This window comes from Macaca nemestrina, chromosome 10, assembly GCF_043159975.1.
Source record: "Macaca nemestrina isolate mMacNem1 chromosome 10, mMacNem.hap1, whole genome shotgun sequence".
Lineage (NCBI taxonomy): Eukaryota > Metazoa > Chordata > Mammalia > Primates > Cercopithecidae > Macaca > Macaca nemestrina.
The window spans coordinates 36,754,211-37,804,052 of NC_092134.1; the positions used below are offsets into that span (position 1 = coordinate 36,754,211).

The window sequence follows — 1,049,842 nt, forward strand, 5'->3', positions numbered from 1 at the left end:
CTTAATTTGCTTTACTCTTCTTTGCAAACAAACAAACAAACAGACTTTCTATATGATTCAGCCTAGTAAAATAGGGAATGAATCCAGACAAAACGTGTTTTTTCTATTTGGTTGGTTATCTAATTTCTTTGAGAATTTTTAAGAAATATGAATTGATAATTAGAAATTGTCCAGAAATTCAGACATATGGAAAATTGTTTTGTAAACAAAGCTATGTATTGACGTTGTATAGAGCAGTGGTTCTCAAACTTTATTGTGCAGCAGAATCTTAGTAGATCTTGGTAAACAGTTTGCTGGGCCCCACCCCAGAGTTTCTGATTCAGTTGGTCTGAAGTGGGAACTGAGAATTTGCATTTCTAAGAAATTCCGAGGTCTCATTGCTGAGAACCACTGATGTAGAGCAATTGAAAACCAGTTTAAGTGTTTCTTGTTTGTATCTTATCTGAATGTTTCATATTTGTTTCCCAGACAGTGTCATTTTCAGAATGTGAATCCCAGCCAAGATTTTCTGGACTTGTTACCTTTAACTCTCTTTGTCCAAAGTTCAATGACCTTCAAAATTTTCTCCCCTCAATATTTTTATATATGTCTCATGATACAGTTACTCTATGGTGAAAACATTTTGGGATATACTTGTTTCACTGGAAAGAAAATTATTTTTTAATCTCAGAACTTCTAAGAGCCTTAAATGTGTAAATGTATATTGTGAACTTCCAAAAGGGAGATAAAGTATGTGGCATTCCTCAAGTGGATTTGATATTGGAATTCTTCCTCAATCTTTTTCCTCCACTAAGCACTATGTATTATCTATTAATCACAGTTAGGGAAATAGTCTATGTAAATAATTTTATAATTTAACATGTTTTACAAGGTAAAAAAAAAAAAAAAGCCTATATTATAACCTACGGAAAAAACAACTAACACGCTCACAACATTACATACAATTTTTTTTTTTTTCAGACGGAGTCTTGCTGTCATCCAAGCTGGAGTACAGTGGTGTGATCTCAGCTCACTACAACCTCCACCTCCCGGGTTCAAGTGATTCTCTTGCCTCAGCCTACTGAGTAGCTGGGATTACAGGCTCCCACCACCACGCCTGGCTAATTTTTGTATTTTTAGTAGAGACGGGGTTTTGTTATTTTGGCGATCCTGGTCTCAAACTCATGAGCTCAAATGATTCGCCTGCCTCGATCTCCCAAAGTGCTGGGATTACAGGCGTGAGCTACCGCGCCTGGCTAAATTTTAAATCAGTTTAGAAAAGTAATTAAATAGGCCAGGGGGCTGGGTGCTGTGGCTCACATCTGTAATCCCAGCACTTTGGATCATTAGAGTTTATGAGTTCGAGACCAGCCTGGCCAACATTTCGAAACCCCGCCTCTACTAAAAATACAAAAATTAGCCGGGTGTGGTGACACGGGCCTGCAATCTCAGCTATTCCAGAGACTGAGGCAGGAGAATTGCTTGAACCTGGGAGACGGAGATTGCAGTGAGCCGAGATTGTGTCACTGCACTCCAGCCTGGGTGACAGAGCAAGACTCTGTCTAAAAATAAATAAATAAATAAAAATTTTAAAATAGATAAATAAATGGGCCAGGGGTGGTGGCTCCTGTCTGTAATCTCAGCACTTTGGGAGGTCGAGGTTGGAGGATTGTTTGATGTCAAGAGTTTAATACCAGCCCGGGCTGTCGGTATAGTGAGACTCCATCTCATTTAAATAAATAAATAAATAAATAATGAAATAAATATTGTGCAATCTGTAATTTTTTTTTTTTCATTGAAAGAACAAATCCTCTGGGCGCGGTGGCTCACGCCTGTAATTCCAAAATTTTGGGAGGTTGATGAGGGTGAATCATCTGAAGTCAGGGTTTGAGAGCAGCCTGGCCAACATGGTGAAAACCCGTCTCTACTAAAAACGTAAAAAATTAGCTGGGCGTGGTGGCGGATGCCTGTAATCCCAGCTACTTAGGAGGCTGAGGCAGGAGAATCGCTTGAACCTGGGAGACGGAGGTTGCAGTCAGCCGAGACCGCGCAACTGCACTCCAGCCTGGGCAACAAGAGCAAAATTCTGTCGAAAGAAAGAAAGAGAGAGGAAGAGAGGAAGGGAGGAAGGGAGGAAGGGAGGAAGGGAGGAAGGGAGGGAGGGAGGAGGGAAAGAAAGAAAAGAAAGAAAGAAAGAAAGAGAGAGAAAGAAAGAAAGAACGAACGAACGAACCAATCAATCAAATAATCACCTCAGTTTTCATTATGAATTTCCCTTTTTTTTTGTGGGGGGGGACGGTGTCTCACTCAGTCTTCCAGGTTGGCGTGCGGTGGCGCAATCTCAGTTCACCGCAAACTCCGTCTCCCAGGCTGAATGGATCCTCCCACCTCAGCCTCCCAATTACGAATTCTTTGTTATGCTAATGACAGATGTAGAAAGAGGAGAGGGTGAGACAGAATAATCTTTTTATTTCTCATGGAGTAAATCTAATCTAATGATATGAAGGTATAAGTATTAATGCTGAAACTCAGAATGCCATTTCATAGACTCCCTTTTTTGGTGATTTTTTTGATATTTACTAAAGTACTAATTTAGATGAGGCAAGTATATGAAAATCCTTGCATATAAATAGGCCTTGTATAAATATCAGTGTTTCTGTTTAACTTAAAAAGAACTCTGAAAGTGATGCTACGTCTTGCTATATTATAAAGTTCCAAGTTTGACTTGAACAAATTTAAAAAGCCTCATTAACAGTGCTTTTAAACAAAGCGCACTTGTTCTAACGGAAAGCTTGTTATGTATATTTGCATTCTTGGTTGTAAACAAGTGTTAAATACGTGTAGAGCATAATTGTTGCTAATTTACGGGTCCTGGTAATTTTAGAGGCATGGGAGAAGCCTGATTGACACGATCGTTGGATATAACTGTAGATGCATTCAACTTTGCCCAACAAAGTAAGAGAAAGATGTCAGCATACAACATTTTTAAGGGGGAAAGGATTCATCCCTAAATACAAAAAGATAATTCTCCGAAGTTCTCAGCACATACTGTGATTTGAAACTTCAATGCAGCTTCTACTTCCGGGTGTTAACATGGAAAAAAAATTTCTCACTTCACAGGACTTTTATGTGGTTTTTTTTTCTTGTTTATGTTGTCTACATCCGGTCCCTACTCTCTCCTTTCAATCCTCTCATTATCTCCCTCTAGGGGTTTAAGTTTGTTTTTACTTTATGCTTTTATCCTTATTAGTGGAAAGAAGTGGGTCAGTATTACTTTAGTTTGTCTTCACTGCCACTCTACTGTTCATTCCTGAACTAGCTTTTAGCCTCTGGGAAAGGAGAAAGTCAAAACAGTTGGAGAAACTGGGCCAACCTCTCGCGGCCCGCCTCCCCCAAGAAAACAAAACCTAACCCGTGCAACAGTAGTCCTTTCTGTTTTCATAGCACCTTGTATTTCTCCGCTCATGACGTTCAGATTTTTATGATAGCTGTTAATCACCTTTCATCCCAGCTAGACTCTCCGTCCTTACGGGACTCAGCATATTGCCGGGCACATGATAATATATACAAAACACTGTGCTGTAGTTTAAATGAATAGATTCGGTGTGTGTGCAAGACTGCGGCACTAGTACCCACGTACCCACATACAACAAAGGAGAAAAGTTGCAGCCATCAACATCTTTCAGTGTGGGTCTTTTGACATGGACTCTCTAGAAAGCCAGTGGAGAACCGTGGCATGGACACACCTTGTACAATAATTACTTGTATAACAGAAGCACGAGTTTTCGTTTGGCAGGGGGAAGTCGAGGGGCAGGGGGGAAGTTGGAGGGGCTGAATTATTCACATGATTTCTCCCCCAGTCGCTGCGGACAGGCACTATTCCGCTGGGGTCCTCTGGCCCCCTCCCGCCGTTCCCCCTACGCCCGCATTTAGGAGTCGGGAGTTTCCCGGGGACTCCCGCCCCGCCCTGCAGGCCCCTCCCCCGGCCACCGGCCCCGCCCCCGCCTCCGCCGCCGCCGGCAGGGGTCGCGCTGCCCCCGGCGAGCGGCTCAGGCGGGGGTGGGGTAAGCTCCCGCGGCCGGTCGCTTTTCTCCGCCGCCGCTGGTTGGATCGTTTCAATAAAAGTCTTTTTTCTCTTGCGCTCGCTCTCCTCCGGGGAACAGGCGGAGGCGTCAATCCGCAGCCGCCGAGTGCGAAAGCGACGCACACGCAGGGAGCGAACGCGGCCGCCTGCAGTCTCCTGAGCTCCCCGCGGGCCGCCGCAGAGCCGCGGAGAATTAGGAGCCAGCGCCCGGCCGGACCGCCTCAGCCCGCCGTCGGCGCCCGCCCCGCTCGCGCCCGGCTGCTCCGAGGGGATTAGTGGGCCGTCCGCGCGGCTCGTCGGCGCGGGAGCCATGTTGACCGGGGGACTTGGCAACGCGTGAGACACCCGCGGCCCCTCCCGAGGCTCCGGACCCGCGGCGAGATCCGGAAGGCGGCTGTGGCGGCGGAGGCCTGCGCTCGGAGGCGCCTCACGTCTGCCGGCCGCTGGGACCCGGACCTGCATCCGGTCTCCGCGGGCGTCCGCGGAGTCGCTTCCCCCTGTGCCTCTCTTCGCCTCGACTCGGGACTCGCGGTCCCCGCTCTTGCTGGTGAGTTGGCAGCCGGCGTCCGCGCCGCGCTTTCCCTGGTGTCGGGTCGGCCCCGGGGCCGGGAGGCTGCGTGGGACAGAGGCGGGGGCGGGGGCGGGGGCTGCTGGGGGCGCGGGAGGCTCAGGCCCGGCCGGGAAGTTGAGCGAGGAGGCGCGGCGCGGGGGGCTGTCGTGCGCCTGTCATCCCTGGGGTCCACCGAGGACCCTGGGTCGCCCGGGGATTTCCGGGGCTCGGGTGGGGTGTGAGTGTCTGCGAGCTGCTTCTCGGCAGGCGCCGACAGATACAGACGCAGCCGCCTCCGGTGCTCGCTGCAGCTTTGGTCTGCGGGGGAGGCCGGTCTCCCCGCGAGGCGGAGGACGGGAAAGAGGCAGAAAGTCCCCCGAGACACAAAGGTCCCCCTTGGCGGGGGTGGAGCTGGAGGCGCGGACGACGCTGCCCGGGAGGGGAAGGAAGGGGCGCGGGTCCGCGGGAGGTGGGAGAGGAGGCGGCGGTCGCGGCGCCTGCAGCTTCTTGGAGACGCCGGGGCTATGCGCGGGTGGGGAGCGCGGAGGAGGAGGAGGAGGAGCCCGCGCGTGGGGAGTCGGCAGAGACAAAGATCAGGGCAGCCTCCTGCCGGCGGGTCACACCCCGGAGTGTTGGTCAGGAGCGGAGCTAGAGGGAATGTGGGAAACCCAGCAAAACGATGGGGAGGGAAAAATGCGGGGAGGAGGGTGCCTCGTGCTGTCGTCTTCGTCGCAGTTGCTTTTCTCAGCTTTTTTGTACGCGATGCTTTTGCTCCCCAACTCAGCTGGATAGCTCCAGATTCCCTCCCTCCTATCACCCCCACACTGCCACATTGACTCTCCTGTGGTTTTTCCCCTCATTCTCCCCCTTCTTTTCACCCACTCCTTTTCGGGTAAGCCGTATTTTGCTTTCAGCTTGGGGAACGTTTGTTAATGACAGGATGCCTGAGCTGCTTCTGACCCTGAACTGCCTTGAACTCCTCTCTCTTCCTCCCACCCTTTCCTTTTCTGGGATCTATAATGTCACATGGCCGTTAACAATTAGCTTTTCTTTTGCAAAAGTGACAAAAAGCATTTAGCTGAAATCTGTGGCTCTCGCCTCCTTTATATGAATATGTCCACCAAAGACACCTCGTTGGTCATGTTCTATCACCTCTTCGTCAAATTAGTATCAGGTCCTAACAGGTCACTTTCAACATAAAGAAGAGGCAAGTTTTGTTTTGAGACTTGATCATTCCTAGGGTGAGCAAAGTGTATTCCAGGCAGCCAGACCTTCAGTCACTTATCAGGAAATGCTTGACCTAAAGACAGACAATTCTTTCCCCAAACTTTGCTGTTTCTTTTTTGAGTCTTTGTTGAAAGATTTCTTTTAAAAGGCAAGTGTGAGAAGATCCCAGTAACAAATCTGACTTACTCTGTTTTAGACTTTCTTAACTCTTGGGCAGAAGAAAATGAATGGGATTTGAAGACCTTTGATACCTTGAGTAGACAAAGCTTCCCTTGAAACTAGAAATAAGACTAAACTAAATTTTAAGGGAAAAAATTTGCTAGTGGTAATATAATTGGTTTTGTTTCATTTTTTTTTTTTTTGAGTGTGAGGTTTTGACATTTGTTAAACGTTGGGGTGTTGCTTTGTTAATGAAGTCATTTCAGTTTTTGCAACTCTGACATCTGCATGCTTCCATAAACAGTGAGTTGAAACAAAAGATAATGTGACTATATTTAAGGGATATTCCTTAAATTCTTTTTTATGTTATGAGAGAGAATGCTGGACTGTAAAGAATGTTACTTTATCTGGTAAACCGTCTCATAGGCCAGAAGCACCAACAGTTTGGTTGGCTTAAAAAAAACGCGAGTCTTTGAATTTAAGCTTATGTAAAATTACTATGCAGATATAGGTTATTTATTTTTACAGTGAAAATAAAACGCTATTGAGGTATACATGGAAAGAAAATAAAAGCAAAGCCTGTTTGATGTAGGGACGTTAATGTTAATATCACTGTACGAACAGTCATAGCTTGCTGCTCACTGCCATTAAAGGGTTGACATATAAACATTGTGGAAGAGATTTCAGTTTCAGGACTAGTGTCTGAATTATGGGACTCCCTACCACACCCCACCACTTAAAACATTTTAGAGACTTTTGTGAAATTAACAGGTCGTATAATTAATAATTGTTGTTTTATGTATATTTATTGAAAGACCATATTGAGGATACATTGATTTTTTTTTCCTGCATATTTATCAGTATCGAATTAGAAAATTGAACTTTCAGTGTCACTGGATGGAAATCTACCAAAAAGTAGCAAGGTTTCCGAATGGTGGGATTTATTGGTGATTAAACATTTTTTTCCTGTATTTTACAAGTTTCACATTACATTTACAATGAGAAAAAAATGTAAATGTAGAATTAAAGTCTTGTTAATACCGTAATTTGCCTATTGCTGTACTAAAAGAAGCTTCTATAAAATGTGTCATCTCATCCTTAGATTCAGGCCTGAAAGTAACTTTCAGTGTTAGGTATTTGAAATAATGCAGCCTGTCACATGTACTCTGGTTACCAGAATGAAAAAAACAAAAAGAGATACATATATAGCAAGGACACATGAAATTGGAGGAATCGATCCCCATTGTAGCTTCCTATACCAGTAGTCTCTTTCTAATAAGTCACTGCTTTTATTAAAAAAAAAATAGAAAATTTAAATTTTATTTGCCCTGTAGCACAGGATAGCTGTGTTGACTAAGCACAGATTTTAATGCATATGTTTGTTGATATATTTAGTTTTTGGATACTAGTTCAGTCCTGCAATTATGGTGGAACGAGATGGCGTATAAAATCATTTTGTTTGCTTTGTCAAGACTTGTTTTTCTCTTTATTTTCAGCAATATTTTCCTTCTTTCACTGAAAAACAATGCAACTATTTTATTGTGAACAATGGAAGCTGTAATGGCAACTGAGGTAGCTATTCAAAAGTGGAAATGACGATGTCCCTTAATATTATAACAGTTATCTGTGAACACAAAAATTTTTACTCTATGATTTTATTTGTTATTGTCTACTAATGTTGAATATTTATAAGGCATTACATTTTGAATCTTTATTGATGTTTCCTAGCCTTTGGAAAATTTTACCGTCATGCGCTGGCATTCTTTTACATGGCATTTAGATTTCCAGGATGTTCTTTGTATTGTTTGTTTGTTTGTTTGTTTTGTTTGTTTTAGACTTCAGGATGGATAATTACTTTATTGCTATGTTGTAAAAATTATATTCTCTAGGGAATTTTACCTATTTAAAAAATGGTCTGTTTTCATACATGGGAAGGATGAATAGTTTTAGGTTCTTTTGAATTTTGAATGTATAAACTTTTAAATAGGAAATCAGCATTTAAAGTATATTTCGTAAAGTGATTATGGTATTTTGCATTTTAAATACAGAAGATAAACAGTAGGTTTATGGCACTTAAAAATGTGCTTTATGTAGCATTTTTGCAGTGAAAAAAACTGCCTGTAATAGCGAACCTAGTGTAGTTCACTAGCATTCAGTCTACAATGTTGGCAATTTCTTTGAACTGATGGGGAGAGGACCAGTTAGACTGGCTTTTAAGAGTTTATATTGTCATCAGTGGATTCTTTGTCATTATTTTGCTTCCAGTATAGTTAGTTGGTGGTTACTTTTGATATCTGTGAAATATTGACCGGGCAAGAGGAATAGCCAAGGGCCAGAAAAGTGTATTGAATATACCTGAGTGTAGTTTATTGTTCCTAGCCTGTCTTCCTCTCCCTGTTGGTCAACATGGAAAATCAATAGACATCTACCAGTAAATCTAATTAATAATGTTACCATCTTCTGCAGTAACCTGTGATACTGAATACTGTTTGAGGATGTAGAATTACAGACCTGTGGCATATTGGGATGAGGTGAAAATTATCTTGCTCTCCAAAGTCTCCTTTTGAAAATATTTTTTGATACTGCCTTAGTTTACTCGGTCTACTATAACAAAATAACATATATTGAGGTGGCTTAAAACACAGACGTATTTTCTCACACGTCCGGGGCTGGAAGTCTGAAATCAGGGAAGCACCTGCCCTCTCAGCTGTCTTCTCCCTGGGCACTCTTAAGACCTTTCCTCCCTGCCTGCAGGTGAAGTGGGAGGGAGATAGGAGGAGGGAGGGGAGGGAGATAGGAGGAGGGAGGGGAGGGAGATAGGAGGAGGGAGGGGAGGGAGAGGTGAGGATGTCTTTTTCTTTTCTACTTAAAAGGGCACAAATCCCGGCATGAGAGGGTCTCACTCTTAGGACCTAATCTAAACCTAATTGCTTCCCAAAGGCCCACCTCTAATAGCCATCACACTGGGAGGTTTGGACTTCAACATGTGAATTTTGGGGGTATACAGATCTTCAGTCCATAACATAAACTTTGTGAAAGAAATTAACGTTAATTAATTACCTCTGCTAGGCACTATGCTAGGTATTATTTTGTGAAATCCTCACAATAAGTGCTTCATATAGGTATTCTGCCTGTTTTCAAACGAAGAGACAAAGACCTTAGGATAAGTCATTGTTTCCAGGGACCGACCGCTATGGTGACATTGACATTCCAGTTTAGGCATTCAGACCACTACTCTACACTGTCTTCATGAGGATGAGATGTTAAAAAGTCAGTGTTACTGTCTGCACTTTATAAACAGGGAGTGAGAAATTAGAAAAGCTCATCAAAATAAGATTTAAAGTACATTGAACTGGTTTTACTACATTAAAAGATTGCAGTATATAAAATATGTAAGGTAGGACATGCTGCTCAAAATGAATTAAAAATCAAGATGCTGAAAAGATTTAAAACATTTATATGGGCCAGGCATGGTAGCTCACGCCTGTAATCCCAGCAGTTTGAGAGGCCAAGGCGGGTGGATCACAAGGTAAAGAGTTCCAGACCAGCCCGGCCAACATGTTGAAACCCTGTCTCTACTAAGAATGCAAAACTTAGCTGTAGCTGCGCGTGGTGGTACATGCCTGTAATCCTAGCTGAGGGTGAGGCAGGAGAATCGCTTGAACCTGGGAGACGGAGGTTGCAGTGAGCCAAGATCGCACCATTGCACTCCAACCTGGCGACAGAGCAAGACTGTCTCGGGGGGAAATAAAATTATAGATTTTTTGAATAAATAATAAATAAAAATAAAATAATAAATAAATATTCTTTGTCTACCCTTTTTTTTTTTTTTTTTTTTTCCCCGAGACGTAGTCTCAGTTGGCCCAGGCTGGAGTGGAGAGGTGCAGTTGCGTGATCTCAAGCTATTCTCGGGTCTCAGCTTCTGGAGTAGCTGGGACCACAGGTGGTGTGAGCCACCACGTCCAGCTAATTTTTGTATTTTTAGTAGAGATGGATTTTCACCACGTTGACCAGGCTGGTCTCGAACCCCTGACCTCAGGTGATCCACGCACCTCAGTCTCCCAAGGTGCTGAGATTATAGGTGTAGGATACCGTGCCCGTGCTTGTCTACCTTTTAATAGCACAATTTTGTTTCTTTTTGTGCATTTGTTAGTGTAAGTATGTTCAAGAGTACTCAAAATTTTGTGTACATGTTTGTAAACAAGGGAAAAGGACCCAAAGATAATTTCTCTTTCATTGTATTCTAGTTTCGTTACTAACTTTGGCCTTCTCAAGTCATATTTAATCCTACTATTCTTATATTTGGTGGGTAATGTTTATTATTAATATGTGTTAATATTCAATAATGCAAACAGAGTTGGTAAAAGTTGATATTAATACTTGTGAGAATTTTTTTTTTTTTTTTTTTTTGGAGACAGAGTCTCACTGTATTGCCCAGGCTGGAGTGCAGTGGCGCAATCTCGGCTCACTGCAACCTCTGCCTCCTGGGTTCAAGCTACTCTCCTGCCTCAGCCTCCCGAGTGGCTGGGATTATAGGCATGCACCACCACGCCCAGCTAATTTTTGTTTTTAGTAGAGATGTGGTTTCCCCATGTTGGTCAGGCTGGTCTTGAACTCCTGACCTCATGATCTGCCTGCCTTGGCCTCCCAAAGTGCTGGAATTACAGGCGTGAACCACCGCGCCCAGTCTATACTTGCAAGAAATTATCAAGTAACAGTATTGAAGCCCGTATCACTCCAAATTTAGACTCGCTCTTCTTTAAATTAGTTAATATGTATTTTTTAGTATTATTTAAAATAAGTATTTTTTGAAGTATAACAACTTTAGATTTTAGTATTTTGTATTATTGACTTGTAATGTTATTTCTGGTGGAAAAAGAAGCTTTTCATTGAGAATGTGTGTGTGTGTGTTTGTGTTTGTTAAGATACAGGGTCTCACTCTGCCACCCAGGTTGATTGCAGTGGTGTGATCACTGCTTCCTGTAGCCTTGACCTCTGGGGCTCCAGTGGTCCTCCCACCTCAGCCTCCTGAGTAGCTGGGACTACAGGTTCAGCGCCACTAGTCCTGGCTAAATTTGGTATTTTTAGTAGAGATAGGGTTTTACCATGTTGCCCAAGCTGTTCTTGAACTCCTGGGCTCAAGCAATCCGCCTGCCTCAGCCTCCCAAGGTGCTGGAATTACAAGTGTGAGCCACTGTGCCCAGATTTTTCACTGATTCTGAAGTAAAATTGGATTCCTTAGTCAAACTTCAGCCCTTTGAGTCTGACCTATTAAATTAGTTTTTTTTTTTTTTTTTTTTTTTTTGGAGACAGAGTCTCACTTGTCGCCCAGGCTGGAGTACAATGGTGCGATCTTGGCTCACTGCAACCTCCGCCTCCTGGGTTCAAGAGATTCTGTCTGTCTCAGCCTCTCGAGTAACTGGAATTACAGGTGTCTGCCACTATGCCCTGCTAATTTTTGTAGTTTTTAGTAGAGATGGTGTTTCACTGTCTTGGCCAGGCTGGTCTTGAACTCCTGACCTCGTGATCCATCCGCCTAGGCTTCCCAAAGTGCTGGGATTAAAGGTGTGAGCCACTGCGCCCGGCCTTAAATTAGTTTTAAGAAGTAGTCCTTTATGGCTCAATTTGAGTTAATTTAATTTTGCAATTCAGGTGTGTAGTTGGTAAGTATTTTTAAAGCATTTATTATGTCTTCAGTATTGTATTAGCCATTATCTGTGTTGTAACAATATAATTTAATGCGGCAATATTGTAACATAACAGCAGTGTTAGTTGTCTGAGTGTTCTGTCCACGGCCTTCTTTCCAGGTTTTTGTGTTTCTGGCAATCTCATCTATATTTAGGGCTTTGTTCTTATCACCCATATGCAATAATCTCCAACTCTTTATTTCTAATCTAGACCTTTTTTTCTGAGTTGCATTCTAGCTTCCTACTCGATATTGCCTTAGTGTGCTCACTTACCTAAGCTGAACTCAAATCCCCTACTTCTATTCCCACTGTCAGTGAATGGTACCACTGTCAGCCTAGTCACATAAGCCAGAAACTTTGGCAGCTTCTTTCTTATGCTTTTCTGTTATGCTCATTTCCCCTTAGTCCAGTTAGTCACACCAAGTCCTGTTAATTTTAATTCCTAAATATCTTTTAAATTTATTTTTTCCTGTGTCACTGTCTTACGTAAGGGTTTTGGAATGTCTTATCTGATTTACTGGCTCCAGTTTTGTCCCATTTTAATCTAACCATATTCTTTCTTTATGTTTATATATGTATCTTATCATTTCATCCTTTTTTCCGTGCTGCAATCCATTCAGCCATCCATGTCTGAAGTACCTGCCTACTCTGTACTAGACACTATGGTAGGTGCTAGGATACAAAGATGAAGAAACTGGTATGTTAATATTACAATGCTATGACACTTGTAGAGAAATTCTCATTTTTGAGCCCAAACATTGCTTCCTCCAACGTGATCTTTGTTCCATTCTGACAGAGCTATGGTGGTTCTGCTATATAGTATTTGTATATACTGTAGTACTTAATATGTTATATTGTAATTTATTATTTTCAGGTCTCTCCCTCTTTTGGCTGGCTTTGTGCCCCAGAAGAGGCCGTGTTTTTTTCATTTCTGTATTTCTTCCCATATTATCATATTGTTAAATTGAATAAAGTGATGGAATTAGGAGAAACAACACCAAGGTGGTAAATTAAGGTCAGAGTAGGCTTAGAAGCAATCAAGAATACATTTTGATACAGTAGATAATAAAAAGCTTTTAGGTTTCGAATACTGGAACTATACAGTTTGGTGGTATTTGTGTGAGAGCAATCTAGAGCAGTTTGTAGGCCAACTTCTAGGGACAGAAACTTGGCATTATTGAGACTTTTTAATTGCGTGTGAGCTGTACTAGTTAGTGAAAATGGAGAGAAAAGGGGTGTGGCCTTCAAAGATTGTTGTCTTTTAGACAAAATGGAAATATAAAATTATAATGTTAATATGTAAAGAAAATACTCATTTCTGAAGGTCTGAAAACATTAGTCAACATAGCAAGAGTAAAATTTGATTTAACCGAAAAAAACTGGCCGGCCGCGGTGGCTCACACCTGTAATCCCAGCACTTTGGGAGGTCAGGGTGGTCAGATCACTTGAGGTCAGGAGTTCAAGACCAGCCTGGGCAACATGGCGAAACCCCATCTCTACTAAAACTACAAAAATTAGCTGAGTGTGGTGGTGCATACCTGTAATCCCAGCTACTCAGGAGGCTGAGGCAGGAGAATTGCTTGAACCTGGGAGGCTGAAATTGCAGTGAGCCAAGATCTTGCCACTGCACTCCAGCCTGGTGACAGAGTGAGACTTCATCTCAAAACAAAAACACAAAAAAACTTCTTCTATAGTAGGTGTGTTATAAGTAATAGATTTATTTTAAACGTTCGTTCGGGATTATGGCTTGGTAACATGTTGTTTGAAGTGTGACATTTCAAATGAATTTTCATAATTTGTGGGAGTCAGTGCCTTTTTAAATTCCTCAACTTTACATAGTCTTCTTAAAACACTTTTTATATTAAGCTTTTGAGATCATGGTTTATTAACCAACATTTTTCATTTCGGTAACCATGGGGTATTCTGTTTTGCAACAATTTTTGCCCATAAGTTGGTGAGCATGGATTTTTTTTTGTTGATCCCTCCCTTCTCCAGATATCATTTACATTTCCATTTTGCACTGATCCCTTTTCTTCAAAGCTATAAAATGGTTGAAACATTTATTTCAGGTACAATTTTTTGGAAAAGATGTGCAACTTAGGTTTCTATTGTATAAAGTTTAGAATTGGTTATATGTTTTCAATTTTCTTTTCATAAAGACTACTTCAGTAATAACTGATAATAACCATATTACTATAAGCTCATTACTTTAACTCCTGGCTGGGCAAGGTGGCTCATGCCTGTAATCCCAGCATTTAGGGAGGCAGACTGGGGAGGATCACTTGAGCCTAGGAGTTTGAGGCCAGCCTGGGCAACATAGGGAGACCCCATGCCTACAAAAATATTTAAAAAATTAGTTGAGCATGATGGCACATGCCTGTAGTTCCAGCTACCCAGGAGGCTGAGGCAGAAGGCTCTCTTGAGTCTGATAGGTCGAAGTTGCAGTGAGCTGCGATCATGCCACTGCACTGCAGACTGGGTGACAGAGTAAGAACCTGTCTCAAAACAAAACAAAACAAGAAAACCCTCAAAACAAAAAAAAAAAGCTCTTGAAGGTCAGTTTCTTCTTAAAGATGAGGAAGTAACAGAACCTACTTGATAGGGTTGTGGGAATTAAATGAAATAATGCATGTGATATAGTTTGGATGTCCCCTCCAAATGTCATGTTGAAAAGTAATCCCCATTGTTAGAAGTGGGACTTAGGCAGGCTCAGTGGCTCATGTTGGTAATCCCAGCATTTTTGGAGGCCAAGACGGGTGGATCACCTGAGGTCAGAAGTTCGAGACCAGCTTGACCAACATGGTGAAACCCTGTCTCTACTAAAAACACAAAAATTAGTCGGGTGTGGTGGCATGCACCTGTAGTCCCAGCTACTAGGGAGACTGAGGCAAGAGGATCACTTGAACTTTGGAGGTGAAGGTTGCAGTGACTCACGATTGTGCCTCTGCATTGCATCCTGGGCAACAGAGCGAGGCTCTGTTGTTTGAGACTCTGTCTCAAAAAAAAAAAAAAAAAAAGTGGGGCCTGGTGGTGGGAGGTGTTTGGTTCATGGGGCAGATCCCTCATGAATGGCTTAGCACCATCCTCTTGGTGATGAGTGAGTTCATGTGAGATCCGGTTGTTTTAAAGTTTGTAGCTTCTTCTTTGCCCTCTCTTGTTCCTGCTCTCACCATGTGACATGCCTGCTCCCACTTGGTTTTGCACCATGAGTAAAAGCTTCCCGAGGCCTCCCCAGATGCCAAGCAGATGTTGGCATTATGCTTGTACAGCCTGCAGAACCATGAGGCAATTAAACCTCTTTTCTTTATAAATTACCCAGTCTCAGGGATTCCTTTATAGCAGTGTAAGAACAGCCCAACACAGCATGTAAAACATTGATTATTTTTGCTATGACTCTGTATAGGAACTATTGGTAGTGGTAATAAAATTGTTTAATCTACTGCTTCATGTTGAAGGAATGTCTAAATCAGTGATTCACAAGGACAGTTGAATCAGAATCGTCTCTGGCTTTTTGAACTTTGCATATTTCCCAGATTTTCTTACATGCCTCTACTCCCACCAGATTTGAGCGTAACTGTAGCAGTGGGTTTGCATTATTAATGGGTGTGTGTTGCATCCTTCTTGTATGTTTGGGGGTGGAGGTGTCACATATAGACATACCAGTAGACTAAGATGTGCATTCTTGTTTCTAATCTAATGACCATTAGGAATAAATAGGTCATCTTTTGTAAGCATATCTATAAGCTTTCCTTAGGGCCAACCAAATATTTCTTTGAACCATTTTCCCTGTTCTGTTTCACTTCTTTAGGCCTGTGCTTTATCATTTACTTGACATCTTAATAGTCTAGACAGTATTTGCTTTCCTTGTTAGTGACTCTTGTATGTGACTCTAGAGTTTTTCTTGTTTTTTTATGTACAGATGAGATGTCACTATGTTGCCCAGGCTGCAACTCCTGAGCTCAAGTAATCCTCCCACCTTGGCCTCCCAAACTGCTAGGATTACAGGCGTGAGCTACCACACCTGGCTGATTGTTTTTCTTTTTCTCTTTTATTATATTTTTTTTTAAGAGAAAAGGTCTTATCTGTTGCCCAGGCTGGAGCACAGCGGTGCAGTCCTGGTTCATTGCAGCCTCAACCTACTGGACTCAAGCAATCCTCCCACCTCAGATTCCTGAGCAGCTGGGACCACAGGCGCACACCACCATGCCCGGCTAATTTTTTACTTTTTTTTTTTTTTTTTGAGACGGAGTCTTGCTCTGTCGCCCAGGCTGGAGTGCAGTGGCCTGATCTCAGCTCACTGCAAGCTCCGCCTCCCGGGTTCACGCCTTTCTCCTGCCTCAGCCTCCCGAGTAGCTGGGACCACAGGCGCCCGCCAGCTCGCCCGGCTAGTTTTTTGTATTTTTTAGTAGAGACGGGGTTTCACTGTGTTAGCCAGGATGGTCTCGATCTCCTGACCTTGTGATCCACCCGTCTCGGCCTCCCAAAGTGCTGGGATTACAGGCTTGAGCCACCGCGCCCGGCCCTTTTTTTTTTTTTTGTAGAGATAGGGTCTCACTATGTTGCCCAGGCTAGTCTTGAACTACTTTACACAAGTGATTCTCGAGCCTCAGCCTCCCAAAGCACTGGGATTACAGGTGTGAGCCACCATGCCCCGCCTCACATTTTTCTGAAATCCAAATAGAATAACTGGTTATAAAGCTTACCCATCAAAAGAAGAAACTGACTTTGCATTTTATTCTTTGTCATAAAATCTGCCTGGATGCTTAGTATTGTATTATTGTTTACTATTATATGTTATTCCAGAGTAATGGCTTTAACCTGAACTTCAGAATCATTCTTGTTGACTAAAAGAAGAAAAAATCTAAAGGCATGCTTGTGTGTATGTAATCTCAAACTCTGTTTCTGAATGAGAATCTCTGGGTTTGGGTTTTTAATGTTTCAGACAATTCTTGATGGGTCCTGGAGTTTTAGAAACACGGTTCTAGAGTTTAGCACAGTGTTAAGGGAAGGAATCACTCATACATTAAATTTAAAGTAGATTCATACTTCTAGTGGGTTGGTTGGTCCTTGGTTGCTGGATTCTGTGTGCTATTGGACCCAAAGAATGACGGCACTGCTAGGACGAAGCTATGAGATTTTTGATGAAATGATTCATGAACCTGTAACCATTTAATTGAAAAGTGGAACACAGGTCCATGGGACAGTTACAGGTGTGGATGTCACCGTGAATACACATCTTGAAGCTGTGAAAATGACCCCGAAGACAGAAAACCTGTACAGTTGGAAACACGAATTTGAGGAAGTAACGTTAAATATTTTACTCTACCAGACAGTTTACCTCTGGATACACTACTTGTGGATGTTGAACCTAAGGTAAAACCTAAGAAAGGGGAAGGTGTTTGTTACAGGAAGAGGCCAATGCAGAAGCAGAGGTAGAGGAAGAGCACATGGCCATGGCAGAGGAAGAGGGGGTCCTAGGTGATAAAGTCTCTTAAGATTACTGTTTCAAGGTAATATATGATTTGAGATATTTTCTGTACAGGTTTTCTTCGCTTATGTCAGTTTTTATTTAAATTGTTTTTTTCTATTAAAAAATTTACCGTTATGCAGTATGTCCATGTAATATGTCAGCTTTTTTGTTGTTGGTTTTTCATTTTGAGACAGGGCCTCTTTCTGTCTCCCAGGCTGGAGTGCAGTGGCACGATCTCAGCTCACTGCAGCCTCTGCCTCATGAACTCAAGATCCTCCCACTTCAGCCTCCTGAGTAGCTGGGACTACAGGTGCTGCCGCCATGCTTGGCTAATTTTTAAAAGATTTTTGTGGAGAATAGAGATGAGGTTTCACTATATTGTGCAGGCTGGTCTCAAACTTCTGGGCTCAAGTGATCCTCCCACCTTGGCCTCCCAAAGTGCCGAGATTGCAGGCATGTGGCACTGTGTGTGGCCGGTATGTCAGTTTTTAACAAAGAATGTGGAAAAATTTTTGAAGTAAAGGCAAAGTGATTAAAACTTTCTGCCTGGGTGCAGTGGCTTGTGTCTGTAATCCAGCACTTTGGGAGGCTGAGGTGGGCAGATCAGCTGAGCCCAGGAGTTTAAGACTAGCCTGGGCAACATGGCAGAATGCCATCTCTTTAAAAAGTATTTTAAAAAATTGGCCAGGTGTGGTGGCACATGACTGTAGTCCTGGCTACTCCTCTGGAAGGTAAAGGCTGCAGTGAGCTGTGATTGTGCCACTGCTCCCCAGCCAGGGCGACAGAGTTAGAGACCCCATCTCAAAACAAAACAAAAACCAAAAAACCTTCCCATCGTTCCATCTGATTTTTCTCCCTTTTTTTGTTCTACTTTGAACCTTTTAGTTTTACCAGGAGTTGGCAGTTTTCTTAATTTTATGTACAATTGTCTTTTGTTTCAATTATTTTATGTTTTTTCCTTTAGTGGATGTTTTTGTCTGACTCTTGTTTCTTATCGGTGATACTGTTTCCTATCTGTATGGTCTCAGTTATTAGTTTTAGAAAATTATTTTTAAAATGCAAGAATGTATAATCATATAAAAAATGTACAATGTACATTCTCTAGCACAGTGGTTATTATCTTCACATATTATGTTGGCTTTTCTCCAGTATGTTTTGTGTTTTTATTTAAGATCCTTTTTATGTTTTTTTTTAAGGTACCAAATAATTATGGCTGTTAGTGTTTACAAAAGAGGCTTAACCATTTCATATTGTTTGATAATTATTACTTTTCAGTTTTCATTATTTTGTTTTAAAAATAATTTCAACTTTTATTTGTGATTCAGGGCATACAAGTGCAGGTTCGTTACATGGGTATATTGCGTGATGCTGAGGTTTGGGGTATGGATGATCCTGTCACTCTGGTAGTGAGCACAGTATGTGATAGGTAGTTTTTCAGCCCATGTCCACATTTGCCAACCCCTTCTAGTCATCCCCAGTGTCTATTGTTACCATCTTTTTTTGTTCTTTGAGATGGAGTCTCACTCTGTCACCTAGGCTGGAGTGCAGTGGCATTATCTTGGCCCACTGCAACCTCCACCTCCCGGGTTCAAGCAGCTCTCCTGCCTCAGCCTCCTGAGTAGCTGGGACTATAGGTACCCACCACCATGCCCAGCTAAGTTTTGTATTTTTAGTAGAGACGGGGTTTTGCCATGTTGGCCAGGCTGGTCTTGAATTCCTGACCTTATGATCCGCCCGCCTCAGCCTCCCAAAGTTCTGGCATTATAGGTGTGAGCCACCATGCCTAGCTTTTTTTTTTTTTTTTTTTTTTTTTTAATTCCTTGCGAAAGGGTCTTGCTCTCACCCAGGCTGGAAGGCAGCGGCATGATCATGGCTCACTGCGGCTTCGACCTTCTGGGCTCAAGTGATCTTCCCACCTCAGCCTCCCACGTAGCTGGGATCACGGGCACGTACCATCACACCTGGATAACAGTTTGATTTTTTATAGATACGGGGTCTATGTTGCCCAGGTTGGTCTTGAACTCCTGGGCTCAAGCAGTCCTCTTGCCTCAGCCTCCCAAAGCGTTAGCATTACAGGCATTAGCCACCATGCTCAGCTGTTCCTGTCTTAGGTCCATGTGTGCTCAATGTTTAGCTCCCAAATATAAGTGAGAACATGCAGTATTGGGTTTTCTGTTCTTGCAGTAATTCACTGAGAATAATGGTCTCCAACTGCATCCATGTTGCTGCAAAGAACAAGATCTCATTCTTTTTTTATAACTATATAGTACTCCATGGTGTATATGTACCATGTTTTCTTTATCCAATTCACCATCGGTGGGCACCTAGGTTGATTCCATGTCTTTGCTATTGTGAATAGTGCTGCCATAAACCTATGAATACATGAGTCTTTTTGATAAAATTATTTGTTTTCTTTTGGGTATATACCCAGTAATGTGATTGTTGAATTGAATGGTAGTTCAGTTTTTAGCTCTTTGAGAAATCTCCAGCTGCTTTCCACAGTGGCTGACTTAACTTATATCCCCACCAACAGTGTGTAAGCTTTCCCTTTTCTCTGCAGCCTTGCCAGTATCTGTTGTTTTTTGCCTTTTAATAATAGCCATTCTGACTGGTGTGAGATGGTATTTTGTTGTGGTTTTCATTGCATTTATCTCATGATTAGTAATGCTGAACATTTTTTCATGTGTTTGTTGGCTGCTTGTATGTCTTCTTTTGAGAAGTGTCTTTTCATGTCCTTTGTCTACTTCTTAATGGGGTTGTTTTTTTTCTTGTGCATTTAAGTTCCATATGGATTCTGAATATTAGTCCTTTGTTGGATGCATGGTTTGCAAATCTTTTCTCCCATTCTGAAGGCTGTCTGTATACTCTTGATAATTTCTTCTGCCATGCAGAAGGTCTTTAGTTTCATTAGGTCCCACGTGTCAATTTTTGTTTTCATTGCAGTTGTTTTTGGGGACTTAGCCATAAATTCTTTGCCAATGCTGATGTCTGGAAGAGTGTTTCCTAGGTTTTCTTCTAGGATTTTATAGTTTAATGTCTTTAATTCATCTTGAGTTAATTTTTGTATATGACGAAAGGTAGGGGCCCACTTTCATTCTTCTGCGTATGCCTATCCAGTTATCCCAGCACCATTTATTGAATGGAGAGTCTTTTTCCCATTGTTTATTTTTGGCAACTTTGTTGAAGATCAGATGGTTGTGGTTATGCAACTTTATTTCTGGATTCTCCATTCTGTTCCGTTGGTCTGTGTGTCTGTTTTTGTATTAGTACCATGCTGTTTTGGTTACTTTAGCCCTACAGTTTAGTTTTAAGTTGGGTAGTATGATTCATCTGGCTTTGTTCTTTCTGCTTAGGGTTGCTTTGGCTATTTGGACTCTTGTTGATTCTGTATGAATCTTAGAAGAGTTTTTTTTGTTTGTTTGTTTGTTTTGAGATGGAGTCTCGGTCTGTCCCCCAGGCTGGCATGCAGTGGCGCAGTCTCAGCTCACTGCAAGCTCCGTCTCCTGGGTTCACACCATTCTCCTGACTCAGCCTCCTGAGTAGCTGGGACTATAGGGGTCCGCCACCACGCCCGGCTAATGTTTTGTATTGTTAGTACAGACGAGGTTTCACCTTGTTAGCCAGGATGATCTTGATCTGCTGACCTCGTGATCTGCCCGCCTCGGCCTCCCAAAGTGCTGGGATTATAGGTGTGAGTCACCATGCCTAGCCTTTTTTTTTTTTTTTTCCTAATTTTGTGAAGAATTACGTTGATAGTTTGATAGGAATAGCATTGAATCTGTATGTTGCTTTTGGCAGTATGGATATTTTAATGATATTGATTCTTCTAATTAATGAGCATGGAATGTTTTTACGTTTGTGTCATCACTGATTTCTTTCAGCAGCGTTTTGTAGTTATTCTAGAGATCTTTCACCTCCTTGGTTAGATGTAATACTAGGCACTTCATTTTTTGGGGGGCTTTTGTAAATAATATTGTGTTTTTAATTTGGCTCTCAGCTAGAATGTTGTTGTATAGAAATGCTACTGATTTTTATTCATTGATTTTGTATCCTGAACCTTTACTGAAGTCGTTTCCAGTTCTAGGAGCCTTTTGGTAGAGTCTTAGAGTCTTTAAGGGTTTTCTAGATACATAATTGCATCTGCAGAGAGAGAGTTTGATTTCTTCTTTCTCTGTTGAGATGCCTTTGATTTTTTTTTTTCTTGCTTGATTGCTCTGGCTAGGACTTTCAAGTACTCTGTTGAATAGGAGTGGTGAGAGTGGGCATCTTTTTTTCTTGTTCCAGTTCTCAAGGGAATTGTTCCAACTTTTGCCCATTCATGAAGAGATGCTGGGTTCTATCGAAAGCTTTTTCTGTGTCTCTTGAGAAGATGATATGTTTTTTGTTTTTAATTCTGTTTATGTGGTGAATCACATTTATTGTTTTCACAAGTTGAAGCAACCTTGCACCTCAGGAACAAAGCTTACTTAATTGTGGTGAATTAACATTTTGATGTGCTGCTGGATTCCATTTGCTAGTATTTTGAGGGTTTTTGTTCCTGTGTTCATCAGGGATATTGTTCTGATGTTTTCTTTTTTCATTGTATCTCTGCCAGATTTTGGTATCAGGCTGATGCTGGCTCCCTAGAATGAGTTAGGGAGGAAGCCCTCCTTGATTTTTTGGAATAGTTTCAGTAGGATTGGTACCAATTTTTCTTTGTACGTCTGGTAGAATTCGGCTGTGAATCCATCTGGTCCCAGACTTTTTTTGGTTGGTAGGATTTTTTTTTTTTTTAATTACTGATTCAGTTTTGGAACTTGTTATTTGTCTGTTCAGGTTTTCACTTCCTTCCTGGTTTAATCTTGGGAGGTTGTGTGTTTCCAGGAATTTATCCTTTTCCTCTAGATTTTCTAATTTGCGTGCATAGAGGTGTTGATAGTAGGCTGAATATCTTTTGTATTTCTGTTTTCACTATTTTAAATTGGTGCTGTGACAAACTTGAACATGTGATAGCCCTTTCCCACCCACCCCCACCATTTTGCATTTCCTTAGGGTAGATAGATATCTAGAAGTGGAATTCCCAAATCAAAGTCTGTGAACCTTTTTCTGATATTCTCTGTTGTATCAGTACCACGAGTAATGTGCCACATCTGTTTTTAGTGATATGATTATCTAAAATGTTTACTTTTGATCATTGGTTTTAGAAAAATATATTTGAATTTCTTTGATTTCTGGGATGTTGGTCCTCCTCTCACCCCCATTATCCCCACAAATTGCTAAGGAGGAGACTTTGACTGCTCCCTGAATCCTGGCATCTTTTTAAGATTTTTTCTGATATTTGGTTTCTATCAAATTTATTATATATAAATAAAAAAAAAACTAGATGACTTGGTGATCCATCTCTTTTTGTATTCATTCCAGCTTATTTTAATTGTCAATGCTTTGTAATATATTTTAATATCTGGCATGGCAAAACACTTAATTTTTTCTTCTAATGATTTTGATATTCTTATATATATATATTTTTAATTCTACTTTAGTAAATGGCAGGCAAAAAAAATGTAGACCTGCAGGCGGTAGTAAAGTTTATGGGAGGAAAATTGCAGGTGGTACTTTCAGCTCCCTGAAAGTCTCTATTGTTTTCTTCAAAACCGGTCTCCCTGCTATAAAATTTGAACTGGAGATATGTCAGCTTATCTATAAGAGTTGCATCAGGAATTGAAATAGACTTCCTGTTACCCGTTGTCTGAGTTGTACCCTGTAAAGAGTATCTCTTTTTTTTGTAGGAAAAAATGGTTTTGTACATGGGATGAAACAATATAAACTCAAAACTTACAGGGTTAAACTTAAAACTTATAAGGGTTAGTTCTGTCACTCATCTCTTTAAAAAGTTTAAACTAATATCCAGTCAAAACCAACAAGGTATCGCCCTTGAAGTGTTATCTGTATGGATTTCCAAGGAGACCATAGGACTGTATACTGTCTTGGAATGTCCTCAAGAGGCTTAGAGAGCATCTTGATAAAAGGTTAGGTGGCTTATGATAGATAGAGTGTATTAGTTTATTTGTGTTATTACCAAAGGTGAACTTATGGTTAAAGATGAATTTAGGATTATCATGAAGAGGAGAGAGTAACATTTAGCTGAGAGTATTAAGTAGGTGTCTCAGATGAAGTGATGCTGAAGGTAATTAGCTTTACAAATAGATGAGAGAAGAGAACCACTTCCTAGGTAGGATGAAAGAATATGTAAAAAAGGAATATGAAAAAAATTTGTGTTTCTTTAAAAATGTTGTTCTCTACCAGCCTAATGAGTATTTCCATATGATAGAAATAAAGAGATAAAGGTTGCTCATAGAGGTAGTGGCAGGAAATGAGGTCAAAGAGGGAGATATTCCAGTAAGGAGGCTGTTGAACACTTTTTAGGCATAATATCATTTTTTTTCCTACAGCGAAGCCATTGGAAAAGTTGTGTACAATTGCAAATGAACTTTTGCAAGTTAAATGGACAATCTTTTGTGATGTTGGTGCTTCAGAAGCACTGTCAAAGGGTTGCTTTCCAGTATTGAAAATACTAAAAAATGGCTGGGCACAGTGGCTCATGCCTATAATCCCAGCACTTTAGGAGGCTGAGGCGGGTAGATCACGAGGTCAGGAATTCAAGACCAACCTGGCCAAGATGACGAAACCCCGTCTCTACTAAAAATACAAAAATTAGCCGGACGTGGTGGTGGGCGCCTGGGCATCTGTAATCCCAGCTGCTTGGGAGGCTGAGGCAGAGAATTGTTTGAAGCCGAGAGGCAGAGGTTGCAGTGAGCTGAGATTGCACCACTGCACTCCAGCCTAGGTGACAGGGCGAGACTCCGTCTCAAAAAAAAAAAAAAAAATGCTAAAAAGAGCTACTTGTGCCTTTTTTGGGTAATTTTTTGGTTTACCTCAGAGACATGAGAATTATTAGTGCTATCATGGCTCACTGCAGCCTCCATCTCCTGGGTTAAGTGATCCTCCCTCCTCAGCCTCCATAGTAGCTGGGACTACAGGTGCATGCCACCATGCACAGCTAATTTTTTGTAGAGATGGGGTCTCACTGTGTTGCCCAGGCTGGTTTCAAACTCCTTGGCTCAAGCGATCCTCCTGCCTCAGCCTTTCAGAGTGTTGGGATTAAAGATGTTAGCCACAGCACCTAGGGAGAATTGTTTTACTGTCTCTTAGGAACATTTGGAAATGTGTGTTTAATTTAGAAACTGTGATTTTTGTCTTCCGATGAGGAAATGTTTCTGTATGTTAGAAATTGGTTTCACCATTTTATATGGGGAAATAAGAGATATAAATAGTAGATTTACAGCTGGACACGGTGGCTGATAGCTATAATTCCTGCAATTTGGGAAGCCAAGGTGAAAGGGTTGCTTGAGCCCAGGAATTTGAGACCAGCCTGGGCAACATAGTGAGATCCCCATCTCTACAAGAAGTGTTTAAAAAATTAGCCAGGCATAGTAATGTGCGCCTGCAGTCCTGGTTACTCAAGAGGCTAAACCTGTGGAAGGATTGCTTAATCCGAGGAATTTGAGGTTGCAGTGAGTTATGATGGCACTGCACTCCAGCCTGGGGGACAGACTTGAGACCCTGTCTCAAAAAAAAAAAAAAAAAATTAGGTTTACAAAATGTAGAAATGATAGATGCTTTTATTTAGCTATAAATATCAGCATATCTTATAATCAAGAATATAAACATTAATTGTGTTTCTATAAGTTATTTTTGCATTTCTTTAGCCTTTATCTCCCTGCTAATGTAGGTGATCATAAATCACTTTCCATTTAACAGTAATTCAGTAAACTTACATACAGGTTCTGGTCATACGTTAATTTTAGCAGCTGTACTGCATTTCAGCACTTTAAATTCAACTGAGTTTGACTTGAAATACTTTCGTTTTACTACACTTAGATTTTTTTGGTACATAATTGTCCCTAGGTTCGAGCTACTTTGTCTCATAGTATGTATTCATGCTTCAGAAATTAATATCTTTTTCTTTCTAGTATTTGAACCCTTCAGATTCTTCCACTATTGTAACCATTTTAAGTTCTTTTTAAAATTAAACTTATTTTTGGGGATAGATAAAACTCAAGTATATAGAAAGATGTACACAAAGTCTTATTTCCTCCTTTGCTTGCTACTTTGTTTTCCTCCCATACTTTTTGGTATCCTGTTTATCCTTCCAGTGTTTGCCTTTTGTAGTTACAAACAAACGTATATTTTATTCTGGAGGTCTTTCCATATCTAGATAAAGATCTTTATTTTTAATAGCTGCATAGTGGATGTACCATAGTTTAGTCACTCAGTCCTTTGTGGCTATTTGGGTTGTTTCCTGTTTTTTGCTGTTATAGTGCCAAATGAATAACAATATACATGTAACATTTTCTGTTTGAACAAGCCATTGTAGAGCTTTAGGTCACCTATTTTCTTCCTCTGTCAGCTGAGAGAACCTAGAAGCAACAATAATCCCTGTAGCAATGAGCACACCTGGTGCCCAGATCTTGGTTTCTAACACCATTCTCTAGTAAAAGGAACCAGGCCTCTGTGGAGAAATTGCTGATTCTAGGACTGGGGCAGGCAATAAAACTGTAAGATTAACCTGGAGTATCTTGTAATGCTGGAAAGGAAGGAACTATTCAAACAAAAACAGTGAATGAGTTATGTCAAAGGGACACAGCCAACTGAAAGAGTTCCCAGTAGCCAATACTGGAATAATTTGAGCAACAAAAAAGTAATATTGAATTATAACCCACAGTATAAAATAATATCCATGAGTTCATGCTGATAGAAATAAATCATTTACTAAATAAATAAATGGGGAAGAATAGACAAATCTGTGCAGAATTAGATACACAGCCCTCAAGGAAGTATAATACAACTCGCCACTTTTCAAGTGTGAGCTACATGAGGTGACTTCTTGCCAGTGAGTACCATAGTAATGTAAGATCTTACCAGCAGAAACTGAGTGTGTGGTCTAAGGGAACTCTGTTTACGATTTTTCTGTAAATCTAAAATGATACTAAAAGTTCACTTTAAAAAAACTGCTTCTGTAATTCTGCTACATACTGCCAAATTGCCATTTTGTACTACCACCTAAATGTGCAACAGGCCTGTTTCCCATAACCTCAGCAACTGAATGTGCTGTCAGACTTTTTGAATTTTGCATTTGATAGACGAGACGTGGTGTAACTCAGGTTATTGTATTTTTCTCATTATCAAGGACATTGGACATTTTTTCATCTGTTCAAGGGGCATTTAACGTTTTTTCCCTTCTTTGAACTCTGATGTCCTTTATTTTTCTCTTAGGTCATTGGTCTGTTTTCAGGAATTTTCTGTTGGGAGATTAGCCCTTTATTTGTGATATGGGTTGCAAATATGTATATTTTAGGTTATGATGTTTTTTCATGCATAACTTTCGACTTTTATATGGTAAAGTAATTTTTTCTTTTATGGTTTTGGATTTTGAAATATATTTAGAAAAGTCTTCACCACTCCAGGGTTATAAAGAAGTTCATCCACGTTTTCTTCTAATACTTGTGGTTGTGTTTTTCACATATGGATTTTAAAATTTGGATCCTTCAGTTCCTCTCAATCTTTGAGGCATTTTAAATACTTACCCATTGCTTTCTAGTTACACCTGCATCAGCATGATTGTGGCCATATGGGTGATTTAAATGACTTACAGTAAAAGAATACTTAGGCATTTACTCTCGGTAAGAAGTCTTCACTTTCTGATTACTGATAAGTGATTATTATAGTAAATGGAAACTCCTTTAGAGTTTCTTTTCACTGTTAAATTGTATATTTCATAGTACTTTTTCTACTGATTTATCAGTATTGTGGATTATTCATGTATCAATTGGTTTTATCCTTATCCTGTTTCTCATAGGATTCCTTTTTAGATTATTAAGCCTCTCTGTGATCTGTTTCTCATCTTCCTTAGAACTCCTACTGGTTTTATGGTCCTCTGATTACTAAACTCTATTTTATAATCTTCAGAAGTTTAATTAGTAGGCCAGTTTACTGTTGTAACTCATTAAGAAACTGGCCAATAGTGTTAGTGGATACTACCTAATAAAGGGTGATGATTTATCTTAGTCTTTTATAACAGTATTAATATTTTCCCCACATTGCTTGTGATGAGACTAGTGTCACTGAACTGAGCTTTTTTTTTTTTTTTTTTGAGACGGAGTCTCGCTCTGTCGCCCAGGCTGGAGTGCAGTGGCCGGATCTCAGCTCACTGCAAGCTCCGCCTCCCGGGTTCACACCATTCTCCTGCCTCAGCCTCCCGAGTAGGTGGGACTTCAGGCGCCCGCCACCTGGCCCGGCTAGTTTTTTTTGTATTTTTTAGTAGAGACGGGGTTTCACCGTGTTAGCCAGGATGGTCTCGATCTCCTGACCTCGTGATCCACCCGTCTCGGCCTCCCAAAGTGCTGGGATTACAGGCTTGAGCCACCGCGCCCGGCCTGAACTGAGCTTTTAATAGACATTTGGGAAGCTGTCTGGTAGTACTGTGGAATGTTGGCTCCCGGAAAATACCACCAAAAATTATCTGTTGAGTATATTGCTTATAAGCATTTGTAGGGGGCCATGCGGGTGTTGATAAGAATGGCAAACCAGAAAGGAACATCAAAGTTGGGGTGTTTATTATTGAGGGTTTGGAGTCTGGTTTAAGTATTTCAATGCAAAACTTTATTAGAATTAGGTGAGGATCATGATATAATAGTTTAAGATTGGACAGACATACCAAGGCAAGAGTTTTGAGGTAAGCTTTTTCAGTGTCTTAGAAAGTGAACAATCATTTGCTGCTATTTATTGAAAAATTGAATAGTCTGATGTTGGTTTATGTGGGTTTTTCGGGAAGTTCCTGAAATGAACAATGAAGTTTTTTGTAACTCTTATCTGCCTGAGCAAGAGTTTCCTGGAATAGCAAAGTCATGTTGTTGAAGACAGTTGTATAGTGATAGTTAATATAGATTGTAAACTCAGTGTAGACAGTTTCAGTTCTCAGTGTCCATTTAGAACCACAAGAAACTTGAACATATATTTATAAAAAGTCTGATTCTTAGACTAGTTTGCAAAGACAGTGCATTCTCTTGGTTAATAGTTTGACTTTCAATTTTTTCTCCTGAGGAGTGAGGTCTGACTTTAACAATTCGGTGTCAGACATGCCCAAGTAGGCAGTTGGATAGGTGAGTCTGAAGCTTCATAAAGAGGTCAGGATCACTGTAATACCAGCAATTTGGGAGGCCAAGGCAGGTGGATCACCTGAGGTCAGGAGCTCGAGACCAGCCAGGCCAACATGGTGACACCCCATCTCTACTAAAAATACAAAAAATTAGCCAGGCGTTGTGGTGGGTGCCTGTAATCCCAGCTACTCAGGAGGCTGAGACAGGAGAATCACTTGAACCCAGGATGCAGAGGTTGTGGTGAGCCGAGATCGTGCCATTGCACTCCAGCCTAGGCAACAAGAGCAAAACTCTGTCTCAAAAAAAAAAAAAAAGGTTAGGATCAGAGATGGAAATTTGGGAGTTACTGCGTATAGATGTTGTCCACCCAGAATGAGCCTGCCTAAGGAGGAAACATAGAAGAAAAATGCTTGTGCCAGGACTTAGGCCACACTGGTGTGTGTATGTGTGGCTGAGGGTGGGGTAAAAGGGTGGAATAAATTTACAAAGGGGTGGCCAGAGAGGTTGGAAGAAAACCAGGATATTGTTATAGAGAAGCCAAGGAAAATGTTTTTAGGATGATGAAGGACTGGTCAAACTCCTAGAATTATAGGCAGAAGCAGTGAAGATAACTGGTGTAGGTTAGTTGAGGAAATTTCTACCTGAAAGCTCTACGTTTAACTCATTTTTGTGTGTATATGTATACACACAGGCACACAGTATGGGTTAGGGAAAGGGTCATGATATAATTGTGGATATTGGAGCTGGTTTGAAGTATACATAGGGAAGAGTGGGAGACCAAACAACAGAGAAATAGAGTAAGATTATTGGCCAGTGTTGAGGCCCATTTGGGTTCGCTGATCAGACTGCTCTGTTGTGTGACTGACTATTCAGCAGTGCTGAGATGAGCTGGTGCTGATGTGGAGAAAGTCTTAGGTGGATTAGGATTGGGATGGACTAGGATATATTTGTGCATTACAGTAGACCCAAGTATAGTACCTTTCTGCCTTTGGAGTGGCTGTAGCGCTGTGTTGCTTCATTTATTTCTGATGGGCTCTCCTGATGACCTCACTTGTTTGAAAGCTTACTGCTTGACTGGTATTCAGCCCATCTGAACTTATTTTACTTCAGTTGAGAAGTAAATTAGTTCCCCCCCTTTTCCTGGTTTCCACAGAGTCGTGAGATCTCCGGTGTTGCTTCTTAGGAAGAAGGGGCATTTGACTAAATTTATAAAGGAAGTATAAGAATTTGCCAAGAGGTCAGAGAATGGGATGAAGGGGAAGGGGTTAATTGTTCCTGGTAGAGGGATATGCTTGTACAAAGTTAAGAGGTCTGAGCAAAGCACCTTAAGGGAATAGAAGCTACAAATAATTTCTTTGAGGCAATGAAGCGCTTACTCACTGTGTATCTCTGGAGATGGAGCTGAAAAGTAGTGGGGTCAGAACACAAAGTTCTTGTAAGCCTAGGTGAAGAATGACCTGTTGGCCCCAGAGATTTTTACTTCACAGTTTTTCTATGCATGTGCAAAATAAAGGCTGTTCACAGAGCTATTCAGTTCATGACATTCTTCATGTAAGAATTGTCTAGTGGGAAAATCTGTTTGCAGATTAGTTATCTGAATTTGATAATATTTTCTTAGAAATAATAATTTTACCAATTTGGCTGCCATGTTACTCCATAAAAGTTACTTAATTTCTCATTTTGGCTGTGATTGGGGAAAAGGTTAGTGATACATAGCTTGCAGTTTTATATACAGTACATAAATTGGATGTTCATAATTTGGGAGTATACAGTGACAAAAATAGTATATGTTAAATGCTTACTGTGTGTTAGGTACAATACATGCATTCTGATTTAGATCTCACATCCTTTTGAAGTAATTGTTTTTTGTTGTTGTTTTTTGTTGTTTGAGATGGAGTCTCGCTCTGTCGCCCAGGCTGGAGTGCAATGGCGGGATCTTGGCTCACTCCCACTTCCGCCTCTCGGGTTCAAGCGATTCTCCTGCCCCAGCCTCCTGAGTAGCTGGGACTACAGGCATGCACCATCACACCCAGCTAATTTTTGTATTTTTAGTAGAGACAGGGTTTCACCATATTGGTCAGGCTGGTCTTGATCTCCTGACCTTGTGATCTGTCCGCCTTGGCCTCCCAAAGTGATGGGATTACAGGCATGTGTCACTGTGCCCAGCCATTGAGGTAATTGTTAATTCCTTTCTCTCTCTCTTTTTTTTTTTTTTTTTTTGAGATGGAATTTTGCTCTTATCACCTAGACTAGAGTACAATGGTGCAATCTTGGCTCACTGCAACCTCCGCCTCCCAGGTTCAAAGAGATTCTCCTGCCTCAGCCTCCCTAGTAGCTGCAATTACAGGTGCCCGCCACCATGCCCGGCTAATTTTTTGTATTTTTGGTAGAGACAGGATTTCACCATGTTGGCCAGGCTGGTATCCAACTCCTGGCCTCAGGTGATCTGCCTGCCTAGGCCTCCCAAAGTGCTGGGAATACAGGCACTTTGGGAGCCACCGCACCTGGCTTTGTTAGTTACTTTCTCTGAAGAGGAGACTAATGCGGTTTTCTCAGTGTCGTACTTCTCGCTCTCTTCAGTGTTCAAATGAAGGAATCAGGATTTAAACCTAGGTTAGGCTTACCCTAGAACTTACTCTCGGTTTCTCTTAAAGAAAGAGAACTTCCTATGTGCTGTATAAACCCTTTATCACTAGTGCCAAAGTTGTGTGTACCATAATTAACATTTCACTGTAGGTGTTAATTAAATGTAGGGATGTGTTAACCTCTAAGCTTTTGGGAAGACTGAACAGATAGTAAGCAATAATGAAGCAAAGAGAGAATCTAGGCTCATATAGCCAATCTTTGGTAAACTAGAATCCATTTAATTCACCTAATGGAAAATTCAGATAGCCTAAACAGTATCCTATTTGTCAGAATTCTGGTTAATTCAAATATTACTGTTTTTAAATGTTTTTCTATATCCTCATAGGAAATCTTTCAACATGGTTTAAAGACTGTCGTTTGTAATGTATATGCATGTTTTACTCTCTTTTTCTTCACTTTGTGTTAATACTTTATTTTTTTCTATTTATAATATACTGAGGTTTCCTAAATAAGTCAAATTAGAAGAATAGTTCTACAAATAAAAATGAAAACCTCTGAAAAAAAGTTGTGGCTGTGGAGTCTTTTTCAGTTGGTTATTCAGGTATACCTTTTCTTACTGTTTTGGTGAAAATCTACAACTTGGCCTTTACCTTAGATCTTATAAAGATGGTAGAGTATGCTTGGAAATTGGTTCATTGTTATGCTGCCTTCCTGTTAGGATTGGTATGTGAGCAATTTCTAATTTTCCACTTAGCAAGTAACGTGAAGGAGGATTAGAGTGCCTCCTACCCGTCACCAAATCACAAAAAAGCTTTTCCGAAGATAATGGTAGTTTTATAGTTTTGAGATCAGTTGATTTGGCCCTAGGAAGACTCTATTTTGAGGTCTTTTTTCAGTATCTTTGAAATTAACTGGCCATATAAGGGAGAGATTTTTTTTCCTTCACAGCTCTTCTTCCCCCAAAGAAAACCGTTACCAGAAGATTGAAAAATGCTGGCATTTTTAATATGTTGCCAAGTCGTCTACTGTTGCCAAGGAAAGTTGGCCACTACTTAGTGGAATTTGTCTTATAAAGGCTTTAGTAGTGTTAGTTTTTAAAAAATGTTATAAATATTATTGTCATAGATTACAGAATGACAAAATAGCATTTGTCCAGTTCAGATGCCTCTTGGAGAGAAAGACTAGAAAAGTTGTTCTCACACACACACACACACACACACACACTCTCTCTCTCTCTCTCTCTCTCTCTCTCTCTTTCTCTGTGTCTCTCTCTCTTTCTCCCTCCCCCGTCTTTTTAACATGATAAGCAAATCATATTTACCTTGTGCCAAGTATGCTAATAACATTCTTAATGAAACCTACATGAATATTTAGAAAGTAGGTGATTTTATGAGATTTGCAGTTTAAAAACATAAAAGGCGATACATAATACTATTTGGTCATGACTGAAAAATATGTCATGTGATAATTCAGTTATTTTTGAAGGGAAATGAAATTTCATTTTTTTAATTATTATTGAGACGGAATTTTGCTCTTGTTGCCCAGGCTGGAGTGCAATGGCCTGATCTCGGCTTACCACAATCTCCGCCTCCTGGGTTCAAGCGATTCTGCTGCCTCAGCCTCCTGAATAGCTGGGATTATAATGTTGGTCAGGCTGGCCTCGAACTCCCGACCTCAGGTGATCCGCCCACCTCAGCCTCCCAAAGTGTTGCGATTACAGGCTTGAGCCACTGTGCCCAGCTGAAATTTCATTCTTAACAGTAGCTGTCAAATGTGGCCTTTTAAATATTTAAATATATATTTAATTCTTCCTGTTAAAATTTTGAGGCCCCTTAAAATGCTGTTTTAATTTTTTATTGTTGGAGTTAGGAGGTGGTTAAAGGGTGAATAATTAGCTGGGCTTCACAGGATATCTTTATGTCAGTGGGTCATCATATCTCACCGTGTGAAGTCTGATCTTTTCAGCAGTTCATTTTGCGATAATCTGGTATTGTAGAATCTCTTATGCTAATTAGAGGATAAAGTATAAATGTTAACTTAGAAGTACATAATGAGAAATAATCTGGCTTGATATAACAATGTTTTAAGGGGGGGATGTGAGTGATGCAGTGGGGGCAGGAAGGGACATAAAGATTTTTTAAAAAATGTTTCTTTCCTTAAGAAGTTTATGATACGATGAAACCCAGGAAGTTTTTATTTACATAGCCAACTTGATCCTGGTAAGTAAATCAATTTAGAAGACCTGATTTCAGATCTGAGGGTTGGTTGAGAATAGCTTTAGGGTAGTGAGTTTTCAACCTTTTTGGTCTCAGGACCTCTTTATACTCTTAAATGTTACTGAAACAGAATATGAAAACAGAACTTTTAGGTTACAAACAATTGTAATTTACTTAAAAATAACAAATATTACGAAGTTAACGAATCTTAAAATTAACAAATCTTAAAAAACTATTTTCAAAAATATGAGAATAGCATTGTTTTACATATTTGCAAGTCTCTTTAATGTCTAGCTGAATAGAAAACAGCCGGATTCACACATCTGCTTTTGCCTTTTAGTTTATTACAATATTCAGTGTGGTCTCTGGAAAACTCCATTGTACACTCGTGTGAGAGAAGTGTAAAAAGGCAAATAACTTAATATTTTACAAAAATAGTTTTTACTTCAGGATGCTCCCATAAAGGATCCCCAGACCCCACATACTTGGAGAATCTCTGCTTTAGAGCAAAATCAAGTGGGTTGTCTATCCTACCTTTGATCTTACTCTGAATTGGATATTCTTACAGGCTGTTTCTCTCAAGCTGTAGTAACTCATTAAATTCCATTTCTGGAATCTACTCACAGGTAACTTCTGTGACTGGTTGGAGCCATAGGCTTTGTTGGAAATGGCAAAGCTTGCTAGCTGTGTCATTTCAGGTAAATGTATTCACATTTTGGAATGTTTTCTCTTTTGTAAAATGGGTTGGGTAATACCAATTCATAAGACTTTGGTGTGAATCAAATAAAAAATTAAAGCAATATGCAATTGCTAATCAAATCTTGCTGTTAGTAGGAGTTGGAAGAAAACATTGCCTGACATACATTCCAATTTTCTCATGTACATTTTGATTAAATTTGCAGAATATCCTGAACTCTTGATAAGATTTGTGTCTTCCTTATTTATAAGTTACTCTGCAAGGACTTATTTTTAAAATGCCCTCCGTTTTGTCCTTCTGTCCAGCTCTTACACTCGGGGCTTCTTAGAGCCAGTTCCTTCACAAATAAATGGGAATTTTAAAACAAAAACAGCAAAATATCCTTCCCTAGGGTGTTCATAGTCTTGTGCTTAAAGAAACAGTTAAGGAGTTGTTATATAAAAGATACATAGGAGGGCTGTGTGTGTGGTGTGGGGAGTACCAGTTCTGTCTAGACAGATGTACAGTAAGGAAAGGAAGGATTAGTTCATGTGTTCTCAACTGCTGATTTTTTTTTTTCTTTTTTTGAGACGGAGTCTCGCTCTGTTGCCCAGGGTGGAGTATAGTGGCACGATCTTGGCTCACTGTAAGCTTCACCTCCCAGGTTCATGCCATTCTCCTGCCTCAGCCTCCCGAGTAGCTGGGACTACAGGTGCCTGCCACCATGCCTGGCTAATTGTTTTTGTATTTTTAGTAGAGATGGGGTTTCACTATGTTAGCCAGAGGATGGTCTCGATCTGCTGACCTTATGATCTGCCTGCCTGTGCCTCCCAAAGTGCTGGGATTACAGGCGTGAGCCACTGCACCCGGCCCAACTGCTGGCTTTTTTTTTTTTTTTTGAGACGGAGTCTCGCTCTGTTGCCCAGGCTGGAGTGCGGTGGCCGGATCTCAGCTCACTGCAAGCTCTGCCTCCCGGGTTCATGCCATTCTCCGGCCTCAGCCTTCCGAGTAGCTGGGACTACAGGCGCCTGCCACCTCGCCCGGCTAGTTTTTTGTATTTCTTAGTAGAGACGGGGTTTCACCGTGTTAGCCAGGATGGTCTCGATCTCCTGACCTCGTGATCCGCCCGTCTCGGCCTCCCAAAGTGCTGGGATTACAGGCTTGAGCCACCGCGCCCGGCCAACTGCTGGCTTTTATAACTCCTAAAAGAACATATTTTCAAGCACCTTATATTTTATATTTTAATATCTTATATATATAATTTATCATATAAATTATTAATATTTTTATATCTTATATTTTAACACGATTGCTAGATAATTATATAGTGTGAAAAGTTAACTGTATTTTTTCATTATCTTATTAAAGCATATTTTACTAAAAGGAGAAAATAATACAGGATCAAATCTTTTAGTAGTTAGAATGTGTTTTACCTAAAAGTCATATTAATGGTTTTTAAGTACTTTTTTTCCTTGAATTTATAGGCATTTTCCTTATGTTGATAGAGGAACTGATGGTTAGGGGAAGTGTCTAAACTTAAATCTAACTTATTTAGAGAAAAATTGTACATTGATATCAATATGTACTAGTCATTTTCTGTTTATTTTCGAGGCAGAGTCATCCTCTGTCACCCAGGCTGGAGTGCAGTGGTGCGAGCTTGGCTCACTGCAACGTCTCCCTCCTGGGTTCAAGTGATTCTCATGCCTCAGCTTCCTGAGTAGGTGGGACTACAGGGCCGCGCCACCACGAATTTTTGTATTTTTAGTAGAGATGGGGTTTCACCATATTGGTCAGGCTGGTCTTGAACTCCTGACCTTGTGATTCGCCTACCTCAGCCTCCCAAAGTGCTGGGATTACAGGTGTGAGCCACCGCACCAGGCCTATTTTATTTTATTTTATTTTTTATTTTATTTTATTTATTTTATGTTTTATTTTATTTTATTTTTGAGACAGAGTCTCGCCCAGGCTGGAGTCCAGTGGCCCCATCTTGGCTCACTGCAACCTCCACCTCCCAGGTTCAAGTGATTCTTATGCCTCAGCCACCAAGTGTAGCTAGGACTACAGGCGTGCATCATCATACCTGGATAATTTTTGTATTTTTAGTAGAGACTAGGTTTCTCCATGTTGTCCAGGCTAGTCTCAAACTCCAGACCTCAAGTGATCTGCCCATCTTGGCTTCCCAAAGTGCTGGGATTACAGGCATGAGTCACTGTGCCCAGCCAACCTTATTATTATTATTTTTTAAAAGAAATCCTTACCACATATACATGAGATGTATCTATGACATTATTAGGATAACTAGATGGGCTGATAGAAAGATTGCTCAGCACAATTTTCATTTATAAGAAATACTTAATTTGGTTTTTTCCTTTTTCTTAGTGTTGTCAAGTTTTTTCTTTTTTTTGAGACGGAGTCTTGCTCTGTCGCCCAGGCTGGAGTGCAGTGGCCGGATCCCAGCTCACTGCAAGCTCTGCCTCCCGGGTTTACGCCATTCTCCTGCCTCAGCCTCCCGAGTAGCTGGGACTACAGGCGCCCGCCACCTCACCTGGCTAGTTTTTTGTATGTTTTTTAGTAGAGACGGGGTTTCACCATGTTAGCCAGGATGGTCTCGATCTCCTGACCTTGTGATCCGCCTGTCTCGGCCTCCCAAAGTGCTGGGATTACAGACTTGAGCCACCGCGCCCGGCCAAGTTTTTTCTTTACTTTTAAAGAAATCAACCAGAAATGGTAGAGACCGTGTTGGTTTATGTAAAGAACTCCTTTCATGAATACAGGGCTTCATCTCACAGCAAAAAATTAGTGAATTTGAGTGTTTTAACATGTTTAAGGTACATAGTTATATAGATATGTATATAGATATATACTTTTTTTTTGTGATTGTTTGAATTACCAATTTGATTAGTGGACGGGTCCTGAGTTATTTGATTCACTAAATTCTTGTTTTTTGGTGAATACACCTATCACAGACCTACTTTTTTGAGTTCTAACTTGAAAGTTAGTAGTGGTACTGAAGCCTTTTTTCAAACTTTAACGTGGATTTTGTAGTAAAATTGAGTAAGACAGCCATTTCATAATACCACTTGTAGCTTCCAGCAACTATCATGACATTTTGTATTCAAACTGTTTCTTTAAAGAAGACTTTATAGTTACTTAGGGTTTGGGACTCTATTGTGCTCCTTTCCAGCCTTATTCATTGTGCCTGTCCATCTCTCTATCTTAGAGTAGCTTCTTTTTAAATTTCTTCTTCCAAGGAATCAGCTGATGCTTCTAAGGCAGAGTCTGGAGCCAGTATTATGGTTTCATATCGAAGTGTCAAAGTACTTCATTTTGTAGTGAATGTTAGACGAAAATGTGGAACACATCAACAATTGGAATATTAAAAGGAGGATATTTCCTACTTAGATTTATTTTACTTATTAGGGAACTGAAAATACCTTTTAAGAATGAGTGGCAACAAGATTGGCCTGTGCTCAAATTTTAGGAGGCACAGTGCCCAGAGAGGGCTCCAGAGCTCTTTTGCTGGCTGCCTCCTCTGGAGCAGCTGACTGGCCAGCTGCAGAGCACATTGATCTGGTCATGATTGCTTTCATCCTGGAGTAGAGCAAGTTCACACAATTTAAATCAAGAGCCACATTAGAAGCTCCTGACCTCAGGATAACCTCTCATTTCCTACCTTTGAAAGAGGGAACAAGAGGGAACAGTTCAGTCACTTCCTAACATCTAGCCACAAAAATGCATGGGAAGATACAGCCACATCTAAAGATAGTGATCTCCTGATTTTCTTTATAACTTAGGTGGATTCAGAATACCATCTTCCAGTTTTCCCTCGGAATAAAAGGAACAGTAGTCCTAATCTACGGTTCTGTGTTGAATAGAGAAATATTTCCTTCCCTTCCGCAAGCTCATTTTTTTTCCTATTGAACTTTTCCTAGGCCATTCATATAGATGCAGCCTAGATGAAATAGACTTGGACTGTTTGTAAACTCACTCTTTCCCTAAAATATCATACTGGAGTGTGACATTTCTTACTTGTGTTAGATAGCAGACTAGTGTTTCTTGACGTATACATTTTTAAATGCATGCTTTCTTTTGGTAAATTTAGGCCTCCTGTTATTCTCTGAGTATCCCTACCAGTCACTATAAGGGATTTTTTTTTTTTTTTTTTTTTTTGAGACGGAGTCTTGCTCTGTCGCCTGGGCTGGAGTGCAGTGGCCAGATCTCAGCTCACTGCAAGCTCCGCCTCCCAGGTTTACGCCATTCTCCTGCCTCAGCCTCCCGAGTAGCTGGGGCTACAGGTGCCCACCACCTCGCCCGGCTAGTTTTTTGTATTTTTTAGTAGAGACGGGGTTTCACGGTGTTAGCCAGGATGGTCTCGATCTCCTGACCTCGTGATCCTCCTGCCTTGGCCTCCCAAAGTGCTGGGATTACAGGCTTGAGCCACCGTGCCCGGCCTTTTTTTTTTTTTTAAAGTAAAGATGAGGACTTACTGTGTTGTCCAGGCTGGTCTTGAAATCAGGGCTCAAGCGATCCTCCTGCCTTGGCCTCCCAAAGTGCTGGGATTATAGGAACGAGCCACTGTGCCCAGCTCATTATAAAGGTTTTATTGAAGTTTATTTTCTAGAGATTTCAACTTTGCTTCTGCTGTGACTCACATGCCAGGATAGGTAATTACACATATGGAACACTAAGTTACTGGATTGATAAGAGGGACTGAGAATTGTGAGTAGTTTCTCACCTCTTAAGTTGTAATTGTACTCTTTTCTCCCATTCTATTTTTTTTTTTTTTTTTTTTTTTGAGATGGAGTCTCGTTCTGTCGCCCAGGCTGGAGTGCAGTGGTGCAATCTCAGCTCACTGCAACCTCTGCCTCCCGGGTTCAAGAGATTCTCCTGCCTCAGCCTCTGGAGTAGCTGGGACTACAGGCGCACGCCACCACACCCAGCTAATTTTTTTGTATTTTTAGTAGAGATGAGGTTTCACCATATTGGCCAGGCTGGTCTTGAACTCCTCACCTCATGATCCTGGGATTACAGACGTGAGCCATCACACACAGCTATAAGATTTCTTAATAACAAAGGAACTACTACTTTGCTAGAAGTCTCTGTGCTTGACTTGGAGGACATACTGAATTACAGCGAAAAAAGTAAGAGCAAAGGTGTTTAATTAGAAATGTCATGAAATGAGGAAAGAAAAGGAAATAAGGTTAAAATATGCGTAGGTGTTTTATAACTATTAAAATTCCGTTGACTTATGTAGTTAGTCAATATCTTTCTACTCAGAAAAAAGAGAAAAAGATCCAGATATTTAACAGAAGTTGCATATGTTTGTGTACCTTCCTGATAATTGATGGTATTGAGCTATCTGTAATCTTGGTTAAATCCTTGTAAGACCACTGATAACATATTAATATTTACTACCTCCGATTGTCCAGAGTTATGGGTATATTATATCCCTAGTTGAAAATCTGACTGATTTATTAAAAAGGATCACACTGTGGGTGTTAGCCTTAGTCAAACAATTTAAACAAGCATGGGGTACTACAAACTGATTTTTTTAAAAATGTGAGACAGTGCTGCTTAAGCCACTTATAATTTCACTTGTTTTTCAGAGATGATTTTTACTTGATGTCTGTTTGTCCCAGATACTGCGATACACTAGACATAGTAATATATGAGATATATGATAGTGGCTGTGATTTATTACACCTAGAACTAAGGGAGGTTTTCAGATGGATATTTTACTTTCCCTTATATGAGGGACTGGGTCATACTGCTTATAAAAGAAATGACTAAAATGGCCTGCTGTGTAGGAAGGGTAACATCTGTGTTCATACAATAAATGGATGTGGCCTAGTTCTCTGGTGGAATGTCTGACACTTGCCAGTACTGTTCTTAAAAAGAGTTGGTTAATAATTTTAAATAATTTGATTTCATTTAAAAATACACTGGTCAGTCTAGGAAAGGTGGATAGCAATGGAAGGTATTTGCTAGAGGCTTTTTGGCCTTCCCCGTGTCTGAAATCTCTTCTCAGAAGTGTTGAAATGTAACCAGGAGTAGAAAAATTTTCCTTACTAATTGTGGAATTGAGTCTGGAATTTGTCTTTTTGATTCTGCCAAAGGAGAGAGATTCACAGGCCTACCAAAGGAGGAAGGAGGAATACTTATAGGTCTCCTGTAGAAGTACTATTGAAAGTATTATCTGCTTTAAATAAACCTAGTTTTTAAAAATAAAAACTTTTTTTTTAAATTGATACAGGGTCTTGCTATGCTGTCCAGCTGTTCTTGAACTCCTAGGCTCAAACAGTCCTCCCACCTCAGCCTCCCAAGTAGCTGGGATGATAGGTGCATGGCACCATGCCCAGTTTCTATAAACCTAGTTTAAAAATACATAAGAGAAAAATCAGATAAGTTGATCTCATTAGGAAATAATTTGTCAAACACATTTTGGTAGCATAGTAAGTGTGATTTGTTAACTTTCATATAATTTGATACTGCTAAAATTGCTTTTAGGTGTAGGTTTTCTTTTGAAAAAGATTATTGAGGGTTCTGACTATTCAGAAATATTGCTTAATTTCACAAAAATTGAAAGGAAAGGCAGTTTGTGTTTCATTCATAATCTACACATAAACCAACTTATTTGTGTGAGGTTAGTGAAGGAACACACAGGATTTGCATTTTGTCTTATCAGGGTTTACTAAATAGTGATTCTTGGGTGAGTCTTAAGTTTTGAGCTTTCGTTTTCTCCTTTATATAACAGGAATGGTAAATTATCTTTTTTACTTAATAGAATTGTTTTAAGAGTCAAATAAAATTATGGATGTAAAGACTCTGTAAACTCCATAAAGCTAGGTATATAGTGATGTTATTCATGTTATTTTAACAGTAAATTGATGAATGAATTATCCACTTTGTGGAATAATTATTTTAATGATTGGCATAGGGAAGATAATGTACCGTTATCAAATATCTCATCTTTGAGAAAAAAGCAATTTTATTTTTATTTAACATTGATATATATTTAAGGACAGTTTTAAACTCTTTAATTTTTATGGATAAATGTACAGCAAATATTAATAAAATGTATAGACATTCAGCAATTAATAGGTTGGCAAACCTATTTGTGATATATATAAATAGACAAAAGTTTGGTGTCTGAAAATTTCCTCATAACCAAGTAATGCTTTTGCCCAGTTCTGCACCTTTTTTATATACCTTGATCCTGTCTCATATTTGTGAGGATTTCCTGAGTCCTTGAATATGCTTTATTGCTTTTCCATGGTGCTTGATGAAACTAAAGGTAGGACCAAATTCCCAGCCCGGTAATTTTGTTTTCAAGGAAATTGTTGAAGTTCATTTGTGAAACATAAAGAAAAATATTTTCTGTTTTTAGGGACTCAAGTAAAGAGCAAACCTATGGAAGTGATATCCTATAGTGTGTACCGTCTTGATGGTATTCACCTGAGAGTGGTTGTTGTAAGGAGTATATATTTAAAGCACAGAGGAGAAAACTATGGGAAAAGAACAGAGCAGCCAGAAACCAAACAACACAGCCAAATGATTTAACATAAGTGTGATTGGAGTCCTCAATGAAATGGATACGTGAAAAGATGATTGGCGACATTAGTCACCAGGAATATACAAATTAGAATTACAGTGATACACTGTTCATCAGAGTGGCTAAAATTTAAAAGGTAATACTTTTGTTTATGAAGATTTGGATCGCTGGAACGCATTGCTGGTGGGAATACAAAATGGTGTGGCCGTTTTGGAAAACCAGGAATTCTTTAGAAAGTTAAACATGTATCTGCCATGTGACCCAGCAGTTTTACTCAGGTATTTACCCAACAGAAAGGAAGATATTTGTCCATAAAATGATTATACAACAATGTTCATAGCAAATTTAATTGCAGTATTGACAAACTGAAAACAATGTTCATTTACAAGCAAATGAGAATATGTCATATCCACATAGTAGAATACTCTTAAGCAATAAAAAGAAACAAACCACTGATACACAGAACAACATGGATTAATCTCAGAATTCTTATGCCAAGTAAAGAAGTTACATGTATAAGAGTACATATCCTTATGTGATCGATTTATGTGAAATTCTAAGGAGGATCATGCTGTAAGGGACTGAAAGGAGGTTGCTAATGGGACTACTTGGTTACCTTCTCGCACTGTGAACCTCTAGCATTTTGAGATGTGTAAAGTTCAAAAAACAGTATTTATTTATTTGTTTGTTTGTTTTGAGATGGAGTCTTGTTCTGTCGCCCATTCTGGAGTGCAGTGGCACATCTCGGCTCACCGCAACCTCTACCTTCCGGGTTCAAGCAATTCTCCTGCTTCAGCCTCCGAGTAGCTGGGACTACAGGCGCGTGCCACCATACCCTGCTAATTTTTTGTATTTTTTTAGTAGAGACAGGGTTTCACCGTGTTAGCCAGGATGGCCTCCATCTCTTGACCTCGTGATCTGCCCGCCTCAACCTCCCAAAGTACTGGGATTACAGGCGTGAGCCACGATGCCTGGCTCAATGATATTTATTTTTTACAGTCACAGTCTCTTGAAAAAGTAGCACTTCATGAAATACTAGAGTGCTGTGGAAGCCCTGTACAGGGGGCTCTAATTTTTTTTTTTTTTTTTTTTTGAGGTGAAGTCTTACTCTGTTGCCCAGGCTGGAGTGCAGTGGCGCCATCTCAGCTCACTGCAGCCTTCGCCTCCTGGGTTGAAGCAATTCTCCTGCTTCAGCCTCCCAAGTAGCTGGGATTACAGGCGCCCAACACCACGCTCAGCTAATTTTTGTACTTTTAGTAGAGACGGGGTTTCACCATGTTCGTCAGGCTGGTCTTGAACTCCTGACCTCAGGTGACCCTCCTGCCTCGGCCTCCCAAAGTGCTGGCATGAGCCACCGTGCCTGGCCAGGGGGTCCTACTTTTAAAATGCTAATTGATGACCTGTTTTCTTCTTTTTGTAACTGGAGGTGATATGAACTTTGATTAGAGATATAGAGTGTATATCTATGAATCATTTCTGTAATTATCTTTGTCCCTTCAAGTATTTTTTTTTTTTTTTTAAGATGAAAGAGCTCATGAATTCTTGATAAATGTGTGAGGTCTTTCTTCTTTCATCACTGTACCTTAGATGCTGAGAAGACACATCTAGAACATCTGATGTATGGTATGGAAATCATTTTAGTCAGTGTCGAACCCTCTATCCCCCTAACTCCACCAGCAGAATGATAGGTGAAATACATTCCTCCAAGATCATGTTTATGTTTATGTTTGGTGTCCTCTCGTTAATATCATCATTACTGTGGGCTACGTTTGGACTGCTTGCTTTCCAAAATAAAAAAATTGTATGTGATTAGAGCCGAGGGCCAGAGATACATCCCTAGAACTAAGAATTGCTTTACATTTTTGAAGGTTGCTTAAAAATATTTAACAGAGACTGTATATAGCCCACAAAGCCCAAAATATTTACTGTTGGGTCATTTACAGACAAAGTTTTCTGACAACTAAACTTAGAGAATCCTCCAATAGTTTTTTTCAAAACCAAGATTTTATAAAAAAGTGGAGGCTGGGTATGGTGGCTCATACCTGTAATCCTAGCTTTTTGGGAGGCTGAGGCGGGCATATCACTTGAGGCCAGGAGTTTGAGACCAGCCTGGCCAATGTGGTAAAACCCCCTCTCTACTGAAAATAGAAAAATTAGCCAGGCATGGTGGTATGTGCCTGTAATCCCAGCTACTCGGGAGGCTGAGGCAGGAGAATTGCTTGAACCCGGGAGGCAGAGATTGCAGTGAGCTGAGATGGGACCACTGCACTCCAGCCTGAGCGACAGTGAGACTCTGTCTCAAAAAAGAAAAAAAAAAAATCAGAATGTGCTGTAAATATCTTATGTTCAATTAGTTGTTTTATTGGTTTGAGGAGGCAGAGTTTACGATAAAATAATTGAGCCTTTGTTGGTCAGGTGCGGTGGCTCACGCCTGTAATCCCAACACTTTGGGAGGCTGAGGTGGGCATATGAGGCTGTGGTCAGGAGTTTGAGACCAGCCTGGCCAACATGGTGAAACCCCGTCTCTACTAAAAATACAAAAATTAGCCAGGCGTGTTGGCGGGCACCTGTAATCCCAGCTACTTGGAAGGCTGAGGCAGGAGAATCACTTGAACCTAGGAGGCGGAGGCTGCAGTGAGCTGAGACTGCGCCACTGCACTCCAGCCTGGGCAACAGAGTGAAACTCTATTTAAAAAAAAAAAAATTATTGACACAATTTATGTTCTACAAAGCTCACACCCTTAGTGTGTATAATTTAATGTTTTTAACGTATTTATCGTTGTGTAACCATCACTGTAATCTAATTTTAGAACATTTTCATAATCTCTAATAAAAGCTGTGTACCAGTTTCTCTCCATCTTTCTTCCATTCCCCTATCCCTCTGATCCTGTAAATAATAAATGAGCCCGGGTGCGGGGTGACTCATGCCTGTAATCCCCAGTACTTTGGGAGGCCGAGGCGGGTGGATCACCTGAGCTCAGGAGTTTGAGACCAGCCTGGCCAACGTGATGAAACCCTGTCTCTACAAAAATAAAATTACAAAAAAAAAAAAATAGCTGGGTATGGTGGCGGGTGCCTGTAATCCCAGCTACTCGGGAGGCTGGAGCAGAATCGCCTGAACCCGGGAGGCGGAGTTTGCAGTGATCCGAGATTGTGCCATTGCACTCCAACCTGGGAGCCTCCAGAGGAAGACTGTCTGAAAATAATAATAATAATAAATGAAGTTACTTAGTCCACTAGTTTGAAATTAACAGAAGTGGACCACCATTTTGCTGTCTTTGGAAAAAGGGGTTTGTTGAGTAAATAATAAGGTAAACAAAGCTACCAGAAAAAAACAGAAGTTTGAAAAACCAAAATATTTGTATGCACTCTAAAAATCAATGTAACTGCAATTGGCAACAAAATGTAATGAAAACATATCCTGAGATAATATCCCTTAGCAATGCATTAGGTTATTAATATAGGAGAGTTCTTTGACTAAGTTTTAAAAGTCCATGAAAGGACACATTAAGTCATAGTTTAATTTCCATCATTTTTTCTTTCATTTATTCAGTAATGTTGTATTCTGTAGATTTGGTGAAATGTGGCATGTTTGATTCAAGATAAATATTAATAAAAAGTTAACTATTACAGAAAGACTCAGAACATCTCAGGCAATAAAAATATCAAAGTAAATTACTAGAAGAAGATTTGGTCTAAAGAAAAAACCTACTTATATTTGAAAGTAATGAAATGGCATTCATCTAAAATTTTAGCAATTCAGTCCTTTCACTAATCCACATTAATCTTCTCTTCTGATGATTTTTGAGTAAGTGAGAATTTCAGGTTTTCACATAAATGCCACATTTGGGCCTTAAACATTTTTCCATCTTGGTATGCATGGGTGTGGGGAAAATTTTTTTTCTCCCAATTCTTAAGGTTTTGATTCTGTTTTGTAAGATCTGTATATTGCCTTTATTATAGAAGATAGAAGGGTCATTCTTTTCAAAGTTTGGTATATTAAAATAGATACCCTTATTTTGGTATTGATTATTTAATTTCCTCTTAAGTCATGAGAAAACTCAAACAGCCTAGTTTAACTAGATTTTGTAACTGTAAATATTTGCAAAATATTACCTTAAATATTTTAAATGGAGAAAAAAAATCATAGAGGTATTAAGCTGTTTTCCTTCAGCTTCAAACTTACCCATTGAAACTGCTTTGTGAGGTTGGAGCTGGGATCCTACAGACTATATTTCTCTTTTATAACTAGTTTCCTGTTACATTTTGCCAATAGATGGTACCAATGGGAGATAGGAGAGTAAAAGAGGAGGGACAAGGGACTTTTCTCCTTTTTGTTTACTTCCTCTTCCTGTTCATGTCTTCACAGCAAAAAAGCTTCACCCTGGTAGGAACAGGAGTGGCAAATGGTTCCAGTTTGCAGTTTTTCCACACTCATAAAACCATCTTCATCACATCCCCTCATAGATGCCAGCATCAACTAGCCATTTCCTCCCTCTCAAAAATCTGGGTTCCAGCTTTGCAGGGTTCCCCCTCCAAGCTCTTGACATGTAGTTTTCTTTTCAGAGGTCTGGATCCCAGTTTCATAGGGTTTCTTCTTCAAGCCTCTGAGTTTTCATAATTCCTACGACTTCTCTTTGTTCCTCTCAGCTCTGGTACGCATAGTTGCTTTTTGCATTACTATGTCTATGATATTTGTCCTCCTTTTTGCCTTTTCAGTTCTCCAATTTTCCTGGTTAGCAGCTTTTATTAAATTATCTGTTAAAATTACAGGTGTAGTTTCTGTCTCTTGACTGAACCCTGCATAATATACTGGTCTAAATACGAGGCCTTTGCCAACCAAAGTCCCGAAGATCACATTAATAGCTACTGAGCCTCTGCAATGTGCTGGCCTTTCCCTGTTCTCGGTATCCCGTCGGATGTCTTTTATGGTCCCAGAGCTGCCTGGGTATACGTCGTCATCACACTGCTTTGCTGTTGTCTGCTTTTCTGTAGTGTTTCTCATCTTGAGGCCAGTGCTGATGTCTTTAGTCTCTCTGTCCTTAGTTCCTAACGCAAGATTCATATAAACTAGGTGAATTGTGACAAAATTATCTGATGAAGGGAGAGATCTTATTTTGATAATTTTCGGCATCTAAAATTCTTCAGAAAATGAGATGTTTAAATCAAATCTTAACCTAGTATCAAAGATTATGTGATACCCTCCAGAAGTCACATACCTGAGGCTTGATTAGGTTTTTCTAGTTCAGTTGTTCCCGAGATTGAATATGCCTCATTCTCACCAGCATATCTTACCAGCTCTTGTAAAACTGTTCCAGAGAAGAATGTAAATCTATCAATCAAGATACCTTTCAAATGATCAGGCCTCTGCCCATCATCTCTTCCACCTCCATTGCGCTTGTAGGGTGAACCCTGTTTCCTTCAATGTAATTTCTTCATTAGTACCTAAATGTATGCTGGATGCAGAGTCACGCTGAGAGTTTCTAAGACTTCTAGATATTTTGATTACAGTATACTTTCCTCTCCATTATTTAGTGGGGTCACCTTGGCCTGTATACCCTTCCAGACCACTTCCCCCATCATAGTGCATGTTATAGCCCCCCCGTGTCATTTCTGCCTTAATACCTTTTAGTGTAGGTTACCTTCCCCTAAGTATAATTAAACAAATTTATAATTACTATGTCTATTCCTGCTTTATTTCCTTTATAGTGGAGATTTGTCGACTAACTATGGATAGCTTGAATGTCCTAGTTTACTTTATGTGGATTTTTAGAGGAAAAAGTAAATATGTCTTTGAAATTTCTATGTACTTGTTAAGGGATGTAGATAATTTGTTTTCTATCTTTCAGAATTTTGATGGGGATTTGGTTTAAACCTTTACTTTTTTTGCTGTTTGACTTTTATAGTATAAATCTTTTTAAGAAATTGTGTTTATTTTTGTTTACTCTTGAATTTTAATATATCATAGTATGCTAATTAATATAGTGTTTGTCTTCACATGCCAAATTGTTGTGAAATTGTGAAAATTGTTTAGATATATTCTTTTTCTTGGGAATATGATAGGAATTGCTGCCTACTTGAAATTAGGCATGGCCGTGTGACCTGATTTAGCCAATGAAATCTGAGCAAAAGTAACGTATAATACCCATAGATGGACACTTTAAGAGTGAGTTTGTATAGGTAGTACTTTGCCACTGTTTATCCTCTTGCCATAGTGGCAGCTCCTTCACCCTAGATCCTTGAAGACTTGGAGCAGAGCCTCCAGTCAGTGCTCAGTGGATGTATAACATGAAAGAGAATAAAATCTTGGTTATTATAACCTAGTCAAATCTGACTGCTACAGTTGGTATCAATTAATATGTCTTCTTTAAAGGAATATTTCTCAAATAAACACATCTCAGATAAAAACAGTTGTTCTCCCATGGTGTGTGTAGCTTCATGTTTGTCCTTAGTGGTTATAATAATCTCTATAAATTATGAAGAGAATCTGCTGGAATGATTAGTTAGGTGCTTTATTTGTGGGTCAAATAGTAGCAGGTGTTAGGTACGTTGGTGGGCCAAGAAACGAAGGGAAGCCAAGAATGGAATGATACATCTTCCAAAAGAGAACAAATTTCATACCCGATGACATCAAATTTTGTACCTGATGATGTCAGATATAGGCCATTTGTTTCAGGAAGAAAAAAAAAAGCCATCTGACCAGTTTTGGAAAGTCATCTGTTAAGAATATACAGTTACCTAGTGGCAGGTCTGGAAAAAAGAAATTCGCTCTTTTGACTCTAGCCATATATCCTTTTTTTTTTTTTTTTTTTTTGGCGGCCGGTGTGGGCAGGGAGTGTGGAGACTGAGTCTCACTCTGTCACCCAGGCTGGAGTGCAGTGGCTTGATCTCAGCTCACTGCAGCCTCCACCACCTAGGCTCAAGCCATTCTCCTGCCTCAGCCTCCCAAGTAGCTCGGGTTACAGGTGTGTGCCACCACACCTGGCTACTTTGTTTTGTATTTTTACTAGAGATGGGGTTTCTCCATGTTGGCCAGGCTGGTCTCGAACTGCTGACCTCAGGTGATCCGCCTGCCTCGGCCTTCCAAAGTACTCAGATTACAGATGTGAGCCATGTGCCCGGCCCCTGTATCCTTTTTATTATCAAAATATTTCACCTTGCACACTTAGTAAGAAACAGGTAAATAAATATATGTATACATTTCACTTACTCTCTTAAAATCTACTTTTACTTTTTAATTATGCTTCTGTTTTTATTCTTTTTTCCCTGAACTTTTTTTTTTTTTTAACAACTTTGCACAGAATTTTGTTAATCATAATTCTGGGCTTATGACAGTATCCTCATTGGTCCCTGCATAATCTGCATATCTGTGTGTATGTAGTTATACAGCAATAAAATAATTAATATCTGTGAACCCAACTTCTTAAATATTGTCAGTAACTTAACTTTTTATGTGCTCTTCTCCTTGCCTCTCCCTAGTTGGTAACTATCATAAACTTTATTTTAATCCTTTGTATTTTTAGAAAGTATTATATATAGTTTACCTAAACAATAAATATATTGTGTTTTTTTATGAAAAATACTAAATGTAGTCTTCTGGGACTTTTTGTTAAAGATCACATTACTAATATTCGTCCTTATTGCATGTGGTTGTAGTTCATTCATTTTCACTGCTGTATAATATTCCATTCTGTGAATTACCATAATTTTTTATCTATTATCCTGTCTGTAATAGACATTTAGGTTGTTTCTGGTATTATGCTATTACAGACATGTTGTTGTGATCATTTCTGTTCATAGTTTTGGGTAAATGTGTTACAGTTTTTCTTGGTTATGTACCCAGGGTTAAAATCTCAGGATACCTTTCTCAGGAAGAATTTGAATTTACTGGCCTAATAATATTACTAGTTAACTTTTCACCAGATAAAATAAGCTGGATTGCTCTCACAGAGAAGGTAGGGCATGTACAGCCCAGCGGTGCAACCTCTCAGTGCTTGCTTTATCATTTAAAAAGGTTGGTTTTCAAATGACTAGGTAGGGTCATTTGAATCTCAGAATTATCAGTAGTCTACTATAACCTTTCTGTAGTTGTACTTTGAGAAATACTTATATGCAAGCTCACGAATAGGAGTGTTCATCACATAACTGAGATGTAAAATAATTGCCTTCTTGTCTCTCCTGTTTTTGTTTATTTTTTGAGTCAGGGTGTCACTTTGTCTCCCAGGTTGGAGTGCAGTCATAGCTCACTGCAGCCTTAAACTCCTGGGCTCATGTGATCCTCCTGCCTCAGCTTCCTAAGTTGCTAGGACTATAGGCACATGACACCACATCTGGCTCTTTTTAAATATTTTTTTGTAGAATTGAGGATCTCACTGTGTTGCCTAGGCTGGTCTCAAACTCCTGGCCTTGAGATGCTCCTGCCTCAGCCTCCCAAAGTGCTGGAATTATAGCCATGAGCCATAGTGCCTGGCCTGAGCTTCCTTTTAATGGGCTTTTTTTCTCTTTTGTATATAACCATTTGTAAATCAAAATGAGGCACTACCTCAAGTGGTTACAATTGTTCTCTTGGTTCTGTTCTGAGTAAAACCATTATTATCAAAAGCATCAGATGACATTAATAGATCACTTTCTGAAGTCTCTCAAACTGAACAGCTGTTTAAAACAAATGCCCTTTCTGTGGGGATTTATCATCTACAAATCAATTTATCATTCATGATGGAAATACTTACATTCTGAGTGACATTTAAGTCAGATTTTAATTAAATTTTGAATTTTAATTTATTGCCCAACAATGTATACAAAAATATGTTTAAAGAAAATAATGAAAATAAGTTTCAGTTGAAAAATATTATCTTGTGAAAGTCAGAGGGATCTAAGGGATTATTTATATAAATGACGGTGTTGAGAAACAACCTTAATAAACCTGCTCGAAGCTTCTCAGCTACTGGTTATTTTTGTCTAAGTTCTTACTGAACTCGGGAGGTAATGGGTAGGGATGTCATTTCATGTAGGGGTTCAAATATAGTGAACTATAATGTCTTGATCTCTACAAGCTTAATAGAGGCAGCCAATTAAATGTTAAGGCTTAGCACAGTAACTCATGCCTGTAATCCTAGCACTTTGGGAGGCGCAGGTGGGAGGATTGCTTGAGTTCAGGAGTTCAGAACTCCATCTCTACGAAAACAAATATTAGCTAGGTGTGATGGTGCATACCTGTAAGTCCCAGCAACTTAGGGGGCTGAGGCAAAAGGATTGCTTGAGCCCGGGCAGTGGAGGCTTCAGTGAGCCATGATCCCGTCACTGCACTCCAGCCTGGGTGACAAAGTGAGATCCTGTCTCAAAATAAATAAATTTTATATATGTTCTCACATGACTCAAACAATTTTCATGTAAAGTTCATTTTGAGTATGTGTGCTATTATTTGAATTTTTGGCCTTTGAAATAATTATGAAAACATTTATTGTTATTATCTTGGAGTTTCACTCATTTGCAGAATAACTTCTTTCTGAAAATGATATAACATCTCCCAAGACTAAGTAATATTAACAGAGTTAATATTTTATCTTTTTGCCCTCAATGCCTCATATTGCTGGGGACATGATAGGGCCTCTGTGTGAATGTTTGTTGAAATGAACAAATGATACTCTTTAACATATAGGAGAAAATCTAAGCACAGCAGTTTGTGAGACAGTGATCAGAAACTTTGCCAGTTAATAGATTGACTTCAGTAAGGGAGACAGAACCTAAGTCAAAAAAGATGAGTACTCTCTAATACTATATTAGTATTTGCTATCATTCATTCATTCTGTTGTAGGTATTTATGAGTACTTGTTGAGTGCCAGGATTTGTTCTAAATGCTGAGAATACAATAATGAGCAAAATATATTAATTCCCTGTTCTTAAGGAGACCACATTCTGGTGGAGGGGATCAACAATAGACCAATATAGGCTGGGCATGTTGGCTCACGCCTGTAATCCCAGCACTTTGGGAGGCTGAGGCGGGCAGATCACAAGGTCAAGAGATCGAGTCCGTCCTGGCCAACATGGTAAAACCCCATCTCTACTAAAAATACAGAAAAAATTAGATAGGCATGGCAGCACGTGCCTGTAGTCCCAGCTACTCCGGAGCCTGAGGCAGGAGAATTGCTTGAGCCCAGGAGGCAGGGGTTGCAGTGAGCCGAGATTGCGCCATTGCACTCCAGACTGCATAACAGAGTGAGACTCTGTCTCCAAAAAAAAAAAAAAAAGGACCAATATAGAATGTTAGCAAGACTGTGCAGAAAATTAAAGCAGTTAAGGGGAATACAGTGTTAACTGGGTGTAGAGTTCTCACTGTTTTGTATAAGGTGACGGGGGAAGTGATATTTGAGTAGAACCTAAAAGGAAATAAGGAAATGAGCCATTAACATCTTGGAGAAAATGCATTCCAAGCAGAGGAAGGGCAAGTGCAAAAAAAGAAACAGCAGAGACTGCGCTGCTATGGTGGAGTGGGTAGGAGTGGAATGGCAGAAAATGAGGTTAAAAAGAAGATTGGCAGACAGGCCACTTATGAGGCTTAAGAGGACCTCATAAGCCATTTAATAACTTTGGGTTTAACTGTTGAGTAAGTGCCAGTCATTGTAGGGTTTTGAAGAAGAGTGGTTATGTTATTTATAATTTAATATGTTTTCTCTGGCTGCTATATAGAAATACACTATGGGCAGTGGGGCAGGGAGAGCAGAGGTGTTGGGGTGGGAGCAGTAAGACCAGTTAGGATGCTTGAATTTTTTTTTTCTTAAGAGTTGGGGTCTCACTCTTATTACCAGGCTGGAGTGCAGTGGCGAGATCACAGCTCACTGCAGTCTCAAACTTCTGGGCTCAAGTAATCCTTCTGTCTCAGCCTCCTGAGTAGCTGGAACTTCAGACATGTGCCACCCTGCCTGGCTAATTTTTAATTTTTTTTTTTTAAGAGAAGGGGTCTCACTATGTTGCGCAGGCTGGTCTTGGAACTCTTGGCCTCAAACAGTTCTCCCACCTCAGCCTCTCGAGTCACTGGGATTACAGATGTGAGCCACCATGCCCAGTGGGATGCTCTAAATGTTAAATTCTAATCTAAGAGATGATGAGACTGGGCTTAGATCAGGATTTTAGCAGTTCACGTGGTCAGACTCTGGATACATTTTGAAGGCTTTGGTGATACATTGATTGTGGAATGTGAGAAAAGGAAAGAGCAAATGTTAGACTATAGTTACCATCCATTTATTGCCATAGTGAAGACTGCAAGGGGAGCAGAGTTTGAAGGAGTAGAGATACATGTGCTATTTTCTTCTTGAAATCTGTCTCTCATGCTAGATTTTAATTCTTCAGTAGTTAGCAGGTAAAAGAGTTGCTTCCTAACTCTGGAAATGTGCTACTGTGGAAAGAAAGTTAAGTTGGGATCCCAAAGGTGAAATTTTAAGATCTGACTCTCTCAGAGGCTTGGCCAGATCACTTCACTGTTTTGAGCCTCTTCAGGCTCTGTTTCTTTAATCATAAAATAAATTGTTTGGCCCAGGTTGTCTCTAATGTTTCTTCAGTTGTCAGAATTGGTGTCTCTGTCCATTCTGTTTGGAACAGCATTGATTACTCTTCTTACTCGTCTACTTGTTAACTGTAAGCATTCCTTAAGTTTCTGACCTTCCCTCTTGTTACACATACCCTTCCTGGCTTCAGTTGGTTTTATATAAGTGCAACTCTCAGACTCACACTTTAAACATTGACTTTTTTTCTGAGTTCTAGATTAAATTTGTTCCAATAGATTCGATCCTTAATTTACTTTTTTCCCCCAAACTTACCTTCCTGTGCTCAGCCATTAGTAATTTTGATTATGGTTACTATTATTACTAGCCATTACCTTTCTTATTGAATTATTAATGTTCAGTTTACTAAGACAGGTGAACTGAAATTCAGCTCGGGAAACTAACCTAGCAAATCTCACAGTGTGATTTGTGATCCTGAGACACTTTCAGAAAGCCCACAAGGTCAAAACTTAATTTTCATAATACTAAAATATTGGCCCCCCTGCCTTTTAAACTCTGTTGACATTTGCCCTGGTGGTACACATGCAATGTGTGTAAAACTTCTTCTGGTTCCTTATTTCAAAATCATGGCAGTGGCATTCTTTACTTCACACATACAGGGAAAAAAACAGAAACAGTTTCACTTAAGAATGTTCTTGATGAAGGAGTAAAATTTATTACTTTTATTAAATCTCACCATGTCTGTCTTAATATCTTTGTGATGAAACTGGAATAAGACATTTCTGTTACATAGTATAGCCATACAATGGAATAGTAAACATCCATTTAGAAAGATGATGCATAGCTACATTTATTTACATAAATGGATCTCCATGAAATAGTTGAGGGGAAGTAGCTGAAATGTAATACTTGATGGGAAAACAGCCTATGAAACAGCATGTGTGGCCTGATGGAATTCATGTGAATGTATTTATGTATGTTTTTTGGAACATTAGGTTTTGTAAAGTGTTAAAAGTATCATTGATAATACGTGGCCAAATACATTTGGAGCGTCAATAGTACTTATTAGTATATTAAAAGTCTCTGCAAAATTTTATAGTTTTTCTACTTTATTAGATTTAGCTTTCCAGATTTGACCAAACTATTGGTAGTAGTGGGACAGGTGGTTTCTATGATGTATGAATTTTGTAGACCACTTTTAATACCTTTATATGGGAAAACAAACAGTATTCATTCCCAAAAAACCTGTGTCTGATCCAATTAAACTATTTCATAAACTCTAATACTTTAAAAAATTATCATCTATTTGAGTAGCAGAAGAGCTGTAATTTGAAATGTTGTCCCTGAAAAACTTCATATTACATTTTTGCTCTTGATTGGGTCACATTTTTCTGTTTCTTGGTCTCTAATTTTTTATTTGCTGTCAGACATTGTGAAAAAGGACAGTACAGACTGAAGTATTCTGTCAGGTCACTAGTGTTAGGGGCTGAGCCAGTTCAGTTTGGGATGGGACCTTGTTGCAGTTTTACCACTGGTATCACATGTTGTGAAGGCAGAATGAGGACACTCCCTTTATTAGAGTTTGGGATCTGAGCACCTGTTTGATTCAGGAAATCTTGCCATCCTTTATAGCCCACCCCAGCCTTTATAGCCCAGTTTGTTGTACTGTGGGAGATCCCTCTCTTTCACAGCCCAGCTGTTGGCAATTTGAGCAGCTGGGACATGTTTGTTTTGTTTTTTTTTTTTCTTTAGCCCCACTTCTGGCTTCAGTACTCACCTCTGGAGAGAGTGCTGAACTAATACCCTGCCACCTTCCTTTGGCAGGCATGACCTTGCACTTAGTGAAGGCCCTGTGCCACTTGAACAGGGGTTTCTCTCAGCTCTCCGGCCTTGTCCCCAGCATTCGGTGGTCCCATCGCCTCACCTTCCTTTATTCAGCTTCAATACTTGGTAGGGATCCTGTTAGGAAAGTGCAGATTTGCTTTGTGAATGAGGCGTCTGAGATTTTAACCTATCTTGCTAGCCCCCATGTTCCCCTTGAAAAGTCTGTTAAAAGCTGGCTAGTTTCCCCCTGCTGTTGCAGGTTCACTTCTCCTTTCACCATGATCCCAGCCCTGTTTTCTTTTTCCAGAAAGGGCTTGTTCCTCTAGAATTTAGTTGATTTATTTTCTTTGCATCCTCAGCTTTCTGAGTTTAAAAAACTATGATTTTATAATTTGTCTGGCTCGTTCTTATTGTTAAGCTGGGAGCAACAACAGTCTTGTGTGAGCGTCTGCATCATAACCATGAAGCACTAATCCTGGTATACTCTGTTGTGTTCAGCATAATTGGTATAGGTCATATTGAAATTATTTAGCCAATTCTTTCAGTAAAGCTCCACTCAAATGAAATATTGGCCATATTTAGGCTTGGTGGAAAACTGATATAAATGCCTGCTAACACAATAGTTAAAATTTTTTTATTGTGGTAAAATATACGTAACAAAATTTACCATTTTAGTTATTTTTAAGCATAAAGTTCAATGACAATTAAAATCGAAATTTTGTGTAACCATCACAACTATTTCTAGAGCTTTTTCATATAAGTAGAATTATACAATATTTGTCATTTTGTGTCTGACTTAGTTCCCTTAGCATAATGTTCTCAAGGCTCATCTATGTTGTAGCATATGTCAGAACTTCATTTCTTTTTATGACATTGTATATATATGCCACATTTTGTTTATCCGTTGATTGGCAGGTTGTTTTCACCTTTTGGCTGTTGTGAATAATGCTTCCATTAACATTGGTATACAAGTATCTATTTGAGTCCCTGTTTTCAGTTTTTCTTTTTCTTTTCTTTTCTTTTTTCTTTTTTCTTTTTTTTGTATATCCCTAGAAGTAGAATTACTGGATCATATGATTGTTCTGTGTTTACTTTTTTGAGGAACTTCCAGTTTTTCACAATGGCTACACCATTTTACAGTTGCATCAGTGTTCCGGTTTGTCCACATCCTCACTGATACTGCTTTCTGTTTGATAATAGCCATCCTAGTGGGTATGAGTGGTATCTCATAGTGGTTTTGGTTTGCATTTCTCCAGTGAGTAATACTGTTGAGCATCTTTTTATGTGCTTATAGGCCATTGGTGTATCTTTGGTGCAATGTACATTCAAAGCCTTTACCCATTTTTAAATTGGATGTTTGTTTTTTGTTGTTGAGTTGTAGCAGTTCTTTCTGGATATTAAACTCTTATCAGATATATGATTTGCAAGTATTTTATCCCATTGTGTGGGTTGTTTCACTCTCTTTACTATCATTTTAAATTTAAAGTCCAATTTTTTGGGGGGTCTTTTTTGTTGTTGCCTGTGCCTTTGGTGTCATATTTAAGAAATCATTGTGAAATCTAACATCAGGATTATTTCTTCTAAGGGTTTTATAGTTTTAACTCTTATATTTAGGCCTTTGATCCATTTTGAGTTAACTCTTGTACATGGTGTAAGGTAATGGTCCACTTTCACTCTTTTACATGAAAACATCCAGTTTTCCCAGCACAATTTGCTGAATAAACTGCCCCTTCCCTATTTGGTCCTGGCATCTTTGTCAAAAATCAGGTGTTAGAGTCTGTGTTTGGGCTCTCAATTCTATTCTGTTGGTCTGTATATCTATTCTTATGCCAATACCATAATGTTTTGATTATTGTAGCTTTTTATCTTTTTATTAAGTCTTGAAATGAAGACAGATGAGACCTCCACCTTTGTTCTTATAGTTCAAAACTATTCAAAGTTCCTTGGAATTCCATATAAATTTTGCATATCATCTTCTTCCTTTTTTTTTTTTTTTTTTTTTTTTTTTTTTAATTTGAGACAGGATCCCACTATCACCGAGGCTGGAGTGCAGTGGCATAATCATAGCTCACTGTAAACTGAAACAAATTTTAGACTATGTTCTTTTTCCGCAAAAGAGCACCATTGGAATTTTGATAGAGATTGCATTAAATCTATAGATCATTTGGATACTGTTGACATCTTACTAATATTAAATCTTCCAATCCATGAGTATGGGATATACTTTCATTTATTTAGGTTTCTTTAATTTTGTTCAACAATATTTTATAATTTTCAGCATATAAGTCTGTCACTGCATTGGTTAAATTTATTCCTAAGTGTTTTACTGTTTTTGATGCTATTCTAAATGAATTCTTTTTAAAATTTCCCTTGTTTTTTTTTTTTTTTTTTTTTTTTTTTTTTTAAGATAGAGTCTCACTCGGTCACCCAGGCTGGAGTGCAGTGGCCCAAACTCGGGTCACTACAAGCTCTGCCTCCTAGATTCACGCCATGCTCCTGTCTCAGCCTCCCAAGTAGCTGGGACTACAGGCGCCTGCCACACGCCCGGCTAATTTTTTGTATTTTTAGGAGAGACAGGGTTTCACCATGTTAACCAGGATGGTCTTGATCTCCTGACCTCGTGATCTGCCTGCCTCGACCTCCCAAAGTATTGGTAAAATTTCCCTTTCATGTAGTTCATTGCTAACCTATAGAAATACAACCTATTTCATCATGGCAGTTTTCTTTCTATATCTTAAGGAAATTAGTTTATTAGCTCTAACAGGGTTTTATTTTTGGATTCTTTAGGGTTTTCTTCATATAAGATCATGTCATCTCTAAATAGCGATAGTTTTACTTTTTCCTTTCCTATTTGGCTGCCTTATATTTCTTTTTCTTGCGTAATTGTTCTGACTAGAACTTCCAGTACAGAAGTGGTGCAAGCAGGCATCTTTGTCTTGTTTTTCATCTTAAGAGAAAAGCTTTCAGTCTGTCACCATTGAATAGAATATTAACTGTGGGTTTTTATATGCGGCTTTTTCATGTTGAGGAAATTTCTTTCTGTTCCTAGTTTATTGAGTGATTTTATTATGAAAGGGTGTTCAATTTTGTAAAATCCTTTTTTTTTTTTTTTTTTTTTTTTGCTAAATCAGTTGAGAAGTTCATGTGGTTTAGCTCCATTTTGCTAATGTGTGATGTATTACATTAGTTGATTTTCTTTTTTTTTTGAGACAGAGTTTTGCTCTTGTTGCCCAGACTGAAGTGCAGTGGCCCAATCTCGGCTCATTGCAACCTCCGCCTCCAGGGTTTAAGCGATTCTCCAGCATCAACCTCCTGAGTAGCTGGGATTACAGGCATGCACCACCATGCCCGGCTAATTTTGTCTTTTTAGTAGAGATGGGGTTTCACCATGTTGCCCAGGCTGGTCTCCAACTCCTGACCTCAGGTGATCTACCCGCCTTAGCCTCCCAAAGTTCAGGGATTATGTGCGTGAGCCACCACGCCTGGCTACATTAATTGATTTTCTTATGTTGAACCACCCTTGCATTCTTGAGACAAATCCTAGTTCGTTATATACTCACTTGGTATAATCTTTTTAATATACTGCCAAATTCAATTTGTTAGTATTTTCTTAAGGATTTTTGCATCTATATTTATAAAGGTTACTGACTTGTAAAATTTTCTTTTCTTATGATGTCTTTGTTTGGCTTTGGTGTCAGGGTAATGTTGGCCTTATGGAAGTCGAGAAGTGTTATCCCCTCTTCAGTTGTTCAGGAATAGGTTGAGAAGGATTTGTTAATTCATCTTTAAATGTTTGGTGGACTTTACCAGTAAAGTCATCTGGTCCTGGGCTTTTTTTTCATTGGAAGTGTTTTATACTGATTGTCACCTCACTTCTTCGGTATATTTTGGTCGTCTATTTCTTGTTAAGTCAGTTTTGCTGGTTTGTGTGTTTGTAAGAGTTTGTCTGTTTCATTAAGCTATCCAATTTGTTGGCATATAATTGTTCATACCATCCTTTTATAATCCGTTTTATTTCTGTATATTTGCTAGTAATGTTTCCACTTTGTGATTTTAGTCATTTGAGTCTAATCTCCTTTTGTTAGTCTAGCTAAAAATTTATTTTGATTTTTTTTTTTTTCTTTTTTTGAGACGGAGTCGCGCTCTGTCACCCAGGCTGGAGTGCAGTGGTGTGATCTCGGCTCACTGCAACCTCAGCCTCTCGGGTTCAAGTGATTCTTCTGCCTCAGCCTCCTGAGTAGCTGGGACTACAGGTGCCTGCCACCATGCCCAGCTAATTTTTGTATTTTTAGTGGAGATGAGGTTTCACCATGTTGGCAAGGATGATCTCGCTCTCTTGACCTCATGATCCACCTGCGTTGTCCTCCAAAAGTGCTAGGATTACAGGCGTGAGCCACCACGCCTGGCCTCTCTTTTTTTTTAGACAGAGTTTCGCTCTTGTTTCCCAGACTGGAGTGCAGTGGTGCAATCTTGGCTCACTGCAAACTCTGCTTCCTGGATTCAAGCAGTTCTCTTGCCTTACCCTCCCGGCCACTCCACCTGGCTAATTTTTTTTTTTTTTTTTTTTTTTTGAGATAGAGTCTCACTCTGTCACCCAGGTTGGAGTGCGGTGGTGCGATCTCAGCTTACTACAACCTCCGCTTCCCAGGTTCAAGCGATTCTCCTGCCTTGGCCTCCCGAGTAGCTGGGACTATAGGCGTGTGCCACCATGCCCACCTAATTTTTTGTATTTTTAGTAGAGATGGGGTTTCACCATGTTGGCCAGGCTGGTCTTGATCTCCTGACCTTGTGATGTGCCTGCCTCCACCTTCCAAAGTGCTGGGATTACCGGCGTGAGCCACTGCACCAGGCCATTTTTTGTGTTTTTGGTAGAGATGGGATTTTACCATGTTGGCCAGGCTGATCTTGAACTCCTGACCTCACACGATCCACCCACTTCCCAAAGTGCTGGGAGTATAGGTATGACCCCACTGCACCCAGTCTCTTTTAGACAGCATTTATGTGGATTGAGTTTTAAAAATTCCAGTCTAACAGTCTCTGCCTTTTAATTGAAGAGTTTAATCTATTTACATTTAAAATACTGATAAGGAAGAACTCATTTTTCTAGTTAGCTGTTGTTTTCTGTATGTCTTGTTTCTAACTCCTCAATTTTTTTTTTTGTTTTTGCCTTTTTATTGCACTTAGCTAATTTTTAAAATAGTGTACCATTCCAATTCCTTTGTTTTTTTCCTTTTCTGTAATATGTTGTAGTTAGTTTTTTAGTGGTTACCTTGGGGATTATAGTTAACAACTTAAAATGATAGTAACCTCATTTAAATAATACCAACTTAGTTAGTAGTATATAACGTCTGCTCCTGTATATCTCTCTCTCTTCCCCTTTATATTGTTATTGTCACAGATTACCTTTTTATATTTTTTGTGCCCATCAGCAGATTTGTAATTTTTTTTATTTGCCTTTTAAGAGAAATGCAAATCAAAGTCACAATGAGATAACATCTCACACCAGTCAGAATGGCAGTTACCAAAAAGCCAAGAAACAACAGATACTGGCAAGGTTGCGGAGAAACAGGGATGCTTTTACACTGTTGGTGGGAATGTAAATTAGTTCAACCATTGTGGAAGACAGTGTGGCAATTCCTCAAAGATTTAGAACCAGAAATACCATTTGACCAGCAATCCCATTACTGGATATATACCCAAAGGAGTATAAATCATTCTGTTATAAAGATACATGCATGTGTATGTTCATTGCAGCACTGTTCACAATAGCAGAGACTTGGAATCAACCCAGATGCCCATCATTGATAGACTGGATAAAGAAAATGTGGCACATGTACACCATGAATACTATTCAGCCATGAAAAGGAGGGAGATCATGTCCTTTGCAGGGACATGGATAAAGCTGGAAACCATTTTGCTCAGCAAACTAACACAGGAACAGAAAACCAAACAACTCATGTTCTGACTGATAAGTGGGAGCTGAACAGTGAGAACATTTAGACACAGGGAGGGGAACAACACTTACTGGGGCCTGTCGGAGGAGGGTGGGGGTAGGGAGAACATTAGGTAAAAGAGCTAATGCATGTTGGCCTTAATACCTAGGTGATGGGTTGTTAGTGCAGCAAACCGCCGTGGCACGTGTTTACCTATGTAACAAGCCTGCTCATCTTGCACATGTACCCCAGAACTTAAAAAACAATAATAAAATAACTAGAAAAACAAGAAAAGCAGAAAGAAGAGTTAAAAACCAAAAGTGTATGAATACTCTCTTTTATAATTGCCCGTGTAATTACCTTTACCAGTGTTATGTCTTCTTATGTCCTTTCATTACATCCTGAGGGTTTCCCTTTATCTTTCTTGTAGAGTAGGTCTATTGGTGACAAACTTCTTTGGCTTTTGTTTATCTGGAAATTTCTCCTTCATTCTTGAAGGATAGTTTTGCTGAATATAAAATTCTTGGTTGACTTTTTTTTCTCTCTAGATTTAAAATGTTCCATTCCTACTGCTGCCTGGTCATCACAGTTTCTGATGACACATCAGCTGTCAATCTTATTGAGGAGCCCATGTGTATGTCTAGTTGCTTTTTCTTGCTGCTTTCAAGATTCTTTATTTGTCTTTGGGTTTCTATACTTTGGATATAATGTGTCTCAATTTTGTATCTCCTTTGAATTTTTTCTTGGATTTCACTGAAATTTTTGGATGTATATATTCATGTCTTTCATCAGGTTTGAGAAGCTTTTCACCATTATTTCTTCAAATATTTCCCCCTTTCTTTTATATTTGGGAGCTCCTGTGCTGTGTATGTGGGTACACTTGATAGTGTCCCTGTCCCATAGGTTCATCAGGCTCTATTCATTTTTCTTCATGCTTTTTTCTTTGTATCCCTAAGACTGGTTAATTTTAATTGCCTGGTCTTCAGATTCACTAATCATTTTTTCTGCCTGCTCAAATCTGTTGAACCACTCTAGTGAATTTTTAAATTATAGTTATTGTAATTTTTAGCTTTGGAATTTTTGTTTGGTTCCATTTTATAACTTCAGTCTCTTTGTTGATATTCTTGTTTTGCTCATACATTGTTCTCCTGATTTCCTTCAGCTCTTTGAGCATATTTAGGACAGTTGATTTAACATTTTTGACCAGCAATTCCAAATTCTGTGCTGCTTCAGGTTTCTGTCAAATGCTTTTATTCTTAATGGGCCATGTTTCCTGTTTGTGTGCTCTGTGGTTATTTGTTGAGACCTGGCTACTGTACTACAATGTGGTAACTGTGGTTATCGGATTCTCCCACTCATCAGGCCTTTCGCCTTTCTTGGCTAGTTGAAGGCTGTTGTCATCCCTTTGTGACTTTCCAAAACCATTTTTGCAAACTGTGTTTTTCTTGTGTGTGTAGTCACTGAAGTTTCTATTCCATTATCTCTGTAGTAAGTCAGTGACCTGGCAATGATATAACAATATGTGGTTTAAAGAAGGTGCTGTCTTGTTAGATCTTAGAGTAGATGCAGATGCGCCTCCCCTGCCCGGTAGCCCCAGAGGGCCTAAATAAAGGCAAGCATCTGCCTCTGTGCCTGTCTCTCAGTGATCCACCAAACTGACCAAAATATTCGAATTTTTGGAGGACAAACTTCTCCCACTGCCTGCTGTGGCACTAATAAGTCGCTCCAGAGATGGGGGCTGCTATTCCCTACTGTCGTGGCAAAGCTGAGAAATGGGGAATGGTAGCTACTGGTTTGCCCATGTGGGTCTCCTATCAGGATCAGTAGTCTCTGCATGAAGCATTTTCCTGGTTGTTTTAAGTGTCTAATTAGGTTCCATACTTGGAGGATAGTTGATTCTTGTTGTTTTTCCAGTTTACTGGTTGTTTTTGGTACAAGGACCAAACTCTAGGGCATTCTTTTCTCTGACATTTTACACCTCAAGTGTCACAATAAACTAATATTGTCTTTCTCATGATATTTATGAATGGAGGAAAATATTTGGTACATTTCTTTTTTTCTAGTTTGTGTGTTTTGCTATTCATACTATCAAAAGAAAAGAATCAGCCTCAGATTTGAACACATCAAGGATTAATTTTTTTTTTAGACAGAGTTTCTCTCTTGTTGGCCCAGGCTGGAGTGCAATGGCATGATCGTGTCTCACTGCATCTTCTGCCTCCGGGTTCAAGTGATTCTCCTGCCACAGCCTCCCAAGTAGCTGGGATTACAGGCATGTGCCACCACACCCAGCTGATTTTGTATTTTTAGTAGAGATGGGGTTTCTCTGTGTTGGTCAGGCTGATCTTGAACTCCCGACCTCCGATGATCTGCCTGCCTTTGCCTCCCAAAGTGCTGGGATTACAGGTGAGAGCCACCACACCTGGCCAAAGATTAAAATTTTTAAGTGTTTGTTTAAAAAACCTATAGTATGATTGCAATTTTAATTCAGTGTTCTGTCAGTATTTTGTGCAATCACTTCATGCGTTTTTTTTTTTTTCTTTTCTTTTCTTTTTTTTCTGAGATGGCGTCTCGCTCTGTCACCTGGGCTGGAGTACTGTGGCATGATCTTAGCTCATTGCAACCTCCACCTCCCAGGTTCAAGCGATTCTTCTGCCTCGGCCTCCTAAGTAGCTGGGATTACAGGTGCACACCCCCATGCCTGGCTAATTTTTGCATTTTACTTTGTGTTTTATGCAAATAACAACATTGTCTCTAGTGAAAAAAGTTTAAGTTTTAAACATTGGTTATTCCTCATTCTGTATGATTAGCTTACATGTCCTGGAGTGTGTTCGGTATTTGTCATGACTTAATTATTGTGGGGAAAATAACAGAGTATTTGCTTACATGCCACCTAATGAGTTCACTTTTTATACAGTAGTTTTTATTTATAGTCATAGTTGCTGAAAATGTTATGAAGAAATAAATCTGTCTTTATCGCTGTTTGATATTTCAGAAAGACTGGCAAAAGCAACATTAAGTGGAAAAACCTTAGTTTCCCATATAAATCCTAGATTTTATTCTTCACAATACTTGATCTACGTGTAAACTTTGCTTATTTACCTAAAGGAAAGTCATTTAAAAATAACATTTAGCATTTTCTTTAATATTTTGCAATTATTAGCAAAAAACTGTTTTAAGAATATTTCAAAAACACAAACAGTTGATTGCCACTCTACTACATCCTTTTATATTAGAGTAGCTTGAATATAAGGTGAAATTGTATCCAAAGAGTTTCTTACTGCAAATGCTGAGAAAACCACACTGTAACACCATTTTTACAAGTAAAGACTCATACCAGAACGTCTAGTTTGGGAGTATTTATACCTGTTATCGTCTTTAAAAACAGTGTATGGTATGCATATTTTTCTATTCCCAAGGCCCATTAGTTGGCATTCTACATTATCTGTATTCTTTAAGTAAATAGAATACTTACCTTTTCGGGATAAAAGAAACATAAAAACTTTCCTTAATTGTATAGCAGATAATCCAAGAACAAGTTTAGCCCAAGGTGAAGTAAGATAATACATTATATTTACAAGTTCCTTTTATGTGCTTGTTGTTGAGAACTGATTTTTGAACATTTTCAACTGTCTTTAAATGGAGAGTTATATGCTGTCATTCTGTTACCCTTTACTGCCCTTCTACCATTTTAAATTTGATCTAAGTATTACAGAAAGCTAGCAGTGTTTTTGACATCTAGAAAAACATTAGTTTTGCAGTACACACACGTACATATATGAGACATGTGTGTGTATACATATGCAATATGTGTGTGTGTATGTGTGTGTGTATATATATGGTAAGTGCTATGAGTGAAAACTAAGGATAAAGGAATAGAGTCAGAAAAGGGCCCTCTGAAGAATAACATTCACACTGAAATGTGAACATTTAGTCGTTTACCATTAAGTCACATTGTTTAATCTGTCTTAATATTCATAGAAACGGTAATGTAGGATAATGGCCTCCAGATTCATCCGTTTATTCTAAGCAAACTAATGTAGGAACAGAAAACCAAATGCCACATGTTCTCACTCATAAGTGGGAGCTAAGCAATGAGAACACATGGACACAAAGAGGGGATCAACAGACACTGGGGCCTACTTGAGGGTGAAGATTGGAGGAGGGAGAGGATAAAAAAACTGCCTCTTGGGTGTTATACTTACTACTTTGGTGACAAAATAATCTGCACACCACAGAACCCCATATATGCAGTTTACCTATATAACAAACATGTTTGTGTACTCCTGAACCTGAAAGTTAAAAAAGAAATGATAGTGTAAAGATCTTAATAATCTCAAACATTTTTATTAAACTGATAAAATATTTTAACCAAACTCTTGAGTGTTCAAATTTTAGATAATCAGTAATTTAGCACTGCCCTATTACAGTAAATATTAAAAATTAACCTTAAAGCCAATGTAAGTAGTAGTAAGGAGTAGTTTTTAATGTAAGTAGTAGTTTTTACATCACAACAGGTGTTTTTAGCTTAGCGTATGTGCTTTTGTTCTCAGCTAACGAAAAATGTTGATATGCACAGTTCTACTTAAAGATGATTAGAAATGTCAAGGAACCTATTTCATCTGGGAATATTTTTTCTGTAATAATGATCTAGGCTGTGGTAATGAAATTCTTTATTATCTGTGTTTACAAATCACTGTAACTTAATTAAAGCTTTACAATTATACCACAGATTAAAAATAGGAACAATTTGAAGATGTGATTTTATTTGAAAATTTTGTAGTAAGGTTTAGCTTTATAAGTATTTTTCTCTTGCTTTTAGGAATTAGAAATAACTTTCTTATTCCTGACAGAATATAAAATAAGCATAGTTAAAATTGTTTTATAGACAAGGATTTTCTTCACTCTTTAATGATGAAATAAGTGCCATGCATATTATTCTGAGTTAGAAGCACATAGAATGTCCTCTGATATATTGTTCAAGTGCACTATATGAAGAAAAGATTAAGGTTTATGTGATTCTATTTTTTTTCTTTTGGACTCTCTTAAAACCATGAAGATCTACTTGATGCTCCATATCAGCATTGTCCAGTAGAAATGTAATGGGCACCTCATATGTAATTTTTAAGATTTTTGTAGGCATATTTTTTGAAAACTTTTTAAAAGGCAGAGTTAATTTTGGTGATATTTTTTACTTAACCAAACATCTAAAATATTTTTCAACATTATTTTATTTATTTATTTATTGCGACAGAGTCACTCTGTTACCCAGGCTGGAGTGCAGTGACACAATCCTAGCTCACTGCAACCTCTGCCCCCTGGGATCAAGTGATTCTCATGCCGCAGCCCAAGTAGCTAGGATTATAGGTGCGCACCACCATTCCTGGCTAATTTTTGTATTTTTAGTAGAGATGGAGTTTTGCCATGTTGACCAGGCTGATCTTGAACTCCTGGCCTCAAGTGATCCGCTCACCTCGGCCTCTCAGAGTGCTGGGATTACAGGCATGAGCCATTGCGCTTGGCCCTCAACATGTTATTAATATAATAGTTATTAACCTTTTTTTGGTGAGGGATAATAAATGTTATTATCTGAAGCCACTAAGGTTTTTTTTTTTAATTTTTAAAAAAGTTGTAAAATACACGTAACAAAATTTACTATTTTTACCATTTTGAAGTGCAGTTCAGCAGTATTTATTTCATATTTTTCTGCATCTTTCACCATTTTCCATCTCCAGAATTCATTTCATCTTGCAAGATGTAAACTCTGTACCCATGAAAGCATAACTTCCCATTCCTGTCCTTCCCCCAGCCCCTGGCAACCAAAGTCCACTGTGTATTTTACAGTTGGAGCACAACTCAGTTTGGACTACATACTTTCAAGTGTGTCTACATACATAATAAGTGCTTATTAGCCTGCTGTTGGCTACAGTTTTGGACAGCTCAGTTCTGTGCTGTAATAGATACTGAATCCATTTATAGTTGGTCTGTGTTACAGAATGTTACTATGTTATGTGAATTAATTCTGTAGTAACATTTCTGTAATATTTTATTATTTGGTCCTTATTTGTCATCCAGAACAATAGGCAGGTCCAGTGGTCAGCAAAATGGTCATTCAAAAGTGGTGTGGCAAGATTCTGAAGTGGTGATGTCTGTATAGTTGGATACGCATTAGTGACTAGATGCCTGTGTTTGAGAAAGTTGGAGTCGGAAATGTTGGTAGTTATGAGCTACCATCTCTTAGGACTTGTTGTTGGGGCATGTAGATTTCTTGGAGTGTGCGTTGGGAATCCCCAAGACCAACCCATCATGCTTGATTTGCTCGAAGGACTCGTAGAAAAGCTGTTAAACTCATGGTTATGAGAAGCTGTTAAACTCATGGTTATGATTTGTTATGGCTAAAAGATACCAATGAAAATCAACAAAAAGAAAAGGTATATAGCTTGAAGTCCAAGAGGATCCAGATGTGAGCTTTCATTTGTCTTCTTCCACTGGAGTTGCATGGGCTATGACAACATGCAAAGAGCTTTAACCAGAGAAGCCCACCTGAGTCTTGTTGTGCAAGAAAATTACTGTGGATCTGTTAGGCATGGAGTGCTCGTATGACTGACTTTAGTTACTCAATCTCCAGCCTCTCCTGCAGGTCCTTCCTCACCTGAGAAATCAGACTGATACAGTATGTGCAAAAGCCCCAGGCATACAAAACAAGCATTAAACATAATTCATATTGTTTATATAGATTATCTGATGTGATCCAAGGTCTCTTTTATACAGAGACACTCTTACCAGGCAGGATATTCCAAGGGCTCGGAGGTTATCTCCTAGGAGCCTCTCACAGACTAGTGCTTTTTTCAGAATGTGCAGAGTTAGAGTACCCCAAGCCTCCCTAGTTACTTCTTCACTGTACAGGGTGATTTGGGAGCCTAACAAAGGAAGATGTTGCTAGTGTAAAGTCTTACAGAAACAAAGGGTAGATGAGAGTGGCAACAGCTCAGTACAACTTAAATATCTAATATGTTTAAACAAATGGCATGAGTTACTGACTCTAGGTAGAGCTATAAAGGTTGACTATCAGAAGTAAAGAATAGCATTTAGGATAACCATACAATTAACAGGTTTCTTAATTGGAATCAACTTCATGGTTTACTTTCTCCTTTAAATTCACCTTGCTTGGAAAGTGCATGTATTATCTAATCCACATCAAAACCTCCATTTCTGCCTATGATGGAGTAACTTGTAACAGACTAAAACTGCTGAAAACTAGAAATGCTGGGGGGAAAAATCATTTTGAAGGCATTGTAAAGGTTCTCCGTGAATCAACACTTGAAGAGTCAAGATTCAGGAGAGAAGTGAGGTAGACACACTCTGTGCTGGTTTTCCTCTTGATCCATTTTCCAACTCTTAAACTGTTGGGGGTAAGAAGATAAAAGCTGAGCAAGGCGTAAGAGATGAGCAAAAAACGACTGAAGAAGTTGAATGGAGCTTTCAGTAGTTTGTTGTTGTTGTTCTGGCCCTAGGTTTACAGTTAGAATCTGTTGAAGAGCCACACCATAGAGTGAGGACAAATCAGAGGCCTACCAATCTTTATAGTGTCTGAAACTCAGTCTCAAGTCAGCTCAGTCCCAATTGGATTGTGTCAGTCTGCTCCTACAGAGACTGTTAAAAAAATAAAAATTAAATCCTCTCTGGAGGAAGGTGACGTCATCTGGAGGCTCTACAGTTTTTCTATACACATTTGCGAATGATAACTCAATGTCTTACATACAATAAAAAATTACTAAGCATACAGGAAGATCAAGAGAAGAAAATTGACAAGAGAAACCGATTCACAGATTGTGCAGACTTTGGAGTTAAAAACAGGGGCTGTAAAATACTGTATTTGGTTCATGAAAATAGATGCCAAGGTGGAGAATTTAACTAGAGAACTAGCATCTGTAGAAAAGAATCAAATGGAAATTCTAGAGCTGAAAAATACAGTAACTAAAACTTGGAGCACAACAGATGGGTTTAACTGTAGATTAGACACAGATGAAAAGAGGATTTGTGAACTGGAGGATACATTAATAGAAAACATTTAGGAGCATAAACTTGACTTTAAACTGAGCTAAGGAATAGGAACTTTTCAATATTTCACCAAAGTATATCTCACCAAAGTATGTCTCGTATTTTAGAGCATATGGGTGAAAAGAGTCCTTACTGAAGTGCAGTCGCAACTCTTGCTATTTTAATGTGTGTTTAGTATTTTTTGGTATTTTTATTATAGTGGATTTTAAAAATTTATTAACATTATTTAAGAGACAGCATCTCATTCTATCACTCACGCTGGAGTGTAGTGGCACATTCGTAGCTCACTGCAGCCTCAAATTCCTGGGCTCAAAGTGATCCTCCCACCCCAGTCTCTCCTGAGTAGCTGAGCATATAGGCAGATGCCACCATGCCTGGCTAATTTTTTTGTTTTTTTCAGTAGAGACAAGTTCTCACTGTTTCCCAGGCTGGTCTTAACCTCCTGACCCCAAGAGATCCTCCTGCCTTGGCCTCCCAAAATGCCAGGGTTACAAGCATGAGCCACTATGCCAAGCTGGTTTCTATTTTAAAATATAAGTATATAATATGAAAGTGGTAAAATATAAAATTATTACTTATAAGTTTATTTGTGATATCTCCCCCCAGCTTTTGAGCAAACAAAAATTATTCTATAACTAATATGCATAGATTACCTGTTCAGTAAACTCAGTTACTTAGAATAAACTCTTATACTGAAAAAATAAGCAAAACATGTACAGATATAAAATAGATATCCGGAGCTGGATGGTAAATCCCCAGTACTTTAACATAGAGGTGTTATGTGGCCCTTATTCTTGGTTGATTGGGATAATGGTTATAGCGTGCATGGCAATCTGGTAAGCCAGCTCATCACAGAAATACCAAGTTAGAAAGGAAATTGTGGGTCAAGAATTTGGGTTTGGCATGAGTACCTTGTTTCATCATATCCAAGACTCTACTGTGAATTATACCATTAATTTATGTACCCGTAAGAAAAAATACTGCCAGTTACATTTTGATACCATATTAATTGTGAGATACATTCTGATTTCAAAGATGTTAAAGTGTGGAGGAAAAAGTAAGTGGTAATTCTGGTTTTAAATCTCAGTTCTGTCATTTATTTGTTTGACATGAGTCAAGGAACTTCTTTGAGCATATTTCCTCATGTGTGAAAATGGGATAGTGTACTTTGCTTTTCAGAATGAGGAAGACTTAATTAGAGATAGGAAAGTATCTACTGTGTGTCGGGCAATCAGTACCAGCTAATTTGGCTTTCGTTTCTTCCTTCTAAAGCTTGGTTCTCTTAGTATGAAAGAGACGCTTGAAAGCCTAACAAGGAAAAACAAAACCAAACTCTAATGTACTGGCTGTGTAAGAGCGTAAAAAGGAAAATTTCTTGTTGGAGCTGTTTAATTGTCAAACATTGTTCTTTGTCTTCCTCCATTACCTTACCCTCCCCCCAGTTACATCTGAAGATACCACTGGCTGGTTCCAATATGATGATTGATATTTATGTGATGGAACCTAAGCATCAAAATAATGTTGATATTTTACTAAAATGGCTTTTAAAATACACATTTTAAGAAAATTTCCAATCCTTCTAAACTTATTTGTGATGCTTAAAGTCCCACTCTTTAGTTTATAGAATTCCTGCTCGTCTGATGATGCCAAATAAATACAGCATTATTCAGAGTAGGTGGATCTTTTTTAAAAAGGGGTTGGATTTGGTGATGTTTGGCAGAAGTGAGAATTCCTCATTATATTCCTATTTTAAAAATTTCCAGTAAACCCAGGTGGTATTTTTCTTTAGTGGTAAAATATTTATAGCTTTAGTTTTGTGTTTATTCTTTTCTTTCAGGATTTTTCAAGCCACATTCAATTGATAGGATGAAAAAATTTAAGAGAAGGCTATCCCTCACTCTTCGAGGAAGCCAGACTATTGATGAATCATTGTCTGAATTGGCTGAACAAATGACTATTGAAGAAAACAGCAGCAAGGATAATGGTAAATATTTGGCATAGGGGGAGTTGCTTCTTCCTTTTACTTTATGAATAGAATGTAAATATACTTTTTAGATAAGTTCATAATAGCTTCCTTTTGTTTATTTCTGTCTCATTCCATGGTTTCTTAGGAAATTGAAGACTGTACAACTTTTGTTTGCTTACTAACTGAAATATTTCCTTCTCACTCCAACATTACGATACCTGATCTCAAACCCTGATGAATTGTTCTATTCCACATATCCTTCCATTTTTCACTAGTTCTTAAATAAGGGTGCATTTTATAATATTATCTTGATTGTTAAATAACTATTTTTGTTATTATAACTACAGTTAATACAGCTTAAAAGTGCATAGGAAGTGTGTGAAATTTCTGTTTGTGGCTTCATCATAGTTTCATAATGTTTCGTGCATTCGACAGTGCTTTTTACAACATAAAGTAGTAGTATCCAGATGTTAAAATAAGAGCTTGTTAAATGTATTAAATACAAAATCCTGTTGAAATTTCTAGAGGAAGGCTACATACTCAAATCTGAAATAGCCCTAGGGATGTCATAATAATAACTGGGAAGGAACTTACGTGACTGGCTTTCAGTGTGTCATGATGTGCAGAGTATCTGGCAAATCTTCCTTACCTGTGCCTGAAATTCTCCTGTTAGAGATTTGTGGCAGTGGTTAGAAAGCATGAATATGCTTACCCCTTCCACTAGAATGCAAATATTTACGTTTTGACAGACGAAAAGGTATAGTGGAGTGGGCTCTGGACTTTTAAAATCATGGGTTTGGATTTTGGATACACTAATACACTTAAACATTTCCTAGTTGATGACTCTGGGTAAGCCATTTATCCTACCCAGGCTTCAGTTTTCTTATTTCCTTTCCTCAGAAGGGTCATTATTTGCTCAAGGTTACCCAGCTCCAGAACCAGTACTTTAGAACCCAGATTTCTTCACTTCCAAGTCTACAGCATCGCTACTGTTCTGCAAGGAGTCTTTCATTCATTTGTTAAGGTTTTCCTTGATAACATCTACCTTTTTTTTTTGAGACAGTCTCGCTCTGTGCCCAGGCTGGAGTGCAGTGGCACAATGTCAGCTCACTGCAACCTCTGCCTCCTGGGTTCCAAGTGATTCTCCTGCCTCAGCCTCCTGAGTAGTTGGGATTACAGGCATGGGCCACCATGCCCAGCTAAGTTTTTTGTATTTTTAGTAGGGATGGAGTTTCACCATGTTGACCAGGCTAGTCTTGAACTCCTGACCAAGTGAGTGATCTGCCTGCCTCGGCCTCCCAAAGTGCTGGGATTACAGGTGTGAGCCACTGCGCCTGGCGTCGTTTTGTTTTTGTCATGGTAGGGAGGAGAGGAAATTTAATATAATAATTTGGATATTATTTTAAATCCAAATTACATTTGGGTCAAATCTCAAAGATTACTTTATGATTTTACTGTTGTTCCTCTTGCCGGAGGACCTCTTCTAGATACACAGAGCAAAATCCTTAATTCTCTTTTAGACCCCCTCATTGAATTTTTGGTGGGAAGCCCAGTGTGCTTACTTTTATGATAGAAGGGTCTTGCCAATGTGTTTGCCAATGATCAGGAATAAAATAAGCACAGTACATATCATAGTGGATGGTTTCTGTGACATATTTTTAGTATTTGACTACAAGACAAATCTCTTTTCCTAAAGAGAAGGTATGAGTCAAAGAAAATGAATGTATGTTTTAGCTAATATTTTAGACCAGTTGCATATTTTCTGGAATATTTTGGTATTAACTATCATAAAACATGCTTTGTTTTTAACAAATGGTGAAAGATTAAAAATATTTGTTTTTTCAATTTGTATGTGTTTATTAAAACTTCTTTTATTACGGTAGTAACTTTTAATAGGTAGTAAAGAAGGGCAAATAGGTTAACTGTTGAGTTTCTTCTTGACCTGACTTACTTGAAGTAATACTTGAGTATGTCGTAAGAGACATTGATTCCTCTTGGGTTACAAAGATTGCTGGTAGCATCGGCTACCATAATCTACTATTGCTTGTTTTCTCTCTGTAATAGCACATGGATTTCAGCAACAGCTTTCACAGAGATTCTACACCTTTTTGGTCACCTGTCAGTGCCTAATAGCTGATTCCAACACATTCTTTTCTTGTGGAACATATTTTAGAGTATAAAAGCTGTTAGGTCACATACACAGATGCAGTCCATGCCAGAATTCAGAGAATATAACATAATGAATGTCAAGTATATACTTTTTAATTGATCTTCTTACATACAATATAAGCAGTTTATGAAGGAACAGTGAGCTTTGTTTAATGCCAAATAGTAGCATAATGCTAGCTGAAGGAGTAGGAGGAATATACAGTCATACATTGCTTAACAACGGGGATGAATTCCGAGAGATGTGTTATTAGGCCATTTCATCATTGTGCAAACATCAGAGTACACTTAACAAAACTAGGTAGTATAGCTTATTGCACACCTAGGCTACATGGTACAACCTGTTAAATAATAGGCTACAAACCTGTACAGCATATTATGGTACTGAATACTGTAGATAGTTGTAACACAATGGTAAGTGTTTGTGTATCTAAGTATATCTAAACATAGAAAAGGAAATGCATTGTGCTACTATGTTACAGCAGGTACAGCATCACTAGGCTATAGGAGTTTTTCAGGTCCATTATAATATTATGAGACCACTGTTGTATATGATGTCTATCATTGACTGAAACATCACATGGCACATAACAGCAGTTTATAATTTCCCTAAACTGCTTTTGGACCAATTTTTGATCACTTGTCTCTTGATTAGTCACAGGCATGATCACAGTCCTGTTACTCTTGCATATCTAGGCACATGACTCTCCTGCATACTCTAGATCCAGAACACATTAATTGGGGGGTAATACTATAAACATCTTGGAAAAATTATGTGTATGATGCATTTGGTTATACTTATACCCATAATCTCACTCATGCATGTTCTACCTCTATCCAAACAGAATGTGAGATATTATCTCTCTCATTTTGATAACTGAGTCATACTATGAAGGTTTTAACTCAGTTATAAATCTATAATATAATTCACATTACTTTGTCTGTTTATAGAAACTAGTATGTTTGCACATTGACAGGTTGGTTGAACCTAGGAATGAAGAATCCTGAATTTGTATTCAGTATGTTAAAAAAAAAAAGTTGAAAGTTTGCAAATTTGGTTGATTTAAGGATACTGGCCTTAACTCATTACACCTTTCCCTAAATATGAATAAAATTTTTGCACAAAAATTTACAAACTGAAATCTACAAAATAATTTTTTCTGTAGTGCCTGGAAGAAAAAGAATTTTGAGCCTATCAGGTTTCTTTTTACTAACTGAGAAGTGTTGAATGTTCAATTTTTAAAAACCTGTCAAGGCCAAGCATGGTGGCTTATGCCTGTAATCCCAGCACTTTGGGGAGGCCGAAGTGGGCAGATCACTGGAGGCAAGGAGTTCTAGACCAGCCTGGCCAACATGGTGAAACCTGTCTCTACTAAAAATACACAAATTAGCTGAATGTGGTGGCGCATGCCTGTAGTCCCCCAGCTGCTCAGGAGGCAGGAGAATTGCTTGAACTCAGGAGGCGGAGGTTGCAGTGAGCCGAGATGGCGCCCCTGCATTCCAGCCTGGGTAACAGAGCTAGACTCCATCTCAAAAACAAAACAAAACAAAAAAAAACCTGTCAAAAATTAATTTACCTCAGTTCTTCAAAAAGTTAAATGTAGACTTACTATATGACCCAATAATTCTGTTCCTAGGAATATACCCCAAATAATTGAAACAGGTAATCAAAGTCTTGTACACAAATATTTACATTTGTAGCAGCACTATTCACAACAGCTAACATGGAAACAACCCAGATGCCCATCAGCAGATGAATGGATAAACAGAATGTGGTCTGTCCGTAGAATGGAATATTATTCAATACATAAATGAAGCGCTATGTGCGATAGCATAGATGAACTTTGAAAACTGAAAGGAGCCAGACCCAAAATACTCTTATGATTCCATTTATATGAAGTATCCAGAATAGGTAAATCCATAGAGTCAAAAAGCAGATTAGTGGTTCCCAGAGGCTGATAGGGAGAAAAGACTGAGGAGTGACTGGTTAATGTGTATGGAATCTTCTCTGGTGATATGAAAATGTTTTGGAAAACAGAGAGGTTATGGTTGTACCACATTCTAAGTATATGAAATGCCACTGAATTGTATACTTTAAAATGGTTAATGTTATAAGAATTTCATCTCAATTAAAAATTCAGTTCATCTGAGCTACAGCTTTCCCTCATAGACGCTCAATTTATTTGGTGTCTTTTTTTTTTTTTTTGCTGTCACTGCAGCAGAACACATGTTTGTTAAGTCTTAATTCTATTTTAAGACTTACCACAGAAAGTTATATTTCAGAATCTTGTGTTTACATAGCCTTGAACTTATTTTTTCTTATATTGGGAAGATATATTGAGATTATTGAATCTGATGAGGAGAATAGGTGACAATTTAAATGTGAGGAAGAGAATAAATCACAGTTGTAGAAAGGTAAAGTTATGTTATGTTGTACATATACTACTTGAGACTTCTTGACCAACTGAAATTCTTCATCTAATGTACATGTTCTCAAGAAGTGTAGTCAGATAAACCTAACAATGTCACTTATCATGATTATTTAGGATTAGAAGTAACACCAAAAGGCAAAGATTAAAATGGCCTGGTTCTCCTGAGATTCCAAATTCTCATTCTTAACAGCCCCATTTGTACAGTGGAGCAATTTATCATGTTTGGAGTCAACAAATCCCAGTTTTATGGATATTGTGAGCCTCTGTCTTTTACCTCGGTCTCTTTATCTTGCTGATCTCTTACATGATAGCTGTGACAGTTTGTGGTTACATTATAACAGTAACTGTTTTTTACAACAGTGGATAACATAGGGAGTTTAAGGAGGACTAACTCCTACACATAGCACAAGTTCCAGGAAAGGTTGAAGCGAGGGCATAAACTCCATTGGATATATGTAGGATCTAGAATGGGATCAGGCTAGTAGTAATGTTTAAAAGAGTAGGACTGGGAGGAGGGAATGGCTTAGGCTATGAGTTGGGCTGCGAAATTGCATGTTCCTGCTCATAGTTCACGTAATGAAAAGATCCAGATAAATAAGATGCCAAATAACACTTCTTAGTGGAATCATAATGTTTGCCATGTTGTGGTGGTAAAAATCATTGGAAATCCTTACTTGGAACTAATTATAGAATATAAAAGATCTGCAATGTTTCATGTAGATTTCCATTACTTTTTTAAAGTTAAGGTAAAATATATATAACACAAAGTTTAACATTTTGAAGTATACGATTCAACAGCATTAAATACTTGTCTATTTACATGTGTATCCATCACTGCTACCCATGTCTATAACTTTTTCGTCATCCGACACTGAAACTCTGTACCCATTAAACAATACCTCCACATTCCCTCCTCTCCCCAGCCCCTGGTAACCACAATTCTACTTTCTGTGTATGAATTTGCCTATTCTAGGTACCTCATATAAATGGAACCATATAATATTTGTCCTTTTGTGTCTGACTTATTTCCCTTAGTGTTATTATTGAATTGGCCAGTTAATTACTTTCAAGATCTGGAAGTGTTAGAACAGTTTATTCTGTTTTATTGTGGCTCTCTCATGGGCTACAATCTCTTCTCTATCTATACCCTCTCCTTGGGTGACCTCATCCAATCCTATAATTTCTGCTGCCATATATATATTGACTACTGCTAAGTCTGAATCTCCAGTTAGGCTCTTCATCTGGATCTCTAGATTCATATTTAAATGCCTTCTTGTCTTCTCCACATAGATGTGTAATGGGAATCTTAGACTTCGTATGACCAAATCAGAATTCTTGATTTCCTTTCTCCAAAATCTGCCTCTCCTCAAACTTTCCTCACTTAACCAGTTACTAAAACTAAAAATCTAGGTGTCGTCCCTGATTCTTTTCTCTCCTTTACCTTCCTGTTGTCTCCTCCCTGCCCCCAACCCCCACCATTGTGGCTTCCAATTTTTTACCACATAAATAACCTTTACAAACTCATAATTACGATAGTCATCTGTATCAGAGGTCCCCAGCCTTTTTGGCATCAGGGACCAGTTTTGTGGAAGACAGTTTTTCCACAGACTGAGGTTGGGGGGATGGTTTCAGGATGATTCAAGCATATTATATTTATTGTGCCCTTTATTTCTGTTATTATTACATTGTAATATATAATGAAATAATTACATAACTCACTATAATGTAGAATCAGTGAGAGCCCTGCCCTTGTCTTCCTACAACTAGATGGTCCCATCTGAGGGTGGTGGGAGACAGTGACAGATCATCAGGCATTAGATTCTCATAAGGAGCACAAAACCTAGATCCCTCGCATGCACAGTTCACAACAGGGTTAGTACTCCTGTGAGAATCAATGCTGCCACTGATCTGACAGGAAGTGGAGCTCAGGCAGTAATGTGAGTGATGGGGAGTGGCTGTAAATACAGATGAAGCTTTGCTCACTCGCCCACTGCTGACCTCTTGGCCAGGTTCGTAACAGGCCATGGACCAGTACTGGTCTGTGACCCAGGAGTTGGGGACCCCTGATCGATGTGACTGATGCGCAATTCCAATTATAGTCCATTAATAAATCATGTTTCATATATTTTTAACAGTTGATCTGGCAAAGATTTAAAAATATTTTGAGGCTAGGCATGGTGGCTCCTTGTAATCCCAGTGCTTTGGGAGATTGAGGTTAGGAGGATCACTTGAGCCCAGGAGTTTGAGACTAGCTGGGCAACATAGCAAAACCCCATCTCTACCAAAAAGACACAGATTAGCCAGGTGTGATGGTGTGTGCCTGTAGTCCCAGCTATGGTGGGGAGGATGAAGTGGGAGGATCACGTGAGCCCAGGTGGTTGAGGCTGCAGTGAGCTGTGACTGCACCACCACACTCCAGCCTGTGCAACAGAGCAAGACCCTGCCTGGAAAAAAAGAAAAAAAAAATCTTTGAATAGACGTTTTTACTATAAATGCTGACTAAAAGCTGGGTGGTAGGAGTGTGTGTGAAACTAATTTAGCAATCGTGTCTGCTGGCCTGTTGCTTCTGCCTTTGTAATATGTCCTAAATCTGTCTGCTTCCCTCCGTCTTCAGTACAGCTATCCTAGTCTAAGCCACCAACATTTGTTACTTAGGGTACTATAGTAATCTCCTCCTTTTGCTCTTGGTTCCCTATTGCCTGTTTTTCAAACAGCAACCAAGGTGGTATCTTAAAAAATTGTTTTCAATAATTACAAATTCAAAGGAAGTTACGAAGATAATATGCAAAGGACCCATACTTGTACCGTTCTCCCAGTCCCCCTCACCATTGTGGTTCCATCTTATGTAACTACAGAACCCAGGAAATAGATACTGGAATAAAGTCTAAATATAGTTCTGTGTCATGTCCTCACCTGTGTTGATTCGTATAACCACTGCAGTCAAGATAACTATTTCATCATGACAAGAGATCTCTCGTGTTACCCTTTTGTAGTCATCCCTACCCCCTTACCTCCTACTATCTCTAACCCTTCACAGTGATATTTTTGAAACATGAATCAGATCATATCACTCCCCTGCTTCAAAGCTACCATAACTGCTTCCAATCTGAGAATAAAATTCAAACTTTTATGGTGAAGTATGAATGTTGAATGACTTGTTCCCTCCTTACCTCTCTGGTCTCACCTAGTACCACTGTTCCCTGCACGGTTAGGTACTCTAGCTATACTTGCCTTCTTTCTAGTCCTCTAACACAGTGGTTCTCAAAGTGTGATCTCTGGACCAGCAATGTCAGCAGGGCCTGGGAATTTGTTAGAAACACATATTTTTAGATTCCACCCCAGACCTACTGAACCAGGAATTCTGTGGGTGAGACCCAGCAATCATGTTTTACAGATCCTCAAAGATGATTCTGAAGCATGTTAAAGTTTGAGGACCACTATTCTAACAAGTCAAACCCTGCCATATGTCGGCTTTTGCAGTAGCTTTTTTCTCTATCTGGAATATTCTGTTATCCACAACTTACCCATCTTCCCTGACTGGCTCTTCCTTGCATTTAAATTTCTGTTAAAATTATCTCAGCAGAGAGAACTTTCCTCAGTATACAGTGTAAAATAACTAGCTACTCATTTCCACATCCCTCTGTTTTAGTCTTTTGCATATTGCCTGTCATTACCTGACTTCGTGTGTGTGTTTTTTTCCCTATTAGGTTTTATGCACTCTGAGAATAGTACTTTGTTTTGTTCACCAGTTGACGCCCAGTGCCTAGAGTAGTGTTTATCAAATAGTATGTCCTTATGATCCCCATTTTTTTCCTATATTCTCCAGAACAATCAAGCTATATTCTCCAGGACAGCTTTACAGAGCAGCTAAAGTGTTGTCTGTAGGCAAAGTATTTGCATAATTTGTATTTAATATTTTACAAATTATTTACATGAAATGATCTAGAAAGAGAAAAAAATCTTCATTTTTCTTTCCTCTTTCTTGAGACAGGGTCTTACTCTGCCACCCAGGCTGGAATGCAGTGGCATTATCTTAGCTCACTGCAGCCTCAAACTCCTGGGCACAAGAGATCCTCCCACTCTATCCTCCTGAGTAGCTGGGACTACAGGTGCATGCCATCATGCTTGGCTGAGAAGAATCTTATTGTATGCTATAGCTTGTATTATCTCACATTGTTTGTAATTTGTTTATGCATTTATATCAGATAGCCCCTCCTTATTCATTATTAAATCATTGATTATTTTGCTAGACTTAAGACCCCCAAATTCTTTATCAGGTTCTTCCAAGGAATGTACAGATCACAGGAAACTTTAGACACGTGTTCTGTATTACTAGGTAGACATTTGCCCCTACCTCCAATCTGGTCTTTGACCCAGATTAGATAGCTTGGACCTTGAGTGAGCCTTTGGGCCCTCATGCCCCATCCTTCCTCTACACTTGCAGGCAACCAGTACTAGTAGAGGCTCAGGCCACATGGCCTTCTTGGCCCATTTTTCTGGAGCCCATACCCTGGTCCTGTTCTTCAGATCCTAGCATTTTCTTGTGAGAAAAGCCTTTCACTTTAAGGCTTGTAGCCAGCTCCTCCTGTCAGCCTGTCCTTGGTTGAGAAACCTTTACAGGCAGAGGAATCCCCTGATGAGGAGGTATCCTTATGCTTGATTGTTAGCTACAGAAGAATAGTTGGCTTCATTTTAAAAAGAATGTATTCAGAGCAGCCCAGTTCTTTTTAAAACTCCTTGGCTGCTATCAGTAAAAACAGAATTCTAATATAGAAGATTAATTGTGTATCACAAGACGTATCTTTAACCTGTATCAGAGCTCTTCTTTGGAGGTGGAAAGGAGTCGTGAGATTTCCAGTAAACATTACAAAACAGGTTCTCCCCCGTGCATAATTAAATAGCTTTTAAGTATTTTATTTTTTAAATGTTTCTGCTTGGTTATGGGTCCGTGATTGTTTAAAAATTCTTTATATTAATCCCAAATTCGGGGGAATAAACTTGGAGCCTCTGTATTGATATGTATTTAGGTATTCTGTTTTATTCACTAATTGACATACAATTTTGAATGTCCAGCAAACAGGGATGTAAATTCCTTTAGACCGGGACCATCCTTTTATATTCTAAAGCATGCTTAATTTCTTTTTTTTCTCTTTGAGATGGAGTCTTGCTCTGTTGCTTAGGCTGGAGTGCAGTGGCACAATCTCGGCTCACTGCAGCCTCTGCCACCCCGGTTCAAGCAATTCTCCTGTCTCAGCCTCTTGAATAGCTGGGACTACAGGCGCATGCCATCACGCCCAGCTAATTTTTGTGTTTTTAGTAGAGATGGAGTTTCACCATGTTGGTCAGACTGGTCTCAAACTCCTGACCTCAGGTGATCTGCCTGCCTTGGCTTCCCAAAGTGCTAGGATTACAGTTGTGAGCCACGTGCGCAGCCAAGCATGCTTAAAATAAGGCACACAGGTAGTCAGTAAATGGAGGAGTGGTATGGAAACATTCTCGAGATACACTAAAATAAACAAACGGATGAAAATTTGATTGGGTATATTAGTAGTTTTGTGGTTCTTAGCCACTTTTGATTATGTAAGAAATGGATGGTTATTAGACCAACTTAAAATATTCAAGTATTTTCTTAAGTTTTTTTTTTCAGAGAAACGATTTTAATTTTAGTACTGTGTATAGGTAAGCAAAGCAGTTAGGCTAAATGTAATAATCTCTGTTACAACTTTTTGATTTGCTTTCTGTTTTGCTTTCTCAATCCTTCTCATGTGATCCTGGATCTTGGGCTGATGATGGAACGATTTTTGAATACTACGAACCACAGAGCCTATTGTGAAGAATGGCAGGCCTCCAACGTCTCACAGCATGCATTCCTTCCTCCACCAGTACACAGGATCTTTCAAGAAGCCCCCATTGCGGAGACCACACAGTGTTATTGGAGGGAGCCTTGGTTCCTTCATGGCAATGCCTAGAAATGGAAGCAGATTAGGTACTTTGATTACTTGTCTATTGTGTTTACCTTTCTGATTATACGTCATGTAAATTGTTAAGTTTTAGTTGTATAAAAGTCAGCAACTTTTATTATCTGGTTTCTTCTGTCAGATAAAAATCAAGTTGAGATCAAGAGGAATAGCAGAAAGATGGAAAGTTCTAGAGAGGTAGTAGTGCTGACAGTACAGAGAAGTAATATTTGAAAAACCTGTCCATCAGGAGGGAAATGAAACCCATAATAAATGGATGCAGTATTTCAAGATGAATGGCAATTTGGGATGGTGTTTATTTTAGGGTCATGCTTCAGTAACTTTTCAGATCATCACCATATAAAGCCTAGTGCAATGATTAGTATATATGGTTATCAGCCAAATTGTTTCTTCTTCTGTCATTACATCTTTAAATATCCAAGAAAAAAAATTTGCAAGTTTCTGTTTATATTTGTTTATTCCTCTGGCCTTTTTTGATGATGTCTTTATGTTTTTATTTTTTTTTTTTTGAGACAGCATCTCCCTCTGTCACCCAGGCTGGAGGGAAATGCAGTGGAGCCATTGAGGCTCACTGCAGCCCTGACCTCTCAGGCTGAAATGATCCTCCCACTTCAGCCTCCTGAGTAGCTGGAACTACCTGTGCATGCCACTACGCCTGGCTAATTTTTTTTTTTTTTTTTAAGAGACAGGGTCTCACTATGTTGCCCAGGCTGGTCTTGAACTCCTGGACTCAAGTGATCCACTTGCCTTGGCCTCCCAGAGTGCTGGGATTACAGGCATGAGCCACCACACCTGTCCTATTATGTTTTGATTTTAAAAATCACTTTAACTATTTTATAGTCTTCTTAGATAATTATATTTACTGAAGTTCCTAGGGGTTTTATTCTACTGCTCATTTTATGTGCTTACTCTTCGGATAGTATATTATTTCCAAATGTGTTTCTTTAATTTTGGGAGTATGAGCTTATCTACAGTGAGGTTTTTTTCTATGAGAAATGCATATTGCCTTTATCTCTGTAGGTGTATCTCTACAGAATGGTGTGCTGGAGTTGGCTCACACTAGTTCATGAGAGATGATTGTTAAATTTTCAGGAACTTTGCAAACTGGTTGTTAAACAGATATTAACTTTTAAATTATATAAGTTTACAAATAAGTAAACTAAATTAAAAACAAAGGTAATGAATACTCAAAAGTCGTTGCTTCCTAATTTTTTACCACTTCTAACTATTATCTATGCCACTGGGATTATTTTTTCTATTCTAGCTCTATGTTCAAAAACACTATATGATGGTGTGCTACTGCACATTTCTTCCCAACCATATGGTCAGTGTTGTCATGTTGGTAGCCTGAAGTTGTCCATGGAGAGAGAGGTCAGAAAACACTATAGATCAGGCCTTGGTTTATTGTTTTCTTGTTTATCTAGACCAGGGGTTTGCAAACCCTTTTTTTAAGGGGACAGTTAGTAATAAATGTTTTAGGTTTTATGGACATATAGTCTCCATTGAATATTCTTCTCTGTTTAATAATCCTTTAAAAATACAAAAAACATTTTTAGCTCATGGGCCATATAAAAAGAAGCCACACTTGTTCTAGACCTTTGTTCTAGAATTAAGACAGTGTATTGAAAATGTTAGTAATGCAGATTAAATTTAAAGGGTATTGTGCTGAAGGAGAAAAGTATATTGTATATGCAGCTGTTACATTACCTGATCAGCAAAGATATCCCTCTCCCCCCGACAGATGAGTAAAGTTCTAACAAGCCTTCATTGTTTCACATTTGTCTTGATGGAAATGAAAATACCAACTGGTAATCATGTCAGAACTATGCTTGTTTGTTAATGACATGAGTAATTTCTTGTTTGGGTCAGATGGTACTCAAGTATTTATTCAGTCTGAGATTAGTAAGCTTTCTTTGTCATCCAGTTCCTTGTGCAACAGGACAGATTTTTTTTTAAGTGTACTCTTTAAGTCTCAAAGGTGTAGCACTTTGGGAGTTGAGCCTTTCTGTAGCAAGGTCTCACTTGTAACTCAGAAACCCAGGGCTTCATTGTTTATCCCAGTGTGGAAGGTAAACCCAGGGACCTTCTCATCAAGATCAGCAGCCTCTCCCAAGACAGTGATAAGAGTCAATTTATGCATAACAGCTTTGGGTTTTCAGTCCTCTCTTTGTTTTTGCTTCCTAGGTATTATTGATACATTTTTGCACATTCAGCTCTACGTTTTAAAATATTATAGTTTAGTCAACATTTTCTTGAGGAAAGGAAGATTTTCGTATCTCACTAGAAATGGAAGGCATCATTAAATTATTTTTAACATTTTGAAAGTGTGACAGAAAAGATTATGTGACCTCAGATGTGTTATATACCAAATTTTAAGAGGTTAGGAATGAATCACCAATACATTACTTTTGCTGCCAAATTAATTTTTTGTTCACGTATCACTATAAAATTTCTCCAGAAATCTCAACATAACTGACTGAAGTGTATTCTTAGATTACATATTGAGCTATTAAAAATCCATTATCATTTGCAACTGCTTATGAATATTAATTGTTTTCTCAATATTGAGTTAACCAAGACAAAAATACAGACATAAAGTGAGTTCTAAGATAGAGTTGATAAACCCATGAGTTCATATTTCTCCTTAATCTAAGCAGTTCTCGTAATTTTATGTGTAAATATTTTAAAAAGTTAACATACTTATAAAATACTATTTTTAATTGTCTCACACATTGATATTTCATATAACTTCATTTGAAAAAGAGATCTAGTTATCTAGGCCATTCTTTGATTGTTAGTTAATATGCACTTCCCTTGAATACTTGTTAAGCACCTTCTAAGTGCCAGACGGTTGGTTAAGTTCTGGAAATAGAAAAGTGAGCAAGCTAAATCCCATCCCCAAGGATCTTATAAAATCATATGCACAAAAAAGTGTTCTTCAGTGCAGTGGGTGGGGGCACAGTAGTCAACTGTGTCTGAGATTAGAAAAGACTTCACTGAGTGATGACACATGAGCATAGTTTTGAAGACTAAGCCTGATCTCACAAGGTTGATAAAATAGGAAAAGGCATCTTTTAAAAATGAGAAAAAGCATGTGTTAAAGCAATGCAGCGTGAAACAACATAGTTCTTTTTGGAAAATGAATACGTGTATAGAAAGTAATAGTGGCAAGAGAGGAGTTCTAGAGATCTAGCATTTGTTTCTGGTATACTCTTCTTGCTAGGTTATTAGAGAATGACTGACAAATGCAGGTATATAAGTATGTAACTTGGCTGGGTGTGGTGGCTTATGTCTATAATCCGATCACTTTGGGAGGCCAAGGTGGGTGGATTCCTGAAGTTGCAGTTTTTTGAATTTTTGCAATCAGACCTTGGTGATGACCTTGAGCAGTAGGATATAAGTAACTCCCACATACTTAGTGTTCCAGTAATGGAACACTAGGCATAAATTGCTACAAGTTCAAGATGAGCCTGAACATCACAGCAAAACCTTGTCTCTACAAAAATAAAAAATAAAAATAAAATAAAAATAAAAAAATAATAAAACAAAACAAAACACCAGATGTGGTGGGTGCCTGTACTCCCAGCTACTTGGGAGGCTGAAGCAGGAGGATTGCTTGAGCCTGGGAAGTAGAGGCTGCAGTGAGCCATGATTGTGCCACTGCACTCCGATTTGGCCAAGAGAGCAAGACCTTGTCTCAAAAAAAAAAAAAGAAAACAGTATATAAGTTTGTTTTTAATATTTTCAAATGGAATTTATCTTCCTCGCCCTACTTCCATTTAACTTTTATCTCTATTAAACATACCATAACCCACCTTTATTGTAATATGTTTTTGCTCTGAACAGATTTTGAGTATTTGAAGATCATAAACTTGTTTTTATAGTTCTCGTCCAAAGCAGATATTCAGCAAATAATTTTTTGTTTTATTTTTAACGCTGAGAGTGCAGGGAGGAGAAACTGCATTAGCAGCTTTTAAGAGGTGTTTTAAAGAACATTGAAAGAATTAGCTCCATTTGACCATAGACCCAGTGACACATTATTTAATGGAAAGAATACTAAATAAGAGGCAAATGACCAGGCATCTATTCTAGCTCTGCGTCCAAGCCTTGTGACCTTTTGAAAGTCATTTAACCTTTCAAGTCTCAGTTCCCAGATCTAGAAAATGAGAGCACTGACTCATTCTCAGAGATATTATTTGCAGTTTATATTGTATACTCAATATAATATATTTTATTATAGTAATATTATATTACTCAACCCTTGATAATAACTTGAATGTTAATTTTTTTCATAATTTGAAAGTGTAAAAAAATTTCATACTACTATTTTAAGACATTTGAGTCATATTTTCATCTACTAACTGCATACCTGTGGCACCCAGAATGTAAATGACTTTTATGCTATGATTTTTACTTGTTGGCCTTCCATATTTTACCCATAGTGATAATAAATTATATATTAGAATATAGTGTATCTCTTTTAATGTTTCATTTTTTAATATAGATATTGTTCATGAAAATCTGAAAATGGGATCAGATGGTGAGAGTGACCAAGCTTCTGGGACATCATCTGATGAAGTCCAGTCACCTACAGGTGTTTGTCTCAGAAATCGTATACATAGACGGATCTCAATGGAGGTAATCATTTAAAAAATACAAATATACCTGTGAATATGTGTGTTGGTATATTTTACATATATTTACTCCACTCGATATGTATGTATCGTATATGCCCATTTAAAAATTTTCATGAAGACACGTGACACTTGTAAGAAAGTTACTTCTTTGCATTCATAAATTGCAGTCTGCGAATATTTCCACTCTTTACATTTTTATCCCAACATGGATATGCAGTATTATAGTTGCTCACATTCTGTGAAACATTTATTTTAATTTTTGGTGAAACGTTATTTTAGTTTCTCCATTAAGGAGAAGTGAATTTTCAAAAATTCTAGAAATACAGGTTGATATATTAGCAATGTCTTCTTTTTAGAAAATATTATTTTAATTATATTTTTGAGATTCATTTGGGTAATTAGCATTTTATTTTCTCTTTCAGATTTTAAGAGGTATAAATAAAATACACAGCTTTTTTTCTTGCATTATATTATAAAAGTGGGTGTCCTTTCCTTTGTGGTTCACTATACCTACTAGTCTCTGAAGCACATTTATTTCTCCATGTAAAAGGATGAAGAATTCATTTTCTTTGCTTTGTAAGCGTTGTGGTATAACCTTGAGGATATAAGTTGATCGTGACTGTTATTTCAGTACATACTGTAAACTAAAATAGGTTTCTGCAAAAAAAAATTGAACATGCTTTGAAATAAAAGTATTGTTGCTTTTTTGATGCTGTTGAAATGATGATTAGGGTATCTGTCCTATTGGTTGGTTATATTTTCATTATAAAAGGATTGCATCTTGATCAGTTAAGGAAAACTTACCAGTTTTCTAAATGATAAATTAATATTTTCAATTGTTGAAATCAATGATATATTTATGTGACACAATACTAATGAAAATATTTCTTATTTTTCTTCACCTTATAGATGATTTTTAAAATCATTTGTTTTATTTAGTATTAGGGTCTGTATCTGGAGTTTCTCATTCTTCATTGAGCTGTAATTTGTTTCCCCACCACTAAGGAGGCATGCTCTAGATTATATTATTTTTATAGTATGTATTTTTTTCTGTTTTATGAGACAGGGCCTCATTCTGTCACCCAGACTGGAGTACAGTGGTGGGATCTCAGGTTACCACAGCTTCAACCTCCTGGCCTCAAGTGATCCTCCTACCTCAGCCCCCCAAGGAGCTGGGACTAGAGGCACACACCACCACGCCTGGCTAATTTTTTTGTATTTTTTTTTTAGAGACTGGGTTTCACTATATTGGCTTCCCAAAGTGCTAGGATTACAGGCTTGAGTCACTGCACCTGATCTATAGTATATTTTAATATCTGGAAAGACTTATTTTTGTATCTCTCCCCCATATACGTATATACTCTTTCTTATTATAGAAGGTTTTTGGATTTTTTTCTGTTTATTCTATTATTGATACATTTTAGGCATTTTATTTTGTTCTAAGAATAAGCTTATTGTGTTTTCTTAGTGGTTATATAACTTATAAGATTAATATAGGGAGGACCAGTATCTTTTCATTACTTATTCTTACCATTTGGTGGCATTGTATGTTTTTATACTTAAGTCTTATATTTCTCAGTAAATATTTATGCAGTTCCTATACCTCTCCATTCTGTTTCATGATTTGGCTGCTATTATGAATAGGAAGAATTTCTTTTTATAGGGCTTAAATTTCTTGATGTGATGATATAGGCAAGATTCTTTTCAAGTTTCTCCCAGCTCACATTGTATAATTAAATAAAGTAGAAATGCCATTAACATGGCAGTAATAAATATAATTCTCTTTCCCCATGTTGCATACAGGATCTTATGTACTTGGTTAGTTATTTAAACTGATCACAGAGTTTGTGGTAGTCTTTGCCTATTCTTACCATAATAATTTTAAAGTAAATTTCAAGTTTAATTTACCAGTGAAAGGACTTAAAAATTACTGGGGTTGCAAAATTTCATTTCTGTAACACTTCGCTGTATATGTTTGCTTACAGTAAATGTTTTTGCCATGAGTGTGTCACATATAATCCATGTAGGTAACTTTGCAACTGCAATAAAACTTTACAGTTACTTATGCCTAAGAAATAATATATTAGAGCCTATGAATACAAAAGCCAAATGCCCTTGCCTTTTCTATTTTTGATTACTTTTTTTTTTTTTTAAGGATTTAAATAAGCGGTTATCGCTGCCTGCAGACATCAGAATACCTGATGGGTATCTTGAAAAGTTGCAGATTAACAGTCCACCATTTGACCAACCAATGAGTCGAAGGTCTCGTAGAGCTTCCTTAGTAAGTTTTTGGTCTCCTGTACCTCCACCATCAATCAGATCTGCTTGTTTGATTCTTCTGGGTGTAAACATTTTGAATTAACTTTTATATTTGACCTTGGAATAGCTAAATTTTATTATATTGCCTTCTCGATTTTATTATTTCCCATTCTTAAAGGTTTATTGGAACCCTTAAGATGCATTCAATAGAATGCATATTGGAATAGGATTTAAGGTATATTATATTTTATTTTTGGTAAATATTAATACGTGCTAGATATATAAATACATACTAGATATATAGATATACTAGATATGTGCTGGATAAACATACGTATTAATATATACTAGATATACAGAGAAGTACACAAACCATAATTGTACAGCTCAACCAACTTTTGAAATGTTAACATACCTGTGTAACTAGTACCTGGATCAGTAAAAGAAAATTTCAGAAATCTCAGAAACCCCGTGCTATTCCCTTTCTCTTTGCTTAGTATTCCTCACTTCCTCAACTGTAGCCATACTCTCTGCCTTCTGATGCTAAAGATTAGTTTTACACATATGTGTGATACTGTTCTGATCATACTGTTTTGATAGTATGTTTTGATATGTGGATCTTTTTAAATCCCATTCACATATATTCTTATTTATTTTTTAGATGTGTAATATTATCTTTCTGATTATCCTTATTAAAACTTCTGAGCTTTGTGTAATTATGAATATGTAATTATATTAAAATATATTTTATATAAATATATAGAATTATATACTTATATAAAGTTTATTTATATATTGCACAATATGTATCCCAGTATGTATGTAAGTTATACATATGTATTATTTTTGTGGTTGGCTTCTTTTGTTCAGTGTTACGTTTGCGAGTTTCAGCCCTATTTTTGCGTGTAATTATAGATAGTTCATTTTCATTGTTGCATAATATTCCATTTATGAGTGTACTGTACTTTATCCATTCTCTTGTCGATGGGCATTCTGGTTGTTTTCAGTTTTTGGCTATTACCAAATAATGCTTCTATCACGATTGCTGTGCATGTTTTTTGGTTAACATATGTAAGCATTTCTGTTGAGTGCTTACCTAGGAGTGGAATTGTTTCATTATATTGTATGTGTATGTTGTGCTTCCCTAGATACTGTCAACAGCTTTCCAGAGTGGTTGTACCAACTTATACTTCCATCACTAGCATATAATAGTTCTGGTTGTTCTCCTTGCCAACTTTTGATAATGTCTTTTAAAAATTATTATTTTAACTTTTCTAGTGAGTTGATAGTGGTCTCTTGGTTTTGTTTTGCATTTGTCTGATGACTAAGTTGAACACCTTTCTATGTGTTTATTATTCATCATATGTTTCTTACATGTTTATATTTAGATATTCTCTTTGTGAATTAACTACCCAAGTCTGTTTTTCTTCTCTTTCCTATTGGGTTTTCTGTCTTTTCTTATTGGTTTATACGAATTTTTCAGTATATTTTGTATAAAGGACCTTTGTCATTACATGTCTTACAAATACATTTTCCTAATATTTAGTAATTAACCCAGCACCATTTATTCAAAGGATAACTTTTCTTATTGCAGTATCACTTTAACATAAATTCAGGTGGTTGTTTATGTGAGAATCTCTTTTGGATGATGATAGTCCTATAGTAGAGATACATATAAAGTGCTTTGGGACAACAAAAGAGGCAGGAAGTAAAATGCCTTGGTAAGTTACAAACTTACAGAGATAGCAGTTGTGCTGGTCCTAGAAGGATGGGCAGAAATTTGTCAGTTAAAAATGGTCTATGAATGAAGGGTGTTCTAAGCAGAGGAAAATTTGTGTACTAAAACTGAAACCCAGAGGTTTGGGTGTGTATGTCATGTTTGGGAAATTAGAACTGATATGAAGGGTAATATGGAATAATATAAAAGCTATGGCTTGAACGGACAGGACAGATCCAGAATGAAGCCTTAGATGTCAGGCCAAGGAGTCTGGACTTCTTCCTATGTAATGAGAAGACATCAAAGGTATTTATTTAAACAGGGGCTGACATGATCACATTTTTGTTTCATAGCATTAGCTTTAGGAAAAGTACAAACAATGAATTAGAGAGAAAGACTAGAGGCAAGGAGAATTAGGAATTTATTCAAAATTAAGGGTGATGTGGCAATCAGATGGAAATAGAAAGTAGAACATAAATCCTAGGGACCAGGAAGGGATAAAATACCACCTAATATCCAGTTGGACTTTGCACCTGAAGGAAGAGAAATTGATGATGACTCTTGGATTGCTAGCAGTTGATGTATCTCCTTTTTTACATTATTGTTATTATTATTATTATTATTATTTTTTTTTTTTTTTTTGGAGACGGAGTCCTGCTCTGTCACCCAAGCTGGAGTGCAGTGGTGCAATTTTGGCTCACTGCAATCTCCGCCTCCCCGGGTTCAAGCGATTCTCCAGCCTTAGCCTCCCAGGTAACTGGGATTATGGGTATGCACCGCCATGCCCCACTAATTTTTGTATTTTTAGTAGAGATGTGATTTCACCATGTTGGCCAGGCTGGTCTTGAATACCTGACCTCGAGTGATCCACCTGCCTCGGCCTCCCAAAGTGCTGGGATTACAGGCGTGAGCCACTGCATCCAGCCTTTATATATTATTATGTAATGGAACTATTTTCTTTGGAGACAAGGTCCAACTCTGTCACCTAGGCTGGAATGAGGTAGCACGATCATAGCTCACTGTAATCTTGAACTCCTGGGCCCAAGCAATTCTCACATGTCAGGCTCCGGAGTAGCTAGGACTGCAGGTGTACATCACCACACCCAGCTAATTAAAAAACTTTTTTTTTTTTTTGTAGAGATGGCATCTCACTGTGTTGCCCATGCTGGTTTCCAGTGCCTGGCCTCAAGCAGTCCTTCTGCATTGGTTTCCCAAAATGCTAGGATTATCGGTGTGAGCCACCCCACAGCACCTGGCCCAAGTGGGTCAGGTTAGATATTCCAGTTAGATATTCTAAAAAATATTTTGGTTACATACTCTAAAAAAATAAAATCACTTTATGCTGTATATACCATGAGCACATTGTTATTTGACATTCACCAATATATAAATATGGTAAAAAGTATAACACAGACTTGATTTTGGTATAAGCTTATGATTATCATAATTCAGCATCACTACTTAAGACATTTTTTTGGGGGGGTGTGTGTGTGAGAGAGAGAGAGAGAGAGACAGAGTGTCACTTTGTCACCCAGGCAGGAGTACAATGACGCGATCTCGGCTCACTGCAACCTCTGCCTCTGGTTAAGTGATTTTCATGCCTCAGTCTCTTGAGTAGCTGATATTATAGGCATATGCCACCATGCCTGGTTAATTTTTGTATTTTTAGTAGAGACGGGGTTTTGCCGTGTTGGCCAAGCTGGTCTCGAACTGCTGACCTCAAGTGATCCACCTGCCTCAGTCTCCCACAGTGTTGGGATTACAGGCGTGAGCCACTGTGCTTGGCCAAGACATTTTTATTGGGATGATTTTGCCATTTGATTGTCAGGTCAAAGTTTTCTTTGGCTATCAATTTTTATCAAAGATTGGTACTTAGGAAAAATTTTGAGGTTGTATTTGTTCCAATGGGGAGTAAAAATTGATTTAATCACCATGTAATTTTTTTAAGCTATCATTTAAGAGCATCTTTTATAGTCTACATGAAATTAAGGAAAACAGTGCCCTCTAATGAATGCTAAGTGATTAGAGTTTTTATTTATGGTTAAGTGTTCCTACCTACCTCCCCCCTTTTTTTGTTGAGATGGAGTTTCACTCTTGTTGCCCATGCTGGAGTGCAATAGCATGATCTCGGGTCACCACAACCTTCGCCTCCTGGGTTCAAGCGATTCTCCTGTGTCAGCCCCCTGAGTAGCTGGGATTACGGGCATGCGCCACCATGCCTGGCTAGTTTTATATTTTTAGTAGAGACAGGGTTTCTCCATGTTGGTCAGGCTGGTCTTGAACTCCCCAATTCAGGTGATCTGCCTGCCTCAGCCTCCCAAAGTGCTGGGATTACAGGCGTGAGCCCCTGCGCCTGGCCTGGGCTTACAGATTTCAGATAAATCATGCCAGCTATGTTTTGGATTTTACTGATACATCCATTTCATTATTCATCTACCTTACTAAAGCATACTTTTTGGAAATACATTAAAAATTATTCTTCAAAATGAAAATCTCTACCCTAGGTTTATATTTGAACATAGGCAGTGAAGGAGGGCAAGTGAAAGTTAGGGATGGATGGAAAAGGAGTGGGAAAAAGAAATTCATTCTTTCACATGTATTAGAATTTGTGTATCTATGGATAATATATTCTTTATATACCTAAAAAGTAAAAGTTTTTTCAAAGAGATCAGGTTTTCAGCATAGAAGTCTGGACCCTAGGTTTATGTGTAAAAGAGATGGGTAAAGATTAAGGATGGATGGAAAGGAGGCAGGAAAAGAAAAATATTATTCACGTGTACTAGAGTTCATTTTTTCCATGGATAATATACCCTTAATCTAAAAAATAAAATGTTTTTTAAGGTAAAATGTAAAATTTAGCCTTGTCTTCTAGAAGTTTTAAACTTTCAGTGTGGTGTTCTCATTTTTTTTTTTTTTTTTTTTTACAAATTATTTGTAGAGACAGGGTCACACTATATTGCCCAGGCTGGTCTTGAACTCCTGGCCTCAAGCAGTCCTCTTGGCTTTGCCCTCCCAAATCATTACAGGTGTAAGCCACCTCTCCTGGCCTGTTTTCATATTTTCTAATGACAATATATAATGAGTAGTGAAAATAACATAAAACTTTTGCTTGAGTAGGAATTAAGAAACAATTCATTTTTCCTGGAGAAGTTATACAGTGGTGCTCATTGGGTCTAATATAAATTTATGGTCATCAGCCTTGCATAGATCCCCAGTGTTGCCTGGCTACTCCACTGTCTTTCTCTGATTAACTCTTCCTCTTCTTACTGTAAGCAGATGATCTCTCTTCCTACATCAAAAAAGAGAGAGGGCCAGATGCTGTGGCTCATGCCTGTAATCCCACCACTTTGAGAGACTGAGGCAGGAGGTTTGCTTGAGCCCAGGAGTCCAAGACCAGCCTGGACAACATAGTGAGACCTCCATCTTTACAAAAAATAAACAAAGCTAGCCAGGCGTAGTGGCACACCTTTGTAGTCCCAGCTACTTGGTAGGTGGGAGGTGAGAGGATCACTTGAGCCCAAGAGGATGAGGTTGCGGTGAGCCATGATTGCACCACTGCACTCCAGCCTTGGCAACAGAGCGAGAGACCTTGTCTCAAAAATAAAAGGGGGCCATTAACTGGAAACTCCCTCCTTTTCTGTATAATAAACTTGCAAAATCTACTATACATATACTCATTCTGTTCTTTGTTTTTAATTTTGAGAAGTTGTCCCCCTTACTATCCCATCTTTTCAGGATGCTTAAGACTGTTATCCCTATAAACTCATGTGTGTTCAGTCTCCAATTCCTTATCTTAATCCTTTCCAGTGACTTTTTATTTACATAAACTTACAATTTTAGTTTTATATTTACAGAAAAAATTACAAAAATTATATAGTTCTTATATATCACTTATCCAGTTACCATATTACTAACATTTTATATTACTTTAATACATTTGTCACAACTAAGGAACCAACATTGGTACATTACTAGCAACAAAACTCCATAGTTTATTCAGATTTTACTAATTTTTTGTCAGTGTTCTTTTTCTGTCCCAGTACCCTGTCCAGGATACCACATTACATTTAGTGATCATATGTCATGTTAAAAATATTGGCTATTGGATTGGTGAAGTGCTGTTTAGTAGTACTTTATGATTGATAAGAAATAAAATATTCTCAGCATATTTAGTTAAATATTAGAATAGTGGGAAAGCCTATATGTAGATAGTCAGGATTCATCAGCGCTTCATTGCCCTTACGATAATGGTATATACCCAGTGGAAGTTTTGTGAGACTGAGTGCAGCTTCAATTAGAATGAAGGTCATCCATATATAAAAATTTGTCCCGGCCACTGCACTCCAGCCTGGGCGGCAGAGCGAGACTCCGTCTCAAAAAAAAAAAAAAAAAAAAAAAAAAAAAAATTCTTATTGTATTAAAATCATAGGTTTCTACATTTTAAGAGCATATTCCTTCCTAAACAATGAATGTTTGGATTCTTCATTCCTGGTTTTACCAATGTAGACCATATAGACCTTTCTTATTTCTCAGAGCAGGTGAGAAAATACAGTCAAGTCCTTACATTTGTCAGCAATTAGAAAGATAAGATGGAATGTGGAAGTGAGGTTCAAAGTCCCACAGAATTTACCTTTAGCATATTATGTACAGGTATACAGGATTAAGGTGGTATTGTGGTGGTGATAACAGCAATTTTTTAAGACAAATTGACTCAGTAGAATAGAGATTCTCAATCTCTCCCCCTGCCCACCAAGTCTAAGGGATAAAACACATTTCTGTCATTAACAGTAACTGGGTAATTCCCACAGGGAGGGAAATGAATGTTTGAAAAAGCCTCCCTCTTCCCCTGCTGTTTCTTTTTTTGTTGTTGAGACGGAGTCTTGCTCTATTGCCAGGCTGGAGTGCAGTGGCACGATCTTGGCTCACCACAATCTCCGCCTCCCAGGTTCAAGCGATTCTCCTGCCTCAGCCTCCCGAGTAGCTGAGATTACAGGCGTGCACCACTACACCCAGCTAATTTTTGTATTTTTAGTAAAGACAGGGTTTCACCATGCTGACCAGGATGGTCTTGATCTCTTGACCTCGTGATCCACCTGCCTCAGCCTCCCAAAGTGCTGGGATTACAGGCATGAGCCACTGTGCCCGGCCCTGTTTCTTATATATTAATACATACTCACTCTTAAAATGTCATCTATATATCCTCTGTACATAGAGAAGCTTCCCCCTTTATCTCTGGTTTCATTTTCCACAATTTCAGTTACCTGAGGTCAAGCACAGTCTGAAGATAGGTGAATATAATGCAATAAGATTACTTTGAGAGTGAGAGATAGAGACAGCATTCACGTAACTTTTATTACAGTGTATTCTTATAGTTATTTTATTGATCTCTTACTCTGCAAAATTTATAAATTAAACTTTATCTTAGGAATGTATTGATATGTATAGGGGAAAACCTAGTACATACAGGTTTCAGTGCTATCTGCTGTTTCAGGCATCCACTGGTGGTCTTAGAAGTATCCCCTGTGGATAAGGGGGACCTTCTGTACTTCATTTGTTTCGGTGCTCAGTTAGAACAGCATCTCCAGCATGTGATAGAGTAATTACGTTGCTAGATCCAAAGTAAACAAAAAATTTTCCATAAGGCTTGGTATTGCTTACAAGTTACACTGAATTATAGGAATACTATTATAAATTATAATTTAATTTATATATATATATTTTTAGAATTTTCATATGCTTATGCTCTAAGAGTCATCTAAATAGGAGTTTGCTTGGGGCTGCCAAAAAGTGAAGTATTTTCTTGGAACAGTGAAATATCAGAAAAAATTCTCTTTGTCTGGAAAGCAGGATTAAGGGGGCTTTTATATTACATGAAAATATAAGCTTTGAGCAGTGGTAGTATCATACCCAAGGTTTATCCAAGGCGCAGTTATTGCTAATTGAAAATTTTTCCAAAATACCCCGCCATGACAACTTGCAATATAGTTGGCACTGGCAATTTTTGAGTTTCTACAGAGACTGAAACAACAACATATACATTATAAAGTTTATTGTGCTATTTCTTTAGCTATTATTTCTTTTTCTATGAAACTTTTAAAATATTCTAAAATAATCTAGGATGGAACTCAGTCTAGATTGTGAACTCATGAAAGTGGGAATCATATCTATCTGTCTTCTCTAGCACCTAACATTGTGCTGGGTAAATGTTGAATAAATGAGCTTTGTCCTCTGTCCTCTGAATAATTTCTGTAGGAGAGCACGTCAACAAGCTAGTCATTATATCTATTGTTAATCTTGTCGTGTTCAGCAACTAAAAATGCAAGCAAAATTTTCTAAAAATTTTATTTAAAGATTCAGTAAGTACTATTTTGATGTAATCATTAAATCGTAAGTTGGAAATTTCTAAAATGGGGGCTACGCTTTTACTTTTTGAATTAGGATCTGACAGACAATTCACTAGTGTAATTGTGCCTTTGTCTGAATTCTCTGCCTGCCTGCCTGCCTGCCTGCCTGCCTGCATGGGTGGAATTCAGTAGTGTTGTTTATTTTCTAGACTGATTATTCAAATTTAAACCTAACCTCATACATTTTTGTCTTTGCAGTCTAATTTGTAGTCCATTTACATAGTCTTTAAAGCAAACCTCGACATTTTGTCATAGTAACCATTGGACCCTAGTGTGTTTGATGTTTTAAGAACATAGTAGTGTTCATTCATTCCAGATAAAAGGATTAATAAGAAAATTTCTCTACTCCTGAGAAGAAAAAATGCCTAGCTTACAGTCTTATTTCCTGTGTGCTTCTCATTGTTGTAATGACATTTTAAATATTTTTTTCAGGAATATTCATTCTTTTGTTCATACTAGTTTGCATTTATTCTCAATATAGTGTTTTTCCCCCCATAAAATATGACACAAAACCTAAAATTCATGGCAAAAATGCGATAGTTCCATATTCATGAATTTATAAATTCCAGAGATAAGTATCAGAATAAAGATACTTTATTAGTTTCTGTGATCTTGGCAATTAGCTTTTTTTATAAAGTAAAGTGTTTAAGATCATATATAAATAGGCTATATAAAACATATGTGAATTAAAATATTATTCAGAATCAGACTGTCACGTACCAGATAGTGGGCTATTTGCCATGTTTTTCATACTGATTTTAAAAACTTCACTTGTATTTTAAAAATGTTATCTATTGTAGTTTTACTTCTTTATTTTGCATAGTTATTGATACCAGAAAGCAAAGGACTTAATACTGAGTCATGTACAATACATGGATGAATAGTGTATGATGGTTGTAAAACTTCATTTTTAATTTAATGTTTTATGAAAAATGTCATATATAGGAAAATGTCATAAAGAGTACAAAAATAATTTTTCATTCATTCAATAATACCTGTAACCGAAGTTTTAATTAGTTTACTAAAATTGAGTTAAGTACTATTGGATGTGTAATTTTCCACATGGCTTTTAATATGATATATATCATTGTAACAAAAAGATAAAAACAGTTCTTTTGAGGGGCCTCTGCTACTTTATTTTCTCATTCTGTTTTACTTTTTAAAATATTTCTGCTCTCTCAGTCCCTAGTTTTCAATCTATCAAAATTTTTTTTTCCTAAATGTTGTTACAGTTTTTTCTTTTTCATTTTAAATATTGGGTCTGTATTACATATTTAGGTATATTTCATCTGCCCTATTTATCATCTCCATACACAATAGGCAGGCAAGCTCAAGGTTTTTGAGAACTCACTTTTAAAGCATTTTCTCTTGTTGTGGGTTGTTTTTTTTGTTTTTGTTTTTGTTTTTGGCGAGAGGGTGTAGCCGGAATTAGACTTACATTGCTGCTTCTATGTTTGCCATTTCCTGATCCGTAGTAGAGCATGATTTTCAGTTGTCTTTTTCATTATATTTTGATTGGAAAGCCTGAAACAAATAGTATTTTATTGTTTTGCACGGCTTCCTTGGGAATTAAGATTGGTGAGGGAAAATATATAGGAAAAATATTTATTTTGCAATTTTGTTAAAAAGAAAATCCCAAGTAGTTATCCTTGATAAGATTCTTTAGTATCTTAAAATGCCTGTGGTATCTTAGAATAAAATAAAATATTTTTCATGACAGAGTGTTAACTACGTATATAAAAGTTGGGTTGACAATTTTGATTGTGAACTTTGATATTTTTGAACCTTTGAATATTCCAACATTGGGTTTATTTTAAAACTTGATAGATATTCAACCATTTGATTATAATCAGATTTTTCTATTCTTAGTCACTCTTTAGAGTGGAAAAGTTTCAAAAGTTGAGGAAGAGATGAATTGAAACTTTAAGAATAAATACTAGGCCAGGCGCGGTAGCTCACACCTGTAATCCCAGCACTTTGGGAGGCCAAGGCAGGCAGATCACTTGAGGTCAGGAGTTCGAGAACAGCCTGGCCAACATTTTGAAACCCTGTCTCTGCTAAAAATACAAAAATTAGCTGGGCGAGGTGGTGCGCGTCTGTAATCCCAGCTGCTCCGGAGGCTGAGGCAGGAGAATCACTCAAACCCAGGAGGTGGAGGTTGCAATGAGCCAAGATTGTACCACCGCACTCCAGCCTGGGCGACAGAGTGAGACGACGCTGTCTCAAAAAAAAAAAAAAAAAAAGAATAAATACAAAATTTATCATTGTTTACTTTTCAGTCAGAAATCGGCTTTGGAAAAATGGAAACCTACATCAAATTGGAAAAGCTTGGAGAGGTAAGTAAATATTTATTTCAAAAATGTAAGACACATTTTTTTCTTATTCTTCATTCTCTGTTACTCCACAGTTTTTGTTAACCTGGAAAAAATATAAATACTGATGTCTACAAGATTATATACTTGTTCTGGAAAGGTAACAGAGTTTCTAGGAGTTAAGAGTCTTCAGTTCTTGAAATTATCCCATCAGTTTGAGAGGAAATGGATTTTTTTTATAGCTTTGAAATTTTTATTGCAGTAGAAGTATTATGTTTTCTTGATAACAAAGTAAGCATTTGTCACTTAGTCCACTGGCATTCTACTGTCTGTGCCATTATGGGAAATTGCATGAGTTCAGACCTGTGAAAAATCAGAATAAAGATTAAAACACATTTTTTGAAAGTTAAGGAAGTTCTTAAGATCTTGGTTTTCTTGGACTTGCTACTGGTACTACTGATTTAGAAGTGGCCTACCTCCTATAGTAAGAAAGGGCAAAGAAAATAATAGGGAAGCCTTAAAGGAGCTTGAGGGCTGTCCTGGCAATGGTAGAAGAGATCCTTGTTTTTTAAAGGAGAGTTAATGTACGAAGATTCTGAAAAGTCTAGAAACATGGGTAGAATTTTTATGATTGCCGGGTGCGGTGGCTCATGCCTGTAATCCCAGCATTTTGGGAGGCCAAGGCGGGTGGATCACGAGGTCAGGAGTTTGAGACCAGCCTAGCCAACATTGTGAAAGCCCGTCTGTACTGAAAATACAAAAATTAGCTGGGCGTGGTGGCGGGCGCCTATAATCCCAGCTACTCGGGAGGCTGAGTCAGGAGAATCGCTTGAAACCGGAAGATGGAGGTTGAAGCAAGCTGAGATCGTGCCACTTGCACTGTAGCCTGGGCGAAAGAATGAAACTCCATCTCAAAAAAAAAAAAAAATTGTGATTTAACAATATGTATATTACGTTTTCATTTTTCAATTAATATGTTCAATTAGTGTCCATCAGTCTCCATATACCATTGCAGGTAAAGCACCTTTGATTTTAAAGCTGTTGATCTAATTGTTAATCTGAAATAAAGTACAAAAAGTAAATATTCTGTCTATGTTTTTATACTCTTGAGGCACTCTGTAGTGTTTACAGAAGTATGGAAGCTGTGCATATGAACTGAAAGTCCTGTTTGCAGTAAGAAAAGCCAAGGCTGATCATTGTGTGTTTTTCTTTGCAAGATGGAATTTAACAATGCTTAGAAATTAGAAATTCAGGTAGAGCTCTTTATTATAAGATGGTATTAAATAGACTCTTATGATACTTTTGATGTGTCCTTTAAAAATATATTTTATAGGGTACATATGCAACAGTGTATAAAGGAAGAAGTAAATTGACAGAGAATTTGGTGGCATTAAAAGAGATCCGATTGGAACATGAAGAAGGTGCACCCTGCACAGCTATAAGAGAAGGTATAATAATTATACAGAACATTTTAAAATCAGAGTGGTGGAATAAGAGTTTATTTTTTATAAGTAAAAAGAGCTCAGATATACAAGTAATAAATGACTGGAAGATATAATTAAACCTTTAAAAAGCTAATTTCTAAAGCTGATATTCACAAGAAAGGAATTATATTAGTGTATAACTTATAATGAAATCTGAATTCATTAAAAATCACTATCATAGACAACTATGTGTCACAGGGAAATGTTATACATTGGTACATGGGGAACATGGTAACTATAAATTAGCCAGATAAACTAAATAAATTAAAAAACAGTATGTAAACATTTACATCATAGTACCATTTTATAAAGAAAATATTCAGAAAATGGCTTGAGGCAACCGATTAGTAATGTGGAGGGGAAAAATGGTTCCATGTACTTTATATCTAAATTAATCCCAGAAGTTTCAAAAGTTAACATTTAAGAAAAATACAGAAGGTGATATGAGAATATTATAATATTGGGAACAATTTTAAGTATTATAATATCAAACCCGGTAGTATAAAAGAAAAGAAAAAACTGATTTCCATGAAAATTTTTACAACCAATCCCCTTGGTAAATTATTGTTTTAAACTTAAGAGAATCTTTTTTTTTTTTTTAAATAGCACTGTTTTCCAGGCTGGTCTTGAACTCCTGGGCTCAAGTGATCCGCCTGCCTCAGCCTCTCAAAAGTGCTGGGATTATAGGTGTGAGCCACCGCCCAAGACCTGAACTTAAGAGAATCTTTTAATCAGTTCATATGTTCAACTTACTTCAGGTTTTTATAAAGACTACCACAGACTAAACAATTGTCTTTCTTTTTCTGTTTTGCAGTTTCACTATTAAAGGATTTAAAACATGCAAATATAGTAACCTTACATGACATTGTTCACACAGATAAATCTTTGACTTTGGTGTTTGAGTATCTGGTAAGCATCTCATAAAAATTCAGTATTTAACTTTGCTTTAGAAAAACATAGTAAACTGGACTTTTAGTTTGTTTTTTATTTTTCTTTAAACTGCAACTGTGCTTAGATAAATTGGACTTTTTAACAGCCCAAGGAACTTTATTGTTTAGTTATCAGTTTTTAATTAAATTAAATTATGTGTATGGTGCATCCAATATCTTTTCTTGAAAAACGACATATTTTGAAAAACACTATTAAGTGAACCAGTCACAACATTCTGAAAGCTGTGTATCACATAGCAGAGTACTGTGTTTTTCCAGGATAAAGACCTGAAACAGTACATGGATGACTGTGGAAACATCATGAGTATGCACAACGTAAAGGTATGTTTTCGTATGTAATTTTTAAATTTTGTTTAAAGCATAGGTGAACCATTATATAATGAAATGTACCAGCCTCATAACTCTTTTTCAGGGTTTTCTGTTTGGCCTTTATAGGTTATTGTCCTCTGAACATGCAATATTTACCCAGAACTTCTGTTGACTATACTATAGCTTTCTTAGGATCAGACCTTTTTGTAGAACCACTTTATTCTTTTGACATTTCACATTATAACTGATTGTCCTAATATAGAATATATGTACAGGTATATTCTGCTTTAAAAAAAAATTCAAAATAAATGCAAATGATGGGTGCATTCTGTGAAAGGCCTTCTTTAAATAGTGAACTCCCCAAATAAATGGTATTTAATTATAAAACAACAACTTTTCAGGACTAATGAATAAGGCCAGAACATGCAGGTTTTGTGGACCCTATGCTGGAAATACCAATCTGTACTGTTAGGAAGCGGAGTAAGATAATTGGTATGTTTTCTTACTACAACATATTTAAAAATTTAATGCTAAAAAAGTTTGCCATAAAATCAGTGCCAGATGACACCCAAAAGTTATCAACTGAGTAACAGCATCAGGCATAGTTTGTATTCTTACAGTAGGTTTCTTTGACCTGAGTGGTGTATCCAAATTTAGCAAAGATTTATTTATCCAAACTTAGTCAACAATATGTAAGAACCTATTCTGAAAATAGGCTGTCACAGCTGTGCACTTCAGACATTTCTAATTCTGTAGGTAGTAATTTTAAACTTACATTTAAAAAAATATTAAGTTTGGTGGTTATAAGAGAGAGCCAGTTTCTGTTACTAAAAGACAGCTCAGAACATATGGATAACACATTGCTAAGGATTTTTTAAAAGGGCTTTAAATGTACTTCCATATATATTCTGTCAGGGTTGTTTTCATCATATTTTACATTTTTTGTTTGCAAAGTGTTGTAACTGCCATTTTGTATCTTTTTTTGGTTTTAATTTTGTTTTTCCTGCTTTTTATTAGCAATAATTTGAAAATAAAACAAGGTCCTTCATGATGTTAATTTCACAAATGTTGAGACGTTTATTTCTTTAATGCCAGGTTTACATGATTAGCTTAAGTTGGAAAGCATTTATTATTTATTTGTTTAAATGGCCTTTATACTTGCAGAATACAAAGTGTAACAGGAATTCATTTATAGTAATTTTAGAGTTTTAAAAACATAATTATGTAGACTGCAGAGACTTGGGCACAGAGAATTCATTCAGGCATACCATTGACCTGCTGCCTTGGCTGCCTCAGTGTTCTGATGCTCTATTTTTCACCTACAAATGAACTGAGGGGAAACTCTTGAATCCTCTGTACTTGAGGTTCTTTTTGTTAACCCCAGAGAATCAAAGGTCTTATGTGTTCCAGAAGCCTCTTTCTACCAAAATCTACAACTAAAACCCTACCATTAGCCTTATAGGAATTGCTTTTTTCAGAGTCGTTCAGAACACTATAGGGCTAATGCCCCTTTGTGAATCACAGTAGATTTTGAAGGCTGAGTAGGACGTGCTGAAAGTAAAGTACCCAAGAGGTGGGTGATAGAAGCTGGTTTAGGTTATTTTTATAGTAAGTAATTTGCCAGAGCTGTGCAGCAGCATTATCTTTGATACCTCAGACTTTTCATAAAATCACCAACTCCAGTGCCTTATTTTAAAGACACTGCCCCAGATCAGAGTTTTTCTTTTTGTTTTTTTAAGGAGCGTTGAGTGGGAGGGGGATTGGTTGGTTGTTTTGCCAGAATTTTATAATTAAACTATGTAAACCTTAGTAGGCCTGTAAGTTTATGAGGATATGTTTTTTAAGTCATTTTCCACAGTAAATCAACTGTTACTGCTAGGAGGAAGTTTCATTTTAAAAAATATTTCCATAGATACTGTTAGACTAAAAGAAGTGGGTGCTTCAAATAGAATAATAAACTATTAAATTCAGAAAGCCACTATAAAAGGAAATAGACATGGTACTTACAGAGGCAATTACTTTCTTTTTCCTGTTACAATGTTCTAGGCCAGTTGCTTTTCTGCTTACTATCATTTATGCTTATACTAAAGCATGTCTCATCTGTAAGACTAATTTTTATTTATTTGTTTCTATAGCTGTTTCTGTACCAAATTCTACGTGGTTTGGCATATTGCCATAGAAGAAAGGTATTGCATCGAGACTTGAAACCACAGAACCTCCTCATTAATGAAAAAGGAGAATTAAAGCTAGCAGATTTTGGTATGGAATGTATGAGATATCTATTAGTACTTCCAGGTTCTTAAATTTAAAAGATCAACCACTGTCATAATATGCCATTGCTTTTATGTGGGTTTGGAAATTGTCTTGGTAGCCCACAGAATAAGATATTTGACAGAACTTCAGTGGGTGATTTATGTTGGTTGTTAGCAGTAAATTGTAAAAGGCACAGGCTGTTCTCAGGTGTGGACATAGACCCCTAGGGCTCCTGAGACCCTTGTAGGAGGCCTCTAAATGTAAATATATTACCAAAATTGTACCATCTGTTATTTGCCTTTTTCACTGTGTTAATACTTGCAATGATGATCCCAAAGTAATAACGCATAAAACTATATATCAAAGTAGTGGCACCAAAATAAATCATTGTATTCTTTTTGTTTGTTTGTTTGTTTGAGAGATGGAGTTTTGCTCTTGAAGCCCAGGCTGGAGTACAATGGTGTGATCTTGGCTCACTGCAACCTCCGCCTCCTGGGTTCAAGTGACTCTCCTGCCTCAGCCTCCCAGGTAGCTGGGATTACAGGCATGCGCCACCATGCCTTGCTAATTTTGTATATTTAGTGTGACCACCATGTTGGTCAGGCTGGTCTCAAACTCCTGACCTCAGGTGGTCCACCCACCTCGGCCTCCCAAAGTGCTGGGATTACAGGTGTGAGCCACCGGGCCCAGGCCATCATTGTATTCTTTACCACTACATTTACGTAAAGGGAAAACTGTCAGTTACACTTAAAAAGGTACATGATGAAGCAATAAAATTTATTAATTGTATTTAATTTCCATCCTTGACATTTCTTTTTAATATTTTATGTGATAAAATGGGAAGTGTACATAAAACACATTTGCTGCACACAGAAATAATGTGGTTGCCTCTCAAGGAAGAGTACTCGTGATTATTTGAGTGCAAATTGAACTAGCCCCGTTATTTGAAGGGACACCATTTTTACTTAATGACTGACAGACAAACTATGGTTATTCAGACTTAGGTATTTGGCAGACATTTTCCTGAAAATGAATGAAGGAAGCCTATCATTTCAAGGACAAGAACTCACAATATTTCTTGCCAATAATAAAATTCAAGTTTTCAAGCAAAAATTAGAGTTTGGAAATTGGGATCTGCTTTGAGTTTGATGGCTTTTTAGTACTCAGAGACTTTTCTGATGAGATCGATGTTGATGTTAACACGATTTTTTGATATGCTGAAAAAGTGTATAAACATTTGGAATGTATAACTCAGGGAACCAGTGTTTTCCAAATGGCCAATGCATGACATTACAGAATCATGCATGGATAAAAGACCCATTTAAAGTACAAGATAGATCAATGAATTTTAGTGCAACAAAAGTATGAGAGGTTCATCGTTATAATTTCTGTTACCACAAAGCTTTAAAGAGACCACTTACTTTGTAGTTCTGATGTAATGTCAAAGAAAACTATTCATGTTTATCAGAAAAGGCTATTAAAATGCCCCTCCTCTTTCCAGCCTCATATCTGTGTGAGATCTGATTTCCTTCCTATATGTATGTATGTTGTGATATGTATATTTCATCTACTGTGATACATGTTGTGATATGTATCAAAGTAACATCACAACACATCGAATGCAAAAACAGATGTGGAATCCAGTTGTCTTCTATTAAAATCAACTTTAGGCCAGACATAGTGGCTTAGGGGTGTAATCCCAGCACTTAAGAGGCTGAGGTGGGAGGATCACTCGAAGCCAGGAGTTTAAGACCAGCTTGGGCAACATAGCAGGACCCCATCTCTACACCAAAAACAAGATTTCAAAGAGATTTACAAGAAGGCCATTCTTCTTACTAAGTTTTGTTTTTATATAAAAAAAGTTTTCCATAAAAATGTCATTCATGCTATATATAATGGGTGGTGTTTTTAAAGAGAAAATATTTTAAAATTTGCTGTTTTACTTTCTAATGTGGCAAATATCAGTAAATATATCCACAAAAATAAAAGCTCTTTAGGTCTTTGATAATTTTCAGGAGTAGAAAATGGGTCTTGAGAGCAATGAGTTTAGAAGCAACTACTGAAAGGAGTTCCCTTAATATACCTGCCACCATTACTCTGTATTATATGCTCAATAATTTAATTGCAGCTATTTATCTATATCTTTTTAGCTAACCTGGTTTTAAGGGAATTGAAAGTAAAATTAAATGCTCTTTTTGCTTCTAGAAAGTAAACTTTTTCGTATCGAAGGAACTCTGTAGAGTAGCTTTGAATTTTTTGTATTCCACATTCTGAGAGTTTGAATACTCTTAGAGAACTTACTTTTTAAAAACCCATGCAGTTTTCCATAACTAGAATTTATAGTTCTTTTTCATAAATGATTATGGTAGTTTTTTGTTTGTTTGTTTTAAGACAGGGTCTTGCTCTGTCACCCTGGCTGGAGTGTAGTGGTGCAATCTCAGCTCACTACAACCTCCGCCTTCTGGGTTCAAGCGATTCTGGTGCCTCAGCCCCCAAATAGCTGGGATTACAGGGGTGCCACCACACCCAGATAAATTTTGTATTTTTAGTAGAGATGGGGTTTCACCGTGTTGTTCAGGCTGGTCTCAAACTCCTGGCCTCAAGCAATCTGCCTGCCTTGGCCTCCCAAAATGCTGGGATTACAGGTGTGAGCCATCACACCTAGCTTTGATTATGCTAGTTTTATGTTTGGAGTATTTCGTTAAATTTGATAAATATAAGTGTTTCAAGTATTACTCTTCACTGTTATTAAATGGTGAATTTGTTCTGGAAATGCCTATACTTTTGCTCATTTAATACTTTGCCATTTGAAGGGTAAATTACTTTTTTCATTTCCTTCTTTAAAAAGGAAATGTGTGGGTCACCTGTGTTTGAATAACAATTATAAGCTATTTACATATGCTTTCATAGATTATAAAGTCTCTTCTTGGGCATAGTTTATGTTGTTATTTCCCTTATAATAATTGTTACTCTGTCTCTCTTTTTTCTTTCTCCTTCCCTCAGCTACCATTTCCTTTTCACCCTTTTTCCTTCTCTGTCTTAGCTACTCTGCATTTAATGCTCTTTAGTCCCAATCCCAAAATGAATGTCAGTGAAGAGAAATACTTTCATGAGGCCAAGGCAGGTGGATCACATGAGGTCAGGAGTTCAATACCAGCCTGACCAACATGGTAAAACGCTGTCTCTACTCAAAATAGAAAAATTAGCTGGGCATTGTGGTGGGCACCTGTAATCCCAGCTCTTTGGGAGGCTGAGGCAGGAGAATTGCTTGAACCCGGGAGGCAGAGGTTGCAGTGAACCAAGATCATGCCACTGCATGACAGAGCGAGACTCATCTCAAAAAAAAAAAAAAAAAAAATGCAAAAGGAATGTCAAGGACTATAAAAAAATCTACCTTTGGCTGGGTCCAGTTGCTGACACTGGTAATCCCAGCACTTTGGAAGGCCCAGCAGGCAGATTGCTTGAGCTCAGGAGTTCAAAACCAGTCTGGGCAATATAGCAAATACCTGCCTCTACAAAAAATTTAAAAATTAGCCAGGTGTGGTTGTGTGCACCTCTAGTCGCAGCCACTCGGGAGGCTGAGATAGGAGGATCAGTTGTGCCTGGGAGGTTGAGGCTTCAGTGAGTCATGATCAAGCCACTTCATTCTAGCCTGGGTGATAGAGCAAGACCGTGTCTCCAAGAAGAAGAAGAAGAAAACTACTTTTTTCAGGGAATACTCTTGAGTGCTTTAAATTTTGCTTCTAACCTCTACAAAGCAAGCTAGGCAAATTTTACCTACAGGGCAACAAGAAATTCTGATTATTCCATGAGATAGTATATTCAACTCTGTCTCTGTTTCTTCCTTTTTTTGGTTGCATAGTAAATATGACTTCATGTGAAGGAGGGTCACATAACTTTGAATATTTATCCTATAAGGTGTTCTCTGTCCCTCTGAAAATTCTACCCTTTTCCCATGATCAGTGAAAATCAGAAGTCTTGGAACTAGTGATATAGATATTTTCACTAATGATAGAAAATGGCTTATATAATAATACCATATCACATTTAATTATTTTGGTTTAGGAGAGATTGTTTCATTTCATTCCAACCAATATTGAAATTCTAATTGTGAACTAGAAGCCCATGTAGACAAACACTGTAGTTCAGAATCCTCTCAGGAGTGGGCGAGTAGGATACAGAGGAAACTATAACTGGTAATTTGCCTTGATATGGTATGTTGCGGGATAAGCACATTAGCAACCCTGTCCTTTGCCTTCCTATAACCCACTTTTAATATCAAGAAGAGAGATCAGAAACCTACCTCCATCTTGTTAATTAATTACCAAAATCAGTATGAAAATAATTTGTCGGTCGGACTTACTTCACCAAGTTGAGATGCTAGAGTAAAACTTGTAATTAAATGAAATAATGTCAACATTGTTCCAGTTATACCGTTTCCCCATTATACTGAACTAAAATACTATATGAGTCCTGCCTCATTAAATTTCTGACATTGTTTATGTGACCTTATTCAGTAAAATAAAATACTGAGTTATTTTGTGACTTTTTATTCAATATTTTAATCAGATATACAAAGTTATATATAACAGCAATCTCAGCCTAAAAAATTCTTCCTTGTTTTGGCCAAATAAATTAATAATTTTCCAGATATTTTTCAAAGTTGCTTCTTCAGATCGTAATTTAGAGGCTTAGAGATAGTAACAACTCTCTCACACTAGTAACTCAAGATAAAGTTGTAAACTCTAGCCTTTATTTCTGGATTATCAATGGATTCCATATTAAATTAGCAAAGGAATGGCAAATGTTTTATATCACTTACAGCAGGCTTGTCTGACCCATAGCCCATAGGCTGCATGTGGCCCAGGATGGCTTTGAATGCAGCCCAACACAAATTCGTAAACTTTCTTAAAACATGAGATTTTTTTACGATTTTTTTTTTTTTTTAGGTCACAGCTGTTGTTAGTGTATTTTACGTGTGGCTTAAGACAGTTCTTCTTCCCTTGTAGCCCAGGGAAGCTAAAATATTGGACACCCCTGACTTAAACAGCAATTAATAATATCCAAGGACAATGAAGTCTGTCTTACTCCAAAATCATCCATGTAACTTAAAACCTAAAAAGGGAGTACAGAACAGCATTGTAATTTTATTCTGAGGAAATTGTCTCTAAGTCGAGTTCTGCAAAGAAATTGTCAGTAAATCTCAGTGAGATTATGGATCAGTAACTTCACAGTTTTTGATAAAAAATGGTATAGCAAATGAAAGTTGGAATCAGGTTAAAAGGTGACAAAAGCTCATAGCTGTTAGAAGTAAAATTGTGTGTCTCAATGTCATTGGCTTATATTTGATTAATTTAATTGCAGTTGAGAAATAATTTTGGCATCATGATTCATGGACAGAAGGAAAACATCTTAAGTTTAGATTCACCCAGAACACTTCACCAGGTGTATTCAAACATAAAAGCAAGCATAGTCTCTGGTTGTGGAATTCTTGTTTAGTTCACTACATAAGGATTTGCTGACTCAGGGCCACTTGCACTCAACAAATTCCTAAAGCTAATTGTGTTGAAGCCTCAAGAAGCTACGAATTAACCATCTCAGGCATCCCTTTGAATGGAGTCATGGTGAGAATAGGGTCTGAGAGATCCATTATAGCTTTTGCTTTAACCCTTTGTTTTATTTTCCCTATGAAGGACTAGCCCGAGCCAAGTCAGTTCCCACAAAGACCTACTCAAATGAAGTTGTCACACTATGGTACCGGCCACCTGATGTGCTTCTTGGTTCCTCGGAGTACTCAACACAGATTGACATGTGGTAAATATATACAGATGTCACTGACATTTATAATTTTGAAAGAATGTAACTGTTAATGCAGGGTGTATTGATAAGTATTTGACTTTTAAGGAGGTATGATTTTAAAGAGCCATAATATAAACAGTGATTAATGAGTTCTGGCATGGGAATTAGATTACCTAGGTTTAAATACCAGTTCTGCCATTTAGAACTATGTAATAACTTTATTCAAATTACTGGCCTTTGCCTCAGTTTCCTCATTTAAGGAAATGGGAATAGTAACAACTACTTTGAAGTGTTGTAGGAGATGTTAAGATTAAATGAACACTCAGAGGAGTGCTTTATGAGACACTCAAGAGTATCTGATACATAGTAATTTAAAACAAAATTATCATTTTATCATCATTTAATATTCACCAAAATCTTTCTGCTTTAACTTGAACTAAAGGTAAAAATTAAAATATTGTAGTTATCTTTTTCACACACCACTTCGATCCTGACACTCTTCTACTCAAACACCATTATTGCCACCTCCTTCATTACCTATGGAATAAGGTACAATTAATTCCTCAATCTGATACTTAAGGATTTCCATAAGATGTCTCTAAACTACCTTTTCCAACTTATTTCAGACTATTTCTCAACAGAAATGTTCCCTTTTAGCAACATGGCATACTGACTACATCTCAGGAATAACGTGGACTTTCCTACCTTTGCTCTTGGTGTTCATACCAGTCCACCCATCTGGAATGCCCACTCTGGTGCCCTAACTTGGGCTCATTCCTAGTAACGTTCAGAACACAGCTTTTCGTAAATCCTTTTCTGAATATACTCTAGCCTCTGGTGGCAGTTCCTTCCTCTGAACTGTGGTTGCATTTATTTTCTGTTCTTCATGTGGTAATAAGTCATATACCTATTTCTGTTGCTATCTTGAACAATTATATAAAATGTCTCATATAACTTTTTAAAATTAATTTTTAATATTATAAAATAGTTATAAAATTTATCATTTTAACCAATTTAAGTGTATAGTTGAGACATTAAGTACATTTATATTGTTGTGCAACTATCACCACTATTTCTCTACCTCCAGAATCCTTCCATCTTGCAAAACCAAAACTCTGTACCCATTTAACAATTTCTTCCTATCCTCCTCCCCCACCTCTGGTTTCTGGTAACCACTGTTCTTTAATACTTTCTGTCTCCATGAATTTGACTGTTCTGAGTACCACTTACGAGTAGAATCATGCAGTATGTGTCCTTTTGTGACTGGCTTATTTCATCTGGCATAATGTCTTTAAGGTTCATTCACATGGTACCGTATGCTAGAATTTCCTTCCTTTTTAAGGCTAAAAATACTCCATTAAATATATATTCCACATTCTGTTACCCATTTATCCATTGATGGACATTTGGGTTGCTTCCACCTTTTGACTATTGTAAATAATGCTGTTGTGTACGTGGGTATACAAATACCTTTTCAAGACCTTGCTTTCAATTCCCTCTCTCTCTCTTTTTCTTTTTAAGAGATGTTGTCTCACCATGTTGTCCAGGCTGGTCTTAGACTCCTGGGCTCAAGCAGTCCTCCTGAATTGGCTGGATTTCTGTTCTTTTAGATATATATCTAGAAGTAGAATTGCTGGATCATATAGTAATTCTGTTTTTAATTTTTTGATGAACCACCATATTATTTTCTTTTTTTTTTTTTTTTTTTTTTTTTTTGAGACGGAGTCTCGCTCTGTTGCCCAGGCTGGAGTGCAGTGGTGCGATCTCGGCTCACTGCAAGCTCCGCCTCCCGGGTTCACGCCATTCTCCTGCCTCAGCCTCCCGAGTAGCTGGGACTACAGGCGCCCACAACCGCGCCCGGCTAATTTTTTGTATTTTTAGTAGAGACGGGGTTTCACCGTGGTCTCGATCTCCTGACCTTGTGATCCGCCCGCCTCGGCCTCCCAAAGTGCTGGGATTACAGGCGTGAGCCACCGCGCCCGGCCTGAACCACCATATTATTTTCCATAGCAACTATATCATTTTACTTTCTTACAATATGTAAAATTAACTTTTATATATAGCTGCTGGATTACAAGCCCTTTAATGGAAGGATTATGTCTTAAACTATGTATGTACATACAGTTCCTAGATGACTATTCTAGGAACCACCATTCTATTCTCTGAACCACCATCCATTTCTTTTCCTTCTCTTACACACACCACCTTGTACCAACATGTTCTACCTCTGCTTCCTGCATCAAAATGTCTTGAATCATTTGTTTCTCTCCATTTCTCCTGCCTAGCTTAGGTCAGTGTCATCTCCTGGGTTACCATAATATCTCTTCAGTTGTTTTTCCCCCCGCCTGTCTTTGTTGTTCAATCCATGGTCTACACTATTGCTAATACAAGGATTCAGTGAGATAACTGATGCACTTAAAAAACATTTCTAACACATAGTAAATCTTCAGTCACTGTTGTTAGTGTTATTCTTCAAGGATTGTGCAAAGGAGAGTTGGACATTTTAAATGGGAAAAATAGATATAGCAATATAGAAATTGAGACAAATAGGGTAAATGTGAACAAATTAGTTAGATCTAAAATATCTCTTCAGGAGGTTTTCCAACAGGCTAGTGCAGAATTCTGCAGAGAGGCAATCTTAAGGAAAAGATTCTTGTGCTTCATAATGTGTAAATGAATTGCTAAATTATTTTCATGATCTATTTTAAAGGGGTGTTGGTTGCATTTTCTTTGAAATGGCTTCTGGAAGACCTTTATTTCCAGGATCAACCGTGGAAGATGAACTACACTTAATTTTCCGACTGCTAGGTAACAGAAGAAATCTTTTCCCAGTGATTTTGCACCCACAATTGACTAGCTTGATAAGACTGTATCTCTAAAATACATATATTAAAATTTGATACTGAGACTAACATAAATAGCTGTTACTTAGAAGAATTAGAATGAACGCTATGAAGATAGATCCTTCTAGGTAACTTCATCTGCTAAGTTTTATCTTTGCAATAAAGATTCAGTGGAAAAACAATATAATTAGTATGGAAAATTGGATATCGGCATATTATTAAGGAATATTGCTAACTTTGGTGGTATCAACTGAATAGAAAAAGGGCCAGGCATCTGTTTTACAGTATCGTTGCGAAGTCCAAGCAGAAAGTCCATGTACGTTTATTTCTGTTATATCAATTGCAGCCGAAGTAGTTAAGTCATCTGGTAAATGTAAATTATTCTCTAAGACACTTTGTTATATATGCGCATATATAGTTTTTATATATAAATTTTATATATATTTATAAATATATTTAATTTTTTTTTTTTAATTCAGGAACTCCATCTCAGGAAACTTGGCCAGGTATTTCTTCAAATGAGGAGTTCAAGAACTACAACTTTCCAAAATATAAACCACAGCCTCTAATTAACCATGCACCCAGGTATTTTTTTTTTCTTATGTGAAAGGGGAAACTCACATGATTCTTTTCAATCTTTTGAAGGATTAGCCACAGTAAGGATTCAGGAAAAAATACATAATACACATAATCCTTACATATTTTAGGATCTTACATAATTTGGAACTGTATATGTATTAGAATTCTAGAGTTTATGTAGATAGTTCCTTTTCCCAGAAAGAAGATATTGATTAATGCCTTATTCTGTACCACAAAGATTATGATGAAATTCCTGTTTTGCTTTCTACAGAATTATTCTGTATTTACTTAACAAAAACCTAAGAAAGGTTATGTAAGTGAAATCTTGACTCTATAACACAAGGTAACCTATCAGTATTTTGACGAGTGTTAATGATGTAATTCATATTTGAAGAATATAAACTCTGTCCGATTCCTTAGCAAAATGTAACATCTAAATGTCAGCCATTCATTTAAGTTTCTTCTTAGACCTACCCCAAGATCAATCCAAGGCTCCCAATAAAATTTGAGTCAGAACATTTTTACTTGTAGAATGTATTACATTTTTAGGAGATAACATAGAATAACCCCTTTGACTGCATTTTCCATCTCCCCAGGCCCCCAACCCCCCCAAAATTTGAAAGTCACCAAGATACCAAATAAGGACATCATTTGTTTTAACCCAAAGCCATTCACATTGCTCACAACATAACATACTTGTTTTGCTTCCTTTTATTTTCAAGCTAGGGAAGGAAGAGCAAAATGGTTATGACACCAAAAATATTTTTAAAGTATTTATGTGAGTTGGTACTCTTATTGTTACTATAGCAACTAATACCATTCTAACTGGATTTTCTTAGGAAGAAGAATAATATGTGCTGGGCTTTTTTTTGCACGTCTCTCCCAAGTAGCACAAATTCTATTTTTGTCCTTTAATTATTGCTTGCTTTTGGTAATGTTCCATGTAGAAGGTTGAAGCTTTTCTTTGAAGCAGAGTCTCCATGACTGTAGTACCTAGTTTGTCTGTGCCCAGGGAACTCTGGATATGTGCTAGAATGGCAAACTACGTAGAATGTCTAGACTGCAGCATCCACAGGACCCACTTGAGAGCACTTGGAAGAAAATGTTTCTTTACTCATTATTGTACTTTTACCAGTGAAAGGCAGTGTAAGATAGAACCTGTTATTTCTGATCAAGATAATCCCAGGCCGGGCTCAGTGGCTCACACCTGTAATCCTAGCACTTTGAGGGGGGCCGAGGCAGGCTGATCACCTGAGGTTGGGAGTTTGAGACCAGCCTGACCAACATGGAGGAACCCTGTCTCTACTAAAAATACAAAAAATTAGCCCAGTGTGGTGGTGCATGCCTGTAATCCCAGCTACTCGGGAGGCTGAGGCAGGAGAATCACTTGAACCCAGGAGGCAGAGGTTGCAGTGAGCCAAGATTGCACCTTTGCATTCCAGCCTAGGCAACAAGAGCGAAACTCCATCTCAAAAAAAAAAAAAAAAAAGATAATCCTTTAACCCTACTACCCCTAGTTATACTAATTTCATCTTTATTATGTCATTAGTTTTATATCCCTTACTGATGAAGGTTTATGAAGTTATTGTAGCATATTTAAATTGAACTCAATACCTTCTAGTACCTCATGCTAAGCAGACAACTCTAAAAATTTGTTCCTGAATAGCTCATTTCTGTGTTTGTCTTGAACAACAGTGATACATTTTAAGGTCACTTGTCTCTGTGTTTTCACCTATGTAATAGGAAAGTGATGCTCTTATATACTTGCCTTTAGTGAAAGACTGTGAAAAGTGATACAATATTTAAGCTTTCTTAATACTATAAGTTACATTGTTTTGAGACAGCATGGTGATTTTTAAAATTCTTTACTTTGTTCTTGGATATTGAAAATTCAAATTGAAGCCAAGTTATTTATGACTTATCCTTAAACAAATAGCAAGGCCAGTCTTTTAAGACTAAAACAGATTTGAGCCTATTTGAAGGCAACAAGAGTGACTATTTTAGGGCATTTAAATTTAGCAGATTAAAACACTTAGAAAATAGTTTTATCTTAAAAGTTTTATCAGCTAAGAGAGAATAAATTTTTACTTGTTCTTTGTTGTTTCTAGGTTAGACTCTGAAGGAATTGAGTTGATAACAAAATTTCTTCAGGTAAGTCAGATCTTACAGTAATTGTTAAATAGGTAGTTAAGCCTCAGCTTCCTCATCTGTGGAATGGGATCAGTAGTACTTCCTCAGTATTGTTAATGACAAATAAAATTATCTATGCTTAAGGCACATGTTTAAGTAAAAAATAAAAATAATATGGTTTCTCCTAATGTGCCTGGGTCTCTTGTCACTTACAACAGTCTGAGGTAGTTAGTTATTGGCATTGATCAGCCGTGTCAAGGCCACATTCTCTGCAATTGATGCTCTCTTATGTTCTCTTTTCCTTATACCTACAGCCTTTGTAGGATGCTCTGCCTCCAAATACCATTCATATTTCCCTCCAAAGCAGGAATAAGAGGGGACGATAAGTCCCTTTATTACCAGCCACATTAGTCCTCTTGGAACTTGGAAGCAAAAGCTTTACAGAAACCCCTACAAGGTTTCCTTCCAAGTCTCATTGGCCAGAACATTAATTGTAGGAAAGACTGGGAATTGGGGAGCAGGATTGTCATAATTAGCCTAAATTTAGAAGAGTTATGATTCATGATTCATCTATCAGAGCTGATGGACACCTTGAAGAAACCTAGGTTGTATCATCAAAGAAAAAAGGGAAATGAGTATTGGATAGGTAATTAAGAATGAATGCCATAAAAATACTAGGTATGTGTCCACCAGTCCTTTGGTATTCATGAAGAGAAGTAACTACACAGGTCAAATATTTTTATTTTTCTTTGCTTCAGAAAGTACAAGGAATGTAAATTCTTATTTAAGATCCAGCCTTATGTTAGAAATGTGGAACTGAGATGATATTATGCAATCTCAGCGGTGACTCAAATTAGAGTATAACTGGAGTATTCCAAATTGTTGATTGAAAAATAGTCATCATATTAAATAATCAAAATTTTTAAAAATAGCTCTAAATGCTAATTTGCCCATCTCCTACTTTTTATAGTAATTAGAGAAAAAGCTAATGAAGCAGTTCTTTGCTTTTTCACAGTATGAATCTAAGAAAAGGGTTTCAGCAGAAGAAGCCATGAAACATGTGTACTTTCGAAGTCTGGGACCAAGAATACATGCTTTACCAGAAAGTAAGAGAAATCCTAAAGTGTTTTCCCCGCTTTATTTTTATTTGTCCGGGGTTAGGGACTGGGGCTATTGATTTTTAAGCCTAAGATTTTAGTATTTTCTGTAGTTAGATTAGAATTTCTTGAAGGGAGGTATGTGTCTTACTTCCCTATGATTTAGTTATTACTTGTAACATTGAGCGCATTGTCAGGAAACCAATGTAGGAAACCAAAAGTACTTAGGCAAAGATCATTAATCTTACTGGGCTTTAGTTGGAACATGTCATCTGATGACAGGCATTGTCCCTAGGCCCAATCTAGCTTCAATTTAGAGTTGTTAAAAGTGAATTTCAAACAAAAACTAATGAAGCATAACCGAAACATTAATTGTTTTCTTGTGAAAATACAGTTTTTCTTGAGATACAAAAATGATTTTCCTTTATTGTGGTCACTCTGATTTTACTGTCCGCATGACGGCGGTGAGCGTATTGTCAGAGTCACTGAAATAGCAGATTTCCCGTGCCTGAGTAACATTGATTTTACTCGTAACATTCTATTTTTAGATTACCACAGTATTTTACTTTAAAATAGAGTAAGGTGAGTGGAGAATTGGAAGAATGTTTCGGAACTAAGCTGCCAAAAGCTTTCGTTAATTTCCCATTCTCATTTATTAGACAATATTGATTCATCAAAGCTTGTGTAGCAGTCAGTGGCAAAGCTAACTGGAATAGAAAATCCTTAATACTTTTCACTTCAACTTTACTGGATGTATTTAAATGAAAGAATACCTCTTTGACAGAGATTGGAAATGAAAGAGATAAATTACAAGTGTTCTTTTAAAGATATTTGTATTTCACCGGGCGCAGTGGCTCATCCCTGTAATCCCAGCACTTTGGGAGGCCGAGGCGGGCAGATCATGAGGTCAGGAGTTCGAGAGCAGGCTGACCAACATGGTGAAACCCTGTCTCTACTAAAAATACAAAAATTAGCCGGGCCTGGTGGCACGTGCCTGTAATCCCAGCTACTCAGGAGACTGAGGCAAGAGAACTGCTTGAACCTGGGAGGCGGAGGTTGCAGTGAGCCGAGATCATGCCACTGCACTCTAGCCTAGGCGACAGAGTGAGACTCCATCTCAAAAAGAAAAAGATATTTGTATTTCATTATTAATACCAAGTTTCACTTTGAGGTAGGCAATTATGGTTGCACAAACCTTTTCCTTGTTTTTCACTAAAATTCCGAAGATAGCTTGAAGGCCTGATACCTTCATGTCATTGTAAGGAGACAGAGAGAAAGGACAGAGAGAATTAACACCTAGTATAATAATATATTTTGACTGGATCTCCCAACCCCAGAAAGTCCTGGAACAAACAGTATATATTCTCCTCAGAGAAACACTGCTCACAGCATGCTCTAACACAGAGTTGGGAGAAGAAAGGTTCTAAAGGTGGATTACTTCATTCATTTAGTTTTCTCCTCAGCACATTGGGATAAAAAGGAAAAATTTCAGCAGGGCTGTCACCTTGTAAAATGGTTTCATATTGAATCAGTATATGCTTTATAAACATTTGTTGATAGTTGGGTTGTGTTTGTTTTAATGTTAGACCTTCACCTAATAATTTTTGTCTATGCATTTTAGGTGTATCAATATTCAGTTTGAAAGAGATTCAGTTGCAAAAGGACCCGGGTTTTCGAAATTCTTCTTATCCAGAGACAGGTGTGTTTGTCATAAACCATTTCACGTGTCGATCATGAATTTTTGAGTGGAACCAAGCTTTTGGTTTATAAATTGATCAGTAAAATTATTGATGTAAAAACCAATGTACAGTGCATTCCACAACTGTTTATGTTTAGCATTGCACGTACTCACTTTTCTGTATGATGTGGGCAGCTCAGTAAATCTTCAGAGAAAAATCTGACTCAGTCAAGTCAGGGATCCTGAAAGCTGCAGATGGCACAAAGACCTTTTACAAGTGACCTGGCTTGATCACTGCACACGCCATCCCTGGTACCTGAGGCAGAAGACACATCTTGTGCTTCCCTAGTCATCAGGTTCATCACTTCGAAGCATAGAAGCTGTAGACTGACCCCATCAACAGAAGGGTCATTTAAGACAGTGCTGATCACTCTTACCATGGAATATTAGCTTTTGCTGGTGGGAACATTAGCTTCCTAGTCACCAAATAACTGTGTGTGGGATAAAACTGAACCTTGAACTGCCTCATAAAATGACTTTATATTTTAGGACATGGGAAGAACAGAAGACAGAGCATGCTCTTTTAAGTCTGATAACATGGTTTCAAGCCCAGCCCCCAGCCTTTCTTACCAATCAAGGACTCAGATCTGAAGGCAATTATTTCTTTTGGTGGACTTGGAATCTCCGTTTGTCTACACTGTCCTCTTCACAGTGGAGTCTTTTTATTTCAGACCTACAGATTGTTTTTATATTTGTTGTCACAGTGTGACAATTTTTTGTACAGTCGGTTTTAAGGTCTTCTCTGCCATTAGAGCCAGTAGGTTACAGCTATTGATGTAACTGTAGCTGCAATTTTTGTGCAGGACTGAGAAACACAGTGCATTATTTATTGCGGAATCATTGCTGCTAAATAACTACTGTCTGTTTATTTAACACAACAATTGAATGCCTGAAGAAGTTGCAGTGGCTTTATTATATGTGAATGCATCTGTTTCTCCTCACGAATTGTTTTACTGCTGCATTTTTTGTTTGTTTTTAAAATTAAACTGCAGTGTTTCCTGGAATGTAAATTTAGCTTTGCTTAATAGTAAAATAAGTGAGCCATCTTGAACACTTTAATTTTATACTATATAATTTCTTAATGAACATTGGCAAATAGAGTAGCTAAGAGATTGACAAGCACATTATGTTTAGATAAGCATGTGATGCAGAAGTTGATTCAAGCAAGTGAATCTCTGACACTTTGAGGATCTCACATTAGACACCAACAAATTAAAGCTCCAAAATTATTTATTTTTTACCTGTTCCTCACATTAGAAATGTCTACTGCATATTACTGGATATTCATATACTAATATGCTTACCTATTTTACATTGTGTTTTAAATTTAGTTAAAACTTAACTGTAGAAGTCCATTCAAACACGAAGTCTTGCTTTGTTTGTTTTAAATACATTTATTTTATTAGAAAGGATGATACTTCATTGGGGAACAGTTTCTTTCATTTGGGGGCTATGTGTTTCATAACATTCACTTGGAATCAGCTGAAAGCTGTAATATGTCTTTGAAATGAGCCATGATAAATTACAAACAAGAGAAATGAGAACTTACAGGATTGCTTGAAATTATTGTCGGTATTATCTGTTTACCAGAGATACTAAATATTAGTTTTAATTATGCATCTCTTCGAACATCATAAACACACTTTGGTGTTGGTAACAGTATTTTAAGCATTTGTGTTCACTTTTAAGGACTATTTGTTTAGTGCATCTTACTATAAATCTTAATTGGTATATTTTGAAATGGTCGTGTAAATTTTTGCCTTATATATCATGAAAATAGTCATAACTTAATTTCTTTTCCTGAATTCACTGTAAAACATTCAGGGGTCCTACCATTTCTGTTCAGGAAATCTTGTAGTTTATTGTTGTTATTTAACAGTATTAAGTGGATTTTTGTATATTTCATTTTAACTTTATTTGTGAATAGTGATTGTGGCATGTTTGGGGTGTTATTTTAATATTTCATGATACTGAAATTTTAATTTTTAAAAAAATTTTCTGGAAGAAACAGATTCATGTGTAATGGTGAATATTGGACCACTACTGCTTTTCACATTTGTAAATTGGTTTTATGTTAAACCTTGTAGCCTAACAAACTGCTGTTCTTTCTAACTGACGGACATGTATTAATATTGTACTTTGAAGGTTATAAATATGTGGAAATTCCTTCATTTTGTTTTGAAATTTATAATAACAAAATCTCCATGTTGTTAGAATGTGGTTTTATTGAGTCGCAGTTCTTTCTTGGGGATGAAGGCTGTGCCAAGTGGGGTCCTTTCCTTTTATGGGTCATTCTCAAGATAGTGAAGTCTCACTGTGCTAGAGGTGTTACTGCTTTCTGTTTGTGCCAATCATTTGCTTAGTAATTTCTACTGGGTTTTTTTTTTTAATAGCACTCTCAATTATAAAGTTTCAAATTTGTCATTTCATAGAATGAATATTTGATTTGTTGCAAATTTGACGTATAGTTTTTCATAGGCTTAATTCTTGCGTATAAAAGGTGAAAATATATATCCATTTGTTGCATAAAATGTTTCTTCCTAGGAATTCCTAGGGGTATTTCTTCATTTTATTAAGGAATTTGGCAAGCAAACAAGTGTTTGTTTTTTTGTTTTATTTTTGATACTCGAGCACCATTCAGATCCTGAAAACATTGCAGTGAAGGGAATTGAAACTTCGAAACTGGGAACTTTGAATACCTATGATTCCTCTTAAACTGATAAGGTTCTTAAAGGTAAGAGAAGATATGCCTTTTATGTTTTCTTTCCAATTGGTACTGTGAACACACATTGGATGCGTCACTTTAGGTGTATACAGTGGCTGCATTCTGTCTAAGGCTTTATCAACTTTCATTTGAAAGGCTGTTAACATATAATAATCTATCTTTTGGACTCGGGACTATTTATGTGGGTTGTTTTTATCTTTTAAAAATATATATATATAATATATATATATTGTATATATATATATATCATAAAATTTGGCATTGTAATTATTTGTATGTGTACAGTTCAGTGGCATAATTATAGCCAGAAAGTTGTATAACAGTTACCACTATCTACTTCTTAAATTTTTCATCACTCCAAACAAACGGTGAACCATTTTACCCTGCCCCAGCCCCTGGTAACTGCTAATCTACTTTCTGTCTCTCTGAATTTGCCCATTCTAGGTATTTCAAATAAGTGGAGTCATACCATATTTGTCCTTTTGTGTCTGGCTTATTTCATTCAGCATAATGTTCACAGTTCATCCATGTTTAGCATGTATCAGGACTTCATTTCTTATCATGACTGAATAATATTCTATTATGATTATACATATTTTGTTTATCAATTTATCTGTTGATGGACACTAGGATATCCCATCTTTTGGCTTTTGTGAATAATGCTGTGTGAACATTGGGGTATAAGCATCTGTTTGAGTCCTTGTTTTTAGTTATTTGGGGAGTATATACACCTAGGAGTGGAATTGCTGGGTCATATGATAATTCTGTGTTTGACTGAGGAACTGCCAAAATGTTTTCCACAGTGGCTGTACTGTTTGATATTTGCAGTAGTAATACATGAGGGTTCCAGTTTCTCCTCATCCTTGCCAATTCTTTCTTCCTTCTTTTTTTATTACATTCATTCTAATAGGTTGAAGTGGTATTTCGTTGTAGTTTTTATTTGCATTTACGTAATGATTAGTGATGTGGAACATCTTTTAATACTTTTTTGGCCATTTGTTTATTTGCTTTGGATAAACCTTTATCCAAAGGTTTATTCAAGTACTTTGTCCATTTTAAAAATAGGGTTGCTTGTCTTTTTGTCACTGAGTTGTAAGAGTTCTTTATGTGTTTTGGCTATTACATCTTTATGAGGTATTTTATTTGTAGTTATTTTCTCCTGTTCTTTGGGTTCTCTTTCACTTTCTTTGGTGTCCTTTCGTTGCACAGAAGTTATTTTTTATTTTATTTTTATTTATTTATTTATTTATTGAGATGGAGCCTTGCTCTGTTGCCCACGCTGGAGTGCAGTGGTACAGTCTCAGCTCACTGCAACCTCTGCCTCCTGGGTAAGCGATTCTCCTGTCTCAGCCTCCCAAGTAGCTGGGATTATAGGCATGTGCTCCATGCCTGGCTAATTTTTGCATTTTTAGTAGAGACGGGATTTCACCATGTTGGCCAGGCTGGTTTCGAACTCCTGACCTTGTGATTTGCCCACTTGAGCCTCCCAAAGTGCTGGGATTACAGGTGTGAGCCACCATGCCCGGCCAAAAGTGTTTAATTTAATGACGTCCATTTTATCTCTTTTTTTGTTGCCCGTGCTTTTTGTGTCATATTTAAGAAAGTATTGTCATGTTTCAGAGGTCGTCTTTGCTCTTATAATTTCCTTTAAGAGTTTATATTTTTAGCTGTCAGATTTAGAGCCTTGATCCATTTAAATTTTTATATGTGATATAAAGTAAGGGTCCGACTTTATTCTTTTGCATGTGAATATCAATTTTTTTTTCCAGCACCATTTGTTGAAAAGACTGTCCTTTCCCCATTGAATGGTCTTGGTGCCCTTCTCAGAAATCAGTTGACCGTAGATGTGAGGTTTGTTTCTGGGCTGTCAGTTCTGTTCCATTCGTCTATATGTCTGTCCATAAGGGTTTGTAGCACAACATTTTGATTACTGTCTTTAGAACGTTTTAAATCAGAAAATGTGAGTCTTCCAACTTTGTTCTCTTTTTCAAGATTGTTGTAGCTATTCAGAGTCTCTTGAAATTCCATATGAATTTTAAGATGGAATTTTCTATTTCTGCAACAACAACAAAACACCATTGGGATTATGATAGGGATTGCATTAAATTAGAATCTATAGATCACTTTGGGTAGTAGTATAATTGTAATAATATTAAATCTTCCAATCTATGAACACAAGATGTCTTTCCATTTAGTTAGGTCATCTTTAATTTCAGCAACATTTTGTAGTTTTCAGTATACAAGTCTTTTGCCTTAAATTTATTCATAATCTTCTTATTGATGTTATTGTAGATGGTGTTGTTTTCTTAATTTCTTTTTGGATATTTTTCATTGCTAGTGTATAGAAATACAAGTAATTTTAGTGTGTTGCTTTTGTATGCCGCTTTGCTAAATTTGATTATTAGCTTTAACAGGCTTTCTGTGGAGTCTTTAGGGTTTTCTACACATAAGATCTTGTTACCTGCAAGGAATGATAGTTTTACTTCCTCCTTTATAATTTGGATGCTGTTTATTTCTTTCTCTTGCCTAATCACTCTGTCTAGGACTTCCAGTACTATGTTGAAGTGATGAAGGAGTATGTCCTTGTCTTGTTTTGACCTTACGGGCCAAGCTTTCAATCTTTCACCACTGAGTATGCTATTAACTGTGTCTTTCTATGTATGGTCTTTAACATGTTAAGGAAGTTCCTTTCTATTCCTAGTTGATTGAGTATTTTTATCTTGAGAATATTGGGTTTTCTTCAAATGCTTTTTCTCCATCAATTAAGATGATTTGTTTTCTATATTCTATTGATGTATATTACATTGATTTTCGTATGTTAAACCACTCTTGCATTCCTTGGGTAAATCCCACTTGATTATGGTATGTAATTCTAATACGCTGCTGAATTGAGTTTGCTAATTTTTTTGAGTATTTTTGCCTGTATTCGTAAGGTATTTGGCCTGTAGTTATTCTTTTCTTACAGTGTTTTTGTCTGGATTTGGTATCAGGGTAATGCTGGCTTAATAGAAAGAGTTAGGAAGTGTTCTCTCCTCTTTAGTTTTTTGGAATAGTTTGAGGATTGGTGTTAATTCTTCCTGAAATGTTTGGTAGAATTCAGCAGTGAGGTGACCTGGTCCTGGCTTTTCTTTTTTCAGAGGTTTTGATTAATGATACAGTCTCCTTGTTATGTATAATTTTATTCAGATTTTTTATTTCTTGTCAGTTTTGGTAGTTTGTGTGTTTCTAGGAATTTGTCCATTTAATCTGTTATATCCAGTTTGCTGGCATAAACTTTTTCATAGTAGTCTCTTATCCTTTTTATTTCTGTTATTGATCTCTAATTTCATTCCATTATGGTTACAGAAGATAGTATGCATGATGTCAGTTTTTAAAAATTTATTAAGACTTGTTTTGTGGCCTAACACATATGGTCTGTTCTGGATAATGCTTCATGTATATTTGAGAAAGTATGTCTCATTCTACGGAAAATGTTGTTGGGTAGAGTGTTTGGTGTGTGTCTGTTGGGGCTAATTGGTTTATAGTGTTCAGTTCCTCTCTTTCTTTACTGATCTGACTCTTTTGTACATTATTGAAATGGGAATATTGACATGTCCAACTGTTATTGCAGAATTGTCATATTTCTCCTTTCAATTCTGTGAGTGCATGCTTCATATATCTGGGGGCCCTGTTAATGGGTGCATATGTGTTTATAATTGTTACCTATCTTCTTGATGGATTGAACCTTTTAGCAATATATAATGTCCTTTGTCTCCTGTAACTTTTTTTTGATACTTTAGTCTATTTTATCTGACAAAAATAGGGCCGCCCCATATCACTTTTGGTTACTGTTTGTATGGAATATTTTTTCCATTCTTTTATTTTCAGCCTCTTCAAAGTAAAAATACAGTGTCTGTGTTTTTAAAGTGAGTCTCTTATAGATAGCATATTGACAAATCATTTTTTAAATCCATCCTGCCCATCTCTGCCCATTAATTGGAGACTTTACAACATTTACATTTAAAATAATTACTGATAAGGAAGGACTTCTGCCATTTAGCTGTTTTCTGTATGTCTTATGTGCTTTTTGTTCTTCAGTTCCTCCATACTGCCTTGTATTTAGTTTTTTTTTTTTTTTTTTTTTTTGGTAATGTACCATTTTTATTTTCTTCTTCTTTCTTTGCCTATATAGTTTTAGTTATTTTCAATTCATATCATTTAAAAATATTTATCCCCAAATGTAATCCCTCCGAGTTTATTATTTATAATGTCAGTGATTTTATTTTTAAAATATTCTAATGTAGATTCTTACATTGATTCTTTTTGATTGACAAGTTCATCCATATCAGAATTTTAAGTGTTAACACAAGCCCTCAAGCAATGCTGCTGAAGAATTTGCATACTTTTGTGTGCTCCAAACTTGAAATTTCCAAAGTTTTTAATGCATTACTTTAGACCCAAGAGAAAGGTACAACATTTTTCCCTCTTGTTCAGTGCAAATCTGAAACTATTTAGTGTTTTTTTGTTTTTGTTTTTGTTTGAGATGGAGTTGTACTCTGTCACCCAGGCTGGAGTACAGTGGTGCAGTCTCGGCTCATTGCAACCTCCGCCTCCCAGGTTCAAGCAATTCTTCTGCCTCAGCTTCCTGAATAGCTGGGGTTATAGGCACATGCCACCATACCTAGCTGATTTTTGTATTTTTGGTAGAGATGGGGTTTCACTATGTTGGCCAGGCTGGTCTTGAACTCCTGACCTCAGGTGGTCCACCCGCCTCGGCCTCCCAAAGTGCTAGGATTACAAATGGAGGCCCCATGCCTGGCCTGAAACTATTTTCTGATCTTAAATTCAGAGTCTGGGCTTAGATAGGCAGGAGTTGCCCTGAGCTGTCACCATTCCCAACTGAAGTTATTACAGTGAGTTTCCATAACTGACCCAGAAAACCACTGAAGTCACCAATTTTCTGTTAGACTGAAACAGAAAGAAGGTGACCAAGCCACTGATTATAAAGCTACTTTGATTAGAAGAGAATATAAAATTTCAATCTGTGATGATGGGGAGGATTTTTCATTGGTGGGGTTCCCCTAAGAGAAGTGAGAAAATTCCACTAATTTGAAAACCCATTTTTGAAAGACTACCATTTCAAAGACTGTAAACTAAACCTCTGTTGAGTAGAGTGGGTATGGGAGCTAGGTATGCAGGTGTGCATCTGTGAGAGGGGGACAGGGAGAGAATTACTGAGGCTGGAATAGGAATCCTGATGGCTGCTCTTGCTGCTCTCTTCCACCTTAACCCTGCCGCAGTAGTGATGCAGAGATACCTGGGCTGGACCATGAAGATTTAGCTGGTGACCCTCAGGATGATAAGCAGCAGCTTTCAGAGGGTAAGGGAAACTTAGCATCTGCCAACAGTCTTGTATGTTTACAAAAGGATGGGTCCACTGGGCTCTGATTGAGGTATGGAATTTTAGTGGATACAGATTTGGGACTTAGCAAGACTCCCTTGGGAGTCTTTCGAGTCTTTCCTAGAACAGTGCTGGTCGAAACAGTGCCACTCTCCAGCCGTTTCTCCAGCTATATTGACAATAGTTCCACATTCTAGCAGTCAAAATAGTCTTAAGGATCATCTTTATCTTGTTATTTTCTTCCTCATACATGTATGCAGCTGAGGTTGTCAAGTGATGAATGGGTGACATGGTGCTGTTACAGGCTGTGTAGCTCATCTCTGGATGATGATCATGCACTATTATTCCAGAAACACTGAAAAAGGTTTTTTTTGAGGGCCCCATCCTGCCATCTTGCTCTTCCACAGAATCGTAGTTAATGACTGTGTCATTACTCCTCAGGGATCTAGAAGCCTTCCTCCTTCCTCCCTCCTCCCTTTTCAGTTTCAACTCTATTGGTATCTACATTACTATCTCATATCATGAACTATAGGCTTTGTTCTCTGTGAGGGTAAATCCAGCCATACTTCTCTTTTGAGTCCCTTACACCTCACCTCATTGTGAAACATCCTCTTTCCTCTGCTTGTTCATCTATGCCTCTTTTAGTTATACTCTTACTCATTCTCAATGTAATTTTTTCTTCCAGAAAGCTTTCTCTGCCCCACCTACCCTACCACAGACTGGGTTATGTGCTCTGCTGCCTAACTGCCTTCTTTCCCAATGGCATCCTTATACTTCACTCTGCAACAACACTTAATCACATGTCATTTCCTCTCACTAATCCACAAGCTCCATGAAGGAAAGGATTGTGTTTTGCTCACTTCTTTATCCCAGTACCTGATACATTTTAGGGGAACAGTAGTATTTGTTGATCGAATTAAGGCACACATGCATGATAAAATTCTGAATAATTCTAAAAAATATTTTGTCAGTTACGTAATATTAACTTGGATTTGTCTCCTCTGAGTCAACCAAAGACGAATGTAGCTGTCAAAAATTGTTGATAGAAACTTTCTACCTAGCTGGCTAAAACATGCGAGTCTTTACTGACCTATAATCAAGCTGTTCTACACACACACACACGTAGGTACACAGGCACCACTGGGGAGTGGGTCTAGGAATAAAGTCAATACTAGAGAAATCTAGGTAGGTCCAGCTTCTCGATGACAGAAAATCTGCTTGCTCAACTCTCAGGAAACACTGATATAGCAAACATGTCTGAAAGGTTTATATGCACCAGGTACTGTTCTATGTGAAGATGTAAATTGCTAATTTACATTCGTTGGAAGTCCTATAGATCATGTGTGATGGCCTCTCAGTGAAAATGTTCAGTTTGAAATGTGGCCAATTCTGTGGCCTTGAGCCAGTTCCTTAATCACTCTAGGCTTCAATTACCTGATCTGTAAAATGGTATATAATAGTACTTCCCTCATAGGTTTATTAGGAAAACTGAATGAATATGTGTAACCTGCTTAGAACAGTGCCTGGCATGACAGCAACCTTACAAATGGTTGCTATCATTAACTGAAATTATGCCATCCAGCAATGAAATAAAAACGTTTTAGAGACCTGACTCACCTGAGAGAGGGTAACTAAACATAGTGTATTCTTCAGTGCCAGTCCTTTAGGCAGGGTCATATAATCCCAGGTAACATGAAGTGGCGGGGCAGATCCCTGTAGGTATTTAAGCATAAAAGGGCATTTTACAAAACTAATTTGGTTGAATTTTTTTTTTTTTTTTTTTTTAAGAGATGTAGTTTCGCTCTTGTCACCCAGGCTGGAGTGCAGTGGGGCAATCTTGGCTCACTGCAACCTCCGCCTCCCAGATTCAAGCGATTATCCTGCCTCAGCCTCTCAAGTAGCTGGGATTACAGGAGCCTGCCACCACGCCCAACTAATTTTTGCATTTTTAGTAGAGATGGGGTTTCACCATGTTGGCCAGGCTGGTCTTGAACTCCTGACCTCAGGTGATCCACTCGCCTTGGCCTCCCAACGTGCTGGGATTACAGGCATGAGCCACTGCGCCCAGCCAGTTGAATTCTTATGTATAAACAGAACCAAGCAAATCTATTACCTTTTTGAGAACAGGGATCAGGTTTCCATCCCCCATTTCTAAAATGGCACCTGGAACATAGTTGATTTTTAAATGTTTCTTCAGTAAGCAAATGATTTCCTACCACCACCTGTTATACCATATGCAACTATGAGTTATCTGTAGCCTTTTGACATACTAGTGATAATGAACGTGTTGTTCAGGGACTGCATTAATCCGGTGATTCTCCCTGCATCCCCTCCCCTCCCCTCACACCAGTCTCCCTATATCAAACCCAGAGTGGAGACTGCTTTGAAGCATCCATGAAAACGAGCCAGGTCAGCCTGCAGTTGAGACCAAGAGAAATAACCTTTATCACCAAGCCTAGCAGTTTACATTCCCCTGAATCAACAAAAGGCTAAAAGAATAAATGGTAGATTTGATTTTTCCCTACCTTCTCACTTCCTCCTCCTCAATACAGAGCATTTGATAGAACTTATTTAAATCAGGGGTCTGCTTTTCGATAATTACATTTATTTCTTTAAATATGTGTATTTAAAGCACTTTTTTTTTTTTTTTTTTTTTTGACGTGCTGTCTTCAAGGGTAGGTGACAAGACTCATTTTCCAACTTGTATCCATATGGAAAAGTGGTTTGGGTCACCCCAAGCAAATGGAAGTAAGCCAATCCAGTTACCTCTAAACATCTTTTATCACAAAGTTTTTATTGAACAAAAATAATATGACAGTAAAAATGATACATATATGAAAGTGAATGAAGATCTGCAGTCATAGAAAAGATGTGTACAAAGAGACCAACATTCAGGTTATATAGTTCTATAAAACTTTTCCCATAGCAGTTTAACACTGATTAAGCAGACATAAAAAGGAAAAGAAAGTCATTAATGTTCTTTGAAACCTATTTTCTGAGTAAAATACTTCTGCTAAAACGCACACACACACAGAATGAGGCAGAGCTATACGAGTTACTCTTCAGTTCCTCCAGTTCTCTATTTGTGTTACAGGAGTGTTTTCATCCATCAAAAAACTGTGGTATTTTTGCATTTGTAATAAATGGATCTAGAGCATACATTAATCCCAATTTCCGAAGGAAAAGAATCAGATCTATAGTCATTTAAATATTTCCAATCAGCATTTACATAAACAAGTATACTAAAAATAGTATTTTGAGATTTTTGCATATTAACTTCCTTTAGTTTGTCTATAAGAATCATGCATTTTGGATGTGTTCTCTTATCTGACAACACAATTTTAAATGCTTTGTCTTTATGTTTTGTTTGTTTTACTAATAACATAGTTTTGAACCAGTGATTACTTACAGCTAGGCATGGGGGAAACAGAATTGGACTGAGCACCAATCATTGTTCTACCTTCAGTAAGCTGTGCAGCCTTAGGCAACTCCCAGCTTCTTCTGTGCACCTGTCTTGAGCTGGAAACAGGTGGTGGGAAGCATTCTCAAAGGCTTCTTCTCAGTAAATATCAGTTCCCTGGACCAGCTCCTTTTATTGTGGTACAGAATTATTATCAGCCTATGGGGTGGGGTCGGGGGGACAGTAGTGTCTATTGGTGGATTTTGGAACCAGTGTCATTACAGTCAAGGAGGCATAATAGAGTGTTTGGATTTTCATCCTTTGATAAGGACCCACATCCCCACATACAGAGATGCTCAATTCCAATTGAGAAACCTCAGAATTTCTAAGTATCAAAGCAATATTCTGGTTTTTTCCTGAAAATTCAAGAAATGTGTTTTCTCAAACCTCGTTTTTTAATCCTTTCTCATAATCCTGCGACTTAATGCCCAGTTTGGATCATTTAGTCACATTTCAAGTTAGTTTTTATCACTTATAGTTAAGGATTATAATTAATCTTGAATTTAAAGCTTGGTGCTTTTCAGTTTTCTTGGTATTAGAACTTTCCTTCATGTACAGGTATGGTGGTACCTTTGGACTGGTGCCTGCTGATTTTCTGATGGAACAGAAAATAGGTCTGTATTATCACTACTCCAAATTACATTACACAAAAAAATTTACTGGAGTGTTCCAAGTTGTTATCAGTTCAGTTCCACGATGATGAGGTTCCTATAGAATTTTTCATCTGTCAGATTTCCTTCATTCTCCCCATAACTTTAGTAATATATAAAGCAGTGTATCCTCTCTCAATTTCCACAAGCAAGGCCTTTAGTACCTCCAGTTCTCTATTTGTATTACAGCAAGTTTTTGATCCATCAGAAATTGTGAATACCTACCTATGCTGATGAAGATACCTAGTGTTAAAAATTGTTTCTTTGTTGTTTGGGTTCATCACCAGTCTGTGAGCTGCTTCCAAAGCATTAGATTTTTAATAGTTCCAGGGGAATCCCAATTTATACTGACACAGTAAATATATCAGATGGTCAGGATTCTCTATGGAAAACTGAGAAAACTAGGGCTAATTTTTTGAAATAAGAATATGCTAACCTAAGAGAGATTCTCGGGCCTGGAATAGCATGAACTTGATGTAGCTTTTCCATCTCAGATTTTTGTCTGGGAGGCATCTAAAAGATACTGTAAACAGCTAAGGAGGCTAGCCTTTCAAAGTTCATTCTTTCGAAAATGCACTTTAGAACATTTTCTTTTATCAATGTTTATTGTCTAAATATGGCTTAGTTTATTATAAAAACATTACTTGGACATTTACTGAATTTCAGTTCAAAAGAGGTTCTAAGGCAATTCTTAATACAATTGAAAGTAAAAAAGAAAATGTGATATGAATATGCTTTCATATTGCCCACTGGTGAAAAATAATGAAATTCTACTAGAGAGCTGTTTGATACTAATTTTCATCTTTCAAACATTTCCTCTTAATACTAAAAAATATATAAATCATTTACATTAAATGCAAAGGAAGGCACAGCTGGTTATAGTCTATATAAGCACACAGTTTAGCATACGCAGAACTAAAGAGAAAAAGCTTCACATCCTTATTCGTTATACTGAAAACCATTAAGAAAAGTTCTTCACTGTCAACAGTGTTCAACACTTAAGAGCTAAAAGGATATAAAAACAAAAACATTAAAATTCACTTAATGCAAAAGATTTTCATATATACTTGAATATATCAAAAACAGTTTTTAAAATGCTAACATAAATCTAGACTATCCATGTTATGAAAAGTGCAAACCAAATTAACAGAGTTTCACAATGTCCTTCTCATGACACAGGTAAACTAGCCCATGGGGACAAATTTGTTTCATCAGTTAATGAGTCCTTAATTGTCACCAGACGTCATCAGGATTTCTGAGAGTTCGAAGAAAGCAGTACTGGAGAAGCAGCTCTGTCCAGACTGGGGATTGGCACTGGCATGTGGCCATTAAGCAGTGTGGGGAACTGTAGGGGACAAAAGATTTTTACAATAATTACTGCAAATCCATTGCAAAAAACTTAGGTTCTTTACATTCCCATATAGTCCATAGCAGTCCACTTCTCATCACCCCTGTGATAGAGATTAGTTGCCAGTGTTTTTTACAGAATAATTGGAAGATGACAATGAGATCAAGATTACATAGAGCAAACAAAGGATAAGGCCCACAAAATGTCCCTAATTATTCTATATGCACAGGCTACTAGGAAAAAATATATAATTTATATGTTGCTAAAGCATCTATTTTTTAAAAGTTCTAAGCTACTCAGGATGCTGATAATGCTACAAATATTAAAAGAATGTTTAATATTAAATATGAAAATAATGTTTTGAAAACCATAGACTCTTTATATGTGACTCAGTAATTTCTAATACTATATTTTGAAATTTGCCATCAGTTTTTCAGGGTACTACAAAGATGATTCTTGCAGCTTTTATTCTTCTAAAGTAAGAAATGTATTTAATCTTAAAAGATTTTGAATAGATTATTTTGGAGCTAAGAAGGTATTCTTTCTAATTAAAATATCACACTTAGATCACTCGTAAGTGACAAAGAGTAAAATTAATTTCTGTATTGTTGTTAACTAAGATGATAAATAGTAGGATAGTATATGCTCTGATAATGAGTTTCAGGTCTGAAACAAATACTACTTGCAACTAGATTTGCATTGTTTAGGATGTGTCAAAAAGATCTCCTGAGCTGTCTTTTCTAGCTTATTTCCTATTTAGTCCAGGTAAGTTAAATATTAAACTTCAGTGCCAAATATCAAATTACGGAGCCTGGCACATGTTAGAAGTACAACAAATACTTTAAGTAAATATGTTTTTGCAGTTTTCAAACTATTTCAGTAACTTGTGTCAAGGGCTTGTCATTTCATTTGATATCTAGGAGCTGTAACATAAGTTTTGTTGTCCCCATTTTACAGATGAGAAAACAGATTTCAAATAAGTTCTGTTGGCTAAAGGTGACACAGCTAATAAGCAACACAGTCAAGTTTTAAACAAATCTTTCAGTACTAACATTGCATAACTTTTTATTTTGGTAGGAGTTGGGGGTATCTTTAATTACTGTTTTAATTTCTTTAATGGTTATTGGCATATTCAAGGTTTTTCTTTCTTTTCTGGAACTTTGGAATTTTAATTTTTTCTAGAATTTTATCCACTTCAACTGTATTATCAAATCTATGCACATACAGTTTATACTCTTGTTTAAAAAGGTCTGTGCTACTAACCACTCTACTGAGTTAGAGTGAACAATGGAAGATGAGCAGATTTTAAATTTTCATGCTTTTATTTATTTTACTTTATTTAGAAATAGGGTCTGGCTCTGTCGCCCAGGCTGGAGCGTAGTGACACAATATTGGCTCACTGCAACCTCCACCAGCCATCCTCCCACTTTAGCCTCCCAAGTAGCTGGGACTATAGGTGGATGCCACCATGCCCAGCTATTTTTGTATTTTTGGTAAAGATGAGGTTTCACCGTGTTGCCCAAGCTGGTCTCGAACTCCTGAGCTCAAGCAACTGGCCTGCCTTGGCCTCCCAAAGTGCTAGGATTGCAGATGTGAACCAGTGTGCCTGGCCTGCAGTTTCATTCTTTTCGTTTATTTGCATCTTCTCTCTCTTTGGTCTACCTTATTGGTGTTTTCAAGAGAATCAGTTTTGGTATTGTTCATCTGTTTTGCAAACTAAATTGCTGATTTCTGCCCTTATTATTTTTGTATACTTAATGGACATAGTTTCTCTTGATTAGCCTGGCTTTTCTGACATATTTTTTAGTCATCTTTATTAGGCTCTTCTCCTATGACACTCCCCTGTTTTAAACTGCAACATTTCCCAAACTTTTGTCCCCAGCCACCTTTTCTCCAGTACCATGCTTGGACTTGACAACAGTTTCCATTTTAGACATCTCCAACCAATGCCTCTTTCCCACAAAACCTGCTCTTCTTCCATTGCTCACTCTAAGTCAGTGAGAATGGTGGCTGGGACCACAAACTTAAAGAGTCAGGGCTCCACCACTTACTAGTGTGTTATCTTGAATAAACTAGCCAATATCCCTGTGCCTTAGTCTTATCTTTAAAACAGAATTACTGGCAATATTAAATGAGAAGCCCCCAAAAGTGCTAAGAACAATGTCTTGCACACAGTAAGTCATCAATCATCAACAAATGTTAACTATGGTTATTTTTTTTTTCCAGACAGGCTCACTGTCGCCCCGGTTTGAGTGCAGTGGTGTGCTCATGGCTCACTGCAGCCTCAATCTCCAGGGCTCAAACAGTGCTGCCACCTCAGCCTCCCTAGTGGCTGGGACCACAGGCACACACGCCAGCACACATGTCCCAAGTTTTGTACTTCTTTTTGTAGAGACAGGGTCTTGCTGTGTTGCCCCTGGTGGTCTTGAACTCTTGGGCTCAAGTGATCCACCCATGTCACCCTCCCAAAGTGCTGGGATTACAGGCGTGAACCACCATGCCCGGCCTTAACTATTGTTATTTAATAGCATTTCCAGTATGTTAATCACTTAGTAATCTTTGCCTCTTCTTAATTTTCACTACCTACTTACTACTCAGACCCATCTCAAAGTCTGCCTCTCTTGAGCTCACCTCTAAAATATCTTCTAATTATATCCTGTGTCCAATGTTCTAATCTCAAAGAGTGATTCTCCCTTCAATATTTGTAGTATCATTTCCTCTGGCCAGGTATGGTCGTTCACACCTGTAATCCTAGCCCTTCGGGAAGCTATGGCAGGAGGATTGCTTGAGCTCCGGAGTTCAAAACTAGCCTGAGCAATATAGCGAGACCTCGTTTCTACAAAAAAATCTTAAAAATTAGCCGGGCTTGCTGGTATATGCCTGTAGTCCCAGCTACTTGAGAGGCTGAGGTGAGAGGATTGCTTGAGCCCAGGAGGCAGAGGTTGCAGTAGGCCAAGATTGTGCCACTGCACTCCACCTTGGGCAACACAGCAAGCTCGTCTCAAAAAATAAAAATAACAATTTCCTCTTATCTTACTGTTCCTTCCACTTTCTCTTCAGTTCTTCCTCCACACTAGTATCAGTGATTGTTCTCTAAAACGGAGATCTCATCCTCCTACCTCCAGCTTAAAAAGCCTAAACAGTTAACAGATAAAGGGAGAAACTCCTAAGCCTATAATCAAGGCCCACAGCTGCGTTTCCGACCTTATCTCCTCTCACCTGGTCCCTTCCTAAACAGACTTTCATGTCCCAGTCATTCGGCTCTATTCATCTAAATGTACTCGATCGAAATCCTGTCCCTTCCTCCCAGCTCAGGCGCCACTGCTTGCTTGGAACCTGTCCAGTCTCCAGCTGGAAAGAGCGTGTCTGCCCCTTACTTTCTGCAGCACTTTGTTTACTCATCCATTATTCACATATTCTATGTCCCTACAGTCCTTGTCGCAGAGCATTGCAAATATTTGCTGGGTTAGATTTGAACTAAAAATTACAGCACACATTCTTAATTGAAAACTTAATTAGCTCTACCTTGTTTCAAGACATACCTATTCCTACTAGGCATATTCCACATTGGAACAAAATCTATTTCAAAAGTCACGGAACAGACATCCTTAGACAAGAAGAAAATACTAAACTGTCCAAGAAAAACCGAGTTCACTTTATAAATCAAGGTTCTTTGTTTACATTTAGCACAATGTCTTTGGTGCCTCTCTCCTTACCTAAACATTTCTCAATTATAAAGCATACCTCTGCCAGAAAGGCGTCTTCTCTCTCCTTCCTTGGAATTCTTTAATATCTGCTGTAACCCGCTACAGTAATCATATTGGGGCCCTTCTGTACAAAAATGCTTCAGCTCTTCAACTATTACCCTGAGGATTCTGATCAACCTTTCCAATCATGATAATAGGAAACTGGCCAGCGTCACTTAAAATGTATAAGCCAAGTGTATTTTTTGTCTTCCTTCATTACATCTATAGCATACATGAAAGAGGTTTGTTGTTATTTTGAAATAAAATTATTTTCATCAGTTTAAAAGGGATGTTGGCCAGCGTGGTGGTACGCCTATAGTCCCAGCTACTCCAGAGGCTGAAGTGGAGTTGAACCCAGGAGTTCAAGACCAGCCTGGACAACATATTGAGACCCCGTCTCTAAACTTTAAAAAAAAAAGGTTCTTAAAAAAATAAGACACCGCTGATAGTAATCTGAATTCTGAATATGTATCAATGATCAATTATATTGTCTAGTTTTAAAAATCAGAAAGTATTATTCTTCTACCAAATTTTGTTGTTTACCATTCTTGAAATTGCTATTTTCTACTTTTGCCACACTCAATCGCTCTTTTCACAGGAAGAGTTATAATATTTTAAAAGGCAAAAAGTTGTTTTTCCTTAGTCTCATGGATCCAGCCACAAACAGAAAGCCCAAGGTCATACAACCTGTCAGCCATCCGGAATACCAGTTTGTCTTTCATTTTTTTAAGGGTTGTATTCTGAATGGCTTCACTAAAGAGAACAGGTCCACCTGGTGAAATTAAAACTTTAAGCAGGTAGCCTTTAAATGCAGTAATTTCTGATGCAGAATTCTAAATATAAACTAGGAACCTCTGGTCTGCAGTGCTTCTCAAATTGGTTTCTGGACTGCGTAGTATCACTAGGAACATGAAAAAAAATGTTTTTGGGCCAGGCACGGTGGCTTACGCCTGTAATCCCAGCAATTTGGGAGACCAAGGCAAGCGGATCAACTTGAAGTCAGGAGTTTGGGACCAGCCTGGCCAACACGGCAAAACCCCATCTGTATCAAAAATACAAAACTTAACAGGGTGTGGTGGTGCATGCCTGTAGTCCTAGCTACTTGGGATGCTGAAGCAGGAGAATCACTTGAAGCCAGGAGGTGGAAATTGCAGTAAGCAGAGATCACACCACTGCACTCCAGCCTGGGCAACAGAGAGACTGTGTCTCAAAAAAAAGTTTTTATCAGGCCCTATCCCAGACCTACTGAATCAGAAACTCTGGGAGTGGGGCCCTGCAATCTTTATTTTAACTCACCCTCTAGGAGAGTTGAGTGCTAACTTTGAGAACCATTTGTCTACAGTAGTCTACTGTACATTTGTCTGTACTGTATTGTTTGTACTGTACATTTGTCTACTGAGGACTGAAGAAATGAGGGTGTGCATGTATCCCAACTCCCAGAGATTGATAACGTGTCGAATCACTGTAGACATGAACCATCATTTACTGTTGGGAGAGTTGGGCTGGAAAAGGTATCTAAGACAAGGGATCCCAAAGAACCCCCAGCCAATAGTGCTCCATTGCTTTCCTAGGGGGTTGCCAAGGCCTGCACCAATCAGGTGGCAGAATTCCCAGTAAGGAGAGAAATGAGAGGCCACTTATTATTCACAAATACCTACTGAACTCTACAGAAGCTCTGTGTTAGATTCTAGGATTATAGTATAACAATCCCTACTGCCATGGAGTTTACTGTAACCAAACAATTTCTTTTTATTCTATTAATTTTAGAATTCTGCTGCTCTAATCTTAAGACTTTCAGGAAATGAGGTGTTTTTATCTCCCCACCAAAAGATTAGTATTCCTAATTTTAAACTTTCCTAATACAACATTTGCTCATTGCTTTTTGCTTACTATTTCTAGTTTCTCTTTTCCTACCTGAGCTGAAACTGCTAAAAATCAACATGACTATAGCTCAATTTCTTGTGACGGGAATAAGGGCTGGGAAAGAGACAGAAACCCAATTACTCCAAGCATATGGTCACTTCATGACACCCTACCCCAACCCCACTAGGAAACCAAAGAAGCAAGATGGCAACCAAAACCTCTTTAGTTCCACCCTTATAAAGAGACCCTAAATCCCAGTATGTACAGCTCCTGGCACAGAGGAGGTACTCAGCAAACATTTAACCTTGACAAGCAAAATGACCAGCTCAGATGATCGTGAAGACTTGCACTTACCTTTCTCAGACTTCTCTTTGTGAATTCATTTAGACAGTCAGTAATTACTGAGCCTCACTTGTACACCAAGCCATGTGCCAGATGCTGGGGACGCCACAGTGAACAGGATTCCTTTCTGGTCTCGAGGGCCCATAGTTTAGTGGGAAAGATTGCCAGATCAACGGGCAATCATAATACAAAGTGCCACGTGCTAGATGCAATGGTACCCAAAGAGCTGCAACTAACTCAGGGTAAGCCACACTGTGGGGCATAGGATACAGACAAGGATGATGAGAAAAGCTAGAATTAGGGAAAGAGGGAGTTTGCACTGGGTCCACCTTTTCTTCAATCCTGTCCCTAGGATCCTTTCCACCTATACTCAACATATTCAAACAGTAACACCTTAGTCAGTGAATAATGATCTGTGGGTCTCAAGGAGGAAATACTGACTTCTCCATGATAGCAAGTGACGGTCCTGCAAGATTCTAGTGTGTGAATGAATAATGAAGGTGCTGCCTAGTATGGAGAGTTCTGTAAGATAAAGCAGCTAAGTCTTCATTATTTTTTAACCAAATACCCTGGATTCTCCTTTTTCATTACAGAACAAGGAGCTTAATGATGATTCATAAAATGATGCAAGCAATTTTTCTATCCCAGGATGGGGAAATTGTTCACTATTTTTATTTTCACTTTATGTCAAATGAGCTGCTACATTAACTAGGAGGATTAGTATTTTAAAATCTTGTGTGGACTTTTATAAATAATTTTTATTTTCATTTTATTTTAAATAGAGATGGGGTCTCACTGTGTTGCCCAGGCTGGTCTCAAACAATCCTCCCACCCTCAGCCTCCCAAAGTGCTGGGATTACAGGTGTGAGCCATCACGCTGGCCTAAAGAATGATTTTTAAAGTTTTGCCTTTTCCTTAATAAATTTCCTGTTTTCATAAACAAATGAAAATATGCAAAACACTTCAAGAACTTAATTGTTCCACGTATGGGCGTCTGGCATGAGTATGCCATTTCTGCCTCAATGAAAGTGTCTGCCTCTGAAGGGCGTGCAACCCCATTAACATGAACCCCCTTTGGACATTTAACATTTTAACCCAACACTGGGCAAAACTCACTGTTACCTCTGCAGGATTTAGAGAAAAAACCATCCCTCAGAAGTGTAATGTTTAAAAGTTCATTTCCAAACGCTCACCTGGAACAGCGTGCTTGGCCCTTGCAGCCTGGCAGGACTCAGTGGAGCAACTGGACTAAGGCTGCTCCAGAAATGTATGCTGGAGAGCAGCGGACTCGGAGTCAGAAGCAATCCATTTGGTGTCTGGGAAATAAAGCAAACAGACTTCTTCATATAGGTTCACCTGACTCAGGCCGTGACCAACAGAGCAGCAGAGAGAGGTTAGGTAGGCTAGGCATGGACCAGGAAATGACCTTACCATCTCAACTGGCAACGTTATTTCTGTGGGGCTGTGAACAGTTTAATTTTAATTTTTTTTCTTTTTGAGACAGTCTCGCTCTGTTGCCCAGGCTGGAGTGCAATGGCGCGATCTTGGTTCACTATAACCTCCACTTCCTGGGTTTGAGCAACTCTCCTGCCTCAGCCTCCAGAGCAGCTGGGATGACAGGCATCCACCACCACACCGACTAATTTTTGTATTTTTAGTAGAGAAGAGGTTTCATTATGTTGGCCAGGCTGGTCTCGAACTCCAAATAATCCGCCCACCTCGGCCTCCAAAAGTGCTGGGATTACAAGCATAAACCACCAGGCCAGCTGGCTAATTTTCTTCAATGCTAATTTTATTAACACTTTCATAAAGGAAAAAGGTATTGACACGTTACCTTCCCTAAACATTCTGGTGGAAAATTCAAGTTTGTATCAACTTTCATCCGAATGGTTTGTTCAACTTGTTCCCCTTCCCAGATTAAACAAGAATTAGTATACAAACAAAATGGGATCCAATAAAGGGGCTTTAGTTCTTCTTATCTATACTTTCCTGTTTTTCTACAGTGGACATCTATTACTTGGGTTACAAACACACGGTTTTAAATGGTCTCCATATCCACAGCTGTTAAGGATTTGGGATTTGCTGTTAAAATACCCTGTAGTAGCCTCTTTAGAAGCTCTGAGCCGGGTTTTCCAGATTCCATCTGGATGTGGGGTCGATGAGAATTCATTGCCCTGGCAATGGTTTGGGTGGGGGCAGGGAGGGCCCTTTCTTGTCAGATTGGGTGTAAAGCCAAAACCCTGGGTTTCCCAGGAGAGTTCCAAGGACTGCATTTGCTTGCACACATGCAGCAGGAGTCCTCGCCTGCAAGCCAGCTGGAGGGCAGAAGAAACACCCGCCCAGCTGCTAAGTCTGCACGGCTTTTATTCTCAGTGGAGACGAGCTCCCCGGCCCAGGGTGGTTTTGTACCTTTGGAGACTAGAAGGAGTCCCTCAGTGGTTTTGTGATGTCAATAAGGTGCTTTGTGTCAGAAGAACCACAGCAAAGGTGCCAGCCTTTCAGATTGCACCATGCTGGATGCTAAAGTGTTATTTTTTCCTAGAATTGGCCTCCGTAGCGTCATTAATTACCAACAGCATTTGGCTTAAACCTAAATTGAAAGGTCTGCTCTGTTCAGCAGAATGGAGACAAACATCCAAAGTTCCTCAAACTGTGAAGCTGCTGAAATGTAAACACATTTATACCAAATTATTTGAGTCGCTGGTTCCATGGCATTTCCTACATACTCAATGACCTATGAGGTTACTAGAATAAATACATGTTTTGAATAAGCTTCCCATTTGTTCTAGTCCAAGGCAATTTCACAAGCATGCCAGGCCATCTGGCCTAACAGTTAAAACTTAACGGCTCAGCATGGGCTCTGCCAGGGTTCCAATCTCAGAATCACTACTTCCCAACCAGGTAACCTCAGGCAAGCCACCTAACCTCTGTCTGTCTCAGTTTCCTCATCTGTAAAATGGGGAGAATAAAAATGCCCACGTTACAGGGTTGTTGGGAAGATTAAATAAGCTGATCTACTGCAAGCTCTTGTAAGATACGTGCCTGGTATACAGAAATGCTCAACAAGGGCCAGAGGCGGTTAGCTGGCTAGGTACGCTAGGTACTTCATACATGTTTTTGAACGAATAAATGGATTGGTAATTAACTGAAAGCATACATGACATACTTACTAAATGTCTTTCATCTATGTGAGGGAGAAATTCTCAACTGTATACAGAGAAGGACTTAATCTTCTGAAACAGACAAACTGAACTGAGTCAGCCTGGACTTGGAGGCTACTCTCAGTTGTGTTAGGCTCAAGGCCACAAGCTCAGGTGTTCTGGAAACTAATATCTGCATGTTACTCTGGAGCAAGGTTCCAACCACAGTATGTCACATTCACATGTAGTAACCAGTGTGTGTTCAAGGCCTCCTAGTTTATCCATCAATGAAGGCTCTCAAAGCTCTAAAGAGACAATCTTCTAAACCACAAAACACAGCTATCCTTCTCTCCTCCATGGCCATCATATACCCATCCTTTTTAATCCTCTGAGCAATGTACAAGGTCTAGAATTTCTATTTCTCTAGTCTAAAATGTATACCCATGTCTGGATTTGAGATGTTTGCACATTTGTTTCTAAGGAATACATGATGTACTCAGACTACAGTAGCCTTCTGTTTCTCATCTTTAATATGTCTGAAATGTCTTCTATAATATATGCAAATAAACACTGTAAAATGACTTCATTCCTTCCTCTTCCTTCTATCCCTGAAGTTCTCCCTGAAAATCCTGTGACCTTAAAGAACCATGTGGTTTCTTTGTTAAGGAAAGTTCCTACAACGTGTGCCCTGGGTTATCTCCGGGACAGTGTGAGACTTCACAGCCTCTCTCCATACACTCCAGGAGTCAGGCAGAGTGGGCTGAGCCTGAGGGCCAAGGGCTAAGGAAGCCACAGCAAAAAGCGCTGTCTTCTTTCCTTCCCCAAAGACAGTCTCGTTTTAACGAGCATGGCAGATAAGGAGCTCCTAATCCCATAGATCCGGGAAAGAGAGTAAGACCCTCATCCCAAGATCCCCTTTTCATTTTCCCCACTCAGTTCAGCTTCCACTTCCACTTCCACTTCATAACGTCTCCTAAAAAGGCTGCACATCTGAGCTCGCCAGGGTGAGCTGGCATCCAGGCATGCCCACCTGCGCACCCCTGCCCTGGCCCTCTACCTCCTCCTCTTGCCTTCCTCTGCCCATCAAAATGCCACCTCCTCAAAGGACACTTTCCTGATCTCCCCTCAACCACATGGGATTTCTTATTTCTGAATCTTTGTAACACTTTGTGACCATTTTTTCCTTAACATTTAACATGTTTTGCCTCATATTACGGTGATGGGCACATTTTTCTTATACCTCTTTCCGTAGCCTTTTGGATATCTGCTCATCTTTATTCCTCCTGTACTACTCAGCTCCTAAATACTGATGAACTGGAGCCATCCGCAGCTCTAGCTGGGTCCCCCCTGGCTTATCGTTTGTTGGGCATCTCCACTCGGGTGCACCACCATACTCAAACTTCACGAAGCTCAGCACCTTCCCACATCAGTGTTTCTTAAGACTCTTCCCCTGCTGTCAACAGGACCACCATGTATACACTGCCTCAACAAATACTGACCAAGAGTGCAAACTGTGTTTCAGGTGCCACAGATGAGGATCAAACAAGACATAATCCCTGCACGCAGAGCCCCATCTACCACCCGCATCCCAGTCCCCACCGTGCAAAATGCCTTTCAATAACTGCAAGCTCCGGACATAGCTTCTGGAGGCGTCTCACAACTGGGTCTCCTGTTTATCCCTCATTTCCATTCCTGCTGCATCCAAGCCCCTATCACCTTACAGATGGCATTCCACAACAGCCACCCAGGCCAGTCCACCTACCTCTGGTCTCCCCATCTATTCTGTACCCCATCACCAAATCAACCACCCCCAAACATGAGTTCACTCAACATTCAGTCACAGTTTCAGAAAGGATGTGATGTCCTCCTTAGCCACAACAGAAGGTTCCCCATAACCTGCTTTCATACACTTGCTAACTTCTGAGGACTAAGCTCTGATTTTTTATCTTGCCCAAATTCCTAGGCAGGGGTGTAGGGAGTCATGCCCTACAAACTGTAAATTTTCATTTGACCCTATATATGGTGACTTACTTTTCAATCTGACTCTGGCATAATATTATGAGACAAGGAAAAAATATTTAACCCCAAAATACATTTCCTTGCCATACCTTGAAATTGCTTGGCAATTTCATGACGTCTCATGCCTCCCTAAAATATACAAAACCAAGCTGTACCCCGACCACCTGGAGCACATATTCTCAGGACCTCCTGAGGGCTGTGTCACAGGCCGTGGTCACTCGTATTTGGCTCAGAATAAACCTCTTCAAATATTTTACAGAGTTTGACTCATTTTGTCGACGCTTTCCTCCCCGAACCCTCTTACTTGGTTTGATGTGTACTGAGCTTTCCTCATATGCATGGAGGACCAGCCATTCCAACCCACCAGTCCTTCAATGCTCCCTCGGAACTTCCCTGACCACCCAGCCCAGCCCATAGTTCCCTGGGCTACAGGCCCTCTCTACAAGTGACCTCATCCATTCCCATGGTTTCACCACCCCTTGCATGTTGATGACTCCCTAACCTCCTCTCCAGCTCCAAAACACTCTCCCTCTCCAGATGCAGCTGGACTTTTCCACCCGAATGTCCTGCAGGGTCCTCAAACTCAACATGGCCCCAACTGGACGTTTAGCCTTTTCCCAGGGAACTTATTCTTCCTCCCATGTTCCTCACACTCAATTCTGGCTCTCCCCGCTCCTCCCACCCAGTCAGTCACCAAGTCCTATTGACGGCGACCCCTCCCACTATACAGCCTTAAATACTCATGGTCTTTTGCCTGGAATATTACAATAGCATCCTACTTGGATCCAGCCTTCCCCCTTCCCAATCTCGCCAACAGGGCGATTCCTAAAACAATTCAGACTGTCACTCATACCCCTTCAATGCTTCCTACTGTTATACCTCCCCTAATCACAAAGCTATTTCACGTATCTATGCCTTGCCTCAAGCTGTTCCTCTGCCGACAATGCCTTCCTCTCCCTGTCTACCAGAAAAAGTATCCTGCCACAGGCTGATCCTTCAACACCCTGAACCAGTGGTCTTATCCCCTCCAGGAAGCCCTCTGGACATTCTTCCTCCATCTCAGGCAAAGTTAATACCTTCCTCCTCAGGATTCCTTTTGCAACATGGTATTCCTTTTGTATAGCATCTGAGATACTAGATGAAGTGACTTAAGGTAAGTTATGAGCTCCTAACTATTAGAGACTATTTTATCCATGTTTGTAGCCCCAGCTCCCAACACAGCAGCTTACACATGATGGGTACTCAGTTCATGTGTGTTGAACTGAACTAAACGATCTTGCCTCTCAGCTCCCAAGGCGCTTCTCTACGCTGCACGTTTGACTCTTGCCAAGGGCTATTGTGTGTGTGTGCATGTGTATGCCTTGTTGTCATGGCTAGGTCCTAACGTCATAAAAACAAGCAACTGTAGTTTTGGTTCCTTTCTAGGCTCTGTTATTGCTCTGTAATTATCTGTTGATTCTAATGAGATTTTTTTTTCACTTATACCTCTAGCAGCTGGTTATTTACGTATTTTATTTATTTTTGAGACAGAATCTCACTCTGTCGCCCAGGCTGGGGTGCAGTGGCACAATCTTGGCTCACTGTAACCTCTGCCTCCCAGATTCAAGCGATTCTCCTGCCTCAACCTCCTGAGTAGCTGAGATTACAGGCGTGCACCACCATACCCAGCTAATTTTCTTATTTTTAATAACGGAGTTTTGCCATGTTGGCCAGGCTGGTCTTGAACTCCCGACCTCAAGCTATCCACCCACCTTGGCCTCCCAAAGTATTGGGATTACAGGTGTGAGCCACTGCACCTAGCCTCTAGCAGTTAGTTTCCAATCCAAACAAGTCGAAATTCCTTGGCCAGTCCTCCATAATTTCACACCACCCTAAATTATAACCCTATGCTATATATTGCCCCATATGCTGGACAGCAACCTGTAAACTCATGAGAACAGGAACGGTGTCTATCCTGCTAACCTCTGTATCTCCAGGTACCTAAGCGAATGCTTAGTTTTCAATGATTATCTCCCAAATGAATACACGATAAACATTTGTTACTGGACTGATTAAAGAAGATGCACAAGTATTTGCTGATCACTTGATGTGGTGATCTGAGATACCGGTAAGTCACTCGGGCTTTAAGAAAGTAAAGGACAGAGAAACAAGATATCTATTTAGCAGGTTGTGCCCATAAATATCTGTAATCCTAAGCTCCCACAGATGCCAACAGAATCCGTGACAATGCCACCTTGAGGTTAAAAAAAAAAGTCCTCAAATAAAAGGTGACTGAATCTCTGGAAACCCCTAAAGTTGTCTGAATGCAAGTGAAAACATGGTTTTAAGGTCTTTAAAAGGGGCGTTAATCCCACTGACCCTATGGAAAAGCGGACAAAATGGAGACTCCCATGGGGGCCTAGGGTAGCTACAGAAAGGGGCAGGGGAGGAAGCAGGCCAGAACCAGGGACATTAGGAGGCAGAGTCATAAAGACTGGGGTGGCTGTGGCAGTTTCTTAAAATAAGACAATAATGAAGTTTGCCACATTGATTGACTCTTTTATTTTTTTTGTGAGATGAAAGTTTCGCTCTTGTTGCCCAGGCTGGAGTGCAGTGGTGTGATCTCGGCTCACCGCAACCTCCGCCTCCCGGGTTCAAGTGATTCTCCTGCCTCAGGCTCCCAAGTAGCTGGGATTACAGGCATCTGCCACCACACCCGGCTAATTTTTGCACTTTTAGTAGAGACGGGGTTTTGCCACGTTGGCCAGGCTGGTCTCGAACTCCAGAACTCAGGTGATCCACTCGCCTCAGCCTCCCAAAGTGCTGGGATTACAGGCATGAGCCAGCGCACCCGGCCCAATTGATTCTTCCTTTCATGAAAGATTTCTCTATGGCATGTGATGCTGTTTGATAGCATTTTACCCAGAGTAGAACTTCTTTCAAAACTGGAGTCAATCCTCTCAAACCCTGCCACTGCTTTATCAACTAAGTAACGTAATGTAATGTAAAGTTATGTAATATTCTTAGTCCTTTGTTGTCATTTCAACAATATTCACAGCATCTTCACCAGGAGTAGATTCTATTTCAAGAAACCACTTTGTCTGCTCACCTGTAAGAAGCAACTCCTCACCCAATCAAGTTTGATCAACAGATCGCAGCAGTTTGGTCACATCTCCAGGCTCTACTTCTAATGCTAGTTCTCTTGCTATTTCTACCACATCTGCAGTTCCCTCTTCCAACTGAAGTCTTGAACCCTTCAAAGTGATCCATGAGGGCTGGAATCAATTTCTTCCAAACTCCTGTTAATTTTGATATTTTGACCTCCTCCCACGAATCATGAGTATTCTTAATAGCATCTAGGGTGGTGACTCCCTTCCAGAAGGTTTTCAACTGACTTTGCCCAGATCCATCAGAGGAATCACCATCTATGGCAGCTGTAGCTTTATGAAATGTATTTATTAAGTAATAAGACTTGAAAGTCAAAATACTCCTTGACTCCTGGGTTGTAGAACGGATGTTGTATTTGCAGGCATGAAAAACATTAATCTTCTTGTGTATCTCCATGAGAGCTCTTGGGTGACCAGATGCATTGTTAATGAGCAGTAATATTTTGAAAGGAATCTTTTTTCTGAGTAGTAGGTGTCAACAGTGGGTTTAAACTATTCCATAAACTGTATAAACGGATGTGCTGTCGTCCAGGCTTTGCTGTTCCATTTATAGAGCACAGGCAGAGTGTATTTAGTAGCACTGGCTTCAACTTAAAGTCACAAGCTATACTAACAAGACTCAGCCTGTCCTTTGAAGCTCTGAAGCCAGGCATGGACTTCTCCAGCTATGAAAGTCCTAGATGGCATCTTCTTCCAATAGAAGGCCGTTTCACCTACAGCGAAGCTGTTTGATGTAGCCACCTTCATCAATGAGTGTAGCTAGATACTCTGGATAGCTTGCTGCAGCTTCTCCATCAGCACTTGCTGCTTCACCTTGCACTTTTATGTTATGGAGATGACTTCTTTCCTTAAACCTCATGAACCAACCTCTGCTAGCTTCACACTTTTCTTCTGCAGCTCCCTCGCCTCTCTCAGCATTCAAAGAATTGAAGAGAGTTAGGGCCTTGCTCTGGGTTAGCCTGAAAGGAATGTTGTGGCTGGTTTGATCTTCTATCCAGACCACTAATATTTTCTCCGTATCAACAATCAGGATGTTCCACTTTCTTATCATTCATGTTTTCACTGACGTAGCAATTTCATTTCCTTCAAGAACTCTTCCTTTACATTTACATATTTAACTGGCATAAGAGCCCTAGCTTTCGGCCTGTCTCAGTTTTGGACATGCCTTCGCCATCATCATTCTAGTTCTGGATTTAAAATGAGAGACGAGCAGCTCTTGCTTTCTCTTAAATACTTTATAGGCCACTATAGGGTTATCAATTGGCCTAATTTCAAAATTGTTGTGTTTCAGGGAATAGGGAGACCCAAGGAGAAGGAGACACAGGAGAGCAGTTGGGACACGCACAACACTGATCAAGTCTGCTGTCTTATCTGGGTGTGGTTCATGGTGCCCCCAAACAATTACAATAGTAGTATCATAGCTCACTGATCTCAGGGCACTAGAACAGACATAATAGTAAGGAAAAAGTTGGAAAGGTTGTGAGAATTACCAAAATGTGACACTGAAACATGGAGTGAGCATGCGCTGTTGGAAGAATAGCCTGGCGCTGATAAGACTTGCTCGGCGCCGGGTTGCCACAAACCTTCGATTTGTAAAAACCACCAATTATCTGTGAAACGCAATAAAGCAAAGTACAGTAAAATGAGGTATGCCTGTATGAGGTGTAGTAAGGTCCCCGAGGGAATGGTAACCACGTGACACAGGCCACACCAAGGCTTCCTTACTTCTCCCTTTCTTCCCGCCATGTTTCTAGCTGGAAATAACCAACCTTGGGAATTGTACTTTCGGGGTATCGAGTTATTACAGCACACACAGCTTTCATCTCTTCCAAAGCCCACCGCTCAGCAAAGCTTACATACAGCCACAGATTACCAAATGTTTATGTGCACACAGCATCACACTGCACACAGCACACCCCCAACACACACAGAGAGAAAAGGAGAGTTTCTGGGACAGAGTGCTCAGGTAGGAGGAAAACCACTGAAGCCTTGCCACTGCCTGTGGAACACCCTGAACCCCACAGTTGTCCTTCACTCCCGAAGCCGAAAGGAATTCTGCAGAACGCCTGGCTGTTGACAGTCATGCTATTTCTGGCTGTCACTTGGAAGGTGAACTACTGGGCTGGTGCTGGTGGGTAAGTTTCTGGAGCACCCCCTGAAGCAGCTCCCAGGAGAGGGAATCTGAGAATCCAAATCTGATACTGACACATACCCTAAACCTAAACCACCCCCAGCTTCAAGACATCCTATCTGATCTCAGGGAGACCACCTGGGTGAAACCCGCTGCAAGAACTCAGCTCTGAATAAGTACCACACCCCTGACTCCTGCCCAGGCCCCTCTGGTGTCTCCCTCATTGCTCCTTCTCTCCCTCCCTGTTGGCTACCCATGGCCATGCCAGGAGCAGAGCCCACACTCTGGGACCTGAGGGAGGCTCAAGGTGGGGTCTGAGTCCCGAGGCTCTGCCATCTCCCAGTGTAGCTGGTGACCCCCTTAGTTCTGTGCGGTTTAGAGGACTGCCTGGTGCCCCTCCCACTCCTTTGACCTGAAGGTCCTCTCTGAGCCAGGTCCCTTTACTTCTACTCTCCTGCCCTGGGTCCAGACCCTGTCCCTCGCCTCCCTCCCCTTGGGATTATCTCTGGGCTTCCTGGCACTAAACCATCAGGGCCCCACCCTCACAGCTTGGCTGAGGACCAGGCACCCTCACTGCCTCCGGCACAGGTCCTCTCGTAAAGATCCTGGCTTTCCTATGCCTTCCCACCTGGTTTCAGGCCATGCTGGTGACTTCTGGCTCCTGGTCGTGCTCTTTGCATCCATTCATTGGGCATCCACCCTTGATCCTTCTCTCACGCCCTCAGCCCCACCAATGGGAGCCATCCCTCCATCCACATTATCCACAGGGCTGGCTGAGCTGACTTCCTCTGAGACAGTGCTGGCATCTGCCTCACTCTGTTCTGAGAAGGTGATCCAGGCTCCCAGGGAACACAGACACCTAAATCAGAGCTGGCCCTGGCGTGGCTTCAGACCCTTCTCACCCTGACAGTTGTAAACACACAGGAGGCCGGGGGAGGAGATGCTCAGATCGTCGACCCCTGGCCCTGCCTCTCAAGTTACTCCCCTGAGCTACCTCAAGAGCTGCTGTTTCTGAGCCATTGGCTCAGCAGCCCTTGGTCACTCGACAGCCTTGCTTAATTGGAAGATGCCTGATTTAAGAGCACGTTTGCTCACTCTGACCTATTTCCTGATCCGCTGGCCCTCCCCTCTGTGGTGGCACGTGTCACCACCAGCTCACAGCTTGAGCTGTCATGAAATCCCTGGGCAGAATGCAGTCCAGCGAAAGCATGGAGAGGAAAGTGGCCCAGAGCTGCTTTCAGGTACTCCAGGGACAGCCGTATCACTGCCTTCTCGCAGCGGGAATGCATTTCATTTGAGAGCATGGATTCTGGAGGCAGACACTGGATCCAAAGCCACCTCTACCACCTATGAGCTGTGCGACCCTGGACGAACTAGTTTACCTCTGTGCCTTGTTTACCTCAGCTGGGAAACAGGATGCTAATAGCAGCACAGGTTGAGCATCCCAAATCCAAAAATCCCCAGATCCCAAATCCTCCAGAATCTGAAACTTTCTGAGTCCTGACATGACACTCCAAGGAAATGCTCATTGCAGCATTTTGGATTTCAGATTTTCAGATGTGGGATACTCAACTGGCAAGTATCATGCAAATATTCCAAATCCGAAAAGATCTGAACTCTGAAACGCTTCTGGTCACAAGCATTTTGGAAACAGGATGCTCAACCTGTATCCACATGACAGGGCTGCTATTGAAAAACAAGGCAAGGCATGTAAAGTGTCTGGAGCAGTGCCTGGCACACGTGGGAAGCCCGTCATATGCTGCCGTGGCTGCTGCTGATGACAACAGGGACAACTATGATGACATGACAGAGGCAGGGGACGGGTACAGCTCCGCGGTTAACAATGCTACCGGGTGTCACCATCTCACAAAGCCTGGTGACGATCCCATTTTCCACATGTGGAACCTGGCCCAGAGAGCAACCGCCCACAGTCCCACTCCTAGGAAGCAGGGTAGCCAGGAACTGAATCCAGGTCTGTGAGCCTAAAACAAGTACTCTTTTAACCTCTGCCACTAAAACTGCATCCAGTTTTCAAGGGGAAGGAGAAATATGGTTTCCTAGCACCTACTACGCCTTTGCGCTGCAATTGTCAGCTGGACAAGAAAGAGCATCTGAATATTTGATTTAAAGGAAAAGGGGGCTTTCTCCTTGGGACTAATAACAACGAAGGCTTTTTTGGCTCTGCAAGCTTGCTTTCCTCTCCCCAGTGCTGTGGCCCGGGGCTTTCTCATAGTGCTGCTTTCAGCAAAGCAGCTGTTTGGTGCGGCCCCTTTGTTTCTTATTACCTATGCTATGACCACAGCTCCACACGGACAGATGCGATGGCGGTATCAGTTGACATCTATTTTCTTGTTAACAGAACACAAGTGGCTCCTTATTAAATGCCCCCAGAGAAGATTCTGCCATAAAAATTTCATAAAGCCCAAGCTCCTCCTGAAACGTAAACTGGCCCGCCCAACTTTCCCTAGGAAATCGCTGGTGAGATCTGCTTTGTCGGCCAGTGTGCGTGTTCCACCTATGGTCACTTTAGGCCCCTAAAAGCAAGAAACCAATCAAGCATCCCACTAGAGTCGACAAACCAAACGCTGTCTTGTGTGCATCCCTTGGTCTGAGGATGGAAAAGCAGGTTCCCTTCATATTTACACAGTGACCTTGGTACAAGTCATAGGATTACGTTTTGAGGGACAGAAGGAAGTCTCTTTAGCTGCTCTTCCTTTTTTGCTAAGCCACTGAGGCTGGCTGTGGCCGGGATGACAGGAATGACTCTTACCTGTGCGGTGAAGAAGGCTGGGGTGAGGGATCCCGAGGGGAGGGCTGGGCTGTTGAGGGCGATGGAGCCAATGTCGGTGCCGGAGAGCACCAGCGGGGGCGCTGAGATTTCCAAGCCTTTGGGTTTTTTGGCCTTTGGGGGAAGAGATGGAGACTTGGTCTTGGAGCCCGATGACAGGTTCAAGGGCTCCAGGGAATCGGAGTCATGGCAGGCGGCCTCCAGGAAGAGGCTTCTGTGTTCGGAAGGGAGGGGTGAGTTGGGGGACAGGGACGGGGACCGAGATGAGAAGGGTGAGGCGGATGAAATACTGGCAGCGTTTGGCAACATTAAAGAGGAGATCTTGGCCGAGACGGATGAGGCCAGGAAGGCGGACGCCGCCGCAGCCTCTGACGTGGAAGGCAGGGACACCACCGGCCTGGTGACGTGTTTGTCGGTTTTATTGGTCACAAACCTGATCACAGTCCTGACTTCTTCCACGGGGGGGCTGTCTTCGGGCGGCTCCTCCAGCTTCTCCGTCTTGATGGCCTTAAAGGCGTCTGGTGGGTTCTGCAGGGAATTAATGGTGAAGGACGAGTACAGGCCTGAGTGGATGTATTCGTTGCGGCTCGTGCTTTTGAGGGCGGCCAGGCCGTGTTTGTGGGGCTCACGGCCCTCGGGAGACGCCTTGCAGTCGCTGTCCTGCAGCAGAAGGCTCTCCCGGCTGATCTCCACCGCGTGAGGATCCATCTTCAGGATCTCCGGGAAAGAGACAAACTTGTACACAAACTTCTGCCCGATCACCTTCTTGATGATGTTCTGCAAATACAAAAGTAGACACTGAAAATCTGAGCGCACCCAAGAAACCATGTAAGAGCTCATGATAATGGTAAATGTCGCTGGCAGAAGCACCAAAATGTTCCTGATTTACATTCTTGGCTAAGGAGAAGTGGAAGGAGGAATGAAGTTGGAAGTAGGAGAATTAGAGGTGCATTCCAGTTCTGCCATTACTAGGGTTGTGATCTTTGGCAAATTAAGTGCCCCTTTGAGTTTCTTTGTCTGCAAAGTAAGGAAGATGATGATGAGGATGATAATTATTATTTCTTAGACAGCATCTCACTCTGTCGCCCAGGCTGGAGTACAGTGGCGCGAACATGGCTCACTGCAGCCTCGACCTCCTGGACTCAAGGGATCCTCCCGTCTCCACCTCCTGAGTGGCTGAGACTACAGCTGCATGCCACCACACCCCGCTAATTTTTTTTTTTTTTTTTTTTTTTTTTTGGAGACGGAGTCTCGCTCTGTCGCCCAGGCTGGAGTGCAGTGGCCGGATCTCAGCTCACTGCAAGCTCCGCCTCCCGGGTCTACGCCATTCTCCTGCCTCAGCCTCCCGAGTAGCTGGGACTACAGGCGCCCGCCACCTCGCCCGGCTAGTTTTTTGTATTTTTTAGTAGAGACGGGGTTTCACTGTGTTAGCCAGGATGGTCTCGATCTCCTGACCTCGTGATCCGCCCGTCTCGGCCTCCCAAAGTGCTGGGATTACAGGCTTGAGCCACCGCGCCCGGCCGCTAATTTTTATATTTTTATTTTTTGTAGAGACTGCATCTCACTTTGTTGCTCAGGCTGGTCTCAAACTCCTGGACTCAAGCAATCCCGCAACCTTGGCCGAGTGAGGATTATTCTATGTAATAACATAGTAACAGTTGCCATTTATGAAGCCCTTATTATGTGGATGGGATTTTTCATACCTTATCTCATACAATCTGAACAGCAATCCTAAAAGGAAGGTGCTGTGATTCCTATTTTAAAAATTAGGAAAATAAGGTTATAGTGCTTCCGTAACTCACACGGCCACCTGGTAGGAAGTGAAGTGGTAGAGGCAGCATGTCCTTAACCATAACACAGTATTGTCTTACCTACCTCTGGGAGTCAGAAGAATTCAATGAAATAATAATGAGAAAGCATTCTGTAAGCTGGAAAGCATTATAAAATGCAAGTTATCATCATCAAACACTACAAGGTTTTCTTAACTCACTTGGCCATTTTTTTGCTTTTTATTTTTTTGCCAAGAAAGCTACTGGAGGAGGCCGGGTGTGGTGGCTCATGCCTGAAATCCCAGCACTTTGGGAGGCCAAGGCGGGTGGATCACCTGAGGTCGGGAGTTCGAGACCAGCCTGACCAACATGCAGAAACACTGTCTCTACTAAAAATACAAAAATTAGCCAGGCGTAGTGACACATGCCTGTAATCCCAGCTACTTGGGAAGGCCGACGCAGGAGAATCACTTGAACATGGGAGGCGGAGGTTGCAGTGAGCCGAGATTGTGCCATTGTACTCCAACTTGGGCAACAAGAGTGAAATTCTGTCTCAATAAAAAAAAAAAAAGAAAGAAAGAAAGAAAGAGAGCCACTGGAGGAAAAATGAATTGTCTACTTTGGATATCTGTGACATTCACAGACAATATTTTTAGTTGCTAGCGTCTACTTCTGGCTCTTCAGTTTATGGTTCCAGCCCTCAAACATTAGGATATAAATGAAAAGCAATAATCATTGCAAAAGTTTTTGCAGCCCTTTGGTAGAAGGGACTTTATATTAAAGGCTGTGCTGTTCTTGAGGTTTATTAAATGGATACCTTAATTCCCTGCCGAACCCACTGGGTTCTATATTTACCTACCAAATGCTTGCTGTGTGCCTTGCCCTATGGATGAATCTTGGGGTCTGAGGAGCTGAGAGAGACAAAGATGGTCTCTCTCAAGCACAAAAACCCAGCACCATCCTATGGGAAAAGGACTCTGTTTCCTTAGAAACTCTTCCACCTAAAACCTGGGTATGAGTAAGGAAAGATCATTTCGAGGAGAGCTTTAGAAGCAGCTCTGATTGAGTGCCTGTCTTCTGTACCAGGGGTTGTAATGTAAGCCACCTCATTAGATCCCCACATTAGCCCTGATGGAGGTGGAGGGTGTCATCCTTCTGAAACAAACAACATCCCAGAGATGGGGAGTCATTTGCCCAAGAACCACCAAGATCGACAGATTCTAAAGCCTAAGCTTTTTCACATTCCCACACAAATTTAGGGGGAGAGAATCAACCCCCAACAGACATGAAATTCAATGAATGTTGATGTCCCTTTTGAAATCATAGTGTGATTCTAAATACACGTGTTTGCCTGCCATCCTTTACATCATGACATTCTGATTTGCCTTTTTCCCCCTTAAATGATGGAAGCAAAGGGCACATTTAAGGTCCCCATTCAGCACAGGAGATCCCATGCACGGAGTCGTGGAGAGACCTCACTGAGCACCGGCATGCAGGCCGATGCCGTGGGCACCTCAGAGTCAAGGCCATACAACAGTTCCAGTGGCTGCGGCCACCCTGGCTGCATCCTGGAGCTCCTACCTGCAACTTAACCCCGCAGAGTCCCACTGACGCCAGCGACCTCACACTCACTGCTCCTCGAAGCTGAACAGCCCTTAAAAACCTTCAGAGAAATTTGGGGAACTCAGATGTTTTCCACCTGGGCTTTGTTAGCAGCATCTCTGCCAAGTGCCCTGGGTCAGAACATGCCTGGGAAAATCAGCTCCCAGCAGGAAATAAATTAAATAAGGGTGTCATTGGACCCACCTGACCCAGGGTCAGTTCCCATTGAAAAGAAAGTGTGCTGACCTCTGGTGTGTTAATGCTTCCTTTGCTAAAATTCTAAGGTATTTTTAGTTTTAGCTCATCATATTTTCCTCCCTGGGGAAAAAACTTTCATTTTTTTCCCTCAGCGAGTTTGAACACTCATCTAAACTGAGTGAAGTTTTTAGAGCCTAAATAATTACACAAAAGAAGAGACAAACTTCTATAAATGTTTTATTTAGAGCCAAAATAAAAACACAGAAGAAAAATGATCTGAATCAGTTATTCTAACAAGTCTTAAAAACTAATGCTTTTTTTCCAAAAAAAAAAAATGTCTAACTTTCTTGTAGGTTTGAAACACCATGTCTAAGTTGGGATTACATTCATGAGCACCTCAAGAAATAACCAAGGGCTGTGATAAAAATGACAAAAAATGTCAAAATTTTTGACATTTGCTCAAAAAATGGTTGGGAACGGAAAGGCAACCTCAGACAGATCATACAGCCTTGCTGTGTTAAAAAGAACATGAAGAACAACCCTCCTGTCGACCAACCAGCAAAAGGATAAATGAAATGTGGGGTGTCCTTACAATGGAATATTATCGAGCTGTACTGAAGAATGAAGCTCTGCTCCAAGGCCTAGAATTCATTATTTGAGGAATAATGAATACTAGACTATGGAATAGTAAGGAAAAAACATAACATAATGGGCCTCAATTTCATTAAACAGAATCACATTTTTTTTTCCTTCTTCTTGAGACAGAGTCTTGCTCTGTCGCCCAGGCTGGAATGCAGTGGCGCGATCTCGGCTCACTACAACCTCTGCCTCCTGGGTTCAAGCAATTCTTCTACCTCAGCCTCCCAAGTAGCTGGGATTACAGACACCCACCATCATGCCCAGCTCTTTTTTTTTTGAGACAGAGTCTCACTCTGTCGCTCAGGCTGGAGTGCAGTGGCGCGCTCTCAGCTCACTGCAAGCTCTGCCTCCCTGATTCACGCCATTCTCCTGCCTCAGCCTCCCGAGTAGCTGGGACTACAGGTGTCCGCCACTATGCCTGGCTAATTTTTTTTTTCTTTTTTGTATTTTTAGCAAAGACGGGTTTCACTGTGTTAATCAGGATGGTCTCGATCTCCTGACCTCATGATCTGCCTGCCTTGGCCTCCCAAAGTGCTGGGATTACGGGCGTGAGCCACCGCACCCTGCCTAATTTTTGTATTTTTGTAGAGACGGGGTTTCACCATGTTGGCCAGGCTGGTCTTGAACTCCTGACCTCAGGTGATCTGCCTGCCTGAGCCTCCCAAAGTGCTGGGATTACAGGCATGAGCCATAGAATAGAATACTGTATTCTATGATTCACTGCAAAGTGAAAGCAGCCAGATATTACATGATAAAGGTCATATATGATTCTATTTATATGAAATGTCCAGAATCATGAAATCTCTACAAAAAAAAGAAAGTAGAGTATGGTTACCTAGGGCTGAGAGGGATGGAAGGAAGGAGGTAATGGAAATGTTCTAAGTGGGTCATGGTGATGGGTGCAGAAGTCGCTACTCAGAGCCACTGAACTCTACACGGTAAATGGGTGAACTGTGTGGTATGTGAATTATAGCTGGTTGTTAAAGAAAAGAACATATAGAATCTTAAGTATTTTACGTGTTTAAGTGGAAGACAGTGGGAACTTTCTATAGCTAGAAGTGACTGTCATAATATGCTAACCCCTACTCGAAATATAAAAAGGGAGATGCTGGGACGGGCCCTTCGGTAGCTGCTGCCTCTGCGGGGGAAGCAGAGAGGACACCACGAGTTTTCTGGGGAAAGGTTACGCAGTGATGGGGATGGAGACAATTTACTAGCTGGCCAAAAGGAGGAAGTGACAGCCATTGGAAAGAACCGAGGCAGGTCATGCTTCTCTAGAGACCAATTGGAAAGACGGATTCGATCTGGCTACCTGGAAACCTACCAGGTTGAAGGCTGAGTGTGGAACTGGGAGGGAAGAGGGCAGGGTCAGGTACAGTAAGTGGGTCAGAGCAGTGCAGCCCAGTGACTCAGCACCACGGACATCTGCTAGACGAGGGGAGCTGGTAAGGAAAGCCCCCTACAGCGGTGCCCGCAACTGAAGGATTAGCAAGAACCTGGCCTCAGAGGACTTGTGTCCCTGCAGCTGCACTGACGGCCCCTTCTTCCTTATCTTCCAGGGCTGCCCCCAGGAGCAGCGCCATGTATGTTTGAAGATCTCTCTATGGCTTCCAGAGGGAAACTTCCTTCCAAGACAGTTTGCTGAGAAGACTCAGTGTCAGGAATAATACAAGCTAGTATTTCCTGAGCACATATTATTTGTCAGGCTATCGTCTGAGAACCTGACAACCATCAACTCACTCAATCCTCTCAGAGACCGGGATGATTATTATCCCCATTTTGGAGATGAGCAAGCTGAGGCTTGGGAAGTACAAATTATACACTGTTGGAAGCTTGTACCTGGAGAGAACAGATGGCACCCAGGCAATCTGACTCCTGAGCTCTTGGCTACTATGAAGGATGACACAAGATTCAGGCCAATTTAGGCAGCCCGGGACACCAGCACACTTGGGGAAGGGCTCTTATTATGGTAAATGATGAGGATATTTAGAAAAAGTCTGGTTTCCACCCTCTTCAATCCCAGACTCACAAGTATTTGTTGCTCACAGTTGCCTGGTAACCTGAGTGATGCCGGTCTGTGTCGGGTGGAGCTGAGTGCGTCTCTGGGGTGGTTATAGAGTGTTACACACATCTGCTTCCCTCTTACACGGGTGGGACCAGCCTCTTTGTACTTTCCCTTTAAATATGTATTTGCAAAAGGGCTGCCTCTTCGCCCAGCAGGCATTCCATGTGAGGTTACGGGCAGCAAGGATGGGACCAATTTTAGTGAGAGGAAAAAGCAACATCCCCTTAAAACAGGCCCCAGTGGCAGTTCCAGGCAAAAGAGGAGGACCGGACACCAAAATTAATCCCACTGTCACCCCGTCCAAGTTGCCATATTGAGAATGCAGTAGCCGAAAGGGCAAGTCATCCATTTGGGACAGGATTCTGGGCAGACCTGGGCAAAAGAACCCTTCCCACCTTACCAGCCACCTCTGCGGACCAAGGCATCCCATGAGAGGGGCCCATGACAAGATACCTCAATTATGTCACTTTAACTGCACAGAAAATGCCAAGAGAGCAGGTCATATTTCCATTTCCATTTCAGTGCTGTTACCCTGACAGGTTACAGGCATACCTATAAGAACAGGTATGGCTGTCCACAGTGTGTTTAAATATGTACACACACACACACACACACACACACTCCACTCTGCCCTTTGAATAGGAAGGAGTCTGTGTAAATAATCCCAAATAGTAGATAGATGAGAAATATTTCGATAAGTTTTGTAATTTACAAAAAGCATATGCAGTGCTAGGTAATGAAAAGATGCATATGGGATTAGACTTACCTTCTTAATGACGATGTGATTAGGATTATGTTTAAATAAGTTAACTAAATGTTTGCTGAATGAACTACCAACTATAAGGAGAACTGACCCAGGCATAAAGCCGCAGGCATGAAAGACACAATTTTCCACGGCTAATTCCCAGGCTGGTTAAAGCTCCCTGTGGGTGTATCCCTTACATATACCTGCCCGTGCTTCTTTGCTGGCATTCTTAAACCGAACACTCCCAGGCAGATACTAGAAGTCACGTGCAGATTCCACACACCACATACAACCTCACACCTCCCATGAGAGCTTAATGAGCCGTAATTTCACCCATCCATTTACGTGGCAAATATTTGCTGCATGTGTCTGTCCACCCACCCTGGTCCGGCACCCCAATTTTGATCTAAGGTTATGCATCTGGAGTTCACGTGCTTAGTCTTGTTATCTGATCTTCCATTTTCCTCCCCGCGAGGAGCCAGGCCTGTGGCGAGTTCCTCATTGCTGTGGTCTGGCCCCTGGATCCTCTGCCATTCCAGGGCACCCTGGAAACACAGGGCTCCTGCCCTCTGATTCTGCAACTCTCCTACCTCGCTCTCAAAACTGAGAACCATCAGCAGCTCACTAAGCCAGCAGGATTGCTTGTGCTGAAGACTTTTCCTAACAAACAGGCCTTTCTTAACCCCTGCACTGGGTAAGGGAGACAGAGCAGGGGACATTTCCAGTAAACACCCACTTGACCCTATCACAAGGGCTGCTGCAGGGATTAGAAGGAGGGGCTCCAGAGTCACTGCCTGAGTTCAATGACTCAGTTCTCATCTACAAAATGGGGACTGATCCATCTGCCTCATGGGACTGAATGAGCCATCCACATATAGCTTCTATCAGAACGCCCAATGCATCCACGCATGAGAAGCCCTATAACATATACTAGCTATCAGTATTAGCATTTTTATACTTCCATTTAAGCAAAAACAGAACAAAACATAAATATCACCCTGTGTCAGCCCTAATGACAATTTAATAGATAAAATTTACCCTCATAGAAGGCTGTGCATATTCTGCTAGCTTTGTCCAAAGTTCTGGGTAACTTGATCAGTCGCACAGCAGGCAGAATTACATCTGGTTTACATATCTCAACTGAGCAGGGAAACATGATGTTTTTATTTAGTTGGGTTCAGACAAGAAATAGATACAAGGCTTATATTATATTGTGCCTAGCACAGCCAGCACTTGACATCCACTGTGACGAAAACCTTACACAATCCAATTAATTTGGGGGTTGGGGGGAGGTTATAGGAGGGGGACGCTGTGAGCCACAGATGTGAATAACTGCTGGATCCAAGTGCTCTGCTTAGATGCAGGCCGCAGCCTACAGGCAAGACACCACACGTCAGGCCCTGAAAGGTGGTGCAGACACTAACCAGGCACCCAGCTCATCTCAATTGCTCCCCGTGGCTTTTCAGAGCAGAAATCATGCTGCCCAGACTGGGAGGGAGAAGTGCAGCCTTGCAGCGTCTGCTTGGGCTCAGGCCTCTGCTCAGGGTTCCTGGGAGAGGCCAACGGGAAGCTGCTGGCCCTGAGCACCTGTCAGCAAGACCCGAGGAAGGAACCAGTTCAGGTGCTGAGCAGACACACGAGACAATGCATTTATTTGGGGCACATTCATCTTATTGTGGTAGATACCCTACGTGAAAGGAACCAGTGCAGACAAAGGACAAGGAAACAAGCCAGCACTTATGAGGGCCAGCCGCATGCTGAGCACACACAGCTGCCTTGCAGGATGGGCCCTGTTACCCCATTGCAGAGATGGTGAAGCCAAGGTACCCCTGGACAGCGAGGTTAGATCCAACTGTCCACCACCTGGGGGTAGGTTAAATATTGGGAGAGCCATACAGTGGAATACCAGGTAGCTATTTCAGGGACACGACATTGCTAACACTTCCCCATACCTTTAAATATACATTAGGTAAAAAAAAAAAAAAAAAAAACCCAGTGTGAATAATTCCATTATTTTAATAATTTTCTATTGCACATATATTTATGTTTTCTACTGTAAATATGCGTATATGTGTAAATAAAAGGAGGCAGAAAAATTAATCTTGAAAGATGTATACTAAAATTTCACAGTGATTTTTCATGTTTCTTTTTGCTTATGTGTATTTTCACATTAAAAAATGTATACTTGATATGTATTACTTGTTAAATTAAGACTTTTTAAGAGAAAGAAATAGGAACTAAAAAGCTGACTAGCCCAAGGTCACACAGCTTGTAACTGGTGGAGCCTAAGTTTGAACCCAATTGTATCTAGTGCCAAGGCCTGAGCCGCTTCTGTTCCACCACCACACCCTCTTCCAGAGCTGCTGCATGCGGAAGCAGAGGCTGCTGCTACAGTAAATCCGTCAGGGCCTAGGGGTCTCTGCATTCCAGAGTAATAGTGGGGTTAACTGCAGAGTGCCTGGGAAAACCAGCTCTGTGCTGAGAAAGCATGGGCCTTGCTTAAGAACAGTTATTTCTAGCTCTTCGGGCGGAAGAGACCGATCTTCCGTAAGGTCTGTTCATTACCTAGAAATAGAACTGCCTCTGCCAATCCACAGGGTAGAGAAGGTGCCTGCTTTGAAGGGCCACCCCAACATGAGGCACGAGGGCCCCGGCAGTCCCAGTGCAGCAGACTGGACATGAGCAGCCACCCTCTAAGTGGCATACCATCCAAGGGATGAGGGTGACAGGAAAACAACAGGAAACTCACGTCCACCATATACAGCCCGGTGATGGCACCCACTGCCAAGCTCCCCCGGCTGTCCCCAGGCCTGTGCCCAGCAGTAGCTCACACGAGGGCACAGTCCAGGAGCCTTAACACGTCAGATGTTATATGGAACCAATGCTGGGGTGAACAGATCTGGGTTTGAATTCCAGCCTCTCTGTTTACTATGACCTTGGGAAAGTTACTGAACATCTACACAGGGCTCAGTTTGCTCACCCCTAAAATGGGAATAAAAATACCCCATAGGCTAATGTAGTCAGTGCCTCACTCATACAAATCCTTAAAACATGACCCCTCACCCAGTGAATCTTGCTTAGCATGCAATAATCTAATTGTACATACTGCTCATTATATCACACTTTTCATTTTATTCTGCCTTCTAGAAAATTGCTTGGGTGGGCACCTCACTTTACAGTTTACAGAAGGCTCACACACAATCTCATGTTAGCCTCACAACGCTTTGATATCCACTTCAGAGACTGAGACCCGAGGCTCCCAGCTGAGCTGACACCACCCACAAGTAGCAGAGGAGTGTCTCCAGGCCGTGGCTTCCTGGCCAACACATATTCTTCAACTCCTGTTTCTGGGTTCCCATCCAGACCACAGTCTGACTCACTCTTTCCTGAAATGAAACCCGAAGTGTCCTTTCTCCAAAGTTAGAACAAGTAGTCACTGTCTCTCTCCGACAAGCAGACATTCTTTCAGCAAACATCGTTTTTGTTTTTGAGAGATGGGGTCTTGCTGGCACTGCCCAGGCTGGAGTGCAGTGGCTATTCACAGGCACGACGGCTACACACTGCAGCCGGGAGCTCCTGGGCTCCAGCGGTCCTCCAGCCTCAGCCTCCCAAGTAGCTGGGACTACAGGTTCAAGCCACCACACCCGGCTTTCAATGAACACTGAATACATACTCTCCTACAGGTAGCCCCGTGCCAGGCTCTGAGGAAGGAGAAGGAGGGAAGCTGGCTTCTGTCCTTGAAGTGCCCCACAGTGGCCTGGATGGGGTGTGACATCCCCTGCCTCTGCTCTGTCTCTGCCTCTGACAGAGGGGACAGTGAGCAGTCAGCTGACCACAAGAGACTCTGCTACAAATGTCTGGGGGGGCGGGCTCACCTCACCGCCACCCCCACCAAAGAGCATCTTATGATCTTGAACTCACGGGTTCAAGTGATCCTCTCAACTCAGCCTCCCAAAGTACAGGGATGACAAGCGTTGAGCCGCCACACCCAGCTATTAAAGACTATCTTACGAAAGGGCTCCTCTGATCCATCTACCTGAGCTGCCTCTCACTAGGGCACTCTTCCCCCACCACTCACCGCTGCAGTGAGTTTAATGGCCCTGCCACGTTCATGTCCACCCAGGACCTTAGAATGTGATCTTGTTTGGAAACAGGGTCCTTACAGATACAATTGGTTAAAAATGTTGACATGAAATCATCCTGGATAGAGTAGGCACTGAAGTCAATGGCTTGTGTCCTCATGAAGACACAGAAAGACACACACAGGGAAGAAGGCCATGGGACGCGAAGGCAGAGACTGGAGTGAGGCAGCTCCAAGCCAAAGAAGAACGAGGGTGGCTGGAGCCCACGAGAAGCCGGAAGAGGAAGCGGGGATTCTTCCCTAGAGGAGCGGGGCCCTGCAGACACCTGGATTTCACACTCCTGGCTTCCAAAACCTTCGGAGAATACATTTCTATTGTTTTGAGCCACCAAGTTTGGGGTCATTTGTTACGGCAGCCCTGGGAAACTAATACACCCCTTTCTTAAAATCGTCTCTGTTCGGCGAGGCAGGGGAGGCACATGCTGGGGCCGCCCGCCCCTAGGGTACAAGCGGCGCTTCCCGCTGTGATGGTACAGGCACCAGGTTAGGTGGAGCCTGGGCTGTCCCTTGTGCAAGGCTGAACTTTGGAGCGTGTGCACACACACACACACGTACACACCCACTCACACCCATTCCAAACTTCCAAGAACGACGTGCTGCCAACAAAGGCTGGAACTCTGTCTCTGAACAGGCCGACTCTGCCGGCTCCCGGGGAGGTTTTCTTGTGGTTTGGGTTGAGGTGTCTTTGCCTTCTGGCACTGAGAAGCTGCAGCGTGAACTGTCTCACCAAATTCTGCCAGCCTAAAGTGGAGGCGCTCCCCATCCCCGCTGCCTGAGTACCCGTGGCAGCCTGAGGGTGCTAGTGAGAAATGTCGGCTTGCCGGCCTGGCAGGACACCCCAGGTCGGGAGGCTTCGACTGGACGTTCACAGCATTTTTCTCCCTGCCTTCTTGGCTGGGTGCTGCTGCCGGCCGGACCTGGAGTCCTGTCTTCCTCCTGGCTCTCCTTAAACACTCAAGGGTACTTTTATTTGAAGGCCTTTGAAGTGTTAATAACATAGAACATAAAACTGCTCAGGCCGGGTGGTGGCTCATGCCTGTAATCCCAGCACTTTGGGAGGCCAAGGCAGGTGGATCAACTGAGGTCAGGAGTTTGAGCCTGGAGAACATGGTGAAACCCCGCCTCTACTAAAAATACAAACATTAGCTGGGCATGGTGACGCACCTATAGTCTCAGCTACTCAGGAGGCTGAGGCAGGAGAATCGCTTGAACCCAGGAGGTGGAGGTTGCCGTGAACCAAGATCTCACCACTGCACTCCAGCCTGGGTGACAGAGCGAGACTCCATCTAAAAATAATAATAAAAAATAAATAAAAATAAATAAAACTGCTCCCCAGTGCAAGTCTTTCCCTTTCCCCAGCTGGGTTGGGGAGCTGCTAACACTGCCTTTGACTTTCCTGTGTTGAGCGGCCACCTCCAGCGCTGGCAGATGGCATGGCGGGGCAGTGTGTGTCATGAGCCACAGGTGGTCTGGGAGTGTCTTCTCATCCTGGCTTTGTCACCAACTGACTTGGAAACTCCCCTCCCCTCGAGGGTCCTCACTTGCTAAAGGAGGGGTAGGTAGGGCAAGATGCTTTCTTGGATCCTCTCTTGGGTGACTTTCCAAGGTGACAGACTCCCTTCTGTGGCACGGAGAAGGATGCTTGTTTCTTACTCACTCCTACTACACTTGATTGGCGCTGCCATGCCCTCAGCACTGCAGGATGCAGGAAATGGTAAGAAAACCCAGCATGCGGCCCCGTAAGGGAGATGCAATGACAGCAGGAGAAACCAGGTCCCTCTGGGAGGGGCTGTGGAACAGACACGGCCATCATCAAGTGAGGCACCAGCTGGAGGAGGCACAGAGAGGAGTCTGAAGGGTGGCCAGGAGTGAGCCAGGCAGGAAGGGCAAGGGGAAGGAGGGGCCCTAAGAAGATGCTGGGGTTGGGGGCAGCTGTGGGGGTGCAGGGAAGGCAGCTGGGATGGGGCGGGATGGTGAAGGGAGCTTGGAGTCCTTCCTGGAGGCCACCGGCAGCTGGGAGGCGCACACACAGAGGAGCACCACGCTCCAGTACTTTCCGTAGGAAGCGTCTTCTGGAAGCGTGGGATGTTCTGGGGCCACTCGAACTCACATTTTCAGCTGACTCAGATATCTTGCCAGCAGTTTTTCCACTGTCATTTCAATTAAAAATACCGGGGGCCTGTCTCTGGCAGCCCTTAGGGTAATCATCAGCAGTACCGGGCACACAGGACTCACGTCTGGGCCCAAGGCTCTGCAGCTGTGTCACCCTCCAGCTTCGGAAGCCCAGGCATGGGCCTTGGGGGTCAACACTCTTAGTGTGAAAGCTCTGCCACTGCCCTGCTGCTGCATCTTGAGTCCGTGACTTACACCTCTTAGAGACTCAGCATCCCCACCTCTAAAATGGGCTCAATATTGACCACCAGCACCGGCGCATCACGAATTGGAAAATAAGCTAATACATGTAAAAATATCTAGCACGGTGCCTGGCTTAAAACCAAATGCTCCACACACGTAAGCATCCCTTTTTGATGTTACAAATTAGGGGTGGGAACTGAGAGGAGCCATGGAGGAGCACAGGCAGGGGTGGGGAAGAGGCCGTGCAGAGGAGCAGCTGAGGCGTGGGTGGACGGCGGGTGGTGGGTGCTATGCTGTGAATGTTGGAGTTTTTGTGAGTTTGTCTACACAACCACTAAATTTTCCTGCAGCTAAAATCCCAGAAGCAGGAACGCTCATGCTGGCAAAGGCAGACTCGGTGTGGGCTTGGGCAACAGCCTGACGTAAGTGGATCTGGCAAGGCCGCGGGAGCTTTGGCAGCCGAGCCCCTGGCGCAGAAGCATCCTCATCAACACAGTGTTGTCGGCGCTCCCGGGCCTCTGGCTCATCCCTGTTTCTTAGCAACTGCCCTATTTTGGGGGAACACTGAGTGCCACAGGGAAGTTGGCCTGGAAGCACGTGCAAGACAGGCAGCACCTTCAGTCAACAGGCAGCCCCCCGTTCCCAGCAGCCTGGCCCCCTGATACCAGCTGCCATCTCCCAAGGCAATGTGACCAGACTAGAAGACCTCTGAGAGGCAGTTCAGCCACTCCACAGGTCTCTAAGCAGCTACCAGGACCCAAGCTCACGAGAGAGGCCCTGGTCATCCCCTGGGCCCCCAGGCAATAGCCCCGCTGCCATCTGTTATGCTTCCAACCATCTGAGTAGCTGCTATGGTAGGAAAGAAAGACACTCAACAAAACACACCAGGTCCTCAACACTCACACCCAGGGCCAGGCACAGAGGGCCCCTCGATCCATGAAACACCCCAAAGCGAGTCCAGGTCTTCCCTAACATTCCACAACCAACAAAGGTGTTCTAGAAAGTTCTGGGATATGAATGCCTGCTGGATATTTGTTCTTTCTCCACTTTGACAACATCATTTTATCTTTGCAAAATTTGTTTTGGGGAATTAAAGAATTCCACCAGGGCCAGGCTTCTTGGCAGAGGCAGCTGAGCTCAGATATGTATTATTAATACTAACATTTTCTTGTCGTGATTGCACACCCAATTTAAAATGAATTATCCAATTAAGCTAAGAAGGTGATGCGTTCTAATTCCAGGAATAGGTTGCCAATGACTTTGTCTTGACTGTTCTCCCCGAAACCCCTTCCAATTAAGTAAAGATTGTTCAGTACATCGTGAGGCTAAGCCAAGAGGTTGCTGTGGAGACGGGAGGATTTTTCATCCTATCACCATTTTCATTTCTTGATGAAAAGGGAGCCAGCAGAGCTTTCAGCCTCCCCCAGGGTTGAATGTTCACCGCCAGCAAGGACAAAAGGTCTGCTGGACGGGAGAGGATGAGGGGCTGTGAAAGCTTCCAGGTCTCCCTCTGCAACAACAGAGAGAGCCCGTGCCTTCAGCTTCTCGTGAGCAGAAGACAGTTGCCCACCTTATGGGAATACCAGAGCCTATCCTTTTTCCCTCTCCATCCTCATGCTGAAGGTGTGATAGGGCCAACTCGGCCAGCAGAGAGAAATGGCACCTGGCCAGAAAGATCAAGGTTGTATGGTCGGGTGTAAAATCCATGCCAAGAACAGTAAGAGGAGACACAGATTTTTATTTCTAAAATGGAAATCTGATCATAGCACTCTCTTGCTTTTTTTAAGAGACAGAATTTTGCTCTTTCACTCTGTTGACAAGGCTGGAGTGCAGTGGTACAATAAGAGCTCACTGCAGCCTCTACTTCCTGGGCTCAAGTGATTCTCCTGCCTCAGCCTCTCCAGGAAGTAGGACTACAGGTGTGCACCACCATGCCCAGCTAATTTTTTGTCATTTTTGCTCATCTATTATTATTATTCGGTTTTTGTTTTTTATTTTATTTTGTAGAAACAAGGCCTCACTATATTGCTCAGGCTGGTCTCAAAATTCCTGGGCTGAAGCGATCTTCTCATCTTAGCCTTCCAAAGTACTAGGATTACAGGCGTGAGCATTTCCCATCCCCTCCCCCATCTCTTGTTTTTAACTCTTTTTTTAATGTATTTTTATTTTTATTTTTTTGAGATGGAGTCTCGCTCTGTCGTCCAGGCTGGAGAGCAGTGGTGCGATCTCGGCTCACTGCAACCTCCGCTCCCGGGTTCAAGCGATTCTCCTGCCTCAGCCTCCCGAGTAGCTGGGATTACAGGCGCACCCCATCATTCCCAGCTAGTTTTTGTATTTTTAGTAGAGACGGGGTTTTCACCATGTTGGCCAGAATGGTCTCGATCTCCGACCTCATGATCCACCCGCCTCAGCCTCCCAAAGTGCTGGGATTACAGGCATGAGCCACCGCGCCAGGCCAGCTTTTAACTCTTCATTGGCTCTCACCACAGAGTTCCAACTCTTTAGCATGCTATACTCCACACTTCATTCCCCACTCACTTTTCCAACCACATCTCGCCCTCACTCCCAAGATACGCTGTGCTTGAAAGGTCAAACTCATCCATACGTCCCTGCCTCTGCTCACACTGTTCCCTTCTTGGTTTATCCCTTCCTAACTTTTTTCAGCCAGGTAAACTCATTCTCGTTCCTTAAGATCCAGATCAAGTGTCTTGACCTCCGGAGGCCTTCCCTCTGCCTCTACTTCCCTCCCTGCTCTCCAGGAAGGCCCCAGCATTGGTTATGCCAGCATTTTACACAGGGTTCTCTACTAAAATTGGTTTCATGTCTGCCTCCCCGACCAGCTGCTGAGCCCCTCAGGAGGAGGGAGGTATTTTCAAAGGGATGGCTGGATGGCTGAGGAAAAGGCGGAGGTGAAAGAAGAGGCCATGTCAACTGGAGGTGGATGTATAATGTAAAACCCTAGGCTAGGCACTGTAGCTCATGCCTATAATCACAGCGCTTTGGGAGGCCAAGGCAGGCAGATCACCTGAGGTCAGGAGTTCGAGACTAGTCTGGTGAAAACCCGTCTCTATTAAAAATACAAAAACTAGCTGGGAATGATGGGGTGCGCCTGTAATCCCAGCTACTCGGGAGACTGAGGCAAGAGAATCACTTGAACCTGGGAGGCAGGGGTTGCAGTGAGCTGAGATCACGCCACTGTACTCCAGTCTGGGCAACAGGAGTGAAACTGTGTCTCCAAAGAAAAAAAAAAAAAAAAAGCAAAGCCTTATTCAGAAGTGGTTAATGCTGTGAATCCCAGCAGGAACTCCTGCCCCTCAGGCTTGGCCCATAAGGTGCCTGGCAGTTGTCAGGGCAGTGACAGAAATGCTCTGGGCATCGGCCCCGCTCTTCTCTACTCTAAGAAGAAGGGTCCATCTGTCTGATGTTAAGGAGTGAAAGAGTTGTTAGCTTGTTAACAAATAAAATATCTGCAAAAGATCTTTACTGTTACATCAGGTAAACCTAAGGAAAAAAAAAAAGCTTATCAAAAAATTCAAACCATCAGAACTACAGTAACACACCCAACTCCAACTCCCAGGGCTTAAAGCGAGACCAAGGGAAAAAGCTGTTTGGCAGAGGGGACGTGTAAAATGCCCAGGCCTCAACTAAATGCCCTGTTTAGGCCTCTACGGGCTCTGGTTTCTGCCCCTCACAGGCTCAGCCACAGGCGCCTCCCATGACCTGTGTGTTTCTCAAATGAAAACAGGGGCCTTTCATCCACGCCCAGGTTGCAAAACACGCTGCTCCCTGGAAGGGGCATCACTCCTTTCTTGGAATTCTAATTGGGTTTGCCCCACAGCCTCTTCAAAAGCTTACCTGGGAGAAGCAGTGCCCTGGCAGAGCTCGGCTGCGGAACCCTGGCCCTCCAGACTTTCCCCGCACCTGCGCCACACGCATGCCACAGAACCGCAGATGCAGGAAGGAGCCTCTGAGCACAAAGATCAGAGCCTCCAATCCCAGCACTGCCCATCCGGGATTGGCGCCCCCCGGGTCGCCTTCTCTTCCCAGTTATCTATTAAAATCATGTGCACTTCTAGGCCAAGGAGCTGCTCAATTCCCAGCAACTCTGAATCCCTCCAAGGCAGGACTCGTCTTGGGTGGACCTGTCTCCACCCCGGGGACTTGGCTCAGCGACGTGTCTTTGATTCTAGTGTCACACCCGTCACAGAGTCTAGTATTACACCTGCTGCAGAATCTAGGTGCTGTGCCTGTCATGGGGAGCAGTTTCCTTTTAGGATTTGCTGAATTGAACCATCACTTATAGAGAGAAACCAACACTCTCTTTTTAAGTGTAATTTTGAAAATCTAAACAAAAAGCCCAGCAGTGTCTGAAATACAGGCTACGTTCGGAGAAATGCGTCGCTGGGCAATTTCATGGCTGTGCAAGTATCACGGTTGTGCGAGTATCCTGCCTCAGTCTCTCGAGTAGCTGGGATTACAGGCGCACCCCACCGTTCCCAGCTAGTTTTTGTATTTTCAGTAGAGACGGGGTTTCACCAGACTAGTCTCGAACTCCTGACCTCAGGTGATCTGCATGCCTTGGCCTCCCAAAGCGCTGTAATTACAGGAATGAGCTACAGTGCCTAGATACAAACCTGGAGTGTCTAGCCTATCACACACCAAGGCTATGCTATATGCTCTTAGGCTACAAACCTGTACAGCACATTACTGTACTGAATACTGTATGTAGGCAACTGTAATACAATAGTAAGTATGTATGTACCTCAACATATCTACACATAGAAAAGGTACAGTAAAAATATGGAATTATAGCCTTATAGGACCGCTGTTATATATGTGGTCCATTGTGGACCAGACATTATGTGGTACATGACTGTATATGGAGGTGGCACAGGGTGAATTTTGTCCGTCCCGGAACTATGCTGACATCCTCATCCCCAGTACCAATGACTAGAACCTTATTTAGAAAGGGTCTTTGCAGACGTAACCAAGTTAAGATGAGGTCATACTGCATTAAGGTGGGCCCTAATCCAATGACCGGTATCCTCATAAGAGGAAAATTGGCCAGGCACTGTGGCTAATGCCTGTAATTGCAGCACTTTGGGAGGTTGAGGCGGGCAGATCACAAGGTCAGGAGTTCAAAAGCAGCCTGGCCAACATACTGAAACCCCATCTCTACTAAAAATACAAAAATTAGCCAGGTGTGGTGGTGCATGCCTGTAGTCCCAGCTACTCGGGAGGCTGAGGCGGGAGAATCCCTTGAACCCAGGAAGCAGAGGTTGCAGCGAGCCGAGACCATGCCATTGCACTCCAGCCTGGGTGACACAGCGAGACCCTGTCTCAAAAGAAAAAAAAAAAAAAAAGATACTCTGGACACACAGAATGGGGAGAACGTCATGCGATGATGGAGGCAGCAATCCTAGTGAGGCAGCTGCAAGCCAAAGCATGCCAGGGACTGCTGGCAAGCCCGGGGCTGGGGAGAGGCCAGGGAGGAGTCCGCCCGAGTCAGGGGGAGCACAGCTCTGCGGACACCCTGCTCTGGACATCTGGCCTCCAGAACTGCGAGACAACACATTCTGTTGTTTTAGGCCACCTACAGTTTGTGGTCATCTGTTCTGGCAGTCCTAGGAAACTACAAGACAATAAACAAAAAGCAGTGACTGCTTTTTTTTTTTAATCACTCATTAATATCAACTTTCATGACATAAATGGTGTGCATTTGAGTAGTGGACACATCAGTGTTTTATCCATTTGCTCACTCGTCTAGCATTTACTAAGCAACTAATACGTGCTAGACCCTGTCTGAGGTACCAGGGCGACAAAAGTGGTGCAGCCAGAAGGCCACGATGACAGCAGCTGTATACAGACAGCTAGGACACAATACAGTCAGTTTTATAAATACGCATCACTGGAATGATGAGCCGTCACTGAGTGGGTGCCTGATACTATGCTAAGCACCTTGTCCACATCATCTTATCACCTCTTTTCATCTTCACCTAGTCCGACGAGGAAAGGAGCTGTTCCCATCGCCACTTTCCAATGGGTGAACTGAGACTCTGAGGCTGAGGGACCGCTGGACCATAACCTCGAGGGCTACGGATACCAAGCCCCCACCAGTCACTAAGAGAGCCCAGAAGGTAGAGACTGGCTCCAACTGTAGGTACTCAGAGCAGTGCCAGAGCTTTGACTCAGAGCTGTGAGGGAGAGTCATTTAAATAAGAAAGCATCTTCGCAGTCGAATTTTCATAAAAGATTAAATATATTAAAATATGCAACTGAGGAAAGAAACTGCTGTCGTCTGTCTTCAGTCATTAAAAAGCACGACAAAGTGCTCCTGACAGGTCCTAAGTGAAAAGGGCCATTATACTCAGATCCGGCGTTTCCCTATCTCCATGTACCTGAGCAGCAACATAGCAACAAAGGTTTTGATCTTCTTTTTTTTTGACACAGAGTCTCGCTCTGTCTCCAGGCTGGAGTTCAGTGGCGTGATCTCGGCTCACTGCAACCTCCGCCTCCTGGGTTCAAGCGATTCTCCTGCCTCAGCCTCTGGAGTAACTGGGACCACAGGCACCCACCACCACACCCAGCTAATTTTTGTATTTTTAGTAGAGACGGGGTTTCACTATGTTGGCCAGGCTGGTCTCGATCTCTTGACCTCATGATCCACCCACCTTGGCCTCCCAAAGTGCTGGGATTACAGGCTTGAGCCACCATGCTCGGCCTCTTCTTCTTTCTTTAATAAATTGTGCTAAATGTTTTTAAAAGAGACAGAGGTCTTGCTGTGTTGCCCAGGCTGGACTTGAACTCCCGAGCTCAAGTGATCCTCCCAGGTTCTAATTTTCTTCCATGTGCTGTCTGAAATTTTCAAATTAGTGATAGAGAAACTATCATCTGTATTATCATTCTGACTCATGCTTCACTGTGCCTACCCTGTTTGGGGCCCTGTTCTCAGCCCTGCACATGTGTGAACACAGTGAATCCCATCACAGCCCCATAGTGTAGATGCTACTATTATACCCACTTTACAGAAAAGGGAGCTGAGACTCAGAGAGATGAGGCAACAGGGCCACAGTCATGGAGCTGGATTCAAACCCAGATGATCTGGGCTGGAGCTCAGGCTGTAACCACCTGGCTATGATAGTCTGAGAGGGGAGGAAGAGAACACGCTTAGGAGCAGCAATGATTAAAGTGCCTCAGCCCCAACCCGAATGCATGGGCACAAGGACGACCCTCCTCTGGGGCCTTCCTGACCGCGTGGGCACAGGGACGACCCTCCTCCAGGGCCTTCTGCAAGTTTGCACACATTTTCCACTTTTTTCTCTGCTAAAAATATAACATATAACATAAAAATAATGATATTCTCATGCTTGTCTACTCAAGCAGGAAAAATTCCCTATTAGGACAAACCGAGGGATGTGCAGTTGCAGCCAAGAGGGAAGAAATGACAGCTAGCAATGGACAGGAGAGATGACAGGAAAAAGGACACAGCTGCTGAGTTCAGCGGCCACCTGATGTCTGCACTGAAAGGCTCTGCATGAATGTTAGTGAGGAAGAGGAGGAGGACGCCGAGAAGGAAGAGAACAGTAAAAGGCAAACGGTGAGGCTGAGCTGTACGTGGCGCTGAGAAACACACGCGGTTCAGGGCAGCTCCAAGTTCAGGGTGGCACACACAGCAGTGGCCCAGGTGGCTTCGCATCCACAAAGACTGCTCCAATCTTTCTCTCAAGCGAGAGGCCAAGCCACTTAAGACTGCCATTTCTGTGAGTCAAAAATGGTCACACGCTGGCAACACACACAGTCAACTTACACCTGTCATCACAGAGTGACACTGGCAAAACGGAAGGAAGAAAGCAGTTGTCGGAAAATGACAAATAGGGTGTAGTTTTCATCACCTTTTTTTTGACATGCCTCCTCTTCCTCCCTTTCTCCATCCCCTCCTTTTTTCCTCTCCCCTCCATTTCCCTCACCCACCTCTTTTCTCATCTTCCTTCCTCTCCCTCTTGTCTTTACAAACTGTATTGAGTCAAACTTTCCATCTTACCACTTGAGAGGATTTTATAAGGAAGAATCAAACAGCCATGTGTGCACATGAACATGTGTGCATGCACATGTACATGCGTGCTTGCGCACGTACGTGTGTGCATATGGCAATAGCCATGTGTGCATGTGGACATGTGTGTGTGCAAGTGGGCGTGTGCCTGGGGGCATGTGCATATGCATGTGTGCATGTGTGTGTGCATGTGGACATCTGTGTGGGCATGTGTGTGCACATGTGTACATCTGTGTGGACATGTGGACATATGTGTGTGCATGTATGGGCATGGGTGTGTGCATGTGTACATCTGTGTGCATGTGGGCATGGGTGTGTGCATGCAGACATCTGTGTGTGCATGTGGACATGGGTGTGTACATGCGGACATGTGTGTGCATGTGGACATGGGTGTGTACATGCGGACATGTGTGTGCATGTGGACATGGATGTGTGCATGTGGACATGGATGTGTGCATGTGGACATCTGTGTGTGCATGTGGCTAAGGGTGTGCACATGTGGGCATGTGTGTGCGCATGCGGATGTGTGTGTACATATGGGCGTGTGTGCATGTGGGCATATGTGTGTGCATGTGGACATCGGTGCATGTGGGCATGGGTGTCTGCATATGGACATCTGTGTTTGCATATGGACATCTGTGTGTGCATGTGGGCATGTGTGTACATGTGGGCATGGGTGTGTACATGTGGACATTGTGTGCATGTGGGCATGGGTGTGTGCATGTGGACATCGGTGTGTGCATGTGGACATGTGTGTGCATGTGGGCAGGGGTGCGTGCATGTGGACGTGTGTGTGCATGTGGTCATGGATGTGTATATAGGGACATGTGTGTGCATGTGGACAGGGGTGTGTGCATGTGGACATCTGTGTGCATGTGGACATGGGTGTGCACACGTTGACGTGTGTGCACGTGGGCATGGGTGTGCGCATGTGGGCATATGCATGCTTGTGGCGTGTGTGCACGTGGGCATGTGTCTGCATGTGGACATCTGTGCATGTGGGCATGTGTGTGTGCATGTGCACAACTGCATGCGGACATCTGTGTGCATGCAGACGTGTGTGTGCACGTGGACATGTGTGCATGTAGGTATGGGTGTGTGCATGTGGGCATGTGCCTGCATGTGGACATCTGTGCATGTGGGCATGTGTGCATGCAGACATCTGTGTGCATGCAGACATGTGTGTGTGCATGTGGACGTGTGTGCATGTGGGCATGGGCGTGTGCATGTGGACATGTGTGTTTGCATGTGGACATCAGTGTGTGCATGTGGGCATGGGTGTGTGCATGTGGACATCTGTGGGTGCATGCGGACATCTGTGGGTGCATGTGGATACGTGTGTGCATGTGGACATCTGTGTGCATGTGGACATATGTGCATGTGGGCATGGGTGTGTGCATCTGGACACTGTATGCATGTGGGCATTGGTGTGTGCATGTGGGCATGCGTATGTGCATGTGGACACTGTGTGTGTGCATGTGGGCATGTGTGTGCATGTGGGCATGTGTGTTTGCATGTGGACATCTGTGTGCATGTGGGTATGTGTGCATGTGGGTGTGTGCATGTTGACGTGTGTGCATGTGAGCATGGGTGTGCACATGTGGACATGTGTGTGCATGTGGGCATGGGTGTGTACACGTGGACATGTGCGTGCATGTGGGCATGGGTGTGCGCATGTGGGCATAGGTGTTTCTATGTGGGCGTGTGTATGCATGTGGGCATGGGTGTGTACATGTGGACATCTGTAGGTGCATGCGGACATCTGTGGGTGCATGTGGACACGTGTGTGCATGTGGACATATGTGCATGTGGGCATGGGTGTGTGCATGTGGACACTGTGCATGTGGGCATGGGTGTGTGCATGTGGGCATGGGTATGTGCATGTGGACACTGTGTGCATGTGGGCATGTGTGTGCATGTGGACATGTGTGTTTGCATGTGGACATCTGTGTGCATGTGTGTGCATGTGTGTGTGTGCATGTTGACGTGTGTGCATGTGAGCATGGGTGTGCACATGTGGACATGTGTGTGCATGTGTGTGCATGTGGGCATGGGTGTGTACACGTGGACATGTGTGTGCATGTGGGCATGGGTGTGCGCATGTGGGCATAGGTGTTTCTATGTGGGCGTGTGTGTGCATGTGGGCATGGGTGTGTACATATGGACATCTGTGTGTGCACGTGTGCATGCATGCAGGCATAGGTGTGTACATGTGGACATCTGTGGGTGCATGTGGAGATTGTGTGCATGTGGACATGTGTGTGCATGTGGACATGTGCATGTGGGCATGGGTGTGCACATGTGGACATGTGTGTGCATGTGGGCATGGATGTGCGCATGTGGGCATAGGTGTTTGGGCAGGTGTGTGCATGTGGGCATGGGTGTGTATATGTGGGCATGTGTGCATGTGTGCATGGGTGTGCACATGTGGACGTGTGTGCATGTGGGCATGGTCGTGTGCATGTGGACATCCGTGTGTGTGCATGTGGACAGGTGTGTATGTGTATACTCATGTGTGTGCATGTGGACAGGTGTGTATGTGTATGCTCTGTGTGTGCATGTGGACAGGTGTGTATGTGTATACTCGTGTGTGTGCATGTGGACAGGTGTGTATGTGTATACTCGTGTGTGTGTGCATGTGGACAGGTGTGTATGTGTATACTCGTGTGTGTGTGCATGTGGACAGGTGTGTATGTGTATACTCGTGTGTGCATGTGGACAGGTGTATATGTGTATACTCGTGTGTGTGTGCATGTGGACAGGTGTGTATGTGTATACTCGTGTGTGTGTGCATGTGGACAGGTGTGTATGTGTATACTCGTGTGTGTGTGCATGTGGACAGGTATGTGTACACTCGTGTGTATGTGCATGTGGACAGGTGTGTGTGTACACTCGTGTGTGTGCATGTGGACAGGTGTGTGTGTGTACACTCGTGTGTGTGTGCATGTGGACAGGTGTGTGTACACTCGTGTGTGTGTGCATGTGGACAGGTGTGTATGTGTATACTCGTGTGTGCATGTGGACAGGTGTATATGTGTATACTCGTGTGTGCATGTGGACAGGTGTATATGTGTATACTCGTGTGTGTGCATGTGGACAGGTGTGTATGTGTATACTTGTGTGTGTGCATGTGGACAGGTGTGTATGTGTATACTCGTGTGTGTGTGCATGTGGACAGGTGTGTGTATACTCGTGTGTGCATGTGGACAGGTGTATATGTGTATACTCGTGTGTGCATGTGGACAGGTGTATATGTGTATACTCGTGTGTGCATGTGGACAGGTGTATATGTGTATACTCGTGTGTGTGCATGTGGACAGGTGTGTATGTGTATACTCGTGTGTGCATGTGGACAGGTGTGTATGTGTGTACTCGTGTGTGTGTGCATGTGGACAGGTGTGTGTATACTCGTGTGTGTGTGCATGTGGACAGGTGTGTATGTGTATACTCGTGTGCGTGTGCATGTGGACAGGTGTGTATGTGTATATTCGTGTGTGTGTGCATGTGGACAGGTGTGTGTATACTCGTGTGTGTGCATGTGGACAGGTGTGTATGTGTATACTCGTGTGTGTGTGCATGTGGACAGGTGTGTATGTGTATACTCGTGTGTGTGCATGTGGACAGGTGTGTATGTGTATACTCGTGTGTGTGTGCATGTGGACAGGTGTGTGTATACTCGTGTGTGTGTGCATGTGGACAGGTGTGTATGTGTATACTCGTGTGTGTGTGCATGTGGACAGGTGTGTATGCGTATACTCGTGTGTGTATGCATGTGGACAGGTGTGTGTATACTCGTGTGTGTGTGCATGTGGACAGGTGTGTATGTGTATACTCGTGTGTGTGCATGTGGACAGGTATATCTGTAGAAGGAAAGACATGGAGCAATTTCTTCTGGTGGCCAAAGACTACATGACACAACAGGATAGGAGGCTGCTCCTGCCCTTACTGCCAGCTCCAGCTCGATGCTTGGGGCTGCTCAAAGGTCATGTGGCCAGTCCCCATGCTCTGTCCGGCAAGAGAGAAAGGGGCAGTGCAGGCAGGCCACACCAGCCACCTGGACTCCTGACCTTGGACTCTACCTGATGCACATCGTTTGCTGGGATTTTTCAATACTGAAGTTGTTTCTTTTTTTTTTTTTTTTTTTTGTTCTAAGAGACAGGATCTTCCTCTGTTGCCCAAGCCCAAGCTGGAGTGCAGTGGTGCAATCATAGCTCACTGCAGCCTCAAACTCCCAGGCTCAACTGATCCTCCCACCTCAGCCTCCCAAGTAGCTGAGACTACAGGCATGCACTTCCACACTTGGCTAATTTTTAATTCTTTGTTGCGACAGGGTCTCGCCATGTTGCCCAGGCTGGTCTCAGACTCCTGGACTCAAGTGATCCTCCTGCCTCAGCCTCCCAAAGTGCTAGAATTAGGTGTGAGGCACCATGCCCAGCCTGAGGCTCTTGGTAATAAAACTTCTTAGGTTGTAATACACTTTGGACAGCCTGACTGCCTACCTGGAACTCAAGACATTCAAAGGGAAAGGAAATGAACGGCCCAGAAGGCAGGGTGTGTGTGTGCCTTCTGGCTGGGAACCTGGGCGGACCAGCGGGGTTCAAATCCGGGCTCTGCCACTCACTGGCTGTGTGCACCTGGGCAGGTTGCTCGTCTAAGCCTCTGTGTTCTCACGTGTGTAAGGAGGATGATGACGGCAGCACCTGTCTATGGGGCTGTTGTAAAGTTTAAAGGAGACAAGGGGAAGAAGTGCTCAGCACAGCACCTTAGACGTCTAACAGAAAGTGCCAGAACATACTTGACTGAAGGCTATGAAACTGCTCTCTCTGGAGATTTAAAAATCTGCCCAAGGGAGATCAGATGTAGTCCAAACAGAATGGCTTTGCTAATTTTGTGAGCAGTCATTTCCAGCCCAGGACATCCCTTCATGCTAAAGAGACACAACCCTTAAACCCCCAGGCCGGAAGAGATGAGTCCAGGCCCAGACACAGAGGGAGGACTTCTTTTTTTGATACCATGATTGAAAACAACGAAAATGCTTTTTGAGTCTCAAAGCCCAGCTTTTAGGCACTCTGCCAGCAGGCAATGGGAGTGTTTTCCTTCAGCAGCCCCAGCTCCCACTGCAGAACTTAGAACCTGGGAAAACACACAAAACAGTAAGCCGTCTGCGAGGCTTTCAGACAGTGCAATTTGCAAGAAGTGCTTTTATATTTTAGTAGGACTCTGCAGTAAGTCAGGATTAATTAATTGCTACATTAAAGGAGAGCACCTTTAGCATTTCAATGACATAATCACGTGCAATTACGATCATATAAAAGGAACACTTTATAATTAATGATGTCTCTACTTCCTGAAATGTATAATCCTTATGTCTTAAATTCCAAAGAGGTTGGCAGACAGCAGGCCCTAAATATAGATCAGGAACTAATATTTAAATCAGTTTTTAATTCACCTTTTAATATGAACAATAAAACCAGAACAAAAGCTTACCATTATCATGGCTCTAGCTCTTTATGTCTTAGAGACTAAATATGCAGCAACAACAGATTCAAACTGAAATGGCCAACAATTACAGGCCAGAAATGGTTCTCCTACACAGCAATAATTTTGCACTAGCAAGCACATTAAAACTGTTTTTCCAGAAATGCATTAAAACTCACCCCAGCTGTCCTGGTTCTGGCAACCATGCTATACTTATACTATCACTTAACAAAGCACTCTGCCTCATCTCTATGACTTAAAAATGAACGTGTTTTTTCTTCCAACTAGGGAAGTTTCCCATGAAGCTGCAAGCACCAGGTACCAAGCAGTGTTCTAAGTACTTAACATGTAATGGCTCGGCTGGTCATCACGACAATCCTGAGCCAGGATTCCTATTCCTATTATTATTCCTATGCTGATTCCTGTTTTATAAATGAGGATACTGAGGCACTGAACTGTTAAAAATTAATCTGCCAAAGCTACCACCTCCCAGGAAAGGTCCCTTTAATTGAACCACAAAGCAGACAGGATAAACAGACTTTCTGGATTTTAACATGCATTCTGTCATTCGACCAATTCAACATGAGGAAAGCCCCAGAGCCTGCCTGCATCTCATTTCTATTGTTAGCAAAGTTCTTCAGCAAACTCAGACGAAAAAGCAGAAGAAACAAAATGGGACCCTCAGTAACATCCAAAGGGCTTCCAGAGGGTGGGGAAAATCCCTACCGCACAGTTTTTCTCCAAAAAGAAGGCATACACTGCCCCTGTTTTATTTTCTAATTTGATTCATAGCACGCTATTATCTTCTTTCATCAGGGAACTACTCAGAGGGGATTCCACCCTCCCCAAGACGGCCTCATGCAAGGTCAAGGGTTTACCTTGTCATAATAGTATCGCAGGGCTCTGCTCAGCTTATCATAGTTCATATTTGTTTTGTTTTTTCGGAGTCCCCACAGCTTGGCCACTTCTTCTGCTTTGAGGAGCTTGAATTCACCATCGTTCGAGGTCCAGCAGATCAAATGCTCATGTTTCTGATCCAGCAGCAACTGCAACAGGAACTGCCACAGCGTGATTGCACTCTCCATACCTGCGGGGAGAGGAGGCCGGTCAGAGCTGGCGGTCACGATGCCGACCAAACTTGGCGGGGACAGCGGGGGCTTCAGAATGGGCAACGCAGCTGTCCCCTCCTTCCCCCGGTGAACCTAATAAAAAGTAAGCTTTCACTTCCATCTCAATGGGCCACTCTGAACTGGGAGCTTCCTGGCTGCATTTCTGTAAGCAGCCACAATTCAGAAATACCGGGAGGCCCTGTGGTCCTCCTCTATTCACCACATATGTCCCCACGAGCGACAGCAATGCATGGGGAATAATGTGGAACCATGATTAATGACATGACCACTTGCAGAACGGGTCCCCATTCAAACCATTCCCCACTTAACACAAGTGTCTATTCCCGCCCATCCTATCAATTTCTTTGTGGGTCTGTGATATAGTTTGGATGTGTCCCTGCTCAAATCTCATGTTGAATTGTAATCCCCAACATTGGAGGTGGGGCCTGGTGGGAAGTGACTGGATCCTAAGGGCGGATTCCTCATGAATGGTTTAGCACCATCTCCCTTGGTACCATACTTGAGTTAGTGACTGAGTTCTCATGAGATCTGGTCATTGTTAACAGTGTGTGGCACCTCAGCCCTCGCTCTCTCGCTCTTGCTCTGACCATGTGACATGCCCGCTCCCCCTTTGCCTTCTCCCATGATTGCAGGTTTCCCGGGGCCTCCCCAGAAACCCAGCAGATGCCAGTATCATCCTTCCTGTACAGCCTGCAGAACTGTGAGCCAATTAAACCGCTTTTCTTTATAAATTATACAGTCTTGGGTATTTCTCTACAGCAATGTGAGAAAGAACTAATATAGTCGGTCTCTAACTAAAATGATGGACCCCATGCTAAGTGCACTTCATATAGGTGCCTGCAATATCTCTCCTGTGGTTGTGGTATACGTCTAAGTGTAACTGCCTTTCCTATGTGATGAGCTTCAGAGGAAGGGACTTTGCTGGATTACTTTGTATTGCCAGCACTCTGATAACCCACACAATGCTCAAAGCTGCCCAGACCATGGATGCTTGTGAAACTGAACAATCACTGCCAACTGCAGAGACCTTCCCTTTCCCGGCACTCATCATGCTGCAGGTCAAAGCCACCATCACAGGTGCACAGATGGGAAGAGCAATTTCTCCCATGAAGAGACAAAAACCTATACAATGTTATCCTTTTCCTTCGACTCTGGTGTGAACTTTTTAAATGCTATTCCTTCCGGCTAAAATGCTGTTCCCTAGCTTTGGAGCCTGCTGAACTCTTTCTCATCCATTGTGACCCAGCTCAAATCGGGCCTTCTCAAGGAAAGTTTTCCCCACTCCTGGGCAGTTTCTCAATTTCAGGCATTTGAGGACTTCCATGACAATAGGTATTGATTCTAAGTAGTAGTAGTAATAATAATAATAATAATCCATTTGTGTTATCAATGCTCATTGCATTTTTAAAAAGGTGGCTAGACTGGCCTCAAAAGCTTTGCCACAGATCAACTGTTGTGAGTGGCACAGAGAGCTGGGGATCATCCCCTTAGATGGGAGGGAGACACTGAAGTCCTGGTGAGCGGGGGCTGGGGGAGAGAACCTGGAGTGACAGCAACCCGGGGATCAGCTCTGGGAGACCTGGAAGCCAGAATAATTGCCTTGGGGAGGGTTATTTGTACTAATATTGTCAACCCCACAACTCCTCTCAATTAAAGGAAAGTAGACTAGGAGGGCTGTCCAGTTACCCACAGGGCATTTTATTTAGGGCTCTTTAAAGGGGCTATTCTTCACAGAAATCAGTATTAACCACAATGGTCTGTAAGACAGTCACTATCATTTCATTGCTGGGTCAAAACCACCTTTGCATCTCCCGAGTCTTGCACGCCCCCATTTTGCTGGGATGCATGGCAGCTGACCAGCCTCAACTCCTCCTATGAACCACCCTTCTGATGACTTGGATATGAGCCACAACTTTCTTCTCTTCACTGGCACTAAGAATGGCTAACAGTTGTCGCAAATTCTTGAGATTTTCTTGGCCAAACACGTCAGACAGTCAGCTTTAACATGTCTTTGAAACTTTAAGTGCCCGCTCAGATGAATCTGCTCCTAAAGGCAGAAGGCTGCCGGTGGGTTTGGAGGTCTGCAGGGAAGGGGCTGTTGGGCCTCTGCTCGCATGCCAGGTGGGAAAGTGGTCAGCCACTGCCACCCTCCACTTTTAACTGACATCACGTTCCGAATGGGACAGGAGGGCAGGAGAAACGTCTATCCATGTATCTTACACTTAGCGTTTCCACCTGCCGGGCCTCCTCGGAGCTTCCTGTGCATCACAGAATCACTTTGCGTTGCAATCCAACCCCGTGTGTCAGAGACTACGTCCTGGGCATGACTTATGAGAACCCATACAGCAGACTTGTTAAACGTTCTCAACTCCCCTCTCCTTAGGTGACTGTGTAGCCCTGCACTGGAGTGGCTGTGGGAGGAGGGCTGACATTGGGGCTTTGCCATGTGATTGCGTTTGGCCAGGAGACGGATGCGGGGAAGTGACAGCATCCCAATGCTGAGCTGGGGTCTTGGGAGGCATCATAAGTTGGCACTTTTCCTCCTGTGCTGCCAGGAAGCTGCTGCCCCAGAACGAGACACATGGAGGTGACCTGAACTCAACCCAAAGTCCGAAGCCAAACCCCACCCGCCCAGCGTCTGAAGCAGCATCAGTGACACTGACCTGTGAGAAAAATCAATGCCGCCATAAGCCAGTGATCCTGCGGCAACCTGTGACGCAGCACCACTGCGGCAAAATACATGATGTCTTGGCTTAAAAAAAAATTCTCCCTTTGCTGGGGTGCCGTTGTCTTTACGCTCTAGAGCTTGTGTTCAAAATCATGAGAAAGGCCAGCTGCGGTGGCTCACGCCTGAAATTCCAGCACTTTAGGAGGCTGAAGCAGATGGATTACCTGAGGTCACGAGTTCAAGACCAGCCTGGCCAACATGATGAAATCCCATCTCTACTAAAAATACACAAAATCAGCCAGGCATGGTGGCCTGCGCCTGTAATCCCAGCTACTTGGGAGGCTGGGGCAGAATAGCTTGAACCCAGGAGGTGGAGGTTGCAGTAAGCCAAGATCGTGCCACTGCACTCCAGCCTGGGCAACAAGAGGGAAAACTCCGTCTAAAAAAAAAAAAAATCATGAAAAAGTATGTTACTAGGTGTGGAGGGATTGGCTGATCACCTCTTTACTCAGAGGCCACACATGGGCTAAGTGGCAGCCATGGGTGCTATGGCCATAGCCTCAGGCAAAGGTAGAAGGAGAGAAAGAAAGAAAAAGGAGAGGAGAAAGCGTAGAAAGGGAACAGACAGAGGAGCAATGGTGGGGGTGGGGACCTACTGCTTCAGGGCCCCCCAGATTTCTGGAATAAAGGAACTCGCCTAGAGAAGGCAAGGAGCTGTTCACTAGGAATCACAGAAATGTCCCCACGGTTCAACCAAGTTGCAGAGCTTGGGTGGCAGCTGCAGGCACAGGGGATCATCAGAGCATCACTCAGAGGGATTGCTATGTGCAACACCACTCCAGTGGAGGTGACTAAGGGCTCCAGCCTCTCCCATCTGAGGCATGCCCAGCCTCACCCCGTGCTGAGAGCCTCGTTCTCCTCTTCTTGCGCTCTCCTGAGCCACTCCTTGACCCTGGTGGATCCACCAGTTTCGATGACTGGGCAGTCACGTAGCCTTCCCGGTGGAAATCCCAGCCAGACATTACTCAGACCTGAGTTGAAAAACTACTTTCCTGTGAGCTTATCACTGCATCTACAAAGATCAGTCACTCCTGTCTACCTCACACCAGAAGTCGCTCTGAGGTATCGTGGAGGTCCCAGGCAGCTCTGGAACCCACCATCCTCTCTGGCCAGAGCCACCTGCATGATGAAAACGGGTGGCTGTATGTGGCAGAGGTTTGGGTAGGGGGACAGGTGGGCAGTGGGCCACCAGCTGCCACAATGCTCTCTGTATTGTTTTCGTTCCACTCGACGTAGTTTAACTATGAGGTCAAGTTTCATAATTTACACAACTATTTTCACATACAATCACACTGTACATTCCACTGCGCCTCTGCCAGCTGGAAATTTTGCCAGCTGGGGTGTTGGAAAACACAAACTTTCTACCATTGTGCTGGGAGGTACGCCCTTCCAAAAATGCTACAGATTTTCACAAACTCATCTATGAGTATCTCTCTCACCAGGAAAGAAATTTAAATGATTTTTTTTTCTAAATTAATTCCTCGATACCTAGAATCCTTAATGAAGTCCAAGGTCTTAACAGGCAGGTACAATAAAGCCTATTTATCTGGATGCCACTTTAAGGAATGCGAGTAATTCAGACAGCACTCTGTGGCTTTTATTAAATCAACAGTTGAAGAAAGTGGTTGTACTCGAGATTTACGTTTGATAGATTATAACGCACATGGAGGCCTGCTCTAAGTTAAAATGTTTCAGTCCGCCTAACTTTACTTAGCTGATTTCCCACCACTCTGAGCTTCAAATATGTAGAACACATAAAAGAAATGCTAGAAATCTTTTTTTAAAAATTCCTTTTATCTGATGAGAAAATGCTTATCTTGGCCAGGCGTGGTGGCTCACGCCTGTAATCCCAGCACTTTCGGAGGCCGAGGCGGGCAGATCACGAGGTCAGGAGATCGAGAGCATCCTGGCTAACACAGTGAAACCCCCGTCTCTACTAAAAATATAAAAACTTAGCGGGGCGTGGTGGCGGGCGCCTGTAGTCCCCGGGGAGGCTGAGGCAGGAGAATGGCATGAACCCGGGAGGCGGAGCTTGCAGTAAGCCGAGATCGAGCCACTGCACTCCAGCCTGGGCGATAGAGCAAGACTCCGTGTCAAAAAAAAAAAAAGAAGAAAGGAAAAAAAAGAAAATGCTTATTTTTCCCCTGCCTGGACCCCCACTTTTTTAAGATTCAGTGGGTACATGTGCATGTTTGTTCCATGGGCATATTGCATAATGGCGGGGATTGGGCTTCTAGCATACCTGCCACCCAAATAGCCAACACTGCACCCAACAGGTAATCTTGTAGCCCTCACTCCCTCCCTCTCTCCCCACTTTTGGAGTCCCCAGTGTCTATTATTCCCGTCCTTATCAGACCTTATTTTGAATGTACAAAATTTTATCAGGTATTTTAATGCCATTCTTTTTGCAGAATTGAATTCTGTGCTTTCATACTGAGGCCCACCAGTCTGCTTTTAAAGGCATCATTGCTCTTACAGGAAGAGGTGCCTCCTTCACATCTGATACTTTCTGGTTTCCTCTGACCTCACCTCAACCTTGCAGCCTGCAGGGCTTCCTGCCTCTGGCTGACCTCTCACCATTTCCACCAGCACTGACCAGGACCATGGTCACAGGTGGCTGAGGCCCACCCGCTCCTACTCCACAGGGCAAAACCACCTGTTACTTGCCCCAAATCCTTTCCCTTTGTAATGTAGAGCTGTGATCTGCCACGGTAGAGTGAAGTTAGATGATTTAGAGCAGCTTGTCAAATGTGAATCAAATGCATACCTCCTTTAAAGGAGCAGGAGGCAGGAGGAAAAGTGATATGCTCTCAGTGTTGACAAATGTTTTTTTGTTTTTTGTTTTTTTTTTTGAGGGAGTCTCGCTTTGTCACCCAGGCTGGAGTGCAGAAGCACGATCTCGGCTCACCGCAACCTCTGCCTCCCGGGTTCAAGCGATTCTCCTGCCTCAGCCTTCCAAGTAGCTGGGACTACAGGTGCGCACCACCACACCCAGCTAATTTTTTTGTATTTTTAGTGGAGATGGGGTTTCACCATCTTGGCCAGGATAGTCTCGATCTCCTGACCTCAGGTGATCCACCCTCCTCGGCCTCCCAAAGTGCTGGGATTACAGGCGTGAGTCACCGTGCCTAGCTGAGAAATTCCTTTGTTAAAAAATAATTTTCAAGAGGGTAAAATCATGGCTCTCATACAGATATCAAAACGAACACGTTCAAGATTTTATTTCACTCATAATTCAGTAGGGAACCAGGCAGACGTTATAATGAGTTCAAAAAAGCATCTGAATAATAGAGGCATTTATAGAAGAAGAATATTGAAATAAATGTGTAAATGGAGACAAAACTAGGGGTGGGAGCCAATGGCACTCTGTAAGACGGAATGCAGCTGTCTATAGAGGAGAATTATTTCACGATCAATTACCTATAGTCAACAACGTTGTAAAACAGCTTCCCAGAAATCAGAATCACATCTGGAGGGAGTCTTCTCTAGAGTCCAGAATGCAGTTTTTCACTGAAGCATAATTCTTTTCCTTTCAACTAGGTCTCACTCTGTTACCCAGGGTGGAGTGCAGTGGCACCATTTTGGCTCACTGCAGCCTCAGCCTCCTGGGGTCAAACAATCCTCCCATCTCTACCTCCCAAGTAGCTTGGGCTACAGGTATGCACCACCACGCCCTGCTAATTTTTTAATTTTTTGTGGAAATGGTCTCACTATGCTGCTCAGGAGTCTCCAGTTCCTGGCCTGATGCAACCCTCCTGTCTCAGCCTTTCAAAGTGCTGGGATTACAGGCATGAGCCATCGCATCGAGCTGCATATCTATTTTTTATAACTCAAAGCAAGTGCCAGTGAAGCACTTTCGTCTATTTGGAAGGTAAGCTCAGATTCCGGCATCCGACACTCTGGGTTCAACGGCAAAGACTCGTCCTGTCTGGCTGCGGGACTTTGGGGAAGTTACTTAACCTTTCTGTGCCTCAGTATCCTCATAGGTAAAACGGGACTGATACGATCAAAGTATCTCCCTTACAGGGTTGTTGTAAGAGTTACAGAAGTTACTAATGATGCACTTAAACTACACCTGGAGCAGAGTAAGTGCTATTTAAATGTTAACTACGATTACCTGTTAGGCTACAGCGACTCCTCGTCACAGAGCTGGCAGTGGAGTCACGTGGCCTTCGCCAGGCTGGAAGGCATTATGTAGATACTGCATCCACCTGGGCTCTTCGTCCAGGAGGCAATGAGCCCCCACACAGGCACTGAAATCCAGGAGACTCTTCAGCCACATGGCGACTGTGGTTTATAAGGTGACTTGGAGTATGCTTCTGTTTTGTAGTCTATCATCAAATGTGAAAGCACAAAAAATCTAAATGCTTGCAGAAAACTCAGATCCCGGAGTACAGATTCTCTGACTCCAGCTTAAGAAACACTGGTTTAAATGCTGACCCTGAGGCCTCCAGGCTGTGTGACCTCAGGAAAGAGGGTCCTTGGGGCTCTCACCTTCCCTGGGGGACACTCTGCTCCCATCTATGTGGCTTCTGTGGAGCGGGAACGGAGAGTTGTTGGGTCAAAGAGGGAAAAAAGAGAAATGTTCTAAATGACAAGCCAAGGGATGATGATGACACTGCTCATGGCCGCTGAGATAGGGCCCACAGGAGGACATTCACGGGCCAGTCAGGGCAAAAGACACAGAGTAGAGAGGCGTGGAGGGCCGAGAGTAAAGCGCTTGACCTCTGGCACAGAGGGGAGGGACATTTTTGCAGACTCTGAGTGATTATTTTCTGCCCTTATTCTGTTTTCAGCTTTTTGCACTTAAAGAATGCAGTTATGAAAATAGTTTGGAGGACACGCGTGGTAGCTCACGCCTGTAATCCCTGCACTTTGAGAGGCCGAGGTGGGTGGATTGCTTGAGCCCAGGAATTCGAGACCAGCCTGAGCAAGAGTGAGACCCCATCTCTACAAAAAATACAAAAATTAGCTGTGTGTGGTGGTGCACGCCTGTCCACCCAGCTACTCTAGAGGCTGAGGTGAGAGGATTGCCTAAGCCTGGGAAGTAGAGGCTGCAGCGAGCTGTGATTGCGCCACTGCACTCCAGCCTGGGTGACAGAGCAAGACCTTCTCTCTTTAAAAAAAAAAAAAAAAAGTTTTATGTCCCTCTTTAGTCTTTCCAATTTTTTTTTTTAACTTTGATTCATTCTTTAATCCGACGGAGCCTCAAAGAGAAAGACGCTATTGACAGAAATAATGATCATTCTCATTACGCCGTGCCCGCCTCCGCCTACGTGAGAGCTGTCAGGTCACATGACACGATCCCAGCTTCAGGTGTCCCACCTCCTCCTGCCTCAGTCCCCCAAAGCTACTGGCCTGTTCTTGGAGGCTGATCTCCTTCCTGTCGGCCACAAGGTGGCGCCAGACGTCTTAATGTGAGTAGGAGCCGCACAGACTCCTTATGCAAAGTATGAGGTTTTTGCCTCCATTCTTAGAAGTCGAAATGCCCACTTATTTGTTCTTCTTTCTACTGATGGCAACCTAACACTTCCCTTTGCATGTTCCTTGTTTCATTTTTACTGAGGTGGGAGTTGAAGGGGCAGAATTAGCTTTGATTTTCTTAAGTTTCTATGTGGTGGGAACTAAAGAAACAAGGCAATTAAAAAAAAAAAAAAAGGCAGTAAGAGCCCAAGAAAAGGAGAAAAACTTCTGGGTAAGGAATAAACAAAGTAGGTGCTCATGAGGTACACGTCTTTTTTCGTTTGTTAAGCTTTGCATGGTTAGAGAAATGAAGATGGATTTGAACACTTCTTCTGGAAAATTCTGATGGGTTCAACTCCTCTGCCAGTATCTGCTATGCGTTTCCATGTCATGATGTTATCATTGTCTAAGACAAAGGGTAGAAGCCATTTCATTATAGAAAATGAACCCTGTACTTTAGTCAAAGAACTGGAAGACAACATTTTATATTATTGGGGATCTGCAATAACTCAGCACAGAGTAGTATAGGTGTTAAGTAAATAAGGATAATATTTGGGGGAAAAAACCAACTTATACAAGTTCTGAAGTCTTTTTTATTATTTCTGTGAGTTGGAAGACTATTAAATTTTCTTTTCTTTTTTTTTTTTTTTTTTTTTTGAGACGGAGTCTCGCTCTGTCGCCCAAGCTGGAGTGCAATGGCCGGATCTCAGCTCACTGCAGCTCCGCCTTCCGGGTTCCCGCCATTCTCCTGCCTCAGCCTCCCGAGTAGCTGGGACTACAGGCGCCCGCCACCTCGCCTGGCTAGTTTTTTGTATTTTTTAGTAGAGATGGGGTTTCACCGTGTTAGCCAGGATGGTCTCTATCTCCTGACCTCGTGATCCACCCATCTCAGCCTCCCAAAGTGCTGGGATTACAGGCTTGAGCCACCGCGCCTGGCCTAAATTTTATTTTCAAAGGACATTTAAATTATTTTAATCATTATCATTGTGTATAAAAAAGGGATGAGGCCAACTTCATGTCTCCCAAGCTTTTCATTTATTAAAAAGTATTTGCCTTCTGTGAATATCTACAAATTGTCCATTTTAAAAAGGGTAAACAAAAGTAGGTATTGCTCACCTATTTATTTACCCTTTACAGTCTGCAGTGGTTTTTGTTGTTTTATGGAGTTTTTTTTGGTTTTTTGTTTTTTTTTTTTTTTTTGAGACGGAGTCTTGCTCTGTCGCCCAGGCTGGAGCACAGTGGTGTGATCTCAGCTCACTGCAAGCTCCGCCTCCCAGGTTCAAGTGATTCTCGTGCCTCAGCCTCCTGAGTAGCTGGGATTACAGGAGTGCGCCACTGCATCCAGCCCATTTTGGTATTTTTAGTAGAGACAGGGTTTCACCATGTTGGTCTGGGTGGCCTCAAACTCCTGACCTCAGGTGATCCGTCCGCCTCGGCCTCCCAAAGTGCTGGGATTACAAGCATAAGCCACCGCGCCCGGCCCAGTCTGCAATGTTTTTTAAATAACTCTTCCATCTTGGGAAAGAGAAAGACTGCTGGGATTACATGCCTGTACGTGTTATATCTAGCACAATGCAAGGATTACTGGGTTTTTAATGAATGGATTACACGTCTGTAATCCCAGCACTTTGGGAGACCGAGGAGGGAGGACAGTTTGTGCCTAGGAGTTCAAGACCAGCCTGGGCAACATGGTGAGACCCCATCCCTACAAAAAATACAAAAATTAGCTGGATGTGGTGGCACACACCTGTAGTCCCAGCTACTTGGGGAGCTGAGGCAGGAGGATCACTGAAGCCCAGGAGTTTGAGGCTACAGTGGGCCGTGATCGCATCGCTGCACTCAAGCCTGGGCAACAGAGCGGGAACCTGTCTGAAAAAAAAAGAGAGAGAGAGAGATTTTTCAGATGAAATCACTGACAACCACTGAAATAACAACATATGCAATTTACTGTGTGTAAATTACCCCTCTTTCCTTCTGAAACTATGCCGTCTCTGGCTAAATTAGAAGTAACTCAATTGGTTTGTCAGTGACTTTTATATGGGTGAGTTTTCTTTGGAAAAGTAAATGATGGCTTCGTTAACTCCGGCTGAGAAAATGGCTTACAACCATTCTACTTCCTCCCACATAATTCACCCCACCCCACCCCACCACCATACAATCCAGCCCCATGTTATCCTACATTCTCAGAGTGGGCCCACACTAAGACAGAAAAGGGCCTATTTCCATCTGAGGCTGCCTCCTGTGGGTACCTCTTGATCTCTAACTTAACATTCCAAAACTCTGTAAGACGCCTGGTACAGAGTTTGTTCTTTCTGGGCTTAGAGAAGAAGAGGTGGTCAATCTGCAGGGTAAAGAAATAACTGGTTGTCCCAGAAGCACACCCTATTTCTCTGTACCACAAAGCAGCAAGGCAATTTAAATGAGATGGTGTGTGGAAAAAGCATGGCACCGCGCCAAAGGCGTATCTATGTTTTAAACCTTCAACAAGGTTTCTATGCCCCCTTCATATATGCCTTATATGAAGCCTTCCACAACACATAAACAGCTATTTATTTTGAGCCATAATTTCACTTGCATTACCCAGCACTTCCAACACAGCCCCTGACAAACAATAGGTACTCAATAAAAAAGGTGTGTAATGAATCACAATTTCTTTGGATCTCAATTTCTCTAAGATGGGTATTGTAAGATCTGACTTCACAGACTCTTCCAAAATGAGCTAACGAGCCTAGACAAAATAATTGTATTTTGCTTCCCCCTCCCTGACCCCCGGGAGAAAGATGAACTCCCTCCCTTCTCCAGTGTCGTCTTCACTGTCTTGAGTCCTGTATCCCGCCGCGTGGCTCACCAGGTAGCAACACAGAGTGTGCACTGTGTAGTCTTCACACACACGTCTTCATTTAATCTCTTCTTTGAAAACATCAGACAAAAATTTTATTGGGTGGTTAAAGGAACATAAGCCTCCTAGATCAAAGCAGCCAACTGGTCACCCAGCCTTCCCAAATTGAGGCTGTCGTTCATGAGAGCTGCTTGGTTAACCATATCCACCTCCCCCTATATCAACATCCCCAGGAAACAGATTTAGAAGTCCTGGGAACTGCAGGGAAAATCTTTTCAGGTAACCCACTGTATTAAAACAGCAGACCATGTCTTGAAAGATGAGTGGGGCTATAAAAACCAGAGGTTCCTACAACCTGCGATAGTCCCTAGGCCCCCTTAGAGTCTCACATGGAAGGACAGGCTCTGCTGACAATGCTTTTTCTTTAAACAGATGGGCTGTTCCTTCCCAGACGTTTTTGGACTAAAACCTGAACATTCACTTTCTTTGCAATTGTTTTTGTTGCCTGTGTTGTTTGCATTCTCTTAATTCTGGCTTGAAGCACGTCCCACAGTTCTCATACTTGGTAACATTCAGCTTCCTCTTCTGCAGGTTGCAGGCAGGAAACTGGAAAATGGGCCACAGGAAACCTGGCCTCCTACATCTGTCCCACTTTGTCACTGCAGCTCTGGTTTCATTTTGTCTTGTGTTTTAGCTCTGTTTTAACCTTCAGCACTGCAGCCCAACTCTGCCTTCTGAAACAAGACTGAGGTTCTTATCGCCCAAGAAAACTCAGAATTTTTGTTCCTCCCCAAAGTAATTAACCCTGTGAATTCAACAGGGAAAAAATGCTAAGCAGATTCTCCTAAATAGTAGTCATTTGGACCAGAGAAGTGATTCATTAGATGTAATAAAGCTATTAATAAATCCACAATGAAAATTAAAGATTTCATAATACTGGACACAGCAAAAGTTTTTATTCTGTATTTCCTGTGATTAAGGTCAATGGAAAAGCACAAGTTATTTTAGGTAAATATGATTACGAGTGGTCCAAGGCTGCCTGATGAATTTTAACTTGCTGGGTTTTGATAAATAACATACAAAAATAAGCTACAATCATGTTTCATTATAAATATCACATCGTGATATATTTCAAGTTGTTTCATAATATCACAACTACTAAGTTGAACTATAAGAAATTATTGTTTTTGTAGATCAAAACTAGTCAAATACCAGCAATCTCATATATTCAACCTAAAATATATTCACATACATAAAACTGATCTCACACACACACACACACACACACACACACACACACACACACACACACAATCACATCCCCAGGGCAGTTTCCTCTTCACATATTTGGTCCATGGACCTTTTTGAGAATCTAAAATTCTCTAGGAAAAAGATATATTTATACAAAATATACATAATTTCACCAGGATTTATAAAACTAACTTATAAATTTCAAATTAAGAACAGTGTTCTAAGAAAACGTTAGCTATTAATATATCCTCCACCACCAGCAATACTGAGATCCCACGGAATTCTCAAGAACAGCGCTCACAGCTAAAGAAATCCATTACTTCATTAAATAGGAGCTTTTCTTTTTAGTGCAATTAAATCTGATGACCACACTTACTATGTACCAGGCATTGTGCTGAGGGCTTCATACATGCTGTCTAAATTTAATACTCTCAGTTGGCTATGCCCATGAGGAACTATGACTTCGAAAGGTAAAATAAGATGCTCATGGCCACACAGGTAAAATGGGCCAACAGAGCCTCATATCCAGGGGCATCTGGTTCCAAAGTCCAGGTTCTTAATCAACGCACATATGCCCCCAGTAGAGGCTTCATTTCTCATATGCACACTTCACTGCTGCTAAGGGAAACGTCTCATTGTAATTTGTGGGAAATACATTCCCACTAGGAATCAAATCAGGACATTTCCTTGTTCATTGCTGGTGTAGCCTCATCTGCGTCTCCAGCTGCTCCAGTTGGGTTCTGTTTCAAGAAAGAATCTTTGAATGCACCCCATCCACCATTTTGTGAACCACTGCCCTCCTTTCAAAGATCTGTATCATGGTTTAAATAGGTTCCAGGTTCACCCAACACTAAATATTAAGCAAGGGTGGCTCTTGATACAAGCGGGACGTTGAGAAGCTCTGTGTTCTGGAAGTCAGTGCCTCCTGGACCTTCCACTCGCTGTGTGTGTGTGCAGGACGACGGAACAGGATGAAAGTCAGAGGAAACAGAAGTGAGCTAGCCTGGCCTGAGAGGGGCCCCAAACACACATGCACCTCACATCACGAAACGAATCATGAGAAGCACTTCAAGTGTGAATAGGGATAGGCTGGAATCCCAGGGAAACCGTGCATGACAGTATCTGGCAAGGTCCCTAGCACCCAGCAGGGCCTCCAAAACTTTCCTTTACAAAGAAACACCTCTAGGGAAGCCCTGTTTCAGGGTCTAAGAAAGCAGTGTTCAGGATTTCATGGAGGACACAACATGTCCTGAAAAAACCAGGCTGTTCCGCCGTCAGTGATACTAAGATTTTGCGATCTTTCAGTTCGAGCTTTAAATTAACGAGCTCCCTAATCCCCAGTGAGCATCTGGCCCCTCGACCCCCATACTACTTTTGATTCTTATGTTTCAGAGGCCTTCGCTTGAATGGAAAATCTTTTATGCAAATGTCTGTACTATGAATATCAATACGATTCAATCCTGCACACAAGAGAAAAAAGCTGGAGGTCAAAATATACAAATTCTCATTGCAGCCAAGACCTTAAAAAGTTGTGCGATCTTCTGTGCCTTGGTCAAAGGTGGGAAAAAAGAAAAAAGGAGAAAAGAGTCGTGTGAGCTACAGCAGGGATGTTAACTTCTGTATTTCAACGTTCTCTGTAGAAGAGGCAAAGTCAGTCTCATTTCTCTCCTTTATCTGCTATCAAACTAAAAGACTTCTTAAAAGTATTTGAAAGTAAAAATATATAATCCTTTTGATCAATACATTGCATAAATGATCTTTAAAATAAGGGTGAGACAATGTATTCAGCTTTAAAGACAGCTTTGACAGAAGTATTTTCTTAAATCTATGGTTGTCAATGTAAGAAAATGTTTGTTTACTTAAAGATGGCTTTACAAAAATCAAAATAAAGGAAATCTTACAGACCACTTCCACTAGAATGAAACCCTTATCTTTCTGATAAACTTGAAAGCTTTTCTGTGCTAAAGAAGAAGCTGATGAAAGTCGAAAATTATTTACCCAGTGCAATGAGAACATTTTTGCATGGATACAAAATGATGGCGGTTTTTCCACATCCAGAAACTGAAACATTTCCTGCCAGAGCATCCTCCAAACTCTTCTATTGTGTTGAAACTGTAAAATCTTTCTAAATCAGGACTTCCTCCTATTATGCTTTAGAGGCGTCTTTCTGGGAAGGGTAGATCCAAGGCAAAAGGTAGGAATTCCTGCAGCACCACCCAGTGGAAACATTACCAAAAAAAAAAAAAAAAAAAAAGGCAAGATAAAATATGTTTAATAAAAGAAAATCTCATGTGTTAACTCCTCACTCAAACTCTGGACACCACTCTTTTTGCATCGATGGCAACCTGCAATCTGTTGTGCTTACAAACAGCCTCTAATATCACGTCTGCCCTGTGTTTTGCACGTGTGCACACACACCGCGCCACGGCAGGGTCAGGAAGGATGGTGCACCCCTGGGGAGGAAGGGGTCCCAGGTGGGGTCAGGTGTGGGCTGTGACATCACCCCTTCCTCTCAGAAGGATCCCCAAGGGATCCTGGGAACCAGGAAGCCTGCACAGCTGTGCTGGGCACCCCAGTCCTGATGCAGCAATGAGTGTTTCCTGGCAGAGAGGTGCCCAACCATCTGTGCACCTTCCCCTTACCCTGGCCCAGCTGCACCTGGCCCGAGCCACCTCCAACATCTGCACAGCCATTCTACCTCCCTGGTTCTGTCCTGGAGAGAGTTGCAGAGCCTCCTCCTCCCCTCACAGCTCCTTTCTCCAGTCCCTGCAAAACTCCCTCTGGTGTGAGCATGACTTCGGCTCCCCTGACCTACCAAGGCAACAGTGCATCTCACAGCCTCCTCGGAGGTCATTTAAATCTGGTTGCACTTAATTTACTGCCTCCATCAAAACTCGTCTCTCTTCACCAGTGCCTGCTTCTCACAATGCATGACCCATCAGGCTATAATTTTCTTGGGAACTGGATGAAGCAACAAGAACCCTTGACCCTCTCCCTTCCAGCCCCTTCACAGAAAGCCCTGGCAGTGGCCTGGAGCAGAGGCGCCATTGCACGCTCTTCTCGGGAAAATTGGGAACTTTCTTGTCGTCTCTACAGAACTTAAAATGACAAAGTAAACTCAATCATTTCCGGATGGTTAAGTCACTAAAAAAAATTGCCCTCTGGCTGGGCGCGGTGGCTCACGCCTGTAATCCCAGCAATTTGGGAGGCCGAAGTGGGTGGATCACCTGAGGTCAGGAGTTCGAGACCAGCCTGGTCAACATGGCGAAACCCCGTCTCTATTGAAAATACAAAACTTAGGCGGGAGTGGTGGCGGGCGCCTATAATCCCAACTACTAGGAGGCTGAGGCAGGAGAATCGCTTGAAGCTGGGAGGTGGAGGTTACAGTGAGCCAAGATCACGCCACTGCACTCCAACCTGGCAACAAAGCGAGACTCTGTCTCAAAAAAAAACAAAACAAACAAACAAAAAAACTGCCCTTTAACATCAGCCTACCTGGAAAAGTTAACCTTTCTCCCTTTCTAGAGTAAATCCACTGAAACCATTTTTAATCCCTCTTTTAAATGGTACATAGATATGGCAAAGGATAACAGTTGGCTGAGCTAGACACTGTTTAGAGTATATGATCAGCATTAACACTTTACAGCGTAACATATTTGAATTGCTGATAATTTATTATGCAAAGGGTTCATTGTAGTATATACATCTTTTCTTTCTTTTTCTGAAGTTTAACATTTGCCAAAACATGTCAAGGTTTAGTTGGCTAATACTGACATGACCCAGTCTTTGGGTCCTACTCTATATAGTATTCTTGCAAAATGGTTATGAGTTGCTGGTATTTATGACCGAGGGATCACCATCAACATCTTTAGAGGTTTTTGAGAAGCACAAAGAGCTACCTGACAGAGGTGGTTCCTGAAGCAAGGAACCGGTTAGTTTCACTGTTTTTCCTTCGTGCTCTTCTCAACAAAACTCTTTCATGGTTTAGGAAATGCAAATTCCAGGCATAAACATTTATACATAAATCTGGTATGGTAATACATTCGCTTTGGAAGAGAACTATAAAAAACAGTGACTCTGCAGTCTTCAAAATATCATCACCTGCTCATGTGGTGGACATGTGTGGGGATTTCAGCTGCGTCTGAAGTCACGAAGGTAGTCACTAGCCCTTTAATAGCTTTACCCTCCCCATATGCATATGTCTTGCTCACATTTTTGTACAACGGACATCAAGTCAAGCTGCGTATGATGGTTATGGTGCCAAATGCAGAGGGATTCTAAGTATATAGGACCTCTAATAAAATTCTTTTTAAAAGGAAGTAAAAATACAGTGGTGTTAAGGTAAAAGTGCAGGCACAGCGCTCTCACCTCTCATTCACTGTCTGTTTAAACCAAGCCCGACTTGTAGACAAACAACTGTAAGTGGAACACACTTTAAAACAGCTTGGTGTTCCTGGTGGGTACTGTTATTTCCAAAACTTGCAAAAATAAGACAGTGACTGATTTCAAAACTTAATAGTCTTCTCATAATGCCTCACATTTAAAACAGATTTTTAAATTAACCGTCAAGATGCACTGAATAAATGAGGAAAATAACATTAAAACTGTCACTGAGGGGCAGACCAACCGTTCATTCATTCATGTCCAGGGAATGGTGTTATGCAAAGACCACCAAAAGCATCTGATGGAAGAGACTGGCTATTGGTGGGCATTAGCATCAAACATCAATCTGTACCCCAAAGCATCCTCGCTGCCCTTAATTCCCACGCGGGCATCTACCATCCACTGGCTCGGGCAGTCCGTTTTTGAAATGTCATATACAACTTATTACTCTATCTGCTCTTCCAATAACTCTTCAGCGTGAATATATTAACTGTACAAAATCACAGCCAGATCCTGCTTTAGAGGATCTTTTTTTCCCTTGTGAAAGAAAACCATGGCTTACACCTGTCATCCCTGTACTTTGGGAGGCCAAGGTTGGCAGATCATGAGGTGAAGAGTTCGAGACCAGCCTGGCCAACATGGTGAAACCCTGTCTCTACTAAAAATACAAAAGTTAGCCTGGCATGGTGGCACACACCTATAGTCCCAGCTGCTCAGGAGGCTTAGGCAGGAGAATCGCTTTAACCTGGGAGGCGGAGGTTGTGGTGAGCTGAGATCACGCCACTGCACTCCCACCTGGGCAACGGAGTGAGACTCCATCTCAAAAAAAAGAGAAAGAAAGAAAGAAAAGAAAGGAAAGAAAAGAAAGAAAGCAAGAAAGAAAATAAACTGCCCTTTCATTAGGTAAAATACTTGAATCATTTGGTGTATGTCTGATTTTCTACATCAAGGTCTTAAAGTTTCTCCTTTCTGAAAGACAAACTACTAGGCTTTAATATTTAGGTTTAAAAAAAACACACAAAGGATGTCACAGAGGCTGAAGGAAGATGCCGCTCTTGTGGTTCAGCTCTGATTGAAATCAAAGCAGGACAACGAGCTTATCTGAGAGCTATGAGCCCCAATCCTTTGAGAATTCACAGTACACTTGAGTCATCTGATGCAAGATGTCTTCAAACAGCATATAGTTTTGTCATTAAATACACTTTAAGAAGACTTTAACACTCTTCAGATGACTTCATTTGTCATCAATGCAGCATTGAGAATTAACGGTACAGCAACTAAAGGGGTGAATTAAGTGAGGGCAGAAACGCCGAGTGGCTGACGGGCTCTTCTGTTTTTGCCTCAACTATCTAAGATGAAGTCAGTCCATCTATGGGCATTTTACACTGGGCTATGCAGGCAGCAAAGATACGACAACATCTCTCTGCCCAGAGTTTCATCAGTTCTAACCCTCACTCGGGCGTCGCTTGGAGCATTTCGAGACATTTGTGCTAAACTGCTTTTTCAAAAAAGAAAAGAAGGGCTGGGTGTAGTGGCTCAAGCCTGTAATCCCAGTGGATTACCCAGGGGAGGCTGAGGTGGGAAGATCACTTGAGCCCAGGAGTTTGAGGCTGCCATGGGCTATGATTGCACCACTGCACTCTGGCCTGGGTGACAGAGCAAGATGCTGTCTCTGAAAGAAAAAAAGAAAAGAAACCATCCAATGCCCTCTGGTCTAAATGATCAGTAGCTGGGGCTTGAAAAAAACGTACATAAATGTTAGCAGAAATAAATACCCTCCCAATGCTCATGAATTCTAATTGCCAGAGGGTTTCAAGATCATACAAGGAAACTGAGGTACTGCACCTCACACACAGTCCTAAAGATAATACTAAATGGTTTGGTCCCTTCTCTGTATGTTCATAATGGGATGTGCTGAGATGATCAGGAATCTATGCTTTCTTCTTTCCTGCAAATTCTGTAATAAATCCAGGTTCTCTCCTGACCTCTCATTGGGAAACAATGATTCTTCAAGGGTGGAGACGGTTAGTAAACATTCACTTATGCTCCTACCCTCTGCACAGAACCAGGGCTTCCATCCTACATGGGAAGTGACTCTGCAAAGAGAAGCAGTACCAACTGAAGTCACCTATTGTCCCATTCTCTCAGAAGCAGACCTCCCTCTTGCAGCCTACGTACATACTCCTCACCTTCCAGGGCGTAGGCCTTTCATCTGTGAATCAACTCCAACAAGGATATGCATCTGAGCCTCTAAAGGCCAGCCTTCCAAACTCCAGTAAGGGGACGAAGAGGGGAAGTGACATTTCCAGCTCAATGAGCATTAACCAGAGAAATATTCTTCACTTTTAGTGTTAGGGAATCATTCTAACATTTACACCTCCTTTTCTTGCGTAATAGAATAGCATGATCTTCCTGGGCCTCAGGATCATTAACTCTGAGGATGACAACAACCTACAGGTGCACGCAGAGGAGAACTCTTACTGTTGATTCCTGCAGTTACCCCAGAATAAATTTCGGGCTTATTTTGATGTTGCTGCTGCTGTTGTTGTTGTTGATGTAATTTCTCTATTCTGACAATTAAGTGCAAGGAGAAAAATCTCCTTAATCATACATTCTGCTTAATCAAGGTTTGACTATCAACAAATTGCTCCTTGGCAAAACCCAGCTGAAATGTATTAGGAGACCTAGTCCTCTTCCACCAAAAACAGTTTAGGTATTTAGTCATTCAAGTCTTCATAATCAGATAAGCAGAATCTTTCGTTATTTCCAAACTCAATCAGAAACATCATTAATTTCAAAAAGGTACAGATGGAAGCTACACACACAGGTTTTAGTGTAAGTAAAGAAGGACCTTTAACTGTGGATCTTACAGGATTAAAAACTGGTTATCCAAGGGAACTACGAAAACTTGATCAAGTGAAGTCTTTAATAAAGGACTAATGATGGTTGCTCTACAACGATTAATTCTATATTAAAAAAACTTTACACTGACAGTCTTTCCATATATCCTATCCCACAAATTACTGTTAACCGACCACTCTCAGTATTGATATCAACAATAGGACCAAACCTTGTCCTCCAGGATACTAACGAATTAACCTCATTTCTATACATCTACTTTTCTTGCAAGTCTAAACAAAAAGTATGGGAAGTGGCATAGAGGAGCTTTTTGGCTGTCTTTATGAGTTTTCTTTTGGAGACATAATCTCACTCTGTTGCCCACGCTGGAGTGTAACGGCACAATCTCGGCTCACTGCAAGCTTCACCTCCCAGGTTCAAGCAATTCTCCTGCCTCAGCCTCCCAAGTAGCTAGGAGTACAGGCGTGCACCACAACCCTCAGCTAGTTTTTGTATTTTTAGTAGAGATGGGTTTTCACCATGTTGGCCAGGCTGGTATCGAACTTCTAACCTGCCCGCCTCAGCCTCCCAAAGCGCTGGGATTGCAGATGCGACCCACCACGCCCAGCCTGTCTTTATGGTATAACCAAGAGATCTGCCTGTTATTAATCCAAGTAACTCATTGTCTAGGAAAGAGATGGACATATGCATAGCAACAAAGGGCTTTATCAAGTCCAAAGGCAAAACAAGGTAGGGCTATACTGACAAGCTCCCCGCAACACACACACCCCTGCTTCAGATTATTTTTAATTCATTGAGTGCCAGGTATTGTATAAAGTGCTGAGATAATACAAAGGATGAGAAAAACTGAAGCAGGCCCAGAGGGAGCTTACAGACTGATGGCACCGCAGACATGCAGCACATGACACAGACATGCGCAGGCATCCCCCAATATCCAAACCAAACGGGGCCAAAGTTTCGGACAGTAACTTCAGATCATGAGGGATGCCATGCTATCACATCTATTTGGTTTCTGGGTTATGGAGAAAATAGCATTAATGAACAATGAGGGGCACCAGCCCTATCTTCAGAAAGATGTCTCTAAAATTGTCTAGTTCCTGGCCAGGCACAGTGGCTCATGCCTATAATCCCAGCACTTTGGGAGGCCAAGGCGGGTGGATCACAAGGTCAGGAGTTCGAGACCAGCCTGGCCAGTATGGTGAAACCCCATCTCTACTAAAAATACCAAAATTAGCCAGGCGTGGTAGCGTGTGCCTGTAGTCCCAGCTACTTGGGAGGCTGAGGCAGAAGAATCACTTGACCCCAAGAGGCAGAGGTTGCGGTGAGCCAGGATCATGCCACTGCACTCCAGCCTGGGTGACAGAGCGAGACTCCATCTCATGTTCCTGTGTTTGAGTGACAAGAATTTGGAGAGAGAGAGAATTCGGGTAATGAAGAAACCTGTAAATAAAGCCTGTGGCGGCCAGGCATGGCGGCTCACATTTGTAATCCCAGCACTTTGGGAGGCCAAGGCAGGCGGATTACCTGAGGTCAGGAGTTCGAGACCAGCCTGGCCAACATGGCGAAACCCTGTCTCTAATAAAAACACAAAAATTAGCCAGGTGTGGTGGCACAAGCCTGTAATTCCAGCTACTTGGGAGGCTGAGGCAGGAGACTCTCTTGAACCCACATGGCGAAGGTTGCAGTGAGCCAAGATGGTGCCACTACACTCCAGCCTGGGTGACAGACCAAGACTCCATCTCTCAAAAAAAAAAAAAAAAAAAAAAAAAAAAAAAAAAAAAAGCTTGTGGTAAGGACTCTGAAGGCCAGGAGCAGATGACTAAGGGAGATCTACTCTAGGTGGCAGGAAAGGCTTCCCCAGGAAAAGATGGTGGAGCTGAGTGTGAACTAAAGGACATCTACAAATTGGTTAGGCGTGGAGTCTGAAAAATTGAGGGGTCAGGGGAAAATTCCCTGTCAGCATTGACCAAGACCCAGTGGACAGAGGGCAGAGGGCACCCTAAGCATTTGAGGAACTGAGGTAAAGCCAGTTTGGCTGGCCCAAATCACATCTTGCAGCTTGAGTTAGGGGTTTTCGTCTTTATCCTAAGCTGATGCCACTAGAAGATTTTTCAGTAGAAGAGTGACCTGGTCAGATCTGCGTTTTGAAAGGATTGTTCTAGCTCCTAGGGAGAGAAGGGATCAGAGGGGGTGCAAGGGAATGTGAGAACCCTCAAGATACAGCAGTGGGGGCAGACAGCACTTTCAGACTATCAGAAGGAAGGAGGAGGAATTTAACCAGGTGACCAAACTCTTATCTGGCGCTACAGAGCACCCAACTCAGACAGTCAGTGATGTCCCCAAGAATGAGGTGGCTGTGGGTCATTAGAAATCAGTGCTGCCTGTCACAAACCTCAAAAGACTAGGAGGAAAGGAAGCATGGCAGCTAACATTGGCCTTCCACTGGAGTGTTCCTTATTCAATAAGGGGCGAAAATGGAATTCAAGGGGAAACTTATAGGGAGCCCCTTTTTCCACCACAAAACAGCTGTTTACATTTCTGCATATGACTGTAAGTTAGGTATTTGGAGATGACAGCAAAAATTCATATCACACTTTCACAACTCTTAGAAGAAGAACTCAAGTTCTTTCCTCTAAATATAGTAGTACACGAATAGGGTTTCTGACTTGAAAGGGATTATCTCAGCTTCTTCACTTCAATCCCTCTTTTTTTTTTAAAACAAAAAACAAACAAACAAAAAAAAAACAGGGTTTTACTCTGTTACTCAGGCTGGAGTGTAGTGCCACAATCACGGTTCACTGCAGCCCTGACCTCCCGGGTAGCTGGGACTACTGGCACGCGCCACCACATCCAGCTAATTTTTGGCAGATACGGGGTCTCATTATGTTGCCCAGGCTGGTCTGAAACTCCTGGGCTCAAGTGATCTGTCTGCTTCAGCCTCCCAAAATGCTGGGATGACACATGTGAGCCACTGCACCCAGCCTCTGCTTCAACCACTTTACCATCAGTCTAAAGAAACTGGGGTCTGGGAAGATTAACTAATATCTTCTCATCCCAATTAGTCTTAAGGTAACACATATTACTTTTGGTTAAATATTTTGCGGATATTAGATAATACAGAAAGGATTTTTCTTTTTCCTTTTACTGTATGATGAGGAAATCTATACATTCTGATTTATTTTTAACCAAGCAGGTTAAATAAAATACCACAATATTTTATCAAGGTATTCTGAAGTTTAAGAATCTATATGGTAGAATCATGAAATTGCCATAATGGAATTTTGCAAATAGCCAGGGATAATGAGACCCCATTTCCACAAAAAATAAAAAAATTAGCCAGAGGCCAGGCTCACTCCTATAATCCCAGCCCTTTGGAGGCTGAGGCAGGGAGATCACTTGAGGCCAGGAGTTTGGGACCAACCTGGCCAACATGGCAAAACCCCGTCTCTACTAAAAACACAAAAATTAGCCAGGCATGGTGGCACGTGACTGTAATACCAGCTACTCAGGAAGCTGAGGCATGAGAACTGCTTAAACCCAGGAGGTGGAGGTTGCAGTGATCCCAGCTCGCACCACTGCACTCCAGCCTGGGCAACAGAGCCAGACACTGTCTCAAAAAAAAAAAAAAAAATAGGCCGGGCGCGGTGGCTCACGCCTGTAATCCCAGCACTTTGGGAGGCCGAGGCGGGCGGATCACAAGGTCAGGAGATCGAGACCACGGTGAAACCCCGTCTCTACTAAAAATACAAAAAATTAGCCGGGCGCGGTTGTGGGCGCCTGTAGTCCCAGCTACTCGGGAGGCTGAGGCAGGAGAATGGCGTGAACCCGGGAGGCGGAGCTTGCAGTGAGCCGAGATCGCGCCACTGCACTCCAGCCTGGGCGACAGAGCGAGACTCCGTCTCAAAAAAAAAAAAAAAAAAAAAAAAAAAAATTAGCCAGGTGTGGTGGTGCACAACTGCAGTCCTATCTGCTTGGGAGACTGGGGCAGGAGGATCACCTGAGCCCAGGAGTTTGAGGCTGCACTGAGCTATGACAGTGCCACTGCACTCCAGCCTGCGTGACAGAACCAGGCTCTGTCTCTAAATACATAAGCCAAAAAACACTTGGGTATATGGAAATATTGTCTCTTTGGGCAGGGTTACATGTATGTATACAATAGCCATTAAGATCTGTGCATTTTAATATATGTAAATCATACTGTAACTTAAAGAAAAAAGAGAGGGGAAGATACCAAGAGCCTCGTTTTCTTTATTCTATTGCTTGGAGTACGGGAGCCCTAGCTTCACCAGTCTTAAGAGGAGGTCTCCGACAGGAGGAGTAAGTCCTCATGTTCTATAGCACTGCAGGATGACTATAATACAGTTCCAATTAGCTACAAGGAAGATAATGAATGTTCCAAACACAAATAAATCATAAATATTTGAGATGATGGATCTAATTACCTTGATCTAATTACTATACATTATACATATGTAAAAAATCACTATGTACCCCATAAATATGTACATTTATTATATATCAATTTTAAAAAGTAAAATAAAAAGAGAAGGTATCCAGATAACTGTTTTATACCTATCCCATCACTCCCACATTACATATGGATATTCAGAAATTGTTCTTAGTTATAGAAACTTTAAGCATACTTACTATGTGCTTTAGATCCTTGTTTTAGAGTGTGCAAGTAAATTCATTTCAGTCTAATTCAAATTAGAATACAGTAACATAACATCATCTAAATTTCTTCAAAAATATACAAGTAAATTTCTCAGCCATGTTATAAAGTACTCTTATATAATTCCTAGAAAAATGTAGTAATTACTTTCCAGGAAATGTAAATTAATACATAGCAATAAAGTAGTCAATGACTTTATTCCTAGTGGGAATTCAAACCAAATCACAATTTATTGAAATGACTAGTTCAAAGTTTATTTTAAAAATGCTGACATGTATGTAAATCTCCAGTAATGAATGAAAGGCCATTTTTATTTTGGTTTCAGGCAGGAACCATGGGGAGTTGAATTTCTGCATACAATAGTTATTTAAAAGACTGAGTGATCTACCATTTTTGAAGGCATTTAGAATTTCACAGAAGGTTACACACACGCACGCACACACACGCGCGCACACACACACACACACACAGAGCTAATTTTATTTACTGGGGCTGCTCTATAAGTGGCAAAACTAGAGTTTTCATGGTCTCACTGCCATGTTTCAATCCAAAGGCTGAATGACCTAATTCAAAGTGGCTATGAACAGCAGTAATCTTGAGCTAAAAATCAATTTAAAACACCAACTTCAAAGTTTGGACACTCCACTGATAGAAAATGAAACAGTAATAGGAGTCACTAAAGCGTACAAATGACACCTTCCTCTCCCTTCGTAGTTGGATAATTTCAAAGTATATTTTCAGTTTAACCTGGTTTCTCTTCTTTCATCATTTAACATTCTATTTTGATGTGTAGTGCCCTGTACTTCCTGTTACTACATCTTGATATTCTACTGCAAATCATGACTCATCCTTAAATCACAGAGAAACTCATCAAAATCCAGAATTTCACAGCACATAGGAACTCAGTCTTTCAAGAGGGCAGCATTCTTAGAACATTACTTGAACCACAGAGGACAAAAAAACACTGAACGAGTCCATGAAGAAATTATGTCAATCCATGGTTGAGCCAACACATTTATTAGATCAATAAATAGAAGCTCTATGTGATAATTTCAGTCTCAGTACTAATTATTAAAATGTGTTAAGTGATAGTTAAGTGAAAAAAGTTATAAAACAGTAAGTACAGTGTGCTTTCAATTAAAAATGGTATGTGCATGTGTGGATATACATAGACACACATGCATTTTTTTAAAACTGGACAATTACACATCAAAATGTAAACAGTGGAATTATGGGAGATGTCTATTTTTTTCATTGCAGTTTTCTGTATCTTTGTAAGGCAATTCACATGAATATTTTTTACAACAAGAAAAAAAAACAACCAACCTTTAGAAGATACTATTTTGCTAGCATGGTCTCAAAGTGTGTTAAAAGTCGATTTATACAAGCAAAGAGAAATTAAAGATAACTAAGACATAAAAAACTTTCACCTGAAACATACAAGAAAATCTGACAAAAATGGAGTCCCCTTCCCCTCTCATCTGTATATTTATGTACAGAACCTTAGGAAAGGGTCAGAAGAAGACAGTCATCTGGGCTCTACAGCCAGAACAAAGCCAGAATAGACAGCCAGCCCATTTCTTTGAAACTTTAATGAGACAGCTGGTACAGTGGTTCACACCTGTAATCCCAGCTACTGCGGAGGCTGAGGTGAGAGGATCACTTGAGCCCAGGAGGGCAAGGCCAGCCCTGGCAATATAAACAATTAAAAAAATAAAGTTTCATGAGAAGTCCAGGTCTGGGAAACACGGAGATGACTGAGTCATTCCTTAGGACTGGAAGGGAACAAAACTAACAATTAGTAAGCAGCAACTCACCCTCAGTGAAAAAAGACTCTACTCCAGGAAGTCACATTCTTGGATAGTTTTCTATGAAATGTTTTGGGTTGTCATCAGGTCATGTTTTGCAACATTTCACAGCACCATGTTGGTCTTCTGAATCAGATATATGAATATAATTGGGTACCACAGAACACACAAAATCCAGTATCTGACAGCTAAGAAGGGAATATTGTAATTTACATACACTGCCTGGAAGTCCTTTAAGACCAATTTCAGGAAAAGATTCAAGCTCCAAAAAGTTATTACAAATTTTAATATATGACCTCAGAGTTACATGTACTGTATATTAGCACTTTTGACTTATTTAATGTTTTATACAAGAAAAAGAGGAGGTCTTTAATAAATGTTTAGGTAACTTCAATCCTCAAACGGAGCTGACAAATTACTGCTCTCCCCTATCTGGACTACGCCATTCTGGTCTCAACAGCATTGGTACCAAGTGCATGAAGATGCTATACTTGCGGAGTTTCAGAGACGGCCTAATTCAGGACATAAAGGGTACACCATCACAATGTCACCATCCGTATGTCACTCTATTATTGCATGTTACTGACCAAAAAGAGAAAGAGAAAATTCGTGAATGCTATGTTATGTATGCGGCCCCAAAAGTACAGCTGATGACTTTTCAATGTCCTATTTGTTGACTGAAAGCATGTTAAAGAGCTTTCATCATCTTCATCATCATTAAATAAGATTTTTCTCAATCCACTATAGAAATGTTGGGCCAAAAAATTCTTTCTTCTGCACTGTTGACTGGTTAGCAGCATCTCTGGCCTCTACCCTCTAGAAGCCAGTACACCTCCTTAGTTATAACAACCAAAAACGTCTCCAGACATTGCCAAACGTCTCCCGGGAGGTAAAATTACTCTTGAGAACCATTGACATAAATGAACCTATGTGTCCCAAATAATTACTTACAAGGAGGAATTCTAAATACTTCCTTTTTTATTTAAAGGAAATGTACTCTGGAGAGTTTACAACCTCCATTCTTAAGGAACTCTCACGCAAAATATATGAGATCTTGTAAGTCTTTTTTCTTATCTATTATAAGTTTTGTTAGCCTACTCACAGCTTTCAATGCTACAATTTATTGAGCACCTACTCTGTGACAGGCATAGCATTAGGGACATCCTGTACTCATGTCCACTGACTCATACCCCAGTCGGGCTGTTTGGGCTGTTTTTAGGACACACTTTGCCACCGTAAAAGAACTGCCAACACCTTAAAAGCAACATGTCTTTGTCAATAAAGGGGCCCCATCGTTCCAATCAGGTTCCTTTTGAACCTTTTTAGTAATTCCACACATTTCTAGGCAACATTTACATTTTTTTTTAAACTTTTTTTTTTTTTTAAAGAGAGCAGAAGGCCTTTGCTATATTTGGTATAGAAAGACCATCACTTTTCAAACTCAGAGGGGTTTGTAGGCAGGATCATTACTGGAAACTCTAAGAACACTTATGGACAGTCTCCTTAACTGCCTGACCCATGTGCCCTCCTAACACAATTTGTAATTTTATCATCCTCATAAACTGAAACTCCTAACTGACCTTTTCCAAATAAATGGGTGCCATGGCGAGAGAGAAAGAAAAAGAGATCAGACAGTATTTTGTAAGGCTCACAAATGGATTTCAGCTCATGAATAGATGCCTGGAATATGCCCCACCCCCTCCCACCCCCAACGACAGCACAGATGGAGAATATGGGTGTGTGTTGAGCTGCTTCTCTCCCCCTACCCCTCAACACAGAGACACACGCGGGAAAGAAAAACCCGCAAATCTGAAATCCAAAATGGCCAAAGTGACTTCAAAGTTTTCAAGACATGTCCTGAAAAGGCTCGTTGGGCTGCTGCACCCCTAAGTAAATAAAGCCGTAACTTGTCTCGTTCCCCAGCGCCGGGCTTCCAGGCTGACAGTGGCTGCACAAAACCCCTCCTGTGCCGAGCAGCGGAAACTCCTAATGAGATTAGTTGGTGTGTGTGCAGACATTACTTAGCAATGACTAAGGGGGCTCTCTCTTCCTGCAGCAGCCAGTGGAAAATTCAAGGAACTTTTTCCCCCTGCAGCAGCAGAATCCCTTTAACCCTCTCCCCAGCCAACTCCAAAAACAACTCAGCCTCCCCCTTCCCCGCCACCCCCAGGCTGGAGGACTGGGGTGGGGGGAGTTAAAGACCGGCCAGGGGCTTTCAAAGGAGGGAGGGTAGGAGGGGGCTGGCGGGGAAGGGGCGGGGGACCCCTCGAACACTACAAAGGAAACTGTAAAAGGCACAAATACATAAACCTGAGAAGGAGCAAACCACAGTTTCTTTGTGAGCTCCTCTAGTGAGTCATTTTCAAGATGCTGTCTGCTGCCAGTTTCAAAGCGGAAGCGCATGGCAATTAGTCTTGCCGTTTCCAGACAAGCCAGAAACTCTCCCGACACTCGTTTTTTTTTTTTTTCTTTCTAAAAAGCCCCTTTGGCAGTTTCTGAAATAACATTTCTTGCTTCCACCTCCACCCGCCGCCTAACTGCAGCTTGTCCCTAGGATGATTCGGTTCAGAAAAGATAACAAAACCGAGACCTTTTATTTTTGCGTTTTAACTACTCCAAAATCTTAATCCCTCCTCCCCAAAAGTTACAGTAGCGTCACAGGCCAACAATAAGTTCGAAGGTAAAGAGGGATGGAGCGTGGAAGGAGCCCCAAGATCATTTCTTGCCCGGTCCTTCTCCAAAACCGTGCCCAGTAAAGACGCCGGCTTTTAAATGTCCGACTGGGCGTGCGCCTGGGGCGGTGACCTGGGCGGGGGTCACCTGCCAAGCGAGAGTGGACGCAGCCCCCAGCCCCACACCTTCGCGACTCATGCCCTCCACCGCCCTCTCCATCCCTGTCTTCCTCCCTGGATCCGAGCACCGGTGCCCTTTGCCCACTCGAGGGGAACCTAACTGAGGTCCCAGTTGGAAGGTCAGCGGTGGTCCAGCCTCCAGGCACTCTGCCTGCTCCGGCCACGGTTCTTCCCAGGGACCCGAAGTCTCGCCTTCCCCCGCTCCCCGCGCTGCCTGCAGCGGGGCCCTGAGCAAGCTCTCAGGGTTGTACGCCCGGCGCCCCTTCCTCTGGGCTCGCAGCACAGCCCCAGGGAGGTGAGCCGCGGGCGCAGGGTCCCCGCAGCCCCGGGCCCGGCGCGAGCTCGGGCGACAGCGGTGGCAGCGACGCGGGCGCAGGAGCATCCCCGGCGCCCCCTCCCCGCGGCCGGCCCTCCCGCGCGGACGCACCCCCACCCCCACCCCGGCCGGCAGCCCACTCCGCGGCGCCCCCCGCCCCACCCCCATCGCGCCCAAGAAAAGAAAGAAAAAAAGAAAACTCCACCAAAGAAACTTTGTAAGTGTCCGAGCAACAGGCAGAAGAAGCCCTGCTACCTACCCAGATGTAGGGGAGTCTTCTTCGGGGGGAATTTCTAGGAGGACCCGGGCGAAAGCCCCCGACTTTCCATGCTGACAGGCGTCTGCAGACGGTCTGTGGCTCTTGTAATGAGATCCTGATTTTTCCCCCTTTTTTTCTTTCTCTCGCTCCTCTTTTTTTTTTCCCCTCTGGTGTGTGTGAGAGCAGGAAGTTGGAGCAGTCAGGCCGAGCCGGCTCACTTCCTTTACTGCATTATTCCCCAGGCGGTGTGCAGTCTGTGTAAACAGGCTTTTCCGCCCCGCGCCGCGCGCCCCGGCCGCGGCTGTGCGCCGGGGCTGGCCGCCCAGGCCCGCGCCTCCCCCGCCGCCCCGGCCCCGCGCGCGCCCCGCACCGCCCCCACCCGCCCCGCTTCCTGCGCGGCCACCCCGGGGAGGAGCCTCCGACCCGCGGCGACTCAGCGCGGCCTCAGCCCCACCCCACGGGGAGGAGGGTCCGCCCGCAACCCGCAGAAGCCGCCGAGCTTCCCCCGATGCCGGGGATCCCTCCCCACCTCTCCCCCTGGGGGTCGAGCGCGCGGGGGCACCACGGCGGGGTCGTGCTCTGCGCAGTTGGCCCGGGAGGGGCGTCCCGAGGTGGGAAGGTGGCTGGACTCGCTGTTTCCCATCCGCCGGGATGGAAGAGTTGGGGGGCAGAGGGGAGTGGGGTTCAGGGTTTGGTTGCGCTGGGCAAAGGACTGCTTTTCCTGTGGGTGAGGGCACAGTTTCCGTCTGGGGTTGGAGATGGACACCGTTCCTGTCTGGGTTTTCAATGTTTTAAAAGGCAGCCCTCGTGCTAGCTCCAGCCTGTAATCCCAGCACTTTGGGAGACCGAGGCGGGTGGATCACCTGAGGTCAGGAGTTCGAGACCAGCCTGGCCAACATGGTGAAACCCTGTCTCTACTAAAAATACCAAAAAAAAAAAATCAGCCTGTTGTAGTGGTGGGTCCCTATAACACCACTCGGGAGGCTGGGTGAGAGAATCGCTTGAACCTAGGAGGCAGAGGTTGCAGTGGGCCAAGATCGCCCCATTGCACTCCAGTATGGGTAACAAGAGGGAAACTCGGTCTCAAAAAAAAAAAAGCCAGCCCTCAGTGTGGAGGGGGGGAGCGGGGGTGGGGGGGCCTGTGGGGAAAGGATAAGGAACCACAACACTGGAAGCCATGGAAATAACCAGTGCCCGCAGGGCCAGAGACTGAGGCTTGAAGGGAGGCTGTGTGGTCTCAGGACTGGTCTCCACACCTCCACATCCCTCAAGGAGGTCCCACCTCTGAGGACTCAGGCCAGGCTGATAGGAGAGCCCACCCATTGCCCCCACGAGGTGGGGAGGATGCCTGTTGAAGAGCCCCTCCCTTCCCAGGCCTGCGCCTCACTACTCAGGCTCCAGAACCTTACATTCCCATGCCGCCACTTAGCAGCCCAGACCCCTGGTTTTTAAACTTGACCCGAGGGGCTTGTTAAACCACTGGTGGCTGGGCCTCTCCTGGAGTCCCAGATTCACTAGGTCTGGGGTGGCTCCCAGCCCCGGCTAATGTCAGAATCACCTGGGGAGTGTTTTGACACTCACCAGCGATATAATCAACCCAGGCCAGTTAAGTCAGATTCTCTGGGGGCCGAGCGTGAGTCCTTTCAAAAGGCCCACATTCTAAGAGTTCCTCCACTACATTTGTTTCTATTTTTGCAATCTCTCCTGAAAAGATTATTTGTTTACGAATTTCTCACTGCGATCAACTGTGAGCTTCTAAAGGGCACGGGGTGTGTTTTACTGATTAGTTTCACATCCCAGCTCCAAGTGCCTATCTGAACACACAGGTGATAGGAATTTCCTTCGGGCATTTGCTTCAGGGCTCATGTGGGTAGTCCACTGGAAGGATGGGAGAATGCCCTCCAGACCTCTGAGAAGGAGTGGGAAACCTGTGGGGTGTAGGGTGGGGGCATGGTAGGAGAGTGGGGCAGAAGGAGAAGATATGGAAAAGAGGGCTGCTTATCAATGCCTGATTTCCCACAGCTAATTTTCCACTTTGGATATTATCCTTTTAATCCCCAGTCGTCGTCTTCTGTCACTCAGCAGAACACCTACAGTGTCCCTATATGATCCAGCTGTTGGACTGAGAGAATGTAAACTTATTATCCTCAGGGGAAAAAAAAAATCCACACAGTTAAGAACTCATGTTGCTTTGCTTTAGGAAGTATACGCCTGAAAGAAACTGGTCTGAAAAGGCTATGTTCTATATGATTCCAAACTATATGACGTTTTGTAAAAGGCAAAACTATGGAGATAGTAAACAAGATCAGTGGTTGTCAGGGGTTAGCAGGGAGGAGGGTTGAACAGGAGGAGCACAGAGGGTAAGGAAACTACTACTCGGTATGATACTATAATGTTGGACACATTTGTTAAAACCCACAGAATGTACAACACCAAGAATGAACTCTAATGTAAACCATGGACCTTGGGTGATAATGATGTGTCAATGTAGATTCAATTACAACAAAGGTACCACTCTGGTGGGGGATGTTGATGATTGGGGAAGTTGTGCATGTGTCAGGGCAGGAGGTATATGGGAAACCGCTGTACCTCCTACTCAGTTTTGTTGTCAGTCTAAAATCACTTTAGGGCCAGGCGTGGTGGCTCATGCCTGTAATCCCAACGCTTTGGGAGGCTGAGGTGGGTGGGTCACCTGAGGTCAGGGGTTCGACACCAGCCTGGTCAACATGGTGAAACTCCATCTCTACTAATAATATAAAAATTAGTTGGGTGTGGTGGTGTGCGCCTGTAATCCCAGCTACTCAGGAGGCTGAGGCACAAGAATTGCTTGAACCCAGGAGGTAGAGTTTGCAGTGAGCCAAGATCAAGCCACTGTACTCCAGCCTGGGTGACAGAGTGAAATTGTGTCTCAAAAAAATAAAAAGATAAAATCACTTTAAAAAATAGTGAAAAATAGTCTAGGGGACAGGTGTGGTGATATTACTCTCACCTCTAATACCAGCTACTCAGGAGGCCGAGGCAGGAGGATCGCTTGAGCACAAGAGTTCACACTCCAGCCTGGGCAACAGAGTGGTTTTTTTTTTTTGAGACAGAGTCTCACTCTGTCGCCCAGGCTGGAGTGCAATGGTGTGATCTCTGCTCACCAAAACCTCTGCCTCCTGGGTTCAAGCGATTCTCCTGCCTCAGCCTCCTGAGTAGCTGGGATCACAGATGCATGCCACCATGTCTGGCTAATTTTTGTATTTTTAGTAGAGACGGGGTTTCACCATGTTGGTCAGGCTGGTCTCAAACTCCTGACTTCGTGATCTGCCCACCTCGGCCTCCCAAAGTGCTGGGATTACAGGTGTGAGCCACCGCGTCCAATCAACCCTGTTTCTTAAAAAAATAAAAAATACACACACATGCACATATGAAGTATATGAAGTCTTTTTTTTTTTAAAGTATATTCAAAGCCAAACTTAAGTATATTTTAATTCAGTGATTTTTATGCTTTTATTTTTGCACAACAAATCTTTGTAGAATCCTAACATGTAAGGAAGCATGTTTTTGTCAACCAGTTTTATTGTTTTGTAGAAATACCTCATCCAAAACACTTCTGACACACTTTTGGGCAGCTTTAGGGTTTCTCAGCCCATATGAAATCCTGGTAAGTTTCTCTGGTATTTTGAATTGTCCACACGACTACTCTCAGCTCTTCACATGCATGGGTGATTCAGAGCTGACTCTGGTCTTCCTCAAAGCACAGGGCATAGCTTTTATTTTCAGGTGTCGGCAGCTTCTGTTCTTTGCATTCTAAGAGAAAACTGCTATTTGTTTTCCTTGCTTTCCTTCCCACAATCAAAAAGCAGCCAAGGCCAGGGGAGGTGGCTCATTCCTATAATCCCAGCATTTTGGGAGACCACGGCAGGCGAATCACTTGAACCCAGGAGTTTGAAACCAGCCTGGGCAACATGGCGAAACTCCAACTCTCTACAAAAAAATACAAAAATCAGCCAGGCATGGTGGTGCATGTCTGTGGCCCCAACTACCCCAGCTACTCAGGAAGCTGAGGTGGGAGGATCACCAGCGCTCAGGAGGTCTAGGCTGCAGTGAGCCGTGGTCACACCACTGCATTCCAGCCTGGGCAACAGACCTTGAGACCCTGTCTCAAAAAAAAAAAAAAAAAAAAAAGCAGCCAAAAGATGTGGTATCTGCTATTGCATGATCCATACTCCCCTTTCTATGCTTTTGTTTTAAAACAGTCAGGAGTTAGGACTGAGTAGATTTCAAGTAGGAGTTCTTTAGGAGCCCTTTATAGCAAGTGACAGAGCCCAGGGTCATATATTTTGGCTGGCCAAGAAACAAGTGAGACTCTCTCAGCTTTAAAAAGGACAGCTGAGATTCCACCAGAGATGATATGCAAAATTTGTGTGTTTGAGGAATGAGAGATAGTGTGATACTCTGGAAGGTACACGGACAGGGTCAGGGAGAGGCAGCTCAACTCAACCCTATGTATGAAGAATGGAAGAGGGCTAAGTCTCAAAAAAAAAAAAAAAAAAAAAAAATCAAAGCCTGGTTCCAAAAGAAGGGGTGTATTAGTCAGCTTCTGCTGGGATAATACCACGTAACAAGCAACTCCAAAACTTAGTAGCTTACGGCAACAAACGAGTCTAGGTTGGCTGGGCTTGGCTGGGCTTGGCTCCAATCTGCAGGCTGAATGCATGTTGGCTTCTCACTTCTGGGACCAGGCTAAAGGAAGAGACACCACTTGGGACATGGTTCTCAAGGAGAGTTGGAGCTCAAGTAGGGGTAAGTGGAAACGTGATGTTCCTTAAAACCTCTGCTTAGGACTGGCACACTCTCACTTCTACACTTTAACATCCTATAATGTATAACAGAATGGGATGCTATCAAAAGGAAAGAAAAAAATTACAGATGGATGAGACAACAGAGCGGGAGAAGAAAACTAGTTTTACAATAAACCAAACTAAAATTTACAATAAACCAAGCTGAATAAATAATGTTTGAAGCTTATGAATTGATGAATTTCTGATAGAAGCTCAAAAGAGTGTGCCATCACTACCTTTGAAGACTGCTTCAATATTGGGGGGCTAGGAGGTAGGGCTGGGAAAGAACAGCCAAAGCCTGATGGTAAGACAGACCAGTCTGGTGGAATGTGTATCTGCAATCAGGAATTTGGGGATCCAGTCCTGTACCTGACTTGTTCTAACTATGGGGCCTTGACTAAGTCACTCACCCTCTCTGGGCTGGAACAAGTGTCAGTTTTTACTGATGTTTACAGTGAATGCCAATTTTATATTAAAACAACATGTGTTATGGACTAAGATTCTTAAATGTTCATTTAAAAGCATATTTAAAATTGTTGTATAGACTTGTAGGCAGCCCTCTGTAGGAGTCTGCGGACTCCCTTTTGTGTTGTTAGAGGTATTTCAGGGGGACATTTGAGAAATATTGACTTGGACCATCTTTCTTGCCCTCAGGCAGGCCACTCATGGGGCAGAGGTTGGCAAACTGCAGTCCACAGAGCCCACTGCCTGTTTCTGTATGACTTTTGAGTGAAGAGGTATTTGCCTTTTCTTTTTCATTTTTAATTGTGGTTTAAAAAGTCAAATTTACCATCCTAACTATTTTTAAGTGTATAGTTAGTTCTGTAGTGTTAAGTAGATTCACATGGTTGTGAAGCTCACCTCCAGAATTTTTTCATCTTATGAAACTGAAATTTTTTCATCTTAACTAACTGAAACTCTATCGCCATTAAACACGTGCCCCCCGTCTTTCCCTTCCCCAGCTCTTGGCAACGATGGTTCTACTTTTTGTTTCTGTGAATTTGACGAGATACTTTGTATAAATGGAATTGTACAATATTTGTCTTTTTGTGACTGGCTTATTTTACTTAGCATAATGTCCTCATGATCATCCATATTGATCATGTGACAGGATTTCCTTTCTTTTTATTTTATTATTATTATTGAGACAGGGTCTCGCTTTGTCACCCAGGCAGTCCTGCAGTGGCATGATCACAGCTCACTGCAGCCTCGACCTCCCAGGCTCAAGTGATTGTTCCTCCTCCACCTCCCAAGTAAATGGGACGACAGGTACGCACCAACACACCTGGCTAATTTTTTATTTTTTGTAGAGATAGCATCTTGCTATGTTGCCCAGGCTCATCATGAACTCCTAGACACAAGCAATCCTCCTGCCTCATCCTCCCTAAGTGCTGGGATTACAGGCATGAGCCACTGCACCTGGCCTTCCTTCCTTTTTAGAACTAGATACTATCCCATTGTTTGTGCATACCACATTTTATTTATCCATTCATTTGTTTTGGACATTTGGGTTGCTTCTACCTCTTGGCCATTGTGAGTAATAAGAATCTACGTTTTTAAATATTTGAAAACAAGCCAAAAGAAGGATAATATTTTGTAACATGTGAAAATTATGTGAAATCCAAATTTAGTGTCCCTAAGTAAAGTTTTATTGGAACACAGCCACATTCATTTATTTACATATTGTCTAACACTGTTTTTGCACTGTAACAGCATGCTGGAATAGTTGTGACAGAGACCATATGGCCCATAAAGCTGAAGATATTTACTTTCTGGCTCTTTATAGAAAAAGTTTGTCAACTGCTGGCATAGGCAAAAGAGATTCTGTGCTGTTTTTGGTTTGGATTTTTAACTGCGTTTTCTTTCTCATTTCAGACAAGGCCCTTGCTTGCCACATCACGTAAAAATATTACGTGTCTTTAATGCACTTCACATCCAGGAACTTCAGCTTCAAAGAAAACCAAATGCTCATGCTTCATTTAACTCCCCTTATTTGGTCTTCCGAAGAGGTGAAGAATAGCTGGCACTCACTGTCCCAGACACTGAGATGGCATTTCAAGATTTTCTCTGCAATCTGGTCTCTGAACAGACCTGAGCCTTTGTCTGCTAGTTCGCAACCCTGGTTACACATCAGAACCATGTGCTCCAGGACCTGACCCCCTGGAGTCTGAGGTTGAGCCCAGGAAACTCTATGTCTCCATATTTCCATCCAGACACCCTCTGTCTCCATGAAACCCTTGTAAATGTCTTACTCACTCTTTAGACATGGCTTAAACCTCACCTCCTCTAAGAAGTCTTCCAAGATTCACCAGATGAAATGCATGGCACATTTCTCCTACACCCCCACAGAACCGTGTTTGAACTTTACAGCTTAGACTTATTTCTATGACTTGCTTCACTATGCATTCCTGTCTCTACATCCCTAACACCTGCCAAGAAAGTGCTAAAAAATTTTTGTTGAATCAATCAGTCCATAATAGAAGAAATGATGTAAAATACAGTTTTGTAAATGATGTTATACTGTACTAATTGAGATATGTGAACAATCATTGAGAAGAAGAAGAATTAATGACATTTGGGGGGAATTAAAACTGATTCCAAGCTTCATATTTTTAAATTTAAAACATGACTGAAATTCATTAACACCCTGTACCCTCACACCCACCCTGAATCCACATCATACCTTTAGAAAGGAAGGGAGGGTAAATACGTAGCGGTAAAGTGTCCTAAACTCCTAAAACGGTGAGACATTGCCATCGTTTTCGAGATGGATACAAATGAGAATGTGTACTGACCAGCTGCCGGTCAAAATCACTTCCTACATGCTATAAATCTGATATGCCCAGAAACACACAAATGGTCTTTGACCCTTTCCCTTTCAGTGATGCCCAGAGTTCCTGTGCAAACAACTATTTTGGATTTTAAATGTGTAGATCAAGAAAATCGAGTATTTTATCTTTTGCTGTTTTGATCCTAGATGGTGTTGGACAAGGCTTTGTAGGAAACTGCAGTCTTTTTTTTTTTTTTTTAATCGGGCAGCATCAGACAGTTACAGGAAGCTCAGGAAATACTGTGAAGGGCAGGATGTCACGCTGTGCATTGATGGCAAAGATGGGGAAGAGGTGGTCGGGACTTTTAAGACCAACTCCTTAAGGGTGGAAAAAGCTAAGTCATTGGAGATTCATGATCACATTTTTTAAAAAATCCCTGAAAATAATTTGAGAGCAGCAAAGGGAAGACCGGAACCATGACATCAAGTGCAAGGAGATTGTGGAGTAGGGTCCTCAGAGCAAGTAGAAGCTCCGGGGCACACGCGTAAAATTCCTTCTCCTCAAGAATCTATTTGCTTGGGTTGATAGGCTTTGTCTGGGGAGGCTGGAGCCAAAGGGGAGTTGTGGTAAAAAATCAAGAAAAAGAAGCTGTTTCCTGTGAAACTTCAGGAAGTTCTGAACACAGGCATGTCTTCCTTTTGGGGACCAGCACAGAGGTGAAGAGGGCATTTTCTCCACATTGGCATGGAACCTGATGGTCCCCGCAGGCATGACGGGGCCCCCGAATGAGGAAGCCAGAAAGCACAGAACATGAACAGACATGTTCTGGAAAGGTACCCCTTATTCCCTCCTGTCTCTGTCTGGGGGCATTTCCAGTAGGAACAGGAGAGGGTCATTCTCTAACTGGCAAGTTTAGGAGAAGAAACTGATATGCTTGGCTCAGCTTCCTCCTCTCTCCTCTTTCGGAGCCAGCTCATCTCAGGAACACATGGTCTTAGTTCTCCGTGCTAGGGGGATGCCTGCAGTTTTTTGGCTTAGCCCAGGTAGGCAAACTCAGTCTTGGGGACAAAATGACAAACGAACCCATTGTGCCTGCAGTCGGAAGGGTATCCTCCAATTTAGCTTTTGTCTCATAAGACTATCATTTTGATCTCCAGCAGTCTGGCTCCTGGGTCTATCTCTCAATTGGTTCTGAAATTGGACAGGGAAGAGGGAAGCCATTTATTGGGCTTCTAAACCCCCAGCCAGGTCGTGTGAGACCCCACCCTTGGCACTCTGAGAAACAACTGGAGAAGAGTGTCGAGGGTAAGGAGTGGGTATTGAACTCCCATATGAGCAGGGAGAGATTGAACAACGTTCTAACTGGAGCATCTGTGGTCTTAGGGCCTCATGTGTACCCACAGGCCAATTTAGCTACCAAGGGAACCCAAGATGGGAAAGAAGAGAAACGCTGTTCTGCAGGCTATTTTTGGGAGCCATCCATGGTGGTTTGGAGGTAAAGGCTGTCATGCTATTGAATTTGCTTTAAATTGAGTGACTTCTGACTTCTGTGGGCCACTGTGAGGGTACTGAGGTTAGAAGCAGATACTGGGGTGAAAGGAAGAGAAGCAGCCTCTCCCCGGAAGCATCATGACACTGAGTACTCTTAGAAGGGTAAACTTGGTAATATTCCACTCATACCCTTTTCTCTCCACAGCAATACACATTTCTTGAATAAATGCCATGGACACTTAAGGAGAAAAAATAATAATTATTAGAAAATACATGTAATGCCACACAGTCTAAAAAGTGCCATTAAATAGATTAAGCCCATTGATCCCTGATACTATTAATCCCGTTTTACGTTTGATACAAGTGAGGAGCAGAGATGTTAAGAGATTGATGGGCTCAAGATCACACGTTTAACAAGTGATGGAGTTGGAATCAAAATCCAGGTTTTCTGATCTAAATCCAAATCCTTTCCGCTATTCTTTGCTGTATGACAATAGAGGACCACAAGAAAATAAAGAGAAGAACTCAGAAAGTAGGGTCAGGGAAACCGGATCGGACTCCTGGTTCTACCATGAACTCGAATTGCCTGAGATTCAGCCTCTTTGCCTATAAAACTGTGTGCTGAGGGCTTGGACTAGAGAGTGTCTAAGACTCTGACATGCTGGGAAGGTCCTGGGTGGTTCTCTGCTTTAGGTCACTGTCTTAGTCTGTTGGGGCTGCTGTCACAAAATGCCATAAACTGGGTGGCTTAATTCAACACCAGACATTTGTTTCTCATGGTTCTGGAGTCTAGGAAGTCCAAGATCAAGGTGCTGACAGACTCGGTGTCTGGTGGGGGCCCAATTTCTGGTTCATAGATGGCACCTTCCTGCTGTGTCCTCACATGGCAGAAAGAGTGAGGGGTCTAGGCCCCTTTCCTAAGGCACTAATCCCATTCATGGGGGCTTTATCCTCATAACCTAATCACCCCCGAAAGCCTCTCTCCCAACACCATCACCTTGGGGGTTAGGATTTCAACATGTGAATATTTGGGGAACACAAACATTCAGATGATAGTGTGTCCAGAGTTGGTTCCTGCCGGTGGATTCGTGGTCTCGCTGACTTCAAGAATGAAGCCGCAGACCTTCGTGGTAAGTGTTACAGCTATTAAAGGTGGCATGGACCCCGAGAGTGAGCAGCAGCAAGATTTATTATAAAGAGTGAAAGAACAAAGTTTCCACAGTGTAGAAGGGGGCCCCAGCGGGTTGCTGCTGCTGGCTGAGGTGGCCAGCTTTTATTCCCTTATTTGTCCCCTCCCATGTTCTATTTTTGTCCTATCAATCCTCCCTGCGACTGGCTGCTTTTAAGATCCTGCTGATTGGTGTGTTTTACAGAGTGCTGGTTGGTGCATTTTACAGAGCACTGATTGGTGCATTTTACAGAGCACTGATTAGTGCATTTTACAATCCTTTTGAAAGACAGAAAAGTTCTCCGAGTCCGCACTCCACCCAGGAAGTCCAGCTGGCTTCACCTCTCAATAGTGGTCCCCTCCTGTCACAGTTATTCATAGCAGTTCTGCTTAGGAAGCACATGGTTACAGAAATGGCTTTGCTGGGGCATTTTAATCAGCCACCTAGAGCGGTGAATTGAAAAGGTTATCTGCAACTCACAGTAGGAAATGAAGTTTACATCTAAACCCAATGCACACGTATATGAAATGGAACAAGTTTCACAAATTAATAGGTTTTTTTTTTTTAATTTTGTGTGTGTGTGTTTTTTTTTTTTTTTTTGAAACAGGGTCTCACTTTGTCACAGTGCAGAGTGAGTGTAGTGACTTGATCTTGGCTCACTGAAGCCTCGAACTCCTAGGCTCAAGCAATGCTCCTGCTTCAGCCTCCCCAGCCTGTAGCTGGGACTACAGACATGTGCCATCATGCCCAGCTAATTTTTTTTTTTTTTAAATAGAGATGAGGTCTCGCTATGTTGCCCAGGCTGGCAGTGAACTCCTGGGCTCAGGCAATCCTTGCACCTCGGCCTCCCAGAGTGCTGCGATTGCAGGTGCACTAAGCCACTGCAATCAGCCATTTACTTTTTTTTTTTTAAACATTTACTGTGTGTTTTATTAGTTAAAACAAACAAACAAACAAAAAACAACTAATATTAAGAAAACAAGGCCGGGTGCAGTAGCTGACGCTTGTAATCCCAGCACTTTGGGAGACCAAGATGGGTGGATCACTCAAGGTCAAGAGTTTGATATCAGCCTGGCCAACATGGTGAAACCCCCGTCTCTACAAAAATTACAAAAATTAGGTGGGCATGCTGGCGCACACCTGTAATCCCAGCTACTCTGGAGGTTGAGGCACAAGAATCACTTGAACCATGGTTGCAGTGAGCCAAGATCACACCACTGCACTCCAACCTGGGTGAAAGAGTGAGACTCCATCTCAAAAACAAAACAAAACAAAACAAAAACAAGTTTTAAAACTTTTTTTAAATAAGAAAACATTTACTATTTGAGTACTTTCTATTCTATTTCATTTGTTTAGAAAATGTTGGTTACAACACAATTTGATTTCGTGACCCACAAACGGTTTAAGAGCCACAATTTGACAAGCTGGAAATTGAGGAGTGGTGGTGGGAGAAGTCCTGGGAAGACGGGGGATCCCAGAAGCCAGCTGAGGCTGAATGGGAGAAAAGGAAGCGGAGGTAACTGTCTTGTGTGTGATTCAATGTCCTTCCTAATTTAATGCCCGACACTTTCACATCATCTACCATCTCAGCGGGAAAGTTCTCACTTCTGTCACCTAGCTATCTTTTAAAAGACAGCTAAGAATGTTCAAAAGATACTTTATTTATCACTGTCTTGATTTATCAGCCACTCAGGCAATAAGTTCCTTCAGCAGCACTCCCTGTGTCCATAGCTGGCTGCTACGCATAACAGGGTGGGGTGTGATCTTTTTGTTTTTTCTTTTTAATTAACAAGATTCAAGAGGGTGTGATCTTTCGAAGGGGTCATGCAACAAGGTCAGGGTGTCACCAGGGGAAGCCTGATTTGGCTGATGGCCCATGGGTAGCATCCCCCTGGTGACAATCTGAGCCCTAGCTTACTGGTTCAGAAAGTTGAATGGACCCGTACCTCTAAGCATGGCCATTTGGCCTTGAGCCTCACCACACAAGGCCTCTTATTTATCTCTGAAGTCATCTCCAAATGGTCTTGTTCATGTAGTTACAGAGATTGCCTGGCAAGATTGAAAGTAGAAGGCAAGCTAGGTTTGGTGGTTCATGCCTGTAATGCCAGCATTTTGGAATGCTGAGGTTTGTTTAAGCCTAGATCAGGACCAGCCTGGGCAACGTAGCAAGACTTGTCTCTACAAAAAACAAAACACTAGCCAGGCATGGTGGTGCATGCCTATAGTCCCAGCTACTCGGGAGCCTGAAGGAGTATCTGGGAGGATTGCTTCAGCTTGGAATGTGAAGGCTGTAGTGAACTGTGATCACACCACAAAAAAATAATAAAATAAATAAATTTAAACAAGACAGTATTAATAGAAGGCTTTCATCACACATCTTTAAACTTATATCCCATCCTCCAATCACACTGCTTGAAATTCACTAATGTTTTCGTAGGTCCCTACCACAATAATATAACATTGCATTTTGTATGTTAAATGCATCCGTTAATTCAAGATAAACACTGAAAATACATTGCAAATTTTAAAACCATATTTTAGCACTTGTTCAATTTTTGATATACACCAAACATGACAGAGACCTGAGCCTTTCTCAACTTTGAGAGGGCCCACCTAAGGAAGACCAGATTCTTGGTGACACAGTTTTCTTTCTTTATTTCTTTTTTATTTTTTGAAACGGAGTCTTGCTCTGTCACCAGGCTGGAGCGCAGTGGCTCAATCTCAGCTCACTGCAACCTCCAACTCACTGGTTCAAGCAATTCTCCTGCCTCAGTCTCCCGAATAGCTGGGATTACAGGCACGCTTCACCACACCCAGCTAATTTTTGTATTTTCAGTAGAGACGGGGTTTCACCATGTTAGCCAGGATGGTCTTGATCTCCTGACCTCGTGATCCACCAGCCTCGGCCTCCCAAAGTGCTGAGATTACAGATGTGAGCCACTGTGCTCGGCCGGTGACACCGTTTTTTTAGAACATCTGCAAGTGAATTCACTTTGGAGTGAAAGGAGAACATTTCTTTCTCAAAGTGACCGAAATGCCTGCAGCTCCTGTCCTGTTCAGAGGACCCTCCACGGTAACCAGGAACCCAACCTAACATTGGAGAGTTTGTTCCTTCACGATTGACGTGGTTTGTCTGTGTCCCCACCCACATCTCATCTTGAATTGTAGCTCTCATAATTTCCACATGTTGTGGGAGGAACCAGGTGGTAGATAATTGAATCATGGAAGTGATTTCCCCCATACCGTTCCTGTGGTAGAGTATAAGTCTCATGAGAGCTGATGGTCTGATAAGGGGAAACCCCTTTCTCTTGGCTCTCATTCTCTCTCGCCTGCTGCCATGTAAGATGTGCCTTTCGCCTTCTGCCATGATTCTGAGGCCTCCCCAGCCATGTGGAACTGTGAATCCATTAAACCTCTTTTTCTTCATCAATTACCCAGTCTCAGGTATGTCTTTATCAGCAGCATGAAAATGGACTAATACAATGATCAACAGTGAAAGCACCTTGAGATGAGCATCTTAAGGGCTGTTTCTTTCAGAATGTGATGAGGCTTAATGAACCAACTGATCCTGCCCCATCAGAGAGGGTTCTCTCTGAAAAGCAGAAAGCTCCCATCCCGCATTCTTCATTCTGCTGAACAATTAAGCCAAAGATGGCCTTTCTCTTTGTGCTTCTTTCCTGACCATGCCTGTTCTATCCAAATGTTCTTTCTTCAGACATTAAACTCCAGTCAAGTAGCTGTTCCAGAAGACCTAAAAGGCATCTAAAACACAGTCCCATCACATACAGACTCAATTTGTTTAATTTCATTTTCAGAGAGAAAACTTACTTCCAAGCCCCAGGGTGAACCTCCCTGTAAGCTCCACATACAACCAACATGACATGGTACAAAATAGACACCATGCCTGACCTTGAGCTTACCAAACTAACATGGAAACAAGAAATCTGCCCTAAACATACAATTTGGAGCAGAGGGGTATGGCGAAGAGAAGCACAGATTCACTATCCTAGGCTCTTATTCAAACCCTGCCATGTGATTTTGGGAAAAACACTATACCTACTGTCTTGAAAATAGTAGGCCCGAGGTGAAGGGTGGTTCAGAAAATCTCTCATGACTGAAACCCATTCACTTATTCATTCATGCATTCATCACATATTGTCCTAGCACCTACTGTGTGTAAGGGACTGTGTCACAGGCAGGATTAGTAGACATGAATCTTGCCTTCAAGAAACTTCCAATCTATATCTTTCAGATATAAAATGTCATGATTCAAAATATGATGATAGTCTGGGCGCGGTGGATTACACCTGTAATGCCAGCACTTTGGAAGGCCGAGGCATGTGGATTACTTGAGGCCAGGAGTTCAAGACCAGCCTGGTCAACATGGTAAAACCCTGTCTCTACTAAAAGTACAAAAATTAGTCAGGTGTGATGGCACATGCTTGTAATCCCAGCTACTTGGGAGGCTGAGGCAGGAGAATTGCTCGAACCTGGGAGGCAGAGATTGCAGTGACTCGAGATAGTGTCACTGCACTCCAGCCTGGGTGATAGAGCGAGATTCCATCTAAAAAAAAAAAAAAAAAAGATGATAAACAGAAAATGTATTAGCACAGGGGTGGGACGATCGTCTTAGGGAGGCTGTGAGCTACATGGGGAAGGGTCAGATGGTCTTAGGTTCAAACTTAGCTGTTTGGTCTTGGGTGAGTTCCTTGATCCCTTCTAGTTTCCACTTCCTTGTCCATAAAACAATGGGCCTAAAAGATCCACTTCAGAGTGTTGAGAGGAGTAGAGCTGAATCATACAAAATACCCCACATGTAGTTGGTATTCAATAAACCATCTTCTCAAGTTCACTCTCAACCCTCAACATCCATTTTCTATCCAAGCAGCTGATTGATCTTTTCAAGAATGTAAAGCTGTCATATCACTTAGAACCCTCCATGCACCCATTCAAATACATAGCAGGGAGGGCATATGCCTCCCCTGTTGAAGGTAAGTTTGTCCTTGTCCAGGGCCTTTGAGCTCTTCCTTTCTTTTTTTTTTTTTTCTTTTCTTCTTTCTTTTTTCTTTTTTTTTTTTTCTTTTTTTCTTTTTTTTTTTTTTTTTTTTTTGACATGGAGTCTTGCTCTGTCGCCTAGGCTGGAATGGAATGGCACAATCTTAGCTCACTGCAACCTCCGCCTCCTGGGTTCTCCTGCCTCAGCCTTCCAAGTAGCTGGGATTACAGGTGACCGCCACCATGCCCCACTAACTTTTCATATTTTTAGTAGAGATGGGGTTTCACCATGTTGGCCAGGCTGGTCTCGAACTCTTGACCTCAGGTGATCCACCTGCCTCAGCTTCCCAAAGTGCTAGGATTACAGACATGAGCCATCGCACCTAGCCAATATTTTTTGAAAGTATATCATTGTTATTACTACTATCATTTAGTGGTTGGAATATATCTAAGGAAAGATTTCTCAGGTTATATCTGTACCTTGAACCAGACGAGGAAACTTAGTTGCATGCCTGAAATACAAAGCTGGGAAGGACTAGTAGGAGGAAGGAGGGTGTGGGCTCTGGAGGGAGTCTTTTTTTTCTTTTGAGACAGGGTCTCACTCTGTTGCCCAGGCTGGAGTGCAATGGCACAAACATGGCTCACTGCAGCCTTGACCTCCCAGGCTCAAGCGAGCCTCCCACCTAGGCCTCCCAGGCAGCTGGGACTATAGGTGTGTGCCACCATTTCTGGCTAATTTTTTAATTTTTTTATAGAGAGGAGGTTTTACGATGTTCCCCAGGTTGGTCTCAAACTCTTGGACTCCAGCGATCCTCCTGCCTCAGACTCCCAAAGTGCTGGGATAACAGGTGTAAGCCCTATGACTGGCCTGATGGAGTCTTTTAATGCAATATAAAGAACTCCAGGCCAGGTGCAGTGGCTCACACCTGTAATTCCAACACTATGGTAGGCTGAGGTGAGTGGATCACCTGAGGCCAGAAGTGTGAGACCAGCCTGGCCAACATGGTAAGACCCTGTCTCTACTAAAAATGCAAAAATTAGCTGGGAATGGTGGCATGTGCCTGTAGTCCCAGCTACTTGGGAGGCTGAGGCAGTGGAATCACTTGAACCCAGGAGGCGGAGGTTGCAGTGAGCTGAGATCGTGCCACTGCACTCCAGTATGGGTGTGCAGTGTGACACTCCATCTAAAAAAAAAAAAAAGATAAGAAAAGAGAAAGAGCTCCAGAGCTAATAGGTCTGAATTCTGGGCCTAATTTTACCACAAGCTACCTCTGTTCTTTAACTTCTCAGAACTTAGTTTTTTTCATACATATTTTTTTAAGAAAAGATTGGACTAACTTGACCTTAAAAGTTCCCTCATCTCTGAAATTCTGTGCCTTAAGAATGAGCCACCTCTGAGGAAGCCCAGAAGTGTGCGTGTGAGATGCCACAGGAAAGCTTAGAAGGGAGCAGTGGGTTTGCCCCTCTTTGAGCAAAACTACTCAGATCCTTGACACCCATTCACTCCAAGCCATACCTTCCCCTCACCACACCCTTCTTCATGCTCACAGCAGCTGCTCAGAGGTATTGACTAAATGAACAAATGAATGTCCCCTGGAACCAGCAGAGTGGAAACTGAAAACTCAATGACTCAGCAGGAAGGACCACTGAGTCACGCAAGCCACTTCTTGTTTTCTCAGTGTACTCCAAGCCAAGTCCTGACAGGATGGGAAGGCAGCAGAGCTCTAGCTCTAATAAGTTCACACATAACAGCACTGCAAGGAGAAGGCCTTCAAAGTCAAAACTGGAGGTAGGAAGGGAGGAAATGAAAGTCACTTAACCTTTGTTCCAGTTCTTTGCAGCAAACCCTAATATCCAAATAAAAGATCATATAGCCTGATATCTTAAGAGTGATAAAATCAGTTTCTAGAGTGCCAGATATAAAAGGGGCTGTATCAGTTACCCAATCCTATGTAACAAACCACCACTTAATGGATTAAAGCAGAAACCATATTATTTGCTCACAACTCTATGGGTCTGTAATTTGGTTGAGCTCAGCTAAGCGGTTCTTCTGCTGGTCTTATAGGAATCACACATGTGACTATGGTCATCTGGTGACTCAGTTGGGGTTAGATGGTGTAAGATGGCCTCACTCACATGTTTGGTGGTTGGTGCTGGCTGTTGGTTGAGCCTCTCTTTCCACATTATCTTTAATCCTCAAGGAAGCTAGTTTAGGCTTGTTCACATGAGTATAGCATCATTCCAGGAATGACAGTGGAAGCTGCAAGATCTCTTAATGCTCAAACTAAAACATAATGTTACTTCTATTACAATCTGTCAGTTAAACCAAGTTACAGAGCTAGCCCAGATTCAAGGAGAGAGGAAATAGATTCTACTTCTTAGTAAGAGAAAAAGCAAAACTATGTAGCAAAGGGAGCAAACATGCAGGGATGGGAGAAGTTGTGGCACTCTTTATACTCAACCTACTGCCAAGACCTTGATACTCAGATACTCATGCAGTCCTCTCATTATTCTTCTTCTTCTTCTTCTTCTTCTTCTTCTTCTTCTTCTTCTTCTTCTTCTTCTTCTTCTTCTTCTTCTTCTTCTTCTTCTTCTTCTTTTTCTTCTTCTTCTTCTTCTTCTTCCTCTTCTTCTTCTTCTTCTTCTTCTTCTTCTTCTTCTTCTTCTTCTTCTTCTTCTTCTTCTTCTTCTTCTTCTTCTTCTTCTTCTTCCTCTTCTTCCTCTTCTTCTTCTTCTCCCTTTTTTTTTTTTTTTTGAGACAGGGTCTTACTCTGTCTCCCAGGCAAGAGTGCATTGGCATGAACACAGATCACTGCAGCCTTGACCTTCTAGGCTCAAGCAATCCCCCATCTCATGTGCCCACAAGTATCTGGGACTACAGGTGCACATGACCACGCATGGCTAATTTTTGTATTTTTTGTAGAGATGGGGTTTTGCCATGTTGGCCAGGCTGTTCTTGAACTCCCAGGCTCAAATGATTTACCTGCCTCGGTCTCCTAAAGTGCTAGGCTTACAGGTGTGAGCCACCGCGCCCATCCAGGCCTATCATTCTTGAAATGAGGAGACTGATACACAAATAAATTAAGTGCCTTGGTCAAGTTCATAGAGTTAGTGGCACATCCAGAATGCGAACTTATGCCTCCTGCTTGTCAGTCCAATGTTTTCACACCTTCAAGGATCTTTTCTATCTGCAGCCTCCTTCTTCTTTACCCAAACCTAGTGACAGAGCCAGTCTTTTGAGCCACTCCACTTGTCAGAGCCATTCTTTAGACTAGCTGGCTCATATAGATTTAGGAACAGAGTACCAAAGTCCTATTTCCAAGGCTGGCCACAGCTGCTTAGTTCTATGTCCATTCTACTAAGTGATAAGACCTGGTTTAGGTATAGGAGATACAGCAATAAACAAGTCAGAAACAGTTCTTATGCTTGTGGACCTTATTTCTTGCCTAGTGGGCTGGACATTGAATAAATGGCAGCCAACAGGATGGGGGTTATGAATAGAGAGGTGGAGAAGCCCTCAGAGAAGGCATCTCTTGGACTCTGGGAGTCGAAACTCTCCAAATTCTAGTTCCTATTTCTCTGACCACTCCTTTGCTGATTCCTTTTCCTCCATGTGCCCTTTAAATCCTGGCATTCACTAAGGGCTTGTCCTCATAGCTCTGTCTTCTTTCCTGTCCACCTCTTGGTGATCTCAGCTAGTTCTCCTGCTTCAGGAATGCTTGGCTCAACTCATGCTTTGAATCTTGTCTTCTTTCCTTCTGGTTTAATGTGCTTTTCCTGGGAGCTCTCCCAAGCTCCACGGCTTCAACACCTGCTGAGGATTCCCAAACTTGTTCCCTAGTCCACATTTCCAGTTCCCTATAGGATACTGTCATCAACCTATGCAGAACCACACCTTGGCCATTCAAACCTCCTTGCTGGTATTTTTAGTTCTGCCATCATTTACCCTAGCCCTTTCAGCCTGCTAAAATCCTGTTTACCTTTTGAAGTCTGCCCACCCTCTTCAGGTGGAGCCCATCCCTTCCTCCTCTGAGCCCCTCTGTGTATTTCCCCCTGGCTACTTCCATACTTAATCACTTTAAAGACGAATTAGCTTTTTCTGTAACTGGCTTCTCATGTGCTCCCTGAGACTGTGTGCTCCCTGAGGGCAGGGATCAAATCTTGTTCATCTCGAAATGCTCCATGTTTTGCACAACAGTAAATGCCCAAGTTTACTGTTTATTGCATTGTTGAACTAAATTTGGATCTAGGAACTACTTTCAACTCCCCAGTCAAAAGTAGCACATTTTGTTCTGACTATAACACTTCTTTTAGAGTTTCTATTAGGGTTAGTCAACTTCTCTTGTCTCGGTCATGAGATTGTGGGCAAATTTTATGGGCAACCCGACTCTCCACCTCTGCCCCCACATTTTATTTGTCTTTATCCACCAACCCCCCCAGTACCTTGGCTTCTCCTTGGTAAGAGGTCATTCATTCATTTGTTCATGTACTTATCTAACAAGTACTAATTGAATTCCTCCTTTGCACCAGGAATTGTTTAAGGCAAAGTCCCTGCCCTCAAGGAATTCAAATTCTAGTAATTTGGACATGGACAATAAACAAGCAAATAAATAAGCAAGAAAATACTAGATTGATACAAGCTATGAAAGGCATCAACAGGATGGTAAGACAGAATGAGAATGGGAAGGTGCCACTTTAGCTAACATTGTTCAGGGTCAGCCTCCCTGAAGGAGTTTGGACTGAGACTTGAGTGGCAGAAGGAAACTGGCTCTAGGCCAGGTGTGGTGGCTCATGCCTATAATCCTAGCACTCTGAAAGGCCGACGTGGTAGGATCGCTTGAGCCCAGGAGGTTGAGGCTGCAATGAGCTGTGATTGTACTACCACACTCCAGTCTGGGTGACAGAGTGAGTGAGACCCTGTCTCAAAAAAAAAAAAAAAAAAAAAAAAGGAACTGCATTCTAGAAGGTCCAGAAGAGATTTCAGGAAAGAAAACAGGTGCATCGGAGACACCAAAGGAGCATCATCTGCATTGCATGGAACGAGCAAGTAGGACGAGCAGACACGGGGGAGGTAAGCAGAACCAATCGTGGGGACTTGGAGGCATGTAAGGACTTTCAATTTTATTAAAAGCAAAATGGGGAGCCTTAAAGGGTTTTGTGCAGAGGAGAGACGTGATCTGATTTATTCTGTAAAAATAGCTCTTTAAAAAGAATGTAGAGTGGACAGAGTGGGAGCAGAAAGACTAGTTAGAAGAGTGTTGTAGTAGCCTCGGCAAGTGTACCAGTGGCTTAGAGCAGGTTGGCTGGTCTGTGTCCACATGAGGCTGGATTCTGTCTGCTCTTGCTGCCATTCCGACCCATCAGTCTGGCCAGGAAAATTCTCAGTGATGCTCTGCATCCCTGGTGCCCGTGAGAAATCCAGATGCCGAGAGGAACACCAGGTTTGGCCAGGAGCCCTCGGTCCTCTCAGTCCTCTTGTCTCTGTCTCCGTGGTCTCTTGTGTTCTGGTTCAGCCCCACGGGAGGGATAGCCCTCTTTTCTTTCTTTCTTTCTTCCTTCCTTCCTTCCTTCCCTCCCTCCCTCCCTCCCTCCCTCCCTCCCTTCTTTCTTTCTTTCTTTCTTTCTTTCTTTCTTTCTTTCTTTCTTTCTTTCTTTCTTTCTTTCTTTCTTTCTTTCTTTCTTTCTTTCTCTTTCTTTCTTTCTTTCTTTCTTTCTTTCTTTCTTTCTTTCTTTCTTTCTTTTTCTTTCTCTCTCTCTCTCTCTCTCTCTTTCTTCCTTCCTTCCTTCCTTCCTTCCTTCCTTCCTTCCTTCCTTCCTTCCTTCCTTCCTTCCTTCCTTCCTTCCTTCCTTTTTTTTTGAGACAAGGTCTCGCTCTGTTGCCGAGGCTGGAGCACAGTGGTGTGATCTCGGTTCACTGCAACCTCTGCCTTCCGGGTTCAAGTGATTCTCCTGCCTCAGCCTCCCAAGTAGCTGGGATTACAAGTGCCTGCCACCATGCCCAGCTAATTTTTGTATTTTTAGTAGAGACGGGGTTTCACCATGTTGGCCAGGCTGGTCTCAAACTCCTGACCTCAAGTGATCTGCCTGTCTCGGCCTCCCAAAGTGCTAGGATTGCAGGCATGAGCCCCCATGCTCGGACTGGGACAGCCCTGTTTCTAAGCCAGCCCTCCAGAGGGCTGGAGAGATTGGCAGGGCATGGGATTGCCTGAAAGCCAAGAGGGCTGTATAATTTGGCAGGTGTGGGCAGCTGCGGCAGCCGTCTAAGCTCTCAGCAGCTGCCTGAGCTGCAGGGCCCACACCCTGGCTTGAGGCTTGTTGCCTCTGTCTTTACTTATTCTCAGAGGGTCTCTGAATGCTAAAGCACACTGTTTGTTGTAGTTGTTGTTGTTTTCCCCTGGAAAATGAAGGAGCATTTTAAATCAATTTAACTGAGTTGAGTGAACTAGAAGCTTAAGAAGAGCTAAAAGGGCACTTGGCATTGGCCCCTCGTCTCCTGCAACACCTTGCAGGTCCTTCCTGCCCCTCCAGCTCAGCAAACCTTCTCTCTTCACCCCCCTGGACCAGCCTCCTTCCTCCTACGGCCCTTGTCATGTTCTGCCCTGCCTATCTAACCCTCCAGCCAGTCTCCGCTCTAATATCACTTCCTTCTCGTGGCTGTCCCCAAGGGCCGCCTGCCAGTCTATGTTATGTGCCCTGATTAAATGCATTCAAAGCACTAGGGACTTTCTCTTCACAGGACTCATGGTTAATTATAATCACATACTTACCAGCAGGGTGTGGACATATATATACTACAGCTCAGGTTTTTTTGTTTTAAAAAGGTCATTTACATTTTTTATTTTTATAACTGGTCTCATCTGCTCCCACTCCTGCTGATAATGGAGGGGAAAAGAAACTTACACTTACCAATGAAAGGTAACAGCCTCTTCCGGCCTAAAACAATCTGTTTCCCCCAAATAATCAGTTAATTCAAAGTTGAAACTTCCTATCAGGATTGCTTCCTTTTCTCTAAAGCATGCTTTCCCTGCCCGTCCTCCTCAATACAGGGTCCGGCTGCAGGGAGGCATAGGTTAGAGGCCCTCAGGGTGTTGGGCAGGGCCCAGGGGGGCTACCATGGGCTAAGACCCACTCACGGGGGCCACCACTGCACCTACACCTGGGCTGTGGGGGGCCAGCTCCATCCTCCAGCCCTTGGCCACGTCTGAGCTTGCAGTGGCGTCATCCCCTGCCCGCCAGCTCACAAGCCTGCATTCTCAGCTGTCTTGGGAGTATGTCTTGGGGAACGTCGATGTCCCCTACAGGCCACACTCAAGTCAAGAGGAAACACGGAGCAATCACAGGCCCCTTTCCCTAAAACACACCCACCACCACCATTTCGCCTCTGCTGTGGCTGCCCTAACAGTTCATGGATGCCATGCTAGACAATTTCCTCTGAGTTCCAAGCAGGAAGCAAAGCTTTGCCTTCTCTGAGCCAACTTCCTCTCCACCACCTGGGTCGTTCAACATCCCTGCTCTGATGTTTGCTCACGGCGAAGGGGCCTGAAAGCAAAGATGCTCTTCTCACTCCCACTCCGTCCTCCTCCCTTTTCTCCTTCCCTTCTTGGCTGGTGGTAATGACTCTGTGGCACGGTGGGAATGACTCTGTTGACTCACACTCTAGTGTAGGCAGTGTGAAGCTGTGCGATAGGTTTGCCTCTTGCAGGTAAAGGCAAACCACTGCCCTCCCTGCCACCCACCACTTTTTCTTCATGCACTCCCCCACCAAACTGCCTTTTAAGCTTATTGTCTCATGGACATATCAATTATAGAGATAGGGGTCTCGCTTTGCTGCCAGGTTGGTTTCGAACCCCTGGCCTCAAGCTATCCTCCTGCTTTGGCCTCCCAAAACTCTGGGATTACTGCAGGTGTGAGCAGCCTGTCTTATGGATTTAAAAATTGAGTGTGACCCTCAAAGCTGAACAATGACCTCTTTCTTCTGCTTGGCATCCACCCACTCTGTATCGACCCATCTAGTAGGCAGGGGCTACGTGGTTGTCAGGAAACAAAAACCATCTTTGCTTAATGTTTTAAAAAATAACTTCCTGTGAAGTAATTTGTCTGATTCTTTGCATAACGTATAGCTGTACATCTCTTTTGCTCAGCACCATATACTTTGTGACCAACCCAGGTAGTCCTGAGTATCTGGGGCTGCAGGCACATGCTGCCACAGCAGGCTAATTATTTTACTTTTTGTAGAAACAGGGTCTCTCTTTGTTGCCCAGGCTGGTCTCAAACTCCTGGCCTCAAGCAATACTCTAAAAGTGCTAGGATCACAGGTGTAATCCACTGCACCCAGCCTATTTCATTTTCAGTATGAATAAATGTTCATTATTTGATAGACTTTATTTTGGAACAGAAATAATATCTGGACAATGGTGGAAAAAGTAGATGTTACTATTTTAGATCAAAAATAAGATATGTGGCTGGGCATTGTGGCCCGTGCCTGTACTCCCAACACTTGAGAGGCCAAGATGGGCAGATCACCTGAGATCAGGAGTTCAAGACCAGCCTGGTCAACATGGGGAAACCCCATCTCTACTAAAATACAAAAATCAACCAGGTATGGTGACTCGTGCCTATAATCCCAGCTACTGGGGAGGCTGAGGCAGCAGAATCACTTGAACCGGGGAGGTGTAGGTTGCAGTGAGCTGAGATGGTATCATTGCCTTCCAGCCTGGGCAACAGAACGAGACTCCATCTCAAGAAACAAACAAACAAACAAAATATATGAATATAAAACGATATGAGAGTCTTTTTCTAAGTGACTCATAAATTGGCTTTGAGGATTAGCCCACACAAGGATTTGGGACAAGGAATTCTAAAATGTTTTTTGTAGGGGTGTCTTGGGAAAAGGAGCAGGTCTTCCAAGGGGACAAATTAGATGGTGATGGCCGGCATCTGAAAGCAAAGTTTCCAGTAAACGAGTTTTAAAGACAATAATGTTGCTTTATAGTAATATTTTATACAATATTGGACTTTTACAGGAAACTATTTGTAATTGTAGTGAATTTCATCTAATAACCTACTAACTTGATTGTTTTGTACTCATGTAGAAATTGTAGGTCTTACATGATTTGGGGTTGTTGGAATCCAGGATTTTCTTCCCAATTGTTGCAAGCTTTCTCCAACAGTTACTTTGAATTTGCCCATTATCGCTTTCTCTTCTCACTGTTCTCCTTTAACCTGATACTTGCTGACGATTCACAAGAGAAGTGAGCCCCTTGCATACTTCTAGACTTCCTGTATATGTTTTATCAGAGCAATAATGATGGCTGTTCACCCTCATTAAGGGTAAAATAAGTCAAGATGGGCTCAGGCCTAGATTAATATGCTTCTAACTTTGACTCTAAATGAAACCTGTCTTTAGGAAGAGGGTAGCTGAGGAATCCCATGTCCATAGGGGCCAGGCAGGTAACCTAAATGAGTGAAGAGAGTTGGCTATAAGAAAAGCAACAGGTGAGAAGCCCTCCATCAAGGTGGAAGCTTGGAACTGAGTCGCCTGCTGGACTGTTTTGGAGACCCCTGCTCAGAGGCCTGCTGGTCTCGGAGTGTGTCAGGCCTGATTCCACAGGTGGAGGCCATGGCCCTACTGGGTCCTGTGAGAAACAGAGCTTGGAGAGCCAGGGGAGCCCCTCTCCTGGTTCATCATCCTTAACAGGACTCCCTGGCTTACTCAAGCTCCATCTGATACTCAGCCTGGATTAGAAGGACCCTTGCTGCCTCCCTTTCATGGGAGTTGAGAACCTCCTGAAGCCCATGCAGGACTTTGGGCTCAGGTCAGCTTCAGACTCAGGCTTATTTTCCCAGGAATGTAGCAGACTCCTAGAGATCAGGGACTTGTATATCACCGTATTCAGGACTGAGCCGGTTGGCAAGCCGTAGTGGTTACTAAAATATCAAAATGCACCAAGTGACTCAAGGGTTAACACCTGACACAGGAGCGCAGGGCCTCCAGCACAGGCCCAGCAACATCTCCAAAGTCCTCCTGAAACTCTGGAAAACAAAACTGATGGGTTAGGGCCAAAGCCTTCCTGTTACATCTGTTGAAAATCACACCTGATTGTCCTTCAAACGTAACCCAGTGCCTGGCACCTTCTATAAATGAATGAATACATGAATGAATGAATGTAAGGCTGGAGGCGACAGCTGTTCAATATGTGTGTATTGCCTGAATGAGTCTTCATCTCTTGTTTTCTGAAAATGCAGGCATTCCTTACACACAGCCCAGCACTCTGAATCCATCTTAAATAGCATTTTACACTGGTTTGAGAACTCAAGGCTGCCCTCTTACTTGTACCTGGGCTTTTATATAACACGCTTTAATCACCTGCCTGGCAGCTGTCAGAAAATCTTTCTGGTGTAACACATTCAGAGAAAAAAGTCATATTTTGCTTTACATACTTAAGTGAAGAGTAGATCCCTGGCTGAACATAATGGAAGCCATTCGTTCCGGAAAAAGCAATTCAGAAAAAGATATCCCCTAAAAAGCTAGTGCAGTCCACTCAGAACTCCCTCCTCTGATGGGCTGGGGAAGATCCTTAGACTTAAGAGCTATTTTGAGGGGGTTGGGGATGCTTTAATTTCCCATAATGGCAAGTGTCTAGGAAATCTGTCTATTAACTGTAACTGTTTGCTCCTGAAATGTGTGATTGGCCCCATTTGAGGGGTAACGAATGCTCCTTTAAGTGCCTGGCAGTCCCCATTAGAGTGAGTGTGGAAGCGGCTTCTGTGATCCCTAGCCAGAACGTGAGACCTTTCAGTCAGGAAGAAGAGTGGAGAGAAACTTCTTACATTTCAGAGTTTGCCTTTTCCCTCAAGCCCCTCTCCCTGAAACCAGGGAATCTGATAACATTTTTCTATAATTGTTTTTTTTTTTTTTTTGGTCACCCATCTGTGTAACCAGAGGCAGAAAGGAACCACTTGGTTTAGAACACAAGGCAGAGGCATAAGGTGGGGTGAGTCCCCAAAGCTGCTCCCTGGTTTCATCTAGGCCCTCGTCTTTCACATTTAGTGATGGAATTCTCCCTGTCAGAGCCATGGTTTTCATAACCCTAAAACCAGAGCTGTGCGGCCTCAGGGTGGGCAGCAGAGATTCCTGTGGCAGCTTCTTCTGAGCCCTGGTGGATGGGAGGACAGACGGCAAGGGGGGTGGAAAGGGACAACTCCAGCCCTCACTAGTGACTTGGGGGTGGAGTGAGGATACAATTCTCATGTCCTTTATGGGTGAGTTTCTCAAAGCTCAACTCTGGCTGAAACTACGGAGCCAAACCAAATCCCTGCCTTTGTGGGAAGCGATGATTTAGCCACTTTCAGCTTTTGTTCAAACCCTCCTGAAAGGGAGCCGCCCTGTACCACACGGAACTTCAGGGAAGCGCATGCCCTCCCCAGAAATGACAAATGGAAAAGACAGAACGGTCTCCGGCCAGGCCAGGATACAGTCTCTGGAAAGAGGTTGTTTTTGTCTCCATTGCCATAGAAAACACATCCTTTTAACTTAATAAGTAGGGAAACAGCATAATCACACGCGCTGGAGGTTACCAAGGTGAACAGAATCCAAGATTAGAATCTGCCAGTCCAGGGGTGCATGGAAGCATGGGAGGCCCAAAGAGGAAATCTAGTTTGCTGTTGGTAAATTTTTTTGGATACTGTTTATGTTTGAACTTTTCTCTGTTTTCCTGTAGAAACTTCCGTACCCTCTTCCTGTGTCCCTACAAAAGCCTGGACAATGCCGTCCCAGCCCCGCTGCAGAACATGGGCAGGCCCCACCTTCCTCCTTCCTGCGGGGATATCCTTTCCTATAGAAGAGGTAAGAATGTAAGGTTCATGTGAAAATGTGATTATATTCCTTATCTCAGTCATTTCACGATTTGCTGTTTGGCGACAATAAGTCAGCCTGGCCACATTCACAATAGAGGTGGCCCCGGTTCCTAGTTTTGGCTTGTGCTGTTTTCTCAGCTGAAGAGGGCAACCGGCTGTTAAAAACGCTGCCTGTTTTCCAGGATCTTATCAGGAGTTCATGTCTAAGGCCAGAAAGAGAAGGGAGGGCTCCATTTTTTTCCTCTCTCCTCATTGTTTCCAACTGAATTGGCAGGAAATGGGAGTCCTCCACCTGTCCCTCTTGGGAGCAAAATTGATTCGATTCCATTTTTCAGATGTATCCGCTACCACCAGAAGTTGGGGACATTTCCGCTCACCCCAAAACGAATGCATTCCTGGATTGACATAAATGACATCTTTCAGAATTGCGAATTAATCACATTTAAATGGGGATCTTTGGGGTGGGGGAGTGGTGTCAATTGCCCCAAAGAATCTCAGGTTTGCTTTTTGTTCTCGTTCACCCTTTTGTGAAGTGCCTTTTGGGGCTGTGAGGCTTGACTGACTCCAACAAGTTTGTGTGAATGTGGTATGTGTTTGTGTGTAGTGTGTGTAGTTTGCATGTACCATCGATGGCGTGGACACTCAGAGAACTGAAATCCTTCGCGCAGGGTCTCACATAAATCGAAACTGTTCCCTTTCACAGCTGCCTTAGAGCATATGTTTCAGGCAGGGTAATACAGGATCCAGACAGAAGCTAAGTCCATGTCCATTTCTCAAGACTCATAGTGTGTTTGTGGTTGACCTAGTATTTTCCACTTAACCCAGTTCAGCCAATTCAGCCAATTTGAACCAAAATCACAGTCCGTCTAGATGCTTTATTTCATCTAAAAACAACCCCAGATGATTCTATTTTGAGGGGATCAATCATTTTACTACCTAGAGGAAAAGCTTAAACATAGGAATTATATAAACCACAGTATTCCATAAACAGGAGGACCTTCCTACTCAATGTCAACACTTCATCTTGGATCTTAGACTCAGAAACCGGGCAGTTACTAGAAGGAGCCCTGAAACAATCCATTTCCAACTACCCTCAAGAGCACAAGAAGCAGAAACAGCATTTTGATTCCACCCTAGCAGGGTCCTGGTTTTCCCAGGTCACATTATCCTCAATCTAGGGTCCCGGCTAAGATCAAAGATTATGCTTCTGCCCCATCTTGTTTAGGAACTCCAGCTCCTCACACCCACTGCAACCATGGTGGCTGCCTGTGGCTCTTCTGCTGTGTGAGGATATTTGCAGGCAGGGCGAAATGTTCCAGACTCCTTCCTCCCTGAGGTATCTGTGCTCCCAAACCTCCTGCTTCTTGACCCCCTGGGCTGCATTTGATGGGAGCCACCCGCCTCTGCCCCACTCATGCTCATCCTTAGGTACCCAACTGATGTTCCAAATATGGAAGTCAGTAGATAGGCCAAAAGCCACATAGATAGAAAGGGTGTTTCCATGCAAGTGAGACAACCAACTTAAAATCAGCCTCTCTGAAATGAGACCTGTGGGAGAAAAATATTTTAACATCCTTGTATTGTATGAACCAATGCTTTCCTTCAACCCCAACGTTTCCTTTCTCTCCTTGGTGCTTGCCCAGGTCCCTATGCCCTTTGAAGCAGTTGGGCTCTTCTGCACCGACTGCCTCAGAGAAAGGATGTAACAATGGAAAACAGAACCGGGAAAAGAATTCCTGACTTTTGAGTTTCAAAAGCTTAGTTCATTAGGGAAATGGAAAAGACTCAGAAAGGATTAAACACTGGGCAGAAGTATTGCGAGTGAGAACCAAATTCCTTGCTAGCTCTACCACCTGAGCTTCAAGGACTGTAGATATCCAGTAGGGATGGGAACTGATGGGGACGGGGGCGAGAGGGTCAGATCTGAAGAAACTCCAGGGGCATGAGGCAGACCCAGCATCCATGGACAACCCAATATCCACTCACATGAGCCTGTGCACCACCCACGCATCGGGGCTGCACTGGTTGTCTTGTCCTTTGGCATCCAGTGAGGACCTCCCAGGATGGCTGTTGGCATTTTTCTCACTGACCATTTAGCAGGAATAACAACTGTCTTTGCCTCCAAACCTGGCTATGTTTCAGTTGAGAAGACTGATTCCATGCAGTCAACCTAATATGCAATATCTCATGGTGCTTGTAAGTCCCCAAGAAGGAGGATGGGGCCCTTGCATATGTGGCAAGGTAGTGCCATAGAAGGAAAAGTTTCTGAGTCTACAATTGAAGGCAAATGGAACCAGTTCAAGATTTTCCTCAAAGAATAACAGTGGTTAAGTCCTGCTCCCACACCAAACTCCTTATTCTATGATCCTCTGGTCTTCTAAAGAGTGCTACATTGCTCTTCATGTTAAAAAAACTTTGAACTATGTCCCACAGAGCAAGTCTGGTGGTCTATTTGGTGATTCTACTCTGTGTTGCATTTCTAGTCTTTGACCTAACCTTGACCTTGACCCTGATCTTGGGTACTTGCTTGGTTTTCCAGGTTTTCACATCGCTTATCATAAACCATGCCCTCCCCAGCTCCCAGGCCAGGCATGTAGCAGCCTTTATCTCCCCTTCTTTACTAGGGTGTCAGTCTCAATGTCTCAGTCACCCTACTTATCAAGGGCACAACAGTCACATACCTGGAGGTTCCTAATCTCCATGAAACCCTCAAACCACACCCTTCCTCATTTTGCCTAACATGAAGTGAGTCACAGGTAACATGGCATCCTCAGGGTCACACCATAAGCACCAGATGGAGGAGGGTTTTGCCTGGGATGAGTCAAGGTATTACATTAATGGGACCAGGTTGGGCCAGTGACTGGCTGGGATCCCTTCTCGTCAACATGGAATCCCTTCCTTACTCGTTTTCCTCCCATGACTGGTATGGTTAGACCATCCTGGGGAAAACTCACCCTTCTCTTCACTAGAGGAAGGGTGGTGGGGGAGGAAATAACTTCTTCTGCAGCCTAGAGGTAAGACCCAGAGGACCACAGGAATGGGTCTGGAGGGCAAGTGGCCATAGCTAAGACTTTAAACCAGAGAAGAAAGAGGGCAAGGAAACCAGATCAGTTACCAATGCTAACATCCTCTGGGCATGTCAACACTGGGAAGATGAAAATGGAAAACATAAAGAGGAAGTATCACTTTTGGCTTATGTTATGTACTTGGCACAGTGTTAATTTCCACCCTTGCACCTGCCCCGTGCCCTTCTCTGCTTCACAGAGGCCTAATGAACGTTACACAGTGTCCAATAGGCCTCCAATGAAGGCTATTATAAAACTGCAGAAACGATCATCATCACAGACTCTAATTTGATAAGAACTTCCTCTCAGCCTGAAGTGAGTATTAACTATATTCGAAGGTCTAGGAATGTTGTCAGTGTTGTTTCAAAGGTTATCACTACGTGGGGGGAAGAAACGCACCATGAAAGGAGATTTTTCATGGTGAAGTTATAAAAGTATTTAGAGTTGAAAAAAAGGAAAGACACAAACATCAAGAGATTATGAGTGACAATGAAATTAGACTAGTTAGCAGAAACAAAGCAGGGCCTCAACCAGGTGACAGCAGGACTGATTTTTATGTAAGGTTTTCAGGTCAAGTCTATTAAAGGAACAGCTGGGCCCATGAGCTTTCATTGCAGTGCTATTTCTCTGCATTGAATACTGGCTAAAATTAATGGGGCATATGATAGGGCTGGAAAATTTTTATTAAAATAGAGTGGCTTTTGTGGTAAATTATGGTAGCTAGGGGTTTAAGGTTGAGGGGAGGGGAAGGTCCTGGAACATTTCTTCCACCAATTGCCCTAGCAATTATATCCATCTTTGGAATCTGAATGCCTGTCTTCTAATCCCAAGTGAACTCGGAGCAAGTGATTTAACCTTTTTGTCCTTAATGTCTTCATTTGTCAAATGAAAATAGTGAAAATGCTGGCCTGGCATGGTGGCTCACACTTGTAATCCCAGCACTTTGGAAGGCCGAGGCAGGCAGATCACCTGAGGTTGGAAATTCGAGACCAGCCTGACCAACATGGAGAAACCCCGTCTCTACTAAAAATACAAAATTAGCTGGGCATGGTGGCGCATGCCTGTAATCCCAGCTACTCAGGAGGCTGAGACAGGAGAATCACTTGAACCTGGGAGGTGGAGGTTGCTGTGAGCCGAGATCTCTCCATTGCGCTCCAGCCTGGGCAACAAGAGTGAAACTCTGTCTCAAAAAAAAAAAAAAAAAGAAAAGAAAAAGAAAAGAAAATAGTGAAAATGCCTTATAGGGTTGGTGTGAGGATAGGTGAGTTCATATATGGAAAATACTGTCACATAGAAGGTACCGCTAGAGAGTTTACCATCATTATTATTATGGTCACCATTGTTATTGTATTCTGCTCTGGGAAACCTCTTGAATAGGGAATCTGTTAGAGCCTGAATGCACTTTACATGAGTCCCAAAGGTCTAAGGACCCAGGGAAAAGAAAATTGAGAAGAAGTAGAAGGAGAGTAAAGCTTCTATGAAGATTTTCTTGGACAGGTTTTCACTGTTTTCGAAAGCTTTTTCACACTATTCCACCACATTCTACCCTACCTGCAACCCTTATCAAAACACCCTCACCCATTGAACCAGGGTGTTTCCAATCATATTTCAAACCCTGCCTTTAGCCCAATGTTTTGAAGCAACACTGGCTACAACATCATCATTTGACCCTTCTCTCTCTTAGTTGTTGTGGGGTTTTCTCAATATATTTTAGATGATTTTAGGTTTAGATTTAGATTTTAGATTTTAGATGTGCCCCTCCTTTTGGCACACAACAGGGTTACACCTCTCGTCCACCTTGGGGGGTTGGTTGGGGCTAAGTGACTAGTTCTGGCCAATGAGTTGTGAAAGCCAATGAAGTGTGTCACTTGCAGGCTGAAGCATTTAATGGTCAATGCAGTTGGAGAGGGCAACGGTTCTATCAGCCTGCATCCTCAGTGGCTTTCATAATTGAATGGTATATGTGGTGTGACTCTGTTTATGTTACTAAATATATTTTATATTCATAAAACCTCTGGAAGGATATTCACTAAGCCCATAGTAGTGGCTCTGTCTATGGGGGTAAGATTGCCGGGATACTCCTCCACTTTTTAGTGTCTTGCTGGACTTCTTATAAGAAGCATTCATTATCTGTGTGATAATAGTTGTAATGACTATTGTTCATTGAGCACTTACAAAGTGCCAAGGATGCCACTAAGTTCGTGTGACAATCTTCACCATGTAACACCAGGAAGAAAGGGTTTTTTTGTTTATTGTTTTTGTTTTTTGTTTTTTATCATCCCTATTTAATGGATGAGTAAATGGAAGGACAGAGAGGTTAAGTAATTTGTCCCAAGTCACAGAGCTATGAAATGTCAGACTCGGGATTTGAACCCAGTTAGTTTAGCTACATGATGCATGCTCTTAGTCACTGCACTACAATCTAAATAACAATGATTTTTTGTTTTTTTTTTTTTTTGAGATGGAGTTGTGCTCTTGTTGCCCAGGCTGGAGTGCAGTGGCGCGATCTCAGCTCACCGCAATCTCTGCTTCCTGGGTTCAAGCAATTCTCCTGCCTCAGCCTCCTAAGTAGCTGGGATTACAGGCATGCACCACCACACCCAGCTAATTTTGTATTTTTAATAGAGACTGGGTTTCTCCATGTTGGTCAGGCTGGTCTCGAATTCCTGACCTCAGGTGATCCGCCTGCCTTGGCCTCCCCAAGTGCTGGGATTACAGGTGTGAGCTGCCGTGCCGCCAGTAATAATGATTTTTTAAAGCCTGTTCTTCCTTCAAGGCACAGTTCAACTCTCACTTTTGTGATGCCATTTCTGACCACACCATGCATTCAACAAACCTTCACTAAATACCTATTATGGTCAAAAGGCCTGTTTGCAAAAAGTATGCAAGTCAAATAAATTAGTCTTTGCCATCCAAGAGCTTCCAGTCTATCGGGGGAGGATAAAGCCACCTCAAAAACTAGAATGAGAAGTGCTGTACACAGCAACAAAGCCCTGTGTGGGTTCAGAGGAAAGAGAAGATACTTCCAACCTTGGGATGCAGAGTCGAACCTTGAAGGCAAAAAAAAAAAAGCGTCAAGAAAAGCAGATCATTCTGTTTGCCTGCAGCGAAGGGGAGGAACAGACAGAGCTGCTAAGATGGAGTCAGGGAGAGCTTGACAACTTGCTAGGGCTTTTCCTACTTTGGTAGGAAATGAGACTCCATGAAAAAATGTTGCGTAGACCAGTCATAGGACCAAGAGAGCAACTTAATGATAATAGCCAATGTTTATAAAGGGCCAGACAGGGTGCTAAGCATACTTTTACATTTAGCTTCATTAGCTAGGTATAAAATATAACTTGTGTGTATACATAAAATATGTAAGTATGTATAAAATATATAAGCCATACATATAAAATATAGTTAGTACAGACTAATTCCTTTAATCCTCCATGCAACCCTCAGGGGAAGGAACTGGCACTTTCCTAATTTTACAGAGAGCTGAAATAACTGTCTAGTTGGGCAGCACAGTTGGGTCTTGTACCCAAGCATCTGGCTCCAAAGTCTGCCTCTTTACCCACATAGCTCCACTACCTTTTGTGGGAGGCATGGTCTCTGGTGCCATGGTCTTCCCATGGGGTGGCTTGGGAAAGAGAGAGCCCAGAGAGGGAGGAAAGCTGGTTAGGAGACTATTGCAATACGTCAGGCCACCATCCCCTCCTACAGCATTTTGTTCAAAAGACTCTTGGCCCTTCATTCTGTTGTTAGCTTTTCACATTGTATGGGTATTCTTACCTCAAGTAAATGGGCAGCAACCCAAAGCAGGAGCCTTATAATACGAGTAATACACACACACACACACACACACACACACACACACACACGTCACATCACACAAAGGGGTTTGGATTAACCATTTTTAATAATTAATAGTTTCTGTTTTGATTTCAGGAGCAGATCTGTTTTTTGTTTGTTTGTTTGTTTGTTTGAGATGGGGTCTTGCTCTGTCACCCAGGCTGGAGTGCAATGGCATGATCTTGGCCCACTGCAACCTCTGCCTCCTGGGTTCAAGCGATTCTCCTGCCTCAGCCTCCCAAGTAGCTGGGATTACAGGTGCCCGCCACCATGGCCGGCTAATTTTTGTATTTTTAGTAGAGACAGGGTTTCACCGTGTTAGCCAGGCTGGTCTTGAACTCCTAACCTCAGGTGATCTGCCTGCCTCAGCCTCCCAAAGTGCTAGGATTATAGGCATGAGCCACCACGCCCAAGGAGCAGATCTTGATAATAATTACAGTAACCAACTACAATATATGGTGCCTTATAGTTCTACACTTTCCTGCAGAGGGCCAATCTAATTCTGACTTTTAGGACAACCTCCTGAGGGGAAAGAGGAAGCATTACTTTTTACAGAGGAGAAAAGAGATCAGGTGAGGTTAAGGACCTGCCCAAAGTACACAGTGCCTGAGCACTAGAATCTGGGCTGCAACCTAAGTCTCCGATTCCAAGTCCAGTGCTCTTTTCAAAGCCAAAGAAAATTTCAGATTTCCTCTGACAATGCTCTCCTAAAAGCACACCCTAACCTTCATGCTAAACTTTGCTTCTGAGAAGCTCAGGGTTTCAGAAATTTCATTTATCATTTCAGGCTTTAAAGTGGGTGGGCAGATAGGCCTGAACCTCGTTTTAAGGTGGCTAAACCTTAACACAATTGACTGGCAAGTGCTCGAGTGCAGACCTCGAGAGAAGCCTGTCGCCATCCACCATGTCCCTTCACATAGCAGCTTCCTACACCTCCCATTTTAAGGTTGCATTAATTCCATTGCCCTTGCATTCATCCATAAACACTTTGATGTGGACTTGGGTATGAAGTCACACACTGATTCACTTCTACTTCAAAGAAACTAATTATGAATGAACTCACCCCAGGGATGTCAAAACCCTGGAAATCATTGACAGTTCTCTACTGATTTTTGCAGGAAACATTTCTGGACATGATGGTATGAAAATACTGCCTGTGAACATGTCTAGCCAGTGCCAGGCACATCTAGTCACTCAAGAACCACCCATTTCTAAATGCTACCTGAGCCGGGCTCTGTTGTAGGTGCTGGGAATAGAGTAGTGAACGACACAGGTGAGGTTCCTGTTCTTAAGGAACCTAGTTGAGGGAGACGGAGAATGAATGAGTAAATAGATAAGAAGGTGTATTGGGTCCTGAAAAGTGCTATGGGGAAAATAAAACTAGTGGCATGACGGAAAGTGGCTGTGGAGTGACTTTAGATACAACAGTCAAGGAAGGCCTCGATGAGGAGGTGTCTTTTAAGGGCCAGTTATCCAAAGGGCTGCAGGAATGTCATTTGGACAATGGTGCACAAGGTCTTAGCTTGTAAAGGACTGAAAGAATGTGTATGTGAGTGGAATTTGAGCAAGAGAGAGAGGGACGAAGACAGAATTCTCGAAATGAGATTGATGGCCAGATCATGGAAGGTCTTTGTAGGCTGAAGAAAGGACGGTGGGTTGTATTCAAGGGAAATCAACAGGGAAGTTAAGGCAGAATGGCTTGGTCTCACTTGCATTTGTAAAAGCTGACTCTGGCTGCTGAGTGGAGAGTAAAGTGTAAGGGAGTATGTCTCGGTCAGCCCTGGTGGGGATCACAAAATACCATCCACTGGGGGTTCTTAAACCACAGACATTTATTTCTCACAGTTCTGGAGCCTGGAGAGTCCAGGGCCAGAACGCTGGCAGATTCAGTTCTTGGTGAGGGTTTTCTTCCTGGCCTGCAGTCAAGTGTTATCGTGCTGTGGGCTCAACAGAACCTCCTTGTACAAACACACGGAGGGAGAGCTCTGGTCTCTCTTTCTTCTTCTTTTTTTTCTTTTAAGACAGAGTTTTGATCTTGTCACCCAGGCGGAGTGCAGTGGCACAATATCGGCTCACTGCAACCTCCGCCTCCCAGGTTCAAGTGATTCTCCTGCCTCAGCCTCCCGAGTAGCTGGGACTACAGGTGCCCGCCACCGTGCCTGGCTAATTTGGATTTTTAGTAGAGATGGGGTTTCTTTCACTATATTAGCCAGACTGGTCTCAAACTCCTGACCTCAAGTGATCCACCCGCCTTGGCCTCCCAAAGTGCTGGGATTACAGGTGTGAGCCACCACGGCCGGCCTCTCTCTTACATAAGGACACCAATTCATGACCTCATCTAAGCCTACTCGCCTCCCAAAGGCCCCTCCTGATGCCATCACATTAGGGGTTAGGGCTTCAACACAGGAATTTGAGGGGGACACAAACATTCATTCCATGAGAAGGTGGGTGGAAAGTAAGAAGAGGCTGCTGCAGGTCTAGGTGAGAGATGGGAGAGACTGGTCCAGGCTGAGTGGAACTGAGGGGAGAGACGAGGGCAGATTCAGGTTGTCTTTTGGAGTTGGAGCCCACAGGACAGGCCCTGAATAAATGTTTCCATGTCTGTCTCCTTTTCTTCCTTTCCTCCCTTCCTCCCTTGCTACCTCCTTGCTGCATTTCATTTGTTGAGCTTTGGCATAAGGTATTTCTTAGGTAATCTACACCTTTCTCTCAATCCCTTTATTTTCAGACAGGGTGTCACTCTGTCACCCAGGCTGGAATGCTGTGTCATGAACACTGCTCACTGTAGCCTTTACCCCTGGGCTCAAGCGATCCTCCCACTTCACCCTCTTGAGTAGCTGGGACTATAGGCACCCTCACCACACCCAACTAATTTATTTTTTATAGAGAACATCCTCCTGCCTTGGCCTCCCAAAGTGCTGGTATTACAGACCTAAGCCATGGCGCTCGACCTTACATCTTTTTCTTTAAATGCACCAATCATAATTACATCCAAAACCAGGAAGATTCAGGTCAGTTTGACAAAACTTTCTTGAGAAGAGAACGTGTAGTGTGGGAAATGCTCAGCCCCACATCAGATGCTCTTTCTACGCGTTTCAGTTCAACGATGGGCTTTGATTGGTGGTTATGAGCACGGCACTGTGATTGGTTCTGGCAGTTCAGATGAAAAAACACAGCCCTAGTCCTCAACCATCTCACAGTGCACTAATAGAGAAAGACAGGCAAGGAGGCAAAATGCAATACAGGGAGACAAGTGAAACACAGATATCTGTAAGAGGGAGGGCACTGAAGCAGCACAGGGGACAGGGAAGAGGAGAAAGCTACCCGGAGCAGGTGCCTGCTGGCCTGGGTGTTAGGGGAGGGACAGTTCTCTGGTGGACGGGGAGAGAAGGGCATCTCGAGCACGGGGGAACAGCACAGGCAGATACATGGAGGAGTGAAACAGCATGGTTTGAGGGGCCACTGGCCACTCGGTGTTGCTGCAGCAAATGTTACAAGGGAGGAGGGTGAGACTGACAATGTAGGCGGGACCTAGATCATAATGGGCCTCATTAATTATGATGACGAGCTTGTGCTGTATCTCATAAGTGATGGGGACTCAGAGAAGGACTTCAAACAGGGAGAGACCAGCAGATTTCATCAAACCTCACACGCTCACCAAGCGTGCCTTTAAAATCCACAGACACATGTTACTGGGGAATATCTGTGAAGGTGTGTGAATGAGAGATGTTAAAAACATGTGGCTCCAAGGAAATGATATAATTTGGAAAGGGCAGAGAATGAGGAGAGGAAAAATTACAGCAGCCCGGGGAGAGATTCTCGGCCCGCTTCCAGCCCCTAGGGAAAGTTCGACATGGGAAAAGCAGCCCACGTGTTATGTCTGCAGTCAGGCAAGCCCCACTCCTGCACAGAATGGGGCAATTCACGCCGACTGTAAAGATGAGAGGTGCCCATTTTCCAGGGGCTGCAATGCCAAATCCAGTTGCAGTGAGAAGGTGGCTGGGCCAAGGTACACATTTCCTGTGGGCACACCATTAAGGCATCTAGTAAAAAAATCCTAATTGTGCTCAAAGGACTTTCACAGAGCTTAGCAGCTTGAATAGGGGCGTGGAACCTGCAGTTCCCAGGCCAGGTTGAGCGGAGCCTCGCTGCAGCCGGGAGGGTTTTAGGGGATGGTGGTATGAAAGTCTGCACCAACGCAGAAAAACAATGTTGATTTTAATTCCACTTTGATATAGATGGCACATAAAACTTGGTAAAGGGAGTGCTGCGAACTAAAGTCACAAGAGGGTGGCGTTACTCTGTGATGTTTCTCCCGTCCAGAATGAATGGGGATATCAAGGTTTTGACTTGGAAAAATTCACACAAGATTTCCAAAAGTTGTTGGAAAAAGTTCCAAAAATTCACACAAGATTTCCAAAAGTTGTTGGCTTTTGGTTTGCTTATAGAAATTGTAAGGGGGCAGCCTTGGTCTTTGTCATGGATAGAGGAGCAAGTCTGGGCCCAGGGCATGGCTAGGAAATGAGGTGGTAATTGTTGTATTATTTGGAGTTAGAATGTTCACTTATTCCCTATTGTCAGCTGCTACAAAAATCTTATAACTCTGCTGCCCAATAATCATGTCAATAGCTGTGCTGTTACTTAAACTTCTTTTTTTTTTTTTTTTAGGAGACAGAGTCTCACTCTGTCCCCCAGGCTGAAGTGCAATGGTGTGGTCATAGTTCACTGCAACCTCAAAATCCTGGACTCGTGTGGTCCTCCTGTCTCAGTCTCCTGAGTAGCTGGGACCACAGTCATGTGCCCCCATGCCGGGCTAATTTAAGAAAAACTTTGTAGAGATGAGGTCTTGTTTTGTTGCCCAGACTGGTCTCGAACTCCTGGCCACAAGCAATCTTCCTGCTGCTGCCTCCCAAACTGCTGGAATTACAGGTGTGAGTCACCACACCTGGCCTAAGTTTAAATGAACTAAAATCAAATAAAATTTAAAATTTAGTTCCTTGATTGCATTAGCCACATTTCAAGTGCTCAATAGCCGCATGTGTCTAACGGCTACCTTGTGGGAGAGTGCAGTAGAGAACTTCCCCTTCCCGTTAGGAAGTTCTGTTGGACAGGGCTATTGGACACACCAGCTTCTCGGTGCCTTTTCCTCAGACCGTAGACTCTGAGCGCTGCTTCCTGTGTAGTTACAACAAGAATAATAATTATGTTAATTGTCATGGGCCACATTATTGAGCTCTCACGCTGCCTGGCACTGTGCTAAAGCCTTTCTGTGTCTGGCAAATTGAACCACCGAGAAGCTAATTTTCTCATTGCCTTTTTCCTCTCCCAGCCTCAAAATCCAAGACGTCTGAGGCCGTCAGTCCCTGTGTAAGGAGAGGTTGGTATTGCAGAGCCAAAAGCCAAAGTCGACTGAAAACAACTTATCTGCCTTGTCTTTTGTAAGAAAACTAAACTTATGGATTGTGCTGGGTCTCATGGCGGGGATGGGGGAAGGCAGGAGAGAGGGAGAATGGGGCAAATTCCCCTGGCTTAAAAGGGGGCAAGGGTCAGAACGTCATTTTGGTAGTGGAGAGAATATCTGCCCCGCTCCTTTGCAGCTGGGCTCCCGGTGAGATTCCCAGAAGGGAATGTTTGTTGCTGCCCCCGGGGAGTCTGGACTCAGGGCCTGCATTTCCAGCCCTTGTAGAGGATTATTTGTCCTGAGCATGACACAGAAGCCCTGGAGTTGCTGGGCTTTAAGGGGCCACCAGCTGGGCCACCACTAGCCCATATGATGCCTTTGTGCTAATTAGAAAAAGGTACCCTCTTCCTTATTTAAATCATTTATTGTTAGGTTAGTATATTCCTAATATGGGCTGAATCACATTTTCCCAAAATTCATATGTTGACACCGTAGCCCCCAGTACCTTAGACTGTGACTGTGTTTGAAGATAGGGCCTTTGAGGAGGTAATTACATTAAAATAAGGCCAGGCATGGTGGCTCATGCCTGTAATCCCAGCACTTTGGAGGCCAAGACAGGTGGATGCCTTGAGGCCAGGAGTTCGAGACCAGGTTGGGCAACATGGCGAAACCCCATCTCTACTAAAAATCCTAAAAATGCGCCAGGTATAGTGGCTCATGCCTGTAATCCCAGCTACTTGAGAGGCTGAGGCAAGAGAATCACTTGACCCCAGGGGTCAGAGGTTGCAGTGAGCCCAGATCATGCCACTGCACTGCAGCCTGGGTGACAGAGCAAGACTCCATCTCAAAAAAAAAAAAAAAAAGTTAAAATAAGGCCATTAGTATGGGCCCTAATCCAGTCTCACTGGTGTGCTCGTAAGAGGAGGAAATTTGGGTTCACAGGGAGACATCAGGGACACGCATGCATGGAGGAATGACCTTGTGAAGAGGTAGCAAAGAGGCTGCCATCTGCAAGCCCAGGGGAGAGGCCCCAGAGGAAAGCAACTCTGTTAGTGCCTTGATCTTGGCATTCCGAACTCCAGAACTGCGAGAAAATAAATTTCTGTTGTTTAAGCCACCCAGTCTGTGGTGCTTTGTTGCAGCAGCCCAAGGAAACTAATATAATTACCATACAATTGGAACAGCTCGTGGCAGGGGGAGGGGGGAGAGTCTCTCCAGAACCTTTGCAGGGCAGCGGCCCTGATTACATGCGCTTTCGAGCTGAGATGCTCGCCTATTCACATGCAAAGTGTATACCTGGACATGTGATATTGGTAGGTGAAGAGGCCCTTTCAGGTTTAGAGGGAGGGACACATGGGAATGAGGTCTCCCAAAGCTGTGAATGGGGAAAAAGGACATGACCGCTAAAGCGAGGTAGGGCAGGGCATTGTTCCGTATCCTGCAAGTGTATGTGCCCATATACTTTACTGAGTGTATGCACAGCTGTGTGTACCTCGCTGCTCTAGGACATGGGGTGAGAGGCCTGGGACCTCCATGCCCACCTGTACCCTCCCATCAACCCCAGTCTAGTTCTCTGCTGTGAATGGTGTCCCTGTAGAGGAGATGCTGTTGTGTGGTGTGCAGCTTGACCTGCATATGGGCTTGGACCATGAGGAAATTGGCAGCAGCAGTGAGTTGCTGGAGGTAAAAGAGTACCATTCCCTATTCTAGCAATACCCTAGACAAGAGAATGGGCTTAGTATTCCCACCAACCTGATGGAATGGGAAACTGGAGGTAAATTTAATCAACAGAAACAGATGGCATGACCCTTCTTGCACATTGAAGCTTGTGAAATAAAATTCGTGCTTTATGTGTGACTCAGAAGTAGAGTCCCAGCAGGAAATTGATGGCAGGCTCAAATGGAGTGACTGGAGAGGGATTCATGGGGCCATTTGCAAAGATGTGGGCAGGGTTAAGGTGAACCAGCGAGAGATGAGGAGGAAGTCTGAGCGAGCAACAGCTGAAGTGGTTCCCTCCCTGCAACTGAGGGATGAAGAATAGAACCAGAAGGACAAACAGGAAAATCCAGCACACCTTCTAAACATGCTCATTCCATCTGTTTTTCCAGCAGTCCTCCGGTAAGGTCCAGTTATCCCCATTTTATAGCTACAGAAGCTTAGGCTTGGGGAGGAGTTTAAATGATTTATCTCAGTAGATTTTAGAATGCAACCTCTGTGAGGGCAGTAACCTTGTCTGTCTTGTATACAGTTATATTCCCACTGCCTAGAAAAGTACCTGGAACATAGTAGGTGCCCACTACATGTTTGTTGAATGACTGAATAAGTGAATCCCTCCAAGATCACACAGACTCCACACGATAGCGCTGGATTTGAACCCAGATTGATGGCAAAGCTCACAGGCCTAATGATCACAACCATGTTCCTAAACCAAGGCCTGTAGATCCCTGTAGGTCTAAGAGTTGGCCAAGGTGATTTTTAAATTTTGTGATTTTTGTGTATTCATTTCAATGATAGCCTTAAAAAGTTAATATTTGCATATGCTGGCTGACCCATGATCACATGGCCCATAAACAGGTACAGTGTGAGATTTTCAGGCCCAAGTCTGTTTCAATTCACTGTCCTATTGGCACAAAGTGGTGCCATTGTAATTATCTCGAGCTCATGAGAAAGGAACATGGGTGGACTTAATCCTAAGTGACTCATACATGATGCCTGTGAACGCCAAATGACATCATGGAGCTCCCTACAAACAAGAAAAGTTTGGGGCACCAGGGAGGTCAGAGCACCGTCTCCTTGTGGTCACTGTTAAAGCAAACGCCATGTCTCACATTAATGCTGTTGTTCTGATTTGTGCTTGTTATGCACAGGTTTTTGTTTTTTTATTTCAGTTTGGGTTTTTTTGGTTTTTTTTTTTTTTTTTTTGAGACTGAGTCTGGCTCTGTCGCCCAGGCTGGAGTGCAGTGGCCGGATCTCAGCTCACTGCAAGCTCCGCCTCCCGGGTTTACGCCATTCTCCTGCCTCAGCCTCCGGAGTAGCTGGGACCACAGGCGCCCGCCACCTCACCCGGCTAGTTTTTTGTATTTTTTAGTAGAGACGGGGTTTCACCGTGTTAGCCAGGATGGTCTCGATCTCCTGACCTTGTGATCCGCCCGTCTCAGCCTCCCAAAGTGCTGGGATTACAGGCTTGAGCCACCGCGCCCGGCTTTGGTTTTTTTTTTGAGACAGTTTTGCTCTTGTCGCCCAGGCTGGAGTGCAGTGGTGTGATCTCGGCTCACCACAACCTCTGCCTCCCGGGTTCAAGTGATTCTCCTGCCTCAGCCTCCTGAGTAGCTGGGATTACAGGCACCCGCCACCATGCCCATCTAATTTTTGTATTTTTAGTAGAGATGGGGTTCAGGCTGGTCTGAAACTCCCGACCTCAGGTGATCCACCCACCTCGGCCTCCCAAAGTGTTAGGATTATAGGTGTGAGCCACCGCGCCTGGCCCAATTTGGTTTTATAGTTGCATAGGAGTTTAGGTATAATTTTATACTTATGTACGTTTGGGCAACATGTAATTTAAACCAACCCTTAAAAGCCTTTTTTTTTTTCCTTTAAAAGGAGCCTAACAGAGGCAGCCCAGATATAATTAGGGGCGTCTGGGAAAAAAAGGAAAATCTTGATCTTTTTCCCCTAAAGCTGGAAATAGTTATTATTTATTGAGTGCTTACCAGTCATCGCACTGAGTTCTTTTCTTTTTCTTCTTCTTCTATTTTTTGAGACCGAGTCTCGCTTTGTCACCCAGGCTAGAGTGCAGTGGTGCAATCTTGGCTCACTGTAACCTCCACCTCCCGGGTTCAAGTGATTCTCCTGCCTCAGCCTCCCAAGTAGCTGGGATTACAGGAGCCCACTACCACGCCTGGCTAATTTTTGTATTTTCAGTAGAGATGGGGTATCACCATGTTGGCCAGGTTGGTCTCCAACTCCTGTCCTCAAGTGATTCATCCACCTCAGCCTCCCAAAGTGCTGGGATTACAGGCATGAGCCACTGCGCCCGGCCAGCACTGAGTTCTTTATCTGTGTCATTTCAAATGCTCCTAACTTTGCAATGTAAATATTATTTCCCCATTTCACAGAAGAGGAAGCTGAGGCTCATGGAAGTGTGTAACTTGTCCGACACACACAACTAGAAAATGGAGAACAAGGCTGGGCGCAGTGGTTCATGTCTGTAATCCCAGCACTTTGGGAGGCTGAAGCGGGTGGATCACCTGAGGTCAGGAGTTCGAGGCCAGCTAGCCAAGATGGTGAAACCCTGTCTCCACTAAAAACACAAAAGAAAAAAATTAGCCGGGCATAGTGGTGCACGCCTGTAATCTCAGCTACTGGGGAGGCTGAGGCAGGAGAATCGCTTGAACCTAGGAGGCGGAAGTTGCATTGAGCAGAGATTGCGCCACTGCAGTCCATCCTGGGCAACACAGCAAGACCCTGTCTCAAAATAAAAAAAGAAAAAAAAAGAAAATGGAGAACAAGGAATCAAGCCCCGTCTGTCTGACCTTAACAATGACATTCCTCAGTCTTTCCTGGCATCAAAATAATTTTTAAGACTGTAGAAGGATGGTAAAACACTCTTGATATGAATTCCATTTTGAAATATGACTAATTTCATAAAAATAAATAAAGGTTTGTAGATTTTTTTAAAAGTCCTCTACCTTCCAAGTCCATGTTAATAGGTGACAAGGGGTATTCCATCATCTACAGTGACTGTCAGGCTGTTAATAGTGATAAAAACATTTCAAAGTCCTATGTGGATACTGTCTAAAACTTCCCTCAACTTTGTACTGATCTATGGACCATTTCGTATTAACATGAATGTTAACTGGGGTGAAGCTGATAGTTTGGCTCTAATTATATTAAATGTTGAGCATCTTGGAACCTAGCATCTCTTCCCACTGAAAAACATTCCTGTGTGAGCAGAGTATGGTATTTGCTGAAAGTCTCCTAGAGTCACATGGCTGAAGCTTGGATGAAGGAGGACTGGAGGCTCTCAGCGTGGCGATCACAGAGAGCTGGGGCTACTCAGGGTACTGTAGCGGCTCATCCAGGCCCGCAGACAGCATTATGGGTCACCCTCAACCACAGAAGCAATTAAAGGCACAAGCAAGCCCTTTAGGTATATGGAAAATTCACATGCATCAACTCAAGTATACTTCACTTAGGGGTATGATCCTCAACTTAGAGATGAGAAAGCTAAATCTCAAAAAGGCTAAATGATTTGTAGACTTTTTATTTATTTATTTATTCATTCATTTATTTTTTAGACAGAGTCTCACTCTGTCACCCCAGCTGCAGTGCAGTGGTGCAATCTTGGCTCACCGTAATCTCGCCTCCTGGGTTCAAGCAATTCCCCTTCCTCAGCCTCCCGAGTAGCAGGGATTACAGGTGTGCACCACCACATCCAGCTAATTTTTGTATTTTTAGTAGAGACGGGATTTCACCATGTTGGCCAGGCTGGTCTCAAACTCCTGACCTCAAGTGATCTGCCCACCTTGGCCTCCTGAAGTGCTGGGATTATAGACAGGAGCCACCATGCCTGGCTGATATGTAGAGCTTTTGAGTTCAAGTTTTTGGACTAACTCTAAGTGTAGTGCTTATTTTTACAATTCTATTGGTTTCTTCAATTTGGGAGCTATAGACTCCTCCGAGGCCGTGTTGTGCTTACAAAGGAATCTACCAGTATATGCTTGAATTATGAGAAATGTAAATTACACGAGGGTGGGGATTTCCAGTTTTTTAAGAGCTAGAGCTCTGGACCTAGATATTTAGATTCAAATCTGAGCTCCATCATTAACTAGCTGTGTGACTTGGGGAAAGTACCTTAACCTCTCTGTACCCTAATTTCCTCATTTAGAAAATGTTTATATTGCTATATGATATGTAATTTATATAAATATTAATGGAATCTACATTATAGAGTTTTAGGAATAAAATAATGAGTACTATACACATAAAACACATAACATAATGTTTAATACAATAAGTATATGAAATGCTTTTAATATCTACGACTGTAATTATTAGTGCTTACCACTGAATTATTCAGCATACAGATTAATGCCTGATACATAGTGTACCCTTCAAATATTTGTTGACTGAATTAAATATATTTTTTCTTAAAATTTTTTTTACCATAATCCAGAAGTCATTACATAAAAAAAAATTTATCAGAGGATTCTAAAAAAAAAATATTGTGAAGAGGGACCCTTAAAACATTTTTACTTTAAGAAGAATTTATCACATTCAAAAGAAATCTCATCCTGGGACAATGACATCTAATTTTGAATTTATAATATTTCTAGAGGACTTCAAATATCGGGAAGAAAATTCATCTCAAACCACTTTCACTTTAAAAAAAATAAAAACACCAGTGGCTAGCACAATTGGATAGCACACAATAGGCAATAAATACTTGTTGTTGATGATGAATATAATATTTTGTGGCTGTGGTGGGCAGGAATGAAGAGAGCATTACTGTTTTCAAAAAATAATTTCTGCAGCGCTGGCAAAAGAATCACAAGGGCTGGTCCCAACATGACTGCTACTTTGAATGTTTCTTACTGTCAATCCTTGTATTAGGAGAGGTAAACTCTATCCTAAGAACAGAATTTCAGGGGATTTTTCCTCCCTTTCCTAGACTCAGGAACTCTGTCTTTGGGTAGTAATTTCGGAATCAGGAGGGTGAATATAGAAGTGGTTTTGCACCCAGGCAAGAAGCACAAGGCTGGGCATGCAGTATACCTACATACCCTGTGCAGCAATTTACACAGAAAGCTCTTCAGCGTCAATTTTCACCATTCAGAAGAGATAAATGATCCTGGATGCAAATTGCCAGCCAGCAGACTAATAATATGAGAGCGATTTTTCTTGTACCAAAAACTTTTAAGCCTTGTGCGGTGGCTCACATCTATAGTCACAGCTACTAGGGAGGCTGAGGTGGGAAGATCACTTGAGCATAGGAGTTCAAAGCTGCAGTGAGCTATGATTGCACCATTGCACTCAAGCTAGTCTCTGGAAAAAAAAAAAAAAAGAAATTTTGCTGCTTAGGAATTTTTGGTTTTGCCGTATGCAATTTCTACCTTTGCAACCAAATTTGCTTCCCCTTTCTTATTAGATATTTCAACTTTAATGAATTTACTTAGAAAATTACATTTTCAGAGCAACTGGAATTCCTCCTTCCAGGATGGAGTTCACCCTCCTTCCCTCCCACACTGGGAATTTTTCCTGAGACAGTTTTCCACAAAAGTACTCTGCGTCTTTTCGACGTGGTGACTGTTCACAAAGCACAATTGTTTGTCTTCAACTCGGAATTCATCTCCATTGAGTCAGGAACAAAATCAAGGCGACAGAGGCTTTAAAATTCAGACAGGAAGTTCTGCCCTTTTGACCTGGGAAACTGAAAGGAAGGTGAGGAGGAAGATGATAAAGAAAAATACCAGGGGGAGGTTGGATATGTGTGCCTCTTATACACATTCCACGTTTTCCCAACATTGTTTTTTTTAAGGTAGAAGCAGTCTTGCTAAGGACTATTGATGAACAAACTCCAAGTGAGCCAGGAGACAGCCCACCACCACCATCCAGCAGGCTCCTTTGCATACATCCCTTTTGCACAGATACAACGAAGGCAAGCAGTTCTAAGAGAGAGGTGGGGGAAAGAAACCTTGAAAAGAGTTGTGCCCTCCCAACAGAGATGTACTTGCAACACTCAAGTCTGCCCTTTCCCACTCTGGTCTCTCCCTCCCAATTTCTTGCCTTTGTTCTTCCTTCCTGTTTGGTTACTCCTGCCTCTTGTCTATTTCTGGCTTGCTTTGACCTGCTCTCTCCTGCGGTCCTTGGTGCATCCTTCCTCTTTCTGCTCTGGCCTAGTTACCCCTCCAAACAATCAATTTCTCTTTATTTTACTTATTTATGTTAGAGACGAAGTCTTGCTCTATCACCCAGACTGGAGTCCAGTGGCATGATCATGGCGCACTGTAGCTTTGACTTCTGAGTTCAAGCGATCCTTCCATCTCAGTCACCATGCCCGCCTAATTTTTTTTTTTTTTTTTTTTTTTTTTTTGAGACGGAGTCTCGCTCTGTCGCCCAGGCTGGAGTGCAGTGGCGCGATCTCGGCTCACTGCAAGCTCCGCCTTCCGGGTTCACGCCATTCTCCTGCCTCAGCCTCCCGAGTAGCTGGGACTACAGGCGCCCACAACCGCGCCCGGCTAATTTTTTGTATTTTTAGTAGAGACGGGGTTTCACTGTGGTCTCGATCTCCTGACCTTGTGATCCGCCCGCCTCGGCCTCCCAAAGTGCTGGGATTACAGGCGTGAGCCACCACGCCCGGCCTTGCCCGCCTAATTTTTAACTTTTTGTTGTAGAGACAAGGTCTCCCTATGTTGCCCAGGCTGGTCTCATACATCTGGCCTCAAGCGATCCTCCCATCTTGGCTTCCCAAAGCACTGGAATTACAGGTGTGAGCCACCACGCCCAGCCCAATTTCCTCTTTATTTAAACCAATTTCATCCCATTTCTTTAATTTATACCATTTGTTCTTAATGGGATTTGAGAAACAGCCTCTCCTCCCTGTTGATAGTATCAGAGGCTGCTTTACAAATTGTACAGTAGGTCCAGGAATTACACATCTCAGTAAATGTTCCATTGACAACTGGGACTAAACTAGGCTAAAACTAAATCCGTCAGCCTGTCCAGATTCCTCTCATGCCTGCTACGACTTCTTTGGTCCTCCTTTGCCTCATTTACTTGGTAGAGCCACACTAGATCCCTCTCTCTTCTCCTTCCCCAAGGCCTATTGATTGATATTACTACAGTGTCTTTTTATTTTTGTAACTTGAATGTTTTTTGAAGACAAAAGTCTCCCTATTTTGCCCAGGCTGGGCTTGAACACACATCCTCCCACCTCAGTCTCCCCAGTAGCTGGAACTACAGATGTGCACCACTGTGCCCGAATTGCAGTGTTTTGTTTGTGTTTTTTTGAGATGGAGTCTCGTTCTGTTGCCCAGGCTGGAGTACAGTGGCGTGATCTCAGCTCACTGCAACCTCTGCCTCCGGGTTTTAAGCAATTCTTCTGCCTCAGCCTCCTGAGTAGCTGGGATTACAGGTGCACACCACCACACACGGCTAATTTTTTTATTTTCAGTAGAGATGGGGTTTCACCATGTTGGTCAGGCTGGTTTCAAACTTCTGACCTTGTGATCTGCCCACGTCAGCCTCCCAAAGTGCTGGGATTACAGGCGTGAGCCACTGTGACCAGCCTGCAGTGTTTTTTAAATTTTCCTTCCTCTCTCCTTCCATTGCCCTAGTTCAAGCCTTCATCATCCTCACCTGAACTGTTTTTACACATTCTAATCCTCCTCTGGCACCTTCCGCTCCTCCCCTTTCCCATCAGATTTGGTTCTCTAAAACACAGACATGATTGCATCACTTCCCTTGCTTAAAAGCCTTCAAGGTTCCTGGCTCCTAAGGGCAGGTCCACGTCCTATGACAAGACATTCAAGGCTTTTCACCACCTGGTTCAAATCTACCTTTCCAGCCCAATCTCCCACCATATGCAAGATCCTCGGCCACCATGCATTGAATAAAAAAATGGTTTGGTTTGTCTTAATGTTTTGTCCCATGCTTGTAGTAGCTGGAGTTTATTGCCAGGGCCCCAAAATGAAAACACACTGGTTCTTGACCAGGTAAATGCAGAGGCATGGCTGCCCTGAGTTGTCAATCTGGGTATTACAAAGGATCCCAAATACTAACTAACTGTGTGAGCTGTGGTCAGTCCTGTGGGTCACCTCACTTCTTCAGGCCTAGTTTTCCTCATTAATACCATGAGGCTTAGATGACTTCAGGATTACCCTCCAGCATTAAAGGATGAAGGACAAGATGTGCAGACTCACCAAGGCAGACTCCATGGGCTGTGGAGCCTTGGTGCATTTCCCCGGTACTAACTGACCTCCCAGTTCTGTCTGTCTGGAGCCATCATCTCATCCAGGGATGACCTCAGACCCTGGGAGAACTGACTCATACTGCCTAGACGCGGACAAGTCAGATTTGTACCGGAAAGCTCTTTTATTAGTATGCAGTAGCAGGAAAACTTTCATATGCTTTCCAGAACACCTTTTCCCTAGATTAATGGTATATGCCTGTTCATATACTCTCTAGATCTTTTTTCCTCTTGGTAAGTCAAATGAGTTATCAAGAGATTGTATGGACATATAGATTCAGAACACCAAGGCCTCATGATCCAGGGGCTGTTTCCAGGCTGTGATCAGGCCTGATGAATTCCTTTCATTCTATGTGTCTGTTAGGAGGGTTTGATGGCAAGTGACAGAAAATAACTGGCTGCTTAAAGCAAGAAGGAGGATTCTTGTGAAGCTTATGGGCAGCTCATGGAGGATTTCCCTAACCACCCTGTCTGGTGTGGCCTCCCCAGCTGGGTTCCATCACCTACCTTGCTTATTTCTTTCACAGCTCTTGTGTAGTCTGTAGCTGCCTTGCTCACTTGTTTGTCATCAGTCTTCCTCCTTAGACTGCATACTCCATGAGGGCAGGGACATTGTCATTCTTACTTATTGCTCTATCACTAGACTTAGGACAGTGCCCAGCACACACGGTGTGCTCAGAAATATTTGTGGGATGACTCAATGAGTAGAAAGGAAGAGCTGAAACGTTAAGCCCTGGAAATGATTGGAGATAAGGAAGATCAGTAGCAGGAACTCCTGGACCATCTTTTGAGGCGTTGTCATGCCATGACTTCACTAACTGCACTTGTCCCTGTGTTTCTGCTCCAGGTTTACATGCCTAGGATAGAGAATTAGTTGGCCCAGATGAGCGCCATGTGCCTGCTCTAGAGGCCATGAGGTTGGAGTCTTGGGAGCGGCTGCAGAGCAGAGCCTCACATGGAAGGTAGGAGGTAGATCAAAGAAATGGCTACCAGGCAGATGTCCACTGCCTTCCAGCATAGTGGTCACTTTTCTTAGATACCTGTCCGTTGGATACAGCAATTCTGCTCCCTAGATAAATCTCTGTAAAATGTGTCCATGGACTCAGTTTTCTTGTCTCCATGGGTTCCACCTAAATGAGTCTCACCTACTTAAAAGGTCTCCCTATTTTGCCCAGGCTGGGCTCGAACTCACATCCTCCCACCTCAGCCTCCCCAGTAGCTGCTCAAAGAAGACAGGCACTCTCAGGGCCTCCTGACATGATCTATGCACTCCCTGCCTAGCATATCCCACTACATCTTTTCATACATTTGTTTCTTATTTTCTAGCTCATGAATAAAACATATGTCTACTTTACATTTGAAAAAGGTATGTTTTCACTGAACCCAAATTCCTTATTTTCTGTAAACCCACACTTGGATGACTTTGTTGTGGCTGATGCTCTTCACTGTCTACCCAGTGACCACTCAGGGCTGCCACTCACTCAGACCCAGGGATGAATCATAAGGGAAGCCTCTTACTCCTTTTCCCATGGTTAGACTAGAGGTAAGATTAACCCAGCTCTGGGATATGAGAAACCATGCAGAGTCTGCTGAAGGCTTCTGGAAGGATTTTCCTCCCCAGTGAGAGAGTCATATGGAGAGAAGTGGTTTTTGTATCTATCCCTTCCTCTTCATTCTTGATGGAGTTGCCCACATGTGAGGATACGATATTTGGAGCTGTGGCAAATATGAAGTAATAAACATGGGGACAAAAGCCAACATGCAGAGGATGGCTGAGGTGGAAGAATATAAAGATCTGGGTTTTTGCACTTAATTAAACTAAAAAGCTTCGGCACAACAAAAGAAATAATCAGCAGAGTAAACAGACAACCCACAGAATAAGGGAAAATCTTCACAATCTATACATCCGACAAAGGACTAATATCCAGAATCTACAAAGAACACAAACAAATCAGCAAGAAAAAAACAATCCCATCGAAACGTGCACTAAGGATGTGAATAGACAATTCTCAAAGAAGATATACAAATGGCCAATAAACATATGAAAAAATGCTCAACGTCACTAATGATCAGAGAAATGCAAATCAAAACCACAGTGCAATACCACCTCACTCCTGCAAGAATGGCCCTAATAAACCAAAATTATTAGATGTTGGCATGGATGTAGTGAAACGGGAACACTTCTATACTGCTGGTGGGAATGTAAACTAGTACAACGACTATGGAAAACAGTATGGAGATTCCTTAAAGAACTAAAAGTAGATCTACCATTTGATCCAGCAATCCCACTACTGGGTATCTACCCAGAGGAAAATAAGTCATTATATGAAAAAGATACTTGCACATGGATGTTTATAGCAGCACAATTTGCAATTGCGAAAATATGGAACCAGCCCAAATGCCCATCAATGAATGAGTGGATAAAGACATATATACCATGGAATACTACTCAGCCATAGAAAAAGAATGGAATAATGGCATCTGCAGGATCCTGGATGGAATCGGAGACTATTCTAAGTGAAGTAACTCAGGAATGGAAAACCAAACATCACACATTCTCACTCATATGCGGGAGCTAATCTATGAGGATGTAAAGGCATAAGAATGATACAAGGGACTTTGGGGAGTCAAGGAAAGGGTTGAGGGTGGCGAGGGCTAAAAGACTACACACTGGGTACAATGTGCCCTGCCCAGGTGATGGGTACACCAAAATATCAGAAATCACCACTAAAGAACTTACTCATGTAACCAAACACCACTTGTTCCCCAAAAACCTATTCAAATAAAAAAACTAAAAAAGTTTTAAAATATAGATTTGGGTTCTTGATGACTTTTTTTTTTTTTTTTTTTTTGATACGGAGTCTTGCTCTGTCACCCAGGCTGGAGTGCAATGGCGCGATCTCGGCTCACTGCAACCTCTGCCTCCAGGGTCCAAGCGATTCTCCTGCCTCAGCCTCCTGAGTAGCTGGGATTACAGGCACACTCAACCACGCCCAGCTAATTTTTGTATTTTCAGTAGAGATGGGGTTTCACCTTATTGACCAGGCTGGTCTCGAACTCCTGACCTCAAGTGATCCACCTGCCTTGGCCTCCCAAAGTGCTGGGATTACAGGTGTGAGCCACTGTGCCCAGCCTTGATGGCATTTTTGAAGCACAGAAATCAACTCTGGACATCTTAAGTGCGGGATGAGTGTCCATGTGGCTTAAGTCATTTTGTTGAATTTACTGTTCCTTGTAGTCAAAAGCATGCCTACCTGTGAGACCTGCAAATAACCCCTCCTTTTTGATCTTAACTCTGACTCCTTTGCTTTGTCACACTAGAGATGCTTCTACTGCCTAAAAGGAGGGATTCTACTGGGTGTCGATGTGAGAGTAGGTCTGAGGAAGAGCCTAAATGTTCACTGTGCTTTGTTATAAACTCTCCACTGTTTATAGCTTCTTCTTATCAAGTGATCTTTATGAATAGCTACTTGAAAGAATACTATGACTATTCATATAAATCTCATCGATATATATTAATGTTATCTAACTTCACATTTTTTTCACATTACAATTTAATAGACTCCCATCTGGTGTGGTTTTAGAATTTCTATACAGAAGGGACTCAGAAGTGGCAATTAAGTGGGAAGTGAGGGTGGAGTCTTGAAACTGCTCTGTACTTTTAAGATTGAGGGCTGGGTGCAGTGGCTCATGCTTGTAATCCCAGCACTTTGGGAGGTCGAGGCAGGAGGATGGCTTGAGCCCAGGAATTCGAGATCAGCCTGGACAACATGGTAAGACCCTGTCTCTACAAAAAAATAAAAAATGAGCTGGGCATGGTGGTGCACGTCTGTAGTCTTGGCTGCTCAGGAAGCTGAGGCTAAAGGATAGCTTGAGCCCAGAATTTAAGGCTGCAGTGAGCTATGATTGTGCCACTGTTCTCCAGCCTGGGCTCCTGCGTGGACCTGCCTTTGCTCCTCCCTATCCTGTGATAAAGTCAACTGAATACTAAATGCTTTTCAATCTTTTTTTTTTTCATAAATGATTTCATTTTTACTCCCCCATCCCATGACAAGGATAACTAAGTGCTTCTCAGTCTTTTTTCTTCATAAATTATTATTAGTGAGAAACAGGGTCTCACTTTGTTACCCATGCTGGTGTAGTAGTGTGATCATTGCTTACTTCAGCCTCAAATCCTGGGCTCAAGTGATCCTCCTGCCTCCCAAGTAGGTAGGATTACAGGCACAAGCTACCACTCCTGGCTAATTTTAAAATTTTTTGGCGAGATGGGGTCTTGCTATATTGCCCAGGCTGGTCTTGAACTCCTGGCATCAAGCAGTCCTCTCACTTCGGCCTTCCAAATCACTGGGATTACAGGCATGAGTCACTGGGCCCAACCTAAGGTATCGATTTTGATGGTTTTATGGTGTAAGCCTCCAAGATTGGAAATTGGTAGAATAATACGGCGTTGCATCTGCATTGTCATTGATGCTGTCTCAATCACTTTACCTTGCAACATTAGAGTATCACTGGCATTTAACTTTAAAAGAAATTCAGCCTCAGCGGGCTTAAGTGACTGCACAAAACACACAGATAAGCAGCAGAACCAGATCTACAACCTTGGTCTCCTGCTCATTACTCTTCCCACTGCATCAAACTGTTCTCAGCTTAGAGATGGAGTCTTTAGGATCTGGAACAGTGTAGCTCAGAAGGAAGTTTCCTGGTACACTAAAAGGAGCCTCTGAACAGCACAAGCCTTTTCCTGCCAGAGAAGAGGAACAAAAAACCAGAGGGTTTGGGGGGTAAAATGAGCCATCTCATCACTCAATGAATCTGAGTATCTAGCTCCATGTTATGACGGCGTATTTATCCAGAGTATGAACTGGCTTCTGCCCTATATGTGCCTAAGTGATACTGACCTGCGTTAACCAGGAAGAACGTTAGCTCTTTGAGGAGGACTGAGAAGACGTAGGCATGTCCTCCAAGTCTCCCCATACTAGTGGTGTGGAAGAGAATGTCTTCAATTTTTCAATAGGCATGTGATCTCAGAAAAAGGGTCCTGTGTCTCGAAGAAAGAGAAGAGTGTCTGCAGGAGCAGGCTGGCGGGCCAAGTGAGTGGAGGGTTTCAAGTCAAAGGCAGTCCTGAGTTTTCCAAGCCCAAAGGGAAACCAAGCTCCAGAAGAGACATGGAAAGTTAGAGCAGGGCCAGAGTGGGAGTGAAGGGGGAAGAAAGCAAAAGGAAAACTCATGTTGACAGACTGACTGACTAAAAAGGTTCATACATAAATGTGAAGAGAAGGCGAGTCTGACTTCTCCACTCAGGACCAGGGTAATGATGTAATCAGCATAAGTGAGACAGAGTGGTCTGGCAAACATGCCAAGAATTCGGGCTGGGGGGGCCTGGGTTATTCCAGGTTGCCATGGTTTTTAGCCAAAAGTAATAGAGCCAGGCAGGGAAAGGAGGCAGCCTTATGCCTCCAGGATGTCAGTGCGTACTCTGAGATCCAGGACAAAGGAGTCTTGTTTGTTCCCTTACCGTGTTGGCCAATGAGCACAGCTAGGCATAGAGTGTAGTGTTCAAAGGCACAGGGTCTGGAATTGGACGGCCTGGAGTTCAAATCCTGGCTCTTCCATTTACTTGCTGTGTGATTTTGGGTAAGTGACTTAACCTCCTGGTGCTGCACAGTGTTCATCTATAGACCAATCAGAGCACCTAACTGATAGGGTGATTGTGAGAATTTAGTAAGATATAGTCTGAAAGGTGCTTCATCTAACGCCTGGTACAGAGTCAAAGCTCAGTCTTTACTATTCTTTTTCATAACAAAGTATGTACTGGGGTGAAACCAGAAAGACTAACAGAAGTAGGAGAGTAGTCAAAACTGATTTTGTATGTATCATAAAAATGTATTGAATGAATGAATGGGGAAGATGTGAAGACTAAAAATAGAGTCTGGGCCAGCCACAGTGACTCACAACTGCAATCCCAGCACTTTGGGAGGCCAAGGTGGGAGGACCATTTGAGGTCGAGAGTTGGAGACCAGCCTGGCCAACATAGTGAGACCTCATCTCTACAAAAAATATAAAAAAATTAGCCAGGTGTGGTGGTGCTCACCTGCAGTCCCAGCTACTTGGGAGGCTAAGACAGGAGGGTTGGTTGAGCCCAGAAGTTTGAGGTTATAATGAGCTATGATTGCACCACTGCACTCCAGCCTGGGTGACAGAGAAAGACCCTCCTTTAAAAAAAAAGAAGAAGAATAGTTGGTACCATCAGTCTCAGAGAAGAAAGCTGATGAAGTCATCTGGAATATTTTCACCAAGGAAACGTTTGGTTTGAGTTGGGTCAGGATGAAGTGAGAAATTTTGAGCCCTCAAACTACCACCAGGAAAAAGGAGATGCTTGTGTGACATAGATTTTCTTCTCTTTTTTCTTTTCTTTTCTTTCTTTTTTTTTTTTTGAGACAGAGTCTCATTCTGTCACCAGGCTGGAGTGCAGTGGCGTGATCTCGGCTCACTGCAACCTCTGCCTCCCGAGTTCAAGCGATTCTCCTGCCTCAGCCTCCCGAGTAGCTGAGATTACAGGCGCACGCCACCATTCCTGGCTAATTTTTGTATTTTTAGTAGAGACAGGGTTTCACCATGTTGGTCAGGATGGTCTTGATCTCTTGACCTCATGATCTGTCTGCCTTGGCCTCTCAAAGTGCTGGGATTACAGGGGTGAGCCACCGTGCCTGGCCACGTGACATAGACTTGCAAATAAATACTCACACATGGAGACAATACCTTTTTTTTAAAAAGCAGCAATTGTCACATTATAAAATATGACTCCAGAAAGGGCTATGCCATTTACTGTCTGACCTAAGGCAAGTTATTAAACTTCCTCAGCCTTTCCTCATCCATAATCATACAGGGAATAATAACCATATCACCTTCACAAGGTTGTAATGGAGAGCGAATCAATTAATCCGCATCAAGGTCTTAGAAAAGCGGCAGGCACAGTGTTACCTCTGCTTATCCTAGACCACAAAAGCCACCTCTGTGTTGTGCCAGTGTCACCAACTCACCCACGATCTACCACTTCATAAGAGCTGCCTTTAACATTCCATGTATCTTCTTCTGATCTTTCCCCATAAAAACATGTATTTATTTCTCAGAGAAAGGATTCCTCTGTAATAGTTTCTTATGACTTGCCTTTTCACCTAGCAAATTATGGCAAAGTGCTTCCCACTTGTCCATCTCCAACACCTTCAGGGATCATGGTCACCCTCTCTGAGGATTCGCTCTGGGTCTCAGTAGGGGCAGCCCCTCTTTCGGCAGATGCTTTCATGTCTCGATTGCTGCTTCTCACTCTCCCAGCGTGTCTGCTCGCATGCCTGCTGCTCCCTTGCTGGCTCTGCAGGTCTGCAATCCCTTGGTGAAGGGCAGCTGCACCATGCTAACCCCCATGGAAGGCTCAGTCAGGGAAGTTTTACTTTCATTGCTTATCTCTCAATTTTCCAAAATAGCACCAACCAAGGCTGTGCACACTTAACAGACTTTTCCAAAGGGTTAAGAGTAGCCTGGCATGGTGGCTCATGCCTGTAATCCCAGCACTTTGGGAGGCCAAGGCAGGCAGATCACCTGAGGTCAGGAGTTCGAGACCAGCCTAACCAACATGGTGAAACTCTGTCTTTAGTAAAAATATAAAATTAGCTGGGTATGGTGGTACATGCCTGTAATCCCAGCTACTCAGGAGGCTGAGGCAGGATAATTGCTTGAACCCACGAGGTGGAGGTTGCCGAGATTGCGCCACTGCACTCCAGTCTGGGCAACAAGAGAAAAACTCCATCTCAAAAAAAAAAAAAAAAGAAAAGAAAAGAAAAGAAAAAGGGGTGCTCCATGGCTCACACCTGTAATCCCAGCACTTTGGGAGGTGGAGGCAGGAGGATTGCTTGTGTCTAGGCATTCAAGATGAACCTAGACAACATGGCAAGACCTCATTTCTAAAAAAAAATTTTTTTTTTTTTTAAATGGAGTCTCGCCCTGTCGCCCAGGCTGGAGTGTGATGGTGTGATCTCGGCTCACTGCAGCCTCCGCCTCCTGGGTTCAAGCGATTCTCCTGCCTCAGCCTCCCTGAGTAACTGGGACTACAGGTGCCCACCATCATGCCTGGCTAATTTTGTATTTTTAGTGGAGATAGGGTTTCACCATGTTGGCCAGGCTGGTCGTGAACTCCTATCCTCAGGTGATCCACCCACCTCAGCCTCCCAAAGTGCTGGGATTACAGGTGTGAGCCACTGCACGCAGCTAAAAAGTTTTTTTTTTAATGAGCCTGTGTTGTGGCACATGTCTGTGCTCCCAGCTACTTGAGAGGCTGAGGTGGGAGGATCACTTGAGCCTGGGAGGTAGAGGCTATAGTGAGCCATGATTGTACCACTGCACTCCAGCCTGGGAGACAGAGTAAAACCTTGTCTGGGGGAAAAAAAAAAAAAGTGAGAAGAATAAATCCTTAAAATTTGTTAACTGTTTATTGAATCCAAGTGGGTGAAAAAAGTATGCCCTTCTTAGGAAGTCGTCTCATTGGCATACCCCAGCCTCATTCCCACTTACCAATTTTGGGGAACTTTTTCCTAGTCTCCCTCTGCCATGTCCACACCGTTACTCAGGCAAACTGGCAGCCCTCAGGCACAATTCAAACACCAGAGGTAGCTTGGTCAAAAGGTGCTTCAAAAAGATGTTTTCTTTTGAATGAGTTGTCATCATTTGAAAACCAGGAGTTTTTATGTATAAACCTAGATTTCCAGCTTCTGTTAAATGATGAAAAGCTCTGGCACATTCCTGTGTGGCAACAATTTAGAGGCTGAGCCGCTCTTGCTCCACATAGATGGGACATGTGTCCACCAGGTGGCCTTGGGCTCCAGGGGTTTCCAGCATATGGCACTGGGTGGTTATCACTTGTTTTCTACCTCCCTGGCTCCTGTAGAAATTTTTTTTATTTTTATTTTTGAAGACCCAGTCTCGCTCTGTCACCCAGGCTGGAGTGCAGTGGCATGATCTCAGTTCACTGCAACCTCCACCTCCCAGGTTCAAGCGATTCTCCTGCCTCACCTTAGCCTCCTGAGTAGCTAGGATTACAGGCGCCTGCCACCATGTCCAGCTATTTTTTTTTTTTTTTTTTTTTGTAGTAGAGACAGGGTTTCACCATGTTGGCCAGATTGGTCTTGAACTCCTGACCTCAAGTGATCTGCTCGCCTTGGCCTCCCTAAGTGCTGGCATTACAGGCGTGAGCCACCATGCCTGGCCTCCTGTAGGAATGTGAGTACAAGGTGGGGAAAAAATGACATGCTTTCAGCTCCTCACATTCATGGAGAAGCTGCCTTTCAATCCTCCTCTCCACCCAGATGGCTGCCGTCCTCTGGGTGAGCTCATGTCCATGAGGGCTGTCCACATCCCACCTGAGGCCAAGGCCAGTTGGGTGACAGCAACCTACTGTGGGGTGGTGTCCAAGAAGGAGGGTGCTGGGGAGGAGGACTCACCTGAGAGAACCCGAAGATGTCGCACCGGGATGGAAAGGTGGAATCACTGTGGGGCCCAGTCAAAGCCATTACTTGAAAGTGAAATAAGCAGCATGCGGGAAATCTGAGGAAGGAGGCAAGCGAAGGTGAAGCTGGTGAAATCGACGGCTGGGAGAGTTCGCAGAGGCCGGAATAAGTCGTGGACGAGGCTTATGAGTTTTACCCATTTTATGTGAACATCAAAAATCTAATATCGAGGCTTCAGACCACAGATGTGTAGCCTTTCTGCTTTCTTGTTCAAGATTCAAACCATGTCTACTAACCCCCTTTGCTTCATGAACTTTCTTCCTGCTCAGCCTGGATTCCACCGGTTATCAGTTTGCACCTGTGTGCTCTGCGCCTTCACAGAGTTCCCTTCCAACACCTGCTTCCAAATCTTCAACCTTCACTCACACGATAACTGCCTTTTCACCCAACACTGGGTCACCAAGCCCAGCGTGAGCCAACCAATGCCTCCCCCATGCCCAGCATCACTAAATCTGCTCCTGCACTGAGATTCGGACCTTAAAATGCTCCCTTGACCGTGCCTTTGATATAGGAGCTAGAAAGAAATTATTTAGGCAGATAGTAAGGGCAACAGAGTCTTCAGCAAGTTTTCCCTCTTAACAAAAAGCAGCCCCCAAATCATTTCCTTTTTAACAAAGAGCAGCCTGAAAAATCGAGCTTCCGAATAGATAAGCAAGCTGGAAGCTTGCACGGGTGAATGCTGGCAGCTGTGCCAATAGAAAAGGGCTACATGACATGGAGGCTCCATCTTCCCTTTTCTTTGTCACCACATATACAGTAAAGAAGCAGGCAACCTGGTGCCGGCCAGGTAGAGAACCTGTCTGCATAATAAAAGATTAGGGTGGGCAGCCAGCTTTTTCACGTGCTATGCAAACAGCACAACTAGTCCTAACTCGTTCTTCCCGTGCTATGCAAATAGCACACCTGGTCTGACCAATCTTTCATGCTCTATGTAAATCAGGCACCACCTCCTCAAGCTCATCTGTAAAATTTCCTGCATTTCACCATGGAACTGGCAACCCATTTTTTCTGGGACCCCTCTCTGCAGAGTGCTCTTCTCTTTCTTTCGCCTATTAAACGTCCGCTCTTAATCTCACGCTGGTGTGTTCGCATCCTAGTTTTCCATGGCCGTGGGACAACAACCTCCACCTTGTCTACAACCACATTCATCTCATTTCCGTCCCTCTCATCTCAGAAGGTTCTTGCTTCTGTTCCCGGGACCTCACCTTCTCTTATCTCTCCTAGGACTTTGCTCTTTCAATAATCCTTTCTGTCTCCTATGTTTTCAACTTTACCCTCTCTCCTGGGTCCTGCCCAGACCATAAACATATCCACATTATTCTCATCTTTGAAGAAAAGTGCCCAAGAACTTCGGTGGAAATGACCACAAAATGATAACATTCAGGGTGCTAAGGAAGGAAGGAGAGAAATCAGCAAGATAAAGAAAAATAGGCTGCAGGAAGGTAGACTTTCATGAACTCAGGGTTTTGGCAAGAAAACGCCAATGGGAATGAAATCTGAGGGACAAAGGATCCGAGTGAACAGGATGCCCTTTTCACATCCTATACTAAATTTGTCATGCTACCCTTCTCGTGTACAGGGAGGCGTCGTTCACATTGAATGTTTCTTCCAATTCCCACTGCGGTCCAGTGAGATAGGCAGGGGTGAGACTGGGTGGGTGAGCAGGGGCTTCGGGGACTCCAGGAGGAGCTGGCACTGAGCTAGGGTGGGGCTGGACAGGCACCGAAAGAAAGAAGGGAAAAGATATCCCTAGTGGCTGCAGCCAGCGGGGGAGCCAGAGAACGGAGAGAGTCTCAAGGTGCCTGCAGGAGAGATCATTTGCATGGGAAAAGCACAGCTGAAACAGGTTTCCTTAGACCTGGGCGTGCCTGTAGACAGAAATAAACTCATCTTTATGGATAGCGATCATCGAAAGAAGAAAATGATGCTATTAGCAAAAAGTTTGTGAGACAAAAAGGAAAAAAAGCCAGTCTTCAGTTTGTAAGATCAAAAGAGAGGACCTCAGAAGCCAGCCTTCTCCAGAAATTGTTGAGACAAAACCACAGACATTTTATGAAAAGAAGTCCAGGACCATCTGAACAGAGCTGAAATCCCTCCTGATGAAACTCTGGAAGTGAGGCCAGTAGGTTTACCACTATTTACAGGCTTTTCCCTGCTATTCACCAACTGAGTGATCTAGAGCCTCTCTATACCTTTTTTTGTTGTTTGTTTTTTGAGGCAGGGTCTCGCTTTGCTACCCAGGCTGGAGTGCAGTGGCATGTTGCAGCCTCAAACTCCTGGGCTCAAGCGATCCTCCTGCCTCAGCCTCCCAGAGTGCTGGGATTATAGGCGTGTACCACCATGCCTGGCCTACACGTTGGTTTTCTTCACCTCCATAATCCACCAGCCAGGCTCTTTTGCAGGCGTAACAGGAATCACATGTGACAGCACATGGGAAAGTGCTTTGGGAACAGCAAAGCCTTAAGCAACTGTAAGCCACTGACACTGACAATGGTGGGAACTGCTAAAGAACATTCTCAGCCCCTGCACTCAGTTCAAAAGGGCCATGTGGGACTAGACAGGAAGATGGTGAGTCCGCCCAGCAGGGTGAAGCGCTGAAGGTGGGGGGAAAACAAGGAACAGTTTTTTAAAGCTGCACAAAGGAACTACCATCTGCATTAATAACATGAACCCGGATGTTTCTTTCTTTTCTTTTTGATTTGTACAAATTCATGGGGTGCATGTGCAATATTATTTACATGCATAGATTGCATAGTGGTCAAGTCAGGGCTTTTAGCGTATCCATCACCTGATAAAGGCAGATTTTTCAAGGGAGATCTTGTCAGGGGATTCTCCACTGGGGATTTCTCCCTTGGTCACCTCAGAGGACCAGGGTTAGATATTTATTTATTTATTTATTTATTTATTTTTTTTTTTTTTTTTGAGACGGAGTCTCGCTCTGTCGCCCAGGCTGGAGTGCAGTGGCGTGATCTCAGCTTACTGCAAGCTCCGCCGCCTCCCGGGTTCACGCCATTCTCCTGCCTCAGCCTCCCTAGAAGCTGGGACTATAGGCACCCGCCACCACGCCTGGCTAATTTTTTTGTATTTTTAGTAGAGACGGGGTTTCACCGTGTTTGCCAGGATGGTCTCGATCTCCTGACCTCGTGATCCACCCGCCTCAGCCTCCCAAAGTGCTGGGATTACAGGCGTGAGCCACCGCGCACGGCCGGGTTAGATTTTATTTAAAGAAGACTGCTGCAGAGTTCTTACAAGATGAAATCTCCATCTCATCAACGGGGAAAGGATGACTCAAGTAATTACAAATCTACCGTGCATCTAGAGAAAAGGCTGCATTTGATGATGGAGAGAGCACAGGCAGTAGATCCTAGCTGACCTAGGTTCATATATGCTCTTTGGTAGCTATGTGGTGCCGAATTCATAGCTCATCCACTCTCTGCCTATCAAATGGGGGCGATAAGGCTGATCTCAAAACATGAAGCTGCACAGCACAGACAGGGCTCCTCAGTATCATACATGCCATGTCCAACAGCTCCTGGGATGCCGAGTAGTGAAGAATGAAGCTCTGTGATGAGAAAATTTTCTGGAACCAATTTAATTTCTGTCTGGAGAGACAAGATCAGAAGGAAATCATGCATCTGGGATGGTGGTTCTCAACTGGGGGTGATTTTCTCCCCCAGGGGACATATGGCAATGTCTAGAGACATTTTTGTGACAGCTTGGGGGTAGTTGCTACTGGCATCTAGTGGATAAAGTCACAGATGCTGCTAAACATCCTACAGTGTGTGGGACCGCCTTCTACAATAAAGAATTATCTGGCTCTAAATTTCAATAGTGTCAGGGCTAAGAAACCCTGGTTTGGTCCAAAGCAGAGTTTCTGTTGTTCTTCCCTGATATGGTTGGCTGTGTCCTCACCCAAATCTCATCTTGAATTGTAGCTCCCATAATTCCCATGTGTTGTGGGAGGGCCCCAGTGCGAGACAATTGAATCATGGGGGCGGTTTCCCCCATACTGTTCTCATGGTAATGAGTAAGTCTCATGAGATCTGATGATTTTATAAGGGGTTTCCCTTTTCCCTTGGGGCTCTCATTCTCTTTTGTCTGCTGCCATGTTAAGACATGCCTTTTGGCTGGGTGCGGTGGCTCAGGCCTGTAATTCTAGCACTTTGGGAGGCCGAGGCAGGCTGATTGCCTGAGGTTAGGAGTTCGCAACCAGCCTGGCTAATATGGTGAAACTGCGTCTCTATTAAAAATACAAAAATTAGCCAGGGTGGTGTGGCGCATGCCTGTAATCCCAGCTACTCGGGAGTCTGAGGCAGGAGAATCGCCACGACCTGGGAGGCGGAGGTTGCTGTCAGCGACGATTATGCCGTTGCGCTCCAGACTGCGCGACAAAGCGAGACTCCGTTTCAAAAAAATAAATAAATAAATAAAAGATGTGCCTTTTGCCTTCCACCATGATCGTGAGGCCTCCCCAGCCACGTGGAACTGTGAGTCCATTAAACCTCTTTTTCTTTATAAATTACCCAGTCTCAGGTATCAGCAGCATGAAAACAGACGAATACATTCCCACAGTATCTATCAGTAAGCCGAGTGGACCCAACTGCATATGCAGAGTTGTTCATGCTCTGAAGCAGTCGATAAGGAGAAATATTTGTTGGTGATTCAGATGTTAGCTTAGGGATGTTAACAATCCCTGTCTGAGGCTGGAGTAATTCATTCAGAATATGTTTATTGGTCGCAGAGGACACCAAGGTGGGAGGACTTGTTAGCACAATGGAGGAAGGAAATCATGTCCTAAGTTACCTCGACAAACAAGAGAAGTGGTTTTCCACGAGCGGAATGAAATCCTTATTGGGGAAAAACTAGTTGAGACGTTAGGGTCATAGGAATGATCTGATGGCCACCAGAGACTAAAATATAAACATGGCCGGTGGTCTAGACAGTGAGAGACAAAGGTTGAGATTGAATCGGTATTCCTCAGACCCAATAAGTGTGGGACCTTGCATTTTAAGAAGAGACATGGAGAAATCCACAGAAAAGCCAGAACGATCGCTGGAAAATAAAAAGATCTTCCGAAAACAGACAAAAGAGTTTGAGTTATTCAACGTGGAAAGAGAAGATTAAGTGTGCCTTGATTTCAGCATGAGAAAGATTATCACAAGGAGAAAAATGGCCAGCTGTTTTCCATCTCCATGGAGAAGCAAATTATAGGAAATCGGCTGTGATTGCAGCAGAAGGGTGGGTATGAATAAGAAAGCATTCCTAATTGGAACCTGGAAGAGACTTCAGAGGAAGATGGTTCAATTCCCTTTACGCAAGTTTGCTTTTTAGCAATTTTCGTGTATTTTTATACATGAAGTATTGACCTGACCACAGACAGAAGACTGGACATGATAACTTCCCGGGCCCCCAGTTTTATCACTCTCTCTCTGCCTATGTCTTCACAAGGCCCAATTCACTAGCTGATGAGTGAAAAAGTCAGTTGTTTTGCTGTATGGCCTCATACAAGATAGTTTTCTAACAACGCATTTGATAGATTTTCATGTATTGATTTATGAAATTGACTGGTTGTTTTAAGGCCATGTTGACAGAGCCTATAATTTCACAACATTCATTTTACTCCACAGAACTTGGACATGAGCCTATAAACTATATAGGTTCATGCCTGTGGGTCATCAAGTAGACCTTGTATTGATCTTAATATTAAATAGCTCAGTTTTATAAGCCAGTAGATTCTTTAATGCTGGTACCAATATACACTTGATATGGTTTGGCTCTGTGTCCCTGTTCAAATCTCATGTTGAATTGTAATCCCCAGTGTCGGAGGAGGGTCCTGGTGGGAAGTGATTGGATCATAGGGGCGGATTTCCTCCTTGCTGTACTCATGATGGTAAATGAGCTCTCACTGTCTGTTTGTTTGAAAGTGTTGGGGCTGGGCATGGTGGCTAATGGCTCATGCCTGTAATCCCAGCACTTTGGGAGGCCGAGGTGGGCAGATCTCTTGAGGCCAAGAGTTTGAGACCAGGCTGGTCAACATGGCGAAACCTCATCTCTACTAAAAATACAAAAATTAGCCAGGTGTGGTGACGCACGCCTGTAGTCTCAGCTACTTGGGAGGCAGAAGCAGGAGAATCGCTTAACCCTGCAGGCAGAGGTTGCAGTGAGCTGAGATTGTGCCACTGCACTTTAGCCTGGGCAACAGAGGGAGACTCCGTCTCAAAAAAAAAAGAAAAGAAAAAGAAAAAGGAAAAAGAAAGTGTGCAGCACTGCAGCCCTTTCCCCTTTGCTCTCTCTCTCTCTCCTGAAATGTGAAGATGTGCCTGCTTCCACTTTGCCTTCCACCACGATTGCAAGTTTCCTGAGGCCTCCCCAGAAGCAGAAGCCCGTACAGCCCGCAGAACTATGAGCTGATTAAACCTCTTCCCTTTGTAAACTACCCAGTCTCAGGTAGTTCTTTATAGCAGTGCAAGAATTGACTGATACACATTCTGATGTAATCTGAACCAGTCATTCAGACCAGAGTAAACAAGGTGAAGAAATAGTTCCAGGCTTTCAATTTGCTCCAAGGGTGTGCTCTTTGTATCAAGAATATATCGTATTAATGTTGAAGCCAAACATCTGAGTTTGAATGTGGCAGGTGGGGGTTGGAAAAGAAGATGTGATCTTGCTGTTTCTAGCCTTGTACAGAAATCAAGCCATTCCATTTTCAAGCGAATTTGCTGAATTGCTGATCAAAAAGGACTAAATCCATTAAAACCTATGTCCTATGCTGCAGGGGCATCAAGCTTGTGTGCTTCCTGGGACTCTCTTGTGCATCGATTTTAACTTTTTTACGTGGACAACCTAAGTGGGAACTGGAGCATAGATTGGCATCATTATCCATTAAGTGTTTAGCTTCTTTGTTAAACAATGTTCCCCCGCAAATGTTCACATTGTAAACACCAATAACCACTAGATCCCTTGTGTTCTTAAAAGGCACAGAAAATCATAAAATTTTTGATGTGAGTACAAAATGGTTCATATTCAAAGGGCAATAAGCCTCATTAAGGCAGAATTCTACACAAGGTCTTTTTACTTTTGTCCCGGCGGCAGTAGAGCATGTTATCCCCTAACAGCTGATCTCCACTTCTTCATTTAATAACATAGCCTCTGAGTCTTAGCCAGATCCATGACTGTTCCACTAAAGACTATTTTTCTAGCCTCCCTTGCACTTGGTTGAGGTTAGAAATACATATGAACTGATGTAGGCAGAAGTGATCTGGGCAAAAGTGATAAGTACCACTTCTGGTCCATGACCTTAAAGGAAAAGGATAACACCCTCTACTTCTTCCTTCTCCCCTTTCAGCAGGCTGGCATGCAGGTATGATGGCAGGACCTGGAGCAGAAACCTTCAACCATGAGGTGGAAGACTTCTATTGAGGATAATGGAAAAGTAAGGTGAAAGAAACTTGAATTTCCATGATTGTGGAGTCTTCAACTGTTGATGCTTGGACTGAATTACAGGACAGAAGATAAACTGCCACTTGTTTAAGCTACTGTTATTCTGACCTTTCCAACAGTAGCCAAACTAGTCTAATATCCTAACCCTTTGGGGACCAGAACCTTAACTTTAGTAATTTAGGTGTTCTTTTTTATTTTTAGTTAAAAAAAATTTTTTTTTTGTAGAGACAGTAGTCTTGTCATGTTGGCCAGGCTGGTCTTGAACTCCGGACTCAAGTCATCCTCCCACTTTGGCCTCCCAAAGTGCTGGGACTCCAGGCATTAGCCATCGTGCCTGGCCCTAATTTAGGTGTTTTTTTCATCCAGTAGAAAAAAATATATGTTGTTCCAGATAGATAGACAGATAGACAGACAGACAATACACACGCCCATATAAATACTTGAGAGATTTATTAACTAGGGACTTACTGAAATCACTGCAGAGCTGGTTGTAAAGAACTCACCCCACACTCTACAATGTGAAGTATATACAACTCATTTTATATTTATTTATTTATTTATTTAGATGGAGTCTTGCTCTGTCGCCCAGGCTGGAGTGCAGTGGCATGATCTTGGCCCACTGCAATCTCCGCCTCCCCGGTTCAAGCGATTCTCCTGCCTCGGCCTCCCAAGCAGCTGGGACTACGGGCGTGCACCACCACATCCAGCTAATTTTTGTATTTTTAGTGGAGATGAGGTTTCGCCATGTTGGTTGGCCAGGATGGTCTTGCTCTCTCGACCTTATGATTTGCCTGCCTCGGCCTCCCAAGGAACTGGGATTACAGGTGTAAGCCACTGCACCCGGCCTCATTTTATTTTTTATATAGAATGTTCTAAAGGCTATAGAGTGACGATAATGAACCTCCAGTGAGGTGGCAAAGAGCACAAGTTCTGAAGCCAGACACACCAGCTGAATGACCAGGGCAAGTTCCTTAACCTGAGTGTCCAGGTTGCCCCATCCATACAAAGCGGGTACTGTGAGGATGACCTGAGATCATACAGGTAAAATGCTTAGAACCAAACATTAGTGCCTGGCACACACCAAGCACTGAATAAATATTAGCTACTACTATTATTATTAGTTACAATAATTAGTCAGTAATGACGCTACAGAAATGTGGCTAATGGAATAATTCTAGTCTTCTCTGGATCTATTTGTATGTATCGGACATGGTCTTATTCAAGACATCTAGTCAAAAATGTTTACTTTTGGCTGGGCATGATGGCTCATGCCTGTAATCCCACATTTTGGGAGGCCAAGGCAGGAGGATCACTTGAGCCTAGGAGTTCAAGACCAGCCTGGGCAACATAGCAAGACCTTGTCTCTGCAAAAACCAAAAGCATTAGCTGGGCATGGTGGTGTGCCCTCAAAATCCCAGCTACTCAGGAGGCTGAGGCAAAAGGATCACTTGGCCAAGGAGTTTAAAGTTACAATGAGCTATGATTACACCACTGCACTCCAGCCTGGGTGATACAGCAAAGCCCTGTCCCTAACATTAAAAAAGGAAAAAAGAAAAAAAAAGGTCTACTTTTGCCTGGAGTACCTTATTAATGAATCCTAATCTTGGTTTATGTACATCCTCCAGGTAGTATCTGAAATACTATATCATTGTCTCTTTGTAAATTGATTTTTAAAGGAAGTTTGAACAATAGCAATAAAAGTTTAGATATAGCTGCAGCCCTCTGTCTTTCTCACTGGAGTCATCATCTCTGGCTTCTCCTTGCTGTGGACAGGCTGTAATTTATCCTCCTCTCCGCTGGCCACAGTCATTTCTGCTCATGGCAGTGGGGGCTTGGAGAAGTGGATTTACTGAGTAATGAATGAAGTTTAACCTTCAGGGCCTTTCATTTGCCTGGGCCCATTCTAAAGCTCCAAGCATTCCTTGCCAGGATTGCAAAGACCATGGAGCCAGTCCCGGGGCTGCAGGCAGGGTGGATAGGCTTTTTGCATCATATGCACAGCCACCCGGTGCCCACCTGCTGTTGGTGGACTTCAAGGAGGATTCAAGTGCTATTTCTGATCCTAAGAAGAAAGGTTTGAATGAGATGCTGTTCTGTTCCCTGCTCAGAGGCTACTGCAGCCAGGTTTCATGGCCACCCCAGGACTAGCAGGAACACGGAGTGGCAAGGAGCTGGCTGAGCTGGACCGGCTGCTGTCAAAAGACACTGTCTGATTGGCCGGACGTGGTGGCGCATGCCTGTAGCCCCAGCTACTCTGGAGGCTGAGGCGGGAGGATCTCATGAGCCCAGGAGTTCGAAGCTGCAGGGAGCTGTGATCGTGCTACTGCACTGCAGCCTGGGCCACAGAGCGAGACCCTGTCTCTAAACAAAAGACACTGTCTGAGCAAGCAACCATAGAGGATGTTGGAGGAGGAGCATCGCCGACAAAGAATTCTGAAGCACAAAGAAATTTTTCTAAACTACCAACATTGGCCAGGCAAGGTGGCTCACGCCTGTAATCCCAGCACTTTGGGAGGCCAAGGGGGGTGGATCACCTAAGGTCAGGAGTTCAAGACCAGCCTGACCAACATGGTGAAACACCGTCTCTACTAAAAATATAAAAAATTAGCCAGGTATGGTGTTGAGCACCTGTAATCTCAGCTATTCGGGAGGCTGAAGCAGGAGAATCACTTGAACCCGGGAGGTGGAGGTTGCAGTGAGCCGAGATCACACCACTGCACTCCAGCCTGGGCAACAAGAGCAAAACTCTGTCTCAAAAATAAATAAATAAATAAAAATCAATATTAGGAGAAAAAAATATGCAAGAGGAAAGCCAGGATTATCTTTCTATTCTCTAAAATAACTATTTTACAACATTGTTGTTATGTGAACAGGTGAGACAGAATGCAGTCAAAACTGTAGGAAAAAATAGTGTTCTTGAGGTGACTCAGGTAGTTAATTAGCAGAGAAAATATTATGTTATTTTCATGAATTTTGTGGTGTTTGTGGTATTTGTCAGCTTTTTAAAAAATGTGTCAATACTCATTTCATACCTAAGCTTGTACTTGTAATTTTGTACTCTTTTCCTTAACGAGCCTCTCTGAAATTGGGTAAGCCGTGACACCCACAACAGCTGAATTTTCCCCTAGGAGAGAGTTTACACCTACTTCAGTGAGAATGCTTTCTTGTTGGTGTTTTAGCTGAAGACTGACAGACCATGTCGAGTGATGCTTTCTGGGCAATGTCATTAATCAGCCCCCAGAAGCAGGAGCTCCAGCATCCGTGGAGAATCAGTTGATACACAGGTCCGGGGGCCTTGCACAAGGATTAGTGATTCATCTCCAGGGTGTAGTGAAAGTGAATGCGGTGTTGCCTTTTGATTCCTTGCAGTTCTCGTTCCAAATATCATGAATGTGCAGTTACTTCCTAATGGTAACTGAAAGGTCAAGAAAAGAGCTTTCACTTTTGACCTTTCTGGCCTCAAAACCTCAGCTGGCTACAGTCTAGTCGCATTGCGTGCACTGACTGTGGTCCGAGAGTCACGTCTCATCCTCTACATGCCCCTCTCGTGCTCCTCTGCTCTATGACATGAAGTGTTGGATAGAGTAAGGCAGTTCCATTTCTAAACCCAGCAAAGGAAATAGGCTGAGTTTTAAAGATGATCTTGGCTAGTGTTATCCCCTTCCCTTGGAAATGAAGCTGGAGGGGGTTGGGAGGAGGTAAGGATGGGTCAAAGGTGGAGAGAAGGATGGAGCCTGCCTGTGGACTGCAGCGGGTCATTCCCCACTGCTGTGACTGAGTCCGAGACACAGAATCTCTCACGTGAACCTTTGTGATACTTAGAATTCCCCAGAAGAAGCTTGCTCCTACCCCCAGCCCAGTCTCCATGGAAGGGCCAGAGCTGTTTTTAATAATCAGATCATACCATGCTTCTGCTTCAAATCCTCCAGTGGCTGCCCATGGCAATGAAAACAAAAGGGCCACTCTATACTATGGCCTAGGAGACCTCCTACAGTGTGGTCACTGCTTCTGCTTCTGCTGACCACACATCCCCCACAATCCAGTCCCAGGTCAGCCTGCGCTTTAGCTTCTCTCCCTCTGTCCCTCCCTCTCTCCTTCCCTCCCTCCCTGCCTTCTTTCCTTCTTTCTCTCCCTCCCTCCCCTTTTTGTCTCTCTGCCTACCTTTCTCCCTTCCCTCCCCTCCCCTTTCCTCCCCTCCCCACCCCTCCTCTTTCATCTTTTTCTTTATAACAGCTTTATTGAGATATCATTCACATACCCTACCGTATCACCTATGTAAAGTACGCAATTCAATGATTTTTAGTATATTTAGAGTTGTGCAACTAGCACCACAATAAATTTTAGAACATTTTCATCACTCTGAAAAGAAACTCCGTACCCATTAACATCCCTCTTATTTACCATATTTACCCAACCCTCCCCAACCGCAAGCCCTAGGTTACCACTAATCTATTTTCTATCTTTATAGATTTGCTTATTCGTATATTCCTTCTAAATGCGATAATACCATATACAGGCTTTTGTGCCTGGGTTCTCTTACTTAGCATAGTATTTCTGAGGCTCATTCATACTGTAGCATATATCAGAATTTTATTCATTTGGCTGAATAATATTCCATTGTATGGGTATTCCACATTTTGTTTATCTGTTCCTCAATTGATGGACATTTGGATTTTTTCCATGTTTTGCCTTTTATGAGTGATGTTGCTATGAACAGTTGTGTGTAAGTTTTTGGGTAGACATATGTCTTCAATTCTCTTGGGTAAACACCTAGGATTAGAACTGCTGGATCCTGTGATAACACTATGGTTAACATTTTGAGGACTGACAGACTCTTTTCCAGAGTGGTTGAACCATTTTACATTCCCACTAGCAATACAGAGTATCAGGGTTCCAATTCCTCATCAACAATTATTATTTGTCTTTTTTAAAACAGTCATTCTAGTGGGTGTGAAATGGCATCTCATTGTGGTTTTTGTTTGAATTTCCCTCATGTTGTGCATCTCTTGTTGTGCTTATTGAACATTTTGTGTATCTTTCTCAAAATATTTATTCAGATCCTTAACCCATTTTTTTCTTCTTTTTTTATTTTTTATTTTTGAGACAGAGTCTTGCTCTGTTGCCAGGCTGGAATGCAGTGGCCCAATCTTGGCTCACTGCAACCTCTGCTTCCTGGGATCTCGCCTTTCTCCTGCCTCAGCCTCCCGAGTAGCTGGGACTATAGCTGCCCACTACCATGCCCAGTGAATTTTTGTATTTTTTGTAGAGGTGGGGTTTCACTATGTTGGCCAGGCTGGTCTTGAACTCTTGACCTCAAGTGATCCACCTAGCTCGGCCTCCCAAAGTGCATGGATTACAGGTATGAGCCATCGTGCCTGGCGTATTGACCCATTTTTAAATCAGGTTGTCTTCTTTTTGTTGTTGAGTCATGAGAGTTCTTTATATATCATGGAGAGTAGACCCTTATCAGACATATGATTTGCAAGTATTTTCTCCCATTCTGTGGATTGTCCTTTCACTTTTGATGGTGTCCACTGATGCAAACATTTCTAATTTTTATTAGTCCAATTTATCCATTTTTTCTTCTGTTGTGTATGTTTTTGATGTCATACCTAATAAGGCTTTGCCTAACCCAAGGTTATGGAGACTTACTCCTATATTTTCTACTGAGAATTTCATAATTTTAGTTCTCACATGGAGGTCTATGATTTGTTTTGAGTTAATGTGTGAATATGATATGAGATAAGGGTCCAACTTCGTTTTTTTACATGTGGATATCCAATTGTCCCAGATCCTTTTGTGAAAGACTATTCTTTTTTTTTTTTTTTTTTTGAGACGGAGTCTTTGCTCTGTCACCCAGGCTGGGGTGCAGTGGCGCGAATTCGGCTCACTACAAGCTCCACCTCCTGGGTTTACGCCATTCTCCAACCTCAGCCTCCCGAGTAGCTGGGACTACAGGCGCCCGCCACCTCGCCCGGCTAGTTTTTTTTGTACTTTTAGTAGAGACGGGGTTTCACCGTGTTAGCCAGGATGGTCTCGATCTCCTGACCTTGTGATCCGCCCGTCTCGGCCTCCCAAAGTGCTGGGATTACAGGCGTGAGCCACCGCGCCCGGCCCGTGAAAGACTATTCTTTACCCCATTGAATTGTCTGGGCATTCTCAGTCACACCACTTTCTATTCCCCCATTTAAACAATGTAATAGACTACATGAGAATAGACAGTATCAAAGTATAGTTAACCATGGACTCTGAAGCCAGACCTGCTGTACTGAACCTCCACAGTGTGACCACTTACTAGCTATGTGGCCTTTGGCAAATTACTTCACTTCTCTGTGCCTCAGTTTTTATACCTGAATATTATGTTCTTCATAGAGCTATTGTAAATATTAAATGGGTTAAAAAAAAATTAAATGAGTTGGTATATGTAAGGGACTTAAGATCAGGCATGGTGGCTCATGCCTGTAATCCTAGCACTCTGGGAGGCTGAGGCAGGGGGATCACTTGAGCTCAGGAGTTCGAAACCAGCCTGGACAACATGGCAAAACCCCATCTCTACAAAAAATACAAAAATTAGCCAGGCGTTGGTGGTGGTATGCGCCTGTAGTCTCAACGACTCAGGAGGCTGAGGTGGGAGGATTGCTTGAGCCCCGGAGGTGGAGGTTGCAGTGAGTGGAGATCATGCCATGACACTCCAGCCTGAGCGACAGAGCCAAATCCTGTCTCAAAAATAAATAAATAAATAAAGCTAAAAAGCACTTAAAACAGTGCCTGGCAGGTGATAAAGACCTTGTAAGTATTTTGCTATACGACTTCTGCAAAAAATTTTTGCTCACAATTTCTGCCATTGTGAAGAAAATAATGTTTTATGAGTCTGAATCACAAGGTATGATTTGTTTCTTACTGACCATGTTTGTATCGGTAGATTGCTACAATAATGCCACATAACGATCATAAAAATCTTGGTGGTGCACAGCATGAGGCATTTATTTCTCTCTCTTTTTTTTTTTTTTTTTTGACAATCTCGCTCTGTCACCAGGCTGGAGTGCAGTGGCGTGATCTCAGCTCACTGCAACCTCTGCCACCCGGGTTCAAGCGATTCTCCTGCCTCAGTCTCCTGAGTAACTGAGACTACAGCTGTGTGCCACCACACCTGGCTAATTTTTTTGTTTTTTTAGTAGAGACAGGGTTTCACCGTGTTGGCCAGGATGGTCTCCATCTCTTGGCCTTGTGATCTGCCCGCCTCGGCCTCCCAAAGTGTGAGGCATTTATTTCCCATGAGTTTGGGGGTGGCTGGGCAGCTCTGCTGATCTCATCTGGGCTCACTCACTCCTATGTGGATCAGCTGATAATCAGCTAATCTAGGCTGGGCTTGGCCAAGCAGGTCTGCTTCAAGCTTCAGGCCTTGCCAAGCTTAGCTCCTCACCACTGGGCTTGGGTCTGCCCCACATGTCTTCCATTTGGGCCTAGGCTAAAGGATAGCAGCTTCCTGAGGGAAGTTCTTCTTATCATAATGTTAAAGGCACAAAAGGGCAAACCTAATCCTCTAAGCACATTTGAAGTCTCTGCTTGTCTCCTGTCTGCTAACATCCTATTGGCTGAATGACAAGGTCAGAAAAGTTCACTCCCACAGTCTCACTGATCAAAGCCAGTCACACGACTGAGCCCAACATCAGTTAGAAACAAAACAACAATCTGTTGAGCAATAATCTAATAGCCCTAGTCAAAAGAGTTTGAGAAGCATTGCGCTACAGCAGGAGTCAGCAAACTACTGCCTGCAGGGCAAGTCGGACCCACCACTTTTTTTTTAATATAAAGTTTTATTGAAACCCAGCCTTGCCCGTTTATTTATGTATGACTGTTTTTGTGATACAACGGCAGGATTGAGCAGTTGCAATGGAGACCCTATGACCTGCAAAGCCTAAAATATTTACTACCTAGTCCTTTATAGGAAAAGTTTGCCCACCTCTGTTTTTTTATTTTATTTTTATTTTTTTTGGTTTTTTTTTTTGAGACTGAGTCTTGCTCTGTTGCCCAGGCTGGAGTGCAATGGCGTGATCTTGGCTCACTACAAGGTGCCTCACTGGTTCAAGCACTTCTCCTGCCTCAGCCTCCCCAGTAGCTGGGATTACAGGTTCCCACCACCACACCCAGCTAATTTTTGTATTTTTAGGTTTCGTCATGTTGACCAGGCTGGACTCGAACTCCTGACCTCAGGTGATCCACCCGCCTAAGCGTCCCAAAGTGCTGGGATTACAGGCGTGAACCACAGCACCTGGCCTACCCCTGCTCTTAAGAAGGAAAAGTTTAGGAATTGATGAGAATTCAGCATCAAATCAGATCAAATAATCAATGAGCTCCTTCTATAACGCAGACACTAGTGAATGCTGATCAGTGAGTATTTGATTTAATTTGATGCTCTCCGCTCATCCCTGCAGAGAAATGAGTGCTTCCCAGTTTGCAATAATCACTTGTGTGGTAAGAGAGAACCCCATTCTGGTCTGGCACTTGGGTCTGTATCAAAGCCTCGTCATTGTAATTCATATGCTGACTTTCCTATTCTTGTCCTGTAAGGAGTTAAATACTGTGAGCTTTGGTTAAAAGACATGCTACTGGCCAGGCACAGTGGCTCACACCTGTAATCCCAACACTTTGGGAGGTTGAAGTGGATTGCTTGAGCTCAAGAGTTCCAGACCAGCCTGGGCAACATGAAGAAACCCTGTCCCTACGAAAAAAGAAAAAAAAAAAAAATTAACCGGGCATGGTTGCACATGCCTGTAGTCCCAGCTACTTGGGAGGCTGAGGTGGGAGGATCACTTGAGCCCGGAAGTTGTGGCTGCAGTGAGCAAGCAGTGACTGCGCCACTGCACTTCAGCCCCAGCAACAGAGTGAGACCCTGTCTCAAAAATAAATAAATAAATAATAAACCGTATACTACCTTTGAAATAATGATGCTTAAGGTTTAAAAAAAAAAAAAAAACTGAAAGAAAATTATACAATCATCCAAATAAAACAAGATTTTTGAAACTTTATTGGACTACAACCCTCCAAAAACTATAATCTTAGGTTGAAATCCAATATAGAAAACTGATCTAAGTGGAATTGCTAAGGTTCACTGGTAGGTGGGAGGGGACTTGGGCTCAGGGCCACATCCATTAAGCAAGATCCCCCATGCCACACCCACGGTCCTCTCAGAAGTCCCAGAAACTAGGACATGCCAAGGATCCTCGGAAATTAATTTTGCCTTTGTGGGTTTTCTAATGTCCAGGGGACAACTTTGGTATACAAACAAACACACAAACAAACAAAAAATTACTTTGCAACCACTTTTTCCCCAAGCAATATTTGACTTATTGGAGTAACAAATTTAGAATCCTAGGTTTTCCTTCAAGCTTTTAAGTCACTTTTAGAAATCTTTTTGGGCTATTTCTAGAGAAAATTTTACTAGCCTGTTTTATGGGAGGTTTTGCTTAAGGGTTGGTTCCACTCAGACTTAATGAAACAACTGTAAGGGTTTTAAACTGCATTTGTAAATTGATTTGATTTGTGTTTCAGTGATACTTAACAGTTACAGCCCCTACCATGGGCAGACACTGTCCTAAACTGGCCGGGCACGGTGGTTCACCTGTGTAATCCCAGTACTCTGGGAGGCCGAGGTGGGCAGATTACCTGAGGTCAGGAGTTCGAGACCAGCCTGGACAACATGGTAAAACCCTGTCTCTACTAAAAATACAAAAATTAGCCAGGCATGGTGGTGCAGGCTGTCATCCCAGCTACTAGGGAGGCTGAGGCAGGAGAATTGCTTGAACCTGGGAGGTGGAGGTTGCAGTGAGCTGAGATCACACCACTGCAGCCTGGGTGACAGAGCTAGACTCCACCTTAAAAAAAAAAAGAAGTTTACACCATTAACTCCTTTAATTCTCATATCAATTCTAGTGAATATCTTATATTATTATCATCTCCATTTCATATACAGGGAAACTGAGGTATACAGAAGAATTCTCACAGTCATATAGCTAATAATATGTGGACTACTTTTTGAACTAGCTGTCATTGAAAAGCGAATCAAATATATTAAATTTATAAACACAGTTAAAAACCCTTCAAGTTGTTTAATTAACTAAGTCTGAGTGGAACCAACCTTTAAGCAAAGCCTCCAATAAAACAGATTGTGCCCCAGATTCCAGGTTTGCGTGCTTACCTTTTATGTTAAGAAGCTGACTACAAATTAACTGAAAAGAAAAAACCCTGACTTCTTAGTCATTTTTGTAAAACTAATACTTACAAAAAAAGCATAAAAGGTTCAAATTATTTTATATTCCAAAACTTACTTTTTATTTTTATTTTTGCATGTGTGTATATTTCAGCTGTTTAATACTTTTTATAGAAACAGGGTCTTGCTATGTTGCTCAGGCTGGTCTCCAACTCCTGGCCTCAGGCAATCTTCCCACCTTGGCCTACCAAAGTGTTGGGTTTATAGGCATGAGTCACCCCACTTGGTCTACAGATTCTTTTGTAAATCTCTTGCAAAAATTTCTTGACTGGGTGCGGTGGCTCATGCCTGTAATCCCAGCACTTTGGGAGGCCAAGGCAGGTAGATCACGAGGTCAGGAAATTGAGACCATCCTGGCTAACACAGTGAAACCCTGTCTCTATTAAAAATACAAAAAAAAAAAAAAAAAAAAAATTAGCCCAGCGTGGTGGCGGGTGCCTGTAGTCCCAGCTACTCGGGAGGCTGAAGCAGGAGAATGGCGTGAACCCGGGAGGTGGAGCTTGCAGTGAGCCGAGTTCACGCCACTGCACTCCAGCCTGGGTGACAGAGTGAGACTCCGTCTCAAAAAAAAAAACCAAAAAAAACAACTTTTTAATATAGCAAGTTGTTCTTCAATAAGCCAAATTCATTTAAACATTTAAGTGCTTAAAATATCAAACATATGGATTATTTTCAAATTTTATGTATATTTTTAAAAGACTTAACACTATAGATTTGACATACTCCATCACCTTTATATTTAATTCTAAATCTTCCCTGGGTTGAAGACATTTGGCCATTACAGAAATTCCCATGTTCTCCCATGCTGGGAAGGAGTGTGTCAAGGGGAGTGAGCAATGGAGTTGGTGCTGCTGAATGTCTGATAAGAACTGAAAATTAACCATTGCATTTGGCCAAGTGGAGGTCATAGGGACCTTGACAAGAGCTGGTGTTGATGGTTTGATGAAATGAAGGTGTAAATAAAAAGAATACAAGAGAGAAGAAGAGGAGAAGATAAGGAGGCAAGTCTTTTTCCTGTTAAAGGAGCTGGAAACTGGGACAATAGCTGGAGGGAGATGTGGGGTCAAGGAAGATTTTTTTTTTTTTTGAGACAGAGTCTTGCTCTGTCACCCAGGCTGGAGTGCAGTGGCGTGAACTCAGTTCACTGCAACCTCCGCCTTCCAGGTTCCAGCAATTCTCCTGCCTCAGCCTCCCAAGTAGCTGGGATTACAGGCACCCGCAACCACACCAGGCTAATTTTTTGTATTTTTAGTAGAGATGCGGTTTCACTATGTTGGCCAGGCTGGTCTCGAACTCCTGATCTTGAGTGATCCACCAGCCTTGGCCTCCCAAAGTGCTGGGATTACAGGCGTGAGCCGCTGCACCTGGCCCCAAGAAAGATTTTTTTAATGGAATATATTATAAATAAGTTGATAGGATGGGAAAGGATGAATTCAGGAGAAAAGAGGCAAGTGACATTCCTGGGTAGGCAGAAGAGTTGGAGTCTACCCTCCAAGTGAAGGAACCCACCTTGGAAAGGCACAGGAACCGTTTGACCATGGTCACTGGAGGGAAAGGAGAATAGAAGGACACAGGAACTGCTGGATGTGCTGGAAGGGGTGCAAGTTTCTTCTGATTGCTCCTGTTTTCTCCAGAAAATAGGAAGTGAGGTTCTCAGTGCAGCACGTTGGGGAAGGATGTATTGATTGTTTGAGGAAAGGGAAAGCATGAGATCATCCTTTGGGAAAGTGGGAGAGTAATAGGATCGGGGAAATGTAATGGGATTATCCATTAGCCTGAAGGGCCTTTGGTATATGAAGACTATCTGAAGCCTTGGAACTGGATGAGAGCACTAGGGAGTGAGTTTGGACAGAGGAGAGGACAGGGTTGAGGATGGAGCCTGGCTGGCAGAGCTCGCCGTAGAGCCAAAACAATTAGATCTGTATGCAACATTATTTAATCCAGCAAACCACAGGGATTAGAGGGAATTCCCACTTCTCCAAACTTAGTTAATAATTGATCACTCTCTTACCAGTCGGATCAAGTTCAATGGTTTACTTTCTGGACCAGGAAATACTTTCGTGATACATTTTCCCCCACACAAATGGATGTCTGGTGCCTGCTGCCTTCCAAGTATATTACTTATATTTCCTGAAAGTTAGAGCAACAAGGGACTTCAAATGCTATTATCAGTTAGGGCTGCAAAGCCAAACACAGCTGTAGGCTTTCAGAACCAATGAACACATCAGGTTTCATTAGAAACTGGAGAAGCCATGGCTTCTGGTGATAAGTATCATTGGGGCAATATACTGAAATGTCAATATCTGCACAAGGGAGCTAATTAAAAATAGGCAAGCCATTTGCTCATAAATGTTCTGGTTTTTCCTTCTGATACCAAGTACTTTCCAGTTGCTTCCAGCAGACCTCTTCCTCAGGTCCATCATCCCACCTCATTCCAATCCTATCTGTGCAGATACTCAGTTCACTTCACCATCTTTTCTTGGTCAAAGGTCTCAGTCTAGACCAAGGTTTCTCAGTGTCAGCACTACTGACATTTTGGGCTGGATAATTCTTAGTTGTGGGGCTGTCCTGTGCATTGCATTGTAAGATATTTAGCAGCATCTCTGGCTTCTACCCACTAGATACCAGTAGCACTTCTCCCTCCCCAGGTTTGACAATCAGAAATATCTCCTGACATTGCCAAATGTCCCCTGAGGAGCAAATTTGACCCTGGTGGAGGACCATTCATCTAACTATTAGACTTAGCAACACTGGGACCCACAGGTCTAACCCAAGTTAGAGCTTCCTATGGAATCTCCCATGGTAACCCTGACAGTATAAATGAAGTCTGGTAGACCAGGGCAGGAGATGACAACTTCAGAAGTGAGAAATTAGACACTTTGCTTCTGCATAGAATGGGCAATTAACTAGCTAATCCCATTTAAACAAAAAAAGGAGAAGAACTTGTCACATTTTCAACCTTCTCACCAATTGCTGTGAAGATTCTCAGGAGATGATAATTAGTTGCCAACAACATGAAAGATAAAATACATAGAATGTTAGAATTGGGAAAATGCACAGGGAAATATAAAGAGGGGAAGAAGGAAGCAAGGAAGAAAGGGAGAGAGGGAAGAAAAAAGGAAAGGAGGAAGGGAGAGAGGTACAGGAGAGAGGAAAGGAAGGAAGGAAGAAGGAAAGAAGGAAGGAAGGGAGGGAGATCGAGGGAAGGAAAGAAAGAAATGGCACAGAACCGAAATGCAAAGTCAGAGTTCAACTATACCAAGTCTTAATCTATGATAGCAAAATGATGTCTGCATTCAAATCCAAGTCACCGGGGCCAGGCGTGGTAGCTCATGCCTGTAATCCCAGCACTTTGGTAGGCCAAGTCGGGCAGATCACTTGAGGTCAGGAGTTTGAGACCAACCTGGTCAACATGGTGAAACCTATCTCTACTAAAGATACAAAAATTAGCTGGGCAAGGTGGTACACGCCTGTAATCCCAGCTACTGGAGACGCCGAGGCACGGGAATTGTTGAACCCGAGAGGCAGAGATTGCAGTGAGCCAAGATCATGCCACTGCACTCAAAAAAAAAAAAAAAAAAAAAAAAAAAAAAAAAAAAAAAAAAAATCTAAGTCATCCAACTCTCCATTGCCTACAGCCTTAAGAACAAACACCTTAGCCTGGCATCCCAGGCCCTAAGCAATCTAACCCCCACAGACCTGCTCCCACTACTTACTTGAATCTTCACCCTATTCCATCTGCTCCACTTATATCTCCACAGACACCTGGATCATCGCTACTCCTAAATCTTTACACATGCACGTGCTCCATCCAACCTTGCTTGAAGGTTAAGAATTCTTTCCAATGCTTAACCTTCAAGACTGTCATCAGTTCCCACCTCCTTCATTCACTCACCCACTTTAGCACAATGAGGGGCTGAAGCCAGGGTAGAGGATAACAGCTAACAGCTCTACAGCACTTACTGTGGACCAGACACTGCTCTAGGCAAGCTTCGTTTTGGATGTCAAAGGGGATTTTGTTTCCAGGGCTGCCCACTGTGCTACCCACGGCTATCCCAATGAAGCAGAAGCAGACCTACTGGGTCCTGCCAGTGTCTGCCATTGTGATATTGGCAACCCTTAGTCTTCATGAGCAGAAGTGCAAGGATAGAGAGCCCAGCCCAGGGAGAGGTGGGCAGAAAGCAGCCTCTGTGGCTGGGCATGGTGGCTCACGCCTGTAATCCCAGCACTTTGGGAGGCTGAGATGGGCGAATCACCTGAGGTCAGCCTGGCCAACATGGTGAAACCCTGTCTACTAAAAATACAAAAATTAGCCAGGCGTGATGGCGGGCACCTGTATTCCCAGCTACTCGTGAGGCTGAGGTAGGAGAATCACTGACGCCCAGGAGGCGGAGGTTGCAGTGAACTGAGATTGCGCCATCACACTCCAGCCTGGGCAACAGAGCGAGACTCCGTCTCAAAAAAAAAAAAAAAAAAGCCGGGCGCGGTGGCTCACGCCTGTTAATCCCAACACTTTGGGAGGCCGAGGCAGGCGGGTCACGAGGTCAGGAGATCGAGACCATCCTGGCTAACACGGTGAAACCCCGTCTCTACTAAAAATACAAAAAATATTAGCCAGGCGTGGCAGAGTGCGCTTATAGTCCCAGTTGTTGGGGAGGCTGAGGCAGGAGAATGGCGTGAACCTGGGAGGCGGAGCTTGCAGTGAGCTGAGATCGCGCCACTGCACTCCAGTCTGGGTGACTGTGGGAGACTCTGTCTCAAAAAAAGAAAAAGAAAAAGAAAAAGAAAGTGGCCTCTGTGATTCTGCTGGGGGTGGGGGTTAGGACAGGGGCGGGGTGCAGGGAGCTGAGCTGCTCAAGTAGCAGGGCGTGGGGGAAGGGTTTGTCAGCCTCCAGTGACCTTAGGGTTGTAGAGGAAGCAGATTTTTGCTGCTCCTGCTCAAGGCTTCCTGAAGGCGGGGCTCCTGTTCTCTGCTGTTCTTTGGCCTTCCTCTGGGCACAGGCTTAGCCAAGGTGCTTACATGCCGGCTCCTTGATTCACCCTCTGAACCTTTGATTTCACGGTAACTTCATTTCCCCGACGTGGAATCCAGCTCTCTGAAGAGCTAGGCCAAGACCTCACCATGTGAACTTCTGTAGTTTCTGGCTTCAATAGCCAAATTCACTTTGAATCTAAAATTGCTTTTCTGAATTTAGAATAGTCTCGTCACCTCCTTTCTTATTTTCTGTTTTCTCCTTGTCTCCTTGGAGTCTGCTCAGTTATCAAGGAACTGCAGTGCTACTTTCAGAAATGTTCTCAGGTCCAGTGCTGGGTGCCCTGGGTGATCGCAGCCAGGTCCCAGGCTCTTCCCGAAACAAACACCCAAACCCCAACCCATGAGGGGAATTGTGTTCCTCTTAGGAAGGATCCTGGGCTGCTTGGGGTGTCTGTGACTGAAGCCTGTCTTGTCCAGTTCTCTCATTCTGGAAGAACAAGAGTAAGAAACATTCACTGGAAGATTGTGGAGGTTTAAGTAATGGGAAACGAGTGGCTCTGATGAAACTATACTTCTATGGTCTCAGTTCCTGGCCTTCAGCTTCCCTGCTCCCCCAACTAGGCTGTCCCCTCCGCTGCCTTCCCCAGACCCCATCAGAATGGTGTTGGAAAGTGGAATAGCCAGTGGCTGGGAAGGAGGCTTTGGATTCTGGCAGTCCTGCCTTTAACGCCCAGCACCATCACTTGGGTTACCCAGTTTCCCCATCCGTAAGATGGGGACGATGATCGCTATTCCAGCGATTTGCTTGGAGAGTTGAATGAAACAATGGAGGTGAGAACTTTTTATGTATCAGAATTCCTCTTAGGAGGGTAGAGCTGTCTTTGCTGAGAAAATACTTTGCAAAGTTCAAGTAGGAACCGAGATCCTTCTGGCCGGAGGTGGGCGGGAACGCTCCCAACAAGACAAAGGGAGGATTTTGTTTGCAGCTCCAGGGAGGAAGTGGGGGGCCAGGAGAGGGCGGAAAAGCAGGGCTCCAGGAATGACCCCTCCCCGTGGATACCGTGCTCCCATCCCCGCCCTCCACCAAAATCTTGAATCAGGTTTACTGAATTCATGGGACACGTGAAGTAATGAGGAAAGCAGAGAGGGGCTGAGTTGTGTCTCTGGGGAGCTGTGAAACAAAACCATGGTAGCATTTCAGAATGAGAGGGGATGGAGGCAAAGGACAGCTAAGGACAAAAGACACAGGCCCCCGGGCTGGGTGCGGTGGCTCACGCCTGCAATCCCAGCACTTTGGGAGGCCGAGGCAGGTGGATCACGAGACCAGGAGTTCAAGACCAGCCTGGCCAACGTGGTGAAACACCGTCTCTACTAAAAATACAAAAAGTAGCTGGGTGTGGTGGCAGGCACCTGTAATCCCAGCTACTCGAGAGGCTGAAACAGAGAATTGCTTGAATCCAGGAGGCAGAGGTTGTATGTAGTGAGCTGAGATCATGCCGTTGCACTCCAGCCTGGGCAACAGAGCGAGACTCTGTCTCAAAAAAAAAAAAAAAAAAAAGATGCAGGCACCCTCCTAAGAAGGGATTGGACTATCAAGGGCAGTGAATCTGAGAGGTCGGGCACCAACCACAACCTGCTTATGCAGTATCATTAGCCCCTGCTTCGTGCCTTCCTGGGTCTTTCCTTCTTGACCTTCCATCTGGGTAGACATTGCTTCCTTCAGGAAGCCTTCTCTGATTTTCCAAATGTGGGTAATAACTGTACATTCTGAGCCCCCTTGTTCATTCTCATCCTGGAGATGTCACCCTGAGTTACAATTGCTCGTTTGGATGCCTGGTCTCTCCTACCAGACTATACACTCCATGGAGTGTACATCTTTTACACCACTGTGTTCCCAAACCTGGCATAGCACCTTGCACATCTTAGGTTTTCAATAAAATACATGTTCAGCAAATGACAGTCTAATAGAAAAAGCCCAGTCTTTGGTGTTCTGTAAAAGCTGGGTTCAGATCCTGACTCTGTCACTTAAAAGCTGTGTAACTCTGGGCATATTACTTAACCTCTCTGAGCCTCATCATCTCTGTAAACAAGTGTAAGGTACAGGGTCGGTGTGAGGACTCAATGGGAGGAAATGTGGAAAGTGTGGTGCCTGGCCACAGTCAGCGCTCAGCAGAGGGTGGGTCCTCAACTCTGTCTCCTATATTTAACACATCTATTCCATCCACGTGTCCCCACCAACTCAAGGTCCTCAGCACCTTATGAAACCTCCTACTTGTTACCTTACTTCACACTGTCCTCTCAGATGTATTAAGCTCTTCCTTTGTACCAGATACTGCTCTAAACTAGGCGTCAGCAGACTACAGCCTGTGAACTGAATCTAGCCCCACACCTGTTTTTGTATATAATGTCCATGAGCTAAGAAAGGTTTTTACATTTTTAAATGGTTAGGAAAAAACTAGAAATAATATTTCGTGCCACATAAAAATTATTTGAAATTCAAATTTTAGTGCCCATAAATAAACTTTTTTTTTTTTTTTTTTTTTTTTTTCTGAGACAGCTTCTCACTCTGTTGCCTAGGCTGGCGTGTAGTGATGTGATCATGGCTCACTGCAGCCTCGACATCCTGGGCTTAAGCCATCCCCTCACCTCAGCCTCCTGAGTAGCTGGTACTACCTGTGCGCCACCACACCAGGCTAATTTTAAACTTATTTTGCAGAGATGGGGTTTAGCTATATTGCCTAGGCTGGTCTTGAACTCCTGGGCTGAAGTGATCCTCCTGCCTCTACCTCCTGAAGTGCTGAGATTATAGGCCTGAGCCACTGCACTCGGCCATAAATAAACTTTTATTGATACATAGCCATACAAATTATTTTTCATATTATCCATGGCTGCTTGTCTGTTTGGGTTGCTATAACAAAATAGCACCTTATAAACAACAGACATTTATGTCACACAGTTCTGGGAGTAGGAAAACCCAAGATCAAGGCCCCAGCAGATTCAGTGTAGGGTGAGGGCTTTCTAGTTCATAGAAAATTCATTTCTACTTCATTTCTAGATGATACCTTCTCCCTGTGTCCTCACGTAATGAGAGAGGCTAGCTAGCTCTCTAGGGCCTCTTTTACAAGGGCATTAGTCCCAGTCATGAAGGCTTTACCTTCATAGCCTAATCCCCTCCCCAAAGCCCCATCTCCTGATACTATCACCTTGGGAGTTAGGATTTCAACATGCGAATTTGGGGGGACACAAACATTCAGACCATATCCTCTGCCCCAACCTCACCTCCCGGGTTCAAACAATTCTCCTGCCTCAGCCTCCCAAGTAGCTGGGATTACAGGCGTGCACCACCATGCCTGGCTGATTTTTATATTTTTAGTAGAGATGGGGTTTCTCCATGTTGGCCAGGCTGTTCTCAAACTCTTGACCTCAGGTGATCCGCCTGCCTCGGCCTCCCACAGTGCTGGGATTACAGGTATGAGCCACCACACCCGGCCCATAGCTTCTACTTTTGGACTACAATGGCAGAGTTGAGCAGTTGTTGCAGAGGCCATATGGCCCACAAAGCCAAAAATACTTACCATTTGGCCCTTTTTAGAAAACGTTTTCCAACCCCTGTTCTAGGCAGTGCCCACATTCATGATTCTCAAGTCGTCATAAGCCATGTGAAGTCAGCCCCAGTACTCCTCATTCTACAGTGGAGAAGCCCGAGGTGGAAAGAGGTTAAGTCCCACAGCCATGGTAACACACTGGTAGACGGTAGAGTTGGGACCAAGCTCCTATTGCCTCTGAAAGAGGAGGTCACTGCTCAGGAGGCTGGGGACAACCCTAGACAGCCTCCATGCTGTGCTGGGGAGTCTGGCCTGGAAGGTTCTTGATCAGGGGAGTGACGTAATAAAGTGAACCTCTAAGGTGACCACTATGGTCACTGACTTGCAGGAGAGAGGGGGGTGGTAGAAGTGGGATAGAGGAGGGACTAAGAATTGGAATTTTGGAGCTAAGCTTCCTGGTTTGGGTTGCAGCCAGCCACTGATCTCTGTCACCTTGGACAAATTAATTAGTGTCTCTCTGCCTAACTTCCTTCACTCTACAAAGAAGATAATAATAGAATCTAGATTCTACCTTATGGGGTTGTTGGAAAGATTAGAACAGCTCTGTCTTATTTATCTGACTTTGAGCACAGAAAGGCCATCAATCAGTGTTAGCTATGGTTATGCCTGTTATTCATCCCAAAGGGAATGTATATACATATATATATATTTTAGATGGAGTCTTGCCCTGTTGCCTAGACTGCAGGCTGGAGTGCAATGGCGTGATCTCGGCTCACCACAACCTCCACCTCCTGGGTTCAAGCAATTCTCCTGCCTCAGCCTCCTACGCCAGCTAATTTTTTTTTTTTTTTTTTTTTTGTATTTTTATTAGAGATGAGGTTTCACCATGTTGGCCAGGCTGGTCTCGAACTCCTCGCCTCATGCAATCTGCCCACCTAGGCCTCCCAAACTACTGGGATTACATGTGTAAAGTACCACGCCTGGCTTCATCCCAATAGGAATCTACTGCTCCCTCCGTTCCAGGTGCCATTCCAAGCAATCAGGATGCAAAAAGGAAGAAAGAAAAATGAACCAGGTCTGATTCCTGCTCCTAAAGAGCACACAGTCCATTATGAGGGACAGAGGAGTACATGAGTACCTGGGGAGTCGTGTGACAAGTACCAGGGTGGGCTGTGGCAGGGAGCAGAGAGAGGAAACACCTTGTTCTTCTCCCTTCTGTGGCTCAGGTTCTACTCCTTCCTGAGCACACCAGGCATCCTGTTGGGTTTGCCCTAGGCCTCTTCTTCCCAGGCTCTGGAGCCAGCCTGAATGGGGAATAACACGGGCACAGGCAGTTTTCCAGCGCCCTGGCTCAAGGCTGTGTCTGGAAGACTGTACAGTACATATCAGTTGGAAGTAGAAGGCCCCTGGGAGAACATGGGCAGGGGAATAGCTTGGTCACTTCTACTTACCAAATAGCAAAACAACAAATTCACGGCAAGGGATGTTGATGCCAAAAACCCGTCAGGTTCCAGCCTGGAAGCTTGTATTTGTCATACGAGTGTGCCCTTGAGGTGCAACAAGAATCCACAGCAGTTAAGAATGTGATCATAAAATGTGCCAGCAGCTCCTGCCTGCCTTGGTTTTTATTTTTATTTTTTGAGATGGAGTTGTGCTCTATTGCCGAGGCTGGAGTGCAGTGGTGCCATCTCAGCTCACAGCAGTCTCCGCCTCTTGGGTTCAAGCAATTCTGCCTCAGCCTCTCCAGTAGCTGGGACTACAGGCACCTGCCACCATGCTTGGCTAATTTTTTTTTTTTGTATTTTTGGTAGAGGCGGGGTTTCGCCATGTTGGCCAGGCTGGTCTCAAACTCCTGACCTCAGGTGATCCGCCCACCTCGGCCTCCCAAAGTGCTGGGGTTACAGACATGAGCCGCCATACGAGGCCAGTATTTTTTTTTTAAACTACCATTAATCAGTGTTTGGTTTGCCATTTACAAGTGTGTATTTGTATGTATGCATATGCAGCTATGCATGGAAGAAAGACCGGAAAGATACACGGGTGACATTCGACTGGGGCAGCAGTGAGGCAATTGGGGAGTAGAAGGGAAAAGCGGACACTATTTGTCAGCATCCACTAAATGAATGTTTCACCCCAAATCCTCATGCCTGTCCTTCCTCCTTGAGTAAAGTACTTCAAGTATATACATATTTCAAAAGCTCCCCCAAGTAATTCTGAAATATGTTCTTCCCTTTCACTCCACATCTCATGTCTAATTTATCCACATCAAATGTTAACAGTAGTTATATCTGAGTATTGGGATTTTAACGATTTTAAATATTCTTCTTCTTCTTCTTTCTTTTTTTTTTTTTTTTTTTTTTTTTTTTTTTTTGCTTTGCTGGTGTTTGAAAATTCTACCATGGCTAGATGTGGTGGTGCATGCCTATAGTCCCAGCTACTCAGGAGGCTGAGCAGGGAGGATCGCTTGAGGCCAGGAATTCTGGGCTAAAGTGTGCTATGCCAATCGGATGTCCGCACTAAATTCAGCATCAATATGGTAATCTCCCAGGAGCAGAGGACCACCAGGTTGCCTAAGGAGGGGTGAATCGGACCAGGTCAGAAACAGAGCCGGTCAAAACTCCCATGCTGATCAGTAGTGGGATAGTGTCGGTGAATAGCCACTGCACTCCAGCCTGGGCAACATAGCAAGACCCTGTCTCTAAAAAAATAAAAATAAATTCTACCATGAACATGTAAACTAGTATAATAGTTAAGTGTGTTGGTTCTAGAACCAAACTACCTGAGTTTAAACCTAACAGTGGCAGGTCACTGTACCTCAGTGATGTCATCTGTAAAAGGAGAAAAATAATAGCAGCTATCTAATTGGGTTGTTGTGAGAAGTAAATTACAACACAGATACAGCTCTTAAAATAATGCCTGGTACATGTGATGCTTAGTATGAGTTACTCCTTACTATTAAAATATAAGGAAAATTAGCAAAACATTTTAAAATTTAAGAACATTTTGAGCTGGGTGTGGTGGCACATGTCTGTAATCCCAGCACTTTGGGAGGCTGAGGTGGGTAGATCACTTGAGGTCAGGAGTTCGAAAAATACTGCCTCTACTACAAATACAAAAGTTAGTTGGGCATGGTGGTGCGTGCCTGTAATCCTAGCTACTCGGGAGGCTGAGGCAGGAGAATCACTTGAACCTGGGGGGCTGCAGTAAGCCGAGATCACACCACTGCATTCTAGCCTGAGCGACAGAGCCAGACTCTGTCTCAAAAAACGAACAAACAAAAAAGAACATTTGGAGAAAAGGAGGCCAGGCGCGGTGTCTCACGTCTGTAATTCCAACACTTTGAGAGGCCCAGGCAGGCAGATCACGAGGTCAGGAGTTCAAGACCAGCCCAACCAACACTGTGAAACCCTGTCTCTACTAAAAATACAAAAATGAGCCAGGCGTGGTGGTGCACGCCTGTAATCCCAGCTACTCAGGAGGCTGAGGCAGGAGAATCACTTGAACCTGGGAGGCGGAGGTTGCAGTGAGCCAAGATCACATGCCATTGCACTCCAGCCTGGGCAACAGAGCAAGACTCCATCTCAAAAAAAAAAAAAACAGAAGAAGAAAAAGAACCCATGATCTTGGCATGCCTTTGGATCTTATCTGAACTGGATGGCAAGCCCAAGCCCTACTCTTCCCCATCTGTGAAGTGGGAAAACAATAGGCTCTACCTGGTTCTGTTGTGGGGATCAGATGGGAGGGGAAGAGATGGGAAACGGTTCTGAAAACATAAAGTGAAATTTGATAGTGAGGAGTGCTTATTGTAATTAGGAAGAGGATTACGCAGCATTGAAAAAAAAAAAAGGCCAGGTGTGGTGACTCATGCCTGTAATCCCAGCACTTTGGGAGGCCGAGGCGGACAGATCACTTGAAGTCAGTAGTTCGAGACCAGCCTGGCCAACATGGAGAAACCCTGTAAAAATACAAAAAGTAGCCAGGCGTGGTGGCACATGCTTGTAATCCCAGCCACTCGGGAGGTTGAGGCAGGAGAATCTCGAACCGGGAGACGGAGGTTGCAGTGAGCCGAGATTGCGCCACTGCACTCCAGCCTGGGCGACTGCACAAGACTCCATCTCAAAAACAAAAACAAGAACATAAAAACACGCACCAGCAACCAACTGCAAAGGCTGGTGGCAACAGGAAGGGGACGCTGGGCTTCCTCTTCCTGCTCTCTGGTTCCAGCCCAGAAACTACACCCTGGCTGGAGAGAAAAGATTGAACCTTGCTGAAAGGCACACCAGCCATTCCTTTTTCTGTCAAACATCAAACGGTATCTGCTTTGTATACTCACTTCTCTTCCTTTCTTTCCATTCATTTTTGCCTTTGGTGTTTTTGTTTGTTTGTTTGTTTGTTTGTTTTGTAATATCATTTCTTAGCAAGTTACAGGCAACCCAAAAGCTAATACTCAGTGAACACTTATTAGGTGCCCATTATAGACCTGAATGTTTGTGTCTCCCAGCTGCCAAATCATATGTTGAAATCGTAACCCCCAATGTAATGGCATTAGGAGCTGGGACCCTTGGGAGGTGATTAGCTCCTGAGAATGGAGCCTTCATGAGCAGGATTAATGCCCCTATAAAAGGGATCCCAGAGAGCTCTGTCTGCTCTCTGCCATATGAGGATACAATGAGAATACAGCCATCTACAAAACAGGAAGCAACACTCACCATTCATGGGATCTGACGGTGTCTTGATCTTGGATTTTCCAGCGCCTGGAACTGTGAGAAATAAAGGTCTGTTGTTTCAGCCACTCAGTCCGTGGTCTTTGTTATGGCGGCCCAAACTGACTAAGAGAGTGCCAGGCATCATTCTCAGACTACATGTAGTAACTCATTTATCTTCTAAGCAACTCTAGGAGATAAATAACTTTTTATTATTTTAATTTTACAGGGAAGGAAACTGAGGCATAGAGAGGTTAAATAACTTGTGCCATCTGTAGGTGGTAGATCTAAGGCTCAAATCCCAGCAGTGTGGCTGCAAACTCCTGATGCTCTTAACCACGAAGACAATTAGAGAGCACAGGCTCCAGGAAGCCCACCGTACAGCAATCCCTAAAATCTCAACGACCTACCCTGTGCAAAGGATTTGCTAAGACTGGGATGCGGGGGCCATATCTGCCCACTGCCCTCAGCCCTGAGACCCCTCTTTTGGGTTTACCAGTCCTGGAGGAGCCAGAAGGGAAGTCCAGGTAGTCTGATTCCACCGTCTGTCCTGCTCTCCATGACCTTAAACTGTCTCCCAAAGAGCACACATTGGTAAAGCATTTTCAGGAACAAATGCTGAAGAAGGGTGTTGCTATTCTTAGAGACTTTGCCTTCAGAATCAGTTTCTACCCCATGCTTCCAGAAATTGATGAGGATGACTGTAAACACTCCAGAAGCAACTTGCCAATGATGCTGTGTTTCAGGGAGAAGGACTGGCCCTTGTTGCTAGGGAAGCAGCTGAGATCCTGTGATGCCAGGTGATGTCTGCTGTGCTGACAGTTCCTGGGATCCGTTCCTCCAGGATTTTGGACAGCTTATGTTCTGAAGGTGGCCTCTCCTCTTACACCGCATGATGTAACCCTCTAATCTTCAGGCTTAAATGGGTTGTAGATTTTCTAGGGTGACTATTTCCTGTGTTCTAAGATCACAGGTGGTGACAGCATTCTGTGGACAGCACTTATGTGAAAGCTGCTTATATGGGTCAGGACATGCTTAGTGGCAAGTAATAGAAAATACAACCCAAGGCTGGGCACAGTGGCTCACGCCTGTAATTCCAGCACCTTGGGAGGCCGAGGCGGGCAGATCATCTGAGGTTGGGAGTTCAAGACCAGCCTGACCAACATGGAGAAACCCTGTCTCTACTGAAAATACAAAATTAGCTGGGCATGGTGGTGCATGCCTGTAATCCCAGCTACTCAGGAGGCTGAGGCAGGAGAATCACTTGAACCCGGGAGGCAGAGGTTGCAGTGAGCCAATATCATGCCATTGCACTCCAGCCTGGGCAACAAGAGTGAAACTCCGTCTCAAAAACAAAAAAACAAAAAAGAAAAAAGAAAATACAGCCCCAAATGGCATAAACAATAAAGGAGAGTATACTGGCTTATGCAGCTGAACAGTCTCTGGATAGATTTCAGGTGAGGATGGATGGATGCAGTGACTCAACCATGTCACAAAACACCTGGCTTTCTTTTTAACTCTTTTCTCTGCTTTCCATGTCAAGTTCATCTTAAGGCTGGTTTATCTCAAAGGAGCAAGAGGGCTACCAGAAGCCTCAGGGAGCATGCTTCCTTGCTCATCTCTAGCAGAAGAAGCAGCGTCTCCTCCAGATTGTTAAATGAAAGTCCTGGGCCTCTGACTGCATCATCTAAGGTCATAGGACCACCCCTGAACCAGTCCCTGCAGCCATGGCACCAAGTGAACCATAACTGGTTGAAGTCAATCAAGACCTACCCCTGGCCTGGAAATCAAGTACTTTATCCACCGAAGTATACTGTTTCTTTGATTTCTGACATGGAATTTTCTGGAGTCATTAAAAATACCAAATATAATTTAATGGAGCAATAAAGTAAATGGCAACTACATTTTTCCAATTGCTCAAGTCAAAATCTTGGAATCAGGCCGGGCATGGTGGCTTACACCTGTAATCCCAACACTTTGGGAGGCTGAGGCAGGTGATTCACCTGACGTCAGGATTTCAAGACCAGCCTGGTCAAGGTGGTGAACTTTCATATATTTTGTATTTTGTAAAAATACAAAAATTAGCCGAGAGTGGCGGTGCATGCCTATAATCCCAGCTATTTGGGAGGCTGAGGCAGGAGGATCACTTGAACCCCAGAGGCAGAGGTGCAGTGAGCTGAGATCGCGCTTGGACAACAAAAGTGAAACTCTGTCTCAAAAAAAAAAAAAAAAAAAATCTTGAAATCATTCTTGACTCCTTTATTTCTCACATTCCTCTCCCATATCCAACCTATCATCAACATCAATTAGCTCTATGACAAATATATCTAGAATCTGACCCCTTCTCACTTAACCACTACTGTCTCTTATCTACAGAGAAGCCAAAGTAATCCTTTTAAATAGTAAGTCATATCATGTCACTTCTAAGCTCAAAGGCCCTCAGTGACTCTCATATCAATCCAAAGAAAAGCAAAAAGCAAGGCTGTTCATGCTCTCGCCTGTTACCTGTCCACTCTCATCTCCTGCTACTCTTGTCTCACTCACTCTGCTTCAGCCAGATTGGCTTCTTGCTAGATCCCCCAAAATATCAAGAATGCCCCTGCCTTAAGGCCTTTGTATGTGCTGTTCTCTTGGCCTGAATGCCTTTCATTCCAATATCAGCTTGGCTCATCCCCTTTGTTCAAAAATGACATTATCAGAAAGACCCTGCATGGCCAGTCAGGGTGAAAACACACCCAGCCAATCTTTAAGTCTCATACCTTGCTTTATTCTTCATAGCACTTACCATACCTAAAATATTTAAGTATTTGTGTACATGTCATTTTTCTCCCCTCCTGAATGAAAGTTCCATGATAGCAAAGTTATTCACTAGTACAGCCCCAGTATCTAGAACAGTGAAGGCATTCAATATATAGTTACTGAAAGTGAATGAAAGCTTTAGAACAAATAATACGCAACAGAGGAAATAGCTAACAACAGATGAAAAAAAAGTTCAGGTATTCCAATAAGCAAAGAAATACAAATTAAAATACAGCCAAGACAATATTTTTGCCTATTAAGTTGGCAAGAATTATCAAATAATAAATCCATTGCAGTTGATAAGTATTGAAATGGGTATTTTCATGTAATATTGGTGACCAGTCTGATTAATTCATTTAAGAGATATTTATTGGGTACCTACTATACACACTGTGCAATTTGCCAATATGTACTCTGATGTGTCATAAGGCCCAGAATCTCTGTATTAGTCAGGAAAGACTAGGTTACTAGTGGCAACAAATTAACCCCAGAATCCCAGTAGTTTACTATAACGAGTTCCAACATACCCACCTCAGGTTGGTGAAGAGGGAAGGTTGTTCTGTGTCACTCAGGGACTCTACCATCTGGAATGTCATTGGTCATCCTTGCAGAAAATAGGAGAGATTGGCAAATCATGCGTAGGCTTTCCACAGCCACATCCAGGAAATTCACACCTCACTTCCGTTCACACTTCATTGTCCAGAGCTATTCATATGGCCCTACCCAATGGCAAGGAGGCTGAGAACTGAAGCCTCCTTTCTGCCATGCCCAAAAGGAGCAGAGAAACACAGATGTTGGTAAATATTAATAATGTCTGCTAACGTCCTTGACCAAGAAATCTTACCACTCTACTAAAATAACCTGAAGTACATAAAAGGCCTCCTTAAGGAAAATATTTATTTATTATTATTTTATTATTTTATATTATTATATTATTATTTTAGTAATTATTTTGATAGCCTAAAAGAATCTTATTGGATAATGAGGAAATGGGTAATGGAATTATAGTTTATCCATATACCTTAAATTATTGTGCGGTCATAAAAATAGTAGTTAATGAAGAATCTATATACGGAAAAATCATTTTAATAAAAGAGTAAGTAAAAATTAGGAAACAAATAAAATGGGTATTATGATCATAACACCATAAAAATATACCTAATTTTAAAAAGTCTGAGAAAATACAATGAAATGTTTTCATTCAACAAATAACCTGCTAGGCACTAGGCCCTGCAGATTCAAAGATTAAATACACTGTCTTTGTCCTAGAGGTGCTACAGTCTTAAAAGAATATCCAAAATGAGCCAAAAGAAATTCTTGCCTAAACCCAGAACAGTTTTTCTAATAATTTTATGGTTGTGCATAAGGATAGACTTTCATGTCATCATGATTTGAATCACTCAGAGAATGAGAAGGAGAGAATCATCATTCATTCCACAGACAGTCATCGAACATGTCCCAAGTAGGCTAAGTAGGTCACAGAGTTGATCAAGATACCATACCATGCTCACTGACCCCAGAAGGCTTAGAGTCTCGCTGGAATCCCACATGTCAAACAGGCTGGTCCTTGCTGGCCTCAGCTTCTGGCCTGATGAACTCCTTTACACAATGCTCTGTATCAGACCTATGAAAGTTCCTGGTGCCTAAAACAGTTCCTGGCACATAGTTGGATGTCCAATAAATTCTGGTCTTTCCCCCAAACCAACTCTACCTACAGGCTTTTCATTTCAGTTGATGGTATCTACATCCTTCAATGCTCAGGTCAAAAATACGGAGTCATTCTCAACACCTCTCTTTCTCTCACACCCTGCAAATCTTTCAGAAAATCTTATAGCTCCCGCCTTCTGAAATATATCACAGAATCAGACCACTTCTCACTCCTCCACTGCCACTGCCATCTTTCGCCATTAGTGCCGCGACCTCCTAACTGGTCTCCGGGCTTCTCCCCTGGCCCCTGCATTCTGTTCTCCATATAGTAGGCATGGAGAGCTGTTTAAATCCTAAGTCTGATCCCACCACTCCTCTGCTGAACTCTACTCAAACAACTCAGCTTAAAGAGTCAAACTCAGAGTTCTCACAATGTCGTTTATGCTCTCTCTCTGGAGTCTCAGCTTTGTTAGATGCAAGTTAGTAGCTGTTAGTAGCAACATGGTATAACACCACCTTTGAAATCCAGAATTGGAATTCAGAGATAATGTGACCTCCCCCCATGCACAATTTTTAAGAGTCATATCTAAAATACAAAGCAGAAATAAAAAGAAAGCCCACAATAAAAGATGCATTTTAATATGTAAACATTCAGGCACAACTACAGTAGAAGACAAAAACATCTCCACGAATTTCACAAACACCCACTATCAGATGGCACCACCCCATTGAAAACCACTGCCCTTTACCATCTGGTCTGCCTTCCTCTCTCTAAACTAAACACCAGCCCTCAGGCACTTTACTCACTTTGCTCCAGCCACACCTGCTTCCCTGCTGTTTTGGACCAGCAAGTCACCTTCCTGTCTGGAGTCTTTGCAATTGCGGGATTCCCTCAGGGAGTCACGTGGCTCACTCCCTCCACCTTCAGGTCTTTGCTCAAACATTCTTTTCTCAGAGAAGCCTTCCCTGACCACTCTCTTTAAAATAACAACCTTCCTCTCCCCAGACAACACTCCCTCTCACCCCTCCCTGCTTATTTTTCTACATACGCTTACTGTCTGACATACTAGATATTTTATTTATATGATGTTGTCTGTGTCCACTCCATGAGGTCACTGATTTTTCCTGTTTGTCTTCCACTATATCCCCATTATGTAAATGGGTGCTTGGCACAAAGTGAGTGTTCAATAAATATCTGTTGAATGAATGAAAACAGTGAACAAGGGATATGAATTGAGTGAATGAATGAATGAATTGCTACAGACACCCAGCCATCGTGGCATTAGTCCTGAATGCCTGTCCTCTGCTCCTCTGTACCTCACTCCTTGCCAAACTTGTTCTGTCCCACATGCTTGTTGCCTTCCGCTGTATACATTCTTCATTTCCCAACTTGAAGCTTGACCTGGCTTCTTCCAACGTTGACTTCACATCTGGATTATGAATTTTGTCTCACTCCCAGGCATGATGAAATTGTGACAGCTTCCTAGCAACACCCATCTTGACCTCCTTCCTGCCTTCTACCCTGTGTCGCTCCCCTCCCCGCTTTTCAACACTCCATAGCTTTATCCACACATGTACTTGCCCTAATATGCCTGTCAAAATCCTCCTAGTTCTTCAAGGATAGATTCAAATGCCCCCTCCTTGCTCAATGAGGCCTGATCCACCATCCTGAAGTCAGTCTCATACCTCTAAGGCCTCTGAAGTATTTGTAACTCTTATGGCCCTCATCACAGCCTTTGCTGCATAAAATCTTTGTTTGCTCATCTTATCCCTTCCGCTGGAGTTTAAATTGTTTAAAGGCAGGGAGTAAGTCTTACTTATCTCTTGCGTTTCCCATGGTATATGAAACATGGTCAATAAGTATTAAATGAGATAATTTCTATAAACTTCTTAGTACAGTTTTTAGCATATAGTGAATGATCAATCCATACTGACTGCTCATACCAGTTCACACACAAGGAAGGCAGAGTCAGTTCCACTCCAGACGAGAGCCATACCACATGATGTTAGCTAGGTGAGTTTGAGAGCCTGTGACATGTCCAGGTCCTTACTTTTCACTGCCTATGTCTCTTCCTATCTGTAGCAGGTGCCCCATGTTTCCTGGACCCACCTGAGTGCCCCTGAAGCTGAAGGCACTTCCTGGCACAGACAGACTGATGGTTTTTATCCCAAGTGCCTGCGCAGGCCTTTTTTCTACGTCTGGTACAGAAGCTTGCTAGGCAACCCATAAGTGCAATCCATAGTTGAGGGAGAGGGTGCTCAATGTTCCTGGGGCCAACTCTCAACCAATTTGGATGGAGTTGTTGGAAAAATGCCCCAGTCTCCCTGGCTTCTAGAGGGACAATTCTGAAGCATGTTCCACATCGTTTCTCAGACAGTCTGCACTGGGACTGAGTCCTTGTTGCTCCTGACAGTAATCTGCTTTCGGCTTTTCTCTTTCCCTAACTTACTTCTCCTACTTCCTTACTTGTGCCTTCTGGGATCACTTCCCAAAACTCAAGTCTTGCTTGGGAGGGAGCTATTGTCACTCAACCTTCCCGAAGAAACGAAGAAATGGCAGTCTAGCCCCTTAGGCTGACAAAGTCCTACATGCCTCCCATCATGACACACCTTTCCTGTGGTCTGTCATCACCAGCTCCCTGGCACCAGATATGTCAATGATTGGGGTGGTGGGGAGGAGACAGGAATTCTTGGGTTATTGGCAGAGGCAAAGAATTGGGGGTGATGGGTGGGGTACATGTGGAGTTTAATCCTGTGTTTTCTGCTACCCTTACAGAAATTATCCCCCAAGGAAATGGTTGCAGTAACCCACCATTTAACAACAAAGGCCTACTCTCACTCTCAGATATGATTGCTTAGACTTCATAAGGAAGAATACTACCTTATGAAGACCACAATGCTATGAAGACACAAAGGACTCACCGGTTTGTGGCTCAGTTTTCTTGGTGCTGTATAAGTTCATTAAAGAGGTTGTCACGTGTTCACCAAAGCCCGTTTGCTCTTCTCACTGGGCATATAACTATACTATATCCTTCAGCCTCCTTTGCATTAGGTGTGATCATGTCTGAATTCTAGCCAGTGGAATGTGAACAGAGCTGATGTCCACCACTTCTAGGCCTCGACATTAAAAACCTCCATGGATAATCCTCCATGTCCTTAGTGATCTGCTGCCTGGAAGCAAAAGACTCCATGCCCTAGGGAATGGCAGACACAAGGTGGCAGTAGCCTGAAGCCCTGAATCACCATGTGGAAGATGCCTGCAGTGAATTGACTGTGAGAATAAATAACTTTTATTGGGTTAAGCTACTGAAATTTCAGGGTTAGTCATAGTATCTGGTGTCATGTCAACCAATACAAAAATTGGTACCAAGAAGTGGTGTGCTGCAATAAAAAAAAACTAAAGTAATATGGCATTGGCTTAGCAGTGGGGTGGTAGTTGGTGAGAAAAGTAATATAAGAAGCTGGAAAAAGGAAACTTAATTTGTAAAGTGGCGAGACATGTAGTAAAGTATTTCCTTCAATGGCAGATAGCATCCTACTAAGCCTGTAGTTCTAGAGAAAGTGGTTGGAAAGAATCAGAGTAATAGGATAGATAGATGTTTCCCAGGGCAGGGACAAGGGTGAGTTGAGTGAGGTACCTAGGATACAAAAGTCAGGAGGCAGTCTCTTGTACCACCCTGTTTTTAGCTAGACATTACAAGACACATGAAATTTATAGGAAAGATCAGTTTGCAAACAGAAGTGAAAGAGTCTAGAGAGAGCCCAGAAACACAGGGCCTCAAGGGTTATAAAGGCCCACCACTTCTGGACCTCAAAGAGCAACAAAATATTATTGAAACACAAAGGCCCTTTATGACTAACATGTATTAAGACTATTAAATATCTGATTAAGAATGTGAACTTCCCATCTGTCTTAGTCCATTCTGGCTGCTATAACAAATTACCATAGACCAGACAGCTAGAAAACAACAGAAATTTATTTCTCATAGTTCAAGAGGCTGGAAGTTTGAGATATGAGTGCCAGCATGGTCAGGGGCTGGAGAGGGTTCTCTTCTGGGTTACAGATTTCCATCTTTTCACAGTATTCTCACACCACAGAAAGAGAATGAGAAAGCTCTCTGGGGCCTCTTTTATAAGGGCCTCATGAAAAGAATGAACTTATCCCACTCAGGAGGGTCCTATCCTCATGACCTAATCACCCCTTCAAGGCTCCACTTCCTAATTCTATCACCTTAGGGGTTAAAATTTCAACATATGAATTTTGGGGGACATATTTAGTCTTTTGCACCATCCGTGCCTATTATTTCAGAAAGCTCAAGCTAGCTGCCATTAACTCAAGAGAGGGAGCCAAGACTCCATGCCCTAGGGCATGGCAGAACTCAAGATGGCAGTAGCCTGAGGCTCTGAATTACCATGTGGAAGATACCTGCAGTGGACTGACTATAAATGATGTCTAGGAAAGAACTTTGGGCATGATCATTACTTATGGAACTGTACCCCAAAGTCTTAATTCATTCCAGCATTAACTCAAAAGTCCGAGTCCAAAGTCTCATCTGAGACAAGGCAAGTCCCTTCTGCCTGTGAGACCGTGAAATCAAAAACAAGTTAGTTACTCCCAAGATACAATGGGGGTACAGGCATTGGGGAAATGTTCCCATTCCAAATTGGAGAAATTGGCTAAAACAAAGGAGCCACACGCCCCATGCAAGTCTGAAACCCAGCCAGGCAGCCATTAAATCTTAAAGCTCCAAAATCTCCTTTGACTCTGTGTCTCACATCCAGGGCACACTGATGCAAGAGATGAGCTCCCAAGGCCTTGGACAGCTCTGCCCCTGTGGCTCTGCAGGGTACAACTCCTGTGGCTGCTTTCAAGGGCTGGCATTGAGTGCCTGTAACTTTTCCAGGTACACAGTGCAAGCTGTTGATGGATCTACCATTCTGGGGTCTAGAGGACAGTGGCCCTCTTCTCATAGCTCCACTAGGCACTGCCCCAGTGGGGACTCTGTTGGAGATCCAACCCGACATTTGCCTTCCACACTGCCCTAACAGAGGTTCTCCATGACATCTCTGCCCCTGCAGCAGACTTCTGTCTGGACATTCAGGCATTTCCATACATCCTCTGAAATCTAGGCAGAGGTTCCCAAACCTCAATTCTTGACTTCTGTGTACTCATATGCCCAACACCATGTGGAAGCCATGAGGGCTTGGGGCTTGCACCCTCTGAAGCAATGATCTGAGCTGAACCTTGTCCCCTTTTAGCCACAGCTGGAACTGGAGTGGCTGGGATGGAGGGTGCCATGTCCCAAGGCTGCACACAGCAGCAAGGCCCCGGACCGGCCCACAAAACTATGTTTTCCTCCTAGGCTTCTGGGCCTGTGATGGAGGGGCTGCCATGCAGATCTCTGACATGCCCTGGAGCCATTCTCTTCATTGCTTTGCCTATTAACATCTGGTTCCTCATTACTTATGCAAATTTCTGCAGCCAGTTTTAATTCCTCCTTAGAAAATGGGTTTTTTTTTTCTACCATGTGGTCAGGCTGCAAATTTTCCAAACCTTTTTGCTCTGCTTCCCTTTTAAATGTAAGTTCTAGTTTCAAGCCATCTCTTTGTGAATGCATGTGACTGATCACTTTAAGAATCAGCCAGGTTACCTCTTGAATGCTTTTCTGCTTGGAAATTTCTTCCACCAGGTGGAGGTTGCAGTGAGCCAAAACTGTGCCATTGCACTCCAGCCTGGGCCACAACAGCAAAACTCCATCTAAAAAAAAAAAAATTTTATTCCACCAGACACCCTAAATCATCTCTCTCAAGTTCAAAGTTTCACAGATCTCTAGGGCAGAGGCAAAATACCAACAGTCTTTTTACTAAAGCACAGCAAGAGTAACCTTTATTTTGGTTCCCAGTAAATTCCTCATCTCCATCTGAGATTACCTCAGCCTGGACTTCGTTGTCCATATCATTATCAGCATTTTGCTCAAAACCATTCAACAAGTCTCTAGGAAGTTCCAAACTTTCCCACATCTTCCTGTCTTCTTTTGAGCCCTCCCAACTGTTCCAACCTCTGCCTGTTACCCAGTTCCAAAGTCACTTCCACATTCTCAGGTTATCTTTATAACAGGACCCCACTCCTGGTACCAATTCTCTGTATTCATTCGTTCTCACACTCCTATAAAGATACTACCCGAGACTGGGTAATTTATAAAGAAAGGAGGTTTAATTGACTCACAGTTGCACATGGCTGGAGAGGACTCAAGAAACTTACAACTATGGTGGAAGGGAAAGGGGAAGCAAGGCACATCTTACATGATGGCAGTAGAGAGAGAGAGAGAGCAAGAGAAGCTGCCACTTTTAAATCATCAGATCTCATGAGAACTCCCTCCCTATCATGAGAACAGCGTGCAGGAAACCAAACCCATGATCCAATCACCTCTCACCAGGTTGCTCCCTTGACACGTGGGAATTACAATTAAAGATGAGATTTGGGTGGATACACACATCCAACCCATTATATATACTTTTTTCTGGTGAGAGGCTTCATTACCCACCTGCCTGATTCTCAAAGGTACCCTAATTAAAGAAATTTGGAGTCCCATTTGATTTTACTCTCTTGTTATCTAACATATGCCTCTACCAGAGCATGGGATCTCATCCCCTTCCCCTTTTAGGATAGCATTTATAATGGTTAATTTTGTGTGTCAACTTAACTGGGCCATGGGGTGCCCAGACTTTGGTCAAACATTATTCTGGGTCTTGTGTCTGGGTGAGGGTATCTCTAGATGAGATTAATACTCAAACCAGTAGAATGAGTAAAGCAGATTGCCCTCCCTAATGTGGATGAGACTCATGCAATCAACTGAGGACCTGAATTGAACAAAAAGACTGAGTAAGAAGGAACTTTTTCTGTCTGACTGCTTGAGCTGGAATCAGCTTTTTCTGACCTTGAATTGAAATTTACACCACCAGTTCTCCTGACTCTCAGGCCTTTGGACTGGCCTAGAACTACACGAATGGTTCTCTTGGATCTCCAACTTCCCAACTGTGGATCTTGGGACTTCTGAGCCTTCATAATTGCATGAGCCAATTCCTTATAATAACTTTATATCTGTATTTGTCTACCTATTATTTATTGTCATCTATCTATCCTATTGGTTGTTTTTCTAGAGAATTCTGACTAATAAACCATTCTTCATTAATTATTTTCTCTGTGTTCTCTTTCTCTCTCTCTCTCTTCTCTCTCTCTATATATATATCTCTCTATCTTTATAACTTAATATATATCTTCATAACTTTATATCTTATAAAGATATATAATCTTTATAACTTTATAAAGTTATATCTTTATAACTTCAATCTCTCTTCTTGTATCTTTTTGTTATTCCAAAATGTGCCCTGGTCTCCCTAAATCTTAAAGAATCTTTTCTGAGATCCTACTTCTCCCTTAAACTGTCATCTCTTCATTCATTCAGCAAGAATTTAGTGTCTACTCCATGTCACCCAATGAAAATATAGAGGTAAAAAAATAGGTAAGGTCTCTGTCTTATGGAACTTTATTTTTAGAAGGAGAAGATATAAAGAAATATAAGTTAAGAATGCTAGGGCTGGGCACAGTGTCTCACACCTGTAATCCCAGCACTTTGGGAGGCCAAGGTGGGCAGAACAAGACCAGGAGGTTGAGGTCAGGCGGTTGAGACCAGCCTGACCAATATGATGAAACCTCGTCTCTACTAAAAATACAAAAATTAGCTGGGCGTGGTAGCATGCACCTGTAATCCCAGCTACTCGGGAGGCTGAGACAGGAGAATCGCTTGAACCCTGGAGGCGGAGGTTGTAGTGAGCTGAGATCATGCTATTGCACTCCAGCCTGGGCAACAAGAGAGAAACTCCATCTCAAAAAAAAAAAAAAAAAAAAAAAAAAAAAAAAAATATATATATATATATATATATATATATATATATGCTTTGAGTTGCATGAAGCCATCCTAGCCATGGCTTAAACTTTTCTCACATGACATAAAGTGCAAAGGTGGGTGGTTTCCGGCAGCAATTGCCATCAGGGACCCAGGCTCTTTCTCTATTTTTGCTCTGTTATCTGTGCATCTTGACTTTATGCCATAACTTTTGTCACTCATGGTCACAAGAAGGTCACAGCAGTCAAGGTAGAAAGAAGGAAACAAGAGAACAACAGTGTCTTCCTCCTTTGCAAGGAAAGCAAAAGTGTTCATCAAAACATACCAGAAGACTGACTTTCTTCTGTTTCATTGGCAGGAGGGATACCAGAAAAGTCAGCATCTGATATTCCTGCATCTGCTGCCGGAAGCAGCAGTTAAGAAGAAGGCTGGGCTGGGCATGGTGGCTCAGGCCTGTAATCCTAGCACTTTGGGAGGCTGAAATGGGTGGATTACTTGAGCTCAGGAGTTCAAGATCAGCCTGGGCAACATGGCAAAACTCTGTTTCTACTAAAAATACAGAAATCAAAAATTAGCTGGGTGTGGTGGCATGAACTGTAGTCTCAACTACTTAGGAGGCTGAGGTGGCAGGGTGGTTTGAACCCAGGAGGCAGAGGTTGCAATGAGCTGAGATCATGCCATTGCAGTCCAGCCTGGAAAAAAAAAATAAAGAAGAAGGCTGATAGCTCAGGTACAGTGTCCTCCTAAACACATAAACAAAAAAATTTAATACAATAACTTTAAAAAATAGTCAGTGCATAACTCCCCACTTGCTAAGTGTGAACTGTACAAAATGGCAACCTTTGAAAGAGTTCAGTATTGAAATGGAGGAAAAAAGTGGAGAACCTGACAAACACAACCAGAGCCAGGTGCTCAAGGTCAACATCAACAGTCATAAATCAAATGATAAATCACAAACCTTTGGTGCAATGTGATGACAATGGCACTTTGCCTCTGTTGTCCTTATCCCTAGAACCCATAACTCCAGTATAATCATGAAAGAACCATCAGACAAATCTCAGTTGAGAGATACTCTGCAAAATACCTTACTTCTACTCCTGAAAACTGTCAAGGTCACCAGAAACACTGTCAGAGCCACGAGGAGCCTAAGAAGGCATGGTGTGCACCCTGGATGGGATCCTGGAGCAGAGAAAGGACATTAGGTGAAAACTAAGGAAATCTGAATAAAGTATGGTTCAGTTACCATAACACAGAGCTATTGGTTCATTAATCATGACAAATGTACTATACTCATGTAAGATGCTAATAATAAAGGAGAATGGGTGTGGGGGGAAGGGGACCTATGGGAACTCTGTATACTATCTTCCAAAATTTTCTGTAAATCTAAAACTATTCTAAAAAGTAAAGTTTATTTAAAAAAAAAAAACCTTAGGGCTATGAAATAAATAAAATGGTGATAAGAGAGGGAAGGCCATGAGAGCTTCTTTAGATGGGATGATCAGAGAAAATCTCTGAGGAGGGCATGTTTATGCTGAGATGTAAGGGCTTCAAATAAGTTGGACATGGGAAGGGCTGGGTAAAGAAACAGAGGCAGAAGGGAGAGCAAACCAAAGGCCAGAAGGAGTTTAAGGGAGAAAGAAGATGCATTGGATAAAGCAAAGCAGACAAAAGGAAAGGCAGTTGGTGAGGTTGGGGAGGTGGGCAAGGCTGGTGGAATCTGCTCTTGCAGGCCAAGAGCAAGGAGTCTATAACCTCCTCTGGTTGGATTGTAGAAGGGCCATGGGGAAAAGAAAGGAATCAGGATGGCTCCTAGGATGTGGCAAGTAATATCATGTGTTCACTGAATTCTATCTTCTCTTCTCACTGGCCACATAGCAAGACTACATTTCCCAGATTCCCTTGCACCTAGATGGGGTCAAGTGAGATTCAGCTGATGAGATTTAGGCAGAAATGCTGTATGTTACTTTCCAGAATCAAACTGAAACTGCTTTTGGAAAGATGATGACAGTGAGAGAAATCTAGCAGGGCTGACTCCATCTTGCTTCTAGCCTCACAAGTTGGCTGTCTTCACTCATTACTGGGCATAAGTCAAGCTAAACATGAGAAGAATTTAGTTCATGGTTTAACTTTAAAGCAAGGATGGTAATAGTCCTTCCTTAAAACGAATCCCCTCCTTGCTCAGGGACCAAAGCTGCCTTTGTCGAACTAATGAAAGTCCATGAAATTAGGATTGTGGTGGTGGCAGCAGGGGGCAGGGGGGTGGCGGTGGGGGGGAAGGGGGGGCTGAATTCTCTGAAAATGTAGGCATAGTTTCCATAATTCCTTGCTGCTCAAACATCTGGTTTAGGGCTTCCTGATTCTTGAATCACTCTTTGCTCAATTAAACTCCATTGAATTTAATTTGTCTAAGATCTTTCTTTTAGCAAGCCACTGAGACCCTGGAGTTGTTTGGTGTGACCACATATTCCAACTAATGAGATTTAGACTGAGGAAAGGGAATTTATCTTGGATTTTTTTTTCCTATAAAGCCAAACTACTTGAAAGTATAATTTACCCTTACTAAATACTTTCTCAGGTTGTTACCATTTGGTTTCCATCCTTCCCGTTTGACTGAACCTGCTTGTACTAAGGGTGACAGATAAGGTGCCACGAAACACTGGTTCAAAAGTCACCTTGTTACCAGAAAGTCAGCCCGATCCAGACCCCAAGAGAGGGTTCTTGGACCTCATGCAAGGAAGAATTTGGGGCGAGTCCATAAAGTAAAGCAAAAGCAAGTTTATTAAGAAAGTAAAGGAATAAAACGATTGCTACTCCATGGACAGAGCAGCAGCATGGGCTGCTCAACTGAGTATATTTATAGTTATTTCTTAATTATATGCTAAACAAGGGATGAGTTATTGATGAGTTTTCTGGGAAGGGGGCATTGATTTCCCAGAACTGAGGGTTCCTACCCTTTTTAGATTGTATAAGGTAACTTCCAGATGTTGCCATGGCATTTGTAAACTGTCATGGCGCCGGTCAGAGTGTCTTTTAGCATGTGAATCCATTACAATTAGCGTATAATGAGCAGTGAAGTTGACCATAGGTAACTTTTGTTGCCATCTTGGTTTTGGTGGGTTTTGGCCAACTGCTTTACTGCATCCTGTTTTATCAGCAGGGTCTTTGTGACCTGTATCTTGTGCCAACTTCCTATCTCATCCTGTGACTAAGAATGACTAACCTTCTAGGAATGCAGCCCCGTAGGTCTCAGCCTTATTTTACCCAGCCCCTATTCAAGATGGAGTTACTCTGGTTCAAACGCCTCTGACAACCTCTGTAAAAACATCACTGCCTCCCTCAGGAAGGGGTTGTTGTTCTCACACCTGAAGGGGTGGCCTGCCCCTCCACACCTGTGGGCATTTCTCGTTAGATGGAACGAGAGACTTGAGAAAAGAAATGAGACACAGAGACAAAGTATAGAGAAAGAAAAAGTGGGCCCAGGGGACCCGCGCTCAGCATACAGAAGACTCACGCCTGCACCGGTCTCTGAGTTCCGTTAGTATGTATTGATCATTATCTTTACCATCTTAGAAAAACAGAAGTGGCAGGATAATAGGATCATCGTAGGGAGAAGGTCAGCAGTAAGACATATGAATAAAGATCTCTGTGACATGAATAAGTTTAAGGAAAAGTGTTGTGCCTTGATATGCATATGTAAACATCTCCATAAACCTTTTTAGTGCATAAAGAGCAGCATTGCCACTAGCACATCCCACCTTTCACCCTAAGGCGGTTTTCTCCTTTCTCAGTAAACAGAACATACAATCGGGTTTTACACCGAGATACACCGAGATGCACCGAGATGTTCCATTGCCCAGGGACGGGCAGGAGACATATGCTTTTCTCTATCTCAACTGCCAAGAGGCCTTCTTTCCTCTTGTACTAGTCCTCCTCAGCACAGACCCTTCACGGTGTCAGGCTGGGGGACGATCAGGTCTTTCCCTTCCCACGAGGCCATACTTCAGCCTATCACATGGGGAGAAACTTTGGACAATACCTAGCTTTCCTAGGCAGAGGTCCCTGTGAACTTCGGCAGTGTACGTGTCCCTGGGTATTTGAGATTAAGAGAATGGTGATGACTTTTAACCAGCAAGCTGCCTTCAGGCGCTTGTTTAACAAAGCACACCCTGCACAGCCCAAAATCCGTTAAACCTTGAGTCACCACAGCACATGTCTCTTGCAAGGACAGGGTTGGGGGTAGGGTCACAGATTAACAGCATCTCAAATACAGAACAAAATGGAGTCTCTTATGTCTACTTCTTTCTATATAGACACAGTAACAGGCTGATCTCTCTTTTTTCCCCACACACACCTGTGGTTCCATGCCACTAATTATACATTAAATTATACTAAACAAGAGTAGGCACCATTTGTGTGTGCTGAATGGATTCTGTACAACATGAGAGTCGTTTGTTTGCTAATACTGGCAACCTACACACCTCTCAGCTGTGTGAGCCCCTTGAGGATAAAGACGGTATTCTTTATAACACCCTGACCACCAACACTAACTTGTGGCTTGTCCTAGATATTTCCTAATAAATGCTGGTGACACAGACCCACCCGCTCACCGACTCGCTCACGAAGCACACACTTGACACATGTTAACCTTCAGGTAAAGTTCTGTTCAACTCCTAGCTGGATTCCTCCAAGAGTTGCAGTGTTCCTCCCATGGATAGGTGTCAGGGGAAGGAAAGCAAGGGAAGTTCTGCTGGTTTTTTTGCTTGTTGCTGATGTTATGATATCACTGACGAATGCGAAGGAGTGCAGGGAACTTACCACAAAATATGACTCCGTGGGATAATGAGTATTTTTCTTGTTGAGACAGGGTCTTGCTCTGTCACCCAAGCTGTAGTACAGTGGCTTGATCAACAGCTTACTGTAGCTTCTACCACCCAGCTATTTTTTTTTTTTTTTTTTTTTTGAGACAAAGTCTCACTCTTATAGCCCAGACTGGAGTGTAATGGCACAATCTCGGCTCACTGCAACCTCCATCTCCCAGGTTCAAGAGATTCTCCTGCCTCAGTCTCCTGAGTAGCTGGGATTACAAGCGCCCACCACAATGCCTGGCTAATTTTGGTAGAGATAGGGTTTCACCATGTTGGCCAGGCTGGTCTTGAACTTATGACCTCAAGTGATCTGCCGCCTTGTCCTCCCAAAGTGCTGGGATTATAGACGTGAGCCACCATGCCTGGCCTAATTTTTTAATTTTTTGTAGAAACGAGGCCTCCGTACGTTGTCCAGACTGGTTTTGAACTCCTGGGCTCAAGCAATCCTCCCACCTCAGCCTCCCAGAGTGCTGGGATTACAGGTGTGAGCCACTGCACTTGGCCAATGAGTATTTTTGAATTAAAGGCTCTCAAAGGCTAACAGATGCCAGAAGAGACTTTCCCCTATCTACATAAAGATTGGACAGGCCCACCAAGGAGAACAACTGTTTTTCCTCCCCACTTCCTGTCTCTCAATCCCTTACTTCTCCAAAGCACAGGCTGAAGTTCCCTTATCTGCCTAAAATCTGGACCTACCAAAGAAGAAAACATTTACCTCCAGTCCCTTCCCTGAGTTTTCATCAACTGAACCCATATCACAGGAAGTCTGCCAAGAAACCTGGACAGACTGTCATCATAAACCATCATCTGCTCTATGGGTCTAATGGACTTTGCCCCAGACTCGTGTATGTTTTTCAAGCCCATTGAATTCCCCTAAAAAAACATTAACCACATCCCTAAAGTAATCCACACTTCCCCATCTCCCTTTCCCCTAAGAAGTAGGGCACATAAGCATCTGTACCTTTTGGGATATTGGGCAAACACTCTGTGATTCTCCCTCTGTACACCATAGTAATAAATTTGTAAAGTCTTTCATCTTATTAATCTGCCTTTTTTTGTGAGCTGAATTTTCAGTGAAACTTCTGAGGGTGAAGGGGAACTTCACTTGGTCCCAACAAATGTAAAACAAGACCGGCCAGGTGCGGTGGCTCATGCCTGTAATCCCAGCACTGTGGGAGGCTGAGGTGGGCAGATCGTGAGGTCAGGAGTTTGAGACCAGCCTGACCAACATGATGAAACCCTGTCTTTACTAAAAATAGAAAAGTTAGCCAGCTGTGGTGGTGCGAGCCTGTAATCCCAGCTACTCAGGAGGCTGAGGCAGGAGAATCGCTTGAACCTGGCAGGCAGAGTTTGCAGTGAGCCGAGGTCATGCCACTGCACTCCAGCCTGGGCGAAAGAGCAAGACTCCGTCTCAAAAAAACAAAACAAAACAAAACAAAACAAAAAAACTAAGACCATGTGAATGGTTCTCAGGAACAGTCAGCAACCAAAGTGAAATGATTTGTTTTTCAACAGTGAATCCTCAAGGCTGTTGTTCATTCATTCACAAATATTTGTTGAGCACCTACTGTATGCTAGGCACTGGGTTAGACGCCGAGGATACAGTAGTGACCGAAATAGACACCATCCTTGCTTTTCCTAATTTCCTAGAGCTGCTATAACAAAGTACCATAAACTGGGTGGCTTAAAACAACAGAAATGTACTGTCTCACAGTTCTGGAGACTAGAAATACAAGATTAAGGTGTTGGCGGTGCCATGCTCCCTCTGAAAGCCATAGGAGAATCTTTCCTGCCTCTTCCTAACTTTTGTTGCTGTTCCTTGTCTTGCAACTATGTAACCCCAGTCTCTGTTCTTTGTCATCACATGGCATTCTCCCTACATGTCTGCATCTTCACAAGGCTGTCGTGTTTGTTTGTTTGTTTGTTTCCCTGAGACGGAGTTTCATTCTTGTTGCCCAGGCTGGAGTGCAGTGGTGCGATCTTGGCTCACTGCAACCTCTGCCTCCCGGGTTCAAGCGATTCTCCTGCCTCAGCCTCCTTAGTAGCTAAGATTACAGGTGCATGCCACCATGCCCAGCTAATTTTTGTATTTTTAGTAGAGACGGGGTTTCACCATGTTGGTCAGGCTGGTCTCGAACTCTTGACCTCAGGTGATCCACCTGCCTCGGCCTCCCAAAGTGTTGGGATTACAGGCATGAGCCACCGCGCCCAGCAACGCTGTCTTCTTATAAGGACACCAGTCACATTGGGCTAGGGGCCCACTCTTCTGCCGTATGACCTCATCTGAGCTAATTACATTTGCAATGGCCCTACTTCCAACTAAGGTTATGTTCTGAGGTACTACGGGTTAGTATTTTAACATCTTTTTTGGAGGTTGGCATCATCACACAATTAAAGATGAAAATATCATTAGTAGTAAGTGCTCCAATAGTAACGAGAACAACAAGAAATCGTAACAGGTGGGCTGGACATGGTGGCTTGCACTTGTAATCCCAGCACTTAGGGAGGCTGAGGCAGGCAAATCTCTTGAGCTTGGGAACTTGAGACCAACCTGGGCAATATGGCGAAATCCTGAGTCTACAGAAAGTACAGAAATTAGCTGGGCATAGTGGAGTGAGCCTGTAGTTCGTGCTACCGAGGGTGAGATGAGAGAATCGCTTGAGCCCAGGAGGCTGAGGCTGCAGTGAGCCAAGATCGTGCCACTGCCCTCCAGTCTGGGCGACACAGTGAGACCCTATCTCAAAAAAAAAAAAAAAAAAAAAAAGAAAAGAAAAGAAAAGAAAGAAAAAGGAAGGCTGGCGTGGTGGCTCACACCTGTAATTCCAACACTTTAGGAGGCCAAGGTGGGAGGATCACAAGGTCAGGAGTTTAAGACCACCCTGACCAACATGGTGAAACCCCATCTCTACTAAAAATACAAAAATTAGCCGGGCGTGGTGGTGGACACCTGTAATCCCAGCTACTCAGGAGGCTGAGGCAGGAGAATCGCTTGAACCTGGGAGGCGGAGGTTGCAGTAAGCTGAGATTGCACCATTGCACTCCAGCCTGGGTGACAGACCGAGACTCCATCTTTAAAAAAAATGAAATCATAACAGGAGAAGCTAAGCCATGATTGAAGGGGATGGTTGGGAAAAGTTTTTCTGAGGAAGGAACACTTAACCTGAAGCCTAGAGCGTTCCTTGGGGGGAGAGCAAAACTGAAGGGGGCCCCAGGCTGAGAAGAAACTTGACAGATGTATGTTCATACATAAGAGACCCTCCACAAAGGTTCTGAGAAAAGCTGAGAAGAAATAGTGTCTCTCTCTGTCTTTGATGATCTTGACGGTCCCACACAGTTACATGCAAGTGGAAAATTCAGTTACTCAGTCTATCAAAGAAGGAAGGTCTGTCTTATTATTAGGTTCTCCTACTACTTAAGTGGTTGTTTTGTTTAGTCTTTTTAAGAACCGTGTTGAATGAGCCAAATTTCATTTATATTCTTATTCCTTTGGATCTGGCCAAGGCCGCCAGATTTCTGGATTAGCAAAAATTGATTCAAGTGTAAGGTTTCAGTTAGCAGCTGCTGGAATCACTGTGAGTGTTCAGCATGACACTGTTTAGTGAGCAAACCTCCGAAAGTATGCTTTTACATCTACCAGTCCCCTCCCCAACAAGCCTCCAAAACCCAGCTATTCTAAAGGGAGTTAAGACTTCCTAAAGCAGTAGACGAAGAACTGAGTGTCAGCTCCTTGGTTGAGTTCAGATTGCCTCCGACAGCAACTGGGCCACAGTATGTGGCACACATTTTCAGAGCCAGATGGGGACCGGGGGTGGGTTGGCTCCCCCCGGAAAGGCTGTGCTGTGGCTGGGTGGGGTGGGAAGTTAGCCTCCCTTTTCAGGGACAATGTGTCCCACCCTATGCCGGATAGTGACAGATCACAGCTCAGCCTCCCAATTTCACCCACTGGCCTCCGTTTCCCATGTCATCTGAGGTCAGAGAGAGGCCCAGGCCAACAGAGGTTACTCCGCAGCCTTGCAGGAAGCTGAAGCTGTGAGAAGGATATGCTGCTCCATGCACACCCCTGAGGACCTGTCCACGGACGGGCCAGGGCTGCTTCCGGGCCAGCGTCCAGGTCTGCTGCTGAGGGCCAGGTGGTGTTGGAGTTGGCCGACTCTCCCTCCTCCATCACATTTTCCAGGAAGGGGTGGCTAGGGACGGGTGGTAGGTGGGGATATTGTCAGCAATGAATGTTGGTGTTTTTGACCAAGAGCCAAAGTATTGTGTGTTTCTGGGGGTCTGGCAGACTGCCTCCACCCAGGGAGACATGCACAACGAGCTTGCCATCCCAGCCTATAGCACAGTTGTTTGAACTTTGCAGGATAGGATGGGTGTGGGTGTGTGGTTCTCACCATGAGGATCAAGCCTTTTTTTTTTTTTTTTTTCACTCCTCTACATCTTTAAGCAAATGAAGTAAAGGAACTGACCGGTGGACTTGAGGAGTGGAAAGGGGCAGTTTATTACCATTCTTGCCAGGTATTTCCCAGGGTTAGAAGTCAATAGAGAGCTCTTTTCTTTCTTTCGTCCAATATTTGAGTTTAGGTCTCAACAGAGGCAAGTGGGCATTAATAATAGTTGTCCAGGCCAGGCGCAGTGGCTTACACTTGTAATGCCAATGCTTTGGGAGGCTGAGGCAGGAGGATCCCTTGAGCCCAAGAGCTCAAGATCAGTCTGAGCAACATAGCAAGACCCTCTCTCTCCAAAAAATTTAAAAATCAGCCAGGTGTGGTGGCGCGTGTCTGTAGTACCAGCTACTCAGGAGGCTGAGGTGGGAGGATCGCTTGAGGCCAAGAAGTTGAGGCTGCAATAAGCCGTCACAGCACCACTGCACTCTAGCCTGGGTGACAGAACAAGACCCTGTCTCTAATAATAATAATAATAATAATTTAAAAGTCCAGTTTGACACCATGGGAATATAATCCGGCCTTGTTGGGTTCCTGTTTATGGAAGATCTCCCTGCTGTGGGCTGACTCCTTCCTCACATAGCCCTCCTTGACCTAAGAAAACCCAGGAGAACAAAGGTGGGAAGAAATGTCAAAAATCCAGAAGGGTAGGCCGGGCGCGGTGGCTCAAGCCTGTAATCCCAGCACTTTGGGAGGCCGAGACAGGCGGATCACGAGGTCAGGAGATCGAGACCATCCTGGCTAATATGGTGAAACCCCGTCTCTACTAAAAATACAAAAAACTAGCCGGGCGAGGTGGTGGGCGCCTGTAGTCCCAGCTACTCGGGAGGCTGAGGCAGGAGAATGGCGTAAACCCGGGAGGCGGAGCTTGCAGTGAGCTGAGATCCGGCCACTGCACTCCAGCCTGGGCGACAAAGCGAGACTCCGTCTCAAAAAAAAAAAAAAAAAAAAAAAAAAAAAAAAAAAATCCAGAAGGGCCAACTTCTGAGCGACTCCGGGAAGTTTTCTCCCAGAACAGGGTCCTGCCAGCAGAGAGCTCTTCCTAAGGAACCGTGGTGCTGAGGAGTGGGTGGAGCTCAGCACCTTTCACACGCCATCAGATCACAGCCTGTTTCCATTAGGACGATGGGATGCTGCAGCCTGTTTCCCACCTGGTGTAAATTGCAGGGGCTACCGCTGCCACCAGCAGGGTATCAGCAAATAAAACCAGGCCTGAGGCCATTTGTTACAAATTTGAGGCTTGTGGTATTTGAAGCTGCACAGTCATTCAAGAGACTGAGTATTCCACAGAGGAAAAGGCTGGTGGGGCAGTGCATGTCCCAGAAGAGACCAAGTGTTCTATGAACCCACAAAGTCTGAAAATCTATCAGTAGAAATTTCTAAAACGTCAGAAATGCCAGATTTGGCTAATCAAAATTCAGGGTGTTCCATTAAGTTTGAAGAACACTTTTTTTTTTTTTTTTAAGGATAACTATGTCCCAAATATTGCATGGGAGGATATACTTATGTTTACAAGGTATTTGTTCTTCCTTGTATGCTGTTGGTGAGAATGTAAATTAGTATAGCCATTATGGAAATGAGTATGGAGGTGTCTCAAAAAATTAAAACTGGAACTGGCATATTGCTGTGGCGGCATATTGCTGTGGTTTGAATATGTCCCCTCCAAAATTCATGTTGAAACTTCATCCCCATGGTGGTGATATATAGAGGTGGAACCATTTGGGGAGTGATTAAGTCATGAGGGCCCCACCTTCATGGATGAGATTCGGGCCCTTATAAAACGGCTTGAGAGAGAGGCTTTACTGTCATCTTCCTTCTGCCACAAGGACACAGCAACAAGACGTGATCGTGGAAACAGAGAGCAGTCCTCATCAGCTGCCAAATGCTGGAGCCTTGATCTTGGACTTCCAAGCCTCCTCAACTGTGAGAAAATACATCTCTGGCCAGGCACAGTGGCTCATGCCTATAATCCCAGCACTTTGGGAGGCCGAGGCAGGTGGATCACGAGGTCAGGAGATCAAGATCATCCTGGGTAACACAGGGAAACCCCGTCCCTACTAAAAACACACACACACACAAATTAGCCGGGTGTGGTGGCAGGTGCCTGCAGTCCCAGCTACTCAGGAAGCTGAGGCAGGAGAATGGAGTGAACCTGGGAGGCAGAGCTTGCAGTGAGCCGAGATCACGCCACTACACTCCAACCTGGGTGACTGAGCGAGACTCCATCTCAAAAAAAAAAAAAAGAAAAGAAAAGAAAAGAAAAGAAAATACATTTCTGTTCTTAATCAATTACCCAGTGTCAGGTATTTTGTGGTAGCAGGACAAATGGATGAAGAAGGCACATGCCATCCAGCTATCGCACTACTGATTGTATATCCAAAGGAAATGAAGTCAGTATGTCAAAGAGATATCAGCGTCTCATGTTCATTGCAGTATTATTCACAGTAGCCAAGATATGGAATCAAAGTAAGTGTCCTTCATGGATGTATGGATAAAGAAATGTATGTATACAATAGAATACTATCCAGCCTTAAAATAAAAAGAGGAAAATTATGTCACCTGTGACGACACAAATGAACCTGGAGGACATTGTGCTAAGTAAAATAAGCCAGGCACAGCAAGACCAAAACCATGTGATCTCACTTTTACGTAGAATCTAAAAAAGCCCAACTCATTAAAGCAGAGTCAAACGGTGGTTACCAAAGACTGGGCTTGGGGAGATGTTGGCTAAAGGATACAAAATTTGAGTTAGATAAAAGGAGTAAGTCCAAGAGATCTGTTGTACAAACAATGACTATAATTGATAACAATGTATTATATACTTAAAAATAACTAAGGGAATCGATTTTCAGTGTTTTCACCACAAAAAAGTAAGTATGTGAGGTAATGTATATCTCAATTTATCCATTCCACAATGTATACATATTTCAAAACATCATGTTGTACACCATAAATATATACCCTTATACTGGTCAATTAAAATTTATTTTCAAAAGCACTTGCCCTTTATCTAAACTTTACATTTAACAAATCTTCATCTATTTTCTCTGACTACCACACCCCAGCTGCAGAATGCCTCTAGAGGTTTCTTTTTCTTTTCTTTTTTTTTTTTTTTGAGATGGAGTCTCACTCTGTTGCCAGGCTGGAGTGCAATGGCTTGATCTTAGCTCACTGCAACCTCTGCCTCCCCGGTTCAAGGAATTCTCCTGCCTCAGCCTCTGGAGTAGCTGACTACAGGCGCCCGCCACCATGCCCAGCTAATTTTTTTTGTATTTTTAGTAGAGACAGGGTTTCACCATGTTGGCCAGGATGGTCTCGATCTCTTGACCTCATGGTCCGTCCGCCTCAGCCTCCCAAAGTGCTGGGATTACAGGCGTGAGCCACCGTGCCTGGCCTGCCTCCAGAAGTTTCTACTGAAGGCAGAGGCCAAAGGAAACCCACTGTGAATGCTGATGTCTTATTCACTAGTCTTTGAACTCTTCTAGGGGCTGGCTGCCAGACTCAAAGCATTGTTTGCTTATGGGATGAATGTCTTAATGCAGGGAACCTGAATGGCCAGTTGTCATCAACCCAACCAAAGGGACTCCACAAAAAAAGTAATGTTGTTGTTCTGTAATAGGTAAATGTCAGGTAGTTCCATTCTCAATGGCAAGCTGATGAAACTCACCCTTTCTCCCCTGTTCAGAATCTGTTGCCAGGTGGGTGGCTCGGCCTATTCTTCCTCTCCCTTCCTTGTTGCCCTCTCAGCCTCTGCAATGGGCCTGTAAGAAGACCAAACCCCATCAGCTCCTCCTTGGTATTTCCTCATTCCACGATTCAGAGCATCTCCCTGAACCTGTTTGCTTGAGCATCTGAACCAATATTTGGCGGGGAAAGTGATTTAATTTTTTTAATTGAGGTGAAATTCACATAACATAAAGTTAACTTTTTTTTTTTTTTTGAGACAGAGTCTCACTCACTCTGTCGCCCAGGCTGGAGTGCAGTGGCACGATCTCAGCTCACTGCCTCCTGGGTTCCAGTGATTCTCCTGCCTCAGCCTCCCGAGTAGCTGAGATTACAGGCGTGTGCCACCATGCCAGGCTAATTTTTGTATTTTTGGTAGAGTTGGAGTTTTACCAAGTTGGCCAGTCTGGCCTCGAACTCCTGACCTCAAGCAATCTGCCCACCTTGGCCTCCCAAAGTGCTAGGATTACAGGTGTGAGCCACCAGGCCTGGCCAAAGTAACCATTTTAAAGTGTACAATTCATTGGCATTTGGTACATTCATGATATTGTGCAACTTCCACCTCTATTCGGTTACAAAGCGTTTCCTTCACCCCCAGAGAAAACCCTGTACCCATGAAGCAGTTGGCTGCCAGCAATTTAAATTTAATTTTAAATTTTCACATTTTTAATTAAGCAAATTTAATTTCAAACTTGTCTCTTTAGAAATAGAGAGCTCTCCCTCAGACGGCCCCTTGTGAGGCTGAAGTGAGGGGAACGAGAGAAATGGAAAGAGCAATTCTCGAGTTGAGTCAGTGGACAAGACTGGTTTCCAAATCTAATTGCAGATCTCCCACTGGTTTATAGGATTGAAGGCTGTGGATTAAAAGGCTCCAGAAAGACAGGTGTGTGTGTGAAATGAGTCCCTGGTGGTTGACAGAAGAGGGTTCACTTTAAGGGATGGCTTACCAGGGAAAGTGGCAGAAGCTGCCAGACTATGCAAACAATGGGGAAGGGAGTCACAGGGCATGAAAGGGTCTTGTGAAGGGTGTAACCTGCTCACAGAGCACATTCTTGGGGACTAGGGTAAGAGAAGAGGCTCCAAAAAAGGTGCACCATGGGCTTGAACTTCTGGGTTCAGAGGGAGCCAATGAATCACCTTGGGGAGGTGTCCCATTGCCCCTTGGCCAGTGAGAGCCTGAGGTTTCCTGATTTACAGGAGTTGGTTCCTTCTCAGAAGAATACTTGACTCTCTCCTCTCTAGAGAGACCAAGCCTCCCTATTGTATGTAAAATCTGGTGCAACTGCATTTTTGGAGACCACTGGTACTTCCTGCAGTGACTTGCTTGCAGCAGTTTTCTTTATTCTCCAGCTGGTTTCAGCTTCCTTTAATCTCTAGTTGTTGACAGCAGTCACTAGCTCACCACAAAGCTAGAAGCTTCCCAGTTTGGAACAGGGGTAATCCCCTTTGTTCAAGATTTGGGAGTTAACTATTGGGCCAATGCCCCCCTTTATTGCAAAGGTTGCAAGGAAAAGAACAAAGGAAGAGGAAGATCTGCTGGGACAGTTGGAGCTGCCAGGTGGCACAGAGCTGTACAGTCCTTCATTGAGCAAATGTTTGTTGAGGGCATGCTGGCACACAGCACTGTTCTAAAGATGCAAGTGGTTATAGCCCACCCTGAGCTACTGCATTTTATGTGCCAGGCACTGTTCTTGGGACTTTGCTTATATTCACTTATACTGAAGGACACCAGCCCAGCGATTATTTATGGGAAAGTGAGCTCTTCCCACCCTTGCCTCAGAGTGGGGGTTGCCCAAAAGTGGGGTTCGTCCCATGTCTATGCCTTCTCACCTGCCACCTCAACCACCAAGAGGAACTGAACCTCCCCTGCTACTCTAGCTCATGTGCAATAATCACAGGACACAAGGAAGTTGTGGTAACAAGAGCAGAAAAGTGGAAAAACAAATACCTCTACCCCTCTGCACAGATGCTGTGTCTGCCTCACAAATACCTTTAACCTCCATCATCTCGTCATTGCTCCCTTGCTCCATGGATGGAAGCAGCTGTCCCCTCCGTCTAGCTTTACAGACACTTTGCTTAAGCATCCAAGGAGATACAGTATTCAAATGGGATGCCCTGAATAACATGTCTTCTTTAGGCATCAGGCAGGAATGTCTGAAGGTGAAAAACCTTAAAACAAGTGCACAAGGGCCTTGTTGATGTTTCTAAGAATAGCGCTGGGAGAATCTCCTTGGCCTAGCCTGGAAGGTCATCATTCATCCTGGACTGGGGGGATGAAGAATCCTGCCAGTGTCATTCTTTACACTCTTTTCTGATAAAGATACTTTATTAAATGTAACTCAATGCAATTTGATTTTATATCCTTAAAAGATTTCTTTCATACGAACAAATTCACAAGGTAAAAAAAAAAACAAAAAACGTTTTTTGGCTGGATGCGGTGATGCATGCCTGTAATCCCAGAACTTCAAGAGGCGGAGGTGGGCGGATCATGAGGCCAGAGATCAAGACCAGCCTGGCCAACATGGTGAAACCCTGACGCTACTAAAAATACAAAATTAGCCGGGTGTGGTGGCAGGTGCCTGTAATCCCAGCTACTCGGGAGGCTGAGGCAGGAGAATCTCTTGAACCTGGGAGTCGGAGGTTGCAGTGAGCCGAGATCGCACCACTGCACTCCAGCCTGGCGACACAGCAAGAATCTGTCTCAAAAATAAATAAATAAATAAAAATAAAAATAAAATAAAATTAAATAAATAAAAATTAAAAATAAAAATAAAGTGGTTGTTTGTTTGCTTGCTCTGTCGCCAGGCTGGAGTGCAATGGTGCGATCTCGGCTCACTGCAACCTCTGACTCTCTGGTTCAAGAGATTCTCCTGTCTCAGCCTCCCAAGTAGCTGGGATTACAGGCACCCGCCACCACATCTGGCTAATTTTTGTATTTTTAGTAGAGTTGGGGTTTCACCATGTTGGTCAGGCTGGTCTCAATCTCCTGACCTTGTGATCCACCTGCCTCGGCCTCCCACAGTGCTGGGGTTACAGGCGTGAGCCACCGTACCTTGCCTAAAAAAAAGTTTTTATTGTGTCCTCAGTGGGGATCAGAAAATATAATTACTATGTTTTTCCTTCTGCAGTTCGTCTGAAATTATATCTTATTTTTAAATTTATTCTTGAATGCCGCATACTGTCATTTTGTTTCCTATCCTGGATCAGGTTGCAGGTACTGTGTATGAGTGTGCATTTGTATATGAGTGTGAGAGCGAGAGAGAGAGAATGTCAAATTGAGGTCTTTCAAGTAAGGGTTAAAGAGCCATGTGCAAATGAGCTTCTGTTCCATGGTGGCCATTTAGAATCACAGTGCTTAGAAGAAGTGGGATAATGATAGGTTGCTGGTGATGATATTGCTTCCCTGGGACGCTTCAGGAAGGGTGAGGAGACTAATTGGCTGGTCTGGCAAACAATTCAAGATGAGACCAAAAGGAGGAGCCATCTGCTGGCAGGAAATAAATGGAAATTTACCTTAGCGCTGGCCCTTCCACAGTGGGTGCACAGATGGTGACAGGCGGAACCCTTAGGGAGAGAGCAAAGGCCCTCATCTGCCAAGAGAGGAACAAAGGGGATTTGCTATTACCTCCAGTGAACAGCCTCTTCTTTCATTTTGAGATCATCTAAGGAGTTTGCCCACATCACAAACCTGTTAGTTTGAGCTCGGTGGCCTTGGGGAGTTTCCAGGCGGTGTTACTGTGTAGAACTAAGAGTGAGGCTTTAGAGGAAGCAATGGAGATGGAAGTAATTGGTTTAAGATACTGGACATGGGCGCCCTCTAATCTGGGATGGCCTCATGTGGCTGTGCAGCACAGAACAGCAAGGGGGCACCACTGACCTGCAAAAGGCATTTCCTCCACACTCGGCTCCCAGCCCTGCTGCAGGTCCCAGTCCGCACAGTGCTTCAGAGCAGTCCTACTCCTGACTGCTTGGAAGTTGAGCCTTCCATCCAACTTTATTCCACCTGCTCAGTGTAGTCCTTCGAGTCTCCAAGCAGGAAGCATTACAAGGGCGAGTAGCTGCTGCAATAAGCCCTCATTTCTGCAAAGGGGTGGTAGTGTATGTTTTCCTGACATACCTGCCTCAGATATAGTAATTTCTAAACATATCAGTGGAAATAAAATAAAACCTCTTAGATGCAAATTATCTTGGTTGCAAGAGTAAGGAGGAGGGGGGAAATCAATATGAGTTAATAAAAGAACTGAACATACTTAAAATAACATGAAATTTTTTTCTTCTAATTCTATGAGAGGTTAAACATGTAATTTCTTTGCACTTGAGTACATTGACAGAATCAGTTAGGAGAGCATTTTTTAAAATTTTAATTTTCTGTTTGGAAGCCATCACTGTAAGGACTATTACTGAAAATTTAAAGGTCAAATCTTTAAACTATATGAAAAATTTACCATCTTTCTTAACAAGAAGTCCTGAGACAGGACAGATGCAAAGTTCGTCAATTCAATGGCTCAACAAGGTTAAGAAAGATATGGGCTGTTTACAGCCTTCCTATTCCATTTTCACTTAGCAGGGCAGTTTTGAACCACCAGCTACCTCCCCTCATGGTCACAAGATAGCAGCCATGGTTCCAGTCATCCCACACAAATCCTACAACATCCTTTAGATGAATATTCCCTCCGTGTATGTGTGTGTGTGTGATCACAGAGGAAAACCTTCCCTAGGAGTACCTCATATACATGCAGCTTAAACTACTAAAACAAAAAAAATCTAAAAAATATGACGGTTCAAAGAAGAAAGCAATTTATTTTCTTTTTTCTTTTTTTTTTTTTTTTTGAGATGGAGTCTTGCTCTGTGCCCCAGGCTGGAGTGCAGTGGCGCGATCTCCGCTCACTGCAAGCTCCGCCCCCCCGGGTTCACGCCATTCTCCTGCCTCAGCCTCCCAAGTAGCTGGGACTACAGGCGCCCGCCACCTCGCCCGGCTAATTTTTTGTATTTTTTTTAGTAGAGACGGGGTTTCACCGTGCTAGCCAGGATGGGATTTATTTTCATTTCATGTATCAATCCCAATGTGTGTCTTTCTGTCTTGCTCTGCCATTCTCTGGAGTCATGTGCTTGCTTGAAGCTGGATTCGCAGTACGACCCAATTCGCAGAAAGGAATTAAGAGAGAAAGTAACAAACAAGCATTCTCCTTCTTAAAAACATGGTCTAGAAATTAGACTCATCATTTTTTCTCACATCCCATTAGCCAAAACTTGGCCACACCTTGCAGCGATTGAGGCTGGGAATTACAGTCTATAACTGGGCATGTGCCTGGCCAACACTGAATGTAACTTCTGCTGAAAAGAAAGTGAATGTGGGGAGAAATTAACATTCTCTGCCATACTCCCCTTGTCAATTTCTGCTTATGTTTCATTAGTCAGAATCACTTAACACCATGAGATTTAAACCACTAACAGCTAGGGAATGAGACCAACAGGATTGGTTTAGATCAGGGTTCTCAACCTCAGCACCATTGACATTTTGGACTGGATGATTCTCTTTGTTGTGAGGGCTGTCCTGTGCATTGCAGAATGTTTAGCAGCACCCCTCCCCTCTACCCGCTAGATGCCAGTAGCACAATCCCCCTCCCTCTGTGACAACAAAAACTGCCAAATATTGCCAAATTACCTTCAGTTGAAAATCACTACATTACATCAACCAGGATTTTGCCCTGGAGCAGGAATAGGATGCCCCCTTCCCTGAGTCGTTTTTAAAAGACGGACACTGCTGGGCGTGGTGGGCTCACTCCTGTAATCCCAGTGCTTGAGGGGCTGAAGCGGGAGGATATCACTTGAGTCCAGGAGTTCCAGACCAGCCTGGGAAACGAAGTGAGATTCCATCTCTGAAAAAAATAAAATAATTAGCCTGGCGTGGTGGTGCGCACCTGTAGTCCCAGCTACTCAGGAGGCTGAGGTGGGAGGATCACTTGAGCCCAGGCGTTCCAGGCTGCAGTGAGCTATGATTACTCCACTGCATTGCAGCCTGGGTGACACGGTGTGACCCTGTCTATAAAATGAAATGAAATGAAATGAAATAAAATAAAATAAAATAAAATAAAATAAAATGACAAACACAAAATCAGGGTTATTCTAACAGGAGTGACGGGGGCAATGACTGCTGGGCAGGCAGCCAGCAGTCATCAATGTACAATGATAGAACAAATGTCCAATAACGTGTTATCCAATGAAGGCTGGACACGGTGGCTCACTCTTGTAATCTCAGCACTTTGAGAGGCCGAGGCAGGAGGATCACTTGAGGCCAGAAGTTCAAGACCTGCCTGGGCAACACGGTGAGACTCTGTCTGATTTAAAAATAAAAAATTTAAAAAAAAAAAAAAGGAAAAGAAAAAATAACGTTATCCAATGAAGGTTTTGTCAGATGATCTTTAATTTATTTATTCAATATATATGTATTAAAAACATACCTGGTAGGCTGGGTGCTGTGGCTCACGCCTGTAATCCTGTAATCTCAGCATTTTGGGAGGCTGAGGAAGGAGGATTGCTTGAGCCCAGGAGTTCAAGGCCAGCCTGGGCAACATGACAAGACCCCATCTCTACAAGAATTACAAAAATTAGCTGCGTGTGGTGGTGCATACCTGTAGTCCTAGCTACTCGGGAGGCTGAGGAGGGAGGATGGCTTGAGCCCAGGAGTTTGAGGTTATTGTGAGCTATGATCATACCACTGCACGCCAGCCTGGGTAACAGAGGGAGGCCCTGTCTCTAAAAAGTAAACTAAAATAAAGTAAAATAAAAAATTTGGCTGCTGAGGCTTAGCCAAGAGAAGAAAAAGAAGAAATATTTTATAAAAAGAAAAAAACTTTTGTAATTAAAAAAATGATTTATGGATAAATTGCTAATATCAAAGATTTTTAAGTGCTTAAAAGCCATTTAACTTCTTAAATAGATTGTTTACATTATTTTCCTAGTAAACTCTTTCCCCCATTGAGTGGAAAAATAAACTTTAAACCAACTCCTATCTAAATAATGGGAAATATGAGTAAGATCCAAATGAATTTTTTTGGGTTTTAATTTTTTTTTTTTTTGAGACAGAGTTTTGCTCTTGTGGCCCAGGCTGGAGTGCAATTGTGCGATCTTGGCTCACTGCAACCTCCGCCTCCCGGGTTCAAGCGATTCTCTTGCCTCAGCCTCCTGAGTAGCTGGGATTACAGGTGCCCACCACCATGCCTGGCTAATGCTTGTATTTTTAGTAGAGATGGGGTTTCACCATGTTGGCCAGGCTGGTCTCGAGCTCCCAACCTTAGGTGATCCACCTGCCACAGCCTCCCACAGTGCTGGGATTACAGGTGCGAGCCACCACGCCTAGCCAAGGGTTTAAATTTTTTCAAGTTACCATGTTAAATTCATAGACTTCATCTATAAAAACAGATTTGAATTTGCTTAGAACTTATTTTGGCTAAAGAAGTGGAAACAGAATATAACAATAATTGAATAAACTCTAAAGAATTATTGGTAACAACATTGGCTGTTCTTCCAATTTGCTTGTAATTATTTTATTCTGACTTTTTTTTTAGATAATCAAGCTGTTTTCACTTAGATAACCTCTAGCTCTCCTAATGTAGATGTATTTAATATAAATCAAATATAATATTTCTTTTTATATCCTGTGATAAATTAAATTTAAACTGGGGAGCAATTGAAAAGTATGAGAGAAAACAGAGGCCCAAATGAATGTAATGCTGTCGGGTAGGGCTTCAGTGACCGTTATCACATTCCTCATTTCTGCAAAATGGGTCACTTAAATCTGGAAAAATGAAAAGGTACAGAGTTTGTTAAATGCCTGAGGGCAGAGATGGGAAAAGCAAAGGTAAACTTTGTAGAGAAGTAAAGTTGGCAGGAAATTGCAAGATGAGATTTGGATTGAAAATAGAAGCTTATTTATCAAGAAGAAAACTATGAAAAGATAAAAAATACCCAATCCCCCTTGCACATTCTCCCAAATGATCCTGTGTATGGCTTGTGTGATTAGGTTAACCGCTTCTATATTAAAACTAGAGAAACTATATTTTCCCGTTGCTACTTTGCCTGAAAAAATGGGTCATTGGCTGGGCGCAGTGCAGTGGCTCATGCTTGTATCCCAGCATTTTGGGAGGCCGAGGTGGGTGGATCCACGAGGTCAGGAGCTCGAGACCAGCCTGGCCAAGATGGTCAAACCCCATCTCTACTATAAATACAAAAATTAGCTGAGTGTGGTGGTGCACCCTGTAATCCCAGCTACTCGGGAGGCTGAGGTAGAGAATTGTTTGAACCTGGGAGGCGGGTCGTTGCCCCAAGGTGAGTGGCAGGACTCAACTTATTGCTTTTATAAATTAGCTAGGCTTTTGCATTTAGAAAACTGCATTTCTTTCTGTATCCTGTGATCCAATTATATGTTTTACCCTTTAAAATACCTGTTGAAATGGGAAGCATAAGTTGTAATCACTAAAAGCATTTTTACATATTTAAAACAAAGTAAAATCGGCCGGGCGCGGTGGCTCAAGCCTGTAATCCCAGCACTTTGGGAGGCCGAGGCGGGCGGATCACAAGGTCAGGAGATCGAGACCACAGTGAAACCCCGTCTCTACTAAAAATACAAAAAAAATTAGCCGGGCGCGGTGGCGGGCGCCTGTAGTCCCAGCTACTCAGGAGGCTGAGGCAGGAGAATGGCGGGAACCCGGGAGGCGGAGCTTGCAGTGAGCCGAGATCGCGCCACTGCACTCCAGCCTGGGCAACAGCGTGAGACTCCGTCTCAAAAAAAAAAAAAAAAAAAAAAAAAAAAAAGTAAAATCTAGAACAAGAGCTGAAGACACACCAAGAAATAGGTATACTCAAGCTCCTTCTTCTTGAATTAAGTCGGCTGCTAATATTTTCTGGTTTGACCTCAGAAATTCAGTAAGGAAGCCATTGCCATTGTGAATATTTTCTTAGAGGCAAAAGTCCTTTACAACTTTTTTTTTTTTTTTTTTTTTGAGACAGGGTCTCGCTCTGTCATCCAAGCTAGAGTACAGTGGCATGATTACAGCTCACTGCAGCCTCAAACTTCTGGGTTCAAGTGATCCTCCTACCTCAGCCTCCCAAGTAGCTGTGACTACAGGTGCCAGCCACCAAGCCTGCCTAATTTTTAAAATTTTTAGTAGAGATGGTGTTTTGCCATGTTGCCCAGGCTGGTCTCGAACTCCTGGGCTTAAGCAATCTGCCCACCTTGACCTCCCAAAGTGCTGGGATTACAGGTGCAAGCCACTGTCCCCAGCCCTTTATAAAATGATTTTTCACCACTGGAGCTTACTGTGCATCACAGACACCTTTGGGGGATCTGTGCAACCCACAGTCCCACCTTTGTGACCACTACTTCTGGTGGGTGGCCTCCGCCATGACTCCACTTCCCTAGTCTCCAGTAACACCATTCCTTTCCCCGTGCCCTTCAAGCCTCAGAGAGGTGCTGGCTCGCTGCTGCTGCTAATGCCTTGGTGATGTCTCATCCTGTTTGTGCGCCTTTAACCCTGGCCAAGCCTCTGTAAAACACAGTGTCTCATTTAACTTTTGTCAGTTATGTCCTATATGTGCGCCACTTGTTCCCCACAGGGACCCTATCACACTCTGTATTATTTCCTGTTGCTTCTCTAACAAATTACTACACATTTGATGGCTTAAAAAAACACAAGTGTAGTATTTTATAGGTCTGGAGGTCAGAAGTCCAAAATGGGTTTAACTTAGCTGAAAGCAAGGTGTCAGCCGCGATTCATTCCTAGTGAGGTTCTAGGGGAGATTCCATTTCCTTGCCTTTTCCAGCTTCTAGAAGCTGCATTCTTTGGCTCAGGGCCCCTTCCTCTCTCTTTAAGGCCCCCAGTGTAGCATCTTCTGTCTCTCCTCTGCTACCATCATCACAGTGTCTTATCTGGCTCTCACTTTCCCTTAGAGAGCCCCCTGAGATTTGATGGGGTCCACCCAAATCATCCAGGACAATCTCCCCAGCTCAACTTCCTGACTTGAAGCATATCTGCAAAGTCTTGTTTGCCAAGTAAAGTAACAGACTCACATTTCCAGGAATGAGGACTTGGATGTCTTTGGGAGGCCAGGGTGGACATTACATTCCATCTACTATCCTTCCTTCAAGGCAATGAGTCCTTCTGTTTTCTTTCCCAATGCTCTGTTCCCCCAAATAGAAATACAGTCATGTATCACTTAACAACAGGGACATGTTCTGAGACACGTGTCACTTGTCAATTTGACCGTTGTGCAAACATCATAGAGTGTTCAGTACTTACACAAACCTAGATGGTATAGCCTGCTATACACCTAGGCTATATGGTGTAGCCTATTGCTCTAGGCTGCAAATCTGTACAGCACGTTACTGTACTGAATACTGTAGGTAATTGCAGCACAAAGGTATTTGTATATCTAAACATACACAAACATAGAAAAAGTACAGTAAAAATATGGTATCAAAGGTTTTTTTTTATTTAAAAAGGATACCCCTCTATAGGACACTTCCTGTGATTGGAGTTTGCAGGATGGGAAGTTGCTCTGGGTGAGTAGTGAGTGGGTGGGAAGTGGATGTGAAGCTTCCTTTGAGTGGTTGCTCTGCTCTTCCCCAGCTTCCTGTCCTCACCCTCCTGTCAAAGCTGGCTCACTACTCCCCTATCCCTATCCCAGCCTGGGGACAAGGAAAAGACATAGAAGCAAGCAGCTTCCTTTTGAGGACGGAACTCTGAAATTGCAGACATCATTTCCACTCACACCTCAGGGGTCTAGAATGTAGTTACCTGGCCACATCAAACTGCAAGGGAGGCTGGGAAATGTCTGCTCTCCTTGGGCAGCCATGTGCCCAGCCAAAACTCATGAGATCCTGTTACTTAAATAAAGGAAAAGAAAATGGAAGTTAGGAAACCAAGGAGGGGTCTCTGCCTCATTCTCTGCAGCTTAGTTTTCTCATCTACAAAATGAGAAGGCAGTTTTGATGATTAAATGTTATGCATAGAGAGGGATGAGAACTGTGTGCAGCACACAAGGGTTCAATAAACATTAGTTTATGTTATTGGATTATATTCTCTTCTCTTCTCCTCCATGCTTGAGTCTTAATGTCTGCTCCAAGGTAAATGAAGACGATGAATGATCCAAGGATATTGGAGGCACATTTCATTGGGTATTGACCTCTAGGGTGTAAATAGACTGATTCCTTTAAAGGTGCAAGAATAGGGTGAACCCAATAGCAAAGACTTGGAATCAACCCAAATGTCCAACAGTGACAGACTGGATTAAGAAAATGTGGCACATATACACCATGGAATACTATGCAGCCATAAAAAAGGATGAGTTCACGTCCTTTGTAGGGACATGGATGCAGCTGGAAATCATCATTCTCAGCAAACTATCGCAAGAACAGAAAACCACACACCGCATGTTCTCACTCATAGGTGGGAATTGAACAATGAGATCACTTGGACACAGGAAGGGGAACATCACACACCGAGGCCTATTGTGGGGAGGGGCGGGGGGATGGATAGCATTAGGAGATATACCTAATGTAAGTTACTGGGTGCAGCACACCAGCATGGCACATGTATACATATGTAACAAACCTGCATGTTGTGCACATGTACCCTAGCACTTAAAGTATAATAAATAAATACATAAAAAATAAAGACAAAACAAAACAAACAAACAAACAAAAAGAATAGGGTGAACCACCTGGCACCCACAAAGGGCCTGGCTGACCAAAAGTACAGGATGAATGTGTGGTGCAATGAATTAAATCATCTCTCTACGGACACAGAGCAGGTTCAGCCTGAAGAGGAGAGTAAGGAAAGAGAGAGAAGGCTGAAGAAAGAGAATGATGGGGAGGAGGACAGGACAACAACAGAGGAAAACGAAGGGGCCAGCACCTTTGTGTGAGTAAGAAAAAGGCTCCCCTTCCTCAAGACATGTTGCTGCCATCAGCCTCAACATTGTCATAATACATATGCAAACCTGTGCTGACTATGGTATGAATGGTGCCCCCTAGAGTTGTTCAGTTTACAATAAATACCACTAGCCCTAGAAAAGCCATATAAAGATTGAGGGATGGCGGATGGGAGCCGGGGGAGGAGCGGGAATAATAGAGAGTAAGAATGAAAAACCACATTGGTAGGAAATGTGAGAATCAGGAATTAAAAAATGAAAGGTGTGTGTTATAAACTGAAGGGTGTCCCTCCCCGATTCACACAATGAAACTCTAACCCCTGGTTTGACTGTATTTGGAGACAGGATCTTTAGGGAGGTAATTAAGATTAAATGAGGTAACTTGGGTGGGGCCTAATCCCACAGGACTGGTGTCCTTATAAGAAGACACTCCAGATCTCCCTCTCTCTCTCCCTCCCTAAAAACCCCATCTGCAGGCAGGTGCAGTGGCTCACACCTGCAATTCCAGCACTTTGGGAGGCCAAGGCGGGCAGATCACAAGGTCAGGAGTTTGAGACCAGCCTGACCAACATGGTGAAATACTGTCTCTACTAAAATACAAAATAATTTACCGGGTGTGGTGGCGGGTGCCTGTAATCTCAGCTACTTGGGAGGCTGAGGCAGGAGAACGGCATGAACCCTGGAGGCAGAAGTTGCAGTCAGCTGAAATCAGGCCACTGCATTCCAGCCTGGGCAACAGAGCAAGACTCTGTCTCAAAAAAACAAAACAAAAAACAAACAAAAAAACCCCCCCATCTGCAAATATAGTCAAACTGGCAGTTAGGGCTTCATTGTGTGAATCTGAGATCTCTCCCTCTCCTACTCCTTTTCCTTCCTCTCTGTGTGGCACAGAGAAGAGGCCCTGTGACAATAACAGCGGGAAGGTGGACATCTACAAGCCAGGAAGAGAAGCCTCACCAGAAACCAGCCCTTTGATCACGGCACTTTGATCATGGACTTCCAACCTCCAGAACTGTGATGCGTTAAATATCTGTTGTTTAAACTACCGAGTCTGTGGTATTTTGTTGTGGCAGCCCAAACTGACTAATATGTATTAAGTGGGAAAGAAAGAAATGATTCAGAGAGTGAGCAGAGATGGGAGAGACAGGAAGGGCAAGAGAAAAGAGGAACTTCACTTCAAGGCCTAAATGAGGTTCAGTGCTTTTTATTTTATTTTATTTTATTTTATTTTATTTTATTTTATTTGGCAATGTGTATCTGGACTTCAGGAGGGAGTTCTCATGAATCTGGTGTTTGGGTTCTGCCTTTATAAGTGAGGCTCTTCTGCCACCTGGTGGCAACATGCTTAACCCAGTCATTCATTCATTCATTCCTTCATTCAAGAGACAGCTGTTGCGTGTCTGCCCTGTGCAAGGTATTGTGCTAAGCAAAGGAAATAATAGTGGTGAACATGCTTAACACCTACTCTGTGCTGAGCTCTGTCTTATGTGTGTTTTGTTTTGTTTTGAGACAGAGTTTCACTCTTGTTGCCCAGGCTTGAGTGCAATGGTTCAATCTCGGCTCACTGCAACCTCCACCTGCCGGGTTCAAGCGATTCTCCTGCCTCAGCCTCCCAAGTAGCTGGGATTACAGGCATGTGCCACTATGCACCGCTAATTTTTATATTTTTAGTAGAGATGGGGTTTCTCCGTGTTGCCCAGGCTGGTCTTGAACTCCTGACCTCAGGTGATCTGCCCGCCTAGGCCTCCCAAAGTGCTGGGATTACATGCATGAGCCACCTTGCCCGGCCTGTCCTATGTGTTTTACATGGAGAAATGATTCACACTTCGCCACAACCCTCTGGGCTAAATACTATTATCTCTGTTTTACAGAGGAGGAAATTGAGACACTAAGAAAGTAAATAACCTGCCCAAGAGCCTACAGACAGTGAGAGAGTGAGATCAGGAAGCAAGGAGCCCAGCTCTAGAAGGCTTTACAGACATACTCCCTGCCCTGGAGGACCTTACAGTTTCCTTTTAAAAAGAGGTAAACAACCAGCTTAAAGGATTTGTATTTTAAAAAAGGAATAACATGAAATGGCAGTGTACCATTTTATTCCGTAATGACAAGGACAGGATGCAGAAACATTCTGGGAAGAGGTTTTTCACCTTGAGTGAAAATACCACGACCCAAAGTGAAAACTTACATCCCTGTTTGCTTGCTGGAATGTTGCGTTTTCCAAAACCACCCACAGCCTGCCCTGCCCCGCATCCTGTGTCTATAATAACACCAAAACTCAGCCAGCAGAGAGGAGAAGCAGCTTGACTTAAAAGTGTGCAGCACCTCCACCTTAGCTCTCTCTTGCTCGGCCTCCCAAAGTGCTGGGATTATAGGCGTGAGCCACTGCGCCCAGCAAGGCTGTCTTCTTATAAGGACACCGGACAGCTTGACGTTGTAGCTTTGGAGAGGAGTCCAGCAGGGACGGCTGCTGGGGAAGATTACCTTCCTGCTCCGTCCCCTTTTCAGCTCCCCTTTCTGCTGAGAGCCGCTTTCACCGGCAATAAAATCCCCCACATATAGCATCTCCAATTTGTTGTGTGACCTCATTCCTCCTGGATAGTGAATGAGAACTTGGGTGCGAGTGCAAAAGGCTGTCACACTGACTTTCCACTGAGTTGTTAACACTTAAGCTATCCACAGATGGCAATGCTAAAAGAGCACTGTAACACTCTTTCCGGGGCTTCATGGGTCATGGGCACCCCCCTAGACCGTGCTGCAGGGCTGCATGGAGTTTTGTTCCTGCCAGTGCCCCAAAGCACTCGCCCCAGCTCCTGCACCCACTCACCTGCACTCCCCCGCCTGTGAGGGGCCAGGGAAAATTTCCTGCTTCAGTATGAATTCTGGTTTTGATTAACTGTCAAGAATCCTGGGGCCTTCATCCCAGCTGAGGAGATCTGGCAGCCATGGATCTCATCGCCACTCAGAGATTGTAGAACTTCAGCTATAAAAACGGGCAGAATTTTCCTTGATCATATCGGTGGTACCCGTCTGTGTTCTTGTGCAAACTGACAGGATCCTGACCAACTGCTCAGAACTCATCTCTGCTCAGTTCACAGGTGCCACTGGCCTTTTAACAAGGTAGTTAATCTGCTGTGCAGTGAACTTTAAGATCTGGTCATGCTCACTGGCGGCCACAGGGTTCAGATATGAGCTGCAAAAATTGCAATAGCAAACCGGGATGGATTTATGCATTTGTCACTGGAGATCGCCGTGTTGTACGGAAGGCTGTGTGATCCCGCAGAGTGCTCTAGTTCAAGAGAGTGGGGGCTCTGAGGAGCATGTACCATCTGATAATTCTTGAAGAAAAAGAGATAAATTCGTCTTTCCCAGGTCCTCCTTACTGAAAACAAACATCAGGTGACAATCACTGTCACCTTAGCATCAGAGTCAGATGCATGACCTGAAGGTTGCGAGAATCTGAGATGGAACCTTTAAAAATTTTTTTTGTATTTTCCATCCAACAGCAGTGTATAGAGAGAATATTAGACAAATGCCATTAATTTTTCCCCTATGTTTACATCTTGAGGTAGGAGAGTCTGTCTGCAGCTGCATGGTGGGTTATGTAAGAAGAAATATCTGGGCTATTGGCACGAAAAGTGTGTTTCATGTGAATTTTGAAAGGAAAATATGACAAGAGTATGGTTTTAAACTTACTTGGGCTTCATTTTAAACTTAAAAAAAAATTCCAGTTATTTCACTTGATTTGCTAACTTCAGAGAATAGATCTGAATCTGTGCTTGGCGCTGAAGGCCCAGTGTTAGCATGGCTGTGCTGGCTGGTGTGCCGTATCCTTGTTGGAAATGTACTGCAGCACGAGAGTCCATTCTTCCTTGTTGGTCTTGACCCAAAGCTGTCACCATTCCTAGTTATTTGTCGCCACATAATTGGTGTTGATTGGAAACTTTTTCTGAAATGGGCAAAACCGCTTAGTTGTCTTTTTTCATGTAACTTAAGCCTAGTAATATAAATAAAGTAATAATTGGAGAAAAAAAAAAAAGAATCTTTCCCTTTGACTAAAAGAGGCCACATTCAACTGGCATCCATTAGGTTAGGGCACTGGACCCGACTGGGAGGATTTTTAAAACATAGGAAGTTGGCCAGCACAGTGGTTTACATCTGTAATCCCAGTACTTTGGGAGGCTGAAGTGGGAGGGTCACTTGAACCCAGGGGTTTGAGACCAACCTGGGCAACAAAGGGAGACCCTAGGAGTTCAAGACCAAAACAGAGCAAGACCCTCATCTCTGCATAACACTAAAGAATTACCCGAGTGCAGTGGCTTGCACTTCTAGTCCCAGCTACTCTGGAGGTGGAGATGGGAGGATTGCTTGAGCCCAGGAGTTCAAGGCTGCAGAGAGCTATGATCAAGCCACTGCACTCCAGCTTGGGTAACAGAGTGAGACCCCCATCTCAAAAAAAAAAAAAAAGAAAGAAAAAGAAAAAGAAAACAAAATAGAAAGCCGGCTGAGCACGGTGGCTCACATCTGTAATCCTAGCACTTTAAGGGGCCGAGGCGGGTGGATCACGTGAGGTCAGGAGTTCAAGACCAGCCTGGCCAACATGGTGAGATCCCATCTCTACTAAAAACATAAAAATTAGCTGGGCATGGTGGCAGGCACCTGTAATCCCAGCTACTTGAGAGCCTGAGACAGGAGAATCTCTTGAACCCAGGAGACGGAGGTTGCAGTGAGCCGAGATCGTGCCACTGCACTCCAGCCTGAGCGACAAGAGCGAGAGTCCATCTCAAAAAAAAAAAAAAAAAAAGCCATATTCCACAAGAGCATTTCTGCAAGAGGGATGGTAAATACATAGACGGCAGAAGAGGAGAGGGAAGAGAGAGAGAAAGAAACCATTGAGCTACACTATCCAACATGGTAGCAACTGTTTAAGTTAATTTTTTTTTTGACAAAGTCAGAGAGCAGAAGTGCAACAATCCCAGAGCAAAGCAAATGGTCCCTCTTCTTATGACCTGTCTCAGGGATAAGCTGAGAGTGGCGATGTTGAGCTTAATTAGGACTTAGCTACTTTTCTATGTGAGGTGATAGGATTTTAAGAGTGACCTTATGCCTCCCTTCCACTGGGTCCTGCAGCTGGTTGTTGGGTGCTGCTACTCACACGTTCCAAGTGTCCTCTTGGCTGGTGGTTAGAGAAAGGAAGGACAACTTCATCTTCCAGTCTCCATTTCAACTGGGACCGTTGCAGGTAGTTCATGCTCCATTAAGTTGCCCAGGAAGCAGCCTTTACTGCAAACTGAGTTATGTGGGTCTCTGAACTTCCACCCCTATTCTTATGAAGACCTGAAGGTATTGTTTAATAAAAGCTCTTTCTTGTAATAATCATGCTTTTTTGCTCATATGTGAGTCTCTGATTCTCTATCATTAATTTTTTCACTTGTGATAAACTAGCAGAGATGGACGATTTAGACAGGCAATAATCAGCCAGTACAATAAAATTTTAATTTAGGCTGGCTGCTAAAGTGACACCAAAAGACACAAATATGCAGAACAGGGTAGCACTCAGGCTTTAATCTAACTATTGTTCCACCCCACTCTGTATCACTGCCTTGTTAAATCTTTCTTTGGTATTTGTCCCTTCTGTTTCAATCCTACTCTTCAACTTGGTTGAGTCCCTTGATCACATCTTGCAAAGTCCGTTAGCCTCCCTAAAATGTCCCTCCTCTAGGGTCAGTCTCCTTGAAAACACCCTTCAGCTGAAATCATTTGACAAATATTGAGCATCTACTGCCCTCAAAGAATTGTGGTTAGTAGGGAGACACCTTGGTAAAATGGAATACATATAGCTATATAGACATAGATATACAGCGAAATGTATGTATTGGTTAATGTTCCTTTGGTTGCAAATGACAGATAACTCAAGCAGGCTTAAGCTCAAAAAGGGAATTTGTTAATGCACAAAATCCAAGAATATATCTTGAATTTAAGTAAGGCGTGATTCAGAGGATCAAATAATGTCACCAGCAGACTCCTTCCCACTCCCTGTCATTCCTTTCACTCTCTTTATTTTTGCTTCATGCTCAGGCAGTATGTGAAGTCCGCTGGCGGCTCCAGGCTTACAATAAAAACTTGTGTGTTTCTTCCCAGCTGCTCATGCTCAGTCCCAGGATTCACCCTAGTTAGATGGATCCGGGTCACATGATCATCTCTGAACTGTAGCTCCTTAGTGCTCTGATTGGCTAGACTTAAATCACATGGGCTACAACCAAAGTAGGGGGTGGGGGTGGGATGGGTTACTGAACTGTTGTCAGAGAAGGCAGAATGGAAGCTAGTGTTAAAAGAAACACTTTAGACAAATTAAATTTAACAGAGTTTATTTGGGCAAAGAATGATTCATGAATCAGGCAGCACTCAGAACCAGAAGAGGTTCAGAAAACTCCACTTGGCAGTGTGAGCAGTGAGCTTTTTTAGGCTGAACATAAAAGCAATGTAGAGAAACCACTTGATTGGCTACAGCTAGGCATCTGCCTTATTGGGCACGGCCTCATCAATTGGGTGCTTATCATTGGCTGAAGCTCCTCTGTGATTGGCTGAAACCAGGCTATATGTTACAAAAACATACTCCTAAATTAGGTTTCAGTTTGTTTACATGCTATTAGGTTGCTGTATGTTCCACAGAAACTCAAAAAATGGAGAGAGCTTCTGGCCAATGGCCTCATGCTTATTTAATTTTACACTAGGCAGATAAAAAACAACAAATATTTCTATAGTATCGGTAAGACACATTGAGAACACAATAAACAGGTGCCTAAATCTGTGTGTGAGTCACAGAAGACATCACAGCAGAGGGTAAATCCGAGTTGACACTTGAAAAAGGAGCAGGAGTTTGCTGACAGGCAGGGAAAGCCATGAGGATTGGGAGGGAAGAGGTCCCAGTGGCAAGAATGGCCTATGCAGAGTCACAAAAGAAAATAAACTATGTGTCCATCGGACACGGTTTGGTTGTGTGTCCCCATCAACTCCATGTGGAATTGTAGTCCCCAGCGTTGGAGGTGGGGCCTGTGTGGGAGGTGACTGGATCACGGGGCGGATTTCCCATGAATGGGTTAGCATCATACCATCGGTGCTGTTCCCATGATAGTGAGTGAGTGCTTGTGAGATTGGGTTTTAAAAAAACGTACATCACCTCCTCTCTAGGTCTCTCTTGCTCTTGCTCCCACTATGTGAGACACCTCACACCCCCTTCGCCTTTCGCCATGATTAGAAGCCTGTGAAGCCTGCAGAACCATGAGCCAATTAAACCTCCTTTCTTTATAAATTACCCACTCTCAGGTATTTCTTTTCTTTTTTTTTTTTTTTTGAGATGGAGTCTTGCTCTGTCACCCAGACTGGAGTACGGTGGGGCAATCTTGGCTCACTGTAACCTCTGCCTCTGCCTCCTGGGTTCGAGTGATTCTTCTGCCTCAGCCTCCCAAGTAGCTGGGATTACAGGCACCTGCCACCACTCTCGGCTAATTTTTGTATTTTTAGTAGAGATGGGGTTTCACCATGTTGGCCAGGCTGGTCTTGAACTCCTGACCTCGTGATCCGCCCACCTTGGCCTCCCAAAGTGCTAGGATTACAGGTGTGAGTCACCGTGCCCAGCCTCTTTTTTTTTTTTTAGACGGAGTCTCCCTCTGTCGCCAGGCTGGAGTGCAGTGGCACGATCTCGGCTCACTGCAACCTCTGCCTCCCAGGTTCAAGCAATTTTCTGCCTCAGCCTCCCGAGTAGCTGGGATTGCAGATGCCCACCACTACACCTGGCTAAATTTTGTATTTTTAGTAGAGACGGGTTTCACCATCTTGGCCAGGCTGGCCTTGAATTCCTGACCTCGTGATCCACCCGTCTAGGCCTCCCAAAGCGCTGGGATTACAGGTGTGAGTCATCACGCCCAGCAGGTATTTCTTTATAGCAGTGTGAGAATGGACTAACTCACCATCTTTTTGTACAAGGCAGAGAGCTAGATTAAAAAGGTAGGTTGTGGAGCCAGAATGCCTGGTTTGAATCCCAGTTGAATCTTGGTTGGTTACTTCATTGCACCAAGCTTCAGTTTCCCCATTTGTAAAATGGGAACAGTAATAGTACCTACTTCTCAGGCTGTTTGCAAGGATTAATTGAAATGTGTTAATACATTTAAAGTGCTTAGAAGGGGGCCTGGGATATAGGAAGTGCTAAAAACAATTGCTAAATAAATCCAATGAAGTAAAATAAAATTGGTGTGATTAATAATTCATGCTGTGCTATAACCTACTTTAAAATAATGGCCTACAATTATTTGGTTCAATGCACTACACATTTGGTTTAAAAGATCACAACAAAAGGACAACGCGACTTTCTCCTTCTCACGATCATTTACATAGGTAACATGCAATCCAGTTCCTTCTCACATATAAATTTCCCCCTTTGTAGTCATAGTGTTGTCACACTGTTATCCCACAGTTCCACATTTTATAGGAAATGTAGTTTCTCTTTCCGGCTTTTGTTGCCTAAGGTCTAATCTTGCAGACTTATTACAGCAAAATGTTGCTCAATTTAGCCCACCCAGTCTCATGAGACAACAGACTGACCCAAACAGCCCCGAAGGAGAGAAACTGAACAGAACACGCACGCAACCCACACTGCCTTGTGTTCATTTTGTAACGTCAAGCTCTGAAATTGGGTCAATGGTCTTGTCACCCCTTGTCTGTGCGTTACATTTTCTGAATTGTGTATGTGTTAGGAACTTTGGTTAGATATTCTCTGTATATTTTATTCTTTGGAAATCCTCCAACCTCCACCTTTAAGTAACAATGACTTTTGAAATGGTCTAAGCAAAAGGAAAAATCTCATTTGCAATGTTTTGTGCGGTGAGGGGAAGAGAGGAAGTTAGAAAGAAAGGCATGTGGTGAAGCCAGGGTATAAGGCAGTGCTCTAAAAGGATGTGTTCTGGGGTCTCATTGTCTGGGTTTGAACCCCAGACCTGCCTATTCCAAGTTGAGTGACTTGAGCAATTATTTATCGGAGCTTGTTTCTCCTCTGTAAAACAGAGATAATGATAATGCCTGCTTGACAGGAGCAGCCAGTTTCCAAGGAGTCTCCCAGTGATCACCCCTCCTGGTACTCATGGTTTTGTGGAGTGCCCTCCTATTGTATTGGGGTTGCTCTGTGTGACCAGTGGAACATGACAAAAATAGTTGTATATTATTTTCAAGGTTCAATTGTGTTAGCAAAAGGCAACTTCCCCATGGCTGCCATTTCCTCCACTTTTAGAGAACGGGAAACTTCAATGACTCCCTGCCCTGATCACCAGGCCAGGGTAGACTAGACGGCCCCAGTGCACACAGACATCTTGTGTAAAATATGAGGCATTCATTCTTCGGAAAACACCTGGGGGTTCAAGAAGTGTGTCCTAGTCCATTCAGGCTGCTATAACAAAATACCATAGACTGGGTAGCTTATGCATAACAGAAATTTATTTCTCATAATTTTGGGGGCTGAGAAGACCACAATAAAGATGCCAGCAGATGCGATGTCTGGTGAGGGCCTATTTTCTGGTTCATAGATGGTGCCTTCTTCCTGTGTCTTCACACGGTGGAAGGGCAAACAAGCTCTCTGGGGTCCCTTTTGTAAGAGCACTAATTCCATTCACCAAAGGCCCCGTCTACCAATACCATCACCTTGGGGGTTAGGATTTCAACATATAAATTTAGGGGGTGACACAAACATTTAGCCCGTAACAAAAGATGAGATTTTTTCTGAATTTGCTTTTTGTTCCTAACTTTGCTTATAACTGTCAACCTCATAAGAAGTATTTTCTCTCTCAAATACCCATCCAAACTTGACACATTCATTCATTAGAGGTTTCCAAAGTAGTGTAGACATAGGCACACAGCAATTATTTGGATGCAGGTGGAAACTACTAAATCTTTAAGATTATTTATGTACTTGGCTTCACAAGCATAATTTGTAAGATAGAATTATAAACAACTATATTTTATTCTTCTACTGTCCCTTTAATTTTTCTCAGTGAACTGGTATTTCCTCTGCCCCTGGATAAACCTTGTGTAGTCTCATGATTTTTCTGGATCCTCAGATAATTACAAGTTCTATGATCATGTTTCATACATTGCAGCCTTAATTTAGAAGTTAGAATGTAAGCATAAGTGAGTGCCTGAGTCAGCTAAGGCTGCCAAAACAAAATATTATAGACTGGGTGGCTTAAACAACAGATAGTCGTTTCTCACAGTTCTGGAGACTGACAAGTTCAAGTTCAGACTGTGAGAAGATACAGCGTTTGACGTGGCCCCTTTTCCTGGCTTGCAGATGGCCACCTTCTTACTGTATCTTCACATGGCAGAGAGATGAAGTCTCTCTTCTAGTCTCTCTTCTTCTTATAAGGGCACTGAATCCATCCCAAGGGATCTACCCTCATGACCTCATCCAAACCTAATTATCTCTCAGACCTCACTTCCTAATACCCTCACATTTGGGGTTAGAGTTTCAATACATGAATTTGGGGGAGACTTAAACATTTAGTTCATAATATTCTGCTCTTTGTCCCTCTCAAAATTCATATCCCCCTTGCATTTAAAATACATTCACTCCATCTTAACAGTCTCAAAAGTCAACTCATTCCAGCATCAACTTCAAAGTTTAAAGTCTCATCTAAATATCATCTAAATCCAACATGAATGAGACTCAAAATTCACCCTAAAGCAAAATTCCTTTCCAACCGTGAATCTGTGAAACCAGACAAGTTATGTGCTTCCAAAATACAATGATGGAACAGACTCAGGATAGATATTCTTATTCCAAAAGGGAGAAATTTAAAGGTAGAAAGGGTTGACAAGCACCAAGGAAATCCAAAATCTAGAAGGCAAACTTCATTGGGCCTTAAAACTGAAATACAATCCTCTTTGGCTCAAAGAATGCTCTGGGTGTAGGCCAACTGAGGTGGTGGTCCTCCCTTCCAGAACCACTGGAAGGTATTACTCCCATCTTTCAGTGGGGTGTCCCTGCTTCTTCAGCTCAGTGTAGCACTACCCCCATGGCTCTCTGTGAGTGCCACACCCACATGACTGCTGAGTAGCAGTCCCACTCTTTGAAACCAAGATGGAGGCAGCCTTGTTCCCAGGGGCCTGTGCACTCTGGGCCTGTGGTGGCAGTAGCAGCCCTGATGATGTCTGAATTGCCTTTGGGATCCTTCCTCTCTTTTCCTGAAGGATATTGCATATTCACAGCCTTACTTCATTCCATCTTGTTTTCTCTTTTCCTTTTAGTCCCAACTGCGGGGACTAAAGCATTATTTCTCCTGGAATAATCCCAACTCTATTTCTGGCTTCTGTTGAGATGGTTGATTAGGTCCATGGTTCATACTCACACTACTCTCCTTATCAGGTGGGTGACCAGCCACACTCTTAATAATATCTTCTTTTCTTTTCTTCTTTTATTTTTAAAAATAGAGATGGGGTCTCACCATGTTGCCCAGGCTGGTCTTGAACTCCTGAGTTCAAGTGATCTGCCTGCCTTGACATCCCAAAGTGCTGGGATTATAGGCATGAGCCACCATGCCTGGCCTAACTCTTCTGAACATGGTTTCTCTTTTTTTTTGGAATAAGGACAGGCTAAGAATTTTCCAAATCTTTAAGTGCCAGTTCTTTTTTGATTAACAATTTCTTCTTCAATTCATTTCTCTCTTCTTAATTTTTACTATCAGTAGCCAAGAGGAACCAAGCTGCTCTTTCAACACTCTGCTTAGAAATGGCCTCAGCCAACTATCCAATTTCATTGCTTGAAAGTTCTTCTGTCCACGAAACACTAGAACATGCAATTCAGTAAGTTCTTTGCCACTTTATAAAAAGGATTTTCTCCATTGTCCAATAACATGTTCCTCATTTCCATCTGAGGCCTCACAGAATAGCCTTTGCCACCTATATTTCTGCTAGTATTCTGTTCATGATTATTTATGCATCCTCAAAGAAAGAAGACGGAAGTTCTTTTTGAGTCCTCACCAGAATCATCTTTAGCAATTTTTTCACAGCAACCTTGGCTTTTTCTAGCATGTATCTCAAAACTCTTTTAGCCTTCACCCATCACCCTGCATCATCACTGCTTCCACATTTTTAGAATTTATTTTAATTAAAAAAGTATATAATGTAATTCGGAAGATCCAAAGATATCCCTTATGCACCATATGGATGTCAATTTCACCATGCAAATTTCACCATGCAAATTCTTCCTCCCTCTGAAATACTTTGACCTTTATTATTATTATTATTTTAATTTGAGATTCAGGAGGTACATGTACAGATTTGTTACATGACTATATTGCATAATGCTGAGGTTTGGGCTTCTGCTGAACTGTCACCCAAATGGTGAACATGAACATAGTACCCAATAGGTAGTTTTTCAGCTCTTTTTCCTCCCTCCTTCCCTTTCCCCTTTTGGAGTCCCCAGTGTCTATTGTTGTCCAGAGCTGCACGCCCCGGCCATAGTGAATAATAATTAAGGATTAAAACGCCTGAGCTATATTCATTTCCACCCCACACCTTCTCCCTATCTTTGCCTTTTTTCCCCTGTACTAATACCTCATTAAAGATGGCGCTCTTCCTGCTGCTTCTTCACTCACTTTTCCCGCGCCCGGGAAAACTGTTACTTAATAGCGCAAGCGCAACATGACGTCCGACTGGAGAAACCAAAACTAACCTGGCCACGCCCTCGGCAATGAGATCATTTCCGCCTTAGCCCAACCCCTTCCCTTCCAAGTGTATATAAGGCAGTGCATTACCGCCATTAAACGAGACTTGATCAGAGCACTGTCTTGTCTCCATTTCTCGTGTCTCTTGTTCCCCAAATTCCCACCCCCTCTTCCAGGGCCTGCTCTGACTATCCCGCGGGCCGGGATACGTGGCGCCCGAACAGGGACCTGGAAACGAGGGACTCCGTGAGGAAGAGGATGCCAAAGGACGGTCGACCGCTAACGAAGACAAAAGGAGTCAAACTCTTCCGATCACCGCGGGAACCTGCCGCGTCAGGATCGAAGGTAAGTGACGCGTCCGAAATGGGACAAGAATTAAGCCAACATCAAATATATGTAGGACAATTAAAAGAGGCTTTAAAGATATGAGGAGTAAAGGTTAAAGGTAATGATTTGTTTAAATTTTTTGATTTTGTAAAAGACACTTGCCCTTGGTTCCCACAGGAAGGAACTATTGATATTAAAAGATGGCGTAGAGTAGGGGATTGTTTGCAGGACTATTATAATACTTTTGGGCCAGAAAAAATTCCTGTAACCGCCTTCTCTTATTGGAACCTCATGAAAGATTTAATAGATAAGAAGGAGGCCAATCCGCAAGTCATGGCTGCGGTCGCTCAGACAGAGCATATTTTAAAGGTTAGCTCCCGCTCTAACCTCACAAAGCCTCCGCAAGATACGGAGGAAGATCTCATTTCCCTCGAAAGTGATCATGAGGAAATCAAGTCTCCTTCTGTAATAGATAAAGAAATACCACACGAAAACAAGCCAAAAAAATACCCAATTTTACAGATGCTTCAAAAGGAGGAGGAAATTAATAAGCCTAATCAATTGGATATAAATTGGGATGATTTAGAGGAAGAGGCGGCTAAATATCACAACCCTGATTTGCCTCCCTGTTCTTCATACCCACCCCCATATAATAAGACACATAATGAGGCTTCTGCGCCCATTGTTATGGCAGCAATAGATCCCAAAGAAGAATTAAAGCAAAAAATTGCTCAACTAGAAGAACAGATTAAACTTGAAGAGTTACATCAATCATTGATAATTAGGCTCCAAAAGCTAAAAACAGGAAATGAAAAAATACCTAACTCAGACGCTATGGAGGGTTCCTTGCGCCCACTTCAGCGGCCTGGACAACATGTTCCAAGAGGGGGGTTAGTTGCTAGCCGACATAGAGAAGACTCCTCCCCCAAAGATGTTTTTCCGGTCACGGAAACCATAGATGAACAGGGACAGGCTTGGAGGCATCATACTGGATTTGATTTTACTATTATAAAAGAGTTAAAGACTGCTGCCTCTCAGTATGGGGCTACTGCTCCATATACTCTTGCTATAGTGGAATCTGTAGCTGAGAATTGGCTCACTCCTACAGACTGGAATACCTTAGTCAGGGCAGTTCTTTCTGGGGGAGACCACTTAATTTGGAAGTCAGAGTTCTTTGAAAATTGTAGAGATACAGCTAAAAGAAATCAACAGGCAGGAAACGGTTGGGATTTTGATATGTTAACTGGTTCAGGTAATTATGCAGACACTCAGGCCCAAATGCAATATGACCCTGGACTGTTCTCACAAATCCAGGCTGCTGCTACAAAAGCCTGGAGAAAACTTCCCGTTAAAGGAGATCCAGGGGCCTCGCTCACAGCGGTTAAACAAGGACCCGATGAGCCATTTTCAGACTTTGTGCATAGACTTATGACCACGGCAGGTAGAATCTTTGGAAATGCAGAAACGGGTGTAGATTATGTTAAACAGTTAGCTTATGAAAATGCTAACCCCGCCTGCCAAGCGGCAATCAGACCTTATCGAAAGAAAACAGATTTAACAGGATACATTCGCCTTTGTTCAGATATTGGGCCCTCATATCAACAAGGCCTAGCAATGGCCGCCGCTTTTAGCGGCCAAACAGTAAGAGATTTCCTCATTAACAAAGGTAAAGATAAAGGAGGATGTTTTAGATGCGGTAAAAGGGGACACTTTGCAAAAGATTGCTGTGAAAACCAAAATAGGAGTCCAGAAGCAAAAATCCCAGGCCTTTGCCCAAGGTGTAAAAGAGGAAGGCACTGGGCAAACGAATGTAAATCTAAAACTGACATTCAAGGAAATCCTTTACCCCCAGGCAGGGAAACGGGATGAGGGGCCAGCCTCAGGCCCCGAAACAAGCATATGGGGCAGTCAGCTTTGTTCCAGCCAGCAACAGCAATCCATTTCAAAACTTAGTAGAGCAACCCCAGTAAGTGCAGGATTGGACCTCAGTTCCACCTCCCACACAATACTAACACCTGAAATGGGACCGCAAACCTTAAATACCGGAATATATGGACCCTTACCACCTAACACTTTTGGGCTACTTTTAGGAAGAAGTAGTGTCACCATGAGAGGCTTACAAGACCTCCCTGGAGTTATCGATAATGATTATGAAGGAGAAATTAAAATTATGGCCAGAGCTATTGATAGTATTATTACTGTCCCTCAAGGAGTTAGAATAGCTCAGTTACTCCTGCTACCTTTGGTTAAAACAGATAATAATATCCAATACTCTAATAGAAATATAAAAGGTTTCGGATCATCAGATATATATTGGGTGCAACCAATTACAAATCAAAAACCCTCTCTAACCTTATGGTTAGACGGGAAGGCATTCACTGGACTAATAGACACAGGGGCTGATGTAACTATCATTAAACAGGGAGATTGGCCCTCTCATTGGTCTACCACAGAAACTTTAACTCACTTGAGAGGAATTGGACAAAGCAGTAATCCTAAACAAAGTTCTAAATACCTAACATGGACAGATAAAGAAAACAATTCAGGCCTCATTAAGCCATTTGTCATCCCTTACCTACCTGTTAACCTTTGGGGGCGAGATCTACTCTCTCAAATGAAAATTATAATGTGTAGTCCAAATGATATAGTTACTGCACAAATGTTAACTCAAGGATACACCCCTGGTAAAGGTCTTGGAAAAGGAGAGAACGGTATCCCATAGCCTATACTGGTTTCAGGACAACTTGATAAAAAGGGGTTTGGAAATTTTTAGCTCAGGTCACTGACATACCTGCACCCCAAAGGTGCGCTGACCCCATTACTTGGAAGTCAGATGAGCCCGTTTGGGTTGATCAGTGGCCTTTACTCAATGATAAACTAAGTGCTGCCCAACAGTTAGTGCAGGAACAACTAGCAGCAGGACATATTGAGGAAAGTAATTCCCCTTGGAATACACCAATTTTTGTTATTAAAAAGAAGTCTGGTAAATGGAGACTCTTACAAGATTTAAGAGCAGTAAATATCACTATGATCCTTATGGGTGCCTTACAACCAGGATTGCCTTCACCGGTTGCGATTCCTCAAAAATATTTTAAAATCGTTATTGACCTTAAAGATTGCTTTTTTACAATTCCCCTTCACCCTGCTGACCAGAAAAGATTTGCCTTTAGTGTTCCATCTACAAATTTTAAACAACCAATGAAGCGCTATCAATGGAAAGTCTTACCTCAGGGTATGGCCAATAGTCCTACCTTGTGTCAAAAATATGTAGCTGCCGCTATAGAGCCAGTCAGAAAAACATGGGCACAAATGTATATTATACATTATATGGATGATATTTTAATAGCAGGAGAAACTGGCGAACAAGTCTTACAGTGCTTCGCCCAACTCAAACAAGAGTTAACAGCAGCTGGACTACAAATAGCCCCAGAAAAGGTACAATTACAAGATCCATACACTTATCTTGGTTTCCAGATTAATGGACCCAAAATCATTAATCAAAAGGCCGTTATACGTCGTGATCATTTAAAAACTTTAAATGATTTCCAAAAATTACTGGGAGACATAAATTGGCTTCGACCGTACTTAAAGCTCACCACAGGAGAATTAAAACCTCTTTTCGATATATTAAAAGGAGACTCTAATCCAAAATCCCCCAGGTCCATTACTAAAGAAGCATTAATAACACTCCAACAGGTAGAACATGCCATTGCAACACAATTTGTTACCGGTATTGATTATTCTCAGCCATTAATATTCCTTATTTTTAACACAACAATAACCCCTACTGGCCTATTTTGGCAGAACAATCCCATTATGTGGGTACACCTGCCCTCCTCCCCTAAAAAGGTTTTGTTGCCTTATTATGATGCCATAGCTGATCTAATTATCTTGGGAAGAGAAAACAGTAGAAAATACTTTGGAATAGAACCCTCTACCATTATACAGCCCTACACTCAATCACGTATCCATTGGCTGTTACAAAATACGGAAGCCTGGCCAATTGCTTGCGCTTCTTATACTGGCGCAATTGACAACCATTACCCACCTAACAAACTTATTCAATTTTGTAAACTTCATGCGTTTGTATTTCCCCATATTACCAGTAAAGAACCTCTCAATGACGCATTACTAATTTTCACTGATGGATCTTCCACAGGACTTGCCGCTTACACTTACAATAATGTAGTCGTTAAATTCCAGACCACTTATACATCAGCTCAGCTGGTCGAACTGCAAGCTATAATTGCAGCACTATCAGCTTTTCCTTGTCAGCCACTTAACATTTATACAGACAGCGCCTACCTGGCCCATTCAATACCCCTCTGAGAGACCATGTCTCAAATTAAACATATTTCAGACACAGCTAACCTATTTTTACAATGTCAACAACTTATCCGAAAAAGGATTACTCCCTTTTTTCTTGGGCATATTAGAGCACATTCAGGATTACCGGGACCTCTAACACAAGGTAACGCAACAGCTGACACGGCAACAAAAACCATAGCCACAGTCACTACAGACAATTTGCAACAAGCGCAAAAAGCACATGCCTTACATCATTTAAATGCCCAAACCTTAAGACTTATGTTTAAACTCACCAGAGAACAAGCTCGACAAATAGTTAAACAATGCGCCAACTGCATAACATATTTACCTGTTCCCCATCTAGGAGTTAACCCCCGAGGACTCATCCCCAATGAAATTTGGCAAATGGACGTTACTCACCACTCAGAATTCGGTCAAGTAAAATATATCCATGTATGCATAGACACCTATAGTGGATTCATCAGTGCAACTCTCCAAACAGGAGAGGCCACCAAACATGTCATAGCTCATCTATTACACTGCTTTTCTATTTTAGGAATACCCAAACAAATCAAAACAGATAATGGCCCCGGTTATATAGCCAAAACCTTCTTACAATTTTGTAATACCCTACAAATTAAACATACCACAGGCATTCCCTATAATCCCCAAGGACAAGGTATAGTAGAAAGAGCTCATCTGTCATTAAAAACTATTATCACAAAATTAAAAGGGGGGAGCTGGTACCCCGTGAAGGGTACCCCCAGAAACATACTCAATCATGCCCTGTTTATCCTTAATTTTTAAAATTTGGACAGTCATGGAAAATCGGCTGCCGACCGTTTCTGGCATCCTGAATCTCAAAAACAGTTTGCAATGGTAAAATGGAAAGATCCACTTGATAGTTCATGGCATGGCCCCGATCCAGTTTTAATTTGGGGAAGAGGCTCAGTATGCATCTTCTCACAAAAAAATGATGCAGCCAGATGGCTGCCTGAAAGATTGGTAAGACAAATAAATCATAACCATTGTCAGTCCAGGGAAGATAAATCTCCCTGAGAAGTGCTTTCCTTCTTGTTTTTCAGAAAATGAAGCCTAACATGAAATTCCTTTGGAGAATAATCGCTCTATACAACATAGTGACAGTCTATGCAGGTTTTGGTGACCCTCGTAAGGCAAAAGAATTATTACGAAAACAATACGGCCAGCCTTGTGACTGCAGAGGGGGACAAATATCTGAACCTCCGTCAGATAGAATCACCCAGGTGACCTGCACGGGCAAGACAGCTTACCTAATGCCAAACCAGTTATGGAAATGTAAGTCTACCCCAAGAGATACCTCACCTAATGGGCCGCTCCTAGAATGCCTTTGTAGCTCTTTCCAATCTTCTGTACATAGTTCCTGTTATACCTCCTATCAACAATGCAAATCAGGCAATAGAACATATTATACGGCCACGTTACTAAAAACACAAACTGGAGGCATCAATGATGTACAAGTATTAGGATCCACTAATAAACTTGTACAATCTCCTTGTAACGGCCAAAAAGGAAAGCCTGTTTGTTGGAGCACTACCGCCCCCATTCACATTTCTGATGGAGGAGGCCCATTAGATATTGCAAGAATTAAAACCGTCCAGAAAAAATTAGAAGAAATTCATAAAGCTTCATATCCTGAACTTCAATATCACCCTTTAGCCCTGCCTGAGCTTAGAGGTAATTTTAAGCTCGATGCCCAAACCTTTGATATCCTCAATGCTACTTACAATTTACTTCAAATGTCCAATACAAGCCTGGCCCACGATTGTTGGCTTTGTCTTAAAATGGGCCCCCCTATTCCTCTAGCCATACCTAACCTTTCATTGCCCTATGTCAATTACTCAAATGAATCCTTAGTAAATAATTCCTGTCCTATTACCCCCCCTCCTCTTAGTTCAACCGATGACGTTTTCTAATTCCTCTTGCCTCTTTTCACCATCATATAATAACACTAAAGAAATTGATTTAGGCTATGTTATGTTTGGCAACTGTACTTCCATAATCAATGTGATTGATTATGGAACCAACCCTTTGTGTGCTATAAATGGCTCGGTTTTCGTTTGTGGAAACAACATGGCATATACGTATCTACCTACAAATTGGACAGGGCTTTGTGTTCTGGCCACTCTTCTCCCCGACATTGATATCATCCCTGGAAATGAACCTATCCCCATCCCCGCTATTGAACATTTTATTTATAGACTGAAACGAGCCATACAATTTATTCCCTTGTTGGCTGGACTAGGAATCACCACTGCTTTTACTACAGGAGCCACAGGCCTAGGAGTCTCACTAACCCAATATACTAAATTATCCAATCAATTAATCTCACATGTACAGACCTTATCCAGTACTATACAAGATTTACAAGACCAAGTAGACTCGTTAGCTGAAGTAGTTCTCCAAAATAGAAGAGGTTTAGACTTGTTAACGGCAGAACAGGGAGGGATATGTTTGGCCTTACAGGAAAAGTGCTGTTTTTACGCCAACAAATCCGGAATCGTCAGAGATAAGATAAAAACTTTGCAAGAAGAACTAGAAAAGCGCAGAAAAGGCCTGGCCGCCAATCCACTATGGACTGGACTCGATGGACTTCTCCCCTATCTCCTGCCATTTCTTGGTCCTTTACTCATTCTTCTACTTTTCCTCACTCTCGGGCCTATAATCCTTAATAAGCTTATGGCATTTGTCAGACAACAAATTGAGGCCTTCCAGGCCAAACCTATACAGGTCCATTATCATCGCCTTGAGATGACTGAAAATGGTGAGTCTTATTTACCTTAATAAGACCACCTCCCCTGTGTGCTGAACTGGACAGTCAATGACGGGTAAGAGGACACTATCTCCATTGGAGCCTAAGACAGGAGGGCCGCCCTTGCTGCTGCCTTATCCCATGACGGGCCTAGAAGGTGGGGGTGAGTTGACCCAACCTAAGACAGGCGCAGTTCCCGAGGGGTTTTCTTATTATAAAAATATAAAAAGGGGGACCTGTCTGGAGCTGCACACCCCGGCCATAGCGAATAATAATTAAGGATTAAAACGCCTGAGCTATATTCATTTCCACCCCACACCTTCTCCCTATCTTTGCCTTTTTTCCCCTGTACTAATACCTCATTAAAGATGGCGCTCTTCCTGCTGCTTCTTCACTCACTTTTCCCGCGCCCGGGAAAACTGTTACTTAATAGCGCAAGCGCAACATGACCTCCGACTGGAGAAACCAAAACTAACCTGGCCACGCCCTCGGCAATGAGATCATTTCCGCCTTAGCCCAACCCCTTCCCTTCCAAGTGTATATAAGGCAGTGCATTACCGCCATTAAACGAGACTTGATCAGAGCACTGTCTTGTCTCCATTTCTCGTGTCTCTTGTTCCCCAAATTCCCACCCCCTCTTCCAGGGCCTGCTCTGACTATCCCGCGGGCCAGGATATATTGTTTCTATCTTTATGCCTGTGTGTACCTCATGTTTATCTCTCTCCCACTTATAAGTGAAAACATGCAGTGTTTAATTTTGTTTCTGTGTTAATTCACTTAAGATAATGGCCTCCAGCTGCATCCATGTTGCTGCAAAGGACAGATTTTTTATGACCGTGTAGTATTCCATTGTGTATATGTACCACATTTTCTTTTCCAATCCATTATTGATAGGCACCTAGGTTGATTTCATGTCTTTGCTATTTTTATACATTGGTTATAGCAGCACCCATCCTGGTACCAATTTCTGTCTTAGCTTGAGCTGCCATAGCAAAATAATAGTGAGCAACAAGAAAGATTAGCAGACCTAAGAATTCTCCTACTCCAAGATAAGATGAGTGCATTAAGGCCGGGCGCGGTGGCTCAAGCCTGTAATCCCAGCACTTTGGGAGGCCGAGATGGGCGGATCACAAGGTCAGGAGATCGAGACCATCCTGGCTAACCCGGTGAAACCCCGTCTCTACTAAAAAATACAAAAAACTAGCCGGGCGAGGTGGCGGGCGCCTGTAGTCCCAGCTACTCCGGAGGCTGAGGCAGGAGAATGGAGTGAACCCGGGAGGCGGAGCTTGCAGTGAGCTGAAATCTGGCCACTGCACTCCAGCCTGGGTGACAGAGCGAGACTCCGTCTCAAAAAAAAAAAAAAAAAAAAAAAGGTGAGTGCATTAAAAAAACAAAACAAAATAATGATGACAAATAAGATCTGACAAAAGGTGCTCCCCATGCAAATCATAAGATGCTTATTTAAAGTAAGGATTTACATTGACCATTGTTAAGAGTAAACCTTGCCCTCAATGTATTTTGCATCTTGAGATATGATTAATTAGCACATGTAAAGAATTTGCAAACATTTGTTGAGGGTGTGCCCACCTTTTTTGCTGATATTGGTGAACAATAACAAAAATTAGAACCCCCTGTTTTTTATTTCCATGCAAGCCTCACTGCTTCCAGGAAGATGCCCACTGATGTCTCCATTGAGCTCCTGCAGCGTTTGTGACTGGTCCACCTGGATTCCCTTTAATTATTCAGTCTCCCACACTGATCTTTCGTGGTTTCATTTTATCGTCCCCATTTTCCCAGTACGTTTGCAAACTTCCCAGGGACAAGTGCGTGTCCCTGCTGTTTACTACCCACAAAAGGTGTGTGATAATTCACCATAAGTGTGTTTATGCCTGCCGTGAGCGCCTACTTCCTTTTGGCCTAGAGTTTGGGAGTTCTAGAATTGTTCCTCTCCAAGTGAAGACCAAGGAGTAGAGGATGAGGAGAGGGAGAAGAAAAGGTTGAAAAAAAAATCAAAGAACCTAGAAGGTTTGTTCTGTTAGACTTTGCAAAGAGCAGCAGAAAAAGTCAAATCTATCACAAAATATAACTTGATTTCTGATATTGTATTATTCTAGTTCAATGATTCAATGAAATAAAGAGGAAAACATTTAAGAAGTGAGAGATGAGAAGTTCCGGGAAGCCATGCCCGCTTAGATAAGCAGCACCCTCAGCTTCCATGGTGTGCCTTTTTGTTCTGCCATCTTTCCTTCTTTTGTTCCTTCCTTTCTCCATTCCTGTCTTCTATTACTTTTGAATCTTTTGAGGACTGCTCTGTTGTTTGTACTGAGCTGGGGGCCGCAACAGAGACAACAGAATTGTAAGGTATACCTGGAAGAAACTGCCCCCTCCACTTCTTTGGGAACAGAGTGAGAGAGGTATAAAAAAACAAATACAAACTAACCAGAAGGACAAGAAATATATACAGTCGATTCTCATGATTTGCAGTAACTACATCCTAGAAAGTTACCATGAACATTGCATTAGTGAATGCTGAACCTTTGCTCCCAGGGGAAATACAGTAAGTGGGGGCTCCTGAGAGCCTCTGTTCACATTTTCGTCAATCAATCAATACAAAATCTCATTGTACATGTTTTTCTGTTTAAAGACACTTTTGTAATATGTAGTTGATTCGTTAACATTGAAATCGCAGCCAACAGCACTGTAACTCATGCTTGATGCAGCTTATCTAACACACATACTTTCTCCCTAAAGCACATCGTTACCTTCTTGTGCTTAACCCTAGACAGCACTTCAGCACCCACTTGGCGAACATTTTAAACTGCAAAACCACCAACGAAAAGCACAAAAATGTATAAACAAGTGACACTAGACTGCAAAAAGGACACTTGTTTACAGTATAAGCGCAGAAGCAAGAAGGCAGAGGGTCACTTTGTTTAACCTCAGTTGAGACTGTGTGCCTCTGGAGACTCAAATTTTTCACAGCTCTGAGTGTGTCCAAGAGTGACCACAAAAGCTCTGTAAATATTGATTTTGGGATAACAAATAAATTTTGGCAAGTAGGCAAACTTATAAACACCAAATCCATGAATAATGAGGATTAACTGCATATATATATATGATATATACATCTACATACATACATAGGTAAGTGACATTCATGGTCAAGAAGAATTAATGACCAAATGAGAGAAAAATACACTGGGAATATATCTATGGAGAACGGGGCAGTGAGCAGAAGTGAGAGAAGTAGGTATGGAGGGCCTTCCAGGACTGTGCATTGGTTGGATAGAACTGAGCGGGGTGTAGGGTGTGTGTGAGGAAGAAAGGAGAAGGGGGCTACTTTGGAAGCCAAGGGGAAGCGGCTTGGAAGGGAGGAGGAGGCCAGGTCTCAGAGGTATGCGGAAGTGGTCGGCTGGGTTTAAGAAATCCTGAGACACATGTGCCGGAGAGGGCAGAGGGTGAGTGAACCATGTGAGTCTCTTCCACGGGTTTACTCAACTCTGAATTTCAAATAAAAGAAGCCTTTTGTAAGAAATTACAAAATAATAGTTCCTCAAACATTGATTTGTAGATGAGAAGAACATTTAGGAGGAAAGCATTTTGGGTTGGCCTTTGCTCATGGAAATGTTATTTCCGCGGGCAAATGGGGATAACCTGCTCTGTTGGCAGAGCAAGAGAAGCTGGGCTCAAAGCCAACAAATATGACACAGAAATAGGACTTTTGAAAATGAAACCCTGCAAACACTTATCAAAACCTGCTTGTGCTTTAAGTCATCAGAACAAAAGGTATAAGTACCTGCTGTGATGAAATGTCACTGCCTACTTAGTGGGAAAAATGGAAGCTGAGCTGGAATCTCTGAGTCAGAAAGAAACAGGTCCAACAAAGCTTGCAATCAGGCTTACCTGGAAAAGAAATGGAAGTGAATGAGAGGAAAATCAAGTATGACCAAGGCCAGCAGTTGTAAAGAACTTTTTCTCGTAACTTGAAAACAGCTTCCCTCCCTACTTCATCTACTTTTAACTCCTACTCAAGCTGGGGTAGGGAGAAGGGTGTTGGATTTGTGTCAACAACTACAGAACCAGGTTGCTGCAATGCAGTGAATGTTTCTGGACTGGTGCAGGGGTCTTAAAGGAAATCTCCTGGCAGGGTACAACTGTCTAAACTTCAAAGCAGCATGTCAAAACCTGGCTACAATCTGTTTACCGAAAGACATGTACTGCTATGGAGCAGCACCATTCATAATAATAACTCAGAACTGGAAATCACCCACATGTCTATCCACGGTTGAAAGGAATAGTAAATCATGGTATATCCACACATAGAACACTGTACAGCAGTGAGAATGCACAACCTAGATGTACACACAACATTATGGAGAAATCTTGCAAAAGAAATGTTCAGCCAAGGAGCCAGGCATGACAGAATATACTGTATGTGTCTGTTTATGCAAAGGAAAGATAAATAGCCAAACAGGTCAAGGTAATATGCTATTGGAAGTCAGGCAGCAGTTACCCCTAGGAAGCAGGATTTTACAGAGACTGAAAGGGAACTTAAGGGAGGCATCTAGTGCAGTGGTGGTAATGTTCTGTTTCTGATCTGCGTGCTGATTGCACTGGCATGCTCAGTTTATAAAGTTGAGTGAGCTATACACTTATGTGCATTTTTATGAATGCATAGTATGCTTCAATAACAATGTTTTTGAAAGTGTTTACCATTAGTTGGGGGGTGGGCATTCTGTATCGCAAACATACATATTGCCTGGTGGCATCAGAGGACAAGGGCAGGTGCAGAAGGTGGATTTTTCTTTGCCGCAAAGTCAACACAGAGTGAAACACTGAATAAAAGGATGCCTGGAACCTCCTGTGAAATCTCATTTGCTCATTTATACATTTATTCATTCATATAACAGTCATGTGCTGAGAGGGAGAATATACAGTCAGGATCTTAAAGACACACCATCTAGAAGGGAAGGCTGACAAGTAAACTGACAATGATGCAGTGTGGTAACTTCTTTGTTGAGGATAACACTAGGGTATTAAGAGACTATTGATTTGGGGGTCCAGGGCAGTGGACCCCAAGAGAAGGAGTCCTGACATGTTTGATTAACACTTGAATTGAATTTTCTCCAATGCCCCAAGTATTTCTTGAGCCTCTAAGGCAGTGAGCTCATTTAAAATGCACACAGATCACCTGGGAATCTGGATAAAATGTGGATTCTGATCTAGTAGGTCAGGGCAGGCCTGAGATTTGCATTTTTTTTTTTTTTGAGATGGAGTCTTGCTCTGTTGTCCAGGCTGTAGTGCAGTGGTGTGATCTCAGCTCACTGCAAACTCCACCTCCTGGGTTCAAGCAATTTTCCTGCGTCAGCCTCCCAGGGAGCTGGGATTATAGTTGCATGCCATGCCTCAGACTCAGCCTTCCAAGTAGCTGGGATTGCAGGTATGCACACCACGATGCCCAGCTAATTTTTGTATTTTTAGTAGAGATGGGGTTTCACCCTGTTGGTCAGGCTGGTCTCGAACTCCTGACCTCAAGTGAGGCCGCCCACCACGGCCTTCCATAGTGTTGGGATTACAGGCGTGAGCCACTGCCTCGGGCCAAGATCTGCATTTCCGATGAGGCTTCTAGGAGGCGCAGACGCTGCTGCTCTTCAAACACACTTTATGAGGCCTAAGAGAGGAGGCCATGCTATGGTGGGCACTATCTGGCTCCAACTCAGGACAGCTTGACAGCCTATTTGGTTCAGGCCAGTCCCTCCCAAGGACACAAACAGAGAAATAAAAGACAGAACTGTGTAGGAGGAGACATGGGTGGCTGGGGAGGCTTTCCAGACTGTCTGTGGTCAACCATGGGGTGGGGTGGGGTGCCAGAAAGGGATCTGGGAGGAGACCACTTACTCTACTTTACAAAATTTGCAGAACTTTTTCTCGTGCTTCTTTCATTTTGGCTTTTCCAACTGCCCAAACCTTGTTTTGTTTTGTTTTGTTTTTGAGATGGAGTCTTGCTCTGTTACCAGGCTGTAGTGCAGTGGTGCGATTTCGGCTCACTACAATCTCTGCCTCCTAGGTTCAGGCGATTCTCCTGCCTTAGCCTCCCAAATAGCTGGAACTACAGGTGCATGCCACCAAGGCTGGCTAATTTTTATATTTTTAGTAGCGATGGGTTTTCACCATATTGGCCAACATGGTTTCGATCTCCTGTCCTGGTGATCTGCCCACCTTGGCCTCCCAAAGTGCTGGGATTACAGGTATGAGCTGCCACGCCCTGTCCCAAACCTTTTCTTGACAAGCACAACAGACTGGAGATGTGACTATAAATATAGAATTCGCGTGCATGGCTGCACAAGGAAGGAGAAATTTCACAGAGGATGGAGAAACTGGTCAGGATTGCCTCAACTGTGTTGTAAGGTGAACATTAAAAAGGTGGCTGAAATAATTCCTTCTATTTGTTTACACACCGAAGGGAGGAAGAGAAGGGTGTCATATGTACCTTTTTCTCTTAGCGATGGACATTCTACTAGACTCTAGCCCAGACTGGAGGGTGGGGGGCAGAGTCCTGAAGGGGAGGAGGAGAACCCTGCCAAGGTTGTGGGAAGAGAGGGAGCGGGAAGGGCATGCAGGCTCAAGGAAGGGCAAGAGAGTGCAGAGAGCTTAAACACCTTGATTCAGCATGGCTGACGCAGGGTGTGTCCAGCCACTCAAGTGGAAGCTGCAGAGCCCCACGGGGCCAGTGGTAGACACTATGTAGTCCACAGGAAGTCAGCAAAGGCTGCTTTTGTTTGTGGTTGGGGACTCCAGTGACCTTTATTTTTTTCATATCAATAAATAACCTTTTGACTGAGAAATATATCCACATTAAAATTCAAAAGGCTTACAAGATTATTCAGTTGAAATATCTACCTCTCACCTCAGATCCTTGGCCTTCCTTCTCTGTCCACACAGGCAAACAATACCATGAGTTTCTTGAGCATCCCTCCAGAAGTATTTTATGAAGATATGAACAAATTTTTAGAATAAATTCTCTTCCCCCTTTCTACACAAAACAGTGAGTCATCCATAGTCAGAATTTCATCAGGCTTCCTGACCACACCGCTCCTTTATTTTTCCAGATATCACTTGTCATCCAAGACACGGACTTCCTTGGTTTTCCTTCTTCATCGAGGCCATTCCTTTCCAGTCTCCAGTCTCCAAAAAGAGACACATGGCTAGTGTCTCTTTTTCTCCCTGTGCCATCCACATGCTGAACTCCCAAATGTGTATCTCCAACCCAGTTCCAGCTTTTCTTCTGGACTCATATGTCCAACTGCCTACTCGGCAACTCCCCTCGAGTCACAGACACTTCAGATTGAATATGTGAAAGATTGACAGTTGGGCACAGTGGCTCACACCTGTAATCCCACCACTTTGGGAGGCTGAGGCAGGAGGATGGTTTGAAGCCAGGACCTCATGACCAGCTTGGGTAACATAGCAAGACCGCTGTCTCTAAATAAATAAGTAAATAAAATTAGGGAAAAAAAAATGACTGGACTCCTGAATTTATCCTCCCCCACTCCAGTCTGCTTCTCCCACGATCTCTCCTTCTCAGCTAATCCTACTACATTTTCCTGGTTTATCAGGTCAAAAGTCTTGGCATTATCCTTGACTCTGCGCTTTCCCTCATACTCCATATCTAAACTGCCAAGAAATCCTAGTAGGTCTGCCTTCAAAATTTATGCTGAATTTGATCATTTCTTACTAATGTTACTGCTGACTCCTGTGTCCAAGCCACCATCATCTCTCACCTGAGAATTGCTCTCCCAGCTCCTACTTTTGTTCGCTCTCCAGTCTGTTTTCCTATAATAATTACCAATACAACTTTCTCAATGGAAAAGACCTACATGTTTGCCTTTTAAAGCAACAAGGGAAGAGGGCAAGAGGATGCATGGGCTTGGGAGTTTATTTTCTCTCCTCCTGTGTACACCTCCTCTAATCTGTCTCCCACGCTGCCACAGAGCAATCTTTCTAAAAGACAAGTACCGACCATGCATATTCTGGTTAAGAGTTGTCGACTTCCTGCAGCCTTAAAGGTAAGTTCCAAGCTCCTTCCCAAGGCATGTGAGGTTCTTTCAAGTCCTCACATGCCTTCCCCTTCAATTCACCTCCCGGGTCTACCCGACATGTTCTCACTTTGCCAACTACTGCAGGTTGCCAGTCAGGGAATTTTAGAGGCAGAATGTGGAGAAAGCAAAGAGGAGCAACATATTTCTGGAGAAATAACACATAAGGAAAGACATGGAGTTGTGAGGTAGGCTGACGTGAAGGTACAGTCCTGTAACCGGTTACAGGAATAGTGACTTTTATTTTTTTCCTAAGGAGAAGGCCTGGAGATTATCACCAGACCAACTCAAAATGACAAAGTTTTCCAGAGCTTATATACCTTCTAAGCTATACGTCTACATGGAAGCGTGCATTCATCAAAAGACATAAATGATTAACTTCTTTTCGTCTGTGACTAAGGTCTGAGTCTTGAAGACCTTTCTGTGGAGCGTCAGTAAATTTACTTAATCTAAATGTGTGCAGATGCTGGGGTGATTACCCTGATCTTGTCTCCTGCTAAATCAGGGAGGTTTGGGGAGTTCCTTCAGACTCCCAATGAACTTGTTTAACCATGCTTTAAGGTTCAGGAAAGGCCTGGGCACAACTCTTGGTGGGCTTTTGTTACATCCCAGCCTTTGTATGGGGCACCGGCTTTTAATGTCGAACTTAACCACTTGGTCAGCACTGAAACAGTTGTTATGGAGGCCTGCATTAATGAGACCTGGCCTGCCACACCAGGCTGAGATGGGCACACTTCTTGAGCTCAGGAGCTCGAGACCAGCCTGGGCAACATGGCAAAACCCTGTCTCTACAAAAAAAAAAAAAAAAATTGTGTATATATATATATATATATATATATATATACACACACACACATGAGTTTATATATATATATATATATACTCATATATATATATATATATATATATATACATGCAAAAATTAGCTGGGTGTGGTGGCTTGTGCCTGTGGTCCCAGCTACTCAGGAGGCTCAGGTGGAGGATCACTTGCACGCCCAGGAGACAGAGGTGGCGATGATCTGAGATCATGCCACTGCACTTCAGCCTGGGTGACAGAGCAAGACCTGGTCAAAAAAAAAAAAAAAAAAAAACCACCAAAGAAAAAAAAAAAGAAAAACAAAAAGAAATGTTTGATTTAAAACTGGGGGTTTATACTACTTTGGAGATAATAAACTGAATGATTTAACTTAGTGTAAAGGGGGATACACATTTCTTTTTTTGTTTTTTTTTTTAATTGACATAAAAAGTGTACGTATTTATGGGGTATAGTGTGATGTTTTGATGCGTGCAGAGGATACACAATTCTGCAAAAAGGAGGCAAGAGGCAGAGTTTAAGCAGGAGCTAGCTGACCACATAAGCAGGCAGAGCAAAGGGAGAAAGCCATTCTGTTTAAATGGCAACATGGTCTCGAAGAGCACCCAAGTGTGGAGTCCAGAAGTAGTGCTGCAGTCTTCCATGTCATTTTTCAGAAAATTAGGATTCTCAACTCTTACAAACATCAAATGCCAAAATAACAACAAAAAAAGTGAACTTACACAAGAAATGAGACTCATCTTTCATTTTAATATAATTTCAGATTTAAAAAATCATAAAAGCATACAAATATAATAGTATTATAATATACTGTGAATAACTGGTTATTTAAAAAAGTTTGCCAAAGCTTTCTTGAAAAAACAAAAGCCCACATTCATCTTTTAATCCCTTGGATTTTACGCCAAAAATTCTAGTATTTGAAAATGGGCCTTAAATCAAAAAGGTAGATAATATCAACCGGCAATGTTAGTAAGACCTTGAAGGATTTTCAGCAGGGGAGTGAGATGATTACGTTAGAAAGAATGCTCTAGCAGATAACACAAGCAAGAAGGAAGAAAGATCTGTCCACGATAATGTGGTGGAAAACCAACAGATAAGGGCAAGTATCTGGGGCAAAACTGATAAACTCACCCAACTGAGACCAGGAGTCTTGGGAAAGATTGAGTTCCCTGTAGAGGACAGAAAACCCAAGATAACACTGTCTTAAACAAAGTAGATATTTCTTTCTTTCTCAAAGATAAGAAATTCAGAGCAGTTCACATGGGGGTTCCATGATCCCCAGAGACCTGGCTATTTCCAGCTCATGGCTCCTTCTACTTTGCTCCTCCACCACTCTCAGCACACAGCTCCAACCTCATGATACAACATGGTAGTTAGAGCTCTAGCCATCAATGTATCTTATCTACCTTCCAGGAAAAGAATAGAGAAAAGGCTAAAAAGAAAAATAAAGTTACTGTTAAGGACACTTCTCAGGAGTTGTAATTGACAATTCCACTTACATCCCATTGGGCAGAACTTAATGACAAGGTCTAACTGCAAAGAAGGGAAAGATCTACTTCCATGTGGCCATGTGTCCAGCTAAACATGGAAGGTTTTACTACTAAGGATGAAAAGATATATAGGTATTAGAAGACAACTAATGATCTTTGTCACGCCAGATGTATAACCTGGAGAGGAAAGAAGAAAGACAGATTACTGAGAAGTGTGTGAGGGCACTGCATTAACCTGTAGGATTTTGTACCTTCAGAATTGTTCTCTTCCAAACACATCTCTACTTCTGGCCTCATGCCTTGATTCCTGCTAAGTCCATCTGAAAATCTGCCCACCTCCCACTCCCCATACTCAATCCTACCATTTTTCCTATTAATATTCTGCTCATCCTTCAAATCCCATCTCAAATGCTATGTCAATCATGACATTATTCTTGACCTTCCCCAAAGGGATAGAACTTGTCCCTCTAGAATTTCATGTATAGTTTTCCTTGGGCCTTAGTCTCCTCTTAACACCATGTTGTCTTAGGTCATTAGTATAGCTGGGTACTAGAGTATAAATTATCCAAGAGGTAAGACAGAGCCTTCCCCAATTATTTTCTAGGTAGCACAATGTAGTAGAATGCATTTAATAAATATCTGCAAATTACACTGACTATTTCAAGAAAGGAAAGGTATATGTAAAGGAAGGGGAGAAAACAATGTAAAGTCTTTTTGCCCTTTTAAGGGAAGCATTTGTGCAACAATTGAAATTCCCCGTAAATGCATTTCAAAACATATGATCTTTGCTAATGTTGCCATTCCTTTTTAGAGGCCTAATTTGGTGTGACTTGTTTTGCTGTACAAACCATGGTTGCTTCTCATTTCCCAGGCTGTCTTAAAAGCTCTTGCTAACACAACAAGGAAAAGTAACATTAAAGTGGTTAAAATAGACAAAATAAAAGCCAACTGCAATAATCATATTAGCTAACACGTAACAAATGCCCAATCTGTGCCAATCACAATGCCAAGCAGTTCCCATACTTTATCTCATTTCATCTTTTCAACAACTCCATGGGCCACAGGTTCCTCAATTATCCTGAGGGGATTGAGGGATTAAGTAACATTTCCAGGTGAACAACAGGGCTGGAATTCTTCCTGTTCATATGGCTCTATAAATATAGGTATTATTTCTTTTCATAATATTTTATATAGATTATCTTTTCATCTTTAAGTCTCCTTTGGTAACTAGACCCTGATATTACTCTTCTTTTATTATTGTTATTACTATTATTTGTAGAGACAGGGATTCACCACATTGCCCAGGCTGAACTTGAACTCCTGGGCTCAAGCGATCTGCTTGCCTCAGCTTCCCAAAGTGCTGGGATTACAGGTGTGGGTCACTGTGCCCAGCCTTACCCTTCTTTTATAGATGCAGTGGAAAGCTTCATTTTTTGAAGCATTCTCAATTTCCCATTGGAGATCAATAATACTCCAATTGCTTGTAAACTGCGAATTTTGTACATTCTATATTTGGGGTGAGTGGCATCTCACAAAACAATTCCTACTATGTATTTATTATTTGATGAATATATTAATGGAGGAATTTATTTGTGGTTGTCTGTGGATATTTTCATTTAAACACAAGTGGCATAAACTCTGTGGGTTCCTGGTAATCAATGATAGAAGATGATAATGATGTTCTTATTAAAACAAACTACCCTTTCTCCATACTAGATAAAGAAGATGATTTGTGTATTATTTGAATAAATGAATTCTATGGCATCTATTGTATTTGTCACCCTAGATTTGGTGACCTCAAAAAATGTTTGTGGCTCTGCGTGGTGGCTTACACCAATCCCAGCACTTTGGGAGGCCAAGGCAGGTGGATCCCTTGAGCCCAGAAATTTGAGACCAGCCTGGGCAACGTGGCAAAACTCCATCTCTACAAAAAATATAAAACTAGCCAGGCGTGGTGGCAGGTGCCTGTAGTCCCACCTACTTGGGAGGCTGAGGCACGAAAATTGCTTGAGTCCAGGAGGTTGAATGTGCAGTTAGCCGTGATCACGCCACTGTATCCAGCCTGGGCAACAGGACAAAATCTTGCCCAAAAAACCCAAAATGCAAATGTTGATCACAAATTCTTACATCCTGTGAATTAGGACCTATGCAGGTGTAAGGTATTAGAATTCATAGTTTGGGATGTTTTTGTTTTATTTTGTTTTGCTTTAGCTTGCAGAGGCCAATACAAGGATATCCAGAAATACTGCCATTTATTTTGTTGTTGTTGTTGTTGTTGCTGGAGCCAAATTTCATCAGTTTTGATAGAGAATTGAGCCATACCAGCATCCTCAATCCAGCAACTATCCCTCACACCTCTGAAATTTTTACTTTCGTCTTCTTCTCTACCTTTTTGCCTCTGAGTCGATCCTTCTGCAGAAACTTTCCTCTTCTCCAGAAGCTCTTTCACCTCTATATCTAAAAATGTTAAAATTTCTCTTGCCCTAAAAAGCAAAAATTTAAAAAATACTTTCTTGGCCGGGCGCGGTGGCTCACGCCTGTAATCCCAGCACTTTGGGAGGCCCAGGTGGGCAGATCACAGGTGAGGAGATCGAGACCATCCCGGCTAACACAGTGAAACCCCGTCTGTACTAAAAATACAAAAAAATTAGCCAGGCATGGTGGCAGGCACCTGTAGTCCTAGCTACTCGAGAGGCTGAGGCAGGAGAATGGTGTGAACTTGGGAGGTAGAGCTTGCAGTGAGCCGAGATTGCGCCACTGCACTTCAGCCTGGGCGACAGGGTGAGACTGTCTCAAAAAAAAAAAAAAAAAAGCTTTTTCAATGCTGCATTCCTCTCTAGCTGCCCCTTTATCTTCCCTTCTCACATTGGCCAAGCAACTTGACAGTGGTTTATGCTCCACCTCCCTCTTCTCTTCATTGCTCAATCCACTACTCTCTGGCTTCCATCTTCAACCAAATCACAACAGTCAACAAAACCACCACCTTCCCCACTCTCACCCCACTGCCAAATCTAGAGAATTTTCACTTCTCACTTCGGTGGTCCTCTGGACTGCATCTGGTATTGATGGCTGGCTCTTCCTGGTTTATTTCATAAGTTTCTCTTCCTCTAGCCCTTTAAAAAAAAAAAAATTCTGGTGTTCTCTCACCTTCCAACCTGTTTTCATTACCCTTATCTTTACACACTCTTCTTGGGTTGAGCTTACCCACTGTCATAATTTGATCCACCACGTTTTGTGACATGGTCATGTCTACCTGACACTTCCCCAGAGCTATGGACTTAAATATCCAAGTGACTCATGGACATCTCCGCTTCAACTCTCATAGGTTCTCAAATTTCATCTGTCCAACGTTGAATTTAGCGTCTTCCCCTTAAATCTGTCTGATTTAGTTTGAATATATGTCCCTACCAAATCTCATGTTGAATTATAATCTCCAGTGTTGGAGGTGGGGCCTGGTGGGAGGTGTTTGGGTCACAGGGGCAGATCCCTCATGGCCTGGTGCTGTCCTCGCCACAGTGTCTTGTAGGATCTGATTGTTTAAGAGCGTGGCACTGGACCCCCAATCTCTTGCTCCTGCTCTGGCCATGTAGAGGCCTGTTCCTTCTTTACCTTCTGCCATGATTGTAAGCTTCCTGAGATCTACCCAGAAAAATACTGGAGCTATGCTTCTTGTACAGCCTGCATAACTGTAAGCCAATTAAACCTCTTTTCTTATAAATTGCCCAGTCTCAGGTATTTATAGCAATGGAAGTACAGCCTAACATACTGTCCTCTTCCTATAGACTACTACCTCTGGTTAATGACTAGCCAGCCACTGAAGCCGAAAGACTGGGCCCCCTTAGTCTCCTCTCAATCTGTGAATCCACTTACCTAAGTATTCCTACCATTCATTCCTTCCTCTCTATCCTAACTTACTACTTACCTATGTCAGGCTCCCAGCATCTTCTGATTGAGCCATTTTAATAGTTTCCTAAATCTCCTGCTAATGGTTTTGATACCACATTTTACGACATGAGTCTAACCACGCGTTATCAGTCCCCTGCTGAAAACTCTTCAATGGGTCCCCCACTAATGCATCCAGGATTAAAAGGCCACCTGTTTAAGGTCCTTCGAAACCTAGCCTCTTCCAATTTTTCCAGTTTTAATTTTGAGGCCCCACCCTAAAGGCAAGGCATCCTTCAATCCTCCTTCACCTGCCACAAGGGCCCCAGAGCTGAGCTAGACGTCCCAGCTCTGCACTCCCATTGCGGCCAGTGTATAACTTTTATAGAAATTCATTAGTTTCTAAGATGGGAATGTTGGCTTTCTCCGTTTGAGAGCTGCAGGGTCTAGGGATGTACATAATAAACATTCAAACTGACAAAACAACCGTTTAAACCTTGAATTGCTTGAAACATGTTTAAACCTTGAATTGCTAAAACAAAAACAACTCTCATGCCTCCCCGTCGGGGAATCGAACCCCGGTCTCCCGCGTGACAGGCGGGGATACTCACCACTATACTAACGAGGAACTGCACAAAAGGCTGTCTTCTGATAGGCCTTTTCTACGTTTTTGCTCCGCCCGGCCCTCGCTGCATGCACCCACCGATGACCTGATTTTCTTATGTTTGCCACCACAACTTCCACGGAGGTTGAACGGAGCCAAAATGGTAGTGTTCTGTTTTATCTCCCCCTCCACTTCTCATCATTTCCCTCAGGCCACCCTTCTTCTAACTGTCCGGACTCCCCTGCTCTTCTTCCCCAGCTCCAGCAGCACTCTCGGTCCCCCTCAACACCCCTAACACACACGCTCCCAGGTAGCCAAGCGCCCGCTTCCGCGCGGCACCATGGAACTTGTAGTTCCTTCACTCATCCCCCAACGCTCGGCTGACGTTAAGAAACTTCCTTTCCCGGCGTGCACCGCAAATCCCTCCCCTGCTTCTTTACCTCTATCCCTCCTCCTCAGGTTCTCTATCGGCGAGTCTGGTAGCTGAGCGTTAGGGTGTAGGTCGTAGTGCGGTGTGATCCCCCAGAGCCATGCCCGAGGTAGTGGATACCTGTTCGTTGGCCTCTCCGGCTTCCGTCTGCCGGACCAAGCACCTGCACCTGCGCTGCAGCGTCGACTTTACTCGCCGGACGCTGACCGGGACTGCCGCTCTCACGGTCCAGTCTCAGGAGGACAATCTGCGCAGCCTGGTACAGTGGGGCGCCTGCCCAGTGCCCGCCTCTCCCGGGCTCCCCGCCCCACGCCCCTAGTCCTTGCGGATCTGCGGCTCAGCCCTCCGCGGCCCCTGCCTAGCCCCACGTCCCCGTCTGCTCTTCTGTAGCCCCCATCCAACTCACGTTGTGCACTTCTCTTCGGCCCCCCCAGATCTGCCACAGCACCCCCTCTCAACCCCACTTAGCCTCTGCATCCCTTCCCTCACCCCGCACTTACACGTCTGTCTCCTCCGCCCCTCGGCCCGATCCTCTCTCCGAGGTCTCTGGGCACATCCCGCGCCTCGTCCACACCTCTCAACTCACCCAGCCCTAGGTGTCATCTTTGCAATAGCCCCCATAATTTTAGTTCCCGGCTCTTAATTACCCCATGGCCTCCCCATTGCCTCGGCCTGCGGCCCAGAACCCCCTTCCTTGGGCCCCAGACTTTTCCCAGCCCCCAGCGCACCTTCCTCAGTCAACAATCTCACCCAAGTCTCAGATCCCATGTCCTGTCGATCCCTGATCCCACAGTTGCCTCCCAGGAACCCTTATTTCGATCCACAGGTCTGCAGGGCACCACCCATCCGTCTCTCTCCCAGTTCCCTGGATCTCCCTGCTAGTCGTTCTCAAGCCCCTTAGGATTCCCAGCCCCGGCCAGGCAGGCCTCTTCTCTCCCCGCTACTTTGAAACTAACAGTCCCGTCTTGCTAACTCTAGGCGCAGCTCTCTTCAGGGTCCTTTCTACTTTTTAATCTTATCAACTTTCTTATCTTCTAGTAATTTAAGGACGGGTGGGACATTCAAGTTTTCTAAGGATGATTCAATACGCTTTATTAATAGTTGGTTCCAAGGAGCCAAGTAGTTATTTCACTTAGAAAACACATACTTCTACAAACTCTGTAACCATTGGAATGAAGAAAGGTTGTAGATTCATGGAATATTATTCAGTGATTTTATCTGTATCATATAACCTATATTTAATGTTCTTGCTCAAATTGCCCGATAGTATTTGGTTTGTACCTTTCACCGGAAGAATTTCACAGAAGAGCATTTTAGAAATAAGAGGGTCAGGAAAAGACAGCCAAATTCGGCTTCTTCACCAGGGCGGGATGCTACACGTGTATTTTACACAGTATAGCATGGTGAAATCTACTAAAGCACATCAGTAAGCAATCAGATCAGATCGGGCAGATAAGAATTGGTGGGTTTCAGGCCTCTTTTTCCTACTTGTGTAGAAAAGATCTGCATTTTGATTTCATTAATATGAACTAATAAGTACTTAACTTTCTTACTCTTTGGCCTTCAACATTTTGCTAAACTGATTGATTTGAAAAATAGGTCGATTCCTGTATGTACTGATACGTAATCACCAAAAGTACTATAAGAAAGAAAGATAAGCAAGAAGGCATCTATTTCCTTGTAGATCGCACTTTGGTCTTCTTGAAGTACCATGCTATCTTTAATTGTAGTAGCAACTTTGCCTGGGCAGGGCTGAAGTCCTATTTCATTGCAGTTTCAAAACTAAACACCGCATGTTCTCACTCATAAGCGGGAGTTGAACAATGAGAACACACGGACTCAGGGAGGGGAACATCACACACCAGGGCTTGTCGGGGGCAGGGGCCTAGGGGAGGGATAGCTTTAAGAAAAATACCTAATGTCGATGACAGGTTGATGGACGCAGCAAACCACCATGGCATGTGTATACTTATGTAACAAACCTGCACGTTCTGCATGTGTACCCCAGAACTTAAAGTATGATAATAAAAAGAAGAAAAACCGCACTATGGGACTGCCATATTTGAACATGTGTTTATATGTCCTACACTCGAAAGTACTAGAGATTTAAAAGTTAAGCAATTCAGGAAACTTGTGTTCAGATGTGAATGATTCCAAACCAAAACCGAGGTTGCTAGTGGAAGAAATTTAAAGAGGTTTTTCTAATATATGGACAGCAAATTCTTCCTTGAATCTTTAGCTGCAACATATATTTCAGAAGAAATATTCCAGTTAGTTTAAGATATAATAAAACCTTGACTAAGCCCCAAACCCACTCAGAGCTCTCAGTCGACTGGAAAATTCTTGCTCTTCACCTTTATTTTAAAAAATTAAATTATAAACTATGCTGAAAAAAATGAAAAATTTTATAGCTTTTTGCTGCTTAATATGACCTGACACTTACCTCTGTTTTGTAAAATAAAAACTTAAAAAAAATTATTTGAAGTTCAGGTGTACATGTGCAGGTTTGTTATATAGGTAAACTTGTGTCATGGGGGTTTGTTGTACAGATTATTTTGTCACCCAGGTATTAAGCCTAGTACCCATTAGTTATTTTCCTGATCCTCTCCCTTCTCCTACCCTCCACCCTCCAGTAGGCCCCCGTGTGTGTTCCCCCCGTGTGTCCATGTGTTCTCATCACTTTTGTAAAATAAAAACTTTACCTCTATTCTATAAGTAAGCAAGAGTCAGGATGTTTAAATTTTGAGAAGAATGTCCGAATCTAAAAATCTGCTCATTGTTTTCACATTCCCCAAATCTAGAGAAAAGTAAGATTTTAAAATTGTGATTTCTGGTTGGCATGTCTGTTTAGCAAATTACAGCCTGGAATTATAATAATGTTAGATGTTATACAAGGAAGGCAATTTGTAGTACAAAGTGACATCTGTTTATAATTGCTTATTTATGACAAAAGCCTTAGACCAGGAGCTTAACCTTATTCATTAGTTAATTAATATTTATTTAAAGTTAACTTGTTTCTTTCCTCCAGTAGATTGTGGACTCTTGAATGTAGAGACTGTGTTTCATAACTCTTTGTATCTCAACTAGTATAGTCTATGTCTGGCATGTAGAGGACATTCAAAAGGTTGATTAATGGATGATTTCAATTAGAAAACAGATTAGAAAACAGTGCCTAAGCCTAACATGGGCTACATTGGTAATAGTGCCAGCTGAATTTCAGAGGTGAGATGGGAAGACCCAGTGCCAGTGCTGAGTCAGCAGAGGCATCATGTCTTCTCTTCGTCTCCATTCTTGGAGTCTGTGATGTTGAGGAATGCTGAAGGAGCTTTAATTGGACAAATTCTCAGCTTTCTAAAATTCTTTTCAAGTTTTGTTTTACTTACACTGAAGTTTGATCCTCCAAATTTATGATAACTTTCAAACATTTTTTTTCTTTTCACTGAAACTTTCAGAAATGTTTAGGTATTCTTTTGATTAGTGGCTCGAGGTTTTAGTGCCATGGCCAAGGCAGAAGCCAGCAGTTAACAATAGGTATTTATGACTGCAAACCATCTTGTCTTCACTAAGTAAATGGCTCAACTGGGAATCAAATCAAGGTGGGTTTTTAGTTTTAGTTTTGTGTTTCACACATAAACCTATGCTTTTTTTTCTTTTCCATCATATCCTTGCACATAGCAGGTAGAAAATGTAAATACAGACATCATAATGAGGCATAAAGCTTTTTTTTTTTTTTTTTATAAAGCTTTTTTTTAAAAAAAACTCTCCTTTGTTCTAGAAAGGATTGAGACTGCTTGATGCAACATATATAGTATAAGATTAAAAATAATTAAATAATTCGGAGGAAGAGAGAATAAGGATAGGAGAAACAAAATCCATAGCATAAAGCCCTCTGTACTTTAAAAGAAGTGGGCCACAAGGTTGACATGGAGCTTCCTACCGGCCTGTGCAAAAAAGGAATCAGATATCTATTCCATGGCAACTGACCAGCTACTGAGAAGTACAACTGTTTTTTGAGGGGATAGAGGTACTGTTCAAAGAGGATACTGTGAAACATAATAAATTATATCCTACCATTAGTAAAGCTGTTGATGCTTACCACGTTTCTTAAAAAGTACTAAATCCAACTTGTCAACGATCCAGTTTTCTTTTTCTTTCTTATTACAGTTTTTGTTATTTTTTAAAAATAACATCACTGAAAGAAGGGGAATTTTAAAAAGTAGTTTGCAAATGATAGTTGAGGCTTAGGACTTGAGATATACAGCTTAAACATTGCAGTTTTTGTTTTCTCTTGGTCTAGGACCTGCTTCATGCATTAATTGACACCTAGTGTTTTTGGGGCAGAGTGCTAAACCCTGGGAATACAGACTTAAGTAACATTCTCTGTTTTAGAACCCTTAGTCTAATGGAAAAAGAAACCATTATAATGCAGTACAGTAAATATTATAGGAAAGGGTAGGGCCAACTGCTGTAACAAACACAGGGGATATCAAAAGGTTTCACAAAAAATAGTTGTCATCATGAAACTGTTCATGATTCTAAACAGATTTGGAAAATATAGGCAATATAGAAAACAGGATATGTTCCACTGGGAAATGACCCAGTTAATTCATCTATATGAGCATGTGTTGTTATAAACACAAGATACTCAAATCAAGTTTTTAAAACAAGTTAGCTATTCTGAATAGCTATTCAGAACTAGGTACTAGACTGTGAAGAGACTAGAGAGGTACTAGAATATGAAGGAGTAACCGTATTATTTTAAATAAGATATAAACCATATCTTCTACTATTTCAGAGTAAGGATAACAGATGACGTGCCCCCAAAAGAAAGTAGCCTGAAATAATTGGCCATTAGGAGGGAAAAAGATGGTACTCTCATAACAAATTTGACTGCTCTTAAAAAAAAGTAAAAGAAAAAAAGGAAAACAAACCAAGATGGAAATTTCTTCCTAAACAAAAATTGTTGACTCCAGAGAGGTGGGAATAAAGTTTAGTGATTGTCCTTGTGATGATTTCTGAGCTTATCACACATGGTTAACTAATATAAAAGCGGGGCAGCTGGGAAATGGCTGGTTCTTAGCCTTACATGTAGCCAAGCCAGATTTCAGAAAAGGAAAAAAAATAATGCCAGAGGTAGGGAGATCTGATAGAAAGCAGTTCTACCAGTCCAGGGCCCCACCTGTGTTAGTAGTGGAAAGAAAGGAAAGGTATGAAGACACTGTGAAAGAACAACTTTTAAGTGGCTGTGTGGGATTGGGAAATGGGATCAAACCTTAGGGAACTGGAAGAGTTATTTGAATAGAATCAAGAAATCTGGGGAGAAACCTGATTCAGGGAGTATAAAAGTCATTTTTGGAATTTTTAGAAGCCTATTCAATGTGTGGTGCTATGTCCCATGGAAATGTTGAGCAGACAATTAGACTGAGGTCCTGGGGAGGGAATACAACTGTGGAACTAGAATGGCAGGCATCTTCACAGAGATACTAGTTGAAGATGTGAGCATGAGTAAGAGCTAGGGAGTGAAGGATATGGCAAGAAAATCGAAGGACCAGGGCTGGAACACTGGGACATATCCATATTTTTGAGTTGGAATAAAGGAGGGGAAAGGAAAACATTAGACAAGGCAAAGAAGAGAAGGAAGGGGTTTTAACCAGATGACATGTCCGTAAGGGCTGTAAGTAGATAGAGGTCAAGGTTATTGGACAGAAAAGACTTTGTTGATCAGGGTAGGGGCTGCCCTTTCAATAGCAAAGGAGCTGGAAGCCCGATAGAAGAAGGGGAAAGGGAGGATGATGGATGAGGAGGTAGAAGTAGCAGTCATAGCAGTCATAAACTCCCTTGGAGTTTAAGGAAGGAAGGAGGAAAACTAGAATAGTTAGTGGGTAGATCCATCAAGCAGAATTTTGTTTATGTTGTTAGGAAACAGTCTTATGATATAGGAAGGTTCAAGATTCTAGGACAAGAGATTAGTTGAGAGATAATTAAAGAGTATGATTTCTAGGGCTCAGGATTTTGTGGATAGAAAATACTCTGACACTTGTTGCCACTCCTTCATGCCCAAAGCAGTTGTCCTTAATTGGCCCTGGCAAGTAGATATGGCCTCCCAATCCTCTGCAGAATCATTTGGTCCGAGTTGCCATAACAGGTTGGGCTTTTTCTAGATATACAACCATAGTGATATACAGTCTGCTGATTTGCTTAACGAACATGAAGTTTGAAAGTACATGGGAGTTGGCCTACACGAGTTCTAGGAGGAAATATATTGTGTAATGTATTGAGGAGCCAGAGTGAAAGAAACTTAAGTTATAGGTAAAGTTTTTCATAATAGAGAAAATTTTAGGAGTCAGAAGCAAACATATTTTGATTTAGATTTGACTTTTACTTAAAGCCCAAAATTTGCGTGACTGTCCTAGGGTTACTTAACAATATGTATGCAAATCTTAGAACCCAAAAATTTTCAGGATGCTTAGAGTCTCAAAAAATGAGACCTAGACTAGCTTTTAACTCTTTACTTCTTCTAATTTCACTCTGTATTTTACTCTCCACAAGCAACTAGTTGTTGTAACCTATATCTAATACAAGTTTTTTCTGGTAAATGAAACTATTTTCTTACTATTTAAAAATATTAATTTTAGGTTTTGGATACAAAGGACCTTATAATAGAAAAAGTAGTGATCAATGGACAAGAAGTCAAATATGCTCTTGGAGAAAGACAAAGTTACAAGGGATCGCCAATGGAAATCTCTCTTCCTATCGCTTTGAGCAAGTATGAATGTTATGATCTTTCTCTTTTACAGCTAAATAATGGGGAAAAATATTTTTAACTAATTAAAATATCTTTTCTTTTTAAATTTTAGTTTGTAAATATGTAACGATTGGTACACTACTTCTCCTCATCTTCTGTTCAGATTAAAGTTGATACAGCAGTTAAAATTATATATACTTAAGATACTAAAAATGTTGTTTGTATATAATACAACAAGGACTTGGGGAACTGTTAGTTTTTACACGATTCATCTTTTTACTATTATCTAGAGTGTGGTGGGGGCATGCCATCCTAAGAAGGCATTTCAAGATAACCTGGGCAGCTTTTACAAGCTGCACATTCCTTGCCCTTGCCCCAGAGGCCAGCTGCATTTATTACCGGGACAATGATAATGCCAAAGATAGAACTGTTACAGTGCAGCAATCTTGGGATAAGTGCTTTAAATGCATTCTTGTATCTAATCCTTACAGTAACCCTGCTGGTATAATCTACACTTAAAGATGAGGAAAGGGAACCTTAGATAAATAACTTATTCAAGAAAGTGGCAACCAGAATTGTCATATTGGGAGTATATGTCACCTCTTGATATACTGGGGAGGGGAAAAATGGTGGAAATTATTGGCCTAGAACAAGGGTGGTCTACCCTAGTTGTTCAGTGGCCAGTGTTTTCATGCTTTCTCTTTCCCTTTAAGAGAAGGGAAACGGTTAAGTCTAACTTGTGAGGTAGATGGTATTCACCCCATTCTACAAGGAAACTGTGGCATAGGGAGGTCAAGTAATTTCTCCAAATTTACGGTACCAGTAAGTGATAAGAGTCGGGATTCGAACACGCTGGTCTTAAAGCTCTGCTGTTCCCTTATTATCAGTGCTTCTCAAACTCTCTGGGGTAAAGGACCAATTTTTATCCTCTTCAATCTGTCATAGACTGATACTTTTATAAAGTGCAATAAAAATGAAATATGAGGAAGAAGAGATGAAATACAAGCACACATTTTTTATTATTAGATTCAACAGACATAAAAATGACTCTAAAAGTTTTGCAATGCTGACTCCCAACTTCTGGTCTTGTCTTGTCCTGGGCCAGTAACAGTTTGCAGACCAGCACTGCTCTGTGTCATGCTGTGGCACCTGCTGCTGTGGTAGTTGAAGCTCCAAAATGATTTCTTTCACTTTTCCACTCTAATAAAAGATTAAATGGTATCACAGATGCAAAGTACATGACACACAATGGGGTACTCAACCACTGTTAGTTGCCATTACGCCTTCGCTAGCAGTAAGCCTGGGAGAGGTAAAAGGACCCACAGGCTGGCAATTAGGTAGGAAAACTGAGAGGAGACTTACCCACTGAGGATACGGCATTCCTAGAGTTTACTGTCAATCAGTGATGAGAATGCATACTATGTTATTTATATTACTCAGTGTATGTATTACGAGTTTAAATTTTCACTAGATAGAATCATACTCTACTAATATATTTATTTGTTTCATACAGAAATCAAGAAATCGTTATAGAAATTTCTTTTGAGACCTCTCCAAAATCTTCTGCTCTCCAGTGGCTCACTCCTGAACAGACTTCTGGGAAGGAACACCCATATCTCTTTAGTCAGTGCCAGGTAAAAAGGATTCCAGAATGATTTCTGATGCAGAAAACTCCCAGCACACAGGGTTGAATGAAGCAAAATGAACAGTGGTTTTATGGATTATGTGGGTTTTACCTAATATAATATATTAATTGATCTATAAAAACATATAAGATAAATTATTTATTTTCATTTTATCTTTCACTATTAATACACTCATGCATTACTTTAAATAAGAAGCTTCTTTGAGTTTGGAAATATGTCCACCTAGATTGGACTTTCTAGGCCTGACTTAGAACTTGGCAGAGAGTAGGTACTCAGTAAATAGTCATAAAATGAAAGGAAAAATTAATAAATAATATGTACTGGTTATGAAAAATGCTAATAGTAAAGAAATGGGAAGTGAAAGATTTAATTTCCAAACCTTTTCCAGACACCATTGCCCAGAGGTAACCACCACTGAGTTTGGAATGTAACTTTTCCATATTTTTCTTACATTTACAAACATACATCATATCAATATATTAACTGTACCTCTGTTTTCCATTTTAAAACTAAAGGTAAAGAGCCATACGATTAGAGATAACCTGTCACAAGGATAATGCTTTTCAAACTATCTTCTGAAAGAAAAAATACCTACTTTTCATAGCAATCAAATAATGCACAATTAAGAGAACTGACTTCATTAAGCATTTGCTCTATTTCCAGGCATTGTGCTAGATTCTTTACATGTTTCATCCCTCCCAATATTCCTGTGTGTTAGGTTCAAATTTCAATACAAGTCCTTTTAAAAAAGGAATTAGCATATGAATCAGACCTGTTTACTTTCTATGGCCACTTGAAACATCTTTTTAATCTAAGAAACCCTCAGTTTAATAATCTAGAAGACATGAAATGTTATACGTAAGAGTGTACAAATTGCACAATCTCTATCTCATGAATATCTGATTTTCAGGCAGTATTTCTTAATAGAATGTCTATTAACCAAAGTTGGCAAGAAATGCAAGATTTGTGAGTCATGAAAATGTTAATTTTGAATATATTATTCCATTTCTTATTGGCAGCAATGTTGGGAATACGGGAAACAGATTTCAGCTAAATTAATAAATTATTGCAGCTGATAGAAAACATGTAGACATGATTTTGTTTGATGAAGTTGCTTACGGTTGTTCTGTATGCATATTTGCCTGGGTTTGGCCTTATCCAGTGAAATGCATTTAAAAACCCCTTTGGTATTGCCATGTCACCTAACTAGAAACCATCAAGGAACTCTGGAGGCATGGTCTTGGAACTCTATTTTGGGAGAGAGAACCAGGTGGCTTTGCTAGTCCTATTTAATCCATCTAGAGGTCATTTGGGAGCCTATATCTTTGGAGAACTTTCTGGAACTAAAATGAAAAGACCTGGAGTTTGGGGGTTTTAAGAAAGCTTGTGGTGGAATGAAGTATGTTTAGGATTTGTAATAGCTTCAGAGAAGGGTGTTAATATCAGAATTCCTTTGAGTTAGTAGACTATCTCAATGAGGCTGGGTTTCCATTCCATTGCTCACCAGCAGTAGACAGACTTATTTGTACACAGACTGGTTATAAGATTGTAGGTGCTCTTTTTTTTTTTTTACTTTTGAGACAGGGTCTTGCTGTGTTGCCCAGGCTGTAGTGCAATGGTGTGAATTCGGGTCACTGCAGCCCAGAACTCCTGGGCTCAAGCGATCCTTTTACCTCAGCCTCCTGAGTAGCTGGGACTACAGGTGTGCACCACCATGCCCAGCTAATTTTTTTTGTGTAGAGGTAGGGTCTCACTATGTTGCCCAGGCTGGTCTCAAACTCTAGAGCTCAAGCAATCATCTGAGCCTCCCAAAGTGCTGGGATTGCAGGAGTGAGCCACGGCACCCGGCCTCTGGTCATACTGGATGGAACCAATGTTAATAACAATTGGTGTGGCAGTAGAGAAACACTTTGCATATGATATGAATGAAGATGTCTAGATGGTATTGAGAGAGACTGTTCTTTCTCCTTTCTTTGCTTCTTTGTTTGTACTTACAAGGTTTGCTGCAAGATTGAAGTGTCAAGACTACAGCAACATTTCTCAGGCTGTGTTCATTAGAACACTGGCATCCCATTAGCTGTTAAACCAGAGAGAAATGGCTTTTGTGTTAAAATAAGTGTAAGAAATCAAACAGGTTTCTTTATTGTAGGTCTGTTCAGAGCCTTCAGGAGGCTAATGTTCTCGTGGCTCTGCAAGACAGGGGTGCAGTATGCCACACTTCTCAGGTCTGTTTTGCTACAGAGCCCTTTTTTCTCAGGTTTCTAAAAGCTTCTCACTGGGCACTGTTGTCGCCCAGAAGATAGAGTAGGAAACACTGCTTAACAGTTTCTCCATGCTTCAACTGAAATGTGAGGATTAACCATAGATTAAAGTGGAAAATCTGATTTTCAAAAGTCCAAGAATCTGTTTTTGGACTTTAAAAGATCCCAAGAGGCCAGGCGCGGTGGCTCACGCCTGTAATCCCTGCACTTTGGGAGGCCGAGGTAGGCAGATCACCTGAGGTTGGGAGTTCAAGACCAGCCTGACCAACACGGAGAAACCCCATCTCTACTCAAAATACAAAATTAGCTGGGCGTGGTGGCACATGCCTGTAATCCCAACTACTCAGGAGGCTAAGGCAGGAGAATCGCTTGAACCTGGGAGGCAGAGGTTACAGTGAGCCAAGATTGCGCCATTGAACTCCAGCCTGGGCAACAAAAGTGAAACTCCATCTCAAAAAAAAAAAAAAAAAATTCCCAAGAAATGAGACCTGTTTTTATTTTTTAAAAAATATGTCTAAGAACAATGCTGCAATTTTTAATGATTTCTTAATGCCGTATCAGAAAGATAAATAGCTATTTCTTCCTGTTTCTCCCTTTTTCAGGCCATCCACTGCAGAGCAGTCCTTCCTTGTCAGGACACTCCTTCTGTGAAATTAACCTATACTGCAGAGGTAAATATTACAAATTATTAACTGAATTAAATGATGCATATCAGTAAATATGGTGTAAATGATAAGCAGAGATGATAATTGAATTCCTAGAGCTAGAATTATTTTTCTTAATGAAATTCTACCTGAAATATGTAAAAGAAGAGGCTGTGGCACTCATTCTGAATCTCTACTTTAAAGGCAGTTTTAAACATTTTAACTGTGAAAAAAAGGAAATGGAAACCAATCTGACTTTTAAAAAGGAATTCAGGGCCAGGCGCGGTGGCTCATGCCTGTAATCCCACCACTTTGGGAGGCCGAGATGGGCGGATCACGAGGTCAGGAGATGGAGACCATCCTGGCTAACATGGTGAAACCCCGTCTGTACTAAAAAAATTACAAAACATTAGCCGGGTGTGGTGGTGGGTGCCTGTAGTCCCAGCTACTCAGGAGGCTGAGGCAGGAGAATGGCCTGAACCCAGGAGGCAGAGCTTGCAGTGAGCTGAGATTGCACCACTGCACTCCAGCCTGGGAGACAGAGTGAGACTCCGTCTCAAAAGAAAAACCCCAAAAAACAAAAGAAAAAAAAAAGCAATTCAGAATCCTGGATTTAAAAATAAGAACTTAGGAACAATTTTTACTTAACTTTTAAAAGTTGACATTTGCAGGATTCAAGTTTCTATAAATGCATTCTGTAGCCATATAAGCCTAGTGGGCATATATTCCAGACTTGTCTGTATGCAATTCCAACTTATTCCCTTGGTGGGTACTGCTAATCCTTTTTGGAAAAGGTGGACTGTAATTACTAAATAATCACTATCCCAGATGCTAGACCTACTTAGACCGAGCAAATAGAATGAGGACCAACCCATATTTATGGGGCCTTCTTGCTTCCCAAATAGTTCCACAACCAAATTACACCTAGGATAGTGCAATGATATATTATACTTGGAGGCAAAGAATCCCAGGGCTCTGGCTCTTGTCCACCACTTAATAACTGTGTGAAGTCCCAGCTACTTGGGAGGCTGAGGTGGGAAGATCACTTGAACTCAGAAGTTCAAGGCCAGCCTGGGCAACATAATGAGACCCCATTTCTAAAAATATAAATAAATAATGATGTGACCCTTGAACAAGTTTTATGACCTCACAACCTCATTTGGCACATGTATATAACGTATCACCACCTCAATGAAGGGAGGTGGCCGAACCAAATTATTTCCTGAACACTTTCATGCTTTAGAATCTATAATTGTTTTAGCCCTGGTTCAGGAGCTTCTAATTCTGTGCCTGCCTCAGTCATAGCTTTGAGTCCTGAGCCATGCAAGAAGAACATGAAAGTCTAGCCCCTGCTGGAATGTATTCTTGCTTGATCATTAATACTTGGGAGAGTCCTTAATTCTGGCATTCGTCAGAAATCAAACTTTCAGAATCATGGAGCTAGGATACACAGTTTAATGACCATATGGTTTGCCCCATAGGGGTCTTTTCCATATGGATTTCCAGAGAAAATTATTTGACAGTTTTTAGCAATAAATTTTAGTTTTTCAGTTACTACTTTTAAAGCATTCCTCCATTTGTAACTCCAAGTGTGTGTTTTCAAAACAAAATTGTTCAAAACCATTCTGTCCTATAGTGAGTATATAACATCCTTTTGAATCTGGTTTGTGAGTGTAGGGGGAGCAGGGATGGTGGCTGCCATTGCCAGGGATGGTGCTGGGTACTTTACTTATATTATTTATTCCTTGCAACAAGCCTTTGAAGTTTTACACGTACTTGATGGGGAAACTGAGGCTCAGGGGGTATATTTATTTGCCCAAGTTTGTGCAGTTAGTTATTAGGTGGCAGAGCTGGGATTTTAATCCAGTTTCTGCCAAAACTCTGCTCTTAATGTGCGTGGGTGAATGGATAGAAATTTCACATTCACTTTTAAAGAAACCAGTTTCCTATATTGCTAATTTTATTTACAAAACTGATATGTATATGTGTGAATGTGTGTGTATATATATACTTTTTGTGTTTATATATATGTGTGCATATATATACACATATATACACATTGTGTCCGTGTGTGTGTGTATATATATACTTTTTGTATATGTATATACCTTTTGTGTTCATAGTCTGTTTATTAGATGATCAAGAAGGGGAGGAAAAGGTTATTTTACGTATATAGTTTAAGACACATAGAAGCTTTTATTTATGACTAGAAATGATTTTTCTCCTTGATTAGGTGTCTGTCCCTAAAGAGCTGGTGGCACTTATGAGTGCTATTCGTGATGGAGAAGTACCTGACCCAGAAGACCCAAGCAGGAAAATATACAAATTCATCCAAAAAGTAAGATCCTAGGGTCTAGATTTTTGTTTTCATTGGCGGTAAACTACAGTTAGCTTGTACACATCCAGAGGGCAAACTTACTTTTGAAATATTTCAGAATTTTGAGAACAGCTTTTGGTTTTTGTCTTCATTTCTTTTTCTTTTGTGCTTTTAAAGGGTTTTGTTCTACTTACAGATTGTTGTATTGAAGAGAGGGTTTGCTGTAGAGACAGAGTAGGGAGTGTGCCTGTTTTCATTTTCCCTCACTCCAGTCAGGGGCTGGCTTCCTGTTCTTTTGTGTTCTTACGCATTCACCTGCCCTGGTGCTACAGTGGGGGCAAGTGGCTGTTGAGAGTGTTACAAAGGGAGGAGTCAAGACCAAAAAACCACTCAATTACCGTCCTGGTCATTAGACATGTATCTTTGACCTTCAATGTGTATGCATGCGGGAGAGAGTGTGTGTGTGTGTTTTCTTAATTGACCTCACAATGGATAATTTGACTTCCACTGCAGCTTCTGTGGTTCCAAGCTCCCATAACTTTGGCATCTACTTATTGCCGGGTTACTCTGTGTGTCTCTGCAACATGCCAATAGTGCTTTGAAACATAAAGGAATAAAAAAAGAAAACCAAAACCTTTTAAAAGTCAGGAGGAAAAAGGCAAACACATGGGGAAAGCACTTCCTGTAGGTTACTTTTTGAGAAATGCTTAAAATGCACCTTTTAATAGCATGTGTGATCTTGTTTTTCACGTGTGAGAAGCTTTTTGTTCCTAGCAGAATAAAAGGCAAATAGATGTTTTGAACAATGTTTTGTATCACAATTTCAAGCTATATGTTAAAGATGAGAACTATTTCAGAGGTATAAAAGCAAAGTTATCACTACTAATATTAGGGGATTTGAAAGGGAATTTACTTAAATATGAATTGTCTTACTGTGTAACATTTGTGAACACTAATGCAAGCACGTGGTGTGTGTGTGTGTTTGCCCTCTTTAGGTTCCGATACCCTGCTACCTGATTGCTTTAGTTGTTGGAGCTTTAGAAAGCAGGTGAGCTTTTGGAAAAATTTTCAGGTTTGTGGAAAGATCAAAACTGAGGCATCTTGAACCTCTCTCAAGGTTAATTGGTCGATCATTTGCGTATTTCTCAAGATATCGAGCTGAAAGCTCTAGAAAAATTCAAATCTAAATATAAAATGTAGGCAACAAATTAATTTTACATTTAAAAATCTTGACCAGTTACCCCTTAGATTTTTCAAGTATTGTAAAATGAGCGTGCTCTTACCTTTAGAGATCTGAATTCTCATGTAAGCTTAAACAGGTCACTCTCTTAATCTCTGTTTCCTTATCCTTGAATTTATAATGTCTGACTTTCTACCTCATAGGGTGGTTATGTGAAACAAATGAGATAAAATATATTAAAGCACTTGGAAGCCTACAAATATTACATAAATGTAATATATTTTATTAATATTTTACCAGTAGAGTACCCTTCCTTCTTCTTAATTTTTTGTTCACTCTCAGTTTTAAGCACACTTAGCGGTTTTTAAATGTGCAGTTCAGTAGTGTTGAGTATATTCACATTGTTGTGAAACAGATCTTCAGAAATTTTTCATTTTGCAAAAGTGAAACTCTGTACCCATTAAACAGTAGCTCCTCTTTTCCCTCACCCCCCAGTCCTTGGTAATGCCCATTCTATTTTCTGTTCCTACGAATTTGACTACTTTAGATACCTCACATAAGTAGAATCATACAGTATGATTTTATCTCTTTGTGTCTGGCTTATTTCATTCAAGGTATAATGACCTTAAGGTTTATCCGTGTTATAGCATCTGATAGTATTTCCTTCATTTTCTATTTGTTTCTTCTTATATAAGAGTATTCAACCTTTAAGTGCATAACAAAGTTTATACCCATTCCTGTTCTAGAATAATCTTGTAGAACAAGATTATTGGGCTCTGTGGCTCACGCCTGTAATCCCATCACTTTGGGAGGCCAAGGTGGGAGGATCGCTTGAGCCCAGGAGTTCGAGACCAGCCTGGGCAACACAAGTGAGAGCATGTCTCTACAAAAAAAATCAAAAATTAGTCGGGCATGGTAGTATATGCCTGTAGTCCCAGCAACTCAGGAGGCTAAGGTGGGAGGACTGCTTGAGCCCAGGAGGTGGAGGCTGCAGTGAGCTGTGATGGCCCCTCTGCACACAGCCTGGGCAACAGAATGAGACCCTGTATCAAAAAAAAAAAAAAAAAAAAAAAAAAGGCCGGGTGCGTTGGCGCACACCTGTAATCCCAGGACTTTGAGAGGCTGAGGCGGGCAGATCACGATCACGAGGTCAGGGGATTGAGACCATCCTGGCTAACACGGTGAAACCCCGTCTCTTCTAAAAATACAAAAAAAAGAAAAAATTAGCTGGACGTGCTGGCGGGTGCCTGTAGTCCCAGCTACTCGGGAGGCTGAGGCAGGAGAATGGCATGAACCCAGGGGGCGGAGCTTGCAGTGAGCCGAGATCACGCCACTGCACTCCAGCCTGGGTGACAGAGCAAGACTCCATCTCAAAAAGAAAAAAAAAAAATAGAATAGTTTCTTATGAGTTGTGACTGGGTTTCTGTAGTTATGAAATTGAGAGATGAAATGGGACCCTCAAGAGGTCTTACAAGAGGCAATAAACTAATTGGGGACACTTTGTGTCTTGGTTTTTTTCCTTTGGCCCAGCCTGTACCTCCTTAGAGAGCTGCATATCTGTTGCTGCATATACAACAGCAGGTTTGCAGCTCAGGCCATGTAACCTCATCCCTTTCCCGTAAGCACATGGTAAATGCACTCTCACTGTAGAGGTTTGTCTATAAGACATTAAATACTTTTTAGAACCAGACGAATCATTTGCTGTGAATTTCTTTTTTATTAAGCTTTTTAATCTTGCAGGCAAATTGGCCCAAGAACTTTGGTGTGGTCTGAGAAAGAGCAGGTGGAAAAGTCTGCTTACGAATTTTCTGAGGTTGGTCATGCAGTTTTCCTTTTAGTCACCGTGATAGACAGTAGATTGAAGATTTTGAGTGTGAAATGTGATGGTTTTAAGTGATACCGGGAAAGAATCAGATTGTCTTTTATGTAGATGTGCAGTTGCTACATTCTTTTTATCATTTTCATTTAAAATTAGAGTCATTAACTTGTAACCTTCATAGAAAGCAATATACAATTTTAAGAAATGTACAATGGTGATAATTAAGACATACAAATATATGTGTTGATTTTTCAGACTGAATCTATGCTTAAAATTGCAGAAGATCTGGGAGGACCGTATGTATGGGGACAGTATGACCTATTGGTCCTGCCACCGTCCTTCCCTTATGGTGGCATGGAGAATCCTTGCCTTACTTTTGTAACTCCTACTCTACTGGTAAGTGTAAATATTTCTTCATTTGAAATTGATGTCTTTCAAAATAAACTTAGCTAGAAAAAACCTTAAAAGTCTTAATAATATGAATATATATGTAAAGAACCTTAGAGTCCTAATAATGTGTATATATATAAATCTTTTCGCTTGTTCATGTAACCCTTGTTTCTAATTGTATTGTTTATTGTGGTTATCACAATCTCGTTTTTTTGTTTTTTTGTTTTTTTTGAGACAGAGTTTCGCTCTGTTGCCCAGGTTGGAGTGCAGGGGCGCAATCTTGGCTCTCTGCAACCTCTGTCCCTGGGTTCAAGCGATTCTCCTGCCTCAGTCTCCTGAGTATCTGGGACTACAGGCGCGCACCACCATGCCCAGCTAAGTTTTTGTATTTTTAGTAGAGACGGGGTTTCACCATATTGGCCAGGATGGTCTCGATCCCCTGACCTCGTGATCCACCTGCCTTGGCCTCCCAAAGTGCTGGGATTACAGGCATGAAGCACCGCACCAGGCCTCCATCTCGTTTTTGAAAGGAAAATAATCTGGCCATTTGGGGAAGGAGAATATTATGTTCACGGTATTTGGGGATGTTGAGCATGGGGGTGCTGTGTAACAATTCATTGATAAATTATGTATCTAGACAGACTATACCAATTACACTTGGTGTGTAGGTACAATTAAAAAAAAAAATCAGTACACCATGTATAGGAAAGGATTAGGGCCATAGTACACTGCTATGTTTAATATGCCTGTGAGCTACTTTAAATTCTTCCTAGAACCTAAGTGAGTGATGGACTAGCAAAAACATAAATAAAATACAGCACAGGACACATAGGACCCTCTAAAGTTTTATTAAATATATTTTGGGTAATAGGTGAGAAAGAAAGTGAGGGGTAAATAAGAGCAGATGTAAAAATGGAAGTAGAAGAAATGTTTCATGGAAGTTAGACACAGATAGACTGGCTTTCATTGTATTGCAAAAATTCCCTAGAATTAGGGCAAGAAAGAATGACGCTAATTTTTAGTTCCGTATTTTTTTGCTTTTTCAATTAAGGTCTCTTTTACCTTCTTTGAAGTGCTGTAGTAGAAATACAGTGGACCACCAGTGCCAGTATGCTAAGTGTTTAGGTAGGCAGTCTTTTAGATAGTGTGTAATTTGATTACTAAAATACTAAGATAATTTTCTTTTTTTTGTAGGCAGGCGACAAGTCACTCTCCAATGTAAGTTAAACTTTTTCATTATGGCCTTATCTTCAAGAAGTATTAGTTCAACTGATTTTAAAATAGCCCTTGTATTTTTATGTTTAAGAGATGGTTATAATGGACAATTTGGGGACTCTTGTCGTATTATTATATTAACAATTATATTTAATAGATTTAAGAAAAATTTATGGTTTGATCTTTTCATATATTTATGAAATATTTTTAATGCAGTGATGTATCTATTTAATATTTTCTAAGTAATTTTTGTTTTCTAATTACTTTATGCCACATTTGAGTGTATGTGTGTGTGTCTTTGGTTAAGTTAAAGATTTTGCTGAACTGAGTAACTCCCTGAATACCTTAGCTAATGTTTTCAAAAAATTGAATAACATGGAGTGTTTAGAGAATGGGTTGTTTTAGGTTAAGATAATCAGTCTTACTATTGATCACACTGTTTTCTTTAGGTCATTGCACATGAAATATCTCATAGCTGGACAGGGAATCTAGTGACCAACAAAACTTGGGATCACTTTTGGTAAGATTTTTGTTATTATGTCTTTATTGGTTCTTGTTACTGATTTTTTTTTCCCCTGCCTCCTACCACTCTGAATTGTTTTGTGTGTATCTCTTGTTTTTCTTTGTTATCATCTCTTTGGTAGGCAAGAATTTTTTTTTTTTTTTTTTTTTTTTTGAGATGGAGTCTCACTCTGTCATCCAGGCTGGAGTGCAGTAGGGCAATCTCTCTGCCTTCCTATTCAAGCGATTCTTGTGCCTCAGCCCCGCAAGTATCTGGGACTACAGGTGCACGCCACCATGCTCAGCTCATTTTTGTATTTTTAGTAGAGATGGGGTTTCACCATGTTGGCCAGGCTGGTCTTGAGCTCTTGACCTCAGATAATTCTCCCGCCTTGGCCTCCCAAAGTGTTAGGATTACAGGCATGAGCCACTGTGCCCGGGCAACAAGGATAGTTTTAAAAAATTCTCTAACACTTATTACAGTGTTAGGTTCAGTCTAGGTGTTGTTTATCTAGTTCCTGATGAAAGTGGGGAAAAGTTCCACACTTTTAACATATGGACATGCAAGAGCAGAACCAGGGCTTAACTTTCTGTGCTGCCATCTGCTGGACTGGGCTTCCCATTGCTTTGGATTGACTGCCTGGGAGCCAGAGTGGGCTTAGAGTGTAGTGGTCATGCCTTACAACTGCTTTCCTCTGTAGAAAAGCCAAAAAGAAAATATCTTGATTGAAATATCTTTTCTTCTCAGCTGTGTCCGTGTTTTTATTAAAAACATTTTTTTTTTCAGGTTAAATGAGGGACATACTGTGTACTTGGAACGCCACATTTGCGGACGATTGTTTGGTGAAAAGTTCAGACATTTTAATGCTCTGGGAGGATGGGGAGAACTACAGAATTCGGTAAATGAGTCAAAGTTTTAAAAACCTTCATCTGAAGTTGTATAGGTGTTAAAAACTGAGTTTTTATGAAAGCATCTTTACTGTGTAGCAACCAAAAAGTCATTTTTACAAGTGTGGAAAGTGAAGTCGATGCTGGTATAACACTGTATTGATCTGCACCATTCATTGTTCTGTGTAAGGTAGTTTTGATGACTTGGTCTAAATAGGGAGCTATGGGACCTCACTGGGCCTTTGCTATTAATATGGCTGTTTACTATGTTTGAATTTTATTTGGTATATTTATGTCATTTTTAAGTGTTGTCTCCTGAAAGCCAAATTTGCTGACTAGGCATTAAATCATTTTTTTAGTCTTTTTATAAGAATAAAGCCTGTATTATTGAGCAAGAAACATCAGAGAATGTTGTGTAAGTAAGCATTCTATTAAACTTCCAGAAGTTTATGCCAACATGTCCTAGTATTCCAGTCTCCAAGTTTTAGATTCCCCTAAAGTTACACCACTGAGTGAAGTAATACTTCTTATTAGCTTATTTGTGTGGTGATAGCAGTCTTTCTATATGTTTCTCCATGTTATTTCATGTCTTGCAGGTAAAGACATTTGGGGAGACACATCCTTTCACCAAACTTGTGGTTGATCTGACAGATGTAGACCCTGATGTAGCTTATTCTTCAGTTCCCTATGAGAAGGGCTTTGCTTTACTTTTTTACCTTGAACAACTGCTTGGAGGACCAGGTAAGTAGTTGGTATTTTATGATTTTTGTTTTCTTTTTGAGGGCAATGTGAAAATTAGGAAGAATTGTAAACTATTGTTTTGTTCCATTTAATACTTCTAATTCATTCTGGATGTAGCTGCTGAAGAAATCTGTATTGTTTTCTAAGTTATCTCTTGACTTAAAACCATTAATAACCTCTAAGGTTTAAATTATGCTGCTTCATTTTTTAAACAATCTCATCAGTTTTTGAAATGAGGATAATAGTATGTACTCCCTGAAAACATTTCTATGGTACAGAAGTTTTTAAGAGTAACAAGTGAAAGTCCATCAACCTCTTTCCATTCCCCAGGGGTAACCACTGTTAGCAGTTTAATGTATATGGCTCCAGATCATTTTCTAGGTGTAAATTAACAAACAGACACATAAATACATATAGTTATTTTAATTACAAAAATGGATCATGCTATATATTGGCTCAACATTTGTGTTTTGTTTTGCTCGGTATTTCACATACACCCATCTATGTCAATACATATAAATCTGCCTCATACTTTTTAATGACATCATACTATTTCACGATAAAGCTATGCTGAGTTATGTACCCATCCCCCACTGATAGACATTGAGGTGTTCTCCTTGGTTGGTTGACTGACTTGGAAGGCTGTCTGTCACCTGAATCCATTCTGCCTGTCCAGTCTTATTTTTCTTTCTAGTCATATGAAGGTTATAGCTTTTAGAACTTGGGTTATGCATTCCTTTTCTGTGTCTTCATGTGTTATCCCCTTACCTATAATTAGAATTTCTCTTCTCCCTTCCACTGAATTACATATATTCTTCAAGGCCCAACTTAAGTCCCACCTCCTTTTCTGAACATTCTTTCACTCTGAAAGTCCTCATAGATTTCCCTATTCTCTGAATGTTCTCTGTTCTCTGTGGTTAATAGTACAGTGCCAAACACACACACAAAATGTCAAATAATTACCTTTCTATGAATTGATTTTCTTTTTTACTCTTAGAGCTTTTCCTAGGATTCTTAAAAGCTTATGTTGAGAAGTTTTCCTATAAGAGCATAACTACTGATGACTGGAAGGATTTCCTGTATTCCTATTTTAAAGATAAGGTTGGATTTAAAAACCTTTTCTATTTTTCATTCTCAATATATCTCTATTTATTGACTGATTAGGTTAACTTGAATTATCTAATAGTAGTATTGGTTCAGAACTTGTTTTAGGACTCAACCTCTCATTGCATATTTTTTCTGTTTTTTTTTTTTTTTTTTTTTTTTTGAAACAGAGTCTGGCTCTGTCGCCCAGGCTGGAGTGCAGTGGCCGGATCTCAGCTCACTGCAAGCTCCGCCTCCTGGGTTTTCGCCATTCTCCTGGCTCAGCCTCCCGAGTAGCTGGGACTACAGGCATCCGCCACCTCACTCGGCTAGTTTTTTGTATTTTTTAGTAGAGATGGGGTTTCACCGTGTTAGCCAGGATGGTCTTGATCTCCTGACCTCGTGATCCGCCCGTCTCGGCCTCCCAAAGTGCTGGGATTACAGGCTTGAGCCACTGCGCCCGGCCTATTTTTTCTGTTTTAAATGTGATCTTAACCACATGAACTACCTGTAGAATTTTCCTGTTTCAGAGAGATCATCAATAGTATGGTTCAGAATTTGATTTTTTACAAGTGCTTAATTTTCCTGTTTTAATTATTTAACAGCACACTAGTGATTAATATAACTTTTAGAAGATAAAGCTAGAAGAGATAATGGATATATTAATTAGCTTGACTTAGTTCATATTGAATATATATATCAAAACATCGCATTGTGTCACATAAGTATACACAATTATGATATATCCATTTAAAATATTAATGTTTAAAAAAGTGATTTAGAAATTATCTTGATTTGGCAGATTAGACAAAATTATATATCTAAGGACTTATAAGTTTAAGTTTTTTTTCCAACAGGAAAGGGCATTCTGTTGTAAACTGTGAATTCTTACTATTCATAGGTTGATGTTCTCAATCAAGTTGATTGGAATGCCTGGCTCTACTCTCCTGGACTGCCTCCCATAAAACCCAAGTAAGTAGTTGCCTGCTAATGCTTTCCTTCTCATTCTCCTAACTCCTAGAGAGCCTCAAAATATCTGAAAGAGTAGTATGCCTTCCTGAAACTGTTACTAGTTAATGATGAGAGCAGAGTTCTTAGGTGTTTTGGCCTTCACCCTGAGGCCAAAAGAATAATTTCCACAGTTTGCAAATATGATTTTTTACTTTAAGTAACTGAGTGCCTCCTTTCTGCACAAGGATGGTGAGGGATTTAGAAAAGAATAAGCTATTGTATCTTCCTTCAAACTTCTGCAATAAAAATATTTTATAAGTATTATGTTAATTACAACACTTATAAGTTATTATCCCCTTTTCCCAAGGAGGTAAGTTAGGATTAGCTAGGTAAAGTGGCTTGCCCTAGGTTGCACAGCTAGTAAGTAGTAAAAGTTGAGATTCAAACCCTGGCAGTCTTATTGCCTCTGGTATACTGCTTTCTTTCTTTTTTCTTTTTTCTTGGAAACAGGCTCTCACTCTGTGGCCCAAGCTGGCATGCAGTGATGTGATCTTAACTCACTGTAACCTCTGCCTCCCGGGCTCAAGTGATCCTCCCACCTTAGCCTTGCAAGTAGCTGGGACCACAGATATGCACTACCACACCCAGCTAAGTTTTTGTATTTTTGCTAGAGGTGGGGTTTCCCCACATTGCCCAGGCTGGTCTCAAACTCCTGAGCTCAAACGATCCACCTGCCTTTGTCTCCCAAGTGTTGGGATTACAGGTGTGAGCCACTGTGCCTGGCCTCAATATACTGCTTTTTTATACTGAACCCTCTCCTTCAATTGGACCTGAACCCTGGTCTTTCATGAGTTGTGTGAGGACACTGACCATGGCATGTTCCAGTCTCTTGTTGCCTTTCTTTTGGATCACCAAAATTGCCTACCAGCTTCTCTTACACTAAACAGGCCAGTTTAATTGATTTGCAGGGAGCAGCAGGAGAGAAGCTAGGAAACAAGATGAGGCCTGGTCACGTTTGTTTGTACAGCACTTTAAACAGCCAGGCTGAGAAGTGTTTGGTTGAGAAGTTACTGGGAGTTTTGAGTATGGAACAGATGTGGTCAGAGTGCCCCACTGACTGGGCAGTTCTGGTTATCATAGGCTGTGGTGGGAAACAGGAGCTCAGATAGGGAGGGGTGATTACAATAGAATGTTTCGAATTTTGTTTTGGAAACAGGTGGCACAAATCGTCAGTAAACCCTTTTAACGTCTAAAAAAGGTATCGGCTCCTAGCACTTCATTAAGAAGTGCCATACATTATCTCGTTAATTCTTACAACAGCCTTACCAGAGATTATGAGGACCTGAAGTAATAAAAAGGCAGTGGGAAAAGAAAGGCGTAACTGAGAGGAAAGACGTTTTCGGGCTAGAATCTATTGGCCACTGATTGGCTGTGGTGAGAAAAGAAGAAATTAAAAATGACCGAGCAGAGATGTAGTAAAGATTCAGCTCAATCCAGCACACATTTATTGTCAGGCACTAATATGATGAATAAGGAACTCACAGAGCAAACTTGTATGTGTCAAGTAATTATAATACAATGAAAAGTATTTTTTTAAAAAATATTAAGTATTGCAGGTGAGGAAACTATTAATTTTAATGGTGATGGATTTGGACATTGTCGTGGAGATGACTTACAAAGAAGAATACAAGAAGTAAAGTTTAGAACCTTAGAGGATCTTCATTTTAGAGCTGGGACAGAGGAAAGGTAGCAAAATAAATGGAAAACTAAAAAGAGCTTTCAAAGGTTAATTCATTAAGAAAGCTGTGGGAAGAAATAATTTAAAAGTGGTATGGAGAGTGGTCAGCAGTCTGGTGTGCTGTACAACTATGAGGAGCCTGAGAATAAAAGCATAGAATTTGGAGTTTGGAGTCTTTCAAGGACTCTAACTTCAGGGGTCAAAAGACAGTTCCAGGAAGTTTAGGAGTGGAGAAGTCTCTGACGGTTGCTTTTAAAATTAGAGAAATCTGGGTGGAAAATTAGTTCTTCAAAAGTGTTTCTTTGATATCACCACTGCTAAGGGATCTTTTTTGGGCCTTGGTTCATTCTAGATCCCTTATGATTACTTTCAAGTAATACCAAAGTGCTGGAGGAACCCTCGAATCATTCCCGTACCCGGGATTCTGTAAAAGAGTATCTTAGAAAATCTCAAACCACAGAAAATCCTCTTTTGATAATGCTCTCATCATTTGTATATGATTTAAATATCTGAGTCTATCCACATCTCTCCATTTCTACTACCACTGTTCAAGTTCAGTATCACGTCTTCACACCCTGGAAGGCGGTTCTGGCACCCAAACTGTGTACTTGTATCTGTTCTGACTTCTTCCAGCCACTCTCCACACTAGAGCTCGAGTAAATCCATGAGAGCAAGGACTTTGTGTTGTTCGTCTTGTTGTCTTGAGTGCCTAGAACTGTTCCTGCCGTATAGTAAATATGCTCAACTGATTCCAACTACTTTCACATAGACTACTTGAGCACATGACAGTCTTTTGCTGAGGTGCTTTGGCATTCTTTCTGAAAGATAGATGAGTGTTTCATTAATGTGGTATCCATTTGGATTTGTGAGTTCTTGGATGATGCCAGTAGTATGTAAGTTAGGTAAAGTATTTTCTGTTTTCATCACTTTGGAGTTTGTTTTCCTTATTTAAAAAGGACTTTGAAATTTAAGTATGTACCGTAGCTTTAAAACTGCATTTCTGCAAAAGCATGTGCATTTTTATACAGTTTAATCTTTACCTTTTATCTTTGCAGTTATGATATGACTCTGACAAATGCTTGTATTGCCTTAAGTCAAAGATGGATTACTGTAAGTAATAATGTGTGATTTTGATTCCTTTTTGAATTGTGCAAATATGTCTTTACTCATGAAGCAGGGAGGGTATTTAAATCACAAACAGTTATATTTGGAAAGGCTATTTGAAAGTCAGGTTTATCTAAGGTGATATTGTATCTACTCTAAATATAGAAAATTAAGGGTTTGAGACAGGGTCTTGCTCTGTTGCCCAGGCTGGAGTACAGTGGCGTGATCATGGCTCATTGCAGCCTCAACCTCCTGGGCTCAGTCAGTCATCCCACCTCAGCCTCCTGAGTAACTGGGACTACAGGCATCCGCCACCATGCCTGCCTAATTTAAAAGTTTTTGTACAAACAGAGTCTATGTTGTACAGGCTGGTCTCAAACTCCTCGTCTCCAGTGATCCTCCCACCTTAGCCTCTCAGAGTGCTGGAATTACAGGCATGAGCCATTGTGCCCAACCTAGAAAATTAAGTTTTATGGGGGGAAAAAATAGATGTTAAAGGCATTAATCCTGATTTTTCTTGCTTCTTAACTCTTGAAAAAAAGTATGCAAAAATATTTGCATCTTACCTTTCTTCTTTTCCTTTTAAATCATTTATAAGATACTGCTTCCGATACAGCAATTTCACATACCAGGTACATCTAAAATGATCTTGGGTGACCAACTGCTGACTATTAGTGGTAGAAAGAATCGAGGCACTTTTGCTCTGTCAATAACTTTGTTCACTTTCTATGAAGCTTCTTAAAGAGGAGCTTCTTCATATATGTACTAAAATATAATCCTTTACTGAAGCCAAAGTAAGAATGTGCCCTCGATAATTCTTTAATGAAGAATAACAGAAAATTTAGGAATACTTTTATTCCTATTAATTTGCAACAGATTTATAATGTTTTAAGTAATATCAACTTTTGAGTTCAGGGGGCACATGTGCAGGTTTGTCACACGTGCATATTGTGTGCTGCTGAGGTTTGGGGTATGATGATCCCATCACCCAGGTACTGACATAGTACCCAATAGTTTTTCAGCCTTTGCCCTGCTCCCAGTAGTCCCAGCATCTATTGTTGCCACTTTTATTTCCGTGAGTACACCGTCGTTTAGCTCTCACATATATGTGAGAACATGCTGTATTTGGTTTTCTGTTCCTGTGTTAATTTGCTTGGATAATGGCCTCCAACTGTGCAATCAGTTTAGCAATTGCCTTTTTTTTTTTTTTTTTTTTTTTTTTTTTTTTTTTTTGAGACGGAGTCTCACTCTGTCACCCAGGCTGGAGTGCAGTGGCGCGATCTCGGCTCACTGCAAGCTCCGCCTCCCGGGTTCCCGCCATTCTCCTGCCTCAGCCTCCCGAGTAGCTGGGACTACAGGCGCCCACAACCGCGCCCGGCTAATTTTTTGTATTTTTAGTAGAGACGGGGTTTCACCGTGGTCTCGATCTCCTGACCTTGTGATCCGCCCGCCTCGGCCTCCCAAAGTGCTGGGATTACAGGCGTGAGCCACCGCGCCCGGCCTAGCAATTGCCTTTTAAAACTTGTTTCTAAAGTTTACTTGACCATTATTTCTTCACATCTTTCTATATACAAAATGCTGCATCACACACTATGAAAAATACAGAGATGGACTTACCTTTGAAGCATCTATTGTTTAATTAAGACATTAGATTCACACAGAAATAACAAATGCAAAGCAGATCACCTGAGCCCAGGGGTTCGAGACCAGCCTGGCCAACATGGCGAAACCCCATGTCTACTAAAGATACAAAAACTAGCCATGTGTGGTGGTGCACACCTATAACCCCAGCTACTCGGGAGGTTGAGGCACGAGAATTGCTTGGACCCACGAGGCAGATGTTGCAGTGAGCTGAGATCACACCATTGTACTCCAGCCTGGGTGACAGAGCAATTCTCCGTCTCAAAAAAAAAAAAAAAAAAAAAAAAAGAGTTGAGAGACTTTTGAAGTTTAATTTTATAACTAAGAACTTGAGAACCGATTAGACGTGGAGAAGAAGAAAACGGAGTAGAAAGCTCCAGGTATTGGCAGAACATCCTTAGAGCCAGAAGACGGAAGAAAAACGAAATCAGGAGTAAGGCAAATCAGGAAAAATGGAACCAGAAACCAAGGGAAGCAACACTCCAATTTAAAATAAAATATAAGCATCTTTTTGGAGACTTTTATAACATTATAACAAAGATAGAGCATTACTAATTACTATTCGGATCTAAGGTCAAGTCTGTTTGTTGCGGAATTTTTTTTTTTTTTTTTTTGGAAGAAAGTAATAAAATCTTCTAGTAGCTACCTATCAGAAAGGTAGGCTGGTTGTGTCCATAGATACTTCACCTGTCAATACTTGGCCTGGAATAGTGTTGAGTTTATATTGGAGGAATGGTTTCATTGTGTGCTTTTTCAAATAAGGCTTATTTCTGTCCAAGAGAGACGTCTCGTAACACATCTTGCCACAGATAATGCTTTGTTCTTCTATAATACCTGTGTCTTGAACTTTATGTTTTGTGTAGTTGACAAACTTGTCACGAAGAAAAGTATAAGAGATTCCTGTGGGAAACAGGATTTTTTAACAGTGTGTGTTCGAATCCTCTGTTTTAGTTTGAAAAATGTATTCCAGCTTATTTGGTGCTAGATAAAACTGCTACTAATTTCTGCTCAAATATTCCTTTGGGCCCAGCAGTTAAGGTGGATAATGATCAACTCTTCAATATTAGTAGAAACAGGCAGTGTTAGAAACAGATTCAGGACACTGTATTCACTAGTGCACTCTTTTCCTTATGTATTTTATTTCTCAATGATTTGTCTTAAATAGTAAATACATGCAAAAGAATATTTATAACATATTTCTAAGTGTAAAAAACAATTGTAAAGCAAGACCTGTGTGACGCATCACTAGCATAAGAAGTCAAATCTTGCCGATACCTCTGTAGCATCCCTCCCCATCTTATTCCCTTCTCCACCCTCCTTGCTGACCCATCCAGGTAACCATTGTCCTGAATTTTGGTTTATCATTCTCTTGCTTTTTATGTTTTTACAACATAAACATATCCTTAATTAATATATAGTTTAGATTTGCAGGGTTTTGCACAGAAAATGAGCTGGAGCTGTACATTCTCATATTAAGGATAAGTTGTAAAGGGAAAAGAAGTATTGCTATTGAGAATTCTGAAGAGGGGAAGATGCAAAATATTTCTTTAAAAGGGTATATGCCTATGCATTAAATTTAGTGGAAGGATATATAGAAACTATGAATATTGGTTACTGAGGAGTAGTACTTGGAAACAGGGAGCAAAACCAAAAGAATTTTTCCTTCTGTCCTATTTGATTTTTAGTATTTGCATGTATTTCTTTTAAAGTAACAAAAGCCCTAGTTTAGAAGAATATAAAACTAGTTTTAAAATATTTTAAAATCCTTATTTTGATCAGCTTTATTTAATATTGCTTAATCATCATCTCAAAGATTTTTGAGAGTAAATCCAAATTTGAAAAGTGCAGACTCATTTTTGTTTTTCTTAGATGGTTTCTAGATTGAGTGGGGAAAACAGAATATGTGGGGATGGAGGAAAACGTTAGTTTATGGTCTTATGAATTTATTAATGTAATATTTAAAAATACACAATTTCATTCTTTACATTTTTGAATTGGTCTATAAATTAGTCAACATGCATACATTTTGAAATGTTTCTTTGCTTTGGAAATTTCTATACCTCAAATGGTACAATGAATGTTAACAGTTTCTTCCACTCTTCCTACCCATAATCTACTTTTTCTTAAGTAATATAGATTCTAGGAATCATATCAGCTATTTAAATTATAGTAACTCAATCTCAGGATTACTTAAGTAACTCAGGCATAAATTTATTTTGAATAATCTTATGCATTCATATGGTTCTTTTTCTCAATTTTTACTTGTATGTTAGATAAACCAATAAGTATTACTAAATTGTACTTGAACAAAAATAACTAGCTAAATTTATTTTAGGCCAAAGAAGAAGATTTAAATTCATTCAATGCCACAGACCTGAAAGATCTCTCCTCTCATCAGTTGAATGAGTTTTTAGCACAGATGCTCCAGAGGGTAAGTACTAGCTCAAAAGCTTAGAAATTAAAATGGACAGAAAGGCACAGCATTTATGTTCTACCCAACTTGGCAAAAAGATTATTAATGTGGAAACTAATGGGGAAAAAATCATTTATAAAACTCATTCATTTCTTTAAAAAAGCTTACTGTGTTTTATATTGTGCTAAATATAAAATATGTAAGAAAGGATATACCTTATCTTCAAATAGCTTATAGTCTTGTAGGAAGGGGAACACATGCAAAATTTAGCAATAAGCCAGGCGCGGTGGCTCACATCTGTAATCCCAGCACTTTGGGAGGCCAAGGCGGGCAGATCACTTGAAGTCAGGAGTTCGAGACCAGCCTGGCCAACATGGTGAAATCTCGTCTCTACTAAAAATACAAAAATTAGCTGGGCATGGTGGCAGGTGCCTGTAATCCCAGCTACTTGGGAGGCTGAGGCAGGAGAATCACTTGGACTGGGAGTCAGAGGTTGCAGCGAGCTGAGATCACACCCGTCTACTCCAGCCTGAGCAACAGAGTGAAACTCCATCTCGTAAATTTTTTTTTTAAATTAGCAATAAAAGGAGGTATACTTTAGGTGTCATTTGGAAAAACTTAATTAGTGAAAGACTCTCTTCCAACTGGGGGCATCAGAGAGGGAATTTTGGAGGAGACTTGATTTGCACCCCTAGGGCTAGCAGGAGGTAGAAATTCAAGGTGGAAGGAGCAGCAAGGGCTGGAATTCGTCTGCAGCATTGCTGGAGTAAACAGTAGCACTGAGTAAGGAAGTCAGTGAAGGTAACACTAGAAAAGCTAGTAGAACCAGATGTGATGACTCTTGAATGCTAAGCTAAGAAATTTTAGATCTTACACTGATCAGGATGAAATGCTGGGTTGTGAAAACTAATCTGGGGCCATGAAGGCTGCATGGTGGTGAAGTTACTAGTTGGGAGACTGGCAGGAGTACTGGACTTGAGAGAGTGAGTTGCAGGGAGAGGAGAGAACGAGACGTGAGAAAGAGGTTACATAAGGTGAAAGCACAGAGCTCTATGACTGATGGGATATAAGGGTTAACAGTAAAGAATCCTGCAGATTTTAAGGTTTTGAATCTAGAAAATTGAAAGAATAGAAGAAACCGAAAGGAGATGCTGCATTTTGAGATAAACCAATGACTGGATTTTAAAGACTTCTATGAAAGGGAAGTCTTCAGTCTAAGCACCTTGAGAAGGAAGATTTGGAGCGGAATTTCCTGTGGAATTGATGCAAAAATTAGGAATAGGATTTTGAGGCAACAAGGGCCACATCAAAGTAAGAGGGAATCTATTTTTAGTGCATCGGATCATCATGGTTTCATAAATTGCTCTACCACTGGTGGGTGGCCTAGGGTCACAGAGAGAACATGGTAGGGTGATTCTGGAATGCGTATGGCAAAACTTAGGGCAAGTCGGGGAGCCTTGGAGATGACCTTAACCAGTTGGTCTACCAGGGTGGACTTGGAGTTGCATGTGTCCATAAGGGGCTAATGGACTAAATTATTTGCATCAGGGTTAGTAGTTCATGAGAGCACAGATGGTTAGTGAGCGTGGAGTCCTGTAAGGTAAGGAGGTCGTGGTTGGAGGGGAGAGTTATCATCTACCTAGAGGCACCTCTGCCTGTACTCACAGGCACTGCAAACTCTCTGCTTGTCCAAACTGAACTCATCTTTTTTCTTTCCTTCACCCAAATTTGTCCTCCCTTTTAGGGTGAGTTAAGGTAGGGATAGGATGCTTATGAAACCCCTGAAATTGTATACAGAAGTTTGTATTCGTGTAGTAAGTGTATTTTCACCCCTACGGAAAGAGTCCACATTATTCATCAGATTCCCAAAGAGGTCTATAATACCAACATTTAAGAAGGCTAGGGATGTAGATAATTTGAGAGGGATTTCAGGGGAAATATACAAAGATAAAGCTAGGGGGAATCAGGCAAAAAATTAAGGAACTATGATTTAATCTGGAGAATGGAATGCATTTAAGATATATAAGGTATGGAGAATAACTAGAAAAAGTCTAGGAAAAGTCTGAAAGATAATATTTATACATGCTAAAAAGTCTAAGAAGAGCAATTCTCATTTAATTCTGAGTACTTCACAAAGTAAATTATCCCTGTGCTCCCAGTAGAATATCCTCATCCAGAATAAGTTTGCACAGAATTTACTTTAGTGTGCAATTTGTTTCTTTTATTTTTATCTAATTTATTTCTATATTATGAAATATTTAGGATTTTAATCTGGCTATGCATTTCTCTCCAGCTCCTTTCTTCCAAGGAATCCTGTTGAAATGATACGGTATACTTCTTTATTTTGCTCTTAGGCACCTCTTCCATTGGGGCACATAAAGCGAATGCAAGAGGTGTACAACTTCAATGCCATTAACAATTCTGAAATACGATTCAGGTACATCATTTTAACTTGTCTCTGTGGAAGAAAGCAGAAAATTCCTTTGAAAGGTGGAGAAAGGGAATGCAGAGTATGAGACATACTTGAGTCTTGAGAAGTCCTTGTCAAACTGACTGCTTCTGTGTAAATACTTATAGTGATATTTAAGGAATAGTTGCAATGTGTAAGCTGATAGTATTAATCTTTTCATTAGACTTTGCTCTAAACCTCTCTTACCTTAAAAGAAAAAAAAAAATTAGAATGAAGGATTCCATGGTAAATAGGCTTTCTCCACAACCAACTAAATCTACTTTGAAATGGGAATAGTTAGAAATATTTTATTCTATTATATGTTAATCTTTCTTAATTCAAATTTGTAATGTGAGGCTTAAACCAAAGTTTAATTCCTTCAGAAATTGCATTTACAAGGTATGTGAGCACCTACTGATCCAGACCTTTTAAAATATATGATCTTTTTCAAGAACTGGCTCCTCTTCTTTCTCTTCACCAATTATTAAATTGTATATATAAGGATTTGAGAGTCTCAGAATCAAGACATACCATAAAGTGGTGTACAGTATAACTATAGTGGGGTTATTCATCACTACAGAAGTAATATTAAGATATACCTGTCATATCCTGCCCCTTCCTCATTTTCTACCCCATGCTCCCCCTAAATCCTCCTTTTAGATGGCTGCGGCTCTGCATTCAATCCAAGTGGGAGGACGCAATTCCTTTGGCGCTAAAGATGGCAACTGAACAAGGGAGAATGAAGTTTACCCGGCCCTTATTCAAGTAAGAACCCACTCAGACTGTGCTTTGAATTCATCTAAGAAATAGGAAGAAAACTCTGAAATGTTTAAACATAATCTATATGGCAGATATTTTTTGTTAAAGTTTATCAATATAATTTTGGAATAGGGATTCACACTTACAAATAGTTGAAATTTGAAATAATTTCATTCCTTTTTTTAGAAACATTATATATGGATTACCTATTTTGAGCCAAATAGAGTTAGACACTGATGAAATAGAAATAAATCAAAGATAGGCTTATATACACAAAGATTTTTAAAGGCAACTAGAAGATAGTTGGTAGGTAGGTATAGACAAGAAAGAGAGTCTGAAGTTAAATGTAAGGAGAAATAAGCAGATAAAGCTAACTGTTTTGTGTTCAAATGTTGCATAGAGGTCAAAGGTAGGTTGCTTGACATAGTAAAGGAATGCTTGGTAAGGGGGGGATAAGTTGTATCTTGACAGCAAGATACAAGTTAAGAATATCTCAAGAAAAAAAAAAAAGAATATCTCAGTGAAGTTCTTTATCTATGAATTTTGTCCAAATTCTGGGAAAAAAAAATCATCGCATAAATATCCATGATTACTTTTGTTTGCTTTTCATTTACTTCACAAGTATTTAGATTGGTGCAAAAGTAATTGTAGTTTTGGCCATCAAAAGTGATGGCAATATAATAATAATATCATAAAACTTGGCAAAATAAGTCATTATCTCTTTTTTGATGTGACCACAAAATTAATTTTTAAGTATATTTTATATGCTTTCCATAATTAAAACCCATCTAGCTTTGAATTGAGTCAAGTATACTTTAAATAGGTTTTTAAATAAGAGTATACTTGGGCTGGGCGCGGTGGCTCACGCCTGTAATCCCAGCACTTTGGGAGGCCAAGGCAGGCAGATCACGAGGTCAGGAGTTTGAGACCAGCCTGGCCAATATAGTGAAACCCCATCTCCACTAAAAATACAAAAAATTAGCCAGGTGTGGTGGCTGGTGCCTATAATCCTAGTTACTTGGGAGACTGAGGCAGGAGAATCGCTTGAACCTGGGAGGCGGAGGTTGCAGTGAGCTGAGATTGCGCCATTGCACTCCATCCCCTCCAGCCCGAGTGACAGTGGAAGACTCTGTCTCAAAAAAAAAAAAATGAATAAAATAAATAAGAATACAGCTTTTGTGGGAAAAATAAATATTTCTGTTTTATGATGTTTATAGTAGTTAACATTAAAAATGACTAATCCTACCTTTTGTATGGTAGGTCCTGTTTAGTGTATTTATTATTTATTATTTATTGTTTATTTATGTATTTATTATTTATTATTTCACTGTGATCAGGATTTTTACTCTCAATTATTTGAAGTTTTCAGAAATTCTATTTATAAATTTAGTGTTTTCATACTCTTAAAATCTTGATTAAAAAAATTTTTTTAAAGCAGTTTTTAGAAAGAAAGCCTTTGAGGCACAGTCTCACATACTGGGCCGATATTTAGCCAGTAGATTAGAGGACACTGTTCAAATAATAAAATACTTCCATGCTGCTTGGTAAATAGCCACTGGTCCCAGCCACTCTAGCCCTTCCCTGTAACTCGCTGCAAAATGTCTGATCTGCCAGTATAAGGGCCAGTCTCTGGTACAGAAGGAGGCCTCTGGGACCCTGTGGCAGGACCATACCCATCTGATTGGCTGGGACTGGTACCTTATTTGGGTGACATTGGCTGTCACCCCTGCTGACATCCTTTAATTTAATCTTGGGTATTGACTTATGTTTTTATTCTCTTTCTCCTTTCCTTTTCCCCTCCTCTGAACCCCTTCCCTCCTTTCTTTCTTCCCTCCCTTTCTCCTCTTCTGTCTCTTTCTCGCCTTTCTTTCTTTTCAATTTTTTCTTTTTTGGCAGGGATCTTACTGCCTTTGACAAATCCCATGATCAAGCCGTCCGAACCTACCAAGAACACAAAGCAAGCATGCATCCCGTGACTGCAATGCTGGTGGGGAAAGACTTAAAAGTGGATTAAAGACCTGCCTATCGATGATTTTAGAGATTTCTCTTTTTTAAACGGAATTCGTAAAGAAATATAAAACTTCAGCTCACAATTAAAACTGTCTTTTTAGTTTTGACTTTTTATTGTTTTGTTGGTGATTTTACTAAAATAAAGTTGAGGTACTTCTTCTTATAGTGGCATATTCTTTGTAAATTTTAACAAGGTTTAATCTTTTGATTTACAAATTTAAAGATTTTAAATTAGCTTTATATTAATTTTCTCCCAGTATGATCACAAAATATGTCAAGGTAGTATTTTACCTGATATATGATTTAAATTCATTAATTTGAATCTGCTGCAGATTCAAAAATTCAACATGATTAGGATTTTGCTTTGCTTTTTAAATAACCTTAAACATGAGGCTGAATGCGGTGGCTCATGCCTGTAATCCCACACTCTGGGAGGCTGAGGCAGGTGGATCACCTGAGGTCAGGAGTTTGAGACCAGCCTGGCCAACATGGTGAAACCCCGTCTCTACTAAAAATACAAAAATTAGCTGGGCATGGTGGCACGACTGTAATTCCAGCTACCCAGGAGGCTGAGGGAGGGGAATCACTTTAACCTGGGAGGCTGAGGTTGTAGTGAGGCAAGATGGCGCCATTGCACTCCAGCCTGGACAACAGAGGGAGACTTTGCGTTGAAAAATAAAAAATAAAAAAAAACCTTAAACATGAATGCTCAGTTGTATTTGCACACCACCTACCTGGTGGACAGCAGATGAACTCCTTACCAGAATGTGTCAACCTTAGTGGGAACTCTCAACTCCCTCCTTCTGGACCCCTCCGGCTCATCCAGTGGGCTTGTCCTGGTCTCCTGTCCATCAGGGGTCAGATGGCCACCCTGAGCACCGGTCCTTCCCATCCCTCTGACAGTCTGTTCAAAGACAACAAAATAACTTGAACCAAATAAAAAACATAACAAAGCGCCCCTGCCAATGCAACATAGTGCCCCAGGGCACCTCAGCACACATAGCTGTATTAGGTAGAATTATTAGTGTATTAGCTCTATTAGTTAGAATTAATTAGAACCATAGCTGTGTTAGAATTCTTTGATTGAAAGTAACAGCAATCTAAGTGACCAGAAGTCATAAAGGGAAAAGGAAGATTATTTTAAGGATACAAGGTACGGGGAGATTATCAGAACCTGGGATGGACAGAAGGGGTCTGCCCCCTCACTTCTGCCTCTCTAGTCCACATACAGGCTGGCCACTCTCCAGCTTTACTGTTGCAAATAGCTCTGACGACAGGGAGAGGCTATCGCAATTCCAAATTCCCAGAGGTGACACTCTGACCCGGGTTGGGTCCACTGATACGGTCAAATACATTGTGTAAGAGGAATGGTGTCTTAAGAGTATAATTGTTGGCATGGGGTGGGGGCAGGGGGCGGTGTCCAATCCCTCAAAGTGCTAATGCAGTCACTAAAGTTACAATAGGAGGGAACACCCAAGGTGGGGCAGGTATGGAAGAGACATATTCCTGCCTATTCCCAGAATCCTGACTTCTCCCTGGCTCTCACTCTCCCTAGCAGTTTAGTTTTGTTTTGTTTTGTTTTGAGACAAGGTGTCACTCCGTCACCCAGGCTGGAGTGCAGTGGCATGACCACAGCTCACTGCAGCATCAGCCTCCTGGGTTCAAGCCATTCTCCCACCTCAGCCTCTGGCGTAGCTGAGACTACAGGCATGCAACACCATGTCTGGCTAATTTTTGTTTTGTTTCGTAGAGACAAGAGTTTGGCCACATTGCCCAGGCTGGTCTCGAACTCCTGCGCTCAAGCCATCTGCCCGCCTCGTTCTGTCCTCTTGGTCACTTATCTACACTGCAGTGTGATTCTTTCTCCAGGCTCTGTTCTCACTTGTCTTCCTTGTCAGGAATACAGAGAACGGAGTTCAGCTCCAATCACTGGCAGATCACGTTCTAAGATTAGACTTGAGCAAATCCATTTACCCAAATACTGCTCTTAAAGGCTTCTGCCCTATGAGCTTACAAGACAAGCTCTAAGTTAATGTCATTTTTAGTTATCACTTAGTGATACTGAAAGTGAATTGGGACAAGGGATGCTTGATGGGGTAGTGTGGAAGGGCTCTGTGAAGAAGGTAGAGGGCGCTAAAGACAAACTTAATCCTTCTTGCTGGTTTACCTACGGGCCAGCTCAGTGCATTTCACATTTCTTCAGTTCAGCTAGTAAGCACTTGCTAAGTGTCTTTGTGCCAGGTCGGATATATACGTAATTATAGATGAACATAGACAAGTAATTTCTAGAATACTAAAGAAGAGCTATGCCAAGGCATCCCAGAGAAGGGCCACTTAACCCAACCCAAGAATTTAGGGAATGCTTCCTGGAGAAGAAAGGCCTAAACAGGCGTAAGAAGTAAGAAAGATCTAGCCAGGCAAAGGAAGTTGGAAAGTGTGTTCCCGGAGAAAGAATAACATGGAAGTCTCTGCTCCACAATGCGTAGGGCCTGAGTTTAGAATCCTCAAACTGCTGGGGGTGACTTATATGGCTGGGAGCTGGTATCATCTGCAAGCTCCTTCCCTCACTAGTCTGATGTCTGGGCTGAAATTACTCAGAAGCTGGACTCAGCAGTGACTGTCAACTGGAGCACACAGGAGTTTGGGTTTTCTTGCAGCATGAGGATAGTTAGGCCTCTTATTAGTCATCTTTATACAGCTTTATCCATCACCAGACAGTAAGCACCATGAAGGTAGAGTGTGTTTGTTGTTTATTTCATCCCCAGCACCTCGCATAGAGCTTGTTACATAACAGGTGTTGAAAAAATCTTTGTTAAATGAGTCAAGGAATGAATGGAGGGGGACGGAAGGTTAAGATGGTTCACATGTGCAGGCCTCAGTTTTCTTACAGATGTGGGAGGTAAGGTCTCCCTCTGAGAATTAGAGGAGGTGGATGTTGAGAAGGTCCTGGCAGAGGGGTCAAAATTTTGGAAAGTCACTGTGGGGTGGACAGAATAAGATGGCAATACCATCAGTCTACGTGATCACAGGACTTTCTCTAGCAGTGTCTTCTGCCTGGGTGAACAGATATGGCAGTTTCTTTTTTAAATTTTAAACAGGGTCTTGCTCTTGTCCAGGCTGGAGTACAGTTGTACAATCATAACTCATTGCAGCGTCAGCCTCCTAGGCTTAAGCAATCCTCCCAAGAGATGGCTGTTTTTTGTGATGACTAAGGGGATGGGTGTTACTCCAAGTGTAGACACAGGTTTAGGGATGCAAAGGAATCTCAGAGTGCTTAAGAAAGAGTGGTCCAGTGAGAGCAACTAGGGGACCAGCTTCCTAGGAAAGTAAGTGAGGATGCTGGTGGGAAGTGGAGGGACGAAGGGACTGACTGGAGGTCAGGTCCAAGGCTGGCGGTGACTAAAGGAAGGGGGCAGCTGGAAGGTTGTGGTCAGAAGGTGGAATATTGGAATTTCAGATTTCTTAAGTGTGTCAAATTCAGGTCATGACAAATTTCAGGGTGCAGCAATGGTGTGGGTAGCTGAAGAGCAAGTTTCAATAAGGCTCAAGGCAGGGTAGCTATTTGTGTGCTTCCTGGGAAGCTGTCAGCGGATGAGAGGGACTCTGGGTATGAGTTTGGGTGTTTTTCGTGAGCCACCGTGTCTCTCTTCCCAACAGAAGTCTGATTTAGTGGAAATAGACTTTTTAGGATTTTTCTAGTGCAATAATCAAATCTCTGAAAAGTGGCTTACGATGAAAACGCTGCTTAGTCAAAATAGCATCCGCATGTCTTTGATGCTTTAATCATGCTATCCAGAGTTCCTTAATACCAGTGGTAATGAGGTGGGTGCAGGGAGCAGTTATCTGTGGTGAAGAAGCTTAATTGGGTGAGGGATATCCATGTGCCAAGATGAAAGACCATTTGTGGAACATTATAGCTATATAATTCATACAGAACATTTATAAAGCATTATAGTTCCACGGAGTATTGGTGTCCAGAAACTAGTAATCACAGACACTTCTATAACATTTCCACCATGCCAGGTGCTGCATTGAGGGTTTTACAAATACGAACTGACTTCATCCTCCCAACAGCCCTTTGACAAAGATACTATCATTATCATTATCTTCATTTTACAGATGAGACAACTGAGGCCCAGAGAAGTCAAATCACTTGCCCACAAGTCGTACACTTAGCAAATGGCAGAGCCAGGATTTGATCACACGTAAATCCTGCACATACTGGAGGGAGGCAGTTCACCCTTCTGATAAGGAAATAGAGGGTAATAGTCACCTAATCAAGGCTAATAAGTAGTGGAGCTGGAGTCTGACATCCATGGCTGTCTGAGACCCTAATCTCCAAGTCAGGGTGGTTCATTTGCCCAGATGACAACCTTCAGTTGTGAAAATGATCTCTGGCCTTTGCAGTCTTCCCTGGTGGAAAGAAAGCTTCAGAAAACCTTACTGGTGACAGGAAGCAGTTGCTCAATACATGTTTGTGAAATAAACAAATGAGTAACGATTGCCACACTCCTGGTGTCACAGTTGGCCAGCAGGACACATTTTACAGTTGAGTAATTTAAGATAAAGACAGGAACATGGTGTTTATAAGCTGCCCTTAATGGCAGAGTACACAGACAGAAACGAGAGCAGAGACAGAAATTGGGGACCCTGAAGAAAGGGGGCCAGCAGCAGGTAGGTGCCATCAGGGACAAGAACAGCACCTCCCAGGGTAGAAGACCCCAGGCCTTTCTGGCGGCAGGTCTGGATGGAAGGTGGACAGGAGGCTCACCTGCCTGCATCCCCTGCTCCTGCCCCTACTAGGCTACAAAAACCAAAGAGACAGCGGGTACCTCAATACCTCAATAAATATTTGCCCAATGCATGAATGAGTAAAGGCGAAGGACGGGGAGTGTTTTGAAAGTCTATTCTCGTCCTTCCAGCTGAACACATCCCAGTAGCCACTCCTGCTTAAAGCTCTCCCCTCCTGTGACCAGCTGAGGACCTCAGGCTGCAGCAGAGCTATGCCCAGGTACACGGTGCATGTCCGTGGGGAATGGCTGGCAGTGCCCTGCCAGGACGCGCAGCTCACTGTGGGCTGGCTGGGCCGAGAGGCAGTGAGGCGCTATATCAAGAATAAGCCTGACAATGGTGGCTTCGCCTCCGTGGATGATGTGCACTTCCTTGTGCGCCGCTGCAAGGGCCTGGGCCTGCTGGACAATGGGGACCGGCTTGAAGTGGCCCTAGAGGACAACGAGTTCGTGGAAGTGGGTGAGTGGCTGCAGGAGAGGGCCGCGAACAGGTGTGGTTTGGTCCTGGCTTAGTCCTTGCAGCATTGAACCCCCGCCTCAGGGAAAATGATAGGGAGAGGTCAGGCTTGCCGAGGCTGGCTCTGTGCAGGCACTTGCCACACTTCTGGGGATCTTAAGTCCTCACACAACCCTGTGAGATGGGTAGGATTCTCCTCCACCTCTGATAGCCATGGAGAAATCAGAGAGGAGGTAACTTACCCAGACTCCAGCAGCTAATAAATAACAAAGACTAGACCGATACTCAAGGCTGCAGGTCTGAATCCCTTTGCAGTGGGATTTTGAAGGTCCTTTTGCCTTTCAAAAGAATCCACCGCTACCCCCACACTGGAGGCCAGCAGCACAGCATCAGTTCAGATTTAAAAGAAAATAAAGCTGGGAATGGGGATGGAAGTGGAATTCCGTCTTGAACTTTCATCTAAACCCCTGGTCTCTGCCCTGACACCTACCTCTCTGCTTTTTGCTCTCCTCCTGCATAAAGATGCTAAGACCACATGAAACCATCTGAAGTGGTTTTAAAGCAGCCATTTCTATATAATTCATGGGCCAATGATGGGCCCTTCCTTGGTTTATTAGGGGGAATATGGCTGTACAATGTGGTTTGTAATGAGTCCTCGTGCATTCTTGTTTTAGTTATAGAGGGTGATGCCATGTCTCCTGACTTCATTCCATCTCAACCAGAAGGAGTTTATCTGTATCCTTTCCCACAGGCTCTTTGGTCTGCTCTGGGGGCGCCTCCTGCATATGGTGGGGCTGGGGTTTTTCCACACCACCCTATATATTCCTTTACCTGGATACAGATACAGCAAATACCGGGAACCTGAAAAGGTAAGCTTCAAACCACTTTCCTTTTCTTCAGAAAATTAAGGCTCCTTATTTAAGAGGGAGGAAAGCCAGTACAACTTCTGAGTAAACACTGTCAATTAGAACAAGGCTGGCCGGGAGCAGTGACTCATGTCTGTAGTCCCAGCACTTTGGGCGGCTGAGGTGGGCAGAACCAGCCTGGCCAACATGGTGAAACCCCATCTCTACCAAAAATACAAAAATTAGCCAGGTATGGTGGTGGGCACCTGTAATCCCAGCTACTTGGGAGGCTGAGGCATGAGAATCACTTGAACCCAGGAGGTGGAGGTTGCAGTGAGCCATGATTGTACTACTGCACTCCAGCCTGGGCTGGAGACTCTGTCTCAAACCAACCAACCACCCACCCACAGGGCTTTATCCAGCTCTGTAGTAGGGAAAGGGGGCTTGGAAAGGCATTATGCTTTTGCACCACTCAGCCTCCTCTTATGCAAGCTGCCTTTTTATTTAGCATGTTCATGTTTCATGCGGTGATCAGATCTCTGAAGTGTCAGTTCGGTTCTGTCGGAGGTGTCACTACTCTGGTTAGAATAATGAAGCTGTTCAGACTCACTGAGATCCCCTTCTTTTGTGTAGTACATCGACTTAGATGGAGACAGTCTGACCACAGAGGATCTAGTCAACTTGGGAAAGGGACACTACAAAATAAAGGTATGGGGAGGGAGGGGAAAGATGTCTGGCTGTTTTTGCTGCCTGTGGAAGACTTTAGCGTGCTCAGTTCTGATCAACATTCTCCTAGCTCACCCCAACCGCTGAGAAGAGGGTGCAGAAATCCAGGGAGGTCATAGATAGCATCATAGAAGAGAAAACAGGTATCCTTTTATCTTTATGTTATAAATATTTTTTATAAACAAACAAAAATCCCTGCATCTAATTGTATAATGTCTCTTTTTATTCTAGTTGTTTACGGTATTACTACAGGTTTCGGGAAATTTGCTAGAACTGTAATACCTATCAATAAGCTACAGTAAGTTTAAATCACACATATGTTCATGTTCCACCTACCCCCATCTTTGAAATATTTTTCAGCAAGGGAAATAATTCGCATTTGCCCCAATTTGCAGATGAGAGAATGAGGCTTGGGTTAACTTGCATGTGAGTTGGTATTGAAAACCCAGGCTGACTGGTTTCTCCTATTGCCTTCCTTCTGTCCCTCCAAGGATTTGACCATGATTCCCTTCATTTTCCCAGCTGAGGGAACATTTTCTCACTGCAGTGTATCTAAGAGGATTTTTACCTTTCTCTTGCAGGGAGCTTCAAGTCAACTTAGTACGCTCGCATTCTTCAGGTAAGTCAAAGCGTTGAGTACCTCCTGGATCTTGTGTGATTAGATGAATAAAGCACAGCACAGTGTGAGTCATCCAGTTATAGTCACAAAAAGCTAGTTTCTCAAAACAGCATTTCAAGAACTAGGTGCTGAGGTGGGAAGGGATGCAGAAAGAATCAGCTGAGCCTCAGAAAAAGAAGTGGGCCAGGTGGAGGGATAGGGTTGGTACGAGAACACATGTCCCATGCCGTGGAAAGAGTGTTGCATTCAGGGAAGGAAATAAAGCCTGGAACTCAGAGATTGAGTTAGGATGGGCATAGTGAGATGGGAAAGACTGTCACCAATCAGCACCCATCAAATGGTAAAGAAGTTGTGCTAAGGAGTCTGGATGCTATTCTAAAGGTGAGTGGGAGGTCAGGGGTTCACTGAAGCGTCCCGAAAAGGGGAATTGAGAAGGCAAAACTGGGGTCTTCACCTTTGTCAGGAAGATGGGGCTTGGACAAGTCAGACAGGCAGGAGGGAGAGCAGTCCAACTACCTGAGCCGAGAGGAGAAGGTAATAGCAGGCTGGGCTACATATGGGAAAGATTTGAGGGAGGGAGGGAGGGAGGTAGGTTGTCAGGAGATAGAAAGGAGTTTGCTTTTCTTGGAGAAAACATCAATTCTGTTTTGTAGGTGTTGGGAAACCACTAATTCCTGAAAGGTGTCGGATGCTCTTGGCTTTAAGGATCAATGTCTTAGCCAAAGGATACAGTGGCATTTCCCTGGAGACCCTCAAACAAGTTATTGAAATGTTTAATGGTAATGCAATGGCTCCCCAGATGGAACCTCTGTGGAGGCTGGGCGTGTACCACAGGGTAGACTTGATTGGCCAGTTGCTGAGGAATCACCTGAGATAAGAAGACATGAAATAATTGAAATGAGTGAGAAATGCGCTTGGCAAAAAGAAGGATAGTTAGATGGGGGAAGAGAAAGTCGATCAGAGATGCTTACTCCTGTGAACTTTAACTTATTCTGCAAGACCCTTTCCCTAGTATTTGTCATTTTCAAGACTAGAACAGGACCCTTAAGTCTGCCCTTACATTCAAGCCTACCTAGAAGAACCTTGGATTAAGTGGTACATGAATATGGTTAGAAAAATTGCATAATGATATAGATGTCCATCCCAAAGGCCAATTCAGTAGTTCTGGTTGGTGCCTGGGAATCTGAAATCGTAATGCCCCCCAGGTGATGGCCAGACTTGCACACTAAAATCCAACTTCTTGCAAGGGTAGAACAGACATGCAAAGAGGTTAATGACTCCTTTGTAATCAAGAAGCCATGTAGTGGCAGGATATGATGGAACTCAACTCTAGAGCTTTCTTCTTCGTTAGGAAAATTCTAATGTGGAAACCAGATTTGCAGTGGTTGGAGGTATTGTCCCTTCTCACAGGTAAGGACAAGCCTTCTAGGTCAGTGGAGACTCAGAACTCTTTGAGGCAAAGGAAAGGGAAGAGAAGCAGAGCTGAGGCAGTCACAAGGAGCAAAACATATTGAGTTTCCATGTTATAGACGCAAGTGGCACATAAATAGGATATGCCAATGAGTGGAGAGCAATTTGAATGAACAGTCTGTTGTCCACAGGGCTGTGCTGAACAGACTAGTAGTGATTCCAACACCTACTTGTACTCTTACCTTGGTCTGCTATACTATATAGCCCTAAAATCCCAGACAGTAGCACTCCAACCTTAAACCCACCTGGACTTTATGGGTGAGTCTAAGGTACCTCTGAGAGTTCCCCAGTGTGAACTTGAGCCAGAAGCTGGTCTGTTGATGGCACTACCATACCCAATTGATATTATTTAACAGTTGGAAAAAATGCTGCTGTCAGGAATCTGATTTTATATCAGAAAAATGAAGCCTCTTTTTTGGTAACTTTTTGGGAATTTCTTAGAAAATGGCACGTGTTTATTGATAAGGGGCAGTGGGGTGTAGACTGGGTGACTGGTAAAATGAAAAGACTCAGTTGCCTATGACTTCTCTTCCCCTGGGAAACCTTTTAATGCTTTGGTGCACCACTTCCTTCTGGAACATTTTATATTACTTTTCCAATGTTTCCAAACATTTTCCAATAGCTTTGAATGGCTAAACTTGGTCAAATGAATGTCCTTTAACTTCATATTTAGATAATTTCTAACTATTTTTCCTATAATAAACAAATGAACTATAAAAAACAAAAACAGACCAAAAAACCCAGCTAGCTCCCGATCACGTCTTTAAGATACATTGCTAAAATTTCTACAAGTGGAAGTACTAGGTCGGATTAGAGCATGCAGATTTTGAGGGCTTTGCATCCAGAAGTGTCCTCCTTCCTTCTTCTTCTTTATTTAGGAGACAGGGTCCTTCTTTGCCACCCAGGCTGGAGTGCAGTGGCACGATCTTGGCTCACTGCAACCTCCACCTCCCGGGTTCAAGTGATTCTCCCACCTCAGCCTTCCTAGTCGTTGGGAATACAGGCATGCGCCACCATGCTTGGCTAACTTTTGCATATTTTGCAGAGACAGGGTTTCGCCGTGTTGCCCAGGTTGCTCTTGAATTCCTGGGCTCAAGTGATCCGCCTGCCTCCGTCTCCCAAAGTGCTGGGATTACAGGCGTGAGCCACTGTGCCCGGCCCTTCTTTCCTTCTTGCTGTCTCTCTCTCCAGCCATCCCTTCCTCCCTCTCTCCTCTTTTTCTTTCTATAGCAATTCATCTAGGTCCCTTACATATTAGCTGAGTTTGAAGAATTGTCTTTCCCCAAGTATTTATGCCATAAAGTGATAGCTATTGGAGGCAGGGTGGGGGGCAGGGTGCACTCACTGACAAAGCAAGGAGAGTCAGAATGCAGTACTCTTGAACTAATTGCTACTTACTTCTCTCCCAGCCTCCTGCCTGCCCTATGTTCCAGAGAAAGGAACCGTTGGTGCCAGTGGAGACCTTGCCCCACTCTCTCATCTTGCTCTCGGGTTAATTGGAGAAGGGAAGATGTGGTCTCCAAAGAGTGGTTGGGCTGATGCTAAATATGTAAGACTTACAACAGCTTCCATCTGCAGCAATTACCCTAGGCTGGACACCAACTGTGCTTGCATGCTTCGTATCACTTAATCCTTACAATAGCCCAGTGAGGGAGCCTCTACTATCCTTACTTTATAGATGAGACAACGAAAGCTTAGAAGTCAGATGAGGCAAGACTGTTGTTAGCTGTCAGCCTTCTGGGTTTGGTAATCACCTTGGTGAAAAGGTATAACTGCTACTGTTAATAATTTATCCTGCACCTACAACATTTCCAGTGCCTAGCAGTAAGGTCACACACTGTCACAATTTTAATTAGGAGCTGGTCTCACAGGTGCGGCGGTGTGGCTCATAGCACTTACTATATGGCTTCTGGAAAGCAGGGTTCATTTTTCCCTCCTACCCTAGTGGCTAATCAAAAAAAGCCTGTTTTTGATAAAGCTTTGATGTTTTCTTCATCTGTGTCTGATTTCATTACAGCAGCACAAAGCATCATTTAATGTATCATCCCTGATGAATTGCTGGGAGGTTCCCTGATAGTAAGTGAAAGGGGCAGAAGGCCCCGGAAGAGGAAACAGCTAAGGAAATAGATAATCCTTTTGGGGATACAACTTCCAGATCATCTATCTTCCATGCAGCCTTGTCTTTGATTGTTTCACTATGATCTGTGTTTTCCTCCAACTACACTCACACAGCAATCACCCTGACCTTTCTAAACAGCAAATTCAAGCATGTTCTGGTGAAAACCTGTAATGCTTCCCATTGTCCTCAGGATAAAGGCTAAACTTAAAGTGGCTTTCAAGGGTCTTGTTTGTCATGTTATCCCCTAATCCCTTCTATGTGTGGTTCTACATTGCAGAAACTGGAGGTTGCCTGCAGTGGGAATGTGCTGGGCAGAGGGTCCGGCACAGATACATTCTTTTCTCTCCAATTTCTGCTTCTGAAACATCTTCTAGGGATCTTTTGAAGCCAGAAATTCAAGACTAGCCTGGGCAAGAAAGCGAGGCTCCACCTCTACAAAAAATAATCTAAAAATTTTCCTGGCACAGCAGCCTGTGCCTGTAGTCCCAGCTACTCAGGAGGCTGAGGATCACTTGAGCCCAGGAGTTCAAGGCTGCAGTGAGCTAGGATTGCACCACTGTGCTCGCTCCAGCCTGGGTGACAGAGACGGGTGTCTAAAAAATAAAAGAAAAAGAAAAAAAGAAAAGCCCTCTAAGAAGCTTTCCTCTCTGCTGCTCCACTTCCTACCTCTTGAGTTCCTTGTGACCCTCCTGTATGCTCTCCTAGCACCTTACATGATTGTTTTCCACTGCACCCCACCCACTTCCCACATCCTCGCACTGAATGTGCTATTACTCAGCTCAGATTGCCCCTGAGCTTGCCTGTCTTCATTTTGCCTACTCCTAGAACCACCCCAACACCCAGAACAGAATCCAGCCTCTAGTTGATGCTTGAATCTAATTGTGAAATTGACATCGTAAATGGGACCACTCTGTCCTTCTCTTACCTTAACTTCCCCTTCCTTCTTTCCTAGAGGGACCTTAACTTAATGACTCTCTACTTCTTTTATTTCAAGGAAAGACTGTTCTGCCCAATCTCCCTCGGGATTCTGTCTCCATCTAGTAGAGGGAATTTTATAATCCCTTCTTCATTGGTGCTCACACATGTGCCACAAAAGCCCTGCTCTGAGGTTTTGCCAGTGTTTAAATGAAGCATTAGTGAGGTTAGAGGACTTTTTAGGTCAAGCTCTGGAGGCAAGGGAGCGTGAACAGGGAGGAGTCCAGCCTAAGCACAACACAGACGCATGTATGTGTGTCAGGTACATGTATGTCAGGAGGCAGTGGTAAAAAAGGTGAACGTTAAGGTGGAAACTGAACACGAAGGATCTAGAGACCAAAATTTAGGGTTGATTCTATAGACAATGGAGCCCCTGATTTCAGTACAAAAATTGATTGAAAGGTAAGTCTGCTTTCATGAATAAAGAACGAAACTAGAGAATAGACCAGAGAACATGAGTAGAGCCAGTTCCTATAGGTCTCATCTCTTATAAGATGGACTTTTGGGCGTAAAGAGCTATTTTTGGATTCCATACGATATTGGAAATAGGCTAGTATTTCATTTGATACCCATTTTCATAGTTTTAATCATTCTATAGGTCCTAGAAGCCCATGGATTGAAACCAGTTATTTTAAAACCAAAAGAGGTAAGGAAACTCAAGGAAAATATGTTCATAGTGCCTAAGTCTTTATTTATGCTGTATTTTCAGTTTTAATCTCAGCCTCAATGGTTCCTTAAATGTAGCTTGTGTGTTTGTTTCAAGTTCATCCCTGAAGAAGGGTCACCTCCATAAGAATTTAAAAGATTATTTATGCCAAGCGTGCTGGTGGATGCCTGTAATCCTAACACTTTGGGAAGCCAAGATGGGTGGATCGCCTGAGCTCAGGAGTTTGAGACCAGCCTGGGCAACATGGTGAAACCGTATCTCTACCCAAAAAAAGAGACAAAAATTAGCCAGGCATGGTGGTGCACACTTGTAATCCTAGCTACCCTGGAGGCTAAGGTGGGAGGATCACTTGAGCCCTGGAGGTCAAGGCTGCAGGGAGCCATGGAGTGCAGTAGCAGGGAGCCACTGCACTCCAGCCTGGGCAACACAGTAAGACCCTGTCTCAAAAAAGAAAAAAGATTCTTCATGCCACAATGCACGGGGGGGTCTCTTAGGAACTTAAAACTTGAAATTGAGTTCTGTTAGGATCTCTGAGAGACAGATGTTCTCAGCCAAAATTCCTTAGAATGCTCTAAGCTAAGAGTCTTGGACCAGAATTAGTTTTTTTTTTTTTTTTTTTGGATGTCTCATCAATAACAGTAAGAATTTAAAGAAGAAATGCAACCTAATACACTAAAGATTTTATGTACAGTCTACACTCCAGAGCTGCATTGCTGCTTTGGGAATGGGGATACTTAACGAGTATTTCATTTGCCAGATTTGTGCTTATGAGTTCACATATGATAGCACTTATTCTTCAATGGCTTAAATAAACATTACTGTTCCATATTTTAGAAAACAAACATAGTTCAGCTGACTGGCTAATTTTTCTCTTATGAAAGCAAAAGATACAAAATCCACTGGTATGTAGGTTCGTCACAATAACCACAGTAGGAAACTTTGCTCTCTCCCCCAACAGGGCCTGGCACTCATCAACGGGACGCAGATGATCACATCCCTGGGCTGCGAAGCTGTAGAGAGAGCCAGTGCTATTGCACGGCAGGCTGACATTGTGGCAGCCCTGACCCTTGAAGTGCTGAAGGGCACCACCAAAGCCTTTGACACTGGTCAGCAGAGTTCTTCCTTGCGGTTGTTACTCATTCAACCAGAGGTGGTGGGGTGGGGTGACTGAGGTCTTTAGACACAGGAATGGTGGGGGCAAGTGGTAGGGAAGGAGAAAATCCAAGTGCCTATGGCGTACCCAGTGTGCTGCTTCTTCATCTAAGCTATGGCTCACCTGATCCTTGAAAGAACCGCAATTTACAGATGCACAGAGCCCGGAAGTTGAGTGACTTGCCTCAGATCACCTGGGGATCTGGGTGTGTCAAGCTTTGTGTTGTCTTAGGAATCTTTTTACAGGACTTTAGAACTAGAGTAGGATTAGGGTTGGTCCCGACTAGAAAATTGGGAAAGAAAAACTATCGAATTGGTAGCTTATTTAGAAAGTAGTGAATTTCGACGACCTCCCAACTATAATATGAAAAGGGCAGAACATTGTCTAAAAGTAACTGAGTTAAATTAGGCCACTGTAGGGCTCCCTCCTGTTATTAGCCCTATTCCTTTAAGGTAGGCCCAGTGTCTTGAGTGGAATTCTCAGTGTTCTCAACGTATAGTTTGCTATCAGATATTTAAAGTAGAAGGAATCAAGTCAACAAGGAAAATTGTGCTTTTGGAGGTAAGTTTCTAATTCTGAGTGGTGGCTAAGGACCCCTGGGACTTTTGAGGGTTGTATCAGCACTGTAAATGGTCCTGAGCCATTGATGGTCATTTATTCGAATATCAGAATTACTCGACCTGGCATGGTGGCTCACGCCTGTAATCTCAGCACTTTGGGAGGCCAAGGCGGGAGGATCGCTTGAGCCCAGGAGTTTGAAACCAGCCTGGGGAACGTAGTGAGACCCCCATCTTTAAAAAAAAAATGGAATTATTCAGACTTTTTCTCCTTCATCAATTCTAGACATTCATGCTCTTCGACCTCACCGTGGGCAAATTGAAGTTGCTTTTCGGTTTCGGTCACTCTTGGACTCAGATCACCACCCATCAGAAATAGCAGGTCTGACCATGTTTATGGGAGTGACCTATTTGGTTATGTGTTTTGTGAAAAGAATTGGTAACATGACCCCTGTCTCTTCCCCTCCGCCTCTTCCACAGAGAGTCACAGGTTCTGTGATCGCGTCCAGGATGCATACACCTTGCGCTGCTGTCCACAGGTAAAAGCGGGAAAAAAAAAAAAGTCAATAAAAAATGCCAATAAAGTTTTTCTTTCCCCCGGTTCAGGATGAAAAATTTTAAAACAGGAAAATGTTAGAAAAACACGTAATGGTCAACTATAGTCCAAATTTCTTACTGACTCTATGAAAAGTTATGTATATTTTACCTTTATGTGTACAATTGTTGTAAAGTTCTATTCTGTATGGTGAACTATTTTCTTTTGATTGCTCAACTTACTTTCAGAGTATTTCGGTCTGTGCCAAGTTTCAGTCTATGGTGTAATAGAGTCCTCTCTAGAATAAATACCCTCATTTCCCTTTACTCAGCAAGTTATCTTTTCTAGCTAGCTTATTAAACGATAGATCAAAACACCTATGGGTAAGAATTGTCAAATTAGATCTACAGGAAGATTAAGTCCTCCCTGATATTTTAATAATGATAGCAGATTCTATGTGACAGGCACCATTATCACTTTCATGTATTATCTTTATCTTTCATGTATTAATTCATTTAATCTTCCCAACTATGAGAAAGATACTCTTTCTCCCATTTTGCAATGGGGAAACTGAGGCACAGAATTAAGTACCTTGCCCAAGATCACACAGATAGATTATTATTTCCTTGACTTCTGGGAGAAACCAGAAGCCAGGTGCTGCTTTAGAGCATTGTGGCTATCTTTGGGATTTGTACAGGGTAGCTGCCTTATGTGTGAGCATCTTCTAATATGATACCTTCATGCTTCATGAACTTTACCACCTCGGATAATAGCTACCATTTGAGTAATTTCTGTGAGTCACATCTAAGAATTTGTTTGCATTATTTTATGTATTTCTCAAAAGCCATAAGTGCTATTGTCTGTTTTCTGTCTTCCTCTCTTTTAACTATAAACCTAAGGAACTTGCCCAAGTCCTACCTCTAACCTGGGAATGAATCTGCCTGTGTCTAGAGTTGGCATTCTTCCTCCCACACCATGCTGCTTTGTATAGATTGATCTAATGTGAATATGTATGATAATGAATTTATTCTGTTTCAGTGAAAACCCAAAAGAATTATAACAAAATTATCTTCATGTTCAAAATGAACAGAGTATAATTTCCATGGTTATAATTTAAGACAAGATTTCTGTAGTCTTTATAACTTTAAGATCAGATCTTCTATATTCTTTTAATATTGGTATCTTCAGGTAATCAAATGGGTCATATACCTTATTCTGATTGTATTTTAGGTCCATGGTGTGGTAAATGATACAATAGCATTTGTGAAGAACATCATTACCATAGAACTGAACAGCGCAACAGATAATCCTGTATCTTTTGATTGTATGCTAACCTGCAATTATACAATTGCAGCTGGTAATTTTAAGATCTACTGAGACAATCGTTTTGTGCAGCTTCTCAGTTCCATTGCTCCATTTCACACAGTAAATGCATCAGTACCCGAGGCCCAGAGGTTAACTGACTTTCCCCATGTCAGAGCTGGTAAGTGGCAGAGGTGGCCTGTGAACTTACTCTCAGGTTCCAAGTCTAACATGCTGTACTTTCAAAATGGACCCGTTCAAGATTTAAGAAGATATTTCCAGCATTGGCTGACATGTTTCCCGAAGACACTTGCCCTGAAACCCACTGCCATGGTTGTTGGTGGAAGGGTGAAGACCTAGGTCACAAATGTGATTGCAGAGATGCTAGACTGTTTATGCAGGCCTCTCTGCTTCGAGTGAGAGCGATTTGTGTTACACAGAGGCCAGCCTTTTAACACTCACCAAAGTATTGATTAAAGAGTTATGGCTTCCTCATCCTGAGGTTTTTGGCATTTTTTTGTTTTTGTTTTTGTTTTTGGGACAAAGTCTTACTCTATCTCCTAGGCTGGAGTGCAATGGTGCAGTCTCGGCTCTCTGCAACCTCTGCCTCACGAGTTCAAGTGATTTTCCTGCCTCAGCCTCCTGAGTAACTGGAATTACAGGCACGTGCCAGCAGGCCCAGCTAATATTTGTATTTTTAGTAGAGACAGGGTTTTGCTGTGTTGACCAGGCTGGTCTCGAACTCCTGATCTCAAGTGATCCACCTGTCTTGGCCTCCCAAAGTGCTGGGATTACAGGCATGAGCCACCCCACCCGGCCCCCATCGCCGGGTTTTTATTTGTCATGCGGACTTTGCTCAAATTAGTGCTTTTGCATTTGTTCAAAGAAATAGTAAGACTGATTCCATTTCTCAAGGATGGAGCTCCTGTCTTCTTAATGGAATGGCTTATCTCAGAGCCATCTGGTTTTTTGCTATGGAATGTTCCATGATTACTTAGTTCCCCAGATGTTGAGGTGATCAGTCAGGAGTCACACTGGCAAAGTTTTCACGGAGACAGCACTGCCTCTGAAGATTGCCAGACGCCTTTGGAATCTATTTTTCCTATTCCACATCTGCCTCAGTTCTAAATCCCAGAGAAAGTGCTGAATCAGCAGCCCTGAAAAGCAAGTCACAGGCTGGGGTAGCAGATGGTTATGTGATAGCTCTGTAAGGTTTCCCACGAGATGGCTTTCGCATGTTTTTTGACAAGCTTACTTCAGAATGTGTGTTTTATGTTCTCTCACATTGTTTACACTGAAATCAAACCCACACTAAATAAGCCTCAGGAATTGGGGGTCTCTCTGTTCACCTCAATACCACCCCATCCTCCAGATGGAATAGTAGTTTTTATGACTCTATGTAGTCTTATCTCAGTACCAATCTTTTCACTCTATGGAAGAGGTATCTCTTCTACGTTTACATCACTGCCTTTAAAGGGAATCTCATAGTTTTTAGAAATTACCATTTAATTACTGGGTATGGGGCAGGGGATAATTAATTCCACACTAAATTCTTCTGCTACCACTTGCCTCAGCAAGAATTTCAGTCAAAAGTCTTTTTTTTTAAATTAAAGATTGCTAATTATTGATACATTTCCAATAGGCTAGTATTTGGGAGTTCTCCTGCAATACTGGCGTTACCTGAAAGAATATGTTTCTCAATTTTCTATTGCAGATATGGAGCCCCATCACACATGCTGGATATTATGGGAGTTAAATTCTAATTGTCTTCATCTAATAGCCAACAAACAAATTTGGAACAACTAGAGGACAATAAAAACATGTCTAAGTTCTAAATTGATGCAGAATTCCATTGCTACAGGGATTCAGAGAATGGAGAGGCGGCCACGGTCAAGGAGCTAGACCCAATGGGCTCACAGTTACATGTGCAGAACAGAGTAATCCACACTTGACTAGGTTAATGTAACACATACATCTCCAACTCTTTCGAAGTTAGAACCTTTCTTGCACACAGTGAGTTCTCAGTTAATAGGTAATGAATATTCTTGAGCCCAGGAGGCAAAGATTAGCTCTTTAGAACCAGAAAAGAGGATCTATTACTGTCTTTTCCTGGGTGCTTGCTGGTTTAAGTAAAGGGCGTGATGGAATAGAATTATCTCAGGCTGGGTTTGGTGGCTCACGCCCTTAATCCCAGCACTTTGGGAGGCCAAGGTGGGCTGATCACTTGAGGCCAAGAGTTCAAGACCAGCCTGGCCAACATGGTGAAACCCTGTCTCTACTAAAAATACAAAATTAACTGGGTGTGGTGGTGCGTGCCTGTAATCCCAGCTACTCAGGAGACTGAGGCACAAGAATCACTGGAACCCAGGAGGCAGAGGTTGCAGTGAGCCAAGATGGCACCACTGCACTCCAACCTGGGCGACAGAGTATTACAGAAAATAAAAAAAGGATTATCTCAGAATAATAATACTCAGCAAATTTAAACTTGCCACTTACTGAAAATGGATTCATGAGGACATATTGGCCACCATCTGTTGTTGAATGCTGACACCAGATTACTGAGTAAAGAATTCGAAAATTTTCTCAAAATTGATTGTTCCAGACATTTTGGTAGTTGCTTATCAGCAGAATTTCCCATTCAACAGATTCTTTTATGGAACCCAAGTTTGCAGTGCCCATTGAAGAAACAGAATTTGCTTTCAAACAGATGTGTTGGTCTGTTTTTAGTTTCAGGCTATAAACCTTTTGAGGGCAGGTACTAACCACCAGGTTAGTTCAGTTATGGTGCTTGAGAATCTAATCTCAAAAGAAAACATCATTTCAAGGTTCATGTTTTTTTGGCCTCCAAATTAGGTGTACATGATCCACCTTTAAGGCTTTTTGTTTTTTGCTTTTGTGAACTTTTATGTCTCTTGCAGGAAGACTTGTCTCTTTCCATTCATCCCACATTTGTACACGGACTGTCACCTCCACATTAAAAAAAGAGGGCGGGAAAGGGTTGTACTTGAAGTGACTGGCAAACGTTATCTTCAAGCCTTAACCTGTTTTGAAAGATGGTCTTCGCCAGTAGGGGAGAGACAATTTCTGGAGGAAACTTCCATGGCGAATACCCAGCCAAAGTAAGCTTTTTGAACTGCTCTTGACCCAGAAAGCACATTCCAATATAGGCTGACTGAATGGAGACCCTCTTTCAGGCCCTAGACTACTTGGCCATTGGCATTCATGAACTTGCTGCAATCAGCGAGAGAAGAATCGAGCGGCTCTGCAATCCCTCCCTCAGTGAGCTGCCTGCCTTCCTGGTGGCTGAAGGTGGTCTGAACTCTGGGTTCATGATAGCCCACTGCACGGCAGCAGCCCTTGGTAAGGATACTGCCCTTTTCCCGGAACACACGCCCATCCATCTAAGGGTCTTTCCATTTCACCCAGAAGTATCAAATGTGGTCTGTGAGTGAGATCTAACTTTTCACCACTTTTATTTGCATCCTAGCTTTCTCAGTGCAAAGGTAACAGGTTAATTCTAATATTTTTCAGAAAAAGATAGTTTAACAACTTCAATATTGTTATACTGATATATAATAATACAATAATAAGGCTGTAATGGACAATTTATCTGTGGAAAGCAATTTGACATTGCATATGAACTTCATCTCTACAGCTTTTTTCCAAATCTCTATTGGAAGACTATTGGAAAAAGACTAAGATGCTTATAGTTAATGGTGAAACTTGAACCGACCTATAATTAAACTTTAATTAAACTTTCAAACCTATAATTTAACTTTGGATACATTTCACTAAATATAACAACCACTAAAAACATAAAGATGTTGTTGCAACATAAATAAATGCTTATAAGTAGCAGGATACCCTCTATGAAAACTGAGCTTCAATATAGTTTATTTCTGACTCAAGATTGTAAGAGACAGATGGAGTAACACATCAGAACAGTCCCTGGCACTAAGTAAGTGCTAAGGGCCTCATTTATGTTCATTCACTTAATTGTCACAATTGTCACCTGAGGAAAGGGCTATTATTATCTATAGATGAATATCTGAAGATCTGAGAGTTAAGAGACTTGCCCAATATTGCACAGCTAGCAAGATGTAAAGCAGAATTCAAGCCTGTGAATTTTGGCATGCAAAACTGTGCTTTTACTTTAATTAATGAGGATCTCATTTTAATCCATACTAATCCAACCCTAAAATAGGGTTGTCAAATTTAACAAACAAAAACACAGGATGACTACTTAAATTTGAATTATTTGGGACATGCTTATACTAAAATTATGTTTTTTAAATCTAAAATCAAAATGTAACTGGGCATCCTCTACTTTATCTAACAACCCTACCCTAAAAGGCAGGATAGCATGAGTTATTACGTGCGTAGACGCTAGATTAGAAGCCCAGCTCTGCCATTTACTAGATCTGTGAGCCTCTTTGTCCTGTTGATCCTCAATTTACACCTGCATAAAATGGAGATGATAAATTTACCTAAGGGGGTAGTTTGGAGGATTAAATGAATTGATGCATATAAAGCCTGATATATCATAAGCACTAAATAAATACTAGTTGCTATTAATATTATTCCCAACCAACACAAATAACCAACTAAGAGCCACTGAATTCACCTCCTCTGACCCAATATCTTCTATTTGCTCACTTGCTTATTAATAAAATAACCCTTTAACAGGTAGAAACTTCTCACAATAACATAGTGGGGGAGTAGTCATTGATTTCTGGAGAACATGATGGACATTGGGAAGCCTCATTTGAATATGTTTTAGTTTCCCAAGCTGCCTATTGAGGTTATTCGGCTTGCTTTCGTTGCAGTAAAATTAGGGTTTTTCTTTCTTTGGCCCTTGTAAGTTATCTTTCTGAACAAGCCTCACCACAGGTTGCTTATCAATATAGTCCTCAGTTTAGGGTCCAAGGACTGGGGACTTAGTGCTGAAACCTGGAAAGTCCTTGGCCAACCAACATGACCTTGACAAAGTAGCATGACCCTGACAAAGTAGCATGACCCTAGTTTAAAGCGAGATCATCTTAGGATATGATCCCATACGGCATAGAAAACAACAGAAACTTCACCCATGACCACTCTTAAAGCCTAAGAAAGAGAAGAGACTTTGAGTCTGACCTTTTCTGACTTCTAAGCTAGGGCAAGGGAACTTCCTAACCTAAGTCCTTGCTACTTATAGTGTAGTCCTCAGACCAACAATATGGCCATCACCTGAGAGCTTGTTAGAACAGCAGACTCTCAGGCCCCACCCAAAGCTTGGTCTCTTTGTTATAACAAGGTCCCCAAGTGGTTCATGTGCACTGGAAAGCTTGAGAGTCCCATATCTTGGTCCTCTCTAGAATTCCCCCTCCTCCCAGATACTTCTGGCAGTCATCGAGCCCGTGTTTACATCCACTTATATCATCCTTGAACATTCTGAAGTCTTAAATTTTCTTGCCCAAGATTTGTGGGTCCAGCCTCAGTCCCCAAATGCCACGCCTGAATTCTGGTGACACAACCAAATTGATCTCAAGTACCTGAAATGGCCATCATGTCTCTTTCTCCCCTAGTCTCCCTGGCATGCTAAATGCTTCCCAGGTTTTCATCTTGGCCTTGTTATATTAGAATTCCCAGCTGTCCCATCCCCGTCTTACCTCAGAACTCACTATTGCTTTAGAGTCCTCACTTGGGGAAAAATACGACCTGCTTCCTTTTCCCAAAGCAGCTTTCTACCATCAGGGCTTGAATAATGTCCCAGATCTTCTGGAGAGTGTATCCCATGCCGTGGAGCACTCTGTGGAAGCCAGGGGTCCTTCAGACAGCTCATCCTATGAGGAGCACTTCTTAACTGGCACGGGTCTCTCGCAGTTTCTGAGAACAAGGCTCTGTGCCATCCCTCGTCTGTTGACTCCCTCTCCACCAGCGCGGCCACGGAGGACCACGTCTCCATGGGAGGATGGGCAGCCAGGAAGGCCCTCAGGGTCATCGAGCACGTGGAGCAAGGTAATGCTGATGAGTCCGGGATGGCGGGCCTCCCTGATAGACCAGGGTGCCTGTGCTTCTCAGGTGGGATCGCCCACTAGCAACATCAGCATCACCTGGAAACCTGTTAGGAAGGCAGACTCTCAGGCCTCCTTCCAGGCCGGCTAATTCTACTCTAGGAGGAGAGCGGAGCAATCTGTGTTTAACCAACCCTCCAGGTGATGCTGATCTTCGCTAAAGATTAAGAACCTTGCTCTGTCGCCCAGGCTGGAGTGCAGTGGTGTGATCTCGGCTCACTGCAACCTCTGCCTCCCAGGTTCAAGCGATTCTCCTGCCTCAGCCTCCCAAGTAGCTGAAATTACGGGCGTGCGCCACTAAGCCAATTTTTGTGTTTTTAGTAGAGTCGAGGTTTCACCGCCTTGGCCAGGCTCGTCTCAAACTCCTGACTTCAATTGATCTGCCCACTTCGGCCTCTCAAAGTGTTGAGATTACAGGCATGAGACACCGCACCTGGCCTGTTTATTCTGTTTTTAAAGAAAGAGGAATTGCTTTCCTTTAGGCATTTTTCTCTATGTTTCTAAGTTTACCCAACAGTATTGGAAGCAGATGGCTGACAAAAGAATCGCTCAATTTTAAGATAAATGTAAGAGTTGAGTCCTTTTTTTGGTAACGGTTGTATTGAGATATAATTCACATATGTTATACTTCACTCACTTAAACTGTACAGTTTAATGGGTTTTGGTAGATTCACAGAGCTGTGCATCCATCGCCACAATCAATTTTAGAATGTTTTCATCAGCCCACAAGGACACTGGTGCTCTTCAACTCTGACCTCCCTGTTCTCCCTACTCCCCCAGTCCTAGTCCTAGTCCGAATCTACTTTCTGTCTCCGTCTTTGTTTTTGTTGTTTGTTTTCCTATTCTGGACATTTCATGTGAATGGAATCCTATAGTCTTTTGTGTCTACCTTTTTTTTAGTTAGTAAAATGTTTACTTTTTCTAATTTTTCATATAATCTTGCTCCTTCTAATAGTAAAACGTTTTCAAGACTCATGCATGTTGTTGCATGAATCAGTCCTTTATTCCTTTTTATACCCAAATAATATTCCATCATATAAATATACCACATTCTGTTTATCCCTTCAAACACTTGATTTGTTTCCACCTTTTGGCTAATATGAATAATCCTGCTATGAACATGTGCAAGTTTCTGTGTGGATGATGTTTTCATTTCTCCAGGGTGGAATTGCTGGGTCACATGGTAACTCTATGCCCATATTTTTAGGAACTTCCAGACTGTTTTCCAAAGTGGCTACACCATGTTATGTTCCCACCAGCAGTATTTGAAGGTTGCGATTTCTCCACATCCTTGCCAGCACTTCTTTCTTTCTTTCTTTCTTTCTTTCTTTCTTTCTTTCTTTCTTCCTTCCTTCCTTCCTTCCTTCCTTCCTTCCTTCCTTCCTTCCTTCCTTCCTTCCTTCCTTCCTTCCTTTCTTTCTTTCTTTTTTTGAGACAGGGTTTCCCTCTGTCACCCAGGCTGGAGTGCAGTGGCATGAACGTGGCCACTGAAGCCTTGACTCCCTGGGATTAAACCATTATCCCAGCTCAGCCTCCTGAGTAGCTGGGACCACAGGCATGGGCTAATTTTTGGACCCAAAAATTAGCTGGACCACGCCCAGCTAATTTTTTTTTTTTTTTGTAGAGATAGGGTCTCGCTATATTGCCCAAGCTGGTCTCAAACTCCTGGGCTCAAATGATCCTCCTGCCTCAGCTCTCAAGGTGCTGGGATTACAATCAGGAGCCACTGCACCTGACCTAGGACTTGTTATTATCAATCTACCATAATGTGTTCCTTATGTTCATTCTTCACAAGGATTCTCTATTGAACATGTTGCTCTGGTCTAAAGCTTAGAGTCACCCTTCTCTATCGATTATCTTCTATCTAGTTCATCAGCAAATCAATCCTATCTTCAAAAGACACCAAATCCAGCCTCTGCCATCTCCTTCTGATGGGTCCCCTTGTTTTCATTTCTTTTTCTTAAAATAATTTCTTAAATGGCTCTTGGTTACTCCCATTTTGAATTTTTTTCTTTTTCTTTTTAGATGGGTCTTAGTCCCCTTCTTTTCACTAATGTTTCTCTCTAGGAACCACACACAATAAACTAGAATGAGCTTTTGAAAGTGTAATTTAGACCACATCATGCCCCTATGGGAAATTTACCAGTTACTTTCTATTGCTCAAGATAACATCCAACCCCCTTACTGAAGCCAATGGTAATATGGCTGGTTACATGATCCAGCTTCTGCCTGTCACTGCAACCTCTCTCCATCCCATTTTCAACCCTGGAAACCCAGTGTTGTTCTTGTATCTGCCAAAAAATGCATCCCTACCTCAGCACTTGCTGGACTGCTTGCCTGCAGCACTGGTCCCAAGGACTTCACTCATTCTATCTATGGAACTGCCTAGAATTCATCTGAGATGCCTTCCTTGTCTACCTCAGCTAAAGCAGCAACCATTATTTCATTTGTTTGTTGTTATTATTTTCCTAACAGCACTTAGTATAATACCTGTGATATACTTAGGCTTGTCTTTCCTAGTAAAATATAAGGTCTGTTGGGGCAGGGATCTTCTCTGTCTTGATCACACCCCTAGGTGGACCTAGAACATCTAGAACCATGCCTGGCCCAGACTGGGTGCTCAAATATTTGCATGACAATAAAGTTGGCACTATAGGTCCAAATGATAGATGCAGCTTGTTCAATGTAGTTCTCTCCTTTTATATCAGAAATGTGTAGTTGGCAAAAAAAAAAAAAAAAAAAAAAAAAAGCACTTTGTGTATCAAGCACGTTTATTGTTACTTAAATTTGCTTTGTCTACATATATTAAACAAATACCTATAAATCTTGGAATCCGGTGATACTGGATATAGAGTATAAGCATCTGCTTGCTACTAGTGATTCTGTGTTACACAGGTAACTAGTGTGGGAACACAGAAAGAATAATTCCACCTGATTGGGGCGGAAAGACATCTACCACTTGAGCACAGTGGATTAAACAGTGAAAGAGATGTACTTGGCCTCTGCCCTCTTAGAAATTTAAGTCTAGCCAGAGAAGTTGATATTGAACAACATGGTAACTTTTCGTAGCACTTAACAAAATTATTTAAACAGTTCTAGGAGGAAATAACTGAACATGATCTAGTCTGAAAGAACAGAAAAGGTGTTTCTGAAGAAGTATTTAAGATTAAGGCCTAAACAGCAAATAGAGCCAGCTAATGGGTGTGTGTATGTGTGCATGACTAAAAGTGCCACATTAGTTTCGCAAGGAAAAGGAAAGGGGATGTGCACAAAATATATTGTCTTGGGTTATATTGAGATGGGATATCCAAGTACAGATGCAGAGCTCAGGAAAGTCTGAAGACTCATCTTTTTTCTTTCTTTCTTTCTTTCTTTTTTTTTTTTTTTTGAGACAAGGTCTCACTCTGCTGCCCAGTCTGGAGTGCAGTGGTGAGATCTCAGCTCACTGCAACCTCCACCTTCCGGGCTCAAGCAATCCTCTCACCTCAGCCTCCCAAGTAGCTGGACTACAGGCATATGCCACCAGTGGGCTGGGCTAACTTTTATATTTTTGGTAGAGATGGGGTTTTGCCATGTTGCCTGGGCTGGTCTCTAACTCTTGGGCTCAAGTGATCTGCCCGCCTTGGCTTTCCAAAATACTGGGTTTGCAGGCATGAGCCACCGCACCTATCCATGTCCTGGGAATAATGATGAAGGTCGGCATTCTCTGCACGGAGGCAGCTGAAAACTACTAGACATAAGGAGAGAATACCAGGAACAGAACCTTGCATTCGAGGGAAAAGGCATAACCTGAAACGTAATAGCCTATGGGAGGAAGGAGGGAAACCTTTTCAAAGGAAATAGCTTCAAGAGCTCAGGGTAGCAGAGGTCTGCAAGGTCAAGAGAAGCATCTTTTTTTAGAGAAAGGAACACAGGTATAAATTAATCTCAGAGACAGATAAAATGAATAGTATTCAAACTGTAAAACTTTGAGAACGTATTTGCAATACATCTAAGTAGAACATATGTTTGCAGTATATCTAAGTGGTACCATTATTTATTTGCTTGGGATTATTTTAATTCATGCGAATTATACTCGGTTAAAGTGAAGATAATAATCATATAAAACCAAAAGGTGTTTCCATGGTTCTTCCAATATGTGTTTTCAGTGTGTTTAAGAAATTTATTTTGAGGATCGAAGATTTGAAGGATTATTAGGCCACAGAATATCAGCTTATTTCAAAATAAATGAGAGCCATTTGAAATATATCCAGCGAAATCAAGATGCATCGAACCCCTTGAATTTGTAACAAGAAAGTGTCAGACTTTTAAAATTGCAGTTGATGGATTCAGGGAGAACTGCTAGCAACGAAGAGCATTTAACCAAATGTTGCAGAGGTGGCCACTTAAGGTTTTCCTAACATGTTTCACATTTATCTTGCAAATATTTACTTCCCAGTTTTTTCTGGTCTTTGACATTACCTATCAGACCACGCTTCTCATGATGTAACATCATATCACCAACACGTATTGAACATTTTTTATGTGCATTCAGTCTTTTAATTCATTTAACCTGCACAGTAACCCTAAAAGGTAAGTACTATTATTCCATTTGATAGGACAGGAAACCAAGGCAGAGGTTAAATAATGTGCTTGGGGTTATGCAGATAGTAAATGGCAATGCTAGAATTGCAATCCCAGGCAGTTGGTTCAAGTTCACTGTCTTAACCACTCCCCTATACTGCCATATTGATTCCAAAAAAACGAACTAGCATCTTCATGGTTTATTGGACTTCCATTTGCATGATTGCTTCATATATGTCCTCCCATGGAAGTATGTCAAAATGAAATCGCTGTGAGTTGAGAGTATGCTACTTTAGTCAGATCTTTGTAATACCTGTAAGGTTTGGGACTGGGAAATAGGGTCATTGATTTGGCAATAAGTCAGGATTTATTCCAGTAATCTAAGTGGCTTTAAATGAATAATATCCCTTCTCACTTGCCAACTCCTCACTCAACTTCTTTGATCAAGACGGATGACAAGTGTTTCCTATTTCCACCTTTATATAAATTTCAAGTTGCTTTTAGTTTTGCTCTTCTCTTTGGCTTAAAATACCTGGCACATAGACCTCTGTCAAGGATTTGAAGGAGTCAGTGAATGCGCAAGTGAGTCTTTAGTTGCCCTGGAACTAACTCTGTAATGTCTGTTTCAGGCCTTCAAGCTTAAAGGTTCTCAAGTCAACTAAAGCAGAAATCTTTATATTGTCTTTCTGAGCTAAGAACACTTATTAAATGTGCCATACCTGTAATAAATTTTGAATATTGGAATCTGTATTTCTTTACATTTGACCCAGTCTAGATTATGAAGAAGTTTTTTATTGAAAGGTAATTCAAGGTTAAACCACTTTGGATTTCGTTACTTACCAAGAAAATTAGTTTAGAAGCTTAAAGTTGATCAGATTGTCTAGGTGGTTAACCCAAATAGAGTATTAAAAACATTTGACTTCTTGTCTTTCAATTTATGAGGTACATTATGAACTCTGGTGAGTGCAGACAGGTCACAATGGGAGAAGATGAAGTTGTGAAATTCACTGTGGACCTGGAAGCAATTTCTCATCTTCTAGTCCAGTATCCCCACCTCTCAATTCGTATGGAATTGGAAACCATGAGATTTAAAGCATCTCAATGAAATGCATACAATTATTTAATAGAGCTGGGGCTCAAGATGAGGATCAGCTCTTCTTTCTGACCTCCTTCCCTACCCACATGACCCAAACTTGGCCAACAAACCTTGGTTAGAGGATGTGAATGGGGGGCATGGCAGATTTTGCTAGTGCAAATGAATGGGCAGCTTCCTGGGTAGGTGTGTGGGTCTGGTAATTATTCAGGTAAATGTCTCAATTCTCCCCTTCTCAGCATTAAAGATACAGTCAAGGGGTTAGAAAACCGGTTAAAATGGCAACTAAATACCAAAGCAACTTAATTCTACCAATAGACAGAGAACAAACCATCTGTTAGTTGGCTGGTGATGGGTGTCAACTTTGGGAAATCCACATTCCTCATGAAGTCAGACTTTCATAAGCTACCCTCTTGGAATTTCTTGTTTCAGTTCTGGCCATCGAGCTCCTTGCAGCCTGCCAGGGTATAGAGTTTCTACGTCCCCTGAAAACAACCACTCCGCTGGAGAAGGTCTATGACCTGGTGCGCTCTGTTGTAAGGTAAGATCAAACAGGTCTCTGAGAGTTACGTCAGTTCAGCACGGTAAACCCTGGCAGGGCTTAATGTCTGGCTGATGGGTGAATGTGCTCTCCCTACAGGCCCTGGATAAAAGATCGTTTCATGGCCCCGGACATCGAGGCAGCGCACAGGCTGCTCCTGGAGCAGAAGGCAAGCTGGCCCCTTGGCTTGTTTCTTAATTTTCAATTGTTATGGGAAAGCAAAGTCGGGGATGGAGAAACATTGCCTTATTCTATTGTTTTCTGGCTATTCCTTGGGAATGAGCAAAAAGGTATTTCAGCAACAACTTGCATCACCACTAAGAAGCCATGTAATAAACACTGCATGCCCCAGGGTGCAGCCAAATGTTGAATATCTAAGGATTAGAAACAGAAATGGATTTTAAATGGAGTTTTGGGACAATATTCATGGGGAAAAATAAGATGTCAGGTTCATTGATGCCTCCCCACCCCTGCAAGATGTCCTCTTTCATTCAAAAGTATGTTCCCTTCTGGGTGACGCTATCACAACTACCATCACTGGCTGCAATGGCTGTGTAGACCTGGAGAGAACACCAAGGCCCACGTGTTTACTTCAGAAGACTTTCAGTCTGTCTAGCGCTCTGGTGAGATGCGGGTTTTTCTTTCCTGCATATTTCCACTGGTTACATATACTCAGTATACTCAGCTGCCAGGTACAGATGTCCAGCGTGCTGGCTTATCTTTTAAATATCGTTTTTGAAGTGCTTTCAACCTTTCGAATAACTTGGGGGTGTTATGTTCCCTAGAATCGCTTGATTTCCTTAAAACAGCTGCTCTGCTCTGGGGGAGTGATTTTCCCTGGGATTTTCACACCCATTATTTCTAAGCATGTCCTGCCCTCTTGGTGGGGAAGCTGCTTTTCTGCTGCCAGTTTTGGTGCTAGGAGGGAGGTATGTGAGAGTTAGCCTTTAAGAGTATTCATTTTCTAAGATCATAAAAAAGAATAGGAAAGGCTCCTTGGCTGTCGGTGGCAGTTAAAAAGCAGCTATAAACCAAAAACAGGGCCTTAATTTGATTCAATTAAAAAAAATTTTTTTAGAGATAGGGGTCTTGCTATGTTGCCAAGGCTGGACCCAAACTCCCGGGCTCAAGTGATCCTCCCACTTTGGCCTCTTGAGTAGCTGGGGTTACAGGCACATGCCACCATGCCCGTCCAGGGCCTTACTTTGAGATGATGTTATGCTTAAAAAAAAAAGAGGTTGGTGGGTGGGAGGTAAAAACTAACCAAGGATCTGAGGCAGTGCCTCTCCAGCGTTAATGTGGCTATGAATCTGCTAGGCATCTTGTTAAAATGCAGGTGTGGATTCAGTAGGTCTGGGTGAAGGCCAAGATGCTGACTTGTCCCAGGTGATGCTGATACTGCAGGGGCACAGGCCATGCTTTAAGTAGCAGGGTCAAAGGAACAGAGCCCCTGTGGCATGGAAATAAGGCAACAGGGAAATTCAGTTCACTTCCTTTTATCATTTAAGGCTTGCTTTAGAAAACACACAGCTCCAGGCCATATGCGGTGGCTCACACCTGTAATCCCAGCAAGCACTCTGGGAAGCCAAGGTGGGTGGATCACTTGAGGCCAGAAGTTTGAGACCAGCCTGGCCAACATGGTGAAACCCCGTCTTTACTAAAAATACAAAAATTAGCCAGGTCTGGTGGCATGTGCCTGTAATTCCAGCTACTCAGGAGGCTGAGGCACAAGAATTGCTTGAACCTGGGAGGTGGAGGTTGCCATGAGCTGAGATCATGCTACTGCACTCCAGCCTGGGTGACAGACAAAAACAAAACAAAACAAAACAAAAAAACCACGTAGGTCCTGTTAAGACCCTGGAGCAACTATCCTTCACTCTGTCCACACTGAATTCTCTGGGTTTTGTTATTTGCTTTCTTGTTTTGCCTTGGAAGAGTATGCAGCTTAAAATCTTTATGACGACTTTAGAAAGTTTTGGACTTTGTATATTTACAGTCTTTAATGCAACCAAAGACTCATTGACACAGGTCATATGTCAAATGGCTTAAAATAAAGGCAAGCAAACAGCAGCTGTGTCCAGTCATGTATAGAGGATGTTTTGACTTCGGATGAAGTTGATGTTTAATAGCATGTGGAAACAATGTTGTCAATATTTCAGCTTTGTTTTGTCCTTACTTTTCAGGTTTGGGAAGTAGCTGCTCCATACATCGAAAAATACAGAATGGAGCATATTCCGGAATCAAGACCTCTTTCTCCAACAGCCTTTTCACTGAAATTTCTGCACAAGAAATCCACCAAAATCCCGGAGACTGAGGACCTTTAATGGGCTTTGTCATGGAGTAGCAGATCAGAGGGCAGTCAGTTTAGTACAAAGCAATACTAGGCTGAAGGAGAGACCTGAGAACTTTCCTAGGTAGATCAATCCATTGTATACTTCAGTTCTTCTAAAGTCTACTTTGGTTAGGCTGATGGCAGTATTATAGTTGCTAAATTCAGCACTGTGTTCCTGTTGTCATGGTTCAAGACCTACCAGGTATTTTCAGATTGTAGGAGTTTTCTTTCTTAACAATTTCAACAGGCCACTCACTCTTAAGGGTAAGAAGAATAACCACAATTGTGTGTGCCTGTTTTTTACTCTTAGCATTAGATGAATTCAAATTTGGAAACAGATTGATAGCATTTTTTTCTAAAAACATTAGGCTTCTGTTAACCTTTTTTTTGTTGTTGTTTTTAATTTGCTTCAACCAGTTGACTTTCTTTGGCTATTTTTACTTTGCATGATATGCCTTAATATGCCTTCATAAATAACCATTTTAAGTCATAATTTGTCCTTAAGCTGCTTTTTTCTTCTATTAATTGGATCGTAGTAAAGAGTAGTTAATAGGGTCTTCAGCTATTAGTTATAGAAGTGATTAAAACCAACAAGAGGTTTCATGTGCAAAGGAGATAAAGAATGAATATAAAGATTGCTATCTGGGTGGCTCTTATTAAATTGTGTATTTCGTGTTTATCACTACACATATTCCCCAAATGCTTACATGGGAGTTTGAGGTTAGTATATTCACTTCCTAGGTGTTAGTACTCTATTCACATGCTTATTGTAACCTTCCTCATTTCACAGATAAGGAATCTCTGGGGATTAACCAACCTCCTTTCTGTAATGGTAATCATTAAAATGAGTCCTATTGACAAAGGTCAGATGAACCCCTAGAATGTATTACCCAATCTGTTTTTTCCCCCAAGAAGATAAAGGACCTTCAGGGATGGCTTAAGTGTATCTGTCCAAATGAAAGATGGGTCACATGACCTCTTGGCTTCCCAAGGCTAAGCTCTGTGACTTTGCAGCCATGTGTGCATGTATGTGCAAGGCCCTTCAAGTGGTCTGAAACCGTGGCTCTAAAAACCATAGCTGGTGGAGAGGAGGACAGACACACTTGCCAGCTTGCCTACCTGATCGCCATCTAAAATGGGCCCATCAGTGGACTTCACAATAGAGTTTTCACTCTTTAGATTTGCTACCTGTCTACCGGAAAGGTGGACACTGAAGTGAAAACTGCTGCCCAGAGAAATTCAGAGAGCAAAAAATGTGCTGAAGAGCCTGTTTACCTAAAGGTTGTTCTTGGTGCTATTCTTTGTCAAAATGTGAACACACACAAATGAGGTTTGTGCATTGTCATCCGTGAGCTGCCGTTGAGCCAGTAGCCCCCAGCGGTCTGACCGTGCTTTTCGCTCCAGTTTGGGGAATGCTGGATTCTCACGGCCCCTGCAGTCCTCCAGGTCAAAATGACACTTTGTCACTGAGTTTTCTACAGGGCTCTATTAGTAACTGACAACACACGCCTTCAAGGGAACTTCAAGGGAAACATGGAATAAACTAAGTCTCAATTGCCTTATGTCGCTTTATTCTTAGGTTTTTATAAGAGTTTAGTGCCTCTAACAGCAGTTAATCAAGTTTCTGAAGGATTCAGTTGACAGATGTCAACTGTTTTTAGAACATATGCTTGACTCAGTACACTCTTTTTCCCGTTGGCTAGCAACAAAAGAGTTGAAGGCATCAGGATTTCCTCCCCAGCCCCACAGGCTCACCTGGGCTTTGTCACAAGTTGTCTCAGGGCAGCCGGAGGAGGCAAACCCTAAAGCACAAGGGCTTTTCAAGCCCCTGTTGTGCCACATTCACTAATATCCTGTTGGCTAAAGCAAGTCACGTTCCAGGCCCAGAGTCAATTTGGGAGAGTAACACTCAGGGGCATGGGAGTGTGATTTGGCGTGATCCATGGGCCCGTATCTGACAATCTACCCCATCAGAGGCCGGGCGCGGTGGCTCATGCCTGTAATCTCAGCACTTTGGGAGGCCAAGGTAGGTGGATCACGAGGTCAGGATTTCAAAACCAGCCTGGCCAAGATGGTGAAACCCTGACTCTACTAAAATTACAAAAATTAGCCAGGCGCAGTGGCAGATGCCTGTAATCCCAGCTACTTGGGAGGCTGAAGCAGGAGAATTGCTTGATCCCAGGCGGCAGAGGTTGCAGTGAACCAAGATCGCGCCACTGCACTCCAGCCTGGGTAACAGAGTGAGACTCCATCTCCAAAAAAAAAAAAGAAAAAAAAAAAAAATCACAACCGGCAAAATTCAAAAGCAGATGCATTTCATACTGCTTTAAACCTGTGTTTGATTTTTGGGTCTGGTCACTAGATTGCTTTTTATTAAACTTTATGGTTCTCTCTTTATGGTTCATTTTGCTTTATTTTGAGATGGAGTCTCGGATCTGTCGCCCAGGCTGTAGTGCAAAAGTGCTATCTTAGCTCATTGCAAACTTCTGACTCCCGCATTCAAGCAATTTTCCTGGCTCAGCCTACCGAGTAGCTGGAATTACAGGCATGCGCCATCACACCCGGCTAATTTTCGTAATTTTAGTAGATACGTGGGTTCACTATGTTGGTCAGGCTGGTCTTGAACTCCTGACCTCAGGGAATCCACACACCTTGGCCTCCCAAAGTGCTGGGATAACAGGCGTGAGCCAACACTCCCGGCCCATTTTGCCTTTTTGCTTACTTTTGTAAACAGTATTAATTTATTAAATGTAAACATTGAAAATATACTGAAAAAATAGTTGGAGAACATTAGTTTCAACCCAGAGGGTAGACTTCATTAGTCTAAAATAGAAAAGACAGTAAAATTACAATGCTTTAAAGGCTATCATAGAGATGTGGGAATGTAGGGAGGGGCATCCAGCTCCAATTCCCATGTAAGTAAGAGAAGGAAAGCATTCTGGGCAGACAGAACCATGCGGCACGGCCCTGAGCAGCTCACTGTCCCCTAAGGAACAGTGTGAAGATTGGTGTGACTAGGGCTTAGAACTCAGAGCTGCTCAGACCTTAATGTGCATGTGAATCACCCGGGGCTTGTTAGGACGCAGATTCCAACTCAGCAGGTCTGGGTCCAGCCAGAGGTTCCGCATTTCTAGTGAACTCCGTGGAGTTGCACGGGCTTGCAGCACACTGGCCTGGGAGGACTAGGGCAGTTTAGGGTAGATGTCATCTTCTGCCTTCATTCAAAAAAGGCATGAATGCTATTTGTTTAAAGTGAGTGCCTGCTAGATGAAAAATCAGATGTGCTTCTCCTCCTTGTTTCTTCAATAGAAGAAGCTAGTCTTGTGTTGCTTGAGTTCCAGGGAAGAGCAGACCTAACATTCAGTTTTGGCCTTATGTCTATCTCCTGCATCCCAAATGCTCACAGTGCCTAGGTGACTGGTCATAGGGGAGCCATCACACACAGCAACTGTGTGCCCCCCACACTGTGTCAAGACTTCTTAAACAATCACATGAGGTTCAGAGCTCCAGAGACCCCATCGTGATGACAACAGTATGCAATGTTACCCTTAATCTTCCAATGAGGGGCATTTTGAATTGCTTTATATTGACTACAGCAAAGCCTCTTTCATTCAGGCTCTATTAACCTGATGTTAGTGATCATTTGGAGAGTCAATCTTTACTTCTCATATCATTTCTTACCAAGTTTGGTAATGCAGTTGTGATTATAAAGATGACTGAAACATTTAAAAAGATTTCAAATCAACTCACATGGCTTTTAAAAACACCCATTTATATGTAAATAATTACCCACTCTTTACAAATAATCTTGTAATTTCCTAAAACACTCGAATAGACAACGCCGCTGATCTACTTCCAGGCTGAAAGGAAACAACAATAAGAGCGAGAGCAAACATTTATTGAGAGCTGTCAAATGTGTTTTACCCAATTGTAATGTGAAGAATCAACAATTTTTTAAATTTCAAAAAAAAATTACATGATTGTAGTTGGAAAAAATGCATCCATTTCAGGAAGGTCCCTATGCCTGTGTATTAAATGATGTGTCTTGAACGCTGCCGGGAAGCTCTGTTGCTGAGATTGAGAAGACCTTAGAAATGGAAGGACACTCTTCATCAGAGGACATTAATTCATTTGAAAAGCATCTAGAAAATAAACTACTTGGGGAAAGGAAATACCATTTGCTTAACAGAAGGCTATATTTTAGCTTCATTGGGGTGTATCACTTAGATTTCTTTCCATTCCCCAATGTTCACTAAATATAGTTTAAAAACTGAAACGTGAAATACAGACACAAAATGGAAATTTTAAGTCAAGCCTACTTTTCCCCACAAAGGCATTTTTGTGATACCCCATCATATTAATCTACGGAATATTTGTAACTAATATTTGTGAAATAATTGGATGTTTTATGATTTTAATCACAATAGGTTTACCTGTTTATATGTCAAATGCATGTGTTAAATGAAAACAAATCTATCCCTGGGGTTTTTTGAGTGACTTAAAAAGACATTGAAGTACATTTAGGTTTAAGTGATATAATTCTGGTAAATATTAAGGTGTTTTAACTTTTAATATAACTATATTGACTTATTTCATATACTCAAAAAGTCTTCTCTTTTCAAATCTATCATGTTTTATAGATGACTTTTCCTTTAGCTATAACATATTCAATTAATTCATGATGGCCTCCGAACTGGTAAATCAAATGCTCCCATCTAGGAAAAAAAAAAAAATTACTGCAATGTGTGCAAGTAAAAATTATTACTTTATCAATAAATGCTAATTTTAAAATGCATTCCCTACACATTTATTTACACCCAGTCAATGGTATTTGGGCTTTCTAAAAAACAGTACATAACTAACTAGTCTATGGTAAATCAAACATTATTTAATAATATCATTTAAGTACTTGATCTTAAAATATTTGCTTCATTAAGTGATACATAAATGTCACCATCAGCATTATATTCAATACAGGGAGTGGTTTCTGATCATGGAGAGAATTTTAAAGCAGGTGTCTCTGGAGGACATGAGGTTCAAGGGCTGCAATGGGTTTGTAAGAGTCAAGTAGCCATAGGATTTATGACTTGTAGATCTGGAACAGCAAGACCCTGATATGGTTTGGCTGCTATGTCCCCACCCAAATCTCATTTTGAATTGTAGCTTCCATCATTCCCACATTGTGGGAGGGACCCGGTGGGAGGTAATTGAATCATGGGGGTAGTTCTTTCCCATGCTGTTCTCATGATAGTGAATAAATCTCACAAGATTTGATGTTTTTATAAATGGGAGTTCCCCTGCACACGCTCTCTTGCCTGCTGCCATTTAAGACATGACATTGCTCCTCCTTTGCTTTCCGCCATGATTGGGAGGCCTCCCCAGTCCTGTAGAACTGTGAGTCAATTAAACCTCTTTCCTTTATAAATTACCCAGTCTCAGGTATGTCTTTATTAGTAGTGTGACAACAGACTAATATCGCCCTGGAGGCCCAGGTGGCAACAGACTGTGGGTGGGTGAGTGATAAGCCACCAGGAACAGGAAAACTAAGTTTAAGCTTTTGGGATCCAGTCGGCATGAGAAATCGGAGAGGGAATGAATCAGAACCAGGGTGACAAGCCAGAGTTGGGAGCTAGTTGAAAATCAGAAGCCGAGCAGAAAAACACAAACACATGCCAGAGGGCACAACCCGGTCAAAGTCCAGGTAAACAGAGCAGAAACCTGGAAATCTACAAAAGATACCAGGTAGATGAAAAGATCTTGAAAACTTGATCCGCCCTGTCGTTGAGGGCCTGTCAGTAGATTTGCTCATTGGAAAGGGGTCAACACAGAGGGGACTGGCTAGTGTCTGAGTCCACACAGAGTCTGACACTAATAATTAGTGGAAAAGGGATTTAGGCCTCATCTCTATACTTCAGTGGGCACAATATAAAATATTTCCCTGGCAAAATATTCTTTATTCTTTAGGACATATGGTAAAAGTGTTATATCAAAAATAAACAAAGCCAGAAAGCTCGTTAAAGCAATGAGGATAGATTTAATTTGGGAATAACTGCTGCAATAGAGAAAGAGTCCAGCAGAGATGATTCTTGCCCTAGACTCACTCCCAGTCTATGATCGATCATTCAGGAGCACACTAAGTTGGGAGCACACTCACCGGGATGAATTGATGATAATGAGATCTCCCTGTTTGCCAACTTCCAACGATCCGTGTGTGTGAGACTTTCCCAGTGCATAAGCTGCATTGATGGTGGCAGCAGCCAAGGCTTCAGACATGGACATTCTCATGTTTACACAGGCCAGATGCATGACCATTGGCTAAGGCAGGAAGAGAAAAGTGTTGGAGGAAAGTGACATATGGCACTGCAATTTAAAACATTTCTCAACACAGCACAACAAATAGAGGCAGTTAAAGGTATAGGAGGAATTGGCTCAATTGCAATGGGAAAAATCGAAGTTTATACATAAAGGTTCTTATACTTTGGAAAAGATTACTTTATTAAAGGGATTGTGTATTTAATATTTATTGACAACTTTTCAAGACCACTTACTGCACACAATGAAGTTCACTTCCACCCTTACTAACTAAGACCTCTTGGAGTTTATGCTATTCTCTGGAGAAAGGAAATGGGTTATTGTAAAACCACAATGTTCAAAGCTGAATCAGAAAATAATGCACGTAGAAGCTTCTCTCCTCTCTCTATGCCTGCAGGCATTTATCTGGGACAGAAAAATCCAATTACACTGCTGTCTACCCCTTTTTTTCTTGTTTCACAGAAAGTATTTTTAGATTTTTAACACTGTTTTAACAGCTAGTGAAATATTTTAAAATTATTTATATGCTTGGTAGATAGTCTGCTCAGAAAGGCACATGAAAAAAATAATTACCATTGAAAAGCAATATGCATTGGGATTGAAATCACTTCCCAGAGCAACTATTACTCCTTCATCTAACATCTTCCTGGCTCGAGGTTGTTTCAGTCTAAGGCGAGGAAAAAAATATGTCAGTCTCTAGAATGGGAACTTTTGTAGAATAGCTGTTCAGAACAGAAGAGAACTTGAGACAGTCAACGCCTTCATATTCTGGAAGAAGAAGCAGAAACTCAAGATTAAATAATTAGTGGTAGAGTTACATATATAATTCCAGGACTCCTGATTTTTATCATTCGACTTTTGAAATTAGATACGCCTAACTTTTAATTAATGATTGTTTATCTCATCCATCTTACATATTAAGGCATTCTTGCAAAGGGAGGAAAATATAACTTACAAATGGTTTTGAAATTTAGTAAGCTCTTTTGGTGACTCCCAAATTAAATAATAAGTGAGGTTACACTATGCTTTTTTTTTTTTTTTGAGATGGAATCTCGGTCTCTTGCCCAGGCTGGAGTGTAGTGGCATGATCTTGGCTCACTCCAACTTCCGCCTCCTGAGTTCAAGCGATTCTCCTGCCTCAGCCTCCCAAGTAGTTGGGACTACAGGTGCCCGCCACCATGCCTGGCTAATTTTTGTATTTTTAGTAGAAATGGGGTTTCACCATGGTGGCTAGGCTGGTCTCAAACTCCTGACTTCAGGTGATCCACCCATCTTGGCCTCCCAAAGTGCTGGGATTACAGGCATAAGCCACTGTGCCAGGCCACAATATGCTATTTTTATTAGCTCCATTTTGTAATTTCCTATGCATTTCTCTCCCTTACCCCTCTTTTTTGTTGTTGTTTTTGTTTTGTTTTTTGCCTCAAACATCTTTGTAGGTCCTTTAAAATCTTGAAGGCCCAAGAATTTAGTGTGTAAAATGTTTATACTTCTTCCTGAATTAGGCATCTCCTTGACCTCCCTGGTGAAATATTCTTTGTTCTTTAGGACATATCTCAAAAGTGTTACATCAAAAAAAAGCAAAGCCTGAAAGCTTGTTAAAGCAATGAGGACAGATTTAATTTGGGAATAACTGCTGCAATAGAGAAAGAGTCCAGCAGAGATGATTTTTGCCCTAGAATCACTCCCAGTCTATGATCGATCACTTGTAGGACCACTTAAAATGTTTTTCAACAATGTATGAGAGAAGGTGAGTGAAGCAGAGACAGAGTGAGGAAAGGGTACAGCTTCAAATGTCCCTGCAGGTCATTTGAATGTCCCTCCTCCCCTTCCATAAATACTTAGGGGTAAAAGAGAATAAAGTGAGGCTGTAAAAGTATTAAGGGCGCTCCATAAAAACCAAGGTGACTATTTCCTGAATACATTTAAATATTACATGCAAATATACATAAAATACACGATTAAAGCAAGTCCTTAAGTAGCATAAGGCAATGATTACTCTGGAAATGAGAGTCAAGAGAGGGTTCAGGGGAGAGCAGGGGGCCCTGCTGGTCTCTCCTGATGCAGAGATCAGAAAAATACAGAAACGAGAAGCCAGAAACCAGAGAGTGGCCTTCACTTCGACTGCCCTTGTGGTCCTAACAGGAGGCTAAACCTGTCTGTGGCAATGGCAGATGACAGCCTCTGCTGGCATAGGAACAAGGTTCAGACTTTTAATGCTGAATTGCCCTCCAGGACCACAAAGTCTTATGCTTTTGCTCCATGTTAAGAGATTCAAGACCAGTTAAAGAAAGCCTTTTTTTTGAGATGAAGTCTCACTCACTCTGTTGCCCAGGCTGGAGTGCAGTGGTATGATCTTGGCTCCCTGCAACCTCTCCCTCCTGGGTTCAAGCGATTCTCCTGCCTCAGCCTCCCTAGTAGTTGGGACTACAGGCACGTGCCACCATGCCTGGCTAATTTTTGTATTTTTAGTAGAGATGGAGTTTCACCATGTTGGCCATTCTGGTCTTGAACTCCTGGCCTGAAGTGATCTGTCCACCCTGGCTTCCCAAAAGTATTGGGATTACAGGAGTGAGCCACTGCGCCCAGCCGAAGAAAGCCTTTTTTTCCCCAAAAAAAAAAAAAAACAAAAAAAACAAAAACTTATTTCTTGGATGGTGGAGATAAATATTGATTGATGACTTAGACTGATGACACTTGAAATGCATAAGACATTGGTCATACCAAGAACAGTTATTGATATTTCCTGATTGTAGTCTACATTGTGTTTACTCTTTAAATTAAGAGAATAGTAATAATAATAAAAATGTATAATATCATATATGTGCATATAAAATTATAGTAGATTTGAGAAAAGAACTGAAGTATTCCTTTCTTCACCCCTCTAAAAGTTACTCGGAGCCTGGTCTTACCTAACCTCAGCACAATTCATGTCTTGGGCTGAATAATTCTTTGTTTTGGGTAGCTGTTCTGTGCAATGAGGAATGTTTAGCAGCAACCTTGGCCTCTACCCACTAGATGCCAGTAGCATCCTAGTTGTGATAACTAGAGATGTCGCCAGACATTGCCAAGTGTCCCCTGAGGGACAAAATTACCCTGGGGTTGAGAACCACTGTCTTAACTGCAGAATCACTCCCCATGCAAAAGACCACATATCCTAGCTACACAGAAAGCACCTAGTCCTAAGAGAAGATAAACTTCCTCTTGACTGCTGGCCTCCCAGACCACAAACTCGGATATCATATAAGTAAGTGGTACAATGGGAAGGGTCAGAAGACATCGGATCTCATATTAGTTAGAATCAGAGCAACAGTAATAACAGATGAACTAAGTATATTCAATTCATAGGCAGCATACAGCAAAATATCTGGGGAGATTTTACAAAATATATGTCTTCTCTTTCCTCCCACCCCCAGGATTTACGAAGATTTGTGACAATTATGGCACCCACTAACATCCCTTTAGAAAACAGCTCATGCAGATTCTGAATACTGCTAAATATCTTTAACATCTTATGCATATATTTAAAAGTATTGCACCTATTTCATTATTTACTAATTATAAAAATAATGCATAGTAATTATTTTTAATTGGAAAATTCCAAAATCCATGGAAAAAAAAGAAAAAAGAAAAAGAAAGCTCCATCTTCCTCAATAATCCTACCACACAAAGGCAATCTGGGTCTAAGTTCCTTCCTCAGGGAAATTCATTTACGAACATCAGGCCAGGGTTGGCATCTTCATTAACTGAGTTTTCTTCATCTGCATTTTTAAGGGATTTGTAATGGCAATGAAACAATGTCTGGGCACTTTGGACGTCTGTGTCTTTACAGCTTGTACTTGCAGCTCTTGGGTCTTGGGTGAGAAACGACCTTACCTCAGCATGTAGGCTGTGGTGGGCAGAAGGACGGCAGAGCACCTGGCCGTTGCCATGGCAACGATGCCTTCATCACTCACTTCTTCCAGGTGGCTGATTGCCTGCGCTCCCAGTTCAGCCCCAAGCTAAGGAGAAGGGGCGGAGAGGGAAAGATTTAACAAACAGCAACAATGAATCGATGAAGTTCCATTAAATTATTTTTTGTCTGTTTGTTTGTTTGTTTTCTGAGACAGAGTCTTGCTCTGTAGCCAGGTTGGGTGCAGTGGCGCGATCTTGGTTCACTGCAACTTCCGCCTCCTGGATTCAAGCGATTCTCCCCGCTAGCCTCCCGAGAAGCTAGGACCACAGGCGCGTGCCACCATGCCCAGCTAATGTTTGTATTTTTAGTAGAGATGGGGTTTCACCATGTTGGCCAGGATGGTCTCGATCTCTTGACCTCGTGATCCACCTGCCTTGGCCTCCCAAAGTGCTAAGATTACAGGCATGAGCCACCAAGCCCGGCGTAAATTGTTTTTCCCATAAAGAGAAACAGCGTTTTATTATTAAGATTTCTTGCCAACCAACTGTTGTAAACCCAATCCCCCAAATGGGTGAAGGGTTTGTAATGGGCATTCATTTGAAAATTAGCTAGTGGGCTACTTCAAAAACTATTCTTAAACACAAATCCTTCAGACATTTTCTGAAACAGAAAATTCTATGGATCAGAAGTGAGAGAAGGGGATCTAGAGCTATTTGGGAGAATTGGGAGGAATTGGTGGTTGGACGAAATGTGGTAGGTGAGGGAGAGGCAGCAGTCAAAATGATATCCAAGATTTTGACTTAAGCAACAGACAGGTGATGGTGTCATTCACTGAAGCAGAAAACGGGACAAGACTTGGAAACAAGGCTAAGAGATCAAGCTGGATATAATGCAGTTGAGAGGCGCGCAGGTGGGGTATCTATATCTGTCTTTAAGCTCCAAAGGCAGTTGTTTATTTAGGTCTAAGGCTTTAGAGGAGAGAAGCCTAGACTCAGGACTGCAGGGACTTTGTCTTACCGCTGAATTCTCAATGCCTAGAACAGTGCCTGGCACACAGTATTCATTCAAATATTTGTTGAAAGGATGAATAAGTGAATTAATTTGAGCAAAGATATATGAATTTGAAAATCATCCTGTGGCTATTTTTGGTGTGCTCCACTAAAATGATTTGGATGCTGCCACAGAAAGATCTGAAAAGGTCCAAGTGAAATTAATATACTGTGCCAGTGTGGCTTTGTGTGCTAAGAAAAATACATTAGAAATTTAGTAAAAGAGATCATTGAGGTAATTCTTTTTCTCTTCTTTTCTTTTCTTTTTTTTTTTTTTTTTTTGAGATGGAGTCTCGCTCTGTCCCCCAGGCTGGAGTGCAGTGGTGCGACCTTGGCTCACTGCAACCTCTGCCTCCGGGTTCAAGCGATTCTCCTGCCTCAGCCTCCCCGAGTAGCTGGGATTACAGGCGCATGCCACCATGCCTGGCTAATTTTTTGTATTTTTAGTAGATATGGGGTTTCACCGTGTTAGCCAGGCTGGTCTCAATCTCCTGACCTCGTGATCAGCCCACCTCAGCCACCCAAAGTGCTGGGATTACAGGCTCATGTGAGCCACTGTGCCCGGCCAATTCTTTTTCTATTAATACACCAGTGGATGATAATGAAAGTAAATGATCAGCAAAAAAGTAAGTTTTTAATAGAGGTCAGGGTTTTCAAGTCTCAACCAGACCAATCTGTACATTGTTCAAACAAATTTCCCCATTCAGTATCTTTTCAGAGGGCTTTGAAGAAACTAATTAAGTTTCCCACAGCATGAATGTGCAAGAATGAATGTTGATGAGGGGAAAACTAAAAGTCAGCCACACCTCAGCAGCCTTCATTGGGTGGAGTTCATCCCCATGGAAGTTAATCTGTAACCCTATGTCTTTTCCACGTTGAAGAATCCTTCTGGTGGAATCGAGATCAAAGACACCTTCCTCACAAAATACGTCGATATTGTCCACGTGTATTTCCCCATTTCTGCCAAGTTCCTTCAGCTTTGGGAGGTGGTTATTGATGATATCATCAGCAGCTTCAGTAGCAGTTTTTCCTCTGGGGGAAGAAAATGAGATTGACATGGGCAAATATTAAAAACAAAAAACAAAAGGATAGGGTTATCTGGCATTTGAAGAACCTGAGGAGCAGTAGAGGTAAATGACTTCAAGCCTCAGAAAGGTAGAGAAAGACTCAAAGCTATGACTCTGGGCTCTTAACTATTGGGCCATGTTTACATAGTGGAGGTATTGACAAGACTTCTGTATGCACTGGCCCTCTACACAGAGACTCAAATAGTTCATCCATTCTGGCAGACCTGTGTTACCTCTGGGGATGCCAGCAAGGCTACCTGGTTGAAAAGCTTAATTTGGTTGGGTGCGGTGACTCATGCCTGTAATACCAGCACTTTGGGAGGCCAAGATGGGCAGATAACTTGAGGTCAGGAGTTCGAGACCAGCCTGGCCAAAATGGCAAAAACCCTCTACTAAAAATAGAACAATTATCCGGGCGTGGTGGCATGTGCCTGTAATCCCAGTTACTCAGGAGGCTGAGGCAAGAAAATTGCTTGAACCAGGGAGGTGGAGGTTGCAGTGAGCTGAGATCCATCACACCACTGCACTCCAGCCTGGGCGACAGAGCAAGACTCTGTCTCCAAAAGAAAAAAAAAAAAGGCATAATCTTCCTGTAAAGGACACTCAGAGGTCATCCTGGATACTCCCCCTGATAACCTACCTGTGGTCCCCTTACCTGAGCCCAGTTATCACCCTGCCTTTTTCTTCCTCCACAATGTTTCCTGAAGCACTTGCCTTAGACTTTCTGTCTCACCATCTGGGGACATGGGGAAGGAGGATAGTACGAGGCTCTGAAATTCTCTCTCAAATTGTGGTGGAGTTGGGCATGGTACCTCATGCCTATAATCCCAGCAACCGGGGAGGCTGACGCAAGAGGATTGCTTGAGCCCAGGAGTTTGAGGCTGCAGTGAGCTATGACTGCACCACTGCACTCCAGCATGGGCAGCAGAACAAGACTCTGTCTCTAAAAAAAAATTAATAATAAGAAGAGTAGATAAAATAAAGTTCTGCAGTAGTTATATGTTAGAAAAGCCTGGGCTTTTAGAGTCAGGTAGACACAGAGTTCTACCACATGGTGGTCACATAACTTAGGAGATGCTCTTTAGCTGTTATTTGAGCGCAGGTTTTACCAATGGGAATCAAGATGCAGACCTCAGAGGCTCATTGGCAGATGAAGAAAATTTTTGTGAAACTTTAGCCCTATATTTGGCACACAGAAGGCTCTCACTCAGCAAAACCATTTGGGTAGGTGGGTAGAGGTGGACTATGAGAGACAGACACTTACAGAAGTTCTTTCTTTCTTTCTCTCTCTCTCTCTCTCTCTCTCTCTCTCTCTCTCTCTCTTTCTTTCTTTCTTTCTTTCTTTCTTTCTTTCTTTCTTTCTTTCTTTCTTTCTTTCTTTCTTTCTTTCTTTCTTTCTTTCTTTTTGAGACGGAGTTTCGCTCCTGTTGCGCAGGCTGGAGTGCAATGGCATGATCTCGGCTCACTGCAACTTCCACCTCCCAGGTTCAAGAGATTCTCTTGCCTCGGTCTAGAGTAGCTGGGATTACAAGAACGTGCCACCATGCCCGGCCAATTTTGTATTTTTAGTAGAGATGGGGTTTCTCTGTGTTGGTCAAGCTGGTCTCGAATTTCTGACCTCAGGTGATCCACCTACCTCGGCCGCCCAAAGTGCTGGGATTACAGGCGTGAGCCACCATGCCCAGCCTACCAAGTTATTTTTAATTCTCAAGACAATCATATAGAATAGGGTGGCATTTAGCTCTGTTTCACAGATGGGTAATTCATGTTCAGAAAAGTTAAGTCATGACCTCAAAATCACCCAGCTGGAAGTAGCCAAGCTGGATTCAAACCCAGGTCTGGCATCACTTCAAACTGAGGCTTTTCCACCATGCCACACTATTTTCTACTGAAAAAGAAAGCAGACTGTTATACACTTTATATTCTGTTTGAAAAAAACAGAATATAAAATCTACTGAAAAAAAATCTACTGTTTTCTATAGAGAATGTCTCAAGAGTCTCAGTGAAATTTTAAGCTTTAATAATTTCAGAAATATAAATGCTAAAAACTTATAATAAAGATCACTGGAAATATTAAATACTTATGTTTCTTTTCCACGTAACTAGTTTTGTGAATTTTGAAAAATAAATTTTAATGTTACTTTTTTAGTTCCTCTGATCGAAGATGATAATTAACATGAAGGGTTAATTTTTATTAACATTAAATATTTATATTTTTCCATTACACAGTGACTATAGCTAATAGCAATGTATTGTTTTCTTAAAAATTGTTAAAAAATAGATTTTAAGTGTTCTCACCACAAAAAGTGGTAAATATGAGGTAATGCATATATTAATTAGCTTGATTTAGTCATTTCACAATGTATACATATTTTAAAACAACATACTCTACACAATAATATATTATTTGTCAATTAAAAAAGACATTTTTTTTTGAGCACTCTGTCGCCCAGGCTGGAGTATAGTGCCACAATCTCCACTCACTGCAACCTCCGCCTCCCCGGCTCAAGCGATTCTTGTGCCTCAGCCTCCTGAGTAGCTGGGATTACAGGCATGGGCCACCACGCCTGGCTAATTTTTGTATTTTTAGTAGAGATGGGGTTTCAGCATGTTGGCCAGGCTGGTCTCAAACTCCTGAGCTCAAGTGATCCACCTGCCTTGGCCTCCCATAGTGCTGGGATTATAGCACTGCACCTGGCCTAAAAAATAAATTTATTTTCCAAAGTTTCCAAAATCAGATAAATGTAAAAGAAATTTAAACAATTAGATTTTTTTTTTTTTTTTTTTTCCTGAGACGGAGTCTCGCTCTGTCGCCCAGGCTGGAGTGCAGTGGCCGGATCTCAGCTCACTGCAAGCTCTGCCTCCCGGGTTTACGCCATTCTCCTGCCTCAGCCTCCCGAGTAGCTGGGACTACAGGCGCCCGCCACCTCGCCCGGCTAGTTTTTTTGTATTTTTTAGTAGAAACGGGGTTTCACCGTGTTAGCCAGGATGGTCTTGATCTCCTGACCTAGTGATCCGCCCATCTTGGCCTCCCAAAGTGCTGGGATTACAGGCTTGAGCCACCGCGCCGGCAAACAATTAGATTTTTAAACAATGATTGTAAGTCTGTAGTATTGTATTTATATATCTAAGTTATTAGTGCTTAAGACCGCACTAAGACTTTGGAGGCACCTTATGCATGTTCAAGTCCTGGGTTTCTTTTAGATAGTTCAATTGGCTGTTGGAACCATGAGCCTTCCTATTTAGAAATTTCAGGACCCAAAGGAACTCTGGACAAGTAAAAATGCAAGTGCAGAAAGGAACAGAGTTCTCTACGGTAAGGCCATGTAGGAGGAACTTTTAGATAAAGGGGAAGGCTAAAAATCATTTACAACAACAAAACAAAAATGTTTGCTGTTAAGAAAGCAAACAGATGAACAAAAACGAACCCCTTTGAGTCACCTAGACCACAAGGTTTGAACTACCTCCTAAAGAGTGTTACTATTAATTTCTAAAGTGCTTTTAGAAATGCTAATTAATTATCATGGGAAATTATTCAAATTAATATGTGTAATTTTAAAAGACCTACAAGGGGCCATTTCTTTTTCTTAACCCAAAGAGCTTGAAACAGCTTTTCTATCATAATTAAAGGACTAGCAGACTGATGAGGCCAAGGGATCGCCTTCCTAAAACCGAGTCTGCGGGATAAGTGGCCATTAGAATCAGGTCTTTCCAAAGACTTCTACCCATCTCCCTGCAAGAGCTAAAGTGCTAACGCACCTCCACCCCCGGGGCTCATTTTCAATGCTCTGAGTGAAACCCCGGTCCCCACTGGCTAAGATTACTTAGGCACTGAATGAGCCCCGCAGTATGTAGCCGAGATGCCGATGTCCAGCTCCCGCCGGGCGCGCTCAATCACGCGCAGCATCTTGAGCTCGGTCTCCAGGTCGAGGCCATATCCGCTCTTGCACTCCACCAGCGTGGTGCCAGCCCTCTTCATGCACTGGAGACGCTGCTGAAAGGAGCGGAACAGCTCCTCCTCTGAGGCTTGGCGCGTGCGCTCCACGGTGAAGTGGATCCCTCCTCCGGCCTGGTGAATTTCCATGTAGGTGGCCCCTGCCAACTGAACACACGCCTCACCTTTAGGCCGGCAAATGCGAGGAAGTTGCAGGGAGGTCTGAAGAATCTACCTCCAGGGGCAATATTATGTAATGACTAAGAAGCCATATGGCACGGGCACCAATCCATCGGATTAGAAAAGTGCTGGGATACACAGTCCTGGAAGGCCCTAGTCTGCCAGACACTGGATTGTGGGGAGCTCCAAAGGGGTCCGGGGAAGACGCTGGAGTGGTAGAGATGGGAGATGTGGTGAGTGGCCTGTTGCGATCTCAGAGCAGTGGCAATTAAAAACTGGCACAGGCCGGGCACGGTGGCTCACACTTGTAATCCCAGCACTTTGGGAGGCCGAGGTGGGCAGATCAGAGGTCAGGAGTTCAAGACCAGCCTGACCAACGTGGTGAAACCCCGTCTCTACTAAAAATACAAAAATTAGCTGAGTGTGGTGGTGAGCACCTGTAGCCCCAGCTACTCGGGAGGCTGAGACAGGAGAATCGCTTGAACCCGGAAGGTGGAGGTTGCAGGGAGTGGAGTTAGGGTCACTGCACTCCAGCCTGGGTGACAGAGCGAGACCCTGTCTCAAAAAAACAAAACAAAACAAAAACAAAACAAACAACAACAACAAAAATAACCTGGCACAGGAGTATTGCAATATTTTAACAAGTCAATCAGCCCACAATGTGTACTTGCTAAGTATCAGCCCTCCCTCCATCCCTCAGCTTGTTTGAGAAAACAAAGCTTAGGCAATTCAGGAGTTGCAGGGAACCCCATTGCAATTATTCAGATCTCCACTAAAGCGGCCCCGGGAAGTCTCCTTGTCTCAATATTTGGCCATCAGAGTTTGGAGCTTGACCTTTGTCACTCAAAGAGGCTCTTTCTGGGGTCCCACTGGGCTCCAGTTGCTCTGGGCAGCAAGGAGTATGGTGCAGAGAAAGGATGCAGGCCTGGGGTCTCCTGGCCAGAGTTTTCATCTGGGTTCTGCCATCCTCCATCTGGTGGCCCTAGTCAACATTCTTCCCTTCTCTAGACCCGGCTGTCTCTATCTGCACAATGAGAGGACTGGACTGTAAATCTCTTTCTCCATCTGTACAATGAGGATTGGACTGCTTTTGGCTCTGAAATTCTGTGATTTAACAAAACAGTCTTAAAAACAGCTCTAGTTTGTTGAAGAAGTACATGATATCTGAAGAAAAGAATTTTTTTTTCTTCTTTTCCTGAAATAAGCCAGTTTAGCTGCCAGGAGGCACATTTTTTTTTTTCTTTCTTTTTTAAAAACACATGTGAAAATTGCTCCAACCAGGGATTTAGAAGTTGGCTACAGCTGATATATGACTAACACAGATTACATTTTGTGATTCTTAATAAGTCTCAGTTTTCTGAAAAAGAGAAAAATATAAGACATTTTATTTTTGTGATTAGTAACATATTTTTCCAAACTTTACTCCAATGAATGGCGATTTTCAAACTATTCCTTGGAGCCCTTTCAAAGGCTACTAGAGATAGTGATTTGGAAGGGGAATGTGTGGAAGGAAAGAGAGGGAGACATTAGTGGGCAGGAAGAGCCCTGTGTATAATACAATGATATGGGGCAGATATAAATAAGTTTTGTTGTCATTTGTTTCCCATGCCCGAGCAAGTAAAAATATCCATTAAAAATATGTTGACATATGTTGCAAAGCTTGATAGCCTGCTAACTCTTCAGCAAAAGACTTCATATTTGTGCTTTATTTTGATTTGCCATGATTTGTTGCAGTTACCTTCATTGCAAATTCGTGAACTCTTTCACCAGCCCATACTGGATGTGTGTGCGCATCCACCAAACCTGTAATCAATAAATCAAGTTATCTTACAATTAAGAAATAGAGAACACTTAGACAGCAGGCAAACAGCAGCACTACACCCTGCTGCTCTGGGGAAAGCGTGATGGTAGCCATCCATTTTGAAGGAACATGAAAGGAAGAATTTGTCTGTCTGGTTCCCCTGACAGAGAGAAAAGAAGACTGCCCTGTTGTGTGGCTGGTCTAGAAAGCTTTAATGAAGGAGGGGATGCAACACGATGAAAATATCCCTTACAGAAATACAGCTCCTTTTGCTCAGTAAGTCCATGCTCACCAAATAAGCTTTCGTTTTATTTTATTTTATTATTTATTTATGTATTTATTTATTTTTGAGAAAGGTTCTCACTCTCACCCAGGCTGGAGTGCAGTGGCACACTCATGGCTCCCTACAGCCTTGACCTCCCAGGCTCAAGCAGTCCTCCCACCTCAGCCTCCCTAGTAGCTGGGACTATAGACATGCACCACCACACAGGCTAATATTTACCATGTTGCCTACGCTGGTCTTGAACTCCTGGTCTCAAACGATCTGCCCGCCTCAGCCTCCAATGATCGACCTGACGTGGCCTCCCAAAGTGCTGGGATTACAAGCATCAGCCACTACACCTGGCCCAAATAAACTTTGAAATCAGGTTGTCAAGCCCCCTAGTTAAGCAAAACCATGAACCTTATCACAAGGAATAATCTGGATATGAAAACATAATACTACAATCCCCTCCCCCTGCAACTCTGAGAAGGGAAAATATGAAATCAGAAAGATGAATCTATCTTCAAGAAAGAAATGTATTTTAATTAAGGAGAAACTGTAAAGCAATCACTTGAAATTGTTGTTTATCCAGGTACAGTTCAGCAAAGTGTTTCTTTCCAAAATATTTTAGATATCTTATGGATTAAATGACTCATTATTGGCTCTGATTGGACTAAAATCAAAAGCCCCTACTCAGATTGTTTTCTGCTATATTCCTCTTTTTCGTAACATTTCACCCTGACTTTGTCTCCTGACCCTCAAGAATCATAAGGAAGACCAGGCGTGGTGGTTCATGCCTATAATACCAGCACTTTGGGAGACTGAGATCAGCAGATCACTTGAGGTTAGGAGTTCGAGACCAGCCTGACCAACATGGTGAAACCTTGTTGCTACTAAAAATACAAAAATTAGCCAGGCATAGTGGTGCATGCCTGGAATCCAGCTACTTAGGAGACTGAGGCACAAGAATTGCTTGAATCTGGGAGGTGGAGGTTGCAGTTAGCCAAGATCACGCCACTGCACTCCAGCGTTGGTAACACAATGAGACTCTGTCTCAAAATAAACAAACAAATGAAAACCCATCAGATAGAAGCTCTGTCAGATGTGTACAATAAACATCTAAAAGCATAAAAATTTTATATAAAAATAAGATATAAATATGAAGCCCTTTTGTTTCTGTAGAACTCAAAGTTTGTGAAACTTGTTTTGGATGATTACATGAAGTCATACAACATAGTTAATGTAGGAGATGATGGTTAATAAACTGATTCTGTTGTCAATCATTAAAGATACAAGTGAACTGCAGTGAAAGCTGTAGCACTTTTTTTTCTTCTTCTGCCCAGAGCTGGATCCTTTGTTTCACACCCTATTCAAATTTAGAGTATTTCTGGTAGTAGAGACAGCAGCTGCCTTGTTAGCCTCTCCTATGCCATTGGAACTACTCCTACGAAACTATGAAACTGCTCCTATGGATTAATAAAGTTCTTTTGACTGTTTTTGAACCTAAACACAACACAGCTGGTTTCTATTCAGCATGCGAGTGGGAAGCAGTGGAGTCTAATGAATGGGCTTGATTCCTAGGTTGCCTGTTTCCTGTTTAGGAACCTTGGGTAACATATTTCACCCTTAGCCTTCAATTTTCTAAACTGTAAAGTATAGATAATGATACCTCCCACACAGGGAAGTTATAAGGATTCAAGGTGAAACCATGTTTGAAAGCAGCTAGACAATCAATAATAGAAATTCAATACATGGAACTATGATTTTTAAAATATTATTTTGAGACTTTAAAATAAGCTGTTACTCTTCCTCTTTACATTTCAGGAGCTACTGTTAAAGCTACTTGTAGACCTTTACTGAAAAAGAGGTAAATACCTGGTAGAATACATTTCCCAGAGCAGTCAATTATTTCTTCAAAAGTTTCTCCAGAAAACTGTCTTCGAATAACATCAGCAGGACCAATAGCTTTTATAAACCCATCTCTGAAGAAAAATCAAGAAGTAGTTACTAAATTTGGAGAAATCTTGTTAGAAATCTGATGAGTGACTTAAAATATGATTTCAGATCCTTTGGTGTTAATTAGTCAACATTTACTGTGTTTCTATTTTGAACCTGAGTCTTTGGAAAAGCATCTCTAGCCATGTTCAAGACAACCATAAAAGACCCAGATTGGCCAACGCCATCTTCAGCAAAATGAACAAAACTGGAGGAATCACATTACCTGACTTCAAATTATACTACAGAGCTATAGTAACCAAAACAGCATGGTACTGGCATAAAACACAGACACATAGACCAATGGAACAGAATAGAGAACCCAGAAATAAGTTCATACATCTACAGTGAACTCATTTTCAGCAAAAATGCCAAGAATATACATCGGGGGAAAGACAGTCTCTTCAATAAATGGTGCTAGGGAACTGGCTATCCATATGCAAAAGAATGAAATAAAATCTAAATGGGTTAAATCTAAGACTTTAAACTATGAAACTACTCAAAGAAGACATTGGGAAAACTCTCCAGGACATTGGTTCAGGCAACAATTTCTTGAGGGATACCCCACAAGAACAGGCAACCAAGCCAAAAATGGACAAATGGGATCACATCAAGTTAAAAGGCTTCTTTCTGTACAGCAAAGAAAATAATCAACAATGTGAAGAGACAACCCACAGAATGGGAGAAAATAATTTGCAAACTATCCAATTGACAAGGGATTAATAACCAGAATATATGAGGAGCTCAAACAGCTCAATAGGAAAAAACCTAATAATCTGATTAAGAAATTGACGAAAGATCTGAATAGACATTTTTCAAAAGAAGAGATACAAATGGTAAACAGGTATAAGAAAAGGTGCTCAACATCAATGATCATCAGAGAAATGCAAACAAAACCACAATGAGAGATCATTTTACCCCAGTTAAAATGGCTTTTATCCAAAAGACAGGCAATAACAAATGCTGGCGAGCATGTGGAGAAAGAGGAACCTTCGTACACTGTTGGAAATGTAAATTAGTACAGCTACTATGGAGAACAGTATGAAAGCTCCTCAAAAACTAAAAATAGAGCTACCATATGATCCAGCAATCCCACTGGTAGGTCTATATGCGAAAGAAAGGAAGTCAGTATATTAAAGAGATATCTGCATCCCATATTAATTGCAGCACTAGTCACAATAGCCAAGATTTGGAAGTACGCTAAGTGCCCACCCACAGATGAATGGATAAAGAAAATGTAGTACATATGCACAATGGAGTACTATTCAGCCATAAAAAAAGAGTGAGATTCTGTCATTTGCAACAACATGGATAGAACTGGAGGATACTATGTTAAGTGAAATAAGCCAGGCACAGAAAGAAAACTTGGCATACTCTCATTCATTTGTGGAAGCTAAAAATGAAAACAATTGAGCTCATGGAGACAGAGAGTAAAATGATGGTTACCAGAGGCTGGGAAGAATATAAGGGGAGAAGAGAAAAATGAGGATTGTTAGTTGCTAGAAAAATATGGTTAGATACAGTGAATAAGACCTAGTATTTGACATCACAAAAGGGTGGATACAATCAGCAATAATATGTTGCACATGTTAGAAAAACTGAGGGAGTACGACTGGAATGTTTGTGAAACCAAGAAATGATGAATGCTTGAGATGATGGAAACCCCATTTGCCCTGATATAATTATTACATATTGTGTGGCTGTTTTAAAATAACTCATGTACCCCATATATATATACCTACTATGTACCATGAAAATTTACAATTAAAAAAACTTTAAACATCAAACATATGTAGCAGACAATTGCCATTTGTTCCCCAAGATCAGTGTTCTCTTTTTTTTACACTAGTAAAGCCCTAAATTTTAGCTGGACACATGACGACCCAAAATCTAGACTACATTTCTCCGTCTCCCGCTAGCCAGGTGTGGCTACGAGACTAAGGTCTAGTTAGTAGGATTGTCTTCTCTTCCTATTCTTACTGGCTGGAACGCAGACACCATAACTAGAGATGGGGTGGCCATCTTGGGTCATGGAGTGAGTGTAAGAAAGTGGGCCACGGATGGGAGAGCAAGGCAGCAGGGCCCTGGCTCCTGAGGACCCCATGGAATACTGCAATCAACTAGCCCTGCATTTCCTATGTCTGGATTTTCACATAGGAGAGAAATATATTTCCATCTTGTTTCAGCCAATGTTAATTTAGGTCTTGGTCACTTACAGCAAATTCGTGTTTCCAACATGGAGAATCAGGGCTATTAACCTGAGAGCTGGAATGTGTTGTGAAAAGCAGTTAGGATAAGGGATTCAGAACTGGGGCAGAAGTGGTTGGGTTAACCTAACAAAATGTAAGAGTGGAGGAGCAGAAGAAACCGGATGGAAAGAGAAGATGTTACGATAGGAAAAGAAATAACGATTATGGGGGCATGGAGAGGATAAACTTAGGGTGGAATAAGAAATTAAGTCTTGAAATAGAATTTAGTATCCTGATTAATACAATTCTTCATCACTAACAGCTTTTATCTGGCCCAGTTACATAATCTACCCAGTGTGCAGTGAATCTGGTGGTGGAAAGGACCAGCAGGACTAGAAATTGACCCTTAAATGGGAAAGAACAAAGATAATGCTCTTATGCAAAGAGTTGATGACTGACGCTGCTTTAAGAGAGGTTGTTTTAACAAAGTCAGACCTAAGAAATAAATCTCTAACATTCTCCTTCTGTGCAGGAGGGGAATTTCAAGGACACTGGATCCTCTTCCTGACCCCACTAATCCCATGCTTATCTACCTTTCGACAGTGTGGTTCTCTCATTCATTGGTGGAGTCCTACGTATGTTTGAATAAAGGTTTATGTCCTTTGTTGAAGACATAATGAGGACAGTTATTGAAGGAAACTAACAAAAAGCATTCCCCCAAAAGTGTTTTTTTAAGGTAGCCATTAAAATTATAAAGATACGTATTACTGACAGTTTGTGCTTCTTTTCCACAACTGGGAGCTTCTTCAAGATTAACTACAGCCTACAAACACACACACACACACACACACACACACACACACACACACACACAGAATGAGAGAGAGAGAGAGAGAGAGAGAGAGAGAGAGAGAGAGAGAGAGAGAGAGAGAGAACTTAATTTAAGAATGAGATACCTTTAGAGACCTAAATGAATGAATACAATGGTGGTGTATCTACACCCTGTGGCGGACAATCACTGAGATATTTATTTTTAGGAAGGGGGAGTTTCTGGTGACCCTCAAACCATATTCTTTTCCAGGACTCATTTTATATATCTATAGCTTATAGGGGATTGACTATTAGTTGATCTCACTGAGATTCATTCTAATCAGGACACACCATGGTATATATATACTTGTTGAAAAAAAAAATAACACACAGTTAAAATTCATCCATTTCTGGGCTTTGAAATGGAACTTTCTTCCACTTCTCTGTGCTTTTAATCAGTACTCCTCCCCCTACACACACTCACACTCACAGCCTGTGTTCTTCTTGTCTACCAAAAGAAAAGCTGGATCAAGTTGTCTTTGAACACACAGGTTCTGCATAAGGGAAGTGATGTGACAATTTAAGACAATCACCTAAATAATTCACCCTGAAAGCACTTTTACCTTAAAATATTCAGATAATGAAGGTGGGAGATATACGTCAAAGCACCACGAATCACCAGATAATTATTCCAATTCTATACTTGATTTTTGTACCAACTTGATATATAAGACAGTGATGATAGTAAGTGAAAATAAAAACAGCAACATCCTGTACTGAGCTAATCATATTTGAATGGCAAAGTTCTTGATATTCTTATAAATTTATTTCAATGTAATAAATCCAACAAACTCTGAGAACAATGTAGCAGACTGGAATGAAAAAGCCCCACCTGCCAGACCACACATCAATTCCTTTCTTTTGCTTTCCCTACATTTTGTGGTTTTGATGTGAACATAGAACATGTCTTGGAACCCGAGATTTCATGTTGGTGCATTAGTATAATTTTAGTTATTTATTTATTTTTGAGACGGAGTCTCACTCTGTCCCCTAGGCTGGAGTGCAGTGGTGCAATCTCGGCTTACTGCAACCTCCGCCTCCCGGTTCAAACGGTTCTCCTGCCTCAGCCTCCGGAGTGGCTGGGACTACAGACGTGCACCGCCACGCCCAGCTACTGTTTGTATTTTTAGTAGAGACCGGCTTTCACCATGCTGGCCAGGCTGGTCTCACGCTCCCGACCTCAGGTGATCCACCTGCCTCGGCCTCCCAAAGTGCTGGGGTTACAGGCATGAGTCACTGCACTCGGCCTCATTGATGTAATTTTTATAAGATACTCCAGTCCCAACCCAGGTAGATATTTTTCAACTTTCTAAGCAAAATTTTAAATAATATTTTTATAGTAAATTGGGAATATTTTCATCCCTTTATTAATTAAAAATAAACCAATCAGTCTGGGCGTGGTGGCTCATGCCTGTAATCCCAGCACTGGGAGGCCAAACCAGGTGGATGGCTTGGGCCCAGGAGTTCGAGACCAGCCTGGGCAACACGGCGAGACACTGTCTCTACAAAGAATACAAAAATTAGCCTTGCCTGGTGGCCCGCGCCTGTAGTCCCAGCTACTCGGGAAGCTGAGCTGGGAGGATGGCTTGAGCCTGGGAGGTGGAGGTTGCAGTTGAGCCTTGGAGGTGGAGCCGAGATCAAGCCACTGCTCTCCAACCTGGGCGACAGAGCTAGAACCTGTCTCAAAATATATATATATGTATATATAGGCTGGGTGCAGTGGCTCATGCCTGTAATCCCAGCGCTTTGGGAGGTTGAGGCGGGTAAATCATTTGAGGTCAAGAGTTAGAGACCAGTTTGGCAACATCGTGAGACCCTCTCCCTACTAAAAGTACAAAAATTAGCCGGTCATGGTGGTGCGGCTGCTGTAATTCCAGCTACTCAGGAGGCTGAGCCAGGAGAATCACTTGAACCCAGGAGAAGGAGGTTGCAGTGAGCTGAGATCGCGCCGCTGCACTCCAGTTTGGGCGACACAGTGAAAATAAATAAATAAATAAAATTAAACCAACCCACAGTACCTCAAAAGCTGGACTCTTGCACAATCCTAAACTGCCTCAGATAAGCCGTGGTCAGTTTGTGAGACTCATTCATGGTGTGCAACTGTGGCTCCGTAGGGCCCTTTAGATTTGAATTCTCATCCAACTTCCCTTGCTACCCTAAGTCACCCTCAAACTTTGTTCTTTTATTCAGATCTGGCAGGAAGTTCAGAAGAGTAAGAGAAATATCTTGTTTTCTGATAGCCAAATCTTGATTTATTATCACTCAGGGCCATTATCGTCTACATGTTCTCTGTGTTTCTAAAGCTTTAGTGTACGAGACCAGGGGATGTGAAAGGTACTTTTGAAAAATTCAGGTCTCAGAACTCCAGCCCCAGTGATGCTGATTCTAAAATTCTAGGGATAGGGAGTTGGGGACGCAGGTGGAATCAGAAATCTGGCGTAAGAGTAAAATAACCACAGGCCACCCTGACAAAGATGGTCTCCTGGCCTCACTTTAAGAAGCACTGGGGAGGACCTCAACCCCTTCTGATGGTTGGACAGTGATATTTTACCAGCAGAGGCTGGACCCCGATGCGTTCCAATGGGATGTTCCTCTCTGAGCTCTTTAAACGGAATGACAACCCCAAGCTGCAGAGCGTGTTAGCAACAGGTGCCCCAAAGGCTGGCTTGCCCACGTGTCTCTGTGCAGGGACGCTTTCACGGCGTTGTTTCCCTTCAGAGCGCACAGTGAGAGGAAAAGAGGCCAGCTCCGCCCGTGGCGGCCCCCACCCTACGCGCCCGGCCACTTACTTGCCCACCACCAGGCTGGCGCCCTCCAGCACTGCCAGGCTGCGCAGCGCATCCCGCGCCAGGAAGCGCTCACCGCGAGAGCACACCAGCACCACTTGCTGCGCGTTCTCCAGCAGGAGGCTGTGGCCGCCTGCCATGTCCCCGTGCGCCGAGGGTCTCCGGGAGGCCACCGGGCTCCGGCCACTGGCAGGACTCAGTGGAGGACGAAAAACCGCAGCCTGCGCCGCCCGGGGCCGGGAGGGTGGGGCGGGGGCGGGCGCTCGCAGCCGCTGCCCTTTGCTCGCCTCCCTCAACCACAGCAACCGGGGCGGTAAGCATTGCAAGAATGCCAATGAGTAGTAAACCTGATGAGGAATCCTCTCTTTTTTGGTCGTCTTGTCCCGTCCTGAGTAAACGAGATGGAGACTAGTGTCCCTACTTTTCAGATAAGGAAACTGAAGTTTGGTCACCCCGAGAGAGCAAAGTGAGCTGTGTCTATCACGTGGTTATGTGGAAGCGGGTCAAGGGGTGGTGGGGTGAGGGCGCCCAGAGTGTTCGGGAGTGAGGGACGGGAACCTGGGGTACAGCCCCGGAAGGGGGGCAATAGGGGAAACCTCTGCCCAGGGGGTTGGGGTGGGAGCCTGGAGATAGCGCTCCGGGAGAGGGCAGAGTAGGGGAAAGCTGTGCCCAGGGGCAGGGACCGGAGCTTGAAGGTAGAATCCCGGGAGAGGACAGAGTGGGGGAAACCTCTGCCTAGGGTGCTGGGACGCGAGCCTGGAGGCAGAGCCCCGGGAGGGTACTGAGTGGAGGAAACATCTGCCCACAGGTTCTGAGGCGGGAGCCCGGGACTCGGAGGGCCGCGAGCCAAGGGTACCTGGGGGTGGGGAGGAGGGAGATGCGGTAGGGGAGGTGCTCCTGGGTCCGCGCGGGTGCCGCCACCCTGAGGTGGCGGGTGCCGCGCACATATCCGTTGGCCAGCTCCGTTCCGGGATCCGCTACCAGACGGTCCCTGAGATAACGCGGAACCGGGCTGAGGGAGGATAGAGCCGAGACTGGAGGATCGATTGGCACCTCCGCCCACATTTCCCACAACGCCTTTCCGAAGGATAGGTTGGAAAGGCTCCTGGATCCAAACTCAAACTCGTTGAGGTAAAACAGGTTTCAGCTCAGTGTCCGCCCCTCCGGATGCCCCCTCCCACCCCTCAGCAGTGTCTGGTGGGGTCTACAAGCAACTTGCGACCAAAATTGGAGACAGAATCAAGTTTATGGAAGATGGTCTGTGATTCTCAGCCTTGTCGCTTCCTGCTACCAATTGCTATGGAAACACTGCCAGGCACAGGCTTTTGTTTTGAGTCCTTAATTACTTAATTTCGTTTATACACGTTTATTACAACCTCTGTGTTAAGTCTTGTGGAACATACAAAGACAGGAAAGGCGCTTTTCCTGCCCAGCAAAGACTTTACCATAAAAATGATACATGTGGACACAAATAATATACTATAAAAGCAGACTGAGCCTGCAAAACCACAAAATATAAAAATTAATTTCGTGTCATTAAAAACACCTAGAACAGAAAGCAAAAACTCCTTTAGATGACCACAATAAATAGGAATATAATTTAGCTTCATATTATGGCCTATAAAAGAGAGATCAGTTAGGAAATAGAGAGGAAAGATAAAAATTGGAAAATATACAGACAATGTGAGTGAAAGAGACCCTAAAGGTGGGTAGGGGAGGGGGCATCAGAAGATTATTCACAGCTCATAAATACAATCACAAACAGGCTGTGTGTGTGTGTGTGTGTGTGCGTGCGCATAGCTTTTAAAAAGTTTATACATATATATTTCTATGTCTTTAAAAAGAGAAGTAGAAATAGTGGGGAATAGAAACACATAAAGTCACTAATTCACAGAAAAATATTACAATTTTATGTTATAAAATTTCTACTGAAGACTTTAATCAGTTACATTTTGCAATTTTAGGCATATTTGCAGAACTATGCAATTATAGGTATAAAGGATGGGTTAAAACTATAGAAAAATAGAAAGGGTTCAATAAACTTGTCTTAGTCTCGGTTCTGTTTCCTATGAGCTGTTTGACCTTGGGGAATTTATTTACAGTAATTTCTTGAAGCCTCTGTTTTCTCATCCTTATCACAGGGAGAGCTATTTCTACTTTATGGGCTTGTCTGAGTTTTAATTAAAATAAAATATAAATCACTTAGCCCAGTGCCCAGCTCTAAACAAGTAATAGGTATTATTACTATTATTAGTTTATTTTAATCCTGCTGTTTGTCTTGCTGGCCAATTAAGGATTAGATTTCAGCCAATAGCATAATTCCTCTCCTGACTTCACAGACCATGTACTTAAAGCTTGCAAGTTCTGGGTGAGTATAAAAGAAATTATATTTCTTTTTCATAGGTATTTATGTTTGTGAGTGAACTGTGCATCTGATTCGCAGTTCAGACAGACAACATTACCTGATAAGCTCCTGCAAATAGGAGGTTTGCAAAAGCAGAAAGGATGAGTGAATTTCTCTCCTTCGTTACTGTTCAGTGGTTATAGATAGATATGGATGACACATTTTTCATTAGTAATAACCAGCATCCTGATAGCAGCTCTTATAAAGTACTTTTCACATTATCTCACTCATATATGCTGACTCTTTAACCCATCCTTCCTTCCTCTTGACCTCCAGGGTTTTTTTGGTTTTGTTTTTTTTGTTTTTACTTCGCAAAAGGGGCAGTCAGAAATGTCAACAGAAAAGTCCATACTAAACAGCCTGACGCCAGCAGTGCCTTAAAGGTCAAGCTGAAAGTAATTTCCTCATCATTGTGCTGTGCTCTGATCCAGTCAAAAGAGGCAGCGTGTGTCTAAGCAGGCCAAGGACCCAGTGGCTCCTGGCTTTTAGGCAAACAAAAAATTGCTAGCTCTGATCTCTCTACACCATCCAAGGACACAGTTCACAGCCCCCTTTCCTAGTATTTGTCCAAGGTAGGCGGAGAGGAGGTGGGAAAAAAAATGGAAGGGCATTGGGTCTGAGAGAAACGGTCTAAATCCTTATATGCATGTGAAGATAAACATTGCTTTTTTTCTCACATCTAGAAATTCATTTTCATTGGGTTTTAGAGGGGGTTGTTGCAAAAAACAAATAAACTGCTTCGAATAACATCTGGTAGGCAGTGTTATTATTCATTTTATTTAGAGTTGGTTTAGAACCTTAGGACTGGGCCTTATCAAATCCCACTCCTCTTTCCCCACTTCCCTTGGAGGTCGGAATGTTAAGAATCTACATGAAGCTGATTCAGGTCCCCCAGATTTGCACTGATATGGCTGGTAGACTCTTCTCCAGTGACCAGGTTTCAAGAACTTTGATTGGGAGTTTCTTACGAAAAGTAGTTGTTATGCTTCCATTTCAAATGGTGGCAGTTGACAGAGTGGGCCAGAAAGAGGAAGGATCTGGACAATATTTACTTTGAGAAAAGTATAAGGGATCACTTCTTTACAAGCTATGAGCAGGCGCTTTGCATATATTATCTGTGTTTGAAAATTGCAGCAAGCCTGTAAGGAAGGTGTTATTATTCATACTTGATAGAAGATTCTGTGGTGCATTAAGCATAATTCTCCAGACCCAGAGAAAGAGTGAATAAGAGTCAGAGGCAGGAGTTAAACCAACCTGCCCCTAAAGGCCAGGGGCCTTTCCCTAGTGCCATTCCTACTACCCTTGCAATGACACTTGTCAAGGGACCTGACTCACAGACCACATATAATTGTACAGCTATTAAAGGAATACAACAATTAATGGAATCAACCAGCATGGTGTTCACTTGAAAGAGCAGTATACGTTATACCCATGACCCTTTGGATATCTAATAGACATCTCAAATTTCACATGTTCCAAAATGAGCCTCTGATCTTCCCAACTGCCCCTTCCCCCACTGCCTTCTCTGTCCCCATTTATGGCAACTCCATCCTTTCTGCAATCAGTTCTTTATCTCATACTTCACATCCAAACCATCAGCCAATCCTGTAGGCTCTCCTGTCAAAACACATCTAGAATCGAACCACCTCTCACCACTTCCACTGCTATCCCAAGGGACCGCATTATCTCTTGCCCCCCAGTGGCTGTAATCTAATAGATCTCCCTGTGTGACCCTTTTCCCTTTCTACAGTCTCTTCTCAGCTCAGCATCAGAGTGATTCATTGTGTGGTTCCATTTCACTGAGAAAATGACCTCCAGGGCCCTAGTGATCTTGGACTTGTTGTCTCTCTGGCTTCACCTGGTGCTCTCCCCTTTGTTTACTGTGCTTAAGGCCACTGGTCTCCTCACTATTCTTGAAACACACCAGGCACATTCCTCCCTCAGAGTGCACCTCTCCATGCGCTTACACTCCCATAGCACTTACTATGCAACTGAGGCCATCCAAAGGCTGGACATAGTAACTTATCCAACAATACCACAAGGTACACACTATTTGCATCATTCCTCTTGAAAGAAGTGTGAGGATTAAGGGACACAGAGAGAGTCTATGCTGTTAATCATTTAGCTTATGCCACCTCTAAAAAGGATGGCTGGCGGTTATACACCGCCATTTTACATTCCTGATATTTCTGAGCTTTTCATCTTTTTCATCTATTGGAAGTTGGATTTGAACATGTATTTAAGATGTGAATTTTCAGGCATTTGCTATGCAATCCAATTACATTTTCCCTCTCTTTTGGTACAGAGCCTTTGTTTAGCCATCATGCTATTTTTATTTTGCACAACAAAGACATCCACTGACTTTAACATTTTTTCTGATTGGAAAGGGGACTTTATAATCCCTTCCTAAGAATAACTGGTCCTGTTCCTCTCCCTCTCTTTTGTTCACCAACCCTTCATTCATCAATACGGGAATTCATGCATATGAAAGTATAGACGTATAACAATGTCTAGAGACTGCTGATTGCATTTACATGTTATATGAACTATATAAGAGACAGAATAAGAGCAGACATCTGCTCTTAGCAATTGGCTTAGAGGAACAGAGCGTCCAGTTTTTCTGTGAGTGAAAAAGTCCTTGAACCCATGGATAAAGATGCTCATTGCAGAAAGACTTTAAGGATAAAGGGAATGAGAGTGGGAAGGAGAGTGAATTTAGATAGAAGGATCAAAGGAGTGAAAATGTGACAAGAAAGAGGTGATCAGAATCTTAAGAGTGGAGATGAGAACAGAGTGTAAAATTAAGAAAATCTACAAATCTTTAGTATTAGCCATCCAAATTCCAAATACTCATCAACCACAGGTTGTCACCAATTTTTTACCAATCTTTCTTTTCCACCCGTGAGAATGAATGTAATGCCTGTGAAAAAATGTTCGGTCATTTGAAAAAGTATAATATCATTGTTATAGGTTTGTATTCATTTTTTTTCTCTTTTATAAGCTTTAACATAATTTTTAAAAATCTTTGTTTCTATAACCACTGGAACTAAAATCAGATGCTAATTCGTAAATATTAGCACATAATAGTTCTCACTTACTGAGCTGGTCTGTAAGCCAGGCACCCCACTTGGTTAAATCCATTGCCTACTGAATCCTCAAGAAAGCCTTAAGAGGTGTGTCCACTTTATGAAACAGGAAGCAGAGGCTCAGAGATGCTGAGTAATTAAGATGTAGGTTCCATGAAGACAACGGTTTTTGTTCTTCTTTTTGCCTTTTTAAAAATTGCCCCGCCCCTCACACGTAGAACAGTACCCGACACATATTATTTACTCAATAAATGTTTTTTGAATGATACATGAACTTGCTCACACATAAGAAAATACCAAACCAAAATTCAAAAATCAGGCTTCTCCAGAGTCTGTGTTCTGTATCATCTGCTGCTCTGCTTCCAGGATATTTAGCTCTTAAATATAGCTCTTTGAGATTCCTGAGGCACAAATTTAAATGGGCAGCCCCAAATAGAATGTGTTGTCCATTGTTTCTGTTGTGGGCACACTTTTAAATACAAATTCCTGGGTGTCCTTTATCCCTAAAATGAATATATCTTTATTATTTTTCTCATTGTAAGAGTTACACCAGTTCACTGAGAAATTTGAACGATACTGAAAGTATAGAAATCAGAACAAGGATTAGAATAAGGCCAGTGAAGCTCCAGCTTCAGGCACAAAATTTAAGGGGAAAGCAAAAACTCAGTAATCAAAATAAGCAATGTTTTAATTCACTATTTTACATATATAAATTAATGTAAAAAATTCATGATAAATGAAATAACAGAATTTTAAATAGAGACAAATTCTGTAGGCCAGGGTTTGGGTGAGTAGAGTGAGGCACTGGCTCTCAGGGTCACACAAGTACAGGGTCAGATACTGTCTGTATTTACAATTCTGATATTTTGTTCATTATAGACTTTCCTGCATTTATTTGGAATTTTATAAAAATATATTGCATTAACAATTTATCATAATAACTGCAGGCTGTTTTTTTTTTGTTTTGCTTTTGTTTGTTTATTGTGGCAATTCTTAAGTTTTGCAGCTAAGGTTGAGTGCCTCGATCACCTAACCATAATCCCAAACCTAGTAAAAATGAGAGACTGCACCAAATCACATATAATCACGATTCGTGTTTGATGAACAGCATTTCAAAACACCTCTCAGATTTTTCCATGCGTTTTTTAATCCACACTATCCCTACTCTTTTGAAATGTTTTGTTTTTCAATCGATACAATGGACAGAGGTAAATAGTGACTACAGCATCATTTTAAGGGGCCAATTCGTAGTTCATTTTATAGATATACCATAGCTATTTGGTCAACTCTGTATTTATGAAATGACACTGAACAAGCATTATTGCACATGCTTTTTTGGCTGCTTGTCTGATTATTTTCTTGACATAAGATACTAGAATTGAAATTGCTGGGTCAAAGAGTATGAGTGTGCTCACTGCTTTTAAAAGCTATAAGGACTGTTAAGGAGTCACTGGCTGTTGAATTTAGCCCTTTTATATGATATTCATATAATTTTTTTAATGTGTTTTTTTTTCTTTCAACAGGGCCAGGCAACAAAATGTCCTCAAATTTATCGCCAACACTGAATTCTGGAGGTAAAAAGAGATCAATCAATATATTCTTGTTTGGGCCTAGCAATGTTAGGCTCAATAGCAGATTGTGAGCATAAGAAAAGGAGAATGTTACACGATAAATATAAAATGTAATGAGTTTATAAACTACCTGCAGAGAAGATTCTGTTCTACTTTGTAATTCAAAAAAATCTTCAAATCAGAGGGTGCATTAAATTGTCATATTTAGCTAGATTGCCCCAGTCTCTCATGACATAAAACAATTAACTCAATTATTTGTCATAGTCCAGGACATATATAACTAAACTTTATGAAAATCTGCCCTCTTCTTTCCTTTACCATCCTTTCTCATCTCATTCTTCTGCCTATTTTTTATTTTTATTTATTTTATTTTATTTTATTAATTAATTTTTTTGAGTCAGAATTTCGCTCTTGTTGTCCGGGCTGGAGTGCATTGGCGTGATCTCAGTTCACCACAAACTCCGCCTCCTGGGTTCAAGTGATTCTCCTGTCTCAGCCTCCCAAGTAGCTGGGATTACAGGCATGCACCACCACGCCCAGCTAATTTTGTGTTTTTAGTAGAGACAGGGTTTTACCACGTTGGCCAGGCTGGTCTCAAACTCCTGGCCTCAGGTGATCCACTTGCCTCGGCCTCCCAAAGACCTAGGATTACAGGCATGAGCCATCGTGCCCAGTCTCCTTCTGCTTATTTATATGCATACAAGGAATAAGGATTTATTAGTATACAAGGAATTACAATTTTCACTTATAAATCTGACAAAGATTTAACATGTGGATAACACTAAGAGTTTGTTTTTTTTTTTTTTTTTTTTTGAGACGGAGTCTCGATCTGTCGCCCAGGCTGGAGTGCAGTGGCGCGATCTCGGCTCACTGCAAGCTCCGCCTCCCGGGCCGACGCCATTCTCCTGCTTCAGCCTCCCGAGTAGCTGGGACCACAGGCGCCCGCCTCCGCGCCCGGCTAATTTTTTGTATTTTTAGTAGAGACGGGGTTTCACCGTTTTAGCCAGGATGGTCTCGATCTCCTGACCTTGTGATCCACCCGCCTCAGCCTCCCAAAGTGCTGGGATTACAGACGTGAGCCACTGCGCCCGGCCAACACTAAGAGTTTGTAATAGGTAACAGGCACTCAGGCACTCTATAGGCATTCTCTTTAAAGGAATAATTGGCACTATTTGTATTTACAATGTAAAAGTTTGGCTGCAAGTGACAGAAAATATAAAACAACGGTGGCTTAAACATGATAAACGTTTGTTCTCGCTCAGGTAAAGTCTGGATGGAAGCATTCCATACAGAGGTTCACATCAGGGGCCCAACTCTTTCTGGCTTGTTCCTGGGCTATGTTCTTGGTCCAAGAGGGCTGCTTCCACACCAGTGGTCACATCCATATTCCTGCCAGCCAGGAGAAAAGGGGAAGGCGAGGACATGCCCTGAAGTTGCATTCGCCACTTCCACTGACATCCCCTTGGCCAAAACGTAGCCACGTGGTTATACCTGCCTCCAAGGGAGGCTGAGAAATATAGCCTCTACTCTGAATGTTCATTTAGGGTTCTATTCCTATAGAAGAAGGAAGAATGGATATTGGGGGTTCACTAGTAGTCTCTACTCCACTACCATTTTTTTAAAAAAGCATTTAAAAGGAGCCATGTTGAGCATTTATTCTACAGATATGCATACACAAGTGATTAAAAATGCGTGTACAGGAATATTTATTGCAGCATTGTTTACAATAGCAAAAGACTGGAATCAATCATAATATCCATTGGAAAGCGCTGGTTATATAAACTGCAATACATCCAGGGAATGGAATAATGGGATACTAGACAGAGAGCTTCTCTGTCACCCAAGCTGGAGTGCAGTGGCACCATCTCGGCTCACTGCAACCTCCGCCTCCTGGGTTCAAGCAATTCTGGTGCGTCGGCCTCCTGAGTAGCTGGGATTACAGGTGCCCACCATGCCCGGCTGATTTTTGTATTTTTAGTGGAGATGGGGTTTCCCCATGCTGGCCAGGCTAGTCTCCAACACTTGACCTCAGGTGATCCACCCGCCTTGGTCTCCCAAAGTGCTGGGACTACAGGTGTGAGCCACCACACCTGGCCGATGATGCCTTTTTTAATTAAAGGATTTATATTACTTTGTTAAGAACTGTGACAGGGCTGATTTTCTTCTACTTGCAAACTAGTAAGTTAGCTTGCTACAGTTTCCTGGATGCTGACAAGAGATACAAAACCCTTGGGTCAGAGACAAAGGACTTTATTACTCACAACACGACAAGCAGCATGAGTTCTGACATATTTGGTACCAGTACCCTAAGACCCATAGCCTTCTTTTAAGATTAATACAATTATGTATTAACAACATAATATGAATCTTTGAACCCATCAGAATCCACAGACAAGGATCTTCACAAGAAATTACATCCTGATGATAACTACATACCCTATCCCTTGGCTTTCATCCCCTAAGCCAGGCACCATGTTGAAGTCTGTTTAGATTATTTCCTTACTTTTTTATTTGTATGTATAGTTTTATACTGTATACATGTAGTCTTAAAGAGCATAATTTTCATTTTAGTTTTAACTTTTAAAAAAGGATATCTTGTTGACTATCATATTTTAGAACTTTTCAGTTAACATTATATATATATACACATACATACATATTTATTTCAATTTTTTAAAAACAATTGTTTTTATAGACAAGGTCTTGCCATGTTGCCTGTTGCCCAGACTGGTCTTGAATTCCTGGGCTCAAGTGATCCACTTCGGCATCCCAAACTACTGGGATTACAGAAGTGAGTCACCATGCCCAGCCAGCATTATATTTTAAGAGTCATTCATACTGTTGTATGTTTTAGATCATTCATTGTCACTGCTGTACAATATAACAAAATGCAAATATACTATAGTTTACAGTTGATGCTTCTTTGGGTATTTGGGTTGTTTACAGCTTATTGCTATTAAATGGTGCTGCCAATGAACATTCTTGTTCACATCTCCTGGTATACAAGAAAGTTTCTCTTGCATGTATACCTAGGAATAGAGTTGCTGAATCTGACATTAGCCGGATATCCAACTTCAGATAATAATGTCAAAGTGTTTTCCAAAGAAGTTGTGCCAATCACATCTCTACAAGAAATGTGTTAGAGATCCTGTGGAATTATATCCTCTCCAAACACTTGGTATTGTCAAATTTTTTAATGCTTTGCCAATCAAATGGGTGAAATTTGGATCTCATTATGGTCTTTATTTGCATTTCTGATAACTAATGAAGTTGAACAACTCTTCATATGTTTATTGACCGTAAGTGTTTCTTCTTCTGTTAAACGCCTATTTAATACAGTCTTTTTTCTATTTGTCTTTAGGTTGTTAGTGCTCTTTATGTTGATTTGTAGTTTTGTAGATATGGCATATCCCAATTATGTTGTCTGTATAGAGTACAAATATTTTCTCCCAGTTTGAACTTATCTTTCACTTTGTTTATGGTGTCTTTTGATGAGCAAAGTCTTTAATCTTAATGTAGCCGAATTTATCAATATTTTCTTGTATAGTTACTACTTTGTATGTTTTTAAGAAATCCTTCCCTAGCAAAGGCCTAAATGATATAGCCTGTAGGTTCTACTACTTGTTTTAAAGGTTTTTGGGGGACAATTTTATGCTTATTTCATCTGTAGTTAATTTTTGTATGGAGTGTGAGGTAAAGATCCAATTTCCTCTTTTATTCCATGAGAATAACCATCTTCCCCAACTCGTTTTTTGAACAGTCTCTCCTTTCTCCATATGTGGATATGTTCCTGAGATTTCCATTCTAGTCCATTAGTGAATTTGTCTTTCCCTTTGCTGTAGCTCCATAATAATACACAGCAGAGCAATCTCCCTTTCCTGTTCCTCTTGGGAAGGGTTCTCACTATTCTTGTCTCTTGGTTTTCTTTACTAGTTTTAGAATTTACTTATCAAGTTTAGACAAACTCCTGTGGGACTATGTACTTATATTACTGGGAATCCATTGATCATTTGTGGAGAATTGGCATTTTTATGAAATCATGTCTTTCTATCTACAAACATGACTCATCTCTCTATTAATTTAGATCTACTTTAATGTATTTTAAGATTATGTTATGCAGTTAAATCAATTCTGCAGTTTTTCAGTGCCTTTTATATACTAACCTAGCTGCTCAGGGTTCAAATATGAATATATCAGTATGATTGGAGACACTGAAAGCCATGATTTCTAAAAAGATATTTAATATTGATAGGTACTCCAAATATGATTTAAAAAAAAATAAAATCGAGTCCTGAAACAATACAAAAAAATGAAGAAACAAATGGAAGGAAGAAAGGAGGGAAAGAAGGAAGGAAAAATGGGTGCTTGAGGGAAAACACCCCGTATGCAATCCATTAGGGAATTCTGTTTGCTCTCCCTTCAGAAGGTTCTCAGAACCCAACCACTTTTCACCATTTAACTCCTGCCGTGCTGGTCTCAGCCCATTACCTCTTACCTGAACTAGTCTGATCTCAACCCTTGACTCCCGCACTCCAAGTCTCTTCTTATCCAACTACAAAGTATTAAGTAGGTCAGACCACATTCCTTCTCTGTTCAAAGCCCTCCAATGCTTCTCTAGTTTACTGAGGGTCATTGCCAAAGTCTTCAAGACTGCCTACAGGATACTAAGTAATTATCCTTGCTACTACAGTCCCCCTGACCCCATTTATTTCACTCCAGCTACACTAGCCTTTCTTGAACACACACAAGAGATGATCCTGCCTCAGGACCTTTGCACTGGCCGTTGCCACAGCCAGTCCCTCTCTTCGTCAGATATCCACTTGACAGATTCTCTCAACTCCTTTAAATACCACTTGATCAGTGAGACCCATTCTGACCACTCTACTTAAAGTTGCTCAGCCCAGCCCTCCTATATTCTGCTTTATTTTTCCCACAGAATTTTATTACTTTAAAACATATTATAAAAGTTACTTTATTACATTAATGTTTATATTTTCTATTTCCAAACCCCCCACTTCACCTCAGTATAAGATCCTCAAGAGCAGCCATCCTTGTTTTGTTCGCCACTGTAACATCAGTGCCTAAAACAGTACCTGGCACATAGTTGAGGCTTCATAGGCATTTGTTGAATGAATGAATGAGTGGATGAATGAATTAATGAATAAATAGAAGAATTAGGACAAGACAAATACAGTGTCAGTAAGGAGCAAGGCTAAGAAAGGAGTGAGACTGTGTGAGTGTGGTAGACAGAATAATGGCCCCCCAAATGTTTCCACATTCTAATCCCTGGACCCTGTGAATACATTATGTTATGGGGCAAAAGGGACTTTGCAAATGGGTTTAAGTTAATTACCCTGATATGGGAAGGTTATCCTGGATTAGCCAATGGGCCTAATATAATCCAAGAGTCCTTATAAAAGAAGGATCAAAGACAGAGAAGGTGATGTGACAATGGAAGTAGAGACTAAAGTAATGCACTTTGAAGATGGTGGAAGAGACCACAAATGAAGGAATGCAGGCAGCCACTAACAGCTGGAAAAAGAAAGGAAATTGATTCTCACCTGGAACCATCAGAAGTAACACAGCCCTATCAACATCCTGATGTTATGCTCAAAGGACTAATTTCAGACTTCTGGCCTCCAGAAGTATAAGAAAATAAATTCGTATTATTTTAAGCCACTAGGTTTGTGGTAATTTGTTACAGCTGCAATAGGAAACGAATACAGTGAGGCAGAGAACAGAAAGGCTTCTCCCAAGGTTGTTAATTAGTAATGGCAGGGATTTGCAAGGCAACTTAGAGAAGAATATAATAACAAAAGGGAGAGGATTAGAGTTTAGAGTTTAGAGGAGCCAGGATTCAGCTACTAGCATTTGACTTGTAGAACTAAGCAGACCTCTTATTGCTAAAATGGAGTGTTGGAGAGAGTTTGAGCCTAGTGTCCAGTTTGCTCAAGAGCTGGTAGAATGAGACTCTTTGTTGAGGCAGAAGACTATGATTAATGGTGGAATTTGATGTACATTGCAGGTATGGGGTGCTGTAAGGGGTTGAATGCAGACCCCAAAAGATATTTCCACCAACAGCCTGAAAATGTGACATTGTTTGGAAAGGGGGAGCTCTGCAAAAGTAATTAAAGTAAGGATCTCAAGATGAGATCTTCTTGGATTTAGGACAAGTGCTAAATCCAATTACTAGTGTCCTTATAAGAGAACAGAAAGGAAGATTTGAGATACAGACACTCAGAGGGGAAGGTCATGTGAAGAATGGAGGAACAGATTGGAATGATAGATCTACAATCCAAGGAATCCCAGGAATTTCACTACCAGAAGCTAGGTGAAAGTCATGGAACAGATTCCCCCTCAGAGCCTCCAGAAGGAATCAATGGTGCTAACACCTTGATTTTGAACTTCTGGCCTCCAGAACTGTGAGAGACTACATTTCTGTTGTTTTAAGCCACGCTGTTTGTGGTAATCTGCTACAGCAGCCCTAGTCTTCTGTGACTAGGAAAGAAATACAGGGAGAAGGGTTACCTAGGGGCTAGTTCATGTGGTGAGTTTATAATATAGGAAATTTGGTGTAGCGGGTTGAATGGCGGCCCTCCAGAAATGGTTGGCCTTCCTATTCTAACCTCTGGAACCTGGGAATATGGCCTTATTTGGGAAAAGGATCTTTGCAAATGTAATTAAGATAAGGATCTCAAGATGAGATCCTCCTGAATTTAGGGTGGGCCCTAAATTCAATGATAAGTGTCTTTAGAAAAGAAAGAAAAGGAGAAGGCCATGTGAAGTTGGAGGCAGAGGTTGGCGTTATCCAGCCAATGAATGTCTAGAGCCATGAGAAGCTAGAAGTGTGGAAGGATCCTCCCCTAGAGGCTTCACTGAGAGAACATGGCTCTGCCAACACCTTGATTTCATATATCTGACCTCCAGAATGGAGAGAATACATTTCTGTCATTCTAAACTACTAATTTTGTGATATCTTATTATGGAAACAAGAGGAAACTAATACACTTGGTGTTCAGAAATTTAATTTTCTTCTATTTCTCTGTAACTGAAATAAACTCAGCTTTGAACTTGGAGGGACAAAAATATCATCTTGTCAATTCCAAGACACTTAAACTTGGTCAGTAGAGATTTTAACTCAGGCTTTAAAGATTTTAAGACACTTGGGATAGGGCAGAATCTAAGTTTGTAGAGTTTCTCTTGGAAGAAGAGAAGGCTGATCGGGGAAGAGGTGTCCAGCCCATCAATAACTCATCCCCTGGAGGACAACGGTGGCTCCATATTGGGATGTCTGGGGCCCAGTTCTGGCCTGGGAGTGATGGTATATAAGGCATAGGTCCACAGACTCTGGAAACACCACTGTATTAGCCAGAGCTCTCCAGAAAAACAGAACCAATAGGAAGGAGATTTCCTATGAGTAATTGGCTCATATAATTATGGAGGCTGAGAAGTCCCATGGTTTGCCATCTACAAGCTGGAGACCCAGGAGAGCTGGTGATGTAATTCCATCAGACTCAGAAAGCCTGAGAAGCAGGGGAACTGATGGTGTGAGTTCCAGTCTTAGCATAGGAGAAGATGAGATGAGATGTCCCAGTTCAAGCAGTGAGGCAGAAAAGAAGAGGTGACTTCCTAATTCCTCAGGCTTTTCTACTCAGACCCTCAAGAGATTGCATGAGACCCACCCACATGGATGAGGGCAGTCTACTTAACTGAGCCCACCAGTTCAAATGCTAATCTCACCTGGAAATACCCTCACAGACACACCCAGAAATAATGTTTCATCTGGGCACCCATGGCCCAGTCAAGTTGACACACACGATTAACCATCACAGGCACCCGGCCCCACATCCTTTTGGGTCCTCAATCTCTGTTGCTCCCTCCTGGTCTCCAGCCTGCTGGCTTTGCGCATCCACACTCCTGCTGTCCCAGAGTCCAGCTGCCTGGACCCACCCTCAGCTGTTTCTACTTCATGTTTTTAAGGCCTAAAATTTTATGTGCTGCCTTGACATATTTCAGCCTCACAGGGCCCCAAAAGCCTAACCATAAATCCTCCTGCTGTTGCCAAATATGATCTCCACCTACCAGGAAAGTCTGCCTGCCTAGCTAGTTCCTCTATCAACTGGACCAGCTGCATTCCACCTGGTCTTCAGCCTAATGGGTTTCACTGCACTGTCAGCCATGAAATTATTCAAACAAGTCAATCACATCCTCCTGTGGGGACCAGGGGACACCTCAGCCTTTTGTTACTACAAAGTTGCCTCCCACCACTGGTGATTCACTGTGCTCCTGAACGCAGTTCCCATGTGGCCCTGCATTGCAGGCAGCATTCTCCTCCCCCAGACTATGAGTATATATGACTTATAAATTGCTCTCAGTCTCATCTGTCCAGTGGTGGGTATCATGTGTTCAGCCATCTCATAGTATTTAGGATGGGGGATCCCTCCATCACCATCAGGGTGAATAGGAGATGATCAGAGTACTCTGTGTTGAATCCAAGACTTCCACTCTGCAATTTTCTTTCCCTCTAACCCATGACTTACAGAAAAATGTCTGGAGTTTCTATAATCCCAGCCACTCCCACTTTCTATGCTAAATCCTTGAGCAAATGGCTGCTTCTCAGGTAGACTTTAAGCTCCAGTCCATTAATTCCTTAAACTTTGGTCCACTAGCTCTTAGCCCTGGATATACATTACAGCCACCTGGGGGACTCTCAAAATATTCCAGTGCTGATGTTTCCTTGACCAATTAAGTCAGAATCTCTGGAGTTTTGTGGAGCCAAAGTGATTCTAGTGATTTGGGGCGAGAATCATTGAGTTTCTTCACAGGCCCTCTGCTTGCTGGGAGGATGTGGAGTCTTTTTGTGAGGCTTAGGTGGAAAGGGATGTGGGGTATGGGTTGGGGAATGTGTCCTCAGGAATCCTCTTCCTATCTCTGATTTAAGGTGTCAACTCCAGGCTCCCAGTATTCTTGGTCATATGGTTTGGCTCTGTGTCCCTACCCAAATCTCATCTCAAATTAGAATCCCCCCACATGTAAAAGGAGGGACCTGTAATCTCCACGTGTTGAGGGAGGGAGGTGATTGGATGGTGGGGGCGTTTTGCCCCATGCTCTTGTGATAGTGAGTGAGTTCTCACAAGATCTGATGGTTTTATATGTGTTTGGAAATTCCTCCTTCATGTTTCTCTCTCCTGCCACCTTGTGAAGAAGGTGCTCGCTTGCCCTTAGCCTTCTACCAGGATCGTAAGTTTCCCGAGGTCTTCCCAGCTATGCAGAACTGTGAGTCAGTTAAACCTCTTTCCTTTGTAAACTACCCAGTCTCAGGGAAGTTCTTTATAGCAGTGTGAAAATAGACAAATACACTTGACTTTCATTATTGATTTTGAACACCAAGATTTCCATCGTGCCACATCCCAAGAATTAGAAAGTAAGAAATAAGAAATAAAGAGAGAGAAAGATTTTTTTTGTCATATCAAATGTTATAAATAAAAACAGGAAGTCCACGCAGAAATTCAGCTGACTTTTCTTTTACCTTTTTAATGGCCAGCCTTCATTTTTTATTAAGAGTACGAGTCCATGGTTTTTAGTGTATGCAAACATATGTGAAACAATCACTACAGCCAATTTTAGAACATTTTCACTCATTCAAAAGAAACCTGCATCCCTCAGCCATCAATCCCTAGGCCCCATCCACCCTCCAGCCCCAAGCAACCACTCATCTATTTTCTATCTCCATGAATATGCCTATTCTGGATATTTTATATAAATAGAATTATACAATGTGTGGTCCTTTGTTACTGGCTTCTTATACTCAACATGTTTCCAAGGTTCATCCACGTTGTAGCATGTATTGTATTTCATTCCTTTCTCTGGGCAAATAAGAGTTCCTTGTATGGAAATATTGCATTTTGTTTATCATTCATCAATTGATGGATATTGTATTAATCTGTTTTCATGCTGCTAATAAAGACATACCCAGGCTGGCTAATTTATAAATGAAAGAAATTTAATGAATTCACAGCTCCACATGGCTGGGAAGGCCTCACAATTGTGGTGGAAGGTGAAAGAGGAGGAAAGTCACATCTTACACCTTGGCAGGCAAGAGTGTGTGCAGGGGAACTCCCCTTTATAAAACCATCAGATCTCATGAGACTTATTCACGATCATGCAGCAGCACAAAAATGAACCCCTCACCATGATTCAATTGCTTCCCACTGGGTCCCTCCCATGACACGTGGGAATTATAGGAGCTAAAATTCAAGATGAGATTTGGGTGGGGACACAGCCAAACCATATCAGATGTCTAGGTTGTCTCTATTTTTTGGCTATTATAAATAATATTGCTCTAAATATTCATGTACAAGTTTTTGTGAGCACCTATGCTTTCATTTCTTTTTGGTATATCCTAGCAGTAGAATTTCTAGGTCATGTGGCAATTCTATGTTCAACTTTTTAAGGAACTGCCAGATTGTTTTCCAAAGTGACTGCCCCACTTAAACATTCCTTCTAGGAGTGTATTTGGGTCCATTTTCTCCACATGCTCTCCAGCACTTTGTATTATCTTTGACTTCTTTTTTTAAGATTCTCTAATCTGGGCAGAGGCTCTCCTTCAGGGTAGTGGCTTTATCTGTTGCTGTTGAAATGGAGGTGTAAGGGTAATGGTGGCATATGTGTAGTGGTGAGAAGAAACATATTAATATCTCAAGATTTTATCCTATTATTTTGGTAAAGACCTCCTTATTTTATCAACTCATTCCTCATGAAGCAGTAAGAGATATGTCAGCGCTGTGGGAAACAGACAGAGACACTGTGGCTCCTACCCAGGAGATGTGGAAGCAAGGCTGTCTGCATTCTACTGTTAAAGCAAACTAAATATGGCCTGAGAAGGACTCTGTACTTCTATATTTGAGTCCTTGGGAACGAACTGCTACCTAACTTAATAGACAGACAAAATTGAAACCCTAACTTAGAAGTATGCCCTGTAACAATAGCTGAGTCTTGGCCTAATCCCAGCAGCCGTACTTCAACCACTGATACACTACTGAGTGTTCAAACTGTGTTCAAATAAGGCAAACGCTGAGCTGTAACCAATCCAGCTGTTTCTGTACCTCACCTGAGATTTCTGTGCCTCACTTCCCTTTTTTTATCTATAAATTTGTTCTAACCATGAGGCATCCCTGGAGTCTCTGACTCTGCTGTGATTCTGGGGGCTGCCCAATTCACAAATCGTTCATTACTCAATTAAACTCCTTCAAATTTAATTTGGGCAAAGTTTTTCTTTTAACATTACCTTCTCAGAGACCCCTGCATCCCATTCATTGCACCCTGGCTGGTGGGAGACTTACTATTCTGGTCAGTAGAGGAAGGATGACAGAATTCATTCATTCATTCTTTCTTTTTTAACAGATAAAGTAAAGGATGGCTCAATCAAAGAGGACAGGCCTTATAAGATCTTTTTCAGAGATCTCTTTCTTTTCAAAGAAAATGAAATGGAAGCAAAGAAAACGGTAAGGTTTAATTAAAATCACAACCTCAATTAATGTTAGAATCATATCCACTTATATATTGCTCTTATGAACTTTGCTGGGCTAAGACATGGAGTCAACTAGACACAGGTGGTGTGTGCCTCACATCATGATGGGGAGACAGTACGAACACAAATGACAGAAAAACATCCAGCTGACAGTAGGCACCGCGAAGATCGCCACCTAATGGAGGAAGAGAGATACACCACAGCAGTCCAGTAGGACAAGTATGGCACACTGTCCTTCATTGATTCCAACACCCACATTTCCACATTTTTTACATTTCTGAAATTGGTATCTAGCTTCCATAGATGGGATGTCATATATCACTGGCCGTGAGTAAAATAATAGCACATCTTACAATAAGTGGCAACTCAGAGTGGAGGAAATACAGTAACAGAGGCATGCCAAGGAAATAGAGAGAAAGGGGTGTTCATCTTTGTTGATGAGAAGATGGAAAAAAGGGTGTTAGAGGTAAGGAGATAAAAGGAGGTGGGTCTTCAAGAATCAGATATGGATAAGACAATGTATATGTGTGTGCTGGGGAAGGAAGAAGGGATGAAAGTGGAGGAGGGGGTGTTGTTTTCAAATTATGTGGTATGAAGCTAGATCAATGATAAGGCTAACTTTCCCACTGTGCCTTGCAGAGTTAATCTCACCACTGGTGTGGTCATCACACCTACATCGCCTGGTTCACATTTCAGTAGATTTACTTTCTTTTTTCCCAGAGGTAAAAGTTGATTACAGGACTTTGTCTACCCTAATTAAGATAGGGAAATTATCTACAAATGCTCAACAACAGACTCATCTGTATGTGATGGTTCCTCAGCATGTGTTGTATGGTTTTGTGGAATATACTTAAAATTAAATTAAGAGAAGATGAATGAAATCACAAGCCTAATTTTTAAATATCTACTGGGAAGATCCCTTTCCTCTCAAGTTTTTAATTCCACAGAACCAACCCTTAGAATTTCCTTTTTTTTTTTTTTGACAGTCTTGCTCTGTCACCCAGGCTGGAGTGCAGTGGTGTGGGCTCGGCTCACTGCCACCTCCACCCCCGGGTTCAAGTGATTCTCGTGCCTCAGCCTCCTGAGTAGCTGGGACTGCAGACACCCATCACCACGCCTGGCTAATTTTTGTATTTTTAGTAGACATGGGGTTTCTCCATCTTGGTCAGGCTGCTCTTGAACTCCTGACTTCAGGTGATCTGCCCACCTTGGACTCCCAAAGCGCTGGGATTACAGACATGAGCCACTGCACTCAGCCTAGAATTTCCAAATTTTAACTGCATTTTGAGCAAGACTAAATTGTGAAAATGAAGCTGAGAGGACATTTTCCAGTCTTGTATTTGTGATGTACATATTTAATGAAAGTTAAATGGTCTCAGCTTCATATGAGAAGGAAATTAAAACAACACACATTCCTTCAAAGAGAAGAATGTGGGGTTGTTGTTTTAATGTTAAGATTTTTGTTGCGGCCGGGCGCGGTGGCTCACGCCTGTAATCCCAGCACTTTGGGAGGCCGAGGCGGGCGGATCACAAGGTCAGGAGATCGAGACCACCGTGAAACCCCGTCTCTACTAAAAATACAAAAAAAAATGAGCCGGGCGCAGTGGCGGGCGCCTGTAGTCCCAGCTACTCGGGAGGCTGGGGCAGGAGAATGGCGTGAACCCAGGAGGCGGAGCTTGCAGTGAGCCAGGATCGCGCCACTGCACTCCAGCGTGGGCGACAGAGCAAGACTCCGTCTCAAAAAAAAAAAAAAAAAAAAAAAAGATTTTTGTTGCAAATGTTATTTTCATATATGATCACTAATTTTAAGATAACATACTTTGGTATATTAAAAATTCTTTCCAACTTTTCCACTTGGGCAGGAAAAACTTATGAACCATAACATGAAAGTCTACCAGAAAACTACTTTTTCATCCAGAATGAAGAGTCGTTCATACCTGAGCCAACTAGCTTTCTACCCTAAAAGGGGTGGTAGGTCATTTGAAAAGTTTGGGCCAGGTCCTGCTCCGATTTCTAGATTTCTAGAAGGTGAGTTGAAATTACTCTTTAAGGACATCATTTTGAATATTTACTATTAATGTCAGGTTTGGGAGCTTTGTTGGAGGGTGATTAAAACAGACAGTATGCTCTCTTATAATGGTAAGGGAGTCTTAGTAAATGGGGATTGAGAGTTAGGAGAAACTCTATGTTAAATAAGGAAACATGCTTTTCCAAGATGACTATTACTCATTTTCATAACCGTCCATCCAGGAAGACAGTTACTGCCAAAAGAATATAGTATTAAAGTTTGCAAAAGTGGATAAAATATAAAGGTAATAACTCTGGCCATTCACACTCAGTTCTAGATGTCAAACTTAGAAAGTTTCTAAAGATAAAAAAGCCTTGATATCCAAGCCATAGAACTCATGCATCCAGAATGAGGACGCTAATAAAATTAAATGAGCTTACCTGATGTTGCAAATACCTAATCTGGTTTTAGTGACCTTTGGAGGCAACATGTTAAAATACTGCAAGATGATAATTACTGCTCAACAAAAGAAGGCAATCTGATTATCAAAAATGTCATAGGTGTAACCTACTTGTCAAACCAAGTAGTACCTATAAATGAGATAGAAAGTAATTTGAAGTTAATGAAAATAAAGTGATTAATGCTAGGATGATGGAGTAATAAAATCTTCCCCCAAAATGAATGTTTTCCAAATTTTTAAAATAAAAAGTTTAAAATAAGAAAGGAAAGAAGGAAGGAAGGAAGGAAAGGAGGGAGGAAGGAAGGAAAGAAAGAAGGAAGGAAGGGAGAGATGGAGGAAGGAAGGAAGGGAGAGAAGGACATACATCATGCTGTGATAACTTAAAAAAAAATTTCTCTGGATCCCAAAGCCGATGCATTTTCCCAAACTGTAAAAAAATTTTTCAGAGAACAAGCAAACCACTTAGGGAAGGGCTTTGGATTCAATAATTAATGTAGGAAAAGGAAGCCATGTTAACTTATTCAGAAGAGCTTCCAGGTGCATATATAATTGTATGTCAAAGCAGCAAATGATAGGCAGCAAGGTGATGCCAGGGCCTGTACCACAAGTTCTAGGGCATATCTGTGTTCAATCACATGCCTCATAATTTGCCTATGTAGAATAGTAAACCTTAGGTCATCAAAAGCATTTACAATTACATGTGATATGTTTTAGAAAGAGTTATACACCAAGTGGCTGGTTTAAAAAACCCAGGACACTCCAGCAGTTCTTAAATAACTCAAAAATATGGCTTTGCAGATGACCCCATTCGGCAGAATTGCTATTTAACAGAGAGATTACTGGTCTCTTAAGAGTAGATGTCTTGGATTAATTTTGGGTACGAAGGGAAAAAAAAGTAAATGGCATAGGGTCAACTCTTCAAAAGGAAACAGTAAAATGGTTTGGCATCATCTAAGGCAATCTGGGCTCTGTCAGCAATGGAAACCAGGTTGTCAGTTTCTGCCAACTGCACAGATAAGCAATTTGGACATTTTAACTTAAAATATACAAGTCACCCTCAGACTGTATATCCAATCAGGAGCTGATTTGAGTGAAACCCTTACTCCTTAACCTTGTATCCCCTGCCTGAATCCTGATTGAAAACAAACCTACATGAAAGCAGAATGAGCAAGCAACCACACGCTGGGAGGTTAGGTGACTTTATTTTTTGTGTACGCAGTAGTGGCAAACTGCTCGGTCCCCATCAAAGAAATCACACGCATGACTAAGTGTCAGAGACAGATCGGTTCGCCTCCGTGAGAGAAGTGCCATTTCCATCTTCGCACAGCTAGCAGCCTGACTCTGGTTTTGCTCTCAAAGCACAACACCTGGGATAGCTGCAGGACTCTCTGTTGCAGTATTCTATGTCCTCAAATCTCTCAAACTGGTCTTTACACCCCCAGAGAGTGGTGGAGGTGCCCTCAGGTCTAGGAATGCTAGTGCGTTGGGCAGGGTTTTATTATTCTTGGCCACTTGATTCAAAGATCTGCCTGACAGCTAGAATAGCCAAAACAGGAAACTTACTATAACGAGTCTACTTAGAGTTGAAGAATAAAATTCTATCAACTCACCCAGCTAGTACCATGTCAAAGTAGGCTGAAATGGTGAATATGGCTCTAATATTTAGTAAGCTGACAGCACAGGATTTTTTCCGATCTTGAAGTTTATTTTCAATTTGGCCAACCCATCAGAAGTGATCAAATGAAAGCTACAGTAAGCAGTTTCATTCTTTTCTTCTATTAAAAATGTTTGAGTAAATGGAACCTGAACCTAACCAAGTAAATATGAGGATTGAAGACCATGTTCGATAACACCATGAGGATACATTATGTCAGATCGATTACATGGGAAATTCTACAGAGAAATGGACCTCATTTCTTGAACAAATGAATGGCATGGGAAAAAAAAAGTTAGTGTGTGTAGGGTGTAAGGTGTGGAGAGCAGGGGTGGCTGTTGTAGATTAAAAAGACACTTTAGGATCCTTACCATAAAATGTTTAGATTTTAATTTTTAAAACTCCAAAAAGGTATTTTTAAGACAACTGGGAAGATTTGAATGCAAGCTGGGTATAAAATGACACCAAGGAATAGTTCATTTTGTTAGGGCTGATGGTGGTATTATGGTTATAATTTAAAACTTTTTATGGGCTAGAGTTACATATTAAAATATTTATAGATGAAATGATACAAAGGCTTGAATTTGCTTTGAAATACTCCAGTGAGGGAGACATTAAGGAGGGTGACAATAAATGAGACAAGATTGGTAAAATGTCGATAATGTTGAAGTAGGTGACAGGTACATGGGGGAACCTTATATGGCTCTCTACTTTGAATGTCAGTGATTCCCATAATATAAAGTATTTTTGTTTTGTTTCGTTTTTGAGACAGAGTCTTGCTCTGTCACCTAGGCTGAAGTGCAGTGGTGCAATCTTGGCTCACAGCAACTTCTGTCTCCCGGGTTTAAGCAATTCTCGTGTCTCAGCCTCTGAGTAACTGGGACTACAAGCACATGCCACCACACCTGGCTAATTCTTTGTATTTTAGTAGAGACAGGTTTTTGCCATGTTGGCCAGGGAGGTCTTGAACTCCTGGCCTCAAGTAATCCACCCGCGTTGGTCTCCCAAAGTGCTGGGATTGGATGTGAGGGCGATCTGGCTGTGACATCTGTCACCCCATTGATCACCAGAGTTGATTTGGCTGATGTGGCTAGCTAGGCAGGTGTCTGATTCCGCCCTCACCCCTCCATGTGCATCCCTCCCAAAGCTGCGCCCTCAGTCAGAGAGGACGACCATCCCCGATAGGGGAGGACCGGTCTTCCGTCAAGGGCATAGGAAGCTGCACTCCCCTGCTAACACCTCTAAACAAGCTCCCAAAGTGCTGGGTTTACAGGCATGGGCCACCACGCCCGGCCTAAAGTTTTAAAGTCTATTAAAAAGACAGCTGTGTGATAAGTGCTGACAGATTTCATATATATTTTATTTAATCCTCAACAAAACATCGTTAAATATTTTTGCCTCCTCTTTGTGTCTGATGAAAGTGGCTCACGGAGTCTGTCACTGATTCGAAGTCTCTCAGGGGGTGGAGAATTCAAGCCAAGAACTGTCTGACTCCAAAGCTTGTTGTTTGTTACCTCCCAATTAACATTATTAATGATCATAATAGTCATTGTTACCATTATTAACCTTGAGAAATTAAATGATTACGCATCCCAATTGTATTTTTTAAATAATAGCCAGTAACAATTATTAAGAAATTACTGTGTGTTTTTGTAATATATTATGTCATTTTCCTCTTACAACACCATGATGAAGCAGTGTATCTTCCCAGGCTTACTTATGCTTTGGTAATAAACCACTCCTAAATTTCAGTGGCTTCCAATAATAGAGGTTTAATTATCCTTCACATTCCAACATGGGTGCTTTTCACTGGGTCTTCTGCTGAAAGAACAGTTCCTGTCTGGGATGTTGCTGGAGTTAGCAAAGGGAGAAAGGAGAGAAACAGGTGGTGGTTCTTGAAGCTTCTTCCTGGAGGCAACATAAATCCCATCCAATCCCATTTCCTGGGCTGAATCTGTCAACAGGCAAGCCTGACATCAACTTAGTGGGGAAACAGAATCCTCTCACAGAGAGGGGCAGCAAATATTTGGGAACAATAACATAATCAGCCATAGGCAGTATCCTCATTTCACAAATGAGGAAACTGAGGCATGGAGAGACGGTAATTTACTCATGTTCCCACAGCTAGTAAGAGGTGAAGGTGAAATGTGACCCAGGACAACGTGGGCCTCCTAGGCAGCACAGGCTCACAGGTTACTTGGAAATATTGTTTCCTTTCTACTTCTATTTGCATTTTTTTGCTTTTATTATTACTTTTTGAGACAGGTTCTCACTTTGTCACCCAGGCTTGAATGTAGTGGCATGATCATGACTCACTACAGCGTCGACCTCCTGGCTCAAGTGATCCTCCCACCTCAGCCTCCCCTCCCAAGTAGCTGGGACAAAGGCACACATGACCACACCTGGCTAATTTTTGTATATTTTTGTAGAGACAAGGCTTCGCCATGTTGTCCAGGTTGGTCTCAAACTCCTGGGCTGAAGTGATCCACCTACTTCAGCCTCCCAAAGTGCTGGGATTATAGGCATAAGCCACTGCTCCTGGCCCTGCTTTTATTACTATTTTTAATTGACCCCATAATAATCATGCATATTGATAGGGTACAGTGTGATGTTTCAATACATGTATACAATGTGCCATAATCAAATTGGAGTAATTAGCATATTCATCACCTCAAACATTTATCATTTATTTGTGTTGGGAATATTCAAAAATCCATTCTTCTAGCTATTTTAAAATATGTACAAACTATTGCTAGCTATAGTCACCTTACAGCACTATAGCACACTAGAACTTACTCCTGTTGTCTAGCTGTACTTGTGTGCTGTTAACCAACCTCTTCCTATCCCACCACCCCTATCCTTTCCTGCTTCTAGTGACCACTATTCTGCTCTCTACTTCTATGAGGTCAACTTTTTTAGCTTAGGAGTGAATATTTAAATTCTTAAATTTTAGATTCAGGGGATACATGTGCAGGTTTGTTATGAGGGTATGTTTCATGATGCTGGGCTTTGGGCTTCTACTGACTGCATCACCAAGATAGTGAACATGGTACCCAATAGGAAGTTTTTCAACCCTTGCTCCCCTCCTCCCTCTCTGCTTTAGGAGGCCTCAGTGTCTATTTTTGCTATCTTTATGTCCATGTGTACTCAATGTTTAGCTCCCACTTACAAGTGAAAACATGCAGTATTTGCTTTTCTGTTTCTGTGTTAATTCACTTAGGAGAATGACTTCCAGCTCTACCTATGTTGCTGCAGAGGACATTATTTTATTCTTTTTTATGGCTGCATAGTATTCCATGGTATACATGCACCACATTTTCTTTATCCAGTCCACTGTTGATGCGCACCTAGGTTGAGTCTCTGTATTCGCTATGGTTAACATTGCTGTGATGAACATACAAGTGCATGTGTCTTTTTGGTAGAACAATTTATTTTTTGGGGGGTAGGTACCAGTAATGAGATGGCTGGGTTGGATGATAGTTCTATTTTTAGTCTTTGAAAAACCTCCAAACTGCTTTCCACATGGGGCTGAATTAACAATGTATTCCCATCAACAGTATACAAGCATTCCCTTTTCTCTGCAACCTAGTCGTCTGTTATTTTTTGACTTTTTAATAATAGGCATTCTGACTGGTGTGAGATGGCATCTCATTGTGATTTTGATTTGCATTTCTCTGATGATTGGCAATGTTGGGCATTCTTTCCAGTTTATTGGATGTCACTTGTGTGTCTTATTTTGCCTACTTTTTAATGTGTTTTTTTGTTGTTAATTTGTTTAAGTTCCTCATAGATTCTCGATATTAGGCCTTTGTCGAATACATAGCTTGCAAATATTTTCTCCTATGCTATAGGTTGTCTGTTTAGTCTGTTGATAGTTTGTTTTGCTGCACAGAAGCTCTTTAGTTAAATTAGGTCTGAAATGCCAATTTTTATTTTTGTTGCATTTCGTTTTGAGAACTTTGCCTAGGCCAGTGTTCAGAAAAGTATGTCCCAGGTTTTCTTTTGGGATTTCTTTTTATAGTTGGAGGCCTTACATTTAAGTCTTGAATCCCTCTTGAGTTAATTTTTGTATATGGTAAGAGGAAGGGGTCTAGTTTCATTCTTCTACATATGGCTAGCCAGTTTTCCCTGCACCATTTATTGAAAAGGGGATCCTCTCCCCATTGTTTATTTTTGTCAGTTTTGTTGACAATCGGTTGTAGGTGTGTAGCTTTATTTCTCAGTTTTCTATTTTGTTCCATTGGTCTCTTTTTGTACCAGTACCATGCTGTTTTTGTTACTGTAGTCTTGTAGTATAGTTTGAAATCAGGTAATATGATGAGTCCAACTTTGTTCTTTTTGCTTAGGATTACTTTGGCTATTTGGGCTCTATTTTGGCTCCATGTAATTTTTATTTTATTTTTATAAATTATTTATTAATTTAGAGACAGTGTCTTGCTCTGTCCCCCAGGCTGAAGTGCAGTGGCATGATCATAGCTCATTGTAACCCTGAACTCCTAACCTCAAGCAATCCTCCTGGATTAGTCCCGTGAGAGGCTAGGACTATAGGCATGCACAACCATGCTCAGCTAATTTTTTAATTTTTTTGTAGAGATGGGTTTCTTGCTGTGTTGCTCAGTCTGGTCTTGAACTCCTGGCCTCAAGCAATCCTCCCACCTTGGCCTTTCCAAGTTTTGGGATTACAGGCATGAGCTACCATGTCCAGCCTGAATTTTAGAAAGATTTTTTCTAATTCTGTGAAAAATGACATTGGTAGTTTGATAGGAATAACATTGAATCTGTAAATTGCTTTGGTAAGTGTGGACATTTTTAATGACATTGATTGTTCCAATCCATGAGCCTGGAATGTTTTTCAATTTGTGTCGTCTATGAATTTTTTCAGCAGCGTTTTGTAATTCTGATTGTAGAGTTCTTACACTTCTTTGGTTACAAATATCCGTAGGTATTTTGTGTGTGTGTGTGTGTGTGTGTATGTGTGTAATGTAAATGGGATTGCATTCTTGATTTGGCTCTCAGCTCGAATGTTATTGATGTATACAAATACTATTGATTTTTGTATATTGATTTTTTATCCTGAAACTTTGCTGAAGTTGTTTGTCAGATCTAAGATTCTTTTGGTGGAATCTTTAGGGTTTTTAAGATATGGAATCATATCATCAGTGAAGAGAGATAATTTGACTTCCTCTTTCCTATTTGGATGCTTTTGTTTCTTTCTCTTGCTGGAGTGCCCTGGTTAAGACTTCCAGTATTATGTTGACTAGGAATGCTGAGAGTGGAAATCCTTGTCTTGTTCCACTTCTTAGGGGAAATGCTTCTAACTTTTACCTCTGTATGATGTTAGCTGTTAGTTTGTCATAGATGGCTGTTATTATTTTGAGGTATGTTCCTTCCATGCCTAGTTTGTTGAGGGTTTCTATCATAAGGGGATATTGGATTTTATTGAATGCTTTTTCTGTGTCTATCGAGATGATCCTATGGTTTTTTGGGTTTAATTCTGTTTATGTGGTGAATCACATTTATTGATTTGTGTATATTGAACCAACCTTGTATTCTAGGAATAAAGCCCACTTGATCATGGTGAATTAACTTTTTGATGTGTTGTTGGATTCAGTTTGCTAGTGTTTTTTTGAGGATTTTTGTGTCTATGTTCATCAAGGATATTGACCTGTAGTTTTCTTTTTTGTTGTGTCTTTGCCAGATTTTGATATCAGGATGATACCAGATTCATAGGATGAGTTAGGGAGGAATCCCTTCTCTTTGATTTTTTTGGAATAACTTCAGTAGGACTGGTGCTAGCCTTTCTTTGTACCTCCGGTAGGATTTGGCTATGAATCCATCTGGTCCAGGGCTTTATTTGGTTTGGTAGGTTGTTTATTACTGATTCAATTTCAGAACTCATTATTAGTCTGTTCAGGGTTACAATTTCTTCCTGATTCAATCTTGGGAGGTTGTGTGTTTCCAGGAATTTATCCATTTCCTCTAGATTTTCCAGTTTGTTTTCATAGAGGTGTTCATAATAGTCTCTGAGGATCTTTTATATTTCTGTGGGATTGGCTATAACGTTACCGTTGTCATTTCTGAGTGTGCTTATTTGGATCTTCTCTCTTTTTTTCTTTGTTAATCTAGCTAGTGGTCTGTCAATCTTGTTTACTCTTTCAAAGAACCAACTTTTTGTTTCATTGATTCTTTGTATGGTTTTATTTTTTCCTCTCAATTTCATTGAGTTGTGCTCTGATTTTAGTTATTTCTTTTCTTCTGCTAGCTATAGTTACATTCTTATTAAGAGATTTTATTTTATGCCACATTCTGTTGGTTTTTATGAAGCGAACATTATTGAAATGTAGCATATGTATAAATTTCCAGAATGAAAAAAGCTTGAAAGGAAATATTTGGTATTTTCTATTGCTAGGTTGTAAAACTAGTTGTCATCTTTGCCTTTCCTGACATAAATTTGGTTTATGAGCCCAAAAAGATTTTGCCTAAGAGCTTTGGTTTTATGTGTAGATTGGCCAAACATTAAGATTTAAAATACTTCAGTCTTACTTGGTACAGAACAGGCTTAGGTTAGTTGTGTGACCTTGGATAAGAATTTTGACAGCTCTACACTTCAGGACCTTACAGACAGGATAGGGATAGTAGTAAGTACCTTATTCGGGTTGTTGTTAGGATTAAGTGATATGTTTAAAGTGGCTAATGAAGTTTTTGGAATATGATAGACATAAAATAAATTGTAATTACCATTATTAAATTAACTTGAGTGGTTAGGAAAAGGTTTATTTGAAGGTATAGTATTTTTAAAAGATCGGATACATACTGTAGAATAATTTAATTATATGGCTTTTATTTTATACAGCATTTTTAAGGATGATGCACAAACTTAAGTCTATTTCAACTTTCTTCACAGGTTCAGACACAAAAAGGACTGTCCATGAATTTATTAATGACCAGAGAGACAGGTTTCTGCTCGAGGTAGTAAAAATAACTTTGCTCCCCTAGCCAAATGGAAGACTTCTTGTGTAGTGTTGTCAAATATTTACCTTGACATTTTGCTTTTCTATTACATGTCCCAAATATATTGGTTGAACAGGTTGGTTTTTTCATGTGTTCATTAATTTGAAAAATACTTACTGAGAGTTTACTATGTGCCAAGCAGTAAACAAAGCAAAGGCCTGCCCCTCAAAGGATTTACATTCTAATATCCCAGACAAGGTTTTTATACTTCCTGGAACCTATCAGAAAAATTATTCTAGAAAATATCTGGTTCTAGTTTGTTCCTTTTTCCCCACTTATCTCTCCTATGACCAGGATAGCACCTGAGATGCCCTGTTTAATGCAGCTTCTCCTGATGCTTTGACTGAATATGGTGGGAATCCAAGCACTCTGGAAATTCAGACAATTCTAGAATCCCTCCAGCTTTCTTGATACCTACTCATGTCAGAACAGTGTGGCAGGTCCCTTGTGGAGTCTTTTATAAAAAATGATAGAGGCTTTTTTTCCTGCCATCAAAAACTTTAACTAGAAGCCAGGTGTATAACTGAAAACATGATTATTTACTATGTCTATATGCATATTCATTTACCATAGGTAAAGCAGATATGCCAAGCACTTAATGGGAAAATAATTACAAAATGAATGAATTGAACATTTTTATACCTTTATTGTCAAGTATCTAAGTCCTCAGAAATAATACCACACATCTACAGCCATCTGATCTTTGACAAACCTGAGAGAAACAAGAAATGGGGAAAGGATTCCCTATTTAATAAATGGTGCTGGGAAAATTGGCTAGCCATAAGTAGAAAGCTGAAACTGGATCCTTTCCTTACTCCTTATATGAAAATTAATTCAAGATGGATTAGAGACTTAAATGTTAGACCTAATACCATAAAAATCCTAGAGGAAAACCTAGGTAGTACCATTCAGGACATAGGCATGGGAAAAGACTTCATGTCTAAAACACCAAAAGCAACGGCAGCAAAAGCCAAAATAGACAAATGGGATCTAATTAAACTAAAGAGCTTCTGCACAGCAAAAGAAACTACCATCAGAGTGAACAGGCAACCTACAGAATGGGAGAAAATTTTTGCAATCTACTCATCTGATAAAGGGCTAATATCCAGAACCTACAAAGAACTCAAACAAATTTACAAGAAAAAAACAAACAACCCCATCAAAAAGTGGGCAAAGGATATGAACAGACATTTCTCAAAAGAGGACATTCATACAGCCAACAGACACATGAAAAAATGCTCATCATCACTGGCCATCAGAGAATAGCAAATCAAAACCACAATGAGATACCATCTCACACCAGTTAGAATAGCGATCAGGAAACAACAGGAAACAACAGGTGCTGGAGAGGATGTGGAGAAATAGGAACACTTTTACACTGTTGGTGGGATTGTAAACTAGTTCAACCATTATGGAAAACAGTATGGCGAGTCCTCAAGGATCTAGAACTAGATGTACCATATGACCCAGCCATCCCATTACTGGGTATATACCCAAAGGATTATAAATTATGCTGCTATAAAGACACATGCACACGTATGTTTATTGCAGCACTATTCACAATAGCAAAGACTTGGAATCAACCCAAATGTCCATCAGTGACAGATTGGATTAAGAAAATGTGGCACATATACACCATGGAATACTATGCAGCCATAAAAAAGGATGAGTTTGTGTCCTTTGTAGGGACATGGATGCAGCTGGAAACCATCATTCTTAGCAAACTATCACAAGAACAGAAAACCAAACACCGCATGTTCTCACTCATAGGTGGGAACTGAACAATGAGATCACTTGGACTCGGGAAGGGGAACATCACACACCAGGGCCTATCATGGGGAGGGGGGAGGCGGGAGGGATTGCATTGGGAGTTATACCTGATGTAAATGACGAGTTGATGGGTGCTGACGAATTGATGGGTGCAGCACACCAACATGGCACAAGTATACATATGTAACAAACCTGCACGTTATGCACATGTACCCTAGAACTTAAAGTATAATAATAATAAATAAATTTAAAAAAATAAATAATCTAAAGATGTTAACATGTCTCAATTAAACTCTTTGATGCTAATGAGTAAATAACAATGTACTTGACTTTTCCTAATTTCACATCACACATTTTGGGGCATAAATTTAGTTAGTTAGTACTTCCGTACACTGCCAGCCACAATCAACATAAAATATCTCACTTAAAGTAACTGATAAAGTTATAAATAGAACCTGATGGCTTCGTTTGTTAAAAAGCATTTCCTGGGTATGAGTTTGGTCTTTATTATAAAGTCCTACTAACATAACAGATGTCCTAGGTAGTTTAAGGTGGCGCTTGACAGATACACTAGGATTTTAGGACATTTATATTAAATATACCTCATTTCCTTTCTTTGCTATGTCCCTCCCTTCCTCAACTAGTTTGGTGAAGTGTCCACTTATCAAAAAGACTTGTACAGTCTATCCTCTGTATCCACAGGTTCAGCATCTGAGAATTTAACAAACTGCAGATCACAAATATTGAGAAAAAATGATAAAAAAAACAACAAAATAATATAAATTTTGAAAAATTATAAAGTATAACAACTATTTATATAGCATTTACATTGGTATTAGGTACTGTAATTAATCTAGAGATTATTTAAAGTATATGGGAGAATGTACATAGTTATATGCAAATACTATTCCATTTTATATAAGGGACTTGAGCATCCACAAAATTTGGTGTCCTTGGGGATCCTGGAGTCAATCTCCTGTTGATGCCAAGGAACAACTATTTGTAGTAAAAAATTCGACCTTGTCCAGAAAGAGTCTGACCTTTGCCCTTGACTTCTGGGTGGTAATCTATATCATACTTAATAAAGGTGTCTTTCTTTAATGTAGAACTGGTCACATCTGACAGTCTTAGGGTGGGGGCTGGCCATCCCAGAAATACTAACAATGGGACTTAGAGGTGGGGCTTTGGGTCACACTTAGAGGGTCTGGAGACTGGAGACAGATCAACCACACGGTCAACCAATCATACCTAGTTAATGAAGCCTCAGTGAAAACTCTAGACACTGAAGCTCATTTGTACTTCCCTTGTTGACAGTATTCTGTGTGTGCTGTCACATGTAGATGCAGGGAGGATAACGCCTCCTAGTTCCGTGGGGAGGGAACACTGGAAGCTTTGCATTTAGAATTCACTCGGGCTCTGCCTTATGGGTCTCTTCCTTTGGATGATTTCAATCTGTATTCTTTCCTTTTAATAAACGATACCCATGAGTATAGTAGCTTTCAGTGAGTTTGTGAGTCCTTCCAGCAAATTACCAAAACTGACAGTATTTGGGGGAACCCCTCAAACTTACAGTCAGCGTCAGAAGTGAGAGCAGTCTTGGGGACTACGATATGAAATTTTCAATTTGGCTAACTCTGGGTAACTTGTAATAGTTTTCAAAACCTGAAGTGGCTTCATGGCATCTTTATTTTTTTATTTATAGCAGAGTTGGGACATGAAATACCCATTTAAAAATTATTAACATTGACATATTGTGAATTTAATATTATAAACACTTTATGCCAATAAATTTGACAACTTAGATGAAATAGACAGAGTCCTTGAAAGATGCAAACTACCAAAGCCTACCCAAAAAGAAAGAAATAAATGGAATAGTTTTATGTCTCTTAAAGAAATTGAACTTACAGGTAAAAATCTTCTCACAAAGAAAAACCCAGATTTATTGGTTAATTCTGCCAAATATTTAAAGAAGAAATAAATTTAATTTTATACACACTGTTTCAAAAAAATGAGAAAGAGGGAATACTTCCCAACTCATGCTGTGAAGCCAGCATTACCCTCATATCAAAACTAGATAAAATGATTAGAAGACAAGAAAACTAAAGACCAAGATCTCTTGTGAGCATATATGCAAACATTCTGAACAAAATGTAACAAACCAAATCCAATAATACATAAAAATGATAATACATTATGACAAATTAGGGTTTAATCTAAGAATACAAAAGTAATTTAACATTTGAAAATGAATCCATGTAATACACATTAACAAATTAAAATTGAAAACCCATATGATTATCCCAATTGATGCAGAAAAACCACTCAACAATACCCAAAATTCATTCTTGATAGAGACTCTCAGCAAAGTAGAAAGAGAAGTTCCTCAACTTTATAAAAAGACATCTACTAGAAACTTATTACTAACATTATATATCTAATGGTGAAAGACTGAATGCTTTCCCCCTAATATTAGGAACAATGCAAGGATTTCCACTGCACCACTTCTTTTCATCAGTGTTCTGGAGGTCCTAGCTAGTGCAATAAGACAAGAAAAAGAAATGAAAGACATCCAGATTGGAAATGAAGAATTAAAACTGTCTTTATTTACAGACAACATGATCCTCTCTGCAGAAAATCCGAAGAAATCTATTTTAAAACTACCATAACGTACGAGTTATGGACCTAAAAAAATGGAGAGTGATACCATGTTCATTGATCCAAAGACTCAATATTGCTGAGATGCCAAATCTTTCCAGATTGATTTACAGATTAATTTATTTAATCTATAAATACAATCTAAATGCAAATCCCAGGAGTCTTTCTTGTAGAAATTGAAAGACTGATTCTAAGTTTTATACAGAAATGCAAAGGACCTAGTTTCCAGAGCTATGAAGCATCAAAAATGCTATCCTACTTGCAAGCTAAGAAGTTAGTCTGATACAGTTTCATAGTTTCAATAGAAGACACCAGACTCCTGGGTCAGAAATAAAGAATAGTTTCTTATTTATAGCCATTCCACCCCTGGGAATTTATCCAAGAAAAATAAAAGCACATGTGCTCATAGCAACCTTATTCAAAGTAGCCCAACGTAGGAAACAAGCCAAATGTCCATGAACAGGTAAATGGGTAACCAAACTGGGGTACATCATCATAACTGATCACTACTCAGCAATAAAAAGGAATTAGTTATGGATACTCTACAACATGGATGACTCAAAATAGTTATACTAAGTTTATAAATCCAGATAGAATAATAGTTCATACTATAATTTCACTAGATAAAATTCTAGAGAATGCAAGCTCGTCTATAGTGACAGAAGACAGGTCAGTAATTGCCTGGGAAAGGAGTTGGGGAGGAGGGAAGAAGGGATGGATTACAAAGGGCATGAGTAAACTTTTTAAGGTGATGAATATGTTCATTATTTTGATTGTGGTGATGATTTCCCAAGTATATACATATGTCAAAACTTACCAGATTGTATACTTTAAAAATGTGGAGTTTATTGGATATTATACCTCAATTAAGCTAGAAAAAAATTACAAAAATGATTCTACAATTACTCATCTTTTCTAACTATTATTTTTCCCCCTCTGCTGGATTATTGCCACCAACATACAAACATCCTACTATTTACCCCATCTTTTAAAACAACGCCACCCCAAAAACCCTCTTTAGATATCAATTTGGCTAACTCTGGGTAACTTGTTAGTTTTCAAAAACTGAAGTGGCTTCATGGCATCTTTATTTTTTTATTTATAGCAGAGTTGGGACCCTCTTTAGATATCACATTACATACCATGGTTGTTATCGCTTTAAAATCATCTCATTTCCATATTTTAAATTCATTTATATTATAATGTATGTGGCCTTATTTATGATTTTTTTTTCCTGTATGGCATTAAAAACCCAAATGGGTCTGGGTGTGGTGGCTCACACCTGTAATCCCAGCACTTTGGGAGGCCAAGGCAGGCGGATTGCTTGAGCTCAGGAGTTTGAGACCAGCCTGGCCGACATGGCAAAAACCATCTCTACTAAAAATACAAAAATTAGCCAGGCATGGTGGTGTGCACCTATATAGTCCCAGTTACTTGAGAGACTGAGGTGGGAAGTTTGCTTGAGCCTGGATGTTTGAGGCTGCAGTGAGCCAAGATCACCCCACTGCACTCCAGCCTGGGTGACAGAGCGAGACCTTGTCTCAAAAACAAAACAAAACAAAAATCACCACGTGGATTCTTATATTCTATACTAAAAAAATAGAAGGAAATAGCAGGCAGATGTCAAAGTTGTGTTTGGGGATCTAAATAGGCCTTTTTGATTACAGTTAGATGTGGTACCCTTGGGCTGGCTCCCAGGAATGCACCACTGGCATGGCAGAGTTGAAACTGCTTTCTCCCATGGTCTTCTTATTGGCAGAGATGCTGGTAGCTTTTGTGACTGCAGACAGCCCAGTTTCCCAATTCCCAGAAAGTACTAGAGGGTAATACACTGTAGGTAATACCAGATGCATCTGCTCTTTGGAGGAATATGCAGCTATTTTTTATTTCTAGGGCAGAGCTCTTTTGGAATAGCACTGACCCTCTTCATAAAAGTAAGAGAGGGAAATTAGTCTCCCCTCTAATAATCCCCGAAAATAAAACTCCTTCAAGAAATAAAGTCCATTGCTCCAAGATTTAGGCATACTATTATTTCCAATACAAATGTTTACTTGCTGTGTATAAGACTGTTGAAATTACTAAAAATGTGGAATCATGTTTTTACACCTCTGTCTTCAATGCCCCTAGTATGCTTTGTCAACCAAAAGAAACACAATCAAAAAGTTTGAAAAAGACATAGCAATGAGGGAACGGCAACTCAAAAAAGCAGAGAAAAAGCTCCAAGATGATGCACTGGCCTTTGAAGAGTTCCTTCGAGAAAACGACCAGAGATCTGTAGACGCTCTTAAATTGTTAGTTTCATCACTCTGGCCAAACCCCTCTCACCTCTTTTGTTTGTTTGTTTGTTTCTAAGAAGTAAATTAACAGATCTTCATTGCTTTTCAGGGCAGCACAGGAAACGATAAATAAACTCCAAATGACAGCAGAGCTGAAGAAAGCAAGCATGGAGGTACAAGCAGTGAAAAGGTGAGGGTGGGTACAATCTTCTCGTGGCCAAATTTCCACGACCCATTAAAACCTGTTTATGCCAGGTAAGACGTAATAATCCTGATCATCCTTATCAGTTGATGATGTCATAAGTATGAACGAATTTTTAAAAATAAGTAACCTGTCCATCAAGCTTTGTTCCTGCCTGGGTATCAGGACAGTATGTGGCTTCTGGCTGGAAAGTCTCTCTAACTTGTAGATACAGAAGCAAAGAAATTAGTTGAAGCAAAACAATCAGGAATAAACAATAAATTACTGTCTAAGTGCCCTTCTTCATTCATTCATTTTTTTCTTTGTATATTTTTAGTTTAGTCTGGTTGCACTTTTTCATTCATTCTGAGACGTTTTTTCCCCCACATTTTAACATCTCTGAAATTGGGACTCATTCTACAATTATCTTACAATCATCATGGGCAGTATTTTTTATGTTTACGCTTACATAGTAGAAACTAGTATTCTTATTAAAAACTAAGATCTGCCGGGCACACTGCTCGCCTCTCAGCTCCTTTGGAAGTTGAAGCGGGAGGACTGCTTGAGCCCAGGAGTTCAAGTGAAGTCTGAGCAACACAGCAGGACCCCATCCCTAGTAAAAATAAATAAAAATTAAAAAGCTAAGCTCTATAAAGAGAAAAAAGTATTGGAGCAGGTGTTGGGTGAAATTGTACCATTTGCCACCCCTTTTCAAACTTGGATGTTTCCTTCCATGGTCAAGGAAACTCACCTGAATTAATTTTTTTTTTTTTCCTTTGAGAGGGAGTTTCGCCTTTGTTGCCCAAGCTGGAGTGCAATGGCGTGATTTCGGCTCACTGAAACCTCCACCTCCTAGGTTCAAGTGATTCTCCTGCGTCAGCCTCTCAAGTAGCTGGGATTACAGGTGCACACCACCACGCTTGGCTAATTTTTTGTATTTTTGGTAGAAACGGGGTTTCACCATGTTAGCCAGGCTGGTCTCGAACTCCTGACCTCAGATGATCCACCCACCTCAGCCTCCCAAAGTGCTGGGATTACAGGCATGAGCCACTGTGCCCGGCCTAACTAATTTTAAGTAGCTAAAGAAGCTTCCTTCTGTCATCATTTTTGGACACTAATTTCATGATTCAGCAGACACTGTAGTGTTGGTATCAGGTCAATGCTAAACTTACTTTTCCTTGGTGAGAACTTGATGCTTACCTCTCCTCTAGAACTAGGTCCTAGGCTTCTTACATCCTTTAGACAAGCTAGTCTGAAATGAAGCAGAGTTGATTTCTCGGAGACCAACTGCACTAACAGAATGTGTGTTTCACATTCTGGCTACAGTAGGCTCTTCTATTTTAGGAGCCTAAAACTGAAGCTGCTCCAAGATGGAGCATTTCCTTCTCTCTTTCACCCCCTAATGCAATTAGAAGATTCTATCCATTTATAGAATGTTTCTAGAGCTAGACTAGCAGCCTCTATTTTAGTGCAAAGTACTGCATTTATGCACACTAGCCACCAAGTTAAGCCCTCCAAATGGCCTTGCCGAAGAGAACTTTTGATCGATTATGTGTCACATCATCCTAGAAAGGTGCAGGAGATCATGAAAAACAAGCCTGTAGTGGAGCAAGGGCAGCAGGTTCTCTACTCTCTTTATGGCTCGAGATGGCCCCAGGAGGCCTCCTCTACAGGTAGCGCTGGAAAGGGAAGGGGGCATCTTCTGAAGCTTTTGCTTGGAAGCTGTATCGTTCCAGCCAGTTGTCACCCCGTGTTCTTTGTGGCATATCCGGGAGGATTTCAATCTAAAACGGAGGCAGCCGTAGAAGGAAGGGCTCCCATCAATCTTCCAACTGGTGATATGTGAGGCAGCCATTTACTGACCCTTGAATATCACTCTCGCACCAGGGCTGAAGGAAGCCTCTGACAGATAGAAATATTAAAGCTGAAAACACTGATACAAAGTACTATTGATAAGAGTATTGGTGAGGGTCTGAACAACGAAGGCTCTGAAAGATAAAGGTTTGGAAGCTCCCTTTCAAGTGGGCCTTCTTTTGTTACTTTAACATCCCTCTCTGTCCACTTTGTAATGTAATTACTATAATGCAATGTGAAGCTGGGCAAAAGTTTTTGGTCCAAGTCACTCAGTATTGGCAAGAGCTTGGGCATCTGAGTCAGACGGACCTGGGTTTGAGTACTGGCTCTACCATTTACATCTCCTTTCCAAGATAAGAACAATAGTACCTGTTTTAAAGTGCTGTCCTGAGGATAAGCATATGTCTGTAGTGTGTCCTGCCTACAGTAGTAGGTTCTCATTAAGTGTTAGTTTCTTTCTTCTCCTTACAAATGTACCACCTTTTGCTACTTTTTTTTTTTTTTTTTTTGATGGAGTTTGGCTCTTGTTGCCCAGGCTGGAGTGCAATGGTGCGATCTCGGCTCACTGCATCCTCCGCCTTCCAGGTTCAAGCAATTCTCCTGCTTCAGCCTCCCAAGTAGCTGGGATTACAGGCGCCTGCCACAACACCTGGCTAATTTTTTGTATTTTTAATAGAGATAGTGTTTCGCCATGTTGGCCAGGCTGGTCTCAAACTCCTGACCTCAGGTGATCTACCTGCCTGGCTTCTCAAAGTGCTGGGATTACAGGCATGAGCCACTGTGCCCGGTCCTGTTGCTACCTTCTAATTTTTCCCTATGTCTAAAATGTAATACAGTGTTTCCCACAGAAATAATAAATAAGTCGAGTAAAACTATCATGTCTATTCTAAATGTGTGCGTATCCTGGGACATGTTTTATTTAAACAGCATTCCTAAAGTTTTATTTCATCTCATTTCATATTTCACTGAAGCCCATATTTTTATGGCCATATTTATCCTTTTTGATAATTAAATTATTAATTCAGTACACAATCAAGAGCAAAAATTTTGTAAATTTTTTTTAATGAACATGCTTTCACACAGATATACCTAATCATATCTTTCTTTCTTTTGAGTAGTGAAATAGCAAAAACAGAATTCCTCCTCAAGGAGTACATGAAATATGGTTTTTTTCTGCTGCAATTGTCTCCAAAACATTGGCAAATCCAGCAAGCACTAAAAAGAGCACAGGCATCAAAAAGTAAAGCCAATATCATCCTTCCAAAAATATTAGCAAGTAAGTTACTTATTCTCGACTTCCATGAAGTGAATATTCCTAACTCCAAAATCATCTGCTTCAATGTTTTTTATTTATCTAAATAGATTTTTTTTTAAAACAGAACCTAAACAAAGATTTTCACTATATCTGTTATTGTGTATCATTAATTTGGAAACTTGGGCTAATTTCAGATATAAAGTGCCTTTGTCCATTTGTGTTGCTCTAGAGGAACAGTTAAGGCTGGGCAATTTATAAAGAAAAGCAGTTTATTTGGCTCGCAGTTCTGCTGGCTGTACAAGAAGTGTGGTGCCAGCATTTATTTCAGCATTTATTTAATTATTACGTCAGGCTTCCACTCATGGCAGAAGGGAAACGTGTACAGAGACCACATGGTGCAAGGAGAAGCAACGGTGAGGGGAAGCAGGTGCCAGGCTCTTTTCAACAAGGAGCTCTTGTGGGAACTAAGAGAGTGAGAACTCACTCATTGCTATCAGGATTGCACCAAGCCATTCACAAGGGGTCTACCCCCATGACCTGAGCATCTTTCACTAAGCCCCACTTCTGACACTGGGGACCAAATTCCAACATGAGATTTGGAGTGTAGCATAAAGCAATAAAAATATATGCATGGGGGAAAGATAAAATATATTATTTTCAACTGATATGGTAGCATACCAAGAAATCCCCTCTAAAACCCTGAGAGGCTATTTGATTTTATTAAAAGATTCTGTAAACAGACACTAAGTCGTTTATGTGGCTTTTTCTTTCTTTCTTTCTTTTTTTTTTTTTTTTTTGAGACAGAGTCTTGCTCTGTCACCCAGAACTGGAGTGCAATGGAGCAATCTCGTCTCACTGCAACCTCTGCCTCCCAGGTTCAAGTGATTCTCCTGCCTCAGGCTCCTGAGTAGCTGGGACTACAGGTGCGTGCCCAGCTAATTTTTGTATTTTTAGTAGAGAGGGAGTTTCACCATGTTGGCCAGGATGGTCTCAATCTCTTGACCTTGTGATCTGCCCACCTCGGCCGTCATTTATGTTTTATTAACCTAAGTAAACTAATATTATTAATTAGAAAATACACAAGAAGGTGGGACATGGTGGCTCATGTCTGTAATCCCAGCATTCTGGGAGGCCAAGGCAGTCAGATAACTTAGTTTGGGACCAGCCTGGACAACATGGCAAAACTCCTTCTCTACAAAAAGCAAAATATTAGCTGGGCATGGTGACACGCACCTCCCAGCTACTCAGGAGGCTAAAATGGGAGGATCACCTGACCCCAGGAAGTCGAGGTTGCAGTAAGTCATGAGTATGCCACTACACTCCAGCCTAGGTGATGGAAGTGAGACTGTCTCAAAAAAGAAAGGAAGGAAAGGAAAGGAGAAAGAAAGAAGAGGAGGAGGAGAGGAGAGGAGAGAAAGAAAAGAAAAAAAACGAAAAGAAAAGAAAGAAAAGAAGGAAATTAAATCTAAGAAAACAACCTGTCTCAAAAAAGAAGGCAGGTAGGCAGGCAGGCAGGAAGAGGAAGGAAGGAAGAAAGGAAGGAAGGGAGGAAGGGAGGAAGAAAGGAAAAGGAAAAGAAAGAAAGAAAGAAAGAAAAAAGAAAGGAAAGAAAGGAAAGAAAAGAAAAAGAAAGAAAGAAAGAAAGAAAGAAGGAAAGAAAGAAAGAAAGGAAGGAAGGAAGGAAGGAAGGAAGGAAAGAAAAAAGAAGAAAGGAAAGAAAGAAAGAGGAAGAAAGAAAGGAAAAGAAGAAAGAAAGAAGAACAAAAGAAAGAAAGAGAGAGGAAGGAAGGGAGGGAGGGAGGGAGGAAGGAAGGAAGGAAGGAAGGAGGGAAGAAAGGAAGGAAGGAAGGAAAATATACAAGGAAATTAAATCTAAGAAAACAATAACCTTAATGTGTGTGACCTGGAGATTTGAGAAATAGAAAACTATGTAACTATGTCATGTTTTCAGATAGAAAGATTGATATGTAAAGTTGCCAAATTGTCTAAAACTAATGTATAATTTTATGGAATTTTAAGTAAAATGTTACCAAAAATGTGACAGGGAATTGGGTCTTGGGTGGGGAGAGCTTTGCACAATGATCCAAAGGTTCATCTAGAAAGATAAGCAAATACTTTTGAATTAGGAAGGTAATGGGAGGAAGATTACAAATCCTTTAAAACTGTATATAATATATTATCATGGAATCTCAGGAATCGAAACAGTCATGTACTGGCATTAGGTCAGCTCAGCGGATCAGAGAAGGGCCCCATTACATATTTATAAGAATTTAAGCCAGGTGCAGTGGCTCACACCTGTAATCCAAGCATTTTGGGAGGCTAAGGAGGGAGGATTGCTTGAGCCAGGAGTTTGAGACCAGCTTGGGCAACATACTGAGACCTCGTCTCTACAAAAAATTTAAAAATTAGCTGAACATGGTGGCACACAATTGTAGTTCTTCCACTAGGGAGGTTGAGGTGGGAGGATTGCTTGAGCCCAGGAGAAGGATGTTGCAGTGAGCCATGATGATGCCCCTGCACTCCAGCCTGGGCAAAAGACAGAGACCCTGACTCAAAAAAAAAAAAAAAAAAAAAAAAATGTAATAAGTGAAAGCGGGGTCACAAATCAAGGGGATGATTTGCACTTTCAACTAACAGGACCAGACTTATCCTCTTGCCTGAAAAACTGGATAAACATATGAAACAGGAATTTTCAGACATTGGACATCAAACAGCAAAGTAGATTGATCCCTTGGAGAGGGGAAACCAGTGAGGTGAGCCCTAGGATTGCCTCAGCTTACTACCTGGAGAGAGTTTCCAGGATGCAGTGCAGGGAAGGGAGCCAGGGGCAGCCCAGCTGAGAAATGACGCCACTACTCCAGGATAGGAGCATTTACACCCCAGAAACTGGTGGACTACAAATCAGGGGGCATTTGCTTTCTAGAGAGTTAGTTGTTAAACATTTACCAACACACCACTAATGGGTTCCCTGCTTGGTTCCCTGCATCCCTCACTGTGCCGAGTGTGATTAAATTAGGCCATATGTGTAAAGTGTTCAGCACATGATAACATTTGGTTAAAGCTAAATGGTGTTGCACAAGAGAGAAAACAAGTGGGTAAAAAAAACCCAAGAAGTATTTGCATTTAGCAACTTAAGATTTAGTCCTTCTTGGGCCAGGTGCGGTGGCTCAATCCTATAATTCCAACAATTTGGGAGGCCAAGGCAGGCGGAGTACTTGAGCCCAGGAGTTGGAGACCAGCCTGGGCAACATGGTGAAACCCCATCTCTACAAAAAAAAAAAAAAAAAAAAAAAAAAAAAAAAAAAAAATTAGCCAGGCATACTGGTATATACCTGTAGTCCCAGCTACTCAGGAGGCTGAGGTGGGAGGATGGATTGATCCCAGGAGCTCAAGGCTGCAGTGAGCTGTGATGGTGCCACTGAACTCCAGCCTGGGTAAAAGAACAAGACCCTGTCTCAAAAAAAAAAAAAAAAAAAAGATTCAGTTCTGGGTTCATCATCTAAATAGAGAATGTTCAGACACTAGTTAAGTCTGTCAGTCCAGAGGCTTGAATACCTAACATTTGGGATTTTAGGAGTTACGACAGAAGGATGTTGAAAATGGAGATGTCCTAGCGCCCTACTGGTCAGTTCTCCTACCTTCTCCTATCCCAGAGACCAGTCCTTACTATCTGCATATTATGTTTGTTTATTACCATCTGCATATTACGTTTGCATATTACCATCTGCATATTATGTTTGCTGGTTGATGATGTCTCCAACTTATATTTCTGTCCCTGGAAGTTTTGACAATAACTCTATCTTCAGCCTGAGACAAAGCTCTCTTTCTCAGCAGTGTTTTTTCCCCCCATCTTTCTTTTTGTCTCTCCTTTTCATTTTCCATTTCTAGAATTATCATTACATTCGAGTAAAAAGGAAGGCATTCTTGAGGAGTTTGGGGGGACAGCCATCCTTTCAGAAGATGCTTCTCAGGAAAGAGACAGCCAAGGTAAAAGTAGATTTGGGACTCATGAAAGTAAAACCTGAGAATGTCCATTTCAAAGTGGAGACAGGACTACAAGCCAGCCTGGAAAATGGAGGGCTGTGTCCACCCCACCCTCAGTCCTAGCAGCCAGGGGCTCTGGTTCTCTCTCTCATGTTATCACAAAATGCCGAGAGGTGCACGAGTGGATAGAATAGGCAGAGAATCAGAGGAAAAGGGTCCCTGAAACATCCCCTGGCTAACCAGCACATGTCCTGAAGTCCTTCCAAGCTGAGGCGCCTCGTTTCTCTGGCGCAGGCCTGCCTTCTGCTGTTGACAGGCCCACTCCCAGGGCCCAGAAAACCAGGCCATTTGCAACCAGGTGACTGCCTTTGGCCAGTGATTCAGAGAATTAACCCTTGGGAAAAGGATTAATTTAGAGCAGAGGTAGTTCTAACCTACCCACCATCAACTCCAAGAAGTCCTTCACTATCACCGTCCCTCCCTGGTGGAATGACCCTCCTTCTCCCGCTCTGCATCACAAATTCAGACCAGAGATTTGGCCCCACTGGGCTGTGCTATCTGGCCCCAGTGTTTTGGTGTTGTTTGGCTTGGTGGCCAATGTTTAAAAATCAGCACATGTAGGCCAGGCATGGTGGCTCACACCTTTACTCCCGGCACTTTGGGAGGCTGGGGCAGTGGATCACTTGAGCCCAGGAGTTCAAGACCAGCCTGGGCAGCATGGCAAAACCCCATATCTGCCAAAAATACAAAAATTCGCTGGGTGTGGTGGTGCACGCCTATAGTCCCAGCTGCTCGGGAGGTTGAGGTGGGAGGATCACTTGAGGCCAGCAAGTCGAGGCCACGGTGAGCAGTGATGGTGCCACTGCACTCCAGCCTGGGTGACAGAGTCTGAGACCCTGTCTCAAAATAAATAAATAAATAAATAAAGTAAAAATAAGCATATCTCATGAAAAAAAATCTGTATTTCTATCTTCTCTTGAAAACCACAAGATTTGATGTCTGGGATCAAGTTGGGAACTTTCCCGTGGGAGGGGTCTGATCTCTCATGTTGCTTTGTCTTTATTGGGACCACTCCACTCCTTTACCTGCCCTGCCCTGTATCCATCCGAGTTTGCAGTCCCTAATACAGGCTGACCCCTGGGGACTCCTTTTCTCCTGTATCCTACTATCAACCTTGGAATGTATTTAGTGGTGGGATAAAGGTCAGGAATACAAGTTGCCTGCCCAGAAATGACCCTGGTATGAGCCTGAAGCATTGTGCATCTGGCCAGCTGATTGAAAAGTAAACTCTTTTGGGCTGTGAGGCCACTTTGGCTCACTTTAAGACATATTATTTTGCCTGTTGGAGGATCTAGAGTAGGGTGTGGGGGCAGGGGTGGGGTAGAGGGAGTGGGAGGTGGTGTCAATGTTCTCTTCTCTTTGAAATTTTGAATATAGAAGTTTCTCAGTTTAAATAACACCTCTTAACAATACTTTTTAGTAGTACATGTTAGGGTACCAGCTTAAAAGCTGAGATAGGCCCGGCGCGGGGGCTCGTGCCTGTAATCCCAGCACTTTGGGATGCTGAGGTGGGTGGATCTCCTGAGGTCAGGAGTTCGAGATCAGCCTGGCCACCATGGTGAAACCCCATCTCTACTAAAAATACAAAAATTTGCCGGGCTTTGTGGCGGGCACCTCTAATCCCAGCTACTCGGGAGGCTGAGGCAGGAGAATCGCTTGAACCTGGGAGACAGAGGTTGCAATGAGCCAAGATCGCACCATTGCACTCCAGCCTGGGCAGCAAGAGCAAAACTCCATCTCAAAAGAAAAAAAAAAGCTGAAACAATAATTTAAGATGGTGACGGGACCCATCTGGTTGGTTCTTCTTCATCCATTTTTTCGCCTTCTTTCCTTTACTCACCATGTATTTGTTGGAGACATAAATATTTCAGGTGCTCTTCAAGACCCCACGTACACAAACACAAATAGTACATAGTTCTACACTCCTGAACTACACACTATAATGGGGTGAGTGATATATAGTTATAGACAGTGAGGGCTTTGGAGGGAAAAGCCAAAAATGTGATCTCTCCCTGAGGCATTTAGAAGAATGTGTGCCTTTCATTTTATTCTTATGCGTGCAACTCAGTTTCAATAGAATAAAAGACCTCCAATTTCTATGCAATTATTCCAATAATAAAATAATTTTTTTAAATAAAGAAGTAATGGGCATGTCTGTGCAGAAAAATGAATACCTTGCCCCAAGTGCATGGGCTTATTTCTAATTCCATGTTATTTCTCTTCACTCCACCATCACCAACGGCACGGCCTCACCTGGACATTTTGAACAGGAAAGCCAAGCAGAATCCTGAGTCGCACCTCAGAGAAAATCAAATCAAAGTACAGTATATACTTGACTAACTCCCTTGGGAACTGGGAATGGTTTTCAGCAAATAACTTTTAGCCTTTTCTCAACATCTATGTCATGTATCCAAAACTGTTGTAAGAGATCCTGGAGGCAGTGGTGCCATCTCTGTGCACTCCTGAGATCTCACAGGCCTCTCTCCATTCTTTGTTAAGTATCTATAGCTATTATTTGCAGAAACTATCTGCCCCCTTGCATCTTGGGTCTTTGCTTCTCAGAATCCACTGCCCTATTTTTTATTAAGCTATTCTGCTAGCCTGTGTGTTTGCAGTTTCACCATGTGATTCAAAATTGCCGCAATTAGGATCATAAAGTATTTTGTTGTTGTTGTTTTCCCCCCTCACTTAATTGTTCACTCATTATTTCAGAAGTCACCCGTTCTCAACCCTTTCTACCCCAAGACAGCTTCTTTAAGAAAATATGTTGATGCCTGGGTTGGGTACACCAGCCCAGAGGAAGGGATCTGGGCCAGCATCATAGTATCATGACAATCTCTGAGGAAAACAGAAACATTTTGCTGTGAATTCTAGGCACCCTCTGAATTCTGGACATCCGCTTCTGTGGCACTTGGCAATCGCTATTTTTTGTAATTAAATGTTCATTTTGAGATCGTTTTAGATTCACACGCAATTGTAAGAAATAGTACAGAGAGACTTCATATACCCTTTACCCAGTTTCCTCCAATGGTATCATCTTGCAAAACTGTAGCACAATACCATAACCAGGATATTGACATGGATGCCATCAAATACAGAACATTAGCGCGGGGTTCTTCATGTTGCCCTTTTATAGTCACATCCACTTCCCTCTCCCACCTCCCCTTAACCCCTGGCAACCACCAATGTGTTCTCCATTTCTATGATGGTGTTATTCCAAGAATGTCCTATAAATGGAAATCTACGGTATGTAATCTTTTGGGATTGGGTTATTTTGCTAAGCATAATTCTCTGAAGATTCACCTAAGTTGTTCGGTCTATCAGTAGTTGGTTCCTTTTTCTTGTTGAGTAGTATACTATGGTATGGACGTGCTGTAGTTTATTTGCTCATTGGAGACCATCTGGATTATTTTGAGTTTGGGGATATAATGAATAAAGTTGCTAGCAATATCTTTGTTCCACCTTTTGTGTGAACATAATTTTCACTTCTCTGGAATAATTAGAATGTAATGCCTGGTTGGGTGGTAGATGCGTGTTCAGTATTTTTTGTTTTTGTTTTTGTTTCCTTTTCGAGATGGAGTCTTGCTCTGTAGACCAGGCTGAAGTGCAATGGCACAATCTCCGCTCACTGCAACCTCCACCTCCCAGGTTCAAGCAATTCTCCTGTCTTGGCTTCCTGACTGGGATTACAGGCGCCTGCCACCACGCCCAGCTAATTTTTGTTATTTTTAGTAGAGACGGGATTTCACCATGTTGGTCAGGTCAGTCTCGAACTTCTGACCTCAGGTGATCCACCCGTCTCGGCCTCCAAAGTGCTGGGATTACAGGAGTGAGCCACCACACCCGGCCACATGTTCAGTTTTTAAAGAAATTGATGAATTGTTTCTCAGAGTGACTATATCACTTGACATTCCCACCAGCATTATTTGTGGGGTCCAGTTTCCTCATATCCTCAACAGCATTTGGTGTTTGCACTGTCTTTTATTTTAACTATTCTGTTAGGTATTAATTTGATTTTCCTAGTAGCTAATGGTGTTGCGCATATTGTCGTGTGCTTGTTTGCATCTTTATATCCTCTGATGAAATATCTATTCATATCTTTTGCTCATTTTCTAACTGAATTGCCTTTTAAAAAAAACTGTTGGATTTTGAAAATTCTGTATATAATTAGATATTAGTCCTTTGGGGATATGTGGTTTGCAAAGAATTTCTCTAAGTGTGTAGACTGTCTTTTTATCCTCTTAATAAGCTCTTTTGTAGAGTGAAAGTTTTAATTTTGATGAATTTCGAGTTATGAATTTTTTCTTTTATAGTTCATGCTTTTGGTGTCAATTCTAAAACATTTTCCCTAGCCTTAGACTCAAAGATTTTTTTCCATATTTTTTCTTAAGTGTTTTATAGTTTTACGTGTAAGTTTGTGATCCATTTTCCATTTTGAGTTAATTTTTGTATAAGGTGTGAGGTTTAGATTGTGGTGATGGTGTTTTTTTGCCTGTGTATCTCAATTGGTCCTGCACCATTTGTTGAAAGGGCATCTTTCATTGAATTGCTTTTGCACCTTTGTCAAAAATCATGTAAGCATATTTATTGGGGCCTATTTCTGGATTCTCTATTCTGTTCCATTGATCTATATAACTGTCCTGCCACATGATCTTGACTATTGTAGCTATTACTTTTTTATTTTTATTATTTAATATAGGCAAGGTTTATTACGTGTGATCTTGATTTCACATACAAAGTTAGAATGGCAATTACACTTAAAATTAACTCATTAAAACTTGTAAATATCACAGTATAGATATGTTATCCAAAATCCAAAGGTAGTGAAACTGGTAACATACTGCTACTTATCTTTGGACAGATACAACCATAGTATTAACGGAACTGGTTCCCGGACAAGTATGTACCACTTGCTCCCATGCCTTAGGGAGGAGAGGATGTTATAACACAGGCGGTATTGATGCAATGACTCGTGAATAGTTGCTCCTAATTAACACTGCTAAAATTAGGTTCACATGTTTCACTTTGTGTGGGAGCTGATGACTCTTGTTCTTCTGTGTTTTGAGTGATATCTTTCAAGGTGTTGACATCAAATCCACTCATTCCAAAATGCATCACAGATGGGAATTTAAGCCTCTTTACAAAGCAAACCACTAGAAATTATAGGTAGTATGCAGCACTGATCTGTAACTGATCTCTGATAATATAGCAACATCATTTCTTTGGAACATAATTTTCTTGATCCTACAAGAAGTGACAGGGTAAGAAAACTTATAGTTAAATGGCAACAGTCTTGTTACAGGACAGTTATCTCCCAGGTGTATGTCGCTAGTTTTAATTTCTGTGTTGTTATCAAAGGGCCTTATTTTCATTCTGACTAACAATCAATTATCAGGACACGTTGAAACTATTGCAAGTCAGACAGTGACCTAGGCCATCAGTAGTCAACTCAGTCATTGCTGCAGTCCAGTGTCTTCTTTATCCACTGAAGATCTGTGTCTTAGGTCTGGGTTGAGTCCAGAAGAATTCCAAAACAATAGAGAAAACAGGAAGGACCTGCCTAAGAGCACAGACGTCTTCATTGCTCCAGATTCCAAGACACAACACAGGGAACGGAAAATGGCCTGTAGCTATTAGTCTTAAGGTCAGGGAGACTTCTTATGTAATTCCTCTTTTTCAAAACTGTGTCGGCTATTCTAGCTCCTTTTTCTTTTTATATAAATTTTAAAATAATCTTATCTACATCTACAAAAAATCTTTCTGGAATTATGATGGGAATTGTGTTAAGTCTTTTTATGGGTTGAATTATGTCCCCCACAAAGATAAGTTGAAATCCTAACCCCGCCGGGCACAGTGGCTCAAGCCTGTAATCCCAGCACTTTGGGAGGCCAAGACAGGCGGATCACGAGGTCAGGAGATCGAGACTATCCTGGCTAATACGGTGAAACCCTGTCTCTACTAAAAAATACAAAAAAACTAGCCGGGCGAGGTGGCGGGCGCCTGTAGTCCCAGCTACTCGGGAGGCTGAGGCAGGAGAATGGCGTAAACCCGGGAGGTGGAGCTTGCAGTGAGATGAGATCCGGCCACTGCACTCCAGCCTGGGCGACAGAGCGAGACTCTGTCTCAAAAAAAAAAAAAAAAAAAAGAAAAAAAAAAAGAAATCCTAACCCATGGTACTATGTACATGACCTTATCTGGAAAAAACATATTTTTTATTACACCTTTGCAGATGTAATCAAGGTAAGATGAAGTCATTAGGGTAGACCCTTAATTCAGTATGACTGGTGTCCTTACAAGAGAAGAGACACAGAGACACAGGGAGAATGCCATGTAATGACAGAGATTGAAGCGATGAGGCTGCAAGCCAAGGACTGCTGGCAACAGGAGCAGCTAAGAGAAAGGCATTAATAGATTCTTCCCTAGAGCCCTCAGAGAGAACATGGCCTGTTGACACCTTGATTTTTGACTTCTAGCCTCCAGAACTGTGAGAGAATAAATTACTGTTGTTTTAAGCTGTTGTTTGTTACATCAGTCCTAGGAAACTAACACAACCCTGTATATCAATTTGGGGAGAACTGATTTCTTTACTATGCTACATTTTCCAATCCATAAACACAGTCTGCCTCTCCATTTGTTTAGATCTTCTTTGATTTCTTCAGCCTTCTGTAGTTCCCAGCTTACAAATCCTATACATGTTTTGTTAGATTTATAGCAAAATATTTTTGTCTTTTCTTTTTGAACAAGCGTAAATGGTATTGTACTTTTTATTCTGGTGTCTATGAAGTCATTGCTAATATAGAGAAATACAATTGATTGTATACCCTGACCATACTGAACTCACTTATTAGTTCAAGAGTTTTGTTTTGTTTTTAAAGATTCCTTTGGATTTTCTACGTAGACCATTATGTCATTTGCACATAAGGACAGCTTTATTTCTTCCTTTCTGATCTTTATGCCTTTTATCTTTTTTTCTTGCCTTATTGCAATGGGTAGAACTTTCAATGTTGAATAAGAGTAGATGGAGCAGTTATCTTTGTCTTGTTCCCAGTCTTGAAAGGATTTAGTTTTTCACCATTAAGTATAATGTTAGCTGGAGAATTTTTGTAGATGTAGATACTCTATCAAGTTAAGAAAGTTCTTCTCTGTTCCAGTTTTCCTGAGAGTTCTTATCAAAATGAGTGTTGAATCCTGCCAAATGCCTTTTCTGCATCTAGATGCACACAGTAACATGCAGACACCACATTCGCTCCCTCAGAAAGCTCACCACTCTCCTAGTCTCATCCATTCATTCAACAAATATTTATTGAGTGCCCTAACAATAAATAAAAGACCATCTCTGCCCTCATGGGGCTTACCATTTAGGGAGGAAGACAGACAAGTTGATTGCAATACAATGTGATAACGTTATTAGAAGGATAAGCCCAGAGTGCCACAGGCATGCAAAGGTAGGACTCTTAACCCAGAGGAGAGGTGAGGGCATGGGAGGGCAAGGGCAGGATCGGTGAATGTGCTTCAGAGCAGGTTGCCTCTAAGCTGAGTCTATGAGAGGAGGAGGAGTTTGTGAGGACAAGCTCTGGAAGAGGGAGTGCTTTCTGGTACAGAGATGACAGAGTTTGGTTGTGTCAGAATGACTGGTTTATCATTCTGGGTAAAAAGGGGAGAGGCTCAAGGAGTATATGGGCACTGCACCATAAGCAGGGAAGTGGTGATACTATCTATCTAAGCAGTCTGTGCTTTGTTCCAAGGACCCTGGGGAGACACTGAATGTTTTAAGCAAGAGTAAGACAGAGACCCAATCCTATTTGCACTTTAGAAAAATGGATGTGGCAGTATTTTAGAGAATGAAATGGTGGAGGACAAACTAGAGATACAGTGGCCAGTTAGGAGCCTATTGTCGCAATTCAGGTGAAAGAGATTGGACTGCCTAAACCAGATAATGGCATCGGGAACAAAGAAGGAAAGGCTGTGAGAGACATTAGGGAAGTGGCATTGACAGGACTTTGAAGGGCTTATGTAAAGATTGAGGGAAGTGTCAGGAAAAGAGAGTGGTTACAGATAACTCCCAGATTACTAGCATGGTCTTGCCATCCAATAATATTGGGAATCCAGTAAGAGGAGCAGGCCCGCCTGAGGAAAAAGAGAAGGAGTGTGATTTTGGATGTTCGTTTTAGCTCCCTATGGGACAGCCTTGTGGGTACTGACGTCCAGTTGAAGGTTGAACACCGAAATCTAGAGCTCAAGAAAGAGATAGAGATGTGGGAGTCATTGGTGTATTAGCAGTGGTTGAATCCATGAGAGGGATGAGGTCTCCCCAAAAGAATGGGTAGAAGGAGAAGGGAAGAAGACTGAGGAGGAGCCCAAAAGACGACAAAAGTATCAGAGAGGTGGGAAGAGAGTGACTAGAAAGTGATGTTGCTCAACCCAAGAGCAGAGAAGGTAGACTGTAATATCAAATGCTTTCTCAGGGTATGTTTCCCTAAAACTAATCTATGTCCCTGGCCTTTTCTGTTTTCCCACACCTTCTCTCCAACTGCTCAACAGGCAGCTCCAGGTGTGTATTTTGTCCCCTCAAACTCAACATGAATAAAGCAAATATTAATCTTTTTCTTATCCCATCTGTAAGCCATTTTCCTTCCTATGAGTGCTACCTCCATTTTTCCAGGCTCCAGACCACAAATGTTGGAGTCATCTTTGTCTCTTCTCTTATGGCCCCAAGACCCCTTTCTATTTTTGGTTCCCATTATTTCGTTCTTCCATATCTCTAAATTCTCCTCCCTCCCCATACACTTACTCATTGTTGACATCATCACTGCCCTCTATCTGAAAATGTTAATGACCTAGATCACACCAACAGCCAACTTACTCTGTCCCTATCCCTGCCTCTTTAATATTGCAATCAGTTTCCATTCATCTTTCTTACAGGATTTTTCCAGAGCCACTTTTCAAGCCACATGATTATGCTTTAAGGAGGTACCTCATTGTCCATCGCCCCAACCAACATCTTGTCAGTCTGATTGGAAGATATTTTGAGAAGTAAAATCTGCTCTTAAAGAGAGAAGCATTGCCTTACTTGGGGACAGTCAGAAGGCTGTGATACAGCTTTCACTTTGAGCAGTAGAGCACATTTAGATTCTCAAGAAGAATGTATTTAAAGGGACAAAGGGATGAGGCAATGTAGGCTGTCATGTATTTCTTTAAAAATAAAGTTACCGGCCGGGCGCGGTGGCTCAAGCCTGTAATCCCAGCACTTTGGGAGGCCGAGACGGGCGGATCACGAGGTCAGGAGATTGAGACCATCCTGGCTAACACGGTGAAACCCCGTCTCTACTAAAAAATACAAAAAACTAGCCGGGTGAGGTGGCGGGCGCCTGTAGTCCCAGCTACTCGGGAGGCTGAGGCAGGAGAATGGTGTGAACCCGGGAGGCAGAGCTTGCAGTGAGCTGAGATCCGGCCACTGCACTCCAGCCTGGGTGACAAAGCGAGACTCTGTCTCAAAAAAAATAAAAAAATAAAAAAAAATAAAAAAATAAATAAAGTTACCTTACTTTATAGATACACCTCAAATAATTGGTACCATATGGTATGGCCCTCCCATGTGGTCTCATTGTTTGTGTATGTCAGCTTTGTCTGGGACAGAATCCAATTTTCTTTTGTATATTCATGGAATCCATTGATTTCTGCAATCAGCAGTTCCCTAAAAGGCTAAACTTGCTATTGAAAATAATTATGTTACAGTTGCATTCCAAAGACAATTTAGAAAGGAATGCAAACCTGTTGACAGAAAATGGCTCACAAATCAGACATTTTCTTTTTCTTTTTTCTTTTACAGCCTGACTGAAAGTTTCGGTTCAGAAGACAGTTTGGAATTCCTTTTAGATGATGAAATGGACTTTGATTTGGTAACTAGATTATATTTGCTGGTTTAAATATTGTGTTTGGTGAAAAATATTGATGATCATTTATTCTTTTGAAATTAAAATATTTCATTCAAAATATTGCACAAAACCTTCCAGAAAGAAATATAATTTTGATACTATTCTCCAATTGGATATGTAATTTATCTTTGTCATAAGACATTTTATAAGTATCTAGAAGAAGGTAATGATTTAGGATATATATATTTTATATATATATATATATAAAATCAACAATCTGCTGGTAAAAATAGCCACTTTCTGATTGCATTTTATTGGGACTTGTGATGTATTGGGTAGCTGAACCATAAAATAAATAGGCCTTCAACAAAACAACCCTTTATTGCTGCAAGATTGACTTTGAGCTAACATCACCCTAAATGCAACCACAGAAACTCAAAAGGAACAACAAATACCATTCATTGTTGTATATTACACACTTTACCCAAGTCATCTTTTTAAAAAATTGTGACAAACAAACATATAAAAAATTTACCATTTTAGCCATTTTAAGCGTGCAGTACCGTAGTGTCAACTATAAGCAACAGATCCCTAGAACTTTCCGATTCTGCAAAACAGAAACTCTATACTCATTAAACAACTCCTCTTTTCTCCCTCCCATGGCCCCTGGCAACTGCCATTCTACATTCTGTTTCTAAGAGTTTTACTATTTTAGATACCTCATATAAGTGGTATCACTCAGTATTTGTCTTTTTGTGCCCCCGGCTTATTTTACTTAGCATACTGTACCCAAGGTTCATCTATGTTATAGCACATGACAGGATTTCTTTCCTTTTTTTTTTTGAGACGGAGTTTCACTCTTGTTGCCCAGGCTGAAGTGCAGTGGCATGATCTTGGCTCACTGAAACCTCTGCCTCCTGAGTTCAAGCAGTTCTCTGCCTCAGCCTCCTGAGTAGCTGGGATTACAGGCATCCACCACCATGACTGGCTAATTTTTGTATTTCTAGTAGAGACGGGGTTTCACCATCTTGCTCAGGCTGGTCTTGAACTCCTGACTTCATGATCTACCTGCCTCGGCCTCCCAAAGTGCTGGGATTACAGGCGTGAGCCACTGCACACGGCCGATTGCTTTCCTTTTGAAACCTGAATAATATTCCATTGTATGTGTACACTACATGGACTTCATCCATTCATCTATTGATGGACATTCAGGTTGCTTCCATGTCTTGGCTATTGTGAATAATGAGGAACATGGGTGTGCAAATGCCCAAGTCATTTTTTAAAAAAATGTTTAAGGTAACACATATAAATATAAAATAATTAAAATGTGGGGAGAAAATGACTTTCACTCAGCCTTCTGTCATCTTCTATTCCTTCTCCCTTTCCCTTTTTCCTGCACTTGCCTCCTCTTCTGCCTTTTCCTCGCCCTCTTCTTCCTTTTTTCTTCCCCATCCCTTTTTTAATACCCTTATCTCCCCACAACACTTCAAATGTGCTCTTTCTGAGAGCCAGCTCTCACTTGGAAATAGACGAGTTTCCCATACAAATCCCTACCTGCGTCTCCCTCATGCTTAGAAATACCTTCCTTTACCCCACTATATTTTCTAGATAAGTCACATGTGCATAGGTAGCGTATTTTTAAGTAAATTATATTCTTCATTATTGATTAATTAGGAGCCAGCGCTTTATTTCAAGGAACCAGAGGAGTTACTTCAAGTCCTCAGAGAGCTGGAAGAGCAGAATCTTACTTTGTTTCAATATTCCCAAGATGTAGATGAAAATCTTGAAGAGGTAAACAAAAGAGAAAAAGTTATACAGGATAAAACGTAAGTCATTATAAACAAGTAGATTTATTCCATTAAGCAATTTCTAACCAGAGGCTGGGTCCAACTCATCCACATGTGGCTCTTCCTCGTGGTCTCTGTGAATGTAGGCTGGGGTTTTTAATAGTTTACATTGTGGAGTGCAAACGGTAGATGTCACATTTACACAGAATAGACTGGCTTTAATTTTGTCCCTACTTCCTTTCACTTGTCAACATATTTTCCTAGCTAGTAACAATAAAAGATATTTTGAAAAAAGACTAAAAAGAATTAAAATGGTACCTACTGCCTTAACTTTTGTCCAGCGTAGTTTTCGCCCTCTTGGCTAGCTGTGGATGATAATGCTAACAGATGTATTGTCACTGGCCATGACTCTCAAAAAAAAATTTTTGTGATTAAATATTATATCATTTTATAAAGTTCCTGTCAAGATATCAGGGCAAATATAGAAAGGATTTCTGTCAGGGGAAAGCGGCTGGATTTGATCCCTCACAAAATTCCTTCCTCATCTAAAAATATATAATATTACAAACTTGAAAAAGAGTTGAATTACAGAGAATAGATCTTTATATCTACTCATTGCAAAAATGTGTAGAATCTTTTTTTTCAGAAAGTTTTCTGGGCCAGAAGATGAAAATCTTTTTAAACAATAGGTCAAACTACATTTAACTTCAAGACAAATTAATTTGTTCAGAAGGTAAGAACCTAAAAATCATTATCTCACAGCTACCCATTATCATCTGTGAGACTTTTTAATCCTTGTATCTTTTCCAGTCCTCACAGTGTCTGGTGGCCCTCCACCCACCTCCACAATAAGATTTTCTGGGACAGGGTGGGTGCAGGCGGTCAGGAAAGGGTGATCTATAGAATCCATCTCTAGAGGATCTTATCAGAATCTCTAGGTGAGGGAGTTAGGAGTCTATATTTTCCCTCTTGGCTCCCCAGATATTCTGATTATCAGCCACATTTGAGAACACTGGGTTCCTGATGCCTCCGCTCTGCTGCTATTTGGGGGAACTCAAGGGGAACCACAAAAGTAGGGGAGGGGAAGCAAATGCCTTCTGATGGAAGTTAAAAGCAGGATTTGTGCATGTATTTTTCTCATTTTAACTTGAAAAGTTGCATGTACTTTGGCAATGTCTTCAAATACAGGCTTGTATTTGGCTCACTACATGGATTTTGACACATGATCTAGAGTGTTGAAGCTCCTGACTGATGGCTATTTCACTAACCACAAATTTCAGATGAGGGTCTCTTTCTTCTTTTGCAATAGAAATAGCAACATAGAGTTTCTTTTGGAGCAAGAAGAAATGCTTAAAGCTAATTGTGTGAGAGAAGAGGAGAAAGCAGCAGAATTGCAATTAAGGTCCAGGCTCTTTAGCTTTGGAGAATTTAATTCAGATGCTCAGGTAATCACTCTTTGCCTATGGTGATTTCATTTTGGCTCATGATTGTAATTTTTATTCCCTGTGTCCTAAGTATGTGAATAGGGGAGTTAAAGCAAATCACAAGTCCTAGATTGACGACAGAAGTGGAAAGCCAGCTTGGAATTTATCTTGCCAGTATGTAATAGCCAATGTACATAGGCAGAAAGCATTCAAATTGGCATTGGAGTTCTCTTAAAACGTTGCTCTATTACAATCCGTGATATTGACCATAGTTTCCCCTTGAAATACATTTATTTTAGTCAGAGCCTAGACATATGTAGTAGTTCACTGTGTGTTATCATTTTGGTGGTAATTCAAGGAGTAATTAACAGAGGAAGTAGTGAATCAACACAATTAACAGGGACTCAACACTGACTAGAAAATTTTCCCAGCACCGAGCCTGTACTAGATTTCTGCCTCTTCAGGCCTGTGTAGACTCATTATCAAAACAGCTGTGATGTGTGCTAGTACACTTACTTATTGAGAAGTTCATCTCTCAGCTAGATGCAAACCCCCTCGAGGGCAGGGATTAACTTATTATTCTTAGTTCAGTTGAGGGTCCCCTTAAAAGTTGGTGCTCAATAAATGTTTATTGAACGAAGGATTAGGTTAGCTTTTAGACCCACAACCAGCTCCATCTAACATTGAATACCTTATAGAAACCTCAAATGAAATAAAAATTCAAAGCTAACATAGGAGGCTAACATTGTTCTGAGACCAAACTGAGGGTCAGGCTGCTGTTTCTCGTGGCCCAATAATGAGATGCAGATTAACAGGGGAGGAAGAGAGTTTTGATTTCTGTAACTAGTTACAGGGAAAAGGCCTGGAAATTATTGCCAGACCAACTCAAAATTACAGTTTTCCAGAGCTTATATACCTTCTAAGCTATATGTCTATGTGTAAGTGTGCATTCATCTAAAGACGTAAGTGATTAACTTCTTCTCATCTATAACTAAGGTCTGAGTCCTGAAGACCTTCCTCTGGAGCCTCAGTAAGTTTACCTAATCTAAATGGGTCCAGGTGCTGGGGTGATTACCCTTATCTTGTCTCCTGCTAAATCAGGGAGGTTTAGGTAGTTCCTTCAGACCCCCAGTAAACTTGTTTGTGGAGGCCTGGGGAGTTTCTTCACCCCCAATAAAACTTGCTTAATCCTAAATGGGTCCTGTTAAGAATTCCTTCATTATTTTGTCATACTTTAAGGCCCAGGAAAGGCCTAGGCAAAACTCTTGGTGGGCTTTTGTTACATTCCAGCCTTTGTATAGGGGCACTGGCTTTCAATATTGAACTTAACCACTCAGTCAGTACTGAAACGGTTGTTATGGAAGCCTGCGTTAGTGAGACTGGCCTGCCACAACATCACATTTATGGATGTGAACTTGATTTTCAAACAGGGGTTGAACTGGGGGAACTGCATCAGAAGAAGACTGTCCTCCCTTACCCACAGGTGAACAGGGTTACAAAAAGCACAAGCTGTTTAGGGCTCCTACACACACACACACTTTCCTAGGGGCTCCTACACACACACACACACACACACACACACACACACACACTCACACACACACACACACACACACTCAAACACACACACACACACACACACACACACACACTTTCCTAGGGGGTTATAGTGCCATGAGTTAGTAGGGGATGGGATTGTGCATTGCCGGAGCCAAGAAGTGTGATGATAGCCACCTTTCAATTCAGTGCTGTTTTTTTCCTAACCATTTTTTTAAAACTGTGGTACAATATACATAACCAAATTTACCACTTACCTATTTTAAGCACGCGATTCAATGGCATTAAGTACATTCTCAATGTTGTGGAACCATCACCACTATTTCCACAACTTTTTCATTACCTTTTCAACATAAAAATCTAACATCTTAACCATTTTTAAATGTACGGATCAGTAGTGTTAAGTACATTCACGTTGTTTTGCAATCTCCAGAACTCTTCATCTTGCAAAGCTGAAATTCTATACCCATTAAACAATAACTTTCCATTCCTCCCTCCCTCTCCTAGCCCTTGGAAACCACCATTTTACTTTCTCTCTGAATTTGACTATTCTAGGTAGTCACAAAAAAAAGAATCATACAATATTGGTCCTTTTGTGTTTGGTTTATTTCATTTAGCATGTTTTCAAAGTTCATCCATGTTGTAGCATGTATCAGGATTGCATTACTTTTATGGCTGAATAATATTCCATTGTATGTTTATACCATATATTGTTTATTCATTCATCTATTGATGGACACTTGAGTGGTTTCCACACTTCAACTGTTTTAAATAATTCTGAAACCAATTGACATGCAAAATGTCTGATAAATATTTGTGATATCTCCCCTCCTCCCTGCCCCACCCCAACTAAGCCCCTTTCATCCAAATTTGGTGCAACTATTAAAAAATAAAAGTGGCATTTTTGATACTCTTTAACATTGAGGCAACCAGATACCTAAAGAAAGAAAGCAGAATTGACATAAAATTCCTTTTAAAATGGCTATCCATGAAATTTTGATCGCAAGTATAAATTTGGCATTCATGTATTGCACACTCTGGAGAAGTGGGACTAATAATCCGTAGTGTCTTCTAGAGATGTGAAATGGGGGGATGGGGAGGGGGAGGCAAAGCAGGAAAATTGGGAGGGAAGGTATTCTTAGGATTTTTTGCTTCTCTGCCTCCATTTTTTTTCAGATCTCAGAATATACAAAACATAATCCTTGGAGTAAATTTAACTGCAGCTCATTTTTTAAGTTTCTTTCCCAGCTTTATTGAGGTATAACTGACATATCTGACTGTGATATTCACAAGTTATGTTACTCTGGAGCTATCAGTATGAAATGAAATTTATTCTTTCAAAACTTCCACACTCTTAATGACACTTAATCCCCTAAAAATTTTGCCCTTGATCCAGTATTTTACTTTTAAAATAAAATTTTACGTTCAAGTACAATGTAATGTTGAGAAGTACACAAATCACAAGTGTACCTCTCAAGGAATTTCCTCAAAGCAAACACACCCGTGTGCTACCCCCCAGATCAGGGAATACACCATTATCAGCCCCTGCAAACCTTCCTCACACCTGCTTCCAGTCTTTCCCAGCCCTCTTTCCCACCGTCCTGACCTCTCATGCCATCAATCAGCTTTCCTGTTTTTGAACTTTATTGGAATGGAATCCTGTAACATGTCTGGCTTCTTTCTCTCAACACTATGTTTGTGAGATTCATCCATGTTGTTTAGTGTAGCAGTTGTTAGTTCTTCACCGAACATGAAATGGAACATAAACTGCTCCATTGTTCAATTTGAGGAATGTGTTTATCTCTGGTTTTACTGTTTTCTTTGCACAAGGAGCCGATGAGTTGCAATTGAGAGAACTGTGTACAGTCAACACACAGAATGTGATATGGATTAGAATGACAGAACCCTTGAGTTTGAAAAGACTTTCATTGACATCTAGATATCCATCCCCGGCTTCCCCTCTCCAGTTTTGATACAATGATTCCTCCTAAAACACTGCTCTGGTCATATCACTTCCCATTCACTGTTGAAAGGCACCTGAAGTTCTCTGCTATCAGTCTTCCATAATTCCTGTCCCATTTACCCGGGCAGACGCTCTTGACAGCTCCTAGGTACGGTGGGCTGGGCCTGCCATCTGGGGGCAGTTCCAGGGATGGGGCTGAAACTTCCCTTCGCTGTCGTCAATTGGCCTGTGCCTTGTGCTCCCTTTTCTTTGCCTTTTTGCTTTGTCAGGCCAGGCTCTCAATCCCTTTTTCATACGTGAATACCTTCATTCATCCCATTCTCCTCTCCTGTCTCCTATCTCTTGTTCTTACCTTGTTATCTTAAGGAAATATCTCTTCTCGCCATTTTCTCTCCTCTTAGAAGAGGGAATTTAAGAAAAAAAGGGGGAGGGGGCAGTGGTGTAGAAAAGACATCGTAAAAAGCCACTGCCCTGCTCATCCATCTCTAAAGCCATCTAAGTGTTCAACAGGTCTCCTTCAGAAATTTCCATCAACTAGCAACCACTCTCATCTTAAAGTTGTTTTTCCTCAAAACCAGTGGTGAATATATTTTTAAAGTATTTTTCTCTGCTTTATTTAGTGACTCACGTTGCAGCAATGTTGTTTTCATATGCAATTTACAATATTTCAATCCGATGGGTTACTTTTATTTTCTTTTATATTTTTCTATGTCTCCAAGGTTTAGAAAAAGAACGTGCTGTTACATAAATAAGAAACATAGTGTTATTTTAGAGAAAGGGGAAAAGGGAAATTTATGGCCAATATAGGACTTTTGCTGTTTTCTATTATTATGTATTTCTCCCAAGTTTTCTAAAAGGATCATGTCATTCATGTAAATAGGAAATATAATGAGTGTTACCTTACGAAGGTAAAAAGGAGCTTTATGCTAAACAGGACCATCAGAAAGCTTTTTAAGCTAGGAGGTGGAAGAGAAAAGCTGTTGGAAGTACACTCTTGATATCATATCTTGGGTTGTAATTGTGTTGGTGGCTCTGTAAGGTGTTCATGGTGCCAGGAAGGGCTTCCCATGGCTCCAGGAGCCACATCTGTCTTGAGAGTTATTTGTCGCTGGATTTATGGTGATGCTCATCTTCTTGAGCGGAAGCAGGAAATGGGGCAGAATACTACCTAGAGAGTGATTCACACTGCCTAGCAGTTTGTTGAGCTCCTCTTAATTGCAAACACCGGGTTCACAATGGTGAAAGAGGATGACAATTTTCTTACGGTCCTGAGACAAGTTACCTACCACCTTAAGAATCTCCACCTACAGTTAAAACGGCACAGTGTCGAGGTACGGGGATCAGCAAGGTTTGGCCTAAGCTTTTGTTTAGACTAGAATACTGCAACGGCTTCCCAACGAAAACAGTGAAAATGATACTTCTAAAAAGGCTTTAGTAGGCCAGCCTGGGTACCTGTTTGCTTGCAACTTTTTTTTTCTGAGAGAATGCATTCAGTCATTTATTCAGCAAACATTTATCCAGTGCACAGTTATGTGCAAAGCACTGTTTTAGTCGTAAGTTTAAGCATAAGATGTAGCTCCTGCTCTCCTGGTCTATAAGGATAAGGCAGAGAACTATCATATAGGATGATTATAGTTTCACAATTATAACAGAGTAATATATGCAAAAAAGAAGGGAACTGGGTTACATATTGTGCCAAAAGGAAATGCATCTGAGCGGCAAAAAACGATTTAAAATGTTTGTTGCCTCTATTTGAATTCTTAGGGAGTCAGATATACAAAATCATTCAAGCAAAAAATATTCTGCCCATTATAATTACTTTTTATATCTAGAGTTCAATATATTTTAAGAAAATAATCCAAGGTGTTACTATAGTAATGCTCTGACTATAAATTATGATATAAGTTAAATGTCACTGCTGCATTTTCTCAATGATCTGTTTTATTAAAACTTCTCCTTTAAAAAAGTAAACATCAGGCCAGGCACAGTGGCTCACGCCTGTAATTCCAGCACTTTGGGAGGCCAAGGCAGCCTGATCACCTGAGGTCAGGAGTTCGAGACCAGCCTGGCCAATATGGTGAAGCCCCATCGCTACTAAAAATACAAAATTTAGCTGGGCGTGGTGGCGCATGCCTGTAATCCCAGCTACTCGGGCGGCTGAGGCACAAGAATCGCTTGAACCTGGGAGGCGGAGGTTGCAGTGAGATGAGACTGCACCACTGCACTCCAGCCTGGGTGACAGAGCGAGGCTCCATCTCAAAAAATAATAATAATAATAAAAAAAGTAAACATTTAATAGCATATACATGGGTTTTTACTGTAATATAGTAAAATGGTATTATATATTTATTGAATGTGCAATGTGATGTTAATGTTTTCTGCTCTTCTCAATCTCAGGAAATACTGATAGACTCACTTAGTAAAAAGATTACTGAAGTATACAAAGTCTGCATTGGGGATGCTGAGGATGACGGCCTCAACCCAATTCAAAAGCTGGTAAAAGTAGAGTCTCGCCTGGTAGAACTGTGTGATCTCATCGAATCCATTCCCAGAGAAAATGTGGAGGCAATTGAGAGGATGAAACAGAAAGAACGGCGGCAAAAGTATATTCAATAAGGATAAGAATGACTTAATGAGTAGCTGGTTTTGCTCAGATTCCACAAACACATTAGCAAGTCTCTTGTGTAATGCCATATTATAGGGACACAGTGAGGAGGAATGAAATCCAGCCCTGCTCTCCTCATACAGCTATTATTTAGCGTGGAAGACACATTCATCAAATATTCTTAGGAAATAAATGTGTCATTACCAATGGTAATGAGCACTGCGAAGGAAGGAACTGGGTGAACAGAGTTCACCAGGGGCAACTGACCTAGTTTGGGATGGACAAACTAGCCTGGAAAAGCAAATCTTTCGTAATTATATAAAATTTATGAATAAGTAATTACATGAAAAGTTTTGACTACCTATCATGGGGAAGGAGAATTGCATTGGTGGTGAAGGACCGAAGGCATAGAATTAGGAGCCTGTCATGGGAAAACTGCAAGCAGACTCAATCTACCTGTAGTTCTCCCATGAAGGGGTCCTAATTCCTAATGAATTGTTTGACAGTCAGAGCTACATAGTGAGGGTTTTCCGCAGTGTATAACTGCCAACACTTACGCAACGTTCACTCATTTATTCCTCAAGACAACCACATGAGGATTATCGTCCCTGGAGCCCCACCCCATCCCTCATACCCTTGCATAGCTTGGTGCCCTTCAAAGGAGATCTGTGCATTGAGGGTGGTATGTCCTGACCGTGGCCTTTCAGAATGCATTCATTTACAAATTTCCATACCAAGTTAAATAAGAACTTTTATGGACAAACAGTTGTCCTTTGGTATCTGTAGGGGATTGGTTCCAGGACCTCCCAAGGATGCCAAAATCTGCAGATGCTTATGTCTCATATAAGATGGCATATTTGCATATAACCTACGTATATCCTCCTGTATACTTTAAAATCATTTCTCGACTACTTAATACAATGTAAATGCTAGAGCTGTCATACTGTATTCCTTAAAATTTGTAGTATTTTTATTGTTGGGGCTTTTCTCCAAATATTTTCAATCTGCAGTTGGTTGAATGCCCAGATGTGGAACTGTGAATATGGAGGGCCTACTGTCCTAGTTTGAGGCAATGATTATTGTAAATATGACCCCTAGCCTACTGTGGCATGTAGAGAATGTTTACAAGTGGGATGATGTTCATGTAATAGCAAAAAACATGTTGAGAGGCCAACTAGTACTCTGGCTACCAGGCTGGGGATTAGACCATGCTGAGTGAGTTCAGTTCAACTATTTATGACTTTGTGACCTTAGGCAACACAAGCACTCTAGGCGGTTTCCTTATCTGTAAAATGGGAGTAATAATGGTACTTACAGGTTGTTGTGAGGATTAAATTAGATGATCCAAGTAAATTACAAGAGCATGCTTGGCACATAGTAAGCACTCAAATATTAGCCACTTGTATTAGATATTTTGTTATTGCCTACTACTTTACAGATGTATGGGTATGCTTACCCATAGTAAAAATGAAGTCCAGACTATATTACGGTGATTCTGATGGGATCTTATTGAACATAAAGCAAGCTTTAAAAAAAATTATAAATGAAAAGTTACTCCTTCCCTAAGATGACCTCATTATGACTACACTAACAGCACTTGCATCTTTTTTACAGTAAAAATATATTTGCATCAAAGTGTAATTACAACTCATTTTTAGCAGTGATACATGAATGTAATTCCAATTATTTACATTCTTCTTAAAAAGAATTTTAGCTGGGCCAGGCGCGGTGGCTCACGCCTGTAATCCCAGCACTTTGGGAGGCTGAGGCGGGTGGATCACGAGGTCAGGAGATCGAGACCATCCTGGCTAACATGGTGAAACCCTGTCTCTACTAAAAATACAAAAAAATTAGCCAGGCGTGGTGGCAGGCGCCTGTAGTCCTAGCTACTCGGGAGGCTGAGGCAGGAGAATGGCGTGAACCTGGGAGGCGGAGCTTGCAGTGAGCCGAGATTGTGCCACTGCACTCTAGCCTGGGCAACAGAGCAAGACTCTGTCTCAAAAAAACAAAACAAAAAAAAAATTTTAGCTGATTTTCCTCATGGTTTGGGGCACCTAATTTTGCAATAGAAATGCTCAGTACATGTTATTTCCATTCCCTAGTATATAACCTTACACTTAGAATATCATTAAATGGGTTCATAAAATAGCTATCACGTATTTAGTGCCTATTGCTCACCACTTTGTACTTGATAAGTTGCACAGATTAATTTTTCCCTCAAAATAACCCTAAAGAGAGTATGACAAATAGCATTTCTTGCTCATAATTTGAGGATATTATTCAAAAAGATTAATTGGAAGGTACACTTTTGTGGCAGCTCACTAAGCTATGCATTTGTGTACTTTTCTGTATGTATGTGACACTTCAATTGAAAGGTTTAAAAAGAGGAAAAAGTAGCTGAAAGTTAATTCAAGTAGCTATAATACAAACTATCTGTAAAGTGCTGAAATGTTTGGGAGGCCAAGGCGGGCAGATCACGAGGTCAGGAGTTCAAGACCAGCCTGGGCAACATGGTGAAACCCCGTCTCTACTAAAAATACAAAAATTAGCTGGGTGTGGTGGCATGCACCTGTAATCCCAGCTACTTGGGAGGCTGAGACAGGAGAATTGCCTGAGCCCAGGAGGTAGAGGTTGCAGTGAGCCAAGATTATGCCACTGCACTCCAGCCTGGGCAACAGAGTGAGACTGTGTCTTGGGAAAAAAAAAAGGTAGACCAAGATCTGGGTATATTTTATATTTTCCAAAATGATGAAATTTCTTCCCATTTCAAAATAGTATTTGTTTTTGAGATTTACCTGAATATTCAAAAGCCATTGTTATGAGTAAAGATGAAGTATCATTTTCATTTAACTTTAAAGGAGGTCTTCTATTCACATGGCTCATTATCAAAGAGTAATGTACTTTTCTTACTTAATGTGATTTATAGTTACAAGAATGTTTCTCCCTTCTTGTGACAGGTTTCGTGATGAGAAAATGAGAGAAAAACAAAGACACCAAGAGGAAAGGCTAAAAGCTGCTCTGGAAAAAGCAGTAGCACAACCAAAGAAAAAGGTTTGTTTTGCTATTAATAGATCCAGCCATATCAATATGTGAGTGCCTCTGTGGTACAAAAACAAAATACTTTATTCGTCTAACTTATCCAGGTTGAACTTCAGAAGGATAATCTTTCTTGCTCACAGCTTCAATTGGTCTCTCTGGTTCCTTGTTACTTTTAGAATAATTCAAATTAGTGGCTCTCTAGTTCTCAATTAAACACTTTTTAGTAAAAGAAGCCTCTTCTCTCTCCTCTTTTTCTTTAGCCCTAGGTTCATTAAAATCAGGTAATTTTTTTTTAGTTTTTTGGAATAGATTATAAAAGCATATTGTTCAAAGTTCAAAAGATACAAGAGTATTCAGTGTAAAGTCAGTCTTCCTCAGTTCCCCTTCCTGGAGGCAACCACTGTTAACAGGTTCATTTGCATCCCTCTGGAAATATACATACACATATATGTATTTATGTACATATTCCTTTTCTTACTGATAGCTAGGAACTTGGCTTCTTTCACTCAGTAATGTTTTGGAGATAAGTGAACCCAGAGAATCGCATGTAACTGTGGGGACTGTGTACAATCCCCATATTGTAAAGATAATGAGATTGACAGCTGGAGTCAAAATGATTTGCCCAGAGTCACTATGACGTAGCAGCAGAATCAGGACCAGAAGCCAAAGTTCTTTATTTTGCAAGACCACCTGTCCAATCAGAAGTTTGGGATTAGGCAGTCACGTACATGTGGTCCATCACTTCTACACAGGGTAAGGAGGGCCTTTTGTTTTATATGCCACTCTTTCCCTCCTCTGGGATACAGTCTGAAATATATTCCAGAAGGACAATTTCCTGGTTATCTGCAAAGCTATTGTGGACACTGATTCTTACCATAGTAACAGCTAACGTATAACGAATGCTTACTGTGTGCCTGACAACCAACCTCTTGAGGTAAGAACTTGAAAAAAATTTTGAAATATGGGAATTAATATGTGCCATAGCAAAAAGATGATTACTTCAAAATATTTTATTGAAATACTTCACCTTAAAAAGGGTATTTATCTAGTTCAATTCTTTCCATGACGACTTTCCTCACCTGTTCTCTCCTCCCAAGAATTAACCATTCATCACCCTTCCACATAGACTACTTAGTAAACCCACCAAATTGAAATTATTTTTTAATATATTCACCTTTCCTTCTAGACCATGAGTTTTATGACGTTTGTATCCCTAATACCTGGCACATCATGGATACTTGATGTATAGTGAATTAACAGACTAAAAATGAGCATAAAAACTAAACCTGAAAAAAATTGGGGAAAAAATGGTTATCTGATAAATCAACAACACACAATGACCTCTGATAGAAGCTGACCCAATTAGGACACTTCATCATTGGTAATTTTTTCAGACAGTATTAATAACAAATGTTACCAAAGATCTCTGACAGTGAAAAATTCTGATATTGCAGAATGAATTCAGAGATTCTAGTCCCCCAAGGACATTTTTGTTGTTACAGTGATGGGGAAGAGTGCTATTGTTATTTAGGTTCTCTTGGGCCTGCAATGCAGGGGACAATCTCACATAAGAATTGTCCTAAAATGTCAATAGTGCCTTTTGAACACGGTGGCAATGTCCCATCAAATCTCACAGAATTATGGCAGTTTTCCCACTTATACATTTAATTTATACAAATTCAGCTACAAAAGCAAAACAAAATAAAAAGCAGGCAAGGGAATCCCAAAAGTAAAGAGAAAAATAAGTAGTAATATACTTGAGTATATATGCCCCAGAGAGAATGAATAGGTATGAACTAGGGGTTTCCCAAAGCCTCTTCTGTTGGGAACACCTCCAGAAGCCAGCCAGTGTTCAAGATGGTACACGGTTTTCTGGACTTAACAAGATTTCTAAATGCTAGTCAGGTGCTCAACAGGAGAAAGCCATCTCTTCCAACCATGAAGGAAAAACTGGCTATGGCACTTACTGAGAAAATGGTGGCCTTCAACATGGTGCTTTTCTAGGTTGACCACATTTGAACCGTATACTACTGGATGACTTTACCTAAGTTTTCCCACTTCCCAATAAAACCTAACTGTTGCTCCTTCTGCATACTTATTGGTGTCCAGTTTGCTACTCAACTTTGCCTAGCATGTTAGACATCCGTTAGGTTACAAGTCCTTTTTAACTGTGATTAGTTAATATTACAAACCACATTATTCCTTGTAAAAATCAAGTTAATATTGGTATTTCACAAATTTCAATAGAAAATGGAAAATATTAAGTATTTTGTTTTTCTTTTCAGTTGGGAAGACGACTTGTCTATCATTCAAAACCTCCATCTGCTAACAAACAGCAGCTACCTTTAGTCAATGAAACAAAAACAAAAGCACAAGAGGAAGAATATTTTTTTACTTGAATAAAAGCAGTAAGACATTTTATTACCAGAATGTCTTAGGTGTATTTTGTAAATCTTGGCTTTCACTAATGACAATATTCTGCCCCATGTACCAGGCCTAATCAATTTGAGGAAGACAGGCGCTTATTCTAAGGGCCATAGGATTAGGAATAAGTTATTTTCTTTTGTTGAAGTCTTTATTCATAAGTATTAGTCCATATAGCTCAACATTGTTATCTATACTTTGAGTTGTTCCACTTGGGGATACACAAAGATAGTTTACTGATAAAACTGTATGGTAAATGACCACTGAAGTGTAATAATGGCCATTCTCTTACAACATGAGAATGTAAATGATATATTTTCTCAACCCATCTGTAGGGAAGTTCATAGCATGCTGTTATTACTATGGAATATACATTTTAACAATGTATAACTCTAAAATATCTGAAGGGTTTTGAAAGGCTTAAAACTTAACCTCGAAGTTATGGTCTCAGAACATAACTGTGAGACCGGTTTTTATTCCACATTACGTTTTGTTCAAAGAACTTTTTTCTCCTTAGTAAACAAATCATATGCCCTTAGCCTGAATGTCAGTTCCCAATTTCTGTTGTGCCCTGTCTGTACAATCATTTTAATTTTTAGAGGATGTTTCAGTTTTAGCTACAATATGTGCATTTAGCTTATACTGACACCAAATTAACATGTAATTTATTGACTAAGTAAAATAAGACAGAATATTATTAATGCCAAGAAAATGTTTAATTTTATACATGTTAAAAGTGGCTCAAAAATAACTTGAAAACGTTGCATTTAAAAGGTTGCAGCTAATAGATAATTTTACAAGAAAAGGTCTGAAATTCACCTTCATAAAAATATCTAAAGCATATAATTATCCTTTATGGGGGAAAAAAAAAAAGAGTATTGAGCTTACAAAAGAAAAGCAACTTAAATGAAATTCGGTGGCTTTTAAAGCATTAGTTCTGTGAGTAATCTTTCCCAACTGGTTCAACATTTGAGCTTTGCTTGTAAATATCTGAATACAAATAGTTCGCAAGTCAAGTTGAAAAACAAACAAATCTTTATTGTCTAGAAATATATATATAAAAAAAAATCCCCAACAAAAGATGCTATTCTCTCATTTCCCCATCTTCTTCCTCTTCTTCGACACCTCTGATATAAAGGACATTATTACACCTGTAAATAGAAAAAGTCCATTTTGTTGTTCCAACCAGAATGATCTGAATTACTGTATTTTTATTATGAAAATACTGAATGCTATATTTACAATATTCTTGTCTTAAAAAATATTTTAATATATTTGTTTTTAAAAAGAGTTTTACATAGACTTGTTGAAAAGCACATTGCACTTATTTTCCACCATATGGTTGTTAAAATGACACCTTTATGATTTTCCAAAGGAAACAATTACCAGAATTTGAAGCTTTGAAGCTAGTACAGAGAATCAATATAACAAAAATCCTTACAAACAGCCAGACCCAACTAAAATTCAAAACTAAGTTCTTGCAATGAAGGCCACTGCAAAAGGTTGCCACTGTAAAAGGTTATAGCTAAGAGCCAGAAAATTTAACACTAGAAAAATCTTTTGGCCAGTTCTAAAACATTTGAAAACTTACCTTTGACAAGTTTAACAATTTCAAAGACTTTTGAAGTCTAATTGTAAAGTATTATAATAGTAATTTTTTTTTAAAAGTACTTCCAAAATTGAGGCACTAATATATTTAGAACAGGTATTCCTAATGCTCACCAGTAACTCCTTACATATACCACTGCTGTTCGTTACCTTATTAAAACTTCACCCAGATGTCCAGACAAAGCTCCATCTATGTATTCTTCTGTATTTGCAAGCTTTCAATAAAAAGAAATAAATTAGTATAATCACACAGGAGGAAAATATTACAATACAGCTAATACTGGTGAGAGAACTTACTATGACCTTCCTATACCAACAACTCAAATTTATCTATAATTAATAAACAGAGGATGAGCTTTCTATTACTACTGTAGTACTTTTGGTTTCATATAAACCTTCAATAAAATTAATATTCATGGATATAGAACAAATATATAATAAAGTTTGTCTCAACATAAGCCTCTGAATCTCCCAGGTTATGTAATATTTCTTTCCATTAGATATCAAAACAGTGTGTGGAAGAAGGCAGTCTCTATGAATAAATTGTGATTAAAAAGTTTTCTGAAAATTCATTCTAAAGAACCAGACGTTAAGTTTTCTCAGAGTAAAACATAAATCATATTGAGGTGTCCAAACGGGTATACAAAAGCTATGGCTAGCATGCCAAATACTTTTATATTAGTCAGCAACCAAAGCAGATAACTGAGTTAGAATTTTCTTCTTTTCCTGTCTTTTAAGAAACAGGGTCTCCCTCTGTTGCCCAGGCTGGAATGCAGTGGCACAATCATAGCTGAGCAAAACCTTGAACTCCTGGGCTCCTCCTGCCTCAACCTCCTGAGTAGCTAGGCCTAAAAGCATGTGCCACAAAGTCTGGCTACTTCAAAACAATTTTTTTTTTTTTTGTAGAGATGAGATCTTGCTATACTGCCCAAGCTGGTCTTGAATTTCTGCCTTCAAGTGATCCTCCTGCCTTGGCCTCCCAAGGTGCTGGGATTACAGGCATGAGCTACCACATCTGGGCGTGAATAAGAAAATTTTTTAAAATTATGTACCAATAAACAGGCAAAAACAGGTTCTTAAGTGAAAGTTAAATAGTTAACAGTGACTTTTACAGTTATTTTGTTGAACCCTATTATTTCTAATTTTATATCAAAATGTTTAGCTTTCCTTCTACATATAGGTAACAATCTTTACTTGTAATTAAAAGAAAAATCACAATCAATGCCACCTGGGACTCAGCGACGACACTAACAGGAGTGAAGGGAGAGAGGGAGGTTTCCTTCACAACTAGGCATGTGGAAAAGGAAAAGAAAAACACGGCTTAACAATAAGGATCAAAATAGGATGTGACATAAGGCATGAAAAACATGTTAATGAACACTACTACTGGATGTTACTACCTCTCTTATAGAAAACAAAAAGTAATCTTCATTATCCAGATGATAGTTTTGTCTGAAATATATGAAGTTGTTGAGACAATTAGTTTGTATGTAACGGCTATAAGAAATAATGTATTAAGAGCAACTAATTTTTTGTAAAAGGTAATTACGACATTTAACTGGTTTCTAAATTACACAATAATGCTCCACATACTTTCTATCATGTATTAAATTCAGTCTTCACCATCACTTAACAGGCTCTCTATGGCCACCATTCTAACCTAACTTTGTCATTTGTCCCTTAACTCAATCTGCTCTGGCCTTTTTGCTGTGCTTTGAACATACCAAGCATGCTTCCACCACAGGGCCTTTGTACTTGCTATTCCCTCAAACTGGGATGCTTTTCCCCAGACACTCACCTGAGTTGTACACTAATTCTGGTATCTTCCAGAATTCGCTTCCTCAGAGTGGCTATCCTATATAATATTGCACATACTGTCTCTCTATTCTCTTTTTCTTCATGCATGGCATCTATCACACCTATTATCACATTATATTACCACCTCCCACCACTAAAACATAAACTCTTGAGGGCAGGGATTTTGTTTTGTTCAATGCTATATTCACAGTGCCAAGCACATAATGGGAATCAATAAATATTTGCTGAGTGAACAAATTCAAACACTGGTATCAATATGGTTGACTACTCAAAGTGGTTGGTTACTTAGACACTTTTTAACTCTGGCAGGGTCACTAGCAAGCTATATTAATTCTAAAACAATTATTAAGTGGTAAATCTTTTATTACTGAGATGTTAATTTCCATAGCATAAAATTCACCCTTTTAAAGTGTACAATTCAGTGGTTTTTAGTATATTCAAAAACCTGTGCAACCTTGTGCAACTATCACCACTAATTCCAGAATATTTTAATCACAATTCATATACTTCCCAGATTTTTCTATGGTCTTGGTAAATGATTCCTGTTTAGGGAATTGTCCAAACTCAAACTATGTTTTGGGGACCTTAGTGTCATGTGCTCAGGTGGTAATTGCCTAAGTTAAGGAAAATCATAGCTCTCTGCCTACATAAGTACTCCTTTGAGTACTCTGCTAACAAGTATGGAATCCTTGGATTCATGATTGGATTGACCACCTGTCTTGATAGCCTTTAAAAACCTGGCGGGAAACTACTACTATTAAAAAACAACAACCCCAAACTAATTTTTTAAATATGCAAAAGACATTAACAGGCATTTCTCCAAAGATAAACGAATGGCCAATAAACACATGAAAAGGTGCTCAACATCATTAGCCATTAGGAAAATGCAAATCAAACCCACAATAAGATACCACTTCACACCCATTAGAATAACTATTTTATAAACACCCATAGAAAATAACAAGTGTTGGTGAGGATGTGGAGAAACTGGAACCCTTGTGCATTGCTGGTGGGTATGGAAAACCACGTAGCTGCTGTGGAAAATAGCGTGACAGTTATTCAAAAGGAAAAAAAAATTTTTTTTTGTTTTTTGAGACAGGGTCTTATTCTGTTATCCAGACTAGAGTGCAGTGATGTGATCACGGTTCACTGCAGCTTCAACCTCCCCACGCTCAGGTGATCCTCCCACCTCAGCTTCCTGAGTAGCTGGGAATACAGGTGCCCACACCACCATGCCTAGCTAATTTTTGTATTTTTTTTGTAGAGATGCAGTTTTGCTATCTTGCCCAGGCTAATCTCAAACTCCTGGGCTCAAGCAATCTGCTACCTCAGCCTCACAAAGTGCTGGGATTACAGGCATGAGCCACCACGCTTGGTCTCCTTAAAAATTAAACTTGGAATTACCAGTAATCCAGTAATTCCACTTCTGGGTATATACCCCAAAGAGCTGAAAGCAGGGACTCGAACAGACATTTGTATATCCGTGTTCACAGCAGCATTACTTACTACAGTCCAAAGAGGGAAGCAACCCAGTGTCCACCAAGAGGCAAACAGATTAGAATGTGGTATATCCATACAATGGAATATTATTCAGTCATAAAAAGGAAGTTCTGACACATGCTACAACATGGATGAACCTTGAATAATACACTACGCTATGTCAAACAAGCCAGACACAAAAGGATAAATACACGATTCCATCTGTATGAGGTATTATGCATGGTCAAATTCACAGACATGTAGAATAGTGGTTACCATGGGTTAGCTAGGTGAAGGAAGCAATGGAAACTTAGTGTTTAAAGTTTAATTGTAAAATTATTGTTTAATGGAAAATTACTGTTTAATGGGCAAAAAATGTCACTTTTGGATGATAAAAAAGTTCTGGAAATGGATAATGGTAATGGCTGTAGAACAATGTTAAGGTATTTAGTGCCACTGAATTATACACTTAAAAATGGTTAGAGTGGCAAAATTGTAATGTATATTTTACCACAATAAAAAGAAAATTAATTACAAAAAAAACCCCACCAAAACACATGGCTGAATCATTTACAGAAACTCATTTGACAGACATACAGTCAGTTCAATTTCTTCGGCAGATGTGTCTTTCCCCTGAAGGAATGAATTTCCTCAATAACTTTGGTGTTGTGCCTTTAGCATCATTCATTAAAAGACTCATGAATTTCACTTGAAAACTTTCTTTCAGGGCTAAATGATGAGAAATGTTTTGTTTTCTCCAGCAAAGTAGTGTGTTTCCCTTACAGTATTATTATGAATTAAATGTCTGAGCTCTTCTTACTTTAACTACTAGGAATAAAATCTGTGGCTGAATTCTGGTTTAAGTCCATGTCTTGTACCTAGTATATCATAGTATCCTCCCTGGCTTTGACTTTATTTTTTAATTTTGCCGAACATTTGTCAATTTAATTGTATGTATTCTTATTAGTCAGACTAAACCTTTGAGCAATAAGGTGAAGCAAACTAAATGCAATGTTATGACCTTTACAGCTCTTTAGCTTACCTGCATGTTCATGTAGCCATCTACAGATACCAGATAGCCCTTGTACTCCATTCCCCACTTAAGTTTCACCATCACTGGCTTTCCTGTTAGTCCATTGAGGAAAGGTTTGGGATTGAGGGGTAAACTCTGCACAAAGAACAAAAAAGGATCCAATTAATTATTTTTCCTCCCACCACCAACTCTCTTCTACTAAATACCAATATTTTGTGGTATGCAAATGAAGAAAACTCTTGACTCATTATTTTAGTACACAATTTTCACTTTTATTTATTGGAGAGTACCAGGGAAATTTAAATATCCAGTTAGCCAGTATCACCTTTAACCCATCAAAACAAAATACTCACTATTCACTTAAGATAACACCGACTACATACATCACTTACTGTTCTGAGCTCTAAAGAAACAAAGATAAAGGCACTTTAAAAAAAAAAAAAATGCGGGCCAGAAAGGGTGACTCATATCTGTAATTCCAGCATTCTGGAAGGCCAAGGCAGGGGGATCACTTGAGGCCAGAATTTCAAGACCAGCCCAGGCAACATAGTGAGACCACCTTCTCTACCAAAAATAGTCAGATGTGGTGGTGCACACCTGTAGTCCCGGCTACTAGGGAACAGAGCAAGACCTTGTCATAAATAAATAACAGAGTCCCTGTCAAGAAGTTGGAGATGGGGAGGGGGGCTCCTCACATACAAATAATTATACTGCATATTGCAACATAATAAGAGGAGATATACTAGGCACAAGGGTACCGAAGCAATCCAGGGAAAAAAGGAAAGGTTGCCTGAAATAAGTTAACCTCAGTTTTAAAGAATGAGAATTTATTTCCAGAGCGGGAAAAAATCCTGTTCCAGGCAAGGCTAGCTACTTATGTAAAAGGAGGGAAGAGTGAAGCAACAAGGTGATTTTGGGGACATACAATTCAGCATTGTCAGTCAAAGTCCCAAATATAAGACTACAGAAGGAAGCAGAGGGCAGATGACGCTTGACAGTCTTTAACTGTGGAAGCTAGGGCTAGGTCCTAAATGACTTTGTCACTAGCACTGCCTCTTATAGCAATCACTTAAAGTTTGTTCAGCGAACCATTAACATCTCCAGTGAATTCGGTTTTTGCCTTTTTCTGCTCACTCACCAGTCAAAGAAAGAACAGAACTAAGAAACTTGGCTACTAACCCCCTCTAACATAAACATATTCGGAGTGACTTGATACGGCGATTACTCCAATAACCTAATGGGTCTCCAGTTTTCATTCTCCAATTTATTATCCACCACAGCAACATGATTTTTTAAAGTGCACATCAAATTGTCATATTTCTGCTTAAAATGATTCAATGGCTTCCAACTCAATCATTTTCAATTGATTTGGAGTACAATCAAAACCTCCCAATACAGCCTAAGAGGTCCTGTCCAACGCCTGCTCCTCCGACACCATCTCGTAACCACTCTTCCTGCAAGTGGCTGTACCTTTTTGTCAATTTCTCCAACTGACCAAGCTTTCTTTCCGGCCGCAGGTCTTATGCGCCTATTCCCTGTGCTCGGTACACTCCTCCTCCTGCTCTTTAAAGGGTCTATTTCATGACACTTAGGCTTCAGGTTAAATTCCACCTCCTAGGGAGGCCATCTCTGACTAAGCCTCTAAATGTCTAACGCGCACCCTCACAGCCTCCTGTCTGCATTCTTCTTAGCACTTATTACTTGCAATTGCATATTTGTTATTTTTTGACTGTCTGTCTTCCCCAACCAACTGAGTTAAACTAGAGCATGGCCGTATCATTACTTTCATGCAATGAAAGTGAATTTTGGAGTGTGGTTAAGTGGGAAGTGCAAATTCTCTTTGAGTTTTACCCCGACCCTGTAGCCACAAATAAGAATATCCCAAGCCCGGATTCAAACAAAGAGGAGAAGGCACGGGCACTCCTAGAAAAAGAAAGGCATCGGGAGGAGCACGCGCCTCAGAAATCCTAAAAGCAGAGTGAAAGAAGCTGGCGACCTGGTGCGCGGCGCCTCACGCGGATGAATGGGAAAAGCGCGAAGCAACCACTAGGCCCCGCGAGGTGGTCTCCCTCCTTCTCTTTCTCCCCGCTTCTCCCGCCGTTCTCCTTCTCCTTACCATCGTAACCACGGCCGAATATTGCAGGCTACTCACTGCCGACCAGGCTGCCGCTTGTCCCTCGTGACTACAGCAGGTACCCCAGGTCCCGAGCCGCTGAATTTCAAGAAAAATGGCCGCCAAACAGGAGTGTGACCTTTCACCTCCCACCACGGCCCTTCCTGCCTCTGTGATTGGACGAAAAGAGATGCGCGCTGATTGGAGGAGATGGTTGGACCAGTATCTCCTGGCAACCAGCAGCGGCTTGAGTTTGCGCCTGACCAGCTGCGCGCGGGTTTTGGGAAACCCGCTCTGAGGAGCAAGGTGAGGCAGCCAAGGACTGGAGGCAGGCCGGTGTTGTAAATGTGCGGTCTGGGAGAGGCTGTGTAACGGATGTGACTTCTCCCCAACTTGGTTAATGGGGATTTTACTTTGTCTTTTTACACCCGTGAGAATGTTCAGGATCCCAGAGTTCCTTCCTCACTCTTCCAACAGGTTCCATGATTTGGGGGCGCCTCTGCCGCAGGCCGTTTCTACCTGAGTATTCTCTCTTCTGCAACACCCATTTCAACCCCTTTTAAAGGAATTCGGGGGTAGCCAGACAAGACTAGGGGCGGTGAAACGCACCGAAGGGAGTCGGATACAGAATTTATTTTAAACGAGGTCAGGTTGTGTCTGGGATACGGTGTCATGTCCCCCCACCCCCCACGACCCCGCCGGCCCCATCTTTCTTTTGCATCGCCAGCAGAGACTGGCACGGCCTTCTTACGTGCATTTGAAATTACCTAAGGGCGTAAGCAATATTTCCGCTGTCACGTATTAAAACTTTCGACGTAACGGTGTTATCTGAATCTCACTGGTTTTTGTCGTAATCCTAGTGAGTTCGGCTCACTCTGATCTGAAATGCTAAATGCAGTTCTTGGAGAACACGCCCTTTGGGAAGTAACGCTTTTTTGCGGCCCTGAAGAGATGGATTTGAGGTTGAGGATGAAATGTTGGTTGTTGAGGCACTGTGGAGCAGTGGGCAAGACTTTGGAGAGGGCCTGCATTCGGAACCTGCGTCTATCAGGCGCAGCCGGTGTTGGGCAGTGTCTTAACCCCCAGGGCCACTGTTTCCACGGCAGGAACGCGGCTTTAAAAACGGAACCATCCTCAGCGTGGTTGCGAGAATTTAACCTAAAACAGGGCTTGGCCTTGTAAAAGCTCAGTGTTTCACATAAGTGTTGAACACTGACAAGACAGTCATTGTCAGTGTAGTTTTTACCAAACAGTTATTAGATTTATTCACCCTAAACTTAAGTGGATTTCTCCCTTAGTTTGTATATTGTTTCATGAACTTTAAGTCTTTGTACAGACTTTGAGTTCCTGCTATGTGTCAGGCTCTTTCAACAATTGTGGAAATCTTACCTTACCGTCTGATTCGGGGTGACAGCCCCGTTTTAGAGATGAGGAAGCAGGCCCAGCAGGTAACTGTTACCAGTTGAGGGTAGCTGTCCGAGTTCTTGCCGTTTTCAACAAAGAATTGGACAAAACGCACAAACAAAGCAAGGCAGCGAAAGCAGATATTTATTTTAAATGAAAGTACACTCCACAGGGTGGGCACCGCCTGGTGCAAGCGGCTCAAGAGCATTGGTCACAGAATTTTCTGGGGTTTGAATGCCCTCTAGAGGTTTCCCATTGGCCCACAACCGGTCCGATTGGTTGCAGGAGGGGACCAATAAGAGGTACTTTCATTTTTCAACTGCCACGCAGAAAAAGGAGGGGTTGAAATGGGAGTAGCCTCTGATACCCAGTCAGCATGAATGGGCCTTAGGTTCCCTGCCTCCAGCCGCTATTCTTCTGCCTCATAACCTGCTCAGGACCACATACCTGGGTTTCAAAACTCTGCTTTTTCTACTTCATGAAGCTGCCTTTCAAAGACTCAATATGTACTTGAGAAGCCTGACTCTTTAGCTGTTTTCTCAGTGAAGTGAAGCAAAATACTACAATAAACACATTATGTAAAGATTGTGCATTTAAGTTTGGTTTTTCTCTTCATGTTAAATTTTTTTTTTTTTTCCGAGACAGTCTCATTCTGTCACCCAGGCTGGACTGCAGACGTGTGATCTTGGCTTACTGAAGCCTTGACCTCTTGGACTCAAGAGGTCCTCCCACTTCAACCTCCGGAGTAGCTGGGACCACAGGCATGTGCTACCACACCCAGGTAATTTTTAAATTTCTTTTTGTAGAGATAGGGTCTTGCTTTGTTGTCCAGGCTGGTCTCAAACTCCTGGGCTCCAGCTGTGCACCCACCTTGGCCTCCGAAAGTGCTGGGATTACTGGTGCGAACCACCATTCCTGGCCCATATTAAATTTTAATCTTAAATACCTTACTAAAATTAAGTGGGCATAAGTCATTGATATTTTTCTAATTATAAATATTATGCAAAATTTTGGAAAATATGGAAGTTCTAAACAGTAAACCTAAAATCACTAGTAATCCCACCAATCAAAGAAAACTGTTAACTTTTATTGTAACATATGTACTTTTTTTTTTACAACAGCTGTACAGTTTTTTTGCTGTTTGTTTTTTGTTTTGTTGTTGTTGTTGTTGTTGTTTTGGAGACAGAGTCTCACTCTTTCACCCAGGCTGGAGTTAAGTGGTGCGACCTTAGCTCACTGCAACCTCCGCCTCCCAGATTCAAGCAATTCTCGTGTCTCAGCCTCCCAAGTAGCTGGGACTACAGGCATGCAGCATCACGTCCAGCTAATGTTTTGCTAATTTTTTAAAATTTATTTTTAGTAGGTATGGGGTCTTACCACTTTGCCTAGGCTGATCTTGAACTCCTGAGCTCAGGCAATCCACCCACCTCAGCCTACCAAAGTGCTAGGATTACAGGTGTGAGCCACCACACCCGGCCTACACACAGTTTTGTAACTTGTTTTCTTCACTTTATATTGAGCAAATTCTCATATGACTAAATATACTCTTCTAAAGTGTGGGTGGCTTAATATCTTCATTATACTTTGTATTTTGCATCTGTGATAACATATTATTCTATTATTTTCATTTTTCCTCCTGTTATAAACAGTCTGCACTGAATATACTTTTACATGAATCTTTGAGTGTATTTTTGATTCTTTACCATAAATTCTTAAAAATACAATTCCTAGGTTATAAGGCATTACTATTTTAAAAGCAAATATATATATTGCCATGTTGGCATATAGCTCCACAGAATATTCATCAGAATAATTGGTTCAAATATAGGGGAAATAACAGGCTTTATATTTTTCAAAGATGAGATAGAATACATTTTGAGCACATATGAAGAAAATGACCCCTAATTGTTAATTAGGATGAACAGTTTGGTGAGTTCTACCATTATTTATCCTATAACACAAAAGTTCCAGTGGTATACAATCATCTAAAAAGGAATTTATGAAATGATTTAGAAATATTTACTGAGGTGAGTAAAATGAATGTGTAATGTCTGCCCTTGTGGAACTTTAAAACCTCTTTGAGAAGAAGGGGACCAATATGTATTGAATGCCTTTCATGTTATGCCAGGATATTTTATTATGTAATTTGTCTAATTTAAATCCTCACAGTACTTCAAGGTAGATATTATTATAATCCCCATTTTAGAGATGAGGAGACAGCTTCAGAGAGATTATGTATTTTTGTCAAAAGCCATGTGGAAGGTAAAATGGCTCCAAAGCCTAAGATTTTTCCTTTATACCACGCTGCCGCTCCCAAAAATGTGGTTAAGTAGAGTACAAATAAACAAATATATAGAAATACAAATATTAATGCAGGATGAAGAGGGATAGCATTTACGAAGTTACTTTTGAAATTGATGAGCTCTTCTTTTTATTTTGTTTATTCTCATAATTCCAACATCTTATTATTTTTTTTTATTATGGCCAGAATCAGCTACAGGTATGGTCGGAATAGGTTTAAAGGAGGAAAAATCCAAGATTTGAGTGCTTTCTGTCTGGTGGAAGCTTTTTGTATATATTTTTGTCAAACCTGAGAGATACGGTATTCTGTCTAGCGAAGAAGTTAAGATTAAAAAATATATGAGCTTCCTTGGATCATACAAACACTGAACCTAGATTAGAATTAAAATCTTTTTGGTGGTTCAAAGCCCATTGTACCACTGTAGAGAGACAATCATACCTCAAAGGTGTAGGAACATAAGAACCCCCCTCTCACCTCTTGAGGTTTGATATTTGAGTCTGAGAAATAAATAGACGGTAGACCAATTACAAGGAGAAAAAGCACAGCGTAATTGATTTATGCGTAGGGGAGCATCACAGGAAGCTGAATGCCCAATTCTAGTAGCATTAGACCCAATAAGGTCTAGAAGTTTATATACCCTTATTCATAGGGGAGAAGGGAATGCAGGATGTAAGCAATTTTAGAAGAGTAATGATTTTTATGAGATGAATGGGTCCATAGAACAGACAATAGTCTGGGACAAAGTTCATCTGGGCTGTAGGTACGGTGTTTGATTTTCAGTCTTTTCCTCTGTGATATGAGTTTAATTTTCCTTGGTTAATGAAATTTCAGTAAGAAGACTGAAGACAATTGTTTTCCTCTTCAGTGGATTGGATATTTAAGTAGATAAGGGAACTTCAGAGAAAAGTCTCTTCCTGTGCTTCAGGAGAGGAGGAGGGGCAAGAGATAGGGGGTGGGAGAAGGTCAGAGACAGACCCTAGTTCTGAGGCTGCTGCTTTAGTACAAAGTATTGGTATGTCAAAGCACCATGCTTTGGGGTATCATTTTCTGAACCCCAACAAAGGAAACTTGGTATTGTGGTTAGGAGCCACGACTGTCTGAGTTCAAATCCTGTCTTTGCCATGTGCAGGTTATCTCTGCTTCAATCTCCTCATCAATAAAGAGGATGATCATGATAGTACCCATCTTAAAAAAATTTTTTTTTGGCCGGGCGCAGTGGCTCAAGCCTGTAATCCCAGCACTTTGGGAGGCCGAGACGGGCGGATCACGAGGTCAGGAGATCGAGACCATCCTGGCTAACACGGTGAAACCTCGTCTCTACTAAAAAGTACAAAAAACTAGCTGGGCGAGGTGGCGAGCGCCTGTAGTCCCAGCTACTCGGGAGGCTGAGCCAGGAGAATGGCGTAAACCCGGGAGGCAGAGCTTGCAGTGAGCAGAGATCCGGCCACCGCACTCCAGCCTGGGTGACAGAGCGAGACTCCGTCTCAAAAAAAAAAAAAAAAAAAAAAAATTTTTTTTTAATCAGGTGGGCTCTACTTATGTTGCCCAGGCTGGTCTCAAACTCCTGGGCTCAAGCAGTCCTCCTGTCTCAGTCTCCCAAGTGGCTGGGATTACAGGTGTATACCACCATGCCCAGATCAATACCCATCTTATAAGGCTGCTATTAGGATACAATATTTGTGGTATTTATCCATCTCCTGATACTGAATAGTTTCTGTAGCAAGGTACATAGGCACGTGAGTAGGTCAATGTGACCTACTAATAACTAACACTAATTACTAATATGGGACTACTTGTTTACTGCTTGCTAAACTGCTGCTTGCTCAAAAAGTTCTGGGCCGTTGGCTCTGATTCCTCAGCTGTGCTGGAATCCACTGTGTGCCTGACATCTATCTGTCTAGGTCTATCACTTCACCTCTTGGGACTTGGGGGGCAAGGGAGGCTGACACAGCTATGACGATGCTTCTGCTGTTTGCTGTGTGTAATAAACTGTCTTGTTCTGATCCGTTGAGTCTCATTGTCTCCTTTCGGCACCTGTGGAGAGATAGCAGGTTTACTCCTTGCTATCTAAAGTTGTGCTTCTCTCCTGACTCTCACAGGGTTAACATTAAATGAAGAACATTAAATGAGATAATATATGCAAAGCAGTACACTATCTGGTCAGTAGTCAATGTTCGATAAATGGTTGTTCTACATTTATAATCAATCAAAATCTATCCCCTAGAGCTTTGGTTTAAGTAATGTAAAACCAATGTAAAAGTAGCACCTTATATATTTATGGGGAGACCAATCCCTTTATGGACCAGAAAATTACTTCGCCTGATAACTCAAGATATAAGAGATTAGTCCAGACCGGAAACCACATTTATTAGTCATTAAATGCAGAGGGAGCTGGAGGGAACTAGCAATCAAGGACCTGGGAAACAGATGAGATAGAAAATAAGTGGATGCCTACAATTTGTTCATATATATTGAGTTATATTAAAAAAGCAGTATAGGCCGGGCAGTGTGGTTCATGCCTGTAATCCTAGTACTTTGGGAGGCTGAGGTGGGTGGATCACTTGAGTCCAGGAGTTCAAAACCAGCCTGGCCAACATGGTGAAACCTCCATCTCTACTAAACCTCGTCTCTACTAAAAGTACAAAAATTAACCAAGCATGGTAGCGCACGCCTGTAATTCCAGCTACTCAGAAGGCTGAGGCACAAGGATCGCTTGAATCCAGGAGGCAGAGGTTGCAGTGAGCTGAGATGGCACCACTGCACTCCAGCCTGGGCGACAGAATGGGACTCTGTCTCAAAAACAGAAGGCAGTATATCGGTAGCAGAAGATAATAAAAACAGTATATTTAATAGCACATTATATGATTGTTTTATATGATTGGCAACATAATGGTTGATAATGCTGGTTCTAGAGGCCAGATTTGAGTCTTGAGTTTGAATCCTGCCCCCAGTACTTACTAGTGGGAACTTGTTACCCGCCCTCACTAAGCTTATTTTCCCATGACACAGGGAAAGTTGTTTCTTTCTTCCAGAATGGTAGTGGATGTTAGGAGTTAATACAAGGTTGTTCCTCTGTCCTTCCTGAAGATACGGTTTTAAAACCATTAGATGGAGTAAGCAAAGTATGCACCTGTGCTGGGGTATGGGGTAGTCACAGTGGTCCAAATGGAGGGAGGAGAGCATCCACATAAGAGAGCAGCCAGTGTGGGGTGTCAGAGCCTGAGTAGGAGGAGGAAGGTATCTACATAGGAGGGCGGGCAAAATGGGAAGTTGGTGCCTGAGGAGGTGAGGATGGTGGTCACACGTGGTGAGGGGCAGCCCAGCACCAACCATTGGAGCCCAAGTAGAATGAAGCATCCCCAGAGGGTGGCCTGACGGGGAGTGTTGGAGCCTGAGTGGGGTAAAGAGGGTGTCCACACTGCAGGGAAGAGGGTGGCCTGCTGTGGAGTGTCAGAGCCTAAAGGAAGCGAGGAGGATGTCCATGCAGAATGACCTGGCGCACTGTGTCAGAACCTGAATGGAATGAAGAAGAAATGCAGGGGAGGGGACAGTGGCAGGAAGAGAAATTTGTTACAAGGGCACTAATCAAAGGAATCAGCCTATACCAATGAGCATACTTAATGCTCAGGTTTTAGTTTCTAGAAACCGCTCCCCACTAAAGGAACCAGGATTCCTTCTAACATTGGCTAATTCCAGTCTTCTTCACTATAGTAACTGGTAGACACTATCTTATTACAATCCAATGATCAAACAACGATCATTAGTAATTGAAAAATCAAAATCAAGTGCCACATGATAAGATACAAAGAGAAGATGCATTCTGTGGTATTCTTACCAAAGCCACATAACCTGAATCTAGTAATCAGGAAATATCAGACAAACCACATTGAGGAACAAAGTGGCCTGCAGTGTTCAAGAGTGTCAAGGCCACAGAAAGATCTCCACGATAAATTGCTGAGAAAGACAAAGCACAGAATAACTTACAAAATATGCTGCATCTGTGTAAAAAGAGAGGGCAGGGGATAACAAGCTATCCATTTCTGTGTATGTGCATAGATATACTGGAGGACTCTGAAGATACTAAGAACACAGGTTACCTATGGATGTAGTGGGAACTACACTGAGGGCAGACAATGATGAGACTTTTCACTATGCATTTTTAAAAAACTTTTAATTATGAAATTCACATACTTTATTAACCATTTCAAAGTATACAATTGAGTGGCATGTAGTACATTCACAATGTTATTGCAACCACCACCTCTATATAATTCCAAAACATGTTCGCAACTTTATTTATTTGTTTGTTTTGAGATGGAGTCTCGCTCTGTCACCCAGGCTGGAGTGCAGTGGTGCAACCTCGGCTCACTGCAACCTCCGTCTCCTGGTTCAAGCAATTCTCCTGGTTCAGCCTCCCGAATAGCTGGGATTATAGGCACATGCCACCACACCCGGCTAATTTAATACATTTTAAATAAATTTAACAAATTTTAAATAAATGATACCTTTGAGTTTTGTAAATCATAGATTCAATCTGTGGGGGAGACTAGGTAATAAAAGAAGTCCATGGATGAAATGGCTGGAAACCACTCAAGTAGATTATCAGCATTCAATACTGACTTTAAACACTGTTCTGTTTTTTGCCGTGGTTCCAGAGGGTGGCAGTGGTGAATCTGGAGTAGGATTTCTGTTTGCCACATAAGCACTTAAAAGTTAATCAGTACAAATAGGACTTCTCTGTTCTCAAAACACTAAAGGAAACAAAACAAAACCTCATGGAATTTTCCCCGTAGTATCCTGTGCCATACAGTCTCCCCCTACCTCCTTCACCCCTCAAATGTCTCCATTGAATCCAGTTTTTAAAATTAAAGCTTATTCTACTTCCTCATATATTACCCTGTTGCCAGAGCTATCTGACCTCCTCTTCTTCAAAACAAACCGAAGACCTGAACATATTAGTTGGATGCTCACCAACCTTTGTTGGTTACCCATGACTAGCAGCCTAAAACAAACTCCTTCATCTCTTTCCCTTCCGTCCCACGAACCGTAAAGCTGGCCCTTGCACCGCCGGCCATGCTTTTTCTCACAACTCCACATACTCACACAAGATGTTCTCACCACCTAGAAATCCCTCCCTGTTTGCTTTGCCTGAAAAATGCCTCCTCATCTAATCTCCATGCCTGCTCAAATGGGCAATTCATATCTGAAGCTTTCTCTGACTTCCCCAGATCACTAATTGTTCTGTCACATGGGCTCTACCCACCTGTTTCAACACTAACTACGCTCTCTTTTAGAGAAAAAGGTCTTTTGTTCATTAACTCCTTTGTTGCTATTACTAGTCATTTACTAGCACATAATTGGTTCCCCGGCACATGATGGCAAATTTCTGGAATGAATAAATTAATGAATAACTGAATTGAGAGACTTGGACTTTAAAAATTTGCACCAGTTCAAACATTTTATATATATATAAATATGCCAAAAAAAAAAAAAAAAAAACCCAAAAAAACCAAGGGGAATCAGGGTATCCACACTTAAAAGAATGGAATAAACTGAACAGTAGAGCATTGTAAGTGGAATTATTGACCGGGTGCAGTGGCTCACGCCTGTCATCCCAACACTTTGGGAGGCTGAGGCAGGTGGATCACCTGAGGTCAGAAGTTCAAGACCGGCCTGGCCAACATGGTGAAACCCTGTCTCTACTAAAAAATACAAAAATTAGCTGAGCGTGGTGGTGGGCGCCTGTAATTGCAGCTACTTGGGAGGCTGAGGTAGGAGGATCACTTGAACCCAGGAGGCAGAGGCTGCAGTCAGCCATTGCACTCCAGCCTGGGTGACAAGAGCAAGACTCCATCTTAAAAAAAAAAAAAAGGAATTATTTGCTTTTATGGAGGCAGGCAGTGTACTGGAGTCTGTAATTTTATCTATTACTAAATTTACCAAGTGCTTTGTGTTCTATGAATGTGTCTTTTGAAACTTTTTTTAGGTCTAACAATTCCTACTCACAGTCATTTGAAATGAAACTGGCAGTTTCCTTTTACTGTGTATTCTAGCTAACCCTCTTGTTATGGAACTGGCCCCTTTTATGTCTTTTCTTCCTGTGGTAAGGGAATCCTGATTGATTTAGAAGCATGTGTTGTCTGCATCATTAATTTGGCACTTATTGGCTACATCTTTGAGAACTGTCATCTTCATTTGTGTATATACCCTCCAACTTCACTGTAAGATATTTGAGAGTGGTGAGCATATTTAGATGTTTTTGTATTTCTGTGGTAATCCAGCTTATTGCTTTATACATATATTGTTTACTTTTCTCTTTTACACTAGTAGAGGATATTGCTCAATATCTTAGTTGAAGTCTCTACAGTGTTACAAATAGACACTTATTTTTCACTTATGCAAAGTCCAAAAAGGGTATTCCTGCTCAGCATGTGGCTCTCCTCCATATGGCGACCCAGGACCAAGTCTCCTTTCACCACGTGGCTTCTAAGGTCACCTTGCTCATCTGCATCAAGACAGAAGGGGCAAGAACGTAGAGACAGGGTCATCCACAGGAGACTTTTGTGGGTCAGGCCTAATGCAGCACAAATTAATCTTCACATTCTGTTGGCTAGAACACAGTCACATGACTTCACCTGACTCCAGGGAAAGCTGGAAAATGTAGTCTGTCCAGGAAGAAAAGGCAATGTGAACAGCCTTGTCTCTGCCACACTCAGAAAAAAATACTAATAATTAGGTTACTTTTTATATTTTTACTTGCCCTCTTACATGCCATCTATGCCATCTATTTTCACTCATTCTGTTTCCACTACATACTGATACTCTTATCAAGATTTATTAATTTATCACCTTTCTCTATCCTGGGGTATTTAGCAACTGTAATTCCAATGCTAAAATGCCACTGTTAACATTTTAAAAATCTTTTCTCTGCACATAAATTTGTATATATTTTAATATAGTTGTAGTAATGCACAATTTGTATCTTATTTTTACTTAACATTATAGCATAAACATTTTCTCATTCTTAGGAATGTTTCAGTAGCTTTTTTTTTTTTTTTAGGTAGGATCTCCCTCCATTGCCCAGGCTGGAGTGCAGTGGCACAATCTCGGCTTACTGCAACCTCTGACTCCTGGGTTCAAGCGATCCTCCCACCTCAGCATCCTCAGTCAGTAGCTGGGAACTCAGGCATGTGCTACCACACCCAGCTAATTTTTTTTGTATTTTTGGTAGAGATGAGGTTTCACCATGTTGCCCGAGATGATCTTGAACTCCTGAGCCCAAGTGATCTGCCCACCTCCGTCACCCAAAGTGCTGGGATTACAGATGTGAGCCACCATGCCTGACCCCAGTAGCAACACTTTTCATGACTGTATAGTATCTATCATATACTTAGATATTATACCCTACTTATTGGACATTAAGTTGTTTCTTCATTTGTTACTATTGTTGCCCGAGTTCAAATTCTGACTCTTTCATTTCCTAGCTCAATGACCATGGGCTTTCTGGTTGTGGGTTCTTTATTTGTAAAGTGGGACTGACTATGCTGTCTACTTCCTATCATTTGGAGGGATTAAATTAGTAATAGATTTTAAGCAGTAAAAGCGATTCTTTCTTTCTTGAGCCTTTCATTCATTCATTTTATTGAGACAAGGTCTCGCTCTGTCGCCCATGTTGGAGTGCAGTGGTGTGATGTGCCTGTCTGCAGCCTCACTCTCCTGGGTTCAAGTGATCCTCCCACCTCAGCCTCTCCAGTAGCTGTGACTACAGGCATGCACCACCTCACCCAGCTTTTATATATATACACACACACACACACACACTATATACTTGTCAAATATGAGAAGGCCTAAAAAACTCCTCTATAATTAATACTCGGACTACTAACATAGTACTTATTACAGACCATCCTTTATTATAGTATTTGTGTATATATATAGATATATACATACGCATATATGTATGTGTATATATATGTGTATCTATATATTATTTTTTATTTTTGCAGATGCCGGGTTTCACCATGTTGCCCAGGATGTTCATTTATTAATTCCACAAATATTTATTCAGTGTCACCAAGTGCTAACACTGAATAAATGTGCTGACACTGACAACTATTTGAGAGTACTCCCCAGGAGATAGAGAAATGGTTAAGTGGAAATCCATACCAACTTAAGTCAGGGAAGCCTCATTTGCCCAAATTTGCCTATAGACCAATTTGCCAAATGACAAATGTACAAAAAAACTGAAAACAGGTTTTCAGACTGTTCATAGTAGTGGTTTCACTGTCAGTGGCAAGGATAGAGGCAAAGCTCCAGTTTGTAAAAACAGAGAAGACAGCAAATTGTTTTTAATGGAAAGTCCACCTACAAACAGTGGTGAGTATCCTAGGGTATGAAATACACTCGAAGTTCATATTCAACTGAGCTGACCTGACAAACCCCTGGGGGAAAACAGCAGCAGCAAAATGACTGTAGTGACACTGCTGTGTGATGAAATGTTCAAAAGAAATCAGTAACTCAGCAAATGTATTTAGTGTTTTGGCCTTCCTCTGGAAGTCAGAGAAGTCTTTTCTGAGGAGGTGATATTTAATCTGGGGGTCAAATCTGGGGGTCAAATATGAGAAGGCCTAAAAAACTCCTCTGTAGTTAATACTTGGACTACTCATGTAGTACTTATTACAGACCAGTCTTTATTATAGTATTTGGGACATGTACTTGGTATCTTACTGTGAGTTATTTAAGTGCCAGGTACATAAAAGTTCACTAATTGTTTATGGATACACCAGAACTGAGTGTGGTGGGAAAAACAGGAGTGTCTGTTGGATGACCCCCGAGGCTATCTCTGGATGGCTTGGCAACAAGCTGGCTAGGCTTGATGGCTCCCTCTTCCCTCTACAGGGGTTCTAAATGCTAACAGTCCTGGACAACTGGCATTCCCAGCACTGGTGTGCAATTCCTCTGAGCTCAGATCGTTTTCCCTCCTCATGCAAGGCTCTTCTCAGGAGGAAGGAGCTGGCAAGATTTCTGTTCTGGAGCACAACCTTTGGAGTGTCTAGCCATTCTGAGCCCACACATGTGTGTCCATGAAATGCCAATCCTGCTGCTGACCCTTCTGCTTGTAGAGTTCCGCCTGCACTGTTTGGCCTGAACCCTTCACACATTGGGTGACATCTGTGTTAGTATTTCACTCTGCCAACATTGAGTGAATGTATAAACAAATTGAACAAAATGATGACCCAACTCAACTGTGATCTAGATTATCCTATAGGCATGCTATAGAATGGAGTTATAGGTGAGAAAAGCAAGAAAACCTTGTTTGTTAGTCTGTTCTCACGCTGCTAATAAAGACCTACCCAAATCTGGGTAATTTATAAAGGAAAGAGGCTTAATGGACTCACAGGTTCACATGGCTGGGGAGGCCTCAGAGTCATGGTGGAAGGCAAATGAGGAGCAAAGTCATGTCTTACATGGAGGCAGGCAAGAGAGCATGTGCAGGGGAACTCACCTTTATAAAACCATCAGATCTTGTGAGACTTATTCACTATCACAAGAACAGCACGGGAATAAACCGCCCCATGGTTCAATTACCTCCCACCAGGTCCCTCCCAGGACACACGGGGATTATGGAAGCTACAATTGAAGATGAGATTTGGGTGGGGACGCAGCCAAACCATGTCACCTTGAAACTGCAGTCTTAATGCTTGTTTCTCTTCTTCCAAATAGGGAGGTCAACCGAAGATGCTACCTTCGTTGAGCATATCACTGCGCTTTCTAGTCTCAATTTAGATGTGCATGATACTTTCAGAGAATGACAACCTCACTAATGATAATCAGATACATTGACTTTTTTTGGCCTCTGCCTATAATAAGTTAATTGCATATGCTTTCCTGGCCATTATAAAATGAATAAATTAATTACTTATATGAAAGGGAAGGTAATTTTTTGCGTTTATTTTAAAACAATTTCAAACTTAAAGAAATGCTGCAGACATAGTACAAAAGGTGTTATTTTTCCTGAACTATTTGAGAGTAAGTTGCCAACATAATGCTTCATGACACCCAAATACTTTGGTGTATATTTCTTATGAAGAAGGTGCTATGGTTTAAACGATGATGTCCCCTCCAAAATTCATGTTGAAATGAATCCCCAATGCAACAGTTTTAAGAGATGTGGCCTTTGGAAAGTGATTAATTCATGAGGATTCCACTCTCATGAATGGGATTAGCACCCTTGGAAAAAGGCTCAAGGCTGAAGGGAGCACTCTCTTGCTTTTCCATCCCTTTTTCCATGTGAGGACACAGCATTCCTTCTCTCTAGAGGATGCGGTGATAGGGCGCCGTCTTGGAAACGGAGAGCAGCTCTCAGTGGACACCAATCCTGCTGGCATCTTGATCTTGAACTTTCCAGCCTCCAAAACCATGAGAAATAAACTTCTGTTGTTCATGAATTACCCAGTCTTTGGTATTTTGTTATAGCAGCACAAATGGACTAAGACACAAGGAAATTTTCCTTTATAAGCACTACACAAAATCAAAATTGGGAATATTAACAATAATACGTTACTACCATTTAATCCACGGATCTCATTCAAGTTATGTGTTATCCCATTAATGTCCTTTATAGCAAAAGTATCCAATTCAGGATCAGTCATTACATTTAGTTATCTTATCTCTTTAGTTCCATTCAACCAGATCTTTTCTGACTTTCATTACTTTGACACTTTTGAAGATTATAGGCTATTTTGTCAGACATCTCTCAATTTGAGTTTATTTGATCTTTCCGCATGATTACATTCAGGTTATACATTTTTTTTTGGCAGGGATGTCATTGAAGCAGTGCTGTGTTCTTATCGTTGCGTCTTATTAGATAGCCTATATTTCTATTGGCTCCTTTACTTGTGCTATTAGCCTTAACTTCTTGAGTAGGGAACTATCTGCCAGGTTTCTTCATTACAAAGTTACCTTTTAAAATTGTGTTACTAAGAAGTATTTTGTGAAGGTACTTTGAGGCTATGTAGTTAGCTCATTCCTCCTCAAACTTTCACCTACTGCATATTAGCATCCACTGTGTTTCTGGGCTAAATCAGTTACTTGTGCTGGCTGCCAAACGGTGATTTTCTGACTCCATCATTTCTTCTCCATTCATCAGTTGGCATTCCACTGTAAGAAAAGCTTTCTCCTTTTCCCACTTATTTATGTCAGTATGGACTCACAGATTCTATTTTATTTAGTGGGTTAATCATGTCATGGTTATTTATTTTGATGCTCTTTATTTTAAGGACTCATTAATTTCTATTTTATTACATGAATTTATAATCTGTTACTATTGTTATTTCTCTGCCTTAGTTGTCACATATTTCTACAGGGGGAGCCCCCATTAAGCTTCTTCTGTGTTCTTTTGACATTTGTCATCATTCTTTGAGCATTTCCTTATTTTCTGTCCCAATAAGATGTTCCCTGTCCCAACCCTGGAATCAGTCAATTCTCCAAAAAGCCCTGCTTTGTTTTAGTGGAGAATAGCATTTAGGAAACTAAAGATTGGTCTAGGCAATAGGCATGCTCCTTGGTCGGGGGGTGTTGGTGCTTCCAGGCTCTCTCACTGGACAAAACTAGAGAACGTACGCATGTGTATACATACATACATGCATGCATATGCGACCATATCCATACTTGTTTCAATATCTCTTTTGAAAATTCCAGTTCAACACCACATGGCTTATGTTAGTTTTTTCAGTTTCCATATTTGTAGTCCCTTCCCCAACAGTTAGAAAACTGTCTCCCTTCATCCTCAATTTGTTTACTTATCTGATCAATCCCCTCCATGTAGTCAAACTTCCATCCCCACTGCCATCCCCCCTCCCACCCAACCCGGCAAGACAGCCTTGCCTGACTCTAACAGCCTGAACTGGGCCACCGCTCCAGAGCGCTCTGACCTCCCCATTCCCACTTTGCTCAGCCCCACCTTGTACTCTTAGACAGAATTATTCAGAAATGAAGGATAGATGGAAGCAAACTATAACTCCCCTTTAAATTGATGTTTTTAATAAAAACTAATACAAAAGAAAAAATATAGAGGGAAAGAATTTTAATTTTTTTCTGGACACCCTCCAAGTGTTTCAGTATACTAGTATTCCAAGTAAATAAAAAAATTTTAGTCAAGCTTTATTATGTGATACTATTTTGATGTGAAAATTGTGAGGAAGGGCTATTCTTCTTCTTCTTTTCCAGTTTCCTTTTCTCTTTCCATTTCTATTCTGTTTTTTTTTTTTTAGACAGTCTTGCTTTGTTGCCTAGGCTGGAGTGCAGTGGTATGATCTCGGCTCACTGCAACCATCACCTCCTGGGTTCAAGCAATTCTCCTGCCTCAGCCTCCTGAGTAGCTGGGATTATGGGCATGCACCACCACGCCCGGCTAATTTTTGTATTTTTAGTAGAGATGGGATTTCACCATGTTGGCTAGGCTGGTCTCGAACTCCTGACCTCAGGTGATCTGCCTACCTCTGCTTCCCAAAGTGCTAGGATTACATGCATGAGCCACCATGCGTGGCCTTCCATTTCTATTCTATCTCTTCTATTTCATGGGTGGCTGAAATAAGAGCAAAGGAATTATATCACAAATTGATCTAATAAAATACACAATACTAGAAAAATCAATTGAGAAGTGTGTGACTCAAAGTAAAAAAACCTGTCTTATAAAAACATTATATAGTCAATATTTTAAGAGTTAGAAGTTCATAAGCATGGTGACTAACTCTTAGGAAAGAACCTATTATTTATCAGTATATTAAAATCTTACTGAAGTAAACAGGATAGACTGGTAGATTTTAAGGCAAATTAAAGCAAAAAGATTAAGATGAGAGATAGAGCTGTTATTTACGGAAGGAGATTTAGTTACGATTGAGGAAAGGAACTATAATTTATAGAGGGTAATTAGGCTGGGATTATGCTCAGCTATGATTAGCAAAGACCCAAATTAATGATGGCTTAAACCAGTTGAATCATACAGTTTGGATATTTGTCCCCCTAAATCTTATGTTGAAATGTAATCCCCAATGTTGGAGATGGGGCTTAGTGAGAGGTGTTTGGGTCATAAGGGCAGATCCTTCATGGCTTGATGCTGTTCTCATGATATTGAGTGAGTTCCTGCGAGATCTGGTTGTTTAAAAGTGTGTGGTACCTCCCTGTCCTCTCTCTCTTGCTCCCCGTCCTGTGCCGCCTTTGCCTTCTGCCATGGTTGGAAGCTTCCTGAGGCCTCCCCAGAAGCTGATGCCAGCGCTGTGCTTTTTGTACAGCCTGCAGGACCATGAGCCAATTAAACATCTTTTCTTATAAATTACCCAGTCTCAGATATTTCTTTGTAGTAACACAAGAACTGTCTAACAAAAAGAAAGTGTATTGACCTCTTCTGTAAAGGTGAATAGTTCAATACTGGGGTGATGCTCTGCTCCTTGAAATCTTCAGAGACCCTGACTGCCCTTAGCTTTTGATCTGCCCTCTTAGGCTATGACCCTCATTTTCATCATCCCAGATGGAGCTCTAACTACCACATACATAGTCGAAGCGTTAAATAGAGGAAGGAGGGAAAAAAGGGCAAGCACCAGCTATCTTTAAAGGAAATTTCCTGCAAGTTGCTGCACAATTCTTTTCCTTATAGCATGTTCACCAGAACCTGGTCACATGGCCACACTGGCTGCAGTGGAGGCTGGAAAAGGATTCTTACAGTCCCGGTGGCCCTACGTCCTGCTGAGAATCAGGGATTCTAATACCAGTAGGCTGTTTGGGGTAGGTAACCATTGATCTCTATTACCAAAGAGTCTACTGGATGTTGTCTATTTCCTTATCATAAAATGGGTTAAATTGGCCTGGTGCATGGCACACGCCTATAATCCCAACACTTTAGGAAGCTGAGGCAGGCAGATCACTTGAGGTCAGGAGTTCGAGACCAGCCTAGACAACATGGTGAAACCCCGTCTCTACAAAAATACAAAAATTAGCCTAGTGTAGTGACGCATGCCTGTAATCCCAGCTCCTCAGGAGGCTGAGGCAGGAGAATTGCTTGAGCCCAGGAGGCAGAGGTTGTAGTGAGCTGAGATCACGCCACTGTACTCCAGCCTGGGTGACAGAGTGAGTGAAATTCTATCTCAAAAATAAATAAATAAATAATTTTTAAAATGGGTTAAATATTATTAACAGGGTTAAACAAGATAACAATAGCTAATACTTATACTTCTTATATTCCAGGGATTTCAGGTGAAAAACCTATTTATAATTATCTTATAATTTTTAACATAATTTTTTTTGCTCTTCACACTGCATTTTTCAAAAATACAATTATCATGTAAATTCAGGGAAGACTATGCTTGTTTTTGTTTAGAGTTTTACTGACAGTTTTCACTATTTTAGAACAGCATTGACAACGCTGCAAGCTGCACTTGAATCACCGAGACAACATCCATGCCTCTGTTCACAGGTTCAAGCAGCTGACTACTTTGTGAGATTTTCTAGTGTAGAAGTGCTTGAGCATTTGCATATTTTTATTATCAATTATTTTATATTTATGTCTGCTTGATGCTACAGTTTAGGCATTATATTTATTTTAAAATTACATGTGTAGGTAGGCTATATTTTGTATGAATTTCACTTGATAGTACAGAACAGAACTGCTGCTAGCATATAAGCTGCCTCTGTACAAATAAGAAAAAGAGGCCCCCTCGAGTGGAGGAATTAGGAAAAGGCACCCCTTCTCTGGGGTTGATGTAGCCCCCTGCCAGAGTGCATGACTAGGCAACAGAGTGCACCTAGAATTTGCCCCCCATCTACCACTTGTATAACTGTAGATGGCAAGCCCCTTTAAAGGCAGCATGAAAAAAAAATACTTTTTTTTAGACGGGATCTTGCTCTGTCTCCCAGGCTGGAGTGCAATGGTGCGATCTTGGCTCACTGCAACCTCCGCCTCCCCGGTTCAAGCAATTCTCCTGCCTCAGCCTACCTAGTAGCTGGGATGACAGGTGCATGCTACCATGCCCAGCTAATTTTTGTATTGAAAAAATACTTCTTGTAGAAAGTAGGCATTGGGTCTGATGGGGCTGATGATTACTGTTATAAAAAGATAGTCAAGGATTGAATCTAGAAATACTTCCATGTTTAGAGGTATAGTAAGTGGACCCAACAGTTAGGAAGAGACCGAGAGTGTCTTAGAAAGTGTCGTAGAAACCAAGTGAAGACAGTACTGTAAGAAGAGAAAGTGACCCTTTGCATCAAATGCTGCTGTTAACCAGCGCTTTGGGAGGCTAACATGGGCAGATCACTTGAGGTCAGAATTTCAAGACTAGCCTGGGAACATGGTGAAACCATCTCTACTAAAAATACAAAAATTAGCTGGGCGTGGTGGTGTACACCTGTAATCCTAGCTACTTGGGAGGCTGAGTGCAAGAATTGCCTGGGAAGCAGAGGCTGCAGTGAGCCGAGATCATGCCACTGCACTCCAGCCTGGGAGACAGAATAAGACACAGACTCAAAAAAAAAAAAAAAAAAATCAAGACAGATGAACACTCATTCTGTCCACTGGAGTAGGCCATGTGGGGGTCACTGATGATCTTTACAAGGACACCTAGTGAGGTAGTAGGATTGAAAGCTTGATTGACATGGATTTAGGTGGAAACATAGGGAGAAGTGAAGAAGGTAAGTATAGACAACTCTGGTGCTAGAGACTAAGGAGCTGAGGGTGTTTGCAAGGGAGTGTTGATACGTAAGTCAATGAATAACAAAGATAATATTAGGTAGTGATTTACATTTTGAAGAAAAATATGTAAAATAACACCCAAAAGACTGGGGCTCTAGTATTCATTCAGTCATTAGACTCTTTGAGTCCTTGAACAGGTCACCTTTACCTCATTGGGTCTCAGTTTCCTCAACTGAAAAAAAATGCAAAGGTTGAACTTGGTGACCTCTTTTATCTTTAGCATCTGTTATTCTATATATTGAAAAATAGCTTCCAAACAAACTAGTTTATACTTTACCATCTTGTACGAAGTATTTAGCCTCCCTATATCTTAGTTTCTTCTATTATTTTATTTTATTTTACACTTGATCTTAGCCAAAAGGCCGAGAAGCAATATTTTGATTTATTTTGAGACAGAGCCTCGCTCTGTCACCCAGGCTGGATTGCAGTGCACTATCACGGCTCACTCCAGCCTCGAACTCCCAGGCTCAGGTGATCCTTCTACCTCAGCCTCCCAAGTAACTGAAACTACAGGCACACGCCACCATACCCAGCTAATTTTTGTATTTTTTGTAGAGACAGAGATTTGCCATGTTGCCCAGGTTGGTCCCAGACTACTAGACTCACATGATCTGCTTGCCTCAGCGTCCCAAAGTGCTAGGATTGCAGGCACAAGTCACCGCATCTGGTCAGTTTCTTCTATTTTAAAACTATGGACATGTCCAAAGATGTTCATGGTCAATACTAGTTAAGTGGCTAAATAATACTTCCATTGGCAACAATTTTTTCATATGATAAAATGTAATACAGGCTAGGCATCATGGCTCACACCTGTAATCCCAGCACTTTGGGAGGCTGAGGTGAGTGGATCACCTGAGGTCAGGAGTTCAAGACCAGCCTGGCCAACATAGTGAAACCCTGTCTCTACTAAAAATACAAAAAAAATTAGCTGGGCATGATAGCGGGCACCTGTAATCCCAGCTACTCGGGAGGCTAAGGCAGGAGAATCGCTTGAACCTGAGAGGCAGAGGTTGCAGTGAGCCTAGATCACACCATTTTACTCCAGCCTGGGCAACAAGAGCAAAACTCCACCTCAAAAAAAAAAAAAAAACAAAAGTAATACAATAATTTAAAATAACATTTACAAGCATTCTAATGACATGGAAAAATACAAGGCATCAAAATATGTAAATAAATATTAATAATGTCAAATAAAATATAAAACAGACTAAAAAGAAACACCAAAATAGTATTAGTTGTTATTTTTAGGTTATGGGATTTGGGATGGTTAAATTTTCTTTATAATTTCTTGGGTTTTTCATTTTTAAAAATTTTGCCATTAGAAAGTGTGCCATTGATAATAGGGAGATTATTTTTTAACTCAGCTTTAGCTTTTTAACATTTATGAATGCTTATGTCCATAACTATTTGTTCACAATTATGTTCCATACAAGGGATTTACAGAATATGGTCACCATGACCCTGAAGTCACTTTCATACACACTAATTTAAACATGTAAATGTTCACTCAAGAATATATTCATCTGGCTGGGCACAGTGGCTCACACATGTAATCCCAACACTTTGGGAGGCTGAGGCAGGCGGATCACGAGGTCAGGAGTTTGAGACCAGCCTGGCCAACATGGTGAAACCCCATCTCTACTAAAAATACAAAAATTAGCTGGGCATGGTGATGTACACCTATAATCCCAGCTACCCAGGAGGCTGAGGCAGGAGAATGGCTTGAACCCAGGAAGTGGAGTTTGCAGTGAGCCATGATCACACCACTGCACTCCAGCCTGAGTGACAGAGCAAGACTCCATCTCAAAAAGAAAAAAAAAAAAGAATATATTTATCTGAGATTAGCCAGTGAATCTTTCCTTTAAGAGGTGGTGGAAATGTATTCATTTTTAAAGTTAGAATTGGTAATATTAGAATAATAATAGTCTAAACAATATCTTGTGCTATAGTCGGGTACGAGCAGGACAGGAGAGGGCTCCCCCACTACACACACACTAGGTGTGTGGGGCAACCACCCTGTGATGGTCAGGCAGTTGTTAACTGTTTCGCTACAGTAATAATTGGTCACAGCTGGCACCAGGGAAAGACAGTCTCTTAACAGATAGAAAACACCTGAAACTGGTGAGCAGCCGCTTCTGGATCAGATCTCAGCGTTGGATGAGCAGGAGAACCAACGCAAGACCTCGGAAGTGTGCCAAGGTATGAAACCCCAAGTCAAAAGTTCAAACCATGCTCGTCTTTCAAATTGCCCACTTGGCTCTCTGTCAAGTGTACTTTCCTTCCTTTCCTTCCTGCTCTAAAGCTTTTGAATAAACTTTCGTACCTGCTCTAAAACTTGTCTTGGTCTCTCCTTCTGCCCCTCAAATTGTTTCTCCTGAGGAGTCAAGAATTGAGGTTGCTGTAGACCCGGATGGATACGGGTTCTCCACCGATAACAGGGCTACATACACAATTAATATTAACCATTCTGTTGTAATCAAAATCATCCAGCAGAATTTCAGAATCTTGCAAAAGTTGACCATATGTGTCATAATGGTCTTTTCCTCAAACGTCCTCCCCCTCAACCCCCTGGCCTTTTTTTTTTTTTTTTTTTTTTTTAAGATAGTGTCCCACTCTGTCACACAGGCTAGAGAGCAGTGGTGTGATCACAGCTCACTGCAGCCTCAAGCTCCCAGGCCCAAGCGACTCTCCCATCTCAGTCTCCCAAGTAGCTGGAACTACATCCATCACACACATTTTAAAACATTTTATAAAGACAGGGGTCTCGTTACATTGCCTAGACTGGTCTTGAACTCCTTGGCTTAAGCAGTCCTCTTGCCTCAGCCTCCCAAAGTGCTGGGATTGCAAGCCTGAGCCACTACACCTCTCCCTCTCTCCCTCTCTCCCACTCTCCTCCCTCCTCCGTCTCTCCCTCTCTCCTCCCTCCTCCCTCTTCTGTCTCTCCCTCTCTCCCTCTCTTCATCTCTCCCTGCCTCTCTCCCTCTTTCTTCCCTCTCTCATCCCTCTTTCCCTCTTTCTCTCTCTCCTCCCTCTCTCCCTCTTTCTTTCTCTCCTTCCTCTCTTCCTCTCTCTCTCCTCCCTCTCTCCACCTTCTCTCCCTCTCCACCCTCTCTCCCTCTCTCTGTCCTCCTCCTCTCCCTTTTTCCTTCTCTCCTCCCTCTCTTCCTTCCTCTCTCCCTCTCTTATCCCTCTCTTCCTCTCTCATTTCTCTCTCCTGCTCTCATCCCTCTCTCTCTCTTTCCCTCTCTCTCTTCTCCCTCTCTCCACGCTCTCTCCTCCCTCTGTCTCTCCTGTGTTTATTCCTCTTTCCCTCTCTCCTCCCTCTCCCCCCTCTCTCCTCCCTCTCTTCCTCTCTCTCTCCTCCATCTATCCCTCTTTCCCTCTCATCCCTCTCTCCTTCTTTCACCCTTCTCTCCCTCTTTCTCTCTCCACCCTCCCTGCTCCCTCTCTCTCCTCCCTCTCTCTCTCCTCTCTCCCCTTTCCCCTCTCTCCTCCCTCTCCTTTCCCTCTCCTCCCTCTGTGCTCTCTCTCTCTCTCTCTCTCTCTCTCAGGTTGCACACATGTACACTCCAAAGACTTATCTTTTAAGCACACTTCAACAGTAAACAAGGAAGCTGGCATTAACTCAAGCCAACACATTCCCTACTTTCTGAACATTATAACATCCTGAGCCACAGTCCCTTCTGCATCTGAGTAAGTTTCCAGTATTTACCCACGTTTCTGGCTGAGTTAACTCTCTCCTGCTGGGCAAGAAGATGAAAGTGAGATGAGATGGGGAGAGGAAATGTATAGAATGTGGATTTTAAACCAAATATCTTCACCTATGCAAATAAGAACAGGACAGATGTCTAGCCTTCCCTAAGCAGACAGGATGAAGTAGGTAGCGAAGATCCTCTTTTTATTTGAACATAACGTTTGAAGTAGTTTCCGAGTGAAGAATTCAAGATTGTTTCCCTACTACTGTTCGAAGTCCGTTTGCTACTTAATTACATTCATGAATGCTCATTAATACACGGTTTGAAGAGATTAACTGGAACAGTGCCCAAGGCAGCATACGCCTTTTCCAGGCAGGAATAAGGATACCCTCAAATATGTGAATATGGACAATAGGCAAGCCAGCATAGTGACACACTTGTTTCATGAGTCATTTTAATTAAATAATACATGAGCAAATACTGAGTAAGGCCTTACTCCATGACAAATAATAGGAATTCATATGAGATAAAGAAGATTATGTTTTCATAGATAATTTGATACATTTGTGGTCTATTTGTGGGGAAAAGAGAATATTCTGTTCTTAATCATTTCATTCTGGATTATAATAAATCTGCATTCATATAAACATGACTAATTTGGAATTTATGGGAATTCCATTAGAGCTGAATTTATCATTGTTCTCTGAAAAGAAAATCTTGCTAAGAAAGCTGCTCGTGTAAACAAGAATGCACTGCACATATATCCCAGAACTTAAAGTAAAATTTTTAAAAATCCCAGAAAAAAAAAGAATGTGGAAGAAATCATTAGGAATTTGCAAAGAGTATTTTCTAACTTTTAAAAGGCATCCTTGATATCATCAAAATGTATAGTTGCAATAGAAACAAAAGCCTGAGAGTCCTTGTTATATCACCTGATACTCATCATCATCACTCTCCTCTTCTTCTCACTTAGCAATGTATCATGAACATTTTCACATGTCAATATACATTATTTTACAACAAGATTTTTAATAGCTGCATGATATTCCATCTCATGTTCTACTATAATTTATTTAACCTATTGTTGGACGTTCAACCTGGTTATGACTTTTTTGTAATTGTAATGGTGCCATGAACCTCCCTATTCATATTCATTTGTATGTACCTCTTTGATTGTGTTCTTAGGCTAAAGTCTTAAAAATAAGATTGTTTGATCATAGGACATGTTTAATTAAGGCCTTTAAGGTATTCCAAAATTAAAGGACTGGAAGTCAGAGGGCAAGGAATTCCACTGATAGAGTCCATAGACTAACCTCCTGGGACAGAGCGAGACAGAGAAGGACAAGGAACGCATCTTGAGAGGCTAACACAAGTCATTCAGCATCCTCCTTCCCCAAACTAGAGCCTCTTTGCTGCATTTTTTCCTGTAAAGCTTATTTCCTGTTCGTGTATCCTATAATGTATATATTTATTATAATAATTATTATTTTTTTGAGACGGAGTCTCTCTCTCACCCAGGCTGGAGTGCAGTGGCACCATCTCACCTCACTGCAACCTCTGCCTCTGGGGCTCAAGCGATTCTCTTGCCTCAGCCTCTGGAGTAGCTGGAATTACAAGCATGCACCACCAGGCCTGGCTAATTTCTTTTTGTATTTTTAGTACAGATGGGCTTTCACCATGTTGGCCAGGCCATTCTCAAACTCCTGACCTCAGGTGATCCACCTACCTTGGACTTCCAAAGTGCTGGGATTACAGGCATAAGCCACTACATCTGGCCAATTTCTTATTTATTTTAATTATTATATGTTTGCCTTCACTAAAATATAAGGTCTATGAAGTCAAGAATTGGCTTTTTACTTCATTGCTGGATATCCAGTGCCTAAGCAAATGCCATGTACATCATAATCAATAATTCTATTTTTAATGAATAAGTAAAACAAAGGGTTTGATAATCCTGCTATATTACGTACCAGTCAGATCACCTCTGAAGTATTCCGGTCAGACCAGGTCCTACTTGGAGAGGAATACTGACACACTGACAAGTGGTCTTTTAAGTGTGTCCTGGGCAGAATGATTGAAGAAACTCTGATTGTTTGGTTTGGAAAAGAGAAGGAAGTTAGGGATAGGAAAGCTTGTCTATCTTAAAATATTCAACTCTCTTAAAACATTAAAAAGCCTTTCATATGAAAAATATTCAGGCTTATAACCTGTACCACAGGATGGAAATTGTTGAATTTTGCTCAGCCTAAGAAAGAGCTTGTTCTCATTTAGAGCTGCATTAAGAATTGAATAGGCTTCTTCTCTCTCTATATATATATACACACACACACACATATATACACATACATATGTGTACATATACATAATACACATACGTATATACACATATATACACATACGTATATACACATATATACACATACATGGCATTTGTTTAGGTAGTGGATATCCAGCAGTGAATTAAAAAGCCAGTTCTTTCACATATATCAAGGAAGAGAAATGGAGGAATATATGTATGTGTATATATGTGTGTGTATATATATATATATTCCTCCATGTCTCTTCCTTGATATATATGAAAGAATTGGCTTTTTAATTCACTGCTGGATATCCAGTACCTAAATAAATGCCATGTACCTCATACACAATGATTCTATTTTTAATGAATGAGTAAAAAAAGGGATTGGTAATCCTACTAGATTGTGTACCAGTCAGATTACCTTTGAAGTATTTTGGCCAGGCCAGGTCCTACTTAGAGAGGAATATATCTTTGATAAATACGAACAGTATCCATATAGAGGAATATAATATATATATAATATATATATCCCTTGCCATTTTAAGGAGAAAACACTTATTGGGATGTAGAGGTGATGCAAGTGTCTGATGGGTAAAAAGATTCTGAAGGTTTCTTTCAATCTTGAGGTCTTGTGATTCAGTAAATATATTAACATGGCTTTTATGGTTTTTATTCTGATAATTTTCTTACTGGTTCATCACCAGAGAAGGGACCAATATAGGGGCAAAGAAGAATATCATGATCTAATATAAAATAATACATATTTTGAGGGTAGCCAAAAGTTTTGCTTACTAGAAATGGTATCTTCCATTCATTTCATAGAAAGCTAGAAAATTCACCGTTTAAAATTAATTGCTTTAGGTTGAAACTGACAGTAAATCTTCTATTTATTCAGGGCAATGCTCAATAGAAAAAAAATGTAAATATAGGGCAACATCAAGTAAGAAAACAATCTAATTTTAGAAAAAAAACTTAGAGAAAGTATCCTAAATCAATATAGCCTAATATTATTGAGGTCATGGAACATAAATAAAATAAATGTTAAGAAATACATTAATAATCTGGTATGATCAGTAAGTTCCTTCCTTTCTCCCATCTTTTATCTTACTGTTTCTTCTTTCCCTTTCTATCACTTCTCTCCTCTTTCTTTCCCATTCTTCAGTAAGTATCCATTTATCACTGACTTATTATAAGCTCTGGGAATATAATGATTAACAAATGGAGACATGGTTCCTTCCTACCTGGACCTAGCAGGAGCCAGTTAACAAGAGGAAGAAAAAAAGACTTTCAAGACCAAGAAAGGAAGGGGAGTAGAAAAGCAATGAACAGAAGAGAAATGGACAACATTGTTTGCTTATTTTTTTCTACCTTCATCCCACTCCATTCCTTGTATAGTTTTTCTTGCTGGGTGCCATCTTCTTTCAACTTCTGATAAAACCCACTGCAATGCAATAATCATCCAAGTGTTCTTCTGATTGGATAACAAGTTCATTTATTTAATTATTTTCAATAAATTATTTTTAAATCCAAGTGTCCTTCTGATTGGATAGCACATTCATTTATTTAATTATTTTCAATAAATTATTTTTAAATATGATCATATTTAAAATCTTTCCCAGGAAAAGAGGAAGACAGTAACTTGACAGTGGAGAAACCTGGAAGCCATTGCCTTAATCATGAAGGTTAGTGTCATCAGTGATGTTCTGAAGGTATCATGTCTGCCAGATTTCTATTCTTCCCCTGGATAGTTAATGATGAGCTAACCATCTTAGAAGTCAAAGGAAATTTTTGTTCATTAAGGGACTTTGAGAAGCCTTTGGGCTCTCTTGAGTGTTACTTGCTTTCCACTGCAATACATTCCTCTTCCATCCCTGCCCTATGCTGGGTATGCTCTCTGTCACTTTGACCTTGATTACATGGGTTTGGCTTACTGGTTGGGGCCACTTCCATCAACACCATGTTTAACACAAGTTGCTTTTAAATAGCTTTCATTTAAATTATGGAGTATTCCAAACTGCACAAAAATGCCAAAAATAGTATGACAATGTAAAACATACTCCATCCCTGTTTTAAAACGCTGTAATGTTTTGCCATATTTGCTTTGCCCCCTTACCCCCAAATTACAAAAAAGATATAGAAGTCCCACATCCACATCCCATTTCCCAACTGTCCCTTTGAGAAGGACTACAGGCTATATACCTGGAGTTGAAATTGACTATACCCATCTTCAACTTTTCTAGATATTGCTGAATTGTTCTTTAAAGTTAGTTTATATTAATCAGGGTTCTCCAGAGAAACAGAATCAAGAGGATAGAGATATATAGACATGGGTATGAATATGTCTATAGATGTAAATATGGATATTGATATAGATTATTTTATAGAATTGGCTCACATGATTGTGGGTGTGGTGGGGTGGGTCAGCAGGCTGGAGATTCAGGTAAGAGTTGCTGTTGTAGTCTTGAGTTTGAAACCTGCAAGGTGGTCCAGCAAATGGGAAACTCAGGCAGAGCTTCGATGTTGGATTCTTGAGAAAAATTATTCTTTCTTGAGTCTTTGCTCATAAGCCCCTCAACTGATTGGAAGAGGCCCACCCACATTATGGAGGGTAATCGACTTTTCTCAATGTCCATTGATTTAAATGTTAATCACATCTAAAAAAGTACATTTGCAACAACGTTTAGACTCATATTTGACCGAACAACTGGGCATCTCAGCTTAACCAAGCCGACACATAAAATTACCTATAATTGCCGGGCATAATGGCTCATACCTGTAATCCCAGCATTTTGGGAGTCTGAGGCAAGTGGATCTCTTGAGGTCAGGAGTTTGAGACCAGCCTGGCCGACATGGCAGAAACTCATCTCTACCAAAATTCCAAAAATTAGCCAGGTGTAGTGGTGGGCACCTATAATCCCAGCTACTCGGGAGGCTGAGGCAGGAGAATCACTTGAACCTGGGAGGCAAGGGTTGCAGTGAGCCGAGATTGTGCCACTGCACTCCTGCCTGGGTGACAGAGCGAGACTCCATCTCAAAAAAAAAAAAAAAAAAGGAAAAAAAGAAATTAACTGTCATAGGGTTGCACCAGTTTATACCAGTTTATACCCCCACCAGCACCTTTGAGAGTTCTTGTTGCTTGATACCCTTACCAGTCTTTGGTACTTACAGACGTTTTAATTTTGCCAGTCTGCTTAGTGTGAATTGGTATCTTGTTTTAATTTGGATTTTTTGATTTTCCTGACTACTAGAAAATTGAGTATTGTTTTGTTTGTTTATTGGTCTGAGTTTTCTCTTCAGTTGATTGCGTATTCAAATCTTGCTCATTTTTATATTGAGTTCTTTGAATTTTTCTCATTGACCTATAAGACTTTATAATTCTGGATAAAAAATACTTTGTAGATTATTATAACTTTCTTTTCCTAGACTAATGGTTCTCAACATCGGCTGTACATTAGACTCACTTGGGGAGCTTTTAAAACTCTAAGTACCTTGGCTGTACCTTCAACCACTTAAAATCAGGATTTTGGGAGGTATAACCTAGGATTAGTACTTTTCAAAGCTCTCCAGATGCTGCTTGTGTGCTTCTGAGAAACAGTGTCCCAGACTAAGGCAGTAGGGTCTCTGCCATACAGAAAGTTTTAATTTTAATGTTTCTGATGCCTTAATTTTCTTTTATAGTTTCTACTTTTTGTTTTCTTTAAATTTTTCTACACCTGATGTCATTAAAATATTTTACTATATATTCTTCTCCCTATCTCTTTTGTGTATTAAAATTCTTACAGTGTTGTGACAAGGATTTTTCTACACAGATGACTAAAAACTCTTGTTTTGACAGATTGACAACCTCCTTTTTTTTTCAGTTTGTCATTACAGAACCAAGAAAAGGTAGTTTTAGTAGAAGTTGTGCAAAATACTTATTTTTATGATGTGGCTATAAGTGAGAAGGAACTGTTGATTTTAGTCATTGCATTCCAATTTTAGAGCTTCATTTTCATTTGTATTATATCCAAACTTTTGAAGGGTGATGGTTTGACTGATATGCTCTAATTCAGCTTCAGTAAGAGTTATTAATCATACGTGCGGTTCCAGTAGAAGTATTTTAATTACCATTGACTAAACTGGGGAAGAAAAGTTACTGATAAAAACAGGAAGTTAAACGACTTCAGTGAAGTGACTAATTATTGCTGGCTCTAACTGTGGACACAAGTGGGATTATTATAAAGTAGGGAGATGGTGGATCTGAAGAAGCTTAGGATGAGGTAGCACTAGATAGATCTTATTCGTGGAACATTGTTGAGTGTGCACTTGCATCTTTCTTTGTGACTAAAACCAGAAAAAGTGAACACATCTGTGATGGTTAATATTGAGTGTCAACTCGATTGGATTGAAGGATGCAAAGTATTGTTCCTGGGTGTGTCTGCGAGAGTGTTGCCATAGGAGATTAAATTTGAGTTATTAGACGGGGAAAGGCAGACCCACCCTCAATCTGGGTGGGCTCCATCTATCAGCTGTCAGCACAGCCAGAATAAAAGCAGACAGAAAAACATGGAAAGACTAGAACTGGCTTAGTCCTCCAGCCTGCATCTTTCTCCCATGCTGGATGCTTGCTCTCCTTGAACATTGTCTTCAGCTTTGGGACTTGGACTGGCTTCCTTGCTTCTCAGTTTGCAGACAGCCTATTGTGGGACCTCACCTTGTGATTGTGTGAGTTAATACTTCTTAATAAACTCCTCTTTATATGTACATCTATCCTATTAGTTCTGTCCCTCGAGAGAACCCTGACTAATACAGTATCTTTCCTGCTCTCTTCATGCTCTTGTTAGCAGCACGTTGCTTCTTATTGTTTTGTTCTTCTTTCCTTTCCATGCAACCCATGTGACTTTTAAGTTTTCTTATTTTCTGTGAAACAAAATTTGTTTGTCCACGTTTCTTTGCTGCTTCATCCTACTTGTCAAGAGTTTTGGTTGCATATAACAGAAATCTAAGTTAGCTTAAGCCAAAAAAAAAAAAGACCCTAATTATAGTTTTTGTTTTCATTTATGTATGCATTCAGGGAAGGAAACTATTGTTTAGGATCATTGACTAGTGCCTGAAAGAAATTTGGAAGCCAATCAAGGAAAACAAAATGTGATTTACAAGAAAAAAGTAAGGTTGTTTGCTTTGTGAATGGCATTTTACCAGGTACAGAGTACCTTTTGGTTTCCCTAGCAGTACTGAAATACTTTCATTACACAAGGACTCTCAATGGTTTAAAGCTCACAATCTCAGCACTATTTATTTATTTTTATTGTGGTAAAAATATACATAATGTAAAACTTACCATTTTAATCATTTTAAGTATACAGTTCAGTAACATTAAGTAGTGACATTATTGTGCAACCATCACCACTATCTGCCTCTAGAACTTTTTAACTATTGACATTTTGGACTGAATAATTCTTGTTGGAGTGGTGTTAGGATCTGTCCTGTACACTGTAGGGTATTTAGCAGCATCCTTGGCCTCTACTCATTAGATGCCAACAGCATCTCCACCCTCTCCCACCCCCACCCCGTCCTGAAAATCAAAAATGTCTCTGGACATTGCCAAATGTCCCCTGGGAGGCGAAGTTATCCATAGTTGAGAACCATTGATTTTAAGGGGAAGAATTTCTATTGTAAGTTGTGCCATTTTAACTTTGAAGAAATAACTTGGGAAAAATGCATTATGGGCATTCATTAATATCAGACACAGAACTATTTGTAACTTAACTATGTACCAGATCAATTGTGCTTTCAGTAGTAAACAAATAGAGCATTTAATTGTCAGAACAGTGATAACATAATTACTCTGATTGGCATTGCTGCAGAAGACCTAAGACTAATCAGAAATAGTCTAGATTGGAAATGACAGCTTTACATGCATGACTGAATGTGTATGGCTAAAAAATTGCTGAAGTATAAGGTTAAGAAGTTTATCATAATTACTGCATGTTTTATAGAGTGGCATCAACTGACTTGCAGAAAAATAGCAATTCTGTGTTATTCTCATACAGAAAGAGTATCTTCTGTTAAGAATTATTATTTTCTTTCATCTTGTTGTACCAATATATGCTGTAGTTACAGTGAACAAGACAATATAGGCAAATATTTGAGGGATGTATTAATTGCATGCAAGGTAACATGAAATTTCCCAAAGCCAGATATGATTCTGCATCCAATTCTATCCAATGCCTAAAATGAAGATTCCTGAGTAGTACTTTAGCTTTTAAGGTACTAGAGAACATTTTTCCATGCATCATAGAAATAATGTGATCCATTATTATCTTAAGAAATGAGGCACTTAACGTTATTCATAACGTTATTCACCATGTTCCAAATAGCTGATATTTGTCCTTAGATATGAATACCAATTAAGATAGAAAAAGTCAGGTTTATTCCATGCAAAATTACTTCCATTATTTATTTCTAGCAATTATCCGGATATATTAGGTATAGCTGCTGCAATACAGAAGACAAAAATTTTAAAATATTAAACTTGGTTCCACTGATATTTGCATAAGTCCCTTGACCTAATCAGGCCTTAGTTTTGCATTAGTCAAATTCAGGGATTGAGAGATAGTCTTAGGGATCTTTCCAACTTTAAGATAGTATTATTTATTTTCCTTCCTTCCTTCCTTCCTTCCTTCCTTCCTTCCTTCCTTCCTTCCTTCCTTCCTTCCTTCCTTCCTTCCTTCCTCTCTTTCTCTCTCTCTCTTTTTGACAGAGTCTTGCTCTGTCACCCAGGCTGGAGTGCAGAGGTGTGGTCTCGGCTCACTGCAACCTCCACCTCCTGGGTTCTAGTGATTCTCGTGCCTCAGCCTCTCTAGTAGCTGGATTACAGGCGCGCACCACCATGCCTGGCTAATTTTTGTATTTTTAGTTGAGACAGGGTTTCACCATGTTGGCCAGTTTGGTCTTAAACTCCTGACCTCAAGTGTTCCACCCATCTTGGCCTCCCAAAGTGCTGGGATTACAGGCGTGAGTCACTGTGCCTGACCAAGATGGTATTATTTTCTTATAGTTTAAATTAATAACTGAAAAGAATGAAGATTAAAATAAAGAATATCCTTTGATTTGTGACTATGCTTTCAATTATACAAGTAGTTTATACAAATAGTCAAAATAAAGGGCAGGCTAGCTTTTCAGTTTAAGTAACAATGAAGTCTTTTTGTAGGTAAAGCTTTCAGCAGTTTCCCACACATGTTGAGGACGTGAGATGGTGCAATATAATTATTTTAAAACCATACACTGTAAAGTGAGATTTTGCAAGCATGCTAATACTTATACTTGATTTCAAAGTAGAGTAGAGCAAGTAGAAGTGTGATAGACTAAGAAGATAAATGAAAACTGGTTCAGCTTTCTGCCTGATGACCTGATTATAGAAAGTAGGCTAGATGATTATGGATAGTACAGAAGACAAAATATGCTGGTATAAAATATTTTACTTATTCATTTATCCATAATTATTTATATTTAATAAAAGTTTTCATCTCCCTATAGGTACATATTCTGTTTTAGAGAAAGTCTAGACTGCTCTTGGATATACAGAAAAATAATATTCATCATGATGATTGCCATTTATTAAGCACTTCTGTGCCAATGCTTTACATTCATTATCTCATTTAATCCTTACAGCCACTCTATGAAACAGGTATTATTAGCTAGAATTCCTAAGTAACTTGCTCAAGTTTTCACAGAGAACAAGTCACAGAGCCAGGATCTGTCTGCCTCCAAACTTTACTCCTTAGCTCTTCTAACCCAAACTGTAAGAACTTCAGGAAAAAACAAACAACAAAACAAAACAAAACAAACACCTCAATTCTTAATGCTACATATAGTTCATAGCCTCGAAGTGAGACAGTGAAATTCCTATGTTGCAGCCTGAGTGGGAATTATTTTGAGATCTGTGACTGTCAACTTAATTACCCATACACATGACCTTCTGGATAGTATCAGATTCATCTGTTGATCTCTGAATTATGTTTTGGTGAGTGGTCAAAATTAAGATCATTCTGGTGGTAGAAGGTCTGCTAGGCTTTATTTCATTCCCTGTCTGTAAGCAGACAGAGGGCCTGCAGAGACTCCTGGGAGTTTAAATTAGAGGAAGACTTTCTTAGCTTCTTACAAACCTCACCCCGTCTTTTGAATGGTAGTCCTTCAGAGGCATGCTTAAAGAATAGACATTTTCCCACGGTCCCCTGCTGATTCTGAATGAACAGATTCTCAGCCCCCCGCTGACTGGTGAATATATTGCGTATCCCCATCTTTACCCTTTACTGACAGCCTTCATAAAAACTAGCTTAGAAGACAAATGGCACTGCAGAACCTCTGACAACTCATTAAGGAAGCATACAGTAGGTTTCTGCCAAAGACTGCTACTATTTTAATGTGACCTAACAGCAGTTTTGTCATGATGGAAGAAGGAAAGGACGCTGCCAAGAATGACTGCCTTTGGTCAAATGCAGCGTAATGTCCCCTTGCACTGTTCTTAAAGAGAGAAGTAGTGAAGAAGTCAATGAACGTATAGATTATCTATGGCATGTGGCTTTCACACATGCTGCTTCCTCTCTGCATGGAATGCCTTTCTCTCTCTTCCCCACCTGCCCTTCGAGAGCTGGCCCAAATCGTACCTTCAGTATGAACCCTTCCCTGTCACCCATGGCATCACTTCTTCCTCTGGATTCTGACAACACTTGTTTCTACCTGTTATAACCATTCACATGTTGCTGTATAGTTTGTAGAATTATTTGTCTTGACTCAATTAGAAGCTCCTTGAACACAGGAACTATACCTTATTCACCACTGCATTTCTTTTCTTTTCTTTTCTTTCTTTTTTTTTTCTCTTTTCTTTTTTTTGAGACAGAATCTTGCTCTGTCACCCAGGCTGGAGTGCAGTGGTGTGATCTCGGCTCACTGCAACCTCTGCCTCCCGGGTTCAAGCAATTCTCCTGCCTCAGCCTCCTGAGTAGCTGGCATTACAGGTGTGTGCCACTATGCCTGGCTAATTTTTGTATTTTTAGTAGAGACGGGGTTTCACCATGTTGGTCAGGCTGGTCTCGAACTCCTGACTTCGTGATCCACCCGCCACGGCCTCCCAAAGTGCTGGGATTACAGGTGTGAGCCACCACGCCCAGCCCACCATTGTATTTTTTGTACCCAGAAGAGCACCTAGCACATAGTAGGTCCTGGGTTACTGATTATTAAATGACTTCCCTATTGTCATATGAGCTTATTCTTGTTGGAGGCCAGATCTACTTAGAGAATGGTGATTATGATCATGAAAATGACTGACAAGTCCTACCTCTGCCAATGACTTGATATGTAGCTTTTCAAGTTTCCCCATTCTGTAAAAGGGGAATTACAATGATATCTACCTCATGGAAGAAAATTTCTGCAAATGATTTCAGGGTTTTTTGTTCATAATTATAGATATATTCGTGTTTCCTGCTGTTGTGGTAATTTATACTTTTCCCAAAATCATTTATATCTTGTAATTTATTTTTTAAAGTAATAATAAGTATTCTCCTACTTGTTGATTTCATCTGTACATCTGGTTATAGCCCATTCCTAATTTGTATATATGTGTGTTTTCCTGCCTTTCTCTTTTCCTCTTTCTAAAGAGAAATATGTCAAAATGTTAATAATGGTTTTCTGTGGGTGATAAGATTATAGACTACTTTTACTTTTATGTTTGTCTGTGTTTTCCAAATATTCAGAAATCAGTCTATATTACTTATGTGTTCACAAAACGATACTTTATGCTTAATTTTCAAATAAGGAAACTGAAGCCAGGAGCATTTCATAGGTGGATCATGGCCTTATGTTAGGACCAGAAAACTTCCCCTGACCCAGCCACTCTTTAGCCAATAGGGTGAGAGTCAACCACCACGACTCTTCCAGTTCTCACTGATCTGCAGAAACTGAGCCATTAAACCACTTCACTGTCTCTTGTTCTCGTCTTACATAAAGGGTTGTTAGCGTAAGGTAAACCATCACTGTGAATTGATCATCGGGGTTTCATCCACCTTATGTGGTAAGTTGAATTTTTTGGCATCTCAGCATATGGTTGGTAATAAAAGACAATTATAATAGTGATAAAAGATAACAGTTCATATGTGATGATAACACATATGGCAATAAGTGAAAATATCTGAATATGTAATTGGAAGGTAGATGCTATATATTTGATATTTTAAAATTTCCTGTGATTCTGTAGTAGGATTGTTAAAGGAAAACTATTTTTTATTTTTATCTTACTTTACTTTTTTTTTTTTCATTTGAGACAGAGTTTGTCTCTGTTGCCCAGGCTGGAGTGCAGTGGTACAGTCTCAGTTCACTGCAACCTCCAACTCCTGGGCTCAAGCGATCCTCCCACCTCAGCCTTCTGAGTAGCTGAGACTACAGATGTACACCACCACGCCCAGCTAATTTTTGTATTTTTTTTAGAGACGATTCTCACCATGTTGTCCAGACTGGTCTCAAACTCCTAAGTTCAAGTGATCCACCTGCCTCGGTGTCCCAAAGTGCTGGGATTACAGCCTTGAACCACTGCGCCCAGCACAAAACTTTTTTTTAAAAAACTGTTTGGAAAAGGCTTCTTGTGGTTCCTAACTCATAGCAAATTAGAAAGGAAAGACATGCAGTACAATTTGATTCAACAAATCGTTTTGGATTACCTACTTTAAATCTTTTTCTAGACCACAAATAGAAATGCTTTATCTTATAAAAATATAAGCTACCTTCAAAGAGATTTTCTTTAATAAGATTTTAACCATTAGATAAGGCATCTTATTTGTCTTCAAACTCTTAAGTGACTTGCCTGGTGATCACCACATGAATACAATAATAATTGTGTCTTTTCCTATGAGGATATAAGTTCATGAGGGCAAAATTATATCCTTATTTCATTGTTCTAAGGTTGTTAACAAACCTTAGAACACTGTAACAAAATGGGGATATTTAACAAGTTTTTAAATAACGATACTAATAGATGGCATTTTTAATATACCAAACACGTATTATCCCTTAAATGAATTATTGCATTAAATCGTCACAATAAACCTATATAAGACAGTGAGCACTTTCATTTTGTTGAGGTTTAGAGAGATTACAGAATTTCTTCAAGGTTACATAGCTTGAAAATGGTGTGGCCAGGATTCCACCCAGGTCTGTCTGACTCTTCAGAGTTGAGACTCTACTACTTTGATCTCCAAACTCAAAAAATATTTGGTGGCCAAATAAATGAGTGAACTTCCATTTGCAGAAATTTGTAATTAATTCATCACTTTTCCTAGAAAAGAAAAGGGTTTCTGAGTTCACAAACATTTCCCTAAGAGAAAGAACAAGTGCAAGTGCCTATGAGATTTATTTTACTGTTTCAAAGATGCACCATTGTTTTATATACCAATTGTGTGTTGATTATAATAATTGATATCATGTCTGTATAAGCATATGTATCAACTAAAATTATAGACACCGTTGATTACTAGTAATATCCCAAATTTTTAGAATGGGTAATAAATGTAATGTGTAAATATATAGGTTTTCTGTATTGCAATGTGAATTATTTTTCTGTAAGTTATGAGGCAGTACCATGCAGTGGTTAAGCACACAGACTATGGACCCAATCAGTGTGTCTGTTTTCAAATCCCAGTTGGCTACTTATTAGCCTGTAGTCTAGGGAAAATCAGTCAGTTTCTCTGATTTTAGATACTTCATCTGTTAAATAGGGATGACAATAATATCTTCCTCTGGATCATTCAAGATATACTTCATTAGACCTAGTAAAGCATTTTTGGTTTAATTTCTAGAGCCTTTTGCAAAATACAGATCAGATCCATTGCTTAAAATACCTATCTGCTGTCAGAGGACATATTTCTGCTTGTATTTTGTTTTCAAAATTGTCTTCTGGTTCAAAGATTTTTAACTGTTGTCAGGAAGTCATCTTCAGTCCTATGATGTCCTAAAAACAGCCATCCTGTCAGGTTATTGACCCTCACTGAGCTTATGGTAAGTTCGAACATGATGTTAATGAGACACGTTTCCATTCACTCACTTCCCACTATAAGCTAGTTAATTTTGCATAAAGAAAACCTCCCATCCATAACTATAGCCTACAGTTCTCATTCCTTCCATCTAGACAGATGCTTGCTCCATATCTCTTTGCAATTGGAAGATATATATTCACTAATATTTTCTTGCTGTCTTGCTCTCTCTTCTTCCATCTCATCAGTCAGTCTTTGCACAAATAAGCCCCTTAGCTCTATTCACAGAGCAAATGAACAGAATTCATCTTTGTTAGATGAGGTCCATGGCCCAGTGGATCTATTTGGAATATGCCAGACTATTTGTTAACTAGGGTGAGCTATAAAGCATTTTTGGAGATTTAAAAAATGATGTCTTTTGCTCTCCTAGGAAATGTTTTCTAAAGTTAAGTTTAGGAACTATAAGGTGTGGGTTTTGTATGATTTTGTTGTTTGCAATTCTGATGGCTAAGAAAGAATAAAGATGTTAACAAAATTTAACTTTGGACAGAGGATGTAAGAATGACTATTGTCTTTTTTGTGCTCTTCTACATTTGAAACATTCTCCCCTGGAAAAGAATTCTAAATTCCTCCACCTGCTTGAAAAGGTCAGAAACCTCTTTCCAAAAATACTTTTTTATCCTCTTAACGCAATAGTCTCAACTCTGGCCACTCATTAGAATCACCTGAAAACATGTTTTTAAACTCTCATGCCTGGAAGGATATGGAAAAGACACTTATCAAAAGAAGACATTTATGCAGCCAACAGACACATGAAAAAATGCTCATCATCACTGGCCACCAGAGAAATGCAAATCAAAACCACAATGAGATACCATCTCACACCAGTCAGAATGGCGATCATTAAAAAGTCAGGAAACAACAGGTGCTGGAGAGGATATGGAGAAATAGGAACACTTTTACACTGTTGGTGGGAGTGTAAACTAGTTCAACCATTGTGGAAGACAGTGTGACGATTCCTCAAGGATATAGAACTAGAAATACCATTTGACCCAGCGATCCCATTATTGGGTATATATCCAAAGGATTATAAATCATGCTACTATAAAGACACGTGCACACGTATGTTCATTGCAGCACTATTCACAATGTCAAAGACTTGGAACCAACCCAAATGTCCATCAATGACAGACTGGATTAAGAAAATGTGGCACATATACACCATGGAAAACTATGCAGCCATGAAAAAGGATGAGTTCATGTCCTTTGTAGGGACATGGGTGAAGCTGGAAACCACCATTCTGAGCAAACTGTCACAAGGACAGAAAACCAAACACCGCATGTTCTCACTCATAGGTGGGAACTGAACAATGAGATCACGTGGAGACAGGAAGGGGAACATCACACACCGGTGTCTGTCGGGAGGTGGAGGTTGGGGGAGGGATAGCATTAGGAGAAATACCTAATGTAAATGATGAGTTAATGGGTGCAACAAACCAACATGGCACATGTATACACGTACCCTAGAACTTAAAGTATAATTAAAAAAAAAAAAAAAGTCTCATGCCTGGAACCAAACACAAAGATTCAAATTTAACGTTCTTGGGTGAGTTTTGAGCATTATTATTATTTAAAAGTGCCCCCCAATGATTCTGATTTGCAGCCAATGAAATCCAATGAACTAATGTGTTGCCTTATCTAATTATCTCTCTGATCTCTTAGTAGGTTCCTTGGGAAATGAACTAATGGTAATAGTTCATCTTATTCCTTATGGAGCACTCAGCTAATATTTGTTGTTTGATTGAGGCTAAGAGGAAAAATAGAAGACATGATCTAGACTTTACAGTACAATGTATGCCATTGCAATCCATCAGAGACATGATTGGATTTTTTTTTGTATTATATCTCAGTGCCAATAATTTATTTTATTATCAGCCTTGAGCTAAATTTTAATGCCTATCTCTGTTACAGAAACTAGAAATTTTATATCCCTGACTGGAATAATAATATAACATGCTCCAGGTCCCTCATCAATCTGTTCAATGAATAGATGATTGGCCATATGCCAAGGGAATCTGCTGCCCTCTGGAGGGTATTGTGCTGTTACAGATGAAAACACCATTTCCCAGGGGATGTTCCAAGGCACATGGGAAATTATGAAACAAAACCAATGCAACAAAAAGGTGTCATGGTCATTTGAAAAATTCATAGCATTTGAAAAATGCTACACACTGTATCTCTCTGTAGGAGAGTCACACTGCAAATTAGCAAAATAGAGACTGAGAAGTTCTATAATAAAGATATTAGTTTCCCAAACTAATTGGCCCACCTCCCATCCCACATACACACCTAATTTCTGTTAATATTTGGGAAACTAATATTCCACAAATAATATTTTATATTCATAATCTACAAATTAATTAAATTAGGTATTTGGAGAAATTGAAGGAGAATAACATAATGAAGGATTTCTTAAATAAACTACCAAAAAGGAAATATTGATGAAATGAATACATTAAAATGCAAAGATTCCACATTGCATGCCATGACATGTTAACTGGAGGGATGCAATCTGATGTGGCAGTGTGATGTGCCGTGCTACTATATCCATGCTTATCTTTCTTCTTAGTGCTTATCCTAATGAAACATTGGAGATATTTATACCATTGCATAACAAATGACTTGTCATTTATGCTTTACAATAGAAGATGTTGACTTCAAGTACTATCGTATTAGGTTAAAGATGTGTGAAGGATAGGCTGGGTGTGGTGGCTCACGCCTATAATCTCAGCACTTTGGGAGGCTGAGGGGTGGATCACTTGAGCCTAGGAGTTTGAGACCAGCCTGGGCAATATGGTAAAACACCATCTCTACAAAAAATACAAAAATTAGCTGGACATTGTGGCTTATGCCTATAGTTCCAGTAACTTGGGAGGTTGAGGCGGGAGGATAGCTTGAGCCTTGTAGATAGAGGGGTACAGAGGTTGCAGTGAGCTGAGATTGTGCCATTGCACTCCAGCCTGGGCGATAGATAGAACCAGACCTTGTCTCAAAAAAAAAAAAAAAAAAAAAAAAAAGATATATGAAGGACAGCAAGAGGTTAGGCAAGGCATAATGGAGTTCACCCAGAAATTCAGTTAGTACAGAGTGGAGGCTCCAAGTATGTAACTCGGGCCAGGAAGATGACAAGTTTGGTGGAAATAAAAAAATGTGTAGTCAGGAGGCTTGGGTTTCATTCTTTTTTTTTTTTTTCTTTTGAGACTGAGTCTTGCTCTGTCACCCAGGCTAGAGTGCAGTGGCGCGATCTTGGCTCACTGCAAGCTCCGCCTCTCGGGTTCACGCTATTCTCCTGCCTCAGCCTCCCGAGTAGCTGGGAATACAGGCGCCCGCCACCTCGCCCGGCTAATTTTTTGTATTTTTAGTAGAGACGGGGTTTCACCGTGTTAGCCAGGATGGTTTGGATCTCCTGACCTCGTGATCCACCCACCTCGGCCTCCCAAAGTGCTGGGATTATAGGCATGAGCCACTGTGCCCGGCCGCGTTTCATTCTTTTGTGTCACTAATTTTGTGATCCTGGCCAACTACATGAAAACCTCCTCATCTGTAAAAGGAAATCATGCAGAGCTGTCTAACTGTTGAATGAGATATGACATGAAAATGCTTCATACAGCCTCTGACATCATAGGCACTCAATGAATACAAGTTCAAGGTAAATACAATTTGTGAGCACAGAGATAGCACTAAACTAGACAGTCAAGAGGTCAACACGGGAGGAAGTGAAAACCGCAGGATACATCTAAAGTGACCAACCATCCAGGCCAAGTTTGCCAGGGACAGTCACAGTTTTAGCACATAAAGTCTTGCATTTGGGGAAACCAGGTAGTTCGGTTCTGGGAAAACCAGAATGGTTGGCCATCCTAGCTCAGAACCTAGAATAGGAGCGCAAACAACAAGGATTGGACCCCAAGAAAAAACAAATGGCCAGAAAGCAGGAATGGAGTCTGGAAACACTAGGAAGAATGGTCCTGATGTTGACCAATATTTCTCAGGCACCAGATAGCAAAACAGGCTCAGCGTGTGAGTAGGAATAAACCCATAGGTGGAAGTCAGTATACACACCTGACTTAACTGAGGGAACCTCAGGAGCCAGGTAGTGCTATGCAAGACAAATTTTACAAAATTATTATTTTTTTCTTTTTTAAAGATCTGTCACTCAGGCTTGAGTGCAGGGTGCCATCAAAGCTCACTGCGGCCTAAAACTCCTGGGCTCAAGCGATCCTTCTGCCCCAGCCTCCCAAATAACTGAATGGCAGACACACCACTGTGCTGGGCTAATTTTAGAAATTTTTTTTGTAGAGATGGAGTCTCACTTTGTTTTCAAGGCTAGTCTCGAACTCCTGGCCTCAAGCAATCCTCCTCCTCAGCCTCGAAAAGTATTGGAATTACAGGTGTGAGCCACTGTGCCTGGCCCAAAATTAATTTTGTAAGTGACTTTGGTGATGAGCTAAAATGAACAATTAGGAAAGGATGGTTCTTCAATAAATAACGCTAGGACAATAATTATCCACTATTCAAAAGGAATCGAATTTTCTACCTCACACAACACAGAAAAGTTTATAATTTAGAAACCTAAATAAGGGGGAAAAAAACTTTAAACATTTTAAGAGAAAATAAAGGAGAAAAGCTTAATAAAGATTTCAAGGCTAGCTGCAGTATCTCACGCCTGCAATCCCAGCCCTTTGGGAGGCCTACACAGGCAGATCACTTGAGGTCAGGCGTTCGAGACCAACCTGGCCAACATTGTGAAACACCCTATCTACTAAAAATACAAAAATGAGCTGGGCGTCTTGATAGATGCCTGTAATCCCAGCTACTCGGGAGGCTGAGGTAGGAGAATCGCTTGAACCCTGGAGGCAGAGGTTGCAGTGAGCCAAGATTGCACCACTGCACTCCAGCCTGGGCGACAGAGTGAATGAGACTCTGTCTCAAAAAAAAAAAAAAAAAAAAAAAAAAAAAGATTTTAAAACAAGCAATAAAAATGGAAAGATTCATAAAGTTGATTATTTATTATTTATTTTTATTTTTATTTTTTTGAGACAAAGTCTTGCTGTGTCGCCCAGGCTAGAGTGCAGTGGCACAATCTTGGCTCACTGCAGCCTCTGCCTCTTGGGTTCCAGCAATCCTCCTGCCTCGGCCTCCTGGGTAGCTGGGATTACAGGCACACACCACTACACCAAGCTAATTTTTGTATTTTTAGTAGAGACGGGGTTTCACCACTTTGGCCAGTCTGGTCTCAAACTTCTGACCTCAGGTGATCCACCCGCCTTGGCTTTCCAAATTGCTGGGATTACAGGCATGAGCCACCGCACCCGGCCAAAGTCGATTGCTTTAAAATGAAAAGATTCCATGAACACAGGGAACAGCCAAGCCATAAACTGAGAAACAATATTTGCAATATATCAAGCCCATAAAGTACTTATATCAGCAAGTACTTTAAGGAAAATGCCAGCAATCCAGTAGGCATAGGATAGGAATAGGCAATTCATAGAAGAAACTTCAGTAGTAAAAACATATTTTTTAAAAAAGCTCAGTTTTACCACTTGTCAGAGAAATGCAAATTGAAACCACAATGAGATAACATTTTATATCAAGCAGATTGTCAGAAATTAAAAAGCCTGCCAATACCAAACACTGGCGAGAATGTGAAGTCACAGAAATTTTCTTACACTTGTACTGAGGGTGTAAAATACAACCATCTTGGAGAGCAAATGCTCAATAGCTATAGATGTTTTGAAAGTATACACTTGTGCAATACCTCCTCGTGCAGGCTGGAGAAACTCGCAAATGTGTGCACAATGGGTCAGGTATAAGAGTGTTCACTGTAGCATGGTTTATAAGAGCAAAAGACTGAAAACACTCTGAATGTCCATCAGCTGTAAATTAAATAAATTGTTGTATAAATCATTCAATGGAATGCTAACATACAGCAGTTACAGTAAATGACTAGATGACCAATATCACAAAATCTCAAGAAAAAGTAAGTTGCAGAAATATTTATACCATATGGTATCCCTTATGTCAGCTGTAAAATATGTACAATATTATACATTTTATGTGTACACAAATATGTAATAAAAATACAAAAACAGTCACAGAGATAATAAGCCAAATATTGACTACTTCTAAAGAGAAAAAGATGGACATGAAATCAGAAATAGTTAATAAGGCATCAAACGTGTCTACTACGTTTTATGTTTAAAATATCTGATGTAAGTAAAGCAAAACATTAAGATTTGACAGAGTTGAGTGGTAGATACATAACTTATTTCATTCTATAGACTTTTCTGTATGCGTTAAGTATTTTATTTTGACAAAATGAAAACAATGTTATTGACATTTAAATTCAGATTATTTCAGAACTACTCTAAAATATTTTTAAAAGCAAAACTATGCTTTCAGGAGTTGGCAACTTAACAAAGCCAAGTTTAACAGTCTGTTCAAAGAAAGTTAAAGTATACCTTGTCCTGACACATATTTCACTGCCACTTAACCAACACTAGATGTCACTTTACTTCATGCATTTAATTTGAGAGTTTCTGGTTGAAATTAAGTAAACTTGGGTATGTTTTATCATTTTCTTTCTCCAGTAGATACAGAGAATTAGGAAAAATGAAAATGTTCTCTGCTATATATCCATCCAGGAAGACAAAGGACATGTGTATTTGGGTTTATCCTTTTATCCTTGGCACCTACTGCATATAACAGGGTTGCAAAAGTATTGTTAACCAAATAGACAAAGGATACAAGAGACTTTCACAGAAGAAATGTTTACTATCCCCAACATGTATATAATTACATTTGGAACAATTTTTCCTTTGAATGGCAGCGAGCGGTTGAAAGCAGACCTCACAGGGATTTGCAAGGGAAAGCTTATGACTCTAATTTCAAAGCCCAGCTTGTGGTCAGTGGAGAGAAGACACCATTTCAGATCTTCCAACCCAAAGTTGTATCTCAGTTCATTGGAGCATTGCCTCTCCAATAAGGACTGACAAATAAGAACTCCTTAAATCAATAATTGAACCTTTTTAGAAGGAAAGGCACCTTTGATAATCATGAAAATCATGAACTCTCTGGAAATTTTCATCTAAACATATAAAAATCAGCCAGGCGCAGTGGCTCACACCTGTAATCCCAGCCCTTTGGGGGCCACGGTTGGTAGATCACTTGAGGACAGGAGTTTGAGACCAGACAGGCCAACACAGTGAAACCTTGTTGTTACCAAAACAATACAAAAATTAGCTGGGCTTGGTGGCACGTGCTTGTAATCCCATCTACTCAGGAGGCTGAGGCAGGAGAATTGCTTGAACCTGGGAGGTGGAGGTTGCAGTGAGCCGAGATCACACCACTGTACCCCAGCCTCAGTGACAGAGTGAGACCCTGTCTCAAAAAAAATATTTTTGTTAAACATATAAAAACATATAAAATTGTTACATGCAATTTTTGCAGATTTGCAGACCTCCTAAAAGCTCATGCATGAACTCCAGGTCAGGACCCCTTGACCAGAATGGATAAAAGCACTTGCCCAAGTGCCTTTCCCAAGCTTTCTTAAACTCTGCCAATAACCAGAATTTCAGCTGAGGCTGGCACATATCACGTGAACTAAACGACGTGACCATACAAATGAATGGAATGGAAGCTAACCCTGTAAATTCAGGTAATTAACCAAACGTGGGCAATGTCTACTTTGGAAATATTTGACTTATGGATAACAATCAAAGTGTTTTTATATACATTTTTTCTAAGAATAATTAAGAAAAAAAAAGTAATAGATTTGTTTGCTAAAATATTTATTGGGAAGCTTGTTTTTCCTTGGGGAGCAAACCAAATCCTAGGAGTTGCTCCACATAATATATTTTCTAGTGCCTGAATGATTGTTCAACTGTTTTCATTTTACACCTTCTAACCGGAAAGAACTAGTTTATAATTTTGTTACTGATTTTCTTGCATCATAAATATTACAGAATAGCCCAAACTAGGTGAAATTAGTTCCTTGTATGAATACAAACTAATGAAATTTCACTACGTTGTGTAAAGATACTCTAAATCAAATAAGCTTGAAACTCCTTTATCTTCTTTGTTCCAGAGTCTTTCCTTATTAAAAAGACTTCTTAGGCTGGGCACAATGGCTCACATCTGTAATCCCAGCACTTTGGGAGGCCAAGGCAGGAGGATCTGTTGAGCCCAGGAGTTTGAGACCAGCCTGTGCAACATAGTGAGACCCTGCCTCTACAAAAACGTTTTAGAAAATTAGCCAGGCATGGTGGCACTGCCTATGGTCCCAGCTACTTGGGAGGCTGAAGTGGGAGGATTGCTTGAGCCTGGGAGGTTGAGGCTGCAGTGAGCCATGATTGCACCACTGCACTCCAACCTGGGCGACAGAGTCAGACTGTCTCAAAAGAAAAAAGAGACCTCTTTCCAGGGACCCCTCTCTTTCCAGGGACACTCAGGTCTGTTAACCACATATCAAGATTTCAAAAACAGGTGTTCAATGACAAAGAGGGTTCTTCTTCTTCTTCTTTTTTTTTTTTTTTAAATGAAACTCCATTTCATTATAGAGGGTAGTGGTGTGATCATGGCTACTGCAACCTTGACCTCCTGGGCTCAGCGATCCTCTTACTTCAGGCCCTGAAGTAGGAAGGACTATAGGAATGCGTCACCATGCTCAGCTATTTTTTTCTTTCTTTTTCAGACAGAGTCTCACTCTGTTGCCCAAGCTGGTGTACAGTGGCATGATCTCGGCTCACTGCAACTTCCGCCTCCCGGGTTCAAGCAATTCTCCTGCCTCAGCCTCCCGAATAGCTGGGACTACAGATGCTGCCACCACACCCAGCTAATTTTTGTATTTTTAGTAGAGACAGGGTTTTACCATGTTGGCCAGGCTGGTCTTGAACTCCTGACCTCAGGTGATCTGCCTGCCTTGGCCTCCAAAAGTGCTGGGATTACAGGCGTGAGCCACCACGCCCAGCTGCTCAACTAATTTTTGAAATTTTTTGTATTGATGGTGTCTTGCTATGTTGCCAAGGCTGTTCTCAAACTCCTGGGTTTAAGCAATCCTCCTGCCTCAGTCCCCCAAAGTGTTGGGATTACAGGTGTGAGCCACCACACCTGGCCAGCATTCTTCTTTATCATGATCACCCTGTTACTGAAAGTATGTTATAGGCTATAGTTACAGTAGATAAATTGGGCCAATTTTTAAGAAGTATCATTTTACTCACTGGAGATTATGTTAATGCCATGAGAATGGTAAAACCAGAGTTTGTTTTTCTTCTATTATGCAACTTTGCTATATGTACTAGACCATGATAAAGTAAAGCAGTAGTATATCAGAGTCCTGATTTGGTGCAGTGATCATTTATAGGCTTAGCTGGTCATAGCACCCATTGTGAAATTACATGCAGAAAATGGATCCTGCTTTAAGAGAACAGAATCTAACTTGGATTCTAATTCTTCAACCAACCACGAAAAACTTCCACACCTCTTTCTAGGAAATGCAGAAAAACACCCTTTATCAGAGTCATAAAGAGCTTTACATTCAGAGTTGTTTCCTTAAGGCAAAGAGCCTGAGTGCTAACCCTTCTTTGTAACTGACAAAAACCCTAGCATGTTTTCTTAAAGAAAATTATTATTATATATACATTTTTCTCCAGAGTTAAAATGTTGATACTGATAATTTTCTTCAAGAAAACATCCTAGAGATATTGTCAATTATAAACAAAGGAGGGTCAGTACTCAGGCATTTTAACTCTCTGGAGAAAAATTTATATTTTCACAACTAAATACTTTACCATTTATTCAATAAAATCTGTAAATTTTCAGTTATTGATTTAACAATTTCTCTCTGACTTTAGAACTTGACATCATTTGACTATTATAACAAGTACTTGATTTAATGACCATCTTTTTCTCTGGAAGATATCATCCTACATGAGTAGGCTTAATCAATAGACTTGATTTGTTTGTTTGTTTGTTTTTGTTTTTGTTTTTTGAGACGGAGTCTCACTCTGTCACCAGGCTGGAGTGCAGTGGCACGATCTCAGCTCACTGCAAGCTCCGCCTCCCAGGTTCAAGTGATTCTCCTGCCTCAACCTCCCGAGTAGCTGGGACTACAGGCGCGTGCCACCACACCCAGCTAATTTTTGTATTTTTAGTACAGATGGTGTTTCACCATGTTGGCCAGGATGGTCTTGATCTCTTGAACTCGTGATTTGCCCACCATGGTCTCCCAAAGTGCTGGGATTACAGACATGAGCCACTGCTCCCGACTTTGTATTTCTATTTCTGTAGTCATGATTCTATAATCTCATTTTGATCATTCCATCAATTTATGGTTCTATAGTAAAATATTTTGTTTGTATATGTTTACATCATATACAAAATGTAAGTGTTCATTTTACCATCATTTCTTGACATTTTAAAAATTGTTAGCATTTTCTAAAGTTTAGAATTACTCAGCTTGGGGGTAAGTTCAGTGAGGACTGCTGGTGGTAGATAGCATGAGACCTGGGTAATACTGAATACAGCTCTGTGTCTAAGCTGCTCTTTGGATCAATAGACTTTCTTTCCGGGCCAAATTATATCTCCTTTTCATTGACAGGTGACCATCTCAACATCTTGTAGCCTTTTTTCCTTCTTAGAAAACACAATAGAAATAAATGGGTGAATCCAAAGCAGTATAATTTTAGCAAACAGAAAAGATATTCCACTCCTTCTGGAGTGTAATGGCATAATCATAGTTCACTGTAGCCTCAGTCTCCTGGGCTCAAGTGATCCTCCCACCTTAGCCTCCTGAGTAGCTGGAACTATAGGTTTGTGCCACCATGCCTGGCTAATTTTTGTTATCTTTAGTAGAGACGAGGTCTCAGTATGTCACCCAGGTGAGTCTCCAACTCCTGAGCTTAAGCGATCCTCCCTCTCTGTCTCCCAAAGTGCTGAGATTACAGGTGTGAGCCATCATGCCCAGCCCCTTATTCATTTTAAACCTTCATGTATGCCTTTAGAGAATGTCTTTCTTGCCCCTTTTTAGCATATCCAAACCTTATCATAGTCGCCATCTAGCCTTTTTTTCTTTTTCTGGGTCTCCCAGTCTCTAGCATGTTTTATCGCCTTATAGTAGTCTCTCATTGCTTTATGTGCAAATTATTACATGCCAGATCAGATTGTACATCTCTTGAGAACAATCTTGTGCTTTATTTACCAAGCTTGGTAAACGCTGGATATATAATCTACTTTCCTTGCATTTAATTATCGCTAAAGAGTTGATTCCCAATTTACTTTTTCCCCTACCATTTTTACATTTTGTTGGAGAATGTTTACTTATGTGCTGGGAAACATAAACAAAGCCCAAGATTGTTCTCAAGAGGCTTACAATCTGATACAAATTTATAAACTTTCTTAAAACATTATGAGTTTTTTTTTTTTTTTTTTTTTTAGCTCATCAGCTTTCGTTAGTGTTGGTTATCCCCAAGACAATTCTTCTTCTTCCAATGTGGCCCAGGAAAGCCAAAAGATTGGACACCCCTGGTTTAGACTATTAATAAGCAGTTCTTATTTCTGAAGAAGTTTTGGGTCATATTCTTCCCCCCTTTTTTTGTCTTGATCTACTGTAGGTGAAACATTTGTAGATTAGCTGGTTCCCCTTCATTCCTTCTCTTCTGAAATGTGTGGTAAAGTAAAAATGCCTAAAGCAATAATTTGTGGATAAAAACAGCTGCACATGAAAAATAATTGATGTGGTTTAAAAATTACTCCGAGATGGAAAATAAGATGCCTTTTCAACCTACACTCTAAAAAGAGTACTAAAGCTAATTCTTTATAAATCATGGAATGGAAGCAAAGAAAGACATGTTTTTGGGTAGTCAATCAATTTTAAATAAGGAGAGTTTTTAAATTTTGTATAAAAAATTAGAAAATGTTCAGTTCCCTAAAAGGACATAGCTGAAGATGAAGAAAGTCTTAACTACACCCTTAGCAATGTGGGTTTAATGTTTTCTATAATTATAAATATGAAAGCTGATTGCTTTGGTTTCTTTATAAGTTAATCATTTTAAACATCACACACCAGGGCCTATCGGGGGATGGGGGGCAAGGGGAGGGAGTGCATTAGGATAAATACCCAATGCATGCGGGGCTTAAAACCTAGATGACAGGTTGATGGGTGCAGCAAACCACCATGGCACAAACATACCAGTGTAACAAACCTGCACATTCCACACATGTATCGCAGAACTTAAAGTAAAATTTAAAAATAATAATAATAAGTTAACCTTTTTTTAAAAATGCCTTTGTAGTTTTAGCTTTTTTCTATTATCTCTCTGCAACTTTCCTGGGAGTGACCCAAGCACAAATATTCTCTGCTTACAGTACTTCCCAAGGTGCTGTTGTCACTGCAGTGCTGCCCTAATGCCACCTGCACCTGGCCTGCATGTGTGTTTATGATGCTAAACATTGGGATGGGACTAGAAGATTCAACAAGATACATCAATGTGACACAGATACTATTTGATTGATTTTTTTTCTTCTTGTGTAGATCTATATAGAGCCATCATTTCTAAACTTATAAAAGTGCTTTCATTTTAGTCACTTATTTCTTCATCTGAAATTCTTTGCTCTAGACAGGGGTCCCCAACTCCTGGTCCATGGCCTGTTAGGAACCAGCCTGCATAGCAAGAGGTGAGTGGCAGGCCAGCATTACCACAAGAGCTCCGCCTCCTGTCAGATCAGCAGGCAGCAATAAATTCTCATAGGAGTTCAAACCCTGTTGTGAACTGCACATACAAGGGAGCTAGGCTGCAGGCTCTCTATGAGAATCTAATGCCTGATGATCTGAGGTGGAACAGTTTTATCCCAAAACCATCCCCACACCAACCCCGTCCATGGAAAAATTGTCTTCCATGAAACCAGTCCCTGCTGCTAAAAAGATTGGGGACTGCTGCTCTAGAAGATGCACTTGTTAAGAGAATTCTAATTCCCCGGTTTTCTTCATTTAAAGAATGTCTGAGTAATAATTTTCTTAAGTCCAATACTTTTCTTTAAAAGAAAATTAAGCAAGAAATAGGAGTTTAGTCATTATCCTTTAAATTGCTGTATCTCGCAGCTAATTCACACCAGAAGCCTAAAAATTAAGCAGCAATAAAATGTGATGATTCACTAGCATTTTTCACTGCTTGATTTGAGGCTGTTGTTAATTTCAGTACTTCATAGTGGTAGCTAAGCATAAAAATTAAAAATATATCCATGTATTTAAAAAAATCTTTAAGCTCTATGATTTATGATGTTTAGCAGTGTCTGTATATAAAGATAAAAAATAGTCTAAGTATGTATCATATTTGTTATAGCCTAATAGTTTACTTTGGTAGTGAAGGATTTTACGAGTAAATTATATAAACATTATAATTTAAGCCTATGTATGGATTTTGAGAAAAGAAATCAGCTGGGACAATGAAAGGCAGTGACCTTAACTAAACATCTAAAGATTAAAATAAAATTAAAGCAATAACTACAGTATATTACAATTAGCAATAACTACAATATATTACAATTACAACATACTACAATATATTACAATTAAAGCAATAACTACAATATATTAAAATTAGGCTGACATAAACCCTTTAATTTCAACCATGTTAAATATTATAGTTAAATAATATAGACCGTGTTAAATAAAGTTAAATAAGTATTAAACATATTTTGGACATTTAGAGTAAGGAAATGTAAATGTTTCTCTATGAACATTTTACTAATAAACTTGTAAAACTCAACTGGCAAAATATATTTTCTTAACTATATGGAAAAAGTATAAAAGAAACAACTCATATAAGTACATATTATGTGCAAGACACTATTCCTAGAACTTTATGTGCAATGATGACTCATTTAGTCCTTGATATGGTTTGACTCTGTGTCCCCACCCAACTCTCATCTCGAATGGTGATCCCCATGTGTCTAGGGAGGGACCTGGTGTGGGAGGTGATTGGATCATGGGGGCGGACTCTCCCATGCTGTTCTTATGATAGTGGGTGAGTTCTCATGAGATCTGATGGTTTAAAAGTGTGTGGTGGTTCTCCCCACTCTCTCTCTCTCTCCCCTGCTGCCCTGAGAAGAAGGTCAGTGTTCCCATTTGCCTTTCACCATGATTGTGAGATTTCTGAGGCCCCCCAGTCATACTTCCTGTTATGTCTGTGGAACTCTGAGTCAATTAAACCTCTTTTCTTCATTAATTACCTAGTCTCAGGTAGTTCTTTATAGTAGTGTGAGAACAGACTAATATAGTCCTCTTAACAAATCTCTAAGAGAAATACTGGTAGTATCCCAATTTACAGATGAGGAAACTGAGACATAAAGAAGGTAGATAATTTGCCCAAAGTCACTCTGCTAGTGAGTGGGATTCTAACCTAGAGTTAGAACATGAGCGTCTAGGCTCCTAATCATTTCACCATTCTGCTTTTGCAGCATGATCAGTAATCTTTTAATTCACTTTGGTTAGAGCAATTAAAAATGTCTGGTTAAAATAACAAGTTATGGTGGGTTAGTATTATTACATTATTACTCTCACAACATGGAATTAACCAAATGAGTTGTATAGAATTTTTAAAAATATGAGTACATTGCTGGACATCACATCCTTAGGCTTCAGGAACTAAAGACACATTGCAATTTACTATAGGCTAATTAGCAAAAAAGAAAAAAAGCTCCACTGCACCTGGTAGGAAAAAGATAAATAATAATTAACTTTTATTAAATGCTTATGATGTGTCAAGCATTATTCTGAGTGCTTTAATTAATGTATTTAATCCTATCACAATCTTCTAAGATATGTGTTATTATTACTCCCATTTTATGAATGAGGCTAAGTGGGAGTAACATGTTCACCCTGCCCTCTCCCTCCTCTATTCTTCATTACTGGAGATTTCGGAATCTTGGTTGTTTTCTTGTTTTTTATTTGTGGCTGATTTAAAAACTTTTAGGTGGCTTTTTCTGGTAAGGAAAGTTGCAACCTTTGGTTTAAGACTGAGTTGAGGCTGGGCGTGGTGGCTCACGCCTGTAATCCCAGCACTTTGGGAGGCCAAGGCAGGCGGATCACGAGGTCAGGAGTTCGAGACCAGCCTGGTCAATGCGGTGAAACCCCATCTCTACTGAAAATACAAAAATTAGCCGGGTGTGGTGGCCTATGCCTGTAGACCCAGCTACTCAGGAGGCTGAGGCAGGAGAATCGCTTGAACCCAGGAGGCAGAGTTTGCAGTAAGCCAAGATTGTGCCACTGCACTCCAGCTTGGGTGACAGAGCAAGACTCTGTCTCAAAAAGAAAAAAAAAGAAAGAAAAAACTGAGTTGAAGGATAATTGCTGCTTCATGACAGAATTTTAAGAAAATGGCTTTGAAGGCATTTTGCTTTCTGCCTGCAATGTTACTACTGCATGATCTGGTTTAGTATAATAATAATGACCAGGAGCTCTGCCTGGCTTTTCAAATCCTGGCTCTGCCTCTGTCTTAGAAGCAGAGGTTCCTGTTCCTGCTGCTGTAACAAAATACCTTAGACTAGGTAATTTATAAACAACAGAAATTTATTCCTCATAGTTCTGGAGGCTGGAAAGTCCACCATCAAGGCAGCAGCAGATTAGATGTCTGGTGAGTGTCCCCTCTCTGCTTCAAAAATCACACCTTCTCAAGGAATCCTCCCATGGCAGAAGGGTGTGAACAGGGCAAACAGGCTTTCTCCAGCACTAAGGGCACTAATCCCATTCATGAGGTGACTTAATCACCTTCCACCTCCTAATATCATCACCTTGGGGGTTAGGTTTCTACACATGAATTTTGGAGGAACACAAACATTCAGACTATAGCAGCCTCTTCTTAGGTGATCTTGTGCAGTTTCTTGAATGGGTTATACAGAAACATCCCTGCTTTGTTAGTGTTCCTGGGGTAAGGGAAGGAGAGGGTCATGGGGTGGGATAGGAAGAGAGCTGATTGAGAAAGGGAATGAAAGGGCAGGAGACTATAAAAGTATCTAAAAATGTTTCCTCCTAACCTCATTCGACATTTTCCCTTACTTACTTGATGTTTTCTGTTTGCTTAATGATGAAATCTGTCTGATTCCTGTCAACTTTTTCTTAGTCATATGAGAACTTTCTAGAACTAATGGGCTTGCATGAGAACTGACTCCCAGGCCCACCCATGCTGTTACAGTGAGATCATTTTTTGTAGCACTAGTTCTCATTCTGCTTGCCATCTTTCCTGATGTGTCACCAAAGTTGTCTGTGAACCACACCCACAAAAACAACTCAGAAACAGATTTTCTTGAACCACATGTGATGTTGGCGAAGTGTGGTATTTTTAAGTAGGCCACATAGTATCTAACTGATCGCTCTTCCTCCCTTGTGGACAAATATTTATTGAAAACTTACCCTGTGCCTGGCACAGTGATAGAGAGACAAATGTCCCTGGATACTTCGTATTAGCAGTAAGCCTAGTATGCCTTATATACTGCCAGGGTAAATGGTTTTTATTTTTTTTTTAAGTTAAGTTGCTTTCCAACTCTTGACTGTGCATAACTTTTTTCTTATAACCTGTGGTCTCTATTTTTGCCTTCTGTTTAGCTCTTTCACTAGCATCATTACTTGCAAATAAGGCAGAGCATCTCAACTTTATTCTACCAGGATCGCGATTGATTTATATTCCTCTTTTGGCTCCATGCAGTGCTTTTTTCTGCTAGTGCAAGCTATTTACATGCACTTACTCTGCACTTTGCACACATTATTCCCCTTGTGGTATTACCCCCTGTGAGGTATAGACCTGTGTTATCCAATACTGAATGAATAAGATATTCCAAAATACATATACTATATATAGGTGTATATCTATCTATCTATCTATCTATCTATCTATCTATCTATCTATCTATCTATCTATCTATCTTATCTATCTATCTATCTATCTATCTATCTATCTATCTATCTATCTATAGTCTCTCCATATTACCTACAATGTATATTATATATATGTAACTTAAAACTCTAGATACGCCCCTAAAAAATGAACTGGCTATAGTCTTTGCCCTTTTTAGTATATAATAAAGACCTGCCTTTCTAAAGAAAGCTTCTGGTTTCAATTGGATAAAATTAATTTTTGACCTTGCTTGTACCTGGGATGAAAGTTTAAAAAGTTATAATATAATTGATGATCTTGTGTCACTGTAAGTTTGGCATGTGTCATTTCTTAGTGAGAAAGCAGAAGCTATGTTATGAAATCCTCTCCCTCTCTGCTTTGAAGAAATTTTTATGGCAGAAACTAAACTATAATGCAACTTAAACTTGTAGCTAAGCCAAACAACTGGGATTCATGGGCATATCAGCATCATTATGATGGTGATGATCATGATGATCATTACTACCTTGCCATTATCATCTCATCACAAGTATTATTATTACTACTAATGAGAGTTGTAATTATATTACTTTTATGTTGATTCTTTCTCCAAAATGAATTCCTCCCCTCTTTTCCCATTTTTTTACCTCATCCTAACTGTATTTATAGAAAGAGAAGTGACAATTTACTTAATTACATAATACTAAACAAACAAATATTGTATCAACACTGATTTGGCATAGAATGAGGTTGCCTATTAAAGCTGTATTATCATAATGTATCTCCCTGACATGATATTTTTTCTGCTTGCAGTCAAAAGTAGAAATTTTTTTGAAACATATTTAGAGTTGCTTCTGGAGTTAGGCATTAGTAGATTATCATTAATTGCTTGAGAGAGACCCCAGTCCTAATTAGACAGAAAAGTGAAATGCATAGGCAAGGCTACCACAGTCAGCCTTGAAGATTGCACACTGCAGAATCCCAGGGCGTGCTACTCACACAGTGATATGAATGGCATTCCTAACGTTGTGCAGCAGAGCAGCCTGCATATTTGGAAGCACTGAGAATATTGTAGGAAAAAGTAAAGAACATTTCATGAAAGCATTTGGTAGATCCATGGTCATCTCATTGTCTTTGAAGGTAAATTTTATTTTTAAATTTAATTCTTTCTGGAAGCCATAAATATTAAGAAGTATAATAATTTGAATGAAAAGAGAAAAATGTTCTCAGTAGGAGATTCTACAATCAATATTCAGTTTCACAAAAGTACACCATTAGAAATGAGATCAAATGTAAAACTTGGACTTAGAGTGTGTAAAGGGCAAATCAACTAGTAGAGAAGGTAAACATGGGAGAAAATATTTAAGAAAATAAATGACTCTAGCAATAGTGCAGATTACATAGCTTGAATTCTCTTGGTGCAAAACATCTAGTGCCAGCTGAAAAACAAACATTTTTAAGCACATTGTTTGCCTCACAAAGATAATAAAGGAAATCACCAGTCCTCCAATATTGTGACTATTCAAAATGTACTACATATTCTAGCCAGTGTAATTAGAAAAGAAAAACAAATAAAAATTATAAAGATTGGAAAGAATAAATAATTGGTCCATAAATATACACAATATGGTTGTTTATATGGAAACATGGAGTTAGGCGTAAGAGACTACAGATTATTAGAATTAGGAATTTAGTAAGGTTGCTGGATATAAGATCAATATACAAAAAGCAATTACATCCCCATACAGCAAAGATTAAGAAATATTACATTTAAAAATATATCTATAAAAATAATCAAAAATATGTACAGGAATAAATCTAATAAATGATTGGCAAGATTTTTCTGAAGAAAATTAGGCAACTTTGTTGAAATGTCTTAAAGAGGACCTAAATACATGGAGAATATAACGTGTTCATAAAAATGTAAACTGAATTCCCTAAAGATGTAAATACTCCTTAAATTAACTAAAAGTGTAATACAATTCCGATTCAACCCAACCCAACAGATCTGAATAGTGGAATAGAATTGAGTTGCTGGTATTTGAGGTGATTCTGGAGTTCTTTGGAGAGCCTAGTATAATTAATGGTGCCTTTGATAGAAAAAATATTCCCTGTAAATTTTGTTTTCAAAAGGATGAATACTCAGATATTTGTTGCAAATAGAAAATCTATCTTAATTATCAAGAACTTGAATATTTACATCAACATAAGAAACTAAGGATGTGATGATTTCTTGGCAAAGGAATTGCTGTGTCAGTTGCAAGATGGCATTTTTCATCCATGACTCAGAAGAGAAGTCTGGAATACCTGCCCAGTGCCTAATATGGATATAGACTCTAGGCTTCCAGACCCAGAGAGGAGAATGTTTTAGCAAGTGCATACTGCCACACATGAGAGCATCCAAAGCATCCAAACGTATCTGAACTACTATACCTCACCCAGAGGCTACCTGTTAAACTATAACAGGCATGCCACCTGTTCCTTCAGAGGCCAATAAGTGATCTTTGGACAGGATTGGAGTTAAAAAGTAAACCTATCCTTCACGTTTTTGCATTGTTAAAACTAAAGTACTTATAACAACAGACTTGATATGACTCTGTGGTCAGTGTTTGCTTCTAAGATTGGCTCATTGTTTACATTTTAAAGGAAGAACACATTTGTTATGAAAAAGTTTTTCTGAATAGTCTGATTGCTTTGGAAGCAGCTCTTAAAACTGTAACACTATGTAATTGGCCAAACTTTCTGTACTACAGTTACCCTTCCAACTCTATAACCATGAGTTTTTGGTATTTTTCAGTGAAAAGAGAGCCAGTTCAAAACATAAGATTATTTAGATGCCTTTTAAAAGAGTTATACTATAACTTTTGTGTTAAAAACCAAGAATTCCAAAGAACACTGATAAAGATTAAGATCTTCATCAACAAGCATTTATTTTCTCAATAGGCATGAAAGCATTATATAAAATATGGAAAAAATCTCAGACTAGTGATGTGTTTGGTGTGTCCTTTAAACAATTTCTTCTGTGTTTCTGGCCCACCCTCTTACCCTGCTTTTCCTCTCTTACATCCTCTTCATTGTGGAAAGAGGTAATAGATACAAACCAAAAACTTCATGGAAAGCATGCATAGCAGTCTGTTTCCTACAATATACACTAAAACTGTAATTAGTTTTCTATTTACTTTTCTCTTCTGTTGTTTACTAGTTGCTAACAGTGACTATCATTTGAAAAGTGTGAAAATAGTAAAGCTATAGATGATCTGAACAGATCAGTCAATTTGACCTAGTGGACATTTATCAAATACTTCAATAACAGCTGAATTACACATTCTTTTCAAATTCACATGAAATATACACCACGATAGGCCATATGCTGGGCCATTAAACATACTTTAATACATTTAGAAGAATAGAAATTATACAAAATATGATCTCAGAAAAGATAACTGGAGAATCCCCAAATATCTGCAAATAAACAACATATTTCTAAATAACCCATGAGCCAAAGAAGAAATCTCAGGAGAAAATTTTAAATATTTTGAATTAAATGTAAATAAAAGTACAACTTATCAAAATTCATAGGACACAGCAAAAGCAGTGCTTAGAGGGAAATTTGTAGCATTAAACACATATATTAGAAATGGAGAAAGGTCTAACTTCCTTAGGAAACTGGAAATTCCATCTTAGAAAATTAGTAAAAAGGGTGAAATGAAACTTATTGGCAAGCATATAAAAAATTCAATTTTACATATAATCCAGTAAAAGAAATACTAATACAAATATCATTTTTCACATATTGAATTGGGAAATTTATGCTTTTAAAGTATAATATTCAATGCTGGTATGGGTGAGGCGAAATAGGCACTATACATTAGTGATAGTTGTACAGATGGATGCAGCCTTTTTGGAGAGAAATTTGACAATGTGGCCTAAATGTAACTTTTCTTTGACCTGGTATTTCCATTTTAATGATTCTAAGAAAATAAAAATTAAAAAAAGAAAATAATCTCAAATCAACAAAATGTTTAATTAACAGACAGCCATAAAAGTATTATGAATAATAGCAAAAGTCTGAAAATAACATAAGTGTCCAAATAAATGTGGCATTAAGTATAATGAAGTAGATCCACTCACTGTACCAGTATATGGCCATGAAAACTGATGTTTGTGTAGAATTTCTAATAACTTAATAGGAAGTGAAGAAAGGCCAGGTGCAGTGGCTTACATCTGTAATCCTAGCACTTTGGCAGGCCAAGGCAGGTGAATCACCTGAGGTCAGGAGTTTGAGACCAACCCGACCAACATGGTGAAACCCCATCTCTACTAAAAATACAAAAAATTAGAGGGGTGTGATGGCGAGGAGTCTGAGATAGGAGAATCACTTGAACCCAGGAGGCGGAGGTTGCAGTGAGCCAAGATCATCACGTCACTGCACTCCAGCCTGGGCAACAAGAGTGAAACTCCGTCTAAAAAAATTAAAAAGTGAAGAAAACACGGAACAAAAATTGTATGGATAGATAGGCTAGATACAAGACTAGAAGGAGACATACCAAAATGAAAGCTGGTTTTGTTAATGGTGGAGGGTGTCCAGGTTCTTGGCGTCTTGAACAAAGAATTGGACAAAATGCACAAACAAAGCAAGGAAGGAATGAAGGGTTTTATTGAAAATGAAAGTACACTCCACAGTGTGGGAGTGACCCTGAGCATAGAGGCTCAAAGGCCCAGTTACAGAATTTTTGGGAGTTTAAATACCTAGAGGATTCCATTGGTTACTTCAGGTACACCCTATGTAAATGGAGAGGATGAAGTAAAGTTACAAAGTCATTTACAGTCTAGGCCCTATGGAGATGATATTTCCTGTTATAGCTGAAGTGTGAATTTGCCTTATGTTCCCTGCCTCCAGACCCTATTTTCCTGCCTTAGTTTCTTTGGAAGATGGGTTTGCCCTACTAACTGCTTTTCTATTATTTCCCAAAGACCCATGATGAACACAGTGGTTTCACTCATGGGCTTTGGAGTCCAGTGGTTGGGTTATAGTCTCAGCTCTAATATTTACTAGTTGGGTGAGTCTCAGTTCTCATTTGTAAAGCAAGGATGACAATTGACGGTCTCTCCCTAGGGTGACTGAGAGTTCTGAAGGTGATCTTGTATGTAGGGTGTTTAGCACAGGGCCTGCTCTACATTAAGTCCCCGATAAACGCTAGCTATTTGGTATTGGTTATAATGAGGAAAAAAATTCTATCAAAAGTAGGCACATTAGGGCCAGGCGTGGTAGCATAGCTGGTATTCCCAACATTTTGGGAGGCCAAGACGGGCAGATCACCTGAGGTCAGGAGTTCAAGACCAGCCTGGTCAACATGGTGAAACCCCGTGTCTACTAAAAATACAAAAAAAAAAATTAGCCGGGTATGGTGGTGCATGCCTGTAATCCCAGCTACTCGGGAGGCTGAGGCAGGAGAATCACTTGAACCTGGAAGGCAGAGGCTGCAGTGAGCCAAGATGGCGCCACCACACTCCAGCCTGGGTGACAGAGCAAGACTCCATCTCAAAAGAAAGAAAAAAGATAAGTAAGCACCTTAGGACAGGCTCACCCAGATTTGCACAGGGAAGTTTTCCTTTCTCTGTTGGACTCTACTGATGTATTTCTTTGAATGATGTACATTTTCAAGGTATTTATTTACTGACTGCAGGATATCTGGAGTTCACAAATGGGGCACTTAAATGTCCTTTTTTATACCAAAAAACAGTACACACTGAGAAACAATAAGTATATTTGATTCCCTTTGTCTATTTAAAAGTGCTATATCCAAGACCATACCAGTGAGACTGAGAAAGGAATTCAAAGCTACTGAGTTTAGCTACTTATTACCTCAAGTCTGCAGGCTGTGATTTTTTAAATTTCAGAGTAAGAGATAGTAATCTTTACTTCCTTTACCCTTCCTATAGGGTCATTAATAGACTGGGAACTCCCTTGCTACTTCAGGATTCTTTTCAATGTAAAATTTAATATTATTTTGAAAGTGTTACTATAGCTTTAAAGGATTTGATTACCAAAGAAATAATTCTGTTCATGATAGAAATATCATACATTTTAATAAGAATTCATCATTTTTTAAAAAAAAAAGACTCCTTTTTCTCTGTTTGCAATAAATATTGTATTCATTCAAACATTTCTGAAGGAGGACAGATAGTGGGGATATGATGTACTTTTTCTTTATGATGAAGGAATCTTCAATAGTTATGTTAGAGAGACTTACTATATACATGAAAAAGTGCTTGGGCTTCAGTGCAATTAATATTTTTGTATTAATTTGGCTTTAAAATTTTAATTACTCAAATTTAGTGAGGAATATGTCTGTGAGTAAATAGCATTTATAAGTAGAGAAAGTCTAAGGTAGAACATTTGAGGTGTTATTTTGTAGAGTGCAGAAATCTAAATGGACTTACTTTTATTGTAACCTTGAGTGGCTATGCCTAATTGGCTTAAAATTTTTCTTCTTCTTCTTCTTCTTTTTTTTTTTTTTTGTTTGAGGTGGAGTTTCACTCTTATTGCCCAGGCTGGAGTACGATGGCATGATCTTGGCTAACTGCAATCTCTGCCTCCTGGGTTCAAGCAATTCTCCTGCCTCAGCCTCCAGAGTAGCTGGGACTACAGGCACCTGCCACCATGCCCAGCTAATTTTTTGTAGTTTTGGTAGAGATGGGGTTTCACCATGTTGGCCAGGCAGGTCTCAAACTCCTGACATCATGTAATCCACCCACCTTGGCCTCCCAAACCAATTTGCTTGAAATTCATTTACAGGTTTTCAAAATGTATTAACACCCTGAAACCATTAATTTGAGCTCTGAGGTGGTACAGTTTTAATATTGCTTAATGAAGTTTTTCTAATGTTTCTGATAACTGAATGCCTCTTCTGTGATGAGGTCGATTATACTGAATATAGTTTTGAAGCAAATTGTGTCATAGATTTACCCTCTAAATTGCATTGTAATCTTGTAAGGTTTGTGGTAAAAATATTCCAAAAGGCACTTGTGTTTGAAATTGCAGCACAGATTGGGATTGGAAAGTGTCCAGGCTAATTAGGACCTATAGGTAAAATCAAACCAGAAGCATATCTAGCTTAATTAACAGCTTGAACATATTCTACTATATTATATATCTTGAAATCCTACCTATGGACAAAGGATTTTTTAATCAAATTGCTGCTTCAGTAGATTGTGAGCTTTTTTAAGCTTGATTTTCTAATACTTGGACAATAGTACTTTCTTTGAGCTAGACAAATTAAGTAGAATCTTGTACTCTCAATTGTTTACCTAAGAGTGCTAGGCAAAGAAAAGGCTGAATTTGCAAACCCAACTTAGTCACCAAACCTAACTAGCTGTATAACCTTGACTAGGCTGGGGCCTGTGAAATAAAAAGTTTTAAATGGACCTCAGTTTTCTTGTGTCAGAAAAGGTTGGACTAATAACTTCCAAGGTCTTTTCCTAGGCTAATGTTTTATCAGGATAATTATGTCTTAGGCAAAATTATAAATTTTATTGTCTGATTGCTCTGCTAAGCTTCAAAGCCAGTTTAACCATCTGCTGGACATGACTGGTCTGCCATCCTCACTAAGTCAACCTGTTCCAAACGGAAATCAGTCACCTCCCAAACCAACTACATTTCCTGATTTTCCTATTTCTGCAAAAGAGATTATTTTTTCAACTAACCAGATTCAGAACCCCCAATCCAAGTCACTTTTTTGTCCCCCCCCCCGCCCCCCGCGCCTCCTTCCTGCCATAGGGTTCAAGTGATTCTCCTGCCTTAGCCTCCTGAGTAGCTGGAATTACAGGCATGCACCACCAGGCCTGCCTAATTCTTGTATTTTTAGTAGAAATGGGGTTTTGCCATGTTGACCAAGCTGGTTTCGAACTCCTGTCCTCAAGTGATCTGCCTGCCTCAGTTTCCCAAAGTGCAGGAATTACAAGCATGAGCCACTGCACTGGTCCCCCAAGTCATTTTTAATTTCTTCCCAGTCTTCTGCCAATCCCATGGTCAGTTATGAAGTTCTACCAATTTCTTTTTGGTTCTTCTTCAATTCCCCCCAACCCCTGTCCATTATCCTTATCCTCATTTTGGTGTAGACCTAGGTATTCTCATAAAGTAGCCGTTAGCTCACCTTCCAAGTCTTCTTTTTCTAATCTATGATGTGTCATTTCTAAATTATAACTCGGAGAACCTCCCAACACAAAGCAGCTCGACTTGCCAAAGCCTTTATCTGTTTTTCCCTCCTCTACTTTTTCTTCCATGTTCCACGGATCCCTATGAATCCCCTTCTCCTAATAGACTTCACTCATTCTCTCAGAGGCACTCTGTTTATTCACACTGGAGCACTTAGATGACCACCACCGGCATGGCTGGCCCTCACGCATCACCGTATTAATCCACGCTCACACAATCGTTAGGGCCCAGGTTCAGTCCACATCCTCCATGTGGTTCTTTTAACTTCCTGAGCCCACAAAGTTTCACCTGTATCAATTAGCCTACTTTATATGCCACTCTTGAGGCACTGCCAGGCACCACTTTATCATATCCTGCCTTAAGTTGTTATATTTTATAGAATAAAAATGTAATTATTAACAATCCTATGGTATTGCTGAAAGTTTAGAGGCCAGAGAAACAGTCATCTCCAATATTTTGATGTATTTCTTTCCAGGCCTTTTTCATATGTATGTTTCCTGTTGTTATAATGAAAGTGGCCGGACACTGTGACTCATGCCTGTAATCCCAGCACTTTAGGAGGCCAAGGCTGGTGGACTGCTTGAGCCCAGGAGTTCAAGACCAGCCTGTGCAACATGGCAAAACCTCATCTCTAAAAAAAAAAAAAAAAAATTAGCTGGGCGTGGTGGTGTGCACCCATAGACCTGCCACTTGGAAGGCTGAGGTGGGAGGATCATCTGAGCCCAGAGGTCAAGGTTGCAGTGAGCTGAGATTGTACCACTGCATTCCAGCCTGGGCAATAGAGTGAGACCCTGTTTGAAAACAAAACAAAAACCAAAAACAATAATGAAAGCGTTATCTACAATTTTGCTTCTTAGTTTTCTTTCACCCAATATATGAGAAAAAAAGTATAACTGAGAGTAATAAAAGTGATACAGGGGGTGCCATGAGAGGACAGAGGGGAAGCTAACACTGTTGGAAGAGGAGCCTAAGAAAGAAAAGAGTCACGGCAGTTATTGTCAGAACTGAATTTCCAAGGACCTGCCAGAGGTAGCCAGAAGGAGGAGAGGGTGTGCAGAAGAGAGAAGCATGAAGCAGTGTTGTCCATCTTGAAGACTGCAGGTTGTTCACTGTGGGTGGCAAGGAACTGGGACATATAGGTTTGGGTGCCAAGCCAAGCAACATGCATTCTATGTGCCAATGATGAGAAGCCACTGAATATGTTAATAGGTGCTTGGGCCAAACACACCAGTGAAATTGCTAACTTTTGATGACGTATATATACTGCTCCTGTAGTTGTCTACTTGATATATCCAACCTCCCCTTCTTTCCAGTAGAATCCTGATTTTGTTAAGGGTGTCAGTGTGCCCAGTTAAAATGCTTAGCTCTCCAGACTTCCTCATGGTCTAGAGAGGCCATGTAACCCAGTTCTGGACAATTAGATATAAGCAGATGGGTGAGGTTACTGGGAAAGTGTTTTAAGGCTCAGGTGGCATGTATCTTTTACTCTTCTCTCTTTTCTAGAATAAAACCACATCCTGGAGGCAGAAAAACCATCTTGTGCCCATGAGGGAGAACACCAAACAAATTTGTATGACTTCCTTGAGTAGCTGCATTTATATTGGACTGTCTACCTCCTGACTTCTTGTCCTGTAAGAAAAATCAATCTCAATTTGATTAAGCTACTGAGTTGGATTTCTGTTCATGCAACTGAATGTCATATCTAATATAATATTGGATCCACTTCTTAGAGATTGACAATGAACATTGCATATTAAAGATTTTAAGAAGCCCTATTCATATCTGTTTAACCTAATATTAAAATTATTTGACTACCTAATTCTTTTCCCTCAGAACACTTAGTATATTTCACTGAACACGAGTGTTTGGCAGATGTTTGGAAAATGATATTCTCTTTGTGTTGATCCAGCAGGAAACAGTTGTGACATTCTACCAAGATATAGAATACAGGAGGAGTAACATGTTAAGGGAGAAAGAAAATGAGTTTAGTTTTGGATGTGTTCAGAATCCTTCCTCTTAACTGCTTTGCTATATATACCACCTCTCTCAAAAAAGGAAATGGAAAGTTTATTGTGCTTACAATCAGACACACAGAAGTTCAAATTCTGGCTTGTCCGTGTACTCAGCTTTGGGACTTTGGTTCAGTTTTTTCAACCTTTCTGAGCTTTAGTTTCCTCACCATGGGTGTGACAACCTAACCTTAGAGAGCTGTTGTGAGGATTGTATTCAACATTGTACCTGGTAAACTCTAGGTGCTCATTCAAAGCTAATTCCTTTCTCCTTCCAGCTGGAGAAGATTTGCTGATTCACACTTTCATTTCTGTGGAATACCTTTATAGATATTAAGCTGCATTTAAAATTAAGCCAAGGCAACAGAATAGGAGAAAATATTTGCAAATTACCTACCTGACAAGAGATTAATAACGAGGATATATAAGGGTCTCAAACAACTCTACAGGGGAAAAAATCTAATAATTTCATTTAAAAAATGGACAAAAGATTTGGATAGACATTTCTCAAAAGAAGACATACAAAATGGCAAACAGGTATATGAAAAGGTGCTCAATATCATTATCACCAGAGAAATGCAAATCAAGACTACAGTGAGACATAATCTCACCCCAGCTAAAATGGCCTCTATCTAAAAGACAGGCAATAACGAATGCTGGCGAGGATGTGGAGAAAAGAGAACCCTCGCACACTGTTCATGGGAATGTAAATTAGTACAACCATTATGGAGAATGGTTTGGAGGTTCCTCAAAACACTAAAATTAGAGCTGCCATACAATCCAGCTATCCCACTGCTGTGTATATACCCAAAAGAAAGGAAATCAGTATATTGAAAAGATGTCTGCGCTCATAAGTTTGTTTCAGCGCTGTTCACAATAGCCAAGATTTGGAAGCAACCTAAGTGTCCATCAACAGGCGGATGGATGAAGAAAATACAGCATATACACACAATGGAGTACTAGTCAGCCATAAAAAGAATGAGATTCAGTCATTTGCAACAACATGGGTGGAACTGGAGGTCATTATGCTAAGTAAAATAAGCCAGGCACAGGTCTCACTTATTCGTAGGATTTCATATTCTCATTTAGGATCTAAAGATCAAAAACAATTGCACCCATGGAGAGAGAGAGTAGAAGGATGGTGACCAGAGGCTGGGAAGGGTTGGCAAGGGGTAGGGAGGGACAGGTAGGTGGTGAGGGGAGGTGGGGATGGTTAATGGGTACAAAAAAAAAATAGTTAAAATGAATAAGACCGACCGGGCACGGTGGCTCAAGCCTGTAATCCCAGCACTTTGGGAGGCGGAGACGGGCGGATCACGAGGTCAGGAGATCGAGACCATCCTGGCTAACACGGTGAAACGCCGTCTCTACTAAAAAATACAAAAAACTAGCCAGGCGAGGTGGCGGGCGCCTGTAGTCCCAGCTACTCGGGAGGCTGAGGCAGGAGAATGGCGTGAACCCGGGAGGCGGAGCTTGCAGTGAGCCGAGATCCGGCCTCTGCACTCCAGCCTGGGTGACAGAGCGAGACTCTGTCTCAAAACAAAACAAAACAAAACAAAACAAAAAGAATAAAACCTAGTATTTGATAGCACAACGGGTCTACTATAGTCAATAAAAATTTAATTGTACATTTAAAAATAGTGAAAAGAGTATAATTGGATTGTTTGTAACACAAAGGATAAATGCTTGAGGGCACAGATACTCCATTTTCCACGATGCGACGTTTATACATTGCATGCCTGTATCAAAGTATCTCATGTACCCCATACATATCTACACCTAGTATGTACCCATAAAAATTAAAAATTAAAAATTATTTTTAAAAATTAAGCCAGGGCAATTATTTTGCTTCTACCTATTTAAAATCTGTATATAATTTAAAGATGGAATTTCAGGGCAGGCCGGAAGAGATTGTATCTACACGATGAATTTACATTTTACTATTTCATATATTTAACCAAATAATATGCTTCTTGTGTGTTTTGCACTTTTCTAAGCACTTCAGAAGTATGAACTCATTTAATATTCAAAATAATCTTATGAATTAGACATTATTATTATTCTCATATGGCAGATGGATAAACAATGCATAGAGAGGTTAAGTAACTTGCCCACAGTCACACAACTAGTAACCTGTGGAGCCAGGATTCAAACCTGGGGAGTCAGACCCCACAGTTCATGCTCTTAACCATTGCACTGCTATACAAAAGGAAAAAGTAAGAGGAATAAACCCATAGTGTTTACTGTTCTTTCCTCCTCATGAGGACTTTGCTAATTGTTTCTTCTCCCCTCCTCGTCCTCCTCCCCCTCCTCCCTTCTCCTCCTCCTCTTTCTTCCTCCTCCTCCTCTTTCCTCCTCCTCCTCCTCTTCTTCTTCTTCCTCCTCTTCTTCTTCCTCCTCTTCTTCTCCTCCTCCTCCTCCTCCCCCTCCTCCTCCTCCTCCTCCTCCTCCTCCTCCTCCTCCTGCTTCTTCTTCTTCTTCTTCTTCTTCTTCTTCTTCTTCTTCTTCTTCTTCTTCTTCTTCTTCTTCTTCTTCTTCTTCTTCTTCTTCTTCTTCTCTTCTCCTTCTCCTTCTCCTTCTCCTTCTTTCTTCTCCTTCTTATTTCCATAGGTTTTTGGGGAACAGGTGGTATTTGGTTACATGAGTAAGTTCTTTCATGGTGATTTGTGAGATTTTGATGCACCCATCTCCTGACCAGTATACACTAATCCCAATTTGTAGTCTTTTAATCTATTTCTCTACTTTTTAAAAAAAGTAGGCCAGGCACAGTGGCTCACACCTGTAATCTCAGTACTTTGGGAGGCCGAGGTGGTCAGATCCCTTGAGTTTAGGAGTTCAAGGCCTGGGCAACATGGCAAATCTCCATCACTACAAAAAAAAAAAATAATAAGCTGGGTATGGTAATGCATGCCTGTAATCCCAGCTATTCCAGAGGCTGAGGCAGGAGGATCACCTGAGGCCAGGGAGGTTGAGGCTGCAGTGAGCCATGATGCCATCACTGCACTATAGCCTGGGTGACAGAGTGAGACCCTGTTTTTTTTTTTTTTTTTAGTATTAATTTGTCTCAGAGCATCTTTTCATCAATTTCAGAAATAGTAATAGGTACAGAAAGTTTTAGCTAAGAGTCATTTAAAGGGAAAAATATTTAAAATCTGTGTCAATATAATGCTGTCAATGGTAGGTATATCTGTAATAACAACAGAACTGTTCTTGGTTTTTTTTTTTTTTTTAATTTCTTGGCCTCACATAATTAATTTCAATGTGAGAGAGCATGCCTGCTTTTTTTTTTTTTTTTTTTTTTTTAAGAAAAGTATAGTTACCTTCCTGGAAGAGCACGTGTATTTTCAAATGCTCTCACTCCCTTCCTAGGAATGAGCAACTGAAGCCAGGAAGCACATGAAATAAGAAAGAGTGCCCGTGGCAGGAGGCTTAGGTTAAAGCTTAAGGAAATTCCCAAGATGATGTTTTCAAAGGGCATTCAAAGGGCACAGTCCAGGTAGAAAACAAAATCTAGGATTAGTTTAATGAAAACAATTCTCCATTTTATCTTCTCCCAATAGTCTTCCAGTTCAAAGAGAGATAAGATTGTACTCATGGAAAATTGGTGGGTAAGCAATGATTTTTTAAACTGGAAACCCAGGTCCTATCTTCAGTGTGTATTTATTGTATGATCTAAGTTTGGCACTTACATCGTTCATCTTGCTTTCTGTTTGTATAAATGGGCACAACTATTCCTGTTCCCTCCCACACATTGATGCTGTGAGGATAAATGAGATCATGTTTATACTTCCATGGAGAAAAAACACTAGGTATACTAAAAATATCACTATTTTCAGAGTCTTTCTTTTTCTTGGAAATGTATAATAATGCCAGTTGTATATAGTATTGTTGAAGAGTCAAATTTTCCATAAAAGTGATCACCTTTTCAGAAAATAGGTAGTCCATTGAAAACTAGAAGTTTCTTTTAAAATTTGTGACCATTTTTCAAATTTAGCAGCTTAAATTTGTTGATTTATTCTTCAAATTCATGTTTATTGAATGCTTACTACATGCAATGTATTTTAGTGAAAATATTTCCCTCTGGTTAAACAAATCATATTTTACCTTTTATTGATGACTCAGTAAGATACCAATATATGAAAAAAGGATTTTAGTTGACTTCAAATATACCAGCCAACATCACATTAGGTTACAGAACTATAAGCCATAGAGCTAAGTTAAGGAAACTGTTAGTTCTATTCTATGTTGATCAGACAAACCTGGAGTTGAGTTCAAGGAGCACAGTGTAAGACAAGCTGGAGTATATCTGAAAAGAGGTGATTAAGATGGTGAAAAGTATGGGAATCCTGTCACAAGGGTGTTTAAATTAAAAGGATAGTTAAGGTGAAAATTATTAAAACTTGACTTTAAATCATTGAATACCTACCAGAAGGGAAATTGGACTTATTCTGTGTGGTTGCAGATGATTAAACTATAAACACAGAATTTTAAGAAGAGAAACATCCCGCTTAAATAGAACAGTGCCAAAAATGAGCAGAATTGCCTTTGAGGCTTTTGTTTGTGGAGATTTTTAGAACAGAACCTGGATGACCTTTGGACACAAGCTTTGTGGAAAGGGGGTTTGATGGAGTGAGAAGTTGGGCTCAAGGGTCCCTCCTGATTCTGAAGGTCCTACGCTCCACTAGGAACCTCACTTACTCTACTAAGTTACAGGAGAGTGATGCCTTTATAGCTTTTTGGTGCTTTGTTTCTGCACTAGAAGGCCTCAGATTGCTGTGGGTGTTTTGTTTTTGTTTTTGCACTTCTGGCTACTTTTTAGAGTTTTCTCTTCCTTCTCATTACCAGATCGCCTCAGCTTATCCCCTGTCTTTAACAGCATCCTGCTCCATTCTAATCTGTTACTTCTAATAGGCTGTGATCTAGAAAGATGTCATAACCAACTTCATAAAAATGCATGAATAATTTAAGTGAGGTCCTGAAGGGCTCTCCTGTGAGTAAAGTTTTTGGTGCACAGAGTTTTGCCATTTATTTTATTTTATTTATTTTGAGACAGGGTCTCACTCTGTTGCCCAGGCTGGAGTACAATGGTGCCAACACAGCTCACTGCAGCTCAACCTTCCAGGCTCAAGCTATCCTCTTACCTCAGCTTCCCAAGTAACTAGGACCAGAGGCATATGCCACCACACCTGGCTATGCCATTTATTTTACTTTTCAAAGACCCTTTTAACTTCCTTTCAAATTCTCAGGAATATTCTAGATTTAACTTATCAATTTTGTGGTTTCTGGGAACTTGTTACTGAAATTCTGTAAGTTTGCTAAGCTTCCTACTAATTCATAAAATACAAAATATTCTGAATCCATTACTGATGTTTTCAAAAACAAAATCATAGGCAATAATAAACTTATCCAAGATGTTTCTTATGTAGGTAACCTTTTCTTGGATAGTTTCTTCAAAATGAAAATATCCTTTGTAACTAAACTGGACTACATAAGCAAATGATGTTTATTGGAATGCTGACTACTTTTCTCTCCTGAGCTTTTCATATAGATAGTATTGGTGTCGAATGTGCAGTTTCCTTTTAAATACGGGAAATCATTCTGATACACCTGGTTTTCTCCTTAGTCCTTAGTCTCCTTAGCCCCTTAGTATATAACAATAGTTTTAACATAACTCAGTCAAAAACATGTAATGAATACTTATTGTAGGTGTTCTTGGCTGAGAATAAGGAAGAATATCAGAAAAACATAGTAATGTTTTTTATAAACTGAATATTAAAGACAGTTCTACCATTAGAGAGCTTTCTGTCTTGTTAAAGGAAATAAAAGCCAGTTATTCAGCAATCAAGGAAATATATTATCAATGCAGGATTCGTGCAGACAGTAAATAGCTTTGAAATTTGTAATGAGATATGGAGTTGTTCTGTGATTGCTTTGGCAGCACATATGCTAAAATTGGAACAATACAGAGAAGATTAGCATGGCCTCTGCATGAGAATGGCATACAAATTTGCAAAGCGTTCTATATTTTTAGCAATATATTGTATTCTTGAAAAATGCTAAGACAGTGGGTGTAAAGTGTTCTTAAATGCATATGTTAATTGGCTAGATTTAGTCATTCCACACCATATACATATTTCAAAACATCATGTTGTACATGATAAATGCGTACAATTTTGTTAATTAAAAAACAGAAATTGATTACTTCTGCCTAAATATACTAGACTCAGAAGTTAATAATAAATGTGCATCCACCCCTTTGTTTAATTTGCCTTGGCTATTAAATTAATATTTATGCTAAGAACCTTTGGCTGTTATAGTTTCCTATCATTTATTTGGTAAAAAGATTAATTGGAGAGGTGTTTCAATGGCTCCATTAGGAGATATGAAGAAAGCCCCAACATTGCCAGTATTTGAAAACTCAAAGGGTTTATTTTCTAAAGCAGGTGATGTTACATGAATTGCTGTCCACACCTTCTGCTACTTTCCTGTGTTGGCCGGAAGAATAATTTTAATGTCTCTCAGATGAATTATGCTGACCTCAACACAGATCCCCTGAGAGATATAAACTTCTTATATGTTCCTGGCCGGATCATTGTAAATAATACCTACATGTATCCCAAAACTCTGAATTATCCTCATCTGTAACAGACACAACAACTAAATGGTATCTGGAACATAGTTAATTTTCTGGAAAATATTCAAAGGAACAAAATGAACACTGCAATACAAAATTGCTGTCGACTTAACTTTTGCCAGTTTCCCTGGATGTGTAAGTAGAATTATATTTTCACAGAACTTGCAAAAATCTCAGACTCGGCTGCTATTTTATCTCTTTCCAGAAGCACCAGCCCTGAGCAATCCTGTCTGCAATTAGCTGCGTGTGGTTGCTACTAAATTGCTCACCATAAGTTAGTTCCTAACACTGTTTCACAGCACAGCATACTCTATAAAGGGAGAACGCTTGGAAGGACCAAAGAGTTCCCTTTGTCATGCCTCTGCCCTGCCTCTGGACAAGGACGTTCTTACACTGCCCACTAAATAATCCTGTGACCCTTTTCTTTCAGCACCTTGAGTTTGAGTTAGGCAACACCTCTTACACCAAAGTGGGCACACCTTTGGATCATGTAGGCAGCGATTGTTTAGCCGAGACATCCCCCTACCCCCGCAAAAGGCAGCACAGAAGCTGCGAACGCCGCTTAGCAGTTGGCGCGCTCTCAGTGCGGGTGACCCGGGGCTGGGTTGGGGTGTCCGTCCCCGGGTCATGGGACTCCCCGAGAGGGGGTGGCTGGGGAAGGAGGGAGGGCTTGTTTCGCCGGGGGATGTGGGAAGTAGGCGCTAGCCTGTTTCGCGGTTTTTTAAGCCCCTTGGCATGCCCTGACCTGATCTAGAGGGAGTCAACTGCTCTTAGGAATGTTCCGGGAGAAGGTGGGAGACTGCTTCCCAGGGGAGGCCTGTGGGTGCTGCAGGGCACCAGGGGGATCACCAGGGAGATGCAGGGCGCGCGCCGGGAGGGGGGCCAGGGCAGCCGAGGGCCGGGCTGAGGCGACCGGGACCAGCGGGCAGCTGGGCAGCGGGGGCGCCGGTCAGGGCGCGGGGAACCCCTCCTCGGGCGGCAGCGGCGGCGGCGATCCGGCCTCGCGGGCTGCACCGCCCGGGCTGTCAAGCGTGGGGGCGGGCGGGAGGAAGGGGTGGAGGTGCGAGGGGAGGAGGGCTGGCACCGGAGCGCTGCGGCGTCGGTGCAATAAAAATGCATCGCATGGAACTGCCGGTGGAGAAGGACCGGACGGAGCCGGGGCAGCCAGAGGAGGTGGGAAAAGCGGAGGAGGACGCCCAGGAGGAGGCGGCAGCTGCGGCGGCCGGGAAGTGAAAGGTCTCGCAAAGTTCAGCGGCGGCTGCTGGCGCCGAGCCCCGGGCTACCGGCGGACGAGCCCGCAGGGCCGCTCCGCGGGGCAGCGCGGCCAGGCCGGCTATGGTCCCGGGGCTCCCGTCGCCCCCCAGGTGCCCGGGACCCGCCAGGCCGGTGCGCGAGGGTCACCCCACCTCCCCGCGCGGTCCCGGCCCCTGGCTTCCCGCTGCCGGCGCCCGCTGACCGAGCCCGGCGCCCCAGGAGGAGGAAGAAACCAGGGCCCCGGTCCTTCCCGAGAACGGCGGCGCTTCATCCCGCAGCCCAGAGGTCTCGGCTCCCTCCCGCACCCGCCCGGCCCGGCTGCTCCCGGCTCCTCCCGGCCATGGGGAGCTGCGCGCGGCTGCTGCTGCTCTGGGGCTGCACGGTGGTGGCCGCAGGTGGGTGGTGACGCGGCGGGGCCCCCACCCCTTTCCTCGCTGCTTCTCTAACCCATCTCGGGACTCGGAGGTGCAGGGGAGCCGGGGCTGCGAGCGCAGAGCGCGGCTCCCGAGGGTGAAATGAGTGGCCATGTTCCGCCTCCTTTCCCCTGGGCTCCGCACTTTCAAATACTATTGATTTATTTTTACAACTGGGATACACACGCGCTTGGATAACCAGATATCCTGGGTGCGCCCTGCCGGGGATACTGCGACCGGGGTTTCTTTCTCAGTTTGGCTTGTTAAAAAACTGCTTTTCCACTTGGTGAGGGAACAAAGGACCCAGCTCGCCATCCCCCGGCACTTCATGGCCTAAGGAATGATGAGGAGGGGTGGCCCAGCGACCCTGGGCGCGCGTGGGCCGGGGCCGGTCTCTGGTGGAGGCCGATCGCTGGCGTCCCTGACCTGGTGCTGGGTACTAGAGAACCAGGTAAGGACACCTGGGGCAGAGCTGAGCGCCCTCTCCCCGGAGCAGTGACTGGAACGCAGTGGGACTCCTGGCTTGGACGATAGGTGGTGATCACCCTGGGCTTGCACTGAGCTGGCTGGCCGCCCCTGGGGAATTGGTACCCTGGCCGAAACTCTGCGGGAGGTCAGAGGCGGGTCTGCTCCCTGGCTCGGTAACTGGACAACCGGTGGAGGCGTCGGCAGATGCCCTCTCCCTCCCACTCCCATCCTGGCTTTCTTGGGCTGCCCTAGGCCACCGGCTCCTGGCTCGTCGTTTCTGTATTCGGGAGCCCCTTCTGCTCCTCTCCCTCCCTCTTGCGGGTCACCTGGCTTCCAGTTAGGCGTAAGCGCAGCCCTGTAGGTGAGGGGGAGAGACGTGAGGGAGTCTACAGACATCCACTCTCTCGTGCGGATCTCGTCAGAAAGGGGAGCCTGGGCTAGAGAGACACGCAGGTGGCTACAGAACATTTTCGCACGCATCTCCTCCCTTGGGCTTCCACTCTTCCCTGAGGGCCGCTGGCACCCAGCAAAATCCAGGCTTTCCAGTCTGCATCCCAAACCAGTCCGAGTCACAGGAGCATCCCTAGTATCATTGAATAGTCACTCGAGAGACTCCAAGTATTTTGCCCCACAGATTGTTTATCTGGCTCAAATCTTTTCCGGACTTAGGAGTTTAGGGGCATTTAAAATTATTGGATATTTTTCCCGGGGACATATTAAAGGCCTAAGATTTTACTTTAAGTCTTGCACTCTTAAAAGATGAGCTTTAAAAAATCTTTTCCGTCTCAAACCATATTATGGCAAAAACATGCAAGCCATTGAAAGGTTGTAAATAAACATCACAAGGCAAGTGTTTCAAGTCAAAAATACTTGTACAGGCAGTATATGATTTTCCCCGAAATTTTTTACAGGTGAGTCATAGCACATTGTGTGTTTGTGTGATTCTGGCCACAAGCAACTGTTGCCCCAGCTAATGAGAAAAGTAGCAAACAGAACCCAGGCATCATGCACACTTTAATTTGACATTTAAAAAATAACGCCTAAGAAAGCCCTTTAGTTGCAAGGCTATGTGGGGCTGGCCATTGTCAGTGTGTGAAATGTCTCTGTTGCAGCCTAAGCTGTCATTTGGCCTCCTCCAATCCTTACTGTGATAACAGTTCAGAGGTACTGCTTCTTAAGAAGCAGAAACATTCAATTAGCTGGAATTTAGGGCTTGATTTCCTTTTCCCTCTTTTCCCCTCTGTTTTAACCTTTAAAATAGATGATTTTTGCTTAAGGTATTCATAATTAAAATGCCAAACCCAAATCAAAGGATTATAGTATGTAGTCAGAATGTTAATAAGTGGATAATGTTTATCATTTTAAGTCATTTTAAAACATTGAAGTCTGTTGGACCTTTGGGAGGAAGAGTGTGTTTTTTAAAGAAGGTGTTTTAGTTCACAGATAATATTTAAAGGTGCTGTTAGTGGCTGCCAGACTGTAGACACTCTCCTGTTAAGCAAACAGTTGACTACTGTATAACCTGCCACAGGTAGAAACCCTGAAGAGACAGCATGTAAAATAAGCTTTTCTGCCATTTGGCAGTTCAGAGTTTTTTTCTTAGTTATGTTTACGTAATGTTAGAAATTGATAGTGCACATCTGAACTCCAAAGGTCTCTAGCTTTGCCTCCCCCTAAATGAGGACCTATCATATATTTATTAAATATCTCATATTGCTTTTCCTAGGGAATTTATCCCTTCACTGGCTTAAAAATGTAAAGAAAATAGAATTCCACATTTCCTTCTAAATGCATTCTCATAATAAACATGTTAAATCATGTGAAGGACTCATATTAAATTTGAAAGACTAACTTAGGTGGTCTTAAAAACATTATAGTTTTTCTATAGTCATGACTTCAAAAACACATCAATGTATTTGAAATACAGAAAACATTTATAAGGCAAAGTACTTGAAAAGTTTTAGGCCAATAATCTTCACCCTGGTGGTTCTATTTTTCCTCCTCTTGTCCTCTGCCTAAAGTGTTTGTTTCTCTGATGTGAATTTCACATCTGAACATAAAAAGCAAACACGCACACACACACACACACTCGCACACTCGTACATGAATGCATTGTGAATGCAGAACAGTGTTCATACTCAGACATGAACATGGTGGAGCACAGCAGAATTTTCCATTTATTGAAAGTCTCAAGCACTTTTGGGGAGATCCTTGACTGTTGTCGATGGACTAGGTGGACAAAAGAGCTTTCCAGATGGGTTTGTCTTGCATCATGTGTGCTTTCCCTTTCTTAGGACTGAGTGGAGTAGCTGGAGCGAGTTCCCGCTGTGAAAAAGCCTGCAACCCTCGGATGGGAAATTTGGCTTTGGGGCGAAAACTCTGGGCAGACACCACCTGCGGTCAGAATGCTACCGAACTGTACTGCTTCTACAGTGAGAACACGGATCTGACTTGTCGGCAGCCCAAATGTGACAAGTGCAATGCTGCCCATCCTCACCTGGCTCACCTGCCATCTGCCATGGCAGACTCGTCCTTCCGGTTTCCTCGCACGTGGTGGCAGTCTGCGGAGGATGTGCACAGAGAAAAGATCCAGTTAGACCTGGAAGCTGAATTCTACTTCACTCACCTAATTATGGTGTTCAAGTCCCCCAGGCCGGCTGCCATGGTGCTGGACCGCTCCCAGGACTTTGGGAGAACATGGAAGCCTTATAAGTACTTCGCGACTAACTGCTCTGCTACATTTGGCCTGGAAGATGACGTTGGCAAGAAGGGAGCTATTTGTACTTCTAAATACTCCAGTCCTTTTCCATGCACTGGAGGAGAGGTAAGGGCACCTGTTTAACTCTACACTGTAAGTAAGATAGAAAAATGTTACCAGCCCACATTTTTTTTAAAGCATGAAGCTATACTTGTAGCAACATGAATGAAATTAGAATTTTTCATGAGCTTTATTTGTCATAAATTATTTCTCACCCTTACGTATGAATGTGTAGTCATTTTCAAGCAGATCACCCACTGGCTGGGTTTAAGTCAGTATTCTAAGATTCCAATTTTTCACACTATAAAAAAAGAGCAGACACAAATCATCACTCTAGAGGCTCCTCATTGCTTTAGTTCTCGGGACTACTTACCGTGCTTCTGAAGGCGGAAGAGTTACTGAGACAGTCTGTTCCTGGAGCCCACAGGGGTATCTTCCTGATACTGTTAATATAAATAGGAAGTCAATAAAAACAAAGCCAAGAAAGAAAAAAACATCTGTTTGTCAGAAGGATACTTTTGTATGACAGTAGTAAACAAATGAAAGTAGTTTCTTTTTTTTTTTTTTTTTTTTTTTTTTTTTGAGACGGAGTCTTGCTCTGTCCCCCAGGCTGGAGTGCAGTGGCCGGATCTCAGCTCACTGCAAGCTCCGCCTCCCGGGTTTATGCCGTTCTCCTGCCTCAGCCTCCCGAGTAGCTGGGACTACAGGCGCCCGCCGCCTCGCCCGGCTAGTATTTTTTGTATTTTTTAGTAGAGACGGGGTTTCACTGTGTTAGCCGGGATCGTCTCTCGATCTCCTGGCCTCGTGATCCGCCCGTCTCAGTAGTTTCTTTTAACATACAAAGGTTCTTCTGGGCTCTCAGACCGTGAATTTCAGCTTAGACCATCTTAAACTCATTCTGCAAAACAGCCTCCTTAGCTACTGATCCAATTGCCATGTGGAATGTTTTCTCTTTAATATTCCCTTCTCCTAAGGGAGAAACAGGTCTTTTTTGAGCTCTTCTTAACTTATATGGCAGTACCTTGAAAGGCTGCCCCCAACCCTCAGGTGTATGAGAACAGAGAAAACCGAATGAAAGCAGATTAAGAGAATATAATACTTCAATAAGTAGATGAAGAAACACTGATTCAGGAAAAAGAGAAGAGAGTATAATCATTCTAATTCTGGTCCATGTCATGAATATACAGACTAGATAAGTGGCTTTCAACTGGGGTGATTTTTGGTCCCACTTCCCTGGGGACATTGGGACATTTGGCAATATCTGGAGACATTTTTGCTAGGGGGAGGAACACCACTGGCATCTAGTGGGGGGATGCCAGGGATGATGCTCAACCTCAGACAATGCACAAAATAGCACTTCCCACCCCATCCCCAACCAAAAATTATCTAGCTCAAAATGTCAATGTACCGAGGTTGAGACAGCCTGGGCTAGGCATACATCCAATACATGGATCACCATGGCTACAGAAACTAGGATAAGCACTCTTCCAGCATCCTTTATGTAACTATTCTCAGACTTCCCAGGTAGTTGTGTATAATCAGCATGTATTGACCCCCTCAGGCACTGTATTCAATGCTACTAATTCTGCTTTTGGAGTGGTATAGGGAGGTTCTTGCCAGGGGCCTGATGAAAAGGTTGGTTTGGGACCTTCTTTCCCCACTTCCATAGATACATGAAGACTTTTGCCATTTTATTCAGCTGCTTCTTCTGTGTGCACCTTGAAGAGACCAGCAAGAATAGTGCTCCTGGCACCAGGACCAGTAGGACATGGTGCAAGCAGCACACCGACTGTTTTCCATTCTTCTTCATGGTCCTCAAAGTTGGCTGAATATTGTAAGCCCATTTGCAACCTGTCATGATGGACATTTTTAAAGATAACAGGACAGGAAAGAGACAGATAAGTCAGACTCATTGTTTTGTTATGTGGAGAACACTTTGTGCTGAAAACAAATGAATGGCTTGAACTCTCAAATTGCTTTGGAATTGATCCTCAGGCTCATATCGGCTCCTTACATCTCAGTGCTACTGGGCCTTGTGTATCTATGAAGTTGCAAAAATACAGTTTTAGTAACCAGATGGCAGGCATGCTCATTTAGCAAATATCACATTGAATTTCTTGCAAATTTATTGCCACAGTCCAGCAATTATTTAAAGATGACTGCAGTAATCTCTACTGGGCCCTGTGTATCTATGAAGTTGCAAAAATACAGTTTGAGTAACCAGATGGCAGGTATGTTCATTTAGCAAATATCACATTGAATTTATTGCAAATTTATTGCAACAGTCCAGCAATTATTTAGAGATGACTACTGTAACTTTGGACTGACCTATATGGAAATACAATCTTGTCTTTTTTAAAACCAAACTATTTATTGTCATTAATGTTTATATCAAATTCCAAGCAGATAGAGACTAACATTTATGTAAGTTATTTCAATGTACAGATACCTTCTAAACTTAGTTCGTAAGTGTTTTTAATTGTAGTTATTATTTTAGCAGACTTTTTCTTTTCTTTTTTGAGACTGAGTCTTGCTCTGTCACCCAGGCTGGAGTGCAGTGGTACAATCTCAGCTCACTGCAGCCTCCGCCTTCGGTGTTCAAGCGAGTCTCCTGCCTCAACCTCCTGAGTAGCTGGGATTACAGGTGCACACTGCCACGCCCAGCTAATTTTTGTATTTTTAGTAGACATGGGGTTTCACCATATGGGCCAGGCTGGTCTTGAACTCCTGACCTAGTGATCCGCCCTCCTTGGCCTGCCAAAGTGCTGGGATTACAGATGTGAGCCACTGCGCCCAGCCTCAGCAGACATATTTTAATGGTAAGAAAAGCATCAAATGTGACCTAGTTCCCTCTTGAGCCTTATTTGCAAGTGTAAAGTCTAAAGAAGTCATAGAATTTCTTCTTTACAGAGGATGGGTTTGGGAACTAATCTTTCTCTCCTGAGTTAAAGGATGGAAGAGTCTTTCTCTAACTCAAGGACCACAGGAAGCCTCCCCAGAAATGATTATTGCCTTCCTCTCCTCTGTCATGTTAGAATATAAATCAGTGCAGCGCTACAAATTTATTTTGCAGTTTCAACTCCATGTCACCAGTTTCCATCTTTGAAAATTGTGTGCTCAGAAAAAGAAGCTAGTCAATCTAGTTTAAAAATAAGAAGTCTCAGGTTTCATTTATGGCTTATTTGTAATATTATAGACCTGTATTTTCCTCCATTCTATATAAGACTTAAGACTTCTCTAGGTATTATCCTATTTATTAGGCTAGCATAAATATATGCCAGACTTAATTTGTTTCCAATGTTCATTCAGAAATACTGCTTTGGGTTTTGAGAGCCTGGAGCTTCAAGTGTAAGGAGTCAGATACCTCCATCAACAGAGTGGAAGGCACCAGTCATCCAAAAGAGGACTTAAAACATAGGCCCAAAAATTCACCCAGAAGAACACTTTTTAAATAGACATTAAACCTGCTATATAGGAACTTCCTAAACTGCCCAGCTCTTTCAAAGAATGGGGTATGGCTATCCTAAAATGCGTCTCCTTCCCGGGAGATGAGCTTGAGGCTTGAGTTTAAATGATTTGCTGTTAGTTATGTGACAGAACTAGGACCAAGTCACAATTCTTCTGACCTTAGGTCTAGTATTTGTTCCATCAAATCAAGTTCTCTCCCTCTATTAGTGACCCCCAAGAACTACTGGCGGGGAATATCTTCTATCTCCCTCCTCCCTCACTCCCTTAAAGCCATTTGCTGCTATTCATCTGGATATGACATGAAGGTAAAATGGAATTTGCCAAACAGTTTTCTCCTGAGTAGTAATGTCCTCTGAGGTGGTAGTGGTATACTGAGAATAAAATATCCCATTGTTAACTTAGGCTGGGAAACACTGACTGGATTTAACAAATTGAAACATTTATAAATACATTAATATTCTCATTATGTACCCTGTGTCCCCAAATGGGAAATTTAGGATGTGACATTCCTGGACTTATTTGGCTATGAAACCCTTGTTATGCAGAATTTGTTACTATCTTTCAGGACCCTAATGATCCACAGAGCACAGCGTGGGAAATGCTGGGGTGGAGGTTTAAGTGCTCCCAAACCCCTGGTGAAAGGCACAGACAGGCCTGGGGCCAGGCATCCTTGCATATCAATACTCTGTCCATTGGCAGCTTAACCTCCTATGTAGTTGGAGCAGTCAATAATAATAACCTTGAGGCTAACAATGATGGGTTAATTAGGCTTTTTCAGGAAGGAAAAGAAGCACCCTCAGATTACCTCTGTATACAGAAAACACAAGGAAGTGGGGAGATGTAGCAAACCGTCTTAGATGCCACACAGTCAGGCCTCATGAGACCGGAATTGCGATGATCACTGTTAGGAAACAGCATCTGTTCCAGTGTGGCCCAAAAGCAACTCTAAAAGGATGTAGTTATTGTCTCCTTAGAAGTGAGCATGACTTGCTCCCTGCTTTATTAACTCTCTATTAAAAGAACTCTATTCAAAATTGGATAGTAACCAAAGCCCACAGATTTTTAAAATTTTTCTCCTGGGCATTATGAAAATGTACCATTCAAAGGCAGGACTGTAAAGTCAGACAGCAGTACAGAGAAACCAAGAACAGAGGGAGTAGCTGGGTCTCAAAGTAATCGTTGAATAGAAAAGGATTATTGGGCTGGGCACGGTGACTCACGCCTGTAATCCCAGCGCTTTGAGAGGCAGGCAGATCACCTAAGGTCAGGGGTTCAAGACCAGCCTGGCCAACATGGTGAAACCCTGTCTCTACTAAAAATACAAAAAAATTTAGCCAGGTGTGGTGGCACACACCTGTAATCCCAGCTACTCAGGAAGTTGAGGCACGAGAATTGCTTGAACCTGGGAGGCGGAGGTTGCAGTGAGCCGAGATCACGCCCCTGCACCCCAGCCTGGGTGACAGAGTGAGACTCTGTCTCAAAAAGAAAAAAAAAGTAAAGGATTAGTAAAGAGGGTAAGACTTGTATCCATTTTATTTACCTGTATGTCCCTAGCATTTAGCACATTGCTTGGATCACAGTAGGCAGTCAATACGTCTGTAACTGAATGAATAAATGAGTGATATGACAAGCAGGGAGAAATGAATAAGCCCTGGGCCAGGGATGAGGATCAGAAACCTTGGTTAACGTGGAGAAGATGAATTGATAGTCACATGAGATTAGTTATGGTGTGGGAAGGGCAACCAATAGAGGATCTTAAATAATGTTTATTCACCCATTTATTCAAATAATTTTCAAGCTACTATGTGTCAGATCCCATTCCAGGTGGCATGGACATGGCAGTGAACCAAATACATAAAAATCCCGGTACCCATGAACCTCAGATTCTAATGTGGGGATGGGGAGATAGAGAACAAATAGGTAAAATCCATGTTATGTTGGAGTGTGGTAAATACTAAGGAGACAAAACAAAACCGGGCAGGGGATGGGGAATGCTGGCAGAGGAAGGTCTGCTATTTTTCTATTTTAAAAAATTGATTATTACTTTTATTCAATTAAAGCAGAAAAAAGAGAAATGGGGAACATAAACAAACGGAGAAATAGAAGTGACATGGTAAGATGAGAGAGTCAAGCTTAACAATTTTATTTCCAACTTTTAAGTGCAGGGGCACATGTGCAGGATGTGCAGATTTGTTACACAGGTAAACGTGTGCCATAGCGGTTTGCTGCACAGATCATCCTATTGCACAGGATTGGTACTAAGCCCAGCACCATTAGTTATTCTTCCTGATGCTCGCCCTCCTCCCACCCAGGTTTTCTATCTTTAAAACAGATTGAAGGATTTGTGTCTGATAGAAAGGACAGTGACAAGGACCATGAGTTCCTGGCAAGTTTTCATGGGTGAACAAACCCTATAATTAAGGGTCACATTTCTTTCACCTGGTAGGCCTGGGAAAATGATGTTGGATAGTAATTAACCCAACATTCGTTGGTAAAAACCCCTTTTGCTAGTGTTCCTTAGAATGAGAGCATTTGAAAAGGAGTCTAAATGTTGTTAATGGAAAAGAATATTACTCATGAGTAATCTGCAGCCTGAAGATAGTTGAAGTGACTTGTCTTCAATTACTCAGCTGAAATCTGTGTTTCCTGACTTCTAGCCCAGTGCTATTTCCACTATACTAAGTTGAAATGCCTTTGTGCCAAGTCAAGTAGCGTGAAAGATACAAAAACTACATTCATTCCTTTCCTTCACACTCCTTACAACCTACTGGGTGAGTGAGTAAACATGATAATTTATGGACTGATTCATTAAATTATATGAGATAGTGCATGCTTAATCCCCCAAATACGTTGTGTAGATAATACGCCTTTCAAGATCCAAGTATTCATTTGTCTCCAGGCCATGGAAAGGGCTGTGTTTCAGTATCTTGTGATAAAGTCAGTATGGCATAAGTGTGCAGAAAATGATAAATTACTTAATCATGGTTTTGTGGGCATTTACATTTATGATATGTTAAGCAATATTTGGATTTTTTTTTTTTTTTTTTTTTTTGAGATGGAATCTCCCTCTGTCGCCCAGGCTGGAGGGCAGTGGCGCGATCTCAGCTCACTGCAAGCTCCGCCTCCCAGGTTCACGCCATTCTCCTGCCTCAGCCTCCCGAGTAGCTGGGACTACAGGCGCCGCCACCGCGCTCGGCTAATTTTTTGTATTTTTAGTAGAGACGGGGTTTCACCGTGTTAGCCAGGATGGTCTCTATCTTCTGACCTTGTGATCCGCCCGCCCCGGCCTCTCAAAGTGCTGGGATTACAGGCGTGAGCCACCGCGCCCGGCCAATATTTGGAATTTCATAAAAGATAAAACAAAGTCGTATATGAGTAGGAATGCTTTCTAAGCACAACTGTTCGGTTAACTACTTGTTGTCTTCCATTGGTGAAATCTGTTCATGCCTATTTCCGCAGTAGCAGTAGTCACAAGTTATGATGGCTGCTAATAGCTATTGAAGCCTTTCCACCTGCCAGGTACTCCCAGTGCACCGCGTCCCTTATTCTCACAAGAAGCTCCTTAGTTACGCACCAATATTAACTCTCTTTTACAGACAAAGAAACTGAAACCCAGTGAGTTGAAATAACGCAGTCAGAGTCAAATAATAGCTATAATTATTGAGCTAACCTATTCCAGAGCTGGGATTAGTTTGCCTTGAAGTTATTTATATGATTAGGCTTTATTATAACTCCAAATTTTTTTTTTTAAAAAAGAGAAAAACTAAAACTAAATTTCTCTGGTAATCAGTAGGTATTGTATACAACATATAGTTTGACTGATAATTTGTAATATGGTGGTATGCACTTTGCATAATAAAGTTACTGCTTTTACGTTAGATAGAAGAAGTATCTATAACAAATGAAGACTCTGCACTTAGTGTTATCCAAGATCATTTAAAATAAGCTGTATGGGAATGAACATCACAGTTCTTCAGTACCACTTAGCATACTTTGTTGTTTGATCGGTTTGGTTTTTGCAGGGAGGGGAAGTACTTTTTCTCTAGTTAGTACCTACTTTAAGTAGTATTTCTAACGAAGTCATCTAACGTATTAATGTTTCGCCTTGCATCATATTTTAAATGTAAGGTGCTAAATAAAGTAAATAAGTAAAATATGTAGAATGTTACATAGTGATAAGTGCAAAAGGAAAAAAAATAAAGCAGAGATGGGTGCTGGTGGGGAGAAGGGGCTTATGTTGAGATGGGGCTCCCAGAGAAAGCCTCATTGAGACTTTCGAATAAGGACCCAAAGGAAAGTAGAGGTGAGTTGTGGACATACATAGAGAAGAGCAAAGGCCTTGAGGAAGTCTGCCTGGCACCTTCCAGTCTTCCAGGAGGTTGGTACCAAAGCTCAGGGGTCCAGGTGCAGTGTAGTAGATGAGATCAGAGTGATGGGGAAATGTGGGCATGTGGGCCCTCAAAAAGAGGTGCCCAGGATGACCCAAACTTATGCCTAGATCAATTCAATCCTGTTCATTATTTTTAGCATTCCCTCAAAGGAGCCCCAATTTGAACCATATGTTATTCTGGGCTTACTTATAAAGTCATTTGTTTTTAGTCTGGGTGATATTAGAAGCTATTGGAGGCCGGGCGCGGTGGCTCATGCCTATGATCCTAGCACTTTGGGAGGCCAAGGCTGGTGAATCACCTGAGGTCTGGAGTTCGAGACCAGCCTGACCAACATGGTGAAACCCTGTCTCTACTACAAATACAAAAATTAGCCGGGCATGGTGGTGGGTGCCTGAAATTCCAGCTACTAGGGAAGCGGAGGCATGAGAATCACATGAACCCCAGAGGGCGGAGGTTGCAGTGAGCCGAGATCATGCCACTTTACTCCAGCCTGGGCAAACGAGTGAAACTCCATCTCAAAAAAAAAACAATAATAATAAAAAAAAAGCCATTGGTGATTTTGAGATTTTAAGTGGTGGGGTGATATTATCTATTTTTAGTAGGATTACTCTGGCTTGTGTGTTAAGAAAAGACCAAAGAGGGAAGAAGGGTGAGGGAAGAGGCAGGGGGACCATTTAGAATCCTATTGCAATAATTCAGGCAAGACTCAATGGTGCATGGGACAGAGGGCAGAGGTAGAAACGGTGAAAAGTGGTTGAATTCTGGATCTATTTTGTTGATAGAACCAACAGCATTTGCTGACAGGTTGGATGTAGAGTGTAAGAGAAAGAAGTAAGTATGTTTTTAGTTTGAGCACCTGGAAGAATGCAGTGGTCATTTACTGAGATGGAGAAGACTTGCCGGGGATCAGATCTGGAGAGGAAGACCAGGAACTCATTTTCAGACATGTTAAGTATGAGTTGCCTTTTAGACATCCACATGGAGATACTTAGGAGGCCACTGGAGTTTAGAGTTCAGAAAAGTGGGCTGGACCAAATATATGTGTGAGATTTAAAGCTATGAAGCTGGATGAGATTGCCAAGGGAGTGAGTATGGATTGAAAAAAGAGAAAGTTCTTGTATTTTTAGTAGAGACAGGGTTTCACTATGTTGGCCAGGCTGGTCTTGAACTCCTGACCTCAGGTGATCCACCCGCCTCAGCCTCTCAAAGTGCAGAGAAATTAGCTGGGCAAGGTGGTGGGTGCCTGTAATCCCAGCTACTCAGGAGGCTGAGGCAGAAGAATCACTTGAACCCAGGAGGTAGAAGTTATAGTGAGCCAAGATCATGCCATTGCACTCAAGCCTGAGCTACAGAGTGAGACTTCATCTCAAAAAAAAAAAAAAGAGAAAGTTCTAAGAACTGAGCCAAAGGGAGGATTAAACTTAGTCCATTAATGCTGCCATTATTGAAAACACTTTTGCAACTAATCTTGGGTGGACACGGTGGCTCATGCCTATAATCCCACCACTTTGGGAGGCTTAAGTGGGTGGATTGCTTGAGTCCAGGAGTTTGAGACCAGCCTGTGTAACATGGCGAAACCCCCTCTCTACAAAAATTAGCTGGATGTGGTGGCACACACCTGTAGTCCCAGCTACTTGGGAGGCTGAGGTGGGAGGATCACTGAGCCTAGAAAGGCTGAAGCTGCAGTGAACCATGATCACACCACTGCACTCCAGTCTGGGCAACAGAGTGAAACCCTGTCTCAAAAAAAAGAAAGAAAACAGATCTCACTAATTTATGGATCCAACTTTTGTTCAATTAAGCAACAACATGAATTGATTTATGTTGGGTTACCATAGTCAGAATGGTGGGTGCAAACTCTAAAATGACAGGTGAGAGAGAAGTTGGGAACAGCAATTTCACATTTTCAAAACATGACCTAAAACAAGCAGGGAGAAGGCAAAGTACTAACCGGATAACAAATGATGATGGAAAAGGGAGAGGGAGCAATAGTTGGAATGCTATATTGAAGTAGGAAGAGAACTTTGAAAATACTGTGCTGAAAGAGAAATGATTTTAGAGACCTTCAGATTTTGAGGGCCTCATATTCCGTTCATGTTGAAATTATCTAACTTTTCACCCTTTTTTGACTCTCAAAAATTCAGCAATCAGAGCAATTTTTTGGAATGTCCCTGGACTATCACAGTATTGGAAACAAAGTTAAAATACAGCATTGTACATATTTTTCTGTTTAATGTTATGAAATTTGATTTACAGAATTTGATGGAGAGCGTCTACCTTGACAATCCCATTTAAGTAAAAGGGTTTATACTTTCACAATTTCAATTTGTGTGCAGAATTAAAAAAAAAATTAATCTTCTAATTAGTATTGAATATATTAATATTTAATTGTTCTGTTAAGGAGGACAAGGGAAAACCAACGTTCAGAGATCATCGTAGAATACAACAGTTTCAGTGCTGGGCAGTTTGCATACACTCAGTTTATCTCTAAGAAACAAATTCTCTTCCTGGATGCTTCATCTTGCTAATGAGCAAACAGAAACAGAACAACACCCTTCTTTCTATGTCGTATTTCTCTTCTCTTCCTCCCCTTCCTGCCACTGGCAGAGGAGCAGAAGTCTTCCCAGGCCTCCGCTATGTTTGCTGATGTTACTTTACACTTCATAATCCCGGTTCCTAAAACAAAAATAATTATGAAAAATTTTCACATGCTTTCTCCATGGCATCATGTTCATTTGTGCTGACTCTGTCTTCTGGCTGCTACTGAAAAAGGCTTCACTGTTTTAAAGTTGAATTGAAGAGAGAAGATGTGATCACCCTCTTACACTGTTTAATCTATGTCAAGAACTTTTGTTTCTTTTTGTTTCAGCCAATCTGGCCCTTCTGAGGCCCTTGAGGTTTTCCACCAGTTTCTTTTGTAACAGACGCCTACACTTCTCCCATACTCTGTGTCCCAATAAATAGCCGCTGATCCCACCACCACCCCCAAATAAAAAGGTAAATGGAGTTTACATCAAACTGGTGCTGCATCAGGAGAGCCTGGCACCTCACTCTCCGGGAGCCCTCATCCTTGCCCTCCATCCTATGGATGCAAAGCTCTTCCTTTTGTAACCATAGCTCCCTCTCTGATGATCAGGAAAGCTCAGAAGAATGTAAGCCCACTGGGACACCCTCTCTGAGGAGGGGAGTGTGCTGAGAAAGTGTAGTTTGCAGAAACCAAAACCAGGTGATTGGCAGCCCCTACATCCCACCTTTCTTACTCACTCCCGTTTGTCGCTTCTGGCCATTTCTCTTTCTGATTTTCACTTCTGTTAAAGCAAATTAAATATGGCCTGAGAAGGACTCTGTACTTCTATATCTGAGCCGTTGTGGACAAACTGTAACCTAATTTAATAGGTAAACAAGATTGAAAACTGGCCGAGAGTGGTGACTCATGCCTGTAATCCCAGCACTTTAGGAGGCCGAGGCAGGTGGATCACCTGAGATCAGGAGTTCAAGACCAGCCTGGCCAACGTGGTGAAACCCCGTCTCTACTAAAAAGACAAAAATTAGCTGAGTGTGGTGGTGCATGCTTATAATCCCAGCTGCTCGGGAGGCTGAGGCAGGAGAATCGCTTGAACCCAGGAGACGGAGGTTGCAGTGAGCAGAGATTGCACCATCGCACTCCAGCCTGGGTGACAAGAGTGAAACTCCATCTCAAAAAAAAAAAAAAAGATTGAAAACCTAATTTAGGAGTATGCACCTGTAACAACAGCTGAGTCTTGGTCAATCCCAGCATCCATACTTCAACCATTCATCCGCTGCCGAATGTTCAAATTGTGTTCAAATAAGGCAAAGGCCAAGCTGTACCAATCCAGTTCTTCTGTACCTCACTTCCAATTTCTGAACATCATTTCTTTTTTTTTTTTTTTGTCTATAAATCTTCTTCCACCACTGGCTGCGGTGGCATCTCTTTGAATCTGCTGTGATTCTGGGGACTGCCCAATTCGCAAGTCATTCATTGCTCAATTAAACTCCTTTAAATTGAATTTGGCTGAAGTTTTTCTTTTAAGATTCCAAGTTAAGTCCCAGTAGACCACTTATTTTATCTGTGCTTTGGCTCCTATTTGTCTGTAAAAATGGACGTGATACTTAGCTTGCCCCCACGATTTTCTCCCTGGAATCTAATATCGGTTCTCTCAATTCCACTGCCCCCTCATCCTTCTATCGCGTCCCAATCCTAGCTCAATCTCACTGTTCATCTTCTTGCTCCTTCGCCTAGAGAACTGAACTCTACTGGAGAAAATAACAACACAATCATACTGAGAGATGCCTTTATGTTTTCCAGTCTTAAGTTTGCCCTGAAACTTCCCTGGAAGTCCTTCTTCCCTTCCGCTCTCTTTCTTCCCTGCATAGACTCTTTCAAAGCTTCTCTCTTCTCCCTGACCCCTCTGCAAACCCCCTGCTCACTCCCAGCTAAAGAGCTTGCCTCCTGCTTTACAGAGAAAATAGATATATACGTGGCATTGCTGTCTAACCCAGAGAAGCCTGTCAAAGCAAAAAGCTGACAGTTTCTCTCAATTCCTTTCTCTCCTTCAGCCAGCTTCGATCATCCACCAGGTCCTCTCCCATTCTGCCACTTGGGTCTCTCTTTAGTGGGTATGCCTCTCTCCATCCCTGTAGCTAGTATCTTAGAGCAAACCACCCTTATTTTTCTTCTGCGTAATTGCAGTATTCTCCTGAACGTTCTGTTCTGTCTCGCTTGCTCCCCAATTTATTCTCTATACTGCATTCTCAAGGATATTTTAAAAATACAAATGTTACTTCCTTGCTTAAAACTCTTCAGCGACTCCCCAGTTGCATTGTCATGAAGTCCACATTCTTGAATGCGGCTGGCTAGGCCCTGTCTGAGTGCCCCCCTGGCCTCCTGTCTCATCTGTCTCCCGAGCTGTAGCCTCTAGCTGGATCCATTGAACTGCTTGGATCACTCTCAGGTGCCATGTTCTTTCTTCCTCCCTGACCCTCCTTGGCTTGGTGGGGGAGGGCTCTCCTTTGCTGATCCCCTCCCCCTAGTCCTGCCTCTCATTCATTTAAGTTAATTAAGTCACTCAAATATTTTAGGGTAGATGGAGAAATACTAGATCATTCCCACTCATCCTTAAGGAATTTGCTTAAACTTCACCTTGCACCAAGATTCTGGGTTAGGTGCAGTGTACACATGCATCACATGCGTGCACCCACAGCATCCTACATTCACCTCTGTCATAGCACTTATCACATTCTTTAGCGAGCTCCCTAAGGTAGCCCAGACCACACTTGGAGAAACACTGCCTTAGCATCTCACGTGCTGCCTGACATATTCAATAGATATTGGTCAAGTAAACCAACTCTTGCACTATTGTTGTTATTGTTACTGATGACAACTTTGTATTGCTTCATATGGCTTAAAGCACGTTTATGGCAGAATAAGGGATGTGCAGACACACTAAACAGTGTGTTGGAGAGATAACTTGCTAAGTGTCTCATAAGTTAGCCATTTAGGATGACAGATTCTCGGACAGGCAGTTGGTCAGTGTGATCTCAACAAGGACGATGTCATGGGTTCCATCCCTCTGCAAATCCAAACCACAGGCTCTATTCCCAATCTGCAAAGGCCTAGCACAAAGGGCTCCTGTTTAGATGGAAAGGTACAGATCTATCACCACCTCTTGGAAACAGTGCAAGGTGCATCTGAAGGTTCACTTGGGGGGTTTGTTTAGTTTTTTCATCAATATGGGAAATGATTGGGAAGGGTGCCTCATGCTCCCAGCTGGGCTCTTTGTCACAATGCTGAGTTGGTTGCAAGGGGAGTTGTTTTGTGGTTCTGAAAAACAACCGCCTTGTGACACTGTGGACAAGCTTGTGCAGCTATTTGGCTCACTGGGATAAATGGCCAAGCTTGTTACTTTCTCTCCGTAAGCACTGCTAAGCTACATTCAATTCACCTGCATTTTTGGAGCTGGGAGGAGAAACTAGTTGGGGGAGAAAACTTTCTTCAGTGAGAGAGGTTTAAATATTATTTTCCTTGCCAAAACAAACAAAGTAAACTTTTTTGTGAGAAATTTCTGAGCTGTGCCTCTTCCCTATTACCTGTACCTCATTATAGTATATTCCTGTCTTTAAGGAGTTCACAGTCTGATTGGGACTTTCAAATTGCTGTCTCTTAAAGGATGGGTAATAATTGAAAGGTAGAGCAGGGAGTTCCATGGAAAAGTGCACCTGGGTAAGGAAAGCCAATCCTGAGAGTGGTTGGAGAGAGTGGTGTGGTGGGGGGTGGGGAAGAAAGGGAGATGGAGGAAGATGAGGTCCGCCCTGGGTGCTCCATGGGAAGCAGTTTGGACTCAATCATGTAGGTAGTGGAGATCCATCAACAGTTCTTCTGAGTAGAGATAACATAATCAGAACTGTTTAAGAAAGAAAACTCAGGGGACAGTGTGAAAGATTCTTGAGTAAAATGTATGAGATTAAACTTAACGGTGATAAATATAAATTCCTTTTTACAAAAATCAGCTGTACTATACCAGAGAGGTGTGACTTATCAGCCATTCATGTGAAAAAGAACTGAAGGTTTTAGTTGGCTGTGATCAACGTGAGTCAATAGTATACCATGACTGCCAAAAAAGCGAATGCAATCTTAGGCTACATTCGTGGAAGAATAATGCTCCAAACAAAAGAAGAGAAGAGTCCTTCTGTCTTCCCATCTAGGCAAGCACAGCTAGAATATTATGCTCAGGTCAAGATATTCCTACCTAGAGAAAGCTGAGCAGAACTGGTGAGATCAATGAGAAACCTCGTTATATAATGAACAATTAACTTGGGATATTTCGCCTATGAGAGAGGATTTATGGATGTTCAGGAATTGCTAGCATTCTTTAGATGTTTGAAGAGGGATTAAATGGGCTCTGATGCTTTCAAAAGGCGAGAGTATGACCAAGTAACTTTCTAAAAAACTCGATGTATCCAAAGACCAAATGAACTCCCTTCAGTTTCTCATCCCATGAAATGTTTCCGCAAAGGCTGAATGATCTACAGTGAGAAACGGTACAGAGAGGATTTATGTCCAGATTCAGAGGCTTAGGTCAAGACCTTTGAATGTCCCATTTAACTCTGAATATAGATTATGACTTAAGAAAATATTTTACATCCAACAACTCCAATAGAAGAGGGCTTGTGTTGGACACTGCTTAGCAAGATCGCTGAGTCTTCCAGCTAGCTACGCAGGAGCCCATAACTTTGGTGAAACTCTTTTAGGGAAATCTTATTTCTTGCTACCATAAGAGGAGCACCCTTTTTAGCCACTGAACATAAGGATGTCACTTAACTACCAAAGAAAAGCAAGGCAGAGGAAAAAGGAAAGGAGTCCCTAAGTCTTTCTGAGTCTCTGCTTTGTATTAATGGATGACATTTATCTATATTTGTAATGATACCAGACACGATATGGCAGTCTGCGTGTAGGAGTTGGGCTCTAGTTTGTCACCAGGCTCTGGTGGTGCCAGCTCTTAAGTGGGTTCTCCACTTCTGCTATTATCTGTCTAGTTCCATCTCTCTCATTGCACACTCAAATCTCAAAAGTGCCCCGAACTATCTTTGTATTTTAGGGGCCTTGGATTCTTCCTTTGAAAGTTGGATCAATGTGAGAAAGAATAAGATAAGGCATATATAAACATGTTTTATAAATGGCTAAGTACTATATAAGTGCTATTATTAATAATCATAATTATATTACATTATTAGTGAAGTAGACTTTTGGGGCCAGTTCATCCTGTCACTCGGCAAATATGTGGGTGCCTCTATGTGTCCAGCACCTTCCCAGGCTCTGAGGATATGGTAGTAAACAAAATAGACACAAAATGCCTTCTAAAGCCCAGACAACTGACCTACAAATACATCTTTAGAGCACAACCCAGTTGTAAGTTAGGGACTTCCTGTACTAACTTTGGTCAACTGTCAAAGTCTCCAAGAGCACTGAGGGTCTATGTATTTACTTAGCACTTTTGGACAGACATTGAGTTAGAGGACAACATCAGTCTTGGCATTTAATAGTAGATAAAGTGAACACAAGAATTGTATCTTTTCATTAAAGCAGTAGCCCAGTCATCTACCTAGACAGGCAATAATAGAGTGGGAGTTAGGTTTAGATAAAAGTGAACAAATTAGAGGTACAAAGAACAATTCATGTCTCTTCATTCCATATTTAGTTTGACATATTTACTGAGACTTTACAAATTCTTTTTAAACTGTGTTATGAATGTCAAGTACAAGATAAGGAACTATGTTTTAAAAGATATTTTTAGACAGCAATGTTATGGTAAGATACAAATATGAGCTTAAAGTAAAATGTCTTATCAAAACTGAAAGAAATGTATCCACCTACATCTGGTTGGTATTTCAGACTCATGAAGGAATTTCCAAGTGATTCTGTTAAGAGGCTGCTCTGCAGTGAGTGAGTGAACGAGTTAGATTTCTAGCCCTCCTCTGGCTTCCCTTTCGGGACTTGCCTTTATTCTTTTATTAGGGATAGACACTCCTCATGATTTATATGACAGGTTAATATGCTTTAAAAAACCTCTCTTAAGGTCTTGTTCAAGTTAGGGAGTTATAACATGTGTAAAAGATTCTCAATTTGAAGTACTGCAATCAGAACTCTCACACACACTGGTTTTCCAAGAACTTTATAAAACATGCACCAGGCACAGGTAGAAAGTGACAGCCAGGAGTTCAGTGATGTATTATTTCTGCTGCTTTTTTAGCTCTTTATTTTGGCGGGGCCAGGGGACGGAATCTCGCTCTGTCACCCAGGCTGGAGTGCAGTGGTGCAATCTCAGCTCACTGCAACCTCTGCCTCCTGGGTTCAAGCGATTCTCCTGCCTCAGCCTCCTGAGTAGCTGGTATTACAGGCACCTGATGCCACGCACAGCTAATTTTTGTATTTTTAGTAGAGACGGGTTTTCGCCATGTTGGCCAGGCTGGTCTCAAACCCCTGACCTCAGGTGATCCGCTGGCCTTGGCCTCCCAAAGTGCTGGCATCACAGGCGTGAGCCACCACGCCCAGCCAGCTCTCCTTCTTTAAAAGCCCACTTAATAAAGCAGTTAGCTACTTCTAGATGCTCTGGCAGGTGCTGTGAGTGTAGCCAAGGGTGTCTGTTACCTATAGAGCTGACTCCAATTGCTGTCATCCTCAAAGGCCATTTTACTCTCCTGCTCAGTTTCCAGTCAGCCTCCAGCATCACTTCAGCTGCTTAAGGGACAGTTACATGTTTTACTGCTGTGGCTCTCCACAACCCCACCCCTCTGTGACCTCAGCTTTGACAACTAGTTGGTCTGTCAGTTTCATTGGCATGTAACCAGAAATATTATTTTCTTATGAACTAAATGATGCAATGACAGATGTTATAGAAATGTGCAGGTCACATCAAAACACTCTAATTCAGATGTGGAAGTGACTCTTTCCTCCCCTTTCTCACCTCCCAAAATAATGACATTGGAACTTCAGTCTTGCATTCTGGTTTTACCATGATTAGAAGTGGGTGCTCAAGAGGCTATGTAAATAATAAGTCTCATAAAAACATATTTTTCTCTCTCATGTTACCGTCTCCACTCAGTCAGCTTTATTTCTTCCCCAACAGCTGTGTTGCAAATACTCTAGGTCTTTTAAAATCTGAATATTACATTATGGAAAAGTCTTTGAAATTTATGTGGATCAAAAAAATAAAATTGGAAAAAGAAAGGTTCAGAAATAGAGGCTAGAATTCACCTGACATCATGGAAGGGAAAATGTCTAGAAAACACCGTCATTAGTAACATGTGCTTAGAAGTTACAGAGAGGTCATTTGCTACTTAGCAAGAGTGGTAAATGGTGTAGAAACTATGTGATATGAGACATTATAGATAATTTACCTGGAGAATAGAAGTTAAGTCGTTGACTGCCCTTAAACCTTTGAAGGACCTTCATATTGAAGATAAAATAGACTTGTTTTTTTGTTTGTTTGTTTGTTTTTTGTTTGTTTTGTTTTGAGATGGAGTTTTACCCTTGTTGCCCAGGCTAGAGTGCAATGGCATGATCTCGGCTCACTGCAACCTCCGCCTCCTGGGTTCAAACGATTCTCCTGCCTCAGCCTCCTGAGTAGCTGGGATTACAGGTGCGCACCACCATGACCGGCTAAATTTTTTTTTTTTTTTTTTTTGTATTTTTGGTAGAGACAGGATTTCGCCATGGCCAGGCTGGTCTTGAACTCCTGACCTCAGGTGATCCGCCCACCTTGGCCTTCCAGAGTGCTGGGATTATAGGCTTGAGCCACTGCGCCTGGCCAAAATAGACATTTTGTATAGCTCCAAGGCCAGTATTAGGAGTTACAGGGAACAGACTCTAGCTTAACACAGAAGAACTTTTTGATAGTTAGACTTTTCTAAACCTGAAACATGCTGCCTGATGAGGCTGTAGGAGCTAGTAGAGAATGAATGGGTATCAGCCATTATAGAGGAACTTCTTGCATTGAGAAATTTCAGTTAAATGACCTCATGTTCTCTTCTGATTATTAAAAATATTTTGAGCTGTTTCTAATACCACTTTTGATAGAGATCAATTTTCAAGAATTAGAGGACAATTGGAATCTTATGCATTATTAATTTATCCATTTTTGTATCCAGAGTCTGAGTGCCTGATACAAAGCATTTCCTCAATAAGTAAAGTTTGAACCAATAAACAAGTATTTCTTTATGAAAAGGCTTAAGGTCACAGAAACTTAGGATTTTTATCTTATTTAATTATGGCTTTGTCATTATTTAAAAATAAAAATGACACTGATGATGAGAGACACAGTCAGAATTTATATGAGCCACATTTGCAATTGATTCATGTTAGAAATGCCTTTTCTTATCTAAATGTATAAGAAAGAAACAGTTTTAGAAGCCGAAATGAGCGTTAGATTGTTTGCCAATTTCTCTTTCGAGCCCAGAATTTCTACTGTGAGCTTTCTTGCTCTGTAAACCCAATGCTTATATATCCTGAAAAACTCTGTACTTTCAGCTTTCCTATATAAATCTCTACTCCATGAGAAAAGGAGACAGACAATTTCACAGCATTTACTGTTTTCTGTCTCTATATGAATCATATGAATTAGACTCACCTGTCTTTCAGCTAAACTGATCATACTTCAGTACATATAGGACAAAGTAGAGAGAAAAATAACTGCTTTTTACTTTTAAAGCCAATTGCTGGTCTTTATTTCTGCAAGTCTTTTTTTCTGACTCAGCCTTTAGTTCTCTTTCTTAATTCAACGCTTGCAACTAATCCTCATACTTCAAACTGAAACTTAATGGGAAAAGATACATGAGATTCATCTAGACTGAGAAAACCTTTCATGATGGTGATCAATACTTATCCTCAAGGTCTCCTACAAGTGAAGGACAAAGTGGCCCTATGCTGCCGAGTACTAGAGTAACAGCAAATATTTGTCTGTGGCTAAGGGCAAGTTGGAGGTCCCTTTGAAGTCTGTTTGGTAGCCAGGATCTCTCTACTAGGGTAACAGCATTTAAAACTTGAAAGTTTTTTAAACCTTAATCAGCACATTGGGGTTGCTCCTGATAAAGGCTCTTGAATGAAAAAAATGGAAAGTACATTCTAGTCTAAGTTTGCATTTTGGAAATCCCCAGTAGGCACACACATGTTCAACAAGAAACTCAGTTAGTTTTAACATCAAGCTAATTGCCAACTGTGGTGGTTTTCTGTGGCACCCAGTCAGGGAACGTGTTTAACATATATAATATGAATAATGGACATGTATATATATGCATTTTTATAAGGAAGATTAATTAAGGGTATAAACAGGAGGTAATAAAATAACTTTAATGACTTAAACATGAAAAAATGGCTAAAAGGTTTTGCCACCATGGATAAGTTCACTAGCATTTGGTCTCATTACAGTTGAAGAGTTGTCTTACTCTTTTTTTTTTTTGAGAGGAGTCTCGCTCTGTCCCCTAGGTTGGAGTGCAGTGGTGTGATCTCGGCTCACCGCAAGCTCCGCCTCCCGGGTTCACGCCATTCTCCTGCCACAGCCTCCCGAGCAGCTGGGACTACAGGCGCCCGCCACTGCGCCTGGCTAATTTTTTGTATTTTTAGTAGAGACGGGGTTTCACCGTGGTCTCGATCTCCTGACCTTGTGATCTGCCTGCCTTGGCCTCCTAAAGTGCTGGGATTACAGGCGTGAGCCGCCGCGCCCAGCCGAAGAGTTGTCTCACTCTTAAAAAGGGGGATAAAAGAAAAAAGCTATGTGTTAATAGAAATGTAGATATAATTAGGTAGACTTAAAAGAATTATTCTGGATGCTCACAACTAAGTGTTCATAGTTTATCGTTTTTCTAGTGTGACTACGTTTTATAGGTAAATTAGACAACATAGGTGACTCTTCCAATGTCTTTTAATGCACTTTACTTATAAGAATATCTCTTTTGGGCCGGGCGCAGTGGTTCATACCTGTAATCCCAGCACTTTGGGAGGCCGAGGTGGGTAGATCACTTCGGATCAGGAGTTCGAGATCAGCCTGGCCAACATGGTAAAACCCCATCTCTACTAAAAATACAAAAAATTAGCCGAGCGTGGTGACAAGTGCCTATAATCCCAGCTACTCTGGAGGCTGAAGTGGAAGAATCACTGGAACCCTAGAGGTGGAGGTTGCAGTGAGCCGAGATCGCACCACTGTACTCCATCCAGCCTGAGAGACAGAGTGAGACTCTTATCTCACAAAAAAAAAAAAAAAAAAAAAAAGAATATCTCATTTGTCCTGCCTCGGGAAAATTCACTTTTACTATGCACAGAATTTTACATTCTGCATTAAAATACCTCGATATTATAGTTAATTGACTGAAGCATGGAAGTATGCATAGCTTTGTTCTGATCCTATTGAATGACAGCAGGACCAAAATGAAAGTCTAGGAACTTTTAACCCAAGAAGTGAAATATCTACCCAGAGCTGTTGTAATTTTCATTTACTTCAGGGGGAAAAAAAGGATATCTGCAACACTATAGTTTCTGCTATTTAGATGCTGTGCATACCTCCTAATACAACAAATTATATAGGAAGCGATTCTTCCAACTTTCATTTGCTTAAAGGAAAATCAATCTCAAGTAGAATCCTCTCCTCTTTAAGGAAGAAAGGGAGATGGAGTAAAGAAGGAATAAGAAAGACAGAATAACTACATTTTAGTGTTCAAACTAATCTCCTTAAAATCAGATTGATTTTTCCTTTTGTCTTAGTGCTGACACTCCAAAAGTCCCAATCTCTTAAAACTTATCAGTTTGAAATGAGATTTCTGCTTCTGCTCATGAGGGATTAACTGCTACAGGAATGACTGCCCGCCTCTTCTTTCCCCACGACAAACACACAGCTTAAAGGAGAAAACAAACAAACAAAAAAAGATGATACAATTGTTTTCAGACATTGGCAACAGGCAGCACAAGACTGTACTCTGAGAAAGAAGAAACAAACATAACAATCCCTACAATTGCCCCAATTGCTGACGGGACATTTCCAAGCCACCACATAGGAAGGAGAACCAGAGTCCAGTGGACCCACTAGGTTGAAGAGAGAGAGATGAGTCCTCAAGGAGGCCAGGGCAGCTGGAATTTGTTGGGTAGAATATGGGGAGGAGCAAGTTACATAAGAGAAGTCCAGAGGTCTGTACACAAAGGTCTCCTTAAGTTTTTGGCTAAATACTAAGCTGCATATATGTGAGGTAAACTCTAAAAGAGTGAATAAAGAACTGTCAGAAAGTAGTAGTTGAATCATTCTTAATATTCCTCTGAGGCTGCGAATAGTTCACTTTCTCACTGTCTGGACTGGAAAGACCTCATAATTCACAGGCATCTGGTAGAGCCCTCAAAAAACTTTTGTAATTGGGTTAAATTAGCACTAAAATAAAGGCAAAACTGGATTCACCCTAAAAAAAATTTACAGCAATCTTCAAAAAGCTGAACGTGATCTCAAATAAATTAACTGCATGTCAAAACAAAGTCTAACCCTTTTTAGAGAAATAAATCAAGATCCATCAAGCAAAAATGTAAAATTCACAATGTCTAATGTTTAATAAAAAATTACAAGGCATGAAAGTATGACTCCCAACCAAAAGAAAAATTGATGAATAAAAACATCCAGAAATGACACAGCTGGTAGAATTAGCAAACCAGAACATTAGATCATCTACTACAAATATACTCCATATGTTCAAGAACATGAACATGTAGAAGAGAGAAATGGAAGATATTTTTAAAAGAGGTAAGTGAAACTTCTAAAGATGAAAAATGCAATATGTGAAATAAAAAAATATACTACAAGGGGCTGGGTGCAGTGACTCACATGTGTAATCCCAGAACTTTGGGAGGCTGACGCAGGTGGATCACTTGAGGTCAGGAGTTCTAGACCAGCCTGGCCAACATGGTGAAACCTCGTCTCTACTAAAATACACAAAAATTAGCCAGGTGTGGTGGCAGGTGCCTGTAATCCCAGCTACTCAGGAGGCTGAGGCAGGAGAATTGCTTGAACCCAGGAGGCAGAGGTTGCAGTGAGTTGAGACAGAGCAAGACCCCATCTCAAAGAAAAAAAAAAAAAAAAAAAAATGTTACCAGGGACTGACAGTAGATTAGATAGTGCAGAGGAAAAGTTTGGTGAACTTGAAGGCATAACAATAGAGACTATAAATTAATGAATCACAGAGAGAAAAGAGGATTAAGTAAAAAGAGCATCAGTGAACTGTGGGACAATATTAAGTGGTCTAACATTTGAGTAATTGGAGTTTAAAAGAAGAAGCTGAGGACAAAAAACATCTTTGTAGGAGTAACAGGAAAAAAATTTCCAAACTTGGTGAAAGTTATAAATCCACAGATCTAGGAAGCTCAATAAACCCCAAGTAAAAAATAAAACAAACTGTAAAGAAAAGCACATCAAACAAAGTTACCACGCTGATTCAATGAAGAAAGGTTTATCTTTCTAATAAACAGTGCTGGATTAATTAGACATTCATATGTGAAGGGACAGAAAAAAGAACCTCAACGCTTAGTTCAACTGTAGAGAAAAAATAACTCAAAATGGACTACAGACCTAAATGTTTAAGAGCTGAAATCTATACAACTTCTAGGAGAAAATATTTATGACCTTGAGTTTAGGCAAAAATTTCTTAGATGGGACACAAAAGACACAAACTGTAAAAGAGAAATACTGGTAAACTAAACATCATAGAAATTAAAAACTGGATAGGCACAATGACTCACGGCTGTAATCTCAGCATTTTGGGAGACCAAGGTGGGCAGATCACCTGAGCCCAGGAGTTTGAGAACAGCCTGGGCAACATAGTGAGTTCCCATCTCTACAAAAAATTAAAAAGTTAGCCAGGTGTGGTGGTGTTTGCTTGTAGTCCCAGTTATTTGGGAGCCTGAGGTGGGAGGTACACCTGGGCCCAGGAGGTTGAGGCTGCAGTGAGCCGTGATCGTGCCACTGTTCTCCAGCCAGCCCAAGTGACAGGGCAAAACCCTGTCTCAAAAAATAAAACAAAATAAAAACCTATTGCTATTAAGACACTGTTAAGGAAAGTGTTAAAAGGAAGCCACAGATAGAAAATATTTACAAATCATTACAAACTGAATATATATTTACATATCATAATTCATAAGGAACTCATAACTCAATAAGGAGAAAACAAGAATTAAAACTGAGCAAAAGATTTGAACAGACACTTCACCAAAGAAGAGGATGCATGTCAAACACATGAAATGGCGATCAGCATCATTACTCAACAGGGAAATACAAATTAAAACCACAGGGAGATGCTGCTCACATTCACCAGAAAGGCTAAAACTCAGAAGACTGATAACACTAAATGTCGGAGAGGAGGTATAGCAACTAAAATTTTCATCATACATTGCTGCTAGAAATGCAAAATAGTACAACAACTTTAGAAAACACTTTGGCAGTTCCTTATAAATATACACTTACCATACCACCTAGCAATTCCTCTCCTAAGTACCCGTGAAAAATAACTTACATGCTCATAATGACTTCTGTGTGAATGTTCATAGCACTTTTATTCATTACACCCAGAATCTGTAAACAACCCAAATATCCATCAACTGATGAATGAATCAACTGCCAAAATTCTTCAATCAGTTCTTTCTTGCTTCCATTTACTTGTCTCATGCTCTTTCCTGAATCCTTTATAGCTGTCCCTTATTCTATCTAAACCCTCAATAGTCTTCTGTTATCCAGCCAAACCCAGAAAGGTTTTTGTAATCTCCTTTTTTCTAATAAATTGCATTTGCCATTGTTAATTACATTTTTTTTTTACTTTGCATTCTCACTTCCTTGGGCTTCTATGATGATGAATTTTCACTGTTTTCCCATATTGCTCATGGATCCCTTTTTTATATATATATATTATTTTTGGCTCTTCTCCCTTCTGACCTCTAACCATAGATGGCCCCCAAAGCTCAGCCTTTAGTTCTGTTTTTGTTTCAACATTCATTTCTTTGCTTCTCACATGTGACTGTTCTTCCCCTGCTCCCCACTACATCTCTTAGTCCTCAAACTGCCTTTACCATGGTTCAGAGTCTTTTCTTTGCCTGAAGGGAAGGTCTGATCATTTCACTCCCTGATCACTTGCTATGTATTCTATAACCAAACAAAGTCAGCTGTGATGTAATGGTAATAGCACTGAACTTAGACTCCAACAACCTGGGTTCAAGTACTGGCTCTGCCACTTACTAGCTAGGTGACCTTGGATAGGTTAATTAACATCTTCTCAGAGTTTCTGTATCTGAAAGATGGGAATGGATAATACCACATCATAGATTTACTCTAAGGATGAAATGAGATAAAAATTAAAACAGTTTATAAAACATAAGTCATTATTAAGCATGAATATGAGTTTTCAACAAATATATGTTAACTCATATATGCCAAGCATTGCCTACACACTGATGGGCAAGCAGACAAGGTCCCCTGCACTCATGTCTCACTCATAGTCTAGAGAGAAACACAAGCAATTAAGCAAATTTAAAAACAGACATGGTATATTCTAAGTCTGGAAGAAATAACAGGTGCTTGAAGTAGCACATAGAAGGAACAGGGATGATTCAGAGAGCTTCCTGAATAAAGTTACACCAAAGATGACATCTAAAAGATTGGCATGAGTTGGCCAAGTAGAGGGTGGGAGCGGAATGGGTGGCAATGACAGAGAGGTGTGGCAAGTGATCCAGCTAGGGAATAGCATGGGCAACAGCTGGGAAGGCAGCAAGTTCATGGAGCTTTCTAGGAACAGAAAGGGGATCTTGGTATGGCTGGAGTGTAAAGTTGGGTACAAAGAGAGGGAGAAAGAGTGGGGAAGAATGGGCAGGGAAAAAAACCAAAGAGATCATACATGCAATTTCCAGCATGGGTCAAGCAAGCAAGAGATTGATGATCCAAGATGAAGTAGCGGGGTATTCTAACTGTGGGCCAAGCATTGTGATAGGAAATTGAGGTGATCAGTATTGAGAAGTTACCCATGTAGACAGACAGCATCCAACAGGCCTGTCCATGAATCCTAGTCACCGAGCTGTATTCCCCAGGAGGACTCAGTCCCAAAGAAGGGAGATTGACAAAAACAAGGCAGGTTCCCAGCAAAAAGCGACACACCAATCAATTTTATTTATAAAGGGCAGTGATTTTTCAAGACATTTCCACGTCTCAGACCTTTGAAGAAAATGGTCACTACATCTTTGCAAGCCAGGCAGAAGCAGGTATCACTACTTTTATCCAGTGTTCAGTTAATCACATCCATTAACAGAATAAAGGTGGCAGAGTTAGTCCTATCCATTATTTGGTTGACAAGTGCTGATGGTATCAGTCATATATAATATTTTCTTTAATCCTATGTTTTAAATTTAATTTTAATCCAGGAATGGCTAGCTCCAAAACAAGTATAAAATGGGATATAGTGAAAAAATCATTAGGTTGGAGGTTAGGATTTGGTTTCCAGTCTTAACTCCGTCACCAACCTATTGATTGACACTTGGCAAATCACTTCAAGTCCTCAGAGCCTCAGTTTCCTCTAATTGGACTAGCCCATTGATTGCTAAGGACGTTTCTGACACTCAGATCCTTTGACTTCAAGTCCTGAGGGCAAAAAGAAAAAAGGCTAGGATTCCACATGTATTGAAGAATGTTTAAAATTTATTTTTACCCCCGTCTTTATTTCTAATTTGTTTTCTATCTTGTTTCTCATTCCTCACAGTTCTGTCATTTCCCTTTTCCCTGAAGATATTTACGAAGCTGCCTTTGCATCACTTTAAAACTGTAAATATGCCCTTGAAACATGCAAAGAGGCTTTTGTGTACTTACAAATCGAGGTTATTATCGTACAAGTAAGTCACTTGAGTGCACTGCATTCCTCAGCTTGCTCCATTGAGAGCTTTATTAGGTTATATTGTCCTATCTCGGAAGATAAGACTTTCCCACTTTAAAGGGTGGGCTATCTGATGAAACAGTGTGCCGAATGCTCCAGAGTATAAGCAAAAGGATTTTGGTGCTGCCCAAAAGACAGACACACTTCTCTAAGACAAGTAGGTGCTTCACTTAAAGGGGCACAGTCAAGGACAAATGTTCTAAAATTAAACCAACCAGCTGCAGACGCCCACATGTCAATTATGCTGTCTTCTTGTCCAGCCTTCTCTTTCCATGAAACCAGAATTCCCACTCACTGCAACCCTGGAAACTTCACATACTTCCAAGCGGCCACCTATCCATGGAAGCAGAAAGCCTGTTTTGGAACATACTAGGATACATGTACTCATCTGACAGAATGTTGCAGTGAGCTGAGATCACGCCTCTGCATTCCAGCCTGGGCGACAGAGCAAGACTCTGTCTCAAAAAAAAAAAAAGAAAGCAATAGGTTTTACTATGGAGGTGATTTGTCTTTTCATTAGATTATATTAGGCAAAAGTTCCAGGGATTTCTCCCGAAATGTTTGTAGTCATTCCTGCAGTTGGCGCAAATTTATTACTGAAAATATTCAAATATTCAATACTTTTTAAATGCTATCTTTGAATAATGTAATGAATAACTAATAAGCTGATTAATATTAAATATATGGGTTTTTTTCTTTTCTTTTTTTGAGACAGAGTCTTGCTCCGTTGCCCAGGCTGGATTGCAGTGGCGCAATCTTAGCTCACTGCAACCTCCGCCTCCCGGGTTCAAGTGATTCTCCTGCCTCAGCCTCCTGAGTGGCTGGGACTATAGGCGTGTGCCACCACACCTAGCTAATTTTTTTGGATTTTTAGTAGAGATGGGATTTCACCATATTGGCCAGCCTGGTCTTGAACTCCTGACCTCGTGATCCGCCCACCTCGGCCTTTCAAAGTGCTGGGATTACAGGCATGAGCCACCATGCCCGGCATATTAAATATATTTTTTCTATAAAGTAAAATTGTGCTAGTTATGTTGGAGGGAGTATAAGATTACCATAAAAATTAAGATATTTTTAAAGTGATAAAGTTTATTGTGAGGCAATATGTACCTAGAAGTTTTGCTTATTAATGAAATGTACATTATAAAAATAAATTTTTATTATAGTTATTCCATTATTTTTATATTGGAAAATCAAAATAAACCTGTATTGACATGATTCAGATTCACTCATTCAGTAACATTATTGAGAATTCATAAGATATTGTATTAGATGTTGGGGATATATAAGGATGCATCAAAACATAGCATAAACACACACAAAAAATATAAATAGTCCAAGCACAGTGGCTCATGCCTGTAATCCCAGAACTTTGAGACACCAAGGCAGGAAGATCTCTTGAGGCCAGGAGTTTGAGACCAACCTGGGCAACATAGTGAGACTTAGTATCTACAAAAAATAAAAAAATTAGCTGGGCATGGTGGCAATCACCTGTAGTCCCAGCTATGCAGGAGGATTACTTAAACCCAGTAGTTCAAGGCTGTGGTGAGCTATGATCATGCCACTAGACTCAAGCAAGACATTGTCTCTGGAAAAAAAAGAAAAGAAAACAATACTTAACATATATAGGCGATCATAATAATAGGTATCATAAATTATTTGAAAAGTTATAATGGGAGTTTACTGGTATACTCAGAAACAAATTACTAAAACAGAATTATTGAATAAACATACAAAGTTTAGATGCTTATATTTTCTTTTTCAAACTTTGCAGGAACTTATTGGTTTTTCAGGCCTTTCTATCTACTAAATATAACTATACTTCTAACTTTATTATAAAACATCCAATATGCCATTTCTATATATTTGAGTACAAAAATAAAGGCTTAGTTTATGTACAGTTTTAGAAACTGTGTTTTATAAAAGTTAAGCCGCCTTGAGTTTTTACATGTCACTTCTCATCAAGGATGGGTAATAAGGACCAGATTTACCCTCCCACCAGAAACAAGTAAAAAACTGGACAAAATATGTGAAGCAGTTGTTTTAAAGTATTGAACATCAAGTAGAAGAGGAAAATGATCCCTGGGAGAAGGGAAACAAATGAGGTGAGCCCTACAATTACTCCAGCTTACTGCCTAGAGAGGGTGTCCAGTCTGCAGTGCAGGGAAGAGGAACCTACATAGAGCTTGATGAATTTCCTGACTTAAGGACTCGAGAATCTGGGAAAGACCAAGAGAGCTAGAGTTTGCAAGGTAGAGTTCCCAAGAAGAGAGTACTATATTGGAAGAGACTTTCAGAGATTTGCAGATGGTCCTTCTCAAGTCTCCAGCTGAGAACTGTTCTACACATGTCCAAGAAAACTACCTGAAGCCAGAGAGAAACACCCTGAAGGATGGAGGGAACAATCCCCAGAGGTAACATGGGGCCAGCAATAGACAGACAGTGTGGGAAACCTTGTAATTCATTGTTGGAGTAATTAGAAGGGTATCACCTCAGTAGAGGGGCAGAATTAGCCCTATGCTAGAAAATGCATTGATCCTACATAACAAAATGTAAAAACAAACCTCAAAGTGATCCAGCTATTTCCAAGAAACTGAATTGCATCCCGAGAAAAAACTCAAGAATACAAAAATATTCAGCACCCAACAAGGTAAAATTCACGATACCTAGCAGCCAATCAAGACCTGCAAAAAAACAGAGAACTGCAACTCATAATAAAAAGAAAAATCAATAGAAACAGACAAAGAAATGACACAAATGATAGAGTTAGTAGCTGAGGAGTTAAAAACAGTTATTATCACTGTATTTCTTATGTTCAAAAGGTGGAAGAAAGATGGAGCACATTAAGCAGAGGCATGGAAAAGATAGCAAAAAAAAAAAAAAATTGAATGACCATTTTCGAAGATTCTGATGCCTGAGATGAAAAATACACAACAAACAGAATTAGTAGACTAGACACTGTAGAAGAAAAGATTAGTGATGTTTAATACATGGCAATAGAAATGACCCAATATGAAACACAGGGAGAAAAAAAGCCAGAAAAAGAAGTGAATATAGCATTAGTGAGCTCTGGGACAGCTTCAGGCAATTTGGTACATGTAGTTGGAACCAACAAAGGAAAGAAGGGAGAGGAGGGGAACAGAAATTTTTAACAAATAATGGTTGAAATATTTCTAATTTTTATAATAACTATAAATCCATGGATCCAAGAAGTGCAACAAACCTTAAACACAAGAAACAAGGAGAAGTCTACTCCCAAACACATAATAATCAAATTGTTTAAAAAGTAATGGTAAAAAGAAAACCAGAAAAGCAGCCAGAGAAAAAAACAGCACGTTACGTACAGAGGAACAAATCTAAGAATGACCGAAGTTTTTTGCTGGAAACAATGTAAGCCTGAAGACAGTGGGGGCAGAAACTTTTAAGTGCCAAAAAAAAAAAAAAAAGAAGAAGAAGTCAACTTAGAATTCTATACCCACCAAAAAATATTTTACAAAAATGAAGATGAAGTCAAGACTTTTTCAGACATAAAGAAGCCAAAAAATAAATAAATAAATAAGTTTTTCACCAGCGTCTAGACTTGCACTGAAGGAAATCCTTCAGACAGAAGAAAAATGATACCAGAGGGATATCTGGACCTACAAAAAGGAATGAAGATCATCAAAAAGGAAAAATAGGTGAATACATGTGAAATGCCTTTTTTAATTTCTAAAATCTCTTTAAAGGTAATTAGTTGGCTTTTTAAAGCCAAGGTATTAATAGTGTGTTGTGGAGCTTATAACATATATAGAAGTAATATGCATGACAACAGTGCAAAGGTTGAGGGGAGGACTATTCCTAGTTTCTTATACTATATGTGAAGTGGTAAATATCATCAATGACATTAAAGGTAAAAGATGTAAACATCCCCATTAAAGGCATAGATTATAATATTGGACAAATTTTTTTAAAAAGATTAGGTATGCTGCCTGTAAGAAGCCCCCTTTAAATATAAAAACATAGCTAAGTTAAAAGTAAAAGGACAAGAAAAGGTATACCCTACTAACACTTTAAAAGAAAGCTTGAGTGGCTATATTACTATCAAAGTAGATTTTAGATCAAAGAATATTGCCAAGGATAAAAAGGGACATACACTGATAAAACAGTCACTTCCTCAAGAGGATATAACAATCCTCCATGTTGACAGGGCACGGTGGCTCACGCCTGTAATCCCAACACTTTGGGAGGCTGAGGCAGGTGAATCACCTGAGGTCAGGAGTTCAAGACCAGCCTAGCCAAGATAGTGAAACCCTGCCTCTACTAAAAATACAAAAATTAGCCAGGCGTGGTGGCAGGTGCCTGTAATCCCAACTACTCAGGAGGCTGAGGCATGAGAATCACTTGAACCCGGGAGGTGGAGGTTGCAGTGAGCTGAGATCGCGCCATTGTACTCCAATCTGGGGGACAAGAGCGAGACTTCAACTAAAAAAAAAAAAAAAACCAACAATCCTCCATGTTTATGCACCCAACAACAGGACTTCAAAATACATGAAGCAAGACCCGTAGGGAGAAATAAGTTGATAATTATAGCTGGATATTTCAATACTTTTTCAAGGATACAAGGTGCATTATCAAGACAGACCGTATACTGAGTCATAAAACAAGTATTGATAAATGTAAAAGGATTCATAACATACAAAATATGTTCTTTGGCCACAATGAAATTAAGTTAGAAATCAATAACAGGAAGGTATCTGGGAAATCCCCAAATAACTGGAATAAACACACTTTTTATTCCAATTATTCAAAGAAGAAATCAGAAGGAAATCAAGAGTACTTTGAAATTGAATGAAAATGATAACACAGCATATCAAACTCTGGGGGGATGCAACTAAAGAAGTACTTAGGGGAAAGGAAACATCTCAAATCAATGATCTTCAAGTCCAACAGAGCTTAAAGGTAAAATAAGCAGTGAATTATTTTTAAAAAGTCAAATCAATGATCTAAGTTTTCCCTTTAAGAAACTTGTAAAAGAAGAGCACATTAAACCCAAAGTAAGCAGAAGAAAGTAAATAATAAAGATAAAAGTAGAAACCAATGAAAAAGAAAAACAGAAAAACAATGGAGAAAATCATTAAAACAAAAAGCTGCTTCTTTAAGAACGTGAAGATGTCTAGTATTTCAAGGACTATTAAAGAACAAATGCAGTTATGTTCCTGAAGTTACTGTTTTTAGTAAATAAGAAAACTAGATCAGAAACTATGGGAAAAATTTGTATTTCTTGGAGTGTTTGCTGTGCCTGCCTGATCCTTTTTCTTAAGAATATGAAAGATCTTGTGTGCTACTATACAGAAGAAATCCATAAAGCATTTTGAAATGTATTACATATTTTTATATAGTGTTTATACATAGATGTGTGTGTTCACATTGTTCTCATCAAGAGTGCGGAACTTGTGGTAAGAGCATCTTGCTATCTGTGTTCTTCTAAACTCTAGACCCTGTTTGGCTTCTCCTCTTAGAATGATACTTGGAGAAATAGTTCATTCATTTATTCATTCAGCAGTCATTATGAAATGCTACAGTGTGCCAGAGACTGTGGGACGTGCTGGGGAGCACAGTTGTGAACCAGACCAACAGGATCCCTGCCCTCTGAGCACTGAGTCTGATGTCAGATACAGACAAGTAAATAGGCAACAACAATAGACCAGTGTAAGCGTGCCACCATGGAAGGAACGAGTTCCAAGGGAGTCCACAGGACGGCCTTGGAATATTCCTCAAGCTAGCAGCTAAAAAGACTTTTTAAAAATACGATCACATTTATTATTACAAATTTTTATAATTCAACATAGGCAATATAATGTTAGGCATGGAGCAATATGTTAAGGTATGAGTTCGATTTTCAAAGAATTCCTTGACTATTACGTACCTAATATTTACTCCTTATTCTGTTCACACTGTATTGATGCTCTGTTTAAATTTTCATCTCAAAGTATAATTAAGATATATAGAATGCTTTTTTTTTCCTGCTACCCCGCCTGGCTAATTTTTGTATTTTTAGTAGAGATGGGGTTTCACCATGTTGACCAGGCTGGTCTCAAACTCCTGACGTCATGATCCACCCACCGGCCTCCCAAAGTGCTGGGATGACAGGCATGAGCCACGGCACCTGACCTAATTTTCCATCTTCTTATTGAGAATTTTTTATGAGTGTTCTAGAATAGAAAGATCATATAGGTCATTTTCACTTGTTCAGGACTTTGTAAGGATTTCCATGTTACACTGGGGCACAAAGAAATGGCAGAGCCTGAGCCAAGAATCCCCATCCTCAGGCAAAGTTCAAGGGATTTGAGGCTTAGAGAAATAAGGCAAGACCAGGAAAATGTGAAGATTCCAAAGGTTAAGTGGGAAGGGGTCCATGATTCATTCAGAGGGTCAGATATTTTTTAAATTATGCATTTCCTTTACCCATTGATTTCAGCTTTGGAAATGTATCTTCAGGAAATTATTACAGTCGTCCTCCCTTAGATGCAGTTTCACTTACCGCAGTTGCAGTAACCATCAACCATGGTCCAAAAATAGGCGAGTACAATAAATATTTTGAGAGAGAGAGAGACCACATTTACATAACTTTTATTACAGTATATTGTTATAATTGTTCTATTATTTGTTATTGTTGTTAATCTCTTACTGCGCCTAATTTATAAATTAAACTTTATCATAGGTATGTATGTATAGGAGAAACATAGTCTCTATGGGTTCAGTACTATCTGCAGTTTCAGGCATCCCCTGGGGGTCTTGGAAGTCATTCCCAGAGGATAAGGGCTGACTACTGTCTATACATCCACATTGTAGCTACAAGGTTGTTCCCTGCAGTGGGTTACACTGAAGTTGGAAGCAACCTAGTTGCCTAACAATAGCAGCCTGGCTAAATAAATTATGTCATATCCACACACTGTAATTCTAAGCAGGTTTTTAAATTATGTAACGGTGTTTTTCAAATTTTGTTGTGTATCAGAATCACCTGGAAGGCTTGTTGGAACACAGATTGCTGGGCCCCACCTGCAGAGTTTCTGATTCCATTGATCTTGGATAGGGTCCAAGAATTTGTGTCTCTGACAAGTTCCCTAGGGGTGCTGTTGGTGTGGGGAACCACTCTCTGAGAACCTCTGATGTAGAGATACATTTATTGACTTGGAAGAATACTCACAAGACATATAAAGATGTTTATGTTGTATTTTATATATATGCGTACATACGGAAGTTTAGGTAGAAAGATATCAAGTTGGCCTCCCTGGTTCTCTTTGGAGGTAGATCATATTGTAGGTACTTATTATCCTTAGTATTTTGCATGACAGATTTTTCTGTAATGAGTATAATATTAACCACCAAAACATAATAAAATTTCGTAATTAAAAAATGCGATCATGAAGTCCTGGCTAATAGCACTAACAAGCCAGAAATACTGATGTATGCTTGAACCTGGTCAAAAATCTTGATCCCCGGCTTTCTAAATATTAATATATCTTGTTGGGAGTGTGTATTAAGAGGCAGTTGCAGACAGAGGATCAGTGGTGGGCCTATAGATACATTCCCTTCCTTATGGGAACAAAAAATAGAAGAGGCTGATACTGTCCTGAGGGCTTCTACGTGTTTTCTTACTTCATTTCAGTCATGCCATACAGGCTTCTTCTGGGGAAGTTTGAAGAAAAACTGGGTGGGACCCAAAGGGCGACCTGCCAGAAGTTGGAAGCATCTGGATTGGCGCACTCTTTGTTTCCTGACGCAGGGTAGATCCATTCCCAGGGTATCAGATTAAGGCGTCTCCTTTCTGGAAAAAAGATTTCATGGTTTAAATTCCCGTTCACTTTTGTGTCTGTGGCACTCTGCTGTCTCCTTTCCAGCACACAGCCTCAGGGGTCATGATGTCCCTTCCCTGCTGATATCCGCGTGCCAACTGTGGTGTCATGCACACCAAGCACAGAGCCGCCATTCAGCTCCCACTGTCTGGGCTCAGGAAGCAGAAGAGCTTCAAAGTTCCTATGGACCTTGACAGAGCTTCCTCTGGCTTTGCCTGTGCAGAACAATTCTCAGGGTGAGGGGGAGATGGAATGGGGTGAGAGAGGGAACTAGGGTAAATGTCAAGGGTAAATACGTGGCGCAGAGAGAGAGACCAAACAGTTGCCACCAAGGTTCAGGAAAAGGAAGGGTGGGCAGATAACGAGGAGAAGGACACCACAGACTTTTCAATGGAGCAACTACTTGGTTAGCAGTGGTGTGTCCTTTTCCATGTCCTTGCATTACTGTGGTTGATAAAATAGGAGGTAGTGGCCGGGCGCGGTGGCTCAAGCCTGTAATCCCAGCACTTTGGGAGGCCGAGACGGGCGGATCACGAGGTCAGGAGATCGAGACCATCCTGGCTAACACAGTGAAACCCCGTCTCTACTAAAAATACAAAAACTTAGCCGGGCGAGGTGGCAGGCGCCTGTAGTCCCAGCTACTCGGGAGGCTGAGGCAGGAGAATGGCGTGAACCCGGGAGGTGGAGCTTGCAGTGAGCTGAGATCCGGCCACTGCACTCCAGCCTGGGTGACAGAGCAAGACTCCGTCTCAAAAAAAAAAAAAAAAAAAAAAAAAAAAAAAAAGGAGGTAGTACATTATTGATATCATTTAGAGCAAGGGTTCTTCCTGAGTGTCTAACAGAAATGCCAGTGTTTGGAGGTCATACTGAGAATAAGTACCATATGAAAACCCATAATGGATTCAATTTTTAAAAAATGTTTCAAAACAGAAAATCAGGTTCTAGTTCAGGCTGTTGTTAAAAGAAAAAGATGTTACTTCTGTACTGACTTTTGAATATATGACATATTGTTTGTTGGACAATTTTATTTTCTGATAAGCTTCCTTCCACCACTTTGCATATGGATAAATGGGACAGAATCTGATTTGAGTTTAAGATACAACATTTTTTAAGCTTTAAAAGTTCAAAACTAGCTAGAAATACAAATACCGGTTAATTATTCCGTTATTTCTTACTATTGTCATGATACTGGTGCTATAACATGACAATGAGTAGGCAAATGAATTTAGGACCTGACATAAGGAAGTTATCTGGAATTCTCACCTATTACACAAATGCCAAGAACAATGTTAAATTAATTAATTTGTTTAGCAAAAATTTATTGAATACTTACTATGTGCCAGCCACTGTCCTAGGATACATCTGTGACTGCCTACATGAAGTTTATGGTCTGGACTGGGAAGACAGTAAATCACTAAACCACTACAAATATAATGTCAGATGGTGATAAGTACTAAGAACAAAAACCAGGCAGAGCCATTATAAGGACTTTGTATCTTGTTCTGAGGAAAATGGGAGGTCTTCGGGTGGGGGTGGTTTAAGCAAGGGAGTGACACGATCCAATCTCTGTTTATAGAGAACCACTCTGGCTACTGGCTGGACAATGGGCTGCAGAGGCCAAATGTCTGCTGAATTATTACCCTTACCCTCTCCTCCAAAGTTATATTTCATTGAGGACAGGTCTGTACCAGTAGACCTTGGAGATGTGATCTACACGGTCGATTCTTTCCTTTTTATACTTTTGGTGTGAAATTGATCTCTAAGGTGATACTTTTATATCCAAAAAGAGAGAGTTATATTTCTAGGCAAGGTAAATCAGATATCACCTCTCTGCCTACAGTGTCCCAGTGGCTTCCGCTGTAGTCAGTATAACTGTACTGTGACTTCCACAGGGCTCCATTCATGTTGATCTCACACCTGCTCTCTGTCCACCTCTCCAGCCACTGTATCTTTGTTCACTGGTCTCCAGTCACACTGACTTTGTTGTTCTTCCTTGAACAAGCCAAGCTTGACTCCGCCTCAAAGCCTTTAAGCTTGCTCTTCACTCTGCCCAGAATGCTCTTCCCGGCAAGATCTTTGTATGGCTGCCTTTATCTCAAGAATCAGGTCTCTGCTGGTCACTCAATGTATACTTCTGTGTACGAACAGGCAGCACATCTGCTCCTTAGAATAACAGGGCAGCTCTTTCCCAGGTGTGCTCAAGGTCTAAAAACTTCTTGTTATCTTATCATTCACAGATGACATAAGGCATAAATCAAACAGGGGCTACATTAGGCAAACAATTCAGGGTTTGCACACAGTCCTATAAATGCATGGTATTTTCTTTCTCTTTACAGGTTATTTTCAAAGCTTTGTCACCACCATACGATACAGAGAACCCTTACAGTGCCAAAGTTCAGGAGCAGCTGAAGATCACCAACCTTCGCGTGCAGTTGCTAAAACGACAGTCTTGTCCCTGTCAGAGAAATGACCTGAACGAAGAGCCTCAACATTTTACACACTATGCAATCTATGATTTCATTGTCAAGGGCAGCTGCTTCTGCAATGGCCACGCTGATCAATGCATACCTGTTCATGGCTTCAGACCTGTCAAGGCCCCAGGAACATTCCACATGGTAGGTGAAACAAGTCCTACCCTAAGAAAAACAAATCATAAGTTACCATCAGCTTTGGGCATTGGTTGGTATATGCTTAACACAGTGCTGCTAATTTTTTCCTCTGCCCATCACAGCTCCGACTCCATACCCATCCTATAAAGTGCCCATTAACTTGTCTTTTAATCTTCGGTTTTAGTGTTAAGTCAAGCATGATAACCAGATTCCTTGGAAAACACCCATGCCAGTTTTTAGTACTGTGACCTTCAGATATAAAGTATAAAGTGAGTAGGAGCAAGAGGATGGCATAATCCTATTAGTAGCATTATCACACTGAAACCAGCTTTGACAATAAATGGGGAACATTGTTCAATAGATTTTAAAGTGGGAAAAATAAGAACCTCGATTTTATGCCTGGTATCTTTGCTGTCCAGCCAGCAGAATGAATAAAAATTCTCCTCCGTGAAGAGGACTGACCCCCTCCTCACCCTAAGGCAGAGTTAAACGCTCTTTCCTCTAGGTTCATACAACTCCTGGACTTTCCTCTGAACTTTTACTTCTCTGCATCCCCCAGGAGACTGCGAACTCTCTGAGAAACTGTATGATCTTTGCATCCTTGGGACCAAGTGCATTACCTGGGCCGGAAGTAGGTGCTCAGTAGGTGTTTGGTTGAATGATAGCAACACAGGAATAGGGAGATGATGAAAAATTAGTGTCATTGTTTATCTGTCCTTACCTCCCCGACTTCCAGAAAAGATACAGAGTGGCTCATCTATAAGCACCTTGTTGGTACACATCCAGAGACTATGGATGGGGACTGGACAAGGAGAAAATAAGGATGAGCACTCCAATTCTTCGATTTTATATTTTGCTCTGATAATTCTGAGCAAACCAAAGCAAAATGAATAAAATGGAAAAGGCTGCAGGATATTCTACTGCATTTCCTAAAGGGTAGACGTCCCTATTCTTTCTTCTTTATCCCAGCCCTAGAATAGGATAGGCCACCAGCAGCCATGATCCAGTTAGCCAGCAGGACAGTGCTGGCTGGGCTGAGTCGCTGGGGCAGCATCAGGGTAACCAAAATGACTGGGACAGTGGACAGAAAGTAACCAAAACAGAAACAGTACTATTACTTGTAGAAGTTAATCTGGGCTCCCAGAGTTGAAGAAAATGCAGCATTCATTCAACAGATACCTGCTTGTTTCTAGACGCTGACAGATCTTTGAAATCCTACAGTATTGCTTCAAATAAAGGGTGCTATGATTTAGTGTATTTCAGTTAACGGGGTTCAGATAGGATTCAATCAGAAAATAACAAATATTTAGAGACATGTCAACCTACCAGACTGTGAACTAGAAAGCTTATGTAAGGTAGAGTGCTCAAAATATTTTGCCATGATATTTTAGCGAATTCATGAAAGGAGAGTATGCAAATCTTTTGTTTCCTCAACTGTCTCTTATAATTCAAGTCATACAGGACCACCTCAGAGTAGAGTCCTGAGCAAAATGGCAGAGGCCCCCATAACATGGCACAGGGTGGACCCTCAATATTTGCGGACTGAAGGACCTATGAGACTACCTGAATGGCTCTGATCAACCACAACAAAGTGCCAGAGTTCTCAAGGGCCTTATAAAAACTTCAGGTGGCCGGGCACAGTGGCTAACACCTGTAATCCCAGCACTTTGGGAGGCCAAGGCGGGTGGATCGCCTGAGGTCAGGAGTTCCAGACCAGCCTGGCCAACATGGCAAAACCCCATCTCTACTAAAAATACAAAAATTAGCTGGGTGTAGTGGTGGGCGCCTGTAATCCCAGCTACTTGAGAGGCTGAGGCACAAGAATCACCTGAACCTGGGAGGCGGAGGTTGCAGTGAGCCGAGATGGTCCCACTGTACTCTAGCCTGAGTGACAAAGCAAGACTCTGTCAAAAAAAAAAAAAAAAAAAAATTCATGTGCATGCATTTAAAAGTATTACTTTCTTTTTTTAAAGTAAGTCCTCTAAATATAAACTTTCAGAGTTAACAACACTTTCTAAGGCTGAAAATAAAAATTCTAGAAGTTTCTCTTTGTTCTGCCAAATTCAACAAGGGATAATCACTCATAGTTAACAGGCACTTTTGAAGAAGTCTTAAAATACAACTATTCTATACAACATACTGCCAGCAAGAAAATTATCAGCCTGTAAAGAGGTTCAGGAAAATCAAGTAAAGGGGATTATATATTAAGTGTTTTTCCATTTCAAAAGGATGTTAGAATGAGACATCTCCATCCTAGAAGACCCTATGGAATGGAAACCTCATTTTCTTACTAATCTCAGGTTGCTTTTGAAATTGGAAATAATTTCCTTTTAAAATAATACTAGTTTCCTGACATCTTTCTATCCCATTTTCATACTGATTTCAATTTCTGCAGCAGTGTAGCAGCCCCTAGTGCCATTACTAAGCATGTGTTTGAATTGAGCTAAGCCAAGCCAAAACTGTGGATAAGGCCAGGTAGCGGGTAAAAAACAGCCTAAGTGGCCAAGACTGTGTTGGCTTCCAGGGATCCAGTTCCGTGACAATTCTTGCTGTCCCTACTCTCTTTAGAAGAAAGAAAAAAGACGAAAAAAGAACCCATAAGCAATTGGACCAATAGCGACCATGGTTGGAAATGTGAATGATTCTGGTTTTCGATTTTTCCACCCCAAGCTTGGGTGCATTTGACTTTTATCTATACTTTTTTCTGAATTAGAAAAGAGCTTGTATTAAATTTGTAAATGGTTGCTTCTTTTGAATGTTTTTTTGTTTTTGTTTTTGTTTTTTGTTTTGAGATGGAGTTTTGCTCTTGTTGCCCAGGCTGGAGTGCGATGGCATGATCTCGGCTCACCACAACCTCCGCCTCCCGGGTTCAAATGATCCTTCTGCCTCGGCCTCCGGAGTATCTGAGACTATAGGCATGTGTCACTACGCCCGGCCAATTTTGTATTTTTAGTAGAGACAGGAGTTTCCCCATGTTGGTCAGGCTGGTCTCGAACTCCTGACCTCAGGTGATCCGCCCGCCCTAGCCTCCCAAAGTGCTGGGAATACAGGCATGAGCCACCACACCCGGCCTGAATGTGATATTTTAATTCCTATGATTGCTTCACTGAGCGTATTGAACATTGAAAGCATAGTCTTTTGCCTTATTAAGAACATAGGCATAGATTCATTGTCCCACATTTGTGTGTCTCTGGACGCCATTCATTTTATGTATACAGCTATAGAATAACTGAAATCTGATTGTGCCTGCAGAATGGAAGGTAGCTTCTTAAGAAATACTGTTCTTTTGCAGGTCAGCTTATCTGTATGTGCATACAAATCTAAATTTTTAGCACAGTTTTTATTTGCAGCAGTGGAGTGTGGTCCCTGAACCAGCACCATCAGCCTTACCTGGCAACTTGTGAGAAATACACATTCTCAAACCTTATCCCAGACCTACTGAATCAGAAATTCTAGAGATGAGGCCTAAGAATCTATGTTTAACAATCCCTCCAGGTGTTCTAATGCTTGCTAAAGTTTGAAAACCATTGCTTTACAGACTATGCCAATTCATCTGTGGCTAATATTGTTGCTAAAATGAGAATTAATGAAATCTGATTTTATGGGCTAGAATTTTTTATGGCTGATGATAGCAAATTAGGGAAGTTAATAGAAATGGCACCCTATTTCTTAAACTATATAAGATTTTAGGGTCATTTCCTTTCTTTGGAAGAAAAGAATAGGAAAAGAGATACAAACTAGGAGCCTCATTTACCTTAATACATTCCTCCTGTGTCTTTTTTTTTTTTTTTTTTTTTTTTTTTTTGAAACAGAGTCTTGCTCTGTCACCCAGGCTAGAGTGCAGTGGCGTGATCTTGGCTCACTGCAACCTCCCCCTCCTGGGTTCAAACAATCCTCATGCCTCAGCCTCCTGAGTAGCTGGGATGACAGGCACGTACCACCATGCCTGGCTAATTTTTGTATTTTTAGTAGAGATGGGGTTTTGCCCTGTTGGCCAGGCTGGTCTCGAACTCCTGACCTCAAGTGATCTGCCTGCCTCGGCCTCCCAAAGTGGTGGGATTACAGGCATGAGTGCCCGGCCCCTCCTGTGTCTTTTAACACAGCATCACCTTCCCCATGTTTCCCCTTCTCTCCAGATCCATTCCACTTCTCACCAGTTCAGTTTTCTTTCATCTGTCCATTTTGCTGGAAGGCAGACAGTGTGATGATTAAGACCCTGGTATTGGAGCCAAACACAGCTAAATCTGACTTACCACAGCATTTACTAAGTTATCTGTTCTCACTGAACCTCAGTTCTCTAATAAAATGAGGATAATTATCTACCTTTTGTAGCTATGGTGAAGATTTAAAATCTGATGCTCTGTGCCCTGGATATGGTAGACACTACTTACATTGCTGTCATGATTCTATTGTATTATCTCAGCCACCTCTACTCTTCTCCTTCATACACTTCTTTGCCAATAATGACAAAAATAAATCACAGCTTATGTGCTGTTTGACATGTTTACAAGGCTGAGGGTTTTGTGGCAAGGAAAACTGTACTTTGACTCCAGCCTGCTGGAATCCCAGAAATTATGTGAAGAGATCTTAAGCTTTTTTCTCTTTGCAGCTGTAGAGGACTGATTTAGTTCTCTTTTTCCTAGCAGCTGGTGATTTTACAGCTGTTGGGTGATGAATGGTAATAAGAGGGAATATGGAATGTTTCATTATTGTATTGAAATATCATCCACTGGATAACATGGAGGCCTTAGAATACTGTGAGAAATGTTTAAATGCCCTGAGCTGCACTTGTTAAGGCAGATTTTTCTCCTGTAATTTGGAACTTATTTTAAAAGATGGTCAATATTTTGACTGATGGGTCTGAGTCTAAGGGTAAGCACTGAGACCTGTGGAACCATATACTGGGGTTTGAGGAAAATGTTCCTTAGCTACCTAGCTGTGTAAGGCAGGTTTTAGAATCATTCATATACTCTCATTATGAAAGTGTTTCCCGAGGAATCTGGATACATTCATTCATGTATTTATGTTTTCATATATCATATGCCATGTTTTATAAATTAAGGACAGATTTAAAACTATAGTTTTCATCTTCTTTTTCAAATGTATTTACTGTTCTATGAATAAGCCAAAAGTATAATTAGAAAGCTCTTCAGGCCGGATACGGTGGCTCACGCTTGTAATCCCAGCACTTTGGGCTGCCGAGGCAGGTGGATCACCTGAGGTCGGGAGTAATCTGCCTGGCCAACATGGTAAAACCCCATCTCTACTAAAATACAAAAATTAGCTGGGCGTGGTGGCACGCGCCTATAGTCCCAGCTACTCCAGAGACTGGGGCGGAAGAATTACTTGGACCCAGGAGGCAGAGGTTGCGGTGAGCCGAGATTGCGCCATTGCACTCCAGCCTAGGTAACAAGAGCGAAACTCCGTCTGAAAACCAAAAAAAAAGAGAGAAAAGAGAAAGGAAGAAAGAGAGAGAGAGAGAGAAAAGAAAGCTCTTCAATCTTTAAGGTGTTAAGGAAATGAACAGGAGATTTTTTAAACAATAAAGTTTTTAAATTTGACTATAAGAAAGAGAGAAAGAGAGAAAGAAAAGAAAGAAAGAAAGAAAAAGAAAGAAAGAAAGAAAGAAAGAAAGAAAGAAAGAAAGAAAGAAAGAAAGAAAGAAAGAAAGAAAGAAAGAAAGAAAGAAAGGAAGGAAGGGAGAGAAAAGAAAGCTCTTCAGTCTTTAAGGTGTTAAGGAAACGAACAGAGATTTAAAAAACAATAGTTATTAAATTAGACTATAAAGTCAGGATTTTAAAAAATACCTTTATATGGTAAAACATGCATGTATGTTTGGAAATGTATATCTGTAAATTAGTTTTCGGTTTTAGCACAGAAAAAACGATCATGGATTATAAATACTGATGACAACAGTTACCCCTTACTGAATGCCTACTATGTGCCAGGTCTTGTGCTGTCATGCTACAAGTGTTATTGAATTTAATCTCCATAACAACTACATGGAATATCATCATCATTTTCTTTCAGAGAGGCAAAACCGAGACTTGAAAATGTTGACTTCCCCAAAACAAATGAAGAGCAGAGCCACAATTTACATTCACCTGTCAGACACTAAAGCCTATTCTCTTTTTGTTGGCTTTGCGCTATAGAAGACTTGGATCTAACCAGGGTTGACATTGTGCCAAGAACAGAGAAAAGAGAGGAGAAAAGGGATTGGAAGAGGGCAGGGGCGATGAGGGTGGGTTCACGGGATTGATCATCATGATAACCACAGAATCTAAACTAAGGAGGGAAGTGAGAGAGTAAAGACAATTCTCACCCCCAAAGGTTAGCTGATTTATTTATTTATTTATTTACTTATTTTTACTATTATTATTTTTCGAAACAGAGTCTCGCTCTGTTGCCCACGCTGGAGTGCAGTGGTGCAATCTCAACTCACTGCAACCTCCGCCTCCCAGATTCAAGCAATTTTCCTGCCTCAGCCTCCTGAGTAGCTGGGATTACAGGCACCCACTACCACACCCATCTAATTTTTATTTTTAGTAGAGTCGGGGGTATCACCATATTGGCCAGGCTGGTCTCAAACTCCTGACCTCAAGTGATCTGCCCACCTCGCCCTCCCAAAGTGCTGGGATTACAGGTGTGAGCCACCGTGCCTGGCCTAGGTGTTTTGTATTTTATAAAGTCCTTTCCTATGCATTATTTCACTCCGTCTTTACTATAACCCTAGAAGGTGTGACTGCTCTTACAGGGATAGGTAAACTATCCAAGTCCTCTACATTTTAATATGTAACCAGAAATTAGCATTGATTCTCTTCCATTAACAGCTAGTGAAATGGCTCCAAAGGGAAGAAAAAGAGAAAGAATAAAAGCAAAAACTTTGGATATTCTACAAAGTAAATCATTTAGAAGTGACTATCTTTGGAGGGGCATGGATATCTATGGTTTTATTAGGAAGAGAGATTTCTAGATCTACCATCTTTTACTTCCCTCTCTAGCCCTAAATCATTTTTGCTGCTGATGAAAAGCACCAGCAACCTCTATCATTTAATTTGTCACATTAGGATCTGGCGGAATAGGTAATCCTGTCTCCAAAGGAGGTGCAACATATTCCTAATAGTAACAAAATGTAAAGCCTGCCAAATTGATACAATTAGTCTGAGCCTATCCTCAATCCTTATTTCAGTGCTCCTGTGTTAGCCTGGCATAGTTCTGCTGGTAGTCCCTTAGCACTGAGTAACCCACAGGTGCTATAGAAGGTGTACAGAATGTTGATTTTACTTTATTTACTACCTCATATTTCCTAATAGAAGGGCAAGCCAAATTCACGTTCACGGCTGGCAATTATTAGTGTTTTGACTGTGTTTTCTCTCCACACAGTAAGATACGCTTTCTTTTAATGACAAAAATTGCCCAGGATTACTGTTTTTGATGATTAGGAAACAAGAATGCTTTGGGACCAGAGGCATTCTAAAATAATCTTGGCACCCATGGAAGGATTTCCTGTGGGGTTCCTTTCAAGAGTTCCCCCAGAACAATTAGATATTTATTTATAGGCCTTTATTTCACAGAGAGGTGAAAGGATAAAAATACCTGAAAGGTAAAATGTTGGTATCAGAGCTGACATCTCTAAAAGTGAAATGGAAGCCAATGGGAAAGTAAGGTTGATTCTCCAAAATATAATATTTGTTCATTTAACTTTTCATGAACATGCTTTCCAGAAAGTGAATGTTTTTTCCAGAAAACATATGTATTTAGGTCAAAATTGGGGCATTGTAAAAGTGCAAAAATGAATCTAATAGGTTTGAAATACTCATTCTTTAAATTTGGGAAGGAGCAACTCATATTTGACCTTTTTCTTACTGTAAAATACTCCCCAAATATTCAAGGCATACCTCACTTTGCAAATTTTCTCATGAATACTTCCTTTTCAGTATAACATTTTTGGATCCATCTGTGAATAGGCTGGGAGCCCGGAGTCAGATCTCTGTGTCTGGAAGACCTGGCCTTCCAATTTCACTGCTAATATCATGGGTTCATGGGGAGAAGAAAGCTACATGGAAAGAGAAAAGCTGAGGTTACTGATAGATATCTGACTTCTGGTGCACAAATCATGTCTCCACGGAATTTCATTTGTGTCTTGCCAATTTTGTAATAGCTGGAAGCATAGTTCAATTTGTCCTAAAACAGTTTTATTCAGTAGAAGATAAACTGTGATTTAAGTCCTTATTCTCCCTTGCAAGGGAAATTTTTAGTGACAAGACATGTAAGGTTAAAATACACACACACACACTCTTTATAATAATTCCAGAAGATGGAAAAAACCCACAGCCATTTCAAATGGTAAGGAAAACAAGATCTATTAATGTTGACATTCAAAACCTTAATAATATAATTGGGACTACAATTGCATTACATCTTAGCAATGTAAATATTTTAATGGAATAAAATAGTAAATTAGTACACATATAGGGATATAGAAGGGCTATAATATTTGTTAACTCATAGAAGATTTTTTTGTAATATGGGATTCTAATTTGGCATCTTTTTAGCTCTTTTCCTAGTCTTTAGGTAGAAAAAAAATAGAGAAAATTATGCTTTCAAAAACCAAGACAAAATATATTTTAGCTTTAAGATAGCTCGCATATTAGAATGGAAAAAAATATTATATTTGTTCTACTATTAAATGTTTTATATATAATATAAACATTATACAATTCATACAAGTAAACATGAATCAAGTGTCTTGCCTTTTAATTTTGCATCTCTAAGGGCATGTATTAGTCTGTTCTTGCACTGCTGTAAAGAAATACCTGACACTGGGTAATTTATAAGAAAAGAGGTTTAACGGACTTACAGTTCTGCAGGCTGTACAGGAAACATGGCAGATTTGCTTCTGGGGAGGCCTCAGGAAGCTTCCAATCATGGTGGAAGGCAAAGTGGGAGCAAGACCTGTGACATGGCAGGAGCAGGAGCAAGGGTGGGGGAGGTTCCACACACTTTTAAACAACCAGATCACTTGAGAACTCACTATCCTGAGGACAGTGCCAAGGGGAATGGTGCTAAACCATTCATGAGAAACAGCCCCCATAATCTAATCGCCTCCCACCAGGCCCCACCTCCAACATTGGGGATTACAGTTCGACATGAGATTTGGGTGGGGACACAGATCCAAACCCTATCAGGGCAACACTACCAGGCATGTAACCTAGCTGGCTCAGTGAGTTCTCAGAATTTCTGAAAGGCAGTGATTTCATTGCTTCCCAGATAAGAACCTAGTAGCCATTAAAATAAAAGAGAACACAGGATCATAGTGTTTCCTTAGGCTGAACAGAGGCAAAAAATCCTGTAGCCTATTTGTCTTTTAGTTCAAATTTATAACTTAATTCAATTCAACTTAACACACCAGGAATAGAAAGGAACTTTCTCAATGTAATAAAGGTTAGAAAGGAACTTCTCAATGTAATAAAGATCATCTATGAAAAGTCCCCTGTTAACACCATACTTAATGGTGAAAAACCAAATACTTTCTCCCATGATCAGGAACAAGGCAAGGATATCTGCTGTCACCCCTTCCATTCAATATGGTACTGGAAGTTCTAGCCAGGGCAATTAGGTTAGAAAAATAAGTAAAGAGCATTCAGATTAGAAAGGAAGACGTAAGCCTATATTTATTCACAGATGACATAATCTTATATTATAGAAAACTCTTAAGAATTCACCAAAAAACTATTACAGCTGATAAACAAGTTGTAAGATACAAGATCAACATTTTAAAAATCAATTATATTTTTATACACTGGCAATGAACAATCCAAAAATGAAATTAAGAAAACAATCTCATTTACAATAGCATCAAAAAAGAATAAAATAGAGAGAAATAAACTTAACTAAATGCAGGGCCTATACACTGAAAACCCTGAAACATTGTTAAAAAAAATTAAAGAATACCTAAGTAAAGGGAAAGACGTTTTGACTTCATGCATTAATTAGAAGGCTTAATATTATTAAAATGACAATAGTCTCCAAACTGACCTATAGATTCACTGTGATATCTACCAAAATTCTAGCTGCCCTTTTTGCAGAAATGGACCGGCCGAACCTAAAATTCGTGTGGAAAAGCAAAGGACCTCAAATAGCCAAAACAATCTTGAAGAACAACAAAGTTGGAGAACTCACACTTTCTAATTTCAAAGCTTACCTCAAATCTATAGTAATCAAAACAGTGTGGTACTGGCAAAAGGATAGACATATAAATCAACAGGAGAGAGAGCTCAGAAATAAACTCTGAATAAATTCAGAAATACATTTGTGGCCAAAATTAACAAAAATTAACTCAAAATGGATCAAAGACCTAAATATAGAGCTAAAATTATAAAACTCTTATAAAGAAACATAGGTGTAGATCTTCATGACTTTGGATTAAGCAATGGTTTCTTAGATATGACGCCAAAAGCACAAGCAGCACATAAAGAAAACAAATAAATTGGACATCATCAAAATGAAAAACTTTTGTGCATCAAAGGACACTATCAAGAAACTGAAAAGACAATGCACAGAATGGGAGTAAATACTTTCAAATCATATATTTGAAAAAGTTCTACTATCCAGAATATATAAAGAACTCTTACAACTCAACAACAAAAAGACAAATAACCCAGTTTAATAATCGGTAAAATATTTGAATGACTGGTCTTGAGCCACCCAAAGAAGATATGCAAATGGCCAATAAGCACATAAAAAGATGTTCAATGTCATTAGTCATTAGGGAGATGCAAATCAAAACGACATTGTGATACCACTTTACATCCATGGCTATGATCGAAAAGACAAATAACAAGTGTTGCGGAGGATATGGAAAAGTTGGAACCTTCATACATTGCTGGTAGAAATGTAAAATGCTACTGCTGCTATGGAAAACAGTCCGGAATTTTCTCAAATTTTGTTTTTGTTTTTGTTTTTGAGACCAAGTTTTGCTCTTGTTGCCCAGGTTGGAGTGCAGTGGTGCAATCTTGGCTCACTGCAACCTCTGCCTCCCAGGTTCAAGCAATTCTCTTGTCTCAGCCTCCAGAGTAGCCGGGATTATAGGTTCCCACCACCATGCCCAGCTAATTTTTGTATTTTTAGTAGAGATGGGGTTTCACCATGTTGAAGGCTGGTCTTGAACTCCTGACCTCAGGTGATCTGCCCAGCTCAGCCTCCCAAAGTGCTGGGATTACAGGTGTCAGTCATCACACCCAGCCCTCTCAAAAATTTTAACATAGAGTTGCCATATGACCCAGCAATTCTACCCCTCAGTATATACCCAAGTGAATTAAAAACATGTCTACACAAAATCTTGTACATGAATGTTCATAGAAGTATTTTTCATAGTAGCTAAAAAATGGAAACAACTCAAATGTCCATCAGTTGATGAATGGATAAACAAACTATGGTATATCTATACAATGGACTATTATCCAGCCATAAAAAGGAATTAAATACTGATACACATTATAATTTGAATAAACCTTGAAAATGCTGTGCTAAGTGAAACCCAGACACAAAAGCCCACATATTGTATTATTCCTTTTATATGAAATGCCCAGAATAGACAAATCCATAAAGACAAAATAGGTTGGCAATTGGCAGGCACTGGCAATTAAGGGGGAATGAGAAGTGACTGCCTAGTGAGCATGAGATTTATTTTTGGGGTGGTGAAAATGCTCTGGAATTAGATGGTGGTAATGATTGTACAAAATTTTGAATATACTGAAAACCACTGAAATGTACACTAGAATGGTTAAAAATAGTGAATTTATGTGAATGTTATCTCAGTAAGAAAAAAAATCAATAGCTTAAAAAAAGAACCCAAACAAACAAAAACAGAAAAACAAACATGGTGAGTTATATAGGAATTTTACAGAATAAATATATATTTTTTCAAGACCAGTCATTAAACTGACTGATTTCAAAAGCAATCGCTTTTGGATGGATGAGTATTGAAGAAAACCAGTTCTTTCAATAGCTGTGTCTGTTGTTTCTGGCCGTATACAGATAGTCACAGATTTCTGAATGACTCTGTATTCTGACAGAGTTTCTAAACAAGCATAACTTTTTAATAAACCAGTATTCCACCTTCATTTTTCATGTGCACATACTCAATGGTGAAGACTGTGTTTTACAAGATTCACCTAGAAACAATTTCCCGATATGAAAAGAAGCATCTGAACGAATTAACAACAAAACACGATGGAAGACAATATGCCCTAGTAACTGGCTTCTTGTACTACAATCAGGGACTCATTTATCTTAAACAAGTCAACTTTTGTAATACCCTGTGCCCTGTATCGAATACTGAGTGACAGTCAGACAGTGCTGTCAGGGAAGAAGGAAAACAGTAGGAAACGTGAAATAGACTGGATTTAAAAAAAAAAAATCTTTATAAGAGAATGCATAGTAGCCTGTGACAAGAATTTTTTTCCTTTAAAACAACCAGAAGCTATGCAAATACATTGAGCAAATGAATCTCAACGGGTGAAAAGTACTTAATAATCCTCACAGCATTTCTAATAGAATTTACCTGGCCCCCAGCTAATTATAACAACTCTTGGAAATCCTAGAAGATAGTGAATAAAACCCTACAACACCTTCCTTCATTCTCAAATGCTGCTTGACAGATAAGTTGCTTACAAAATGAGTTCTACTCGTTTTTTGCTTTCACGCAGTTTCCCAGGTTCTTGCCTAATAGTTGTGTTGAGAGTTTAAATGGCTTACTAGAAGTTGTATATTGTTAATTCCACTTTTGCTGCCTCCTTCTAAAATTATTAAAATTAAATAGGTACTAAGAGATTGAAACTGATGCCAAGGGATTCTATTATAAGAAGTTATTTTAGGTGTTTGTGGGAAGCAAAAAATAATAATAATAATAATCCTGATGACATCACTGTTCTAAGATGGAACTTCTAATATTTTAGGAATCTCTTGGGAGTTCTGTTCCTTATTCTGTCATTGATTTGCTTTCTGACCTTGGGAAAGTTTAAGTATAAAAAGACAAGTGCAAAGGAAAATTATGAAAACAAGGCTTTGAGATCAAATGAAGAACAAAGATGGAGTAGGTAGAATGACTATGTAGCTACTGTCTTAGTAACTGAGCATAGTGACCTAGTAGCAATTTGGCTTGAAAGAAATTTCAAATTATTTGGCTGTGTATTGAGATAGTTTCTCATATAGTATTACAGAAAGGTCTGTGTATAGACAGGAATTACAGCAAAAATCTGGTAATACTTGTTGATCATTTTTTGCTCTACATTTGCAGCTGAACAAACTATAGCTATTATAGAGGAGAAAAGGAGCCAATTTGATATTCTAATGCAATGAAGTCTTAGATATATTGAAATAAATGTCTTAAAATCAGAGTGCCTTACTTTATTGCCATTGCATACAGGCAAATCTGCAGCCAAGTTATGCACATACACCAGCTCAGTTCACTTGTAAGATCTAGTGAAATAAATATCCCAGTTGAACAGAAATAGTTTTTAAAAGGCCAGTAGTCAGAAATAATTTTTAAAACCTATTGGAAACAAAGAATAAGAAACAGTTCTATAGAGTGGAGTAATGATGGAAAAAAATCTCGTAAGTTGGTAACAGTATGATCTTATCTAAATGTAATCTTCTTAGGCCTCCTGGGCATTACAATTCTTAGTCTAATGCTATTTGCATTTTTATGGCAGAAATATTTATTACAGTCCCCAGAGGGAAGATAAAGTACGTGATGATACTGAAAAGAGGAAGCTAGTAGAATTAATCTTGTGAAAATATAAGACATTCCAAACCCACTTTACAAAACATGTTAAAATTCCATTTTTAGAAGTAAATCCTCAAGTATTCTTGATTTAAAAAAAAAAAAAAAACTTTAGGTAACATGTGAAGGGTAAGAAATGGTAGTGTTAAAAAATAACTTTATAAAAAGAAAGGTCATGACTCTCATATAAAACGAACATGAGTCAAAGATGTATTTAACTCATTAATGAATGACAGGCCAGTAAGACATTACAAACAGTTCAAAGGAAAATTCAAAGAATCACACATATATAGGCAAATAAAGAATGCTGAAATAGACCAGGCGCAGTGTCTCATGCCTGTAATCCCAGCACTTTGAGAGACCGAGGTGTGCGGACCACCTGAGGTCAGGAGTTTGAGACCAGCCTGGCAGCATGGTGAAACCCCATCTCTATTAAAAATACAAAAACTAGCCGGGTGTGGTGGCACCTGTAATCCCAGTTACTCAGGAGGCTGAGGCAGGAGAATCACTTGAACCTGGGAGGCGGAGGTTGCAGTGAACCAAGATAGCGCCACTGCACTCCAGCTTGGGCAACAGAGTACGACTGTCTCAAAAAAAAAAAAAAATGCTGAAATGTATTTACAAATGGATGCAAAACAAGTCAATATGAAGGGCAATGATCAATCGCATTCTACTGGACACAACTGATTTGCATTTCTATGGACAAAAATTGTTTGCATTATTAATCATTTCCTACAACTTACAGAGTTGTAAAATAGCTGAATGATGATAAAAGGCCAAGAAAACCTATCAACGGTGCGTTGTGGTAGCACACTTGGTAATCTCTTGGTGGGTGGGGGGCACGGGGAGTGGATTTCAGAATCTTTCACTATTTTTCCCTGACAGCAGGAAAGGTAATTTTGGTAGTGAGGTTTCCCAAAAGATGCTACATTTGAACCTAAAGTCCACAGTTATAAATAAAAGCAGTCTCTATCCCTGGTCTCACAAAAGAGAGATTTGTTTTGTTCTAGGAAGTCATTATTCTGAAGAGTAAGAGAGACTCCTACCTAAAATTACTCAAAAAGCCCAAATTTAAACTGTGCTGCTCACTTGCAAAAAATACTCTTGAGCCAATTACGTAGTTTTAAAACAATGGAATTTTTTTTTTTTTTTAGACAGAGTCTCGTTCTGTCACCCAGGCTGGAGTGCAGTGGCACGATCTTGGCTCACTGCAACCTCTGCCTTCCAGGTTCGAGCGATTCCCCTGCCTCAGCCTCCCAAGTAACTGGGATTACAGCACACACCACCATGCCTGGCTAATTTTATTATTTTTGGTACAGACAGGGTTTCACTGTGTTGACCAGGCTGGTCTCGAAACCCTGACCTCAAGTTATCTGCCCGCCTTGGCCTCCCAAAGTGCTCAGATTACAGGCATGAGCCACAGCGCCCAGTCTAAAACAATGGAAATATTTTAAAATCTTCTTTCACTTGGCTTTTGAAGTGAGGTTTCTGTTTTGTTTTTTGAGACAAGGTCTGGCTCTATGGCCCAGGCTGGAGTGCAGTGGCACAATCTCGGCTCACTACAATCTCCGCCTCCCAGGCTCAAGGGATCCCCCACCTCAGCCTCCCCGAGTAGCTGGGACTATAGGTATTCACCAGCACACCTGGGTATTTTTTGTATTTTTTGTAGAGATGAGGTCTCACCATGTTGCCCAGGCTGGTCTCCAATTTGTGAGCGGAAGCCATCCACCCTCCACGGCCTCCCAAAGTCTGAGATTACAGGTGTGAGCCACCACGCCGAGCCTAAGTGAGGTTATGTTATCAACGCTATTTTTAAACTCAAACATGTTTTGTGATTTATTTGAAAAGCCCAAGTTATGCTTTTCTCTGCCCTTGAGCCGTTTCTGCCTTCCTTCCTGTAGATGGGTGGGTTTGGGGGTTTGTTTTGCTTTATTTCATTTTTGTTTAATCATCTAATTTTCACAAAAGTGGCCATGCTATATATAGAAAGATAAACCACAAAACTTGGCTTTAGGTCTTAGTTCTAGCTGTAATACTACAAAAAAAAAAAAAAAAATCTACTGAATCACAACTTTAAGCAGTCTCAGAATCAGTGCCCACCATATATATATATATAGATAGATGTATACAGATGTGGCCAATCAATGTACACAGATGTGGTCACATTTGGAAATTTGTGTGTGTGTGTGCGCGCACATGCGCTTGTGTGCATGCACATGCATGCTTGCAGTTCTGAATACTCTTCCACTCCCGATTTCTTATGGTAAGTAGCATGTGCCATGGCACAGATGAACTTGGACTTAGATAAATAATTCAAAGCTTTGGGGCATATAAAATTTGGACATGAAAAAATGGAAATAAGCCAGCAACCTCAATTTAAAAATTTACCTAAATCATTTGGTTATGCACAGTGTACTTATTCTTCATAACTAAATTTAAACTGACTAAAAGTCATCACACTACCTATTACCATTCTTACCAGATCGTATCTAATAGGGATGGTAAATAACATAAAGGAGGTGCTATCCACAAAGAGCAAATCTTTAATTAGAGTTTATTTACATTCCTGCTGTCATCTCTGTTTGTAAATTTATCCAAAGGAGGTCCTAATAGGGACTTGTTGAGGCTTGCAGTGGCCTGGAAATTCCCCTAGAAGGCATCAGAATCTCCAGTGTGCAGATAGAAAGGTTTTATATAGAACCAATGAAGATCAAAATCTATTCTTTACCCCTACTTGCCCTGAACTTGATGCCAGGTGTGGGAAATTGGGGCCAGTCTCCCTGTATTCACCTATCTTCAGAGCTGCTTGACTTCTTCCAGAGGAATAAACCGATAATCCATTCAAGCACAGAACACCCATGAAGGGGCTCACCCTGAGTCCAAACCAGACTCTGTCCTGGAGAGCTCTCACTTACAGGACACGTTTTGGGAGGACACACCAATTTTATTTAAGCGTCATCCTGAAGAGACTTGGCCAAAGTGGACCACTCAAAATCCTTCTGCTGAGGGTCTTACAATAGCATAGTTTAGGGGTTAAGATGAGGATGCTAGAGTGAGACTGCTAGAGTTCAGGTAGCTTTACCACTTACTGGCTTTGTGACCTTGGGCCAATTACTTAAACTCTTTGGGCCTTTGTTTTCTCCTTTGTGAAAGGAGAAACCCCTACTGTATGGGGTTTTCGTGCTAAGGAATTGAGTTAATATTTACACAGTGCCTAGAACAGTGCCTGGGTATATAGTAAGAGCTACTCAGTGTTAGTTACTATTACTATTGTTGTTATTATTTATCATCAGGTCCATAACTGACCCACATTCCTTGAACTTTACAGTAGATCTCCCAGAGATGACCACTACACATGAGGACATATTTATCAACATGCCTTGCCCAGTTATAAGCCTGTATACCCCTTATAGGAAACAATCTGGACAAAGCTAAATGTGACAAGTGAAATTATCTCATTCCTACTTCAAATGCATAATTATCACCCTCCCTTCTTGGCAGTTTTAAAAATGAGACTAAGCTCAATAACTTAAGTTCTCAAGGCTTCATAATATATATATTCCCTGAATGAAAAAAAAAATGCACATTTATTGGAAACCCATTGTATGTCAGTTACTGGGGATTCAAAGACATTTAAGCCACTGTTTCTTCTGCAAGGTCTTACAATGTAGTAGAGAGAGGCGGATAACGTAAGATTCCCATGCCGTACACTAAATGCCGTTTTCTTAGGGAATTTGCATTGGCTCCATTCATGGTTTTTTCAGGTCTGTCCATCAGAGCAAGGTCTTGGCAAATTAGTGAAGTAGGCACAGTTTGTTTTTGGCTCCTCTCTCCCCTTCAGACATTCCCTTTCCCTCCTCCGGAAAGTCCCAGTTCTAGGATCGAAAACATGATTATAATCCCTGCCGAAATGTTTTTGCTAATAATATAAGGATTTGCCCCTCCTGAGGGTAAGTGCATTTTTGTAAGGAGGTCTTGAACCTAAAACATCATTCTAAAGCTAAAGGAATGAATTTCTACAGAAAGAATTTCAGGTTACAGCTTAGCTGGGGGAAATGAAGCCTTAAGTACTGGCTAATTTTTATTCTTTAATCATAATTATTTTTACCCTATGCCTATCTTTATTTTATTGCCCATGCTTTTTTATGAGCGGGTTTCCTCTAGTGTTCAAGTATAGACCAAAGAATAAGCAGTAAAACTTTTCATTTCTGCTTGCATTTTTACGATTTATATTATTGGGCAAGGGTTTGAAACACTCAGCCTTCAACCTATTTTGCCCCATTCTGACAGTAGGTTTCAGGCCTCCTTTTCACCAAACTCAATTATTATGCTTGATATTCACCATAGAACTTCTACTTCTGTTAAATTAAAACATGCAAACCTTTAATGGGAAAGGGCATATTTTATTCGTTAATGAAAAAACATGTTTTTATCACAATGCTTTCTATTCAAAGGTTGTGTTGTAGCATTTGTTGTGCATGTTTTTGTCCTGAATCAGAGCAGCAGGTTCTAACAGGCTGGCCCATTATTAGAATGTATTTCTTCTCATGAATAACAAGTGCATTATTTTAGAAGTTTAATCCTTTTCTCTAAAAGGGGCACACTATCTCTTTAGAAATTAATCAGTTTTTGCCTTCACTTTTGGTCTTCAATTGCTGTATAGCGTTGTTTCACTCCCTAAATTATGTGTCATAGCTATAGAGGTCCATGAATTGCTGCAGCTGCCAAGAAGGAGGCATTTTTCTCTGGTCCATAGAATAAGCACTGTTTGTATCCTCTTTTCACAAACATTTTTTTAAAGTTCCCATGATGGTCTAAGAGAATATTCATTTTCAATTGGAATTAAAAGTTGCATGGTCACGAATTGAAATAAAATCATGTATATAAATAATAATGGCACAGTATCACAAGGAAATTACTCAACTGATGAAATTCAAAGATTTCTGTGTACTTTGCCATAAAACAAATCTTTTTTTCATGAACTTTCATTATATTTTTAGTAGGACATGATCAACAGGAGACTCAAACAATAGTTGTTACTCTCTTTCTTGGAAAGCAACTGGGAAGCAAATTTTATCAGACATTCCTAGAATAATTTAGTTAATGTAAGTCCTTCAAAGCATTAGCCAGGTGGATTTTCTGCTTTTGTAATTCCATTATGGTCAGTGTCTGTGGTAAACATCACTGGATGATAAAGTACATCTTTATTTGAGAGGAGGAACTAGAATAACATTTAGTCCAAGAGTACTGTAGTTACAAGCAATAGGAAACATGCAGTAGAGAGAGAAGAAAGCTGAATGAGAGAAATAAAAAAGGATCATATTTATTTTCATTTAAGTATAGTCAATATAGATGAATGAAAGTCTGTCTTCAGAGACTATTAATGTTTATTTACTTTTCCATTTGTGTCACATTGGGTAGTTCCTGCAGGAAAAAGGAAATACTCTCCTAGCTCGTCCTCGTTTGATTTTCAGATGATTCCAGGAATGTTCTGCATTGGTGAAGTGGCAACAGGACCCAGCTATATGTCATTTAAGTCTAATCTGGGGGCTCAAAAAGGATTTTGGGTAGTTTCTGCCACCAAATAGTGTTTACAATACAGAGAAACAGGCCTTGAAATCATAGAACCTTAAGACTAGAAGCAACCTAAAAGTTGTTTAAGCCAATCTTCCATTCAGTGTTTAAATGTTCTACAACAACCTTGGTAAGCGTCCATCCCATATGCTTGATGCTGTCAATGACCAGCTTCCTACAACCTCCTGGCTGGTCAGTTTCCAACTCAACCACATGATTGCTGACTACTGAAAGCCTTCTGCCCCAAAAGGAAGCTCAATGAAAAAGCAGCTTTTCTAGGCAAGTCCCGTGTATCTTCCAGTTATGGATCTAAAAGATAATAATTTCCCCATTTCACCTCCCCCCCCACCTAAATTCTTATGTCTCTTGCCTCAAATATGAGGAAATAATATTTTCTCTTCCATGCCTATTTGGCTTTAATATATGATATTATCACCAAAGTGAATAGCTCCTAATGAGCATGCTGTTCCAGTAATTCCTTGACTTACTGGTTCAATGTGTGTATGAGTCCCTTCCTGTAAGATAAATGTGCTAAAAATGACTGGCAAGTGTGTTAATATTAGTAGCAAATAAACTCAATTAAATATGAGTGTGAAAACTTTTGACATTGGCAGAGAAGCATATTCTTAGCATAACAGGGAAGTTTATGGAAATCATAGAATGTCCAAAATTCTATTCACCTCCTGGGTCATTAGGAGTTGTAGCTTTGCTGTTAAGGTAAATTACTCATTTTTTAATTAGATAACTAGACACCGCTTTTCTTCAACTAAACCTTAAATACATAATCCCATTTTCCTGCTCCTTATCTGGTTCATGTTTGTATACCACACAAGAACTATGTTTAACCTATTACTAAAGTTTCCTTTTTCTGGGTTTTTTTTTTTTTTTTAATGAAGACCTAGTTTTACTTGCACATTTTTCACGAGCATCAAATAGTGGATGATCTTTCAAGCTTGAACAGCAACAGTTGTATCGCTGAGGAAGGATTTCTTGTTTCAAATTGTCTAGGTAATGATTTACAGCTATTTTTGGTAATTATCAAAATGACAGCTCCTTGAATTTTTCTGCATGCAGAAAAATTTGCTGGCTAGCATCTTTCAGACCCTGGGAGGTTCATCCCAATCCTTGGCATGTGGGATCAAGGGAACGCTCTGAAATCCTCACTGCAGAGGGAATTGACCTGTCCAACATTATCTTGTGATACATGTGAATGTTTGATGGGATAACTCTAAATGTCTGCGGACTCCTGAGGCCTGGGATTTGTGGCAGGATGAACCCACATGTTGGGTGATATTACGTATAAACCTTCGGCCTTCCAAGACCAAACCTGACAAATTGAACCTATGACGATGGTTGAGCTCCTTTGAAGAGGACTCACAGTACATTGCAGCATCTATCTTCATACAGTATTCAATAAACGGTTGCTAAAAAATGGAAAAGAGAGCCAGGGTGGGGGCTCATGCCTGTAATCCCAACCCTTTAGGAGGCTGAGGTGGGAGGATCACTTGAGCCCAGGAATTGAAGACCTGCCTGGGCAATGTAGTGAAACCCCATCTTTACAAAAAATACAAAAATTAGTCGGGCATGGTGACATATGCCTGTTGTCCAAGCTATTTGGGAGACTCAGATGGGAGGATCACTTCAGCCAAGGAATTCAAGGTGTCAGTGACCTGTGATCACACCATTACACTTCAGCCTGGGCAACAAAGCAAGATCCTGTCTCTAAAAATAATTAAAGATAAATAATTTAAAAATGGAGAGGATGCAAAAAAATAGTACATAAGATTAACATGCTTATATAACTGGAAAATCAGGAAAAAGAAATTAACAACCTTTTCAACTTCTGAATATTTTCAGAAAATACATGTGGGTACCACTGGTTATTATAAGGCATGAGCTGGGGGTAAAGCTGGAGAAGAAATCTTAAAAGGAGAAAGGGAAGAAAGAACATAACAGGCAAGATAGGAGAGAGGTAGAAAGAATTTTTTTTTTTTTTAAAGAGAAGAAAATAAAGTGTATTTAATATACCTTCCACATCATTTCCTTACTCAAAAATCTTCAATGGATCTGCATTGCTTACAGGATAAATTTCAGTCTCTTTAAACTAATGTTTAGTGTGTTCCGTGATCTGGATTGAACCTACCTCTCGAACACATACCTCTGGTTTATTTATTGACTGTCCCTGACTATTCCTTTAGGGTTTTTATATTCTTGTCTTTGCTCCCTAAGGAAAATCTCATGTACCCGTCAGGACACAGACTCAGGGACTACACTTAGAAGTTTTATATAGACAGCACTAATTGACCTTGTTTTCTATCATATTTACTTTACACCCCTTAACATTTTCCCTAATGCCCTCAGATAGAACTCCCTTAACAGTAGGAACTCTGACTCTAATTCTATCAGATTATTTATGTGTTTTTTATGTATGTTTTGCTTTTGTGTGTGGGGTTTTTTTTTTTTTTTTTGACATGTAGGATTTAGACAATTACAAAACTGTTTTTCCTACTAGTCTCCATTGTGCTGCTTCTGCCTGCTACATAAGGATGCCTTCATCTTACTAAATTCTTCAGGCTTGGAATATTTTTCCTACACAGTCATTTTTTCAAAGACTCCCTTTTCTTTGAACCCAGCATTTAGTACTACAAGTAAAACAAAGAATCATCAACTTTTCTTGAGAGTCTTTACAGAAATTTGCCACATAGAAGTTATTTGATTGGCAAGAGTTTATATTTTTTTCACGATGAGACAGAACACTGATTTTAAAAAGGTTCAATAAAAGTAATATGACTGAGGCACCTGTACTTCGTATACTTTATTATAAAAAATGGATAGGAAAAAAATCAGATACCCAGGAGCTAGGATGAAAAAAAATCTCATTTTTCAGAGCAGCAGAAGTTGAATTCCTGCAGCTCTCAAAATTTAAGTGCAGATTTGTCTTTCGAGCTTGCCTGGATGTGTGAATGGAGATTTGTAGTGAACCCTTATAACTCCATGGAATTTCAATATATAAACATTTCATATCACAGTCATGAAGAGAAGCCCAAGAAGGTAGACTATTTTAACTCAATTTATACTTGGGCATTCCGAGACCAAAACCAGTGAATGAATCTATAGTATTAGTTGCATTTCTATAAAGAAAATTAACAAAAATTTTTGCAACATCATCTTTTTTCAAAGAGCCAATTTACCCTTTTAAAAAAATCTATGTACTCACTAAGCCCTGAGAATTAAAAGAAATTTTATAATTTTCATGAAGCATGAGAACCTTACATGACAATACACTGAAATGAAATTTAGCAAGATGGCCGCCAACACATTGCTTATGAAATTTTCCAGCTAACTCTTAGGCGTCATGTTCACTCACACGCAGCCTTCAGTCCAATAAGGCCTGTGTGTAATTCCTGAACTTGGACATTATGTGAGCATAAGGCCCATAGCAGTCATATAGCACACTTGGATAATTGCACAGGCCATTTGCAGAGTGCCTCCACCAGTGGTAGGGGAAGTATTAAAAGAAAGAAGGTCCTGGATGAGATGACACAAGTTACTTGAGTGTTATCTTAGGTCAAGCAGTAGTACATCAGTGTATTGGTGTGGCTGTTTTCAGGTTTGTTGAACTTTACCTTAGGGACTCATTTTCATTTGGCCATGCTGAGTACATGTCATTTTTAGTAATTCATTTTTTGTCACAATTGAAATATTTTAGATGCATTGAAATAAACGTTGCTAACAGATTCTCCTTATACCTTGGTTCATTTTGTCTCCTTTTCCTGAAAAGTTTCTTCCCTTCTGTCTGTTAAAAATGCCACCCATGTGCCAAGGGCCAGCTCCAATCTCCACCTTTCTCTTATGCCCTCCACAGCTGTCAACCTATGGTGATTTCTGCATCTTTTGAATGCCAGCATTATTTTGCTTCTTAAGTATTTATTGTCTTGTTTATGTGTTATTTTCTTCTGTGTAACTCTTTTTTCTCCAGATATTATACATTTCATCTTTCTTAAATACAGAAGAGTTTTCTAATGCTTTGTGTACCAAACATGGCCTAGCATAGTGACTCTCCCTTGTAGGTACCCATTAAATATTTGTTGACTAGTTGACATAATTTGTTACCTTTATGTTACCTTTAACACATTTCTCAAGGAAAAAATATAAAACCTCACAGATCCACACTTATGGACCCCGTTCTGAGCTACTTTGCAAACCTTTCCTTTGTATAGTCATGACATCATGTAAATAAATAATCTTGGTACTGGAATGCATCTTGGTATTGAAATTCATTATAAGTCTTACTTATTGGGAGATAGTTCAGATGATTCCAAATATTAATTTTTAGAAGTTATCAGTGAAATAACACAAAAAATATTAAAATTCCCAATTTCTAAGAATTCCACTGAAGTATTTCTCTCTGGGAGAAATACTATTTTAATAAACCCTATACTACTGTGAACTATGGGGAAAAAAATGCCCAGTATATTAGGACAAAATGTATTCAAAGCCCTAACAATATACATATTTTGACCTTTCAATATCACTTCTAGAAAATACATTCAAAGGAAATAATTAAAGATGCACACAAATACTTAGCTACAATGATATTCATTATAGCATTGAATATAATATATACATATATTTAAAAACCTAAATTACAATAAAATAGATGGTCAGATAAACTAATTATACATCATACGGGGCACCATTAGAGTGTGTATTATATGAGAATGTTTAACAAAATGGAAAGATATTCACAATATATTATGTGAAAAAGGTTGTAAATATAATTTTTTTTGAATACTGGAAATATATGCTCCAAATGTGGATATTAATGTCATTTTTGCAATGAGATTATGGATTTATAAACTTTCTAGAATGAAGGTATGTTACTTTTGCATAAAGAATTTTTAAAAATTAAAGATACTAAAAACTTAGCCGGTACTTTAGAATTCAGGTGCTTGCTCAGCCAGTAAGTACATTAGAATTACTCTCTAGGGTCATATACCCTTCGGCCAAGAAACTATAGTACTTAATCTTTTGAATTTTTCAAAAGATTATAAGACAAACTAAAGAAAGCATCTCTCCTCTTGATTGTTAACTTCTTCAGAAAAGTGAGTGAACATCTTATGACTAAAGCCATTCCATGTGATGCGATTGTGGGAACATGTTCTTCTTTGGCGACATTTGTGCTCATAGCTCTCACTTGATGTTGCTTGTAGGTCCATGGGAAGTGTATGTGTAAGCACAACACAGCAGGCAGCCACTGCCAGCACTGTGCTCCGTTATACAACGACCAGCCATGGGAGGCAGCTGATGGCAAAACGGGGGCTCCCAATGAGTGCAGAAGTAAGTAACAAGCCCACGATATTTGAAAGCTTTCTTTGTAAAGTCAGCTTATCTGTGGAGTCCTTGTTGTCTCTAGAAACACAACACAAAGTGGTGGGTGACAAACACTAGACCCTACACAAACATAGCCATATCACTGCCCACTGAGGCTTCAGCCACTGAAAACAGTTGCTGTTCGTTACATTGCTAATGTGACTTTTTCGCCAAGAATATGTTCCCCATTTTCTTGGATACTTTGTGGGAGCTAAGAACCCTTTTATAATTTGACATAATAAAAATAGGAAGATGGCTCACACCTGTAATTTCAGCACGTTGGGAGGCCGAGGCGGGTGGATCACTTGAGACCAGGAGTTCAAGACCAGCCTGGCCAACACGGTGAAATCCTGTCTCTACTAAAAATACAAAAAAAAAGAAAAAGAAAAAGAAAAAATTAGCCAGGCATGGTGGCATGCACCTGTAATCCCAGCTACTTGGGGGGCTGAGGCACGAGAATCACTTGAAACCGGGAGGTGGAGGTTGCAGTGAGCTGAGATCACGCCACTGAACTCCAGCCTGGGTGACAGAGGGAGACTCTGTCTCTAAATAAATAAATAAGTAAATACATGAGTAAACACAAGAACATCTGATTCTGTTGTACTCTCATTGCTGAGATGGTGAATTATAAACATGAAAATAGCTATTTTGAATTCAGTTCTCAAAACTACCCAATAAAGCAGGTGGTGTTAATCCCATTATAGAGATCAGCTAACTGAGGCTCAGCAAGATGAAGTGATTTGCCAAAGTTAGTAAATGATAGTGGGGACTTGATCTCAAGTCTCAAGACTCCAAATTAGGTACTTTTCCCCATAATACCACATTGCCTTTTTTTTCACTTTATGATGCTTGAAATGAAAGATTAGATTTGAAATTAAGCCAGTAAGTTAAGAAGGAGATTTCCCTACAAGGACTAACTAGCTTGAGGTTTGAGGCTGGAGATTAAATAGGAAGGTAAAAATATGGGAACATGAGCCATTTTTTCTTTGCAATTTAAAATGTTCAGAGAAATGTGCATGCCCATCCCAATGTTAACACTCACAAACCTCTCTTTTACAAGGATTTAAAAGCAGGTTCCATGGGTAACATTGTGAGAAGTCTCTTCCCATACATAATTCAGAGTCATAACTGATTTGTTTTTGTTTCTAGGAAATGTAAAGGATTTCCTGTAAGAATAAATCTTAAATTATCTTGTAATATACTTAAAAAGATATGAATCTGGTCAGAATTTCATAACACATCAAGGAAACAATGAAAAACAATAGCACGAACATTTTCAAATACATTTGACCTCCAAAAATCGGGATTCTTATTCTAAATCACCAATGAAGAGAATCTAAAGAATTTATCCTGAATTCCTAGGGTGCCTTTCTGACTCTTTCCACATAAATCAGCTGCCTATCTAAATACATATAGAACACAGAGACATGTCACTTGATGCTATTGACTTATAATCTTAGAAATGCCTTTGAGGAATTGTTATATAATAAATACTGCAGGCCTCTTCTGTAAGAAAAATTGAGGCTTCAATAGGAGTCCACCTTCTACTCACCTGCTCAACAGCTGAAGAATAGTACTTCATGAAATCAAACTACTTGCCAAGTTCCTAGTTCCTAAGCTCTGTCCACCAGAAGCTCATGAGTAATGACCCTTCCAGACTCATTAGTAAGCATGAATTCATGCCTGCATCTGCAATATGAATGCTCATTTCCACTTAAGGCCTGACAATCTCAGCTTTTCTTAGCAAGGACAGGAGACCCACAGGATGACCCTTGAGAAGTAATAGGAGTGGGAATCGTGAAGTGTTACCAAAAGAGAGGGTAAAAACTGATGGTCACTCCTGTAATCTTTCCACAATGAATGTCAACCCCCGTTGGTAAGTTCATCATCATATCTTTGCCCAACTAGACAAATCTACACTTTGTTGACTTTCATGCATCTCCTGAAACTTTTTTTTTAAATTAACAGCCTATAATGAAAAACTGGAAGGCTACACAAGAAACTCTTTTAAAAAAAGTAGTAACCTATTGAAGTCAGGGAAAACAAGATAAATGGGGATGCAGAGGCTAGATTTCTCAATGGATGCCTTTCTATATTCCTTTGATTTTTGTATTGTTAACTACTCAAAAACTAAAACTAAACATTAACTATCGATTTATCCTATTTTTATTTATTTTCATTTATTTATTTTGAGACAGAGTCTCCCTCTGTCACCCAAGCTGGAATACAATGGCGTGATCTCGGCTCACTGCAACCTCCGCCTCTCAGGTTCAAGCAATTCTCCTGCCTCAGCCTCCCAAGTAGCTGGGACTACAGGCGTGTGCCACCACACCTGGATAATTCTTTTGTATTTAGTAGAGATGGAGTTTCACCATGTTAGCCAGGCTGGTCTCAAACTCCTGGCCTCAGGTGATCCACCCGCCTTGGCCTCCCACAAGTGCTGGGATTACAGGCGTGAGCCACCATGCCTGGCCAACTCATCCTATTTTTAACTACCTGATATGAGATAAGCCATGACTTTATTTTTACTTATTAGTGTTTCTCTCCACGCTTCTTATTGCCAGCCTGCAAGTGTAATGGGCATGCCGATACCTGTCACTTTGACGTTAATGTGTGGGAGGCATCAGGGAATCGTAGCGGTGGCGTCTGTGATGACTGTCAGCACAACACAGAAGGACAGCATTGCCAGAGGTGCAAGCCAGGCTTCTATCGTGACCTGCGGAGACCCTTCTCAGCTCCAGATGCTTGCAAACGTAAGTAACCTGTGGTTTCCAGAAAATAGGCTGATTTGTACAAGAGATGAATCTCTTTATCCTTCATTCTGCTAACCCAAGAGAAGGAGGTCATTGAGGTTCTCAGATAATAGACTCACAGATATCAGTTAATTTCTTCATTAATAAGAGGCAAGAATTTTCAACCTGTTGGGTGAAAACAGTACAATATTCATAAAAATAATTTCCTTTCTCACTCTCCATAAAGTAAAATTATTTCCTGTAGCACCACATTTTAGAAAACAAGATGAGTAATAAAAGAGAAAAAAGAGTGATGGAGAGGGAGAGCTATTTAAGATCTTAAGACTTTACTTGTGAGGAGAAGGTAGACAATAAATAGACTCAAGCTGATGAAATAAAGGGTGGTTACTGCACTTGGGTTATTATTTTACCTTAACAGTGAACTTAAACATGAAAAAAGATTAGTTTTGGTTTCCTTATAAATCCATTTTGATTGACACTGCTCTAATGTATCCTCTGTATCATAACTAATTTAGGAAATCATAATAATTTTATGCTCTCCCCAAAATACTAAACTCTTATAGCATGGGTTCTGCTTTTTTGTTGACATAACTCTGAGAGGAGGTTTATTACGGTGCCTTATGCCTGTAATCCCAGCACTTTTGGAGGCCAAGGCAGGCGGATCACTTGAGCTTATAAGTTTGAGACCAGTCTGGGCAACATGGTGAAACCCTGTCCCAGAAAAACTACAAAAATGAGCCAGGCATGGTGCTGTGCGCCTGTAGTTTCAGCTATTTGGGAGGCTGAGGTGGGAGGATGGCTTGAATACAGGAGGCGGAGGTTGCAGTGAGGTGAGATGGTGCCACTGCACTCCAGCCTGAGCAATAGAGCCAAACCTTTCTAAAAAATTAAAAATTAAAAAAAGAAAAAAATGGAGAGAGAGAGAAAAGGAAAAGAAAGGAAAGAAAAAGAGGTTTATTTGGAGAAAGAATAGAATTTGAAAAGACCTACCCAATTCATAGGACACTATCTGAAATATGTGAATATAAAGGGTGAATGCAGAGCTTATGTAAATGTCAAATGTGGATGAATAGCTCATCTAACCACATCAGTATTTACCCTCTATCAGCTCAGAAATCATCAGATAACAGAAGCCACTCAAGGCTATTAATGGAGATTGATGATCATGCCCTTCCTTTCCCTAGCAAGGACTCCATGTTCTAGCTCAAAAACAGTGACAGGAAGAAAGCACTACAATGGGAAACAAGCATTTAAAACCTTGGGGTTATTTGTGAGTTTGTTAAAGGAAAAACTACATTGCTCTTTAAAAATATTTTTTAACGTCAGGGAGAAGATATCAACGTGCAATTTGAATGGGCTTGCTTGTTAAAAGCTTTTTCTCTTAAATAGTGGCAGATAAAATATAGTACTGCTCACTTTCCACACCAAGCACCAAATGTGGATTTGTGACATAATATTTCTCCCAGCATCCTGTTTTACTCCTGCTCCTTGTTTGTACTCAGACTTTGTAATATTTAATAGGTTTCAAACAGATGTAGATTCAATGCCTTCACTGCCAGTTGCCAGCTGTGTGACTTTATGCCAGCTGTTGAAGCTCTTTGGACTTCAGTTTCTTCATATGTAAAATTCCTACCTGTAGTGTAATGAGAACTATATGAGACAAAGTGTTTATATAAGATAAAAGGGTTAGCACATTGCCTGTCATAGAGTAAGCCCTCAAGAAATGAAAACTAGGCCAGGTGGGGTGGCTCACATCTGTAATCCCAGCACTCTGGGAGGCTGAGGTGAGAGGATCACTTGAGCTGAGGAGTTTGAGACCAGCCTGGGCAACAGAAGAAGATCCTGTCTCTATTTTTAATATTATATTTTAAAATAACAATAAAGAGGCTGGACGCAGTGGATTACGCCTGTAATCCCAGCACTTTGGGAGGCCAAGACGGGCGTGTCACGAGGTCAGGAGATCAAGACCACCCTGGCTAACATGGTGAAACCCTGTCTCTACTAAAAATACAAAAAATTAGCCAGGCATTGTGGCGGGTGCCTTCTAGTAGTCCCAGCTACTCAGGAGGCTAAGTCAGGAGAATGGCGTGAACCCGGGAGATGGAGCTTGCAGTGAGCTGAGATTGCGCCACTGCACTCCAGCCTGGGTGACAGAGCGAGACTCCATCTCAACAACAAAAAATAAATAAATAAAATAGCAATAAATAAATAAAACTGAAAACTAGTATTATAATAACCGTCATGTCCTATAAGCCAGAAGGTGGAAAATAATACTATAGAGTGTCTACTCTTCATTGATCAAAAATACCTTATGTTAAAGATAATTACCTCCTTAAAATCTGTAGCTCCTTGGGGCCTAAAATATAGGATCCTAATCTCCATGTGCTAACAAAATGGTTTGCTTATAATATTGCTTCAACCTAGAACATATTTAGTCCTGACACCATTTTGTACAGAATATGTTTAAATGAATAGATATATATATGTGTGTATCCCATAGCCTCAGACCACTAGTAGAAATGTCTAAAAATGAGAATGTATGAACTACTAAGCAGGTTATCGGAGGAACCCCACCTCTGATATTCACGTGGGTTCTTTTCTATTTCCCTAAGCGTCTCAGCTGGTCTGAGAAATAAAGAGAAAGAGTACAAAGAGAGAGAAATTTTAAAGCTGGGTGTCAGGGGGAGACATCACATGTCGGCAGGTTCCGTGATGCTCCCCGGGCCATAAAACCAGCAAGTTTTTATTAGTGATTTTCAAAAGGGGAGGGACTGCACGAATAGGGTGTGGGTCACAGAGATCACATACTTCATAAGGTAATAAAATATCACAAAGCAAATGGAGGCAGGGCGAGATCACAGGACCACAGGATGGGGCGAAATTAAAATTGTTAATGAAGTTTTGGGCACACATTGTCGTTGATAACATCTTATCAGGAGACAGGGTTTGTGAGCAGACAACCTGTCTGACCAAAATTTATTAGGCGGGAATTTCCTCATCCTAATAAGCCTGGGAGTGCTACAGGAGACCAGGGCTTATTTCATCCCTTTGGCTTCGACTGTAAAAGACGCCCGCCCCCAGGGGGCCATTTATAGACCTACCCTCAGGGCGCATTCTCTTTCTCAGTTCCTTGCTGAGAAAAAGAATTCAGCGATATTTCTCCTATTTGCCTTTGAAATAAGAGAAATATGGCTCTGTTCATCTGGCTCACCAGCTCACCGGCAGTCAGAGTCCAAAGTCTTATCTCCCTTGTTCCCTGAAGATTGCTGTTATCCTGTTCTTTTTTCAAGGTGCCCAGATTTCATATTGTTCAAACACACATGCTCTACAAACAATTTGTGCAGTTAACACAATCATCACAGGGTCCTGAGGTGACATACATCCTCCTCAGCTTACGAAGATGACGGGATTAAGAGATTAAAGACAGGCATAAGAAATCACAAGGGTATTGATTGGGGAAGTGATAAGTGTCCACGAAATCTTCACAATTTATGCTCAGAGATTGCAGTAAAGACAGGCATAAGAAATTATAAAAATATTAATTTGGGGAACTAATAAATGTCCATGAAATCTTCACAATTTATGTTCTTCTGCCGCGGCTTCAGCTAGTCCCTCCATTCAGGGTCCCTGACTTCCTGCAACACAGATAAAAGAGGAAAGAAAAATAATTTGTCGTTAACTTGGATAAGTTAACTGACTTGTAGGGCAACAGGTAACAGTTTCAAAAAGATACTGTTATATAGCATTTCCTTGAAACAGTACACTCTACAGTATACCTAATGTGTTCATGTATTCATTCATCCAGTTACTGTTTATTGAACACCTCCTATGTGCCAGGTGCTTAAGATGCATCAGAGAACAAGACAAAGATCCCTGCCCTCAAGGAGCTTATATTCTGATAGAGGAGACAGACAAGAAATATAATAAGTGAAATATACAGTATGTGAGAAGTTCATAAGGGCTACTATCATCAAAGAAAAAAAAATAAAACCAAGAGAGAAGGGATCCAGGGAGCCAAGGGCTTGGGGTGGGAAGAGGAGTGGCAGGCTACAGTACGGGACAGGATGATGAGGGTAGGCCCCAGCACTGGGAAGGTGAAATTTCAGCTAAGATTTGAAGACAGTGAAGAAGTTTGCCAAAGAGTTAACTGGGGAAAGAACATTCTAAGGAGAGGGAATACCTAAAGTGAACATCTTAAGGCAGGAAGGTGCCTGATGTGACAGAGGAAATAACATAGCAGTGTGGCTGCAAATAAAGGTCAGTGTGGCTGCATCAGAATGAGAGTTGGGGGGTGTCAGGAGATGAGAGTAGAGAGGTGACTGGGAGGGGAGAAAATATAATATGTACGATGGGCCACTGTAAGCTCACCAGCTTTTACCTGGAGTAAAATGATGAGTCAGTGCAAGGGTTTTCAGCAGAGAACTGGCATGATCTGACTTAGTTTTCAAAAGATCGCTCTTGTGTTACACAAAGGCAGCTCAAATCATATTGAACTTGCACTTTCGGCACTCAGCTTTAGTTGAAGTGAGCAAGCAAACTAGTGATTCTCAAAGTGTGGTTCTTCGACCAGCACCATCAGTATCACCTGAGAAATGTGTTAAGACTTGCAAATTCTAGGGCCCTGAGACAGATCAACTGAATCAGAAATTCTGCAAATGGAACCCAGCAATCCGAGTTTTCACAAGTCCTTCAGGTGATTCTGATGCACAGTGAAGTTTGAGAAACACTAATCTAAATAAAGCATACCCCCCCCACCCCCGCCAAATTTTACATTGGTTAACAAAGTCAGTTTCTAACATTTTACTAACATTTGAGCCTCTTCTATGTGCTGGTGTATCAAACAGCTAGTCACTTCCATTAGAATAAAGAGTAGAATACCAGGAGGAATAGTGCAAGAAAATGTTGAAGGTTTGATTGGGGCTAGATTTTAGAGGGCCTTAACTGCCAACCTAAAAATGTTGGTATTTATTTTCTAGGGTACTGGGTGCTATCACAATAATTCAATTGGTATACTGTGATATATTTGCAATGTATTTTAATGATGTATAGCTCAGATTAATTTCAAAGCATTGCATATTATTCATTGCATTTTACTTTACTGATTTTTAAATTGTTTGGCTTTGTAAAGTCATAAGATAAGTAAATGTACAAAGAATTAAAACAGATAAAGCCCTTTCATAGTGCCTAAGTCTGACCAATTAAAAAGAGAAAAAAGAAAAGGTTTACTGTCAAAGTTGGAGTCAAAATAAATACCTTTTTGTTTATTTTTAGTTTTGTTTTTTGTTACTGTTCTATGTTCAAACTATGGCTCATATTCTTACTAAATGTAAAAAGGCCACCATCCCTAGCTTTTAAATCCTAGAATGCTCATAGCTTCAGAGTTTTATAAAAAGAGTATGAAAGAAGAGTTAGGAAAAAAGTGACCTCTTGTTAGTAGTGACTATTACTTATACAGCTCATCTAGAGACTTGCGCAAAACAAGTTTTATAGGTGTTCGTTCCCAAACTACCCGGTCTGTGAAAAACATAAGCAAATTGTGAGAATGCTGCTAAAATTAACAACACACATGACTTTTTATTATTGTTTCAATCCACGAAAATGAGCATTCATCAATGGACTTGATCAGTTAGAATATTTTTTAAAGCTTATTCTTTCACACGATACATTCTTATTCAGTGCTACTATGTGCTAGGTGTGCTAGTTCCTGGGAATTATAACTATAAGCAAAAGAGACACAGTCTTTTGACACAGTTAACAAAGTCTAGTGAGTTATCTATAATGTATATATACACATAGGTGTAATAGGCAACTAGCGGTATACACACACACACTTGTACACAGATGTATGATAAATATCGTGTTACAGAGTGTGGAGGGGAGCACATCAGAGGGGCAGTTAGCAAGAGTGGTGTGTTCTGAGTTTTGAGAACCTGAGACCTGAAGTTTAATGGAAATTAACAAAGCACGAGTAGAGAGATTCCCAGCAGAGAGAAAAATCAACAGGATTTGCCAAAAAAGAACAGAAGGGAGAAAGAATAGAGCATATTCTGACCACTGAAGAAAGATCAGAATGTTTCTGTGGCACAGCATTTTCCAGGAAAGAGCGAGGAGGTAGCTAAAGCAGCGTGAGGATGAGGGAAGTAGAGCAGGTAAGTGGCTGGCTGAAAGTCTCTGCATCTTAGACATCTCAGTCAGGGAGCAAGAATCACTCTGGAGTTGAACTACCAACAAGTAGTTGATCATCAGTCCATGTGCGTCATCTACTATAATTGCCTGGTTGATATTTATAGATATAGCCAAGTATATTTATAGGTAATACCCAAGTACCAGAAGACCAAAGGCTCCAAAGTCATTTCAAGGAAAACTCCATCAAGAACACATTAAGATATTCTTTAAAAAAAAAAAAAAAAAAAATGCCCTGAAACTTAATAAGGTAATTGTAACATATTTGTCTGTAATTCTAACATAATTGTAACAAGTTTCTGATCCCCTTATGTTGTTATGGATTCACCTACATCTGTCTACTGAAAAACTTGAAGCTAAAAACCACTACTACTAAGTCATGTTAGTAATCATTCCTAGTTAACAAATACCTGGATGGTACTTAATGCACCAAGTAGGAAAACTATGAAAATAACCAATACCGGCCAGGTGCGGTGGCTCACGTCTGTAATCCCAGCACTTTGGGAGGCCAAGGTGGTCGGATAATGAGGTCAGGAGATCAAGACCATCCTGGCTAACACGGTGAAACCGTCTCTACTAAAAATACAAAAAATTAGCCGGGCGAGGTGGCGGCGCCTGTAGTCTCAGCTACTCGAGAGGCTGAGGCAGGAGAATGGCGTCAACCCGGAAGGCGAAGCTTGCAGTGAACCAAGATCACGCTACCGCCCTCCAGCCTGAGTGACAGAGCGAGACTCTGTCTCAAAAAAAAAAAAATAATAATAATAATAAAAGCAAATAACCAATACCAATTTAGTTCTTTTAGTATAATGTATAGGAGGTTGGTGGGTTCTTAGGGAAGATCTTATTTCTTTCTTTCCCTCTCCAGACAGCTCCTTGATCCCTGGGTAGGCTTCCCTAGGAAAGCCTATCTCCATTCACTTTATGACTATTCCAGGATACATTTGGGGCAGAGATGCCTGTGTCTGCTTCCCTAGTTTAGGTTTCCTTACTGGCACCTGCTTCCAGAATATTACTCTGGTTCTTCTCTTCTCTTTTTCTGAGCCTGCAGTAGATCCCAACATTTATTAGCATATCCAGTTCTTCTCTCTACCTACATACTTTCCGTAATTTGTTGTTTGATTGGCAGTAGGTTTGAGAGCATTTTCATTACTCTTTAGTAATATTTTCATATCATTAATTCCCTCCTTAGTAGATGTATCCCTATGTCACCTCTTTGTCACTGCTTCAGTTATCACTGATAATAAAGCTTATGACAAATGAGTTAACATACTTAACATTTATTAAGTACCTATAATTACCAGATTTCATGTGAGGTCTGATAGCGATATTCTCATAGCTAGATGTTTTTCTCCCATTATTTCCCACTTTACTTTTATGAGGAAGGTAGTATCAAGAAAACAAGGTGATATTTTAAAAATTTAAACTATTTCAGTATGTGGTTCCATCAACAACATGTACAATGTTATTCAAAATAACAATTGTATTATATTTATTTTACTGTGCTTACCAAGGCAGAAAAGCAACCTGCTACTCAGTGTGTGGTCTGCAGACCAGCCGCACTGGCATCATCTGGTTGCTGATTAGCAATGCAGAACCTCTGATCCCACCTCAGAGCTTTGAATCGTATTAAAGGTTCAGAGTAGCCAGGCACGATGACGCACAGCTGACATCCCAGCTACTCAGGAGGCTGAGGAGGGAGAATCGCTTGAGCCTCAAAAATTCGAGGCTGCAGTGAGTTAGGATCACGCCACTGCACTCCAGCCTGGGCAGCAGAGAAATACCCCTTAAAAAAAATTTTCGTTTTAAGGTTGAGAGTGCTATTGAACACTTTTCAACAAGGGTTCTATGCACTTAATCTACAGTTAAACTTTTCAGAATTAGCCAGAACAGCCTAGTTAACCAAACATCCAAATTAACGAAGGTTTACATCTCTATTTGTGTGCATATAGACTTAGAATATTTTAGAATAAATTTTATAGAGGTTTACTGAGAAAAAATGGAAATCTGAATAAATATGTTTCTGTGGTACAGCATTTTCCAGAGTTTGATCTGCAGAGCTCTAATTCCATGAAATGTTAATAGAAATTATGTGAGGGGAAATTTTGCTATGGCCCTCAAATTTAGGAAATAAATTAATCAAAGGTTTCTTCACTGCAGGATGTCTGAGAGCCTAATATGCTAATATTTATTATAAACCTGTTTTGGAGTTTTGAGTTCTCTTCAATTTAACTACAGAATGCTTTTCTTTCAAAGCATCTTTTGGGACCCGTGTTCTATGGCACACACTGGAAAGTGTCGTTATTTTATACCGACCATATCTGTGTGAAGACTTTACTTGGGAAGACACATGCTAGATTTTTTTTCTATATATTTGTTCCCCATTTCCAAGTGTTAGAGGCTACAAATGCATATCAAGGAAATAATGAGCCTTACATTTCTATCAGTGAAATAATCATAAACGTAGTGTTAACTAGGCTTGGGCAATCTAGTCTATTGGACTGCCAGCAATGAACATAAGACAGCCGTTCTCTCCTTCTCTCTCTTCTTTCCTAGTTTTCATCTTCTCAAAAGTTAGAACTGGGTCAGGTGTGGTGGCTCACACCTGTAATCCCAGCACTTTGGGAGGCCAAAGCAGGTGGATCACCTGAGGTCAGGAGTTCAAGACCAGCCTGGCCAACATGTTTGTAAACTACTAAAGTCTCTACTAAAAATACAAAATTAGCCAGGCATGGTGGCAGGCACCTGTAATCCCAGCTGCTCGGGAGGCTGAGGCAGGAGAATCGCTTGAACCTGGAAGGTGGAGATTGCAATGAGCTGAGACTGAGCCATTGCACTCCAGCCCGGGAGCCTCCAGAGCAAGACTTTCTCAAAAAAAAAAAAAAAACCAAGAAACGAACCATTGAAAACCTGAAGCAACAGCTGAGATAAATTTACTAGAAGCACACAAGTTGTAGCTCAGTTTAGTTCAGAAAATATTTATTGAGTGTTTCCCCTGTGCCAAGCACTGTGGTAAACACTAAGTCTGTGAAAATGAAAAGATCTTCCCTAAGAGATGTTACGTTCTAGATGGAGAGAAATGTATAATAACAATCATTTCAGTACTCGGTGGTGGTGATGATGATGACAATATCATAGTAATAGCTGACGTATATTGAGTGCATACTATTTTCTGTTCACTATTCAAAGGACTGTGTATGTTTTCACATTTTTAACTTTCACAAAATCACTTCGATGTAGGTAACATTATTACCATCCACTTTACAAGAGGAAAGTACAATGAAAAAGATACAGCAAGTGCCTTAGGGAGACTGTGGGGGTGAGTGAGGAAAATTTAGGGAAGACTTCTTTGAAAATATCCCTCCCTACTTCTTAGATGGCTATTTCTGTTTTTTCCTGTAAAATTGCTGAAACACAGTTTGTCCTGCTTTCTTTTTTTTTTTTTCTTTTGAGACGGAGTCTCTCCCTGTCACCCAGGCTGGAGTGCAATGGCTCACTACAACCTCCGCCTCCCAGGTTCAAATGATTCTCCTGCCTCAGTCTCACGAGCAGCTGGGATTACAGGCACTCGTCACCACACCCAACTAATTTTTGTATTTTTAGTAGAGATGGGGTTTTCCTATGTTGGCCAGGCTGGTCTCCTGACCTCAAGTGATCCACCCGCTTCGGCCTCCCAAAGTGCTGGGATTTCATGTGTGAGCCACCAGGCCCAGCCAGTTTTCCAGCTTTCTAATCTCAGTCGTTTTTAATGAGTTGATCTAGAAAATGAAACAAATTGATAATGTTTTTCCTCACAGCATCTACCTTACATGTAATAAAATACTTACCTGGGCGTGTTGATTCATTGAACAAATATTGATAGCATTAATCTTGGGGTTTTGTTTGCAGTTAGGTAGCTAGCTTCCTGCCAGGTAAGCCAAGGACTTACTGGTTCCATGAATGTTCTAGGAGACTTTTTCCTCCCACTCTCCTGAGAAGCACCATGCTAAATGCTATGGTTCTTAAGTGCACATTTTTACTTAATGGTTATAAATTCGTCAACCCTGAAGAAATAAGGCCCTGAACCAAATCTTCTAGCCAATAGATTTATTTCTTGTGAGCAATTAAATCATCCCTGTTCTCACTTCCTCTTTATTTCAACCTTAATCAGAGTCTACTGTTGGACCCAGCACAATCAACTACACATTTCCATGCCAAGAAATCACTTCTGAGGATTCCAGGGATGTTGTTTGTTTTTTTAAGACTAGTGGAGATCATTGAAACTGAATTTATTTCTACAGCTTTGGAAAAAAAAAAAAAAATTTTAAGGACAGTGCATTTAAGGTCTGTAAACACAAGGGAAAACATGAATCTCTCCAGCTGAACCTAGGGCTGGGAACAGAAATGGAGGCTCAAACTGACTTGTTGCTGAGGCACAGAAAGAAAAAGGGGAATGTAATTCTCACTGTGTACTGAGGTACTTTGAGGAATCTCATCTCTCTGTTCTAAAAGAGGACAGTCTCTTTTAGAGTAACTCACTTGAAACCTCTAAAGTCACCTATGTGACTTTGGTAATCTATAACACAGGTAGATTTTTCTATGGCAGGCATATTTAAAAAATGTGAGAGCAGGCGTGGTGCCTTACGCCTGTAATCCCAGCACTTTGGGAGGCTGAGGCGGGCGGATCACCTGAGGTCAGGAGTTCAAAACTAGCCTGGCCAACACGGTGAAACACCATCAAAATACAAAAAGTAGCTGGGCTTGGTGGAGGGTGTCTGTAGTCCCAGCTATTTGGTAGGCTGAGGCAGGAGAATGACTTGAACCTGGGAGGCAGAGGTTGCAGTAAACCAAGATTGCACCACTACACTCCAACCTGGGCAACGGGGGGGGGGGTGGGTAGAGAGAGAGAGAGAGAGGGAGAGAGAGAGAGAGAGAGAGGAAAAGAAAAGAAAAAAGAAAGAAGGAAGGAAGGAGGGAGGGAGGAAGGAAGGAAGGAAGGAAGGAAGGAAGGAAGGAAGGAAGGAAGGAAGGAAGGAAGGAAGGAAGGAAGGAAAGAAAGAGAAGGAAGGAAAGAAAACCTTCCTAGACAGTGGTGTATCCTGGCTTTTGCGGCAGGGCTCGTGATGGGAGGGAACCCTGACCTGATTCACACCATTAGGCAATTTCTGTGGTTGAAACATTCTCACCATGGCCAGTTTCAAACTCTCAGGTCATTTTTCATCAGGAAGTCAGACTCAGACTCTGAGTCAAAAGTAAAATGGTTTGGACAAGGCCTTGCCTCCACTTTCACAGCCCCACTTCTCTCACCTCAAGCTGTTCTCTCTAGTCATTGGTTCCCAAACCTGGCTGTGTGTCACAATCACTAGGGAGCACTTACTGAAAATATGCAATCTTAGAGTCCTGCCCAGAATACACTGAATCAGAATCTCCAACAGGGCATCCGGACAGAAATCTGCATCCCTTTTAAAAGCATCGTTGGTGATTCTGGTCTTTTGGTCTCCTGGCCAGCATTTGAAAACCACTGCTTATAGCAGTCTTGTCTCTAGCATAAGCTCTCTTAAAAAAAAAATTAATTAGCTGAGCATGATGGTATGCACTTGTAGTCCCAGCAACTCAGGAGGCTGAGGCAAGAGGATCACTTGTGCCCAGGAGTTTGGGGCTGCAGTGAGCCATGATCATGCCGCTGTACTACACAGCCTGGGCAACAGAGTGAGACCCTAAGTAAAAAAAAAAAAAAAAAAAAAAAAAAAAAAAAAAAAAAAATTCCTCCTTTTAGAAGAACACACCGTTTGAAACAGGTGTTTAAAGAAATGCCTGTAGAACAGAATTATTTTTAGGAAATAAACAGTTAATTCCTTTACAATAAATTTATTGACTTTTATGCCAAGACACATATTTTTAACTATTACATAGTCTTTCTCCATATTAAAAGAAAAATCAGAAAATGGAAAAGAAAGCAGAATTCATTCTCTGTCAAAGTAAACAACCTCTTGAAAGATTGACATGCCCTTCCTTCTTCCCTGATGGGCCAAAATAAATGTAGTCAATTGCCTTTTAGCACAGAATGAATAAAAATAAACTTGGTCTCTCTGCCCTAAAACCCAAACCAAGCATTTACCAAGATAGCATCTGGTTACATGGCTACCTACCCAAATGAACCAGCCATCTTTGTAAAAAAAGGGTTATATCATCCAGATCTTTTTTTTTTTTTTTTTCCTTCTTTCTAACTTAGGTGAAAACTCCTCAACTGATGGAAATGCAGGTGCTTTGGGTGGGTGACTCTCTTGCCTCAGTCTCTATTGCCATTCTTCATACTCTACTCAAACAGTTCCTTCTTGTGATGTTCTCAGGAAGTCTCTGCATTTCTGTTTGCAAAGATCTCTGTTGAACAGTTATTTCATTTTACCTCTTGTATAGTGATGCTTTCATTTCAGTCTATCTTTCAAGTACAATTTTTACAGTAATTAAATCCAGAATACCTTACCACAATTACACATGTAAGACCACATAAGCACCTTTCATTTGTTTATTCTCATGCCTGTAAACCAGTCCATTCCTTCCCAAAGGTCACTGAGATCTCTTCAAATAGTAACTTGTGGGCTTTTTCTTTCAAATTGTAGGTTTGGCAAAGTCACACAAGTTCATTTTATACCATATAAGCAACATAGACATCCTTGTTTTATATTGAAACAACTGTGAATGATTCCAGCATAGAATGAATATGAAGTAACTGTTTGTGGAAATCACACTTTAAATAGAATAGTAACTTGGCAGTAATAGTTGGGAAACTTTAATCTCAGCTCTTTTCTTTTTTTTTAATCCATAAAGTAAAAGCAGAGGGTTAAGAAGTAAGAGAAATAGAGAAAATAGATATGTCATAACATAATAATCATACTAAGGCAATCCTTTAAAAAGATTAAATAATGCATATTAAAATTCACCAAAAAAGGAGAAGCTACGATTTTTTTTTTTTTTTTTGAGGCAGACTCTCACTCTATTGCCCAGGCTGGAGTGCAGTGGCATGAACATGGTTCATTGCAGCCTCAAACTCCTGGGCTCAAGCAATTCTCCCGCCTCAGCCTTCTGAGTAGCTGGGACTACAGGCATGTGCCATTATGCCCAGCTCATTTTTTAATTTTTTATTTTTAGTATAGACATGGTCTTACTGTGTTGCCCAGGCTGGTCTTGAACTCCTGAGCTCAAGTGATCCTCCCACCTTGGCCTCCTAAAGTGCTGGGATCACAGGCTGGAGCCACTACACCCAGCCAAAACTTTACAAATTTATGAATCATAAAAATCAGTCATGTTTGGGAAGAGAAGTGGACGAGGTCATGAAATTCCCTAAAATGTCTTCCAAGCAGAAAGTGGAATTCAGTAATTCACTGAATAAATAAATAGTATACCATTCTCTTTTGATGAGGATATGTAATAATCAAGCAAACAATTAGAAAATATGTAAATCTTCAGAAAGTCTGGACATAATTAGAAGGAGCATAAAGAAGAGAAGGAGCATTTGGTGAATGGCTGTCATGGATCAGAGAGCGTGCTAGGTAATTTAGCAATCCTTATGTGCTAGGTAGCATATTTTCTATTTTACAAATGAAGACACCGAGACTTAAATTGATTACAGTTGTCCCTATTCCTCCACCGGCAGTATCCTCAAGGGATTGGTTCCAGGATCCCTGAGGATACCAAAATTCATGGAGTCTCAAGTCCCTTATACGAAATGGCTTAGTATTTTCATATAACATATGCACACCCCCCTATATACTGTAAATCATCTCTAGGTTACTTATAATACCCAATACAATGTAAATGCTGTGTACATAGTTGTTATACTGTAGTGTTTAGTTGTATTGTTGTATTGCTGTTTTTATTGGGTTTCTTCTTAAATATTTTTGATCCACAGTGGGTTGATTCTATGGATGCTGAATCCACAGATGTGGAGGGATGATTGTACATAATTTGCCCATGTTCACATAGCTGGTCAGTGCCAAGGCTGGGATTTGAACCCAGGTTGGTCTGACTGGAAAGATCCAATGACCTACAAAGATCCAAAGAATTCTATTACACACTGTGACCCAGTTAACGAAAATAGAATCAAAACCCAAAGGAAGAAATAATAAGATATGTATTTTAAAGGCAAAAATAATTTTTAAAGAACCTAGTTTTTTTTTTTTTAAAGTAAACGTCTTTAGTTTTGTAAGGGTCTGCTTACTGATAAATAACCATCTAGCATTTGAATCTAAAGAACTGAATTCATCCTAAAGAATCTTAGCACAGGAAAGATGGAAATGACTGGAGAATATTCCAGATAGGCCAACAAAACCATCGAGAAAAGAGATACTAATGAATAAGTGTGAAAGATGATAAATATTGTCAGATTAACCAGGAAATTTCTCAAGGATACTGCAGCAACTTTCTATAAATACTCAAAAGGTGTAAGGGGGAAGTAGAGGTGTGGCAACAAATAATTTGCTTTCCTAGAAGAGTTCCAGTTAGATGTAATTGGGTGAAAGGAATTTCAGATTCATTCATATGAAAGAAATTTTGCTGCCAGTGAAAAGTACTTATGGGTGGAGAATGTCTCCTATCAAGTTAGAAAAAATAACTTTTTTTTTGGAGACAGGGTTTTTGCTCTGTCGCCCAGGCTGAATGGAGTGCAATGGCATGATCACAGCTCACTGCAGCCTTGACCTCTCGGGTTTAAATAATCCTCCCATCTCAGCCTCTCGAGTAGTTGGGACTACATGCCCATGCCACCACACTCAGCTAATTTTATTTTTTTATTTTTCGTAGAGACGGGCTCTTGCTGTGTTGCCCAGGGTAGTCTTGAACTCCTGGGCTCAATTGATCCTCCGGCCTCAACCTCCCAAAGTACTGAGATTACAGGTGTGAGCCACCGTGCCTGGAAAGAACTTTTCTTAAAAAACATAAATAATAAAGCCGGACAGACTGAAGCATTAAATGTAGGATATAGCCTTGCTCTGGAAAGGTGCAGAATAATCTGCTTTGTTTTGACCAGTTGAGTCTACCATAGATTTGTAGGGGTGGTTTTCTGTTTCTAGTATTCAGTTGCAATCCTGTGGTGTTAAGATACTATTAATAGAAACCTATAAAGAGTAGTATGGACCTTCTAGGAGGTTCATCAAAACATAAAATCATTTCATGGTTGTTGCTTATTAAGAGGCACATTCATTTACTGATGCAACAAAGATGAGTGAGTTGCTAAAATGGGTCAGGCATTATCCTAGGTTTGCGGGATACAGCAATAAAAAGATGTGGTTCCCATCCTCTGGCCCTTCACAATGTACTATAGTGACAGCAATGAAGTGAGAAATCAGAACAAGATTATTGGAGGCCAAAAGATCATCAATTATTAAGAAAGATTTCTTAAATGACACAAATCATTCAATTTAAAAAACTCAACCTAGATTTATTCAGTGCCTCTCATGTGGCAGGCCTATTCTAGTCACTGTCTATGCAACAAAATAGTCTCTCTCCCCATGGAAATAGACTCTAAATAAATTTACCCAAGTAAATATGTAATTAAAAGCTATAATAAGTAGTATGAAGAAAAAGGGGAGCATGACAGATTACGGCAGGATGAATCGCATCAGTTCAAAGGTGAGCTTGAAGATAGACACAGCCAATAGGGTTTATTTCTCCAAAGGAAAAAGGAGCTAGGGATAACTCCAATTCCTGGCTAGGTGGCTGAATAGACTGGAAATACAGGAGGCTGAACAGGTGGAAAAATAAGGAAAGAAGGAAGGAAGGAAGGAAGGAAGGAAGGAAGGAAGGAAGGAAGGAAGGAAGGAAGGAAGGAAGGAGGGAGGGAGGGAGGGAGGGAGGGAGGGAGGGAGGGAGGGAGGGAGGGAGGGAAGGGGAGGGAGGGGAGGGAGGGGAGGGGAGGGAAGGAGGAGCAGCAGGGAAGAAAAAAGAAAAGAGGAAGGGAAGCAGGGAGTGAGAGAATGGTGTACCCAAGTTTTCCCATGATAAAATTTGTCTGTATATGCAAAAGTGTTTTCTTCAGTTTTAATTGAAATAGCAAATCAAGAATATAAAATTGGCTTTTTAGCTGCGTAAGATCTCTTAGATATACCCAGGAATAAATAGTAACTGGCCCAGCTACAACTAGAAACAGGAAAGGAATGATACAGAAATTAAATAGGGACGCTGAGCAGCAGTCACATAGTAAAGCATTAAAAATAAAGGCTATGGCTGGATGCCTGTAATCCCAGCATTTTGGGAGGCTGAGGCGGGCAGATCACTTGAGGTTAGGAGTTCAAGACCAGCCTGGCCAACATGGTGAAACCTTGTCTCTACTAAAAATACAAAAATTAGCCAGGCGTGGTGGCACACACCTGTAACCCCAGCTACTCAGGAGGCTGAGGCAGGAGAATTGCTTGAACCCAGGAGGCGGAGGTTGCAGTGACCTGAGATCATGCCATTGCACTCCAGCCTGGGCGACAGAGCAAGACTTTGTCTCAAAATAAAATAAAATAAAGGCTATGACTTTTGTATTTATTTGCATTATGTATTTAAATGTGTGTAGAAGACAGGAAGCATACTTAAATACTGTACATTTATTTTTTAAAGCTTTTGAGGCAGATCTCATGCATCCTACCCCTGTTTTGGGTAGGATGTACAAAAACTCAGGAGACACTGAACTTCAGTAAATGAAAGGCAAATCATAATTCAGGTTGTTTTCTTATTAGACTGATTCAAGCTTTTTTTTTTTTTTTTTTTTGAGACAGAATCTCACTCTGTTGCCCAGGTTAGTGTGCAGTGGTATCATCTCAGCTCACTGCAACCTCCACCTCCCGGGTTCAAACGATTCTTGTGTCTCATCCTCCCGAGTGGCTGGGATTACAGGTTTGCACCACCACGCCCAGCTAATTTTTGTATTTTGAGTTTCACCATGATGACCAGACTGGTCTTGAACTCCTAGCCTCAAGTGATCTGCCTGCCTTGTCCTCCCAAAGTGCTGGGATTACAGGCGAGCCATCAGGCCTGGCCATAATTTTATTTGAAATTAAATATACCTTGAATATTGTGGAACTAGCTACCATTGAACATAATGTATATAACATTGCACGGACCAACAGAAAAATGTTCCCTAGGATAGTAAAGGGGTACCATATGGCCTTTCACAGAGTAAAGCACATTTACAACTTTTTCTTATTTTTTTATAGCTTTTCATCCACTAGCAAAAATAGTTGATAGCAGAAGGAAAGAAGAAAACAGTGCCAAAAAGAAAAATAATATAAAAGATCTCATTGTATCTACTATTTAACTTCACACTTAATTTATATATAACAGTTCAAATTGTGTCCTTTCCTCTTTAAAGCTGTGTCTCGAAATCATCTCCCTTAAGTTCCCCTTGCTCTAAGAATTCAGCAGGCAGCTGGGCAGCTTTTGGAATGACTTTGCTATTAAAAATCCCCCTCAGAAATTCTGTAGGGCCTTGGCCTTTTCAGGAGAAAACAATGTTGGGAGCCTGGAGGCGCTGCCGAGGGAGTGGCCGCCGGGGTCGTGGTGAAAGATCTTGACAAGCAGCTTCTTTCCCAGCTGAGGGCCTTGAACTTTGAGTTCTGTTTTTAGAAAAGCTAAATCAGGAGCAAATACTTTTAGGGTATTTTTCTCCCAGTGTAGCTTTTACTAACAAAATAACAAAAGTCGGAGCCATCAGGTAATATTAAAGGAGGCCAGTTTCAAAGGGGTAAGATGCTGAGTTCCATTGGTGGTTTCAACAGCAAGCTTGAGATCACAGATCACTCCCTCAGTGGAAGGCAGGCAGACTCCCAGAGTTCTAGCGGAAGGTGGGAATAAAGATAAACTGGCAGCAATTACCTCCTTTGACTCCACCATCGAAGGCTATAGCAATCCCTTCAGAATAAAGGGAGCCATAATGGTTCCATTATGTTCCTGTTTTGTGCTTGTGTTTGTATACTTTTTATATTCATGCAGGTTGACCGCTGTGACTCTTGTCCTACATGATATTTCTGGGCAGCAGGACCATAGATCATACTCTTCTTTTTTTCAACATACTCTGATCCACAAAATGAGAGTAACAGGTTAACTTTTTTATTTTTTATTTATTTATTTATTTTTTGAGACAGGGTCTCGCTCTATCACCCAGGCTGGAGTGCAGTGGCACGATCTCAGCTCACTGCCGCCTCCGCTTCCCAGATTCAAGCGATTCTCCTGCCTCAGCCTCCTGAGTATTTGGGATTCCAGAGACACACCACTATACCCAGCTAATTTTTGTATTTTTAGTAGAGACGGACTTTCGCCATGTTGCCCAGGCTGGTCTCGAACTCCTGACCTTAAGAGGTCTGCCTGCCTCGCCCTCCTCCCAAAGTGCTGTGATTACAGGCATGAGCTTCTGCACCTGGCCAATAGGTTAAATTTTTTTGTCCAAGGAAAGGAACATATAACAAGAGAGTAACTTAATTCCATAGAACTTAGAGTAGTCAAGAAAGCAGCGTTCCTCTCTGATACAAAGGCACGGAGGCTATTTTGAAAGCCAGTCAAATCATTCGTTTCCTTTTAAAAAAACCATATCTGCAATGAGGCAGTTCATTGCTCCTGTATTCTCATGCACCCTGAACTACCTTGGGTATAATGCTTACTGCCCTGTTGTTATCTATACTTCTCTCACTCCAGAGATATGACTTTTTGTACTCATCTTTGTATCTTCGGCCCCTAGCATAGTTCATGTTAACCTTAAAGTTCGATAACCCTTTGGTAAAGTTGCGAGTGAATGAATGAATGGGTAGTGAACATTTTTATACAAATATGTTTCATCTAGATAATAATATCCTTTTTTTTTTTTTTTTTTTTTAGCATTTGGTGCCACTAGATGCCTGATACATTTCTAAGTATTTACATACATGATCTCAATCCTCACAAAACATCCCTGTGGCTTCCTTCATTAATGAGAAAACTGACAGCTGAAGAAGTTAATTTCACAAGGTCTTATAAATAATAAGCCTTATCACTGGAATCTAGTTCTGGTTAGGATCTAGTCAGTTAGTCTGATTCCCAAGCTTGTGCTCTTACCAACTTTATTATATTGTCTCTATTTTATTTTCTGTCTTCTAAGAAATCTTACAGCAAATTTTCAAACAACTGTATTTATTGTCAGCCTTTGTGATTGATACAAATATTAGTTTTAGAGCCTTGTGCATGCACAAGATATTTGAAAATGTGTCCATCTATCGTTTCATTAACAGGTGTGTTTCCTGCTAGAAAGTCCTACACAGCAGCATTGCATCCTCTTCTATAAATGCTCCAGGGGCCCTGCTTCACTTTCAGATGTATTGCTGCAAACATGTAACTATAGATAAAATTTCTATCACATTCAGCAATTATCTAAATTCATTACTTGAAGGGAATCTGTTGTGAAATCTTTTGTAAAGTACTCATTTACTCTACCTTATCTGTTTCAAAACTTTTGCACTGTTACCATAGATTTTCTTCCAGTAGAACACTTGAGTAAAGAAGGTACCAGCCAGGTGCAGTAGCTCACGCCTGTAATCCCAGCACTTTGGGAGGCTGAGGCGAGTGGATCACCGGAGGTCAGGAGTTTGAGACCAGCCTGGCCAGCATGGTAAAACTCCATGTCTACTAAAAATACAAAAATTAGCTGGGTGTGGTGGCAGATGCCTGTAATCCCAGCTACTCGGGAGGCTGAGGCAGGAAAATCACTTGAACCCAGGAGGCGAAGGTTGCAGTGAGCCGAGATCACACCATTGCACTCCAGCCTGGGCAACAAGAGTGAAACTCTGTCTCAAAAAAAAAAAAAAAAAGTACTATTCAAAGCAAGTCTCATGCATTATTGATGAACTCTTGTGAAAATATCTGGAAATTAAATTGACATTTTTAATAATTTTGTTTTGCCACCATGGTTGTGGGTGAGAGCAGGTTAGGGGAGATGTTTTAGGGGGAAAATGATGACTCCAATGATGAATGATCTACCACCTAGGCCACACAGCTTCTAAATACACCTGGTTACCACTCAATGTAGTATTTTGGCTCTTAAGGACAGTTCACCACAGCTGTGAACACTAAAAATTATAATGAAAAGAATAATTAATGTCAGCATAATAGTATATGATGATGGTTCAACTGGTCTAACAAGAAGACAGGATGGGCATGGTGGCTCACGCCTGTAATCCCAACACTTTGGGAGGCTGAGGCAGATGGATCACTTGAGGTCAGGAGGTCAAGACCAGCCTGGCCAACTGGCAAAACCCTGTCTCTACTAAAAATACCACAATTAGCCAGGCGTGGTGGCACACGTCTGTAATCCCAGCTACTCAGGAGGCTGAGTCACGAAAATAGCTTGAACCTGTGAGGCGGAGGTTGTAGTGAGCCAAGATTACGCCACTGCACTCTACCCTGAGCGACAGAGCAAGACTCTGTCTCAAAAAACAAACAAACAACACCACCAAAAAAAAAGAGACAAAGCTGAAGTTAAGAACTTATGTCACTCTGGGTCGTAACTTTGACATTTATTGTGAAAAAGTAAGTTCTTGGCTTGCATTTTAGAATAAACAATTAGTAAGAAATATATGTTGGGGAATCAGAACTGAACCAGAACATGAAGAGATCCTTTCTCCTTCCAAACAAGAAGAAAATATGTTTGCATTTTGGAAGAAAATAAGAAATGTAGATTGTATGTGTCAGATATTGACTGCTATCAAGCTTCAGAAGGTAAGTATGCAAGGCAGACCTCGGTGTGGGTCTTGAAAAAGTATGCCATGGAAGATGTCAGGGCCTTCTGCCTGGAGCTAGTTCTGCATAGTTTCCAAATGGTATCTTTATCTTGTAATTATGTGAGAAGTCACACTGACAGAAATCTACTAGCACATACAACAGAAACACATTCTTCTCTGGCCATTCCTGAAATGAGTATAGCTTTAAAAATATATGGTAGAAGGGACAGGTCAGCTCCTGAAAATGCTTGCATTTTCTATTAGAGGAAGAGATAGAAGTGGTGGACTACCATATATTACCATAGAAGGGGTTCTTATAATATCTTTCTTCTGGCTAAATCTCTCCTATCTGCTTTAAGAACCAAACTGACTTAACTGAGTCATATAGTAACTGTAGGTTTCATCATCTCAAAATTATACAATTTTCATACTAGAGTATGTGAATTCATTTTAAGTAATGTCTATGCAGTTTTGAATATAGCATTTTGATATATTCATATTGCATATTATACAATCCACATGAATTATTTCTTAATTAGAAACAAACCATAAATCAATAGTGCTTTGATACTTTAAGAGAAAAATGCCTAAATGTTCTCATAATAAAAACCAAGTGAAGAAAAAAATTAGGAAATTTAATGTAGAGACAGTGATTACCATAACTGTATGACTATAAAGATGTTCTCCTTAGAACCTCAATGTTTTAGAGGCAAAATCTTTACTTTCCTCGGTATTACGATTTTTAAAAATCTTGGAATAATTCTTCTAAATTTGGGATCTCTTCAAGGACCGAGACTATTTTATTCAAGTTAGATCCCTGGCACTTTGCACAGTACTTAGCACATAGCGGGTGCCCATTAAATGTTTGCTGAGTAAGTGAATGGGTAAATAAATGCTGCCTTAAATACACACGTTAGCCTTTCAAACAATGTCTCCTATGCTGTTTTCCTCCATTGTCCTTTGTAAGTAGTGCTTACATCATGGCGTTTTAATTCAGTTCAAGGGTCATTTTTGAGCAGCTGTAATCTACCATTTGCTAATGTGTTACTAAGTGCTAGTGATATACATTATCTCTGGTTTAGTCCTCAAGAAAACCTGGTAAAATAGAAATGTGGGGCTCAGAAAGGTAAAACAAATTTCAGCTAGGAGTTAAACTCAAGTCTGCCTCCACTAAGCACTGCAGGGGATAGATGAGTAAGGCCCATGCTCAACTTCAAAGAGCTTACAGACTGGTGTGATAGACAAAGAAAGCCCCCAGTTGTCTAATGCAAAGAAGAATGCAATCAGAGCTATAAGAAGAAGTGTTTCTTTAAAGCACAGGAGGGTTACAAAGAAAGGGTAAATCATACTCAACTGCATTGGAATAAGGAATGACTTCTAAAAGAAGGTGGACCTGTCCCTTAGATGGGCAAGTGTAGTGACTGCCGTGGCTTCACCTTTGGTGAGATGGGAGGGGGTGGCAGAGGGAAGGGTGCTGAACCCCACTTTTCTTTTCTGAATATCATTGTATGTCAAAAGTTCTGTCTTTAACGGGGAAGATACCAACAGAGCTCCTACCTTGAGCACGCTAACCACCCCAAATGGTTGAATTGCGGCAACCCTTAAGGGTGACATTTGATATAAGTTTTGAAGGACATGTAGAATTTTGAAAGATTGTTATGGGAAGAAAGATTTCAATATTGAAATTAATAAAGGAAAAGAAACAAGAAAGATGGAGGGTGTGTCTAGAAATTGTCCCAATTAATTAGAACAAGGGCTATATGCAAGAGAATAATGAGAGGAAGGACTGGAAAAGTAGGCTAGGGCTCTGCTACGAAAGACCTTACATGTTTGGCTAAGGGGTGACCACATTTTGAAAACTACAAATGCTTCATAAACATTAGAATTATTATTACTAACATTTGTTGGTTGAGTGAGCCAATCAATGAATGAGATTCTAATAAATGAATGAATATGAGATTCTTCCCAAGAAGATAATTCATAACTTTTGCAGAATAAGCAATATTTCATGCTCTATTGTAGTGGTTCTCAATGAAAGATAGCTTATGGGGAGGGATGGTGGGGGGAGGTTGCACAGATGTTAGAAATTGCAAACCTCACACATTCATACTGGTTTGAGAACTATGGCTCTAATGATTATTGGTTAAAGAGATGAAAGAGAGATATAAACAGTAGGACAGTACACCATTGGGGCCTGTATTTCTCCAGCTTCTGTTCTCACAAAAGTCACCAATGACCTCCTGATTGACAGGCCTATTGTCCATCGTATGTGACTTGAGCATTCTGCATTGTTCGACACTGTTAACTGCTTGAAACTTTCTCATCCTTTGGCTTCTTTTTTTTTTTTCTCCTCCTTCTCTACCTTCTCCTTAATAATCTTTTTGCAAGTTATTGCTCCTCCAACTGCCAGTACCTATGGATGTTTCCACCATGTTCTATCCTTGATCATCTTCTCACTCTACACACCGTCCCTGGGAAGTTTCATCTAGCCCTCCTAATTTCAACTGCCATTGGGTGACAACTCTCAAAACTTTATTTGTGACCCCAACTTTTCTCCTAAGTGTCAGAATATTTCCAGGATATATTTAAGATAGCCTTTAAGCATCTCAAGCTTAATGTGTTTGATCCTAAACTCATTCTTTTTCCGTTCCTTCCCTATCTCCACCCTCAACATGGATCTATCTGCCCCAACTTTCTCCAGTCCTCTCTTCTAGATCTTTGTGAATAATGTCACTAATCATTCAGTTTCATGAACTAGGCACCTGAAAATCTTCCCCAACTTCTATTTGTCCCTCAACAACTCTTTCTTCCTCTTCCAGATGGTCTCCAAACCCTATCTATTCTAACTTTAAAAAATAAGTTTTTTGTATCCAAACTTACCTCCCATTCCCACACCTACTGTCTTAGTCATTTCCTTGCTGTCTTTCTTTTCTTTGATTATGCTGCCACCAGCCTCTCCCCACTCTAGTCTATACAATGCCTCCAAAGTGTCTGTCAAAATGCAATTTTAACCATGTCATAATTCTGCTTTACAACTTCTTATGATTCATTATGCCCATAGGACAAAATTCAACCTCCAAAGCTAGGCATTTCCACAACCTGGGATCCTATCACTATCCAACCTGACTCTACAGCTTTTCTTCTGCCTCATCTCCTTCAACTGCTTTCCACTCAGTGTCCACTCAGGCACACTAAATTTCTCACATTCCCCACATGGGCCGCGCCCTTTCACATAGGATTCCCACAGCCTGGAATGTCCTCCAGGTCAATTCCACAAACGCTGATTAGGGCATCTATGATGTACTAGACACTGTTCTGGGGCGCCAAAAATAAAAATAAGAAGATAAAGATCCTCTGTCCATGAATTCAGACTCTAGTAGTACGGATGACAAGCATATCAACAAATAATTTTTTTAAGAAGCTGTTTTGTGGCTGAGCGTGGTGGCTCATGTCTGTAATTCCAGCACTTTGGGAGGCTGACTCAGGCAGATCACTTGACGTCAGGAGTTTGAGACCGGCCTGGCCAACATGGTGAAACTCCATCTCTACTAAAAATACAAAAAATAGCCAGGTGTGGTGGCGGGCACCTATAATCCCAGCTATAATCCCAGCTACTTGGGCGGCTGAGGCAGGAGAATAGATTGAACCCGGGAGACGGAGGTTGCAGTGAGCCGAGATTACACCAGTGCACTACATCCTGGGCAATAAAGCAAGACTCCATCACAAAAAAAAAGAGAAGAGGCTGTTCACTAAATTATTTTTACATGGAATGTCTCAAACAGATTTAAGGCTGCAAACTTGTTAAATTTTATAATCGTTTGCTTTTCAAAGTGAAGCTCAGAAATACTTAAAAATAACTGTAACATTCACATTAGGAAAGATGATGTTTATTCTAGTTGTATTTTTATGGTGAAATAAAATCCTTTTCCAATGGAAAAAATAATAATAATGATGCACTGTGATAGGCACAAAATAGAAATATATGCAAAGAGGCAGCATAGAGGAGAGAGTACCTAACTGTCTGGAGGGAGTGGGACAAGAAAGCCTGTCAGAATCTAGATGGACAAGGTGGGGAAAGGCCACACAGGCTTGGCCAAGGGCCAGGGGCACTGAGGCATCAGAGAGCGTAGCATTTCCAGGATGCAGTAAGAGCTCCCACACAATGCAGAAACGTAAAATGCAGTGGGGGTGAACGGTACACCCAAAATACCTAAAGCAGTCAACTGTATGGTATGTGTTTCTTACCACAATTTATTTATGAAAAATTTATTTTAAAAAGATGCACTGGGGAAAGTGTCTAAAGATTGAGCTGGAATCAGCATTTGCCTTCCTTGCCCTCCTTTTCTTTTCTTTCTTTTTTTTTCTTTTTTTTTTTGTTTGGTTTTGTTTTTTTTTTGGAGACAGAGTCTCACTCTGTCACCCAGGCTGGAGGGCAGTGGTGCAATCTCAGCTCACTGCAACCTGGGCCTCCCAGGTTCAAGCGATTCTCCTGCCTCAGCCTCCCGAGTAGCTGGGACTACAGGCGTGCACCATCACGTCTGGCTAATTTTTGTATTTTAGTAGAAATGAGGTTTCACCATGCTGGCCAGGCCGGTCTCGATCTCCTGACCTCAAGTGATCCACCCGCCTTGGCCTCCCAACATGCAGGGATTACAGGTGTGAGCCACCACACCCAGCCCCTTGCCCTCCTCTTCAACTTGCAGACTCCTATTCATCTTTTACGATCTGGCTCAGATCGCTAAATGACCCCTCCTTTGTGGATCCCACCTGATTCCCTCAGCCTGTGTTGCCTTCACCTTTCCTCTGTGTTCCCACGGTGCTTTATGTATACCTCTGTTACAGCACATCACATGGATGCAAATCTTTTATTTACTTCTCTGTTTCCCTCACAAGACTGTAAGTTCCCTGAGGACTGGCACCATTTCTCAGATAGACATAGATCCTATATCTCTATAAGAATTATCTGACGGGCACAGTGGCTCGCACCTGTAATCCCAGCACTTTGGGAGGCCAAGGCAAGAGGATCACTTGAGCCCGGGAGTTCAAGACTGCCTGAGCAACATAGTGAGACCCTGTCTCTACAAAAAAAAAAAAAAAAAAATTAAAAACTAGCCAGGTGTGGTGGCACGTGCCCATAGTCCCAGCTACTTGAGAGGCTGAGGTGGGAGGATCTCTTGAGCCTGGGAGGTCGAGGCTGCAGTGAGCAGTGACGTGCCATTGCACTTCAGCCTGAGTGACAGAGTGAAAGAAAAAAAAAAAGAATTATCTATTGGATTAATTTACTATTAATTAATAGTAATTTATTACTATTCTCTAAAGAAAAAAAGAATTATCTATTGGATTAATTAATTTACTATTAATCATGTACCAGACATCATTAACTGCTTTGGATGCATAATCTCTTTTTATCCTTACCACTACATGAGGATAGGTCCCATTTTTAGTTTCATTACAGATAAGGGAACTGAGGTGAGAGCCTAGGTATCTTGCTCAAAGTCATACAGTTAGTCAGTAGTGGAGATTTGAAGCCAAACTGATATTTTAAAGGAAACATAATCAATAAAAGAAGTTTCCAAGGGGAAACATGAGAGAACAGGGTTGAGAATATTTGTTGAGAAGGTGCAGCAGGAAGAACTGGCCTCTTCAGTGCGTGACTGCATGAACTCTCCGTGAGATGTAGATACCACAATAAGGCAAGCAAGATTCAGGAAAGTTATATTTCTCGCCTGAGGTCACAGAGGCTCTGGGACGCAGAGCCATCAGTCAAGGTTTCTCCCAGTGTTTCTCACTTGATTCTCAGAGAAAGCAGTGGGAAGATGAAAAAGATTTTGAAATGGAGAAAAGATTTTCCAGAGGACCCTACCAGCGAATTAGAATCACACTAAGTGGGTAGGTTGATTGAGATGCCTAGGGAATTTCTGAGACAGCCACTGTAAGAAATATATATTTTTTTAATCCAGGTAAAATTGAATAAATAGAGTTGATGGGCCAGGCACAGTGGCTCACACCCGTAATCAATGCCAGCACTTTGGGAGGTCGAGGTGGGCAGATCGCTTGAGTCCAGGAGTTTGAGACCAACCTGGACATGGTGAAACCCCATCCCTACAAAAAATACAAAAATTAGCTGGGCATAGTGGCATGTACCTGTAGTCCCAGCTCTCTGGGAGGCTGAAGCAGGAGGATTGCTTGAACCCAGGAAGTTGAGGCTACAGTGAGTGGAGATAGCACCACTGCATTCCAGCCTGGAACAAGAAAAGACCCTGTCTCAAAAAAGCAAAAATAGAGTCGGTGAGCATTGGTTTGGAGATAAAACTGAAGTTAGGGCTCATGAATTTGTGATAAGCCCAAAAAGCACATTTCACACATACATATATGTGAAAAAAGTGTGTCTGTATGTCTGTATACAAACACACACACACACACACACACACACACACGGTCAACTATTTTTGCCATCCCAAGAACAAAGAAATGACTGCAGGTTGTCAAACTGAGCAATAAGCAATTCTGGGAGTAGGGAGAGGGCTAAGGAGAAGGACTTTTGATTAGTATTAAGGACTTGTGGCCGGGCACAGTGTCTCACACCTGTAGCCCAGTACTTGGGAGGCCAAGGTGAGAGGATTGTTTGAGGCCAGGAGTTTGAGACCAGCCTGGGCAACATAGCAAGACCTTGCCTCTACAAAAAAAAAAAAAAATTTTTTAATTAGCCGGGCATGATGGTGCCAGCTTGTAGTCCCACCTACTCGGGAGACTAAGGCAGGAGGATCGCTTGAGCTCAGGAGGTTGAGGCTGCAGTGAGCCATGGGGATACCACTGCACTCTGGACTTGGTGATAGAGTGAGACCCTCTCTCAAAAAAAAAAAGAAAGAAAAGCTCCTCAAAAGAGCTGCTGTTCGCATGCTCGAATTCCTCTATTCCCATTCTCCCCTGAATCCTCTTCCACTGGGTTCCATCTCACTGTGTATTACACTGAAACTCCTCCTGTGAAGAACAGCAGCAGCCTTCATGCCGTTCAATGCAATACTCCATCACATGCCCCATCTTCTTTGACCTTTCAACGTCTGCCATAGCCGATGCAGCCCTCCTTCTTGAAACCTTCTTTGTTTGGCTTCCAGAACACTATATTCTCGCGATGTTTTTTCCTTTCTTACTGAATCCTTCCACTCTGCCTCTTTGCTGGTTCGTCCTCATCACCCCAACCAAAGGGCATTCATATTTCATGCCTTCCATATTAGGATAAATTATGTGTTTATTTTTGCAGCAGACATGCTTTTCTGATTATATCTCGCTTATCTGTCATTTAATTAGCTTTCATTCTCTGAGCATACACTCACTGGCTAAAGGAGGAGTCTCAGAAATATGCTGTGTGGTAAAGGGAAGCCACTTGGGGATGGTCAAGCCTAATGTTCACACAGGTGATCTACAGTCACTCATGGTCCTTGCGTGTCCTCTCTGTCCTCTCTATTGTAGCATGTTCCTGCCATCCAGTAGGATCAGCTGTCCTTCCTGCCAACTCAGTGACCTTCTGCGACCCCAGCAATGGTGACTGCCCCTGCAAGCCTGGGGTGGCAGGGCGACATTGTGACAGGTGCATGGTGGGATACTGGGGCTTCGGAGACTATGGCTGTCGACCATGTGACTGTGCGGGGAGCTGCGACCCTATCACTGGAGACTGCAGCAGCAGGTGAATGTGCATGGCTCTTGCTCTCAGCTGCATGTATTTCAGACTCTTTTGAAAACCTATAGTGATTGGAAAATCTTGCATTCTGTTAATGAAGCAAAAATATATTTGCACATCCCTTTTACAGAATTTTTGTCAGACCAGGCACAGTGGCTCACACCTATAATCCCAACACTTTGGGAGGTTGAGGCAGGTGGATCACTTGAAGTCAGGAGTTCGAGATCAGCCTGCCCAACATGATGAAACCCCATCTCTACTAAAAAAAAAAAAAAAAAAAAAAAAAAGATTAGCTGGGCATGGTAGTAGGTGCCAGTAATCCCAGCTATTCAGGAGGCTGAGGCAGGAGAATCGCTTGAACCCGGGAGGCAGAGTTTGCAGTGAGCCAAGATTGCACCATTGCACTACAGCCTGGGCAACAAGAGTAAAACTCTGTTTTAAAACAAAACAAAACAAAACCAAGAATTTTTGTCAAATTACAAACTCAAGTAATTTGTTCTTGCAAGATTCTAGAGATCATCTAGTTCATTTTGCGGAATAAATTATTTGTCTTCACAATAGTTCCTTATTGTGGAATATTTCTGGAAAAAGGAAAAATGGGAAGGTAGAAGATAAGGTTTAAATCTCTATAGATTCATTTCTATACAAGTTCTAAAAAATTCCTCAATATGTTCTTTATCATTTTCTATTTTGTTAGCAACACAGACATAGACTGGTATCACGAAGTTCCTGACTTCCGTCCCGTGCACAATAAGAGCGAACCAGCCTGGGAGTGGGAGGATGCACAAGGGTTTTCTGCGCTTCTGCACTCAGGTGAGATGGATGTAACCAGGCGTCGTATTTTCAGGTCTGGTCTTGTGTAACAGTGATATGTGACAAACTGGGGTCCAGCTTTTGGATCCTATGAGGGGAACGCTTTAGTTCTGGGGTTTAATGGTGTAATAAAATAGTGACCCCCATAAGCATGAAACTGTGAAATATAGCTAAGGGGTATTTTAACACATTTCTGTTTGTTTTCTGATGATTAGAGTGATATATGTAGTTGGTATAGAAAATTTGGAAAATGTAAAACATCATAGTAAAAAAAAAAAAAGGTCACCAAAAATTTCATTATTCCACTGTTAATACTTTAGTATGTTTTTCTCACTCTAAAACACAGTTAAGAGCCTATTGAGTGGGGTGAGTATAATCCCAGCATTTTGGGAGGCCAAGGCAGAAGGATTGCTTAAGCCTGAGAGTTCAAGACCATCCTGGGGAACATAGCAAGAGTTATCTCTACAAAAATGAAAAGCCCAGTGTGTTGGCACACACCTGTAGTCCCAGCTACTTGAGAGGCTAAGGTGGGAGGATCACTTGAGCCGTCAAGGCTGCAGTGAGCTGTGATCATGCCACTGCACTGCAGCCTGGGTGACAGAGCAAGACCTTGTTTCAAAAAAGAAAAAAAGAAAAGTGCCTACTGAATACATTAGGTTTGGAAATGTACAGATCCGTTGAAAGGAAAAATATTCTTAGAAACCTAGCTTAACTTAATAGGTACAAAGCAAAAGCCAGATGTGAACTCCTTATATTTATAGCTTTTTTACAATTAGAAAGCAAAAGTAATTTTACAAACTAAATATAAGCCAAATAATGAAGCCAAAAAATTCAAATTAATGACATTAACTGAATATGAAAAATGATGTGTACCAAAGCCAAAACACTGCTCACTACATAAATAAAGCTCTTTGAGTTTACTCAATATGGGCTCCTATTTCTTCTGACTCAATTTCCCTATGATATTGTTCTGTTTCTTCTTTTAAAGGGCATGCCGTGATGGTGGTATGAATTCTCAGTTTCTGTGTTCATCTTGCCCCTATTCTTTTCTTGTAGAAAAGCAAGTTATTGTATTTAGTGCTGACTTGTTCCTTAACACGAACTCAAATGTGGGCATGAAATCTTGTGTCAACACTTGGATATAAAGTGCTCAGCAAATGCTCCAAATTAAACTCACAGCAAGTTAAATATATTTTATTATGAAACATTACAAATAGTAAAAATGTTATGCAATGAGCACCCATACACACACCTTCAAAGGGTTAGCAAATCACACACTTTGCCATAATTGCTTCATGTTCTCATTTAAGTTATAAAATGTTACAGATGCTTTTGAAGTCCCTGATGTACCCAGACACAAGCCCAGTTGCCTCCCTTTGTCCACAGAATAACCATAATGGTGGACTTGGTGTTGATCATCCACTTTCACGTTTTTACTATTTTATTACTTATATATATATTGAGTATTTCAGAATTCCATGCACATCATGATATCTTCTCTACTCTTTTAAAATGTTTTTGGTAGCCAGGCTTGGTGGTGTGCACCTGTAGTACCAGCTACTCAGGAAGCTAAAGCAGGAGGATCACTTGAGCCCAGAAGTCTGAGGCTGTAATGCACCATAATAGCACCTGTAAATAGCCGCAGAACTCCAGGGCAGCATAGCAAGAGGCCATCTCTGAAATGTAAATAAGCAAAACATTTTTTACCTGTTTATGTAGTGTTTTGAGGTTTATCCATCTCAAAAAAAATTCATATAAAAGCGGTTATATGAATATACCATTTTTATTCTCTCATTTGTTTGCCATTTAGGATATCTCCAATTTCTAATTTTCCACCATTATAAATAACACTGCCCTGAATGTTCTCTTGTAGGTGACTTTGTGCGCTTGAGAAGGTGTGTCACCAGGCCAGGTGCTGGCAAACCGCAGCCCTCAGGCCAAGTCAGCCACCTGCTTTTCTATAGCTTGCGGGCTGCTGCCCTAAGAATGGTTTTCACAGTTTTAAATGTTCACAGTTTAAACGGTTATAGAAGTACCTGTCTTTATTCTTGGCCATTCAGGTTTCCTTTTCCGTGAATTTCCTATCTGTAATTTTCTTACTAATTTGTAGTAGTTCTTTATAAATTTATTCATTCCTCCAACAGATACTTCTTAAGTACCTCTGTCATGTGGCAGTACTGTAAATAAAGTAAGTGAACAAAACAGATTAAATCCCTGCCTCTGTGTCTCCTACCTTCTAGTGAAGGAAAACAGCTAATAAACAAATAAAATATTTAGTATAATAAATGTTTAGTATAATAGAAAAATAATGCAGGGACAGGGGATAAGATATATTTTAGAGGAACATACTTTTAAATAAGGTGGTCAGGGTAAGCCCTATGAACGTGACATTTGAGGGGGAAAAAAAATCTAAAGGAGGTAAGAAAGATAGCTATACAGGTGGCAGAGGAAAGGGAGTTTAGGCAGAAGATATAGCAAGTCTTTAAAGCCCTGAGGAGGAGTTCAGGAAACAGCAAGGCCAGTGTGGCTGGAGCAGAGTAAGCTGGGAAGACACGTGGAAGAGGAAATGTAACGAGGCTGCAGAGGCCACTGTGAGGACCTTGGCTTTCACCTGGTCCTCATTTCACCTGGATAGAAGCCATTGGAGCATTTCAAGCAGAGGTGTGGCATTTAGAGTAACACCAGTCAGCATGGTTGTGTGTTCTCCCTAGTCACATTCAGCGTTGTGGATGTAGGCATACACAAAGAGATGGCTTTAAGCTGGGTTGAGGTTTTTCCAAGCGAGAATGAAGCAAGAGGGCAATAACTGCTCGTGGAATTTAAACTGGGTAAACAGGGATATGAGGGTGAAATGAGGTAGGATCAAGGATTATAGGGTTTAAAAGGATGGTTGAAGTTGGAAGCAAGCTAGGATAGGATGTAGAGGTCAAAGAATGGGATGCTTGAAATTGAGATTGGAAGAGTAGCAGTTATTGATAATGGCGATGTCTAAGATGTGGTCATGGGAATGAGTGGCTGAGGCCATTATTTGTAATGCTACCTTATCATATATCAAGTGTCTATATATGAATGGATCTGTATCTTGTCTTTCTATCATGTTTCATGAGCCAACACCACAATATATTATTGTAGTTTTATAATGAGTCCTGATATCTGATATGGCAAGTCCCTTCATTACATTGTTCTTTCTTAAAATTATCTTAGCTATCAGTTCTTTGCCTTTTGTGTGAATTTTAGATTAAGTTTATTAAATCCCACAAAAGCCTCTGTTGGGATTTTTATTGCAATTGCATTGACTTTATAGATCATTTTGAAAAAAGTGATAGCTTTGTAATATTGAGTAGTCCCAGACGTGAAGATACCATTCTATATATTAAGGTCCTCTTTAAGGCCTTTCAATAGCATTTGTCACTTTTCTCCAAAATGGTTTGACCTGTCTTTGATTAGATTTACTCCTAGATACCTTTAGATTTTATTGCTATTGGGAAAGTGTTCTTTACCTGAATTTTTAAAATGATATAAAGGAGTACTCTTTGTGTGTGTGTGTGTGTGTGTGTGTGTGTGTGTGTGTGTGTTTTGAGCTTGTATCCAGCGACTTTGCTGAACTTGTTTACTGATTCCAGTGTGTATGGATTATCTTGGATTTTCTAATGTAGGCCATCATGTTATTGACAAATAAGGACAGTTTTGTCTTACTTATGTAGTTCTCATGCCTCATTTTTTTTGACTCCAGTACAATGTTTTCCCAAATTTGATGGAAATAGTTTGAAATTTCACCACTATAAAACTTGATATTGATTTTTGATAGGTAGCCTTTATCAAATAAATGTCATTCTCTTCTATTTCTAATTTTATTATTAATGAGTTTTGTGTTTAGTTGAATTCCTTATCTGCATCTTTTGAGAAAATCAGACAGTTTTTCTCCTGTAATCTATCAATGTGGTATTTGAAAATAATTTTTTTCTGCTATCAAACTATTCTTTTTTTTTTTAACTTCTGGGATACATGTGCAGAGTGTGCAGGTTTGTTACATAGGTATACATGTGTCATAGTGGTTTGCTGCACCTATCAACCCCTCATCTAGGTTTTAAGCCCTGCACACATTAGGTATTTGTCCTAATGCTCTCCCTCCCCTCATCCCCCACACCCCTGATAGGCCCCAGTGTGTGTTGTTCCCCTACCTGTGTCCGTGTGTTCTCATTGTTCAACTCCCACTTATGAGTGAGAACATGTGGTATTTGGTTTTCTGTTCCTGTGTTAGTTTACTGAGAATGATGGCTTCCAGCTTCATCCATGTCCCTGCAAAGGACACGAACTCATCCTTTTTTATGGCTGCATAGTATTCCATTGTGTATATGTGTCACATTTTCTTTATCCAGTCTATCTTTGATGGGCATTTGGGTTGGCTTCAAGTCTTTGCTATTGTAAATAGTGCTGCAATAAACATACACGTGCATGTGTCTTTATAGCAGAATGATTTATAATCCTTTGTATATGAACCTAGTAATGGGATTGCCAGGCCAAATGCTATTTCTGGTTCTAGATCCTTGAGGAATCACCACACTGTCTTCCACAATGGCTGAACTAATTTACACTTCTGCAAACAGTGTAAAAGCATTCCTATTACTCCACAGCCTTGCCAGCATCTGTTGTTTGTCAGAATGGCAATTATTATCAAGCATTCTTTTAGTCCTAGGATAAGTTTTATTTGCTGCGATGTATTTTTATTCATACATTGCTGAATTTGATCTGCTAGGGTTTTTGTCTTTTATTTGTTTATTTGCTTGCTTAGGATTTTCGTATTGATGTTTATAATTGATATTGGTCTATAATTTAATGTATTGCATTGTATATTTGAGTAAGTTAGGAGGTCCCCTTACCCACTATTTTTTTTTCTACTCTCTGCAATTATTTATATAAGAATAGAATCATCTGTTACTTGAATTTTTGTTAGAATTTATCTACAAAACCATCGAGACACAATGTCTATGAGTAGATGAAAGTATTACTGATTCGACATCTGTCATGGTTATTAATTTATTTTATTTGTGATCTGGTGTTGGTAATCAAAGTTTTCTAGAAAATTGCCAATTCTTTTTTTTTTTTTTTTTTTGAGATGGAGTCTCGCTCTGTCACCCAGGCTGGAGTGCAGTGGCACAATCTTGGCTAACTGCAACCTCTACCTCCCGGGTTCAAGCAATTCTCAGCCTCCCAAGTAGCTGGGACTACAGGCATGTGCCACCACGTCCAGCTAATTTTTTTGTACTTTTAGTAGAGATGGGGTTTCACAGTGTTAGCCAAGATGGTCTCGATCTCCTGACCGCGTGATCCACCCACCTCACTCTCACAAAGTGCTGGGATTACAGGCGTGAGCCACCTTGCCCAGCCACCAATTATTTTAATAAAAAAAAATTGTATTGGCATAGAGTTATACATAGTATTCACTCATAATTTATTAAACCTTTACTCAATCTGTCCTTAATCTTCTTTTTGTCCCTAAGCTTATCTGTGTCTTTTTCTTATTGTCTTATACTGATCTTAATTTGCTTTTCTCAAAGGTTAACTTTTGGTTAACTTGATCAATCTATTTAATTTTTCTTTATTTCCCTAATTCTGCTCTTATCTTTATTATTTCTTTTTTTATGTTTTCTTTAAGTTTACTTTTTTATTCCTTTTCTACCTTTGTGAGTCCAGTGATTATTAACTCGTTTACTTTTAGTCTTTCTTATTTTTAACAAGTTCTCTTAAGGTTATACATTTCCTTATAAGATCTCTTTATCTGGATCCCATTGGCCTTTATATGTAGTATCTTCATTATCATTCAAGTTCTAATGTTTTTCTAATTACCATTAAGAATTTCTCTTTAATCCATTGAGTTGTCTAGGATATTTAATTGTTCAAACATTAGAGTTTTAGAATTTTTTTTTTACCCGGGGCTGGGCACGGTGGCTTACACCTGCAATCCCAGCACTTTGGGAGGCTGAAGTGAGTGGATCACCTGAGGTCAAGAGTTGAAGACCAGCCTGGCCAACATGACAAAACCCCATCTCTACTAAAAAATACAAAAAAAATTATCTGGGTGTGGTGGCACGTGCCTGTAATCCCAACTACTTGGGAGGCTAAGGCAGGAGAATCACTTGAACCTGGAATGCAGAGGTTGCAGTAAACTGAGATCAGGCTATTGCACTCCAGCCTGGGTGACAAGGGAGACTCCATCTCAAAAACAAAAAAAAACCAAAAAACGGTATTTTTTAACTGATGATCTCTAATCTAATTTCATTGTATTATATCTATTCTTTGAAAACCAGGAGGGCAACTTGGATTCATTTCTAGGTGACTTAAGGACTAGCTACATAATTTGCAGGACTAGATGCTGGATGAAATGCAGAGCCCTTTTTAAGAATTTCATCAAATGGCCATGAATAATAGTTTGGGATTTTGTGTATGTGGTTGGTTTGTTGTTTTTTCCCAGCCTCCTTTCATTAGCAAGGAGAGCCTTACCCAATCTCTGTCTTTAAAAAGTGAGTCTGGCCGGGCACGGTGGCTCACATCTATAATCCCAGCACTTTGGGAGGCCAAGGCGGGTGGATCGTGAGGTCAGGAGATGGAGACCATCCTGGCTAACACGGTGAAACCCCGTCTCTACTAAAAATACAAAAAATTAGCTGGGCGTGGTGGCGGGCGCCTATAATCCCAGCTACTGGGAGGCTGAGGCAGGAGAATGGCGTGAACCCGGGAGGCATAGCTTGCAGTGAGCCGAGATGGCGCCACTGCACTCTAGCCTGGGCGACAGAGCCAGACTCCGTCAAAAAAAAAAAAAAAAAGTGGGTCTGACTGTGATCTCTTTTTTTGTCATATTAACTCCTTTGTATCTGAACTCCTGACCGCTGCTGCCTCATTCTGAAAGCAGATCCCAAAGACCTATTATTTCAGAATCCATCCCCTGAATGCATATTCATTTATTTCTTTTCTTTTTAAAAAATTTTTTTAATTCAAGAAGTATCAACAAACTGAAAACATTCATTTCTAGTCCACAGAGATGCATATCTAGTTTTTGATGTAGGCTATGTCTTTTTCCATCCTTTATCTAATATTGCTATATGCTTGGAGCTCAGGATGTGCTAAAGTATGAATTCACAAAGTTGTGTTGATTGAGAATGTCTGTGATAGTTTTCCCAACATTTTATTATGAAAATTTTCAGACATCCAGAAAAGTTTTAAAAGTTGCACACTTACATATCAGCCACCTAAATTCTATCCACCCATCAATCCACATTTTAGATCAGAGAGAAATCACAGTTTTAAAACCTTCTCATAGAGAACATATGGACCCCTCAAGAATCAAGAACCGAAATCTGAGAGACAAGGTTATTTGCCCATCTGTATCATGGTTTTTTCACTTAACATAATCATATGATAATTTTCCTAATGGCTTCACGTTCAATCACAACAGGAAAGAAGGTGGGAAAGATAAGGCAACATGAAGTTATCATGTTTATCTTTTCAGCATTTAAAAAGTAAAACAAGTCTTTACTATGAACTTTTTTTGCTTTAATGCTACATAGTCTGGAATTTTATGATTTTAACTTTAATAGCCACTTTTAAAAGTGTTCTTCTATTTTTCTAATCACACAATGACTTTTTATAATTCTCCAAGTTTGCGAAACCAAATCTGTAATAATCCGGTTTTTAGGACTATAGGACATTCACTAAGCCCATCATGCGTGTTATTAGAGAGTTGGCAGCATTCCAGCCAAGCACATAAAGTGCTGGCACCAGAATGACTCCAGACTCATGTCCACAGCAGCTGTTAGGTCTGTAATGACCCCAGAGAGTCTCTGAAATTCATCTGGATGAGTGCCAGATTGAGGAGGACTTTATTCAGTTTCCTGCATTGAGTATAGAACAGTGCTTCTGGGCACCTTTTTTTAACAAAAGTGTTCCAAGCACTGAAAAAAAAATCTACCTACCTATATACCTCCCATAAGTTTCCATAAAAACAGCTTTCAACCAAGAGGCAGCAGAGGGATTCTAAAACACACAGCAGGAAGCGCTCCTACTCCTCTGAGGTCAAGAGGCTTATCCCATGTTGGTGTGAGGAATGGCTTATTTTCTGATGACCACATGTGGGACTATTTCATCCACCACGAGAGACCCCAGAAGGGTTCCTGTTTTGTATTATTTACGTATACTATACTTCTTTTTTTTTAAAATAAAAGTAAATGTAACACCTAAACCAAATTCAGGATTGATCCCAACCTTCTAGAGCCATCTCCTCTGGGGTCAGGGAGGAAACAGCTGTCACATCACGATGCAGGTTACATTCATCTTCCACTGGAATGACTAGAGCCCCCAGGCAGTGGCCTGACTACAGAAGAGCAGAGGACTGGCTCTTGGGGACAGACAGGCTTTCTTGCTTCTCCTCATTGGCCATGGCTTAGCCTGGTTCCTCTCCACAAGTTCTTAGTAAACAAAGCACTCACAAAAACCCAAGTCACTACTTTTAAACTCTCTTGGACAAGGGGAGTTTTTCCACAGCTTGGACTGAGAACCCGTGCCCTAGAAGTGCTATTCTGACTAGAATGTACAAAGGGAGTGGGTGCAGGAGACAAAAATGGCTAAAATGAAAATGGGAGCCACTGGTCCCCATTTGCAGCTACAGCTCAAGATGCCTACACATGTGATCAGTGTGGTGTGTGCAGGAGGGAGGGGCAGAGGGACACGCCGGGCAAGGAAGGTGCTCCTGGGGACAGTAGTCTGCCCGCCGGCCTTCACTTCTTGGCCTTGCCCTGGGCAGCTACAGCTTCTATGGCTTTACACAGAGTCCCTTCATCCCCCAGGAACTGCATGCTCCTGACAGGCTTTGAGCTCTTGTCCAATTCATAGACGATGGGAATACCAGTCAGTAGGTTCAGCTCCATGATAGCCTCTTCAGAGAGACCCTCCAGATGCTTGGTAATGCCCCAGAGGCTGTTGCCATGGGCTGCAATCAGTGCCTGTTTCCCTTCCTTGATCTGGGGAACTATTTATTCCAAAAGGGCAGAGCTCTGGCAATAGTGTCCGTCAGACTTGCAGGAGGATAACTGATCTTCTGTGAGGTCTGCACACTTGCGATCCTTACTGATGTTGCTGTAGAAAGGATGGTCGGGCTCCAACAGAGGTGGTGGAACATCGTAGGAGCACCTCCAGATCTTCACCTGGGCCTCACCATGCTTTGCAGCAGTTTCTGCTTTACTGAGATTGATCAGATCCCCATAATGCCGCTCATTGAGGCGCCAAGTCCTCATTACAGGCGGGCCACATCTGATCAATGACATCTAGCACTATCCAGAAGGTCCGGGTCACTCCCTTCTGCACTGAGTTGAAGCAGATGTCAAATTCATAACCAGCATCTCTCAGCGCCTGCCCGCCGCACTTCACGTCCTGGTGGCCCGCTGGGCTCAGATCGGAGTCGTACCAGTCGTCTCCAAGTTCCATGCGCTCTCACCATGCTGGATCAGCACCAGTTTGCAGGCGGCCATGGCGGCGGGCTTGGGAAGCAGTGCAGGCTGGGGTTCACAGAGTCCAGAGTCACAGCCTGCCCCCAGCCGCTCCCCTGACCCGACCACTGCGCCTGCGTGCTCGACAATTTTTAATCTTTATTACAGAGACAAGGCCTTACTATATTACCTAGTCTGGTCTTAGACACCTGGGCTCAAGCAGTCCACCCATTCTGACCTCCCAAAGTGTGGGGATTACAAGCATGAGTCACCACACCTGGCTGCTCACTCTTTTATCTCTATATTCCTACCAAATTTCTACCTATGAGAATCTTAAATGAGTAAATAAATGTAAAATGCTTAAAACAGCCTGGTATACAGCAAGTGCTCCTCAGTAAGCACTAGCTGCTGTTCTGACCACTCAGTGCCTATGAAATACAGTACATGAGGGCAGGAGGGGAGAGGAAAGGGGGAAAGGTATATCTAATTGTTAAATCAGTAAGAGTGAAAATCCTATCCATGCTAGGCTCCGGAAATGTAAAGTCGATAAGATATAACTATTGTCTTGAAGGGACACAGTCTAGAGAGGAAACGAATATACAAATGAGTATGAGAATGCTATATGTCTGTGATCCCCAACCTTTTGGGCACCAGGGAGTGGTTTCGTGGAAGACAGTTTTTCCATGGATGGCAGGGGCAGGGGATGGTTTCAGGTTGAAGCTGCTCCACCTCAGACCATCAGGCATTAGATTATCATAAAGAGAGCACAGCCTGGAGCCCTCACACGCACAGTTCACAGTAGGGTGGGCACTTTTATGAGCATCTAATGCCGCTGCCGATCTAACAGGAGGCAGAGCAGGAGGTAATGTGAGTGATGGGAAGTGGCTGTAAATACAGATGAGAATCGGCTCACTCTCCAGCTGCTCACCTCCTGCTGTGCGACCCGGTTCCTAACAGGCCACAAACTAGTACCAGTCCGCGGCCAGGGGTTTGGGGTCCCCTGCTACGTATAAACTATGTACAGGCTGGATGCCAGTGGCTCCCACCTGTAATCCCAGAACTTTGGGAGGCCGAGGCAAGTGGATCACCTGAAGTCAGGAGTTTGAGACCAGCCTGACCAATATGGTAAACCTCCGTTTCTACTAAAAATATACAAATTAGCCAGGCGTGGTGGTGTGTATCTGTAGTCCTAGCTACTCAGGAGGCTGAAGCAGGAGAATTGCTTGAACCAGGGAGACAGAGGTTGCAATGAGCTGAGATCAAGCCACTGCACTCCAGCCTGGGCAAGAGAACGAGACTCCCTCTCGATAGATAAATAAATAAATATATACATACATACATATATAAAATAAACTATGCACAAAGGCATTTTGAAAGTCTTCCACACGGCCTAGCAAGTCTCTCACACGTAATAGTGGCAATATATAATTTAGACTATTGAGAGAAAATACTCAACTTATTCTTCAAAGTCCCTTTTAAATCCTTCTTGATCCAAGAAGCTTTTCCCCATCTTCCCAAACATATGTGACTCTTCCACCCAAGTAGATTGTACCTCTCCCAGACCACTTATCACTTTATCACTTTTTATACACTTGGTTTCTTCACCTTACTGAATTGCAAGCCTTAAGGCAAGAATTGTATCTTGCTTATCTGTATGGTGCTGAAGTGCGAAGCACCATGCCTTGCATACCAAAGGTGCTCAAAAATACTTTTAAAATGGATAACAACAAAAAAATTGGACAATATTACCTTCAAGGGACTGCCCAGTTTATTTAATTTCACTTTTGTTGTAGTGAACATTAACTGCAGAAAGACAACTGTTTTCCATTCAGTTGTTCCTTTCTATTAGCATGGAATATTAATACTAGACTGTATTTATCACAACATCAATTACAAGCATTGAAATATAGCATTGTTTCTACCTTCTGTATTTCTCTTGGGTGAATACTTTATTGGAAGATAACTAATTTAATTTAGAAAGAGACTCTACTTCTTTTGAATGACTTTCGGGGTTCCTTGGTACTTACAGATTATGTTGTACACATCACTCAAGGCTTAAGGGATGTGTTATCTAGATGCACTTACTGATCTCTTGTTTTTTCTTTCTTTGTTTTTCTAATAACTAACACCATTTTTTGTTTACTTTCTGTAGGTAAATGCGAATGTAAGGAACAGATATTAGGAAACGCCAAGGCATTCTGCGGAATGAAATATTCATATGGTGAGTCTGAAATCCCTGAATGCTTCTGAGAACCTATTCACACTAAGTTCAGAGAATATTTTAGAAAATGGGAGGCCTGACTGATGACATTGTGTATAAATGAAAGCACAAAGCATTAGTCTTACATAATAACACTAAACACAGTGTTCTGGTCTTGGGCTAGATTTTCCTGATGTAGATGGTGATGGATGTCCCAGGGAGGACAGGATGCTTGTAGAGCAAAGGTAGGGTTACTACACCATAAGAAAAAGAGGCAGAGAGCAGAAAGAAGAAATCATGATATGAAATCCTTTCTCGTGGGTCCTTCTTGCCTTATTCATCTAAAAGGGATGTTTCTAGCCACTTCAATGACTCTTGTGTTCATTTGTCACGCAGTAATACTGAGTAGAAATCAGTTTAAGGTAGCATTTCACTATGGTTGAGAGCACAGGCTTTGGACTCAGGCCTATGTGAGTTTCATTTCTGGCTTATTGCGTAGGAGACTTAACCTCTCCAAACTTGTTTCCTCATCTGTAAAATAGGGATCTTGCCACCTTCCTCGTGGAATAAGATGTTTGAAAAGCATGCAGCACATTACCTAGCACATATTCAATGCTCGGTAAATGGCAGGGGGAGGGAGATGATGTCTATTTGTGAGGCATTGAGACTAGCTGTCCACCTGGGTCTCTTCCCCACCCTCTCTGTATACTCTGGACATCCCTGTCTTTCAAATAACAGGAAAATACATCCTGTACAAAAAGGGAAATGGCACTGCCTAAGTAAAGACTGTTACTATATTCAAATGGCTTTATATTTACTATTAAATATATTAAGATAGCATATCTTGCTAACACATTCTTGCCTAGTGTCTGAGACTTTTTTTTAACACAGAATCTTGCTTTGTTGCCCAGCCTGGAGTGCAGTGGCACAATCTAGACTCACTGCAACCTCCACCTTCTGGGTTCAAGCGATTCTCATACCTCAACCACCCAAATAGCTGGGATTACAGGCATGTGCCACCACGCCCAGCTAATTTTTTTAAAATTTTTCTTTTTCTTTTTTTTTTTTTTTTGAGACGGAGTCTCACTGAGTCACCCAGGCTGGAGTGCAATGATGCAATCTTGCCTCATTGCAACCTCCACCTCCTGGGTTCAAGCAATTCTCCTGCCTCAGCCTCCCAAGTAGCTGGGACTACAGGCATGTGCCACCATGCCCAGCTAATTTTTGTATTTTTAGTAGAGACAAGGTTTCACCATGTCAGTCAGGCTGGTCTCGAACTCCTGGCCTCGTGATCTGCCCACCTTGGCCTCCCAAAGTGCTGGGATTACAGGCGTGAGCCACTGCACCTGGCCTAATTTTTGTATTTTTAGCAGAGATGGGGTTTCACCATGTTGGCCAGGCTGATTTTGGACTCCTGACCTCAAATGATCTTCCTGCCTTGGACTCCCAAAGTGCTGGAATGACAGGTGTGAGCCACCACACCCAGCCTGAGATGTTTTATTGATCTATAATATATATGGCCTGAAATATACACTACAATGAGGAGAAAATTTTAAGTCATGATTTATGAAACCAAGTATTTAGGTTCTCGATAACATTGTCTCTAATCTCATACAAGATTTTAAAAAGTAAATAACTGGTAAAAACCTCATGAATCTTATCTAAAATTACATGCACACTTCCCTCTCTACTTTCCAACTTGGCTAAATAATAGAAGAAAACTTTTGAAATGTACAGCACTCAATAAAGGAAAGGCAGTTTAGAGGGAATGGCATTGCTTATTAAGAGCAAATATGATAATTTAGTTCAAAGTCAGTTCATTCAGTGAAAATATCAACTGGCTCTCCTTATCACATCAACTTTGTAGCTCTCTGAATTTACAAATAACCAATCTTTTAATACAACTGCATTAATTTTCTACTTAAGAATTTGAACGTTCTTAACAATGTAATGAAACATCTTGGTCTTATTAAGTGCAATACTGCTACAGTCTTGGAAAAAATTGGTTTCCTCCTCCCCATTCCCTGGCTTAATAGAAAAAACAAAAACAAAAAAACACTTGACTTACTTGCTTACTCCTTTAGCAAATATCTATTGAGCAACAGAAGTGACAGACAAGGTCCCTACTGTCTTTGAGCTTGCAAGTCTAGTGGAATAATAATAGTGAACATTTACTGAATATTAGCCACACGCTGGGCACTATACTCCCTGTCCTTCATGTATTTATCTCATCGGGGTTCTAGTCCAAACTCTACCTCTAGCCAACCAGTTATGCGAACTTGAACAGTTCATTTTATTTATTTGTTTTGTTTATTTGTTTGTTTTACTTATTTATTTATTTTTGAGAGATGAAGTTTTGCTCTGTCACCCAGACTGGAGTGCAATGGCGTGATCTGGACTCACTGCAACCTCTGCCTTCCAGTTTCAAGCATTTCTCCTGGCTCAGCTTCCCAAGTAGCTGGGACTACAAGCATGCACCACCATGCCCAGCTAAATGTTTTGTATTTTTTAGTAGAGACGGGATTTCATTGTATGTTGGCCAGGCTGGTCTCAAACTCCTGACCTCAGTTGATCCACCCACCTCAGCCTCCCAAAGTGCTAGGATTACAGGCATGAGCCACTGCACCTGGCCCTAATTTCTTAAAACTTGCTTCCTCATATATAAAATATATGAGCTTTTAAGACCCCTTAGAAGTCTAAAATGTAATGACTCCATAAACATAGCTGTCTGACAGCTGTATTCTCAGAGTATGAGACCAGCCAAGATAGGGTGCTCTCATTTCACACACTCTTCCATGGAGATGTGGATAAGCCGATAAGAACTTCCCTGTGAAAAAAAAATATATATATATGAAAATTAGCCAGGCGTGGTGGCCTGTAATCCCACTACTCAGGAAGCTGAGGCAGGAAGAATTGCTTGAACCTCGGAGTTGGAGGTTGCACTGAGCCGAGATAGCGCCATTGTACTCCAGCCTGGATGACAGAGCAAGACTCCATCTCAAAAAAAAAAAGAACTTCCCTATGTTTCCTAGTGTTCCTGAGTAGCTCAGTGATCTTTAGCTTTACTTTCTTTCCAACTCCAACTTATTCCATTACTTAATCCCCAGCCACATCAATTTCATCAATGGGAGGGCATAATAGAATCATGAGTCATACAGAATACTGGAGCTCCACCGTCATGCATGGGTGTCCAGCCCTTTGAATGTGAGGACTTTTTGGCTTATCTGGAGTGGCAGATATCACAAAAATTATGCACAGACATTTTTTTTTAGTTCATCAGCTATCATTAGTGTTAGTGTACTTTATGTGTGGTCCAGTGTGGTCCAGGGAAGTCAAGAGGTTGGACACCCATGAAGGGATAGCTTCCCTAACTCCAGTCAGCTTGCATTTTATGCCAGGAGAAGAATATTAAGTAGTGAATCATATCATTTAATCTCTTTAGAATATGCAAAATATATTCTAGCAGTAGCATTTTGCTCTCTATCATAACATTAAACACAATCAGCCACAAAAGAATAATATAGTCAGAACCTAAATAAAAGCCAGGATAAGTCTACTTCCTATGTTTCTTCTCTCTGTTTAGATGTGGTAGCTGAATGTGTTTAAGATTATAATTGCAATAGGCAAATGGTTGATATTCTCTTAGGATAATGATATTGCAGGGAGTCACATTTGAAATTGCCTAACAAATAAGAATATAGTTAATATAGAGAAATGAGATAAAGCCAGTGCAAAACTGAATGAGCCTATGGCTTTTTTAAATTTAGTGTTTTTATTTTATTTTATTTCAATAGTTTTGGGGGAACAGGTGGTTTTTGGTTACATGGATAAGTTCTTTAGCGGTGATTTCTGAGATTTTAGTACACCCATCACCCAAGCAGTGTACACTATACCCAATATGTAGTCTTTTATCCCTCACCTCCTCTCATCCTTCCCCAAGTCCCCATACTAAGTGTTATATCATTCTTAGGACTTAGCTCCCACTTATAAGTGAGAACATAATGAGGTTTGGTTTTCCATTCCTGAGTTACTTTCCTTAGAATAATGGCCTCTAACTCCATCCAAGTTAATGCCTAATGATTTTTAAAGCAAATTTTCACATCTTCATTATCAATTCACCTTTCCATTATATTCTGAAATGCATACTTATGTGTTGTTCAAACTTCAAATGATAATATGAAATTCTATGTGTTTTGACTTCTGTGTTGTTAACAGTGCTAAAAATAAAGATTTTATCAGCTCATGATAAAGGTACTCATGTTGAGGTCAATGTGAAGATTAAAAAGGTCTTAAAATCTACCAAACTGAAGATTTTCCGAGGAAAGCGAACATTATATCCAGAATCATGGACGGACAGAGGATGCACTTGTCCAATCCTCAATCCTGGTGAGTATTAGACTTTCCTATCTTAGTACCTGCCTTGTCTCTGCTGATTTGCTGCTTGTCTTACATCCTCTGAAGCACAGCATAAATAAACTCAGCAGGAACATCTCTCCTTTTCACCATCTGACTCCTGCGGAAAATCCAAATGTAATTCTTTGAACTAACATCGAGAAATTATTTCTCTTCCATGTGCTCTATAAAAGTTTAATATTTTAAAATCCAGAAATATAATACTCTCTATCCTAAAAGAGGAGACTCAGATTGGTTCCAGGTGCCAGTTGCATAGAAAGCACTTTCATGAATTTATCTGCCACTTACTCTTTATCTGAAAGCCAGGTCCTATTACAGTAGAACCTGTTCCCAAAGGAAGTTCAAATGCAAAATTCCATCTGTGGAAATAATATTGAATTCATTTTGACTATTGCTTGAAAAGCATCTGTTTCTCCTGGAGAGAAAACAGCTCTCAAGTTCTCATCATCTTGTTTTTCATGAAATGATATTTCTGGTTTCAAATTAGAAACAGCAGAAATAAACAAAACAAAAACTGTAGGATTTTAGAGCAACTTGAAATGGAGAGAAATTTGATTTGCACCTTTAAATGTTATAGCAGAAGTGAAGACAAATAAATAAGCACCAGGGTTCTTGCCCCAAGCACATGAATTATCCTGGGTCATAAGCTGCTTCTTTCTCTGTCTCCCTCATCAAATTTGAGGATGGGGTTTAGGCTTTTGGTCATAGTATCTTCAATACCTACCATTAGTACCCAGACAATGGTAACATAATACTTAGCAGGTTCTAATAAAACAAATCATAATTCAAAAAATGCTCTGCATCTCCCTGCTTGTGTGATTGTCATCTGTGTCTTAGTCACACTGATGAAACAGGTACATTATTTATGTTCTTGGTCTAATTCCTTCCCCATATAAACCTGTTGTTAACATTAATAAGAAGTCTTTTGCACCCAGCCTGGCCAACATAGTGAAACCTCGTCTCTACTAAAAATACAAAAATTAGCCTGGTGTGGTGGCACACACCTAGTCCCAGCTACCCAGGAGCTGAGGCAGGAGAATCCCTTGAGACCAAGAGGCAGAGGTTGCAGTGAGCTGAGCTCATGCCACTGCAGTCCAGCCTGGGCGACAGAGCAAGACTCTGTCTCAAAAAAGAAAAAAAAAAAGTCTTTTGCAGTCTTTGATTAATAAATTCGAGAGAAACAGACAGATAACTGAGAGAGAAAGAGAGAGAGAGCATAAACTGACAATAAAATATCCCCTCAGTCTAAACAAACTCAATATTGATACAGAACTTTTGATTTTGGCCAAGTGTTGACCAATCTCTCACATCTTTTTCTACCCTTTAAATAATGTATTTAAATCAATTTAGATTTTAATAAGGAAAAGATGAAAAATAACATTTTAAATTACATAAATAAACAAACAACAGACTGGGCATGGTGGTTCATGCCTGTAATCTCAGTTTTAGGAGCCCAAGGTGGGAGGATAGCTTGAGCCCAGGAGTTCAAGACCACTCTGGGCAACATAGTGAGACCCAGTATCTACAATTTTTTTTTTTTAATTAGCTGGGTGTGGTAGCACATCCCTGTAGTCCCAACTACTTGGAAAGCTGAGGTGGGAGGATCACTTGAGCCCAGGAGGTCAAGGCTGCAGTGAGCCATGATTGAGCCACTGCACTCCAGCCTGGGCAAACAGAGCAAGACCCTATCTCAAAAGAAATTAAAAATACATAAATAAATAAAATTCCAAAGAACAAATTGAACTAATAAGAATCTTGGGCTTTGAATACAGGAAACTAAAAATAATTCATGTAAGTTCTATTTCCCAATGATTTGTGCTTAGAGGCATCTCTTATAAGAGCTTTCCTACTGTCTTGGCAAAAGAAAAAAAAAAAAAGTCTGCCCAGTTTAGTGAGACATTAAAAACAAAAGCTTTGACCATCTGAGCCACCCTCCAGGAAGTGAACCATACTTCCTAATCAGGTTTCTGCCAAGCCAAGTCAAAGAATCAACTGAGTTCATCACAATTGAAAACATAAGCGCAATTATTCAAAGAATTCTTGAAAACATGTTTACTTGCTTTGAAGAAAAGACTGGAACTTGCCAAAGCAAAACCAGACACTCTTTCATTTTACTTTGTTTTTCCATTTTTACAAGTTCAATAGCTAAGGCCAAAGAAAGCTGATAAGAAAACTGAAACCTTACACGCCAACCTGCTTCCTTGGCTACTTTGGAAAAGAAAGTATCCAAAGTATTTGGGTATCCCTGCATATTCATTCATTCTTAATTCATGCATGCATGTACTCTTTCATCAGTCATATATTTTAGAATACCAAGACCAGCACTAAAGTATTATATTTTCTTTTTCTATGGATACAAAATAAACTTCATGTTCTCAAACGTGTAGCAAAGAAGATGTCAAAACCCCAGAGATAGGAAAATAAAATATAAATGCTAATAAGAGGTGTAAAAGAACATTGTTTTGCATGTTTACTTTTGGTGTGATGCTGCTTCATAATTTATGGTTTTATTCAGTATTGTTTTTATCAATTTAACTTATATTTATACTTTAATGGTAAATTCCTGTTTATTCTATTTGTAGTTTCAAAGTAAATTCATATAAAAATACCAGACTTAACCCTGAGATTTCTTTCTTTCTTTTTTTCTTTTTTTAAAGACAGGGTTCTCTGCTCTGTTGCCCAGGCTAAAGTGGTGGTACTATCACTGCTCACTGCAGCCTCGACCTCCCAGGCTCAAGCAATCCTCCTGCCTCAGCCTCCCGAGTAGCTAGGACTACAGACGTGCCACCACACCCAGCTAATTTTTGTTTGTTTGTGTTTTTGTAGATAGGGTCTTCCTATGGTGCCCAGGCTGGTCTCAAACTCCTGGCCTCAAGCAGTCCTCCCACCTCAGCCTCCCAAAGCACTGGGATTACAGGCGAGAGCCACTGCATCCAGCCCTAACCTTGAAGTTTCTTAAAAATTGATTACTGTATTTTTAAATGAGGACTTTATTATTTTAGACATTATGCAAACAATTTTAAGGCTACTATATTTTTAACTAGTCAGTTAATTAAACACTGAGGTTCTTTTTCATGCAGAAGCTAAGGTTGCCTTTTATCATTTAAATGCTTTTTCATTCATTTTACATTGTACTCTCCAGTGTTTGAAACCTCTGTCATTATTTTCCTTTTTCTCTTTTTCTGAAAACACCAAAATAGCTTTTTTTAAAGTTTAGGATTAGTTTCTTTTTATAATCTTTTAGTGGGGTGCAGTGGCTCACATCTGTAATCCCAGCACTTTAGGAGGCTAAGGTGGGCGGATCGCTTGAGCCTAGGAGTTCGAGGCCAGCCTGGGCAACATGGTGAAAGTCCATCTCTACAGAAAATACAAAAATTAGCCAGGTATGGTGACATGAGCCTGTTGTCCTAGCTACTCAGAAGGCTGAGGTGGGAGGATTACCTGAGCCTAGGGAGATCGAGGCTACAGAGTTGAGATGGTGCACTGCATGTCAGCCTGGGTGACAGAGTGAGACTCTGTCAGAAAAAAAAAAAAAAGAAGAAGAAGGGAAGGAAAGAAGAGGGGAGGGGAGGGGAGGGGAGGGGAGATGTTTAGGGGAAAATTTTAAAGTTCACATTTCTATCCCCCAGAGATCATCTCTGTTAATAGCTTAGGAAATCCTTTTTAATTTCCCTCTGTGTATATGTATTATATTTTTAACCAAAATGATATCATAGCATATGCTCCATTCTGTAACCTGCATTATTCTGTTAATAAGCTTTACCTTCAATTTTAGTTTATTTTAATATTATCTAATACTCAGGTCATATTTCTATTTCCCAACTGATCCCAAAATGTCCTCTAGAGCTGATTTGTCCTTTCCAGTATTCAATCCAGGATCACACATCTAGTTTTTCAGTCCCTCAAGTCTCTTTTATTCTGGCACAGTTCCTTTTTTATGACTTGTTGAGGAAACCAGGTCAGATGCCCTGTTCCTTATCTGAACATCAACATTTGTGTGGTTGGTTCATTTATGGTAGTGCTTAGCTTGTTCTCTATCTCTTCTATCTCCTATAATCTCTAAAGAAAGGCTTGATTGATTCAAGACTAACATTTTGGCTAGAATCCATTATAGATATCATCGTGTACTTCATGTTGAATCATGTTGAATGCACCTGGTACCTGGATAACCTCCCATCAGTGTCTCTAAGCTTGACCTTTGGACTACAACGAAGGGAGCCTGATCTCTCCATTGCCAAAGTTTTGTTTTACCTTGAGAGATAGAAAAGAATGAGTGTGACATTACGTAGCATTCTACGAGCATCCAGCTTTCCATTCACCATTCATTTAATGACTTTATCGCCAATTGATAATCCTTTCCTCAATCAATAACTTCATTAGAGTCTGAGAAATGATGTTTTTCTAACTCTTTCGAATTCTCTTCTCTTATTAGCTGGCATTCTTCTGTAAGAGGGCTTTCTCTCCCAAGCTGGGCTACTAGGTTACCATGAAATACAGTTCTTATTGTAAAGACAGGATAAATGCTACATTCTTTCCCTTTAGTTTCTAATTTTCAAAGTAAGAAATGGTTTTAACAGCTGCCTCTAAAGAGGACAAATTAATTTTTCTCTGACTTTCTCATTTTTGGTGTCATTTTGGAATTATGGATTTCTATGGATTTAATGTGTTTTCATATACACAATTATTGTGTTTCTTGGTGCTCAACTTATCACAGCTTTGACACATTATAACTCCATCCTGCTAACTGTTGTGTCCTTTTAAAAAGACACACATTCATCTTTGAAAGCTTTCTTGTTTTTTACACAATAAGATGTCCCATGCTCAACTTCCTGCCCTGAACCTGGAATAAGCCATTTTCCAAGAAGCCTGTATGGTTGTTATAGGTGTTCATACTACTTGGATGACATTTTTTCCTCAGTCATTTCAGTGAAAAATGAGCAATGAAATCAATTTAAATTGTGAAATTAAATTGATATTTTTCAGTTGAATTTTAGCATCTAGCTTTCATGTAATTTAGTTTTTTAAAGTATGTCTCTATTTTATATTGGAAATTTTTTATTTTATAAACCTAATTATTTTATCTATCCTATAATTTTTAAAAGCTTTTCCTAAATACCAAAATCTACATTATTACAAACATTAACTAAGGGCAATTATTGTAGTTCTTTTTACTAATCTATAGGTAATGAGACTGTCCTTTCATTTCTTGGATATATTAGCTAAAATTTGTTATCTAAAGCTTGAAAGGAATTTTGAATACAAGGTCATCACAAGATCTAGGCAAGTTTTATCATTTATTTAGTTAGTTTTTTTTTTTTTTAATGTATGACAAACAAACATCCTATTCCAAAAACACATAGGCTTTGTTTGTATAGGGAATATGTGTTATTTTCTATAATTCACAGGTTCTTTCCTATATGTTTTCCTAAATGCTTGTTTCACTTTTATAAAAATCCTCCTTAGGCTGGGCATGGTGGCCTATAATCCCAGCACTTTGGGAGGCTGAGGCAGGCGGATCACCTGAGGTCAGGAGTTCAAGAGCAGCCTGGCCAACATGGTAAAACCCTGTCTCTACTAAAAATATAAAAGCCAGGTGTGGGGGTGCACACCTGCAGTCCCAGCTACTTGGGAGGCCGAGGCACAAGAATTGCTTACACCCAGGAGGCAGAGGTCGCAGTGAGCCAAGACGGCACCACTGCACTCCAGCCTGGGCAACAGAGCGAGACTCTATCCAAAAATAAAACAAAACAAAACAAATAAACAAAAAAGCCTGAATATACACTACCATACACAGTGAGTCTCCAAGATGTACTGATCTAGGGCAGTATGGTAAGTGTCCTTAGAACCCTCAGCTCTTTGCCACAGAGCGTGGTATAGTACAAAGAAAAGGTTCTAGAATCAGCATGATCTGAGTTTGAGTACAGGTGCTGCTATACTTACAAAAAGATATTGAACGAGTTTCTTAGCCTTGATGAGCCTCAGTTTCCTCATCTGCAAAACAAGAAGGAAAAAATATCTACCTCACAGGGTTATTTTCAAAGCTAAATGAGATCATACATGTAAAACATACACGTAAAGCATACATGTGCTAAGCATAGTAAATGCTTACTGAATGGCAACTATTAATGTTTCTTACTCCTTATTCCAACCCTGAATATATGAAACTGCTGGAGTTAGCCAGGCGTGGTGGCTCACACCTGTAATCCCAGCACTTTGGGAGGCCGAGGTGGGCAGATGGCTTGAGTCCAGGAGCTCAAGACCAGCCTGGGCAACATGATGAAACCCCATCTCGACAAAAAATTTGAAAAAATTAGCTGGGAGTGGTGGCGCACACCTGTAGTCCCAACTACTTGGGAGACTGAGGAGGGAGGATTACCTATGCCCAGGATATCAAGGCTGCAGTGAGCCAGGATTATGTCACTACACTCCAGCCCATGACAGAGCAAGACCTTGCCTCAAAATAAATACAAAAGAAAACCTGCTGGAGTCACATCTCTCCCTTCAATAAAGCGTGATACTCTATAGCCCCTAATTTTGTTCTCTTTTAGGTTTGGAATACCTTGTAGCAGGACATGAGGATGTAAGAACAGGCAAACTAATTGTGAATATGAAAAGCTTTGTCCAGCACTGGAAACCTTCTCTTGGAAGAAAAGTCATGGATATTTTAAAAAGAAAGTGCAAGTAGCATTAAGATGGATAGCACGTGATGGCACTTCTCTATGTACAAAACACAAATTTTAGAGCACGAAGACCTCAGACAGGAAACTGGAATTTTTTAAAGTGCCAAAACGTATAGAAATGTTTGAATGCATGGGTCTCATCTTAACTTATCTCTTCTGGACCCATGTTTAAATGTAGTTTTATTTCATGAAGAGAAATGAAAACCCCTACACTGATATCTGTTTTCTATGGGACTGATTCTGAAAATCTTAACTATTAAGGATATTTTAATAGCAGCATGACATTTAGCAGTAATCCATTAAGGGCAGTACCTCTAACAAGGACGCCTTCCAGCTTCAGCTACATTACTTACATTTGATGCTAAAGTAATGAATGAGGTTTTAAGGAATTCCCAACCCTACTATCAGAAAAGGTGTTTCTTTAAAAAGAGCCTTCTCTTGTGTGTTATGCATGAACTTTGGTCTGTAGGTGTTAAATGGAGCCTCTCCACGTGTATATAGTATTTCCTTGTATAAAGCACTTTACTACGTACCACTTGTGTTGTGAACGTTTGGAGACTGCTGTTGGAAGAAAGAAAAGAGTGTGTGAGAAAGCCTACTGAAGCAAAAGCGCTGCCACTACAGGTGGACAAAAGTGACCATATAAAAGAAGTTGTGCTATTTAACTCTGAATACTTGGAGAAACTAGGTGAAGATGCAACCAGAAAGGAGAATATGTATGCATGAAGTCTCAGCTTCGAGCTGGAAGCTAGATTCCAAGATGACAGCCATGATGAAACTTTTTAAAAAACTAAACCAGAAGAGACTTTAAAATAAGAGAAAGAAATCATAAATGTAGACATATGCTTGGCTAAAGTGGAAATGGACTTTAAATTTTAAAAAGCTCATTTGCAATGCACTTGTATACACTTCAAAAATTATTGTAGACTCAGAATTTGTTCTATTTTTGTGCTTAGTATTTAAACCTGAACATTGAAACAGTTTTCCTCCTTGTCTTTCTTAACAGTAAGTCATTATATTTACCTGTTTTTTAACACAATGTATGTGATAGTCAACAAATCACAGTTTTTCATTATTATTCATCTTCTATACCCATGCATAACCACTATACATAGTTTCTTTTGTACTTGAATATACAAAACATGAACACAGTGCCATATGAATAATTTCACATACAGAACCATTTTTTCCCTGAAGTCCTGTGGACTTGCAAAAATATATATATATTGCTTTGTTAATTTGTTTTTATATTTCATATATGTAATAAAGGAATATGATATCTTGATTTTTGTCTCATTTCTTGATTAACTCTTTCAGTGATGCTAAAGATTATCTTCTCATAATGAGGGAACTTAAATCTAATTCACTAATTTAAGAACATGAAAGAAGGCCTGACTTCTACTCTGTTACTCTGGGGTTTTGGAATGGAGTGGAAGCTAACTCAGGTGGATTTATTTTCTGTAGCCTTTAGACACAAACTTTTTTCATCAGATAATTGTGATTTTTATATTACATTAATTTTAACTAATTTTAAAAGTAATAAATGTTCATTGTTGAAAACACAGAAAAAGGATAACGGGAAAAATTATTTATACTCCAGCCATCCTGGGATAAGAGCCATTAGCACTCTGGTGTCTATAATGTAGACTGTTTTCTGTGCATACATATATATGTTTTATATAATTGGAATTATACTAAACACAGTCTTAAGAAATCTGCTTTTTCACCTGGAGCATGTCTCTTAGCTTCTTACCTATCCTATCTTATCCTGGTTGGTGGACCACTATCTAGTATGGTTATAATTTAGAAGCAACTTATAAAACATGTTGGTAAGTATAGCATACCAAGAAAAATATTTTAAATACATCAGATACAGAATTTTCCATTTCACTTTATTCAAAATAACAAATACCCACTTTAAAAAGAGTAGAAATTTTTTTAAAAGAGTAAAAAAAAGTCCATAAAACATTAAGTTAAAAAAATTGCAGAACATACATAATTAGCCCCACCCCAAAAACACATTTATAGTATATATAGTGTTTTTAAAGTTCTGAAAGAGGGCCAGGCACGGTGGCTCACACTTGCAATCATAGCACTTTTAGAGGCTGAGATGGGAGGATTCGTAAGGCCAGGACTTTGGGACCAGCCTGGGCAATGAATGAGACCTCTGTCTCTTAAAAAAAAGAAAAAGCCAGGCATGATGGTGCACACCTGTAGTTTCAGCTACTCAGGAGGGTGAGGCAGGAGGATGTCTTGAGCATAGGAGTTCAAGCTTACAGTGAATTCAAGGTTACAGCGAGCTATGATGATGCCACTGTATTCCAGCCTGGGTGACTGAATAAGACCCTGTCTCAAATACACAAATAAAAGTTCTGAAAGAGAGACAGATTGTAGCAGTATTGGTCCCTGTCTGGCAAAGAAGGAAGGAGATTTTTCCTTTCTTATTTTACATGCATTCATATTGCTTGACTTTCTTTCACTAATCATGTACTACTTTTGTAATTTTTTTTTTTTTTTTTTTTTTTTTTTTTGAGATGGAGTCTCACTCCACCCAGGCTGGAGTGCAGTGGCGTGATCTCGGCTCACTGCAACTTTCGCCTCCCGGGTTCAAGCAATTTTCCTGCCTCAGCCTCCCTAGTATCTAGGATTACAGGCACCCGCCACCACGCCTGACTAATTTTTGTATTTTTAGTAGAGACAGAGTTTCACCATGTTGGCCAGGTTGGTCTCAAACTCCTGACCTCAGGAGATCCACCTGCCCCGGCCTCCCAAAATGCTGGGATTACAGGCATGAGCTACTGCACTTGGCCTGTAATTTATTTTATAAAACAAAATTTAACCAACCAATTGTTTTTAAAGTATGTTCAAGTAAACTCAGAACTGAAAGTTTAGCTTTGTCTAGTTCACCAAATTGTTGGGTCCCAGTGTCTTCCCAGTCCTCTATGACTAGAATCTGCTTCCTTCATGGCTCTTTCAAGTACCTTTTCCAGCAACATTCAAAAAGATAGGTTACTATTAGAATCGTTTCTTAAGGTCTTGTTTCTCAAATCACTTGCAGCCTTCCAGTGCAGTTTGAAATTTCCTATGAGCATCATTTGGCTTCCAAAGTTGAAAAAAAAGGAAAAGGAAAAGAAAGAAACCTTATGTTCCCCATTTTGTAAATGTAAAGAAGAAGGTGGACCTGGCCCCCTCATGACCCCATTCCCATTCCCACCATCCTGTCATCCCAACATGCCATCATCCTAACATGCCATCATCCCAACATGCCATCATCCCATCATCCCATCATCCCAACATCCCATCATCCCAACATCCCATCATCCCATCATCTCATCATCCCAACATCCCATCATCCCAACATCACATCATCCCAACATGCCATCATGCCAACATGCCATCATCCCAACATCCCATCATTCCATCATCCCAACATCCCATCATCCCATCATCCCAACATGCCATCATGCCAACATGCCATCACCCCAACATCCCAACATCCCATCATCCCAACATCCCAACATCCCATCATCCCATCATCCCATCATCCCAGCATCCCAGCATCCCATCATCCCATCATCCCATTATCCCATTATCCCAACATCCCATCCTGCCATCCTGCTACATGCACTTTCTCCTCCTTAGCCTCTTTCAAAATAACCACCTAGGTACTAAGACTTCCATCTATGACTTCAGTGGAACCTGAACACTTCCTTCGAGAGCTACTGGGAAAGTCTCTGCCCCTGGACCTTTACTCTGTGTGCCACTGGGCTTTATTAGGCAGTACTGAGTTTCATAATTGCCACATACCTATCCATGTGATTTGCCTGAGGTCAACACAGTCTTGCCCTCTTCTTACATCATTTTCCCTGTAGAGGAATGTTACTAATATTTACTATTTGATGCAATGGAAATTCTCAATAATAGGATAATCTTTTAATAGTGTCCTCTAAATGAGGTCAAATCTATGGGGATATGACCATGAGCCAAATAGCAGTGTCCATCTGGCTATGTTAAACAGAGAGCAAGGCCTATTATGGGTAAACATAGTTCTTGGGGACACTTTGGGTTCTTGCAAAACAAATCCTTTTCTAAACGATCAGAGACTTACCAATTCTAAAGGGTGGGAAAAAGAACGTTGAAAATGTCTCGTGCTGGCCGTCCCTCTGCCACTCCCCTGGAATGCCTGAGAACAAGAGTGAGCACTGCCTTGCCCGCTGAGTTTTGTGAGAGGTCCCAGAACTGAATTGCTTTTGTGCTCATTGTTTCAATGATAAGCAGTCCCTGAACCCAACTTTATCAAAGGGCCAAACTCACATCTTAGTTCCCACAGTTTGGAAGGGAAATATTTATGAATAACCTCAATTTTGCAAGAGAGATTGGTGTGATAAAAATGGAATAGAAGCAAAAGGGTGCACCTCAAATGACTGACAGTTTCTTTTTTTAAGTCTCTCAGAAAATGATTTGGCTGAAAATATTTTTTGAAAAATGATTCCCAAGTCCCTGTGTTCCTACACTTTCACCAAAGAAATGTAAACACGTCTCTACTTTTTGAGGATTACTGATTGTGTTTGAAATATGCATTTTTTAACGACAAATTCCCAGATTTATTATTTGTCAGTTTATGTATGTGAATAACTAAAAAAGCAGAATGTTAGTCACGAGAAAGAAAGAAATATGCCCCGGGGTAACAGATATTTCCAGAATCTGAGATGTATGTTCCATTAAGAGAGGATTTTGGCCAGGTGCAGTGGCTCACACCTGTAATGCCAGTACTTGTTGAGGCCAAGGTGGGCGAATCACTTGAGCCCAAGAGTTTGAGACCAGCCTCGGCAACGTAGGAGGACCTCATCTCTACAAAAAACACAAAAAATTAGCTGGGCATGGTGGTGCGCACCTGCAATCCCAGCTACCCGGGAGGCTGAGGTGGGAGGATTGCTTGAGTCTGGGAGATCAAGGCTGTGATTGTAACACTACATTCCAGCCTAGGCTACAGCATGAGACCCTGTCTCAAAAAAAAAAAAAAAAAAAAAAGAGAGAAGAGTGTTTTGGTAAATGCCGAATACATTTCTAGTTTCTTAGTATGTTACAGGTAGGGGACCATGTTCCAAAGTGTGATCATTAGTAATGAATTTATTATTAAATCCAAGATTTACTAGGAATGATTTAATCATAGTGTGCCCATGTGACCAAGAGGGAACAGCAGCCAGACAAGGAACCCTGCTTCCCAGAAAGAAAAACAACCACTGTTAGCAGATTTTCACAGTATCAGTTAAATATTCTGTCCAGAAACTCCCTGGATGCCTCCTCAGCTAGGATACTACCAACGATTTCAAACTTGGTGAATAAAAAATAATCCCAGCACTTTGGAAGGCCAAGGTGGGAGGACTGCTTGAGCTCAGGAGTTCGAGACCAGCCTCGGCAACATAGTGAGACCATTTCTCTCCAAAAAAATAAAACAATTAGCAGGGCATGGCGGTGTGTGCCTATAGTCAGTCCTAGCTATTCAGGAAGCTGAGGTGAGGATCACTCGAGCTCAGGAGGTCGAGGCTTCAGTGAGCCATGATCTTGCCACTATACTCCAGCCCGGGCAACAGAGCAAGACACTGTCTCAAAAAAAAAAAAAAAAAAAGAAAAAAAAAAGAAAAGAAAAAAAAAGACAATATCAATGATAGCAAGCAGTAATTAAGAGTTTACTACATGCAAGGCACTTTTCTTAGTGCTTTACAGGAGTTATCCCCATTTTATGCTCCTAACCACCCCTGAAGTGTGTGCATGCTATTATATTCCCATTTCTTAGATGAAGAAACAAAGGCGCAGAGAGACTGATTAAAGGGTTCAAGGACAGTCAGATAATAATTGTGAAGTCTGAATTTGAACCCATGCATTCTAACTCACAGTGTTCATATTTTAGCCCCTAAAAGGGCATTCTTGCATTCAAAAGGAGTCCACGTGAGGTGATGCCAACTGCACCATTTTCCTTCATGCCTGTTCCTTTAGTTAAGGGAAGAGAATTGAAAATCAGCATTTTCTGCTGGTTTTTTTTTTTTTCTTCACTCTCCAAATTGTAAATGTATTCTGTCATGCCACCGTGCGGCTGTGTCATTTTCTACTCTTTCCTGTGGTTACAGCACCATCAGAGTAATGCTGCCTAATGTCATTTATATTAAGAGGAAATGGAAATAGTAAGAGACCCTTCTCTTTTTTTTAATTTTTTCGAGACAAGGTCTCACTCTGTCACACAGGCTGGAGTGTGGTAGCGTGATCACAGCTCACTGCAGCCTCAACCTCCTGGGCTCAAGCAATCCCCTTGCCTCAGCCTCTTGAGTAGCCTGTGGTCCCAGATGGATGTGTACCACCACACCCAGCTGATTTTGTTTTATTATTATTATTTGTAGAGACTGGGTTCTGGCTATGTCGCCCAGGCTGGTCTCGAACTCCTGGGCTTAAGTGATCCTCCTCGGCCTCCCAAAGTGCTAGGATTACAGGCGTCAGCCGATGCCCAGCAAGAGTCTCATCTTTACCTTTGCCCTTTTCCTCTTGGTCTGGTTTTCTGAGGTCAATTTCAGCAGAAGGTCTACTTTTGCATGCATCAGTAATGATCCTGAATGAGCAACTATGAAATTCAACAGCATTTCAAATCAGTCCTGTCAGTTCTGACCTTTGTTGTATAGAGAAATTCTGCTTGCAAGATGAATGAGAAGGAATTACACCAGAGAGAGACAAGGAAATAGGAAAAAATAAAGAATGTAGGCACTTTGTCAACTAAGGGGAGGGAAAGAGGGGCAGGAAACAAAAGATAACGATATAAGAGAATCAAGGAAAGCAACATCTAGAAAAAGGCAGTTTGCAGGTGGTGGAGGCTGCAGTGAGCCAAGATGACACCACTGCACTCCAGCCTGGGCAACAGAGCAAAACTCTGTCTCAAATTAAAAAATAAAAATAAAGGGCAGTTTGTTCTAGCAAAAATATGCAGAATATTTCAAGGTAGAATATATTCAGTTAATCAATTCTTCCATTGCTAGACACCATGATTTATGTAAGGTATTTCTGAATATTTATTACAAAAATTTTCCATCTAACTCTCTTGCTGTTAGTTGTGTTTGAAGAGCCAGAAAAACTACAGAAGATGAAATAATACAGAAACTGTAAACAATGGTAACCAGGAAATTAGGTAAAACCATTACTTTTACCATATACTAAAATTGAATTTTTTTTTTTTTTTAGACTGGGTCTTGCTCTATTGCCCAGGCTGGAGTACAGTGGTGCGATCTTGGCTTACTGCAAACTCTACCTCCCAAGCTCAAGTGATTCTCATGCCTCAGCCTCCCAAGTAGCTGGGATTACAGGCAAGTGCCACTGCACCTGGCTAATTTTTGTATTTTTAGTAGAGGTGGGGTTTCACCACGTTGGCCAGGCTGGTCTCAAACTCCTGGCCTCAAGTGATCCACCAGCCTTGGCCTCCCAAAGTGCTGGGATTACAGGCATGATCAACCACACCCAATCTGAAATGGAATATTTAGTTTACTCTTTAGAGAGTAACTGGTCAACCAAATATTGAATATCAGTAAGCATTGCTAAAAGTTGTTTTCAACATACATGCTCATGACAGTAATGGTTATCACTTTTGCTCTTGTTATGTGTCAGGTGCCATGCCAAACCTCACATGTATTTTCTCCTTGGACCTCACGTAATAGCCCTATAAATATTATCAGGCCAAACCTGAGGGCCAGAGTGGTCAGATAATTCATCCAAGGTCACAAAGCTAGTAAGAGGCAAAGCTAGGATTTGAACCCTGATTTACTTGCCTTTAGAAGCAATATTTTTAATTTCTGTATTCTACTGAAGCCTTTAAATCAATGAATCTCAAATCATATGCAAAAAACTGGCAGACAGCTGTTTTTAATGCAGAGACCCAGGCCTCTGCCTCAGAGAGTCTGTTTCCAAAGGTCTAGATGGGGCCTGGGGAGGGACATTTTCATAAGCACGAGTGGTAACTCAGATAGAGGTGGTCTATAGACAAGACTTTGAGAGCACTGCTCTGGACACTTTCACAGAATGGCCTCGACAAATCCACATGGATATAAATCTACTTGACCTTTGTCACAAATATTATTTTATGAATAACAGAATCATTAGTCCTGTTATGGTCAAAAAACGAAGACGGTGGAAAAGGAAAACTGAAAGAACCTCACATAACAGCCCTGTAAAATTGGTGAGAGAGAATTCCTTAAAGTCAGTCAGAAAGGGGATTCCTCCAGCAATTATGTACCCTTACTTCCTAACCTGGCCTTAAACAGACCTGTGAAATATGTAAATTTGTCTTTGCTATCTCTACCCCTCAATCCACTTTGGACAATCTCTCCCCGGCTACCTGTCGACTTCATCCTGCATGGGGTCCACACCAAGATGCTGGACAAAACTCCCAACTCCCGACTTTCCCTCCAGCCTCAAACAGTCTACTTACTTACCAAGATGTTACTCTTGACCAAGAGATTGACAGGTTCATAAGATAAAATAAATCATTCTAATGCAATTCTTTCCCATTTTCCCCACTTCCCAATTTTCTCCTAACACAATGTGTTCATGACCCAAAGAAGCCAGGCATGTCTGCAAACTTTTTCTTTTTCCTTTTTTTTTTTTTTTCGAGACAGTCTCACTCTGTCACCTGGGCTGGAGTGCAGTGGAGCAACCTCAGCTCACTGCAACCTCCACTCCCCAGGGTTTAAGCAATTCTCGTACCTCAGTCTCCCAAGTAGCTGGTATTACAGGCGCCCACCACCATGCCCAATTCATTTTTGTATTTTTAGTAGAGATGGAGTTGCATCATGTGGGCCAGGCTGGTCTCCAACTCCTGACCTCAGGTGATCCGCCCGCCTCAGCTTCCCAAAGTGCTGGGATTACAGGCGTGGGCCACCATGCCCGGCCTGCAGAAAACATTTTAATGGGTGATTCTAATCACAGGTATTTCAGGCACTGCTGGCAGGCCAGTGGGGGAGATATTTTTGGTCAGATGTGCCTTTCAATGCCTCATAAATCAGGCTGCCTAGGCAGCTTCCTAATTTTCCCTTAGGCAGTGGCAGTCCTGCACACACACCCCATTGTAGCCCTCAGAGGCTTAAGAAGTAAGGAGAAAGGTGAACAAGAAGTGACATTGGGAAAGGAAAACATGGAGGTTGGCTTCACCTACCCTCTCTCAGAAATGTAGATTCAAGCCACAAATAAAGTAAGAGAAATCCACATGGACTCCACACTTTTCCTTCCCATTCCTGGGAACGAGAAATAAAATAAAATCCAGGATAGCATTTTTTTGGTTACATATGGGGAGAAAAATCAAGGAAATGTACACAACTCGTATCACAGCAAACAGAATTCCTTAACGTCAGAAACACTCTTACATACCAACACTCTCTCACACACGGAGACTTGCTGGGCAGTGACCTTCAGTGACCTAGCTTTTGATACCAACTGAGAATACACAACTGGATATTTTTATCCACATGTTCTCTGCCTCTCTGATAAATGTTATACTAAACAGTGGGAAGCAAAAAATATAGTGAATGCAGTTTTTCAAACCATATTTACAAGTACACTTGATTTGCATGCCCCCAAATTTTATAGTTTTTACCAAATGCTTCAGGAGAGAAGAGGAAGTTTAGGAACAACCTGCCGCTCCAAGTTTTCACTTGCCCCAGGATATTATCTACCAGAACTGGCCAAGGCTCTTTGAGAAGTCGTGTTTAAAGCCTCATATTGGTCAGGCTCACATCTATAATCCCAGCACTTTGGGAGGCTGAGGCAGGAGGATCCCTTGACCCTAGGACTTCAAAACTGGCCTGGGTAACATAGGGAGATCCCGCTTAATTAATCCAAAAAATTTAAAAGTTAGCCGGGCATGGTGCCACGCACCTATGGTCCCAGCTACTTGGGAGGTTGAGGTAAGAGGATGGCTTGAGCCTGGGAGGTCGTGGCTGCAGTGAACCATGATTACGCCACCTAACTCTAGCCTGGGCAACAGAGTGAGCCCCTGCCTCAAAAAATAAAAATAAAATAAAAGTTGACTTTTCAGGATTCAAAAGCTTTATGAAATGTCTTTTCCTTTTGTAAACACAAAATAAAATACACGTGTAAAAACAAAACAATAAAGACCTTAAAACGTGAAGAGCAATTTGTGATCTACAAATCTATAAATGAATAAATACATTTATAAACTATCACCTTTATTTTGAGACAAGGTGCTGCTCTATCATCCTGGTTGGAATGCCGTGACAAGATCACGGCTCATTGCAGCCTGGACCTCCGGTGGCTCAAGTGATCCTCCCACCTCAGCCTCCCAAGTAGCTGGGACTACAGGCATTCGTCACCATGCTCGGAATGTTTTTTTTTTTTTTTTAAGAAGATACAAGTTCTCCCTCTGTTGCCCAAACTTAATCTATAAATTGTTTTTGGCAATAAATAGATGCTTCCGCTTTCTAACTCTCCCACTGAATAGTTCATTATGAAAATTCCTTACTGAACTGATATGATTTAAGGAAAGATAGTGTTGGGATCAGCATTTTCAGAGTGTCAAACACCATCACAATCATCACCTCAAGGAATCCTTGGAACAACTTTGAAGTTGGGATTATTATCTCATTTTACAGATGAGGACCACGGGAGTAAGGGGAGTAAAGTAACTTGCCCTAGGCCAGACGGCTAGCAAACTAGCAGAGCCAAAACCCATAGGTGCTAAGTTAATGAATGAACCTATAGGTGCTAAATTAACAAATGAAGATCTACAATCCAACAACACTATGTCTGCCTGATTCCACACCGTGTGCTCCTGCAGCTACATCATACTGCTTTAAAGCTCTGAGCTCCCAAACGGCGTCATTTGTTGGATTGCAGATCTTCATTCATTACTTTAGCACCTATTTCTTGTCAGCCTCCTGTGCAATAGGTCCAGTTCTAGGTTCTGGAGATATGGCAGCGCACGACACAAAATCCCTACTCTGCATTCTACACTCTCTGTTCTAGTCTGGGAGGGCCTTCGGAAGATTGCTCTAATAATCCCTGCTCTTTCTCTCCATTGTAGGGCTTCTTTAGGGAGCGCTCAATGCCCTAAATGGATTGAGAGAAATATTTTGTTTCCATCACTAAAAGGAAAATTGAAAACAAGAGACCCCATCCTCTTGATTGCACTGAATACTGTTTTCCCCCAGGTGACCTGAAAGCAGTCAATGACTAAATTCTCCAGAGTAGAAGGCTGTTATAATTGGACAATTGCCACAGAACAGAAGTGTGTCCAATGGCCACAGAACAGGAGTTTTTGAGTTATGCTTAATGCCCACGAGGAAGCGGCAGAATTCTTCCTCTCACCACCCATTACCGAGCTGACAAGGTCCTGCTCTGTGCTGTGTTCATTAATTTTCCTGTTGGCTTTAAAGATTTACAACAGCTCCTGTCTGTCCCCCACATGAGAGAAAGTCAGGGATCCCTGCGCGCCCAAGCCGGGGAGCACTGGCTGGCTTTGTTCCCCACAAGCCTGCTGGGGGCTCCTCGACTCCCGTCATGGTAGCTTGGGAAGATTCACTTGCCTCTGTGAGAAATAACAGTGACCATAAAAGAAAAAATAAATTCTAGGCATTCTTTCAAGTCTTTGGGAAGTTCCGGCACATTCCAGCTGCGAAAGAATTCAAGTCTCTCCACTCATGTCAAAGCTCCAGCCTCATGCATGTGTGCTTTGCACATTTAATAGACCCAAGCCTAGTAATTAACTCTATAAATTCTCTCCCTGCCTTATTTGTCATGAACTGCAAGCTGATTCTACAGGGAGGCCAACCTGGGATTTAGTGAGTTATTCTCAGGCTTTGGGCAATGACAGATTTCAAAGGTTTGAAGCTTCTCAACATTAAGCATTGCTATTCCAGAGCAAGGAGGCAATCATCTGTGACCCAGAGATTTTGCTGAATATTTTATTCCTTAAACTTCAGAAATTCACATCCATAACTATTTATGGTTGTTGTAAAGAGAAGTCTTCACTCCTTTCGCAGTCCAGACAGCCAAATATTCTTGTGTCTTTTTCTAGACCCAAGTGCGTCCTCCAGATCACCTCTGTTTGAGCCTCTCCTGTAAATCTCAAACTCACCTATGATTCCATTTAAGAAGACTCACTTCTTGCTTACCTCCTAGCTTTTCTTTGTCTATTTCTTCCTCCATAAAGGAAGGGAGGGCCAGACGCAGTGGCTCACACCTATAATCCCAGCACTTTGGGAGGCTGAGGCAAGAGGCTTGCTTAAGCCCAGGAATTTGAGACCAGCCTAGGCAACAAAGCAAGATCCAATCTCTAAAAAAAATTTTAAGGCCAGGCATGCTGGCTCACGCCTGTAATACCAGCACTTTGGGAGGCCGAGGTGGGCAGATCGCCTGAGATCAGGAGTTCGAGACCAGTCTGGCCAACATCGTGAAACCCTGTCTTTACTAAAAATACAAAAATTAGCCAGGCATGGTGGTGGGCGCCTGTAATCCCAGCTACTCAAGAGGTTGAAACAGGAGAATTTCTTGAACCCGGGAGGTGGAGGTTGCAGTGAGCCGAGATCGTGCCATTGCACTCCAGCCTGGGCAACAGAGCAAGACTCTGTCTCAAAAAAAAAAAAAAAAATGTAATTAGCCGGGTGTGGTGGTGCATGTCTACAGTCCCAGCTACTCCGGAGGCTGAGGTAGGAGGATCCCTTGAGCCCAGGATTCTCTGACGTTGCAGCGAGCTATGATCATGCCACTGCACTCCAGTCTGGATGACAGAGTGAGACTCTGACTCTAAAATAATAACAACAATAGTGAAGGAAGGGAGAAGAATAAAAAGACAAACAAAAGAAGCTGCTTCAAGTTTTCTTAAGGCAAGAAAAAAAAAATCATCATTAAGAAGTATTCCTGAGGCCAGGCACAGTGGCTCAAGCCTGCAATCCCAACACATTGGGAGGCCGAGGCGGGCGGATCACCTGAGGTCAGGAGTTCAGGACCAGCCTGGCCAACATGGTATCACCCCATCTATACTAAAAATTCAAAGATTAGCTTGGCATGGTGGCGGGCACCTGTAATTCCAGCTACTCAGAAGGCAGGGGAATCACTTGAACCTGGGAGGCGGAGGTTGCAGTGAGCTGAGATCACGCCACTGCATTCCAGCCTAGGTGACAGAGCAAGACTCTGTCAAAAAAAAAAAAAAAAAAAAAAAGTATCCCTGAGGCCAGGCATGGTGGCTCACACCTGTAATCCCAGTACCTTGGGAGGCTGAGGCAGGAGGATCACTTAAAGCCAGCAGTTTGAGACCAGCCTGGGCAATATGTGAGACTGTCTTTATTTTATTTCATTTTTAATTTTTTTTTTTTGAGATGGAGTCCCGCTCTGTTGCCCAAGTTGGAGTGCAGTGGCACCATCTCGGCTCACTGTGACCTCAGCCTTCCAGGTTCAAGTGATTCTCCTGCATCAGCCTCCCAAGTAGCTGGGATTACAGGCACCCGCCACCACACCCGGCTAATATTTTTGTATTTTTAGTAAAGACAGGGTTTCACCATGTTGGCCAGGCTGGCCTCGAACTCCTGACCTCAAGTGATCTGCCCGCCTCGGCCTCCCAAAGTGCTGGGATTATAGGCGTGAGCCACCATGCCCAGCCAAGACTCTGTCTAAAAAAAAAAAACACTTAAATTAGCTGGGCATCGTGATGTGCACCTGTAGTCCCTCCTACAGGGAAGGCTGAAGTGGGAGGATGGCTTGAGCCCTGGGGCTCAAAGCTGCAGTGAGCAGTGATAGCATCACTGCACTCCAGCCTGGGCAACAGAGTGAGACTCCAGAAGGAGGAGGAGGAGCAGGAGGAAGAAGGGAAGGGAGAAAAGAAGGGGCAAGGAGAAGAAGGGGGAAGGAAGGAGAAGAAGAAGGGGGAAGGAAGGAGAAGAAGAAGGGGGAAGGAAGGAGAGGAAGGAGGAGGAAGAAGGGGAGGAGGAAGAAAAAGAAAAAGAAGAAGGGGAGGAGGAGGAGGAAAGGAGGAAGAAAGGAGGAGGGGAAGGAAGAAAAGAGGAGGGGAGGAGGAGGAGAAGGAGGAGGGGAGGGGAGGGGAGGGAAGAACAGAAGAGAAGAAGAGAGAAGAAAGAATAAGAAGTAGTGTTCCTGAGCATCTAAAACTGGTGCAAATTTAGGCTACTAGTCCTAGGAATCCAAAGTGCTGACCTCGCTAACACGGCAGAGATCATTACTGCACCCTACAAAGAGAAACCATTTCTTTTCTTTTCTTTTCTTTTCTTTTTTTTTTTTTTTTTTTTTTTTTTTTTTTTTTTTTGAGATGGAGTCTTGCTCATTCTCCCAGGCTGGAGTGCGGTGGCGCGATCTCGGCTCACTGCAAGCTCTGCCTCCTGGGTTCTCCCCATTCTCCTGCCTCAGCCTCCCGAGTAGCTGGGACTACAGGCGCCCGCCACCTCGCCCGGTTAGTTTTTTGTATTTTTAGTAGAGACGGGGTTTCACTGTGTTAGACAGGATGGTCTCGATCTCCTGACCTCGTGATCCGCCTGTCTCGGCCTCCCTAAGTGCTGGGATTACAGGCTTGAGCCACCGCGCCCGGCGAGAAACCATTTCTTTATGGCACCAGAGATTTAGCATTTAATTCCTTCCATACAGAATGCAAGTGTCCTCATGCCAACAGTTGGGAATGAAAAATGAAGGGGTAGAAGAGGAGAAAAGACTAATACAATTCAAACACTAGCCAAGAGAAGCCTGACTCGGGAAATAATGGAAACAAGCAATAATATGGTGCCCTGGGAGAAATGCTATCGATGAGTTACAAGTCAGCGCTGAGAGAGCCCCGAATGAGACTGTGGAAGACATTTCAGAGAAGGCGATCTGAACTAGGTCTAGCATCAACTTCCTAGCTTTTGAATCTCACTAGGCAAGGGGGACAGAGCTCCCTGTTGTGGTTTATAACAACTGTGTTAACAGACACCCAGACTCCCCTGCAATCCAAATACTGTTGTCGCTGAGGGCTGCTTTATATGAGTTATCTTCACAATCTGATGGTGACCTCTGAGGCGGATGCTATTATTATTACTCCCATTCTACACATGAGGAAGGGAAGCTCAAGTAAGTAGGCTGCTGTATCACTGTTAGTAAGTGACGCATCCAAAGTGCAAGCCCAGGTCTGCGCCCCAGAGTCCATGCTCTGTCATCACACTGAAATACCTCCTCCTGAGCGCACGCTTCCTTGGTCTGCAGAGGCAGCTAACGACCCTGGCTCCCCCTGGATCTCTCTCTTCCCTCAGGATCATTTGCTGGAATCATTCAAGAATTGAGGCCTGAGACAATGAATTGGGTTAGGAGCTGTAGGTGACTCCCTACAGCAGCAGTTCCCAGCCTTTTTAGCACCAGGGACTGGTTTCAAAGACAATTTTTCCACAGACACAGAGCAGGGGTGTGTGGGGGTGGGGTGGGCAGTGGGTTGGTGATGATTTGGGATGATTTGAGTGCATTATATTTCTTGTGCACTTTATTTCTATTATTACTGCATTGTAATACATAATGGAATAATTATACAACTCACCATAATGTAGAATCAGTGGGAGCCCTGAGCTTGTTTTCCTGCAATCAGATGGTCCCATCTGGAGGTGATGGGAGACAGCAACAGATCATCAGGCATTAGATTCTCATAAGGAATGCGCAACCTGGATCCCTCGCATGCACAGTTCACAGTAGGGTTCACGGTCCTGTGAGAATCTAATGCCGCCACTAATCTAACAGGAGGCAGAGCTTGGGGGTTAATGCAAGTGATGGGGAGTGGCTGTAAATACAGACAAAGCTTAGCTTGCTTGCTGCCACTCACCTGCTGCTGTGTGGTCTGGTTCCTAATGGGGGTTGGGAACCCCTGCTCTACAGCTAGTCACCATCAGCAATAGAAGCTTCATCGTCCCCATTCTCTTCTTCCTGCTAAGGCTGAGAAAGGTGAGTGCCCTTTGATTTTTTTTTTTTTTTAATCACTGACTGTAGGAAATGCTGTCACCATGGTCCTGTTACCTGATAGAATACTCTATAGAAGAGGTCTGGGTGAATGAGTGGTACTCCAATTGCCTAAAAAGGAAACCATGCATTAGGATAACGGCCAGTAGGTAGCAATGTGCAATAATATAATCGTTGTCATATATAGTCTATTCTCTTCCTTCATACTGTGCAAGCTCTTTGAGGGAGAGGTCCCATTTGCTTTGTTCACCTTGCGTCCTCAGGCAGATCACAGTGTCTGGCATATTGTAGGTGCTCAAACAATATCCGTTAAATGAATAATTAGATGATGTCTTCAGATTACAAAAGCATGCCCAACTTTTTTTTATTTATTCAACCATTTAACAAACATCTACTGAACAGCTGCTGCAAAAAAAAAAAAAAAAAAAAACCAACATAATGGAGTGGTTATGTACATGTAATCTAGAGCCAGATTGCTTGGGTTCAAATACTGGCCCTGTCACTTGCCAGTTGTGTGACCCTGGGCCAGCTAACTAAGCTTTGTGAATTTTAGCATCCCAGTCTCCAAGTGGAGAAGATACTAGCACCTACCTTACAAGGTTGTTGTGAAGATAAAGTGGATGAATATAGGTAAAGTATTTAGAACAGTGTCTGGCATATAATCAATACTGGGTGTTTGCTACAGTGACGATGACGTACCAGGCTGGTCAGGGCACTAGGAACACAGGAGAAAAGAAGTCAGATAAGTCCCTACATGCATAGAACTTAGATTCTAGTAAGAGAAACAACCAAACAACCTATAAACAAAATTTCAAAGATTTGTAAACACCGAGAAGGAAATGATGCTTCACTGCTGTCGAGAAACCCACACTGAAACGGAGTTTAGCATGCAGAGTGTTTATTAAGGAGTGTCAGTGTCAGTGGAGACAGGGAGGAGGAACTGGAAGTGAGCAGAGAGAGAAGGTGAACTGCAAAGCATGCCTCGTGATAGCCTCAGCCAACCCCAGGAAGAATGCAGAAGTGAAATGACCCTTCAGGGTCATCCCAACTTGACCTGAGGCAGACAGGCCTTCAGATATCCCACTGGATGCCGGCCACCCTAGAATGGGGCATGGCACTGGGGAAGGCTCTCTGTGGCTGAAGCAATTCCTACAGGGGCTAACAGCTGGAGACTGTCTGCCACCGGCCCTCCCAGCAGCTGGAACAGCCAGGCCTCCATTGCAGGAGTATCGGCCACACACACAGTTTGCAGATAGTGGGAGTGGGAGCTACCTCATAAAAAATAGTGATACCTTAAATGTTACCTCTTTGATGTCATATTTAAGCTGATAACCATATGGTGAGAAGGTGGTAGACTTCCAGATAGATAGATAGATAGATAATAGATAATGATAGAATAAATAGATGGGAGAAAACACTCTTATTAAAGGGAATAACAAGTGTGATATCCCCAGGTTAGAACAAGCTGGCAGCACAAGTGCAGACGGCAAGAAGACCCATGAGGCCAGAGCATGGCATAAAATGAGGTCTGAAGAGGCCAGCAAGGGTTAGAACACAAGAACCTTGCAGGAGTTCAGATTTATTCTAGAAAATGATGAGTAGCAATGGGAGGGATTTATTCTTTTCAAAGGTCGCACTAGCTGAACGGACTGAAGAAAGAACCAAAGTGAAAGCAGAAAGAACAATTAAAAGGTTACCGAAGTTTTCCAAACACGAGGTGGCATGAGGGTGAAGATAGAGAAAAGTGGCTATGTTTATATGCAGTGCTCTGTAGGAAAATCCACAGGGCTTGCTAATGGATTAAATGTGGGAAGTGAAGGAAAAGGGAATCAAGACTGACTCCTAGTTTTCTGCCTTGATAACTGGAAGGATGACGGTATAAGAGCAGATTCAGGGATGAAAATAAAGAGTTGCATCATGGATTCTTTCGATTTGAGATGCATGTTAGCCAGGGAGTGGAGTTGCCAAGCAGCCAGATATACAAGTCCAGAGTACAGAAGAAGCAAGGTCAAAGGCTGAACATCTGTACTTGGGAGGTATAAGTAAACCGATGCTATGTTGATTTGCTATCGCTACATGACCATTCCCAGCACAAAGTGGTGTAAAACCATTGATTTTTCCTGCCATCTGCAGATTGCCTGGGGTTCAAGTGAGACATCTCTGCTTCTGTCTGCAGGTCTGTGGGTGAGGTGGGCAGCTCTACTCTGTCTCTCATCCTCCTGGGACCAACAGGCCAGCCAGGCAATGGCAGTGGCTCAAGAGGAAGTACTGGAGACCTTAAGAAAGATCTGGGGGCCAGGCACGGTGGCTCATGCCTGCAGTCCCAGCACTTTGGGAGGCCAAGAGGAGGAGGATCATTTGAGCCCATGAATTTGAGACCAGCCTGGCCAACATGGCGAAAACCCATCTCTACCCAAAAATACAAAAATTAGCCAGACCTGGTGGCACATGCCTGTGTTCCCAGCTACTCGGGAGCCTGAGGCATGAGGATTGATTGAGCCCAAGAGGTTGAGGCTGTAGGGAGCCATGATTGTGCCACTCCAGTCTGGGTGATAGAGTGAGACCCTGTCTCAAAAAAAAAAAAAAATTAAAAATTAAAAATTACGATAAATAAAAGGTGGGGGCTCATGATATACCTGTACTTCTGTCGATATATTATTACCCAAAGCAAGTTACACGTCCAAGTCCCACATCAAGGGCAGGAGAAGTATATTCTGCCTAAGATGACACGCTGGATGCAGGAAGTGGGAGAGAGGATAAAATTGGGATCCATGATGTAGTCCACCACAGACGAGATGACCGGGACAAGAATGTAGGCAAGGCTGGACTCGGTGGCTCACGCCTGTAATCCCAGCACTTTGGGAGGCCGAGGCAGGCAGATCACAAGGTCAGGAGTTCGAGACCAGCCTGGTGAAACCCCGTCTCTACTAAAAATATAAAAAATTAGCTGAGTGTGATGGCACATACCTGTAGTCTCAGTTACTCAGGAGGCTGAGGAGGAGAATCGCTTGAACCTGGGAAGGGGAGGTTTGCAGTGAGCCAAGATCACACCACTGCACTCTAGCCTGGGCAAAAGAGAGAGAGTCTGTCTCCTAAAAAACAAAACAAAACAAAAACAAACAAACAAACAAACAAACAAACAAAACAGAATGTAGGCAAAGAACAAGGCCTTGGACAAATCCCTAAGGTATCTCTGCATTTGCTGCTCAACTACAAGAAGAGAAACAAACAAGGATTTAGAAAGAGAAGCAAGTGCCATTGGAAAATAATTAAGAGAAGGTTAGAGAAATAAGAGAGAGTGAGATTTCAGGAAGGAGACTGTCAAATGTTGCTGAGAAGTGAAATCACATGTGAGCAGAGAAATGGCTACCATAACTGGCAGCCTGATTGACCAACCCGGATTTCCTACGGTAAGACAAGAAGACAGTTGAGAGGGTTTTCATGTCATCCTGGGTTCTCAGACAGCAAGAAAGCAAATTCTGTGTGGACAATGAAAAAAGACCGCTCTGTTCAGAATAGGAGGATTAGGAAAGTGGATAATGTTGGAAAGGTTGTTGAAGGCAGATTGTCAAAGCTCTTGAACACCTGGCTAAAGAGTTGGAACTTGGTCTATTGGGCAAAAGGGAGTAATCCAAACCTCTCTGAGCAGAGAGTGATTTTCTCGAGTTTTGTTTTAGGAAGAAAAATCCAAATGCAATACAAGATGGCTTTGAGAGAAAAGAAAGTTGTGGCAAAAAAAAAAAAAGCCAGTTATCCCAGTTCTGTTGGTCTAGCCTCTTGCCCAGACCTTAACCTCTCCAGAGGGCTTGGGGTCCTTTGACACTAAGTTGCTGGTGCTTGTAGTTGTTTGTTTATTTATTTATTTATTTGACAGAGTCTCATTCTGTTGCCCAGGCTGGAGTGCAGTGGTGTGATCTTGGCTCACTGCAACCTCCGCCTCCCGGTTTCAAGCGATTCTCCTGCCTCTGTCCCCCAAGTAGCTGGAATTAGAGGCATGCATCACCACATTCGGTTAACTTTTGTATTTTTAGTAGAGACGGAGTTTCACCATGTTGAACAGGCTGGTCTCGAACTCCTGGCCACAAGAGATCCACACCCCTCAGCCTCCCAAAGTTCTGGGATTACAGGCGTGAGCCACCGCACCCAGTCAGTTGTTGGTATCTCTCTTGCCTGCTTCCCCCTTGCCTGATTGACCTTAGTTACTTTATGATAACTTTCTAATTGCAATCTGCATCCTGACCCTCTGCTCCACTTTCCATCCCAGCACTCGCTCATTTAGGAAAAGCAGAGGCATCTCCTTCCTTCTTGTGTTCATGTAGGAAACATCTCCACCCATGAGTTGCAGGTGGTCATAAGGGAACCAGAGCCTGGCCTGTTGGACCAGGCTCACAATTTCAGACTGCTGCTCAGACCTGTCCCCCCAATTTCCTGCTGCTCTCCTTCCCCAGGTCCCATTCCGGTCCACCCTCCCAGACTCCTTACAGCCTGCTGAACGTCCATGGAGTTCAAAGCATGGTGACAGCACCTGACTTGCTGGCGTAGGCTCTATTCTTCCTCCTGCCTCACCTCAGGTGCGGTATTGGAGAGATCTTCCACCTTGTGCAAATGCTGGTCCTATCTAAAGTCTCACTTGGCTCCTCCAGTGACCCTTAGCAGAAAGTTGAGGTGGGGAAAGCACGTAAGCAAGCCCTGATTCCGAGAAGCAGTCACTACCTCCACTACGTGACACCATCTGCACCATTTTGCAAGAAGCCTAAAAGAAAAATACACCAAGTGTCTCACATAATGAAATATCACTATTAGTATTACATAGTAATTTGGCTTGGAAAATTTTTCCTGCATTCTCACGCCTGGGCTTCCAACAGATCTACAGCAGGATGAACAGATGTTGTTTCTAGAACATAAGGATTACGTGAAATGAATTATAGTTAACATTAAGAAGTCATTATTGCATCTGTGCTAGGAATTTTCCTTGTTGATTTTATAGGGCCAGGAGATTTTTTCCATAGCACATACATCTTCAGTTGCTATGCATGGTATTTTCCTGTTGTCCACCAGCCAAATATTCTTTAGCTGACTGGTTCCAGTGGGAAATACAGAAAAGCATAAAACTGGAAATGAGGAAGTAATGACATCAGTGTTCAAATCACAAAAAACAACGTGAAAACAAATATTCCACTTTAACCTGGTTTATGCTGTTAACGAAGGATTGGATTTGGCAAAATGAGAAACTGCTAACTCTTTTGTGTCACTGCCATTAAGTAACAATTTGTTTTCCTCAATTTGGTGTCTCTTTTGCCAAGAGCGCTCACTGGGAAGTCTTTTCCCATGTAAAGGGACACGTGCACGCTCTCGGATTCCACCACTGGGTTCTAGCTGCTCTCCTTGCTACTGAATCCTCTTGTGATCTCTGCCTCTGAGAGCAGCCATGCTACCTGCCTGGTGACAGAGCCACTCTGAGCTGCCTGTTCTCACATTACGTTACATTACATTACGTTACATTACATTACATTACGTTACATTACATTACATTACATTACATTACATTACATTACATTACATTACATTAGGCAGTTACAGAAACAGCCTGAACTCCAGACTCTGCTCTCTGATTATTCCATTATTGGATTTATTTCAGTTTGTGATAACCAGACTGCATTACTGTGCCCAACAGGGACCAGTCTCTTTAGTCTTAGGCTCCATGCTGTTCCCTCCCGCCATGGCCTCCCCTGCCGGCAAAGCTTCATGTGCTCTGATGTCCCTTGTTGCCTTGGCAGTTAGCCACTAACATCTCATAGTCACTTCTTTGCCATTGCAAATAGTGCTGCAAGGAATATTCGCGTGCATGTGTCTTTATGACAGAATGATTTATAGTCCTCTGGGTATATACCCATAATGGGATTTCTGGATTGAATGGTAGTTCTGTTTTTAGCTTTTTGAGGAATCACCACACTGCTTTCCATTGCAGCACTATTCATAATAGCGAAGACATGGAATCATCCTAAATGCCCATCAATGACAGATTGGATAAAGGAACCGTGGTGTATATGTATACCATAGAATACTATACAGCTATAAAAAAGAAACAGATCATGTATTTTGCAGGAACATGGATGGAGCTGGAGGCCATTATCCTTAGCAAACTAACACAAGAACAGAAAACCAAATACCACATGTTCTCACTTATAAGTGGGAGCTAAATAATGAGAAATTGTAAACACAAAGAAGGGAACAGCAGACACTGGGGTGTCTTTGAGGATGGAGGATGGGAGGAGGGAGAGGAGCAGAAAATAACTACTGGGTGCTAGGCTTAGTATCTGGGTGATGAAATAATCTGCACAACAAACCCCGTGACACAAGTTTACCTATATAACAAACCTGCACAGGTACCCCGAACCTAAAACAGAAGTTTTTTCCTAAAAAAAAAGAGTTATTTCTTAGAGGTGCTCTGCAATACCTTTGTCAAAGGGTAGCTCCTAGCCGTTTCTCCAGTGAATCTCTATACTGCTGGCATAGATTATATTTCATAGCTCTTTCCAAAAAGCCTTTTTGAACTAAACTTGTGTAAGTCCCTAAAACATTAGTAGGGGAGGCCAGGCATGGTAGCTCAGGCCTGTAATCCCAGGACTTTGGGAGGCTGAGGCGGGCGGATCACCTGAGGTCGGGAGTTCGAGACCAGCCTGACCAACATGGAGAAACCCCGTCTCTACTAAAAATACAAAATTAGCCAGGCGTGGTGGTGGGCACCTGCAATCCCAACTACTCAGGAGGCTGAAGCAGGAGAATCACTTGAACCCAGGAGGTGGAGGCTGCAATGAGCCGAGATCACGCCACTGTACTCCAGCTTGGGCAACAAGAGCAAAACTCCATCTCAAATTGTCACGCTCAAAGCTGCCACTTAGACTGTGTCCTTTGGGTCCCTGAGATGGGATATGGGCCCATTGACTCTCTTGTAGCCCCATGTCCTTGAGTGTGTTATTGGCCTTTCCTAAATGAATCCTATCCCTACTGTCACCTCCAGATGAAACAAGGATGCATTAGTAACACTAGCCCCCAGTCTCTCAGTTCCCCAGGTGTAGCCCTACCATAGCCTGGGTTATATTTTTAAAGGAATGGAGTCCATGACTATAGGCTGTGTAAGAGTCAAGTCACTCAACTATTTATTAAATGCCTTTTTATGCCCAGTACCAAGGAGTTCCTGGCACCCAATTATCATCACTAGTCTCAACAGGACTCCCTGGAAGGGTGATTACATCACATGCTTTTCACAGCCCCCTTGACCTCCAGTAGCTGTGGTGTAATACTGGGTGATCACGGACATAGAATAGAGCAAGTCTAGGCTGCAGATGACCCCAAGGCAGACGCAGTGCAGCTGACTCTCCCATCCTCCTCCATCCTTCAAAAGGTTCAGAGTAAACAGTGCCTTTACGTTAAGGTCATTATTCTGTGATTCCCTTCTCTGGTTCATTACTTCATGTCTGTTGCTTTGACTATAAACACAGACCAAATGCCAAGACAGAGAGTAAAGTCACCAGGAAACCCAGCTCCAGTGCCAAACCCACCTTTGCGCCCTTGGACTGCAGCTATGTTTGTTTAAGGATGGCAGGAAAAAGGTGCACACATGGCTCAGTGCTCATTTGCTTCCTGCTCTGTTAGCTATTAAACCTCAGAAACTAGAGCAAGTCTCAGTCTCCCTCGCTATAGCCAACTGACTAGAACATTAACCTCCAGTTTAACATCTGATATGGTTTGGCTGGGTCCCAACCCAAATCTCGTCTTGAATTGTAGCTCCCATAATTCCCACATGTTGTGAGAGGGACCTGGGGGGAGATAAATGAATCATGGGGGCAGTTTCCCCCATACCGTTCTCACGGTAGTGTAAGTCTCATAAGATCTGATGGTTTTGTAAGGGGACACCCCTTTTGCTTGGTTCCTATTCTCTACTTGCCTGCTGCCATGTAAGACATGCCTTTCACCTTCCGCCATGATTGTGAGGCCTCCCCAGCCACGTGGAACTGTGAGTCCATTAAACCTCTTTTATAAATTACCCAGTCTTGAGTATGTCTTTATCAGTAGCATGAAAACAGACAAATACAACGCCCAATGAGTGTTTGCCTCCTCTCCTCTTCTCTTCTTTTTTCTTATCTCCTCCCAAGTTCCTGTGAGCTAAACACCATAATGTAATAAACAAGAAATATATGTTGCAGAGATTTCTCTTGTTTATGGTTCTCATAGAAAAAATATTGTTGATTATCTTAACCTGCATGTAACTTGTAATAACAAAAAGATTTCTGTCAAATAATTCTCCCTTAATAAATTCCCTTTGCCATTATAAACTAAGACATGACCTTAAAGAATTAATACCCAGACAATACAACATTTGTGTGTTATTTAATTAGCTTACTGCTTTTGTTAATGTACATTCCTGTGGTCACACACCACTTTCCACTCAAAACTGAAAAAAATACTACATGAGATGAAAACATTTTTTAACCAGTGTGCCCATATTTGTGCTCCCTTAAAAAAATTTTTTTTAACCTCCTAGCCAGGAGTTTTGAGGTTATTTCAGGACAATAGCTAATTTATTAAGTCCTACACAATTATAACAACAATAAGTCTTTGTGCAAACTTTTGGCATACTAGAGATTTGGGGTTAAAAAAAAGACAGAGAGAATTTGTCAGATCCAGCAGAGACCACTGTCATTTTGGTACCATCTAATCCCCATTATGAAGTGATTTTTATCAAACTGGGAAGTGATCATCTGGCAGCATAAACGACACTGGAGAAACAAATTCAATACATCAGAGAGGTTATTCCATGTCATCTACATGCTCAAACAAGAGAGACAGAGAACCCTGGCTCTCATAAATCCTTAGCTTCCGGCCAAAGGCCTCTCAGAGCTCTTGGCTGCCTAATCAGATGTCTGGGATTGTGAAAGCAAAGAAAGTTTATGGAGCTGAGGGGAACCTCTGATTTACCATAAAAAGGAGGTTTGAACTGGATGACTTCTTCAGTATTCTACATAATTATCTGATAATTATGTAATTATCTAATAATTATTATCTCCATTTTATGTATGACACAACGAAGACTATAGAGGGTTGAGAAACTTGCTCACAGTCCGGCAGCAAGGAAATGATGGATTCAAAATGCGAATCTTGGCCGGGCGCGGTGGCTCAAGCCTGTAATCCCAGCACTTTGGGAGGCCGAGACGGGCGGATCACAAGGTCAGGAGATCGAGACCATCCTGGCTAACACGGTGAAACCCCGTCTCTACTAAAAAATACAAAAAAAAAAAAACTAGCCGGGCGAGGTGGCAGGCGCCTGTGGTCCCAGCTACTCGGGAGGCTGAGGCAGGAGAATGGCGTAAACCCGGGAGGCGGAGCTTGCAGTGAGCTGAGATCTGGCCACTGCACTCCAGCCTGGGCGACCGAGCTAGACTCCGTCTCAAAAAAAAAAAAAAAAAAAACAAAATGCGAATCTTCCCACCACACCTGCATTACAGAGGGGGCTGCAGACCTTTACCGGTGATTCCATTTCAGCCCCACCAGGCTGCCCAGTCTGGGCATGATGTAGTAACCCGGTGACTCACAGCACAGCACTCATGAGGTTGAGAGTCATTCGGTGATTCAGCAAGTATTACTGAGCAGCTACTATGTGCCAGGCACTGGTCTAGGTTCTAGGGATACAGCAGTGAATGGAAAAAACTTCTGTCCTCACTGAGTTTACATTCTACTCAGGGGTAATAGATAAATAAATAAGTACCTAATAATGTCAGGTAGTGATGAGTGCTATGAACACAGATAAGGAAGGGCAGGGGGCAGTGGCTCATGCCTGTAATTCCAGCACTTTGAGAGGCCAAGGAGGGAGGATCGTTTGAGGCCAGAAGTTCGAGGCCAACCTGGGCAATATAGCAAGACTCCGTCTCTACAAAAAATAGAATTAAAAAATAATTGGATAGGATGGTGTATGTCCATGGTCCTAGTTACTTGGAAGGCTGAAGACAGAGCAGCAGGAGGATCATTTGGGCAGGCGGAGGCTGCAGTGAGCCAAGATTGTGCCACTGCACTCCAGCCTGGGCTACAGAGTGAGACCCTGTCTCAAAAAATAAATAAATAAATAAATAAAATTTAAAAATATATATACATTTGAAGAGAAGAAGAATACATTCTTGCAACGACTGAAGGAAATGAGGGGAGGGGGAAGAAAGTGACCCATGTGATATCTGGGAAAGAGCACTTCAGGCAGAGGGAACATCAAGGGAAGGGCCTAAGCGGGAAGCTCAGACAGTTAAGGAAAAGTTCTTAGAACGCTGCGCCAGGCTGCAGCAGAGCGAGCAAAGTGGCAGTTGAAAGAGATGAGGGGCATGGGATGGCAGGGATGGAGGGGATCAGGAAGGGCCCTATGGCTTCTGAAAAATAATTGGGATTTTACTCAGTGTGGAAATCACTGGCAGGTTTTCTGTAGAGAAGTGACATAGTCTGATTTACATTTTAAGAGACTCACTCTTAGTTGCCAGCTGACTTGGCTGTCACTAGTTAGCAAGGCCCCAAACCACGAACAGAATGAGAGGTAAGATGATAGTGCAAAAACCTCAGGTTTGGGAACTAGATCTGGTTCCAAATCTCAGGCTTCACCATCTGCTGGCTCTATTAAACTTGCACTTGTTACTGTAGCCTCTCTGAGCCTCAGTTTCCCAACTGCAAAAGGAAAATAAAATAACCTCCTCTATAGTTATTAATTAAATATAAAGCACATGAAATATAGTAGTTAGCACTAAAAAAAAATAAAAAGAAAAAACCAGTCATTGTAGTTATTTGATTTAGTGACCAACTATTGAGTTACTTTATCATTATTAAAAATAATGCAGGCAAAAATTAGCCAGGCATGGTGGTACACACCTGTAGTCTTAGCTACTTGGGAGGCTGAGACACAGAATTGCTTGAACCTGGGAGGCGGAGGTTGCGGTGAGCCGAGATCACACCACCGCACTCCAGCCTGGGTGATTGAGGGAGACTCTGTCTAAATAAATAAATAAATAATATAGGCAAGACCTGGATTGAATAACATTTCTTCTCTGCCACTAGAATAATCACAATAAAAAATTAACAGTGGGGAAAAAGCAAAAGAAAGATGTGCTCTTTCTTGTTCTTAAAAAACAACCTGGAAAATTGTATCCTGGGAAATTTTTACATATATACAAATAATTGTAAGGCAAGTAATGAATCTCAGTTCATTGTACATAGTTTCAGGAATTAGCATTTATCCAATCTTATTTTATCTTGTTTTTCTGGAATATTTTAAAGCAAATACCAGATATATTATCATTTCAACTATAAATCCTTCAGTTTGTATCCCTAACAGAAAAGTTTTTGTGTCAAACAAAACTAGCAATCATTTCTTAGTATCATCTAGTTAGTACCTAGTCCATGTGCAAATTTCTCAACTGTCTCTAAAGTATCCTTTTACAATTATTTTGCTCAAATCAATCAATTGCAGTTAGTTGACAAGGCTCTCAAGTCTCTATTTATTTATTTATTCATTATTTATTATTTTGAGACGGAGTTTTTTTGCTCTTGTCGCCCAGGCTGGAGTGCAGTGGCATGATCTCGGCACCCTGCAACCTCCACCTCCTGAGTTCAAGCAATTCTCCTGCCTCAGCCTCCGGAGTAGCTGGGATTACAGGCGTACGCCACCACTCCTGGCTAATTTTTGTACTTCTAGCAGAGACAGGGTTACATCATATTGGCCAGGCTGGTCTTGAACTCCTGACCTCAGGTGATTCACCCACCTCGGCCTCCCAAAGTGCTGGGATTACAGGCATGAGCCACTGCACCTGGCCTCAAGTCTCTTTTTATCTGCAACAGTCTCTTCATCTTCCGCCCCTTCCCCTGCCTCTCCTCCACCCCCACTCCCTCTCTTCTCTCCTCCTTCCCCATCACCTCTCCCCTGGCTTTTGCTTTGAAAAAAACTGTCCCTCTCTATGCAAAGACAGCAAATACTATACTGGGAACACTCTCCAGTGCTTCAGAGAGGAATAAGAGGAATGCTTTTTTTGTTTCCAAGAGAGGTGATGAATACTATCAACTCCTGTAAAGAAAATACCATGTAATATGGTGAGGAGATGACCGAGAGCCGACTTAGACTTTTTAATACGGGTATAAAGGGCTGTTATGGAAACAGCCCATATGATCTGAGGCTTCTCTTCCAGTCCTTGAATTATCTGGGATCTATCAAGAGAGAGGTATTTAGATGATTACCATGGGAAAATGACCAACAGAATTTCCTGTTTTCTGTTAAGGAGCAACCAGAAAATGTTTCCTTGTTGGTAAGAAATGACAAGAGTGTTTCCTTCCTGACTGGCAGAAAGGGGACAGGCCAGTTGTCACTCTGGAAGGCCGACGCTGCCCTTAGCACTGATGGCCTAATTGGGCTGGGTTAGCTAAATCCAACTCTGGAGTCATAGCTAAAGCTAGTCGGCCTTCATTAATTCTGTCAGGTAATTCTTAGAACAAGACTCAAAAGAATTACAGGAATACTGATAAATTCGGAATGAGCAGAAGTGGTTTTTTGAGATGAGAGAAAAGAAAACCAGGTGAAGATAGCTCCTTTTGATTCCATACCACGGGATAAGTAAGCTTTGCCGAAGGATCACTTGTGGAAATAACTACCAACATGCTAAACTTTCAAGATCTTGTCCAAGCAAGTCCAAAAGTCACATTTAGATATTGGTTCCCATACAGTTAAATAAAGTGTATTTATTTAATTACTTAATTTTAACTATCAAGTACAAAATCCTTTTGCAAACCTTAATAAAACCCAGGATCGCACCACTTCACTCCAGCCTGGGCAAAAGAGCGAAACTCCGTCTCAAAAAATATACACATATATGGTGATAAAGTTTCTCATTTTCCAACGCAGCTTCACATTTGAAGAGCGCTAATTGATACAGCATTATGGCAGGGTTTTAGTGTGTGAGTGGGATCCAAAACAATCCTGTAAAAGGGTACAGTCCTGTTGTATGTTAACACACTGATCACGTGAGCCTATGAGATGAGCCAATCACCAATTGTTATATTCAAATCTGCTTTGTGTTGGGATGCTTTAATGTAGGGTTTCACTAAATAAATGAATTTTCACATACTGAACTAAAAAAAAAAAAAAAAAAAAAGACCAAATTAGAAATGAAGCATTTGTATTCATTGCAAATTATTTTCAACTTGGGGATTTTTTGAAATGCCCACGTGAATCAACAAGCAGTGGGAGGTGGAAAAAAAGAGCGTGGTCTCCCATTCAGAGCTAATTCTGGCTCTGGTAATCAGAGAAACACAAGAGGCAGCCAAGTAAGGACTGGCAGCTCCAACCAGCTGGTTTTGTTATTTTGTCTTTGACTCAGTAATCAACCTTCCTTTGGCATTCATTGAAGTGTGACCTAACACTAGGCCCACCGTGTTCTGAGTATAGTAATTCCTCATCAAAACGTAACGCCAGGAGTCTAGTTGAGAGGGAGGGCCTATCACATGACTGAAAATGATGCAGGACAGGCAAGCCCCAAAATTGGGGTTTAGCCTGGGAGGGTTCTTGGCTTCACCCAGGAAAGAACTGTGAAAGGAAAATAAATCTTGGAGTCCCACAATCATTAAGCTAAAGGGAAAAGTCAAGCTGGGAACTACTTAGGGCAAACCTGCCTCCCCTTCTATTCCAAGTCACCCCTCTGTTCACTGAGATAAATGCCTGATTGCCTCCTTTGGAGACGCTAATCAGAAACTCAAAATAATGTAACCATTTGTCTCTTATCTACCTATGACCTGGAAGCCCCTCCCCACTTAGAGTTGTCCTGCTTTTCTGGACCAAACCAATGTTCATCTTACATATGTTGATTGATGTCTCATGTCTCCCTGAAATGTATAAAACCAAACTGTGCTCTGACCACCTTGGGCACATGTCATCAGGCCCTCCTGAGGCTGTGTCACCTATTTAGAGGCAAAATTAACTTTCCAAATTAACTAAGATCTATCTCAGATATTTGGGGTTCACAGAATTCAAGGGTGAGTGGTGGCGTTAGAAAGCAGGGCTGCTCCATGGACTGTGTGCCCAGATGAGCAGCTCAGAGGCAGTTCTGTACTCGTATCTATACCTACTTTTAATTATATGCAAATTAAAGTGCTATTTATGCAGCCATTTCTAGGATGAGGGTGGTAACTTCTGAGTTGTCAGAGTTGTTGCCACAGAAAGGGGCAGTAGCTTCAACATGAATGTTGCCATGGCAATGGTAATCTGACATAGCACACTAGTGGATGTGTCTTATGGAAAGCTGCTTCCACCAGGACCTGTTTTTTGTTTTGTGTTTTTTGTTTTCTGAGAAGGAGTTTCCCTCTTGTTGCCCAGGCTGGAGTGCAATGGCGTGATCTCCGCTCACCTCAACCTCCACCTCCCGAGTTCAAGCAATTCTCCTGCCTCAGCCTCCCGAGTAGCTGGGATTATAGGTATGGGCCACCATGCCCGGCTAATTTTGTATTTTTAGTAGAAATGGGGTTTCTCCATGTTGGTCAGGCTGGTCTCGAACTCGCGACCTCAGGTAATCCAACCGTCTTGGTCTCTCAAAGTGCTGGGATTACAGGCCTGAGTCACAGTGCCTGGCAGGACCTATTTTAGCTAGTCCTTGGTTTGGTCCAGTGTCCAAGCCCCGCCTCCAGAGTTGAGTCCTCCTCCTGCCTCACTCCCTGCTCAGAGATTAGATACTTTTTATTTATTTATTTATTTTGAGATGGAGTCTCGCTCTCTCGCCCAGGCTGGAGTGCAGTGGTGCGCTCTCGGCTCACTGCAAGCTCGGCCTCCCGGGTTCCCGCCTTTTTCCTGGCTCAGCCTCCCAAGTAGCTGGGACTACAGGCGCCCGCCACCATGTCCGGCTAATCTTTTTTTTTTTTTTTTTTTTGTATTTTTAGTACAGACGGGGTTTCATCATGTTAGCCAGGATGCTCTCGATGTCCTGACCTCGTGATCCGCCCGCCTCGGCCCCCCAAAGTGCTGGGATTACAGGCGTGAGCCACCGCGCCCGCCTAGATACTCCTTCTTAATCTCAAGGGGGCTGCAGAAGGGCGGAGGTCCATCTTCTGTAACTGCTTCCTACTGAGTTTATGGGCAGTCGGCCCCACCTAGCACCGGAGGAGTAAAAATCTCTGGATCCCTGACCTAAGGGGCCCAAAGGCAGGACTCGTTCACTCTCCAGATCAGCGGACCAGATGGTTTGGAACTAGCTGGTCCTCAGTTTGGTCCAGTGTCCAAGCCTTGCCTCTGGAGTTGAGTCCCACTCCCTGCCTCAAAAAGAAGGCACAAATCTCACTAGGTAGGAAGGAAGCAAGAAGTGTCTGCAGATAAAGGGAATAGGAGTGGACCACAGCTCTCCACTCGAAAATACATCTCTCCATCTCCTGTGTTTGTCTTACCGCTGGGAATTAAGTTTCTGACAATAAAGCACACGCTAGAGGTAGCACATGCTGTGCGAGGGTTGCCACTTTGGTTTCAATGCCCCGAATTAAAAAATATATATATTTTTAATAGCCGTATCTTTTAAGGTCCAGAATTGATAGAGCAAAATTTTTAATTTTTTTCCATTTTAAATTACAATAGGAAGAATTTTGGTTAGATTTGACCAAGACTCTAGTTTATAATAAGTTGCTTTTAAAGAAAAAAAAAAAGAGAGAGAGAGAAGCCAGCCACTGATAAAGGCTGTTCTTTGGAAAAAGACATAATGTACTAATCCCATTTCCTCAAACTAAAATCAATAAGACCAATGGGAAAATACAGGGAGACAGGTTTCAATTCAGTACAAGGAAGAACATTGTAACACTTTTATCTGCATAAAACATATCACTCCCTGAAGACACACATGGAAATAGTCATGCTTTGATGACTTCTTTTTGTTTTTGTTTGTTTGAGACAGGGGCTCACTCAGCCACCCAGGCTGGAGTGCAGTGGCACGATCACAGTTTGTTGCAGCCTCGACCTCCCTGGGCTCAGATGATCATCCCACCTCAGCCTCCCGAGTAGCTGGGGCCAGAAGCATGCACCACCCTGCCAGCTAATTTTTGTAATTTCTGTAGAGACAAGGTTTCACCATGTTGTCCAGGCTGGTCTCAAACTCCTGCAAGATTGGATGACTTCTTATTAGGAAATAGACTAGCAATGATTTCCAACCACAGTAGGTCTGAAGATCCTTAGCATAAAGAATTTTGAGAGCCCCACCCCCCAGAGTAGTATTTGCACTCTTAGAATCTGTTTAGTTATTGTGTATGACACAATAACTGTACACTTAAAAATGATTTAAATAGTTTTATGTTATATTTTACCACAATAAAAAAATGATGACAGCTGGGTGCGGTGGCTCATGCCTGTAATCCCAGTACTTTGGGAGGCTGAGGCAGACGGATCATCTGAGGTCAGGAGTTCGAGACCGCCTGGCCAACATGGTGAAACCCCATCTCTACTAAAAATACAAAAATTAGCCGGGCGTGGTAGCAAGCCAGCTACTTGGGAAGCTGAGGCAGCAGAATCACTTGAACGTGGAAGGTGGAGGTTGTGGTGAGCCATGATAGCACCACTGCACTCCAGCCTGGGGGACAAGAGCAAGACATCGTCTCAAAAACAAAACAAAACAAAACAAAAAAATTAGCTGGGCTGTGGTGGCATGCCTGTAATCCCACCTACTCAGGAGGCTGAGGCAGAAGAATCACTTGAACCTGGGAGGCTGAGGCTGCAGTGAGCCAAGATGGCACCACTGCACTCCAGCCTGGGTGACAGAGGAAGACCCTGTCTCAAAAAAATAAAAAATAACAAGGCCAGGCACGGTGGCTCACACCTGTAATCCCAGCACTTTAGGAGGCCGACGCGGGCGGATCAACTGAGGTCAGGAGTTCAAGAGCAGCCTGACCAATATGATGAAACCCCGTCTGTACTAAAAATACAAAAAGCAGCCGGGCATGATGGCATGCGCCTGTAATCCCAGCTGCCCGGAGGCTGAGACAGGAGGTTGAGACAGGAGAATCGCTTGAACCCAGGAGGTGGAGGTTGCAGTGAGCCGAGATCACGCCATTGCACTCCAGCCTGGGCAACAAGAGCGAAACTCCATCTTAAAATAAATAAATTAATTAATTAAATTTGTATTTTATTTATTACAATCGCATTTGTGGATAGGAAACTCATGTTTATTATTCCTTTTATGAATTTACTGACTTATGGAATGCCTAATATGTAGCAGGCACTGAGGCAGGCACTGAAGACAAAAGGTAAAACCAATATGGTGCCTGACCTCATCGAGCACAGATATATGCAAGACGTGCTGTTTATTGAATCTACAGACAATGCTCACAGGTGGATTGGAGCACCCTGTCTCTGAGTCCTCAGAATTAGCCATCGCTTCCTTCTTTAACCAGCAAACTTCTGCTGTATACATTATAAACAAAAACACAGTCAGGAATAATAATTGGTTACCTGTAATGTGATGAAGTGTGAACACCCAAAATGACCTTGACAATGAAAGTAATTGATACATGTTGATTTGTCACTGTAGGTCTGGACTTTTATGTCTATTGTTCAAAAAGAAAAAAGAAAAGCCTGCTTTTCAAAGTTCTTAGCATGGAATTTTTAGGGTTCTCTAAAGCAAGACTATGAACTCATAACTTAAAATAAAGAGGCTTTGCTTTAATATCACACTCAATTTTGCTTTTGTAAAAGAATAGTTGGATAGTTAACAATTTACCTGATATGCTGGGTGCCTGCCAAGGTACTTGCCGGTTTTATTCTAAAATATGTCCTGCCAGAGGGACAAACGAGAGGGATTCCTCCATTTTGCATCTGTGTTTCATACCTGTGTTCTTAGCCAAGGAGTAGGGTGCAGGGTAGAAGGAGGGTCTTTTATATTCAGTTGTGTGTACTATTTGACATCAGAGACCCCATGAATAATCACTCTTTTTTCCATTCGGACACCAACTAGCAGGTTGCAATCCTTTCCTACCTGGAGCACTGCAGGGGTTGGGGCAAGTGGAGACATTACTGGACATTTGCATTTAAAGAATTAATAAAAATTCCTCATTTGCCTGAAAGCCCCATAAAGTTTATAACCTTGATGCTTTATAGCCCCCTGCACTGGTTTCTCTCCTGGTATGGCCCATTGAAGCAGCATAAATCTGTATTTTAAAGTATGCAATTAGTAATGTGCTACTGGACCGCATACTGGAACTATGCAGTTCCCTTGGCCACAGAATTTCACAAAAGGGAAACAAACAATACAGAACAATGAAAGGCATTCCCTGGGTGATACTAACCTTGAGGTCACCCATATTAATGGCAGCTATTCCATGTGAACATTTCTTACTTCAAGCAAACAATGTGTTGAGGACAAAAAGGTCAAAACTGCCTTTCTTTGGGTTAACATAAAAGAACTTTTAAATTATTCTTGCCTAGAAATGGACATTACTGGGACTTCCGGGGAGTGATTTTCAGGGTTTAGTTTGCAGACCTACCTTAGGATGCTCTGAGATCCACCCTTACAGCAGTACCTAGCCCAGGCAACCTCTAGGGTCCTACACCCTTCTAGGGGCAACACAGAAAGAGGAGATTAGGGTTGTTACCAAGACCTAGACGCCTGAGAATGGGTCCTGCCAGAAGAAGGTGGGAGTCTCCACCGCCAACACCCTGCAGGTGCAGGGAGGAGGTGGGAGCACTGGAAAGGGAGTACCTGTGGAAAATTCAAGAATATTTCCTAGGTTGGGTACAGTGGCTCACGTCTGTAATCCCAGCACTTTGGGAGGCCAAGGCGGGTGGATCACTTGAGCTCAGGAGTTCGAGACCAGCCTGACCAACATGGTGAAACCCCGTCTCTACTAAAAATACAAAAATTAGCCAGGCATGGTGGCGGACGCCTGTAATCCCAGGTACTCGGGAGGCTGAGGCAGGAGAATCGCTTGAACCTGGGAGGCAGAGGTTGCAGTGAGCCAAGATCAGGCCATTGCACCCCAGCCTGGGTGAAAGAGCGAGACTCTGACTCAAAAAAAAAAAAAAAAAAAAGATTTCTTGACCTCAAGGAGAGAGAAGGAAACCAGCCCTGGGCTTGGCAACTGAAGAACACTAATTAGGGCTCCACAGGCCTGCCTCTCTTGTGTAACCTTTAAAAAGGAATTTCTTGGAATGTAAATGAAATCCCAAACTAGTGAGGCCACTCAGGGATTTGGTAGAGACTCAAGTGCCCTCTAGAGGCGACGCTGCAGTGTCTGGTCATTGGGCTGCTTGAGGAGGTTTGAGGAGGCATAGGCGGTAGAGGGTAGGGGTTGGGGTGGGGTAGTTACCAAACACACAAACAGGAGAAGGTCGTCAAAACACAGCACCACTGGGAGCTGCCAAGGCAGCCCTAGTTAATAAAAGCAGTTCCCAAAAGCAGCAGTGTCTTCTCTTCCTGGTTGTCACCGTTGAGGGAAACTGAAATTAGTCTTTATTGGCTACCTAACATCTGGGGATAGAATGGGGAGGAAGAGCAGTCTTGCTTTGGTTTTTGAGACAGGGTCTCGCTCTGTCGCCCAGGCTGGAGTCCAGTGGTGTGATGACAGCTTACTGCAGCCTTGACCTCCTGGGCTCAAGCATTCCTCCCACCTCAGCCTCCCAAGCAACTGGGACTGCAGGTGTGCACCGCCACGCCTAGCTAATTGGCAGTTTTTCCATCTTTTGGAGAACACTTTGTGCTCTTCAGCCCTTTCATGCTATACTGTCTGGATCCTTGACTCTAAAATTAATTCTTCTTATTTCCTCCTCTGAAAAACCTTTGTGGACTTCAACTTTCCCACCTCCCCGGGAACCTGACTCAGGCCGCTGCGTCTCACAATGTCCCTAGTGAGATAGCCATCCTACAGAACATAGCCTGCCTCACCTTGGGATGAGGCATCATCCTCCCTGTCGCCACACCTATGTAACCCCACGACAGGCCCCTCTAGTGACTCATCACGGCAGAACACCACCTAAGGCTTCCACAAATGTTCAAAAGCAACCAACCAGAGACAATATAAGATCATCTATCTTCTAAAATGTGAACCAAGTGAATTAGAATTATCTAGGGTGTTTGTTATAAATAAGGTTAAGGACCGCATTCAGAATTTTATTTATTATTATCATTATTATTGTTATTGAGACGGGGTCTCACTCTGTTGCCTAGGCTGGAGCTCAGTGGCACAATTTTAGCTCACTGCAACCTCAACCACCCAGACTCAATCTATCCTTCTACCTCAGCCTCTCAAGTAGCTGGGACTTACAGGTGCACACCACCATACCTGGCTAATTTGTGTATTATAGAGACAGGGCTTCACCATGTTGCCCAGGCTGGTCTGAAACCCCTGACCTCAAGTAATCCTCCCACCTCGGCCTCCCAAAGTGCTGGGATTACAGGTGTGAGCCACCACACCCATTCAATACTTCAAATTTTAATTAGAATTTCTGGAAGTGGGTCGGATATCTTCATAGACGGCAAACTTCCCAGGTGGTATTTATGCACGTTAATATTTGAATCACTGACATGAAGAGTAATTTTTAACTGTTATAAGATGTGGCTCTTCTTAGAGCCTAGAGAACCAGGTCCCAAATGGGAGCCCTTCCATGCATAGATTTCAACCTGTATTATTCTGTCAAACATTGTCCCACCCCCACCACTGGAAATATACTGGTATGTCTGTTCAGTAAAGCCCTCCCAGGCAAAATGCCAAAAGACCCAGAGAAAGAGTTCTCCTTTTGTCCTTAGGCTAAGGCTTGCCCGAGTCCTTATTTCTAGTCCCAGGAATTGTTTCTTTCAAGATGACTGACCTGGGAATTACCACTGCCATGATGGAGACCACCTCTGAAATCCACAAAGGTATGATCTTGCTCTGAGAGACTCAGGACAATCACTTTAATATGCTTCCAAAAGTCGGGATTATTCTTTTCCTAATAACACCTCAGGTCAGGCCTTGACAGTCCAAGCTGAGCTTGCTCAAGTCTAACCCAGTTTTTTTAATAGTCTCTCCTCTATTATAAGATAAAGATGATGCCTAAGGCCAGGTGTGGTGGGTCACACCTGTAATTCCAGCACTTTGGGAGGCCAGGGCAGGAGAATCACTTGAGTCCAGGATTTCGAGACCAATGTGGGCAATGTAGTGAGACCCTGTCTCTACAAAAAGTTTTTAAAAATAAAAATTACCCAGGAATGGTGGTGTGCCCCTGTGGTCACAGTTACTTAGCCTCTTAGTGTTGTAGGAAGTCAGGGACCCCAAACGGAGGGACCGGCTGAAGCCGTGGCAGAAGAACATAAACTGTGAAGATTTCATGGACATTTATTAGTTCCCCAAATTAATGCTTTCATAATTTCTTACGCCTGTGTTTACTGCAATCTCTGAACATAAACTGTGAAGATTTCGTGGACATTTATCACTTCCCCAATCAATACTTTTATAATTTCCTATTCCTGTCTTTAATCTCTTAATCCCATCATCTTCGTAAACTGAGGATATATGTCACCTTAGGACCCTGTGATGATTGCATTATCTGTACAAATTGTTTGTAAAACAGATGTGTTTGAACAATATGAAATCTGGGCACACTGAAAAAGAACAGGATAACAGTGATTTTCAGGGAACAAGGGAGATAACCATAAGGTCTGACTGCCTGTGGAGCCAGGCAGAACAGTCATATTTTTCTTCTTGCAGAAAACAAATAGGAGAAATATCACTGAATTCTTTTCCCAGCAAGGAATAACCCTGGGGAAGGAATGCATTCCCAGGGATAGGCCTATCAACAACTGCCCTGGGAGTGTCTGTCTCACACGGTTGAAGATAAAGGATGAAATATGCCCTGGTCTCCTGCAGTGCCCTCAGGCTTACCAGGATTGGGAAATTCCAGCCTGGTGAATTCTAGTCAGACCAGTTGTCTGCTCTGGAACCCTGTTTCCTATTAAGATGTTTATCAAGACAATGCATGCCCAGTGGGACATGGAACCTCATCAGTAATTCTAATTTCACCCTCTGCCTTGTGATCTTTTATTGCCCTCTGAAGCATGTGATCCCTGTGACCTACTCCCTATTTGTACACCCCTCCCCTTTTGAAATCCCTAGTAAAAACCATCATTTCTGTTTGATGCTAAAGCTTAAAATTGAGGACAACTAATATAAGAAAATCTCATTTTAGTTTTTCTTTAGAAATGGTTCTCTCATTTTGAAAACACTAGTTCTTTCATACCTCTGAGGATTTCAGAGAGATAATTTTCTAAGTGATATTTTAATGACTTAAAAGAAACAGTGTTCCAAAAGGGTGAACATGCTGTCTTTTTTCAGTGCCAGATGGTTATTAGCATGGTGGAGGCAGTATTTTGTATTAGGAAGAACACAAACCCAGAAATCAAGAAACTGAATTCCGGCCAGGTGCAGTGGCTCATGCCTGTAATCCCAGTACTTTGAGAGGCCAACATGGGTGGATCACTTGAGCTCAGGAGTTTGAGCCCAGCTGAGGCAACATGGTGAGACACCCGTCTCTATAAAAAATACAAAACTTAGCCAGGCATTGGTGGTAATACAAAACTTAGCCCAGCTACTCGGGAGGCTGAAGTGAGAGGATCACTTGAGCCCAGGAGGCGAAGGTTGCAGTGATCTGAGATAGCACCACTGGACTCCAGCCTGGGTGACAGAGTGAGACTCTGTCTCAAAAAAGAAAGAAAGAAACTGAATTTTAACCTTGGCTTTGGTGCTAACTAAACAGAAGGAAGAGTATAGCCTCTTTCTCTTTTTTAAATAAATTATTAGATAGTTTTAATAGAGACAGGGTCTCACTATGTTGCCCAGGCTGGTCTCGAAATCCTGGGCTCAAGCGATCCTCCTGCCTCAGCCTCCCAAAGTGCTAGAATTCTAGGCATGAGCCACCATACCCAGCCCTAGCCTCGTTCTTAAAATCAGTAAAATATGGATATTGGACCAGTTACTCTAAATTCCCTTCCAGTTCTGACTATGAATATGTCCATTTGTCTTGAACAGTAAGGTATGTGAGATGGTGGTAAGCAAAACCAAAAAGCAAAATGTAACCCCCAAATGAAAGAAAAGCATTTTAAAACTTCCATCCAGTGGCCTAATCATCTGAATTAAGAATACAGCCTACTCAAGTACCAAGTAATAGCCAGATGGTCGTTTGGATCCTGGAGGTACTTGTAATGTAACACTATCTTATTGAGCTTCTTGGGGCTTGGGAAAAGTTGGAAGTAATTGAGGAGAACTAAAGCTGTGGAGAGGAGGACACTATAATCAGTGGTTCTCATCTTTGTTATGTATAAGAATCACTCATTTGTCTCATGGAAAACACAGCTGCCTGAGCTCCACCCTAAAAATTCGGATTCAGGAAATAGACTCAGCTGCCTTCTTCAGAAGCCCCACAGATGATTTTAGTGCACACAAAAGTATAGGAACTGATGCCATCAGGGAGCCATACCAGCAGATTTCCCTGTCATTTTACTTGTTGATTAGTAACAGAATTGTAACCACACGTCTACAATTATTTATTTGTCATTGACCACCTCATATTATCTTTTTTCTTTTTTTTCTTTTTTCAGCAGGTCCAGGATTATTCAGTCTGACACTGCCTCACATTGAAATTAAAACACTGAACCCAGGAGTTTGAGACCAGACTGGGCAACATAGCAAGACCTCATCTCTACAAAAAAAAAAAAAAAAATTAGCCAGGCATGGCGATATGTGCCTGTGGTCCCAGCTACTCGGGGGGCTGAGGTGAAAGGATTACTTGAGCTAGGAATGGAGGTGGAGACTACAGTAAGCCATAATTGCACCATTGCACTCCAGCCTGGGAAACAGGAGTGAGATCACATCACCAAAAAAAAAAAAGAAAGAAAGAAAGAAAGAAAAACCAAAAACTAGTGTAATGATGATGATAATGATAACAATGATGATGATGTTGATAGCAACTAATATTTATTAAGTATATATTGGGTGGGTGCCGTGGGTGGTGCACTTTGGGAGGTCAAGGCGGGCGGATCACCTGAGCTCAGGAGTTCAAAACCAGCCTGGCCAACATGGCAAAACCCCATCTCTACTAAAAATACAAAATATTAGCCAGGGTGGTGGCACAGGCCTGTAATTCCAGCTACTTGGGAGGCTGAAGCACGAGAATCATTTGAACCCAGGAGGCGGAGTTTGCAGTGAGCCAGGATCGCGCCACTGCACTCCAGCATGAGCAACAGAGTGAGACTCTGTCTCAAACAAAAAAACAAGCATATATTATGAGCCAGACATCATACTACTATTATATTATTATTACCATCAACTGGCCCAATTTAATACAGTTAGTGAGTGACCATGCCAGAATTCCAACTCAGACATTCAGAACCCATACTATCGACCACTACCTTATACTGCCTCTATACATATAGTACCATCAATAAGAGCTGTTAGTAACAAGAGCTACCATCATATAGTGCACCAGCTATGTGCTGACCTCTGTTAAATACATACATTATCTCACTTAGTTCTCAAGGTGTTCCTACAACTTAAGTATTTCTATTCCTGTTTTACAGATTGGAAAACTGGGACTGAAATTAGGGAACCCCAGCTATGAAGTGGTGGAACTCCAAGTTGAGGTCAGATGTGCTGACTCCTAAGCCTGTTCTCTTTTGGCTACATCAAGCTGCCTCTCTAGCTATCAGCTGCTACAGCCACTATTCCGTCCAGGAATTTTATCCTGCTCCTAGCTGCACTGGTCATGTGACTCTGAAAGTATATTGTTCATTATATTTGCTTCTGAAGGTCAAACATCACTTTTGGATACCTGCCTCTTAAGGATAAGTTTTCATTTTTCAAGCCCTCCAAGGTAGTGGTTCCCAGACTTTTTTTTTTTTTTTTGACTGCTCAACTCTATCAATAAGACATTTTGAGCACAAATCCCACTATATGTATCTATATGTATATTTGTTTCTAAATTATATCATATAATATGGCCTCATATATTATGCATTTGATAAAATATCAAAATACAGAACATTTTAAAGGATGAGGTTTTTGTTTTTTGTTTTTTGCTTTTTTTGAGACGGAGTCTCACACTGTCACCCAGGCTGGAGTACAGTGGTGCTACCTCAGCTCACTGCAACCTCCGCCTCCTGGGTTCGAGCAATGCTCCCGCCTCAACCTCTCAAGTAGCTGGAATTATAGGTGCCCACCACCACACCCGGCTAATTTTTGTATTTTTAGTAGAGGCAGAGTTTCGCCATGTTGGCCAGGCTGGTCTCGAACCCCTGGCCTCAAGTGATCCGCCCTCCTCAGCCTCCCAAAGTGCTGGAATTACAGGCGTGAGCCACTGCTCTTGGCTAAGGATGAGATTTTTAAATATATAAATATTTCTCATGTTTTCTTCCAACATCCTTTGGAGGCTGTTGTTTTAAGAAACCCCCACTAGGCCAAATGGCCATAGTCACTGATCTAACAATTTGAAAATGGGAAAGCTCCAAAATAGCAGCTTCTAACCTGGCTGAGTTGAAAACTTGTTGCTGTTTTGTTTTTTGAGACTGGGTCTCACTCTGGCACCCAGGGTGGAGTGCAGTGACGCAGTCATGGCTCACTGCTGTCTCAACCTTCTGGGCTCAAGAAATCCTCCCACATAGCTGGGACTAGAGGTATGCACCACCATGCCCAGCTAATGTTGCCCATAGGGAGGCCTCATCTCTACAAAAAAAAAAAAAAAAAAAAGAAGTGCTGGTCTTGAATTCCTGGGCTACAGCCTTCCCAAAAATTCTGATCCTCCCACAGCCTCCCAAAGTGCTGGGATTACAGGTGTGAGCCACTGCACCCAGTGAAAAGTTTGTTTTTTAAAGATTCTCAAGTCCCATTCCCAAAGATTTTGACTTAATAGGTATTAACACCTCTGTGTGTCTGACGCTTGGATGTGGAAACTGCTGCTCTAAAAGATCCAATCCTGGCCAGAAGACCAGAGTCAGTGACAACAGTGACTACATCCGTTGGTCCTAATAGCATTGCCTCTCCCTGCCTGGCCTCCTCCCTGGCCATCTCGTCTTTCTGATAAACTCTGACTCACAAGATTCCAATTATCCTCCTGATGTCTGCTTTAACTTGGGGGGACAAATTTATTTCAGCCGTTTGATTTTGAGATGGAAGAAAATCGTTTCCAGGCTAGGCACAGTGGCTCACACCTGTAATTCTAGCACTTTGGGAGGCCAAGGCGGGTGGATCACTTAAGGTCAGGTGTTCAAGACCAGCCTGGCCAACATGGTGAAACCCTGTCTCTACTAAAAATACAAAAATTAGCCAAGTGTGGTGGTGGGTGCCTGTAATCCCGGCTACTCGGGGAGGCTGAGGCAGGAGAATCACTTGAACCCGGGAGACGGAGGTTGCAGTGAGCCAAGATCATGCCATTACATTCCAGCCTGGGCAACGAGAGCAAAACTCCATCTCAAAAAAGATAAAGAAAAAAAAAGTTTCCAGAGGATTTTTACCACCAGGAAGACTATCCTACGTAACAACAGACAACTTTCTCAGTGGGCTGGTCCTTTATCCCTTTTAAAGAAAACTCCCAATCCCAGCACTTTGGGAGGCCGAGGTGGGCGGATCACCTGAGGTCAGGAGTTCGAGACCAGCCTGACCAACATGGAGAAACCCCATCTCTACTAAAAACACAAAATTAGCCGGGCGTGGTGGTGTATGCCTGTAATCCCAGCTACTCGGGAGGCTGAGGTAGGAGAATCACTTGAACCCAGGAGGCGGAGGTTGTGGTGAGCCAAGATCATGCCATTGCACTCCAGCCTGGGCAACAAGAGCAAAACTCCATCTCAAAAAAAAGAAAGATAAATTAATTAATTAATTAAAACTCCCCTTTTCCCCACATTATAGCACAAGCACAAAATAGCCGTTAGGGCTTTTGGCTAGGCTCAATGCGGAACAGCTTTTAATTATTTCTTGTCCACTACCTATGGATTACCCTCAAGATACTACCACTTCTAAAATAAGAATTGTTGGTAATTAATTATATTCACACAGCTGTATTTATGGACCTGTATGTGTACTGTAAATGACTAAGGAGGACTGTAGCTGTGCAATCTGTTCCCAGGGTCATGGCTCAATGACTAACACACCTGAGAATGCTTTATCAAATGTTTGCATAAGCCATTGTGTTTTGGCATATCAGGAGGAGATTTTTTCACTAGGCCAGCTGATTAGCGTTCATTAAAATGAGAAAAGTATCTACTCTGCTTCTCAGACCTACTCTAACCAGCCTCAATTCTCATCATTTACTTCATTGCTTCTTTCCTGATTTGGTATTAATTCCCAGTCTATCTCTCATCCCCCTACCACTTTTCTAAGGTCTATGTCCCTACTTCCACCCTCCAGACACCTGCCCAAATGGCAGGAGTGATAACATCAAGCCTACAGCTGTAGGTGGATTGTTATGATGGGAACAATGGGGCATTCATTTAAGGTGGACTCCACACCATTTCATTCCACAAATACATTTGCAATATTCACAAAATCAGCTTGGTGCAGTGGCTCACACCTGTAATCCCAGCACTTTAGGGGGCTGAGGCGGTTGGATCGCTTGAGGTCAGGAGTTCGACACCAGCCTGACCAACATGGTGAAACCCCGTCTCTACTAAAAATACAAAATTAGGTGGACATGGTGGTACATGCCTGTAATCCCAGCTACTAGGAGGCTGAGGCAGGAGAATCGCTTGAACCCAGGAGGCAGAGGTTGCAGTGAACCATTGCACCCCGGTCTGGGCAACAAGAGCGAAACTCTGTCTCAAAAAAAAAAAAAAAAAAAAAAAATCACAAAATCACATACACACAACCACTGATAAAGCGTCATCTATCGGACAAGCTAAAACTATCTTTCACATTTTTTAAAAAAGAAGACTATTTTGAAGCTGAAAGAAATTTTAGACTTGAAAATAACAATTTTGGGGGCCAGGCATGGTGGTTCACTCCTATAATCCCAGCACTTTGGGAGGCCGAGATGGGCAGATCACTTGAGCTCAGAAGCTGGAGACCAGCCTGACCAATATGGTGAAACCCTGTTTCTACATAAAATGCAAAAATTAGCTGGGGCATTGTGGCACATGCTTGTAGTCCCAGCTACTTGGGGGACTGAAGCGAGAGAATCGCTTGAGCCCAGGAGGCAGAGGTTGCAGTGAGCCAAGATAGCACCTGGGCAAGGGAGGAAGATCCCATCTCAAAAAAAAAAAAGAAAGAAAGAAAGAAAGCAAGGAAGGAAGAAAGAAGAAGAAAATAACAATTTTTAAATTATTTCACCAGTTAAAATTGAAGTAACTCTGGGCCCCATAATCTTTGATTTAGGGGTTTATCCTAAGGAAAGAATCAAGATGCATTCAAAGATTTATGTTCAATGGTGTTCTGCTGAATGTTACTATAAAAAGAAAAAGTTGAACCCAATCTGAATGTCCAACAATAGAAATTTTGCTTAACAAATTGTGCTATGTTCATTTGATTAAGCTTCAAAATCATGTAAGCAAATAATATTTAAAGAAATAACAAAATGTACAAAATATCAACATATGGTAGGAGGAAAAGCAGACAGTAAAACATATGAGTTTATGCTGATTTTGATATCAAAATGTTCTAATTATCAGAAGTAATTATCTGATGCAATGTCAGGTTATTTTTTTCCAAATTTTCTATAATAAGCATTATTTTATTTAAATACATATGCACACATATATTTTGATTTTAAAAGAAAAGGGTGAAAAAATGGTAGGTATAATTGTTGAAACACTAAAAAATAATTTCATCATGAAAGTATACTTTGATTCCTAAATCAATTTAATTTGAAATCAGTATAAATTAAGTTTCTACATTTTAAAATTTTTACTACTCAGTGCAGACAAATTATTATTCAGAGCACTAACTTAGCTATCACAAAATGTTTAAGCCATGTTATTTGCATAAACACATGGATAATATTCTTCTGTTGTTTTCATCCCATCTGCTTTTCTTATTGCTTTAGGAACATGAGAATAATGAAAAGAAAGACACTATGACATTCAGTACTAAATAAATGATAATATGCATGTTAAGCTGCCTACTCATCATAATATTGTTTCTTTTGTAGAAAAAGATACATTTTGAGACAATTACTCATAACTAATAAATGACCTGATTGTTGCTAAGTACTGATACAACTCATATTTTCCAAGATCGTATATTATCTGTGTTTATATTAAATGATGTCACCTTATATATTCTTTTATTTTGAGACAGAGTTTCACTCTTGTTGTCTGGACTAGAGTGCAATAGTGCGATCTTTGCTCACTGCAACCTCTGCCTCCCTCCTGTCTCAGCCTCCCAAGTAGCTGGAATTACAGGTGTGTACCACCACATCCGGCTAATTTTGTACTTTTTTTTAGTAGAAATGGGGTTTCACCATGTTGGTCAGGCTGTTCTTGAACTGCTGACCTCAAGTGATCTGCCCACTTCGGCCTCCCAAAGTGCTGGGATTACAGGCGTGAGCCACTGCACCCAGCCTTATATAAATCTTTAAGCTATAAATTACTAACTCTAAAAATGATCAAAAAGAGAGTTAGAGCTTTTTATACATAACTCCTCAAGATTCTTAGTCTTTTAGAAACAGCAAAAGAGGAATGAAAATTTTCAAACAGATAGTTGAAAGTGTTGACTATGGGAATACTTTTTTGGTTTGTCTGTTTGAGACAGTCTTGCTCGATCGCCCAGGCTAGAGTGCAGTGGCAAAATCTTGGCTCACTGCAACCTCTGCCTCCCAGGTTCAAGCGATCCTCCCTCAGCCTCCTGAGTAGCTGGGATAAAGGCATCTTCCACGAAGCCTGGCTATTTTTTGTATTTTTAGTAGAGACGGGGGTTTCACCATGTTGGCCAGGCTAGTCTCCAACTCCTGACCTCAAGCAATCCACCCTCCTTGGCCTCCAGAAGAGCTGGGATTACAGGCATGAGCCACTACGCCCAGCCGACCGTGAGAATTCTTAATAGCCCATCTCTTCATGGGAGTCTTGCCTTTAAAAACACAGATAAATCACAGAAGAAAAGCACCATTCATCTAATTATTCCAAAGGGGATGGGGCAGAGGAAGGAAAGGGAAAGCTTTTACGCAGCAGCTTGGCTTTGAGCCTTCATGTGTTTTTCGTCTGAAAAGGATCCCACTGTTGTTGGGACATAACAACATGACTAGTTTAAACACACCCAGGAAACAGTATTCCTCTGACAAGATGTTTAAAAGATCAGTGCCAGATATTGAAAGGTGGGTGTGAGTGTGAAGGCTGAACTCAGTTGGTTTAGCGTGGGTCTTTAAATTGAGCCATCAGATAATAATATTTTTCTCCAGTCATCTAAGCAACATAGAACAAAAAGGACAGGGAAGCTTAAAAGAGCTATCCACAAGAACAAAATTAGAGCTGTGAGTCAATGATTTACACATTGCAAATATATTTCATCCACATTAACACAACATTACGCCTGGTGGTAAAGCTTGCCAACCTTGAGCCTGTGAGCCTGTTTTAAGTAGTGGTTAAAGGAGGCGGCCAGATGCGGTGGCTCACGTCTGTAATCCCAGCACTTTGGGAGGCCGAGCTGGGTAGATCAAGAGGTCAGGAGCTCGAGGCCAGCCTGATCAACATGGAGCAACCCCATCTCTACTAAAAATACAAAAATTAGCCGAGCGTGGTGGCAGGCGCCTGTAATCCCAGCTACTCAGGAGGTAGAGGCAGGAGAATCGCTTGAACCCAGGAGGCAGAGGTTGTAGTGAGCCAAGATCACGCCACTGCACTCCAGCCTACACGACAGAGCGAAGACTCCAACTCAAAAAAAAAAAAAAAAAAAAGAGCCAAAGAAGCTGACTGTGTGCTTTAAAATGTCCCAAAATGCACTGTTCTTCCCAGTGAAGAGGGAGCACGTGAATTTTGGATTACCCGTCTCATAAACCTACTGTATAAACTTGGAATCTCTTAGTGTATCAATGCTATCATAACTGGAAAGGGTTTCCCAGATAAAAAGCAAACACGGTTCAAGGTTGAGACCTTATTAGCATTTCCAAAGAGCTGTGAAAAGCCTCTATTCTCTCTCCCCTGCCAAGTAAATTTTGTTTTGCTGAGCTTTGGCACGGTTCCTCTGCTGTCATGGGGTGGGGGGGTGGAGGGCGGCATTATTGTCACAGCTGTCTCAGGAGGCGCTGCCTTGAATACATTTCGAAAATAACAGACGAATAAGGAACATGACACTGGCTATACCAAACGAGCTTTTATAAGACAACCACACCTGCTACTGTAAAACTCCAAACTGGCACGTACTTAAAATTATAGGACCAAAGGATGACATTAGGTAAATGAATAATTAGGTAAATAAATGTTCTTAGAGATAAGAACTTAATAAGTTAGAGAAGTTAGAGATAAGAACTTAGAGAATAATTACTTATTAGGTAAATAAATAAAGTAAACACAGATGCCTTCGCTAAAAGGACTAAGGAAAGCAGAGAAGATACTTGGAAGATATATTTTTAATATGAACAATTGATGTAAACTTTCTCAAAAACAACTGTAACCCATTCTTTCCAACTGCTTCGTTTAGTAAATTTCTTCTTCAAAATGACCAATTATTTTGTTTTGATTATCCTGCTCTTTAGAAAATAGTGGACTTCCATCAATACGAAAAGAATTTCACTATTCTTCTTAATTTTATATTGATGATAAATTTAAAAGGTGGTTAGGGAAATTGACAATAACACATGCAATGCCTTGAATGATGGGCAAAGTGTGAATATGTTATGCAATATATGGAAATTTTCTTTACAAGTATACTGCCTTTAGGATATTTATGTTTACCCATAATTGCAGATTAGAACCTGCAACTAATGCAAGTTATTGATTATATCCTTACTAGTAAAAAACTGGTTCTGAGGTCATTTAACATCTCCTAAATGTCAAGAGGTCATTCAACCTCTTTACAATAACTTCAGGTTAACAACAAAAGCAAAGAAACGTTATCTTTAGTTGTTACTTCCAACCGGCATCTTCAGAATCAAGGAATATAACGTTACGTCAGTACCATGTCAGACTTGCTACAGGATTTTGAAAAGATGAGTTACCCAATCATCACTCTTTTTTCTAGAACTAGATTAGTGACTAAAATAAAGTAATAACACTCCCAGGGGACTGTGATCATCCATATTTAGATACTTCTCACCGGAAGATGCAGTTGCATTAACATGTTGGTTTGAACACCTTAACAGAATCCAAAATAACAGTGACTTAAACAAGAGTTAAAAACTTATTTCTCAGGCTGGGCACAGTGGCTCATGCCTGTAATCCCAGCACTTGAGGAGGCCGAGAAAGGAAGACTTCTTGAGCCCAGGAGTTCAAGACCAGCCTGGGCAACATGGTGAGACACTGTCTCTACAAAAAATTTTAAAAATAAAAAATCAGCCAGACATAGTGGCACATGCCTGTAGTCCCAGCTACTTGGGAGGCCGAGGTGAGAGGATCACCTGAGCCAAGGGAGGTCGAGGCTACAGTGAGCTGTGATCCTGCCACTGCACTCCCGCCTGGGCAACAGCGTGACATCCTGTCAAAAACAAAAACAAAAACAAAAAAACACCTTATTTTTCCTTCACGTCTGAGCTAGTAGGTGATCTGGAATGTAGGGTGGCTGTCTTTCCAGGGCATCCAGGGAACCAGAGTTCATGGATGTTATTGTTCCACCACAGCAGAAATGCAGAGATAAACAAACTATAGTTAGCAGGCACTAGTTCTGGTAAATAAAATTTTATTGGAATACAGCCACATCCATTGTAGAAGTCTTGTCAATGGCTGCTTTGGAGCTACAAGGTCAGAACTGAGTCACTGAGACAGAGACCCTATGACTTGCATGGCAAAATATTTCCTATCTGGCTCTAAGAAAAGGTTTGCTTGGCTGGGCGTGGTGGCTCACACTGGAATCCCAGCACTCTAGGAGACCGAGGTGGGTGGATTGCTTGAGAAGTTCTAGATCAGCCTGGGTAACATGGCAAAAACCTACCTCTACAAATTAAAAAAATTAGCTGGGGCCAGGTGCAGTGGCTCACACCTGTAATCTCAGCACTTTGGGAGGCCAAGGCCAGCAGATCACTTGAGGCCAGGAGTTCAAGATCAGCCTGGCCAACATGGTGAAACCCCTTGTCTACTAAAAATACAAAAATTAGGCAGGCGTGGTGGCACATACCTGTAGTCCCAGCTAGTTGGGAGGCTGAGACATGAGAATCCCTTGAACCCGGGAGGCAGAAGTTGCAGTGAGCCATGATCGCACAGCTGCAGTCCAGCCTAGGCAACACAGCAACACTGTCTCAAAAAAAAAAAAAAAAAAAAAAAAAGAGAGAGAGAGAGACTGAAAGAATGGATATCAGAGGCCAATTAGCAGGTTCTATAGACCACATTTCTGGCCACCCAAGAATCAGTGCATACCCTTCTGAGACATAAGAACACATTCATCTCCTTCCCAAGGAAACCAATCCAAAGTCCTACCCAGTTACCCCTCAGAGTCTAAGACCTCTCCATCGAGTTTGGATGTGGCTCCTTTTGGAGAACTGACTCATCTATTAAACATCCACTATCCACTTCTGTGACAAAGACAGGATAACCACAAGGAAAACTCCAACTCAGACAAGGGAAGAATGGGAAATATACAGTTATCACTCATCCTCAGCAACTGTGAAATCCTATGAGCAGAAGCTGCAAAGATTCCCTGCCCTGGCAGAAAGTAAGTTCCTTGGTTGATCCACCTGATCGCCCCCAATTCTGTTGTCTGGGAGGATCTTTTGTGTCTATTATTCTCTATAGCAGCATCTGGGTCAGTATTGGAAACTACATCCTTCTTGCTTTATTTATTTTTATTTTTTATTTTTTTGAGACAGAGTCTTGTTCTGTCGCCCAGGCTGGAATGCAGTGGTACCATCTCGGCTCACTGTAACATCTACCTCCCGGGTTCAAGCGATTCTCCTGCCTCAGCCTCCTGAGTAGCTGGGATTACAGGTGCCTGCCACCACGACCAGCTAATTTTTTCATTTTTAGTAGAGACAGGGGTTTCACCATGTTGGTCAGGCTGGTCTCGAACTCCTGACCTTGTGATCCACCTGCCTTGGCCTCCCAAAGTGCTGGGATTACAGGCGTGAGCCACCGCGCCCGGCAGACTTCCTCATTTTTAAAGTCAGTTTGAGTTGCACATTGCATTAATTGCATCAACATCAAGCTTTTATTAAGTAACTACCGCTGGGCACAGTGGCTCATGCCTATAATCCCAGTCCGTTAGGAAGCTGAGGCGAGTGGATTGCTTGAGCTCAGGCATCTAAGACTAGCCTGGGCAATATGACAAAACACTGTCTCTATAAAAAATAAAAAAACTAGCCAGGTGTGGTGGCACAAGCCCGTGGTCCCAGCTATTCAGGAGGCTGAAGTGGGAGGATTTCTTGAGCCAAGGAGGTCAAGGCTGCAGTGAACCAAGATGACACCACTGCACTTCAGCCTGCGCAACAGAATGAGAGCCTGTCACAAAAAAATAAAAATAAAAAACAACTACTGTGTCAGGGACAATACTAGGCACAGAGAATATAAAAATGAAGAAGATAGCCAATTGGCTCAAATATAAAAATGAAGAAGACAGCCAATTATCTCAACATAAAGTTTTTATTCTAAAGGAAGACATGAATACCTAAAGAAATAATTATGATATATGCTATGAGCAAGACAGGTGTAATGTGAGCCTAATAGAAGAAGCATTCCTTTTGCCTGTCTGGGACATTGAATCTGTTTCCCATAGTAGATTCCTCAAGGGCAAAGAATAAAATCATTTTCTTCTTCTCATTCTCAAAATTTGGCATAATTCCTTACACACAGCTGTTCAATAATATTTAATTAATATAGTATACTTATCAAAAGGATCAATTTTACTAAGTTCTCTAATGTGTGTGTTGATTTTTAGAGGGTAAAGTTGAGTCCAAACGCAATGCACAAATTCATTAATATTTCTACCTAGTTTGCCCGAAGTCTCCAGCTGCATCCAGCATGTATGTGTGTATTTGGTGTATCCCCAAAATACATTTAACATACCTTAAAATATAAAATACAGATAGGATTTAAACTGAAAATCACTAACCAAAGTGAAAAGACAAAATTAAAGTAAAAAGGAGGAAAGTGAAGAAATAGGAAAAAGGAGACATTCCAAAACGTCTTGGAAAATCTGAAAGCGGATGACGCCAGTTTGTTTTGTAAAGATAAAAATGCTTAATTACAAAGCTTGGAGTGAGAGACAAACTAAAAGCAAAATTACTAATTGTCTGTGCTTAAAGCGTCCTTTTCATTGCTCCCAACACACCCAACAGAAAATAGCTCACGCCCAGTGGATTCATCCATCATACTGTCAGTACATCTTGAAATCAACAGGCATTCCTAAGGAGATACATGGGCCACAGCTCCTTCATTCCAGTTATTTCCTTGGGTCCTATATTCCCAATATTTTGGGACAGAGTAAAGCAACAACTCTTTTCCCTGAGCTAAAACCTCCCAGTAGGTCATAATACATTTTTTTGAATGATTTGGATGGAGAATCTTGTCAGACAAGGCTCCACCTGCCTGGATTAAGGCAACCACTCTCACCTCTAAAAAATTCTCACCTTCCAAAAAATTACCAAATTGTGTGAAAATCTGTTCTAAAGTTTCAACAACTGTGATTTACATTTCTAAGAAAGAAGCTATTTTTAAGGTTGCATACATTTTTTTTAAAGACTAGATTGCTGATAATTATGACTCTTGGATTGCAAATGAGACAAACACAACTTAAATGAGCTAAAGTAAAAAAGTAAATGAATGTCTTAGAAGTTCAAATATAGCTGTATCCAGGGGCCAAACCAATATTGGCACTTCTCATCTTCTGTGTTTCCACTCTGCTCCCATGTGTTAGTTTTCTATTTATTTATTTATTTTTATTTTTATGTATTTATTTATTTATTTTGAGACAGAGTCTAGCTCTGTCACCCAGGCTGGAGTGCAGTGGTGCAATCTCCGTTCACATCTACCTCCGCCTCCCAGGTTCCCGTGATTCTCCTGCCTCTACCTCCTGAGTAGCTGGGATTACAGGTAGCCGCCACCACGCCTGGCTAATTTTTGTATTTTTAGTAGAGACAGGGTTTGACCATGTTGGTCAGGCTGGTCTCAAACTCCTGACCTCGTGATCCACCTGCCTTGGCCTCCCAAAGTGCTGGGATTACAGGCGTGAGCCACCACGCCCTGCCTATTTTTATTTTATTTTATTTTTTTCGAGACAGCATCTCACTGTGTCGCCCAGGCTGGAGTGCAGTGGCTTGATCTCAGCTCATTGCAAGCCCCGCCTCCAGGGTTCACACCATTCTCCTGTCTCAGTCTCCCGAGTAGCTGGGACTACAGGCGTCCACCACCATGCCTGGCTAATTTTTTTGTATTTTTAGTAGAAACGGGGTTTCACTGTGTTAGCCAGGATGGTCTCAATCTCCTGACCTCGTGCTCCACCCGCCTCAGCCTCCCAAAGTACTGGGATTACAGACACGAGCCACCGCGCCCGGCCTAGTTTTCTCTTAATATAAGGCAGACTCCGTGTGGCTTAGGACGATTACTATGTGTGGTTGCATGCTGCATTCTAATGTAGCAACTTCTGCAGTGGAATCTTCCACCATTATCCATCTATGAGTTCAGCCAAGTCTCTGATTGGCCCTGCTTGGATCAATTGCCAACACCTGAACCAATCCCGGTATTGAGACGAAGAAGCTACCATGACTGGTCAAGCCTGAATCACGTGCTGTGATTAATAGCGAAATAAGTGAAGCCTGGAAATTGTAGCCCATCAGAATCACAGAATGTAGAGGAAAGACACTTCCTGAAAAGAAAGGATGCTGAACAAAAACAAAAACAAAAAAGACCCACTACATAGGAAAGCACAGAGTCATGATGTCTGGGGTAAATCATATTACCCCTAGAAAGTGTTTAGGCAAATGTTTAAGGGGCCTGTGACAATGAGTGCTCTTCCAATTGGAGCGGGTTGAGGAGTGAGTTGGAGAAACAGTGGCCTTCTGCCCTAGAACTAGTAACCCTGCACCATGGGAAGTTGTGTCGTCTGAACCTTACAGTCTGCCTGCCCCATAGATCGACGCTTCTATTTTGTTGTTGCCTCAGGTAACATGGTTAGCTCCTAGTCTATCATCTGTAAGAAAGGATAGGTGGGTCCTAAAAGGCATGCAGTTCTTTTCAACAGTACTTTTTGAAATCCTGGGAAGATGGGAGTTATGGCATATGCTCCAGTGAGCCTGTTAAGATTACTCATGATGACTCTAGGCTATGTTTGGAACTCCTTCTAAACTGAATAAACAGATGGCCAGCAGTGGGTAAACCTGAAAGTAGTTTGAAAAATGCTGAGAATCAATTACTTTAATGCTCTCTGAGCTTAAAGGTCCTGCAAAAATGACTGGACAATATTTATTAGGAAACATGTTCCTTCTGGAATAAATTCAGCTCAAGGAGAACAGATGTGCTGTAATATTCTGAGACATGAATTCAACGTGATGTGAAAAAGAATTACATCCCTATCACAGAAGTCTTGAGGCATAGTTAATTGATGATGATTACTTCAGGAATATTCTGAGTCAAGACTTCACCAAAAAACAGAAATATTTTTCTCATTAACTTCCTAATAGCACATGTTAGTCACAAGAAATTCACAGGAATGGGCATGCTATATCTTGGAAAAAAGACCAATCTGGGAATATGCTTGAGCCAGAAACAGCAAAATGGATGGGAAAGGCAAGTTTCAGAGTATTGAATCCTAAAAACTATGCCAATAAGATTTTCTGAGGGCCAAAAAGGACAGCGAATCTGCCAGTCCAGCTGTGAGAACGCAGCTGTGAGATTTCTGAAGGAAATGATGAAGGAGAAGGCAAGCTCATAAAGTAGACACATCACCAAGCTGGGAGCAGTATTAACACACCGCAGGATGGAAACCAGTGCCTAAAATACCGATTTAAAATGATTCTGGCAAGTTAGAGACTTGAATCTAAGGGGGAAGAAAAAGAATAAATTTCAACAAGCCTAGTCACAAATTGGTGCCAAATGAGAATATACAGGACCAATATCAGGTTGTAGGCAGAAGGCGAGCAGCAGTGGAAGAACATAGACTACACTCTAAATAATAGGTTATAAGAAGTAGGGATTACCTTGTCCAACTAGTTCACTTTACAGGTGAAAAAAAGAAAGCCTTGCCCAGAGAAAATGTTTCAAGTGTTTCAATTATTTCTCACTATTTCACAAATTACTCCAAAAAATACTGTCTTAAATAAATGATTTGTTCACAATTCTTCAATTTGTGCAGGGCTTGGCAAGGAGAGCTTGTCACCGCTCCACATGGCGGCAGCTGGGATGGCGCAGCTATGACCAGACAATCTACTTCCAAGATGGCCTCATTCATAGCCAGGCCAGTGGATGCTAGCTGTCCATTGGAAGATCGGCTGAGGCTGTTGGCCAGGGACTTTGTTCTCCACCACATGGCTTCTCCACGTGGCTAGGTTGGGCTCGTGGAGAGGCCATGTGGAGGACAACTGCTCACAGCATGGCAGTCTTGGGATGGACATATTACATGGCAGCTGGCTTCCCCCAGAAAGCTGCTAGGTCTTCTTAAGGCTTAAGCCTTCCTGTGTGTTCTATTGGTTAAAGCAGGCCTCACGGCCAGTCCAGATTCAAGAGAAGACCACAGAGGGGTATGAGTATCAGGAGACGTGGTTCAATCTGCTGCAGAGGAGATGTGACTTGTGCAAAGTTAATTACATGCTACTGTCAATTACAGGAAAATTTTATAACAAAAACTGTTTTCTTTCAAAAAAAGAAGAAATAGGAGAGTGGGCAGAAATAGTAAAAATAATCCTATTATAAGAAACATGGTCAAATCTCAGCTTCACAATATAAAAGAAACCTGGAAATCCTGGAGATAAGGTAGAAGAGAGCAATGATTATAACTGAAAGACAGGAAAATAAAACAGAATGAATTCTTATTTTTATTTTTATTTTTTTGACGACAGAGCAAGACTCTGTTGTCCAGGCTGGAGTGCAGTGGCACAATCCTGGCTCACTGCAAACTTTGCCTCCCTGGTTCAAGTGATCCTCCCGCCTCAGCCTCCCGAGTAGCTAGAACTACAGGACTGCGCTACCTCGCCCAGCTAATTTTTTGTATTTTTAGTAGAGATGGGATCTCATTATGTTGCCCAGGCTGGTCTCAAACTCCTGAACTCATGCAATCTGCCCACCTCAGCCTCCCAAAGTGCTAGGATTATAGGCATGAGCCACTGCACCCGGCTGAAAATTTTTTAAAAAATAGAATTGTGTAGCCTGGCGTGGTAGTGCATGCCTATAGTCCCAGCTACTTAGGAGGCTGAGCAGGGAGGAGATCACTTGAGCCTGGGAGTTGGAGGCTGCAGTAAGCCGAGATCACACCACTGCACTGCAGCCTGGGCAACAGAGCAAAACCCTGTCCCCGTCTTCAAAAAAATAAAAAAATAATAATAATAAAAAGAAATTGTATAGCCTGGAGAGTGACTTAATAATTAAGCAAATTAATAATTAAGTCACTGGAAAGTAACTTAATAATGATCCTCAAAGCCTGTAGATGAACAGTCACTATCAATTCCTATTCTCTAAGAAGAACAGAAAAGGAGGGTGTCTACTGAAATTGATTATGTAGGATTTAGGTTGAAAGAATTTCCTGGAAAAAAGGATGTATCAGAAAAAGGAGAATATAAAACTTTCTTTCCAAAAATCTTTAAGAGGCTGGGCACGGTGACTCATATCTGTAATCCCAGCACTTTGGGAGGCCAAGGCAGGTAGATCACTTGAGGCCAGGAGTTTGAGACCAGCCTGGCCAACATGGTGAAACTCTGTTTCTACTAAAAATACAAAAATTAGCCTGGTGTGGTGGTGTGTGCCTGTAATCCCAGCTACTTGGGTAGTTGAGGTGGGAGAATCGCTTGAATCTATGAGGTGGAGGTCGCAGTGAGCCGAGATTACACCACCGCACTCCAGCGTGGGCAGGCAGAGTGAGACCCTGTCTCAAAAAATAAATAAGTAAATAAAAATTTAAAAATAAAAATGCTTAAGAGAGGTTACAGTTAAATATATAGGAAAGAGGCCGGACGCGGTGGCTCACGCCTGTAATCTCAGCACTTTGGGAGGTCGAGGCGGGCGGATCACGAGGTCAAGAGATCGAGACCATCCTGGCCAACATGATGAAACCCTGTCTCTACTAAAAATACAAAACTTAGCTGGGCGTGGTGACGGGCGCCTATAGTCCCCGTTACTCGGGAGGCTGAGGCAAGAGAATGGCTTGAAGCCAGGAGGCAGAGGTTGGCACTCCAGCCTGGCAACAGAACGAGACTCTCTCTCAAAAAAAAAAAAAAAAAAAAAAATATATATATATATATATATATATGAAAGCATTATCTGCCCTTCGAAGAATGGAAGCCTCCATGATGACTCTTATGAAGCTGTGAAGTTCCTAGAAAGTGGTGACACTATCTATAGTCAGTTGTCTACACCTACCCACCTGCATTATTATTCATCCTTTTATGCCCTCGACCTTGTCCCTGCCCTAAACCCCATCGAGGATTGGAGGTTCCTTGAAGGCAAAGATCATGTCTTGATCTTCTAATCTCAGAGCCTACAACTTGCTATCAACAGAGTATGGACTCAACAAAGCATTTAGATACCTTTGCCCATGCTAACTGATTAGATGCTAAGCATAGTGATTAAATAATTGTCCAAGTATTTAGTTCAATTGATATTTACTGTGCATTGACTCTGTGCCGGGTACTATGCTATATGCAATGAGATACTGTGGCCAGCAAAACAAACATAGTGTCCTTATAGTATAGTTAAAAAAAAAAAAAACAAAAAAAAAAAAACAAAGCCTGTAATCCCAGTTACTTGGGTGCAGCAGCTTGTGCCTATAATCCCAGCACTTTGGGAGGCCAAGGAGGGCAGATCACCTGAGGTCAGGAGTTCGAGACCAGCCTGGCCAACATGGTGAAACTCCGTCTCTACTAAAACTATAAAAATTACCCGCGCATGCTGGCAGGAGCCTGTAATCCCAGCTACATATATATACATATATATATAACACACATGTATATATATCATGATATAGTTTTTTAAGGAAAACTATAGGATAACATGAGTGATTAAAATAGGAGACTGGCCGGGTGTGGTGGCTCACGCTTGTAATCCCAGCATGTTGGGAGGCTGAGGCGGGTGGATCACCTGAGGTCAGGAGTTCGAGACCAACCTGGCCAACATGGTGAAACTCCGTCTCTGCTAAAAATACAAAAATTAGCCAGGCGTGGTGGTGGGCACCTGTAATCCCAGCTACTCAGGAGACTGAGGCAGGAGAATTGCTGGAACCCAGGAGGCACAGGTTGTAGTGAGCCAAGATCATGCCACTGCACTGCAGCCCAGCCAACAACAGGAAAATCCATGTCAAAAAAAAATAATAATAATAAGAGGACTAATTTATCTGGGGAGATTGAATGGTAAATAATTACGAGCATAGGCTCTGGGGTTGGACTGGCTGTAAGGGTTTTTTTTGGGGGGGGGTTTTTTGTGTGCTTTTTGAGATGGAGTCTCGCTCTGTCATCCAGGCTGGAGTGCAGTGGCGTGATCTTGGCTCACTGCAACCTCCGCCTCCCCAGTTCAAGCATTTCTCCTGCCTCAGCCTGCTAAGTAGCTGGGATTGCAGGCGTGTGCCACCACACCTGGGTAATTTTTGTATTTTTAGTAGAGAAGACGTTTCACCATGTTGGTCATGCTGGTCTCGAACTCCTGACCTCATGATCAGCCTGCCTCGACCTCCCAGAGTACTGGAATTACAGGCGTGAGCCACTGCACCCAGACCGACTGCAAGTTTCTTAACCCTGAACACTGAGTTCTTTTATCCGTAAAATGGGGATAAAAATAATATCTATCTTGTAAAATTGTTACAAAATTAAGTCCATGGTATGTCTATTAAACTCATTTTGATTTTTAATTTTTTTTTTCTTTTTTTAAGTCTGGGCGTGGTGGCTCACACCTGTAATCCCAGCACTTTGGGAAGCCAAGGTGGGCAGATCACTTGAGGTCAGAAGTTCAAGACCAGCCTGGCCAACACGGTGAAACCCTGTCTCCACTAAAAATACAAAAATTAGCCGGGCGTAGTGCCGTGTGCCTGCAGTCCCAGCTATTCAGGAGGCTGAGGCAGGAGAATCACTCAAATTCGGGAGGTGGAGGTTGCCATGAACTGAGATGGCACCACTGCACTCCAGCTTGGGTGACATAGCGATACTCTGTCTCAAAAAATAAAAAATAACATAAATTTCTTTTTCGAGCTGTTCTATTTGTAAGGATTGACTTTTTCATAAAGATCTTCCTCTAGGAAGACCGACTTTGGTTTTACCTTAGAGCTCATCAAAAAAAAAAAAAGAGAGAAATTTTGCTCTTTGTTTTTGAATGAAATTTTCTCTTATTATTTTATTTTTAATGTTTGTGGGTACATAGTAGATGTAAATACTTATGGGGTATGTGAGTTATTTTGATACAGACATGCAAAGCATAACAATTACATCAGGGTAAATGGGGTATCCATCACCAAGCATTTATCCTTTGTGTTACAAACAATCCAATGATACTCTTTTTGTTATTTTTAAATGTGCAATTAAATTATTTCTTTGTTTTTAATAGGCTAAAACGTATTCTATTTCACAATTGCCATATAGGTCAACTGGACCCTTATAAAAGCTAAGATAAATTATGAGATGTTAGTGATCTTGTTTTTCTCACATTTTGAAATATTTTACTGTTTTATTATCCTAGGAATTCGTTCACCATTTCTGATCAGTTTTTCTCAACTATGATTTTTTAAAAAACTAAAATAATAAGAAAATAGAAGAATTGTGGAATTGCTTAGAAGGATGATACAATAGTGAAATAAATTACCACTAATACATGAATTTCTAATTATACTAACCAAAGTATTAAGTCGTCTTTCAAGGAGGTATAAAAGATAAATGAAAAACTATCTGCATTTTTTTTCAGCTTTTGTTAAACACAGTTGAGAGATCTGAGTGTACAAGTGAAGTTTAGGAGATGAGAGAATTCAGAAAGGGGGAAGTAACACTTCATGTGATACACAAATATAACGACGACAGAAAAATGGTGAATAAATAACTAAGGTTTAGGAAACATTCCTCTTGATAATCTTGTGATCCCTCAGCTAGATTAAATGCACAGAAAACACTTATAATTTTCTTATTCCCCCAACCCTGGCTGTGCTGGGCTCACAGTATGTTTTAAATAAAGACTTGATTGACCATTTGAAAGGAATGTATTCAAATCAGTCCTTAATGTCAATAAAATGGAACAGATAGAGGCATGAATCTTGCAGTCCAATTAACCCGGGTTCTCATTCCTGCTCTGCACTCACTAGATGTTTGACCTTAAGCAACTTCCCCCTCTGAGCCGCAGTTTCATCGTCTGTAAAAGAGGGTCAATAATATTATTACCCTTGCCTGGGCGCAGTGGTTCGCGCCTATAATCCCAGCCCTTTGGGAGGCTGAGGAGGGCAAATCACCCGAGGTCAGGAGTTCAAGACCAGCCTGGCCAACATGGTGAAACCCCGTCTCTACTAAAAATACAAAAATTACCTGGGCATGGTGGCAGGAGCCTGTAATCCCAGCTACTCAGGAGGCTGAGGCATGAGAACTGCTTGAACTCGGGAGATAGAGGTTGCAGTGAGCCAAGATTGTGCCACCGCACTCCAGCCTGGGTGACAGAGTGAGACTCTATCTCAAAAAAAAAAAAAAAAAAAAAAAAAAATTTAATCAGCCTCTTAAGACTGAGAATATACTTAAATGACATAATGCAGGTAAAATACTTAGTACAGAACTCAATAAGTGCTAACCTCTATTATTCATATTAGTATCATTTTTTCTAGTTAACAGATATTTTTCATCAGCATAGCAGTCAAATACAAAACCAAATGTCAACAGCAATAACAAAATAGTCTCACATGATTATTCTTCCTAGAGCAGGAGCCAAGTTTTTATTTAATATTATGACTTCTGATGGTGTTACATTTGTTAGGGGGATGAATTAAAAGCCTCGGCCTGGCTTTTCCCTTAAGCTGGGAAAGAGAGTTCCTCAGGAATCATTGAATGACACTGAATTCGATCTCATAAAAGCAAAAGGGAAGATTAAAATTTTCATTATCATGTGTAAAGGGATTAGCACTCATACTACAGGAAAATAACACCAAATTTGAAACTTTTTCAGGGCCAACTCGACATAATGTATGTACAACAGAAATGTAATAATATTCTTTTCAACTAGTATCAGATCTGTTTCCCAAGCTTTGTTTTTACTTGCCCATGCTTAATAAAAACAGAGCTTGGGAAACAATACCAGGTCTTTTCAAGACATCTGCTAAGTGAGAATAACAATATTAATAATTATAGTAGTGATAGCTAACATATAATAAACCATAAGTATTTCACATTTTCTCATCGAATTATCATACTGATACAGACTACATCCATTTTTAAGAGAAATAAAAGACACATAATGGTTTTAAACTCTGAGAAGCTGATCCCAAAAATAAGAACGGTGCGTGAGATAGGCATTGTGATAACCACTCAGAGGGGTCTTCAATGAAGGACGTGTTACCCAGCTGCTAGTTCTGTTGGCAGACAGCCTTACCCTGTGTTAGCAACTCGATTAGCCTTCAGCTGTCACATACTCACTTCCCAGCTTGCCTCAGAAGCAGAGAGCGACCTTGCCCAAAGTCACACCCTTTCCAGGGTGGCCCATATCCAACTACTGGATGATGAGAGAATAGAAAGATTTGACCATCTAAGGCCAATTTAGGACAACCCCAAAGGGCTATTCTAGCTTCAGAGCTTCTTGTGGGATTGGCCGAGACTGTGGCTGGTGTGCATCACAGCTGGATTTATCCCTCTGCTCCCTCCCCGTCGTGATCCCAAGGGCACTCCTTAATAAACATCCTGCATGCTAAACTCTGAGTCTGTGGCTGGGGAGCCCAATTTGCAACAATGCAAGTACACTACCAACAAAAGGTCATCTGGAGTCACACAAAATACATCATGTTGTTAATAATTTACATTACTAAATTTAGTCATCATGAAATACTGAATCTCAAAAAAGCTACATTATTCTTAGTCTTATTCTCCACACTTCTACAGCCTGCAGATTGGAGGAAAGATGGCCATGGAATATCTGTGCTTTTGATGCATAGAATACAGTGCTAGTTCCAGCATAGAGTTGTAGGTGAATATTGAGAAACAAAATTTGTCAGGCTAAAGGTGATAACTGATATTCTTAATCAAGATACAATCAAAATCTAGAAAAGTAGTATCTTCTCCAGGAATAAAGAACAAATGCAAGAATATGCTGCAAGGGGGGAAATTTTAATTAGAGAAATTGTAAAAATAAAAAGAGAGGCCAGGTGCAGTGGCTCATGCCTATAGTTCCAGCACTTTGGGAGGCTGAGGCAGGCGGATCACTTGAACCCAGGAGTTCGAGACCAGCCTGGCCAGCATGGTGAAACCCTATCTCTACAAAGAATACAAAAAATTAGCCTCATATGGTGGCACGTGTCTGCAATCCTAGCTACTCAGGAGGCTGAGCTGGGGGGATCACTTGAAGCCGGGAGGTTGAGGCTACAGTGAGCCAAGCTGAGATCGCACCACTGCACTCCAGCCCAGATGACAGAGTGAGACCCTGTTTCAATATTAAAAAAAAAAGGAAAGATATGACCCTTTCCTTACCTCAACTCCCATTTAATTCCCCAAAGGAAATAACTGTTGTACATTGTTTCCAGACCTTTCTCCATGAGTATTTGTGTATACGCTTCAACATAAATTTTTTATAAAAATGAAATTAACTATATGTATTGCTCGGCAACCCACATTATGGAAGGCAATCTGCTTTACTCAAAGCCTACTGATTTAAATGTTAATCACATCTAAAATACACCTTTACAGCAACATCTAGACTGGTAACCAAACATCTGGACACCCTAACCAACTTGACACATAAAATTAACCATCACAGGTCTACCCCTGGTCAATTTGGCACCCATAGACAGCTATTTAAACTCTACTTAATCTCCAAATAAAGATAGTAACAAGATTTTACTTCTTCCTAACCTGATACAACTATCTTGTATACAACTGAAATTGTACTAACTCTCTCCCTAGAGAAGAGGATACAAAGCCTTTAGGTGATATGCACTTATCTTGATACAATGTAACTTAAATTCTACAATGCAAAGTCAATACATCCTATGCTGTATAATAAGTGGATAAGAGAGGGGAAGAAAACAAAGATAGTTGTGTATATACATACATATATATATACACACACACATGCATAAACATATACATAATAAAGTAAGGAAGAAACACTCATGACACAGTTCTCATTTCTGTAACTGGTCACATGGTCAGAGCTGATTTTTATAACTACCTTCTTCCAAGACTTGTTCCGTGTTTCCTTTGCCTTTAGTAAGCACCTCAGCTGGCTGTGGCTCTTCAGCTAGTGGAGTGACTCAAACGTTCATTTCTGCAGGGTCTAGGGCATTAGTAGTCCTGCTGGATTGAGCTGTTGTAGTTTCCCATTGACCTTAATCACAGGACATGGTGATACTAAGGGGCACCCTAAGAGATCTCCCATATTCCAGACATACTCCTCCTCACCTCTACTGTGATCCATTTTCCCCTTGGTAGTGAGGATCAGTTACTCCAGCCAGCGCAGCTAACTCCTTTGCCTTTTGATTCAGAGGTCTGAGGAGTCCGCAGTGGCCAGGTAGCCGTCTTAACTTCCGGTTCAACGAAATCATTATTGTGTCTCCTAGTGGAAGCATTTATCCCTTTGGAACTAGGATTTCTAGGCCAGCAGAGAAGGTCATGGAAACAGGAATAAAAAATTTTGCCAGTGGATCATTAGAGGTAATGGTAAGTGGCAGCACTCCCATTTTCACCCCTTGATACCTGGCCTCATGAATCCAGGCTATGGGAGAACAGCATCATATATTGGACACTGATTCAGAGCATGCACAGCCTCCTGCAGAACCTTGTCCCAGCCCAGCAAAGTACTGCCACCTGGCTGGTGCTGTAACCGAGTCTTCAAAAGGCCATTCTACTGTTCTACCAAGCTGAGTGCTTCAGAATGATGGAGAACATGGTAAGAATCCCTTGAGCATGGGCCCATTGTGACACTTTGTTTGCTGTGAAGTGAGTTCTTTGGGCAGAAGCAATGCTGTATATAGTACTATGATGCTGGGGTGAAGAGGAATTCTGTAAGTCCACAGATGGTAGTTTTGGCTGAAGCATTGCATGCAGGGAAGGCGAAGCCATATCCCAAGTAAGTGTCTATTCCAGTAAGAGCAAAATGCTGCCTCTTCCATGATGGAAGCAGTCCAAGGTAATCAACCTACCACCAGGTGGCTGGCTGATCACCCCAGGAAATGGTGCCACATCAGGGACTCAGTGTTGGTCTCTACTGCTGGCAGATTGAGCACTCAGCAGTGGCCATAACTGTCAGCCTTGAAAAGTGGAAGTCTATGCTGCTGAGCCCATGCTTACCTCCAGCCTTGCCACGAAGGCCACTATTTTCATGCACCCACCTGCCTCAACCTCCCAAGTAGCTGGGACTACAAGGACATGCCATCATGCCCAGCTAAGATTTTCTGTTTTGTTATCATCTTTGGTAGAGAAGGGGTCTCACAGAGACTGACCTCACGCAATCCTCCTGCCTCAGACTCCCAAAGCACTAGGATTAGAGACACGAGCCACAGTGCCCAGCCTCTAGTTTCTTTTATGAAGGACTCCTAAGTTTCATATTTTAGTGGTTGGTTATATTTCACTTGACTGAGCTGAGACTAGCTGTTTCACACACGGGCAGCTAAAGTGTCTACCACTATTTACAGTTCATTGAGTTAGTGGAGATTTCATCTCTAACACAGCAAAACTCCAGGCAAAGTGCCCTAAATCTTTGTCAATTTCAAAAGAAACCAATCCCTAGCCAGAAGGAATCTCTTCTTTGGTAGGTCTTCTCTAAGCAGTGGTTGCTTGTTACTTATAATAACTTGCAAGTAAGCCATCTTGTGAAAAATGGCCTATTTCTCAAAAACAACTTAAATTCCATCATCTGAGATTTTATTTGGGGTCTATAAAGCCTTTAAGTTTACTTCAAAAAAATGTCTTAAAATGCAAATTCCTGGAAGAATTAACCCCTTAAGAGAGTAGCTATCATCTTCGTTAAACAACTTAGAAATGAGATGCAGGATTTGGGCAAGAAGATAAAACCAGGAGGGAAGAGGGCATAGGGCCAAAAACTTTTTTGGTCAATTTTATAATTTTACCTATAATCTACCGTGGTAGGATTTCAGGTAAACATAAACTCCTACTACAAGTTAGGCTTGGATATTACTTTTTCCTCCAAATACTTCAAAATATTGACCCGATAACTCAAGATAATATCTTTTATTTTTTATCTTTTCTTTTTTTTTTTTTTTTTGAGATGGAGTCTCACCCTATTGTCCAGGCTGGAGTGCAATGGCGCGATCTCGGCTCACTGCAACCTCTGCCTCCCGGGTTCAAGTGATTCTCCTGTATCAGTCTCTTGAGTAGCTGAGACTGCAGGCACCTGCCACCACGCCTGGCTAATTTTCATATTTTTAGTAGAGACAAAGTTTCACCATGTTGGCCAGGCTGGTCTCGAACTCCTGACCTCAAGTGATCCACCTGCCTTGGCCTCCCAAAGTGCTGGGATTACAGGCATGAGTCACTGCCCCCGGCACTAACTTTCATCCTTATCATGTTCTTGCTTTTCTTCAGTTTTACTCCCCGTAAGTATATCCTTAAATAATATAGTTTAGTTTTGCCTACTTTTGACCTTTCTTGAATAGAATCACACTGTATGTATGCTGTTATTTCTTTTGCTTCATGTTGTTGCTTGCAACTGTAGTTTGTTTTCATTTCTGTATAATTTTCCATTTCATTTTTATTAATTATTTTTTTGAGACAAGGTCTCACCCTGTCACCCGGGCTAGAGAGTAGTGGTGTGATCATAGGTCACTGCAGCCTCAAACTCCTGGGCTCAAGTAACCCTCCCACCTCAGCCTCCCAAAGTGCTAGCATTACATGCATGAGCTATCATGCCCAGCCTCCCCATTTTATAAATATATCACAATTTATTCCTGCCTTGTACAGCTAATGGATATTTATGATGTTTCCATTTTGGAGCTACAATGAACAATGCTGTTATGAACACTGTAAAACACAAACTGTAATAAACATAAGCACACAGTATATACTTAGGAGTGGAATTATTGTGTTATAGGATATGCTTATCTGCAACCTCATTTGTTAATGCAAACTAATTTCCAAAGTGTTATGCCAATGTCCACTGCCACTAGAAGTATATGAGAGCTCCTACTGTTTCCTATCCTGGCCAAACTTTGATACTGTCAGACTTTCCAATTTTTGCAAATCTAGTGGGTGTATAAAAGTATCTGAAGGTTTGTGATTTGTTTTGTTTGTGTGTGTGTATGGTTTTTTTTTTTTTTTTGAGATAGAGTTTCACTCTTGTCGCCCAGGCTGGAGTGCAGTGGCACAATCTCAGCTCATTGTAACCTCTCTCTCTGGGTTCAGGTGATTCTCCTGCCTCAGCCTCCCAAGTAGTTGGGAGTGGCGCTCACCACCACACCCGGCTAATTATTGTATTTTTTAGTAGAGACAGGGTTTCAGCATATTGGCCAGACTGGTCTTGAACTCCTGACCTCAGGTGATCCACCCGCCTCAGCCTCCCAAAGTGCTGGAATCACAGGCATGAACTACCATGCCCAGTCCTTTGATTTGTTGTTTGTTCATTTGTTTTGGAAACAGGGTCTCGTTCTGTCATCTAGGCTGGAGTGCAGTGGCATGAACACAGTTTACTGTAGCCTCAACCTCTCAGGCTCAAGTGATCCTCCCACCTCAGCCTCTTGAGTAGCTGGGACTATAGGTGTGTGCACCACCATGCCTGGCTTTTTGTTTTGTTTTGTTTTGTAGCGATGAGGTCTCGCTATGTTGCCCAGGCTGGAATTGAATCCTGAGCTCAAGTGATCCTTTGACCTCAGCCTCCCAAAGTGCTGGGCTTACAGGACTGAGCCACTATGCCCAGCTGTGACTTGTTTAATAAATCATTTCTTACCCTTGAAGTACTTTCCTATATTATCTCCTGAAATCTTTATAGGCCAGGCATGGTGGCTTGCGCCTGTAATCCCAACACTTTGGGAGGCTGAGGTGGGCAGTTCACTTGAGGTCAGCCTGGCCAACATGGTGAAACCTTGTGATATGGTTTGACTGTGTCCCCACCCAAATCTCATCTTAAATTCCCACATATTGTGGGAGGGACTCAGTGGGAGGTAACTGAATCACAGGAGCAAGTCTTTCCCATACTGTTCTTGAGACAGTGAATAAGTCTCACAAGATCTGACGGTTATATAACGGGAGGGAGTTTCCCTTGCATAAGCTCTCTCTTTGCCTGCTGCCATCCATGTAAGATGTGACTTTCTCCTCCCTGCCTTCCACCACAATTGTGAGGCTTCCCTCACTACATGGAACTGTACATCCATTAAACCTCTTTCTTTTGTAAATTGGCCAGTCTTGGGCATGTCTTTAGCAACAGCATGAAAATAAACTACCTTGTCTCTACCAAAAAATACAAAAATTAGCCAGGCATGCTGGTGCATGGCCAACAGCTAACCATAATAATGATATACAATAAAATATTTGTTAACACTGCCAAATAGCATTTTGTTCCCATTTTAAAGTGGTTGCAGTCCCAGCTACTCAGGAGACAGGTGCATGAGAATTGCTTGAATTCAGGAGACTGAGATTGCAGTGAGCCGAGATTGCACCACTGCACTCCAGCCTAGGCAACAGAGTGAGACTCTGTCTCAAAAAAAAAAAAAAAAAGCTTTATAGTTTTGACTTTCACATACCTGGAATTAATTTTTGTCTATGGTGTAAGGTTGAAGTCAGTTCAGTGTTTCCCCGTATAGATACCCAATTGTTCCTGCACCACTTATTGTGAAAAGAACAAGAAGAAACTCTTCAAGGTTGTTTTTTCTTTTCTTTCAGACACAGGAAATCTCTGGCCCTTGATTCAATTATTTGCAGCTCATAGAGAGGGTAATGAGAAGGAGTTCCATTTATTCCAATAGCTGCTAAAACCCAGAAGGGTTATTTTTGACATTGTCAGTCATAATAATCTAAAAAGAGGCTAAATGTAGAAATAGACTTTTCTATAAAAAATTGAGATCCACACTTGAGCTCAAGAGTTCAAGACCAAGCTGGGCAACATAATGAGACCCTTGCTCTACAAAAAAAAAAAAAAAAAAAAAAAAAAAAAACCCTCAAGTCCAGCATTCCTTATTTTTTGAGATGGAGTTTTGCTCTTGTTGCCCAGGCTGGCGTGCAAAGGCGCAATCTCGGCTCACTGCAACTTCCACCTCCCAAGTTCAAGCGATTCTCCTGCCTCAGCCTCCCAAGTAGCTGGGATTACAGGCATGTGCCACTATGCCTGGCTAATTGTGTATTTTTAGTGGAGACAAGATTTCTCCATGTTGGTCAGTCTGGTCTCGAACTCTCAACCTCAGGTGAGCCGCCCACCTCAGCCTCCCAAAGTGCTGGGATTACAGGTGTGAGCCACCACGCCCAGCTCAAAAAGTTTTTAAAACAGCCAGGTGTGATGGCATGTGCCTGTAGTCCCCGCTACTCAACAGGCTAAGGTGAGAGAATCCCTTGAGCCCAGAAGTTTGAGGCTGCAGTGAGCCACAATCATGCCACTATACTCTAGCCTGGGTGACAGAGAAAGACTCCAACTCAAAAACAACAATAACAACAACAATGACAACCAAAAAAAAAAAAAAAACCCTCAAGTCCAGCATTCCTTATTTTTTGAGACGGAGTCTTACTCTGTCACCCAGGCTAGAGATGGGGTTTCACCATGTTGCCCAGGCTGGTCTCAAATTCCTGGGCTCAAGCGATCTACCCACCTCGGCCTCCCAAAGTGCTGGCTGGGTGAGATGGCTCACACCTGTAATCCCAGCAGTTTGGGAGGCCGAGGTAGACAGATCACTTGAGGCCAGGAGTTGGAGACCAGCCTGGCCATCATGGCGAAACCCCATCTCTATTAAAAATACAAAAATTAGGGCTGGGTACGGTGGCTCACACCTGTAATCCCAGCACTTTGGGAGGCCAAGGCGGGCAGATCATAAGATCAGGAGTTTGAGACCAGCCTGGCCAATATGGTGAAACCGTGTCTCTACTAAAAATACAAAAATTAGCCGGGCGTGTTGGTGCACACCTGTAGTCCCAGCTACTCGGGAGGCTGAGGCAGGGGAATTGCTTGAACCTGGGAGGCAGAGGTTGCAGTGAGCCGAGATCCCACACTGCACTCCAGCCTGGGCAACAGACCAAGACTCCATCTCAAAAAAAAAAAAAAAAATTTGGCCGGCATGGTTACCGGCACCTGTAATCCCAGCTACTTGGGAGGCTGAGGCAGGAGAATCACTTGAACCTGGGAGGCAAAGGTTGCAGTGGGCTGAAATCACTCCACTGCACTCCAACTTGGGCAACAGACCTCTCAAAATAAAAAAAGAAAAAAGAAAATTAATGGGCTTAATTATACTGAAAATGGGAAAATGGATAAAAATATTTCTGGGCTTATCACTTTAAGCCTACTCAAATTCAACAAACACTTAAGAAGTAAAACATACTATAACACTTGTTTTACGCTTAAGGTTGTATTAATACTTGTTTGATTCTGTACTTATTTATTTTCACATTCTTTGCAAATAAGTTAAGTTTTGACCCTCAGGGTTTTGGCAGATTGAGGGTCTATCTTTGTCTCATAGACTTCATCCTATCGTCATGGCATCTTCCTATTTGAATCTCCTCTACAAATGCCCCATGGTTTTACAATCCAAGAGCTCAATATTTAGCCAAAATTTGCCTGATCCCTATTACCTCCACTCACTGAACATTGTCTACTCAGAAGGCCCATCCTAAAGAAGCCTGATCTTTCTTTCTTTTCTTCACTCTTCTAGTCTTGCCTTTTTTAGACTCAACAATTCCAAGATCATTTAGTTCTTCCTTGATGTCCTAACGTCATGGCCCCTTATTATTCTTGCTCTTCTGAAGGAATAGGTTGATGTTATGAGTCATAACATTGACCAGCAGAAAGCAGAATAAACTATCAACTTCCTTATTACTGTTGTAATACCTTCATTAACATACTTGCCCTGGTGAAAGCCACTTTCCATTGCTATTTCTGTATGCAATCAACAGCTAGCCATAATAATAATATAAAATAAAATTTCTGTTAACACTGCCAAAGAGCATTTTTTCCCATGTTTAAAGTGGTTGAGTCTAATATTTTATATATATCTCTCTCAAAAAATAACCTCAATTATGTTGCTTATGTACTTAGAGATGATTCCAAATATATTAAAACACACGCACACACACATGCACACATATACATATTTGAAAGAAACTAGAACCACCTCTAATAAAGTATGTATCTAAGAGAGGTCTTATTATTATTATTATTTTTTGAGACAGAATTTCACTCTTGTCATCCAGGTTGGAGTGCAATGGCATGATCTCAGCTCACTACAACCTCCGCCTCCTGAGTTCATGTGATTCTCCTGCCTCAGCCTCCCAAGTAGCTGGAATTACAGGTGCTTGCCACCACGCCCGGCTAATTTTTCTATTTTTTAGTAGAGACGGGGTTCACCATGTTGGCCAGGCTGGTCTTGAACTCCTCACCTCAGGTGATCCACCCACCTTGGCCTCCCAAAGTGCTGAGATTATAGGCGTGCGCCACCATGCCCAACCCTAAGAGAGTTTTATATCTTACCCTTTAACACTCAGAGGTAGAGATACTTTGGTCACTTTATTTTCTTCATTATTCTTTTCTCATAAGTAGAATGAGGAAAATTTCATGTCTCTGCTTATTCACAGTTCTCAGCATGTGATGGGACAACACCTTTGCCCCTGGATTTTTTCCTAGTGTAGCCAGTCATTATTTTGAAATCATTTCTTTATTTAAACCATAGGGTTTTATTTGTTTTGTTTTTTTCCTTTTTGAAGATTTATGACTAACAATCCAAAAACTCAACTATGCCTAGCAAAATCTCATTATCTCATTTCCCAACGGGTACTTGTGAGCCCTGCCCCACCAGCAGCCAGGCTCCACAAGAACTCTGTTTTAAAGCAGTTCCACATGGATGCCTATTTCTCCCCTGTGTTGTGTATGGCTGGGAATCACCTCTTTAAAAAGCACAACACCATGATGAATGTGCATTTTTCATTAAAACGTGACCTGTTTCCAGGCTGGTATCTGCTCCACATTCAACTAACCCTTTGGCCAAATGCACACCCACATATTTTGGTTATTCTTTTGTCCTAAAACTGCACCCAGAGCCTCTGCTCTGCACAAAGGATTAATGGGGATGGGGGAATGTGTGTGCAAGTAAGAAGCCAATCTAGCCACCGCACATCCTCGTCTGACGCTTGTTCAGCCCACAAAATGTACGGGACAACTATCAGCCAAGTGGAGTATATGGTTTACTTTAAATCTTAAAGCTTTTGGCTGGGTGTGGTGGCTCATGCCTGTAATCCTAGCACTTTGGTAGGCTGAGGAGAGTGGATCACTTGGGCTCAGGAGTTCAAGACCAGCCTGGCCAACATGGTGAAACTCCATCTCTACTAAAAATACAAAATACAAAAATTAGCCAGGTGTGGTGGTGCACGCCTGTAATCCCAGTTACTCAGGAGGCTGAGGCAGGAGAATCGCTTGAACCCAGGAGGCAGAGGTTGCAGTAAGCTGAGATTGTGCCACCGCACTCCAGCCTAGGGAACAACAAAGCAAGACTCCATTTCAAAAAAACAAAAAAAAAAAAGTGTAGGTATTGGTATGAATATATCTTGAATTCTTAAAAACTACTGACATAACGAGGATACTACAGATCAATGACTAGACATTATTCTCTCATAAAATCTCCCAAGTTAAAAATCCTCAGCCAAATTTTCATTTTGTGTATGGAGTTAAATGTTCATAAAGATGACTAAAGAAGCCTCATTTGCTTTTGCCTAATGAGTTCAGAGAACGTATATAGAGATAACTGCTCTCCATAAGCAAAGGTGTAACATTCCTCCCAATCCCTGTGCTGTACCCCAGGGCTATTTGTCACCCAGACTGGAAGGAACCAGCACCTTCAAACATGCTGCCATCGAACCCAGGGAATTCCTTTGACCAAACACTGAGGAGTCCCTATTCCTGCCTCCATATTGTGGCCATTTCTCCAAATGTCCTGTTGGTGACCTTGATGAGTTTCTCGTCCTTCACAAAATCATGTGCTTAGAATAGCTGATTGCTACTGATTGCCTCTCCCAAGTACTTGAAAACAGAATTGAGTTTTCTCTCCACCTCCTCACCCCACACAATTAGACAGGAATAAAACCTAAAAATTGGCCGAGCATGGTGGCTCATGCCTGTAATCCCAGCACTTTGGGAGGCTGAGGTGGGCAAATCACCTGAGGTCAGGAGTTCGAGACCAGCCTGATCAACATGGAGAAACGCCATCTCTACTCAAAATACAAAATCAGCCGGACATGGTGGTGCATGCCTGTAATCCCAGCTACTTGGGAGACTGAGGAAGGAGAATCACTTAAACCCGGGAGGCGGAGGTTGCAGTGAGCCAAGATCGCGCCATTGCACTCTAGCCTGGGCAACAGGAACAAAACTCCATCTCAAGAAAAACAAAACAAGACAAAACAAAAACCTAAAAATTGATTCATAAATGTGACAGAGGTGAGAATGAAATTACTTTGTAATTCTTGATTCCTATGCTTTTCCCCAAGGATGGGTTAACACTGATCGAACTTTGTAAGAAAGCAATTTCAACCATAGTGAATCTCTACAACATTGGCAGAAAGATATAATTAAAATAATGCTACCAAAAAGATAACTAAAGTAAAGGACAAATGCAATTCCTTTATGGCTTTCCTCTCCTAACTCAGAAGAAATCCAGTGCAGCTTCAGTTCACTGTGACTCTCTCTTTTTTTTTCTTTTTCTTTTTTTTTTTTTGAGGTGGAGTTTCACTCTTGCTGCCCAGGCTGGAGTGCAGTGGCACTGTTTTGGCTCACTGCAACCTCCACCTCCTGGGTTCAAGTGATTATCCTGCCTTCGTCTCCTAGTAGCTTGGATTACAGGGATGTGCCACCATGCCTGGCTAATTTTTTGTATTTTTAGTAGAGATGGGGTTTCACTGTGTTGGCCAGACTGGTCTCGAACTCCTGATCTCAAACTCCTGATCTCAGGTGATCCACCTGTCTCGGCCTCCCAAAGTGCTGGGACTACAGGCGTGAGCCAATGCACCCGGCTCTAGTCTCTTATTAGATATTGAGTTCCCCCATTTCTTTGGGAAAAGCATCCTAATTATTAATCTACAATCGCCTTATACTAAAGGCACAGTACCAATCCCACCATAGCAGGGTTCCTAAAAGGTCAGCCCTAGCTGAGGAAGTCTGAGCCCTACAAAAGAGTTTTCAACGTTTGTCTTTTCCTTAGCAATCAGACACTGGTTGTTTACATTTTAAATAGTTTTCACTAATGTTTTTCATATTTTTAATGTAAATGGACACGTTTTGAAGATTAGTGAATACGGATGGGATGCAGAATTAATAAATGCTTGCCTTTTTTCAGTTAATAGAGCAGAAGAGACCACTGCTTTGCTGAAAAGTATTATCCCAGAGCACCCCCTTATGGTAAAATGCACTAAGGAAGTAAATCCACAGGAAAAAAAAATCAGAAAGTGTTCTGATCTCAGAAGACAGATGCTGCTTTTCTACTCTTAAGAACTTTTCACCTTTTTTTTTTTTTTTTTTTTTTTTAGAAACAGGGTCTCACTCTGTCACCCAAACTGGAGTGCAGTGGTGTGATCATAGCTCACTGCAGCCTCGAATTCCTGGACTCAAGGGATCCTCCTGCCTCAGCCTCCTGAGTAGCTGGAACTATAGGTGCACGCCACCGTGCCTGGCTAACTTTTTCTGGGGGGGGTGGGGGTAGAGATGGGGTATTGTTTTTCAGGCTAGTCTTGAACTCCTGGCCTCAAGCAATCCTCCCACCTAGGCCTCCCAAATCACTGGGATTATAGGCATGAGCCACTGTGCCTGGGCTGAACCGTATACTCTAGATCCACTCAATATGGCAAACCTCAACTAACCTAGTTGTTAAATGCCTGATGAGCTTAATTCCCAGATGGATTTCTTCTACCACCAGCTGGACTTGAAGTATTTTGTAAAGTGTAATTTTTTATTAAACCATTCATACCCACTAACCCTTAACTCCTCTTGGATGCCACTTCATAGCCAGCTCATGTTATGAACACTGTATGAACTGTTATTCACTAGTAACAGTAAGCTGCTATTCACTAAATAGGATCACTGATTTCTATTGTTAAAATCATGAATGGCCATAGCTGTAAACATGGTTCTCTGGAGGATTTTTGCTGCAGCTGGAAAGACAAAAAAAGAGATAATTCTGACCCAAGCAGCAAACGTCTATAATAATTTAGCACATCAAGAAATTAACACATAGCTTCTTTTTTCCTATTACATTTTAACACATTGTTTAGACTTTTCAAGTGTTCTGTATGGCTTGAGAATAAATCTCTATGTTCTTGTCTTAGATATTCAAAAAAGGCATCAAATGTAAGCGTGCTTGGACAGCAACTAGTATGATAGAACTTGGTTTACTAGCATATTTAAGTGCTAATAAAGATAATAATATTAGATATTAAGTTCCCCTATTTCTTTGAGAAAAGCATCCTAATTATTAATCTACATTCACCTTATAGTGAAGGCACAGTATCAATCCCACCGTAGCAGGGTTCCTGAAAGGTCAGCCCTAGCTGAGGAAGTCTGAGCCCTACAGAGTTAAATGTGGTCTACATGTTAAGTAGGGGATCAACACCAGCAGTGGTGACTTGAAAAACAGGCTCACAGGTACAAGACTAAATACCAGGACACAGGGGACCAGGGCAGGAGGGACTGTTATTAGACAAAAGGCCCAAACCAAATGTCCAAACCAGGCCAGGCACGGTGGCTCATGTCTGCAATCCCAGCACTCTGGAAGACCAAAGCCGGTGGATCACCTGAGGTCAGGAGTTCGAGACCAGTCTGGCCGACATGGCAAAACCCCCAACTCTACTAAAAATACAAAAAGTAGCCAGGCATGGTGGCCCATGCCTGTAATCCCAGCTACTTGGGAGGCTGAGGTGGGAGAATTGCCTGAACCCGGGAGGCGGAGGTTGCAGTTAGCCAAGATCGTATCACTGCACTCCAGCCTGAGCAACAGAGCGAGACTCCATCTTAAAAAAAAAAAAAAAAAAAGTCCAAACCAGCTGTTCCCCACTGTAAGAGTGAGCCAGTTGCTGCCAGGGTTTGGGTCCTCATCACCAGAGCTGGAGCAGGGTATCTTCCTCAAAGCATCTAGGAGTAAGAACATTCTGAAAGGTAAAAGTCCAAGTTCTTAAAGAGTTCTAAGAATTCATTTGGGGTAATCAAGATCAGTGCAAGTTCAAATGGCAGGAAACATTACCTAGAGCAAGAAAAGGAACCAGGGTGGACACAGCCTGGGCAATATACGTGAATGGATCTTGTCTTTTTTTCTGGTTGTTGAGTTGGGTTGGATAAAAGGTACCGAGTTAGGGTGGGAGAGAAAAACAAAGACAGAGACTAAAAGATTAAGAAACTTTCATTTCCTTATAATCTCCTTGCCCCACCTACATACACGTAGACACGCTATGAGGCACAGTGCCTTGCACACAGAAGATACTCAATAAAGAGTTGGTGACTGGGTGCGGTGGCTCACACCTGTAATCCCAGCACTTTGGGAAGCTGAGGTGGCCAGATCACCTGAGGTCAGGAGTTCCAGATCAGCCTGGCCGACATGCTAAAACCCCATCTCTACTAAAACTAAAAAATTAGCCAAGCATGGTGGCAGGCGCCTGTAATCCCAGCTACTGGGGAGGCTGAGGCAGGAGAGTCGCTTGAACCTGGGAGGTGGAGGTTGCAGTGAGCCTAGATCACAACATTGAACTCCAGCCTGGGAACAAGAGCTAAACTCCATCTCAAAAAAAAAAAAAAAACAGAGTTGTTAAATTGTATTTTATTTGTTTGAGACAGGATCTCACTCTGTCACCCAGGCTGGAGTGCAGTGGCGCCATCTTGGCTCACTGCAGCCTCTGCCCCTCAGGCTTAAGCGATCCTCCTACCTCAGCCTCCCGAGTAACTGGGACCACTGGCAGGGGCCACCACACCCAGCTATTTTTTTGTATTTTTCGTAGACAGGGTTTTGCCATGTTGCCCAGGCTGGTCTTCAGCTCCTGAGCTCAAGCAATCAGCCCACCTCGGCCTCCCAAAGTGCTGGGATTACAGGCGTGAGCCACTGTGTCCGGCCACATTTTTAAAAATATCTTAAAACAAAAGTCAGTATCACTGGCCAGACACAGTGGCTCACGCCTGTAATCCCAGCACTTTGTGGGACCAAGGTGGGTGGATCACTTGAGCTCAGAATTTCGAGACCAGCTTGGCCAACATGGTGAAACCTCGTCTCTATTAAAAATGCAAAAATTGGCCAGGCACAGTGACTCACACCTGTAATCCCAGTACTTTGGGAGGCCGAGGCAGGCAGATCACCAGGTCAGGAGATCGAGACCATTCTGGCTAACACGGTGAAACCCTGTCTCTACTAAAAATACAAAACCTTAGCCAGGCACGGTGGCGGCACCTGTAGTCCCAGCTACTCTGGAGACTGAGGCAGGGGAATGGCGTGAACCCGGGAGGCGGAGCTTGCAGTGAGCCGAGATAGCACCACTGCACTCCAGCCTGTGCGACAGAGCGAGACTCTGTCTAAAAACAAACAAACAAACACACAAAAATACAAAAATTAGCCGGGAGTGGTGGTGCACACTTATAATCCTTGAGCCCAGGAGGTGGAGGTTGCAGTGAGCTGAGATAGCACCACTGCACTCCAGCCTAGGCGACAGAGCGATACTCCGTCTCAAAAAAAAAAAAAAAAAAAAAAAAAAGTCAGTGTCCCCTAAATTTCCATCATTGACTTTCTTATCTTGTCACTGAGTGATCTCTCACCTTCACTAGTATTTTTCAAGTACCTCTCTTACACTAATGACAAAATCTCTATCTTCAATTCTAACCTCTTGCCTATTAGGTTCACCTGGATAACCTAGCAGTAACCAGATTTACCCTCTTCCAAACAGAATCCATTAACTTTAGTTGTGACTTCCTCCTCCAGACCCTCTCAAGTATTTGTGAATCACTCATTCATCCAGTTAGAAATCTGGAAGTCAGGCCAGGTGCAGTAGCTCACGCCTATAATCCCAGCACTTTGGGAGGCCGAGGTGAGCGGATCACCTGAGGTCAGGAGCTCTAGACCATTCTGGCCAATATGACAAAACCCTGTCTCTAAAAAATACAAAAATTAGCTGGGCATGCTGATGCGTGCCTGTAATCCCAGCTACTCTGGAGGCTGAGGCAAGAGAATCGCTTGAACCTGGGAGTTGGAGGTTGCAGTGAGCTGAGATCACACCACTGCACTCCAGCCTGGGCAACAGAGCAAGACTCCATCTCCAAAAAACAGAAAAGATATCAGATCTCCCAGATGTATACAGTTTGACCATTCACTTATGGCAACGCTTGTTTTCTACATGATTCATGATGTATTCTGTACAAGTGCCAGTGTCATCACTACATCATTGCTGGTTAGCTTTTATTTGAGACAGGGACTTTCTCTGTCACCCAGGCTGGAGTGCAGTGGCACAATCACAGCTTACTATAGCCTCAACCTCTGGAGGTCAAGCAATCCTCCCATCTCAGCCTCTGAGTGGCTGGGACTACAGGTGCAAGTCACCATATTCAGATAATTTTTAAATTTATTGTAGAGATGGAGTCTTGCTATGTTTCTCTGGCTGGTCTCCAACTCCTGGCCTTAAGGGATCCTCCCATCTCAGCTTCCAGCTCTCCTCCCCATCCCAGTCACAATCTGCATCACTTGGGGACTTTCCCAAAAGGCAAATGTTTATGTTGCTTTCCCACTTAAAATCCTTCACTAGCTCCTATCAGTTATAAGAAAAAAAACCCTAGATGCTGTAGCATGGCATAAAATCCCAGTCTGGCCTTTTTTTTTTTCATTCATGCATCTATCCAACAAATATTTCTTTTTGCATAAACATTATATTACATAAATATTTATACGAGAGCATCTTTTGTGCTCCAGACACTGTGCTGATCACTGGGGATAAAATGCTGAACCAAGGCCAGGCGCGGTGACTCCTGCCTGTAATCCCAGCACTTTGGCAGGCCAAGGCAGGTGGAACACCTGAGGTCAGGAGTTCAAGACCAGCCTGACCAATATGGTGAAACCCCATCTCTACAAAAATACAAAAATTAGCTGGGCATGGTGGTGTCCACCTGTAATCCCAGAGACTCAGGAGGCTGAGGCAGGAGAATCACTTGAATCCTGGAGGTGGAGGTTGCAGTGAGCTGAGGTCGTGCCACTCCAGCCTGGGCAACAGAGTGAGATTCTGGCTCAAAAAGAAAAAAAAAATGCTGAACCAAACAGACCTGGTTTTTGCCCTTGTAGTTCTCATAGCATACTATGTCCTGGAAAGGAATGGAAAACTGTCTTAGGGGGCTTTACACCTTGGTTCAGAGCTGAAGGATGAGTGGCGCATCAGCCAAAGAAAGGAGGGGGATGTTCCAAGCAGAGGGAACAGCATATGCAAAGGCTCAGAAAAGAGGTGATCTTGATGTGAGAAGAGGAGAAAGAATTAGGACTGGAAGGTAGGCAAGGATAGAATCATACGGGCCTGGAACTCAGCTAAAGGTGTCTGGAGTTAGTCCTAAAGGTCATTCAGTAGGTTTAACTGAGAGAATAACTTAATCAGATTTGTGTTTTAGAAAGTCACTCTAGCGGTTCAATGGAGAATGGCTTGTGGATGAGAGGCAAGACTGAAAGCCTGCGAACAGATATTTAAAGGTAGAACCAATAAGACCTGGTGATAGAGTGGATGGAGGAGGGAGGAGTGAGGAAGAGAGAGAAGGCAGCTTGAATGGCTTCCAGGTTTCTGACTTCAACAACTCAGGATGTGGTGCTACCATTCTTCAAGATGGGACTGAGGAGGAAGAAGTTATTTTGGGCATGGTGGAGAGATGATGAATCCAATTTTGGACATATTAGTTTTAGATTTGAGGCGCCTATGGAGTCATCCAAATGAAGATGTCAAGTGTTTTATACAAAGGTCTAAAGTTCAAAAAAACCCATCTAGACTAGAGATAATAAATTTGAAAGTCATAGTCTCAACTACTCGAGACGCTGAGGTGGAAGGATCATTTGAGCCCAGGAGTTGAGGCCAGCCTGGGCGACAGAGCAAAATTCTGTCTCTTTGGAGGGGGTGGGGGGAAAGAGAGAATCAGCTATTTTTTATTTATTTTTATTTATTTTTTATTTTTTGAGACAGGGTCTCACTCTGTTGCCCAGGCTGGAGTACAGCGGCACGATCTCAACTCACTATAACCTTCACCTCCTGGGTTCCAGAGACTCTCATGCCTCATCCCATAGCTGGGACCACAGGTATGCGCCACCACCCTGCTAATGTTTGTATTTTTAGTAGAGATGGGGTTTCACCGTGTTGGCCAGGCTGGTCTCAAACTCCTATACTCAAGCAATCTGCCCATTTTGGCCTCCCACAGTGCTGGGATTACAGATGTGAGCCACGGTGCTCAGCCTAAGAGACAGTTACTATTGATTTGAATAAGAATGCCAAAAAGAGTACAAAGAATGAAATAAAGACAAAGATCAATACAAGATTAAAGCTGGGCAGAGAAAAGAGAAACAAAGAAAATTGATTTAGACTGGAGATAGGAATTTGGAAGTCAGCATAGAGATGGTAATGGAAGCAGTCAGGTAAGCATATGAGTGACGGCCCTCAGAAAGAGTGTACAGAAAGCAGAGAGAGGAGCTACACACAGCCCTAAGCTACAGGAAGAACTCAGAAGTAGGTAGAAGAGAAGCCCTCAAAAGAAACTGAAGTAGGCTGGGCGTGGTGGCTCACGCCTGTAATCCCAAGCACTTTGGGAGGCCAAGGTGGGCCAATCACAAGGTCAAGAGATCAAGACCATCCTGGCCAACATAGTGAAACCCTGTCTCTACTAAAAACACAAAAAATTAGCTGGGCGTAGTGGTGCGAGCCTGTAGTCCCAGCTACTCGGGAGGTTGAGACAGGAGAATCACTTGAACCTGGGAGGCAGAGGTTGCAGTGAGCCAAGATGGCACCATTACACTCCAGCCTGGTGACAGAGAGAGAGTCTGTCTAAAATTTTAAAAGAAAGAAAGGAAGGAAAGGAAAGGAAAGGAAAGGAAAGGAAAGGAAAGGAAAGGAAAGGAAAGGAAAGGAAAGGAAAGGAAAGGAAAGGAAAGGAAAGGAAAGGAAAGGAAAGGAAAGGAAAGGAAAGGAAAGGAAAGGAAAGGAAAGGAAAGGAAAGGAAAGGAAAGGAAAGGAAAGGAAAGGAAAGGAAAGGAAAGGAAAGGAAAGGAAAGGAAAGGAAAGGAAAGGAAAGGAAAGGAAAGGAAAGGAAAGGAAAGGAAAGGAAAGGAAAGGAAAGGAAAGGAAAGGAAAGGAAAGGAAAGGAAAAGGAAAGGAAAGGAAAGGAAAGGAAAGGAAAGGAAAGGGAAATTGAAGTCATTGCAGTGGCTCATGCTTGTGCTCCCAGCACTTCAGGAGGCCAAGGCGGGAGGATCCCTTGAGCCCAGGAGGCCAAGACCAGCCTGGGTAACATAGGGAGACCCTGTCTCAAAAAAAAAAAACATTTAAGTAGCAGGCATGGTGGTGTGTGCCTATAGTCCCAGTTACTTGGATCACTTAAGCCGGGAGGTTGAGGCTGCAGTGAGCTGTCATTATGCCACTGCACTCTAACCTGAGTGACAGAGTGAGACCCTGTCTCAAAGAAGAAAAAAAAGAGAGAAAGACTGAGAAGTAAATGGAAATATAGAAAGAAACCAAGAGAACTTTATCTCTGAACACACCTACATTGTACTGATTCTAGCCATACAGAGCTGCTTGTGGTTCCTTGGCTGTTTCATTCCTCCACTATGCTTTTGACAGGGTACTCCCTCAATCTAATAAATACAAACACCTAGTCTTTCCCCCAGCACGTTTTTCTTTTTTTCTCTTTTTCTTTTTGAAAGAGAGTCTCACTCTGTTGCCCACGCTGGAGTGCAGTGGCATGATCTCCGCTCACTACAACCTCCAACCCCGGGGTTCAAGCAATTCTCCTGCCTCAGCCTCCCAAACAGCACGGGATTACAGGCACGCGCCACGATGCCCAGCTAACTTTTGTATTTTTAGTAGAGACAGGGTCTCACCATGTTGGCCAGGCTGGTCTCAAACTCCTGACCTCAAGTGATCCACCCACCTCAGCCTCCCAAAGTGCTAGGATTATAGGTGTGAGCCACCACACCCAGCCTCCCTCCAGTATTTTTTTTAAAGACATTTCCACAATGACCTGTGTTGTCCATTAAAGTAGCCACTAGCTGCACGTGGCTACTGCGTACTTCAAATGTGGCTAGTACAACTGAGGAACTGAATTTTTAATTTATTTGAATGAATTTAAATTTAAATAGCCACATATGGCTAGTGGTTACTCTACTGGACAACGCAATAGCCTACACAAATGTTCATTCCTTTCTGATGCTGCCTCTCCCCCTTATCTCTCCCCAGGTAATCACGGCATTCCCGTGTCCCTATAGCACTTGATTGAAGAGCCTGTCAGAATTCATCAAATCGTATGCAATAATTTATTTGCTGGACATGATACTAAAAATAAAACTACCTCTCAGACTTTTTATGAAGATTAAAATAAATGTTTAGCCCTCAGCTGGAACTTTAATAATATTAGCTTCCTTCTCTTCCTCCCACCTAAAGTCCCATCACTCAGAACATAAAATGTGGAATATTCACTCCACTGCTTTTACCTAAAATGTACATCATGACTTCAAATTATTCTTACTACCTATTATTCCAAAGAGACCACTTCTTGTCCCCCAAAATCAATTCAGTGGGTTGGTGTATTCATAAACTAATCCTTGGTCTTTCTTTAGAGAAATGTTAGTTCCAGGGTACTCAGAGTCTCTTGAAGCCACTTTGAAACAATGATGAATCTTGCTTCATTCAAATATAGCCCCCTCAACTGCCGCAGACGTTGCATTGAAGCTGACCTTTTGCATACAAATAAACTTCAGGGTCCAGGATAACTGAACAGCAGATCTAATTTCAATAATCTGTCCCTCCACCCACAACGACAGCTCCTTATTCCAGAATTTTCTATAAACTACCAGGAAAGTCCACTAGAGGTCACTCTACTGCCACATGCAATGAATGGAAATTTCAGAGCTCCACTTCCTCTAAAAAGGCTACGGATTAACAGTGTTGGTGTTGATGTTCTAGGAAAGTATGAGAGCCAGTTGGAGAGTAATTACATATTCCCATGCCATGGCACACAGTGCTCCCAGATTTTCTGACATATGAGGCTGAAAGTGCTCATGAAAATTATGGAAAACTGAGAGGAAATCAGATTATTCCATCTCAAAAGCCACATTCACTACTGATGCCTTCACACTAGATGAGATCCCACAACTCCAGAAGTATGCTAGCGCAGGCAGGAATCCTAATGTGCAGACAGTACATTCGTGGGTATCAGAAGGTCTGTGAGCCTCTAAAATTGTGTGCATTTTGCTGAGGACAGAAAGATCCTCGAAAAGGTTTAAAAGATGAGAAGGTCTGTGAACCTCTAAAATTGTGTGCATTCTGCTGAGGACAGAAAGATCCTCAAAAAGGTTTAAAAGAAAAGAGAGAAATCTGATTCAGGGCCATCTGACTCAGAGCCACCGTTGGAAGAGAACTTTTTTTTCTTAATCTTTTCTGACACCAAAGAAAATTCAAGGAAAAATCTGGACTGAGAAATCCCTCCAACTCTAAAACATCTTGTTAGTCAGAGACAGATCAAGGTACTGGTAAGTCCCAGTTTGTTTTTTGTGTTTTTTTAGAAAGAGGCTGAATGGCAGAACTGAAAGGCTAGCAAAGCCTCAGCATTCACCACCAAGCTAAAAGGAACAGAATAAATGATAATTGTCAGTAGTTAAGACAGAAAACAAAAGGAAGATAAATGAGAATGGCTCACCAGGACCTGAAACCCTAGGCACTTGGGACAAATGGGGATCATTGACATAGAAAAAGGGGTGGGACCCCCCAGTGTGATGCAGATTTGTTTGAGGCTGGGTGACCAGCCCCAGAGACAGGAGTCCTCACTGGCCAGCCCTCCCCTCTCCCGCAGCCCAGCGCGAGCTCACAATTTCTCATCCTTCCGATGGCAGTCGGCTCCTAGGGACTTAAACTGATCAAAATGGAAAGCTTAGGGTGAGCAGAGCCTGCCACCACCCCAAAGCCTGATAGTTCAGAACAGTCTAAACTGAGTGGACAGGCAATGTTGAAGGGAAAGAGAATTCGGGGAACTGCGATATATTTCTGTTCCTTTAGAAATGGAAGGTTTGGGCTTTAATGTGAACTTAAGCCATTTGGGGGAAGTTTGGAGTTTAGGATGATTTGAAGAATAAAGGCCTTTGTTTTTGACTGACTGTTATTTCAGATCTTACCCATCTATCAATTAAATCTGACTTATTAACAATATCTGGCAAAAAATTCTGTCCATTTGAGGATGGTGTAAGGTATCCTTGTACCTAACTATTCTCCCTAACCTTTTGGGAAAATGACCATATCCTTTTGCCTTAGCACTGGTCCCCCTCAGAACTTGTAAGGCTGCTTTTTTTTTTTTTTTTTTTTTTTTTTTTTTTGAGCCAGAGTCTTGTCTCACTCTGTCATCCAGGCTTGAGAGCAACGAAGCGATCTTGGCTCACTGCAACCTACGGGTTCAAGAGAGTCTCCGGCCTCAGCCTCCTGAGTAGCTGGGATTACAGGTGCACACCACCATGCCAGGCTAATTTTTGTATTTTTAGTAGAGACGAGATTTCACCATGTTGGTCAGGCTGGTCTTGAACTCCTGACCTTGTTATCCGTCCACTTCAGCCTCCCAAAGTGTTAGGACTACAGGTGTGAGCCTCTGAGCCCAGCCAAGGACTTGCAGGGCTTAAGGAGAGAATTGTGTTTTCTATTATGTCTTAAAAGCCAGCAAACTGTAAATCCTAGAGGGGAATCATTTTCAGGAAACTAGAGACGTAGTCCAGCCTCGGAGTAGCTTGCCATCCATACAGTCTTAAAGGTACTATCAATTTCTCTTTAAATCAAAGGATCAAACAGGCACCACTGTAAGGACTTGGGGCAAAATGAGCCCAATTGATACTTCTTTTCAAGTAAGTAACATCTAGCAAACTATACAAGCAAATAGGAACAAAATCAAGAGACTATGAAACTCATTCTAGCTCCAAAACTAGTTCTGTGGCCTTCTGAAGTTTCTTAACTTTACCACAAATACTCCATGTGATCTGACACGCAGCATATTACAGTGAAAAGAGCAAGGACTGAAAGCCACGGCATTCATCATGGGAATTTTTACTTTGTAGCTGAGTGATTTTAAAGAGTTATCTAACCACAGATTCCTCATCTGTAAAATGGGGATAATAAAATCTAAGTTGTGAGGAGTAGGGACATTGTAAATGTCCAACAAATAGGGTGTGTGCATATCTATATGTGTAAATTACCTCAGCTTCCCTCTGAGATGAGAGAGTGAGATAAAATACAATGTACTAGCCTAGGCACAGTGGCTCATATATGTATGTAATCACAGCACTTTGGGAGGTTGAGTCAGGAGGATCACTTGAGCCCAAGAGCTCCAGACCAGCCTGAGCAACATGGCGAAACTGTTCCTACAAAAAATTCAAAAATTAGCTGGGCATGGTGATGGGCCACTGTGGTCCCAGCTACTCAGGAGGCTGAGGTGGGAGAGGATCTCTTGAGCCCAGGAGGTCAAGGCTGCAGCTGCAGTGAGCCATGATCGCACCACTGAGCTCCAGCCTGAGCGGCAGACAGAGCAAGACTCTGTCTAAAAAAAAAAAAAAAAAGGGCTGGGTGCCGTGGCTCAAGCCTGTAATCCCAGCACTTTGGGAGGCCGAGGTGGGCGGATGATGAGGTCAGGAGATCGAGACCATCCTGGCTAACACAGTGAAACCCCGTCTCTACTAAAAATACAAAAAAAAAAAAAAAAAAAAAAAAAAAAATTAGCCAGGCGTGGTGGCGGGCGCCTGTAGTCCCAGCTACTCGGGAGGCTGAGGCAGGAGAATGGCGTGAACTTGCAGTGAGCTGAGATCGCACCACTGCACTCCAGCCTGGGCGACAGAGCAGACTCTGTCTCAAAAAAAAAAAAAAAAAAAAAAAAAAGGCCGGGCACGGTGGCTCAAGCCTGTAATCCCAGCACTTTGGGAGGCCGAGACGGGCGGATCATGAGGTCAGGAGATCAAGACCATCCTGGCTAACACGGTGAAACCCCGTCTCTACTAAAAAATACAAAAAACTAGCCAGGCGAGGTGGCGGGCGCCTATAGTCCCAGCTCTTTGAGAGGCTGAGGCAGGAGAATGGCATGAATCTGGGAGGCGGAGCTTGCAGTGAGCTGAGATCTGGCCACTGCACTCCAGCCTGGGTGACAGAGCGAGACTCCGTCTCAAAAAAAAAAAAAAGTATTATTAAAAATAACTACTGTATTAAGAATGTAATTTATAAATTCATAATAATAGAAAGCATACAGATTCACTTTGGCTATCACACACAACGAAAATTGGCTAAGTCTTATTTCAGATCTATTGAAATTGTTCTTTTAACCACTTGCAGGGTCAGTAAGAAGTGGCTGGAAGATTAATTTCCACTGAACAATAGGAAAAGTTACCAACAGTGGTTCTAAAACAGAAGGGCTGCTTCAGGAAACTGTGAGTTTCTTGTTACAAGGGTAGGACAGTATAGTGGGAAATAAATGAGAGGGGCTCAAAATGTCCTGATCAGCTACAGACCTGTACTTTATCAGGCCTCTTCCAGTCCTAGAAACACTGTGCTAGAGAATTTCAGAAGGAAATTCTACTTCAAAATGTTTCACCACTTTTGGCTGGGCATGGTGGCTCACACCTGTAATCCTAACACTTTGGGAGGCCGAGGCAGGAGGATCATTTGAGCCCAGGAGTTCAAGACCAGCCTGGACAATATAGTGAGATCCAAAATGGGCATGGCAGCTCACACCTGTAATCCCAGCACTTTGGGAGGTTGAGCCAGGTGGATTGCAAGGTCAAAGGCTCGAGACCATCCTGGCCAACACGGTGAAAACCCAGCTCCACTTTTATTTATTTATTTATTTATTTAGAGACAGAGTTTCACTCTTGTTGCTCAGGCCAGAGTGCAATAGTGCAATCTCGGCTCACCGCAACCTTCGCCTCCCAAGTTCAAGCAATTCTCCTGCCTCAGCCTTTCAAGTAGCTGGGATTACAGGCATGCGCCACCTCGCCTGGCTAATTTTGTATTTTTAATAGAGACAGGATTTCTCCATGTTGGTCAGGCTGGTCTCAAATTCCCGACCTCAGGAGATCCGCCTGCCTCGGCCTCCCAAAGTGCTGGGATTACAGGCCTGAGCCACCGCACCCAGCCCCATCTCTATTAAAAATGCAAAAATAAATTAGCTGGGCATGGTGGCGCATGTCTGTAGTCCCAGCGTGAGAGGCTGAGGCAGGAGAATTACTTGAACCCATGAGGGCGGAGGTTGCAGTGAGCCAAGATCGCACCACTGCACTCCAGCCTGGTGACAGAGCTAAACTCTGTCTCAAAAAAAAACAAAAACAAAACACACACACACACACATTTTTTCCAAAGCTGGGTGAGGTGGTGTACGCCTGTGGTCCCCAGCTAATGGGGAGGCTGAGGCAGGAGGATCACTTGAGCCCAGGAGGTCAAGGCTGCAGTGAGTCATGATTGCGCCACTGCACTCCAGCCTGGGTGACAGAGACCCCCCCCAAAAAAAAGTAAGAGCTTAAGAAATAATAGCTACCATTAACACAGTCGCTCCTTATGGCTCCTTATGTACAAGTGATAGGTTTTGAATACAGCCCTTTTGAAATACTTAAAAGTAAAATTTTAGGATCATAAAGTGTGGAAATGACTAAAAGAGAATTTTTAAAGAACATTAATCCTCTCTAAACTGATTAAAGAAAATATTTGGTGTATTTCCTACAAGTATTTTTTCTCACATACTTTCACCTACTGGGGATCACACATTTACAGTTTGGTAGGATGAAAACCAGAGTGTACATTTGTGAGATTATTTGACATTTCTTCCAGTATCATAAGAGGAGCTGTTCCCACAGATACCACCTTGACAACCACGGCTTTCTCTCTCCACTATTTATTATCCTTTGTCTTTGGGAATTTATTATCTATTGAGTAAGGACATGCCCTGTGATCCCTAGCTTCTTAAATGTGAATTTTCTCACTTTCAAGTGTATATCACCTTCCCTATGAGCCTCCAGAAGTACCCTCTCCTTATGCAGTTCAACTTCTCTTTCTCCTTTCTCTCCAATATCCAAGGTACTGGATTCAGTTCAACTCCACAATGCAGCCCTACAGAATCTCTCCCCTGGATGCAGAGAGTGATATTTAGAGATGGGGTTTCTTCCTTCAAGCATTTCCTTCCTTTTTTTTTTTTTTTTTTTTAAAGACAGTCTTACTGTATCACCCAGGCTGGAGTGCAGTGACACGATGTCAGCTCACTGTAACCCCCACCTCCGCAGTTCAAGCAATTCTCCTGCCTCAGCCTCCTGAGTAGCTGGAACCACAGGCGTGCACCTCCACCCCCAGCTAATTTTTGTATTTTTAGTAGAGGCGGGGTTTCACCATGTTTGCCAGACTCATCTCAAACTCCTGATCTCAAGTGATCCGTCCGCCTTGGCTTCTCAAAGTGTTGGAATTATAGATGTAAGCCACCGCACCCAGCACTCAACATTTTTTAACTATACAGATTATATGCAGCTTCACAAATATAATTTCCCATTTGTCCACATACTAGCTATATGACAAATGGAACTTTAATCTGGGGAGTGAAGAAATTGGCCAGGCACATTGCAAAGTCAGCATTTTGGGAAGCCAAAGAGGGAGGATCACTTAAGGTCAGGAGTCTGAGACAAACTTGGGCAATACAGGGAGAACCTCTCTCCACAAAAATGTAAATTATTAGTGGGGCACAATAGTATGCACCTGTAGTCCCAGCTACTTGGGAGGCTGAGGCAGGAGGATCACTTAAGCCCAGGAGTCAGAGGCTGTGATAAGCTGTGATTGTGCCACTGCACTCCAGCCTGGGTGATAGAACAAGACTCTCTCTCTAAAAAAAAAAAAAACAAAAACCAAAGGAGGCTGGGAGTGGTGGCTCATGTAATTCCAGCACTTTGGAGGCTGAGGCTGGCGGCTCACAAGGTCAGGAGTTTGAGTCCAGCCTGGCCAACATAGTGAAATCCAGTCTCTACTAAAAATTTAAAAATTAACCAGGCATGGTGGTGCGCACCTGTAGTCTCAGCTATTTGGGAGGCTGAGGCAGGAGAATTGCATGAACTCGGGAGGTGCCACTGCACTCCAGCTTGGGCGACAGAGCGAGACTTCATCTCCAACTATACAAATTCCACTTGATGAATCCAACACACTATTCTGTCTGATTTAGTCAGTCATGTTTAAATACTTTATTTTCACAAGTAGAGAAATTGGGGGATGAGAAGTTGTAATAACTATTCCTCAAAAAAGTCACTTCCATGCCATCTATAAGGTAAACTGTAAAAGAACAATGGCTTGTCATGAGAAGACTTGCTTTCTAATTCCAGATCTGATGCTTGCTGTGTAGCTTCAGACAAGTCACTTAATACCTTAATTTCCTCAGCTATGTAATGCTCGGTATGAAGAAAGAGGATCTATATGAAAATCCTTTGAGAGGTAGAAATTGCTCTGCAATGAAAAACATCATTACTAATGCATAATTCTTCCTTTCCTCATTCTATTTATATTGGACTAATGCCATTAATATGTCTTTGAGATAACTCATAATTCTCTCTTCCCTCCATTGATTCATTCATGAAATGACTGAAGGCATTTTGGTAGATAAATAAAAGACAAGTGACAATAATCTGTTACAGGATTAAAGCCAAATGGCTGTGAAAAAAAGGGTACCTTAAATGATCAAATCAAAAACTATACATTTGGTATTTGTAAGACAAATACTGAGTCTTTATGGGCTTTCAGATCCATTGGTTAAAAAACAAAGTAGTGGTATAACATACTCAAGAGGTTTAATATAACATTAATGAAGGCTAACAACCATGAAAACCATTTATCTTTGTATTTGAACCACCAATTTCAGATGAAATTTAAAACACTCAATTCCTAATTGTTAGCACTGACATGATAACAAAAAACTTAAGGAAATATTTTGTAGCTAGATCACACCATTGTTACACATTTGCTTGAGAAAACAAAGTATGTATGTAACTAAAGTATGTAACTAAGTCCTACCTTATCATTACCATGGCTTCAATAAGATCCACTCTGCCAAAAATTGAACAATTTATAATATATAGTTTAATTTGAAATCTATATTGTCATCTGTCAAATTCTGATGACTATACTTCTTGATGTAGTGTATGTGGTTAGAGCATTCTCTGAATAAATCCAAGGTTGCATTGCCATTCTTACAGGAGTCTGATAACTTGAAAAGGAAAAAAAAAAATCAGTGGCATATCACAACTTGCTATCTAGCCACCTTCTCTGATTTTGGTGAAAGTGATTCAAAGGTGACCAGATAATTGTAAATGGACAGCCTGGGTAGAAAAATTACTTGAAATGACTTTCCAAATGTACAGTACTTCCCGAAACTTCAGATAAATGGAATAAAACAAACTCTACTTAATCTAAACATAAACAACATAGCATGCTGTGATCCAATGAGAAAAAAGCTTTTTCTTCTTTTCCGTTGCAAAATCTAACATTTCCCAGAGCAGATTCTGTTCTGCTGTGTGAATTTGAACCAGCTGATTAAATTTTGAGCATGTTTCCTCAACTGTAAAATGGGATAATAATACCGATCTCCTTAGGGTTGCTGTGGAAATTCCAGTAAGCAGTGAAGGAAAGCTAACTGCTAAGTAAAAGCAGTAATCATTATAATAGGAGCAGCGGCAGCCACAGTTCTCATCCTGTCCTGATGCATCGAGGATGATGTACGGTCTGACGGTGAAAATGAAGAGAATGTTTCAAGAAGAAAAGCATGATCAACGTTGGCAAATACTGAAGTAAAATCAGTGGCTTTTGAATTTGACAAGAAAGGAATTGTTGGTAGCATTGTTTCAAGAGAACATTTCCAAAGCAGTAAGAGGGGAAGCCTCAATGTAGGTAGCTAAGGAAGAAACAAACGTAAAGAAAATGGAGGCAGCAGGTATAAACCGGAGGTTTTCAACATTTTGTATTCACCAATAACTATTATAGAGTCGTGATTTTAAAATATCAGAGAAAGGCTGGGTGCAGTGGCTCACACCTTAATCCCAGCACTTTGGGAAGCCGAGGCAGGCAGGTCACTTGAGGTCAGGAGTTGGAGACCAGCCTGGCCAACATGGTGAAACCCTGTCTCTACTAAAATTACAAAAAATGAGCCGGACGTGGTGGCACACTGCTGCAGTCCCAGCTACTTGGGAAGCTGAGGCAGGAGAATCAGTTGAACCCAGGAGACGGAGGCTGCGGTGGGCTGAGATTGCACCACTGCACTCTAGCCTGGGTGACAGAGTGAGATTCCGTCTCAAAACAAATAAAAAACAAAAAAAAAAAGAGAGAGAGAGAGAAATGTATGTTTCTAGGCTTTTTATTAAAGTTCTCGTTTACAGAAAGTTACAGGATTGAGAAAAACACGACTGAGATAGTCTTATTGCCATGGCTGTAAGTCATAAACAAGAAAAATGTTCCATTAGTGGTTGACAATATATGTAACTATTGAGGATATATTTTACTATCATGATTTCTACAGAGCCCATTGATAATTAATACAAACTGGTAAGTGAAGTGGGCATGGGGAGGCAAGCCATATCTCTAAGTAGATTGGAGATCGAAAGAGAATGCATTTGTAGCGACTGATGAAACACGGTATGCCCACTACATTACTGCTATACCACTGAAATCTGCTGATACAGTTTTCTCATTGATGACATAAGGAAGAAGAGAAATAATGTGGTTGAGACAGGAAGCCATCAGCCAAGCAATTTCTTTCAAGGTATGAATAAATATGCATGCTTGAAAGCCGAAGGTAAGGGTCCAGCCAACAGGAAGAGAACACAGAGAAAATGAAGGGGATCTACTTGAGGTGATGTCTGCGGGTGGGGTGGGGGAGAAGAGGAAGGGGGAAAGCTTAGCAACAAAGTATCTCATGTATTAAGACAGCATAAGTCTTTATTCAGTAACAGTAGCAACTCCTTGTATTGAGTAGTACCATTGCCATATTAAAACGGTGTCAAATATCTGTCTTATAAATAGTAACAGGTAGTGCTTAAAAGGTAATTCACATTTTTTAAAAGTCTGTTTTATCATCAGAACATACGTAATTCACATTTGATTTTTACTGGTGTCAGTATAAGTTGTAAATTAAGTAGTAACATCATTTATTCACCTTTTGGACTTAAAAATATACCTCAAATTCATGGGGCATTCATAGTTTGCAAAACCTTTCACAGAATCCTCACAACTTTGTGAATCTGTAGAGTGAGTTGAGTCTCCCAGGCTGGAGTGCAGTGGCACATCTCAGCTCACTGCAACCTCCACATCTGGGTTCAAGCAATTCTCCCACACCAGCCTCCCAAGTAACTGGGATTACAGACGTATGCCACCAAGCCCAGCTAATTTTTGTATTTTTAGTCGAGATGGGGTTTCGCTATATTGGTCAGGCTGTTCTTAAAATCCTGATCTCAAGTAATCTGCCTGCCTCGGCCTCCCAAAGTGCTGGGATTACAGGCGTGAGCCACCGCCACCAGCCTATAATTTTCATATTAAGATAAAGAAATTGAGAGTCATAAAGGTTAAATGACATGTGTGAGGTTACACAGTTAGTAAATAGGAGAGCCAATATGCAAATCCACTGCTTTGAAATATCCCCTCATTCTTCCTCTCTCCATTCCTCCAGCAATAAACTCTGATTTTCCCCACTTCACCTAGCACCCCGATAGAGAAGATGAAAACAGTAAGATATCAGCAAGACATAAAAATCAGGTTATTCCCACTAGTCAGAAAATAGACTTAGATTTTAGCCTGTAAAACAAGCTTCATTGATTCAAGACTAAAATGTAAATTATCTCCAACTGCACTATATCCACAGGCTTAGCAAAGCGATCAACCAGAATCAGAGTGAATCTGCATTCATGTATTAAGTCTCTACCCTGTGTAATATATCTATCAACATGTCAAGTTATCTTTGAAAGTTTTATATATTTTTAACATATATATTAAACTGGCCGGGCGCAGTAGCTCACGCCTGTAATCCCAGCACTTTGGGAGGCTGAGGCGGGCGGATCACCTGAGGTCAGGAGTTCGAGATCAGCCTGGGCAGTATGGTGAAACCCCATCTCTACTAAAAATACAAAATTAGCCAAGCGTGGTGACACTTGCCTGTAATCCCAGCTACTCGGGAGGCTGAGGCAGGAGAATCTCTTGAACCTGGGAGGCAGAGAATGCGGTGAGCCAAGATCACGCCATTGCACTCCAGCCTTTGCAACAAGAATAAATCTCCGCCTCACCAAAAAAAAAAATATATATATATATATTAAATTACATATATGTTTAATTTGCCAATACTTTATTTTGAATTTTTGTATCATTATTGTCGAATAAATTGGTATATAATTTATTTTTCTGGAAGCTGTGTTTGGCCTTTTAAATTAGGCCAGGCATGGTGGTTCATGCCTATAATCCCAGTTACTCAGGAGGCTGAGGCAGGGAGAATCGCTTGAACGCAGGAGACGGAGGTTGCAGTGAGCTAAGATCGTACCACTGCACTCCAGCCTGGGTGACAGAGCAAGACTCCATCTCAAAAAATAAAATTAATTCGTTAATTAATTAATTAAATGTACACAAGTTTCTTCATGTGAATTAGGAAGCTCTTTTACCTCACTCTATTATTTGTATTTGTGTAGCTTAGAAACGTCCATGCTTTGGCCTGCAGAAGATCTTTTCTGGCATTCTTTGATTCTTCTTCTGTTTATGATTTATATATTGATGTCCTCCTACATTCGTGGCTCTAAGCTTTTCACTTATGATTTCCATTAATAGGTTTTCTTTGTCTTTGCTATTCTTTTTTTTTTTCTTTTTCAACTTGTATTTTAGATTCAGTGGGTACATGTACAGGTTTGTTACCAGCGTATATTGCGTAATGCTGAGGTTTGGGGTACAAATGGTCCCATCACCCAGGCACTGAGCACAGTAACCAACAATTGAGTTTTCAGTCCTTTCCTCCTCACGCCCTCCCCCATCTAGGAGTCCCCATGTCTACTGTTGCCTTTCTTTTTTTTTTTTTTTTTTTTTTGGGACAGGGTCTCCCTCTGTCACCCATGCTGGAATGCCGTGGCATGATCTCAGCTCACTGCAACCTCCAGCTCCCATGTTCAAGCGATTCTCCCACCTCAGCCTCCTGAGTAGCTGGGATTACAGATGTGCAGTACCACAGCTCGGCTAATTTTTGTATTTTTAGTAGAGACAGGGTTTCACCATATTGGTCAGGCTGGTCTTGAACTCCTGACCTCAGGTGATCGGCCTGCCTCAGCCTCCCAAAGTGCTGGGCTTACAGATGTGAGCCACCGCACCCAGCCTTACTGTTGCCATCTTTATGTGAATGAGTACCTGATGTTTAGCTCCCGCTTATAAGTGAGAATATGCAGTATTTGATTTTATTCCTGAATTAATTCACTTAGGATAAAAATAATTTGAAGAAAGAAAAATACGCACATTCAAATTTAACCATGGCTCTGTAACATGTTTAATAAGTGAATTTTCACATAAATGATAATTTATAGAGGATTGTAATCCTAAATGCATCTGTTGAACCTTAAAAAGCAGTTAGATGACCTAATTAAGTCGGGGGGTAGTTTTACCCATAAAATGTTTGTCTATAAATTAAATCATGAATATAGCTTTGAGGAGTAAGTAGGCAATCTTACTCTGACTTGTCGGTTGCTTACTTATTGATAGCAAACTATGGAGAAGCGTAAATGTATTCAAGGATGCACAAATCAGAGTTATGACTTAAGTATCAAAGTTCTCCCAAAAGACAGGTTGGTGAACAAATTCCTTCCCCTTTATTAACACTTATGTCACTATTTGCTAGGTACCTTATACATACTGTCTCATCAAATTTTTTACCATACTCCTGGCTAAACAGATACAGAACTCAAGCCATATGTGAGAAAACTGAGCCTCAGAGAAGTTAAATAACTTGGTCTATTAAAACTTGCTTTACCTAATAACAGAATTTGAGATTACCTCAAAACTTTCCACTGAACCATTCTGCCCCCACCCAAAGCACCTTACAAGGATGACTGTTTGCTTCAGAGCCAAGAATGACCCTGTTGTAAGAAGATACAGCTTGTTTTTTGGGATTCTATTATTTTAGTACATTTTTGGGGTAAATTTGAGCTTGAAAAAAGAAAATAGGACTGGGCGCAATGGCTCATACCTTTAATTCCAGCACTTTGGCAAGCCAACGTGGGCGGATCACTTGAGCCCAAGTTCAAGACCAGCCTGGGCAACATAGTGAGACCTAGTCTCTACAAAAAATACATAAAAAGAAAAATTAGCCAGGCACAGTGACATAAACCTGTGGTCCCAGCTACTTGGGAGGCTGAGGTGGGAGGATTGCTTGAGCCTGGGAGATCAAAGCTACAGTGAGCTATGATCACACCACTGCACTCCGGCCCAGGCAACAGAGATCCTGTCTCAAAAAAAAAAAAAAAGAAAAAGAAAAAGAAAAGAAAAGAGGAAACAGATTTGCAGCTATCATGCTACCACTATTGTAGGGCTTGCCAACTATGGATTTGGGGGAGATACCCCCTAAAGCAAATCTGTATGTATAAATGAATTCAAGTATCTTTCACCAAGATATATTCAGGTATGTGGGAAAAGTAATTCTAATTGGAAGAAAAAAGTAAGAGAAATTAGTAATTGAGATTCAAATATGCATACATTACTTTTTTCCTATCTTTCAGGTTCATGGGAAGACAAGAGAGCCTCTGTAGAAATGTTTGGAAAATATATAATTCAGACTTTTTAAAAAAATTACCTGCCTAAATAAATGGTCACTGACATGTTCAGGGCAGATCTATTGAGAAGCAGAGATTCTGAGTGTACTAGACTGTAAGCAACCTAAAGACAGAGTCTTCATCCTCTTTCTACAGTGTCTGGTAAATTACTAGGCAAGGTGGGGCACAGTGGCTCATTCCTGTAATCCTAGTCCTTTGGGAGGCTGAGGGAAAGGACTATTTGAGGCCAGGAATTTGCGACCTGCCTGGGCAACACAGTGAGACCAAGAACCTATCTCTACAAAGAATTTAAAAGTAAGCCAGTTCCACACCTGTGGTCCACAGGTGCACACCTGTAGTCCCAGCTACTTGGGAGGCTGAAGAGGGAGGATTGTTTGAGCCCAGTGAGATATGATCATACCACTGCAATCCAGCATGGGCAAAAGAGTGAGGCTCTGTCTCTTTAAAAAAAAAATTACTGGCTGGGCGCAGTGGCTGATGCCTGTAATCCCAGCACTTTAGGAAGCTGAGGTGGGCAGATCACCTGAGGTCGGGAGTCAGGAGTTTGAGACTAGCCTGACCAACATGGAGAAACCCCGTCTCTACTAAAAATACAAAATTAGCCGGGCGTGTTGGTGTATGCCTGTAATCCTAGCTACTCAGGAGGCTGAGGCAGGAGAATCACTTGAACCCAGGAGGCAGAAGTTGCGGCGAGCGGAGATCGTGCCATTGCACTCCAATCCGGGCAACAAGAGTGAGACTCCGTCTCAGAAAAAAAAAAAAAAAAAAAAAAATGACTAGGCAAATAGAATGTACTCAACAAATACTTGTGGCTGGGCTCATGCCTGTGATCTCAGCACTTCAGGAGGCTGAAATGGGAGGATCGCTAGAGGCTAGGAATTTGGGACCAGCTTGAACAACTTTGGGAGATCTCAACTCTACAAAAAATTTAACATTTAGCCGAGTATAGTGGTGCATGCTTGTATTCCCAGCTACTTAGAAGGCTGAGGCAGAAGGATCATTTGAGCCCAGGAGCTCAAGGCTACAGTGAGCTATGATCATGTCACTGCACTCCAGCCTAGGTGACAGAGTAAGATCCTGTCTCTTTAAAAAAAAAAAAAAAAAAAAAGGAAAAAATGAAATAGGAAATACAGCAATGCCAAGTCATGTAGGCCCTTGTAGGCCACTGTAAAGGCTTTGAGATAAAAAGCCTTTGGTCGGGTGCGGTAGCTCATGCCTGTAATCCCAGTACTTTGAGAGGTCGAGGTGGGTGGATCACAAGGTCAGGAGTTCGAGACCAGCCTGGCCAATATGGTGAAACTCCGTCTCTACTAAAAATACAAAATAATTAGCTGGGTGTGGTTGCACATGCCTGTAATGCCAGCTACATGGGAGACTGAGGCAGGAGAATTGCTTGAATCCGGGAGGCGGAGGTTGCAGTGAGCCGAGATCGCGCCACTGCACTCTAGGCTGGGTGACAGAGTGAGACTCCATCTCAAAAGAAAAAAAAAAAAGGCTTTGGAGGATTTTAGGGGGAGGAGTGACATGAAAATGCCTGCTGTGTTGAAAACAGAATGTTGATAGATGGTGTCCAAGGCCAAGAGAGGGAGAATATCACAGTACCTCTGATGATCATGGGACATCACCACACCTCTTATCTGGATTACTGTGATAACTTCCTACCAAAAAAAAAAAAAAATTAGCCAGGTACAGTGGTATGCACCTATATTCCCAGCTATTTGGGAGACTGAGGTGCTGCTGCTGCTGCTACTACTACTACTACTACTGCTACTACTACTACTACTACTACTACTACTACTGTAACTTCTTAAGTTATCACAGTAATCCAGGTAAGAGGTATGGTGCCTTGGACCAAGATGGAAGTGATGAGAAGTAATTGAGTTTTGGGTGTATTCTGAAAGTAAAGCTAACAGGATTTGCTGACCAGTTGAATATAAAGTGTGTGAAAAGGAAAAGCTGGGATTTTGGCCTGAGGATGGAGTTGCCACTTACTGAGATGGAGAAGACTCTAGGAGGAACAAATTTGGGTGGAAATGCCAATATCTTTTTGTTAAATACATGTAAGAGTTTAGTGAGCTACCATAACAAAGTCCCACAGATTGGGTGGCATAAACAATAGAAATTGGCTGGGCACAGTGGCTCACGCCTGTAATTCCAGCACCTTGGGAGCCCAAGGGCGGCGGATCATGAGGTCAGGAGATCGAGACCATCCTGGCTAACATGGTGAAACCCCGTCTGTACTAAAAATACAAAAAATTAGCCAGGCGTGGTGGCGGGCACCTGTAGTCCCAGCTACTCAGGAGGCTGAGGCATGAGAATGGCGTGAACCCGGGAGGCGGAGCTTGCAGTGAGTCGAGATCGTGCCACTGCACGCCAGCCTGGATGACAGAGCGAGACTCTGTCTCAAAAAAATAAAATAAAAAATAAAAATAAATTTATTTTCTCATAGTTCTGGAAGCTAGAAGTCCAAGGAGGTATCAACAAGTTTGGTTTCTTCTGGAGCCTCTCTCCTTGGCTCTCAGACGGCCACCTTTTCACTGTGTCCTCACGTGGCCTTTCTTCCTCTGTGCTCACAAGCCCCTTGTATCTCCTTTTTGTGTGTCCAAACTTCCTCCTCTTAAAAGGACACCAGTCAGGCTGGATTAGGGTCCACCCTAAGGGCCTCATTTTAACTTACTCACCTTTTTAAAAGACCCTGTCTCCAAATATTTCTAAATCTCGCATCCTGAAGTACTGGGAGTTTGGGCTTTACGTATGAATTGTGAGGGACAAAATTCAGCTCATAATATTAAGTGGGTTATGTGAATCAGTCTGAGGTACTCGTTAAGACATCCAAATGCAATTGTAGAGTAAGCTTTTGAATTGATGAATCGGGAGTTCCTGGGAGATGTCTAGGCTGAAAATAGTGTTCAAGGGATGGCTGTATAGATGGTATTTAAAACCCTAAGACTGGAAGAGGTCATCAGTGATCTCATTGATCACTGTGAGCGGAGATAGTGAAGAGAAAAACATTTAATAACTAAATACTGTAAGAATGTCTAAATGTCATAACATCTAATAAACAGCAAACTTTGTTATGACATTTAGGCCTTCTTACAACCAGGAGCAATTTTGCAGTGGCTAGTATTTGAGGAACCTAGCCAAGGATACCCCAGAAGAAGAGGAAGGAGGAAAATCAGGAGTGTGATATGCTGGAAACCAAGGGAAGAAAGTATTTCCAAGAGGGGGTAATTATGTGTCAAAACATTTGTCACATTGTGGATTTAGAAGGTGGAGTTCATTACTGACCTCCACAAAGTAGTTTTGATAGCATTTTGATGATGAGAGAGGGTTCAAGAGAGAATAGGAGGAGAGGGAAGCAGAGAATGTAGAAATTAATTGAAAGGGGGCCGGGCACGGTGGCTCACACCTGTAAACATAGCACTTTGGGAGGCCGAGGAGGGCAGATCATGAGGTCAGGAGTTCGAGACCAGCCTGTCCAATATGGTAAAACCCCGTCTCTATTAAAAAATACAAAAATTAGCTGGGCATGGTTGAACACACCTGTAATCCCAGCTACTTGGGAGGCTGAGGCAGGAGAATTGCTTGAACCCAGGAGACAGAGGTTGCAGTGAGCTGAGATTGCACAACTGCACTCCAGTGTGGGCAACAGAGGGAGACTACATCTCAAAAAAATAATAATAATTATTAATTAATTAATTGGAAGGGATAGTGTGTGTGTGTGTGTGTGTGTGTGTGTGTGTTTAAACATCTGTTTGCTGTTGGTAATGAGTCAGTAGAGAGGGAATATTTGATAATACAGAATAAAAAAGGAAATTGCTCAAATAACATCTTTGAATAAGTAAAAAATGTGGGATCTAGCACAAAATGGGAGAACTGGCCTTAAAAAGAAGCATAACTGGAAGTGGTGGCCTATAATCCTAGCACTTTGGGAGGCTGAGGTGGGCAGATCATCTGAGGTCAGGAGTTCAAGACCAGCCTGGTCAACATGGTAAAACTCTGTCTCTACTAAAACTACAAAAATTAGCTGGGCATGCTGGTGGGCACCTGTAATCCCAGCTACTCGGGAGGCTGAGGAAGGAGAATTGCTGGAACTGGGAGGCAGAGGTTCCAGTAAGCCAAGATTGAGCCACTGCACTCCGGCCTGGGCGACAGAGCAAGACTCTGTCTCAAAAAAATAAAAATAAAAATAATTAGCCAGGTATGGTGGCGTGTGCCTGTGATCCCAGCTACTTGGGGTGCTGAGATGTGAGGATCACTTGAGCCCTGGAGATGGAGGTTGCAGTGAGCTGAGATTGCACCACTGTACTCCAGCCTGGATGTCTCAAACCAAGAAAAAAAGAAGCATGGACAGTTAATGCATAGTAACAGCAGGATGGAAGGCCGAGTAGAAGACCAGAGAAGCAAGTAGTGAATATATGTGGGGATAGATGCCCTCTTGCTTCAATTTTCAAAATGAAGAAAGCCTATCACCTGAGCGTGAGGCTGAGAGAAGAACTGTGAAAATGTTGGTGAACGACTTGAAAGTATGAAATAGTCATCTAAGAAAACAGAAGAATACGTAAACTAGAGGTGTACAGGAAGATTTCCAGGCAGCACGACGGGTTCACTTAAAGTGGGGTCAGTCATCACATCATGGTCGTTTTTCTCTAGCTTCATCAGCCTGCTTGGATGGAGCTGTAGAGCAGGTGGGAGAGTTGAATTTAAAGAGGATACATGTTTGTCAAGAGAAAGGCACAAGGGAGTTGATGTATGTGTGAGAGTCATTGTAATAATGGATCATAGAATTTAAACACACATATCACTCTCATAACATTTTCCACACTGTGCTAAAATTATTGTGCCTTTCCCACTGTTCCCAAAGCAGAAGCTGTGGCTCTTTGGTCCCTTAATCCACAGTTCACAAGCCAGGGATGAATGCACAAAATCCACCCCACAGTTGTGTTTTGTTTCACACGTAGAGTGATGGGGGAAAAAAATTCAGCAAATATTTGAAAAATAGCAAGTTTGATATCAATGAATTCATTTACATGAGCTTTTTCAGGGCATTAATACTTACACAATGTATACACAGTCACACCCAGACTGATTCACTCATTTAAATCACCTGCCTGTAGCCGAGTGTGGTGTCACATGCCTGTAGTCCCAGCTGCTCAGGAGGAGGCTGAGGAGGGAGGATCACTTGAGCCTGGGAGTTCAAGGCTGCAGTGAGCTATGATCATGCCACAGCACTCTAGCCTGGGTGACAGAGTAAGACCCTGTCTCTAAAAAAATAAAATCAATCATCTGCTTGGCACTGAACGAAAATTCAAATGGTTGGTTTTGCCAAAGAGAGGGGGTTAAAAAAAAAAAAAAAAAGTCTGGAGAACAAGATGATTGACAGGTTCGTATAAATTTTCCTAGGGTGGGCTCTATGGAGGAACATATATTTTGACATGTGTAAATGCATAAAACTCCACCTCAGATAACTTTCACAGGAGGCTGCTCTTTTCCCTAAGCACAGAATTGATCACAGAGTCATTTCTCCCAGAGAACTGTTAGGTTGTTAGGTTTTCAGTAGATATTTAAAATGTTTAACTTCGAGACAGGTGGATCAGTTGAGGCCAGGAGTTCGAGAGCAGCCTGGCCAACGTGGCAAAACCTCATCTCTACTAAAAATGCAAAAATTACTGTAATCTCAGCACTTTGGGAGGCCAAGGTGATTGGATCACCTGAGGTCAGGAGTTCCAGATCAGCCTGGCCAACACGGTAGAACCCCGTCTCTACTAAAAATACAGAAATTAACTGGGTGTGGTGGCGGGAACCTGTAATCCCAGGTACTCAGGAGGCTGAGGCACAAGAATCGCTTGAACCTGGGAGGTGGAGGTTGCAGTGAGCCGAGATCGCACCACTGCACTCCAGCTTAGGTGACAGAGCAAGACTCTGTCTCAAAACAAACAAACAAACAAACTACAAAAATTAGCTGGACGTGGTGGGGTGTACCTGTAGTCCGAGCTACTTGGGAAGCTGAAGCAGAAGAATCGCTTGAACCCAGGAGGTGGAGGTTGCAGTGAGCCAAGATCACACCATTGCACTCCAGCCTGGGCGACAGAGTGAGACCGTCTCAAAATAAAAATAAAATAAAATGTTTAACTTCTTGAGCACAGGTAGTCCTAGATTAAAAGTTTCACATCTCACTCAGATCCCTCTTTCTATTTCTCCAAAGACACAGTGAGTGCCCCACTCTTGATCTGGCCTCCAACAGGCAGCCTACTACCCATACACCTTTCTCACCCTTCCTTTTCCCTCCCAATCACAATTTAACAACATGCTTCCAACTTTCTTCAGGACATGATAAACTTACCTAACTCACTAATTTGTACTCAGGTATTAGCACTAATAAGAGCTTACTAAATTATCTCCTCCCAGATTTTCATTTTACCCTGAGACCTTAAGTTGTTTAGTAATATGGGCATTTTTGACCCCAAAAACCGGACCAAGGACATTTGGTCTCTCCTGGCATCCCATCACACCAACACAACAAAGGGCTATTGTGTAGGTTCTCTTGCAGGAATAAGTCTAATCTTAATTACATGTAGACTGATATTTAACAAAACAATAAGGGGAAAATTATTCACTATGAGGCTAGGCAAAATTATAATTGTCTTGCACAGTTTAATTTTGTGACTAATGATAAGACCACGTTCATGTCTTAATTTTTTTTTTTTTTTTTTTGAGACAGAATTTTGCTCTTGTCACCCAGGCTGGAATGCAGTGGCACGATCTCGGCTCACTGCAACCTCTGCCTCCCGGGTTCAAGTGATTTTCCTGCCTGAGCCTTCTGAGTAACTGGGATTACAAGTGCCCACCACCATGCCCAGCAAATTTTTGTATTTTTAGTAGAGACGGGATTTCGCCATGTTGGCCAGGCTTGTCTCAAACTCCTGACCTCACGTGATCCACCCACGTCAGCCTCCCAAAGTGCTGGGATTACAGGTGTGAGCCATCGCACCCGGCCCTTTTATCTTAAATTAATTAATTAATTTATTTATTTTGAGACAGAGTCTCACTCTGTCACCCAGGCTGGAGTGCAATGGCACAATCTCGGCTCACTGCAACATCTGCCTCCCAGGTTCAAGTGATTCTTCTGTCTCAGCCTCCCTAGTAGCTGGGATTACAGGCGTGTGCCATCACGCCCAGCTAATTTTTTGTATTTTAGTAGAGATGGGGTTTCACCATGTTGCCCAGGCTGGTCTCGAACTCCTGAACTCAAGTAATTCACCCACCCCAGCCTCCCAAAGTGCTAGGATTACAGGCGTGAGCCACCGCACCCGGCCCTTATCTTAAATTTAATATGATGTTATGGGCATAAGCAAATAAATGTTTAAGTCATCCCTTATTACTACCATTGATTTTTAAGAAAAGATTATTTCATAGGCATTTAATGGTGAATTTATAGAAATTTCCTTCTATGATCATTCCTGTGGCATTTTGGAGTTTTCATCCAAATAGACAAAATAAAACTTTATACTCGTGAAAAACATCCCATTACATGTCATATTTCAAGCTTTTTTTCCCCTATAATGCTTGATTCATCCTTCATTATTTTTTTAAAGATTAGGAGCCACATATTTAGGACATTTAAAAAATCCAAGGACCAGACAGAGTGGCTCACGCCTGTAATTCCAGCACTTTGGGAGGCCAAGGTGGGTGAATCACCTGAGGTCAGGAGTTTGAGACCAGCCTGGCCAACATGGTGAAACCCCGTCTCTACTAAAAATAAAAAAATTAGCTGGGTGTGGTGGCAGGTGCCTTGTAATCTCAGCTACTCAGGAGGCTGAGGCAGGAGAATCACTTGAACCTGGGAGGTAGAAGTTGCAGTGAGCCGAGATCGTGTCATTGCACTCCAGCCTGGGCGACAAGAGTGAGACTCCATCTCAAAAAAATCCAAGAAATTCATATCAAGTATTCATTATGCTTAATTCTTTAAACACTAATTTCAAAACCAAAAATAAAATGAAATAGATAGGGACTATCTACCTTACACACAACCTCCCTTCCCCCAGAGAGTTTCCCTTAGAAATGTGGCTTTCAAGGCTGGGTGCAGTGGCTCACGCCTGTAATCCCAGCGCTTTGGAAAGCCCACATGGGTGGATCATTTGAGCTCAAGAGTCCAAGACTAGCCTTGGCAACATAGTGAAACCCCATCTGTACAAAAAATACAAAAATTAGCCGGGTGTAGTGGCATGTACCTGTAGTCCCAGCTACTTGGGAGGCACAGGTGTGAGGATTGCTTGAGCCTGGGAAGTCAAGGCTGCAGTGAGCCGAGATCATGCCACTGCACTCTTGGGTGGCAGAAAAAAAAAAAAATGTGGTTTTTCTAGGAGTTAATCACTGGTTAGCTAAGGAAAAGGGCCTTACAGACACTATTTACAGATTACTAAATCAATGATTGCTACCACGAGGTACTTTGGCGTAAAAAGAAGCAACCTTAAGATGGCAGAGAAAAACAGGTTGATCATCCTAGCTCTTACACATGAAGAATTGTTAGCTCTTTTCATTGTATGCATACATCCTGAATAGACAGTTTGTGGTTTCCTTTAAATGATGCAATATCACACTGCATTGAGGTGGTTTTCTATTTACTTTTCTTATCTTTTACAACCCAGGAGCGACACTGCAGGATTTCAATTTCCAAATGGTTTGGCAAGATGTAAATAATTATACAAACAACTACAGTTATCCATCTACACTTTCCTCATTCTACTATTTTTTTTAAAAAAAGAAATGGGGTTAAAAACACGTATAGAGTATAAAAATAAAACTTTGGTACCCCAATAATCTCTCCCCCATGAAAAGTTACTAGTATCTTTTTGGCATGGTTTACTAAAACTTTAAGAGTTGAAATTTCTACCTCTGGTGCCATTCCTTTTCTCCCTCTGCCTTTCCAGATCCTTTCCCTCCCTACTATGAGACAGGGAAGCTAAAATATTATTGCTATGTTTCTCAGAGTAATAGAATTAATTTTAACCTTTATAGCACTTGTCCTTGAATTGACTATTACTTTAGTACAGAAGTAAAACTTGATTTAAGGGAATACCGCTTATCTATTCTGAGTGAGGTTCTGTATTAATTGCTATAGGGGTTATAAATATGAACAAAAGTCTGTTCCTGACTTCACAAAACTTTACAGGGTAATAGTAACCCTAAGAGAGAAATAATGATAAACACACTGACTTTTCTCCTTATAGTTTAGGCAGTTTCCATGGGCAAAACCTCATTTGATCCTTGAAACATTATTGTGAAGAAGACAGAATGGATGCTATTTTCCAAACTCTACAAATGAGATAGAAATTTTTAAAATCCTGAAAGGATTGCAAATAACTAGACAAATTATTATAGCGAAATGAATTGTAATTATATATGTGCGTATGTGTATATATGTGTGTGCGTACGTGTATATATATGTGTGCGTGTGTGTATAGTGTGTGTGCGTGTGTATTCTGCTCTCATCACCTCCCATAGCTTATCCTTGGAAAGAAAGTACCTTGGCTTAGGAAAATATCTATCCCACTGATCTGTCACAATGTTTAAAATGTCATTTTAGAAATTCCATACTCTGGATGTCTACAGGAGGTTCCATTAGAACAGATTAGAACAGTCTTAGAGAGAAATGAAAACAAAAATACTAAACACTAATAATACAAAGTAGATAACTTAACTTCATAACTGAGCTCCTTAGATAATGACAGGTTGGGGCCAGGCATGGTGGCTCATGCTTGTAACCCCAGCACTTTGGGGGTCCGAGGCACTAGGATTGCTTGAGGCCAGGAGTATGAGACCAGCCTGGGTAACATAGGGAGAACCGCTCCCCCAACCCCCACATCTCTACAAAAAATCAATTAGCCAGAAGTTGTGTCGCATGCCTGTGGTCCCAGTTACACAGGAAGCTGAGGTGGGAGGATTGCTTGAGCCTGAGAGGTCAAGGCTGCAGTGAGCCATGATCACGCTACTGCACTCCAGCCTAGTGACAAAACTCTGTCTCTATTTTAAAAATAAATAAAAAGAGAGAGATAATGGAAGAATGGGGTACCTGTCCTGAACAAAACGGGAAAAGTTTTAATGAGAAGGAAGAGAGACAGACTGCAGTAAAGCCCTGGACACAGCAGCCTGAGGATCCCTGTAAAAGTGAGCCTAGAGTAGGCCAGGCATGGTGGCTCATGCCTATAATCCCAGCACTTGGGGAGGCCGAGGTGGGCGGATCATAAGGTCAGGAGTGGGAAACCAGCCTAACCAACATGATGAAACCCCGTCTCTACTAAAAATACAAAAATTAGCCTGGCGCAGTGGTGCATACCTGTAATCCCAGGTACTCAGGAGGCTGAGGCAGGGGAATTGCTTGAACCCAGTAGGTGGAGGTTGCAGTGAGCCGAGATCGCGCCACGGCACTCCAGCCTGGGTGACAGAGTGAAACTCTGTCTCAAAAAAAAAAAAAAAAGAAAAGAAAAGAAAAGAAAAAAGAAAAACTGAGTATAGGGTGGAGGTAGAGTGAACGTTTAAAAGGGGGAGAAATGGATTCACTTCACAATTTTGCTTCCATTAATACCTAAACCCTGGGGCTCAGGGTTTCAGTTTCCAGTAGGCCTACATTGGAAATTCACCTCCAAGGTACCAGTTTCCCTGACAGACCACCAAATAAACAATGATCTTTTAAAAACAAATCAACTTTGGTACCATCTACTCAGCTGGCATTTACCTTCCTTACCTGCTACCACCCTCATTCTTAAAGAAAAAAGGCGAATTCTAAAGCCCCTGCTACTCACTTTCCTCCACTAAGACCGTAGCTTACATCTGCTGTTCTTTTTTCCATACTACTCTCTCAACTCCTTTCTTTCATATTTGCCAGAAGTTTAAGGTCGTTTGGGTTCCTCTCATTTAAAAAGTTCAATTGAAGTGTGTTGCTACACCTTAATCAAAAGTTTATGGCTGAGTTCTTTAGCGTTTCTTTACCCACTTCCTCTGTTCAATCCTTCATCTCCTCATAACCATTGAAATGAATGCTATGAATATCTCAATCTCTTAGCATGGTGCCAGGCATGTAGGTGTTCAAAAAAATGTTAAATGAATCTTAGTTATTAGGTAAGAGCATTGTCTGTAAAACTGAAGTCTTAAAAGCAGATTCCTAAAATTTAATAAGCTCATAAATTCTTCAGTCTGCAATTAGGATTCCTGAAATATTCTTTGATTCATGAAAGACTGGACTAGGAAATTCTAAAAATCAACATAAAGCATAAAAAGCCACTCTGAGGTTAATGAAATTTATAATGTTTTGTCTTCTTTTAATTCATTCATACTTTTCTCTCAGGATACAAAGGGCAAAACTAGTCTGTGTACCTCAGAATTGAGTAGTTACACACTCATTAGGTTTCAGAATCATTAAAATTTTATCTTATTTAGGATACTGCTTACCTTGGAAGGGCAAATTGCCATTTCTCTCCATCTGGGCATCAGGGAAACAAAGGAAATCCCCCTAAACATCACTTCCACACCCCTATATTATGCTAAGGAACTTCCAGTTGATTCATTAGGCATTTCAGCAGTGTTTTTGGCCGGTACTAGGAACTGTGGAGAGGTAATAGAAAGGGAGCAAGTGCACAGTCCCGGCCCCCAGAGAGGTTACGATGCAAATAGAAGCAGGCTCAGAACTCGGAACAAAAGCAGTGACTGCATAATAATGCACTGCTGGGGGTGGGGGATGGGGATCTGCACGCCCGGCTGTGACTTCAGGAAAGCAGTTTCCAGGAGGTGAGAGTTTAAGCCAGACCTGAAAGAAGTTGATTTGTAATGATTTGCAGGGGGCCCCTGGAGGCAGCAGCCAGGACTTTTCACTTAGGAGATCAGCATCTGCCCTGATGGAAAGCGGGCAATCCTACAGGGACTGACCGCTGAGTTGTCCAAAGGTCGACCAGGAGAAAGACTGATTTTGAGGTTTTAACAGGTAAGTTTGGGGACATCACTGATGAAGGTGGGCAGGGGAGGAGGATTTTTTCTTTTTTCTTTTTTTTAATGTTACAGTAAAAAGCTTAGATTTCATGACATGGGTAAAAAACAAATAGGAAAATGTAAGGAGAAGAATGATTATGATTGCTATGTAAAAATGAAATTGCAATAGAGAGGATCTGGAGCTCAGGAAAGGAGCTAGAGCATGGTATAACTTAGGCCTAGGTAGTGAAGATCATGAATAAAATGGTAGCTGAGGAAATTTCAAAGTTGAAAAAGTAGTAATAAGTATGAAGAAAAAGCTAAACTACAAACATCTGCTCTTTAATTACTAACACTAGTAATGAGAATTTCTTGTCTCCAGCCTCTTCCCTTCCCACTCCTCACCTCTTCCTAGCTTACATCATTGTATTAAGGCATTTTATTGAAGATACTATTTAGCACTCTCCACCTATGCTTTACACAGCTTGCCTCTGCTTTTCTTCCCATTCCACTCTTTCTCTTCATTTATTCACATCATTTTAGTCCTTAAAAGACCCCGCCCAATTACTAGACCAGAGGGAGGCAACTAAGACTCTTCATATCTCCCAAACGACCTTCCAGAATGGTTTTATGGCATTATAATAGGAACGAAAGAGTTTTGATTTTTCTATTATTAATATTTTGCTTTCAAGGAATTACAGGAAAAACCATATTGCATGCCAGAAATACTTAAATTTTAAATATTTCATCTTAAGAGATGCCCTTATGTAATGCTTTTAATGCATTTGAGAAATTCAGGTAGTGGGCAAAAGTACAAGATAGAGGTTAGATGTTTTGAGTGGGAGAAGTGCACTGGGGTCATTATTGAATCAGAATTATTATGCACTTAAATATATAGAAAAAAGAACGAAATGAGTATTAAACTATGCAAATTCATCCCTTTAATCTTTATTTGCATGACTACATTTTATGCAGTTGTAACCTTCATGTACATATTTGGTATTTTTCAAACACGAATTGATTAGACATTGTTGCTATTTTGTTATCTATATTGTTAACATAAGAACTTCCTGTGTAACTATATCAGAATTTTTTTTTTTTTTTTTTTTTTGAGACGGAGTTTCGCTCTTGTTGCCCAGGCTTGAGTGCAATGGCGGATCTCGGCTCACCACAAACTCCGCCTCCTGGGTTCAAGCGATTCTCCTGCCTCAGTCTACCGAGTAGCTGGGATTACATGCGCCCGCCACCACGCCCAGATAATTTTTGTAGTTTTAGTAGAGACAGGGTTTCACTATGTTGGCCAGGCTGGTCTCGAACTCCAGACCTCAGGTGATCCACCCGCCTCAGCCTCCCAAAGTGCTGGGATTACAGGCGTGAGCCACTGCGCCTGGCCTCTATGTCGGATCTTAATTGGCCATTTCCTGTTAGAATCCTGCCCCGCTCCTTCTTGCCTTTTCCAGTGTTTGGATAATATGCTGTGAATACCTTTGTGCACTCATTTCTTTATTCAGGTCATACCACTGAAACATACTCCCCAGAATAAAATTGATGATGAAAAGATAGGAACAATTTTATAGCTTGTCTTACATATTGAAGATTTTGCACTGCACTGATGTATTGTTAACTCTGCATGTTTGTCTTCTTTTTAAGCTCTCCTTGAAGAGTTTTTAAATTTTCAGTATACTCCACAGGGTGGCCAAAGTAGAACTGGCTCGTCATTGAGTATAGGTTCAGTTAAAAACAAAAATCTGGCTCAGAGTTGAACACAAAGAATCCAATAAATATAAATGGGTTAATTTTCAGGTACCTTAGCCTTGACTAGTTCCTGTTTTCCAGATGTCCCCTCCTTTTCCTTTTAGATATCTACTTCATTATTTAAACGGGCAATTTCGGCTTAGGCAGTTCTGGATAGCGGTGTCCCTCCTGTATCCATTCTGGAACCTCTCTCGCCCTTCTGCTGTGCAAGGAAACCCAATTCACAGCCGTCATCCCCACTGAAGTTACACCCAGGGGTCGCTTCAAGAGGGAAACGTTTTCTGTAAGAATTTCTATGCCAGTAAATTGGGGAAGGTTTTAAAGATAACGGAATTTGCCACGCGTTTCTGCCAAACAATTCGACGTTGTGTAAATCGCAGAAATTCCGGGAAGGACTAACGACGTCCGTGGATGATTCTGCGGCTCATATGCACACAGGACACTCAGGGTTTACCCTCCCGGGTTCCGACGGCACGACAGGTGCGAAGCCCGCCCGGGGAAGCAGTGCTTGTTGTCGGCGCAGACCCACGTGCGGCGCTGGGGACCGTCTGTGGTCCCGACCCCCACCACGAGGCGCGGAAGGCGGCCGCCGGCAGGTTCTCCCTGCCCGCGCAGAGCCGGCCCGGGGGCGGGGCTGTGGGAGGGGCGGGGCCTGCCGCGCGTCACTGCTGTCGTAGCCGCCGGACCGGGTCGCCGCGGCCGCCGAACCGGGGGGCGGGGGGCCGGGGTGAGCGCTAAGATGGCCGCCCCGGCTCGGGCTGGTGAGTGTGAGCGAGGGCGCGGGCCGCGGCGACTGGCGGAGTGAGGACCCCTGCGGGAGCGGACATGCGACGGCAGCCCCCGGGCCGGGAGGCACCTGGGGGAGTATTCCCGCCGCGCAAGGCGCTGGGGTCCTGAGGGAGGGAGAGACGGGGGCTGCGGGCGCGCGGAGGGGAACGAGCCGAGGGGCGCGCGGCGGCGACGGGTCCGGCGAATTTTGAAGTGGCCCCCTGGGAAGTTTCAGTGGGTTCTGCGGTGCTCGGCCCCGTCCCGGCGGCCGCCTCACGAGTGCCCGGAGATGCGGCGGCCAGGGGCAGCGGGCTGGAGCGGGCGAGCTGGGGGAGAACCGGCGCGGGCGAGGGCTTCGAGGACGCGGAGGGGCTTCGCGCTGACCCCGGCACGAGCGTCGCGGAGAGGCTGGCGCGGGCTGGGTGCTGTGTGGAGCACGCACTGCCCGGGTCCAGCCGCATCCTTCCCGCTGCCCGGATTACCGCGAGGGGATGCTCGAAGCCCGAGGGCGCTTCGGGAGGGCGGTTGTGGCGCTCGGTTTACCGGCGTCTTGCCCGTCTCCTCTCCATCGATCGGTCCCCGCGCTGCCGGCACCTGCTGCCGCTTAAAGATCCCAGTGCTTGAAAATCAGCTTCCTAAAGCCATTCCCGATGGCCTTCGATGGGAAAGAATGCCATATGGCTGAATTCATTATGGGGGATAAGAAATATGTCAGTGTGGGCGGAGGGGAACCTGTTAATACGTTCAAATTTAAGAGTAGGTAAGACACTATTCCCCGCCCCCATGAAAAAAGAAAGTGAAATATAGTAATTGTTTCAAATGCAAGTTTGAGCTGTTGTTAAATTCTACTGATAGCTGGATAATTTCTCGCATTTTTTATACTGCAAGCAAAACCATTTAGGAACCTTGGGAGGTTCACTTTCTCCTCAGACCAGTCCCCAAGTCCCCCACTCCCGCCACCTTTTAAGCCTTAATTGTATCTGGGCAAGTAACGGGGATTGTGAAATTTGCATGGAAATAAGACCTTCAGGTCCTGCACTTGAATTCTTTATTATCTGTTAAGTAGCTGCCTGTGGGGGTGAAGTAGGGCTGGTGACTTTTGGGGCCTGGGATTCCATTTTGAGTTGTGTTCACCACGAGCATTTGATGTAAACAAGGAAAAAGAATGGGCTGTTCACTGTGGTGAAATTCGGAAAGCCAAATAGGAGTTAAGCACATGCTTATAGAATATTTCATAATCTCAATGAGATTCAATATTCAGTTTCCTTGAAAGAGATGAAAGTTTGTATTCTTGGAACTCTAATCGTTTTGTCCTTAATTTAGCATCTTGGGATATTTTAAAGAGCGTTTAAATGTTTTGGCACATTCAAGTTTTCTCTCCCCATTCTAGCTTTTTTCACACTAGCCATTAGTTTTGCATATGTTCGATGTCAGATTTTTCAGTCCAGTAGTTATCACTGTGGACTATCCAAATTCAAATGTAGAGATATTCTAATATTGAACAGTTAGTCCAGTGCATACAGTTTAGAAAGTTGAAATATTTTGACTACTTCGTGTTTTTCTTCCCAAATGTTAATTGTTTGAGATTTTTTTAGCTTAAAAAATTTTAAGTGATGAATGAACCCGCATTTAGTATACTATACAATGGTACACCTTTTGGAATATTTAAAATGTAGAATCTGTTGAAGATTTGGGTTAGATATTTGAAATAAATTTTCTAGCCAGTTGTCTTTCTCCCTTTTCTACAGATTTATCTTTTCTGTACTACAAAAAAAGAAAGTGTCATATACACTCTACCAAACTTCTCCTCTACACACTTGAATCTTACTATTACAGCGTTTTGGTTGTGCATAGAGAATTTTTCTGCTCATTGGGTTGAGGGCAGAGGCTGTGTTTTATATGTGTATCTTTAGTAGCTGACTAACTGCTTAACGTGGAGGAAAAACCGCTGTGTAAATTTGCTGAATTGGGGTTTTGAATGGTAGAGGATACAGAAATTTGGCTTCTTGGTAGCCAAAAAAACAAAAAAACAAAACACGTGCTTCGAAGTCTCTGTCCTTCCTGCAGTGTTAGGCAGAACAAACGTGGGTGCCAGATTCTAATGGAGTTGTCTGGTCCAGGGAGATTAGCGAGAGGCTGGGGCAGGGGCTCAGGAGTCTAATCAAGATAGGCAATAAATCGTGTGCCCGAATAATTCTCTGAATTCAGTAACGGGGGACAGTTTTGCTATTAGGCCCAGCCTAAATAGGTGACAAATAACTGAAATACAGAAGGATTCTACAAATAATGGCCTTATGGCTAAAAGATCGTTGTAAAAGTTGTAACTGATATTCACAGCAATTTTAGACACCATAAAAAAGTTTATTAGGAAGAATTCATTTTTGATGGAGTTTTACACGTCATAGGAAAAAGGTAATTTGTAGTCTAACAATATACTTGCTAGATCAGCTCATAGATGTGCTAGAATGACATAGTCTAGGCATTTTACGGACAGAGTATTTGAATTCAATTTTTCTGACCCATGGTAGGATACTCAGTATTACTCTGAATGTTTCTCTCATTGTTACAAAGTTAGCTGCAGTAGATTGATGTGTAAATATGTTGATGTGACATGATGAGAAATGTTTTGGAACAAAATTACTTGTTAAGTAGGGATGGGGGTGAGAAATTCAAATAACCTGGAGACAGAAACTGCTTTCAGTAGCTTTATCTTACAACGTGTTCAACTAGATTCAATCTTTGCTTCAGGAGAGGTGTTAGAGACGTGAGGAAGGCCCAAGGGAAAAGGGTGTCCTTTATTGTTTAATGAGGAGTTTCAAGCGAGATCAGGGTAATTATAGATTCTAGATCTCTAAAGGAAGAAAGAATAACCAGGGCCTTTCTAGGGATAAAGGAAAGGAAATACATCATGATTGACATGGAGAGGTGCCAAAGCACACAATGGACATAATAGCATACCTAAGAGGGAGTAGGGAGGGTTTGAGAGCCCATTGTGTTCATTCGCTCAGTAATTTGTTCATTCAAAAATATTGAACCTCTTTCTGTGTACCAAGCACTGTGCTTGACCCTTGGCGTTTTACAAACTTTTCTTAAGAGGACAGAATACTATGGTGGTTCCGTGAAGTAAATGGAAAATGGAAAACTGCTTATACGAGTGGGTAAGATTTACCCTAATTACTACAAACTATGGATAAAGTTGTTTTCATTCTTATCCAAATGCATTGTGGTGGTTAGTAATTCCTAAGACCTACTTCCTACCGAAATTACCATTTCCTTCTATCTTTTATTATGGAAAATAACAAATCATACAACTTTTAATAGCCTGTAGAGGATCTGTTTAGTTTGTTACTGTTTAAAGAAAAATGTTTTGTTACAAAAATTATCTTCATTAAAATAGTCAACATATTCTCCCTCTGGGAGATTTCAATTTTTTTTTTTTTTTTTAATGAGATGGTTACTGTGACACTTTTATTTTTAAATGTATTCTATTTTATGCCCAGTGGTACTTACATTTCTTCTTTAATAGAGTTAGAATGTATATGTGTTCGTGTAAAATATGAATGCCCGTTTCTTATGAAAATAGTTTATATCCCAATTACAAAGTTTTAAAAATTAAACATTCATAGTAAGATTTGTTAAAAACATCTTTTTTTTTTTTTTTTTGGAGACAGTCTCACTCTGTTGCCCAGGCTGGAGCAGTGGCGCAGCCATTCTCTTGCCTCAGCCTCCCGAGTAGCTGGGACTACAGGCACCCGCCACCACGCCCGGCTAATTTTTTCTCTTTTTAGTAGAGACGGGGTTTCACCGTGTTAGCCAGGATTGTCTCGATCTGCTTACCTTGTGATCCACCCGCCTCGGCCTCCCAGAGTGCTGGGATTACAGGCCTGAGCCACCGTGCCTGGCCAAAAACATCTTAACAAAAGATGTTTGGGAAGTGGCTAGTCATATATGAGAGTAGAAAAGTATTTATTGTGGCCGGGCGTGGTGGCTCACGCCTGTAATCCCAGCACTTTGGGAGGCCGAGGTGGGTGGATCACGAGGTCAGGAGATCGAGACTATCCTAGCTAGCACAGTGAAATCCAGTCTCTGCTAAAAATACAAAAAACTTAGCTGGGCGTGGTGGCGGGCGCCTGTAGTCCCAGCTACTCAGGAGGCTGGGGCAGGAGAATGGCGTGAACCCGGGAGGCGGAGCTTGCAGTGAGCCGGAGATCGCACCACTGCCCTCCTGCCTGGGCGACAGAAAAAAAAAAAAAAAGTATTTACTGTTCCAAAGTTTAAAGGCTTTTATGTGCCATGTTAAGAAGTTTAGATTTAACTTGTGGTCTTTCAAGACTTTAAACAATCTTAATATTTATAAAATCATGGCTATTTTAGAAATACCTTAATTTTTATAAAATTGTGGTTATAAGACACTAAGACATATAAAATGTAAATATCGTATGATGATTATTTGACTAAGTATGAGCTATGGCGGGAGGAAGCTTCTTAATAGTGAATGAAAATGTTATCTCAGTGTCTATTCAGATTTTGACATATAATTTTTTTCTTTGTTTTTCCACACTATACAGATGTATAGAATAATTCTTTTTTTTTTTTTTTTTTTTTTTTTTTTTTTTTTTTTTTTGAGACTGAGTCTGGCTCTGTCGCCCAGGCTGGAGTGCAGTGGCCGGATCTCAGCTCACTGCAAGCGCCACCTCCCGGGTTCACGCCATTCTCCTGCCTCAGCCTCCCGAGTAGCTGGGACCACAGGCCGGCTAGTTTTTTGTATTTTTTAGTAGAGACGGGGTTTCACCATGTTAGCCAGGATGGTCTCGATCTCCTGACCTCGTGATCCGCCCGTCTCGGCCTCCCAAAGTGCTGGGATTACAGGCTTGAGCCACCGCGCCCGGCCGAATAATTCTTTTTAGGAATGTATTTCAGCCATTTCCCTCATTCTGTCACTTTATTAAATAGTAATTTAATTTGGCTTTTTTTGTGTGTGTTTATTCTTCATGGTAATTTCCTGACTTTCATTAAAATATTTTTTAAAGAAGGGATCCGAAAATTGAGCTACTAATTACACCAATTAGATCTATATTACATTATTCATACCATTGACCTTTGGTACCTGATATCCTCTTGTAAGAACCTCCAGGGCTTACAGCTGTATAGTCCCTTTCCATGCTTTCTTTCCAAGTATCTTCATAAACTGAGGTCGAAAGGGAGTGGCCGGCTGAAAAGTTTATTATGTCAAAGATAACTAAAATTTACAGTGGAATGTCATTTGTTTTTGTTTTGTTTTGGTTTTTGTTTTTTTGTTTGTTTGTTTTTGAGACGGGGTCTCCCTCTGTCTCCCTGGCTGGAGTGCAGTGGCGCAATCTCGGCTCACTGCAAGATCCACTTCCTGGGTTCACGCCATTCTCCTGCCTCAGCCTCCTGAGTAGCTAGGACTACAGGCACCTGCCACCACACCCGGCTAATTTTTTATATTTTTTAGTAAAGACGGGGTTTCACCGTGTTAGCCAGGATGGTCTCGATCTCCTGACCTCGTGATTCACCCTCCTCGGCCTCCCAAAGTGCTGGAATTACAGGCGTGAGCCACCATGCCTAGCCGATGACTTACTATTTTCAACCTGTTTTTTTTGTTTGTTTTTTTGAGATGGAGTCTTGCTCTGCCACCCAGGCTGGAGTGCAGTGGCTCACTGCAACCTCTGCCTCCAGGGTTCAAGCGATTCTCCTGCTTCAGCCTCCCGAGTAGCTGGGATTATGGGTGCCCACCACCACAACTGGCTAATTTTTGTATTTTTAGTAGAGACAGGGTTTTCACCATGTTGGCCAGGATGGTCTCGAACTCCTCAGGTGATCTGCCCACCTTGGCTTCCCAAAGTGCTGGGATTACAGGCGTGAGCCACTGTGCCTGGCCTCTTTTCAACCTCTGATTCAAATATTATAAAGAGGATGACCTGCCGTTAATACTAGTTGGTTGCTCCAAGAATATGGTAGCCTGAAAAAATATAGCTATACATCTATACAATCTTCATAAAGCCATGAGAGAATTTTTAGGTTAAAAGATGATGTTTGAGGCTGGGCACGGTGGCTCACGCCTTTAATCCCAGCACTTTGGGAGGCCGAGGCGGGTGGATCACGAGGTCAGGAGATCGAGACCATCCTGGCTAACATGGTGAAACCCCGTCTCTACTAAAAAATACAAAAAATTAGCTGGGCGTGGTGGTGGGCGCCTGTAGTCCCAGCTACTCGGGAGGCTGAGGCAGGAGAATGGCGTGAACCCGGGAGGCAGAGCTTGTAGTGAGCCGAGATCGCGCCACTGCACTCCAGCCTGGGCAACAGAGCAAGACTCCGTCTCAAAAAAAAAAAAAAAAAAGATGATGTTTGGGATATAGTCTTTTCCTGACCATAAGGAGCCTACCCAATAGGTGGCAGAGTAGCACAAGGATTCACATTTGGCAAGTGACATAATGTTAGCACAATCCAAAGTCCTTTAAAAGAAATGAGAGAAGCCTGGGCGTAGTGTCTCATGCCTATAACCCCAGCATTTTGGAAGGCCAAGGCAGGAGGATCACTTGAGACCAGAAGTTTGAGACCAGCCTGGGAAAAATGATGAAACCCCATCTCTACAAAAAATATATACCTTAGCCAGGCATTGTGGCACACGCCTGTAATCCCAGCTACTTGGGAGGCTGAAGTGGGAGGATCACTTGAGCCTGCAACAACAGGTTGCAGTGAGCTGAGATCATACCACTGCAGTCCAGCCTGGGCAACAGAGTGAGACCCTGTCTCAAAAAAAAAAAAAATAGAGAAGATATTGTTTTTGACCAAAGAGTTTATGAAGGAGTTGGACCTTGGAGGATGAAGATGAGTTCTGAAAATTAGCTGGGGCTGACTTTTTGGCTGGCGTGCATGACAGGTAGAAGGGTAATAAGGTGAAGATAGGTTAGAATCTGATTGTGGAGGATTTTGAAAGGAAGACTGACAGATGTATATGTTTTTATTGAAATATTTGTCAAACTGTTATGAAATTAGTTGCAATCAGTAGTTTTTAAATGAAGCAGGAAATAGCATACTTTTTTTTATTTTGTTTTTTTTTGAGACAAGGTCTTGCTTTTTTGCTGAGGCTGCAGTGCAGTGGCACCATCATGGCTTGCTGCAGCCTCGACCTCTCCAGGCTCAAGTGATCCTCCCACCTCAGCCTCCAGAGTAGCTGGGCTTATAGGCACACGCAACTGTGCCAGGTAATTTTTGCATATTTTGTTTCACTATGTTGTCCAGGCTGGTCTCAAACTCCTGAGCTCAAGCAATCTGCCCACCTCGTCCTCCCAAATTGCTAGGACTTTATATTCTGAGCATGAGCAACTGTGCCCAGCCATAATTCATTATTCTTTTTTTTTTTTTTTTGAAACAGAGTTTCACTCTGTTGCCCAGGCTGGAGTGCAGTGGCGTGGTCTTGTGATCTCGGCTCACTGCAACTTCTGCCTCCCAGGTTCAAGCAATTCTGCCTCAGCCTCCTGGGCAGCAGCTGGGATTATAGGTGCCTGCCACCATGTTCGGTTAATTTTTTGTATTTTTAGTAGAGGCGGGTTTCACCATGTTGGCCAGGCTGGTCTTGAACTCCTGACCTCAAATGGTCTACCCACCTTGGCCTCCCAAAGTGCTGAGATTACAGGCGTGAGCCACCACGCCTGGCCCAGAATACATTATTCTTTTTGTTTGTTTGTTTGTTTTGAGACAGAGTCTTGCTCTGTTGCCCAGGCTACAGTTCAGTGGCATGATTTCGGCTCATTGCCAGCTCCACCTTCCGGGGTCACACCATTCTCCTGCCTCAGCCTCCCGAGTAGCTGGGACTACAGGCGCCTGCCACCACACCCGGCTAATTTTTTGTATTTTTAGTAGAGATGGGATTTCACCATGTTAGCAAGGATGGTCTCGATCTCCTGACCTCGTGATCTGCCTTACCTCGGCCTCCCAAAGCGCTGGGATTACAGGCATGAGCCACCGCACCCGGCACGTTGTTCTTTTAAGGATTGTTTGTAAAGCATTTGTTCCAGAGTGTGTGTGTTATGTGTGTACACCTATTTACTGGGGTGTGAGGTAAAATTTTTGAGTCTCAAAGTTCAAAAGCCTCTGCATTATTGAACTACAGGGAACCATTGGAGGATTTTAAGTACAAGAGTTAAAGGTTCACACAAGCTGAGGGAGCAGAGAGTGGGTTATTATTGTGCCTATTAGGCACAGAGTTTAAGCTTTGCAAGATGCAAAGAGTTATGGAATGGATGGTTGTGCAACAAAGTAAATGTATGTAACACTACTATACTGTACAGTTAAAAGTGGTGAAGATACATTTTGTTATGTGTATTTTACTAGAATTTTAAAAAAATAAAACATTTTTTAAATTGCTACTTCTGTATGGTGAGATCAGGGGGAATTTGTTTTCTTCTCTTTCCCAATTTTTCTGTAATGAATATATTTTGCTTTCATAATGAGGAAATTAAAATTATAATTTTTTCATCAAAAAGTTAAAGGCTCAGAGCAAACTTGAAGGTTAATTTGGTGGGGTAGTATGGAGGACAGAGCCCAGATGATGAGAGACCAGTTTGGAGGCTACCAAAATATTGTGCTCCAGGAACAATATAATAAAATCCATGAGAGTGATAGCTGTGGAAATGAAAAGTAATAGAGACTTAGGGAACAATAACCCTAAGTATATAGGAATAGAAAAGATGGGAGGGAAAGCAGGGTTTGGTGGCTCGTGCCTGTAATCCCAGCACTTTGGGAGGCCGAGGGTGGGTGGATCACCTGGGTCAGGAGTTCGAGACCAGCCTGGCCAACATAGTGAAACCCCATCTGTACTAAAAATACAAAATTCGCCTTGCGTGGTGGCGCATGCCTGTAATCCCAGCTACTTGGGAGGCTGAGGCAGGAGAATCACTTGACCCCGGGAGGCAGAGGTTGCAGTGAGCCAAGATCATGCCATTACGCTCCAGCCTTGGCAAAAAGAATGAAACTTCAGTCAAAAAAAAAGAAAAGGTGGAAGGGAAGAGTAAAGAAAATCCTTAAGATTTCTAGCCTAGGTCCTAGAATGATAATATAGTATCTGTTAGAGAAAAATACCAGATAGAAAGCTAATTTGGGAAGGTAAGATACATAGGTAAGCTGACTTTGGGTTTTGCCTGAGACTGGTTCAGAAAGGTCAGGGCTAAGGATAAAGTCTGGGTAGTCAGCTATCCAGAACTGATGATCAGACCTCTGTTGGAACCTCTGTAGGATGAGTTCGTTATCAGAAGAGGTTTGAAGAGCTACAAAAATACAACAGGAAGATATTATACTACATGCTAAACTCTGGGTTGTAGGTTACAAACAGCTATAATTTGAGTAGATAGAAATTAATTTCAGAGAGTCCTCACTGTGGTGAGTATAAGTAGTTTTATGCTGTCGAACTATAACAAGTTAAATATATTACCTATGGTCTTATTTGATTTTGGAGTTTGATATAAACCATTGATTAAAAACCGTTTAGAAGATCATCTGTTTCTCTCCTAATCATTTTAGCTTTTTGTTTAGTAAATGCTTCAATGATATAATAATTCTACATAAAATTAGTTTTCAATAAGTCAAATATAGTTATTTAACTTCAGAGATTTGCTGAAAGGAATTTTTAAAATGCATGCTCAGTCATAGGTATGAAAAGTATGAAGAGCTTGAATGGCTTTCTTTGAACAAATTAAATTTTTTATTGTCTTTTTGCACTGAAGAATGATAAAAAGCTTTTAGAATATTTGTAAATACATCTAATTTTAAAAATGAAAATAGTATATTTGGTGTTTAAAAAGCCATTTCATTGACAAGTCACACTGATGGAAAAATAAAAAGCAGAAAAAGAAGCCATTTGATAGCTACTAATTTGGATTTCAAGTGTGTAACAGTTTTTAAATGCATGAGAATGATAGCGCAGATAGTTTTAATCCTTATAGATTCCATTCCAAGCATGCTATTTGTACGGTGCTATTATATTGGTACAGGTAATATTTTGTCAGAATCTGCATGAGGGATATAAAAATGTTTTGTCAGGTAATACCTCTTTGAAATGAATACCTCTTTAAAATGAATATGCTGCCAAAAATCAGACATCCAATCTGCTGATGCCGGAGCTAATGCATAGTTCACAGCGGTGGATTAGCAAATGAAAAGAGGTGCTCTGAACCCAGTAGAGGAAAATAGAAAGTGTCAAGAAAATACTACCATCCTCCTTTCTTTCATCCAAGCTCTTAGATCTTTGTGTGGTGAGGCCCCTTTGGGGATACCCTAGTAACTGTCTGAGCTTCAGCTCCAGGCAGGAGTGCAAACTGGAGATCTCTGGGGACAGCAGCCTGGCTCTGCAGCTCCTGCTTTCCTCTGTGCCGTTGCCTCTGTTGTCCACCCCCTACTGATTTCTTTCGTAAGTAGACAGGGTAAGTGGGCCCCCTACCCTAAAATATTAATCTCGTGATCTGTCATTCCACTATGCTGGTTTCACGTCTTTCTATTTTTAAAAAGGTCTTATCTTTGAGAGACCCCCTTTTAAAATGCAAATACCCCTGGGAGAGGTCAGACCTTAGTTCCTAGCTAACATCTTGATTATCTCTTAGCACCTTGGTTGGTCTTAGTACACATTTGGCTGAGAAGAAGGAATCCCTGGCTAAAAGTGATCAACTAGAAGGAAACTAGCATTTATAATAATAATTTATTATTATTTTATTACTATTGGCAGCTAAGATGTACTGAGGGCCATATTATTAAGTGCCAGGAGTTGTTCTAAGTTAATTCCCTCAACAACCCTATTGGTATTATTACCACTGTTACTTTACAGATAAGAAAACTGAGGTATCTAGCACATAGTTTATGGTCACATAGTAAATCCTGTCAAGTGTTAAACTCGGGTATATAGATTCCAGGGTGTGCTCACTAACCGTTTTACTGTAATACCTCTCTTCTACCGTGATGTCTCTCAGATGACATCTAATCAAGATTTCACCCTTTTCACAATTCTGTATAAATAGAATGATGTGTTTAATTATAGATGCCACTTCTTTTGAAGGTCAAGTACTTTATTATCTAAATAGATTTTTTAGCAACAGCTTCAATGAAACAAGCACTTTTTTTGTATTCAAGGGAATTTATTTGCAGAGTAGAGAAAGGAGTAAAGAGGCTAGTGTACAATTTAACACATACATAACACTATCTGAGTTGCTTTTCTTTAAAACGTTATTTTTACAATTTTGAAAGTATAGATTAATAAAGAAAGTACAGAATTTGCAGTCCCATTACCCAGAGATAACCTCAGAATAAATGTATGTATTATCACCAGACTTTTTTCTATTGAGTCTTTTCTGAAGGTGTTAACTCATTCTACATCTTTAAAATTTTGGAATGAAATGATCTTTTTTGAGAGTAAATGCTGGCATTTCCTTCTTCATCTCTGCAAGGATGTTGAACTAATAATTATTTTTGGCCTGGCATGGTGGCTCACGCCTGTAATCCCAGCACTTTGGGAGGTCAAGGCAGGCGGATCATGAGGTCAGGAGCGCAAGACCAGCCTGACCAACATAGTGAAACCCCATCTCTACTAAAAATACAAAAATTAGCTGGGCATGGTGACGTGTGCCTGTAATCTTAGCTACTTGGGAGGTTGAGGCAGGAGAGTCGCTTGAACCCGGGGGGTGGAGATTGCAGTGAGCCAAGATAGCACCACTGCATTCCAGCCTGGGCAACAGAGTGAGACTTCGTCTCAAAAAATAAAATAAAAATTATTTTCTATGATTTACCAGAAACATGTTTAACTAAATTTTCTCTGCGTTCTTTATTTTATCCATTTTGAATCAAAGGTAATATAGAGCCCTAGATTCTTCCCTTAACCTCCAAATTGAGTAAGTTCTCTCAACCAATGTTTATTAAGCACTAATTCTACCTCTGCCCCTTCTTCAAAACTGCTATACTCCTGCAGCTTTAATTTCCTTATAATTTCTGGACTGTTAGTCTCTCTTAATCACTCATCTCTTCTCCAGAGCTCTTTGTAATTCAGATCCCTCTGTAACCCACAGATCTGATCGTATCATTCTCCTTTACAGATTTCTTCAGTGGCTCTATGTTGCTCATAGGCCCTAGAAGCAAGCTTGGGGATGATTAGGGCAAGTAATTCTCTGAGTCCCAGGTACCAGCAAGTGGCTCTAGAAGGGGAGTTGCTGGTGTGTGCAGACTTCAGGTGGCCACATGTCCTTGGCCTTGCTGACTACACATTAATGGAGGAGGACTACAGCAAGGAACTCCTAAAGTGGTTGTTTAGGTCTAGATGCAGACCGTGCTACTGTGTGTTGAGAGTAGACCATTCGTGGCAGTAAGGACAGAAGTGGAGAGAACATCTGGGAGCCTTACTGCAGTAATCCAGGTAGGACTTGATTGTAGATTGGATCAGGTTGGTGGCAGTAGAGGCACTAAGTAAGTCAGATTCTCAGTATATTTTGAAGGTAGAGTCAACCATTTTTCCTAAAGGATAGATTGAGAGAGAGAGAGAGTCAAGGATGACTCCAAGGTTTCTTGCCTCAGTACAGGAAGGTATGGGATAGTGGAATATATTAATCACTGATGTCTCAATTTTACCATTAGCAACTATTGTCATATCCTAGGTGTTCTAATAAAATAGCATATTTGACCAGATTTTAAACCTCTGGAAATTTTGAGAGAGAGAAGTAAATTTAAAATGTGCACTTAAAACGTGTGTGAACATGGGGGCCGGGCACGGTGGCTCATGTCTGTAATCCTAGCACTTTGGGAGGCTGAGGAGGGTGGATCAATTGAGGCCAGGAGTTCCAGCCTGGGCAACATGGTGAAACTATGTCTCTACCAAAAATACAAAAATTAGCCAGGCGTAATGGCACATGCCTGTGGTCTCTGCTACCGGCAATGCTGAGGTGGGAGAATTGCTTGAACCTAGGAGGTGGAGGTTGCAGTGAGCTGAGACTGCACCACTGCAGTCCAGCCTAGGTGACATAACAAGACCCTGTCTCAAAAAAAAAAAAAAGAAAAAGAAAAGAAAAAGAAAAAAAAGAAAGAAACGTGAACATGTGAGAGTTGGGACTGGTCAGTACCTGATACCTAAAAATTAAGGAACGATTATGAGATTTTACAAAAACAGGTGGGAAGGAACCAAATATCAACTGCTTTTGCAGTTTTCCTGAGGCCTGGAGGTGGCACTTGCAGGTACCATTGAAATTCACAGTTTCAACTGCCCTAAAAATTTAATGCCTTGGTCATGATACATAGGGTGTTTTTAGTGTTCCGTAACTAGGTCTCCACTCAAACCCTGAAATTTGTCTTTGATTTGTATTACAATGAAAAAGGTGTTTTGTGATCACGACTTTTTAAATAAGATTTCTGTTCATTACATGTAAATAACTTAGAGCAGAAGTGTTCCTGACTTTAACTGATAAAGGAACAAGTTCTGTGTCAAAAATCACGTAAGCTTTTTTTTTTTTTAAATAAGCTTATAATTTCAGATAGGCTTAGGCCTGCTAGAATGTGATACAAGCTTATTGCTACCTTCTTCATATTCTTTTTTTTCTCTTTATTTCCTTGTATGTTCCTGAGAATATTCAAATACAAGAGCACTTTCTCCTCTTCTGTCTTTCTCTTTCCCTAAAGCCACCTGTCAAGTCTGTTCAGCCTCAGAGTATGTTACAGAGCTATGAATTAAAGGCAATTATTGATTTACCCAATGGAAAAAAATAAGTTTAATGGTAATTAAATAGAATATCTAATATTATTTATTTAAATAGGGTAATTTTTCGCTGTAGCTACAATTAAAACTACCATTTACTGAGCATTTACCGTGTGTCAGATAAATATTATCTCTCAGTTCTTCAACAATTCAATTGAAGTTGGTATGGTTTAGAGAAGTTAAAACATTTGCTCAAAATCATACATTTAACGTTTTTCTGCCTTAAAACTCAGCCTTTCTTATTTGATTATGCTTTATTAACTCTGCATAGGGCTCAGAATGTTTATAAATATTAGTGAGATATATTTGGGTCTTGCCAACCCCAGTCTTTAAGAAAAGGGGCCAGGCACAGTGGTTCATGCCTGCAATCCCAGTACTTTGGGAGGCCAGGGTGGATAGATGACCTGAGCTCAGGAGTTCAAGACCAGCCTGGGCAACATGATGAAACCCTGTCTCTAGTAAAAATACGAAAAACAAATTAGCTGTACATGGTGGTGCATGCCTATAATCCCAGCTACTTGGAGGCCAAGACACAATAATCATGGGAGCCCAGGAGGCAGAGGTTGCAGTGAGCTGAGATTGCACCACTGCACTCTATCCTGGGCCACAGAGCAAGACTCTGTCTCAAAACAAAACAAAACGAAAAAGAAATGTAGTTTTGGAAACTGCCCTCAGACTGCTGGGTAAAAAGGATAGATCTTAAGCTATTTCAGTGGAAAGTGATTACTACCCATTTTTCGCCACTAGATGGTGGCAGAAAGTTAAAAACAAAAGTTAAAGGTGACTCATTAGAGAAAGTGAAGTGTCTGTGCTTTCAGAGCAAGGTAGATGTGAAATCAGGGAAGTCTAGAGCAAGGGAAATGTGAGAACTGCCAATGGTATTATAACAGCCTGGAAATTGGGAGCAAAGGACACAAATCTTTATTATGCTTGGGAAAAATATGAAAAATATTGGCGTCTTGTTTTTATTAATACTCGACATTGTTCTGTTTAGTTTTCAGATGCTTCAAGTGTTGTGAACAGAGACTTGTTTGGATTATGCGTTTCTCAGCTAGACTAAATAAATGCTAACAATGGATAAGTGCAAACATGTTGGGCAGCTGCGGCTTGCTCAAGACCATTCCAGCCTCAACCCTCAGAAATGGCACTGTGTGGACTGCAACACGACCGAGTCCATTTGGGCTTGCCTTAGCTGCTCCCATGTTGCCTGTGGAAGATATATTGAAGAGCATGCACTCAAGCACTTTCAAGAAAGCAGTCATCCTGTTGCATTGGAGGTGAATGAGATGTATGTTTTTTGTTACCTTTGTGACGATTATGTTCTGAATGATAATGCAACTGGAGACCTGAAGTTACTACGGAGTACATTAAGTGCAATCAAAAGTCAAAATTATCACTGCATGACTCGTAGTGGGATGGTTTTACGGTCCATGGGTACAAGTGATGATTCTTATTTCTTATGTGACGGTGCGCAATCTCTGCTTCAAAATGAAGATCAAATGTATACTGCTCTTTGGCACAGGAGAAGGATATTAATGGGTAAAATCTTTCGAACATGGTTTGAACAATCACCCATTGGAAGAAAAAAGCAAGAAGAACAATTTCAGGAAAAATTAGTAGTAAAAAGAGAAGTAAAGCGAAGACGGCAAGAATTAGAGTATCAAGTTACAGCAGAATTGGAAAGTATGCCTCCAAGAAAGAGTTTACGTTTACAAGGGCTCGCTCAGTCGACCATAATAGAAATAGTTCCTGTTCAGGTGCCAGCACAAATGCCAGCATCAACAGCAAAAGATAAAGTACTCTCTACCTCAGAAGATGAAAGATCTCAAAAAATCAATGACTCCTCAGTTAAACGAAGGCCAATAGTAACTCCTGGTGTAACAGGATTGAGAAATTTGGGGAATACTTGCTATATGAATTCTGTTCTTCAGGTGTTGAGTCATTTACTTATTTTTCGACAATGTTTTTTAAAGCTTGATCTGAACCAATGGCTGGCTGTGACTGCTAGTGAGAAGAAAAGATCTTTCTGTAAGCATCCACCAGTCACAGATACAGTAGTATATCAAATGAATGAATGTCAAGAAAAAGATACAGGTTTTGTTCGCTCCAGACAATCAAGTCTGTCATCAGGACTAAGTGGTGGAGCATCAAAAAGTAGAAAGATGGAACTTATTCAGCCAAGGGAGCCAACTTCACAGTACCTTTCTCTTTGTCATGAATTGCATACTTTGTTCCAAGTCATGTGGTCTGGAAAGTGGGCGTTGGTCTCACCATTTGCTATGCTACACTCAGTGTGGAGACTCATTCCTGCCTTTCGTGGTTACGCCCAACAAGATGCTCAGGAATTTCTTTGTGAACTTTTAGATAAAATACAACATGAATTAGAGACAACCGGTACCAGTTTACCAGCTCTTATCCCCACTTCTCAAAGGAAACTCATCAAACAAGTTCTGAATGTTGTAAATAACATTTTTCATGGACAACTTCTTAGTCAGGTATGGATTTTTTTAAATCTTATTTTCATCATTGGGAGTTCATAAAGTGTAGCCTATAAAAAGGCATATTCTATGTACATCTAGTGTGTTAAGCTAGTACGATTTTCAGGTCAAAATAGATTGTTTTTATAAATATGTGTAGAGAAGTCAGCTCACTCATTTACAATTCCTTCCTTCATGAATCATTGGAAGTAGTTTTACATCCATGGTATCAAAAGCTTTTGGAGGGAGGGAGAAATCAGGAGACGGAGATCTCTAGGTTACCAGTATTACATTCATTATCTGAGGGATTGAGAAGAGGAGGGTTTAATCCCAGAGGGAACAGATTTAAAGATGCTGCTATACTGGGAATGGAAATGGTGCACATGGCCTGGCGCGGGGGCTCATGCCTGTAATCCCAGCACTTTGGAAGGCCATGGCAGGTGAATCACCTGAGGTCAGGAGTTCAAGACCAGCCTGACTAACATGGTGAAACCCCGTCTCTACTAAAAATACAAAAGTTTGCTGAGTGTGGTGGCAGACGCCTGTAATCTCAGCTACTTGGGAGGCTGAGTCAGGAGAATCACTTGAACCCAGGAGGTGGAGGTTGCAATGAGCTGAGACTGTGCCATGGCACTCCAGCCTGGGTGACAGAGCGAGACTCTGTCTCAGAAAAAATAAATAAATAAAGGAAAGAAAGAAAGAAAATGGTGCATACTTGAGCAATTTCAGGGACCAAGGAGTAGCCCTGGAGGACTTCCTATAAAACCAAAGGGTCATGGTCTGAAAGCTTTAACAATTGGTAGGGAAATTTTAAGGTAAACAAAAGTGATTCCATCTAGAATAATTTTAAATGATTTTCTTTTTTTTTAATTACTGCTCAAAAGTTTCCTTTGTCATGATAAGGTAGACTACAAAACCAGAATCTTCTAAGTAAAGGTTCTCTATGCTGAGTGGACTTATTGGTGAAATATTAATAGACATAAGGCTCTCTACTTTCCCATAACACATAGATTTAAACAAATTTTTTTTTATAACTGAAGCTATTAGGCTTTTAGGTCATTTCCTTCCCCCTGCACACCTGCCTCTTTTCTTCAGTTCAACTTTCATTGTAATAAGTCCATCTTTTGTTTTTATAGCATACTTTCCTAGAATGTTGTTTAAATATTTCAGATGTAATTCTTCTTAAGGAATATCTATGAAGTTTATTTTTCAGTGTTTCAGAAATGCAAAGACTTTGAGTTAATTAGCAAATAAGAATTGTACTTGTGTTAACATGCAATTTTACTTCTCCATCTTTCTCTGTCATTTCCTTTTTATGCAAAAGTTTTAAAATACATTATTACAGAATGCAACATGTAGTTGCAGGAAACCTATATAATATAGGAAATCTATATAGAAGAAAAGAAAAATCATTCTCTAATCCTATAACCCCACAATCCATAGGTAAAACTATCAATATTTTGGTATATTTTCTTCTAGTCTTTTTTTCTCCTGCACATATATACATATTTTTTCCCATAATTGATCATTTTGCATTTACCTGCTTTTCCCATTTAATATTGTAATGATTTTCCAGTAATTAAAAATATTTCATCATTCTTTTCAAAACATTTCAATGTTCATAATTTTTTGTGTTTTTTTGGTATATTTCTGCTGTTTAATATAATTTTTTTTTTGAGACAGAGTCTCACTCTGTTGCCCAGGCTGGAGTGCAGTGGTACAATCTTGGCTCACTGCAAGCTCCGCCTCCTGGGTTCACACCATTCTCCTGCCTCAGCCTCCTGAGTAGCTGGGACTACAGGCGTCCGCCACCATGCCTGGCTAATTTTTTTGTATTTTTAGTAGAGATGGGGTTTCACCGTGTTAGCCAGGATGGTCTCGATCTCCTGACCTCGTGATCCGCCCGCCTCAGCCTCCCAAAGTGCTGGGCTTACAGGCATGAGCCATCGTGCCTGGCCACATTGTATGTTTATACCATAACTTAGTTAACCATTCCCTTATTGTTGACTGTTGTTAATTTTTTTCATTATTATAATGTCATCAATTAACTTTTTGATTTCCTTATGACAGAGTCCTGGAAGTTGACTTTGTCAGAGTAAGACTTCTGGATACTTGGTGACAAAGTTCTTTCCAGAAAGTGATTTTTTTTTCTCTCTCTCTATATATATTTCTATATATATATATTATATATTTCTATATATATATAAATATATATATATATATATTTCCAGTAGTATGAGAGTGGCTCTGTGCTTGTATTTTCCATTATAAATGAATTTTGAAATTAATAAAAATTATTGTACCAGCTTTTTGCTTCTCTTTCTTTAATACACTCTTATGGAACTGGTTCTCAGGAGATTTAAGACAATTGGTTGCTGTAATGGCTTTTCCTTTTTATTTATTTATTTTTTATAGAGACAAGGTCTCACTGTGTTGCCCAGGCTGGTCTCAAACTCCTGGGCTCAAGCGGTCCTCCCGCTTTGGCCTCTCAAAGTGCTGGGATTACAGGCATGAGCCACTACACTCAGACTGGGATAGCTTTTTGTGTGTTTTTGCTTTTGTTTTTGTTTTTGTTTAATTCGAGAAAATCCTCAAAATGTCTGGCCCTGGCACTGCTGAGTCCTTAGACTATAAACACCAGGAGAGTTCTTTGTGTCAATTTGTGAAATCTAAAATCTGTATTAGAACTGGCTTCTTTATTTCGTTGCCTGTGCCAGAGCAATAGCTTGTATGAAAGAGGTTCTTTATAATATTTCATATCATATGTGAATTGTTAGTTCGTGGAGTCTGTCTTCAGTTATGTGCAGTGTTTGTTGGTATTAAATCCTGCTGAATGTTTCACTGAAGTTACTACTCATTTCCTTTCCGGTTGCTATGTTACCTGTGTAAGTTGTTAAAACAGCTCCATGTTTTTTGTGTTTTCTGTGTTTGGATGGAGATTTTAATGTGATGTTTGCTTTAAATAGGAGTATGACATCATTATTTATGTCACATGTCTTGTCTTTTTAAATTATCAGTTGTCAGGGTCTCAAAATCTGCCTAATGAAAAGATAGTATTTTACTTGTAATATGGTTAAGATTGGATTGGGTTAAGAGGTTGTAGTATTTGGGTTTAGGAAGAAAAATCAGCAAAAGATGGAGAGGCCGGGCATGGTGACTCATGCCTGTAATCCCAGCACTTTGGCAGGCCGAGGTGAGCGGATCACCTAAAGTCAGGAGTTCAAGACCATCCTGGCCAACATGGCGAAAGCCCGTCTTTACTAAAAACAGAAAAATTAGCTGGGTTTGTGATAGCTGCGCCTGTAGTCCAGCTACTCAGGAGGCTGAGGCAGGAGAATCGCTTGAACTTGAGAGCCGGAGGTTGCAGTGAGCCGAGATTGCACCATTGCACCCTAGCACTGGGGACAGAGCGAGACTCCATCTCAAAAAAAAAAGATGAAGGAGAAACAGTGAGGAACCTCAAGCCTAATGACATAAATACATTAAATTTAATGCATGTGAATATACATCATATGTATGTTTCTATGTATACATATACATCATGTGTTTCTATTCAGTGTGTCCACAGTTTGGATTTTTGCCTAAATTTAATGCCCTTAGAGCTTTTTGAATGCCCAGTAGTTAAAGCAACCAATTCATGATGGCTCTGATAACAGTCTTTTGGAAGGAAAAATCATAAGGAAAGATTTCCTGACAAGAATATAAGGCAGATTATTCAGAATTCTAATGGTGCATTTTCATGAGAAAAGCTTATTTATTGGCAGTGATCTCTAGTGAAAAAAGTTAATGTTTTGACGGAAAGATTATAATCTTAGGAACTCATTCTCATTTGCAGGTTACATGTCTTGCATGTGACAACAAATCCAATACCATAGAACCTTTCTGGGACTTGTCATTGGAGTTTCCAGAAAGATATCAATGCAGTGGAAAAGATATTGCGTCTCAGCCATGTCTGGTTACTGAAATGTTGGCCAAATTTACAGAAACTGAAGCTTTAGAAGGAAAAATCTACGTATGTGACCAGTGTAACTGTGAGTAAAGACGGTGTGTTCTCGGTGCTTTCCTAGGAATGATAAAGAGAAACGCAGATGAGAGGAAGCTGAAAGAAATCTTTAGCAGTTATGAAAATGAACTTTTGTTCAGTTTGTCAAAACAAACAGACATTTTCACTTATAGTTGGCGTTTATGAACTATGCATTTGTTTGGCCATACTGGTGGAATTTAAATTGTTTCTGATCTTGTAGACAATTTTGGGGAGAGAAGATTCATGACAAGTTTAAATATGATATGTGGAGCAGAATAAAATAGCAAAGAGGAATAATGAAAGGAAAGCATGGCATGTAGTGTGAATGAAACACTTGTTTTATGAGCTTTTTCTTGCTACATATCAAAATGATATGTAGATAAATGTATGTGTGTGTGTCTATACACATAAAATAGGAAATACCATATGCAGGACTCCTGCTGTGGAGATTGGCTTCGTCAAAACAAAGATTTATTCAAAACCATGCCCTGTCTGTTCTGTGTTAGTTATTCCCAGTGTCTGTAGGTACAGGTGAGATGCTGTCAAGGTGCTTACATTCCTAATGGAGGAGGCGGATAGACAGGATCCACTGTGATAAGTGCTCTAATAGAGGAGCGCATGGGAACCTGACACTGGGGGTGAAACAGCCACTTCAGTTCAAGAGAAGCATCCTCGGCCGGGTGCAGTGGCTCACGTAATCCTAGCACGTTGGGAGGCCGAGGCGGGCAGATCACCCGAGGTCAGGAGTTCAAGACCACCCTGGCCAATGTGGTGAAACCCCGTCTCTACTAAAAATACAAAAATTAGCTGGGCGTGGTGGCACACACTTGTAATCCCAGCTACTCGGGAAGCTGAGACAGGAGAATTGCTTGAACCCAGGAGGCAGAGGTTGCAGTGAGCTGAGATTGCGCCACCTCACTCCAGCCTGAGCAAGAATGAAACTCTGTCTCAAACAAAACAAAACAGAAAAGAAGCATCTTCCTCCAAGGAAATGGTGTGTAAAACCACACAGATCTGCTGTGTTGGCCAGGTGCGGTGGCTCACACCTGTAATCCTAACACTTTGGGAGGCCAAGGCAGATGGATCACTTGAGGTCAAGACCAGCCTGGGCAACATGGCGAAACCCCATCTCTACTAAAAATACAGAAATTAGCCGGATGTGGTGGAGCGCGTCCATAATCCCAGCTCCTTGGGAGGCTGAGGCAGGAGAATCTCTTGAACCCAGAAAGCAGAGATTGCAGTGAGCCGAGATCGTGCCACTGCACTCCAACCTGGGTAACAGAACAAGACGCTGTCTCAAAAAAAAAAAAAAAAAAAAAAAAAAAAAAAAACACACACACGCACACACACACACAAAAGGATCTGCTGTGTCTTACCTCCTCTGTCAATGTGTATATATATATATAGTGGGAGTTAAGCTATGAGGATACAAAGGCGTAAGAATGATCCAGTGTGGGCTGGGCATGGTGGCTTACACCTGTAATCCCAGCACTTTGAGAGGCTGAGGCAGGCGGATCACCTGAGGTCAGGAGTTCGAGACCAGCCTGGCCAACATGGTGAAACCCCGTCTCTACTAAAAATACAAAAGTTAGCCAGGCATGGTGGTGGGCGCCTGTTATCCCAGGTACTCAAGCGGCCGAGGCAGGAGAATCACTTGAACCCAGGAGATGGAGGTTGCAGTGAGCCGAGATCATGCCATTCCACTCCAGCCTGGGCGACAGAGCGAGACGCCGTCTCAAATAATAATAATAATAATGATGATAATAATAATAATGATCCAGTAGACTTTACAGATTCAGGGGAAAGAGTGGGAGGGAGTAAGGGATAAAACACTACACACTGGGTACAGTGTGCACTGCTCAGGTGATGGGCACACCAAAATCTTAGAAATCACCACTATGTAACTTATATATGTAACCAAATACCACCTGTTCACCACAAACCTATTGAAATTCAAAAAAAGAATAAGATATACTTACATAGTATCTTACTATTTATATATATAATATAAACATATGGTGTAGTATAGTATACTATATAGTAAACTATACTATGGTTTATACTAGTTTATACTATACTATATATTTTTTTTTCAGGTATTCTGCCTAATTTCCCTATCTCGCAAATAGATTCTAAGGCTTTAGATACTAAACTTTTAAGGTAAACAAAAAATAGGATATTCCCACATTGAAGAAATGTTTTATCAATTGATGGTTTCCTGGAATGACTTTAACACTTTTTTCTGAGTGCTGTCTAATGTAAACACATAAAGTAGCCTTAAATTTATAAGGTTTTTTTTTTTAAAAAATAAAACTTTGTCAAAGTTGTTATGATGAAGTATTATTTTTTCTTGGACATAAATGTGATGAGTCCCACATGCTTTCGTCACCAAATTTGGGGGGTGATGTTATGAATGCAGAATATGGTTTTATAGCAAATTTCTATGTGTTTACTAACGCTACCAAATACAGGCCTAAAAGAGCTACTTTAACACAGCAATGAAAATGTTTACAATTATACGCTGAGGAGTTGACATCCCCTATCTGGCTACCCTTGGACCGGATGTGCTAGGAGACAATCCAGAGGTAGGTCCAGGACATTCAGCAGCAGCCAGATACCTGGATCGCAGGGTTACACACCTGGAAGAAAGACCAGCGAAGATGGCTTAGAGCTCAGCTTCATGGTGGACTGAGCCTGCTTCCCACATGAGAAGCAGCAGCTGCCATGGCTGGAGTCGGAGCTCGTGTGCAAGTTGAAGGATAGCTCCTGGGCATCAGGAACAAACTGTAGCCGATGGCCCAGCTGCAGGACAGTCCGTAGGTGGACCTCTAGGGAAGCAGAAAGGACAAGAAGAATCCTGAGTTCCAGCTGTCTAAGATCTGGTGCTGAAAGAGCAAAAGCAAAACGCTTGAGTGAGGGAGGCCTCAGAGCTGGTAAAGTCCTGCTTTCCTAAGCCATTGGCCAGGGCTGGGGTGGTCCCCAGGAAAAGTGGATGGATGTTCTGGGTAATCCGGACCTTCCTCTGGGTTTCTGACTAGCCTTAGTATATGAACTGACCACACACTTTTTTTTTTCTTATTTCTTTTTTAAATCTTTTGACCACAGACTTTTAAATTAAGAGTTTGGGGCCAGGCACGGTGGCTCACGCCTGTAATCCTAGCACTTTGGGAGGCTGAGGCGGGCGGATCACGAGGTCAGGAGATCGAGACCATCCTGGCTAACACGGTGAAACCCCGTCTCTACTAAAAATACAAAATTAGCTGGGAGTGGAGGTGCATGCCTGTAATCCTGGTTACTCGGGAGGCTGAAGCAGGAGAATCGCTTGAACCCGGGAGGCGGGGGTTGTGGTGAGCCGAGATCGCGCCATTGCACTCCAGCCTGGGCGACGAGAGCGAAAACTCCATCTCAAAAAAAAAAAAAAAAAAAAAAGTTTGGGAAATGTGTATTAAAATGTTTACAGAATGTTGTAACTTTTCCTATTAATTGGTATGGCCAGTTCCATTTAAAAATACTATTATGGCCGGGTGCAGTGGCTCATGTCTGTAATCCCAGCACTTTGGGAGGCCGAGGCAGGTGGATCACGAGGTCAGGAGTTCGAGACCAGCCTGGCCAACATAGTGAAACCCCATCTCTACTGAAAATATAAAAATTAGACGGGCGTGGTGGCATGCATCTATAGTCCCAGTTACTCAGGAGGCTGAGGCAGGAGAATTGCTTGAACCCAGGAAGCGGAGGTTGTGGTGAGCTGAGATCGCGCCAGTGCACTCCAGCCTGGGCAACAGAGTGAGACTCCATCTCTAAATAAATAAGTAAATAAAAATATTATGGCAGCATACTTTGTTCTATTACATTATATGCAAGATTATCATTAAATCATGTGCTTGATTACAGATCTAACTTGACTAGCTCATAAGTTTTTTGTTTAATTGTGGATCATGAGTTTCTCGAGGGCAAAACCCATGTCTGTATCTCTAGCACAGCACAATGCCTAGAACACAGTAGATACTTTTCATTTCTGACTTAATTAAAAGAAGGTTCACTCAGCTTTTCCCTGCATCTTTAAATTAAATTTGATTTTTATTCTTTCTTTGATGTTACAGCAAAGCGTAGAAGGTTTTCCTCCAAACCAGTTGTACTCACAGAAGCCCAGAAACAACTTATGATATGCCACCTACCTCAGGTTCTCAGACTGCACCTCAAACGATTCAGGTCTGTAGCAGGACCAGTTGCAAAGTGATCACTCCTTGTGCTTATAATGCTTCAAAACTTAAAGAATGCATGTAATAATTTTTTCCCCTTTAATCACCTTTCTGACAAATGAATTAACTTTTAATACCATATACTTGGGTAGTAAATGACTTACATTTGCTTATTTATTTATTTATTTTGAGACCGAGTCTCACTCTGTCACCCAGGCTGGAGATGGGGTTTTACCATGTTGCCCAGGCTGGTCTCAAACTCCTGGGCTCAAGCAATTCACTCACCTTGGCCTCCCAAAGTGCTGGCTGGGCAAGGTGGCTCATGCCTGTAATCCCAGCACTTTGGGAGGCCTAGGCAGGTGGATCACCTGAGGTCGGGAGTTCAAGACCAGCCTGGCCAACATGGTGAAACCCCATCTCTGCTAAAAATACAAAAATGTAGCCGGGCATGGTGGCGCATGCCTGTAATCCTAGCTGTTTAGGAGGCTGAGTCACGAGAATCTCTTGAACCTAGGAGACGGAGGTTGCAGTGAGCCAATATCGTGCCGTTGCACTCCAGCCTGGGCAACAAAGTGAGACTCCGTTTCAAACCTACATACGTACATACATGCATCCATAAACATAAAAATAAAAATACAAAAATTAGCCAGGCATGGCGACGCATGCCTGTAATTCCAGTTACTTGGGAGGCTGAGGCAGGAGAATCGCTTGAACTGTGGAGGCAGAGGTTGCAGTGAGCCAACATCATGCCGTTGCACTCTAGCCTGAGCGACAGAGCAAGACTCTGTCTCAAAAAAAAAAAGAAGAAGAAGAAAAATGTTGAGATTACAGGCATGAGCCACCGCACCTGGCAGAATATTTCTAATACTGTAGATGTCCCCTGTGTGTGCCTGTCAGTCTTGTTCCTTTCCCCTCTGCAGAAGCAAACCGTTAGGAATTTTAGGTATAATATTATCTTATTGTTCTTCATCAGTTTATTGTCTTTCTTTCTTTCTTTCTTTTTTTTTTTTTTCGTAGAGACAGGGTTTTGCCATGTTGCCCAGGCTAATCTGGGAACTCCTGAGCTCAGGCAGTCTGCCCGCCTCAGCTTCCCAATGTGCTGGGATTACAGGCGTGGGCCACGGCACCTGGCTGAGAGATATTGGAAAAACCGAACTCAGTTTCTCCTACCATACTCTTACAACAGAGAATACAAATGTGACCTCTGCTTACCAAAATGTGTAGGAGATTTCTCCCCACCAAGCAGGTCATCAGCTCTGCAGTGAGCACGAGCTGGGTATCCTCTTATTCAGCTCAGTTCCAACCCTGTCTACCTGGAGGTAGCATCAGACCCCACAGATTGAGAGCTCAGTCCCACCAGACTGACCCCCACTTCTGACACCAGTCATAACTCCAGGTTTGTGGAAATTCTGACCAACCTGTTGGCTATACATTTAATGGGATTCTCACAAGCCACACTCCCCTCGTTTGATCAATTTGCTAGAGCGCCCCACAGAACTCAGGGAAACCTTCATGTTTACCCTTTTATTACAAAGGAGAGTTTCAAGGATCCATATGAACAGCCAGACGGAAGTCATGTGTAGGGCATGACTTGTGGGAAGGGGCGTATAGGTTCCACACCTTCCCTGGGGGTGCCACCCTCCAGGGACCTCAGCATGGATAGCTATCTGGAAGCTCCAGAAGCCCATCCTTTTGGGTTTTTATGGAGGCTTCAGTACATAGGCATGACTGATTACATCATTCAGCCCCATTCCCTTTGGGGGTTGGGGACGGTATTTGGAAGGAAGCCGAAAGTCCCAATCCTCTAGTCATTCCCTGGTCTTTCCTGTGACTTGCCCACATGCTGAAGCTATCTAGGGGTTGCCAGCCACTAGTTGTCTCATTAGCATACAAAAGACACACTTTTTTTTTTTTTTTTTTTTTTTGAGCCAGAGTTTAGCTCTTGTTGCCCAGGCTGGAGTGCAATGGCACAATCTCAGCTCACTGCAACCTCCGCCTCCTGGGTTCAAGTGATTATCCAGCCTCAGCCTCCCCAGTAGCTGGGATTATGGGCATGCACCACCACGCCTGGCTAATTTTTGTATTTTTAGTAGAGACGGGGTTTCACCATGTTGGCCAGGCTAGTCTTGAACTCCTGACCTCAGGTGATCCACCCACCTCAGCCTCCCAAAGTGCTGGGATTACAAGCGTGAGTCACCGCACCCAGCCAAGACACTCCAGAGATTCCAAGAATTTTAGGAGATGTATCTTAGGAAACTGGAAGGAAAACCAAATATATTTTTCACAACCACACAGAGAGTTTGGAATATGACTTATGGTCCAGCAGATAACATAATTTGCATGGTTCATCTTTAGTTCCATGCCATTTTACACTGGACTAAGCATTTTCACATTTTTTTTTTTCCATCATAAAACTGTGTCCCTGTCTCTCCGTTCTCTACCTGCTGTTATTTGTCTGAAGTTCATGTTTTAGTACTTTACTACTATATTTTTATCTATGTCTGCCTTGTCTCTGTACCATACTACCACAAACTGGATTATAATCTCTTGAACTACCACGTTACATTATTTTCCCCTCATAGGACCAACTCATTATGCGTATTGATAAACACATTGCTTGCCATGCTGAGATCCAGTAAGGGGAAGTATGAGCAACAGACTGAGAAAATGACAGGATAAGGGCATTCTTTCAGTTCTGTCACTAGTGGGCGGTTGTGCTGACTTACACACAGCAAGGGGACACAGTTCCTGTTGTTTTAGTCTGAAAATCTCTGAAGTATTCTGAGGAATTAGAGGTGCCCTGTTTTGTTTTCCTCCATACCTGGCCAAGAAAGATCCAGATTGTAGCTCCCATCTGGGATACCCTCTTCATATCCTGGCAAGACAATAAGGAATTAAAAACCCTTTGGTGGGGCTGGGCACAGTGGCTCACACCTGTAATCCCAGCGCTTTGGAATCCAAGGCAGGCGAATCACTTGCGGTCAGGAGTTCAAGACCAGCCTGGCCAACATGGTGAAGTCCTGTCTCTACTAAAAATACAAAAATTAGCCAGGCGTGATGGCGCACACCTGCAGTCCCAGCAGGAGAATGGCTTGAACCTGAGAGGCAGAGGCTGCAGTAAGCCAAGATTGCGCCACTGCACTCCAGCTTGTGTAACAGAGCGAGACTCCATCTCTAAAACAACGAAAAACAAAAAAACCCCAACCCTTTCGTGGCCTTCACTTTTACCTGTTAGGGGGTAAATGCCCCCATAAGGCAATACTTGCCCAAAAGTTAATTTTTTTTCCCTACATTGTCATCTAACTACAAGAAGGCAAAATAAGCCAAAATTTCTCCGTTTATAGCCAACTTCAGCATTGAAATAATTTTATATTACATATGATACTTTGTATTCCATACTGCCTGGGGTCATCTGTTACAAGTGTCTAGACCTAGTACATGGTTATTTTCCCTTAATTGTGTTGATAATTTCACACTGGTTTGTTCACAGGTGGTCAGGATGTAATAACCGAGAGAAGATTGGTGTTCATGTTGGCTTTGAGGAAATCTTAAACATGGAGCCCTATTGCTGCAGGGAGACCCTGAAATCCCTCAGACCAGAATGCTTTATCTATGACTTGTCTGCGGTGGTGATGCACCATGGGAAAGGATTTGGCTCAGGGCACTACACTGCCTACTGCTATAATTCTGAAGGAGGTATAGATAAGAAAAAGTATTTTATCTTGGGTTGGACTTGGAGGCTGGAGTTCAGGCTTTAACCGATTTCTAAATTGACTACTAAATCATAAACAAAACTACTTGACCACTTACTTTCTTAGGGAGAATACCTCTGCAGATACTAAAACATGAGAGTTGATGCATGAAATATTTTCTGTAGGTTTTGCGGTACTTTTGACTAAGGGCTGGAGAAATATAATAATGAGGATAGTCTTGTTGCCAACTAAAAGTCAGAATGTTAACTTTTCTTAAAGACACACTTCAAAAAGCAGATCGTATGTTTACTGGTTTACTTCAGTTAATTTTGTTAAAGAAATAGGGCACCTAATGAACTGGGGGATCACAGATATTTGGAACAAGCACTGTTCAAGTTTAACATACAAAACTCACTTTTATTTTCCATCTTCTAGGGTAGTCTAGTTCTAGCAAAAGTGATTGGATCGAGATTTCATTTTTTACTCCCCCATCCCCTGCCTTTTTTTTTTTTTTTGAGATGAAGTCTCGCTCTGTCACCCAGGCTGGAGTGCAGTGGTGCGATCTTGGCTCACTGCGACCTCTGCATCCCAGGTTCAAGCAGTTCTCCTGCCTCAGCCTCCCTAGTAGCTGGGACTACAGGCATGTGCCACCACACCCGGATAATTTTTTTTTTTTTTTTGAGACGGAGTCTGGCTCTGTTGCCCAGGCTGGAGTGCAGTGGCCGGATCTCAGCTCACTGCAAGCCCCGCCTCCCGGGTTCATGCCATTCTCCTGCCTCAGCCTCCCGAGTAGCTGGGAGTACAGGCACCGCCACCTCGCCCGGCTAATTTTTTTTGTATTTTAGTAGAGACGGGGTTTCACCGTGTTAGCCAGGATGGTCTTGATCTCCTGACCTCGTGATCCGCCCGTCTCGGCCTCCCAAAGTGCTGGGATTACAGGCTTGAGCCACCGCACCCGGCCACACCCAGATAATTTTTTGTATTTTCAGTAGAGACGGGGTTTCACCGTGTTAACCAGGATAGTCTTGAACTCCTGACCTTGTGATCCGCCCGCCTCTGCCTCCCAAAATGCTGGGATTACAGAGGAGCCACCACACCCAGCCGTACTTTCCCTTTTGATACTTACTGTTGAACAAAGAATGAACTTCCAACTCCCCACCCCCACCCAACACACCCCAAACAGAAAAAGGTGAGGACAAGAAGCCCGATAATCCACCAAGGTAACTCCACACTGAACTACCAAAAACTACCAAGTTAGTTGTACACTATTGGCTTTTTTTGTTTGTTTGTTTTTGAGATGGAGTCTCACTCTTTCCCCCCGGCTAGAGTGCAGCAGCGTGATCTTGGCTCACTGCAACCTCAGCCTCCTGAGAAGCTGGGATTGCAGGTGTGCACCACCACGCCTGGCTAATTTTTATATTTTTAGTAGAGACGGGGTTTCACCATGTTGGACAGGCTGGTCTTGAACTCCTGGCCATAAGTGATCTGACAGCCTTGGTCTCCCAAAATGCTGGGATTACAGGCATGAGCCACCATGCCCGACCCAATTTGCTTTTTAATACAGATTGAGTATACCTTGTCTAAAATGCTTGGGACCATATGTGTTTTGAATTTTGGATTTTTTTGCATAGACATTATGAGGTATTGTAGGGATGGGACCCATATACACCTTGTACACATTGCCTAAAGATAATTTTCTACAACACTTTAAATAATGCAAGTTTCATAAGTTTGTGTACATTGAGCAATCAGCAAACAAAGGTGTCACTGTCTCAGCCACTCATACAGTCTGGTGGTTTGGCATCAGCATAATTCCTGGCTGATTTATATGCTAATGATAAGCAGTCATTAGCATACTTATGTGCATGTAATGTACATAAGTGCATTATACTTATGTGCACATAAGTTTCACAGTAAAAAAAAAGACATTAATACAGTGGAAAAAAATGTGTTCAGGGTTACTTATGACATCACGTTGGCACAAAAAGTTTTGGTTTTGGATTTTTTTTTTGAGACAGCCTCTCTATCACCCAGGCTGGAGGGCAGCTGCACAATCCTTGCTCACTGCAACCTCCACTTCCCAGGTTCAAGCCATTCTATTCTCTTGCTTCAGCCTCCTGAGTAGCTGGGAGTACAGGCACGCACCACCACGCCCAGCTAATTTTTGTATTTTTAGTAGAGACAGGGTTTCGCCATGTTGGCCAGACTGGTCTCTAACTCCTGGCCTCAGGTGATCCACCTGCCTCAGCCTCCCAAAGTACTGGGATTATAGGCGTGAGCCACTGCGCCCGGCCAGATTTTGGAATTAGGGATGATCATCCTGTATGATTAGTGGCAAAAGCATTAACTGGTAGATTTACACAAGGAATAAATAGTGTGAGGTACTCTAATCAGTCACATGCTGTGTAAACTTAAGCTACTTCTAGATTAAAGGTAGATAATTCCAAGGTAACACTACCCAATCTATATTTCTTGTTAAAGAAAAATGAATTGGCTAGAAAATTATTTTCCCTTCAGAAAAAGCTTCTCAGTCAATTCATACTAGAATTTCATAAAGTCCCTTCATAAGTGTATTTCTGTGCTTCACTCTAGGGTTCTGGGTACACTGCAATGATTCCAAGCTAAGCATGTGCACTATGGATGAAGTATGCAAGGCTCAAGCTTATATCTTGTTTTATACCCAACGAGTTACTGAGAATGGACATTCTAAACTTTTGCCTCCAGAGCTCCTGTTCGGGAGCCAACATCCCAGTGAAGATGCTGATACCTCGTCTAATGAAATCCTTAGCTGATCCAAAGACAATGGGGTTTTCTTCCTGTGATTTATATATATACTTTTAAAAAGACTGATGTACCATTTTAAACTTTTCTTATGAATCAGTGTATATACTACATTTATACATTTTTATATCTAACTACAATTTTTTTTTTAACAAAGTATAAATGTGTATATCAACTGAAGGTAACTACTTTTTTCAAATATTTGGAGTTTTAAACTTTTGGTGTTTACCTCAGGCTGATGTTACCTCTTTTATATTTTTATGTCTTAATTGGCTCGGATCATGAATTTGTGCAATCTTCTACCAACAAAGTTCGAGTGGCATCATTTTATATACATGTGTTATCTTTTTCAGGTATTTTCTATACAAATTCTTAATAGATGGAAAATTAGACTTTGCTTGGTCACTAATAGTCTTTCTTTCATTTGTATATTGAAGTTACCTTGCCCGTTGGAGTTATTGAAGTGACATGTCAAGTTATCACCTAAATATTCTTCAGTCACACTCACTGGTATTTCTGAGGCTTTTTGTGTTAACAGGCCTTGTAATAGACATTATTTTGGTTAATGTAACCCCAAAATTGTTTTAGTAATTGCTCTTTATTTGGCATAGTCAAACTATAAATGAAAATGGCAGCTTTACAAATAGTATATTTAAGTGACCTTTGGAACTATGGACATGAAAAAATGATGCCTGGGATTTATGATTTTTGTCTGGCAGCAAACAGGTTTGTCCAGAAGTCTAAAAATTAAGCAGTCATAAAAAGTCTGAATTTAGCAAACCAGTATATGATGTTATTCAAATAGTTTACCTTGGGTATGAGTTCATTGTATAATGTCTGATGACATTAGATCTCTTAAAACTTTATATGTATTTTTTAGTTCAAAGGAATAAAGAGTCTTGAAGAGAAAAAATTACAGGGCAAAAAGGTGTTCAAAATTGGCAACTGGACTATTATGTCTAGCATCTCATTCTCCTAAATAACTAAAGTTTGATTTACTCTTGCTAGAATTATGTGACTACTAGGTAGGAGCCTCTTAAAACACTGGCCCTGAGCATTAAAAAAATTAAAAGCTATCTAAACTTGCAAAAAAAAAAAAAAAAAGCCGTGAGTCACTCTTTTTGTTCTTCTCTGATAATCTCACTGGATTTCTTTAAAGTCCTGTTGCTGCTAACTTTATCTTGTTTGGAGAGGGCAGAATCAACTAATCTGCAGACCAGCTATGTATCTAAGCTCTGTTAACCACAGGAAGATCATGTATCCTTTTTTTATAAGTGGGTTTATTTGCAGGTTGAAGTCTTAGTGAAAGATAATATCCTGTAGAATGCTGTTCACCAGTAGTGATCATCTGTAAGTACAAACTTGAAAGAGATCTCTACCAGTAAATAACAAGTCATCTGGGTTAGCTGAAGTGCAATGAGACTTTTATCACTGAACAGACAAATCATTTGTGCCAAAAACACATCTGGAATATTAAATAGCTGTGTTTAAAATTGTTCATAATACCTATGCAAGTCATTACCTCAACTGTTACACACTTAATACCTCATTAAAAATTTACGTGGTCAAGATACCAGCATCTACTCTTTCCTAGTTTCAAGGACTATTTTTAACATGTTATACATTTTAGCACGTCATTTTAATGGAATTATTGTAAAAACTCCTGAACTATTTGTAATGGTATCATTGCTTGTACTTATTTCAATATAAAAATATACAAGAGGCCGGGCGCCATGGCTCATGCCTGTAATGTAATCCCAGCAGTTTGGGAGGCCGAGGCGGGTGGATCACAAGGTCAGGAGATCGAGACCATCCTGGCTAACACAGTGAAACCCCGTCTCTACTAAAAATACAAACAGAAAACATTAGCCAGGTGTAGCAGCACACATCTGTAGTCCAGCTACTCGGGAGGCTGAGGCAGGAGAATAGCTTGAACCCAGCTGCAGTGAGCTGAGATCATGCCACTGCACTCCAGCCTGGGTGACAGAGCGAGATTCTGTCTGAAAAAAAAAAAAAAGAGAAAGTGACTTAACCCTTTACTTTTTAATCCCTTAAAACTAACACCTATGGGGGGAGGCTTGGAGAAGGAGGATATTATTGGGGGATATGGGAAATCGGTTAGTACTTTCCACTAAATTTTAGTGTGAAAAATGTCTCAAAATACCAACAATAAAATTAAAACCTAAATAAACAGAAACTTAGATTTCTTACTATGTATCTTAAATCTCAGTATGGACGTCTACATTCTGCTAAGTTGATCTAACAAAAAACAACATGTTTTAGTTGTAAAATAATTTACTAAAGGCACTATTGTTAAACATCAAACTAATAATTTGTTGCCAATAAAGTACATCGTTGTAAACATAACAAAATTTTAAGAGATACATGGCTAATAAGCAAACAATACAATTTAAGTGACGGCTTTCCTATTTACAAGATCGCGTCCCTTCCAGCCATTACAAGGGCATACAGTGATGCCACTGTTCCCAACAGTTACCTGGGAAGGGAGCTTGGAGCTCCTAATTGGTTTGAGATCATGACTGCCAAGATCTTTAAAAGCTCCAAAAGTCTTCACTCATAAAGGTCAATTCTAAAATTCCTGGGTTTAGAAATCAAGATTCTTGCTTTGAGAGCTGGAGGGCCCAGCCCTGACAGTATGTCCAGGCATGAACTGGCGAGCTCTGCTGCCAGCCACAGCATCACAGAAAATGGAGAAATTAGTCAAATGTGGCTATTAAACATTAGCACCATAATAAATATAGCTCATACAGCTAAAACCTAGATTGTTTCCCCACAAGATAACATTCATTTATATCTCTAATGCTGAAAGAACAGCTTTTTAATGTAACAGATGATCTAGGTACAGAAGTCGTAGGTTTCTCTTCCTAAGATAAAAATGTTTAACAAAATACAAACTAAACAGCATCCCAGAGGCAATAAAATCTCATTGTACTGAAACATACACAAATTAAGGCTACCTTGGTATATAAACGATTTAGAAATTATGATGGAACATTCCCATAAAATTATTTACATATAAGAATTCAAGCAATTTGTTAAAGAATCAGTAGTGGGCCTCAGTTCAAACAAATTAATATTATGATCGTTACATTCAACTTAATACACTTAGCCGCTATAAGGAAAGTAACTGTCACCTCACTTCCTGAAATACCACCAGTAATGTTAAAAAATCCAAACCTGTCAAAGGGCGACGTACTACAGCATTTGCCTCATGAATGAAAAAGTCCAATAATTTCAACTTAATTTTTCTAACTAGAACAAGATCCAAACATGGGAGTTTTTTTTTTTTCTTCTTTCCTTTTGTGGCTTTAATGCCCTTTTGGTTTTCTGAGCAAGCTGAATACACTCCCTGATAAAAAGGATCTAAACGTTGAGATTTTCACCAAATCAAGGTTTCGAGTTGGCACAATGTTCCTAAGTCAAGTTTCAATTAGCACATCTTTCCAATGTCAGGGGAAAAAACACAAGGACTACTATGTCCTATAAAGAATGGTGAAATATTCCTAAAGCTGTGTATTTATGAAGAAAAGGTGTTTGTCCCTCTTTATGCATGTGTAGATCTTGTTTTAGCCACTATGCCACGAAAGTCTCAGTGTAGAGGTCTACATTTCAGATACATGTCTCTGCATTTGCCTACATTAAGTTTAGCTATTTATCCTGTCCAGAATTATAACCACAAACATTGAGATGTAGCTCTCAGATCTGAAAATGTCTTTATTTTTTAGAAAATGGATTCCAGGAAGGTTAAAAAGCAACACCAGAGGGTATAGGTGCAGAACTGGATGTAGTCATTCAAAGCATTCAAGTAAGAATATGGCAATATAAATATCCAAAAAGTATCTCTTAGGTATTCAAAACAAAACGTATAAGTCATTCCTAACTAATTTGAGCTTTATAGCATTGTCCTAGACAGGAAGGGGAAAAACAGTTAGCATTTAAAAGTCCTGAAAGCTTTTTCGTTGGTTAATTACATTAGATGGTTTGCCTTTGATCAAATTCCTTCTTTTTTAAACATGGATAAAAGTATTACATGGGTCCACTGTTAAAACAGACAACATGTTGCAAATTAATTCTGGTATAATGTTTTCCAACAAAGCTTAGAAAATAAAGGTGTTGAGGTGGCTTTGGACTAAGTTTAATAGTCATCTCCTCTGCTGACAACTTCTTTACATGTTGGACGCAACAGGATGGTATGTTCAAATTGCGCTGTATATGATCCTTTAATGTCACATAACGGTGGATATGGATCTACAATGCCCAAGTCACACAGATTCTTCAGAGCCATCAAGTATTTACTTTCTCCCAAGCGATCCAGCCATCTGCGGCAGAAGGCAAGGGTGCCAAAGTTTTCATTGATGACATTTAATAAGTGTTTTGTTCTTGGAAGCCTAAGAGGAGAAAATCCAAAATTAATTATTGGCAAAAGAGTTACGAACTGATTTCCCTCATTAAGAAAAGCCCAGACCTTAGCTGTGTCTTAGCAGTTGAAGTCCAAAAACTTTTATTGTTTACGTGTCTATGTTATATTCCCCAGTAGAGACCTAACTACAGGGTATTACGGGAATTTCCTTTTGTGTGCAGCAAGCTCAAAGACCTGCATATAAAAGATGTAAATCCAGACTTCAATCATCTTCAAATGTTAAAAAAATTCAATGTAAATTGAAAGACACTGTAAATGGAAGTTTACCAATGGGAAAATATTAAACCAAAAACCTAGAAATGCTAGCAAAATAATCTCTGACATTTATGATTATCAGAAACCAGACTTGAAGACAGCACGTGTGTGTGTGTGTGTGTGTGTAATTTTTATCTCAGTTAAAGTGTTTAAAAGGCTATTTTTTTTTCTTACTGTTGGGCTACAGAACTCTACATTTAATGAATATACTATTTTGTATGCATGCCACTTTTTAAAAAAATGCTGTTAATTCAGAAGAAATGCTCATTAGCCACATAAATTCCATTGGCTCGTCTCTCACCTTATTGGCACATGTCCAACATCAAAATTTTTCATGTAATGTGAACATTCCATATCATCATGAACAACACCTTTTCCTGTACTACCAAAGGTTTCAATTGCATATACTTCTCCTTCCTGAAAAATAAGGATCAAGGGGAGAGAAAGAAGAAAAATTCAGAACGAATCACAATTACCATCTCGCTCTCTCTTTTTGAGACAGAGTCTCTCTCTGTTGCCAGGCCAGAGTGCAGTGGTGTGATCTTGGCTCACTGCAACCTCCGCTTCCCAGGTTCAAGCGATTCTCCTGCCTCAGCCTCCCGAGTAGGTGGGACTACAGGCACGTGCCACCATGCCTGGCTAATTTTTGTATTTTTAGTAGAGACTATGACGTTTCACTATGTTGGCCAGATTGGTTTCAACCTCCTGACCTCAGGTGATCTGCCTGCGTTGGTCTCTCAAAGTGTTGGGATTAACAGGCCTGAGGCACCGAGCCCAGCCTGCAATTACCATCTCTTGAAGTCTCTACCTGATTAAGCAGCAACATGAAGTAGCCCCTGGCAGTCCTTATCTAACCTTGCCTTGCTTTAGCTCCTTTGCACTTTTTGGTCCTTCTGCTTCCCCCTACAAACTTTGTTCACAACTCCACCCCTAGAGCCTACTATAAAGAGACTGACCCCTAGGAATGCTCCATAAATATTCATCAAATGTTGAACAAACAATCCTTTCACAGCCCCAATTTCCACAACTGATTTAGTGCTAACTATACACAATTTGCAAATTCAAATGGCCCAATTCCTGACAGTGTGAATATGGATGATAAGCTAATTTTGGTCAGTATAATTATATATTTAACTATCACGACCTTCTGCTTGGAAGAAAAAAATGTCTTCCATGGAAGTAAAATGTTAGTGACACACATACCTCCATTCTTGTTGCCTCCCCTCCTTTCACAATCGGCACTGTTTTTCCAGCATGTATTCTATATTGCCCAATTGAATGTCCATTTAGATTACGGATTGGTTTCACTGTTATAAAAAATAGGGAAATAAAAGTTATTCAGGATCTCAAGAAGAAAAAACAGATCTTTTACATTTTGGTACAGAGTTCAAGCATTTATTCGAAAACCAGATAGGGCTTTACTAAATAACCTTACATTAAGGTAGTTAAATATAAACTGGAATCTAGTAGAATATAAAAAGTAGTTAGTTGCAGTGTTATTAATACTAGAAGTAGGCCAGGTGCAGTGGCTCATGCCTGTAATCCCAGCACTTTGGGTGGCCGAGGCAAGCGGATCACCTGAGGTCAGGAGTTCGGGACCAGCTTGGCCAACACGGCGAAACCCTGTCTCTACTACAAATACAAAAATTAGCTGGGTGTGGTGGTGGGGGCCCGTAATTCCAGCTACTCAGGAGGCTGAGGCAGGAGAATCACCTGAACCCGGGAAGCGGAGGCTGCAGTGAGCTGAGATCATGCCACTGCACTGCAGCCTGGGCGATAGCGACTCTGTCTCAAAAAAAACAAAAATGCCAGAAGTAAGGGAGGATGGAAGAAAGAATTACAGGATTAAGGGCATAAGGAAGGTCATCTAAGGAGGTACTGTTAACAACAAAGAAAATGCCAAGTACACAACTTATTAGAAGCATAAAAAATACATATTTGTATTGTTATGGACCAAAAGATAATGTGAAAGATACTGTTAAGATGACAGTATTACAGAACTTTATATCAACATTTCTAACATTCAAAAAGAAAATCTATGTGGCTGAGACACAATAATTAAGAAATAGAAATAAGAAAGAAGAAAGAAAATCTAAACATCCCACTGTCCTGAGAGCAATGAAAGAATAGACAAATTGTGGCATATTCACATGAGGGAATAACATTCAACAATAAAAACAAAAAGCTAGGAATACATTTAACAACTGGAATAAAACTTCTAGCTTTTTTATTCTAGTTGTTTTAAAACAACTGACAAAATAAGCAGAAAAAGGCACAATTACATACATACTGTACAATTCCACATATATATAATAGTTCAAAATTAGGCAATAAAACTAGTTTAGGGATGCATAATTAGGTAGTAAAGACAAAGAAAAGCAAATGCAAATCCTTTCATACTTACAGTGCTGATAAGCTAAATATATAAAATTCAGACATCATTACTACTTCTCTAAGACCTGGCGAACTGACCCCACAAGCCAAGATGGTGGCTCACTAGAGGCAGGCTGCTGTAATTGGAAAGCAATGTATTGGTTCTACGGTTTGAATGTGTCCCCCAAAGTTCATGTATTGGGAACTTCATCCCCATTGTGATGGTGTTGGGAGGTGGGACATAATGCGAGAAGTTTGGGCCATGGAGGCACCACTCTCATCAATGAATTCACGCCATTATCTCAGGAGTGGGTTCCTTGTAAAGGATGAGTTTGACCACTTCTTGCTCTCTCTCTCAAGCTTCTTATTGCCCTTCTGCCTAATGCCATGGGATGATGCAGCAAGAAGACCCTCACCAGATGCCAGTCCCTTAATCTTCCCAGCCTCCAACACTGTAAGAAATCAATTTCTGTTCTTTATAAATTACCTAGTCTCAGGTATTCTGCTGTAGCAGCAAAAAAAGGACTATGAAAATGAGACTGAGTGTCTTCTGGAATACTGGCAATATTCAATTTCTTGAGGAGTGAGGTTACGTAGCTTCTGCAATTGAGAAGTTGAGTATTTACGCTTTGTGCATTTTGTGTTAATATTTCAAATTTTATAAAAGGGCTAAAAACAGCCAGGTGCAGTGGCTCACGCCTGTAATCCCAACACTTTGGGAGGCCAAGGCAGGACGATCACTTGAGGTCAGGAGTTCAAGACCAGTCTGGCCAACATAGTGAAACCCCATCTCTACTACAAATATAAAACTTAGCTGGGCATGGTGACACACACCTCTAGTCCCAGCTATTTGGGAGGCTGAGGCAGGAGAGTCACCTGAACCCGGGAAGCAGAGGCTGCAGTGAAATGAGATCGCCCCACTGTACTCCAGTCTGGGCAACAGTCTCAAAAAAAGAAAAAAGAAAAAAGGTGGGGGGCCTTAAAAAATGTAGGTCTATAGCACTAGAATCCTCAGTATGAGCCACCCTTCTTCTAGAGCAGAATTAAGTAGTCTGAAGCCGTAAACAAGTATGCTACAAACTCAGTGGGGTAGCAAGAAAAATCAATTCGCTCTTCACAACAACCTTCTTATATAAATATGTCAAAGTTGTCAGACTCAAACAGAGCTAGGGAAAGCCATGAAGAGAAAGTTCTCATGCTTATACGCCTGATAATGAAAATGACTGAAAACCATAACCTTGCACAAAGCCCACTGCAACCTCACACAAAAAAATACTTCTGCAAGGACATCTGCCCAACAGCTGCCTGCCCAACCTCCAACTGGCGTCACTCTTCTTATTAATCTTTGGAGCCAAGGATAATTATTTCAAAACAATTATGTCATCCTCATTTTCATCTTTAAAAACCTCTGTCTTCCTTAACTCCCTGAATATGCACAAGTTTACTATGGCATTCCCACTGCAATGCTCTATTCCCAAACATCATTTTCTTTTAGGGAGCCTGTGTTTGTTATTCACGTTGACAAGTAACAAGCTTATTTTAAAATTCAAACTTTGCAAACTGACCCTTACAAGCCAATCAATTTTTTTTAAGAAAATTTTATTTTATTTTATTTTATTTTATGACGGAGTCTCGCTCTGTCACCCAGGCTGGAGTGCAATGGCCGGATCTCAGCTCACTGCAAGCTCTGCCTCCCGGGTTCACGCCATTCTCCTGCCTCAGCCTCCCAAGTAGCTGGGACTACAGGCGCCCGCCACTGCGCCTGGCTAGTTTTTTATATTTTTTAGTAGAGACAGGGTTTCACCATGTTAGCCAGGATAGTCTCAATCTCCTGACCTCGTGATCCACCTCATGATCCGTCTCGGCCTCCCAAAGTGCTGGGATTATAGGCTTGAGCCACCGCGCCCGGCGCCAATAAAATTTTTTAATAAAGTTTCTTAGCCATACCAACCTAATATGTTAGTTGCACAGAAGAATGAGGGTACAGGGGAATTCATTTACTTATGCAGGTTGTAACACAGGCTAACTCTGGGAACACTAATTTGTTCACAATCACTTTTTAATTCTATCACTTCCTGATCAGAGATTACGGTACTCCTTTGATGGCCCAGTTGTGCTATGTGGTTTTTTTTATTTGTTCCAGGAAGTTCAAGCTGGAGTCCATTTCTTCATCTCCCCAGTATCAGGATTTTTCCACATCCTCTCTACTTAAACTATTAAAAATGGATTGTTGCCTTAAACTAAGAACCCTGATCAGTACAATAACAGGGATCGAAAGAGGGGTACTGAAATAATGAAACCTAAAATGCTGCACTAGCTTAGTGGAAGAGGTAAAAGGGTAGATATTAAAAATCCCAATGTTGCAGGCTGGAATTATTATGCAGTGACTAAACATTAAGTCAAACTGTCACCTACCATACCTTGAAAGGCAGACCACATACCAAACAAGTTGTAGAATTAGGAGAAAATGAAAGGAAAAAGAGAGGACACTGGTATATGTTGGCTGGTGTTGGAATTTACAAAAGTTTCAGCGAATTCTCAAAAAAGAGAAAAAATTCTAGAGGTAGTCCCCCAAGCAGACTGCTACAGTTTGTATTCCAAGTTGACCTAAGAGTCACGAATTTGGAAATAATAGATTCTGTTCATTTGTAGCAGTGAACCTAGAAATCAGAAGGCCCATGTTCTAGTCCCATAAATTCCTCATTTAACTCGGCATTTACGCTGTTAATCTCAGCTTCCTTTGGGATAAGAATCTTGCTTCTGGGGAGCTCATAAAGTGTTAATAGAAGCAGCAAATCCTAAAACTGGTTCTAAGCTATTTAAAGAACTGGACAAAACATTTCCCAAAGAAAAGCACACTGGAAATGAGATATTCTAAATTCTAGCTTTTAAAAATCTTTTGCTCTCCTTATGGCTTTGGCTAGGATACCAAGAAAAGTATGTTTACCCTTACTAAGGAACATAGTAAATTTAAACCATGTCTTAATGTAAAAATAAATTGTAAAAATTTCACATAACAGTAAGTAAAGGCCAAAAGTAGAATATGTGAATCGGCTGGGTGCAGGGCTTCATGCCTGTAGTCCCAGACTTTGGGAGGCCAAGGGAGGCGGATCACCTAAGGTTGGGAGTTCAAGACCAGCCTGACCAACATGGAGAAACACCGTATCTACTAAAAATACAAAACAAAACAAAACAAATAGCTGGGCGTGGTGGTGCATGCCTGTAATTCTAGCTACTCGGGAGGCTGAGGCAGGAGAATTGCTTGAACCCGGGAGGCGGAGGTTGCAGTGAGCTGCGATCATTCGCCATTGCACTCCAGCCTGGGCAACAAGAGGAAAACTCCCTCTCAAAAAAAAAAAAAAAAAAAAAATACCACTCCCTCTCCAAAAAACAAAAAAAAAAAAGTATGAGAATCATGGAAGGATATCTAATGCTATGATTTTTATTCTCCTCCAATGTGCTTTCACACTGAGAGGAGCCAGTAGGGAAAGGCTGAGTATGTACAGAAAAGGAGTCATAAGGTGGTATCTCAAAGGAGGTGGGAGGATTAACACTGAAAAGAAGATCCTTAAAGCAGTGTTTGAGCTAACAATTTTTAAAAATTTTAAAAAAGAAAATATTGTATAGAAAAAAGAATATTTCTTCCTTAAAGAACAGAGATAAAAACATAAGAATAGGGAGAAGGTGGGCAAATCCTGGCATTTACCAATCCCGGCATTTGGCCACATTCTTTATGCAACGTTAGAGTGTTAGGCTTGTTTGGCTTTTTTTCTCATCAGGTAAGTAATTTCCTGAGATGCGAAGAGCAATTTGGAAGAGCCTGAATAAGCACTGTATTTGTGGCACTCATCCCAGAACTGGGGTGAGAAGGGGACAGAATGACAAATATCTGTTGCATACTTAATAAATTCCAGGCACTATCACATAATTTACATTCTCAAAATAAACTAGATACCATTAACACTATTATAGTCAAGAAACTTGGGCATTCAGGTTATAGATTTATCTAAGACTCCAACTAAAAACTGCCTGAACCCCAAAGTGTGTTTTCTTCATTAACCCACACCTCCTACCTAAGTGTGAGTAACATCAAGAGTATTCTGGGCCGGGCACGGTACCTCACACCTGTAATCCCAACACTTTAGGAGGCCAAGGTGGGCAGATCATGTGAGGTCAGAAGGTCGAGACCAGCCTGGCCAACATGATGAAGCCCTTTCTCCACTAAAAAAAAAAAATCCAGAAATTAGCCAGCATAGTGACACACGCCTGTAATCCCAACTACTCGGGAGGCTGAGCTTATAGTGATCCAAGACTGCACCACTGCTCTCCAGCCTGGGTGACAGAATGAGTAAGACACTGTCTCAATAAATAAATAAATAAATAAGTAAGTAAATATTCTGCTTTGCACTTGTGTTCACAGCATTAGAGATCTTAAAGAGAATATCTGAAAATCAAATATAAGGAAGTTAAAGATATAGATGAAAGAAGAATTAAAGCTGCTGACACAGGGTCTAGGCAGGAGGAAGAGAAATGAAACCATGAGGCCGGGCGCGGTGGCTCAAGCCTGTAATCCCAGCACTTTGGGAGGCCGAGACAGGTGGATCACGAGGTCAGGAGATCGAGACCATCCTGGCTAACACGGTGAAACCCCGTCTCTACTAAAAAATACAAAAAACTAGCCGGGCGAGGTGGCGGGCGCCTGTAGTCCCAGCTACTAGGGAGGCTGAGGCAGGAGAATGGCGGGAACCCGGGAGGCGGAGCTTGCAGTGAGCCGAGATCTGGTCACTGCGCTCCAGCCTGGGCGACAGAGCAAGACTCCGTCTCAAAAAAAAAAAAAAAAAAAAAAAAAAGGAAACCATGAAGAACAATGAAATGGAAAAATATCTTGATATCAAAAAACATATATAGGCTGGGCACAGTGACTCATGCCTGTAATCCCAGCACTGTGGGAAGCTGAGGTGGGCGGATCATGAGGTCAAGAGATTGAGACTATCCTGGCCAATACAGTGAAACCCCATCTCTACTAAAAATACAAAAATAAATTAGCTGGGTGTAGTGGTGCATGCCTGTAATCCCAGCTACCTGAGAGGCTGAGGCATAAGAATTGCTTGAACCTAGGAAGTGGAGGTTACAGTGAGCTGAGATCACACCACTGCACTCTAAACTGGGTGACAGAGTGAGATTCCGTCTCAAAAAAAAAAAAAAAAAAAAATATATATATATATAAAACGAAAAGAAATAAAGAAATAGAAGAAATAAATAAAAAAGTAAGGAAATGAAAGAGCTAGAAAAAAAAAAAACTAGCTATTGTTTAAGACTCTAAGACTGGGCTGGGAGCAGTGGTTTATGCCTGTAATCCTGGCATTCTGGGAGGTCAAGGCAGGCGGATCATTACTTGAACCTGGAGTTCAAGTCAAGACCAGCCTGGGCAACATGGTGAAACTCATCTCTATTTTTAAAAAAATACAAAAATTAGCCAGGTGTGATAGCGTATATCTGTAGTCCCAGCTACTCAGGAAGCTCAGAGGTGGAGTGCTTGAGCAAGGGGATTGAGCTGCAACCGTGCCACTGCACTCCGGTCTGGACAACAGAGGAAGACTCTTTTTTAAATTTTTTTCCCAGATGAAGTCTCACTCTGTCACCCAGACTGGAGTGCAACGGTGCAATCTCGACTCATTGCAACCTCCGCCTCCTGGGTTCAAGCAATTCTCCTGCCTCAGCCTCCCAAGTAGCTGAGATTACAGGTGTGTGCCATTACGCGTTTTTTTTTTTTTTTTTTAGTAGAGACAGGGTTTTACCATGTTGGCCAGGCTGGTCTCAAACTCCTGACTTAAGGTGACCCACCCACCTTGGCCTCCCAAAGTGCTAGGATTACAGGCATGAACCACCAGGTCTGGCAGACTCTCTCAAGAAGGGTTGGGCACGGTGGCTCATGCCTGTAATCCCAACACTTCAGGAGGCCAAGGCGGGTGGATCACCTGAGGTCTAGAGTTTGAGACCAGCCTAGCCAACATGACGAAACCCCGTCTCTACTAAAAATACAAAAAGCAGCCGACTGTGGTGGCACACATCTGTAATCCCAGCTACTCAGGAGGCTGAGGCAGGAGAATGGATTGAATGGCTTGAACCTGGGAGGCAGAGGTTGCAGTGAGCCAAGATCACGCCACTGCCCTCCAGCCTGGGTGACAGAGCAAGACTCCACCTCAAAAAAAAAAAAAAAAAAAATTAGCCAGGCATGGTGGCAGGCGCCTGTAATCTCAGCTAATGGGGAGGCTGAGGCAGAATCGCTTGAACCCAGGAGGCAAAGGTTGCAGTGAGCCGAGGTTGCACCATTGCACCCCAGCCTGAGCAACAGAGCAAGATTCTGTCTCAAAAAAAAAAAAAAAAAAAAGTATAAGTCTGGTAATAAATTTCAGTATTTAGACATAAAAGAGGACTGTTACGTTGGTGGTAACTGTCTATATAGAAGGCACAGTCAGGTTCCAGAAGAAGAATCACTTCTGCTCTTGGTAGAAACACATAATGGGCAATAGGAAATGCAAAGAATGCTGAACGGTGTGAATTTACTGAGTAAGGGGCAAGAAAACAACACGAGAGTCTCCACTCAGAGTCTACAAAGAGAGACAGAATTCTGTTAAAGGAAATATAGAAAATATTCTATAAAGAAGTTATTAGAACAGGGTCACAGACAAAAATGACCACAGATGAGGGAGGACGATGGTGGCTGGGGGATGATCAGACAGACCTGGGAGCTGGAGGAGGACTGGACTGACAGAGATTAACGTACAGCACCAGAAAGCACAGGGGACTCTGGGAGTATATACCTGAGGTAGTCACTGGTAAAGACTAGAAAGCAAAGGGACTTGGGAATTAAAGTGATACACAAGGAACTGGCCTCCAAATTCTGAATGTTGATTCCAAAAAACCACAGGCTAGGAGCAGTGGCTCACACCTGTTATCCCTGCACTTCGGGAGGCTGAGGCGGGAGGATCGCTTGAGCTCAGCAGTTCAAAATCAGACTGAGCAACACAGTTAGACTTCGTCTCTACAAAAAAATTAAAAATCAGCCAGGCACGGTGGCCCTACCCGGGAGGGCTAAAGTGAGAGGATCGCTGAAGCCTGGGAGGTTGAAACTACAGTGAGCCTTGGTTGTACCACTGCGCTATAGCCTGGATGACAGAGCAAGACCCTGTCTTTAAAAAACAAACAAAACAAAAAAAAACAACAAAAAAATCACAATGAGTCATCCTCAATGGCAAGAGACCTGGCTTCTCTCAGCCTTGATTTGACTAGTCACAGAAAACTGGCTGCGCTTTTTGGTTGCCCCAGGATATTTCCTTAGGTGTTTTCTTATCAGCTAACAGTGTGGCTTGGCAATAGTTTCCAGTTAGTTACAACAGTACTCCTACCATGCTCTAAGCAGGTCATTTCCCCTGTCTTCTTTCCTTGAATTCCCAAGACAGAAACATGAAGCAGCTGACTCAAAGAAAGCACTCGACAATAGTTTGTAAAATCAATTTCAAAATAAGATATATTAAAAGAATATACCTTGATATGTCTTCCCATCTATTTCAACTTCATAGGACTCCATAACTTCTTGGATGGCCTCACCAACATCACACAGACGAACATCAATTCCAGCACACTAAAAAAAGAGTAACGTATGCTTTATTATTCAAAGTGCAAAATTTTCATAGCAACTTAATTTTGTAACATTTAAAAATAAGGGACAATCAAAAACTGCTTTGTACATAGTAATTTCCTGTTTAAAATACTTTGCAGAGGATTATGGGAGGACAGTGAAGTATTAAGCACCAGGAATCTGCTTCCCTAAATAGGTAACAACTACACTGACAAAATCTGTCTAATGTAACTACTTGGGAACTTTGGAGTCTACTGAAGCCTTGCAACTTCCAGGGGAATAATGGGATGGTCAAGTGTGGTTAACTTCCATCCATTTCAGCTCTTAGCACAGTAGCAGCACTACTACACACCGTTCCATAAGCTCGTGGTTGGCTCATATTCCTGAAGCAACATGCACACAGCTTGGGGGTATGTGAGTGGGCAAAATAGTCTATGTCCTAAACATCAGGGATCTGTGCTTTGATACCTAGTTGCTGCTTCTGGTCACATAGGCCGAGATATAGAAGTGGCCACTGTTGTTGCATCTCCCTTCATAGTTGCAAACCTCGCCCTTACACACCCCTGTGACTGAAGTGACTTTCAGATTTAAATGGTGAGCACCCCTTTCCCCTCCACTCCCTCACACTCAGCATGGCCTCCAGCCCACACTCATTTTTATTTTTCTCCCCCTTCAGGGCCCAGATATTAAAGACTAGGTCATTCAAAAACAACTGCATGTACGAGAAAATTGTAAAAGTGAGCGCACATGCCCAGGGAAAGACCTGAGAAAAACCTGAAGTTTACACCTCAGGTGGATGCTTGGCAGAGACTGGCTACAAGAATCAAAAACAAAAAAACCAACACAAAAAATCTAAAAGAAATGCTGGGGAAGGGGGAATATCTGATTTTCAGAATTACCACATTACACTGAAATATGCAGTGTTCAACATAAAGTCACAAGGCATATAAGGAAATAAGAACACCCATCAAAGGAAAATAATAAATTGACAGAAACTATCCTTGAAAAAAAAACCTGATGGCAGATCTACTACTAGACAAAGCCTTCAAAACAACTCTTCTAAAGATGCTTAAAAAATTAAAGGAAGACACTGAGAGAGCCAAAAAAAAAAAAATGTATGAACAAAATGAAAATATCAAAAAAGAATAGAAAACCTAAAAGAAAAAAAAAAATTCTAGAGCTGAAAAGTACAGTAACTGAAATGAAAAATTCACAAGAATTCAAAAGTATTTGAGCAGGCAAAAAAAAAAAAAAAAAAGAACCAGCAAACCTGAAGATAAGGACAAGGGAAATCACCAAGTCTAAGAATAAAAAAGATTAAAGTGAACAGAACCTCAGGGACCTGCATATCAAGTAGACCGATATATGCATTATGGAAATTTTCAGAAGGAGAAAGGCAAACAATATTTGAAAAAGTAATGGCTGGAAACTCCCCAAATTTGATGAAATACAAGAATATAACATCCAAGAAGTTCAAAGAACTCCAAAAAAGATGAACTCAAAGAAACCCACACACACACACACACAAAAACATGATAATCAAACTTGCTAAAGGACAGAGGGAAACCTGAAAGCAACAAGAAAGAAGTGATTCACTATATAGGAGGGATGCTCACTTAGACTTCAAGCACATTTCACACTAGAAACTTTGGAGGCTAGAAGGCAGCAGTGCAACACATTCAAAGTGCTAACTAAAAGAAAAAAGCTGTCACCCATGAATCCTATCTGGGAAAACTGTCCTTCAAAAGTGAGAAAGAAATCAGGCTAGGCGTAGTGGCTCATGTTTGTAATCCCAGCACGTCGGAAGGCCAAGGTGGGAGGATCACTTGAACCCAGGAGTTCAAGACCAGCCTGGCCAACAAAGTGAGACCCCATCTCTACAAAAAAGTTTTAAAAATTAGCAAGGTATTGTGGCACATGCCAGCTACTTGGGGAACCGAGGTGGAAGGATTTCCTGAGCCCAGGAGGTCGAGGCTGCAGTGAGCCATGATCATACCACTGCACTCTAGCCTGGGCAACAGAGCAAGACCCTATTTCAATTTGAAAAAAAAAATATTATCAAAAAAAAGTGAGGGGGAAATTATGATTCCCAGATAAAAGCTGATGGAGTTAATTACTACTAGACTGGGCCTGCAAGAAGTGCTCAAGAAATGCCCTGCAAAGGATACTACATAGTAACTTGAAGCCATATGAATTTTTAAAGTCTCAATGAAGTAAAATAAATAGTCAATTGTAACAACTAATATTATTCTAAGAGTAGTCTGCAAACACTGTTTTCCGCATGACTTAAGGAACTAATACATTTTTTAAAAAAATTTTTTTTTTTTTGAGACGGAGTCTCGCTCTGTTGCCAAGCTAGAGTGCAGTGGCGCAATCTTGGCTCACTGCAACCTCTGTCTCCTGGGTTCAAGTCATTCTCCTGCCTCAGCCTCCTGAGTAGCTGGGACTACAGGCACGCCACCATGCCCAGCTAATTTTTGCACTTTCAGTAGAGACAGGGTTTCACCATGTTGGCCAGAATGGTCTCGATCTCTTGACCTTGTGATCCGCCTGCCTCAGCCTCCCAAAGTTCTGGGATTACAGGTGTGAGCCACCATGCCCAGCCAAAATTATTTTTATTCTAAAAGCTAGTATTATTATAACTTTGGTTTACAATTCCATATTCTATTTTCTATATAACTCAAGAGACTAATTCATTTAGAAGAATTATTAGGCCGGACACAGTGGCTCATGCCTGTAATCTCAACACTTTGGAAAGACAAACTGGCAGGATGGCTTGTGACCAGGAGTTCCAGACCAGCCTGGGCAATATAACAACACCCTGTATCTAAAAAAATTTTAAATGTTATTTTATTTTTACAATTAGCTGGGTGTAGTGGTACACGCCTGTGGTCCCAGCTACTTGGGAGCTGAGGCAGGAGGTCTGCTTGAGCCCAGAAGGCCAAGGCTGCAGTGAACTGTGTTCATACCACTGTACTCCAGCCTGGGTAACAAGGGAGACCTGTCTCAAAAAAAAAATCCTGACAAAGGAAAACCTTGAACCTGATGGCTTCCACTGGTTAATTCTAACATTTAAAGAACTAATACCACTCCTCAAACTTTTCTAAAAACCTGAAGAGAATACTTTCTAAGTCATTACATGAAACCAGCATTACTCTGATACCAAAGCCAGGCAAAGACACTATAAGAAAATTGCAGGCCAATATTCTTATGAACGCTGATGCAAAATCCTTAATAAAATATTAGCAAACCAAATTTAATTGCATATTAAAAGGAACACACACCATGACTTAGTGGGATTTATTCCTGAAATTCAAAGATGGTTCAACATAAGAAAAACAGATCTAATACACACATTAACAGAGTGAAGAAAAATAACCATGACTGCCTGAATTGATGCAGAAAAAGCATGACAAAATTCAACACCCTTTCACGATGCAAGGCTCAACGAATTAAGAACAGAAGTAAACCACCTCAACATAATAAAAGCCATCTATGAAAAACCTACAGCTAACATCATACTCAATGGTCAAAGATGGAAAGCTTTCCTCTAAGATCACAAACAAGGCAAGGAAGGCTATCCACTTTTGCCGTTTTTACTCAACATAGGTCAGAACAATCAGGCAAGAAAAATTAAAAGTCATCTAAATTGGGATGGAAGTAAAACTATCTCTGTTCACAGATTATATGATCTTACCTGTGGAAAACCCTAAAGATTCCACACAAAAGAAGTATCAGAATAAATTAATTCAACCAAGTACAGGATACAAAGTCAAAACATAAAAATCATTTGCATTTCTACATACTAACAATGAACAATCTGAAAAGGAAATTACAAAAATAATTGCATTAACAATAGCTCAAAAAAAAAAAAAACTTAGGAATTAACCCCAAGAAGGTGAAACACATTGAAACACATGTACAATGAAAACTATAAAACGTTGCTGAAATAAAGACATAAATGGAAACACATCTGATAAGGTTTGACTCTGTGTCCCCAACCAAATCTCATCTCAAATTGTAATCCCCACATGCTGAGAGAGGGAGGTGACAGGATCATGGGGGTGGTTCCCCCATGTTGTTCTCATGATAGGAAGTTCTCATGAGACCTGATAGTTTTATAAGCGTCTGGCATTTCCCCTGCTTGTAGTTCTCTCTCCTGCTGCCATGTGAAGAAGGTCCTTGCTTTCCCTTTGCCTTCTGCCATGATTCTAAGTTTCCTGAGGCCTCCTCAGTCAGGTGGAACTGTGGATAATTAAACTTCTTTCCTTTATGAATTACCCAGTCTCAGGTATTTCTTTATAGCAGTGTGAAAATGGATTAACATAACATCTCAGGTCTATGAATTAGAAAACTTAATATCGTTAAAATGTCAATACCATCTGAAGCCATCTACACATTCAACACAATCCCTATCAAAATCCATTTGGTGGTTTTTGCAGGAAAAAAAAAATGCTAAATTTATATGGAATCCCAAGACATCCTAGATAGCCAAACAATTTTGAAAAAGAACAAAGATGGAGAATTTACACTTCTCAATTTCAAGACTTACAACAAAGCTACAGTAATCAAAACAGTGCGGACGTCAGGTGCCAATAGTTCATGCCTGTAATCCCAGCACTCTGGGAGGCTGAGGCAGGAGGACTGCTTGAGGCCAGGAGTTCAAGACCAACCTGAGCTTGTCTCTATAAAAAACAAATAAAATTGATGGGTATGGTGGCACGAGCCTGTAGTCCCAACTACTTATGAGGATGAAGTAGGAGAACTGCTTAAACCCAGGAGGTACAGGATGCAGCAAGCCAACATCACGCCACTGTGCTCCAGCTTGGGTAACAAAGCAAGACCCTGTCTCAAAACCAAAACCAAACCAAACCAAAAAAACCCAGTGTGGTACTGGCATAAAGACAGACATATAAACCAAATGAAGAGTCCAGAAATAAACCTCACTTACAAAGACAAATGATTTTTTTTTTTTTTTGGACAAGGTCTTGCTTTGTCACCTAGGCTGGAATGTAGTGGCGTAATCTTGTCTCACTGAGGCCTCAACCTCCCGGGGCTCACGAGATCCTCCCACCAGAGCCTCCTGAGTAGCTGGGACCACAAGGGCGCACCATCACACCTGACTAATTTTTTTAATTTTTGGTAGAGATGGGGTCTTGCTATCTTGCCCAGGCTGGACTTCAACTACTGAGATCAAACGATCCTCCCACCTCAGCCTTCAAAAGGGCTGAGATTATAGGCATGATGCACTGTGCCTGGCCCAGATGAGCTTTGACAAGGGTGTCAAGACCATTCAAAAGCAAGAGAACAGTCTTAACAAATGGTGCTGGGAAAACTGGACATTCACATGCAAAAGAATGAATGTGGACTCTTACTTAACACCATAAAAAAAATTAACTCAAAATGGATCAAAGACCTAAGTTGAAGACCTGAAACTATAAATACCTTAAAAGGAAACGGAGTAAACGCTTCATGACATTAGATTTAGCAATGATTTACTGGATATGACACCTAAGGCACAAGCAACAAAAGAAAAAATAGACAAACTGGGCTTCATGAAAACATTTTATGCTTCAAAACACAGTATCTGGAGTAAAAAGGTAACCTACGAAATGAGAAAAAATATCTTCAAATACTATATCTGATACAGGACTAACATCCAGAATCTATACAGAATTCCTAAAACTCAACAACAAACGAATCAATTAAAAAATTTTGGCAAAGAGCTGGGCATGGTGGCTCATGCCTGCAATCCCAGCACTTTGGGAGGCCGAGGTGAGGGGATAGCTTGAGCCCAGGAATTCAAGATGCTCCTGTGCAACACAGCAAGACCCCCAATTTGAACCTTTTTTTTGAGATGGAGTCTCGCTCTGTCGCCCAGGCTGGGGTGCAGTGGCGCGATCTTGGCTCACTGCAAGTTCCACCTCCTGGGTTCACGCCATTCTCCTGCCTTGGCCTCCCGAGTAGCTGGGACTACAGGTGCCCACCACCACACCCGGCTATTTTTTTTTTTTTTTTTTTTTTTTGTATTTTTAGTAGAGACGGGGTTTCACTGTGTTAGCCAGGATGGTCTCGATTTCCTGACCTCATGATCCACCCACCTTGGCCTCCCAAAGTGCTGAGATTACAGGCGTGAGCCACTGCACTGGGTTTTTTTTTTTTTAATTAAAAAATAAATAAATAAAAATGGGCAAAAAACTTGAATAGACATTTCTCCAAAGATATTTAAAAAACAAACAAACAAAAAAACTACCCAGAAAATAATAAGTGTTGACGAGGAAATAGAAAAATTGGAACCCTTCCTTGTGTACTGTTGGTGAGAATGAAAATGGTACAGCCACCGTGGAAAGCAGTAGAGAAGATACTCAGAAAGTTTAAAAAGATATAATTACCAGATGATTCCTAAATCCACTTCTGGGTATATACCCAAGAACTGAAAACAGACCTTGAAGAGGTATCTGTACACCCATATTCATAGCAGCAATATTCACAATAGCTAAAACATGGGAGCAATCCAAGTGTCCATCACTGGATGAATAGATGAAGAAAAATGCGGTATATACACACAATAGATTATTTAGCCTTAAGTAAATTCTGACATATGCTACAACATAGGTGAACCTTGAGTATATTGTGCTGAGTGAAATAAACCAGTCACAAAATAACAAATACTATATGAGGTACTTGCTAGTCAAAATCATATATAGTAGAATGGTGGTTGCCAGCATACGGGGAGAAGAGGAAATTGGGAGTTACTGTTTAATGAGTATAGAGTTTCAGTTTTACAACATGAAGAGTAAACAGAGCTGAATGGTGATGATGGCTGCACAATATTATGAATGTACTTAATACTAATGAACAATATACTTAAACATGGTTGGGCGCAGTGGCTCATGCCTGTAATCCCAGCACTTTGGGAGGCCAAGGTGGGCAGATTACTTGAGGTCAGGAGTTCGAGACCAGCCTCGCCAACATGGTGAAACCCCATCTCCACTAGAAATAAAAAATTAGCCATGCGTGGTGGTGTGTGCCTGTAATCCCAGCTACTTGGGAGGCTGAGGCAGGAGTATCACTTGAGCCCGGAAGGCAGAAGTTGCAGTGGGCCGAGACTGTGCCACTGTACTCCAGCCTGGGCAACAGAGTAAGACCCATCTCAAAAAAAAAAAAAAAAAAGTTAATATGGTAAATTTTCTGTAATGTCTATTTTAACTGCACTTTCCTCCAATAAAAAAAAAAAAAAAAAAATTGGGTGAGTGGGGAAAACCTGGGCTGTACCAGAGCTTGGTGGACAGAGAGGGATGAATCAGTTGAGCACAGAGGATTTTGGTGGCTATGAAACACTCTGTATGGGCCGGGCGCAGTGGCTCACACCTGTAATCCCAGCACTTTGGGAGGCCGAGGCGGGCAGATCATGAGGTCAGGAGATCGAGACCATCCTGTCTAACACAGTGAAACACCGTCTCCACTAAAAATACAAAAAATTAGCCGGGCATGGTGGCGGGTGCCTATAGTCCCACCTACTCAGGAGGCTAAGGCACGAGAATCGCTTGAACTTGGGAGGCAGAGCTTGCAGTGATCTGAGATCGTGCCACTGCACTCCAGCCTGGGCGACAGAGAGACACTCCGTCTCAAAAAAAAAAAAAAAAAAAGAAAAAAGAAAAAAGAAAATACTCTGTATGATACTATAATGGTAGATGCATTTATATTTGTCAAACCCCTTAGAATGTATATTACTAAGAATGAACCCTAATGTAAACTATGAACTTTGAATAATTGTGATGTGGTCAATGTTGGTTCAAATGGTTTTAACAAATACACCTATGTGGTGGGGATGCTGACAATGGAGGAAGTTGGGGAGGGGTGGGAAATCTCTGTATTTTCTGCTCAATTTTGCTATGAACCTAAAATTGCTCTAAAAAAGAACCACAAAAAAACCACTGCCAACTGACAGGCAAAAATAGATCCAAACTCTGTTTTAATAAATTTTAGCAAAGTTCAAGGGTAACAAACAAAAAAACAAACAAAGAACAACCTTTGGTACACAATCATACAATTACCCGCTTAAAACCATAAGGGCAATGGATCAGTTTTATTTGTCTTAATTACCCAAAGACCTTAAACAGGCCTTAAAAGTGCTTAAATGCTGTTAAGTGTTTAAAAGACCTTAAAGTGCTCAAAATACTTGGAATGAAATGGTGCTTTAATAAAAGTTCACATACCTTTATTCCAGTGTTAGTAGCATCTTTTACAGCTTTTAATAATGTATCATATTTGGGATTAAAAGTGACAGTAAAAGCACAGTCAATAATCCTACCTGAAAGAGAAAATTCCTTTTAATTTTACTTATCAGCTAGTCAATTTATCTACTTTACAGCATTTAATCTATTAATCTTGCTAGTTTAACATAAAAATAGAATGAAGGCTCAAATGAAGGCTGCACTCCAAATACCCACAGATCATTCATAATCAAAGAGACAAAATGTAGAAGTATATAAAGGATTCAGAATAGAAAGAATTACAGGGTTAGTATATATTACTCCAAGACAGCACCAGTTCAGTGCTCACCCTGGCAGTTACACAAACATATAAACAGAAACAAAACAAATACAAGAAAAGACTAGGGAAATGAGAAATAGCAACGCAGGGCAGAGAAAGTATACAGGGCTCTGAATATAGTATTACTTTTCCAAGGTAATGAAACCTTAGGTAAGTATTTATTCTAAGCTTGCTTTCTCACTTGTAAGAAAGATAACAAAGTGCTTACCTAATCGGGTTTTGGAGAGAATTCAAAAAAGCAAACATGTATATAAAGGCTGATAAACTTAAATATTCTGAATAAATGTTATTATTTGAATAAAAGAGGTATGAAACAATGACCTGAAGATAGGATAATGTCTTTCATGCCTTGATACAAAAGGTAATAAACCTTAACTACCCAACAGTTTTCATTTTATTCCACTTAGTAGTATGCTTTCAAGTAAATCTCACAACTGCCTCTCTCTCCTTGTAAGTGCACTAAATTTTTTTTTAATCTGCCTCAACACACCTTTACTAATGAAGGGAGGAAGCAAAAACAAAATTTGGGAGTTCAGTATTTATCACTCCATTTAACAGAGACAAAAACTAGCTTTTCAGGAGCAGGCTGGGGTAGGAATTTTCTGCAAGAATTTACCACTTATATGTGTTCCAAAGTCTATTTTACAGATGTCATCATACTGCAATACTGTTGTGTCACCGGCATTGGGAGTATAATGGGCAGCACAATTATTGAGAGAACATCCAGTAGGAAATGCCAAGCCTGCATTTAATCCATTCTCTTTTATTAACTTGCGTGAACAGTCTTCCAACTTTTCACTAAAACAAAAAAGCAAAAGGAACTTGTTTACTTTTACATTCTTACTTTTATATATTAATACCATACAGTTCATCAAGTCCAGAAAGTTTACCAAAAACCTTACTTTCTGAGAATGATCTGAGCACTTTCTGAATATAAATAAATAACAGTTCTCTGATGCTATGAAAATAGCTTATCTTTAGAAGACAAGGAATTTGATTCTGTTAGAAACAGAGAAAACACACTCCACTTTTAACTAAATTTACTAGAAAATAAGAGTATAACTTAGACCAATTTAAATGCTGATCTTATTTGTTCATGTTGTATATTTTTTAAATTATAGGAATCAGAGAATTACATGTTATACTAATCATTTATCAAAAGGAAAAACTAGAGAAATAATTACTTGGTTTTGTTACTGTATTATCATCATGTTCTGTGTTTGGGCAATTGCTCCAATACTTTTTTATTTCTTAGTATGAATTATTAGATAGCAAAATAACATTTCCAGACAGAAAATAATCAGTAATGACTGCGCACAAAATAGGGTGGCTGAGGTGCCAATGTTACTCCTCTTCATGGTTTTCTCATAGTGACACTAAAATAATCTAGAAGACATTTCTATAACCTTTACTTAAAGATTTAGCAAAGTGGTAATGAAAGCCAAACATTATAATTGGAGAGTTTGTACTTATAAACATGTTTTTATCATGTTCTTACAAAAAAATATTCCTTTTACCAGATTTCTATCATTGTCATCCCAGGCTTGATCCAGCTCATTACGTATTTTCTAACTTGTCGATGTGCTTCTGCGGCTTCTCGAAAATCATTCCAAATCTCTTCACTTGCCTGATCTAATGCTTTCTTTTCTTCACTTGTAGTTCTCCAAGCAGCTGTTCGCCTTGAGTGGGCATAGCATACTATTAGTCATAAAACAGCAGAACAAGCATAAAAGCTGAGGGAGATACAACTATACTAAGTAATAAGACAGTTCAAATAAAAATACATTACATATTCAGTTTATGTCAACAAAGTTTCTGAAATACAAAAAGAAGTATTGCAACCAACCCAAATGAAACTAAAACCATTTTAAGACTCTAAGGGAGGAAAAAAATCCTCCTGTGAGATTTCATTCAGTCAGAGGAACTAACACCCTGACAACACAAAAAGATAACAAAAGAATCAGAAAAGTCTGAAGAGTCCTAGAATCAGAGTAGGTAGGAGTCATCCTTCCACTTGAGGTCTTATATACTTTAGAGACTTCAAAGGAGCACAACAACAATTTGCATTTAATTTTGCCAACAGGGTAACTAATAACCGAAGAAACTGACTTGGAAATCTGCATATACTTCCTCAAAACACGTATTACATGCGTGTGCTGGGTTTTTCTAATTGTATATATAAGAGGTATTCTTCCTTGAAAGACATGGCTCACATTTTAAAACTGCCAGTGCTAACAAACTTCTTTTTTAAGAGACAAGGGTCTTACTCTGTCACCCACGCAGATGCAGTGATGTGATCATAGCTCACTACATCCTCAAACTCCTAGGTTCTTCCTGCCTCAGCTTCCCAAGCAGCTAGGAGTATACAGGTGCATACCACCACACCCAGCTAATTTTAAAAAACTTTTTATTTAAAGAAATGGGGTTGCTATTTTGTCCAGGCTGATCTCGAACTCCTGCCCTGAAGTGATCCTCCTGCCTCAGCCTCCTGAGAGGCTCGGATTATAGGCGTGAGTCACCCCATCTGATAGAATTTTTTATTCAGTATCTGGGAATGAGATCCATGACTCCCTGTAAGTAGGAAAAACATGAACTGCTTTAAAACGATATATTTTTAAAAAATCTAAACAACTTTCACACTTTCTTAAATACTGAATATGCAGTTTGCAACTTAGTGATCACCAAGTATAAATTACACAAGTGTAAAAGTGATAACTTCAAGGTACTGCTATTTGCCTCCTCTGCTGTTTTGTAAATAAAATTTTATTGCAACATGTGCCCACTCATTTATGTACTGTCTACAGCTATTTTCATGCTATAATGGCAAAGCTAAGTAACACTCAAGGCCTAAAATATTTACTACATGCCTTTCGAAGAAAAAGTTCACTCAACTCTGCCCTAAACTACAGACCCTGGCCAAGGTGGGAGGATCACTTGAGGCTAGTAGTTTAAGACCAACCTGACTCCGTCTCTACCAAAAAAAAAAATTAGCTGGGCATTGGGCTTATCCCTGTAATCCCAGCTACTCAGGAGTCTGAGGCAGGAGGATCACTTGAGCCCAGAAGTTCAAGGACACAGTGAGCTATGATTGCACCACTATACCCCAGCCTGGACAACAGACCAAGACCCTGTCTTTAAAAACATAAAATAAAAAATAAAAATAAATAATAAAGAAAAAAGAAACGGAATTAAAGAAATTCTTTTGCTCAAAGTCTCGAGTTCAAATAGAAAGTTATTAACAATACAAGAAACCTAGTGTCAGGGTCTATAATTCCAGACTCCCCAAAAATTCCTTCTAAGTGGACTAAAAAAATTTTTTAAATCTGCCTCACACCTTTACTAAGAATATTATTTTCCTACATTTGATCTTATTTTGTTCAGTCAATTAAACAAAAGTATAGCAATTAAAGCCAGGCACAGTGACTTACTCCTATAATACCAACAGTTTGGGAGGCCAAAGTGGGAGGATTGCTTGAGGACAACAGTTCGAGACAATCGAGGGTGACACAGTGAGACCCTGTCTCTACCAAAATATATACATACACACATATATATACACACATATGTGTGTGTGTATATACACATATACACATAAACACACACACACACAATAGGCCAGGTGCAGTGGCTCATGCCTAAAATCCCAGCCGTTTGGTAGGCTGAGGCAGGAGGACTGTTTGAGCCCAGAAGTTCAAGGCCAGCCTGAGCAACATAGCAAGACTCCATTTCTACAAAAAGAAAAAACAATTTTAGCCAGGCGAGGTGGTACATGCCTGTAATTCCAGTTACTTGGGAGATGGGGTGGGAGGATCACTTGAGCCCCAGAGGTCAAGGCTGTACTGAGCTATGATCTCACCACTGCACTCCAGCCTGGGTGACAGAATGAGACCCTATCTCAAAAAACAGTAATGGCCGGGCGTGGTCGTTCACACCTGTATCCTAGCACTTTGGGAGGCCAAGGGGGGCAGACTGCATGAGCTCAAGAGTTCGAGACCAGTCTGGGCAACAAAGCAAAACCCTGTTTCTACTAAAAATACAAAAAGTTACCCAGGCATGACAGTGCACGCCTGTAGTCCCAGCCACTCGGGAGGCTCAGGCACAAGAACTGTTTGAGCCTGGGAGGCAGAGGTTGCAGTGAGCCAAGACTGCACCACTGCACTCCGGCCTGGGCGACAGAATGAGGCCCTGTCTCAAAAAAATAATAGTAACAATTAAAATGTATGCGTATATCACATAAAGTCCTTCCTTTAAAAACTGGTACTTAAAGGGTAAGAAATAAAGCACATTTTAACTCTGACTACAAGAAGGAACTATAGTTGATTCCCAGTTGATAGAGAAAATTCTTACAGAATAATATCACCTAATAAATGTAGAAGGAATGAAAGTATTAAAAATCCACCATTTTGCCGTTACCAATGAAATAACCCATAAAAGCAAGGATCATCAATGGATATTAAAAGAATTAAGTGAAAAGTTGTTACGAAAAGGATATTCCTTTCTTCTCAAGTTTGCATAAACTAAATAGGAAGAAAAGGAAGGAAGATAGATACCCCAAATGATACCAAAGTAGCCCCACAGATTACTTGGAAACTGCAAAAAGCAAAAAGTACCTTCAAAGGGGAAAAAAAAAAAAGAGTTGGCCGTCACATTAATCAAGAGGTAAAACACAATAAAACAGTGGGATAGCCTGACATTACATCTAATATAGCAGAATATGGTACAATGTGAAGATCATAATCACTTATTTTATACCTCTGTCAAAAATGTTTAACCTAAATCTAATCTAAGCCCATTAACACCTAATTCCAGTTTACAGAAAACACAGAAATAGAGAAAAAAGTTCAACATCCCACAAGGAAACAATCGGAGAAATCCCACAACATGAGACGTTCTACAACTGCCTGATTGCTTCAAAGAGATGGGGCACTGAAGAGAAAAGAGAAAAAGGTGAGGCCTCTAACCATATGCAATGAGAACCTCAAGTGGATCTTGGTTTTAGAAAGTAAACAAACATTACTATAACTATTAAAAATTTGTTTCAAAACTACTTGGGAGGGTAAGATGGGAGGATAACTTGAGCCTAGAAATTGTAAACCAGCCTGGACAATACAGCAACACTCCATCTCAAAAAAAAAAGGTTTCAAGCTATGTGTGAGAAGAGTTCACAACAGTTGTGTGGATACACTCAAAACAACTACCCACAAGTTAATAATTACAAGAGGAAAAAATTAGTAACAATACACTTGAGAAACTGGCTAATACTTTAAACAAACGGTAAAAATCAAACATCACCAATAAGGAACAAATTGACATTGTATGTCTCTAGATATAACACCCTGAAAAGGATACTGTATGTACATTACCTAGTATTACAGCCAAAAATGCAGTCTGATCTCAAATGGCCCAGAAAAAAAAATACTATGCCGGGTGTGGTGGCACACGCCTGTAATCCGAACACTTTGGAAGGCCAATGCAGGAGGATTGCTTGAGCCCAGAAGTTCCAGGCTACAGTGGGCTATGATCACACCACTGTATTCCAGTTTGGCTGACAGAGTGAGACCTTGTCTCAAAACAAAACAAAAAAAGAAAAAAAACTATATATATACAGACTCACCAGTTTAGCATTTTTCACATTTGCCTTATATCTGTCTTCCAAGGAGAAAATGGAATGTTATTTGTATATGGCAATATGCATACTTGTTATATTTCACTGAGATAGAGAAGAACAAAACAATGTGGCAAAACAAAGGAAATCTAGGTGAAAGGTATCTGGGAATTCTTTGTACTATGCTTGTAGCTTTTCTGGAAGTATAAAATTATTTCAAAATAAGAAGTTTTTTGAGTTTTTTCTGAGAGAGTTTCGCTCTTGTTGCCCAGGCTGGAGTACAATGGTGTGATCTCAGCACACCACAACCTCCTCCTCCTCCCAGGTTCAACAGATTCTCCTGCCTCAGCCTTCCAATTAGCTGGGATTACAGGCATGCACCACCACGCCCAATTAATTTTGTACAAAATAAGAAGTTTTTGAAAATACACTTAACCTAGAGTAGTTTCAAAGGTGAGTTATTTGTGATAATTCATTCACTTTCCAATAAAAGTTTATTAATAAAACAATGAAGGAAAGATACAAACTATATCAAATCTGTAAGAATACTGAATCTGATCTATTTGCAAATAGTCAAAACTGGTTATATGAATGTAAAAAGTATTGAGTTTTATTAAAAAGCAAACACACCATACTATCTTATACCTATTCTGTATTTCTCCAGGATAACATACAATACTGCAATATTTAAGACAATTACTTTGAAAAGTATTGTAACATGTAATTAATACCTTCCCTTATTATTTCAAAAACAGAAGTTATTCTTATTTAACTTCAATAGAAGCTGAGAGTAAGGAAAAGGAAGTTTTTGAGGTTTACAAAAATCTCATTTTTTTATGTATTAAATACCACTTCAAATGTTCCACAATATTCACATTGTTAAAAGTATTAACAGGCCGGGCGCGGTGGCTCAAGCCTGTAATCCCAGCACTTTGGGAGGCCGAGGTGGGTGGATCACGAGGTCAGGAGATCGAGACTATCCTGGCTAACATGGTGAAACCCCGTCTCTACTAAAAATACAAAAAACTAGCCGGGCGTGGTGGCAGGCGCCTGTAGTCTCAGCTACTTGGGAGGCTGAGGCGGGAGAACGGCGTGAACCCGGGAGGCGGAGCTTGCAGTGAGCCGAGATCACGCCACTGCACTCCAGCCTGGGAGACACAGCGAGACTCCGTCTCAAAAAAAAAAAAAAAAAAAAAAGTATTAACAATCTGTTAACAAGTATAAGAAATCAATGGCTTTCCTCCACTCTAGAGAAACAGAAATGGGATTAAAATATTTAATTCACATCACTAACAAAAACCATAAAACACTTAAGAATAAATTTAAAAAGGGCTAGAACCTACCTGGAAAAAAAAATTGAATTAAGTGAAAAAAAGTATCAAAAACATTCCATGACATTGGATAAGACAAGGTGATAAAACTGTCAATTTTCAGAAACTAATACATAAATATAAATGCAATTCTGATGAGAATTCTAACAAGGACATTTGTGTGTGTGTGTGTGTGTGTGTGTGTAAGACTACATGACTGAGAGTAGCTAGGTATTAAAAAGAATTGTTTGGGATATCAAATTAAAATGGTGTTAGCATAAGAAACAGATCAGTGGAGCAGAGTAAATAATCCAGAAACTGATTCCATTACATACATGGGAATACAGCATGTGACAAAGGCAGTCATTCAATTCAGTAGGAGGGATTATTTAATAAACAATAAACTGACTCTGCACTGGAAAGAAAAATAAAATTAGTGTTCCCAACCTTACACAAAAAATTACAGATTAAAGATGTCATAAAACACAAAATAGGTGTTCAAGAAAATCTAAGAGACTACTGGGAACTCGGAAGTATTAAACATGGACATATAATGCATTTAAACATTTAAAACTTCTGGAAGAGCAAAAGATATCATAAACAAAGCCAACGATCAAAAGATGCACGAAATCACTAGTAGTATAAGAACTGGAAATTATTAATATATTCTTTGATTAATCAATCTCACTCCTAAAAAATTATTTCAGAATATAACTACCAGTACATGAGAGAGAGAGAAAAATACACTACATATCCAGCTACCTATTTACCTAAGGAGGTTTACTGCAGAATGGTTTATAGTGGCAATATTATTGCAGACAAAAGCAATGGCCATCAGCTAGAGAATGGTGGAATAAAGTGCGGTACACTCACACCATGGAATATTATGAAGCCATTCAAGATAATAATATAACTATTCTAACTGACTTGGAGGAACTTCCAAGGGTTAGCCCTGAATGAGAAAAGATGAAGGAAAGTGTGCCTATGATTCCATTTTTGTAAAACAAACAATGATCAAACATTCCCTTACATAGACAGATGTATACATATATGAGCATAGAAAAAAATATGGAAGGCTACCTGCTAGGTGGTTAACATGGGTCTGGAAGGAAGGAAAAGAAGAGGGAACAAGCAAAAAAAAAAAAAAAAATTAAGAGATTGTATTTAAAAATAAATGTGATCATATCATGTGTACTATAAGAATTTATTAATGTAAAATTATCTGTATCTGTGACATTTTAAAAATAGGTGCTTTTAAGATAGGGACAACTGATGATTTCAAATTCAAAGAAAAGAAGCCCATGCCATATAATTCCAGAATTTCACAGACTTATTCCCTAAGAACATTCATAACTGGAAATGAGGGAGCAGGTGGTAATGTAACAACAGTATGTTCTTTCTTCTTTTCTTTTTTACGTTTAAAAAAAAATAATGGTGTCTTTATAGGCCAAGAAAACAAGAGCTACAGTAGAAGCTTTCTTAACCAATGACTGCAACCACTGGATTAAACAATACTCTTAATTCCCTCTGTAAAACATACTGATCAATGTCCACGGTATTATAAATACTGTGGGTGACAGGTTATTACTCTAAATAACAGGAACTAGCTTGCTTTATGTTTACTACGCATCTACTCTTCCAAGTGCTACGCATATGTATCATTCCTCACCATGACCCCGCAGAGTACCCATTTTATGGATGAGGAAATAAAAGCACAGATGTGATAATTACTTGCCCAAGTCACAAAGCTAATAAACATTAGAACTGGGATTCAAATGCAGATAGTTTGGTCCCAGCTTCCATGCTTTCAATATGTCTGCATAATGCCACTTCTGCTAACCATGTGAAATGTATCCTTACAGAACACCTTGAAGAATAAGGTGAATTTGTTCCCAAGACTGTTTAAGTCATCTGTACTTGTTATGGTAATGATGTGATTTAATAATGTTATATTGACTGGGCGCGGTGGCTCACCCCTGTAATCCCAGCACTTAGGGGAGGCCAAGGCAGGCGGATCACCTGAGGTTGGGAGTTCAAGACCAGCCTGACCAACATGGAGGAACTCCGTCTCTACTAAAAATATAACATTAGCCAGGCGAGGCTGGAGCAGGAGAATCGCTTGAACCCAAGAGGCAGATGTTGCAGTGAGCCAAGATCCCAGCACTGCACTCCAGCCTGGGCAACAACAGTGAAACTCCGCCTCAAAAAAAAATAATAATAATATTAAAAAAACTGCTTCCATGAAAACTACCCTGATAAATCTCAATAAGGGTAAGTCATCAAAAAATACTTCTGTCAAATTAAGTGTAGGTAAGAACTATCAAAAGGTTTCAGGGAAAAAAAGTAAAGATATAGTAGACATCAACCCTTGTGTCACTCAGAAACCCCAAATGGAATTGTAGATAACGCATTATGAATACATATGAGGGGGGGAAAGTACTAATCCACATCCAAATTTCAAGAGAGGTGAAAAACAAATTTAAGTTAACCTTTATCTACAAGAATTTTTATTTTGTGATCCTCAGTTTAATACACTTTTTAAATGACCAATAACCTGCTATTGGTCCCAATCATTTTGGGTAAGAGGGCTTCTACTGTATCTTCTTTATGACAAATTTATAAGCATTTATTAAAGTAGTGGAGCAAAGTTCTGAGAAATGTCAAATCTGCTTTATTGCTAAGCTATAACTGTCAAAAATTAAACTGGAAGTGATTTGATGATCCTTACCCATCTTGTGTGGGTGGGTATTCGCATTCTTGTCCTTTGGGAAATACACCATTAGGATACAGGTCACATATTGGAACTGAGGGAGGGTCTGTTTGAACTTTTGCTGTGAGATACAAATAAAGCATTAACTTCTGTAGTTAAAAATAAAATTAAGCACTTATTAGAGTTTTCTCAGTTCCTAATGGTGGTTATATGTTCTGATTTTAAGGAACCTCCTCCTTGCTGTCACAGTTAAAAGCAGAAGATACTTCACGCTGGCCACCTCCTCACTGATTTATTGCTGCTTGGGAAAAAGAAATTTTTAACTCCTCAGAACTCCACTATGAATTTAAACAGTACGTGCCTTGGCAAAACGCACACTTCTAATGTTTTCATCTTCATTCACTATACTAGAGATGGAATAGCATAGAGAGGTTGGCTTTCACAAGTACAAACCAAAGTAATAAGAAGTCCTATAGCAATAAAATGAAAATATAAACCTAATATATATTAACAAAATAAGAAAAACTATTATTTCAAGAGTATATTAGGTATAAAAGTTAAGAGCATACATAATCAATTCTGGTTTTCTGAAATCTTGATTTTTGTCCAAGTATTTTATCACTCCAACTTTATCTCATCTACAAATCTGATAAAGATGCCTTTTATGTTGTGCATAAATTACATGGTAAGGGACTTAAAAAGATCATTAGAGAAAAAATATACAATTTGTAATCAGAATATCAAAGTTAAAGTCTAGTCTTTACCACTTATTAGCTGTGACTTGAACAAATGGCTAAATAGTACGAATCCTCAGTTTCTTCATCTACAAAATGAACAATCAGATGAAATCCTGGATAACCTTTGAAAATTATAATGTATTACATCCAAGTCATTATATAAAACTATGAATTATCTGTAATAACCTGTACTATAGTTATCATTAACTATCATTTATAATTTTCCCACTCTATAGATGAGGAAAATGAGGGCAGTGAACTGCCCATGATTATACTATTTGGCTTGTTCCAGAAATGATTCAAGAAGTCTACCAGGATATAAAAAATAAACAAATAAGAGACATTCAAAGTAAATTAGTAAAAACCAAAACAAGAACATAAAATAGTACCTGAAATGAGGCCAATATAAAAACCACAAATTTGGCTCTAAGCCCTTTAGTAGCCAACATTAAAAAATATATATATATTATTTGCACAGGCCACAGTGGTTCTGAGATGAAACAGACTGATACTCAGAAAAAAACACAATTATCCTTGATACTAAGCAGAAAAAAAAAAGGAGTACATCATAAAGAAATATAACAAACAGTACATTCAGCAACATCCTCAGAGGAAGCACAACAAAGGTTAATGGCATCATACTTAAACATCTGTCAGAAGAATTCTATCAAGGGCAAATATAAAACAGTCTTCTAACAACACTCCTACCTGCTGGTCTGCCTTCAGAAGGGTGCAATTTTAGAGTATTTGGAGAAATAAGTATCTCTTTTTTTTTTTTTTTTTAAGAAATAGGTATCTCTTAATTCATTCTCAGGTAATACTATTTCTCATAGCCAAACTTTTAATAATTTTTTTTAATGAAAAGAATCGGACATTACAGCCCCTGGAAGATTCCTGGAATGCAATTATCCTGTGCTCATCAAATACAGACTCATGGGCACTCACAGGCTACAAGAATAGTTGACATCCTCTTCTTAGAGTAGAAGGATCTAGTAATGCTGGATGCCTGAACGCAAAGAAGGCTATCCCACCTCCACCTGGAGACCAGGGGAATCACCATCAACATTCTGATTCATAAAATTTTAGCCTGAAAAATTTTAAAGGAAGGCATAACCAGACATTCAGTGGTCTACAACAGCCCAAATGGCATCCAAGATTAAAACTTACATGTTGTCATTCTCAACCCAACCTTTCTTCCTCAACACTATGAAATCTCCCTTTAGTCTCCCTAATGTATTTTCAGGCCCTGATGATGTTTGGTTGTGGCACTTACAGAAACTCAAAACAAGTAGGATATTTTATACAAATCTGATAGTACAATATAAAAATTATTGTTAATAATAAAGTCTCACCATACGCACACATTTTAAATAATGGGACTCCTCATTAAATACTCATCAAGAATCTCATAATTTAAAAACTGGAAGGTAAATTACAAACAACATTTACCCTATCACCACAGTGGCACCACTTTGGCCATTCTTGACAGAATTTTTCTTTAAATTATGCAAGTTTTAAATCACAAAACTTTTAGAAACTCATCCCTAACTTGCAGTAAAATGCAACCAATTCATATTGATATCCCTTAGCTGAGTTAATAGGTAAAGAAAATACAGGATTGTCAAACCAGTTATTTTCTAAATAATTACTAGTTTCACTAAATTCTGCTTCTATTAAGCCTAAGTTTATTTCCCTAACATATCTTAGGACCTTAAGAAACTTCAAACCTACTCTTCAAACCTGTCAGTGAATAACCACTTCTTTTTTTTTTTTTGAGACAGAGTCTCACTCTGTTGCTCAGGCTGCAGCGCAGTGGCATGATCTCAGCTTACTGCAACCTCCGCCTCTTGGGTTCCAGCGATTCTCCTGCCTCAGCCTCCCGAGTAGCTGGGATTACAGGTGTGAGCCACCGCGCCCGGCCGAATAACTACTTCTAATATATCAATTAACATTAACTTAAGACACTAACGTCCTCTCTTCTTCTTCTTCTTTTTCTTCTTCTTTCCAGTTGCTCCATCTCCATCGCCATCTCCATCTAAGAAAAGACAATTCAAGTATGTGTTCATTTAAACCTCATAAGCAGAAGGGCAAAGAAAGTACAAGAAGACAAGTATTTGTTCTATTCAATAAATGAATAAACATTAGTTTATTTTATCTTGTTTACATTTATTCTTTCACTGAAATAAGACATAGGAAGCAGCTGCCAGGTGTGGTGGCACATGCCTATAGTCCTAGCTGCTAGGGAAGCTGAGGTGGGAGGATCACTTGAGCCCAGGAGTTGGAATCCAGCTTGGGCAACACAGTGAGACTCCATCTCTAAAAAAATTTAGAAACAGGAAGCAATAGTTTAGCAAGTGGGAGGTAACGTGATCTAGGACTTACGCGGGTTGAACTATATGAAAATGCCAATACTTGACCATTTTTGACTTACAAAATTGCCATTTCTTTTCTTTTCTTTTCTTTTTTTTTTTTTTTTGAGACAGGGTGTAGCTCTGTTGCCCAGGCTGGAGTGCAATGGCACAATCTCAGCTCACTGCAACCTCCGCCTCCCAGGTTTGAGTGATTCTCGTGTCTCAGCCTCCCAAGTATCTGGGATTACAGGTACATGCCACCATGCCTGGCTAGTTTTTTGTATTTTTTTAGTAGAGATGGAGTTTTGCCATGTTGATCAGGCTGGTCTTGAACTCCTGACCTCAAGTGATTCGCCAGCCTTGGCCTCCCAAGTCCTGGGATTATAGGCATGAGTCACCATACCCAGCCTCAAAATCACAATTTCTTATGTTCAATCTTATGAAATTATCAGAAACCTAGCAAGCAGAAGAGAACAGCAGAAATACAAATATTAGATTAGGTACAGGGGTTCACACCTGTAATCCTAGCACTTTGGGAGGCTGAGGTAGGTGGATCACTTGAGCCCAGGAGTTTGAGACCAGTCTGGACAACATGGTGAAACCCTGTCTCTACTAAAGTACAAAAAAATTATCCAGGTGTGGTGGTATGCACCCATAGTCCCAGCTACTTGAAAAGCTGAGATGTGGGAGGATCACCTGAGCCAGGGAAGTCAAGGCTGCAGTGAGCTGCGACCCAGCCACTGCATGCCAGCCTGGGTGACGGGAGGGAAATCTTGTAACCTAACAACAATAAACCCAAAACACAAATATTGCTGACTTACTCATTATGGATTTTTAGATCCAAAAACCTAACAAAAAGCACCAAAAAAAAAAAAAAAAAAAAAAAATTATAATATAATTCACATATCATGCACTATAATGTTAACAGTAACCTTCTTCATTCTATTAAGTGTTTGTTGGGTTCTTAAGTGCCAGGCAATAGGGACAGAAAAATAAAGATAGTTTCTGTTCTAGAGAAACAATAGTTTTTTCCAGACTAAAATTGGTTATGTATCTTGAAGTATTTGTTTTAGGTTGTGACTAGTGTATGTAGCACTATACTAGTGTATGTAGCACAACCTAAAACAAACACTTCAAGATACATAACCAATATTAAACACACACTAAAAAAATCTTTCCATCTGTGTGACCTTAGGCAAGTTATTTAGTCTCTCTCTACCCTGGTTTCTTCATCTTTAAAATGGAACAAAAAGGTCCTTCGTGGATACTTCCATCCTTTTGAGGCTAATTACCTTATTTAATGTCCAATGTCTGTATTCAGTACAGAAAAACAGCCACCATTTATAGACCTTTGTGCCAGGACGGCAGAAGAGCCAGGATCTGAATATTAATCTGTACATGTTTATAGTTCCAACCATTATACCATGTTGCAATTTGTGCTTTTACATGTCTTTTCTTCATAGTATCCCAGCATATTCTTCATAAGCAGAGATGGTTGTTTTTTTTTGTTTTTCTGTGACAGGGTCTCCCTCTATTGCCCAAGCTGGAGTGCAGTGGCAGGATCACAGCCCACTGCAGCCTCAATCTCCCAGACTCAGGAAATCCTCCCACCTCAGCCTCCTGAATAGCTGAGACTACAGGCACGCACCACTATACCCGGCTCATGTTTTTTAATCTTTTGCAGAGACAAGGTCTCACTAAGTTGCCCAGACTGGTCTCGAATCGCATTTCAGCCTCCCAAAGTGCTGAGATTACAGGCATGAGCCACCAGGCCCAGCCAGCAGAGGCTGTGTATGTTTATTTGTATTACTACTATGCCCAAATCAATTCATATCTGTTGAATGACAACTGGAAATCCATACTACAAAAAAAAAAAAAAAAAAAAGTCTCAAGCTTTTAAGCTTTGCCTTGCACTATCTAGAAACATTAACTCTAAATGAACCATAGACCTAAACGTACCAGCTAAAAATTTGTAAAACTTCTTGGAGAGAACGCAGAACATCTTTGTGACCTTAGAGACAGCAATGACTTAACTTTTTAGACAGGACACAAAAAGCACTACCCATAAATTTAAAAAATAGAAAATTAAAACTGTCCTATAAGCAATACCATTAACCAGGTGAACAGCCATCCCATAGAAATATCTGTAAAACATATTATCTGATAAAGAACTTGCATCCAGAATATACAATGAACTATTACAATTCAATAGGATGACAAATAACCCAATAAAACATGGACAAAAGACGTGAACAAACACTTTACCAAAGATAAAGGAAAGAGCAAATAAAAACATGAAAAGATGCTCAGTATCATTAGGGAAGTGCAAATTAAAACCACAATGACAAAGCACTACATACCCGTTAACAAAGACTAAAATTTTAAAACAGACACATACCAAGTCCTTACAAGGATACAAACAACCTGAAACTCTCAGCCACTGCTGAGAGGAATGCAAAACAGCACAGCCACTTTGGAAACCAGACAGCTTCTTATGAGTTTAAACACATACTTACCATGACAGGCAACCCAGTCCTAATTACCCAAGAGAAATGAAAACATATCTACACATAGACTCATATGCAAATGTTCATAGTAACTTCATTCACAATAGACCAAAACTGTAAACACCCCAAATATTGTTCAATGTAAAAGGGTAAACATATCAGGAATACCACTCAGCAATAAAAACGAATGTGCTATTGATATATGCACAACTCAATGACTGTCAAAAGTACTATGCTATGTAAAACAAGCCAAACACAAAAAACTACATACCAAATAATTCCATTTATAGGATACTCCAGGAAAGTCCAAAACTAGGATCAGAAAACGTATCAGTGATTGCCAAGGGCTAGGTATAGTGCAAGAAAACCAACTACAAGAGACACAACTTTTTTCTGGAGATGGAAATGTTACATGGAAATGGTCTGTATTTTAGGTTGTGGTAGTAGTTACACAACTGCATACTTTGTCAAAACTCGCCAAACTATACACTTAAAAAGGGTGACAAAGTGCTGTTATCACAGCACTTTGGGAGGCTGAGGCGGGTGGATCACTTGAGGCCAGGAGCTCGAGACCTGCCTGGCCAACATGGTGAAACCCTGTCTCTACTAAAAATACAAAAATTAGCCGGGACTGGTGGCGAGCACCTGTAATCCCAGCTACTTGGGAGGCTGAGGCAAGAGAATTGCTGGAACCCAGAAGGCAGAGGTTGCAGTGAGCTGAGATTGTGCTACTGCACTGCAGCCTGGACAACAGAGTGAGACTCTATCTCAAAACTAAAAAAAAAAAAAGTGACTATTATTTTAGGGAAATTATATGTTAATGAGCCGGACTCAAAATGTATTGAATGAATTACCTCCAGCACATTGTCAGATGCCCACAGGGTCAACTTTTTATACCAATACCCCAGTTTCCAATTCAGCACATCTAAAATTAAACTTAGTACCCTCTGCCTGCAACTCTCTCCCCAAATGTCTAACTGGCTCTTTCCCAACTTCACTATTTCAGCCAACAGCACCAACATTCTGCCATCCAAGCTCAAACTCCCAGAGTCCACTAATACCTTACTCCTGCTCCCAGAATGCAAGTCTCCAAGTCTTTTGAATTCTGCTTCCACAGTACGGTTCAATGGATCCATCCTCTCCATGCCTATTTATGACTACCAGTTTACATCTTCATTACCATATGCCTGGGCTATTTCTAAGAGGCCTCCAAAATGATCTCCTCCTTGCCTTTCCTACACACTTCCTTCTCCTAAACAACCCTGTATATCAATAAAGCCTAAATTATTATTTCATAACATTCTTTTTTGTTAAGAGACAGGGTCTCACTATGTTACCCAGGTTGGAGTGCCGTGGCCAGTCACAGGTGTTTTCGTAGCACATTGAAGCCCCCATACTCAAAGATCCTCCCATCCCAGCCTCCCAAGTAGCTGGGATTATAGGCACCAGCCACTGTGCTTGGCTCATAACATTTCTTAAAAATCCTCCAAGGTGGCTGGGCGCGGTGGCTCTCGCCTGTAATCCCAGCACTTTGCGAGGCTGAGGTGGGCGGATCACGAGGTCAGGAGACCAAGACCATCCATCCTGGCTAACATGGTGAAACCCCATCTCTACTAAAAATACAAAAAATTAGCCGGGCGTGGTGGCAGGCGCCTGTAGTCCCAGCTACTCGGGAGGCTGAGGTAGGAGAATGGGGTGAACCCGGGAGGCGGAGCTTGCAGTGAGTCGAGATCACGCCACTGCACTCCAGCCTGGGCAACAGAGCAACACTCCGTCTCAAAAAACAAAACAAAACAAAAAACCTCCAAGGCTCCCTCAGTCAATCACCTCATATGGCAAGCTTGTATTATCACAATGCTTCAAATGCTTTCTTAACATTACCCCAACCCAAAATAGTTTTTTATTTGGTTTTACTCCAGTTTTATTCCTTCCAATGAGCCTTCCTTCAGCATTCAGCCCACAATTATACCACCAAATTTCAATAAATTTTATTACAGGTACCCAAATACCCTCTCACCTCTAGGTTTTGTCTGTCTACCATATCCTTAGTTTTCTTTTTTTCTTATTTTTTGAGACATAGTTTCACTCTTGTTGCCCAGGCTGAAGTACAATGGCGCAATCTCCACTGGCAGCAACCTCCACCTCCCAGGTTCAAGCGATTCTCCCGCCTCAGCCTCCCGACTAGCTGGGATTACAGGCACCCACCACCACACCCGGCTAATTTTTGTATTTTTAGTAGAGACAGGGTTTCACCATGTTGGTAAGGCTGGTCTTGAATTACTGACCTCAGGTGATCCACCCACCTTGGCCTCCCAAAGTGCTGGGATTACAGGCAAGAGCTAATGCACTTGGTCTCGTTTTCCATTACGAGAAAGACTTTGAAACACTACCTTCCAATTCCCTCAAAGACCTAACAACAGGTAAGTAGTATAGACTGACTCTGATTACTGAAATAACTACAAATACTCCTAAAATCCTCTTTAACACATTGAAGATTTCCAACCTGACAGGCAACTTTGTAGAGATGTAACAGAACAAGATACACTTCAAGATTAGCACTGTGATTTTTTTTTTGGGGGGGGGCGGGGTGGGGGGTGGTTAGAAATGGGGTATCCCTATGTTGCCCAGGCTTGTCTGGATTACAGGCATAAACCATCACACCCAGTTAGTATTTTTTAACTAGCCTTATAGGCCCAGGAAGCATTATGATATTGTATACATAGTGGGTCTATAGCAACCTATTATATTGCCTTGAATTTACAAAACATTTTCTTGTGAAGAGCTCAAAATAAGTTCATAATCTAAAGCATAAGCCAATGTAGAATGGAGGTTTAAGGAAGAGGAAAAGCTAATAATTCCCTTGAATCTTGGCACTTTTTTCCACCAAATGTTCACTATAAGCTTCTTGAAGGCAGAGAACATATCACTCTAAAGGAAAACAACTACTCTACATTACCCTAACATAATAATTAAAGTACAGCCCCAACTAACGGTTAAAGACCTAACCCCAGGCTGGTGGTGCTTGAGGTGGAGCAGATGTTCTCAGCAGTAGGCAACTACAAATAAAAAGAATGGAAAAGCCCCATTTTTCCTCTGCCAAAAGAGGGTGGAAAAAAGTAAGTTTTCTTACCTGTCTCTTCCTCCACTGTTTTACTGATAACATCAATTAGCAGCTGCTGTCTTAAAAAAAATTTTATTGTACCCAAACACCCACAAGGAGTTAGGGTCAAGGAATTTACAATAAAACTTAGTGCACTCCTATATGATCCTTTGCAAATGAAAACAGGTAATTTTGGTATAGAGAGTAAAAGGAACAGGCTGGACACAGTGGCTTAGGCCTGTAATCCCACCACTTTGGGAGGCCGAGGTGGGCAGATTACTTGAGATCAGGAGTTCGAGACCAACCTGGTTAACATGGTAAAACCCCATTTCTGCTAAAGATACAAAAAATTAGCTGGGCATGGTGGCAGACATCTGTAATCCCAGCTACTTGGGAGGATGAGGCAGGTTGAGCCTGGGAGGTTGCAGTGATCTGAGATCACACCACTGCGCTCCAGCCTGTGTGACAGAGCGAGACTAAGTCTCAAAAAGAAAAAAAAAAAAAAGAGACAGAGAGAGAGTAAAAGGAACAAACGTGTAGTCAGGCACTAGGTTTGAAATTCTGGCTCTATTCTACGCATAGTAGCTGTGTCACTTTGGGTAAATCATGTAACTACCCCTTCCCTATCTGTAAAATGAGATGGCTGGGTAAAGCCATGAGAGGCTGGGTAAAGTCAAAATAAATAGGAAAAGATAGTTCATTACTAAAAAACAAAATGAATATATAAGCACAAGTAGGTTACTTTGCTTGATTTTGTGAGGTTAAAATGTGAATGTATGTGAATATAACCTAGGAAAGTATTTAGTACATAGTAATTCTTCAATAACTATTAGTTAAATAATCCCTCAATCTTACTAATACTCACTACTTTGCCTTCTACCAAGTATATTTTTAAAACTTGAGATCTATCCTATCTGAACAGCTAATTAACACACTAAACTTTTTCAAGACTTATTAATAAACATCTTTTCCTTTTTAATCTGTGACATTAACTGAGGCTCTAACAAGTGATATAGAGAAAAGACTACATGGGTAAATTTTGATGAAGGAATATCACATTTTCTAGCTTTTCTTTTTTTCTTTGAGACAGTCTCACTCTGTTGGCCAGGCTGGAGTGCAGTGGTGCAATCTCAGCTCACTGCAACCTCCATCTCCCGGGCTCAAGCAATTCTCCCTCAGCTTCCCAAGTAGCTGGGATTACAGGTGTGTGTCACCACGCCTGGCTAAATTTTTTTTTGTATTTTTAGAAGAGACGGGATTTTCACCATGTTGGCCAGGCTGGTCTTGAACTACTGACCTCAGGTAATCCGCCCACCTCGACCTCCCAAAGTGCTGGGATTACAGGTGTCAACCACCACGTCCAGCTACATTTTCTAGCTTTTCTAACCAAAGATCAAATTAACCATTTACCGTCATCATCTTCATCTCTTTCTTTATCTTCCAATGCTTGTCTTTCCAACTGTCTTGCTACTTCATCCACTGAGGCTCCTGATTCTTTATCAGGTTCCTGTTCCCCTGCTGATCAAAATAAAATAGCAGAAATCGAATCTAATACAGACACTTTCCCACCAGAATATGCTCTAATGATCTTGGAAAACTTACAAATCCTTTCCTCAGGAAACAAAAACAGAAACATTATTGTGAACATAACAGAATTCGTTTAATGACAAAAATCTTCCATACGTACACAGTACTATCCGTTCATTAATTTACTCAACAAAATATCCATTACACACACTAGCAGCTAAAAGATAAACAAAAGTGTGAACTGGTCTCTATCCTCAAGTAGTTTAACTTGTAATAGTGGTCAGCTATTAGACTCAACAAATACTTAAATACCAAATAGGTAATAGCAGCCTGGTTTCATGAAGAAGAATATCACGATGGGCTGGGTGAAGTCAAAATAAATAGGCAAAGATAGTCCATTACTAAAAAAGTAAAATGCTCAAATATCTAAGCACAAGACCAGGCCCCTGCTCTGGAAGTGATTATAACCTACCTATAGGAGCAATATGTTACATGTATTAACAGTAATAGTATCAGGTAGCACGAAATGAAGTGACATTCTGGCTATTGGAGAGAATTCATATTAAGAAATACAACTGTTAAAAATACATTAGGGCCGGGCGCGGTGGCTCAAGCCTGTAATCCCAGCACTTTGGGAGGCCGAGACGGGCGGATCACGAGGTCAGGAGATCGAGACCATCCTGGCTAATACGGTGAAACCCCGTCTCTACTAAAAAAATACAAAAAAAACTAGCCGGGCGAGGTGGCGGGCGCCTGTGGTCCCAGCTACTCAGGAGGCTGAGGCAGAAGAATGGCGTGAACCCGGGAGGCGGAGCTTGCAGTGAGCTGAGATCCGGCCACTGCACTCCAGCCTGGGCGACAGAGCGAGACTTCGTCTCAAAAAAAAAAAAAAAAAAAAAAAAATACATTAGGATCAGTCAGCTGAACACCCTACGAGACGAAAAGCAGTGTTTGAATTTCACTCGAAATCCAGGAACAGCCACCAGAGTAATAAATTTTGCTCTGGAAGAGTTCCAGCAATGCTACAACTCTCTCCTTCCATTCCCATCTAATCAAAATTTCAGAAAGATGAAGATTAGCTCTCTTTGACCTCTCTCAATTCCATCTTAATCGCCTCCGACTTCTCCATTTTTCTGTTTCTCTGGGGATTTTAATTAGAAACAAGTAAAAATAATTTTTCTTAAGGTGAAGGAACTTGTGCAGCAAAAACAGACTTCTGAAAACATTTAAGTTCCTAGCTCATATTATCCAACTGTAAACTCTCAGCAGTTCTCCTTGCCTTACCAGTGGATTTAGAGGTTAAGACCTGAGAAGTTCCATTCTGAGCCACAGAATATCCTATCTGCACTGCCTGCAAGTGGCATCTAAATTCAGGTCTCAAGGCCCTAAAGGTTGGCGATGCTATGGGATTAGGTAGGTGAAAATTCGTTATCACCACCACAAATTCTGCAATTAATGACACGAGTGCGCGGGCATACACAGATGTACACACACCCCAAAAGTGCAGGCTGCAACAACCACCTCAACGTGAACCGGGATAGTGGGGGGAGGTGGGGGGAGGTGTGCTCTCCGTTTTATTTGCCCACCCCACCCCCACCCCCAAAGAAAATATGTCCTAGCTTGCTCCAGCAAACCAGCAAAGGCGCGGCAATACGGGTCAGAATTGGATTTTTGAGGCGGCGGCCAAATCGTGCAAAAGATGGTAGGGCTGTGCTCTGTGCACAATCTCAAGACCGTGCCACGATATGCGTGGGAGCTGAGTTCTGGTAATACAGGGGCTCAGGCCCAGCGACCCCAGAGGTACCACACGCCAACCTCAGGCACTTTTTTCTCCCCCACCAGCCCTCTAGTCCCACAGGAGGAGACGACGCCTCTTCTCAGACTGGGAATCTACAGCCCGGCTTTGCCACTCTGTCAGGCCTAAGAATCAGTCTAGTCTGGGGCTCCGGAGCCCCGTCCCGGCCCCCTCAACGGGCCTGAGCCAAACCGTTCAGCCATTCCCGGAGGGGACTGGGAAAACATAAAACTCTCTTTACCTGCAGAAGCCCCTTTGCTCTTCTTCTTCTTTCGTCTTTTTTTCTTGGCTGCTTCCTCAGCCGTAGAGGCAGCTCCTTCTTCCCTGTCGTCTGGATCCAGGTCGCCATTCAGGTGGCTCCCGGAGGCCGCTGCCTCTTCCACACCCGCCATGTTGCCCGAGAGAGCGCGAGGGAATGAGACAGAGCGGCGAGGGCCCGCTCCTTCTCCACCGCCTACACCAACCACGCCGGAAGCGGCTCTCGATGGTAAGGTCGCAGGGAATGCTGGGACGGCGGACGACTCAGCTGAGGGTGTCGAGCTAGCTTCGGGCCGGGCGTGCTGGAGTCTCGGCTTGGAGCCCCTCCTGGCGGGAGTTGACTGGGGCGAGACCCGACTGCTTCGTCCGGTGCCTCGGGCATTCCCAGTGCAAATCCGCTTGCGCAGGGTGAAGTTTAAAGGGGAGCTTGAGCTCTAGAGTCAGCTGGAGATGCCTGTGGAGGGGGGCAGCCCGCAGGAGCAAGCGGCGTCTCTGCTGGAACGGAAATATTTTATATTTGCGTTTTTATAAATCACACAGGCAGTGGGGAAACGGGCTAAGAAATGTGTTCACTTGTACACTTTCCTATTGTCTTGACTCCACATATCTCTTAAATCTAAGATTTAATCAAATCTGCGTTGACATTCCCAATCACAGCTCTCCGGGAGGCTCTGTAGGCACTGGAGAGAATTTTGGAAGCTGGAGTTCCGTGTTAGTTTCTTGTACTACTCAACCCCGGACGGTTCAAGATGGATGGGATCCCGTCACACTCCGCTCACTTTCCAATTCAGGACAAGAATGACAGGTTCTGACACACGGGGACACGGTATCTCTCATTAATGCAAAAGATCACACTCCATTTTCTCTGTTTCCGGTCACCTTTCTTTTGGATTTAGGACGTTTCACCAGAAACTAATTGAATTTTGCCCATTTCTTTAATTCTTATGTTTTGAGCCTCATGTTCAAACCGTAGTTTGAGATTTAGTTTGTGGCGTAAGTGGACTGTGATTGGCTGCCTGCACCAACTCCTCAATTTCTCCTGAATATGGCTTTGTCCACCTAGAGAGTTTAGGTGTTTTCATTAGTTTTAAACTAGGCACCAAGCTTCATGGGCATCAAAAATGTCTTTAAGAGCCTTCTTGCCAATGGGTTTACAGTAAACCTCACACAGGCTCTGACCGCAGCTGCATAAATTTACATTCTCTGTCTTAAAGGTTCAGGCAGCACCTATCCAATAATACTAATAAAAACTGCTTCTCTTATTCTTGTGCATATCTTTATTTATCTCTCTAAATCTATCCCTATTTAGATTTTAAATTGTTTTCCCTACTTGATTGCTAGCAATGTAAAAGTTGGTAAACCGGCCGGGCCCTGTGGCTCACGCCTGTAATCCCAGCACTTTGGGAGGCCGAGGCAGTCAGGAGTTCGAGACCAGTCTGGCCAATATGGTGAAACCCCGTCTCTACTAAAAATACAAAAATTAGCCAGGCGTGGTGGCAAGCGCCTGTAGTCCCAGCTACTAGGGAGGCTGAGGCAGGAGAATCGCCTGAACCCAGGGAGAGGTTGCAGTGAGCCAAGATTGTGCCACTGCGCTCCAGCCTGGGCGGCAAAGCAAGACTCCGTCTCAAAAAAAAAATAAAATAAAATAAAAATAAAAAGTTGGTAAACCAAACATAATACCACAGCAATAAAAATAGAAGTAGCTGCCATGTGTCCAAAATCCGTTAAAATGCCCAGCAAGATCCAGCCATATCTACTTATCCAGTGTCTCCACTCTCTTACTATTATAGCTCCAGTTCTCAAAGCTCTTTCTGACCTTGGAGCATTTCAAACTCACTGTTACTTTTGTCTGGGCTGCTCTTTGCTTGGCTGACATATTCACTCATTTTCTCATCCATCCATTTGTTGAATGCCTATTATAAATCCAGATCTGGCAATATTTAGAGAGCAAAAACAGAGATGATCCTTGTCATCATAAAGCCAGTTAACAAAAATAGACATCAAGCAATGATGCCAATAAAAGCAAATTTACAACTGCTGCTATGAGAGCATATTACAAAGGGACTTGCCTAGGTAGGATGGCCCGGCAGGGTTTCCTGAGGAAGTAGCAATTAGGCTGAGATCTGAAGGATAAATAGGCAAAGGGGAGAGGAAAGGTTTAGAGATTTTTTTTTTTTTTTTTTTTTGGAGACAAGAGTCTCTGTCAGCCAGGCTGGAGTGCAGTGGCCTGAAATCAGCTCACTGCAACCTCCGCCTCCCAGGTTCAAGATTCTCCTGCCTCAGCCTCCCGAATAGCTGGGATTACAGGTGCCCACCACCACGCCCAGCTAATTTTTGTAGAGACAGGGTTTCACCAAGTTGGCCAGGCTGGTCTCAAACGCCTGATCTCAGGTGATCCACCTGCCTCAACCTCCCATAGTGTTGGGATTACAGGCATGAGCCATTGCACCTGGCAGAGTATTCTTGGCAAAGGGAAGGTAAAGAAAAAATAATTGTATTTAAAGAGGAGACATGGATTCTAATATTAGAATGGTCATTTGGCTATAATTTTGTGACTCTGGACAGCTCACATCTCTTTGAACCTTGGTTTTCTCGTCTGTAAAACACTAGGGAGTATAACACATTTAAAGAACTAAAAAACATTTAGTATGGCTGGAATGCAAAAAGGTGGAGAAGGGAGTGAGTGTGATGAGATGGGACTAGAAAGGTAAGAGCCTTGGAGGAAGGAAAGGGTAGGAGAGCTGACAGAGCCTTTTAGATCATACTAAGGGCTTTATACTTTGTCCTAAGAACAATATAAATCTCTTAAGTATTTTATTTTACTTTTTTATTTATTTTTGAGACAGGGTCTCATTCTGTTGCTCAGGCTGGAATGCAGTGGCATGATATCGGCTCACTGCAACCTCTACCTCCTGGGTTCAAGCAGTTATCCCACCTCAGTCTCCCAAGTAGCTGGGACTACAGGCACATGCCACCACACCCAGTTAATTTTTGTATTTTTTGGTAGAGACAGTGTTTCACCATGTTGGTCAGGCTGGTCTCAAACTCCTGACCTCAGGTGATCCACCTACTTATCTTAAGTATTTTATTTTTATTTTTTATTTTTTTCTGAGATGGAGTCTGGCTCTGTCACCCAGGCTGGAGTGCAGTGGTATGATCTCCGCTCACTGCAACTTCCACCTCCCGGATTCAAGCAATTCTCCCGCCTCAGCCTCCTGAGTAGTTGGGTCTACAGGCACGCGCCACCAGGCCCAGCTAATTTTTGTATCTTTAGTAGAGACAGGGTTTCACTATGTTGGCCAGGCTGGTCTCGAACTCTTGACCTCAGGTGATCCACCCTCCTCAGCCTCCAAAAGTGCTGGGATTACAGGGATGAGCCACCGTGTCCAGGTCCCTTAAGTATTTTAATGGTGAGGAGACAGTTAACCTGATCTGATGAGATTTGCAATTAACATGATTAGATTTTGAAAAGATCATGATAGGCCGGGTGCGGTGGCTCATGCCTGTAATCCCAGCACTTTGGGAGGCCAAGGGGGGCGGATCATGAGGTTAGGAGATCGAGACCATCCTGGCTAACATGGTGAAATTCCCGTCTCTACTAAAAATAAAAAAAATTAGCCGGACGTGGTTGTGGGTGCCTGTAGTCCCAGCTACTCAGGAGGCTGAGGCAGGAGAAAGGCGTGAACCCGGGAGGCAGAGCTTGCAGTGAGCCAAGATCACACCACTGCGCTCCAGCCTGGGTGACAGCGAGATTCCGTCTCAAAAAAAAAAAAAAAAAAAAAAAAAAAAAAAAAAAAAAAAAAAAAAGATCACCATGACTGCAGTGTACAGAGTAGAGTTGAGGGTGGGTGGCCAGAATGAAAGCAGGGAGATCAGTTTAGTGGCTTGAAAGGGAATGATGATGGGTATGACCAAAAAAATGAATAGATTTAAGAGATATATGGGAGATAAAATGGGTAAGACTTGGTGAGGAATTGTATAAGGGATTTGAGAGAGAAGATACCAAGGAAGCCCCTTAGGTGTGTGCTGGTGAAACTGTATTGACTGGTAATGTAATGTCAATGACAGCGATAGAAAAACATTTCAGATTTGAAAGGGAAGATTATGTGTTAGATGTGAGACATGCTGAGTCTGAGGTGTCTCGGGGCATTAAACTGGAGCTGTGAAGAAGGTGGATAACTATAAGGAACTGGAGATCAAAAGAATAGTTGAGGCTGGGCCCCGTGGCTCACGCCTGTAATCCCAGCACTTTCAGAGGCCAAGGCAGGCGGATCACGAGGTTAGGAGATCGAGACCATCCTGTCTAACATGGTGAAACCCTGTCTCTACTAAAAATACAAAAAATTTAGCTGGGCATGGTGGCGGGCACCTGTAATCCCAGCTACTCGGAAGACTGAGAGGAAAATTGCTGGAACCTGGGAGGCAGAGGTTGTAGTGAGCCAAGATCCCGCCACTGCACTCCAGCCTGGGTGACAGAGCAAGACTCTGTCTCAAAAAAAAAAAAAAAAAAAAAAATGCTGCTAGTCCAAATTGAGTTATACCATAATTTAGAATACACACTGAATTACAAAAACTAAATACAAAAATACTAAAGTCTCTCAATAATGTTATATTTATTACTTGTTGAAATGATAATTTTTATATAGGGTTAAATAAAAACATCATTATGATTGATTGTTACCTGTTTCTTTTTACTTTTTAAAATGTGGCTACTAGAAATTTTAAAATTACATGAGTGACTATTGGACAATGTAAATTGTCAACCTAAAAAAAAAGACACTAGAGGCTAGGCATGGTTTCTGACACCTGTAATCCCAGCACTCTAGGCAGATCACTTGAAGCCAGGAGTCAGAGACCAGCCTGGGTTACCAAGCAAGACCCCTCTCTACAAGGAATTAAAAAATTATCTGGGCGTGGTGGCATGTGCCTGTAGTCCCAACTACTCGGAGGCTAAGGTGGGAGGATTGCTTGACCCTGGGGAAGTCAAGGCTGCCATGAATTATGATCACACTGTTACAGAAGGGCTGGGCTCCCAGCTAAACCCCACCCTTCAGCCTGGAACCATGGCCCTAAGTGAAAACAGCTGACCCCATTTTTCTGCCCAAATGTTGCTTTTTTGGCCTGCCCCACCCCTATCCTGTGCCCATAAAAGACTTCAGCTGACAAAGCAACACAAGCGGCTGAGTGGCAAGAAAAGAAACAACTAAGTGTCACAGAGTAGATGCCGCTAACTTTGGACGTACAGCTTCAGAGAGGGGCCTGGCCAGAGATGGGTGGGCTTCAGGGAAAGATCACCTTCCCATCCCTTTGCAGCCTCCCTTTCCGCTGAAAGCCACCCACCACTCAATAAAGTCTTCTGCATTCATTACCTTTCAACTGGTTCATGTGACCTGATTCTTCCTGGATGCCAGACAAGAATCAGGAAGCCCCTGAGAGCACAGGGGCTGCCACCCTGACCCTCCACTGAGCTGGTTGGCACTTGGCCATCCCTGGACGGCAGAGCAGAAAGAGCATTGGTTGTAATATGCTTGAATGCTGCTGCAGGGCCCACATAGAGCCTCCTCCCACCAGAAAAGAGTGACTGGCTGGTTCCAGCGTTAGTTCACTCCGGTTCCCACACTCGCTCCCTCGCACACTCCCTCCCATGAGGATTGGCCAGCAGTGGGCTTAGTGAAACCAGCCACTCTGCTTCCCACCCACCAAGGGGGTCAAGGGAACTATCCTGTCTCATCACCACTGCACTCCAGCCTCGATGACAGAGTGAGACCTTGTCTCAAAAAAAAAAAAAAAAAAGAAAAAAGGAAAAATGGCCAGGTGCGGTGGCTCATGCCTGTAATCCTAGTAAGCACTTTGGGAGGCCAAGGCAGGTGGATCATTTGAGGTCAGGAGTTCGAGACTAGCCTGGCCAACGTGGTGAAGCCCTGTCTCTATTAAAAATACAAAAATTGGCCGGGCACGGTGGCTCACGCCTGTAATCCCAGCACTTTGGGAGGCTGAGGCAGGTGGATCACGAGGTCAGGAGATCGAGACCATCCTGGCTAACACGGTGAAACCCCGTCTCTACTAAAAATGCAAAACATTAGCTGGGCGTGGTGGCGGGCGCCTGTAGTCCCAGCTACTTGGGAGGCTGAGGCAGGAGAATGGTGTGAACTCGGGAGGCGGAGCTTGCAGTGAGCCGAGACCGCACCACTGCACTCCAGCCTGGGCGACTGAGCGAGACTCCGCCTCAAAAAAAAAAAAAAAATACAAAAATTAGTCGGACATGGTGGCACGTGCTTGTAGCCCCAGCTACTCGGTAGGCTGAGGCAGGAGAATTGCTTGAACCCATAAGGCAGAGATTGCAGAGGGCCGAGATCGCACCACTGCACTCCAGCCTGGGTGACAGAGTGGGACTGTCTCTCAAAAAAAAAAAAAAAAAAAAAGCAAGAGAAAATTATCTCTAAACCTGTTGGGTTTATTTGAGAATAGAAATAAGGATTATAATCCAGAATGCTGGAAATGGCAAGCCTCCAGTGCACTCAGTGAGGGAAGGGGAGCTTTTATTAACAAAAAAGAAATTTATATAAACTGCTTAGAAACAGATCATTGTTTCTAGAGGCTCAAAGCCAGAGTTGTCAGTTCATTGGTGGAGATGCCTTACTGCGTAAGTGTTCTGAGAACATTTTACCTGAATTACAGCAGTCCTAAAAAAATGTCTAGTGATAGGCGGGGCGCCCTGGCTCACGCCTGTAATCCTAGCACTTTGAGAGGCCAAGGTGGGCGGATCACAAGGTCAGGAGATCGAGACCATCCTGGCTAACATGGTGAAACCCCATCTCTAATAAAAATAAAAAAAAATTAGCCGGAGGTGGTTGCAGGTGCCTGTAGTCCCAGCTACTTGGGAGGCTGAGGTGGGAGAACAGCATGAACCTGGGAGGCGGAGCTCTAGTGAGCTGAGATCACTCCACTGCACTCCAGCCTGGGAGACAGAATGAGACCCCATCTCAAAAAAAAAAAAAAAAAAGAAAAAGAAAAAAGTCTAGTGATAAACCTTATCAAATCAGGAGATGCTTGAAAGATGCAAAAGAGCTTTTTGAACGTCCTTGGAAACAATTCTTAGACATGTAAGCGTAGGCCTCCTCTCCTTTCAACCTTCCTGGCCCTATTTTGTCTGCGTCTGACAAAAGCGATTTCATTTTGGCATCTGCAACCTTCACAAAGTCGAGAGTAAAAAGTATGTAAGTTGTCAAAATCAAAATGGAGTCACTAGTGTTAAAAAAAAAAAAAAACAACTCAGACAAAAAGAGCTGAGGAAGGCTATAGAAAGAGGGTTCTCACACTTGTATGCCTAATAACAAAAACTATCACAAAAGACTTTGCAAACACCACAACCTTGCATAAAGGCCCTCCCAACTGTACACAAAAGATACTTCTACAAGGGCATCTACCCAGCAACTGCCTGTATGACTTTGGACTGGCATCACTTTTGTTATTGATCTTTGTAGCCAAGGATAATTATCTCAAAACAATTATCCTTCTCATTTTTCCTTTAAATATCTTTATCTTTCTTCAAACCTCCCTGGATATGCACATAATTTACCACATATGTTTTTCTCTTACAGAGACTCTCTCTGTTATTTAGATTGACAGAAAAAAAGTGAACCTGAGATCAAGCCTTGGGGAACATTTAATGAATGAGCTGGGGCAGATGAACCTTCAAAGACGACTGACGAAGTAACCAGAGAGGAAGGAAGGGATCAGGAGGCATTTATTATTAGAGAAGCCAAGGGAAGACCTTCTCAAGAAGGAGGGCATGATTACATAGTAATTGTTGTACATAGTAATTTGGATGCCATTGGTGACCTTAGCAAGAGCTATTTAGATAGAGAGATGGAAACCAGACTAAAGAGTGTTGAGGAGGGTGGGCATGGTGGCTCACACCTGTAATCCCAGCACTTTGGGAGGCCAAGGCAGGTGGATCACAAGGTCAAGGGTTCAAGACCAGCCTGGCCAACATGGTGAAACCCCGCCTCTACTAAAAATACAAAAATTAGTCAGGCATGGTGGTGGGCGCCTGTAATCTCAGCTTCGGGAGGCTGAGGCACAGAATTGCTTGAACCCAGGAGGCGGAGGTTGTAGTGAGCAGGGATCGCGCCATAGCACTCTAGCCTGGCCAACAGAGGCAGACTCTGTCATAAAAAAAAAAAAAAAGTGTTGAGGAATGAGTTGGGGAGTGGGGAAATAGAGAACCTCCCCATCCTTTAAGTTTCAGCTTAAGTGCCCCCTTTTCAGGGAATCCTTCCATAATTTTCTAAATCAGGTCCTCCTCTCACAACCTTTCATTGAATTCTTAACTTTTTTTCATGGTACTTATCACAATGTGTAATGAATTTATTTATGTGGTTGTTTGTTTTATGGCTGTCTCCCCAGGAGCCCTGCATATTACATTTCTCTTTCCTTTTCTTTCTTTCTCTCTTTCTTTTTTTTTTTTTTTTTTTTTTTTTTTTTTTTTTTTTTTTTTTGAGACAGGGGGTCTCACTCTGCCATCCAGGCTGCAGCGTAGTGGTACAATCACAGCTCACTGCAGCCTCAACTTCCTAGGCTCAAGTGATTTCCACCTCAGCCTCCTGAGTACTAGGACTGCAGGTACATGACACCACACCTGGCTAATTTTTTTTTTTTTTTCTGTATTTGAGATGATGTTTCAACACTTTGCCCAGGCTGGTATTGAACCCCTGAACTCAAGCAATCTGCCCACCTTGGCCTCCAAGTACTAGGATTAAAGGCATAAGCCACTGCACCCAGCTCCTGCATATTTTCTTCACTATCACCAGCACCTGCCTAAAATCTAAGGCATAGTAGGAGCTCAGTAAATACTATATAAATAGCACTTAAGCACCCAGCATATTATATTCATTATCTCATTTAATCCATTTTTGAGTTGAGGAAATTACAGAGAGAGTTTAGGCAACTTGCCCCAGGTAGTACAGCAAGTGAATAGTGGAGTCAGAATCCAAAGCCAGGTTATCAGATACCAACAGTTTAATGATTTTGAATTATACTGTCCCGGTTGAAATTTCAAATCAATTCAGTAAACATTTATTGAGGTTGCAGTGAGCCAACATCACACCACTGCACTCCAGCCTGGGCAACAGAGACTCTATCTCAAACAAACAAACAAACAAACAAAAACAAAAAATGTTTTTTGCCTGTAGTCCCAGCTACTCAGGAGGCTGAAGCAGGAGAATTGCAGACTGGGAGTAATTTTGCTTGGTGAGAAACACAAAACTGAATAAGATAGAAGTCCGTACCCTCAAGAAAGTTTAGAATTCAATGAGACAGATGTGTAAATAAATAAAATAAGATGCTAACACTTTCCTCATTTATTAATTCTTTTCTATTCTAAAATAGTCTATCACAAAGATGAGGGATTTTTCTTTTTTCTTTTTTTTTGAGACAGCGTCTCACACTGTCAACCCAGGCTGGAGTGCAGTGGTGCAATCTCACTCAACTGCAACCTCTGCCTCCCAGGTTCAAGCAATTCTCATGCCTCAGCCTCCCAAGTAGCTGGGATTACAGATGTGAGCCATCGTGCCCAGACAGCTGAGGAATTTCTCAAGGGTTCTAAAAGATCTTCAGACTCAGGGCAAGGATGTGGCAGGACAAATGTCAAAACTTTGGGGGGCTGAGGCAGGAGGATCACTTGAGTTCAGGAGTTCCAACCCAGCCTGGGCAACATAGCGAGACCTCATCTCTACTAAAAAAAAAAAAAAAAGAAGAAGAAGAAGGAGGAGGAGGAGGAGCAGAAGGGGAAGGGGAAGAAGAAATTAACTAGGCATAGTGGTGTGTGCCTGTAGTCCCAGCTACTCTGGAGGCTGAACCAGGAGAATGACTTGAGCCTAGGAGATAGAGGCTGCGGTGAGCTATGATCATGCCATTACACTCCAGCCTAGGCAATCTGTCTCAAAAATAAAAGAAAGAAAATAAAAAGCCAAATATATTTAAAGAACTGTCTTCTGCGATTATGGTACTTTTTATTTTTTGAAGTTAAACAGTCATTTTACATTATTATTATAAAACGACAGCGAGAATAGACACCGTTTTTCAGTGCCTTGACAACATTTTTTAAAAGGCAACACTGTGTTAGTTCTCAAAACCACTTTTTAAACCTTTCTTAATAGTGACATCCCTAAGTCTGATGGTCTCTATTCTAAATAAATAATTGGAGATGGGAGAGCCTAGTGTTATGAGAGAACTGCCAAATTATTGCTGATAACAATATTGATGGGAACTTATGCAAAAGCTGTCGTTAGGGGTCTAAGAGGAGAGGTTGCATCACAGAAACTGTTTTCTTTTTTTTTTTTTTTTGAGACAGAGTCTTGCTCTGTCACCCAGGCTGGAGTGCAGTGGCACAATCTCAGCTCACTGCAACCTCCGCCTCCCGGGTTCAAGCAATTCCCCTGCCTCAGCCCCCTGAGTAGCTGGGACTACAGGCAAGAAACCTTTTTTTTTTTGAGATGGAGTCTCACTCTGTTGCCCAGGCCGGTGTGCAGTGCAGTGCTGCGATCTCGGCTCACTACAACCTCTGCCTCCCGGGTTCAAGTGATTCTCCTGCCTCAGCCTCCCGAGTAGCTGGGATTACAGGCACCCACCACCACGCCTGGCTAATTTTTGTATTTTTACTAGAGATGGGGTTTCACCATGTTGGCCAGGCTCGTCTGGAATTCCTGACTTCAAGTGATCCACTTGCCTCGGCCTCCCAAAGTGCTGGGATTACAGGAGTGAGCCACCGCACCCGGCCTCCATAGAAACATTTCTAAAGTAGTACTAAGAGAACTTAATAGTGCATTGAGCAGAGACAGAGAGGAGTTGAGGATGAGACCCAGGTTTCTGGCTTGGGTTCCTGGGTGGAGAGGTATACCACTGCCTGAGATAGAGAATGAAAGGGGAGGGGTAGGTTTTGGAAGAAGTGGAATGGAAGATAAGCTTTGGGCATTCTAAATTTGAGATGCCTGCAGGGCACCCAGGCAAAGATATCGGGTAGTCAGTTAGAAATGTGCATCTAGAGATACAGACCCGGGAGTAATTAGGCCCTCCATGTGGCAGAGGCTATGAACGAGGTCATTCAGGAAGACAGGAAAGGGACCAAAATCAAAACATAACCCACAAGGACACTCATGTTTTGGGGATTTTGTTTGTTTGTAGGGAGAGTGGGAATTTCTGTTAAGGACATGACAAAGGAATGGTAAGACAAGAAGGAGAAAATGCTTTAGAGAATAATCACATGAAGGTTAGGAGATAAAATGCTTCATGAAATAGTTTGATCAGCTATGTCAACTGTTGTAGAAAGATCAAGTAGTACAAAGTCTCACAACAGACTGTTTACTTCAGATGGAGCAATTTTGTTAGGGGGCATCAAAACAGACTACATAGGAAAGATTGTGATGCACTTTCCCAGACACCAACTCAAGGGACAAAGTGTGAAAGTTGTCAGAATCATAATGGAGTCACTTGTGTTAAAAACCCTGACAAGGCCGGGGATAGTGGTGCACATCTGTAATCCCAGCACTTTGGGAGGCCAAGGCGGGCATATCGTTTGAGTCCAGGATTCAAGACCAGCCTAGGCAGCATGGTAAAACCCTATTTATACAAAACAGAAAAATTTTGTATAAATTTTTTTATACAAATTTATATTTGTATAAATATATACAAATTTTACAGCCTGTATATATACAAATATATACAGCCGGCGTGGTGGCACATGCCTGTAGTCCCAGCTACTTGGGAGGCTGAGAAGGATGGCTTGAGCCTAGGAAGTGAAAGGTCAATGAGCTATGATTGTGCCACTGCACTCCAGCCTTGGTGACAAAGTAAGACTTTGTCTCAAAAAAAAAAAAAAAAAAAAAAAAAACCCTGACGAATAGAGTCTCAGAAAGCCATGAAGGCAGGATTCTCATGCACAAATGTCTGATAACAAGAATTACAGTAAGAGACTGCAAAAATGACAACCTTGCACAAAGGCCATAGCAATCTTGCAATACAAAACATTTCTGTGAGGACACCTGTCCAGCAACTGCTTGTCCAAACTCTGACTGGCTTCACCCTCGTTATTGATCCTTTAGTCAGTGATACTCCTCATTTTTCCTTTAAAAAACTTCTCTTCCTAGGCTTGGCACAGTGGCTCACGCCTGTAATCCCAGCACTTTGAGAGGCCAAGGCGGGTGGATCACCTGAGGTTAGGAGTTCGAGACCAGCCAGGCCAACATGGTGAAACCCCGTCTCTACTAAAAATACAAAAAATAGCTGAGCGTGGTGGTGGGCACCTGTAATCCCAGATTCTCAGGAGGCTGAGGCAGGAGATTTGCTGGAACCCGGGAGGTGAAGGTTGCAGTGAGCTGAGGTCGCGCCATTGCATTCTAGCCTGGGTGACAGAGCAAGACTCCATCTCAAATAATAATAATAAATACAAAGCTTGTCTCCCTTTACTTCCTTGAAATACACTTTCTTTCTCAATCATAGTTGTATCCAATAACATCCTAAATTACTTATTTTTTTGTTTTCCATTCAAAGTGGCAGAACTAGAACTACATTACTTATTAATCTTATAATTTATCTCCTTTTGTAGTTAGAATAAAGTTAGATACCTAATAGTAGAAATTTACCTTCCCCGTAACCTTTACATGATGTCCATGTTTTGAGGTTTAGGCTTTGGGAAAAACATATATGGTTCAAAGCAATATTCTTATGCCCAAGATATCAGGAGTATCATTACCCACATGAAAGTTTTCTTTCTTTTTCTTTTTTTTTTTTTTGAGACAAGCTCTTGTTCTGTTACCCAGGCTGAAGTACAGTGGCACGATCTTGGCTCACTGCAGCCTCCACCTCTTGGTTTCAAGCAATCCTCATGCCTCAGCCTCCCAAGCAGCTAGGATTACAGGCACATGCCATCACACCTAGTTAATTTTAGTATTTTTTAGTAGAGACAGGGTTTCACCACGTTGGCCAGGCTAGTCTCTAACTGCTGACCTCAAGTGATCCTCCTGCCTCAGCCTCCCAAAGTGCTGGGATTACAGGCGTGAGTCACCACACCCAGCCCTCTGCAAATTTTCAAGGCCTTATTGGTCAGGGCCATGTAGGATTTAATATCAAGTGTTCACGAAAGAAAGCTTAGAGCTAGATAAAATACTTTGCCTAGACTCATGGAGTCTTTCCCTGAGCATATTTCTGGAGTTCCTTCTCTCTCTCTCTTTTTTTTTTGAGACAGAATCTCACTCTATCACTCACTCTGTCACTGTAGTGCAATGGCGCAATCTTGGCTCACTGCAGCCTAAGCCTCCTGGGCTAAAGCAATCCTCCCACCTCGGCCTCCCGAGTAGCTGGGATTATAGGCGCATGCCACTGCAATCAGCTATTTTTTTTTTTTTTTTTTTTTTTGAGACAGAGTCTCATTCTGTCACCCAGACTGGAGTACAGTAGTGACACTGCAACCGCCATGGCTCACTGCAACCTCCACCTCCCAGGTTCAAGCAATTCTCTGCCTCAGCCTCCTGAGTAGCTGGGATTAGAGGTGTACGCTACCACACCTGGCTAATTTTCCTATTTTTAGTAGAGATGGGATTTTACCATGTTGGTCAGGCTGGTCTCAAACACCTGACCTCAAGCAATGTGCCTGCCTTGACCTGAGAAAGTGCTGGGATTACAGGTCTGAGCCACTGCACCTGGCCTGGAGTTTCTTTTCTGTGCAGTTTCTTTCTCTCTGATATGTCTCCTCAGCTCAGAGATACCACCATGCAGGAAAGTGTTTCCACACAAAGTGCTGAAGTGATTGTGAATCTTGCATCATTTCCCTGTCATCTGGTATCACAGTTCTGTGCTTCCTATTGACCGATGTCTAAAAGGACTTATTTCTTTTTCCAAGTTTGACAGCTGTGTGTAATGGGAAGTCTTGTCCAGTATCAGTCCTTTTCCTACATCAAGGCTGAAAGTGGAAGTACTTCCACATTGCGGGCTTTCTGTCAACATCTGATGAGCTTTGCTTGCCAGTTTTTATCTGTATTTATTTATTTATTGAGATGAAGTCTCACTCTGTCACCCAGGCTGGAGTGCAATGGCATGATCTCGGCTCACTTCAACCTCTGCCTCCCAGGTTCAAGTGTTTCTCCCACCTCAGCCTCCCGAGTAGCTGGGATTACAAGTGCTCACCACCATGCCTGGCTAATTTTTGTATTTTTAGTAGAGACAGGGTTTCATCATCTTGGCCAGGCTGGTCTCGAACTCCTGACCTCAAATGATCCGCCCCCACTTCAGCCTCCCAAAGTGCTGGGATTACAAGCATGAGTCACTGTGCCCAGCCCAGTTTTTTATTTTTAAATGATGCAATAGAAACCTGACTGGGAACTCAGTATTTGTAGGCAGAGCTTTGTCAATTAGGAGGTTTGCTTTAGTGTGAATGGATGAAAAGTAGACCATATACTTTGGAAAATAGACATTGTTGGATACTTACCCAGAATTCATTTTTAGTTTTTCCTTTGCTAACATAATCCTTCTTTGGGTTCAGGTGTTCACGCTTTTCTGCCTAGCTAGGTGAACCTGTTCTTAACTCAAGGGTAAATCCTGATTTGGCTAAACTAATACACGAGAATTCCAATTCCTCTTGCCAGTGGTTTGCTTAGGCATCGGCTTGTGTTGCAATTTTGGCCAATGAAACATGGAGGGCCAGATATGGTGACTTACACCTGTAATCCCAGCGCTTTGGGAGGCTAAGGTGAGAGGATCTCTTGAGCTCAGGCATTCGAGACCAGCCTGGGCAATATAGCGAGACACAGGCTCTGCAAAAAATTCTTAAAACATTAGCTGGGTAGTGGCACAAACCTGTAATCCCAGCTACTCAGGAGGCTGAGATGGGACGATCACTTGAACTCGGGAGGTAGAGGTTTCAGTGAGCCAAGATTGCACCACTGCACTCCAGCCTGGGTGACAAAGCGAGACGCCCTGTCTCAAAACACAGGGAGTAAAACCATTGGGAACTTCTGGAAAAAGGTTTTTAAATTAAAAAAAAAAAAAAAAAAAGACAAAAGAAAATATAGTTTCTTTTCTTCTGTAGATGTTTTCAAGTCTACGAATAATCCCTGGGGATATGAAGAGCACAGGACAGAGAGGTGGAATGATGCTGGGCCCTTGAGGGTGTCATTCAGCCATTGAATTAGAAAATCCTCGTCACTCTACATTCAAACATGTAATGTATCACATCTCCACATTTTTAGAATTAGAGATTTCTGATACCTATAAATAAAGTCATCCTAAGTGATACAAACTCCAGAATACACAGGACTTGGTGCTTAAATGTGAACTTCCTTTCTAATTTCCATAATGCTTCCAGATCATGTGTTCAATTTCTTAGAAGATAACTCTATTTTTTTAGTTTGTTGTTGTTGTTGTTGTATTTTTTCCTAGAAGATGGAGAAACACCAAAACTACAGACATTATACTTGTAAGAGTAGACTTGTTGACTTAATTCTTGATACGAACTTTAAGTTAATTCTTCCTTTTTAAGCCCCAGGTCCCACTCTCTTGCTTGCTTAGTGTTTCCAAGTCCTAAATTTCTCAAGAGGTTTTGCAGGGCTAATTGAGTCCCTTTTCAAAGCATCTTATTCTACTGACTTCTTGGCTGTGCTTTCTCCACACTATTTCATGACTTTTCTCTCCTTCATCAAATTTCAGTCAGAACTTTTATAACTCTTGTCCCTGGAAGCCCTGCTCCTATCTTATGTATTGTGGATTGATTTTTTTTTTTTTTTTAAATCCTTTAGTATCATTTTAATAAGGTCCAGGCGAGAGGTGAGGCCAGCTGGACTTCCTGGGCCAAGTGGGGACTTGGGGACGTTTCCTGTCTTACAACAGGTTTGTAAAATGCACCAATCAGGAACTTTCCTGTCTTACAACAGGTTTGTAAAATGCACCAATCAAGAACTTTCCTGTCTTACAACAGGTTTGTAAAATGCACCAATCAGTGCTCTCTAAAATGCACCAATCAGCACTCTGTAAAATGCACCAATCAGCAGGAGTCTAAAAGAGGCCAATTAGGAGGAGGATTGAAAAAAGGGCACTCTGATAGGACAGAAACGGAACATGGGAGGGGACAAATAAAGGAATAAAAGCCAGCCACCCCAGCCAGCAGCGGCAATCTGCTCAGTTCCCCATTCATGCTGTGGAAGCTTTGTCCTCTTGCTCTTCACAATAAATCTTGCTACCCCTCACTCTTTGGGTCCGTGCCGTCTTTAAGAGCTGTAACACTCACGGCAAAAGTCTGCAGCTTCATTCTTGAAGTCAGCAAGACCACGAACCCACTGGCAGGAACCAACTCCAGACACATCTTGTGGGCCCATCCGAGATATTGCCATGCGGTGAGTACCATCAGACCCCTTTCACTTGCTATTCTGTCCTATTTTTCCTTAGAAATCAGGGACTAAACCCTGGGCATCTGTCAGCCAGTTAAAAGCAACTAGCTTGGCTGCTGGACTTAAGACATGGGTGTTAGACTTTCTGGGAAAGGGCTCTCTAACAACCCCTGACTCTTTGGAGTCGGGAGTATTGGTTTGCCTGCAACCAGCTTCTGCTTTTCCCGCACTTCTGGGCTGAGCCAAGGGTTGACAGAGAGGAAAGCCATTCAGCTCCGGGGTCTGGACAAAAAGTTGGTTGATCCTGTAGCCATGAGCGGAACTCTCCAAGTTTTGTCACCCAAGCGAGACTCACCCATCTATCGCCCATCTATCCTATCTATCCTGACCCTTGCCTCCTGGGTCCTAATGCCTGTCAGACAAACTTCCTCTCTCTTTTCCGAGGCTAGTCCTGATTCTAAAAAACACTCCCTGTCCCTGGTGTTCCTCTAGTTTCTCTTATAAGGATGATTTCTAATATAAATTTTGGGACTCTGCTCCCTTTTTTAGGCACCTGGGCTCACCAATCAGAAAGACATAATTTTTGCCCGAAGGAGGGGTACTATCTGGAATTTTAGGATCCCTTATCATTCTAGCAGGCCTAACAAAGGTTATTCCTGAAGCTAGGATATGGGGAGCCTCAGAAATTATAGACTCCAAAATTGTGGGGATGTCCTTCCTATTCATATGATGAGAACTGAGGACAAAAGGTGTCATTCTTCCAACCCTGGAGATCCCTTCCCTCCCTCAGGGTATGGCCCTCTACTTCATTTTGAGGCATATCATCTTTATAGCACAAGGGTAAGGTCAATACCAACAGGAGAAAATGCTTAGGACTTTAACTAACAGGTTTTTGAGAATGCATCGGTAAGGGCCACTAAATCCGACCTTCCTCGGTCCTCTTTGTGGTCTAGGAGGAAACCTAGTGTTTTCACTGTTGCTTCGGTGAGCACAACCATTCTGAACAGCAAAGTCCAGGGACCGTTGTGGGTTCTTGGGCGGGGGGACAAAAAGCAGATCAAAACCAGGGGTGGTTTTTTCTTTCAGATGGGAAACATTCAGGCATCAACAAGCTCACCCTTGAAATGCATCCTAAGCCATTGGGACCAATTTGACCTGCAAACCCTGAAAAAGAAGGGCTTCTTTTCTTCTGCACTACAGTCTGGCCCCAATATTCTCTCTCTGATGGGAAAAAATGGCCACCTGAGGGAAGTATAAATTACAATGCTTTCCGGCAGCTTGACCTTTTCTGTAAGAGGGAAGGCAAATGGAGTGAAATAACTTATGTCCAAGCTTTCTTTTCACTGAAGGATAATCCACAACTATGCAAAGCTTGTGATTTATATTCCACAGGAGGGCCTCTCAGCTTACCCCCATATCCTAGCCTCCCTACAGCTCCCCTTCCTATTAATGATAAGCCTCCTCTAATTTCCCCCACCCAGAAGGAAACAATCAAAGAAATCTCCAGGGGACCACAAAACCCCTCGGGCTATCGGTTATGTCCCCTTCAAGCTGTAGCGGGAGGGGAATTTGGCCCAATCCGGGTACACGTCTTCTTCTCCCTCTCTGATTTAAAGCAGATCAAGGTAGACCTGGGGAAGTTTTCAGATGATCCTGATAGGTATATAGATGTCCTACAGGGTCTAGGGCAAACCTTCGACCTCATTTGGAGAGATGTCATGCTATTGTTAGATCAAACCCTGGCCTTTAATGAAAAGAATGTGACTTTAGCTGTAGCCCGAGAGTTTCGAGATACCTGGTATCTTAGTCAAGTGAATGATAGAATGACAGCTAAAGAAAGGGACAAATTCCCTACCGGTCAGCAAGCCATCCACAGTATGGAACCCCACTGGGACCTAGACTCAGATCATGGGGACTGGAGTCGTAAACATCTGTTTACCTGTGTTCTAGAAGGACTAAGGAAAATTAGGAAAAAGCCCATGAATTATTCAATGATGTCCACCATAACTCAGGGAAAGGAAGAAAATCCTTTTGCCTTCTTCGAGTGACTACAGGAGGCCTTAAAAAAATATACTCCCCTGTCACCCAACTCCCTTCAGGATCAGTTGATCCTAAAAGATAAGTTTATTACCCAATCAGTCACAGATACCAGGAGAAAGCTCCAAAAGCTAGCCCTGGGCCCTGAACAAAATTTGGAGGCATTATTAAACCTGGCAACCTCGGTGTTCTATAATAGGAACCAAGAGGAACAGGCTGAAAAGGAAAAGCGAGATTAGAGAAAGGCCGCAGCCTTAGTCATGGCCCTCAGACAAACAAACTTTGGTGGTTCAGAGAGGCCAGAAAACAGAGCAGGCCAATCACCTGGTAGGGCTTGTTTTCAGTGTGGTTTGCAAGGACACTTTAAAAAAGATTGTCCAATGAGGAACAAGCTGCCCCCTCGCCCATGTCCACTATGCCAAGGCAATCACTAGAAGGCACACTGCCCCAGAGGACAAAGGTTCTCCGGGCCAGAAGTCCCCAACAAGATGCTCCAACAACAGGACTCAGGGTGCCTGGGGCAAGCGCCAGCTCATGTCATCACCCTCACTGAGCCCTGGCTAAGTTTAACCACTGAGGGCCAGGAAATTGACTTCCTCCTGGACACTACCGTGACCTTCTCAGTGTTAATATTCTGCCCCAGACGGTGACCCCAAGGTCTGTTACTATCCGAGGAATCTTGGGACAGCCTGTAACCAGGTATTTCTCCCACCTCTTTAGTTGTAATTGGGAGACTTTGCTCTTTTCACAAGCCTTGCAGAAAATTCATCAAGAAATCTGGCCCAAGCTGAAGGAACTATATGAGACCGGTCCCCCGCCGACACCCCATCCGTACCAGCCGGGAGACTGGGTCCTGGTCAAGCGACACTGACAAGAGACCCTAGAACCCAGGTGGAAAGGACCACTCCAGGTACTCCTAACCACACCCACCGCCCTAAAGGTAGAAGGCATCGCGTCGTGGATCCACTACACCCACGTCAAGCCGGTGGACCCAACTTCCGACCTCCTGGGACCAATCACGGCGGCGGCTGAAGCACCGGACACGTGGACTGTGGACAGAGCTAAGAACAACCCCTTAAAACTCACCCTGCGCCGACAGCATAGCTCACTGCAAACATGCAGTTAGGTAGTCTGACTCTAACGTTAGTCGCCCTAGTGACCGCTGGAGAAAACATAAAGCCAGCTCCTAACCCCTTTGTCTGGAGATTCTGGCTTTATGAAAACCAAACCCACCCTGGGCAACCTCATAAGCCCAGGAAATTAGTGGCCAGTGCAGATTGCCCCTCCACAGGGTGCAATAGCCCAATTTTACTAAATTTTACCGATTTCCCAATAGCCAAACCAGTGGCACCAATGATATGCTTCGAGTATGATCAGACTCAATACAATTGTAAGCACTATTGGTGGCACCAAAGTGCAGGCTGCCCTTATAACTATTGTATCGTCCATAAATACCAATGGTGGGGTGAAAAAGAACAGATAGATCCCAGATGGCCCTTCCATCATAGACGAGATGGAGACCTTTCATATACATGGATAGTTAGAGACCCCTGGAACTCCCGCTGGACCACGCCTCAACACGGGGCTGTATACTACTCCTCCGCCTCCACATGGCCTAGCAGTCACCTCTATCTGTGGCGGGGTCTAGTGCAGGTACGGCCCCTGGTCCATGGAAATATCCAGCGACAAGAAAACCGCCTGACACAAGATTTACGTCCTTTTTCCTGGTTAAAATTATTGCAAGAAGGATTAGAACTTGCTAACCTTACAGGACTTCACAGCCTGTCTGGCTGCTTTCTGTGTGCCACTCTAGGGCGTCCACCGCTAACCGCTGTCCCCCTGCTATGGGGATCCTCTACCTCCTCCCTAGCTAACAACCACCGAAACCTCTCATATGCCCCTATCCCTAACGTCCCACTATACCTAAACCCCAGTCAAGAAAAGTTTCCCTACTGTTTCTCAGGAACCAATTCCAGCCTCTGCAACATCACTGCATCGCCCCCTAATATCACCTTAAGGGCTCCGTCAGGCATATTCTTCTGGTGTAATGGAACATTATCTAAAAACCTATCAAGCCCCTCTGTTACCAACCTACTGTGTCTTCCTGTCACATTAGTTCCCCGGTTGACTCTACTCACTGCCGGAGAGTTCCTAGGGTATACCGGTAACTGGACCAGTGCTGTTATTCACCCAGTCCCTAGACCGAGACCTGCACGAGCCATATTTCTCCCCCTCATTGCAGGAATCTCCCTTACCGCATCCTTCATGGCAGCCGGACTGGCGGGGGGAGCCTTAGGTCACACCCTCATAGAAAGTAACAAGCTGTACCAACAATTTGCCATTGCTATGGAGGAGTCAGCTGAGTCCCTTGCCTCCCTCCAGCGGCAGCTCACGTCCCTAGCACAGGTAACCTTACAGAACCGGAGGGCCTTAGACCTACTCACTGCTGAAAAAGGGGGTACATGTATGTTCCTAAAGGAAGACTGTTGTTTCTACATAAATGAATCAGGACTTGTGGAGGACCGGGTCCAACAGTTACGCAAGTTAAGCACAGAAGTAAGAACACGGCAGTTTGCTTCAGCTGCAGACCAATGGTGGAACTCATCTATGTTTTCTCTGTTAGCTCCCTTCCTTGGACCCCTGCTGAGTCTTCTATTTCTGCTTACCGTAGGACCTTGTGTTGTTAACAGAATTTTGCGGTTCGTTAGAGAAAGGTTTGACACTGTACAACTCATGGTCCTCAGAGCCCAATACCAACCTGTAGACGCTGAAACAGAATCAGACTTGTAAGACCCAAGATTGGCTCTAGAGATACCTGAAAAGAAGGGGGGAATGAGAGGAGCCGGGCACATTCCTCAGCCCCGGGCTCAAAACAAACAAGCCCAGTACAAACACACCCCATCCTCCCATCTCACCACATATCACCACATATCTCTCAAACTTCCTGAGCCCAGTACAAACACATCCCATCCTCCCATCTCACCACATATCGCCACATATCTCTCAAACTTCCTGGGCCCAGTACAAACACCACCTAGAAAGTCTCCAATAAGGAGACAGCCTTTCAAAGTTTTACTGAAAGCGCGGGAACCAAAAGAATTCCTTTGTTCCCCTGTAACTTTCGGGCTATAAAAAGCAAACACTCGCATTGTTCGGGGCCCTCTTGTATGCTGTGTAATGGAGGGACCAAGTTTGAACTTGTCATAAAGATCCTTGCCGCTTGGCTTTGACTCTGGACTCTGGTGGTCTTCTTTGGGGAACAGAGGGTCTGGGCATTACATAACTTCCTTGGCAAAATAGCAACAAAACCCTCAAAACCTACCCGAAGGATGTCACAGAAACAAGGGAACAGAATTGTTCCAACCGGGAGATCTAGTGTTGGTCAAGTCCATCCCCTCTACCTCCCCATCGATGAATTCCTTGTGGGAAGGACCATACTCAGTAATCCTCTGTACCCCCACTGCAGTTAAGGTGGCAGGAGTGGAATCTTGGATTCACCACACCCAAGTTAAACTTTGGACACCCCCTGAAGAACCTGTGGGACCGTCAGCTCAGGAGTTCCAAGATCAGCCAGACCAGCCTCAATACACCTGCGAACCATTAGAGGACTTGCATCTCCTATTTCAGAAGTAAACATCCCAGACTAAAAAGGCCCCTATAGCTGATCCTGAGGAAAAACCCCTTCCTACTTAAAAAGATAAGTGGACTGGGAGCGGTGGCTCACGCCTGTAATCCCAGCACTTTGGGAGGCTGAGAGGGGCGGATCACGAGGTCAGGAGATCGAGACCATCCTGGCAAACACGGTAAAACCCCGTCTCTACTAAAAAAAAAATACAAAAATTAGCTGGGCGCGTTGGTGGGCACCTGTAGTCCCATCTACACGAGAGGCTGAGGCAGGAGAATGGCATGAACCTGGGAGGCGGAGCTTGCAGTGAGTGGAGATCGCGCCACTGCACTCCAGCCTGGGCGACAGAGCGAGACTCCATCTCAAAAAAAAAAAAAAAAGATAAGTGAAAACCTACATAATCTTTAACACTTCTCCTTTCCCCTTTAATGGAATCCTTTTACTGTTTTATCACATTGTTAAGCAGTATACTAACCATACTCTTTGCAGTAGGACCATATACTGTAGCTTCTGCCGGGACAAAAATCCTAATCACATCAACCTTTTTCTATCATCCTTCCCTCTAACAGCAATTTACTCCTACTTTTAACTCAGATTGAATAAAATGACCTTATCTTCCTGGGGACCCTCTTTACCTTCCTACTAACTCTTTGCCTATCTATCCCTCCTGCTTCCTTGGATACCCCACATAGTCGCCCCTCCCCTTCCACTAGCTCCTAATTACCTCTACAAGAGTCTCAACTTAACCCACTCTCTGTTAAACCAGTCCAATCCTTCCCTGGCAAACGACTGTTGGCTTTGTATCTCTCCATCAGCCACTGCTTACGTTGCCACTCCCATTCCCGCAAAAAAAAAAAAAAAAAAAAAAAAAAAAAAAAAGTTTACTAACTTAACCTACCACCCCCGTTATGAAAGAAGAGACCCTTTACAACTTCTAAATATGTAATCATTAGCCGACTTCCTCATCTCTGATAGGACCAAAATTACTCTAATAGGATGCACAATCTAGCTTTTACGTCCTTACGTTTCCAACCTCACCTATTACACGAGCAATGAAAAGCCCATACACGGCCCTGTAACCACGAATACTGTCTTAACTTTCCAGGCCCCTTTATGCATCCAACGCAACCTGTTATCAGGCCTGCCCCTGGGGTGCCTACTATCCCATCAGTGTAATTACACCCTACAACTTCAAGCCCCAACTGATCATAGTAACTTCTGAGTCACCCAAACACCTCCATTCAGACGGCTTGTTCGCTTCTCAGGACTTCCAAAAATCACCTCCTCCCTGCTTAACGAACAGTCCAGGTTTTGTAATGGCAAACATACTCCCTGCATGACCATTCACTCCTGGACCCCCTACAGCAGCGCCCCCACCACTAGTGATTGCCTTCTCATCCCCTCTTTCAATCACTCTCTCAAATGGTTCCTAGTAGATACAAAATGGTTTTTTTCTCCAATGGGAAAATAGAACACAGGGAGCCACTCAGTTTGCTCCTAACACCTCTTTCCAGCCACTTACTAGAGCTACCTTAGCAAGTACTCTAAGAGTATGAGAAAATGAAAACAACAAACTCACACACCTTTTTAACATACACAGCCAGTTCTGTCTACCCAGCCAAGGCATATTCTTCTTACATGGAACTTCAACCTATATCTGCCTCCCCACCAACTGGACAGGCACCTGCACCTTAGGCTTCCTAAGTCCCAACATTGACATTGCCACAGGAAATCAGACCCTATCAGTGCCCCTCAAAGCTCAAGTCCGTCAGCACAGGGTCATACAACTAATACCCCTACTTATAGGGTTAGGAATGGCCACAGCTACAGGAACCGGAATAGCCAGTTTATCTACTTCATTATCCTACTACCACACACTCTCAAAGGATTTCTCAGACAGTTGGCAGGAAACAACAAAATCTATCCTTACTCTACAATCCCAAATAGACTCTTTGGCAGCAGTGACGCCAAAACCACTGAGGCCTAGACCTCCTCACTGCTGAGAAAGGAGGACTCTGCACCTTCTTAGGGGAAGAGTGTTGTTTTTACACTAACCAGTCAGGGATAGTATGAGACACCTCCTGGCATTTACAGGAAAAGGCTTCTGAAATCAGACAAGGCCTTTCAAACTCTTATGCCAACCTCTGGAGTTGGGCAACATGGCTTCTCCCCTTTTTAGGTCCCGTGCCAGCCATCTTGCTATTACTCACCTTCGGGCCCTGTATTTTTAACCTCCTTGTCAAATTTGTTTCTTCCAGGATTGAGGCCATCAAGCTACAGATGGTCTGACAAATGGAATCCTAAATTACCTCAACTCACAACTTCTACCAAGGACCCCTGTACCGACCCACTGGCTCTTTGACTGGCCTAGAGAGTTCCCCTCTGGAGGACACTACAACTGCAGGGCCCCTTCTTCACCCCTATCCAGCGGGAAGTAGCTAGAGTGGTCATTGTCCATTTCCCAACAGCAGTTGGGGTGTCCTGTTTAGAGGGGGCATTGAGAGATGAGGCCAGCTGGACTTTCTGGGTCGAGTGGGGACTTGGGGAACTTTCCTGTCTTACAAGAGGTTTGTAAAATGCACCAATCAGTGCTCTGTAAAATGCACCAATCAGCAGGATTCTAAAAGTAGCCAATCATGGGGAGGATTGAAAAAAGGCACTCTGACAGGACAGAAACGGAACATGGGAGGGGACAAATAAGGGAAGAAAAGCTGGCCATCCCAGCCAGCAGCAGCAACTCACTCAGGTCCCCTTCCACACTGTGGAAGCTTTGTTCTTTTGCTCTTCACAGTGAATCTTGCTACCACCCACTCTTTGGTTCCGTGCCATCTTTAAGAGCTGTAACACTCACTGCAAAGGTCCGCAGCTTCATTCTTGAAGTCAGTGAGACCACAAACCCACTGGCAGGAACCAACTCCAGACACACTGGGAGCAACAAGAAAGTTACGTGTGCTCAGTTCAAGTTTCTCATGCTCTCTTTTTGTAGAAACTGGGGTCTCACTATATTGTCCAGGCTAGTCTTGAACTCCTCACCTCAAGCAATCCTCCCATCTTGGCCTTCCAAAGTGTTGGAATTGCAGGCATGAGCCATGGCATCGGCCTTTAAGTTTCTCTTTTTTTTTCTTTTTTTTTTTTTTTTTTTCTGAGATGGAGTCATATTGGGATTCAATCAGGCTGGTAGGAAAAATATTAGTTATGATAGCCACAAAACCTTTTTGGAAGGCCTGAGGGTTTTCATATGACTTCGGTAATAGACCAAGCTGAAAGCAGCCTGGTCCCATTACCTTTAGTTAAATAAATTAGAGTAGTAAACAGCGGGATGTGGGGAAGTTATCTAGTTAACTTGTTTACTCATGTGGTCTTAAGCCTTAAGCCTTTGATGTATGCTTTTTACTGGGGATGTCCACGATGTCAATTACCCTCTAACTGTTGAGTCAAGCTTTTGTTAACTAATCTTAATGAATTAATGCAAGCCTGCCCAGCCGATAGAGGCCGGACCCCACTGACAAACCTCTCTTGATGTGCAGGCTGTCGGTCGGAGTTATCTGTGTGTCAGTGCACGTGCTATTCATCTGTCGTTTGGGCCAGGGTAATGCCCTCTTGTGAGGAGCAATACCTCAATTGGTGCCCCGTGTGAGGAAAGTCAGGGGTCTGCAGAAACAGACCCCCCCACAGTTTGGAGCCCCTTGTAAGGCAACCTGTGAAAGAAGTGTGAGGAACGCGACGGACCCCTGGAGGTGAAGAAGGACCGCGCGGTCAAGTCAGTGAGTAATCAGTAAGTTGTTGGTGCCCACTCTAGGTTACCAAGTTCTGGGGGAAGTTGGTTCAAGTTGAGTTTTCATTATGGGACAACAGTTATTAGCTCAACAGAAACAGTATATAGAAGTGTTAAAAGATTGTTGCTTAAGGCTAGTGGAGCATCAGTTTCACAGGCTCAATTAAGGGACATAATAATACAAACTGCTGTAATCCCAAACCCATGGTTCCCAGAAGGAAGGACAGATGTAGAACTCTGGAACAAGTAGAGAGAAGTCTTAAACAACATCAGGCACAAAGGCAACAGGTCCCAGTAAAATCTCTAACGTTATGGGCTTTCATTAGAGCAGCCCTGGCTCAGTCACACACAGAAGTGCCTAAAAAGGGGAAGGAGGAGGAAAGGGCACCTGCCTTATTACCTCCTCTTCCCTGGGCCCTAGTATCACTGGGCGGAAATAACAAAGAGGAAACAGAGATTTTACCTGAACCTCCTCCTCCAATAGATAAGAAAAAAAATCAGGGATAGGCTACAGCTATCAGTCCCTATCTTAAGCAGGCCAAATTAAAAGGAGAGCTTTTAGCCTGCCCGGTAATGCAACATTAATGAGGCAATCAGGGACATAAAGAAACAAGAAAAAGCATTAGAGGCCGGAGCCGCAGGGCGAAGCGGGGAGTAGAGGGATGGAAAGGCTCAGCAGTAAGGAAGCTCGCAAACACGGAGCTGGGGGATGCTCCTGGAAGCTGGGCCTGCCAGGCGGCAGTAGCAGCGGGGAGCCAGGCCCAGTGCCACTAAGTTAGCCTGCTGGGGTGGGGCAGCAGGCTGGAGCGCAAGAGTCCGCCCAGCCGGGGACAGCCGCGCCCTACGCAGGGGGAGGGAGCGGCACAAGCGAAAGAAGTGGCGCAAACTCAAAGCGGCCGCTGACTCAGGGCCCGCAGGCTCAGCTCTCTAGCTCGCTAGGCAGCCCAGGGCAAGATATTGTGTGTCTCTTGTATAAAAAGGACTTTCCAGATTATAATTCTCTGCTAAGATTTAAGTAAAATGTGGCCGGGCGCGGTGGCTCACGCCTGTAATCCTAGCACTTTGGGAGGCCCAGGTGGGCGGATCAAGAGGTCAGCCGATCCAGAGACCATCCTGGCTAACACGGTGAAAACCCGGCTCTACTAAAAATACAAAAAATTAGCCGGGCGTGGCGGCATGCTCCGGTAGTCCCAGCCGCTGGGGAGGCTGAGGCAGGAGAATGGTGTGAACCCAGTCTGGGCGACAGAGCAAGACTCCGTCTCGGGGAAAAAAAAAAAAGTAAAACGTAAGAATTTGAAAAACCTGTTTCTGATCATGGCAACTGTTATCTCTCTCCTACCCTTAAGTGATTTTCTCAAAAACCAATTTAAGTAAAACAGTAAACTCTAAAGGGAGAGACATTACAAAAGGTCCATGAGTTAGTTTAGGAGCAATTAAAAGCAAACTTTGCTCCCCAGTAGAAAAAGGTTTCCTAATTGCAAGGTTATTCATTTTTTTATTTATGTATTTATGTATTTATTTATTTTTTGAGACGGAGTCTTGCTCTGTCACCCAGGCTGGAGTGCAGTGGCCGGATCTCAGCTCACTGCAAGCTCCGCCTCCCGGGTTTAGGCCATTCTCCTGCCTCAGCCCCCCCCCCACGCCCCCCCCACCCCCGCCGAGTAACTGGGACTACAGGCGCCCGCCACCTCGCCCCGCTAGTTTTTTTTTGTTTTTTTTTTTTTGTATTTTTTTAGTAGAGACGGGGTTTCACCGTGTTAGCCAGGATGGTCTCGATCTCCTGACCTCGTGATCTACCCAAGGTTATTCATTTTATGGGTAACATTCTACTACCAGCCCTTGGAATTTACCTATTTTCATCATTCCCAAAAAGTCTGGTAAATGTTTTAGCTACAAAAATAGTTCAGTCCCCAATACCTAATGCTTTAACACTTGACTGATGGGTCTGGTAAACATGGAAAAGCGGCAGTCTGGTGGAGACCACACGATTCAATCACTCTATCTGGGTTTACTAGCACTCAGAGCTGAGATTGGGGCTCTGATTTTGGGCTTAGAAACTTTTTCCACTTAGCCCATAAATATAGGTAGTGATTCTGCATACTCTATTTATTACAAAACCTTGAAACAGCTTTAATTAAGTTCACTTTGGAGCCAGCCCTGTTTACCCTTTTTCTCCATCTTCGGTAATTGCTAGATCAATATATACGTCCTATTTTTTTTTTGAAACCGAGTCTTGCTCTGTCCCCCAGGCTGGAGTGCAGTGGCACGATCTCGGCTCACTGCAAGCTCCGCCTCCCGGGTTCACGCCATTCTCCTGCCTCAGCCTCCCCAGTAGCTGGGACTACAGGCGCCCACCACCAGACCCGGCTAATTTTTTTGTATTTTTAATAGAGACGAGGTTTCACCATGTTAGCCAGGATGGTCTCGATCTCCTGACCTCGTGATCTGCCTGCCTCGGCCTCCGAAAGTGCTGGGATTACAGGCTTGAGCCACTGCGCCCGGCCCACAACCTATTTTTATTACACACATTCGAGCCCACAGCTCTGCCTGGCCCACTGGCTTATGGCAATGATCAAGCATACCTTCAGGTTATGACATTCCTGCTAGACCAAGCCACCCAATTGCATCAATTTTCCCACCAAAATTGGAGAAACTTATCTAAACAATTTCAACTTGCCCAGAGGCTGGCTAAACAAATTATCCTACAATGTCCAGATTGCCAGCTTACAGGCATGTCCCCTCCTTCAACAGGTGTTAACCCTAGAGGATCAGAACCTAATCAGTTGTGGCAAACAGATGTTACACACATCTCTGAATTTAGGAAACTAAGATATGTGCATGTATCCATCAATACTGAGAGGTGAAGCCAGCTGGTCTTCCTGGGTCCAGTGGGGACTTGGAGAACTTTTCTGTCTTACAAGAGGATTGTAAAATGCACCAATCAGCACTCTGTAGCTAGGATCGTAAAATGCACCAATCAGCACTCTGTAGCTAGCAAGAGGATTGTAAAATGCACCAATCAGTGCTTTGTAAAATGCACCAATAAGCGCTCTTTAAAACATACCAATCGATGCTCTGTAAAACGCACCAATCAGCAGGGGTCTAAAAGCCACTTGCAGGGAGGATTGATAAAAGGGCACTCTGATAGGACAGAAGCTGAACATGGGAGGGGACAAATAAGGGAATAAAAGCTGGCCACCCCCTAGCCAGCAGTGGTAACCTGCTGGGGTCCCCTTCCATGCTGTGGAAGCTTTGTTCTTTTGCTCTTCACAATAAACCTTGCTGCTGCTCACTCTTTGGGTCCGTGCCACCTTTAAGAGCTGTAACACTCACCATGAAGGTCCACAGCTTCATTCTTGAAGTCAGCAAGACCATGAACCCACCGGAAGGAACCAACTCCAGACACACTACCAACACTCATTTAATTAGTGCACATGCTTTGCCTGGAGAGTCTACTTGATATGTTACTAAACATCTTCTTTTAACTTTTGCATTTATGGGGCACCCCACAAAAATTAAGACTGATAATGGTCCAGCTTATACCAGCTCACAATTTCAATAATTTTGTCACATGTGGAATATCCAACATTCCACAGGCATCGTATATAACCCCCAAAGACAGGCAATAGTAGAACGAGCACACTTCACCCTTAAAAATATGCTCAAAAAACAGAAAAAAGGGAATATAGGTAAGTACCCTGCAACACTACTGGCATGAGCCTTATTCAACCTTAATTTTTAAAATTTAGATGACAAATTTCAATCAGCTGTAGAAAAGCACTTTGCTAAAACCTCTCAAGGCATAAAACCTGCAGTTTTATGGAAAGACGTAAACAGTAATAAATGGTGGGGTTCAAGTGAATTATCAACATGAGAAGGAAAGTATGCTTGTGTCCACACCTAGAGAGAGAAAAGGAAAGAATGAGTAAGAAAAAGACTAGAAAAGACAGAGATCAGAGAAAGACACACAAAGAAGGACTAAGGAGAGAAATAAAGTAAGAAGAAGGGAAAGAAAATATTAATAAATATTTTTGTAATATTATATAAAAATTAATACAAAAATTATAGATATAAGAATGCACCTTTAGTAAAGAAGGTTATAAAACATAGTCAGAAAGGTAAGGCATGTTGAAGATTGTCTGTGAAAGTCGTGAACAATGTTATAAAAAGGAATTTATGCAGGAAATGTATGATTTTTGTTTTGAAGGTCTAAAGTTTTAAAATGTTGATTGTAAAAATATTCTGTGTGTAAACATATTGATTAAAGTTAAAAAAGTATCGTCCAGTTTTTTGTAAACTAGACATTAAAATAAAGCACAAGTTTTTCTTAAAGCACTAACCTGCTCTTTAAAGAATGTAAAAAGTCTCTTAGCACAGGCACCACCCCTAGGAGGCTAAACCAGATAATTTATTCATTTTTAATTCTCTCACTTTGCCTACTACCTATAGCTGCTACACTCTATTAAGCTCATCTTTTAAATCTGCCTTTTTTCAGCCCTGTTATCTAAGCAGTTACTACCTTTCCAGCTTCTAACGACGTCACTGCCTGGCTGGAAGGAGTTAACATACCCCCAGTGGGGTTCCTTAATAATGGCACACATCAAACTAAGATGCCAAGTAACACTACAGGTCACTCTTTGACTAGAAAAGAATGTTGCTGATTGTACTCACGATTGTTTTGTGTTATTTGTTAATCCTGGGATGCAAAGCCAGAATAAGAGCAGTGACCCCCTCACCTGACAAACCTGTGGCTGCACATATCTGCGCTCTCCGATCAAAAAACTTGATGTAGAAAACAAAAAAGGGGGAAATGTTGGGATTCGATCAGGCTGGTGGGAAAAATATTAGTTATGATAGCCACAAAACCCTTTTGGAAGGACTGAGGGTTTTCATATGACTTCGGTAATAGATCAAGCTGAAGGCGGCCTGGTCTCGTTACCTTTAGTTAAATAAATGAGAGTAGTCAACAACAGGATGTGGGGAAGTTATCTAGTTAACTTGTTTACTCATGTGGTCTTAAGCCTTAAGCCTTTGATGTATGCTTTTGACTCAGGAAGTCCACAATGTCAATTAGCCTCTAATGGTGTTGACTCAAGTTTTTGTTAACTAATCTTAATGAATAAATGCAAGGCTCCCGAGCTGATAGAGGCCAGCCGCAGTGACAAACCTCTCTTGGTGTGCAGACGGTTGGACACTCAGCAGGACTGGCAACACAAAGTATCTGTGTGTCAGTGTCCTTTTTATTCATCCGTCATTTGGGTCAGGGCCTGCGGGCAGACCCCCGCAGCTAATGCCCTCTTGTGAGGAGCAATACCTCAGAGTCTCACTTTGTCACCCAGGCTGGCATGCAGTGGTGAGATCTTAGTTCACTACAACCTCTGCCTCCTGGTTCAAGCGATTCTTCTGCCTCAGGCTCCTGAGTAGCTGGGATTACAGGCATCTGCCACCATGCCTGGCTAATATTTGTATTTTTAGTAGAGACAGGGTTTCACTATGTTGGTCAGGCTGGTCTCAAACTCCTTACCTCAAGTGATCCACCCACCTTGGCCTTCCAAAGTGCTGGGATTACAGGCGTGAGCTACTACACCCCATCAAGTTTCTCTTGATCCAGAAATTCCAAGCTTACGCTTTTGGTGACTGAGGATCACTAAGACAAAAGGCATGAATGGAATCAACTGGTCTTGAGGTTCTGCATAGAACCCTGGTATAAAGCTGTTTGGGGATCAGAACCAACAGATCTCTAATATTCTTTGGTCTGAAAACTGGCAGCAGCTGGTGAGACAAAGGTAGGTAATTTTTAAGGTGCTCAGATGTTTTTGAGGAGCTGATCTTTGGCAGTTCATATCTCTAGGTGGGTATGGGTGGAAGCTGGAACTGGCTGAGATTCTTCGGTACTCTTTTAAAACAATTATGATAATTTGCATGTAAGGTTCACCATTTTAAAGTTTACAATTCTGTGGTTTTAGTATATTACAGGTCATACAACCATCACTACTACCTAATTACACAACATTTTCATCAACCCAAAAAGAAACCTTTTACTGATTAGCAGTGACTCTCCGTTTCTCCCTCCCTCAATCCCTGGAAACCACTTATTTACTTTCTGTCTCAATGGATTTGCCTATTCTGTATATTTCACATAAATGGAGTCATGCAATTTGTGGCTTTATGTCTGCTTCCTTTCACTTAGCATAATGTTTTCAAAGTTCATCTACATTGCAGCATATATCAATACTTCTTTCTGTTTTGAGGCTAAATATATTCTGTTGTGGCCAGGCATGGTGGCTCACGACTATAATCCCAGCACCTTGGGAGGCCAAGGCAGGCAGATTTGTTTGAGCTCAGGAGTTCAAGACCAGCATGGGCAACATGGTGAGACCCTGTCTCTACAAAAAAACACAAAAATTACCTAGGCATGGTGGTGCACACCTATAGTTGCAGCTACTTGGAGGGCTGAGTTGGAAGGATCACTTGAGGCTGGGAAGTTGAGGCTGCAGTGAGCCGAGATCGTGCCACCACACTACAGCCTGGGGGACAGAGCGAGACCATATCTCAAAAAGAAGTAAAAAATATGTATTCAATTATATGGATATGCCACATTTTGTTTATCCACTCATCAGTTGATGAACATTCAGGTTGTTTCTACTTTTTGACTTTTGAATGATATTCCTATGAACATTCCTGTGCAACTTTTGTTGTGGACATCTTTTCATTTCTCTTGGGTATCTATATAAGAGTACCATTGCTAGGTATCTTCATCTGTTTGGGCTGCTGTTAACGAAATGCCTTAGACTGGGTAATATATAAAGAACAGAAATTCATTTTCTCATAGTTCTGGAAACTGGGAAGTCCAAGGTCAAGTCACCAGCAGATTCAATGTTTGATGAGGGCTGAGAACAGTGGCTCACGCCTGTAATCCCAACACTTTGGGAGGCCGAGGCGGGAGTTTGAAACCAGCCTGGCCAACATGGTGAAACCCTATCTCTACTAAAAATACAAAAATTAGCCAGGAGTGGTGGTGCATGACTGTAATCTCAGCTACTCGGGAGGCTGAGGCAAGATAATCAGTTGAACCTGGGAAGCAGAGGTTGCAGTGAGCTGAGATTGTGCCACTGCACTCCAGCCTGGGTGACAGAGTGAAACTCCATCACACACGCACACACAAAAAAAAAGTTTGATGAGGGCTTACTCTTCTTCAAACATGACACCTCGTGCTGTGTCCTCACATGGCAGAAAAGGCAAGGGGGATCCCCCAAGCCTCTTTTACAAGGCACTGATCCCCCTCATGATGGCTCTGCCCTAATGATTTAATCACCTTCTTAAGGCTCCAGTTGTACTACGACATTGGCAATTAAGTTTCAACATATGAATTTTGAAGGAATACATTCAGACCATAGCACAGTTGATAAACCGCCAGACTGTTTTCAAAAGCAACTGCATGATATTACATTCCCACCAGCAGTGTATGAGGCTTCTAATTTCTCCATATCCTCATCAACGCTGTTTATTGTCTGTCTTTTTCATTATAACTATCCTACTGGGTATGAAGTGGTATCTCATTGTGGTTTTGATTTGCATTTATCTAGTGATTCATGCCATTAAGCATCTCTTCATGTGTTAGTGACCATTTGTATATATTCTTTTTTTTTGAGACAGAGTTTTGCTGTTTCACCCAGGCTGGAGTAAAGTGATGCGATCTTGGTTCACTGCAACCTCCGCCCTCCAGATTCAAGCAATTCTCCTGCCTCAGCCTCATGAGGAGATGGGATTACAGGCACCCGCCACCATGCCTGGCTGATTTTTGTACTTTTAGTAGAGACGGGTTTTCGCCATGTTGGCTGGGCTGGTCTTGAACTCCTGACCTCAGGTGATCTGATCCACCCGCCTTGGCCTTTCAAAGTGCTAGGATTACAGGCGTGAGCCACTTTGCCTGGCCCATTTGTATATATTCTTGGTAGAAGTGTCTAACCAAATCATTTGCCCATTTTTACATTTTACATTGGTTTGTCTTTTTTTTTTGAGACAGTATCTCATTCTGTTGCCCAGGCTGGAGTCCAGTAGTGCAATCACTGTTCATTGCAGCCTCTACCTCCCAAGGCTCAAGAGATCCTCCCACCTCAGCCTCCTGAGTAGCTGGGACAACAGGCATGTGCCACCACGCCTGGCTAATTTTTAATTATTTTGTACACAGGTGGTGGGGGGATGGGGGAGCTCTCACTATGTTTCCTAGGCTGGTCGTGAACTCTTGGGCTCAAGTGATCCTCCTACCTCATCCTCCCAAAGTGCTGGGATTAGAGACATGCACCATGGGGTCAACTCTTTTTTAAAAACTCAAATGTTAAAAATGAGCACTAGTAGCAAAGTCTCCCTCCCCAGAATGGTGCACTCCATCTTCCATGGCTCTCTGATTCTGGCAGGTTTCACTTCCTTCCCTGCCCACCTTAAAGTTGACCTCAGTGGCAAGGAGCTTGACTTCCATCTGCATTATCTCAGTACCCATAGGTTTGCATTTATATTCTGTTGATTTTTTTTTTTTCATATCTTCTAAAGCAATCTCTGGCCACAATTGACTGCCTGGACTATCTTTCTCCTGCCACACCAATGATTATTTTCCTTTTGTGCTCTGGTTACAAAGTGGCGTAAGTTTTCCATGGTCTGCCCTAACACTATTTTTCCTATAAGCCCTATTAATTTCAGTGCACACCATTTTGCAGGATGTGACGTTTTTCATGAATGCATACAGCATATTATTGTATAGATGCTTAAATTTACATTTTAATCAGGGATTTTGGAGATATGGGATTCATGCAAAGTGGAATCTTCAGTTACAATGGCAAGACAATGAGATAGGGAACTTTATTTGTTTATTTGAGACAGTCTGGTTCTGTCGCCCAGAGTGTAGTGCAGTGGTGCCATCTTGGCTCACTGCAACCTCTGCCTCCCAGGCTCAAGCCATCCTCCCATCTCAGCATCCCGAATAGCTGAGACTACAGACATGTGCCACCATGCCTGTCTAATTTTTGTATTTTTTTTGTAGAGATGAGGTTTTACCATGTTGCTCAGGCTGGTTTTGAACTCCTGAACTCAAGTGATTTGCCCCTGCTTGGCCTTCCAAAATGTTGGGATTACAGGTGTGAGCCATAGCGCCTGGCTGAGAAATTTATTTTATTTATTTTTCCCTCTCTAGAGGTAGAAAAATTTAGATAAACAGAAGCTTTAGGTGTCCCTTAAATTTCATTTTAAAGCTCTTCCCAGGCCAGGCATTGTGGCTCATGCCTGTAATCACAGCATCTTGGGAGGCCAAGGCAGGAGGATAGCTTCAGGCCAAGATTTTGAGACCAGCCTGGGGAACAAATAGAGATTCTGTCTGTACAATGAGCACGTATGCTAAAGTTGGAATGATTCAGCGATTAGCATGGGCCCTGCACAAGGATGACACACAAATTCATGAAGCATTCCATTAAAAAATAAATAAATAAAAGAAAAAAATAAAGTGTTCTCCTACTCCTCTTTAAGGAAGGGCTAGTTTAGTCTGAGCCTTAAAATTTTCTTTTTTTTTTTCTTTTTTTAAACTTTTTTGGTATATTCACAGGAAATGATTATTATTAATAATCAAATAATTATTTTTCATTTGTTTTTTTTTTGTTTGTTTGTTTGTTTTGAGACAGATTCTTGCTCTATTGCCTAGGCTGGAGTGCAGTGGTGCGATCTCGGCTCACCACAACCTCCACCTCCCAGGTTCAAGCGATTTTCATACTTCAGTTTCCTGAATAGCTTATAGGCACACACCACCATACCTGGTTAATTTTTTGTATTTTTAGTAGAGATGGGGTTTCGCCATGTTGTCCACGCTGGTCTCGAACTCCTGAGCTCAGGCAATCTGCCCACCTCAGCCTCCCAAAGTGCTAGGATTACAGGCATGAGCCACCGCACCCGGCCAATAATCACAATAGTTAATAAGCCTCAGTTCACCATGTGTCCCAGTCCTCATATTGTTGCTGCTGCCCCATCCTCCACTGTGTGGTCACTGCAGATCCCTGAGGCCATTTAGCTCTGGTTTAGCCAGCCCCAGAGTTCCTCTCCAATCACAGTCATGTGCTTTTCACAACCTGCTTAGTAAAATGTGTCCCTTTTTATTGTCTTTTTCATTATAACTATGCTAGTGGCTATGAAGTGCTTAGTAAAATGTGTCCCTTTGGTTAGGACTTTGCAAACTCGAGTGTTCTCAGAATCCCGCAGAGGGCTTGCCCACACATAGATTCCGGGTGCCACCTGCAGAGATTCTAACATTAGGTCTGGGTAAGGCCTGAGGATTTGCATCTCTAACAAGGTCCCAGGTGATGCTGATGCTGCTGGTCCAGGGACCACATTTTGAATGTCACTGCTTTAATGACCCCGCCATCATCAGTGCCACCCATCCTCACAGACACCAGTTCCTCTTTTAACAAACCTTTTTTTTCTGTTTTTTGTTTTTTAGCCATTGCGCAGTGTTCTCAACCAGGGGCGATTTTGACCCCCCAGGGAACCATCGGTAATGTCAGGAGACATTTTTTGTTGTCACAACGGGGTGAGAGATTATGTTATGGCATCTGGCTTCTACAATGCACAAGGCAGAGAATTATCCACAGAGAATTATCTGGTCCAAATGGCAGTAGTGCTGAGGTTGAGACAGTCTCTATTAATATGCCATTATTGCTTTGTTTGCCAATAGCTTTCAGTTCTGATTGTTTCTATGGCAAGTCAATAGCATATGAAATAAAGATGGAGATAAAGGAACAGTGGCATCCCTCTCCCCCCAATGTTTTTATACTTCAATGAAAATAAAACATTTGGCTGGACATGGTGGCTCATGCCTGTAATCCCAGTGCTTGGGAGGCTGAGGTGGGAGGATTGTTTGAGGCCAGGAATTTGAGATCAGCCTGGGCAACATAGTGAGACCGCAATTTTTTTTTTTTTTTTTTTGAGACAAGGTCTCACTCTGTCACCCAGACTGGAGTGCAGTGGCACAATCACAGCTCACTGAAGCCTTGACAACCTCCCAGGCTCAATTGATCCTCTGTCTCAGCCTCATGAGTAGCTGGGAATACAGGTGTGCGCCACCATGCCTGGCTAATTTTTGTATTTTTTGGGAAGACACAGGCCTCACTGTGTTGCCCAGGCTGGTCTTGAACTCCTGGTGTCAAGCAATCAACCTGCCTCAGCCTCCCAAAGTGCTGAGATTATAGGCATGAGCCTTGCCACCTGGCTGAGACCTCATCTCTATTAAAAAAAAAAAAAAAAAAGAAAAGAGTTAAACTTTCAAACCATCAAGTACTTTGAAATATCATCTATGAACATGCTCATTTGTCTTCAGATTTTCAATTGCTCTGTCTCAGGTCTCAAGGCAGAACGAAGGAATTTACCAAAGCCAAGCCAAGCCCTTGGACACTGGGCCCATCTATTTCTTTGATCAGGTAATAATACTGCTTCTTCTCATCAAATTATAATTTACTTTTTAAAAATCAATTCGCTTTTGACCAGTGTTTTCCCCTATATTTTACTCAGAACATTTTGCTTTATTTTAGTTAAAACCTGAACAGAAAGATGGGAAAAGATAACCTGTGAAGAAAGTTATCCCACCCAAAATGCACCCCACTAGCCGGGTATAGGTAAAACATTTGGAATTACTCTTTAATTGTTGGTGTTCCTTTACATCTTCAGAGGCTCGTAAGATGCTCAAGACCAATAGTTTCCTGTTCCTTCATCCCCGGAAAAACTATACAGAGGGGTTGCCATTTCAGATTTGACCATGATGTCATTCAGAGAGCTTTATTTAAGTCAGGCCAGTGGTTAATTTAAACATAATTGTTCATATTAACCAGTCATCCTGGTTTGCCAGCTATTTTGCAACAAACCCAGCGCTTCTCGTGCCTCAGGGAGTTTGCACTAATGTTCCTTCTGCTTTCTGCACAACTTTCTCCCTATTCCATTTAGCTCATTTCTTAAATATTACCATTGCAGTATGACTCTATTTTAGATTTCTTTTCTTTGTTTTTTTTGTTTTTTTTTTTTTTTTTGAGACAGAGTCTTTTTCTGTTGCCCCGGCTGGAGTGCAGTGGTGCAATCTTGGCTCACTGTAGCCTCCACCTCCTAGGTTTAAGGAATTCTCCTGCCTCAGCCTCCTGAGTAGCTGGGACTACAGGTGCACACCACCACGCCTGGCTAATTTTTTGTATTTTTAGTAGAGATGGGGTTTCACCGTGTTGGCCAGGCTGGTCTTGAACTTCTGACCTCAAGTGATCTGCCCACCTCAGCCTCCCAAAGTGCTGGGATTATAGGCGTGAGCCACTGCATCCGGCCTCTATTTTAGATTTCTGTCCTGCTCCATGTGGCACTCCCATCTTTCTTCCTAACTTAATTTTTCTATTGCACTTATCACTTTCTAGTATTCTAAGTGATATACCTATTTATTTGTTCACCCTCTCTCCTCTTATGAGAGTATAAGTTTCACAAGGGCAGTATATATACACTTTTAATGTACTTGACCACTTCTCTATCCCCAGTCCCCAAAAACAGTGCTTGGCATATAGAATGCTCTTAATAAAGATTCTTTATTAACCACCATAGAATTGTGTCAAGCCTACAAAAATGAATGAAATAAAGAGTTCCACATTTTTTAACCCTCTAGTTACTATTAGGTTGGCGCAAAAGTAACTGCGGTTTCAGACCATGAATTTTAAATCATTATAACTAGGCTCACACACATCTTTGTTAATCAAAATAGGAACCATTACAATTTAACACATTTTTGCCAACAAGAAATAGGTTTGTTAAAACCTGTAGCGTAAAAATCCTTGCTTTGGGATTTGATGAACTCTTGGAAAGCATTTTCTGTATCCTGCTGGTTGTGAAAGCATTTTCCCTGCAAAACGTTATCGAGATGCTTGAAGAAGTCGGTTGGCTAGAGGTCAGGCGAATATGGCGGATGAGGCACAACGTCTAGCCCAATTCATTCAACTTTTGAAGCATTGGTTGTGCAACATGCGGTCGGGTGCTGTCGTGAAGAAGAATTGGGCCCTTTCAGTTGACCAATACCAGCTGCAGGTGCTGCAGTTTTCTGTGCGTCTCATGGATTTGCTGAGAATACTTCTCAGATGTAACAATTTCGCCAGGATTCAGAAAGCTGTAGTGGATCAGACCAGCAGCAGACCACCAAACAGTGACCATGATCTTTTCTCCGTGCAAATTTGGCTTTGGGAAGTGCTTTGGAGCTTCTTCGTGGTCTAACCACTGAGATGGTCATTGCCGGTTGCTGTATACAATCCACTTTTCATCACACATCACAATCCGATCTAGAAAAGGTTTGTTGTTGTTGTGTAGAATAAGAGAAGGTGATGCTTCAAAAAGAAGATTTTTAAATTTTCACTCAGCTCATGAGACACCTACTCATCAAGTTTTTCACCTTTCCAATCTGCTTCAAATGCTGAACAACCATACAATCGTAGACACTGAGTTCTTTGGCAATTTCTCGTGTACTTGCAAGAGGGCCATCTTCAGTGATTGTTCTTAGTTGGTCGTTGTCAACTTCCAACGGCTGGCCACTACACTCCTCATCTTCAAGGCTCTTTTCTCCTTTGCAAAACTTCTTGAATCCTCATGGCATTATATATTCATTAGCATTCCTGGGCTAAATACATTGTTGCTATTTCGAGTTGTCTCTGCTGCTTTATGACCCATTTTGAACTTGAATATGAAAATCGCTCAGATTTGCTTTTTGCGTAACTTCATTTCCATAGTCTAAAATAAACACAAAATAAATAGCAAGTAATAAGTCATTAGCAAAAAAAGAAAAAAAAAAGAGCAAGAAATACCCATTAAAATGATGTATAACATAACCACTTTTATTTAATAATGTATTCCAATTTCAAATGGCAAATTCCAACAATGCCAAAACCGCAATTACTTTTGCACTCACTCGTACAATTTCTTTACTTGTGAAGGGAAAACTAAAATACTCAAACCTGTCTTAGAACATATATCACAAAAGTATATCAGATTAAATGGGGCTGGGCGCAGTGGCTCATGCCTGTAATCTCAGCACTTTGGGAAGCTGAGGGGGGTGGATCACGAGGTCAGGAGATTGAGACCATCCTGACTAACACGGTGAAACCCAATCTCTACTAAAAATACAAAAACTTAGCCAGGCCTGGTGGCAGGTGCTTGTAGTCTGAGCTACTCAGGAGGCTGAGGCAGGAGAATGGCATGAACCCAGGAGGTGGAGCTTGCAGTGAGCAGAGATTGTGCCACTGCACTCCAGCCTGGGTGACAGAGCCAGACTCCATCTAAAAAAAAAAAAAAAAGATTAAATGTTGTCAGTTGTATCAGTGAATTGTCCAACAGGGGCAATTTTGTCCCACAAGGGACATTTGGCAATGCCTGCAGACATTTTTGGTAGTCGCAACTGCTGGTTGCTATTGTCATCATAGGCAGAGACCAGGGATGCTGCTCCACATCCTACAGTGCACAGGACAGCACCCCACACTAGAGAATTGTGTGGTCCAAAATGTCAATAGTGCCAGAGTTGACAAACCTGCTTTACACTAATCTGTATTTGGGTTTTTTGCAACCTGCCATACCTTTCCTCAAAATCACTGCAACGATGGGCGTGGTGGCTCGCACCTGAATTCCCAGTGCTTCGGGAAGCTGAGGCAGGAGCATTGCTTGAGACCAGCCTGAGTAACATAGCAAGACCCCATCACTATTTTAAAAAATTAAAAATGAAAACCACTGCAATTTGCTTCTGTTTTTCTGTTTTTGTTTTTATTTTTATTTTTCGAGATGGAGTCTTCCTCATTTGCCCAGGCTGGACTGAAGTGGCACCATCTCAGCTCACTGCAACTTCTGCCCCCAGGTTCAAGTGATTCTCCTGCCTCAACCTCCTGAGTAGCTGGGATTACAGACACCCACCACCACGCTGGGATAATTTTTATATTTTTAGTAAAGACAAGTTTTCGCCATGTTGGCCAGGCTGGTCTCTAACTCCTGACCTCAGATGATCCACTGGCCTTGGCCTCCCAAAGTGCTGGGATTATAGGCAGAGCCACGCTCCTGGTCTGCTTCCATTTTTAAAAGTCCACTATCTCATTTCTTACTTTCTTTTTCTTGTTCTTTTTTTTTTTTTTTTTTTTTGAGACCGAGTCACACTCTGTCATCCAGGCTGGAGTGCAATGGCATGATCTCAGCTCATTGCAACCTCCACTTCCTGGGTTCAAGCGATTCTCCTGCCTCGGCCTCCCCAGTAGCTGGGATTACAGGCACTTGCCACCACACCAAGTGAAGTTTTGTATTTTTAGTAGAGACAGGGTATTGCCATGTTGACCAGGCTGGTCTCAAACTCCTGACTTCAAGTGATCTGCCCGACTCGGCCTCCCAAAGTGCTGGGATTACAGGCGTGAGCCGCTGTGCCCAGCCCCCAATTTCTTTTTAAACAACAATTCAGCATAACTCGATCATTTTGCGTTTACATTGCTTGGCTTATCATTGACCCTCAATCTATGGGGTCAGCTTATATGAGCAGTTAGCAGGTCTGTGTATCCTAGAACTCCAGGGGCGTGCTGGATGCCATGTTTCTCATTTGATGCCCTCCTTAGGCCTTGAGCATTGCTTCTGCCCGCTCTGCTTGGAGACACCCCATTTCTTGTACTGATTGTCCTGCCGTTGCCATTGCACTGAGAATAAAATCCACACTTCTTACCTTGACCTGCAAGCCCTTCTGAGATTTCCTCCCCTTGCCTGCCTTCTGACTTCCTTGCAGGCAGTTTTCCCTTCCACTCCCTGCTCCCCAACTGTTCTGGCCTCTCTGTTTTTATTTTTGTTTGTTTTATTGTCTTATTTTTATTTATTTATTTATTTTTTACCAACCAAGCTCATTGCTGCCTCAGATTCTTCTTCCTTCTTCCTTCCTCCTCCTCCTCCTCCTCCTTCTTCTTTTAATAATAGAGACAGGGTCTCACTATGTTGCCCAAGTTGGTTTCAAACTCCTGGGCTCAAGTGATCCTCCTGCCTCAGCCTCCCAAAGTGCTGGGATTATAGGTGTGAGCCACCGTGCCCGGCGTGCTTCACGTTCTTTACATTTACTGTGCACTCCGCTTTGGATGTTTTCCACTATTTTATCGTCGGCTCCTCCTCATCATCATCATTTGGGTCTCAGCTCAAACGTGGCCTCCTCAGAGAGGGTGTCCCTGACTCCCAGTCCAAAGAAGCCAGACATTCATAACCCCGTCACTCTATTACAGTGACCTGTTTTATTTTCATCATTGCAGTCAGTTATCACTATATGTAATTTTTTATTTTCCTTCCTTTTCTTCTCCCTCTCTCTCCCTCCATGCTTTTCTTCCTGTTTTTCCCTAACTGGTCCATGTAGGCAGAGATCTGCCCTCTTCACTCTGTCTCTGCAGAAGCTAGAACTGCACCTGATGAATATTCGTGGAATGAATGAATCATTCCTCTATATGTGCTAAGCCTAGAGAAGTGAGACTACTTTAAGACTGGGCCAGTCTTCATTCTTCTTCAAGTCCTTCATTGGTGATTTTCTCTTGTTAAAAGATTGTTAAGTCTGGTTTTGAACTGGACAGTCCATTATTTGAGCACTCTATCTGAAAAATTAGCTGGCATATAAATATTATTTTTAAAAGTGCACATTAAATTTCTTAACCTTAAAACCCTCTGAAGGAGGTATACTTATTAGCCCCATTTTACATATGATAAAAGTAAGGCAATTGGCCGGACACACAGTGGCTCATGCCTGTAATTCTAGCACTTTGGGTAGCCAAAGAGGAGGGATTGCTTGAGCCGAGGAGTTTAAGAGCAGCCTGGGCAACATAGTGAGACCTTGTCTCTACCAAAAATAAAAATTAAAAATTAAAAAAATTAGCCAGGCACGATGGTACCAGCCTGTGGTCCCAACTATTTGGGAGGATCACTTGAGCCCAGGAGGTCAAGGCTACAGTGATCTGAGATCACACCACTGCACTCCAGCCTGGGTGACAGTGAGACCTTGTCTCAAAAAACAAACAACGTCAAAAAGAAAAGAAGATGGAGGCAATTAATAAATAGTATCTGTTACTATTATTATTGTAAAAAGCACAGCCTTTATCACTGTATCTGAGTAATAGTTATACATGCATATTTTTAGGATGTTACAAATAATATACCATAAAATGGAGATAACACAATAAATGCCACATGGCATTAGTATTAGCGTTTGGTGAAATGATGTTCATGAGGGCAACTTTCAAACCTATAAAGAGATATACGGGCCAGGTGCAGTGGCTCATGCTTGTAATCCCAGCACTTTGGGAGGCTGAGGTGGGTGGGACACTCGTGGCCAGGAGTCCGAGACCAGCCTGGCCAACATGGCGAAACCTCGTCTCTAGTAAAAATACAAAAATTAGCCTGTAATCCTAGCTACTGGGGTGGCTGAGGCACGAGAATCACTCGAACCCAGGAGGCAGAGGTTGCAATGAGCCATGATCATGCCACTGCACACCAGCCTGAACAACAGAGCTAGGCCCAGTCTCAGAAAAAAAAAAAAAAAAAAAAAAAGGACAGCAAGAATTTTTCATCTTTATAAATTTTTCATCTCTACGAAAAATTTTAAAACTTAGCCAGGTGTGGTGGCATGCACCTGTAGTCCCAACTAGTCTGGAGGCTGAGATGGAAGGAACACTTGAGCCCCGGAGTTTGAGGTTACAGTGAGCTATGATTGCACCACTGCACTCCAGCCTGGGCAGCAGAGTGAGACCGTTTCTCCAAAAAAAAAAAAAAAAAAAAAAGAAAGAAAAAAAAAGTACAAACAAATAAATACATATTTCTTAAATGGGCTTTCTGTCTTTTAAATGTCAACATGAATATGTAACCAATGCCAAATTGTCAAAGACTTAAGATTTACATTTAGAATTCCTTTTTTTATTTTAGAAATGGGGTCTTGCTATGTTCCCCAGGCTGAACTCAAACTCTGGGGCTCAAGCAGTCCTCCTGCCTCAGCCTCCTGAATATCGGGGACTACAGGCACATGTCACTGCACCCAGCTGTCATTTAGACTTCTTATGCTAACTCAAATACTTTTTGTTCTTTACAAATTTTCTCTTTTATTTCACATTAAACACTTAGCTGGAAAACCAGTGTTGTTTTTCAAAGTATGCTAATGGAGCCATCATTTAGAAGAAAAAGACAAGTAGCTTTTTAGTGATGTGCACCATTTTATAAAAATTTTATTCAGGTGATGAAACTCCATCAAATGTCGATATGTTTCACCACATTGGCTTGTGAAAGAAAACACTTTGAAATAGTGACGACTGGGGCAGCTGCCTTACTTAGAATTCTTTGAACAACTGGTTTGGAGAACATTTCAAAGGAGAGGTCATTTAAAGTTCTCTTGTTCATGCCTCAGGCGGTGTGGTGAAATCTTTTTTTTTTTTTTTTTTTTTTTGAGGTGCAGTCTCGCTCTTTCGCCCAGGCTGGAGTGCAGTGGCACGATCTTGGCTCACTGCAAGCTCCACTCCCAGGTTCACGCAATTCTCCTGCCTCAGTCTCCCGAGTAGCTGGGACTACAGGTGCCCACCACCTCACCTGGCTAATTTTTTGTATTTTTAGTAGAGATGGGGTTTCACCGTGTTAGCCAGGATGGTCTCCATCTCCTGACCTGGTGATCCACCCATCTCGGCCTCCCAAAGTGCTGGGATTACAGGCGTCAGGCACTGTGCCCGGCCGTGAAATCAGTTTTGGTTCCTTGTGCAATAGACATTTTGTTGAATGAATTAATGATAACAGTCGTCAGATTACGGATTTTAAGCTCCAGAAAAGAGAAGGACTGGCCGGGCGTGGCGGCACATGCCTATAATCTCAGCACTTTGGGAAGCGGAGGCAGACAGATCACTTGAAGTCAGGAGTCTGAGACCAGCCTGGCCAATATGGTGAAACCCCATCTCTACTAAAAATACAAAAATTAGCTGGGCGAGCTGGCGCATGCCTGTAGTCCCAGCTACTCGGGAGGCTGAGAAAGGAGAATCGCTTGAGCCTGGGAGGCGGAGATTGCAGTGAGCTAAGATTGTGCCATGGCACTCCAGCCTGGGTGACAGAGCTAGACGCCATCTCAAAAAGTAAATAAAAGAGAGAAGGACCATGTTGTCCTTTCCTTGTAATTCATGTAGTGCAGTGCCCCCACCATGCTATCTTGATGACTGCTATAGTTTAGATGTTTGTCCCCTCCAAACTTCATGTTAAAATTTAATCTCCAGTGTCAGAGATGGGACCTAATGGGAGGTGTTTGGGTCGTCGGGGCAGATCCTTCATGAATAGACTAATGACCTCCTTTGAGGGTGAGTGTGTTCCCACTCTATTAGTTCCTATGAGAGCTGGCTGTTAAAAACAGCCTAACACCTCCCCACTCTCTCTCTTGCTTCTTCTCTCATCATCTGATCTCTGCATACACAGGCTTCCCTTTACCTTCTACCAGGAGAGGAAGCAGCCTTAGGTTCTCACCAGATGAAAGTGCCCAGTTGTAAACTTTCCAGCCATCAGAATCATGAGCAAATAAACCTTTACTCTCCATAAATTACCCACCCTCAGGTATTCCTTTATAGCAACACAAAATGGACTAAGATAATTACCTTCCTAGATTTTATTTATTCATTTATTTGAGACAGAGTCACTCTGTCACCCAGGCTGGAGTACAGTGGCGCTATCTCAGCTCACTGCAACCTCCACCTCTTGTGTTCAAGCAATTCTCCTGCCTCAGCCTCCTGAGTAGCTGGGATTACAGGTGCCTGCTATCACTCCTGGCTCATTTTTGTGTTTTTTGTAGAGACAGGGTTTTGCCACGTTGGCCAGGCTGATCTCGAACTCCTGACCTCAAGCGATCTGCCCACCTCGACCTCCCAAAGTGCTGGGATTACAGGTGTGAGCTAACGTGCCAGCACCTTCCTAGATTTTATTGTGTCTAGAGGCTCGGAGCTACCGTTGATGCCGTTCAGTAAAATATATGCTTGGGATGTAAATGTTCTGTATCCAACTCAAGGCTCTTGTCTTGAAGGAGAATTGTATCAGAGCAAGGCTTGATCTCACTAAATTCAGCTATCTGGTCCTAAATCATTCATTCTTTCTAGTACTTTTTTTTTTTTTTCTGCCAACACTTGAAAATGTGAGACTATTCTACTACTTGTTGAGCAAATATGTGCTAGAGAAACAGCAGTGAACAAGATAAAGCCTGCTTCATGGAGACTTCATTGGAATAAAGGGAAACAAATAAACAAGTAAATATAGGGCAACAAGTAGTGATATGTGCAGTGAAATAAAGCAGGATTAAGGAAATGGGACTGATGCTTTTTTATATACGGTGTTCAAATGGCCTTATTCCTACAGTAATATTTGAACAAGACTTGGTGGCTGTGAGGGCGTATGGATGTGTGGGAAGGATGTGTCCTTGGTATGTTTGAGGACAGCAAGGGAGCCAGTGTGGCTGAAGCATAATGTGTTGAGAGAGGATAGTGGAATATATAATAAAAATCAGAGGAAGGGGAGAGGGTCAGATTATGAAAGACCTCGGAGACCACTGTTATACAAGTTTTTGTTGTTGTTGTTTTTGTTTCTTGTTGTTTTTTTTTTTTGAAATGGAGTCTCACTCTGTCACCCAGGCTGGAGTGCAGTGGCACAATCTCGGCTCACTGCAACTTCCACCTCCCGGGTTCAAGTGATTCTCCTGCCTCAGCCTCCTGAGTAGCTGGGATTACAGGCGCATGCCACCATGCCCGGCTAATTTTTGTGTTTTTAATAGAGATAGGATTTCACCATGATGACCAGGCTGGTCTCAAACTGCTGACCTTAAGTGATCCACCCACCTCAGCCTCCCAAAATACTGGGATTACAAACTGGGATTAGAGTCTGAGCAGAGAGGGGCATGACTTAATCTGAGTAAAGACCTGGCTCCTGTCTTGAGATTCCATTTTAAAGAGTGGAGAAATGGTCAGAATAAAGACTAGGTATGAGGCTATCTACAATAATGATCCTTGAAGGGTGATGGTAGGTCAGCCAATAGTGAAAGAAGGTAATGAGATTGCATTTCAGATATAGTTTGCTGATTTGACTAGGGGATGGATATAAGGTGCGAGAGAAAGAGAGGAGTCAAAGAAAACTCCAGAGCTTTTGGCCTGAGCAATTGGAAGAAGGAAGATTCCATTTATTGAAATAAATAAGAACTAAAGGAAAACTCATTTGGGGAGGAAAACCAAGAGTTCAGTTTTGAACACGTTGGATTATTTAAATATGAGATACCTGTAAGATACATTATATAGGAAGTAGGATATTTAAGTCTGGAGTGCAGACAAGATGTCAAAGCTGGAAATATACATTTGTGAGTTGTCAGATGGTTTTTAAAACCAGTGAATTGGCCGGGTGCATCTAAGGGCCCAGAAATGGCTCTTATCAAAGACTAAGGTAATCAGGACCTGGGATGTGGACTCGAACCAACCAAAATATTTGTGGGACTGGGAAGGGCCTGTGGGTGCCAAGTCATGAATTAATTTCTAATTGTTTTGAAAAAATCTCTAAGGAGGCATGGTACTTACATATCACTGGGTCAGCAGCACGTTCTCTCTCCTGGGGTAGGCCAGATCTTCACCGCAATCACTTTGGTAGCAGAGTTAAACATTCAGAATTCAGAGGGCCATATTAAAAGTCAACCGCTTTGGCATGAGGAGTGCCAAAACAATCCCTTGACTGGAACTCTCAGGATAGCAGTGGCCATAGAGTCTGTTCCCTTTTGTAGAAATTTCACATCCGTATAAATACTAGTGCAAAGTACTAGTATAGATACAGCATAGCTCTTTATCTCTCTAGATGTGTTAATACCACTGCCCTGTCACAGCCTTAACATAACGACAGGAGGAACCAACTTAAATGGTATTTCTACTGTACAGAAATGCAGCCCATTCTTTTCTTTTCTTTTTTTTTTTTGAGACAGCGTCTCACTCTGTCACCCAGGCTGGAGTGCAGTGGCATGATCTCCACTCACCGCAACCTCCGCCTCCCAGGTTCAAGCGATTCTCCTGTCTCAGCCTCTCAAGTAGCTGGGACTACAGGCGCACGCCACCGTACCCAGCTAATTTTTGTATTTATAGTAGAGACAAGGTTTCACCATGTTGGCCACGATGATCTCGATCTCTTGACCTCGTGATCCGCCCTTCTCGGCCTCCCAAAGTGCTGGGATTAGAGGTGCAGCCCACACTTTTTAAAAATAAAACTTCTTTAAAAATTTTTTTGAGACAAGGTATTGCTCACCTTGTCTCAAAGGTCACCCAGGCTGGAGTACAGTGGCACAATCATAGTTCACTGTAACCTAGAACTCCTGGGCTCAAGCAATCCTTCCACCCCAGCCTCCCCAGTAGCTGAGACTACAGACGCACACCACCACACCCAGCTAATTTTAAAAAAAAAAATTTTTTTTAATGGGGTTTTGCTATGTTGCCCAGGCTGGTCTTGAACTCCTGGGCTCAAGCAGTCCTGCCATTTCAGCCTCCCAAAGTGCTAGAATTACAGGCATTAGCCACCATGCCCAGACCCATTTTTTAAGAAAAACCTGGAATATAAATATTTGCAGTATACTCCTAGTCCTCAAATGCTGACAGTAAATCCAATTAAAAAAAAAAAAAACTGTGTACACTTCACTAGACAGGCCAAACAAAATATATCTCAGGCACCAGATGCAGTAGCTCATGCCTGTAATCACAGTACTTTGGGAGGCTGAGGCAGGAGGATTGCTTGAGCCCAGGAACTCAAGACCAGCCTGTGCAATGCAGTGAGTTTTTTTCTATAAAAAAGCAAAAATTAGCTGGGCATGGTGGCCTGTGCATTTAGTCCCAGCTACTCAAGAGGCTAAGGTGAGAGGATCGCTTGAGCCCAGCAGTTTGAGGCTATAATGAGTCATAATCTCACTACTGCACTCCAGCCTGGGTGACAGAGCCAGATCCTGTTTCAAATATATCCAATTATATATACATAAAATCTCAGGGATGGGTCCTGCCCTGGGACTACTGGTTACTGAACTCTGGCCTAGAGCTACCCAGTTTATAGGATAGACAAAAACCTGTCCACTGTCACAAGTCCCTAGTGTTTAGGCTGGTATTTTTCTAAATTCATTTGACAACCTGAGTCCATTTTTCATATTTAACTACACTCTAGAAAAATGCTAAGATAACTGAAGAGGCCCAGATCAGTGCTCCTCACTAAGACACTAATTTTTTAAAAATTAGTTTTGCTGAAAGTGAAAAGTCTTTATCCTAGAAATAAATATAACATTTCCTCTTCAATAAAAAGAGATAAAAAGATTTACCATATGGGATTGTTGAAACACCTAGTCCAATGACAATCAGTTGTTATTAAACATTTTAGATCAATCACAGTTATTTAAGTAATACATAACTGAGTTTTGCACTCACATATATAGAATGCTGTGATATGGAGATAATGTGGTACTATCTAATAGGGTTATTGTGAGGGTTAGATAAGGTGGTATATGTGAAAATTCTTTGTAACTATAAAGTGATAAATACATTTATTGTGTTACTATAGTAGTTAACAAGGATTGCCTGTCTTTTAAAAACCAGTATATAGCCAGGTTTGGTGGCTCATACCTATAATCCCAGCCCTTTAGGAGGCGAGGCAGGAGGATTGCTTGAGGCCAGGAGTTGAAGACAGCATGAGCAACATAGTGAGGTCCTGTCTCTATTAAAAAAAAAAGTGTTTTTTTAATCAGCCAGGGGTGGTGGCACATGCCTGTAGTTTCAGCTTCTTGGGAGGCTGAGGTGGGAGAATTGCTTGAGCCTGAGAGGTCAAGGCTGCAGTGAGCTATGATCATGCCACTGCACTCCAGCCTGGGTGAAAGAGCAAGACCTTGTTTCAAAAAAAAACAGAAACAAAAAAACCCCAAACAGTAAATAAAATTATATATACATACATACAGATGTACAACATCTATATGAATGTGTGTGTGTATGACTATATGGAGTAGGTCAAATAATATGTATATTTTAATTCATCAAAATGATTTTCCTTCATTTTATTCTTTTATCATTTTAAATTAATAGTGGATTTTGATAGCAATAAACAGATGATATTTTATAACCTCACTTCTGCTCAATTTTTCTTTCCATTCTTCATTATGACTTTTTTTTCTCTTCTTTTCTTTCTTTCTTTTTTTTTTTTTTTTTGAGGCAGGATGTTACTCTGTCACCCAGGCTGGAGTGCAGTGGCACGATCATGGCTCCCTGCAGCCTCAACCTCCCAGGCTCAATTGATCCTCCCACCTCTACCTCCCGAGTAGCTGGGACTACAGGTATGTGCCAGCACACCTGGCTAATTTTTTGTATTTTTAAAGTAGAGATGGGGTTTTGCCATGTTGGCCAGGCTGCTCCCAAACTCCTGGCCTCAAATTATCTGCCCACCTCGGCCTCCCAAAGTGTGGGATAACAGGTTTGAGCCACTGCACCTAGCCCAGCCCCCTGCTTTTCAGCTTTTTGTTGTTTCTGTTTACATATTATTGTACTGTCTGTGTCTTGAAAAGTTGTTGTAGTTATTATTTGTGATCAGTTCATCTTTTAGTCTTTCTACTTAAGATATGAGTAGTTTATATACCACGTTTATAGTGTTATAATATTCTGTGTTTTTCTGTGTACTTACTGTGACCAGTGAGTTTGTATCTTCCGATGATTTCTTATTGCTCATTAACATTCTTTCCTTTCAAAGGATGAAAGAAACTCCCTTTAGCAAAGGATTGAAGAACCCCCTTTGGCATTTCTTGTAGGACAGGTCTGGTGTTGATGAAATCCTTCAGCTTTTGTTTGTCTGGGAACGTCTTTATTTCTCTTTTCTGTTCGAAGGGTATTTTCGCCAGACATACTATTCTAGGGTAAAATTTTTTTCCTTCAACAATTCAAATGTCATGCCACTCTCTCCTGGCCTGTCAGGCTTCACTGAAAAGTCTGCTGTCAAACATATTGGAGCTCCGTTGTATGCTATTTGTTTCTTTTCTCTTGCGACTTTCAGGATCTTTTATTTATCTTTGACCCAAAGGTCAAGGATAAATTCCTTTGATTGTTAAATTCCTTGAGGTAGTCTTTCGGTTAAATCTACTTGGTGTTTTATAACCTTCTTATACTTGAATATTGGTATCTTCCTTGAGGGTTCGGAAGTTCTCTCTTATTACCTCTTTGAATAATTCTTTCTTTCTCTCTTTCTTTCTTTCTTTCTTTCTTTCTTTCTTTCTTTCTTTCTTTCTTTCTTTCTTTCTTTCTTTCTTTCTTTCTTTCTCTCTTTCTTTCTGTCTTTCTTTTTTTTTTTTTTTTAAGAGAGAGTCTCACTGTGTCACCCAGGCTGGAGTGCAGTGGCACAATCTTGGCTCACTGCAAACTCCGCCTCCCGGGTTCAAGCAATTCTCCTGTCTCAGCCTCCTGAGTAGCTGGTACTGTAGGCACACACCACCACGCCTGACTAATTTTTGCATTTTTTTTATTTTTGCATTTTTAATAGAGATGGGGTTTCACCATGTGGGTCAGGCTGGTGTTGAACTCCTGATCTCGTGATCCACCCGTCTTGGCCTCCCAACGTGCTGGGATTAAAAGCATGAGGCACTGCACCCCGCCCCTCTTTGAATAAGTTTTCTACTTCTATTTCTCTTTCTGCCTCCTCTTTAAAGACAATAACTTTAGATTTGCCATTTTGAGGCTTTTTTCTAGATCTTGTAGGTGTGCTTTGTTCTTTTTCAATCGTTTTTCTTTTATTTCTTATGACTGTATATTTTCAAATAGCCTGTCCTCAAGCTCACTAATTCTTTCTTCTGCTTGATCAGTTCTGCTATTAAGAGGCTGATGTATTCTTCAGTATGTCAATTGCATGTTTGTTTTGAGACAAGGTCTCTCTATGTTGCCCAGGCTAGTCTTGAACTCCTAGGCTAAAACGATTCTCCCACTTCAGCTTCCCAAAGTGCTGAATTACAGGCATGAGCCACCATACCCAGCAAATCAATTACATTTTTCCACTCCAGAATTTCTGTTTGATTATTTTTAATTCTTTCAATCTATTTGTTAAATTGATCTGATAAGATTCTAAATTCCTTCTCTGTGTTATCTTGAATTTCATTGAATTTTGTCAAAACAGCTATTTTAAAAAATTTACATTTTATTTCATTGATTTTTTTTTTTAATTTTTTTGAAACCGAGTCTCACATTGTCACCCAGGCTGGAGTGCAGTAGTATAATGTCAACTTGCTGCAGCCTTGAACTCTGGGCTCAAGCAATGTACCCCACTGAATACCTGGGACTACACAGGTGAGCCACCACACCTGGATAATTTTTTTTTTTTTTTTTTTTTTTTTTTTGAGACGGAGTCTTACTCTGTCACCCAGGCTTGAGTGCAATGAAGCGATCTCGGCTCACCACAACCTCCACCTCCCAGGTTCAAGTGATTCTCCTGCCTCAGCCTCCCAAGTAGCTGGGATTACAGACACCCACTGCCACACCTGGTTAATTTTTTTTTTTTTTTTTGTATTTTTAGTAGAGACAGGGTTTTACCATATTGGTTAGGCTGGTCTGGAACTCCTGAACTCAGATAATCCACCTGCCTTGGCCTCCCAAAGTGCTGGGATTACAGGCGTGAGCCACCGCACCTGGCCAATTTTTTATTTTTCATAGAGACAGGGTCTCACTATATTGCCCAGGTTGATCTGGAATTCCTGGACTCAAGTGATCCTTCCACCTTGGCCTCTCAAAGTTCTGGGATTACAAGCATGAGCCACCACACCAGGCAAACACAGCTATTTTGAATTCTCTGTCTGAAAGGTCACGTATCTCTGTCTCTCTAGGATTGGTCCCTGGTGCCTTCTCTAGTTTATGTAGTGAGGTCAAGTTTTCCTGGATGGCCTTGACACTTGTGGATGTTTGTTGTCTGGGCATTAAAGAGTTGGGTATTTATTTCAGTCTTCTCAGTCTGGGCTTAGTTTTACCCATCCTCCTTCTTGGGAAGGCTTTCCAGGTATTCAAAGGGACTTGGGTGGTGTGATCTAAGTTTTTGGTCACTGCAGCTATATCTGCATTAGGGGGCACTCCATGCCCAATAACACTGTGGCTCTCGCAGACTTGTAGAGGTACCACCTTGGTGGTCTTGGATAAGATCTGGAAGAATTCTCTGGGTTACCAGGCAGAGACTCTTGTTCTCTTGCCTTACTTTCTCCCAAACAAATGGAGTCTCTCTCTCTCTCTCTCTCTGTGCTGAGCTTCCTAGAGCTGGGGGAGGGGTAACACAATCATCCCTGTGGACACCACCACTGAGACTGTGCTGGGTCAGACCTGAAGCCAGCACAGCCCTGGGTCTTGACTAAGGCCCACTGTAACCACTACCCGGCTACCAACTATGTTCGCTCAAGGCCCTAGGGCTCTATAATCAGCAGGTAGCAAAGCCAGCTAAGCATGTGTCCATCCTTTCAGGGCAGGAAGTTTCCCTGCGCTCCATGTGGCTCCAGAAATGCCATCTAGTAGACAGAGCCTGGAGCTGAAAACCTTAGAAATCTACCTGGTACTCAAGTCTACTGCAGCTGGGCTGGCACCAAAACCATAAGACAAAGTCCTACCCACTCTGCCCTCCTCTTTCCGTAGGCAGAAGAGTCTCTCTCCATAGCCACCACTGTCACAGGCTGCAGGGAGTGGTGCCAGGCTACCACCAGTATTCGCTTAAGGCCCAGAGGCTCTTCAGTCAGCTTATGGTGAATGCTGCCAGGCCTGGGACTCACCCTTCAGGGCAGTGGGCTTCCCTCTGGCCCACAGCAGGTTCAGAAATGCTGTCTAAGAGCCAAGGCCTAGAACCAGGGGCCCCAAGAGCCCAGTTGGTGCTCTACCCCACTGTGGCCAAGCTGGTACCTAACCTGCAAGACAAAGTTCCATTTCCTCTTCCCTCTGCTTTTCTTAAGTAGAAAGAGTCTGTTCTCATAGCCACCACAGCTGAGAATGTGCTGGGTCACACCTGAAGACAGCATTTCTCAGAATCTCACCCAAAGCCCGTGGTGTGTACCATCTGGCTACTACTATTGATTATTCAGGACCCAAGTGCTCTTTAGTTAGCAGGTGATGAATCCTGCAAGTACTGGGTCCTTCCCTTCAAGGCAGCAGTTTCCCTTCTGGCCCAAGGTGTGTCTAGAAATGTCACCCAGTATCTAGGGCCTGGAATGGGGCCCTCGTGACCCTGTCTAGTGCCCTCTCCTACTGTGGCTGAGATGGTATCCAAGTTGCATGGCAAAGTCCTCTTTATACTCTTCTCTTTCCTCCCAGGTGAAAGGAAGGAGTCGCTCCTGGAGCTGTAAGCTGTGCTGCCTGGGTTTGGGGTAGGGGTAGTACAAGCACTCCCCTGGCTACCCTGGCTGTTGTCTCACTAGACTGAGTGCCTCCCAATTCCACAGGCTCTGAGCCCAGCACAGCACAAGGATTTGCCTAGGAGTTGCAGTCCTTGTGGGCTAGACTGCATTTCAAATTTATTTAGTACCCCAGAGCACTTTAGCCTGTAGCAGCAAGGCTTGCCAGAATTCAAATTCCACCTGCTGGGATGGACAATTCCTCTCTGGCTAGGGCTGGTCTAAATGCTCCCTCCATGGTTATTGGCTGAGTTCTGCCCAATGTTGTATTCAGCTGTGACAGGGCAGCACTAAGTTCCAATGCAAAGTGCCACAGTCATTGCATTCTCCCTCCCCCAGGCACACAGGTTCTCTGTGCCACATGGCCACTGACAGGGGATGGGGTAGGGGCAGGGTTGGTGATTTGACTCTTTCTGATGCTCTTCAGTGTCTCTTTCAGTGATATGAAGTTAAAACCAGGTACTGTGATTGCTCACCTGATTTTTGATTCTTATGAAGGTGCCTTTTTTTTTTTTTTTTTTTTTGACACCATCTCACTCTGTCGCCAGGCTGGAGTGCAGTGGTGAGATCTTGGCTCGCTACAACCTCCGCCTCCCAGGTTCAAGTGATTCTCCTGCCTTAGCCTCCCGCATAGCTGGGACTACAGACGCATGCCACCATGCCCAGGTAATTTTTGTATTTTTAGTAGAGATGGGGTTTCACCATGTTGGCCAGGATGGTCTTGATCTCTTGACCTCATGATCCGCCCACCTCTGCCTCCCAAAGTGCTGGGTTTACAGGCATGAGCCACAGGCATGAGCCATGGTTCCCAGCCTGAAGGTGCTTTTATATTTAGATAGTTGTTAAATTTGGTGTTACTGTGGGGAAGACAATCAGTGGAGATTTCTATTTGGCCATCTTCCTTCACCTCCTAGCCAAGTTAGCTTTTTGGTAGACATTTGCTTAGTATTTTTACTACCAGGTATGCATATATATCACTTGAGATCATTACACATATACAATTGTGTCTACTTTTTTTTTTTTTTTTTTTTTTGAGACAGAGTCTCGCTCTGTTGCCCAGGCTGGAGTGCAGTGGCGCAGTCTCGGCTCACTGCAAGCTCCGCCTCCTAGGTGCATGCCATTCTCCTGCCTCAGCCTCCTGAGTAGCAGGGACTACAGGTGCCCGCCACCTTGCCCAGCTAATTTTTTATATTTCTAGTAGAGATGGGGTTTCATCATATTAGCCAGGATGGTCTTGATCTCCTGACCTCATGATCTGCCTGCTTCGGCCTCCCAAAGAGCTGGGATTACAGGTGTGAGCCACCGCGCCTGGCCTTTTTTTTTTTTTTTTTTGAGATGGAGTCTCACTCTGTCGCCCAAGCTAAAGTGCAGTGGCACAATTTTGGCTCACTGCAACCTCCGCTTCCTGGATTCAAGCAATTCTCCTGCCTCAGCCTCCAGAGCAGCTAGGATTAAGGATTACAGGCACATGCCACCATGCCTAGCTAATTTTTGTATTTTTAGTAGAGACAGGGTTTCACCATGTTGGTCAAGCTGGTCTCCAACTCCTGACCTCATGTGATTCACCCACCTCAGCCTCCCAAAGTGCTGGGATTATAGGCATGAGCCACCGCGCCCAGTTGTAATTGTGTATACTTTTTATATAATATTATAACATAATATTATATATTATATAAACATGTTATCAAATTATTAAAAGCAATTTTAAAAATATTTTTTTATGACTGCCCATTGTATGAGTATGGTATTATTTACTTAGCTATATCCTTATGCACTGTTAGGTTCTTTTAAATTTTTTCTCGTATCAAAACATGTTACAGTACATTTTGTGCATAGATGTTATAAATCTTTTTATTATATTTTAAGATGAATTCCTAGAAATTGTATTACTAGGTTAAAGAGTATAAAAGCTCACATTTTGTTTTACAGTAATAAAAAGAAAACAGTTAAAAGAACTAAAGAAAGCAAGACTAAGTAGCTGCATCTATGAAAGAAGATGAATTCCACTCACCAAGCATCTCACAACCTCCTCGTGTGTCCAAGTTTCCTTCAAAACTTAGATTCTCCAAAAGATGCCTGCAAAATAACCTATTTGAAGAATACAAACTCATTGCTCCCGAAACACTGTGTGAACCTGGGGAGACATTATAGCAATGCTGAGCTTGACATTACTTTCCCTGAGGGAATTGTAAATCTCATAAATTACAGTTGGAAAGATCTTACTGAAGATGCTTATGTGTGTGCATCTGAAAATTCAATGTGGATGCAAGACCATGCTCTGCAAGGTTGTAATTCCATGACCATAGTTAAGGTGCTAGAACACAAAATCAGCAGGGGTTCAAGAGAAGAATGTCATCAGCAAAATCATCTACTTAAAAGCAAAAGAAGACCACCATGTTGCATCAACTAAATCTATGGAAAAAATAGGTAAGTAGAATTTATTGGTTAGATTTATAAATAAGGCTTCAGGATGAATGAATAAAAGCAGCAAGTAAGTGAGATATTGATAAAACATTATATTAGTGCTATTTGATTTGTGTTGATCACTTTAATAAGTCATTAGTGAATGTTAGAAGAAAGATACCAGAATTCACAGTGCTTTCAGCTAGATAAAGCATCAATTAGGCTTTTACTAGATTCCATGTGATAGGAAGTTTCTGCCTTAGGGTATCCTTGAGATTCTCCTACAGTACTATGGTCCAACAGAAATACAATGCTGGCTACGTACATTTTTTGGGGGAGTGGGGGGCAGGGTCTTGCTCTGTTGCCCAGGCTGGAGTGAAGTGACCTGATCATAGGTCACTGCAGCCTCAACCCCCTGGGCTCAAGTGATCCTCCCACCTCAGCCTCCTGAGTAGCTGGGACCACAAGTGCATGTCACCACACCTGGTTAATTTTTGTATTTTTAGTAGAGACAGGATTTTACCATGTTGCCCAGGCTGGTCTCAAACTCCTGGACTCAAGCAATCCTCCCACTTCAGCCTCCCAAAGTTCTGGGATTGCAGGCATGCACCACCATGCTTGGTCTCTATATAATTTTTTAAATTAAGCTTTTTAATTTTAAAATAATTATAGATCCATATGAAGTTATAAGAAGTAATACAGAGAGAAAAATGGACATTTTACCCATTTACTCTATATGGCAACATCACATCTCACAAAATTGTTGCAAAACATCACAACCAGGATATTGACACTGATACAGTCAAGATTCAAAACACTTCCATCACCACAGGGATCCTTCGTAGTATCCTTCTACAGCCTGACCCACTTCCTTCCTGCCCCTACCTTCTCTTTAATCCTAGCAACCACCAATGTGTTCCCCATTTCTATATTTCTATCATTTCAAGAATTTTATATAAATGGAATCATATGTAACTTTCAACGATTGCCTTTTTCAGTCAGTTTCATTCTCTGCAGATTCATCCAGACTGTTGTGTATATCAGCAGTTTCTTCCTTTTTGTTGTTGAGTAGTGTTCCATGGTATGGATGTACCACAGTTTACTCACCTTTTGAAAGACATCTAGGTTTTTTGTTGTTGTTGTTGTTTTGTTTCGTTTCAGTGTTTGGCTACTATGAAAGTTGCTAAAACATTGAGGTATAGGTTTTTCTTTTCTCCTCCTCTTCTTCCTCCTCCTTCTTCTCCTTTTTCTTCCTCTTTTTTGTTTTTTATTTTTTGTAGAGATGGGGTCTTGCTATGTTGCCCAGGCTGGTCTCAAACTCCTGGGCTCGAGTGATCCTCTCGCCTTGGCCTCGTAAAGTGCTGAGATTATAAGCATGAGGCACTGAACTTGGTCAATCGTGAAGGTTTTTATTTTTATTTTTTTTCTAAAAGTTTTACAGTTGTGCAAGAGGCCTAGGATGAAGTTAATTTCAATTGAAGTAAATTGAAAGCAGGGGCTCAGATATTTGTACACCAATGTTTATAGTAGCATTATTCACAATAGGCAATAGTTGGAAACAACCCAAATGTCCATCAGTGAATGAATGGATCAACAAAGTGTGGTGTATACATACAATGAAATACTATTCAGCCCCAAAAAGATTTGATGTTTTCATACATGCTACAACATAGATGAACCCTGAAGACATTATTCTAAGTGAAATAAGCCCGACACAGAAGGACAAATACTACACTGAGAACTCCACTTGTATAATTCTGCTTAGAGAATGGTGGTTCACAGGGGCTGAGGAAGGGGGAATAAGAAGTTATTGTTAAATGGGCACAGAGGTTCAATTGGGGAACTACTGATATACCTGACAGTCTGGATGCACCTGCAGAGAATGAAACTGACTGAAAAAGGCAATCATCAAAAGTTACATGTTATGTGACTCCATTTATATAAAATTCTTGAAGTGATAGAAACACAGAAGTGGAAAACACATTGAGAAAGTTCTGGCGATGGTGGTGGTGTTTGTACGATGTGCGTGAACTTCATACTACAAACTATACACTTAAAAATAAGTGAAATAGTAAATTTTGTTATGATATTTAACCACAATAAAAAATACTGTGTGGGTGTGGTGGCTTACACCTGTAATCCCAGCACTCTGGGAGGCCAAAGGGGGAAGATTGCTTGAGCCCAGGAGTTCTAGACCCACCTGGGCAAGAGAGCAAGACCCTATCTCAATTAAAAACAATTTCTTTTTTTGAAAGAAACATTTTCCTGGGCCCCTGGAAATATCACAGACCCTACACACTAAGCCTAATGGAGAAGTCAGCTCTATTGTCTTCTTCCCTTGCCTCTAATGTCTGTTCTGCTCTCTCAAAGTGTTCCATCCTTTTAAATACGTGTGATCTTTGCCTGATGTTAGCCTCTAGGTGTTTGTTATTGTTGTTGTTTGTTGTTTTGCTGTTGTTGTTATTGTTTTGAGACAGAGTCTTGCTCTATTGCCCAGGCTGGAGTACAGTGGCGTGATCTCGGCTCCTTGCAACCTCTGTCTCCTGGGTTCAAGCGATTCTCCTGCCTCAGCTTCCTAAGTAGCTGGGATTACAGGCTCCCACCACCACACCTGGCTAATTTTTGTATTTTTTTTAGTAGCCACCGGGTTTCACCGTGTTGGCCAGGCTGGTGTCGAACTCCTGACCTCAAGTGATCCACTGCCTCAGCCTCCCAAAGTGCTGGGATTACAGGAGGGAGCCACTGCTCCCAGCTGCCTCTAGTTTTTTTTACAGTTAAAATGAAGTTTACTATTTTTTTCTCCACAAATTGATGCTATTCTCAGATGCTAGAAACATTTGCAAATACCAAACCCAGGAATATAAATAAAGGCTTAGTGATCTGAAATCTTCACCGATTGTAACTTCAGAAAACTTGATAGTTTCCAGGAAAAATGAGTGAGTGAAGCAGCTCTGTACAATTAAAGAAGGATGAAGAACCTCATCTGAGATTAGCACTATGCAATGAAGAGCCCTGGGAGACCCAGCTTTTCTCCCAAGAATGAAACTTTATATTCAGGACTTGAAGATTAAAAGAACTGACATTTTCAATAATAAAATCATATTCACTTATAGTATTCCACAGATCACAGGGAGCTTTCTAGCTATTGTCTAGTTTAGTCATCCTGATATCACTGTGGGATGATAATAGAATGTCTTTTTTTTTTTTTTTTTGAGACACAGTCTTGCTCTGTTGTCCAAGCTGGAGTGCAGTGGTGCAACCTCGGCTTACTGCAACCTTTGCCTCCCAAGTTCAACCAATTATTGTGCCTTAGCCTCCCAAGTAGCTGGGATTACAGGTGTGAGCCACTATGCCTGGCTAATTTTTAAATTTTTTTGTAGAAACAGAGTCTTGCTGTGTTGCCTAGGCTGGATTTGCATTTTATTGAGAAGAAAAAACTGAGATTCCAAGGGACTGAGTAACTTTATATGATTGCTGATAGAGCCATGACCCCAACCCTGGTCTCCTGACTCCCGGGATAATGTTCTTTCTGTAACTTTACCCCTAATTCCCATTCTACTTGCATATAATGAAAATGGTATTAGCAATAATAAATGGTAGTTGCAGTTTTCCCTACAACAACCCCTCTGAGATAGGGAAGTAAGCTCATCAGTGGTTAAGCCTTTGCTTTTAGAATTCCTGGACTCAAATCCTGGCCCTGACACTTGCTGGTGATACAATTTTGAACATGTTACTTAGCCTTTCTTTGTCCCAGTATCATTGTTTGTAACATGGTGCTATGAATGGTGCTTCCTCCAGGGTTGTTCTGAATATTAAATAAGTCAACACTAAGGCATTTGGAAAAGTATCTGAACATAGTGGATATTACATGTGTTTATTGTTACTATTATCCCCGTTGTCTCATATGACCCTCATTGTTACCCTTGCTTATACTGGTGTTAATATTGGTTCCTGATGGCTCATGAGGCCCAATACATTTGCTTTAAGAAGATAATTCCAGCAGTAAGTTTTTTACATTATAAGAACAAGCTGGCCAGGCGTGGTGGCTCACGTCTGTAATCCCAACACTCTGGGAGGTTGAGGCAGGCGGATCGCTCGAGGTCAGGAGTTTGAAACAAGCCTGGGCAACATGGTGAAACTACATCTCTACAAAAAAATACAAAAATGACCTGAGCATGGTGGTGTGCACCTGTAGTCCCAGCTACTCAGGAGGTTGAGGCAAGAGGATCACTTGAGTCCGGGAGATTGAGGCTACAGTGAACTATAATTGTGCCACTGCACTCCAGCCTCGACGACAGAGAGAGAGAGACTCTGTCTCAAAAAATAAAAACATAAAACAATTTTACTATCACAGAAAGTTTTAGGAGACAACATATTTGTAAAACAGGTCCACCATCAAATAACCAGTAGATAAATTAAGCTTAAAAATTAAGACACATTTACTAGAATGGCTATATTTGGAAAGATAGGCAACAATAAGTGTTAGACAAGATATGGAGAAATTGGGGCCCTCATACATTGCTGACAGGAATGTAAAATAGTACAGCTGTTTTGGAGAACAGTTTGGCAGTTCCTCAGAAAATTAAACGGAGAGCACATGACCTAGCCATTCTGCTTCTAGGTCATATCCAAGAAAATTAAAAACATGTCCCGAAGAAATCTTTTGTTTTTTTTGAGATGGAGTTTCACTCTTGCTGCCTAGGCTGGAGTGCAATGGCCCGATCTCAGCTCACTGCAACCTCCACCTCCCAGGTTCAAGCAATTCTCCTGCCTCAGCCTCCCGAGTAGCTGGGATTACAGGCATGCGCTACAACACCCGGCTAATTTTGTATTTTTAGTAGAGACAGGGTTTCTCCATGTTGGTCAGGCTGGTCTTGAACTCCTGGCATCAGGTAATCCACCCGCTTCAGCCTCCCTAAGTGTTAGGATTACAAGCATGAGCCACTGCACCCAGCCACATGGACTCTTATAAACAAATGTTTATAACAGCCTCATTCCTGGTAACCAAAATGTGGAAATAACCAAAATGCCTGTCAACTGAAAAATGGGTAAACAAAATGTGGTATACTCATACAACAGCATATTATTCAGTCATAAAAGGGAATGAATGAGGCCAGGCACAGTGGCTCATGCCTATAATTTCAGCACTTTGGGAGCCCACGATGGGAAGGTTGCTTGAGACCAGAAATTCAGGACTAACCTGGGAAACATGGTAGGACCCCGTCTCTACAAAAAAAAAAAAAAAAGAAAGAAAGAAAAAAATCCAGATGTGGTGGCACTGCTTGTAGTCTCAGATACTCAGGAGGCTGAGATGGGAGCATCAATTAAGCCCAGGAGTTTGAGGCTACAATGAGCCATGATCATGCAACAGTGCATTATCATGCCATGAGCATTAGCCACAGAGGGAGACCGTTTTTCAAAAAAAGAAAAGGAATGATTGAAATACTGATATGTGCTACAACATAGATGAACATTGAAAACATTATGCTAAGTGGAAGAGGCTAGTTACAAAAGGACACATATTATATGATTGCATTTCTTTTCTCTTCTTTCTTTTTTTTTTTTTTTTTTTTTTGAGACAGAGTCCCACTCTGTTTCCCAGGCTGGAATGCAGTGGCGTGATCTCGGCTCATTGCAACCTCCGCCTCCCAGGTTCAAGCGATTCTCTTGCCTCAACCTCCCAAGTAGCTGGGACTACAGGCACACACCACTATGCCTGGCTAATTTTGTATTTTTAGTAGAGATGGGGTTTCGCCATGTTGGCCAGGATGGTCTCAAACTCCTGACCTCAGGTGATTTGCCCGCCCTAGCCTCCCAAAGTGCTGGGATTATACGCATGAACCACCACTCCTAGCGTATGATTGCATTTCTATGAAATTTCCAAAAAAGGCAAATCAATAGAAACAGAATGTAGATTAGTGGTTGCCAGGATTTGGGTGAGGGGGAATTGAGGAGCTACTGCTAATAGGTATGGGGTTTCTTTTGGGGGTAATAGAAATATTCTGGAATTAGATAGTGGTGTGATGGTTATACAACTTTGTGAATGTACTAAAAACCACTGAACACTTTAAAAGGGTGACGCAGGCAGGCACAGTGGCTCATGCCTGTAATCTCAGTACTTTGGGAGACAGAGGTAGGAGGATTGCTTGAGTCTAGGAGTTTGAGACCAGCCTGGGCAACAAAGTGAGACCCTATCTCTATAAATACATCAATAAAAATAAATAAGTAATGGATGCCATGGCTCACACATATAATCCCAGTAGTTTGGGAGGCCGAGGTAGGAGGTTCACTTGAGCCCAGGAGTTTGAGACCAGCCTAGGCAACATAGTGAGACCCTTGTCTCTCTTAAAAAAATTTTTTTTAATTAAAAAAAAGTGGGGAAGCTCAGTAATCCTTAAAATAAATAAATACATAAAATGGTGAGTTTACAGTATGTGATTTATAACCTAATTTTTAAAGTATGAGAAAAAAAAGGAAAAAAATAAAAGCCTATGAAAACAAAATAAACTGTGGTATTCCAATTCAAACAGACAGCATTTATAATAAAAACTTTTTTAGCCAAGAGACAGAATTCATAATCTCTAAAACTCCAGGCTCTGGAGGTGTTTTGGAATCTGTGGCGACCTATAGAAGGGGGTGGCTGTTGCTTATACTGAGAACCTTAGTGATTCTTGCAGAGTTTGAATGGAACATGGGCTTTCAGACTCCAAACCCTAGGCTAAATATATTCCATTCTTTTGCTTCCCTTTATCCAGTATGTGTGATTACAACAGCTGGCGATGGTTTAGGTTTCTGTAAAAGGAGAGTGAGGGAGAGAAAGAGGAAAACAGCCTTCCTGGAGGAATAGTCTTATCCCGCCTGTTGAGTTTTCTGTGGTCAGCTCTGCCCCTGCAACAATACTGTGACTGTGAGTTGGGAGAGGACTTTATTTTTGTCCTCATGATCTCTCAGGACCTGGCTTCTTGGCATTCTATCAGTGACTAAAAACAGACAGGCTCAGCAGCCCATAAGAAGTCCCAGGAACAGGAAATTTAGATATTTTTGTTTGTTTGTTTGTTTTATTGATTGGTTGGTGCTTTCTTAAATTTCAATTTAGTGTTTTCCTTTTATAGATCCATGCTCTCTTTCTTCTCTCTGTCTCTCCTTTTTTCTGTCTGTTTTTTGAGACAGTCTCGCTCTGTTGCACAGGTTGGAATGCAGTGGCACCATCTCTGCTCACTGCAACCTCCACCTCCTGGGTTCAAGCATTTCTCCTGCTTCAGCCTCCCAAGTAGCTGGGATTACAGCACACACCATCATGCCCTGCTAATTTTTGTATTTTTGTAAAGATGGGGTTTCACCATGTTGGCCACGCTGGTCTCAAACTCCTGACCTAAAGTAATCTGCCTGCCTCGGCCTCCCAAAGTGCTGGGATTACAGGCGTGAGCCACTGTGCCTGGTCGACTACTCAGTTTCTTCATGGCAATGATGAACTTGATAGTTATGAGCACCAGGGGGCTAAAGAAGCACTGAATATTGTCTCTGGGTATATTTTTAATTTTTATAACAGCCAATATGGAGGGTATGGTGGGTAGAACCACATTCTTGGAGCTAGAAAGACTCTAAAAGGTTTTGAATCTCAGCTCTACCACCAACCAGTTCTGTGAATGTGGGGAAATTTAAATCTTGATTTCCTCATCTGTAAAGCGAGGATGACTAAAGGTAGAATGTTGTTGGGAGAATTCAGTGATATTGTGCATATAGTTTTCTTGTATTATTTCTTTTGATGCAATCTATTTGTTATGGGACTCTGGACTTATGGACCTCCTAATTCATTTCTAAACTTTAAGAGGCTCTCATGAGCTTTGCTTTCTTTTCAAATGTGTCTCTTTTTTTCTTTTATAGAGCTTATAAAATATTTTTTTCTCGATAGGATGAATTCATTCCACTTCATAGATTTAATAAAGTTTCTTGTTTTAGATTTATATTTTAGCACAAAACTTAATAATGACACGGAGGGGCGTTGTGTCCTGGAAGCCTTTGTGTGGGTGGGTGTGTGCTTTTACTGTTACTCAATTGCTAAAAGAAGGAATGAAAATAAAACATGAATCCTTTATGAGCACCCTCATGCAAAAGGGCAGTTCTTAGAACAAAAGCATAAACAAAACAGTCAAAAGTTTTAATAAATCAAGAAATTATGCAGCCAAGTTTTTAGTTTAGAAGCCAGATTCATTTCCAGAGCAAATAATACACATTTTTCTTTCTTTTTTTTTTGAGATGGAGTCTCACTCTGTCGCCACAGTGGAAGGATTGCAGTGGTACGATCTCAGCTCACCGCAACCTCCGCCTCCCGGGTTCAAGTGATTCTCCTGCCTCAGCCTCCCGAGTAGCTGGGACTACAGGTGCATGCCACCACACCCAGCTAATTTTTGTATTTTTAGTACAGACGGGGTTTAAACATGTTGGCCAGGATGGTCTCGATCTCCTGACCCCATAATCTGCCCGCTTTGGCCTCCCAAAGTGCTAGGATTACAGGCATGAGCCACCAGACCTGGCCAATACACATATTTCATGGGGTTATTGTTGATATTTATGGAAAACTTTGCTGATGCCCTGATAAGAATATTAAAATACTGGCAATTGGAGTTTCTGTCAATGATGCTCTTTTTCTCTCTTTGTTCATGTTCCCCCTTTTTTCCTAGCTCTTGTCAACCACAACCACAGTTCCCAGATCTCCCAGGAGAGCAGTTTACCTGTTGTCACCCACTTTTCACTGTCATCCAAGACCTATTTAGAAAATGGTAAGATCCCTTTACCCACCCAAATCAGGCCCCACTCTGATGAGTAACCAGAGAGTCATGCCCCTTCCCTGAATTTGGAATCTTCCCTCAGCCATCCTCTTGTAACGTCAATCAGAGCCAGACATTCAAGCTCATGAATTCCAAGCATACTTTTCAAAGGCATCGCCCTCTGACCGAGCCCTCCCTGATTTCTCCACTGTATACCCTGGGAGTATTTTCTTCAAGGTCTTGAGAAGCCAAGACCATGGCTTTGATGACAATGACATTCAGGCACTTGGAAGAGTGGCTCATGGCCCTTCTATCACAAAAACAACCCACCGTGTTTCGGGAACCGAGGTTTCTGTGTTAAAAGGCAAAAATGTGTTCTTATATTTTTTAAATGTTATAAAGACTTCCTAGGGAAGATTATGGTTGCACAAATCTAGAAAGAATATTTTCTACCCCTGAATGAGGTAATAAAGGAAAAAACATATGGGCTAGTAGAAAAAGAGAACCTTGCCCTCCCTTGGAGCACAGGCATAAGAGAGCTAACTGCTGCATGGCTGAGGGAATGAGTGGGAGGTAGGGCTGACTGCTGTGGGTCTCATGGACTTGCTTTTCAGGACCTTTTCATCATAGATCTAACACCTTAAGAACTGTTGAAAGGTTCTTGCTTTTAGAGAATGTGCTTAGGTGTCAAGTGTTGCTTCCATACCTCCCCATCCCCAGCATATACTTCTGGACTTGAAGTAATGAGGGATCAGAATTTAGGACTGGAACTGTCTCACTGGGGCGTGGCAGATATTGAGGAAATAGACCCAGGTGCATATGCTAAGAACAAGCCCGGTAGACACAGCAAAATAGCAAGTAGAAGTGAAGTAAACCAGAAGGTATCCAGAGGATCCAGCATGCAAATGCCTGGGAACTTAAATAGGTGGTCCAGGGACTGGAAGTCTCTTAGCAGCCGATCAAGTGGTAAGCAGGTGGTTGGCCCAGCAGGTAGTCTGTGAGCAATGGCAGGCCTTGGTCACTGAAGGGCAGGACTCAATCCCAGGCTGGGAGGCTGGGAACAATTAGGACATTATCCAGTCTTAAGGAAACCAGGATGGAGCTTGTTCAGCCTTCCAGTCTAAGGCTAGGATGGTTCTCATGATCCAGTGGGAGTGAGTCTGAATGTGATCATGATTGTTAGCTAGAGTTCTCTTGGTGGTAAGTAACAAGAACTCAACTGACATTAGCTGAAGCAACAAGATAATTATTTGCTCACGTCCTGTGGGGTGGATTACAAGATTCAAAGAAGAACGGCAAGTACAGGGCCCAGGGCAGGACATGGGGACTCAAGACTGCAGAGGCTCTTCTCTGTCCATCTCCACATGGCCGCACTCTGCAGACAGGCTCTCTCCACATGTCGAGATGGTCACTGCCATCCCCAGATTTGTGTGTCCCCTTCTTAGGTGGAAAGCGATTATTTTCTCCCAAAGTCATGTGTCAATCCCAGCTAATGACTGATTATGACTAGCTTTATTTGAATTAAGTACCCACACTAGGCTGGGTGCAGTGGCTCATGCCTGTAATCTCAGCACTTTGGGAGGCCCAGGTGGGTGGATTGCTTGAGGCCAGGAGTTTGAGACCAGCCTGGGCAATATGGTGAAACCCTGTCTGTACAAAAAATACAAAAATTAGCCAGGCTTGGTGGCTTGTGCCTGCAGTCCCAGCTACTTGGGAGGCTGAGGTGAGAGGATCACCTGAGCTTGGTGAGGTCAAGGCTGTAGTGAGCTGTGATCACGCCACTACATACCAGCCTGGGTGACAAACCACAGTCCTGTCTCAAAACAACAACAATAACAACAAAATAACAGTAAGTACCCACTGTATGGGCCAATCATGGTTTGCCTGGAAGATGGGTGATGGGTAATATGAATCAAACCTGGGCCATTGGCTTATGGGTGGAAGAGAGTGTAATTATCAGCTCAACATGAGCCACACGGAATGTGGTGTGATAATACCCCAAAGGAAGGGAAGTCAAGTAGTTCCATAGTTTCAGAAGTGGAGATAAAGCCTGTTCTTTTTTTTTTTTTTTTTTTTTGGAGAGAAGGCCTTACTTTGTTGTCCAGGCTGGAGTACAGTGGCGCAAACACAGCTCACTGCAGCCTCAACCTCTTGCACTCAAGCAATTCTCCTGCCTCAGCCCCTCAAGTAGCTGGAACTACAGGTGCACAACACCACACCTGTCTATTTGTTCTGGTTTTTGTAAAGACAGGGTTTCACCATCTTGCCCAGGCTGCTCTCAAACTCCTGAGCCTAAGGGATCCATCCACCTTGGCCTCCCAAAGTGCTGAGATTACAGGTGTGAGCCACCACACCCAGCCAAAGCCTGTTCTTAATCTAGGGCTAAGGTGGGAAATAGAGGTAAGAAAAAAATAGAGAGGAGCCACAATGCCCTGATTTAAAGCTTCACCTGGAGTTGTGGCTAAAATGAAGAGCTTACGGCAAAGGCAGAAGACCTGGATATAGAACACCATTTACCTTTTCTAATTACAACTAATGTTTTCCCTGCATGTAGGGCAAAAATTCCAGAAGGAGATACCCCAAAATGTTAGCAGTATTTGTGTGATAGGATTCCATATTCTTTTTCTCTCCTTTATTTCATTATCTTCCAAATTTTCTCCTATATGTAACTTACTGGTTTATTGAATGGACTAGGCTAGATGGGATGAAATCAAGAAATAGCAGGTTTTCCTCTTCTCCTAAATTCCTGAGAGCTGTCTGTGGATCTTTCCATATGTTCACTATAAGGTAGGATTTTTACAAGAGAAAAATGTGAAAGCTAAGAGGGCCTCATAGATCATCTTGATTAGTTCTCTCATTTTACAGATGAGAAAACTGAAACACAGAGATGATTTTTTTTTTTTTTTTTTTTTTTTTTAGACAGAGTCTCCCTCTGTCGCCCAGACTGGAGTGCAATAGCATTATCTTGGCTCACTACAGCCTCCACCTCCTGCGTGTGATCCTCCTACCTCAGCCTCCTGAGTAGCTTGGACTACAGATGTGTGCCACCACGCCTGGCTAATTTTTGTATTTTTGTAGAGACAGAGTTTCACCATGTTGGCCAGGCTGGTCTCGAACTCCTGACCTCAAGTTATCTGCCTTCCTCGGCCTCCCAAAGTGCTGGGATTACAGGCATGAGCCACTGTGCCTGGCCTCAGAGATGTTGAGTACTCAGACTGGTTAATGGGAGAGTCAAAAACAGAACCCAAGACTATTATTGACTGATGAGAAAGTGTTTTCGCTGGTAGATGGGAATCTGTCTGAAACTGGGAGATGCTGAAGAGTCTTATCTGTAGGTCCACACAGTAAGTAGGGATTCTTGAAAGGCCTCAAATACTTGAGATGCCGTGATAAAGTTTTTTTTTTTTAAGAGACGGGATCTCACTATGTTGCCCAGGCTGGTCTCGAACTCCTAGGCTCAAGCAATCTGCCTGCTTTCACCTCTTGAAGTGCTGGGATTACAGTCATGAGCCACCGGGCTCAGCCCACCACCATAGAGATTTAATTACTTCAGGTTAAAGCTTCAATCCCATTTCAGTGCAAGTCCCCTTGAGGAGAGGTTATTCTTAGGCTGATCATTTGTATACTTTGATACAAATGGATTTTGGTTCCTTTTGCATGGAGGCTTTGGTAGACTGATGGCTGGGCAGGATTTACACAGTGAGTACTGAACTGGTATACATTTTGAAATATCCCTTTTATGTTTATTTATTTATTATTTATATTCTTTTTGTGTTTAATATGTGTATCTTCTTTTTTAAGGTTGGATCTTTCAACATCCTTACTCAAAATGGGAAATTCTGAAGTGGAAGACAGTCCCCAGTATAGCTGTGAAGAGACTACAAGTAGCCGTAATTCAAATGTAGGAAGCCCTCCATAGTCTTTATAATCATAGACTCTTATAAAGCATATGGTTTGATGGGCAAGAAGAAATGCAGAGCATGTGGCCCCCCAGACAAGTCACCTTATCACGATACCTGCCCATTGTATCTGTAATATGAAAACATATATACACAGCTGCACGCACAAACTCCTCTCCTCCTGGTAACTTATGGCAAATTCACTATATGGCACATGAACTTATCAGTCCATCAGCCTTGTCTGGTGACTGGTACAGGATTATATGTGAAAATAGTGGGGAGTAAAAACAAACAAACAAAAAAAGAAAGTAGTGGGGAGGAGGGAAGGAAGAAAAGCGGGAAGCCAGGGAAAGAAAAGTCAGTTGCAGGCAAAGCACTTTTCTAAGAAAACATAAATCCAGTCCCTATATTCAAGGAACTTATCACCCAGAATGGAAAACTAAGCATTTCAGCAAGCTAACAATCAACAGAGGACAAATCAAACAATCAGGAGGTGTTAGTAACAATAGAAACCACCGACAAAATACCTAGTCTGTGCTAGACAGCAGACCTGATGCTATAATTGGTCATCTGTACTCCTCACAAAATCTCCATCAGAGAGGTCTGATGATTCCCACTTTACTGATGGCACCGATGTACCATAAAGTGTGGCCATTCGTTCACAGTGATACAGCTAGAAAGAGGCAGAGCCAGTGGTAAAACCCGGCTTTGTGTGACTACTGAGTCCATTTATTTCTTTTTCTTTTTTATTTCTATTTTTTAGAAACAGAGTCCCGCTCCATCCCCCAGGCTGGAGTGCGGTGACACAGCATGACTTACTATAACCTAAAACTACTGGGCTCTAGTGATCTTCCTGCCTCAGCCTCCTGGGTAGCTGGGACTACAGGTGTGTGCCATTACACCCAGTTAATTTTAAAAATTTATTATAGAGATAGGGTCTTGCTATGTTGCCCAGGCTGGTCTCAAACTCCTGGGCTCAAGCAATCTTCCTACCTTGGCCTCCCAGAGTGTCGGGATTACAGGTGTGAGTCACTTTGCCCGACCCATTTTTCACCATGAATTGTTTCTATTCCAGTTCTTCACCTAGTGTCTGGTGTGAAAAAAACCACTTATTGCTTTTGAGGGTATATTTTAAACGTAATACATGCTTAGTATTTAAATTTTTCAAAAATTTAGAAAAGTGTCAGAAAGAGATTAAAATCACACGATATTTTCACCAAGAGAATACCATTTCACCATTTTGGCATATTTTCTTCCCAACTTTTCTCCAGTATACATACACACCCACCCCACACATACATATAGTGAATATATACTATGTATTTGTGTGTGTGTGTGTATATATATAAAATACCCTTTTAATATGAACTAGTTTTTGAATACCATTTTTGTCCTGATTTTTCTTTCTTTCACTTGATCATTAGCATTTTCCTGTGATAGTAAGTTCTTCAGAAAAAAGATTTTGAATGGCTGCTTTGAATTCTACTGCATGGATGGTCTATGATTTTTTTGAACCATTCTTCTATGATTGAACATTTATGTTTGTACAACTGTCCTACATTTTTTTGTGTCTTTGGGTCCTTCCTAAAGCTAGATTCCTCAAAGTGAAATTTTGTTAAAGGATATGAACATTTTTAAGGCTCTAGAGATGTACCGCAAAGTCGCTTTTCAAAAAAAAAAAAATGCCAGCTAACCTTTCATAGCAAAGTATGAGAGATCCCATTGCAGTATTCTTTTTTTTTTTTTTTAAGAAATGGGGTCTTGCCATGTTGCCCACACTGCTCTCGAACTCCTGGCCTTAAGCCATCCTCCTGCTTCAGCCTCCCGAAGTACTGAGATGACAGGCATGAGCCACCACGTGCAGCTCCATCACAGCATTCTTAGCACTGAACAGAATTAACATGCTTGTTCAACGTTGCAAAATTGATAGGCAAAAAATACTCTTTTAGGTGTCTATTTCTTTAATAATTAGAGAGATTTAACTTTGTATTTCTTGATCTTTTAAGACATTTCTGGCTGGGCACAGTGGCTCATGCCTGTAATCCTAGCTCTTTAGGAGTAGGTAGCATATTTTAATGGAAAGAAAACCAAACTTGCAGGGATTGTACAGGAAGTGTGTGTGTTTTCTGCTTAATTTTGCTATGGACCTAAAACCGTTCTGAATAATGAAGCTTTTTTTTTTTTTTTTGAAAGAATATAAAACCCTAGTTGAGGTCAGAACACTCAGGTTCCTTAGTCAATGGGTGTGGGATCTTGTGTAAGTTACTTGGACTCCCTGAACCTCAATGTCTTCAGTCAGTTAGGGAAAATGACATGTCTCTGTTTAGTACTGCAGGTTATAAAGTTGAAATCAACACCATATACATAAACATGTTTTGTAGACACTAAAGCACTAAGCAAGTAAAAGGCATTTTAAAAATAATAACTTAGTACCATCAGAGGTTTTTGTCTGTTTGTTTGTTTGTTTGTTTGTTTTTGAGATGGAATCTCGCTCTGTCACCCAAGCTAGAGTGCAGTGGCATGATCTTGGCTCATTGCAACCTCCCCCTCCCAGGTTCAAGCGATTCTCCTGCCTCAGCCTCCCGAGTAACTGGGATTACAGGCATGCACCACCATGTCCAGCTAATTTTTGTATTTTTAGTAGAGACGGGGTTTCACCATGTTGGCCAGGCTGGTCTTGAACTCCTGACCTCAAGTGATCCACCCACCTCATCCTCCCAAAGTTCTAGGATTACAGGTGTGAGGCACTGTGCCCGGCCCAGAGGTGCTTTCTTGAAACAAGTGGGTTTAGAACCAAGAAGAGATGACTTGACAGAGATGATGGAGGAGGAGAGTTTAGCTGGCACACAGCAGCAGGGATGAGTACAAGGCCATTATACATGACCCTTAATAACAAACTCTCACGGCAGTGGTTTTTGAACGAGAATTGCTAAAGTTGCCAGAATTCATTCCCAAGGGATCTGTCATACGTAGACTCCAAGCTTTAAAAACAGCACATGTAATTTTATGTGTATTATGAAACATTTCTGTAAGAAAAGCAGGAAAATCTTAACATCCCCAGGTTACTGGTATTAGAAATAACATGGAGATTAAATTAATGCTTGCTGGGTGAATTGCAATTTTAGGCAAATCAGAACTTTCAGCCTAGTTGCCCTATCAAATTTCTATGTTTGCTCAACATGGAACATTACAGAACTTTACTATTAAGTTGGGCCCACGGAAATTAAGGGCAGGAAAAAAGACAGAAGCTTCTCTAACTCCAGGGGCAGGTCTACCCTGGGATAGACTCTGTGGATTTATCACATGAAGTCTGTTCTGACAAACATAGTGAAACTACCCCAGACCAGTTCCCAGGGTACTTCTGAAAGCAGAGCTCATTCCTCAGGTAGGGTCTATGAGGATCTTTTGTCTGGTCCTGAATCAGATCTCTGGTCTGTAGTTGATGACACTCAAGTTCTCTGATTTTAGTCATAGTCACTGTTCCAGCATGGCGGTGTAAAGCAGGGGAATGCTTCTAACCCTGATCCTACTATTCTTTAGCTGTGCGACCAGGGGTATAAGAGTCAATATAGCATAAAGGTTTAGAACGCAGGCTCTGGAGTCCACATGACTCTCCTTTGCCAATCATGGGATTTGAGACATTTAGCTTCTCAAAGCTTTACTTCCCTCATGTAAAATGGGAATCCCAATAGAATCTACCTCATAGGGATATTGAAAACATTAAATGAAATCATAAACTAAATACCTTAACACAATCTCTAGAGTATAGCAAATATTTGATAAGCAGTTAACTATTATGTTGTGATTATTGTTCTCTTTTCTGTATGTGGCTCCCTTATCTATAAAATGGGTTTAGATATTATCCAAGCATCCTTCAGCTCTTACATTCAATGAGTGCCCCTACCATATTGAATTTCGCTTACTATTAGATTAGAGCCGACCTGAGATAAAGATTGGCTGTGAGATGTAGTTTGAGATTTGAGATATACTTCCCTTTTGAGATGTAGTTCCCTTTTATTCCATCCTCTATCTTACAGGGCTAGAACAATTGGGTAACTTGTGAGTTAGAGAATGACTGTTCCATAAGACCTGACAATGGCTTTCCCTGGGAATGACCAGCTACCTGAAACTTCCAATAAACCATTTTGTGCAAGTATTAGGGTACCTTTGACAAACGAATAAACTTGGTGATAATTGTCACCTGTTGGAGAATCCAGTGGTCAACTTCTGGCCTTCAGGCAAGAGGAAGGGAGGACAACTGCCACTGTCAACCTTGAGAAAAGGCAGAGAAAAGGCCGTCTTTGTTGGCACGCCAGGCTGATTGGCCTTGACAAAATGACTAAAAGATTCTTTGTCTAGGGCATGTTAAAGGGATTAGAAAAGGAAGCACTGCTTTTAAAAAGGTAATGGGGAACTTTCCCAAATTATAGCAGCCTACTCAATGTATTTGATTCATGTGGCATTTATAGAATGTAAGAGATTTTGCCTGGGATTTTTTTTTGCACAAGGGCTTTTGTATCTGAATTTTTGGCCTTGTTAGTAAGGAGGGGAAGTGTGCCTTTTTTCTCCCAATGATTATCGGTATTCATGCTTTAGAGTACTTAGCTTTCTTTGAAGAATAATCCAAAAAGTCCATTTGTAGAAAGTCAGAAAAATAGAATCCCGTGTAGGCATTGAATGAAAGGGCTGAGGTGTGGGCTTGGAAAGTGGTCCTAAGGCTTGGGCTTATACATACGTGTTGTTAGGCTGACATTCTGCCAGCCTTTGGTGCTTTTCAATGGAGTGGCATGCGTGTGTTCTGGGGTGGGGAAGAGTGGCAATCTATAAGTGATTTGCTTTTGTCACATTGTTCAAAAATTCTGCCCACTCACCTCATTTGTGACAGTGGGATACATTTTCATGAGAATATGGGAAAGAAGGGAAGGAGAGTCAGGAGGAGGGAAGCAAGAAAAGAGACAAAAGGGAAAGGAAAGAGGGCAGTTGTTTTAACCAACCATTTCTATTTTCCAGCTACTCAGTGAGTGGCAGATCCGGCCCTTAGCCACCCTCCTAGCTCTAGTTTCTTCCCCAACAATGGTGTGGCTATTATACCTTTCCCTCCGTTCTTAATCAGCCATATTATTTCCAAGTACTTATTCTTAATCCTTTGAAAAGTTTCCTTTCAGCATAGCTCTTCCCACTCCCCAAGCCCCACACCCATCCAGTAAATGTGCCACACGTATACACACACACACAAAACACAGAGACCAATTCTCCTAAATACTCCAAAGCCTCCTTGACATATGCCAGCTCAATTTTAGGAAATTTTAAGTGCACCTTAAAAATGAAAACTACTGGCTGGGTGCAGTGGCTCACGCCTGTAATCCCAACACTTTGGGAGGCCGAGGGGGGTGGATCACAAGTTCAGGAGATCAAGACCATCCTGGCTAACACGGTGAAACCCCGTCTCTACTAAAAATACAAAAAAAAATTAGCCGAGCGTGGTGGCGGGCGCCTGTAGTCCCAGCTACTCGGGAGGCTGAGGCAGCAGAATGGCGTGAACCCAGGAGGCGGAGCTTGCAGTGAGCAGAGATTGCGCCACTGGACTCCAGCCTGGGCGACAGAGCGAGACTCTGTCTCCAAAAAAAAAAAAAAAAAAAAAAAGAAAACAAAATTACTGGGGATTCCCAGTGGAATCTGCTCTGAATCTGAAGGAACTCTCCAAGGGTGGCTTCAGAGATTTGTCTTCGCGCTGTTGCTGAGATCTAGTTGTTTGTTTTGAGCTTTACTCTATGTCCACATTGGAAATGCACAAACTGCTATCTTCTTTGAGAAGAAGGCTCCCATGTCTCCTAACTTCTCCAAACTAGAGTCCTGGCACTTCTGGCTGTTCTCAAGGGTTGGTCTTCAATCTGCCCAGCTACATCCCCACACTGTGTCTTTTTTTTTTTGGAAACGGAGTCTCTCTCTGTCACCCAGGCTGGAGAGCAGTGGTGCAATCTCAGCTTACTGCAGTCTCCCCATCCTGGGTTCAAGCAATTCTCCTGCCTCAGCCTCTCAAGTAGCTGGGATTATAGGCGTGCACCACCATGCCCGGCTAATTTTTGTATTTTTAGTAGAGACAGGGTTTCACTATGTTGGCCAGGCTGCTCTCGAACTCCTGGCCTTGAGTCATCTGCCTGCCTTAGCCTCCCAAAATGCTGGGATTATAGGCGTGAGCCACTGCACCCAGCCCCCACATCTGTTTCAATGAGTGAGAAGCCAAGCAGCCTGCCTTTGGCTGCTGGGGCCAAGAAGTAGAGGCAGGCCAGCCAGTCCATGCAGATATTAAACAGGCGATGCTGGTGTCCAAGAGAGCTAAGCATGTCTCTGCGGTATATGACCTCTGCTTTCCCTGCTTGATTCTTGGAGGCTTCTCCTTTTAATTTTTATTATTACTATGATTTTTAGGGACGTGATCTTGCCATGCTACTCAGGCTGGTCTCAAACTCCTCGCCTAAAGCAATCCTCCTGCCTCAGCCTCCCAGTGTGTTGGGATTACAGGAGTGAGTCACTGCACCTGGCCGAGGCTTCTAATGGGATGTTGCCAACAGCTACTGCTTGACATGCTTGGGTACATGAGTGCCTGTGGTTGTGTCTATAAGTATGTGCATACATGCATATGCACATGTGTGCGTATGTGTTGGAACTGAAAAGCTGGGCTGGGCAAGAACTAGGAAGGTCTGCTTCATTCGCTTTATCCTCAGATACAGAGCCCCGGGAGGTCTAGTAATGAGTTTGGAATTGGGGTATGCATGACATTGAATCCTGGCTTTACCATGTAGTCATATAACTCAGGCACTTCTTTTGTTATGAGTCTTGCCTGTGGAAGACACCTAATGAATATTTGTGAATGATACATGGGTATTCTAAGAGGCTACCTTCGTATCAGGGTCTCAGTGTAAAACCTAGAAACAACAGGTATTTTTTTCCTTTACCATGTTATTATTAACAAATGTGTATGTTCCTCACCAAATTGTAACCATAACAACTAGGATTTGTAGAATGCACACTGAAGGCGGGGGTCTATGCTTAGAGGTTTATATTCATTAATCAGAGAATTCTTACATTTCCAATAGGTTTACAGATGAAGAAACCAAGACTCAGAGGAGTTTAGTAGTCTGTCTCATTCCTGCGGTGTGGGATTTACACGTAGTTCTTTTTTTTTTTTTTTTTTTTTTTTTTAGACAGAGTCTTGCTCTGTTGCCCAGGCTGGAGTGCAGTGGGGTGATATTGGCTCACTGCAGCCTCTGCCTCCCAAGGTTCAAGCAATTCTTGTGCCTTAGTCTCCCGAGTATCTGGGATTACAGGCGCATGCCGCCACGCCCAGATAATTTTTTTTGTATTTTTAGTAGAGACAGGGTTTCGCCATGTTGGCGAGGCTGGTCTCAAACTTCTGGCTTCAAGTGATCCACCCGCCTCAGCCTTCTAAAATGCTGGGATTATAGGCATGAGCCACCGCGCCCAGCCTCACACTTAGTTCTCATCCAGAGCCTGTGCTGCTCCGTGCTGCTCCTGTGAGCACAGGGACAATGCACTATTCCTTATATTTCCTACAGCCTCTGGTGCAGTGCTACACACACAGGAGGTGCTCAGTAACTGTTTAAAACCTGGAAGCACTCAATACACACTTGGCTAGGGACTCACGGTGAATCTATTTTGAAATCCACCTCTTCTGACTTAAAGGAAGCTTATTACATCCATGTAAAGGTGAGGCTCCAGGGGCTTCAAACAGAGCCCCTGACCCTCCTGCAGACCTTGATAAGACCAAGCAACAAGCCATGTCTTGAATTCTCTTCTTTTGAACAGAAAAACAGAAGAAGCTAAGCAAAAAAAAAAAAAAAAAAAGAAAAGAAAAAGAAGGCGTCAACAAACAACTTACCGGCACCACTATGAGGACCCGGAAGGCGTGGAGGAGAGCGGGGATAAGAAGTGCTCACGGTTTCCGGCTGGAGCTGCTGGAGAAGAAGCCTCACATGCCAATTGTCAGAAAGGCTGACCCCAACATGAAAAAATTCCATTAGGCTCTGGTGGACGGCTCCTCTCTGACTTAACATCCTTGTGAAAATCCCAGGTGGGAAGGAAGATGAAGGGGGCAGGTCATGATGGAAGGGGCCGACAGCTGGGGGTTTCCATTTCAGCAGAAAAAACCCAGGAAGGATTGGGAAAGGAGGGCTCAGACCTTGAGTTGGTTAATCCCTTTTTCCCAATGGTCCACATCCCCACAATCTGGGGGCAAGAGAAATCAACCCAAAAAAGAAGTTGGGGGAAGTTCCTCATTTTATAACCTTCCTTTTTTCTTTTTTTCACAGAATCCTGCTCTGTTGCCTAGGCTGGAATGCGATGGCACAATCTTGGCTCACTGCAGCCTCGGCCTCCCAGGCTCAAGCCATCCTCCCACCTCAGCCTCCTGAGTAGCTGGGATTACAGGCACATGCTACCGTGCCCGGATAATTTTTGTATATTTTGTAGAGACAGGGTTTTACCATGTTGCCCAGGCTGGTCTCAAACTCCTGGCCTCAATTGATCCTCCTGCCTCAGCCTCCCAAAGTGCTGGGATTAAAGGCGTGAGCCACTGCACTCAGCCCAACCTTCCTTCTTTTTAAGAGAAGCTCTGGTTATAGTGTATATATTTTTTTGCACGTTTTTGTTTGTTTTTTAATTCTAATTTTGTAAACTTAATGTTTTAATATTACATTAAAATAGAGACAGTATCTCACTATATTGCCCAGGCTGGTCTCAAACTGCCGGCTTCAAGTGATCCTTCTGCCTCAGCCTCCCAAAATGTTGGGATTATAGGTGTGAGCCACTGCACCCAACTGTGTAGCTGATATTTGTGTGAAGTGCCTGAGGGCTCAGGTGGTTCTGAGAAAACAAGTTATCCTTGGTTTATTTTCCTGGTTAGAGAGAATGCCATGGGGATTTAGCATCTAGAGAATCTAGCTAAGAAAGAAGACAACTTTTATAATCAGCTCCTACAAATCCAAAATAAAAAAGTCCTCAAGAGTCCATCGCAGACAGTTTTGGAGAGGTCGGTACAGGTAGGTTTTGTGAAATTGTTCACATATCTGTGACCATCCTCAGCCCCTCTTTACACCTACCTATCCACAGATGTTGTCAGGACACCTGATCCTCCTGCTCTATGCTGGAATGAGCTCATTAAGAAATACTAGGTCACAATGCACAGCTTTGGTTTCCAGCACTCTAGCCATTAACAGGACCAGTCTAACCAGACTCCCTTGTTATTATTCACAGATTGGCTTCAAAGAATTTAGGATTAAAATGAGGGTGCACGGATGCGAAGAACATGCTGCTGAAAGTCCTGAAGCCTGTGTGCTGGTCTGGCGCTACCATTATCACGCTCAGAGACTATGGGAGTGAGAGGCACCCTCTCTGGCCCTCCCATTGCCTTATCTGTAAATTCCTGATTATTATTTTTCCCGAGATGGAGTCTTGCTCTGTCACCCAGGCTGGAGTGCAGTGGTGAGATCTTGGCTCACTGCAACCTCCACCTCCCGGGTTCAAGCAATTCTCCTGCCGCAGCCTCCCAAGTAGCTGGGATTACAGGAGCCCACCACCACACCCGGCTAATTTTTGTATTTTTAGTAGAGACAGGGTTTTACCATGTTGGCCAGGCTGGTCTCGAACTCCTGACCTCATGATCTGCCCACCTCAGCCTCCCAAAGTGCTGGGATTACAGTAGTGAGCCACCACACCTAGCCTGATTTTTTTTTTTTTTTTTTTTTTTGAGACAGAGTCTCACTGTGTCACCCAGGCTGGAATGCAATGGTACGATCTCGGCTCACTGCAACCTGCACTTCCCAGGTTCAAGCCTTTGTCCTGCCTCAGCCTCCCGAGTAACTGGGATTACAGGCATGTGCCACCATGCCCAGCTAATTTTGTATTTTTAGTAGAGACGGGGTTTCAATATGTTGGCCAGGCTGGTCTCGAACTCTTAACCTCAAGTGATCCACCCGCCTTGGTCTCCCAAAGTTCTGGCATTACAGGCATGAGCCACCATGCCTGGCCTGTACATTGCTGATTAAAAAATAAAATAGGCTGGGTGTAGTGGCTTAAGGTTAGAATCCCAACACTTTGGGAGGCCAAGGCAGGTGGATCACCTGAGGTCAGGAGTTCGAGACCAGCCCAGCTAACATGGTAAAACCCTGTCTCTACTAAACATACCAAAAAATTAGCTGGGCATGGTGGCACACACCTGTAATTCCAGCTACTTGGGAGGCTGAGGCAGGAGAATTGCTTGAACTGGGGAGGTGGAGATTGCAGTGAGCTGAGATCACACCACTCCACTCCAGCCTGGGTGACAGAGTGAGATTCCATCTCAAAATAAATAAATAAATAAATAAATAAATAAATAAATAAATGAGGACGTGTATGACAGCTAACATCTTTCTATATAAGAATTATTGTTAATGAATATCAATTCCTTAACCTGGATTGTATCTATCCTTCTGGGCACCTAGCTATCTGTCAAAGCTATTCTGACCTCCCTTTGGGTGGTGTGTACAACAACATATTCAGTGACTTGCCAAATCCAGTTATCCTTGGAACCTTTACACCTTTTGGATATGGCAGCATTTCTTTTCCTAACAGGTACATGAGATTCCAGACAAACTAGAACTTTGCGGTAAGGTAAGAGGGTGGGTATGGGTGGGGGGTGGCAAGGGGTCGGGGGTGGGGCAGAAGAAAAGCTAACTCCTGACATAAGGGAAGTAATCTTTCTATTTCTCATTCTAGTTGGGAAAGCAGGTAAGGAAAAGGAAACGTACACACGTGCCCAAGGCTGTTCTTTGTACAGATTTGCAAATTAGCTTAGGTTGGAAGACCATGGGCCTCAATCCAGTTGCACCACCTTTGTGGGGATCTGTGGCTCTCTAGTGCAGAGGGACCTGCACAAAGACAGGACCCTAGGAAAGCACAGGCTGGGAGCTGAACAGAGAGGCTGTCATTTCAGTGAGCCAGGTATCAGCTGGGCCTCCCTGTCCCTGAAGAACTAGATATCACTGGCAAGATCCCCATTCCCTGCCCCAAGGATAGTCTCACATCCTCCTTGAGATTTTTGGACTGGGCGTGGTGCTCGTGCCTATAATCCCAGCACTTCAAGAGGCTAAGGCTGGAAGTCTGCTTGAGCCCAAGAACTCGAGACCAGCCTGGTCTCAAACTCCTGGGCTCAAGAAATTCTCCACCTCAGCCTCCCAAAGTGCTAGGATTACAGGCGTGAGCCACAACACCCGACCACATCTCCTTTTCTGACTCTCCTATCTCCTTTTCAGAAGGACCCTTGTGATTACATCGGGCCCATTCAGGTAGTCCAGGATAATTTCCCCATCTCAAAATCTTCAGCTTGAGAGGCATCTGCAAAGTCCCTTTTGCCATGTAAAGACATATTCACAGATTCTGGAGATTAGGGAATGGACTATTTGAGGGACCATTATTCCACCTACCATATCAAGTGAAGGCTATCAGATGTTTGTGTTGCAAAGCTTGCCCTTTTGACCATTACTTTTGGCTTTTAAAAATAGTACCAGTCTGTCTGCATCACAGTAGCTCACACCTGTAATCCCAGCACTTTGGGAAGCCAAGGTGGGAGGATCACTTGAGCTCAGAATTTCAAGACCAGCCTAGGCAACATAGTGAGACCCCCGATTTCACAAAATATTTTTAAAAAATAGCCCAACATTGTGGCCACACCCGTGGTCCCAGCTACTTGGTAGGGAGAGAGATGGGAGGGTTGCTTGAACCTGGGACATCGAGGCTGCAGTGAGCCATGATTGTGCCACTACACTCCAGGCTGGGCGACAGAGCAAGACCCTGTCTCAAAAAAAAGAAAAAATTTACCAACAAATGTGTGCTCACACAGGCTCATCCAATGCTTGACCTTAATCCTTTAACCAGTCCCAGCCTTGACTAACCCATGCCTAATCCACAGTTCCTCCTGACATACACAATATCCCACAGCCTCCCCAACTCTAATCCCTCCTCATGTCATACTGCAGAGGCTCAAGAAGAGGAGGACAAGAGATGGCATTTAATGTTAGTGAGGGTCAGGATAAGGTCAGAGGTGGGCTGAAGGAGTCAGATGAGAATGTCAGTGTCCACAGACAACCACGAGCAGGTGGCAGAGGCTGCCGGGCTCTTCAGGGCTACCTGCAGCGGGTGTTAATTTACTGTATTTGTTTGCAGGGCCGACGTGACAAATTACCATAAACTGGCCAGCTTAAAACAACAGAAATATATTCTCTTACAGTTCAGGAGGCTAGAAGTGAGAAACCAAGGTGTTGACAGGGTTAGTTTCTTCTGGAGGCTCTAAGAGAGAGAGACTCTTCCATGCCTCTCTCCTAGCTTCTGCTGGTCACCAGCAATGCTTGGTGTTTCTTGGTTTGTAGATGCTTTGCTTCCATTTGCTTCTCTCTTCATTCACATTGCCACCCACTTCCTCTGTGTGATCTCTGCTCTGGTCATAAGCACTTCAGTCATTGGATTTAGGACCCACCCTAAATCCAGGATGATTTCATCTCAAGATCCTTAACTAATCACATCTGCAAGGGCCCTATTTTATTTTTTTAACTTTATTTTTAGAGATGGGGTCTCGCCATGTTGCCCAGGCTGGTCTCAAACTCCTGAGCTCAGGCAGTCCACTGACCTCGGACTCCCAACGTGCTGGGACTACAGGCATGAGCCACTGCACCTGGCCCCTATTTTCAAATAAGATCACATTCTGAGGTTTAGGGTGGACATGCATGGGGAGGACCAGTATTCAACTCACTGTAATTACTATTTCTCTGTGTTTACTTTTCCTTAGGATATTAGTTACCCCATACCTCTGCCTAATCCTCTTCCATGCGCTCACTTTCAATTTAGTAGCTGATTCATATTTAAAGCTCCTTAGATGAAAAGTGTAAAACACACCTCAAGCATATAAATGCAGCAAATGAAAAAAAGCATGAAATGGGGGTTTAGAAAAACATACTCTGGCTTTAGGAAGAGACTGACATTATAACTTATTCACAAGGCAGCCTCTCAGTGAACTAAAGCACCATGAGGATAAATTCACCCTCCAGATTTGCTGAATTTGAATGTATTGATTGAGTCCCAATCACATATTTCCCAACCCCTATATTTTGATGTAAGTCTTCAAGATGAAGGGAGTTGAGAATCAGGTCATCCAGAGAGCAAGAACCTTTTAAAAAAAAAAAAAAACTAGTTCATAAATATCCTTTTGTGTGCTTCTACCATGTTCAGCATTTCATATGTGCTGACCATGCTCCTGGTGAAGCCCCTTCTCACCGTTTCCCTTCCCTGGCTGTTTTTATGAGCCAAGTCACCTGTCAAAATGTGTCAGCAGCCTGCCAGAAAAGAGTACAGGTCAGCAAAAAGCCAAAAGAAATAAAAGACTAATGCTTGATTCTGAAGATCCAAATATATATAGAGAGACAGATTAACACGGTAGCAAAGTACCTGGAGGTGCTACATGTAAACACCTGCCCATGGTGTCGAAGAGTCTTTCCCAGCTTAGATGTTGAGATGAAAGGAAGATGACAGAATCTGGAAGCATTTCAAAAGTTGAGAAAGCATTGACTTTCAAAAAGTCTTCTCATCTCCCATCACTAGTCGTTCAACAGTTTCGAAAGACAGATGAGCAAGCATGATGCAATTTTATGGCATTTTAATTGAACATCTTATTCTGTGACACTACAGACAAAATGGAAAAGTAATCATTGCTTTCATGAAGAAAAAATGAATTTCACTTGATGTTCCAGGGATTGTTAAAGTTAGGTTCTTTTGACACTTTCTGGTGAACCTGATTCATATTTCACCCTTGTTAATTGCTGATATATATCACTTCAATTTAGAGAGCACTTTCGCAGGTTACCTGATTTTCCCAGGAACGCTATGACCAGGTGTAATTCCCAGAGAAGGAAACTGAGGCTCGGAGAAGATGGATACCTTTTCCAAAGCTCAGAGAAGAGCACTGAAGTCAGTTTTCAGACCCTAATTCCAATGCTTTTTTACCTTTCCAACCCTGAACATGTTGAGAGAAGGAGAAGCCTGGAGCTGAATACACACCAGATGAGCAATACTAAGAGATTCCTTGGCCAGGTGCAGTGGCTCACGCCTGTAATCCTAGCACTTTGGGAGGCTGAGACAGGAGGATCACTTGAGGCTGGGTGTTTGAGACCAGCCTGAGCAACATAGTGAGTTTTTTTAAAAGTTTTTTAAAAACTAGCTAGGCATGATGGCATGCACCTGTGTTCCCAGCTACTTGGGAGGCTGTGGTGGGAGGATCACTTGAGCCCAGGAGTTCAAGGCTGCATTGAGTTGTGTTCATGCAGTTTAGGCTGGGCACTTTAGGTTGCACTTTAGGCTGGGCAACAGAGCAAGACTGTCTCAAAAAAAAAAAAAAAGCCCTCTGGTAGTAACAATAGATAGAAAACTTACTTATGTATCTGGCTATTGGCTAGAGCAACAGGGTAGCTGAGCCATGTGTCTCCAGTGTCTAGCAGGCTAGCTCAGGCTTTTTCACATGGTGGCTGGGTTCCAAAAGCAGCAAGAGAGAAGATGAAGCCCAATGCATGAGCATTTTTCAAGCCTTCTCTAGCATCATGTTTGCTAATGCCCCATCAATTAAAGCAGGTCACATGGCCAAACCTAGATTCGGGAAGTGGAGAAATAGACTCCTGCTTTTTTTCAGAAAGCAGTAAAATATTGCAGTCATTTTTGGCAATCAACCAGAAGGGAAACAATTGAATCTAAATTATTCTCTGTCTACTTCACTGCCTTTTTCCACCTCCAATACTGTTGGAGGTTGGATAAATCATGCATAGGGGAATTTGAGAAGTATAAATACATATAAGATGGATGGATGATCAGGCCAATATTAGTGTGTTTATCAAGAATATTGATGAAAACTTGTAAGGACTGGTTGTCTTCTCTTTCCTGGATATTCTCATATTCTCACTTGGAATTCTGTTTCATCCTCTGATCCCTTTCTACATCCCATGCTGGTGCAACCTGGATTGATCTACTCCTTTTATCTCAGGTCTCAGATCTGTCACCTACAGCTACTCACAAAGTTCAGATACTATGAAGTCTGTATTTATATTGCTTTAGTGATTTCTGTTCCTGTTTGGTGTTCTATAGGACCCAACACATTAACAACCTTCTAGAGGTGTGAATTCTTCATGAACTGGCTACAGAAATTGATCTTTATGACAATAGTGGGAGTAATTTAATTAACTTCCCTGGTTATAGGCTAAGTGTTGTTTTAACTATTTTCCCTTTTAAAACTTGCTGATACGTCTTTTCTCCACAGTCAGGTGTTTTGCAGCTGTAAAATTTGGGGTTAACAGCTCTTCACTTGCTGTGCCTTCCATGGGTTTTGCTGTTACATATTTCATGTTGACTTCCATATGAATGATACTGCCTGATTATAGTTTGTGTCTAAATGGAACGTGGTGACCTGGAAAGTTTCAGAAGACGCTGCCTCCTCTGGCCCCTTTTCAACCTTGTCTACCATCTGCCCCTTCTTTATGAGCCTTCTTTCTTTCTCTCTCTCTCTCTTTTTTTTTTTTTTTTTTTTTTGACACAGAGTCTCACTCTGTCAGCTACTCTGGAGTGCGGTGGCACAATCTTGGCTCACTGCAACCTCCACCTCCCCGGTTCAAGCAATTCTCCTGCCTAAGCCTCCCAAGTAGCTGGGATTACAGGTGTACACCAACACGCCTGGCTAATTTTTGTATTTTTAGTAGAGACAGGGTTTCGCCATGTTGGCCAAGGTGGTCAGGGCACAGCTTGGTTTTATACATTTTAGGGAGACATGAGACATCAGTCAATATATGTAAGATGTACAATGGTTCCATCCAGAAAGGCAGGGACAACTTGAAGCAGGGAGGGGACTTCCAGGTCACAGGTAGGTGAGAGACAAATGGTTACATTCTATGGAATTTCTGATAAGCCTTTCCAAAGGAGGCAATCAGAATATGCATCTATCTCAGTGAGCAGAGGGATGACTTAATAGAATGGGAGGCAGGTTTTGCCATTAGAAGTTTCCAGCTTCATTTAGTAATTTGGGGGCCCCGAGATTTTCCTTTCACAGGGTCCATCTAATTGAGATGTCAATATGTAATGACACTTGGGACTGTGTGGAGATTGTAAAGAATTGGTTGAGAAGATCTAAGCCTATAAACTACAGTGATAAACTCCATATTATAAGTACTGATATGAAGTGAACTGCCAGGGATGTTCAGAAGCACCTGAGATCAGCCTCTTCTTGTGGCACCATCCTTATAATTGGGTCTAAATCTTTGCTTAAGTATCATTTATTAATGTTGAGTCCTTATTAATTGATTCCTGTGTGATCCTCAACTTTCCTCTGACATGTTGCAAATACTGGCTCTGACTGCTACAGCTCTCTGCCTCTCTAACCAGAGAATTTACTGTTTACAACTTCTAAGTGAGAAAGCCCACTCTGACACGGGGTGAAGGTATAATGATTTTTGTATACATATATTTTAATAAAAGTAATTTATGCATGTGGTAAAAAAAATTAAACTATGGAGTATTACATGGAAATTAAAATTTTCTCTTCCTGTCAACCTCTTATCCATTCTGCAGATATATCCATGGCAAAGAGTATTTTTGGCTAGGTGCTATGGCTCATGCCTGTAATCCTAGCACTTTGGGAGGCCAAGGTGGGTGGATCACTTGAGGTCACGAGATGGGGACCAGCCTGGCCAACGTGGCGAAACCCCATCCCTACAAAAAATACAAAAATTAGCCAGGCATAGTGGCCTATGCCTGTAATCCCAGCTACTTGGGAGGCTGAAGCAGGAGGATTACTTGATCCTTTGAACCCGGGAGGTGGAGGTTGCAGTGAGCCGAGATCACACCATTGTACTCCAGCCTGGGTGACAGAGCAGGACTTCGTCTCAAAAAATAAATTAATTAATTAATTAAAAAAATCTATATAGTCTTCAAAATACAGTGGAGCTTATGGAGTTTATATCCACATACCCACATCTATATACACATATTTTGCTTACTTTTCTCTTTCTTTCTTTTAAATTCCTGATGGAAAAAAGTACTTCTTGTTCTGAAGTCTGAGCTAAAAACAGAGTCCCCATTTGTGAGGCCCTGTGATGATTCCATTACAGTACCATTAACAGATCCTCAAAAGGAGCACTCAACTGACAAATAACTGATAACTAAAATGTGATACAGCCATACAGGGAAATATAATTCATTCATAAGACAGAATTAAGTATTGATACATGTTACAACATAGATTCATCTTGAATGCATTATGCTAAGTGAAAGCATAGTCACAAAAGACCACATATTGTTATGATTCCATTTGCATGAACTATCTAGATTAGGCAAATCTATACAGAAAATAAGTAAATCAGTGGCTGCCAAGAGGCCAAGGACAGGGAGCGATGTGGAGTCACTGCTGGTGGACACATGGTTTCTTTTTGGGGTGATAAAATATGTTCTAAAATTGATTATCCTGATTGTTGAACAACTCTGTAAATATTCTAGAAACCAATGAACTATATACTTTAAATGGTGACTAGTATGATGTGAGAACTATATTTCAATAAAGCTGTTATATAAAAAAGGGAGGTATTTTTAAAAACTACTGTTGTTCATGCCTGTAATCCCAGCACTTTTGGAGGCCAAGGCGGGCGGTTCACCTGAGGTCAGGAGTTAAGAGACCACCCTGGCCAACATGGTGAAACCCCATCTCTACTAAAAACACAAAATTAGCTGGCCATGGTGGCGCATGCCTGTAATCCTAGCTATCTGGGAGGCTGAGGCAAGAGAATCACTTGAACCTGGGAAGTGGAGGTTGCAGTGAACCGAGATCACGCCATTGCACTCCCACCTGGGCAATAAGAGCAAAACTCCGTTTCAAAAAATAAATAAATAAATAAATTTAAAAAATAAAAAAGAGAGACACAGCTCAATAAATTAATATATAATTTGCTGTCCTATATTGCATGGTTAAAGTAGGTGTCATTATTTCCCTTTCACCTAATAAGAAAATTGGACCTACACTGGTATTTCTTGTTTGCGCCAATTTTATGAAATTTAAAAGAATTGTCATTCCAGGGATACTAAATTAAAAATAAAAGCTATACATGAAAAACTTAATAGGTAGTGGTTGATGCAAGAGTTGAGCAACATGATTCCTGAGATCTCCTTTTGACTAATTGACAGTCTTAGAGAATTAGAAGTCAACAACGTTAAAATGGAAATAAAAGTACATCCCAAATCTTCACTTTCTAGGCAGAAGCTAGAGTGTTCAGTGCCCTGATCAGACTTTAATATATCCCAACAGTTAAATTTACACTGGGAAATTGTTCCCTTTATTTGACACATAAAATCAAATGCCCAATGTGAGAATTATATCTGTGAAATAAACAGGAAATGACAAAATGTTCCCCACTCGCCCCTCTGGGGTGGTTGCCTTCCTCATCCTCCCCCGTCTTCTTTGATAATAGCATCTAGGCAGATAAATGCAACACCATCTGCTGATGGTATTTTGGGAACTTCACACAAGCCCAAAACACTAAGCCTCACCGCTAAGTCCTGCCCCTGTGTAATGTTATCCTGGGCCTCACAGCCCATTTCTTGGCAGAGAGTAATGTCTACTTTCAGCAGAACTGAAGACTCTGGAAGAGACAAGGCAAAACAAACAGAAAGCTGCCTTTAAATGGATTTCAGTATTTCACTATTAATGATCTTTTAAAAGAATCCTCCTTTTGGGCATCTGTCCTCCCACCAAAGGGGGTCTTGGTGAAAAGGCTCAGCAGCCCACGCAGGTAGGAAGAGGAATAAAAGTGGGGTGTGGAGTGGGACCCTGTTGCCAGGATTCAGTGGATAGGGAAACACCGTGTGGACAGGGAGACAGCTGCTTTAGCCAAAGCTCCTACTGAAATGCACGGTGGCTGGGTAGGGTCTTTCCTGGGCTCCTGGCAGGAATGAGAACAGCTGAAGGCTAGACTGCCCGGGGTGAGTGAAAGGGTAAGCTGTTCAAGAAAGGAATGTGCTCTAGGTGGCCAAGACTTGGCACTGCTATTTCTGCCTTTTCTTTTTTTTTTCCCACTGGCTAGGTCGCTTTGCTCCTCCAGCCCAGCTTGCAGGCTCCTTGGTTAAGCCCAAAGCGCTCCTTTTATACTGTGAACTATTCTCATCCTTCTGGTAGAGGGTGAGCCTATCAAACTTTATATTAGGCTGCAGGTAGTTTATTAACTAACCTCTCTCAGCCTTCTGTTTTCTCGTCTGTGAAATGGGATTCATAATGCCTATAGATGGGATTGTGAGGACTTAATCATGAAAGCCAACATTTTTATAGAACTTACAAGGTGCCTGGCTCTGTTTGAAGTGTTTTACACATATTAACTCATTTAGCTCTCACAACAGCCCTATGAGGTAGATGCTATTGTTTTCACCACTTTTAAGGCAAGGAAACTGAGCCACAGAAACACTGAGAATTATGTCTAAGTTGGGCCGAGCATAGTGGCTCACGCCTCTAATCCTAGCACTTTGGGAGACTGAGGCGGGAGGATCACTTGACCCCAGGAGTTCGAGACCAGCCTGGGAAACATAGTGAGAGCGTCTCTATAAAAAATAAACAAAATTAGCCAGGCATGGTGGCATGCCCCTTTAGTCCCAAATACTCAGAAGGCTGAGGCAGGAGGATCACCTTAGCTTGGGAAGTCAAGGCTGCAGTGAGCCGTGATCATGCCACTGCACTCCAGCTTGGGCAACAGATCAAGAAAAAAGAAGGAAGGAAGGAAGGAAGGAAGGAAGGAAGGAAGGAAGGAAGGAAGGAAGGAAGGAAGGAAGGAAGGAAGGAAGGAAGGAAGGAAGGGAAATTCAAATCTACATAAATAGCATGTGGCAGACTGCCATGGTTACTACTTGAGACCATCACTATGACAGTTACTACTGTTACTACTTGAGACCATCATTACGAGACTGAATGAAGGGGGACGAACATAGAAATGAAAACTTAAGACAAAAGAAAGTGTTTTAAAGGAAGGGGCCAGCAGAAGAAGAAAAGGGCTCCCTGCTTCTAGTGAGCAAAGGCAGCAGCCACCCTGAGCCTCTACAGCCCTTCATATTTATTGGGTAGCAAGAGCAGGCAGGAGGAGGTAACAACTGGTCAGCTGCTTAATTGATCACAGGTTCACATCATTGGTAACAGGCTTCAGATTTGCCTACTCACAAGAAACTCTGTGCTTGGGGCTTCACTGCCCTCAGCATTCCTTCTGGGCAGCAGACACAGTTTGTCAGTTTGCCAACATCCTGCTTTCATGAGAACAGTTTGCTGTTTACTCATACAGCCTCCAGTGGTATACTGAGTTGATTGCGACCCTCACTCTTTCAGCCTTCAACAAAAGCACACAGACGAGTCAGATTCAATGTCATACCAGTCTGGCTCTATAAGGTTTGGAACCATTAAGCAACACTACCTACTAAAAGCATGTAGTTAAGGCACTCAGAGCTTAATAGGCTGTATAATAAATGTTGTCTATCAAAATAATTACTACCTGAAGACAGAAAACATCCTGAGTGTAGAGAGAGAACTGCAATCAGGGCATCCCTGAAGTGCCTAAATAGTGTCCTACGTCTAATAATAATTCAAAATATATTGGCTTAACTCAATCCATTTTGTCAATGCAATTCAACAGACTTTCCTTAAGCTTCTTCTCTGTGCCAGGTGCTCTGCCCAAAAGAGAGAAGGCCCGAAGATGATTTCAACAGGGACTTATAGTGTGATACTACTGATCCTGAAACTGATAAAATGCTTGGCTGCATTCACAGACCAAGAGAGTATAGGGGAGATAACATCAACACTTCCCTCTTATTCACCACCAAATCCCATCCATCCAAATCCTAGATGGTTCTTGAATCCTTACATGTGTCTCCATCTTTCTCACCTGTGCTCTCATCCAAGCTGCCATCTTCCCTGGACCACTCAGTTAGTCATGACCTCTTAACTGGTCTCCCAGCATTTACTGTGGTCCCTCCCCAATCCATTTGATCATGTAGGCTCCTTGCTTAGTTATTAAAACCCTTCTATTATTTTTTGCTCTTTTTTTCTTTTTATCATTATTATTATTATTGAAATAGAGACGAGGTCTTGCTTTGTTGCTCAGGCTGGTCTTGAACTCCTGACTTCAAGCAATCTTCCCACCTAGGCCTCCTGAAGTGTTGGGATTACAGGTATGAGCCATTGCACCCAGCCTGGTTTTTTGCCCTTAAGATAAAACTTACGCTATGGCCAAGGATTCCTGCATATCTGACCACTACCTGCCAATCATTCCCATCTAATTTACGCCACTCTTGACCTTAGTCATACTGTCTTCCTTTCAGTCTTTTGAATGCACTATGCCCACCTCCTCTCCCAAGTCCTTTTACACATTTGGGTGCATTCATTTGGAACACAGCTGTGGGTTAAATGTCCACCCCTGATTCAATCAGCCACAGCCAAGATAGCAGGCCCACATGATATGATAATTGTGGCTGGCAGGATATATTTCTATGACCCTATAGATGCAAGGGGAGGGAAAGGGCATGCCTCAGAGAAGGGATATCTTAATCAGCTGAGTATGTATGTATCAAGCTTCCTTCCAGAAAGATATTCAGGCAGAGAGAGTGACTATCCTCCAGGAATGTGACAGGAGAGATTCCTATGCTCTTAAAAGCGGTATCTTGGTGACTTCCATCACCTCAGCCAAATCAATGAGTGCATGAATTTTTCTTGTTCTAAATGGGTCACATTTCTGTCTTTTTTTGTAGACAAAAAGTAGCAAAGCTGTTTGACCAGGATGGAGGCCTGGTGATCAGCAGAAAAGGAAACATCATAAGGGAATGGATCTGGCCTTCAAAGGGAAAACTTGATAATCCAGTGGAAATTTCGGTATTATTTTACAATTTATCATTCTTATGGTTATTTTTTATGTTGCAACAATAATTTACTTTGGGCATCTAAAATATACTATTATGGGGCTGGGCATGGTGGCTCACGCCTATAATCCCAGCACTTTGGGAGGCTGAGGCAGGCAGATCACCTGAGATCAGGAGTTCAAGACCATCCTGGCCAACATGGTGAAACTCCATCTCTACTAAAAGTACAAAAATTAGCTGGGCATGGTGGTGCATGCCTGTAATCTCAGCTACTTGGGAGGCTGGGGCAGGAGAATTGCTTGAACCCAGGAGATGGAGGTTGCAGTGAGCCAAGATTGCACCACTGCACTCCAATCTGGATGACAGAGTAAGACTCCATCTCAAAAAAACAATAAAATAAAAAATAAAATAAAATATACTATTATGGGAAAACAAGGTTGAGAAGACTGAATTACTCAGTTTGCTGGCTATAAATTTTTTTTATTTGTACAAATTTATTACATGTATATTTATTACATGTACAAATTTGTTACATGTATATAATATGTAGTGGTCAAGTCAGGGTATTTAGGGTGTCCGTCACCCGAGTAAAAAACAGTTTTGGGGTTTTCTGTTTCTTTTTTTATAGAGACAAGATTTCAGTAGGTTGCCCAGGCTGGTCTCAAACTCCTGGGCTCAAGCAATCCTCCAGCCTTAGTCTCCCAAAGTGCTGTGATTACAGGCATGAGCCACCATGCCCAGCCCAAGTACAAAACATTTTTGTTAAGTGTAGTCACCCTACTGTGCTGTCAAACATTTTATGTATTCCTTCTGTCTTACTGTCTGTTTTTACCCTTTAACCCCCTTCTCTTCGTCCTCCCCTTACCCCTGCCTCACCCCTCCCAGTCCCTGTTCTCTATTTTCCACTCTTTACCTCCATGTGATCCCATTTTTTAGCTCCCACATATAAGTGAGGACATGCGATACTTGTCTTTTTGTGCCTGGCTTATTTCACTTCTGATAATAACCAGTTCCTGGATGTGATACATTTTTACTTCAGTTCTTCATTTCACTTGGCAAACTATACTTGGCCCTTTTTTAATGGATTTATCTGTACTAAACAGCAGTTGCTTTAAACAGCAATTTTTAAAAAATGTTATTAGAAAAACATTTCATGCCTACTATAAAAACATTTCTAAAATAGGAGAGTATAGTGTTCAAAGTCAAAGTCTCCTCCGCCTTAATTTCACTCCGCAGAAATCAACCACGTTCACAGCATGGTGTATATAGGATCAAAGATTCCAAATTGAGATAATATGAGAGTGAGCCTGCCAAGTAGGAATGGCAGTGAACTGCAAGTGCCCACCTGAGGGGCACAGCCTCTACTCAGGGCCAGAAGATCATTGCCACATGGGAATATGGGCCTAGGGTTACTACATTTTACATTTTTTTTCCAGCTAGAAATTCAGATTTTTATGTGAAATATCCTAATATTTAACTGTTGACAATTAATTCAAACTTTGACAGGATTAATCCAAGCACTTCTGAGCTGCCAGTCTGAAACCTTTGCACCAGATTTTCTCACTTCATATATAGTTACTTCAAGCGTGTGTGTGTGCACGCGCGTACGTGCGCACGCACACGTGCATGTGTATACATACAAAATGGGCTGCACTAGTCCAGGATACAGATGTGCAGGTGCCTCACTGCACAGCCAACCTTCAGGGCACCATTTATAGAGAGCTATGCTATCCAATATGGCTGCCACTAAGCATTCATGGTTATTGAAGCATTGGAATATGCTGTAAGGATAAAATACACACCAGATGTTGAAGACTTAGTACAAAGAGAATAGAAGCTATCATATTAATAATTTTTATATGTAGTACATGTCAAAATGCTAATACTTGGAGATATTTGGTTACAAAAAGTTATTCATTTCACCTGCTTTTTATTCTAACCTGTCTACTAGAAAATTTAAAATTAGACCAGATATGGTGGCTCACACCTGTAATCTCAGCATTTTGGAAAGCCAGGGTGGGAGAATCACTTAAGCCCAGTAGTTTGAGATCAGCCTGGGAAACATAGCAAGACCCCATCTCTACAAAAAACTTTAAAATAAGCGTGGCATGGTGGTGTGCACCTGTAGTCCCAGCTACTTGGGAGGCTGAAATGGGAGGATCACTTAGGCCAGGAATTCAAGGCTGTAGTGAGCAATGGTTGTGCCACTGCACTCCAGCCTGGGCGATGGAGTGAGACCTTGTCTCTTAAAAAAAAAAAAAAGAAAGAAAGAAAATTAAAAATTACTCACTTGGCTTACATTTGTGGCTTGCATTATATTTTTACTGGACCGCACCATTATAGGCTATTGGATAGGGGATAACCTCTAGGTCTCTGTTCTATACAACCAACAAAATTATCTGTGGTAGCCACATGCTCTGCATAGATTATTTAGATGGTAACTTTTTAAAAAGTACTGTTTAACTCTGGAGGCTTAGGGGAGTAGAGTAGGTAAAAAGGCTGTACCAGGATTCTATATGCAAATTTCCTGACACTTTAAAGTCAGAATTTCCTCACCTATTATCTAAAAAACAATCAGGATCACCAATGAAGTAGGTTATTTAGCTCAGATTACCTCCGTTAGTAGCCTTCTGGAAGCAAGGGAATGTAAACTATAACCGAACCAAGAGTCTTTGCCTGCTTAGAGCAGTTGACTTTATTAAGATGCTTTATTTACCAAAGGCCTTTTAAATATGCTCTATGAATCTGCCGATGTTCAAAGTTGTTCATTTATTGTTACTTTCCCATTCTAGTCCTTTGTAAAATCTCTCCAACTTTAATGGGTTTCACAGGAAGATTAAGGCTTGTAAAACATCTAAGCACTTGGCAGCCATTGACTTTTCTCAACACCAAGGGAGTCAGATGTTGTCAATCGTATTTTACAGGTGAGACTGACTTTGTCTCAGGAGCTAGAATTAGGGCTCAGAAGTACCTGTAGGTCGACCTAGCATTTTTTCAATCTAAAATGGACCTGATCTTTTTTACAAGACGTGACTATATTACTTGCAAAGTAGTTTCTCCTCCCTTGTCTTTTTCCCTCCACAAGTCGTAACAACACACGAAACTGCAGCACAAAACCCAAAAGTCAAAAATGTAATAGAATTAAATCAAGAGACTGTAGCTGTCTGTGAATGTCAGTCCCAAATTTCCATCCACACGTCATGCAACTATGTGATTTCCATCTGAATTATGAGAATGAGGATTCCGTGAAGGAAATGACCCTCCTTTCCGTTACCGCCAGGTAAATAAGTTCATCACTGAGAAGATTTTTGGACGTTCTGCCACCACCTTGGTCTACAGCAGTATTCCCAAAGCCTGAAGCTATCTTTGGCACCTGTAAAACGCCAGCCTTTCCCTCCCTGCCTACCCAAGGTGGTAGGTCCAGAGGTGTCTTGATCATCTTCATGCCACCACTTCGGCCGGACAGAGGGGGAGCAGTGTTGACTGATGTCATATTCTTAACTTTTAGTATCACCTGGTAATTTCTACAATAAGGATACTGGAATCTTGCCTAGTTAGAAATCCTACCAGGGCTGTTTATGAACCTTACTTGTGAAATAACTAAAAGTTTAGAAAGAGGAGAGGTTAGAAGGTAAAGGTAGAATTGGGGGAAAAAAATGAATACCTAGTTTATTCCAAGGCTGTGATTCCTAAGGTTTTAGAGAAAGGTTAGGAATCTTCTGGCCAGGCATGGTGGCTCATGCCTGTAATCCCAGCACTTTCAGAGGCTGAGGTGGGTGGATTGCCTGAGTTCAGGAGTTTTGGACCAGACTGGGCAACATGGCACAACCCCATCTCTACAAAAATTGGCCAGGTGCAGTGGCTCATGCCTGTAATCCCAGAATTTTGGGAGGCCAAGGCTGGTGGATCACCTGTGGTCAGGAGTTGGAGACCAGCCTGACCAACATGGTGAAACCCACTCTCTACTAAAAATACAACAACAACAACAACAACAAAAATCAGCCGGGTATGGTGGTGCATGCCTGTAGTCCCAGCTACTCAGGAGACCGAGGCAGGAGAATCTCTTGAATCCAGGAGGTGGAGGTTGCAGTGAGCCGAGATCATGCCACTGCACTCCAGCCTGGGCAACAGAGCGAGACTCTGTCTCAAAAAGGAGAAAAAATAAATTACAAAAATACAAAAATTAGCCAGGTATGGTGGTGTGCCTATAGTCCCAGCTATTCGGGAGGCTGAGGTGGGAGGATCACCTGAGCCTGGGGAGGTCAAGGCTGCAGTGAGTTGTGATAGGACCACTGCACTCCAGCCTGGGCGACAGAGTGAGGCCCTGTCTCAAAAACAAAACAAAACAGAAAACCCCAAGAACTTAATCAACATTAGCCGGTCGTAATTTTTAAAAAGAGAGAATTAATTTCTTCCGTGCTACTTGGTTGAATTGTTTACATTTATATAATCTATTATCTCTTAAGAATAGAAACAGCACGGGGCTTACATATTGTTTTATAAGTCAGATGAAATTAAATCAATTTAAAGTTACTCTTTTAAGACATTAGTAACATTCCAAAAAAACATGGAGACGTTAGAGCATTGTTAAAATTGTGGCCCAAAGTAACTTCTCTAAATAATCATTTCGTACTCACTAAACCTCTGTTGAGAAAGTCTAGGCTAAAACCTTTGTTTGTCAAGAGGTGAAACACTAAACATGAGTATCTCTACTTTCATGTAGATAAGTAGTGAGCTAGCTTGATTGATTGATCAAACTTTTGAAACTTTTTTTTTTTTTTTTTTTTTTGAGACAGAGTCTTGATCTGTTACCCAAGCTGGAGTGTAGTGGAGTGATCTTGCCTCACTGCAACCTTCACCTCCTGGGTTCGGGTGATTCTCCTGTCTTAGCCTTCTGAGTAGCTGGGATTACAAGCATGAGCCACCACGCCCAGCTGATTTTTTTTTTTTGTATTTTTAGTAGAGACGGAGTTTCACCATGTTAGCCAGGCTGGTCTTGAACTCCTGACCTTGGGTGATCTGCCGGCCTCAGCCTCCTGAAGTCCTGGGATTACAGGCATGAGCCACCACGCCTGGCCAAACTTTGAAACTTTTACAAATGTTGAGTGCATTTATGTCAATGTGACACAACATACAGAAATAATATGAATACATATGAGATTTGTATTTTTAGAGACAGACATCAAAACTGTGTTACTCTTTAGAATTGCTATGGTTATTTTGAATATGCTGAAGTTACATACTTTTTGCCATGATTAGCTTCTTTATGTCAAGCTGTCTTGCCTCTGGGTTTTTATGATCCATGTCATCTGAAAAGACCTTACACTCTCAGCCATTCCCCGATATCAATTCCATCTCCGGAGAAGCCCAGGGAGTTGTTCAAGGCCTGCAAAATGAAGTGCAAGCAACTGGGATGCACAACACAGAACTAAAACGTAAGTGTGAAATATTTGGATATTGCAGGCAAAGGAGGGTTGTAGTTTTCATGTTACTCGAGAGGTGGTTTTCGCTTCCAGTGTAAGCTGGATTTGTTTCAGACAGCCAAAGAGCCAAGCTACTGAACACAGGTAGGCCCATTTGTATACTCACAGAAAGGAGCATTGGCTGACTTCTGTTTGTTTTTCATTTTGTTGTTGTTGTTGTTGTTGTTGGTGTTTCATTTTTCCCCACTAACCATCGTAACAATTTTTAAGTGTGTAGTTCAATAGTATTACGTACATTCACATTGTCATGCAACCATCACGACTATCAATCTCTAGAACTTTTTCCTCTTTTAAAACTGAAACTCTGTGCACATTCATTAAACACTAACTCTCCATTTCCCCCTTCCTCCAGCCTCTAGCCATCATGATTCTGCTTTATTTATTTCTTTGAAATGGAGTCTCACTCTGTTGCCCAGGTTGGAGTACAGTAGCACGATCTCGGCTCACTGCAGCCTCCACTTCCTGGGCTCAAATGAGCCTCCCACCCACTTCAGCCTCCCAGGTAGCTGGGACTACAGGCACACACCACCACGCCTGGCTAATTTTTTTTTTTTTGAGACGGGATCTCACTGTGTTGCCCAGGCTGGTCTCGAGCTCCTGGATTCAAGCAGTTCACACACCTCGGCCTCCCAAAATGTTGGGATTATAGGCATGAGGCACCATGCCTGGCCTTCATTTAATTTTTCACTGGGCTTTTTTGAGTTGAATTCCTATAACTTATTTGATCTTTACTATACTTTCCCAACCCCCTTCTTGACTTCATGATCGGCTTAATTTACAAACATATTGGGTGGGGTGAGGGGACTGTGAAAGGTTATGAACTTGGAAAGCAGCTTGCCTTTCGCATTGAGCTGCAAAGAAAGCAGACTGAAAGAAATGTTTGGGCTAGGCCCAGTGGCTTATAATCCCAGTACTTTGGGAGGCCAAGGCAGGAGGATCTCTTGAGGTCAGGAGTTCAAGACCAGCCTGGCCAACATGGTGAAACCCCGTCTATACTAAAAATACAAAAATTAGCTGGGCGTGGTGGCGCATGCCTGTCATCCCAGCTACTTGGGAGGCTAAGGCAAGAGAATCACTTGAACCGGGCAGGCAGAGGTTGCAGTGAACCGAGATCACACTATTGCACTGCAGCCTAGGCAATGAAGCAAGACTCCGTCTCAAAAAAAAAAAAAGAAAAGAAAGAAATGTTTGGCATGAAAAATCGTTTCCTAAGTGTCAGACATCTATCTGCAAATTATGCGTACGGCTCCAAAAGTAGAAGACTCAGTGAATACTTGCTACAGGTTTTGGTGTTTTGGTATGCTGGAGTTGGCTCATCAGCTATTCATGTGAAAGCTCACACTACTGGGAGAAAATTAAACAAACAAAAAATCTACCTTGAAAATGTCATGCCTTAACATTCTCCTTTGGAAATACTGTGCAAAGATAATATAAAACATCTAAAAATAACTCATATTTTAAAAAGATTTGAAAAAATAATACATTTTCACAGTCTGAGAAGTTGATTCTTGCTATGCAAACTTGAACATTTATTTTTGAGAGGTGGGATGCCTGGAAAATTTGCAGATTGTAGGAGTTGTTTATGGAAATTACAAAAAGGGACTCTGATGATTATTTCATGCCATTTGTGAATGTGAGAGATAAATATGTCAATATTTATTATGAAAATAGCATAAGGAAGATTTCCATGCATATGGAGAGGGTGTCTGCATTCTCAGTCTTTGGAAAATGGTCAATTTCATGGCAGAAATGAGCATAAATTATGGCACTCAGACCTTTAGAACTGCAGTCCTTTGATAATTACAATGTTGTTTTCTGATTTGGTTTCTCTGCTAATATTACCTATAATGTTTTCACTTTTGTGAGTTCCTTACACATTTCACAAATATCTTCTTTTCTCATTTCAAAAGTAATGTATTCAACACAAAAAATTAATTATACATTTTCCCAGTCTATGTAAATTCATATAAGAATATTTTTTCTTTGACTCAATACAGAATCATATAGTACATGCTACCTTGACATCTGCTTTTTTCTCCACACTTAACAACATTCTATGAACATCAAAGGGCCTTTATGATACTACGTTCCTTAGAAGCTAAAAGCCATACTTATGAAAAGGAAGCAAATTCCTCACACTGAGAAACCATGACTATAAGCATATTTCATCAATTTATAAACATTAAAAAGAGTGTAATTTCTAAACGTTGGTTTATATTAAATATCTTTTAAAAAATGATCACCAGTTTAACAGTGCCAAGTTCTCTTGACAACTTAAGAGCTGAAAACTGGCCAGGAGCGGTGGCTCATGCCTGTGATTCCAACACTTTTAGAGGCAAAGGTGGGAGGATCGCTTGATCCCAGGAGTTCAAGACCAGCCTGGGCAACATAGTGAGACTCCGTCTCTACCAAAAATTAAACACTTAGTTGGGCATGGTGGCATGTGCTTGTAGTCCCAGCTACTTGGGGAGCTGAGGTGGGAGGAGATTGCTTGAGGACAGGAGGTTGAGGCTGCAGTGAGCCATGTTTGCACCACTGCCCTCTAGCCTGGGTGACACAACGAGACCCTGTCTGAAAAACATAGGCATAAATCTTTACAATCCTGGATTCAGCAATGGTTTCCTAGACACAGTACCAATAGCACAAGTGATGGAAGATAAAGTATATCAATTAGACGTCAATTTTAAAACATTTGTGTTGCAAACAATATAATCAAGAAAGTGAAAAGAAAATTCAAAGAATGGGAGAAATTATTTGTAAATCATATATCTAATGAGGGACTTGTATCAAGAATATATAAAGAACTCTTACAACTCAACAATGAAAAGATAACCCAGTTTCTTCAAGTGGGAAAAAGATCTGAATAGATATTTCCCCAAAGACATATAAGGGGCCAATAAGCCTATGAAAAGATAGTCAACATCATTAGCCATCAGGGAAATGCATACCAAAACCACAATGAAACATCACTTCACACCCACTAGAATGACTAAATTATTTGAAGTTACTATACTTAAAAAGACACGCAACTAGTTTTATTTATTTTTGTTTTCATTTTTAATTTTTTTTGAGACAGAATATTGCTCTGTCATCCAGGTTGGAGTGCAGTGGTGTGATCTTGGCTCGCTACAACCTCCACCTTCTGGGTTCAAGTGATTCTCCTGCATCAGCCTCCTGAGTAGCTGGGATTACAGGTGCCCACCACCACACCCATCTAATTTTTGTATATTTAGTAGAGACGGGATTTTGCCACGTTGGCCAGGCTGGTCTCAAACTTCTGACCTCGTGATCCGCCTGCCTTAGCCTCCCAAAGTGCTGGGATTACAGGCGTGAGTCACCACGCTCGGCCCAGACAAGTAGTTTTTGTGAGGGTTTGGAGAAATTGGAGCCCTTATTCCTCATTAGTGGGAATACAAGTTTAGCCACTTTGGAAAACATTAAAAAAGTTAAACATGGAGTTACCATATGAACACCAATTCTACTCCTATATACCCAAAACAAATGAAAACATACATCCACACAAAAATTTGCATATGAATATTCATAGCAGAATTATTCATAATAGCCAAAAAGGGGAAACAACAAAAATGTCCATCAACTTAGTAAAGGATGAACAAAATGTATATCCATGCAATAGAAAATTATCCAGCTGTAAGTGAAGTACTGATCCATGCTATGACATGGACAAACCTTGAAAACATGCTAAGTGAAAGAAGCCAGTGAAAAAAAGATGATAGGTTGAATGATTCCATTTATATGAAATGAAATGTCCAGGATGGGCAAATCTCAGGTTTGGGCCATAATCCCAAAAGACACGATGTGAGTGCCATGACCTGGAATGATCGAAATCCCTAAAGTCTAAAATCCCAAAATCCACAATCCCAAAATATCAAAATCTCAAAATTAGAATTCTTGAAAAAATAGGCTGGGTGCGGTGGCTCACACATGTAATCCTAGGATGTTGGCAGGCCGAGGGGGGCAGATCACTTGAGGTCAGGAGTTCAAAACCAGCCTGGCCAACATGGTGAAACACTGTCTTTTTTTTTTTTTTTGAGACGGAGTCTCGCTTTGTCGCCCAGGCTGGAGTGCAGTGGCCGGATCTCAGCTCACTGCAAGCTCCGCCTCCTGGGTTTACGCCATTCTCCTGCCTCAGCCTCCCGAGTAGCTGGGACTACAGGCGGAAACACTGTCTTTACTAAAAATACAAAAATTAGCCTGGCGTGGTGGTGGACACCTGTAACCCCAGCTACTCGGGAGGCTGAGGCATGAGAATTGCTTGAACCTGGGAGGCAGAGGTTGCAGTGAGACGAGACTCTGCCACTGCACTCCAGCCTGGGCAATAGAGCAAGACTCCATGTCAAAAAAAAAAAAGAATTCCATAAAAAATAATTTTTAGAAAATACAAGGACATTTATTTACATTTTTAAAGGAGATTCTTTTGAGAAACATAGAAATACAACAGAATACACAATAAAACACAATAATAATATACATATTTTTAAGCATAAACATCTAGGTATACTAACTACAGCAAGAGTACAGTTATAAGTGGACAAAACATATTATTAAGGAAATAGATCAAAAAGCAAAATGAATAAATACATATCACTATGGTTGGTAATTGCCTGCACCCAGCTTTATAACCTCAGTCATCTGAAATACCGTGACCGGCAAACTAAGTTTTTTGATGAGACTGATCAAAAACCATGATGGGTCAACACCGCATATGCAGCCACCCAAAGAGCCAAGATCTCAAGAAGTTTTCTCTTTCACAAATACATGTGCACAGAAAGGACGTCTCTTCATCTATTGAGGAAGATTCAACATTTTTGCATACACACATGATGCTTACACAGAGTCAATGTGATAATGTACTTTCATGAAGTCAAATTTGTAAAAAACAAAATACATAAAATGAATTAGAACTCTAAAAGTCTTTACACAATTTATATCTCCAGTATTGAAATGATGCAAAGATGAAATCCATAGCATAGCAAATTGTAAAAAATAATGTTGACAATTTAAAATTGTGGGGAAGGGCCACTTGGTGGCTCACGCCTGTAATCCCAGCACTTTGGAGGCCGAGGCGGGTGGATAACCTGAGGCCCGGAATTCGAGACCAGCCTGGCCAACATGGAGAAGCCCTGTCTCTACTAAAAACACAAAAATTAGCCGGACATGGTGGCGGGCGCCTATAATCCCAGCTACTTGGGAGGCTGAAGCAGGAGAATCACTTGAATCTGGAAAGCGGAGGTTGCAGTGAACCACATTTGGACCACAGCACTCCAGCCTGGGAAAGAGAGTGAGACTCCATCTCAAAATAGATAAATAAATAAATAAAATAAAATAAAATAAAATAGTGGAGAAAATACTAAAAAAAAAGAAAAAAGAAAACTAAAAAAACTAAAAAGAAAATTCGGCATATGAAAAAGTTTATCAATTACGGGCCATTGCACAGAGGTTGTCCACAGAGCTGGCCAACTTTTGCAATCATTGACTATATTTGAAACCTCGCATTTCCATGAAGTGCTGCTTTCTTGTTCCCCTTTTAGGGCATGAATACGTTCACAGAGAATAATACATTCACCTTGATTTTCTACGTGGCACTGCTCTTTTTGAAATTATTCTGAGTTAATATACACCAACATGAATATTCTTGTATAATGTTCACATCTTTTGTGCTATACTTCTGTGTAATTTTGGGTATCCAGAGATCCACTCCACAAGCACTTTTATGCAGACCACAAATTTCACAGAAACCATGTTGTCGATCGAACTCCAACATGGTTGTGCATTATTTTATCCTACTGTGCACATGATTATTTTTGAACCAGCCAATAACTTTGCTGACTTCTTCAAGCAAATTTGGCTTTAATTCATTAAAAAGTCCTAGAATTTCATCAGCTGGAAGCTGCCAGTGCAGACAAAGGACGCATTTTTATTTTCATTTTTAAAATTTTTTTTGAGACGGGGTCTCACTCTGTCACACAGGCTGGAGTGCAGTGGTGCAATCACAGTTCACTGCAGCCTCCGCTTCCCAGTCTCAAGTGATCCTCCCACCTCAGTCTCCTGAGTGGTTAGGACTACAGGCACATGCCACCACACCTGGCTAATTTCCTTTATTTTTTTGTAGAGTTGAGGTCTTGCCATATTGCCCAGGACTTGAACTCCTGGGCTCAAGCAATCCTCCCACCTTGGCCTCCCAAAGTGTTGGGATTACAGGCGTGAGCCTCTGTGCCCAGTCAATGATGCATTTTTAAACGATGTTTTCATCACTGCATTATAATGTGGCCAATCCACTCACCTGAATTTTCCACCAAATGCAAATAAAGACAATACATAACATGATGCAACTAACATGATGCAACTGTCCTAAATACAACCCAAAATGCATTAATTCCTTCCCCAGAATTCAGCTTTCTAAGATTTCAAAATTCAGGATTTTGATCTTTTGGGATTACGATTTTTGGAATTTTAGATGTTAGACATTTTAAACTCTAGGGATTTTAATGTTTCAGGCTTGCAACATTCAGGATTATGGCATTTGGAATTGTGGGATTACGACTGATACTAGCAAATCTCTACAGGCACAAAGTAAGTTAGTGTTTGCCTAGGGCTTAGGGGTTGGGAAAGAATGGGGTGACTGGTAATTGGAACAAGATTTTTTTTTGGGGGGGTGACAAATATGTTTTGAAATTAGATTGTGGCAATGGTTGCACAACTCCGTGAATATACTAAAAACAATTGACTTCTACACTTTGAAATGAAATAAATAAATTGTCTAGAATGTGAATGATATCTCAATAAAGTTGTTTTTTAAAAAAATCTGGCTTGGACACCTTTGCTTCTGTTTATATAACAGAAGAGATAATCTGAGAAGCCCTTTTATTGCAAAACACCTGGATACTGAGTACATTATAACTAATAAAATTTTCAGTGTATTACTGAATTCACAAGAAAGTAAGGAAACTAGCCTTATTGTTTAATAATTTTAATAATTCATACATAAGAAATAAAAGAATGGTAAAAACAGAATAAAAACCATTAAAACCGAAATTGTAAATAATTTTTTTTTTGAGACAGAGTTTCACTCTGTCACCCAGGCTGGAGTGCATTGGTGCAATCTCGGCTCACTGCAACCTCCGCCTCCTGGACTCAAGTGATTCTCATGCCTCTGCCTCCTGAGTAGCTGGGATTACAGGTGCCTGCTGCCACGCCCGGCTAAGTTTTTGTATTTTTAGTAGAGATGGGGTTTTGCTATGTTGGTCAGGCTGGTCTCAAACTCCCGGCCTCAAGTGATCCACCCGCCTCGGCCTCCCAAAGTACTGAGATTACAGACATAAGCCACCACACCTAACCTATATTTTCTTTCTTTCTTTTTTAAATTTAATTTAATTTTTATTTTAATATGTTTTGGGGAAACAGGTGGTGTTTGGTTACATGAATAAGTTCTTTAGTGGTGTTTCTGAGCTCTTGGTGCACCCATCATCTGAGCAGTGCACACTGTACTCAATATGTAGTCTTTTATCCCTCCGTGCCCCCCAACCCTTTCCCCTGAGTCCCCAAAGTCCATTGTATCATTCTTATGCCTTTGTGTCCTCACAGCTTCCCTTATGCCCAGCTCTTATGGGGAGAGAGGGAACACGAATTGGGAGGAGTGCACCGAGGCCTTAAAGTCCCTGGCATTGATAATGTTCTCTTTATCTTGCTAGGCAGTGGGTACATGGGTATGTCTTTTATTAATAATATTCTTTTTCCTATATTCTCTAAATTTCGTTTTAAAAGTACACATCGCCAAGCACAGTGGCTTACGTCTGTGATCCCAGTGCTTTGGGAGGCAGAGGTGGGAGGATTGCTTGAGCCCAGGAGTTCAAGACCAGCCTGGGCAACACAGGAAGACCCCATCTGTACAAAAAAAAAAAAAGCCAGGCCTGGTGGCACATGCCTGTAATCCCAGCTACCCAGGAGGCTGAGGCAGGAGGATTGCTTGAGCCCAAGAGGAGGCTGCTGTGAGTTGTCTTCCTGCCACTGCTCTCCAGACTGAGCAACAGAGTGAGACCCTGTCTCAAAAAAATAAAAATAAAAATAAAAGGAAACATATATCCTGGAAAGCATGACATTCCTATGTACATGATCCAAAGTAAAAATTTACAGTGAATTTAATTAAAAAAAAAAAAAACAGTAAAATATGTGTACTCAGGCTTTAGCCCATTTAAATCATTCTATACCAATATAGGGGTCATCAGTACTTTGGCCCAAAGTAGCAACTACACTTCATTTCCAAAGAAACTTCAGGGAACTTGATAAATTGGACTATGAAAAACAAAAACAAAACCAAAAAAGTCTTGAAAATAGTAGCAAGAAAATGGAAAGGCAAGCCACAGAAAGGCAGAAAATATTCATAATATACATGTCTGATAAAGAACTTGTATCCAATGAATTTTTACAACTCTATAATAAATCAAACAACCCACTAAAAAAACTAAAAATACTGAAAAAATTTGAACATATTTCACAAAAGAAGATATCACCAACAAGCAAACAGAAAAGGTTCAACGTGTTCAGCATGAGATAAATGCAAATTACAATCACAATGAGATGTCACCTAATACCTCAATTAGAATGGCTATAAGTAAAAGACTAGCAAGACCAAGTGTTGACAAAGACGTGAAATAACTGGAACTTTCATACACTGCTAGTGGGAAAAGAACATGCAATGGCAATATGAATAACATTCTGGCACTTTATAAAGTTAAACTTCTACCTACAGTGTAACCCAGCAATTCCACTCCTAGTTATTTATTTACTCAAAGCTGGACACCTGTTTTCACAGACTTCTATGTGAATATTGATAGCAGCTTTATTTGTAATATCCCAAACTGGAAACAATCCAAATGTCAATCAGCTGGTAAATGGGTACACAAAATACATGCATACAATGGAATATCATGCACCAATAAAAATGAATGAACCACTACACAAAAGCAGATCAATTTCAAAAGCATGCTGAACAAAAGAAGCCAGACATGAATGAGAACGTATGGTATGATTCCAGTTATCTGAAACTCTAGAAGGAATCCTGGGTCCAAAGCGGAGGTTCTCCAAAGGAGAAGGAGGAAAGTTTGGAGGCTGATGGAGGGGATCTCAAACCTGATTATGGTGGTGCTTAGAAGGGATCAATATTTCACCAAATGATACACTGTATTATTTTTTATTTTGTTATATTTAGAGATGGGGTCTCCTTCTGTTGCCCAGGCAGGAATGCAGTGGCGCCATCATAGCTCACTGCAGACTCAAACTCCTGGACTCAAGTGACCTTCCTGCCTCAGCCTCCCAAAGTGTTGTGATTATAGGCATGAGCCATTGCGCCTGGCCTGAATGACACACTTTAAAAGGTGTGGTCATTTATAAGTAAATTATAACTACAAAAAGTTGATAAACTGAAAAACACTTCAGGAAAGAGTGTAGATTCAGTGAAGGGTCAAGCAGAAGAAGAGATCCGTAGACTAGACACGCTTTGAGCATCAGATGTGAAAAATGAAGCTGGGTGCAGTGACTCACCGCCTGTAATCTCAGAAATTTGGGAGGCCAAGGCAGGCAGATCACTTGAGCTCAAGAGGTCGAGACCAGCCTGGTAACATAATGAGGCCACAACCAGAAGAAGAAAAAAAAAATTAGGGGGGTGTGGTGGCAAGTACCTCTACTTCCAGTTACTTGGGAGGCTGAGGTGGGCAGACTGCTTGAGCCGGGGCAGTGGAAGTTGCAGTGAGCCAAGACCGTGCCCCCACACTCCAGCCTGGGGGACAGAGTGAGACCCTGCCTCCAAAAAAAGAAGTGAAAAATGAAATTGTGCTGTCTATGTGAAGAGACATGGACTAGAGAGTACTAAGGGATGTCGCCAAATCATAAAGAGTTCTTATGTGTTGAAGTGGTTCAGACAAAATAAAGTGCAGTTGTTTTCTGTTATTTTATCCATTCTTCTTTTTATAACTGCTACCTCATTATCTTTCTGGCTCAGTCCGTTAATTATATAAACTCAAATAAACAATTCCTGGCCAGGTGCAGTGGCTCATGCCTGTAATCCCAGCACTTTGGTAGGCCGACACAGGCGGATCACAAGGTCAGGAGATTGAGACCAGCCTGGCCAACGTGGCGAAATCCCGTCTCTACTAAGAATACAAAAATTAGCCGGGCGTGGTGGCAGGTGCCTATAATCCCAGCTACTTGGGAGCCTGAGGCGGGAGACTCGCTTGAACCCGGGAGGCGGAGGTTGCGGTGAGCTGTGATCGTGCCGTTGCATTCTAGCCTGGGCAACAGGAGCAAGACTTTGTCTCAAAAAAAAAAAAAAAAAAAAAAGAAAAAAGAAACAATTCCTACAGGACCCAATCACCTGTGGAGGGAGACAGTCATGTTTCAGGAATTTGGGGGTTTCGTATATTTTTTTTTGGACCTAATACGTGCATTTACTAATCATTTGGGGAAAAACTTTTTCTTGGTCCATTTGCCTTTATATTTTTCAAAGATTTATTTCTCACAGATAGTGGTCACGTCTGCAAAACATCATATCTTGTCAACTCCATTTATTGTCTCTCTTTGATAGCAAATTGTGTTATTCAGGGAGAATTTTCTGTCAACTTCACTCTATTAAATTGACAGAAAATTAAAAGAAAACCTATCAAGGATTCACTTTGGTTGTAATTAACCAATTCAGTAAGCATGTAACAGGGAGAGCCTTTCAAAAGTGCAGTGCCAATGTGCGGGTTTTTGATGTTCAAGATATTTTTGTGCATAGAAAAATGCAATCACTTTGGTTTTAAAAGCAAAATTCATTTTATTAGCAACCCTATAAAAACCCTCTCTTCACTAAGTTTTAAGGCCATTAAAAATCTATTTATTTTATCTGTAAACTCTAAGATAACAATTGTCTTTACCTTTTCCTTAATAAATGTTTGCTTAACTCAAACTGAGCCAATTAAACTTTCTGTAAAAATTAGATTCATATACAGTTTAATGAATAACAACCCTTCATATATATAGAGAGAGAGAGAGAGGAGAGAGTGAGAGTGTGTGTGTGTGTGTGTGTGTGTGTGTGTGTACGTACAGGGTCTCACTGTGTTGCCCAGGCTGGTCTCCAACCAATTCTTTTTTTGTTTGGAGATGTAGTCTCATTTGTCACCCAGAGCTGGAGTGCAGTGGTGCAATCTCAGCTCACTGCAACTTCTGCCTCACTGGTTCAAGTGATTCTCTTGCCTCAGCCTCTCAAGTAGCTGGGAATACAGGCACCTGCCACCAGGCCTGACTAATTTTTGTATTTTTAGTAGAGTCGGGGTTTCACCATGTTGGCCAGTTGGTCTTGAACTCCTGACCTCAGGTGATCAGTCTGCCTCTGCCTCCCAAAGTGCTGGGATTATAGGCACAAGCCACCTTGCCCAACCTGGTTTCCACCTCTTGGGCTCAAGCAATTCTCTTACTTTGGCCTCTGAAAGTGCTGGGGTTACAGGTGTGAGCCACTGCACCTGGCCCCCTTCATATATTTTAAAGTACATTTATAATTTGAATATATTTTGTTCCCCTTTAAGTACTTCTCCTTTAAGTATTTATAACCTTAACAAGCAAAACATTCTCAAGTTCTTAACTTTTATAAAGCAATTAAATTAAATTCGAAGGAATCTCAAGTTTTCTTAAATAGTCCAACTATATTTTTGAACTTAGTCAAACTACCTCAAACTTTAATAATCACAAATCTAAAATCAGTTTACTCAAATTTAATTTGAAAGCCCAAAGGAAATCTCTCACATTCTCTAACTGACTGAAATCTCTTTAATATTTCAAACATAATAAATACACAAGATTATCTCATAACTCAAAATGTATTCATATACATTAAAGCTTTCATATCATAGGATTAATTTATCTCTCTACTTACATTTTAAACTTTTCTGAAGTTTATTTACCCACCAGATTTTAGAGGCTGAGACTCAGGAACTAATATACACACTTTTTAGTGATTTTTATCAATCTCACTAATGGGTTCTCTGAGTCTCTTTTGAATTCATTATGACAAGGAAGTTCAAGTCCTTGCCTTTCAGATGTGGTTGATTTTTCCGGGATTCAAGATAAAATCTCAACTTTTATTGCCTGATTTCTGTAGACCAAATTCCTCAAAACTCTCCCTATTATCCACTTCCATAATCTCTTCATGGGTCATTGAATCCTGTGTTCTCTTCATATTCTTCCTGGTTTCTGCACACTTTCCTCTGGGTCTGTTGTGACACGCCAAAACTATGCAAATTACACCTGGATAATGAGTTAAGTATACAATCATGCCTAATTTTATATGTAAGTATGTAAATGTCCGAGCCGAGGTCATGCCATTGTACTCCAGCCTGGGCAACAAGAGTGAGACTCTGTCTCAAAAAAAAACAAAAAACAAAAAACAAAACAAAACAAAAAAAAAACCCACAAGAAAACTAAATTACCAACAAATTTTCTAGTCACATAAGCTCATCCAAATGTAAATAACTATATACCCAATATGTTTTGAGAAGATCACACATACTACTCACTATAACAATATACTTTAAAGTCTAATGTCTTCATGATGTACTTCTTAGAAACTTCTGCTAAATAGAAAGTCAACATCAGAAACATAAAATTTCCTACTTATGCTCTGGTAACATCCTGCGTCCATCTAACACAGCCCCTGTGCTGTATGGTAATTGTTAACCCAACCAGTTCTTCACTGACTGTGAGCTCCTTGGTGGAGGGAAATGGCTTTTTCTTCCCCACTTTTTATTGTAGTCAGATAACACAAAATTTACCGTCTTAACCATTTTTAAGTTTATAATTCAGTGGCATTAAGTACATTCACAAGGGAATGTGGATATTTTGTTCTGTTTTGTTTTGTTTTGTTTTGGGATGTAGTCTTGCTCTGTTGCGCAGGCTGGAGTGCAGTAGCATGATCCCAGCTCACTGCAACCTCCACCTCCCAGGCTCAAGCAATTCTCCTACCTCAGCCTCCCAAGTAGCTGGGATTACAGGAGTGCGCCACCACATCCAGCTGGTTTTTGTATTTTTAGTAGAGATGGGGTTTCACCATGTTGGCCAGGCTGATCTCAAACTCCTAACCTCATGTGATCTGCCAGCCTTGGCCTCCCAAGGTAATGTGGATTTTATCTATGTCTTTAGTCCTAGCTTTTGTCACAGTACCTGGCCCATAAATGACATAAACACTTGTTGAATAACCTACCTAATGAATGAACAAGTGACAGAATTGATGTTTGCTAATCATGTATATAGTAGTCTCTATATATGTGTGTGTGTGTGTGTGTGTGTGTGTGTGTGTGTAGAACACACATCTTCCTGTTTTGAAGCCTTCAAGTTTAACAGACCCAGTGGTTACAGATACATTTGATCCAGCAGTGGACATAAGCCCCATGTGTGACATTGCCACAGCTATCAAGCCAAGAAGCCTGCAAAGTCCGGCACATCCTCTTTCACTGGCTGTAATCACTACAGATGTGCATTGGGTCAGTTATGTAATCCATTGTGTTGCTTCATAATCGCCTGCTCCCATCATTCAGACTTCCAGAGAACCAGAATTTAAACACCTCTTCCCTCCTTCATGAGGTGGTGAGTTTGTAAACTGTAAAGCCCTATGCAGAAGGATTCTTGTCATGGATGCAGGTCACAGACTGTAGCAGGAAAAGAGAAGCAAACTTGATTTTATTTCCTTTCTGTTTTCGAAGAAGAGAATATATCTGGCCACTTCTGTGTTTTCTATTTTTTTTTTTCTTTTTTTTTTTGAGACAGAGTCGCCCAGTCTAGAGTGCAGTGGCCAGATCTCAGCTCACCGCAAGCTCTGCCTCCCGGGTTTACGCCATTGTCCTGCCTCAGCCTCCCGAGTAGTTGGGACTACAGACGCCTGCCACCTTGCCCAGTTAGTTTTTTTGTATTTTTTAGTAGAGATGGGGTTTCACCGTGTTAGCCAGGATGGTCTCGATCTCCTGACCTCGTGATCTGCCCGTCTCAGCCTCCCAAAGTGCTGGGATTACAGGCTTGAGCCACCGCACCCGGCCTTCTGTGTTTTCTTAAGGAGAGGTGCTTTCATACTCATTTTTTGGATTGGAAAATGCTCTCACCCCTCAACCATCACCCCTTAGCGTTCCCACCAAAACCTCATTCCTTGACAATGTCTTTGTTTCACCTGCTGTGTTGAGAAGGGGCCTGTGTTCCCACAGCGGAGTGTGCTATTGCAATGTCAACTTATAGTTGGTGTTAACTACAGAGCCTATCACAGTTTCAGTTTTTGACTGATGGTATAACAAGTTTATTCTCGTGATTCATGGAAATTAGGTTCTGTAAAGTCTTGGCAAACACTAACTAAGTAAATACTGAACCATTGCTCCTAGGGGTAGCTCCCAGGGTCACAATATTTTCATCAGTTGATCAATACATAACCTCATTTTACGTGTTTCTCTTTAAAGACATCTTATTTACTAGATATTGTTGATACATTAACATTGAATTTATGAACAACAGCACTTTCACTCATCTTGAAAGAAGTTTACTTAACACATGTATTTTTTCTGTAAGGCACATCACAGATTTCTTGAGCTTAGAACACTGGACAACACATCAGTATTACACTTGCAGGTCATTTGAAACAGCATCACCAATGACAGCAAAGAAATGCAAAAAACATGCCACTAAATAGACCACCAAGAGACACGTTTACAGTATCCCTGAAACAAGAAGAGCGTAGGCTTGTTCGACCTCGGCTGGGAACATTCACGAGAGACAACTCAAATTTTCACTGCTCTGCACCTGTCTGTGAATGACCACAGAGTGCCACCAATACTGATATTGGGGTTTACAAATACATTTTAGCAAGTAGTCAAAGTCATGAATACACAATCTGTGAATAATGCACATTGACTATATGCTAAATCCAAAGGCAAGCTTCTCCATTTGGGGAGGTAGTTTGCTATGTACTGTGGTACAGAGTAGAGCTTCCCGAAGAGTGTGCCTCAAATGTTTTACACAGGAACTGAAAAGTGGACATTACCAGCCTTCAGGGCCACCCAGCTGGCTGGGGTGATTAAGCCACTGGGATAGTCGCTTCCACCCACAGGCAGCCTAGTAAATTTATCCCAGTGTGCCACACAAATACATCATATTTTCTTTCTTTATTTTCTTTTCTTTTTTTCTTTAAAGACATGATCTGGCTCTGATGCCCAGGCTAGAGTGTAGTGGCTCAATGTTAGATCACTACAACATCTGCCTCCTGGGCTTAAGTGATCCTCCCACCTCAGCCTTCCGTTAGCTGGTACTGCAGGTGTACACCACCATGCCCAGCTAATTTTTTTTTTCTTTTTTTGTAGAGACAGTGGTTTCACCATGTTGCCTAGGCTGGTCTCAAATTCCTGGGCTCAAGCAATCCACTCACAATAGCCTCCCATAGTGCTGGGATTACAGGCGTAAGCCACTGCACCTGGCCTGCTTTCTTAATACTACATTTTCTATGATAAGAATCTATATGTATATGGGTTTTACAATTTACAGTTTTCCATGTGATGTTAAAAAAAAAATGGGAAGCACTGGTCTCTATACAGCATGGTAAGTAAAAGCTCAGTCTGGAATCACATAGGCCTGTCAAAATCCTGATTCTGCCTCTGTCTAGCCAAGTGACTTGAACTTAGCTGTGATATCATGAAAATAAGATTATTCAACTGATGGGGCGCTTCCTTCCTTCCATAGGATAATGTATTTAAAGTGCCTGGCTCATTTCCCGGTACAAGATAAGCGCAATCAAATTCCTATGGTTTAGATTTGTCAATAGCCTGGAAACTTTCTTTGTTTATTACATAGATGCCATGTGTCCTCTGAGTAGACCAAGAGGTACATTTAAAATTGAAGAACGAACAGAAAGGAACTTCTGTAAATGGGTGAAGGAGTGTCCAGACTATAGCAGCCAACTTAACCCAAACAGCTCAGCCTACAGATGGAATATATTTTGTTTACATTTCAGGAATGGAACCACAGCACATTTGCAAAATACCCAGGTTTCCACAAATAATACCCAGGAAAGAGAACGCCTCATCAGCAAAAGTTTCTCTGAAACAAGGTGCAAAGGAGAAAGGCGAGGATAAGGAGTACCTTCAATGCCGAAATACCTTCCTAGAACAAAAGGGTGTCTTGAAGCCTTGAAGCCTTTGCCTCTTTGTCACAGCCGGAAGGCCCCAGCTGGCAATCAGAACTTCCGGTAACCAGCTTCCTTTGCCTTAATAATTCATAGTCCAGCTCATGTTTGGGTTAAGGAGTAGCCACTTTCATGCAATCAATTGAAAATCTTTCCTAAAACTGGGACAAACGTACATGCCCAGATTCAAGCCTTCAAACTCTCTTCAGTCTGCGTCCTAAGAGGCTTCCTGGTTAGCAGTGGAGTCACATCAATCTGGGATCAAGACTCAGTTTGTTTTCGTTTCTTTAGTGAACACTTGTTCAAAACCTGGCCGTATGCTGAAAAGTCCTTAATCTATGCTTGGTGATAGTATATAAGCGCCACAAGTTCCTGCTTCTCTTGCCTTCTCATAGCAACTCTCCTGGGGCAAATGTGCCCTTATTATCTTCATCAGCATAAAATGCCCAGTTCTTTCTGCATCTGTATCCAGGACTAGCCACCAAACAGAGCTGCTTCCTACCTCAGGCAGAGAAGGCCTTATGTCATTCTCCCCGGATTTAGGTAGCATGTGGGAGGGAAGGGGGTCGCTGCAGGAGCAGCTTGGTCTCTCTACTGCGTGGCAGCCTTTGGAAGCTGTAAGCGGAGCCTGGCCCCCTACCACCATACATATCGTAAATTAGCTGGGCACACATCTTCTAAGACCCCCCGGAGCTGAGTCTCGCTGGAGCTCCCAACCCTAATATTGCTTCAGTAACATTTGGTGCAGACCGTGCACTGAAAAAAAAGTTGTAAATACAATGAGGGCAATGTTTCTTGTATTCAAAGTATTACCATGATACTTTACTAATGCCACTAAAGCAAGCAGTGCTGTCAGCCCCTGACCGTGGAATGAATTCATGCAACCAGTGGCTGTTATCCGCTACTGACAGGTGTGTGGGCTAGGCCCAGGGGCAACATAAAGACTTGGCCCTGGTCTTCCAAGGGCTTCAAGGCTGCAGGAACATGTGTGATAGTGTATACTATTAATAAATGAAAAGGAAGGAACTGCTAGCAGAGCTGTATAGATAGAATGCTAAAGAAGTTTTGGGGAAGGAGAGTATTTTTGGAAAGAAAGGATTTATTATTTATTTATTTTCATTTATGTATTTATTTAGAGACAGGGTCTTGCTCGGTCACCCGGGCTGGTGCTGTGGTGCAATCTTGGCTCATTGCAACCTCCACCTCCTGGATTTGAGCGATTCTCCTGCCTCAGCCTCTCGAGTAGGTGGGACCATAGGCACCTGCCACCACGTTGGCTAATTTTTGTGTTTTTAGTAGAGGTGGGGTTTCGCCATGTTGGCCAGTCTGGTCTCGAACTCCTGGCCTCAAGCCATCTGCCTACCTCGGCCTCCCAAAGTGCAGGGATTATAGGCATGAGCCACTGCACCTGACCAGAAAGAAAGGATTTTTTTATGGAGCATTTTTGACCAGAGTCTTGAGTGATGGAGAGAATTGGGATAGACAGGTAGGGAGTGATGGTTATATGTTTACTTCTATTTTAACTAGCCAAAGACCCAATTCGTGGAGGGCTGAGCCAATTTCTTTTTAGGACGTGGTCTGTGGATCCTCCTCACGGTAACTTTGTCTTTCCGTTCACTTCCGATAAACTCAGCACCTTCCACCACGATGCACATTTAAAGTTGAAGTTGCCGATACAACCCTCAAAATGCAAGTTTATTGAATAAACGCGAGCAGAGCAGTAAACAGACCAAAAATACCTTTATCCAAACTAACATTTATTTTTTGCCAACTTCAGTAACTGTTTCCACATGAGAAGTCAATGCACAGGAAAATGCTGGTTTTATTGTAGTATTTAGATGTCTTGAAATGCTGAGGGCAATGAACAGACACACAAACACATTAAGGTTTAGCTATAGATCAATTAACAAACCTACGAGGTCCCTATGTAGTCACACTTTCTAGTTCCAATTGCTCCTTTTAGACATAAGCAAGTTGCCACATTTTTCGTAATGATTCACAGTCACCATTTATGGTATTGAAATACAGTGGCAAGGGTAAACATCCCTTCATTTCCAGAACCATCCATCCCAGTACGCAATATTGCTTCTAAGAATAAGGACAGAATTACTTTTAAAGCCCATTTGCTACTGATAAAAAAGAAAAAGGGTGTCTATGAAACACTGTGCAGGTGTTTTTTGATAAGACTAGAGCAGACTATAAATTAAAAGTGACATTCAGTCAAAGAACTTGCTTTGAGCACTGTCTACATAAGTGCTATTTGACAAAAGGAATACAGTCACTCATAGCGTGAGGCAACGCAGAAGCAGGGTGTCAGGGAGTTTTACCTGCTATCACGGTCTATACAAATAACAATTTACAAGTGAACTAGTATTAATATATCCCTTTCCCTAACTTTTTATGCTTTGTTTCTAATTTTTTCAGAAAGTGCACATTTTAATTTATAATATTTGTGGTGACATTAGTAAATATTTGTTTTTCTTTTAGAGATGGGGTCTCACTCTGTCACCCAGGCTGGAGTACAGTGGCACAATTATAGCTCACTGCATCCTCAAACTCCTGGGCTCAAGAGATCCTCCCACCTCAACCTCCCAAGTAGCTGGGACTACAGGTATGCACCACCAGGCCTGGCTATTTTTTTTATTTTCTGTAGAGACAGGGTCTTGCTCTGTTATCCAGGCTGGTCTTGAATTCTTGGTCTCAAGTGATCCTCCCACCTCAGCCTCCCAAAGTGCTGTGATTATAGGCATAAACCACCATGCCTAGCCAACATTTTCAAAATAGTTTCCACATACAGCACTGAGTGAATATTTTTAATTACATACCTGGAGTCATTTCCATCTTCATCCTTCCTTATAGAATCCTGGGTTTATTTAGTCTCTGCCCATTCCCTCAATCACCCAGGTGCAGTGGGGCAGTTGGACCCCAGCCAAAGCTCCAGGGATGAGCCCTGGGATTTAAGGCAATTGAGAATTTTATGTATCTGGCAACAGTGATTGGTCAGTGGGGATGGGGGTGAGCATGTGACACAAGGCACCCAGCCACTGGCGAAGGTGTTGTTGATTCTCTTGGTACTTCTTATGGCCCACCCGTATTTTATACCGAACCACACACTCTGAAAGTTCTTTTCTTTTTTTGTCATTGTCTCTTCAGGATATAAGATAGCTACTAGCTAACTCTGGAAATAGCATTAATACAGTGGGGTGAGGGGGAAGTGGAGGACTCATTTTATCAGATGTTAAGGCTTTTATGAAGTGATAGTAACTAAGATACTGTAGTATTGGCACCAGGCTAGTTAAATAGATCAATGGAACAGAAATAGAAAGACCTGACTGACCCAGGAACACAGGGAAACTTGGTATAAACAGAGATCGAATTGCAAACCAGGAGGAATGGATTATTCAATCAATGGTGCTGGGACAACTGATTATCTCTCTTAGATTCCTACTTTCCATAATAAACTCCAGGTAAACAGCTAATCATGAAAAGCCAAATAATAAAACATTTAGAAGAAAACATCAGGATAATTTTTTTATCACCTTGAGGTAGAAAATATATATATATATATATATATATATATTTTTTTTTTTTTTTTTGAGACAGAGTCTTGCTCTGTCACCCAGGCTGGAGTGCAGTGGCATGATCTGATCACTGCAACCTCCACCTCCCAGATTCAAGCAATTCCCCTGCCTCAGCCTCCCAAGTAGCTGGGATTACAGATTACAGATACACACCACCACACCTGGCTAATTTTTGTATTTTTAGTAGAGAAGGGGTTTCACTATGTTGGCCAGGCTGGTTTTGAACTCCTGACCTCAGATGATCCACCCGCCTCGGCCTCCCAAAGTGCTGGGATTACAGGTGTGAGCCACCTCGCCTGGCTGAAAATAAATTATTAAACCAAATGCACACCAAAAAATCACAAACATAAGGGACAGGATTAATTAGTTTAACTATATTAAAATAAAAATCATCCATATAAAAAAGGACACCATAAGCAGAAGGAAAAGATAAGTCACAGATGGAGACATATGTTAGCAAAACATAAGATTGGCAAATAGACCCTTTGTTGAAAAATACAGCAACATCTAATAAAGTTGAAGATACAAATAATCCAGAGAAATTCTAAACCATAGGAAATGTGCAAAAATTTCATTGCAGCAGTTCGCTGCAGTAAAAAATTGGAAATTATGTAAATGTCCATCAACAAGAGAATGTATCAATTGTTTGTTGTGGACAACTGCCATTGGCTCTTATCATGTAGCATCTATACCTCCCTCCTAAGTTTGGGGACTCCCCTACCTGCTGAGACAGAGTCCTCTCCCATGATAAAAGCCAAAAATACCATATTCTTTTTTTTTTTTTTTTTTTGAGACAGAGCCTTGCTCTGTTGCCCAGGCCGGAGTGCAGTGGTGCAATCTTGGTTCACTGCAACCTCTACCTCCCAGGTTCAAGCAATTCTCCTGCCTCAGCCTCCCGAGTAGCTGGGACGACAGGCATGCACCACCATGCCCGGATAATTTCTTTGTATTTTTAATAGAGATGGGGTTTCACTATGTTGACCAGGCTGATCTCGAACTCCCGACCTCAAGTGATCCACCCACCTCGGCCTCCCAAAGTGCTGGGATTACAGGCATGAGCCACAACACCCAGTCCCATCTTCTTGATTTCCCAGTTTCTCCTGCAGCTAGGGCCCAGGCACATGACCTAGGCTCTGTGGATCAGATGCGCCTGCCCCAGACTTTCATGCAGCTGCAGGGCCTGCCCGGACTTCCTGGGAGGAAGAGCAGTGGCTCCGCTTGGCTTCTAGTGGCTGTAATGGCTGTGGTTCGGGCAGCTGTGTTCTGGGTCAGGAGGACCAACAGTGCAAGCTGTAGGGTCTGTCCAGCAACCATTGTTGTAGTGTTGCTATTGGACACATTCTACAGCATGATTAGGGACCTTTTCCCTGGCAGTGGAGCCTCCAAACCCAAGTCTTCCACTCTTGTAAAGGTCTTCCAAGTTATTTAATACATTCCTTTTGATTTGTTTGTTTGCTTAAATTAACCAGTTTTTTTCTGTTGCTTGCAAATAAAAACCCTCATCCTAATAGATTATGGGTTATTACATACTTACATGACATACATGAGAATGACACACACCAAAATTAGGATAAAATGTTGAGTGAAATCAGGCAGGAGTCCTCAGGGACTTTCAGTTGTGTCTCAAATTGTAACAATGGAAAAAACATAAACATATATAGCAAATGGAGTAAAATATTAACTTGTATTCATATTTGATATTAATACAATAAAGCTGGGTGGTGTGCATGGGGGTGTTATATTATCTTCATATTTTTATGAATATATTAACTACTCCATTATATGTGCACATCAACACACACATGTAAACTTTTACTATAATTCAAAATGTACTATTCTGAACATTTCAAAGAGACAATATTCTACTGATACTATGTGTTTGTCTTTCCATGAAAGAAGATCCATTTCTAAGTTAGCCTGCAACTAAATTCACTAATAAACATTATGCTGAAAAAGGAAAAAACACATTGAAAATAGGTCTGGTGGGGCATTAAGGCAAATGCTGAAATAATGTATTATATTTGCATGCGTGGCTTTTCTTATGCCAGATAGGTAGTGTAAATTACCGTCATTTCATAGAAATGCGTTTCTACTGAGGAAAGGCCTCAAGACATTTCAAAAAGCATAGCTTCAACAAACATAGTTGGTCATTCATCACACTAAGTTGCTTAGTGCATTTGTTTGCTTCAGCTGCTTTAACAAACTACCAGAGCCCAAGGGACTTACATGACAGAAATTAATTTTCTCACGGCTGTGGAAGCTGGAAGTCCATGATCAAGGTCCGTAGCGTCAGTGTCTGATGAAGGCTCTCTTCCCGGCTTATGGATGGCCACCTTATTGCTGTGTCCTCACGTGGCAGGCAGCAAAAGCCAGCTCTCTGGTGTCCTTTTCTTATAAGGACACTAATCTTATCAGATCAGGATCCCACCCTTGTAACATCATTTAACCTTAATTACCTCCATAAAGGCCCTATCTCCAAATACATTGAGGTTTGGAGCGTCAACATACAAAATTTTGGGGGGACACACTGAGTCCACAGCACTCAGGTTAAGGGTAAAAAACTGAAAACACCCAGCACTTTGGAAGGCCGAGACAGGCGGATCACTTGAGGTCAGGAGTTCAAGACCAGCCTGGCCATAATGAAACCCCATCTCTTCTAAAAATACTAAAATTAGTCGGGCATGGTGGCACACTCCTGTAATCTCAGCTACTAGGGAGGCTGAGGCAGGAGAATTGCTTGAACCTGGCAGGTGGGGGTTGCAGTTAGCCGAGATCACTCCGCTGCATTCCAGCCTGGGTGAAAAGAGCAAGACTCTGTATCAAAAAAAAAAAAAAAAAAAAAAAAAAAAAATGCTGGGCCCGGTGGCTCACGCCTATAATCCCAGCGCTTTGGGAGGTGGGCGGATCACAAGGTCAGGAGTTTGAGACCAGCCTGACGAACATGGTGAAACCCTGTCTCTACTAAAAACACAAAAAGTTAGCCAGGCATGGTGGTGGGCACCTATAGTCCCAGCTACTCAGGAGGCTGAGGCAGGAGAATCATTTAAACCCGGGAGGTGGAGGTTGCAGTGAGCCAAGATAGCACCACTGCACTTCAACTTGGGTGACAGATGGAGACTCTGTCTCATAAAAAAGAAAAAAAAAAGACACTGAAATCAGCAGTGAATATTTTAATGATAATAAAATGTACTCCTGGCCAGGCACAGTGGCTCATGCCTGTAATCCCAGCACTTTGGAAGGCCAAGGTGGGAGAACTGCTTGAGGTGAAATTTGAGCCCAGCCTGGGCAACATAGCAAGACCCCATCTCTGTATTAAGAAATAAAAATAAATGACATGTACTATTCTAGCTACCCAGGAATGCCAGTTTAAAATAACCTAATTAAAAGATTACATTTTAAACAAATTTCAACATCTCATAAAATTCCTTAAGCTAATTAAAATTCATGAAAACTTGGTTTTATATGCTTCATAACGCCCCTGGAAGTTTTGTGGAAACATGTTAATACTGAAGCACAAAGAAGTGAGAAAATTTACAATCACATTAAGAGTAAGTGACAGGACAGGCACGGTGGCTCACACCTATAATTCCAGCACTTTAGGAGGCCGAGACAGGCGGATTACTTGAGGTCAGGAGTTCAAGACCAGCCTAGCCAACATGGTGAAGCCTCATCTCTACAAAAACACAAAAATTAACTGGGCATGATGGTGGATGCCTGTAATCCCAGCTACTTGGGAGGCTGAGGTGGGAGAATCTCTTAAACCCAGGTGGCGGAGGTTGCAGTGAGCCAAGATCATGCACTCCAGCCTGGGCAACAGAGCGAAAATTCTGTCTTAAAAAAAAAAAAAAAGTAAGTGACAGATTATGAATCCAAATTTAGCTTTCTGATTTCCACTCTAGCTGTTGGGCTACATGGTTTATTTAATAGAGACAATAAACCAACTCATAAATACCTTACAGGTATTTCAGGAGCCAGCAAGATAGCAGTATTACAGTAGAAAAAATATATACATGTGTTCAAATCATAGCTGTCATTTACTGCTCATGTGTTTTTGGTATAATTACTGAATTTTCAGAGCCTCAGTTTTCTCATCTGTAAAGGAATAAAAAGTAAGTAACTTACAGACCAGCCTCGTATGCATTCTTCTCAGGTATGTTACAGTGCAATTAACATTCTAGTATTATTCTTATTGGTCAATTATTTGCAATCATTTGGATTCACCGGTCCTCTGAACACATATGTTGTGTTTGTTTCCGAGTCATCGGTGCCTGTATAGCTGAAAAGGCTTACATTGAACTCTTTTAGTGTATTGACAAATATTTTAGCATGTTGGCAAATAAAATTCTGTCCAGAATTAAATGTCAACGTTTTACAATCACTTGTATATCAGGGATATCCTTTCTGTCCTTTCATTTCTTTAATGTGATTTCTAACCATTATATTTCTAGGGTTCCTCTTCCCTTTGAAAGCAAGGATACCTGGTTTGCTTCCCAGTTGGTTTGTCCCAAGGTCCTAAGGAGAACACTGTGCAGGGACACAGGGGACATGTGCTGATATAGCTCTCACAGCATCCTGAAAGTGAGAGACCTGCAGTGTGATCACCTTAGAAGCAGCCAGATGTCCTCTATGGGCCAGGTCATCACAGACTATGTCTTCTCCTCCAAGCAAAAGGACAAGACTATCAAAGAAGTGGCCCAAGTATATAGGGAGCTATATGGTATGACATTCATATAGTAAGATCACAAGTCTTAAGGGCATATACTATAATGAATTTTTATGTATATACACACCTGTGTAATCACCACCCAGATCATATATAGAATTTTTCCAGGCTTGAAAAATCTCTCTCCTACTCCTTCTCATTGCATAACCTACCCATTTGCCCACCCCTAGGAACCCACTATTCTGCCTTCTATCAGCATGAATTATTTTCGTCTGTTCTAAATCTTCATGGACTCACACAGTGTGCACTTGTTGATACACAGTTAATTTTAATGCTGCTTCTACCAGAGAATGAGAATGGTAAATACCAGCCATGAGCCAATGAGCCAATATTCCCCCATTCTGTGTCCACAGCAGACATTACTAATCCATCATTCCTTTTTTTTTTTTTTTTTTTTTGAGACAGAGTCTTGCTCTGTTGCCCAGGCTGGAGTGCAGTGGTGTGATCTCAGCTCACTGCAGCCTCTACCTTCTGGGTTCAAGTGATTCTCATGCCTCAGCCTCCTGAGTAGCTGGCAAGCACCAACCACCTCTGGCTAATTTTTTTTTTTATTATTAGAGATGGGGTTTCACTGTGCTAGCCAGGCTGGTCTCAGACTTCTGGCCTCAAGTCATCCGCACCCACCTTGGCTTCCCAAAGTGCTGGGATTACAGGCGTGGGCCACCATGCCCAGCCCATCATTCTTTTCAACTGAGCCTAGACTGGGCCCTAAGCTCTTTTTTGCTGATTGCACTCCAAATAGCCACCACAGACTGATCTCAGAAGCCACTTAGGAAACTAAGTTTGGAATCTGTCACCGTGACTTTCATTTCCTGACTGTCCCTTCTTTCCAATCCCACTGCTTCTGCCTACTTCAGGCCTTCGTCACTCCCAACCTGATTTTCTCCAATACTCTAACTGGTTCTTGCTTCTAGTCTTGAGACCTCTAATATTTCCTACCCATTTCAGGGTGTCTTTTGTTTTTGTTTTTGAGGCGGAGTCTCGCTCTGTCGCCCAGGCTGGAGTGCAGTGGCTCGATCTTGGCTCACGGCAAACTCCGCCTCCTGGGTTCACGCCATTCTCCTGCCTCAGCCTCCCAAGTAGCTGGGACTACAGGCGCCCGCCACCTCGCCCGGCTAATTTTTTGTATCTTTAGTAGAGATGGGGTGTTACCGTGTTAGCCAGGATGTTCTCGATCTCCTGACCTCGTGATCCTCCCTCCTCGGCCTCCCAAAGTGCTGGGATTACAGGTGTGAGCGGTGCCCAGCCCTTTTTTTTTTTTTTTGAGATGGAGTCTCATACTGTCACTTGGACTTGAGTGTAGTGGTGCGATCTCAGCTCACTGCAACCTCTGCCTCCCAGATCGGAGCGATTCTCCTGCCTCAGCCTCCCTAGTAGCTGGGATTACAGGTACCCACCATCATGCCTGGTTAATTTTTGTATTTTTAGTAGAGACAGGATTTCACTATGTCGGCCAAGTTGGTCTCCAATGCCTGACCTTGAGATCCACCCGCCTCAGCCTCCCAAAGTGCCCAACACGGTGTTCTTTTTAATATCCGAACATATCTGCATCATTCTTCTGCTTATGTCTCTAAGGACTTCCCTTTAGGCCAAGTCCAAGTTCCTTAGTGTGACATGGAGGGCCCACTCCCACTGGGGTTCTCTTAGCCCTGCCTGTAGATGCCAAATATTTCTTTCAGATCTTTAAAGGTGTCAGAGTCTCGGTTAATCTTTCCTCTATCGGACAAGAGAAGGCCTCAGAGAAAGCCTTTTTCTGCCTGCATCAATGCAGATTCTCTGCAGATGCAAATCTCCCCCACAAAAGACAGCTCTGCAGGGTGACTTCTACTCATTGGCTCTCTGAACAGCCATCTCAAAATAAGCCAAAGAAGTATATTTTGGGGTGAAATATTTTTATTTCCTTCAGTCCTCACTTTGAAACTTGAAAAAGTTTCACATCTGAAAAGCCAAGTTGATAGCTTTGCAGAGATTTGGGTGATAGGCTGCAGAGATAAAGATAGGCAAAGGAGTGGAAAAAAACAAGTTTGGATAAGCAAAAATGGGCAAATTTAAATATATCGTTCCTATCTTCTTGAATCAGTCTCTTAGTCCTAAGAATAAATCAGCTCAGTTAAACATCTGTGTCCCATTCCAGGAGCTGGCATTGCAGCTGGGCTAGGCCTTTAGAGATGACGCAGGCAAACAAACAGACAGATCTTTAATAAGAGGCACAAAATGTAAATTTTGACCAAGGACATATTATTTTGTACAACAGGGCTGACAGCAACCTTGAAGGAGGTCACATGTCATTCTGTAACTCTGAAAGCTAAAGAAGGAGAATCTCGACAGCATTGGCTGAGTCCCCTAAATTTCCAGAAAGTTGATTATTTTTTAGGTCAGAAAGAGGAAGGGAATGATCCCATGACCAGAGAACCTAAAGAGAATACAAATAAGAATGAAGAAGGGGCCGGGCGCGGTGGCTCAAGCCTGTAATCCCAGCACTTTGGGAGGCCGAGGCGGGCGGATCACGAGGTCAGGAGATCGAGACCATCCTGGCTAACACGGTGAAACCCCGTCTCTACTAAAAATACAAAAAACTAGCCGGGCGTGGTGGCGGGCGCCTGTAGTCCCAGCTACTCGGGAGACTGAGGCAGGAGAATGGCCTAAACCCGGGAGGCGGAGCTTGCAGTGAGCTGAGATCCGGCCACTGCACTCCAGCCTGGGTGACAGAGCAAGACTCCGTCTCAAAAAAAAAAAAAAAAAAAAGAATGAAGAAGGTTATAAAACACAGACAACTTAGCCAAGAACTCTAGTGTCCTCTGAAAGAGGTATGTGGCTGGATCAGGGCCTTAGCAATCTCTTAATTCTCTTTCATTCCACCTAACCAGGGAACCGCAAGGCCTGCATGGTAGTGAAATGATTGAGCTGTACCTGGAAGGTGAACAGCAGCAGATACTCTGGTGGAAGCATCAGGGTGTAGACAGAGCTCTTACAAGGGTGGCCTGAGCCACAGAGAGTGTGTGGTGGGTTCTGGGGAGTACAGGGAGGACAGCCTTACCTTCCCAGCCTACTTCGAAGTTGGCTTCCTCTGCCCCTAGGCTGGAAGCTTCTTGATGTAAGACTGTGTCATGTTCACCATTGTAGCCCCAGTCCCTATCCCTGGGCCCAGCTCATGGCAAACATTGAAAACATATTTGCTGAATGAATCAATGAACCAATGAATGAGTGAAGGGTCTCTCAGTCTGATGGCCATGGTCACTGCTAATTCTTTCTTGGTCTCATTGGAGGTGTTTTTAGGATTATGGGCTTATAAGCTGCTGAGTTAGGTTTCACCTACAGATACAAAGAAGCTGGTTCACCTGCAGATACAGAGAAACTGGGTGGATGGGAGGGTAGAATCACAGGTTAAAGGGGTCAGACTTCTCATTAGGACAGCAAGGTGCATCAAATCCCACAGGCTACGATATCTTTGGGTATAGAGAGGGTCTTATTTATGTACTCTCTTATTTTCTTTCTTTCTTTTCTTTTTTTTTTTTTTTTTTTTTTTTTTTTTTTTTTTTTTTGAGATGGAGTCTTGCTGTGTCATCCAGGCTGGGGTGCAGTGGCGCGATCTCACTCACTGCAACCTCCACCTCCTGGTTAAGCAATTCTCCTACCTCAGCCTCCCGAGTAGCTGGGATTATAGGTGCCCACCATCACGTCCAGCTAATTTTTATATTTCTAGTAGAGACAGGGTTTCACCATGTTGGCCAGGCTGGTCTTGAACTCCTGGCCTCAAGTGATCGGCCTGCCTCAGCCTCCCAAAGTGCTGGGATTAAGGCGTGAGCCACCGCGCCCCGCATCATTCAAGGACCTTAAATAGACAAGTGATATGAAGAGTTTTTTTGTATTTTAGAAAGATAATTTTGGAAGAATGGTATGGAAAGGGTCCAAGTGACAGAGAGGCCTGCTAACCATTTAACCAGGAGGGAAATGATCGGGCAGTAACAGTGGGTGGGAATGAAAAGGACGCTGGGTACGAGTGACAGCTAGAAGTGAGACTCTGTAAGATCTGATATGTCAGTGAGGGAAGAATTTAAGGTATCTCCTCACTTGGGCACTTAGAACAGTAGCACTATTTTTTGAGATAGAGAATTCAGGAGGAGAAGGAGAAGAAATGTCTTGTTATCGATTACTGCGCAACCAGCCACCCCAGGCTGGGTGTGGTGGCTCATGCCTGTAATCCCAGCACTTTGGGAGGCTGAGGTGGGAGGACTGCTTGAACCCAGGAGTTCAAGATTAGCTTGGACAACATAGTGAGACCCTGTCTCTATTTAAAAAAAAAAACTGGAAGCTTAAACAACCACCTATATTTACTTATGACCCTGCAGGGATGGCCTGACTCTTTCATGTAGCACTGGCTGGGACAGTTTGAGTACAGCTGAAAAATAGCCTCTTTCACAGGGCTGGCAGGCAGTGCCACTGCCATTGGGAGCTGAGTTATGACTGTTAGCCAGTGGGCCTCATTCTCCTTATGAAGGCCTCTCCACATAGCTGCTTGGATCTTCCCCCAGCGTGGAGTCTGAAGAAGGAAAACTCCAAGAGGTGAGGATGGAAACCGTACATCTCTTAATGCCTGGCCTCAAAAGTTACACAGTCTGCTATTTTTCAACGCCTGTCACAGGCCAGCCCAGATTCAAGGGGAACAGAAATAGCCCTCCGTCTCTTGATGGGTACAGTGGCAAAGAATACACAGTCATCTTCAATCCGCCATAAGAACATTTGAAGAACAAGATGAAAATTTCAGGTGGGACATGTTGAGTTTGAGGTACCTGAGTGACATCAGTGTGGAGATGTCAAGAAGTAGGCAAGTCCGTGCACAGGTCTGGTTCTCAGAGGAGAGCACTAGCTTTGATAGACATTTGGTCACTTGACATAAATAGTGAGAATTATGTGTTATCCAAAGACTGTGTGAAGAGAGTGAATGGCAGGAGACAAGATGCAAGCTTTCAGTCCAGTAGATATTAGGTCAAGTAGAGAAAAAGTTGTGCATGAGATGAAGACTAGGAAGCAAGACCTAGAGAAACAGAAAGAAGACAGAAGAGAGAGTGGTCACAGAAGCCCAGCAGAGAGTTGGAGGAGACACTGTTCAACAATTTCAAATGCCATAAAGAGGTCAAGCAGGCCAGGTGCAGTGGCTCACACCTTATTCTCAGCACTTTGGGAGGCAAAGGCAGGTGGATCACTTGAGCCCAGGAGTTCCAGACCAGCCTGGGCAACATGGCAAAATCCCGTCTCTACAAAAAATACAAAATTTAGCCATGTGTGGTGATGCGTGCCTATGGCGCCAGCGACTAGGGGAGGCTGAGATGGGAGAATCACCGGAGCCCCAGTAGGTCAAGGTTACATGTGTGAGCCGTCATTGCACCACTGCACTCCAGCCTGGGCAACAGAGCAAGACCCTATCTAAATAAATAAATAGGTCAAGTAATATTAGAAACAAGAAAATGTCCACTGGTCTTGGCAATACAGAGGTCTTCGGTGAGCTTATAAAGGCATTTCTAATGGAGGAATGAGGATAGAGTTTAAAATTTTTGGATTGCTGAATGAAGCAAAAGATTTGTTGCCTGGAATTTAATATCTTTATAACTCTTTTTTCTTTTAGACTGGTTCGGATTCCTTTTGGTTGCTCAAATATAACATAGCATCTGCTTCTAAATTCACGGGCAGCAATTGTCCTCTTCTGGTTCAAAGGCACAATATCATCCCAGGAATTTTTTTGGTATGTGCTTTGAGATATAATGACTCTTTTAACTGGGCTGTCGTCTATGATGTTTGCATGACTTGGGGATTATTCATAGGGTCAACAGAAGGCTACCAAAATAGCTCAGCTTAAATCACAACCTTGGGATAACACTTGACTTCAGGTCTTCTTCTAACTGCAGACCTTATAACTGTTACGTTATCCTTACTGTTACTCTAATGAATTTAAAAATTGAATACTCTGTTAAAACTGAGGTGGCCAAATCATTCGCCTCATGAGTTCATATGAAAATTAAGTGCTAAAATTTAATTCTCACCTTTATGAAGCTTATAACCTAGTTGAGGAGATATGGATACATAAAAAATCCATAGTGTAAGACCTAGTAGAATAACTACCGTAAACGAGACAGCCTAGTGTGGTAGAGAAAAAGCATGAACTTTGAAAACAAACACACTTGAGTTCAAACCTTGGTTCTACTATTTGCTTGCTGTGTGACCTTTGGTAAATTACTAAGCTTCTCTGAGCTTGTATCCTCCCTTTCAAAAGGGGGAAATAATAACCAACTCATAAAATTATTGGAAAAATTCAGTGAGATAATGTGCACAAAGTGCTTGTTTCAATTCCTGGTACATCATATGCAATAAATGCTAATTCCCTTCCACTGGTTTTTCAGGTCAACAAATGTTTATTGACTGTCTGCTCTGTGCCAAACACAAGTACTGAATACTGAAGATACACTCACTCACTCAGTCAGTCAATAAAATAAGCCACAGTTCCTTCTGCCAAGGAGCTCCTATCCAGTGGGGTGAGCCACAGCCTGAGGCTTCCTGAGAAGTGTCATATGTGCATAGCCACTTGTGTTTCCTCAAACATGGTGCTTGTTTGAAGAAGGAATGTTCCTGGCTGAGCACAGTGGCTCATGCAGTAATCCCAGCACTTTGGGAGGCCAAGGTGGGAGGATTGTTTGAACCCAGGAGTTCAAGACCAGCCTGGGCAACATAGTAAGACCCTGTCTCTACAAAATTAAAAAAATTAGCTGGGCTTGGTAGTGTATGCCTGTAGCCCAAGCTACTCAGGAGGCTGAGGCAAGAGGATCACTTGAGCCTGGGAAGTCAAGACTGCAGGGAGCTGTGATTATACCACTGCACTCCAGCCTCAAAATTTATGCGGTATGCTATTACTCATAATATGGGTTAAAGCCACCTGTATACTAGTCCCTAAAGGTAGGTAGGATTTTGACCGAGAGATGAGAAGAAGGAAGAGAAAGAGGTTCCAGGCAGAGGACATGTTGTAAGTAAAGGTAAGGTTTGGAACACAAGGACCAGGTGACCTGATTTTTAGTCTAAGAGCTTCCCCTTTAACCAGCTGTATTTGCTTGGGTTCATGTCATCTGGAAAAAAAGAAGACTGGGTTAGATTAGTGGCTCTCAATCACGGCTGATGCTTTGGATACACGAGAAAAAAAATGACTTCTGGGCTTCACCCTCAAACAATTAAATCAGAATGTCTATGGGTGAGACCCAGCATTGGTATTCTCTTTATTACAATATAGTTTACGTACAATGTGATGCATTCATTTCAAGTGAGTATTTTAAGCGCCAATGAGTTTGACAAATGTACGTACTCATGTAATCACTTCCACGGTCAAGATAGAAAACACTACCATCACCCCAAAAAGTTTCCTTTGGCCCATTAGTTGCCAGTCCTTCCAACGTCATCCCCAGGCCACCACTGATCAGCGTTCTGTCACTATAGATTAGGTTTGTCCCTTCTAGAATTTCATCTAAAAGGATTCATATGCCTGTAATCCCAGCACTTTGGGAGGCTGAGGCAGGTGGATCACGAGGTCGGGAGTTCAAGACCAGCCTGGCCAACATAGTGAAACCCTATCTCTACTAAAAATGCAAAAAATTAGCCGGGCATGGTGGCAGGTGCCTGTAATCCCAGCTACTCAGGAGGCTGAGGCAGGAGAATCACTTGAACCCGGGAGGTGGAGGTTGCAGTGAGCGGAGATCACGGCACTGCACTCCAGCCTGGGCGACAGTGCAAGACTCCATCTCAAAAAAAAGAAAAAAAAAAGGATTCATACAATAAGTATTATTTTGTCTGGCTACAATGAGGTATCAGTGTTTGCTTTAAAAGTTTCTCTGGGTGATTTTAATGAGAAGCAATGACTGGATGATCTCTCAGGACCCTTCCAGCTAAAAAGATGCCATTATTTCATCTGCTAGCCTAGAGGCACTTTATGAAAGTTGCATTTTGGGAATAATATATATGATAGGTATCACTGTAATAATTATGACAACGGTAATACTAATGTTTATTGATCTTTAACTATGTGCCCAGGCACTGCGCTAAGTTATTCATGTGTATTTTCTTATCTAAATCCCCACAGCAATCCAGGGGGTAGGTACTAATTTTATCCCTGATAATCGAGGTGCAAACTGAGACACAGATTAAGTTATCTAGGGCCAAGGAGCTCGCATGTGGTGGGATTAGAATTCAAATCCAGATTTTCTCACTATGAACAGAGACTGCTTTTAAGCAAAATTCTGCAAGAGTTTCTGCAAGGTGAAGTCTCAGCCCCCACTTCCTCGGACATGCTCATAAGAAGTGTAAAGTGATCCCAGATGAATGCATTCAACTTGTTGATGAGTTCCAGCTGGGGAGAAGAAATAATTCAAATGTACATTTAGCAAGAAGGCGCAGAACCTCTTACCTCAATATGCAAAGGAAGCCAGCTTGTTTCAAGTGTCAAGTGACAATTTAGACAAGAGAAAGGGACTCGGTACAAATGAGATGGGACAGAGGCTGCATCCCGTGCGTGTCTTCTGAGATATATTCAAAATAGGAAAGAAAAACTAACTCATCCACTGATTTCACCATAGTAATGCAGATTATCTCCTGAAATTTCAATACACAGATGCACGTGCGCGCAAACACACACACACACACACATATCTATTTTCAGTTTTCAAAATATGAATCACTGTCACTATGGACAATGAACAACTAGTCTTATTTTGTGGTGGAGTCTTCCCACAGTACCTAACAGGTGACCAAATATCACCCTGCTCCTGCAAGCCTATTTGATTCTGGGAGTCTTGGCGGACGTGCTTGGTTGGTTTATAGCCTGTGCTTCCTATAAATTCACTGGTGGCTTAAAAAAAAAAAAAAACCATCAGCACGATGAAAATATATGTCCTCCTTAAGTTGCATTCACCCATGACATCCAAATCAAAGGCTTGTCAGCTAAAGTTGTCCCAGTTCCTTGCAAGAGAATATTAACAATTAATCCTGATCACCCGAAACAAACAGGTTCCTATTCAAATATGGGCTGTCAGTATCTGACTGTCAAGCCAAGAGCAAGGCTAAGGCCTCAGCCTGCCTAGCTGTCTGCCCGCTGGGTGACAGTGTTGATCCATCTGAAAAAAATGTGCTTTGTCTCTGGGCCAGAAAATACCAGGTCCCTAAAAGGAAAGACTGCAGCCAGATGGTGTTCTGAGGGCCTTGGGAAACGCTTTGCCTTCCTTCCCGGAGAGAAGCAGAATGGTTCTGTGTTTTCTTTTTCTTTCAAAGGAAGATGTGAGGTGAAGAATTGTTCTGATGTTACCATATTGGGCTAGGTTTCTCTGGGCAAAGTGCTACAGAGAATGATGTGATTATCCGTCATAAATTAACTTGCATTTTTCCTGCTAATTTAATGAGGGCAAAGAGCTTGCAATGAGCGTTGTGAAAACTCAGCTGAAAATTCATTTCAGCTGTTTATTCAGATGCACGTGGCTGGAAGGATTCTTTAACCAAGGTGTTCCTTTTTATACACATGTGCACCCAGGGCTCTGGGAAGGGACAAGATTGTCTCTGTGGAATGTTATTTCCAAATTGCCAGCTCACATATTTACATTATTCTATCTGTTCTGACATGATCTTTGACTTCAAGAGGAAAGAGAGTTACTGTTCAGATACAAATACTGTTCAGATACAAATAGAGGAACAGGCCAGGTGCAGTGGCTCACACCTGTAATCCTAGCACTTTGGGAGGCCGAGGCAGGAGGATCACTCGAGGCCAGGAGTTTGGGACAAGCCTGGTCAACGTGGTGAAACCCCATCTCTAATAAAAATACAAAAATTAGCCAGGCATGGTGGTGTGTACCTGTAATCCCAGCTACTTGGGAGGCTGAGGCAGGAGAATCACTTGAACCCAGGAGGTGGAGGTTGCAGTGAGCCGAGATCGTACCACTGCACTCCAGCCTGGGTGACAGAGCGAGACTCTATTTCGCAGAAAAAAGAAAAAAAAATACACAGGAACAAATATTGTAGTTATAATCCCAGGTGACCAGTGGAAATGGTGGAAGTGTGTAGTGACACTGCAGTAGAGGAGAGAGAATGATGGAACCAACCATGTCTCTCCTTTAAAGGGACAAGACAGAAAATGAGTTGAGTGCTTCAGGAGGCTTTAGAAGGCTCGGTTTGGGCCATTTTTTGTTCTCCTCCACTGTACCTCTCCAAAAATAGAGTGAAGAGAATAGTAACTCAAAACATTGTGACTCTTCATCACAACGTTTTATGAGCAATGAAGCCATGTTAATTTTTTTTTAAGAGAGACAGAATCTCACTCTGTCACCTAGACTGGAGTGCAGTGACACAATCATAGCTCACTGCAGCCTCGACTCCTGGGCTCAAGGGATCCTCCCACCTCAGCCTCCTAAGTAGCTAGGACTGCAGGCACACACCATCACACGTGGTTAATTTTATTTTTTGTAGATTCAGAGTCTCACTATGTTGCCCAGACTGGCGTCAAACTCCTGGCCTTAAGAGATCGATCCTCCTGCGTCATCTTCCCAAAATGGGGGGATTACAGGCATGAGCCACTGCACCGAGCCAAAGTCCTGTTTATGTGAGACTTTGTCCCAAATTCTTATAATCAGGTTGAAAGACTAAAATAGAATTATCCACTTAAGAAATTATATCACAAAACTTTTAGTACTTAGTATATGTGCTGCTGAAGTGAGCACAACAAAACTTATAGTACTTAAATAGTTGCTTGGCTGGGCATAGTAGCTCAGGCCTGTAATATCAGCACTTTTGGAGGCCTAGACAGGAGGATTGCTTAAGGCCAGGAGTTCGAGACCAGCTTGGGCAACATAGTGAGACCCCCGTCCAAAAAAATTATTTTTAAGTTTCTTTTTTCTCCTTTGCTTTGTTTAATATCATTTGGTCCAACCTATTGGAGCCAAGTTAGTGCATTTATATTTTATTACATGCAACATAATAAAGGTTTGGGGTTTTTTGATAACAAAGGTTTTTGATATTTCAATTACACTACAACTGCAGTCGTATTTTCTAAAGGAGTGCTCCTTGAGTTCTGAGAACCTCAAATGAGGGTGAGGAATACAAACAGGTGGGCTGGGGGTTGGGTTTTTGCTCCCTGAGACTCACACAGACCTTGAGCACCACAGAGCCGAGGACCATCAAAGCCAGAGGGTGAAGCTGTTGAGCTGTGAGTCACTTCCCTGTCTCTCCTCTTCGGACACTTCAAAGCCTTTTCTAACTTTAGCTACAGAACACCCAGACAGCATGGGCCCACTTAGGGCAAACTGCAACCACACGCTGTTTTTTTTTTTTTTAGAGGGAGTTTTACTCTTGTTGCCCAGGCTGGAGTGCAGTGGCATGATCTCAGCTCACCGCAACCTCCACCTCCTGGGTTCAAGTGATTCTCCTGCCTCAGCCTCCTGAGTAGCTAGAATTACAGGCGTGCACCACCACACCTGGCTATTTTTTGTATTTTTAGTAGAGATGGGGTTTCACCATGTTGGCCAGGCTGGTCTCGAACTCTTGACCTCAAGAGATCCACCTGCCTCGGCCTCCCAAAGTGCTGGAATTACAGGCGTGAGCCACTGCGCCCAGCTCCACACGCATTTTTATATCCTATTTGGTGTATATTAAGGATATTTTATCAGAGTTTCGGTAGCCTCTACCCATCAGGGGCCAACCACATGATCAGCAGAGAGGGTAAAAGGATTTATGAGGAGGCCTTGGGCAGCAGAGATTGAGAACTTTCTGGGACTCACCAGAGCAGAGCAGTTTCTCCTGGGAAGCAAACCCAACCTGGACATCTTCATATGGGCCTGCCTTCATCACCAGTGACTCACAATGAAAGCAACACTAAAAAGAGAATGGAATCGAGGTGTGTGTGCCCAGAGCAGCTCCGGGAACGCCCGTATCTGTCTGTCTCTGCAGAGATTTGCACGGATCCACTCATCTTCCTATTTCTTTTCCTTTTTTTTGAGACAGTCTTGCTCTGTCACCCAGGCTAGAGTGCAGTGGCTCAATCTTGGCTCACTGCAACCTCCACCTCCTGAGTTCAAGTGATTCTCCTGCCTTGGCCTCCCGAGAAGCTGGAATTAACTGGTGCCCTCCACCAGGCC

At 41.6% G+C, this 1,049,842-nt stretch overlaps 11 protein-coding genes, 11 long non-coding RNA genes, 3 other non-coding genes and 5 pseudogenes across 53 annotated transcripts; 17 read left to right on the plus strand and 13 right to left on the minus strand.

The window, feature by feature from the left end:
- The first annotated feature begins 4,478 nt into the window (after positions 1–4,478).
- On the plus strand, positions 4,479–119,963 carry LOC105483660 (cyclin dependent kinase 17). 2 transcript variants are annotated; one of them, XM_011744629.3, is made up of 17 exons: positions 4,479–4,610; positions 70,532–70,678; positions 81,080–81,244; positions 85,741–85,874; positions 88,029–88,154; positions 98,533–98,589; positions 99,899–100,013; positions 100,864–100,958; positions 101,258–101,320; positions 103,444–103,567; positions 109,255–109,375; positions 112,071–112,168; positions 112,683–112,788; positions 114,891–114,933; positions 115,928–116,018; positions 117,631–117,708; positions 118,237–119,963. In XM_011744629.3, exons 2-17 carry the CDS (start codon positions 70,561–70,563, stop codon positions 118,272–118,274), a joined length of 1,572 nt encoding a protein of 523 aa, XP_011742931.1. In that variant the 5' UTR covers positions 4,479–4,610; positions 70,532–70,560; the 3' UTR covers positions 118,275–119,963. The 2 variants fall into 2 exon arrangements, with proteins under 2 accessions (XP_011742931.1, XP_070927388.1); XM_071071287.1 differs by lacking the exon at positions 70,532–70,678 and having other exon boundaries at positions 4,488–4,610; positions 117,631–119,963.
- On the plus strand, positions 8,835–41,515 carry LOC139356673 (small nuclear ribonucleoprotein Sm D1 pseudogene; annotated as a pseudogene).
- LOC112427073 (U4 spliceosomal RNA) lies at positions 95,731–95,867 on the plus strand. The gene has a single exon (XR_003018526.1). It is a non-coding gene; the product is annotated as a U4 spliceosomal RNA (small nuclear RNA).
- Positions 119,964–128,627: 8,664 nt separating the features above from the next.
- Positions 128,628–208,419, minus strand: LOC105483661 (ETS transcription factor ELK3). Of its 2 annotated transcripts, none has more exons than XM_011744631.3 (5): positions 208,088–208,419; positions 178,406–178,614; positions 150,468–151,262; positions 138,455–138,577; positions 128,628–131,307 (listed from the first exon to the last, which is right to left on the minus strand). In XM_011744631.3, the coding sequence occupies exons 2-5, from the start codon at positions 178,610–178,612 to the stop codon at positions 131,209–131,211; spliced, it is 1,224 nt and encodes a 407-aa protein (XP_011742933.1). In that variant the 5' UTR covers positions 178,613–178,614; positions 208,088–208,419; the 3' UTR covers positions 128,628–131,208. The 2 variants fall into 2 exon arrangements, with proteins under 2 accessions (XP_011742933.1, XP_011742934.1); XM_011744632.3 differs by lacking the exon at positions 208,088–208,419 and adding an exon at positions 185,503–186,387.
- A 30,975-nt stretch (positions 208,420–239,394) lies between these two features.
- Positions 239,395–370,700, minus strand: LOC105483663 (uncharacterized). Of its 9 annotated transcripts, none has more exons than XR_011608946.1 (10): positions 370,290–370,700; positions 362,304–362,878; positions 359,193–359,299; positions 328,998–329,211; positions 326,846–327,412; positions 323,277–323,370; positions 301,283–301,355; positions 297,959–298,142; positions 289,629–290,191; positions 239,395–239,440 (listed from the first exon to the last, which is right to left on the minus strand). It is a non-coding gene; the product is annotated as an uncharacterized lncRNA (long non-coding RNA). The 9 variants fall into 9 exon arrangements; XR_011608944.1 differs by lacking the exon at positions 239,395–239,440 and adding an exon at positions 266,673–277,874; XR_988465.2 differs by lacking the exon at positions 239,395–239,440 and having other exon boundaries at positions 289,225–290,191; positions 326,846–326,922; positions 327,210–327,412.
- On the plus strand, positions 245,707–248,603 carry LOC139356530 (uncharacterized). Its single transcript, XR_011608521.1, has 3 exons — positions 245,707–245,805; positions 247,424–247,532; positions 248,438–248,603. It is a non-coding gene; the product is annotated as an uncharacterized lncRNA (long non-coding RNA).
- Positions 335,093–338,603, plus strand: LOC112427050 (protein yippee-like 5; annotated as a pseudogene).
- LOC139356674 (syncytin-1-like) lies at positions 347,966–354,588 on the plus strand. The gene is made up of 2 exons (XM_071071288.1): positions 347,966–348,315; positions 353,691–354,588. Exons 1-2 carry the CDS (start codon positions 348,229–348,231, stop codon positions 354,558–354,560), a joined length of 957 nt encoding a protein of 318 aa, XP_070927389.1. The 5' UTR covers positions 347,966–348,228; the 3' UTR covers positions 354,561–354,588.
- TRNAD-GUC (transfer RNA aspartic acid (anticodon GUC)) lies at positions 370,235–370,306 on the minus strand. The gene has a single exon. It is a non-coding gene; the product is annotated as a tRNA-Asp (tRNA).
- Positions 370,701–370,720: 20 nt separating the features above from the next.
- On the plus strand, positions 370,721–405,370 carry LOC105483662 (leukotriene A4 hydrolase). 2 transcript variants are annotated; one of them, XM_011744633.3, is made up of 19 exons: positions 370,722–370,971; positions 377,348–377,478; positions 378,971–379,091; positions 381,967–382,035; positions 384,242–384,346; positions 385,321–385,373; positions 387,246–387,318; positions 387,580–387,720; positions 388,909–388,932; positions 389,379–389,449; positions 390,218–390,329; positions 390,915–391,059; positions 392,057–392,160; positions 393,044–393,114; positions 395,887–395,941; positions 399,912–400,007; positions 402,344–402,426; positions 403,099–403,203; positions 405,094–405,370. In XM_011744633.3, the coding sequence occupies exons 1-19, from the start codon at positions 370,813–370,815 to the stop codon at positions 405,209–405,211; spliced, it is 1,836 nt and encodes a 611-aa protein (XP_011742935.2). In that variant the 5' UTR covers positions 370,722–370,812; the 3' UTR covers positions 405,212–405,370. The 2 variants fall into 2 exon arrangements, with proteins under 2 accessions (XP_070927390.1, XP_011742935.2); XM_071071289.1 differs by lacking the exon at positions 402,344–402,426 and having other exon boundaries at positions 370,721–370,971.
- On the minus strand, positions 378,529–384,581 carry LOC139356675 (uncharacterized). The gene is made up of 3 exons (XR_011608950.1): positions 384,520–384,581; positions 381,099–381,180; positions 378,529–378,657 (listed from the first exon to the last, which is right to left on the minus strand). It is a non-coding gene; the product is annotated as an uncharacterized lncRNA (long non-coding RNA).
- A 4,392-nt stretch (positions 405,371–409,762) lies between the features above and the next one.
- On the plus strand, positions 409,763–437,564 carry LOC105483664 (histidine ammonia-lyase). Of its 5 annotated transcripts, XM_011744637.3 has the most exons (22): positions 409,764–409,881; positions 410,130–410,457; positions 411,129–411,189; positions 411,296–411,323; positions 411,933–412,007; positions 412,096–412,168; positions 412,257–412,323; positions 412,607–412,644; positions 413,298–413,423; positions 415,524–415,663; positions 417,807–417,854; positions 418,834–418,981; positions 419,872–419,967; positions 420,066–420,124; positions 421,351–421,431; positions 424,476–424,541; positions 424,617–424,782; positions 427,285–427,419; positions 433,564–433,672; positions 433,772–433,841; positions 434,231–434,295; positions 435,856–435,995. In XM_011744637.3, the coding sequence occupies exons 2-22, from the start codon at positions 410,211–410,213 to the stop codon at positions 435,866–435,868; spliced, it is 1,911 nt and encodes a 636-aa protein (XP_011742939.1). In that variant the 5' UTR covers positions 409,764–409,881; positions 410,130–410,210; the 3' UTR covers positions 435,869–435,995. The 5 variants fall into 5 exon arrangements, 2 of the variants coding, with proteins under 2 accessions (XP_011742939.1, XP_011742937.1); XR_011608939.1 differs by having other exon boundaries at positions 433,772–434,295; positions 435,856–435,889; XM_011744635.3 differs by lacking the exon at positions 434,231–434,295 and having other exon boundaries at positions 409,768–409,881; positions 435,856–437,564.
- Positions 437,565–439,885: 2,321 nt separating this feature from the next.
- LOC105483665 (amidohydrolase domain containing 1) lies at positions 439,886–462,558 on the minus strand. Its single transcript, XM_011744638.3, has 9 exons — positions 462,345–462,558; positions 456,377–456,483; positions 454,177–454,241; positions 452,149–452,426; positions 448,064–448,289; positions 446,190–446,314; positions 442,890–442,983; positions 442,159–442,319; positions 439,886–440,719 (listed from the first exon to the last, which is right to left on the minus strand). The coding sequence occupies exons 1-9, from the start codon at positions 462,479–462,481 to the stop codon at positions 440,632–440,634; spliced, it is 1,281 nt and encodes a 426-aa protein (XP_011742940.2). The 5' UTR covers positions 462,482–462,558; the 3' UTR covers positions 439,886–440,631.
- Positions 462,559–463,281: 723 nt separating this feature from the next.
- Positions 463,282–530,780, plus strand: LOC105483668 (coiled-coil domain containing 38). Its single transcript, XM_011744641.3, has 16 exons — positions 463,282–463,472; positions 469,355–469,405; positions 480,806–480,906; positions 482,795–482,960; positions 491,959–492,023; positions 498,618–498,781; positions 498,876–498,956; positions 501,920–502,077; positions 505,945–506,043; positions 508,371–508,419; positions 515,930–515,999; positions 517,650–517,801; positions 519,072–519,207; positions 525,104–525,309; positions 528,269–528,362; positions 530,636–530,780. The coding sequence occupies exons 2-16, from the start codon at positions 469,369–469,371 to the stop codon at positions 530,747–530,749; spliced, it is 1,692 nt and encodes a 563-aa protein (XP_011742943.1). The 5' UTR covers positions 463,282–463,472; positions 469,355–469,368; the 3' UTR covers positions 530,750–530,780.
- Positions 511,024–515,086, minus strand: LOC139356781 (oocyte-secreted protein 4B-like; annotated as a pseudogene).
- A 1,006-nt stretch (positions 530,781–531,786) lies between the features above and the next one.
- Positions 531,787–538,957, minus strand: LOC105483667 (small nuclear ribonucleoprotein polypeptide F). Its single transcript, XM_011744640.2, has 4 exons — positions 538,829–538,957; positions 536,722–536,847; positions 532,533–532,597; positions 531,787–531,925 (listed from the first exon to the last, which is right to left on the minus strand). Exons 1-4 carry the CDS (start codon positions 538,829–538,831, stop codon positions 531,859–531,861), a joined length of 261 nt encoding a protein of 86 aa, XP_011742942.1. The 5' UTR covers positions 538,832–538,957; the 3' UTR covers positions 531,787–531,858.
- Positions 538,958–539,005: 48 nt separating this feature from the next.
- LOC105483666 (uncharacterized) lies at positions 539,006–603,184 on the plus strand. 3 transcript variants are annotated; one of them, XR_011608951.1, is made up of 5 exons: positions 539,006–539,131; positions 540,875–541,010; positions 560,328–560,472; positions 565,887–565,949; positions 602,913–603,184. It is a non-coding gene; the product is annotated as an uncharacterized lncRNA (long non-coding RNA). The 3 variants fall into 3 exon arrangements; XR_988471.2 differs by having other exon boundaries at positions 560,375–560,472; XR_988470.2 differs by lacking the exon at positions 560,328–560,472.
- On the minus strand, positions 575,350–595,570 carry LOC112427041 (uncharacterized). Its single transcript, XR_003018468.1, has 2 exons — positions 595,392–595,570; positions 575,350–575,575 (listed from the first exon to the last, which is right to left on the minus strand). It is a non-coding gene; the product is annotated as an uncharacterized lncRNA (long non-coding RNA).
- Positions 603,185–609,340: 6,156 nt separating the features above from the next.
- LOC112427061 (U6 spliceosomal RNA) lies at positions 609,341–609,447 on the plus strand. Its single transcript, XR_003018517.2, has one exon. It is a non-coding gene; the product is annotated as a U6 spliceosomal RNA (small nuclear RNA).
- A 1,351-nt stretch (positions 609,448–610,798) lies between these two features.
- LOC105483672 (netrin 4) lies at positions 610,799–732,611 on the plus strand. Of its 3 annotated transcripts, none has more exons than XM_011744644.2 (10): positions 610,799–610,843; positions 614,482–615,011; positions 651,423–651,701; positions 676,269–676,395; positions 678,993–679,181; positions 707,534–707,747; positions 708,439–708,554; positions 720,186–720,254; positions 724,449–724,619; positions 731,195–732,611. In XM_011744644.2, exons 2-10 carry the CDS (start codon positions 614,538–614,540, stop codon positions 731,329–731,331), a joined length of 1,776 nt encoding a protein of 591 aa, XP_011742946.1. In that variant the 5' UTR covers positions 610,799–610,843; positions 614,482–614,537; the 3' UTR covers positions 731,332–732,611. The 3 variants fall into 3 exon arrangements, with proteins under 3 accessions (XP_011742946.1, XP_011742944.1, XP_011742945.1); XM_011744642.3 differs by lacking the exon at positions 610,799–610,843 and adding an exon at positions 611,145–611,701; XM_011744643.3 differs by lacking the exon at positions 610,799–610,843 and adding an exon at positions 611,760–612,170.
- Positions 682,576–837,570, minus strand: LOC105483671 (uncharacterized). 2 transcript variants are annotated; one of them, XR_011608954.1, is made up of 4 exons: positions 837,320–837,570; positions 730,587–730,637; positions 724,649–724,746; positions 682,576–682,812 (listed from the first exon to the last, which is right to left on the minus strand). It is a non-coding gene; the product is annotated as an uncharacterized lncRNA (long non-coding RNA). The 2 variants fall into 2 exon arrangements; XR_011608953.1 differs by lacking the exon at positions 682,576–682,812 and having other exon boundaries at positions 724,615–724,746.
- LOC105483669 (phosphoglycerate mutase 1-like) lies at positions 715,673–718,205 on the minus strand (annotated as a pseudogene).
- On the minus strand, positions 733,821–736,316 carry LOC139356677 (uncharacterized). Its single transcript, XR_011608955.1, has 2 exons — positions 735,134–736,316; positions 733,821–734,425 (listed from the first exon to the last, which is right to left on the minus strand). It is a non-coding gene; the product is annotated as an uncharacterized lncRNA (long non-coding RNA).
- On the minus strand, positions 747,161–749,041 carry LOC139356676 (uncharacterized). The gene is made up of 2 exons (XR_011608952.1): positions 747,546–749,041; positions 747,161–747,406 (listed from the first exon to the last, which is right to left on the minus strand). It is a non-coding gene; the product is annotated as an uncharacterized lncRNA (long non-coding RNA).
- Positions 837,571–837,642: 72 nt separating the features above from the next.
- On the plus strand, positions 837,643–873,001 carry LOC105483673 (ubiquitin specific peptidase 44). Of its 7 annotated transcripts, none has more exons than XM_011744647.3 (7): positions 837,651–837,848; positions 852,454–852,770; positions 855,094–856,594; positions 860,412–860,607; positions 864,701–864,809; positions 868,290–868,495; positions 871,084–873,001. In XM_011744647.3, exons 3-7 carry the CDS (start codon positions 855,164–855,166, stop codon positions 871,281–871,283), a joined length of 2,142 nt encoding a protein of 713 aa, XP_011742949.1. In that variant the 5' UTR covers positions 837,651–837,848; positions 852,454–852,770; positions 855,094–855,163; the 3' UTR covers positions 871,284–873,001. The 7 variants fall into 7 exon arrangements, with proteins under 7 accessions (XP_011742952.1, XP_011742949.1, XP_011742953.1 ...); XM_011744646.3 differs by lacking the exon at positions 837,651–837,848 and adding an exon at positions 840,769–841,115; XM_024793354.2 differs by lacking the exon at positions 837,651–837,848 and adding an exon at positions 849,145–850,784.
- A 1,988-nt stretch (positions 873,002–874,989) lies between these two features.
- Positions 874,990–916,648, minus strand: LOC105483675 (methionyl aminopeptidase 2). 2 transcript variants are annotated; one of them, XM_011744653.3, is made up of 11 exons: positions 916,423–916,648; positions 914,270–914,374; positions 906,871–906,936; positions 904,183–904,285; positions 896,057–896,218; positions 895,156–895,337; positions 894,203–894,297; positions 885,890–885,986; positions 877,172–877,275; positions 876,270–876,385; positions 874,990–875,681 (listed from the first exon to the last, which is right to left on the minus strand). In XM_011744653.3, exons 1-11 carry the CDS (start codon positions 916,571–916,573, stop codon positions 875,429–875,431), a joined length of 1,434 nt encoding a protein of 477 aa, XP_011742955.1. In that variant the 5' UTR covers positions 916,574–916,648; the 3' UTR covers positions 874,990–875,428. The 2 variants fall into 2 exon arrangements, with proteins under 2 accessions (XP_011742955.1, XP_011742954.1); XM_011744652.2 differs by having other exon boundaries at positions 914,270–914,377; positions 916,423–916,647.
- A 31,361-nt stretch (positions 916,649–948,009) lies between these two features.
- Positions 948,010–966,580, plus strand: LOC139356531 (uncharacterized). Its single transcript, XR_011608522.1, has 3 exons — positions 948,010–948,038; positions 953,628–953,705; positions 966,502–966,580. It is a non-coding gene; the product is annotated as an uncharacterized lncRNA (long non-coding RNA).
- On the plus strand, positions 951,622–951,719 carry LOC112427063 (U6 spliceosomal RNA; annotated as a pseudogene).
- Positions 966,581–972,617: 6,037 nt separating the features above from the next.
- Positions 972,618–985,950, plus strand: LOC139356532 (uncharacterized). Its single transcript, XR_011608523.1, has 3 exons — positions 972,618–973,108; positions 981,766–981,864; positions 985,654–985,950. It is a non-coding gene; the product is annotated as an uncharacterized lncRNA (long non-coding RNA).
- Positions 985,951–993,447: 7,497 nt separating this feature from the next.
- LOC139356533 (uncharacterized) lies at positions 993,448–1,011,182 on the plus strand. 2 transcript variants are annotated; one of them, XR_011608524.1, is made up of 4 exons: positions 993,448–993,843; positions 994,082–994,810; positions 1,007,598–1,007,718; positions 1,010,986–1,011,182. It is a non-coding gene; the product is annotated as an uncharacterized lncRNA (long non-coding RNA). The 2 variants fall into 2 exon arrangements; XR_011608525.1 differs by lacking the exons at positions 1,007,598–1,007,718; positions 1,010,986–1,011,182 and adding an exon at positions 995,025–995,866.
- The last annotated feature ends 38,660 nt before the right edge of the window (positions 1,011,183–1,049,842 follow it).

Coding starts and splice junctions, on each gene's coding strand:
- LOC105483660 (XM_011744629.3), top strand. CDS start 70,561: ATGAAAAAATTTAAGAGAAGGCTATCCCTCACTCTTCGAGGAAGCCAG. Junction 112,789..114,890: donor CTAATTAACCATGCACCCAG/GTATTTTTTTTT, acceptor TGTTGTTTCTAG/GTTAGACTCTGAAGGAATTG. Junction 117,709..118,236: donor TTCTTCTTATCCAGAGACAG/GTGTGTTTGTCA, acceptor TTTATATTTTAG/GACATGGGAAGAACAGAAGA.
- LOC105483661 (XM_011744631.3), bottom strand. CDS start 178,612: ATGGAGAGTGCAATCACGCTGTGGCAGTTCCTGTTGCAGTTGCTGCTG. Junction 151,263..178,405: donor TGCGATACTATTATGACAAG/GTAAACCCTTGA, acceptor TTGTATTTGCAG/AACATCATCAAGAAGGTGAT. Junction 138,578..150,467: donor CAGCCTTCTTCACCGCACAG/GTAAGAGTCATT, acceptor TTTATTTCCCAG/ACACCAAATGGATTGCTTCT.
- LOC139356674 (XM_071071288.1), top strand. CDS start 348,229: ATGCCAAAGGACGGTCGACCGCTAACGAAGACAAAAGGAGTCAAACTC. Junction 348,316..353,690: donor CTGCCGCGTCAGGATCGAAG/GTAAGTGACGCG, acceptor CTTGTTTTTCAG/AAAATGAAGCCTAACATGAA.
- LOC105483662 (XM_011744633.3), top strand. CDS start 370,813: ATGCCCGAGGTAGTGGATACCTGTTCGTTGGCCTCTCCGGCTTCCGTC. Junction 370,972..377,347: donor AGGACAATCTGCGCAGCCTG/GTACAGTGGGGC, acceptor TATTAATTTTAG/GTTTTGGATACAAAGGACCT. Junction 392,161..393,043: donor ATTCCTATTTTAAAGATAAG/GTTGGATTTAAA, acceptor TACTATTCATAG/GTTGATGTTCTCAATCAAGT.
- LOC105483664 (XM_011744635.3), top strand. CDS start 410,211: ATGCCCAGGTACACGGTGCATGTCCGTGGGGAATGGCTGGCAGTGCCC. Junction 412,008..412,095: donor AGGGACACTACAAAATAAAG/GTATGGGGAGGG, acceptor ACATTCTCCTAG/CTCACCCCAACCGCTGAGAA. Junction 424,542..424,616: donor ATGGCGAATACCCAGCCAAA/GTAAGCTTTTTG, acceptor ACCCTCTTTCAG/GCCCTAGACTACTTGGCCAT.
- LOC105483665 (XM_011744638.3), bottom strand. CDS start 462,481: ATGGCAGGCGGCCACAGCCTCCTGCTGGAGAACGCGCAGCAAGTGGTG. Junction 442,320..442,889: donor ATGCATATTGCTTTTCAATG/GTAATTATTTTT, acceptor TTCCTGCCTTAG/CCAATGGTCATGCATCTGGC. Junction 440,720..442,158: donor ATTATCATCAATTCATCCCG/GTGAGTGTGCTC, acceptor TTTTTTTCCTAG/ATGGGAGCATTTGATTTACC.
- LOC105483668 (XM_011744641.3), top strand. CDS start 469,369: ATGTCCTCAAATTTATCGCCAACACTGAATTCTGGAG. Junction 482,961..491,958: donor GATTTCTAGATTTCTAGAAG/GTGAGTTGAAAT, acceptor CTTTCTTCACAG/GTTCAGACACAAAAAGGACT. Junction 498,782..498,875: donor TCTGTAGACGCTCTTAAATT/GTTAGTTTCATC, acceptor ATTGCTTTTCAG/GGCAGCACAGGAAACGATAA.
- LOC105483667 (XM_011744640.2), bottom strand. Junction 532,598..536,721: donor ATGGCTACATGAACATGCAG/GTAAGCTAAAGA, acceptor TTTTATTGAAAG/CTTGCAAATACAGAAGAATA. Junction 531,926..532,532: donor CTGGGTGAAGTTTTAATAAG/GTAACGAACAGC, acceptor TTCTATTTACAG/GTGTAATAATGTCCTTTATA.
- LOC105483672 (XM_011744642.3), top strand. CDS start 611,647: ATGGGGAGCTGCGCGCGGCTGCTGCTGCTCTGGGGCTGCACGGTGGTG. Junction 676,396..678,992: donor GGCTCCCAATGAGTGCAGAA/GTAAGTAACAAG, acceptor TCTTATTGCCAG/CCTGCAAGTGTAATGGGCAT. Junction 724,620..731,194: donor TTGTCCAATCCTCAATCCTG/GTGAGTATTAGA, acceptor GTTCTCTTTTAG/GTTTGGAATACCTTGTAGCA.
- LOC105483673 (XM_011744650.2), top strand. CDS start 855,164: ATGCTAACAATGGATAAGTGCAAACATGTTGGGCAGCTGCGGCTTGCT. Junction 856,595..860,411: donor ATGGACAACTTCTTAGTCAG/GTATGGATTTTT, acceptor TCTCATTTGCAG/GTTACATGTCTTGCATGTGA. Junction 864,810..868,289: donor CTGCACCTCAAACGATTCAG/GTCTGTAGCAGG, acceptor GTTTGTTCACAG/GTGGTCAGGATGTAATAACC.
- LOC105483675 (XM_011744652.2), bottom strand. CDS start 916,573: ATGGCGGGTGTGGAAGAGGCAGCGGCCTCCGGGAGCCACCTGAATGGC. Junction 896,219..904,182: donor TACCCACCCACACAAGATGG/GTAAGGATCATC, acceptor TGCCCACTCAAG/GCGAACAGCTGCTTGGAGAA. Junction 895,338..896,056: donor ATGACAATGATAGAAATCTG/GTAAAAGGAATA, acceptor TTTTTGTTTTAG/TGAAAAGTTGGAAGACTGTT.